At 43.0% G+C, this 1,153,433-nt stretch overlaps 4 protein-coding genes, 1 long non-coding RNA gene, 1 other non-coding gene and 1 pseudogene across 21 annotated transcripts; 5 read left to right on the forward strand and 2 right to left on the reverse strand.

Moving 5' to 3' along the window:
• The first annotated feature begins 23,106 nt into the window (after positions 1-23,106).
• LOC126285034 (basic proline-rich protein-like) lies at positions 23,107-101,526 on the forward strand. Its single transcript, XM_049984358.1, has 2 exons — positions 23,107-23,353; positions 101,279-101,526. The coding sequence occupies exons 1-2, from the start codon at positions 23,107-23,109 to the stop codon at positions 101,524-101,526; spliced, it is 495 nt and encodes a 164-aa protein (XP_049840315.1).
• A 21,445-nt stretch (positions 101,527-122,971) lies between these two features.
• LOC126284664 (uncharacterized) lies at positions 122,972-179,947 on the forward strand. The gene is made up of 2 exons (XM_049983767.1): positions 122,972-123,466; positions 179,767-179,947. Exon 1 carries the CDS (start codon positions 123,038-123,040, stop codon positions 123,449-123,451), a length of 414 nt encoding a protein of 137 aa, XP_049839724.1. The 5' UTR covers positions 122,972-123,037; the 3' UTR covers positions 123,452-123,466; positions 179,767-179,947.
• A 66,089-nt stretch (positions 179,948-246,036) lies between these two features.
• On the forward strand, positions 246,037-389,729 carry LOC126284114 (phosphorylase b kinase gamma catalytic chain, skeletal muscle/heart isoform). 13 transcript variants are annotated; one of them, XM_049982777.1, is made up of 13 exons: positions 246,088-246,195; positions 246,359-246,456; positions 246,567-246,742; positions 277,602-277,722; positions 300,943-301,104; positions 304,940-305,103; positions 307,136-307,226; positions 337,508-337,537; positions 337,623-337,729; positions 356,416-356,513; positions 357,747-357,818; positions 364,293-364,451; positions 388,143-389,729. In XM_049982777.1, the coding sequence occupies exons 2-13, from the start codon at positions 246,365-246,367 to the stop codon at positions 388,275-388,277; spliced, it is 1,407 nt and encodes a 468-aa protein (XP_049838734.1). In that variant the 5' UTR covers positions 246,088-246,195; positions 246,359-246,364; the 3' UTR covers positions 388,278-389,729. The 13 variants fall into 13 exon arrangements, with proteins under 13 accessions (XP_049838743.1, XP_049838744.1, XP_049838736.1 ...); XM_049982778.1 differs by having other exon boundaries at positions 246,363-246,456; XM_049982779.1 differs by lacking the exon at positions 307,136-307,226 and adding an exon at positions 315,783-315,873 and having other exon boundaries at positions 246,084-246,456.
• On the reverse strand, positions 389,645-396,641 carry LOC126284115 (uncharacterized). Its single transcript, XR_007551439.1, has 2 exons — positions 396,560-396,641; positions 389,645-392,268 (listed from the first exon to the last, which is right to left on the reverse strand). It is a non-coding gene; the product is annotated as an uncharacterized LOC126284115 (long non-coding RNA).
• LOC126284112 (max-binding protein MNT-like) lies at positions 392,194-936,170 on the forward strand. Of its 4 annotated transcripts, none has more exons than XM_049982776.1 (10): positions 579,206-579,299; positions 588,242-588,289; positions 849,777-850,245; positions 872,233-872,389; positions 914,852-915,071; positions 918,602-918,846; positions 921,695-921,845; positions 927,891-928,055; positions 930,634-930,905; positions 932,381-936,170. In XM_049982776.1, exons 2-10 carry the CDS (start codon positions 588,286-588,288, stop codon positions 932,531-932,533), a joined length of 1,836 nt encoding a protein of 611 aa, XP_049838733.1. In that variant the 5' UTR covers positions 579,206-579,299; positions 588,242-588,285; the 3' UTR covers positions 932,534-936,170. The 4 variants fall into 4 exon arrangements, with proteins under 4 accessions (XP_049838731.1, XP_049838733.1, XP_049838732.1 ...); XM_049982775.1 differs by lacking the exons at positions 579,206-579,299; positions 588,242-588,289 and adding exons at positions 705,321-705,590; positions 707,335-707,382; XM_049982774.1 differs by lacking the exons at positions 579,206-579,299; positions 588,242-588,289 and adding an exon at positions 392,194-392,329.
• LOC126285513 (5S ribosomal RNA) lies at positions 563,703-563,821 on the reverse strand (annotated as a pseudogene).
• A 45,606-nt stretch (positions 936,171-981,776) lies between the features above and the next one.
• On the forward strand, positions 981,777-981,851 carry Trnas-cga (transfer RNA serine (anticodon CGA)). The gene has a single exon. It is a non-coding gene; the product is annotated as a tRNA-Ser (tRNA).
• Positions 981,852-1,153,433: the final 171,582 nt, after the last annotated feature.

The raw sequence follows: 1,153,433 nt of genomic DNA on the forward strand, positions 1-1,153,433 counted from the left end.
TCGCCATACAGGCGTATCTCCCGAGGTGATGGTATGCGGTTCCACTGGTTACACGTCTCGGTCAACTCTTGTTCGCATTGAAAGCACTTTGAACAGTGCACGTTACATTCCAGGTGTGTTACGACCCGTGGCTCTACCCTTCATTCGATCCCTACGAAACCCTACATTTCAGCAGGATAATGTACGACTGCATGTTGCAGATCCTGTACGAGCCTCTCTGGATACTGAAAATGTTCGACTGCTGTCTTTTCCAGCACGTTCTTCAGATCTCCCACCAATTGAAAACGTCTGGTCAATGGTGGCCGAGCAACTGGCTCGTCACAATACGCCAGTCACTACTCTTGATGAACTGTGGCATCGTGTTGAAGCTGAATACCCGTTTATCATCTGCATTTCTTCTTGGTGTAGCAATTCTAATGGCCAGTAGTGTAATTTAAGAATTACAGTATTTTGCCTTATAGATATTTTTATAATACACGTTCCCATTCTGGTACCATTTTCTGGTCCATTATCAGTCTAATAACTTTCAAACTGTGGCAGGCTACTGTAAACATTCACAGGAACACATCATGCCTCTCGTTTTGTAGTGTGGAGTATATCTGAGGAAATAGAAAAGCCATTATTATTCCACATTACTATTTTGTTTAAAAAGTATCGCTAAAATTATATACAGAATGACAAACATAGATCATTTCTGCGATGTATTAGGAAGCATAATACAAAGATACTATCCCATTCTTCATTTGAGACAAATTTGGTGAACATGGATAAAAACATTTTGAAGTTATACGTACCTAATGTTCTGAAAATGTAGTTTCAGAAAAATGAGAAAAGAATGTTCACAGTGATTTTGACTCACCGTATGTCTCTTTCAGAACATTCCAGCAGCATAATCTGGCTGGCCATCTGCTTCTTTATCCTCTGTAGACTTCTTCTGGAGCCTTTTCCTTACTCTGGACTCCTTAGTTATGGCTTCCACAGCCCTTTTAGATTCAACTAGTCGCTGACGATCTATGGCAGTCACAGCAGCTATCATATTATTTCCTGGCTGGATGCCTAATTTTTCCATTACTTTTGTCCTGCTGATTACACCATCACACCCATTTTGAGTATTGCCCATCCAACAAACACTGTTTTTGCTTCTCTTTGCCACACGCAGCTGTTGAAACTCTCATTACGGTTTCGTGTACGTTCGTGTAGGCATTTGCTAAGTAATTCTTTTTATCTGCAAGGTCCGTGTGTATTGACTATATTGTTTCCATGACTGTGGTAGGCATGGAATGTTTATGCTGATTTTACTTGCCTGAAGCCAGTGTGCAGACATTTGTTCAACGAGCGTTTAAGACGATAATAACAATTTAAAAGTTAATAAACCATACATTTTTGGAAAAGGGAGAAATTAGTCTTTCCGATGGAGGCAATTTTTTTCGAATTTTCAGTCATTTTCACGTCCAGGTCCCCTTAAAGTACAGCTTTGCAGGACCATTGTCCAGGAATGAATAGTAGTTTCAACGAGCCACTAAAACAAAGTAATTAATTGTTGCCGAAAACGCAGTTCATATTTATTCTAAATACACTCCTGGAAATTGAAATAAGAACACCGTGAATTCATTGTCCCAGGAAGGGGAAACTTTATTGACACATTCCTGGGGTCAGATACATCACATGATCACACTGACAGAACCACAGGCACATAGACACAGGCAACAGAGCATGCACAATGTCGGCACTAGTACAGTGTATATCCACCTTTCGCAGCAATGCAGGCTGCTATTCTCCCATGGAGACGATCGTAGAGATGCTGGATGTAGTCCTGTGGAACGGCTTGCCATGCCATTTCCACCTGGCGCCTCAGTTGGACCAGCGTTCGTGCTGGACGTGCAGACCGCGTAAGACGACGCTTCATCCAGTCCCAAACGTGCTCAATGGGGGACAGATCCGGAGATCTTGCTGGCCAGGGTAGTTGACTTACACCTTCTAGAGCACGTTGGGTGGCACGGGATACATGCGGACGTGCATTGTCTTGTTGGAACAGCAAGTTCCCTTGCCGGTCTAGGAATGGTAGAACGATGGGTTCGATGATTTGGATGTACCGTGAACTATTCAGTGTCCCCTCGACGATCACCAGAGGTGTACGGCCAGTGTAGGAGATCGCTCCCCACACCATGATGCCGGGTGTTGCCCCTTTGTGCCTCGGTCGTATGCAGTCCTGATTGTGGCGCTCACCTGCACGGCGCCAAACACGCATACGACCATCATTGGCACCAAGGCAGAAGCGACTCTCATCGCAGAAGACGACACGTCTCCATTCGTCCCTCCATTCACGCCTGTCGCGACACCACTGGAGGCGGGCTGCACGATGTTGGGGCCTGAGCGGAAGACGGCCTAACGGTGTGCGGGACCGTAGCCCAGCTTCATGGAGACGGTTGCGAATGGTCCTCGCCGATACCCCAGGAGCAACAGCGTCCCTAATTTGCTGGGAAGTGGCGGTGCGGTCCCCTACGGCACTGCATAGGATCCTACGGTCTTGGCGTGACCCGTGCGTCGCTGCGGTCCGGTCCCAGGTCGACGGGCACGTGCACCTTCTGCCGACCACTGGCGACAACATCGATGTACTGTGGAGACCTCACGCCCCACGTGTTGAGCAATTCGGCGGTACGTCCACCCGGCCTCCCGCATGCCCAATATACGCCCTCGCTCAAAGTCCGTCAACTGCACATACGGTTCACGTCCACGCTGTCGCGGCATGCTACCAGTGTTAAAGACTGCGATGAAGCTCCGTATGCTACGGCAAACTGGCTGACACTGACGGCTGCGGTGCACAAATGCTGCGCAGCTAGCGCCATTCGACGGCCAACACCGCGGTTTCTGGTGTGTCCGCTGTGCCGTGCGTGTGATCATTGCTTGTACAGCCCTCTCGCAGTGTCCGGAGCAAGTATGGTGGGTCTGACACACTGGTGTCAATGTGTTCTTTTTTCCATTTCCAGGAGTGTATTACAGTTGAGATATACTGAGGTGATAAAAGTCACGGAATAGTGCTATGCACGTACGCAGGTGGAAGTAGTATCTCGCACACAAGGTATAAAATGGCGGTGCGTTGGCGGAGCTGTCGTTTGTACTCAGGTGATTCATGTGAAAAGGTTTCCAACGTGATTATGGCCGCAAAAGATGAATAACTAAACTCTGAATCAACAATGGTTGTTGGAGCTACACGTCTGGAATCGAATATTCCGAGATCCACAGTGCTAAGTTTGTGCGTCGAATACGAAATTTCTAGCATTACCTCTCACCACGGGCAACGCAATGGTCGATGACCTTCACTTAACGACCGAGAGCAGTGGCAGTTGCAGCACTGCGAGGAATAACCGCAGACACCATTGTGGGACGACGACGAACGTGTCCGTTACGACAGTGTGGCGAAATCTGGACTTAACAGACGACCGATGGGAGTGCCTCTGCTAACAGCACGACATCGCCTGCAGCGCCTCTCCTGGGCTCGTGACCGTATCGGTTGGACTCCAGACGACTCGAAAACCGAGGTGTGGTCATCTGAGTCTCAGTTCCACTTGGTAAGAGCTCATTTTAGAGTTAGAATGTGGCGAAGACCAGCAGAACTATAGACCCAAGATGTCTACAAGACACTGTGCAAGATGGTAGTGGCTCCATAATTATGTGAGCCGTGTTTACTTGGAATGGAATGGGTCCTGTGTATGTTCGGCTATTTAGAGACCATATGAAACCATTCCTGTTACCAAACAATGATGGAATTTTTAGGGATGACAATGCACCATGCCTCTGGACCATAGTTGTTTCCGATTGGTTTCAAGAACATTCTGCACAGTTAGAGCAAATGCTTTGGCCACCCACGTCGCCTAACAGGAATTCCATCGAACATTTATGGGACATAGTCGAGAGGTCAGTTCGTTCGTAAAATCCTGAAGTGTAACACCTTCGCAATTATATACGACTGTTGGGGCAGTATGGCTCAATATTCCTGCAGCAGATTTCCAACGACTTGTTGAGCCTATGACACGTAGAGTTCCTTCAATACGCCGGGAAATATGAGGTCCGACACGATACTTGGAAGTATCGTACGACTTTTGTCATCTCGGTGTCCAGTAGTGTCCTGTAGTAACTTATCGGAGAAAAATTCACAGCAATATCACACAGAGCGTAGTTTTTAACGAAGGTTATCACCCTGGATGATTAGTTGTTCAGAATGGCACTGTTGGATTGAATGCCGCACCAACCATTGCACAGTTGAATCAATATATTCATCTACTTTAGTTACAGGAATCACTTTTAGACATCGACATTAGTGAGCCTACGCGGAAGCCGATCTTCGCGAATAGGCTGTGCACAGCTGTAGTATGAGAGGACGGCGGGAGCAGACTGGACGCGAGTGTTGCGCGTTTGTGGGCTCTATCGCGACTGGACGCAGACTGCGCATTTGGACTGACGTCTGACTATTTAAAGACTGGCGAGGGAACGAACTGTTATTTTAGCAACGACACACTCATTTGTAAAACTGCTAGGTTAGTTTCCGCTTTTCAGGACTGTACGTATTGACAAAAGTTCGGTTTGTGAAGAATGTGGTCGTTTACGAATATAGAAAGCTATATGGAATCATTTAATGCATCCGCGTTAGGAATACCTGAGTCTCACGTCACCCTTTTCCTGTCGCTGCTGCGGATAGTTCTGTTTCTTCTATTAATCCTGTTGCTGTGGTCTTCCGTCCAGAGACTGGTTTGATGCAGCTCTCCACGCTACTCTATCCTGTGCAAGCCTCTTCATCTCTGAATAACTATTGCAACCTACATCGTTACGAATTTGTTGGCCCCCCTCTACGGGTTTTAGCCTCCACGCTTCCCTCCAGTACTAAACTAAATCCCTTGATGGCTCATAATGTGTCCTACCAACCGATTCTTGTCAGGTTGAGAAACAAATTTCTCTGCTCCCCAATTCTATTCAGTACCTCCTCATTAGTTACGTGATCTATCTAATCTCGAGCATTCTTCTGTAGCACCACATTTCAAAAGCTTCTATTCTCGTCTAGTCTAAACTGTTTATTGTCCATGTTTCACTTTCATGCGTGGCTACACTCCATGCATATACTTTCAGACACTTAAATCTATACGCGATGTTTTTCTCTTCTTCAGAAACGCTTTTCTTACCATTGCCTGGCCTGCAATTTATGTCCTTCCTACTTCGACCATTATTAATTATTTTGCTTCCTAAGTAGCAAAACTGGTCTAAAACTTTATGTATCTCATTTCCTAATCTAATTCCCTTAGTATCACCTGATTTAATTCGACTTCATTCCATTATCCTCGTTCTGCTTTTGTTGACGTTCACCTGATATCCTCTTTTTAAGACATTCTCCATTCCATTCAGCTGCTCTTCCTAACCCTTTCCTGCCTCTGACAGAATTACAATGTCATCGGTGAACCTCAAAGTTTTTATTTCTTCTCCCTGGTCTTTGGTTCCTACTGCTTGCTCAGTATACAAATTGAATAACATTGGGGAGAGGCTACAACTCTGTCGCACTTCGTTCTCAACTACAGCTTCCCTTTCCTGCTCCTCGACTCTAGCCATCTGGTTTCTGTGCAAATTGTAAATAGTCTTTCGCTCCCCGTGTTTTATCCATGCCACCTTTAGAATTTGAAAGAGAGTATTCCAGTCAACATTGTCAAAAACTTTCTGTAAAAATGCTATACACATGGGTCTGCCTCTCCTTAATCTATCTTCTATGAGAAGGTGTAGGGTCAGTATTGACTCGCTTGTTCCTACGTTTCTGCGTAATCCAAACTGATCTTCCCCGAGGTCGGCTTCTACCAGCTTTCTCAGTCTTCTGTAAAGGATTCGTGTTAGTATTTTGCAGCTGTGACTTATGAAACTGATAGTACGGTAATTTTCACACCTGTCAACACCTGCTTTCTTTGGAATTGCAATTATTATATTCTTCTGGAAGCCTGAGGGTTTTTCGTCTGTCTCATACCACTTGCTTACCACGTGGAAAAGTTTTGTCATGGCTGGCTCTCCAAACGCTATCAATAGCTCTAACGCAATTTTGTCTACTACTTTAGTCTTTCAGTGCTTTGTCAGATTCTTCACGCAGTGTCATGTCTCCCTTTTCATCTTCATCTACGTCCTCTTCCATTTCCATAATGCTGCCCTCACGTATACCTCCCTTGTATAGACCCTCTTTATACTCCTTCGACGTTACTGCTTTCCCTTCTTTGATTAGGACCAATTTTGCATCTGAGCTCTTGATATTGATACGGGTGGTTCCATTTTCTCCAAAGATCTCTTTAATTTTCCTGTAGGCAGCATCTATCTTATTCCTAGTGATACATGCTTCTGCATCCCTATATTTGCCCTCTAACCATTCCCGTTTAGCCATTTTGCATGTTTGTGTCAATCTCATTTTTAGGCATTTTTATTCGCTTTCGCCAGCTTCATTTATCGCATTTCTATATTTACTCCTGCGTTACATTTGTATAAGTTGTCACTTCGCGCACCAAGCGTCGATCCTCTCCAGGTCTTCCTTCAATTCGCTATAATTTTCAACCGTTTTGAGTTCTCTGGATGCAAAAGGATCATTCGCAAAAACCTCCGACATTATCCACTAGGTTATTCACATATACATTGCGAAGTAATCGACTTATCCACTAGGTTATTCACATATACATTGCGAAGTAATCGACTAATAATATTCCCTTGGGATACAGTTGAAGTCACTTTTATGTCTGAAGATTTCTTCCCCTTGAGAATAACAGGCTGTATTCCGTTCGCTAAAGGTCTTCACTCCAACAAATAAATAAAATAATAAGATTGGCTGTAGGCGTTCTATTTTCCCATAATAATAAACGGCCGTCGTCCCAGAGACCTGCTGCCAAAAGGATGGACGTACGAAAACGGGATGTGGTTAAATCCCAATACGGGGAATTTGGACATCAATCGATCGCTTAAGAGGGTCGCCTATGCTCCAAAAATGCGGGACATTGAGAAAACTTCTTACAGCTACTTGAAATTTGACAATAAATCCCATTACATAATAAAACAAAGTTGAATACATCAGTGTTCTCAGATAAGTGACACAACAATAATTTCAGTGTCATTACTGCCACAGAAGTTACTATTTCACAGGGACTAAACGTTTCCACAATAAACTTCTGCATTAACAGCTTTTGCCCACTTGATGTGCTTTCATCTAACGATATCTCAGATAACAGCGTTGCTGTGAAACCATCATCCCTAAGAGTCACTCATCTCTATCTATTTTATTTATTGACGCAAATGTTTGTCAGAGCATCGAATTATCCACAAGAACATGCCAGTTGAATGCATCATGAGTGCCTCGCATTTTGTCTGAGTTGTGCATTTATTTAATGAATATGTTACTGTTTTTTTCGCATATTTATTTAACTTTTTATTACAATTGCCAATACAAAATCATGATAATCTAAGATTGATCAGTCGCACGTGTTAGCTGACAACTATCAAAAAGACAACCAAAGGATGCTTATGTTGCCGTCGCCGAGCGGTTCTAGGCGCTGCAGTCCGGAAACGCGCTGCTGCTACGGTCGCAGGTTCGAATCCTGCCTCGGGCATGGATGTGTGTGATGTCCTTTGTTTAGTTAGGTTTAAGTAGTTCTAAGTCTAGGGGACTGATGACCTCAGAAGTTAAATCCCATAGTGCTTAGAGCCATTTGAACCATTTGACGCTTATGTTAAGCAGGCAAAAATAATTCTTTAACAATATTTAGTGACAGTCTGCCGTCATTTAAAGTGGGCACACTTGTGCAACAATACTGACTTATTTATAAATAAAACTTAGTTTATATTTATTGCGTACGGTCTGAGTGTAACCAGATGTTTATCACATTTATTTTATTTAAATATTGGTGCAGTGCATTAGTTTAGGCCGTGAAGTGGTCACGTTGAGTCCAATTATGTCTCTAGAAGTTACAAACGATGTATTTTTGGTGGTGACGGCCTTCAGCCAATGGAAAAGCAGTCATTGGCGGAACACCACTGCAGTGAAGTGGAGAGAGAGAAACTTTTTCGAGTGAAGAGCTCAAGGGATCGATTCAAGGTACTTGTCGTTTTGGTTCTTGAAGAGGACACTTTATGTCGAGTTCCTGAAAAAGGCAGACCTGGCTGAGGTAACGTAAGTTATTCGATCTTGTAGGTGACCGTGAACGCCTGCTATGATAAACTGCTTCCGATTACATTTCAGAACTGAGAATAGAGGATGAGATTCTACTCGTCGTATCGAGCGTGTTGATTTGTAATTCATGTTGAACTCTGAACTGTTTTGAGCTAATGAATATTTCGTGTATTCCGATCACTAATTGGACTCAGTTTTCGCGTGTATTTCATGATTTTTTTAGTTTCGGAGCCTGCTACCATCCTCATAACGCTCTCAATGGCAGTTGACTGCATTTGATTATGTTAATTTCTATCCTTATTTTAATTGGGTAGCGTAGGAATATTTTCACTTTATTTTAGGTGTCCTTCCTCGAGCAAACGTAATTCATCAGAGTGCTCTGTCGTCTGTATCAATCACAGACAATAGACTAGAACCCTTCTTATTAAATTGTTCATTCATCTTTTTATGTTTCTGTGTATCTTATTAATTCGCGGTTCTATCCAATGCATAGACTGTTTGACTACAGGATTACAGCTTCAGGACATTATCTGCAAAGACTCAGCTGCTGGGCGTGAAAGCAAACAAACGTAGACGGCTCAACCCTACAACTGCATCGAGTTATTGCTTTCAGAGCCGTGCATAGCCGAACTACCTAAGGCGTTAGCAACATCAGATCAATTCGCGATTGGTTAGTTCGTAAGGGAAGCTGTTTAAAGAATAATTACTCAGCAGAAAACCGTTAGGTAACGCCTCTGTATCCGATCAGATACGGTGCCCCGTCCTCTGTTGAGCGACCTCATTTGCTTTGCTATCGCATGGTCACTTACCATATTTCGATATCTATAACTCTGTAAAAGATGAACTACAGTGCAATCTACAACACTTCACCAACAAAACAGTTTTCGAAAAAGATGTTTAGTATTTCGGCCATTTTTGCGTCCTCCTTCGTTTCACTGCCGTTACAGCCACAGGGTGTCTGGACAGGTAGCTTCGATCCGTTTACTGATTTAACGCATAAACGTCTTGTGATGTTTAACCTGATCTGGAGACAGAATTCTAACTCAGAATTCGTTAAAGGCAGCATGCATGACCCTTCTTACTATACTTTTGGCTTCGTTCAGAATTTTTTTTTTCTTTTCTTTCCTGTGAGGCGGTGGCTACGTTTAAATTTGCAATGAAGCTCTCTTTGCTTTTGTAGTGGCTTTCAACTCGGACCCAAAATCAGCGCAAATCATAATTATTGGACTTAACAAATCGGGTATAAAGAGCAGGTTCACTGAGGACAGGATAGATAGAGAACAGAACAACTGTAGTGGGTAGAATTCAGGTAGTCCACTTTATTGATACTTACGCATTGTCTGAAGCACAACGTATAAAAGTGCTCTATCCTCCACCGAAAATGAGAGTGTTATTTAACAACGATTGCAAGAAAGGAAAGAAATATTTTCGAAATGCCTTTCGAATATATTGCGACAGGAACGTGTTGTGGGGGCTGAGGTTTCGTAACAGGGCTGCACATTGTAAAGCAGTGCCAACATGATTCTATGCGACAAGGAGAGCAGCATTACAAAATCACTGGCCAACACTCGGTGTTGGAATGCGGCCTCCAGTGTTACTTAGGGGAGGAATGCTTACATAATTGTAGTCCGAGGCATTCGTACCCACTGTATGCATTGGTGTACAGATGCCAAAACTGTACAGGCAGGAAACTTTGGAATTAATGTATTTTGTATAGTATTAATGGATTCATTATTGTGTTACATATTGTTCTTGTATTATTTAGGACCGCAGCAATATGCTGCCTGCATCTTATTTTTGACGCTGGTAAGTAATGGGATAGCTCTTAGTATGAACCATTTTCTATCATTAGTTTTTAAGATATCTGAACTTTTCGTTCTTAAATTTTAATATTATTATCTGAATTACATTTATTTGTTGTATATTATTCTGCACAGCCTTCTGAAGAAGGGCACTAGGTGCCTGAAACAGGTTGAGGAAATAAAATTTCTTTTATGCAACTAGTTCTACCAGGAATCACTACACATCTTCTAACAAGATAAGTAAATAATTTCCTTTGTTTTATAGACCACTGATGATGCTTAGTATGAAGGTATGAAACATGTTTAGGTAAAACCAAATGAACATTCATTTCTAAAGCAGTGATCTGTTCTTATGTACATGTAAATTTGTGGTGAGCTCCTACGGGACCAAACTGCTGAGGTCATCGGTCCCTAAGCTTACGCACTACTTAAACTAACTTACGCTAAGGACAAAACACACATACCCATGCCCGAGGGAGGACTCGAGCCTCCGACGGGGGGAGCCACGCGAACCGTGACAAGGCGCTTAAGACCGTGCGGCTACGTCGCGCGCGGCTGTCGTACATAACAGACACTATGTGATCAAAAGTATCCGGACACCTGGCTGAAAATGGCTTACAAGTTCGTGGCGCCCTCCATCGATAATGCTGGAATACAATATGGTGTTGGCCCACCCATAGTCTTGATGGCAGCTTCCACTCTCGCAGTCATACGTTCAATCAAGTACTGGAAGGTTTCTTGGGGAAAGGTAATCCATTCTTCACGGAGTGCTCCACTGAGGAGAGGAATCGATGGCAGTCGATGAGGCCTGGCACGAAGTCGGCATTCCACAACATCCGAAATGTGTTTTCTAGGATTCACGTCAGGACACCGTGCACGCCAGTCCATTACAGAGATGTGACTGTCGTGTAACGACTCAGCCACAGGCCGTGCATTGTTAACAGGTGCTCGATCGTGTTGAAAGATGCAATCACGATCCCCGAATTGCTCTTCAACAGTGGGAAGAAAGAAGGTGCCTAAAACATCAATGTAGGCCTGTGCTGTGACAGTGCCACGTGAAACAAGGGGTGCAAGCCCCCTCCATGGAAAAGACGACCGCACTATAATACCACCGCCTCAGAATTTTACTGTTGGCACTACACATGATGGCAGATGACGTTCACTGGGCATTCGCCATACCCACACCCTACCATCGGATCGCCACACTGTGTACAGTGATTCGTCACTCCAGACATCGCTTTTCCACTGTTCAATCGTCCAATGTTTACCCTCCTTACACCAAACGAGGCGTCGTTTGGCATTTACGGGCGTGATGAGTTTTCTCACCTCCCGCCTAACTGCCATAGTACTTACAGTCGATGCTGATGCAGTATGGAATTCCTATGTGACGGTCTGGATAGGTATCTGCCTATTACACATTACGACCATCTTCAACTGTCGGCGGTCTCTGTCAGTCAACATACGAGGTCGTCCTGTACGCTTTTGTTCTGTACATGTCCCTTCACGTTTCCACTTCACTATCACATCGGAAACAGTGGACTTAGGGATGTTTAGGAATATGGAAATCTCGCGTTGAGACGTATGACACAAGTGAAAATCACCCGACCACGATCGAACTCCGTGAGTTCCGCGGAGCGCCCCATTCCGCTCTCACGATGTTTAATGACTACTGAGATCGCTGAGGTCAGCGAGAAAAAGTATCACGATGTTTAATGACAACTGAGGTCGCTGATATGGAGTACGTGACAGTAGGCGGCAGCACAATGGACCTAATACGAAAAAGGTATGTTTCTGGGGGTGTCCGGATACTTTTGATCACGTAGTGTAACTGTTCTATAAAACTTCGGTCGGAAAGCCGGATAAATTAAGCTTCTTGTTCTACTATTTCAGCCAAAGATCTTTGCTCGCGAACGCAGTGGTTCTGTTCTCGAGGAAATTAAAACGTCCTGACTGATGCTCAAGTTTTACTGCGTAGGGGATACACTTGTTTTCCTTTCAGTATTTTGTAGTGGGCGTCAGCGAGAAAAAATATCGAAAGGGTTTGAAATAACGTGTAAAGTTTGTTGGAAGTCGCAACGGCTCTCATTCTCAAGTACTGGATGAAATGCTCTGGGTGGTTTTCGCGCTGTGATCTACACTACCTCAGGACATATTTTACGCACTTTCTAACTTTAATGCCTGACTTATGGCGTTAAACCTTTAACGTAAGATTGTAGTTTTTAACGAGCGGATTAGGACAGCATTTTAAATGTTTAAATTGCATAGTAACTGCTCCCTGGAAGCAACATGCCACATGCTAACCGTTTAGTAATACTGTGTGGGGTAAGTAAAAGTGGCGCGACCGAGTGCATACGATTGGAAAGGAAAATCCGCACAGTTATTTCCAACAGGATGGAGCAAGTACTCATACAGCCTGCCAAATCTTGGAGCACATTTCCACGGTCTTCACAGCTGACAGAGTTGTTGGCAGAGGTCAGTCTGGTCGCGGCCTTAGCTGGCCACCCAGGTCATCTCATCTCTCAGTAAGCGATTACTTTGGTTGGGGAGTTTGCAAGTCTAAGGTGTTTCACAACAACCTGCATAGTCTTCAAGAACTGCAGCAAGTTATTCTAATAGTCCAGTTTCGATCCAAATTCAACAGGTTGCTGACCAGGGCCCAAAAGTGCCACGACATGAATGGTGGTTACTTTCAACGACTGCTGTAGTCATCATAGAACTACATTTCCTTCTCTCTGCTGTGTGTCTTTGTACCCTGCAACTCTGCTTTGCCGGCCGGAGTGGCCGTGCGATTCTAGGCGCTACATTCTGGAGCCGAACGGCCGCTACGGTCGCAGGTGCGAATCCTGCCTCGGGCATGGATTTATGTGTGCCCTTAGGTTAGTTAGGTTTAATTAGTTCTAAGTTCTAGGGGACTGATGACCTCAGAAGTTAAGTCGCACAGTGCTCAGAGCCATTTGAACCAACTCTGTTCTCCGGAACACTGTTATTTTCCCCACCCTGTATAAATGTGACGGATAGCAATTACAGGAAACACCTTCACGGTTTCATCTCTGGACTCCTTAGTCTGTCCAAGGAAACAGTTGTAGTTGGATCTCCCCCGAAGAAACCATTTTTATAGGAGAGCTGTTAGTTTCTTCGTAAGAAGAATTAAAATCCTTCTAAGAAGAGTTGCTGCTGCACGGTATTTACAGCTCTTCACCACTTCAGCGCTGTGTTCTAAGACTGAATACAATTAGTATGACTGCTTCTACTTGCAATTCTTTCTTGAATCATAGTTGCGATCCGAATGTATTCCACTGCTAGCTGTTTCACTATTATAGAAGAATACAATTTTGTCCACACTTCCCTTTGTCTATAGTTACTTTTCGAAAGTTAATATTGGCCAATGACTGAAACGCTTCCAGCACTTACTCCATTTACAGCATTTACAGTTTCCAGCCCCATGATGCGTTTCGCACTTTGTTTTTGTTGACAGGTTGCCTTGAAACTTGGTAGTCAAGGAAGGTAGGATTCGGTTACAATTGTGGACGGGGCCGTAATCAGTTAGTATTGGTTCCCTTCTGCAATTACACGCATTTATATAAAAACGGTAATTCTAGACTCAGCCCTAAATAAAGATATCACACGTTATCAACGAAGGAATAAACAACTGTGTAATTCAGAATGAGATATTCATTCTGCAGCGGAGTGTGCACTGATATGAAACTTCCTGGCAGATTAAAACTGTGTGCCGGACCGAGACTGTAACTTGGGACCTTTGCCTTTCGTGGGCAAGTGCTCTACCATCTGAGCCACCCAAGCACAACTCACACCCCGTCCTCACAGCTTTACTTCTGCCAGTACCTCGTCTCCTACCATGCAAACTTTACAGAAGCTCTCCTGCGAACCTTGCAGAACTAGCGCTCCTGAAAGAAAGGATTTTGCGGAGACGTGGCTTAGCCATACTGTGAGGACGGGGCGTGGGTCGTGCGTGGGTAGCTCAGTTGGTAGGCAAAGGTCCCGAGTTCGAGTCTCGGTCTGGCACACAGTTTTAATCTGCCAGAAAGTTCCAGCTGTGTAATTAACAGTGCTTTCAGTGCGTTACAATCTACCAAATGAGCATAAAATACAGACATAGCAAACAATGTTTTAAAAACAAGGCAATGTGATCCCAATTAGAATTTTAAGGCAAGTAACCACAGTCACAGCTGAAGGCCTTTAACACCAAGAATGACAACTATAAAAAAAATGTAACAAACATACTGTAAAACAGCAATGCAATAGCAAAGGTTAATTTAAAAAGACAGGCAACTGATCACCAAATGAGTGAGACAAAATGACGATGAACTTGGTAGCACAACTATTTAACGTTCTGTAACTCCAAGAATGGCAATTACATAACGACAGAAAAGAATAATTTAAAAGGACAAGCAACTGATCACCAAAAAGGTGAGACAAAATGATGGTAACCTTGGTAGCACAATCATTTAACCTGCTGTAATACCAAGAATGGCAATTATATAAAAAATTTAGAAACATACAATAAAACAGCAAATACAATAATAAAATAAAAGGGCGAGTCACATATGGTGCACCAGGAATCGACCTCTGAGTAGGTGCAGCAAAGAAACACTTTCGCGAGAGATGAGATAGGTAGCCGAGAGTAGCATTCGCTTCACAAGATGGTAACTCAGACTAGTGGCTGCCTAACGAATGACTAATGATAATCTTGCTGAGCCTACCTGACGTCCAGTAAACCAAATGCAAGGATGTAAAAATACTCCAAAGTCGGAACCGGCGGTCTGGACTCTGCCCACAGAATACTGCGCTTAGAGCGCCCGGAAGGATAAAGGAATCACTACCACCAGAGTAGAAGAATCGCCAACCAACCTACAGTCAAGAAAGCTGTCAAAACTACATGTCTCACCCGACAGCAGCGGCAAGGCGAGGAAACGTACACTGCCGTTACATACACTAACCCACAGGGCAGGTAACTGGGGCTTTATCAAGGAAAAATACCTCTAGTTGAACTTAACAAATAGTAACAAACTGAACCCAATGAATAGTAATTAGAAGTCCAGGAAAACTAATCAGACCCGCCTTCCCCAAGCACTCCACTCGCTGTTCTTCACCTCGGCAACACTACTTTAATTCAAAACGCAGTCACAGCTTGTATCCGGTTTACGACGAGGTTGTGCACGCCCGTGACCACAGGCATCCGTGCGCCCGCCAGCGGCCCCGGCCTCTTCTGGCACTGCGCAGACCTCGATCCTCCTCCTGAGTCCCCAACTGGCACGACCCGGAACAACAACGACGTCGCCCCAAAGGTAGGGCCACAGTTGCTACATATCGATAACCGCCGCTGCTGCCACTAGCGGACAGGCGCCGCTTGCAAAACCGAGTGGCGCCAGTCAATACGAGAAGAGACAAACAACTGCAACAATGTCGACTAAACTATACGGTCTGGCCTCCAACAGAGGAAGGAAGCCTACCAACGTCACCAACGCGAGCCGCAGCATGGGTGATCCCACAGGGCAGGTAACTGGGGCTTTAGCAAGGAAAAATACCTCTAGTTGAACTTAACAACAAAAATATAGTCAAGTCTCTTTTACGCCACTCTCAAATGATGTTGATTTTCATGAAATGAGTTCACAATTACACTGATGAACCAAAATATTATGACCACCTGGTTATAATTGTTTGTCCGTCTTTGGAACGAAATACATAACTGTTTTTGTGTATTAGGGATCCGACACTTTTGTTGGTAGGGTTGTGGAGGTATGCCGCGCTGAGTGGCCGCGTGGTTTGAGGCGCCGCCCATTCCGCCGAGGGTTCGAGTCCTCCCTCGGGCATGGGTGTGTGGCTTGTTCTTAACATAACATACACTCCTGGAAATTGAAATAAGAACACCGTGAATTCATTGTCCCAGGAAGGGGAAACTTTATTGACACATTCCTGGGGTCAGATACATCACATGATCACACTGACAGAACCACAGGCACATAGACACAGGCAACAGAGCATGCTCAATGTCGGCACTAGTACAGTGTATATCCACCTTTCGCAGCAATGCAGGCAGCTATTCTCCCATGGAGACGATCGTAGAGATGCTGGATGTAGTCCTGTGGAACGGCTTGCCATGCCATTTCCACCTGGCGCCTCAGTTGGACCAGCGTTCGTGCTGGACGTGCAGACCGCGTGAGACGACGCTTCATCCAGTCCCAAACATGCTCAATGGGGGACAGATCCGAAGATCTTGCTGGCCAGGGTAGTTGACTTACACCTTCTAGAGCACGTTGGGTGGCACGGGATACATGCGGACGTGCATTGTCCTGTTGGAACAGCAAGTTCCCTTGCCGGTCTAGGAATGGTAGAACGATGGGTTCGATGACGGTTTGGATGTACCGTGAACTATTCAGTGTCCCCTCGACGATCACCAGAGGTGTACGGCCAGTGTAGGAGATCGCTCCCCACACCATGATGCTGGGTGTTGGCCCTGTGTGCCTCGGTCGTATGCAGTCCTGATTGTGGCGCTCACCTGCACGGCGCCAAACACGCATACGACCATCATTGGCACCAAGGGAGAAGCGACTCTCATCGCTGAAGACGACACGTCTCCATTCGTCCCTCCATTCACGCCTGTCGCGACACCATTGGAGGCGGGCTGCACGATGTTGGGGCGTGAGCGGAAGACGGCCTAACGGTGTGCGGGACCGTAGCCCAGCTTCATGGAGACGGTTGCGAATGGTCCTCGCCGATACCCCAGGAGCATCAGTGTCCCTAATTTGCTGGGAAGTGGCGGTGTGGTCCCCTACGGCACTGCGTAGGATCTTAAGGTCTTGGCGTGCATCCGTGCGTCGCTTCGGTCTGGTCCCAGGTCGACGGGCACGTGCACCTTCCGCCGACCACTGGCGACAACATCGATGTACTGTGGAGACCTCACGCCCCACGTGTTGAGCAATTCGGCGGTACGTCCATCTGGCCTCCCGCATGCCCACTATACGCCCTCGCTCAAAGTCCGTCAACTGCACATACGGTTCACGTCCACGCTGTCGCGGCATGCTACCAGTGTTAAAGACTACGATGGAGCTCCGTATGCCACGGCAAACTGGCTGACACTGACGGCGGCGGTGCACAAATGCTGCGCAGCTAGCGCCATTCGACGGCCAACACCGCGGTTCCTGGTGTGTCCGCTGTGCCGTGCGTGTGATCATTGCTTGTACAGCCCTCTCGCAGTGTCCGGAGCAAGTATGGTGGGTCTGACACACCGGTGTCAATGTGTTCTTTTTTCCATTTCCAGGAGTGTAGTTTAAGTTAGTTTAAGTAGTGTGTAAGTCAAGGGACCGATGACATAAGCAGTTCGGTCCCTTGGGAATTCACACATATTTGGATATTTGTGGAGGTACTGGCATTAGATGTCTAAGCACAGGTGATGTAATCCGCATAAATAACTGGCCATGATTTGTGTACGCGGTGATGGCGCCCGATAGAGACCCAGATGGGTTCCATAGGGAATTTGGCCGCCGACACACCAACATTAGTTCACTATAATGCTCATCAAACCACTGTGGCAAGGTTGTAGCTTCATGACACGGACAACGGTACTGCTGAAAGATGACATTGCCATCGGGGAAGATATCAAGCATGAAGAGATGCGGGTGGTTCGCAGCTGTCAGCACGTCTTCTATTACTACCACAGATCCCATGCAAGCGCAGGAGAGTCTCCCACAGCATAAAAACAACTTCTACCAGCCTGCGAACGCAGCGCCGCACGTTTCGGGCTGCGTCCAAGGCGTTTGTGGCGACTACCATCGATGCAATGTAGCAAAAATGTGATTGGCCCGAAGAGCCGATATGTTTCCGTTGATCGAATTTCGAATCGCGATGGTCCCGTGCCCACTGCAATCGTGATGTGGACGCCGTTGGGTCAACATGTGAACACGTTGGGATGGTCTGCTGCGGAGCTCCACGTTCAAGATGACCGGTGTTCTCCGAAACAGTCGTTCGTGCCCCAGCACTGTGCTCTTTCCACAGAGATACCACAGATCACCATCTATCCTACGTCACAGAGCTGACAATCCTCTGAAACCATCGTTCTGTGAAGAGGCGTCGACATCCAACCATTTAGCGCCTAGTGGTAGTTTCACAAAATGTTCAAATGTGTGTGAAATCTTGTAAGACTTATAAGACTGCTAAGGTCATCATCCCTAAGCTTACACACTACTTAAGCTAAATTATCCTAAGGACAAACACACACACCCATGCGCGAGGGAGGACTCGAACCTCCGCCGGGACCAACCGCATAGTCCACGACTGCAGCGCCCCAGACCGCTCGGCTAATCCCGCGCGACAGTGGTAGTTTCACTGTCCTCTTACCTCATTCTGAAGATACTCACGACAGCAGCACGTCAACATTCGACCAGCCTCACCGTTTTCTGGATGCTCGTTCGCAGGCTTAGAGTAATAATAATCTGTCCTTTGTCAAAGTCGCTTCTATCAGTGGATTTCCCCATCTGCAGTCCATATCTTCGCTAAGGTGATCCCCCGTCCGTGTCTGCTCCGCTTGCACACTTTTGCTACCGCGTAACGCGTCCGTAACGTCACCAGGCGGTGGGCAGTGGCCATAATGTTTCGACTGATCAGTATACTGTTACGTGCACTTACATTGTATGTCATTGGTGGCAGTAAACCAAATTATCGAGCGAGGTGGCGCAGTGGTTAGCACATAAGACTCGATTCGGGAGGAAGACGGTTCAAACCGCGTCCGGCTATCCATTTCCGCGATTGCCCAAAATCGCTTCAGGCAAACGCCGGAATGGCTCCTTTAAAGGGGCACGGCCGACTGCCTTCCTCATCCTTCCCTAATGCGATGAGACGGATGACCTCGCTGTTCGGTCCCATTCCCCAAATCAACCAACCAAACCAAATTAAACCAAGTAAAGAAAAATAACTAAGAACTGCGTAGGCTCCCGTGGCCAGTCTCATGATGATTAACATTCTTTCGGGTGTCGTACCTCGTCATTGCGTAAAATAATTTAATTATTAACTTGAAACCAACGTTTCGACCGCATTACAACAGCAGGGCAAGGCTGGTTTTGGTGGAAGAAACATGCTTTTATTTCTTGCAGACGATCGGCGTCAGTATGTCATACATGTGAAATTTTATTGGTACTACAATGTGATAGGCTAAAGTGCGCGTCATTTACGACGGCGGCCGAGTTTAGGTTAGTTTTGCGCATCTGACGTCACAAAGCACAGTCAGCCAATGAACAGAGAACGACATTGCCAGAGCTCGACTGCAGTGCAGGGCACGGACGAGTGTCTTCGGTTTTAGTATTATTCAGTCATAAAGTAATGGAACAAAAGCAATGTCTTGATAGCAGACTTTCTTGTATAGAAAGTTTGGAAAAATTTCTTTATACCAATTGATTCATATTATATTAATTAATTAAACGAAACAAGCAATAATTTAGGCGATAGCAAGGAAAGGTGTTTGTATCATTCTGACGAACTTTTTAGCAATAAAGAACAGTGGTAATTGTTTACTTCCTGTTGTACTTCGAGGAAACGTGAGTAATTCATAGTCATACCAACAGTATTTGGCGGTATTTTGCGTGATATGTTAGAGTCCTCCAGGAGCTCTCCTGAGTGAGAAGTGGGCTGCTAAGTGAGATGATCTGAGTTCAAACCTTGATCGGTGCTTTATATTTTCTTTATTTAAAAACAATATCAAAGTGTCTTACTTCACGAATTTTATTCGTCTGAATGTAATTTTTTGAAATTTCTGGTGCTTTGTCTCTTCATTATAATCATAATAAGTTTTCTGTTTTTTCTAATTTTATCGTCCAATATTCCTTTTAACAGCAATTAAAAACAATGAAAAGGCACACATATAATATTAATGTTATCTGTTTTGTTTGTATACCTTCTCTTCCGCAGTCCCCGTTTTACTATTCATATTGATATATATTCTTTTGCGACAGTATTAAAAGTGTTATTTAGAGAAGAATTTCGGCTCGTACGTTGCCGAGCTACTTGATTGTCGGGCAGAATTCTTTGCTTCGCTGCTTTGGCAACATCATCATATTCAATGTTTTCGTCGACTGATCTATGTTTTGGCAAGTATTTGCTGTCCGTTGTGACAAACACATTTTTTTCCCACTGTGCCTTACTGGCCATATATTTTAGATTTTTCTATGTTTTATTACGACCACAATTCAGTTTTGTGTACTTCGCCAACTTTGTTTTAATCAGAACTTTTTAGAAGAAATCGAAATGACACTGGCATAAATAAAATTTTATTACAGTCGCGAAAGACAGAATATTTCTCAATAATACATACGACACCTATTTGGTACTTACATTAAATGAGATATTGTTATACAGTAAATTTTATATAAAATTTAGGTATCTTGTCCAAATTTCATTCTCAACATTGTGGCAACTAAAATCAACCATACGGAAAGTATACGCTATGGACTTTTACCTCTACAAACTCTTCAAAATTTCGTGCAATGGATTACCACATTTAATGCTGCACAATAACTGCGTTGACCATCGAAACAAAATTAAGCCATTTACGGGGGGAAGGTATCAGTCAAGAAGGTGTATAAAAATCAAATTTTTGGGCCAAATAGTTTTTGTGAAATCGAATGATAAGTGTCAAAGCAGTCAGAACACCGTGTGCCAGCACAGGCGAGCAGTGCAGTGATGACAAAATTGCGCACAGCGCGGGGAGCACGTATCTGTAGCGGTGGCTTTACTTCATAAACTGCACGCTCCCCCCCTAAACGTAAGTTTGTTAACACTACTATACTATGGCGCTGCTTCTCTTGGCGCGTGCGTCGTTTGCAACTGGCAACGCAGCAATCTCCCGCGTCTCGGCGGCCATGTGCGAGCCGCCAAGATAAAAGAATTGGACTATAGTAATGATGGAGAGAGTAGGAAGCAAGCTAGCCGGCTTGTCAATGATTTTTGATAGTCTGCAAATCTTCGATTGGTTTCTGGTGGCCATGGTTTCCTTTTGGTGTGCGAGGATATGAATTATTAGTCCCCCTACAGCTGCCTGTATAGGCTGTAACGACCGTGCCCGGAGAGGCTTCTGCCACCGCAACAGCTCATGGCCCATCGGGCAGCGGCCAGCCAGAACGCGGGAAATATGCAGCTGTCCTCTCCACTGGTGTTGCCACACCGCTTCATAGTTTCAATCGCCTCTCGTACTCTGTACTGATGGGTCAACCACTTTTTCCTCGGGACACAGGCTTATACGCATTACACACTGAGGTGAGGAAAGTCGTGGGATAGCGATGTGCACATCCGCAGAGGGCGGTAGTATCGCGTACACATAGTACAAAACGGCAGTGCGTTGGGGAGCTGTCATTTGTCACGCGACGCAACATTCCGAGTTGCGATGTCGAGGCGGAAGGACGTGTTTGACGGTCGAGCGAAGGGTGTGACGGATCGCTGTCCGGCGGGGTCAGCTCAGGCGACTGAGTTGCTCCCGTCGGCCGCCCCATCCGGCCCCCCACTTATGACGAACCGGCGCCGACTACCTGGCGATGCCTTGGATGTTTCTTCTGATGACGTTTCTCGCTCCCAGGAACGCACGCTCGTTCGCATGCACAAGCTTGCGCATGGGGGTGACTACCCCGGCCGTGAGGACTACGTAGCTGCCGTGCTAGCTTACTGCCATATCCGGAAGGCTGCTGCACTGCCGGGCACGGGGCGACAGGAGGCAGGTGAGCCGGTGGGGGCCTCGCCAGGTGCGTTGTCTGCGTCCCTGGCGACGGCGCTCTCACTGGGTGCGCCACGAGCGCCGGCCATGCAGGAGGTCGGTTCTCTCGTGGCTGCTCCTACGGCCCTGCAACAGCAAGAACCCGTTGCCACGCCAGTTACTGCCCCGCCCTGCGCGAAGGGCACTACTGCGGTCTGGGCCCGTGCAAAGCCAGCTCAAGAGGCGACGACGACTTACCAGACGCTAACCTTGCGGAGGCCATTGCTGACGCAGACCGACGTGACGCTGACGATGCTCGTGCACTCCGGAAGCGCCGTGCAGACGCGGCTGACGACTCCGATGTCCGCTCCCAAGCCTCCGACACTGGTCGGCCGCGGAAGAAGGCCCCTAAGGCCTCCCGACCCGCCGCTGCCGCCGCGGCACAGGTGGTCGCGACGGCGATGTGCACGGGGGGCAGCAGCCATCCACGGGGCCTCCTGCCGTGCGCCACCCTGATGAGTACGGGTTCATCACCCCTGCCAGGCGGCACACGGCGCGGGCGGCTGTCCTACAGCCTGCGCAGCCACTGCCGACCGCCAACGCCTTCCAGGACGCGTCTGCTGACGTCGCGGATGACGCTGGGGTTCCGCCCCGGAAAGCGGCGCCGCGACCCCCGCCGATTGTGGTCCAATGGGACGGCCCTTATAAGCCGTTCGAGCAGAAGATCGCTCGGGCAGCGCCCACTGCCAGTGTCAGGACTGCTGGCAATGACCTTTACCAGCTCTCCATGACCAGTATCGAGGACTACCGTGCAGTCATGGATGTCATCTGCAAAGATGGCCTCCATTGCTACAAACATCCGTCAGAGCCGCTCAAGCTGTTGAAGGTGGTGTTCCGCCGCCTCCCACTACAGTTTGGGGCGGATTACCTACGTGAAGAACTGGAGGACATGGGCTTCGGAATCCGCCACACGGGCCTCATGAACTTTCCACGCACCCACCGCCCCATGCCGCTGTACGAGGTCGTTCTTGTCGACAACCTGGCAAATCGCAAGATCTTTCAGGTGCGGCGGGTTGGGCATGTCGATGTCGAAGTGGAGCCACTGCGAGCCAAAGGCAGGAGGGCCCAGTGCTTCTCTTGCCAACGGCTCGACCATGTGTCCCGCTACTGTTCGATGCCTCCCCGCTGCGTCAAGTGCGGAGCCCAGCATCAGAGCAAGGAATGCTCGCTCAAACGTGAGGATAAACCGACGTGCTGCAATTGCAGTGGCGCGCACGTCGCGAGCTACCGTGGATGTCCGGCCTTCCAGCGTGGCCGCCATCAGCACCGTGGCCTGGCTGCCCCTTCCCGCAAGGTGCAGCCTGTCACCAGCTTCGCTGATGCCGCTAAGGGGGGAGCGCCCAACCCTTCCCCTCCGCGGCCTGCTGCCTCCGTTGGTGATGCTCCGCAGCGGCCTGCCTCTTCCGCAGCAGCTGCTGACCCTGCACCCACGCCTGCCTCTCCCGCTGCCGCTCCCCGCCCCCGCGACGGCTCGTCCGGCCACTGATGCCCCTCTGGAGCGGCGGCGGCCTGACCCCCAGGCTGTGCCCCCGCCGACACCGCCTCCTGCGGTTCCGCCGCCGCCTGCTGTTCCTGCTTTGGAGGCCGCCCCAGAGGCCCCAACGGCTCCCGATGCCGCTGAGCTCCGTACGCTACTGCGTTCGTTGAGCCGGCTGCTTGAGCAGCTCCCGGTGCTCGTCACCGCCTCCAGGCCGGCGTTGTTCCTGCTGACCGCCATGGATAATGAGCACTTCCATGGGCTCACGGTGTGCGGTTTCAACGCACGCGGTTTGGTTCCCCAACAAAGGGAATTCCGCCAATTCCTCCGGGATGAGGCGATCGACGTCTGTCTCGTCTGCGAGACGTTTCTGAAGCCTGGTGTGGCCGTCGGGGTGGCGAACTATCGCTGCTACCGCACCGACCGGCCCACCCATGGCGGAGGCACCGCCATCTATGTGAAGGCTTCACTGAAGCACCATGAAGTCCTGATGCCACCTCTTGCTACGGTGGAGGCCACTGGGGTGGCTGTCTCCACCACGGCGGGGGTCATTACCTTCATCGCCGTCTACAGGCCGCCGAGAGACCATCTCCTGGAGGCCGACCTTGATGCCCTGCTGACGCTGCGTGGGAAGCTGTTCATTGCGGGCGACCTGAACGCCAAGAGCCCGCAATGGAACTCTCGCATCACCAACGTCAGTGGGCGGCGCCTTCTCCTCATCACTCAGCGTCATGGCGCTGTCGTCCTCGGTCCGTTTGACCACACCTTCTTCCCCAACAGAGGCCAGTCCGACGTGCTCGACGTCGCGGTCCTGAAGGGCGTTGGGCACTTTACGTCGGCTACCGTCCGCTGTGCCCTGTCGTCCGACCACCTTCCGGTTGTCTACGACATGGACATCGTCGGCGCCTCCCTTCCGCCTGACCGCCGCACCTTCCGCGGCATTGACGAGGCCCGTTCTCGAGATGAACTGCTCGGTCGCTTCGTCGATACCCCAGATCCTGCCCTGGATGGGGCCGATGCTGCGCTGGCCTTTTTTACACCGCACACTCTCAGCGCTGCTGCTGCTGCTGCGTCTCCCCGTCAGCTGAGGCGGCCTCGCGAGATGTCCCGGCAGCTTCCGCCGCACATCTTGGAGGCTATTACCGCGAAAAACCGTCTCTTCCGTGAGTGGCAGCTGACTCGCCAGCCTGCGACCAAGCGTCGCCTCAATCGGGCACGGCGTGAAATCCGGGCCGCTATCGACCAACACCGGAACCGTGACTTGGTTGGCCTTGTGGCCACCCTCACCACCACTGATGGGAGTGCCTGGCGGACCGCCAAGCGCTTCCTCCGCCGCCATCAGCCTGTTCCTCCGCTCCACGTCGGCGGCGAGGTTGTGTGTGCCCCGGACGCCAAGGCCAACGCCCTCGCCGACGTGTTCGCCGACAACTTCCGCCCGATCGCGGACGTCCTGGATGCCGACCATGTCCGTCTCGTGGAAGACAGCCTCCCGGTTTTCCTCGCCGCCAGGGCTGCTGACGATGTGATCCCACCCATCACCGCCGCTGAGGTTGGACTCCAGTGCCGCCGCCTCAACCCCAAGAAGGCGGGTGGCTCCGATGGTGTCACGAACCGCCTCCTGTAGCTATTGCCACCGGCGATCCATCACTCACTGGCGGACACTTTCAACTGTGTTCTCCGCTCCGGGATCTTCCCTTCCGCGTGGAAGCACGCGGAAGTGGTGGCTATCCCCAAGGCCGGCAAGGATCCGCGTCGGGTGGAGCACTACCGGCCGATCAGCCTGCTCCCGTCTCTCTCCAAGATCTTTGAGAGACTGTACGTGGAGCGGCTGTGGCGCCACGTCACTGCCGAAGGGCTCCTTCCAGCGGAGCAGTTCAGATTCCGGCGGGGCCACTCGACCACGCAGCAACTATTACGCCTGGTGGAACAGGCGATGCGGGCGCTGGAGTCGAGGGAGTACCTTGGGGCGGTACTCCTCGACGTCTCCAAGGCGTTCGACTGCGTGTGGCACGAGGGCCTCGTGTACAAACTCCTTGTGCATGGGGTCCCGACGTCACACGCCCTTCTGCTGCGGTCCTACCTCGCGGGCCGCACCTTCCACGTCTGGGCCGGCGGCGGCACCTCCACTGATCGGCCAATTCGTGCGGGGGTACCGCAGGGCTCGGTTCTTGGCCCCCTACTGTACACCTTGTACACCGCAGACGCTCCGCGGGTGGCGAGCGTGGAGTTGGCTCTTTATGCCGACGACACTGCGCTGTTCACCCGCAGCATGAACGTGGTCGCGATGTGCCGCCGGCTCAAACTGGCGTGCGATGTCCTGGGGGCGTGGTCCGCCAAGTGGCGACTCAAGTTCAACGCCGCCAAGAGCCAGGCGGTCGTTTTCACTCGGAGACGGCTGCCTCCAGACCTGCCGCCTGTCTCGATCTCGGGAGGCCCCATCCCGTGGTCACCGACCGGCACATACCTCGGTGTGACGCTTGACAGGCATCTCACCTGGCTGCCGCACATCCGCGACATCAGGGGGCCGGCGATTGGGCGTCTCCGGGCGCTCTACCCGCTGCTGAACCCCTCATCCACCCTCCCCCCTCGGCACGGCCTGACCGTGTACTTGGCCCTCATCCGGCCGGTACTCGAGTACGCCGCTGTTGTGTGGGGCCATGCCGCCCCATCGCACGTTGCGATGCTCCAGCGTGTTCAGAATCGGGCGCTGCGGCTCGTTCTCCACAAGCCGCCTCGTTACTCAACAAGGCTCCTTCATGAGGAAGCTGGCGTCCCGTTGCTGCGGGATCGCTTCAGGCAGTCCGCCAGGGTGTTCTATGCCTCTGCAGAACACTCTGGCAGTCGTCTTATCCGCGGACTGGGTCACCAAGTCCACCGCAGGCCAACCACGCGTTGGCCTGATCTGCTGCGGGAGTAGTTTCTCCCGCAGCCTCTATGACGCATTTGACGCAGCGTCCTCCCCCACGCGGCCGCTCCCATAGGCCAATCCTAAGCGTGAGGCCCCACTATAGTTCTAGAGGTCCACACAGGAACAGCAGCTTCGCTGCTTAGTCTGTCTCCCTCCTGGTAGATGTATCCAGAGAATTGCAGTGCAGTGCAGTGCAGTGCAGAGCTGTCATTTGTACTCATATGATTCATGTGGAGAGGTTCCGACGTGATTACGGCCACACGATGGGAATTAACAGATTCAGAACGCGGAATGGTACCTCGAGCTAGAAGCAGGGGATAAACCATTTAATAAATCGTTAGAGAATTCAATATTCCGAAAACCACAGTGCCAAAAGCGTGCCGAGAATAGCAAATCTGAGGCATTACCTCTCATCACGGACAACGCAGCGGCCGACAGCCCACATTTAACGATAGAGAGCAGCGGCGTTTGCGTAGAGTCGGCAGTGCCAACAGACAAGCAACATATACGGAAGAATAGAAATGCAGCAATCACTCGCAATCCCATTGGCCTTTTTATTATTCTTTCATATTCAGATTTCAGCTATAAAAAGCATCTTCAGTGCATCTCAGTGAGTCATAATCTAACAACCTGACAGCGGTACATGTCAACGTACGACTTTATTAGTGTACAGCAATGATGTCGTATGATGACAATATACTGTCTTGACATACTCTCACCACTGAACCGCGGACGTTAAGGTTCTAAAAATCTTAAATTAGGTTCCTAAAATAGATTCTATCACTCACAAAATAATTTATACAAATTAGAAAATACGTGACCAAAATCTGACATGTTATCGTCTAGAAAGATAAATAGATTGACAAAAATGCATATTATATTACTGTCTATGTTCATAATTACAGTCACAGCAAATAACTAACGCTCTCTCCAGATTTTCCGTTGAGAAACAGCATCTCTTGTCTGTCAAAAGCAGCTTATATGCCTAGAATGAGCGTTCCACGTCAACAGATGACACCGGAGCATATTTATATGACGGTATTAGGCGCAATGGGACCGCAAACTCGTATTCTGTTGATTTACCTGATATTATGTGAGCTACTGTGCAGAGGGTGGTCAGTCCCGGGCTTTTTGGAGCGCTTTCTTCAGTTTCTCACTAACTTTCATACCAACAGTTGATTTTTTGTCACCTGTCAGTCGCAGTTGACGTGGAGTCTGGGTTCCCTGAACACTCTAGAGCTTTATTAATAATGATCAAAAATGCATAATGATATTTTATGTATGGAAAGTCGTTGGAAATTGTTGCGTCGTTCAGAAGATGTTCAACTGAAGTAATGCTCACTGCCTCCTGCAATGTAAGAACAATGTTGTTGTTGTTGTTATGGTCTTCAGTCCTGAGACTGGTTTGATGCAACTCTCCATATTACTCGATCCTGTGCAACCTTCTTCATCTCCCAGTACCTAGAGCAACCTACATCCTCCTGCATCATATCTTCGTCTCCCTCTACGACTTTTACACTCCACAGTGCTCTCCAATACTAAATTCATCATCCCTTGATGCCTCAGAATATGTCGTACCAATTCTATTCAATACCTCCTCATTACTTACGTGATCTATCCATCTAATCTTCAGCATTCTTCCGTAGCACCACATTTCGATAGCTTCTATTCTCTTCTTGTCTAAACTCTTTATCGTCCACGTTTCACTCCCATACACGTGTGCGGCTGGTCCTGGTGGAGGTTCGAGTCACCCCTCGGGCATGGGTGTGTGTGTCTGTCCTTAGAATAATTTAGGATAAGTAGTGTGTAAGCTTAGGGATTGATGACAGCAGTTAAGTCCCATAAGATTTCACACACACTTGAACATTTTGAACTTCCATACATGGTTACATTCCATACAAATACTTTCAGAAACGACTTCCTGACACTTAAATCTCTCCTCGATGCTAACAAATTTCTCTTCAGAAACGCTTTCCTTGCCATTGCCAGTCTACATTTTATATCCTCTCTACTTCGACCATCGTTAGTTATTTTGCTCCCTAAATAGCAAAACTCATTTACTACATTAAGCGTCTCACTTCTTAATCTAATTCCCTCAGAATCATCCTACTTAATTCTCAACCACTGCTTCCCCTTCATGCCCCTTGACTCTTATAACTGTCATCTGGTTTCTGTACAAATTGTAAATAGCCATCCGCTTCTTGTATTTTACCCCTGCCATCTTCAGAATTTGAAAGAGAGTATTCCAGTCAACATTTTCAAAAACTTTCTCTAAGTCTACAAATGGTAGAAACGTAGGTTTGCCTGTCCTTAATCTATTTTCTAAGATAAGCCATAGAATCAGTATTGCCTCCCGTGTTCCAGTGTTTATACGGAATCCAAACTGATCTTCCCCGAGGTCAGCTTCTACCAGTTTTTCCATTCGTCCGTAAAGAATTTGTGTTAGTATTTTGCAGAAGTGGCTTATTAAACAGATAGTTCGATAATTCTCACATCTGTCAACACCTGCTTTCTTTGGGATTGGAATTATTATATTCTTCTTGAAGTCTGAGGGTATTTCGCCTGTCTCATACATCTTGCTCACCAGATAGAAGAGTTTGGTCATGGCTGGCTGTCCCAAGGCTATCAGTAGTTCTAATGGAATGTTGTCTACTCCCGGGGCCTTGTTTCGTCTTAGGTCTTTCAGCGCTCTGTTAAACTCTTTACGCAGTATCATATCTCCCATTTCACCTTCATCTACATTCTCTTCCATTTCCTTAATACTGTCCTCAACAACATAGCCTTTGTATATACCCTCTATATACTCCTTCCACCTTCCTGCTTTCCCTTCTTTTCTTAGAACTGGGTTTCCATCTGAGCTCTTGATATTCATTCAAGTGGTTCTCTTTTCTTCAAAGGTCTCTTTAATTTTCCTGTAGGCAGTGTCTATCTTACCCCTAGTGATTACGGCTCTACATCCTTACAATTGTCCTCTAGCCATCCCTGCTTACCCATTTTGCGCTTCCTGCCGATCTCATTTTTGAGACGTTTGTATTCCTTTTTGCCTACTTCATTTACTGCATTTTTGTATTCCCTCCTTTCATCAATTAAATTCAATATCTCTTCTGTTACGCAAGGATTTCTAGCAGCCCTCGTCTTTTTACCTACTTGATCCTGTGTTGTCTTACAAATGCTTGCTGTAGTCACGTTCCCCAGCGAGTTCCTCTCGAAGTAACTGCATTCTTGTAAGTGCTTTACTAAAAACCTTTTTGATGCTTGCCTAGCTTATTTACATGTGGAAATCCCGAGACGGTATCATATCTGCTACACGATTCATGGCATGGGAAAGGCAAGCTATATGGAATAAGGCTGCGTAAAATACTTTCAACATTTTAACAGCAGCAGTCATGTATGCGGCTGCATCTGTGTAGGCTACAAGTACTTTATTTTCATCTAGACTGTTGGGGAAAAGCGATTTGAGGGCTTTTCCTGATGAGTCATTTTTATCTCCTTGGTGCAGATCAGATGATGTGCAGAGCGAGTCTCAGGATCTAACTTTCCAACAATGAAATTAGCTACATATCGACCTTGTCTGTCAGTTGTCTCCTCGACAGAGATACACATGTATGAATCGCCTATTCTTCCCTTATCCTGCCCAATAAATTTTCATACAGAGTATCTAAACAGTTCGTCCTCAGTGTGGAATGCTCCGGTGACAGTATTCCTCTAGAAAACTTTTGAATTGGCTATTTTCAACTGCATTGAATGGTATGTTTGCTGCAACAATGGCCTCACACGGGTCAAGATGAAATTTGTGTTTGTTGCATCTGGTTTAGTTACGAACGTTTGTTTCAAACTTGATTTATTTTTTAAGTTTGCCTGGTGTTTAATCAATGCATGCAATATGCTGGCTTAAATGCGACCTCTGTCCGGAACGTATCTAAACACAAAAGGAAATGCGAAATACTTTGCTGAAGAATTTACGTACGAGATCTGCTCAGAAAAATTAACCCACATTAGGGGTTTAGAGACAATAATTTTACATTCGCATGTGTCTGGCCCAAGCTGACTCGGGAAAAAGAGTTGCATCACTGTTCTCTGAGCGGGCGTAGCAGATACAATGTCAACATTTTACTTACGTCTTTGTTGCACACATTTCAGTGAATAACTCTTCCGTCTGTACAGAAATCAGGAAATTCTACAAACCACTGTCGAATCAGAGATGACTTGGAGCTGGCTACTTTCGGCATGCTTGACTTTCCACAAATAGACTGCCGCTGTGATGTACTTAACCACATCCGAGCAGCTCGCTGACCGACTGAATGAAGGCAGTGCAGGCAGAAACAGGCTGGTCCGACAGGGCAGGAAGACGCTGGGGGCAGACCACAGGGCTCCTCCCATTTCACGGTTCACAGCGGGCTACGACGCTCTGCGGAGCGGAACGGTCTGGGACTGCGTGGCGTTAAGCTGTCGTCTCCTGACTCGCAATTGGCGTTCACGCACGCAAACAGACCAGTCAGCATTCAATTACTGTTTCCTAAGTAGCCGGGAAGACCAGAAGATTAGTTTTATTCGTACAAATTTTGTTTCACTGGATTTCTAAAAGTCAGAGACAGTCAGATTCTACATTAAATTAGGTATTTGTAGGATTTTTAAAAATGAAGCACAGTCAGGTTCTAACATGAAGTTAGGTATTTTAGATACTGTAAAATTACAATTTTCGGTTAAATGTTTCTGTAATTTTTAGCTAGGAAGAACACGAGAGAATGTGAGTCATAAAATTTTTTATTTAATTGGATTTTTAAAATTTAGGTGGAAACAGGTGCTAACCTGAAATTACGTACGTTTAGGTGCTATAAAACTAGCGTTTTCGATCATAAATTGGCGTAATACGGGTATATACGCCTTTCATTGCCTTTATTTAGTGAGGAACAAAATAGCTTTTTACCTAAAATCCGAGGTCTAATCAGAAAATATTTAGGCAAACATTAATATTTACATTTGTGGAGGTTATTATTGATGCGAATAGCTGAGTGTGACTATTTCGTCCTTCCAAAAGTGATAATAAAATTGAATTAATGTCTACAGTGAAGGAAGTCGCCGGCCGCAGTGGTCTCGCGGTTCTAGGCGCGCAGTCCTGAACCGTGCGACTGCTACGGTCGCAGGTTCGAATCCTGCCTCGGGCATGGATGTGTGTGATGTCCTTAGGTTAGTTAGGTTTAAGTAGTTCTAAGTGCTAGGGGACTAATGACCACAGCAGTTGAGTCCCATAGTGCTCAGAGCCATTTGAACCATTTTTTGAAGGAAGTCACTGTAAGGAAAAGGATTGGAGGGGGGAGGGGGGGGGCGGGGGAGAGGTTGAAGAGAGCGCTCGCCTATCAGAGAGAGGCGAGAGAGAGGAGAGAGAGAAAGTGTGTGTGTGTGTGTGTGTGTGTGTGTGTGTGTGTGTGTGTGTTAACCGAGAGCTAATGGAAAAATGTTGTCTGGTGACAAAATAATGGTATGAAACAATTTTTTTTTTCTTTTATCATCTGAATGCGGGCTTGTCCAGGTATCATCACATCAACACTTGATACAATGTACGTAATGTAAATATATAAGTTCACAGCTACGGATACACTTGAGTTATCTTTTTAATACATACGCCCACGCACTCGCACGCAAACATGAGAGTGTAAACGCAGTGTTTATGAACTGCAATTTATAAAAAAAAGGAAAATACAATTCCTTTACATTGAAAGGTGTCTCCAATTAAAAGTGAGTATAGTGGGAAATGTACTCTGAAGTGTTTTCCACGCAGCAGCAGTATTACAAATGTCGCAGAAGGGCGATCTTTGTTGATCATATACTGTAATAGTTGATCTGAAGTGTCGTGTCTCTTCGGATAGCCAAAGATGATTTAACCGGCGTGCTCTTCGCTCGTAAACATCCTGGCAGATACTCTACTCTCCCATAGACTATCAATTTAATATGGAAAAGCGAATATAATGAATATTAAACTGTTGCTGGGGGCGTTAGGGTAGCGGTCTGGCATCAGAACGACGTACTCTGCATTCACCACCAGACGTTCTCCCGAGCTACTGCTTTTACCCAAGCTGTCAGGAAAGTTTGTTCTACGAGGCGCAGTGCCACTAATATTACTGGAAGAAACTGTCGTGGTTTTAATTCACTCATCGGTGTTCTATTTTAGAGAGTGTACTGATATGAAAGTGTGCCCCTTATGTTATCATTCGCTTCGCCTAGTATACAGTTGTTACAGAAGGCGAGCAAGAATGCTGAAAGGCCAGGAAAAAAAAACCGTTACTCCGCCTAATACGGTGGAGCAAAATATTTGCCATTCATGACAACTACCACTCATCCGGAATAGATAAATAGAGCTCCTGTATGGCTTTCAAGGGAATCTTATGCCCTTCTTCGTGCAAAATAGCAGCGAGTTTAAGTAACAACGATAAACGTGGACAGCGATCACGTACCACTGTCCTCAAAGCAGACTACAAAGGTTTAATGCTATTGAGATCTGGTGACTGTCGTGGCCAGGGGGCATGTGATGATCCACCCTGGTACTGACAAAACCAGCCGGGACAGATGCGAGCTTTGTCGACAGGGCCCCCCTTTTCTTCGAAAACAGCGTCACCACTGGGGAACTTACACACTTAAGCAAAGGGAACTTCACAGCAAACATAAACATAGCCAAAGCCTTGCAGACAAACAAAAATTACGCGAAGCGAAATGTAGTTTGAGGAGGGCTATGCGAGAGGCTTTCAATGGATTCGAAAGTAAAGTTCTATGTACTGAATTGGCAGAAAATCCTAAGAAATTTTGGTCCTAAGTCAAAGCGGTAGGTGGATCAAAACAAAATGTCCAGACACTCTGTGACCAAAATGGTACTGAAACAGAGGATGACAGACTAAAGGCCGAAATACTAAATGTCTTCTTCCAAAGCTGTTTCACAGAGGAAGACTGCACTGTGCTTCCTTCTCTAGATTGTCGCACAGTTGACAAAATGGTATATATCGAAATAGACGACAGATGGATAGAGAAACAATTAAAATCGCTCAAAAGAGGAAAGGCCGCTGGTCCTGATGGGATACCAGTTCGATTTTACACAGAGTACGCGAAGGAACTTGCCCCCCTTCTTGCAGCGGTGTACCGTAGGAATCTAGAAGAGCGAAGCGTTCGAAAGCATTGGAAAAGGGCACAGGTCATCCCCGTTTTCAAGAAGGGACGTCGTATAGTATCCGTGGTCTAGGGGTAGCGTCTTTGATTCATAATCGAAACGTCTTCGGTCCCGGGTTCGATCCCCGCCACTGCCTAAATTTACCCTTCGCCACACACCGTCAGGTGGCTTGCGGAGAATGGATGTAGACGTAGATGTATTATGGGGTGGACCTGATCAGCCAAAAAAGTTCTCATATGCTTCCTGAGATTGCAAATACATCACCTTCACTGTACTGCACAAAGATTAATCAACGCACTGCGTGAGTAGTGACTAAGATCCGTGACTCCGTGCTTAGTGTTATGTGTGACAGGCTAGTCAGTCAGTTGTGCAGCACTAGGGCATTCTTATTTGAGGCGTAGCAGAGACCAGTTGCCTTTTTCAGAGAACGAGATCTCTTATTTGTGAATCAGGGAGAAACTATCCGCAATATTTTATTATGGATATGAAAACTAGTTCATAATATCTCCTCGTTCTGGATATTGTTGGAGAAGATTGTCGAGTAATTTTAAAAGTAACAAAAGCATGCTCAGAAATGAAATGTTTGGTTGTCAGAACTATTAATTGAAGGAAGTCTTTGTCCCCTCAGGTAAGTAATGATTTTTACGATTGATGTTATTTTTATTTCATTGTTTTCCTTATGTCACAAATTATGCAATTCGCTGAAATGTCTCTAATTTATTTTAATGAGAGATGTTCGCAATTGTTAGAGCCTCCTTGTATTATGCGGTCCTTTTTTTCAATAATATCACAAATTTAATTTTTCAAGGAAGATTTTCTTTAAAATGAAAGCCACCTCCTTGATTTATAACAAAGTTCTGAATATTCTGTCATGTGTGCATTGCACCTTCCGCTAAACAGTCACAGATTGCTTCTGAAAAGCAAAAGAAAAAAAATCTAGTGAGTAGTTTATCTTCCTTTAGCTGTTACGTCTGCTGATTTGTATTTGATTTCAAGAACGTCGGCACACCAGACACAAAAGCACCACGCTGAGTGAGAGTTATGTGACTTTTATTTCAGGGCACATCTCACCTTCCATTCTTGGGCAAACAGTGAGTAGTCAGGATTGTTAGGTTTCGTGCTAGCAAGGAGATTAATTTTCAATGAACATTATTGGTAATTTCAACATATTGTTTCTTCCAATTAGAGCAGTAATTTATTTTTGTGGGTATTCCAAGTGAAACATTGCCCTTGATATCACGCAACGTATATAACGTACTTCCGTTCTGAGTTTTATTTATACCGTTTTCATTGAGCAAACAATTATGTTCTTTTGCGCTTAATTAAATTCATTTTCTTTATTTCAAATTTTGCATTTCATGAAGTTTTATATCACGACACTGTTCACATGGGCAAGAGAGGGCCAGCTAACGGTCAGTTTTGCTCAGAAATTCAATACAATACCTCAAACAGACGCTACATAAGGAGAAAGTTTTTGAAATCAGTATGTTCAATTTTCTCACATAGAGACAATTTTTATAGACAGCTTGGAGCAGTAACACGATCTTGCAGGGTACTGAACAGCCCCTGGAATACCACGATACGGTTGTCACTTGTTTCACTCTTGAGACCTAACCTTGGCCAGAACTTGGAAACAGCGTGAAACACCGCTCATCCAACCAAATGACTTTCTACCATTGCTCCACAGTCTAGGTTTTATAGTTTCGCCACCTCTATTTCCTGTTAATGGCATTTACATCACTAATGTTTGATTTTGGAATTCCAGCTGTCTTGCAATTCCCTGTTTGCGGAGCTGCCTTCGGGTTGTTGTTTTGCTGACAGGGTTCGCGAATGTGGCATTCAGTTCTGCAGTGACTTTCGGTGCTGGCGTCCTCATATGTTTCGTCAGAATCCTCTTCGGTAACCTTTCGTCACTATCATTCTACACAAACTTCCCACTGCGTTCTGACTTACCATATGACGGTATTCTGTCTTGCACCTATGCAGTATAAATTTTCGATACACTGCCTCCTGAAACATCAGACACTTCGCTTCCCCTGGTTACGGGAGCACCCACCATTGGAGCACCAAGAAATTGGTCCGCAGCTCGTGGTCTTGTGGCTAGATTTGCTGCCTCTGGATCACAGGGTCCCTGATTCGTTTCCTGGCCGGGTTGAGGATTTTCGATTTTCTCTGACCGGTGACAGGGTGTGTGTGTTGTCCTCATCACTTTCATCATCACCATTCTTGACAGTTGCTAGGTTGGACTGTGTAAAAATTGGGACTTTCTACGGGTGATGACGAACGCGCAGTTGGGGCCCCACAAATCAATAATCCACCAAGAATTTGTCCACATTCGAATGCGCTATGCTCCGACATAATGCACTCACCACTACACGGAACGCCCTTCGAGATCAAACACTACGGTTCAGTCTGAACGCTTGTGTTTTCGTCTTTATTTATATTCAAGCATGAGTTTCACTCGCCGCTTCCATACTTTTGTCCACCCTCTGTAAATCACTGCGTTCGTTAGCAGCACCGGAGATATGGAACATTTTTAATTCAATCCGATGCTAATTTAGGGTGCCAGGTATGATTTTAACACTAATAAGTAAATGTTTCTCTGAATCTTCCGTCGTTTCTTCGTAGAACAACATTATAATAAATGAAGAGCACCTGTAGAACAAAAGCAAACTGGTGCTTTTCATTTATTAAAATATTTTTCTGCTGAGAGGTTCCATGGAGCCACATTAAAAAAACAATCTTACGTTTATGCTGAACTCTGATGTTCGGGATTACAAAGTAAGGTAGTAACATGCAAACAGACTCCTCCTGGTACAACATTAAAAAACAGATGAAGCGGCTATCGGCGCTCTCAACAGCGAGTTGTACACGTTCTCTATTTCGATCCTGCTTGTTTCAGTATCGTCGACCTGTTTCACGATCCGTTCAGGCTCGCAGTCGCGCAGTCTAGAGATCAACCGACAGTAGCAAAAATGGAACGTCACAAATGCTGAACGCCATATTTATGTCGTCATCACCTAGCTGTATTACTCCATCCTTGAATTCTGCAGTACACAAATTTCACTAACACATAGTGGTGTTGAACCCGAGATCTCCATTGCGAGGGACAAACATCCTAAGTGCCCCTTCAATAACGCCCTAAGATACGAGTTGCGGCTGTCGTGACGGCGATGTGGGTCAGCGACTCAGCGTCCTCGGCCCCCACAACCTGCCTGCCTCCGTCACTCTGAGGTGAAACGTTGTTAAACTGCGTGGCCACGTGCGGCCTCGAATCTGGCCGACATGTAACCGGTCACCTCAGGAAGGTTTCGTTTAAATTTCCTCTATACCGCCTTTTAATCGAACTGGGTGCCGGTAGAATATCGTATCAGCTACGACACTGGATTCGTGATTTTCTACCAGAATGATCACAGTACGTAGTGACTGACAGAAATTCGTATAGCGAAACCGAAAATATATCTGGACTTCACAAAGCAGTTCTTCATCCATAGAAAACAAGAAGCTGTTGGACGCAAGTGCTAATCTAGCAGAGCTTCATTTTGACTTATTTCATACTGGCCATTAAAATTGCTACACCAAGAAGAAATGAAGATGATAAACGGGTATTCATTAACAAATATATTATACTATACCTGACATGTGATTACATTTTCACGCAGTTTGGGTGCATAGGTTCTGAGAAATCAGTACCCAGAACAACTATCTCTGGCCGTAATAACGGCCTTAATACGTCTGGGCATTGAGCCAAACAGAGGTACAGCTGCCCATGCAGCTTCAACACGATACCACAGTTCATCAAGAGTAGTGACCAGCGTATTGTGACGAGCCAGTTGCTCGGCCACCGTTTTCAATTGGTGACGGATCTGGAGAATCTACTGGCCAGGGCAGCAGTCGAACATTTTCTGTATCCAGAAAGTTCCGTACAGGACCTGCAACATGCGGTCGTGCATTATCCTGCTGAAATGTAGGGTTTCGCAGGGATCTAATGAAGCGTAGCGCCACGGGTCGTAACACATGTGAAATGTAACGTCCACTGTTCAAAGTGCCGTCAGTGCAAACAATAGGTGACCGAGACGTGTAACCAATGGCATCCCATACCATTACGTCGGGAGATACGCCAGTGTGGCGATGACGAATACACGCTTCCAATGTGCGTTCACCACGATGTCGCCAAACACGGATGCGACCATCATGATGCTGTAAACAGAACCTGGTTCAAAAATGGTTCCAATGGCTCTGAGCACTATGGGACTTAACATCTATGGTCATCAGTCCCCTAGAACTTAGAACTACTTAAACCTAACTAACCTAAGGAAATCACACAACACCCAGTCATCACGAGGCAGAGAATCAGAACCTGGATTCATCCGAAAAAATGACGTTTCGCCATTCGTGCACCCGGGTTCGTTGTTCAGTACACCATCGCAGGCGCTCCTGTCTGTGACGCAGCGTCAGAGGTAACAGCAGCCACGGTCTCCGAGCTGATAGTCCATGCTGCTGCAAACTTTGTCGAACTGTTCGTGCACATGATTGTTGTCTTGCAAACTTCCCCATCTGTTTACTCAGTGAACGAGACGTGGCTGCACGATCCGTTACAGCCATGCGGATAAGATGCGTGTCATCTCGATTGCTAGTGATAAAGAGGCCGTTGGGATCCAGCACGGCGTTCCGTATTACCCCCCCTGCACCCACCGAATCCATATTCTACTAACTGTCATTGGATGTCGAGCAGAAATGTCGCTATACGATAAACCGCAATCGTGATAGGCTACAATCCGACCTTTATCAAAGTCGGAAACGTGATGGTATGCATTTCTCCTCCTTACAACAACGTTTCACCAGGCAACGCTGGTCAACTGCTGTTTGTATATGAGAAATCGGTTGGAAACTTTTTTCATGTCAGCACGTTGTAGGTGTCGCCACCGGCGCCAACCTTGTGTGAATGCTCTGAGAAGCTAATCATTTTCATATCACAGCATCTTTTTCCTGTCGGTTAAATTTCGCGTCTGTAGCACATCATCTTCGTGGTGTAGTAATTGTAATGGCCAGTAGTGTACAAGTTTCGTTAAATTCAAAGATAAAAAGACAAGCAGAATACGACAATGCATTTAGATAGTAGAAAACACTATCTAGCGGTACAAGTGGAACCACGTGTCACTAGAACGTGGTGCATTCGAAAATACAGCAGGCAAGGTCATCAGACTGATCTCCACAATATCACTGAATTGAAGGACCCTGCCGCGTTTTCCTGTCTCTATGGGGAGGATAATCTCGGGAAGTATGGTAGGTATCGGTTTTTACTAACAGGCATACTGAATAAGGAGGAACGTTCGTGTATACAATTTGTTATCGCTACGCCACACGAGTCGTCCGGCCGTAGATAGGTAGTCTTGCCCTTGTGAACCCTGGACGGGTCGCTAGTGCTTGCTAAAAATATCAAACTCCGTCTGAACAGGCCTCGGAACACCCAACGTTGCCGACCGACCACCATGTCACCCTGTGCCGATAGTCGCTAAGTGGGTGTAAGGCGTCCACCCCGTCACTTGAAGAGAAGCCAGGTGTGACTCCGAAGATAGCGAAATGAAAGCCGGAGTTTTTAATTTCACCTTCAAGAAATCGTTCGGGAGGAGAGTCGTAGAAACATACCGTCCTATGACCATGGAAAAGATTCCTGTATGGATAACGTAGGAACAAGCATCCCTGGCATAGGGAAACAACTAAAGAAGTTGAAAACAAATAAGTCATCAGGTCCAGATGGAATTCCAAGATGGTACGACCATTTGGAATAAGTTCACAGACGCGTGAGTGGCTCAAAGACTCCTGAAGTTACAGAATTCAGTATGTTGTCCTCGAGGCCAGTCTTCATCAGAGACAAGGGTATCGTCAGAAGTGCCCCACGCACGTACGACAGGAGCACTATTACTCCCTATATATATATATATATATATATATATCCCTCTTCCACCTCCTTTCCGGGCTTTCTGCATACACCCCCGTGGTGTGTGCCTCGACCCTGCCTTCGGCTCGAATTGGCACAGGGCCCGAAGGACTCAGTTACTTCGGAGGCCTTCCGCCGCCGGTTTCTTTCCATCCTTGCCACGTATCAGGGCTCTGGAGTTGTTTACACTGACGGTTCGATGGTTGCTGGTAGTGTCGGTTATGCTCTGGGGACCACTACGAACAACATTCATTGCCGGCTGGCTGCAGCATTTTCACTGCTGAGCTGGTCGCCATCTTTCGTGCCCTAGAGTATATCCGCTCCAGCTCAGGTGAGTCCTTCGTTGTCTGTAGAGACTCCCTGAGCAGTTTCCGAGCTATCGACCAGTGTTTCCCTTTCTCTCGTCTGGTGATGGCTGTCCAGGAGCCCCTCCATGCTCTTGCCTGTTGCGGCCGCTCTGTGGTCTTTGTGTGGACCCCAGGCGATGTTGGGATATCCGGCAATGAGCATGTAGACCACCTAGCGAAAGAGGACACCAGTAAACCATCTCTGGCCTTTGGCCTCCCGGCGACTGATTTGCAAGCAATCTTACGCCGCAAAATTTTCGAACTTTGGGACACTGAATGGCGCAACCCGCCCACGCCAAACAAATTCCGTCCTATCAAGGAGACGACGGATGTGTGGCGGTCGCCCATTCGAGCCATCCGCAGTGACTCAGTCGTCCTTTGTCGGCTCCGCAATGGCCACACCCGGTTGACCCACAGCCATTTACTGCGTCGTGAGGACCCGCCTCTATGTCATTGCTGGTCGGCTTTCACGGTGGTCCACATTTTGTTGGCCTGTCCACTTTTAAGTGTGCTCAGGCAGACGTTTGCGCTGCCTGATAGGTTCCCTGCGCTTTTAACTGATGACTCTGCTATGGCAGGGTTAGTTTTGCGTTTTATTGAAACAGGGTTTTTTTATAATTTAATAAAAGTGTTTGGTATATATTTTTTGTTTTGAGTCTGGCTTTTGGCCTACGATTTTAGACTGAGATTAGGTGTGTTTCTCGGTGGTTGGTTTTTCCTTTTTTGTCTCTATGGACGGCCTACCACTGTCATACTCTGTGTGATTTTAATTCGTTTTATCTGGTCTCTGACTGAGTCTTTCCTGTCCTGTGTCGTCTGCCGTCTGTCGTGTTGCTCGTTTCTTATTCTCTGTGGGTGTTTTCAGTTTTTGGAAAAAGGAACCGATGACTTTAGCTATCTGGTCCCTTCCATCCCACAAACCAAACAATCAACCCCAAGGAGGCAGTCCTTGCTGCGACCGTATCCGCCTTAGTCGCTTGGAGCGAAGTCAGCACTGAGCCTGTAGCACTCAACGAAGACGAAATTTCATTCTTTTATCGTCAATGTAGGGGTGTGAGTGTCACAGTAAAAGAGCGGTGGTGCATCAGTATCAACCTACTGGACATCCATAGAGGTTCCATGACGAGAACATAGCTTATAGAGTAGTCGGCATGCTGAATGTAGTATAAAATCCCGACGCAAACCCTTACGACCATCATCAATGTGAAGGATCGAGTATCACAGTAAATACTAAGTACCTCATTGGAATCAAGTTTTGTGATTCCAATGATACCGCCCGTGCTGCGTCCGTTGCCGCGTTAGTACCTTGGAGAGAAGTAAGCACTGAGCCTGTAGCACTCAACACCGACGAAATTTCTTCTTTGCATCGTCAATACCGGGGTGTTAGTGTTACTGTAAAAGGCCTGTGGTGTGCCAGCATCAAGCTACTGGACATCCAGACAGGTTCCATGAGGAGAACAGAGCCGTGTTAGGCGCTTATAGAGAATTCGGCATGTAGAATGTAGTATTCCATCCCGAAACAAATTCTTACTCGCATTATTATTGTCAGTGTGCGAGTGTCACATTAAACACGAAGTGACTCATCGGAATTAAGCTTCCAGAAACCAAGAAGGAAGTCATGCTGCAAAAGTTTCCGCCATAGTCACTTAGAGAAATGTCAGCACTGAGCCTGTAGCACTCACCACCGACGAACTTTCTGTTTCGCATCGTCAATGTCGGGGTTTGAGTGTAACAATAAAAGAGCTGTGGTGCATGAGGATCAAGTTACTGGACATCCAGGTTGGTTCCGTAAGGAGAACATAGCAACGTTAGGCGCATCTAGAGAATTCAACATGCAGAGTGTAGTATTCAATCCGAAAGCAAATTCTGTCTAGCATCATCAATAAGAGAGTGCGAGTGTCACAGTAAACATCAAGCGGCTCATTGGAAACATGTTTCAGGACTCCAATGAGACGGTCCTTTTTGCGTCCGTAGACGCGTTAGTCGCTTCGAGAGACGTCCGCATTGAGCCTGTAGCGCCCAACACCAACGAATATTTCTTTTTCTAATTGTCAATGTCCGGGTTTGAATGTTACAGTAAAAAAGTGGCGGTGCATGAGGATCAAGTTACTGGACATCCAGGAAGCTACCATGAGGAGAACATAGCCACGTTAGGCGGTTCTAAGGTATTCGGCATGCAGCCTGTACTATTCAATCCCGTCGCAAATTCTGTCTCGCAACATCAATGAGAGAGTGCGAGTGTCACAGTAAACATCAAGCGGCTCATTGGAACCATGTTTCTGGACTCCAATAAGACGGTCCATTTTGCGTCCGTAGACGCAGTGGTCACTTCGAGAGACGTCCGAACTAAGCCTGTAGCACCCAACACCAACGAATATTTCTTTTTCGCATTGTCAGTGTCAGGGTTTGAATGTTACAGTAAAAAAGTGGTGGTGCATGTGGATCCAGCTGCTGGACATCCAGACAGGTTCCATGAGGAGAAAATAGCTGCGTTAGGCGGTACTAGAGAATTCGGCATGCAGCCTGTAGTATTCAATCCCGTCGCAAATTCTGTCTCGCAACATCAATGAGAGTGAGCTCGGATCCCAGTAAACACGAAGTGGCTCATTGGAACCATGTTTCTGGACTCCAATGAGACCATCCTTTTTGCGTCCGTACGCGCATTGGTCACTTCCAGAGACGTCCGCACTGAGCCTGTAGCACGCAACATCAACGTATATTTCTTTTTCCCATTGTCAATGTCGGGGTTTGACTGTAATAGTAATAAAGTGGTGGTGTATGAGGTTCAAGTTACTGGACATCCAGACAGGTTCCATGAGGAGAACATAGCCACGTTAGGCGGTTCTAGAGAATTCGGCATGCAGCCTGTAGTATTTAATCCCCTCGCAAAATCTGTCTCACAACGTCAATGAGAGGGTGATAGTGTCACAGTAAACACGAAGTGGCTTATTGGAACCATGTTTCTAAACTCCAATGAGACGGTCCTTTTTGGGTCGGTAGACACATTAGTCACTTAGAGAGACGTCCGCACTGTGTATGTAGCACCCAACACCAACGAATATTTCCTTTTCGCATTGTCAATGTCGTGGTTTGAATGTTACAGTAAAAAAGTGGTGGTGCATGAGGGTCAAGTTACTGGAAATCCAGACATTTTCCATGAGGAGATCATAGCCACGTTAGGCTGTTTTAGAGTATTCGGTATGCAGCCTGTAGTATTCAATCCGTCGCAAATTCTGTCTCACAACATCAATGAGAGTGTGCTAGTGTCACACTAAACACAAAGTGGCTCATTGTAACCATGTTTCTGGACTCAATGAGACGGTCCTTTTTGCGTCTGTAACGCGTATCTCGCTTCAAGAGAAGTCCGCACTGAGCCTGTAGCACCCAACACCAACGAATATTTCTTTTTCGAATTGTCAATGTAGGGGTTTGAATGATGCAGTAAGAAAGTGGTGGTGTATCAGGATCAAGCTACTGGACATCCAGACAGGTACCATGACGAGAACATAGCCGCGATAGGTTGTTCTAGAAAATTGGGCATGCAGCCTGTAGTATTCAGTCCTCTCGCAAAATCTGTCTCGCAACATCAATGAGAGTGTGCTAGTGTCAGAGTAAACACGAAGGGGCTCATTGGAACCATGTTTCTGGACTCCAATGAGACCGTCCTTTTTGCATTCGTAGACGCATTGGTCACTTCGAGAGACGTCCGCACTGAGCCTGTAGCACCCAACACCAACGAATATTTCTTTTTCGCATTGTCAATGTCGGTGTTTGAATGTTACAGCAGAAAGTGGTGGTGCATGAGGATCAAGTTACTGGACATCCAAACAGGTACCATGAGGAGATCACAGCCGCATTAGGCGGTTCTAGAAAATTCGGCAAGCAGCCTGTAGTATTCAATCCCGTCGCAAGTTCTGACTCGCAACATCAGTGAGAGTGTGCTAGTGTCACAGTAAACACGAAGTGGCTCATTGGAACCATGTTTCTGTACTCCAATGAGACGGTCCTTTTTGCGGCCGTAGACGCGTTGGTCGCTTCGAGAGACAACCGCACTGAGTATGTAGCATCGAGCACCAACTAATATTTATTTTTCGCATTGTAAATGTCGAGGTTTGAATGTTACAGTAGAAAAGTGGTGGTGCATGAGGATTAAGTTACTGGACATCCAGAAAGGTACCATGAGGAGAACATAGCCGCGTTACGCGGTTCTAGAGAATACGGCATGCTGCCTGTAGTATCAATCCCGTCGCAAATTCTGTCTCGCAACATCAATGAGATTGTGCTAGTGTCTCAGTAAACACGAAGTGGCTCATTGGAACCATGTTCCTGGACTCCAATGAGACCATCCTTTTTGCGTCCGTACGCGCATTGGTCGCTTCGTGAGACGTCCGCACTGAGCCTGTAGCACGCAACACCAACGTATATTTCATTTTCCCATTGTCAATGTCGTGGTTTGACTGTTATAGTAATAAAGTGGTGGTGCATGAGGTTCAAGTTACTGGACATCCAGACAGGTACCATGAGGAGAACATAGGTGCGTTAGGTTGTTCTAGAAAATTCGGCATGCAGCCTGTAGTATTCAGTCCTCTCGCAAAATCTGTCTCGCAACATCAATGAGAGTGTGCTAGCGTCACAGTAAACACGAAGTGCCTCATTGGAACCATGTTTCTGGACTCCAATGAGACCTTTTTGCGTCCGTAGACGCATTGGTCACTTCGAGAGACGTCCGCACTGTGCCTGTAGCACCCAACACCAACGAATATTTCTTTTTCGCGTTGTCAATGTCGGTGTTTGAATGTTACAGTCAAAAAGGGTTGGTGCATGAGGATCAAGTTACCGGACATCCAGAAAGGTACCATGAGGAGAACATATCCGCGTTAGAATGTTCTAGAGAATTCAGCATGCAAACTGTAGTATTCAATCCCGTCGCAAATTTGTCTCGCAAAATCAATGAGAGTGTGCTAGTGTCAGAGTAAACACGGGCTCATTGGAACCATGTTTCTGGACTCCAATGAGACGGTCCTTTTTGCGGCCGTAGATGCGTTGGTCGCTTCGAGAGAAGTCCGCACTGAGCCTGTAGGACCCATTACCAATGAATATTAATTTTTTGCATTGTCAATGTCGGGGTGTGAATGTTACAGTAAAAAAGTGGTGGTTCATGAGGTTCAAGTTACTGGACATCCAGACAGTTACCATGAGGAGAACATAGATGCGTTAGGCGGTTTTAGAGAAATCGGCATCCAGCCTGTAATATTCAATCCCGTCGCAAATTCTGTCTCGCAACATCAATGAGAGTGTGCTAGTGTCTCAGTAAACACGAAGTGGCCAATTGGAACCATGTTTCTGGACTCCAATGAGGCGGCCTTTTTGCGTCTGTAGATGCATTGGTCACTTCGAGAGACAACCGCACTGAGCATGTAGCATCGAGCACCAACTAATATTTATTTTTCGCATTGTCAATGTCGAGGTTTGAATGTTACAGTAGAAAAGTGGTGGTGCATGTGGATCAAGTTACTGGACATCCAGAAAGGTACCATGAGGAGAACATAGCCGCGTTACGCGGTTCTAGAGAATACGGCATGCAGCCTGTAATATTCAATCCCGTCGCAAATTCTGTCTCGCAACATCAATGAGAGTGTGCTAGTGTCTCAGTAAACACGAAGTGGCCAATTGGAACCATGTACCTGGACTCCAATGAGACCATTCTTTTTGCGTCCGTACGCGCTTTGGTCGCTTCGTGAGACGTCCGCACTGAGCCTGTAGCACGCAACACCAACGAATATTCCTTTTTCGCATTGTCAATGTCGGGGTTTGAATGTTACAGTAAAAAAGGGTTGGTGCATGAGGATCAAGTTACCGGACATCCAGAAAGGTACCATGAGGAGAACATATCCGAGTTATTATGTTCTAGAGAATTCAGCATGCAAACTGTAGTATTCAATCCCGTCGCAAATTTGTCTCGCAAAATCAATGAGAGTGTGCTAGTGTCAGAGCAAACACGAAGGGGCTCATTGGATCCATGTTTCTGGACTCCAATGAGACGGTCCTTTTTGCGGCCGTAGACGCGTTGGTCGCTTCGAGAGAAGTCCGCACTGACCCTGTAGAACCCATTACCAATGAATATTAATTTTTTGCATTGTCAATGTCGTGGTGTGGATGTTACAGTAAAAAAGTGGTGGTTCATGAGGTTCAAGTTACTGGACATCCAGACAAGTACCATGAGGAAAACATAGCCCCGTTAGGCGGTTCTAGGGAATTCGGCATGCAGCTTGTAGTATTCAAACCCGACGCAAATTCTGTCTCGCAACATCAATGAGAGTGTGCTAGTGTCACCGTAAACGTGAAGGTGCTCATTGGAACCATGTTTCTCTACACCAATGAGACGGTCCTTTTTGCGTCCGTAGACGCGTTACTCGCTTCAAGGGAAGTCCGCACTGAGCCTGCAGCACCCAACACCAACGAATATTTCTTTTTAGAATTACAATGTCAAGGTTTGAATGTTACAGTAAAAAAGTGGTGGTGCATTAGGATCAAGCTACTGGACATCTAGACATGTTCCATGAGGAGAACACAGTTGCGTTAGGCGGTTCTAGAGATTTCAGCATGCAGCCTGTAGTATTCAATCCCCTAGCAAAATCTGTCTCGCAACATCAGTGAGAGTGTGCTAGTGTCACAGTAAACACGAAGTGCCTCATTGGAACCATGTTTCTGGACTCCAATGAGACTGTCCTTTTTGCGTCCGTAGTCGCATTGGTCACTTTGAGAGACGTCCGCACTGAGCCTGTAGCACCCAACACCAACAAATATTTCTTTTTCGAATTGTCAATGTCGGGGTTTGAATGTTTCAGTAGCAAAAGGAATGGTGTATGAGGTGCAAGCTACTGGACATCCAGACAGGTACCATGAGGAGAACATAGCCGCCTTATTCGGTTCTAGAAAATTCGGCATGCAGCCTATAGTATTCAGTCCTCTCGCAAAATCTGTCTCGCAACATCAGTGAGAGTGTGCTAGTGTCACAGTAAACACGAAGTGACTCATTGCAACCATGTTTCTGGACTCCAATGAGACCGTCATTTTTGTGTCCGTAGACGCATTGGCCACTTCGAGAGACGTCCGCACTGAGCCTGTAGCACCCAAAACGTCGAATATTTCTTTTTCGCATTGTCAAAGTCGGGGTTTGAATGTTACAGTAGAAAAGTGGTGGTGCATGAGGATCAAGTTACTGGACATCCAGTAAGATACCATGAGGAGAACATAGCCGCAATAGGCGGTTGTAGAGAATTCGGCACGCAGCCTGTAGTATTCAGTCCCGTCGCAAATTCTGTCTCGTAACATCAATGAGAGTGTGCTAGTGTCACAGTAAACACGAAGTGGCCCATTGGAACCATGTTTCTGGATTCCAATGAGACGGTCCTTTTTGCTTCCGTAGACGCATTGGTCACTTCGAGAGATGTCCGCACTGAGCCTGTAGCACCCAACACCAACGTATATTTCTTTTCCCCGTTGTCAACTTTAGGGTTTGAATGTTATAGTAATAAAGTGGTGGTGCATGAGGATCAAGAAACTGGACATCCAGACAGGTACCATGAGGAGAACATAGCCGCGTTAGGCGGTTCTAGAGAATTCACCACGCAGCCTGTAGTATCCAATCCGCTCGCAAAATCTGTCTCGCAACATCAATGAGAGTATGCTAGTGTCACAGTAAACATAAAATGGCTCATTGAACCATGTTTCTGGACTCCAATAAGACGGTCTTTTTTGCGTCCGTAGACGCTTTAGTCGCTTCGAGAGAAGTCCGCACCGAGCCTGTAGCACCCAACACCAACGAATATTTCTTTTTCGCATTGTCAATGTCGGGGTTAGAATGTTACATTAAAAAAGTGGTGTTTCATGAGGATCTAGTTACTGGACATCCAGACTGGTACTATGAGGAGAACATAGCAGCGTTAGGCGATCCTAGAGAATTCAGCATGAAGCCTGTAATATTCAATCCCGTCGCAAATTCTGTCTCGCAATATCAATGAGAGTATGCTAGTGTCACAGTAAACACGAAGTGGCTCATAGGAACCATGTTTCTGGACTCCAAAGAGACCGTCCTTTTTGCGTCCGTAGACGCATTGGTCACTTCGAGATATTTCCGCACTGAGCCTGTAGCACCCAACACCAACGTATATTTCTTTTTCCCATTGTCAACTTTGGGGATTGAATGTTATACTAATAAAGTGGTGGTGAATGAGGATCAAGCTACTGGACATCCAGACAGGTTCCATGACGAGAACATTAGGCGGTTATAGAGAATTCGGCATGAAGGCTGTAGTATTCAATCCTCTCGAAAAATCTGTCTCGCAACATCATTGAGAGTGTGATAGTGTCACTGTAAACACTAAGTGGCTCTGTGGAACCATGTTTCTGGACTCCAATGAGACCGTCCTTTTTGCGTCCGTAGACGCATTGGTCACTTTGAGAGACGTCAGCACTGAGCCTGTAGCACCCAACACCAACGAATATTTCTTTTTCGCATTGTCAATGTCGGGTTTGTATCTTACATTAAAATAGTGGTGGTCCATGTGGATCCAGCTGCTGGACATCCAGACAGATTGCATGAGGATAAAATAGCTGCGTTAGGTGGTTCTAGAGAATTTGGCATGCAGCCTGTAGTATTCAATCCCCTCGAAAAACCTGTCTCGCAACGTCAATGAGAGTGTACTAGTGTCACAGTAAATTCGAAGTGGATCATTGGAAAAATGTTTCTGGATTCCAATGAGACGATCTTTTTTGCTTCCGTAGACGCCTAAGTCGCTTCAAGATAAGTCCGCACTGAGCCTGTAGCACCCAACACCAACGAATATTTCTTTTTCGCATTGTCAATGTCGGGGTTTGAATGTTACAGTAAAAATTTGGTGGTGCTTGAAGATCCAGCTACTGGACATTCAGACAGGTACCATGAGGAGAACATAGCTGCGTTAGGCTGTTCTAGTGAATTCGGCATGCAGCCTGTAGTATTCAATCCAGTCGCAAATTCTGTCTCGAAACATCAATGAGAGTGTGCTAGTGTCACAGTAAACACAAAGTGGCTCATTGTAACCATGTTTCTGAACTCCAATGAGACGGTCCCTTTTGCGTCCGTAACGTGTTAGTCGCTTCAAGAGAATTTCGCACTGAGCCTGTAGCACCCAACACCAACGAATATTTCTTTTTCGCATTGTCAATGTCGGGGTTTGAATGTTACATTAAAAAAGTGGTGTTTCATGAGGATCAAGTTACTGGACATCCAGACAGGTACTATGAGGAGAACGTAGCAGCTTTAGGCGATCCTAGAGAATTCAGCATGAAGCCTGTAATATTCAATCCCGTCGCAAATTCTGTCTCGCAATATCAATGAGAGTATGCTAGTGTCACAGTAAACACGAAGTGGCTCATAGGAACCATGTTTCTGGACTCCAAAGAGACCGTCCTTTTTGCGTCCGTAGACGCATTGGTCACTTCGAGATATTTCCGCACTGAGCCTGTAGCACCCAACACCAACGTATATTTCTTTTTCCCATTGTCAACTTTGGGGATTGAATGTTATACTAATAAAGTGGTGGTGAATGAGGATCAAGCTACTGGACATCCAGACAGGTTCCATGACGAGAACATTAGGCGGTTATAGAGAATTCGGCATGAAGGCTGTAGTATTCAATCCTCTCGAAAAATCTGTCTCGCAACATCATTGAGAGTGTGATAGTGTCACTGTAAACACTAAGTGGCTCTGTGGAACCATGTTTCTGGACTCCAATGAGACCGTCCTTTTTGCGTCCGTAGACGCATTGGTCACTTTGAGAGACGTCAGCACTGAGCCTGTAGCACCCAACACCAACGAATATTTCTTTTTCGCATTGTCAATGTCGGGTTTGTATCTTACATTAAAATAGTGGTGGTCCATGTGGATCCAGCTGCTGGACATCCAGACAGATTGCATGAGGATAAAATAGCTGCGTTAGGTGGTTCTAGAGAATTTGGCATGCAGCCTGTAGTATTCAATCCCCTCGAAAAACCTGTCTCGCAACGTCAATGAGAGTGTACTAGTGTCACAGTAAATTCAAAGTGGATCATTGGAAAAATGTTTCTGGATTCCAATGAGACGATCTTTTTTGCTTCCGTAGACGCCTAAGTCGCTTCAAGATAAGTCCGCACTGAGCCTGTAGCACCCAACACCAACGAATATTTCTTTTTCGCATTGTCAATGTCGGGGTTTGAATGTTACAGTAAAAATTTGGTGGTGCTTGAAGATCCAGCTACTGGACATTCAGACAGGTACCATGAGGAGAACATAGCTGCGTTAGGCTGTTCTAGTGAATTCGGCATGCAGCCTGTAGTATTCAATCCAGTCGCAAATTCTGTCTCGAAACATCAATGAGAGTGTGCTAGTGTCACAGTAAACACAAAGTGGCTCATTGTAACCATGTTTCTGAACTCCAATGAGACGGTCCTTTTTGCGTCCGTAACGTGTTAGTCGCTTCAAGAGAATTTCGCACTGAGCCTGTAGCACCCAACACCAACGAATATTTCTTTTTCGCATTGTCAATGTCGGGGTTTGAATGTTACATTAAAAAAGTGGTGTTTCATGAGGATCAAGTTACTGGACATGCAGACAGGTACTATGAGGAGAACGTAGCAGCGTTAGGCGATCCTAGAGAATTCAGCATGAAGCCTGTAATATTCAATCCCGTCGCAAATTCTGTCTCGCAATATCAATGAGAGTATGCTAGTGTCACAGTAAACACGAAGTGGCTCATAGGAACCATGTTTCTGGACTCCAATGAGACCGTCCTTTTTGCGGTCGTAGACGCATTGGTCACTTCGAGAGACGTCCGCACTGAGCCTGTAGCACCCAACACGAACGAATATTTCTTTTTCGCATTGTCAATGTCGGGGTTTGAATGTTACAGTAAAAATGTGGTGGTTCATGAGGGTCAAGTTACTGGACATACAAACAGGTTCAATGAGGCGAACATACCTGCGTTAGGCGCGTCTAGTGAAGTCCCCATATAGCCTGTAGCATTCAATCCCGAGGCTAGTTCTTTCTAATATCATCAATGTGAGGGTGCTAATGTCACAGTAAACACGAAGTGGCTAGTTGTAATCAATCTTCTGAACTCCAAGGAGACCGTCTTTGCTGTGACCGTAGCCGAGTTAGTCGCTTGGAGACAAATCGGCTCTGATGCTGCAGTATTGAATAACATATCAATTTTCTTTTCGCATTGTCGGTGTGAGTGTTACAGTTAATGGGGTGCGGTGCATCTGCATCAAGCTACTGGACTCCCAGAGAGATCCAATGTGGATACTATGTATGTAGGCTGTTTAGGTTTTTATGTTGGTAACGCCACGTAGAGCTCTGTATGTATATCACTGTCTGTGCTGTGTGCAGCCTGTAGCTGATTTGCGTTGTTGGAATATTTGCTTATATAGTGTTGGGCAGTTGGACGTGAACAGCGCGTAGCATTGTGCATTTGGCGGTGAGCCGCCAGCAGTGGTGAATGTGGGAAGAGGGATGGCAGAGTTTTGAGAGCGGACGAAATGGCCGTGACTAACAACCTATACCTTTCATAAATAACTTACCTTACAAAAATCTTCGATGACCACCAATACCATTATCTCTACAAGGACCACGGTGGGTCTGCTCCTTTGATGTCCACTAATACGAATGTCTCTACCAGGACTACAGTGGGTCTGCTGACGACCTACCTACCAATATTCTTCAAAACTTTGACTGACTCTGCTGTGGGTTTGCTCTTTTGTGGTCCATTATCTTTCTGCAGTTAAGAGATAGCACTGTGTTTCTGTTGGAAGGACAACACTACTTCTTCAAGAGGCATGGAAATCCACTATTTCCGTGTGCCTTTTCTTTTACTGCTCAGACTTCGAGAAAAAAAAACTGTAATTTCTACTGTGATCTATGATCAGGACTGTCTTTACGGACAGTGGACAATTTTGGCTTTTGACCAACAATGTATCAATAATTGTGTGCATTTGATATTTTTGCTAGCGTTAATATAAAAAAAATTTAACAAATATGTATTGGCCAGTGCCCAAAACAATTTGTAAATTTTTTTGTGGGGAGCATGTGACTATGTAAGTACGCTGTTTAGGTTTTTGTTGGTAACACCTCGTAGCGCTCTGTATAAAAGTCACTGACTGTGCTGTGTGCAGTCTGGGGCTGATTTTCATTGTTGGAATATTTCCTACTGTAGTGTTGGGCAGTTGGATGTGAACAGCGCGTAGCGTTGCGCAGTTGGAGGTGAGCCGTCAGCAGTGTTGGATGTGGGAAGAGAGATGGCAGAGTTTTGAGAGCGGACGATCTGGACATGTGTCCGTCAGATAAACGAAATTTGTAAGACTGTATGTCATGAACTGATAAATATATTATTACTTTTGAACACTATTAAGGTACATACATTGTTTTTTCTCTTTTAAAATCTTTCATTTGCTAACATGCCTATCAGTAGTTAGTGCCTTCAGTAGTTAGAATCTTTTATTTAGCTGGCAGTAGTGGCGCTCGCTGCATTGCAGTAGTTCGAGTAACAAAGATTTTATTGAGGTGAGTGATTCATGAAAGATATAGGTTATTGTTAGTCACGGCCATTCTTTTGTAGGGATTATTGAAAGTCAATTTGCGTTGTGCTAAAAATATTGTGTGTCAGTTTACTGCTGATCAGAATACGTAAAGGGAGAATCAAATAACGTAAGAGTTGTTCCAGCACAGTAATCATAAATTTTTCGAAGGGAACGTTTCAACTATAGCCGCGTTAGGTGTTTGGACAGAAGTCGGCATGAAGTCTGTACTATTCAATCCCGACACACATCGTCAATGTGAGGATGCGAGCGTCACAGTAAACGAGAAGTGGCTCATCGGAAACAAGCTACTTGACTCCAAGGGGAGGTTACATGTGGCGATTGGAGCCGTGTTAGTTGCTTGTAGAGAAGTCATCGCTGAGAATGTAGTATTCAACACCTACGCAATTTCTTTTTCACATCGTCAACGTGTGTGTGTGTGTGTGTGTGTGTGTGTGTGTGTGTGTGTGTTACAGTAAATGGGCTGTGGTGCATCAGAATCAAGCTACTCTACTACCAAAGAGCTTCCATGTGGAGACCATAGCCCATTTAGGCGCTTTGAGAGGAGTCGACATGCATCCTATAGTAGTCACTCTTGACCCAAATTCTTTCTCTCATCGTCAATGTGAGAGTGCGAGGGTCTTAGTAAACGAGAAGTGGTTCATCGGAAACAAGCTCTTGGACTCCAAGGAGAGCTTCCTTGCGGTGACTGTATCCGAGTCAGTTGCTCGGAGTGATTTCTGCATAAAGCCTGTACTATTCAATCCCGACACAATGTTCTTTCTCGCATCGTCAATGTGAGGGTGCGAGTGTTACAGCAAACAAGCAGTGGTGCATCATAATCACAATACTGCACTCCCAGGAGAGGTTACAAGCACTTGCCGTAGCTGAGTTAGTTGCTGTGAGGGAAATTGGCACGGAGCGTGCAGTATTCAATCTGGACTCAATTTCTGTGTCGCATCATAAATGTGAGTGTTAGTGTTACATTATACAGAAGTGGTGTATGGGAGTCAAACTACTGGACTCCCAGGAAAAGGTCCATGCGTTAACAGCTGCCAAGTTAGTTGCTTGGAGATAAGTCAGCATCGAGCTTGTAGTATTCAGTTGTTGTTGTTGTTGTGGTTTACAGTCCTGAAACTGGTTTGATGCAGCTCTCCATGCTACTCTAGCCTGTGCAAGCTTCTTCATCTCCCAATACCTACTGCAACCTACGTCTTTCTGAATCTGCTTACTGTATTCATCACTTGGTCTCCCTCTACGATTTTTACCCTCCACGATGCCCTCCAATATTAACTTGATGCCTCAGAACATGTCCTACCAACCGATCCCTTCTTCTGGTCAAGTTGTGCCACAAACTTCTCTTCTCCCCAATCCTATTCAATACTTCCTCATTAGTTATGTGATCTACCCATTTAATCTTCAGCATTCTTCTGTAGCACCACATTTCGAAAGCTTCTATTCTCTTCTTGTCCAAACTATTTATCGTCCATGTTTCACTTCCATACATGGCTACACTCCATACTAATACTTTCAGAAATGACTTCCTGACACTTAAATCTGTACTCGATGTTAACAAATTTCTCTTTTTCAGAAACGCTTTCCTTGCCATTGCCAGTCTACATTTTATATCCTCTCTACTTCGACCATCATCAGTTACTTTTGTTCCCCAAATAGCAAAACTCCTTTACTACTTTAAGTGTCTCATTTACTAATCTAATTCCTTCAGCATCACCCGACTTAATTCGACTACATTCCATTATCCTCGTTTTGCTTTTGTTGATGTTCATTTTATATCCTCCTTTCAAGACACTATCCATTCCGTTCAACTGCTCTTCCAAGTCCTTTGCTGTCTCTGACAGAATTACGATGTCATCGGCGAAAGTCAAAGTTTTTTTTTTCTCCATGGATTTTAATACCTACTCCAAATTTTTCTTTTGTTTCCTTAACTGCTTGCTCAATATACAGATTGAATAACATAGGGGAGAGGCTACAACCCTGTCTCACTCCCTTCCCAACCACTGCTTCCCTTTCATGCCCCTCGACTCTTATAACTGCCATCTGGTTTCTGTACAAATTGTAATTAGCCTTTCGCTCCCTGTATTTTACGCCTTCCACCTTCAGAATTTGAAGGAGAGTATTCCAGTCAACATTGTCAAAAGCTTTCTCTAAGTCTACAAATGCTAGAAATGTAGGTTTGCCTTTCCTTAATCTTTCTTCTAAGACAAGTCGTAGGGTCAGTATTGCCTCACGTGTTCCAACATTTCTACGGAAGCCAAACTGATCTTCCCCGAGGTCGGCTTCTACTAGTTTTTCCATTCGTCTGTAAATAATTCGTGTTAGTATTTTGCAGCTGTGACTTATTAAACTGATAGTTCGGTAATTTTCACATCTGTCAACACCTGCTTTCTTTGGGATTGGAATTATTATATTCTTCTTGAAGTCTGAGGGTATTTCGCCTGTCTCATACATCTTGCTTACCAGATGGTAGAGTTTTGTAAGGACTGGTTCTCCCGAGGCCGTCAGTAGCTCCAATGGAATGTTGTCTACTCCGGGGGCCTTGTTTCGCCTCAGGTCTTTCAGTGCTCTGTCAAACTCTACACGCAGTATTGTATCTCCCATTTCATCTTCATCTACATCCTCTTCCATTTCCATAATATTGTCCTCAAGTTCATCGCCCTTGTATAGACCCTCTATATACTCGTTCCACCTTTCTGCTTTATCTTTTTTTGCTTAGAACTGGGTTTCCATCTGACCTCTTGATGTTCATACAAGTGGTTCTCTTATCTCCAAAGGTCTCTTTAATTTTCTTGTAGGCAGTATCTATCTTACCCCTAGTGAGATAAGCCTCTACATCCTTACATTTGTCCTCTATCCATCCCTGCTTAGCCATTTTGCACTTCCTGTCGATCACATTTTTGAGACGCTTGTATTCCTTTTTGCCTGCTTCATTTACTGCATTTTTGTATTTTCTCCTTTCATCAATTAAATTCAATATTTCTTCTGTCACCCAAGGATTTCTACTAGCCCTTGTCTGTTTACCTACTTGATCCTCTGCTGCCTTCACTACTTCATCCCTCTAAGCTACCCATTCTTCTTCTACTGTATTTCTTTCCCCCATTCCTGTCAATTGCTCCCTTATGCTCTCCCTGAAACTCTGTACAACCTCTGGTTCTTTCAGTTTATCCAGGTCCCATCTCCTTAAATTCTCACCTTTTTGCAGTTTCTTCAGTTTTAATCAGTATTCAGTACCGAAGCAATATGTTTCCCGCATCGTCAATGTGAGGGTGTGAAGGTTACAGTAAACGGGCAGTGGTGCATAGGAATCAAGAAACTGGATTCCCAGGAGAGATTCCAAGAAGTGACTGTATTGGAGTTAGTTGCTTGAAGAGGATTCGTCGTGGAGCCTGTAGTATTCAATCCCTACACAAGTTCTTTTACGCATCGTCAATGTCAGGTTGCGACGTTTCAGTAAACGGGAAGTTGTGCATCCGAATCTGGCTACTTAAATCCCAGGAAGGGTTCCATGCAGTGAGCGTAGCTTAGTTGCATGCAGGAAAGTCTGCATGGAGCCTGTAGTTTCAATCCCACCTCAATTTCTATGTCGCATCATGAAGGTGAGAGTTTGCATCGGAAACAAGTCACTGGATTCGCAGCAGAGGTTCCATGCAGTGACTGTAGCCGAGTTAGTTGCTCGAGGGAAGATGGCATTGAGTCTGTAGTTTGAGTCCCGACTCAAAATGTTTTTCGAATCGTCACTGTCAGGGTGTGAGTGTTACAGTAAATGCACAGTGGTGCATCGGATACAAGCTACTGGACTCCCAGGGCAGGTCCCATGCGGTGACCATAGCTCCATAAGCAACCTAGAGAAAAGTAGGCATGGAGCCTGTAGTCTTTAATCCCGACGCAATTCCTCTGTCGGATAGTCAATGTGACTGTTCCAGTAACCGGGCAGTGGTGCATCTGAAATTAATTACTGGCCTCCTAGAAGAGGTTCCATGCAGTGACCGTAACCTAGTTTGGTGCTTGCAGTGAAATCGGCATAGAACATCTAGTATTCAATCCCGACTCAATTGCTGTGTCGAAACGTAAATGTGAGGTGCGAGCGTTACAGTAAACGGGCATTGATGAATCGGAATGGAGCTACTGTACTAGTAGGAGAGGTTCCATGCGGTGACAATAGCCGTGTTAGTCCCTTTGAGATAAGTCTACGTGGAGCGTATAGTACTCAGTACCGATGCAATTTATTTTCCACATTGTCAATGTGGAGGTACGAGTGTTACAGTAAATGGGCAGTGGTGCATCTGAAGCAAGCTACTGGATTCTTAGGCGAGGTTCGATGCGGTAACTGTAGCCGAGTTATTTGCTTGGATAGACGTTGGCATGGAGCCTATAGTATTCAGTCCCGACGCAATTTGTTTTTCGCATCGTCAAAGTGAGGGTGTGAGTGCTACAATAAACGTGTAGTGGTGGATCAGAATCAAGCTACTGGACAGTCCGAAGACACTCCATGCAGTGACTGTAGCCGAGTTAGTTGCTTCGAGGGAAGTCGGCATGGTGCCTGTAGTTTTAATCCCAACGAAATTTTATTTCGCTTCGTCATTGTGAGGGTGTATGTGTTACAGTAAATGGGTAGTGGTGCATTAGAAACAAGCTACTGGATTCCCAGGAGAGGTTCCATGTAGTCACCGTTGTCTAGTTAGTTAGTTTGAGAGAAGCCGGCTTAGAGCCTATAGTGTTCAGTCCCGAATCAATTCTGTGTCGCATTGTGAGGGTGTGAATGTTACACTGCAGAGGAGGTTGTGCATCGGAATCAAGCTACTGGGCTCCAGCGAGAGGATCCACGCAGTGACCGTAGCGGAGATTTCTGAACGGCAGTGGTTCATCGGAAACAAGCTACTGGATTCGCAGGAGCGGTTGCAGGTAGCTACGTTTGTCGCTTGGAGAGAGTTGTCATAGACCTATAGTATTCAATCCCGACGCGACTTCCCTCTCGCATCGTCAATGTGACAGTCCGAGTGTTACAGTGGGCCATCAAAATTTGGCTACTGGGCTCACAGGTGAGGTTCCATGCAGTGACGACAGCCACGTTACTCACTTGGAAAGAAGTCCTCGTGGTTCTTGCATTTTTCACTCCCGACGCAATTATTTTTTTTCGCATCGTCAATGTGAGGATTCGTGTGCTACAGTAAACACGCAGTGGTGCATCGGAAGCAAGTTACTGGACTCCCAGGGGAGGTTGCATGCTGTGACTGGAGCCGCGTTAGGTACTTGGAGACAAGTCGGCGTGGAGCCTGTAGTACTCGATCCCGAAGTGTTTTTTTTTTTTTTTCCACATCATCAATGTGAGTGTGCGAGTATTACAGTAATCTGGCAGTGGCGCATCGGAAACTATTGGACTCCTAGGAGAGGTTCCCTGTGGTGACCGTAGCCGCGTTATTCGCTAGGAGAGAAGTTAACATGGTGCCTGTAGTATTCAATCCCGACGGAATCTCTTTTTAAATCGTCAAAATGAGTGTTTGTAGTCACTGTACACGGGCAGTGGTGCATCAGAAACAAGCTACTGGATTTCCAGGTGGGTTTTCATCTACTATCTGTCGCCGAGTTAGTTGCTCGGATAAACGTCGGCATTGAGCCTGTAGTATTCAATCCCGATTCAGTTTCTGTGTGGCTTCGTAAGTGTGAGTGCGAGTGTTACAGTAAAAGAACTGTGGTGCATCGGAAACAAGCCAGTCCAGGTTCCATGCATCGACTGTAGCTGAGTTACTCGCTTGCAAAGAAGCCGTCATGTAGCCTGTAGTGTTCAGTCACACAGCACTCTCTGTGTCGCTTCGACAATGTGAGAGTGCGAGTGTACAGTCACGGGCTCTGGGGCTTCGGAATAAAGCTACTGGACTACGAGGAGAGCTTCCATACAGCGACCGCAGCCGAGGTAGTTGCTTGGAGTGTGTAGCATTCAAGTCTACTCAATTACTGTGTTCCATCATGAATGTGAGGGTGTGAGTGTTACTGTAAAAAGCCTGTGGTGCACACGAAACCTGCACTCCCAAGGGAGGTTCCATGCGGTGACGATAGCCGCGTTAGTCGCTTCGAGAGAAGTCGGTAGGAGCCTCTAGTAATCAATCCCGACGCAATTTCTTTTTCGCGTTGTCAACGTGAGGGTGTGAGTATTACAGTGAATCGGAAAGAAGCTACTGGATTCCCAGGAGAGGTTACATGCGGTGACTATAGAAGCGTAAGTCGCTGGGAGAGAGGTCGTCATGGAACCTTGCAGTGTTGAGACGCACTGGCATTTCTGTGGCGCATCGTCAATGTGAGGCTATGAGTGCTACAGTGAATGGGCAGTGGTGCATCGGAAACAAGCTTCTGCACCCCCACGAGAGGTTCTATGTTGTGACAGTAGTCACGTTAGTCGCTTGGAGAGAAGTCGGCATTGAGCCAATAATATTAGAACGCAAACCAATTTCTGTGTCGCATCGCAACATCATTGTGGAGAGTTACATTAAACGGGCCATGTTGCACCAGAAACAAGCAAGTGGACTCGAAGGAAAGATTACATGAAGTGACTGTAGTTGCGTTGAGTCGCTTGGAGAGAATTTTTCATGAGCCACTGTTATTCAATAGCGACGCAATTTCTGTAGCGCTTCGTCAATGTGAGGGTGCGTGTGTTACAGTAAACAGGCAGTGGTGCATTGAAAACAAGCTACTGGACTCCGAGGAGAGGTTCCATGGAGTGACTGTAGCTGCGTTAGTCGCTTGGAGAGAAGTAGACATGGTGCCTGTAGTGTTCAATCCTGACGTAATTTTTGTGTCACATCGTCAATGTGAGGGTGCGAGGACTATAGTAAATGGGCAGTGGTGCATCGGATAGGAGCTACTTCCAGGAGATGTTCCATGCGGTGACTATAGCCTCTTTAGTCCTTTGGAGAGAAGTAGGCATGGAGCCCGTAATATTCAACTGCGACACAATTTGTGTGCCGCATCGTCAGTGTTATATAATCATGTATCATTACCGAACACTGCAGAGTTTTTGTTTTTAATTCTATTTTGTTCTGTAGAATTCGGCTTCAGAAATTTGTGAGATTTTACGTAATGTTTAGTGTATCTCTAAACAGCTTTTGTTATTGCCCTACCAGTATCAACAGTCTGATTATAAGGTTGTCTATTTTGAGGCCTAAGAATGATACTGATACGGGGTTGGACAGGAATGAAAGAAGGGAATGTACTCCAAGGTCACGATGGCAGTGCACTATTACGTTGGTACCACTGTTAGCTGCAAGCATGGCGTAGTCAAACGAACAACAATCTTGTGCTGTAGAAACATATGTTTCCGAAAACCTATCTATGGTTGCAATACAGTCTCCTGTGAGTAGTCGACATCAGATCCCCCCTGGAAACAGCATTACTGACAGTAAATCGATTCTGTTATGGGTAGAGAACTTTGGTTGAATTGACAATGTCATGAAACAGAGAGTTGGAGCCCAGAGGGCCGTCCGAAACACTGAAAGCGTTGAGCGTGTTACGAGGTCACTGTCGCAGCTCTCTAACGTCCTGCTCGCCAGCAGGCGTCGCCGCTTGCACTGACTGCCGGTACTGCGCGTCGGATTCTCTACGAGGATAATAAATTTCATACGGAAGCGTGGTGTTTGTTCTTTCGGACATTCATATAATTCATACGCTTACCTGATCCACCTTCTTGAGTGCAGGTGCACACACACATCCGACCTCCTGTGGGAAACTGGAAGTAGCGAGCGTGGAGGAAAAGGAGTGGCGCTGCGAATAGGCGCACGATAGGAATGTGGGCCGACCGCGAGGTGTACCGACACAGTCCACGCGGATGGCGCACTGGTTGCCACACATGCCTACTCTAAGCAGGAGACCCTGGGCTCGAATCCCGATCCGGGACATATTTTCGCACGTTGGTGCTGATTCTGCGTAATGTCCCATAGCAGATGACAGCAGTGATCCCCTTTAGTTTGTCTTGTTTTCAACCGCGTGGAATGGCGGTCTGTGAAGAATAGTCACAACAGGAAAGACAAAACCGACGAGAAGCCTGTAAAGACTTGACTGAAAATGTTCCTCAAGACGCGCACAACTTCTTGAATGTTGGGCCACACTTTCACATTTCTGGATGCGTTAGTAAACAGAATGTGCGTTATTGGAAAAAGTCTTGAGATATCTCTCCACAGTGATGTCACAGTTTGGCGTGCAGTTAGGAAATCACTGGACATAGTTTTGCTGAGGAGAACAACCATGTTGTTGTCTCAATAGTGGACGGTATGTGAATATGGTCCAAAACTTTTCTGAACCACAACTTAGATAAGAGCGTATGAGGCAAGTTTGGTGCCAGGGCCCACACTGGTCAATATTCTATGAAAGTTTTGAAGGAAATCCTTATCGGTCGTTTGATATCTCGCTACAGCGACATTCCATGGAAAGCTCGCTCGCTTGATTTTAGTCCGTGTGATTTCTCTCTTTGGTGTTATCTCAAAACAGAAGTTTATAAACACCACCCAAGGACCCCCAGTGCCTTGAAGGATGCTGTATGCCTTGAAATAGGCCCAATTCCATAATAGAGGCATCATAGAGAGATGCAGAATTTAGAAACCGGCTGCAGACATGTATTAATGAATAAATGTTTTCTAACATTTTTAGTTTTTATTACCTTTTACACTTAGAGATTATTCCCTGCCTTATCATGCATGTATCTTAATGATTTAATGTTCATAATATCACATACTAACACACAAGCATTACTCCTGTCGTCTTGGCAACTTTTAATATTTATTTTGCGGCATGTAGCAGTTTTTGTATGGTGCCAAACAGCTTATACGGTCGCATTTACGTTGCGACATACAAATACACCATGATTTCGCTAGTGAAGAACATTCTTATTGTCAGGGCCAGCAGCTTCATATTACTATCGGACTATCCCAGTTACGCGGGTACATCTGCTCCTCGTGACTTTTACTCATACACTATGTGATCAAAAGCATCTGGACACCTGGATGAAAATGACTTACAAGTTCGTGGCGCCCTCCAACGGTAATGCAGGAATTCAATATGGTGTTGGCCCACCCTTAGCCTTGATCACACCTCCCACTATCGCAGGCATACGTTCAGTCAGGTGCTGGACGGCTTCTTGGGGAACGGCAGCCCATTCTTCACGGAGTGCTGCGCTGAGGAGAGGTATCGATGTCGGTCGATGAGGCCTGGCACGAAATCGGCGTTCCAAAACATGCCAAAGGTGTTCTATAGGATTCAGGTCAGGACGCTGTGCAAGCCAGCCCATTACAGGGATGTTATCCCCGAATTGCTTTTCAACAATGGGAAGCAAGAAGATGTTTAAAACGTCAATGTAGGCCTTTGTTGTGATAGTACCACGCAAAACAACAAGGGGTGCAAGCCCCCTCCATGAAAAACACGACCACACCGTAACACCACTGCCTCCGAATTTTACTGTTGGCTCTACACACCCTGGAAGATGACGTAAACCGGGCATTCGCCATACCCACACCCTGTCATCGGATCGCCACACTGTGTATCGTGATTGTCACTCCACTCAACGTTCTGCCACTGTTCAATCGTCCAATTTTTACGCTCCTGACACCAAGCGAGGCGTCGTTTGTCATTTGCCGACATTATGTGTTTTCTCACCTTCGGCCTAACTGTCACAGAACTTGCAGTGGATCCTGATGCAGTCTGGAATTCCTGTGTGATAGTCTCGATACATGTGTGCCTATTACACATTACGTCCCTCTTCAACTGTCACTCAACAGACGAGGTCGACCTGTACGCTTTTGTGCTGTACGTGTCCCTTCACGTTTCCACTTCACTATTACATTGGAAACAGTGGACCTAAGGATATTTAGGCGTGAAAACGTAGCATACAGACGTATGACAGAAGTGACACCGACTCACCTGACCACGTTCGTAGTCCGTGAGTTCCGCTGCTCTCTCACAGTCTAATGACTGTTGAGGTCGCTTATGTGGAGTATTTGGCAGTACATGGCAACACAATGCACCTAATATGGACAACATATGATTTGGGGGTATCCGGATACTTTTGATCATATAGTGTATTTTCAACAGTTATTATATAGTGGGTGTTCTATACACTAGCAAATATGCATGATTGTATCCTATACGTTATGCAAAAAAACACTCCATTTCTGTCTCAGATATTGTCAACTGCGTAATCAAGACGTTGCGGCAGTAGGGTGAGCAGAAGATGAGATCACTCTCAAAGAATGAATAGAGACGTATTCCAGCTTCTCGGCGGCCATCATTTTTGGAGTGCTTCCAAGCTGTAGAGTACAGTCACCACAAAATACAGTCTCTTAATAACATATTTCTAAACACAGGCGTTTGAAGTCGTGGTAGCCATCATGTTTAAATGCTAGTAGGTTTATTAGGTGGGTTACATGTTACTGTTGCAAGCTATTTCTTACACTAATCGCAGCTAGGAAGCTTGCAGTATAACCTTAAAAGTATAACTGAGACATGTCCGATGCGCACGGCCACACTAAAGGCCTGAGGAAACCCCGTATAGTATATTCCTTACTACATTTTGTCCTTCTCATTGATGTGAAAGCAGTATACTCTTTCGTTATGGGTATGCGCCCATAGAACTACCAGCTGGTAACAGAGAGTGACACAGCCGTCTTAAAATCTCACATCCTTGTGTGACACCGTTCTGCAGATGAGTTAAACAGAAGTTCTACTACTAATAATAGCACTGCGAAAGTAGCAGCTCTGTAGATTATCGCCGAAAATGAACAGCACGTCTGTTTCGTTAGCGTGCACAACGGCAGTGAAAGTAACATGTTGAAGTTGTGATACAAGAATACTTGCCTCTGGTTAGTGCTACGTTGAGTGCCCTCCTACCTTCTAGCTGCACACTCCCAGTCGCATTCGGAAGCACAGGCAGCGCTGTTATCAATCTAAAAGTTGGGACGGCACACCACTTTTCTGGGCATCGTCGCATTGCACGTGCGTCGTTGCCTTTCTCCGGCGTCTGAGCGAGACCTGTACCTTAGCGTGGAATCCGGAGCAAGCAGAACCTCAGCGTTTCTAATATTAACGAACACTGCAAGAGAGGAAGCGAGTGAAAAGTGAGACATAATGTATTCTAGTACTGAGTGGGAATCGAACTCGAGACCTTTGGCTCCGTAATCTACTGCGTTGCAACTGAGAAATCGAGCTACAAGAAGATTAATACTCTTCAATTACCACATACAAAGAAAAACAATGCCAACCAATACAACCTGATAACGATGTACAAAGAATGAGTCTTACCACCGGAAGCAGAGTTGGTTGTTGTTCAGTGATAAAAACATGAAGGCACAGGCACTGTTAAAGTCTAACTGGCAATCAACAGCAATTAAATCACTTCGGAAGTGTAAAAATGTGTTTAAGGTGGCAGAAACGGGTGCGAAGTCTTTAATGTACGGGGGGGGGGGGATCAAAAACTTTCTTTTCGAAGGTCGTACAGTCCAGAATCGACACAGAAGTCAGACAAAATAGTTTTGAGCATTGAGACAATCACCCGAGCGACTCACCAGTCTGGGGACACGCGTTTGGTAAAACACTGTGTCCTACTGCGTCGTAACTGCCTGTTGCACGTCCTCGTCCTGCATCAACTGTCGACACTTCGAGGCCTCTTTCGGGGGTCTGAAGATATGGTAATCGTATTGGCAAAAATTGACTGCAGGACGGGTGCTAGTGTCTTCCGCGTGAGTTATTGTACGTAATGGATGGGGCTTGCTGCCCAGAACGACCCTCGACCAGCAGAGAACTTGGCGCACTATTCTGCAACGGTGATTTTTGGCAGAAACGTTACCCTACACATATTGTTCATTCTTAGATGGATATCTACCGGTGTTTGCCCACCGGCAACCAAGAAAAGAGTAATAGCACGCTGGTCCTGTTTCGAACTTCCCACAGTTCACGTTTCCGCAGTTACCGCTCTCACGTCGGAGAGATACGAACGCCACACTAATCCCTCAGCTGCATGCCGCTGCTTATATGCCCGCATGAGAGTCGCGCTACGTTGTACATGCCCTCAAACGGAAACTTTTTGATCACTGCTTATATCTAATAGGTGCACACAAATTCGATATTGCATGCAAAGTTAATTGCTACAGTATGTCTTTTGCGTAGTTTGTCGACAAAAATGTCAGGCTGAGGACTTTCCCTGAGTTTCTTACTACAAATCCAGCAGAGCGACACCTTAATATAATTTCTTTTTAAAATTCCAGCGTTGCATTTCTTTTTGAACGACGTTTCCGTTAAGCTTTATTCTATAAAAGCCACTGAAACACTCGACTTCTTTTCCTTGCCAGCATTTCTTGGATTTTTCGCCGGCTTACTCTTAAACGACTCCACTTTGAGAGAAGACGCTTTCCTTTCCGTAAGCCTTCCACCACCAACGCCGGCGGGTCCGGTTAATAACTGTCTGCCTGCGCACCTCACTCCATCCCTCGTGGGAAATCTTCCAAGAGCTCCAGCCTCGGTATCGCCTTCAGCTGAGATGTACTCTGTTTCGTAATGAAGTATTTCACAAAATGCAGTTATCCAGCAAGGCAGAAACTGAGCGTCGATTTACACCGTACTGGAAACAAATGGAAATACGATACACCAGTCCCCACTTATTCATTTCTGTACCACTGTTAGCTTTTTAAAGTCGTTTCGGTGACCCTAGTCCTCTGTTCATGATTTCCACTATTTTTTTAACAAACATAAGAACTGATAATGACGAAGAACGTAAGTGAATACACGCTGGTGAGCCAAAATATGACCAGTGCCCACCTCTAGGTTAATCCTCAAACGGTAAAGTGCGGGTCGGGCTCTTCCCCTACACCGCTCTACCCGCACAGTGCAGGAAGTGGAGCCGGCCAGGAACGCTATCAGCCAGTTGTGCCATGGCTACTGGAGTGACTGCAGTTATCGCCTAAGTGACCGTGGCTTGCTATGTGTATTCCGGGTTTGTATTCGACCCAGCAGTACCAGAAACGTTAATAATTTCACAGTTTTGATTTGAAAATGGCTTGGAAACAACTCCTACACGCACCTGAGGCAGTTCCAGCTGAGCTACGTCGCCAGGACGGTGACCCCGACCTGGAAGAAAAAAATGGCTCTGAGCACTATGGGACTTAACTTCTCAGTTCATCAGCCCCTAGAACTTAGAACTACTTAAACCTAACTAACCTAAGGACACCACACACATCCATGTTCGAGGCAGGATTCGAACCTGCGATCGTAGCGATCGCGCGATTCCAAACTGAAGCGCCTAGAATCGTTCGGCCACAACGGCCGGCTGACCTGGAAGAGTCTGTCTCAGAATCTCACAATAAACTCTTATAATCACTGATACAGAAGAAGATTTTTTCGATGTTGGTGAGTACTACAGCAGTGAAGAAGAAGGAACAGAAGACTTTCTGCAAGTTTCTCTCCTCCTGCCACGATTGTTTCACCCTGTATTCTATCTTCACCTGGACTTATTCTGCTTAAGGTGTCTGATTCTGGTTTTTATCTCATCCAAAGTAGGTGGGGGATAATCTGCATCGACTGCAATTCGGTACTGGAAATCAAACTGCACTACGGTTTGATCACAATTTAGCAGCTGTCGAAAGTACTTTTTCCATCTCTCATCCATATCGCTATCGTTCGTCAGGTTGTTATCACGGGAATCTTTGACTCATTTCTGCTTTGCCTGGTGACCTGTGCAGAGGTACTTCACCTTCAGAAACATTTCCCTAGTCTTTTGTCCTCTGAAATCTGTTTCTACTTCAATGATGATATCGCTTATATATTTCCTCTTTGCTCTTTTCAGAGTTGCTTGCGTAGTCTTCCGGACCTCCTCAAATTGTGCTTTGCCCTGTGCTAGATTTGTCCCCTTCAGCGAGTTGCTCCTGGCTTCCTTTCTCCTTTCCAGGGCACCTGCAAATTCCTTTCCAAACCAGATCTTCTTGCCCACTGTGTTCCCCATAAGTGTTTCCTTTGCTGTATCCCTAACTGAGCTCTGGATGTTTCCCCATATTACTTCAAGGTCCCGATTCGCGTCCATTTCACTGAGTGCTTCAAAGCTGATACTAAGTTGCACCTGGTATTCGGTCTTCGTTGCTTCGTCTTTTAGTTTCTCCATATCGTACCTTTAAGCTCTTTTCCCGTTCTTCCTTTACAATGTACGCTTAAAAGACCTCTGTCCACGAAATGATCACTCCCAGCTTCGGCACCCCGCGCAAACGTCCAACTTGGCTCTTAGATGAATGGCAACATGGTATATTTGCTTTATAGTTCTCCCTTCTGGTGACACCCAAATTACCTTATGTATGTTTTTCTTCTGGAAGTTTGTGCTGGAGATGAACAGCCCTGATGAGGTACCGAAGCTAATGAACCTCACCCCATTGTCATGTAGACTGTGCCTTCCTGTAGTGTCATTAAATATTTGTTCTTTCCCAACCTTGGCATTCATATAACCGAGGATGAACCTCAGGTGTCTGTTTGGTATAGCGTCCATCACTGCCTCTAGCTGTGCACAGAACTCGTCTTTCACTTCACATTCGCTCTATTCCGTGGGAGCATAACAGTTCACAAAAGCCGCCTTAATATGCTTTACGTCCACTGTTAGATATTCTTGGGTTCACTGACACGAACTCTGAAACGTTAGAGGCCGAAGTCTTACTGACGCAAAAACCAGTACCTAACAGATGACCTCGTTCACAGGCTCCATACAAAGTAGTACAGTTTTACACATCCATGCTGCCAGTATCCTGCTACCAGATTTCTTGCATTGCCACTAGGTATAGTTCGTACCTCTGAATTTCTTTGACAAAACTGATTGCAGCTCCTGTCTTGTACAGACTCCTTACATTCCGCCTTCCAAATCGAACACCGTTTCTTTGCCATTGACTCCGTCTAGTTTTATCAGTAACGTTCCGAGGCTTACTCGCGCACTTGAATGAATGTTTAATTTTTTTAGGAAGAGATGGTGCTGGCCTCTCGTCCAACCTGCGGCGTTACCCTTACAGCTTACAGGATTGCTGGCTTTTCTTAAGGGGTAGTCTCCCCTCAGGAGTTGGATTAGAGATAGGAAAAAGAAAATTGGAAAGACACCCTCGGGCCTCGAAACCTAATACCGTTGAGGTAGAAAAAGCAAGAATTGGCCAAGGGAGGCCGACAGCGAAGGAAAAAGAAGGAGCCTGACGCAAGAAAGTGGAAGCAGTGTCAGACTCAGCTCGGGGCCCCAATGTCGCCAATCCCGTACTTCTAAATGAAGTCCCCTGGGGGAATAAACTATTTTTTATTTTAGTTTGTAATCATGTGTAGGGCAAACACACCTGAACTAAGGCGATTCGTTAATTCTAGACAATTCTAGACAATTGCTGTTACGATATACACTGACCAGCCAGAACATTATGACCACCGATGTAAATCCGTCCAGGCGGTAGCAGCATCGCCTGAAGAGGAGTGACTGCTAGTCAAACGCACTCGCGCTGCATGTAGTATGAGTGGGCGTGCTGTGTGTGTGTAAAGGATAAAACACGCGATCTATCTGACCGAGGAAGGATTGTGATAACCCGCAGGTTCGGCACAAGCATTTCGGACAGTGCACGACTTGTCGCGCGTCCGAGGAGTGTCTTCAAGAAACGGCGAAAGATCGTGGGGTCGGGTAGCCAGCCCTCGTTGCAGACGTCGGAAGTCGTAGGCTGGACAGATGGGTAAAACATGACAGGCGGCGAACTGTGGCGGACCTTCCACGCCGGGCAGAGAACAAATGTGTCTGAACACACAGTGCGACGAGCACTCCTAACGATGGTCTCCACAGCTGACGACCCATGCATGTGCCAATGTTAACACCACGATATCGGCAACTACGAATGAAATGGGCACGTGACCATCGCCACTGGACGTCAGCGCAATGGCAGACCGTTGCATGGTCTTCTGAGTCCCGATACCTTCTTCATCGTGACGCTGAGGAGGCACGAATCCGTCGTCTTCCAGGGGGGCAGCTCCTCGGCACCTGTACTGCAGGACGGAGACAAGCTGGCGGCGGCTCCATGATGCCCTGGAGAACGTGAGCATCCATGGGTCCAGGGCAGCTCGTGCACGGTACCTTGACGACCAAGGAGTATCGCACACTGGTTGCAGACCACGCACAACCCTTCTTGACGGTCATGTCTCCCGAAGGCAGTGGCATTTTTCAGCAAGATAATGCGGCATGTGACACGGCCAGAAGTGTGATGGAATGGTTCGAGGAACACAGAGGCGAATTCTAATTGACTTGCTGACCCCTCTAATCGCCACATGCGAACAGTATCGAACACATCTGGAATGTAACTGAGCGTGGCGTAACAGCTTTTCTTCTCCCTCCCCAGAAATTACGGGAATCAGGTGACTTGTGTGTGCAGATGTGGTGCCAACTCCCTCCAGCGACCTACCCAGGCCTTATTGCTTCCAAATGGCGAAACGTCGCCGCTGTTATCCTCACCAAAGGTGGAGATACCGGCTATTATTTAGGTGGTCACAATGTTCTTGCTGACCAGTGTATCTGTAGTGCCACAAACAAACTTCTCATATTTCATTGTTTGATTAGATTATTTCTTTTCTTATTTTTTATTTGGCTTTGTGAGTTCAATGATAAACACTGAACTATATGCGCAGAGTCTTGTCAAAACATAATGATCACCCATTTGTCTCAAACCACCCGCAGTTTTATTTAAAGGTTTCGTTGGCTGCTGTTTCAGTGAGATCACCAGTACTACTTTTTGTTCTATTTCACTCGACACCAGTAAGCTCCACGCGAAAATTACCTCAAACAGTTTCCCTCACAGTATCTCGTTTATTTCTTAAATCACTACATCAACTCCCAGTGTGCATATTAAACGGCATTTTAAAATACTTCAGCGTGAAGTGTTCGCTACATAACCATCTCATGCGTGTATTAAACGACATTTAAATCACTTCATTGTAAAATTTTGATTCTTTTCTACCCTTTGTGTGGATGAGGGGCTGCAATCTAACTGCGGGCAGCCCGTTCCGGCCTCTTACGGTTGCGAGCCGAAGTCATATAAAAGAACAAAAGAGTCTTTACATCGAAAAAGCTAAGAGACCCTTCAAAGGAGAAACATCTGCAGTTAACACGAACGATATTCTCATTCACTGCATAAGTCAATACCTTCGCTGCGCAGTGCCGATGGTACTGTTACCGACGACTGTGCCGCTAAAGCGGAGTTATTGAATGCACTTTTCCAAAATTCCTTCGCCAGGGAAGACGAATGGAATATTCCAGAATTTGAAACACGAACATCTGCTAGCATGAGTTTCTTAGAAGTAGATACCTTATGGGTTGCGAAGCAACTCAAATCGCTTGATACGGGCAAGTCTTCAGGCCCAGATAGTATATCGGATAGCTTCCTTTCAGATTACGCTGATACAATAGCTCCCTACTTAGCACTCATATACAACCGCTCGCTCACCGATAGATCTGTACCTACAGATTGGAAAATTGCGCAGGTCGCACCAGTGTTTAAGAAGGGTAGTAGGAGTAATCCATCTAACTACAGACCTATATCATTGACGTCGGTTTGCAGTAGCGTTTTGGAGCATATACTGTATTCAAACATTATGAATCACCTTGAAGGGAACGATCTATTGACACGTAATCAGCATGACTTCAGAAAACATCGCTCTTGTGCAACGCAGCTAGCTCTTTATTCGCACGAAGTAATGGCCGCTATCGACAGGGGATCTCAAGTTGATTCCGTATTTCTAGATTTCCGGAAAGCTTTTGACACCGTTCCTCACAAGCGACTTATGATCAAGCTGCGGGCCTGTAGGGTATCGTCTCAGTTGTGCGACTGGATTCGTGATTTCCTGTCAGGAAGGTCTCAGTTCGTAGTAATAGACGGCAAATCATAGAGTAAAATAGAATTGATATCAGGTGTTTCCCAGGGAAGCGTCCTGGGACCTCTGCTGTTCCTGATCTATATAAATGACCTGGGTGACAATCTGAGCAGTTCTCTTAGGTTGTTCGCAGATGATGCTGTAATTTACCGTCTAGTAAGGTCATCCGAAGACCAGTATCAGTTGCAAAGCGATTTAGAAAAGATTGCTGTGTGGTGTGGCAGGTGGCAGTTGACGCTAAATAACGAAAAGTGTGAGGTGGTCCACATGAGTTCCGAAAGAAATCCGTTGGAATTGGATTACTCGATAAATAGTACAATTCTCAAGGCTGTCAATTCAACTAAGTACCTGGGTGTTAAAATTACGAACAACTTCAGTTGGAAAAACCACATGGATAATATTGTGGGGAAGGCGAGCCAAAGGTTGCGTTTCATTGGCAGGACACTTAGAAGATGCAACAAGTCCACTAAAGAGACAGCTTGCACTACACTCGTTCGTCCTCTGTTAGAATACTGCTGCGCGGTGTGGGATCCTTACCAGGTGAGATTGACAGAGGACATCGAAAGGGTGCAAAAAAGGGCATCTCGTTTTGTATTATCACGTAATAGGGGAGAGAGTGTGGTAGATATGATACGCGAATTGGGATGGAAGTCATTACATCAAAGACGTTTTTCGTCGCGGCGAGATCTATTTACGAAATTTCAGTCACCAACTTTCTCTTCCGAATGCATTTTGTTGAGCCCAACCTACATAGGTAGGTATGATCTTCAAAATAAAATAAGAGAAATCAGAGCTCGAACAGAAAAGTTTAGGTGTTCGTTTTTCCCGCTCGCTGTTAGGGAGTGGAATAGTAGAGAGATAGTATGATTGTGGTTCGATGAACCCTTTGCCAAGCACTTAAATGTGAGTTGCAGAGTTGTCATGTAGATGTAGATGTAGATGTAGACTTGTAAATAATACTACTTCAGTAGCTCTTGGCGGAAAATATATGAAAAATATAATTTAAAAATTGTGTGTCCTTATGACAAAATTTGCATTACAATAATAGTAAAAACACCAATATTATGATAGTAAGAATTAAAAAATGAGAGCTCTTACATCAGAATAGAAAAAAATAAAATATAAAAAGAAAACACTGTTTTTACGTCCCTTAATTTCAGAACAATGTTGAGTTACTACCGCAAAACGTGCTTACAACGAAAGAAAACAACTATTCAGCTAGCACCGAACCAGCCGCTCAATCTAAAAAATATAAATCATTGTGAAGACGTTTATCTGTCGTGTGATCCTCTATGGTTGTGAAAGCTGGACACAGATGTAAAGCACTAAGAAGGAACGGAAACGTGGTTCTGAGGAACGGTAATGAAAACCAGCTGCACAGAAAGATAATCCATTAAATTACTTAGACACAATAAGTTTTTAATAGGTATGTTTGAAATAAAATTTTCGGTTAAGAAAACGAAGATGAAGCTGAAGAAAATACCTTCGAAATTATATATCCCGAAAGAACATTTTTCTTAAGATAATTATTTCTGTTACTGATAGTCTCTATATTTAAACATAGTTGGACTTCTTATGTGTCTTACGTCTGTATACAAGATCTTGCCGACAGCTATGGGAACTAGAATGTCTCTACTACAGTTCTAAGACTACATTTGAGGCACGTCCTTCCCACGAACGATACTGTGAGCTTAAGAACCATTGTATAATCTTTGACAAATCGTGCCGTGAACATATTCTTCGTCTTTCCTTCACTCTCCTTACCTATGTTGTTATTTTTCAGAGAATAACAAAAAAAGTTGGCTGTGTGACTAGCATTTCTGATGGCATTTAACTTTTTTCAAGTATTCCATCTGCCTCTCCCGTCAGTATCATTTACAGCCACTTCCATTGAGAACTGGCTAGTATGTACACGTTTGATTATCTCCAAGGCCCCTTGTCTCCAAGATCTTATACGACCAAAATTCTTCTGGACGCATGGCGCCGCACGGCCTTGCTAATTTTCGGGTCCTTGGTTCGACACAAGGCTGCTTCCGTTTTCGATAGCAGGAGCCTAGTCAGCCTTGCGATAATAACTGGTATCGTGTTTGGATCAACAAGCTCAGAATCTGAGGAAACAGCTTTCCCAGTGGCCATGCAATGATTTAATCTAATCCCGCCACCGCCTTACACTGACTACGTAGACACGAAACTCAGTGGCCGTCTTTTAAACAAAATTATTTTGTTTAAGTAATAGTAGTAGCGGTGGCGATAGCAGTAGCAGCAGTTTTATTCATACTTGCATTACTTTTACACAGATACTGGACAAATCATGATGTTAGAATGTACAGGCATTTACATACTTCCGGGTATTGTTTGATAAGGATCGGGCAGGCAGTCGGCTTTGGCCTTATTGTAGGAACCATACCGGAATTTGCCTAAAGTAATTCAGGGAGACCACAGAAAACCTAAAGCAGGATGGTCGGATGAAGGTTGGAGCCTCCACCCTCCCAATTACAAGGCCAGCCTGTTTACCAGCAGCGCTACCTCACTCTGTTTATCCCTAGAGTGTGATACAGTGTTACAAGGAAGTTTTTTAACAACAGTCCTTTCAGTTCTGGCTATCTGTCACTGCGCACACTCTCTCTTCGTTAAGTGTTCAACCCTGAGGTTCGTTTGCAGCCGTATGCCATTCCTCTCTTCTGTCTGCCTTCACTTTAAATCCGCGTTGTGCATCCCATATCATTCATAATCTGGCGCATGTACGACATCCTCGGTCATCCCCAGCGATTCTTTCCTTCCACACCACCTTCTGCTGTAGCTCCACTATCCAACGACTCTGTCTGTTCTTATTTGGGTGTGTCACTACAGAGGTCTGGTTTCCTGTACTCTTCTCACAACTTCTTCATTGGTAGCTCTGCCTTTCCAGTTGATCTTCACCATACCTCTCCAGCACCAAGTCTCCAAGGCTTCTAGCTGTCTTATTTCTTGTTTTCCTAGTATTCAACTTTCGCAGCTTTATAGAGACACACTGCACACACCTTATAACGCAACCTTACACACACCATCAGCCCACGTCAGGTTCGTAGAGACGGTGTTTGGTTTTCATTTTATTTACCTCGTTTCTCCATTTGCTTTCCTGAAAAACTGACTCAGCACACCTCAGTAATGAGCGAGATGTTGGTCTCTGAAATACGATAACATCCATTGCATAATTTTGACCGTTGGGTTCTCCTGGAGAAAAAGGCGAAAAGAAAAAAAATGCATGAGTGTTATGCGAAATGATTTATTTTATTATATCTTATTTTTATAATTATTATTATTTATGCTACATATTTTACCAAATCCCTACTCTGTTATCTAAGTAATGCATTGCTTAACAGGGAGCCTGCCGCGGTGGCCGAGCGGTTCTAGGTGCTTCAGTCCGGAACCGCGCGACTGCTACGGTCGCAGGTTCGAGCCCTGCCTCGGGCATGGATGTGTGTGAAGCAATTAAGTTAGTTAGGTTTAAGTAGTTCTAAGTTATACGGGACTGATGACCTCATGTTCTTTTGAACAGATAGGGGAGACCGAGACGGAATGGATGACAGTGGCAGAACCGTATCGGTCGTCTAATTTCGTCTAGAGGCGCTAGGGTGCGCTCAAACTGACAGGTGTTTAACAAACCAGTGTCTGTTAGGGTTTGGTAAGATTGCAACAGTTGTCACACGGGTTGTGTAGTCTCCCTATAAAAGTGAGCGAATTTGATGTTGTAACTTTCCGCACCATTTCTATCATACTTTTTCTTCACAATCAATGTTTACTCCATCTAGATCGGTACGTTCTTAGCCGAGAGTTGGAAAGAAACAGTGTTTAGGGTGGTTACTGAATATTTTTTAATGGAAATTTTGGGGCAGAATGGTCTACTGGTATAGTCCGTTCTTACCCGGCCGCCTTTTCTCCTTCAATTGACGAATTCAACCGTATAGTTTACCTTTCTCGTTTGTAGATGGTACGTCATTATGTACAGAAAACGGAGAGACAAAATTGGTCCACGAAATATGTGGAATAAGTTGCTGAATCAGTAATTAATAAAACGATGGCCCACAAAAAATTATCGAAACAATTTTTATCGTGCCTTTTAATACTTTAAAGCGATACGTAAAATTGAAAAAGCGTAATCGCGTTTCAACAAATGACAAAACCAGTGGAAAATATCAGTGTGTTTTTAATAAGGAGCAAAAGTCAGATCTTGTCAAATATCTTACAGACCTGCAAAAGCGACGTCTTGGTGTGACTATGAAGGATCCTCGCAAATTAGCGTATGAACTCGCAGAAGGAAACGGATGTCCGCGCACATTCAACAACGAAACGAAAATGGCTGCATAAATTGGGTCTTTGGATTTCTGGCTCGCAATCCCAACTTAGTTTCAGGAAACAGTGCAAGCAGTGGGCTCATACCACGTGTGCTGACGTAGATATTGTGAACGATGAAGCCCAACTTACTTGTAAGACGCTTCATCGAAAAAAAGGTGCCCGTTGGACTTAAATATACTTATTTATTTTACTAACATAACAAGCGAAATATGTTGCTTTATGTTATCTTCATTTGCAAATTTTATTACAAAAATGTTTGAACCAAAGGTTTATAATTTTTCTAAGAATTTATTTCATCATTGACACACCTCGAATTTGCACCAAACGTTAGGTGGGCCATTCCACCGCAGTCTCCTCTACTTCTTAACTCAAGTTTTAAATAAGTTTGCTTCACTAATTTCTTTAATCTCCTGGGGCAATTTATTGTATAATTTACTCCTTCGTAGAAAATGCTGCTTTGAGTGTTGTGTTTGTTCTTTCTCGGTAAATGTAAGCTCAGTCCAGAAATGTGTTTGCGCAGTAATTATGAAAATTAGATTTGATGTCTATGCCTGATTGGTAAACACAGTGGTTAAAATGATCAATATGTTGAACTGATCTTTATCGTGAGCTCGCTTACTGTTTCCGGTTATTATTCCAATGGCAGGTTTATGTAGTTTGGAAACTGTGTTCTTTCACTGTACAGTTGACCCCCAAAAAAGAATTCCATAGACGTAGGTAATAACTGTGTCTACACACAAATAATAAATAAATAAAAGACACTGGCTGTTACAAGCTCACAGGTCTCTAAGAACATAAGACGCTGATGGAATTGCAAAAATCTCTTCAGCTTTGGATTACATAAATGGTATCGATACGAGTATTGACTTCCTAGAATGGCATCATGAGATGAACAGTTTAAAATGAAAGAAAACATGGGGTGGTGAAATGCTAAGAAACTAAATTATGAACTCAAACCAACTGTTATACATTTTCTTACCAATACGTGTTTCAGTGAAGTTTCACTGCCATGGATGAGTTCCCTTTATTTTATCGTCAAATGGCAGGTAAAACATTGAGAATGTAGATAGCTTTAGTATTGTTGTCAGTGTGCTTAAAACATTTTTAAAAAGTGTGTAGCACGCACTGTCTGTCATTTGCAGAACAACTGATATTTTGGTTCAGTTGGCCATCTCCCAGCTAATAAGGATTTCTCTATAGTTCATTGCTTATAATATTCTTTCAGTCTTACTTGTCTCACTGGCGTTTTCCTGTTTCTGTACAGTAGTGACGTTGTTATAGCAGACGAGGCAGTGCTGGTGGCATATGGTGGTCGGATGTACTTTGTGAGACCAACACTTCCCTCCTGGGAAGGAATCTGTGTGTCCCGTCCACCTACATATAGTATGGTTCTCGTGTTCAAGTGTGATAACGTTTTGTAAGTGTTAGCGTAGTCGCGTCTGAGGCCCGACGTGGGAATGAGCCCAGTATTTACAGCTGGCTGTGGAAAACCGCCTAAAAACAACATCCAGGCCTACCGGCTGACCAGGCCAGACGTTAAGTGGCGAGGCAGATTCGATCCGCAGACAGTTCGGCTCCCCGCGCTCAGGAAGCGGCGCATTAACAGGCGGGCTGCCCTGCTTAGCACAGGGGCGGCTAAGGATTCTGCTCGCGAGCCATGCCCAGCAGGCACGAGTGCCACAGCCCTCAGCTCCGCTGCACGCTTCCCCTCACGCGACGCCACGCTGTCTGGGCGCAAGGAGGGAACATTTACAAGCAACTCCGTCTGCACCGCATACAGCTTGGTTTTATATTTCACATTTCTCAGCAATGTAGATCACCAAAAAAAAAAGAATATTCAGTACTATCTGCACCCAGCCAGGCTTTGCTGTGGCCCGGTCTGGTTAAAGAAAAGAGAAAGCACACGTTTCTAATACATGTGGCAACTGGACAGGTATCCTAATCTCCTTCTCTCCCCTGTCTATCTCCCCCTCCTTCCCCCTGTCCATCACCTCCTGCCCCTCTCTCCGTTCATCATCTCCTTCACCCTCTCTACCTCTTCCTGCCCCCTCTCTCTGTCCGTCTCCTTCATCGTGTTATCTATGTCCATTTCCACTGTCCTCTCTGTCCATCTGCTCTTCTCCCCTCTCTCTGACCTTGAGCCTTGTTATTTCCTATTGCAATTACAGATTCTGTAGTAGGATTGTAATCGTAACCCAATAACCTATAAAGACAACTTTCAGTTTTCTAAAAACGTTTCACTGCTGCATGTTATATTAAAAAGTGTTTATTCTATATGTGTCTAAGCTACAACATGAAGTAGATCCGAAAGATAGATTTTGAGATTTTTGGTAACAAAGTTTTCCCCTTATATATCACATATATACAGGGCGTTTATTTTAACTGAAGACACTGAAATATCTCGAAAACTTCTAACGTTCACCAACCTCGCTAATGGTGATTGGGACTGATCACAGGCACTTACAAGTGATTTATTTAACGCAACGGATTTTATAATCCAATGGGATGGGCGCCTTGACGCCCCAGTAAGAGCTCATTAATCTCATTTACAAAAATGGTTCAAATGGCTCTGAGTGCTATGGGACTTAACATCTGACATCAGTTCCCTAGAACTTAGAACTACTCAAACGTAACTAACCTAAGGACATCACACACATCCATGCCCGAGGCAGGATTCGAACCAGTGATCGTAGCGGTCGCGCGGTTCCAGACTGAAGCGCCTAGAATCGCTTGGCCACTTCAGCCGGCAATCTGATTTATATTAACCTAGCAAATTGTTTATGGTTTGCCTGATGACCTCAGAAGTTAAGTCACATTGTGCTCAGAGCTATTTGAACCATTTTGTAACTAGTTATTCAGGATATGTAGACAAGTTGCCTGTCCCCTTCAAACTGTCTGAAACGTTATACTACATGAGATACATCAAACACAAGTGAATTAAACGATCATGATAAATCAATACCTAAGAAAGAACAACTGCAGCTATATTCTTCACATTTGTTCAAAACTGAACGCTTAGGTAATGAAATCACTGACGAAACTAATATTCTCAGAAATAATAAAGAGTACAGATTTTCCATATATTGGTACTGGGCCTTCAGTGCTTAGTTCTTCGCTCTCTAACGGACGCGATTTGTTAAAAGACACGGAATGATTGGCATCACCGTTGTACGAAATATCAGAATAAATTAGTACCCCAATAAGCAATGTGAAATCTCATCACGTGTGTGTGATCTCAGCAATTTACCATTACGCCCCTACGCTGCCACAGCGTATGCCATATCACCATGGTAGTAGAATTGCGCCAGTACAGAGGGCTGCTTCTCGAAGAGGTCGTCGCCAACAGAACTACTGCAGCGTGATTCGAAAACGTTGTACGGCTGGCTGCGGTCCGAATTCTCCTATACGAATCCTGCCTTATAACCTCCAATCCGAATACTGCTAAACGAACGCTGCCTTATAGCTTGTGTAAAACACATGAAGTGCCCTGTACCACTGTTTGCTGAATCAGACGCAAACTCCCAGCCGTGGGGTGAAGTTGAGACAGTGTCTAAGTATAGCAGCAAATACAGTGTAATAACACCTATCCACTGCAGTAAGTCCGTCCGTCATCTGCACAGAGCGCGTCCAATGTGGGCGGAAGACGGCAGGCTGCCTTTCCTACAGCAAATCCTCCCCTTTAAACGTGGGTGGTCAATCATATTTCCGTGCGCCGACCAATTACCGACTTTGATTTCGGCGTCGAAGCTCCTGGAATATCTCGCTACTTCACCGACGAAATGTGAGCGATCAATCTGCGTCAAGTGGATTACATTTTCCGCGGGAACACGTCGTGCCTACGTGTTCAGCAAGTTAACTGCCAGTGGCGGATCTCAAAGTATTGCCTGCGGTCGCAACGACCAGACGCCACCGAGTCTGAGGGCTCGCGACTCCTTTAAGCTGCCCCCCCCCCCCCCCCCCCCTGTTCACCGCCGAACTCTGCAAAGGCGGCGACCGCGGACCGCTGGTCCTTTCCACGGCTACGCGCCTCAAGAGGTCCTCAACAGCTTCCCGGAAGGGAAACGGCTGGCATAAGCGTAAGCCCCACTTCTTTCTTACACTGACCTAATACAGAATTGCTTCTACGGAGTCACCCAACACGCAGAAACAACATTAATTAAACTAAGTGTACTTGCACAATGTCTGTCATATAGATTGTCCAATAATGAAGTAGGACCTATTTTACATCTCCTCGTAGTCGCTTAATCAAATAATATTGGAGGAAAGGCTGCTAGTAAGCTGCAAAATACAATATGGCCCTTTCCTCAGTAATTTTGTACTACGATGAGGTGATTCTTTTAGTGTCGTCTCATGCAGTGCAAAATATAATCAACAATCAAATCGAGAGCAGAGGAGCAGCTAGAACCCAGTATGTCTCCACACATTCAAACGACATTCATTCTTGGGATGCTGCTTTAATTATTTATATTACAGACGTGGTTATTATTTATTTTCATTACTTGTCGGTTCATTGAAGCATTGAGCACATTGGTCTGATTTACAATACATTCAAATGCAAAATAACGTACCTCATCAAAGCAAAAGTTTAAAGAACGTTACAGTATTTCATCCCGTGAATTAAGTCAAATGGCAGTCCCAAACTTTAAGGCTTATGGTATCCTTATTTACCCACGTCTGCTCCCCTAACTATTTTTGTTTTAATATATATCTTGTGAAATCTTCATAGATGTATAAGGTTTACAGTTAATTGAGATAGCCGGCCGGAGTGGCCGAGCGGTTCTAGGCGCTACAGTCTAGAACCGCGCGACCGCTACGGTCGCAGGTTCGAATCCTGCTTCGGACGTGGATGTGTGTGATGTCCTTAGGTTAGTTACGTTTAAGTAGTTCTAAGTTCTGGGGCACTGATTACCTGAGCAGTTAAGTCCCATAGTGCTCAGAGCCATTCGAACTATTTAATTGAGATGCTTATCCAGTAAATTATAAATTCAGTAATTAATTCATCTGTCAGTTATCTTCTTTAATGCAAGTTGGATCCTCATTGTCTTTTAAAACGTGTTTATACTACAGTTATACACAGTGTACCAAATTTCTGTCTGTGTCCGGAAATTTTCCTGTTCCTGGTGAATGAGTCAATAAACATTACATAGATTTTAGAACTATCTGTACAAGTCCAGTGCCTACATATAGTATACACTCTGAAAGTTTCAATGCTGCAATAGATGCAAATGGCTTGTGTTATATAGATTATCTCCATTTAATTATTTTTGTCAGTTTTGTATCGACCATTTCTAAGTCGTTGTTCATATTTTACTGTAAATTGCATAGTTTTGTACTGAGGAGCGTTATTGGAAATAACCGCATCTACAGATCCGACCTGTGTTAGGAAGTCCCTGTAGAATACTTTGCTCGCCATGATACCCACCGCGGCGTCAGCGTCACAAATTTTGACGTCAATTCTAATTCAACTAAGGTGTATCTATACCCTCGTGCTGTTGTCGGGAATGGGCCCATTAAATCGGTTGCAGTGATCTGAAGCAATTTATTAGGTGTTATAGGATACACTGGGACTTCTAACGCCGCAGTTGTCGTCTTCGCCTTTTGACATTTTCTGAAGACAGTCAATATTTTTCTAATTCTTTCCTCCATGCTTTTGAAGTAACACATCCTCTTCAACTTCAACATACATTTACGAGCACCAAAGTGCGAATAGCCCAATTATATGTACCAAATGAGTTTATTAACGACACACAGCCCATAATTAGTCGTTGGGGTTTCTCCTGTAATTCCTTTTCTTAGGAGGTAGTGTACTTTTGCCTACTTGCGATCCTTCCACTTTTCCTTTGTTTTTAGTAAGTCTGGATCTTTGTCCTATTGTATGTTTTGCAATGTGGCTGGGATAAAGTTTTAGAACCCCACTTTTCGGAGGTTGAGCAACGTAATGTGTTCTTCCATCGTCTGTTCTGTTATGCGTATAGGCGAACGCGACAGGGCGTCAACGGTGACGTCAGTTGTTCCTGATATGTAGACAGTTGTGAAATCACATTCTTGTAGGACTGCAGTCCACGGTTACGAACTCCCGCAGGCGAGTTTGGCGCTCACAAAAAATTCAGGGGCTCTGTGGTCCGTGTAGATTTTCCTGTTCCTACCAAACAAGAAATAGCTAAAATCTTTAAATCCCCAGTTTACCGCCAAAGCCTTGAGTTCAGTTACGGAGTAGCGTCTTTCACCTTTTGTCAGAGCTCTGCACCCAAACGCAATAGTCTTTTGTACCAGCTTTCTATCCTGTTCGAATTCCTGAAATAGCATCACATCCAGACCTGTCTTTGCATTATGTGTCACCATGCACAAATTTGAGACAAGTCCAGGTTTGACTTCAGAGCACTGAACTCTCGGCCTGCGCACTCATCCCACAAACATGGCGTCTTTTTACGTATCAGCTGGCAGAGATGTGGTGTGGCCAATGACGTGATATAAATGAACTTTTCGTAAAAATTGATAACATCTAAGAATCCTCTCAGCTGTTTCCTAGTTTGTGGTGTCATAAACTTCGTAATCGCGGCCACTCTCTCTGAATTTGGAGCGATTCCTTCTCCTGTTATTATATCACCAAGAAAGTGCACACGACTGCTCCCAAAACACGACGTGTTAATATTCACACTCACAACATTGCTTCAGTTGGCCCAGCGTTACTGCCAACAGCGCAGTGTGCTTTTTTCCCCAAGGCGTCTACATAACATGTGATATTTTCCTTCAGATTACTGCTTAATATACAACTGAAACCTCGGATGAACGCAGCAGACGAGATGTTTAACCCAAAAGGTAACTTTTTGAACTTAAAGCACCGTCCAAATGCGATAAATGCAGCATACTTTCGGCGTGCTGGATCCAGTTCGATTTGCCAAAAGCTAGACCTCATATCTAACGAGATAAATACTGTGATCCCATTGAACTTCTGGAGTAATTCTCATGATCGTTCAGGGCGATCCTTTTCCAGAACAGTGATGCTATTGATTGCCGCCATTCCAAAACTAATCGGATTGCACCACCCTTTTTGTTGACACCCTGAAGGGGCTGCTGCATTCACTTTTGGAGGTTCTATGACTCTGTCGTTAATTATCCTTCGTGGTTCAAGAAATAATCTGGACCAGTATGACCAGGGAATGGTGTTAGGCGGAAAACGGAAGGACCTATGTTTTCTGTCATCAAATTTATATTGTTATCCTTTTATTGCCCTAGTCTCCGTCCGAAGAGGCCATGTAGGCCCAACGGCACCGACCGGCCGCCGTGTCATCCTCAGCCTACAGGCCTCACTGGATGCGGATGTGGAGAGGCATGTGACAGCACACCGCTCTCCAGGTTTACGATACCGGAGCCGCTACTGCTCGTTCAAGTAGCTCGTGAGTTTTCCTCTCAAGGGTTGAGTGCACCCCATATGCCAGCAGGACTCGGCAGACCGGATGGTCACCCATCGAAGTGCGAGCCCAGACCGACAGCGCTTAACTTCGGTGATCTGATGGCCTAGTCAGTCGTGTCTATCTGTTTCTTAAGTTTGTACACGGCCCGAAGTTGGTGGCCTTGTCTTATCCCCAGTCATTTATTATCTTGATGACTGTTTTGCCATCTTTGGTTGTCACGTGGGCGGTATCCACATTTATAATCATTCCACTGTGGCCCATTGTTTTCAAGATTTCCACGTCGATTCGTGTGGTTGCCTACTGTCTCTTCCGCCTTGGTTTCCTGGGCTATAATATTGCTGTTGTTGTCTACTTCCGTCATTTTGGCAGTTTTGGCTTCTGATATTTCCGTTATGCTTCTCGCGTCTCGCATTCTGTGTTTCCCCCTGGTTTCTTTTGTCTCTTGCCTGCTGTTCATTAAAAGCAAACTCTAGTTCCTTTAAAGTTTCTTTAAGTAGCTCTATATTGCCACCGCACCTACCAGGTAGTGTCTGCTGGTATACTGCTGGTAATTTCATGTAACACGTGGGTCGTCTAAATACTGGTTCTTCTTGGTCAAATTTTCGATAAAGTTTACAGGAGTGCGGAACCCTCAATTTTTGAAATCTCTACTCATCATCTATTCTTGTTTAATCCCATCTTGGGTCTCTCTAGACCGATACACGTAGAGTAAAGCCGCGCCGAACTCCTCATATGATTTACATGTTCTGGCTATATTCCTCATCCATTCAGCTTTTGCGCCCTTGTAAACTGAGATCAAACTGTTCCATAAACGTAAAATGGTTCCATCATCTTTATAGTGTTGGAACTTCCTGACCGAAATAAAACGCTTGAAATTGAAATTCCCCTCTTGCTGTCGAACTGTTCTCACTTCTGGATTTTCGTATCTTTCGCGCACCTCCTGACGCCCACTGTTCTGGCTGGAGCCTTTGCTGAGTTCTACTGCGCACGAACTAGTTGGGCATTAGTGCGTATTGATGGGCTACTATTGTTCAAGTTGTATGTTTCGTTACTGCTGGAATAATTCGCTATTTGTGAAGTTGTCGATCTTTCTGTGGATGATTGATTCGTTATATGTAGATTGAAGGTGGAGAAGGAAGAAAGGAAAGGAAAGGGTTTACTGCTGTCAGCTGCATCGGGACATCGCGCGGTATCAGCGGCGATGAGTGAAAATGTGCACCGGACCGGAATTCAAAGCTGGGATGTCCTGCTTACTAAGTAAGTTGATCAACCACAGCTCATGCGGGACACAGCGTCAGCGCAGCTGTACGGACTGGCTCGGTCCACCTCACAGCCGATCCACACTCCCATCGAACGCCACCTGTCAGCAGCCCCTGTCCACATACTCTCAGGTTCCCAAAGGAGGGCGGACGCACGGGAGAAGGTGAATACGTTGCCTGGCTAGGGGTATCAGTTGTATGAATGCGTGGTGTCTGTTCTTTGGGACATGTCCGAAAGAACAGAAAGGTGGCGCTCAATGAGAATGTGAGGGATGCCCACATAGTCCGAGCAGCGGACCTGTCTTGTAAGCAAGCGATCCTAGATTCGAATCTTGGTCCGGTACATATGTTCATTTCCCTTACCTTTCCTTTCTCCCCCCTCTCGTGCTTGAAGTTGCCTATAGTTAAGCTCCGCACTTCCTTCATGATCACTGTATAAAGCACTGTTTAAGCCTGCATCTCCTTAAATGCCGGAATGTAACGAAATTATTTTTGTCTAAATTATAATAATTACAATTCCATTAGATTTTAGGACAACTGATAGTCTTCTCACCTCTGCTATTGCTGTTAAATTGTTTTTATAGCAATTTTACGCATGAATGCTTGTTACGAGTTTTATGTTTGCCCACTACATCCTGGCGGCTCAACACCTTTGTGACCTGCCCTCAGTTACCCAGTGTGCTGCTAAACGTTCGGATCTTTTTAGAGCTTCGCACCTCAATCGGCCAAAATGGATCCCTTACTGGATCTCTTTGTTGTCCGTCTCTCCTGTCTGTCTGTCCGGCTGTTTGGACCCCTTTTCCTCAGGTACGGATGGATCTATCAAGTCGAAATTTGTGTCAAATACTGAGGTCTGCGGTTCCGCGAGAGGCAAAGCTCGTGAGTTCGAAGCACTGTTCAAATGGTTCAAACGGCTCTGAGCACTATGGGACTTAACATCTTAGGTCATCAGTCCCCTAGAACTTAGAACTACTTAAACCTAAATAACCTAAGGACATCACACAACACCCAGCCATCACGAGGCAGAGAAAATCCCTGACCCCGCCGGGAATCGAACACGGGAACCCGGGCGTGGGAAGCGAGAACGCTACCGCACGACCACGAGATGCGGGCGCGAAGCACGGTCCGGCACACAGTTTTAATCTGCCAGGAAGTTTCAGTATGTAATGTACTATCGTTTTGCCTTGATAATAAATGAGTCATTTTGAAAGCTATCTACTTTTCAAGATCTACAATGTCGTATTTTATTTAACACTTGCTCCCAGAGAAGCACTGCTGTTGTACTAATGTAAGGGTTGCTATTTTCTTACCTTTTCACGGGATCCTCTTCAAAATTTTTTGTGTTTGAATTGTCCTTGTTTTACGACGTTTTGCGAGCTAATATTGATTACTTTTTACTGCCTCGGGGGAAACCACACGATCATTTGAAGCTGCAGACACTTGTGGCAATACAAAGTATTTGAGATTGCTGCTGAAGTAGGAACTACGAAAGCCGTCGCTATCGCTGTTAACTGAAGTCTGATCTAGCCAGAAAATACATTTCTTCGACACATTGTGAGCGTGTGGGTGCTATTCTGTCATTCTGCGCAATGGATTAATCTGAGATGTACCCTTTACCCCGTGGCTCCTGCAAGATGCAATTTCCACCCACACACTACTACAGAAGTCAGACAGACGCTCCTAACGTTCTAAAGAGAAATGCCTGAAAAACTTTCAGCAATAAATATCTTCTGGAGTCGTCCGCTGTAAGGAAATGACACAAAAATTCACAAAAATTTCTTAAATAACTAGTGGGATACTTGGGTACTGGAGTAGTGCTAGTTAGTGCAAGAAAAACATGAAACTAACGAAAATTATTATTTATTGTGCAAAAATTCTGAGAAATCACAATGGCATTTTTAGTTAGGAACTGAACAAGTTATTTCCGTGTTCTTTTCGAAGTGTGAAGCTACTTCTTAAGGATAGGATTCGCTAATGAAATTTCTATGCAAAGTTTGTTATTGACATGGCAGAATGGCTGAGAGCCGCGCTTACTCAACTTGAATAATTACCCGTTACAATGTTGCTCGGTACGGTCGAGGCTGTCGTGTGTAAAATGCAGTGAAGTGTACTGTTGTGGAGGAAATATGGGGCTCGCGAGACCTGTAGCGCACAATACCGTAAGCTGCGATGACTGCTGTCTGCGCTGCTCGCTGCTGACAAATAAGATAACTCTCCCTACACCTTGATGAAGTCAGGGACTCCTATTCTTGGCGTGATGCACCGGTCAGATACCCAGTCCACCACGATGCCATTCAAAAATTCACTCGCAGGCGTTTAACTATAACTCTGTCAATTCACACCGCACAATAAGTGTGGCGGTCAACATAGTAAACAATGCTTAATCGAAAGGACTCAATGTAGAGTCGCACTCCCAATTCGTTCTCGACAGAGGTGCTCTCCCAGTGAAGTACTGAGGAGAGACTTGTTCCTCACTCTTTGACTACACTTACAAGTGTACAAGCTCTCTTTACGTGTTCTCGCTCCAAGAGCTACGACGGAACGGCCCCTCTCCATGCCAGACGTGAAGGGGTATATCTTTTGCTCTCTTCCATTACTCTTTCAGCTCAAGGCGTCAGGAATATCGTCTGCCAATCATCATTGCTCTTCTAAAACTTGAGAATGATGTTTCGTTTAAGGCGACCAATCCGGAAATCTCTAGCATCGGCGTTTGGCGTTTGCTGACTCCCTGTGCAAATCGCTGAAACTGCGTGCTATGTTTCTAAAGAATGCGTAGGCTGGGCGCTCCCACACAATGTAGCGGAATTTGCTTTTAAGCCAAACACGGGGTCGTCCTTCCTTTCACTCGGGCAAATGCTGTCTACTACACGGGCAGTCGAGGTGACTCATCCTCTGAAGGGACCGGCCTCCCGGTGGCGCTCTGCCTCTCTCATACTAAAAGCTCCTGTGACCGTCGTGTCTGGAATGTGTGTGTGTGCGCCAGCCTCGAGTATTTCAACCATGGTGCGCTTACTTGTTATTTGCATATCGTTTGCATGAATTCTTACAACATTGACTTTATCTTATCGAGTTTAGGTTCGAATGAAGCGTCTTGATGTGCGGAATATGATTGTGAGGTCGGAATATGTAAGCAGTGAAGTATGGAACCGGGCGACCGCTACGCTCGCAGGTTCAAATTCTGCCTCGGGCATGGATCTGTGTGATGTCCTTAGGTTAGTTACGTTCAAGTAGCTCTAAGTCTAAGTGACTGATGATCTCAGATGTTAAGTCCCATAGTGCTCAGAACCTTTTTTTTTTTATTCCAGACGCTCAGCCTGACGACTGTGCTCTACTTTAACAATGGGCGAGGTACATGAGCTGAGTTTTTTCACTATATGTTACTAAATCCTCATAAAATTTACTCTCGCGGTTGGTATGTCTTCGCGATTCCCGTCAATTTCGACACATCAGCGGCAGTGCTCTTGGGTACCTTCATGGGAAAGATGGTTGTCAACAATGGCTGACGCCAGTGGTTTGCTGGCACTGGTGCTCTTGTCGTAAATATTACGAATGTTTAATAATAGTACGATTGTTTCATAATAGTTGGCACACTTGTTTTATCGCTTAGAATTTATCCAGTGTGGCATTTTAGACGAAATATCAGGCAGTCACAGTTAGGAGAATGTTAGCTTAGATCACACTGGCCTTCTTCAGAGCTAATCTCGTCTTCTGCTACTGAAATTAGCACAATATCCGTGGTCCTGAGTTTGATTTTGACACTAACCTGCTGGTCGATTTGCTTCGAGAAGCTCATAAAGACACAGACAATGGAGAATTTAGTGAGGAGGAAGACTTTCTTCAAGAACGTTATGTTGTGTGTACAGATCAGAGTGATGTAGACCCAGACGTTGAAGCAGGGGATGAGGAATCGGATGAAGAATCCCTGGCTGACCGTGCAAAAGGTAGAAGAGCCTTTACCCATTTTGTGTGTAAATTACTTTTGTAGTCATGGTGACTATAATAATTTGACACTGCTACGTAGCATTAATTGTGACTTCTTTCCCCATGCCATTCTAAGGAGTAAAATTGTCATTACGGGAAGTAAAAAACTGGCGAGGGGCCCGCAGGAATCGCGCACTGAAGTTTCCGTACAAACTTAATTACGTACGCAGACAGACAGTTCATCCACTGCAGGGGTCGAAACTCCAGGCGATTTTGACCTGTTACCGATATTGATACAGGCAAGATTTCGTCCCCAAGGCTTCGAGGACTGGGTTCCCAGCTAGATGTCGTGTTTCTTGACTTCCGCAGTGCGTTTGATACCGTTCCCCACAGTCGTTTAATGAACAAAGTAAGAGCATATTGACTATGAGACCAGTTGTGTGACTGGTTTGAAGAGCTCCTAGATAACAGACGCAGCATGTCATTCTCAATGGAGAGAAGTCTTCTGAAGTAAGAGCGATTTCAGGTGCGCCGCAGGAGAGTGTCGTAGGAACGTTGCTATTCGTAATGTACACTGCTGGCCATTAAAATTGCTACACCAAGAAGAAATGCAGATGATAAACGGGTATTCATTGGACAAATATATTATACTATACCTGACATGTGATTATATTTTCACTCAATTTGGGTGGATAAATCCTGAGAAATCGGTACCCAGAACAACCACACATGGCCGTAATAACGGCCTTGATACGCCTTTGTATTGAGTCACACAGAGCTTGGATGGCGTGTGCAGGTACAGCTGCCCATGCAGCTTCAACACGATACCACAGTTCATCAAGAGTAGTGACTGGATTATTGTGACGAGCCAGTTGCTCGGCTACCATTAACCAGACGTTTTCAATTGCTGAGAGATCTGCAGAATATTCTGGCCAGGGCAGCAGTCGAACAGTTTCTGTATCCAGAAAGGCCCGTACACGACCTGTAACATGCGGTCGTGCATTATCCTGCTGAAACGTATGGTTTCGTATGGATCGAATGAAGGGTAGAGCCACGGGTCGCAACTCATCTGAAATGTAACGTCCACTGTTTAAAGTGCCGTCAATGCGAACAAGAGGTGACCGAGACGTGTACCCAGAGACACCCCATACCATCACGCCGGGTGATACGCCAGTATGGCGATGACGAATACACGCTTCCAATGTGCGTTCACCGTGATGTCGGCAAACAGCGATGCGTCCATCATGATTCTGTAAACAGAACCTGGATTCATTCGAAAAAATGACGTTTTGCCATTAGTGCACCCAGGTTCGTCGTTGAGTACACCATCGCAGGCGCTCCTGTGTGTGATGCAGCGTCAACGGTAACCGCAGCCACGGTCTCCGAGCTGATAGTCCATGCTGTTGCAAACGTTGTCGAACTGTTCGTGCAGATGGTTGTTGTCTTGCAAACGTCCCCATCGGTTAAGTCAGGGATCGAGACGTGACTGCCCGATCCGTTACAGCCATGCGGATATGATGTCTGTCATCTAGTGATACGAGGCCGTTGGTATCCAGTACGGCGTTGCGTATTACCCTCCTGAACTCACCGATTCCATATTCTGCTAACAGTCATTGGATCTCGACCAACGCGAGCAGCAACGTCGCGATACGATAAACCGCATCCGCGATAGGCTACAATCCGACCTTTATCAAAGTCGGCAACGTGATGGTACGCATTTCTCCTCCTTACACGAGACATCACAACAACGTTTCGCCAGGCAACGTCGGTGAACTGCTGTTTGTCTATGAGGAATCGGGTGGAAACTTTCCTCATGTCAGCACGTTGTAGGTGTCGCCACCGGCGCCAACCTCGTGTGAATGCTCTGAAAACCTAATCATTTGCATATCACAGCATCTTCTTCCTGTCGGTTAAATTTCGCGTCTGTAGCACGTCACCTTCGTGTGTAGCAACTTTAATGGCCAGTAGTGTATATAAATGACCAAGTGAATAACATCGGAAGTTCACTGAAGCTTTTTGCGGATGATGCTGTAGCATATCGAGAGTTTGTAACAATGGAAAATTGTACAGAAATGCAGGAGGATTGACGCATGGTGCAGGGAATGGCAATTCAATCTCTATGTAGACAAGTGAAATGTTCTACGAATACATAGAAAGAAAGATCATTTATGATTTAGCTACAATATACCAGGTCAGCAACTGGAAGCAGTTAATTCCATAAATTATCTGGGCGTAGGCATTAGGAGTGATCTAAAATGGAATGACCGTATAAAATTAATCGTCGGTAAAGTAAATGTCAGACTGAGATTAATTGGAAGAATCGTAAGGAAATGCAGTCCGAAAAGAAAGGAAGTAGGTTATAATACACTTGTTAGCCCACCGGTTGAATACTGCTCATCGTTGTGGGACATGTACCAGATTGGGTTGATAGAAGAGATGGAGAAGATCCAACGGAGATCAGCGCGCTTCGTTACAGGATCATATAGTAATCGCGAAATCGTTAGGAGATGACAGGTAGACTCCAGTGGATGACTCTACAAGAGATACGCTCAGTAGCTCGGTACGGGCATTTGTTGAAGTTTCGAGAACACACCTTCACCGAGGAGTCAAGCAGTATATTGCTCCCTCCTACGTATATCTCGCGAAGAGACCATGAGGATAAAATCATTAGAGCCCACACAGAGGCATACCTACAATCTTTTTTTTCCACGAACAATACGAGATTGAAACTTCCTGGCAGATTAAAACTGTGTGCCCGACCGAGACTCGAACTCGGGACCCGAGTTCGAGTCTCGGTCGGGCACACAGTTTTAATCTGCCAGGAAGTTTCATATCAGCGCACACTCCGCTGCAGAGTGAAAATCTCATTCTGAATACGAGATTGGAATAGAAGGAAGAACCGATAGAGGTACTCAATGTACCCTCCGCCACACACCGTCAGGTGGCTTGCGGAGTATAGATGTAGATGTAGATGAAAGGGAAATGTCCTTAAGGGCGCTAATGAACGAGTTTGCGAGTTTCAAAATTTGTGACATAAATGGCCATATGTTTTGACTGCGCTGATCCAGAAGCTAATGTTCATTATACCGTCAAGGGACCATAGACCTTAGTAAGTGACATACATTTCAGACGGACGGACAGGCATACAGTCTGACAAACAAATGCCAAAGTTTATTTTTTCAATTGATGTTATTACAAATTAACAGTTTTCGGATGTCTTCCTTTGCTTGTAACGTGAAACGTTATTTCTTGGCAAATTTCATTATTCTGAATCCCTGGGCACTACCCTGATCAGTGAGTTTGCGAGTTTCAAAATATATGACATAAACGGCCGTGTCTTCTGACTGCATTGACTTCGAAGCTTCACATTTTTTACATCTTCAGGACGCTGTACACCTCAATATGTTGCATAAATTTCAACATGATACGTTCACGCATTCCTTAAAAAAAAGGGGGGGGGGGATTCTGAACAGTTGGACAGACAGACAGACAGACGGACAACGAAGTGATCCTATAACGGTTCCATTTTTACCGATTGAGTCACGGAATTCTAAAAACAGGACATACTGTTTTTATTTTGTATGTAACATACTACTGGAGATACAATTACTGCAATTAACTAGTACACAACCTGTAAATTATGACCTCCTTAGAATAAAATTTGGAGTAGTAAAATCTCCGATGGTCTAGTAGTAATGCAACGTTTCCCCCCTTCAGTAGAACCGGCTAAATACACCGTAGCTGTCAGACTATAAGCAGCAGCGAGAAGGGCCAAATATGAGCGCCTAACACGAGTAATACGACCGCTTGGTGCCAGACCATCTACGAAACTTCCTGGCAGATTAAAATTGTGTGCCAGACCAAGACTCGAACTCGGGACCTATGCCTTTCGCGGGCAAGTGCTCTATCGTCTGAGCTACCCAGGCACGACGCACGCCCAATCCTCACAGCTTTACTTCTGCCAGTACCTCGTCTCCTACCTTCTAAACTTTACAGAAGCTCTCCTGCGAACCTTGCAGAACTAGCATTTCCGATAGAAAGGATATTGCGGAGACATAGCTTAGCCACAGTCTGGGGGATGTTTCCAGAATGAGATTTTTACTCTGCAGCGGAGAGCTTCTGTAAAGTTTGTAAGGTAGGAGACGAGGTGCTGACAGGAGTGAAGCTGTGAGGACGGGGCGTGAGTCGTGCTTGGGTAGCTCAGATGGAAGTGCACTTGCCCACCAGAGGAAAAGGTCCTGTCCGACACAGTTTTCATCTGCCAGAAAGTTTTATTTCCGCGTACATTCCGCTGCACAGTGAAAACCGCATTCTGCACACCATCTACGACTACATCGATACTCTGCAGTCCACCTGACGGCACGTGGAGGAGGGTACCGCGTACTACGGCTGGTCATTTCCTTTCTTATTCCACTCGCAAGTACAACGAGGGGAAAATCACCGTCTGTATGCCTCCGGACGAGCCCTAATTCCTCGTACCTTATCTTCGTGCTCCTTAGGCATAATGTAGGCGTCGGTAGAATCGATCTGCAGTCATCCTCAAATCCCGGTTCTCTAATTTTTAGTAATCACGTTCCTCGAAAGGAACGTCACCTTCCCTCTAGGGATTCCCATGTGAGTTCCCGAAGCATCTCCGTGATATTTGCATGTTGTTCGAACGTACCAGTAACAAATCTAGCAGTCCGCCTCTGAACTGCTGCGACGTCCTCCTTGAATCCGACCTGTAACGGATCCCAAACACTGGAGCAGTACTGAAGAACAGGTCGCACCAGCGTCGTATATGCCGTCTCCTTTTAAGATGAACCATACATTCTCCAAATAAACCGAAGCCGACCATTTGCCTTCACCACCACAGCCCTCACATACTCGTTCCGCCTCATGTGGCTTTGCATCGCTACGCCCAGATATTTAAACGACTTGACCGTCTCAAGTAGGACACTAGTAATGCCGTAACCGAATATTACAGGTTTCATCTCCCTACTCATCGAGCTTTTGTATGTCCATCCTTTTAGCAGGACGTCTCTGGGACGACGACCGTTTTCTGTCGTGATAAAAAATAAAAACACCTACAGCCGTCCTTAAGATTTTATTTTATTTTGTCGCTACCAGTTTCGACGCTCTATTGCACCACCTTCAGGCTGTTTGGATGCGGTACAGGTTGATACGATCCCCATGCATATCAGCCTGAAGGTGGTGCAATAGAGCGTCGAAACTGGTAGTGACAAAATAAAATAAAATCGTAAGGACGGCTGTAGGTGTTTTTATTTATTGTTCCTACTCATCGGCATTAGCTTAATATTTTCCCAAAATTAGAGCTACACCAAGCAGATATTTTGTCAAAGTCGTCTTGTGTCCTGTTAGTATCACTCGGCTTCGGCACCTTACTGTACGCCACAGCATCACCAGCATACAACCGCAGACTGCTGCCCAACGCGTCCGCTAAATCATTTATGTACATAGGGAGCAACAGCGGTCCTATCACACATTCCTCGGGCACTCCTGACTGCGCATGTCCGGATGTGGCTGAGGTGGAAGAGGGCTCTAAAAAAGAACAAGCGTTAATTTCTCAACTCCGGGCGGCAAACTGCACCCGGTTTATTGAGAAAACATTTACTGATGACCTAGCCGAGGTACAGTATGTGAGTTTAGCGGCCCTAAGGCGCAAACAGATTGAGCCGGGGCTAGAAAAATTCACGGAGGCAACCGGTCAATGCGTCCGATCTCGTCGGGGGCCTGTCAGTAAAAGAGGGCGATCCATACGCCTCGTTCGCGCAGCTCGGCGCGGTGAGCGCTAACACGTGATCTCCTGGACCTTTCTGACTGGCTGCTGTAGGAGCTCTGCCTAGGCAAGCGAAGGTTCGCTAAGCGTCACCCCCTCAGCGGAAAGGTTGTTTGTTCGTCGAGCACGTGAACAAGCCGTGGGATAGCGGCACATACTGGAAAAATGTGGTGTGTCGCCAACTCAGGGGCCGTGCACGGCTTTGTGAAGATCCATTGCCATCCATAGCTCACGCATTTTAAAAACAATTCTCTTTTATTGAAAATAAAGGACTCCCGTACTCAATCTGTCAGCACCTGTACCTCGTGTCTCATGACCACTCGCCGTCCGTATGCTCGTACCTTCGTTAACAGCCTGCAGTGGGGCACCGTATCAAACGCTTTCCGGAATTCTAGAAACGTGTTCGCCTGTTGCCCTTGATCCACAGTCCGCACGGAGTATACCATGTGAGAAAGCAGCGCCGCTGCCTCTCGGCACAGCAGATCCTCCGCAAACAGGAGCGAGGCCGGCGAGCAGGCTGGCCCAGCTGGCCGCCCACCGCAGCTGCCTGCCTGCGAGTCGGCCAGCCTCCAGTTCCCCGCTGACGAGTTCTGCCGCCCGTCCAGTTCTGTTGCCGTCCGTCGCACGCCCGGTGCCTCGCCTTCACCGAGAGCCATAGCACAGTAACACGCCCGGGGATACGATAGGGTGGGCTACCTCAAAGTGGTTGTCGGTTCAACCGTGCGCCGTGTCCACACCACGTACTCTTCTGCTCCACACTGCTGCTGGCTTGCCTGAAATTATCTATCGAAACATGCAAGCGGGTTTAGGGGAGCCACTCCACGTCAAAACACAACATTAATCTACGTCTGGTATGAACAACTATATTCTGAGACGCTAAAAGAAGGTCGCAGGTTCCACTGTTTACACTCTAAGTGGTAAATATTTATCCCAATTAGTAATCTTGATGGTTATCTCTCCACAATATCACTTGGACGAGTGTACGCGTACCGAACACGGCACGGATGGTTGTTGATGATGCGAAAGCCGAGTAATCGAACGAAAGTTCTTACGCTCGCCACGCATACACAGAGTTCTTTTGGTACCAGTCCTCCTTCACACTAGTAATGATATAACACCGTCCGTAAAGTTAATTTTTCAGTTCTCAGTTCTCACTTGTACGAGCGTGTGCGTAACCGTCACGGCGCGGCTGATTGTTGATAATGCGGAAACGCGATGATCGAACGCTCGCTACAAGACACTGTCACTTGACGGCACTCATTTATGGTAACTAATTTCTATTGAGTCACATCAGTTCATTCTGGGAGACCGAACACGGCGCGGATGATTGATGCTGCGTGACACGCAACGAGAGGTTACATGAATACGTTATCGGAGGCACTGCTCATTTTTAAATCACTTCTTGACGCACTTTTCCTCTGAATCGTTTGTTTATTTTATCACTTTACTGTAATAGCACATGCAGCAACGCTTCAACTTCGGCACTAACAATGTCTCTCACATGCAGAGCTACACACTACACAACATAACAGTTCCGTGTCCCGCACTCTACTCCCTTACAGACGCGGCTGCCAGCAAAGATACTCCACAATTAACCCAGCGATATGACAATACGCTTACAACACGGCGTGCACATGATGATGATTTACTACCTTACGGATATATGGGGATGCAAGGCCGCGGCTGATTTTTTTTTCCCCTCGCCCGTCCTAAGTCATCTCAAGTTGCGTCTCCAGTAACTGTTTGCAGCAAAGGCCCACAAACGACGTCTCTCCTAGATAGCTGTCGTTCCAACATCAGATAAGTGACGCAGAGATTTACAAATGACGATAATCACGCCATGTACTGCAACTAATGCTTGTTGTTGTTGTGGTCTTCAGTCCTGAGACTGGTTTGATGCAGCTCTCCAACTACTCTATCCTGTGCATGGTTCTTCATCTCTGAATAATTACTGCAACCTACATCCTTCTGAATCTGCTTACTGTATTCATTTCTTGGTCTCCCTCTACGATTTTTACCCCACAGGATTGCCTCCAGTACTAAATTAGTGCTAACTTGATGCCTCAGAATGTGTCCTCCCAACCGATCGCTTCTTTTAGTAAGGTTGTGCGACAAATTTCTCTTCTCTCCAATTCTGTTAACTATTTCCTCATTAGTTACGTCATCTACCTATCTAATTTTCAGCATTCTTTTCTAGCTTTTCTATCCTTTTCTAGTCGAAACTGTTTATCGTTCATGTTTCACTACCACACACTTTTGACATCGTCAGAAATGCTATTTTCGACTTTGTTACGGCGATTTGGAAATCTAGTCACTCTGGTAGTTAAGGGAAGGCAGGATTCGGTTACGATGGTGACGGGGCCGTAATCAGTTACTATTGGTTGCCTTTTAGAGCTAAAAACTATTTATTTTAAACCAGTAATTCCAGACTCAACAATAAATAAAAAAACACACGTTATTAATGAAGAAATAAACAACTGTGTAAATAATAGTGTTTTCAGTGAGTTTCAATTTAGCAAATCACCATTAAATACAGATACAACTGATAATATTTTAAAAGCAAGCCTTGTGATCTGGGCAGAAGGCCTTACACCCCAGGAATGGCAATAAATTAAGAATTGTACAAAATTCGCTGCAACTTACAAATTACAAGTATTGAAATATTAAAGGCAAGTCTTCACAAACACAGCAGACGGCATCAGACGCCTGGAATAGCATTAAATAAGGTTTTACAGGCTTACTGCGTAAATACAAATTTTAAGGCAAGCGACCAGAATCAGCCAAGAATGGCAATAAATTAAGAATTGTTTAAGAACTCGCTGCAGTTTACAACTTACAGGTATTGAAATATTAAGGTAAGTGACCACAAACATAGCAGAACTCATCAGACGCCAGGAATGGCAGTAAACAAGGTTTTAAGGCTTACTGCTAAAATACAAATACCAAATTCGAATTTTAAGGCAAATGACCACAATCACGGCTGAAGACCTTACATGCCAAGAATGGCAATAAATTCAAAAAAATTTAAAACCTACTGTAAAGCAGCAAATACAACAGCAAAGGTTAATTAAAAAAACAAGCAACTGATCCAGACGGTGCTCCAGAAATCGACCTCTGAGAAGGTACGCCAACAAACACTTTCGCGAGCGATGAGGTAGGCAGCCAAGAGTTGCACTCACTTTACAAGATGGCGAGTCAGGCTAGCGGCAGTCTAACGAATGACTAATGATAATCTTGCTGAACCTACCTGACCTCCGATAAACCAAATGCAACGATGGAACTGTACGCCAAAGCCGGAACAGGAGGTCTGCGCTACGTCCCCGGAATACTGGGTTTAGAGCGCCCGGAACGAAAAACGAACCGCTACCACCAGAGTAGAAGAATCACCCCTGTTCTTCGCCTCGCCGACTCTACGAGCAGCAACACGAACTCAAGTCAAATGGTTCAAATGGCTCTGAGCACTATGGGACTTAACATCTATGGTCATCAGTCCCCTAGAGCTTAGAACTACTTATACCTAACTAACCTAAGGACATCACACAACACCCAGTCATCACGAGGTAGAGGAAATCCCTGACCCCGCCGGGAACCGAACCCGGGAACCCGGGCGTGGGAAGCGAGAACGCTACCGAACGACGACAAGCTGCGGACCAAGTCACTGCAGGATCGTGAGATATCACAATGGTGGAGGGTTCTCTACTGGGGTTGAAATGCACTCAACTTAAAGCTTGCTGGATCCGGTTTACGACGAGGTCTTACACCCTCGTTACCGCAGCCCTTCCATCCGGCAGTCCATATGTGCCATCAGCGGTCTTGGCTTGTTCTCGCACTGCACGGACCTGGCTCCTCCTCAGTCCCCAACCGAACTGGCACACCCAGGCGACCCGAAAAAACAATGACGTCGCCACAAAAATAGGGCAACAGTTACTACATAGCGATAACCGCTGCAACGTTTGCGAAACCGAGTGTCGCCAGTCAACGCGAGGAGAAGACTAACAACCGCAACCATGCCAACTAAACGATACCTTCTGGCCTCCAACAGAGTGCGGAACCCTACAACAGCACCAACACGAGCTGCAGTACGGCTCAGTAAAAGTTTGCAATTAGGACAGAAGTTACTGACTCAAGCTACTCCAGCATGCTGGAGCTCAGACGTAATAAACTAACCCTTAGGAAAAGTCCCAGTTATAATAAACGGTCTGAAGGATAGGGTCAGCATCAATCTGTGACTGTTTTGCAGAAGACGCTGTAGACTAGTGTCGCTGCTGAGGTGAGTGTAGGATGAGACGGGATGGCTTAGGCAGAACTGTTATTTGCTGTGATGAATGGCAGCTTGCTCTGTATTTAGAAAAGTGTAATCTAATGCAGATGAATAGGAAAAACAAATCTCGAATGCAGTATTATTGGTAGACAGCTTGACAGAATCATGTCGATTAAATATCTACTTGTAATATCACAAAGTGACATCAAATGGATATACAGCTGTAATATTCATCTTTAAATGGTTCGGTCTACAATATGCGGTATAATGATAATCATTGCACAAATCAAACGGCTTGTCGTAAACACTGAATTTCCATTAGCACCGGATGTGATAGGAAAAATAAATGTCATCTACAGTCGCATATAACAAAGAGTAGCACAGCTACTTGCTAACGAAAGTCGCTCTAGTACAGCGCTTTTCGTAAGTGCTCCAGGGGTCTCAGAAGACGATGCACAAAAAGTAAAATACGTACAGAATACAGACACACATCAGCGAATAGGGTAACCTTGAAAGTTTCTGTCGGTAAGACGTGCCACGGCTTAGTTGCAGAGAGCACCGCCAGTGGGCAGGCCGGTCAGGTCACGGTGTATCATCGACTGATGTGGGCGATTTGTGTAATCAGATTCGTTAAATGTGAGCCACCTGTGACTATTTAGTACCAAATATCCAGTGGCAGCTCCAACAGACAAAGTGGTCTACGGGTGGTACGACATAATCCGTGAGACTGCCTATCTATGCGATGCAGAGAAAACGGACCAGCCAGGGTGGGTGAAGAGCGTGTGCAGGAATCACTCGTCAGTAGTCAGAGAAACGGACGACAAGCAAATTAGTAATGAAATATGTTTCTGTGTATGAAATTTAGCTAACATATTTAATATTTCTTTAGACTTTGGTGGAGGTCTCTATCTGTTACGAAGCTCGAGAAAATTTATCTGATGTAGCACACTCATTTGCGATCACGCCGCGCTAGCGATAAAGCAAGAGTGAAATGTTCACAATATTCATCATATTTCATAAAAGTGTGACATATATGGAAATGAGATTTTGGTAAACTTTGGCATGCAAAGAGGACAGTATTTTACCATATCGTTATTAAGTAAAACTTAATAATTTGTTAAATAACTACAGACTTTTTCGGTGAATGGATGTAATTTTTAAGGACCGTCAATAGCTGAGAAACGAGAAATGCTATGGGTTTTCCAACAATGTACATGAAGACTTACATGTTTGATTTTCTCTGGAGATGACCTATTTCATAAGGTACTGAATTTAGTTTTCCTCAGCTCCTCATTTAATAAACTTAATAAACCACTGTTTCAGAATTCTCTCGCAACATACTGCACAATACATCAGTGGGATGAGACAGAGAAAACTACACTATGTTTTGACAAAAGAAGCAAATTTTGACATGGCAGCCAGAGAAATGTGTAGGTTTTACTGAAAAATCGCCACTCGTGACGTTTCGCTAAAAGTTACAAAGGTTAACAAGTCAGGCGAAAATGAATCGCTGCCTGTTCGGCGGAATTCCTTTTAGATACTACCGAATGCAGAGGTGACAGTAGATGTTTTTGAATGGTCGCCATGTAAGCGTGGCCCCACATAACATTAGAAACAGATGTGAGTGTAGGCTTGAGTTTACAGCCGCACCCTCCCCTCCAGCGCTCGGCGTTTCCCCTCTAGCGCTCTGAGTGACACCCCCACTGCCACTCTCCCCACACTTCCCAAGCCGAGTGCGTACGTTGCGGAGCGGCCACGGCATTTTGCGAGCATTATACTAGTACATGTGATGACTACACGGGACAGTGAGCTTAGTTCTGACTTCTGCAACGCTTTTCACAGGCTACTGCAAGAGAAGTGGGATCAGTGTTTAACATACCATCGACAGCGAGGTCGTTACAGACGCTCGGCTACTGCAGAAAGGCGCCTTTCAGGGACTAAAGCCAGGTTTGATTTCTCTGGAAAGGTCACTCATCGTAATGTGTGTGTTTGGAGCACCGAAAATATGTAGGATATTGCGAAACATGTCTTTTGTGCCACCTCCTCTAAAGTTTTTGGACTGTTCTTCTTAGTGCAGGAAACGCTGGTTTCGTGTACCTGGTCATGCTGCGGCAGTGGCCTATGCCCGAGTCACAGCAAGACAATGGAGACTTCATTTCGCAACGAGACGGTGCTCCACAACACGCTCTGTCAGACGTTTGCGGTTACCTGTGTGCCGAACTGCGTCAGTGTTGGACCGGATATGTTTCCCAGCAGGATACTCGTCTTCTTCAGTGGTCGTCGAGGTCACGTAACAAATGCGTGTGATTTCTTCTTATGGATTTAAGTCGAAGGTCCTATGTTCATGTTTCTAGTACCTCTTAATATAGAAGAGTTGCAAAGAAGGATTATTAGTGTGGTTGACCGTGATGTGTTGCGCTGTGTATGGCAATAGTTTGAATGTCTGCCGAGTCAGAAACCGCGCCTATATTGAGCACCAGTAGTGTGAGTTAAAAACTTGTAGAAATTTTCTGTCCACTCAGATGTGATGTCCTGCTCAGTCGTATCCTGAAACCCCGTGCCTACTTGTGATCAACCCTGTACATTACTTCAGAATAGTAACAAGTCATACAACTACGAAACAGATCGTTCACGATGACAGCCAGAACCAGTGTAACGTGGCAGTTTCAGCAGAAGGTGTCGGAGGTACGTGTAATACGTAATAACGTAGGCTGACTCATTTGTAGGTTTGTTGTCAGGCAGCGAAATGAAGGATAACAGAGGCAACCTGAGCCGTGCTCTCTCTCAACTCTGCGTTTTCGTGAACTTCGCTGTCTATCTGTGTTTTGTTTCCCGCCGTTGTCGCGGTCACATCGTGGTTCTTCTTCCTTCTACATGTATCAGAAGTGACGTGTATCGATATTTGCGCCGTGTACCATCTTTGGTTTGGTGCATATGGTTTCTGCACCAGTAGTGCAGTCGTGACACATCAGAAGTCGCGGACGACCAGCAGGCAGTCGGTCGGTTGTCGCGGACGCGGGAAGTTGTCTCCGTGCGGTGCAGTCGGCTGGGGCCGCTGGCAGCCGCTGCGCAGTGTCGGAGCGTGTGTGGAGCTGTCCGATCGCTACGAGCTTCTTGGTTCACCGACCCAGGACGTCAAAGTTGAGTAGCGGTTTCAGCTACCCAAGCCGCGTCTATTCATGTTGTGGTGGTTGGCTTCGGTGGTTCGCTGTTGGGGAGGTTTTCTGGTCGGCAGCACCGAGTGGTTCTACTGCTGAGATTTAGCCGCCATGCGGTACAATTAACTATTTTGGGTCGACTACGATTTGAGTGCACCAGTGGAATTTTCTGCCTGGTGGCCGTTACTGTTCCGGTCACCTGTCCTGGCCAGTAGCGTAATTACAGGCAGCGTCCTTTCCTCACCTGTTGTCGCTGTCGAACATGCTGTGTAATTATGACAGCTAATACATACTCCATTGTGGATTATCACGTTTGTATCCTTTTCTGTTTGAGTCCTCACGTGCTGATTGACGGGAAGCAAGTCGTCGTGTCGGTCGGTCCGTGGCTGTCCCCTGGTTGGGTTCCGACGGATCAAGTGCAGTTGGGCTCACCATCTGTCTCACCTAAGTGAACGAGGGCAGACCGACTTCCCTGGAGGCTTTCTGAGTGCCACCGGTGTTTACTTATCTGTTAAATTTTAGGCTTATGGTTATTTGTTTTGTTTTCTTAAAATTTCGCAAAATTAATTTTTAAATTTATCTTTCAAGCTTAAACACTGCGGCCTTCTGCCTTTAAAAATTATGGTAATTTATTTTAAAATTTTGAAGTTTAAATGTGGCCCTCAGCAATTGGTACTGCACCTTACGTATGTTAGTTCTTTAAATTATTTTATTGCTATCTTAATTGGAGTTTTATCTTGTTGATTTTAAGATTTCTTGTTGTCGAACACGCTGGCCTTCTGCCTTCAAAGCTCTACGGTAATATATTCTGAAATTTTATGATTTAATTGTGGCCCTCAGACATTTGTATTGCACTTTGCGAAAGTTGTTTTTTTTAATTATGTTAATGCTATCTTGATTGCATTTTTATCTTGTTAAGATTTCTTGTTGGAGGCCTTCAGCTGTGAAAGAGTTGCATTCGGTAAAGATTCAGCTATGTGCTGCTTTGGCTGTAAAGTTTATTAAATTACAATAAATGACAATTAGAAGCAGAAACTGACCTCAACGCTTGGCCCTACCGTAATCGTATTACCTGTTCTGGCCAGCGGGTATCCAGTTAAGGGGCTGAACAGACACACGCAGCGCCGTGCAGTGAAGAAGCAGTGCGCCGGCCTACCCCGGCCTGGCTTTGCTCTGCCCCCGCACTTTCCCCCCGCTGCTGATCCTCGGCGGCTGCCTGGAGCCTCCCTGGAGCCTGCTGGAAGGCGCAGCTGGCGCCTCGCCCCTCTGCCGGCTCAGCAGACTTCCCGGCGGCTGCGGCGGCCCCTCTCCGTACTGTCGTACTGTTCCACAGCGTGCTCCTAAGCGACTTTACAACTCCGAAAATTCATACAAACTTATTCATACGACTTACACACCTGATCTCGGCGTAATTTTGTACGAAAATAGATCAAGTTTCGACTTGTGCAGTAGGCTAGCAGCGAATCATACCACCGCATGCGCTAAAGGCACTTGTAGAAAATTACCTCCACTGGACCCGAGGGTGTGTTTTGATTTGTAGAATCATTGTTCGCATCTCACATGCGACCGTTTGGCGTGCGTTAACAAGACATTTTCATCTCGTGCGCTGCAAACTGTCAAGGTGAAAGAAGTAAAACACACTGGTAACATTGCTAGTAAGGAATTTTTTGAAGAAACGCTACATCAGTTGGATAAAGACGGGCATATCATCTGAAACGTTCTCAGTGACTAGCCAATTTAAATGATAGTTGATACACACAGCTGTGGTATGTAGTGCAGTGAAAATCCTCGACAAATAACAGTTAAAAAGTTAACGCCTTTTATCATGTAACAAGATCTAAGTTTATAGCTGCTTCTTTTTCCGAGAGAAAACAATCGATGGAATAGTGTACTTAAAGTTGTTGGAAAACTTTTTGATCTCACTGATTGACGTGGCTACCAATAACAGAGCGTGCAGTTCATGCAAGATGGCGCACTGTCGGACTTCGACACCGACTTCTGGGATTTGCCCAGTAACTGCTTTCCTGGTAAACTGCTTGGTCGAATTGCACCGATTGTATGGAGCCGACGGACACCGTGGGATTCATTAAGGATGCAGTGTTTGTAATACAGTGACCCACTTTTCTAGAACACCTCAGAGGAAGAAAGTAAGCCTCGCATGCTCCAGCGAGTTTCGCAAGAAATCGGCTTTAGATGGGATGTGTGCCACACAGCCAATGGAACTTACGTTCAACTCGCTTAACTATAAGGTAGAAAACTTCATGTATTTCATTAATAAATGGAAGCAAAACCACACCGTTAAGACACACGATAAAACCGTAATTTCAAAGTTGTAAAGTCCTCTTAGAAACGTCGGTTAAGACTCCCTCCCTTAGGCCTTCATCATTTCTAAAGCCAACGTGATGATCGTTATATAGGACTTCCTAGACTTTCTTTTCCATTCTTCTGTATGTTGTTGGCGGAAATTTGGATGCACGAGCTGTTAAGTTATGGTAATTGTGCAGTTGTCCTTCTACTTATCAGCCGGCGCATTCTTCGGGGCCGCATGGAAGATATATTTCCAAAATCCTATGCGCATTCATATGTCTAGCAACCAACTCTAATAGGCTTCTAATTCATTAAGATTCGTCACATAAGCGCAAACGTAGACGCTGCGTGTCGAGGAGATAGTGGGGTTCGGCTTGAGTGTGAAGTTCTGTCAGGGGATCGATCGAGAGCAGTTCCCAGCCGGGAGCGATCGAAGACAGTTCCCTCCGGGGATCGAGCAAGAGGCCTCGCTAGTGAGAGCCGTAGTGGAGAGAATATGGAGGTGTTGCTTTCGACACAGGGAGTGCGTGAAACCGTTTTTCTGTAACACGTCATGCTGTTACTCCAGTGACTACTCTCTCTGTGGAGTCTGACACATGCTGAAGTACTTCTTTACGGGGGAGAATACTTCAATCAAATTCTTGTTCGTGGCCACGGAGCCAACAGAAACCTAGACTCTTACTGTGTTTTGTACTGAGCTATTTTGAGCCCTACAAGTTTGTGGATTGCATACTGCGTCCTCTGTGTAGGCAGGGAATTCCAGGAATGTCACGCACGTCATCCGACAGCGGAGCAGATTACCAGTCCAGTGCAACTGCTGGCCGTACTTCTAGAGGGGACATGTGCACTCCAGTTCGGCGGATGGGAAAACACTCACAGCAAATGTGTTTCGCTTGTCAGTGAGCGTTTCCCGAAAATGCCACTCACGGTGTAGGTTTCTGTTTCTCGCCGCTGATCAATATCAGCCAACCTTGTTCCCGTTTAATAACGGATGGCGTGGTCTGAATCAAGTCAATATCGAGATTACATGTAGTGTAGAATCCAATATTATGTACTTTATATTTCTCGCATTTCACGTGTTTTTTTACGGTATCCGCGATGATTCGTTCCAGCAGCAACCCCATAGGAATCATTGATTTCATATGCTGAAGTAAAACCCCAACACGATACTTCGTATTATGGAAATCGGTGTATACATCTACATCTACATCCGTACTCCGCAAGCCACCTGACGGTGTGTGGCGGACGGTACCCTGAGTACCTCTATCGGTTCTCCCTTCTATTCCAGTCTCGTATTGTACGTGGAAAGAAGGATTGTCGGTATGCTTCTGTGTGGGCTCTAATCTCTCTGATTTTATCCTCATGGTCTCTTCGCGAGATATACGTACGAGGGAGCAATATACTGCTTGACTCCTCGGTGTAGGTATGTTCTCGAAACTTTAACAAAAGCCCGTACCGAGCTACTGAGCGTCTCTCCTGCAGAGTCTTCCACTGGAGTTTATCTATCATCTCCGTAACGCTTTCGCAATTACTAAATGATCCTGTAACGAAGCGCGCTGCTCTCCGTTGGATCTTCTCTATCTCTTCTATCAACCCTACCTGCTGCGGATCCCACACTGCTGAGCAGTATTCAAGCATTGGGCGAACAAGCGTACTGTAACCTACTTCCTTTGTTGTCGGATTGCATTTCCTTAGGATTCTTCCAATGAATCTCAGTCTGGCATCTGCTTTACCGACGATCAACTTTATATGATCATTCCATTTTAAATCACTCCTAATGCGTACTCCCAGATAATTTATGGAATTAACTGCTTCCAGTTGCTGACCTGCTATTTTGTAGCTAAATGATAAGGGACCTATCTTTCTATGTATTTGCATCACATTACACTTCGCTACATTGAGATTCAATTGCCATTCCGTGCACCATGCGTCAATTCGCTGCAGATCCTCCTGCATTTCAGTACAATTTTCCATTGTCGCAACCTCTCGATACACCACAGCATCATCTGCAAAAAGCCTCAGTGAACTTCCGATGTCATCCACCAGGTCATTTATGTATATTGTGAATAGCAACGGTCCTATGACACTCCCCTGCGGCACACCTGAAATCACTCTTACTTCGGAAGACTTCTCTCCATTGAGAATGACGTACTGCGTTCTGTTATCTAGGAACTCCTCAATCCAATCACACAATTGATCTGATAGTCCGTATGCTCTTACTTTGTTCATTAAACGACTATGGGGAACTGTGTCAAACGCCTTGCGGAAGTCAAGAAACACGGCATCTACCTGTGAACCCGTGTCTAAGGCCCTCTGAGTCTCGTGGACGAATAGCGCGAGCTGGGTTTCACACGATCGTCTTTTTCGAAACCCATGCTGATTCCTACAGAGTAGATTTCTAGTCTCCAGAAAAGACATTATACTCGAACATAATACGTGTTCCAAAATTCTACAACTGATCGACGTTAGAGATATAGGTCTATAGTTCTGCACATCTGTTCGACGTCCCTTCTTGAGAACGGGGATGACCTGTGCCCTTTTCCAATCCTTTGGAACGCTTCGCTCTTCTAGAGACCTACGGTACACCGCTGCAAGAAGGGGGGCAAGTTCCTTCGCGTACTCTGTGTAAAATCGAACTGGTATCCCATCAGGACCAGCGACCTTTCCTCTTTTGAGCGATTTTAATTGTTTCTCTATCCCTCTGTCGTCTACTTCGATATCTACCATTTTGTCAACTGTGCGACAATCTAGAGAAGGAAGCACAGTGCAGTCTTCCTCTGTGAAACAGCTTTGGAAGAAGACATTTAGTATTTCGGCCTTTAGTCTGTCATCCTCTGTTTCAGTACCATTTTGGTCACAGAGTGTCTGGACATTTTGTTTTGATCCACCTACCGCTTTGACATAGGACCAAAATTTCTTAGGATTTTCTGCCAAGTCAGTACATAGAACTTTACTTTCGAATTCATTGAAAGCCTCTCGCAAAGCCCTCCTCACACTACATTTCGCTTCGCGTAATTTTTGTTTGTCTGCAAGGCTTTGGCTATGTTTATGTTTGCTGTGAAGTTCCCTTTGCTTCCGCAGCAGTTTTCTAACTCGGTTGTTGTACCACGGTGGCTCTTTCCCATCTCTTACGATCTTGCTTGGCACATACTCATCTAACGCATATTGTACCATGGTTTTGAACTTTGTCCACTGATCCTCAACACTATCTGCACTTGAGACAAAACTTTTGTGTTGAGCCGTCAGGTACTCTGTAATCTGCTTTTTGTCACTTTTGCTAAACAGAAAAATCTTCCTACCTTTTTTAATATTTCTATTTACGGCTGAAATCATCGATGCAGTAACCGCTTTATGATCGCTGATTCCCTGTTCTGCATTAACTGATTCAAATAGTTCGGGTCTGTTTGTCACCAGAAGGTCTAATATATTATCGCCACGAGTCGGTTTTCTGTTTAACTGCTCAAGGTAGTTTTCAGATAAAGCACTTAAAAATATTTCACTGGATTCTTTGTCCCTGCCACCCGTTATGAACGTTTGAGTCTCCCAGTCTATATCCGGCAAATTAAAATCTCCACCCAGAACTATAACATGGTGGGGAAATCTACTCGAAATATTTTCCAAATTATTCTTCAGGTGCTGAGCCACAACAGCTGCTGATCCCGGGGGCCTATAGAGACATCCAATTACCATGTCTGAGCCTGCTTTAACCGTGACCTTCACCCAAATCATTTCACAATTTCGAACGCCGTCAATTTCCTTCGATACTATTGCACTTCTTATCGCTATAAACACGCCTCCCCCTACACTGTCCAGCCTATCTCTGCGGTATACATTCCAATCAGAGTTTAGGATTTCATAACTGTTTACGTCTGGTTTCAGCCAACTTTCTGTTCCTAGTACTATACGGGCGTTGTTAATGGCAGGCTCATCTCAATCATTTGTAGGCGTAAGAAATCTATTGAGGCGGCAACATTAGGGAACCGTTAATATACAAGCCACATGTTATACACACCACAGTGGTTTACATAAATTGGTTGCCACTTCCCTCTCAGCTTTAGAGAATCCGAAGTAATGTTCTCTATTCTTCAGGTTTATTTCTTTCTAAGCTCTGTTACACTTTGACTATAATATTTGATCCCCCTTTCTCTTCCATATCGACTCCCATTCCTTCTACTTTTACGTCATCAGACAGAACAAACGGTACAGAGATTCAACGGCCAAATTAAAGACACTGAGCGGATCACCCAAGCACGAGAACGTCTTATAGCCTTTCTTATATTGGTGTGCAACTGTGCACACAAGAAGGTCGGCGGCGAGATAGAGGGTCTTGAGGGACTTGGGATTTGGGGGGGGGGGCGGTGGGGGGGGGGGAGGGGGGGGGGGAGACATCGGGCAGTGGCGAGGCATCGCGCAGCATACCACGTGATCCTCCACCCAGGCAACAGCGTCATTCTGCCGCATCTGTCTTTAGTGAGCATTTCCAACACATTTAACAGTGACTTTCGTATTAGTTTAGATAGAGTGAGGGTACTTTGTCCCTGTACTTTATTATGCGATAATTTCCAGGACATATAAGTTTATCTGTGGAGAGTTAGTAGCAGAAACAGTGGCGCAATGTGGCGTTCACCCCAGCGTTGCCAGTTACCAGGAGTGTGACGTCGGACAGAGACAGTGGGTACAATGGGGACACCGCAAAGTGTTCTCTGACCCTGTGTACGCAGAATGCGTCAAGCGGCCGCCTCCTTACTTGCATACCTCCAGAGTAGTGATGGGCTAAACTGCGATTTTCCGATATCAGTAATTTTTGTGAATGCTACTTTTCAGTATCTGTTATTCTTAACTGCGACTTGTCGCAGTTAAGGAACGTAGGTCGTGTATCCCTCCGCCACTGCTATTTCTGCTACTTCCGCGATTTCTGTGACTTCTGCTACTTCTGCGATTTCTGTGACTTCTGCTACTGCTGCGATTTCTGTGACTTCTGCTACTTCTGCGATTTCTGTGACTCCTGCGATTTCTGCGACTTACCACCGTATGATAAAGTTACATCTGCCCACACAGAAAATTGCATCTCAACAAACCTGTCGTTGGTAAGTTTTACGTTTGTTCTACCGTTGGCTTTAATTACGTATTATAGAAACAACTGAAAATATTAATAGTGTAATTAATATGTAAGTAGCCATACAGTAGCGTAATAGTTCGTGTTTAGAAAATGAATTCTAACATATTGTTACGTTCACAGGTACCCGAACTACATTTAAGTCACTCAGTAAATTGATAACTCAACAGATCTGGAGAAATTACCACTGCGTCTTTAGATCGTTTTCGTCAGACGAGAGGTTAGTTCCTAAGTGTTTCGATAATTGTGAAATAAGTGTGCAGATGAGTGATTAAACTGTGTTTTATTGAAGTTGTTATGCGATTTTAAAGGAATAATAAATGTTAAATACAGTGAGTGAATAATGAAAATATCATTTTCCACATGTTTAAGCCGTCCTATACCCGTAATTTTCCGCCACTTATTTACTGGTAAACGCTAGATGGAGAATGACATGCGCCCCCCCCCTTCTCCACAATCTTTGTGTGACACTGACCTGTAACATATCACGAAGTCTACAATATGCATTTTGAGGCTGTTGATATGAAAGTGGGAAGTACAGATCTTCCAGTTAAATCAGAAATAGCTTAAGTGCAGTACTTGAAAGTAACACAGGAAAAGCTTACTTATGTAGGTGGTGGTAGTGTCGGCAAAAAGTTCGTGAGTGTGAAGTTGCTACGTAGAACACCAGGTGCAAAACTTTTATCCCGAGTCTTGAACTGTGCCGGAATAAAAGTGAGGCATTCATTTCACTACACTTATACAGATGACTGAGTTCTGCTGTGTTAACATTGCAAAGTCCTTTAGGCATGTGGAGTATTAACCAAAATTGTCATATTGGAAAGCAGAATCACATTTGTTACGTTACTTGATATTTTCATGAGAAAAAGGCAATGTTGCTTCTTATTAATATAATACATTCAGAGTCACAGCTATGTTTGACCAACCATAACTGATGCTGAATGTGCATGTCGTCATATAATGTGAAGGGCTTATTTCAATAGTGGTACAAGTCCATTACCTCCACTTTTCTGTCTATAACGCTTCTGAAATTAATGATCCAAACAAACATTAATAAAGGTTCATTTCTAGCAAGAAGCCATATGCTTCAATATTTCTGGTATCTCAACTGTAGATTTTTCAGCGCTCATTTAACTTTACGACTCCGTATCTCAAAATGAACAAAAATGGACTTGTACCACTAATGAAATAAGTCCTTCATATGCACACACAGCACACCGATCTGGTGAGGCACAAGGCTCTCACAACGAAGTATGTACTTCGTTCAACAGATGGCACTAAGAAAAGAATGTTAACTGCGCTTTTTAGTTGCTACTTGTGACTCTTAGTTGCGATTTGTCACGGAAATCGCACTTATGACTCAGTAGCGAATAGCATAGTATGAGCTTTGCTCAACAGATGGCACTGCTAACTGCGCTGTTTAGTTGCTACTTGCGACTCTTAGTTGCGACTTGTCACGGAAATCGCAGTTAGACTCGATAGTGTGTTGCAGAGATGAGCGTAGTACGAACTTTGGCCCACAGATGGCACTGTTAACTGCGCTTTTTAGTTGCTACTTGCGACTCTTAGTTGCGATTTGGCACTGAAATCGCAGAAAGCAGTATGGAATTCGGCCAACAGATGGCTTACGGCGTTTAATGTGAAATGCTACTTGCGACTGCTAACTGTGACTGAAATCGCAGTTAGATTTTGTAAAGTTGTTATTGTGATATCTGTGACTTCTCAATCACTGTGATTTCTAACAGATACGCGATTTCCGCACGCTTACACACTCGCATTGCCGTAGTTTCCAGATATGGGTTCGCAGTAGAAGCTCTAAGTTAAATATACTGACAACTTCGAGAGCATATTTCTATTTTACGCCGTGTGAATTATGACAAAGTTGTAAGAGTGATTTGTTGTTACGGTTCTTAAATTTCATGAGTCGGGTACTTCTGAAATTCTCGGATGAGTGCTTCTGAATTTCGTTGAATTACAATTTCGTTTAAGATACGTTAAAGCGATTTAGTAAGCAGCGCTATAAACAAATTTTAATGTGTATGCATACAGTATATAAAAAAATGCTTCGATTGTACTTTAAAACTGGAAATTGTGAGACACCACGTTATGTTTTTGGGGCAGGCAAGAAGAAAACTACGACTCTCTGAAATCTATAATAACACTGAATAACAACTATAAAAATTAGAAGACAGGGCTATGCTTTACCCCAATCTGTCCCCCCACCCCCCACCCCGTCCCCGGTTTTCCCAAGACGACGCCAATGCGAAAACATGTTTTGGAAGTCACACTCAACCATGAGAAAACCGTGACCGTCCCTCCTTCCCCCCATATTCGAACCAGGAACCCGCGACTGGAACGGTCACGTCTTGAAATCCGTTGAGTGGTGCGAACCATGTGCCAGCTGTGTCGTAGTCGGACTCGCCTGCGATGTAGACAACCCGCCATGTCAAAACTGCGCAACTTGGCCAAGGCCGTCGCGCTAAGCCAAATACGTCCGATGCTCTGATGCGAAACCAGTTTGTAGTACGGTAGTCATGTTTTACAATCACAATAAGCCTTTACTTCGACGGAACACATTTCGCTTTATCTGATAGACTAGTCACTGGTTACCACGATAATCATGATTACAATTAAAATTAGGCTAAAAATGTAAAAAACTAATTTTGCTGTCGACAGTAGGAGACGTCTCTTATGGCCACTGTATGATACAGAGAATTAATTGTCATCAAGGTCAAATTAACATTTCAGCAAAATTGTAAACTGTTGTAGTGGTCGTGAGTACGAAGGCTGGTTTGATGCTAGTCTGTCCTGCGCAAGTGTCTGCAAAACTGCTGCAACATGCTACCACTGGAACCTCTCCCGTGAGGTCACATAGACATGACCTGCCTGGCATTGTATAATTCAGTATCCGTTGTTAGTCGTACACGATTGAGCAATATTCTGGAATGGGTGGCACAAATGTTTTATAAGCAACCTCCAATTTCCTGGTATCGCAAAAAAGAATCGAAGTCCGCCACCTGCCTTAGTTACAATTGAGCCTATGCGATTATTGCATTTCACGTCCCCGCAAAGTGTGAGACCCAGGTACTTGTGTGAATTGTCTGACTGGTATCTTACTCATGGGATTCTACGTTTCATTGTTTTGTGAAGAGCAAAATTTTACATTCCTGAAACATTAAAAGCAAGTTGCCAATCCTTGGCCTACTTTGAACCGCCTAAAGTTATTTTAACATCTGTCGATGACTCTCGAATTAAGCTAACATGTTACGTGCTCCCCACCAACAATTTTAAATTCAATTCACAAATTTCGGTTGATTCCATATTCAACCATACTTTCTGTAGTACCGAGACATATGTTTTCTCAAAGTAAGGAAATTCAGTGTCCGCAATTGCGTTGAGTCGTGGATTTCGGAATGTAATGTAAGAAAAGCTAGATTTCGATTTTCCATGACTAATTGAAGGTGACAGACCCTTTTGGCCCGTCCACTATCGTTCGAAGGCCCATCAGATCCTTTCTCATTCATTCTGTTTTCTTTTCGTACTTAAAAATGCAAATATGTTATGCGGATTTGTGTCGAGGTCCGGTGAACCGGCCAGTCTGTAGATGGTTTTTAGGCGGTTTTTCATCTGCCTCGGCGAATGTGGGCTGGTTCCCCTTATTCCGCCTCAGCTACACTATGTCGGCGATTGCCGCGCAAACAAGTTCTCCACGTACGCGTACACCACTATTACTCTACCACGCAGACATAGGGGTTACCCTCGTCTGGTGTGGGACATTCCTGGGGGGGGGGGGGGGGGGGAGGGTCGATCGGGGGCCGAACCGCACAATACGCCGGGGTTCGGTGTGGGGCGGCGGACGGGTGAAGTGGACTGCGGTAGTCGTCGTGGGGTTGTGGACCACTGCGGCTGCGGCGGGGACGGAGCCTCTCCGTCGTTTCTAGGTCCCTGGTTAACATACAATAGAATACAATCTAGGTGCGTCAGAAACAGCGTGCTGTTCAAAATGGTTTAAATGGCTTCAAGCATTTAACATCTGAGGTCATCAGTCCCCTAGAACTTAGAACTACTTAAACATAACTAACCTAAGGGCATCACACACATCCATGCCCGAGGCAGGACGATCCTGCAACCGTAGCGGTCTCGCGGTTCCAGACTGAAGCGCCTAGAACTGCTCGGCCACGAAGGCCAACAACGTTCTGTAATCGTCTTTCTAACCGCAAAGAACGTGATTCCAATTTAAATGAATAGAAGAGCGAAAGCTGTGTACGGAAATTATTGTATCGATGATAGCAATGGGCGGCGTTGAGTTGATCTCGCTCATAATGAAGGAAACGGTGGTGTTAATCTCACTGTGTGGGGAAGAGCTCGGAGTGGGCGGCCGCGTACCGGAACGGACAAGAGTCATAACATTCGAGCTGATGAGGTGAGCAGAGAAAATGGCCCGATAACACAGGCTAGCGAGGCATATGACGAGGCCGTGTACAGGCCACCACTGCAGAGCTGCGGTACACAAAACTGTGCCCACGGCAGGGGCCTCGAATGCTCTCTCCCGTCATGAAACGGAAGAGGCTGGACAGTTGCCACAAATTTCTTTTGCTTTTGAGCGTGAGAGTGACAGGCTCCTTCACAACACTGCAACACCTGATGAAAGCTGCATTCACCATTTTGACCCAGGAAATCAGAAAACATCAATGGAGAACCGCCATAAAGGATGGCAGACCACGTCATCAGCAGACAAAGCCATGCTCAGTTCTGGGACGTTCAAGGAATGGTCAGTTTGAAATTCGTGCTTTAAACATTGCAAGGTACTGCGAGAGCCTCAGAGTTCCTCCACACACGGAGCACCCTCTTGTCCAGTATGACAATGCCACAGCACGCACGAGCGCTGCGGCACTTGTAACAGTTTGATGCCTTTGGTTCAGTGTCATCGACCATCCTCCATACAGTCCCGGCTTGCCCCATCTGATTTTCATCTGTTTCCAAAACTTAAAGAAAACCTTCGAGGACTTCACTTCCATAGTAGTGAAGTGGGGCAGGCAGAGGTGAGGTTGTGGCTCCGTTCCCAGAGTCAAACATTCTACAGTGACGGTGTCAACAAAGAGGTCTCTCGTTAGATTCAGATTCTTTACTTGCCATTGATCACATGCACTAGAATAGACTTTTCCAGTGATCGCAAGGTACAGTTTCAATCACAGTATTAAAATTAATGTTCACATTACATATACAAATGAAGTTTCTTATATACATCTATAGTCATAACAATTAATATCGATACTGCCCATATCGTAGAACTCTTTTATACTGAAACAATGATTTTTTTGTTAGCCAGTCATAGAATTTGAATTTTTTAAATAGCAAAGATCGTTCAGCGAGAGGAAACTTGTTAAAAATTTTGAAGACATTCACTTCGCCGTTTTCGAAGTATTCGTTCACAGGCTCTGTGTAATAATAATCTACCCTTTCTCGAAGTCGCTTATCTCAATGGATTTCTTCATTTGCAGCCCACATCTTCGCTTAGACGCTTTTGTTACGGCGTCACGTGTCCATAACGCCACCACCAGGCGGTATCCAGCGTAGCGGTGGGTAGCGGTGATAATCTCCTAGCAGATCAGTGTGTACTGTAACGCCAGACACTCTCGGAGTTCAAGAATGACCTCCTTTAAACAGAATCTAGCAATCTAACGACCTCAACAGGGCCCGAATACAGCAAGGCATATTAATTTTTTAATTGAAGTCTTAAAACAAAATTACAGCTAAAATAGTGAATTTTCATCCCACACTTCATTTGGTGGAAGCGTAAAAGCGCTTCTACAATAGTCTCAGCGCCTCATAATCAAGTCAGCTTTGCGGAGAAACCTTAAGACACCCGCGTACACTACATGCCCAAACAGCCTGGTTGCTACTGTACGTTTCATTCGGCCACTGCAGCAAAACCGCAACCTAGAATAATTTTAATTTAAGGCTGATATTTAAGAGAAATAATACACCGTGGTGAATGACCCATTAAACATGCATTAGCGGATAAGGCCACATTAGTCGGGTTATAGCGCCGACATGGCCACCAAAGCAAACCATAAAATGAAAATTCATCCCACTAATGTACTTGCACTCAGGCTAGAATTTACGACATGAATTCATGACTCGTGACTCAGACATACACAAGAATTACAATTTGAAGTTCCTCTGAACACCAAGCTGTTATCAAAATGGCATGAGGGGAAAAGATGGCGCGTGTAAGTAAGTACAAAATTACAGCCAGGGCACTTGACACTTGACATCAATTACAGGCCAGAAAGATAACGAATATTCATACTCACGGCATGTCAGAGCAAAACTTCCAGTACACGAGCTGAAAGTCTCACAGAAACAAAATTTAACAGACCTTAATGTCAACTCACTCCCTTAACCACAGGAAAGCCACTGCAGTGTACCACCGTGGAGACGGGAATAGCCACGAATCGAACGCAACAGGAAAACACCCGTCCGTCATGGTCGATACATACGCCTCTGACAGCCCGGCACCTCCCTCGTCACCAACTCATCTCCTCCATGATGCCATACGATGAATACAAGGTTCCTTCAGGGCGCGATTAGGTTCCTTTAGGAGTATGCTGATACATTAGCCCCATACTTAACAATAATATACGACAGTTCGCTCGACAAAGATCCGTACCCAAGGACTGGAAAGTTGGACAGGTCACACCAACATTCAAGAAAGGTAGCACGAGTAATCCACTAAATTACAGGCCCATATCGTTAACGTCGATATGCACCTGCTTTTTAGAACATATATTGTGTTCGAACATTATGAATTACCTCGAAAGAAACGGTCTATTGACACACAGTCAACATGGGTTTAGAAAACAACTAGCTCGTTATTCACATGAAGTGCTCAGTGCTATTGACAAGGGATTTCAGATCGATTCCGTATTCCTGGATTTACGGAAGGCTTTTGACACTGTACCACAAAAGCGACTAGTAGTAAAATTCCGTGCTTATGGAATATCGTCTCAGTTTTGCGACTGGATTTGCGATTTCCTGTCAGAGAGGTCACAGTTCGTAGTAACTGATGGAAAGTCATCGAGTAAAACAGAAGTGATTTCAGGCGTTCACCAAGGTAGTGTTATAGGCCCTTTCCTGTTCTTTATCTATATAAACTATTGGGGAGGCAATCTGAGCAGCCGTCTTAGGTTGTTTGCAGATGACGCTGTCGTTTATCGACTAATAAAATCATCAGAAGATCAAAACAAACTGCAAAACGATTTAGAAAAATACCTGAATGGTGCGAAAAGTGGCAGTTGACCCTAAATAACGAAAAGTGTGAGGTCATCCACATGAGTGCGAAAAGAAACTCGTTAAACTTGGGTTACACGATAAATCAGTCTATTCTAAAAGCTGTAAATTCAACTAAATACCTAGGTATTAAAATTACGAACAACTTAAATTGGAAATAACACATAGAAAATGTTGTGGGGAAGGCTAACCAAAGACTGCGTTTTATTGGCAGGACACTTACAAAATGTAACAGACCTACTAAGGAGACTGCCTACACTACGCTTGTCCGTCCTCTTTTAGACTACCGCTGCGCGGTGTGGGATCCTTACCAGGTAGGACTGACGGAGTACATCGAAAAAGTTCAAAGAAAGGCAACAGGTTTTGTATTATCGCGAAATATGTGAGAGAGTGTCACAGAAATGATACAGGATTTGGGCTGGAAATCATTAAAAGAAAGGCGGTTTTCGTTGCTGCGGAATCTTCTCACGAAATTCCAAACACCAACTTTCTCCTCCGAATGCGAAAATATTTTGTTGACACGGACCTACATAGGGCGGAACGATCACTACGATAAAATAAGGGAAATCAGAGCTCGTACGGACAGATATGTGTGTTGATTCTTTCCGCGCGCTATACGACATTGGAATAATAGAGAATTGTGAAGGTGGTTCGATGAACCCTCTGCCTGCCACTTAAATGTGATTTGCAGAGTATCCATGTAGATGTAGATGTAGAGCGTTTTCCCCCTGTTTCACCGACAGACCGGACGTCGCCAGAAAACTTGTTTTTGATTCCGTTCCACAGCCCGTACTGCCGAGGCAAAGACAACCGAACCCCAGGTTCGCTACGGTCTCCCCAAACGGAGCCACACTTGTTTCGAAGCCCTGCGGTCAGAGAGGTGAAGTGCATACGAAGGTCGACATCGTCCGATAAACCGCCACGGCTGTTACCTTTCTAATACTTTTACGTCTGAGATAAGCACTGTAATCCAGATATATTAGTCGATAGGGTGTCTATTCTGGCCTCCCACCCTATAATTACTGATTTAAATTAATTATTTAAATTCTGTCTCTGCTGTTTTGAAAGACATATACTTCGTCCTTCGCAGATCTCTGACCAAACAAGGTCGGAAGTTCAGAAATGTTGATTGATCAAAATAATTGGTACTTAGCTGGTGAAATTCTTCTTCGTTTTTTTTTCTCATGGTTCATGTCTAGGTGTCTTCTTTCTCGCTTTCGTGTAGAATATTGACCAAATACTCGTATTTGGATTTGCAGGGGTTCGCAGGTTTGATCTTGCTGTATCAGTACTCATCAAAACCGTGAACACGTTTCAGTTTTCACTTTGTTGATATATTCTTGAAGTCATCCCAAAAGTTTTAAATAGCACTTTTCCTTTGTGGTTCGGAATTATAAGAAGATACTTTTGAGCACTGTTATTTAGACACAATGGGTAACACTTAGACCACATGCCGCCGTACACAACTTCTCTCGGCAAACTACTCCCACTGCCACTAACTCACTTTACCACATTTTATAGTCCATAAGTTGTTAAACACCAAGATAACAACATACTGGTCAAGGATTATTAAATTTTATGTAAAACATTCTCGGTATTCTTGCCGCCTCAGTTCTGGATAAAATCTCGAGCTTTTGACCATTACCTCCATCGTCATCGTCAGGAGCAACTGACTGCCTTCAGTTCTGCTGTGGTAGCCTTTTTATAGCCCGTGGACGGCTTCTGATTGGTCGGCTTCTGATTGGTCGGTGATTACGTCCTGCTGTCGCAGACGGTGTCACTGCGTGCCCTGGTGGCGCCACCGCTTCCGTTGGAACGTAAACCTTGGAAGGAACGTCTCTGCTGCTTCTCTGCATCAAGCGCTCCTTTCCATGCACAGCTCAGATGGTATCCGCTGTTGCAATTGAAGTTCTTTTGGCTCATTCTTATTTCAACAGCCTCCTTAACAACAGATTCCCAGTACGTGGAGGCATGGGACAGAATTTTTGTTCCATCGCACAATATTTTATGTTTGATCGTCAGGCTGTGCTCCACAATTGCCGATTTCTCCAGTTCTCTATTTCCAATGTGGCGTTGGTGTTCTGCACAGCGCTCGGAAATGGTACGAATGGTCTGACCTATATAACTGCTGCCACACTCACATGGGATCTTATAAATTTCAGGGATCCTGAGGCTGAGACCGTCCTTAACAGGGCGCATCATCTCCTTAACTTTTTTTTCCTTTCGGAACACGTACTTCAGATGGTTAATCTGGGACCTTAAGTGGTCCTCGTCAGAAACAGTTTTTGCTCTATGTACCAACGTGTTCAAAATGGCTCTCTTCTGAGCTGGATGATGGAAACTGTGCATTCAGGCGTAAATCGGTATGCGTCGGCTTACGGTATGCAGTGGCCAAGACGCCCGGCCGCCTGTCGTTGTACTAAACTCGACAGTGAACTGGATGTTCGAATGTATGCTGTTCATGTGTTCCATGAATTGATCGAGAGCTTCTGCGCCGTGTGGCCAGATCATAAATGTATCGCGAACGTGATAAAATAAGGATGGACGGAGGGGAGCCGAATTTAACGCACAATCCTCAAAATTCTCCATAAAAAAGTTAGCCAATGATGGAGACAACGTAGAGCCTATCGCCATACCGTCCGTCATTTCATAAAATTTGTTACCACACAAGAAGTAGGTGGTCGTCATCACGTGCCGGAACAACTGTATAGATTCAGGAGGAAAAAGGTCTGGCAGCATTTTCAAAGTGTCCTCCACAGGACCTTTTTTGAACAGCGAAACCACATCAAGGCTGACTAAAATGTCATTTGGACCAACTCTAATCTGTTAGATTTTCTCAATGAACATCTGGGAGTTTTTGATGTGATGTTCACACCGGCCGACTATAGGAGTCATCAACTTTGTTGGGTATTTGGCCAGCTTATAAGCAGGAGAACCAATAGCACTGACAATAGGTCTCATGGGAATATCATCCTTGTGGAGCTTCGGTAGTCCGTACAACCTGGGCGGTCTAGGAGCTCGGACTCTATTTTCTGTAACATCGTCTGGCAGCCCGGAATTCTTCAGTAACTTCATGGTTTTTCTGCTCTACGTCAAAGTCGGGTCCCGTTTAAGACATTTATACGTACTGTCCTCCAACAGTGGTGTCATTTTACTGTGATATTCGGTAGTATTAAAGGACCAAGGTGGCATTTCCTTTGTTGGCTGGTAATATGACAAGATCTTCATCGTTCCGAAGTAAACGGAGCCCCTCCCTCTCCTCTCTACTGATTTAGACCTGGGAGGCCTATCTGAGGCCAAAAAGCGACTGGTAAGAAGTCTAACTTCGCCGGCGTAGTCCAGTGCAAGATGCCGCACCGCATGTTCTCTCCACTGACAAGATCCACGATGGCTATACTACGTGGTGTAGGAGCAAAATTCAAACCTTTATTAAGGGCCGAGATGGCTCCTTTGTCCAGGCGTGCTGTTTCGTACCACGACTCTGATCTTTGCACAGCTGCAAGGTGGTCAGATTTCTTTACTTGTCCAGCTTGTGTATTGCTAAGATGAGTTCTTTGATCAGCGGCCGTCGTCATATCGACCCACTCCCAGTCAAACGTCGAGAGCACTGCAGATAACAAAAGATGGCGACTATATAAACTTCGTGCGTTAAGATCCAGTTCGTACCTTGTGTGTCGTAACCCTTCTTTGACGATCGCCCGGCTTGTCTTCTGTAATATATTCTTCATTCATTTGAGCTGTGCATGGAAAGGAGCGCTTGATGCAGAGAAGCAGCAGAGACGTTCCTTCCAAGGTTTACGTTCCAAAGGAAGCGGTGCCGCCACCGGCGCACGCAGTGACACCGTCTGCGACAGCAGGACGTAATCACCGACCAATCAGAAGCCGACCAATCAGAAGCCGACCAATCAGAAGCCGTCCGCGGGCTATAAAAAGGCTACCACAGCAGAACTGAAGGCAGTCAGTTGCTCCTGACGATGACGATGGAGGTAATCGTCGAAAGCTCGAGATTTTGTCCAGAACTGAGGCGGCAAGAATACCGAGAATGTTTTACATATAAGTACCGTCGCGAAAAACTTCGTTCCAGATTATTAGATTTCTCCGTGCTTACATACCTCTCTGACATTTACGTTCAAAATAGCCAACACAGATTTTTATGACTAGTGTTTGCAGAACTAATGGCAATTACAAAAGGGTACTGCAAAATGTGCGATAAAACATCTTGTGTCGGAAATTACACTTGGTACAGAGAACATGACGTAGCCAGACCAGTTTCATTATACTAGTGGCGATTTATATGGTAATAAACATTCGACCAGTCGCTTTTTACGATTTATTTTAAAAAAATGGTTCAAATGGCTCTGAGCACTATGGGACTTAACATCTGAGGTCATTAGTCCCCTAGAACTTAGAACTACTTAAACCTAACTAACCTAAGGACATCACACACATCCACGCCCTAGGCAGGATTCCAACCTGCGACTGTAGTAGTCCCGCAGTTCCGGACTGCAAAGCCTAGAACCGCACGTCCACCGCAGCCGGCTACGATTTGTTTAATCACGAATATATTTTCTAGCCACTGCAGGCTAATCAGCAAATGGATCTGACGATGGGACTGCAGTGGCTCGAAAACATGTTCGTAGTTGAATAAATCGTAGAAAAGCGACTGGTTGCATATTCATTACCAGATAAATCGCCAATTTAAATCACATTCGCACAAAGAATATACTGTCATTACACTATGTTGAGGAATAAATAAGCAGATGCGAAGAGTAGAGGTGTAGAATGTTAATAATGTTTGTTTCATTTAAGAATGTACAAGAGCTTTCACGTAAGAAATTAGGAGCCGTCGCTCTTCAGCACACCTCGCGCGCCGGCCCCGGATATAATCCGCCCGGCGGATTAACGTAGAGGGCCGGTGTGCTGGCCAGCCTGGATGTGGTTTTTAGGCGGTTTTCCACATCCCCATAGCTGAATACCGGGCTGGTCCCCACGTCCCGCCTGAGTTACACGGCTCGCAGACATCTGAACACTTTCGCACTATTCCATAGATTAGCCGCGAGGGATTAACCGAGCAGTATCAGGCGCTGTAGTCTTGGACTGTGCGTCTGGTCCCGGCAGAGGTTCGAGTCCTCCCTTGGGCATGGGTGTGTGTGTTTGTCCTTAGGATAATTTAGGATACTTAGTGTGTAAGCTTAGGGACTGATGACCTTAGCAGTTAAGTCTCATAAGATTTGATACATAATAATACACTAGTCATAGACAGTTGGGTTACACTAATTCCTTCCCCGAGGGGTACGGGGTGGCGGCAGGAAGGGCATCCAGCCACCCCTTCAGCTAACATCTACATCTACATACACTCTCCGCAAGCCACCTGATAGTGTGTGGCGGAGGGTACCTTGAGTACCTCTAACGGTTCTCCCTTTTTTTCCAGTCTCGTATTGTTCGTGGAAAGAAGGATTGTCGGTATGCCTCTGTGTGGGCTCTAATCTCTCTGATTTTATCCTCGTGGTCTCTTCGCGAGATATACGTAGGAGGGAGCAATATACTGATTGACTCTTCGGTGTAGGTATGTTCTCGAAATTTCAACAAAAGCCCGTACCGAGCTACTGAGCGTCTCTCCTGCAGAGTCTTCCACTGGAGTTTATCTATCATCTCCGTAACGCATTCGCGATTACTAAATGATGCTGTAAGGAAGCGCGCTGCTCTCTGTTGGATCTTCTCTATCTCTTCTATCAACCCAATCTGGTATGGATGCGACACCAGTGAGCAGTATTCAACCAGTGGGAGAACAAGTGTACTGTAAAGTACTTCCTTTGTTTTCGGATTGCATTTCCTTAGTATTCTTCCAATGAATCTCAGTCAGGCATCTGCTTTACTGACGAATAATTTTATATCGTCATTCCATTTTAAATCACTCCTAATGCGTACTCCCAGATAATTTATGGAATTAACTGCTTCCAGTTGCTGACCTGCTACATTGTAGCTAAATGATAAAGGATCTTTCTTTCTGTGTATTCGCAGCACATTACACTTGTCCACAGTGAGATTCAATTATCATTCCTTGCACCATGCGTCAATTCGCTGCAGATCCTCCTGCATTTCAGTACAATTTTCCATTGTTACAACCTCTCGATATACCACAGCATCATCCGCAAAAAGCCTCAGTGAACTTCCGATGTCATCCACAAGGTCATTTATACAGGGTGTTACAAAAAGGTACGGCCAAACTTTCTGGAAACATTCCTCACACACAAAGAAAGAAAATATGCTATGTGGACTTGTATCCGGAAACGCTAACTTTCCATGTTTGAGCTCATTTTGTTACTTCTCTTCAAATCACATTAATCATGGAATGGAAACACACAGCAGCAGAACTTACCAGCGTGACTTCAAATACTTTGTTACAGGAAATGTTCAAAATGTCCTCCGTTAGCGAGGATACATGCATCCACCCTCCGTCGAGTGGAATCCCTGAGGTGCTGATGCAGCCGTGGAGAATGGCGTATTGTACCACAACCGTCCACAATAAGAGCACGAAGAGTCTCTACATTTGGTACTGGGGTTGCGTAGACAATAGCTTTCCAATGCCCCCATAAATGAAAGTCAAGAGGGTTGAGGTCAGGAGAGCGTGGAGGCCATGGAATTGGTCCGCCTCTACCAATCCATCAGTCACCGAATCTGTTGTTGAGAAGCGTTCGAACACTTCGACTGAAATGTGCAGGAGCTCCATCGTTCATGAACCACATGTTCTGTCGTACTTGTAAAGGCACATGATCTAGCAACACAGATAGAGTATCCCGTATGAAATGATGATAACATGCTCCATTGAGCGTAGGTGGAAGAACATTGGGCCCAATCAAGACATCACGAACAATCCCTGCCCAAACGTTCACAGGATATCTGTGTTGATGACGTGAATGCACAATTGCGTGCGGATTCTCGTCAGCCCACACATGTTGATTGTAAAAATTTACAACTTGATCACGTTGGAATGGAGCCTCATCCTTAGAGAGAAAATTTGCACTGAAATGAGGATTGACACATTGTTGGATGAACCAATCGCAGAAGTGTACCCGTGGAGGCCAATCAGCTGCTGATAGTGCCTGCACACGCTGTACATGGTACGGAAACAACTGGTTCTACCGTAGCACTCGCCATACAGTGACGTGGTCAACGTTACCTTGTTCAGCAGCAACTTGTCTGACGCTGACATTAGGGTTATCGTCAACTGCACGAAGAATTGCCTCGTCCATTGCAGGTGTCCTCGTCGTTCTAGGTCTTCCCCAGTCGCGAGTCATAGGCTGGAATGTTCCGTGCTCCCTAAGACGCCAATCAATTGCCTCGAACGTCTTCCTATCAGTCACCTTAGTTCTGGAAATCTGTCTCGATACAAACGTACCGCGCCACGACAGTTGCCCCGTGCTAAACCATACATCAAATGCGCATCTGCCAACTCCGCATTTATAAACATTGCACTGACTGCAAAACCGCGGTCGTGATGAAGACTAACGTACTGATGTGCTCGATGCTAGTACTGTAGAGCAATGAGTCGCATGTCAACACAAGCACAGAAGTCAACATGATCTTCCTTCAATTTGGCCAACTGGCGGTAAATCGAGGAAGAACAGTACATACTGACGAAACTAAAATGAGCTCTAATTTGGAAATTAAGCGTTTCCGAACACATGTGCACATAACATCTTTTCTTTATTTGTGTGTGAGGAATGTTTCCTGAAAGTCTGGCCGTACCTTTTTGTAACACCCTGTATATATTGTGAATAGCAACGGTCGTACGACACTCCCTGCGGCACACCTGTAATCACTCTTACTTCCGAAGACTTCTTTCCATTGAGAATGACATGCTGCGTTGTGTTATTTAGGAACATTGCCACATCCGATTAACCGTGCCGATCGTGCGTCTCCGGGGGACAAACGGCACAAGCAAAAGAAAGGAAGAGTGTTCAGCGTGCCTCGCCGCCTGCAGTAACCCCTCGGCCGACGCGACGTCAGGCCGTAATCTCGGTTGTTTGCTTCCGGGCAGAAGGAAGCCCGCCCCACCAGCGCGGCGACTGACGCAACGCGCTGCGGCCGGGAGCTCACGCCGCGGCTCCCGGCGGCCGGGAAGTACAGGCAGCAGCCATGCCGCTCTCCCTCGCCTTCACCTTCGCCCTGCTCCTCTGGTCTCCGGTCCCCGGCGAGCTGTCCTTCCAGCACCCAGGCGAGCAGACCGACCTCTCTGACCCCGGGGAGCGCGCCGCCAGAAACGGGCGAATCGTGTACGCCGGCGTGCCTGACTCGGCCGGCGCTCCAGCCGGCAGGCGCCTGGACAGCTGGTACAGAGTGGACGAGGCGCTGCTCCGGAGGGCCCACCTGCTGTACGACGGGCGCAGCTCCCGTCCAGCGGCGCCCACCGGCGACGGCGACGGAGGTTTCCTGATGCCCGCTGACGACACAGACACACCGGGCGAGCCGCGGCGCTTCTCCGTGCCGGAGCAGTGGCTGACCGTGCCCGATATGGAGGAACCTCCGCCTGGCCAAACTGCGCTCGTCTGACGTCTCACTGCGGCGGTGAGTACCAATCCTGGTTCATACGAATAAAAAAGAGGACACTGAGCCGTAGTTGTGTCCGGCTCTTCGAAAGGCGCGCCAGGCGGAGTGATTTCGCTTCGCGTCTAGTGCCTGCGGTGGCGCTTTCGGTTTGGCGCCTTTGACCATAAATACTAGTAGACTGGCCTTGCTATGTTTTTTTTTTTTTTATTGATTTTCAATTCCCCCGAAGGGGGCGCGCTGGCAGCAGCTTAGTACGCTGCTCTACAGCCTACAGAATTTTTTTTAAAAAACGGAAGAAGAAAAGAAACAAGAAAAACAAGCGATAAAGCGGTGACTTAAAGTGTAAAATGGCGGAAAATGCGGAAAGTTAAAACAGAAAGCAAAGGGGGTTGGCAATGTTAATAAAATTCACAGAAATCAGACAAGCCGGCCGGAGTGGCTGTGCGGTTCTAGGCGCTACAGTGTGGAGCCGAGCGACCGCTACGGTCGTAGGTTCGAATCCTGCCTCGGGCGTGGATGTGTGTGATGTCCTTCGGTTAGTTAGGTTTAATTAGTTCTAAGTTCTAGGCGACTGATGACCTCAGAAGTGCTCAGAGCCATTTGAACCATTTGAATCAGACAAGTAACATAGTAGACACACAATTAAAAAACATGGCGACAGTCAGGTTTCTGTTCGCAAGACATAAAAAAACCACACCCAGCGACAGTATGATAGCCGTTGGCAGCACTGCCCAAAAGACACAACACTCACTGTAAAACACTGCACGAAAATGGCGGCACAAAGATGACACTCCCGAGCCAAAGGCAGATGGGGGGGTGGACCTGGAGGAGGGGGAAAAACAAGGAGGGAGGAGAGGAAAAAACGAAAAAGGGGGGGACCAAGGAGGGAGAGAACTCATAAGGGGGGAGAGGGGCAGGGCAGACGCGAGAGGGAATGAGAAGAGGCAGAGGACGGAAATGGCCTTGCTGTACAGAAGATTGTTGTGTACATAGTTCCGCGTGGTCAGCGCGTACACAGCTTTCCCACTAGAACGCGCGCTGCTAAGCACAACAGCGCAGGCGCAGCGCTTGTCCATCTCCGCATTACGAGTTGGCGCTGCAGTGATACGTGGACGCGCGAGGTATTATAACGAGTGTACAGACCTCCGATTAGTCAGTCTGCATTCGTCTGCACCAGTCTACATTAGTCTGTACCAGTCTGTACGAGTTCTACATTTGTCTGTACCAGTCTATAGTCAAGTTTCAGTCTGCGCCTAATAAGATTACCATATTCCTGTACATAGCCATGAAGATAAATGTATAGACACTTTTGTCAAGTATCAGAGATGTGGTTACGTAGGCTTTCCCGACATAATAAGTCATGAAAGTCTCTTCGGAGCTGTACGAAGAGGAACATATATCTGTGGCCTTTCTTCCTTATGCTGGAGGCTTATCGTTTAAGATTGGACGAATTTTAAAGAGTTTTAACATTAAGAGTGTGTTCCGTCCACCTTCTAAGATTAGAGCTCTGCTCGGCTGTGTGAAGGATGATTTGGGGCTTAGGAAACCCGGGGTGTATAAAATTCCGTGTCAATGTGGGAAATCTTACGTTGGCCGTTCTATTCGCACAGTGCATGACAGGTGTCTGGAACATCGCCGTCATACGAGGCTACAACAGCCAGAAAAATCGGCGGTAGCAGAACACTGCCAAAATGAGGGACACAAAATCAAATTTGAGGAAACTGTTGTGGTCGCCAACATTTCCGGTTTTTGGAATAGTGTCTATAAAGAGGCGATTGGAATTAGGTTGGCTGATAATTTAATCAACAGAGACAATGGGTTTCCTCTTAGCAAAACGTGGAATCCTATATTATCTCGCATCAAAACTGAACGTTCTTCGGTGCGGCCTCGATTGCGATATGTCGTTGCCAGCAGTGTTTCACTAAGGGCGGCGCCACCTCCCTGTTTTGGAAGGCAGAAACCGTGATGGGCGACGCATGCGCAGTGTACGAGGTGCATTCAAGTTCTAAGGCCTCCGATTTTTTTTTTCTAATTAAATACTCACCCGAAATCGATGAAACTGGCGTTACTTCTCGACGTAATCGCCCTGCAGACGTACACATTTTTCACAACGCGGACGCCATGATTCCATGGCAGCGGCGAAGGCTTCTTTAGGAGTCTGTTTTGACCACTTGAAAATCCCTGAGGCAATAGCAGCACGGCTGGTGAATGTGCGGCCACGGAGACTGTCTTTCATTGTTGGAAAAGGCCAAAAGTCACTAGGAGCCAGGTCAGGTGAGTAGGGAGCATGAGGAATCACTTCAAAGTTGTTATCACGAAGAAACTGTTGCGTAACGTTAGCTCGATGTGCGGGTGCGTTGTCTTGGTGAAACAGCACACACGTAGCCCTTCCCGGACATTTTTGTTGCAGTGCAGGAAGGAATATGTTCTTCAAAACATTTTCGTAGGATGCATCTGTTACCATATTGCCCCTTGGAACGCAATGGGTAAGGATTACGCCCTCGCTGTCCCAGAACATGGACACCATCATTTTTTCAGAACTGGCGGTTACCAGAAATTTTTTTGGTCGCGGTGAATCTGTGTGCTTCCATTTAGCTGACTGGCGCTTTGTTTCTGGATTGAAAAATGGCATCCACGTCTCATCCATTGTCACAACCGATGAAAAGAAAGTCCCATTCATGCTGTCGTTGCGCGTCAACATTGCTTGGCAACATGCCACACGGGCAGCCATGTGGTCGTCCGCCAGCATTCGTGGCACCCACCTGGATGACACTTTTCGCATTTTCAGGTCGTCACGCAGGATTGTGTGCACAGAACCCACAGAAATGCCAACTCTGGAGGCTATCTGTTCAACAGTCACTCGGCGATCCCCCAAAACAATTCTCTCCACTTTCTCGATCATGTCGTCAGACCGGCTTGTGCGAGCCGGAGGTTGTTTCGATTTGTTGTCACACGATCTTCTGCCTTCATTAAACTGTCGCACCCACAAACGCACTTTCGACACATCTGTAACTCCATCACCACATGTCTCCTTCAACTGTCGATGAATTTCAATTGGTTTCACACCACGCAAGTTCAGAAAACGAATGATAGCACTTTGTTCAAGTAAGGAAACCGTCGCCATTTTAAGTGTTTAAAACAGTTCTCATTCTCTCAGTTGGCGGTAAAATTCCATCTGCCGTACGGTGTTGCCATCTCTGGGACGTATTGACAATGAACGAGGCCTCATTTTAAAACAATGCGCATGTTTCTATCTCTTTCCAGTCCGGAGAAAAAAATCGGACCTGAGAAGTTAAGTCCCATAGTGCTCAGAGCTTTTTTTTTTTGTAAATAATAATTAACCTATCAAAACACTTCTTCTCGAAGTGCTTCGAGCAAAGGCGCGTATGAGCAGATGGCTTAAAGTTGTTCCGTTTCAGGGCCTGTATCCAAAGCTGCCTTCGGTTTTCATCCTTAGGGAAACTATGAATAGGAACGAGAAACAGTTATACTTACATCTGTATCGTCTCAGTTGTGCGACTGGATTCGTGATTTCCTGTCAGGAAGGTCGCAGTTCGTAGTAATAGACGACAAATCATCGAGTAAAACCTAAGTGATATCAGGTGTTCCCCAGGGAAGCGTCCTGGGAACTCTGCTGTTTCTGATCTATATAAATGACCTGGGTGACAATCTGAGCAGTTCTCTTAGGTTGTTCGCAGATGATGCTGTAATTTACCGACTGGTAAGGTCATCCGAAGACCAGTATCAGTTGCAAAGCGATTTAGAAAAGATTGCTGTATGGTGTGTCAGGTGGCAGTTGACGCTAAATAACGAAAAGTGTGAGGTGATCCACATGAGTTCCAAAATAAATCCGTTGAAATTCGATTACTCGATAAATAGTACAATTCTCAAGTTTGTCAATTCAACTAAGTACCTGGGTGTTTAAATTACAAACAACTTCAGTTGGAAAGACCACATAGATAATATTGTGGGGAAGGCGAGCCAAAGGTTGCGATTCATTGGCACGACACTTAGAAGATGCAACAAATCCAATAAAGAGACAGCTTCGACTACACTCGTTCGTCGTTAGAATATTTTGGGATCCTTACCAGGTGGGATTGACGGAGGATATCGAAAGGGTGCAAAAAAGGGCAGCTCGTTTTGTATTATCACGTAATAGGGGAGAGAGTGTAGCAGATATGATACGCGAATTGAGATGGAAGTCATTAAAGCAAAGACGTTTTTCGTCGCGGCGAGATCTATTTACGAAATTTCAGTCACCAACTTTCTTTTCCGAATGCGAAAATATTTTGTTGAGCCCAACCTACATAGGTAGAATTGATCATCAAAATAAAATAAAATAAATCAGAGCTCGAAGAGAAAGATTTACGTGTTCGTTTTTCCCGCGCGCTGTTCGGGAGTGAAATGGTAGAGAGATGGTGTGATTGTGGTTCGATGAACCCTCTACCAAGCACTTAAATGTGAATTGCAGAGTAATCATGTAGATGTAGATATAGTTGTAACCGAATTATCACAGATACTTTCCAAAATGCAATATGAGTCTGACTTTACAGGCATCACTTTCAACACTTTAATTTACGTGATACGATATCTCAAGTGTAAAAAACATATAAAAGTCACTTCAGCAGATTTCAATAAACGCATCTGCACTAGCTCAGAAACACTTACACGTAAAATGTAAGGCCATTTCCCCCGACAAAACGTTGAGTACAGCCATAAGCGCAACACGAAACAACCATGTTTCGCCAACATTCACGTGACTTCAGCCCAGAGATGTTGGAGCCACGAAAATAACGTCAGGGCCAGTCTATTATATTTATGGTCGAAGTTTGGCGCGCTGTTTGGATCGCTACCGCCCTCTGGCTCGAGGTGGAGCAAGTGTTCGGTCGCGAGACGATCGAGGAGTACGAACTGGGCTGTGACGAGAGAGGTGGTGGCGCGAGCGGGGCCCTGCTGTTGGGGGTCGTCAACTGCTCGCCACGTGCTTTGGCCGACCTCACGGCTGTCAGGGGCTAAGTCTGCCTTACCCGCATGTACGTGACTTACGAAGCTTAGGAGCCGTGGTGAAGGAGATCAGCGCGTGGGACCGTATGTCTTCTTGTCGGCCGTTGAAACCACTGGCAGCGGTTGGCTCTGACGAGCATAAGGAAGTGCAACGTGTTCCCAGCGCTGGGGTGGAGTGTGAGAAGTTGAGTACTAACAGAGTTATATATATATAAGAAGGTTATCAAGAGAAGTGTATGAGTTTCTTCACCAGTGGTTTTGTTGGGATCGTCCCACCACAGTTTTCCTTTGCCTGTCCGCGGGAATGTGGTAATTGCTTCTTGGTAGGGCAGCTTTCATTCACGCCTCGATTGGATGATTTAGGGTCGGTGTCGTGGGTCTCTATGGTTCGGAGTCTGTGCAGGCACCGCCCTCGCTACATCTTCTGGTTTTGAGTAACTTGGGGAGGTGGTGGCTTGTGTTGGAAGTTTTGGGGCTGATCTGCTGTGGCTCTGTTGACCACCAGTAACTATTGCGCCTATTGTGATTTGGGCCCCTTTACTCACGTCACTCCCTCATCGAGCTAAGGAAATTTTTTGGGGGGGAACTGCCTTTAATATGAAGTTGCGTGTGCTGGCTTATTCACATTTATCTCGTAACAAATATAAGTTATGTAACTGGCGAGAGACAACTATTTTTGCTTAGTACAAGCTAGCTACTTAGTTTTTTTGGAATTGTAATGGCAAGTTGTTAATGTCATACCTGGTAATCTCCTTTTCATAATGAAAATGGTCGAGCTATTTGAAATTCTTTTGAAATTAAGATTTTGTTTTTAAAGAAATGCCAGACTTAAAAATTTATTGTTGAGAAAGTTTTAAAATAAAAAGGTATCTTTAGCAGTGTGTGTTATTTCTCCAGCACCTCCTGGCCCCTACTTGCACGATAACGTTTGGGAATAACATATGTACTCGAGTTGTTTGTGAACCGGCCTAATTGACGGTTCATACATCCTCCCCAGTAGATTCTCAAAGCAAAAGAACATTCTCTGAGAAAGTCCCCAACTTCGTACGAACAAAAAATTCGAAGCATATTCTCGGACGAGGCAGTTCCTCTTCACTACCTCCCTTCCTTGTTGGGCACGCTCTCCGTGTGTGTCATCTGCCTTGTCCGACACACATAATGTTACATTTCATTCAGATCTCTCAGACAGACAAACTATTCAGTGTACAAACATGGAACTGGCATCAGTGTATTCTGGAAGAGTTGCATTGCTTTTCGATTTTACTTTTATATGCAGCAACAAATTACTAAGACGATTACGGACAGTTTACAAAAATGAGTTTTCTTGAGATGTTACGGAATTTTAGATTTGCCGAAAACTTTTTTGCTATTGAAGTTCGGTGAACAAATTACGCGAACGTAATCTTAAGATTACATGATATTTTCACTTCTACAGACCGGAATTCTGTCAGAGTTTTCTAATACGAGGTAATTTTGGTTAAATACGGCGCATAATCATCTGCTGGCGTGTCAAGTACATAAGCGGTCGGCCGTGAGGCTCGTTTCGAGAAATAGATAGCTACGTTTGTAGTAGATCAGTTACTAATTTTTCCGATCCGCCTGCTTATTTCTAACATAACAAATAACTGCATGGCCCAGGATTTACTGAACCACCTTAGAGCTATTTCTCTACTATTCCACTTTCGAATCGCGTGCGGGAAGACATGATGAACATCTCGAAATGTCAGTGCCACAGTTGTTTCGTGTATACCTAAGTATACTCATACATTTCTGGAAACTTGGGTCTGTCAAATAACAGCAAAAATGATTGAATTTTCACTTCGTTTGAAAAAATAGCCCCCTTTTCTTTCGTGATTTTCTGGAAGAAAGCTCGCCAGGCAAGTAATATTTTTATCGTTAAACCTGCATAAACTTCTACAGTTTCTCTCTTCATTATTTCTTCAGACAAAGTATATCTTTTTATGCCTTCAAAGCAACGTAAAAATTCTGCCATTACTACCAAAAAGTAGGTAAAATCTAAACTCAACAGAACTTATTAAGCTCGGAGTATGCTACAGGGGTCACTTCAAAAAATGTAGACTGTTCTCCGCTTTTGAGAAGCTCCTCTAGTTTTGTTCATAAGAAATCGGAGAATGTTCTTTGTTTTGTGAAACTTGCCCATCCCTTTTACTGGCGCTGAGATCTTTCTGGGAGAAGCATATTCTCAGATTCGCTTTATTCATGAGAAAGAGAATGTTCTCCGAAATTTTGAGTATAAAGTATATTCTCTGTTTTATTCATACATCCTGTCTCCCGCGACGATCAGATCTGGTACTCTGCTTTGTTTATGCAGCCAGATACAATGCGATGTGACACGGATTTTGGTAAACAGACACGTAATTTGATACAATAACAAATACACAGAGCAATACACAGTTACTGACACATGTTCCAGTACAGCGGAAGCTCGTTTATACGGATAACACGGAAATTCAGAGAACTTGATCGCCAGTTATCCACTCAAAAAAATAAGATTTTCCAGTGTCCTTTTCAAATTGTCGACAGCACAGTAATTGCTGACAGGCTTTCACCAGTCTGAATCTACATCTACGTGACTACTCTGCAATTCACAATAAGTGCATGGCCCAGGATTCACTAAACCACCTTCGAGTTATTTCTGTACTTTTCCACTCTCGAATCGCGCGCGGGATAAACGAACACTTCGATCTTTCCGTGCAAGCTCTGATTTATGTTGTTTTATTAGGATGATCACTTCTCCCTATGTAGCTGCGCGGCAACAAAATACGTTTGCATTCAGAGGAGAAAGTTGATTGAAAATCCGTGAAAATATTTCACGAAAAACTGCTTTGTCTTAATGACTAACAGCCAAAGCCGCTTATCATATCCGTGGCACTCTCACTCTTATTTCGCAATAATACAAAAGATCTGCCCTTCTTTGAACGTTTTGGATGTCCTTAGTGCAGGCAGTCTCTTAAAGTACACATCTTGCGTCTTCTACGAGTTCTGCCAATAAAATGCAGTCTTTCGCCACCTTTCCCCACAACATGATCGTTCCGATTTCAGTAACTCATAACGGTAATGGCTAAGTATTTGACTGCATGACAACCTTTAAAGTTATCTGATGTACAACCTAACCGAAATTCATCGGATTTCTTTTAGTACTCATGTGGATGACTTCACTCTTCTTATTATTTACATTCAATTGCCATGTTTCACACCATACAGGTATCTTCTCTAAATCATTTGGCAATTGGTTTTGACCATCTGATCACGGTAAATGACATCACTATCTGCACTCTCTAAGAGGGGTGCTCATATTGTTCTCTAAATTATTTGTGTAGATCAGGAACAGCAGTGAGCTTATAACACTTTCTTGCGGAAAGCCAGGACGCTTTTTTTGCTTTATGACATTCCGTCGATTACTACGAACCTTTCTGACAGATCATGAATCCAGAAGCGCAACTAAAGCGATACTCCGTAAGTATGCACCTTGATCTGGAGTCGCTTTTGAGGAATAGGATCAAAGCCCTTCTGAAAATCTAGAAATATGGAATAAGAGATCCACTGCCGGTAGCAGTCATTAGTTCGTGCGAATAAGGAGCTAGTTGTGTTTCGCAAGAACAATGTTTCCCGGATCCGTGCTGACTATTTGTCAACTGATCGTTTTGTCAGAGATAATTCATAAGTTAGATAACAGTACATGCGCCAAAACACTGCTGGAAATCGACGTTGTCAATTGTTTGTCGAAATTGGTCTGTAATGCAGCAAATTACTCCTATTTTCTTCCATGGATATTGGCGACAGCTGTGCAACTTCCCGTATTTAGATATAGATCTTTCATCGAGCGAGCGCTTGTACGTGATAGCTAAATACGGAGCTCCTATATAAACATACTCTAATTGGTATACTTACTTTTATTATGTGATTTAAGTTGGTCCACTACTCCGAGGATATCTACTTGTAAATTATTGATGTTGGCAGCAGTTCTCCATTCGAATTCAAGACAAATCACTTCGTCTTCTTTGGTAAAGGAATTTCGGAAAACTGTGTTTAGTAACTCCCCTTTAATCGCTCTGTCATACTCTGTACTAATATGAAAAATCGTTTTGCTTCATCACCTCAAAAAATGTTACATTCCGCTCTTTTAAGGCGTGTTTTACTTAATATACAGTTTCATAATGCTCATGCCTCTTCCACGTTGCTGTAACGGCAAGGAAATGCAGAAATATCCAGGAGTGTTAATCCTACATAATTCTCACACCACTGCAAAGAGAAGTGATATAAATATTAGTGTCAGCGCTGTTGTTAAATAGCCGAAACCGCTAAAATTTAACATATCTTAATACTCGATGGAAGCCTTATCACATTCAATATCAGATTTCCGACCGAGTTAGCCCCCTTTTAATCATAATCTATCATAAACCCCTCGAACAAAAAATGGCGCCAGTGGCTGGAGGCAAGCACAAATGACATCCATTTACAAGAAGTGGGCGATTTCACCAGTCACTGACAGCTGGCATATCCCATGTCGACTTTTTCCCTCTTTGTAGCCACGTTTGTAGTTCACTGCTGCTACTTGAGGTTACACATTGTCATTTCATGACGTGAAAACAGTGAGTGCAGCTCTGGACGATAGAAAATGGAGTTGTAGGCGGAGAAATCGTAACATTTCCGACATATTCTGCAGTTGAGAGTTGAAGAGACGGGCGACAGTAGCAGAGGCAGCCTGAAACATCTGTGCCGTGTGCGAATACCAGTGGACAGAACACGGAAAGAAATGTTTTTTTCGTTTTAAGGAAGATCGTTCTGACGTTCTTGATTCCGCGTTCAGAAAGACATTCGGGGTTTCACAAAGATCGTTTAAACCCATTAGTCCGCAAGGATCCACGCCATTGCAATCGAGAACTGGCAAATGTGATGAACTATGATCATTCCACCACCGTGCGACATTTACATGCAAGAAAGAAGGCTCAAAAATAGGGTGGATTGGTACCGCAAACTTTAAATCAAAAATACAAAAATCAGCTCGTCATCAATTGGCTCGTGAACAACACCGGCCATTCCTGTCCTGTATCGTTACTGGTGACGAGAGGTGGTGTCTTTATGCGAACGTGAGGAAAAGAAAGAAAATGGTGAGCCTAAACAAAGCATCAATTTCTCGTACAAAGACCTGCGTGCATACACAAAAGATACTGTCATGCATCGGGTGGAACAACGACGGTGTGGTTTACTACGAAGTGCTTCCCCGAGGTGTAACCTTCACTGCTGACATTGATTGTCAACAACTAAGACGTCTTGTAGCTGCAGTCCAAGAACAACGGCCAGGAAGACTGCGTGAAGTGATGCTACTCTGTGATAACGCTGGCCTGCATTCTGCTGGACTGACAGGAAACGCTGTACAGGAGTTGTATTGGGAAGTCATTCTGCACCCACATTATTCACCTTTTTCGCTTTCCGTCGAAAAACCTTCAAGGAACTTCCTTTCTCGGATAAAAATGCGCATCGAACAAGGCTCGATGAGGCTATTTCGCTTACTTATTCCTTTTTTATTGGCTTTTGGCGTTATCCGTTTAGCCAGAGAAGTGAGCAACTACAGATTTGGTACACAATGTCATATATACATCAAGGACATTAGGAATTACATTAGTTCCAGCTTAACTTCGTGATTCACTTTGTACAATCACACACTCAACACAGTCCATATGTTACAACTTGTTGCGCTGGAACCTATGTGTCTGATTTAGAACTGTATATCCGCTTCTTGAACGAACCGGGCAATATAGCTCATTGTTGTCAGCTGTCGGAATAGATCTGTCACAGATGCAAGTTGGGGAACTGCTGCTCTGATAGAGGCCTTAACAAACTTCCGGCGCTGTCTGTCATAGCGTGAACACGCTCCTATGACACGGTCGAGGTCTGCAATCTCAGTTGGGTGGACTTCGCAGTTTGGAGACGGCTTAACTTCCGTCCTATAAATATGTGAAGCTGTGAACCAGCCGGATGAACGCTACAGTAGTGGTATGACGTCTAGAGAGCTTGATTTGGAAGAACCTGGTTTTTTGCAGGGTACTCGGCTCTATTTCTCCATAATGTCTTCCTCTGGACTGTGAGATCCTCCATATCTGTGAGCATTCTTGATGAATCTTTCTCTTTAGGCCAGCCACAAATTCTGTATGTGGGAGGAAAGTGCAGTAGGGTTGGCCATCAGTCACGCACTTTGTTTCGCGAGGTGGTCCACCATCTTGTTACATAAGATAGGCTACCAGTGTGTCCCGAGATCCATTATAACTGGCCCCGTTTATGTTGATGTTCACACTGATAGATCGAGCACACGGCGGTTAGAATTGGAGCCCAGTTACTGCTTTTCCAGGTGTTCCAGTGTATACTTGAATCTGTGACAATAAGGATGTTGTCCAGCTGATTTGCCCCATACTCAAGGCTATCCGTAATTGCAAGAACTTCAGCAGTGAAGATTCTAGCTTCTATCGGTAGCTTAAAAGTAGCCAAAGATATTGCATTTCTGCAGATATAAGCAAAGCCAGTGCCCTCTCTTGTTTTGGAGCCTTCAGTGAATATTTTGACTGATGAGGACCAAGTTGATGCAGTCACATGGGAAACGCCAATAGAAGTAGTGGAAATTCAATCTGACCCAACTCGACATGTTCTTTGCCTAAAAAAACACGTGATTTCTGCAGTCGCGGACACGGAAAGTTACGCCAGCATTGGCAAACTGTTGTAAATAGTGAAGGAGAATATATTAATCGTGACTAAAGTATGTGTCTTGTGCAGATGTTTTTTTATTAAATTTACGGAAGAATGCTGCGAGCTTACGCAGCCGCGCGGGATTAGTCGAGCGGTCTTGGGCGCTGCAGTCACGGACTGTGCGGCTGGTCCAGACGGAGGTTCGAGTCCTCCTTCGGGCATGGGTGTGTGTTTGTCCTTAAGGTAACTTAGGTCTTAGTAGTATGTAAGCTTAGGAACTGATGACCTTAGCAGTTAAGTCCCATAAGATTTCACACACATTTGAACATTTGAACTTGTGCATGAACCCAATATAATCTCGAAAACTGTTCGGTGTAATGAGTAAAGTTCAATACACCATTGTGTGTGTGTGTGTGTGTGTGTGTGTGTGTGTGTGTGTGTGTGCAGTGCTACATTTCCAAAAAAATAAGGCCAGTTGCCAATCTTTGTACCTCTTTGAAATCGTATCAAGATCCGGCTGAATACTTATGCACCTTCTTTCAGACAGTACTTCATTGTAGGAAAATGCATCATCTGCAAAAAGTCTGATGTTGCTACTAATATCGTCCGCAAGGATATTACTGTACACCATAAACAGCATGGCTCCCAGCACACTCCCATGAGGCACTTACTTTTACATGTATCGATGACTTTCCACCCAAAATAACATACTGTGTCCTCTCTACCAAAAATCCTCAATCCAACCATAAATTCCGGTTGATACCCAACATGACAGTATTGTTTATGATAAGCGTATATGTGATACTGAGTCGGATGATTTTCGAAAATCCAGAAATACCGGTACTGCAACAAGCTGACTGCAAAGTTTTCACTACGTCATGTGAGAGAAGTGTGAACTGTCTTTGAGTGATCAATGTTTCCGAAATCGATTCTGGTTGACATGGAGGAGATCATTCTGTTCGAGATATCTCAATATGTTAGAGCTCATAATATCTTAAAAGATTGTTAAGGATAATTGACAGTAGTTTTGTGGATGACTTATGCTGCTACCCTTCTTGTAAACGGGTGTCACCTGAGCTTTCACCCAGTATTTTAGAATGAGAACAGTTGATGACTTGCAACAACCTCCAGTCATAATTTCAGACCTTTGGAGATTTTTTTTTTTCATCCCCCACAAAATTATAAATGGGAAAAAGTTTATCGATTATTATATTTTCGCTGTTCTTGCAATTAAACTTCACCATCATGCAGATGGTTAAGGAGAAGCTTGAACACAATCTCTTCAAATATTCTTGAAAAAGCTGGCAAAAGTGAAATTGGTCGATAGTTTCATGGTTTATCTTTATCCCTTCTTATAAAGAGGCTTAACTTCAGCATATTTGAGCCAGTTTCGAATTATTCCACTGACATACAAATAACTTAAGATAGAACTCAACTCATGTGAGTACTCATTGATTAACTTTGTTGACATAGTATAATAACCACTAGTGTAGCTTCAGTTGCCACAGACTGCAGTCATGTGTGTGAGTTGCATTTGCATGCATGTATGTGTGAGTGTGTGTGTTGTATAACTTTTTATGAAGGCCTTGATGGGTGGAAAGCTCATTTGTGTCAGTCATTTTATTGTACCTATCTGCAACTCAGCATCTCCTCTATATGGTGACTGGCAACTTTTCTTTTCAAAATATTGTTAAAACCACTAGAATACTCGTATTTTAAGGATTTTATGAATGATTGATTGATTTATTCATCTGTAGAACAATATACATTGCATGAATGTTGTCAAATGTTTTTACAATATTTCTTATAAAATAAACACATCTCTTTACAGTATATACAGCTACTATACTTAGTTCTACATTTGTAATCATGTGAAGTTAAATTTGTTACGCAGTACAATGTTTATGAACATCAGTCTATAGTTATTTTAAACATTCATCTGCAGTGTAATAGCTATTATCTAGTAAATATTTTTTTATCCTTTGACTAAAGGTGTGGGAATCATTTACATCTTTTATTTCTAGTGTTAATCTGTTGTACAATTTAATACCATGATATAATACACTATTTTTAGTTTTTGACGTGTTTCTTCTGTTTAGATATAAACAGTGTCTGGATTTGGTTCCATGGTCATGAATTGTGCTGTTTGTGGTATACAGATGAAAGTTTTTCCTTATATACATTATGTTTTGATAAATATATTCGCACACAATAGTTCTAATTTGCGTAATAAAATTCTGTGGTCAAGTTTGTCAAGCCTTTGATAAATCCAACAAAATGCGTGTTGCATTCTCGCCCTTGTCTAATGCTTCTAGTATGACTTTGGTAAACTGTGCTATAGCTTTCTGTGCTCTTTTGTGGGGCTGACACCAAATTGTTTATTGCAGAGAAGGTTAAATTTTTCTATGTAGTTCATTAGTCTATTTTTCATTGTGGTTTCTATTATTTTGGAGATATGACATAACAAGGAAATTGGTCTGTGGTTTTCTACATTTTTTGCATCTCAATTTTTTAGTACTGGTATTACTTTTGCTTGTTTCAGGAAAGCAGCCAAATCTGAAAGATTCATTAATTATTATTGTTAATGGGTTTTTTTGTTGTGTACCTCTCACTCTGTTGCTGGAAAGAGCACCATCAAGTGTGGTGGCTGGTCCTGTTGGTGCAGATCATATTTGTCTGGAAATTTCTCTTGCAATTTCTTAAAAAAAAAACACCAAAGTATTCATTCCCAAAGTTTGCTAGTTCCTTTGGGTTGCTTGTTTCAACATCTTTGCTTTTAATCTGTGTTTCCAGATGTTTTCGTCCATCATTTGCTGTCTCATGTTTCATTATGTTCCAGATTGCTTTACTTTTGTTATCTGGATTCAGTAATGTTTTGCCATTGGTAAGTTTCTTTTTCAGCTAGCAATACTTTCCTGTAAGTTATCCTGTAATTTTTGTTGTTGTTGTCTTCAGTCCTGAGACTGGTTTGATGAAGCTCTCCATGCTACTCTATCCTGTGCAAGCTTCTTCATCTCCCAGTACCTACTGCAACCTACATCCTTCTGAATCTGCTTAGTGTATTCATCTCTTGGTCTCCCTCTATGATTTTTACCCTCCACGCTGCATTCCAATGCTAAATTTGTGATCCCTTGATGCCTCAAAACATGTCCTACCAACCGATCCCTTCTCCTTGTCAAGTTGTGTCACAGACTTCTCTCCAATCCTATTCAATACCTCCTCATTAGTTAGGTGATCTATCCACCTTATCTTCAGCATTCTTCTGTAGGACCACATTTCCAAAGCTTCTATTCTCTTCTTGTCCAAACTAGTTATCGTCCATGTTTCACTTCCATACATGGCTACACTCCAAACAAATACTTTCAGAAACGACTTCCTGATACATAAATCTATATTCAATGTTAACAAATTTCTCTTCTTCAGAAACACTTTCCTTGCCATTGCCAGTCTACATTTTATATCCTCTCTACTTCGACCATCATCAGTTATTTTACTTCCTAAATAGCAAAACTCCTTTACTACTTTAAGTGTCTCATTTCCTAATGTAATTCCCTCAGCATCACTCGATTTAATTTGACTACATTCCATTATCCTCGTTTTGCTTTTGTTGATGTTCATCTTATATCCTCCTTTCAAGACACTGTCCATTCCGTTCAACTGCTCTTCCAAGTCCTTTGCCGTCTCTGACAGAATTACAATGTCATCGGCAAACCACTAAGTTTTTACTTCTTCTCCATGAATTTTAAAACCTACTCCAAATTTTTCTTTTGTTTCCTTTACTGCTTGCTCAATATACAGATTGAATAACATCGGGGAGAGGCTACAACCCTGTCTCACTCCTTTCCCAACCACTGCTTCCCTTTGATGCCCCTCAACTCTAATAACTGCCATCTGGTTTCTGTACAAATTGTAAATAGCCACCTTCAGAATTTGAAAGAGAGTATTCCAGTCAACATTGCCAAAAGCTTTCTCTAAGTCTACAAATGCTAGAAACGTAGGTTTGCCTTTTCTTAATCTTTCTTCTAAGATAAGTCGTAAGGTCAGTATTGCATCACGTGTTCCAACATTTCTATGGAATCCAAACTGATCCTCCCCGAGGTCCGCATCTACCAGTTTTTCCATTCGTCTGTAAAGAATTCGCGTTAGTATTTTCCAGCTGTGACTTATTAAACTGATAGTTCGGTAATTTTCACATCTGTCAGCACCTGCTTTCTTTGGGATTGGAATTATTATATTCTTCTTGAAGTCTGAGGGTATTTCGCCTATCTCATACATCTTGCTCACCAGCTGGCAGAGTTTTGTCATGACTGGCTCTCCCAAGGCCGTCAGTAGTTCTAATGGAATGTTGTCTACTCCGGGGGCCTTGTTTCGGCTCAGGTCTTTCACTGCTCTGTCAAACTCTTCACGCAGTATCTTATCTCCCATTTCATCTTCATCTACATCCTCTTCCATTTCCATAATATTGTCCTCAAGTACACCGCCCTTGTATAAACCTTCCACCTTTCTGCCTTCCCTTCTTTGCTTAGAACTGGGTTGCCATCTGAGCTCTTGATATTCATACACACGGTTCTCTTCTCTCCAAAGGTCTCTTTAATTTTCCTGTAGACAGCATCTATCTTACCGCTAGTGGGATAAGCTGCTACATCCTTACATTTGTCCCCTAGCCATCCCTGCTTAGCCATTTTGCACTTCCAGTCAATCTCATTTTTGAGACGTCTGTATTCCTTTATGCCTGCTTCATTTACTGCATTTTTATATTTTCTCCTTTCATCAATTAAATTCAATATCTCTTCTGTTACCCAAGGATTTCTAGCAGCTCTCGTCTTTTTACCTACTTTATCCTTTGCTGCCTTCACTACTTCACTCCTCAGAGCTACCCATTCTTCTACTGTGTTTCTTTGCCCAATTCCTGTCAATTGTTCCCTTAAGCTCTTCTTGAAACTCTGTACAACCTCTGGTTCTTTCAGCTTTTCCAGATCCCATGTCCTTAAATTCCCACCTTTTTGCAGTTTCTTCAATTTTAACCTACAGGTCATAACCAACAGATTGTGGTCAGAGTCCACATCTGCCCCTGGAAATGTCCTACAATTTAAAACCTGGTTCCTAAATCTGTGTCTTACCAGTATATAATCTATCTGATACCTTTTAGTATCTCCAGGATTTTTCCATGTATACAACCTTCTTTTATGATTCTTGAACCAAGTGATAGCTATGATTAAGTTATGCTCTGTGCAAAATTCTACCAGACAGCTTCCTCTTTCATTTCTTAGCCCCAATCCATAATCACCTACTATGTTTCCTTCTCTCCCTTTTCCTACTGACGAATTCCAGTCACCCATGACTATTAAATTTTCATCTCCCTTCACCACCTGAATAATTTCTTTTATCTCATCATACATGTCATCAATTTCTTCATCATCTGCAGAGCTAGTTGGCATATAAACTTGTACTACTGTAGTAGGCATGGGCTTTGTGTCTATCTTGGCCACAATAATGCATTCACTATGCTGTTTGTAGTAGCTTACCCGCACTCCTATTTTCCTATTCATTATTAAACCTACTCCTGCATTACCCCTATTTGATTATGTGTTTATAACCCTGTAGTCGCCTGACTAAATGCCTTGTTCCTCCTGCCACCGAACTTCACTAATTCCCACTATATCTAACTTTAACCTATCCATTTCCCTTTTTAAGTTTTCTAACCTACCTGCCCGATTAAAGGATCTGTCATTCCATGCTCCGATCCGTAGAACGCCAGTTTTCTTTCTCCTGATAACGACATCCTCTTGAGTAGTCCCCGCCCGGAGATCCGAATGGGGGACTATTTTACCCAAGAGGACGCCATCATCATTTAACCATACAGTAAAGCTGCATGCCCTCGGGAAAAATTACGGCTGTAGTTTCCCCTTGCTTTCAGCCGTTCGCAGTACCAGCACAGCAAGGTCGTTTTGGTTAATGTTGCAAGGCCAGATCAGTCAATCATCCAGACTGTTGCCCCTGCAACTACTGAAAAGGCTGCTGCCCCTCTTCAGGAACCACTTGTTTGTCTGGCCTCTCAACAGATACCCCTCCATTGTGGTTGCACCTACGGTATGGCCATCTGTATCGCTGAGGCACGCAAGCCTCCCCACCAATGGCAAGGTCCATGGTTCATGGGGGGGTAATTTTTGTAGAACTCTAAAAATGCTGGGTCAGTCTGGCTATTTCTGATGGATGTGAGATACCTTAAGGTTTCAGAGGATTTTTTGATGATACGCCTGGTCACCCATTTATTTTTGTTGCTCCAACTGTATACAAAGTTTTGAGGAATGCTTCCTCAAATTTTAGCTTAAATATTGTCATGAATTTATTAAACATTTTGTTTACATGTTTCTGCATACATTTCCTCCCACCCTTCATGTTGTAACTAAGATGAGAAATGACATAGGTTTTATTCTGAAAAGACCCTCTTGCATGCATTCAATTTAGCAGACTTTTCTTCACAAATATTTGCTTTTAATATCTGACAGACTTTCTTTCTATGCAACATGATCTATTATTGAGGGAGATTGTATGGCCACTCTACTTGGACAGTTAACACCACAGCTGTAGAAAATGTTAAAGTAGGTACTACTAACATCTGATTTCATTAGTGTTGATATTTAAATCCCCACATATGAGAATGTTCATTTTTGGACAAGTTACCTTTTCTAAGCATTGAAGGAGTGTTTAGGAAAAAAAAGTCCATATTACTGCTGGGGGACCTATATATACAAAATACAATTAATTTTTTTGACAAGCTGTTTTCTGTTATTTCAACTGCAGACAGTTCAAAATGTTTGTCTTCACATAATGCTATAAGATCTTTTCTAATTTTAAATGTTACGCCTTTTCTTCAGATAAATACATGAACACCCACCTTTCTTGGAAATTCTATTTTAAGAATAGGTCAGGTCATAAGATGGTAATGCAAAACATATAATTTCATTTTCCTTACACCAGTTTTCAGTAATACACACAATGGTACTGCTTAGTTTGCAATTCTAATTCTAGTTGTTGAAATTTATTCCTTATGGACTGTATATTTTGGTAAAATAGAGTTAAAAATTTGGTTCTGCTTATCTAGGTGGTTTCATCCTCTTTGTGCCTGACATTAGAAAATCTTTCAGGTGGGATGGCGGCACTATTTTTCACCTGCTTGTTGCACTACACATTTCACCTGAAGCTGTTTTTCTCTTCTTCTGCTGGTGGTGTTTCTGTGTCTTCTACTGCTGGTGCTGTCGTTATGTGTACAGGTGGGCATGCAGTTGTTTGCTCTTCTTCTGTTGTTGGTGTTCCTATTTCTACTACTATTGTTGTTGTTGTTGTTCCTGTGGGTGCAGTTGGGCATGCAGTGATCGCTTCCATGTCTTCTGGATTATCGAGTACATAAGGATTCTGCACGCCAACAATTGTCTTAGATATAGATGGTTCTTTGCATGCTTTTTCCTCTGATGGCAGTGCAGTAGTGTTACAGCTCTCATTCATATGATTAACACTTTCTAGAAACAATTTAATTCTCTGGCTGAGTAATGTTTTGCCATTTTTATTCAGATGCATGCCATGTGCTGTGAAATGCTTTTTTTCCAGATCATTTATGCTGAAGAAAGAAGCCTTTGGAGTGGACTGGCAGATCTGCCTGTAAGCCATGTTGGCCTTTTGGATCTCTTTTTTTACAATATAGGATTCCATAAGGTCATGTCTATGTGGTAGGCCTACCACAATCACCATTTGATTGTCTGTTTTAATGAATGTTTCTCTTAGAACAGTGGTACTGCATCTTTAGGATATGTGAGTGTCATTCCCATTTTACTGAAGTTATTTGTAGACTCATCTCAGATACTCCATTGCACTGTTTACTGAACCTAATAACTCCAGGCTGTCAGAAACAGAAACTAAGTACTTGTTTAAGAGGTTCACAACACTACATGCACGTGTTACCAATGTCTCGTTTGTTTTTAAACCTGCACATTCCTCTTCCTTCTTGGCCCCACCTGTCTCTGTATTCACTATGTCCCATATAGTTCTCATTTTGTTGCCTGATGTAACTGTCCTTTTCTCATAATAAAGCTGCTTAGATTTCTGGATTACTTGCTTCAATATTTTGCAGTATTCTTTGTAATGTACTACAACACTAACGTTACAGCTGTTCCTAAGTAGTAAATACAGTCTCCTTTTTGTTCCATATGATATCTTTATTCCTTGTGTAATCTATTGTTATTTTTAGACTTTGGTTAGATTTGATTTACCTGCAGAGGAAAACAGTTTTCAAAAGAGGAAATAACTTTATTAATGAATCCTTGTCTTTTCCTTTTGAGTCATAAGAACTGTAAACATCTATCCAATTCAAGTCTTTGAACAATAGCCTAAAAATTTCTGACTGATTTATTATGCTTCTGAGCTCAAATTTAATAGATTTTTTATCCCGATAATTTTCAACATTTACTCAAGATGCTACATGTCATGATCAAATAGACCATTTACTATGGGTTTTGTGAAATGAGTTTTTTCCTTAGATTTGTCTACAGAAATATTATCAATAGCACTTACAGAGCATTTAATCGCCCTAGTTACAAAGTTCACATTAGAAATTAAATTGAATGACAGTCTAACTGACTGCAATAATTGTTTGCTGACAGAGCTGTTCAGTAAATCCACCTTAAAATCACTGTTGTTGTTATGAGCTTCACTCCAGAGTCTGGTTTGATGCAGATCTCCATGCTACCCTATCCAGTGCAACCTTTTTCATCTCTGAGTAACTAGTGCAACATACGTCCTTCCAAGTCTGCTTAGTTTATTCATCTCTTGGTCTCCTTCTATGATTTTTACCCTCCATGCGAAATTGGTGATCCCTTGATGCCACAGAAGATGTTCTACCAACTGATCCCTCCTTCTAGTCAAGTTGTGCCACAAATTCCTCTTCACCCCAACTCTGTTCAGTACCTCCTCATTAGTTATGTGATGCACCCATCTAATCTTCAGCATTCTTCTGTAGCACACCATTTCGAGAGCTTCTTTTCTCTTCTTGTCCATTTTATTTACCATCCATATTTCACTTCCATATATGACTACACTCCATACAAATAATTTCAGGAAGCACTTCCTGACACATAAATCTATACTCAATGTTAAGAAATTTCAGTTCCTCAGAAATGCTTCCCTTGCCATTGCCAGACTACATTTTATATCCTCGCTACTTCGACCATCATCAATTATTTTGCTCCCAAAATAGCAAAACTCATCTACCACTTTAAGTGTCTCATTTCCTAATCTAATTTACTCAGCATCACCCGACTTAATTTGACTACATTCCATTATCCTCGTTTTGCTTTTGTTGATGTTCGTCTTAAACCCTCCTTTCAAGACACTGTCCATTCTGTTCAACTGCTCTTCCAGGTCCTTTGCTGTCTCTGACAGAATTACTAGCAAGCACTATATCATTGTTTTTTAGTGTCAAATGGGATAACAGGGCTTCCATTTTATGAAGAGATATTTACTATTATAAAGGACTTCTTATGAAACATTACATCTGTTGCACAAGCTCGTAAGTGCTGCTCTGAGGAAAATTTATTAATATCAACATTCTTCAAATCAAAACAAATATAGCAACTCATCCTTTCTCGATATTTTCTCTACAGAAGTAAGAAGCTAACTTGAGTCCTGTAACATTTAACATATCTATACCAGTGGTCACATGACGTTCAGAGAGGCAGATTATGTCAACTGGCTTGGTCATCTCAAATTCTTCACTAAAAATAAGCCACTCATTAAGCTTACCTCTTAGTCCTTGGATATTCTGATGTAATAAATATAACTGATTTTGTGCACTGAGTTATCTACAACTGGATGAACCTAATTTTTTTCAATATTTAGAGTTTCAATCAGAAGCTCTTTGAATGAATTTTGTAGATTAAAATTTGAATCCTGGGTGCTTTTTTTTATCAGTGTGAATGTCATTTTCAGCCTGCCTCTGAACATCTTTTGTTTCTGCCCTCCCTACCCTAAAAAACTGCTTCTCTGTCACCTGTAACCACTGGTACTTTACCACCCTGTCCACCCACCCCCACCCCAACACACACACACACACAGTTTTCCCTTCCCTTTCGTGTTGAGGTGAAGGCCATGTCCATTATAGTCCTACCCACAAACATACTGATATGAGACCCCATACCTGATACATGCAACCATTCAAACTCTAAATTAACTCTCCTAGCAGAAGAATTTAAATGAAGATGGTCATGGTGCCTCAGAACAGACACAACCCAACACCAGTATGTCTCATTGCTGAAGCTACCTTTACCAGGTCACCCTCAACTGAATAATTATAGGATCCCTATCTAATCTGTTGCCCACCCCATCCATTATTACCATGGTGTCTTCCTTTGTGCAGTCTTTGCAAAGTGAACCTACATCATCTATCACCTGACCCAGACTTGCGCTAGGTTTAAAAAAGCTTGTGACATGGTAACTTGACTGTAGTTCATCCTGCAACAACTGGCCAACAATTCTACCATGTTCAATACCTAACAACAAAACTTTCTTCTTGTTCTTCTTGATAACTTTTCTGACTTCTCAAATGCTTTTTGAAAGTTTGTTGTGTCCTGTCTACTTCTAAATCTACTCATAACTCATCATTTTAACTGTGACAACAGAACAAACCTGTTTTCCACACTGACAACAACACTGTCAGATAAAGTCCTATTCCAATTTCTTCTATAGCCTTTTGCCACTACCCACCTCTCTTTTCCCATCTCTCACCTTAAGCTTTCCAGATCTTGCTTTGCCTTTTCTAGTTCTGCCCGAAGGGCAGCAATCTTCTCCTCCTGTCCCGCTATCTTCCTATCTCTACAACAGTTACTACACAAACAATGAGCTTTGTTTATTTTTCCAATTCCCATGCTGCTACAGTCACCCACACGAAAGAAACTGCAACAACCCTGACACCACACCCCGGAACTAACAATTCTATGGAAAGTCATACACTTCTCAATCATGGGAAACAAATTTTAGCAAAGACATCAGGTTATGACTTCCATGATGCTAGAATGAATGGCAGAAATTAAAAACTGTAGTGAATGACAAAGACTGAAATAAATCCGACAAATAATTGAGGCTGCAAAATGCAAATATTTTTCGGAGATGAAGATCCTGCCACAGGAGTAGAATTTTTGGTGTGTCACATCAAACCAACCAAAAGACTGATGATTCAAAAACTGTTACCATTAGGCAATTACAGCAACAATGATTACTGCTAGTGAAGTACAAAGGATAGTTAAAACAAGAAGAAACACTCACATGTTCAGTAAGCTATATGAGGTAACAGTGATGTCATATCTGACACAGAAATTGAAAACATTTATGGTTGGGCATGAGCAGCTAGAATATATATGGGACAAGTCAAAAAGAGCATTTGACCAAGCACTGGATAGGTATATACTTAGATGTTTTTCTCGTTAATATTAATACCATTGGATGCAGATTTCACACTACTCGTGGACTGCACTTAAATGGCCTTGGTAAGCAACTTGTTACATTAAAGCTAATGGAAATTATTAAGAGACTGCAACACTTACCAACATCATCATCAGGTGTACCTGTATCATCACCACAGAAAATATATCCAGGAATGACTAATGCAGAATCAGATACAGTAACAGAAAATGTGGCAGAAGTACCTAAAGCAGCAACGCTAACAGCAGTAGAATCAACAGCAGCATCAGAAGAGCCACCATCAGTGACAGCAGAAGTAACTCCTCCAGCATTAGAACCAGCTCCTACAGTAGCAACACTATCTCCTTCACCAGCAGTTGCAGAACAAACTCCTTCACCAGCAATAGCAGAAGAAACACCATCAGCAACTGCAAAAGCAACTCCTCCAGTAGTAGAACCAGTTCCTATAGCAGCACCATCTCCCACACGAGCAGTAGCAGAACCAACTCCTTCACCAGTAATAGCAGAAACAACTCCTCCACCAGCAGAAACAGAACCAGCTCCTCCTCCATTATCTTCAGGGGTAGCAGAAAAGAACAGACCAGTCACAGTAAGTCATCTTTGTATCATGATGAAGTGGTACCAAATGATTTGGGAAAACATGTTCTTATACAACTTTTTGACAGTGAAGTGAAACAAATTCTAACCATGTTTCAAGCAGACCCAAAAAATTACCAAAGAGAAATGAAGATTTTTTATGGATTATTCCTAGGAAGTCCAACCGCCACCTACAATAGATTTGAGGAATGGGAAAACAATTTCTGCACTTAAATGCCAGGTCTCTGAAAAAATAAAGTTGATGAGCTTGGTATACTATTAAAAAGTAACAAAAGTATGATTTTATGTATAAACAAACTTTGGACTTTCTCTGCTATGTATGTACCATCAGGTTTCATACTAGCTACATACTATTGCAGACCCAGTGAATCTTAAGGAGGTTCATCCATACATGTTAGCAATGATCTAGACTTAAAGTTTGCTGTTCTTGAAGTTAGTGACTTAAGCATTAAAGGTGATTTTGGAGCAGCTGCTTTGGTTATACATAATGTACATCTCATAACTGTTTCTTTATATCACACTCCTGAAATTAATGTAGAACAATTTATAGAATATTTAGAAAAACTTGCGATCAGCATACAAAAGTATACTAAAAACAAAATATTAATTTTTGGGGACCTAAACATAGACATTAGGAAAATGACAGCCAGAAATGTTAATATAGTAAATATGTTAAAATCCTATAATCTCTTTTGTGCTAATGAAAAGTTCTACATGGCGTTTCTCCTGTCTTGAGAATCTAATAACAAATCATTTTGAGCTAGGTTTATTTAATGTCAATTACCTGCTGGACCGTAGATGTATATGGGTGAAACTAATTACTGAAAAACCAAAACAAGACCAGGAACAAACTCAGTGTGTGAGACTATTTAGAGATAGAAATATTATCAGAAGTCTATAGATTGGAATACTGTTATACATTCCTCCAGAAATGTGGATGGAGCCTTCAGCACATTCCTCAAAATCATTTCTGAAATCTTCCACACATGCTGTCCACTGATTAAGGAAAAGAGAGAGAGAAAGGAAGAAACCAAAGAAAAAGTCAGGAAGCCTAGCCACTCAACTTTACAAAAGTGGTTTTCACCTCAATTACAAAAACTGAGACTATTGGTAATTATTTGTCATTGTAAGTTCAAAAAGGGAGCAGTAGTAAAGAAACTTACAAAAACCTGAAAAGAAAATACGGATCTGAAATTAAAATAGCCAAGCGTAAGGCAAATGGTGATTTCATTAAAAAAACACATAATAAATGTAAGGCTACATGAAAAGTAATAAAAGCAGAGCTAGGTGTGGATATAAACTATAAAGACAACACAAATGCTGCTAACATCACTGCTGACGATTTCAGTCACTTTTTTGTCAACTCAGCCAAACTTAGCCTCTCAACTCAGGGAACCCAGAATGCCAATTCTACACATACACCTATTTCTCACCACACATCTGGCAGAAATTTTCAAGAAAACATTACAAACATAGTGTCAGTCTGTAAATGAAGAGAAGTACAAGTAACTGATATAATTGAAGCAACCTCTGAATTAGGATACTCCAGTTCTGAAGATGTTTATGGTCTGTCAAACTTTGTAATTAAAATAATTGTAGATCTCACATCATATCCTCTTTGCATACTGATAAACTGGATGCTCTCTAGTGGACTCTTTCCAGAATGTCTCAAAAAGACAGTTGTCATGCCATTTTAGAAAAAGGGTGACAAGTCCTGTATCAATAATTATAGACTAATTTTACTTGTGCCTATTCTCTCAAAAAATACAGAATATTGCATACTGCAGTAAATATGCATACACCTATCAGACAATAATATATTTAATGATTCTCAGAATGGATTTAGATCAAATTTATCAACAGTCAAAGCAGTTGAAATATATTAAATGATTCTCAGAATGGATTTAGATCAAATTTATGAACAGTCAAAGCAGTTGAAAACCTTATCTCTTTTGTATTAAGCTCATTCAAGTCAGAATTACCTGCTAAAGCCATTCTAATTTACTTGAGAAAGGCTTTTGACTCAGTTAACCACAAATTATTGTTAGATAAACTGTGTTGCTATGGAATCAAACACTTGGAACTCTCAATAATTGAATCATACCTCATCAACAGAAAACAAATTGAAAAGCATACTGACCAAAAGTCACAGACTCTAAGTATAAAATGAGGTGTTCCTCAGGGCTCAGTGTTTGGCCCTCTACTATTTATATTATTTGTAAATTACTTTCCGAGTAACGTACTCTGTAAATCTATCCTCTATGCTGACAACACAACATCAGCTAATTCTGGAAAGGATATAAACAAATTGAAGGAGGAAAGTGACAAATGTCTCAAAATATCTAATAGCTGGTTTAAAGCTAAATAGTTAACTATGAACCATGAAAAGACTGTCAAGATAATCTACAGTCTATCAAACAGTAACACTGAGTTAAATTGAGTTGAACTCCTAGCAATACACATTGACTCAAAATTAATGTGGAACACACATACAGATTATGTATGTCGAAAGTTATCTCGAGTTACCTACCTACTAGCCAAACAACACACGTGTTACACAAGATTTATTACTTCAGTCATACTATGCCTTCTTTCTCTGCCATCTACAATATAGCATTCTTTTATGGGGTTACTCCCCCAGGAGTCAAAAAAATTTTCACATTGCAGAAAAAAGCAATTAGACATATTTATGGAATCACTGACAAGACCTCATGTAGACCATATTTTAAAGACTTAAAAATTCTCACAGTCCCATCTCTTTACATATATTGTTGCCTATTAAACATAACATAAAATTTAAACCACTACACTATAAGGAAATCTTTTCATCAACACAATACTCAACAAACAAATATGACTAATATACCCACAACCAGGCTTTAAAAAATCCAATGTAGCTACGAATACATAGGCATAAAGTTATTCAACACTTTAACCATACAGGCTCAATTGATTTCAATGTATATTTTCAAAACTAAAACCAAAATGTGGATGAAGGAAAATACTTTATATAGTATAGAATAATTTCAGAATAGCTGTAAAGATGACCTAATTTATTGACAAATGTATAGATATGGGTGTAGAGGCAACTGCTATCTTTTTTAACATGTAATATTTTGTTATATAAAACAAAATGTACAAATAGCTATAATTCTTCTGCTGACATCGACTGCATGTTAATGCTGAAAGATGGATAAAATAAATAATAAATAAAAGAACAGTTCGTCATGGGAGGGTATCTGATAATAAACTTGATTCAGATCTAGAACAGTAAACAATGTGCCCCAAAGACCAAGTAAAAAAACTGTGTAGATCACCACTTGCCATGCACAGAGATATCTGGCAGAACTAAAATGCCTGTGAACCCAGGTCCTGTAAGGTACAGAGATCCCAGATGAAGTCATCTACATCTACATCTACATGACTACTCTGCAATTCACATTTAAGTGCTTGGCAGAGGGTTCATCGAACCACAATCATACTATCTCTCTACTATTCCACTCCCTAACAGTGCACGGGAAAAACGAACACATAAACCTTTCTGTTTGAGCTCTGATTTCTCTTATTTTATTTTGACGATCATTCCTACCCATGTAGGTTGGGCTCAACAAAATATTTTCACATTCGGAAGAGAAAGTTGGTGACTGAAATTTTGTAAAAAGGTCTCGCCGCGACGAAAAACGTCTATGCTGTAATGACTTCCATCCCAACTCGTGTATCATATCTGCCACACTCTCTCCCCTATAACGTGATAATACAAAACGAGCTGCCCTTTTTTGCACCCTTTCGATGTCCTCCGTCAATCCCACCTGGTAAGGATCCCACAGCAATATTCTAACAGAGGACGAACGAGTGTAGTGTAAGCTGTCTCTTTAGTGGACTTGTTGCATCTTCTAAGTGTCCTGCCAATGAAACGCAACCTTTGGCTCGCCTTCCAGACAATATTATCTATGTGGTCCTTCCAACTGAAGTTGTTTGTAATTTTAACACCCAGGTACTTAGTTGAATTGACAGCCTTGAGAATTGTACTATTTATCGAGTAATCGAATTCCAACGGATTTCTTTTGGTACTCATGTGGATCATCTCACACTTTTCGTTATTAGGCGTCAACTGCCACCTGACACACCATACAGCAATCTTTTCTAAATCGCTTTGCAACTGATACTGGTCTTTGGATGACCTTACTAGACTGTAAATTACAGCATCATCTGCGAACAATCTAAGAGAACTGCTCAGAATGTCACCCAGGTCATTTATATAGATCAGGAACAGCAGAGGTCCCAGGACGCTTCCCTGGGGAACACCTGATATCACTTCAGTTTTACTCTATGATTTGCCGTCTATTACTACGAACTGCGACCTTCCTGACAGGAAATCAGGAATTCAGTCACACAACTGAGACGATAGCCCATAGCTCCACAGCTTGATTAGAAGTCGCTTGTGAGGAACGGTGTCAAAAGCTTTCCGGAAATCTAGAAATACGGAATCAACTTGAGATCCCCTGTCGATAGCGGCCATTACTTTGTGCGAATAAAGAGCTAGCTGCGTTGCACAAGAGTGATGTTTTCTGAAGCCATGCTGATTACGTGTCAATAGATCGTTCCCTTCAAGGTGATTAATAATGTTTGAATACAGTATATGCTCCAAAACCCTACTGCAAACCGACGTCAATGATATAGGTCTGTAGTTAAATGGATTACTCCTACTACCCTTCTTGAACACTGGTGCGACCTGCGCAATTTTCCAATCCGTAGGTACAGATCTATCGGTGAGCGAGCGGTTGTATATGAGTGCTAAGTAGGGAGCTATAGTATCAGCGTAATCTGAAAGCAACCTAATCGGTATACAATCTGGACCTGAAGACTTGCCCGTATCAAGCGATTTGAGTTGCTTCGCAACCCCTAAGGTATCTACTTCTAAGAAACTCATGCTAGCAGATGTTCGTGTTTCAAATTCTGGAATATTCCATTCGTCTTCCCTGGTGAAGGAATTTCGGAAAACTGCGTTCAATAACTCCGCTTTAGCAGCACAGTCGTCGATAACAGTACCATCGGCACTGCGCAGCGAAGGTATTGACTGCGTCTTGCCGCTTGTGTACTTTACATACGACCAGAATTTCTTCGGATTTTCTACCAAATTTCGAGACAATGTTTCGTTGTGGAACCTATTAAAGGCATCTCACATCGAAGTCCGTGCCAAATTTCGCGCATCTGTAAATTTTTCCCCATCTTCGGGATTTCGCGTTCTTCTGAACTTCGCATGCTTTTTCCGTTGCCTCTGCAACAGCGTTCGGACCTTTTTTGTGTACCACGGGGGATCCGTTCCATCTCTTACCAATTTATGAGGTATGAATATCTCAATTGCTGTTGCTACTGTATCTTTGAATTTGAGCCACATCTCGTCTACATTCGCATAGTCAGTTCGGAAGGAATGGAAATTGTCTTTTAGGAAGGCTTCTAGTGACACTTTATCCGCTTTTTTAAATAAAATTATTTTGCGTTTGTTTCTGATGGATTTGGAAGAAATGGTATTGAGCCTAGCTACAACGACCTTGTGATCACTAATCCCTGTATCAGTCATGATGCTCTCTATCAGCTCTGGATTGTTTGTGGCTAAGAGGTCAAGTGTGTTTTCGCAGCCATTTACAATTCGCGTGGGTTCGTGGACTAACTGCTCGAAATAATTTTCGGAGAAAGCATTTAGGACAATCTCGGAAGACGTTTTCTGCCTACCACCAGTTTTGAACAAGTATTTTTGCCAACATACCGAGGGTAGGTTGAAGTCTCCACCAACTATAACCGTATGAGTGGGGTATTTATTTGTTACGAGACTCAAACTTTCTCTGAACTGTTCCGCAACTGTATCATCGGAGTCTGGGGGTCGGTAGAAGGAGTCAATTATTAAATTCGGCTGTATAACCTCCACCTATACCAATTCGCACGGAGTATCTACTTTGACTTCACTACAAGATAAACCACTACTGACAGACACAAACACTCCACCACCAATTCTGCCTAATCTATCTTTCCTGAACACCGTCTGAGACTTCGTAAAAATTTCTGCAGAACTTATTTCAGGCTTTAGCCAGCTTTCTGTACCTATAACGATATCAGCTTCTGTGCTTTCTATTAGCGCTTGAAGCTCAGGGACTTTTCCAGCGCAACTACAACAATTTACAACTATAATTCCGACTTTTCCTTGATCCAAGCACGTCCTGTATATGCCATGCACCCTTTGACATTGCAGCCCACCCCGTACTTTCCCGAGGCCTTCTAACCTAAAAAACCGCCCAGTCCACGCCACACAGCCTCCGCTACCCGTGTAGCCGCCAGCTGAGTGTAGTGAACTCCTGACCTATTCAGCGGAACCCAAAACCGCACCACCCTATGGCGCAAGTCAAGGATTCTGCAGCCAATGCGGTTGCAAAGCCGTCTGAGCCTCTGATTCAGACCCTCCACCCGGCTCTGCACTAAAGGTCGGCAGTCGGTTCTGTCAACGATGCTGCAGATGGTGAGCTCTGCCTTCATCTCGTAAGCAAGACCGGCAGCCTTCACCAAATCAGATAGCCGCTGGAATCCAGAGAGAATTTCCTCAGATCCAAAGCGACACAAGTCATTAGTGCCGACATGTGCCACCACCTGCAGCTGGCTGCACCCTGTGCTCTTCATGGCATCCGGAACGACCCTTTCCACATCAGGAATGACTCCTCCCGGAATGCACACGGAGTGCACACTGGATTTCTTCCCCTCCTTAGCCGCCGTATCCCTAAGGGGCCCCATTACGCGCCTAACACTGGAGCTCCCAACTTCCAGTAAGCCCACCCTCTGCGATTGCCCGGACCTTTAAGGCTGAGAATGATCCTCTGAAACAGGGCAGGCAGCTGCAAATGGCTCAGCCAGAGACAGCGCCTGAAACCGGTTTGTCAGACGCACCGCGGAGGCTTTCTGATCAGCCTCCGGGGACGCCTTTCGCTGCCTGCCACGCCTTGGAACGACCTCCCAATCAACCACAGGCGATGGCTCAGCCCCATTGCGGGCAGCAACCGGGGCAACCACAGCGGCAGACCGATCTGGGGACAGACGGGACGAGGTTGACATCCCCATGATACCCAAGTCTGGCTCCCCACAGTGGTGCCCATTGGCAACAGCCTCAAGCTGCGCGACCAAAGTCAGAGCCGATTGCAGCTGTGAGCGAAGGGATGCCAAGTCAGCCCTCATCCGAACACAGCAATCGCAGTCCCTGTCCATTCTAATCGATGTTGAACAACAGTTACTGAAACACGAGTCCGTGCCTAGATAACGCAAGCGAAACACGCAAGAATGTATCAACTAACCTGTACAAATGCCTAACAACTGCGCTACAATCTGCTGAATTTACGATTACAGTAACTAAAACTCGAAACTGCACTTCGTATACGAAACTCACACGTAATTTAAATAAGAATCTACCAAGTAAACACTAAAGCGCGATGCTACAACTGTCAAATACTATAATACGCCCGAGATATATGAATTAAACAATGCAAGTACCCAAAAACACGCAAAGAAATTAATTAAACTATCTAACAAATAAGTAAGCTAGGGTTATACGACTTGCTGCTGCAGCTGCTTATCCAACGGCGGCAGGGAGCAGATATCAGATATCAGAATAACAGCCGTCATACATGCACTAAAATATTTCAGTGAGAAAGTGGTAGCTTCTATTCTAGCACGCACAAACAACTGTTACCTGTACTAAATCTTTTTATTACAGACTCACCATACACATTGGGTTCAAATGGTGACATTGGAAAATCCTCTATAATTAGGAAGATCCTGACAATGAATTCACAAACTAAATGAAATTAATTGTGATATGTTAACACACAACAACTTTTCGAAAGTGTTTCTACATGAGAAAAGAATCCCTAGCGTAACTTATAATACAATGATCACCAAAACGTTTACCCTCCAAAATATTACACTCATCATGCAGGTAATTGCAGACGTACTTACATTTAGTGTCTCTGAGAACATTATCTAGCAAGAGAGACTATACTGTGGCCCCAGTGGAAAGCCCAAATGGAACATGATTAAATTTGTAAAGATTCCAATTGGTAAAGAAGGCAGTTACACATTTGCTGTCTTCAGTTAAGGGTAGCTGATAATAAACTTGGTTCAGATCCAAAACTTCAATATGCCCTATTCTCTATGCTATTTTAGCTGGACAATAACATACATTTACTGAAATCTTTCTCATCTTTTAAGCACTATGAACACACATGCAATATGTGGCTAGTGTGGACATGAAGGAATGAGAAAATTGAAGTGCACACAAAAGCTGGTGATTCCCTTACTGAGCACCTGAGCAAACATGATGTTTACCATGCTGCTGTAGTTGGCAGTGGCATATGATGACAGCGGCATGCTGATGATGTGCGGACATGCAAATCTCAATATTATTCTGTCATAGACTGTATCAGCAGTCAAAAACTGCCCTGAGTTTTTTTAGGTGAAAAACTGTGTTTCCCTAGCAAAACTACTGGCAATGTCCACTCACTCTGGCGTAGCTATGTGTACACCTCTGCCCTTTTTAATTGTTCCACTGAATGTAACTAACTTGGGTTGAAATCCATAATCTCCAGTCCAGAGATGTTACAAGATTTTGAAACCCTGTGAACACAAGTGTTCACTAAAAATCTCTTCTATCTAGGCCAGCAGAACAGCAAGTGTTCATTCTACACATGGCTGTGGTCTGAAGAGACCACTTTCCCTTCTACGTATGGCCCCTTTTCTCCTCAACAAGAAAACACTCCATCTTCAGGCCAGAAGTGGCCCATTGGGACCATCCGACTGCCGTGTCATCCTCAGTTGAGACTGTGAATAGGAGGGGTGTGTGGTCAGCACACTGCTCTCCCAGTCGTTGTGATGGTTTTCTTTGACCAGAGCCAATACTATTTGGTCGAGTAGCTCCTCAATTGCAACAGCACATGGCAGCTGGATGGTCACCCATCCAAGTGCCGGCCACGCCTGACAGCACTTAACTTTGGTGATCTCACAGGGACCGGTGTATCCACTGCGGCAAGGCCATTGCCTTCTCCCCAACAAGACCATACTGTATATCATTTTGGTTTCCCCACTGTATCTTTTGTTCATAACCTACTTCAAGTCGTAGTGGCCAATGCTGATTGTGGTACAACTTGCGTCATTTTTTAAACCAATGAGGCTTGAGGAGCTTATTGGGGGTGGAAACTATTTTCCTTGTGGCCTATAGCATTCATGTTTCAGTCCTATCCTCTAAGACTCCAACCCTACATGAGCTCCCCATGTGCAGCCTCGTGTTCTCTACACCTTCATCAAGTGATATGGAAGTATTTGTTAAAAATAGGAATGCTTTCCACTGTGGCCTGTTTTCTGTTTCGAAAAAGGAAACATAGCGACAATGTTTTTCATGATTTTCAAAGACGTCTCATTGTGGTTCTGAAAGCATTCCTTCCTTAGAAGCTTTTCCAGGCATCAGGAGTGGTCTTTCTATGTGTGTTCTGTTCAGTCATCTCTGACCCCCTGTTAACTTTACTTTGTGCAACTCAACATTTTTTGTGAATGCGAACTCCATGTATTGGTTCTATAAGAGTTGTCATGCGGATCCCTAGTATTCCAAGATGTTTCTTTCCATTCAACACAGGTGTGAGTCAGAGAAGCACACTTAATGGCCTATTGTTAGTTGTGCAGTGTCATACTCGTAAATGACCAGCTTCGAGCTGCACTAATGGTGCCTGTTTCCCCGCTGCAAAGGGTCGGCTTTTTACGGCCCCTGCCAAAATATGTTGCATTTCCTACTTCTCTTAATGGCTGGGAAATCCCCACATCCACTTCAGTTCAAAGTGGTTGCGATACTAAGCGACTATTAACATACAAAGAAGGGAATGTTTGCTAGTATCAAGTTCATGTTGGCCACGTGTGAATGTTTACTCTCTGCACCATGCAAATTATTATCACTTTACTTGATGTAGGGCATGCATGGTATTAAATCCTTGGCTTGATCAGTAAATTATATTTCTATATTTAAAATAGTATGTTGAGCAAAGAGCAATACATACACTTGGACAAAACTTGAAATAAAACATGTTATGCCCCTAATCAAGAACAGACCCAGTACAGCATATAAAATGCACCCCAAAAGTAAATTAACAGTGAGACCATCAACTACTAACAGATTAATGGGCCATGAAAACCCAGGACACTAATTTTCCCCCACATTTCACCCATCAGAGGCAACATTTGCCTATTGACAGGACAACATCCTTGATCTGAAGCACACAAGTAGGACAGCTTGCAAATGGTATGAAACTTGAGATACAATTGATAATCAAGCAAGGAAAAGGTACTACCAGAGGCAAGAAGAGCAGATGGTTTAGGGGTGTTACCCATGCTCATGTTCTTCTGGCACCAACTGCTTGGACATGGACCCCACTTGGCCGGGAAATCGTGATGGTTTTGTTGCAGCATTCATCAGCCAACCACATTTCTTCGATAGAGACAAGCACATGATCAAATACAGCCAGGGAGGTGGGTTCAGTGGAGAAGGTCCTCCACTTTCATCCACTCAAGAATATTATGAACAGTGTCTGACTATGTGACTGGAAGCTCTAAGGCAGACACAGTGGTGTGAAACCTCTCAATATAATCAGCTAAGTTCTCATCAATAGATTGCACATGCCAAAAATATTTATACTCCTGCTCTCTTTCAATTCAAGAAGATAATTTAAGCTGTATTATTCTTTTCCTGAGTGCACTTAATGAAGTTTCATTTGAGAATGCCCCAGAAAAATCCTAATTAACAACCCCCAAGTTGCCAAGTTGACAGATATAATAAATAAATAATATTTTTTTGTGAAACATCTAATGCATTTGCACAATATTCAAATCAGACAGTTAACCACAAAAAACTCTCAAGCTGGCAAAGTTGCTCTATCGAAAGATTAGTGACCCTTCTAAATAGCTGAACCAGAAGATTCAGTAATTTAGAACATTCCTTATCAACAGACCCACTTGTCAGTAATTCCATGACATCAGCGGTATTCTGCAAAACCTATCTAGTAATTCCACCCTGATCCTGAATAGCACTTCCTTCCTCTTCGAATCCAAGAACACAAACCTTAACTAGCAACTTTTTAATTTGGCTAAGCATTTGTTCCACCAAACTACCCTGCTTGACTGTTAGCTCTAATTGTTTTAAGTCAAACATTCAGTTACTCCAGTGGACCAACTGCACTTGCACCCAACACCAATGTCTATGGCTAAGCTGATTTTCATTACGAAAGACAATATTTTGAGCCAGTTCTAAAGGGGCTGAAGAGCAAAAATAATAGCCGAATCCACCTCACCAATGCTGTCAGGTGCAATGTTCACCACGTGTTCAGTAGCAAGACATAAAAATACTGCTAATTCATTTACATTCCCATTAGCTACCTGGCAACATACTTTTAACTCATATTTGAGTTGCTCGCAGTGAAGCAGAGTTATTTCAGGACATGTGCGAGCCTCTGTAGTACAATAATATTTACCTGAAGCACTACAATAATTAATACAAATTCTGAGAAAAGAAAAATGGAGGTACTTGAGCATAAAATTTCTGCACCAAGCACAACTATGTGCAAACCAGTTGATATGGTAATAATCATGGCCTCTTAGCTCAACCAGGTTGGAAAAACAGGAAGGGCTGGACCATTGGGGATTTTACAGACTTCATTCACTGGCAAAACACAAATTTACTTTACACAGCTTCAATCACATAGACAGTTACCCTTATTTCCTTTTTTATTCATTAAAAGGACAAGCAATGAGATTATCATTTAAAATCCAATGCCAATTTAAATAATTTACAGAAGGTTTAAAGTTAACTTTAACCCAAGATGACTTGATATTCTTTAAAGCAAGATGTGTCCTATATAAAACACAGGATGAAATAAAGGTAAAGTCATAATAAAGGCAGATGTAAATCTGAATGACAGTACCAGATCAGATTAGAAGGACCTTAATTACCAAATAGGATTGCTGAGAATAAAATATCATTTAAATTTTCCTGATTAAAAATACCTAAAAGCATAATTAAAACAATGAAAAACAATTTAATATCAATATCTAGGGGAGATAATTTTAAACCAAGAAACATGCCAATTGAAGATTTAACATTTTTTCCAGTAACACAAGAATAACAAATTTACAACAGATTAAGATATATGTTGGGATTCCAATGCACATCAAAATTTGCTTAAGGTAAATACCACAAGCTAATGGATACAAATTCAGAATTATTCCAAGTATAAACTTGAACAGAGACATTAAACAGTGTGACTGTGGTTGGAGGAAACAATGCAACAGACGGACAGCAGGGAGATCTGCCAAGTGAGTGGACTTCAGGTGCTGTAAACAGCTGACTGAGCAAGCTGATGGGGCATGAGCCAGTGGGCCCAGATCTTGGGTAACACGTACCAACAATGTAGTACAAAAGATTATTAATGACAGTTTCCTGCAGCACAGATGATTTTAATTAGAATTCCGACACAGAGCTGTATATCAAATAAATAGCTCTTAGGTTAGAATTAATTAATCTGAACTCTTACCAAAACCCTGACAACTTCACTGCTTTTCTTAATAAGTTAACCAAATGATTTAAGAATCAGCTACAAATATTTTTTAAAAATAATTTCTGCAATAAAATTTTAATATAACAATTTTTCTCTCATGAAAGCAGCCACAAGTACACTTTCATGACATTCAAACCTCTTATGTACACACATTCGTCCATAGCTGTTAGGGGAGAACACATGCATCCTGGAACAGATTAAATTTACCTGAGCCACTTAAACAGAACAGACACATTATGTAATTTCTTAGATAGCATAGGCCTTTAGCATTAGCTTTGAGGAAACCAGAACACCAAAACAAATTATAAACAGGCCAATAAACTAGCAAAACTGACACACATTCTGACATGAAAAATTACACATCCATGGTAACTGGTAATATTAAACATTTCACTGCACTTACAATTGAAAATTACATGACCAACCATTGACTTCAAGAATCAGAAGCATTAGTGGGAGGTGGACAAGAGCAGGTAATGCATACACTAATGCAAACATCCATTCTTACAAATAATCTTTCTTCTGAAACATGGTGCTCTACACTGGCTAAAGGTTCACAAGCACCATGAATACATAAGGATAACACATAAAACAATTACAATAAAACACTCTAAAATGTCTAACAGATCTTAGAACACATTGCCCTTCAAGTACGGTGGAGACACGGGCATCTGTATCCAACAAACAGAAGGAAGGCAAACCAAAATGACAGTGAACACTGCCTTGACAGCCTAATGTCCTTCTGATAAATCACAGCACAAACCACATCAGCACTTAGTAACTTATACAGGGTAACAAGACATTGATATTGGTTGCCCGCCAACAGGTAACACAATGGCAAATAGGCCCTTCAGAAATTTTGTCGCAGTTTCATTCCTCAGCTCATACTGCCCACCGAAACTGTCAACAATGTCCACACAGAACCTCCACGCCAGTGGCCACTGCACTTCAACTGCAACATGTCAGTCAAAGATCATGAGAATACTGATACAATGCAAGAACGTCATCACGACTCTATCAGTCCTCAGACACATGGTGCAGGCCATTCCTTGACAGGTCCTCACTTTTTTTACATAGAGTACAATAATTAATTTTTGATTGTGATACAAAAAGAGACAACCAGACTTGTAACGAAACAGGATATTTTTTTAGTCCATGACTGGTTTTAGGGTATGCCCATGCTCAAATTGACCTATGTACAAGAGTCAAAATTACAATATATCCAAACAGATGTTTACATTAAATATGAATACAAACCATAAATCAATAGCAAATCACAACCAGTACATACCAATGTTTGCCAAGTAAAATGTCCATCAAAAACAGCAGTATATAAAGTGTATATATATGTGTATGGTCCCAACTAATGATGGTTAACGAATAATACTGATCAATTTGGAATCTACTAGGAAACCTAGAAGAGGTGGTGCCCTCCTCAGACTGTGATTCTCTTATTTCTGGAATGGTTGTTTCCACAGCAATTCACAATCTTTAAAAAATAGCAGTGTATAAGATGATTACATAACATACATGGCACATACATATGTTTTGTAAGTGTGCTTACCTACACAAATCAAATGCAATGTAATACTAAGGTCTAACTTACACATGCAGAGAGGGTGAGACCTACTTGGTGTAAGGCATAAAAATGTCAGTACATTGTCACAGAATTACAGCTCAGCACTGCTACATTGTACCACACATAGCATTGTTACTTTGTAGCACAACTGTGGCAAAGATGCCAAACATGTTCATAACCCAAAAACAAAATTTAAACAGTTTAGTTGACATACCATTAAAAGGTATCCACTAGTCTAATCATTTTAACATTTTTTTGAAAAAAAATAGAGAGAGAGCTACTACAGTAGGATAACATGCTGAAATACTTAAATAAAATAGACTGTAATTATATAAACATTAGCATTCGAACAGTCAGTACAATTACCAGGGAAGGACAAGGGGAAGAGTGGGGAGGAGGGAGGGAGGGTAAGGTAAAAGGGAAGGGGGTAAGGCAAAGCAAGACAGAAAGAAAGTTGATGAGATAAATGGGACGAAAGGGTTCAAAAGGGGGAGGAAGAACCCAGGAGTGGGGGAGGAGTTGGGGTGGGGGCATAGGTGGCAAGAGGGGAGAGAGGGGGGGGGGAGTCTACATGGAGGACTGCAGCAAAGCAATCTGTAATGCTTAGTTGCAAATGTGCAAACCAATGACAAGCATAAAAAACAAGCTCTTCATTATAATAAATATTTTCCACAATTTTACATAAAATTATTTCTGAAAAAATTGTGTACCATAAAATAAAATTATGAAACACAGTGGCTGGGATTTAACACTACCATGCATAGCCTGCTCTCAAGGAACAAAGGACAAATGTTTCAAGCCATACTTCGAACACATACAGTGTTGTGTGAGCAAGCATATATGTCTTCTAGAGAAGGTATAATCTTATTAGAAGTACACTTAGCAAGAGGCACCCACATCTATGTAACTACCGATTAAAACAGGTTTGGTTCCTTTGGTGTGTACAAGCTATAATACAATTCTCATAGGTCCTTCTATCTTGACAAACTGGTAGTAATTTTATCACTCGTTATGAACTGCATGTCAATCCAAACAATACGACAACATTCAGTCAGCATCTCCCAAAGGAGCAGCATTCTGTTGGTAATACAGATAGTACTTTATAAATTCCTGCTTTGTGCAACAAAGGGACTTCAGGTGAACATCTAGGAAGAATTGGAGACTCTCAAGAACAAAATAAAAGAACTCGATAAAATTCTACATGAACAGGTACATTTTTGGTTTAACAGATTCTTTATTCTCTTCAGGAATGTGCTGTAATCAATATTTCTGCATTTATTTAGAATAAATGCCTCCCACCTCCCTCCTCCTCTATCCCTGTGCCCCCACTTTGCCCTTTCCCTCCATTTTGGAACATTTCCTTCTTGTTATCGCCCCCCCCCCCCTCCCTACCCCTTAACAGCAACCCATTTTACCCACCCTTCCTATTTGTCCCTTCCAGTCTGTAGGCTTCTCCCCACCCTTACTCCCCAACCCTTGCTATGCCCACCCCTTTCCATTCCTTCCCTTTTAATCCGCTCCTCCCACCTTCCTCCAAAACCCTCGTTATCTTTGATTTATTAATTTGTTTAACTACCTGATAAATATCCATGGATGTTGCTTGTTGAATCCGTCTTTGGTGAGAAGTCACCTTCTCTAAAATAAATTGGCTGTAACAGTGTCTGAGATAATCTAAAACCAGATCTTCCCACTGTCATAATATTTTTAGTCTTGAGAGTGGTTCATCTGTATTACATTGTATAGCAGTTGCTATAGTATTCAGTTTAGTGTATACATTGTGCCCAGAGAGTAATTTATGGTACTTTATATCCAGTATATTTTAAAAACTTACTGTACCCTAAGTGGTGATGATCATCATCCTAAATTTTACCTTCTCTACAAACAATTTGGCTTTAGCAATATTTGAGGTGGTCTGAAACCTTTTTTTTCCAAGTGTAACAATATTTTTAGCCTTCAAATCGGTTAAGTGTATCAGGTTGTATAGCACTTACAGTAGTGTGCTATTTTATTCAATTTAATATATTCATATTGATCATACTGTAAATTACACTGGAAAATCCAGGGTGGAATGTAACAATATTATGAAAGGGAAAGTTGCGAAGATGCTGAGTCGCAGATAGACACAACAAAAAGACTGTCACAAATAGGCTTTCAGCCAATGAGGCCTTTGTCTAAAATTGACGACACACACACACACACACACACACACACACACACACACAACACACTCACACAAACATGACTCACACACACACTCACACACACACACACACACACACACACACACACTCACTCACACACACACATGACCACAGTCTCAAGTGTGGCTTCACCTGCTTCACCTGCCAGAGACTGCAGTCTCGTGTGTGTGTGTGTGTGTGTGTGTGTGTGTGTGTGAGTGAGTGAGTGAGTGGAGAGAGAGAGAGAGAGAGAGAGAGAGAGAGAGAGAGAGAGAGAGAGAGAGAGAGAGATCTATTTTTGGCAAAGACCTCATTGGCTGAAAGCTTATTTGTGATAGTCTTTTTGTTGTGCCTATTTTGCCGACTCAGTATCTTCACTATATGGTAACTAGCAACTCTCCTTTTCATAATATTGTAGCTTACACTCATTAATATCCTATATATTTTAACATTTTCAGACCTGATTTTTTCTGGACAAAGGAAAATTTTTCTTAATGTGGTAATGCTCTTTAGTGATTTTTTAATTATTTTAGATGCAAGATTTATACAAAAATAAGTAGCCATTTTCAAAACATACTTTGTACTCTTGGCTTCATTTTATGGCCTGAAATAACTAATTATGGAATATTCTCTAGTCTAGTAAATAGTAAAATGATTACTCCATAATTACCATACAAAATAACAGTAACAGTATTCAATTATGCAGCATAATGTTAGCAAACCAACCATATCAGTGTATTCTAGTGGGTCGAACTGCTACACTCACTTACTGATATTTTCATAGTGATGCCTAACAGTTGGCAGCACTTGCATGGTATGAAGAGGCTGAACACTCACAAATGTATACCTTGGGTTTCCTCTGGGAGAAAATGCTTCTGTTTCAGCTAAGGCACAGTAAACGTTAATGTACACAATTGTAACTAGAGAATATGAAAGGGTTAAAAGCTTATTGTGCCCTAAGTGACTACGTTCTTCACTCTATATGTCTTTTGCTCTGTATCCTCTCCCTCCCCTGTGTCTCTCCTTGTTTACAGTTTTGCTATTTACTTTGATTACTAATTGCATAGCTGCAGACACCTCTTACTAAGCCTACTCTGATTTGTACTCTTATTCACACAACATTGTGGACATTCACCATATCATCTGAAATGTTTGTCCTGTGTATCGTGACAGCAGTCTATGCTCGATGGATTTAAATCGTAGCCACTATGTTTTGTCATTTTATTTTATGGTACACAGCTTTTCCAAAATAATTTAGTGTATTATGGAAAATACTTACTGTAATGCAGAGATTGTATTTGATGCCCATCATTGGTTTCGGCATTTTTAAATATGCATTTCAGCTCACTCTGTTACAATCCTCACTCTGGGACCCCTTTTACAACCTATGCCTTGCCCCCTCCTCCACCTCACTCCTCCCCCCAACCACTTCCTTTCCATATTGCCTTGTTTCTTCCTAACCCTTTTCCTTACCCTCCCTCACCTCTATCTTCAGATTATCCAAAAGTCTATCTTTCAATGGTACAGTTTTTCAACTTTTTAAAATTTTGTTTGTGGTTTATGTTCATGTTTGGTGTCTTTGCCACAGTTTGGTTAGTGCTATGTAGGCTACAATGCAGCAATGCTGTGTTGTAATTCTATGACAATGTACTAACATTTTCATGCCTTATGGCAATTATATCTTACCTCCTCTGGATTTGTAAGTTAGACCTTAGTATTACATTGTATTTTATTTGAGTAAATAAGCACACTTACAAAACATATGTATGGGCCACATATGTTATGTAGTATATCTTGTACACTGACTGTTATTAACATTGTGATCTGTTATGGAAATAACCTTTCTTGAAATAAGAAAATCACAACCCAAAGAAAGTGTCACCTCCGATAGGTTTGCCAGTAACAGCCAACTTCATTAGCATCATTTGTTAATTAGCATTAGCAGTAACACCACACAGATATGTACCCACTTCATTTACAGCTATTTTTGATGGACATTTTACTTGGTGAATATTGGTATGTACTGGTTGTGATTTGCTATCAGTTTATGCTTTGTATTCATATTTAGTGTAAACATGTGTTTGGATATATTGTAATTTTGACTTTTGTACTAAGGTTGGTTTGGGAATGGGCACTGCCTGAAACTGGTCACTTACTAATTAAATATCCATTTTAGTTGCAACTCAGGCTGTCTCTTTTTCATCACATCTTACTTTTCTCGAGCACTGTTTCAATGTTCTCAAATCAAATTCCCAAAAGCTTTGAATTTAGTGATGGAAAAAAATCACAGGATGCAACATCAGGACTATATGGCAGAAGCAGTACACAGCTAATGTTGGATTGAACCAGGAATTGCTTGACTTGATTTACGACACAAGGCCATCCACTGTCATAATAAAGTCACCATCTAGTCCAAGAAAGTTCTGGTCACTTCACTGCAGCGTGTTCCCTGAGTTTAGCCAATAGTGACATATAGTATGATGGTGTAACAATAGTGTGAGTGGGGGGAGGGGGGGGGGACTGCATGATGGTAAATCATTCCATAGCAGTCAAATAATGTGATCATCATCACTTTCCCTACAGATGGGACAACTTCTGCCTTTTTTGATGTTGGAGAACCTGACAATTACCACAATGTGCTGACTTGTTTTCCTTCAGGATCATAATGATGTAGTGATAATTGATTCCAGAAATGCACCCTGTCCATCAGCAAAGTGACACAGCAGCTTATGACTGTCTTAATTCACACAGCCTTTTGTTGGGAGTCAACAGATGTGACACCCAGTGTGCACAAACATGGGTCATATGGAGATGATCATGCATAATCATAAAGACACTGCCATATGAAATTCTCAGCAGTTCACTGAGGTTATGAAATGTTATCTGCTGATCCTCATGGACAATTACAGCCGTTGTTTTGATGTTGTGTTCAGTCACAGCACAGGCTGAAACACCAGGCACACCTTGCTTAACACAGACAAGTCAGTCTTCTTTTGTGTTCTTGAAGCACTTAAACACTGCTGCAGCTTTTCGTTTGTTCCAGTGACTGTGTGGTTTAAATAAACACAGAATTTTATTGTGTCATACTGCTCCTCTTATGTTACCTCCATTGTCTGGTATATGAAATGCAAAGAGCTTCTACAAAATAGAACATTAGTACCAATCTACTGATACTTGAGCACTGTCGATTATGGACATTGTAAATTAAAAGCCACTCTTTCAAATACTCATGTTACAGATGAGAAAATATCATGGAAACCACAGTCAGTCTCAGTCTTTGTTGATCAGAGCTTATAGATATTAGCATCAGTCATGTTGTGAAACAACAAAAATCAGTACAATAAAAGAAAGCTCCTGGGTCTGTTAGAATTCCTGTCAAATTGTGTCCAGAATTTGTGGCTGAGTTAGACCCAATTTTAAACATAATATACCCTACATCCCTTGAACAAAAAACTGTTCCCAGTGATTAGAATAAATCCAAGTCGCACTTGTCTACTAAAAGGATAGAAAACTGGTTCACAAAACATAGCTCATTGATGTCCATCTGTTTTAGAATCCTACAATGGAAAATCCAGGATGGAATGTAACAATATTGGAATGATCATATAAAGTTGATTGTCGGTAAAGCAGATGCCAGACTGAGATTCATTGGAAGAATCCCAAGGAAATGCAATCCGACCACAAAGGAAGTAGGTTACAGTACGCTTGTTCGCCCACTGCTTGAATACTGCTCAGCAGTGTGGGATCCGCACTAGATAGGGTTGATAGAAGAGATAGAGAAGATCCAACGGAGAGCAGCGCACTTCGTTACAGGATCATTTAGTAATCGCGAAAGCGTTACGGAGATGATAGATAAACTCCAGTGGAAGACTCTGCAGGAGAGACGCTCAGTAGCTCGGTACGGGCTTTTGTTAAAGTTTCGAGAACATACCTTCACCGAAGAGTCAAGCAGTATATTGCTCCCTCCTACGTATATCTCGCGAAGAGACCATGAGGATAAAATCAGAGAGATTAGAGCCCACACAGAAGCATATCGACAATCCTTCTTTCCACGTACAATACGAGACTGGAGTGGAAGGCAGAACCGATAGAGGTACTCAGGGTACCCTCCGCCACACACCATCAGGTGGCTTGCGGGGTATGGATGTAGATGTAGATGTAGATTATGAGAAGGAAAGTTACTACTCACCATATAGTGGAGATGCTCAGATGCAGATAGGCACAACAAAAAGACTCTCACAATTATAGCTTTTGGCCATTAATGCCTTCGTGAACAAGACACACAACACACACACACACACACACACACACACACACACACACACACACTCTGTGTCTCTCTCTCTCTCTCTCTCTCTCTCAAGCAAAGTCTCCGGCAATTAAAATCACATTGCGAGCAGCCGCACCAGTGCGTGGTGGGAGTGGCAACTAGGTGGGAGTAAGGAGGAGGCTGGGGCAGGCAGGGGGAGGGATAGTATAGTGGGGGTGGCGGACAGTGAAGTGCTGCAGATTAGATAAAGGTCAGGGGAGAGGTGTGGAGAGGGGGAGGGGAAAGTAGTGAAAAGGGAGAGAAATAAGAAGACTGGCTGTGGTGGTGGAATGACAGCTGTGTAGTGTTGGAATGATAACAGGGAAGGGGCTGGATGGGTGAGGACAATGACCGACGAAGGTTGAGGCCAGGGATGCAGGGATGTATTGCAGGGAAAGCTCATCCCGGCACAGTTCAGAAAAGCTGGTGTTGGTGGGAAGGACCCATATGGCACAGGCTGTGAAGCAGTAATTGAAATGAAGGATGTTGGGCAGCTTGTTCAGCAACAGGGTGGTCCACTTGTTTCTTGGCCACAGTTTGTCGGTGGCCATTCATGCGGACAGAAAGCTTGTTGGTTGTCATGCCTACATAGAATTCAGCACAATGGTTGCAGCTTAGCTTGTAGACCACACGACTAGTTTCACATGTAGCCCTGCGTTTGATGGGATAGGTGATGTTAGTGACTGGACTGGAGTAGGTGGTGGTGGGAGGATATATGGAACAGGTCTTGCATCTAGGTCTATTATAGGGGTACGAGCCATGATGTAAGGAACTGGGAGCAGGGGTTGTGTAAGGATGGGCAAGTTTATTGTGTGAGTTCGGTGGACGGTGGAATATCACTGTGGGAGGGGTGGGCAGGAGAGTAGGCAGGATATTTCTCATTTCAGGGCACTGAAGCCTTCACTGACCATAATTATCCTCCCAACCTTGTACACAACAAAATCTCCCATGCCTTATCTTTCCAGTCTCCCACCACCCCACTGTCTGGCCACAGACGAGCATTCCCCTCATAACTCAGTACCACCCAGGACTGAGGCAACTGAATTATATTCTCCGCCAGCGTTTCAGTTACTTCCCGTCATGCCCTGTGTCGAGATGTATGCAAGATTAATAGTCAAATGACAGCCTACTCACCACTCACTGACAAGCTGGGGACCCTGACATGATCACCTGCATAACATCACTGAATTAACGAGTGTTCATGAGGGAGATTTACAAAATGACTGGTACTTCGGCTCTTACTAATCCCACCGTGTTGTGACTAGCTATAAGCTGCATGGCTACCACCTTTCTAGTCACACAGTCTGGCTTCATGGTTTGCACAGGTGAAGGCCAGTTCTTTCTATTCTAGAATTTTGGGAGACACTACCAAGTTTGTGCTGATAGTAAGTTAGTTAGAACAGCTGTACACCACAGAGGATCTCAGATCAGAGTGATCTATTAGTGCCATTCCCTTGTGTTAGCTCAAAGAACACAAATAGGATAATCAGAGATTTTAGACAAGAAAATGTAGAAATGTTTGTCAATAAATTCAGCCTCATCTCATGCTCATTTACTGCTCAGTCATAAGAAAATGAAATTTGGAGGCCTTCTTGATGGTTTTCAGTTAATGCTTTCCTTTCAATAAATGCTTTCCTGACACACTTATGAAGGGATCATGGATAACAAGGAGTACTCCGATTTCAAGCATGAGAACAAGAGAACTACATATGGAGTGTGACGATACTTGTAAGACACCGCTAGCCCACGCCTCTCGCGGTGTGCGTTTAACCCCATTTAAATGACGCGCCAAGCGCGCGCCCAGCGGCTGTATGATTAATTAAATAATCGGCGTGAATCACAGTTGAAATCTCTGGTCCACAGGGACGTGAAGAGGCTGTGGTCCAGAGAGAGAGAACAGTCAGTCGAGTCTTGTTCAGTCTTAAGAGTCAGTCGAGCTAGAAAGTGTCTTGTGAAACGATCATTCTGTGGATATTATTAGTGTGAGGATTTCTTTTATATGTGTTGTGTTGTCTTCTTCGATGAGTAAAAAAAGATATAGGTAAAATAAATTTTTGTGATGTCCATCAATAAGCTCATTCCAGTAAAAATAGAACCACTTCCCTTCACCTTTATTCACCCTTCTTTCTTTCTTTCCTTTCAACACAAAACAAAAACAAAAAAATTACCACCCCCCTTTTTTTTTTAATTCCGGACATCACACTGGCGACCGTGACAGGACGCCAATCTTCGGATTTTACTGGAATGAACTTAACAAGGGCAAATTAAAGTAAAATCATACGTGTAGTAATATTTATTGTCTTGTACATTGGCTAAAAAACTGTAATTTTCTCTTTCATGCCCAATATGAAAACGAGAGCTAACGTTGTTTCAAGATTAACAAGATTTCTGCAAGCTTCAACGCAGCGCGGTGAGTAGTGCAAAAGCATTTGTTCTGCTATGCCATTGTCCAGCGTGCGCCTCCCGCCTATGCTAACTTTTATTCCCATTTCCCATGCCTTTCCCTAAACAAGAATCATACCCTTTGTCAATGGAATTTCTATTATTGTAACATTGAAATTCAACAGTAAGATATGCAGAAGTCATTGTTATGAGTCAATCCTGTTTGTTACGTCATGTCACCACTTTCAGATTAGCTACACGAATACGGTTACAACCACAATAATAATTCAGACATTTTTGGAAATTCTATCAAGTAATAGTTATTACCGTCTAACTATTTAAATTTTATTTATCTTTTGTACTTTGCAAGCCATCGCCATTCTGGGTGTACTATTTGTATATTTCACGCTTGTTAATTATTGGCAAAAATGGAACAACAGCAACAGCAAACTGATAACGGTGATGCTACTGTATCATCAGCATCCCCTTTCCTAGGCTTTTCCAGCCCAGAATCTATGGAATTTACTGCAGGTGTATCACATCAAATAATACTAAGTAACGAAAGTAATTCATCAGGTGACACACCCAATAATCCAGACCCTATGGAAAACGATAGTAGACGTGTCCAACTAGGGATTTCCCACTCCGATCCTAATTTGCACAACTCTAGTGAAAGGAACAATGATCCAAACATTGATCCGAATCAGTACGGAATTTTAATACAACTTCTTACGCGAAGTATGGATAGCATCCTTAATGAAAGGTTTGATAAACTAGACACTAGATTTGGATGCATACGTTACGCAAACAGATACACTATTCGTCGCACACATGTGTGAAAACACTACTGTATTGATGAAGATTTTGTAAATATGAATATAACCCAATCCTTCTATCTTGATCCTACTCCCACCTCCTTGCCCACTGCTGGACGATGGATAGTGGGGTAGTGAGGTTTTTGCACTATTCTTTTGTATATTTTGTCCATTCATAATTTGCAGCACTTAGGGTCTCTCGTCGAGTTTTGCAGAATTCTTGATGGCAGATGCCATAGATTTCAATATTCTGTAAAGAAGGAGATAGTACTCCGTTAGTGCACATGCACAGCAAGAAATAGATGGCACAACCTGAATTTCGTGTACATAAATATGTCATGTCTAATTGTAAAATTTTGTAAATGTAAACAACTAGCAATCTCAATATAAATCTGAATTTTGTAAAGTTTCACAGGACACGACTAGCAAAACATGTCTAATTGTAAGTTTTTGAAGATGTAAACAACTAGTATTCTCTATATAAATATGAATTTTGGGAGAGTTTCACAGGTCACGACTAGCAAAGTATTTCAATGGCTATGTAGCAACTTAGCTACGAAGAAGTTCATTTGTATTATGTATATTGAATTTCATGTCTATAGTAGGTAATCATTTTATGTATATGTACATGTCCATTTTTTCTATGTAATTTTGAACTTGCCTATTCAAAACTTAAATGTCCGCTTGTGAAGGCTACACACAAAACAGTCTTACTATGTGCACCTAATATAAAAGGAGAAAAGATGCAAAGTGTAATTTTGCTCAAAAGTGAAGTGTCTGTGAAAATGTGTTCTCAGAAGGAACAGGACGTCGAACCTCCCTTCTGAACAGTGCAAAAAAAATCAAATAGTGTTGATAAAGAGAAATCAACCAGTCAAGAGTAAAAATATGACAGAAAAGTGTTTTCCGTACAAAGTGATAAGTTTAATCTCAAATTCTATGATAAAGTGCAATGATGCGTATCACAGTGATCCCTACCGTGGAAAGTGCTTGGAAGTCTGCGTTGTACGGTCTTCGGATGCGGCTACCAGTACTGTCGCGTCCGTCGTAAGGGGTGGCGCCGCCAGACGTGTCACCGCCTATTATACCTCAACAGCGGACCCGAGCGCGAGGCTGTACGCAGTGCCGCGGTGCGTGGTGGATGGACCACTTTATCAAAATTACTGCACTCGTGCATGCACAGCCACTCTTAAACACCAACAATACTGACATGAACTTTGTTGTCATCGACAACTTAAAACCAAATTGTATGACCTTTTGTGTTCTTTTGTCGTAAGCAGATTCATTACCTATTGTCCTGATGTGCAAACTGTAAAGCAAACAAAGTTGTGGTGCTGTGACTTTTACTGTGCTTCGCACGACGCACCACACTGAACTGAGGCAAAGCATAGTGCTCACTGGTCGACACAATAAGAACTGTGAATACAGGGTAGCAGCTATTGTTTTAATAACAGGACTGCCAACAGTGCAGGCATCTCTCTAAAAAAAAAAAATGAATCATCCATTGATCAATTTCAAAGTGGCTATTTTGTAATGTGCAACAATTTATGTATATTTACTTAAACTTTGTACTTTAGGCTATAATTCTTTATATATGTATGTACTTGTCATATGTTTGAAAACGTTGTATAATGCTGGTGCGAACACTGCACAACCTTGTTCGTCAACTCAAATCTGGTACTGCCGCGAAGTTTGAAAAACTTACGCACCAGTAGAGGGGGCCGTGTGGCGATACTTGTAAGACACCGCTAGCCCACGCCTCTCGCGGTGTGCGTTTAACCCCATTTAAATGACGCGCCAAGCGCGCGCCCAGCGGCTGTACGATTAATTAAATAATCGGCGTGAATCACAGTTGAAATCTCTGGTCCACAGGGACGTGAAGAGGCTGTGGTCCAGAGAGAGAGAACAGTCAGTCGAGTCTTGTTCAGTCTTAAGAGTCAGTCGAGCTAGAAAGTGTCTTGTGAAACGATCATTCTGTGGATATTATTAGTGTGAGGATTTCTTTTATATGTGTTGTGTTGTCTTCTTCGATGAGTAAAAATAGATATAGGTAAAATAAATTTTTGTTATGTCCATCAATAAGTTCATTCCAGTAAAAATAGAACCACTTCCCTTCACCTTTATTCACCCTTCTTTCTTTCCTTTCAACACAAAACAAAAACAAAAAAATTACCACCCCCCCTTTTTTTTTAAATTCCGGACATCACAGGAGGCAAAAGTCAGTCCAGACTCAGAACTCTTCAGTTATGTTAGGCAATATAAAAAAATCTTTCATAAAGCAGTCAGACAAGCCAAAAAATTGGTGAATAATAACTACATTGCAAATGCTAAAAATAAGTTTTAGGCTATATAGTCCTTTCTAAAGAATGAAATCTGCCAGGAAGTTTCATATCAGCGCACACTCTGCTGCAGAGTGAAAATCTCATTCTTGAATTAGTAGTTGCAGGTGAGACTGTTTTGGACCCTACACAGATCTGTGAAGCTTTTGACAGCCATTTCACAAATCCATGTAAAACTGTTGAACTTTCACCTCCAAATGTGTATCCTGCTTCCACTTTATGTAACTCCACTGAACTCACATTCACTCCTGCATCCCATTCTGAAGTAGCTGGTATCATAAAGTCCTTGAAGAATTTAAATTCTGTAAGCTGGTATGAAATTCCTACAAAAATAATAAAGGCAGTCACCCATAGTATTGCATATTCTATATCCTTTATAATCAGTCAATCTTTCGAGGAAGTGTGTTTTCCCAACAGACTGAAGTTAGCTGAAATACAACAACAACAAAAAACAGATACGATGAAGTGGGTAATTATCAACCAATCTCATATCAATATTTTCCAAAATATTAAAAACAGTAGCTTGTAACCAGATAGTTAACTATAACAATCTGTATAATAATATCTGGAACAATCAGTATTGTTTCCATAGAGAACATTGCACTGTGCAATTCATCAATAAACTTATTACAAAAATTAGTAGTAGATTGTATAATAAAGTGACCTAACAAAAGTCTTTGACACAGTAGACCACAAACTATTACTTTTTAAGCTACAGGCATTAGTGAAAATTTGCTGAGTTGGATGTCATCTTACCTATCAAACAGGAAACAAAGAGTAGTAATAGAAGAAAATGGTAAGAGAGTCTTCTCAAACTGAAAAAAAAAAACGAACAAGGATCTGTTTACGGGCCAATACTGTTCTTGTATTATTTAAATGACATGCCAACTAACATAAATTCAGACACAATTCTCTATGCAGATGACCTGACAGTGATAGTCAGTTGTAGGAAAAGCAAAAATTTAATTAGCCATCTTCAGCAGATTCTTCCTGAAATCAAGACCTGGCTGAGAAATAATCAGGGTTGCCACAAGTTTCCCCAGGAGAAATTCCTTGATTTCCAGACAAGTTTTAGCATTTTTCCTTGACAAATTTTGAGATCTCGAGGGTAAGTAAACACATAGGTTGACAAAAAATGTAAGGACTTCTGTTTTTCTCCCCCGTGTAAGCAAAAATCCTTAAGTACTAACATCAACATCTGGAATGAAGTGTTTTTAAATGAGGAAAGCGAGCCCAATGGTATGTGTGTTTCATTAAGACAACTGTTGTTAATTTATTTCAATAAAATGAAACCCATTTGGTGACAAAAATTTGCATTCCCTTGGACTCGCAATATCTTCAGTGATTTCAGAAATAACCTCAGAAAAAAGGTAGGCCTCTTGACAGGAGTGTATAAGGCAGGGAAGAGTTGTGTAAACCAACATTTTAGGTGACTGCCAACAATATGTTGGTTCTACTATGTTACTGTCAATTATTACCCACTGTGTTATGTCTATTATTTTACATGCATTGTGTGATTTTTGTTTCGAGAAATTTATGAATACATAGTGTACGAACTGTCAGCAACTGCCACAATTTTCTTCTTCTCATCATCCATACTTTCTAATACATGAATTACTTTTGAAATACCTATTAAACACTGTACTGCACAATGTACTTGCAGTGAGGCAGTCACAGTCGCCAATCCCATCATGCACTGATGCTGCTGCTTAGTCATGCGTGTGTGTGTGTGTGTGTGTGTGTGTGTGTGTGTGTGTGTGTTGTTGACAAAGGTCTTAATGGCCGAAAGCTTTAATTGCAAAGGGCAGCAACAATACCAACAATGCTCACACAGCAGATCATCAGTGACCTCTTTTGAAACTATGTCTGGTCAGTAAGGTATCTGTTGGTATCACCAAAAATTTAGTGAGCAAGCACACAGATGGACAAACCTGTGCAATTACCCAAATGCCGCTGGCAGGTGGAAGTAGGTGATTCCTCCTATTGCTGGTCAGTGTCTCCAAGCATGTTTGTTAGTGATTGCCAATCTGGCTGTAAATATTTAATAAACACTGGATCCTAATTGTGTATTTATCCACTGAGAATGTTGCACAGAAGATGACTGCCTATATCATTATCTCTGACCATGGTGAATAACTCAGTGAAATCTACATACAGCACTCTGCAACTAGAATTAGATTTGGGTTTGCATCGAGTTTTCATACGGGATTTCATCGTCGTGGACATCACTGAACCCATTATTGGAGCAAGCTTCCTTGCCTATTACACCCTACTGCCAGACATGAAGAACATGCACCTGGTTGATAACACCACTGGCCTGACAGCAGCTGGGTTTCAACCAGATGAAGCTGTACATGCTGCCAAACTGATTCAAGTCATGGACAAAGAGTACACTGAGTTGCTCCATGGATTTCCAGCCTCGATGCAGCTACCTGGCATGCCTAAGAAGGTGCTGCTGAGCACCATTCACTATATCAAGGCAACTGACAGGCTCCCCACATCTTGTAGACCATGACATTTGGCTCTGAACTGGCTGGAAATTGCAAAAGCAGAGTTTGACAGTACAGTCCACGACGGAATCATATGCCCATCAAACAATTCCTGGTCATCCCTGTTATATCTAATCCTGAAGAAATGTGATAGCCATAGAGCTCTTAACATGAGAATAATACCAGACAGAAAGTCTGTGCCATTGTTGTATGATTACAATTATGTATTGAATGGTGTCACTATCTTCAATGTAGTAGCCTGTGCTAAAGCATACGTGCAGATACCCACATTGGAACAGGATATCGCAAAAACTGCAGTAATTACTCCTTTTCTGCTGTTTGAGAATATGCTTATAATGTTTGGTCTCTGGAACATCACACAAACCTGGCAAAGGCTTATTGACTCAGTGCTACAAGTTCTGTCTTTTTGCTTAGCCTGCCTTGATGATATACAGAATTTTTTGGACCCATCCAAGCAGTATCATCAGCATTTAGTAGAAGTATTCAGATGACTGGAATGACTCAGTGTGATCCTCAACCTGCGGGATTGCGACCATTACATGAGAAGGTGGAAGATGTCTCGTGGGTTGCACAGTCAAGCACCACCAACCAATTGCCCTGATTTATGGACATGCTGAATTTCTTCCAATGTGACCTGCCACCTCAACTGAGCTACAAGAGTCATTAACTGCAGTCCTCTCTGGCCCAATGAATAAAGGAAACTCAGTCGTAACAGGGGCTGATGGTATGACCTTGGCATTTGAAGCAGCCAAGAAGAGCATTGCAGATGCTGCACTCTTCATGTACACCAATCCAAATGCATCCTTGCCACTGCTAGTTGATGCTAGTCAATTGGTTACTGGCATGGTGTGACAGCCACTACTGCTCTTCTCACACAAACTGTCATACTTGTAACAGAAATAGAATATGTATGACTGGGAAATTCTAGCCATGTATGAAGCTATCTACTTCAAATTCTGTGTGGCATTCAAGCCTCAGCTGGGAGCAAGAGACATTATCATCTAAATTGATCACAAACTGTTGACATATGTCTTTCATCAGAACTATATGAACTGTTCACTGAGGCAGCAAAACCAGCTCATGTTCACTATCTGGTGTTAACAATGTGGTGACCAAATGTCTCTCATGGGTCGGGAGTATCTCCAGCATGATCAGCTACACCAAACTTGCCAAAGAACAACAAACAGACCGGGAACTACTAACAGTAACATCATCAGCATTAGACCTCCATCTAATTGACATTCCCACAACCAATGATGAACTATATTGTGACATGTCCACATCAAAACCTCATCCTTTCCTACAAACCACATTCAGAAGAAACACATTCATGACTTTACCAAATTGAGTCACCTTGGTGTACAATCAATGACCCGTCTGGTGACAAGTTATTGTGTGTGATCATGTATGCAAAAGACTGCCATGAATGTGTGAGAAGTTGTATTAAATATCAGCACAGCAAGATTGACTGACCATGCACAGACCTGTAGGGGACTTTTAAAACATAACAGTCCATTTCACCCACATCAACACCATCATCGTCAGGCCACTTCCACTATCTAATGGCCAATGTTACTTACTCACATTGATACACCGTTCCACCTGCTGGCCAGGAGTTGCACTGATAGACAATATTTCAGCGATAACGTTGGTCTTCGCTTTTGTGTCACACTGGATATCATAATTCAGTTACTGCTACTCATCACAACGGACCATGGACAGCAATTTCAGTTTGATCTGCTCACCCACCTCACAAAATTTTGTGGCACAGTCCACCACGAGATGATGAACTACCACCCAGGCAGCAGGTGGATGACTGGGAGATGGTACATTCACTTAAAGCAGCATTGATGTGCCCTGACACCAAGTGTACTAAGACCCTTACCATGATGCTACTGGACCTCACATACGTTGGACTTCATTGGTTGAGCTGGTGTATGACAAGAAGTTGCATCTGCCAGGTGAATTTGTGAACTCGAACCACTGCCACTACTGGACCGAGATCAGCCCAACCTTTTCTGTCAGTTCAGAGACAACATAACCTAGTTCTGCCACCCACCAGCCTTCTAGACAAGGAACAGCCTCTACCTCTGAGAATGAGGATCTCATGTCTTGCCACATGCAGAGGGCATCAAAATGTCTAACACCCTCCATACACAGACCCACATTACACACTTGCAATGAGGAAAAACATTTGACATTTTGATTAATGAGAAGTTGATCACAGTTTCCACTGACAGGGCCAAGCTGGCACACACATCTCAAGAAGCAGTCCCATCAGAAGTTCCATGGCTCCAGCCTCATCCAACAGTTGTTCCATCACCAACATCACTGTCAACAGTGCCAACTCCAGCACAAGTAAATCTACCAGCAGTGCACTAAACAAATTCTGGTTGACACTTTTTGGATAGTGCTCTGCTTCCACCAGGAGGACTGATGTAGTGACCTTCTGCCGGTATTTTTTTTTTTTTTTTTTTGTATTCTTTCATTTATGCTTTTAATGGTTTATTACCTTCCATGCCTAGTTATTAGTGCATAGATATGGGATAATTTGTGTGTACTGTTTGTTGAGGATTAATATGGAGTGGTGACTTGTATCCTTAGAAGCTATCATATTTCTTCACCATTTCTCCTGTGACTGCATGTGGTAAAGTTTGTCAATGATTGCATGAATGAGCTTTTCATGTAGCCCAGTTTCCAGTTTCACTGTGTTGAGATACACACAGGATTAAATCATTGAACGGCAGTCTACCCAGCTCATACTGAGTGATCTATTAAATAGAATGTACAGAGTATCGGTCACAGAATATGGATTGAGAGTAAACTGAAGAACGAAGAAACTAATGAGGAGTAACAGGAATGACATAAACGACAAACTTAAAATCCAGTCATGAACCTTACACTAAACTAAGAGAAGGAATCTTGCTACCTTGTAACAAAATAATGGATGATAGATGAAATAAAGAAGATATATGAAGCTACTCATGCACACAAAGTGGACATTCCCATTAAAAGAAGCCTCAGAGTGAAGAAGAAATTTCTGAAAATATATGTCTGAAGAACAGCATCGTACGGGAGTAAATCTTGGACTATGGGAAAACCAGAAAAGTAGAGAACTGAAACAATTGAGGGGTGGTGTTACAAAAGGATGCTGGATGCTGGATGGATATAGACAAATAATTATAAGCACCTATACATACTTTACATGCACTTTAAGCTATTACCATCACTGTAAATGCCCTAGATTTTGAATTGCATAATTTGCTCCAAGTGAGCTGGGAGCTTCCCATCAAATTGTTCATTAACTTTGTTATCAATTCCATAATTTTAGCTTCCATATTTTCTGCCTTATTGAAATGCATGTAATAATTCTAGTTTTAGGAACACTGATTATTCATTTATACACTGTGTTCATTACGTCTCATTGTGAAGGTAAATCTTCAGGGACATGCAATGAACCCAAGTTCTTAAATCACTGGTATTCTTGCAAAATCTGAAGCCACAATGAAAGTCATGTCTCTGTTAGGAGCCACTACATATGATTAATTTGGAAACAATAATATTTTTTGAAGATTGTTCAACTACTTTTAGTGACCTAGTATGTACTTCATTTTTTCCCATTTAAAAATTTTCATCCAAACTTGTACAGAATTCCCTTAATACAAAACTGCTGAGACATTAAACCTTAATCTCACCTTCTTTTACTACACACTGTGGATGCTCCATGTATCTATTTCTCAAGTGTACTCATTTTTGTGAGTTTCTGAACCTGAAAGTTAATTCTTTGGTCTTCTTTGTTGCAGCACAGTAATACATAATCAACATATGTGAAGAGGTGGCATGACACAGAGCCAATGTATCCACGGAGACAACATGACAACTGTAAAAAGAAGAACAAAAGTGTTTAGAGATATATGAAACATAAAGAACATGAAAACCTGTACTAACATTTTCCTTGATCCAATAAAAAAATTGTTAAATATTACAAAAATGTACAGTTTTTCAGCCATGCAAAAATCCCTCTCCTGCACTTTTAACATTTTCTTCTTAGATACAACTCACCAGTTAAAGATGAAATTTTCATTAAATGTACACAATAAATGCTGTACTATCAGCCACAGATTTCATTAAACTGCCCCAATGCAGTGTCACCTATCATTTAAGCTCAAATAGGCAATTTTTCAGTAACTGTCCATTTCACAGACATATAATAGATGTTTCATAGTTAATGCTATGCTATGTATATTTATTAAACTATTAATATGAAAACAACCACAGCAAATGACTTCACATTTCCACCAGCCCTTGTGTTCGCACTTCCTGTTAATTAGAGTACACAGCATTTACATCTAGATATACACCTATACTCTGCAAACCACTGTGAAGTTCATGGCAGATGATATATCCCATTGTACCAGTTATTAGGGTTTCTTCCTGTTCCATTCATGTATAGGAAGAATGAGGGTTTAAATGCCTCTGTGTACACAGTAATTATTCTGATCTTATTCTTATGACCCCTATGTGGAGCTGTTGTATATTCCTAGTGCAACTATGTAAACCTGGTTCTTGAAACTTTGTTGACAGACTTTCTCAGGATAGTTTGCATTTATCTTCAAGAGTCTTACAGTTCAGTTGCTTCACTATCTCTATGACACTCTCCTACAGATCTGTATACAGTTAATATCCTCTGTTAGTCCTATTTGATATAGATCTCACATACCTGAGCAATATTCTAGAACTGGTTGCATGAGTGATTTGTAAGCAATCACCACTGTGAAATGGTTGACATTCCCCAATAAACCAGTAAACCTGCTTAACCCTCAACTGAACCTTTGTGACCATTCCATTTCGTATCCCTCCAAATGTTACATCCAGGTATTTGTAAGAGTTTGCTGATTCCAACAGTAGATAACTGCATCATCTGCAGAAAGTCTCGGGTTAATATTAATATTGTATGCAAAGTCATTAATGTACAACATAAACTGCAAGGGTCCCAACACATTTTCCTACATCTAACAATGACTCTCCATTCTAGATAGCATGCTGCATTGTCCCTATCAAAAAGTCCTTAATCCAGACACAAATTTCACTTGATATTGCATACAATCATACTTTTTACAATAAGCATAGCTGTGGTACTGAGTCAAATACTTTTCAGAAATCAAGAAATACTGCATCTAACTGACTGCCTTGATTCAAAGCTTTCAGTATATCATGTGAGAAAATTATGAGTTGGGTTTCATATGATCAGTGTTTTTGCAATCCATGCTGGCTGGCATTAAGGAAGTCATTCCGTTCAAGATACCTCTATGTTTGAGCTCCAAAGATTCTACAACAAATCAATATCAAGGATATTGGATGGTAGTTTTGTGGATCACTTCTCCAGGTGTGACCTGTGCTTTTTTCAAAGAACTGAACATGTTTTTTGGTTAGGAATCTACAATAGATCATAGCACTAGATATAGCACTGTCATGTCAGAGAAAGTCAAATGAAGGTCAAGAAGAAATTGCTTCAGAAATGTGAGGTAACATTCTACTTTCTCACATGCAGTGCCAGTCATTTGGTACCTGCTTTTCCCAAATGGAACATGTTTTTCTCTGTCATTATTTCCTCAAACTGTTTGAGATTGTCTGTAGATTACATTTTTGCTATGAGCCCATGCTATACTGACAGGATTCCAGAAAATTCACTTTGTGGTGTCTACAATGTTATTATATTTATATACTTACAGGTACTGTCTTCACTTATTGCTCAACTACAGGCTGTCCAAGATGTCATTACACATGCAATAATTCAATGTTTCATAACCCTCTATTTCATGTTTTCACAAAACTTTGCACATTTGCTTATACTTACAACATAGGAACTTCTGCAAAATCTTCCTGGTCTCAGATTATAACTTTAACTTACATTGAATTTTAAATGTATATTCTGATAACTGGGCTCTGCAAGAATGTCAGTGCTAAATGGTACTTACCTACATAAATACCATAACTCAGGTGTTAATGAAGCTTTCAATTTGGAATTTTTAGAGAAGCACATACGTAACAGACACATAATTCTTCGATTTCAGAAAAATTGTGAGGATGTGGAAAAATACTTATATCACATATCTGCAACCTGCTGGGAACCTCATTTTGATCTTCAATAATCCCCTAGATTGTAAGCTTTCTAATAAAATAAAAATTTTCATGCATCTTCTACTAATTGACACACAAATTTGTGTGATGGATAAGGGTCATTTTAAGTAAGTTCATCCACTCACAGTCTCACTGTCTCAGATGCAAGGGTGGCAAATTAGCATATTTAAGTATGACTCATTCTAGGCAGACAGGTTAATTTTAAGTGTGAAAATTTATTTCCTTTCACTTGAGTAATTTAGTAATTTTTTAAAGACTATAATACGTTGTATTTGTGTGTTCAGACAATCACATGCTCACAGTGAAAAAGTGTTCTTAGACAGCAGTAGCTTGTTTGAAACCTTTATAGGCATGAAAAAATGCAACAATTGCTGAAATTCATTGTTTAGAATAAGGGCATGCAACTATTAGTGTATGTGGCCACAGTTTCCTTTTGTATTTCAGGTTATATCTGTTTGTTTTAAGGGAATTAGTGTTCAGTTAACTGCAATGGAAAATGTGAATTCATGCACTTATGAAAAACACCTTGTCATTTGACAACTTTTGCCCTAGTAAAAACTCTGCAAAAAATAAAAGAGGTGGGTGAAGACCAATGAGATTTGATATTGCTGTGATCCAATACGAGCTTTCCACAACATCGAGAAAGTGCAACTATTTGTAGACATCATAGACACTATTATTTCAAAGGTTTTTAAAATTGTCAAGGAAATTGTGACCTTTCAAAAAACACAAACATTTAAAAATCTTTGAGGTCAGTTTGCTGGTCTTTTTCAAAAACATTAAGTGCTAGAAGAATGTATGTAAAATAAGCCAAAAACTGTGTACAACATGTCATAAGATTTGTGAATAGAAAACTGACATCAGTGATAAAAATGAAAGTGATGTGGATGACATGGAGGTGACATTTCATGAACCAGTACTAAAAAGTCAAAGTATTGAGGATGCAAATAAAACATTACATGATTTGGGGTGCTCTCCCTCAAAACTTTGCACCGCTCCGAATCTCAGCAAGGCTTCATATGGTAAAAGGAAGATAGAAAAAGTGAAACACGTTTTGGAAAGAAAAGTTTGAGGGGCATTAGATTGCTGCATTGAGGATTCTGACCAATGAGAAGAGAAATTTGATGATGAAATTGTTAAGAAAGTCAAAGATTTTGGTGCCATAATATTTTTAATGAAAGAAAAAGTGGCTACTGTAAGGGTACCAGAAAAAATTCAAATTTTAACTTTAGCTCCACCCTCTTGGTCAAAAGAAAACATAATGTCAGAATTCAGTGTGTGTGAATATGTGGTTTAACCAGCAAGGAAACTGAAAACAAAAATGGGTATTTAATCAATTCCTAACCCAAAAAGGGGGGAAGTTATTGCTGATGAAGCAGTAAAGATTGTCACTGATTTCTAACAAAATCATGAATATACTAAAATGTTACCAGGAGCAAAAGACAAAGTTAGCATTTAGAAGAATGTTTATATGCAAAAAAACCCTAATCCTTTACAACTTCAGAGAAATTCACTCTTGTTTTAGATGGGAGAATCCAAACATTAAAATTGGGCTTTTGTTCACTAAGCCTGAAGTGGCGTATTTTAGCTGGTGCTGCCAGCACTCATTCAGTGTGTGCAGGTGCGTGTGTGTGTTTTGTGTGTGTGTGTGTGTGTGTGTGTGTGTGTGTGTGTGTGTGTGTGTGTGTGTGTGTGTGTGTGTGTGTGTGTGTGATATCAACCAAAATGTAAAACTGCTTTTGGATGCAGAACACATTGAAGGAACATACAAAGAACTTATAAAATTTCTTGATTGTGGCTCTGAAAACTGCTTAATCACTGTGATAAATGTCCCAGTGATGACAAACTGTCAGGATTATTATAGCAGAAATTAACTTACAAAGATGCTGAGATTAGATTGAGTCCAGCGAGTGTATAATCACAGATCACCTGGCAGAACTGGTAAAACAGCCTGCAACTGTTGGTGAATACATAGACTTGTTGGTAACAAAATTACAGGCTGTTAAACCACACTCGTTTGTATCTATGTGTCAGTCAAAATCTTTGAAAAAAATTGAAAGAAGATCTAACCCCAGAGAAAGCAATTCTATTAATGGACTTTGATGAAAACTACACTTTTGTAATTCAGAATGAAATTCAGAGTTACCACTGACAAGAAGGAGCTGTACAATCCATCCTGTGTCCGTTTATGTGGTAAATACTCCACAAGTAAATTGGCAATACTGAAACATTGCTTTATGAGTGATGATACAGAACATGATGTAGGATTTGTAAATGCTGCCCAGAAAGAAATGGTTAAGTGGCTGGCAGAGCATTTCTCACAAGTGAAGAAATTGCATTATTTCACTGATGGATGTGCTGCTCAATATAAGAATAGAAAAAGGTTTAAAAATTTGTGTGAGCACAAAAATGATTTTTCTATTGATGCTGAGCATTCCTTTTTTGCTACTAGTCATGGTAAATTTGTGTGTGATCATTTGGGAGGAAATATCAAATGAATATTGAGAAGAGCTACTCTTAAACTACCAAATGATTCACAAATAACAGCTGCATCTGGTGTTTATGATTTCTGCAAATCTAATACTGACATATGTTTTTTCACTCCTCAGACAAAGTCATTGAAGACTTCCTATGCAACAATCGCAATAAGAGATTTTTAACAACCTGCACAATACCTCGTACCAGGAATTTTCACCATTACAAACCACCTTCTTGTGATTCCCTAGAGATCAGGAGGGTATTTTCTTCTGAAAAGCTCTACTTGATTTTTTCATTAAATGAAAATACCCCAAAATGAACATGCAATCATCCTCAATAAAATTATTTTGTGGCAGCTGTATCTTATGCCAGGTGGTACTTTGCCTTCATCAGAAATGTCTGTGATGAAGAGGGAGACATTGAATTATTTTTTCTCCGCCCACCTGGACCAGCAGTGTCATTCTTTTAGCATGAGAAGAAAGATTGTTTTGTGCCTTTGCAAAACATTTTATGTGTTGTTGGTGTACCTAAATGAATATCATTAGGTATAAAGAATTACTTTAATGAAAGTGCTTTCGTCGTTCGTCCAAGCCTCATGCCTCAGTAGTGTGTTTCCATTTTGTGGTGTGCAGTTGCAGCTGTAGCGGTTATAAAGCTAAGTACAGACAAAGTACTGACATTATGAAACAAGTACTGACAAAGTTATTTGTGCACTGTTATACAGCAATCAAATTTAATAGTTTTCATTGATGTTTTGTGCTGTTTGTGGTGAAATAATTATTTTTATTAAGTTTTGTGCTTTACTTTTCAGCTGACATTTCGCATTGTTTCTTGTGAAATATTTCAGTAAAATTTTCATTCATTGTTTTAATTTCATTGAGTGTTCCAGTTCCTGCTTGAATTTTTGGTTTTAGCTAGTAATTTTGTGTAGTTTTGTTGGTATTGGCATTACTCATGGTCATTAATGACTGAAATCATTTTAGGAACAGAAAACTGGCTAAATCCAGAGATCAATTCTGCCAAAATTTTTACAGAGGCACAAACCATGTTCAGAAAGGATGGATCAAATAAAGTAGGTGGTGGTGTGTTTGTGTCTGTTGGTAGTAGTTTATCTTGTTGTGAAGTTGAAATAGATAGTTCCTGTGAATTACTATGGGTAGACTTCAATCTACCCTCGATTTGTTGGTCAAAATACATGTTCAAAGCCGGTGGAAACAGAAAACATCTTCTGAAATTGTACTAAATGCTTTCTCTAAGAATTACTTTGATCAATTAGCTCATGAGCCCACATAAATTGTAAATTGTTGTGAAAACATACTTGATCTCTTAGCCACAAATAATACTGATCTAATAGAGGGTGCTATGACGGATACAGGGATTAGTGAACACAAGGTCATTGTTGCAAGGCTCAAACCCATATCAACCAAAACCACTAAAAATAAATGAAAATATAGCTATTTAAAACAGCAGATAAAAATTCGCTTGATGCCTTCCTAAGAGAGAGTCTCCATTTGTTCCAAGCTAATTATGTATGTGTAGACCAAATATGGCTCAAATTCAAAGATACAGTATCAACAGCAATAAATAGATTCCTACCGCATAAGTTAATAAGAGATTGGACTGATCCACCATGGTATACAAAACATGTCAGAACACTGTTGCAGAAGCAATGAAAAAAGCATGCCAAATTCAGAAGAACATAAAATCCCAAATACTGGCTATATTTCAAGGAAGCTCAAAATTTAGTGTGGACGTCAATGCGAGATGCTTTTAATAGTTTCCACAATGAAACATTGTCTCTAAATATGGCAGGAAACCCAAAGAGGTTCTGGTCATATGTAAAGTACACCAGTGGCAAAAACAGTCAAAACCATCACTGCACGATAGCGATGGAAATGTTACCGATGATGGTGCCACTAACGCAAAGTTACTAAATACAGTTTTCCGCAATTCCTTTGTGAAAGAAAATGAAGTAAATATTCCATAATTTGAAACCAGAACAGGTGTTAGCATGAGTGACATAAAAGTAGATACGTTAGGTGTTGTGAAACAACTCAAATGACTTAAGAAAGGCAAGTCTTCCGGTCCAGATGGTATATCGATGACGTTCCTTTCAGAGTCTGCAGACACAATAGCGCCTTTATTAGCAATCATATACAACTGCTAACTTGACAAAAGGTCTGTTCCTAAAGACTGGAAAGTAGCACAGGTTACACCAACATTCAAGAAACTAAATAGGAGTAACCCATTGAATTAAAGACCCATATCACTGACATCAACTTGCAGTAGGATTTTGGAGCATATACTGTACTTGAACATTATGAAGAAAATGACTTATTGATACATAACTAACATGGATTCAGAAAATATTGTTCTTGTGCAACACAGCTAGCTCTTTATTCCCATGAAGTAATGAGTGCTGTCGACAAAGGATCTCAAATTGATTCCATATTCCCAGATTTCCAGAAACCTTTCCTCAAAAGTGGCTATTAATCAGATTGTGTGCATATGGAGTATTGTCTCAGTTGCATGACTGGATTGGTGATTTCCTCTCAGAGTTCATAGTGATAGGTGGTAAATCAGCAAGTAGAACAGAAGTGAGATCTGGTGTTCCGCAAGGTAGTGTCATAGGCCCTCTGCTGTTCCAATTCAACACATACACCTATTTCTCACCCCATATCTGGCAGAAATTTTCAACAAAACATTACAAACATAGTGTCAGCTTGTAAATGGAGAGAAGTACAAGTAACTGATATAATTAAAGCAACCTCTAAATTAGGATACTCTAGATCTGAAGATGTGTATGGCCTGTCAAACTATGTAATTAAAAAAGTTGTAGATCTCATATCATATCCTCTTTGCATACTGATAAACTGGAGGCTCTCAAGTGGACACTTTCCAGAATGTCTCAAAAAACAGTTGTCATACCATTATACAAAAAGGGTGACAAGTCCTGTATCAATAATTATATACCAATTTCACTTGTGCCTATTCTCTCAAAAATAATAGAACATTGCATACTGCAGCAAATATGCATTAACCTATCAGACAATAATATATTAAATGATTCTCAGTATGGATTTAGGTCAAACTTATCAACAGTCAAAGCAGTTGTAAACCTTATCTCTTTTGTACTAAGTGCATTTGAGTCAGAATTATCTGCTTAAGCCATTCTAATTGACTTGAGTAAGGCTTTCGACTCAGTTAACCACAAATTATTATTAGATAAACTGTGTTGCTATGGAATCAAACACTTGGAACTCTCACTAATTGAATCATACCTCAGCAATAGAAAACAAATAGTACAGCATAATGACCAACAGTCACAGACTTTAAGTTTAAAACGAGGTTTTCCGCAGGTGCTTGGCCCTCTACTATTTATATTGTTTGTAAATGACTTTCCAAATAACTTACCCTGTAAATCTATCCTCTATGCTGATGACACAACATTAGCTAATTCTGGAAAGGATATAGACAAATTGAAGGAGGAAAGTGAAGAGTGTCTCAAAATGTCTAATATCTGGTTTAAAGCTAATGACTTATCTATGAACCATGAAAAGACTGTCAAGATAATCTTCAGTTTATCAAACAGTAACATGGATTTATCACCTGTTAAACTACTAGGAATACACGTTGACTCAAAATTAACTTGGGACACACATACAGATTATGTATGTCGAAAGCTATCACGAGTTATCTACCTACTAGCCAAACTACACACATGTGTTACACAAGATTTATTGCTTCAGTCATACTACGCCTTCTTTCATTGCCATCTACAATATGGCACCCTTTTATGGGGTAACTCTCCAGGAGCCAAAAAAATTTTCACTTGGCAGAAGAAAGTAATTAGACGTCTTTACGGAATCACTGACAACAAGATCTCATGTAGACCTTATTTTAGAGACTTAAAAATTCTCACAGTCTACATCTACATCTACATCCGTACTCTGCAAGCCACCTGACGGTGTGTGGCGGAGGGTACCCTGAGTACCTCTATTGGTTCTCCCTTCTCTTACATATATTGTTGCCTATTAAACATAAAAGAAAACTTAAACCACTACACTATAAGGAAATCAGTTCATCAACACAATACTTGACAAACAAATATGATTGATATACCCACAACCAGGCTTAAGAAAACCCAATCTAGCTATGAATACATAGGCATAAAACTATTCAACACTTTACCCGTACAGGCTCAATTAGTTTCAATGGATATTTTCAAAACTAAAACCAAAGTGTGGATGAAGAAAAATACTTTCTACAGTATAGAAGAATTTCAGAATAGTTGTAAAGATGATCTAATTTATTGATAAATTAAGGGTTACTGTTATGTATAGTTATGGATGTAGAGGCACCTAGCCATAAGCTAATAGGGTACAACACTTTCATTTTTTTCTCCATGTAATATTTTTGTTATATAATGTACAAATAGCTATAATACTTCTGACAACATTGATTGCATGTTAATGCTGATAAATTATGGCTTACTGTTATGTAGGTGTAGAGGCTGTTGTAAGCTAATAGTTTACAATATTGCTATATTTTTACTATGTAATATTTTGGTATGTAAAACATAATGTACAAATAGCTGTAACTCTTCCGACGACATCGATTGCATGTTAATGCTGAAAGATGGATAAAATAAATAAATAAATAAATAAATAAATAAATAGATTTACATAAATGATCTAGATGATAATCTGAGCAGCCCCCTTAGACTGTTTGCAGATGACACTGTAATTTACTGTCTACTAAAATCATCAGACAATCAATTCCAACTACAAAATGATCTAGAGAGAATTTCCGTATGGTGAGAGAAGTGGCAATTAGCACTAAACAAAGAAAAGTGTGAGGTAATCCACATGGGTACTGAAAGAAATCCAGTAAATTTTGGGTACACGATAAATCACACAAATCTAAGGGTTGTCAATTCGACTAAATACCTAGGAACTACAATTACGAGCAACTTAAATTGTTAAGACCACATAGATAATACTGTGGGGAAGGTGAAACAAAGACTGCGCTTTGTGGGCAGAACACTTAGAGGGTGTGACAAACCCACTAAAGAGACAGCCTACATTACACTTGTCTGACCTCTGCTAGAATATTGCTGCACGCTATGGGATCCTTACCAGGTAGGATTGATGGAGGACATTGAAGAAGTGCAAAGAAGGGCAGCTCGTTTTGTGTTATTGCACAATAGGGGTGAGAGTGTCACTGATATGATATGCAAATTGGAGTAGCAGTCATTGAAACAAAGGCAGCTTTCTTTGCGGCGAGATCTGTTTACAAAATTTCAATCACCAACTTTCTCTTCTGAATGCGAAAATATTTTGTTAATTCCAACTATGTAGGGAGAAATTATCATCATAATAAAATAAGAGAAATCAGAGCTTGAACGGAAAGATTTAGGTGTTCCTTTTTGCCATGTGCCATTCAAGAGTGGAATGGTAGAGAAATAGTATGAAAATGGTTTGATGAACTCTCTGCCAGGCACTTAAGTGTGAATTGCAGAGTAACCATGTAGATGTAGATAGTAATATTAATACAAGTGGTTGCTTTCTTAAATTTTGAGACTGCTACTGTTACTTCTATAAATAGTTCTGCTGATGTAATGGAACTTAAGTAACGTAAATGTATAGTTTGTTTTCAGTAACTGTAAAATTTTACCGTGAGTGAGAAGTGTGGGCTCTGTTGTAGGTTTGTGAGTAGTAGCTTACAGTGTGGGACTTGTTCAAAGTATTTTCATTTGGGGAAATGCAGTGGGGAATCCAGTGGGCATTCTAGTGAGATCTCTCCTGGGAATGCAAAATCTGTAGTAGAAATAAGTTGATACAGGAGCAGGAGTGTAAGATCTGTGCCCTTCAGGTGCAGTTACAACACACAAAGGAGGAACTACATAGATCTAGGAGGGTGAAGGGTGCTGGAGAATAGGAACTGGCAATTGGCAAGAAGGCAGCTAGGAGGTGGAGGTATTCAGATAATAATACTTTGTGTGTAAGCAATAGATTTGACCAACTGTCAGAGTTGAGTGGAGATGAGCTTGTTGTAGCTGTAGGTGTAGGGAACTTGCAGCAGTCCTCAGCAGTTAGGAGGCCTAGGTCAGTTACAAAGTCTAACAGAAAGAAGAAAGTTCTGCTGCTAGGTAGTTCGCACAGTAGAGGTGTGGGCCACCAGTTGCAGGAAGTGTTGGGGAGTGAGTACAGGTCACCAGCATTATGAAGCCTAGTGCAAGGTTGGCTCAGATGACTGACTGCATAGGTGAGTTGTGTAGGAATTTTACAAAGGACGATCAGGTGTTGATAGTGGGTGGAGCAGGGAACAGTCTTGATAGGGACAGGAAATATGATGTTGGTGGTGATCTGGTAAAGATAGCTACTGAAACTGGTGGCACTAATATGCATTTCGTGCAACTGTTCAGCATCATGATTGCCCTCATCTTAATGTGGCTGCTAGGTGCTTTAACATGAGGCTGGAGAAGGCACTGATGGCAGAGGGCAAGGATCACATTTCAGTGGTGCCAGTTGAGTCTAACAGTAGATCGGGTTTCACTAGGCATGGCCTGCACCTCAATGGGTTTGGGAAAGGGAGTCTATCAAAGCTTGTAGGTGACTGTGTAGTAGGTGGTGGTGGGATCACTCATGGAAAAATTCCTGCAGTAGTTGGTGTTATCACTGCACCTTTTTAGATTGAAGTCATCTGTTAGGTATACCTGCTTAAAGAAAGTCCCTCTAACTGTCCATAGACATATCATGGCACTGCACTGAACAGACATTTGAATTTTGTGCAGGGGCTGTTGAATTTAGTGAAACTAAACTTCAGTTGTTATTGTTTGTATGTCCCCTAACTCTCACTTCAGAGCATTTCTGCTCAAGCTAGAGAGGGTACTTGATTCACTTTGTAGGAAGTACCAGATATTAGTTATATGTGGTGACTTAAATATATATTTTGTATATGATGGTGCAAGAAAAAGGATGTTGGTAGATCTTCTAAATTCATATGATCTGATGTATACTGTGTTTTTTTCCAACTAGGGTGCAGGGGAATAATAGCACAGCCATAGACAATATTTTCATTCATTCTTTACTACGAGACAGGCATTCTTTTAGTAAAAGGGTGAATGGCCTTTCAGGCCATGATGCGCATATTTTAACACTACAGCACTTTTGTACTCAAACAAATGTCACATATAATTATAAACTAGGTAGGAAAGTTAATCCAACAGCAATAGAAAGTTTTTTAAACCTTGTCAAGGAACAAGAGTGGCAGGATGTTTATAGTGCTGATAACATAGATGATAAATATAATGCTTTCCTTAATACATTTATCATGCTCTTTGAGAGCATTCTCTTTCCATTAAAACACACTAAACGGGGGTACTAGCAGTAATAGGCAGCCCAGATGGCTAACTAGTGGGATAAGAATATCATGTAGAACAAAGTGGGAATTACATCAAAATGTTAGAAGTAGTCACAATCAAGCTACAGTAGCCCATTACAAACAGTTGTGAAAGGTGCTTAAAAATGTTGTTAGGAAGGCAAAGAGTATGTGGTATGCAAATATAATAGCTAATTCACAGGATAAAATTAAATCATATGGTCAGTTGTGAAGGAAGTGTCTGGTCAGCAGTACAAGGTCGATGACATAAAGTCAGTTGGTAGTAAAAATATTTCTGTTACTGATAAATCAGATGTATGTACAGCGTTTAACAATCATTTTCTGAGCATTGCTGGTGAATTGAATAAAAATTTAGTTTGTACAGGGAATCATATAACTCTTTTGGCAAATGCCTTTCTGTGATACAGGCAAGGGGGAGATTGAGATAATAATTAAATCACTGAAGACTAAGGACTCTGATGGTTATGATGGAGTGTCTACCAGAATATTTAAGTACTGTGTTGCACATGTTAGCCCTGTATTTAGCCATATTTGTAATTTTTCCTTTTGGAATGGTCAGTTTCCTGAACAGTGAAAGTACTCGGCATAAAGCCACTATATAAAAAGGGAGAAAGGGATAATGTAGACAACTTTAGACCTATTTCTATGCCATCGTTGTTTGCTAAAGTTATTGAAAAGGCTGTCTATGTAAGGATAATTGACCATTTTATATCACACATTTTGCTATCATATGTACAGTTTGGCTGTAGAAGTTGTTTTACAACTGAAAATACTATATTCTCTTTTCTCTGTGAGGTACTGGATGAGTTAAACAATAGGTTTTGAACACTAGGCATACTTTTTGATTTAACTAAGTCATTTGATTGTGTTGATCCTAAAACATTGCTCCAGAAGTTGGACCATTATGGAATACAGGGAGTAGCTCACGATTGGTTCACCTATAACCTTAGCAACAGGCAGCAAAAGGTCATTATTCACAATGTTGAAAATGGCTGTGATGTTGGGTCTGAGTGGGGTACAGTCAAGTGGGGGGGGGGGGGGGGGCAAGGGGAAGGGGGTTGCCCTGTGGATCAGTGTTGGGGCCACTCCTCTTCCTCATCATCATTTAAGACTAATTATGCCTTTCAGCGTTCAGTCTGGAGCATAGCCCCCCTTATAAAATTCCTCCATGATCCCCTATTCAGTGCCAACATTGGTTCCTCTTCTGATGTTAAACCTATTACTTCAAAATCATTCTTAACCGAATCCAGGTACCTTCTCCTTGGTCTGCCCCAATTCCTCCTACACTCTACTGCTGAACCCATGAGTCTCTTCGGTAACCTTGCTTCTCCCATGCGTGTAACATGACCCCACCATCTAAGACTGTTCACCCTGACTGCTACATCTATAGAGTTCATTCCCAGTTTTTCTTTGATTTTCTCATTGTGGACACCCTCCTTCCATTGTTCCCATCTACTAGTACCTGCAATCACCCTAGCTACTTTCATATCCGTAACCTCAACCTTGTTGATAAGGTAACCTGAATCCACCCAGCTTTTGCTCCCATACAACAAAGTTGGTCGAAAGATTGAACTGTGCACAGATAACTTAGTCTTGGTACTGACTTCCTTCTTGCAGAAGAGAGTAGATCGTAGCTGAGAGCTCACTGCATTAGCTTTGCTACACCTCGCTTCCAGTTCTTTCACTATGTTGCCATCTTGTGAGAATATGCATCCTAAGTACTTGAAACCATCCACCTGTTCTAACTTTGTTCCTCCTATTTGGCACTCAATCCGTTTATATTTCTTTCCCACTGACATTACTTTCGTTTTGGAGATATTAATCTTCATACCATAGTCCTTAAATTTCTGATCTAGCTCTGAAATATTACTTTGTAAACTTTCAATTGAATCTGCCACCACAACTAAGCCATCCGCATATGCAAGTCTGCTTATTTGATGTTCACATATCTTAATCTCACCCAGACAGTCTATTGTTTTCAACATATGATCCATAAATAATATGATCAACAGTGGAGACAGGTTTCAGCCTTGTCTTACCCCTGAAACTACTCTGAACCATGAACTCAATTTACCATCAACTCTAACTGCTGCCTGACTATCCATGTAAAGACCTTTAATTGCTCACAAAAGTTTGCCTCCTATTCCATAATCTAACAGAACAGACAGTAACTTCCCCCTAGGAACCCGGTCATATGCCTTTTCTAGATCTATAAAGCATAGATACAATTTCCTGTTCCACTCATCACATTCTCCATTATTTGCCGTAAAGATCTGGTCCTGACAACCTCTAAGAGCCCTAAACCCACACTGATTTTCATCCAATTGGTCCTCAACTAATACTCGCACTTTCCTTTCAACAATACCTGAGAAGATTTTACACACAACACTGATAAAAGAGATACCTCTGTAGTTGTTACAATATTTTCTGTTTCCATGTTTAAAGATTGGTGTGATTACTGCTTTTGTCCAGTCTGATGGAACATGTCCCAACTCCCAGGCCATTTCAATTATCCTGTGTAGCCATTTAAGACCTGACATTCCACTGTATTTGATGAGTTCTGACTTAATTTCATGCACCCCAGCTGCTTTATTGCACTGCAATCTATTGACCATTTTCTCCATTCCTCAAATGTGATCCTATTTCCATCATCATTCCTATCCCATTCTACCTCGAAACCTGAAACATTACTGATCGTATTTTCACCTACATTGAGCAACTCTTCAAAATATTTCCTCCATCTGCCCAAGGCATCCACAGGATTCACCAGCAGTTTTCCTGACCTGTCCAAAATACTTGTCATTTCCTTCTTACCTCACTTTCGAAGACTGCTAATTACACTCCAGAATGGTTTTCCAGCAGCTTGACCCAATGTCTCCAATCTGTTTCCAAAGTCTTCCCAAGATTTCTTCTTGGATGCTGAAATTATCTGTTTGGCTTTGTTTCTTTCTTCAACATAACTTTCTCTGTCTACCTGAGTTCTAGTATGTAGCCATTTTTGATACGCCTTCTTCTTCCTTTTACAGGCTACCTTGACTGTGTCATTCCATCAAGCTGTTTGCTTCATCCTACCTTTACACACTACTGTTCCAAGACATTCTTTAGTCATTTCTAGTACTGTGTCCCTGTACCTTGTCCATTTCTTTTCCAATGACTGTAATTGACTACATTCAACTAACTAGTACCTTTCTGAGATTGCTGTTATGTACTTGTGCCTTATCCTGAAGTTTCTCCACTCTTATCCTCCTACATATGGACCTGACCTCCTGCACTTTCGGTCTCACAATCCCAATTTCATTGCAGATTAAATAATGATCAGTGTCATCAAAGAATCCCCTGAATACACGTGTGTCCCTCACAGCCTTCCTGAATTCCTGATCTGTTATCATATAGTCAATGACAGATCTGGTTCCCCTGCTTTCCCAAGTATACCGGTGAATGTTCTTATGTTTAAAAAAGGAGTTTGTGATTACTAAGCCCATACTGGCACAGAAATCCAAGAGTTGTTTCCCGTTCCTGTTGGCCTCCATATCCTCTCCAAATTTACCCATAACCTTTTCATTCCCTTCTGTTCGATTTCCAATCCTAGCGTTAAAATCACCCCTGAGCAGAACACTGTCCTTGTCCTTTACTCTAAGAACTTCGTCACTGAGTGCCTCATAAAAACTATCCATCTTATCTTGATCTGTCCCCTCACAATGTGAATATACTGACACAATCCGAATTTTCTTGCTAGACACTGTCAAATCTAGCCACATCAGTCATTCGTTTACATACCTTATTGCAACTACACTGGGTTCCATTTCTATCCTGATGTAAAGCCCTACACCCCATTGTGCTATTCCTGCTTTGACTCCTGTTCCTTATTTATATAAATATGCCCTCTAGTATTACAGGCAACTCTAAAATATTTCTGCTTGCTGATGACACTAGCTTGGTAGTAAAGGATGTTGGGTGCACACTGGCTCGGTTTCAAACAGTGCAGTTCATGACATAAGTTCATGGCTTGTAGAACAACTCTAAAGGAGTTAGAAATGTAGTAAATAGCTTAAAACTCGATTTATAGCCAGAGAGACAAAAAAAGCTAGTGATAGAAGAGGAAACAAAACCAAAAATCTGCATCTTCTCTGATAGCCATGGACGACATTTGGCCACTATTCTTATGATTAAGCAGTCAGAATTTTTAGTTACATGAGCTGTAAAACACAGGGCTCCCCTCCAGGAAATAGTTAAAGACTGCAACCCACACCCAAATGATGTCTGTGTAGTTATTGCTGGAGATAATGATGTATATAAAAACGAGTCAAAAAATGCAGTCAAGTGCATTGCACTAAAATGTTGGAAAGAATTGGACAACAAAAAACGATCGTTGTTAGCATTCCACACAGATATGACTTAATAAAAAGTTCATGTGTAAATACCAAAATAAGTTTCACAAACAGAAAGTTTCAGAAAATCTGTAAAGTATTCAAACATGTCAAGTTCTTAGACATTAGCTCTGAAGAACGAAGCTTCTTTACTCGCCATGGAATGCACGGAAACTGCCAAGGGAAACGTACTTGCTAACGTATTATAAACAGAAACATCCAAAATGTATGAAAACACCACGCTACCAATTGCACTAAAAGCACCCATGCCTAATGAAGGTGTACTATTGGAAGAAAAAGAAACAGCTGCCTCAAAAAATTCCCTTCAATTAATGAAGAAGCAGATAGGAAAACTTCACCTACAAAATCACAAGAAACTAGTGGCAAATTATTACACAGTCAACATTTGGATACCGCTATTCAAACAACAGCTCAACAAGGAATGTCTACAAGATCATAACATACTCCCACTGCATCATATTCATCATTGGAGAGTCACGTTTGTTCTGGGAGTACAGCTTCAAGCAGCAAGATCTCAACATCTCTGAGAAGATCGTCAAGAAAAACAAAAAAAGTGTCAGCTAATAACAAAGATTTTTTAAGGTCAAGTCACATCTTTCGCAAGAGGACACAGCAGACATAAATCTTCCTCACATAGAACAACGTGATAACCTTAACATATACTGTCACAATGTACAAGGATTGAGAAATAAAGTAAGTGAACTTGAAATTCTTACAAGTGATACTAATGTTTTGTCAGACATGCACTTACTGTGTATTAGTGAACACTGGCTAAAAGAGTCAGAATTACCTTATCAGCATATTTAAAACTTCAGATTAGCCCACCACTATTCTAAGAAAAATTACAAAGGTGGTGAAACTTGTATATACATTAGAAATAGGATTAGCTGTGAACCTTTCCATCCCTGTGAAGTGTATTCCTTAGACGAACACATTGGAAATAGCTGGGGTAGCACTTGCCGACCTAAATATGTATATAATGTGTGTATATAGATCACCTAGTGGTAACTTTTCAGTCTTACTCAGAAACTTCCCACTATTGCTAGAAAAAGCTTGTCACAACAACTCAAAAAATATAATAATATGTGGTGATCTCAACATTGCTTTCCTTGAAGAATCTGCTCGAAAGTCACAATTAGTAAATTTAATGATGTCATTCAACTTAAATATGAAAGTTATACGTCCTACAAGATTAAACAGCTGTCTTGATCAGGTTGCTACTAACACTGATTGCACTGTAAAAATTATAGGTGTTGGTTTTTCAGATCACAGTGCACTATCAATATATTTTAAACCACCACTCAATGTACTCCCAACAGGAGAAACAGTTATTAAATGTAGAAGTTATAGTGATAGCAACATAAACAACTTTGTACTTAGCTTAGAGAAAGAAGACTGCCAAAGTGTATTTACTTCTTCAACAACAAATGAAAAATTTGACAATTTTCTGCGGATATTTGAATATTACTTTAATTGCCATTTCCCAGAGAAAACAAGAGACTATCACGAACAAAAAAACAGAATACTTGGGTCACAAAAGGTATCAAAATTTCATCAGAAAAGATTAGGCTGCTGCACAGACTTAGCAAACTGGACAGTGGCAAATCCAAAGAGTTCAAGGTATACTATAAAAATTACAAAAACTCATACAGGAGAGTTATCAAATGGGCTAAAAAAGCTCATAATGATAAAACAATCAGGTGCTCTTCCAACAAATGTAAGACCATCTGGGATATAGTAAACAAAAAGACTGGTAGAAAGTTAAGGATAGAGGATAAAATCACACTAAATATAGAAGAACAAAAGACTGAAAATGCACATAAAATTGCCAATAAATTCAGCAGCTATTTTTCAGAAATTCCCACAAATCTCCTAACCAAGTCTTCAAATACTGTTCACTCTCCTCCCACAAATCTCCTGACTAACTCTCCAAACACTGCACACTCCTGTCTCAAAAATAATACTCCTCTAAACTCCTCTTTCCTATCTCTTACAACACCATATGAAATTGAAGATATTATTACAAAAAGAGTCAAAAAGATTTATTCTGCAGGGCATGATCTGATACCCTGCTTTTTACTTCATAAGTGTTCAAATTACATCAGTGGACCCCTGTAAAATATCATAAATACCTCATTTCTAGAGGGAACATCTCCAGACCAGCTAAAACTTGCTAAAATTATACCTCTCTACAAGAAGGGAGATAAAACGGACATGACATATAATAGGCCAATTGCTATACTATCTGCCTTCTCAAAAATATTTGAAAACTGCATGTTAACTAGATTAGAAATATGTTTAAATTCTGACAACATAAACAGATCTACCCAATACGGATTTCGGAAAAATAGGTCCACCACACATGCTCTGTGTGCATTTCCAGAAAAGTGCTCAATCTTCATTGACCATAAACAACCTGCTGTCGACATATTTCTTGATCAGTCCAAGGCCTTTGACATGGTCAACCACAAGCTGCTGCTTATGAAACTACATTAAGTATGGGATTAGAGGTGTAGCCCACAATTGGGTCCATAGCTGCCTTCGTCAAAGAAAGCAATATGTAGAAATTAGAAAATGAGAGACTTTTAGCCACTGCAGGTCAGATATATTACATATAACAAATGCCGTCCCTCAGGGATCTGTCCTTGGCCCTGTTCTTTTCATATTGGTAATAAATGATCTCCTAGAACACATACCAAATGCCAGCTCCTTTCTGTATGCAGACGACACAAATATCCTGATAACCAGTAGAGGTGACACATTGCAAGATGCAGTCAGTGAAACTACTCGTCATTTACAATCGTGGTTTGAAGCAAATAAACTACTCATAAATACTCAAATAATTATAAGTATGAACTTTCATACTAGACAAAATCTAACCCCCTTCAATGCAGTTATAGTTATCAGCAAAAATGACATTACGAACAAACAAGACACCAGATTTCTTGGACTTACCATCAGTAACACACTAAATTAGAAACAACATATTGAGGCATTGTCACAAAAGCTTAGTAAAACCTGCTATCTATTACAATCATTAAAAGGCACAGCCAGTGTAAATACCTTGAAGCTGGTGTACTATGCCCTGTTTGAGTCTGTCTTGAGCTATGGCCTAATCTTCTGGGGAAAGAGCTCTGATTCTCTCACAATTTTCAAGTTACAAAAACAAGTAATAAGAATAATGAAATGTAAAAAAAAAAGAACTGAACACTGTAAACCACTATTTAAACAGCTAAAAATCCTGCCACTGCCATGCTTCTACATATTGGAACTAGCTCGTTTTACAGTACAGCACTTGGATGCCCTCGACAGAAATGCAAACCGCCACACACATGACACCATAAACAAAATACAGTTACAAATTATAGCCCACAATACAAAATTATATGCAAATGGGGTTAAATGTATGGTCATTAAAATACACAACCACCTTGCAACAGACATAAAAACAAGCAAAAACCCAAAAATAATGAGAATTAAATTAAAGGAATTGCTACTAAATCACTGTTTCTATTCCATTCATGAATTTCTTGAAACAAAATTTTAATTACTTGCAATAAGCTGTTTATTCAGTTGTAGATGTTTCTACTTAGTAAGATAATTTAATTATTGTATCTTGTCTATATTCTGTCTGTGTCTCATGTATGTATTCTGCTATGTGAACTATGTACCACAATATTTTAATTACTTGTAATAAGCTGTATATTCATTTGTAGATATTTCTACTTAGTAAGATAATGTAATTATTGTTTGTTCCTCACATTCTCTCTATATCTCTTATATGTATTCTGCTATGTGCAGTATGCACCACCGTCATCTCTCATCACACACCACATTTTATATATTTTGTCTATATATCCTATATCCCCCCCCCCCCATGAACCATGGACCTTGCCGTTGGTGGGGAGGCTTGCGTGCCTCAGCGATACAGACAGCCGTACCGTAGGTGCAACCACAATGGAGGGGTATCTGTTGAGAGGCCAGACAAACGTTTGGTTCCTGAAGAGGGGCAGCAGCCTTTTCAGTAGTTGCAAGGGCAACAGTCTGGATGATCGACTGATCTGGCCTTGTAACACTAACCAAAACAGCCTTGCTGTGCTGGTACTGCGAATGGCTGAAAGCAAGGGGAAACTACGGCCGTAATTTTTCCTGAGGGCATGCAGCTTTACTGTATGCCTAAATGATGATGGCGTCCTCTTGGGTAAAATATTCCGGAGGTAAAATAGTCCCCCATTCGGATCTCCGGGTGGGGACTACTCAAGAGGATGTCGTTATCAGGAGAAAGAAAACTGGCGTTCTACGGATCGGAGCGTGGAATGTCAGATCCCTTAATCGGGCAGGTAGGTTAGAAAATTTAAAAAGGGAAATGGATAGGTTAAAGTTAGATATAGTGGTAATTAGTGAAGTTCGGTGGCAGGAGGAGCAAGACTTCTGGTCAGGTGACTGCAGGGTTATAAACACAAAATCAGATAGAGGTAATGCAGGAGTAGGTTTAAAAATGAATAGGAAAATAGGAGTGTGGGTAAGCTACCACAAACAGCATAGTGAATGCATTATTGTGGCCAAGATAGACACAAAGCCCACGCCTACTACAGTAGTACAAGTTTATATGCCAACTAGCTCTGCAGATGATGAAGAAATTGAAGATATGTATGATGAGATAAAAGAAATTATTCAGGTACTTAAGGGAGACAAAAATTTAATAGTTATGGCTGACTGGAATTCGGTAATAGGAAAAGGCAGAGAAAGGAACGTAGTAGGTGAATATAGATTGGGGCTAAGAAATGAAAGAGAAAGACGCCTGGTAGAATTTTGCACAGAGCACAACTTAATCAAAGCTAACACTTGGTTCAAGAATCATAAAAGAAGGCTGTATACATGGAAGAAGCCTGGAGATACTAAAAGGTATCAGATAGATTATATAATGTTAAGACAGAGATTTAGGAACCAGGTTTTAAATTGTAAGACATTTCCAGGGGCAGATGTGGACTCTGACCACAATCTATTGGTTATGACCTGTAGATTAAAACTGCAAAAAGGTGGGAATTTAAGGAGATGGGACCTAGATAAACTGACTAAACCAGAGGTTGTACAGAGTTTCAGGGAGAGCATAAGGGAACAATGGACAGGAATGGGGCAAAGAAACACAGTAGAAGAAGAATGGGTAGTTCTGAGGAGTGAAGTAGTGGAGGTAGCGAAGGATAAAGTAGGTAAAAAGACGAGAGCTGCTAGAAATCCTTGGATAACAGAAGAGATATTGAATTTAATTGATGAAAGGAGAAAATATAAAACTGCAGTAAATGAAGCAGGCAAAAAGGAATACAGACGTCTCGAAAATGAGATCGACAGGAAGTGCAAAATGGCTAAGCAGGGATGGCTAGAGGACAAATGTAAGGATGTAGAGGCTTATCTCACTAGCTGTAAGATAGATACTGCCTACAGGAAAATGAAAGAGACCTTTGGAGATAGGAGAATCACTGGCATGAACATCAAGAGCTCATATGGAGACCCAGTTCTAAGCAAAGAAGGGAAAGCAGAAAGGTGGAAGGAGTATACAGAGGGTCTATACAAGGGCGATGTACTTGAGGACAATATTATGGAAATGGAAGAGGAGGTAGATGAAGATGAAATGGGAGATACGATACTGCGTGAAGAGTTTGACAAGGCACTGAACGACCTGAGTCAAAACAAGGCCCCCGGAGTAGACAACATTCCACTAGGACTACTGACAGCCTTGGGAGAGCCAGTCCAGACAAAACTCTACCATCTGGTGAACAAGATGTATGAAACAGGCGAAATACCCTCAGACTTCAAGAAGAATAAAATAATTCCAATCCCAAAGAAAGCAGGTGTTGACAGATGTGAAAATTACTGAACTATCAGTTTAATAAGTCACAGCTGCAAAATACTAACGTGAATTCTTTACAGACGAATGGAAAAACTGATATAAGCCGACCTCGGGGAAGATCAGATTGGATTCCATAGAAATGTTGGCACATGTGGGGCCATGCTGACCCTGTGACTTATCTTAGAAGCTCGATTAAGGAAGGGCAAACCTATATTTCTAGCGTTTGTAGACTTACAAAAAGCTTTTGACAATGTTGACTGGAATACTCTCTTTCAAATTCTGAAGGTGGCAGGGAGCGAAAGGCTATTTACAATTTGTACCGAAACCAGATGGCAGTTATAAGAGTCGAGGGACATGAAAGGGAAGCAGTGGTTGGGAAGGGAGTGAGACAGGGTTGTAGCCTCTCCCCGATGTTATTCAATCTATACATTGAGCAAGCAGTAAAGGAAACAAAAGAAAAATTCGGAGTAGGAATTAAAATCCATGGAGAAGAAATAAAAACTTTGAGGTTCACCGATGACATTGTAATTCTGTCAGAGACAGCAAAGGACTTGGAACAGCAGTTGAACGGAATGGACAGTGTCTTGAAGGGAGGATATAAGATGAACATCAACATAAGTAAAACAAGGATAATGGAATGTAGTCTAATTAAGTCGGGTGATGCTGAGGGAATCAGATTAGGAAATAAGACACTTAAAGTAGTAAAGGAGTTTTGCTGTTTGGGGAACAAAATAACTGATGATGGCCGAAGTAGAGAGGATATAAAATGTAGACTGTGTAATATACCCTCTTTCGTCCGGGGTGAAAATCAAATATCAAGCGACAAACTTTCAATTCATTTAAATCCTATTTCAAACCCTGAGATTATGATGATCAATTGATGACACCCTGCCAGCTTGGGTGGTCTGTATCTACAACAGACGATGTAAAGCTTAATATTTAGACAAAAGAATTATACATCACAGAATACTAAAACTAATTAAAATACCTTACCTTTAGATGCTGAATTTGGTCTCGTTGTCTTGATTCTCGCCATGGTGCGTTCCATCCATCTAACATTGTTAATATTAGGTCCGGGTCTTTGTGTGCTAATGAAAACTGGTACTCGCTTTTTGTTTTACTATTGATTCTTCATTTTTATTAATTTACCTTTTTCGCAATAATTTCCATCCTCATATCAGATACTCTCTATATAAGACGACAGACTTCCTTCCGTACTCCCATCAACAGTCCACCTCACAAAACCACGATCTCCCCACAACAGTCCAACTAACTCACTCCAACAGTCACCTTAACAATGTCCGACTCTCTACCTTTTACACACGAATGTCTTTGGCTCACACTGGTGCCAACATATTCTCCAGAAATAAACAAATAAAGTTCACATTATAGAATAGTATAATAAAAAAGATTTGGGCAAAATTAAATACTACATACAATAATATTAAATAAAAAAAATCACACAAATGAAATTGGAGCACTGACCCTCCATGGGCAGATGCGACTATAAGTGTGGTATCGCACTCTTCAGTAGTCCGTTACATTACACACACCCCTCGAGATTTCATGCAAAAGTATTTTGCAAGAGATCTCAACAGATACGCAAAGCAACAGACCACTGTTTTTTTAAGTTGTCTTCTCGTCTCTTTCTGCTGGTCTTCTCCTCTTTGATTTGTCCCCTTAATCGCCTCATCTGTCAAATTATATCATGGTAATTTTCCTGAAATCACACAACACTTAATTAGTCACATATAAATACATTGGTATCTCACCCAGGAAGCCTCTTCCCTACCATACTGGGTTTGATTACCAGAGTTCACTTACATATTTACAGTTTTTACCCTCTACAGTTCCCTCTAGTACCATGGAAGTCATTCCCTCATGTCTTAGAATATGTCTTATCATCCTGTCCCTTCTCCTTATCAGTGTTTTCCACATATTCCTTTCCTCTCTGATTCTGCGTAGAACCTCCTCATTCCTTACCTTATCAGTCCACCTAATTTTCAACATTCGTCTATAGCACCACATCTCAAATGCTTTGATTCTCTTCTGTTCCGGTTTTCCCACAGTTCATGTTTCACTACCATACAATGCTGTACTCCAGATGTACATCCTCAGAAATTTCTTCCTCAAATTAAGGCCGGTATTTGATATTAGTAGACTTCTTTTGGTCAGAAATGCCTTTTTTGCCATAGCGAGTCCGCTTTTGATGTCCTACTTGCTCCATCCATCATTGGTTGTTTTACTGCCTAGGTAGCAGAATTCCTTAACTTCATTGACTTCGTGACCATCAATCCTGATGTTAAGTTTTTCGCTATTCTCATTTCTACTACTTCTCATTACCTTCGTCTTTCTCCGATTTACTCTCAAACCATACTGTGTACTCATTAGACTGTTCATTCCATTCAGCACATCATTTAATTCTTCTTCACTTTCACTCAGGATAGCAATGTCATCAGCGAATCGTATAATTGATATCCTTTCACCTTGTATTTTAATTCCACTCCTGAACCTTTCTTTTATTTCCATCATTGCTTCCTTGATGTACAGATAGAAGTGTAGGGGTGAAAGGCTACAGCCTTGTCTTACATCCTTCTTAATATGAGCATTTCGTTCCTGATCGTCCACTCTTATTATTCCCTCTTGGTTGTTGTACATATTGTATATGACCCATCTCTCCCTATAGCTTACCCCTACTTTTTTCAGAATCTCGAACAGCTTGCACCATTTTATATTGTTGAACGCTTTTTCCAGGTCGATAAATCCTATGAAAGTGTCTTGATTTTTCTTTAGGCTTGCTTCCATTATTAGCCGTAACATCAGAATTGCCTCTCTCGTGCCTTTACTTTTCCTAAAGCCAAACTTATCGTCATCTAGTGCATTCTCAATTTTCTTTTCCATTCTTCTGAATATTATTCTTGTAAGCAGTTTCGATGCATGAGCTGTTATGCTGATTGTGCGATAATTCTCGCACTTGTCAGCTCTTGCCGTCTTCGGAATTGTGTGGATGATGCTTTTCCAAAAGTCAGATGGTATGTCGCCAGACTCATATATTCTACACACCAATGTGAATAGTCATTTTGTTGCCACTTCCCCTAATGATTTGAGAGATTCTGATGGAATGTTATCTATCCCTCCTGCCTTATTTGACCGTAAGTCCTCCAAAGCTCTTTTAAATTCCGATTCTAATACTGGATCCCCTATCTCTTCTAAATCGACTCCTGTTTCTTCTTCTATCACATCAGGCAAATCTTCACGCTCATAGAGGATTTCAATGTATTCTTTCCACCTATCTGCTCTCTCCTCTGCATTTAACAGTGGAATTCCCGTTGCACTCTTAATGTTACCACCGTTGCTTTTAATGTCACCAAAGGTTGTTTTGACTTTCCTGTATGCTGAGTCTGTCCTTCTGACAATCATATCTTTTTCGATGTCTTCACATTTTCCCTGCAGCCATTTCATCTTAGCTTCCCTGCACTTCCTATTTATTTCATTTCTCAGCGACTTGTATTTCTGTATTCCTGATTTTCCCAGAACATGTTTGTACTTCCTCCTTTCATCAATCAATTGAAGTATTTTTTCTGTTATCCATCGTTTCTTCGCAGCTACCTTCTTTGTACCTATGTTTTCCTTCCCAACTTCTGTGATGGCCCTTTTTAAAGATGTCCATTCCTCTTCAACTGTGTTGCCTACTGCGCTATTCCTTATTGCTGTATCTATAGCGTTAGAAAACTTCAAACGTATCTCGTCATTCCTTAGAACTTCCGTATTGCACTTCTTTGCGTATTGATTCTTCCTGACTAATGTCTTGAACTTCAGCCTACTCTTCATCACTACTATATTGTGATCTGAGTCTAAATCTGCTCCTGGGTACGCCTTACAACCCAGTATCTGATTTCGGAATCTCTGTCTGACCATGATGTAATCTAACTGAAATCTTCCCGTATCTCCCAGCCTTTTCCAAGTATACCTCCTCCTCTTGCGATTCTTGAACAGGGTATTTGCTATTACTAGCTGAAACTTGTTACAGAACTCAATTAGTCTTTCTCCTCTTTCATTCCTTGTCCCAAGCCCATATTCTCCTGTAACCTTTTCTTCTACAACTGCATTCCAGTCACCCATGACTATTAGATTTTCGTCCCCCTTTACATACTGCATTACCCTTTCAATATCCTCATACACTTTCTCTATCTGTTCATCTTCAGCTTGCGACATTGGCATGAAAACCTGAACTATCGTTGTCGGTGTTGGTCTGCTGTCGATTCTGATTATAACAACCCGGTCACTGAACTGTTCACAGTAACACACCCTCTGCCCTACCTTCCTATTCATAACGAATCATACACCTGTTATACCATTTTCTGCTGCTGCTGATATTACCCGATAATAATCTGACCAGAAATCCTTGTCTTCCTTCCACTTCACTTCACTGACCCCTACTATATCTAGATTGAGCCTTTCCATTCTTTCTAGTTTCGCTACCACGTTCAAACTTCTGACATTCCACGCCCTGACTCGTAGAACATTATCCTTTCATTGATTATTCAATCTTTTTCTCATGGTAACCTCCCCCTTGGCAGTCCCCTCCGGGAGATCCGAATGGGGGACTATTCCGGAATCTTTTGCTAATGGAGAGATCATCATGACACTTCTTCAACTACAGGCCACATGTCCTGTGGATACACGTTATGTGTCTTTAATGCAGTGGTTTCCATTGCCTTCTGCATCCTCATGTCATTGATCATTGCTGATTCTTCCGCCTTTAGGGGCAATTTCCCACCCCTAGGACAAGAGAGTGCCCTGAACCTCTATCCGCTCCTCCGCCATCTTTGACAAGGCCGTTGGCAGAATGAGGCTGACTTCTTATTCCGGAAGTCTTCCGCCGCCAATGCTGATTATTTATCAAAATTTAGGCAGTGGCGGGGATCGAACCTGGGACCGAAGTTGTTTTTGATTATGAATCAAAGACGCTACCCCTAGACCACGGGTTCAAGCTAAAAAACAGTTAACCCATGTAATGAAAATGTTTTAATTAAATTTATAACTTTTGGTTCTGTATTTTCATGAGGCAGCCTTACTATAGGTTGTCAGTTTACATGATCTTATTTGAATGATATTCTGAATGATGATGTGCTATATGTTAAATGAACATCAAATATCTGTCAAAACTCAGGGTGCTTCTTCTTTTTTCTTTTTTTTTAATAATGTCATTGTTTTGATATAAATCTTGTATCAGCTACCAGAAAGTGTTTTACCACAAGAGCTTAAGTTGACTTTCTATATTCCCATATGTCAAGGACAGTCATTAACTTTTTTCTAATAAAGATACATCCCTTCTGTGACATCTGGGGAAACATGATAGTGATATGTCAAAAATAAGATACTTTTTGTTCTTATTATTATGGTTACTATTATTTTTGTTTAACGTAATGCACTCCAAATGACAAACTTCTGTTGTGTCATCTATGTTTGTAAAAAATTTCCATTTTTTCCCCTCAAACTACATGAAGTATGTGGAGAAATTTTGCATTGACTATTGTGTCAGGTATGGATTTTATTATATTGTATTGTATGAACTGGGAACCTAGAAATGACAGAGTGGCTTTGTCCCCACCATAGCCTCAGTGGTCAGCAACCCGACAACAGGCTACAACAGTTCACTCACCCCATTGCTGCCCCACACCGAACCCAGGCCTAACGTCCGGTTCAGCCCCCAGTGCCCCCCCCCCCCCCCCCCCCCCGGGAACGTCTCACACCAGATGGGTGTAACCCCAATGTTTGTGTGGTAGATTAATTATGGTGTACACGTATGTGGAGAAAGCATTTGTGCAGCAATTGCCTACATAGTGTAACTGAGGTGGAATAAGGGGAACCAGCCCACATTCACCGAGGCAGATGGGAAACCACCCTAAAACCATCTACAGACTGGCCGGCACACCTGACCTCGATACTAATTTTCCGGGCAGATTTGTGCCAGGGACCAGCATGCTTTCCCACCTGGAAAGCAGTGTGTTAGACTGCACAGCTAACAGGTGGGCTTTGGATGATCTTACTTAGATTTCTTGCTTTCTTTCTTTTTTTTTTTTTTCCATCACAACACAGGGTATTCTGTTTTCAAATTTATTTGTGTTTCCATTCGTAGAAAACTCACTAATAATTTTCTTTTATTAGAATGTGTATAGTCTTGGGAATTATTTAAGACCAATTATAAGTCCCACTCGGTTTGGGAACTGTGTTATAAGCAATTTTCAATGTGTCTGTACTTTTTCCGAAAACTAGAATGTGACACATGTTAAATGTTTTTGTAGGGTGCTGGATAAACTGAAAGAACCAGAGGTTGTACAGAGTTTCAGGGAGAGTGTAAGGGAACAATTGACAGCAATGGGGGAAACAAATACAGTAGAAGAAGAATGGGTAGCTTTGAGGGATGAAGTAGTGAAAGCAGCAGATAATCAAGTAGGTAAAAAGACAAGGGCTAGTAGAAATCCTTGGGTAACAGAAGAAATATTGAATTTAATTGATCAAAGGAGAAAATATAAAAATGCAGTAAATGAAGGAGGCAAAAAGGAATACAGAAATCTCAAAAATGAGATCGACGGGAAGTGCAAAATGGCTGAGCAGGCATGGCTAGAAGACAAATGTAAGGATGTAGAGGCTTATCTCACTAGGGGTAAGATAGATACAGCCTACAGGAAAATTAATGAGACCTTTGGAGATAAGAGAACCACTTGTATGAACATGAAGAGCTCAGATGGAAACCCAGTTCTAAGCAAAGAAGGGAAAGCAGAAAGGTGGAAGGAGTATATAGATGTTCTATACAAGGGCGATGTACTTGAGGACAATATTATGGTAATGGAAGAGGATGTGGATGAAGATGAAATGGGAGATATGATACTGCGTGAAGAGTTTGACAGAGCACTGAAAGACCTGAGTCGAAACAAGGCCCCCGGAGTAGACAACATTCCATTGGAACTACTGATGGCCTTGGGAGAGCCAGTCCCGACAAAACTCTACCATCTGGTGAACAAGATGTATGAAACAGGCGAAATACCCACAGACTTCAAGAAGAATATAATAATTCCAAACCCAAAGAAAGCAGGTGTTGACAGATGTGAAAATTACCGAACAATCAGTTTAATAAGCCACAGCTGTAAAATACTAACACGAATTCTTTATAGACAAATGCAAAAACTAGTAGATGCCAACCTTGGGGAAGATCAGATTGGATTCCATAGAAATGGGGGAACACATGAGGCAATACTGACCTTATGACTTATCTTAGAAGAAAGATTAAGGAAAGGCAAACCTACGTTTCTAGCATTCGTAGACTTAGAGAAAGCTTTTGACATTGTTGACTGGAATACTCTCTTTCAAATTCTCAACAAGGCAGGATAAAATACAGGGAGCAAAAGGCTATTTACAATTTGTACAGAAACCAGATGGCAGTTATAAGAGTCGAGGGACATGAAAGGGAAGCAATTGTTGGGTAGGGAGTAAGACAAGGTTGTAGCCTCTCCCCAATGTTATTTATTCTGTATATTGAGCAAGCAGTAAAGGAAACAAAAGAAAAATTCGGGGTAGGTATTAAAATCCATGGAGAAGAAATAAAAACTTTGAGGTTCGCCGATGACATTATAATTCTGATAGAGACAGCAAAGGACTTGGAAGAGCAGCTGAATGGAATGGATAGTGTGTTGAAAGGAGGATACAAGATGAATATCAACAAAAGCAAAACGAGGATAATGGAATGTAGTCGAATGAAGTTGAGTGCTGCTGAGGGAATTAGATTAGGAAATGAGACACTTAAAGCAGTAAAGGAGTTTTGCTATTTGGGGAGCAAAATAACTGATGATGGTCGAAGTAGAGAGGATATAAAATGTAGACTGGAAATGGCAAGGAAAGCATTTCTGAAGAAGAGAAATTTGTTAACATTGAGTATAGATTTAAGTGTCAGGAAGTCATTTCTGAAAGTATTTGTATGGAGTGTAGCCATGTAAGGAAGTGAAACATGGACGATAAATAGTTTGGACAAGAAGAGAATAGAAGCTTTTGAAATGAGGTGCTACAGAAGAGTGCTGAAGATTAGATGGGTAGATCACATAACTAATGAGGAAGTATTGAATAGGATTGGGGAGCAGAGAAGTTTGTGGCACAACTTGACCAGAAGAAGGGATCGGTTGGTAACATGTTCTGAGGCATCAAGGGATCACCAATTTAGTATTGGAAGGCAGTGTGGAGGGTAAAACTCGTAGAGGGAGACCAAGAGGTGAATACACTAAGCAGATTCAGGAGGATGTAGGTTGCAGTAGGTACTGGGAGATGAAGAAGCTTGCACAGGATAGAGTAGCATGGAGAGCTGCATCAAACCAGTCTCAGAACTGAAGACCACAACAACAGGGTGCTTTGTGACTTTACTGCTTAAATATTAATGTCTGTTAAGTATGAGCTTCTCTGAACTTACAAAAAAAATTCCAAATCAATGGTCTCACAAACAACTGGGTTTTGGACATTTGTGTAGGTAAGTAGCATTTTGTAGTGACATTCTTGCACAGCCCAGTTATCAAAATATCACTACATTTAAAATTCTATATAAAAACAAGTTGTAGTTTGAGAACAAAAAGATTTTCCCAAGTTGTTATGTCATAAGTATAAGCAAATGTGCAAAGATTCATGAAAATCTGAGATTATGGGCGACATGGCCTGCGTGATTTGATGTGGAATTACCCTACTTTCACCAAGTAGCATTTTTATGTACCTGAAAGCAAGCACATAATTTTTTACCTTTATTGTTTTTAACTATTCTAATGAAATTAAGAGAGGAAGTATAAAATATGTCCACAGCCCAAAGTGAATTCTTGTATTTGTCTATGGAGAATAGGACCAATAAACACAATCCAAACAGGCCTTGAAGGCCCAATAGTACCAACCAGCCACCGTGTCATTCTCAGCCCTTAAGCATCACCAGATGCAGATACAGAGGGGCATGTAGTCAGAATTAGTCAGAATTAGTGACCCTATGGAAAATAAGTAAACAAATAAATATGCTTTACATGGTTTATTGTATGTTGTTTAAGTTTCTTTTTTGCACTGAATAATATTATAATTGTTTATGAGAGAGAAATCATGCTCACAGAGTTTCAATTAAGTCCACAATATTGTGGACTTCATTGTCCCCAGAACTGACCGGGGCTCTCTCGTTCCAAGGCAAATAGAACACTTGACCAAGAGACTTCAAAAGTACTGTTACAAGCTATGTTGTGATTTCTTGGCCTTGAGAACTGTAGGGTACCCACTAAATTGTTCAGGGTGCACTACCCTTAGAGGCTGCTACCCAGGTGTCTGTGAGTTACACAAGGTTTTTTTTTTAGCTTCGATGACTCTCCACCCAGTTCAAACAATGACACCTCTGATGTATTAGTGTAAGAGTCAAAGATATGATGCATAAAAATTAAGATCCTAGTTGTTATTGTTGTGGTCTTCAGTCCTGAGACTGGTTTGATGCAGCTCTCAATGTTACTCTATCCTGTCCAAGCTCCTTCATCTCCCAGTACCTACTGCAACCTACATCCTTCTGAATCTGCTTAGTGTATCCATCTCTTGGTGTCCCTCTACGATTTTTACCCTCCACGCTGCCCTCCAATGCTAAATTTGTGGTCCCTTGCTGCCTCAGAACATGTCCTACCAACCGATCCCTTCTTCTCGTCAAGTTGTGCCAAAAATTTCTCTTCTCCCCAATCCTATTCAGTACCTCCTCATTAGTTATGTGATCTACCTATCTAATCTTCGACATTCTTCTGTAGCACCACATTTCGAAAGCTTATATTCTCTTCTTGTCCAAATTATTTATCATCCATGTTTCACTTCCATACATGGCTACACTCCATACAAATACTTTCAGAAACAACTTCCGGACACTTAAATCTATATTCAATGTTAACAAATTTCTCTTCTTCAGAAACGCTTTCCTTGCCATTGCCAGTCTACATTTTATATCCTCTCTACTTCAACCATCATCAGTTATTTTGTTCCCCAAACAGCAAAACTCCTTTACTACTTTAAGTGTCTCATTTCCTAATCTAATTCCCTCAGCACCACCCGACTTAATTTGACTGCATTTCATTACCCTCATTTTACTTTTGTTGATGTTCATCTTATGTCCTCCTTTCAAGACACTCTCCTTTCCATTCAACTGCTCTTCCAAGTCCTTTGCTGTCTCTATCAGAATTATAATGTCATCGGCAAACCTCAAAGTTTTTATTTCTTCTCCCTGGATTTTAATACCTACTCCAAATTTTTCTTTTGTTTCCTTTACTGCATGCTCAACATACAGATTGAATAACATCGGGGAGAGGCTACAACCCTGTCTCACTCCCTTCCCAACAACTGCTTCCCTTTGATGCCCCTCGACTCTTATAACTGTCATCTAGTTTCTGTACAAATTGTAAATAGCCTTTCGCTCCCTGTATTTTACCCCCACCACCTTTAAAATTTGAAACAGAGTATTCCAGTCAACATTGTCAAAAGCTTTTTGTAAGTCTACAAATGCTAGAAACATAGGTTTGCCTTTCCTTAATCTTCCCTCTAAGATAAGTCATAGGGTCAGTATTGCCTCACATGTTCCAACATTTCTACGGAATCCAAACTGATCTTCCCCAAGGTCGTCTTCTACAAGTTTTTCCATTCGTCTGTAAAGATTTCGTGTTAGTATTTTGCAGCTGTGACTTATTAAACTGATAGTTTGGTAATTTTCACATCTGTCAACACCTGCTTTCTTTGGGATTGGAATTATTATATTCTTCTTGAAGTCTGATGGTGTTTTGCCTGTTTCATACATCTTGTTCACCAGATGGTAGAGTTTTGTCAGGACTGGCTCTCCCAAGGCTGTCAGTAGTCCTAGTGGAATGTTGTCCACACCGGGGCCTTGTTTCGACTCAGGTCTTTCAGTGCTCTGTCAAACTCTTCACGCAGTATCGTATCTCCCATTTCATCTTCATCTACCTCCTCTTCCATTTCCATAATATTGTCCTCAAGTGCATCGCCCTTGTATAGACCCTCTATATACTCCTTCCACCTTTCTGCTTTCCCTTCTTTGCTTAGAACTGGGTTTCCATCTGAGTTCTTGATATTCATACAAGTGGCTCTCTTTTCTCCAAAGGTCTCTTTAATTTTCCTGTAGGCAGTATCTATCTATCTTACCCCTAGTGAGATAAGCCTCTACATCCTTACATTTGTCCTCTAGCCATGCCTGCTTAGCCATTTTGCCCTTCCTGTCGATCTCATTTTTGAGATGTCTGTATTCCTTTTTGCCTCCTTCATTTACTGCATTTTTATATTTTCTCCTTTCTTCAATTAAATTCAATATTTCTTCTGTTACCCAAGGATTTCTACTAGCCCTTGTCTTTTTACCTACTTGATCCTCTTCTGCCTTTACTACTTCATCCCTCAGAGCTACCCATTCTTCTTCTAATGTATTTCTTTGCCCCATTCCTGTCAAGTGTTCCCTTATGCTCTCCCTGAAACTCTGTACAACCTCTGGTTTAGTCAGTTTATCCAGGTCTCATCTCATTAAAATCCCACCTTTCTGCAGTTTCTTCAGTTTTAATCTACAGTTCATAACCAACAGAATGTGGTCAGAGTCCACATCTGCCCCTGGAAATGTCTTACAATTTAAAACCTGGTTCCTAAATCTCTGTCTTACCATTATATAATCTATGTGAAACCTGTCAGTATCTCCAGGCTTCTTCCATGTATACAGCCTTCTTTTATGATTCTTGAACCAAGTGAAAACTATGATTAAGTTGTGCTCTGTGCAAAATTCTACCAGGCGGCTTCCTCTTTCATTTCTTAGCCTCAATCCATATTCACCTACTACGTTCCCTTCTCTTCCTTTTCCTACTACCGAATTCCAGTCACCCATGACTATTAAATTTTTGTCTCCCTTAAGTACCTGAATAATTTCTTTTATCTCATCATACATTTCTTCAATTTCTTCGTCATCTGCAGATCTGGTTGGCATATGAACTTGTACTACTGTAGTAGGCATGGATTTCGTGTCTGTATTGACCACAATAATACGTTCACTATGCTGTTTGTAGTAGCTTACCCACACTCCTATTTTTTTATTCATTATTAAACCTGCTCCTGCATTCCTCAGGCTAATGGCAGGGTGGAGAGTGTACATTTCACAATCAGAATGATGTAGAGTCATAAGTGGGTGTACACCGTAATGATTAGGATGCGTATTTATCTTTCACTGTGAGTGGATATAATTCAAAAGTCCATTCTGTGACAGGGTTATCACCATATGAGGTAGTTGGAGATAGTTTGTGGGAGGTGCATGCTGTAACCGTTTGACAAAATAAGGCCAAGACATGGCAGGGACAGGGAGTCCATTAAGGATTTTGCTAAAAGCTGAGGGAAATTTGGAAGCATGTTCAGGGAGCAAACACCAGATCCCGGAACAAAAAGAGTTGTGGGGAGTGTCATGTAGGCAGATTACCACAGTATAAAACTGGTCAGTGGATAATGTACCAAACCCATACATTCCAAAGGGTAAGACCAAGAAACCTGTAACTCATTATCAAGTGCTGATAAACAACAAGCTTCAGTTTCCTACTCATTAAACTATTGTGCATGTGGGGCATCTGAAGCCATTTCGAGGTGCTCCTTATATGTTGATACAGTTGTCATCATCCTTTGAGGGTAGGAGTTTGGACAGTAAGAAGAAGGGGAAGTGTGGAAACCTTGCATGACCTGTACAGGAAATTCCATATTGATTCGAGTGGGCATCACATATCTTGGTGGGTAGTGGGGGAGTTCTGTGCAGTCAACAGTTAGTGGTGGGGGGAGCCAGCTGACAGCTGTGGCAGTATAGCCACACTATGCGTTACTGCTCCGTTTGACTGTCGGCTACTGACCGTCGCGCACTGAAGTACGCACGCATGCAGGAAAGGTGATGAGTGCAATAACACCTATATGCCTTTGTGAGAAAGGCATTGTCAAAGAATTGTCTGCCTTTAAAATATGGAGTTGTATAAAATGTGTAAAAATAAAAAAGCTATTAACATTGGCAAGAAAAATACAGTCTTGCATTGTTTATTGTGTCTGTTGCTCAACATAAAAATACTGTTTGAGTAACTGAGAAAACTACTGCACATTTATTTATCTTTCTTATTCTAACTCAGAAAATACAATCTTTTTGTGCTGCCTTGAAAAATAAAATTTGAAAAGCAGAAGAAACTTCGCGAAAAAATGTATACCTACTGATACTCAAATGATTTTTATAATACACATAAAATGTTTGGAATATATGTGACTACTGGCAAAAATTGCAGCTCATACTGAAGTATTTCTGTCTCCCTTTCAAACACAGAGAATATGTTCACCATGCAATGGCTTGCCGTCTGTAGTCAAAATTATTTATTTGGATTGCAGTGGAAGTATTCACACATGTGCAATTTTTACATGCCAGTTTTTAAGTGACCTAAGCAACCATCTGAGCAGTCTACATGTAGATCATCTTTTTGGCTCATAGCTTAAACAATCATATTTTAGAAAATATAAAAAGAGCCTGTCATATGTTAAAAATCATTAAAAGAACTAAAGGCACTTTCGTTTCTAGACACCTCACCTACAACAAATAATTTGTAGTTGTTGATACTGTGTCTATTGTACATTGTTATTGTCATACATAATATAAAACAAGTTTCCATGTGCTGTTTGTTGGGACTAATTTTCGGGAAAGCAAAGACAATTTCTTTTTCAAAAATGAAGACAGCAGTCAGACTAGCAGAAATACAAATGAAATGTTACATATTTTGACAGATAATTCAATAATAAAACCAATGAGTGTAATCACTCAAGACAAGCTTTAAACAAAGTCCACAATGAAACTGTGTAAGAAACTAAAATCTTTTTATAATTACTTTACCAGCCAGTCAAACCTATACTCAAGTTACATAATATAGGCTTATGATTTAAATGCTTACCAAAGCATTGCAGTACCGTCGCAGGTATCCCAAAACATCATCTTCATCCTCGCTGTCTGATAAAAATGAATCCAAAATGTGAAGATTAATTATGAAAGGCTCCATCACCAAGCCTCTGTTGATTTCCTTTTTAAAATGTTCTTCCTGGAGTGTTTCCAAATGTCTGACACAGTTCGCCCATGCAGATATGCTTATGTTGTCCACTGATTCATGTGTGAGTCTTTCCACATCAGCAATTTGGAAGGCGCTGTTTCTTTCTGAGATATGGCCTTTAACTTGCACCCATAACAGCTCAATGGTATTGTAGTGGCAGTGATATGGTGGTAACCTGATTACTCAGTGACCATGCTGTCTTGCCAGTTCATCTATCTCGTAAGTGTGGTATTTAGTCTGGTACCCATTTACGAGCATGAGTAACTCTGCCCTGGTCTGTGGCACTGTGTGAGGAATTCCATTAGTTGACAACCACGAAATAGTTTCATCCTTCCTGGTATTTGAAGTAGGAGTCTTATTCACTTGTACAGTGTGTGTGCTTGCATTGTCCATGACAGTAACAGAACTCTCTGCCATGCACAGAAGTAGCTGGTGCACAAACCACCGCTTGAAGACAGCATAGGTCATTTCAGAGAGATAGTCATCTGATTCCTTCATCTTCGATGCTTTAAATAATAATTTACTCTCTGGTATGAGGCCTGTCTCTGCAGAACCAGGGTGAAGCACAATAAGGCATCTCCCTTTTCCCATAGGAACCTTCTTTTCACCAACATTGTCACTTGTCCTCCAGCACATTGGTCTCGAATGGTTCTGGTGAACATATGTTTCACTGAGATAATAAATACCTGATTTTCCTGCTTGTTTTATCTTGTGCATTTCTCTCAAGAACACAGTTCTTGCTGCTACAATGTCACTTCTCTTTAAGAGCAGTTTTCTTCTGTCATTGCTCTTTCTGTATTTAAATCCCATCTCCCTCAATATTACGAGCATGGTAGATTTGCCGAAATCATCGAGATCACTTACGAATGTCTTTCGATTTCAGCACTTACCAGGCGACTTAAAAATAGGCAATTCGTTCTCTTCAGTAGATAGTTTGGCTTCACTGGTGATCCACTGTACAGTTCTCAAACTGATACCACATGCCTCAGCTGTTCATTCTCGGCACTCGGCAACACTGGGCAACGCTTTTTTGTCAACTGCGGCTGCCGCTTCCAGCTCCCGTCTAAAGAACTGGTATGTGCAGAATATTATTTCTCTCGCCTGCCTGTGTAATACTGGATGAGATTTGCTGTTGCCACCCATATTACCACAATGCCTTGCAATAACTTCTGAAAAAGCACCATACACAATGCTAAAACCAGACGTTCCGTCATCCATCGGAACCATGGCGAGCTTCTAACCCAGTAGCCGTGGCAGCCTACAGGAATTCAGCAGACAAACATGACATTGGCACTGTTCACTCAGGGCCACATAGTACCAGCTCAGCCTTGCATTGCTTAGTGAGGTAAAGACTGTCAGCAAAGCAGGACATAGATGTCAAATGGCCATCCCACTGCCACTACCTCCCACCATCATTGGTATCGCTGGAGGACCACGAGCTTACAGAGGGCATCACAGCACTCTGCCATCAAATCTGAGAAGAATAAAATATGTTGTATGTTGCAGTGGAGTTTTCCTAGCCACCCCTGATTGGCACCGTCACCTCTGGAACCCACCATTCCACCACTTCTATACCATAGCAGCCACACTCACTGTGGGTTGCTATACAGGGGTCAGATTTAATAGTGGTGTCATCCTATTGATCATTTAATAATTTTGTTTAACTGTAGGTTAAATGTCAAATGAACTATTTGGTTGATACGATGTATAATCACGGTACAGTTTACCGAGTTTCGTGTAAATTTCCCAGGTTTGTAATTTTCCTAATTTCTTAATTTCTTGGTTATTATCTTATGCTTTATCTGGATCAGAAACATTAAGGCAACAAAAGTGTCATATCAGAACTAGGAATTAAACAAGATGAAAAATTCAGATAACAAAAGCATCCCAGAACATAGAAAACTGTAGTTACAAATAATTTATTAGTTAATGCCTTTTAAGAAAAACTAAAGAGTTTACCGGAAAGAGTTTTTGTATGAGCTGTTTTATTTTGGAAATTAACAGTTATTAGCTAATAGCATTTTCACGATCATATGGCGTGGGAATGTTGTCAATTACCGATTGCTCTCACAAGCAAAGGTTTTATGTAAAACTAAATGAATCATTTTGATTAGCATAGTTTAAATGAACTATCAAATATTAAGCATTAATGGAATATGGCCTAAATAAGAATTAGAATATTTTAAGTAAATGTGGCATATTAACTACCAGCAAATTATAAGAAACAAAAAAAAATTGTTTACAGAGTAGAATGGTAGTAAATGAAGTGATTCTGTCTTGTTACGTTTCAGGCAGACACTCGTGGATGATGCAGAAATCATAACTGAAGCCAGCAAAGCAAATGAAGATAAAGGGAATACCATTTTTTAATGTCCCTTTACAAAGAAAGGCACCGAAAGTATTGCTCCTGATTAAGTCAAATATTCACATTCTAGTCCAAGCTGCTATAGATGGCAGTCGTGTTTGTGAGATGTACTTGCTTGTGTGAACCAAGTGGTGTGTTTCCTTTTCTGATGAAGACTTTGGCTGAAAGCTAATATGTAAATATCTTTTCGTTGCGCCTGTCCTGTCATCTTTATGGTGGGTAGCAATCTACCTTTTCCTTATATTGCCGGTATTCCAACCTGGAGTTTCCATTGCTTGATTCTGACCTGTAAAGGTAAGTGATATAGATATCAGTATCAGCAGCTTTGAGAAACAACTGAAATCATTAAAATTGAACAAGGCTAAAGTGCCCTATGGAGCCCCAGTCATATTCTGTACAGAACTCCCATTTTGACCATAATATACTGAAGATCTTTCAAACAAAGAACTGTGCCTACAATTCACATGCATGTACAAGAAGGGTAGCAGAAGTGATCCACTAAACTATTGTCCAATTTTATTGTTGCCTGTCTATTGCAGAACATATCCCGAGCTCATACATAATTAGGTATCTCAAACAGACTCATCTCTTCCATGCCAACCAGCACAGTTCCTAAAAACATCAGTCATGCAAAACCTAAATTGCATTGTCCTTACATGACATTCTGAAAGCTGTAAATCAAGGCAATCAAGAGGATTGTTTTTTCTTGACTTCCAAAATGTATCTGACATGGCAGCCCATTCTTCACAGAGTGCTGCACTGAGGAAAGGTATTAATGTAAGTCGATGAGGCCTGGCATGAAGTCAGCATTCCAATACATCCCAAAGGTGTTCTATAGGATGCAGGTCAGGACTCTGTGCAGGCCAGTCCATTACAGGGATGTCATTGTCATGTAACCACTCCACCACAGTCCGTGCATTAGGAACAGGAGTTCTATCATGTTGAAAGATGTAATCGCCATCCCCAAATTGCTCTTCAACAGTGGGAAGGAATGAAGTGCTTGAAACATCAATGTAGGCTCATGCTGTGATAATGCTTTGCAAAACAACAAGGGGCACAAGCCCCCTCCATGAAAACATGACCACACCACAACACCTCTGCCTCCGAATTTTTGTATTGGCACTGCACATGCCGGCAGATGATGTTCACTGGGCATTCGCCATACCCACACCCTGCCATCAGATTGCCACATTGTGTACTGTGATTCATCACTCCACTCAATGTTTTTCCACTGTTCAATTGTCCAATGTTTACACTCCTTACACCAAGCGAGGCATCGTTTGGCATTTACCGGGATGATGTATGGCTTATGAGCAGATACTTGACCATGAAATCCAAGTTTTCTCACCTCCCACCTAACTGTCATAGTACTTGCAGTGGATCCTGATGCAGTTTGTAATTCCTGTATGATGGTCCGGATAGATGTCTGCCTGTTGCACATTACGGCCCTCTTCAACTGGCGTGGGCCTTATTCGTAAGCAAGTGCTAGTATTTCATTCATTGCAAGACCACCTACCACCTCCCAAGATGCTTTTGCAGATGCTGCTCCTGTCTACCTGCAGTGTCTGACAGCGAGTTTGATGGATATGAGACAGACTGCTTTCAAATGCAGTGTATTCTTGAAGATTTGCCTATTGCTACTCATGCAATAGACCAGTCTATGGAGTGAGATCTACTATTTTGTAAGGTATAATCTACTTAATGCAGGTGGGTGTGGCATTTGCCAAAAGGATTAGACTAAGTTTTTTTAACTTTTTTTCACTGTGTTGTACACCCAGTGGACCTGTCATCCAGTTACTGCACTGCTCACACTGGGAACTGCACCATCACATTCATTGGCCAGATATTAGCCAGTACCACATGTGCTCAGAATCAGGCTGCTGTAATACAACAGCTGTCAAAGCCTGAGCACCCCTGAGGGTGAGTACATACTCATGAGCAATGAGTTGGTCAGAGTTGGTTGCTCTCTCAAATTTTCCATATGTAGCTCAGATGGTTCTATCACTATGAACAGTATGTTGCAGGCCCCGACCAATATTTTTACTGATGAGGAAGCACTCCACATAGTAGCTTGTATTAACTGCTACACTTTATCTTCTCAATGCAAAAAGCATGCCTAATCTAAACGGACACAAAATCTTCAAAATTGGTGATCTTTACAGAAGCTCAAAATTTAGTGACGACATCAATGCAAGATGCTTATAATAGTTTTCACAATGAAACTTTATCTCAAAAGCTGCCAGAAAATCTAAATAGATTCTGGTCATATATAAAGTATGCTAGCAGCAAGACACAGCCAATGCCCTCTCTGCATGATAGCAATGGAAATACTATTGATGACAGTGCTGTGAAAGCAGAGTTACTAAACACAGCTCTTCAAAATTCCTTCATCAAAGGACATGAAGTAAATATTCCGGAACTTGAACCAAGGACAGCTGCTGACATAAGTAATTTAGAAGTAGATATCCTTGGAGTAGTGAAGCAGTGTAAATCTCTTAATAAAAGCAAGTCCTTTGGTCCAGACTGTAGGGCAGTTAAATTCCTTTCAGAGTATGCTGATGCAATAGTTCCATACTTAACAATCATACACAACCGTTTGCTTGATGAAAGATCCGTACCTGAAGACTGGAAACTTGCACAAGTGACACCAGTATTCAAGAAAGGTAGCAGCAGAAATCCATTACATTACATTACAGGCCCATATCTTTAACGTCAATGTGCAATAGGATTTGAAACATATATTGTGTCTGACCATTATGAATTACCTTGAAGAGAGCAGTCTGCTGACATATAGTCAACACAGATTTAGAAAACATTGTTCTTATAAAACACAAGTAGCTCTTTACACACACAAAGTGTTGAGTGCTATTGACAAGGGATTTCAAATTGATTCTGTATTTCTAGATTTCCAAAAGGCTTTTGAAATTGTATCACACAAGTGGCTTATAATGAATGTTATGGAATATCGTCTCAGTTATGTGACTGGATTCATGATTTCCTGTCAGAGAGGTCATAGTTTGTTATAACTGATGGAAAGTCATTGAGTAAAACAGAAGTGATTTCTGGCATTCTCCAAGGTAGTTTTATAGGCCCTCTGCTGTTCCTTATCTATATAAACAATTTAGGAAACAATCTGAGCAGCCGTTTTAGGTTGTTTTCAGATGATGCTGCCATTTATCATCTAGTAATGTCATCAGACAATTTAGAAAAGATATCTGAATGGTGCAAAAACTGACAATTGATCCTAAATAATGAAAAGTATGAGGTCATCCACATGAGTGCAAAAAAGGAATCTGTTAAACTTCAGTTATATGATAAATCAGTCTAATCTAAAGGACATAAATTCAACTAGATATCTAGGAATTACAATTATAAACAATTCAAATTGGAAAGAACACGTAGAAAATGTTGTGGGAAGGCAAATCAAAGGCTGTGTTTTATTGGCAGAACACTTAGAAAATGTAACAGATCTACTAAAGAGATTGCCTACATTACCCTCATCTGTCCTCTTTTGGAGTACTGCTACATGGTCTAGGATCCTTAACAGATAAGATTAATGGAGCATATTGAGAAACTTCAAAGATAAGCAACAAGTTTCAATTACCAACATTCTCCTCCAAATGCAAAAATATTTTATTGACACCAACCTCCATAGGGATAAATGATCATCATATAAAAATAAGGGAAAACAGAGCTTGCACAAAAAGATACAGATTTTCATTTTCTCTGCACACTGTTTGAGAACAGAATAATAGTGAATTATTGTGAATGTGGTATGATGAACCCTCTGCCAGGCACTTAATTGTGATTTGCAGAGTATACATGTAAATGGAGATGAATCTTTGAGGACTTCTGCAAATGTAATGATATTCAGCACTACTCTGCTCCACCCAACATCTGCTTCCAAAATTAAGTTACTGGTGAGGACATTCAAAACTAAGATCATAAAGACAATACTAATGACGACAGCTGAGGAAGCTCTGACTGGCCTCCACACAATGTGCGAGTACATCCTTGCATGCCTGCCAAGCTGCTGGATGGGTGCAGGCATGGCATTCTTTCCAAACGCTGCGTCCGACCCAGAGCCCGTAGCTGTATTTGCTGGCTCACACATCTGAGCTCATATGCTTGCCGTATCTCATACTGAACACAGGATGGACTTGACCTGTGGGTGTGCCAGATGTCTGGAGATTCAGCCAAACTGAATTGGTTGATCCATTACTATAATAAGCTAGAGTCAAGACAATGACATGATTCTACACACAATCAAATGTCAACACACATCTCCAGTATCATCTTCAGCACCCGCCGTGCAAGGCCACTGTCAGTGATTCAGTGATATGTAGTAATCTCAAGTGAACACCTGATAGAGATTAGAGACAGTCATCAACTGTCCTGCATATACAGAGGCCTTTATGCAGATATTCTTCCCCTATTCAATGTGCAACTGGAACAGGAGGTAATACTAATGTGTAGTTCTATGCAAAGTGTTTTCTCTCATGAACTGCACAATGGTTTGCTGAGTACACATGTAAATACAACTTTAGATATATGAGTCAGAAGTCCTGGGCAAGTCTATGATCAAAGAATAATAAGTATCAAAACTTGGCAACTTGTTTATCCAAATGTGTCAGCAGAATTCAGATGCCAGGTTCACAGACTATAGCCTAAAGAGAATCTGCGATCTGTAAACGGAGAATGGAAGACTTTAAAAATAGGCAATGGTAGGAAAAGCAGATAAATTATGTACACATCAAATTAATAGTAGAAACCTAAACAAATGAGGTGGAACAGACATTAAAAGTTCCCCTTTCAGTAAACGGATCCTGGCTTCCCATACTGCAGCAAACGACCATCGCAAGTAGCAAGAGGAGAACCGCACTGGAAATAAACGCGGATAGGACCTCGGACGTTGGCGCGCCAGGTACATATAGTCAGCAGCCGCGAGCTTGGCTCCAGTTCACCACCGGCAATGGAGGGTGAAGCTTTGACAATGCCAGCCACTCGTGCTGGTGAAACATCAGTAAAATCATTAGATAAATTTCGGTTAAAGAAGCCGAGACAGAAGCCAATAGGCAGTTTGTCATTATTCCCAGTGTAAAACATAGGCACTGACACAACTGAAGTTTAGTGCTCAGTGTACTTCCATGCTGTTCAAACTGTCACAATCTGTGCTTTGTTTTATGAATTATACTCTAGTGTCAAATAAATCTTTCTGTTCGTCTGTGTCATATACGTGTAGTTATAAAAAACAGATCAAGTGAAGTTTGAAGTGACTGCTGCTAGTGTCACTGGTAAAATACCAATTACAGCAAACTGAAAGTACAGTGTGGGTCTAAATTCTTTGTACAATTAACAATATTTATTTTACAAAAGCTGTATAACTTAGAAATCTATGGTTTGTGACACATTAAAGAATAAAACACCAGGTTTTTGTTGTTGTTGTTACTGTGGTCTTCAGTTCAGAGACTGGTTCAATGCAGCTCTCCATGCTTCTCTTTCCTTCTTCATCTCCAAGTACCTACTGCAACCTACATCCTTCTGAAACTGCTTAATGTCACTAATTCCCACTATACCTAACTTTAATCTATCCATTTGACTTTTTTTAATTTTCTAACCTACCTGAACAATTAAGGGATCTGACGTTCCACACTCTGATCCGCAGAATGCCAGTTTTGTCTCTCCTGATAATGACATCCTCCTGAGTAGCGCCGCCTGGAGATCTGAATGGGGGACTATTTTACTCCGGAATACTTTACCCAAGAGGACGCCATCATCATTTAACCATACAGTGAAGCTGCATGCCCTTGGAAAAAATTACAGCTGTAGTTTCCTCTTGCTTTTAGCCATTCACAGTACCAGCACAGCAAGGCTGTTTTGATTAATGTTACAAGGGCAGATCAGTCAGTCACCCAGACTTTTGCCGCTGCAACTGTTGATAAGGCTGATGCCCTCTTCAGGAACCACACATCTGTCTGGCCTGAGGCCAATAAACTTCAACATGAGCACCATTTGTCACTTGAAGCATGTACTGTCAATATTCTGTTTTCAGCATAAATTTGTTTTTGTAACACCAGCAGCAGCATCTGTTATCCTCCTTCTTAATGTATCCAGTACAAGTACTTGAACCTTATTCCTTATGAAGCCCCACAAAAATAAATCTGAACACATTCTGTCTGGTGATCTTGGTGGCCAGGCAGTGGGACCATCACTTTCAATCTACCTGTCAGGAAAAGCTGCTCAGTAAGTTCCATCATCTGGTTGTAGCAAGTGTCTTCTGGATTTTATATGCATGCAGGTACCATCTGTTGTGGAGAATTCTTCAAAGTGTGGTCTTAGGAATCTCTAAATCATGAGACGTGTTTCAAATAGATTTGGAAGGGCTTCATAAGAATGACTGTTGCACTTTGTTCACTGACCGAAGATCACACTGTTTGCAGAAGATCTAACATACTGCCAGTCTGCTTAAACTCCATGCCCCATACAACAGTACTTCTTCTATCAGGTGCTGCTGTTCCTTATAGTCCTTGAAATTGGAGATTTTATCTTGTGATACCACAGAACCCCATTGTGCCTTCTCCTAATATCATACCATTTTATTAAAGCAGCAATTATAGTGCTCTATACTCAGCTTCTAACTGCAACAAAGATACGCAAACAGACCTGATGATTTATTCTTCCACTTTTCACAAACCACACAATTTGTACGTTCCCTAGTTTTTGTAATATAATTATTGATAACTGCACAAAGACTTTAGGCCCATCCTGTATATAGGATGCAAAATTAGTGCTGCAGTTTATAATAGCCCTTGGCCCACACTATCTGGTAAGAGTCATGAATAGATCAGCTGATCAGTTTAATGACCTTCCTATGGTTATTGGTTTAAAGTTAATAGATCTCATGAGATCATGTGTTTTGCCCGTGTGAGTTAAATATTCATTCCTTGACTTAGTGTTGCTTCACGACTTAGTGTTGCTTCATGGCGAGCAAAGAAAAGTAAGAAAATCTGAATGTGATGGGACTTTGTAACAAGACAGGATAACTAGAGGACATGTATGAAATGTGTACAATGATACAGTCATTGTTAGCTGCTATATTGTATAATTTCAAACAATGGAAAATCCAGGATGGAATGTAACAATATTGCGAGAAGGTGGAGATGCTGGGTCACAGATAGGCACAACAAAAAGATTTTCACACTTAAAGCTTTCGCATGCACACACGCACACAACACACACACACTCACACACACACATACACATACTCTCTCTCTCTCTCTCTCTCTCTCTCTCTCTCTCTCTCTCTCTCTCTCTCTCTCTCTCTCTCTTTCACCCACAAATGCAACTCACACACACGCAACTGCAGTCTCCAGCTTGAGTGTAGTTTCAGTTGCCTGAGACTGCAGTTTTATGTGTGAGTTGTGTATGTGTGGGGGGGGAGGGGGCGAGGGGTCCAGGGTGCGCTCACATATGTGTGTCTATTGTTGAGAAAAGCCATTGGCCGAAAGCTTTAAATATGAAAATATTTTTGTTGTGCGTATCTGCAACTCAGTATCTCTGCTATATGATGAGCGGCAACTTTCCTTCTCATAATACTGTATAATTAGTGGTTTTTGAGATTCACAAGCGATATATAACATTAATGTGGAGTTTAGTAATGGCCATAATACAGTCTGTTGCACTTCAAAAGTAGCTGCACATACTTAATTTTGGTCAAAGGATTCTGTGATGAACTGTTATTTACTGCAAGCTTGTATAGGACTTTGAACATTTGGTGGTCAATGTTTGCTGTGGAACCTGCTTCAGTAACATGGACAAAATCATAGAGAAAGTTTTCTCTGCTAAAACAAACTCTTTTCACTCACAGATAATCATTGAATAACCAAATGCGAATGGCAGTGTTTCAATTTGAGAAGATCATATAGAAGTTTTCTTTCTCTTACATTTCAAGAATTTTACAGGCAACCATTGGCATTGGCGGCTGTTTCTACACAATGAGAGTAACTTGTACACTTGTATGAAGTTACATACGCTGTGGGAGTAGTTGATGCCACTTAGGATATTGTCCTTCACAGACATACAAACAGAGACATTACACACACTAGTTCAGTAACAACAAGTTTAGTATTACCAGCTTCAAACATTAATTTCTTCTTTTGAGCAGTAATATTATAAAATTTGCAACTGTGACAGGACCTACAAGGAGTGTAACATAGACACTGTCGACTATTTTATGATCAAAAACAAATTAATGCATGATCATTCAGTTATATGAATTTATGGTAGCTATTGTGATTTGTTGTGATAAATGTGTATTTTATGTTATGTATATAAACCAATGTTGTGCTTTGTATAATTTCGTGTATGACTGATAGTATCATTCTATATGAGCTACATCCGACATCAGACAGCCACAACAACATGGATCCATCATATATGAACTTCGTGTGGTTCTACAATGCAGTAAAGGCAAGCACAAGAATCAAATGGTAACTCATTGCACATGTTAGTCTGGTCTTTGTAGATAATGGCTGGGTTAGGAATAGTTGTAGATTTAGTTATTATATGTTTTAGTATATACAGAGTGATAAGTGTTTTTTTTTTTTTTTTTATGTGTTCACAATTGTGGAGAGACATTCTGGGATATAGACTCTGATGTGTATTTTTGTGGGGTAAAGCTGAATTGTGTCCAGAGTAAAGTAATTAAAAGAATAGTGAACAATTGAATTCTTATTGTTAAAACCAGATAACAGTTTAAAATGCAGAGGGAACAGGAAGCGAATGTGCAGTCCTGTGGTGGTGAACAAAACCCAGTGCAAACAGTAGATGCTGGCCAAGAAGAAGCCATAGATCCTATGGCCAAGCCCTTAAATCAAATGAAACTTTTGATGACTACCAAAGCTAGTTTAGCTGCAGAAAAGTCTCACATGTCTGCTATTCAAGCAAATATTTCAACACCAATTGAAAATTTAGCTTCAGAACAGTCTTACATTTCTGCTATGCAAGCAAATATTTCGACAACAGTTGAGAATTTATCTTCGGTACAGTCTCACATATCTGGTACACAAGCAAATATTTCAACAACAGTTAAATATTTAGCTTCAGAACAGTCCAACATGTCTGCTATGCAGACAAAACTGTTTGCTGAGACAGTGAATATGTCAGCTGCGCAGGCAGATATTTCTGCAAATGTAGAAACCATAGCTGTGGAACAGGCAAATATGGTGACTAAAGTAACAAATCTGACCACCTCTGTGAGCAGTTTAGTTACAGAACAGGCAGAGTTAGCTGAGAAAGTAAAGGGTACAACCAATAAAGTGAACAAACTGCCCACAAGGGAGGATTTTGTTAAAGTATTAGCTGATGTCAGTACTCTGACAAATGAACAGACAGAAATCAGGAAATAAATAAATATTATGAAGCAAACCCACAAACAATTTCCAATCAAAATAAGCCGAGTAAACAGTCAAAATGTAACCATGTGGGGAAGACAACAAATGGTAGAAGTAGAGGTACAAAATCTGTCCGCAACAGAAAAGGTATTAGCATCTGGATGTCGAGGTCGAATGGAACAAAAGTTCCAAGAAAAAAACACAGCAGTTTAAGCAACAATTAGACGAGTGGGTAGTGGATAAGGAACAGCAGGTGATATTGCCTGTTAATAAAAGTATCAAGGAAGCTATAGAGAATATAGTGAGTGAAGGCCTACCATTACTTCGCCAAATAGATTTAGAGTTGAAGGAGGTTCACGAGCAGATAGGAATTGAGTTCTAAAGTTGGAAAGGAGAAGTTATACAGAATTTGCAAATGTGCACTCAAAGGACAGAAGAACTGTGGGGGGGGCAGCTACTGAAGAAAGAAAGGAAGCCAGCCCAGAGCTAAAGGTAAAAATCAGGGCTCGATGTATAACTATGGGGGCGATGAGCAGTACCCAGATACAAGCCCAAATGAACAAATGCATGGAAATATGTTAGCTATGAGTGATTATACAAGATCTGCCATGGAAGAGAAAATGTTAAAGCATACGCAATTCCAAATATTTTTTCCAGAAAAGAAGATATTAAATCCTGTTGTATTTATCAGATGATTCAGAGGAGTGTTACTACAGGCTCGGTCTGATCGACAAAAAATCGAATATGTATCATGATACATCCAAGGCAATGGTAGTCTGTGGGTGACTGACATAATAGACAAGTGTCACACCCACAAAGGATTTGAGAAGTCATTCCTCAATAGATATCAGTCAAGAGGTATTCAGAAGAGATTGAAGAAGGAAGTAAATAACCCGGAACCTTTCTCTTACTGAAACAGGAACTTAGGAGATGCTTTGAAAAATATTTGAATAAAGCAAGATATTGGGATCAACCAATAGATCACAAAAGTGTGATAATGATCATTAAAGCTCAGCTTCTGATGGAGATCAGGGAAAAACTGCTGCATATTCCAGAAAATAATCTGGTAGAATTTATGTCTGCAGTAGATTCAATTGACAGGACAAATGGATAATTTTCATCAAACCAATACAAATAATGGTTACAACAGTGGAGCAAACTGTATGGAACAGCAGAATAATGGAAGAAATTATGAGCCAAACAGAAACAGACAGAGGCGATTTGAAAGGAGGTACAATCCTGTAAATAATAACCATAGAAATCAAGGCCAAAGTAATCAAACCAAGGTGAGGCCAAGGCCAACAAATAATCAAGCCCAGCAAGAACAACCAGAGCAACTGATGATAACAACAAACTGGCTAGACCGAGGAATTTCAACTGAAGCTGACTCGATAAAAGAGTACCAGGGAGCAAGCAATCACCTGTAAACTGTTTTAGATACAATAATGGAATGAGGATCATTGAGGAGTTAATGGAAGACATAATCCTGAGGAACAAGTTTCTAATAAAGTGCCAATATCAGCAACCCATGCTGAAATATTAGATATACCTATCAGAGTAATCTTGGATATCAGAGCTTCAATAAATGTGATCTCCAACTAATTATTTAAACAAAATAGAAAGAAACTTCCACATGGGAAAAATATATTAAAAACAAAGATTCCAAGACTTACCAAGCGGGAAAGCACTGGTAGATAGGCACAATGAATAAAACACACAAACACACACACAGAATTTCGAGCTTTCGCAATCGGCGGCTGCTTCGTCAGGAAAGAGGGAAGGAAAAGGAAAGATGAAAGGATGTGGGTTTTAAGGGAGAGAGTAAGGAGTCATTCCAATCCTGGGAGCGGAAAGACTTACCTTAGGGGGAAAAAAGGATAGGTATATACTCGCGCACACACACACACACACACACACACACACACACACACACACACACACACACACACACACATATCCATCCATACATACACAGACACAAGCAGACATATTTAAAGGCAAAGAGTAAGGGCAGAGATGTAAGTCGAGGCGGAAGTGTGGAGGCAAAGATGTTGTTGAAAGACAGGTGAGGTATGAGAGGCGGCAACTTGAAATTAGCGGAGATTGAGGCCTGGCGGATATCGAGAAGAGAGGATATACTGAAGGGCAAGTTCCCATCTCTGGAGTTCGGATAGGTTGGTGTTGGTAGGAAGTATCCAGATAACTTGGACGGTGTAACACTGTGCCAAGATGTGCTGGCCGTGCACCAAGGCATGTTTAGCCACAGGGTGATCCTCATTACCAACAAACACTGTCTGCCTGTGTCCATTCATGCGAATGGACAGTTTGTTGGTCATTCCCACATAGAAAGCGTCACAGTGTAGGTAGGTCAGTTGGTAAATCACGTGGGTGCTTTCACACGTGGCTCTGCCTTTGATCGTGTACACCTTCTGGGTTACAGGACTGGAGTAGGTGGTGATGGGAGGGTGCATAGGACAGGTTTTACACCGGGGGCGGTTGCAAGGGTAGGAGCCAGAGGGTAGGGAAGGTGGTTTGGGGATTTCATAGGAATGAACCAAGAGGTTACGAAGGTTAGGTGGACGGCGGAAAGACACTCTTGGTGGAGTGGGGAGGATTTCATGAAGGATGGATCTCATTTCGGGGCAGGATTTTAGGAAGTCGTATCCCTGCTGGAGAGCCACATTCAGAGTCTGATCCAGTCCCGGGAAGTATCCTGTCACAAGTGGGCACTTTTGGGGTTCTTCTGTGAGAGGTTCTGGGTTTGAGGGGATGAGGAAGTGGCTCTGGTTATCTGCTTCTGTACCAGGTTGGGAGGGTAGTTGCGGGATGCGAAAGCTGTTTTCAGGTTGTTGGTGTAATGGTCCAGGGATTCAGTACTGGAGCAGATTCGTTTGCCACGAAGGCCTAGGCTGTAGGGAAGAGACCGTTTGATATGGAATGGGTGGCAGCTGTCATAATGGAGGTATTGTTGCTTGTTGGTGGGTTTGATGTGGACGGATGTGTGAAGCTGGCCATTGGACAGATGGAGGTCAACGTCAAGGAAAGTGGCATGGAATTTGGAGTAGGACCAGGTGAATCTGATGGAACCAAAGGAGTTGAGGTTGGAGAGGAAATTCTGGAGTTGTTCTTCACTGTGAGTCCAGATCATGAAGATGTCCTCAATAAATCTGTACCCGCAACTACCCTCTCGACCTAGTACAGAAGCAGATAACCAGAGCCACTTCCTCATCCCCTCAAACCCAGAACCTCTCACAGAAGAACCCCAAAAGTGCCCCACTTGTGACAGGATACTTCCCGGGACTGGATCAGACTCTGAATGTGGCTCTCCAGCAGGGATACGACTTCCTAAAATCCTGCCCCGAAATGAGATCCATCCTTCATGAAATCCTCCCCACTCCACCAAGAGTGTCTTTCCGCCGTCCACCTAACCTTCGTAACCTCTTGGTTCATTTCTATGAAATCCCCAAACCACCTTCCCTACCCTCTGGCTCCTACCCTTGCAACCGCCCCCGGTGTAAAACCTGTCCTATGCACCCTCCCACCACCGCCTACTCCAGTCCTGTAACCCGGAAGGTGTACACGATCAAAGGCAGAGCCACGTGTGAAAGCACCCACATGATTTACCAACTGACCTGCCTACACTGTGACTCTTTCTATGTGGGAATGACCAGCAACAAACTGTCCACTCACATGAATGGACACAGACAGACAGTGTTTGTTGGTAATGAGGATCACCCTGTGGCTAAACATGCCTTGGTGCACGGCCAGCACATCTTGGCACAGTGTTACACCGTCCAAGTTATCTGGATACTTCCTACCAACACCAACCTATCCGAACTCCGGAGATGGGAACTTGCCCTTCAGTATATCCTCTCTTCTCGATATCCGCCAGACCTCAATCTCCGCTAATTTCAAGTTGCCGCCAGTCATACCTCACCTGTCTTTCAACAACATCTTTGCCTCCACACTTCCGCCTCGACTTACATCTCTGCCCTTACTCTTTGCCTTTAAATATGTCTGCTTGTGTCTGTGTATGTATGGATGGATATATATGTATGTGTGTGTGTGTGTGTGTGTGTGTGTGTGTGTGTGTGTGTGTGTGTGTGTGTGTGTGTGTGCGCGCGAGTATATACCTATCCTTTTTTCCCCCTAAGGTAAGTCTTTCCGCTCCCGGGATTGGAATGACTCCTTACCCTCTCCCTTAAAACCCACATCCTTTCATCTTTCCTTTTCCTTCCCTCTTTCCTGACAAAGCAGCCGCCGGTTGCGAAAGCTCGAAATTCTGTGTGTGTGTTTGTGTGTTTTATTCATTGTGCCTATCTACCGGCGCTTTCCCGCTTGGTAAGTCTTGGAATCTTTGTTTTTAATATAATTATTTAAACAGCTATCCAAGAGGACAGATTTACCGATATTGCCAATATGAAACTGTAAGATCATTAGAGCCTTAGGTACCCACTCACAATCAGCCCTGATACAAACTTTGATAGATGTAAGAAAAGGAAATACACTGATTAGAAGCATCTTCCTAGTAATTCAAAAACTAATAGAAGATTTTATCATCGGATTAGAGGCTATGAGGGAGAAGGACTTAAAAATAGTCTTCTTGTCCAGTAAAGTCAGTTTTTGTGATAAAGGGGAAATGGCACAAGTTAATCTGATCATGGAAGAATGGGGCATTGGAAATTACTGTCCTGGGCTTGGTATTAAGCTCATTAGAAAAGAAAGGAGATATAAACATACAGAAGAAGTAAAGGAAAGCAAGATACTTGGGCTAGCAGAATAATTGGAAGGAAAGGCAAGGGAAGCTGATGGACTGGAAGACGAACCAAATGATTATTTGGTAGATCCTTTGGAGAAATATATCCATGTTTTTGGAGAAAGACCAGGAATTATTGAGGGATTTATATGCAATTTGGAGGTGTTTCCTCATGAGAAGTATTGTAATAAATCATATCCAATTTCTTGGAGATTGAAGTAATCAGTAAGTGAAGAAATAAATTGGATGATATACCTTTTACTGGATAGAACCATTGGCCAGTACATATTGCAGTCTGCTGTTAGTTGTACCCAAACCAGGGGGAAAAGAAAGATTAGTATTGGGTACAAGAGTCATCAATAGAAAGCAAGCTCGATTGAGTGGGTTTTTTGTGAGCTACATTGATTTATGAGGACATATTGTCTGAACAGACAAACACGGTGGATAGAATATATGGAAGAGTTTGAAGACATTGTAAATAATTTACTGCATACCTCAATGGGTTTCACACCAGACAAATTGATGTTTCAAAAGGAAGAAAGGAATGAGTGGGTGAACAGTCTACCAATGGTGACACATAGTAAGTTCACTTGGGAAGAAAAGATTAAGTTGGCTTTAGTGAACATGGCCAAAAAGGCCAGAAAGAGAAAGGTAAAATATGACAATAAGTTAAGGAAGATAGAGTGTTGTTGCACACTTATCTATAGGCATCTTTATTGAAGAAGAGGAACAAGAAATGGCAATTGTTATTTGTTGGACTGTTTGAAACAATAAGGATTCCACATCCTGGGGCATATCTATTGGCCTACCCAGTGATGGGAAAGGTGAAGGGACTCTATCCTCACCATGGTATTAAAAAGTACTATGCAAAGTGAAAATTTGAATTAGTCCAGTCTCTACTAAAGATTGTATATATTAAGGAGATTTTATTTCATAGAGTTTTTATGTGTAGGTGGGTTTAGTTAAGTAAGTGTACTGATGTTTGTTTTCAGCAGAACCACAGAAGGAGAGCTGATGCTGATTATATACTTTTATGTGTATATGAATAACTTTTGTGTTTATTTCCAGAATGAATTTTAATTTTGTATGTGTTCATGTTCTCAATTAAGTAAAGGGTAATGTAGTTCATGAGTGATAGTGTCAGTACTTACTGGAAGCAAATATTTTATGTAAATGAGTCCAAGTAGCTCTGGACATTGAACTTCACACATTTGTCTGAGAAGTATGTTAAAGCAGAATAATTTTTCTGGAGATACTAGACAACAAACACCAGAGGTGTGCATGTCATCTTGTCGTTGGCTTTACTACAGTTAGGTGGACTTTCGCTATATAACCAAATTTTCAGTGTCATTTAAAAGGTAAACAAATGGTGACTGAGCTGAGTTATGTTAAATTTGGATGCTAGCAGGAAATTACCATGTATTGGTGGTTAAATGTTTGTATTACTTGAGCAAAATGGACTTCCAATGAAGCAAGCAAAGTAATATGACATTGTAAATAAGGAAATATATGACTGATTACATTATGTGTGAAGTTATCAAAATATAAGTGCAGTGTAAGTGTGTGTGCCCACGGACAACCTGTGACTGTTGACAGGGTACAATCAGTGCACAATAATTAGGAATATTATGAGAATTCATATCATGTTGAGATTGATCCATGGTGCAATTCAATGAAAATAGGATATAAAACCAGTGACATTTAACATAAGTACTAGAAATGTGAAAGAATAGTGAAAAGTGAACAAAGAAAAACTCGATCCGAGTCTATCATGACAGTGCAGAAACATGTTAGCATGCCAGTCTACTAATAATTTCAGGGCCAAGAATAAATTCAGACTTGTCATTCTGTTTCATGCCCACCACATGCCATTCCTGATCCCGATACAAGCCCGTAACCCCCTGGTCTTCTATGAGAGACAGCCCGATCCTGATCCACCGACTATGCATCCTGGTAGCAGTCATGGGGGAAGAGGGTCATCATTCAAGACCGGCCTGCCCTGCAGCACCCAGCTCCCCTGCGAGATTGACTGACGTCTCATAACTTCTTTGCAATAACTGATTTTGTAAAACTGAACAAGAAGATTGTAATTTAAATGTAGAAATTTCAGTCAAAAGTACCAAAATGCAAAATGGAATTTGGAAAACATGCTGACTGACCTCACTCCTTGTTTTCCAAGGTTTGCCTTGGAGGCTTTGCCCAGATGGGGAGGTCCAAAACATAAAAAGGCCAAGGCCCTACCAACTGCCTGATGTCAACAGTGATTGGTAAGCACAGTCCAACCTGGAATAAAGATAGTTATGTACACCTAATACAGAGTGGATTCGCAAAAATTTGTAAAAAAATTTTGCTCACACAGGGAGCCATATAATATCCCTTGGCCCGTACTAGCTGGTAGGGGTCATGAATCAATCAGCTGATTGGTTCAACAACCTTCCTATTGTTATTGATTTAAAGTTAATATACATTGCAAGGTGGTGCGATTCGCCTACACGAGCAAAATATTTACTACTTGACTTAGTATTGCTCCATGGTGGGCAAAGAAAAGTAAGAAAATTGGAATGTGATGTGACTATGTTACAAGACAGGATAATGAGAGGACATGTACGAAGTGTGTGCAATGAAACAGTCATTGTTAGCCACCATACTGTATAATTTGTGTTTTTTGAGATTCACAAGCAATTTGTAACATTAATGTGGACTTAAGTAACAACCACAATAAAGTATGTTGCATTTCAATGGTAAACCCACATATTTAATTTCGTCCAACGATTCTGTGATGAACTGTTATGTACTACAAGTTTGTATAGGACTTTGAACATTTGGTGGTCGATGTTTGCTGTAGAACCTGGTTCAGTAACATGGTCTGCTAAAACAAACTCATTTCACTCACAGACAATCATCAAGTGACCACATGTGAATGTCAGTGTTCCAATCCGAGAAGATTTGACAAGATCCTATAGAAGTTTTCTTTCTCTTACATTTCAAGAATTTTACAGGTAACCATCGTAGTTGGCAGCTGCTTCTACACCACGAGAGTTACTTGTATACGTAAACAAAATTATGTATGCTGTGGGAGTAGTCGACACCACTCGAGATATTGTCCTTCAAAGACATACAAACTGTGACATTACACACACTAGGTCAACAACAACGAGTTTAATATTAGCAGCTTAAAACATTAATTTCTTCTTTTGATCAGTAATATTATAATTTGGCGGTTGGTATTCGATTCCCCATGTCAGTCCAAGACAAAAGTGTATCTAGCAAAACATAGTCCCACCAATAGATTTAAAAGAAATGCAATTTAAAAATCAAGACACTGGCAAAGTTGTAACTGCATGCAGTGTGACCAAGAATGGGTAGCATGAACTACGCACTGTGCCAGAGCTACACCATTAGCTAAGTGTGATGAAGCAATGCCATGGGGATGATATAAAGACTCACCAAGGTTCAAGTCACATTTGTGCTAGACCTTTCTTTTTCAGTTAAAGTATCAAATTGTATCAAATTTATACTTTTGCAATGCAGTATCTTGTGTGTTTCTTTCTGTTATTGTTACCTTTATTTAAATATTAAGACATAACATGAAATTCTTACAGATGTAAAGAATCACATTGTTTTCCACTAAACAAATAAAGTCAGTAGAAGATAATAGTGGACACAGTAATGTCATCTGTGTTCAATGAGGAATAAAAAAACACAATAGGTAGGATACATTATATTGCATATATTACTATGCACAATAATTTCATTATGTATGTCTGATGTCCAGGATTATCTCACAGAGCCAGTACACACATGTGCAAGCAATGTTTGCTTTAGAGATGTTCAAAATGACCACCTTGCATTTGCAAGCACTTCGCCACTTACTGGATCATACTTTTCTGGACCACATCCAACATACCTTCATGCACCATTGGCAAAATGGCATGCAAGCTATTAACTCGTGTTCATCCATGGGTGGAGTACTATAAACTTCTTCATTTAAGTGTTCCCATAAATAAAAATCTAGTCGTTTAAGGTCTGGGGAACATAAAACCAGAACATTGTACCTCTACAGCCAATCCATTTCCCTGGAAATGTTTCAATTAAATAGCTATTCACATACATTCCAAAATGTGGCAATGCACCATCATGCTGAAACCATAATTGTTGCCAAACGCCAAGAGGAACATTTTTTATTACATCTGTCAAAGAACTGTAAAGAATTTTTTGATACAGGGGTACATTCAACTTTTCTAGCCATAAATAGAGGCCTAAAGCACTCCTCACACAATTCCAAGCCACAAGTTTATGCCAAAATGTGCCTGAAAGCCTTGTTTATATGGATGACATGTGGGCTGTGTTCCAACCAACAATAGCTATTGTGGAGGTTGAAAGTACTGACATGAGTGAAACTAGATTTGTCACTCCATATCAAATTATTTATAAAATTTTTATTATCTTCCACTCGGTACAAAAGCCATTCACAAAACTGTATTCATCGAATCGGGTCTTCAGGTGACTGGTGTTAACATGTAATGATATGGGTGCAGTTCATCATCATGCAACAGTTCACAGTCTTTGAAATATCTGTAACTGCCTTGCAATATCAGAGGTACTTTGCTGAGGTAATCGGTGAACGATTTCAAGAATCATGTCTGCTGTCTGTGGAGTGTGTCTAGTCATTGGTTGACTTCTGTCCTTTACTTGTGGATGAAGATTATCAGTTACTCAAATGTGTTGCTCCAGATAATGAAAAACGGTCTTATAAGGCTGGCACCTGTGACGGTACCACAAAACATATGCGTAACCATAAGCAGCAGCTTGGTTATTGGATGCACCCAGCACCAAAAGCATATTGACATATGCATCATTTGTCTACTCCATCAGGAAGTTGCTCTGCATCAGCTTGAGATTACTAGTTGTGATAGTGCTCTGTATAGTTAGTAGACACATGAATGCTGTTTAATGAATACCACGGTCATGTGATAAGCTACTGTCATATGACAAAATGATGTCCTACTTATAAATGACAATAATAGGGAATGGACATGTAAAAAATAAAAAAGGAACACAATGGGGATTTGAACCATAGCACCATGGTGGATATGGGTTAGATGCCCCCATCAGTCTACTCTGTGAGCTACTCGTACAACGACTGGTATGGTAGCACACGGTGATACATACTCCTCTGTACATTCTGATGTGCTGCATGATGTGACTGTGTTGCCAGCTCCTCTTTTCCATAGATGTGTTTTCAAAATGCATCTCATCTGATTTTGATACATAAATTTTTGTCTTGAATTGGGATGAGGAATTGCATACTGACCTCCAAGTGCAGCATTTTTTCTTCACCCTATATCTACATAAAATTATAGGGAAAAAAATCAATGGGGTTTACAACAGATGCATTCCATGGTACCAGTTATAAGGGCCCTCTCCTGCCCCACTCACAGTGATTGCTTAAATGCCTCTGCATGTCCTGCAGTTAGTCTCACCTGTATAGTTAAAAACAGATACCAAACTTAGCATGTGCAAAAACTATACATCAGCTCACCTCACTTACAATAAAAGAAATCCACCAATTATGTAAAATAAAAGTCAAACTCATAAAAACAATTTAAAACACACTTGAAGGCTGTATCTATACTGTTGGATCACAAAGGTATTACAAGAAATGTGGTACATCACATGGCAGTGCCATACAACTTCATACATAATACCATACAGTGTAGGACATCATATCAAATAAATATGATTTAAATTAAGCTGGAAACAATGAGATATAAATGTAAGACGACTTGGATAAACATTTAAGAAAGTAAATAGTGGTTGTGTTGTTGTTGTGGTCTTCAGTCCTGAGACTGGTTTGATGCAGCTCTCCATGCTACTCTATCCCGTGCAAGCTTCTTCATCTCCCAGTACCTACTGCAACCTACATCCTTCCCAATCTCCTTAGTGTATATCTCTCGGTCTCCCTCTACGATTTTTACCCTCCACGCTGCCCTCCAATACTAAATTGGTGATCCCTTGATGCCTCAGAACATGTCCTACCAACCGATCCCTTCTTCTGGTCAAGTTGTGCCACAAACTTCTCTTCTCCACAATGCTATTCAATACTTCCTCATTAGTTATGTGATCTACCCATCTAATCCTCAGCACTCTTCTGTAGCACCACATTTCAAAATCTTCTATTCTCTTCTTGTCCAAGCCATTTATTGTCCATGTTTCACTTTCATACATGGCTACACACTATACGAATACTTTCAAAAATGACTTCCTGGCACTTGAATCTATACTCGATGTTAACAAATTTCTCTTCTTCAGAAACGCTTTCCTTGCCATTGCCAGTCTACATTTTATATCCTCTCTACTTCAACTATCATTAGTTATTTTGCTCCCCAAATAGCAAAACTCCTTTACTACTTTAAGTGTCTCATTTCCTAATCTAATTCCCTCAGCATCACCCGACTTAATTCGACTACATTCCATTATCCTTGTTTTACTTTTGTTGATGTTCATCTTATATCCTCCTTTCATGACACTGTCCATTCTGTTCAACTGCTGTTCCAAGTCCTTTGCTGTCTCTGACAGAACTACAATGTCATCGGTGAACCTCAAGTTTGTATTTCTTCTCCCTGGATTTTAATACCTACTCCAAATTTTTGTATTGTTTCCTTTACTGCTTCTTCAATATACAGTTTGAATAACATCCCTGTCTCACTCCCTTCCCAACCACTGCTTCCCTTTCATGTCCCTCGACTCTTATAACTGCCATCTGGTTTCTGTACAAATTGTAAATAGCCTTTCGCTCCCTGTATTTTACCCCTGCCACCTTCAGAGTTTGAAAGAGGGTATTCCAGTCAACATTGTCAAAAGCTTTCTCTAAGTCTACAAATGCTAGAAATGTAGGTTTGCCCTTCCTTAACCTAGCCTCTAAGATAAGTCGTAGAGTCAGTATTGCCTCACGTGTTCCAACATTTCTACAGAATCCAAACTGATCTTCCCCGAGGTTGGCTTCTACTAGTTTTTCCATTCATCTGTAAAGAATTTGCGTTAGTATTTTGCAGCTGTGACTTATTAAACTGATTCTTTGGTAATTTTCACATCTGTCAACACTTACTTTCTTTGGGATTGGAATTACTATATTCTTCTTGAAGTCTGAGGATATTTTGCCTGTTTCATGTATCTTTCTCACCAGATGGTAGAGTTTTGTCCAGACTGGCTCTCCCAAGGCCATCACTAGTTCTAATGGAATGTTGTCTACTCCAGGGGGCTAGTTTTGACTCAGGTCTTTCAGTGCTCTGTCAAACTCTTCACGCAGTATCGTATCTCCCATTTCATCTTCATCTACATCCTCTTCCATTTCCATAATATTGTCCACAAGTACATTGCCGTTGTATAGACCCTCTATATACTCCTTCCACTTTTCTGCTTTCCCTTGTTTGCTTAGAATTGGGTTTCCATCTGAGCACTTGATGGTCATGCAAGTGGTTCTCTTATCTCCAAAGGTCTCTCTAATTTTCCTGTAGGCAGTATCTATCTTACCCCTAGTGATACTCGCTTCTACGTCCTTACATTTGTCCTCTAGCCACCCCTGCTTAGCAGTTTTGCACTTCCTGTCGATCTCATTTTTGAGATGTTTGTATTTCTTTTTGCCTGCTTCAATACTGCATTTTTATATTTTCTCCTTTCATCAATTAAATTCAATATATCTTCTGTTACCCAAGGATTTCTACTAGCCCTCGTCTTTTTACCTACTTGATCCTCTGCTGCCTTCACTACTTCATCCCTCATAGTGGTATAAAGATTTAATGTAAGATCAACAACTCTAAACTTTTGAGCAGATGAGGCAGCACAGAAGTCTTATGAGCTCAGGCTGAGAGTAAGAGACAGAAGTGGCAGACATGGCAGAAGCATATGCAGTCTGTTGGCTTGTGTTGACACTAGTGGGACACACAGTTGCTATGGTGGTCAAGCACAGTTTTCATAACAAAGGTAGAGGCAAATTACAATTAATTATGTCTAGGTGGCACACAGAAGTGCTCTACAACATTAATCTCAAAGACATCAAAGTAGCTGCTACAGGTGAATGGGGGAGTTCATGTGGAATTTTTTAGTTGCCATACATTTAAATTTATTTCAAATTATTGAGTAGAGCACCTTTTCATTCTTGACATAGAATTTTTAAATTGGTTTGAAGTCCATTTGAACAATGAGAATGAAATAGCGCACTTCTCATCATACTGAAAGAAACTGAAATATGTGCTAACTGAAAAGGCAACCACATGAAATCCCTAAACGAACAATGCAAAGTTCTGCCACAGCACTTATTTTGACATCTTTAGAGATTTGGTGTGACGGAGCAGTTCTGGGTTACATACAAAATAAATAACAGAGTAACAAGTGCCTTTCTCATGTACATAATTCTAGGAATCAATTGAAATGGATTTTCAGATCTAATCTTAAGGTGATTTAATCCTTTTGTCAAGACCATACATATTGTATTCACTGTTGCTAGAATTTTTATAACATTTGAGTCAGTTGTCAATTTGTGTTTGTTTTCCCAATTCTGGACACACAAAAACATATCATCTCAATAATGCCATCATTCATCACCTCAAAGAACCTACTGGTCACTGCAGAACTTTTTGTATTTTAGTACCAGTCAGCCCATGATGTGATGTGTGTCTAGGTTTAAGGTCAATGGGAGTGAATCAATCTGTAAAATATTAACTTTTTATGGTTATACGGAAAATTGTCTCTGCTCAAATAATTGTATACTCTCACATATTCAGACTTCTTTATTAAATCATTGTGTGTGTGTGTTTTATCGAATGTAGGTAATCAGTAAGGTATTGTTGTGATTTGGTTTACTTTCACACATTGTCATATGAAAGCAGATTGAGGACAATTAATTTATTAAGCTTCCATTCATCAGTGAATGTATGTGTAAATGACATGGTGAAAATAGTAAAATCTTACAAAACTTCGGAGAGTCAAGATATCTACGGGATGTCCTGTAGTGACCTAAAGAAAATTATTGGAGAAACAGCACAGCCATTAGCAACAGCTATAAACAACTGCCTATCTGCAGGAGTTTTCCCAGATTTCTTGAAACTTGCAAGGGCAATACCAGTTTACAAAAAAGGAAACCCAGATAATGTGTCAAGTTTTAGGTCAATATCATTCCTATACTAGCAAAAGTGATTGAATCCATCATGAAAGATCAGATACTAACTTATTTTGAAGAAAACAATCTCTTCAAAGATGCACAACATGGATTCCAGAAGGGAAAGTCCTGTACCACTGCAGCATTAGACTTATTAAGAAAAGTAATGCAGGCATTCACAGAGAGAGAGTTTGTGGCACTCACACTGTGTGATCTAAGCAAAGCTTCCAATTGCATCCCCAACAAGATCTTGCTCAAAAAACTAAAATGCTATGGTGTGGGAGGTAGAAACCTAGCTACACTTCAGTCTTACTTGGAAAACAGAGGGCAAATGGTGTCAATCCAAGGAGCAACATCCCAGGAACACCGTGTGCCACACAGTTCGGTCATAGCCCCACTCCTCTTTCTCATTTTTGTATATGATCTAAGTGAAGTTGGTGAGACACTACAATGTGCAGACAACACCATTCTTATTGCCAAAGTGGAAAATTCTGCCCAAGCAGTCATGAAGTCTGATGTACAGTTTGAAAATGCTAAAAAATGGTTCATCATCAACAAGATGAAAGTAGATGAAGAAAAAACCCAGCATATGATATTCAGCCTTGGAAAAAACACATACTCTGATCATGGAGAATCTGTGAAACTGTTAGGCTTCATAATAGACCACAAACTCTCATGGAATGGACACACTCTCTCATGTAATATACCTCCTACGAAGATTTAAAAAAGTGATTACAGACCAGTTTCTGATAACTGTCTATTATTCTTTGTTCCATAGCCACATTTTGTATGGATTACAGCTATGGGGTCACTTGGTAGGCTGCAAGGATGTACTGCTACTGCAAAAGAAGGCAGTACGAATTATTACATCGAGTAGAAGCCAGGAACACTGCAGACTGTTATTCAGAACATTTGGAATAACGACTTTTTATAGCCACTATGTATTATCATGCCTCATCCACATAAGGGAAAACCTAGACACCTACAGGAAGAGGCATAACGCCCATAAACATAATACCCGCAGCAAAGAAGACATAAATCTACCAACCTGCTGACTGTGCAAAACAAGAGACAGTTTTCCAGGGATCACTGTGAGGATGTTCAACAAACTACCTGTTGAATTGCAGACCCTGCCACTGGACAACTTCAAGAAACAAATTTCTTAAAGCCTTAAACAATGCCCACTATACTCAGTCCAAGAATTCTTTGACTGTGGAGAAAGCAAATGGACACAGTGAACATGACAGTTTCCACTGAGGGCCGAACCACACAATAACCCTGGATTCGATGCAGGGCGGTGGTGGGGTGAGTGGACTGCTGTAGCCTGTTGTGAGGTTGTGTACCACTGTGGGCTACAGCAGGGACGAAGATTCTCCATTGTTTCTAGGTCCCCAGTTCAATACAATACAAAATGCGAAAAATTTCACTCCAGCAATAAAATGAAGTTAACGGGAGAACTGTGGGAAGTGGGGGCTTTACCCAGGGACAACTAAACATACAAAAATAAGAATAATGAAATCATTCCAGAACAAATACTAACCAAAAAACAATGCACACATAGTTCTCTACAATCAAATGAACAAAAAAATGTAAAAAAAAAATACACATAAAATAGAAAGAAACTTCCACATGGGAAAAATATATTAAAAACAAAGATTCCAAGACTTACCAAACGGGAAAGCGGCGGTAGATAGGCACATTAAATAAAACACACACACAGAATTTCTAGCTTTCGCAACCGACGGTTGCTTCTTCAGGAAAGGCATCTTTCCTGAAGAAGCAACCGTTGGTTGCGAAAGCTAGAAATTCTGTGTGTATGTTTGTGTGTTTTATTTATTGTGCCTATCCACCGACGCTTTCCCATTTGGTAAGTCTTGGAATCTTTGTTTTTAATAAAAAAATACACAACTGGAATTGAATATTTCACATACACTATACAGATCAAACAGCAACCCATTCAAAAAGCAAAAACTCAAAACCACAAAATTCACTCAACCAATACAGCTCAAACAAAGGCAGCACCACTGAACACCCCCACTCAGTCAGAAACACTGGTACCACAACTTTTGCTTAACCAGCTTAGTCCAACCAGAAACCAAGATACCACTATCCCTGACAACCTAACAACACCAGAGTCATATTTACAGCATCATTGTTTTCACTTCACTGCAGAATATTTAAATTTATGATTTGTTTTATAAAAATACTTATATATAAAGTGTATTATTGTAACCTTAACTAAGTATGCCTGGAAATGACTTTCAGCTGTATACTTATAACCTGATTTGTCCAATGACTTATGCATAAGCTTCTTTGTAAACAACAGGACTAATAAATACAATACAATACAACACCACACTGCAGTACACAACCAAACATAAATCTATAAATATCCTCAAAATGATGCCAAACTGATCAAAAGTAAATTACAAAACCCTCATTTCAAAGAAAATTACTTCTGAAAACAAAGTACACTGGAAGAATGACAAAAAACATCGCTCTCTCTCTCTCTCTCTCTCTCTCTCTCTCTCTCTCACACACACACACACACACACACACACACACAAGACAAGCATTCCAAAGACCCACACCACCCAAGCCATACCCCATAAACACTATTCAACCACAAATGCCCATAAACTACAAAACAAAACAAAAACACACCAACCTAATTAACCCCCCCCCCCCCCTCCCAGAAAAACTTCTTCCTATCATAAGAGCCCAAACCACAGGCAACACAATCCCTTCCTCCTGCCTTATTTTGATAATTAAGCCCAGCACTGCTGTGCTGCAACCGTTGACATTCCCTTGTGAAGGTTATGCTGTGTGTCCTAGAAGAGTTTATTATCTTCGCAGTACAATGTAAGGGGGAAAAAATAAGACAAAAAAAAGCCATGGATGAATTACACAAATGTAATGGAAATCAGTTGATCTGATGTACATCTACAGACAAACAAATGGTTACTGTCTAAAAAATTGGTCATTTATTCAAGAGAAAGAGGTTTACATATTGAGCAACTCAATAATGTGTTGCCTCACTTCTGCCCCTTGTGCAAGCAGTTATTCAGTTTGACATTTATTGATAAGAGATATTGGACGTCCTATTGAGGGATATCGTGCCACATTCTGGCCAAATGACGTGTTAGACTGTCAAAATCCCGAGATAGTTGGAGAGCCCTGCCCATAATGTTCCAAATGTTCTCAATTGGGGAGAGATCTGGCGACTTTGTAGCTAAAGTAGTGTTTTGCAAGCATGAAGACAAGCAATAGAAACTCTCACAGTGTGAGAGAGGGCATTTGCTGATATGTAAGCTCAGGATGACTTGCCATGAAGGGCAATAAAACAGGGTGTAACGTATTGTCGATGTGCTGCTATGCCAAGCAAACGAATCCTGCTACGAAATGATATGCCACCCCAGAGCATCATTTCCTTGTTGTAGGGTCGTATGGTTGGGGGCAACCAGGTTAAAACCAACTGCTGTCCGGGGCGTCTCCAGACATATTTTCGAAATGATATCTCACTGACTAGGGTAGAATTGTCATAAGAGATGATACTTGCTCCACATTGAGCCCCTATGACCAGCATTTGGCGAATCCGGACTGACGAAAGCTGTTTGTAATACATGAAAATTCGTGCCGGACTGGAATTCGAATCCGGATTTCCCGCTTATCACGAGCAATAACTTGGGCTGTCCGATGCCCCCTCGAGGACCAACCCAAACCTCCATATGTCACGAAGCTCCATAACCCATGCACATTACGTGATTCCTGCGCAGGGGAAGGACAAGTATTATATAGTCATTTTAGGCCGTCGAGGCATGGATACATCACTGATGGTTACAATGTCTGTGTTTATACGGAATCTGTATCTTCACATTACACTGTAGAAACCCAGACATTGCAACCGTCAATAATGTGTTTGCGCTTCGGCACATTACTCCTCAATCGACTATCGTGAATTGTGAGGTGTTGTATCTGTGGTCATGAGACTTTGGATTAATACTAGCGTTAAGTACTCCTCAATCGACTATCGAGAATTGTGAGGTGTTGTATCTGTGGTCATGAGAGCTTTGGATGAATACTAGCGTTAAGTTTGACCTGTAGTTATTTATGTCTTGTGGCGAGAGGAGGTGATAGTTAACAGAAACCAAACGTTTGTGCGGTAATGATAGTAGTATGCCATTTTCCCGATGTTTTTAGTTGATAATTATCTTTGTATTGTTTTGTTATAAAATCAGCTGATATTTATTCGACGTGTTAAGTGATGTTTTATGTTTGTCGACGTCCCGAAATTTTGTGGTTTGACGTGTGAAACTAATTCGTAGACAGAAATGGCGAAGGAAGAGATAGACGATCTTCTTCCTGACAAAGATGCTGCCAAAGGTTTTTACGCGAAATACGAACCAAAAGAAATTCTTGGAAAGTAAGCAGCTTATTAATTTATGTAGCGTTTTTTGTTGTGACAGAAGAGCAACAGATCTTGAGATTAGTATCATAAAGTGCAACCTAAGCCCTGTGATGTTTGTCTTATAGAGGCATCAGTTCTACAGTCAGAAGATGCATAGAAAAGGAAACTGGCATTGAATATGCGGCGAAAATAATCGACCTTAGCAGTGATTCGCATGATGGAGCAGATGGAAAAACTATGCTGGAAGCTACATTGGAAGAAATACACATTTTAAGAATGGTTTCTGGACATCCATATATCAGTATGACCAGACTTTGCCCTCTTTGCATGCTAGAGATAAATAGGCAGTAGCAACTTGACGTTATAGCTTTACTTTTAAAGTGTTACCAGTGCGAAACGTGTTTTGCTTTAGTCTTCATTCCATTTTGCTGCAGCTCTCCACACCATTCCATCCAATGCAAATCTTTTCATCTCTGCACAACTTCTGCAACTTAATCTATGTAAACCTGCTTACCATATTCCAGCCTTAGTCTCCCTCTGCAATTTTTACTCCTCATACTTCCCTCCATTACCAAACTGTTGATTCCTTGATGCCCCAGAATACATCCTACACACCATTCATCCAGTGCATGGGCAAAATACTTTCTGCCTTCCCTCATGCTTTTACATGCTTTTCAGAGTAGGAGTTCTATGCCATCCCCACAATGTATAAGGAATTGATATATCATTTAATATAACACAACACTGAGTGCAGCCCATTGACTTCTATTTCACTAATTTCAAGTTCCTTCATAAATATTAGTTTGCTGTGACTGGAGAAAAAGAACTCGCTGGCAAGAGTCTTGAGACTTTCCCCAGTTTTGAAAACTAGCCTGTCTCAGAGCCCAAGCAAAAATGTGTGTTTGTAAGCGATAATAAGTTTTTTGTACAATGCCATTGGACTCATAATTAAAAGTTCATTTAATAACACTCAAGGTACTAAATGTCAGGTCAACTGAACCTAGCAGTACTGTATGTTGGTTTCACCCCTTTTGACGTGATGATGATGTGGCTTATGACATCATACACATACAAACAGGAGAGAACAGAACACTAACAGTCTTTGTTTGTTTATTCTTTTTTTGGAATATAGATTCTGGCGACAGACTGATCTCTAGTGGAGCCCGATGTATAGGTCAATACAATTTGGTTGTGAGTCGACAAAGTTAACAAATGCAAATACAAAATCTTAGTTGTTGTGATGTACTTGTCTGTATTGTAGATGGGGGCTTAGATTAGGGTAAGAGGTGACATTTTAGTTGTGACTTGGGGATGTGGTATCAAAGGCTTCATTTAAGTGGTGCAATTGCTTGTGTACCTTTGTGTGATGTTGCTGCTTGCATAACAATCCTCCTGACAATCTGGAGGTGGTGGTAAGTCAAACACTGGTCATTGTGAATTACGTAGTAATGTGCAATCAAGATGGACATTTACAGATAAAATGCCAAATTTGATTGAGGAGTCATTTATAAACTTTCTCTTCCATTAATTAATCTGAATAGCCACACAGTGAAAATGATGACAAATATACTGTATGTTCTTTTAGTGTTCTCAACAAAATGTTTGTAATCAGGTAGTTTGTGCACTATGCTAATAAAGGGTGTCCTCTTTTATATCTTTGAACATAAGAATCATTTCCTTTATTAGTTCATTAGTGTGCACTCTTGCCACAGTAGACTTGCACCACTGCATTGTGACATGTAGTTTAGCCTATACCGGTTCCAGTTCCGCATCGGTTGTTTCATTAGACTACTCACAAAGTCATCAATTATAGTAACAAAAAGACAACATATTTTTAATTTCAAAGGATATTTTTCCTTAAAAACTGATTTTAAGTTTCTCAGCCTCTCTTAAAGTGAAAACTGTCACATATGCAGATGATGATGGTGATAGAACATAAACAAAAAGCATTATTTGTACTGACTTTTCATTATACGCTTATAAGCATAAACATTATGATATTGAATGTCACCTACTAGGGTCTTTATGGGCACGTGACATGGGAAGGGTAATTGTATATGAGCCAGAGCAGATATAAATGGGGAATCCTTGTAGAGCAGTACAAGCCATAGGTGAGGAAACCCACTGACTTGAGCAACATTGAAAAGAGCCAGACTACTGTAGCCCATGGCTTGGGAATGAGTGTCTTGGAAATTTTGTGTGTGTGTGTTTTCTACTTTAGAAGAAGGCCTTTTGGCCGAAAGCTCAGGTGTGTAGCAATCTTTTTGTTGCGCCTGTCTGCAACTCGTGTCCACCATATGGTGAGTAGCTATGTATCCTTTTCATAATATTGTCATTATTCGCTTCTGGATTTTCGATTGTTTGAATCTCTTGTTACCACCAGGCAGATGGTTATGTTCAGATATGCTTTCATCTAGGTAAATAGACCTTTGGTAGGAATGGAAAGCACCATGACAACTGCAATTACATGTATATCACTGCAGACTGCCTGCATTCCTTCATGCTTGATATCTTCCCCAGTGGTAATTGCATCTTCCAGCAGGATAATTGTTCATGCCGCGAGGCCACAATTGTGATTCAGTGGTTTGAGAAGCATGACGGAGAACCCATGTTGATGGCTCGGCCACCAAATTCACTGCATATGGACACAATGGAATGCTATTGGGCACCAGCTCCATACCCACAAATTTGTCATAATTTAATGGAATTACTTGACTTGAATATGGACATCACATGCCACATTCCTCTGGAAAGTTACAAAGGACTTGTCGAATCCAAGCCGTGCCAAATTGCTGCTGTATTATGTTTCAAAAGTGGGCCAACATGCTATTAAGTAGCCAGTCATAATATAAGTGTAGAAGTTTCAGGAATGAAAGTTAATGGTGAAAATCTAAATTATTGTAAAATATAAATGTGATACATTAAGCAATGAAGACTTGCCCTGTTTATAGTCTGTTCTGTTTAAGATATAATATGGGTGTTAGGGAATGAGGCGCTTCTTCATTATCTTCAATAGTTACAGAATGAATATTTCATTCTGCATGAGATGTGGATAATTCCTAAAAGATTATGTTAGAAACTATTGGGGTTTAAGAGTTTTAGCAAGAAATTAGAAAATCATACCTTAATTCAATGAGAAGGAAATTAAAGTGTGTTCATAAATTTAATATGACATTCATATTTACAAGAAGTTATTTTCAAGGCAGTCAAGCTATATCATAGACATGATAATGACTGAGCTTCAAACATAGTTTGTGAAACATTACACGAATTTTAAAAATAGATATGACTAAGAATTAGAAAATACAAACAGAATCAAATTGCATAAACTTGGGGATGAAAATTAACCTCAATCTTGATTGAACAGTGTATTTTGTGTGGATGATACCTCATAGCTTGTAATAACTTGAGAAGTCATACATCAAATCTGCCAAGAGATGCAGATAAAATATTTTTGAGGACACATGAGCTACAATAACTGTCAAACAATCAACACTATGATCACAAAAAGTAGTAGAACACATTGATACATTTTCACATAAAATTATGTATAACAGCATAATGGCAGTGTTCTTACTATGTTGTGATTTTTTTAATTTTTTTAATGGTGTTCCTACATAAATGAAACACTCAAATATAATACATTTGTACACTATGACCTACCATCAGCAGTAGAATACATCATATTGTCAATACATTTACATTGTGTTACTTCTAACACAATGTAAATACAGAAAATTGTGACACTTTTTTGAATCTGTTATTTATTCCACGAACCAGTTTTTGAACTTTTTCATGTTCATCTTCCGATGGCGTACAGGAGATTACATAGCTATTTCGGAGCATAATTCTGGGTGCTGGCTCTGTGACGAGAAGATGGAACATGCTTTAATGCATCCCATGAGTATTGTTTATATGCCGATTTGGATCTAGAATTTAATTTTGTGCTTACTGCAACAGCATGGGTGGCCTTTGTTGTTAATATCCACCTGCCTGCTTCCTTTGTGATGGTCGATTGGTACCACATCACTCACTTTTACAGTATATGTATGCATATACACTGTAATAACGAAACTTTTCCAGCATCCAGAATGTGCTGTACAGCTGATACTTGTTACAGAAAACTTCACACAAATATACTTTGCTTATAGATATTGTACGTTTTTGTTTTCATGTGTTAAAAATTGATGTATTGGCAAATACTTCAATCAGAACTGTCATTATCAGGTTCTACCTTCTTATGTAGATGTACTGTACATACTGATGATTGCACAGCTGATTTCTGTTTACAGGCTGATGCGAAGATAATAAAATATAGTATGCTGAGAGCCTATTGTTATCAGTCTTTATTCCAATACCCTAGTAACTTTTTTTCCTCCCCCCCCCCCCCCCTCCATATTAGTAAGCTATTACAGATATTTTAAAAAGTGTAGTCAATTCAACAGCACTGTGTGCTACTATTGGTTCCAAGTAGTAGCTAAGTAATGAGAACTGAATCATATGTTAACATAATACATTACACTTCTTGTAATGAAACTTATTTTCCTTCATATTGTCAGTCAACGTCAGATAGGTATATATTCCCATAAGGAATAGAGGATGAAGGTTTTATAGTAGTACATATTACAGCTTGAATGTAGCTCCTCATGAGCTCGTAAGTTCATTTGCACCCAACATGTACCTTTCAGTTGTGAAAACTGATTATAGCTCAGAGTTTATCTAGAACACAAATGTCCCATATATACTGTAGGCATACAGGTCAGCTTGCTTATATTTTCCTATTACTCGAAAAGAGGTTCATTATATCCCATTTTCATTACAGGCATTGTAAATGCTAAGTGTGTAAAACCAAGTAGGCCTATATAAGCTGTTTTCCTACACCAAAATACACACATGTAGAGCTGTAATTAAGTGCACTTCATTAATGTTAATGCAGGTGTGTATCCTAGTGTAATAATCCACACAATACTCCATTAAATATGAAATATGGCTCATACATTTTATAAATGACTGTTACAAATGTAGATGTACAGTATAGATAGATAGTAATTTGCATGTTCAGTAGATCACAATTTTGACCTCTTGCTATGATGTGGAATGAATTTTACAAATAGTATACTTTTTCAGTGAAAAATATGACAGTTCATTAGTGCACACCAAACTATTGAACAATGGAAATATTATTTCTGTGTTGGAAGTTGATTTTATTGTCTATTATCATGGGGTAGGCACTTGATTACTTCACTCTGTTCTGTGCCACACAAAGCTGTAATGCTTATCACTTAAGGTATTGAGGTATTGTATGAATTTATAAATGTGACTGTTTCCAGAATGAGATTCTCACTCTGCAATGGAGTGTGCGCTGATATGAAGCTTCCTGGCAGATTAAAACTGTGTGCCGGACCAAGACTCTATTCTCATCTTGTATAAACTATTTATCATCCATGTTTCACTTCCATACATGGCTACACTCCGTACAAATCTTCCAGAAGAGACTTCCTGACACTTAAATCTATACTAAATTTTAAGAAATTTCTCTTCTTCAGAAATGCTTTCCTTGGCGTAGCCAGACTACATTTTATACCCTCCGCACTTCAACATGCATCAGTTATTTTGCTTCCAAAATAGCAAAATTTGTTTACTACTTTAAGTGTCTCATTTCCTAATCTAATTCCATCGGCATCAACTGATTTAATTCTACTACATCCCATTATCCTCATTTTGCTTTTGTTGATGTTCATCTTATATCCTCCTTTCAAGGCACTGTCCATTCTGTTCAGCTGCTATTCCAGCTCCTTTGTTGTCTCTGACAGAATTACAATGTCGTTGCCAAACTTCAAAGTCTTTATTTCTTCTCCATGGATTTCAATTCCCACTCCAAATTTTTCTTTTGTTTCCCTTGCTGCTTGCTCAATATGCAGATTGAATAACATCGGGGAGAGGCTACGACCCTGTCTCACTCCCTTTCATGCCCCTCGACTCATAACTGCCATCTGTTTTCTGTAAAAATTGTAAATAGCCTTTCGCTCCCTGTATTTTATCCCTGCCACCTTCAGAATTTGAAAGTGAGTATTCCAGTCAACACTGTCAAATGCTTTCTCTAGGTCCACAGATGCTGGAAATGTAGGTTTGCCTGTCCTTAATTTGTCTTCTAAAATAAGTCATAGGGTCAGTATTGCCTCGCATGTTCCAATTTCTAAGGAATCCAAACTGATCTTCCCCAAAGTCAGCTTCTCCCAGTTTCTCCATTCGTCTGTAAAGAATTTGTGTTAGTATTTTGCAACTGTGACTTATTAAACTGATAGTTCACTAATTTGCACACCTGTCAGCACCTCCTTTCTTTGGAGTTGTAATTATTATATTCTTCTTGAAGTCTGAGGGTATTTTGCCTGTCTTGTACATCTTGCTCACCAGGTGGAAGAGTTTTGTCATGGCTGGCTTTCCCAAGGCTATCAATACTTCAAGTGTAATGTTATCTACTCCTGGGGACCTTGTTTCTACTTTGGTCTTTCAGTGCTCTTTCAAATTCCTCATGCAGTATCATATCTCCCATTTCATCTTTATCTACATCCTCTTCAATTTTCATCAAGTACATCACCCTTGTATAGACCCTCTATATACTCCTTCCATCTTTCTGCTTTCCCTTCTTTGCTTAGGACTGATCTTCTATCTGAGCTCTTGATATTCTTACGTGGGGGTTCTCTTTTCTTCAAAGGTCTCTTTCTTGTAGGCAGTCTCTCTCTTAACCCTAGTGATATTTGCTTCTACATCCTTACATTTGTCTTCTAGACATCCCTGCTTAGCCATTTTGCACTTACTGTCGATCTTATTTTTGAGACATTTGTATATTCATTTCCACCTGCTTCATTGACTGCATTTTTTATATTTTCTCTTTTCACCAATTACATTCATTATCTCTTCTGTTACCATTGGATTTCTACTAGCCCTCTTCTTGTTACATTCTTGATCCTCAGCCCCCACCCCACCCACTCGCCCCCTGTGGGTCTGGGTTTTATAATAGGCCTGAGGTATTCCTGCGTGTTATAAGAGGTGACTAAAAGGAGTCTCATACATTTCATAATTTCCCTTGGGGAGGGCCCCTGGCCGGAGTGGGTGACATCAGGGCGAATGATACGCTGTAAACTGTAGTACGTCATCTCTTGCTGGTGGTCAAACACCAGCAGTCTCTAAGCGGTCAATGTCTAACTTCAGTGTTAAGGAAGGCAGTGAAGCTTATTCACACAAGTACCTTGTATGTACAAGAGCTGATGGGGAATCTTTCTTGTCAATGAAACCTCAGTTTTTTGTGGAGCATTTAGAGGAAAAGCTTGGGGAGGTGGAGGGCTTGTCCAAAATGCAGCAAGGGCTCGTCTTGGTCAAAACAGCATCCTCTGCCCAGTCAGTCACTACTCACCTGTGACAAGCTGGTGGATGTTTCTGTTTCCATCACACCCTTAAGAGCTTATATATGATCCAGGGTATCATATTTCACAGGAATCTTCTTTTGCAGTCTGATGACGAGCTGTGCGCCAATTCAGAGCGGCAATGTGTCCGTTTCGTCTGGTGCGTCCACCAGGGTCAGAGGGATAATCAGGTTGCCACTGGTGCCTTCTTCTTGGCCTTCGAGGGTGACACATTACCCGAGAAGGTCAAGGTGATTGTCTACCGGTCTGACATAAATCCATATATCCATCCCGTGATGTAGTGCTTTTAAGTGCTGGAAGTTTGGCTGTATGTCTTCCTGCTGTACTTCCAGCATCACCTGTCGGGATTGTGGACGTCCTTCGCATCCCAATATTCCCAGTGCCCCATCTCCCATCTGTGTCAACTGTGGAGTGCACCATTCGCCTTGCTTGCCAGACTGCAGGATTCTCCAGAAAGAAAGAAAAATAATGGAATACAAGACCCTGGAGTGACTGAACTACACTGAAGCTAAGAGAAAATATGACGTCAACCTACGCTGCTATGACAACAGTTCTTTCATCTTTCATTCCGCCGCATTCAGTTGGCTCTCACAGCCCCTTTGATGGTGGGGGGCACTTCCCTCCCAGTTGCTCCTGCACAACCTACTTCAATAGCAACACCCCCAACCATCAGGGACACCAGCTGGAGAAGTGTAAGTCTCCTTCTGCTCCTCTTGGGTCACTCCCTTCCCTGGTTCCTACCAGTCGCAAAGCTGACACCCGCCAGTGGCTGACGCAACCACAGGCAGCTGATCGTAGGGCTTTACAGTCCTCCTCAGTCCCTGAGACTGGACTAGTGAAGCCTTCCTAGCTGGAAAAACCTAAGAAGCAGCGACAGAAACCTAAATAGAAAAAGACCCTAAGAACCAAGGCACTGTGGTGGCACATCACCACTACCTATAAGCTCTGTGTCCAAGGATGATGTGGACATTCTGGTGTCTACATCTACATTTATACTCCGCAAGCCACCCAATGGTGTGTAGCAGAGGGCACTTTACGAGCCACTGTCATTACCTCCCTTTCCTGTTCCAGTCTCATATGGTTCGCGGGAAGAACAACTGTCTGAAAGCTTCCGTGCGCGCTCTAATCTCTCTAATTTTACATTCGTGATCTCCTCGGGAGGTATAAGTAGAGGGAAGCAATATATTCGATACCTCATCCAGAAACGCACTCTCTCGAAACCTGGCGAGCAAGCTACACCACGATGCAGAGTGCCTCTCTTGCAGAGTTTGCCACTTGAGTTTGTTAAACATCTCCGTAACGCTATCACGCTTACCAAATAACCCAGTGACAAAACGTGCCGCCCTTCTTTGGATCTTCTCTATCTCCTCCGTCAACCCGATCTGGTACGGATCCCACACTGATGAGCAATACTCAATTATAGGTCGAACGAGTGTTTTGTAAGCCACCTCCTTTGTTGATGGACTACATTTTCTAAGGACTCTCCCAATGAATCTCAACCTGGTACCTGCCTTACCAGCAATTAATTTTATATGATCATTCCACTTCAAATCGTTCCGCACGCATACTCCCAGATATTTTACAGAAGTAACTGCTACCAGTGTTTGTTCCGCTATCATATAATGATACAATAAAGGATCCTTCTTTCTATGTATTCGCAATACATTACATTTGTCTATGTTAAGGGTCAGTTGCCACTCCCTGCACCAAGTGCCTATCCGCTGCAGATTTTCCTGCATTTCGCTACAATTTTCTAATGCTGAAACTTCTCTGTATACTACAGCATCATCCGCGAAAAGCCGCATGGAACTTACGACACTTTCTACTAGGTCATTTATATATATTGTGAAAAGCAATGGTCCCATAACACTCCCCTGTGGCACACCAGAGGTTACTTTGTCTGTAGAAGTCTCCCCATTGATAACAACATGCTGTGTTCTGTTTGCTAAAAACTCTTCAATCCAGCCACACAGCTGGTCTGATATTCTGTAGGCTCTTACTTTGTTTATCAGGCGACAGTGCGGAACTGTATCGAACGCCTTCCGGAAGTCAAGAAAAATAGCATCTACCTACCTGGGAGCCTGTATCTAATATTTTCTGGGTCTCACGAACAAATAAAGCGAGTTGGGTCTCACACGATCGCTGTTTCCGGAATCCATGTTGAGTCCTACAGAGTAGATTCTGGGTTTCCAAAAACGACATAGTACTCGAGCAACAGGCTGGACAGAGAAGGGGGAGGCGTGTTTATAGCGATAAGAAGTGCAATAGTATCGAAGGAAATTGACGGAGATGGAATTGTGAAATGATTAGGGTGAAAGTCACAGTTAAAGCAGGCTCAGACATGGTAATTGGATGTCTCTATAGGCCCCCGAGCTCAGCAGCTGTTGTGGCTCAGCACCTGAAGAATAATTTGGAAAATATTTCGAGTAGATTTCCCCACCATGTTTTAGTTCTGGGTGGAGATTTTAATTTGCCGGATATAGACTGGGAGACTCAAACGTTCATAACGGGTGGCAGGGACAAAGAATCCAGTGAAATATTTTTAAGTGCTTTATCTGAAAACCACCTTGAGCAGTTAAACAGAGAACAGACTTGTGGCGATAACATATTAGACCTTCTGGTGACAAACAGGCCTGAACTATTTGAATCAGTTAATGCAGAACAGGGAATCAGCGATCATAAAGCGGTTACTGCATCGATGATTTCAGCCGTAAATAGAAATATTAAAAAAGGTAGGAAGATTTTTCTGTTTAGCAAAAGTGAGAAAAAGCAGATTACAGAGTACCTGACGGCTCAAGTACAGATAGTGTTGAGGATCAGTGGACAAAGTTCAAAACCATCGTACAATATTCGTTAGATGAGTATGTGCCAAGCAAGATCGTAAGAGATGGGAAAGAGCCACTGTGGTACAACAACCGAGTTAGAAAACTGCTGCGGAAGCAAAGGGAACTTCACAGCAAACATAAACATAGCCAAAGCCTTGCAGACAAACAAAAATTACGCAAAGCGAAATGTAGTGTGAGGAGGGCTAGGGGAGAGGCTTTCAATGAATTCGAAAGTAAAGTTCTATGTACTGACTTGGCAGAAAATCCTAAGAAATTTTGGTCCTATGTCAAAGCGGTAGGTGGATCAAAACAAAATGTCCAGACACTCTGTGACCAAAATGGTACCGAAACAGAGCATGACAGGCTAAAGGCCGAAATACTAAATGTCTTCTTCCAAAGCTGTTTCACAGAGGAAGACTGCACTGTGCTTCCTTCTCTAGATTGTCAGACAGTTGACAAAATGGTAGATTTTGCAAAAACAGACATAATGTCTTATGGGACAACAGCAATCAGTGAAATTATAATGTTATTTAAAAACCGTCTTGATTGCAAATATTTTTATTCATATGACCAGTTTTGGTTTTGAAGATGGTTCTGAATGAATCGAAACCGGTCATATGAATAAAAATATTTGCAATCAAGACGGTTTTTAAGTAACATTAAAATGGTAGATGTCGAAATAGATAACAGAGGGATAGAGAAACAATTAAAATCGCTCAAAAGAGGAAAGGCCGCTGGTCCTGATGGGATACCAGTTCGATTTTACACAGAGTACGCGAAGGAACTTGTCCCCCTTCTTGCAGCGGTGTACCATAGGTCTCTAGACGAGCAAAGCGTTCCAAAGGATTGGAAAAGGGCACAGGTCATCCCCGTTTTCAAGAAGGGACGTCGAACAGATGTGCAGAACTATAGACCTATATCTCTAACGTCGATCAGTTGTAGAGTTTTGGAACACGTATTATGTTCGAGTATAATGTCTCTTCTGGAGACTAGAAATCTACTCTGTAGGAATCAGCATGGGTTTCGAAAAAGACGGTCGTGTGAAACCCAGCTCACGCTATTCGTCCACGAGACTCAGAGGGCCTTAGACATGGGTCCACAGGTAGATGCCGTGTTTCTTGACTTCCGCAAGGCGTTTGACACAGTGCCCTACAGTCGTTTAATGAACAAAGTAAGAGCATACGGACTATCAGATCAATTGTGTGATTGGATTGAGGAGTTCCTAGATAACAGAACACAGCATGTCATTCTCAATGGAGAGAAGTCTTCCAAAGTAAGAGTGATTTCAGGTGTGCCACAGGGGAGTGTCATAGGACTGTTGCTATTCACAATATACATAAATGACCTGGTGGATGACATCGGAAGTTCACTGAGGCTTTTTGCAGATGATGCTGTGGTGTATCGGGAGGTTGCAACAATGGAAAATTGTACTGAAATGCAGGAGGATCTGCAGCGAATTGACGCATGGTGCACGGAATGGCAATTGAATCTCAATGTAGACAAGTGTAATGTGATGCGAATACATAGAAAGATAGGTCCCTTATCATTTAGCTACAAAATAGCAGGTCAGCAACTGGAAGCAGTTAATTCCATAAATTATCTGGGAGTACACATTAGGAGGGATTTAAAATGGAATGATCATATAAAGTTGATCATCGGTAAAGCAGATGCCAGACTGAGATTCATTGGAAGAATCCTAAGGAAATGTAATCCGACAACAAAGGAAGTAGGTTACAGTTCGCTTGTTCGCCCACTGCTTGAATACTGCTCAGCAGTGTGGGATCGGCACCAGATGGGGTTGATAGAAGAGATAGAGAAGATCCAATGGAGAGCAGCGCGCTTCATTACAGGATCATTTAGTAATCGCGAAAGCGTTACGGAGATGATAGATAAACTCCAGTGGAAGACTCTGCAGGAGAGACGCTCAATAGCTCGGTACGGGCTTTTGTTAAAGTTTCGAGAACATACCTACACCGAGGAGTCAAGCAGTATATTGCTCCCTCCTACGTATATCTCGCGAAGAGACCATGAGAATAAAATCAGAGAGATTAGAGCCCATACAGAAGCATACCGACAATCCTTCTTTCCACATACAATACGAGACTGGAATAGAAGGGAGAACCGATAGAGGTACTCAGGGTACCCTCCGCCACACACCGTCAGGTGGCTTGAGGAGTATGGATGTAGATGTATAAAACATGTTCTAAAATTCTACAACAGATCGACGTCAGAGATATAGGTCTATAGTTTTGCGCATCTGCTCGACGACCCTTCTTGAAGACTGGGACTACCTGTGCTCTTTTCCAATCATTTGGAACCTTCCGTTCCTCTAGAGACTTGCGGTACACGGCTGTTAGAAGGGGGGCAAGTTCTTTCGCGTACTCTGTGTAGAATCGAATTGGTATCCTGTCAGATCCAGTGGACTTTCCTCTGTTGAGTGATTCCAGTTGCTTTTCTATTCCTTGGACACTTATTTCGATGTCAGCCATTTTTTCGTTTGTGCGAGGATTTAGAGAAGGAACTGCAGTGCGGTCTTCCTCTGTAAAACAGCTTTGGAAAAAGGAGTTTAGTATTTCAGCTTTACGCGTGTCATCCTCTGTTTCAATGCCATCATCATCCCGGAGTGTCTGGATATGCTGTTTCGAACCATTTACTGATTTAACGTGTGTCCGCTGAGGACCAAGATCTCACTGGGCCCTCAGACACAATGTATGTCGATCGCACAGGTACACATCTGGTGGCAGCCGGTGACCCTGAGGCATAGACTGACTCATTGAGTGTTTCATGCCTTCCCAGTCTCATGGTCACGTAATCCTCCAGTGGAATTGTGGCAGTTTTTTCCACCACATGGCTGAGCTATGGTAACCGTTAAGCTTTTCACCTGCTTTCTGCATTTCCCTCCAGGAAACCTGGTTTCCGGCAATGCGGATCCCTGCCCTCCATGGCTATAAGGGTTATTACAGGAACCATAGCGACTAAAATAAGAGTGTCAGATTGAGTTTGCGTTTATGTCCTGAACTCAGTATGTAGTGAACCTGTGCCCCTTCAAACCCCTCTTGAGGCTGTGGCTGTCAAGATACAGATGACCAGGAAATAACTGTCTGCATTGTATATCTTCCTCCAGATGGTGCAGTACCCCTGAACGTATTGGCTGTACTGATTGATCAACTCCCTAAACCTTTCCTACTTTTGGGAGATTTTAACGTGCAGAACCCATTGTGGGGTTGCACCATGCTTGCTGGCTGAGGTAGGGAGTTTGAAAATTTACTGTCACAATTCGACCTCTGCCTCTTAAATACAGGTGCCCCCACACATTTCAATGTGGCACGTATTCAGCCATTGATCTCTCAGTTTGCAGTCTTGGCCTTCTCCCATCTATCCACTGGATAGCACATGACGACCTGTGTGGTAGTGACCACTTCCTCATCTACCTGTCACTTCTGCGGCATCATGCCTACAGTTTGGCTTTAAACAAAGCAGACTGGGAAGCCTTAACCTCTGCTGTCACTGCTGAATCTCCCCCACATGGTGCTATCGATGTTGTTGTTAAGCAGGTCAGTACAACGATTGTTTCTGTGGCGGGAAACGCAATCCTTCGTTCTTTAGGGTGCCCCCGGCGAAAGACAGTCCCTTGGTGGTTGCCGGAAGTTGCGAGCCCTACAGTGACATATGCGGAACCCTCTCCTAGAGCAACTAATAGCCTTTAACCGGCCCTGTGCCCATGTTTGCCAGCTTATAAAAGGACTGAAACAAGAGTTGGAAGGGGTACGTGTCGACCTTTGGGTGCCATACGTCACCTTCCCAAGTGTGGAGAAAGATCAGACGTCTTTTTGGATACCAGACCCCAACAGGTGTTTTTGGCATTAACATCAATGGCGTGTTATCTACTGAGGCAAATGCAGTTGCTGAGCACTGTGCTCGAGTCTCTGTCAGAGAACTACCCCCCCCCCCCCCCCCCTCCGCCTTTCTCACTCTCTGCGGCAGATGGAAAGCAAAGTCCTCTCGTTCACTACCCACAACAGTGAACCCTATAACGCCCCATTTACAGATTGGGAACTCCTCGGCACCATTGCACATTGCCCCGACACAGCTCCTGGGCCGGATAGGACCCACAGTCAGATGATTAAACATCTCTCGTCTCACAACAAGTGAAATCTCATCATCATCTTCAACCTGATCTGGTATGATGGTGTCTTTCCATCGCAATGGCGGGAGAGCACATCATTCCTGTGCTCAAACCTGGTCAAAACCTGCTTGATGTGAGTAGCTACTGGCCCATCAGCCTTACCAACTTTCTTTGTAAGCTGCTGGAACGTGTGATGGTTTGGCGGCTAGGTAGGGCCCTGGAGTCACGTGGCCTACTGGCTTGTTGTCAGGGTGGCTTCTGCAAGGGTTGCTCTACCACTGATAATCTGCCATCCGAACAAACTTTACCAGACATCAACATCTGGTTGCTGTCGTTTTTGACTTAAGTAAAACTTACAATTCGACTTGGTGACATCGTATCCTTGCCATATAGTATGAGTGGGGTCTCCAGGGCCCACTTTCAATTTTTATCCAAAATTTCCTGTCGCTCCATACTTTCCATGTCCCAGTTGGTGCCTCCATAGTTCCCTCCCGTATTCAGGAGAATGGCGTGCTGCAGGGCTCTTTATTGAGTGTGTCTCCGTTTTTAGTGGCTATTAACGGGCTAGTAGCAGCTGTAAATCGGAGAAAGACGAAGGTAATGAGAAGTAGTAGAAATGAGAAGAGTGAGAAACTTAACATCAGGATTGATGGTCACTAAGTCAATGAAGCTAAGGAATTCTGCTACCTAGGCAGTAAAATAACCAATGACGGACGGAGCAAGGAAGACATCAAAAGCAGACTCGCTATGGCAAAAAAGGCATTTCTGGCCCAAGAGAAGTCTACTAATATCAAATACCGGCTTTAATTTGAGGAAGAAATTTCTGAGGATGTACATCTGGAGTACAGCATTGTATGGTAGTGAAACATGGACTGTGGGAAAACCGGAACAGAAGAGAATTGAAGCATTTGAGATGTGGTGCTATAGATGAATGTTGAAAATTAGATGAACTGATAAGGTAACGGATGAGGAGGTTCTACACAGAACCGGAGAGGAAAGGAATATGTGGAAAACACTGATAAGGAGAAGGGACAGGATGATAGGACATCTGCTAAGACATGAGGGAATGACTTCCATGGTACTAGAGGGAGCTGTAGAGGGCAAAAACTGTAGAGGAAGACAGAGATTGGAATACGTCAAGCAAATAATTGAGGACGTAGGTTGCAAGTGCTACTCTGAGATGAAGAGGTTAGCACAGGAAAGGAATTCATGGCAGGTCGCATCAGACCAGTCAGTAGACTGACGGAGGAGGGGGGGGGGGGGGGGGGGGGACAGCTGTAGGGCCGTCGATCTCACCTTCTCTGCATGCAGATGACTACTGCATTTCGTACTGCTCCTCCAGTACTGGTGTTGCTGAGCGGCACGCACAGGAAGCCATTCACAAGGCACAGTCTTGCGCTCTAGCCTATGGCTTCCAGCTTTCAGCTGCAAAGTCGTCTGTCATGCATTTCTGTCAGTCGCACCGTTCATCTAGAACTAAAACTTTACGTTAATGATGATCCACTCACTGTAGTGGAGACATATCGATTCTTAGGACTAGTTTTAGACGCCCGGTTGACTTCGCTACCTCACTTTCATCAGCCTAAGCGGAAGAGCTGGCAGCACCTCAGTGTCCTCTGCTGCCTGAGCAACACCAACTGGTGTGCAGATCGCTCTACACTGTTACAGCTGTACAGAGCCCTTGTTCAGTACTGCCTTGACTATGGGAGTATTATTTACGGTTCAGAGGCGCCCTCAGCGTTGCGTTTACTCGACCCAGTGCACCACTGAGGCGTTCATCTAGTGATGGAAGCTTTTGGAATGAGTCCAGTGGGAGTCGGAGTCCCCCCATTGAAGGTTAGACATGCACAACTGTTTACCAGTTACATTGCACATGTTCATAGTTCTACTGCACATCCGAATTACCATCTCCTTTACCCAATCATGGCGGTTCATCTCCCGCATCGGCGGGCCAGGTCAGGGCTCACAATTGCTGTTTGCGTCCGGTCCCTTCTGTCTAAACCGTAGCCCTTCCCTTTACCATCTCTCCTCACAGCCCATTCACATACACCTCCGTGGTATACACCTAGGCTGCAGAGTCTTCTGGACCTTTTGCCTGGCCCTAAGGACTCTGTTAGCCCTGCGGCTCTCTGCTATACTTCATCTAGATTCTCGACATGTACCGGGGCTATGAAGTGGTTTACACCGACGGCTCGATGGCTGATGGTCATGTAGGCTTTGCTGCATGTGTTCATGGATGACATATTGAACAGCACTCCTTGCCAGATGGCTGTAGTGTTTTCATTGCAAGGCTACCGGCCATATCTCGTGCTCTTGAGCACATCTTCTCATGCCATGGTGAGTCGTTTCTCCCCTGTACTGACTCCTTGAATAGTCTTCAAGCTATTGACCAGTGTTACCCTTGCCATCCTTAGGTAGCATCCATTCAGGAGTCGCATCTATGCCCTGGAACGGTCCCGTCGTTCAGTGGTGTTTGTGTGGACCCCAGGACACGTTGGAATCTCAGGCAATGAACTTGCCGACAGGCTGGCCAAACAGGCTATGCGAAAACTGCTTCTGGAGATGGGCATCTCCTAAACTGACCTGCATTCTGTCTTAAGCCACAGCGTTTTTCGGCTTTGGGAGACTGAATGGCATAACAGTATGCACAACAAATTGTGTGTCATTAAGGAGACTACGACTGTGTGGAAGTCTTCCAAGCAGTCCTCTCACACGGAATCAGTGGTCCTCTGCCGGCTCCGAGTTGGCCATATATGGCTAATGCATGGTTACCTCCTCCATCGCAAGGACCCACCTCGGCGTCACTGTGGTCACAAATGACGGTCGTCCACCTCTTGCTGCACTGCCCACTTTTAACCACTCTGCAGCGGACTTTTAACTATCCCAGCACCCTACCTTCGGTGTTTGGCGACAGTGCCTCAACAGTAGCTTTAATTATATGTCTTATTTGTGAGGGTGGGTTTTATCATTTGATCTAAGTTTTAGCACATGTCCTTTGTACCTCTGTGTCCTTCACCCTAGTCGTTTTAGTGTTGTGGTTTTAATGTGTTTTGCAGAGTGGCTGGCCCCAGTTTGGTCCCTCCCCCCCTCTTTTAAACCAACCAACCAATCGCTGTTGCCTTCACTATTTCATCTCTCAAAGCTACTCATTCCTCTTCTACTGTATATCTTTTCCCTTTTCTTGTCAATTGTTCCCTAATGCTCTCTCTGAAACACTCTATAGCCTCTTGTTACTTCAGTTTATCCAGGTGTAATCTCCTTAGATTCTCACCTTTTTGCAGTTTGTTCAGTTTTAATCTGCAATTCATAACCAATAAATTGTGGTCAGAGTCCACATCTGCCCCCTGGAAATGCCTTACAGTTTAAAACCTGGTTCGTAAATATCTGTCTTACCATTATATGTTGTTGTTGTTGTTGTTGTCTTCAGTCCTGAGACTGGTTTGATGCAGCTCTCCATGCTACTCTATCCTGTGCAAGCTGCTTCATCTCCCAGTACCTACTGCAACCTACATCCTTCTGAATCTGCTTAGTGTACTCATCTCTCGGTCTCCCTCTACGATTTTTACCCTCCACGCTGCCCTCCAATGCTAAATTTGTGATCCCTTGATGCCTCAAAACATGTCCTACCAACCGATCCCTTCTTCTAGTCAAGTTGTGCCACAAACTTCTCTTCTCCCCAATCCTATTCAATACCTCCTCATTAGTTACGTGATCTATCCACCTTATCTTCAGTATTCTTCTGTAGCACCACATTTCGAAAGCTTCTATTCTCTTCTTGTCCAAACTAGTTATCGTCCATGTTTCACTTCCATACATGGCTACACTCCAAACAAATACTTTCAGAAACGACTTCCTGATACATAAATCTATATTCGATGTTAACAAATTTCTCTTCTTCAGAAACGCTTTCCTTGCCATTGCCAGTCTACATTTTATATCCTCTCTACTTCGACCATCATCAGTTATTCTACTTCCTAAATAGCAAAACTCCTTTACTACTTTAAGTGTCTCATTTCCTAATCTAATTCCCTCAGCATCACCCGATTTAATTTGACTACATTCCATTATCCTCGTTTTGCTTTTGTTAATGTTCATCTTATATCCTCCTTTCAAGACACTGTCCATTCCGTTCAACTGCTCTTCCAAGTCCTTTGCCGTCTCTGACAGAATTACAATGTCATCGGCGAACCTCAAAGTTTTTACTTCGTCTCCATGAATTTTAATACCTACTCCAAATTTTTCTTTTGTTTCCTTTACTGCTTGCTCAATATACAGATTGAATAACATCGGGGAGAGGCTACAACCCTGTCTCACTCCTTTCCCAACCACTGTTTCCCTTTCATGCCCCTCGACTCTTATTACTGCCATCTGGTTTCTGTACAAATTATAAATAGCCTTTCGCTCCCTGTATTTTACCCCTGCCACCTTTAGAATTTGAAAAAGAGTATTCCAGTCAACATTGTCAAAAGCTTTCTCTAAGTCTACAAATGCTAGAAACGTAGGTTTGCCTTTTCTTAATCTTTCTTCTAAGATAAGTCGTAAGGTCAGTATTGCCTCACGTGTTCCAACATTTCGACGGAATCCAAACTGATCCTCCCCGAGGTCTGCATCTACCAGTTTTTCCATTCGTCTGTAAAGAATTCGCGTTAGTATTTTGCAGCCGTGGCTTATTAAACTGATAGTTCGGTAATTTTCACATCTGTCAGCACCTGCTTTCTTTGGGATTGGAATTATTATATTCTTCTTGAAGTCTGAGGGTATTATATAATATAATATTATATAATCTACCTGAAATCATCCAGTGTCTCCAGGCCTCTTCCACATACACGACCTCCTTTCGTGATTCTTAAATCAAGTGGGCTGTGATTAAGTTCTGCGCTGTGCAAAATTCTACCAGGCAGCTTCCTCTTTCATTCCTTACGCGCAGTCCATATTCACCTACTTCTTTTCCTTTTGCCACTATTGAATTCCAGTCCCCCATGAATATTAAAATTTCATCTCCCTTACCTATCTTAAAATTTCTTTTTATCACATCATACATTTTTTCAATTTCTTCATCTGCAGAGCTAGTTGTCATTTAAACTTGTACTACTGTTATAGGTGTGGGCTTCATGTCTATCTTGGCTTCTATAATGCATTCACTATGCTTTTCATAGTAGTTTATCCACGTTCGTGTTTTTTTTATTCATTATTAACCTACTCCTGCATTATCCTTCTTTCATTTTATATTCACCTGATCAGAAGTCTTGTACCTCCCGCCACCGAACTTTATTAATTCCCGCTACATTTAACTTTAATCTATCCATTTCTCTTTTTAATTTTTCTAACTACCTGCCCAATTAAGCGATCTGACATTCCACACTCTGATTCATAGAACTCCAGTTTTGTTTCTGCTGATAATGACATCATCCTGAGTAGTCCCCCGCAGTAGATCTGAATGTGGGGCGGTTTTACTCAAGAGGACGCCATCATCATTTAAACATACAGTAAAGCTGCATGTCGTCGGAAGGAATTACGACTGCAGTTACCCTTGCTTTAAGGTGTTCACAGCAAGGCCGTTTTGTTTATTTATTGATTTATTCATTTATTTACATGTCAAGTTCCGTAGGACCAAACTGAGAAGCAAATCTACAAGGTCATGGAACGTGTCAGTACAAGAAATTACAACATAAAAGTAATAACAGATAAAAAGAAAATGTTTATGAACCCGAAAAAAGTCAATCCATAACTTTAAGTAAATGCCATCAACAATACAACAAGAATAAGCTTAATTTTCCAGGAACTCCTTGACAAAATAGGAGCAGCTCAATTTTCAAGGAACTCTTCAACAGAATAGAAGGAGTGACCCATGACTAAACTCTTCAGTTTCGATTTGAAAGCGCGTGGATTACAGCTGTGATTTTTTAATTACAGTGGTAGCTTATTGGAAATGGATACAGCAGTATACTGTACATCTTTCTGCACAAGAGGTAAGGAAGTCCGATCCAAATGCAGGTTTGATTTCTGCCGAGTATTAACTGAGTGAAAGCTTCTTATTCTTGGAAATAAGCTAATATTGTTAACAAGAAATGACAGTAAGGAATATATATGTTGAGAGACCAATGTGAAAATACCCAGGCTCATGAGCAGGGGTCAACAAGAGGTTCGCGAACTTACACCACTTATTGCCCGAACCGTCCATTTCTGAGCCAAAAATATCATTTTAGAATGGGAAGATTTACCCCAAAATATAATACCATATGACATAAGCGAATGAAAATAAGCAGAGTAGATTAATTTTCATGTTGAACAATCACTCACTTCAGATACCATTTGAATAGTAAAGATGGCAGCATTAAGTCTTTGAACAAGATCCTGAATGTGAGCTTTCCAGGTCAGTTTACTATCTATCTGAACACCAAGAAATTAGAACTGTTCAGTTTCACTAATCATGTGCCCATTCTGTGAAATTAAAACGTCAGGTTTTGTTGAACTGTGTGTTATAAACTGTAAGAACTGAATCTTACTGTGATTTAACATTAGTTTATTTCCTCAAGCCATGAACTTAGGTCATGAACTGCACTACTTGAAACCAAGCCAGTGTTGCGCACAACATCCATTACTACCAAGCTAGTGTCATCAGCAAACAGAACAATTTTATAGTTATTCGTAATGCTAGGGGGCATATCATTTATATAAATAGGAAACATGAATGGCCCCAGCACTGATCCCTGGGGCACCCCCCACTTGACCGTACCCACTCAGACCCCACATCACAGCCATTCTCAACATTGTGAATAATGACCTTTTGCTGTCTGTTGCTAAAGTAAGAGGCAAGCCAATTGTGAGCTACTCCCCGTATTCCATAATGGTCCAACTTCTGGAGCAATATTTTGTGATCAACACAATCAAACGCCTTAGTTAAATCAAAAAATATGCCTAGTGTTCAAATCTGTTTGCTTAACCCATCCAGTACATCACAGAGAATAGAAAATATAGCGTTTTCAGTTGTTAAATGCCTTCTAAAGCCAAACTGCACATTTGATAGCAATTCGTGTGGTATAAAATGATGAATTATCCTTACATACACAGCCTTTTCAATAACTTAAGCAAACACTGATGGCATAGAAATAGGTCCAAAATTATCTACATTATCCCTTTCTCCCTTTTTATAAAGTGGCTTTACTATTGAGTACTTTAATCGTTCAGGAAACTGACCATCCCCAAAGGAAAAATTACAAATATCTCCATCATAACCATGAGAGTCCTTAGTCTTCAGTGATTTAATTATTGACTCAGTCTTCTCCTTGTCTGTATCACAGAGGAGTATTTTAGATACCAATCTCAGAAAGGTGTTTGCCAAGAGTTATATGATTCCCTGTAGAAACTAAATTTTTATTTAACTCTCTAGCAGTGCTCAGAAAAAAATTGTTAATTATTGTACATATATCTAATTTATCAGCAACAGAAATATTTTTTTCTAGGAAATGACTTTATATCATCGATCTTGTGCTGCTGACGAGACACTTCTTTCACAATTGACCAAATGGTTTTAGTGTTATCCTGTGAATTAGCTATTCTATTTGCATACCACATACTCTTTGCCTTCCTAATAACACTTTTAAGCACCTTATAATACTGTTTGCAGTGGGCTACTGTTGTTGTATTGTGACTACTTGTAATATTTTGATATACTTCCCACTTTGTTCTACGTGGTATCCTTATCCCACTAGTTAGCCATCTGGGCTGCCTATTACTGCTAGTACCCCATTTAGTGTGTTGTAATGGAAAGAGAATGCTCTCAAAGAGCATGATGAATGTATTAAGGAAAGCATTATATTTATCATCTATGTTATCAGCACTATAAACATCCTGCCACTCTTGTTCCTTGACAAGGTTTAAAAAACTTTCTATTGCTGTTGGATTAACTTTCCTACCTAGTTTATAATTATATGTGACATTTGTTTGAGTACAAAAGTGCTGTAGTGTTAAAATATGCGCATCATGGCCTGAAAGGCCATTCACCCTTTTACTAAAAGAATGCCTGTCTCGTAGTGAAGAATGAATGAAAATATTGTCTATGGCTGTGCTATTATTCCCCTGCACCCTAGTTGGAAAAAAACACAGTATGCATCAGATCATATGAATTTAGAAGATCTACCAACATCCTTTTTCTTCCACCATCATACACAAAATTTATATTGAAACCACCACATATAACTAATTTCTGGTACTTCCTACAAAGTGGATCGAGAACCCTCTCTAGCTTGACCAGAAATGCTCTGAAGTCAGAGTTATGGGACCTATAAACAACAATTATTAGAAGTTTAGTTTCACTATATTCAACTGCCCCTGCACAACATTCAAATATCTGTTCAATGCAGTGCCGTGATACGTTTATTGACTGAAATAGAATACTGTTTTTTACGTACATAGCCACTCCCACACCCCGCAAGGAACTCCTTGAAAAACAGCCAGGTGATCTATTTGAAGGACATCATCTTTACACCAGTGTCTGTTATAAGCCACTGGTGTAAAGATGATGTACTTCAAAAAGTTTTTTTATGACTGAATCCCAGCTACAACAAGAGCCAGCTAATCTGTATCCTGCTAAAGGAAGCCTCACAATTGTTAAAGTATTTAAGTGGTGCTCTGACATACCAATAATTTCAGAGTCAACATCTATAAGGAGTTCACTAACGTTATCCCTAATAAGTCTTATATTTTGATGAAATATGCTAATTGCTTCTCTACTTGGAAACATGATGTCCTCTAAAGGTGAGCCCTTTTGTTACAGGGGCTTCCTTTAAGCAGGTATGCCTATCAGCTGACTTCAGTCTAAAACAGGCACTGCTCTAACACCAACTACTACAGGAATTTTTCCACAAGTGATCCCACCACCACCTACTACACAGTCACCTACAAGCTTTGATAGACTCCCTTTCCCAAACCAATTGAGGTGCAGGCCATGCCTAGTGAAACCCGATCTACTGTTAGACTCAACTGGCACCACTGAAATGTGACCCTTGCCCTCTGCCATCAGTGCCTTCTCCAGCCTCATGTTAAAGCACCTAGCAGCCACATTAAGATGAGGGCAATCATGATGCTGAACAGTTGCGTGAAATGCATATTAGTGCCACCAGTTTCAGTAGCTATCTTTACCAGATCACCACCATCATCATATTTCCTGTCCCTATCAAGACTGTTCCCTGCTCCACCCACTATCACCACCTGATACTCCTTTGTAAAATTCCTACACAAGTCACCTATGCAGTCAGTCATCTGAGCCAACCCTGCACTAGGCTTCACAATGCTGTTGCCCCCAGGGGGTCCACAACTTTTTTGTGGATACGTGCGTAGCGAACACGGGACCCCGAGCTAATGTGGCCCTCCTTCCTTTCCGGGTTGCATACCTTCCTTTTCCGCATCCTTCCCTATCCCCCATCTTCGCCCCCTCTCCCCTCACCTCTGGCTCTTTCCTTCCCTTTCTCTCCCTCTGGGAGTATGGTTTGTGCCTACATCCGGAGATGGACGCTCGAAAATGTGACACATTCTTCGCCCTCTCTGCTTGCATGTCTTCATCCATCCTTTGTCCTTCTCTTTTCCTTACCTCTTCTCTTTATCCTTTTCTCTGCTGCGGCAGTTGAGACCTCACTTCTTTCCTTTCCCTTTCTTTGTTTTCCCCTTTTTCTTTCTTCCTCCCTGTGCGTGTCTGAAGGCCGACCCACGCATTTTCGTGCATAGCCGGTGACGAGATAACGCGTAATTCCCCGTCCCGGGTAGACAGGTAGGAGACGTACGTACCCCCTGGTAACGGCCAGGCCCAGGGAGGGGTGATTACCCGAGCTGATAGCTTCCGAAAGTGCCGATTGGTCCCTCCGTCCGTTTGTCGGGAGGTGTGACCTGAGGTGTGAACAATCACTTAAGGCGGGAGTGCCCTCAGAGAGGGCCCCCACAAGGGAGGAGCGCGCCATCGGAGACGCCGGTAATCATGGGGGATTCTTCTGCGATGGTTTCCTCATCTTCCACTTTGTCTGCTCATAAGCGTAAGTTCACTGAGTCTCAGCCACAGACAGTTCTTCCATCGTTGCCACAGTTCCTTGTTGTTTCTCGGTCTGACAAAGGTCACGACTTCTCTACGGTCAACCCTTTCATTATTCAGAAAGGTGTCAACGCAATTGCAGGTCCTGTAAAGTCTTGTTCGAGATTACGGAATGGCACCTTGTTGTTAGAAACAGTCAGTGCCCTCCAGGCACAAAAATTGCTGTGTCCTTCACTTCTCCATACCTTCCCTGTCCGGGTTGAAGCGCACTGCACTTTAAATTCCTCACATGGAATCGTCTATACACACTCCCTCGACGTATAGTCTGACGAGGAAATTCAGCACTACCTGTCTGACCAGTGCGTAACAGCTGTTCATAGAGTTATGAAAAGGGTTGACACAAACATCGTTCCAACCCGTACTATCTTCTAGACATTTGACAGAGTTCAACTCCCATCGAAAATAAAAGGGGGCTATGAGATAATTTCCGTTCGCCCCTACATCCCAAACCCTACGCGTTGCTATCGGTGCCAGCTGTTCAATCACACCAGCGAGTCCTGTTCCTACCCAGCCAAATGTGTTACGTGTGGCAAGGATGCCCATGAGGGTGCTTGTCCACCTCCATCCCCTCGTTACATCAACTGTATGGGTGACCACGCTGCTTCCTCTCGAGATTGCCCCATTTTTAAAGACGAAAAGCTCAAGTGAAGGAAAAGGTGTCGACCTTTGCTGCTCGAAAATTATTCGAAAGTCGAAAGCCCACTGTGCCTCAGACAGGAAAATACAGCACTGTCCTTGCCTCTCCTCGGCCAACAAAGGAGGCGGCCCCACAGACTTGTGATTTCACCTTTAGTGACACGGTCATCAGATCGGCCAGCGCAAAGATCACCCGTTCAACCTCCCCACTTTCACCCGCTCCTTCTATGGCTCACCCTTCATCGGGTTCTGCTAAATCTCGAACCCAAAAGTCAGACACCTGGACTTCCAAAAAGGAGCGTACTCGTGAAGAATTTTTACGTGCCCCAACTTGACAACCATCGGTTCCTCCTCCATCTAAACATCATGGTTCCAAGAAAGCTAATAAGAAACCCAGTTCCTCTCCTTCTCCGCCATGGCATGTCTCATCTACAGCACCACCTGGCAGTATCCGCCCTCGGACGTCTTCTGTGTCGCCGAGGCGCACTGCTAGTGGCCGATCAACCGGCCGATTGCTGGCGGCAGGAGCTGCTCCTGCACAACCTATGGATCACCTTTGGCTGAGTGCCGTTCCACTCTGTCGGTCGCTAGCTCTGAGCAGTCATTGAGTTGACGGCAGCCTTGACCACATTCTTCCATTTTCTGTCCACCCTATGTCCATTATCCATTGGAATATCCGCGGTATTCGAGCCAATCGGGATGAATTGAGGATCCTCCTCCGATCCTACTCGCAGGTCATCTTCTGTCTTCAGGAAACAAAGCTGCATCCCTACGACCACTTTGTCTTCCCCATTTTCAGGCAGTCCGATTTGATCTCACCTCTGTTGAAGGCACTCCAGCACATGGAGGACTCGTGATTCTTCTCCATAATACTCTCCATTATCACCCAATCCCCTTAAACACTTCCTTTCAAGCAGTCGCTGTCCGTCTTTCCCTTTCTGAATACACCTTTTCTCTTTGTACATTCCATCGTCCACATCAATGGCATGAGCTGATCTCCTTCATCTTCTCAGTCAGCTTCCACCTCCCTATTTGCTGGTTGGGGACTTCAATGCCCACTACCCTCTTTGGGGATCTCCACATCCATGTCCACGTGGCTCACTATTGCTGGATGTCTTCCACCAAGCGGATCTTGTTTGCCTCAACACTGGGAACCCTACATTTTTGTCTGCCTCCACGACAACTTTCTCTCATTTGGACCTTTCGGTCGGTACTGTTCCGCTAGCTCTGCGCTTCGAATGGTTCGCCCTTGCTGGTACACACTCGAGTGACCACTTTCCGTGTGTCCTTCAATTGCAGCCACAACTGCCATATATGCACCCGAGACGCTGGAAGTTTGCCCAAGCCGATTGTACACTTTTTTCATCTCTAGCGACATTCGATGACCGTCACTTTCCTAGCATCGACGATGAGGTCACTCATATTACAGACGTTATTCTTACAGCTGCGGAACGTTCAATACCACGCACCTCCGAATTGCCCCGGCACCCCCCAGTTTCTTGGTGGAACAAGGCGTGCCGTGGCGCAATACGTGAGCGGCGACGTGCTCTTCGCGTTTTCCGCCACCATCGTATTTTGGCCAACTATATCTGCTATAAGCAGTCCCGTGCCCGATGCCGTCGCGTCATCCACAATAGCAAGAAGGCAAGCTGGAAATTCTTTACTAGCTCATTTAACACCTTCACTCCCTCCTCGGAAGTTTGGAGTAGGATTCGATGGTTATCTGGCACGCCTAGTTTCTCTCCGGTCTCTGGGCTCACTGTCGTGCATGATACGTTAGTGGACCCCGTCGCAATTTCTAACTCATTGGGTCAACACTTTGCTGAGATTTCGAGCTCTTCAAATTACCTGCCAGTGTTTCTCCCAAAGAAATGTGCAGCGGAAGTGCGACCTCTTGCTTTCTCCTCTCAAAATCGCGAAAGCTATAATACTGTTTTCTCCATGCGGGAACTCCAGCATGCACTCTCTTCTTCTCACTCCTCCGCCCCAGGACCGGATGGTATCCACATGCAAATGTTGCTGCATTTATCAACCCATAGTCTGCGTTACCTCCTTCGCCTTTATAATGGAATTTGGACCGACAGTACTTTTCCCAGACAATGGTGGGAAGCTATTGTTGTTCCTGTTCCGAAACCTGGAACTCGCCAGTAGTGTATGTAAGGTTTTGGAGTGTATGGTTAATTGCCGTTTAGCTTGGTGGCTGGAGTCCCACAGTCTTTTAACACCTGCCCATTGTGGTTTCCGAAAGCATCATTCTGCAGTTGACCATCTTGTTGCTCTCTCCACTTATATCATGAACAATTTTCTCTGGAAACGCCAAACAGTAGCAATATTTTTTGATCTGGAGTGAACATATGATACCTGTTGGAGGACAGGCATCCTCCGCACACTGTTCTCTTGGGGCTTTCGAGGTCGGCTGCCCCTTTTTCTTCGCGAATTTATGTCAGAGCACACATTTAGAGTGCGGGTGAACACCACTCTCTCCCATGAAAACAGGGTACCTCAGGGCTCCGATCTGAGTGTTGTACTGTTTGCCATTGCCATAAATCCAAGTATGGACTGTCTCCCTCCCGATGTGTCAGGCTCTCTCTTTGTGGACGATTTTGCGATCTATTACAGCTCTCAACGGACCAGCCTTCTTGAAGGACGTCTTCAAGGCTGTCTCGATCGCCTCCACTCTTGGAGCCTTGATACAGGCTTCCGCTTTTCTCCCAGTAAGACTGTTTGTGTTAATTTTTGGCATCATATGGAGTTTCTTCCGCCCTCTTTACATCTAGGACCTTTCAACCTTCCGTTTTCGGACGTCGCTAAATTCTTGGGTCTTCTGTTTGACAGAAAACTGTGCTGGTCCTCCCACATTTCCTATCTTTCGGCTCACTGTCTGCAATCCAACACCCTCGGTGTCCTGAATGGTACCTCCTGGGGAGCGGACCGAGTGGTCCTTCTCCACCTCTATTGTGCCTTAGTGCACTCGAAATTGGACTATGAAAGCATAGTTTACTCCTCTGCTCAGCCGTCTATTCTTCGGCGGCTCGACTCTATCCACCACCGTGGATTACGTTTAGCCATCGACATCTTTTAAGTGGCGATCCTCCCCCACACTGTCCCCACTGCTCTCAGCTGTGGACGATAAGACACCTTTTAATTGAGTGCCCCTATTTTACTCCGTTACGCACCCGTCTACAGCTGTCACCTGATATATCCGTCCATTTTAGCAGATGACACGCGCTCGGCCGATCGCATTCTCGATTTTATTAGTGCCAGTAAAATGACGTCAGTCATTTGAAGCTCTTTTTGGGGACAACCAACCCCTTTCTGTAGTGGATTTTTAAGCTTTCCTTCTGCTTTTAGTTTCTCCAATTTTTTTTAGTTTCTTTCCCGTTGCTGCTGGTTTTCATTTTAATTTTTTACTGTTTCCTAAATCACAGCCCGGGTGCTAATGACCATAGCAGTTTTGCGCCCCAAAAAGAAAAGAAAAAAAAAAAGAAAGAAACACATTGCTGGTGACCTGGTACTCACTCGCCAACACTTCCTGCAACTGCTGGACCATTCTACCGTGCGAACTACCTAGCAGGAGAACCTACTGTAGCTCCTTTAATGTGGCATTTTCAACCATCAGACCACCTTCCTCTCCTTTGGCCGAAGATTAGATGTCTCTTCAGATACCAGACACCTGAAGGGTTACATGGTATTGCCTTGAATGGCACTTTCTACTGTGACCCAGATGCCTTTGCTGAACATTTTGATCTGTTTTATGCTCAAGCCTCAATGTCTGATAATTATGAACATGCCTTTCATGTCCTAACACAGTGGTTGGAGCAAAGCAGTTGTATTTTACTATATGCCACCTGGAGTCAATACAGTTCTCCATTCGGCAAGTGGAAATTTGTTACTGTCCTAGCCCACTGCCCTGATGCAGTCCCAGGGCTGTGCACCCACAAGCAAATCATCAAGAACCTACCAGTGGACTGTCAGTGTCATACCCGTACCATCCTTTACTGCATCTGGAATGAGGGCGAGTTCCCATCTCAGTGGTGAGAAAGCATCATTGCTCCACTGCTGAAACTTGTAAGCACCCTCTAGAGATTGACAGTTAATGCCCAAGTCAGTCTCACGAGTGTTCTCTGTAAGTTGCTTGAATGCATGGTGAGCCAGCAACTGCGTTTGCTCCTTGAATCTTGGGACCTTCTAGCTCCACCTCAGGGGGATTTTCATCATTACCGATAATCTTGTGTACCTGAAGTCTGCCTTCTGAAGAGCTTTTGCCCAATATCAACACCTTAAACCGATCTTCTTCAACCTGCAAATGGCTTATGACACCACATAGCGACATCGTGTCCTTGCTACCTTACACACATGGGGTCTCCGGGGTTCACTCCCGATTTTCATCCAGAACATCCTGTCACACTGTATGTTCCAGGTTCAAGTTGATGTTTCCCCCAATATCCCCATATCAAAGAGAATGGGGTCCCACAGGGTTCTATACTGAGTGTCTGTCTCTTTCTAGTAGCTATCAGTGGTCTAGCAGTAGCTGTGGGGTCCTCAATATGACCTTCCTCGCATACTGATGACTTTTGCCTCTACTGTTGCTCCTTTAATGTGGGTGTTGCTTGAAGTCGACTGCAAGGCGCCTTAAGAAAAACTGCAGGCATAGGCCCTCACCCGAGGCATTTGGTTTTAACCACCAAGACTCATGTCATGTACTCTGTCAACATCATACCACCCACAAGCTGAACTTTACCTCGCCGACCAACTATTCAATGTGCAAATGTCTTACTGCTTTTTAGGATTTGTCTTAGAGTCTCGGTTCACATGGATTAACCATCTTCGCCTTAATACACTTTGATGCCCGAGTAACTCCAGCTGCGGCTCAGATCACACTACCCTTCTGCATCTTTGCAAAGCCCTGATACAACCCTGTCTCAGTTATTGGAGTCTAGCATATGGCTCGGCATTGCCCTCAGCAGTGCGGATACTGGATCCAATAACAACACTGCCGTGTCCAACTTATAACAGGAACCTTTGGAAGTAGCTCTGTGAGCAGCTTACTCGTGGAGGCTGGGGTCCTTCCACTGTGGATCAGGCACCAATAACAGCTTGTCAGCTCCCGTAAGCAACCAAACTACCATCTTCTCTTTCCAAACATGGAAATCCATCTCCCACAATGGCAGCCCAGTTCAGCGATTTATCCATGTTCACAGCTCCCCTAAAACATGGACATTATGGAAACAGAGACATTCATCTAGTTGCTCTCCAAAGCACTAAAAGAGTGAACAACTGACTTCTAGTCATTACTGCTCAGAAATAAAGCATCTTGACGTAGCAATCAGGAAAGCCATGCTCGAAGATTCTTTGAGCACTGACGGCTAGGGAAATCACAGGTTTGCACATAATTTCTTAGGCCAGTGACCGGAATGTGTAAAAAATGTAACACAAAATTGACTCTTAACACTCCTGAACTAGTGCAGTAAGATAGATGTCCCATATGTGTTCTCTCTGTCGTTACACAGGATACCTGAATATGATCAGAAGATTGAAATCAGTAGTCCATAAATAATTATTTTATCAGCTGCTCTTGGTGGTGAAATATGGCCTCTGTCACTTGCATTTACACAAATTAATTTAGGATCTTATTAAAGAAAATCGGAGAACTTACTCTCGAGAAGGCATATTGGTGCAGGTCATTAAACAACCAATAAAGGTGGCACAGTTGTTAATACTCTGGGGCTCGATTTGGATAATGATGGGTTAAATTTCTCACCTGCTCGTTTTCCTTGGTTTCATAAAGTTGCTTAAGGCTAAAGCAGAGGAGTGGGTTTTTTTTTTTTAATATCCTGCAGAACTTCAGTAAAATGTCTGTAGTTTGTTGGTGTAAATTGGAAAAAGCTAATCTGGTCAGGTCCAGCTAAACTGATTTGGACAAAGGCAGAGAAATATTGAAATCTTCTGTATATGTTTACTTTTGTTATTCATGCTAAAGTCTCAAAAATTGTCATCAGTTATTTTATTCATTCCTGTTTGAAATCCATTGTTATGGTATGAAAGTGATTATCTGTATTCATCCACAGTTGAGCTGCACGATGTTTTTGAATCCAGCACCTTCATTTTTTTGGTGTTCGAACTGTGTAAGAATGGTGAACTATTCGATTACCTTACTTCAGTGGTGGCACTCTCAGAGAAGAAGACAAGGTATGTATAAGTATTTTTAATCTTAATTATCCTTGATAAATAATTCCCTTGTAGTGCTGGCATATTCATGTGATGTATCATATCCTATTAGAAGAGAAGTATACCTACTCCACTCATGTCATCTTTACATTAACTCTAACTGATATACATTAATCTGATACAAAAACAATAATCTGTAGAGTAAAAACTTAAAATAATCTTGTCAAAAGTGAGACACTGTGCAAGTGAAGTGTGATGGATGAAGTCTTCAAAGCAAAGAGAGAAATTCTTCTCCAAACCTATAAACATTGAGCATGATATTGTGAAAACTTATTCTGCATTTGAGACCAACTCTTCGACAGTCATGTGACACATTTCTTTGGTCTTCATTGAATGGTTAAAGAATAGATGGCTAGTTTAAGTCTGTTACTACTAGCCCTGCACGACTACTAAATGAAATTTTTAATATTGCATGTGATCTGTAGGTGCTTAATAGTCTGGTAGGTGTTGGTCTCATTAGCATTAACACCACCAGAGAAATGACAGTGGTAACAACCTGCAGTTGCACACAACAGCAATAGACCTATACCAGAAATGAATTTTTTCACATTATGCAAAGTTCAGTGAATTGCTTGTATGTAATACCCATATTTTTGCCTTTCTGCAGCAGTGCTCTACCAGTTGTGCCTTCTGGACATGTCTCACTAAACAGCTTAGAATTTCAACTTTTCAGCTAACCATTAACACCTCTCTTTCCCACAGTGAACCCACTCGTCAACCTATTGTAGCATTCAGACCCATGCCTTTTTGAACTTTCGCATCAGCCTCACTAGTCTCCAACAAAAAACAAGAAACTAAATGAACCCAAAACACTCTTTTCAACTTTTCCACCAGAAACCTCTATCTGCAGAAGTTTGAGTCACATTCAAAGACCCCACCTTCAATAGTAATTTATGATCTACACACCTTCTCCTGATGACGTCAGTGGAAAAATGTTTTTACTACCAACCCCTCCGACCAAAGCCAATTTAATCTCAACAGTGAACCTTCCCTCTCCCATCTCATCTCCTGGTTACCTTCCAGAAATTCCGTACTTCCAACTCAGCCTTGCCATCCTTCCCCAGATCTCAAGAATACTAACCTCTTATCGGAAGAAAGAACAGCCACCCACAACCTCAAGGCAGACATTGATTTAATCATCCCCTCCGCAGACAATGATTCCACCACTGTTGTAATGAAGTGCAGATATTGCCTGACAGAAGGTATCCACCAACTGTCTGACTGCTTACAAGCATTGCCACAGTAATTCTATCCCAAACGCCCAGCATAACCTCCAATACTTACTCAAATCCTTATGCTTATTTCAAAATATTTCCCTCAAATATATCTTCTTCCTCATCCAAGTGAGGCCCCACATGCTCACTTTTGACATTTTTCTCCAAAACCATAAACCCAACAATCTTGGACACCCCATTGAAGTTGGTTAGTGTGGTCCAACTGAAACAATCTCCCTTCTTGGTAACCTACTTTCCAACCAATTGCCCATAGCCTAGCCTGTCATATTAAAGATACAAATAATTTCCTTTGCCAATCCTCGACCATTCCGACCCCATTACTGCATGGATCTGTACTCATCACAGTTGATGCTACCTCTCTATACACCAATATCTCCCATGCCCATGGCCTTCTTGCTATCAAACATTACTGCTTCCATCATCCTTCAGACTCCAAACATATCACCTCATTCCTTATAATTAATACCATACTCATAATTACTACTTCTTCGAGGGGAAGATATACAAACAAATCTGTGACATAGCAGTGGGCATGGCAGCCCGCTGCATCAATCTAGCCTCCCAAATCCCTTGCCTAGTTCAGGTCTGATATCTGAACCCAGGAACAAGACAACCTATCCTCATTCCTCCACGGCCTCAACACCTTCTCTCCCATAGCTTCACCTGGTCCTCTACAGTCCAACGTACAATCTTCCTGGAAGTTGACCTCATTTTGTCAGATGGTGACATAATTAACAATCATCAGTACCTTATTTTGACAGCCATCATCATTTCCAGACAAAAAAAAATCACTCCCATAAAGTCTGGCCACCTATAGATGGTGCATCTGCATTGAGAATTCCCTTGCCCAGCATGCAGTAAGATTTCAAGAAGCCTTCACAGACAGATACTATCACCCAAATACAGTCCACAGACAGATTTTCCACACCATACTCTCACCCTCACCTAATCCTGCCACCACCACCACCACCACCACCACAAACCAGCTGCAAAAGAGCACTCCCTGCATCACACAGTATCATCCCGGACTGAAACAACTGATTTGTATCCCTCACTGGGACTTCAGCTATCAATCATTGTGGCTGGAAATGAGGAACATCCTACCCACAATCCTCCCCATTCCTCGTAATGGGGTATTCCACCACCCATCAGATCCACACAGTATCTGGGTTCATTCCTGTGTCACTCCTACCAACCCCTTGCTACATATGACACATCTCTGTGGAAGACTGAGATGCAACACCTGTCTGATTCACCCTCCTAGCACATCCTCCTCCAGTTTCGTCATGGCTTATCCTACACCATCAGAGGCAGGACCACCTGCGGAAAGCAATCATGTCATACCAGCTCTGCTGCAAATGTTGCACAGCATTTTATGTGGGCATGACCATGAACCTGCTACCCTCTCAACCAAACAGCCACAGCAGAACTGTGGCAGAGAGCAAGGTTGACCACCCGGCAGTGGAACATGCTCCTGAGCACAGTGTGCTGCAGTACAATAGGTGTTTCACAGCCCATACCATCAGGATCCTTCGCCCAGCACTATAGATGGGAGTTGTCCTTGCAGCACATTCTCCATTCCCCCATTCCTCCTGGCCTCAGTCTCTTCTAGTCAGCTGCCCACACCCATCTCCACCATGCTACAGTAACCTAAATTGGCTCATCCTACACCCACACACTCTTCCCCACTGTCTCCCCTACCTCTGGTCTGTCAGTGCCTTGTAGTCCACTCCTCCGTGTTACAGTCACCATGTGCTTGCTGCCTGCCTGCTTGTGTGTGTGTGTGTGTGTGTGTGTGTGTGTGTGTGTGTGTGTGTGTGTGTTTTGCATTCCTTTCCTGTGCGTCAGCTGCCTCTCGGTTCCTCATTCCTATGTCACACACTTGGTTCCTTCCTCTGAGCTGCCAGTCATCCTTCCCCAGCTCTTCTTCCTTTTCCCTGCCTAGCCCCCTTCACCCACTCCAACCGACACAATCCCTAATCCTAGTTTGCAGTTTTTGTCATCTCTATCTCACCCATCAACAGTTATTTTGCTGCATAAATAGCCAACCTCATCTGCTATTTTTGGTGTGTCAGTTCCTTTTTTAATTTTCTCAGCATCGTGGAATTTTATTGTATTCCATTGCCTTTGCTTTGCTTTTGTTGATTTTCAGCTTATATCCTCTTTGCAAAACACACTCCATTTTGTTCACCTGCTCTTCCAATTCTTAGACAGAATTATGATATCAGAAAACCTCAAAGTTTTTATTTCTTCTACCTAAACTTTCATTCCCTTTCCAAATTTTTCGTTGTTTTCTTTACTGCTTGCTCTAGGTACAGATTGAATAACAACGAGAATACACTACAAACCTGTCTTTTTCTCTTCTCGACTAGTGCTTCCATTTTATGTACTTAGACTCCTGTAACTGCTGCCTGGTTTCTGTACGTGTGAATAAACTTTTGGTATGTGTATTTTATCTTTGATAACTTCAGCATTTTTAAGTTTGCATTCCAGCCAACATAGTCAAAAGCTTTCTCCACATTTACAAATACACACATCAAAAAAAGTTTTGCATCACTCCAGTTCGCAGAACTCCTGAAGACAGACATTGACTGTGGATATTGTATCACAGACACAGTCCCTTTGAATGTTCAGAGATTTCTCTAATCCCACCCAAAGACGTAAACAACCATGCGTGAGTAGCACCTATTAGACGGAGAGGGTCGGACAGCTGATCAGTACCAGTCATTCCACCAGGATGGAGGTACACGGCTCGTGTTGTCTGCAGCTAAACCATGCCTAGATGGTCAATACTGTGGTTCGACCGTGTCCGCATTGATAATTTGTGCCAGGAAGGGCTCTCAACAAGTGAAGTGTCCATGCATCTTGGAGTGAACCAAAGCGACGTTTTTCAGACATGGAGGAGATACAGGGAGACATGAACTGTCGATAACATGCCTCACTCAGGCCACCCAAGGACTACTACTGCAGTGGATGACTGCTACCTACAGATTATGTCTCGGAGGAATCCAGACAGCAACGCCGTCGTGTTGAATAATGCTTTTCATGCAGCCACAGGACATCATGTTACAACTCAAACTGTGTGCAATAGGCTGCATGATGTACAGCTTCACTCCCAGTGTCCATGGCGAAGGTCCATCTTTGCAACTACGACACCATGCAGCACAGTACAGATGGGCCCAACAACATGCCAAATGGAATGCTCAGGATTGACTTCACATTCTCCTCACCAATGAGTGTCACATATGCCTTCAACCAGGCAATCATCAGAGATGTGTTTGGAGGCAACGCGGTCAGGCAGAACGCCTTAGATACACTGTCCAGCAAGTGCAGCAAGGTGGAGGTCTCTGCTGTCTTGGGGTGGCATAATGTGGGGCTGACATACGCCGCTGGTAGTCATGGAAGGCTCAGTAACGGCTGTACAATATGTGAATGCCATCCTCTGACCGATAGTGCAATCATATCAGCAGCATATTGGCAAGGCATTCATCTTTATGGACGACAACTCATGCCCTCATTGTGTACATCCTGTGAATGACTTCCTTCAGGATAACAACATTGCTCAACTAGAGTGACCAGCATGTTCTCCAGACATGAACCCTATCGAACATGCATAGGATAGACTGAAAAGGGCTGTTTATGGGTGAAGTGACCCACCAAACACTCATAGGGATCTTCGCCGAATCGCCCTTGAGGAGTGGGACAGTCTGAACCAACAGTGCCTAGATGAACTTCTGGATAGTATGCCACAACGAATACAGGCATGCATCAATGCAAGAGGATGTGCTACTGGATATTATAGGTACCGGTGTGTACAGCTACCTCTGAAGGTCTCACTGTATGGTGGTACAGCATGCATTGTGTGGTTTTTGTAAGCAATAAAAAGGGTGAAAATGATGTTTATGTTGACCTCTATTCCAATTTTCTGTACAGGTTCCAGAACTCTCAGCACCGAAGTGATGCAAATCGTTTTTGATGTGTGTAGATATAGGTTTCCCTTCCCTCAGTCTATCTTCTAATATACGTTTTAGAGTCAGTATTGCCTTATATGTACCTACATTTCTCCAGAACCTGTGGTACTTTAAGTCTGAAGGTGTTGCACCTGTATCGTATAACTTGCATACTAGGTAGAATAGTTTTTTCGTGTATCTTTTTCATGGATATAAATAAATCTGAGGTAATTTCATCTATGACAGTGGACTTGGTTCGATTTATATCTTTCAGAGCATCATCATATTCTTCTTGCAGAGTCGTATCTCCCATACTTAATCTTATCATTCTTTAATATTGTCTTAAATCTCATTTCTATTGTTTAGCTCTTCTGTATATTCCTTCCAGTCTTCCCTTCTGTACTTAATACTGCCTTGCCATCTGAGCTGTCTCTCTTTCCTCCGGAAGTTTCTTTTCCCAATAGTTGGTATCTATCTTTCCCATAGTTGTGCTTCTGCAACTTTGCATTTATAGTCTAGCGATTCCTCCTTCCCCATTTTGCACTTTGTCATTCTCATTTTGTAGCTTCTGTATACCTGTTTTACTACTTTATCTGGTGCATTTTTATATGACCTCTCATCAATATCAGTATCTCATGCATTATTCAAGGACTTCTGCTGGGCCTTGCTTTTTTTTCTCTGTTTGATCATCTGTTGCCCTTACTATTTCACATCTCATAGCCACCCATTTGCCTTCTGTTATATTCCATTTACCTGTTTGAGTCAGTTGTTGGCTAATACTCCCACTAAAGCAAACAACAACCACTGGTTGTGAGACCTTAACTTTTCCCGGTGAATTGTATGTTCAAATAACCTACAGGTTTGCTACCAGGTGACGTCATCGAACACCGCTGATATTTCGACAGGAGCACACCCTGCCATTCTCAAGGCACAAATGCAAGTAAGAAGAAATGTGCAAGCAAATTTAATACCTCGGTTCACAGATGAGAAACAAGGAAGACACCACACACAGAACAAGTGTCAACACAAACAAAGATAACCAACATCAGAAATATCTATAGTTACTATTAATCAACAGGTGAGGTAGCACTATTTCTGCCCCTCTTGGGATTGGGTGGATGGTGCCTCTTGGTCGCAGTCCGACTGGGAATTTCAATCTGAAACTGCTAATCATTCGGCAAAGTTTCAACATTTTCTTGTCTCAGTGTCCTAATTCTAATTCTCTACGTTCTGTGATCAATCTCATGGAGAAAACGTCTGACGCAGCAGCTTTGTCTGTGCTGAGGAAAGGTTTGAACTTCACACCGATGCTTAAGAGTTTGCCAGTTGTTGATTTTATTAGTTCTATCAAACAGGTTGTTTATAAACTACCTCCCGACGATCCGTAAGAGGTTAAGAGGGAAGCTTGTCATGTGTTGACTGGGATCCGTCCATTACAGCAGCTGAGGTGGCTGCTTTACGTTCACTCATAATGGATTCTGATATTGTTATTTTATGTGCGGACAAGGGAAACGCCACCGTTTTGTTGAACAAGCACAAGTACATTCAAAAGATGCGGTGTCTACTTTCTGATACGGCATATCGCAAAATCAGTGCTGACCCTACTAATAGTGTTGAGAGAAAGACAAATAACCTCCTGAGGAACAGTTCTTTGTCACAGGAGACTATCAGGAGTTAATTCTTACTGTGCTGTACCACCTAGATTATATGGCCTCCCTAAGGTCCATAAAGAGGCTGTCCCGTTGAGGCCTATTGTTTCTAATATTGGTGCTCCGACATATTATGTAGCTAAACATCTTGCTAGTTTGCTGAGCCCACTAGTAAGAAGGTGTGAACACCACATTAAGAACTCTGCAGATTTCTTACGTCAATTGCAGGGATTGTGTTTGAATGACTCTGATATTTTAGTCAGTTTTGACGTGGTTTCTCTTTTCACTCGCGTTCCTCTCTCTGATTCGTTGCAGCTAATTAAGGTTAAGTTTGGTGTCGAGTTACAAATTTGTTTCGACATGTGCTGACTTCCACTTACTTTTTATTCAATGGTCAGTACTACGAACAGACGGATGGAGTTGCAATGGGAAGCCCGTTGTCAATTGTGGCCAATTACAGTCTATCCCATGCATGTTCGATAGGGTTCATGTCTGGAGAACATGCTGGTCACTCTAGTTGAGCAATGTTGTTATCCTGAAGGGAAGTGCATTGGAGTCAGTGACCTTGAAACCTGCGTGTTTTTTCAGACGTGTAGATGATACTTCAGTTGTTTGACCTCATGGTAGTGAGAATTTAACCAGTTTTTGGAATACCTGAATTCAATCCACCCGAATATTCAGTTCACTATGGAGGTGGAAAAGAATGCATGCCTTCCCTTCCTTGATGTGTTGGTCAAAAGGAAGACTTATGGTACATTGCGACATTCTGTTTATAGGAAGCCTACTCACACTGACTTGTATGTGCGAGCTGATAGTTGTCACTATCCAGCTCAGCATCAAGGAGTACTTCGTACCTTGGTTCACAGGGTCCACGTTATCTCAGACCCTGAAAGTTTGGCAGCTGAGCTATCACATCTCGAAGTCACCTTTCGTCAGAATGGTTATAGAGGGAGGCAGATCAAACGTGCATTACGCTAACAGCCTTCTGTGCAACGGGTGAGTGACGATAGCAACGAAATGACATCTAAGTCTACGCTCTTTTTGCCTCACGCACGAAGCATTTCCAACAGGATTGGCCGTATTTTGCGGAAATATGATGTGAAATGTGTTTTTCAACCACCTTCTAAGATTAAGGCCCTGTTGGCGTCTGTAAAAGATGATCTTGGTTTGTGTAAGGCTGGGGTCTATTGTATTCCTTGCAGTTGTGGCATGTCATATATTGGTCAGACAATCAGGACTGTGGAAGACCGGTGTATTGAACATGAGTGTCACACACGCTTACAACAGCCGAGCAAATCCGCTACTGCAGAACATTGCCTTGACACCGGTCATCCTATGGAATACAACAACACGGAGATTCTGGATTGCACGTCCAGCTATTGGGATAGTGTTATTGAGGAAGCTGTTGAAATCAGACTATCAAGCAACCTTATTAACAGAGATGGTGCTAGGAGAGAGACCGAATTAGTGCTACCTCACCTGGTGATTGATAGTAACTATCGATATTTCTGATGTTGGTTATATTTGTTTGTGTTGACACTTGTTCTGTGTGTGGTGTCTTCCTTGTTTCTCATCTGCGAACAGAGGTATTAATTTTGCTTGCACATTTCTTCTTCCTTGCATTTGTGCCTTGAGAATGGCAGGGTGTGCTCCTGTCGAAATATCGGCGGTGTTCGACGACGTCACCCGGCAGCAAACCCATAAGTTATTTGAAGAACCACTGGTTGTTTCAATTTACTCAATCCCCATCTCATTATTTTCCTATGTTTCTGCAATTTCTGCAGTTTTAGTCTGAAGCTCATAGCAAATTAATTATAGTCAGTCCACATTTGCCACTGAGAGTGTTTTACAGTTTAAAATCTTGTTTCTAAATTGCTTTCTTACAATTATACAGGGTTACCCTTAAGTACCTAATGGGTTTCAGAAGACGGCTGTTCAAAAACTACAAGACATACAGGGAATGGACACACAGCAGTATTTAACTCTCATTACAGGGCTCCATATGGGCCCTGATCATGACATGGCATCCATCAATGCATATGTGCTTGAAGTCGCTGACATGAATATCTCGGAAAGGTGTGACAGGAGCCCACTATTGGAATCTGTTCATTCAGTTGTCTATCTGCAGGTCTGAATTAATTCAGTGCGATAGTACAGAGGTGATGATTTGTCTATATGTTCTGACAGGCCTGCTCCCTAGTGCAACTTCTCCTAGCACATGACTAGAATAGACCTGCATTTATTTCTTGCATGTCACAATAGGCAATTAAATGAAGTTGTATACCTAATCGAGTTGTTACTCTAATATCTCGGCTACTATTGGAACACCTATCAGTTTTAGCTCATTTCACAACCTTCCACTCAATCTTTTTGGGCTATTACTTTGGTCTCCTATTACAGTTTAACCTCCAGCTTTCAAGGAAGTACGGGTCATTTTTGGAAGAACATCTTATGTGGTGCATAATCTATCTACTGAGCACTGTGATTTTATGCACCTTCTGTTATAGTAGATTTATGTTCACACCTGAAATCCAGTGCGCTAACCAATCAATCGTGTTGGAGGGGGGGAGGTTGTCATACATCCCACGGTTCTAATCCCCTGACAATGCTTGCATCACGCTGCTGATGCTCGAGCTGTAAGCTCTCCACATATTCCAGCTGGTATGTATTCGATCTGGGGCACCTGGACTCTGGGCAACACTGACTACATCAAGTAGCTTTTGCTGGGGGGGGGGGGGGGGGCGGGTTGGTTAGTGCAGACGATTTGCTATGAATAATATAATGTGGCATTTGGCGTTTAGAATTGCATCGCAGCATTGGTCAACTTGTGCCTCATTGTCACCTGTAAAGTAGATTTGTAGAAATGTATGTTCAGCATTGGAGATGGATAGAAATGAACCAACACCATGATGTATTTGTCCTTGAATTTTGAAAGTAGGCATGTAGTGATCTCGGAAAACTTTGTCGGCTCCAAAAGACAGCATTGGAAACACTGAATTATATTTGCTAATGTTCTGCAAAAGTGTTTGGAATCAGGTGAGTTGCCCAGATGCAATAACAACAGTGGATCAAGTGGTGGATGCAGTTTCAGCAGTTTAACTTTGCCATTTGGTCAGCACATTCCTGGTGTTTCATTGTCGAACTTAAGTGAACCACAATGCCCACACATCTTACCCATTTTACCGAGATTTATGATGAGATACTACAATTATCATTGATAATTGTAGTTAACATCAAATTAAAATGAAGCAAGATTCATATAAACATGTACTGTTCATCGAGATAAAGTAGCACGTAAACGTTCTCGCTAGATTGTTGGAGCATGTCGATCTTCTGATTGTGACACATGTGAATAAGCAATCCATAAACAATGTGCTTCATTTTTTGCTGCATGTTGGTCATGTGATTATGATGCACGTGATGAGGCAACACGTAAACATTCTCTTTCGATTGCCACTTGCTGATGATGTGTTTCTGATGCAATGGTCTGCTTCATTGCTTGCTTGTCATCCTTATTTGTTTGAAAAGCTTAAATTCACTTATTTCTACATACTGCACCGGTACATCTACTAAAGCTATGAACCTTTGGGAGGCATATTTTTTCTGACAAAGCAATTAAGACGATATATGCTGGTATAACCAATGTATTGTTCGTTGATTCACAGAAAAAATAGAAAAATTACTGTTTGCACTGGAAAATTTCAGTTAGATATAAGTAATGTTTATCAGCATTGAAATGAGTTAGACACAATAAAACACCAATCTATTTGTTTTTGTCACATTCAAACATCTCACGACGTAAGTGCTCTTTCAAATACATTTGCCAGTACAACACTTGTGCCACCTCCTGTACGTTAATTGCACTTTGTCTGTAACCTTTGTGCATGTGCAAGCAATAACTTTGCAAAATTTTATCACAATCACATGAATGGCATGGCAGTGCATGAAATATGAACAAACAAACATTGATTTAATTTCGTGTGAGGTGGATTTGGTGGGAGGACAGGGACTCTATCACTGTGGCGTGCCCCCCCCCCCCCCCCCCCCCCCCCATGTGGCCTCCAGCTACTTGCTGCCTCAGCACTATCATGCATTTTTAATTTTCGTGTTTGTATTTTATTTATTTAGCCGTTTAAGCTAATTGACTCTCTAGCATGTTCAGTCTTCATCTTTTCACCCCATTTTAGTGTGGCTGACTATGGTGACATTACTTGGAGCATCATTGAGTGATTGGCTATAGTTTTTAGCTGCCTGGGTTTTATCTCACTTTTAATCATCTGATTCAAGCTACTGTTACACAAATTTTCATCCACAGTGAATGTCAAACATCCTGGAACTGTCAGTTCTCCTTTTCTCGTTCATCATTTTACATGAATGTCCTGTGCATAAGGGACTGGAAACAAAGATGTTTAGTCCCTTTAAACCCATCATCATAATGATCATCATCATTGCCATCGCCATCATAGTAAAACTACCACAAATCAAAACTTGGAAAGATGCTCTGTCCAGTGATGTGTGTAATTCTTCTGTATGCCTTGCAGATTTCTCGCATTTGTTGTCTGAAACGCCAGAGGTAGTTGTAGCCCCGTAACACAGGTGAGCAACTGGTAGCCCATGGTCCACATCCTGCCTGCAGTTAGTTTCAATCTGGCCTGCAGAGGATATTCTATTAGAAATGTGTTCACTATTCTATTCATATTAGCTTCCTATTTTATTACTCATTATTAAACCTAGACGTGAATTACCCCTTTTTATTTTTGTGTTGATAACTCTGTAAACACCTGAGAAGGAGTCCTATCCTTTCTGGTACTATGACAGATGGTTAAAATTAAACTTTTCCTATTTAATATGTTATAACACAGAAACTAATTATTGTATGAGTACCAAACTTGGTAGCATTAATGTCAGGGGAGTGGGGGAAGAAAAATAATGCAGAATCAGTTCAATTGAAACACGTTTTATGTGCTGCTATGGCACATCATACCATTACATATTGGTACCATTACTTATACAAAAGGGGCTCAGTATGGCTCCCATCAGTGACCAGAATAGTCTGAAAGTGCAGGATCGGATTCTGCACAGCAGATCAAAGCACATACATAGGTATGCTGGCTACCTTTCTTAATATGCTGTGTTTTAGATCAGCACATGTTCCCCTGGTAAACCCTGTCCTTCAGCTGATAATTCGATCATTTCCAGATGTGATTCAAAGAAGCAGGTCAACTTCATGAGTGATGCATGGTGGGGTCCCATCATATATAAAATCTGTTGTGTTCAATGCATCTCTGTCCTGTAGGGCGGGTATGACATGTTGGCAAAACATATTGCAGTACGAGGTGCATTCAAGTTCTAAGGCCTCCGATTTTTTTTCTAATTAACTACTCACCCAAAATCGACGTAATCGCCCTGCAGACGTACACATTTTTCACAACGCGGACGCCATGATTCCATGGCGGCGGCGAAGGCTTCTTTAGGAGTCTGTTTTGACCACTGGAAAATGGCTGGGGCAATAGCAGCACGGCTGGTGAATGTGCGGCCACGGAGAGTGTCTTTCATTGTTGGAAAAAGCCAAAAGTCACTAGGAGCCAGGTCCGGTGAGTAGGGAGCATGAGGAATCACTTCAAAGTTGTTATCACGAATAAACTGTTGCGTAACGTTTGCTTGATGTGCGGGTGCGTTGTCTTGGTGAAACAGCACACGCGCAGCCCTTCCCGGACGTTTTTGTTGCAATGCAGGAAGGAATTTGTTCTTCAAAACATTTTCGTAGGATGCACCTGTTACCGTAGTGCCCCTTGGAACGCAATGGGTAAGGATTACGCCCTCGCTGTCCCAGAACATAGACACTGCCAGTTCTGAAACTGGCGGTTAGCCGGATTTTTTTTGGTGGCGGTGAATCTGTGTGCTTCCATTGAGCTGACTGGCGCTTTGTTTCTGGATTGAAAAATGGCATCCACGTCTTATCCATTGTCACAACCGATGAAAAGAAAGTCCCATACATGCTGTCATTGCGCATCAACATTGCTTGGCAACATGCCACATGGGCAGCCATGTGGTAGTCCGTCAGCATTCGTGGCACTCACCTGGATGACACTTTTCGCATTTTCAGGTCGTCATGCAGGATTGTGCGCACAGAACCCACAGAAATGCCAACTCTGGAGACGATCTGTTCAACAGTCATTCGGCGATTCCCCAAAACAATTATCTCCACTTTCTCGATCGTGTCGTCAGACCGGCTTGTGCGAGCCCAAGGTTGTTTTGGTTTGTTGTCACACGTAGTTGTGCCTTCATTAAACTGTCGCACCTATGAACGCACTTTCGTCACATCCATAACTCCATCACCACATGTCTCCTTCAACTGTCGATGAATTTCAATTGGTTTCACACCACACAAATTCAGGAAACGAATGATTGCACGCTGTTTAAGTAAGGATCACGTCGCCATTTTAAGTATTTAAAACAGTTCTCATTCTCGCCGCTGGCGGTAAAATTCCATCTGCTGTACGGCGCTACCATCTCTGGGACGTATTGACAATGAAGGCGGCCTCATTTTAAAACAATGTGCATGTTTCTATCTCTTTCCAGTCCGGAGAAAAAAAATCGGAGGCCTTAGAACTTGAATGCACCTCCTAACTCTGGCTAGTTTCACTGTGTGGCTTTGGTCCTTGAGTGCCAACCTGCTCAAAAAAGAATAGGCCATTCATGAATGTAGCCGTGAAGCCACACCATACAGAGACATGTTCACCATACTGAGGAACTTCATCTGCAGTTATTGGAGGTGGAGGTCCCCACACTTAGCAATTCTGTGTGTCCACTTCACCCGTCAGAGAAAAATGAACTTCGTCTGTCTGCAGGATGGTCCAGGGCCATCCCTTGTCAACTTCAACCTTGCAAGAAAGCCAGAGCAAAGTCAACACATCATTGTGCATCCTGTGGTGTAAGCTCTGTGCGATATGGATTGTGTATGGATACCATTTGAGAATGGTTTGAAGCACCTTCCGTACAGTGGACTACAGATGTTCAGCTGTCATGACAGAGCATGCCCACTGCCTGACAATCAGGGATTGCATGCAGCATTGTCTGCCATAGCAATAGTGATTTCATGAACCACTTGTCGACCTATTCCCGGAGCGACACCCGGTTCACCATTTGAATCAAACTACTACTTCATGCTCCGTACAGCAGGTGGAGAAAGCGGACCCTCCCGTAATCCTTTCAGTCAGTGATGTTCTCAAAGTGTAGCTTCAACATTACTGTTGTTTTGATAATAGAGCTTCAACCCATAATGCCCTCTGCTCCTTTTGTCCAGGCTCATGCTGACACGTCAACAAGTGCACTGCGACTGGTTAGGTGTGTGAAACTAAGAATCACGATGACTAATTGTGGCACTTGGTGGCCATAGTTGGAACTGGACAGTGACACTGTGACACATGGAAGTCTTGCATTCCGGACTCTGACATTAGTGCTACCAGGTTTGGTGCTCATACTGTAATTGGTTTCCATGTTGTAACATGTTAAATAGGAAAAGTTCAATTATAACCACCCAGTATTTCACTAATTTCTTATCCATTTCTTTTTTACAAGTTCTGTAACCTAAGGGAGCTAACATTCCATGCTGCAATCTGTAAAAAGCCTTTTTGTTTTTTCTGATGACAACGTCCACCTGATCAGGCCATGCCAAGATATCAGATTGGGGTACTATTTTATTTTCAGAATATTTTACTCAAAAGGATGCCCTCTGCATTAAATCGTACAGTAGAGCTGCATGCTCGTGGGAAAATGTAGTAACTGCAGTTTCTCCTGTCTTTTTCATTTGCAGTATTTAAGTAGACGTGCTAGATCAGTCAGTCATCCCAGTTATTGCCCTTGGAACTACTGAAGAGGGTGCAGAAACATGTTGCTGTGTTGGCCTCTCCACAAATATCCATCTGATGTTGTGTCTACTCAACAATTATCTATGTTGTTCATACATGCTAACCACCCCTCTGTCACGAGGTTCACAGTTAGTGTAGCTTATCAGGAGATAGTAACCATTTATAGATAATACATTGTAGTTTCAGGTGGTGCCGTGTCATGTCACACTGATAACAGCAGAATGTTTCTTGAGAGATAAAGTTAAGAGTTTGGTAGACATTTACAAGAAATTTACAGTTCTCGTTTGTTGTTCATTGCTGACAACAATGGACTGCTCTGTACTGAAGCACTGACCACATAATGCAGGGTGTTTCAAAATGAATATACAGATTTTATCGCTTTGTAGCATTTATTATATATTCAACTTGCAACTATAAATTGTACATCAAATGAAAGAGCAACTCAAACAGTTTTGTTTGTATATCTTTGCGCAAAGGGAAGAGTATGGAGTAACAGAGAGTAAGTGAAGAATGCATTGAACGAGTGAGTCTTTCATGTGGAGACCCGAGAAACCCCTTTGGAAGGCTAGTTGTGAATTAGCAATTCCAGTGAGTCTGTGTGGAAATTTTTAACGAGATACTTAAACAACATCCTTATTGTTTTCAGTTATTACAAGTTCTAAAGCCTACAGACTATAGTTTGTGCCAATATTTCAAACAAAATGTTGCTGCATGACGAAGATCTTCTGGATGTGTCGTCTTCAGTGATGAATTGACACTTTGCCTAAGTGGAGTTGGGGAAACGTACTCCAATGTTTGCAACTGGGTGACCGTGAGTGTGTGTCCGCAATAATAGCCTTTTCCCTTCTTGTGAGTAACACTCTTTCCTTTATCCGATGGAGTAATCGTGCTAAACATATGCTTTTTGAACCATAAGTCTTAATTTGTCTTAACAGCTGTACCTCTGTAAAGCACTGATCAAATAACAAAACATTGTAATCTGGTAGTTACTGTCTGTAATAATATCATTATTTATTAACTGCCAGAATTGTTTATATGGACAGTATTATCTAGCATCCAAAGGGAATAGTGACATAGAGTGGCTATTTATTGCTCCACTGTCATCATTGGACAGTATTTGGCTGCATTTACAGTATTCTGTTTCTCCCAGCAGTGCGCATCTGTGTAACAAACTTCACCATTGAAACTGAGAGGTTAAAATGGTTTCATCACTCATTACCATACACTACCCCCAGGATTAAGGCAGCAGTGTTTGATTTTCTCAACAAGAGGATTATATTCACATCATGAGAAAGTAATACAAATCGGTTTCATTATCTTTTGTAGACTTTTCCTAATACTAACAATAAGTTCCATTGATACACTTCTCTTGCAACAGCACATTGCACAGGAAGAGTGGCTTTTGCAGCCATGGCAGGTTGGTGTGCCGTGATACAGTGTGGTGGAAGTGCAATGTGTTGCCTCTGAGAATTTTATCATACATGTAGACACTGCTGGTGTAAACATAAAACTGGAATACAGCTAAACGTCACCAACTAATAACTGTAAAAGTATTACATAATGACACTGTGACCCTATTTGCTTTGCATGGTGGATAATGTTTTCAGTGCAATTAATTCTTACTAATCAACACTGCTCTTGTTATGGACAACAGTACAATGGTTCATGCTTGAGTGATGCTTCATGCTATATTTTAAGGTTGCATTTTGTACCACACTTCCTCTTCATATGGAATATTATTGTAAAACAATCTTTCCTAAAGAATACTTTAGTTACACATTTTGATGTTTTTGATTGTACAATGGTCTGAAGGCGGTACTTCGTAATAAAACCGACAGCCATTTCACAAAATAAAAGTACTGTTTTGTTATGTATTATTTATTTGTTAGGCATTTACAAAGACATTCATTGTATAATGTGTTAACTAAAATATTCTGATAGCTCTGCACCAAGTTGCAATATTGTTTGTATATGTTCTTATAATACTATGCAATATTAAAAATATTCCTTGAGCCACTATTTGCCTGAGTCAGTGTGTGTGTATACCCTTCAGATGCCATGCACTTAATGTACCAGTAAATGGTCCATTAATTGGATTTCCCCACACTCACATTCAGGACTGTCCAGTAGGCCCCGTTTGTTCATTAGTTGCTTACTGCTACCAACACGTGCCTCACAGACTTCAGAGTCATCAACAATTTTCTCCGAAGGTTGAATCTGTCGATCTTCTTCTTGAGGTCATCCACAGAGTTTTGGTTCTAATGTCCACTTACAGCCCATAGTTCTTTAAAAACTGTCTTCGAGTTGCAGCTTGCAATCCTTCACAAATTTTTCATAAAAGTGACTTGGATTTAAGTCTGTAGGTGCTAGATCTCGGTATACAGAGAATTCTGGGTTTCCTAGGATTTTTCTGTATTATCTGTGATTACACAATTTTGAGCAGTTCTGTGTTTGTTAGAATGGCAAGCCAGGCGCATGGAGAGGGCCTGAATGTTCAGAGATTGCCCACATTGTCTCCTTCAGTTAGACTTCCACTTTAACTATGCATGTACATCTCATCCAGACTGGTGTACAGTATTCAGCCACTTCGTAGATCAGTGTGCTCACTTCACACCCCCATGTCATTCCAGGTAGTATATCATTTCATCATAGACCGAACAGGGTAGCGGAGCAGTTAGCACACTGGACTTGCATTTGGGAGGATAATAGTTCAGATGTGTGTCTTGATGTTGTGATTTAGGTTATCCACGATTTTCGTACATCGCTCGAGGCACGGCCAATTTCCTTCTCCATTCTTCCCTAATCTGAGCTTGTGCTCTGTCTGTAATGACCTCATTGTCAGTGAGACGTTAAACACTAATCTCCTCGTCATATCAACATAGAATACCATATGAGAATGAAAGGAGAAACCCTTGTAAAAAAAATTTATAAGAGAAAGAGTATTGCTGTTGTCGAAAGCAAATTATCTCAACTCTCAAAATATACTTGGTCCATTTACTTCAGTTTGTTGCACAATTGAAATAAATAAAAATGTAAACGTTCGTTTGTTCAAAATCTGCTTTGCAATTTTGACGCGATGTCAGATTCTAAAACAGGCATATTTTTAGGTAACTAATTCTTTAGTATAATATATAAAGGGAAAACATTGTTACCAAAAATTTGAAAATGTGCCTATTTGATTTACTTCAAATTTTTACTCTGTACTCTAATAAATGTTTAAGTGCATATAAATTGTATCATGTATAGTGAAATGTTGTTAGCAGACAGGAAAGTTGTATTTATGTCTTATTGGTTTATACAGAATCTGAATTTATAGTAACAATAAACAAGAATCAACGTCAGAGAGAGGGAGGAAGAGGATATGACAAGACGGTGAAGGGAAGGACATAGAAAATGTGGAGGAGGAGATGGACAGAGGGTGGCAGCAGGAGGAGATACACAAAGAAAGGGAGAGGGGAAGGTGACAGGCAGGGCAGAGAATAAGATTTGGATGTACATTCCATTGCCATACATGTTACAAATGTGTCTTCTTTCATTTCCATTTAAACAATCGGAGCCACTGCAATGCATGGCCAGGTATAGCTAGTACACTAATGTATTTTTTCAGACAGGCATAAGCTATTTATATTTTTGAACAACAATGTACAGGTCTCTGTTAAAACCAACTGTGAGAAAAAGAAAATGCCCTGGGGGTACTGTGCTGTGAAAATGTGGTTTAGTTTTTTCTCGCAGTCAGGTTTAACTATGATGTCAGGGCATTTAAACCATTACACAAATTGTTTCAAAAAAATTGACAGTTCTATCACTTAATGATGTGGCCTCTTTGAGTTGGCTTGAAAGCACCCCAGTAAGATGTTCTATTTCTTCTGATTCTGAGCTTCCCATTGCCAATTGAATCCCACAGTCTTCCTTATCTCTCTCTCCCGTCTGTCTGGTGGTCTTCCTCTAGGTCTTTTTTGGTAAACTGGGCTCCAGTCTAGGACTTGTTTAGACCATCTACCTTCTTTTGTTTGAGCAACATGACCAGCTTGTTGTCAGTTCAGTGTATTCCCTCTTTCCATTCTGTTGGTCACCTTCGATGTTTGTCTTATTTCATCTGCTGTCTTCTTCTTCTTCTTCTTCTTCCCCCCCCCCCCCCCCCCCCCCCATGTAACCCGACATTTATCTTTCCATTCCTCTTTGGGCTACTGTTATATTCACAACAACTCATTTAATGTCCATGTTTCACAGCCATAAGTTATTACTATCTGTACCCGTGGTCTAGGGGTAGCGTCTTTGATTCATAATCAAAACGTCTTTGGTCCCAGATTCGATCCCCGCCACTGCCTAAATTTTGATAAATAATCAGCATTGGCAGCCGAAGACTTCCAGCATAAGAAGTCATCCCAATTCTGCCAACGGCCATGTCAAAGAGGGCGGAGGAGTGGATAGAGGTTCAGGGCACTCTTTTGTCCTAGGGGTGGGAAATTGCCCCTAAAGGCGGAAGAATCAACAATGATCAACGACATGAGGATGCAGAAGGCAATGGAAACCACTGCATTAAAGACACGTAACATGTATCCACAGGGCATGTGGCCTGTAGTTGAAGAAGTGTCATAATGATCTCTCCATTGGCAAAAGATTCCGGAATAGTCCCCCATTCGGATCTCTGGGAGGGGACTGCCAAAGGGGAGGTTACCATGAGAAAAAGATTGAATAATCAATGAAAGGATAATGTTCTACGAGTCAGGGTGTGGAATGTCAGAAGCTTGAATGTGGTAGGGAAACTAGAAAACCTGAAAAGGGAAATGCAAAAAAAAATGGAAAGGCTCAATCTAGATATAGTAGGGGTCAGTGAAGTGAAGTGGAAGGAAGACAAGGATTTCTGGTCAGATGATTATCGGGTAATATCAGCAGCAGCAGAAAATGGTATAACAGGTGTATGATTCGTTATGAATAGGAAGGTAGGGCAGAGGGTGTGTTACTGTGAACAGTTCAGTGACCAGGTTGTTATAATCAGAATCGACAGCAGACCAACACTGACAACGATAGTTCAGGTATTCATGCCAATGTCGCAAGCTAAAGATGAACAGATAGAGAAAGTGTATGAGGATATTGAAAGGGTAATGCAGTATGTAAAGGGGGACAAAAATCTAATTGTCATGGGCGACTGGAATGCAGTTGTAGGGGCAGGAGTAGAAGAAAAGGTTACAGGAGAATATGGGCTTGGGACAAAGAATGAAAGATGAGAAAGACTAATTGAGTTCTGTAACAAGTTTCAGCTAGTAATAGCGAATACTCTGTTCAAGAATCACAAGAGGAGGAGGTATACTTGGAAAAGGCTGGGAGATACGGGAAGATTTCAATTAGATTACATCATGGTCAGGCAGAGATTCCGAAATCAGATACTGGATTGTAAGGCGTACCCAAGAGCAGATATAGACTCAGATCACAATATAGTAGTGATGAAGAGTAGGCTGAAGTTCAAGACATTAGTCAGGAAGAATCAATACGCAAAGAAGTGGGATATGGAAGTCTAAGGAATGACGAGATACGTTTGAAGTTCTCTAACGCTATAGATACAGCAATAAGGAATAATGCAGTAGGTAACACAGTTGAAGAGGAATGGACGTCTCTAAAAAGGGCCATCACAGAAGTTGGGAAGGAAAACATAGGTACAAAGAAGGTAGCTGCGAAGAAACAATGGATAACAGAAAAAATTGATTGATGAAAGGAGGAAGTACAAACATGTTCCGGGAACATCAGGAATACAGAAATACAAGTCGCTGAGGAATGAAATAAATAGGAAGTGCAGGGAAGCTAAGACAAAATGGCTGCAGGGAAAATGTGAAGACATTGAAAAAGATATGATTGTCGGAAGGACAGACTCAGCATACAGGAAAGTCAAAACAACCTTTGGTGACATTAAAAGCAATGGTTGTAACATTAAGAGTGCAACGGGAATTCAACTGTTAAATGCAGAGGAGAGAGCAGATAGATGTAAAGAATACATTTAAAGCCTCTGTGAGGGTGAAGATTTGTCTGATGTTGTAGAAGAAGAAACAGGAGTCGATTTAGAAGAGATAAGGGGATCCAGTATTAGAATCGGAATTTAAAAGAGCTTTGGAGGACTTACGGTCAAATAAGGCAGAAGGGATAGATAACATTCCATCAGAATTCCTAAAATCATTAGGGGAAGTGGCAACAAAACGACTATTCAAATTGGTGTGTAGAATATATGAGTCTGGCGCCATACCATCTGACTTTCGGAAAAAGCATCATCCACACAATTCCGAAGACGGCGAGAGCTGACAAGTGCGAGAATTATCGCACAGTCAGCTTAACAGCTCATGCATCGAAGCTGCTTACAAGAATAATATACAGAAGAACGGAAAAGAAAATCGAGAATGCGCTAGGTGGTGATCAGTTTGGCTTTAGGAAAAGTAAAGGCACGAGAGAGGCAATTCTGACATTAAGGCTAATAATGGAAGCAAGGCTAAAGAAAAATCAAGACACGTTCATAGGATTTGTCGACCTGGAAAAAGCGTTCGAGAATATAAAATGGTGCAAGCTCTTGAAGATTCTGAAAAAAGTAGGGGTAAGCTATAGGGAGAGATGGGTCGTATACAATATGTACAACAACAAAGAGGGAATAATAAGAGTGGACGATCAGGAACGAAATGCTCATATTAAGAAGGATGTAAGACAAGGCTGTAGCCTTTCACCCCTACACTTCAATCTGTACATCAAGGAAGCAATGATGGAAATAAAAGAAAGGTTCAGGAGTGGAATTAAAATACAAGGTGAAAGGATATCAATGATACGATTCGCTGATGACATTGCTATCCTGAGTGAAAGTGAAGAAGAATTAAATGATGTGCTGAATGGAATGAACAGTCTAATGAGTACACAGTATGGTTTGAGAGTAAATCAGAGAAAGACGAAGGTAATGAGAAGTAGTAGAAATGAGAACAACAAGAAACTTAACATCAGGATTGATGGTCTCGAAGTCAAGGAAGTTAAGGAATTCTGCTACCTAGCCAGTAAAATAACCAATGACGGACGGAGCAAGGAAGACATCAAAAGCAGACTTGCTATGGCAAAAAAGGCATTTCTGGCCAAGAGAAGTCGACTAATATCAAATACCGTCCTTAATTTGATGAAGAAATTTCTGAGTATGTATGTCTGGAGTACAGCATTGTATGGTAGTGAAACATGGACTGTAGGAAAACCGGAACAGAAGAGAATCGAAGCATTTGAGATGTGGTGCTATAGACAAATGTTGAAAATTAGGTGGACTGATAAGGTAAGGAATGAGGTGGTTCTACGCAGGATCGGAGAGGAAAGGAATATGTGGAAGTCACTGATAAGGAGAAGGGACAGGATGATAGGACATCTGCTAAGACATGAGGGAATGACTTCTATGGTACTAGAGGGAGCTGTAGAGGGTAAAAAGTGTAGAGGAAAACAGAGATTGGAATATGTCAAGCAAATAATTGAGGACGTAGGTTGCAAGTGCTACTCTGAGATGAAGAGGTTAGGACAGGAAAGGAATTCATGGCGGGCCGCATCAAACCAGTCAGTAGACTGATGACAAAAAAATAAGTTATTACTGGCAATACGCATTGGTCAAAAATAGATTTCTTCAGCTCAACCAACATCTTAGATTTCAAAATTGAAGAGTGCCTCCCATAAGCTTGGCAGCCCAATTTAATTTGCTGTAATATTTCTGGTTTTAAATCCCATTCATTTTTATCAGTTGACTCAGATAGATATATTCTGTGACTCTTTGGATTTGTGCACTTCCAACTGATATACTTCTCTCAGGTGTCCATTCATTGATCATTATCAATGTTCATTTTTAGTCCAACTTCAGAGCACACTAATGCAAGTTCATTAAATAATACTTGAAGTTCTTCTGTGTCATTTCCAAATAGGATAATATTATCTGCAAACCTCAAGTTGTTCAGTCTTTTACCCGCGAACTTGAATTCCCTTTCTTACCCAATTGAAATTAGACATGGCTTTTTCTAAGACTGCTGAAAATAGTTGCTTTACACCCTTTTCAATGGGAAATTCATCAGCATCTTTGGCAACACTCACAAAGGCTACGGAGGTTCTGTAAATGTTATTTAGGATTTTGATATAGCCCTGTGCTACTCTTTGTTCTTTTAGAGCTGCAAACATAGCTGGGTGGCTGATCAAATCAAAGGCCTTTTCAGAGTGTATAAAAGCAAGGCAAAAGGAGTAGATGGTTCTCATTTGTTCTACTAATTATTTCCCGTAGCGTAAAGATACGATCAGCTGTGCTAAATCCTGATCAGAAACTGGCTATGGAGAGTAAGCTGATAGAGTGTTAGTTCTTTATATCTTTGGTACTACCTTCCTTACGTATTAGAATTATTTTGGCTTTATTCCAGTCTCTTGGTAATGTTCCACAGAGCAAACAACCTGAAAATATCTTAGCTGAATGCTTTATGGATGCCTCATCTATCAGTTTTAGAACATCGAATGGGAGGTCATCACTTCCTGGAGCAGTCCTTTTTTTCATATTGTGTATTGCACATTTGACTTCTGATGAGAATATTTCTGGAATTTGGGCAGCAGAAACATCCAATTCATCAAGGATCAAGGTATCATCATTGATTTTACTGTATAGGTTAGTATAGAAACTTTCAATATATTAAAGTATTTTTTTCTTGTCTGTTATTCAGCCTCTATCTGTGTCTAATGCTATTAGCTGATTCCTTCCGATCATAAGCATTCACTTAGCTTTCTTTAGACTAGATTTATTCTTGAGACTGGAGCGTGTCTTCTTCATACTTCTTGATGTCGTCTTTCATGCTCTTTCTCAGAGCTTTGCACAGCTCTGCATATTCTATCTTTGTCTGTATCAACTTCCATTCTTCTTTTCTTGTCCATCAACCCTGTCGTTTTATTTGTGAGTTTCTTGGGTTGATTTTGGGATTTATATAAGCCATCCACTTCTATAGCTGTCGTGATTAGTACCTTTGACACTTCTTCTGCTTCACAGTCTTTTAATTTTCTCTGAATTCTTTCTTGAAATTCCTGTTTCCATTCTTCAAGATTTTTTACATTTAAAATTGTACTGCTTCGTTTAACTAGTTTTAATCTTTCATATTTTGTATTAAATTCAAATCCTGCTCTTACCAGTCGGTAACCAGTGCTTGTCTTGAACTTGTTTAACACAGTGAGATCTGGGATGTTTTGAGAATGAAGTCTATCTTGTTTTTCACTTCAAAGTTAGGACTCCAAGTCCATTTGCGACTTGGGTGCTTCTTGGAAAACGTATTCATAATAGATGTTTTCATGTGTTCTGTAAATTGTGCCAATCTCTCACCTCCATCATTTCTTTCGTTTATTCTATACTTGTCAACAACTGAATCACCTTCTTTGTATGTTCCAACTTTGTCATTAAAGCCTCCAATGATTAATTTATAAAAATAATCTCTGCCTTTCTCAAAGGTTTCCTTCAGACATTTGTAGAAAAATTTTCTCTCTTCGTCTGAGTAAGTAGATGTAGGTGCATGTGCTTGAACTATTTGGATCTTATACCTGTCTCATATTCTTAGGACGAAGCATGCAATTCTGCTTGAAGTTTCTTCTAATACTGTTATCTTGTCGACAACGGTTTTTGTTACTAAAAATCCAACTCCATTTAATTTTGCATTTGGTTCAACCCAGTAATTATAAGAGATCCCCTGAATTCATGTGAGGGCTTCTCTTTTTTCACAAAAAATTATATATAATTTAAATAAAATATGTATGTGCAAGGATGTGCTGTTCAATTTGCTCCTGCAGTTGGATTTAGCAGAAAACAGGAAAGATGTTTCTATGGTTTATTGGCTTAGAATACTGCTACAGAATCTGAATCATTTGAAACTTCATAATCCTACCAGTTCACAGATTAAAACCATGAATACCATCATTGAAGCTACTGTCCACACAGATCCAGCAGCTGGTGTGATCTCTCTCACACTATATATACCAATCGAATTACCCATTTGTTTGAAGTGATTTCAGTTACCAATCAAGGTTTCCTTTGCAACACCAACATACATAGTGAGAGATGGTGGGGAAGGACATGGGAATGAAAGGGGGGGGGGGGGGGTTGACGGACAGGGACAGGTGTGTGAGGAGGTGAACGACAGAGAGGGAGGAGGAGGTGATTAACAAAGAAAGGGGGAGGAGGAGATGGATAGTTCCAGGGGGAAAGGATATTAGAATTTACAACCAACCCTCATACATACTTTGCAATAGCAAAGCAATGCGGGGTTCATTAGTATCTGATATTTATGGAAGTCACAGTCTATCCTAACTGCTTTACAACTGCCGATAACATTGCATCCCCAGTTCTCTCTGGAAAGGTGATCTTTGTATTAGAGGGCCTGTGACTGAATCTGATTTTGCTAGTTTGTAATAGCCCTCGAGATCTGTTAAGCGTTTAGGCTGCTTCCCAAATCTGTGCTGTAGCTGAAAAACTCTGGGCTTGTTTCTCACTCACAGGCATTCTGATTGATTCATAACCTTTCTGCAGGTGATACCACCATACTCGTGAACAAATATGACAAACTGTTGACCAGAAAAGCAGCCACAATGTCACGGAAACACTATGGTATGTCCTTTACTTTAATTATGTCACACAAAACATTCACTGTGTATACACTGGTCAGCCAGGACCTACATAATAGCCGTTACATCCACCTTCGGCGCGGATAACGGCGTTGTGACGTGGAAGCAATCGGGCCTCGGTGGGTCGCTGGAGGGAGATGGCACTGTATCTGCACACACGACTTACGTAATTACCATAAATTTGAGAGAGGGGGTCAGTGATCTCTAATGCCACATTCAGTCAAATCCCAAGTATGTTCAATCGGGTTCAGATCTGGCAAGTAGAGGGGCCACCGTGCGAATTGAAACTCGACACTGAGTTCCTCAAACCACTAAATCGCGCTCCAGGACTTGTGACACAGTGCATTATATTGATGAAAAATGCCAGTGCTGTTGGGAAATTTGATCATCACGAAGGGGTGTATATGGTCTGCAACAAGTATACGGTAGTCCTCGGCCGTAACATAGCCTTGCGCGAGCTCCACTGGACCCATCGATGCCCACGTGAATATCCCCCAGAGCCTAATGGAGCAGCCACCAACTCATCTCTATCGTGCAGTACAGGTGTCGAGGAACTTTTCTCCCAGAAGTCGACGGATTCGTGCCCTCCCATTGGCACGATGAAGAAACTGTCAGGATTCGTCAAATCATGCAATGCTCTGCCACTGTGCAAACGTCCAATGCCAATGGTCACACGCCCATTTTAGCCATATTTGCCATTGTGATTGTGGTAACGTTGGCATGTGCACTTGTTGTCAGCTGTGAAGGCCCACTATTAGAAACGTTCAGTGCACTTTGCATTCGGACACACTTGTACTCTGCCCAGCATTAAAGTTTGATATCAGTTCTGCCGAGGTTCGCCACCTGCCGTGTTTTACCAATCTGCCCATCCTACAAAGTCCGACATCTGCAACGAACGGTGGCTTCGCAACCCCACAGTATCCGGATGCTGTTTCATTACGGTTTTGCCCCACGTCGAAGCACTCGTCGAACACGTGACAAGTTGTGCAGTTTACGAAATGTTTGTGCTGAGCTTCCGGGCCGTGACAATCTGCCATCAGTCGGGCTGAGATAGATCACGCACCTTGCTGTTCTTTTTGCACAGCACATTCACTGATACTACATGCACCGTGCGTGTGCCTGACTGGCAGCCACTCCTCACCAGGTGATGCTGCTGTTGCCTGGACGGGGTTATATCGATAGTCGGTGATCGTAATGTTCTGGCTGATCAGTGTACAATTAGATGGTTTTTATTTGCAGCACAAGAAATAAATTCACAGATCTGGTATTAATCAATAATTAACATCTATAGAAAAATGAAACACAAAGGAAGTTTCTTGACTTGAGTGAATGCTCAAATAAGTGAGTTCCAAATGTACCAGTCAAAGGCTGTGGGTGCGTCTTGGAGCTGCTGCTGACCTGGCTACTGGTGTGACCCTCTAATGAGCTGCTAGTAAGCTGTCTGGTTTGAATTATCGCCTTACACTGACTTGAGTGCTGCTGGCGTGATTTATATTTTGCGAGTAGGTGTCGGTACGTGTAGCCGTAGCACCCTCTGAATACTCAGTGCGTTGAAAACCTGGTCCATTATAGTTCATAAGACTATCTTTAATAGCTTGGGAAAGATATATTACAAGGCAATTGTTAAAATAAGAGTTCCTGCTATGTGCTACACACACACACACACACACACACACACACACACACACACACACACACACACACGCACGCACACACGCACAATATAAATTGAAGAAGAACTTTAACTGTTTACAATTAGTAATCTATTTAAGTAATAATCGCTATGTTTATTTGATATATGGCTTTCTCACATTTCTCAGTGTGAGCACTTTATCTTTCAGGTATATTATGCGGCAATTATTTGAAGCTTTGCAGTATGTACATGGTAAAAATATAGTTCACAGAGATTTGAAGCCAGAAAACATTTTACTGGATGACAACTTTAATATTAAATTGACAGACTTTGGTTTTGCAAGGGTTGTAAAACCAGGTGAAAAGTTATTTGGTAAGTAAGGAATGCAGATTTTGTGTTTTATTATTATTATTATTATTATTATTATTGCTGCTGCTGCTGCTGCTGCTGCTACTACTACTGCTGTTACTACTATGTATCAAATTGTAATAAGAGCTTAATTGACACACAAATTGTTCTTTTAGTAAAGAGGGAACTTGTATCCATGATCAGGCAGTCAGTTTATTGTTTTTCCCTACTGAAAATATAAAGATCTGATTTTGTTTTGTTTCACTTAATATGGAATGCTGCTCATGTAGAAAGAGATATGGCATTAGAAAATAGTACATGTTCTGAATAATAAATAAAGGAGGTCACATAAAAATTTCTTTTTGGAGTTAATGGCATATACATCTACATCTATACGATTATTCTGCAATTAACAATTAAGTGCCTGCAGAGGGATGGAAAAGGGAGAATGTAGTCTTAGTTATCATCTAACAAAACACTAAATGGAAGTGAGTTTTATGCTAGACATGCTACATGACAGGAACAAACATCAGAAATCCACACATCTAGATTCAGGTAGCAGTTCATAAATGAAAGAGTGAAAGAAAGAAAAAATATGAAAAAAGAACACTGCTCCCTTAATTGTTATTCCAGGAATATACTAAATAAATCTATTTAAGTTTCTGATAACTTACACATTGTGAAATGTAATATCTGCATTATGCTAATAGATTTAGCTCCCAAGTGAGCGGTAATGTGATTAGTTTTAAAAAAAAGGAAAGGTAATTTTTTTCTGTTTCTAATTTAATCATTTCAGACATATATCATTGTCATACATTAGGAAGTTAGTATGGAGCACCAATGCTGTTTATCTGAGATCTTTTTACTGCTCATATGGAAAACATAAAAGCTGAAAATCTCAAAAAAGACAGAAAATTGAAGATTTGCTGCTGCAGGAAATTAATTCTATGAGCAATGTGCAGCACGTGCCAGTTGGAAACTTCACAATGGGAGCCTTACCTGTTCAGATCAGAATCTATAATTAAAAAGTCCATTTTCTATACAGATTGCAGTCTTTAATTGAAATTTCACCCATGCTAAACTTTTAAGAAATGAACAGCAGGGTGAATGTACTCGCAGTAATTTTGTTGAAAAGATCAAAGTTCTTCTGTAGTATTCTACGTTTCATACAGTCGGTGTTTTTACTGGTTAGATTTTGATGCTATAAAAATACTGAGTGCAATGTTCCAAATTTTTATGCTCTTTGAGGATGGAATCTCTGCAGTTAATACAGGAGTTCATAAATAGATTGCAATCTAAAAAAATAGTGGCCATAATACTCAGCAACTCTCAGAATAAAATGGGAAAGCAATATGTAATCAGATATTCTGTTTTGCTCATTTACCCTCAGACAAGAATATTAAGTAATATGATAAGAATTGGTTGGTGTGTGTTAAACAAATGTTTGTAAGCCAGTTTAATAGCACAAGGTAAAACATACATCATGTTATATAATTCCTCTGCTGTCAGCAGAGTATGATTAGTTGGTAGAGTTGACACAGTGTTGTGAACAGTATTTTTTAATTGAGAAGTGATATCTTGTACAACATGATTGTTAAGGAAATTTCGATTTTTTCAAGTGTCAAAAACATGTTGAGTAGACATTTATTCACACTGAATGAATACCTATATTGAAATCTGGTATTTTATTTATGCAACCACAAATTCTGTTTCCAATACTGGTTGAAAGTAGTGTTTTTGATTCACAAAACAGCAACTAATTCATCCTTGAAATATTCACAAATGTTTGCAATTAAAAATAAAGATGTAAGTATTATTATATCAGTTCCATAGTTTCATAAAATGTAATACAGAAGAAAGGGAGTAGAAGGTGTATTTTTTGTAGTTCGCCTCAATCCATTGTAGGGTATGTGGCAGAATATTTTTTAATTCATTTATAAATGGAGATGACATCACTGCTTCAGTAGTGAAGTAGCAGAGACTTGGTAGGAGTAATTTATTTAGCCTTGCCTCCAATTGCATATACCGTTGACTGTGAGGCGCTCTTGTGGTACAGACCTGTGTGGTACGCCAGGCTACCTGGCGCCAGAGGTGCTAAAGTGCAACATGTTCGAGACTGCAGAGGGTTACTCGTACGACGTGGACATGTAAGTTGTGTCTGCATTGTTCCTGAATGTAACATTTTGTTTGCTTCACTTGCTTCCATTTCAATCTTTATAAACTGCCATTTGGTACATTGAAGTCTTCTATATCTGTCCTTCCTGTCTTTTAACATCATTTAATGTACTTATTAGTTTGCAAAGTGCAGTGCTGTGTTTTTACATTACCGTATATTTCCCACATTCTCTTTGTATAAACCTAGTTGCTCTGCTGCTATTACAAACAGTTTGATGCATTCAGATTGTAATTTTGCTTTGTTTTGCAAGTTTATCCAGTTGCTTGCATACCAATTAATTCTTAGAAGTTGAACTAATGTGTATTTTTGTTCTCTCTTCAACTTTGTATTGTGGATACATTTTTCCCTTTCTTGCTCTATTGCCCAGTTGTAACATTGGATCACAGTATCTCTAGGTGTGCACATTTACGTTTCTGAAGCTAATTAAATTTCCATTAGTTCTGACAGCATGTGTTGATGTTGGATTGCATTTAATGTTATGTCGGTTTTATTTTAATGCAAACTGTCAGATAATCTTTGCCTTACTACATTAAGTCTCTTATTTGTGTGTGTATGTGTACTGAACCAGAAGAAAACTGGATATGCAGTTTCAGAATGCTGAAGTATCATATCTATTGCTGTGTCCTGCTACTTTTACCACAAAGTACTGTAACATAGTAATTAAAACTTCCGGGCTAAGAGGCCGTGGTCCAATAGTAGAAATACTTCTCCGTGACGTTTCGTTGCCAGCTGCGGGCAACATCATCTGAGGTGAGTCTACGACTGGCTGCTAGGCCGTGGAGGTCCTGTTTAATTATTAAGACGTCCAAGAAATTAATCTGCCCATTACTCTCTGTCTCCATAGTGAATTGTATTTTTGAATTGATGCTATTCAAATGCTTCAAAAAATGGTTCAGTTCTTCTTCACCATGATTCCATATGACAAAAGTGTCGTCCACATAGCGATACCACTTCAAAGGCCTTTTTCTGGCTGACTGCAGTGCTTGCTGTTCAAAAACACCACAATAATTTAAACAGGAAAGAAGAAGGCTTGAAGTTAGATAAGATATGGCGATCAACTTTGCACCAAAGATGTGACAATTGATTACCTTCGTTCGAGAGTAATGACGCCAGCCAGAGAGAGTTTTACTGTTGACAACACGTGACGAGTGGTGGCGCCCTCTATGCGCTCTATATAAACAGGACCTCCATGACCTAGCAGCCAGTCGTAGACTCACCTCAGATGATGTTCCCCTTAGCTGGCAACGAAACATCAGGGAGAAGTATTTCTACTATTGGACCACGGCCTCTTAGCCCGGAAGTTTTAATTACTGAAGACGCCGGCCGTGAAAGCCTACATGCTATGATTACAGTAACATAGTTCCAGTATTGGAACAATAAACATAAGTGAGAGAAAGCAACCACTCCCTTATAGCCATGTGATCCACCAGTGTCCTGTCCCCCCCCCCCCCCCACCAATCAGGCTGGTTGGTGTTGAGAGAGAGGAAACAAGGCAACTGATGGGAGACAGGGGAAGGAGGGTTAAGATGTGCAATGTAGAACCAGGAGGAGGAGGAGGTAAGGAAGGTAATGGTAGGCAGAATAGATGGTTCTCTGTGGCTGTAACAGTAGTTCTGGGAAATAAAAAATAACGCGCACAAATCAGAGTGTGGGGGGGGGGGGGAGGGGGGAGGGTTGGAGTAATTGCAATGTTTGAGCATGGGATGGATGATATTGAACATGTAATATATGCTGCAGGAAAAGTTCTTACCTATACAGTTCACAGTAACAGGTTAATTGAGAAGGGGAGGGGGTGGGAGGTATTGAGAGGTATCCATATGGCACTAATACTGAAGCAGCCATTGATGTGCTGTGCCGTGATGTGCTGCAATGTCAACAACTAGATGCTAGAGCTTTCACAGGAAATGCCCCGGCTGAACCACAGTAGAAGGTGCTAGATGAATATGTAGAATAGGTTTTGCACCATGATTGTCTAGTAGGAGAGACATAATATGCAGGATTGCTCTTGGTATGGACTAAGATATTGTGTAGATTGAGTGGGTGACAATACTACTTTGGTTGAAGGGAGTAGAAATTTAATTAGAATATCTTGTAGCAGGTCACAGTGAAAGATATACAGAACTTTAGTGAAGGAAGTGGTAGAGTTGTTTGAAGATTGGGTGATACTGTGTGTCTAGTGGAATATAGTTTTCAGCAAATGTCTCGACAATGGTTACAGCTTTGTTGGTGTTGTAAAAAAGAGATGGGTAGGTATTCTGTTTCTAGACAGGAAGAAAAGTAACAAATTGACTTCTTTCAATTATTTAATTTGTAAAGCTGTGGTTGCAGCTGTGAGTGATAAAATTCTTTCAGTGCTTTGACCAAAAAATTATTTTCACTGTAGGATGTCCCTTTCTTCGATGAATTTTCAAAGATGTTTTCCACCTATAGTGAATGCTGTGTACATGTGCTTGTTCATGGGACAAGGACAGTGTTGTTGATTATGCATTGTTTTGTGACAGTATAATCAATAACACTATAGACTGCAATAATGTCTGTGTCTTGTAAATTATTATCATGTTGATGCCCACATACTAGTATTTTGGTGACAAAAGAAATTCTCTGTGTTATCAAGTTCGATATTACTTCATTGCCCCCAAAATTTTCTGTACCTTGTTTGATTACATTCCAGATTTTGTGCAGTGTTCAGCCAAAAACCTGAAAAAAGAAAGAAAAACAGAACTGTCTCAGTACTGACAGTCACTTTTAAAAAATTCCGCAGAAGTCTCTTGATGGATTTTGGTTTCTGTTCAGCATTCATCAGTCTCTAGTTCACCTAATATTTTTTACCCATATTTTACAATAATTGATATAGCAGGTCTTGTAAATTGAAACATTTCTCATTTATCAACTTGAATAATTGTTAGATGTGCACATATTTAGCATATTATGCTATCCCATATGTGTCCAAGTATATTACTTTGGAGCATTTTATGGTATGATTTGGAGTAGTAATCACATATGTACATTAAATAATACTTACTTCATCTTTGCTATTAAATACAGTTAGTCTTCTTTTCTGCAGATGCTTTATAGTTATATTCTGCTTCATATTCTGCACTATTGATTACATTTATCTTGCATGCTATAGTATTACGTGAACCCTAAAAGCCTGTGAAATAAATTTAGAAACATGTGCATGCATTTTTTAAAGCTGTATTTTTACACTGTTGTCAGATATCTCACCTTACACTTCACAACTCTGTTAAAGATAACTTCTGTCATGGTAGTAATTCGTACATTGTTTCTGCTTCCTTTTGGAATAATTGTGCAGTCTGGTATCCTCAAGTATGTTTTTGTATTTTGTGTATGAATAACCAGCAGTTGTATGGTTCTTTGTGAAAAGTGTCCACAATTCTTGTTAAAATTCTACTTCATTACTTAAATGTTTCATTTAAGTTGACACTCCTTCATTAAATGATTATGTATTGCAGGAAAGTATTTTTTTAATGAAAGGAAACTAACACATTAGAAAAGTGTACTTGGGAAGCTTTTGGAAAAGAAAGTACCATTATGGAATTGAAGTCTTACAAAATTAATTATAATAAAAACAAAGATTCCAAGACTTACCAAGCGGGAAAGCGCCGGCAGACAGGCACATGAACAAAACACACAAACACACACACAGAATTACGAGCTTTCGCAACTGGCAGTTGCTTCGTCAGGAAGGAAGGAAGGAGAGGGAAAAATGAAAGGATGTGGGTTTTAAGGGAGAGGGTAAGGAGTCATTCCAATCCCAGGAGCGGAAAGACTTCCCTTGGGGGAAAAAAACGACAGGTGTACACTCGCGCGCGCACACACACACACACACACACACACACACACACACACACACACACACACACACATATCCATCCGCACATACACAGACACAAGCAGACATATTTAAAGGCAAAGAGTAAGGGCTATTGAGTATAATTAGGCAGGATAAAATGTATGGTAGATTACGGAAAAAGTGGAAGATGAATACAAAGTGGAACTTCTCGTACAAACGAAAAGAGAAAGTAAGACGATAGAGAAGATTTCGAAATGCAACAGAGACAATTACGTTTGTTATTGTCTCTGTTGCATTTCGAAATCTTCTCTATCGTCTTACTTTCTCTTTTCGTTTGTACAAGAAGTTCCACTTTGTATTCATCTTCCATTTTTCCATAATCTACCATACATTTTATCCTGCCTAATTATACTCAATTACATCAAAATTAATTATAAGACAGATAAAATGTGGCATCTTCCATAATCTGCAGTGCATTAAATATTGTGATACCTTCCGGGCATTTGTGTCCTTGCACCAAAAGTTTGTTTTTCATTGAAGGAAAAAAAATATTGGTGCTACAGAATGAACAGAGCATCCCGCTCTCCATGTCCCTGACACACATCCAGGCATATTCAGTAAACTCAGTGGTGAAGCAACAGTGTTGCTAGAAATCAGAACAGCTGAGATTCTTCTGACCATTATTGTAATCTGATATTTTTATTGTGCTGTCAAGTAGCATTCTAAAAGGGAGTTTGTTTTTGAGTTATCTCCTATACTCTGACTTTGTTTAAAATTGTAGCCCTTTTTGTATGTGGATGGGAAAGGCAAGGTGCTGTAAATAAGTGAGTGACACTAAAATGCTGTATTTTTAACAGCATTGATCATAAATGCATGACTAACCTGTAACTCAGGAGGTGATTTGAAGTTTTCACAACAACATTAAACACCTATGATGTGAATCCCATGTACAACAGACCTTCATGCTGCAGGTCTTATTTTCATCAAACATTTTGTAGTAGGTGTGACATCGTGATCATAGCTGTAGTAATTTACCTTCTAGATTCACTGGAAACAGAAAGACTTAAACATTCTTTGCTGCAGCAGTTCAGAAAGAATTCTCTTATTTGTGTAGCTGTTTAAATTGTTCTTTCAGTTGTCATAAATGTATAAAGAAATCATCCAGTGCTGTTGCACACTTCCAGTGATAAACACTTTTGTAATCATTTTATTTTATTTCGTATAAGAGCAGGAACTTACACGACCGTCAACATACCGGTACATATACTTGAACCAGTATATGTAATGTAAATGTTCAGATTTAGAACCACTGGTTTATTTGTATTACCTCTTTACCAAAACCAACTTAAAAAGTAAAATGCAGGAGTTTCACATTAAAAAAAAGACATCCACTTAAATTGGCTGTATAATCTAAAGTCCTTCAGGATAGCGACATGGTTATGGAAGTGTGCTGAGTGCAGCCCATGTTGATCACATGTTGTTGCAGTTGACTTCTGATATCACACCTGCAAGCTTATGTCCTTGCCATCCTCTTCTTTACCTCATGAATATAATGAGGATGCCACAAGAGCAATGCAGTGTGTTCCTGTGTGAGCCATGATGGTATAAGAGATGTGTTGTAATACTCTCGAATCATCTTTGCCCGGAATGTCATCACCAGGTCTGATTAATTTCAGCATATCTCCATCTTTGTGTTTGGATAAGTGTCGCCATCCTGCTTTCAACTTTTGCCTGCTTACTAGTTTGGCGGCATTTAAAGATCTGCTTCTGGTCCTTCTGCATGTAGTCATTAGGGATGGCGGTCATTGCTGAAACAACCAGTTTTCAATTATATTGGTTTTTCTCTATGCCAGTTTAAGGTGAATGTTAAAATCACTCAAAATAACTGATTTTTTGTTTTTTATTCCTAGTATTTCCAGTAATAAACATAGAAATCAGACAAAGAGTGAAAAATTTTGACTTTCTCAGTCAAAATATTAAATCAAATAGACAAATAAAAGAAACTTAGTCTGTCCGTCAATTGCCCCTTTTCTCCAAAAGTGATAATTGGCTGGATACTACAAAAAAAATCACCGTTATTCTGCTGTTGATTATAATTTTTTGAAACTTGCTCAAAAAATCATTTAATCCCGAATCATACCACTGATTGGGCATTACAAATAGTCACTGCGAAAGGGTATAAACTGAGGTCAAACAACTTTGTTTTTTGTGTTAATTTGTTTGTTCTCGAGGGCTACAAGCAGATAAAGGCATATTACGTAGACACAGGCAGCAGACCAGCTACTTTATATTTTTGTTGTATACTATGAACAGATTTTTTGTTAAGTTTTTAATTTATAGCTGCTATCCGTATTTCCGTCCTTTTTTATTATTTCATAGAAATGGCAGATAAATCTCTAATCTTTTAATGCAAATGAAACATTGTTCTTCATTGCTGTATCACTCCATATTTCCATAAAACTGTCGGTGCCATGCAGCAATACGGTGGGTATCTGGTGATGACAGTGAGAGACTGCCGTGTAGACCGGATGGTGGCAAGTCTTGAACACTGCACATACACGTGTACCTTAAGCCACAACACACAGCAACGGGGATATTATTATCTCGACAGTGCTATACCAATTCTTGTTATTAAAATAGCACTGATCAGTTTTCCCATTTTCTGTAATAACACAGTATTTCAAACCAATGCAAATTTTATGAATATAAATTACTTTTAAAGAAAATGTTTGTTTAAAAAAAAACTAAAAATTTTAGCACTGCTGTTATGACTAATTGATATTTTGTTTTTTTAGTTGGTTATAGTAATAATAAAAACCACCTGTTAAAAAGTAGATCAAACAAATACCAAAAAATACCAGTTATTCAGAACCAAAATACCAGTTTTAGTTTTAACTGGTGGATTTTTCCCTATCTAGTGCCCTTTGTCTATCGTAAGTGTCTGCTGTGGTTAACTTCTCTCCTGTTTCATCTCCAGAACTGCTGCAGTGATCTTTTACCAAATATGTCACAGCTCCCCCTCCGCGATTCCTAGTCGTGAACAGAAATATCTGGAACAAAAGTCCTTGATAGGGGCACTATATCGATCTTATTCGGCAGTCCCATAGACTTTAAAGTCTTGAACTTCTAGTTGTTAGTTGTAGAAGCCAACCCTTTTAATGTTGAAGTACTTGAGATGCAAGTCTTTGTCCCACCTCCATCTGCTCCAGTCCCACCAATGCCAACTACTCAGGGATCAACAGGCAGTAGCTGTCTGCATGCTTATTGCTTGTAATTGAGAATGATATACATTTGGAGTCATAGCTATCCAAAACGTTAGTGGCAATGCGTGTTCCTCCAGTGTAACACCTAGGGAGATGGCAGGTGCAGTGATTAGCGTACTGGACTCACATTCAGGACGGCTATGGTTCAAGCCCTCTTCTAGCCATCCAGATTTATGTTTTGCACTATTTCCCTAAATCACTCCAGGCAAATGCCGAGACGGTTTCTTTGAAAGGGCATGGCCAATTTCCTTCGCTATCCTCGACACGATTTGAGCTTGTGCTCTGTCTCTAATGACCTCATTGTTGATGTGATGTTAAACCCAGTCTTTGTTCCTTCCGTCCTTCTCGTGTAGCACGTGGATCCGAGGATGGGCGTGTGAGAGTGTCAAAACTCATTCTCTGGAAAAGTAAAAAATATTTTTTGATAATTATAGCAATAATGATCATCTCTAGATAATAAAAATCTTACACTTTATGAGAAGTAAGCTGTTTTTCAGGTGCACATTAAATATAAAAATTTGAATCCATCCATTTTATCCATTGATTTAACTTACAGTGGATGCAGGAACAACTGAGTTTCTTCCTCCTTTCTTCAAACCAGGCAGTCTTGGCTGTAGTGTATTGTTTTTCTTAAACTTCATAAAGGTACTATCCTTAGTGTGAGATACCTTGTAATTGCAAATTTCCTTTAGATAAAATACAAATTCTTACTTGCCTTTTCTTTTTATTTCCTCAGTCTGATCCGAAACTGAGTAATTATCAGTGGTGCCCTTGTATTTTTATTGATTTTGTTTTTGGAAAATGGACATAAAATCAAAAGTATTACATATGTTTGAGACCAATGGGTGAAATGAAATTGAAGAGGAGGCAAAGAAGAGGAAAGAGAAATTGTGTTAGTCTCTAATGAGGTTTTGTATGTCAAAAGCAAGAGATGTAAAGTAGTTGCCCAAAAAATACATGACTGTGTTTGGAGCTGATACATTGATACTGTGTGAAATGTTGCATTTCGTGAGCAAGAGAACTTGAACTTGTTTCTTCTAATCCAATGAACAGTCTTAAATGATTCAGGAAAATGGAAACTGGTAATTCTTTGCTTTATTATATTCTTATTCTTGTACCAGATGCTACTGGAAAGAAACTAAAATGCTAGTAATTATGCTGCCTGTGTATTTCCACTGTCAACTAGTCATTTAATGTTTATATCAAGTTTCATAGTGTGATGGTAATTAGTTTCTCACTTATAATTCTTTATTTCTTCTTATTAGAAGCAATGAGGAAAATTTATTCTGAGGTGTTGCATTGGTATTCTTAATGATCAGATGGCACCACCAGTGTTTGTTGTTCTCTGTTAAATGAGCAGCACAATCAGTATAAAATTATTGCTTGTATCCTTCCTGTAATAATGAACTGCCTGACTCCCTTAGTCTATGTTCCTGTTGCATGTATATAGATATATGTGGAACACCTGGCTACTTGGCTCCCGAGCTGCTGAACTCGGCTATGTATCCCGACGCTGATGGCTATGGACAGGCTGTCGACATGTGAGTCGTGCACAGAATCTCACCATAAAACATAAACACAATAATGGATACAATCACCCTTGTGTTTTCTTTGATTTGGTTTCCAAGAACAGTGAAGTATTTTCAGATTAAAAGGTAAACAAAGTCACATTCCTACACTTCTAATTTATAAAAAGGACCAGTTTATAAAAATCGTCTTTATCGAAGCAATTATTTAAAATGTTTAGAGTACTTATCAGAAAATTTCCAAGTAATACGTGCTGTAAGGCATGACAATTACTTAATTTAATTAACTGTTACAACTATCTTCCTCTGCAGACCCTGAGGTTTCATTATCTACTTGTGCATTGCTGTGTTTCTGTACACAAGAGAGAAAGAGAATTTACAGATATGATCCTTTCAGAATTCCCCTCCTGAAGATTTAATGGGACAAAGTGCTCTCAGGCATTTATTGACTCGATAGATAAGGAAACCATGCAAAGTGGGATGGTGAATTAATCGTGTGATAAATTAAGAACATACATGGGCACATATGGTTGATTTGCTTTCTGTTGGAGCAGTAATTGGGAATGGGGGGGGGGGGGGGGATGTTTACACTCAAGTGGAAGACAATGAGATGTGATAATGTGCATAGTGGCAGTTATAAGTAGCTTGTGTATTTTGTATGTCTTTTCACTCATGGTATACACTGTTTTAATCCAGGACAGAAAGAAGGTCAGCTAACAGTGCATCTATCATCAGTGCTACAAACACAAAATAACACTAAAATCAGACATTGGAAAAGCACACCAACCAAGTACCCTGTCACAGTTGTACAAAATGCCAGTTGTGCAGTTACATGCCGTTATATGTTTGTATAGCACTGTTGACAGATGCACTGTTAGCTGAAATCTAGATCTGCACTCAAATACAGATGGGATAATGACCGATGCAGACCTTTTTTTCTGTCTTGGATTACATCAGCCGTGAGGCACAATAATTGCCAGGGAATAAAACCTGACACTGTTTTAAAATACCTACCAATATCATCACTGACCAGAAGTAAAGGTTTGTCAGTGCTTGTTGACTAAAAGTGACATATCTATGGTAGTATCTCATTCTTACTGTTCCAGTGTCTCCCACGAAACTGTACACATATCACTCCCGAAACAGCTCATTTGGCACATGGCTATGGCATCTTACATTGTACTGAGATAGCTGCTTTATTCTTGGTGTGTATAGTGTTACTGTATCTGATGCTTTCTGTTACAAAAGACCTACATATAAATAAGCAAATGTTAAAATGTGTTTTAATTCTATGAAAAAGATAAGACTGTTACTCACCATACAAAGGAGATTTTGAGTTGCAGATAGGCCCAACAGAAACACATACACATTTGAACTTTTGGCCAAAAGGCCTTCTGAAGTCAAAAACACACACACACACACACACACAGACAAACAAACCACTGAGGCTGGACTGTGAGCAACTGCACCTGATGGGAGAAGCAATCTGTAAGTGGTGGGGATAAAGAGGAGGCTACAGCGTGGAGGGGAGAATGGAAGGAGGAAGATAGTGGTAGGGGAGAAAGTAGTGCTGCTTGTGGGAGCAAACAGGGATGTGATGGTGGCAGGGTAGGTTTGCTAGGTGCAGGCAAAAGGTTTGGGGGAGTGGGAAGGGGGGCAGAAAAGAAGTAGTAGAGAAGAGAAAAAGATTACTGGTGGCGCTTGTAGAATAGAACATTGTGTGGTGCTGAAGTGGGAGCAAGGGTGGAGATAGGTGGATGAAGAACAGGGACTAGGGAAAGTTGATCTTTGGGGGGGGGGGGGAGGGGGGTTGCTTTGGGAATGTGGGATATACTGCAGGGAGAGTTGCTACCTGCACAATTAAGAAAAGCTGGCTTTGGTAGGAAAGATTCAAATGGCACAGGCTGTGAAGCAGTTACTAAAATGAAGCACACTGACTCTTGGTGACAGTTTGTCGGTGGCTGCTTGTGCAGCCAGCCAGCGTGTTGGTCATCATGCCTGTGTAGAATCCAGCACATTGGTTGCACCTTAGATTGTAGAGCACATGACAGCTTTCACAGGTAGCACAACCTTTGATGATATAGGTGATGCCTGTGACCAGACTGGAGTAGGAGATGGTGGGAGGATGTATGGGATAGTTCTTGCATCTAGGTCTGTTGTAGGGGTATGGGATGGCTAGATGGGTTGAGGAGGACCAGGTGAAGTGAATAGGAGAAAAGGTGTTTAGGTTCTGGGGGAATGTGGATAGGGTGTCTTCATTCTCAGTCCATATCATGAAGATGTCATCAGTGAAACTGAACAACGTGAGGGGTTTGGTATTTTGGGTGGTTAGGGAGGAATCCTCTAGATGGTCCTTGAATATTTTGGCACAGGATGGTACCATGCTGGTGCCCATTGTTGTACCACAGGTTTGTTTGTTTGTGCGTGCGTGTGGGGGGGGGGGGGGCGCTCGGTGTGTGGGGGGGGACGAGTGCGGTGCGTGGGTGTGGGTGCGTGGGTGGGTGTGGGTGCGGTGGGTGGGTGGGTGTGGGTGCGGTGCGTGGGTGGGTGGGTGTGGGTGCGGTGCGTGGGTGGGTGTGGGTGCGGTACGTGGGTGGGTGTGGGTGCGGTGCGTGGGTGGGTGTGGGTGCGGTGCGTGGGTGTGTGTGGGTGCGGTGCGTGGGTGGGTGTGGGTGCGGTGCGTGGGTGGGTGTGGGTGCGGTGCGTGGGTGGGTGTGGGTGCGGTGCGTGGGTGGGTGTGGGTGCGGTGCGGTGCGTGGGTGGGAGTGGGTGCGGTGCGTGCGTGCGTGGGTGCGGGTGCGGGTGCGGGTGTGGGTGTGCACACGTGCTCTATGTACTGAGTAGCAGTCTGTCGTTTTCATAGCACTGTTGTTATTGCATCCAGGATTTTCTGTTGTTTTAACTTACTTTCTGTTTTGTGGTTAAAGGTGATTAAATGTTTTTATACAAAAATACTAGCTCTTAAATTATAATTTTGAAATTTATACATATTTTTGTGTGCTGGCAGGTTTTTTTATATGTTATTGAGGTGACTGAAAATCCTGTTTTTGAAACTTCCAATCACCTGATCAGTTTTCTAATCAGTGGGTCATTGTAACAGCATGTATTTGCTTTTAAAAACTGTGAACAAAACCAGTTCTCCCAGAATTATCAGGAATAACATGGTTGAATGTGCAGAGATTTCTGAAATCCATTTTTGGGGGAGGTGGATATAAATTGTTGAATGAATATAAACTATTATGCACTGTTACACAGCACTCATTTTTTTATTTGTTAAATAAAAATTGTGATTAGTTACAAAGTTCAGAAAATTTTCTTTATGGTTCTTGTATAAAGTGGAAGTTTATTTTAGAATTGTCTCAAGTATTTTTTCCTTTTCATATGTTTACCTCTTTTCTGACAGTCTTCTTCTTGGTTTGTTTATCATCTATTTATTATTTGGACCACTGTCTGAGAATTCCACTTCATCTTTGCCTCCCCTGATCGACGTGAATGCTCTCTCCTTCTTTCTGACCTTCACCAATCTATCCCCCTTTCCTCCCTAAGGAAGGAGTTCAGTGTTGCAAAGCCTAAAGATATAGTTTAATATAATTAGGTAGATAAAAAAATCTACGTACCAAGCGGTGGCAGGACACAATCGGAAAGAAGGTATTATGTTTGCAAACTTCTGGAGCCAGTGGCTCCTTCTGGCTGAAGGACAGAAGGGGAAAGATGATCAGTAAGAACCCCAGGTCAGACGAGAGTTACCAGACAGGATGATGGACATTCCATTCGGTATGTGACTTTTCCAAACTCTACCCTGTCTCTGAAACCCTTCCAGTCCTTTTTCTTCATCCCTTTTCCTTCACCTTCAACGCTTCTGCCAGAAGGAGCCACAGGTTCTGGTAGCTTGCATATGTAATACCTTTTCTTTAAATCTGTGTTCTCCTGTTGCCATTTGGTGAGTAGATTTTTTATCTATCCAGTTACATTATACTGTCAAAAATTTATTATTTACACTGTTAAAGATATCAGTTTGTTATTTAATGTGTGAGCAGTACTTAGTGGTTATTGGCCAGCCATTGTTTCTTTGTTGTCCCCATATTAATGGCGAGGACAGTGATAATTATACTGAATCGTGAATTTATTTTCAAAACTTTTTCTTAAGAGTTTACTTTATTCACTAGCAATTCACCAAGAACATTAAATGTGTTAATCACACTATGTGAGCGTGGAAGTAGTTGCCAGTGGGTAGCTGATGAAAACAAATCAGATTCTTTCCTAAAACTTTTTTAAACAGATTTAAAATTATAATAAAAAAGCACCCTCTAAATATCAAGTTACAATTTATTCAGAGGCAGAAAGAACAAATTCTTTCACAGAATGAGCTTTCGGGCTGAGAACCTTGCCGCTCCCTTTTGACACAGCCGTAGTCACAACAACTTCTGAAAGACTACACTGGTGCAAATCTGCAACACATCAGATTACTTTAAACTAAAAATTTTAACAACTCACACAAGCACATAAACTATGCACCCCATTGGAGGGATAGAAATGGTACAAAACAGTAACATTAAAAGATTAACTTGCCACCGAAAGTGCAACTTGATTTTTTTTAAAAAACTTATACGGTGGAAGGGTGGACACTTTATATACTAAAATGAACATTTAAATAAACACCCACGAAATGCAGTCTTACATAAAATATACAAGGTTAGCCAAACATGCTCTACATTACACATATACCGCCTCTCAAGGCGATAGGCAAGATAAAAACATATTTCAGGAATTCGGCCGTTACACTTCAAGCAATAAATTCATTAACACCGAATCCGACAAACATGACAGAGGCAGCTGTAACGTACGGCAGACCAACAGACAGAAAGACAGTAACTGCTTAACAAATGCGGACGAGAGACAGACGAGCAAGCTGGAGACAAGAGAATGACCAAGAAAACAACTAGAATTTGACAAGTAAATGAAACAACATATCACGAATCACTTAACTTCGAATAAACTGTGATGTCTGGCAAAGACCTGGCGCAGCACCCCCAAAACGCTCTTCCGAACTGTCCGCTGCCAGCAGCTTCAATGGACGCAGGAAGGCACACCAATCTCACGGCGTCACAGCTCGCACCAGCCAGACCGATGTCGTGGGTTGGCTCTTGTTGTTCTCGTGTTGGCTGCGAAGCCACTACCCCTCGGTATACGGCGCGGCCCACTGGACTGACGTGGCGGCCTCACAAGTGCCGACGCGCAAGACGAACAAGTCATCTTGTGTCTCAGTGCACGATCAACCAACCGATCGATCCAACCGCCAGTGACCATTGCCTGAACAAACTCGAGCAGACTGGCAGCCTAACACATACTAGCACTCCGGACTGACTGCCCCACACTGAGCCAGCTGAGCTACTGACTCACTTGTGAGCTCATAGTGCCCCTTAAATGCACGTCAACAGGCAACCTTTCCCCTTTTCCACCAGAGGGAGACACTAAAGCTGTGACTGCCACAGCGGCGCCACCGCCAGAAATGGAGGACGACTGCTTCACACAACGCACTGTGGCGCTATCTTCAAAACAGCAGTTTTTTTCTATGGCGCATATACAATTTAATGTAACTGCCTGATATTGATACTCTCCTGTAGTACTGGCCTGTTGCACTATTAAAAATTGTACAGTCTTGTGAAAGACTGTTATTATGGTTTATTTTCCATTTGTCGCATCATCGAACAAAATAACATGTCTAATAAGTCTGTAGGATACTTGATGTTTTGTTTTTCATTTGCTCTATGACCTCTATGTTACAGTAATTTCAAGCCACTTTGTCATTGTCAATATTATTTTATTTCACTCATTGTTTCACTTTCACTTCCAGTGTGTGAGAAGTAACACTATCTGTTCATTAAAAAAATGTGTGTAGTAGTAGTATAAAATGATGATGTAAATAAAATAGAGAGAAACTTCCCCATGGGAAAAATATATTAAAAACAAAGATTCCAAGACTTACCAAGCGGGAAAGCGCCGGTAGATAGGCACAATGAATAAAACACACAAACACACACACACACAGAATTTGAGCTTTCGCAACCGGCGGCTGCTCCGTCAGGAAAGAGGGAAGGAAAAGGAAAGATGAAAGGATCTGTCCTTTTGCTTCCCTCTTTCCTGACGAAGCAGCCGCCGGTTGCGAAAGCTCAAATTCTGTGTGTGTGTGTGTTTGTGTGTTTTATTCATTGTGCCTATCTACCGGCACTTTCCCGCTTGGTAAGTCTTGGAATCTTTGTTTTTAATATATTAGTATAAAATGATTGATACATATATGTAGAACTGTGTGAGGCAGTTAAATATATCTGGTGTCGGTTCTTCTTTTTCTATTTGTTTATTTTTCCAATTGCGATAAGTTAGAATGTACTTTAAAAAGTAGTTCAGATTTTGGTAGTCTCTAGATTCTTATAAATTTCTAGAGCTGCTATTTAGGATAGCTTCACTCTGTTTTCCATAGACATCCTAATCTGCTTAATTTATTGGTGGCTATATTGATGCAGGAAAAATTAAAAATTTAATAATAATTATTCTTTATTCCGCATTTGGCAATCTATGGATTGCATGGAACTTAAGACTTCTTAGCTTTTCTTTTGTTTTTTTTTCCTCTCTTCCCAGAACCTTTTCATTCTTTCTCTCTTCCTTGGAAATGTATTGTATGGACCCTTTTTTTTTTTAGTAGTCTCTCTTCAAATTATGTCTTGTTTATATCTTTTGACCTCTCCTACCCACTTAGAGATGGACTTCAATTATGTGATGTAATTGAAGATCTTGTTGCTTTGTTTGTTTTTGTCTATGTGCCTTGTTTCCCTAAAATTCCAACTGTGATTTCCATTGGGTGTCCATGATCTCTCCAGTGTATTGTACAGCTCCTCATTTTTCCTATTCTTTCAGTTCCAACAGTAGTCCTCCAGGGCTCTAGAATTTTCCACAGACTCTCTTTGTGTCCTTTTCAAAGTTCTTCCAGCTGTCTTATTATTATTATTATTATTATTATTATTATTATTATTATTTGCAATGGAAGCTATTATGTTTCAGTCTTCAGAGTTTCCATTTTTTGTCTAGAGACTTTTTTTTTCGTCACCTGGTGGTGACTTCAGTCTCTGACAGTACTTCCCATGTGCTAATTTCTTAGCTATGAAAGTTTTTGTTGAAAATGTCTGATGAACATGCACAAGACTTTTCTAAACTCTAGTTGGTCTGCTGGGTGCAGGAGGTGTTCTGTGGGAATCACAATTTTGTAAGTGAGTCTTGTCGGCAATCTGTGGATGTGCCCTAAAATTTCACTCTTCTTCGTCTAATGCCTGCCATGAGATTAGATAGTTTCACAGTTGTTCTCAGGATTGTAGTCTGTATTTATCTTCAGTTCTTTTTGGGCTGAGTATCTTGCTTAGAATTCTGCATTCTTCTTTTCCTAGTATCTTCTAGATAACCTTTTATGGGTAGTGTAAGTGTTTTGCTATTGCACAAGACTTCAGGCTTCATAACTGTGTTTTAGTGCCTGATTTCCATGCATATGGTGCAAATGGACATACATTTTTTGTTGTAGATGTCACCATAAGCTCTCCTAAATTTCTGCATCCGAATTTTGTGTCTTTTTCTTTCCCCCTATACATTCCAGGATTTTGCCTAAATACTTGAATCGTGAAACACTCTCAATTTCTCCATATTATATGATCAGTTTTTAAGTAGAGTGTTTTGAGCAGGTGAATTTGGTTTTTTTGGATGGATATTATGAGCCAACTCATTTAGTCCATTCTGTGAAAGTTTGTCTATTTAATTTCTGTTGTCTCACTGTCTGCAGATTGTATCTGAAAGCTAGACAAGAAATTTGGATCTCTTTCTTTAGGTTGTTGTTATGGGTTGTTTTTGGGGGCGTAGACCAAACAGCGAGGTCATCAGTCTCATTGGATTAGGGAAGGACGGGAAGGAAGTCGGCCGTGCCCTTTCAAAGGAACCATCCCGGCGTTAGCCTGGAACAATTTAGGGAAATCACGGAAAATCTAAATCAGGATGGCCGGACGCGGGGTTGAACCATCGTCCTCCCAAATGTGAGTCCAGTGTGCTAACCATGGCGCCACCTCGCTCAGTCATTCTTTAGGTCTTCCAAGTCATATAGGTTTTCAGTAGTTTTTGTTTAAATTTTCTTTTTCCCAATCTTGTTTATCTTTGTCTGAGAGCAGGTTAAGGAAGATAGGAGACAGTCCATTGCCCTATCAATAATCAGTTCTGATCAGAAATGGTTCTGACAACTCATCCATGAATTTTACTTTGGAAGTTGTGTTGGTGAGTATTCTTTTGATCAGATTCAAGGTTTCCAGGCCGAACCCCTATTCTTCAAGGATGATAAGAGATTTCCAATCTACTGAATCATATGCCTTGTGCATTAAGGAGCATATGATAAGGCTGTTCCTTTGTGATGTGTATTTTAATGTTGTTTTTTAAACAGAATATTTGTTCGTGGAGGTATGTACCGTCTATGCAACTCATATGTTGATCACCAAATGGAAAGTGAAATTGAAATATGCACTGTGACAAATGTGGATGAAAGAATGCCAGAAATCGGCCAGCTGGAGTATGAAGACTAACAAATACATCTCTAGGGCCGCACACGTGTGAACAGCACTGGAAATTATCACTGATGATGCTTCCCAAATAAAAGAAGTGAAACGTGTTTGGCAATAAACAAACTGCCTTCATTTAGCTGCATAGATGGTACATACCTCCACGAATTCAGAGCAACTAAGGGAACGGAAAACAGATAAAAATGACGAGAATGTTTGTTCTATACAACTTTGACGAGTGCTGAATTCGGCTTGATACTCACCAGCTCTCTGGTCAAGTTGCTTCTGAACTCTTTGGAGGAGACATGCTGACAGAATTGTACATTGAAGTGCCAAAAAAAATTGGTATAGGCATGCATATTCAAATACAGAGATACGTAAACAGGCAGAATAAGCCACTGCGGTCGGCAATGCCTATATAAGATGACAAGGGTCTGGCACAGTTGTGCGATTGGTTACTGCTGCTACAAAGGCAGGTTATCAAGATTTAACAGAGTTTCAACGTGCTGTTATAGTCGATGCACGAGCTATGGGACACAGCATCTCTGAGGTAGCGATGAAGTGGGGATTTTCCCATATGACCATTTCACGGGTGTACCATGAATGTCAGAAGTCCGGTAAAACATCAAATCTCCAACATAACTGCAGCCGGAAAAAGATTGTGCAAGAATGACAGCTGAAAAGAATCATTCAACATGACAGAACTGCAGTCTTTCCACAAATTGCTGCCGATTTCATTCCTGGGCCATCAACAAGTGTCAGCATGCAAACCATTCAACAAAACACCATCGATATGGGCTTTCGGAACTGAAGGCCCACTTCTGTACACTTGATGACTGCACATCACAAAGCTTTATGCCTCATCTGAGCCTGTCCACACCAACACTGGACTGTTAATGACTGGAAACATGTTGCCTGGCTGAACGAGTTTCATTTCAAATGCTATCAAGCAGATGCACGTGCACAGGTATGGAGAGAAACTCATAAATTCATGGACCCTGCATGTCAGAAGGGGACTGTTCAAGCTGGTGGAGACTCTGTAAAGCTTTGGGGCATGTGCAGTTGGAGTGATATGAGGCACCTGATAGGTCTATTTATGACTCTTGACAGGTGACACATACTTAAGCATCTTGTCTGATAACTTGCATCCATTCATGGCCATTGTGCATTCCGATGGACTTGGGCAATTCCATCAGGGCAGTGTGACACTCCACATGTCCAGAATTGCTACAGAGTGGCTCCAAGAACATTCTTCTGAGTTTAAATGCTTCCATTCCCCAACATGAACATTATTGAGCATGTCTGGGATGCCTTGTAACACACTGTTCAGAAGAAATCTCCAACCCCCATACTCTTAAAGATTTATGGACAGTTGTGCAGGATTCATGGTGTCAATTTCCTCCAGCACTAGTTCAGACATTAGTCGAGTCTATGCAACATGCCACGTCGCAGTGTAGCACTTCTGCGTGCTTCCAGGGACCTTACATGATATTAGGCGGGTGTACCAGCTTCTTTGGCTCTTCAATGTATATGGGTCCTTCATGTCTTCCCTTAATATGTGATTACTGCAGGTATTTTAAGATTTTTTTTTATATAGTAAGATTTTCTTAATGTTTTTGCCATTGGACATACCAATGCACAATTAAAAGTTTGGTTAAATATTTTATTTAAAAAAATCTTTTTATTAGTATCTACACTCCTGGAAATTGAAATAAGAACACCGTGAAGTCATTGTCCCAGGAAGGGGAAACTTTATTGACACATTCCTGGGGTCAGATACATCACATGATCACACTGACAGAACCACAGGCACATAGACACAGGCAACAGAGCATGCACAATGTCGGCACTAGTACAGTGTATATCCATAATTCGCAGCAATGCAGGCTGCTATTCTCCCATGGAGACGATCGTAGAGATGCTGGATGTAGTCCTGTGGAACGGCTTGCCATGCCGTTTCCACCTGGCGCCTCAGTTGGACCAGCGTTCGTGCTGGACGTGCAGACCGCGTGAGACGACGCTTCATCCAGTCCCAAACATGCTCAATGGGGGACAGATCCGGAGATCTTGCTGGCCAGGGTAGTTGACTTACACCTTCTAGAGCACGTTGGGTGGCACGGGATACATGCGGACGTGCATTGTCCTGTTGGAACAGCAAGTTCCCTTGCCGGTCTAGGAATGGTAGAACGATGGGTTCGATGACGGTTTGGATGTACCGTGCACTATTCACTGTCCCCTCGACGATCACCAGAGGTGTACGGCCAGTGTAGGAGATCGCTCCCCACACCATGATGCTGGGTGTTGGCCCTGTGTGCCTCGGTCGTATGCAGTCCTGATTGTGGCGCTCACCTGCACGGCGCCAAACACGCATACGACCATCATTCGCACCAAGGCAGAAGCGACTCTCATCGCTGAAGACGACACGTCTCCATTCGTCCCTCCATTCACGCCTGTCACGACACCACTGGAGGCGGGCTGCACGATGTTGGGGCGTGAGCAGAAGACGGCCTAACGGTGTGCGGGACCGTAGCCCAGCTTCATGGAGATGGTTGCGAATGGTCCTCGCCGATAGCCCAGGAGCAACAGTGTCCCTAATTTGCTGGGAAGTGGCGGTGCGGTACCCTACGGTCTTGGCGTGCATCCGTGCGTCGCTGCGGTCCGGTCCCAGGTCAACGGGCACGTGCACATTCCGCCGACCACTGGCGACAACATCGATGTACTGTGGAGACCTCACGCCCCACGTGTTGAGCAATTCGGTGGTACGTCCACCCGGCCTCCCGCATGCCCACTATACGCCCTCGCTCAAAGTCCGTCAACTGCACATACGGGTCACGTCCACACTGTCGCGGCATGCTACCAGTGTTAAAGACTGCGATGGAGCTCCGTATGCCACGGCAAACTGGCTGACACTGACAGCGGCGGTGCACAAATGCTGCGCAGCTAGCGCCATTCGACGGCCAACACCGCGGTTCCTGGTGTGTCCGCTGTGCCGTGCGTGTGATCATTGCTTGTACAGCCCTCTCGCAGTGTCCGGAGGAAGTATGGTGGGTCTGACACACCGGTGTCAATGTGTTCTTTTTTCCATTTCCAGGAGTGTATATGTCCTCAGCCAGTGTACGTTTCCAAGGTCCTCCATAATCTTATTATGGGCAATTTTTATTTATAAGTGAGCAAGTCGCTGTATGCCACTAGTTTGTGTTCTGTATTAATTTCGATGGCTAGAGCTCTATGATCCAAGAGAGAGTTTTCACCATCTATTTAAATTTGTAACATGATCAGTGTGCAAATCTGTGAGCCAAGTGTTATTCTGATTAATGACCAATTTATAGGACATGGTAACATAGCACTGTTACACGCCAGAATACCTAAGATAATTTACATTATAGCATACAGAATCTATGTTAACATCTGCTATTAGTACATTCTGTTTTTTATATGTTGAGAGTTAATACAGAAGTTCTCTTAAATGTTGAAGTAATTAATCTACATTACTGTTCAGTGACGTGTACAAGCTAACTATTACTAAACTCCTTTTGTCTAGCTTTATAGCAAAATGACTAAGCAGTCCTGGCTAGAGTACAAATATGAGGAGATTAGAACATCTAGAGGAAAAATAGATACAACCTATAGGAATGTTAGAGTGCTCTTCATTGAAAAGAGAAGCAGCTATATGAATATCAAAAGCTCAGATGGAAAACAATATAAAGCAAAGAAGGGAAAGCTGAAAGGTGGAAAGAATATATAGAGGAGCTGTATAAGGGAAATGAGGGTAAGGTCATAGATATGGAAGAGGACATAGACTGAGATGAGATTGGAGGTATGATATTGAGAAGATCAAATAATTTACGGGGTTGCTGCCAGGTGACATCGTCGACCACCGCCAGTATTTCAACAGGAGCACACCCTGCCATTCTCAAGGCATAACTGCAAGGAGGAAGCAATGTGCAAGGGAATTTAATACCTCGGTTCACAGAGGAGAAACAAGGAAGATACCACACACACAACAAGTAACCGCAGAGTCAACACACAAACCACAGATAACCACCATCAGAAATATCGATGGTGACTATTAATCAACAGGTGAGGTATCACTAATTCTGTCCCTCTGGTTTTTTTTATGAGAGACAGAGCCTGATTCCAAGCAGCATTTAAACAAAATCCACCATCGCTGTTCATAAGGTTTGTTTTCAACAGCTTCCTTAATAGCACTATCCCAATAGCTGGACGTGCAAGCCACAATCTCTGTATTGTTGTATTCCATAGGATGACCGGTGTCAAGGTAATGTTCTGCAATAGCGGATTTACTCGGCTGTTGTAAGCATGTGTGACACTTATGTTAAATACTCCGTTCTTCCACAGTCCTGATTGACCAATATATGACGTGGCACAACTGTAAGGAATACGATAGACACCAGCCTTTCACAAACCAGGATCACTTTTTACGGACGCCAACAGGGCCTTAATCTTAGAAGGTGATTGAAAAACACATTTCGCATCATATTTCTGCAAAATGTGGCCAATCCTGTTGGATTTGTGCGTAAGGCAAAAAGATCGTAGACTTAGATGCCACTTCGTTGCTATCGTCACTCACCCGTTGCACAGAAGGCCGTTAGCGTAACGCACGTTTGATCTGCCTCTCTCTATAACCATTCTAACGAAAGGTGACTTCGAGATGTGATAGCTCAGCTGCCAAACTTTCAGGGTCTGAGATAACGTGGTCCCTGTGAACCAAGGTACGAAGTACTCCTTGATGCTGAGCTGGATAGTGACAACTATCAGCTCGCACATACAAGTCAGTGTGAGTAGGCTTCCTATAAACAGAATGTCGCAATGTACCATCAGTCTTCCTTTTGACCAACACATCAAGGAAGGGAAGGCATGCAATCTTTTCCACCTCCATAGTGAACTGAATATTCGGGTGGATTGAATTCAGGTATTCCAAAAACTGGTTTAAATTCTCACTGCCATGGGGTCAAACAACAGAAGTATCATCTACACATCTGAAAAAACACGCAGGTTTCAAGGTCACTGACTCCAATGCACGTTCCTTCAGGATAACAACATTGCTCAACTAGAGTGACCAGCATGTTCTCCAGACATGAACCCTATCGAACATGCATGGAATAGACTGAAGTTGGCCACAATTGACAATGGGCTTCCCATTGCAACTCCATCCGTCTGTTCGTAGTACTGACCATTGAATAAAAAGTAAGTGGAAGTCAGCACATGTCGAAACAAATTTGTTAACTCGACACCAAACTTAACCTTAATTAGCTGCAACGAATCAGAGAGAGGAACGTGAGTGAAAAGAGAAACCACATCAAATCCGACTAAAATATCAGAGTCATTCAAATGCAATCCCTGCAATTGAAATAAGAAATCCGCAGAGTTCTTAATGTGGTGTTCACACCTACCTACTAGTGGGCTCAACAAACTAGCAAGATGTTTAGCTACATAATATGTCGGAGCACCAATATTAGAAACAATAGGCCTCAACGGGACAGCTTCTTTATGGACCTTAGGGAGACCATATACTGTAGGTGGTACCGCACAGTAAGAATTAAGACTCTGGATAGTCTCCTGTGACAAAGAACTTTTCTTCAGGAGATTATTAGTCTTTCTCTCAACATTCTTAGTAGGGTCAGCACCGATTTTGTGATACACCAAATCAGAAAGTAGACACTGTATCTTTCGAATGTAATTGTGCTTGTCCAACAAAACAGTGGCATTCCCCTTGTCCGCAGGTAAAATAACAATATCAGAATCCATTATGAGTGAACGTAAAGCAGCCGCCTCAGCTGCTGTAATGGGCGGATACCAGTCAACACATGACAAGCTTCCCTCTTAACCTCTTACGGAGCGTCGGAAGGTAGTTTATAAACAGCCTGTTCAATAGAACTGATAAAATCAATGACTGGCAAACTCTTAGGTGTCGCTGCAAAATTCAGACCTTTCCCCAGCACAGACAAAGCTGCGTCGTCAAACGTTTTCTCCGTGAGATTGATCACAGAACATCAAGAATTAAAATTAGAATTAGACACTGAGCCATGGACACGTTCAAACTTCACCGAATGACGAGCAATTACAGCTTGAGATTCCCAGTCAGACTGCGACCAATAGGCACCATCCATCCACCCAGTCCCAAGAAGATTCAGAAACATTAGACACCATCATTAAATGAAGCTGAAATAATTCCTTTGAAACAAAATCTAAATGCCGGCGAGTATAGTGGATCCTTTCATGAACAAGAAGAGCTCAAACCAGCACTTTGCTTGATGCAATTGGTAGCGGGAGAAATAATATTATGCACAACCTTAGCAATTGTTGGAACCACACTATGATTTCGACATTTCAGTAAAAACGATAATGCCCATTCCAACCTTATTCTACTGCTGCAAAGTTTATCCAACCTCCGCAAGCAACGATACATATCCTCCCCGTAGAGGTAAACAATGTGAGACGTCACCTGGGAGCAAACCCTTAAGTTATTTGAACATTCAATTTGCCGGGAAAAGTTAAGGTCTCACATTGTGAGAAGACTTTGACAGAGCACTGAAAGACCAAAGTTGAAACAAGGCCTGTGGAGTAGATGACATTCTGCCAGAACTACTGATATCCTGGGGAGAGCCAGCTATGACAAAATTATTCCACCTGGTGAGCATGACATTTGAGATAGGGGTGATACCCTTAGACTAGGAGAAGACTGTAATAATTCAAATTCTGAAGAAAAATGTTGCTGACAGGTGTGAATATTACTGAATCAGTTTAATAAGACATAATTGGAAAAAACTAATGTGAAAATTCGTAGAAACTGATTTTGGAGAAAATGAGTTTGGATTCTGGAGAAATGTGGAAAGATGCGAGGCAATACTGGGCCTATGAATTCTAATAGAAGAGAGGTTAACCAAAGGCAGATCTATGTTTATAGCATTTGTAGACTTGAGGAGAGCTTTTGAGAAAGTGGACTGGAATACATATTAAAATTCTGAAGGTGTCAGAGAGAAAATACAGGGAGTGAAAGGCTATTTACAATTTGTACAGTAACCAGATGGCAGTTGTGCGAGTCGGGAGTATGATAGGGAAGCAGTGGTCGGAAGGGTGTGAGAAATGCTTGTAGCCTATCTCCAGTGTTATTCAATCTGTACATTGAACAGGCAGTGAAGGAAATTAAAAATATTGAGAAGAAATTAAAGTTGTGGGAGAAGAAACAAAAACCTATTTTTGCAAAAAGAATTGTAACTTTTTCAGAGACAGCAAAGGACTTGGATGACAAGTTAAAAACAATCCTGATCCCACTCCTAATGATCCAACTCCCCAAGACACTATCCAAATTGAACCCTGCCTGCAACAGCTCCGTCCTCCATCACAGCGGGACCCACCTCCTCTTCCTCAAAATCACCCTCTCCAAACCTTCCAGGAATTTCTCACTTCCAGCCTTGCCTCTCAATCTTCCTTGAAAAACCTTAATCCTACTCCCAACATCACCACAGCCGAATCCCAGGCTATCCGTGATCTGAAAGCTGACCGATCCATCATCATTCTTCCGGCTGACAAGGGTTCCACGACCGTGGTACTTGATCGTCGGGAGTATGTGGCTGAGGGACTGCGTCAGCTTTCAGACAGCTCTACATACAAAGTTTGCCGAGGTAATCCCATTCCTGATGTCCAGGCGGAGCTTCAAGGAATCCTCAGAACCTTAGGCCCTCTACAAAACCTTTCACCTGACTCCATCAAACTCCTCACCCCACCGACACCTCGCACTCCTACCTTCTACCTACTTCCTAAAATTCACAAACACAAACATCCTGGCCGCCCCATTGTAGCTGGTTACCAAGCCCCCACAGAACGTATCTCTGCCTACGTAGATCAACACCTTCAACCCATTACATGCAGTCTCCCATCCTTCATCAAAGACACCAACCACTTTCTCGAACGCCTGGAATCCGTACCCAGTCTGTTACCCCTGGAAACCATCCTTGTAACCATTGATGCCACTTCCCTATACACAAATATCCCGCACGTCCAGGGCCTCGCTGCAATGGAGCACTTCCTTTCACGCCGATCACCTGCCACCCTACCTAAAACCTCTTTCCTCATCACCTTAGCCAGCTTCATCCTGACCCACAACTTCTTCACTTTTGAAGGCCAGACATACCAACAATTAAAGGGAACAGCCATGGGTACCAGGATGGCCCCCTCGTATGCCAACCTATTTATGGGTCGCTTAGAGGAAGCCTTCTTGGTTACCCAAGCCTGCCAACCCAAAGTTTGGTACAGATTTATTGATGACATCTTCATGATCTGGACTCACAGTGAAGAACAACTCCAGAATTTCCTCTCCAACCTCAACTCCTTTGGTTCCATCAGATTCACCTGGTCCTACTCCAAATTCCATGCCACTTTCCTTGACGTTGACCTCCATCTGTCCAATGGCCAGCTGCACACATCCGTCCACATCAAACCCACCAACAAGCAACAGTACCTCCATTATGACAGCTGCCACCCATTCCATATCAAACGGTCCCTTCCCTACAGCCTAGGCCTTCGTGGCAAACGAATCTGCTCCAGTCCTGAATCCCTCGACCATTACACCAACAACCTGAAAACAGCTTTCGCATCCCGCAACTACCCTCCCAACCTGGTACAGAAGCAGATAACCAGAGCCACTTCCTCATCCCCTCAAACCCAGAACCTCTCACAGAACCACCCCAGAAGTGCCCCACTTGTAACAGAATAATTCCCGGGACTGGATCAGACCTTGAATGTGGCTCTCCAGCAGGGATACGACTTCCTAAAATCCTGCCCCGAAATGAGATCCATCCTTCATGAAATCCTCCCCACTCCACCAAGAGTGTCTTTCCGCCGTCCACCTAACCTTCGTAACCTCTTGGTTCATCCCTATGAAATCCCCAAACCACCTCCCCTACCCTCTGGCTCCTACCCTTGCAACCGCTCCCCGGTGTAAAACCTGTCCTATGCACCCTCCCACCACCACCTACTCCAGTCCTGTAACCCGGAAGGTGTACACGATCAAAGGGAGAGCCACATGTGAAAGCACCCACGTGATTTACCAACTGACCTGCCTGCACTGTGATGCTTTCTATGTGGGAATGACCAGCAACAAACTGTCCATTCGCATGAATGGACACAGGCAGACAGTGTTTGTTGGTAATGAGGATCACCCTGTGGCTAAACATGCCTTGATGCACGGCCAGCACATCTTGGCACAGTGTTACACCGTCAGAGTTATCTGGATACTTCCCACCAACACCAACCTATCCGAACTCCGGAGATGGGAACTCGCCCTTCAGTATATCCTCTCTTCTCGATATCCGCCAGGCCTCAACCTCCGCTAATTTCAAGTTGCCGCCACTCATACCTCACCTGTCTTTCAACAACTTCTTTGCCTCTGTACTTCCGCCTCGACTGACATCTCTGCCCTTACTCTTTGCCTTTAAATATGTCTGCTTGTGTCTGTGTATGTGCGGATGGATGTGTGTGTGTGTGTGTGTGTGTGTGTGTGTGTGTGTGTGTGTGTGTGTGTGTGTGTGTGTGTGTGCGAGTGTACACCTGTCCTTTTTTTCCCCTAAGGGAAGTCTTTCCGCTCCCGGGATTGGAATGACTCCTTACCCTCTCCCTTAAAACCCACATCCTTTCATTTTTCCCTCTCCTTCCCTCTTTCCTGACGAAGCAACTGCCAGTTGCGAAAGCTCGTAATTCTGTGTGTGTGTTTGTGTGTTTTGTTCATGTGCCTGTCTGCCGGCGCTTTCCCACTTGGTAAGTCTTGGAATCTTTGTTTATATTTTCTTCCTATGTGATTCTAGTGACTTAAACACATTCTAAGGATGTCTATGATTATGAATGAGCGATAAGGATTGCGGTAATAAATTCTATGTATTTTAGGTCAGTTCTTATTTCCCAACAAATTAAATTGCAAATTTTTAAAGTTCTAAATTGAAATATAAAAAACGAGAAGCAAAACAAAGAAACTCTACCTAAAGATCAAAATCAGTTTTCTTGCTCAACGTGAAGAACTAAATTATGGTTGCCAAGGAGTCTAAAGCATATCTTCTCAAAAAATAAAAATCATTCTTTTCTCAACTGGGGTAGGAAATACTTGCAAAACTTGTTCTTTTTGTATTGTGCCTTCATTAGGGACATAGGAAACACAAATACCTTTCTGCTGCTGTTGTGTGGATGCAAGAATTCCACACATACTTCCCTTGCACCAACATTTTAGGCTACTCGAACATGCATACTTATATGCTCCTTTCCATATGTGTATTTATATTCTGAAACAACAAAAGCCTCTTTGTTTTTTCAGCAGTAAACATTTCTCTCCTGCTGGAAGTACTGTTACTTGCTTTTGCACTGTTTTCATTTTCATGGAAGTGGCATCTCATAATTGATTTTCCAAGAGAAATGCCTATTTTGCAGCAGTGGAGACTGTCAGGGTTATTTGGAGGCTAACCAACTTCTTTGAGCAGTTTTTCGAAACTGGAAATCCATGCCTCTCCTTTCTCTGCTGTCCCTCATCATTATCAGACAATTTCCATAAGTATAATCTGAATCTAATGGGATTAGACCTATGGTATGAGATCCACTCTTTATGCTTTTTGAGTTGCTGGAAATTTAGTCAATGCCTGCTTCAGAAGAGGTGGAAAAGTTTCCTTCGAAATGGTCTCGTGAGTGTACTTCTTCCTTTCAGTTAATAGAGCTCACCACTATTTTTCTTCATTTGTCTGAAGTAGCTGGAAGAGGTGGATGCTATTAGGGAGAAGAAGAACGAATAAAATACTATTCTGCTCACACTCTTTGATAATGAAAAGAGACATGTGAATGGATAAATTGTTCCCAATCATTACTGTTGGTTCATTTTACTTCTTTACATAGAGCAAAGTGATTGTAAAGAACCAGTGTTCAGATATGTGTAGATAAAACTATCCACTCTTTTTCCTATTGAAATGTGTTTCATGTTGGCCATCTTGCCACATGTTCCACAAATGCTCATTTTCATAAGGAATGTATGAAGGCAGTGGTTCACTGCTGCTGCTATCATTATCAAAACACTAAAATTTGATGAATCCATCAGTTTTTCAGCATGTTTACTCCCTTGTTTTGTAATTATATGCTGGTGCCCGGATCATCTGACATAGTTTCATCTTAGTTGAATATGTTGCTAGGTAGGTGATTTTCCAGCATTGGCATATCAGAGACACACATTTTAAATGGTGGTGGCATTTTTATTTATTTTATTTATTTTTTTCACTTAGGTGAATGGAGAGATCTGAATGCCACTTAAGGAATAAATGTTCCCATTCTTCTCCTACGAAATTGTTAGAAAAGTTCTACTTTTTTATGCCACATTTATCAAACTAGCCTTTCACTAAGAATCCTGTGTCCAGTTTAGTAAAAGGAAATCCCCAATATGCAGCACCCTGGATACCTTGCCTTAAAATTTCTTCTTCCTCACTGCTTGCCCTACCAATTTTTTTGGATGTATTTCCCGCACTTTATTTTGTAGGATTGATCTAGGTGTGCCATATAAAACACATGCTTTTCTAGATGATAATTTGCCACACTGAATATCAAGAACAGCTATATGTAAGGGTCTGGGCCATAATTAGGCCATGCTTTAGCACCTTCCTTGCTTCTATACATTTTCCGCATTGTCTGAAATCACTCCACACAGTACACAGTTTTGTAACAACCATCATTATTTTATAACTTTATTCAAAAAAACATGACAGATTTATAGACCATTTGTGTAAATGCCATAAGCTATTGATATTGTTGACAACTTCATTGTATTTAAGCTTAGTGTTGCACAATCTAGCTCCAAAAGTCCCTGCCCCCCTGTCTGCATACCAGGCATCCTGCATAAGACAAGATGGCGACTTTAGTGTAACAAAATTCTTTTATTATAACAATGAAAACAATCAAATTTTGACAAAATAATGTAAGTGGATTCATAAAAAAGCTACTCACCAAGTGGCAGCAAAAACACACACAAAGGGTTATAACTAGGCAAGGTTTTGGAGCCAGTGACTTTCTCATCAGCCAGAAAGGTTGAAGGGGAAGGAAGATGAGCGCAGGAAAAGGACTGGAGAGGTCTAGGAAAAGCGGTAGATTTTGGGAAAGTCACACAGAACTAAGAGTCAGGGAGACTTACCAGACAGGATGAGAAAGAAAGACTGATCCAATTTTATTACTACATAGCCGCAGTTCATGCATACAGTACCTTGACCAGTTGTGACTAGGTAGTAAGACACCATCAGATGTTTTAATTAAAGAGAAAACTAAATAAGAAGTCAGACTAACATCTCTATAAAACTATATGCACTTGCAAATGTTACATAGTATTTTGTCAGCTGAACAAGCCAGGAGAGGGGCACTTAATGTCAACATAACTGGGTTCTGACTGATGAAACTGAAGGCTTAAATAATGCTATAAAATTGATAGCTCTTAAAAACCATGAATACAAGATTAAAAATATTCACAAAAATTTATTGTGAGAATGAGTCTTCTCGGAGTGCAAACTGGTAAAAAAATACATGTGTTAATCCTTTTCAACTGCATCACTAGTATTGTGAATCCTAATACTGCTCATTACAAACTCCCCTTGCTTGGTTGGCTGATTATGTGGTAGATAATTTTTCTTCTCTAAAACTTGCATGATGACTCTTATCAAATAAATGAATAGCTGAAATCTAGAATGAATTAGATATTTTAAGGGTAGTATGTCCATGTGAACAAAGAAGACATGCTGTAGTCAGTGGGAATCAGCTGATTTCTGTCAGTTTAAACATTCACTCACTTCACATATGGTTTGGGAAAGTGTGACTCTCGCTTCCAATTACTCTGGAGTGGTATTTTAACCAGATAAGAGAGAATTTTTAGTGATTTGACGAGGCAAGTGTGTTGCCTTCGAAAATATAGACAAAGAAATGTTCTTGTAATAACTGTTCCAAATACAGAATCTCTGTAATCAGAAATAATGATAATTTTCAACCAAAAGTATAGATCTCCTTTATTTTCTATGCTAAATAAATGCTTTTTGTTTCAGCTGGGCATGTGGTGTCATCATGTTTACACTGTAAGTCTTCAGTTATTTAATCATGTGAATGTATACTATATTTTACTCTAACATTCTCATCACATTATTTACCTATACTTTGCAGGTTAGTTGGCTGCCCGCCATTCTGGCATCGGAAACAGATGGTAATGCTCCGCAAAATTATGGAAGGGGACTTTTCTTTCACGTCTCCAGAATGGGCTGATATAACAGGTAAGCTTTGCACATTTATACTCTTGAGACATTTGATATTTCCTGCTTTGCTGTGGACTTGTAGTAACTATTGTTAACCCTCGTTGATTCAATATTTTTCTTATTCTTTGGCTGCTCCTACTGTTGTACCTTTATATGATTTAAATGTTTTTATTCTTTTTAGTCCAAAGATGGGTTTGATGCCGCACTCACCACTAGTTTGTTTTGTCCGAGTCTTTCCATATTAGAATTCCATTCCATATTAGCATTACTGTTGCAACATACAGTTTTGGTTCCACCCCCCCACCCTATCACTGATTACCATATTAACTATTTCTTGATGTTTCAGGGTCTTCTATCAACCTATCCCTTCTTTTTGAGAAGTTGTGCTGTAAAGCTCTTTTCTCTCCCATTTGATTCAGTACTTCTTCATTAATTAATCAACCCACCTTATCTTCAGCATTCTTCCATAGCAACACATTTCAAAAGCCCTTTGTCTTCTTGGCTGTAGTATATCTTTAGTTCTCGTAAACTCTGAGTAACAGGAAATAAAAACAGTAAAGAGAAGGTATAATGTTTTAGTTGAAAGGAAAATCACCTCAAATTTAATACTAGTGTACACAGAAAGTTTGTGAGTTAAAAAGGATTTTTGTTTCCGGGGGAGGGGAGGAGGCGAAATTAATTGCATGAAAGACAGTTTAGGTAAAATACTAACGAATTATTTAGGAAAAGGAGATAAAATCAATGATCTCATTATAAGAAAAGAAAATATAGCTGTGGTACAATACAGAAAACTTCTGAGTAGTAATATTAAAGTGTTGCAGCACTTCTGTGTGCTCGCAGGGGCCTACACAATATTAAGCAGGTGTACCAGTTTCTTTAGCTCTTCACTGTATATTCTCATGAAATTTCAACATTCCAGCTGCAATACCAGTGGAGAAAAAAATTATTTTGCATTTCTTTCTGAGCCTCCGTTGTTTTTTGTCCACTTGATTATCACTCTTTTGTTAGTCTCTGCTTTGTTGCTTGTTCATTGCCAGTTGCATTCTGTTTTCTGCCCTGTTCTTATCTTCCCTGTATTTGTTTCAATATTTTCTGGAAACCCAAGTATTCTTGAATGTTTTTAAAGTCAGCCACTAGGTCCTATGGTTCTATTTCTACATCATTAAACCAGACGCCATTCACATAATTGTGTTGGTTTCCTCAATGAGTTATAGAGTTACAAGAGAAAAAATATCTCCAATATGAGCATAGTATACTTTCCAATGCCGAGCTGGAAAAGTCACTTGACTTCGGAATAGAGTTATTGTTTGAACTTATCCGAAGATTCAACTTCAGCATAGTACATGTGACCCCATTTTTACACTTTTATTTGTTCTGAAACTGAGATTTACTGTTACTGTTAGGGACACTGAGAAAAATAGTAAGTTGGAACTACTACTTTTCATAGGAAAGTACCATAAAGGTGTAATTATAATAATGATATCAGTGAGACACAATCCTATCTATTGAAGACATATTCAATAGCCTTGCTCTCTCCTTTTATATGTTGAAAAATACCAAGGCACATTATAATGAAGGCTCACTACTATAGGGTTAATTGCAGCGGTTGTATGACCAAGTACTTAAGAGAGATATGAGGCACAGATGAATTCAGTAGTTGGAGTATTCTTAGTTAAAAGCAGTGTCCATCTGCACATCAGGTTTATACATAACAGTTTGTCATTTCCATAACATTTCCTTGTTTTTGTGTTTAGTTTCAAATAGTCACAATAGGAATCCATACTATTTGTACGAGGGAGGAGGATAGAGAAAGGGGGATAGGATGGTATCAATAAGAATTCTGTCTGCTGAATGTTGTTGTTGTCTTCAGTCCTGAGACTGGTTTTATGCAGCTCTCCATGCTACTCTATCCTGTGCAAGCTTCTTCATCTCCCAGTATCTACTGCAACCTACATCCTTCCGAATCTCCTTAGTGTATTCATCTCTTGGTCTCCCTCTACGATTTTTACCCTCCACGCTGCCCTCCAATACTAAATTGGTGATCCCTTGATGCCTCAGAACGTGTCCTACCAACCGATTCCTTCTTCTGGTCAAGTTGTCCCACAAACTTCTCTCCTCCCCAATCCTATTCAATACTTCCTCATTAGTTATGTGATCTTCTGTAGCACCACATTTCGAAAGCTTCTATTCTCTTCTTGTCCAAACTATTTATTGTCCATGTTTCACTTCCATACATGGCTACACTCCATACAAATACTTGCAGAAATGACTTCCTGACACTTAAATCAATACTCGATGTTAACAAATTTATCTTCTTCAGAAACCCTTTCCTTGCCATTGCCAGTGTACATTTTATGTCCTCTCTACTTCAACTATCATCAGTTATTTTGCTCCCCAAATAGGAAAACTCCTTTTTTACTTTAAGTGTCTCATTTCCTAATCTAATTCCCTCAGCATCACCAGAGTTAATTCGACTACATTCCATTATCCTCGTTTTGCTTTTGTTGATGTTCATCTTATATTCTCCTTTCAAGACACTGTCCATTCCATTCAACCGCTCTTCCAAGTACTTTGCTGTCTCTGACTGAATTACAATGTCATTGGCGAACCTCAAAGTTTCTATTTCTTCTCCATGGATTTTAATACCTACTCCGAATTTTTCTTTTGTTTCCTTTACTGCTTGCTCAATATACAAATTGAATAACATCGGGGAGAGGCTACAACCCTATCTTACTCCCTTCCCAACCACTGCTTCCCTTTCATGTCTCTCGACTCTAATAACTGCCATCTGGTTTCTGTACAAATTGTAAATAGCCTTTCGCTCCTTGTATTTTACCCCTGCCACCTTTAGAATTTAAAAGAGAGTATTCCAGTCAACATTGTCAAAAGCTTTTTGTAAGTCTACAAATGCTAGAAACGTAGGCTTGCCTTTCCTTAATCTCGCTTCTAAGATAAGTCATAGGGTCAGTATTGCCTCACGTGTTCCAGCATTTCTACGGAATCCAAACTGGCCTCCCCCAGGTCGGCGCCTACCAGTTTTTCCATTCGTCTGTAAAGAATTCGTGTTAGTATTTTGCAACCGTGGGTTATTAAACCGATAATTCGGTAATTTTCACATCTGTCAACACCTGCTTTCTTTGGGATTGGAACTATTATATTCTTCTTGAAGTCTGAGGGTATTTCGCCTGTCTCATACATCTTGCTCACCAGCTGGTAGAGTTTTGTCATGACTGGCTCTCCCAAGGCCGTCAGTAGTTCTAATGGAATGTTGTCTACTCCGGGGGCCTTGTTTCGACTCAGGTCTTTCAGTGCTCTGTCAACCTCTTCACGCAGTATCGTATCTCCCATTTCATCTTCATCTACATCCTCTTCCATTTCCATAAAATTGTCCTCAAGTACATTGCCCTTGTATAGACCCTCTGTATACTCCTTCCACCTTTCTGCTTTCCCTTCTTTGCTTAGAACTGGGTTTCCATCTGAGCTCTTGATGTTCATACAAGTGGTTCGTCTATCTCCAAAGATCTCTTTAATTTTCCTGTAGGCAGTATCTATCTTACCCCTAGTGAGATAAGCCTCTACATCCTTACATTTGTCATCTAGCCATCCCTGCTTAGCCATTTTGCACTTCCTGCCGATCTCATTTTTGAGGCGTTTGTATTCCTTTTTGCCTGCTTCATTTATTGCATTTTTATATTGTCTCCTTTCATCAATTAAATTCAATATTTCTTCTGTTACCCAAGGATTTCTACTAGCCCTCGTCTTTTTACCTACTTGATCCTCTGCTGCCTTCACTACTTCATCCCTCAAAGCTATCCATTCTTCTTCTACTGTATTTCTTTCCTCCATTCATGTCAAATGTTCCCTTGCTGTTCCCTGCTGAATATAAATTGTAGTAATGATGAACAGAAATCGGATCACACACACACACACACACACACACACACACACACACACACACACACACACAGTGTAATTATTTTAGTGGTATTCTCTTCAGTTTATTATCTTCACCATTTCACATATGTAAAATATAAGATATTATCTACCTCTTTTGAATTTGCAGCTCCTGTATTTTTTCCATGTTTGCAGTTAAAGTTGTTGGAGATAGGTTCTGCCTTTTATGCCAAAACACTGTTTCTTCGTGTTACCCAAACATGTTTCGACAAATCTGTGGCATCAATCAGAGGATTTTGTTTAATGAACAACTGTAAAAAGTGAACATATTTTGTGTTATAACTGGTGTAACTGTCTGTAGGCCTCATTTTTTTAGACCAGTTATGATCTAAAATAGGTTCTCTTTTTACAGTCCTTCAATAAACAAAACCCATTGATGACAGCACAGTGGTGCCAAAATATGTATGGGTAACAAGAAAAAACAGTTTTGCATAGAAGGTGGAGCCAATATCCAATAATTATCTACCTCCTTCATTAGTGTTATTCTGTAAACCCTAACTTGGTTGCTGGCTCATTTACCTTTTACTCAACAGATGACTCTGTAGGACTAAACTAAATGTTCGGAGGCACAGCTTAACAGTCAGAAATTGTTGCAAACTTTATTTCTGTGAGGGTGTGTCTGTACAAGGAAATGAAATGTCCTTTTGTAATTTACTTGGCTTTGCTTTACATTTTATTAACTTTTTGATTGATGATACTTTTCTGTAATACAGTAGACACTTTGACATAAAATGTGTCAGGTAAAGATGTGGAAACATCGTATCTTCTTGTTTGCTTGCCTATAAATAAAGAGAGAAATAAATTGAGAAAATATAATGACCAAGCATATAATATAAATTGTTAATATAATATGATTGTTAATTTTATACATGTCACAACTGTAAATTAGGAGTTTTCTGGGCCAATTTCTATGGAGTTGGCATGCTATGAAATAGTTTTGCTGTGCTGCAGCAGCATAATTTATTAGTATGGAACAGACTTGACAATAATGATCAGACACAGTATAAAAACTGAAAAATGCCTGTGACTCTTCCTTATTTTCCATTGCAGAAATCAAAATTTTAAAAAATGTTTCGTGTAAGCTGTAATGATTGTTGTTGACGAGGGAAATAGCCATGCTTTTCCCTCTTCAGAGGTTGGAGCCAAGTTTGTTCCAGACATCAAATGCAAATAAACAATTAACAAATGTAGTGCTTTCCATAGACTGTATTGAGGTGAAGAACTTTCACGTATGTAGAACAAGCCAAGATGTACACAAAAAATAATTTAAACTTTATACTATCAAAAATAACCAGTTTTTGAAAATTTAAGTGGAAAGATAAAAATTCAACTCGACAAGCAGTGGCAGAAGAAATCTCATATAAATGGGTAAGGAAATGTGCAAGTCTTCAGATTCACTGGCTCCTTCTTCCGGCAGAAGAGTCAAAGGAGAGGCAAGGGAGATGAAGCAAAAAGATTGGCAAAGTGTGGTAAATTGGTAGAGTTACAGAAAAGTCGGCCAGAACTCTGGGTAAGGGGAGACTTACCAGATGGGATGAGAAGTCGTTCCTTCTCATCCCATTTGGTAATTCTCTCCTGACCTGATGTTTTAGGCGACTTTCCCATAACTATCCCAATTCTTCTGCTAGAAGAAGGGTTGACTGGCTCCAAAAGCATGCATATTTCCTTAACTTTTTGTGTTTTTCTCACGCCACTGCTTGATGAGTAGATTTTTGTCCATAAATCTCACACTGTGGTGACAAAAGCCATGGGGTAGTGATATGCACATACATATATGGCAGTAGTACCACATACACAAGGTATAAAAGGGCAGTGCACCATCCACAATGTGAAGAGAGTGCCAAAAAATCACATTTTAGGCATTATTTTTCACCACAGACAATTCAGTGGCCTACAGCCATCATTTAATGACCAAGATCAGTGGCTTTTGCATACAGTTGTCAGTGCTAACAGACAAGCAGAACTGTGTGAAATAACCAGAGAAACCAGTGCGAAACATATGACAAATGTATCTGTTAGGACAGCGTAATGAAGCTTGACATTAATGGTCTATGGCAGCAGACGACCAGTGCTTTTTCTAACAGCATGACGTCGCCTTCAGCACCTTTCCTGGAGTCACGACCATCTCGGTTGGACCCTATACAACTGGAAAACCATGGCCCGGTCATACGAGACCTGATTTCAGTTGGTAAGAGCTGATGGTAGGATTCAAATGTAGCACAGACTCCATGAAGCCATGGGCCAAAGTTATCGAGCAAGGTGCTGTGGATGCTGGTGGTGGCTCCATAATGGTGTGCACTGTATTTATATGGACTGGACTGGGTGTTCTGGTGTTCGCTGCTTGGAGACCAGTGGCAGCTATTCATGGATGTCATTTCCCAAACAACAATGGAATTTTTATGGATGACAACTGAATGTTACGAGGCCACAATTGGTTTGAAGTACATTCTGGGCAGTTCAAGCAAATGATTCGGCCACCCACATTGCCCAACATGAAAGCCATTGAACATTTATGGGACATAATCGAGAGGTCAGTTCGTGTACAAAATCCTGCACCAGCAACACTTATGCAATTATGGGTGGCTATAGAGGCAGTGTGTCTCTGTATTTCTGCAGATGATTTCCAGCGACTTATTGAGGCCGTGCAACATCAAGGTGCTGGACTATATGGGCGAAAGGAGGTCCAACACGATATTAGGAGGTATCTCGTGACTTGTCTCACCTCAGTGTATATTTATCCGTATATTGGATTATTTAAAAAACACTATTATTATTCTGCTTAATGCTATCCATGCTTATGAAAAAGAAATCTATTGCTTTGAAAAAATCTGTTACCTTCTAAGATATACTAAATAGTTGCCATTTAACTTCTATTTACAGTATAATATTTACTTCATTACACTAGTCTTTTTCAAAGAAAAAAGTTGCCTGCATCTTTAAATACTGATTCCTGCCTACAGTACATTACTCAGGATGTGTACACACTGGGAAATGTGGGAAAAACACAGAACTGCAAAAAAGTGATACTTTATTAGTATTCTGGGAATTTTTGTTTTATTTTTCCATTAAATTTTTCTTATTTTGAGTGATATGAACTGATAATACTGCAGTAGTAAAACATAAACAAGAGAATAACATCAAAATAAAACTTTAGATTCGAATAAAATGTTGAATTTACAGCAACAAAACACAGGTCCACACAAAGACCTGCCAACAGCAAAATATGTCAAAGACTTTAGGACAACAAACTGCTTTGATGAGCATGACGTCACTACTGTGTATATTTCTAATGGACTGCTGGAAAATATTTCGTATAGCTGTTAGAGAAGCGTTACTTTCAAAGTAAATTCCTTTTTATACAAGATCAATTATATTATGTGTGAGAATGTGTGATGAATTTCTTAAATCTTGGAGCACTTGACTCTCATTCAAAACTTAACACTTTAAAGACCAGCCACTTAGAAAAATTTCGGACTCACAAAACCAACTATTTGTGCCATTATTTAAAATTTTATGGTGCATTTCTGTTTGATATTTCTTAAATGGCAAAACACACTAAAAAGATCAACAGAAGATATGAAAGCTTAGCTTTTGTTGTAAGTATACTGTTTGTATAATAATTTAAACCATTAACTTTTCCTATTAGTGTGTTCACATTACTTAACAGTGATGTCTACTGGCTGATTGTATCAGGTGTCCTATGCTCTGAATATCTGCTGTCATTGGCTGGTGACATCACGTGATGTGAGCTATGACTGTCTAACAAATGTGCATCACTCAGCGCAGTCTCAATTTCAGTGCTTTGGAAGCTACCTTTCTGTATTTAGTTTAACTCACATTTATACTTGTGTAATAAGAAAATACGCATTGTACATGTTGCCACACGACAAACTTCTTTTCAATATATGTAAGTTTTTGCTGGGTTTCATTTCCTAAAGTGCTAGGAAGTTCTAAAACAGTTCATAAAATCAATACCTTTCAAGTCATTGAAAGTTTTATACCTCCAAAGGAAAGTACACTGTCTCTTCATCCGGATAAAAATGTACTTTCACACAGGAAAAAGTGTATTTCTAACCGGGAAATTCAAGAATTTTTTTCTTGTTCATTCAAAAAACCCCGTTACTGTTTCTCACATAGCTTTACATCTGTACTCTGCAAAAGGTTCTTCCCCTACTTCCCTTTACCACTTACTGGGGCTTCTTACCATTCAAGTTGTGTGTGGCATGCAGGAAGAATGATAGCTTAAATGCTTCTGTGTGCACTGTAATTAATTTAATCTTCTCCTCATGGTCCATAATACAACATATGTCCAGAATTTTAAGTTCCATTTGATTATATAAAACAAACGTGTACAGTTACAGAAAAAATATTTATTGTACAAAAATCTAAAACTGTTAAACTACTTTTCAGCATAGCTTCCAAAATTTTGTAGGCGCTTGACATAGCGTGGCACAAGTTTTTGTATGCCTCCTTCATAGAAGGTTGCTGCCTGTGTATTCAAACATGGGGTAACATATTCTTTCAGCTTTTACGTGTAAGAAGAGATGAAAGTCGCAAGGAGCGAGGTCTGGTCTGTATCGAGGATGATCAAACGCATCCCAGTGAAAAGTTGTTTGGTCACATTTGCCGTGTGAGATTGGGCATTATTGTGGAAAAAAACACCACCTCGGCACTTGTTCTGTATTGCGCGGCGCAATTTCTTAATGTTCTCACAGTAACCATGTGCATTGATTGTTTGGCCTCATGGTAAGAGATCAGTCAGCAAAATGCCTTTTCTGTCCCAAAAAACAGTGCACATGACTTTTCGAAATGTGAAGATTTGCTTAGGCTTAACCTTCATTGTGGAAGAAGTGTGCCTCCATTCCATTGATTGCCGTTTTGTTTCAGAGGTGTCGTACGATATCGAAGTTTCATCCCCCGTGACTATCCGAGAAAGGAAACCATCACCTTCTTCATCAGTAACCACAGACGGGCATCCACTTTGTTCATCATCATGCACTTGATCACATCCTTCATTGAACAGTCTGACCCATCTCCTAACCATTGAATCACTCATAGCATTTTGTCCGTAAGCGTTGCAGACTTGCTGATGAGTTTCCTGTGGTTTAAATTTCTTCGCGTTTAGAAAATGAATCGCAGATCTGACTTCACATGCGGCAGCATTTTCAATCACGGCTGACATTATAAAGAAGCACTACAAAGCACACGTCAGCAGCAGAGATCTGAAAATGGCATACCTAAATCCCCATTTAATGCTAATTCTTGAAACCTTGTACTTTGGTTTTCGCAGGATAGTTTATATCTATATTCGAGCATCAGCCAGTTCAGTACCTCTTTGACTACATCTAATATCTCAAACAAACCTACTACAAATTTTTACAGCCGGGTATTTGTATGAGTTGACTCATTCCAAGTGCAACTCACTGATACGACATGTTCAGTAAGTCTCTCCGCAGTGCCGTATGATTGATAGCAGCGTGTGACGTATGATTGTTTGCCTGCCTGGGTTACTTCCCTTCAAACGGACTCCCCCAAATTCCACTGTTTCGTTTATTTCAGTAAAAATGAATATTCAATAAATTAATAACTTGTATTTCACCGAGTTTCATTTCGGTATATTCACTGCGGCATACGGCATGCGCGGCTAACAATTGTATGGCACTGCAGAGAGACTTTTTGAACACCCCCTATTTACTTCTTTTGTGAAGTGCATAATTTTACATTTCTGGACATTTAAAGTGAGTTGCACCACTTTGAAATATTGTCAAGATGTGGCATAATACTTGCGTAGATTTTTCAGATAGTATGAGGGTTGAATGAAAAGTATTGCCTCCATCCTCGTTAATTGGGTTTGGATGGGAATACTTTAATAAACGCAGAAATAATCCTTAGAATGTGATCTTTAATTACCAATATTCACTTTTCCACATAATTACCAGCCAATTGGGTACATTTCTGCCAACAATGAACAAGTTTTCTGAAGCTGTCACGGAAAAAGTCGACTCTCTATTTCCGTAACCACAGTTTCACAGTTCTCTCAACGTCTTCATCAGAAGCATAATGATGTCCCTGCAGATCATCTTTCATTATCGGGAACAGATGGAAGTCAGACGGTGCTAAATCTGGACTGTATGGAGGATGCCGTATGGTGGTGAGATTCAGTCTCTGAAGTCTCAGTGGTTGCTGTCACAGGATGTCCAACTCTTTGTTTGTCATGAAGGTCAGATGTTCCCGCCTCAACATCTATAAACTTACCCAACGACGCACAGTACTCATATCGACACAATCACCGTAAATTGCTTTCATTCTCTGATGAATCTCCTTTGGGGCAACACCTTCTGCTGTGAAGAATTCAATGACTGCATGTTGCTTAGATTGCATTGATCAACCGTCTGCGGAGCATTCCATACTTTACACAGTAACAATACAACCGTCAATGCCTGCCAACTGGAGCTGTAGAGATGAGGCTATGGAAAAAGCGAGTACCTGACGCGTACTAATGCTGCTAACTGCTGAAGAGTTACGAAGGTGGAGGCATTACTTTTCAGTCAGCCCTCGTACTTCATTACAGATAACTGCATCATCTGCAAAAAGTCTAAGGTTAATGTTGTGTGCCAGGTCATCTTATTATTAGAATGAACACTGCATCTAATTAAATGTTTTAGTTCCTGAATCTAGATATTCAGTTAATTTCTTAGCAGAGCAGCTCACTAGCATGCTTGTAATTTTGAACTGGATGGGTTTCCTGACTTCTTACTTTATTTTAGCTGGAAACTTGTTTGAATACCTTTACATAAGAATACTTATCACCTCTTTGAACCCTAAAAACTGGTGATGTCTGTATGTAAATTATTTTTGTCTCTTATATTTTGTTTGTGGAAATCACAATTCAGTTGAAATTGATTTTTATTGTCAGCATAAAATGTAATCCAGAAGTAAATATATTGGGAAGTGAGTGAAAGACTTGAGAGGTCCTTAAGGCTTCTGTGAGATATTGTACAAAGTACAGTTATCTACTTTACACAGTATTCTTACTGTTTGCTTCTGCCAAATAAACTCTTTATTTACTGTTGGTGTACTGACTCAGAAGATAATTCCATAAGATAGCAAGGAGTGAACTACACAAAATATGCCTATACTCTTGTCATTAGGTCAGCATGTGCTGAATTGATATTTTTAATTAGTTTATCTGTCAATTCCATTTTAACTTGGAGGAAATTATATGTTGTGTGTTTAGTTTAGTGTATGATCCTTAATGTCTACATCTGGTGCTATCAGATATTTCTTCCTTGTTTAAAACTGCATAGTATGAGTCTTTGTGAGATTTGAGTTGCTGTAAACCTCTTGCAGGGCTGTTCAGTTATGATCTAATCTGTGTCTGGTAAGACTGAGTAGATTTCTGATTAGTACACTCTTTTTGGAACCACCCTTTAAAGTAATTAGAAAATCATTTATGTAAGTTACAAACAGTAGTGGGACTAGTAGCAGTCCTTGTCCCTGTCTGTACGAGGTGATGCCATTAATGGTATGACACTTGTTTCCTGAGCAGAATTTTATTGTCCACACAATCAAATTTTTGGTAAGGTCACAAAATATACCAACAGTATAATTTTTTGTGTTTAGCCGTGCCAGGACTTCGTTTGTGGGTCTTCTCTAGCTTTCTGTCTATGGAATGATTTAGAAACCCCAAACTGGGATACAGTTAAGTGCTCAGTTAAATGGGCCAGAATTCCGTCATAGACTGCTTTCTGAATCACTTTTGAAAACAAGCGGAAGTCGAATAGGTCAGTAATGAAAGGTTGTTTGCAGATCTGTAGTTAATAAATGATTGTTACAACAGTACATTTAAATGTCTGATGAAGTATGCTCTGAGTCATTGATTAGTTATAATGATAGTTTGAGCATAATCCTGTCAAGTGGGCACAGGATTTTAATATTCAGCTAGAAACTTCATCATAGCATAACCAGCTGAATGACTACATTTTAGTGACCTGATGAACTTTGTGTACTCCGTAGGGGTTGTATTTCTGAAAATATTGTAAGTTGGTGGTACATGCAAAGTCATCACAAAGAAATCTTGTGCATCTGTGTTTGGTTGTTTGTTAGTGGGTCCTACCTTCTCTTCCAGTGTGCAGAAGTAATGAATAATTCAGAAGTGTTACCATGTTTTGCCTTTTTAATTTTACATTCCTGGTGGTAATGGAGTTCCAGGTGCTGGCTACAGCTTGTCCCATGAGTTAGGTAGAGCTCTATCTTCTTTGTACATGATAATTTAATCCCAGGAGTTATTCACCTCTTATTCTTGCTTCTGTTCCGTTTTTCCCTTATTTGGTGTAGTGCAAAGCAAGATTCGTATTGCTGTTGGAATATGTTTAAGAAAAAGTTTTCCATCTAGAATGTCACCTTTTTAAATTTCTCCATGGTATTGTCCCCATAATTCCCTCTAAATATTGTTATGAAGCTATAGTTTATAAATCTACGCTACAGTACTTTTCTTTTCTGGTGCGTACCAACCTGATCAGTATATTTTATTGTTAATATTTGACCATCTTGCAAAATCTGCAGAGTACTTTGCGGTCGAATATCTTCAGTCCCAAAATCACGTGACCTGGGTAGCAGTGTATCTCACAGAGAAGAATCCTATTCGTCTCATTCAAATGCCCACTCCAAAGATATTCCTACTCTAATGTTTCCACCAGAGTGCTAATTTTGAGAAATCCTTTTACATTTTCATTCGTCATCTCCTGGAAATCTGACCTCTTTATATGAGACTCAATTTGATCTTTTAATCCCAAAACTAAGAACAAATTGTCAATTTCTTTTTGTTGAAATCATTTTAGTTAATTTCATGTGTGTGGGAAAGGGGGGAGGGGGGCGAGTAGTCTGTGTCTTTGAAATTATGTTGTCATTGTTATTTTCCCAAGTATTCCTACTTGAGTCCTAAGATTTGTGTTGATGTTTTTTATTCATTGTATAGCACCTTTGTTCGTGTAGTATGTGGCATTCATGGATTTGACTTTCTGTTGAAGAACCCCTTGGTTAGCTGGAAAGCCTTTCCAGTTTCTTCACGTGTGATAAAAGGTTACCCCTTCTGCAATGTTTGGTTCTGAATATTCTGAACGTTTCAAACAATGGAAACTTCAGGCTGCATTATCTACCGTATTATGAAAATGGTAGAGTGCTGCTCACAGTAAATATCACACATTGAGTAGCAGACTGGTACAAAGAAAAGACTGTTACACAGAGAGCACTGGCCCTCAACGATCGTCCTGCTTGTGGCAAGGTTCTACTATCCCCTTCATTTTTAGCACACTATTTGTTTGACGTAAATGATAGGGAGTGTGTCTAAGGGAGTTACCTTTCTGCAATGACCTGTTAAAAAGAGTCTTTATCAATGGAGGACGCATCTTCACTTGATGTGGAACTGGTTGTAACTTAATAAAAAGTATTTAACAGCCAGTGCAAATAATTTCATCCAAAATCTTTCAGAAAGGAAACACATACACATTCACACAAGGAAGTGCTTCTCTCTCTCTCTCTCTCTCTCTCTCTCTCTCTCTCTCTCTCTCTCACACACACACACACACACACACACACACACACACAAGACCACTATCTCTGGCTGCTCCAGCCAGACTGCCACTGCATCAAATGGAAGCAGCAATCAAGTGGGACAGGAGGGAAAGGAGAAGGATAGCAGAATATGGATGTGGGGAGAGGAGTGAGTGTTGCCAGGTGGAGCTTGGAGGCACCATAAGGTGGCAGGCCAAGGCTGCCAGGTGTAACATTAGGTGGCAGTGGTGTAGGAGGGGAAGGGGGGGTAAGAGGGAACAGAAAAAGGAGAAGAGCAGAGAAGGGGAGAGAGAGAGAGAGAGAGAGAGAGCAGTGTACAGTGAGTGTGAGAAGACTTGAATTGGGCGGAGATGATAGGACAGAGGGGATGGAGAGGATGGAAACTGTTGGGTGGAGACTGTGTGGAAAGTACGTTACCCTGAGTTGTTGGATTATTGGGGGAGCTGAGACTATATTGTAAGGAACTCGGATCTGCACAGTTAAGAAAAGCTCTGGAAGTGGAGGGGTGGATCTAGAGGCCCAAGTTGTAAAGCAGGCATTGAAAACGAGCATGTTATGTTCAGCTGCATGTCTTGCCACAGGATGGTCCACTTTGCTCTTGGCCGCAGTTTTGGCAGTTATTTCATCCTAGTAGACATCTGGTTGGTAGTCATACCAATAGAAAAAGCTGTGCAATAATTTCACAGTGCTGATATGTGACATGGCTGCTTTCACAGATGGCCCAATCTCCAATGGGGTAGGTTAAGCTCATGGCAGGACTGAAATAGGAAGTGCTGTGTTGGTGGTTTGGGCTGGTCGTGCAACTGGGTTTTCCACAGGAATATGATTCGTGTGGCGAGGGATGGTATTGGGAGTGGCATAGGGATGGATGTTGTGGACATCACGTGGGCAATGGAACACCACTTCAGAAGGAGTGGGAAGGATCTTGGGTAGCTGGGTAGGATGTCCCTCATTTCAGGACATGACGATAGGTAATCAAAGCCCTGACAAAGGATGTGATTAATTTTTCTAGTCTGGGTTGGTACTAGGTGATGAAGGGGGCAGTCCTTTGTAGCTGATGTTTGAAGGGTGATCGAGGAATGGGGGGATACGGCATGGGAAATTCGTTGTCGGTCTAGGTCTGGGCAATAGTGTCTATCTGTGAAGGCCTCTGAGACCTTTAGCATTCTGGGCAAGGGAGTTCTTATTGCAGATACATCGTGGCCAGGCTGTATGGGAGGGATTTTTTGGTGTGAAAGGGATGATAGCTGTGAAAATGCAAGTACTGTAGGTGGTTGGTGAGTTGAATGTGGGAGGTGTGGATGGAGCCATAAGAGAGGAGATGGTCAGCCTTCAGGAAGGTGCTGTCCTGAGTTGAGGAGGACCAGGTGAAGCAGATGGAAGAGTTGTTGATGCTGTGAAGGAATGAGTATAAGGTGCCATGGCCATGAGTCCAGAGCTAGATGTTTCAATTTTCTAATTCTCTTCAATTTTCCTTAGTCTACTTGTAGCTCACATGTTGGCTGTTAAACTGGATTTTTTTGCCCAACTGAGACTTGTAACTTCACCCTTTCGACTTTTACCTGAAGCTGGCTGATTTGCGTAGTGGTTGAATCAGGAAAATAACTTTACTTTTGAGCTCCACTAAGCATTGGAGTCAATCAATTGAGACATAGATCTTGAGCATCAGGTGTGTTTCCTATTTAACATATGTCCTACACATGAATGTCCTTTCTTCTTAGTACTCTCCCAGGTGTGAAAAGAAAAAGGGGAAATTTGGGTTGACATTCTATTGATCATGTCATTAGAGGTGGAATGCAGAGGAAATCAGTTGTATTTTAAAAGGAATCATCCTAACATTGGCCTCAAGCATTTTAGGCAAACCACAGATGATTTGATTCTGAATGGCGAAATGGGGATTTGGATTGGCATCCTCAAATGTGAGCCCAGAGTCTCACCCACTATTCAGCCTTACTCAGCCCCAGTTGTGGACCTAGCTGCTACTCTACTCTGGAGAGAATTTGATAGAATTTCGTGGACAATAAGCTAAGAGGTAAATGGCTCAGTAGTTTCTTATCTTTCTTACAGAGTGGGAGGAATTAAGAGTACGTACTAAACCATTTGGAAGATCTTGGTTTTTCACATCTTTTAAATGAGGCCCATAAGCCTTGCTTTCTCATATTTTAAATAAGGCTCATAAGGCTATCAGCAATTTGTCTCCAGCGTACTCTCTTGTACTGTTAATTCTTTATCCTGTGCATTGTTGTTGAGGAGTAAGTTTATCCTTTTTGGCTGAAGATGACTTGGAATGGACACCTAAATTTTCTTAAAGTACTTTGTTGTCCTGTGTGCTGGTAGGCGTTGAGGAGTGGCTTAAAATAATTTTTCAGGATTTCACAGTTTTCATAATCACTGTGATCTGTTCTAGAGTCAATTGGCAGTAGATGGCAGACTGGGCAAGGCTGTATTTTCAGTAATAAAGTAGTTCAGTCCTCCCCACCACTCTCTCAGCCTTGATGTTCTGTCCAACCTCAGTCAACTGGATGGTGGCGGTTGTGTTGGCAGCATTCCCCCCACCCTCTCATACCCTCACATTTGTTTTGCAGTTTCAGCCAGAGCGTTTCACTGTTGCTTCCTCTTTTTCAAACTGATGGATTCCATTTCATGAATGTGCACTTATTTTCCTGCTGTCTTTTGGAAGATGGCTGAGTTTGATTAATGATGACACAAATCTAAGTTGTTATTTTTCTGATCCTTCATACCCTCTCTTACAATAGCACTGTTGTCAATTTGGAACTCAACATGGTTGGTTGATATTAAGGTAGGAAGAAATCTATAAATCCTGAAAAAGTGTTTTGAAATCGTTCGAAATTAAGTTTGAAAACATTATTAACTCCACAAGTTTCTCTCTGTTGTGCTTTAAAAGTTATTCAGCTCACTGTAGGATGTACTAAAACTTCCTCTCCCTTTTCAAGCAATGTTCTGAAATCCTTCAGCACAATGACTGTGTGTTTCCCTGGAGATCCTTAAAAACATATTTTCCTGGAATCTTTATGATAAGTTTAAATGTTACTTATCCAACTGACAGATTTCTTTCTTCGTATCTTTTCTTGGAATTTCTTATTTAGTGCACAATACAACCACCTTTACAACAGGTCATTATGCAAAAATATTTACTTTAGTAAACTGCAAAACTACAAGGAGGCAGATTGACTGGCCTAAATTTACCATCAGAAGGCAAACTCCCGTACCCTAATATACCCAGCTAAAAGCATATATCGAATCTCTTGGTTGCATCCTCATGGAGAAAAGAGGGGTAGATTGGAAAGATGGAGCAGATCATTCCCGACCTCAAGAGGAGCGGCTGTTTTAAGGGTAAGGCTGAGGATTGATCAGTTTGGTGTTAGGGAGGGATTAGTGGAACAGTGAGTCATAACTGGATACTGAAACTTTTAGGAATGGTATCAAGGGGTGAATAGAACAGTTAGGAAAGTACAAGGACTGTTGTTTGGTTAGAGACGGGGCAAACTTGTGGAAGGAGTATAAGTATTGTGATTTAGGTTTAGAAAACAAGATGATTTTGGTGAAGAAATGCGAGAAGGAAGACTAGTGAAGAGAAAACGGACTAGAATAAGTTGAAAAGTCTCAGTATAGGATGTATACAAATTGGCCAGTTGGCCTCTGGGAGACATGCATAAAATAATTGATAGTAAAATAAGTTTACAGCAGGAGGTAGTCATTGAATACACTGAAAGTTTGCTGAAAAGGAAACAATAGAAAACCATCAAATGAGAAAAACAATGGCCAAACAAGAAAGGGAGATTGCCAGGTGGAGATAGTGAAAGAAGATAACAAAAACTGAAAGTACATCACCAAAGAGAAGAAAAACCAACTGGACAAAGGAAAAGATCATCACACAGAGCAAAAAATACAAGGACCCAGCAAAGATATCATTGACAGTGAACCTGATATATGTTAAATTTGAGTAAAGTGAATAAAGGTTTTCTCAGCAACTCCCGGTGGTTCATAAAAATGGCTTCCTTCAGCTATCGTTCCTCCCTCCCTCCATGCACAAACCTCCACATTTTCTCACCCCTATTGCTTCTTTGACCTTTCTGTTACATCTTCTGATTTAGATTAATGTGGACAATGTATCCCTAACTTGGCTTGTAACTGAAATAGAGATTTAATTATACTACACACCCATCAATAAGTTTGATGCTGTATATGGTAAACATGATGCCAAACTGAGCAATGCTGCATTTTACAAAGCAGCTGAAAAATCATCATTTTGGAAAAAGCAAATAAAATAAATGCAGTCGTTCAATCGTACATCACAGTGCTTGCATGCTACATTAACCATGTCATAGAAACAGTAATAGAAGATATATTTACCTGTTAATGATAATGGCCCTGCCGTGGAAATGTGACATGGCTTTCAGGTTGCTTGTGAAAGAATATAAATAGGTGGTTCAGGTTCAGAGAAACACATAAATCTGTTTAAAACAAAAATTTGATTATCTATGCTGGTGCAGTTACTATTAATGAATATAAACTTCCTTAAACTTCACTGCATCAATTTTGGTAAGGATAGTTGTGGCTGAATGTAAAAAGTTCTCTAGAGTAAAGAAGACAACTTACCAAATAGTGGAATCTTTGTTTACCACACACACACACACACACACACACACACACACACACACACACACACACACACACACACTCACTCACTTATGGCTTTGTCACATTATACATATTTAAAAAGTTTAAAAATGTTACAAAGTGTTGTTATATAGATATTTTATACTTTAGGATTTAAGGAGACCATTTGGCAAAAAGCAGAAGAATTGACTTGTCAATAGACACACGCAAAAGAAGGAAAACTTGCTAGCTTTCAGAGTTATCCTTTCATGAGCTAGAGTGTGTGTGCGTGTCTGTGTGCATGTGCGTGGGTGTCGGTGTGTACATACTCTAGCTTGTCAAAACTCCAAAGCCAGCACGTTTTCCTTCTTTTGTGTGTGGCTATCGACAACTCGACACTTCTGCTTTTTGGTGCCCAATGGTCTCCTTTACATTCTGCAAGAACTTTCCCACAACATTTATAATAGATATTTCCTACTAAGGCTTTTTGTTATTCACTTTTATGTCTATGTCATATTTACAAATAATGTGGTGAAATTATTTGTTTTATCTTCCAGAGCCGCCAAAGGATTTAATACGGAAACTGCTTGTAGTTGATCCAAATGAAAGAATCAGTATTAAAGAAGCCCTCAACCATCCCTTCTTCCAAATTATGGTAAGAATACAACAGATTTTTTTCTCTAGTGAATTTTGAGTGAACATAATTTTAACAGAATTGTTACTTATGTTGATATCGGAAACACTTACTGTTTGTTCACGAGTAAGTAATGTCCCTGTTTGGTGTAAAGAACTGACACGGTACATCAAAGATACTGCCTCATAAAAATGACTTCGGAAATTAATTGAAGACATGTTGTTCCGTAAGTACAGTTGTCATAGCTTTACACAGTCAGCAAAAAACATTAGAATGTAGGAACAAGCAGGTCACTATTTTAAATTTACTGAAGTACCAATTCCAGGGCCATATGAACTGCTGAGATAGATACATTGTAAGCAATCTGTTTTTGGCATTTGGCTGAAAAAACCAACACTGGTCTCTTACTCACAGAAAAATAAGTTTAATAGTGAGGACATCCCTAACAGAGACACAGTTCTTCGTCCACTTTTTTTAAAGAGAGAATAATGTGTGTTTAGCTCACACATTTCGCCATTGTTAACAATAAGTGGTTCTGATGACTTAATTTATTAGTTCCAATCCCTTGGGGCATTTTCTACACTTTCTACAAAAAAATTTTAGTAAGTGGTGATTCCAAAAGTAACCTCAGTTTGCAGACAACTTGAAACTGGGAGGTCTGCGAGATAAGTACACTTCGTATACTACAAGAACACATCTTAATTTTCATTGAAAACTAACAAACAAAATATACGGCAAATATAGAGCAAAAGTGTTTCACAGCATTTGACTAGTATCTTCATTTCAGCTGTGAAGAATCCTGCCAGTTAAAGTATACTCAGTTGTACTGCATCATATGTGTTTCAGTGAATACTCTTATGGTTGCTACAGTTATTTATTGTAATACCTGTAATGGTACATTTTGTTTGCCACCTTTTGATGGCTGACATTAATTGCAGAATTAGGCAAACCTTACAATCACCAGTTACCTTTAGCAACTGCTGGCGTAAAAAATAAAATAAAATAAAATTCCTTTGCTTACTTGATGGATAGTATTTGTATTGTTCTGTCATCGTACTTGTTAAAGTGTCTAGTAATATGCCCTCTCGTTCATTAGTGTGTGGTGTTGGAAATAAATATTGAGACAGAGACACCTCCTGCGTTATATTTAGTATTCAGATGGGTAAAACAATCCAGTTGATAACAACATTACAAACTGAATTAAATTAAATTTAGTTCATATGTTAAAGAGTGTAAAAACTTTTTGTTTTACAGTTTTGGGACCAAGATAACTCTGTGAAAGGTGGGACTTCCAGGAGATTTAGTCGAATATGTCAGATCACACTGGTAAAAATAAAATAAAGTGATATGTGTTGTAGTGTTTGGGTAGTTCTCTAACTCTGTAAAGTTTTTGTATTTTTATTGTGGCTCATCTTTTCATATTTTGTTTTGTGAGTGATGTGAATGCCATGTAAGCAACATAGCATTATTCTTATCACCGGGAGTTGTGGCTGATGTCACTTTCTGGTCTCTAGTAAATAGGCAGTAGATTTTAACACTAGTAGAAATGTTTAGAAACACTACAAAAATTAGTAAAACATGAATAAAGATAAATTAAAAAGAGTGTACTTTTATAAATGACTGTCCTTTGTTAAGGTAAAATGGAACATCAGATACACATTGTCATTATTATGAAAATTGCAGTGTTGAACTGGGTTCATGTGACTGAAATGAGCTTTACTCTTCAGATTAGGCACATGACAGTTTAAAAGTAATTAAGTAGGGTTACAGGACTTTACACAATGTATTACTTTGTGTATTCAGTATGTCCTGGGAACCCTACACGCTGTGATCAGAGGCTCTAAATCTCATGGCAGGGGGCTTATATAGTGTCCTGGAGATATATTACTATCCTTTTGTGCTTCTTATATGTGAGAACACAATACACACAATACATCAACACAATAGTGATTGCTGGAGGATTGTTTCCAATACAGAGAGAGAGGGAGGGATGGGGGAGAGAGGGGAGAGGGCGGGAGCAGTTGCTCAGATCACCTGTATCCTGATGACATGAAGGCAAGGGAAGCAGTGGTACCTGTTTTTCTACAAAGAAGGTTCTTGCATTACTCACTACATATGGCTGAGCATTGTCCTGGTGATGAAATACAGCAGATGAAGCTGGCCGAAGGACTGATTGTACCTCAAGCTTTGATGAAGCCTTTCTGAGGTAGTGGTTGTAGTTGAGATTGCACCTAGTTTGTAGAAATTGATAAAATTTGTGGTATCTGATGAAATTGATTAAATTTGTGGTATCTGATGGTTCCCTAAACAATCAGACAAGGTAATTTTCTCCTTTACTGCTTGATATTTGTTGTTACATTGCAGTTACCATAACAGAACACAACCACTTCTGTGGGGCAAGTTGAAGGTTCACTTTTCTGAACAGACAGCATTTGGTAACTGATCATGCCATTAACTGTGTTTGTATGCCTGTTGCAATATCAAAGCATTTGTGGTTTCTGACAGTGGAAATTGAGGCAACAGCATGCATATTAACTGCCTGTTCCACAGCAGGTTGTGCCAGAGCATTAACACAGATAAGCACACGTGCAGTATAATCTTCCAGTGTCAAGCCAACACTGTAGATGAAGCTGTATGCTACATTTTGGTTGTGTAGACAAGACAGCTGTCATCCCTTGATGTGATCACACTGCACAGTCCAGTACCCCTTTCTTATGACATCCTGCCATCTTTAGTGCACTTCCACAGAAGCAATACTCTCTTAGCAACATAATAATGTAATGTTACAGTATGACAGACTCCTCAGAGATTGACCATTCTGTCCTTTTTAAACTGTCACGTGCTCAAGTGCGCTGCAATCTAGATGATGTCCAATTGCTGCATGGTGAGTGATAGGAGACAGAGCATAATGATTTACTTCCAGGTTTCCTCAGCATTCACTGGTTCTTATACTGCATGAATTTAGCATAACATGCATCTTTATGATTAGACAAAAAGAGAAAAGGAGGGAAGACTAAAGTGTATTGTATTAGTAATGACAGTCATTAGAGGTGGATTTCAAGCTCCAAATGGATAAAGGAAGTCTTCAGTGTCCTCTTCAAAGAAACTGTCCCAACATTTAACTTGAGCAATTTAGGGAAACCACAAAAAATGTGAATGGGAATGGCCAGACAAGGATATGTACCACATTCATACAGAATACAAGTCTATGTCTTGAGTGCTAGACTGCTAGACCACCTACATCCAGTAACTCAAGAGACAATCCTGCTAAGACTAAATCTCCCAGCAGTCTTATCACTTACTGTTGATAAGTTTTATACATTCTCAGGGTCTGCATTCATTCAGTACATTCCTTTTTCTGTTGCAATTTTCAGCACCCATCTCTCCTCCTAGAAAATCACTCTAAGTAATAATATAAGTTTCTGTATGCAGAGCATTACTTTATTCATGTTTGCTTTGTTCTCGTGAGGATCCTTGTATATTTACATAGAAATGTGATTAATGAATTTAGTTGGTAGCCTGTAGCTAGGCACTAACAACATTGCAATAATAATTGCTTCACTGATCATAATTTAGAGGGACTGTATTGCATTTTTACTACCATTATTATGTATAAAAATTCAGTCTGCACTTCTTTATGCTCACAAAACTCAAAAAGTTGTCAGTCGATTGCTTTGAAATTTTGACACAATGTTGCATGTGAATACTTCCGTGTTTATGTGCCTATTTTTTAAATTTAGATAGTATATAAATAATTATGTATTACGTAGAGGGAGAAATGTCGTTATCAAAAGTCTTGAAAAATTCTTGAGTAATTTTCTTCAAATTTTAAACGACACTCTATTAAACATTCAGATGAACACAACTATACATATTATATTAAAAACAAAGATTCCAAGACTTACCAAGCGGGAAAGCGCCGGCAGACAGGCACATGAACAAAACACACACACACACACACACACACAGAATTACTAGCTTTCGCAACCGATGGTTGCTTCTTCAGGAAGGAGAGGGAAAGACGAAAGGATGTGGGTTTTAAGGGAGAGGGTAAGGAGTCATTCCAATCCCGGGAGCGGAAAGACTTCCCTTAGGGGAAAAAAAGGACAGGTGTACACACACACACACACACCACACACACACACACACACACACACACACACACACACACACAAATATATCCATCCGCACATACACAGACACAAGCAGACATATTTAAAGGCAAAGAGTAAGGGCAGAGATGTCAGTCGAGGCGGAAGTACAGAGGCAAAGAAGTTGTTGAAAGACAGGTGAGGTATGAGCGGCGGCAACTTGAAATTAGCGGAGGTTGAGGCCTGGCGGATATCGAGAAGAGAGGATATACTGAAGGGCGAGTTCCCATCTCCGGAGTTAGGATAGGTTGGTGTTGGTGGGAAGTATCCAGATAACTCGGACGGTGTAACACTGTGCCAAGATGTGCTGGCCGTGCATCAAGGCATGTTTAGCCACAGGGTGATCCTCATTACCAACAAACACTGTCTGCCTGTGTCCATTCATGCGAATGGACAGTTTGTTGCTGGTCATTCCGACATAGAAAGCGTCACTGTGCAGGCAGGTCAGTTGGTAAATCACGTGGGTGCTTTCACACGTGGCTCTGCCTTTGATCGTGTACACCTTCCGGGTTACAGGACTGGAGTAGGTGGTGGTGGGAGGGTGCATAGGACAGGTTTTACACCGGGGGCGGTTGCAAGGGTAGGAGCCAGAGGGTAGGGAAGGTGGTTTGGGGATTTCATAGGGATGAACCAAGAGGTTACGAAGGTTAGGTGGACGGCGGAAAGACACTCTTGCAACCGCCCCCGGTGTAAAACCTGTCCCATGCACCCTCCCACCACCACCTACTCCAGTCCTGTAACCCGGAAGGTGTACACGATCAAAGGGAGAGCCACGTGTGAAAGCATCCACATGATTTACCAACTGACCTGCCTGCACTGTGACGCTTTCTATGTGGGAATGACCAGCAACAAACTGTCCATTCGCATGAATGGACACAGGCAGACAGTGTTTGTTGGTAATGAGGATCACCCTGTGGCTAAACATGCCTTGATGCACGGCCAGCACATCTTGGCACAGTGTTACACTGTCCGAGTTATCTGGATACTTCCCACCAACACCAACCTATCCGAACTCCAGAGATGGGAACTCGCCCTTCAATATATCCTCTCTTCTCATTATCCACCAGGCCTCAACCGCCACTCATACCTCACCTGTCTTTCAACAACTTCTTTGCCTCTGTACTTCCGCCTTGACTGACATCTCTGCCCTTACTCTTTGCCTTTAAATATGTCTGCTTGTGTCTGTGTATGTGCGGATGGATATGTGTGTGTGTGCGAGTGTACACCTGTCCTTTTTTTCCCCTAAGGGAAGTCTTTCCGCTCCCGGGATTGGAATGACTCCTTACCCTCTTCCTTAAAACCCACATCCTTTCGTCTTTCCCTCTCCTTCCTGAAGAAGCAACCATCGGTTGCGATAGCTAGTAATTCTGTGTGTGTGTTTGTGTGTTTTGTTCATGTGCCTGTCTGCCGGCACTTTCCCGCTTGGTAAGTCTTGGAATCTTTGTTTTTAATATATTTTTCCCATGTGGAAGTTTCTTTCTATTTTATTTACAACTATACATATTTTTAGTTAACAATGTACAGATTTTCTGTTTAAACTGACTGCAAGAAAGAAAATGCTCTGCTGTAAATGTGTGTGTTTCTGTTCATCATAGTCAGTTTTAACTATGATAGTGGGGTATTTAAATCATTAGGCAAATTGTTCATATAATTTGAGTTTTGTTAGCTATATAAGAAAATTATTTTATAGTACTGAAGTCAAATAAAATAGGTGATAATTATTATGATATACGTTTTGATTATAAAGTGTGTTTAAGGTCTATTTAATAACTGCTAAATATACCAGTGGACAGTGTTGTTCACTTAGAAGACAGGAAGATATTTATGACAAATGATTTTAAAAAGGTCTGTAATGCTATATCAACAGTGAAGTAGGTATCAGTATTTATATCTAAATCAGGAAGATAATTGCTTAGTTGTGTGGGAGATGTTATATGCGTATCACCGTTGGAGCTGTCCGTATTGTGAATGCACAAGTAATTGTCATAGACATCATTGGTTTGATATCCACTACTGAAAAAGAAATTCTCTCTGGATCTCTTCATGCATTGTAGTCTTCAGCTGTAAGGATTCATGATGCAGCTGTGTGCTTCACCTTCCCTCAGCTGTCTTTTATCTTTTCTTACATCTTGTAACTACCCAGGAACTTCCCTGGTCCCTTTCCCATCTATTTACCTGTCTGGATATCCCACACACCCACAATTCATTTTCTTTAAATCTTTCATGACATCTTCCACTCCAGTCTGTTCCCTGATCCATTTTCCCCATTCTTCACAGTGATTGCCAATATCATTTGATGACACTATATAATTTACAAAAATAGCTCATATGATTTTTACTATTTGTTTATTTCCTTAGCTATCCATCCAGTTGTTGGCTTCTGTTAACATGTTTTCCTCCTTCCAGTTTAAGGATCTGAAAATTTTGCGTAAGGCAGCTAAGACAATTTTGTTGATACAAAATCCACTTGCCAGATTTTTCGTATTGTTCTGAATTTCCCAACATCTTGAAGTCTAATGAATGGAGGAAAAGAAAGAACTGTGAATTTCAGGAGCTATACAAGTCAATGGATATCTTGACAGTGATCAGAGAAAGAAGACAGAAGTGGTATGGACATGAAATGCGTCGAGAAGGACAGGCCATCAGGCAGGTAGTGGAGGAAGGTATTAGAGGCAAAAAAACATGAGGAAGACCACGACTCCAGTGCATTCATCAGGTCAGAGAGGGTATGAGTATGCTGAGCCTGTCTGAAGAAGAACATATGGACCGATTAGAATATCATGCAAAATGTTTAAGTAAATCAATCAATCGAGAACTTTTTGTAATGTTTGGTAACAACATTTCCCCCTTTTATATAGGTATTAAAATACATATATAAATATATGCATTTATTCAAATGCAACATTGTATTAAAATTTCAAATAAGTCTACTGACTACTTCTCAAGTTTTGCAAGCACAGACATATGCAGACTGAATTTTCATATAAAAAGATTTGTCCCTTGAACAAGATGATGCTCATTTAAAACTTGAACCCTTTTAAAAGGTTGCTGCCATCTTTAATAAGCTATTGAGTCCTCTCAAAATGATTGCAGCCAAAATCTGTTTCATTATTTTGGTTCCTCATTATGTCAAGAATGAATATCATAAAGCTTGTTGAAGCTGCTTTTTAATTGTAACCCTAAATAAAATTCAGATATGAATTATAAATACAATGATCGGTTGTGCAGCATCAAACAGCCCTGAATCTGTGACCTGATCTATTGCTTATTGATTTCTACTCAATTCTTCCATTGTTTTCGGTCTCATGTGGCCCCACACACACACACACAGCTGGGAGGGTTTGTAATGTGGTGTTAGTGTTTTCTGGACAGTTTACAGCAAGTGTGTAGATGTGTGGCAGGCACCAGAATAGTAGTGACCAGGTGGCGAGTTCACTGGATTAAAGAAGCATTCTCCTCATCCTTTCAAATTCTTTGTAATTATTAAATGCACTTTGCTTTTCAAACATTGGTGTTTTGTTAAATAAAAGTCAACAATCATGTTTTAATCATGTTTTCTTTTAATTCATCTCATGGTGTTGTGATGGTAGTAAAACCTCAAGGTAATTATTGCTAATTTTATTACTCACGCAAATCTGTACCTTTGCAGGAACATAAAGAACAGAAATTTGATGCCCGCAAGATGTTCAAATTTGGAATCCTCTGTGTTCGAGCCATTGTACGAATTCAACGACTTCGCTTTACACCCGAGCCGTTATCAATGGAAGTAGCAAGAGTTGACCCGTACAGGATAAAAGTACTTCGCAAGGTAAGGGACCTGATGCTCTTCAATTAACACTATATTAAGTCATATTTGAAGGTGAGTCAAATGAAAAATTGTAAAAGAAAATAACAAAGTCAGTTGTTGTATCAAAAGGAAAATTATCTGAGAGAATTATTGGCCAGAAATTACCTACAGAAGAAATGTCAGTACTGGTGATAAAACATGTAAAGTGCACACATTATCCTAGCAGTCAGAACTAATAGTTCTCTCCCATGGTAGGAAGGGGGGGGGGGGGGGGGGGGCATAGGTTGGGAAAGGCTTAACTGCTCAACATAAAATCTGAGTTGTCTCATGTTTATTGTTTTGATAGACACTTAAAATCCTGCATATACTAGAACAACTTAAGAACAGCCCATTGAGAAAATAAAACTTCGCTTATGTCCTTGTCATTGCCGATACTTAAGTGTTCGGCAACTAGAGAGCATCTGTTCCTACATTTGTAACCTGCTTGTCAGGTTTTGGTTGAGGTGATTGCCACTAGACATCGTGTTTACTAAGTACAATCTTGGATACTCAAAAAATAGAATGTGCACTTTCAGGCTCTGTTCTGTAGTTTCCTTACGCCACTGGTTTTGAAAAAGGATGGCAATAGTGATCTTGAGTTTGACATTGAATATAGTGGTTCCTAATGACTTGTTGTTGATGGGATATTAACAGTTATCTCCTCCTCCTCCACAGAAAGCTGTTACGGAACACATGGTTAGACTTGATAGCTACACAGAAACTAAAAAATGACTTCAAGTTTCAGGACATTGTAGTCAAAGTCCTGCACGTTAGTGTACTCAGGATTTTATTAATGGTGACATTCAAAAATTTGCAACTCATTACTTTGAGCTTTAAAAGCTATCTCTATATGTTTATATGTGATGTCATTCACTAGAGGACATTTTTAATTAATAAAAAATTTCAATGTTTTGGGACACAATTTGAAAAGAAGTCAATGTGTTAAGGGGTTAAAAGTAAGGGCAGATCACTCCAACATTCTTCCCCACAACAGGTGCATCGCTCTCATCCTGGGATCTGAGTGATTTGTCCTTGCTTTTTAGCCTTCCCAGTCTATTACTCTCTCCTACCTGAGGAAGGAACATTAGTTCTGACAGCTATGGTAGTGTGTGTACTTTACATGTCTATCAGTGATACTGACATTTCTCTTGAGGATAAGTATGAGCAAGCAATTCTGTCTTAAATTTTAATGTCAATTATCATGCATACAAATCTGCAACACATTTAGATACAATCTCTGGTACAATCAGTGCAAGTTTAACAGTACCAAAAAAGTGTCAGAAGTCCAATTAAAAACAATTTGTTTGGGATTCTGCATAACTACTTGGGCACAGCATGGCCTCTCTCTTCATCAGTGAAACTTCTTACTGGCCGCACTCCCTCTAGTGGTTCATATATATGAAAATAGGTTGGAGGAAAGATCTGATGAATGTAAACAAACTAAAACTATTGGTGAGTGTGGTGGATCCAGAAGACACTAAAACTTCGGGTTCGTCATTGTGGCAACTGTTGCTCTGACTGTACATGGTTGTGCATTGAAATGTTGCAACAGAACAACTGCAGACAATGATCTGCATCATTGTCGTTTGATGACACAACAAAGGCATATTTTTAGTAAGTTTAAGTATGGAACACTATTGATGTCTGTAGTGACATGTAGTGCACTAAGCAGACATCATTTTGTCCCAGAAAGACAGTCAACAGAACCTTCCTTGCTGATGGCTTTGTGTGGAACTTCTTCAATTTGGGAAATGAGAAATGGCACCCTTCCTTATTTTCTATAGTCATTTGTTTTTTGTGGTAATAGAACTAGATTTCAATCCTAGTGACAATTCTCATAAAAAAGGATCCACTTTTTGTTAAATGCACTACAGGAATGCTTCACATGCCTTAACAGCTTGCTGATAGGGTATTCATCTTGCAGACAGTTGTCAAATAGGTTGCACATAATGTATAATAATATAATATATACTCAGAGTTACACATAGCCATATTGTTGGTGGAACCACTACTGAGGGGTATCTGTTGAGAGGCCAGACAAACGTGTGGTTCCTGAAGAGGGGCAGCAGCCTTTTCAGTAGTTGCAGGAGCAACTGTCTGGATGATTGGCTTGTCTGGCCTTGTAACATCAACGAAAACGGCCTTCTGTGCTGGTACTGCAAACAGCTGAAAGCGAGGGGAAACTACAGCCATAATTTTTCCCGAGGGCATGCAGCCCTAGTGGAAGGTTAAATGATGACAGCATGCTCTTGGGTAAAATATTCCGGAGGTAAAATAGTCCCCCATTCGGATCTCCAGGCGGGGACTATTCGAGAGGATGTCATTATCAGGAGAAAGAAAACTGGTGTTCTAGAGAGAGGAGCGTGGAACATCAGATCCCTTAATCGAGCAGGTAGGTTAGAAAATTTGAAAAGTGAAATGGATAGGTTAAAGTTAAATATAATGAGAATTAGTGAAGTTCAGTGGCTGGAGGAACAGGACTTCTGGTCAGGTGACTACAGGGTTATAAATACAAAATCAAATAGGGGTAATGCAGGAGTAGATTTACTAATGAATAAAAAAATAAGAACACCGATAAGCTACTGTGAACAGCATAGTGAATGCATTATTGTAGCCTAGATAAGACACAAAGCCCACTTGTACAATAATACAAGTTTATATGCCAACTAGCTCCGCAGATGAGGAGGAGATTGAGGAAATGTATGAGTAAAGAGAAATTAAACAGATAGTTAAGGGAGATAAAAATTAAGTCATGGGGGGCTGGAATTCAATAGTGGGAAAAGGTAGACAAGGAAAACTAGTAAGTGAATATGGACTGAGGTAAAGGAATTAAACAGGATGCCGCCTGGTAGAACTCTCCACAGAGCATAATTTAATCATTACTAACACTTGGTTTAAGAATCATCAGACAAGGTTGTAAATGTGGAAGAGACCTGGAGACACTGGAAGGTAATGGTGAGACAGAGATTTTGGAACCAGGTTGTAAGTTGTAAGACATTTTCAGGGACAGATGTGAACTCTGACCACTATTTATTGTTTATGAACTGAAGAAACTGCAAAAAGGTAGGATTTTAAGGAGGTGGGACCTGTATAAACTGAAAGAACCAGAGGTTGTAGAGTGTTTCAGAAGGACCATTAGGGAACAATTGACAAGCACATGGAAAAGGAATAAAGTAGAAGAAGAATGGGTAGCTTTGAGAGATGAAATAATGAAGGCAGCAGAGGATAAAGTAGGTAAAAAGACGGGGGCTGGTAGAAATCCTTGGGTAACATAAGAAGTATTGAATTTAATCAATGAAAGGAGAAAATATAAAATTGCAATAAATGGAGCAGGCAAAACGAAATACAAATGTCTAAAAAAATGAGATCGACAGGAGTGCAAAAGGACTAAGCAGGGATGGCTAGAGGACATATGTAAGGATATAGAAGCATGCATATATCACTAGGGGTAAGATAGATACTGCCTACAAGAAAATTAGAGACCTTTTTAGATAAGAGAACCACCTGTATGAATATCAGATGGAAAACCAGTCCTAAACAAAAAAGAGAAATCAGAAAAGTGGAACAAGTATACAGAGGGTCTATACAAGGGTGATGTACCTTAGGACAATATTATGGAAATGGAAGAGGATGTAGGGGAAGATGAGAAGGGGGATATGATACTGGGTGAAGAATTTGACAAAGCACTGAAAGGCTTAAGTTGAAACCAGGTCCAGGATCAGACAACATTTTGTTAGAGCTACTGATAGGCTTGGGAGAGCCAGCCATGACAAAACTCTACCGTCTGGTGAGCAAGATGTATGCAACAGGAGAAATACCCTCAGACTTCAAAAAGAACATGACAATTCAAGTTCCAAAGGAAGCAGTTGGTGACAGGTTTGAATATTAGTGAATTGTCACTTCCATAAGTCGTGGTTGCAAAATGCTAACACACATTCATTACAGACGAATGGAAAAACTGGTAGAAGCAGACCTTGGAGAAAATCAGTGTGGATTCCGGAGAAATGAAGGAACACGTGAGGCAATACTGACCCAACGGCTTCTCATAGAAGCTAGGTTACGGAAAAGCAAACTTACATTATAGTATTTATAGACTTAAAGAAAGCTTTTAACAATGTTGACTGGAATACTCTCTCTATAATTCAAAAGGTGGCAGGGGTAAAATACAATGACTGAAAGGCTATTTACAATTTGTACAGAAACCAGATGGCTGTTATAAGAGTCAAGGGGCACGAAAGGGAAGCCGTAGTTGAGAAGGGAGTGAGATAGGATTGTAGCCTATCCCCGATGGCATTCAATCTGTATGTTGAGCAAGCAGTAAAGAGAACAAAAGAAAAATTTGGAGTAGAAATTAAAGTCCAGGAAGAAGAAATAAAAACTTTAATGTTTGCTGATGACATTGTTACTCTGTCAGAGACAGCAAGAAACTTGGGAGAACAGTTCAATGGAATGGACAGTGTCTTGAAAGGAGGATATAAGATGAACTCAACAAAAGCAAAATGAGGGTGGTGGAATACAGTTGAATTAAATCAGATGATGCAGTGGGAATTAGATTAGGAAGTGACACACTTAAAGTAGTAGATGAGTTTTGCTGTTTTGGAAGCAAAATAACTGACGATGGTCGGAGTAGGGAGGATATAAAATGTGGACTGGTAATGGCAAGAAAAGCTTATCTGAGGAAGAGAAATTTGTTGACATCAAGTATAGATTTAACTGTAAGGAAGTCCTTTCTGAAAGTATATGTATGGAGTGTAGCCATGAATGGAAGTGAAACATGGACAATAAATAGTTTAGACAAGATGATAATAGAAGCCTTTGAGATGTGGTGCTACAGAAGAATGCTGAAGGTCGGATGGGTAGATCAAATGACTAATGAGGAGGTATTGCATAGAATTGGGTAGAAGGTAAATTTGTTGCACAACATGAGTAGAAGAAGGAATCGATTAGTAGGACACATACTGAGGCATCAAGGGATCACCAGTTTAGTATCGGAGGGAAGCTTGGGGGATAAAAGTCACAGGGGGAGACCAAGAGATGAATACAGTAAGCAAATTCGGAAGGATGTAGGTTGCATTAGTCATTCGGGGGTGAAGAGACTTGCACAGGTTAGAGTAGCATGGAGAGCTGCATCAAATCAGGTTTTGGACTGAAGACCACAACAGCAGTAACAATGTATAATGCAGTGGACAGAACAAAGACCAATGCTGACAGTTCCTGAAATGTTATCCAATCTCACTGGTGTGATGTGTATCACCCAGATGAATGGCATCATCCATGAATTCCATGCCGTCCGTTGGCTTTTATCTCCATTTGTAGACTTGCTGCTATAGCAAACATGCTATGCTTTACTGGACTATCATTTTAGAAGGCATTTTGAAACCTCTTAATGATTAATGGAAAATCTCATATAAAGATGTAAAGCAAATACTAACAAAGAGATAAAGGGGCTCTCCAGTACTTACTTCAGCTCAGTACAGCCAATAGATAGTTTTGTATTGGCTGTACTGAGCTGAGGTAAGTACTGGCCAGCCCCTCTATCTCTTTGTTAGTATTTTAAAATCTCTCTCTGTTATGACTTTCTATCAAATATTAAAATAGTTTTTTTTATCTTCTTCACCAAGGACAGGTGTGGAGAGCATGGGTCCCCAAGCCATTACAGTATTTCTTTTCCTTTGCTGCAATTCTAATCTTTTACTATTACTCTCCTCTGGAATGGTCAGTAGGAGATGGCTAATCTATTGGGCACTGTTTGTAGCTACATATGTTATTATTATTATTATTATTATTATTATTATTATTATTATTATTATTATTATTATTCTTTCCCACCAGCTGACTCATGTTCAGTCCCCACTTACCAATCTGATTTTGATTCTCTCAAAATTTTACAGTAGTGCAGGTAAAGCTATAAGTGGCACCCACATTCCTTCCATTGTGCAATCCTGTCTGAAGCACCTTTCTGTTATGTGTTTCAAATTAGACATCCAAAACCAAACATGGTAGCAATCCATTGTGGGCAACTGTCAGGTACCCACACCATTGTAGCTTGCTGACAACACAGGGAATGCACTGTTGGAGCTGAAACCTCCCATTGCATGCCAGATGAAGACAATCAAACTTTCTCATACTGGTGGCCACAAGATGCCAGAAATATCATGGGAGAAGATAGTTTTAATGCAGAAATGTTTGGCCCAAAGACCTCTCCTGGCCATGCCATGGGACAAAAACAAATTCAAAAAAAAATTGTGAGAAATACTCCATGTAAAATCCACTTTGTACCCAAACTAATGACCAGTCCTTTTCAAGAGCAAAACCATTGTTCATTGTCAAACATTCCAAGGAAAAATTCAAGAAAGTAACATCAGTTAATAGGATCTGAATCAGCCCCATCCTAAATCAAATATCAATCCCTACTTGGTCACAGGCATTGCTTTCATGTGTGAAGCTCAGTGACATTTCTGTCACGAACTCTCCACACAAAAGCGTTAAAAGTGGCTGAGGCATTATTTGTCAACATGAGCTCACATTACAGACAGATGATCTGCAAAAAAATTTGGAGCAGTGGGATGTCAACTCTGTCTGCCATAATCAGCAGGGGCTGAAAGATAATAGTGTGCACTGGTGCTTTAATTATGCCTTTTGAAAGGTACATATTTACTGAAAAGATAAACATAATGGATTATTCTTGCAGTGAAAAGCCCCTCCTTCCACTCTCATGGGGCATTTATATGCTTGCAGTTTGGGTATGTGTATTCATGCTGCACAAATGACCCATCTGTGGTGATTGCAGAGGGGTGCTGTGTGAAAACACCTTGTGTCTCCAACTTCTAATATGCACGAACTGCAGAGAGCAGCATTCCTCTCACTCCTATAATTGCCCCATTTAGAAGAATGAAAGAAAGGTACAAGAACTTAAAGCCTTTTGCTGATTTTCGTATTTCGAAGCAAGGAAAACTAAGGAAGCCTACATTCTGTGCAGATGACAGCCAACATGTTGACTAAGCCCCAGTCTCTAGCAAAGGTGAAGAAATCATTATCTCCACTTAAGTTGGACTCTGATAGCCACCTGAATACATTTGTTCATGAGGAGGACAGTTTCCCCTCCCCCTCTGTTTTCACTTTAGCCCACCTGCTGCCAGAAAGAGTGCTGCTCAAATGGCACCCCCCTCAGCGTAGTGTTAACTTCCTTTGGACCAACTTGGCAGCTCGATTTCAGCTACCAGATGACAGAAATGGAACCTGTTGACCACAGAACAGTTTGTAATTCACTTGTTCTCCTTTCCAGGTACACAACCCGATATCCCTATCAGAAACAGATCTACGTAAGAAGGATAAAGAATTTAAGGAAAAAACCGAAATTTTGCAAGGTTGCATTTATTTTGTCACAAAACAATATAAACAGGTGTTAGTAAAGTAGAAACAATGTAAAGAATACAGAACTTAAACAGCTGCAAAATGCGCAATGTTCTTCATTTTTTTTCCAACGTAACGGACTTGACATGCACATTTGGCAACAGGTTAATGTGTTCGGTATGGGGTGTGACCACCTCTGGCACCAAACAGGCCTGACAGTGACAGGACATGCTGTGAATGTTGTCATCAATCTCATGTTGAGGCAGTAACGCCCATTCGTCCTGCAGAGCTGCTCATAAGTCTTGGAGAGTGGTTGGTGGATGCTGACATGAAGCAACCCGACTCCCTAGTGCATCCCAGACATGCTCTGAGAGACTAAAATCGGGAGAGTGAGCAGATCACACAGTGCGTGCAATATTTTCCATTTCCAAAAAATCCCATGCTCTGTGAAATTGAGCATTATCGTCTTCAACATCAAGTCCGCATTCACAGCACCTGGCAACAACCGCGCAGAGATCCAAAGATCTCTCGCTACCTGACAGCAGTTAAATTTTGCTGATCCACCAGTACAATTTCATAATCCCTGTTCACGCCTTTAGGGATACGAGTCTCTTTCCGCAGTGTTTGGGTCCCAAAATTGTGTTTCACGTGCCCTCCAGATGTGAATCCACAGAGAATCACTCTCCAGACCAAATTTGGATTCAGCTGTGGAAAGAACATTAGCCCACTGTTCGACTGTCCAGGTGGCATGTTGACGGTTCCACTTTAGACGTTCCCTTCTGTAAAGACACGCCATAGGTAAACAGACCGGAGGTATCCAACAATCAAGGCCACTCTGCTGAAGCCTTCTGTACACTGTGTGCGTCGATACATCATCTCAAAGGGATTATGCGAGGTCAATGCTGGTTGCAGTGCAGTACTAAGCCAGTACTGTTATGCTCTTATAGCCAAATAAGTCCAATCTTTCTGATTTCACACATGGTCAGCCCTGTCCTGTACTCTGGGATACACTTTCTCTCTATAAACTGTCACCTCTTCTGAGAAACAACAGAACAATTCACATTAAGCCATTGGGCCACATCAGTTTGCAACTGTGCTGCATCCATTCTTCCTATGGCCCTCCACAGCAAAGTGTCCTACAAGGCCAGCTACAACACACTGCTGAAATTCCTCTATCTTTTTCTTTTCATTCTGCTTGGTTAGTTGCATTAATATAAATGCATTTGCAATAGATCCTTTTCTTTCATACAAACTTCTTTCAAAGTTACAGGTGAGTCAATTGTTGATAGTAATGTGACAACACGTTTATCTTTTCATTTCATGCATGCAATCCCGTCAGAAAGAACTGACTACTCACTTTCTCCTCTTTGCAACTCACTGTCCGGTTTCAGAGGAGGAAGTCCTTTTCTGTGGGCTCTAATGGTACCACAGGCTAGGATACCATCAAGTTTTAGTGTCTGCAAAAGTGGAATACTGGTAAAAAAAATTGTCAAAATATATGTGATATCCATTGCCTTCTAAGCATTTACACAATTTTTTTACAATCCTCTCTCCCAAACATTTCTCCACAGCACCATCTGATTTCCCAGTATATACCTCAAAATCACAGATATATCCCTGTGTGTTCCAGCATATTGTCCCCAAATAGATATAAAAAGAAATCAACTGGCAGCATACCTTCACCTTCAGTTTTCCTTTGACACCAACTTCCTCTAAAAAATCAACAGAATGCATCGTACTGTTATCCCTTGCCCATGTAAAATGCACAGACCTTATTAGTGGCACATTATCTTCAGAACTGAAACTGAATCACTGTCATTTTCAGAACTATTATCACTTTCACTTTCAGAAACAACATTAGATATCACTAGTCTTGGCACTTGTCAATCAAGACAACTACCTCCAGCCAAATTATGTCTCAGAGTCCATATCCGAAGGAATTTCTTCTAAAAGACACACCAGAACTTCCTCATCCTTTAATTTGCGAGAAAACATATCGCGAAACTCAAATTAAAAAAATGATAAGCTTCTAATACTACCCCTGCAGCCGCAGTGGTTTCAAACGAAACCACCTGAGTAAATACGGAAAAAGTACATGATTTTCATTATTGTTGCAATACATATAGCATGTACTTATATAAGAAAGTATTATTAATTTGTCTCATGTGTCAAACTTACATTTCAAAGACAAATTCAATCATCAATCAAGAAAAAGAGAACCAGCACACCAAAAGCAAAATGGCACTTATACTTGAATCACTAACTGCAACCACGTGAGAAATATTGACGTAGTTCAAATTTGCATCACTAGATGGCAGCACCATCTACATCTAGAAGTGTGGCTAAGAATGTAGCCACTGTGCTCTTGCCACAAAATCAAAATATCGTGTGTGGCTTCAAATGAAACCACATCGTCACAAAGGGTTAAGAGGAAGGTGGGGACGTTCTATATCCATAAAGGCCTGGGAGGACTTGCTGGAAGCCTGAAGTTTATTAAGCGGCTACAAAAAGGTTTATTAAGCGGCTACAGAAAGGTTCCTTACTGGTCAAGACTAACAAGGCAAAGCAGGTGGAACTACTTATGAAGACTGAAAAATTGGGTGAATAGAATGTAACTGTTGGACTGCATAACTCCCTTAACTCTAGCAAGGGTGTGGTCACATGCCACGACGTTGTAGATATCGACAGCCGAACTTAAACAGGAATTGGCATTACAGGGGATAGTGAACATAGCAAATGTTGCCTGACCACATCGTGACAGGTTTCCTCCAACTTAGGGTTAGGCCTTCCGTACCTAACCCTATGCGGTGCTACAAATGCCAGCATTTTGGTCATATAACGCGGAGTTACTGGGGTGAAGCGACCTGTGGGAAATGTGGAAAGGTAGCCCATTAAGTTGGAATTGACTGTCCATCTCCAGCAGTCTGTGCTAACTGCTCTGGGAGCCACCCAGTCTGGAGCTGAGATTACCTCGTTTTTCCAGAAGAATGAAAAATTCAGGAACTAAAATTCACCAAGCAGATCCTCTGTGCTGAAGCCAAAAACGAATATAAGGTGACGAAACCTCCCGTCTTTACCACTTCTTTTGCTTCCGTGGCACAGAAACCTGTTCGTAAGGTCGACACCTCGACGCAGACATCGTCCAGTGTACAACCGTCCACCACCAGCACCTGTACCTGCCAAGCCAAAACGAGTAAGGATGAATCAATCCAAGCTGCTGCCCCAGAAAAGACCAGCATCAGTTCGGTAGTGAGTGTCAAGACGGCACACGACAAGCAGGGTAACTCTCAGTGCCCCCTTTCTTCTCTCGTTCTTGAAGGGACAGGATGCAGGGAAAGGTTCACAACATTCGGGTCAAAAACTGTCCTCAGCACCTTCAGGTGTCCTTTCACATCTCACTGATGAGGAGGACATCATGGAGTTAGACATCTTGGATCCAGGCAGCCCATCCACTCTCCCTCTCTTTACAGGTACTTCACCTCTGTGGTGTAAATTAAAACCAAATCGACGAAGTGGCTCTTGTCCTACAGAGGAACTTGCAGGGTTTTAGGACGCATGTGGAGGAAATCCATCTCTTATATCAGGGTAGACCACTGTGTCTGTGTCTCCAGGAGACTCATTTCGATCAATTGTACACCCTTTTGTTATGAGGTTATGTACTCCACAAAAAGGACAACCTGAACGGAGAGGGAGCTAGAGGTGACATAGATATTTTCATCAGTACTGACTACCACTTCTCACCTCTCTCACTTGCAATGACTTTACGAGCAGTTGCTGTATTGGTGCACGCTGGAGATGGGCAAACTCGTTCGTCCGTGGCAACTAGTTCACTGGTGATGGCTCCTTTTTGGGAACTGTTCCCGTTTACTCATTCACTGTTCATTGGTGCATGGTATATGGTTCTTAAGAAAAATTGAAAATTAGTAGCCTAGTTGACTGAAGAGGAAGGCGCCAAGAGGGGGAACTTGGCTCCCCTCTGGAGTACAGAGTTTTTATTCATTGCAGAATTCTCATACATTTCTAAAAGCAGTTTTCATGATAAAAATCTCTCATTTAGGCAACTGTAGCATAATGTGGCTGATCACAGTGAAATAATATAAGATGGCGCATTAAAAACTGGACCCGATTACAGGCTGCTCGCCAATTACACACAATTTATTGACCACTATGAGCACAGTAGATAAGCATGCAATAATTAGATAGTAAAGAAATAAAAAACAAGCTAACACAAACAACTACTTCGAAACAATAGATGATGATTGATGGACGACAGTGAGCAGTCTAGTACCCCAGGGCCGATTTTTCGTGCGCTACCCTGTACCACTGAAATAATATTATAGACGTTATCGTACTCTCTTTACAAAATATGGCACCAGACACTCGACTACAGAATGTGAGCTTCACTCGGTTGTAAGTCTGTGTGCCTTCCATAACAATGAACATGTTGCTTTACCGTGGATGAAAAAACGGCAGAAAATGGCCACTCGTGTGCTATGCTGACTTCCTTTGCATGTGTAATAACAAAAAACTTGCCTTTTTATAAGTGTCTTCTGCTGTTTATCGAAATAGTGAAGTAAGCCTATATTCCCTTTTGTTATCTGAAAAGATGTACGTATTACATACCACGTAATTTTATGTAATTATAAAATACATTTTAATTACTGGTCATGTATGCTGAATAGAATAGGAAGAGAACCAGAAGTCCACAGTTGAAAAAAGGTTTGAAACAGATCTAGAATGGCCATCTGCAGTGAATGAAATGAACAACAACTCAATGCTAAAGTAACTAGAAACAGTCGGCAGTGAAACTGTGACGAGCGGCCATGCAAAGAAGCAAAGAAGGAAAAGTCCGGCTGAGGGAGATCGAGACAGAGATGGGAATGGGAGCGAGGCTGGAACGAGACCGGCTGTTGTGCTGTTGCGGGAACGAGACCGACTGTTTCCCATTCCCGGGAACTATGAGTAGAAACCCAGAACCGAAGTGAACTATGAAAGACCGTTCCTTAGAATTCGTTCCTCGCTCCTTCCCTCCTTTGGACCCATTAGTTTGCGAACTGCGCATCTCTAGTGCACGTGTGTCATTCATTGACAGTATGTTTCCTTTACATGCCCCCACATGATGCACTTGATGAACAGACCCTAACCAACCTTATTATACAGCTACCCTGCCCCTTCATCCTCTGTGGTGGTTTTAATGAACACAGTGTGCTTTGGGGCTCTGCAACAAGCTGCCCCAGTGGTGGAGCAATTAGGATTCTCGTGTCTTCATATGCATACTTGCTAAATGCAGGACAGGACACTCACTTCTGCACAGCAACTAGGTTATTTTCTGCCATTGATCTCTCGCTTTTCTCTCCATCTCTTGCTCACACTGCTCAGTGGGATGTAATCAGTGACTTGCACTGATCACTTCATCTGCTGGATGGCGTAGGACCCAAAAGGAAACCGCTGTGATGAGTGCTCACAAGAGCTGACTTTACACTTTGTAGCAAATTGCTCCAGTTGAAACATTGTGCGAATGTCGAGGCATGGGTGGATCGTATTACCAAAATGATCCACCACACCGTTGCACCATCGGTTTCACAGTCCACAGCACAACAGAAGAGGCAACCTGTTCCTTGGTGGAGTGCCGAATGCCACTCTGCAATCAGGACCAAGTGTGCGGCTCTGTGTAGCCTCAAGTGTCGGTCAGCTGCAGAGCCTTTCAGGTGACGAGGGCAGAGTGTCGCCGAATTATTCGTGAGGGCAAGAAGAGGCCGTGGCAACAGTTCCTGAACACCTTTAATCGTTTCACCAAAAGTTCCGTTGAATGGGAGACCATCAGGAGAATTTCTGGGAGAGGAGGCAGGTGCTCCATGGCTGCTGTAATGAAGAACAGCACTCTCTAAACCAATCCACGAGACATTTTCTAGACTATGGCAGTGTATTTTGCCACAGTTACTGCAACAGGCAGTCAGGATGCAGGTTTCCAGTGCCATAGAGCAGTTGCTGAGAGGTGTAGTTTGGTTTTCTGGCCCATCTCTGATGAAGATTACAACTGCTCATATTTCATGTGGGAGCTGGATTTTGCATTGTCTGCAGCTCCTGACACATCCCCTGGTTGCAACAGGATTCATTACAGTATGCTGTGGCACCTCACAAGGCGAAACAAAGATATCATCCTCGCACTTTTTATTGCTATTTAGGCATAAGGTCACTTTCCTGACTCGTGGCCTGAGGTAATTTCAATTCGTCTTTTAAAACATGCCCGAGTAGTTACCGTAGTGTTGCCCTCACTAACTGCAAGGGGAAGACCTTGGAGTGGACGGTCAGCTGCTACCTTGCTTGGATATTGGAATAAAGGCAATTCCTTAGTCTGCGAGACCCTCTTATTTAAAGATTTTGGACGTGGTGTACCATGAAGGGATTCGGTTGGCCACTGGGGCATTCAGAGCAAGCCCCATACCAAGCCTCTGTGCAGAAGCTGACGGATCACCAGTTCATGTCAGCGATGGCTACTTACGGTGTGCCAGGCATATAAAACAGTCCGCACCACACATACCTGCCTATCATATTGTTGCTCAGACTCCACTGGAAAGGCTTTTTCATAACCGGTAGCAGGCAAGAGGCCCTATGGGATTTGTGCACAGGATTGCCTTCTAGAGACGGGTGTCTACACATTTTGCATCATGATGGGAGCAGATTTCCACTTAGCTTCTCTGGAGGCCCAGACTTATTTTAGACTTGATGAATTTTAAGGAAGATTGTAAGTCAGATTTTACACTTCAATCTGTGTTTATTAACATTTTAGATATGCATCACGGTTTCACAGTAGTGTCCACTAGTGGCTACAAACAAGGGAATTCCCTTGGCTGCTCTGCCGTGTTCCCCGACCATGTCCTGATGAGTATACTGTTTTCTCAGTACTGTTTCTTAAAAGAAACTTTAAAAATTCTATAAGTAGAGCAAAAAAACTAATGATTCTTACAAGTTTACCTGAAAAGTGGAGTGTCAGGAAAATAATGAGGGAATTTAATGCTCCTAATTACCTTGTTCGGCAGTCCAAAAAATTTTTGAAAGAGAAAGGATTCATGGAAGGTCCAAACCCAAAACCAGCCCAACCAAGTCTAAGTAGAGTTCCACGTGATCCTGAAGGCACTGAAGCAAATGCGGCATATTCGGGGCAAACAGTTTCTCATTTGCTCAAATTCCCATAGTGCCTTACAATTGTTACAGAACCTGCACACAGCTGAGTTGGTCAGGCTGATATATGACCAACTGTACTTGCTCCAACAGCAAGGTAAGCAAGAGTCATTCTGATGGGTGCCAGGTCATGTAGGGATATACGTAAATGAACAGGTCAATCGGGCTGCCAAGAAGGCCTGCAAAGGACAGGATGTGGCAAAGTGTCCGATACCCTTGCAAGCTGTCGTTTCTGCCCCACACATGAAGTACATGCAGTTGTTGGAGGAGAAATGGCTAGTGGTGACTGCCAGTAAGCTGCTCATGCATCATAGAATTGGGCACTGCCCTCTCACACATAGCTTTTTACTATCACAAGAGGATCCCCCATTTTGTGATGCTTGTGGCATGCACATCTCTATACACCATATTTTAATGGAGTACCTTTTATATCGTGATGCAAATATTGGTGGGTATCTGCCCTCTATTTTATCTGATAATGAGACGAGTGTGACTAAGATTTAAAGTTTGGTGATGTCTGGACTCTGGCCTAAACTTTTAGGCTGGAGGTTTTAGTGTGTTGCAAAGTGGCTGGCTTCTCCTTTTTTTTATTCTTGTGGTCAGCCAGTCATGTCCATCTTCTATATCTTGTTCTGACTCCTTATACCACTTTCTTCATGTGGTGTTAATATTTTACTACTGACACAATACTTCATTCCATGGTTGTGTGTGGGTATGCACATAGTTTTCCAACTTTGTTACTTGTGTTTTATGTGCTGTTTTATCTTCCTGTTTTGTGTATTTTACTGACACTCATCTCAATCTCTATTCATGCAGGCACTAAAGACCTTGCTGTCATGCGCCCCTGTATCCATGTACATGTGATTGTTTACACTGCGATTGTGCATGTGGAACTACCCTAAAAACACTACCCTGCTTGATAGGTGCCCTGGTGTCACTGCTGGCTTGGTTGTCTGTTGATCAGAATACCATCTTCCATGCAAAACATAATCATAACAACATCTGTTGACAGTTTGTATGATTATATCGTGAATTAGACATGAGGCAGAGAAATAGCAGGTTTCCTTAATTTTATGCACTAGTATATATGGACATTGCTGGTGAAGGTGTGGAAAATTAATTGAATGTAATTTCTAACCACACACTAAGTTAATATGACTAAGTCAGAGAGAAGAATCTTGGTGCATTGGATCTCCACTCATTGCTTAATCTCTGTATCTGGGCAAGACATTATAAAGTGATATTTCCTGTCAGATACATACATAGATTTACAATTGACCACTCAGTGGTCAGAGACATGGGTTACCCCTGTCCTACATGGCAATATTTTCTAAAGTAAAGTGAAAAGTAATTACATTTTGCAAATTTTACAAACAAGTTAACTGAAAAGTACATAAAGTGCGCTTTTCACTTCAAAAAATCTTTATTGCATTCTCCTCTGTTCTAATCAGTGCTAATAGAAATTCATGTTCATCAAGTGAAGAATATCTTTCCAACCAACTGCAACCAACTGATTGCAGTGAGCTTCTGAAGCAACACATTAGATGAAAACAGTGAAAAATATCTCTTTGCAAGCCATATCACTACCTGGACTGTAAAACATTTCTCCACTTGCAACCTCTACTACCTAGATAAGAGCGGCAGTGAAATAATTCATTCTTTAGTTTGAAGAACTTTGCACAGTTGTTAATAAATAAATAAAGTGAGATACAATAGGTAGGGGGAGAGCCTGGAAATTGACATTCTGTGTTCATTTTTCATTACATACAATACCAATGTCCTAGAACTAGCAGTGAGAGACTGTTTTTAGGCCAAAATGCATTTACTTTTCAATATAGTCACCTTACAGAGCAGCGCACTTTGTCGAAAATTTGTCTGATGAGTAGTAAAATTCCATCTCTAAAGTGTGATTCTGGAAGGTCTGCAATATACCTATCTACAGCTGCCATAACTTCTTCACTGGACTCAAAATGTTTTCCAACCCCAAATTTCTTTCATTTTAAGTTTTTACTCTTGAATGAAGTGCACATTACACAACTTCTCTAAAAAGCCATAAAATTGGAATACTCCATTATTGACTCTCAACTTAAAATCATTGCACAAAATGTATGAACACAATAAAAACAAATTTTAATAAATACTAGTGCCATCCCCATGTCAGGCAGCAAAGTTTTTATCTTGGCTGCCTGTTGCTGAACATAATATGCTGCCATTCTTTAACTTGAGAAGCCTTGGAGATGTATTCTGAAACTTATGATTAAAAATGAGTAGGATAAACAGCTGAATAAAATGTCAACAGCAGCCTGAAGCCCCAAACATTTGTTATTTATATATCATCTTGTGATTCTGGCACTGGTTTCATTTCTCTCTTGGAACATTTTCTGTTCCTTTTTATTGATCTTTATAACCCACTGACATAGAACATGGGCTAGAAATTTGCAGCAAAATCAGAAAAGGATGGTTTTGGACTCGTACATACTGATAGAGATCTGTGAGTTATAATATAATCAACTGACCTGTCTTCAAATGCTATGAAACAAATATCCTTTGATTATAAATGAGGTACCTGCAAAAAATGAAGAGTTGATTAAAACTGCACTGCAAGAGGGGAAAGTTACCTTCAGATGCTACTAATTGTAATCTGAGAAAATATTAATAAAGTATTCCAATTAGATTCTGCCATGGCTACTATCATGTCACCTTACTTCACAAGAAGTAGAACTACCACATTACTCAGGCGGACAAATGCAAAGTATTGTACAAATCAGAGAAGACCAGCCCTCTGTTCTGTGTGTCAAAAATATTCCTGTCAATAGATAAAGATACGATTAAAAATAACATAGGCAGGAACTTTGCCAATGATCAATTTGGCTTCAGTGCAGGGGAAAGAACAAGAGAAGCAATATTGACACTATGCCACATTCTGGAAAGAAGATTTATAAGTAAACAGGAAAACATGTATAGCATTGAAACTTAGTGGCAGATTAAAACTTTGTGCCACTAAGACTCGAACTCAGTCCAGCACACAGTTTTAATCTGCCAGAAAGTTTCATATCAGCGCACACTTCACTGCAGAGTGAAAATCTCATTCTGGAGATATATAGCATTCATTCACCCATAAAAGGCATTTGATATGGTTGATTGCAAGTTGTTATTTAAAAAGCAATGCACTAAGTAGGACTTGACTGTAAGAACAGACAGTTAATTTTGAACAGACAATTTTGAGTGTACACACAAGTCAACGTACTGAACTGGATGTTAACGGTAACCAGACAGAAGGAAAAAATCAAAGGAGAATAAGACTTATTTATTTAAGATGTTCATCAGGGAGGCAATAACAACAATGAAAGGAAAGATAAAAGGGATAAAGATTGATGGTATTCACATTCACTGTATTGCATTTGCTGATGACATTCTGATAGTGTTCAACTCAAAGAAAACTGAATAAAATGCTTAAAGCCTTAAAAATCAAGAGATAGTGAAAAGAAAACTGAAAATAAGGCAAGTATCATGTTTTTGGACAGGAAAGGTGGTGGGGGTAACACTGACATAAAAATAGGCAGTGAGCACCTTGAGGAAGTAACCAAATTCCTGCCTCAGTAGCATTGTGGAGGTAATCAAGATGCCTTGAGGAAATCAAGAGATGAATAACACTGACTAAAAGTGCCTTTCAAAATAAGAACCTTCTATTGAACAAGCACATCAGCTTGCACTGGACGTAAGCAAATTAGGGGAAAGCTCATCTCGAAGCTGCAGATAAGTGGTTCTGGAGGAGAATTACAAGAACTATCTTTGCATTCTTCTTAAAGATATTTTAGAAGGCAAAATCATAGGGAATGAGAGGTGACAGAGAAAATCCTATTTAAAAAAAAGTGATGTGTGAGATGGTATATTCTTCATACATGCAAATGAAGAGGACTAGTGAAGAGAGGAATATGCAGAGACAAGTACAGTGGGGTCATTTATAAACACAAAAAAGTCAAAGGGCTTCCACTAGGGTGAACATGCTGAACAGAAAGGGCTAAACAAGGAATTACAAGAAAAATGAAATTTGTTTACAGTGGGTGCTATAAAGGCACCACTGAAGTGGTACGTAGAATCCGAAGCTTTGAAATTACAAATTGCTTTGGTTTAAGAAATGCATTGTCACCTAAGGATCATTTAAAAACTCTAGAGCAACAAAAAAACTGTTTAATGATAATGTTGTGACCTTATAAAGAAATAAGAGATCTGCAATTAGTGCACACTTACACAAGTATAGGATATGCATGCACAAGACAGACCGATTTGCTGAGATCTGGAATTTTACCGACTGGAGGCATGAGATGATACCTATCACAGTGGCTGAACTTTTAATCACAAAACACTAATCTCTCACTGTGTAAAACACATTACCTAAGGTGAACTATAAACTACCATAAGAAAGATCAGCAGTTCTTTGTACCTTAAAGGAAGTATGACTATGAACTTTAGCAGGGCAAAGGAAGTTAGAGAGGCCAAGTATGAAACTGAATGACAGTGAAAAACAGAACAAACCAACAGATTAATGTTAGTGAAATGATACAGGAAAGGCAGACCTGAGTCACAAAATGTTAATATGTTGTTTTATCATGTTATACAAAATAATAATTACAATAATATGATATTATCTATGTGATCACACATCTGCTGAAGATTATTTCTGGCCTATCCACCACAGGATATGAGGAAAAAGTGCAGAATTCTTAACTAGTGTGTTTATTTTCTGTTTAATTTTTACTATAATACCAGGACTTTAGAATTAGCATTGCTTAAAGCATTCTCAACAGAAAGAGCAAAATGTTTCATTTAAACATATGAAGGTTCAACTAACTTAACTATAACCGTGTAACAAAAAAATGATAAATGGTGTAAGAAGACTAGTAAGTTAGTATGTGTGTACCCAACAGTGTGTCAGATGTCCACTAGATGGCAAGATTTTTGCAGCTACACAGATATACCAGCACAGTGGCAGTATCCTTCCCAACTGACACTAGGAACGAAAAACTTGTTGCAGATTAGGAACTTCCTCTGAGGCCAAGTGTAATTAGGGCTTAGATAAAGGCCATTAATTCTGGTGTATAACACTGCACTCATATGGTAGGCAGTGCTGTTTGTAACTGCCAAAACATGTGAAAGCATAGCCAGTCTTTGAATTGTGAGTCCAGACTAACTTTTGAACCAGTAAATTCATCACAAACTGAGAGGAGCAAATTATGAATCATGCAGTGAGGGAAATCTACTATTTCCTTTGGTCCAAATAAAATAGAAAGAAACTTCCACATGGGAAAAAAATATTAAAAACAAAGATTCCAAGACTTACGAAGCGGGAAAGCGCTGGTAGATAGGCACATTTCTGCTTGTGTCTGTGTATGTGCGGATGGATATGTGTGGGTGTGCGAGTGTACACCTGTCCTTTTTTCCCCCTAAGGGAAGTCTTTCCGCTCCCGCGATTGGAATTACTCCTTACCCTCTCCCTTAAAACCCATATCCTTTCGTCTTTCCCTCTCCTTCCCTCTCTCCTGAAGAAGCAACCGTCGGTTGCGAAAACTAGAAATTCTGTGTGTGTGTGTTTGTGTGTTTTATTTATTGTGCCTATCTACCAGCGCTTTCCCGCTTGGTAAGTCTTGGAATCTTTGTTTTTAATATTTCCTTTGGTCCAAATGATAGTTCCAGGTGGATCTCTGAGAATGAGGTATGCACCACAGGTGGATGTGGAGAGGGTGGCTGTGAAGACACTCTGTCAAAAGAGGGTTCAATGGAGAAAGGAAGAGATGAGAATAAAGGGCCACAGGCACTAGTCGTGAGCCAAACCCCACAATGGTGCAGTGCTGGAGCCAGGGATCCAAAATCAAGTTTCCCACAATACATTAGAGAGAAAATGAGAGCTTTGTACAGACACAAGAGTGGGCAAAAGTACACATGTCAGGATATGTGATTGAGATAAATGAAGGTGGTGAGTTTCAGGTGGCACTTCTTTATAAACTGGCAAATTTGGGGTAGTCACATCAACATATAAAAGATGCATAAATGGAGATGATTCTACCGTGTTGAGTTGTTCATTGTGAATGTCATGTTCTGGAAGTGGATGAGCAGTTCTGTGTTGGCAGAAGTGTTTTAAACATGTTTTGCAAGTGGAAAACTGGAAGGCACAAGTGCAGGCTACGATTGTGCTTTCCGGTATTCATCAAAACTCATAGTTGAAGAACTGAAGTTAATTCAAAAGCTGTTAACATATGCGGACTGAGAGACCGTAGGCCCATTGCCTCTGTAAGCCCATCTATCTAAATTTCTGGGTAAATTCAGAAGGTGGGCCTTAAAATTCCTCTCTTACAGTGAGTTAAGGACATAACATCATCAGGTCTTTTTCACACAGACCAGATGACAGTGAGATGTAGGTGATGGTGGGGGAAAGTGTCCATGTAGTAGATTCCATGTGAATTAAGTGGTCAGTTGTGGACTGATCGTTCTGAAATCTACATTGGGATTTGGACAAAAGGCCCCCTTCATTCGAGAGACAGGCAGAGTTGCCGGTTCACCATTTGATTGAGCACCTTACATGGAAAATTCCTGAGATGGAGGGATTTGTAGCTGTTTGTTTCATAAGGGTTTTTACTCGGTTTCAGGACTGGGACAATTGGGATTTTCCTCCAATGGGTTGGAAACCCCCTCACGTCAGATATGATTAAATATTGCAAGAATGTGATGTCAGAAATCCACAGAGAGGTGATATAGCATTTAATTGTGGATTTTATCAGGTACCAGTGCAGTGTCTTGGCCGAGGGGTGGAGTGCTGGGGACTTTGCATTCACTGAAAGGCACAGCATATAGTTCCAGACGTGAAGTGAAGGACAGGTTGTTACCCTTACTGTTTGCTCAAGCAAAGTGTACTGAGAAGTGTTCTGCAATAACAGTAGTATCAGTATGAACATTGCCATCTAAAAGTATTGAGGAATGCTGGTTGCTAGCTAGCACCTGTAAATATAATGCAACTTAGCCGATACCTGTGAAGAAGAGGCACAAGTCCTTACAGTGGGGACATATCTTTTCCAATATTCCTTCTTCTTGTATTTTGGGAGATGACATTCCCAAACATGAAACCTTTTAAAAATAATAAAGTTTTCCACTGTTGGAGTACCAACCTGCAATCTTTTTTTGCCTTGTTTATTTCCTGTATGTACCATGAGACTGATTTCTGATGATGAGTTCTGAGATAAGGGGATAGTTAATTCTGTTACTATTAGTAGTGCAGTGTACCGTGTAGCATGCCATCAATATTTCCTTGTGGAATAGAAGCTCATGCTTCTCCTCTGACTTGAAGGAAGGAGGCCAGAGTTACTGATCAAGGGATCAACGAAAGAATATGTTCAGTGTGGCACACTAAAATGAATTGGAGTGCCATTGCTAAATAAACTTAAGTCAAAATTGATGATAACTTCTTCCATTAGACTGACGTGCTCTGGTGTACTAACACTGCCCAACAATCGGTTGTTGATACTGAAGTCACCTAGAGGGAGGAAAGGCAGTGACAGATGAGGTTAGCTACCTCTTGATACGTCATCTCACTAATTTGGAGTCCGATATTACAGAAAGTAAAACCCATAGTTGTCCATACGCTAATAGCCAGAAGCTCTAACGCCTTACTGGATGGTACCCTAACATTAAAAATGATGGCAAGTACCAGCCTACAGACACCACCTCATGCTCGTTTTAGATCGATACGAAATACGTAGGGTAAGGACATACAGTTCAGGGAACTGTGAGTTCTCCCAAGTGCAATACATGTGTTGGATAAATTGGTACGAGTTGTTTGAGTTCCATTAGTGGTCAAGTTCCCCATTATGACTCCACTGGATGATGGCTGCATGTGTTCCCAGGGGTGGTTGAAGAAGGTAAAAAGATAGGTCATGAAACATCATGGCATATTAAAGCTGTTTGCTGGACTGGCACTCGAACCTGGTACCATTTCCTTTTGTGAGCAAGTGCTCCACTGACTGAGCTATCCAAGCATGGCACTCAAAATCCACCCTCACAACTCAGCTTCCACTAATAGCTCATCTCCTACCTTCCAAACTTCACAGAAGTGCTCCTGCATGCTCTGATAGCTCAGTCAGTAGAGCACTTGCCTGTAAAAGACAATAGTTCCACATTCTAGTTGGAGACTGGCACGGTTTTAGTCTGTCAGAAAGGCTCAAATCACCAAACACAGTGCTAGAGCATGAAATTTTATTCTGGGGAGATTGGTCATGTTTCAGTTTCTGCTTGTACTTGCACTGCCTGCTGACTATGTACGGCAGCATCACCATTTTATTACTGCCTCATAAATATCAGTAAACATCCTTCCACTCAGATGTTGCTACGGTCCTGTAATCAGTCAAGTCACACAGCATTGGCGTTCAACTGTGGCCTGCAACTGCTCTTATGTGCCCTACTCAGTATTAATGATGTCAAAACAATTGATCCATGTTAAAATTCTACACAATTTTTCATTGGCATGAGGAATTCTTTAAATTTTCATGGTAAGTATTGATAATCTGACTGCAAATCAAATTTTTTTACAATAACTGGTTCTATTACATCAACAAATTAGTCTTTCGCTTTCAATATAAAAATGAAGTTTCAAGTATTCATTTATTTTTACAGTGAACATGTGTAATGCTACTGGGGTGATGGTCACTTATTACCAGATACGTAGCCCATCACTACAGTTTTTAATATACACATCAAGTTTTGAGATAATTTGGCCACCAGAGATAAGGTTTCATGACGGTTGATTTAACCTTGCTTTATTTGTATTTCATGTGTTGTACAGATGAGAAGTAGAACCTCCTTTACTTTTTCTTGATTTATATTGGACATGCCTCTTTCCATTCTAGATAGCTCATGTGTTGCAGTTAGTTAAAGCGAAATTTTCAATGTATTACTGCATTGGTAGTGTCAGAGACTTTGTCCAAACTCAAGTTTCAGTCTGCACAGCTGCTGATGTTTGTTAGCAATGTGGTATGTAGGTAGATGTAGGAATCTGGGTTCGGAGGAGATGGCTGATGGTAAATAATGTCAGTTTGTATGTATGTATTTACTATAATGGTACACTAGGCTACACGTTGTACTTTGTTACAGGTGATCGATGCATGTGCCTTCAGAGTATACGGCCATTGGGTGAAGAAAGGTGAAGGTCAGAACAGGGCTGCCTTGTTTGAGAATATGCCAAAGGTAGAACTGAAACAGATATATGTGAACAACCTTAGTCGGTAATGGAATCCTTCCTTAGAATTATTAAATTAATGACAAATTCATATTGTGAGGAGGAATTGTAGGAAGGTAGGTAGGGCACTGTTAGAATGAAAATAAAATGTTTTGTAAGTAAAACATGAGATCTTAAAACCTACAATAAGTTCTACCATGGACTGTTCTATCATTGTTACAATTTTGTACTAAGGTGTTCAGCTGTACAGATTTTAAGTAATTCTAATCTGAAGTCAGAATAATGTCTTCCTATCTTACACTGTGTGTCAATGTTTAGCATGCATAAATATTTGTACTGAAAGATGACTGCCCATGAAATATTTGACTTTCTTTTAACAAATGCAGTTGCCCACCAGTAAAACAATTGTTCTTGGTGAAACGTGCTTAGATAAAAAGAAAAGAAATTGTGCTTTCCTTTTGCTGATGAATCTGTATGTTCAGTACATTGGGTCAGTCTGTCTAATGAAGGTAGATTATTCAGCTTAAAACAAATGGAAAAAGAAAATATTTGGCATAGAAGAGGAGCTTCTACTTATAAGTTGATAAATGTAAGGAGCAAGGAAATCAGTCCAAATTATAAACCATGTTACGTACTTGTATATAATATCTACTCTCACGTTTCATATCCCTTTTCCACTTGAATGAGGTTGCATTAAAACACAGAAGGTGTAGATTTAACCATGTTTTATTTGTTTCTTTCTGCCCATTTTTTGTATTTCAACAGTTGTACAGCTGGTAAGTAGAACCACCTCTTTTGTAATTATACCTTATGCAACACAAACATATCTTAAATATGTATCAAAAGTACTCATTTGTTACACTTTATATATGATTAATTTACTGAAGGCTTCGTGGTTAATTTCATGCCCACAGTGGCCTAACAAAAGACAGGAGGCAGCTGTTATTCTCATAGCTTGTGGCATTTTCTGTGTAATTTTATTGATAAGTGTTTGTTATAGAATGTATGAAGTCCCTACACACACGAATAGTGAAGTAGGTTGAATCATCCGTTTATATTGGTATCAAGTCAGTGCAGTGCTCTGACTTTATTTACACATATTGGAGAAACAAATTTAGGATGAAAATTAAATACGTCTCACTTGTAGAGTCAGGCATTCCACAGTGTGTTCATAAATCAACAATTCCGTAGTATGAGACGATAAAGCTCAGTGCAGTTGTCATGTGTTGCTGTGAAGTAGTTTGATGCCTTGTCTGGTAATCAGTTTAGCCTAAATTTTTATTTGTTTCAGTAAATTACTTTTGTGGTGTGTTGTTGCAGTATTCATTTGGAAGAAATTATATGCTCGATAATAAAATTTTCTATTGTGACAGACGACAGTGGGGCATAATTGATGTAAATTTGGTTGTATAGCTACATAATTATCTTTGTTTTCATAAATGCGAGCAGCCAATGTATCCATGAACTTGTCACTTTGTCATTAAAAATATTTATGCACAGTATGTTGTTTATGAATTAGTTCTACTATAGAATGACACTCTCCTTATGTTCCTTAGTCTTTTTCAAATTCCTTTTGAAATCCTGTTCCATATCATTGTACTCTATTTCTACTGTATAAGTAATGTGGACACTTGGGTTATGTGGCATGAGTTGGCATCATTGAATGATGTGAATCGTTTGCTTACTCTAGACAAATGGTTGTCTCTTATACTTACACAATGATTCTAAAGTTAGGGGGGGGGGGGGGGGGAGCAGCTTATATGCAAACATTGGGTGTGTTTACATTGCAGAGAACCCATCAGCGAACTTAACAGTTATCTGCAAATTCCAGCGACTTATTTGAACAAATGCTTTATTGGAAGACGGCGACAAACTAGTACCAATCACAGGATAAGTCAAGCTATATTACCTTTGTTTGAAATGTACAACAATTTCAGAGCTTTGATAGAACTATAATACTGGCTGATTTATGAGTCTACAATACATATTGTCTCTCATAAATGACTGGATCATCCATGGAACTTCCCGAATTATTTGTTTTATGAAAAGGAATTTTCATATCACACACATAATTGCCCAATAATTACAAAAGATGACACCTGCACAATAATTTTGAGATACGAGAGAGTGGTGTGGACGTACAAAGATGTGCTCTAGAAAATACTCCTTACAAAATACACTTTTGGCTTATACTAGAAGTGCAGTTCTGCAAAATAATAATTATTTGTAGCAAGTACTTTAGAGAAGCTGCCTTCTGGCACGTTTAGTTTATTACAAATATTCTTTTCTCTAAAGTTACATTCGGTTTCTGTTAGATTTACTCAACCTGTTTTCATCGTGGAACTCAATCTCAAAGGTGAGGGGAAAAGTTATTTCAGTTACATAAACATTTCTATTATGCCTACATATACTTAAAGAGTGGGCCATTTATTTTTGTCTAGAAAGAAACAGTATGTTCACAAATGTACTTGCAAACCAGTGCCACCGCACATTAATGAAATTATGGAATTTTTTTTAAATTCTGTTGTAAACTTTCTTTGGTACATCGTAAATGACGCCGTTCTGAGGTCTCCGATGACAGTGCCGGCTATATTTGAAGTGCATCGATTGCGTGTCTTTGTTTGTGTAGCGGATGCGGCAACGCCGCGCTACCATGTGACAGCCGCGGAACGTGACAGCAGAAGCTTTTTCCCCCTCGCTTCCCGGGCTCAATGACACGGCTCTCGCGATGGGTGGGGAGAGGGGGTAGGCGTTTGCTCTGGTGGGGGGGCCAACTCTCTCTCTCTCTCTCTCTCTCTCTCTCTCTCTCTCTCTCTCTCTCTCTAAGCGTGACTTGCTCGGACTGCGATTGCCGCTCGCCTCGATGGCTTCGCTAGTGAAATCCGATTTGTCTGGGCGTCGATTCACGAAAGTTCTTCCGCCGAGAACAGCACATTACTCGAAGCTGCGAGCCGGCCGAGTGTCCGACAAAAGGCAGGAGGTAGGGGGGTTCTGCCCCGCTGCCGTTCGAGCCGGCGTGCCCGGCTGCGTAGAGTGGTGGGGGAAGGAGGGGAGACAGGAGAGGGGCGCCGGGAAATGTGCGCCAGCGAACACGCCCTGCCGCTGTTACGTCACGCCGAGCTGCGCTATTGGTCGGTTCCCGGGCCCGGACACGTGAACCGTATCAGGCAGGCGGCATGGCAGTAGTTTGATGCGCAGTGAGGAGGGACGACCGCCGAGCAGCTCTCACCGTGCCAGCGACGGCGAGGAAGGGCGAAATAGCAAAACGGACCTGCATGCGGATCGATTTCGCTGCGACCACGAACTGTGCGCTCGCGCGCGTTTGTGACTACGCTGCAGTGGTGGTTGATAACTTGCGGTTTCCACCCGCCTGCCCACTACGGAACGTGTAACGATTCTAGTCGAATGTGTTTGTAGTCGGGTGTCGGATATTGTGTACGTGTGACAGACGTAGTGGAAGTGTAAAAGTGCTTTAGGGGTGGGGGACTCGAACGATCGCGTTCCCGGAGTTTCGTGGCGGTGGCAGTTTTTGGCACACCCCGTCCGTGTAACGTAGAGAAAGGGGGCGATGGCAGTGCGGGTCGGCGGCTGCGCGCCTCGTGCGCGGCCGGCGGTGGCGCGTCGCCCTTTGTGACGTCACGGGCCGCCCTGCAGATCATTGGCAGTCGCCGTTGGCAACGCGTGGCGCGGCGCGGCAGTCGCGGTCCCGGGCCGGCACTGCCGGCTGGGCGCTGGCACAGGCGGAGCGCGCGCCCGGGCGGCGCCTGCGCGGTGCGAGCGTGCGCGCCGGCCGCGGCCGCGAGGCAGGCGCCGTGTATCGGCGTGGCAGCGGCGGCAGCACGCGGTGTCGGGGGCGTCATGGTCTCCGCCCCGGCGCCGCCGGGCCAGCAGCAGCAGCAGCGCGCCAGCCGGGCAGTCGCGTGAGCGCGAGCGGTCGGCACGCGGGTGCGCGCCGCGCCGCCAGCCATGAGCCTCGAGACGCTCATCGAGGCCGCGCGCTACGTCGAGCTGCAGGAGGCGCGGTCGAAGCAGCTGCAGCAACTACAACAACAACAACACCATGTCAGCGAGCAGACTGCCGCGACGCTTTTCCTCGACCGTGGTGAGTAGGCCTCAGTGTGGCACGCTTCCGGCAGGCGGCGCCGTGTTATCGGCCGGTCCCCCACAAGTGCGTGCGGCCTCCCCTCCCCTGTGCCCCCCACTGAACGCCTTTCCCACCACCGCGGCGGCCGGCGATGCAGCGACGGACGAGGCGCCACACCTGTTTTCTTACCTGGCGACGGCAGCAGCCCTTCTGCCGCCCGTCTCGGTGTGCGACGTGCCGCTGACCCGGTGTGCCGGGCTGTGCTGTTGTCGGGGGGGAGTGCCTGCAGCGCGAATAAAGTTTGTGACGATGTGCCTTATCGATTACCAAAACTGGGCCCGAGGGGCGCCCCTGCGGCTGTGGCCGGGCATAGATTGGGCAACGCGTGATGGTGAACAGGTGCTTACAAAAAAGAAACTGTGGGGGGGGGGGGGAGGGGAGGGGGAGGAAAGCGAAACAACTGTCCCCACTCCCCGCTATCCCCTCCAGGCACAGCTATGGCTTCCTGTGGCTGGCACGCTGCAGTAAGCTGACCACCCATGCGCATTTATGCCGACAAACGTTCAAGGTGCTGTTTACAGCCTAGAGAACTTCTTCGGATTCTGCTTCACGATTGCCTTTTAGTAGCAGCCGATTTCTTACAGTATACCGACAGATGAGTATAATCCACCATATCACTGATGCAAATTCGAGACGACGCTTTGCATTGTGCTTCCTTATCGCCCTTATTAAATGCCTGGTAGCTCTGCTGGTTACAACGGAATAAATGTGTTTCTGTAACCATGTATTCAGCTAGCATACTTCGAAACGCAGTTAATACATAATGAACGTGAGTGCAGACGGTGAAGCAAATAAGTACGCCACACTGCTCGCACTATTCGACGTATTACATTTTCATTTCCAATTTTCGTCTTGTCCTGTTTTTCTATGAGCGTCGTGGCAAGCACTCATTGTACGCGAGCTTGCTTACTGCTGAATCTTACCTCTGCGTCGTCGGACTATTTAAGTAGTGGGGGCAAGCACGTGGTCGGCTTCTCCGTGGGCCACTTGCAAAATGAAGTGCGCTCCGCATAACACAGTATCATAGTACAGATGCAACAAACGATTAATTTTTACGCAGTCACTTGCTCAGTGGTGGCGAATGTATACACACTGTAGCCATAAACGTTTCTTTTGCGTATTGGCATTCCGTACATCTGTCCTACAGGCTAAAAATCTTGGTAGATCCTCAGTTTTCGACATACGCTGTTCATTCAGCAGAGATAACCCTAAGCAAAGCGGCATTCACGTAATTTCGATATTTTAACTAAATTTCCCGGTCTCGTGAGAGTTTACCCTTACCTCGTCTCGTGCTATATTTTATTCCAATAAGAATTGCGTTACTTGAGACAGTATTATCCAAAACGTTTGTTCCATGTCACAACCGGTATCGTAGGCCAATGAACTGTATTTACGTTCACCTTCGTCATCCGATAATGGGTTCATTAAAGTGAAAAAGTACGTAACTTACCGTTACTTATAATTAACAACCAATTAAGTTTAAGGAACTATGATCACAAAATATTTGTAAACTATTCACGTTAAGCAGCCGCATCTTTTTGTTACTTATAGTAAGTCAAGAAAAATGTAACACTTCGCTCACAGCGCGTAGATATTCAATGTTTTTTCCATTCTCCCTCCACCTAAGCATCGGGTCCGATTACCAAAGCTTGGAATGATCAACAGTCTTACCCTTGATTCCGTTTTTAACCATTTACAACTGTACACTCCCACTGGTTCCTAGAGATAAAATCGGGCTGTAATATCTTTTGATTTCCTTGCCTTTTTTTGTTTCTCGTGTATAGTAGAGAACTTCGCTGCCAAAACAAACAACTCAAGCAACACAGTGATGAACGACGATAAGAGATGTCATTAGGTAATGTGTTCATGATTGTAAACTCGCTCTTAGACTTCAACCAAGAGCGAGCCGAATTCATAGTACGTTAGTACATTACGTATGCCAGTATTACACCCGGGTCACTGGTATTATAAATGAACAGTATCGCAGATTATATATCTTGCCTCATGAACAGAACTAACGCTATTTTGATTTATTTTGCTAGAGCTGCGATCTTTGTATGCAACATTGATAATTTCGCAGTTCTGTCTGTATCTTTGGCCTCATTACATTGCTCATGTGCAGAAAAATATGTACATGGAAACACAGGCATGTGCTCTGCGAAATAAGAAATTTGTCATCTGAGGCATAAACTGAGATATTGGCTTTCCGACAAGATGTATCACATGTGTACGACGGAGTTTATGGAAAGATTAACACTGGACTGTCTTTGGCACACTTGTTGGTGAGCTCAGGCGCTCTACAGAAGTACTTGTGGTCAGCATTATTCTTGCAGTCTACAGCTTCTATCGCGATGATTTTTGGAAACTTCAACATTTAACTTAACAGTAGAAAGTGGGTGTTCAAGGTATACCCTCGCCCTCTTTCACCGAGTCGACAGGCGAACCGGTTCATCGAGTAACTTATGAGAAGACATACAGGGTTGCCTGGTGTTAGACTACTAAAAGCTTACCGTTTTCCACACACAAAGAAGCAACCGGTAGACAAAGCTGTGTGCAAGGACGACATTTATAGTATAATGCATTCAAAATTACTCGGTCTTACGTCAGATGAAATCCACACTTTTCATTGCCGCGCGGCCTCCTATTCACCTAGTGCTGCTGCATTTTTCGTTACTCGTCAGCCCTGCAGAATTTAATTTGTCCCTTCTAAGTTCACATTAAAAGAAGAGAAAATGAAGACGCTGTTGTGCTGTGTTCGTGTTTTACTGCACGGCTAAATTCGTAAATTCAAAACTGGCGACAGATGTTTAACCATGAAACTGTGTGACAGTTAAACACTCCCTTAATCTAAGCTCAGGATCAGCATAGGTTGAAAACTTCGCAAAGTGTGGGAATGGAGAGAGAAAAAGACACCATTTTTGATCCTATTGTCCCGCTGAACCTTACCTTTTTACATTGCGAGAAAAGGCGACAGCTTTCCACCACCTCCGTAGCAGCAGCTGACCCAACAGAGACGACAAAGGTTAACTTGTAATTTTGACAGATACGTAAATTTAGCAGAGGCGTCAGTTTGGTTATTGTGTGACTTTGCTTATCAGTGGATCATTACATTAAGAATTTGAACGGAGTGAAGTTGATACAGCTACGACTCGGAATTTAGTGAGAGTTGCATCTAAAGTGTAAAGCAGGAGTGCTGGCCGGTTATTGACGTACTCATTCAGATACTGTTAGTTGTAAATTTAATTTTCATTGGATGCGGATTTCCGAAATCGGCATGAAAATAACTCAGGACTTGATTAAGTGTACACGTGCTTAAACTGGGAAAACTGACATCACACCAGTGCAACCATGAACTTTTCTCTGGTGCAGATATAATTCAACAACCTATATACCAAGTCTTAAAGTACGACTGTAAATTGTTTATAATGAGTCCAAAATAATATGTAATTAACCATAGAGAAAAAATGACAAACCAACAGTGAAGTCAAAGATCATGTTTTTGAGGCAGCTGACAATAACTGGATGGTCAGCAAAAAAGGGTATCGAAAATGGCTCATAGCGCTTGTGTGGTATAATAAACACGCAAACTAAATTCGCATTGTATCTGAAGGAAGTTGACAAACTATGTATTACCAATGATCAATTTCCTTGCGTAGAAAAGCCATGTTAGGTGGCTAAAGGCGATAAGGCCTCTGTCTCACTGGAATATCATCAGCCGGACGCGATCGAACCGCGGTATTTACCGTTTAGGCATTGTTGAACTACAGATAATTAGATCCTACATCTTTTCACGTCACAACAACATTGGAGCTGCCATACTGTATGGCGTTACACGTGATATTTTGTGGGTTTCTTTCTCGTGGATTACGTGGTATGAATGTAAGCTTTTTGAAGGCACCACAAAATAGTAAAATGTATTGAACTTTGGTAACGCTTGTTACAGCAATTGTAGAATGCGGGTTAATACATCTGTCCTGTGTTTACTACAGTTTCATGCAAATAAACTAAATAATGTTCTCCGAATTAAAGTCTGAAGAAAAGTAATCTTCTGTCTTGATGTACTGTTAGAGAACAGTCCCAGACCAACAGACCCCACTTAAATCTCCACGGCGGCAGTATTTTCATACAAGATAATTCTATTCACTTTTCCTCTACCGAAGACTAAACAGTATCGGTCACTGTCATTACCTCACGCGACGACTTGACACGACCAACGCTCTGCAGGGACTCCCTCGCAAGCCTCGGACTGATGACTGTCAACTGACAACTTGTCCTCGTGCACAGTTACTTAAGCGCGCTCTCTTCGTGGTGGCGCTGACACTGCAGGGGGCGTGATTCTCGCGGACAACGGCATTGGCTCTCGCTACAGACGGATGTCCACGGTGCTTTTGGTACCAACTCGCAAACTTTTCTTGTGTGGTATCTCAGTACATCACAAAAGGCTACCTGTAGCTGATGTTATAATTGGTGTGCTTCGATGCTACGGCACAATGACGTTCTATCAAAAGCGCGTCTTGTTGGTACAGTTTGCATATAAAATATCAAATAACCCTTACAGACAGAACCGTTACAGCGATACCCAGAGACAGTATCGAAGCTGTAGCGTAGCCGATACCGTCGTGATCAGCGAACAGAAAGGTGGGAAGTATTCGTCCGCGTCCTACCCAGATTTTTTTCACCTTTTGTTTTCATTTAATAGCAAAATTATCTCAGACGTTGGTATTATTTACTATAAATGTGTTTACTGCAATTCTTATTGTAAATGCCAACGACTGGTATGTTTCCCCAATGATCAAATCGTAACATGACTATAGAAGATTTGGCTAGTATCAACGTTTCTGTACAATATACAGTATATACCTATCTCTGGGTTTATGGACTGGCTCCGATTTGCATCTTTCCGGTAAATATCTGTTCGAATGATAGCAGCTTCGAAAAAAATCTCCTCTTCCATTCGAATGACATTACGAAACGAATCTCGATCCTGAAATATATGTGATGATGTTCGTTACTTCAGAGTGGTGGTAGTGGATGCAACATGGAGAATATGGGTATTATGCGTGTGCAAACTGACATTAGAAACCATACCTTAACTGTATGTAATTTAAAACCGAAAGTGGGACGAAAATTCAATTGAGCTAACGAATAACGTTTACTACTATTATATCAAATCGTTAGAGCTTTATGTACTGTTCCTCCACCAGCAGTTCGTTGTTCGAGGCATCAAGTAGTCCAGAATCTTCTTCGCGATTTTACCCACTCTTCTACGACAGTGGCTAAGAGAGTTAATGCAGTTATTTTACGCGCGTTTATTTTCGCAAAGAAAGTGTGTGGTTTGCGAGCCAGATGAAGCCTACAAGGCAGCTGGATGGGACAGAGAGCGCAAATCATGTGAACCCGTTCGTCCCGTATGCCGACGGCGTCCAGTCTCTTTCCTTCCTCATTTAATTCTTTTGCTTGCACGTTCCTTCACATTTTCCGTCATCACTCTAACTCCTCTGCTCTTTTCATTGTTAATAAATGTAATACCGCTAACAGCAAGCCGTCGTGTCTGCTCGCGAACACGTTTCCCGCAATTACTTAGCGTGCTTGCAATGCGAGGTGGTAGTGTGCAAGCGCTGCTTCCGCGTGGCGAAACCGCGTGAGTAGCGCTCGCTGCCCACACTCGCAAGGCACGCGGCCGGCGATCTCCTCGCTCGTTACTAAACAATTTCAGTGGCCACCGCTTGGAGCCAACTCACTGAAATCGGCTAACAGGCGCGTAGCCATGTCACACTGATAAGGAAGCGTCGACTATCTACAGCTTTGTCACAAGGTAACGGCAAGCGTTGGAAGGATTTTAGAATGATCATTCATTTATGGCTTTCGATTTCTATGGAGATAGTGGACGCTGTATACCTGAGATTTAAGTATTACACAGCGAATGAGTATGACTATGAACAACAAAACGTAAAGTAACTATCGAATATTGAATGTTATTGAACGTCGTCGTCGTTTTAACTGTGAAACTCTAAATTTGCGGGAGTGAAAGTTGAAGAGCTCGAATTCTGTCTGCAGTTAAAATGGCTCTGATAATGGGTCATGTTTTGTACAGGACATATGAAACATGTATATTGATAAGTGTGACAACTTCTTATAATTGTCTACTTTGTTTATAATTAACAAAATAATCCAATCCAGCTACACTGTAGGCACTCGTGAGTAAATCGAGCATATGAAATATATATGCAATGTTTCAGTTCATAATGTTAGCAGCCATGACCGCAAAGAGGAAGGAAGCGTTAGGTGTAGTGGTAAGCAGAGATGAGCACTATTCGAATAAGTCGGCCATTTAAACAAATTTATTCGTAAATGAATTATCTGTAACTAAAATGAAGAATAACATAGGCCACTCCCCCATCACCTACAAATTCTGTAATTAGTCTTCGTTCCCTTGGCTCATTGCAGTTTCAATTTAATAATTAATTTGTTAAAAGATTTGTACAGAAGTGTACCTCGGTCGCTCAAATGGGTTGAGTTCCAGACTATCGATCCCCCTTTGCTCCTGCTATTTTCTTGTTCATTTATCGCTACTTTCACCTTTTAACAATGACAAAAAAGGCGGGTCAAATTGCCCCGTGTTTCGGAGTACATGTCTAAATGCATGTTATTCCCATGCATTGGCACTTCATTCCCCCCCCCCCCCCCCCCCCGGTCCCATACCCCAATCATCAAAAACAAAATACAATGAGAGATGCAGTTTCTAACAACCCTACAACAACAAAAGTCATAATTTAATGTGATGTTGCTCACGCTGCTAAATACTGCATTTTCGGGCAACAACAGTCATATTATGTGGCAGGTGTCATTAGAGCACAGTTAAGTCATTTCATGTAATAATGAAAAAACTAGGCACTCATTTTTTTGTGTTTCCCACGCTGGTCTCGTCGTAAAATCATGGCTCAATCGTTGAAAATCTAGGTGGTTATGATTCCAAGCTCGGATGCAAAGAGGCCTAGGTTTTATTCTGCTATATTGAAAAGTTTTGTAGATCCGCTTCTCAAACCATTCTTGGAGATTAAACCTTTCAAAGTTAGCACAATAGTGATGTAAAAAAAAATAATCAGCACTCCGAATTTAAGTTACATTTCCTTTTAATTGCTTTTATTGCAATATCACGTAACACACAAAACATCACTTCGCAATACAAAACATACTTGAAAACATCTTCCTCACAGTCACTGTTAAAGTTCACATTTCATAAGCTGACTACGTTATGCGTCTTTCCAACATGACGTCCAAGACTTGACCTTTTCAAGGTCCGACTCTCTAACAACTCGACAACTAACTAATAATCGCTTACGCGCCCAAAAATCAGAGTTACAGGTACGTCAAAGATCATAGTGACAAACGAAAGAATACACATAAGAATAATATCATTGCAATGTAAACATATCGATGTATCACTAATGAAATCAAATCGGAATGTTGTCTCAGAAATATGTCAACTACTTTGCAGAAACACAGTAGAATATTACTGGTATCGAGAGGTTCAGATGAGGTGCCGTAATGGTTACGTAATTCAAGTACCATTACAAGTTCAATTGAATAACGCTTATCTATTACGCTATGATACCTTGCTACTCGCAGTTCTTCCGAAAAACTGAAATTTACAAATGAACTTTAGCCTAACGTTCAAATGGCTCTGAGCACTATGCGACTTAACAGCTGAGGTCATCAGTCCCCTAGAACATAGAACTACTTAAACCTAACTAACCTAAGGACATCAAACACCTCCATGCCCGAGGCAGGATTCGAACCTGCGATCGTAGCGGTCGCGCGGTACCAGACTGAAGGGGCTAGAACCGCTCGGCCCCTATTGCCGGCTAACCCTACGCATTTGCGATATATTTACGGAAGAGTTACATGCAATAATATATGCACTAACTACAGAATTACATTTTAATATCTGTATATGCTTTTATTCATAACTTTGCACCTCTTCCATTGTGGCAATTGCCATTATTTGCTGACCAACGAACATGCACGATTCATCATTCCCAACATTTCTGTTTTTGTACTCATCTGCCCTAATACCCCACAGCCCCGTCAACGATTTATTCATTTTGATGGACTCTTAATTGTAATTCTCTTTCGTCTTGTTTTGAACTAATTTTCCACGCAGTTTTCACTTGCGTTGCTGTCCACGACCAAGGGAGGGTTATAACAAACTCCGGACATACAGTAGAAAAAGAAACGTCAAAAAATCAGGTCACGATTTTCAAATAATTTTATGTTGTTAAAAGGAAACTTTACTTTTAACATAATTGGGGAGTTAGAGCCAAACGTGGAATCCCAATGAATTATTTGCAAAAACTACAGCGGGACTGATGACTTCTCAATTTTTGCCAAAGATTGTGATTTAATAGTCCTTTATTGTTATCCCAAAGTAAATAAGCTTTCAGGAGATACAACGCACCGATATCCTCTTTTACGTGTGTGGAATGTATTTTCTTTATTGTGTCACAAAGGCAAACACTTACAATTCAAATTGCGTGTTGAGATCTTTTTTTTAAAAAAAAAGTTGTTTTGGAAACTGAAATCAGCAAAAAGTACATTCGTTTCATAAATGGCAAAAAATTGGGATAGTAAATGTCATTGGATTTCAAATTTACCTATTATCGTAAACTTTTATTCATGGATGAATAACGAATGTTTCTATTCGAGTAAATGAATAATACTTCGAATAAAATTTTTATCTTATTTACGAAAAACTAGTAATAGTTTTTAATCTCTATTCGTCTTTCGCCCAGCTCAGGTGATCAGCGACGCATATTCGCACACTACAAATAAGCAACCCCTGTGCCAGGGGGAGCAGCACCATCCGAAATACAATTACATACTCATTCCGTGACGAGATAAGGTTAATACCTATTCTTTCAAAAACTGCTAACATGGAGTTATTCATTAAATGGGAGAAAGTAGGTAAATCGTGTGCGAATAAAATTAGACTACAAGAAATATGTATCCAAATAATTAAATCGAGCAATTCAGACAGATTTGTAAACTGCGACGAATATACGTAAGTACACAGAACACACTGCGAGAAAACCAGCTTGTTTTATATGAAATACAAGGAAATATGGAATCACTTACTCCGTCCGGTGTTACGGATTCGAGCAAGATACTTAGAGCGCAATTCGAAGAGAACACCACACTGATGTGACAAGTCATGCGATAGCGATATGCACATCTGCAGATGGCGGCGGTAGCGCGTACGCCAGGCATAAAAGAGCAGTGCATTGCGGAGCTGTCATTTGTACTCAGGTGATTCATGAGAACAGGTTTCGAACGTGATTTTGGCCGCACGAAGGGAACTAACAGACTAGGAACGCGGAATAGCAACTTGAGCTAGACGAATGGGACGTTCCATTTCGGAAATGGTTCGCGAGTTCAGTATACGAGGTCCACTCTGTTTACTAACAGTGTGCCGAAATACCAAATTTCAGGCATTACCTCTCGCAATGCATTGGCCGACGGCCTTCACTTAACGACCGAGGTCAGCGGCGTTTGCGTAGAGCTGTCAGTGCCTAACAGACTTAAAAACCCGCGTGAAATAACCGCAGAAATCATTGTGGGATGTACGACGAACGTATCCGTCAGGACAGAGACGAAATTTGGCGTTAATGGGCTACATTAGTAGACGACCGATTCAAGTGCCTTTGCTAACAGCACGACATCGCCTGCAGCGCCTTTCCTGGGCTCGTGACCGTATTGGTTGGACCCAAAGCGACTGGAGAACCGTGGCCTCGTCAGACGAGTCCCGATTTATATGGGAAAGTACATATGGTAGGGTCCGAGTGTGGCGCAAAACCTCGCGAAGCCATGGACCCAAATTGTCAACAAGGCACTTTGGAAGATGTTGATGGCTCCACAATTGTGTGGGCTTTGTTTTACATCGAATGGACGGGTCCACTTGTGCAGCAACGATGATTAACTGGAAATGTCTATGTTCGGCTACTTGGAAACCATTTGCAGCCATTCGTGGACTTCATTTTCCCAAACAACGATGTCATGTCAGTGGGTCACAGTTCTTCGCGATTGGTTTGATAAACCTTCTGGACAATGATTTGGCCACCCAAATCGCCCCTTCATGAATCCCATCGAACATTTATGGGACATAATCCAGAGGTCAGTTCGCGCACAAAATCCTGCATCAGTAACACCTTCGGAATTATTGACGGCTGTAGAGGCAGCATGGGCTAATGTTTCTGCTGTACGACTTGAGTCCATGCCGCGTCGAGACTATGTTAGGAGCTATCCCATGACTTTTGTCATCTTAGTGTACAAACAAATAGTAGTATGAGTAACACAATGAGGTGGAACCAGCTCTTGCGTCATGTAATGTCAGATGACATTTTTTTTTAGTCGTGCTAGAGGGCAATTATTTTCATTTGATAATGTCCCCATGGTAGAAATTGCAATAACTGCATTTTTCGAATTTGAAAAAAAACTTATTTTCATCCCGTTTTTCTCGTATTCAGAACTCAGTGGCAGGCCACTAGAAGTACTGCTGTGCTGTTTTCGTGTCGTAATACGGGCCTCGCCCTCCTGATATTCTGGTGGTCTCTGGCGCAGGCGACTCGGTTAGGCGACTCGTTTGCAGGGCTCTGACGCGCGCTACTCTGAACTGGGACGTGGCTGTACCTGTTCGTGTGACCAGGTTAGTTCTTTCCGCGGCGAAGTCTACGGTTGCACTGTCCAGTAGCGGTAGGAGAGACAGGAAAACAAAGTGGTGGATAAGGGAGTGCATGGGAGTGGCTGGCGTAATTGTGACCTCGATAAAAATTAAACGAATGTAGGCGGGACAAGTAGCCAGGTGAATGGATGGTTCGGGGACCGACAGTTGTTTGCTACATTCAAAGAGACGAGAAAATGCGGACGACTACCTAATGGAAGGAAGGTAGATGACATTAGAAAACATGTAGGAGGAATGTGGGTGTACGAGGGCTGTTCAAAAAGTAAGGTGACTTTTCAAATTGCACGGAAAAGTACATTCGATTATCGATCTCTTTTTTATTATCTTGGTACACATGTCCCGAACATATGCTCACAGTTTCAAGTGTAAGCATACTGCGTTTGTTTTTGACGGACAGAAAGGGTAGACATGCTTTAGTGGGCTCGGCGTTTTTCGATGTTTATAAAAAAATGGAGCAAAGAATTTGCATCAAATTTTGTGTGAAAAATGGAAATCGAGCGCTGTAAAACACTTGAAATGTTGACAGTGGCATACGCGTAAGTGCTATAAGTAAAAAAATAAAGTTTACAAGTGGTACAAGCTCTTCCAAGATGGCCAAGAAGATGCCAATGACGAACCTCGCTATGGACGCCCCAGCACATCCACAACAGACAATAACGTCGAAGTTGTGAAGAAAATTGTTTTCGAAAATCTTCTAGTTACCGTAAGAAACGTTGTTGATAATGTTGGAATATCGGTCGGCTCCAGTCATGCAATTTTTTCGGATGTTTTGGGCATGAGACGTGTGTCAGCGAAGTTTCTTCCAAAACTTCTCAATTTTGATCAGAAGAACCGTCGCGTGAGCATCGCTCAGGAGCTCCTTAATGACGTCAGTGATGATCCTGATTTGCTCAAAAGGGCATAACTGGTGATGAAACATGGATTTACGGTTACGATGTCGAAAACCAAAGCCCAATCGTCACAATGGAAGCATCTCGGAGAGCCAAGACCGAAAAAAGCACATGTTCCATCAAATGTCAAAGTTTTTCTAATTTTTTTTCTTTTTCTATTACCGTGGCGTAGTCGTTCATGAATTTTTTCCTCAAGGTCTTACTGTGAATGAGGAGTATTACCTTGACGTTATTCGCCGTTTGCGAGAAAGCAATACGCAAAAAGCGTTCGGAATTGTGGAAAAAGAATTCATGGCTTTTGCATCACGACAATGCACCTGCTCATTCACCGTTGCTTGTGAGAGATTTTTTGGCCAAAAACAACACGACAGTCATGACTCAACCACCATATTCACCGGGTTTGGCCCCGTGCGACTTTTTCCTGTTTGCAGAACTGAAGAGACATATGAAAGGACCAAGATTTTCAGCGACTGAGGAAATAAAAACTCCATCGCTGGGATTACTCGAAGCTGTACCAAAAAGTGCGTCGAGGACTGGAAGAAGCGTTAGCACAAGTGTATTGTATCTGAGGCAGGTTACTTTGAAGAGGACAACATGAATATTGATGACTAAATAAATATTTTTTCATAAAATATAGTCACCTTACTTTTTCTTTTTGAACACGCCTCATATACAGGGTGTTACAAAAAGGTACGGCCAAACTTTCAGGAAACATTTCTCACACACAAATAAAGAAAAGATGTTATGTGGACATGTGTCCGGAAACGCTTAATTTCCATGTTGGAGCTCATTTTAGTTTCGTCAGTATGTACTGTACTTCCTCGATTCACCGCCATGATTTCATACGGGATACTCTACCTGTGCTCCTAGAACATGTGCCTTTATAAGTACGACACAACATGTGGTTCATGCACGATGGAGCTCCTGCACATTTCAGTCGAAGTGTCCGTACGCTTCTCAACAACAGATTCGGTGACTGATTGGTAGAGGGGGACCGCGCTCTCCTGACCTCAATCCTCTTGACTTTCATTTATAGGGGCATTTGAAAGCTCTTGTCTAGAGACTCTTCGTGCTCGTATTGTGGACGACTGTGATACAATACGCCATTCTCCAGGGCTGCATCAGCGCATCCGGGATTCCATGCGTCGGAGGGTGGATGCATGTATCCTCGGTAACGGAGGACATTTTGAACATTTCCTGTAACACAGTGTTTGAAGTCACGCTGGTACGTTCTGTTGCTGTGTGTTTCCATTCCATGATGAATGTGATTTGAAGAGAAGTAACAAAATGAGCTCTAACATGGAAAGTAAGCGTCCACATAACATATTTTCTTTCTTTGTGTATGAGGAATGGTTCCTGAAAGTTTGGCCGTACCTTTTTGTAACATCCTGTATGGCCGCAGATGGTGGTGTAAGGAGAAGTGTGGAGGTAGCCTCTTATTAGACCTGGCTAGTGGCGATGCTTGTGGGGACGTGCGACGTGGACTCGGTGCGACTGAAGTTGTGGGTGGTGGAGGCGGCGGCTCGGCTCTTTCCGGAAGGAGCTGGCTCCTAGGCGCGGGCCCGAGCCTTGCAGAAACCGGATTCCGGCGGCGAGTGGGGGCGTCGGAGCCGCGCCGAAGGTCGCGGGGTGCTGGCGCGAGGTCACCGCGCCTCGGGCCTCGCGCCTCACCTGTGCGGCCGGAGAGAGCCGCCCTCTGCAGCCGCCGTGTCCCCTCGAGCCTAAAGCCGTGCCATGTTGAACGTGCCGCTGGGCGCTCGGCAACGACGCGACTCGAGCATACGGTACGTGGGCCCCAGCCTGGTATACAGCGGCACTTCAGGCAGGTTCGTAAGTCACACTGTTTACTCAACAGGCGCGCGTGAAATTCCCACGTTAGATCTATTAAAACGCACATTGTCCACGAAAAGGGAAGTACCGTGTCCAATCAATAAAGACAGACACGTATAAAAGTTCCATTACAAACAGTGCGGTACAAATTTGGAATACTTCTCCGAATAAGATAAACATTATTTCATCATTCCCACATTTTAGTAAAACCCCAAGGTCACTCTTACTCGATCACTATTCCTACCCAGTAGCACAATCTTTGCAACATGTGAATTACGAAGCGTAAAAGAAAAAGGAGCAAAATATCTTTATACAAGTAGCGCAAGCTATCCTGTAGATTGAGCCAATCGAACAAGGTCACCCCTCAAAAAATGTAAACTTATATTTACATAACGTCAAATATTATACTATATACTTATATTACCCTAACAATAAAGTATCAGAACCTATTAAAAACGCGAATGTTAGGAAATATAATTTAGTAACGTCAACACGCGAACGTCCGCCATAACTACCAAATCACTACAAGACACTGATGCTACTAATTATGCTAAACCAACAACAGAATGTAAGTCATCAAAGTATGTTACCCATTTCAGACACCCTTATCGTAGATATGTTATTAATTGAAACTTAATTATAACAGTACCAAGAACAAGGCGTTTTTGGTGGATCTTCAGTGTGTCGCTGCCTTCAAAACTCACGTAATACGCAGGTTACTACAATTCTTTTGCAACGAATACGATGTTTCTCATAATCTTATTGGAACGAATCACACAGTTAACTACGGGTTTTCCAATGATTCTCAATTTGCTGGTGCTCAGAAACGGCATATATACACATAGGCTTGAATTGAACGCCAATATGGCGCCTCACAACTCTGGGCGTGCGTGTGACGTAGGTGGCGTTGTGCCATCTCATTGGTCAACGCTCAGACGCACGCTCAGAATATCTAGCATGCCAGATATTGCTCTGCACGTTCGGAAAGAGTCTCGAACGTGCTATTCCACGCTATGACGCCAGAAACTCGGCACGCTCAACGTTCTGATGCGCGGTCCGTGTGCCACCGGCTTAAGGACGACCCGCGGAAGGTGGGCGGTCGCTACGACCGGAACTGTCAACTCACCCTAACGCACATAAATGTAACGCGGGTTAATCTTAATAATGCATTACGTTGGCGCATAATTTCGTATCGTTTTTGTTTATCATCTCGGTATTCCGATGTTGTGGCTTTACAAGGTGCATTCAAGTTCTAAGGCCTCCGATTTTTTTTCTAATTAACTACTCACCCGAAATCGATGAAACTGCCGTTACTTCTCGACGTAATCGCCCTCCAGACGTACACATTTTTCACAACGCTGACGCCATGATTCCATGGCAGCGGCGGAGGCTTCTTTAGGAGTTTGTTTTCACCAATGGAAAATCGCCGAGGCAATAGCAGCACAGCTGGTGAATGTGCGGCTACGGAGAGTGTCTTTCATTGTTGGAAAAGGCCAAAAGTCACTAGGAGCCAGGTCAGGTGAGTAGGGAGCATGAAGAATCACTTCAAAGTTGTTATCTCGAAGAAACTGTTGCGTAACGTTAGCTCGATGTGCGGGTGCGTTGTCTTGGTGAAACAGCACACACGTAGCCCTTCCCGGACATTTTTGTTGCAGTGCAGGAAGGAATTTGTTCTTCAAAACATTTTCGTAGGATGCATCTGTTACCATATTGCCCCTTGGAACGCAATGGGTAAGGATTACGCCCTCGCTGTCCCAGAACATGGACACCATCATTTTTTCAGAACTGGCGGTTACCCGGAATTTTTTTGGTGGCTGTGAATCTGTGTGCTTCCACTGAGCTGACTGGCGCTTTGTTTCTGGATTGAAAAATGGCATCCACGTCTCATCCATTGTCACAACCGACGAAAGGAAAGTCCCATTCATGCTGTCGTTGCGCGTCAACATTGCTTGGCAACATGCCACACGGGCAGCCACTTGGTCGTCCGTCAGCATTCGTGGCACCCACCTGGATGACACTTTTCGCATTTTCAGGTCGTCACGCAGGATTGTGTGCACAGAACCCACAGAAATGCCAACTCTGGAGGCGATCTGTTCAACAGTCATTCGGCGATCCCCCAAAACAATTCTCTCCACTTTCTCGATCATGCCGTCAGACCGGCTTGTGCGAGCCCGAGGTTGTTTCGGTTTGTTGTCACACGATGTCCTGCCTTCATTAAACTGTCGCACCCACGAACGCACTTTCGATACATCTATAACTCCATCACCACATGTCTCCTTCAACTGTCGATGAATTTCAATTGGTTTCACACCACGCAAATTCAGAAAATGAATGATTGCACGCTGTTCCAGTTAGGAACACGTCGCCATTTTAAGTATTTAAAACAGTTCTCATTCTCGCCGCTGGCGGTAAAATTCCATCTGCCGTACGGTGCTGCCATCTCTGGGATGTATTGACAATGAACGCGGCCTCATTTTAAAACAATGCGCATGTTTCTCTCTCTTTCCAGGGCGGAGAAAAAAATCGGAGGCCTTAGAACTTGAATGCACCTCGTAGTTGGCGATTGAAATTTTTATTTCTAGTTCACTGTTGCTATTCACATATTGTCATTAGGAGATAGTGACTGGAGCTGTGGACGATAGAAAATGGAGTGCAAATGGAGAAACCCGTACTTTTCCGACATACTCTGCTGTTAGAGTGAAGTAGAAGGATGACATTAGCTGAGGCAGCCAGAAACATTTGTGCCGTGTCTGGGGATAACACCACTGGACAGAACACGACAGGAAAATGGTTTTTTCGCTTTGAGGGGAATCGTTTTGACTCTAGTGTCGCTCTACGTTCAGGAAGATATTCGGTGTTTGAAGAAGATCGTTGAGACGCTCTAATCTACAGTGATCCACGTCTGTGATAAGTGGCAGAAGTGATCAACTGCGACCATTCCACTGGCGTGCGACATTTGCACGTACTGGGAAAGGTTCAAAAATCTAGTGTATGGGCACCCCGTGTTCTGACCCGACATCACAAAAAGCTGCGGGTGGCCACATGTGCATCTCTACTAGTACATCAGTTGCCTCGTGAACAACACTGACCGTTCCTATCAAATATCGTTACAGATGACGAGAAATGGTGTCTTCGTGCTAATATAAAGAAAAGAATGGAATGTCTGAGCGCAAACAAAACAGCAACTCCCGTGTAAAGACCTGCGCGCATCCACAAAAGATAACGTTATGCATCTGGTGGAACAGCAGGTGTGCTTCCCAGACACGTAACCGTCACTGCTGACATTTACTGTCAAAAACTGACTCGTCTTGGCAGACGCAGTCTAAGAACAACGACCACGGAAACTGTGAAAAAGTGATGCTGTTGCACGATAACGCCCGCCCACAGTCTGCTAGACTGACAAAAAACGCTATGCATGAGCGGGGCTGGGAAGTCATTCTGCACGCTCCTTATTCACCTGATCTTACGCCCTCAGATTTTCACCTTTTCCACTATCTAAGAACGTATCCGGATGAAAACGCGCTCCGAACATAGTTCGACGAGTTCTTCGCCTCAAAATCACATGATTGGTACAGTCGCGGCAGACAGTTGTAACTAGCGAAAGAAAATAAATTAGTGATAACTAAAGGCTATGTTATAAGTATTTGTCAGTTTATTAAACGTGTGAAAAATGCTACGAACGGACCCAGTAATCATCATCATCATCTTATTTTTTGTACTTCACGTGTGGCAAGCGTCTTATCGACCGCTGTAAGATCCTCTTCCATTTCATTCTGTCGAGTGCACTGGGTGTTAATGGTCATCCTAGCTGTGCTCAGTCGGATGTTACCTCGCTAGCTAGTGCTGGGTCTTCCTGTCGTTTCATCTGTAGTCCTGCCAAGTGCTATTTTAGATACTCCGTTTTCCTTCATTGTTGCTATATGACCTGCCTAGTTCAACCTCCCCCTCCTTAGCACTGGGACGATGTTACGGTGTTTGTACAGTTCTCTTGGTTCTTCATTCTTTTTCTTATTCTTTAATACGAGCTGTTTTCATTATATACTTGCTCAAAAATATTTCGTACTAATTTTCTTTCTAATTTTTAAGAGTTTTCTTCTTCTTTCTTTCTTTCTAAATATTAATGTTTTACGCCCGTATAATGTTACCGGTATAATACTCGATCTATACAAGCAGATTATGAAGTTAGTACTGAGTGATATTTACTTTAAGATTTTAATAAAACTAGAAATTGTTTTGTTCGCTATTGATAGACGGGCATCTCCTTCTTTCTATATCAGTTTTATTATTGTCACTAGAAAAAAAGCCTCGGAAGAAAGTCAACATGCTACCACAAAATTTAGTAAACGCGTTACTCGTCCTGAATATTCACTCCTCAATGCAACAGTTTTTTTTTTTTCTCCAGAGATGAATGACTCGGTGGAGACGTCGGTAGTGGAAGTCTGAATTTTGGCCGTTCAGGAAACGTGCAGTCTCGAAAATGACCTCGCCGTCATTCTGGAAAAGCCTCCCCGGAATTAGTTTTTTCATCCAAGGGAAGAGAAAGTAGTCACTGAGATCCATGTCGAAAAGGTAAGGAGGCGAGGCAAATTTTGCCAGCCCATGGCAGCAGGACGCGTCCAGAATGATCTGGGCCGTTGTTGTCTCAGCTTGGCGCAAGCTACGCACAGTCTGCTTGCACCTCACAAACATCCAGCTTCACCTTGCCCGATGATGCTGAGTCTTCGTCTTTTTTCGTCGATGACTCCTCGTGTTTCCGCCGCTCGCTATGCTCCTTCGCCTCTGTGTCCATAGTGACACACCCAGCACCTGCCCAAAGAAGCCACCTCGATCTGCCTGACACAGCTGCAGCGACCCGTTTCCCTATGCTGCCTCGGGTTGGCTGGCTTTTTCGGTGGCTCTGAGCAGCCGGCGACGCAGCGGGCGGCGACCTTTGTCGTGTTCAAAATGTTCTGAAAGGCGTTGGAAACTGACCCGTGACTATTTCCGCTTTTCCCTCGACTGCAGCAGGCCGGTTTTCCGTGCCAAAGGCGTTAACTTCTCCATGCAAGTCCATGAGATAGCCTGCCACTTCGTACATCGCCATTCAGACTTCGTCGATCACGCTGTGCACCTAACCACTGTGCAGTACGACGGTTCACTGTTGCAGCGTTATCCCCATTCAAATGCGGAAAACAAATTCTCACACGATCATCCACGTAATCAACAGGCTGTGCCGTTTTGTTTTAGCTGCTCTAGCTCTTTGCTAAGGCACTGTGGCGTCTACCAGGCCTTCAGACATGTATCTACACTCCTGGAAATGGAAAAAAGAACACATTGACACCGGTGTGTCAGACCCACCATACTTGCTCCGGACACTGCGAGAGGGCTGTACAGGCAATGATCACACGCACGGCACAGCGGACACACCAGGAACCGCGGTGTTGGCCGTCGAATGGCGCTAGCTGCGCAGCATTTGTGCACCGCCGCCGTCAGTGTCAGCCAGTTTGCCGTGGCATACGGAGCTCCATCGCAGTCCTTAACACTGGTAGCATGCCGCGACAGCGTGGACGTGAACCGTATGTGCAGTTGACGGACTTTGAGCGAGGGCGTATAGTGGGCATGCGGGAGGCCGGGTGGACGTACCGCCGAATTGCTCAACACGTGGGGCGTGAGGTCTCCACAGTACATCGATGTTGTCGCCAGTGGTCGGCGGAAGGTGCACGTGCCCGTCGACCTGGGACCGGACCGCCGCGACGCACGGATGCACGCCAAGACCGTAGGATCCTACGTAGTGCCGTAGGGGACCGCACCGCCACTTCCCAGCAAATTAGGGACACTGTTGCTCCTGGGGTATCGGCGAGGACCATTCGCAACCGTCTCCATGAAGCTGGGCTACGGTCCCGCACACCGTTAGGCCGTCTTCCGCTCACGCCCCAACATCGTGCAGCCCGCCTCCAGTGGTGTCGCTACAGGCGTGAATGGAGGGACGAATGGAGACGTGTCGTCTTCAGCGATGAGAGTCGCTTCTGCCTTGGTGCCAATGATGGTCGTATGCGTGTTTGGCGCCGTGCAGGTGAGCGCCACAATCAGGACTGCATACGACCGAGGCACACAGGGCCAACACCCGGCATCATGGTGTGGGGAGCGATCTCCTACACTAGCCGTACAGCTCTGGTGATCGTCGAGGGGACACTGAATAGTGCACGGTACATCCAAACCGTCATCGAACCCTTCGTTCTACCATTCCTAGACTGGCAAGGGAACTTGCTGTTCCAACAGGACAATGCACGTGTATCCCGTGCCACCCAACGTGCTCTAGAAGGTGTAAGTCAACTACCCTGGCCAGCAAGATCTCCGGATCTGTCCCCCATTGAGCATGTACCTACAGATTGGAAAATTGCGCAGGTCGCACCAGTGTTCAAGAAGGGTAGTAGGAGTAATCCATTTAACTACAGACCTATATCATTGACGTCGGTTTGCAGTAGGGTTTTGGAGCATATACTGTATTCAAACATTATGAATCACCTCGAAGGGAACGATCTATTGACACGTAATCAGCATGGCTTCAGAAAACATCGCTCTTGTGCAACGCAGCTAGCTCTTTATTCGCACGAAGTAATGGCCGCTATCGACAGGGGATCTCAAGTTGATTCTGTATTTCTAGATTTCCGGAAAGCTTTTGACACCGTTCCTCACAAGCGACTTCTAATCAAGCTGCGGAGCTATGGGGTATCGTCTCAGTTGTGCGACTGGATTCGTGATTTCCTGTCAGGAAGGTCGCAGTTCGTAGTAATAGACGGCAAATCATCGAGTAAAACTGAAGTGATATCAGGTGTTCCCCAGGGAAGCGTCCTGGGACCTCTACTGTTCCTGATCTATATAAATGACCTGGGTGACAATCTGAGCAGTTCTCTTAGGTTGTTCGCAGATGATGCTGTAATTTACCGTCTAGTAAGGTCATCCGAAGACCAGTATCAGCTGCAAAGCGATTTAGAAAAGATTGCTGTATGGTGTGTCAGGTGGCAGTTGACGCTAAATAACGAAAAGTGTGAGATGATCCACATGAGTTCCAAAAGAAATCCGTTGGAATTCGATTACTCGATAAATAGTACAATTCTCAAGGCTGTCAATTCAACTAAGTACCTGGGTGTTAAAATTACAAACAACTTCAGTTGGAAGGACCACATAGATAATATTGTCGGGAAGGCGAGCCAAAGGTTGCGTTTCATTGGCAGGACACTTAGAAGATGCAACAAGTCCACTAAAGAGACAGCTTACACTACACTCGTTCGTCCTCTGTTAGAATATTGCTGCGCGGTGTGGGATCCTTACCAGGTGGGATTGACGGAGGACATCGAGAGGGTGCAAAGAAGGGCAGCTCGTTTTGTATTATCGCGTTATAGGGGAGAGAGTGTGGCAGATATGATACACGAGTTGGGATGTAAGTCATTACAGCATAGACGTTTTTCGTCGCGGCGAGACCTTTTTACGAAATTTCAGTCACCAACTTTCTCTTCCGAATGCGAAAATATTTTGTTGAGCCCAACCTACATAGGTAGGAATGATCATCAAAATAAAATAAGAGAAATCAGAGCTCGAACAGAAAGGTTTAGGTGTTCGTTTTTCCCGCTCGCTGTTCGGGAGTGGAATAGTAGAGAGATAGTATGATTGTGGTTCGATGAACCCTCTGCCAAGCACTTAAATGTGAATTGCAGAGTAGTCATGTAGATGTAGATGTTTGGGACTGGATGAAGCGTCGTCTCACGTGGTCTGCACGTCCAGCACGAACGCTGGTCCAACTGAGGCGCCAGGTGGAAATGGCATGGTAAGCCGTTCCACAGGACTACATCCAGCATCTCTACGATCGTCTCCATGGGAGAATAGCAGCCTGCATTGCTGCGAAAGGTGGATATACACTGTACTAGTGCCGACATTGTGCATGCTCTGTTGCCTGTGTCTATGTGCCTGTGGTTCTGTCAGTGTGATCATGTGATGTATCTGACCACAGGAGTGTGTCAATAAAGTTTCCCCTTCCTGGGGCAATGAATTCATGGTGTTCTTATTTCAATTTCCAGGAGTGTACAAACAAACAAAAAATTACGCAACTTTATTTTTTCGAGTTGGTGATTTAATCTGTGACCCCTAGTACTTGACCGAATGAAATTGTTAAATGAAACAGCTTAGTAGTTTTAAAAAAAAGTGTGTGAAATCTTCTGGTATGGTCATCAGTCCCTAAGCTTACACACGGCTTAACCTAAATTATCCTAAGGACAAACATAAACACACCCATGCCCGAGGGAGGACTCGAACCTCCGCCGGGACCAACCCCACAGTCCATGACTGTAGCGCCTTAGACCGCTCGGCTTAGTACTACATTTATTTAAATAAATACTGAGCAGTGTTACTAACATATACCGAGAGCTTCAAAATAGTTACTATATTGTCAACGTACATTTCTGCTAACAGTGAATTGTAGGCTTGTACGTCTTCCTAGAACCGTTTCGTGGAATTGAACAAAGTGTTCTGTAATAATTTGATACTAGTTGAGAGCATTCAAAAAATTTGAACGCGTCTCACGCTTTTCATGTTACCTTTAATATCATCACCGAAAGTAGAAGAGGAGCCTTCCCCTAAACCACGGACGGACATCTCGTCAGCATACGGCGTGCTTTCTGATGCACTGTTACGTACTGATATACGAACTTCGGAAGTGCCTCACGCTTGTCAGAGCAAATACCTAGCTCTTTTTGAAAGTACCTTAATAATGTGTGTGTAGTTCGAAGGCGGTGTGCCAGACAGGATTGTTTACCAGTTATTGGTTCAAATGGCTCTGAGCACTATGAGACTTAACATCTATGGTCATCAGTCCCCTAGAACTTAGAACTACTTAAACCTAACTAACCTAAGGACACCACACAACACCCAGTCATCACTAGGCAGAGAAAATCTCTGACCTCGCCGGGAATCGAACCCGGGAACTCGGGCGTGGGAAGCGAGAACGCTACCGCACAAGCATGAGCTGCGGCCAGGTTACCAGTTATTGTCTCCCACTGTCGCACGGAACATATCATATAGCGATTCCATAGTCTACCGAGTAGAGGAAAAGGAATGGGGGGAGAGGGGGTGGGAGGGTTTCTGTGCTGAGTGTTTCACGTTATCTTCGCTTCGGCACCAGCCAGTTCACTTTCTTCGCTCCTCCCTTACGCGGCGAATTGTCTCAACCTCCCCACATTTCGCAGAGTAGTTCTTTCGAAGCAATTCATTTGTTGTGCCGGGTACATCTGTTGAGTGGCCTTAAAGCTACACATGAATTAATTTCAAAATTGCAGGACCTCTATTATTGTTGTTGTTGTGGTTTGGTTCTTCAGTCCTGAGACTGGTTTGATGCAGCTCTCCATGCTACTCTATCCTGTGCAAGCTTCTTCATCTCCCAGTACCTACTGCAACCTACATCCTTCCCAATCTCCTTAGTGTATATCTCTCGGTCTCCCTCTACGATTTTTACCCTCCACGCTGCCCTCCAATTCTAAATTGGTGATCTCTCGATGTCTCAAAACATGTCATACCAACCGATCCCTTCTTCTTGTCAATTTGTGCCACAAGCTCCTCTTCTCCCCAATTCTATTCAACATCTCAATGCTAAAAGGTATCAGATAGATTATATAATGGTAAGACAGAGATTTAGGAACCAGGTTTTAAATTGTAAGACATTTCCAGGGGCAGATGTGGACTCTGACCACAATCTATTGGTTATGACCTGTAGATTAAAACTGAAGAAACTGCAAAAAGGTGGGAATTTAAGGAGATGGGACCTGGATAAACTGAAAGAACCAGCGGTTGTACAGAGTTCAGGGAGAGCTTAAGGTAAAAATTGACAGGAATTGGGGGAGAGAAATACAGTAGAAGACGAATGGATAGCTTTGAGGGATGAAGTAGTGAAGGCAGCAGAGGATCAAGTAGGTAAAAAGACGAGGGATAGTAGAAATCCTTGAGTAACAGAAGAAATATTGAATTTAATTGATGAAAGGAGAAAATATAAAAATGCAGTAAATGAAGCAGGCAAAAAGGAATACAGACATCTCAAAAATGAGATCGACAGGAAGTGCAAAATGGCTGAGCAGGCATGGCTAGAGGACAAATGTAAGGATGTAGAGGCTTATCTCACTAGGGGGTAAGATAGATACAGCCTACAGGAAAATTAATGAGACCTTTGGAGATAAGAGAACCACTTGTATGAACATGAAGAGCTCAGATGGAAACCCAGTTCTAAGCAAAGAAGGGAAAGCAGAAAGGTGGAAGGAGTACATAGATGTTCTATACAAGGGCGATGTACTTGAGGACAATATTATGGTAATGGAACAGGATGTGGCTGAAGATGAAATGGGAGATACGATACTGCGTGAAGAGTTTGACAGAGCACTGAAAGACCTGAGTCGAAACAAGGCCCCCGGAGTAGACAACATTCCATTGGAACTACTGATGGCCTTGGGAGAGCCAGTCCTGACAAAACTCTACCATCTGGTGAGCAAGATGTATGAAACAGGCGAAATACCCTCAGACTTCAAGAAGAATATAATAATTCCAATCCCAAAGAAAGCAGGTGTTGACAGATGTGAAAATTACCGAACAATCAGTTTAATAAGCCACTGCTGCAAAATACTAACACGAATTCTTTACAGACGAATGGAAAAACTAGTAGAAGCCGACCTCGGGGAAGATCAGTTTGGATTCCGTAGAAATACTGGAACACGTGAGGCAATACTACGTTTCTAGCATTTGTAGACTTAGAGAAAGCTTTTGACAATGTTGACTGGAATACTCTCTTTCAAATTCTAAAGGTGGCAGGGGTAAAATACAAGGAGCGAAAGGCTATTTACAATTTGTACAGAAACCAGATGGCAGTTATAAGAGTCGAGGGGCATGAAAAGGAGGCAGTGGTTGGTAAGGGAGTAAGACAGGGTTGTAGCCGGATGTTATTCAATCTGTATATTGAGCAAGCAGTAAAGGAAAGAAAAGAAAAATTCGGAGTAGGTATTAAAATCCATGGAGAAGAAATTAAAACTTTGAGGTTCGCCGATTACATTGCACACTCCTGGAAATGGAAAAAAGAACACATTGACACCGGTGTGTCAGACCCACCATACTTGCTCCGGACACTGCGAGAGGGCTGTACAAGCAATGATAACGCGCACGGCACAGCGGACACACCAGGACTCGCGGTGTTGGCCGTCGAATGGCGCTAGCTGCGCAGCATTTGTGCACCGCCGCCGTCAGTGTCAGCCAGTTTGCCGTGGCATACGGAGCTCCATCGCAGTCTTTAACACTGGTAGCATGCCACGACAGCGTGGACGTGATCCGTATGTGCAGTTGACGGACTTTGAGCGAGGGCGTATAGTGGGCATGCGGGAGGCCAGGTGGACGTACCGCCGAATTGCTCAACACGTGGGGCGTGAGGTCTCCACAGTACATTGATGTTGTCGCCAGTGGTCGGCGGAAGGTGCACGTGCCCATCGACCTGGGACCGGACCGCAGCGACGCACGGATGCACGCCAAGACCGTAGGATCCTACGTAGTGCCGTAGGGGACCGCACCGCCACTTCCCAGCAAATTAGGGACACTGTTGCTCCTGGGGTATCGGCGAGGACCATTCGCAACCGTCTCCATGAAGCTGGGCTACGGTCCCGCACACCGTTAGGCCGTCTCCCGCTCACGCCCCAACATCGTGTAGCCCGCCTCCAGTGGTGTCGCGACAGGCGTGAATGGAGGGACGAATGGAGACGTGTCGTCTTCAGCGATGAGAGTCGCTTCTGCCTTGGTGCCAATGATGGTCGTATGCGTGTTTGGCGCCGTGCAGGTGAGCGCCACAATCAGGACTGCATACGACCAAGGCACACAGGGCCAACATCCGGCATCATGGTGTGGGGAGCGATCTCCTACACTAGCCGTACACCTCTGGTGATCGTCGAGGGGACACTGAATAGTGCACGGTACATCCAAACCGTCATCGAACCCATCGTTCTACCATTCCTAGACCGGCAAGGGAACTTGCTGTTCCAACAGGACAATGCACGTCCGCATGTATCCCGTGCCACCCAACGTGCTCTAGAAGGTGTAAGTCAACTACCCTGGCCAGCAAGATCTCCGGATCTGTCCCCCATTGAGCATGTTTGGGACTAGATGAAGCGTCGTCTCACGCGGTCTGCACGTCCAGCACGAACGCTGGTCCAACTGAAGCGCCAGGTGGGAATGGCATGGCAAGCTGTTCCGCAGGACTACATCCAGCATCTCTACGATCGTCTCCATGGGAGAATAGCAGCCTGCATTGCTGCGAAAGGTGGATATACAGTGTACTAGTGCAGACATTGTGCATACTCTGTTGCCTGTGTCTATGTGCCTGTGGTTCTGTCAGTGTGATCATGTGATGTATCTGACCCGAGGAATGTGTCAATAAAGTTTCCCCTTCCTGGGACAATGAATTCACGGTGTTCTTATTTCAATTTCCAGGAGTGTAATACTGCCAGAGACGGCAAAGGTCTTGGAAGAGCAGTTGAATGGAATGGACAGTGTCTTGAAAGGAGGATACAAGATAATCATGAACAAAAGCAAAACGAGGATAATGGAATGTAGTCGAATTAAGTCGGGTGATTATGTGGGAATTAGATTAGGAAATGAGACACTTAAAGTAGTAAAGGAATTTTGCTATTTGGGGAGCAAAATAACTGATGATGGTCGAAGTGGAGAGGATATAAAAGGTAGACTGGCAATGGCAAGGAAAGCGTTTCTGAAGATAAATTTGTTAACATCGAGTATTGATTTAAGTGTGTGGATGTCATTTCGGAAAGTATTTGTATGGAGTGTAGCCATGTATGGAAGTGAAACATGGACGATAAATAGTTTGGACAAGAAGAGAATAGAAGCTTTCGAAATGTGGTGCTACAGAAGAATGCTGAAGATTAAATCGGTAGATCACATAACTAATGAGGAAGTATTGAATAGGATTGGGGAGAAGAGAAGTTTGTGGCACAACTTGACCAGAAGAAGGGATCGGTTGGTAGGACATGTTCTGAGGCATCAAGGGATAACCAATTTAGTATTGGAGGGCGGCTTGGAGGGTAAAAATCGTAGAGGGTGACCAAGAGATGAATACACTAAGCAGATTCAGAAGGATGTAGGTTGCAGTAGGTACTGGGAGATGAAGAAGCTTGCACAGGATAGAGTAGCATGGAGAGCTGCATCAAACCAGTCTCAGGACTGAAGATAACAACAACAACACCTCCTCATTAGTTATGTTGTCTAGCCATCTAATCTTCAGCATTCTTCTGTAGCACCACATTTCGAAAGCTTCTATTCTCTTCTTGTCTAAACTATTTATCGTGCACGTTTCACTTCCATACATGGCTACACTCCGTACAAATACTTTCAGAAATGACTTCCTGACACTGAAATTTATACTCGATGTTAACAAATTTTGCTTCTTCAGAAACGCTTTCCTTGCAATTGCCAGTCTGCATTTTATATCTTCTCTACTTTGACCATCGTCAGTTATTTTGCTCCCCAAATAGCAAAACTCCTTTTTTACTTTAAGTGTCTCATTTCCTAATCTAATTCCCTCAGCATCACCAGAGTTAATTCGACTACATTCCATTATCCTCGTTTTGCTTTTGTTGATGTTCATCTTATATTCTCCTTTCAAGACACTGTCCATTCCATTCAACTGCTCTTCCAAGTCCTTTGCTGTCTCTGACAGAATTACAATGTCATCGGCGAACCTCAAAGTTTCTATTTCTTCTCCATGGATTTTAATACCTACTCCGAATTTTTCTTTTGTTTCCTTTACTGCTTGCTCAATATACAAATTGAATAACATCGGGGAGAGGCTACAACCCTATCTTACTCCCTTCCAAACCACTGCTTCCCTTTCATGTCTCTCGACTCCAATAACTGCCATCTGGTTTCTGTACAAATTGTAAATAGCCTTTCGCTCCCTGTATTTTACCCCTGCCACCTTCAGAATTTGAAAGAGAGTACTCCAATCATCATTGTCAAAAGCTTTCTGTAAGTCTACAAATGCTAGAAACGTAGGTTTGCCATCGAGGGAGCGAGTGACGAGGTGGCGCGTGTAGTAAGTTCCAGAAGCGGCAAGATCTTGACGATATAATGTGTGTTGCGTGAAAGATAAGGAGGCAGTAGTCCTGAAATGACGCAGCGTACGTAGACTACAGATAATGTCCGCGATAAGGCGCAGCAGGGCGGTCGGCCGGTCGGCGATAAACGACGAAAGCCGCAAACCGACCCAGCGTGAGATCTGCCCTGTCCGCGCCTTCGTCTCTCGGCCTGTTTCTTCACTCCTTCCCGCCGCAGTGCCTTCCGTGTGTCTCGGATAGGAACACAGTTCGTAGCAAACTGCGTTACCCTCTCCGACACTACTTTTCCCTTCAGAATTTGCCAGAGTGGCAACTCTTGTTGCGTCGATCTAAACGAAATAAACTGTTTCCCGCAAAAAACTACTTAGGTTCGTCCTAATTTCATTTATTGCGCCGCAACGTATCATTTCGCAAGATTTAATTAACACTTCTTAGCCGTTACGGAATAACTGTTGTGTTTGACTGTATTGTGTGAATATTAAAAAGATAGCTGTTTACGAACTGAAGAACTACAATAGTGTACTTTAAGCTTACTACACTGAAGAGCCAAAGAAACGGGTACATCTATCGTGTAGGCCCCCCGCGAGCACGTAGAAGTGTCGCAGCTCGGCGTGGCATGGACTCAACTAACGTCTGAAGTGCTGGAGGGAGATGACGTCATTAATCCTGCAGGGTTGTCCGTAAATCCGTAAGAGTACCAGGGGGTAGAGATCTCTTCTGAACTGCATGCGGCAAGGCATCCCTGTTGTTGTTGTTGTCCTCAGTCCTGAGACTGGTTTGATGCAGCTCTCCATGCTACTCTATCCCAGTACGTACTTCAGCCTACATCTACATGCATCTACATGACTACTCTGCAATTCACATTTAAGTGCTTGGCAGAGGGTTCATCAAACCACAATCATACTATCTCTCTACTATTCCACTCCCGAACAGCGAGCGGGAAAAACGAATACCTAAACCTTTCTGTTCGAGCTCTGATTTCTCTTATTTTATTTTGATGATCATTCCTACCTATGTAGGTTGGGCTTAACAAAATATTTTCGCATTCGGAAGAGAAAGTTGGTGACTGAAATTTCGTAAAAAGGTCTCGCCGCGACGAAAAACGTCTATGCTGTAATGACTTACATCCCAACTCGTGTATCATATCTGCCACACTCTCTCCCCTATAACGCGATAATACAAAACGAGCTGCCCTTTTTGCACCCTTTCGATGTCCTCCGTCAATCCCACCTGGTAAGGATCCCACACCGCGCAGCAATATTCTAACAGAGGACGAACGAGTGTAGTGTAAGCTGTCTCTTTAGTGGACTTGTTGCATCTTCTAAGTGTCCTGGCAATGAAACGCAACCTTTGGCTCGCCTTCCCGACAATATTATCTATGTGGTCCTTCCAACTGAAGTTGTTCGTAATTTTAACACCCAGGTACTTAGTTGAATTGACAGCCTTGAGAATTGTACTATTTATCGAGTAATCGAATTCCAACGGATTTCTTTTGGAACTCATGTGGATCATCTCACACTTTTCGTTATTTAGCGTCAACTGCCACCTGACACACCATACAGCAATCTTTTCTAAATCGCTTTGCAGCTGATACTGGTCTTCGGATGACCTTACTAGACGGTAAATTACAGCATCATCTGCGAACAGTCTAAGAGAACTGCTCAGATTGTCACCCAGGTCATTTATATAGATCAGGAACAGTAGAGGTCCCAGGACGCTTCCCTGGGGAACATCTGATATCACTTCAGTTTTACTCGATGATTTGCCGTCTATTACTACGAACTGCGACCTTCCTGACAGGAAATCACGAATCCAGTCGCACAACTGAGACGATACCCCATAGCTCCGCAGCTTGATTAGAAGTCGCTTGTGAGGAACGGTGTCAAAAGCTTTCCGGAAATCTAGAAATACGGAATCAACTTGAGATCCCCTGTCGATAGCGGCCATTACTTCGTGCGAATAAAGAGCTAGCTGCTTTGCACAAGAGCGATGTTTTCTGAAGCCATGCTGATTACGTGTCAATAGATCGTTCCCTTCGAGGTGATTCATAATGTTTGAATACAGTATATGCTCCAAAACCCTACTGCAAACCGACGTCAATGATATAGGTCTGTAGTTAAATAGATTACTCCTACTACCCTTCTTGAACACTGGTGCGACCTGCGCAATTTTCCAATCTGTAGGTATAGATCTATCGGTGAGCGAGCGGTTGTATATGAGTGCTAAGTAGGGAGCTATAGTATCAGCGTAATCTGAAAGGAACCTAATCGGTATACAATCTGGACCTGAAGACTTGCCCGTATCAAGCGATTTGAGTTGCTTCGCAACCCCTAAGGTATCTACTTCTAAGAAACTCATGCTAGCAGATGTTCGTGTTTCAAATTCTGGAATATTCCATTCGTCTTTCCTGGTGAAGGAATTTGGGAAAACTGCGTTCAATAACTCCGCTTTAGCGGCACAGTCGTCGATAACAGTACCATCGGCTCTGCGCAGCGAAGGTATTGACTGCGTCTTGCCGCTTGTGTACTTTACATACGACCAGAATTTCTTCGGATTTTCTACCAAATTTCGAGACAATGTATCGTTGTGGAACCTATTAAAGGCATCTCGCATCGAAGTACGTGCCAAATTTCGCGCGTCTGTAAATTTTAGTCCATCTTCGGGATTTCGCGTTCTTCTTCACAATCTGCTTAGTGTACTCATCTCTTGGTCTCCCTCTAAGATTTTTTCTTTCCACGCTGCCCTCCAATGCTAAATGCAAACTATTTATCGTCCATGTTTCACTTCCATACATGGCCACACTCCACACAAATACTTTCAGAGATGACTTCCTGACACTTAAATCTATACTCGATGTTAATAAATTTCTCTTCTTCAGAAACGCTTTCCTTGCCATTGCCAGTCTACATTTTATATCCTCTCTACTTCGACTATCATCAGTTATTTTACTCCCCAAATAGCAAAACTCCTTTGCTAATCTGTGCCTTATCCTAATCTAATTCCCTCACTATCACCCGACTTCATTCGACTGCATTCCATTATCCTCGATTTGCTTTTGTTGATGTTCATCTTATATCCTTCTTTCAAGACACTGTCCATTCCGTTCAACTGCTCTTCCAAGTCCTTTGCTGTCTCTGACAGAATTACGATGTCATCGGCGAACCTCAACAATTTTATTTCTTCTCCATGGATTTTAATGCCTCCTCCGAACATTTCTTTTGTTTCCTTTACTGCTTGCTCAAGATACAGATTGGACAGCATTGCGGAGAGGCTACAACCCTGTCTCACTCCTTTCCCTACCACTGCTTCCCTTTCATGTCTCTCGACTCCAATAACTGCCATCTGGTTTCTGTACAAATTGTAAATAGCCTTTCGCTCCCTGTATTTTACCCCTGCTACCTTCAGAATATGAAAGAGAGTGTTCCAATCAACATTGTCAAAAGCTTTCTCTAAGTCTGCAAATGCTAGAAACGAAGGTTTACTTTTCCTTAATCTTTCTTTTTATAAGTGGTAAGGTCAGCATTGCCTCACGTGTTCCAATGTTTCTACGGAATCCAAAGTGATCTTCCCCGAGGTCGGCTTCTACCAGTTTAGGCATCCCAGATATGCTCAATAATAATGGGGAGTTTGGTGGCCAGCGGAAACTCAAAAGAGTGTTCCTGGAGCCAATTCTGGACGTGTGGGGTCTCGCATTGTCCTGCTGGAATTCGGAATGCACAATGGACATGAATGGATGCAGGTGATCAGACAAGGATGCTTACGTGCGTGTCACCTATCCTAATCGTATTTCGACGTATCAGTGGTCCCATATCACTGCAACTGCACACGCCCCACACCATTACAGAGCCTCCACCAGCTTGAATAGTCCCCTGATGACATGCAGGGTCCATGGATTCATGAGGTTGTCTCCATACCCGTACACGTCCAACCGCTCGATACCATTTGAAACGAGACTCGTCCGACCAGGCAACATGTTTCCAGTCATCAACAGTACAATGTCGGTGTTGACGAGCCCAGACGAGACGTAAAGCTTTGTGTCGTGCAGTCATCAAGGGTACACGGGTCAGCCTTCGCCTCCGAAACCCCATATCGATGATGTCTCGTTGAATGGTTCGCACGCTGACACTTGTTGATGGCCCAGCATTGAAATTTATAGTAATTTGCGGAAGGGCTGCATTTCTGTCACGTTGAACGATTCTCTTCAGTCGTCGTTGGTCCCGCTATTGCAGGATCTTTTTTCCGGCTGCAGCGATGTCGGAGATTTGATGTTTTACCGGATTCTTGATATTCACGGTACACTCATGAAATTGTCGTTTCTTTCTTTTCCTTGTTTTAGATAGAGTGAAAACGTATATTGTGTTCCGTGATTGGGAGGTGTCTCTGAGATCAGATTTTCTAGGACTTGGTGCTGTGTGCCTCTGACGTTTTTATATATCGTATTAAGGTCCTAAAACTGTTAACCGCTTTTTTATGTCATTGCCTCAATTTTGGTTCAGTATCTTCCCGGTGTAATGTAAGAAGCACCGTCCGTCTGGAGACTGAAACATAATATTGACCGTCACCGTAAAAAAAATATTGCTGATATTTTAGTGTAACTTTGGCATAACGTGACATCAAGGCTGCAATCGAGAATTATCGAACTTGGCCAGAGTTGTGTGAAACTGCCCCCTCCTTGGACCTACAGGGAGATGTGAGGATGATGGTGTGCTGCATCTTGGAACCCCAGTTTAGCCGGCCACGAGACTGGCACACAGCTGTCCCGCCCATTACTGTCCGCTTCTGAAGTCAAGTCGCTTCCTCAAGTTGCGCCTCACATGTCCTGAAATGCCCTTAACAGCTTAGGACCACCTCGTTGAAGTCCTCGCACCAAGAACAAACCGACCCAGCGTCCTGCGTCAGGTACAGACAGACGTAAACAAGCTGTTTCAAAAGGTGAAGTTATCTTCAGTCCCACAGCTTCCCACCGCAATACGGACGGCCTCATGCGACGTGATATGTCGTTGCTTTGTGTGGCTCGGCGTATATGTCAGTCTGCAAATTTTTCTTTCTCTTATCACTCCCTTCACCACGGAGAATGTTTCATAAGTGTAAAACTGCCAAGTGAGCACGCAGCTGTCCTGCCTACTGATGTCTGAAGTCCGCTTTAAACTGTGGGCACCTTGAAGTTGTCTGGAGTTGGCGGTCGTGCATGCATGAGGTGTGCTTGCTTCTGCATATGTGTGGTGTGTATCTCTCTTTAACTGTAGTTCTCAAAGACCAGAGAAAGCAAGGCCGTACCACCCCTTTTAGGGCGGTGCCTAGTCAAGTACTATCGGTTTCAAACCGACCTTCGGGCTGAGAAAGTCTCGTCCTTCCTTCGACCTATGTACTTAGTTTATCGTGGGCTCCAAGTCACAGTGTTGGAGCTTGTAATTCCGTAATTCAAATCGTTGCTAGAGGTGAGAGAAGTGATAAGTGGCAGGAAAAAGTCGTAGGACCACCGGCGATCGAACCGGGAACCTTTGGTTTTGTAATGTGATACCATCTCAGCCACATACACAAACAAAGCTGTAATTGTGGTACTGCCGTAGTTCGATGGAATGGTTGCTTCACGTGTTTAGTTCGAGCGAGTAATTCTCATATTCAGATCGAGCGTGTTGTTCCAGACGAGAATTATTTCCAGTGCCTGTGGTGCGACGGTCGATGACAGGTTAAAGCTTAGCTCTGGATATAATAGTTTCCACAAGTTCCTAAGTCTCTCGGACCTAGGTTATTATTCCTATGATAGTAGTAATGCTCTCGTCCCTTAGTTTGAGTAGCACTTAATTAATGCATCAGAGAGGTACCCTACAGTTTCTTCGTGGCGCGACTTTACTTACGTTGCGAAGTCTGGTGAGTGATACGCGCAGGCGCCGCGCTTCGCGCCTGGCCACCTATTGTGCGCGCGCCGGCTGCTGGCTGGGGGAGCAGGAGCTGTCGGCGTTCTTCCGCCCAGCCACCTCCGCGGACTGTCCGTCCACCGCGTTGCCACGTCACCGAACACACCACAAAATCGCCCGCCTCCACAGAAGCCGATAAGAGAACACGTCCTGGGGAGTGAAGTCAGTTATAGTCCGATTAAAATTACTTGACAGTTGACGCTAGCAAATACACACGTTTCGTACACAGCACTAAACAAACGTAACGGGATCCTTCCGCTCAACACGCGATTAGCGTCGTATATATAGTTATTATTATCACAGAGATCGGCTTATATTAGATAAGCTTCACACGACATTGCGTGAAGCCGAATTTTTGAAGACTCTGAATTAATCGTTGCAATTGGGACACTATAGACATAAATACGAGGGTAATCCCATAAGTAAGGTCTCCTATTTTTTTATAAGTACATAGACCTGTTTATTTCTACAGTGGTTTACATTTGCTTACAGCTTGAACATTTAGCTATTTTTCGACATAATCATCATTTCTGTCGATGCATTTTTGTAGACGCTGTGGCAGTTTTTATATGCCAATGTCATACCAGCTCGGCGCCATGCTGTTCAGAAAGTTGTGAACCTCTTCTTTCACCTCGTCGTCGGAGCTGAATCGCTGGGACCACAAATAACGCTGACAGGTACTGTGAGACTCTGAAAAAACTCAAACGGGCAATTCAGAAGCGGAGAAGAGCAATGTTGAGCAAGAGCGTACACATACTCCATGACGACGCTCGCCTACTCATCGTTCAGCAAACCGTTGCTCTCCTCCCTGTAGTCCTGACTTGGCACCCAGTGACTATCGCCTGTTCCCTAGGTCAAAAGCACATTTGGCCGGAAAGCGGTTCAGTTCCGACGACGAGGTGAAAGAAGAGGTTCATAACTTTCTGAACAGCAAGGCGGCGAGCTGGTATGACATGGGCATACAAAAACTGCCACAGCGTCTACCAAAATGCAATGACAGAAATGATGATTATGTTGAAAAATAGCTAAATGTTCAAGCTGTAAGCTGATGTAAACCATTGTAGAAATAAACATGTCTATGTACTTAAAAAAAATAGGAGACCTTACTTTTGGGATTACCCTCGTACAATAGCTTTTATGCATTGTAATGGCATAGCGTAGCGTGTAAACTTGGCATGTGAAGGTCACGGGTTCGAATCGTATCAAATGCAGCGAAATCTTTTTGTGTATCTAATCAAAAGACTCTGATATTTTATTCAGTTAATTGGTTCCCGCGGAATTTTTTTGTTTATAATGCTTTGCGACGTCATTTTGATCATCGTATTGACTTTTTTTATTTCTTCAAATTTTTCTTCCTGTCATTCATTTTTCGTTTGGAATCTGCCTGTGTCACATACACTCTGCAACCGAGTGCCAATTCAGCTCCGACGACGAGGTGAAAAAAAGAGGTTCATAACTTTGTGGACAGCATGGCGGCGAGATGGTGTGACATGGGCATACAAAAACTGCCACAGCGTCTACAAAAATGCATCTACAGACATGGTGATTATGTCGAAAAATAGCTAGCTCATCAGTTGGTAACGCGGAATCCCGAGTAGCCAATTTGAGGACAGGTTCAGATAACCAATGTCAGCGAGAAATTACAGATTGATTTTACCGTTAAAACTGAAATTTTGCTGCGGAAGATGGCTGTGGTTGGTTGAGTCAGGGGAGGGGACCCAACAGCGTGGACACCGGTCCCATTGGATTAGGGAACGGTGGGAAAGAAGTCGGCCGTGCCCTTTGAAAGGAACCATCCCGGCATTTGCCTGAGCGATTTAGGGAAATCACGGAATACCTAAATCAAGATGGCAGGACTCGGGTTCGAACCGTTGTACTTCCGTATGCGAGTCCAGTGTGCTAACCACTGCACCACCTCGCTCGGTAAGATGGCCGTACAAACTAACGTTATATCAAATTTTTCTGTCTAATTTGCTCGTGGAGGTTGGCCTTGAAGAAAGTGATCGTGATTTACTGATTTTAGTTCTGTCGCAGATTGTTGATTGCATTCTCTCGGATTCACTGCACACGATGCTGTTGTGTTAGTTTAGGGCACGAGTTAAAATTCCGGGCTCGAGACTTGTCGTCTGCCGCAGTTCAGTCAGTCATTGGGCACATAAAATTAGCTGGCAACAGAACCATTCCGTCATACTTCGCGGCGGCCGCTTCCAACACATTAACAGAATTTGTGGAGTGACCCGCCTTGTGTGTAGCAGGCGGAAGACGTGGCAACACTGCGCAGCTTCCGCGCTACCGAGTAAACCGGTGACGAAATGCGCTGCTCTTCTTTGGATTTTTTTCCATTTACTCTGTCAAATCTAATCCGCATAGCCTGTTACGAGGTTGGAGATTTCGTCATAATTCGACCTTCATGTGCTCGCTGATGCTTATCACCAAGCGTTCGCACTCAGCTGTAGATGTTGTTCATAAACACCGCTTTCCTCGACTAAACTAATACATTCGTGCCCTAAGTCCTTCTCATAAACGACACGGCTTTGAAATAGATTGAATTTAATGGGCGCAGTAAATCCAGTACTTGGATATATGGTTTGTTACTTATATTTGCATTTCTTTATTAATTGAACGTTATGGATTCGTTGTAACAGAACAGTTAGCTATCGTCGTTGAAGACTTTGAGCGTAGAGAACTGGTAGGGAACTGCAGACAGTGTGCCGGGAACGATAGGTGTAGTTTGTGGTGAGAAATGAAACCAAAACGGTCTTTAACAGAGAAATGTATTTTTAAGGGCGTGTTAATAGTAAGTAATTGCTTGCGCTGTGAGCAAGGCGTGCTGGAATAGCTGTATAACAATTAAAAAGCCAAATGCCGTAGTGCGCGAAATAAAACTGGAAACTAGACCTTCCACCTCGAGTTGGTATTCGAACGCTTCACTCCGTCTGCTGCAGCTACAGGACACTGCTGTTATACAGTCGTCATCAACGTTCTGTCTTCCATAGACGGAAGTTGGTGAGCCAGCACGCAGTCCTCTTGCCAATCTGCCTCCATTTCTCCCGGTCTTCTGGATCTGCTCCACGTTGTGTGTGTCTCTCCATCGTCTCCGTGGTCTTCCATACTATCTTTACCCGTCAACTTTGCCTTACATCATCGCTTTTTCCAGGTTATCCTCCTGTCGTCGCATTATGTGACAAAAGAACTGCAGGATTCGCTGGAAACAAATACTGGGCAACCTGTTCTCCACCTTGAATTCTCGATGGACTGATTTTTTGGTCCGCTTCTCCATCCACGATATTCTCAGCGACTCCTATATGTCCACACGTCAAAAGCATCAATTCTTTTGCAGACCCCTTCAGTTGTTATCCATTTTTCAACTCCATAAAGGAAAACCGGAAACACTATCAATTTAGTATGTCTGGTTAGTAGTCGGTATTTCCAAATCAGTCAGCTTCGATGTAGCATCCCTACCCAAAAGACCCTACGTCGTGTTTCCTGTATACAGCCAGCCTCTTTCTGGACCCCTGAGCCCATATACACAAATCGATCAATTACTTCATATTCTGACAGTATATCAGTAGCTGGCAGTGACTCATCTCTGCCAGCTATCATGATCTTTATCTTTTTCTTGTTAACTGACACTCCAAGTTTCTCACTTTCTCCCTTAACTCTATCTAGTAGCTCCTCCATCTACACTTATGATTCATGAGCAAATTTTAAATTACTGATTCTTTGTCTCTCTTTCTCATAACATATTCTCCATAGACGTTGAAATAGAGGCGTCGATAGAACGCACCCCTGTGTAACTCCTTTACGTAAAAGTTGAAGTAGTTTTATCTAGTCTGATTATTGCCTTACTATCAGAGTAAATATTTTTGATAAGGGTAATAAGATTATCAGGAACGCCCATTTCTGCTCCACAGTTCTTTCCATCGAGCACACTCGAAAGCTCTGATATACTCCAAGATACAGAGAACTAATGAGGCACTGAATTCCCTACATTTTTTATTAGCTGTCGGACACTAAGAGTCTGTTACGAAGTATTGACTGAAATACTTGCCATGCATGCCATCAACGGTCATGAGGAATACCGATTCTTTGACGTTCGATTTTACGCGAAAATAAGTAAGAGAGGGGCAAAATTAAAGTTTTTTTATTTAAAATACTTTGCCGTTCAGTTGATACGACTACAATGCACTGAGTTTATCACTGGTGTGCATTTAATTGTCGTATTTTCGGGTAATTTCCAGAAGTGTGATTTCCGTATGGATTCATTTCTTTGATCGTGTATGAATGTAGCATAGAGAGGTGTAACCAACAAAAATTGGAAAAATAGCACCGGACGCAGATTTTCCCAAGTAGGTATTGAAGTGATAACGTGTCTCCAACTCGTTAAAGGGAAATTCGGGAACTGGTCGTGACTCATCTCTGCCAGTTATCATGATCTTTATCTTTTTCTTGTTAATTGACACTCCTTTATCTAGTAGTTCTTCCATCATCTTCAAGCCAGATTGCCAGCCGTAATCAGGAGACATCCGTCAGTAGATGCTTATCAATGTCAAGTGTTAGGGAACAGCCAGTCCATCACAGCTTCGCTATGATCACATATGTCTTAACTTCTGGGTAAAGCATATGGTGTCGTCTCAGTGTAACGATCACTCTTGTAGTTTACTGACATTTTAGTTCCTTATTTTCATTCTTGTTACTATCTCGGGCAATTACTTGAAAGACCCTATCTTCATATCATGAATACTGCTTTGTAGCTGCTCATATGCTCAGTGAACTGAAACTCAAAATTTAATTATTGTCTTGTTACTGCTGCTGGTAGAGCTCTAATCCGAGACTAGTGACTGTTTCATATGTACCATATTTTGCTTCGCATATCACTGAAACCAATTTTTTTACATTTATCAGTACTGATGTGTACTGCGGGAACGATTTATGTGTAGTCGTGTGAGTTTCGCCTTTATTGTGGGAAATGATATATTGCCGTATTTCGCGGGACATGGACACTGTCGGCTGGCAGTAGAGTGCCATAGCTGCCCCATTCCTATCCCTCCACGTGCCCATAAAAAAAACTTGGCATTCCTCCGGTTCGAAAATGGTGTCGAATGCTATGAACGCGTTAACTTGGCCGCGCCAACTCTTATAGGCAGGTTAAAAGTTACTCACTTTCGCTGTGCGGGAAGTCGAGGCACCACAGTTCGACAGAATGTTAACATGTGGTTCACTTTTTATGCTACTGATGTTCACGTACCAAGATGGAAGAGTGATTTCAAGATTTGACTGTTATTATTATTGTATTTTTGTGTTTTCAGCGTGTTCAGTAACGGCGTACGTTTCGTTTCGTCTGCAACGGTAGAGCCCACTAATTGCAAAATATTTTGCCTTCACTTTGCTAACGCACTCTTTTAATATTAGGATTAAATACAACTTTTTAAAAGGTAGAAACTAATTTGTGTCTTCTTAATATTTATATTATTGTTTTGTTTTGTAAATGTTATGCAACACTTCTGTCACATGGTTCAAATGGCTTTGGGCACTATGCGACTTAACTTCTGAGGTCATCAGTCGCCTAGAACTTAGAACTAATGAAACCTAACTAACCTAAGGACATCACACACATCCATGCCCGAGGCAGGATTCGAACCTGCGACCGTAGCGGTCGTTCGGCTCCTGACTGTAGCGCGTAGAACCGCATGGCCACTCCGGCCGGCAACACTTCTATCCTCGGCAGTGAAGAATGGGTACCAAATGACCATTATTGAGAACATCCATTATGAATTTTGCTCTGGTCATTAATAAATCCTACAACTGCTGTTAGTTCTACACTCCTGGAAATTGAAATAAGAACACCGTGAATTCATTGTCCCAGGAAGGGGAAACTTTATTGACACATTCCTGGGGTCAGATACATCACATGATCACACTGACAGAACCACAGGCACATAGACACAGGCAACAGAGCATGCACAATGTCGGCACTAGTACAGTGTATACCCACCTTTCGCAGCAATGCAGGCTGCTGTTCTCTCATGGAGACGATCGTAGAGATGCTGGATGTAGTCCTGTGGAACGGCTTGCCATGCCATTTCCACCTGGCGCCTCACTTGGACCAGCGTTCGTGCTGGACGTGCAGACCGCGTGAGACGACGCTTCATCCAGTCCCAAACATGCTCAATGGGGGACAGATCCGGAGATCTTGCTGGCCAGGGTAGTTGACTTACACCTTCTAGAGCACGTTGGGTGTCACGGGATACATGCGGCTGTGCATTGTCCTGTTGGAACAGCAAGTTCCCTTGCCGGTCTAGGAATGGTAGAACGATGGGTTCGATGACGGTTTGGATGTACCTTGCACTATTCAATGTCCCCTCGACGATCACCAGAGCTGTACGGCCAGTGTAGGAGATCGCTCCCTACACCATGGTGCCGAGTGTTGGCCCTGTGTGCCTTGGTCGTATGCAGTCCTGATTATGGCGCTCACCTGCACGGCGCCAAACACGCATACGACCATCATTGGCACCAAGGCAGAAGCGACTCTCATCGCTGAAGACGACACGTCTCCATTCGTCCCTCCATTCACGCCTGTCGCGACACCACTGGAGGCGGGCTGCACGTTGTTGGGGCGTGAGCGGAAGACGGCCTAACGGTGTGCGGGACCGTAGCCCAGCATCATGGAGACGGTTGCGAATGGTCCTCGCCGATACCCCAGGAGCAACAGTGTCCCTAATTTGCTGGGAAGTGGCTGTGCGGTCCCCTACGGCACTGCGTAGGATCCTACGGTCTTGGCGTGCATCCTTGCGTCGCTGCGGTCCGGTCCCAGGTCGACGGGCACGTGCACCTTCCGCCGACCACTGGCGACAACATCGATGTATTGTGGAGACCTCACGCCCCACGTGTTGAGCAATTCGGCGGTACGTCCACCCGGCCTCCCGCATGCCCACTATACGCCCTCGCTCAAAGTCCGTCAACTGCACATACTGTTCACGTCCACGCTGTCGCGGCATGCTACCAGTGTTAAAGACTGCGATGGAGCTCCGTATGCCACAGCAAACTGGCTGACACTGACGGCGGCGGTGCACAAATGCTGCGCATCTAGCGCCGTTCGACGGCTAACATCGCGGTTCCTGGTGTGTCCGCTGTGCCGTGCGTGTGATCATTGCTTGTACAGCCCTCTCGCAGTGTCCGGAGCAAGTATGGTGGGTCTGACACACCGGTGTCAATGTGTACTTTTTTCCATTTCCAGGAGTGTATAATGGTGTTACTATATTCATAGTTTTTATGAATAGGATGGGCCCTCATAATCACACTATATCATTCACGTGCCAAACGGCACATCATCAGCTCTCATAACAGACCCGTTTTAATCCCCAATGCGTACAGAAAATCGCCCCTTCGTGACAAGAGTCTGTCAGAACAATAACAATAAGCTCTAGGCGCCAAGAGTAGTCGAGTAAGATATAAAGCCGTGACTTACCCAGCCAATTTGAAGAGGGGGAGGGGACATGTAGTGGAAGCTTGGACCCCGAACTGCGGTGAAACTTAGCATCTTTCACGCCTACTTAAATGGAGTTGACAAAAGTAGTGGGATTCCTCCTCATACCGTGTCGGGCATCCTTTTGCGTGGTGTAGTGCAGCAACTCGACATGGCGTGTACTCAATATGTCGTAAGTTCCCTGCAGAAATAACGAGCCAAGCTGCGTCTAAAGCCGTACATAATTGCGAAAAGTGTTGCCGGTCTAGGATTTTGTGCAAGTCGAGTATGTCCAATAAATATTCGATGGTTTCTGAGTAGCCGGACATAATCATTTCTAGTCAATGATTTGTCCAGTTAGACTCGAGGATCCAATCCATTCCGTGTAAACACCGCCCGTACCAATATGGAGCCACCGCCAGTCTTGGACAGTGCTTTGTGGCTTCGTGGGGTGTGCGCCACAGTCAGACCCTACCGTCAGCTCTTACCACTGGCCACGGTTTTCCAGTCGCCTAGGATACCACCGAGCCCAGGAGAAGCACTGCAGGCGATGTCGTGCTGTTATCAAACGCACTGGCGTCGGTCGTCCGCTGCCACAGCCCAGTGACGCCAAATTTCGCCTAACTGTCCGAACAGGTGCGTTCGCCGTACGTCCCGCAATGTACTTGTCTGTTAGCACTGACTATCCAGACGCCGTTGCTCTCGGTCGTTATGTGAAGGACGCCGACTACTGCGTTGTCGGTGGCGAGGAGTAACTTTTGAAATTTGGTATTCTCGGCACTTGCTTGACACCTTGGCTCTCGGAATAGTAAATTCCCTGACGATTTTCGAAATGGGTGTAGCTCCAAATACCATTCGGCGTCCAAAGTCCGTTAATTCCCGCTGTGGGGCCAGAATCCTTTTCGCATGTATCACCTGAGACAAGTGACAGCTGAAAGATGCTGTTTACAGCGACATACCAACTACACCCGACGATATGCAGCGACGTATTACTACTCATACGCCAGCTGCACTCGCCGGGCAGAACAGGTGATAGGATTGTGGAAAGGGCCAAATAGGTTGTCAGTTTCATCTTCTAATTGTAATTTAATAACTTTTACAATTAAAGCGACACATAGCCGGACCTTTACCGAATGCAACTCTTTCACGGCTGAAGGCCTCCAAACAAGAAATCTTAACAAATCAACACGATAAAAATGCAATTAAAGAGGCAAATCAAATAAATAAATAAATAAAACATATCCCGGCTACGTGGAAAGCCTTAAGGCTAAGCAGATAGAACAAACATGTGCAAGGTGCAATACCAATGGCTGGACGCCACAATGAAGTTTCAAAATATTAAAATATATTACCATAGTCTTAAAGGCAGAAGGCCCGCAGTGTTTAAGCTTGAAAGATAAACATAATAATTAATTTTGCAAAAAAAGAAAAAAAATTGGAAAAAGTAAAAATAACCACAATCCTTAAAGTAGCTGAAAACAGATAATTAAACACCGGTGGTACTCAGAAGCCTCCAGGGATGTCGGTCTGCCGTCGATCACTTAGGCGAGACAGGTGGTGAGCCCAGCTATACTTGATCCGTTGGAACCCAACCAGGGGACAGCCACGGACCGACCGATACAACGACTTGCTTCCCATCAATCAGCACATGAGAACTCAAACAGAAAAGGTTCCAAACGTGATGACCCACAATGCAGTACGTATTAGCTGTGATAATTACACATCATATATTGGACAGCGACAACAGCTGAGGAAAGGACGACTGCACCGCACGGAGATATCTTCTCTGGTCCGCAGCAACCGACCGACTACTACAGATCCGTCCGCGACTGCTGCTCCGTCGCAACTGCACTGCTGGTGCGTCTCCCACTCACTTCCAGACACACGGCGGCGGAAATACTGGCTCGGACCCAACCATGCAGAGGAAACACGCCCACTGGTTAAACGACATCCCTGCTCCAGGAAACGGCCGACCGAAGTTCCACAAGATGGTAATTGAAAGGCCCCAGAAGCGCTCGGAGAACCAGTCACACGGCGGCCGATGAGACGACCGACCTCTCAGAGGCAGTACGCCGACAACATTTAAAAGAACTTGTCGAACTTAATAACGCCAACTACACACACAACGTGCACGATATCCAACAGTAACTAAGCACACACGAAGGCAAACCGGGAGTCGATACACAGACACACACAGCCGACTCATGCACATGCACGATTGGCGAGCCAAAAGGCGTCACCCGGAAGGACGACCGAGCGACGATCCACCAAGACCGTGGGCCGGCTCAAGTGATGCGCGGCGGCTGTGGTCGGGCGAGCCATGGCGACGCAGACCTCACTGCCCGACTGGCACAGGTCCGGACTGCACTCCAGACGCGTTTGAACCGACTGGCAGACTCGAGCTCTCGACGCGAACTCGCGACGCCGAACTCCTTACGACAGACAACCGGGAAGTAATAGCAGTCGACCGAGCGGGTGGCCCAGTGAGTAGACACTGGACTCGCATTCGGGAGGACGACGGTTCAATCCCGCGTCCGGCCATCCTGATTTAGGTTTTCCGTGATTTCCCTAAATCGCTCCAGGCAAATGCAGGGATGGTTCCTCTGAAAGGGCACGGCCGACTTCCTCCCTCATCCTTCCTTAATCCTGTCTGGTCTCCTTCCCCAAACAACCCAACCCAATAGCAGTCGAACGAAGATACTACGAGAGGGGATATATCAATACGCGCTGCTAACGCTGCACACGGTCAGGCAAACCAGCAACTCAGTGACAGTAGTAATTTAAATTAAAGTAGTGAGGTGGAAATACGTTAAAAACGATGTAAAATACATGATGGCGGGGAAACGAGCCACGCACGGCTCAACTGCAGCCTGATTATGCTGGAACATGTGCAGCTGTCGTTCCATGAGAGACTGAAATCGTGTACTGCCCCTGCCGTGGTCATTTTGAACAGAAGTGGTCTCGTTACTGGCCAGAGCCCACATCACTAGTGTAAGCACTGGTTTTGTTGTTTAGTTTGCTGCCACAGGTATTGTGCAAGTCTCACTGTGGGAACTTTTCAAAATGCGATCTCTCGTAAATGACTCGCACTAGAATCCTGTAACAAACACCACTGACATTCTAATTTACCCTACTTTTAGTTTGTTAAAGTCAATAGATACTGTGCCATTAAAAAGTGCATATTTGTACTAAAAACTTTCTAAGTATTATTACAGTAAGTTTATTGGCTAATATTACGAGCTGGTGACTACCAATCCATTCTGTGTAACCGCACATCAGTAGCGCTTTCCATTTCCGCAATATCTGCGGTGCAAGTTTTAGGTGATTCACCTCGTATAGAGTTCAGCCTGCTGAGCTTGTTCGGGCGTGTAAAAGATTTCTAAGTCATTGGTTTTAATATTCCAGTTATTGCCAGAGGTGACAGAAAGGTATCCTAAGAATGGCTGGATCGAACCAAGATCTTCATATTTCTGTTCTTCGACACAGACAAGGAACAGTGAAATGTCCGCGTTTCAAGCGAGGGATCTGGATTACCGGAACCAACCTTATCCGGCCGTAGAGACTGAGGAGAGCGCATTCGGCTCACGAGCGTTTCGGACCAGCCCGGTTCCCAGTCTGTGTGCAGAGGCTGGCCAACCACCACTCTGGAATCGGCGACGTATTTTTGGCTCGACAGGCGCTGAAAATCTCAGCGCCACCTGAGTCACTGACATTTAGTTCAGTGGTCCAGCACACCTTTGAACGCCGGCCGATGTGGCCGAGCGGCTCTAAGCGCTTCAGTCTGGAACCGCGTGACCGCTACGGTCGCAGGATCGAATCCTGCCTCTGTCATGGATGTGTGTGTGATGTCCTTAGCTTTAAGTAGTTCTAAGTTCTAGGGGACTGATGATGAGCTTAGAAGTTAAGTCCCATAGTGCTCAGAGCCATTTTCCAGTGTTAGAAGGGTGGTGAAATTTTGTGCACTATCGGGTCTCATCCCTAAATTTGTGGGGAAGGGCGGCAGAATTCAATACATTACAAACAGCCTTCGTCCCCACCCATGAGATTTCAATGCTGACTTCATCATCATTGACTCGCGAGTCGCCGAAGTAGGGTCAACTAAAAAGGACTTGCCAATACAGCGGCCTAACTCCCCCGAATGGGGTCTCCCGGCCAACAATGCCATACGATCATTTCAGTCCATTTCAATGCTGACTTCGCCAGGGCGCTGATGACCGTGATGAGGAGCGCCCCCTCAACTCAGGTCACCATCATCAGTATCATTGGCCCACGAAACCCTGATATCAGGTTAATTCGGAGGAAGTTGTAGTGACGGAGATAAGACGAAGGATGCCGGGAGCGGGGCTGAGTGGAGCCTACGCGGACGGCTGAGAGCCGCTTCGCTCACGGAAGAGCAAAGGCGCTGCGGACCGGTTCGCCGGCGCGTCCCGGCCGGTTGGCATGGCAACGCCGGCTACGTACCTGCAACCCGGCATCTCGCGATCGCCGCCTTCATACTCTCTCGTCCGCACTGCCCAGCTCGGTGGCCGGCAATCTTTTTTGCTCGAGAGCTAATACACTGCGGGGAAGCACCTCGGGCCGCATACGAGATTTGTGAGCAAAGTAATGAGATGATTGTTTTAATCTACCAAACTTTTTACTTACTTCAAAAAACAACATTGTCCACTTCAGAATAGTTCCCTTCGGCAGTTACACTCAGTCGCAAAAGTATTCGGACAGCACGTAACGGCGCATAATTTTGCAGTTTGCCGCATGAACTAATACAGAAATTGCACTTTGGAATGTATTTGGGACTCTGGGTACGATGTCGCAAAGTGAAACACGCGTCAAACACGAAGAATTGTTGTTGGACATGTGTCTGTTACGTAATATTTCCCGAAAACGGCATGGGAAGGTGCAACAAAAGTATTCGGACAAAGGCGGACAACGTGAGAGAATAGTTCATTCCGAGACGTACAGAGGGTGAAGCGACTGCAGTGTGTCCGACATTTGCGCGAGACGATAGCGATGATTAGTAAACACGTATCGCGAGCCTGTGCAGGTCGACGATGGGATGCAGAGGGAACTGTTTACGTTCGAGCAAAGGCAACTTGTCGTTATCATCGCGCGGAGGGGAAAACCTGCAGGGAAACTGCCGCAACACTGAACATGAAGAAAAGTACAGTTCACGACATTATTAAACGGTTCGAGAAAGAAGACCGATTGGAATTGCGAAAGGTACAGCAGAATCCGAAAATATCTGCCACACGAATTGCAAGTGAGGTGGAGGGAGTCCATGGTATAAAAGTTCATTCCGAAACCGTGCGGAAAGTACTACGACGTTCGCAGTACCATGGTCGAGTGGCATGGTGAAAGTCATTCATAAATGCAGTGAAATAGAAGTTTGCAGTTTGCGAGGGAATACGCCGAATACGATCAGGTTTGGTGGAATCGGGTGATATTTTGCGACGAATGTAAATTTACATTATGGCAAAGCGGCGGAAAGGCAAACGTGTGGCGAAAGACCAATGAAGAGCTGAATCCCAGGAACCTCAAACCAACAGTAAAGTTTGGAGGCGGGAGCATCATGGTGTGCGTATGCAAGTCCGGCAATGGTGTGGGTGATTTAGTGTTCATTGATGATACGATGAACAAGGAAGAGTATTTGAATATACTGCGAGGACATTTGAAGCAGAGTGCACGGCATCTAAGTATTGCGAACAACTTTCATTTTTACCAGGATAATGATCCCAAGCATACCGCGCATATTGTACAGATGTGGTTTCTCTTCGATTGCCCGAAAGTATTGCACCCCCCTCCCCAATCACCAGACCTTAACCGAATCGAACATTTGTGGGATAAATTGAGACGGACCCTCCGCGCAGACATCATCTATACGAAGGAGACCTTGAAAGAGAAACTGCGCCAAGAATGGGCAAATATAGGCCCAGATATCATGAAAAACTCGTCGAAAGTATGCCTAGTAGATTGGAGGAGGAACTGAAAATCAAAAGTGGACCCACAAGGTATTGATATTGTCGTCGTACAACTTTGAACATTTATTGGACACTTTTGTAGCAGCAGGGTGTGCAAAAATGTTTCATTTTTGTTTTTAATTTTTCTGTTATTTATGTTTTCTAAACGAAATAACAACATTAATTACAAAAGAATTATTGTATTATGTTCTCGAGTACTCATTATGAAACTTCCCACTGTCCGAATACTTTTGCGACTGAGTGTATACAACGGCGGAGTCGTCTTTCCCAGTCTCGGTAACAGCGCTGAGAAGTCTTAAAGTGCTAGCTAGGGTCTTTAAGATACCGGTCACATTCTTTTGAACGTTCTCCAGAGTCCCAAAATGATGTTCTTTCAACATATTTTTCGATTTCGGGAAAAGAAAAAAGTCACAAGGACTGAGATCCTTGTTGTGAAACAACAGGGATGCCTTTTGAGGTCGAAAATTCCGTGATGGAAGTGGCCATGCGACATGGGGCGTTGCCATGAGACCACTTGTCTTCAAAGAACATGTTGGTAAAACACTGGGTGACAGTTTGTCCTAGAGAAACTAATTCTTTATGCACGATACCTTACCGTCGAAAAAACAAATTAGCATTATTTTGATCTTTGATCTGCTCATTCGAGCTTTTTTTTTTCGGGCGAGGAGATGTCCCAGTGTGGCACTCCTTACTTTGCTGCTTTGTCTCTGGATCGTACTCAAAAATATAGGATTCATCACTTCTCACCACACGACGGAGCCATTCGTAGGCACCGATAATCCTCTCAACATGAACGCGCATGTTTCTTCGATTGTCCATCTGCTCAGTTGTGAGGTTTTTCGGCACCATTTTGTCACAAACCTCACGCCTGTACAAAATCTCGGTCAAAATTTAAAGTACGGTGAAAGTGTTTAATAGGTCAACCATCATCCTTGTTGTTAAACGTCGGTCTGGTCTCACAAGAGCACGCACACTTTCGATGTTTTCGTCGGTTTTTGAAGCCGAAGGTCTCCCTGAGCGAGGTTCATCTTCAACGCGTTCTCGGCCTTTTAAAACTGAGTGGTGCCAGCGAAAAACTCGTACTCCTGGTAATGAGTGTTCCCCATAGGTCTCTTCCGACTTTTCAAAGGTCACAGTCGCGGGTTCCCCGACTTGAACATAAAACTTGATGGCATACCATTCTCTTAATTCCGCTGTTCCATTTTCGTAACACACAGGTTCACTGATGACAGTCTCAAAAATCACGTGGTGGCTGTGCGCAACCGAAACTTGGAATGATCTTATGGAAGGGATGAACGCATCGATCTACACAGGTAGAAAACACAGCCTTGTCAGGTCGCTGGCAGTGTTGTCAGTCATATTTATTTATTACACACTTGCAGATATTATTATTCTTATAATTATTGGTAAACTTCATAAGTGTCATGGCATGAAAATTGAATGTTTTATTACATCTGTCACACTTCCTGTTCCTTTGTTTTAGTGATAAATCAACGCAGCTGACGTCATCAAACCTTCACTGTATATAACGTCACACTGAAGTCTATCTGTATCTTATTTTCGTCTTAATATTTCAGTCCAAGTTGTATGAATGTTACGTCCGTGTCCATGCAATGATTCCTGAATGAGTACGTTATGAGTCCGCCATAGACCTGTTACAAAAAAGGGCGCGATGACTTGGCAAGTATTGGTCGTATACAGTCGACGGGGAACACTTCGTACGAGTTGTTCTGTATTTCAGATTGCTGCCACCGTTAATTGTCCCAAAGCTGTGACTCTGTAATTGCCTGGCGAAGTGTTATGTTTCCTGTGTGAGCAGATGACTAATTAAATAATACCAGTATCTCTATATTTAAAAGCAGTATGCAATGAGAAATACAATCACGAAAGTTTACTAAATGTTTTGAATATCTTCCTTTTGTCTCCTGCTCATTGCAGTGTATTACAACAACTTTAATTTAATTTCATATTCCTTGCAACAGATGTGGACGACACTTGAAGATATCCATCACAGTAACGCGCATTCACGAGAATCCACGTTGTTCTCGTGTCAAAATTTGTGCCATAGCAGCTGATCGGTTCGAGTCGGGCACACCCGCGAGTTTTCAGTTCTGGAAGACAGACAATAAAACATTCCGCCTCTCACACTCTCCAGTCCCACAGTGGCCTTGTTATTTACCCTTTTGTCCTTGAGATAGGCGGTCAACGTTACTTACAAGGGGAAGCCTCGACGTTGGGATCACGGATTTACTTCAGACTTTGTACACCTTTAGTACACCATTGAAACACCATAATGTGCAAGTAGGAAGGTGCACTACTCTGGCAATTCCGAGAAAATAGCAAGAGAGGTTTTATGCGTCTGTTGTGTAACAGACGTATCTGTGCATAGGTGCCGTATGTGAGAGTTCATGGTGGTCAAGTGGTTAGCATTCGAACTTCGTGAACATGTATGAGGCGACGGTTCGACTCCCGTTCATACCGCATTTTTGTAGTACAAGTGTAAACTCTGTAATAATGAAAAAATTTTCACCTACACTATTCGTTCTTGCTACTTTGGTAACGTCTCACCGCTGCGCAGGCGAACTGTCAAATGGGGCCGGCCTCTGCGTCTGCAGATCGAAGGACCGAGGTGCAAAGTACATCTGGGTAGCTTACCGGATTGCACGTTTAAGGGATTTAGCATATCACAACAGGCATGTATTTTCAGGAAAACTGCGTTTCTTCGTTTGCTTCTCGGTAGTTATAAATATGTTTGTTCTAATAATGAAATTAAATAAAAATAGTAACAGTCAAATAACGTAAATTCGCTAAAACTTCATTCAAATAGACATGGGTCACATATATTAAATAATATGACCAGTGATGAAAAGTGTAGATTAAAAATTAAGTTTGAGCCGATCCGTCGCTTCATACACGTTCGTTTTACAATGCTCGAACGCAAACCACTTGACCAGGAACTCCTCACATCTAGTACCTGCGCACAGATACACTAGTTACACGACAGACGCGTAAAACTTCTTTTGCGATTTTCTCCGAATTGCCAGGATAGTGCACCTTGCTACTTGTACATTGTGTTCTTTTAATGGCCTACTAAAGGCGTACAAAGTTTGAAGTAAATCCGTGATCCCAACGTCGTGGCCACCTCTTGTTAGTTCACGGTCAAACTGACCAACGTGAATTAAAACAAAGCGCATCTTAAAATATTACTGCATCTGTAAGTATTTTTGTTTGATACTGAGCAGGAGAACAACACTCTTAAGAAGGGCTAACGTTAGCCGACGTTTTTGGATTCGGCTGTTAGCCGTGAGATGAATATTACTATAAAATACGGCTGAGAACCGCGGGGCGGGTCGTCCGGGCAGGTTCTGGTCGGTTTTATCTGATTCCAAAAGCCCGGTGTATTGGGGCACTTCGCGTGACTGCAAGAGAACGTGGGTGCGTTGTCCATAATTCGCTACAGTCTTGTCCGGGGAAGCGGTTAAGCTCCCCCGTCACCCTCGATGGTTTACGTATTCCGCAGTAAAGCATGAGTTAAAGCAGAGTGACCAGACGGCTCTTTCGCTTTTAATGCAAGCAGGGTCTCCGGGCGGAATGAATTTCACTCTTAGTTAAACGTCAATGAATAACTCGAATTAAATGACGGTGCTAGAGAACATATGCGATAGGCAGACAAGTATGGCAGATCTTGGCTTTATTCATTCATATGCAGAATATTCTCAGACAGTAACTGCGTTTGTGCCGTGACAAGCGGACAGGTACACTGGTGTTGGAGGTTGTGCTGTGGCGACAAGGCTTCCTATCTAGACGGATGTAAGCTGGCTAACTTTTTATGTATCTTATCAAAATACTTGTCTTGGAAGACCAAAGAATGAAAGACTGCACTGTGTGTGATTCGCGTGAAACTGCCAGAATATTTCAGAGCTCTTACACATCTTTGCCTTTTTTGGCTGCCATTTGAAGTGCAATGTTGCAATTGGCGCTGTAACATAAGTTTCGTCACGTGGGTCTGCTGCAAAATAATGTCTCTCGGCCACTGTAGAGGGTACTACCATCGACAGCGGCATGACGTGCTAGTTGTTCAGGTTTCACGTTGAATTGTCGCATGCAGTCGCGAGTAGAACGAAACATATTTGGACAGTGGTTGGAATTTTTCGGTCGACTAGCAGGACAAGAGGAAGTGATTAATCGGTTTATCCGCGGAGACTGCGCGTAATTATTCGGGAAACCAGGTGACGAGTCAGTATCGCCGTTCTTGGCCAGTACCATCCATTAACGGACGGGCGTCATTATGGAAAAATAATATTGCGTTGATTGACTGTTCCGTCGGTTTTTGGTGGAATATTCTGTGCATTATGAATGAAACATACTCATTACTGGTGTAATTCTCTGCCGACCTGGGTAGTCGAGCGGTTCTAGGCGCTACAGTTTGGAACCGGGCGACCGCTACGGTCGCAGGTTCGAATCCTGCCTCGGGCATGGATGTGTGTGACGTCCTTCGGTTAGTTAGGTTTAAGTAGTTCTAAGTTCTAGGGGACTGATGTCCTCAGCAGTTCAGTCCCATAGTGCTCAGAGCCATTTTTGTAGTTCTCTACTGTACTTGTTATTTGTTTCACGAAACGGTTTTCGGCTGTTAGACCATCATCAGGTACAAAGGTAAGTACGTGGTGCAATGAAATTTTGTTGGATCAAAGAGTTTAAACTAGTACACTTATAGGGTATTTCAATTACCAGAGATGAAAAATGATGTTGTTAGAAATAGGAATACAAGAGGGATTGTTTAGTGTAAATGCGACGTAAGGTTGTGTAACTAAGATAAAATAAGTGACACATTAACTAATAAACAATAAACTTTTGTGACATATTCCACAGGTGTGGTCCAACAAAATAATCTTGTCTTTAATAGGCCCCAAATACAAACAGACAGGACATGTTGTTGTTGTTGTTGTGGTCTTCAGTCCTGAGACTGGTTTGATGCACCTCTACATGCTACACTATCTTGTGCAAGCTTCTTCATCTCCCAGTACCTACTGCAACCTACATCCTTCTGAATCTGCTTGGTGTATTCATCACTTGGTCTCCCTCTACGGTTTTTACCCTCCACGCTGCCCTCCAATACTAAATTGGTGATCCCTTGATGCCTCAGAACATGTCCTACCAACCGATCCCTTCTTCTGGTCAAGTTGTGCCACAAACCTCTCTTCTCCCCAATCCTATTCAATACCTCCTCATTAGTTATGTGATCTATCCACCTTATCTTCAGCATTCTTCTGTAGCACCACATTTCGAAAGCTTCTATTCTCTTCTTGTCCAAACTATTTATCGTCCATGTTTTACTTCCATACATGGCTATACTCCATACAAATACTTTCAGGAAAGACTTCCTGACACTTAAATCTATACTCGATGTCAACAAATTTCTCTTCTTCAGAAACGCTTTCTTTGCCATTGCCAGTCTACACTTTATATCCTCTCTACTTCGACCACCATCATTTATTTGCTCCCCAAATAGCAAAACTCCTTTACTACATTAAGTGTCTCACTTCCTAATCTAATTCCCTCAGCATCGCCCGACTTGACTACATTCCATTATCCTCGTTTTGCTTTTGTTTATGTTCATCTTGTATCCTCCTTTCAAGACACTATCCATTCCGTTCAACTGCTCGTGCAAGTCCTTTGCTGTCTCTGACAGAATTACGATGTCATCGGCGAACCTCAATTTTATTTCTCCTCCATGGATTTTAATACCTACTCCGAATTTTTCTTTTGGTTCCTTCACTGCTTGCTCAATGTACAGATTGAATAACATCTGGCTACAACCCTGTCTCACTCCCTTCCCAACCACTGCTTCCCTTTCAAGTCCCTCGACTCTTATAACTACCATATGGTTTCTGTACAAATTGTAAATAGCCTTTAGCTCCCTGTATTTTACCCCTGCTACCTTCAGAATATGAAAGAGAGTGTTCCAATCAACATTGTCAAAAGCTTTCTCTAAGTCTACAAATGATAGAAACGTAGGTTTGCCCTTCCTTAATCTAGCTTCTAAGGTAAGTCGTAGGGACAGTATTGCCTCACGTGTTCCAACATTTCTACGGAATCCAAACTGATCTTCCCCGAGGTCTGCTTCTACCAGTTTTTCCATTCGTCTGTAGAGAATTCGTGTTAGTATTTCGCAGCTGTGACTTATTAAACTGATAGTTCGGTAATTTTTAAATCTGTGAACACCTGATTTCTTTGGGATTGGGATTATTATATTCTTCTTGAAGTCTGAGGGTATTTCGCCTGTCTCATACATCTTGCTCACCAGATGGTAGAGTTTTGTCAGGACTGGCTCTCCCAAGGCCGTCACTAGTTCTAATGGAACGCAGTCTACACCAGGGGCCTTGTTTCGCCTCAGGTCTTTCAGTGCTCTGTCAAACTCTTCACGCATTATCGTATCTCCCATTTCATCTTCATCTGCATCCTCTTCCATTTCCATAATATTGTCCTCAAGTACATCGCCCTTGTATAAACCTTCTATATACTCCTTCCACCTTTCTGCCTTCCCTTCTTTGCTTAGAACTGGATTGTCATCTGAGCTCTTGATATTCATACACGTGGTTCTCTCCTCTCCAAAGGTCTCTTTAATTTTCCTGTAGGCAGTATCTATCTTACGCCTAGTGAGATAAGCTGCTACATCCGTACATTTGTCATCTAGCCATGCCTGCTCAGCCATTTTGCACTTCCTGTCAATCTCATTTTTGAGACGTCTGTATTACTTTTTGCCTGCTTCATTGACTGCATTTTTATATTTTTATATTTTCTCCTTTCATCAATTAAATTTAATATTTCTTCTGTTACCCAAGGATTTCTATTAGCCCTCGTCTTTTTACCTACTTGATCCTCTGCTGCCTTCACTACTTCATCCCTCAAAGCTCCCCATTCTTCTTCCACCGTATTTCTTTCCCCCATTCCTGTCAATTGCTCCCTTATGCTCTCCCTGAAACTCTGTACAACCTCTGGTTTAGTCAGTTTGTCTAGGTCTCATCTCCTTAAATTCCCACCTTTTTACAGTTTCTTCAGTTTTAATCTACAGGTCATAACCAATAGATTGTGGTCAGAGTCCACATCTGCCCCTGGAAATGTCTTACAATTTAAAACGTGGTTCCTAAATCTCTGTCTTACCATTATAAAATCTATCTGAAACCTGTCAGTATCTCCAGGCTTCTTCCATGTATACAGCCTTCTTTTATGATTCTTGAACCAAGTGTTAGCTATGATTAAGTTGTGCTCTGTGCAAAATTCTACCAGGCGGCTTCCTCTTTCGTTTCTTAGCCCCAGTCCATATTCACCTACTACGTTTCCTTCTCTCCCTTTTCCTACTACTGAATTCCAGTCTCCAATGACTATTAAATTTTCGCCACCCTTCACTATCTGAATAGTTTCTTTTATTTCATCATACATTTCTTCAATTTCTTCGTCATGTGCAGAGCTAGTTGGCATATAAACTTGTACTACTGTAGTAGGTGTGGGCTTCGTATCTATCTTGGCCACAATAATGCATTCCTATTTTCCTATTCATTATTAAACGTACTAATGCGTTACCCCTATTTGATTTTGTGTTTATAACCCTGTAGTCACCTGACCAGAAGTCTTGTTCCTCCTGCCACTGAACTTCACTAATTCCCACTATATCCAACTTTAACCTATTCATTTCCCTTTTTAAATTTTCTAACCTACCTGCCCGATTAAGGGATCTGACATTCCACACTCCGATCCGTAGAACGCCAGTTTTCTTTCTCCTGATAACGTCATCCTCTTGAGTAGTCTCCGCCCGTAGATGCGAATGGGGGACTATTTTACCTCCGGAATATTTTACCCAAGAGGACGCCATCATCATTTAATCATACAGTAAAGCTGCATGCCCTCGGGGAAAATTAAGGCCGTAGTTTCCCCTTGCTTTCAGCCGTTCGCAGTACCAGCACAGCAAGGCCGTTTTGGTTATTGTTACAAGGCCAGATCAGTCAATCATCCAAACAGTTGCTCCTGCAACTACTGAAAAGGCTGCTGTCCCTCTTCAGGAACCACACGTTTGTCTGGCCTCTCAACAGATACCCCTCCGTTGTGGTGGCACCTACGGTACGGCTATCTGTATCATTGAGGCACGCAAGCCTTCCCACCAACTGCAAGGTCCATGGTTCATGGGGGGAGGAGACAGGACATAATAGTGATATTAAGCAAGTGAGTGAAGCAACTGTGATGGCACAAAGTAATTTTTTTTTAACACACCGAGAGAAATCATAGTAGCTGTTACTTTCGTGTAATCACAGCTGCTTCACTCACCTGGTTAACATCACTATTATATCTTAACTGTTTTTAATTTAAGACCAATTAAAGACAAGATTATTTTGTTCAGCCACATCTTTGACTGTGTCACCAGAGTTTATTGTTAGATTATTTTCCGCTCTGAACAACTGTTGTAATTTGTCTATAGTTTATTTGTTAATATGTGACATTTCACTTTAGTTAAATAATCTTACGTCGCATTTACGCTGCTGAAATAATCAATCTTTCTGTATACCTACTTCTTACATCAGCAGTTTTCAACTCTGGGAAATGGAGGTACTCTGTAGGTGTGCACTAGTTTAAACTCAAAATTTCACCGCATCACATACTCATCTGTGTACCTGATGATAACATAACAGCCGAAAACTGTTTCCTGAAACAAATATTGTACAGTAGCAGTGTTGTGTGTGTTTCATTCGTAATGAAAAATAATATAGTATTTGAAAACTTTAGAGTGAAAGTGAAGCTGAATATGAGTGTGATTCGGCCTAGCCGTTGTTAAGGAGTGCGTTGCTGATGAATTCTTTTCCTTTCAGAAGAACCTTTTCACATAAAGTGAAGGAATGGTGAGTAGAATATTCGTAGACTGGTTTTCGTTTAGGCAACACGGCTCTCTGTGTAATCACATATTACTCGTGTCAGATAGCCTCAAAGAAAACCGATGCCATTGGTAGCAACTGCAGAGTCACGTAAATGACACCACTCTTTTCAGTTTCAGCTACAGTTAGGGCAATGTTATCTATTACATACAGGATGAAACTAACGTAACACGCAGAGTGAAAAAACATCAAATTTGCGAAATACTGGCAGTGGTGTGACGCGGCTTCCACAGAAAGGCTTGCGATTTTTTAATAATGTATATTTTAGATCCATTCTTAGAGAAAAAAATATTCCAATTGTGAAATATATATTCTAGAGAGGGCAGATACCGAAAGATTTCCACTTCGTTTCTTTGTGCAGTAAAACGAAGCCAACATTCGATTACAAATTCTGCGCAGCCATTGCAGCACTCTGGCATGAGAACAGGCGATCGGTAATGGTGTGCGCCACTTGGCTGAAGAAGTTATCAAAGACAGTGCCGGCTTATGCATAACGGGGCTCGGATCGGTGCCAGGACGGTCTGTTGTTGGCCTAAATTCCGGCACCGTGCACTAAGCTGCCAGCTCACGGGCGCATTTTCCAGCTATTCTTGTAGGAAAAAGTCATACACCTGTTGCACGGCAAGGCTAGAATGCTTGCGCCTTCTCAGCACTGCGTCAAACAATGCAAAGCAGCGGAGTCCCGTCGGCCCGATATGAGGGAGTGGGCGCAGGAGGGCAGAAAATCCTAAAGGTCAGCCGAGCCGTGGTCTCATCAGTTCCAGGCGCCGATTCCGCACCCGTCGCTGGAGCGTACGCCCCACTGCCAGCCGTGCCATCTTCCTTAACTCGACAAGCAGTTATCCGCGCCGACGGAACTTATAAACATCCAGTCCTGTGCAGTTGGAAAGATACGTTTTTTTATGTTCAACGTTACCCTTACCCTTTTCGAAGAAGTGAAAAAAGTAGACTCGCCGGAGGTGGACGTAGGTATCCGTACACATGAGAAGCGATGCCGCGCTCCCTCTGAAGACTTATCCCCTGTAACTTGTCAGAATAACTGTATATAATGCAGGGTGTAGCACCATGACCTTCGGGTTCAGGTTAGTTTTACTTTTTATTCGACTATTTAGTTGGTTTTCGCCGACCCCACCGAGACAAGATTGCGGGCGTCAGTAGCCTATTTCGGATCATTTCCTGGAGAAATCAGTGCTTCGACAGGACACAGTCGTCAGTGTGACAAAGCACTATAGGTCAGAATGTGTTAATGACGTATCTGTTTGCAGTTATTGGCGTTGTTTTAACACTTAAGGCGCAAACACTCTTAAAATACGCTAGTCGATGCACGAAATTCAGAGACGCAGAATTAAATGTTTGCTTCTGGTGCCAACTAATATCTACGGTGTATACGTAATCTGGGAGAACACGACACAGTTGGTGTGCAGACAGATATTTTATTTGGATGTATCTCTTGATGGAATGCAATTATTTACCTGCTTCTACTGCCTCTTTTTGACTGAGATGGTGCCGCATGTCAATTGTGTAATGGACTCGGGACATAGCTAGAAATTTGCCGTGAACTGTAGAGCATAGAGATATCAGTTTCGTAATAAATGTCACAAGAATATGTGCAGCCTGACAAAACTGTGTGGCATTCTGAAGGCATGATAGCTTGCTGACAGCTCTTGAGGGTACATGTGAATTGCAAGACAGTGGGAGCAGACATGTAGCACAGTGGTTTCATGGAATCACTTGCAAGGCATATGCTTTTACAAGCAAGGAAGGGAAAACGGGAAAATGTGTGAATATATAGAAGGAAAATGAACCACAAGGCATTTTATAGAAAGGGAATAGATGAAGATAAGATGGGAGATTGCAGGAAGAAATTAACAGAGCACTGAAAGACCTTTGAGAAATCGGCATGGTCTCAGAATCATTGAGATCCTTGAGAGAGCCATCCACGACTAAACGATTCAACCTCCTGTGTTAGACAAACGAGGCAAGCGAAATAAATTTAGAGTTGAAGAAGAATGTAATAATTCTAGTTCAAAATTAGCCTGGTGATGACACTGGTGAATAGTACCGAACCATCTGTTTAGTAACTCGTGGTTGCAAAAACACGAACTATTTGGAAAAACTGGTAGAAGCCGACCGTTGGGGAGATCACGTTGGATTCCAGATAAATTTGGGAACATGTGAGGCCAAACTAATCCAGCGACCTATCTCAGAAGATAGGTCAAAGAATTTCACAAACCCATGTTTATGGCATTTTCTGATTTAGGGAACGTTATTGACACTATTGACTCGAATACACTCTTTGAAATTTTGAAAGCAGCAGAGCCAAAATACGGGAAGCGAATGGTTATTTACGACTTGGAGACAGAAACTACATTGCAGTTGTAATGGCTGAAGGACACGAAAGGGAAGCTTAGTTGAGAAGGGATTTAGACGGGGTTGTAGCCTATCTCCAGTGTCATTCAGTCTGTACTCTCTGCAATCTGTATGTTGCTCATTGTGTACATTGATCGAGTTGTGAAGGAAGCAAGGAGCGATTTGTAGAGGGAATTAAAGTTGAGGGCGAAGAAATAAAAAAAAAAAAAACAACTTTGTGGTTGCCGATGACATGGTAATTGTCAGAAACGACAAAGACTCGAAGGAGCAGTTGGACGGAATGCAGTAACTTGAAAAGAGATTATAAAATGAGCAAACCATCATCATGTTCTTGAACAGTTTCCAGCCCCAGGTAGGGTCTGCTTGGAACATACCCTCGTCATCTAGTCCTGTTTTCTCACCGTCTTTCTGTGTTCACTCCAGTCAAATTCTCGCCTCTTTTTACAACACACTCCTCCACACCTTTCAGCCACCTGTTCCTTGGTGTTCCTCTTGGTCATTTCCATCGCATCTCCATTTCGTGAACTTCTTGCGACCCTTCTTCTTTCCTATTCTCTCTCTCTTGGCCCTGATGATTCTGTCCTCATCCTCTGTCTCCTTGTTAGTTCTATCCTACTTCCGAGAAACTTCATTTCACGTGCCTTTAATCTGCTCGCATCTCTTTCCTACATTACCAATGTTTCAGATACATAGGTCAGTACTGGAGTGTAGTAACTTCTATATGTTACGTCTTTGCTTTTTTGTGAGTTTCTCATTTCTTTCATTTTTATCAATCACACCTTCGAAGCTCTTGACACTTTCCACCTTCTTCAATTGTTCACCTCCAATCCTTATTCCACTAGTTGGTCTATCTTTCTTTCTAGTTTTAACCAGGATCCCACATTTTTTGACATTAAATTTCGTTTCATGCTGTCTCATATGATGAAAATCATCGAAAGGAAAACAAGGGTAATGGACTGTTGTCGAATAAGATGCTTCTAAGGAAGTAGACCAGGAAATTAGACGCTAACTGTAGTAGACGTTTTTTGCCTGTTGAGTAGCTAAGCAGTTGATGATGGTCGAATGCAGACTGGCAGTAGCACGTCTGAAAAAAAGGAATTAATAACATGTAATATAAATTGGAGTGTTAGCAACTCTATCGTGAAAGTATTTGTCTGACGTGTAGTCTTCACGGAAATGAGGCGTGGACGATGAGCATTTAAGACGAGAAGAGAATGGACACTTTTGAAATGTGGTACTACACAATAATGCTGAAGATTCGATGAGTAGTTCAAATAACTAACGACGAGGTAGTGAACCGAATTGGGAAGAAAAGAAATTACGGTACAAACTAACCACAAGACGTGATCGGTTGATAGGAGACATACCGAGGCAGCAAGGAATCGTCAGTTTAGTAATGGACGTAAGTGTGGGGAGACCTAGGCATGAGCGCAGTGTGTAGGGTGTAGGCTCGCTCAGGATGGAATATCGTGGCGAGCAGCATCAAACCAGTCTTTGGACTGAAGACAGCTGCAAGGATAAAGTCAGGTGTTTTATTTGAAGAAATATGGCCCAGAAACCCAGTGTAATATTCAGAAAAATAATACTCCGATTTCCGTTTTGGTTATGTGAGCAGCTCCTCGAGAGTTCCGTTGTTGGTACGTCCTCCCCCTAGCTGAGCGCTCAGGCTCTCTTCCCTGTAGTGCCAGTTGAGCTGCCCCCGCAGGAAGTGGGTTATGACCCAACAGGAGAGGTGCTCGTAGGCGCATGAAAAGCATCCGGGCAGGATCTCGAAAGTACCTTCGGCGCAAACAGTTAACAGAAGAGTGTATTTAGTTCACGGAACATAGCGTTAGGAAAATAATTTTCTTTCTGCAGGTATGCTCGAGTTTCCTAACAAGGAAAAAAAGATGCTGCCTTCTTATGATTCACGGTGTTGCTTGCAGACAGATTCGTGCTTCCTTGCAAGCGCTCTAATTTTTCCGAGTCCACTCTACTTCATGGTTCTCCGCGAAAAACTGTTAGTCTATTACTAACATGGTTTTCGACATTTTGACGATACAATTTAATTTCCTTATGATTTCTGCGTTATTTTTAAAAATTTTGTTAATCTTCAAAGTAGACAAGGGGTTGCATCAAAGCGCAGGGCCTCTGAAAAGGTTCCTTCAGTGGAAGAGTTTGGAAACCCCTGCTGCAAATCAAGTACTGATGGAATGCCGGGTCAATTTCGATAAAATTTTGCATAACGTATAACCCGTTAATGATATTATTGCCATCATGGTCATTTACATTGTTACGCTTATTGAGTTTGCTTTCTTCTTTTCCCCATACTCTCTTAATCTTTTCGCTGACGTTTTTCTTCCGTTCTTTTGTCCTTGTTCTCTTTGTTCCACTGGTCAGGTTTTGTGCAAACTGATGACCTCGACACGTGCTCTGAGCGCTTCTGTACCATGGCATGTCACCCGCGATGCCTGTTTCCAGATTACTCTTTCAGTATCGCGCAGCCTGTTCTCCATTTTCAATGATGTGAAACGTCGGAGAACTCTTATTACGGTATGTATATTGCACCCTTTTTAGTTTTTTGTTACTCCTTTGCAACTTTGATCTGAAAATCATCTCTTACGCAAATGTTTATGAAAATTCGTACCTGTCCACTGCCGGCCGGAATGGCCGAGCGGTTCAAGGCGCTACAGTCCGGAACCGCGCGACCGCTACGATCGCAGGTTCGAATCCTGCCTCGGGCATGGATGTGTGTGATGTCCTTAGGTTAGTTAGGTTTAAGTAGTTCTAAGTTCTAGGGGACTGATGACCTCAGCAGTTAAGTCCCACAGTGCTCAGATCCATTTCTTGAACCAGGCCACTACGTGAACGTCTATTCTGTGAGTCGGCCACTCTTGAACATTGCTGTGAGTTCCTATCTGGAGTTTTTACGTTCTGTATGTTTGGTTCACATGTCCAATAACTGCTGCTGGACGGTGGTGGGTACTAGGTTGTTACTAGCTGCAGTGCTTTGCTGTCTACACTGTTGGGCGAGTGGGAGCTAAGCTTGAATTCTACACGCAACTAAAACCACACGAAGTTCTCAATAGTTTCGCCGCACGGTCTCGCCTATGAACTACTGCATTTCGAATAAAATAACTTTGTGATGGGCATACTGCATTTTTTGGGGGGAGGGGGGGGCGGTAGACACAAAGTTGTGGCCTGGCATGTGGCGCTCGAGCAAGAACTATGATTTGTTGGCAGCTTGCTCGTACCCATCGAATAACTCTGTGGTTCCCAATCTTTCTTAGAACATTACTCCTGAATGCAATTAGACATTAGCTAGCACCCCCACCCTTCCATGTGTTGACCGACCCTCCCCCACATTGTCACTAAATGTAGCACCTAACTTAACTGTAGTATGAAAACTTTTCTTGTAGCACTTGTGTTATTAAATTATGAAAGATGAATGATATTTTGTGTGTGTGTGTGTGTGTGTGTGTGAGTGTGTGAGTGTGTGAGTGTGTGAGTGTGTGAGTGTGTGTGAGAGAGAGAGAGAGAGAGAGAGTGAATGAATGAATGAATGACGAAGGAATTCGTGGTGCACCGCAAGTGCTACTCACTACTCCTCCTAAGAAATCTGATCATTCACAGTGAGAGTAGGCACTTCTCACAAAACATGTTTCCCCTGCGTTACTCCTCTCTGTTCCGGCACTTGCACACTTGCTTGACTTGCACACCGCAACCCCATTTACAATACATCAAGTTAATATATCTGCACTATACTTGCTGTTCACAAATCACTTGATTGCTGCATACCTTACTTCTCAATTGGCAGAAATTGGCAATAATAATACTGTGTGCAGCACTATAGTAGCCCTTATGTAGTGACTGCTGACTCTTGTAATCCCCATTGTATTAATGCTGCTAATTGAGAAAATGTAATTATTAATAACTTACATAATCAGTATTAGAGTATTAAAAATGTGATAATAGTAATGATCTTTCGAAAATAATTTAGTTTCGTGACTGAAACAGAATCTAATAGTTTAGTTTTGATCCCTCAGAAAATTTTATTTTACTCCTAAGGAGGCATTTACCACCAGTTTGGGAACCACTGCACTAGCTCGAACGCCAGTGCAAGTCGTCATGGATCCATTGCAAGTTTGCCTGCCTACTTTAGAGCGACACCTGATGCTTTGTTTCAGGTGTAATCCACACGACGCCTCTTCGCATGGAATAAAAGCACTGTGCCACACTGCGAACAATTTTCTCCCTGTGTTCTTGCAATCATATATCTACTTGGAAAACAGATATTGCGTATCTCTAGGTGTGATAAGGTTATTATGCACAATGCTATTTCTACAGAGATTATGGCTGAAATGATAATGTTTACGTGGAAACCGATTGAACATATCCAAGTCTGAACTTGTAATACAACGTCTGAAAACAAAATACATGCTGTAAATACCTAGTGGCTTTGAGGTTTAGTTGCGTTTAACTACATTTCTCGTCCGATGATATTGTTTTAGGCAGTATTTTTACATGTGCGAAAACAATAGACTCGCGTCGCTTGTTGCCTTATATTCTATTGGGAAAAGTTCTGAAATTGGGAAAATTTGGAGTTTTAGACAAATGCTACAAAATTAGTTGTCAAACTCATCCATTCCACGTCAAAAATTAATTTAGAAATTCAATTCAAGCGATCTTTTTTCGGGTAATTATACTTAGGCCTACATAGGGTGGTTACTCAAGCTTCGAAAGAAACATTCCCTAAGACTTCCATGTGTTAGAAGGAAGATGGTGCCAAGAAGCTCTTCATAAATTAATAGAAATTAACGGTGAGGGGGTCAGCATGCCACAGTAACGACTTTTCTTTCCTCTCAGGTAGGTAAGATATATACCAGCCATAAGCATTTTAAACATCGACAATACATGTGGAATAATATTCATATAATTAACGCACTTTGAAATATGAAGTACTTAAAAATTTGCAATTTATAACGCACAATTCCCTGAGATTTTATCAAATTCTTGCAATTTCCTGAGATTTTTCCGATTTTTTCGTGTAAAATGTAATTCCCTGAGAATTTTCCAGAAGAATCGCCACCCTGCTACATGTTACCGGTTTGTGAGATATCCAGTAGTCCGCTTACATATTTTTTAATCACTGTACTGAACTTCTGGACCCTATTTCCACAATGACTGAGCAGTGCTCTGTAAATTCGAGCGTGCTTTTCAGTTAACTTTATTGTCCGAAGAAGCCACGTTAAAAAAATTAAACAAAAGTTAGGTAGATACACGTGTACTTGAGACTTCTCTCGGATAAATAGTGTAGGAGATTCCCACTGATGACGGAGAACTAAGTGCTTTGACGTCCGGCTTTCATCTTTTACCAAAAGGCATCCACCCAATGCGTACTCTACTTGCGCTGTTGAAAGCATCAAGCGCAGAGGTGGCGTCGTCAGTTCCTCTTGTAATTACAACTTAACATACTGCAGTATTTTCGCCCGAGTGCAACCCGAAGATAAGTAATCCAAACGTTTCCCATGGTATGTGGGCTCGTGCAGAGCACACGGATCACCTCTATACGTACCGTGAAGGGGGAGATTTGAAAGTGATGGGGTCTTCAGGTTTACACTGAGGCGACAACTCGTAATATTTTGTGCGACAGAGTGTAGAAACTTGACATGGCACGGAGTCAGCGTGTCGTTGGAAGCCTGCTCTGCAGAAATTTATTGAGTCACGCTGCCTCTTTAGGCATCCGTAATTGAGAGAGTGTTGTAGGTGCAGAATTTTGAGCACGAACCGATCTCTCAATTATGTCCCACATTGTTCGATGGCCGGCCAAATCGTTCACTCGACTTGTCCAGAATGTTCTTCAAACCAGTCGCGAACGGTAGCGAAGGTGACCTGGCGCATCGTTGTTTGGGAACATCTGAGTACGTAGCATATGGTCTCCAAGTGGCCCGAAATGATCAGTTCAGCTGGACCAGAAGACCCAGTCCATTCCATGTAAACGCAGCCCGCACAATTTTTCAGCCGTGCACGCTACCTTGTTACTAACTTAGGTCGGTGGCGTCGTGGTATCTGCGCCACACACTAGAACCCTATCAGTTCTGACCAACAGGAATAGTTTCTCATCTGACCAGGTCAGGGTTTTATAGTCGTCTAGGATCCAATTGATTCGGTCTCGAGCCCAGGAGAGGCGCTGCAGACGATTTCGTGCTGGTAGCAAAGGCACTGGCGGCGGTGGTGTGGTGCCACAGCACATTAACGCCAGATGTCGCCGTGCTGTCCTAACGGATACATTCGTCATAATTAGAATTATATATAAATACCTTCAGCTGCTGACGGGCGTTCATATATATCAACAGGGACAGGTAAAAATGTGTGCCCCGACCGGAACTCGAACCCGAGATCTCCTGCTTACATGGCAGACGCTATATCCATGGAGCCACCGAGGGCACAGAGGATAGCGCGACTGCAGGGACTATTTCCCGCACACCTCCGGCGAGACCCACATTCTCACCTTATATGTCCACACACTACATTCGTAGTGTCCCTAACCAACACCCATTACTCGTGGAAGATATTCTTACCAAGTGTCATAAGTGTTCGGGTAATATGTTTGCATCCGCATTGGAGAGGAAGGTCATGGCCGGTATTGCCAGAACTATATATTTATATGGATATGGTGTCTGTTCTTTCGGACATGCCCGAAAGAACAGATACCATATCCATATAAGTATATACCGGGTGATCAAAAAGTCAGTATAAATTTGAAAACTTAATAAACCACGGAGTAATGTAGATAGACAGGTAAAAATTGATACACATGCTTGGAATGACATGGGGTTTTATTAGAACAAAAAGTTCACAAAATGTCCGACAGATGGCGCTGGAGAGAAAAACGTCAGTGACTGCGCATGACAATCGTGTATAAAAGGAGCTGTAATGAGAGAGAGAATCAGATGGTGATAAACACCTGCTGGGACGTACGACGTTTATGCAGGATGGCGCTCCACCCCATATTGCTAGACGCGTGAAAGATCTCTTGCGCGCGTCGTTTGGTGATGACCGTGTGCTCAGCCGCCACTTTCGTCATGCTTGGCCTCCCAGGTCCCCAGACCTCTCAGTCCGTGCGATTATTGGCTTTGGGGTTACCTGAAGTCGCAAGTGTGTCGTGATCGACCGACATCTCTAGCGATGCTGAAAGACAAAATCCGACGCCAATGCCTCACCACAATTCCGGACATGCTTTACAGTGTTGTTCATAACATTATTAATCGACTACAGCTATTGTTGAGGAATGATGGTGGACATATTGAACATTTCCTGTAAAGAGCATCATCTTTGCTTTGCCGTACTTTGTTATGCTAATTATTGCTATTCTGATCAGATGAAGCGCCATTTGTCGGACATTTTTTGAACTTTTTTTTTTTGTTCTAATAAAACCCCATGTCATTCCAAGCATGTCTGTCAATTTGTACCTGTCTATCTACATTATTCCGTGATTTATTCAGTTTTCAAATTTATACTGACATTTTGGTCACCCGGTACATTCGTCATATGCCCCACTTTGATTTTTGAAGGTGTTTGGCGCAGTGTTGCTCTTCCGGTAACACTGACAACTCCGCACAAACGCTGCTGCTTTCGGACGAGTCAGGACCGTCGGTCATTGTACTGTCTCTGGTGATACGTAATGCCTAAAATTTGGTATTCTCGGCACACGCTTGACGCTGTGGATCTAAGAACATCTACTTTCCGAACGAATTCCGAAACGGAATGCCTCGTGCGTACCATTCGGCGTTCAAAGCCTGTTAATTCCCGTCGAACGGCCATAATCACGCCGGCAGCCTTCTTACGTGAGTCACCTGATTACAAATGACAGCTCCTCCAATGCAGCGCCATCTTGTATCTCCTGTACATGATTATACCGCTATCGCACGACTTTTTCCATCTCTGTGTATTTTGCATCCAAACGTAACACTTCTGCCCATGGGTTCCGTACGAAAAGTTTAGAAATTGTGAATCACCCTGTATATCGAGGAAAGCAACGGAACCAGAATAAATGCAATTTGTGAGATTGCAGAGTGGTCGCTCTGACACAGCTGGCTGTCGCGCACGGGTGTCAGGTATAGCGGCAGGGAGGGGCGGCGGCTGCTGGCTGCCCTCTGCGTTAGCCGGTGGTGAGTCACGGCGTGGGCTATCGCGAGGCGACTGCAACTCAGCTCGGGAGTGTGAGGTATGAGTAACAGGCATACCAGCAGTCAGTCTGTAAACTGAGGCGAGTCGGCACGTACTCTCTACCCAGCTCCGTCACGAGGAGGCGGTTAGTAACGAAAATAACCGACACAGTGAAAGCACGCTAACAGAATTACAGTTCACTGTTAGGCGGGAAACCGACACTTAGTAATACTGCTGAGCCCGCGATGGGCCACTTCACCTATCACGAGCTCTCCTCGCACACCGATTCACAAACACACTATGCAGGCAAGTGTTTGGTGGCTCGAAAGTGGTTTGTGACAGTTTTGTTGTCTGACTTGATCAATACCTCAAGCGGCAGTGTAGAACTACTGTACAGGGTGTCCGAAAAGTCTATCCCTGATTACATAAATTGATAACTCAGGTTAGAAGTAAGATACGAATATGCAACTTGTGTCTAATTGTTTACAAACTATCAAAGTTTTTTTTTCACACACCAGTAAACTTCCACATAAACACCCTTGGTAGCACGTAGCACATCTAGGCGATATTCAATTTCCGTCCACACATTCGCAAACATCACTGGAGGGATCGATTTTACGACTGTGGTTATCCGTTGCCGAAGGTTTCAAGATCTCGTACACGTATTCTGTTGACCTCGTCCTTGACATAACCCCATAGAAAGAACTCCAATAGGGTTACGTCAGGAGAGCGTGGAGGCCAAACCGTTGGTCCAATACGACCAATCCATCGCCCAGGAAAGTTCATATCGAGATAGGCATCGCCGTCCAAACCCCAATGAGGCGGTGCACCGTCTTGCTGTAACAAGACATCGAGGTGATACTGAATCAGCTGAGGAACAGCATACAGTTGCAACATGTCCAGATACACTGCAGATGTGATGGTAGCCTCAGTGAAGAAGAATGGCCCGATAATTCGATCGTGCAATAGCGCGCACCAAACATTCACCTTTGGACTGCCTCTGGTGCACTCCATGACCTCACCAGGGGGTTGTGAACCCCAAATGCACACATTATGGCGATTCACTATTCCACTGACAAAAAAGGTCGCTTCGTCGGAAAAGCAATTCGTCTGAGGTAACCATCATCGTCCTCAATACAAGGCCTGAACGATTTGCGCTTTGTACGCACGAAACAATAAACGTTTGTGTAAAATGTCATGGCGAAAGCTTTTTGGCATCTGTAATTCCTGTGAGACCGTGTGCACCGATTTCTTCGGACTTCGCAGAAAAGACTACCTTACAGCTTCCACCCTGTCTGCTGAGGTTCTTGGTCGACCAGACCTCGTAACATCAGCAACCGATCCTGTGTTCTCGAACCTCTCATACCAGGCTTTAATGCTGTTGACATCAGTTGGATTCCTTCCAAATGTTGTCTGGAAGTGTCTCTGCACTGTCATTGGTGATCATGTCTCATGGTACCACAGGACACACTGTGCCTTCTCCTGATTGGTTAACATGGCTTCTTGGGCACCTCATCTACTACTTACGTACTGCGAACCTAAAACAGAAAAAAACTTTGATAGTTGTAAACAATTCGACACACGTTTCATATTTGTATCTTACTTCTAGCCTGAGATTTATGTAATCAGGGAAAGACTTTTCGGACACCCTGTACATACGTTTCACCAGTTATAACAACAAATGCAGAAACTTAGTGAGACGTACTACTCTGCCAAGGGTCCCATTTACGTAGCCCAAAAAATACGTTACCGGTGAAGAAAATTATACAGATAGTTATACGAATTAAGAGATACGGCAAAGATTTAATAAAGGTTGAGAGTGTAACGGTTAAAGCGTAGAGAAAGTTTCATGACCAGATCCAATCCTGATTTGCGTAACGTTAATATGGAGTTCAGTATAGGGTTGGTGTATAAGTTTGACGCGTTTTTCCATAAGTTTAATAAAAACACAACCGATACACACAACACACACTTGAGTCATCTATAATATATTCTCCTTCACTGTTTACAATATTCTGACATTGCTGGGATTCCACGACAGTAGAAATCATTTGCTTTTAGGGCGAGGAACTCCTCGAGCCATGTTCGGAGCGGATTTTCATCCGGAAAGGAAGTTCCTTGAAGTTTCTTTGGTGGAGAGGGGAAAAGATGAAAATCTGAGGGCGCAATATCAGGTGATTAAGGTGGGTGCGAAATGACTTCCCAATGCAACTCCTGTGTAGTGTTTTTTGACGGTATGGCAGAATGCGGGCGGGCGTCACCGTGGACTGCATCACTTAACGCAGTCTCCCTGGTCGTTGTTGACAATAAATGTCACCAGTGATGGTTACACCTCGGAGAAGCGATGCATACTACGCCACAGCGTCGCTGTTCCACCAGATTCATAACACTATATTTTGTTCATAGATCTTTGAAAGGCGGATTGCTGCTTTATTTGGGATTAAGCATTCCTTTCTTTTGCTTATGTTACCATGGACACCAATCCTGGTCAGCAGTAACTGTACAGGGTAGGAATGGGTGCTGCTCACGAGCCTACTGATGACGAGCAAGCAGAGACGGCCACCCGCGGATTTTTGTGATTGTGGATTACAGCGTGAGTACCCATACGCCCGCCCGGTTAGCCGTGCGGTCTAGCGCACTGCTTTCCGGGCGGGAAGGCGTGCCGGCCCCAGCACGACTCCGGCCTGCGAATTAGTGTCGAGGTGCGGTGTGCCGGCCAGTCTGTGGGTGGTTTTTAAGGCGGTTTTCCATCTGCCTCGGCCAATGCGGGCTTGTTCCCCTTATTCCGCCTCGACTACGCTGTGTCGGCGATTGCTGCGCAAACACTGTCTCGACGTACACCTTCACAATAATTACTCTACCACGCGAACATTGGGTTCCCGGGAAGGTCCACTGGAGGCTGAACCCCACAATAACCCTGGGTTCGTTGTGGGGCGGCGGTGGGGTGGGTGGACTGCTGTAGCTTGTTGTGGGGTTGTGAACCACTGAGGGCTACGGCGGGGCCGAACGAAGCTTCTCCGTCGTTTCTAGGTCCCCCGTTCCGTACAGTACAGTACAATACAATGCAATACCCATACGCCCGATTTTTGAACCTTCCCTATTTCATGGAAATGTCGCACTATGGTGGAAAGATCACGGTTCATCACATTTGCCTGGTCTCGAGTACACTGATGTAGATCACTGTGGATTAGTGACTACGATCTTTATCATACCGCAAAGATCTTCCTGAACGTGAAGATTCACTAATGTCAAACCGATCGTACTTAAAAGGGGAAAATCATTTTCTTGCCGTGGTCTGCCCAGTGGCATTATCCCCATATACGGCGCATTTGCTTCTGTCTGCTTCGCTGCTGTCACCCTTCTATTGAACTCAAACAGAAGAATGTGTCGCTAACGATCCGATTTCAAGACTTGACCATTTTCTGTCGTGAGCAGCTGCACTCACTACCTCCAAATTACGAAGCCAATATGTAAACTCAAATAGCAACAGTGAACTACAAACAATAAATGACAATCGATAAATAAACCCATAGCAACCGGAATACCATCATACAAAACGAAAACGCTACGAAAATATGCATTAAGCTAATATACAGCGTCGACCATTTTAATCCATAATGGGGATAGCGATGAGATAGAGAAAATGGTTTACATAAAAGTTGTTGGTGCCAAAAGAGGTCACGCATAGCTACTAACGACCGTGACCTTGAACGTCATTTTCAAAGTCATTTGTAGGTTAAAATTATTTCTTTTTAAAACGGAATCCTAATATTTCAGGTTTGTAAAAAGCGGCAAATATTACGTATAAAATGATAAGTTATTCAAGGTCGTGGCAAGGTTCTGTGAAGATGAAAAAAGCAAATATAGTTTTAGTTCTAGTAAGAATTAACTCGGAGTAGAGGAGGGATAAAGGTAAATATAATGTTGGATACAAGTTGGAAGGGGCATAAGACATCAAGTGGGTGAAGTGACCCACCCCGGGAGGACGCTACGACTGCTCTGCAGGATTACTAATCGTAAGAGTCAGTTTCCCGCCTAGCAGTGCACTGAGATTCTGTTAGTGTCCTTTCATTGTGTCGCTTATTTTCGCTGCTAACCGCCTGTAGCTGTTCCTCGTGACGTAGCTGGGCAGAGAGCATGTTAGCCCTTCAGTTTACAGACTGGCTGATGGAATGCCTGTCACGTATCATTACCAATAACCATTATTTTAAAGCTAATTACCGAAGGTCATTCGAAGGCTGAGTTTTGTTTCATTAGTAACGTCGGATTTGGAAAGAACGAACAGATATTTCAATTTTAAGTTTTAAGTAACGTCTTTATTGGCAGAAATAAACACATCGCAACTTATAAATGTCAGTGTGGCATTTGCAAGACAGAAGAAACAAATAAAACGCAGATCACTGATTTACAAGTCGTTTGAGTCAGTCCCCTCACGTCTCATTCCTCGGCCTGCTCTTCCAATTTGTATCTAACGTTGCATTTTGCTGTGTCCCTCCTCTGTGCTAAGTTAATCCCTACTTGAACTTAAAAACATATTTGCTTATTTGACCGTCACCGAATGTAGCCAAGACCTTGAAAAATATATCATTTTACACGCATAATGTGCCGCTTTTTCAAATCTTAAATAATTGGGTTACAATTTTTTAAAAAAATCGCGTTAACCTCCAAATGCCCTTGAAAATGATGTGCAAGGTCACGGCCATGAATAGCAATGTGTGGCTCTTTCCCACCTACATGTTTTTTGTCCAAAACACTTCGCTGTATCTCATCTCTGCTCCGAGTTATTACCCACTATGAGGAGGTATTGAATAGGATTGGGGAGAAGAGAAGTTTGTGGCACAACTTGACTAGAAGAAGGGATCGGTTGGTAGGACATGTTTTGAGGCATCAAGGGATCACAAATTTAGCATTGGAGGGCAGCGTGGAGGGTAAAAATCAGAGGGAGACCAAGAGATGAATACACTAAGCAGATTCAGAAGGATGTAGGTTGCAGTAGGTACTGGGAGATGAAGCAGCTTGCACAGGATAGAGTAGCATGGAGAGCTGCATCAAACCAGTCTCAGGACTGAAGACAACAACAACAACATGGAGTAAAGTGGTCCATGCTGTATATAGGCTCTGTCGGGAACCGGCCACTCATGCCGTCAGTAATTCTTTGCGTAGGGCTCTTACAGGAGTTTAGAGTAGCACTCTTTTTTTTTTTATAAGTATACGTTGTATATGCACGGGGTCCGCCTCCTTAGCAGAGTGGTTACCGCGACGGACCCGGGTTCGGTTCCTGGTACTGCCAGGGTTTTTGCTTGGTGTGACGACTGGGCCTCGTGATGACAGCTGAGAGCTGTTTTGGAGAGCGGTGTGCTGGCCCCCACGCTCTTCCGTACCGCATCCGTTGACGAAAGCTTACGATGACACGGCAGTCGCTCGACTATCGCATGGTCTTCAGGGCCGAATCGCAGGCTTTCCTGTCCTAGATGCACGTGTATATCAGCTAAGAGTAACAACGTTTCTCAATCATGTGATGCGGTTCTTTTTAGTGTGTTCCTGTTTTCGTTCCGTAATAACTGGTCCTTGGAAATTTCCATGTAGGCTTTAGCGGAATTTCAGTATCTCCGTGGCGCTGTGCAGTTGATCGATCTAACATGTCAGCATTCGTGTAAGTTTAATATTGCTATTAGTCGTGGTTGGTAGAGGCTTCAAACACTTGACAACGTTCTAGGATGACTCGTAGGACTTTTTTCTAAGCAGTCTCTTTCGTAGACTAACTGCATTTTCCCAGTTTTTTTTTACTCAGTCTTCTGACTGGTTTGATGCGGCCTTCATCTCGGAATAGCTCTTGCAACCTACGTCCTCTACTATTTGCTGGATGTGTTCCAATGTCTGTCTTCCTCTACAGTTTTTGCCTTAACCTCTTCATTCCTTATCAGTGCACTAATTTACAACATTCGTCTGTAGCACCACATCTCAAATGCTTCGATTCTCTTCTGGTCCGGTTTTCCCACTGTCCATGTTTCACAACGTTACAATGGTGTGCTCCAAACGTACATTCTTAGACATTTTTTCTCACATTAAGGCCTACGTTTCATGCTAGTAGACTTCTCTTGGTCAGGAATGCCCTTTTTTTGCCACGGGTAGTCTGCTTTTGATGTCCGACTTGTTCTGTCCGTCATTGGTTATTTTACTGCCTAGGTAGCAGAATTCCTTAACTTCATCTACTTCGTGACCATGAATCTTGATGTTAAGTTTCTCGCTGCTCTCATTACTTTCGTCTTTCTTCGATTTACTTTCAATCCATATTCTGTACTCATTAGACTCTCCATTCCATTCAGTAGATCATGTACTACTTCTTCACTGTCACTCACGAATCGTATCATTGATGTCCTTTCACCTTGAACTGCAATCGCAATCCCGAGTCTTTATTTAATTTCCATCATTGCTTCTTCGATGTACAGATCGAACAGTACGGCCGAAAGATTACATCCCTGTCTTACACTCTTTTTAATCCGAGCACTTCGTTCTTGCTCGTCCACTCAATCAATATTGTATATTACCCGTCTCTCCCTATAGCTTACCCCTATTTTTCGCAGAATTTCGAACATATTGTACCATTCGAAACTGTCGAACACTTTTTCCTGGTCGAAAAATCCTATGAACGTTTCTTTTTTTTTCAGTTGTGCTTCCATTATCAACCGCAACGTCAGAATTGCCTCACTGGCGCCTTTACTGTTTCTAAAGCCGAATTATCGTCATCTGAGACATCCTCAATTTCCTTTTCCATTCGTCTATAAATAATTCTTCTCAGCAACTGTTACGCTGATTCTCGCACTTATCAAGTTGTGCAGTCTTGGGAATTGTGTGGAAGTCAGATGGCACGTCGCCAGACTCGTACATTCTACAAATAGTCGTGAATAGTCGTTTTGTTGATACTTCCCCCAATAATTTTAGAAATTCTGATGGAATGTTACATATACCTTCTGCCTTATTTGATCTCAAGTCGTCCAAAGTTCTCTTCAGTTCTGATTCTAATACTGGATCCCGTATTTATTCTGAATCGTCTCCTGTTTCTTCTACTATCACGTCAGACAAATCTTCCGCCTCACAGAGGCCGCCAGTATACTCTTTCCACCTCTCCGCTCTCTCCTCTGCATTTAACAGTGGAATTCATGTTGCACTTGTAACGTTATCTTCAGCAAACATTGTTTTGACTTTCCCATATGCTGAGTCAGTCCTTCTGACTATTATTTGTTTTTTGATTTCTTCACATATTTCATGCAGCCATTGCGACTTAGCTTCCCTGCACTTCCTATTTATTTCATCCCTTCATCTTCCAGAATCCTACCAATAAATCGAAGTTTGCCATCTGCTTATTTCATACCCACACAAATTTTTACACCCACGTATGAGTTGCCTGATTCCAGTAGTGACTCGCTAACACAGCAACTCTGAGAAACTACCCATCTCAGCAAATACTTAAATTTAGCAGTGGGACGGGGACGAGGCAAATATGTACAAGAGCAAATTATGTTTTCGTAACATTTGTGCCTCCTCCCGACCCAGTGGTTGCTGGCCGCGCTATATAAGCCCGGATAACTTCACTAAAAGTGTAAAAAGCCTGTGCGCGCACGAAACGGAGCCAGGTAAATGGAGCACACTTCCGATAGCAAGTTAAAAGTTTGTTTTTGTTCGCCACCACTCAAATGGCTACGAGCACTATGCGACTTAACTTCTGAGGTCATCAGTCGCCTAGAACTTAGAACTAATTAAACCTAACTAACCTAAAGACATCACTCACACCCATGCCCGAGGCAGGATTCGAACCTGCGACCGTAGCGGTCGCTCGGCTCCAGACTGTAGCGCCCAGAACCGCACGGCCACTCCGGCCGGCTCGCCGCCACTGGCGAGTACAAGTGTTCAACCTAGCGAGCATCATGAAGCATCCGTAGTATAAAAAAGAAGTCCTACTGTATCCACAATAGCATACAGAAGACGTGCATGAATTTCGCCGGCTAAGTTCAGTGTAAGTTCCTTTATCTACCGCCTACACACGTCTGTTTCCACTTGTTTTCTGAACCTGAAAAAATATACTATTAATCATTTCATTTGTATAGCATTTAATGTATTAACAGCATACTGTTATAAACTTCATTTGGCGTGTTCCTATCGAAAGGTAAGCCGAATGCAGTTACGTTTGTCCAACATGGGAGCTCGCTACGTGTAGTGATCCTTTCGAATAACACGATTCACCCGTTGTGGTTTATTGATTGTCTTCCTATACAGGAAATTTCACCCTTTAGAACTGACTGAGAAGTTTTAGTTGATATGAGTAGAATTCATGAAGTGAACGCTAACTTGAGTTTCTCGTCTCCGGTTAATATCTTACGTCATTTAGAACCTTAACTATGGTAGGCAGGGAAGAAACCCGCCAGGTTAGCCGAGAGCACTAATACGCTGCTTCCTGGACTAGGGTAGGCGCGCCGGCCCCGGATCGAATCCGCTCGCCGGATCAACGACGAGGGCCGGTGTGCCGGCCAGCCTGGATGTGGTTTTTAGGCGGTTTTCCACATCCCTCTAGGTGAATACCGGGTTGGTCCCCACGCCGCGCCTCAGTTACACGCCTCACAGACATTTGAAACACATCCGCACTTTTCCACGATTTATACTAGGCGCAGACAGATGGGGTACACTGATTCCGTCTGGGGGGCGTGGGGGGGGGGGTGTACGGGGTGGCGGCAGGAAGGGCATAGATAGACAGGGAAGGTACAGCGAATTTAAGAATGATGTTATGCAGTTTCTGCTTCGACTTGTTTCGTCACCGTATCACTTGATTTAAGATTTGTTAGTTGAATTACGGCCGGCCGCTATGGCCGAGCGGTTCTAGGCGCTCCAGTCCGGAACAGCGAGAATGCTACGGTCGCAGGTTCGAATCCTGCCTCGGGCACGGATGTTTGTGATGTCCATAGGTTAGTTAGGTTTAAGTAGTTCTAAGTTCTAGGGGACTGATGTCCTCAGATGTTAAGTCCCATAGTGCTGAGAGCCATTTGAACCATTTTGTTGAATTACGTCATATTTTGGTTGCTAAAATTGTTCGCCCACAGAACACTCTTTACGTAGTTTGTATGTGTAAGCGAATAAACTTATTCGATGAGTTGTTCCTCTGTCTTTACTACTTCGCGCAGCTCATCTGTTAAGACAATTTTGCGGAGTGCGGATCACTCCGATATACGACGTTTCCAAGTTGCCTTCTACAACATTCGTCAATATTCATGACAGTTAGGGACTGATCGCTGAGAGGATGCGGAAAAAAGTTCTTATGAACGTATGTGCAGAAATGGCAAAAAACCTAAAACTTTGAACATAGCTGCTAAGGTTCAGTGACCGTGTCAGAATTATATTAGAACAAATAAGCCCTCAATCACAAATATTAAGTCACAACTGACCAGGTTTCGACGCTACTATGAGCGTCGGCTTCAGAATTAGACTATCTGTTCTAAAACATTAAGTATATAATACATTAATAAAATTAAAGTTTGTGCTGACTGAAAAAAGATGCAGTACTTACAAGTCACATATTAAAATAGATCTAAGCCGGAAAGGCGACGTCATGAATAGTTATGAGATAGCGAAGTGGGCTGGGCGCCATCATGTAGCAGCCACATTACACTTCTTCCAGCAGGGAAGGCAGTCACCTGCAAGAAATGCTGATATTTCCGGCCTGTTAGGCGACGTGGAAGGAAGACTGGTCCCAAAATGCGGTTGCTAATTACCCCGGCCGACACATTCCGGCTGCACCGATGCTGATGATTCGCTGTACCCTACCAGGGAGGGGGTCCTCATCTGTGATTAGGATGGATGACACAAATCCCGGAATCGTGTATGCCTGGTGAAGAAACCAGTGACAAAACTGCTCCCGTTGTGCTTAGCGGGGTGCGCTCTATTGGGAAAGTTGTGTACGCGCTGACTACGCGGAACTATGTACACAGCAACTTGTATACACTGATCAGCCAGAACATTATGACCACCTACCTAATAGCCGGTATGTCCACATTCGGCACGGATAACAGCGGCGCGCATCTTGGCATGGAAGCAATGACGCGTCGGTTGGTCACTGGAGGGAGTTGACACGCATCTGCACACTGAAACGTCACGTAACTCGCGTAAATTCCGGGGAGAAGGCGATGAGTTCTGACGCCACGTTGAATCACATCCCATGTGTGTGCGATCGGATTCAGATCTAGCGAGTTGGGGGGGGGGGGGGGGCATTACAGTGTGCCTCTGCTCACTGATACTACATGCACCGTCGCCGGATGACGCTGCCATCGCCTGGTGGGGTTTATATCGACACTAGGTCGGTGGTCGTAATATACTGGCTGATGATCGGTGTACCAATCAACATTAACTGTTTTTCGATCCTCTAAAGCAACTGTCATGACACGTACAGTGCGAACAAAGAAACAGTCGATCATTATCGTGGAAGTGCTTCGCGAATGAAACACTATGGTTGGTTTTGGTTCAACTTGGGAGACCCCAGCAGTACGAATGCTGTATAGTTTCCGGTTCGCACACATGTATCCAAATTTCGCCTCTTGCGTACGGATTTAACGTTTCCTTCCACCAATTGACGTAGGCCATTTTTCGAGATTTCGCGGCATCCATCGGGTACCCATCTTTGTCATGGGGAAGTGTTTATACAGTGTCGAATGCGATGCAGTCTTTGAGATGCCTGTCTCACCGTAAGTCACATGCCGATGCACTTCAATCACGTTGCACACACCCTTTTTTTTTTTTTTTTTTTTTTTTTTTTTGGAACAATATCTACGGTCGACATCCGCGAATTTCACAGCTTACGAAAGCTGACTACGATCTGGAAAAGCGGTTGTAAACAATTGTATCGGAATGTGGCTGATTTCCAGCAGATAAATGACGCTATCTGAAGCAATGTGGTTGAGCTAAGCCTCTACGCAAATTGTAGCCAACGTAAACCTTTACGTAAAGTTGGCATTTTTTGAGGATCTGTTTGTAAACTAATGGGTGACTAACTGAAATACCACTGTTTAATACTAAAAGTCAAATTTTAAAACTGCGCTGAGGAGAAAATAAGTTACTAAAGAGGGGGTCGATTGATAGGACATATCGTGGGCATCACGGCGTTTGGTAATGGAAAGAAGTTCGTAGGGGAGGGGGAAGGGCGGTAAAAATTATAGAAATACACAGAGGCTTGCATATCGTAAGCACGTTCAAATGGAAACGGGTTACGGTAAGATGAAGAGGCTTGCATAGTATAGACTAGGGCGGAGAGCTGCAATAAGCCTGTCTTCGGATCCAACGCAGCGGCAACAACAATGTCACATGTCAGTTGTAAACTGTGCATACTCTTCAAGCAGTTTTCAATAGTGCCGTGTTAACGCTTGCGAGAATAGGCTTCGAGACGGCTGCAGAGGCCAGGTACAGGCATGACCCCAACAGTCCGGAAGCTCCGCTGTGCAGACACAACACGCGCTCCAGGCGGGAGGCATTGCGCAACCCCAGCCCGTACTCTCTCTCTCTCTCTCTCTCTCTCTCTCTCTCTCTCTCTCTCTCTCTCTCTCTCACACACACACACACACACACACACACGAGCGCGCACGCGGTTGAACCGTGAATTTACTTTCAAACCTTTTTTTTAAAAAAAGAAATTGCTTTATTTACTAGCGATTCATCAAGTACATTTAATCACACTATGTGAGCGTGGAAGTAGTTGCCAGTGGGTAACTGATGAAAACAAATTTCTTTCAAGAAATTGAAATTTTATTCCTAAAAGCCCCTTTTTTTCCTTCTTTGAAACTGGTTTAAAATTATAATCAGAAAGCACCCTCTAAATATCAAGTTACAATTTATTCAGAGGCAAAAAGAGCAGTTTTAGACTGTATGAGCTTTCGGGCTGAGAACCTTGCCGCTCCCTTTTGACTCGGCCCTAGTCATGACCGCTCACAACAACCTCTGACAGACTACACTGGTGCAAATCTGCAACACACCAGATTACTATCAACTAAAAATTTTAACGACTCACACAAGCACATAAACTATGCACCCCGTAGGAGGGATTGAAATCGTACAAAACACTAACATTAAAAGACTAACTTGCCACCGAAGGTGCAACTTGATTTTAAAAAACTTACGGTGGAAGGGTGGCAACTTTATATACTAAAATGACCATTCAATTAAAAACCCATGAAATGCAGTCTTACATAAAACATACAAGGTTGGCCAAACATGCTCTACATTACACATATACTGACTCTCAACATGATCTCCAGGACAAAAACATATTTCTGGAATTCGGCCGTTACACTTCAAGCAATAAATTCGTTAACACCGAATCCGACAAACATGACAGAGGCAGCTATTAACGTATGGCACACCGACAGACACACAGACACTAACTGCCTAACAAATGCGGACGGGAAACATACGAGCAAGCTGGGGACGAGAGACTGACCAAGAAATCAAGTAAATGAAACAACATATCACGAATCACTTAACTTCTAATAAACTGCGATATCTGGCGAAGACCTGGCGCAGCACCCCCAAATCGCTCTCACGAACCGTCCGCTGCCAGCCGCTTCAACGGACACAGGAAGGCGCGCCGATCTCCCGTCTCACGGCGTCGCAGCTTGCACCGGCCAGACCGATGTCGTGGGTTGACTCCTGTTGCTCTCGTGTCGGTCGCGAAGCCACTACACCTCGCTATACGGCGCGGCCCACTGGACTCACGTGACGACCTCACATGCGCCGACGCTTAAGACGGACAAGTCATCTTGTGACTCAGTGCACACCGACCAACCGATCGATCCAACCGCCAATGACCATTGCTGAACAAACTCGAGCAGACTGGCGGCCTAACACATACTAGCACTCCGGATGACAGACACTGACTGCCCCACACTGTCCCGGCTGTCCAACCACCGACTGGCGAGCTGATGTCGGCCCTTAAATGCACGTCAACAGGCAACCTTTTCTCTTTCCCATCAGAGGGAGACATCAAAGCTGCGATTGCCACAGCGGCGCCACCGTCGCAAACTGACGGCGACTGCTTCACACTACGCGCTGCGGCGCTCTCTTCAAAGCAGCAATTTTTACCACGATTCAACGGTGAACATATTTCTGGCAGTCGAAGCTGGGACCAACTTCGTAACTGCTCACTGCTCACAACACAACAATGCTCTATAGTAATTGTTATACATTATTGAAACCTGCAACCGAACGAATAGAAGCGCACCAAATTATAACAAACATAATCTAAAAACGTAGGAACATTCAGAGATACTGATTAATTATAATACACTTAAAACATAAAACTTAGTAAACGGGAGGCAACACTTGCTTAGATATCTACACACAGATTTAACACTTCTCAGGACCCCTTGATGTGAGGTAGCAAGTTCAGTGTTTACTAAGGCTCATTTCGAAGTGATGTATTACCAATTATGACCGGACGAATATTATAATGATCCACCATGTGCACGGGGAGGGAGCCAGTTAAGTTTCCGGCGGGGTGGGAGGTGGGGTGGGGGGCAGAGATCAACGAAAAGTTATGGATGGTTGCATAACTTCAAACAGTGCTACAAAACTGGAAGGCGTAAGATAACGAAATTTCAAACAAAGCGTCAACTTGACTATGCATAGCAATCTGCGGAATCAGCCGGAAAATTTGTACAAGAAAAACAAATTCATCCCATCGTACAGTAAGCAGTTTGTTTTCAACTCCGACCAGTGATGACTTGAAGAGGAAATGCGTATGAAAGGAACCCTGGAAATCAGAGGCACCAAGAGAGTCTATCAAGGTCAGTTAACGTCACGCCTCATCACATTCGTATACAGTTATGTGACTGTTAATCTGAATGGTAAATTGGCTGGAAAGCAATTATGGTGTTGCGAGAAGTTGGAGGTGGTCTGTCTCCTACAATTCTTTGTCATGTGCTTCATCTCGCAAGGGCAGTGGGGAATATTTACGCCACACCAAGAAAAAGCAGGAAAATGGGCGTAAGAGAGCTACAACTATGGTATGAGCACTGCTTTTGGCCGGTAGCTGGTCAAAGTAGCTTGCTTTTGTTTGATTCCTGGGCTGCGTATAAAAATCACACTCCCTTAGAGCAAATTATCCCTCCTGAAAAAGTGTGTGACATTGCAGTTCATACCGCACGGAATCACTGGACAAATTCAGCCTCCGGTTGGTTCAAATGGCTCTGAGCACTATGGGACTGAACATCTGAGGTCATCAGTCCCCAGAACTTAGAACTACTTAAACCTAACTAACCTAAGGACATCACACACGTCCATGCCCGAGGCAGGATTCGAACCTGCGACCGTAGCGGTCGCGCCTTTCCAGACTGAAGCGCCTACAACAGCTCGGCCACACCGGCCTTCTCAGCCTCTGGATGTCTGTTTTCTCTGTGCCTATAAAATATATTATCGCACTATCTGCAGCTACGCCTTAAATGTTAGCCACTTGCACGACGAGCTCCACGACGGACTTTTCGCATTCGGTTGCATGCCATCAGATTATATCAGTTCTTATCACTCTATGAGACCAATATGATTCAGTTCCGACGACGAGGTGAAAGAAGAGGTTCATAACTTTGTGAACAGCATGGCGGCGAGATGGTGTGACATGGGCATACAAAACTGCCACAGCGTCTACAAAAATGCATCGACAGAAATGGTGATTACGTCGAAAAATAGCTAAATGTTCAAGCTGTAAATTGATGTAAACCAATGTAGAAATAAACAAGTCTATGTACTTATAAAGAAATAGGAGACCTTACTTTTGTGATTACCCTCGTAATTACGTACATGGAAGATCATCCGGACGTAGTAAAAAAATAAGTTACAAATAGATTGCGCTTCCCTTGAAATCACTGTAATCTGTGTCGCGCGCAATTTGATGTTCTTAACGTAGGTCACTACCTTGCATATGCTTTAAATTGCGTCGAGCGTCCTTTAGACGCACAAACCCCAGTTTTTGTAACAAATGCGCCTTGCTCCCCTTTAATATCCGTAGTTCGTAGCAAAAGACGGTCTGCAGCGGACGAGGCGAAAGAAGAGGTTCATAACTTTCTGAACAGCATGGTGGCGAGCTGGTATGACATTGGCATACAAAAACTGCCACAGCGTCTACAAAAATGAATCGACAGAAATGGTGATTATGTCGAAAAGTAGCTAACTGTTCAAGCTGTAAACCGTTGTAGAAATAAACAGGTCTATGTACTTTTGGGATTACCCTCGTATGTTTAGTACCCGCTCCTTGGACATCGACGTTTTCACCGGAAGGGATAGGTCTCGGCACCTGCTTCAGTACACTTGTTAAGCACGTATCGTCGTCATTGTCCTCCTCATATGCATCGTACACACAGTCTAGCGAAAATGACAGCACACATTCCATGACCCATCTTGCAGAAACGCTAATATTTCATCTGCCGCTTCTTTCGCACTCTGCGAAGTTCCTTAGGTTCCCTTCCGACGGAATGTCGACATCTGGAACTGTTGTTTTAGATGTAATGCAACGTCTACTTTGTTGATCGCTGCCAATGCTCTGCTTTGTATCCACACCAGTAGCACTTCAACAACGCTCCGAAGCGTCATGCTGTGCTCACCATTGGATACCTGTAACCCGGTCCCTGTTGCCATTAGCAGCCAATATTTTGGTTGCATGGTACACAATAGGTGTGGCATCGAATGCCGTAAACATAATTGGCCTTTTGCGACCTCGCTGTCAAGAGGTTCCTTGTCAGTTGTTCATAACCCCCATACGTCTGAGGTGAGATGAATGGATCTGAAGCCGGCTGCGGTGGTCTCGCGGTTCTAGGCGCGCAGTCCGGAACCGTGCGACTGCTACGGTCGCAGGTTCGAATCCTGCCTCGGGCATGGATGTGTGTGATGTCCTTGGGTTAGTTAGGTTTAAGTAGTTCTAAGTTCTAGGGGACTAATGACCACAGCAGTTGAGTCCCATAGTGCTCAGAGCCATTTGAACCATTTTGAATGGATCTGATTCAACAGATCTTTACTTCCCTTCAAGTTTAAAAAGACATAGAATTCCGAAAAAGTGCGTTTCACATTAACTTTCAGCATCAGTATTGTTTTCGAAGTCCCCACTTTCGTTTGAGTTACCTCATGAAAGAAAAGAGACGCTCAACAGCTGCACTTGTTCCGGGAATGCATACTACACTAGATATATTTTCGTAAGATGTATGTTTGGATGTGAAGTACTGGAAAGTCTGTACCCAATTCATATAAATGACAGTTTTTCCTACGCTCTATTTAGTAAAATGTCACAAATTGCTGCATATTAACACACTCTTGGAACAAGTCATTATAATTAATTTTCCGGCTTGGGTAACACATTTGTAAGGGATTCGTGACATTTTTCTTCCTCATCCTATGTAGGTACCTAGCTCAGAAGTACGACTTTGTAGTCCAAACATACATTACAGCGGATTAGCTGTGGCATCTGCTAACAAACCAGTGTTGTCTGTGAAGTAGATGTCGAGCTAACCTCGGTGTACGTACAGCAAACGTATCTCAAAGCGAATGTTCGAGAAAAAACTATTGGTCGGCAGATAATTTGTCCTTTTTCCGATAGTTTAGAATTGGTACTAAAATGGTATCGCAGAAGAATCGAACCCGCCTCCGCCTAAGATTTCAGCGCGCCTCCTCACTAGTGCATTTGTGTAACGCGCCTTAAACACGGCATGCAGGGTCACCGGCAAGTAACGAGCGGAGCTTCTCCGTGACCTCTTAACTTAGATGCGGTTCCCGTGTTTGAGGTGGTAGAAACCGAAGTGCTCGGTGTAGTTTCTCTTACCCCCTCCTACCTCCGAAACACCTTACGAGCCAAACCCGAACTATACGACAAAATTTCGAAGATTGTCCGGCGACATTTTCTGAGTATTTCGACATAACGGACTCTATGTCTCCGGTGACACGAGACACAGTCATTACATTTCTAGGATTCCCTACCTGAATTGGTAGAAACAGAACTGTTACACGATCACTTTGTTGACCTGTTTGTCGCGAACGAGTAGACGTGTACAGTTGACATTTACGTCACATACTGAGGTCAATGGTCCCCCGTTGGTGTAATGAATTGAAGCTTTTAAGTCAGTGCTGCCAAAAGATACGGCCATTTGTGTAACAAATTTTGAAACTCGCAAACTCACTCATCTGAACCTATAGGGTACTTCCCTTTGGACAAGATTCATGAAATTTTGTCATTTGTTATCCGACGTCAAACTAGAAATGAAAACAAATAGTACTTCTGCATTCAGGTCGACTGGGGCGCAATGGTAAAAGTCAAACCTCATGCAAGGAGTGACGTTGTTACGCATATGAAGCGTTTCGGAATTTATCCTTCACCTCAGGCCCAGCAGTGATGCTGCACACAAAAAATGGTTTAAATGGCTCTGAGCACTATGAGACTTAACTTCTGAGGTCATCACTCCCCTAGAACTTAGAACTACTTAAACTAACTAACCTAAGGACATCACAGACGTCCATGCCCGGGGCGGGATTCGAACCTGCGACCGCGTTTCAAGTTGTATGTGAAACAGACATTCGCGGACAATTGATTATTACAATAATGGTCGCTTGCCTCCTGCATGACTACGTGCTTCACGGCCGAACCAAGTTCTCAAATTATCCCACACCTCATATGCTCACAGCAAGAGGTTTCTACCCTATTGTTCATGCGCACTGAGGGTGTCAAACAGTCAAACTAACAGACACACTACACACTCGTACGTGTCCGACAGGACAGACACGTAACATATGCCTCATTACATTTTGCCCCTATTTATTATTTATTTATTGCACTGCAGACAACAGTGCAAATGCCGAACATATGCGATGTGTGGGTCTTGTTTCGAAACAGCCTTGTTCCAGCCACTCACGGTAGTTGCTGTTGACTTTATTCTCCACCCTCGAGCATGCAGTTCGTACTGGCTCAGTTGTGTCTCGCGTGTGTTTCTCCGGCAGTGCTTCGTACATGACCAGTGATGAACAGCAGTGTGGATACGTTTACTGGCGAGGAGTTGGCCGATACGCACCACGTGTGTGGCTTCGCTGAAAGCAATGGAAGAACAACACAAAGCGATGCGATCCTGAGCTGTGTGTAATTCACAGCAATTATGTCTGTGCCTGAGGGTAGTTGCATTGCTTTGGGTTTTCTGTTGTTCGGTTAGGTGATTGCATATTACAGGCTTTTTCACTGTTGTGAAGCTGTTTCCATAGAAACAAAGACAGTAAGGATAACAAACCCAGTCATCATAGCTACGTCGTCGTCGTCTTCTTCTTCTTAGCTCCAACCACCGGTTTGACGCAGCTGTCCACACTGCTCTCCACTGAGGTGACGAAGGCTTGGGATACCTCCTGATATCGTGTCGGCCGTCCTTTTGCCCGGTGTAATGCACCAAGTCCATATCTGTGATAGTCTTGCCGGTGTAGAATATTGGGCACGAACTGACCCCTCGATTATGTTCCCAAAATGTTCGATGAGATCCGTGTCACGCGTCAGGCGATCCTAATGGCCAGATCATTCTCTCGAATTGTCCAGACTTTTCTCACGAGCAATCCTGACCAACTGTGGTCCACTGACATGACATGCTTATTTGGATACATAAAATCCACAAATGGCTTCAAATGGTCTCGAGGTAGCCGAACATAACCATTTCCAGTCAGTTGTGGGATTAATTAGACCAGAGGAGCCAGTCCGTTCGATGTAAACACAGCCGGCGCCACCACCAGCTTGCACAGCGCCTTGTTGACAACTTCGCTCCGTGGCCTCCTGACGTCTGCGCCAGATCCGAACCGTAGCATCAGCTCTTGCCAACTGGAATCGGGATTCATCTTACCAGACTAGGTTTTACAGTTGTCCAGGGTCCAGCCGATATGGTCACGAGTGCAGGAGAGGAGCAGCAGCCGATGTGCTGGTAACAAAGGCACTCGCGTCGATCGTCTGCTGCCATATCCCATTAATTAAATTTCGCCGCGCTATCCTAACGGATACGTTCATTATACGTCCCACACTCATTTCTGCAGTTACTTCACGCAGTGTCGATTGTCTGTTAGCACTGCGTTGTCCATGGTGAGAGGTAATGCTTGGAATTAAGTACTCTCGATGCACCATTGACACTGTGAAACTGAATATTGAATTTCCTAACGGTTTCCGAAATGGACTTTCACAAACTAGCTCCAGCTAGCGTACCGCGTTCAATATCTGGTTTTTTTCCCCGTCGTGCGGCCATAATCATGTCGGAATCCTTTTTTCATGAATCTCGGAATCCTTTTTTCATGAATCATCTGGGTACAAGTGACAGCTCCTCCAATGTATTTTTCTTTTATAACTTGTGTACGCTACGCTACCGCCATTTGTATTCGTGCATATGGCTGTCCCACGCCTTTTGTTATCTCAGTATATGTTTTTCAACCCTGAGTAACTGCTGTAATCCATAGCCGTTTGAACTGCCTTGTATTATCATCTCGTAAGGAACCACCGTAGAGCACCCGTCCATTATATCAAAATAATCTGAAAATATTCCTGGCAGATTCATCCTGTACAGCTCTCAAAGTTTGAAGTACAAACTCCCTGCACTTACAACTTTTGTGTTAGGGTTATGAAAATACGGCTCACTCGGTGTCACTGGAGTTACAGTCACTGCAAACACTGGCCAGGAAGTGTGTGCAGCCCTCGCCGACCATTCCTATTACGCTTGTGGAGCGTGGCAAGCCACACTGCTGTGAGAATCAGTCGGCCGCGTGTTAAGTCTCACGTAGTACGATTACCCCGAGTACAAACTGTTTGTCTACAACGAATGTTCAGTTTATCCGTCGCTGTGTTAACACAGCAAAGTTTCAGCATTGTCAAAGCATTAGTGGGTGATACCGACAATTGAAGAATCGCACGATTCACCCGTGTGTTATGGTACCCAGTTATTACCAAACAGCTGCAATACGAGGTAAGTCCGGTAAGAAGGTGGTGTGTCTCCTCTGCACTTCTGGGAAATCTATCAACATTGTTACAGACTTACGCTGCTGTTTCCACCATTTCTTAGCACCCAGCAAATGTATTTCCGGAACTGAATCAGTGTCTTAAAGACGTATTTTTGTGATAATAAACTTTATCCCAGCCATTACAACTTACAGACCGAACTGACATATGACGAAAATCTGCATGATATCGAGCAAAGCCTCCTGCCACATATGCGAAACAGCTTATCCTGTGAAATCCTGTACCTCGACTAGATCTCGGCGGACAGCCACACGAAACACACTGTAATATTGCTTTCACACCAGTGTTATAGCGCAGGTTACAAGAGCGCGTGCCTTTCAATTACACGTACAACAAACTTACATATATTAATTTACTACAAATTCTTTAGAAGTAGGAACGTCGTGTATCACTAACTTCCTCTTTCACCACAAGCGTGCCACCTGCGTGGGTGTACCGCGTGTGCCTTGCTGTGCGATAAATGTACCGTCACGAGCAGCTAAGTAGTTCAGTATCTGTAAAGCCGTGATTATGAGCTAAGACACAAACGAACACATAGTTGGCGTATTTACATATACTGATACGCCTTCTGTTGATTGTAAACATGTCTGCAGTGCCCTTGCATTACAGTAATGAAGATGAAACCATAAATCTTCCTGGGTTACGTTTACAGAGGTGTGAACGCAATACTAGACATCTGATACGTGACACGGCTTGTAAAGGCAAATCAGCATTAATAGCACATGGAATGTGAAGGCGAGTTTTTTATAATGAAGTAATTGCAGTCGGTGTTCCAGCGTGTTATAAACTGTGTATGGTAAGTAGTCTCAGTTGTGTAATCGTGAACGCTGCATTAACAACTAAGAGAATTACAGATAAGTACAACTCAAAACTACAGTGGCCTCATTCTCCGGGCGCGTGGTGTGTACTACACACAACACAGGACTCTGAAGTAAACTGTCGCTGTCACAATGACTCAGGAATTATTTCCCGGGAAAATTATTCAAGGAATGGAGTATGGTGTAGGGGATCTTCATGCCAGGGCAATTATCTCGTATATGGTACAGTTCACACTAGAAGATATTCTGCTGCCCATGACTGAAAATCTACTCTGACGCAATGAAGACAGTGAATGACAGTGTGGGATCCGTACCAGATAGGGTTGATAGAAGAGAGAGATAAGATCCAACGGAGAGCAGCGCGCTTCGTTACAGGATCATTTAGTAATCGTGAAAGCGTTACCGAGATGATAGTTAAACTCCAGTTGGAAGACTCTGCAGGAGAGACGCTCAGTATCTCGGTATGGGCTTTTGTTGAAGTTTCGAGAACATACCTTCACCCAAGAGTCAAGCAGTATATTGCTCCCTCCTGCGTATATCTGGCGAAGAGACCATGAGGATAAAATCAGAGAGATTAGAGCCCACACAGAAGCATACCGACAATCCTTCTTTCCACGAACAATACGAGACTGGAATAGAAGGGAGAACCGATAGAGGTAATCAGGGTACCGTCCGCCACACACCGTCAGGTGGTTTGCGGAGTATGGATGTAGATGTAGATGTAGAAGATGACGGAAGTATTGGTTCCGATCATTACTAGAAGAATGTATTAACTACACTTAATGCCGACCAGATTCTAACGAGTTTAATGCCTTGCCGGATGGTAAGACCTGTGTGGGTGGATGGTGGGTGGTCTTGTCAGAGCTAGATCAGACGTGGCAACTATAAAAACAGTTGCCAGATGATCAGAAATCCAGTTGCCCTTCTTTGTTTGGGGCACAAAATGGTTCAAATGGCTCTGAGCAGTATGGGACTTAACATCTGACGTCATCAGTCCCCTAGAACTTAGAACTACTTAAGGCTAACTAACCTAAGGACACAACACACATCCATGCCCGAGGCAGTATTTGAACCTGCGACCGTAGCGGTCGCGCGGTTCCAGACTGAAGCGCCTAGATCCGGTCGGTCAAAGCGGCCGGCCTTCCGGACACACTCGATATTATTTCCATCCCCGTTGAAGATTATGCGTCCAGCATATCGCACTGCCTTCTGTCAGTCAAATAATGTTCATACACAAAATCACATATCTGCTGAGATACTGGATATGATTGGAACTTTATAAATAGTCGAATAGCTTTCGGAAATGTGGGAAGACTTGATTTACCTGTTCGCCCTCATCTACAGGGTCTTCGGGAATTCCTGTTACAAACTTCTAGGACTTTTAGATGGAAGTGAGTGCATAGTACTTTTGATAAGACCCCTTGTCCAGAAACGTACAGTTTCCGTTCTGCGACAGTTTCATTGCAGGCGTGCCATACCTCCTGCCACTCAAGCTAACTGGTCCTACAAAACGTGTTTGACCTGTTCTTGGAAGTTGTGTCACTGAATGTCGGTCAGGAAATGTGGTTTCATCATAATGATGCACCTCCTCACTCTTCACGTGCGGTTCGGAGACATCTCAACAGACGATGCGGTGAAAGATGGATAGGCCGAGGTGGACTACTTCGTGTGCGGTCGTATACGAAGTTTAATATACAAGACTCCTGTAGAGACAGAGGAAGGTCTGCTGGCACGGGTTATGGCCGCAGCACAAGAAACTGAAGAGACACCTAATGGGACGGAGAGTGTGTACCAGTGTACGCTAACAACGTTGCTGGTCGCCACAAGGGGCCTCTGTTGTAATGCGTCAGTACTGTTCAGTACGTACGACATGCTTCGTTTTGGAATAATGTAAACACATAATGTTGTAAGTGTTAAATCAAACAAATGTGTTTAAGTAATAAATGAATGTTTCCTTTTTTCTTTCGAATTGCTATCGAATGACTGTACTGCGTCACGCCTAATTCAGTTCATCAAGCAGAAGTCGATGAGTTAAACGTCTGAAATGAAACTATCGTAGAACAGAAACGGTTCGTTTCCGTGCACGCGTTCCCATGCAGTATACTACGTACACACTGCCCTCTTCAAGTCCTACAAGTTCGTAACGGGAATTTCCGGAAACCCGGTATTTTTTTACAAGGCGTCATGTACGACTGACTAAAGCCTGCTGCGTTTCACACGAGTGGAATATTTACTGTTATTATATTTATTTTTAATCCGTGCCGACTCCCTGCGAGAAGTTTGGTGACAATATGCTCCAGGACCCTACAGCAAACGGAGGTCAGCGACACGGGTGTGTAATTGTCTGCATCTTATGTATGAGCATTACAGATTTTGTAAACAGGATTGATGTGTACTCTATTCCAGTCACGACCGGAGATTTTAGGTAAATGTGAACTAGTAGAGGGTCTAATTCTGCGGCGTACTTGATGTAACATGTTACTGCAATTCGCTCTGATCAGTCTTCATTGTTACTCAGTATCAATGCCTCATTTGTGCATTGATTTGCCAGCGTCACGAGTGTCTGTGTAGCCCCAGACAACAGCCGAAGAGTTTCGGAAGGGGTGGGGGGGGGGGGGTGGGGGGAGGTGGACAGCAGGTACCGCTTCGTGGAGAGGAAGTTGCTGCTTTCCGAGAAACCCGGGCCGGCGCGTCTGGCTGGTCGCTCAGGCGTGCCGGGCACCACAGCGTGCGCTTTCCCTCCTCTGCCATCCCGTGTTCGACATTTCTTCGGAAGCTTCGAGATAAGAGTTGGTCTGGACTGACGCTAAGCCCGTGTCCTGCGACCAGTTCATTTTGTATAGGAAGCAAACCCACCAGCTATCTACCGGTACTTTAGACCCGTTAATGATTTAACTCAATCCGTCACATACCTCAGTACAATTAAGATGCAAGTCACAAAAAAATTAAAAATTAGTTGACGGAAAACGTCAAAAGGACCACGGTGAATGAAGGAAGCCTCATGAGTGAAAAACGGTAGGAAATACTGCGCTGGATAATCGACTGACGGTATGTCACGTTCCAGGAGCAGCCTGCAAAAGTAGCGGGAAACAGTGGCCCTCCTCTCCCCTTTACCCCATGAGACCCTATCCTGATGGACGCAGCAATGTGTTGGTAATACATCCGGGAGCCAGCAGTATGTGTCACGGAGGACCAGAGCATATTTTTATGCTTTGGTAAAACGAACAAGCTGAGAACTGATACGCAGATTCAGGTGACAGTTTTCATTTAGAATTACATTAATTTGATATCCGATACAATGTGTTTAGTTACGTAATAATTAATATAATCTTCTCTTTCCTTCTACAATTATATTATTTCAGTAGCAGATCTCTCGTTTGTTTTTGCCTCTACATAGGACACAGTAGATATGACTGCAAATAAATAAAAGATACTAAAAATAGACTGGTAGAACTGAACTCTGAATTCTAAAAAATTCGCGCCATTGCCTGCAGACGTTGTCCATCATGTGACCGTAATTGTTGCACCAGTACGCTGCACACTGTTCTCCGATGTGTGGTTTTCAAGAGAATATTGTTGGACGGTGATTCATGAATTTTCTCCCATACTGGCGAACAAATGTCTGTAACACACGGAACTACGTCCAGTATCATCAATATGCAAACACATATTTTAATCGGTCGGCTATTTGCCATACAGGATAGAGTAGCATGGAGAGCTGCATCAAACCAGTCTCAGGACTGAAGACCACAACAACAACATATTTGCTATAAAGTACATTGGGATGAGTCAACGTTCGCGTGAATTTGAGCTGTCCAGTGAGAAGGTCGTGGAACGGGGGTTGTTTGTAAGACCTATAGACACTTGGGCTGAACCTGTGGTGTTCGCCCGGCCAGAATAAATTTCGGAATTAAAGGCCTGTGGTTCAGCACTTAGGTTTATTACTTAATTGTGTAAAAGTTTTCTGTATACCTGTATGATTTCATGGATTGACGATATTTTTAAAAAATGGAAGGAACTGAAATCATTAAGGCATTCAACACGATTTATTAACATTACCATGAATAAGTATATTTTAAAAAATGGAACAAAAGATTTAGATTCGTTTTCTTGCAACAATCAGTATTTCAGGTTTTAAAACGACATTGTACCTACAAGCAATTGGCGTAGCTCAAGTTTCCCGAAAAAAGCATTTTTTTATAAAAATTTCTCTCATTTTTACAAATAGAGATATAAAGACACAAGGGAACTAGATATTAACTGGCAGTGGGCGTTGATTTGAATCAATAGCGGAAGTCTAAAACTTGTGCCGGACTGGGACTCGAACCCGGGTTTCCTGCTTACTAGGGCGATGCGCTCAGCACTGCGCCAACTGGACACAATGGTCTTTGCAACTGCGCGGACTACCCTAGCACGCCTCCCGTCAGACGCACATTCTCAGCTTATACCACACACACCACTGACGTAGCGCCCCATGCCGATTATCCTGGTTAGTCGCGGCGTTTCGCCGATTCCTGTAATAGTTCGAGCTTGGTATGTATCTCCATTGAAGGGATCGTTGGTCAGCCTCGCCTTAATTATATCTGTTGTCTCTGTTCTTCGGGTCATGGCGGGAGGCGTAGTACGGTAGTCCATGCTCTTGTGATGACCACTGTGTCCAGATGTCGCAATGGTCAGACCGTCTGCCTAGTAAGCAGGAGACACCGATTAGAATCCCAGTCCGGCACAAATTCTCAACTTTGATTTAAATCAACGCCCGCTGGCAGCTTGTGTCTTGATTCATAATGGCTGCAGATATTAAAAAATTTGACTTCTGAATTTCCTGCTAAAACGATCACGGAGGTTACAGCTATGATGTTACGACTCTGTAGGCTATCCTTTAGACGCTAAGGATCTTACGACAGCTTGTACAGTTCCCGCAACATCTTGTTAACGACAAAAAATATCTGAAAATTGTTTTCGCCAGGCTCGAGACTTCATGAATCGGCGTATGGTGGCGCAATGAAAAATTTATAGGTCCCGATTTCGATTAATTGTGGCATGAGACAAACGTGCTTTCCAAGAAAACATATTTAGCTCGGACGTTAACTGTGCTTTTAAACGTCTACGCGGTTTAGCCACGTGTTGACCGGCCGCCACTGGGAGACAGAGGTGGGGGAGGGCGGACGCTGGCTTAATTCATATTGACTACCCACTGGACGAATGAGCCGAGTAAGGCCGTACGAAGGAATCACCTCTGCGGCTCGCACCGCGCTACTGAAATATACTCACTAGGTTGGCCACACAAACCGCAGTCCATCTTTGGCCTCTCCAGTCACCCTCCTCCACCTTCGCCGGTCCACGAATTTCTCCCCAGCTAATCCCGTCGTACTCGTGTCCTCTGGGATCCCGTAAATCCATATCAGCCGTGGTATTCCCCTCAGTCCTGTTGCCTTCTTCCACCGCCTTCTGATACGGCCCTCTCGACGCATTACCTGCCTATGCCACTTGTCTCCTCTCTCTAATCACAACCGCGATGATGGTGCTTAGCTTGTGGGCCGCTCAAGTACGCGGTCAAAAGCGCCCGTACAAAGTCCCAATTTTTACTCAGTTCATTTTCTTTTCGCAATCCAGTCCAGTCACTCTCACAAATGATGATGATGAAGACAACACAAACATCCAGGCCCCGGACAGAGAAAATCCCTAACCCGGAACCCCGTGATCCAGAGGCAGCAGCGCTAGCGGCAACGAGCTGCGGACATCACAGCCGTGATTTAACACCTGCAATTCGCGATTCTTCTTTTTTCTACAGTCATACCCATCCTTCATGGGTATTGAAATACAGACTTCTTTCATTTTAAATTTTTGGTTAGTACAAGAAGAGGTTGCAGCTCCAAATTACAGAGTTTACGTTTCACTCTCCCAACAGCGTGGTTTTTTTCTTCTTTGTTACTGTAAGAGTGATTTTCACTCGATTAAACGGGCAGAATGTGTATAAAAAGTGTTATTTCTTTGAACCCAGTAAGCTGACTCTTGTTATTGCCACGTGGGGTAACCATCTCTTCGTCACTACGCTTCCCAACAAGTTTTTTTGTTACGTCACCCGTAAAGAGAAAGTGACGAAAATAAATTGTATACTGTGTTTTGGAAAGAAACATCGGAATATTAAGGACAATTTCTCTTTGGGCTAATACACCACGTACCCATAAAAAGGAAGCCGTTCCGTGGTGACGGCACCGATTGTCATCCTTCAAAAAGACAGGAGCCAGTACACTACATTTTACCGACGCCTTGCGACCATGTTACAGTAAGCGGTCAGTCGTTTGAAATTATTTTTGGCCACTCTGGCAGTCGCCTGAACACCTTAACAAACGAAAGAGGGGAAGGAGCGTTAAATGGTTCAAATGGCTCTGAGCACTATGGGACTTAACAGCTGAGGTCATCAGTCCCCTAGAACTTAGAACTACTTAAACCTAACTAACCTAACGACATCACACACCTGCCCAAGGCTGGATTCTAACCTGCGACCGTAGCGGTCGCGCGACTCCAGACTGTAGCGCCTAGAACCGCACGGCCACCCCGGCCGGCCCCTGGTGACATGCTAGTGGTCTAATCGCGACCAAGGAGAAGATGAAACATAGGTTTAAAACAAAAAAAGGAAAAAAAACTAAACCTATTAAATCCTTGAATATGTGAACAGTAAAAGCACATTGCATGGACATGTAGCAATGAAATTCACGCGAACGTTGACTCATCCCAATGTACTTTATAGCAAATATGTTGTTGTTGTTGTTGTGGTCTTCAGTCCTGAGACTGGTTTGATGCAGCTCTCCATGCTACTCTATCCTGTATGGCAAATAGCCGACCGATTAAAATATGTTTGCATATTGATGATACTGGACGTAGTTCCGTGTGTTACAGACATTTGTTCGCCAGTATGGGAGAAAATTCATGAATCACCGTCCAACAATATTCTCTTGAAAACCACACATCGGAGAACAGTGTGCAGCGTACTGGTGCAACAATTACGGTCACATGATGGACAACGTCTGCAGGCAATGGCGCGAATTTTTTACAATTCAGAGTTCAGTTCTATCAGTCTATTTTTAGTATCTTTTATTTATTTGCAGTCATATTTAATGTGTCCTATGTAGAGGCAAAAACAAACGAGAGATCTGCTACTGAAATAATATAATTGTAGAAGGAAAGAGAAGATTATATTAATTATTACGTAACTAAACACATTGTATCGGATATCAAATTAATGTAATTCTAAATGAAAACTGTCACCTGAATCTGCGTATCAGTTCTCAGCTTGTTCTTTTTACCAAAGCATAAAAATATGCTCTGGTCCTCCGTGACACATGCTGCTGGCTCCCGGATGTATTACCAACACATTGCTGCGTCCATCAGGATAGGGTCTCATGGGGTAAAGGGGAGAGGAGGGCCACCGTTTCCCGCAACTTTTGCAGGCTGCTCCTGGAACGTGACATACCGTCAGTCGATTATCCAGCGCAGTATTTCCTACCGTTTTTCACTCATGAGGCTTCCTTCATTCATGAACACGTTTGCAACCGCAGCAATAACCGTGGCTGGAGTGACGGAAAACCCATATGACCTAAACCGCTCTCATCTCTCATCACCAGCAACGTTACTCTGCCCACAAGTTGAACCAATTTTATCTTTTTGCTGCCAGGTCGTTCGAAAGACGCGCTTTAGTTGCTTTTCTTTTGACATCTGCTACCATAGTCATTACAAACGTTTGTTGTTCACGGGAGAATGTGGTTTCAATACAGCGGTGCACAATCCGTCTTCCCCTAAAGGTTCGTAGGCATCTGAACAGCAGATACCATTATTGTTGGATTGGAAGCAGTGGTCTGTCTCGTGGATAACGAGATCACCGTATCTCTGCCCTCTAAAATTTCTGTGTTGGACGGCATGAAGTGAGAGGTGTATGAAGAAATGTAGGAGGAACTAAGAGGCAGAGTTCTAGAAACCCTTCTGCACAGACCCGGCAGTTGGGAGAGTTGCTTTGGAATCTGCAATCAGAGATGTAAAATTCTGATCTAGGCAAGGAAGTCAGCTGAGAGATGCCGTGCTCCTTGGTATTCGCTACAGCTCGGCACTGATGCTCAGTGAACAGAGTACGAGCTTACGAGTGTCGAACCAAATTTGTGACTAAATTCGGTACTTTCTAGCAAACAAAAAGGGAAGAAATCGGCAGATATAAAAGTAATTTCGTGAGTGTCCACAGGTAGTATTACAGCGCCGTTAATCTACATGTACATGGATAGTCTGCAAATTACATTTAAGTGCCTGGCAGAGGGTTCATTGAACCACCTTCATAATTATCTATTACTCCAATCTCGTATAGCTCGCGGAAAGAATGAATCTTTCCGTACGAGCTCTGATTTCCCTTATTTCATCGTGGCGGTCGTTCCGCCCTATGTAAGTCGGCGTCAACAAAATATTTGTCGCATTCGGAGGAGAATGTTGGTGATTGGAATTTCGTGAGAAGATTCCGTCGCAAGGAAATCGCCTTTCTTTTAATGATGTCCAGCCCAAATCCTGTATCATTTCCGTGACACTCTCTCCCATATTTCGCGATAATACAAAGCGTGCTGCCTTTCTTTGAACTTTTTCGATGTACTCCGTCACTCCTACTTGATAAGGATCGCGCACCGTGTAGCAGTATTCGAAAAGAGAACGGACAAGCGTAGTGTAGGCAGTCTCCTTAGTAGGTCTGTTACATTTTCTGTGTGTCCTGCCAATAAAACGCAGCCTTTGGTTAGCCTACCCCACAACATTTTCTATGTGTTCTTTCCAATTTAAGTTGTTCGTAATTGTAATACCTAGGTATTTATTTGAATTTACGGATTTTAGATTAGGCTGATTTATCGTGCAATCGAAGTTTATCGAGTTCCTTTTAGCATCATGTGGATGCCCTCACACGTTTCGTTATTTAGGGTCAACTGCCACTTTTCGCACCATTCAGATATTTTTCTAAATCGTTTTGCACTCCGTGAGAGTGTTAGCGGACGCTGCTTCGATCTGCAGAATGGCAGAAATGCTAGAAGACTGTAACGAATTGCAGGAAGACCTGCAGGGGATGCGTGGGGACTGGCCTTTTCTCTCGAACGTAAACAATATAGCTTCTTGCGCATAAACAGAATAAGAGATTCACTACAATTGGATTACGCTATTGGCGGTAAGTCATTGAAAACGTAACTACTTAAAAAAAACCTATAGGTAACTGTGAGGAGTCAATAGAAAAGATCCAGAAGATCGAAAGACGGGTGGTGCATTTTCGTCGTGGATTCGTGAGCAGGCTACAGGTGTTCCCGACCATTCTGAGACCATTACCGCTAACTGAACTTCAGAAGGAAAAAAATTTCTTTTAAACAATTTTATTTTTAAAATAATTAAAACTAAATTATATTTCGTTGCAGTATGTGCGTCACTGAATCACAAACTGCGTCAGTACTGTTTATTTCTAGAAACATTTTTCCTATAAAATGATGAAGCAACTTTCAGTGCATAGCAAGTGTCACCTACAACTCCTGCTCAGAAGAAAGACAGCTGACCATCCAGAGTGAGGGCAGACGATTATTGCAGACATATGTTTCCTCCGCAGCACTTCTCTTCTCAGCGACACTTGCTTCCACCCCCCGCCCCTCCCCTCCCACCATCCTTAAATTCAGCCTAGCTGAAATGGCTGCACCGTACTTACATTGTTCGTAAAGCACTTCGTTGGAGGACGCCTTATTTCTGAATTGGAAGATACTGGAAGAGTTCAGGGTGGCAATGCTTTGTGTCTGGGCATTGCGACCTGATGGGGGTGGGGGGGGGGGGTGATGATACGCCATACAGCAGTGTAGTAGCCATTACAAAAATAATGTTCCGTTGTGCTGTCAATTAGTTCATTTATCTGATGCGAAGTGAATAATGAAGTAATTTCTGTTCAGTTGGGGAAAGTATCTACAAGTCGGGGAAGGTAGTTTAGTGAGATATGTAAGCTTCTCTGGCGTACACGCAGGTGGTAAGTCATGGGATAGCGACGTACACATATGCAGATAGCGGTAGTATCGTGCACAGAAAGTATAAAAGGTCAGTGCATTGGCGGAGCTGACATTTGTGCTCAGATTATTCATGTGAAAAGGTTTTCGGCGTTTATTATGGCCACACGATGGGAATTCACAGACAGAGGCGCATCGGACATTTCACTTTGTATATCGTTAGGCAACTCACTATTCCGAAATCCACAGTGTCAAGTGCGTGTCGAGAATATCAAATTTCAGGCATTACGTCTCAACACGGATAACGCAGTGGCCGACGGCCTTCAATTAACGACCGCGAGCAGTGGCGTTTGGGTGGTTGTCGGTGCTAACAGACAAGCAACACTGCGTGCAATAAGAGCAGGAATCTACGTGGGACGTACGACGAACGTATCCGTTAGGCATGTGCGGTGAAATCTGCCGTGAATGTGCTGTGGCAGCAGACGGCCCACTCGGGTGCTTTTGCTGACGGTACGACATCGCCTGCAGCGCCTCTCCCGAGCTAGTCGCCATACGGGCCGGACTCCAGACGACAGGAGACCGTGGCCTGACCGTGGGACATAATCTGGAGGTCGGTTCGTGCACAAAATCCTGCACGGGCAACACTTTCGGAATTACGGAAGGCTGTAGAGGCAGCATGACTCAATATTGCTGCAGGGGATTACGAATGACTTGTTAGTCCGTTCCACGTCGAGATCCTGCTGCGCGCTACGCCAGCAAAGGAAAGTGTGACACGATATTCGGATGTATTCCATGACTCTTGTCGCGTCAGTGTAGGTGTCAATTTTACTGTCACAGGTTCGTGGTACAAAGTGGACTATGTGAGGAAGTGTTGTTAATACGTTAGCGCCACCACATTCTCACATACGGAAATGTATGTCATCAAATGTAATTGTTAGTAATTAATGCGACCACTATTACAGTCTTATGAAACAGTAATGACAAAAAATCTTTTTAAAATAAATTAGTTTCGCTACCGATTCTCAATCGAACCCTCTTGTTTTTACGCCTAAAAACGTTTGGTTTTATCCCTTACTGGATAACACCCCCATGCTATGAACTATTGGTTTAGTAAGTGCGAAAAGTCTAGTGGCGGACACTCCAAGAGAGGCTCATGCGTAAAGAAGAGGTCTACGACAGCATGCGTTCTAAGATAAGTCGGGCAGCTAACTACTTTCTTCCATATACGTCTCTTGAAATGACTACGACGATAAAATGAAGAAATTAGGTCTGATACGGAGCTCCTTTCCACGCACAATATGGGAATGGATCAGCTAAGGGGTGGTGGTGGTGGTGGGGGGGAGGGGACGTTATAGTTTTACCTTCCGTCACACACAACAAGGTGGCTTGGAAAGTATAGACGTGACTGTAATTGTGATCGTGTTTCGGGACTGCTGCCGGATGACGTCAGTCTCATCCGTTTGCAATCGCGTAACCTCGTGATATGTCATTACGTCGCGAAAGCCTCGAGTATTACGTAGCTGTACCGATAGTCGTTTTTGTCAGTAGTTTCCAACCTTCAGTGCCTTATGTCAAAGTACTGGGTTTGCGATCCTCTATCTGGTGTGTAATTTTGGCGCGGGAGACACTGGTTACATTTTGGCAGACTTTTTGGCAGCTCACTGAACGATGTCGACAGGCACAGTAGTCGGACGTCGCGCAAGCAACAGAGCAGGGGGCGTTGATTAAAGAACGCTAATTGCCTTCGCCAGTAGCCGGCAGCGTTGATAGCTGCGCCGTGTTCTGCGCGAGTTCATTAAGCGCGTGTGCACGTTTGACAGGTTCTCCGTCTGCCTGCCGAAAGAAATGTAATTACTGCTGTGTGCATCGCTAAGTCTCCCTTTTATAACGTCACGTGAGAAGCTAGTTACGGTAGATCGCGTGACAGCATACTAAGCGTGAAGCATTCTTAGGGCTCTATACAACCGTGCTGGCATTCCAGGCGCACTGCTTCCAGCAGTGATTTTCGCTGCCGGTAGAGTCTAGATAGCCGTTCCTCACCGAGTAGGACTACTTCCTTCAGAAATGTCGTGAGCGTAAATTGTAATTGCAGTGGGCTACATAAGTAAAGAAAAAAGTGCAAGAGTTAAATGTGGGGCCTACGCTTCAATAGAGCGAAAGCCTCGAACTTAGTTGAGTTCATTCACAGGTTACGTTAGCTGTAACGGAATACGAAGGAAGTAAGATTTTCTTGGAGCCTGTCGTCTCGCATATAGATCTACCAGAAAAATGTAAAAAAATAAGTAAAGCTGGTCTCAAACCGAAGGTTTTTTTTTATTAGGCACGTTTCTTATTAGAGGTGGGACAAAAGAGCTTTGAACAGACTTATCCAAACAGTTACGAGGGCACCAGCAATTGAATATGGTTGCCGAACCACAGTGCAGGTTGACTTTTCGTATACACAAACCATTTCAAATCATTTTTATAGGTGAAAGAAGCGACACGTGATAAAAGAAAAACGTAGTATAGACCGGCGATCGAACCCCAGAAGTTTCGATTTGTAGCCACAGCAGAAGAGTACAGTGACCGACACAGTGAACACTAGATAGCAAGATGCTGGATAAGCTGCAGTTCTGACAGTTATAATCCCTCATTTCCTTCAATGAAAAAAAAAGGAAGAAGTCTTGCGCATTATAGCTTAACAAAGCTTTAGAATCAAAGCAGTTTCTGTGGTTTGCTTCTCAATGTCGCAACTCGTTTATACAAGGGCCTTCTCATCTGGCTTAACGAATTTGAGTAGTCCCCTGACTTTAACATCTAGAAAAGGGCTGAGAAGCCAGGATTGGCATGTCAACAGCCTATGACTAGCATACCACTAGACGTGGACGCTGTTCATAGGTCTGATTTCTGCCCTGCACCGTTCCCTAACTAGCTTCGTATTTAAAGACTTGATTGATCCTTGAGCATCACAGCGTAACGAAACTGAATAAAAATTACCTTCGTTTGAAGTATTTTCGTTAGGAAGGAAACATCTCTCGTTATCGCACCTGGCAGCCACTAACCTGCTGCAGATGCCAACTTGTGAGCGAGGTACTACTCCAACGCTTCGATCATTAATTTCAGAATGTATCCTTTCTTTGTTGCATAAAAGGTGTTGAGTTCGAAAAAATGTCCTCAGAAAAACGCAGTTAAAATTCCGAAAGAACAGGGTAAATAAATGTATTAACATTAAATAATAAAATCAATACTTTTATTGTTTTTTTTCAATCATGTCCACTATCTTCCTTCTTTATCTTCGTATTGCTCAACTAGGATCACGTAACAACTTCAATTCCGATTTTTTTTTTTTTTTTTTTGAACGCCTCCTTCTTCTCTACATGCTGTCTTTATTTTTCTTCTGTCCATGTTATTCCTAATTTCGTATTTTTCTCTCATGGAAGCACTCTAACTACAGTATTTTACTCTTAAAAAACTTTTATTCGTGTTATTTCCGATTCGCACATGTTGTTTCGTCCGATCTGTTTTCGTATTTCTGAAAAGCAACAGAGGAGTATTCGTTTCGCTAAACTCTTCTCATTCATTCGGTAGAGGTGTCCAAAGAGAATTAATCTATTCTTTGTCTTAATGCTGATATTTTCTGTCTATTTTGGCACAACTCTTCATTATTTTTCATTTTCATTATATTGGTAATAATTCTATCTTTTAAAACTTTTTTTTAATTTTATTAGTCATAACAGGGACAGGCTCTTTGGCCTTAACACAGTTTACGCAGCAAACGAACACCAGTGACAGGAGTGGAAGGCAATGTTCCCGGGTGCATTGTGTGTTGCAACCTCTCGCCATAAGAGGATGTGTTCAACACTATGGAAGACGGGTGTCAGGGTGTGGGGAGGCTTAATGTTACATGGGCGTACTGACCTCCAGATCTCAGTGACCAACGTTATTGTTACTCTGTACCCATTCCCGAGATGCCTCGGCGTGACTTCTTTCTGTGGACGAGGACGTGTTGGAACGAGGGATGTTCGGCGAACTGGCGGACCTGCCCGATCCGAGCCGAGGCGGATGCATCGACGACCATCCGGCTGGTCAGGAACGGATCGCTCCACCGCAGGAACTCCTGCCCAAGCCGTGGACAGCACTCGAGACTATGCACTGCCGCCCGGGCTCTCAGCATTATGGGACTTAACTGCTAAGGTCATCAGTCCCCTACAACTTAGAACTACTTAAACCTAACTAACCTAACGACATCACACACATCCATGCCCGAGGCAGCATTCGAAACTGCGACCGTAGCGGTCGCGCTGTTCCAGATTGTAGTGCCAAGAACCGCTCGACCATCCCGGCCGGCCGGCCTGCCGCCCGGGAGACGTCATCAATTTCGATGACTTCATTCTGGTTATGCATTCGAATTATAATGCCGTTTCTGTTCGTCTCATTGCGTGTTTCTTTCAGTTAGCTTCCGTGCTACATTATACTATACTCTTTTAATTGTACTGTACCAATTCATTGGATATATGGTCAGAGTTTGATGGGGCTATGCTACTTGGCTGTAACAGATCGTACCAAATTTACTTTCGTTCTTAAATACTGAAAACAGCCTGTAAGGTAAAGATCTAACGGCAGAACACTGCACTGTTTACGTTCCTTCTGGTGCATAGCACGACGTGCTTCAGGAATTTATTCCCATTATGGAGTGAAGAGGTCTAAGAGTAGGTGGGTAGATCACGTAACTAATGAGGAGGTACTGAATAGAATTGGGGATACAAGAAATTTGTAGCGATCGGTAGATAGGACACGTTCTGAGACATCACCAGTTTAGTATTGGAAGGGGGGCGGGGATCGTAGAGGAAGTTCAAGAGATGAATACAGTAAGCAGATTCATAAGGATGTATGTTGCACTGGATATTCAGAGGTGAAGAGGCTTGCCTAGGGTAGAGTAGCGTGGAGAGCTGCATCAAATCAGTCTTTGCAATGGAGACAACTTCAACAACAATAACAACTAGTGCAACTATTTATATTGGTATATAATTAGTTGCATTTTATAATGAGAATAAATTCCTGAAACTTAAATGGACACAGTTACAGGCCTGTTGGGTAAATTTGGGTGCCGTTTCCGGAAGTCGAGTGGCGGGTGCCAGTTGCCGGTCCTTCTCGAGCGTAACGCGCCCCACGTGTTTCATAGATACGTGCAGAGCAGAATTATAAAACTACCGTGGACTACCGCAACTAAACTATGGTTCAAAATGGCTCTGGGCACTATGGGACTTAACGTCTGAGGTCATCAGTGCCCTACAACTTAGAACTACTTAAACCTAACTAACCTAAGGACATGACACACATCCGTGCCCGAGGCAGGATTCGAACCTGCGACCGTAGCGGTCGCATGGTTCCAGACTGAAGCGCCTAGAACCGCTCCGCCACTCCGGCCAGCACTAAAACTATGGTAGTTTTCCTGATATCTTCCGTCAGTTACCTGTACGTTAGGCGTGTTGCATACCTATCAGGCGTTACCTCCGTTCGATCGCTTTGTTGTGATAACGGTCTTACTACAGGGTGTTTCAAAAATGACCGGTATATTTGAAACTGCAATACAAACTAAACGAGCAGCGATAGAAATACATCGTTTGTTGCAATATACTTGGGACAACAGTACATTTTCAGGCAGACAAACTTTCGAAATTACAGTAGTTACAATTGTCAACAACAGATGGCGCTGCGGTCTGGGAAACTCTATAGTACGATATTTTCCACATATCCACCATGCGTAGCAATAATATGGCGTAGTCTCTGAATGAAATTACCCGAAACCTTTGACAACGTGTCTGGCGGAATGGCTTCACATGCAGATGAGATGTACTGCTTCAGCTGTTCAATTGTTTCTGGATTCTGGCGGTACACCTGGTCTTTCAAGTGTCCCCACAGAAAGAAGTCACAGGGGTTCATGTCTGGCGAATAGGGAGGCCAATCCACGCCGCCTCCTGTATGTTTCCGATAGCCCAAAGCAATCACACGATCATCGAAATAATCATTCAGGAAATTAAAGACGTCGGCCGTGCGATGTGGCCGGGCACCATCTTGCATAAACGACGAGGTGTTCTCGGTGTCGTCTAAGGCAGTTTGTATCGCCACAAATTCACGAAGAATGTCCAGATAGCGTGATGCAGTAATCGTTTCGGATCTGAAAAATGGGCCAATGATTCCTTTGGAAGAAATGGCGGCCCAGACCAGTACTTTTTGAGGATGCAGGGAGGATGGGACTGCAACTTGGGGCTTTTCGGTTCCCCATATGCGCCAGTTCTGTTTATTGACGAAGCCGTCCAGGTAAAAATAAGATTCGTCAGTAAACAAAATGCTGCCCACATGCATATCGCCATCATCAATCCTGTGCACTATATCGTTAGCGAATGTCTCTCGTGCAGCAATGGTAGCGGCGCTGAAGGGTTGCCGCGTTTGAATTTTGTATGGATAGAGGTGTAAACTCTGGCGCATGAGACGATACGTGGACGTTGGCGTCATTTGGACCACAGCTGCAACACGGCGAACGGAAACCCGAGGCCGCTGTTGGATCACCTGCTGCACTAGTTGCGCGTTGCCCTCTGTGGTTGCCGTACGCGGTCGCCCTACCTTTCCAGCACGTTCATCCGTCACGTTCCCAGTCCGTTGAAATTTTTCAAACAGATCCTTTATTGTATCGCTTTCCGGTCCTTTGGTTACATTAAACCTCCGTTGAAAACTTTGTCTTGTTGCAACAACACTGTGTTCTAGGCGGTGGAATTCCAACACCAGAAAAATCCTCTGTTCTAAGGAATAAACCATGTTGTCCACAGCACACTTCCACGTTGTGAACAGCACCCGCTTACAGCAGAAAGACGACGTACAGAATGGCGCACTCACAGACTGCGTTGTCTTCTATATCTTTCACATCACTTGCAGCGCTATCTGTTGTTGAAAATTGTAACTACTGTAATTTCGAAAGTTTGTCCGCCTGAAAATGTACTGTTGTCCCAAGCATATTGCAACAAACGGTGTGTTTTTATCGCTGCTCGTTTAGTTTTTATTGCCGTTTCAAATATACCGGTCATTTTTGAAACACCCTGTAGATTCCACTACAGATGGGAAGCCGTGAAACGTCTAGAAACTGAGCGTGGCTGTGTGACTCAAAAATAAATAGTAGTTGTAGCAAAATTGATATTGTCATTGTTTAATTCAGTTTTTAGTCTAAAATTGTTGATTTGTAACGTGAAAAGAGGGATGTTGTAAAAATTCAAAACTACATATTTATCATGTAGCACTAGAAAATGCAATTTCCTCAAAAGAAGGTGAAAGTAAATAAATACACAACAAAAACATATCAAGCATCGCTTCAGTACTTCACCGAGCTCGATAAAACAAGTTTCTGTTATTTCTAAACAACTTTTGCACTTACGTGTTATAACAGGAAACTTGCTTTTGATAGAGAACGTTCTCTTGGGTACAAAACAAGACGTTCTGTTGGGTACAAAACAACAACAATACAGCGTATATAAACGGTGCTTGCATCAAAAGTAATTGTTTTGATTACATAAAAGCGCACAATTTACTTTTAAATATAATTTATATTTTGTAAATACGCCGTGGACTTAGCACTGGAACATATGCTGTTTTAATTATGTGCGAAACAAATCAAAAATAGTTCCTATCTCACACATTCATTTATGTTTTTTCACTACCAATGCTACCAATAATTCTACCATTTACTACGTCATTTATGTACTGTACCAAAACTACCGAACCGTGGTTTTGGTAGAGCGCAACTCTAGTGCAAAGTCTCGTGTTAGCCAGTGTGGCTGGCTGCAGGCCGGCAACACTGCAGTGTGTTGTTCTATTAGAGCTCCAGCGTGGGACCTGGAGCATGGTGTTCATCAGGAATGGAATCCAGGATCGCCACGTAAGTAGCACACACGCCAACCTCTAGAGCGCGCGTGTGGCTCGGGATCAACAGACAACGATTATCACACCTATGTTATCCTATCTCGCCTGCCGTTAATTTAGACCGCAGGAGCTAGTAAATATTTATACCGAGCACGCGGGTCCTTATATATGCGCGCGACTCGCATGAATAACGGATGGAATCAGTGTACTTTCCTTATAGAGAACTGAGCGGTAATTAATGCCGTATTAATGCACACTATTGAAATAGTGGTTTGATATACATCGCCGATACAAAAACCGGACGTACTCAAAACGAGTAGTGAAAACGGTCTTTACTTATGAGCAAACACATCTCACTCGCCGTCTCTCTCCAAGTGCTGGAAAACTTTTGTCAGTGTGTGGGCGTCGAAGGCTCCAATATTGTGGAATTCCCTATCATGCGAGTTTCATTACTGAACATTTCGCTCTTCGTACGTCATAAAGTAAGTAGTTAGCAGATTGAAAGATTCGAACGACCGAGGGTTTACGAGATAGTTTGGTCCCCAAAAATTTTCGTCTCGCGACTCTGAAATGCAAGTTAAACGGAGTGTTGCCAATAAACACATCCGCTCGTCCGCACGATATAAACTACGGTAGTCGACGGCGAAGGGTTTCGCGATACTTACTCCAGTCGTAAGAAAATGTCTATAATTACTCAGTGCGTGGAACAGTTCTTTACGCAGTCATCACGTAAGCCTCACACGTAACGCCGACATACGGATCGCGGCCAAGCTATACCAACCAGCAGCTACGGTGGTCTGTGTTCTTCTTGTATACATCATATTTAACGTCGAATGCGTGGATTTTAGCCAGCTCCTCGCAACATAGTTCCACTAAACAGTTCTGTATGCGTTTGCTGCTGCAATTAGTACCCACATACAGCTAACGGCATGTTTTTGCAGTAGCCATAGGAAGTGCCCCGAATGTCCGAACAGTGTGTTGGCAAATAATGCATGGATATGTTTGGTCTGAATTAGGTTTAATTTTGTGTACGTGTTAAAATTCGTAAAACAATAATTTAGTTTCGTCTGCCTTAACACTACTGGCGCGTGTCTCACATGACATTGATTCGAAAAGCATCGACTCAGTGCCACATCTACGCTTATTAACAAAAGTATGATCACATGAGTCATCATATAACATATGTGATTGGATTCATCATTTATTCGTAGGAACGACGCAGCATGAGATTGGAATAATGGAGAACTGTGAAGGTGGTTCGATGAACCTTCTGCCAGGCACTTAAATGTGATCTGCAGAGTATCCATGTAGATGTAGATGTATCTTGGGTGGCCAGTAATCGACAGAGGTACAAGCAATTCCAAAAAATTTAAAAAAAGCACCATAAATGAATTATCCGAATGGGGCGGAACTCAGTAGAAAAAAATGTTCAAATGTGTGTGAAATCTTATGGGGGTTAACTGCTAAGGTCATCAGTCCCTAAGCTTACACACTACGTACCCTAAATTATCGTAAGGACAAAGACACATACCCATGCCCGAGGGAGGACTCGAACCTCCGCCGGGACCGGCCACACAGTCCATGACCGCAGCGCCCCAGACCGCTCGGCTAATCCCGCGCGGCCAAATCAGTAGATGTGACGTACATGTACAGACAAACAAGTGATAACAATTTCAGAATAATTGTACAATTTATTGAAGAGAATCTCATTGACTGGAGCAGCGGTGGTTCGGGGCGTAATTTTTTTTTCATAGGAGCACCCATTCGGTTTTCTCCCGCGGCACCCTTACAGCGCAGCGGTACGTCGAGGATATTCTGCACCCAGTTTTGTTGTTCTTCATGGCAAGCCATCCTGGGCCTACACTTCAGCAAGACAATGCCCGACCGCACACGGTAGAGTTTCTACTACTTGTCTCCATGCTTTCCAGAACCTAAGTAGACCACCAAGGTTGCCAGATCTTTGGATATTTAGAGCATTATTGGCAAGGCTCACCAGTCAGTTCGAGATTCTGGACAGAATTTGGCACAGTATCTCTCAGGAGGACACCGAACAACTCTACAATCAATGCCAAGCCGAATAATTGCTTGCATAAGGGCTAGAGGTGGACAAACTCGTAACTGACTTGCCTAATTTGCGAAGTTCTATTTCTTGAATAAATCGTCCAATATTCCTGTAATTGTAATCATTTATTTGTCTACACATGTACATACATCTAGCGATCTCTGTCCCATTCGGATAATTCATTCGTGCTGCGTCGTGGTTTTTTTTTCTGATTGAAAACACAATAGCATTCTTAGAGAAGATATTGGACTATGTTGCACGTACAGCTTGAAAATTCGTTCGCCATTTTCTTTCAAATGAACGCAAGCATTTTTATTTGTTTGCCCATACCACAGAACTGCTGCAGGTGGTATAAAAATAAGAGAGGTGGCATACTGTACTTACTTTCAGTCCATAATGTCATGTGGGATTATTTTATGGGGTAACCCACAAGCCAAATTCAAGTTTATCGCGCCGAAAAATGTGTAACACAAAATATTTTTGGGGTGATCTGAAGAACGTCTGGAGAGGTCTGTTTCAGGATTGAGGTAGTAACTACTGCTTTCTTATACATTTATTTATTGCTTAATGAAATTTGACATTAAAATATCATCTTCAAACGACTCATTTCATGGAATCAGTACTATGCATAATAATAATCTTAAGGAAGAGTTAGTCACTTTTATACGGAAAGGTGCCCATTATTTTGTACCACACATTTTCAAACACTTGCCAACAGCGATAAAAATTTAGCAGCTAATAAACTTTAGTTTGAGAGAAGCCAACGCCTCCTACTGAGCTGGCGACTGCTACGTAGACATTAGTAACCAGCCTAGCGCCCGCTGCTTCGCCTGCCTAGACGAATGGTCTTGCACAGGCGTTTTTCCTGTAATGGAATTTTATGTCGTTCACAAACTGCGTCACTTTCTAAACTTTTCGCTCTAATTATGGCGATGGCAGCATGGTCTTTTCCGAATGTACTTCTGGTCAAAAAACAAATCTGTTAGATGGAGTCCAAAGTTTTTGTTAATCATACTTTTTCCGTTCTTGTGGTGGTATTTCCACAGAAATTTTCATCCCCTAACACATGTTTCTTTATATCTAACCGAGAAGTGAAATGCCAATTTTTATAGATTTAGCATTAAAAAATATTTAATATAACGAAATATTTTCTTAGGAATTTTCGTCCCTTATTTTACCTCCAAAGGGTTTGAATTTCCAAAACAATGAGACACCTATTTTTTTTATTTTTAACCGGGAAGTCAAATACCAATTTTCATATACGTACTTCTAAAAATACTTCAGTAGCTCTTCAGTAACGATTTATTTTTAAAAAACTTTCACCCACTATTTTGCCCCATAGGGGTTAAATTTACAAAAATGCTGAAACATGTATTTCTATATTTTTGACTGATAAACCAAATACCAGTTTTCGTAGGTCTAGTTTCAAAATTGCCTTAATAGCAACATTTTTCAGAAAACCTTTCATCCTCTGTTTCACCCACTTAGGGATGGAATTTCGGAGGGAAAAAAATAGCCTCTTATACGAAGTCTACAGTTTAAGATCAACACCCTCTCTAAACTTCAACATTCTATCCTTAGCGGTTTGGTATGATGAGTTAGTCAGGACAGTGCCTTAGACAGTACCAGCTAATGTATTGCGTCAAATCTGACTTCCGAACAGCTTCAGTGCAGTAACGTGATTAGTGTAAGTGTAGTAAACTGCTTTTATCTTTGATGGTATGTGGCTAAAGTAGCCTAAGAATTATCGTACGAACATCATGTACATACATTTAAATCATTGTAAGAAGCACGTTATTACGTTTTAAATGATTTTTTTCCCTCATTCCTCATCCATGTGAACCTTTCGAGCTCTACGGAAGGAACATTGGCATTTCTCTTTTTCTCTGTTGGAAATATGCATTCCGTATTCTTGTTTTATGACAAGTTCTACATCCTTGAGAACCCCTCACTGTCAATCATTGCAACAAGAAGTACGTGACCCGTCGCAAGTGCACTAGTCGGCAGCTCGGTAGCCGGCCACGGTGTCAGGTAACCGCATTGTCTGCTACGCTTTCTCCGGCGTGCTCGTCTCCTACGGTAGTACCAAAGGGAGCGACCACTCGGAAACTGCCACTTGCTCGTCGGTTAACCGTACCCGCGGACCAGTTCTAATCGGTGTTGTAAGCGAGCGTGATGAGTGCCGCTAAAAATGTGTGCCCTTGTAAACACGAGATCTAAATAGGATAGTGAGCGTGCGAGCCACTCGGCAGCTGGACTGGCCCTGCAACCGTAACCTCGGAGTGGGTGTCGGCTGTTGTCTTGTAGCTGACGTCACGGCTGAGTCAACCTGCTCGCCCGGCTAGCGGATCGGAAAGCAGGCAGAGGGAGACCACGTACTGTTTCAGTAATGTAGGGGCAGCAATGGTGCGTCGGCAGATCGTGTACGCTGATGGAGAATCAACCTGACATTCGCCAGAACTATGTGCAAAACAGCGTAAAAGTCGTAAACCTGATGCGTGGGTTGAATTCACACTTCACTCTTTCTTCTGGCTCCATAACTTGGGTGACACTGTTGACATTACTAAGCAACTACTGTAAACTAAGGAACTCATACACAGGGGGATCAATCAAGATATCGAAACAAGGTTTTCGGCAAATTACAACTGAGCAAATAATGTTGGATGGGTAATACTTCTAACTCTTGCATCAACACGAATCTGGGATAAAGTATGTTTTTTCAATGGAGGGGGTGTGCTTTTACCAACTAAAATGTTCAAAAGTGTGTCAAATCTTATGGGACCCAACTGCTAAGGTCGTCAGTCCCTAAGCTTACACACTACTTACCATAAATTATCCTAAGGACAAACGCACACACCCATGCCCGAGGGAGGACTCGAACCTCCGCCGGGACCAGCCGCACAGTCCATGACTGCAGCGCCCTGACCGCTCGGCTAATCCCGCGCGGCGTACTTTTACCAACTGTATTCGAAATTCTTGAAAACACTAGCACACTGATATAACACTTGTTAACCCTAGAACAAACACTAAAGGGAGTGAAATGTTACTAACCCATCGTAAATTTTACTAATCCATATTTTATTCACAAGAAGTCATAATTTATAGCTTATGCACTAGCTAATTACAATTACAATGTCTCCAGTGGTATGTCACATACAAAATAAGTACAAAAGATCTATTGTACAACCTATACTGACAATAACACATTGGCGTGAACCGCGAATTTGTACCAGTTACAATCGCAAATTTTACGATGTTTTAGCAACCTAGGATTAATACTGGCGTTGCAACTTTCCGCAAAAATATCTGAGAAATATGGTACAGTTGAAAGATAACGCGGCTGGAATCGTAAACTTCACTAAATAGCGCTCTTATGTCAGTTTCCGCCGTTGTATCTACCGTAGCTACTGTTTACTTGTTTCCCTTAAACATGGGTGTGTACACGCATCTGAAATAGTTTTCCTAGCCTTTCCTGATACGTTAGAAGTTAGTATACAGTTGTATTTACGACAATCGTACCTGACCTGTATAAAACAGGGCAAGAGGAAATACGTTTTTTATCAGTAGCGTAGGCCTGACTTCTTACTGCGCACAAGGAGAGAAACCTACCTTGCGGAGTTTACATCGCAGTAGCCAATTCTGGCTGCTTTGCTTTTCAACTTTAACGCGTTTTCTCGGATACGTTATCTAAAAGTTTCAACGCCAACATTATCGACCATCATATCACTGTACTCGTCTTTTCAAGAGTTTTCACGTCAGAAAAATAAAAAACTCACTTGTTCAGCATCTCAACTGATAAGGCTCATACACACACCACAAAATTATGTGTCCCCTCTACCTGGTGTCCACTATACCTGCTGTCACTCGTCGAAAGCCTAGTTTCGATAACTTGATCCGAAAAAAATGGTGCAAATGGCTCTGAGCACTATGGGACTTAACATTTGAGGTCATCAGTCCCCTAGATGTTAGAACTACTTAAACCTAACTGACCTAAGGACATCATACACATCCATGCCCGAAGCAGGATTCGAACCTGCGACCGTAACGGTCACGCGGTTCCGGACTGAAGCGCCTAGAACCGCTCGGCCAGCGCGGCCGACACCTTGATCCGTTCACGAAATGAAAATACCTCACCCGTATATTACAAGAGAAACTGAATGAATAAAGTAACAACGTACAGGCACAATAATAATGTAATAATTGTGGCAGGACAGTTATAGTATTTCCGGCTTCTAGGGACCGTCCCCCTCTCCCTCTGTACGATGTGTGTGCAGGGCGAGAACGGGGAGGAAAGAATAGAGATGTACCTTGTGCGTTTTGCCACGCACTGCACGATGGCTCGCAGAACTCAGACGTAGGCGAACAGCTCCCAACGACGCGATGGACTGGCGAGTGAAGAACCTAAAGCGCCTTACAGAAAAACAAATGTGTTCATTCGTATTCCTTTCACCGACGAGAACTTCGGACTAGCGATAGGTCACGTCCGTCGCAAGTTCGTCACACGGCTTCGCCTCAGCTGCCGAGCTAAAACTGTTGTTGCAGGAATACGCTGTCATTCGATCTCTGGCATCCACACACTACATGTGCAGACTAACTGACCGTACACACTGAAAACTGCAGTTCTTAAGAGCGAAGAACATGAAAGAGAGGCTCTCCAGCTCGGAAGGGATTCAGACACGTTTCAAGCCTCTCCACGAGGTTATCTTTTGTTAACCTGCAAAGTCTCCTTTCTCCGGTACAATTACCGGCGTAACTTAGGGACTTGGAAGTTGCCGAAGTGGTGTCCATTTAAAAGAATCGTTGTGCTAGCTCATTGAGCCACACGATATTATTATTATCATCAGACGTTCAGTACTAGCCAGCAATTCTGTCACATTCTATTGTTTCTTCCGTGACTTGTAGTATTTGGATTTTGGATCTGTTGACATCTGAACTTCGGCGTGCGCAGGTACGGAGTTTTCTAGATGAACGATCTCCGTAAGTAGCGGAACGGAACACAACTGAATTAAGGTCATTTTGTTCAGTTCGCTCGTCCGAGACAGACTACTTACCATGCTCCAAGCACAGCTTAAATTGCTGCAAGTGAAACAAAACATCAGCTAATTTCATTTAAGAAGCATAGGAAATTACGAACCATTTTGTGACTGGCTTGCCGGCCTTTGTGGCCGAGCGGTTCTAGGCGCTTCAGGTTCGAATCCCGCCTCCGGCATGGATAATTGTGATGTCGTTAGGTTGGTTAGGTTTAAGTAGTTCTAAGGTCTAGGGGACTGATGACCTAAGAAGTTAAGTCCTATAGTGCTCAGAGCCATTTGAACCATTTTGTGACTGGCTACCCACATCTGACTGATGATTCACTTCCAATGATTCCGCTAGTGAACGGTTAGCAGCACTGGGAGCGAACATGTACCTTTACCGTCGTTTCCTATCTAGTAAAGTTGTCTGAGCACCAAAATGAATTATAAAATTATTGCCATATACACAAATTTAAAGGCTGTCCATTCAGCCAGATACCTAAGATTAGAATAACGACGACTTCTAACATTGAGGGGTAGGCGAACCAAAGGATGCGTTTTACTACACCTCTTCGGAGGTACAACAAATCTATAAGAGAAATGCTTCCTGCTCTGCCCTTGTCCGTCCTCTTCAGAAGCGTTGCTACGCGATATGTGACTAGTGTCAGTAAGGCTGACGAAAGAGATAGAAAAAAGTCTAAGAAGGAAAGTTCTTTTTTTTTTATCACACCATCACGAAAGAAAGTGTTTCTCGTTGCAGCGAGATCTTTTCGCAAAATTGATATCAGAAACCGTCTGCTTCGAATAGCAAAACATTTTGTTGGCTTCCACCTACTTGAGCAGAATTTTATCACTGCCATTCGATAACAGAAATCACATCTGACATGGAAAGATATGTATTCATTTTTTCCACGTGCTATTCGCTATTTGAGCGGCGAAGAAAAACCCTGAATGTAATTCTACGCATTCTCTGCGAAAAGCACTTAAGCCTGAATTAGAGAGTAGTCATGTAGAGGTAGATACAGTTAATCTGTGCACTTATGAGGCAATAAAGGAAACCAAGGAGAAATTTGGAAGAGGAATTAATGTTGACGAACAAGGAATTACAACTTCTGGGTTTCCTGATGACTTTATAATTCAGTCACAGACAAGGACTTGGAAGAGCAGCTGAATGGAATGCATAGTGTCATTGAATAAACAATAACAAAATAGAAACAGGGATAACGGAATGTAATTCAAGCAAATCTGGGGATGCTGAGGAAATTAGATTAGAAAATGAGGCAGTGAAAATAGTAGGGAGTTTTACTATTTGGCAGCAGAAGAGAGGGTACAAAATGCAGAGTGCCAATAGCAAGAAACTCATTACTGAAAAACAGATTTGTTAACAGCAAATATACATTTAGATGTTAGGAAGTGTCTTTTCTCAGATGTGGACGAGGAACACTACAGGGAAGAAAAAAGATGTGGTGCTGCAGAAGAATGCTGAAAGTTACATGGGTAAATCGAATACCTAATGAAGAGGTACTGAATCGATTTAGGGAAAAATTATGGTGCAGCCAGACTAAAATAAAAAGCCTGTTGTAGGACACTGCCTGAGGCATCGCAGACTTGTTGGTTTGGTTGTGGAGGTAAGTACGGGATGCAAAGGTTGAGTACAGTTGTTGTTGCTAATCGTATGAAGTCTTAACTTTATCTAATGAACACAAGCTGAAGCAATGAATTAAAATTTCTGCCATGGCCGGGATTCCCTAGGCAGATGCGCTAACCATTGCGCCATCCTGGCACTGCAGCTAAAGAGAGAACCGGCCTTTGTACAAATTTTAATTCATTGCTTCAGCCTGTATTTATTATTGTACATGTTGTTGTTGTGTTCAGTCAGAAGGTCTCCACACTAGTCTATCCCGTGCAAGGCTCTTCATGTCGGCATAACTCCAGCCATCTACATCCATTTAATCCTGCTTACTGTATTCAAGCTTTCGTTTCCCTCTACAGTTTTTACCCGCCTCCTCGCCCCATACTTCCATCAAACACCAGAATGATGATAAGCAGGTTCAAATGGACGTAGGTTACAGGAGTTATGCTTAGAACTGACTACCATGGTGAGTTCCACAAAGCAGTCTTCAGACTAAACACCACAACAACAGTAGGCGAAAAAGTAGCCAGACAGCTACATATATAGACTTTGGGGCTTGTTTTGAAGGTGAAGTGCTGGTCTAAAGAAATGAAAACTACAACGGAAAGATGCTGTAGTAATTATTTTGCACGTGTGAATCACCAAAAAATTAATAGTGGTAAAAACAAAAAATCTTTTATATCTTCATGTATTGCACAGGTTTTTTATTTTATTTGATTTATCTTTTTATTTTTATTTATTTGATCGAAAACATGTTTTCCTCAGTACCCTGTTTACCACAGTAAATAGCTACGTTTGAAATGGTGGAGTGCGAGTAAATAAAATAATACGGCTTGTGTGCACTGCTCACTTTGAACATGCTCGAAATGTCATTTGAAGCTCAGACAGTGTACGCATTGTCATTTTACGACAAAAAATGACTGCCAGCGACACTGCTAGAACCTTCAGTCGCTACAGTGAGATACAAAAGACTGCAGTGCCCGCTCGCAGCAGATGACGGCTTGGTACGGCGCTCCGAGGAGAGTGCAACAACACGAGGCAGGTGGGAGGGGTGCGTCGGCGCATGCAGTGCACAACCGTCAACCTGATTGCTGTACGTTGTCAGTACACGGAACCTCTGCGCCACGGCATGGTAAAAGGACGGTTACAAATAGTCGAAAAAAGTAACCATTTCGGAAATAGCAGTCCCAGAAGAATTTATTAATGGGCAAAAGCGAAGTGTGTAATGATGTTCTTGATAATGCTCTTTGGTAAACTACACACAACAGGGAACATTTCAAAACATCAAATTTCATTTATTCGAGAAATATGACTATAAATTTAACAAACAATATTTAGACCTAAGTATTGTCCATATCCTACGAGTCTTGTTTCCTTTTCATTTGCTAAATAACGGCGAAATATTTTTTTCCTCCAGTGGTGCAAAAATGATTCACTCTCGATGGATTTTTTATTTTTAAAGAACTGTATCAATTTATGTCCTTATTTATGCATATTCCAGGTTCGTTGGTTGGTTAACCTGGGGGAGGGGATCAAACAGCGAGGTCATCGGTCCCATCGGATTAGGGAAGGATGGGAAAGGAAATCTGCCGTGCCCTGTCACAGGAACCCTCCCGACATTTGCCTGAAGCGCTTTAGAAAAATCAAATTGTAGTTTTTTTCTTTATGCAGGAGTAGTAAAACGTAGCGGCAAATAATTTTCCGCTTTTAGATGCCGGATCTTTTTGACGGAGATCACTCGAAAGAAAAGACCTCGTGTAACCGTGGCAGTAAGCCAGGAAAAGAAAGCAGTGAATACATTACAGCTCGAAGAAACACTACAGTGACGCCGTTGCTGGGTCATGCAAACTTGCTTCCCGAGAATTCCCTTCCGTTCACAGATTGTGCGAATACCGTTTTTTGACCGTTGCTGGGTCAAGAAGACTTGCTTCCCGCGAATTCTGTTCCGTACACAGGTTGTGTGAATGCCGTCTTTCGAAACGCGTTGTGGAATTATTTGGCGCTGCGTTCCGTGAACTCCGGTGGGAACTGGCCTTTTCCCCTTTTGGCTTTAGCTTCGCCACATAAATAGTGGAACTTACGGGTCGCCAGCGGAGCGATCTGTTTGCCGGAAGATAACCGGAAGGGAGCTGCCTCGACGCTGGGCTGTGAGCTGCTCTTCGCTTTGGATCTGCGCTGTTATTTCTGTTCAGATAGTCGGGCACGCAATCTGGTCTGGCAGTCCCGCCGTTTCCAGGAAATGCCGTCTTCCCAGCGTCGAGCCTTCCGCCGTGCTCGTTATCTCTGCTGGCACATTATGCCTCCTGTTAGTCTGCGATACATGTGCTGACGTATGCGTGGTCTCACACCGATCTGTAGTTATTCACTTCGCAGGTCATGGCAGAGGATACTTCGTAACAAAATTAGTTATTCTGTCTTGTTTGCATATTCAACGAGAACTCTTGTAGTCTTTACAGCCGCCTCTTCTATGTCGCCTAAGAGAAACCCTGCTCTGTACTTCAGCTTTACGCTGCACTTTTTATTGGGTTGGCGCATAAGATCGTAGTGTTTTCCTCTCAGTTTAATAAACACGGCAGATACTTTAGTCATCAACAATACACTGAAGAGCCGAAGAAACTGGTACAACTGCCAAGTATCGTGTAGGCCCCGCGAACACGTAGAAGTGCCGCAACACGACGTAGCTGGAGGGAACTGACACGACGAATCATGCAGTGCTGCCCATAAATCCACGAGAGTCCGACGGGGTGGAGATCTCTTCTGAACAGCACTTGCAAGGCATCCCAGATATGATCAATAAAGTGCATGTCTCGGGAGTTTGGCGGCGAGCAGATTTGTTTAAACTCAGAAGAGTATACTTGGAGCCGCTCTGTAGCAATTCTGGACGTGTGGGGTGTCACATTGTCCTGTTGGAATTTCTCAATACACAATGGACATGGTTGGATGCAGGTGATCAGACAGGATGCTTATGTACGTCTCACCTATCAGAGCCATGTCTAGACGTATCATGGTTCCCATATCACTGCAACTGCACACGCCCCACACTATTACAGAGACTCCACCAGCTCGAACAGTTCCCTACTGACATGCAGGGTCCATGGATTCAAGAGGTTGTCCCCATACCCATACACGTCCATCCGCTCGATACAATTTGAAACGACACTCATCCGACCAGACAACATGTTTCCAGTCATCAACAGTTCAATGTCGGTGTTGAAGGGCCCAAGCGAGGCGTAAAGCTTTGTGTCATCAGTCATCAAGGGTACACGAGTGGGCCTTTGGCTCCGAAAGCCCATGTCGATGATGTTTCGTTGAATGGTTCGCACGCTGACACTTTTTGTTGGCCCAGCAATTTTTGATCTGCAGCAGTCTGCGGAAGGGTTGCACTTTTGTCAGCAGCGATGTCGGAGATTTGATGTTTTACGGGATTCCTGAAATTCACGGCACACTTGTGAAGTAGATGTACGGGAAAATCCCCACTTCATCGCTACCTCTTAGATGGTGTGTTCCATCGCTCGTGCACCTACAATAACACCACGTTCAAACTCACTTGATAACTTGGCATTGTAGCAGCAATAATCGATATAACAACTGCCCCAGATCATTTTTGTCTTACATAGGCGCCGGCCGCGGTGGTCTAGCGGTTCTAGGCGCTCAGTCCGGAACCGCGCGACTGCTACGGTCGCAGGTTGGAATCCTGCCTCGGACATGGATGTGTGTGATGTCCTTAGGTTAGTTAGGTTTCAGTATTTCTAAGTTCTAGGGGACTGATGACCAGAGATGTTAAGTCCCATAGTGCTCAGAGCCATTTGAACCATTTTTTCTTACATAGGCGTCGACGACCGCAGCGCAGTATTCTGCATGTTTACATACCTCTGTATTTAAATACGCATGCCTATACCAGTTCCTTTGACGCTTCGGTGTGTAATCTCCTTCACTATTTACAACAGTCTGCCATCGAATCTGCGACTCTAGGAATCACGTGGTTTTGAGACGAAGAACTCTTCGAGCCATTTCCGGAGCGTTTCACCCGGAAAGGAAATTCCTTGGAAGCTGTTCGATGGAGACCGGAAAAGGTGAAAATGAGAGGGCGCGAGATCAGGTGAATGACTTGTCAACCCACCTCCCGTACAGTGGTGTCAGTCTAGCAGCACGCGCCGTGCATGTAGCAGTCCTCCTGGACGTCGATAGAGTTCATACTTTGTTTAGTTCAGCCATTCCTTTCTTTTCCTTGTGTTAGCATAAAGACGCCATTTCTAGTCACCAGTAACGATGCAGCTATTACATTATTCAATAACTTTGTAAAACTGTATTGTACGCTTGGCATAACCCGAATGAGGAAGCACTGTTTTAAACAGATTAGCCTTGTATTCGGGAGGGTGGAGGGTCCAAATTTCATCCGGCAATCCTGTGTTAGGTTTTCCGTGGTTTCCCTAAATTACTTAAAGTAAATGCCGGGATGGTTCCTAATGCAAGGCCACGGCCGACTAGTTGTCCCATTCCTTTTCAGGCTAGACCTGTATGTAAATGCCCATGTGTATGGGTTACGTTGTTTTCGTTGTTCTTAAATTGTAATACCAAGACATGTCCAGTACTCTTGTAAAAGTGTCCCGTGGATGAATAAAGCTGCTGCTGCTCTAGTATTAGTTCTGCCACGTTTGCACTTGGAATCATTGCAAATCAGTATTTCATTGAATAACGTCATAGGAAAAATGTTCTGGATTCAATCATCCTTAAGAAAGAAAATATTGGCTGCTCAAGAACGTGCTGTAAGAGTAAGAAGTGGTACACACCCGCAATCATCTTGTTGACATTCATTTAAGGAGCTGGCCATTCTGACTGTTGCCTCACAGTACATTTACTCGCTCATAAAGTTTGTTATAAATAATCCAGTACAGTTCAAATGATCAACGATGTACATAATTACAATACCAAAAGGAAAAATGATATTCAACACTCCACAGTAAGATTGCCTTTACCACAAAAATGGACGCACAGTGCTGCAATAAAAATTGTTTGTGACTTACCCAGGGGTGTAAAATTTCTAACAGATAGGAAAGTAAAATTTGAAAACCAACTAAAAGAACTTTCTCCTTAACCACTCCTTCTATTCTGCAGAAGAATTTTCTTCTACTGTAATGTGTAAAGGTGGTCGGTAGGAATTACTGACTTCTGTAGGCATTAAAAAAAATAGCTTTGTTCAGAATGTAGTCATATTTAAAAATAAGTTGTCATGTATGTGTAAAATGACTGGTTCCACAGCATCGATTTATTGTGCATATGACGCATGAGCTACTGCCACTGTTAAGAGTTCCTACTTGGCCTGATGAAGTGTGTTGAATGCCTTAGCAGTGACATATGCATTCTTCAGTACACTAACTTGGATTGAATCAATGCCTGAGACCCAGAGAAAGTGCTAATCCATGCTCATTGTTCCGCTCGATAATTTCGTTCACGACCCGTAAATGATCCTTTGTGCTGTATCCACTTCTAAAGCCACATTGCTCCTTTGCCCGATAACATACACTGTATGTTACCTGTAACAGCATTCAGCATCCATTGAAGCCAAGGGCGCACTGAAAATAGTAAATATCAGTGTTCTCGATCAGGTTTTCTCCAAAAATAACTGACAACACACTGCAGTAGTCAGCTACGTTAACAAGGGCGGACATCTGAAAGTGGGCTGCGGCCGCCGCTTTAGCGCACTTCTCGGATATTTTTGGGCAATTTAACAGTTCTTACTGAGTTGTCCTGCCTTTCCTTCTCACAACCCATCAAATGCTGTTAAAAAAAGTCGTTTCATTAGAGAAAATAGTGCAGCTGCTTCGATATCTCTGCAGATAAAGTTGCTTACTATAAATGGCTAAATACCTTGTTTCTACACGTTAAGCCTGCATGCAAAGTTGTATGTGGCACCGTCATTCGATCGATAACTTACTGAAGACCCTTCGTAATTTGAGCTCACCTGGAAGCATACTGCAGGGATTCTTCCCGCTCATCATTCACGAGAGCTGGCTTTTGCAGTAGAGCTGTTCAGGGTTGGACGAAAATATGGAAACACCGTGAGAAGTTCGTGCTTGAAAAGTAGCAAGCCTGCAGGATGCGCTCTTACCGAACGGCATTTGTGCAATTTACCCAGTACGTTGAATGTCACAATAGTTGGTTCAAATGGCTCTGAGCACCATGGGACATAACTTCGGCGGTCATCAGTCCCCTACAACTTAGAACTACTTAAATCGTAGCGGTCGCGCGGTTCCAGACTGTAGCGCCTAGAACCGCTCGGCCACTACGGCCGGCTCACAATAGTGTTCTGTTAGCATTACATATAAGGTATGTCGATTCGAACGTGGGCAAATTGTTGGTGCCCGTATGGCGGGTTCTTCCGTAACCGAGGGTTTTTAGAGTTTCAAGAGGTACTTAAGATTTATACCACATATAGGGAAAGCGAAAAGACACCATTCGCAAAGTCGCAACTTGGGCGAGTGTGTGCAGAGTGGTCGTGGCAATCGGTCATTAAAGAGAATTGTGACGAAAAATAAGAGCACTAATTGCGGAACTGAATGTCGCTTTCACTTTCCCTGTCAACATCAACCAACACGAAGTTGGTAATTGCAGGGTGACCTGTAATTGCAAAACCGCACATAAATGATGCAAATGCCCGTCAGACAACTTGGGTCCGAAGCCATAAAACCTGCACTGTGAAGCACTGTATTTTGTGCATGTTCTTACGATATTCGAAATTGGAGATTGCCCTGTACACACTAGCATCGTCAGCCAACAATCTCATAGTTTTGCTAATGCTACCTGATGAATCGTTTTTATTTTCTGTGCCCGTAACAGTAGAGGTTATATCACGCCTCCTTGTTTTCTGTCGGACATTCGTGGTCCTGGGTTCCGTCGAACCAGTCGCACATCATTGAAGACATTCGGTATGATTGTTTTAGAAAATAGTTGATGATGTGGTGCAGTGCGAACGCCTTCCCATAGTGTGATCGGTAAACAACAGATACTCTCAACAATACGTCTCGTCCTATTTTTTTCCCCTGTCGGGACCACGATTTTTTGTAGTTCTGCCCCGAATTTTTAATGGTAATTGGGGACACCTGTTTGTGCCAGATTTAACAGTATTATGACACGATTCATCCGGAATTAGATATTATTTCACATATATTGGTACGTTTTATTCTTACCTTTCTTTAAGTTGGCGAAACTGTTTGACGAAGAGATTCTACCGTTGTCAAAGAGTGCCAACTTACACTGTTGCTTACTAAGCACAAGGTGTTTTCTGCCATCGTATGTCATCTGGACGTGCAAAATTATACCAGATTTATTGTGTTCTGCATAATGGTACGCTATCTCCATTATTTTGTGAATTATAGTGGACTTCTGTTGAAATTTTTTATATGCTATTGAATCATACAGACATCCTGAGGAAAAATCACAGCACTGATAAGTACAATATGTTTCCTTGTAGTCCTTCATATATATTAATGTGCTTGTTGTAACAAAGTGCTATTTTGCATTTATTACATTTGTTTAGTATGTCTACTTGCAATAATACAATTTTTTACTGTTGTCACGAATTTGGGCCTAGAAAATATAGCCACTTCATAATATCTTGAACTAGGTTTATCAATGCAACAACGAATTAAGCCTGATTCGGTTTGCAGAACCAGACAGGCTTAGTAGGCCGGTCGTGACGTCGTTAGGATAGCGTTTCCTCGGAGCGTAGACAGGCCGTTAGCTGGCGGAGGCGAGCTAAGTGAGTGCTTGGGTCACAAGCTCCCCATTAGCAGGCTAGCGCGGCCGACCCACTGGCGCGTGGACCCAGCGTTTTGCGGCGTTAAGAATGAACAATGTCGCCTCGGTAGCAACGCGGATTCCTAACAAAAGGGGTCCGGGTTCGATTCCCGCTCGGGTCGGAGATTTTCTCCGCTCGGGTGCTGCGTATCGTGTTATCCTCACGTTCGTGTCGTTACAACTGACATTCAGCTATTGAATGTCAGTCCCGGAAGCCAGTAAATTAAAGAGAATGAAAAGCTGGTTGAGAAGTGCAACGCGCGTGAAAGGCTTACAACATGATCTATTGTGGATTTCTCCTTAGAGTTGTCACGCATTGATATACGAAGTTGAAGCTATTGTATTCTTGACTCAGTAATTATACAGATCTCGTTTTTTACACTATTATTGATAAGCTTAATAAACTTCCGATGCTCTTAGCTGTGATTTAACAATGATTTGCCACGCTGTTCTTTCCTGTAGTTCATTTACCGAGTTTCTTATGCGTAGTATTTTAATGTTTGCCTTGATATTACCTGTGAAAGGTAGTCTTGGTCTTCCGAAGACTCGAATACGTGCTGTACCTGGAATTATCTGCCTATAGGAACTGATGTGCGTCTTCAATGTATCGAAGTCTCCTAGCTTTGGTTTTAGATAATACGTCTTGCTCCGGTCATAAATTGTGGACTTCTGCGTTCATTAGTTTACTCCATTTTGTTATGGTATCGTACATTCCTTAAAATTTTCTTTTCGAAGAGGTTTAGTTGTGCCTCTTCTTACTTTCTTAAGGTCAAAGCCTCACGAGCGTATGTTGTACCATTAAAATTCTATATTCGTGTCTCTTTCAATTTATTTTAATCAGTTTACTTATTATTTTAGTGGATGGGAAATGGATGGAGGGAACATATCACGACTTGTCATAAAATAATATTAAACTATTGAAAACCTGTCTTCATTAATCACTAAACATGCTAATGCTACATTTTACAATACCTATATACCCAGTATCTACACGTACTTCACTCAGAGTAAAGTTTGTAGGTGATTGGTACATAAAATTTTGCCTCGGGCATATAACTTTTTAAGTGCAGATACTTCCTATATTCACGTTTTAGTAGTTTTTGTCATGACTACAATACTGCTCTTCTGCTGCTTGCTTAACCTGCGATGAAGTGGCGCAGACGACGAACGATTCTTCGCAGTTCGGTCCTTCTGCTGCAACCGCCAGAAGTGTTGATCAAACAATACGAGCTTTCGCGTTCTTGGTGAAATGGGTTTTATGAAAATTAGGCTGTGGGACAAGGAATGTTTCTGTGTCTAAAGTTCGTCTCATAATGCTGGAGACATCATCCGAGTTTGAAACAGCTATCTGAGTATAGCAGCGCTCGCGACCGTGCTTGTCTAAGTTCTTGTCTTTTTCTGACTCATTTACATGTATGCTCCACAGGGCACTTCTGAGACCACAGTATTCCATTCGCGAATGCCGAATGGGAAAAATGGTTCTCCGATTTTCTCTTGTAAACATTTCGCGAGACGATGTGGGGTGAAGTAGTTAACTGAACGTACTCTCTCGCAATTTCAACAGTAAGTCTCTCAGTGCCACACAACGCGGCTATTGTACCGTCTGCCACTGGAGGTTGTCGAACATCTCCGTAACGCTGTCGCGCCGACTAAATCATCCCGGGATGAAACGCGCCGCTCTCCGTTTGCTCTTCTCTGTCTCTTCTATTAATTCAAGCTAGTAAGGCTCCGAGACTGATGAAAGATACATAAGAAGCGGTTGAACAAGTGTTTTCTAAGCCACTTTTTTAAGATTTCTCTGATGATAATGAGCCAGACATTTGCTGTTCCACTATAGATAGTTACTGATGGTCACTCCTAGTATTTTAAGGTAGTTACTACTTCTAGTGATTCGTCGCCAGTAGTGTAATCCATCACTTACGCGCAGTACGGTACAGTTATTTACTTTCACGTCAGTGTCAGCCCGTGCACCAATCACCGGCCCTCGGCATGTCTTCCTGTGATTCGCTACACCCACCTGGCGTTGCAGACTTCCTACAGTCGTGTGGAAGAGCGTCACGGACCTTCCGGCGTTGTGTACTACATCATTTGCGAGGATCTGTCAAAAAGTAATGCCACCTATTTTTTCCTTAAATGAAATTTATTAAGTGAAAAATTTGAATTTGGTGCTATTCCGCAAAGCGTCGTCTGCAGTCCACTGCAGTCGTGCGTCAACAGACACCACTACTGCAGTCTCTTGCAAAATGATAGACATCGATGTTCGTATTAGAGAGTGTTCTGTGGCAGAATTGAATGCAGATTTTTCTGGCGCAGCTCAGTGTAATGCTGGTCGATAGATTTGTCATGTGTAAAAAGAAACAACAGATTTTTTCTTTCAGTAATCGGGATGACCAAGGATTGGAGAAATTAGTAAATTCTTTAAATTGAAAAGAATGGTTGTCAAAAGTTACTTTTTATGAGAAAGATTATTATTAAGAGATTTTTTAAAACATTTACATGGGACTTGATATAACAAAAGTACATATGCGCGAGGCTGCTTTTACCTTATACTACAACGCTCAGGCTCCGCCATCGTTTCACCGCGACCGGCCCAGCCAACACGATACACCAGACTGCTCGCTAGCCACTGCTTACTGCTACTGCTACACAGTTCCTAGTGCAGTCAACACTGCTCTCTGGTCTGAGACAATCTTATAGCTTACATATCGCAGGCAGCGCGTAAGCAATCCATCGAAATTACATCTGCTCGAGTGCGCAAGCAATAAATTCCTTGCCGGCCGCGGTGGTCTCGCGGTTCTAGGCGCGCAGTCCGGAACCGTGTGACTGCTACGGTCGCAGGTTCGAATCCTGCCTCGGGCATGGATGTGTGTGATGTCCTTGGGTTAGTTAGGTTTAAGTAGTTCTAAGTTCTAGGGGACTGATGACCACAGCAGTTGAGTCCCGTAGTGCTCAGAGCCATTTGAGCCAATAAATTCCTTAATCATGGACCTCTTACAATCTTGGGATACGCTATGAAGATGAGGAGACCGTGAAACGCACGTGCGTCAATGACTTCGGAATCAGGACAGTGCGTTTTACTACACTGGAACACATTCTCTTGTTAAAAGATGGACCAAAGCTGTGGAAATGGACTTATAGAAAAGTTATAAATTATACGTCAATGTTGTGGTTTTCAACCCGTGTAGTTGCATTTGAAATTCTTGACAGATAAAGACGAGGGTACATTACCTTTTGACCGATACTCGGATATACGTAAACAGTAACGGTACTGTCACACTCCCTTGGAGTAATCCTGAAATTACCATACATCTGTCGACTTTGTTATGTTCAGAGTGGCGTATTGAGTCTTATACTCAACCACTGGCCCGATACCCAGTAAACTCGTATTCTGTTCACTAAATAACAGTGCAGAACTGTGTTAAATTCAAACCTGAAGTCAACCAACCTGTTCGGAAACGTGTAGAAACAGTATATTAACCAGTACTTAAAGTTACACTGAAGATCCAAAGAAGCTGGTACACCTGCCCAATATCGTGTAGGGCCCCCGCGAGCCACTCTGTAGCAATTCTGTCCTGGTGGAATTGCCCAAGTCCGTCGGAATGCACAATGGACATAAATGGATGCAGGTGATTAGACAGGATGCTTACGTACGTCTCGCCTGTCAGAGTCGTGTTTCGACGTATCAGTGGTCCCATATCACTCCAACTGCACACACCGCACACTATTACTAACCCTCCACCAGCTTGAACTGTTCCCTGCTGACATGCAAGGTCCATGAAGTCATGAGATTGGACTACTGCTGAGTGGAAACATGTTGCCTGGTCGGACGAGTCTCGTTCAAATTTAATCGAGCGGATTGTCGTGTGCAGGTATGGAGACAATCTCGGTGAAGTCATCAAGGGTGTCTGTCGTGCTCTCATCAAGGATACACGAGTGGGTCTCGGCTACCATAGCCCATAGCCATCATGTTTTGTTGAATGGTTCGCACGCTGACACTTGTTGATGGCCCAACATTGAAAGCTGCAGCAACTTGCGGAAGGGCTGCACTTCTATCACGTTGACCGATTCTCTTCAGTCGTCATTGGTCGCATTCTTTCATGATCTTTCTCACGCGATTTGTTTCTCCGGAGATTTGTTTTTTTACCGGATTCCTGGTATTCACGGTACACTCGTGAAATGGTCGCACTGGAGAATCCCCACTTCATCGCTACCTCGGAGATGTTGTGTCCCATCGCTCGTGCGCCGACTATAATAACTTACCATTGTTGCAGCAGTAACCGATCTAATAAATGCGCCAGGCTCTTGTTGTCTTATATAGGCGTATTCTGCCTGTTTACATATCTCTGTATGTGAATACGCATGGCGATGCCAGTTTCTTTGGCGCTTCAGTGCATATGGATCGGTAGAAAACCTGTAAACGAATAAAACGTAATTAGTTTGCTGGGAACAGACGAGTCAGTTACACGCTTGCAGTACAGCGCAACGCGAGTCCCCCTTGAGTCTCGGCGAAGGACAACGCCGCTAAGAAGGTTAGCTGGTGGCGAGCTGTGTCTAGCTCACTGGCTGTCAAACACGGGCCTCAACCACAAATTTGAGTTGATGCTAGTGAATTGGGCCGTTAGCTGAGCCTACCTGTGGGGCAGACGAATACGTAGCGCGGGACCGTGGCGTCGGTGGATGTGAGGGCCGGCGTCGCTCATACCGATCAACTGTTTGGTCTCAATTTTGACACGGAAGTAACGTGCACTCGTGAATGCTCATATTGTAATACATTGCAATAAGCAATAGAAAACGGTGGTGTCTCACATTCAGTACTGTATTTAATTGTAGCTGCAGTTGCCGTTATTAATCAGTTAACCATCCGCTCACACAGACAGCACAAAAACATTTCCTCAGGTAACTACAGTGTCACATCTTTGGCGTCACTAGGGATAAATAAATGTCGTGTGACGAGGGCCTGCCGCCGGGTAGACCGTTCGCCGGGTGCAAGTCTTTCGATTTGACGCCACTTCGGCGACTTGCGCGTCGATGAGGATGAAATGATAATAAATAGGACAACACAACACCCAGCTCCTGGAAGGAGAAAATCTCCGACCCAGCCGGGTATCGAACCCGGGCCGATCACTCAGCTGCCGGGGGCGGACGCCGCTAAGAATGCCACCTGTGTGAAACAGAGCACACTCGACACGGACGGGGCCCACTTTACACGATTAGTACTTGGGGGCCGGCGGCCTACTTACCGCACCCTTATCATAGCAACTTCAAAAATGGTTCAAATGCCTCTGAGCACTATGGGACTTAACATCTATGGTCATCAGTCCCCTAGAACTTAGAACTACTTAAACCTAACTAACCTAAGAAATCACACAACACCCAGCCATCACGAGGCAGAGAAAATCCCTGACCCCGCCGGGAATCGAAACCGGGAACCCGGCCGTGGGAAGCGAGAACGCTACCGCACGACCACGAGATGCGGGCTTATAGCAACTACATTGGGGACTCGGTAACATGCTAATTAATGTAGCTTATCAATTAATAACAAGATGCGCCCGAGTTACCTTCGCACAATATATCGGCTCTTGTATTGAAAAGTTTGAAGACTACTTGTCTAGCCAGTGTCGCGGTCTCAAACAGCAACGTCTCGTCCACGGCGACATCGCCGCGGACTGAAGAAGGAGTGTATGTGTGTGTGAAATCTTATGGGACTCAACTGCTAAGGTCATCAGTTCCTAAGCTTACCCACTACTTAACCTAAATTATCCTAAGGACAAATACACACACTCATGCCCGAGGGAGGACTCGGACCTCCGCCGAACCATCCGTACGGTCCATGACTGCAGCGCCCCAGACCGCTCGGCTAATCCCGCGCGGCGCTGAAGGAGTTGCCAGTAACCTGCGCGGAAGGAACCATCCTGGTATTCCCTAGGAGCCACTGAATGCGAGCTTTAACCGCAGTGTCGCGTCGATCGGCGATCCTCTTGCAGGGTGATAACAAGAAAACGCTAGTTCTCTATATACTCAATTCTACATGACGAACGAAGCAAGGAGGACATAAAAATTTCAAAACTATCAAAAATTGATGTTTATCTGAGGCAGAAATTTCTGAGAACGTACGGCTGAAGCACAGCATCTTGTGTGGTAGCGATTGACCGACTGAAGGGAAAACGGAAAAGTAGGTAATCTAGAATTGCGTTGAGAATCGGCGATGTGAAGAATATGTGAGAAACATTGGCAAGAATGAGGGATATGATGGCATGGGACGTGTTAACAAATCAAGGACTATCTTCCAGTACTTGCGAGAGCTGTAGAAGGTAAAAACTTTGGTGGACAAAAGGTCCTGGAACAGATCCGACAAATTATTCAGCATGTTGGGAGTAACTGCTACTCTGAGTAGAAGAGGTTGGCACAGAATAATTCGTTGCTGGCAGCATCAAATCATTCAGTACACTGATGACACAAAAAGACTAGATCAAATATAAAAAAATAATTTTATTGGGAAATACTTTAATATTACACCCTGCCTTGTACGCAGAAATAATTCAGCTTAGCTGTTTTTGAAAATTAAGATATCCTCTTCATGTGTTTCTATATTTATTCAGTATTTACTCCAGGTAACTTGTGCTGTCTGCAACATCTCACCTTGGATACCACAATTTGTTCTCTTAAATTCACTGTTTCAGTTCAGTCCTGTTATTGTAGCGCTATAATGGAAGAGACAATAAATATTTTGTGGCAGGCATGTGTCTGACTCGTTTCTGTACTAATGTCAGACATAAAGCATATGTCAGACATACTGTATGAATAGATACACATCATACAACTGTAGGTATTATCAACCGTACTGAAAATACTGCAGCATTTCATTAACCCTAGAGAGGGGCTTCTCCAGTTCAGGTTGTGATCTGTAGCCCCTAAAACTGCACCCTGTCGACTTCTTGCATTCCATCCACTGACGGGATTATAGTTGTCGAGTGTGGAGTTCTATGAGAAATAGTGAATTTTATGTATAAGTCTTGTTGTTGTGGTCTTCAGTCCGAAGACTGGTTTGATTCAGCTCTTCACGCTACACCGTAGTACTGCATGTGCTTACGAAAAATAACGGCTGTCGTTTGCTCCAGCTTTCAGCTGTCCCACGGTACCCACATGGCAAGATCGTACTGACTGGTGTTACAAGGCCATATCAGGCAATCATCCAGTCTGCTGCCCCTCACGTTAGTCTGAGCTCTTCACAGATCCATCTGCATTGTGGTTTTACCTGTGATACGGCTATCTGAAGCTACTCCCCCTCGACACAAAGTCCATGGATCATTTGGGAGGCCGCTGATAATAGTAAATGTTTAACTAGCTACGTTGTCAGTAAGTTCAAATGGCTCTGAGCACTATGGGACTCAACTGCTGTGGTAATTAGTCCCCTAGAACTTAGAACTACTTAGACCTAACTAACCTAAGGACATCACACACATCCATGCCCGAGGCAGGATTCGAACCTGCGACGTAGCAGTCGCACGGTTCCCGACTGCGCGCCTAGAACCGCGAGACCACCGAGGCCGGCTGTCAGTAAGTGCTCTGGTACATGTAAAAAATATTCCTGTAGTTTTCTTATTTGCAAAAAGGTCGAAATATATTTCTTGTTAAAATATAAAAGTAAAAAGTGCGATGACACTGTTAGATGGCAGACCCCGCGGGAAAGGTGGGTTGAAAACAAAACGGTATATTCTGTCACTAAACACAAATAAGTGTAAAAAATGTGTCTTGTTTGTATGATGAAATAAGGAGAGTGGTGAAACCCGGTGCTGGCACTAGAGCTAGGAAAAACCGACCTAGAAAAACCGATACCGGTATTTTAATTATGAATAGCCGGTATTTTTCGGTATTTGTTTAGTCTCAGTTATAACTATAATTCGGTTAGAACCATGAACCGGGTTAAAAAACCGAAACATCAGTTAGCCATAGCAGCAGTGCTAAATCTTTTGGTTTTAAAATAGACCTATTTTTATTAGTAAAATTTCCATAGTTTTAAAATATTGCATTATTATAGAAAACTCGGAAAGCGGTCTGTGCTATTTTAATAACAATGCGGACAGAAACGAGCAACAAACACATGGCATAAGAATTGTACAGCATTGCTGAAATAATAACGACCTGTTACGGTGAAGGACCATCCCTATTCTGGAAGTATTTTACGAAGTCCGGTATCAATGAAGTACAGGGTGACCCAAAATTTCGATAACATTAAAGACTGGACTAATTCACGCAACAATGTAGGTATAAAGGCGAAACTTGACTCAGTTGCTTGAAACGACGTGGGTTTTGCTGAAACCAAAAGTGAGTGCAAGAACTGGCCAACAGATGGCGCTGGGCAGCAAGAGTTCAGTGACGCCGCATGAGAATCTTGTTTGGAACGGGCTCTAGTGAGAGACGGAACTGTCATGATGATAGCGTTCCATGACCACAAAGTCACGGTGCGGTGTGAGTTTACATCACCAATCACAATGGGACCCTTTCTCTTCGAGGGAATGCCGGATGACGATTTTGAAACTGTGTGTGTGGGACGAGTGCGATGAACGCCGATATGTCACAGAATCGCATCATCCCTGTCCTGGCTGCTACGCACCTGCTGGAAGATACGACTTTTTTGCAGGATGGTGCGCCACCACATACTGCTACACGTGTGAAAGACCTTTGGGGCACAGATTGATGAGGATCGCATGCTCAGCCGCCGCTTCCGCCGTGCTTCTCAGACCTCAATCCGTGTTGTTATTGGTCGTGCGGTTACATGAAGTCGCAAGTCTACCGCGATCGTCCGAACTCATTAGGAATGCCACAGGACTACATCCGACCGCAATTTCTCACCATACCAAGCGATCTGACGTTGTCCCTTGGCTAGGTGGTGTTGATGAATGGCGCTTAGCATTTGTTATAAAGAATGCCGTTTTTGATAAAGATCAGTTGATATGCTAACGAATGCTTTTGTATCATATGAAGCGTCAACGGTTGGTCGTACTGTGCACATTTTTGCTTTCCGTAAAATCCCATGTCATTTCAAGCATATATGTCAATTTTTACTTCTCTGTCTACGTTATTCCTACAAGTGCTGAATTTTCAAATGTTATCGGACTTTTGGGTCACTCTGTACAAGGTCCCATTTGTTTTAAAAGATTAAGAACGAGATTTATGGAGAAAACCTAAAACTTAACAATTAATTCATAACGGATAGGCCTTTATGTGCTGGTACCCGTTGTAACATGAAAAACAGAGTTCTTCAACCTCAGTTTCCATCCTTTAGCCGCGCGGGATTAGCCGAGCGGTCTCGGGCGCTGCAGTCATGGACTGTGAAGCTGGTCCCGGCGGAGGTTCGAGTCCTCTCTCGGGCACGGATGTGTGTGTTTGTCCTTAGGATAATTTAGGTTAAGTAGTGTGTAAGCTTACGGACTGAGGACCTTAGCAGTTAAGTCCCATAAGATTTCACACACATTTTGAACATTTTTGAACAGTCCTTCAGCTCTGACTACTCATAATGTGCATATAGTGGTATGATCCCCGATTAGGTCAGACATCTGTTTACAGTCTCATTTTGTTCGTGCATACGCAAGATGAATTCCTTTCCACCCACCTGGACTGTGGCCATTCGTGGTTGAAATTGCTTGTGTGCTGTACGAAACACACACGAATGAGTACTTGCGTTCACTGTGTTGACTGCTGTATCACAAAGCACGTTTCAATACTTGTCTCGTAAGGCAACGTAGCGTTGTTAGGGAAACCAGTCGAATAATACACGAGCATTCTTATCATCGTGTGCTTGAAACACAAGACAACGCATCGATGGAATCACGAAATTATAAATAATCCCGTCTTCCATCTCGATTAATTCAATATTTAAAGCTGCATAGCCACAGATCTGAATACTTCTGGCCACCGCCGTAATATAATCTCAATAGTTCGATTGTGGCTCCAAACATACCTGTCTCCACCTTCAGCAGTCTTCGATTTCAAGGCTAACCATATGTGCTGTACCACTGAGTAGAGATCTGTGTTTAGCAACTCACTGCTCGGCGTGGTAAAAGTATGTATATTTTACCTGTTGAACGCCGTATTTGTCGACCTCAACATTGCACCTTAGAGTGAAAGCACTGCGGCTGGCTTATCGTGGTTCAGCGTGTAGTAGGGCTGATATTATACGCACAGCTGACCTGAAAGCATTGGCAGCGCGACGCATTTTCCTGAGTCATCACTGTGCTTGTTTACTGTGACGTCACCGCGCGTTTAATATCGTGAGTGAGTACCAACGACCAGTCTCAGCCCGCGAGTTGTACGATAAAACATATACTCACAATTAAAGGTAACGAGTCCCCGCCATAACTGTTCTGGAGAAATTTAACGGATGAAGTGGCGCAGAGTGGGCCTATCCGCTTTAGGAGAGATACGCTGCTACCCGGGAGCAGACATTAGTGGCCCGTCGTGGTGCAGGCCAGGTTTCGACTTGAGGCGTGCACTCGCTTGTTTCGAAACTTAGGTACCGACCAGCAGCTAGCACTACGAGCGCAGTATCTCATTACTGCAGAGTTTATAAATAAGCGCATCAGCTGCGTCCAGTTAACCGCCCCACCACTGCCACAGAAATCAGCTGACACGGGCTGCGACGTAGTGCCGCGTTCCCACCACAGATGGCGCGCGCGTCGCAACTGTGCGTGTCGTTGCGTGCTCGCTTGTTTCGCATAAAAGCAAACACAGTTCGTCTACACGAACGCAGTATTTAGGGACCGATAACCGAACAAATGAGAATTCAGTGCTTTATCCTACATTAAAATTTCTTTGTGGGTAAACTGAGAGTTATTCTAAAAGTAAAGCACGTTTTGATATGACAAGCCGTGCAATTCTGCATCTCCCCTCTCCCCCCACCCTTTCGCTAGTGTCATAGCCCTTCCGAAATCGTTGGCGCCAGTATGACTAAAACTGATTAGGTGTGATAGTTAACTGTTTCTTTGTGCGATTTTAAAATGTGCTACAAAATCAATGATCCCGCCATATTCGTAGCGTAATATGGTTTCTGAATGCAAAGGAAGCCTGTCCTACAGAAATTTACAGCCAGATAGCCTAAATTATTAGAATGTGATGAATGAAGCTTCTGTTCAAAATGGTCCATCATGTTTAATAGCGAACGGATGATATTCATGATGAAAAACGACCAGACTGACGGATTTAAATCGAGTATACAGCAAAAAATTCGACGGTGGTAGTTTAGTGATTCATGAATGAAGTTTGTGCTTTCCAGAAATTTTACAATTAGTCGTTCATCAGATTGTTTGTGTTGATTTTGGCATAGAAAAGCGTGTGCCTGGTGCGCACCAAAAATAACATGGCTACCGTGTTGCAGGATGAAAGGACGTACGATATTGCTCATGGTCTTTATGCCTAGAGGAGAGACGACAAATGCACCGGCCTACTGCGAGAGCATTCATTGACTACGCCGCGCCGTTCAAAACAAACGGTTGTTATCTAGCAGCATTGTGTTTCTTCACGATAACGCTCGTCCGCATTCTGCTGTGTTGAAGAAAGATCTGCTTCGGCAGTTTCAAAGTGCGAAGATTTCGGACATTCGCCTCATAGCCCGAGCTAGGCCCCAAATGATTACCATATTTTTCTCAAATTGGAAGACATTTAGCACTACGAAAATAACAATCAACTGAAATGGAACGTTAGACACTCGTTCAACTACTTCGTACCAATTGAGTGTTAAATGATTTACTTTTAGAATGACCCTTGCAACATTCCAAACAATAGATTGTGTAACATTCTGAAATTTACCGCTTCTGTCATTGGTACCCAACAACTCTGCATCAATATACACCATTCTACCATTTACGTTAGTCTGAAATTTAAAAAAGTTGGAACTAAAAAAATTATACAGTTCGGCATTTCTTTATTCATTCTTCTTTATTTTCTTCCTTGTAGACCGAGGTGACAAGTCATGCACATACAACGTGGCGTTAGTATGGCGTACACAAGATATAGAAGGGTGGTGAATTGGCGGAGTTTCATTTGTACTCAGGTGATTCATGTGAAAAGGTTTCCGATGTGATTATGGCAGCACGACGGGAATTAACAGCCTTTGCACGTGGAATGTTTGTTGAAGCCAGATGCACGGAACAATCCAATTCCGATATCGTTAGGGAAGTTAATATTCCGAGATCAACAGTATCAAGAATGTGCCGAGAATACCATATTTCAAGCATTACCTTTCACCCCTCCCCCCATGAACCATGGACCTTGCCGTTGGTGGGGAGGCTTGCGTGCCTCAGCGATGCAGATAGCCGTACCGTAGGTGCCACCACAACGGAGGGGTATCTGTTGAGAGGCCAGACAAACGTGTGGTTCCTGAAGAGGGGCAGCAGCCTTTTCAGTAATTGCAGGGGCAACAGTCTGGATGATTGACTGATCTGGCCTTGTAACACTAACCAAAACGGCCTTGCTGTTGCGGTACTGCGAACGGCTGAAAGAAAGGGGAAACTACAGCCGCAATTTTTCCCGAGGGCATGCAGCTTTACTGTATGGTTAAATGATGACGGCGTCCTCTTGGATAAAATATTCCGGAGGTAAAATAGTCCCCCATTCGGATCTCCGCGCGGGGACTACCCATAAGACGTGGTTATCAGGAGAAAGAAAACGGATCCGAGCGTAGAATGTCAGATCCCTTAATCGGGCAGGTAGGTTAGAAAATTTAAAAAGGGAAATGGATAGGTTAAAGTTAGATATAGTGGGAATTAGTGAAGTTCGGTGGCAGGAGGAACAAGACTTCTGGTCAGGTGAATACAGGGTTATAAATACAAAATCAAATAGGGGTAATGCAGGAGTAGATTTAATTATGAATAAAAAATAGGAGTGCGGGTAAGCTACTACAAACAGCATAGTGAACGTATTATAGTGGCCAAGATAGACACGAAGCCCATTCCTACCATAGTAGTACAAGTTTATATGCCAACCAGCTCCGCAGATGACGAAGAGATTGATAAAATGTATGAGGATATAAAAGAAATTATTCAGATCGTGGAGACGAAAATTTAATAGTTATGGGTGACTGGAATTCGATAGGAGGAAAAGGGAGAGAAGGAAACATAGTAGGTGAATATGGATTGGGGCTAAGAAATGAAAGAGGAAGCCGCCTGTTAGAATTTTGCACAGAGCATAACTTAATCATAGCTAACAGAGACAGCAAAGGACTTGGTAGAGCAGTTGAATGGAATGGACAGTGTCTTGAAAGGAGGATATAAGATGAACATCAACAAAAGCAAAACAAGGATAATGGAATATAGTCGAATTAAGTCGGGAGATGCTGAGGGAATTAGATTAGGAAATGAGACACTTAAAATAGTAAAGGAGTTTTGCTATTTGGGGAGCAAAATAACTGAGGATGGTCGAAGTAGAGAGGATATAAAATGTAGACTGGCAATGGCAAGGAAAGCGTTTCTGAAGAAGAGAAATTTGTTAACATCGAGTATAGATTTAAGTGTCAGGAAGTCGTTTCTGAAAGTATTTGTATGGAGTGTAGCCATGTATGGAAGTGAAACATGGACAATAAATAGTTTAGACAAGAAGAGAATTGAAGCTTTCGAAATGTGGTGCTACAGAACAATGCTGAAGATTAGATGGGTAGATCACATAACTAATGAGGAGGTGTTGAATTGGATTGGTGAGAAGAGAAGTTTGTGGCACAACTTGACCAGAAGAAGGGATCGGTTGGTAGGACATGTTCTGAGGCATCAAGGGATCACCAATTTAGTATTGGAGTGCAGCGTGGAGGGTAAAAATCGTAGAGGGAGACCAAGGGATGACTACACTAAGCAGATTCAGAAGGATGTAGGTTGCAGTAGGTACTGGGAGATGAAGAGGCTTGCACAGGATAGAGTAGCATGGAGAGCTGCATCAAACCAGTCTCAGGACTGAAGACAACAACAACAATAACACAAGTAGCTTAAACGATGCCACTATTTTATTAGCATCAGTAATTTGTTTAATTCGTTTTAACGCTACACGCAGATTGTTGCCGTGTGCGGGAGTGGGGAGCAGTTGCTGCACACCCGACGCTTGGGGGGAGGGGGGGGGGGGGGGGGCTTTGCCAGCCAGCCTCGCCCCACACATGGAGACGTATCAGTGGGGTAGGGAACTATAGACTAGCATCAAGCGTACCCAGAATAATCTGATAAATACGTCGCCATACACTGCGATACTACATTTAACACATAAACCGACTCCAGCTGTATATGAGCCCTTATTTATTGGAACACGACCGGTTTCGTGATACTAAATCACATCCTCAGGAGTAGATACGTCGCCAAAACATTCAGCACACAAGTTGGAAAGAAGCGGGACTCATCCTTTTCAAAACAAAATGCTGTTACCCGTAACAAACGAATCCAAACCACCAGTAGAAAAAAACTATCATGTTCAAAACCGCGTTGACACCTTATCCGGAAGTGGCAGACACCATCCCTCCAACCGCCTCGTCGTACGGGGCTACACACTCGGGTAACAGCATTTTTATTTTGCGGAGAATGAGTCAACTTGTTCAAATGGCTGCGAGCACTATGCGACTTAACATCTACGGTCTTCAGTCCCCTAGAACTTAGAACTACTTAAACCTAACTAACCTAAGGACATCACACAACACCCAGTCATCACGAGGCAGAGAAAATCCCTGACCCCGCCGGGAATCGAACCCGGGCGTGGGAAGCGAGAAGGCTACCGCACGACCACGAGCCTCGGACGGAGAATGAGTCCACGTCCTTAAGGCCTTAATGTTTTAGTGAGGTGTGTAAACCTGAGGATGTGGTTTGATTTCACGAAACCTGTCGTGCTCCTGTAAATAAAGTTTCATATGCAGCTGGAAGCTGTTTTTGTGTCATATACGGATTACGTCAGCCACTGTTGCCCACAATATAGTGTATTTGCACCGCGCAACTGATATGAGTTCCCCCTATCTCGAATTCCGGTTACGATCCTGTTTGTTGTCACATTGTGTCCTTAGTACTTTCTTGCGCGAGAAAGCTACTCGTAAACGTTTTTGAAACCATGAAGGTGCAGTATGGTAATAATTCTGCAGCAGCACGCTAAGTTTTCACGGTATACCTAAACGGAATGATGTTTCACGGGGACTAGTTACAAGCATCTGAGGAGATGGTATTGTGGACTAGTTTGAATAAAACATTCCCTATAACACGTGTCCAATTTTTATCTGTGATAGAGGTGTAGCTGTTAAAATGTAACACAACAAAAACTATTCACAGAAGGTGTTAGGTAAAAGGCAAACGATTAAGTTCAAGCTTGATTTTCATAATATCCACCTCCGACTTCAATTTTCGAATTCTCCTAACATCACCACGTTTAGCGCTTCTGTGGTCGTCTATGCGTTCTTTCATGGGAGCTGTATTGTATGTAATCTGAACTATAATTCATCTGCTGTGTTTACTTTTTCTGTATAGACTTCACTTTCGACCACCCCACAGGCTAAAAACTACCGACTTGGTGGCCAAGAAACGTGACCATTTCAGCGGATCCATCTTCCGGGAACCTACAGGTTCAGATGACCAGGCCTTGTAGGACGATGGGGTTACATAGCTGACCAACAAACCGGAATCACGATTGACAAATTGAATTATGAATCTTCATAACATGATCTTTGAACGAAAACTGACGATCTGTAAACAAACCCGTAGCAACTGGAATATCAACACGTTAAATGGAAACTGATTTTTGTAATCAATATAAACTGGACATACATGATATGGAATTTTTCATTCCAATTAGTCTGTAACACCACCTCTTAAATTTTTACAATTCCCCTGAAACATTATGTACACAGCTGCGTGCTTTTCTGGTGATAAAGAAAACGAATTTCACATTTACATACGTGAGTGTTTTTGTGCTTCATTTTATTCAGTATTAAGATACACAAAACGCTATCGTCAAAAATTTTTAGTGACAAATGTTGACGAACCGACTTTCTGCTATTGGCGTGCACGTCTACAAGAATGTTACACAGTGAGTTGGCTTGTACAGGCAAGATAAGAAAGAAGCAGATTTGAAAATATTAAATTTACGAAGAATAAAAAGTATCACTCGTTCCCAGAAAGCTTTTGGCAAGTATCGCGGGCAACCAAACTCATAATAGAAATGTTTCCGCTTATTACGTTCAGCAAGTAAACTGTCCTACAGGACGCTCAACGCCGAGCGAGAGCGTACTACCGCACACCATGTGAGCTAGAAAACCGTTGGTCATCTCATTTACGGCATAATTAAAGTAACTGTAGACAAGCATAGAAACAATGGGAGGTTTCAGTTTGAGATAGATCCTGTCATGACGTGTAAGACTTTCCTTGTCCTTTGGAAACTAGAGGGTAAATCTGTCGTCACTGCTGCCGCACTTCTCTCGTGGACTCCGAACCGCGGTGCAGCTTTGAATTTTTCACATCAACAAATGTTGCCAGAGGTGAGGTGATACAAAAATTCTAGCCATGACGGAAGCTCGAATCCGAGACCTTCGGACTCATGCTCTGGCACTTTGCCATTGAGCTATCGAGCTATATCCATATCAGTGGTTTCTTTTTTTAAAAAAAAAATGGCGCTTCAAATTGCGTTCCTGTTCTTCATCGAATATATATGGAACTGGCCGTAGGAGCGTTAATAAAACATGATTCTGCCTACTGACGAACAATGAACAATAGTAACAGGTGTTTAGCAGGCCGTTATGACCGAGCGGTTCTAGGCACTTCAGTCCGGGACCACGCTGCTGCTGCTTTCGCAGGTTCCAATCCTGCCTCGGGCATGGATGTGTGTGATGTCCTTAGGTTAGTTAGGCTTAAGTAGTTTTAAATCTAGGGGACTGATGTCCTCTGATGTTAAGTCCCATAGTGCTTAGAGCCATTTGAACCATTTTAACAGGTGTTTGGCTGTACAGACTAAATAGACTAGGGGCATGTGACATGTTTAGAGCCCATGTTTCCCATCCTAAAAAAAAAATATATTACATGTAATATTCCGTATCCCCTACAGACACTATTAATAGCAACTTCTATTTTCGCAGATGATGCAGTTATCTCTAAATGAAGTACTAACTGAAAAATCCTGCTGCAAATATTGGCAATTTTTGACGTTGCCTGCAGATATGTAGTATTATAAATTTCACAAAATGGAAAAACGTAGTACCCTACGACTAAGACGCACAATTAGAATGACTCAAGTCTTAGGAATACCTGAGTGTAACAGTTTGTTGGGATGTTAAATGGAATGATCACTTACGCTCTGGCGGCAGACCTCCATTCACTGACAGAGGGTACTGGGGAAAAGAGACTGCTTACAAATCTCTTGTGTGAGCCTTCTTGAAGGAAGGACGGAAGGAACATTGGATTTAACGTCCCGTCAACATCGAAGACGGACCACAAGCTCGGATGGTGGCAAGGATGGGGAAGGAAATCGGCCGTGCCCTTTCAAAGGAACCATCTCGGCATTTGCCTGGAGCGATTTAGGGAAATCACGGAAAACCTAAATCTGGGTGGCCGGGGAGGGAGGGGGGGGGGGGGAGTTTGAACCGTGGTCCTCGCAAATGGGAGTCCAGTGGTCCTTCTTAGACTGTTGCTCACACGTGTGGGTCCATGCCGAATAGAACTAACAAGGGAGACTGACTGTATACAACGAAGAGAGGCACGGATTGGTTTGACTCACGCCACAGCGTCACGGAATTGTTGAAAAATATTCATTGTCATACTCTTGAAGATACATATATGCAAATTACCCCGCGAAAGCATAATTCCAATTTAAATAGACAGTGGGCCATAAAATGAATAATCTAGACGTACTCTTGAGCCAGCTGCGTATTGCTGTCCTAGGATCGGTGAAGACAGAAGGTCGAGCACACACAGTCATTTTTCCTGCCCTCCATATGCGACTGCGCCGGGACGAAACCGTAATATATTGTACCACCCTGGCAGTGGTATGTATATAGATGCAGATTACGCCAAACGGTGTATAAACCGTTCAGTAAATTGAACCAAATTAGGTAGTATAGCTGAACATATGTAGCTGATTTGACGTGCGGGTTTATGCAACTTCAAACATGACATGTATAATTTACCTCCGTACCGCTGTCATTGTGGATTCGGGACTGGAGACTATTGTGCATTCTGCTATATGAAATTAGTTAAGCTCAGATCACTTTCGCTTTCAATGGTCGTTTCTGCTGGATCAGAGGACCCAGTCCATTCATGTAAACACAGTCCACACCGTTATGGAACTACCACAAGCTTGCCCAGTGCCTTGTTGACAACTGTCGATACATGGCATCGTGGGATCTGCGCCACACTCGATAGCTACCATCAGCTCTTACCAACTGAAATCGGGACTGATCCGACCAGGCTACGGTTTACCAGTAGTCAGAGGTCCAATCGATATGGTCACGAGCCCTAGCGGATACTTTCGTCGTACATTCCACATTGACTTCTGCCGTTATTTCACGCAGTGTTGCTGTCTTCTTAGCACAGACAACTCTTCTCAAACGCCGCTGCTCCCGGTCGCTAAGTGTAGGCCGTCGGCCACTGCGTTGTACGTGGTGAGGAATAATGCCTGAAATTTGGTACTCTAGGCACTTTCCTGACACTGTGGTTCTCGGAATACTGATTTCCCTAATTATTTCCGAAACGGAATGTCCCACAGGCCTAGCTCCAGTTACCATTCCGCGTTCAAAGTGTATTACTGCCCGTGGTGCGGCAGTGCTCACGTCGCTAATCTTTCCACATGAAATCACCCGAGTACAAATGGCAAGTTTGGCAATGCGCTGCCCTTTATGCTTTGTGTACGCGATACTAACGTTATCTACATATGTGCACATCGCTATCGCATGACTTCATGTCACGTCAGGAACGCTTGTAAGTTTTTTCAAACTAATTTCAAAACTCAGATTTATCGCTTCTATTTTCCATTTCAGTTCGAGCTCATGGAAAACTGAAAGCCCTCGATACACGGCGCATACGAAGTTCGCGCGATTCTTTCCAATAACTCTTTATGGTCTATGAATATTCTTTGGGGGCTGAGTCGCTTCGCAACATGATATCTTAGGGGATAAAAGTGTGATTCTTTCCGATAACTCTTTATGGTCTATGAATATTCTTTGGGGGCTGAGTCGCTTCGCAACATGATATCTTAGGGGATAAAAGTGTGATAGTAGGCATATTAAATTAGTTAATTTTTTCTGTGCTTGTATAGGAATCAGCCCAAAATTTCTTTCGTCAGATTTTTTTTTCTAACACTTAAAATCGAAGAAATCAGTATCGAAATTCCGCCTTAGACAAATCTCTATGATTTATGTTTCAGCAAATTATATGCTACCTTTAATGTATTTGGAATTTATCGAACTTCTTGGAAAAATTTGTCAAAGTATATCATATTTGGGTTATATCTTATATAAATGAGACTAAAAATATTTCTAAGAAAGAGGAATAATAATTAAAACTCATATTGCCCTTGAATAAAGCATTTTATGAAAGAAAGGGATCGGCCATAGAATTGATTTTGGTGACGTGTTGCTGCTATAAGTACATTTTTACGCTTCTTATACAATATGCACATGTTAAATTTGGATTTGTTACTGTTTTTCAACATTTTTTAAACTCATTCAAAACAAATCAAACGTTCTCTAAACACCAAAATGTAACAAAAATGAACAAAATAGGATATAATATTTAGCGATATGATCCCGGAAGTACACACAGATTTGTTAAAAAAAGTTATGGCATGCTTAACTATTAATAATTTCCACAATGCGCACGTATAACTAACTACTGCCGTTCAGTGGAGCTTGTTACAAGTGACTTCGTCGCTAATTACTAAAGGACGCTCATTGTATTTCGCTTGTTCAAAAATAGTTATCCCCTCGATACAGGTGTTGTCTCTCAAAGATAGTACACCGCTATATTACAAGAGACAGACAGACAGAACGAGATATGATGATTTTTTAAGTACCGGTTCTAGAAGGGTACGTGTGGCTGCACCACCATCAATATCAAGCCTACAAGTCAAGACATCCAGCAATGAATAGAGAGAAATGTATATTTGTGCAGAGAGGATAAGTTTCTTCTTTTTTCGGATGGCTGTTTCGTTCGTAGTTCCGCCAATACAGGGTCTTTCGAGTGCAGCGAACGACCGCGTCGTGGCGCTGTCAAGCTGTTTTGCAGTTTTGCCGAGAGGTGGCAGAGCAGGCTACTATGCCTAGCTTTATAAGGAACACAGTGCTATGTAACCGTAGTCCGATATACGTGAAAGAGATCAGCGATTTAACCGAAAACCGTTAATTTTTTGGTTTCAAGTGCATGAATAACACGTGTATTACAGCTCAAGCATATTACAAAATTGGATCAGAGTAGCGAGACGAATGTGCTACAGTTTTGATGAGAACGTAATATTATGGTGGTGTACATACTTATATAGATAGAAACATACATATAGACCACGCATGCTGTGCTGAAGTTCTAAATCAACGTCTGAAGTCAGAAAAGCTGAGTTTTTCTTATTCTGCAATGTGTGGAGCTGCCATTCTCATTTATAGCTGAAATCAAGCTCTGATTCTAACAACTGAACTTGTTCTTTAGTATTCACATGTAGAGGTACAGGTAACCTAATTTGTCCAAAATAACCAGTATTAATGGAATGGTAATCGTTTTTACATTTGGCCAGATGAAAGGGGAACGAACTGTTGAAACATAGTACTGCCATTTTTTTCTTTTTACAAGCGACAGAAATACAACTCTTCAGTGAATTTCTAAATTTGTTGCAGTGCAAGTGATTTTGTTTTCTGATGTTCCTCAGTAGCGTGTGTTAAATGTTTTATTGTACTTTTATAAGAAATGATTTCTGTTTCTGCCCATAACTTTTGCATTATCCAGTACAGATATCGAAATAATATAAAGATAAGAAGCACAATACATTACAGAGAAAACTCTCGAGAGTTTTTGACACCTGAAAATCTTAACCATTCACAGAGTCTTAGAGCTACGTGCAATTAGCAAATAAACTTTGAAAATTTCGCATTTTTAAATTTGAATTTAGTATTTTTTAGCATTTACGTTTTTCGATGTGTATCTTTTTTTTCTTTTTCGGTATTCGGTTGTGTTTAAAAACAGAGAAAATTGATTATTTCTGTAACACAATATCATAGTGTTAGTTAACTTTCAAATACTCTCACATGCAAGGTCTATATACAAATGTTTATCTATTGAGTGCAAGCACTGAAATTGTTTCAATAGTGTCTGGCTGCACTGATCTCCAACTGTCACCGAAAAACTAAAATGTACGTTGAGAAGTACCACTCCGTAACCATACTACTGGCAGATGGCCAAATTATGGATTTAGCGGCTCTTCCAAATTCGTCATATTTAAGCTTTTCATGGAGTAGAAATATCAGAATATCAGGCTTCTCATCAAGTCTCAAGCAGTTAACAAGATGTTGATGGAATGCTTAAAAATGTCAGATGAAATGATTTCAAATTCTGATTTTTTCAGCTATATTGACAAGAGCAAAATCATTAAAATATAGTTTTGCGCCTCAAACTGGAGGATTGAAGAGCTTGCCAATACTTTTGTAGAAAAATGTTAGTTGGGTCTTGTGTGTTTACATAGCTTATGTAAAATTTCATAGTAGCAGATTCGAGACAATATTTTGCAAACGCTTTCTGTGTCTTCTTTTGGAGTGCGTCAAAACAACTAGTAGGCCCTGTTGGAAAACAGTCGTCAAACTATCTTTTCAATAGTAATCTGTTATTCTCAAGTTCTTTCCAAAACAAATGTGTAAATGGGGTAAGTCGTGCCTTCTAGTTTTGTAATTAAATTGTCAACGTAACATATGTGTCACTTAAAAATTTGCATTGTAAGACGAATAAATCTGTTGCAGCTTTATTTTTTTGAAACGATGAAGAATGAGCTCAGTGGCAGCATTTTTGTTTTCCAATGATCTGAAAAACTTAGTGATTGCTGTTAGGTGTGTGTCCAATTACTGCACTGCATGGACAATAGAATTTCAGCTCGTGATTATTGGATCGGAAAAAAAAATTTTTGGCAGATGAGGAAATTCCTCTTCAACGAAATAAAGGCATGCGCTTTTCATTTTGCGTGAGTAGTGAAACGCCATTTTCGCCTTCCCGACAGTAAAATTTATCTCTTTTTAGTTCTTTCATGAGGATATCACCACTAAGTTCATTTTGTGGGCCCAGAATTTGAAATGTATCAAATGGACTCCAGCCAATATTTTAAGTGTAACAAAACAGTATCCCAAGTATACAGCAGAGTCTGATACTAAACGCACAACATTTTCATATTTAATGCTGTAGTCTTTTAAGGGTGCCTTCCATGGCCTGGGCGCAAATACTTTAGTTAGTAACACATAAAAAGGCAGAAGAAGCCAGGCACAGTTTCTGTTCTGATGAGGTAATCATTGTCCGAAGTAAAACTGCAAATATGCACCTTCCATTTTTGTCATACGTTTCGTCAGCAATAATCACTATAGGAACAGCCTTCAGAGCATCTCTGCCATTTCATTTCGTCACTGCACTGACTGACATGAACTGTGTAGGGTGAAGTGGGGTAAGTGTAACCACGTTTTGGCACAGTTCAACTTTGACACCGAATTGCCAACTTGTTATTGAAGATGTGAGTTTGAAATTTCTCATGCTTAAAGTTTGGCTTGTTGACTTTTAAACAATCTACATTTTGTTTTTGAAAAAAAGAAATTATATGGTCAATTAACTGTTTTCAAAATTTTGTGTTGTGGGGTTACACTTGCCCCATGTTTCGGGGCAAGTGTAACCCCGCATCGTTGTACCCATACAGAGCATTGTAGAAGAGACTTGGGGTAAGTGACCTGCTTACCCACTTTTTACTGAATTTGAGCATTTTTAAATTATTAAAATATCTTAAATTTTACTCAAGATATGAACTTTTTTGCACACGTCTCTTTGTGTATTTTGAAATACACAGAAAATGTTAGCTAAACTAAAAAATAAGTGTTAGCCTAAACCATAAAACACTGAAACAGAATGCTTCATAGATGATTTATTTTTGTTTTAGGCCAGTAATTGATTAGTTTAAATTCTACAAAAGTAATATTTTTTTCTTTAGTAGGCAATTTAACAAAAATAATAAAATATCTAGTATCAAGAGAAAAGAAAAATTCACTTTATAAGTTCACTTTCTATTATTTTTCATGGTAATTGAACTAAAATTGTTTGCAATTTGTGTTTAACGCTAAACTGCCGTAATTCAACTTATTATATTCACACTTAGGCCCTAACTATTATTTATTCACTGAATGTTGTATGAATCAAATGTAACACCAAATGTCAGGTCTCCCCTGTGACTCAAAGTAGGCTCAGGCAGCACTGAAATGACATCAGAGGATGGAACATCCGTCTCATCTCTTCTATCAGGCCAGTAGAATGTTGTGCCATGCTTTGTCTTATTTCTGCATCTGAGGAAAATCACTTCTGGATCTCCTAAATCACTAATTTTGGTAACTTGGCCAATAAAGTGAACTTTCTTACATTTTGTTGCAAAAGCTACCAGAACATAGTTTCCAACTGTAATTTTATCTTTGGCTTCAAAAAAAGTTTGCCTCTTTTTCTTCTTCACAGTTTATCATTTTTTTCCTGATATTGTCCAGTGTTATTATGGTCCCATTTTCTTCATCACTACTTATTAAAGATAGGCCTCCTTCAGTTTCACTTTCTTCACTTGTTGATTCAACTTCCAGCCTTTTTCTCTTGTACCCACATTAGCAATCAGGGATTTTTTTCCACAACATTCCGAGATTCCATTTCGAATAAAGTAACAGCACTTCCGTTTCGAAGATTTACTTTTCATTACCAAGCCCTTTTTATGTCGATAATGCTTTTTCGTTTTGCTTTCTCCGTATTATTCTTGTTGCCTTTAAAATCTTTTTCTTTATAGATGGCATTTTGAATAGTGATAACTTCAGCCCCTGGTGCAATCCTTTTCTTCTTTGTTTTACCAGTGGGGCTACACTGTCGGACTGTGTCATATTTTATAAAAGGAAACTTGATTTAAAAATATAGTAGACTTAAAAAATAAAATGTATCTCACACAAACTCAGTAGGCCTACAAATTCAGCACGTCAAGTATTCTGGTATACATATGTACAGGAAGGCCAGTTTAGTTGATCTAGTGTGATAGCAAAAGCAAGGTTACGGCTTAAATAAATAAATCTGTTCCGGTAAGTTTGTTTGGGGCTAGTGTAACCCCCCCCCCCCCCCCTGGTTATTTTTGTAACCAAAAAATTGTGCAGTTATCTTTAAAACTGCAAAAATGACTGACCACCAAATCCTGAGCATGTCACTCACTCGCAGAGTGAAAATATAGACGTCAATTCAAGTCCAAAATTTAGTTACCAATTTATGTCAGATTTGGCAACTTATGGTGAAATATAACAAAGAAAGGAGTAAATTAATAAGTGTGATAGGTCAGAGGTAAAAATACAGCTTCTTTAAGGCTCCATAAGCCGTGGTTACACTAACCCCATGGTTACACTTACCCCACTTCACCCTACACATTTATTCAGAAATGACCTAACTTCAACGTTACTTAGCTTTGTCAATTATATTATTGCCTTTAAACATATTTTAACTGTATCATGGCACATATTTATTCTCAGTTTTCATCTTTTTGGCATTGTGTAGCATCTCGCTGACGGCTGCTTAACTAATAAAATGAAGTTTCTGCAGCCACTATAGAGACTTTTTCGCCTTTTGGTTAGAATTTTTAATGTGTTTTTCTAAATTGTCCTCCTCTTACTTGAGTTTCACATTTCAAAAGAGACACACAAAAGAATCTTTGTCGTGAACATAGATGCCTTCTTCTTTTGGTTAGGCACTGCATCACTCCTGCAAACTGAATTTTTGCCTACCCTTTTTTAATACACTACAATCACTTCACAACATTCATGAATTAACGGAACATTACACCGTAAAGGTTAATTAAGATCGTGCAGTTCTAGTGATACCATGTCTAACTGGCGTAAACGGTTGCAAAAAAATTATAGCTTTACTCGTATTGTAGAAAATCTTGTTCGAAAATTACGAAAAATAAAGAGTAAAGAATACAGCAGACGACAGAAACAAACAGCCATTCCAAAATTCAAGCGACCGATTTATATTTGCCACTTTTCTTAAAAAAATTTCGATTCTTACTTCAATGATGCTGTATTTATCTATGGATAGGCAATGAAACCAATAAAAGTGAAGCAACAAGTTGACAAGCATAAAAGTGAAAAAGCCTACACGACTCTACTTCACACGTAACAAAACAAGAAAACGTACTGTTCGAAGTCATCTAGTAAAGCTCTGTAAGCTGCAAAATGCGATTTGCTACTATGTATCTCGACTTTGATTGTTGTTACTTGCTTCACAGTTATTTGTTCAGTATTCTATCCAGGTATAAATAAAACACCATTTGTTTAGTGTTCTCTTTTCGATGACGTAAAATGTGACGGAGACGAATGGTGTTTTATTTACTCCGTAGTAACTCGGTAGTGCGTAAGTATCTGCGTTGGACAGCAGAAATGTATTTGAGCAACGAGTAAAACATAGGAACAAAATTTAATTTTTACTGAAGTTTGGGTGGATGGTGGAGACGTGCTTGGCTGGTCTTACTCGTTAATGCGACTGCTCGCAATAAGCAAGAGATCCACATTAGAATGCAAGTTTGGTAAATTTTTATTTGTGACGGAAAATTCATTGACTGCAGAGTCAGAATTGATTTCAATGATGGGTCATATCACAGCAAGTGTGCCAGTAGTCCGTATGGGACCTTTCCCAATCTGAATGAAATTTTTCGCGGATGGTACAACAGGATAAAACTAAAGTGTGAAAAATTTGAGCTGAAGACAGAAGAAAACTGATGCTTTTACGTGACCATTGGTATGATCTGTACGTCAAGTTTCGGCAATTTAAGACAGCTTAAAACTGAAACCACTTGTAATGCGAAGAAGATATTTAGATTAGATGCACAATTTTTTTGTGCTCTCCTTAGTCTTAAAGTTTCAAATGGGCCGAGTCTTTCTCTACTTTATGTTACATCAACTGAAATACAAATTTGTGCGTGCTTTGTGTCGTATTTCTGAATGTTGTGACATGTGTCCACGCTGGGTCCTCAGCACGCTCTGTGTGGGTCGTCGAACGGCAGTGGAGCGATTCTCAGATTCAGTATCTGTGGAATAACAAGTATTATTTGATGTCACGTTGCACATCGATCTAATCTCGCTGATTCTCTGTTAGACAGCGAGAAAAGTAAATGTGCTAGATTAAAATGTTTGCTCACTGACATAGTGAAAATGAAGGCTCTTCTGCATTTTCGGCGCTATTACTTGTGAACAAGCACAGCAGAACAGTTACTTATTGATGGTTAGTATGCTTGCGCACCGGGAGGAACGGCTCGTTTCGTTCCACGAACTCGCCTTGTGCAGCATAGTAGGTTGACGGAATACACAGCACATGCTATGATCTCTTAAAACATTATACTATAGTAATGCTTTGTAGCAGATTCGAAACTTGTCTATTAGCTCATGAAAACCACATTGCTAGACCTGTAAGAAAAGTTTATTTATAATTTTTTGCCCGTTGCCGTGCAGCAGGCGCGGGTCCAGGATTCCATACGGGGCGGGGGAGTGCGTACAACTTGTTACTTCTTCTTTCTCCAAAAACACCCCTCCCCCTCTCCCCAAATACAACCTGTCGTCGCCCCCACGTTTAACATGTTACAGATGTGTACGATTTCAATAGAGATAACATTAAAATACATACAAATCCTTTATAATAATAATATTAGCCGGCCGGTGTGGCCGTGAGGTCCTAGGCGCTTCAGTCTGGAACCGCGTGACCGCTACGGTCGCAGGTTCGAATCCTGCCTCGGGCATGGATGTGTGTGATGTCCTTAGGTTAGTTAGGTTTAAGAAGTTCTAAGTTTTAGGGGACTGATGACCTCAGATGTTAAGTCCCATAGTGCTCAGAGCCATTTGAACCATTTTTCGAATAATATTACGAAAAATTTTAGGCAACACATAGATTAAGGGCACGTGCGTTTGAGATCAAATGGAGAAACTGTACAGAAAAAACAGAACTGGTAACATCGATTAAAAAGAGTTTACTGTTCTATGGGAACATCTTGAGAATGTCCCAACGATTGTCTAACAACAAAAAAAAACGCCAGACCATGACGCCTGGAAGCTTTTATTCTGACAACAGTTGCCGTAGTTATGACGGCGACTGGTTTCGAGCCTGGCTCACTGTGGCTGCGTTGACCTCATCTTAATAATAAACATCAAAGTGGCAACGTATGCTTTACAAACATTTGCAGAATAAATGCTACCGTCCACACGAGCCTGTTACCAAGTAATGCCAGTGCCACAATCCACGGTATTTCTTACTAAGTAAGAGCCGCGTGTGGATTGTGGCATTCATTCTGCAGACATTTGCAAAGCGTTATCAGTATCAGGCACCGTCAGTGCAGCCTCAGTATGCTAGGCGTGAAAATGAACCTGCAAAGTTCGAATCTAGTCCCTTAATATAAATTCTGCAACTGTTGACAGAGTCGTTAATAAACGCTTTAAGAAATTTAAGAAAGTTGCTGGTTCCCTGTGAATAAAATGTTGAAACTGAAAAAAGATTGTGTTGGTTCCAAGATTGGAACAAAGATTTTAAACAATCGGTATCCCAGAGCACAAAATCACGGACAGGTATTGATGTACACAATGCTGAAAGACTGCTACGGTCTTAGTCTGGGAGAAGGACTCAAAAAATGTGGGTGGCCCCTGTCTGAAGACCGAAAGGAGGCATTCAGTGATGGATTCAAACAGATACTGTCAGCACATAAAAACTGGCACACGAACAAGAGAAAAAAATAGAAGACTATGTTGGTTGTTAACTCGTGGTCCGTAGTAGCTCATTTCGAATGTAAAAGAAGAATAACTCATTGCTGATTAGCATACAACATTTAAAAATTTTAATAATACAATAACAACTTGTTTACATCTGTGAACAGTACATTGCTTTAGCATAACGTCCAAGAAATCGCAAGTACGAGAATATAGCCTTTAAAAAGCATTTGAGAAATAAATGTCTCATGCAATTTATTTAAGAACTATAAATGCAACCAAATATCGCAGCTTCTACAACGTCATAATTTACACAATACACTTTCTATGTGTGCATTACCATAATCAGTATTTCACTTAACACTGCGATTTTTGTTAGTTTCGTGTTCCGTGGACCATTTGTACGATGCACCTTAATGATGTGGAACGAGTAATTTTATATTCACGTCATAAATTGGTCATTTGCAGCTGGCTTTTTTTCTTTCCTTCCTTTCATAAAGATGTTGATTAATGATTCTACCTACCAGCTTTTACATTTTACGATGATAGAAATTCTTCTACAGACTAGATGGCAAGAAGAAACTTCTTCAATTCTTTTTCTAATTTTACTTTGGCGTCTGTCAGACATGTTATATTAGTGGGTAAGTGATTAAAAATTTTGGTTCAGCATTATGCATCCCCTTTTGTATTAAAGACAGCACATAATATGGAACAATGAATGTCATTTTTTTCTTATGGTATTGTAATTGAGGAGAGAATATTTCCTTTTGAACTGTAGTGGATTATTTACAGCAAACTTCGTGTGTGGATAAATATACTGTGAAGGAGCAGTGAAAATCCTCAACTTATTGAACTCTCATCTACAAGATCATCGTGAGTGAACACCACATATTATTCTTACAACAAGCTTTTGAGCAATTTAGACTTCCTTTCTTAAAGATGAGTTGTCCTAGTACATTATTCAGTATGATATTGTTGAATGAAAATATGCAAGATATGTCGTCTTACTTATTTGTCTCTTCCAAAGATTTGCAATGATTTTAAGTGCAAATGTGGCTGAACTAAGTTGTTTTGGGGGTTCCAAAATGTACTTTTTCCTGCTTAAATTCTCATCAAAATGGACACCCAAGAATTTGACACTATTTATTGTTTCCAGTTTGGGGACAAAAGTGTGATTCGTGACTAAAAAGTTTCACTATGCCAGAACACCTTGTAAAACAAAAATTCATCTTTGCCAAATAAGAAACACTGCTGCAGCAGAAGTATTTAGTGATAAAGATACGAAAAGAGATGGATCCCTGGGACCCAACTGCTCCTATTTCTGAAGACTGGCAGCAGACATAATCGCTTGTTACCGTTACGGCTGGAAATGTGTTCGATAATGTGGAAGCAAAACCCAGGATTGGTTGATCGAGTTCGTAGATGTCCTGAAACCTCTCCTTGAGACTAAGCGTCAGGCCACTGTTATCTGGCATGAAAACCATCTAATTCTACATGCAGGGAGCTAAACAAAGCAAAGACTGCTGTTCAATGCACTGCCCGCAACTGAATCAACTCCAATTGGGAGTGTTTCAGTGCAAGCGACATTGTTGGTGTGTACTCATTGGACCCCTTACAAAGAATAGCACTCAAGGAAATATATGGAAGAGTCATCACAGATCGCAATCGTCAATTGCACCGTTGGGTAGAACATTACTCCAGCCTCTGCTCAAATCCCATCAACATTAGTCCAAACGCAATGGATGTTCTTCAGATGACACTTTACCGTGACTTGGATGTCACGCCTACTATGGAGGAGCTTCAAAGAGAAATTGAACAGCTCAAATTTGGGAAGTGCCCTGGCAAAGACAACATCTCCACAGAAATTGTAAAACTTAAGCCAGTTTTTCCGCTGCTTTTCAATGTTGGCAGAGGATACTGTGCCGCAAGACATGTGCAATGTCAGTATTGTTACTTTATACAAAGGTAAAGATGATCGCGGCGATTGCAGCTGTCACCGTGGAATCTCACTTTGAGTATACCTGGAAAAATATTTGCCTGTCTGGTGTTGAGCAGACCAGAATCTAGAGCATATACCCTGAGGAACAATGTGGGTTTCGTCCCCAACGATCTACAGTTGATATGATCTTGACACTCCGGCAAATTCAGGAAAAGTGCTGCGAGCGGAAAACCCTTCTGCTCATTGCCTTTATCGACATTAACAAGGCTTTCGACACAGTCAGCAGAGGAGGACTGCATGCAGTACTTTTGAAGACAAGGTGTCCTCAAAAGCTCGTAAGGATTATAATAGCTTTTCACAAAGATATGGAAGGTGCTGATCCGTTTGCTGTGAAAAGAGTGGCTCGTCAAGGCTGCATATTGGCTTCCACTCTGTTCAATATTTTTTTCTCGGCACTCCCCAAACTTGCTTTTGGTGAAACTAACCTGGGCATTCATCTGTATACCAGAGCTTATGATAAGCTCTACAAGATTTCTCTACTCAGATCCAAGCGCTTCCGAAAAGACTTGCTTCTAAATAGCCTTTTATTTGCTGACGGTGCTGCATTTGTAGCGGATACTCAAAACGATCTGGAAGAGCTTGTGGGTAAATTCTCTACTGCATGCAAGCTCTTCTCCGTGTCTATATTGTACCCGTGCCATGGCACAAGGATACACAGATCCACCTGTCATCAAACTAGATGGCTCCTTGTTGAAGGTGGTAGATATATTCTGCTATCTTGGTTCAATAATGACAGAAGATCTGTCCCTGGATGACGAGATAAATGCACGAATAGGAAAGGCTGCCAGCACTTTCGGGAAGTTCCGCACACGAGCATGGGACAACAAGCATCTTATGTAGTCGACAAAAATACTTGTCTATCAATCATGTTTGCTGAGTACTCTCCTGTATGTAGCTGAGACTTGGACGTCGTATGTCAAACAGGAACGAAAGCTCAACGCCTTTCACCTGCGGTGCTTACGGAGCAACTTGGGAATATCATGGAAGGATCATGTGGTTCTGAAACTGCGAAACAACAGAGTATCACTGCCACGCACAAGCAACGGCGCCTTCGGTGATTACGACATCTGCATCGTTTTGGCCACTCCCGCCTGCCCCCGCGCACATTATTCAGTGTAATAGCAGGAGCAAAGGGACCTCGTTCGAAGACTTTTACTACGCTTTAGGGATTGCATCAAGCGTGATATGTGTGCATTTAATATTGATAGTGACAAGTGGGAGCATCTCGCTGACGATCGCAGCAAATGGAGGAAAGTGACTGCAGATGGAAGCAAGATTCACGACCAAGTATGGCTTAACAACTTCGCTGCAAAACGATCGCGCAGACATGATCTTACGACTAACCCTCCTGCTGGAGCGAATAGTATTTGCCTCGCTTGTGGGCGCCAAGTCGGCTCTCGCATCGGACTTCTGAGCCACTAGCGAAAATTTCTCTAGGATGCCACTTGAATCTTCCGACACGAAGCACCAGGCCATTATATATTGTTCCCATTATCATGTGTTACACTTATCATTGGTGTAGTATCTATAGATGTGCAGAACCGAATATGGTGAGTCTTTTTTGAAACTGAGGACGAAACAATTCGCAGAAAACCAGTCACTGATACTTTTAAGTACCTTGTATACCACTTCTTCTGTTTCTGTATGAATACTTGGATTTATTACAACACTGTTTGTTGTGTGTTAGATGAAAGACCGTTTACGTTTATGAGGAACAATAGCGGACCTAAGACTGAGCCTTGAGGAACCCCATACGTGATTTCTTCTCACTTAGAAGAATGTCTTTGTACTACATTGACTGAATGACCAAGTACAGCCTGCTGCATTCTTTTGGTTAGATACGACATCCGTTGATTGGCTACACTATCAATGCTTGTAAAATTTTATGAGTAAACATGTAAATGACATTTCCAGTAGAGAAACTCTTCTGAAATAAACATTCTGCATTAATAAAGGTATTATTATTTTTCAAGCGAGTGTACTTTTCTAGATTACAATACATCACACACTAAAATTTTTTTCAGAATGACATCATTAGTGAAACACGTCGGTAGTTACTGACATCTCTGTCATCTTTCTTATAGCGGAGTTTAACAATGTCGTACTTCAATCCCATGAGTTAGTGACGCATTACATATTTCAGTTAAGACAGAACTTGGAACAAATCTTTAGTACTTAATTGGAAACGCCGTCAAATGGAGGTGAGCTTTTAGTTTTGAGAGAATATAAACGTAATTTTCATAATTTCAGAATTCAACTGTTTGTCCCTATACTTTTACTATGTTTAAAAACTTACTGTTAAATATATTTGCTACCTGTGACTCATCATATGTAGTTGTTCCATTCCGTTCAATTCGATAATGATCTCTTTTACTGTGGCAGGTTGGCGTGTCTCTCGTTTCACTACATTCCATTTAACCTTCTCGTAATCAACAACCTGTGGGTTGACAAAGCATGTCGGAATAGCTGTTGATAGCGGGTAAGGTCAGCCATTTAATGTGCATCTCTACCTGGCTGGAATGTTAGGGATCATCCCGCAAGGCCGTCCACGTGAGCAGGCCCTTACACAATCAGCTGAAAAACGTAGCTTCTCTTATAGTATTCGTTGCAACTTTGAAGACACTCAGTTTCGCGAAAGTTCATTCACAGAAAGTTTGTTTTGAAATTTGAAAATTGAGGTATGTGAAAATATAAACGCCTTTCCTTGTTTATGGTGGTGTGGGAGGCGGTGGAGGGAGTGATGAGCCCTTCCCCCTCGTCTTTACGTCTGCCGTGCACATTTTAACTAACTTCTGCTTAAAAGGGAGGCTCCTCTGCCGATTTTTTCTTCCAGAGATTTTGTGAGCTTGCTGAAAATTGAGGAGACATTGTGAAATCATCGTGTTGTCTCCGCAGTTGAACCAATACAAACGTTGTTTCAAAACACTGGAAGTTAGTCCAGTTTTCCATTTATTCTTGTCACGCTTGCGAATGTTTATGCCATTTACCTAGATGCGCAGATCACACACAAGGGCATTGTGCGGCCCACGCGCCGTATTGCCTGTGTCCTAGCTAGGACTGATCCACTTTCTGAAGTGCCACTGCCCACATTACAAGCACCGGCCACAAACCAGAAGGAGAGAAGCAAACGACAGAGCCCGCGGGAAAGAAGACACTGCGTAGCACGCTTTCTAGGCACGCCACCAGTATGTGGGCGAGGCTAGTGCGGGGCGGCAGCGTGGAATACCAGCTGCTGAGCAGACAGCGTTCCTGACACGGTGTCTAACAAGGCACAGTACACCAACGATTGGAAATTTACGAAATTGTCAACATCTGATGTCATTTTTCCGCATTTAGTCTGCATACGACATCCTATCAAACGGAAAGACGTACGAACCACAAAATATTGATAACCTTATAAACCGAGGTGTCAAAAGTCCTGGGATACCTCCTAAGTCGTGTTGGACCTACTGTCGCTCGGCGTAGTAGCAGCAACCCGACGTCGTATGGACTGAAGTCGCCAGAGGGAATACCGACCCATGTTGCCTCTAGAGCAGTCCATTACTATGAAAGTGTTACCAGTAAAAGGTTATGGCACATACTGATCTCTCAGTTATGTCCCGTAAATGTTCGATGAGATTCATGTCTGGCGGTCTGGGAGGCAAATCAAAAACATGTATGTGAATTCCTAAGGGACCAAACTGCTGAGGTCATCGGTCCCTAGATTTACACACTACCTAAACAAACTTATGCTAAGGATATAGGGTGTTACAAAATGGTACGGCCAAACTCTGAGGAAACATTCGTCACACACAAAGGAAGAAAATATGTTGTGTGTCCGGAAACGCTTACTTTTCATGTTAGAGCTCATTTTATTACTTCTCTTCAAATCACATTAATCATGGAATGGAAACACACAGCAACAGAACGTACCAGCGTGACTTCAAACACTTTGTTACGGGAAATGTTCAAAATGTCCTCCGTTAGCGAGGATACATGCATCCACGCTCCGTCGCATGGAATCCCTGATGCGCTGATGCAGCCCTGGAGAACGGCGTATTGTATCACAGCCGTCAACAATACGAGCACGAAGAGTCTCTACATTTGGTACCGGGGTTGCGTAGACAAGAGCTTTCAAATGCCCCCATAAATGAAAGTCAAGAGGGTTGAAGTCAGGAGAGCGTGGAGGCCATGGAACTGGTCCGCCTCTACCAATCCATCGGTCACCGAATCTGTAGTTGAGAAGCGTACGAACACTTCGACTGAAATGTGCAGGAGCTCCATCGTGCATGAACCACATGTTGTGTCGTACTTATAAAGGCACATGTTCTAGCAGCAAAGGTAGAGTATCCAGTATGAAATCATAATAACGTGGAAGAACAAACTAAAATGAGCTCTAACATGGAAATTAAGCGTTTCCGGACACATGTCCACATAACATGTTTTCTTTATTTGTGTGTGAGGAATGTTTTCTGAAAGTTTGGCCGTTCCTTTTTTTAACAACATATATATATATATATATATATATATATATATATATATATATATATATATGCCCGAGGGAGGACTCGAACCTCCGGCGGGAGGGGTCGCACAATCTGTGACATGGCGCCTCAGACTGCGCGGCGGAGGCAAATCATTCAGCTAAGTTCTCCAGAATGTTCTTCAAACCAGTCGTGAACAACACTGGCCCAGAGGCATAGCGCACTGTCATCCGTAAAAACAGGGAACATGAAATCCATGAATGGTTGCAAAAAGGTCTCCAAATAGCCGAACATAACCATCTGCAATCAGTGATCAGATCAGTTGGATCAGAGAATCCAGTACGTACCATGAAAACACAGCCCACGCCATTATGGAGCCACCACCAGCTCGCACAGTGCATCGTTGACAACAAAGTCCATGGCATCGTGGGGTCTGCGCCACACTCGAACTTACCGACTGAAATCGGGTCTTATGTGACCAGGGCACGCTTTTCCAGTCCTCTGGAGTCCAACACATGTGGTCACGAGCCCCGGACAGCCGTGCAGGCGATGTCGTGCAGCTAGCAAAAGCACTCGCGTCGGCCGCCTGCTGTTGTAGTCCATTAGCGCCAAGTTTTGACTCACTATCCTCACGGATAGGTTTGCCGTACGTTGTTAACCGTGAATTTACTTTCAAAACCTTTTCTTAAGAATTTACTTTATTTACTAACGATTCATAAAGAACAGTAACATATTTAATCACACTATGTGAGCGTGGAAGTAGTTGCCAGTGTGTAACTGATGAAAACAAATCAAATGGAAATTTTGTTCCTAAAAGCCCTTTTTTTAAAAAAAAAAATACAGGTTTAAAATTACAATCAGAAAGCACCCTCTAAATATCAAGTTACAATTTATTCAGAGGCAGAAAGAACAAATTTTGACAGTATGAGCTTTCGGGCTGAGAACCCTGCCGTTCACAACAACCTCTGAAAGACTACACTGGTGCAAATTTGCTACACACCAAATTATTTTAAACTAAAAATTGTAACAACTCACTCAAACACATAAACTATGCACCCGTAGGAGGGATGGAAATGGTACAAAACACTAACATTAAAAAAAATTAACTTGCCACCGAAGGTGCAACTTGATTTAAAAAAAAAAAAAAAAAAGAACGCTCTTACGGTGGAATGGTGGCAACTTTATATACTAAAATGACCATTTAAATAAAAACCCATGAAATGCAGTCTTACATAAAACATACAAGGTTGGCCAAACATGCTTTACATTACACATATACTGACTCTCAGGATGATATCCAGAATAAAAACATATTTCAGGAATTCGGCCGTTACATTTCAAGCAATAAATTCGTTAACACCGAATTCGACAAACATGACAGGGGCAACTATTAACGTATGGCAAACAGACAGACAGACACTAACTGCCTAACAAATGCGGAAGAGAGACAGACGAGCAAGCTGGGGACGAGAGACTGACCAAGTAAATGAAACAACATATCACGAATCACTTAACTTCTAATAAACTGCGATGTCTGGCGAAGACCTGGCGCAGCACCCCCAAAACGCTCTCACGAACCGTCCGCTGCCAGCCGCTTCAACGGACGCAGGAAGGCGCGCCGATCTCCCGTCTCACGACGTCGCAGCTTGCGCCGGCCAGACCGATGTCGTGGGTTGACTCCTGTTGCTCTCCTGTCGGTCGCGAAGCCACTACGCCTCGCTATACGGTGCGGCCCACTGGACTCACGTGGCGACCTCTCATACGCCGACGCTGAAGACGGACAAGTCATATTGTGTCTCAGTGCACACCGACCAGCCGATCGATCCAACCGCCAATGACCATTGCTGAACAAACTCGGGCAGACACATACTAGCACTCCGGACGACGGACAGACTCTGACTGCCCCACACCGACCCGGCTGACTAAATGACCAGACTCGCCTTCTAGCAAACTCATCGCGCCCCTTGAAATGCACAACAGGCAACCTTTCCCCTTTTCCACCAGAGGGAGACACCAAAGCTGCGATTGCCACAGCGGCGCCACCGCCACAAACGGAGGGCGACTGCTTCACAGTACGCGTTGCGGTGCGCTCTTCAAAACAGCAATTTTTTACCAAAGCTCACGTTGCAAATTGATTTCTGCAGTTATTTCGCTAGTGTTGCTTGTCTGTTAGCACTGACAACTCTACTCAAACGCTGCTGTTCTCGCTCGTTGAGTGAAGGCCGTCGCCCACTGCGTTCTCCGTAGTGAGACGTAATGCCTGAAATTTGGTATTCTCGTCACATTCTTGACACTTTGTATCTCGTAATACTGGATTCCCTAACGATTTCCGATACGGAATGTCCCAACTAACATTCCGCGTTCGAAGTCTATCAGTTCGAAGTCACTTGCGTACAAATGTCAGCTCCGCTTATGCACTATCCTTTTATACATTGTGTACGCAGTACTGCCGCCATCTGTTTATGTGGATATCCCTATCGTATGACTTTTGTTACCATGCTCACATCCCTTAATACGCGCACTTAGCCTGGCTTTAGTAACTTCTCCCACGCGCCTCCTATTCGAACCCGCCTCCTCAAACGGCTAGACGCTCCTTGTTCTACGTTTCACGTAAACACTAGTCCCAACATTTTGTGTTCCGATTGTCTTGATTCTGCGTGTCTGTCAATATGTTTCCTCTTTCCTCTGTCTCGAAATACTTCACACGCACTCCTGTCGTGACTGTGAGGCGAAGAGATCCATATCCACGTGAGACAACACAGTGTGGTACTCACCTAACCACTTCACATGAGTGCGTGTACTGTCGTGGCGTCGTGGTAATGATGTTGACGATCATGATGATGATGATGATAATGGGAAGAGCGAAACCCAGTGTCAGGAGATAATCTTCTCCTCTTGAACGACACCGGCGCTGGAAGGGGGGGGGGGGGGGGTTCCGGGGCAGCAGCCGTGCTTAACCTCCCCGTGTCGTGGATCACCATCAACAGTGTCTTCACACCTCAGATCATGCAGATTCGTTTGGAATTTAACAGATATTGTTGGCACACCACTCGTTTGAAACACAGCTTGCTTTATTCGTACACTGCATCTTGCAGACAGCAGATGCAACAATTTCCGAAAGACGTTTGACACTCCGCCGTACCGTCGATTACTAACCATGATACCATCATAGAGACTGTCTTCCCTCGTGCCTGACTGACTGACTCGGGTAATATTTCATTACTAGCACCCAGCACGTTACACTGGGACGACGAGTGTAGAAGTTACGTGAGTCAGGACTATTACGTACAATCAGTACTGACATAGGAAATGGAAGACTTAGATTTGTTAGAACGGTTCTGGGATAATGCAGTGCGCCTGTAGAGCAAACCGCGTACAAGATGCTTGTACCACCGACTGTGGGGTGTTGATCCAGTGTTTAGGGTCCTTACAGAGTGGGCGTGACAGGTCGGTATGGCCCATATGAAAGTTTAACAGAAACGCTCAAAGAATTCCACGAAATCTCATTTGAAGAAAGCCGTCGTGGGTCTCTCGAAACCCTATTGGATAAATTTGGAGAACATGTATTCGCAGACTATCTGGCCATTATGAAGCCACCGTCAAAAATGTCGCGTACGAATCGTGAGTACAAGATAAGAGGGACTGAGGTTCATACTCCTGTGTCCTAACAGACTTCGGAAGACCCGACTGTACCGACTGGAAGTCGCGTCATCCTCAGCTGAGAGGCATCACTGGATGCGGACATGGAGGTGCACAACGCTCTCCCGGCAATTGTCAGTTCCCAGTCGAGGAGCTCCTCAGATGACCTCACGTGGGCTGAGTGCACTCCGCTTCCCAATAGCGCTTGGCAGATCCGGATGGTCCACCAGCCGAGCCCGATTCCCGGCAGCGTTTAACTTCGGTGATCTGACGGGAACCGACGTTACCTCTGCGGCGAGGCCGTTGGCCGAGGCTCGTACAGTGGCATGCAAAAAGTCATTTTTTCCTCGTACAGTAAACGAATGGAGTAGAACAGAAAGGGGATAATACTGGCACAATATACCATCCGTCATGCACAGTATAGTGGCTTGGGGAGTATGCGTGCAAATTCCAAAAACCACCAACTGTGTTCCCCTTTCTTGACAAATATTGGCGATGTAATATAGCTACACCTCCAAGATTTAAAGTTACATCTCCAGGATTTAAATGGCCTACGCCTGGGCCGTTACCGAACACTGCTACTGAATCAAGTACGGTAGAGTCGGAGAACATTAAAAGTGAGATACTGTGGACAGCCCTGTCTGGTGACCCTTTGGCAGTTGAGAAATGGCGCCGTTTTGTTATCAGGCTGCACATCTCCGCCGTGTCAGGGCCGCTACTCAGGTGCGGCACCGTCAGAGCCAGGATAACAGATGGGTGAACCTCGCGCCGGCATTGCTATTCAGCAGGGCGCTACGTCGAGGGGTGGACGACCGACTGAAGAGGCGGCCCGCGCATCACGTAAGGCCACACGCTGGCGCCGCTTCCGGCACTGGCTTTCCCACCCGGGTCACCACAAGGGCGACATCCTCTCTGCTTGATAGCTCCAGTACTCGTGTCCTCGCTCTGGTCTGAACTTTAGCCAGTCAGTCCTGAACGGGCGTACAGTTTCTGAATTGTGGTTCCGCGTTCTGGCCCTAGGGGGTCAATCGGCCTCGACCGACCGCCGTGTCACCCTCAGCAATGGCGTAATCGGAATGGCATTTCGTCAGCATACCGCGCTCCCGGTTGTTATCTGGTTGCTCGACGATGGAACCGCTTCTAATCGGTCGAGAAACTCCTCAACTGGCCTCACGAGGGGGAGTGCAAATTTTGGAAATTTGTGGTAAGTTCCTGTGGGACCAAACTACTAAGGTCATCGGTCCCTAGGCTTACACACTACTTAATCTAAGTACACTAAGGACAGCACTCACACCCATGCCCGAGGGAGGACTCGAACCTGCCTTAGACCGCATCCCGCGCGGTAGGCGGAATGCACCCTACATCATTCCTCCTACAAGGAATAAGCCCTGTCAGAACCGTGAATCGAAGTCGGGTCCCCCGCATTGCAGTAAGCCGCGCTGACCACGCAGTTACGGAGGCGGACTCTGAATTGCGGTGCACCGTAACATTTTTCATCGTTATCTCATTCCGAGGTACAGAATGTCCCACATAAAACCACTACTCCTCACGTATCGGTTAATTAGCTCTAGTCCAATTTCTTGTGAAATAGCAACACTGTCTGCAAATTTGGCTACACTATATTTTATCGGAAACTTGAGTACAGCTGTGTGTTCGTAAGGCAGTTGGTGAGAGAAACTAGTTTGTTGAGTAGTTACAGAAACGGGGCAGTTTTCGTTGGAAGAGCGAATTGATATTGTGGAGTGTTACATAAAGACAAGGCTCCATCAAGGAATGTAACTAAATGTTTCCAGCGAAGTATCCTGGTAGGAAACTGCCCGTGACCAGCACTATTGAAGATGTGTACAAGAATGGATGACTGTGGGATTCGCCGGCAGCGGTGGCCGAGCGGTTCTAGGAGCTTCAGTCCGGCACCGCGAGACCGCTACGGTCGCAGGTTCGAATGCTGCCTCGGGCATGGATGTGTGTGCTGTCCTTAGGTTAGTTAGGTTTAAGTAGTTCTAAGTTCTAGGGGCTGATGACGTCAGATGTTAAGTCCCATACTGCTCAGAGCCATTTGAACTGTGGGATCCGTTCAGAATATGCGGAGGAATACGCGACCGACACTGAGGACCCCTGACACTATAGACGGAATTCGCATGGTCATTAGGAGAAGTACCCAAAATCGGTACGGAAGGTATCGCAGCAAGTTGTTGTATCTCCTGCATCGTGTCATGGGGTACTAGACGATATGAAATTAAAAGCCTATCGTGTGAGTCTCGTGCAAAATTTGAAATTTGACGATCAGAAAAGAAAGAGTTCATTATTGTAACTAGCTGTTAACATCGGTTGCTAACAGTTACTTGGGCCCTCTGCTTTACTGAGGCCTGGTTTCATTCATCAGGCTATGTAAACTCCCAAACTTGCTGATACGGGTCACAGCACAACCCACATATTCTGCATGAAGAACTTCTCTGCTCAGAAAAGATAGGTGTTTTTCAATTACATCTTAAACAGTGCCAGATATTTAGAGATATTCTACTCTTTCTATGCACAATTAACAGATGCATGGAAGCTGTATGCAATATTCCAGGAAGATGGAGCAACCAGTCACACGTCTAACCATAGTATGGCCCACATCACCAACGTGTTCTATGAAGACAGACTTGGCAGTAGAAGCCTCTGGCCCCTAGGTCGCTCTATTTAACATCGTGTGGCTTTTATTTGTGAGCACACTAAAAATCAAAATGAATGCTGACAATCCTCGCACAGTGGACGATCTTAAAATGGAACATTACTTGAAAAATTATAACATCACGCGTGCAGAATTACATCGTGTTGCTGGTAACGTCACCACACAGGTCAGCGATGTGTGGATAGCCAGGGTCATCACTTCCAGCATCTCTTATAAACAGGAAACTACATGGTTTTTAACGTTGCTATTATCTGTTCTTTTTTAGGTAGTTCATTGTTACTTGAATCTCGACCCGCCAGGATAGCGACACGGTAGCTCATCGTGTTCGGTCAGAGGGTAATGTGCCCTCTGTAATAAAAAAAAACTGAGTTAACAGATCAACAACGAACTTCAATGGATGCCTTACGACGTCCATCCCGAGCAGATTAAACGAACTAAAGCGGGAAAAAAAGAGCCCTAACGCGCTGCTTCCTGGACTCGGGTAGGCGCGCCGGCCCCGGATCGAATCCGCCCGGCGGATTGACGACGAGGGCCAGTGTGAATGTGGTTTTTAGGCGGTTTACCACATCCCGCTATGTGAATACCGGGCTGGTCCCCACGTTCCGCCTCAGTCGCAGTCTTCCATGAATTGCACTAGGCGCAGACACTAATTCCGTCCCGGGGGGTACGGGGTGGCGGCAGGAAGGGCACCCTGCCACCCCTTCATCCTTATCTTGCCAAATCCGTTCCTAACAATGCCGACCCTGCGTCAGTGCGGGACATGGCACCAGTGATAGAATTGTTACTTGAATCTCGGGCGTGAAGCGTGTCGGTTTTATGTGGGTCACGCTGTACTTTCATACTGTACAGACGCAGGAGGTATCCCACGTATAATTCCGTGTCTTTTCTGCTCTTCGCTTGTTATTTCCAGACGCTAGCAGGTATTGTGTTCAAATGTGTGTGAATTCCTAAGGGAGCACACTGCTGAGGTCATCGGTCCCTAGACTTACTAAGGGCAAGACACACAGCCACGCCCGAGGGAGGACCCGAACCTCCGGCGGGACCAGCCGCACGATTCGTGTCGTGGCGCCTCTGACCACGTGGCCACTCCGCACGGCCAGGTATCGCGCTGAGTGGTTATTTCCAATTTGTGGCTTACATTTTTCTATACATTTATTAGTGCGCCTGTGAACTACTTTCAGCTCTTTACAAGTTAGTATCTAAAAATGCAGAAAGGAAAGAAGATATTACCGCACCGTTGACGAGATCATTAGAGACGGATTGAGGAAGGATAGGAAAGGAAACTGGCCGAGCCCTTTCAAAGGCACAATCCCAGAGATTGCCATAAGCAATTTGTGGAAAATCGCAGAAAATTTAAATCTGCACGGTTAGATGCGTATATATGAATCGCCGTCCTTCCGAATAAGAGCCTAGTTTCTTTCACTACAGTGCCATAGCAGTCGGTTGTATCACATATCTGTACGAACCGTCACATGCATTAGGACAGGGCTGAATCGTCATCACTGTTTTCCACCAAATTAGTAGACATGCGGCCGGCACTTGGCCAGAAGTGAAAATGATGGAAGTGGGAGCTCAAGATGACCAGGCGTTTAGGGAAAAAGAAGCATTTTTGGTTTGGGCGACGCATAAGGCATTTATGTTGGCTCAGCTTCCAGGCAGCAGTTGGCGCAGCGGAAAGAGTACACAACAGCAATCAGTGAGTCGTGGGGTCGGATCCGTACGCGGCAACTTCTTTCATTTTCAATCTTTACGTTAGTTCCACACCAAATAAACCGAAAATGAACAAAATAACCCACTCGAATATAGCGCAGTATTCTACAACCGTTCTGGAAAATTATTGCCAGCGTTCTACTTGTGGGTCATACAAGAGCTCTTGTGCATCGAGGTTTCAGAAGTAATAATAATAATAATAATGACGGTGAATGATCATGCGTCAAAATGTACGAAACACTGTTACTGTAGGTTATCCGTCTTGAGCTGACACAAATAATTACACCATACGCGTTTCGCTTTTGTTTATTCGAGTTTCTTTACATAATCTGCTCCTTTCCTCCTTGCTAGCAGTGGTCGGTGTCGGCAGGCTTCATTTCACATCTGCACTTGGCAGTTTTTGGCATTCTGCAGTATTTACTGTGCTGCACTAATTACAACTGACTTTCTTAAACTGTTTTTCATTCTGCACTGCCCTAATATGAAAGTCAGTATTTCGTCAAAATCTGGTAAAGTTACAGCTATATACAGAAATGTTTACACCCATATGATGAAGCCCTAGGTGCAGGAGAACAAATTTCTTCTATTAAGTGACTCTTGGGGCAGACAAATCCACGACTGTACGACGAGATTTTTCAAGATGGAGGATTTCCGGTGTCCAGTAATAAGATGATTTTCCCCAAATGCACTCTAGCAGTGCTAACCCTGCGCTGTCTATTTTAATCGTCGATAGCTTATTTGAAAAAAAAAGCTTCATAACTACTCTTATCCCGTCGAGAGAGACAAGCAAATCAGATCCTCAGAGGACTGTATCAAAGCACCCTACAGCCGCTAGTCTCGCCAATATTTGGCGGAATGGTCCGATGTGCGTAATTTGAAGCGACCGTTCATGAATGTAAACAAAGTTTGTTTTATTACAGGAACGTTATCACAAACAAAAATGGGTCAAATGGCTTTGAGCACTATGGGACATAACATCTGAGGTCATCAGTCCCCTAGAACTTAGAACTACTTAAACCTAACTAACCTAAGGATATCACACACATCCATACCCGAGGCAGGATTCGAACCTGCGACCGTAGCAGCAGCGCGGTTCCGGACTGAAGCGCGTAGAACCGCTCGGCAACAGCGGCCGGCTATAACCGGCATTAACAAACATGTAACTGTAAAAATACGTTGTGCATAATGTATCCAAAACACCGAGAAAATTGCTGCTTCCCCTGTTACTACGATGAACACCGCCCCAGCACGTACAAATGAACAACTATAAAAAAGAAAAGTACCTGATTTTATATACAAAGTTCTCCTATATACCTTATAACCGTTCTCAGATTTTCCTTTGCATTTCCTTTTGATGCCATAAAAGGCACGGTTTATTTGCACTCTAAGTAACCTAAATAATTAAAATAAAAAAAAATTTCCACGAAGGTACTGGACCCCGACCCCTTGGACTATAGTTCCATGCTCGTTTCGCTGCTTGGGAACTACGCTAACGTAAATGATTCGTGGCGCCAAAAATGTTACAGAATTTTATGTGCACACTTGGCATTCTGGAGCTCTCATTTCTGTCACTTCTGTTTTCGGCCACCCCGTGCATATGCCATTAACTAAGGTGACAAAAGCCACGGGATGGCGATATGCACATCTACGGGTAGTGTCGCATACGCATGGTATAAAAGGGCAGTGCATTGGCGAGTTACCTACGTGATTATGGCCGCAAGACGGGAATTATAGACTTTCAACGCGGAATAGTAGCTGGAGCTAGAAGCACGCGACATTCCGTTTCGGAAATCGTTAGGGAATTCTGTATTTCGAGATCCACAGTGTCAAGAGTGTCTCGAGAATACCGAATTTCAGGCATTACCTCCCACCCTGGACAGCGCTATGGCCGAAGGCCTTTACTTAACAACTGAGGGCAGCGGCGTTTGCGTAGAGTTGTCAGTGCTAACAGACAAGCAACGTTGCGTCAAATAACAACATAAATGAATATGGGACGTACGATGAACGTATCCGTTAGAACAGTGCGGCGAGATTTGGAGTTAGTGGGTTATGGGAGCAGACGACCGACTCGAGTATCTTTGCTAACAGCAACACCATCTGCAGCGCCTCTCCCTGGCTGGTGACCGTGGCGGTTGGACACTAGACGGCTGGTCAGGTGAGTCCCGGTTTCAGTTGGTAAGAGCTGGTGTCGGGGCTGCAGTGTGGCGCATCCTCCACGAAGTCGTCAGCAAGGCACTGTGCAAGCTGGTGGGTGCTCCGTAACGTTGTCGGCTGTATTTGTATGGACTGGACTCGGTCCTCCGGTCCAACTGAACAGATCTTTGACTGGAAACGTTTATGTTCGGCTGCTTGGCGACCAATTTCTTCTTGGAATTCATGTTGTCAAACGAAAGTGCTCCATTTCATTGGTCCAAAATCGTTCGCGATTGGTTTGAGAAACATTCTGGAGAATTGGAGCGAATGACTTAGCCACCCAGATCGCCCTCATGAATCCCATCGAACATTTATGGAACATAATGGGGAGGTCAGTTCGTGCACAAAATCCTGCGCCGGCAATACTTTGGCAATTGTGGACGGCTGTAGAGACGGCAATAGTCAGTATCTCTGCAGGGAACGTCCATGCCACGTAGAGCTGCTACACTAGTACGGGTAAAAGGAGGTCCGAGACGGTATTAGGAGGTATCCAGTGACTTTCGTCACTTCAGTGCAAATTTCGGACATCGGTGATGACGGGTAGGTGCTTGTCCTCTTTTTAGTATATTAGTGTACTCGGCTCCCTCCGTCACTGTCTAAACGCAGGAGGCTAGCGTGGCGTACGGCATACATTAGGTATGGGAGAGAGTGTAGGGGTTAAAAACGTAGAGGAAGACCAAGGGACAAATACAATAAGCAATTTAAAATGTATATAGGTTGTAGCAGTTGTTATGATATCAAGAGACTAGCGTAGAGAGTTGAATGAAACCAATCTTCGATCCGAAGGACAGAAGAACAACAATAGAAATCGATAGTGACTGTCAGGTACTGCTATTAATTGTTACGTAGAAGTGTGCATGTCTACTAATTTGGAGGAAAACAGTGATGACGATTCAGCCGTGTCCTAATGCATGTGATGGTTCGTACAGAATATGTGATACAACCGAGTGCTATGGCACTGTAGTGAAAGAAACTAGGCTCTTATTCGGAAGGCAGTGACCGTCTAGTCCCACAGTAGGATAAATATATTAACAGTTATGGCGATCACTTTTGAAATAATAAACAGTTTACTTACATTCCCCCGCCCCGGCTCGTTTCCATTTGATTGCCCCTTATAGTTGTTTATTAAACTATTATTAAATATCAGTCACCGTCCCTACCACCCATCACGGAGTACTTGGCTGAAAAGACGGCCGGAGTGGCCGAGCGGTTCTAAGCTCTTCAGTCTGGAATCGCGCGACCGATACGGTCGGAGGTTCGAATCCTGCCTTGGGCATGGATGTGTGTGATGTCCTTAGGTTAGTTAGGTTTAAGTGGTTCTAAGTTCTAGGGGACTGATGACCTCAGATGTTAAGTCCCATAATGCTCAGAGCCATTTTAACCGTTTTTGAACTGGGCTGGAATTGAAGCCGAGCCGCAAAGGAAAGAAAAGCGTGGTCCGGAGGTGGCCGATACGACAGTGTAGTGTCGTGCGGCAGATAGAAAGCGAGACTGAACAATATGCGAGCGAGATCCGAACGACTAGCCTCGGCCATGTTGGAACACTTGTGGAAAGAATCTCGTCAACGGCGGGTGGTCGGCCACCAGGCATTGACCCGCATCGCTTAAACATACATCGCAGCCCGCATGCGTAAACGCCGCAGAAAGGATGATGAAGCGGGTCAAATGCATGTGTTTGCCAGCGGGCTGTTGTCCTCCCGGCGAGCTATCGCAGCTTTAATTTCTTCTCCTGGGATCGCGTATTAATTTTCCAGCTGTACCGAAAAAAAGGAGCCATTTGTAGTACTTTTAAGCAGAAACGTAGCCATATATTTTCCTGACAGCAAACACGTGTCAAATTTCCTTTCTTTTCAATCAGTGCTAACGTCTTTGTGAAATTCCCAGTTTCGTGAAAAAGAATAGTCACATTGGACGTACCATATCAGACGGGTAGAACACCTGAAACTGAGATGCGCTATTTAAATTCGATTAGAACGTACAGCAATTTCAGGAATCGTTCTCACTGGTGAATCTGCTCCATAACCAACACTCCAGGGAACAGAAAAGTTGATTATTATTGGAAAAATTTTGTCGAGCGCCTAAGCGGTGAAAATTATGCGAAATCTTCGAAGAAAAATTTTTAATTGTGGCATAAATATTTGGATCGAAACAGCGAACAGGAGGAAAAGCGAAATGTGGATCTGTGCATCCGGAACCTTTAGAAGTAATACTATTGTAATTTTTGATTCATTACATTCGATCGGGCGTTATCTTCGAAATACTGTTCTTAGCATAGTAATTTTTGTCACATACGTTCCAGCAAATCTGGAAATCAGAGTCCAACTATGTAGTTGGTTCCTTTTGTGTTAATTTCCCTGCGTTGGGACGCAGAGCTATTCCTCCTTGTATCTCGTGCCATATCCATATTTTGATTACCTGTGTTTTACGGAAGCTGCCGCCTCTCGATAGCTCGATATTTTCGAAGTAAAGTACTGTTTCTCTTCGATGATGTAATGTAGAAATACAATAATATAACGCGCAGATTTGTGAATAACTTTCTGCAGCGTCACAAAATCAAAGAGAACAGTACCCGTCGTTACTGCCACAGGGACATAAAACCATGCTTAGTAAAACTGTAACATCCGAAATGAAAACTGAAGTAACAAATTTACCACTGTTTACACAGAAGAAAATGATCGATTTAGAAAAACATCTGTGGGTATGGCGATAATGAGCGGCTATTCCTGCATTTATTTTCTTCGATCCCGTCAGAATAAGATGGTTCAAATGGCTCTGAGCACTGTGCGACTTAACATCTTAGGTCATCAGTCCCCTAGAACTTAGAACTACTTAAACCTAACTAACCTAAGGACATCACACAACACCCAGCCATCACGAGGCAGACAAAATCCCTGACCCCGCCGGGAATCGAACGCGGGAACCCGGGCGTGGGAAGCGAGAACGCTACCGCACGACCACGAGATGCGGGCTCAGAATAAGAAAGCATATTCAATGTTGATCACGTTTCTATATGAGTATTTGGCCTTCGCCTAGATTAAATTTGATTTCATCAGATCTCGGTCATACGGTATAGGCGCTATTCGTGAAATAACAACAGAATTTTCACGTGACAGCAGGCAGCGCCCACACGAGAATTTCGATGCAGAGAACCTGCGGCGGGAAATGTTCTGCGTCAGCAACAGACAGTGAGAAATGCGAAATGAGGTCGCTTTGACCTTGAGAGGAGACTAATGACCTTGGTACCAACACCAGTCCTAGAATTCATTGATTAGTCACATTTTATTTTATTTTAACAGACAATCAGTTTCGGCTGTATAGTCAAGCAAACGTCCTTCAGAATTTCTGTAGCATGAAACGATATGTGTGATGCTTTAAATGATGGGTGGTAGGGACGGTGACTGATATTTAATAAACAATTATAAGGGGCAATCAAATGGAAACGAGCCGGGGTGGGGGAATGTAAGTAAACTGTTTATTATTTCAAAAGTGATCGCCATAACTGTTAATATGTTTATCCTACTGTGGGACTAGACGGTCACTGCCTTCATGAAAATATGTTTGCTGTTGCCTAGGGAACCGCTATTGTACCCATGTGTCGACCTCTTCGTCCGAATCAAATCGACTGTAACCAGCGTCCTTCTTCAGGGCCCCAAAAATATGGAAACCGTGTGGGGAGAGTTGAGGACTGTACGGAGGATGTGCAGTGAAACTTCTGCAGTTAACCTATCTACCCTCACATTATATTGCCAAGGTTCTTTCAAGTACATATCCAGCTGAGCGGACTGTACGTAGCTGTGTTATTTTTTAGTTGGATGACGTCAGTACCATGTTATAATAACAAATGACTCATAACAACAAATTTGTAATAAGGGCTCGAAGAGAAGAAATTGCCATGTAATCCGCTGTACCTGCGCGAGGATAAGCATGTAATTGTGATAATGAATTAAGGATGGATCCGCCTTTTTGCAAGTACACAAATTGTTGTTTTGTTTTATAACTCAAACATGTTTCTCTACAGCTGTATCATTCTCAGCGTTTTTTTATTATTTTCCTGAAATACATACATACGGAATATTTTTGGGTAAAGATATAATACATCAGATTTTGTTGTTATTTAAATTGTATGTGCACTTCACCATTTATTTTACATTGTTTGAGTCCTGTGGCTGCCAACCAAAATCACCTGTTGTTCTAAATTAGTACACCGTGTCATCTGCAAACATGAGAGATGTGAGAAAATCGTCTGCATTGAATTTTTTATTTATTATCCAGTCTATAAAATCTATGTTCTGTGAAAATTCGTGGCATGTTCCCGTTTTTGTTCTTGCTATTTTAGTAATTTGTTACTCCTTAAATGTGAAAAGATTTTATTAATTTTTATGTAGTTGAGCTGACCTGTGGACATCGATAAGTTTTGTGAAGCTTAGGTTTGGTCAACTATTTCGTGTAATTTGTTATACATGGATTATGTTTCGTATTGTGATAGTGCTCGGTTTATAAATACTGGCTCTTGTGACTTGGACACAAGTTTCACTGGACAAATTTACGTCTCTGATGCGCTTCCGATTGTACTTTGTTTACTTTTTCGTTTTCGTTAGACTTCCGAGAACTTTGAATCTGTTCCGTTTGTTTCTTAAATAGTGTTTTGTTACGTAGTACTGTTTAGTTACTGATAACGTTTTGCTTGTGTAATATCTTCAACATAACATTTACAAACGAGCAGGAGATAACTTGAGTAAACGCTGTCAAAATACGCAACATAATCCATGAATAACGAAATAGTTCGCCATACCTAAGCTTCACACAACTTTTATCGATGTCAACAGGTTCAGCTCAATTACACAAAACCAGTGCATAAAAAAAAAAACTTGTCACATGTAACGAGTAACAAACTGCTAAAATAAACTCCGGCCGCACAGGCCTTGGAAGGCCTAACGGTACCGACCGGCCGCCGCGTCATCCTCAAACCACAGGCGTCGCTGGATGCGGATACGGAGGGGCATGTAGTCAGCACCCCGCTCTCCTGGCCGAATGTCAGTTTACGGCACAGGGGCCGCCACTTCTCAATTAAGTAGCTCCTCAGTTTGCCTCACAAGGGCTGAGTGCACCCCACTTGCCAACAGCGCTCGGCAGACCGGATGGTCACCCATCCAAGTGCTAGCCCAGCCCGACAGCGCTTAACTCCGGTGATCTGACGGGAACCGGTGTTACCAACTGCGGCAAGGCCGTTGGCGCCAAGTTACTAAAATAGTAAGGCCACGAATTTTAACAGAACTTAGATGTTAAAGACTAGATAGTAAATAATTCAGTGCAGACGATTTTCTAACATCCGTCATGTTTTCAGATGAAATGGTGTACTAATGTAGACCTGTGGCTGATTTTGGTGATTGGCAGCCACAGGACATACACAGTGTGAAATAAATACAATGCACATAGAATTTAAATGACAACAAAATCCGGTGTACCATATTCATTAACCTAAAAATAACCTGTGTATGTGTTTCAGGAAAACAATAAAAAGTTGCCAGAACTGTTTTGAAACATGTTCGGGTGATAAAACAAAACAGTGATTTGTCTAGCTGCATAAAGACAGACTCATCATAATGCACAATTATTTTTCTATAAGTGTGGGAATTGAGATCTAAACTCCATATGATAAATAAAAAGTGATTGGCCCAGATAATTGTTTCAGTTCGCGTTTCGCATAAGAGAGATTTCCGGCATACGGTGTATTGGTTGGCCGTCATTGCCGTAGTAAAGCACAGCCTCTCTGACCGCGGAGTGTGAGGCCTCTGCGCGTCGAGGCTGGGCTTTTCTCGCGAAAAAGGCGACGCATCTCATCCAGCGTGGCCGGTCCCTGACCCCGCGAGTGTGCAGCTACGGCTGGGACCACCGCTCCGCCCCTACCCGCTTCGAGACTCACGGCAGCGGCGAACACAAACCAGACCACCGTCACAAGAGCGGAAGGACATGAAAGGGATGTGGCAGCTGCGAAGGGACTGAGACAGGGATGTAAACCACACTACTGGCATTTAAAATTGCTACACTAAGAAGAAAGGCAGATGATAAACGGGTATTCATTGGCTAAATATATTATACTAGAACTGACATGTCATTACATTTTCACGCAATTTGGGTGCATAGATCCTGAGAAATCAGTACCCAGGACAACCACCTCTGGCCGTAATGACTGCCTTGACACGTCTGGGCATTTGCGTCAAACAGAGCTTGGATGGCGTGTACAGGTACAGCCGGCCATGCAGCTTCAACACGTTACCACAGTTCATCAAGAGTAGTGACTGGCGTATCGTGACGAGCCAGATGCCACCATTGACCAGACGTTTTCAACTGGTGAGAGATCTGGAGAATGTGCCGGCCAGGGCAGCAGTCGAACATTTTCTGTATCCAAAAATGCCCGTACAGGAGCTGCAACATGCGGTCGTGCATTATCCTGCTGAAATGTAGGGTTTCGCAGGGATCGAATGAAAGGTAGAGCCACGGGTCGTAACACATCTGAAATGTAACGTCCACAGTTCAAAGTGCGATCTGTTACAGCCATGCGGATAAGATGCCTGTCATCTCGATCGCTAGTGATACCAGGCCGTTGGGATCCAGCACGGCGTCCCGTATTACCCTCCTGAACCCACCGATTCAATATTCTGCTGACAGTCATTGGATCTCGACCAACGCGAGCAGCAATGTCGCTATACGATAAACCGCAATCGCGATAGGCTACAATCCGACGTTTATCAAAGTCGGAAACGTGATGGTACGCATTTCTCCTCCTTACACGAGGCATCACAACAACGTTTCGACAGGCAACGCTAGTCAACTGATGTTTGTTTATGAGAAATGGGTTGGAAACTGTCCTCATGTCAGCACGTTGTAGGTGTCGCCCCCGGTACCAACCTTGTGTGACTGCTCTGAAAAGCTAATCATTTGCGTGTCACAGCATCTTCTTCCTGTCGGTTAAATTTCGCGTCTGTAGCACGTCATCTTCGTGGTGTAGCTATTTTAATGGGCAGTAGTGTATTCGCCATGTTATTCTATTGGTGCGTAAGTTTGTTACGTTTTTGTTTTGCATATTGGTATTCCGGCTGCTATGAGTTTATTTATCGACTGTCGTTATTATTTGTAGTTCACTGTCACTTTTTGAGTTTGCATATTATCATTTTGTCATTGACGATAGTGAATGAAGTTGTGGACGCTAGAAGACGGAGCGCCAAGTGGAGAAATCGGAACAGTTCCGACGTATTCTTCTGTTTGGGTTCAATGATGGGGTGACAGCAGCGGAGGCTGCCAGAATCATTTGCGCCGCGTATGGGGATAATGTGACTGGACAGAGCTCGGCAAGGAAAGCTGTTTTCTCGTTTCAAGGAGGATCGTTTTGGTATTAGTGACTCTCCACTTTTAACAAAACCTTCGGGGTTAAAGATCGTTTAAACGCATTAATCCTCAATAATCCACGTCGGTGTACTCGAGAACTGGCAAATGTGATGCACTGTGATCTTTTCACCCTCGTGCGACTCTTGCATGCAACGGGGAACGTTCAGAAAATGGATGAGTTGGTACCGCACGCTCTAAGTCAAAATCACAAAAACCAGCGGGTGGTGCATCTCAGTTTGCTCGTCGTCAGTTGCCTCGTGATCAACACCGACCATTACTATCGTGTATCATACTGGTGACGAAAAATGGTGTCCTTATGGTAAGTCACGCAAAACAAAGGAATGGTTGAGCCCAAACCAAGCAGCAACTCCCCGTACATGTACAAAGACCTGCGCGCACTCACGAAAAATAATGTTATGCAACTAATACAACAGCGACGGTGTTGCGTACCGCGAACAGCTTCCCCGAGGTGTAACCACCACTGCTGATGTTTGCTGTCAACACTGGAACATCGTGCAGGCGCAATCCAAGAACAACGACTGCGTGAGGTGTGCTACTGCACGATAACGCTCACCCGCGATCTGCTAGACCGACAAAAAGCGCTGTAAGGGAGGTGGTTGCCAACTCATTCCTTATCCACCTGATCTTGCGCCCTCAGATTTTCATCTTTTCCGCTCTCTATCGAACACTTTTGAAGGAAATTCCTTTCCAGACGAAATCCGCACACATGGATCGACGAATTCCCGCCTCAAAACCACGTGACTTTAGTCGCGCAACCGGAAAGTTGCCCCAGCGCTGGAAGACTTGTAAATAGCGAAAGATAATACATGATTTATGAATAAAGTCTCTGTCACGTGTATCTGTTGTGTTTATTATACTTACAGAAAAACGCTACAGATTTATGCACCAACCCAGTATCTGTGGAATGAGCAAAGAGGAAACCAAGAAGAATTTTTAAGGGAATTAAAGCTATGGGGTAATTAAGGGAAATTTAACTTCATTGAAAAGATATTAAAATTTTGAGTTTTGCCGATGATATCCCAGTTCTGTCACAACGATAAACGACTTGGAATAATAATCGAACAAAAGTAAAACAGAGTTAATGGAACGAAGTGGAATTAGATTAGATGATGCTGAGGGAACTACTTTATGAAATGAGACACAAAAACTGTAGATTAGATTAGATTAATACTTGTTCCAAAATCATGAATACGACAGTTCGTAATGATGTGGAGCGCGTAAATTTAACAACAGGTTTTTTACATGAAATAACTGTTTTAATAATTTTAAAATTCTATCTATATCCGAATCCCGCTCGAGCTACTGCCGGGTCTGGCTGCTGACGAGTCCTCTCCATTTGGCTCGGTCCTCCCACCACTTTTCTTCCTCCACTTGCTGCCAGGTCACACCTCTACTTTCTACAGATATTCTTACTCCCATTTTCCACCGTGTTCTTGGGCGCCCTCTAGGTCTTTTCCCATCCATCTTTAGTTCTTCCATAATTTTGGGGAGTCTCTGCCCATGCATCCTCTTAACATGCCCATACCATCTTAATCTCTTTTTGGGGAGTCTCTGCCCATGCATACTCTTAACATGCCTATACCATCTTAATCTCTTTCTTTCAATTTCTTCTCTCATACTTTCTTCTTTGAGGTCCTTTCTAATCTCTACATTGCTTAATCTGTCCATTCTTGTTTTGCCCTTAACTGCTCTGAGAAATTTCATTTCCCCTGCTTGCAGTCTGCTCCAGTCCCTTTCTGTCATTGTCCATGTTTCTCCACCATAGGTGACAATAGGGATGTAATAATTCTTATACATAAGGAGTTTTACTCTTTCTGAAACCTCATTATTCCAAATCAGATGTTTTATTGTTTGGTAGAAATTGCCTCCCTTCTGTAACCTCCTATTAATTTCGTTAGTTATTCTTCCATCCCTAGATATTTCACTCCCTAAATAAGTGAAACTTTCTACCACTTTGAGGGGTTCTCCATTCAAGGTAATATTTCCATTGATTCCTTTCTCTCTTCCAAATACCACTACTTCACTCTTATCTTTATTAATTTTTAATCCATACCTTTTCATTATTTCCTTCCACGCATCAAGCTGTAACTGTACATGTACCTTTTTATCACCCCATATTACCATATCATCTGCAAAAATTATCTTTTTGTCTTTTTCTTTTACTATATCTTTAACTGCCCTATTAATTCCCTCCATCACAACATTAAAAAGCGCAGGAGATAGAATACTTCCTTGCTTAAGTCCTTGTCTTATTTCGAAGTATTCAGAGCTCCCCAATGGTGTTCTAATTTTACAATTGTGGCCTCTGTACATTGTCTTTATAACATTAATGTATCCATATTCTATATCTATCTTCTTCAGTTCTTCCCAGAGTCTTTCCCTGTCAACTGAGTCATATGCCTTTTCTATGTCTATAAAAACCTTTATCACCCTTTTGTTATACTCCCAACTTTTTTCCATCAGTTGACGGATAGAAAATACCAGGTCGATCGTGCTCCTTCCTTCCCTAAACCCATGCTGTTATTCACTCAGCTCCTTTTCTATCTTTTCACTTATTCGATTTAGTAAAATTCTTTCAAAAATCTTGGCTGTATGACTCATGTGGGTTATTCCTCTGTAGTTTTTACAAAGTCTTTTATTGCCTTTCTTGAAGATGGGAACAATGTCTCCTATTCTCCAGTCGTCAGGTATTTTACTATTTCTCCACACGCTTGATAGTACTCTATACAGCCACTGCATTCCCACTGGACCTGCTGCTCTTATGTCCACTGATACTTCATCAGGTCCTGGGGCTTTCCCCCCCATTCATCTTCTTCACAGCTTTTTCCATTTCTTCCTGTGTAATTTGTCCTAATTCTGCTTCCCAGCTTCTCTCAATTTCTCCATTATTTGTTGTTTCCTCATGTACCTGCTCCTCAGCGTTTAACAGCTTCTTAAAATGTTCTTTCCAGAGATATTTTATATTCCCAGGATCTTCAATAATGGTACCGTCCTCTGTTTCCATCTTTACTGGTACTTCAGAAGCCTTCCTTTTATTTTTCATCATTTTGTAGAACATTTTCTTATTGCTCTTCACATCTTCTTCAAGTTTTTTTGTAAACTCTTCCCATGCCTTTTTCTTCGCTGTTTCCCCTATTTCTTTGCACTTCTTCTTTTCCTCTATATATCTTTTATGTTCTTCGTTATTTTTAGTTTTCCACTATTTTCTCCATGCTCCTTTTTTTTCTTCTAACTGCTTGGATTGTGGTTTCATCCCACCAACTTGTCTGTCTTATTTTTTCCTTTCCAGATGTTCTGCCACATACTTTTTGTGCTGCTTCGACTAGAGTGTATTTGAATAAACTCCGTTCTTTTCCTACATCACAGAAAACTTCTTTTGGAAATTTTTGTGTTATTAATTCTCTGTACTTCTCAGCACATTCACTCTCCTTCAATTTCCAATCCCGTATCGTCATCACTTTCTTCTGTCTTCTATTTTTCACACACTGATTCATTTTCCAATGTCCCACCAGTAATCTATGGTCTCCATCTGCACTCGCACTTGGAATTACCTTCACATTTGTTACTTTCTCTCCCCATTCCCTATCTACTAGAATATAATGAATTAAACTCTTCGTTCTTCCATCCCAACTGTATCTGGTGATAACATGACTTTCTCTCTTCATAAACCAGCTGTTTGCTATTTTCATTCCATTCCTCTCGCACAAATCCAGGAGTCTTTCCCCTTCTTCATTTCTGCGTCCATATCCAAAACATCCCAATACTTGCTCAAATTCCTTTCTGTCTTTGCCTACCTGTGCATTAAAATCTCCCATCACTATATTAGCACTCTCTATATGGTTTTCTAACACATTTTCAAAGTCCATCTTCTCTTCTTCGCTACATCCCACTTGAGGTGCATAAATCTGGATTACTTTTAGTGTTTCTTTTTTGAATCTCAGGTTTAAGATTACGATCCTGTCTGATATATATCTCACATTTTCAATACAGCTTTGTACATTCTTAAATTCACCATCACTGCCACACCATTTCTTCCAGACCTGTTATTCCCACTCCAGTACAGTTTTCCTCCTCCTCTCAAATTCTTCTCACCTTTTCCCTTCCACTTTGTTTCGCTTAATCGCAATATATCTAACTTCCTCTCTGTTAGTATCTGTCATTTCTTCCATTTTCCCATTGAGGGTTACTATATTAAGGGTGCCAATATTTAGTTTTTTTTTTAGTCCAGTTGGTTTCATCTTCTTGTACTGATGAATATCATCAGGTCTCCCATCATTTGCACCAGTACTTGAAGAAACAGTGGGGTCAAATCCTGAGTGGTTCGTTCCGAGGCTCGTCTGTGTTTTGAAAGCAATATATGAAGACTTTCCTACTGGCTTGCTAGGCCTAACGCAAGGAAGGATTTTCTGTTGGATTTGTCTCCCTTAGCCTTTGGAGTTTATCCTCCACCACAAGGCAGTAGTTCCCTTCTCATTTAATCCCCAGAAAGGAGGGTTGCCTCATCTGCCAGCTACGCCGTTCCGAAACCTTCCTTCTCCGCCGTCGCTGCCATTAAGGTCTTCACCCGTAGCCCTGGGCATGGGTTCCGTGTTATACCCCACAGGATTGGGTCCCTGCCTGAACTCAGCCATCCTAGCACTCCGGCCTACTGAAGTGTAGGATGCCCACCCCCGCGACGTGGACGCGCCAGACAGGAATTACTCCAGCGGAGGAATAGGGAAGGGCACTCTACCTCCCTGGAGCCAGGTTAATGATTGTGTATGGTGCCACAATCAAAGGTCAATTTTAAAATTACTCATTTATATCCAAAAAGTCATTAGTTGAATAGCAGGAATTGTCATTCAGAAATTCTTTTAATTTGTTTTTAATGCTTTTTGCTACCTGCCAGACGTTTGATGCTATATGGTAAGTGAACATCCATATATGTGCTAAATTTAGATTTAACCCGGTATACTGAAAATCAGCCGTTTTCCTTGTGTTGCAGCTTGATATTGTTGTTGCTTTTGTGCTTTTCAACTGAGATGGGTTATTGATAACACTAGTCAACAGCCATTCTGCATCTGGGATGTGATACATCAACTAGTATGTATTTTGGTGTGTAGAATCCGAATATACCTTTCAAAATGTTCTAGCATATACAATTTTTGAGTTTTTAAAGATTTTTTATTTTCGTATTCAGTATCTCGCTTTTTACTGTTCTTCTGTTTTGATGTTTCATTGTTCGTTTTTGATTTGCAGAGTAGAGCTAGAAGATCCACAAATAGTCAGTAAATGGTTGGTGTGGTAAACCAGTGGTGCGAAATAGATCCTCAGTGTTTCCTGTGAAAGATAGTGAAAACATTTTGTGTTTAAAACTTACTCTAGTAAATCTCGTTGCTGTGTAAACCATCTCGGCAACTTTTATTATGTGTGTGGGAAATTCACTCCAAAAGGCCAAAGAAAACCAGTGACTGATTTGGTTAAGGGGGCATATAAATTGTATTTTGATTATCCTGTTGGTGATTAAGATAAAAATTTTGCACCTCATATTGCCTGCATAACCTGTACTACAACCTTTACCGAGTGGTTGAAAGGAAAACGCCGAGCCATTCCATTCGCTGTTCCGATGGTGTGGTGTGAGCCTAACCACGATTATTCAGACTGTTACTTCTGTCTTACAAATATTTCGGGACATCAAGTAGAAGTAGACATAAAGCATCCAAATGTATCTTCAGTGCATTTGCCTGTGCCCCATGATGAGGGATTGCCTGTTCCTGTCTGTAACTTGAAAACCACGGAACTAGACTCCATGTCAAGTGAATCACAAAGTATTGAACATACAGAAGAGTACTGCCCTCAATATTATGACACTTCGCCTCAGCTCTGTAATCAAAAGGAACTGAAAGGTTTGGGTCGCGATCTACAACTTCCGAAACAGCAAGCTGAACTCTTGGGGGTCGAGATTGCAAAAACGGAACCTTCTAGCTTCAGGGACAAAAATTTCCTGTTTCAGATCAAGAGGCGCTTCCTTCGCTCAGCATTTCGTTATAAAGAATTCAGTGTGTGTATGATGATGTAGCTAGGTGTACAACATAATCCACAGGAGTGGCGACTATTTATTGACTCCAGTAAAACCAGCTTGAAAGCAGTACTACTGCATAAAGGCAATGCATTTCCATCGTTACCTTTGGCTTACGCAGTAGACGCGAAAGAAACTTGTGAGACCATGGCTTTACTGCTAAAGGCAATCAAATATAAGGATCGTGAATGGTAGCTCTCCTGTGATTTAACAGTTGTTGCTTATAAGGAAGTCATATGTTCCTGGAAACGTAAATGTGACCAATACCCTATTTGTTGAGCCCGATAAAATCATTTTGCCTCCCCTTCATATCACGTTGGGCCTTATCAAGAGCTTTGTAAAAGCTCTGGATAAAGAAGGTGAGGCCTTCAACCACATAAAAGAAAAGTTTCCCAAATTAAGCGAGGCGAAGCTGAAAGATGGTATATTTGTGGGACCACAAATAAGAAAATTTCTGAAAGATCCAACCTTTGACACTAAACTCACAGCTGTTCAATTAGCTGCTTGCTCTTCTTTTAAAGCAATGGTGAAGGGCTTTTTGGGTAACAGAAAAGACAAAAACTATGTTATCATTGTGAATGATTTGTTGGACAACTATAAAAAAATGGGGTGTAGAATGTCGCTTAAAATTCACTTTATACATTCTTTCTTTCCGGAAAATTGGGGAGCCGTAAGCGATGAGCATGGTGAACGCTTTCACCAAGACATTCTTACCATGGAACACCGTTACCAAGGCCATTGGAACCCTTCGATGATGGGTAACTACTTTTGAGGTCTTATTAGGGAGAGTGATGAATCGGCAAACAAAAGAAGAGCTCCGGCGTCGCATTTTTCAAAAACCAAAGACGATTAAACGTAAAAATATCTTCTGAACAAATTTGGACCTTTTATTGGCATCAGGCTCATATATACATACAAAATAGTATTGATTTCAAACATTCTGAATGTGTATTTTTGTTTGACTTAGTTGTGTCAATTTTCGCTATTACCATTTTTTATTCTGCTGTGTATCTAGGAAATATGACGTCATGGAGAAAAACTGATTTTACCATTGTATTCAGCACCCCAAAATTAGGTAAATCCACCGACTTACAAACCAGATGCAGAAAAAAGTTTAATTTGTTAATTAGTGGAATGAATTCCAGACTTGAAACTTCCTGGCGGATTAAAACTGTGGCCTAAAGGCAAAGATCCCGAGTTCGAGTCTCGGTCCGGCACACAGTTTTAATCTGCCAGGAAGTTTCATGTCAGCGCACACTCCGCTGCAGAGTGAAAATCTCATTCTGGAATTCCAGACTTAAATATAATAAGGGTATGTGTTTTAACCTGAGACAACTAAATATCTTGAAAGCGACACATCATACGGAAAAAATTTCTAGGTGAAAAGTTAATATTAGTAATGGGGACATCTGTCTGCGCCTGGACCACCACCTAACACCACTTCCACCACCACCACGACCACACAACTCCCACCCCTCCCCTCCCACCCCTCCTCGCAACCCTTTCGTGGGTGGAGTCAACTTGTAATTCTTTTGAAATGGAAACCTCGATTTTCATTGCATATTCCGATTCCACGGCAAAAAATACGTTCAGTTTACTCAAACCATGTTTCCCATTCGTGACAGATGGGGCTGTAATCAGCAAATACCAACAGTATTCCTGAGCTTGTAGTTAAGAAGTGAAGCGTTTGATTCTGCATTCCAGTTGCCATATAAATGTAAACCTTTGTGTTCTCATAGGTGATATTTATGTTCGAATTTTATTTTAGCGTTGCAAGTGTGATTGTACAGGACAAATAATACGACTAAACAGTGGCATTTCTGGGAAATAGGCTACATGTGTGCTAATGTAGCTTCCTGATCCCTACGGGGCTGTTAGTGATAGTCCTCAAACCGTCGGAATGGTTGGTTTTGGTGGCCGCCCTCGAACCTCTCCATCAGTGTGACTGACTGCGGCGTGTGTTTCTATCCAACCGCCGTAACACACACGCTGCCGGCTACGCGGCTATCGGCAGAATACGAACGACAACCAATGTAATAAGGTAAACTGATAATGCCAGGCGCACCTGCCACGAATACTCACCGAAATCGAGAATCCCAATAGTGCGAGGCAAGGAGCTCACCGAAATTAAGTGCCCCAGTGGAACGAGGCAGCAGGTGACGCACCAATATCAAGCGTCCCAGTGGAAACCGAAAACTATTCCATCTAGGTCGTTGTTTCTGGATCACACTAAACGTAGTTTCTAACCAGACAATGACGTGGCTAACCATACTGTACTGTACAATCAAATCTGCAAAGCTAAATTTCGAATATAAATATCAACTGTTAGCACAAAAAAGTTTACATTTAAATCGTAAACGAAATGTAGAATCAAATGCGCCGGTTCTTAATTGCAAGCCGGCCGCGGTGGTCGAGCGGTTCTAGGCGCTTCAGCCCGGCACCGCGCGACTGCTACGGTCGCAGGTTCGAATCCTGCCTCGAGCATGGATGTGTGTGATGTCCTTAGGTTAGTTAGGTTTAAGTAGTTCTAAGTTCTAGGGGACTGATCACCTCAGATGTTAATAGTGCTCAGAGCCATTTGAACCAAACTTTACGAATGTTTTGCGTAGAATCTGAATATGCAATAAGATGGAGATGGGACCTGGATAAATTGAAAGAACCAGAGGTTGTAGAGAGTTACAAGAAGAGAATTAGGAAACAATTGACAGGAATGGGGGAAAGAAATACAGAAGAAGAAGAATGGGTGGCTTTCAGAGATGAAATAGTGAAAGCAGCAGGGGATCAAGTAGGTAAAAAAACGAGGGCTAATAGAAATCCTTGGGTAACAGAAGAGATATTGAATTTAATCGATGAAAGGAGAAAATATAAAAATGCAGTAAATGAGGCAGGCAAAAAGGAATACAAACGTCTCAAAAATGATATCGTCAGGAAGTGCAAAATGGCTAAGCAGGGATGGCTAGAGGACAAATGTAAGGCTGTAGAGGCTTATCTCACTAGGGGTAAGATAGATACTGCCTACAGGAAAATTAAAGGGACCTTTGGAGAAAAGAGAACCACTTGAATGAATATCGAGAGCTCAGATGGAAACCCAGTTCTAAGCAAAAAAGGGAAAGCAGAAAGGTGGAAGGAGTATATAGAGGGCCTATACAGGGGCGATGTACTTGAGGGCAATGTTATGGAAATGGAAGAGAATGTAGATGAAGATGAAATGGGAGATACGATACTGCGTGAAGAGTTTGACAGAGCAGTGAAAGACCTGAGTCGCAACAAGGCCCCCGGAGTAGACAACATTCCATTAGAACTACTGACGGCCTTGGGAGAGCCAGTCATGACAAAACTCTACCAGCTGGTGAGCAAGATGTATGAGACAGGCGAAATACCCTCAGACTTCAAGAAGAATATAATAATTCCAATCCCAAAGAAAGCAGGTGTTGACAGATGTGAAAATTACCGAATTATCGGTTTAATAACCCACGGTTGCAAAATACTAACACGAATTCTTTACAGACGAATGGAAAAACTGGTAGGCGCCGATCTGGGGGAGGCCAGTTTGGATTCCGTAGAAATGCTGGAACACGCAAGACAATACTCACCCCACGACTTATCTTAGAAGATAGGTTAAGGAAAGGCAAACCCACGTTTCTAGCATTTGTAGACCTAGAGAAGCTTTTGATAATATTGACTATAAAATAGCCTTTCGAATTCTAAAGGTGGCAGGGGTAAAATACAGGGAGCGAAAGGCTATTTACAATTTTACGACGAAGGAATTTCCAAGCTCGTCCATAGCTACGATAAGTGCCTTAAATTAAATGACAACTATGTAGTAAAGTAGTATTTATGCGTGGCTTTCATCTGTATATAATTAAAAAAATTCCAATACTTTATCTATTTTTAATTCCAAAACATAATGTACTTTGTGGATAGCCCTCGTATATATAAAATCCGCAAGGCGCTGATCAGTACTTGACGCAGAGTTCTTCATTTAGTGATTTTCTGGCCTCTTCCACATACATGTTGAACGTGGGAAAAATATCCGTGTATACACCGCTGTAAGCATCCTAATCTGTTTCATCGTATTCTCATGCTCCCTACGCGAGATGTGGGCCAGGAATTTCCATTATAAATTACTGGCACTTTTCTGTTACGATTCTAGAGGCACGTCTCTCGATTCGTTAGATGTGTCTTGTCATGCCAGCTTGATAAGGACTACAAACGCTGGAACAATACTCGGTAATTGGTCGCATTAGCGTGTTGGTATACTGTTTCTTCTACGGATGAACTACACTTTCCTAGAATCCTATGAAGAAATCTGATTCTTCCACTCGCATTCCCGAATACTGTTCTTGTATGATCGGCCCATTTCATATCGCATCTTCGTATAACCCCTAAATACATATACGATGCAACGTGCTCAAGACATCGACTACTATTGTTAACTGGAAACTATCGGGGTATAGAGGAGAGTGGTTTTCTGACGATGTAGCCTTAATATAATAGTGAAATCACGAACAGTTCCTAAAATTTTAACAAGAGTGAAAAATACAATCTTAGCCAAATATGTGATGAAAGGATGCCTGCATTAGTAGAAGAGAAGCGTTCGTATAAGACATTAGGCGTTATTACATCTACATCTACATCTACATCCATACACCGCAAGCCACCTGACGGTGTGTGGCGGAGGGTACCCTGAGTACCTCTATCGGTTCTCCCTTCTATTCCAGTCTCGTATTGTTCGTGGAAAGAAGGATTGTCGGTATGCTTCTGTGTGGGCTCTAATCTCTCTGATTTTTTCCTCATGGTCTCTTCGCGAGATATACGTAGGAGGGAGCAATATACTGCTTGACTCTTCGGTGAAGGTATGTTCTCGAAACCTTAACAAAAGCCCGAACCGAGCTACTGAGCGTCTCTCCTGCAGAGTCTTCCACTGGAGTTTATCTATCATCTCCGTAATGCCAGTTTTCTGCATTCCGTAGCTTTGGTCGTCGTAAATGTATCTATCGTATTTATCTCGTGCGCCCACTTACAAGTTTCTCTATACAACGGGTGCCTCTGCGCGCGCCGTCTTTCTGGGTCAGAACGGTCATTTCAATACACAACCCATCTGCAGAGTGGAAAATAAGTTGTAGAGACATAAGTTATTTGCGTAAACATAATCAAGCTGCAGTTTAATTACAATATCAAGTTAAACTAACCATTCTTCACTGAGTATACAATAACGGTTATCTGAATACTGTCTGTACTGGAGTCAACATGGTTAAATAGACGCTCTCGCTAAATTCGATGTAGAATAGAATTATTTTCTGTAAGTTTATTAATGTTATTACGAAACACTAGATTTGTAATAAGCAACATTCTTCGAGAACTTGTAGTACGATTTTAAGGATGTTATTATTAAGTTTCGGTTTTTACTTAATTACAAATTAATCTCGTAGAAATCTGATATTTATGAGGAAAGGCATGTTGAACGATAGGTCTAATTAATTATTGATGCATCCGACAGTGTTCGCAAATAGTGCCAGAGGTTATTTTCATTCTGCTTAAAAATTGTCGTGGTATGCGACGGTGTACGTCATCCCCGTGTTCATAAGTGTTTAAGAACTCATAAATGATGCAATTAACAGTAGCTTCATCATAATCCTAACCGTCTCACCGATATATTCTACTGATTCCATACTTCAGTTCGTATAAATAAACGTCATCAAAAAATAAATGAAACTAATAAAATTTGTAATATTCTAGTTATTCCGATTATTTATTTACAAGTTTCGTTAAGTTTCAGTTTTGACAAGCAATCTATGCGACACATACGGCCTGAGTTTCACTCCCGTGACTAATTACTAATAGCCTGTCCAAATTTACCTACACAAGCTACGAAAGTAAATCGCAACTTTACATAGCAAATAAATAAGCTGTACATGTAGAAAATTAGGAATGTATGAAATAGATACAGTATTACATCACATCCTATGAAAAGATCATCGAACAATACTCGAGTGACTAGAACATTCTTCCGAATGCGTTTGCTTTGAAGCCGCCAAACTGATGCTCTAGAGTAAAATATGAGTTAACTAACGTACACAATAATTTATCGCTCTACGGCTGCGATCAAAATAAAGAAAATAGATGTTCTGATAATAGAATCAGTATGCGCACGTACCAATAGCATCAAGACCTTGTCGAACGGTCTGGCGTTTCCCTATGAGAGTAGTTTCGTGGACACAGCGCGAAAGAAACTTGTATGAAATTTAATAAAAACGACATACAGCTGCCATTGTTACAATGTGCGAAACGTATGAACTCCGAATAATCATTTGTAATATCTGTGGATAATACAAATGTACGATACATTCCACAGAAAACCCGGCATTGTAGCCTAAAGAAAAAACATAAAGCATTTGGCAACGAACTGTTGTGCATTTAATTTTGGCTATATGTTAATAGAAGGAAAAACGGGGTCCATCTGAAATGAAATTCTGTTCGCACCACAAATGAACAATGCGCTTTAATACCGGAATCTATCGTGTCGTGCACATGGCATTGTTCTATACCCATAGGCTATAAATAAGATCTACATACTCTTTCACTACGTTTATATGCGTCACATCTTCCGGAAGACGGAAACCGAATTTCTGAAACCGCTTTTCGTTGTCGCCTTTACATGTTAAGGTCTAAAGCGGAATTGCTAGCTCCGTCAAGTATAGCTTCTGGAAATCGACTTTTCCAGTTTCTGAATTAGTCGCCACAATAGCCATTTATCTTCAGTCGCATATTAGAAGCAGGCAGCTTCAAGCTCATTGTAATATTTCTTCTACTCCTTCGCCGTGCAATAAGTCACTCCGTCTACATTAGATGAAATTTTATAAACAAGTCGTAACCTGACAGCCCAAGCATATTTCAAAACAGTTGGTTTGTTTACATGGCAGCGAAAATCGATTGTGGAAGTGGAAAGCCGGCAGCAAGAAGTGTATTTCCAGAATCGATTTTGGAGTCTTTACATGACCAACCAAAAGCGCTAGTGGGAAATCTATTTACGAAATGCCGTTTTGGGAGTCCTTGTAAACACCGTTATATCTACATCCAGAGAGTACTAACTAACCAATAACCGGCTGTAACTATCGATAGCCTGTACGTTTCTCTGATTGGCTGCAAGTGTGGCGGCCATTTTGTAAGTCGCGAAGTTCGTGTTAGTTTTTCGTGTTGCCCTCGTTTTTGGAAAAATTCGTCTGTAACTTCTCACTGGCTGCATGTAAGTATACAGAGTAAATTAATACGAATTATTTTCACCTCACCCGTACATGAGACAAAATTAGTTCGTTCTGGAAAGAATAGATTGCAGACAATACTTTGTTGGTTGCATCGGCATCTGATGTTAAGCTATCGTTCTGCAGATATCACTAAACAGTAATCAAGCCGTGCACAAAACGATCATCTATTTTCTTACGGTGATACTTGATGGGTGTAAATTTTCGCAGTCGAATTGAATATACATTTCTGTGCGATGTTTCCCCAGTCTTACACGTGGAAGAGACTGACAAAGTTTTACTTTGCCCAGTCAACTAACAGACGGTTATTGTGAATGTTTCCAAGTGCTCGTCACTTTCTCAAATTGAATTTGTGCGTATCATCTTGCTGGCAAACAAGCACATGACTGATAATAATATCTATAATTTTCATTAAGATATTTGTTTCAATAATTAAAGTGAGAGGCGAAATTGTTGGCTTCATCATTATATCACTACAGTTTTACGTTACGTCGCAAGAATGATGTTTCATTCTTGTCAAAATATTTTGTCTCGGCATAGATGTGTTCATTTTGTTTTCCAAACGAAAAGGGCGAAAATTGGCAGTTGGCCCTAAATAACGAAAAGTGTGAGGTCATCCACATGTGTGCTAAAAGGAAATGGTTAAACTTCGGTTACACCACAAATCAGTGAAATCTATAACTGCTGTAACGTAATATTTGCGGCAGTTCCCAAAAGATGTTGCTTGACGATATTTAGTCTAATTTTAAATCACCAAGAACACACGCCACTTCGCCTGCTCAAGACTTCTTTATTGACTTTTCTTTGCAGCTATCCCAGAATCACCACATCTTTGCTATCAAAGAATAAACAAAAGAAAATAAAATTTTAAAGATATTACATCATGTTATCAGTAATGAACTATAACTATTAACAGTCTCGGCAACTTCATAAAATATCAAAAATCCATTTAGATTTCATCACTGTTGCCTTTACAAATCTAAAGGCTGTAAAGTCAACTAAATACTAGCAATTACAATTATGAACAATTTAAGTGGGAAAGAACACGTAGAAAATGCTGTGAGGAAGGCGAACCAAAGACTGCGTTTTATTGGCAGGACACTACTAAAATGTAACTGGTTTACTAAAGAGATTGCCTACATTACGCTTGCCCGTCCTCTTTTACAGTACTACTGCGCGGTGTAGCATCCTTACCAGATAGGATTGACGGAGCATATCGAAAAAGTTCGAAGAAGGGCAGCATGTTGTGTACTATAGCGAAATATGGGAGATAGTGTCGCTGAAGCGATACAGTATTTGAGGTGGACATAATTAAAACAGAGGCGTTTTTATTTGCGGCCGAATCTTCTCACGAAATTTCATTCACCAACTTTTCCTCCGAATATTTTGTTGACGCCGACCTACATAGGGAGAAACGATCTCCATTATAAAATAAGGGCAATCAAAGTTCGCACGGAAAGATCAGGTGTTCGTTTTTTCAGCACGCTATACGAGATTGGAATAAAAGATAATTATTGTGAAGGTGGTTCGATGAACCATCTGCAAGACACTTAAATGTGATTTGCAGAGTATCCATGTAGATTTAGAAGGGCAAGCAACAGGTCTATTATGAATATGCTTTCCTAATCCGTCTTCGTTGGTGAAAATAGCTAAGCTCACCAACGAAATATTATATACGACGATTATACGGAAATCGATGGCAAGATTAATTTAACAAAATCTAAGAAGAGTATTATTTAAAACGGTTATAGTTTAAGGTTCTATCCTGCATTCGTCATAACGTCATTGAGTGGAACTATACATCCACATCATAACACTTGGTGATCCAAGTTCCAGAATTCGTTTTCAGTCCATGATAATGTGTTTAGTGGAACAGGGACCGCATAAACTGTTACACATGTAAAAAGTAATAAAGAGTTATCCATTATTGATCGATTGTTATGCAGAGTTTTTTCCCCATAGTTATTTGAATTACTTTCTGGGTAACGCCTTGAATTTACGATGACACATTGGCAATGAACAGAAGCAGTCTTTGACGTCCGAAGAGATTTGAATGCCACTCCATGCCACAAGGAAACTTTTGCTTCGATTGAGCTGAAGTGTGCGAGTCAGTCTGTTTTCCGTAGGCCGCAATTCAGATTACAAATTTATACATGTAAACCACGTTCTTGTTCATTTCGTCTTCTTACTTCATCCTTTCTGCATCTGACGCTTGCAGAGAGAATTATACGTGGTCAACACGGTACAGTTTCAAGTTCCAAACAGGAATATATCTTCTGTATGTTAAATGCAATCGACTGGCGAAAGGTAGGGCCTACTAACGCAATCGACAGTGAATAAGATAATTATTTTCCTGTTCTTCTGCAACGACCATTAGCTAGGGAGATGCTTCGCATTGCGAGCTATATTATTTTTCGCAAAATGTTTCTCTTCCTACGGTCCACCCACATTCAGATTAAATGCTCATTTTTCACTATTGCAACTGCTCGCGGAAGTTAAAAGTGTAAAAGAATGTAAATTGACGTATAAATCTGATAAAAATTTAATTTTGCGGTTTGATATAAGGTGATATTCTCAAAAATATGCGTTCGTAAATTAACGTAAATAATTATTTCCCACTGATATTTGGAATTACACACCATTTGAAATTGTAGAATTAAAAGTTAAAAATTTCTTTACTCAAAGGTCTCCCTTAAAGCAAATATATCAGACAAGTATTTAAAAGTGCCCAGCAGTTACGTAACTCTTTCATTAAAAAAAGAGAAATATTTAATCGTAATTCATAGTTGTTTCTTAAAATGGTCTCCTTTGCTGCATGTCGCTCAAATTTTAAAATACACGCAGTTTTTTCCCCCTTATAAAGGCCGAAGGCGTACAGAAGCTTGCTTAATGAATTTGTGCATGTTTCACAAAGCATAACTGGGTAAATCTCACATTGTTCTTTCATCGATTAAAATTAAGATGTAATGAGACACGCGCATGCACACATACACACCTGATCCGAAAAAAATACTTCCAGTCAAATGTGGGTACCACAGGTGAATAAGCAGAGCCATTTGACTGTGTAGCCTCAGTGAGTGAAAAAAAAAACCTGCAGTCTGAGGGTATAATAGCTGAGTGACGTGAGACACATCGTTGTATGTTCGTCGTTAGCAAGCAATGCGAGGCAGTGCCAAGTTATTTTCGTGTAGTAATTCATTTATTTTTAATACATCGCATCATTACATATAACAAGAAAGTTGAAAATAGAAGTGAATAAAATTGTAAAAATGGCTATCATGATTGTATGTATAAACGTTTACGTCATTTCTCAGCATCTAAAAGTTAGTCTCCTTATACTGGAGCGCGGGTTTGAAACAGTAATACAAAAGAATGAGTAGGAACAAAGAGACGTAAGAGGTGCTGTTTTTCAGAATCAGTGCTATAGCTAGGCTTGCCAAATTTAAAAATAGGAAAGCCGGACTACCTATTGGAAATGGAAATAGCCAGTTGGGTACTATCGGTTGTTTCAGTATAATCGGTTACAGGCAGTTTCTTGCTAAGTGAATGTTAAACGCACCCAAATTACAAAAACAATCAGCTGACAGCCTTATAATTTTGTAGTTATAACAGGAACTGCTCGGTTTTCTTAATTGCTATCTTGTTCCTAAAAACATCTCATGTCAAAGTCAAGCAAACGTTCTTCATAAAATAAACAGTCAGCTATTCTTCTAGGTCGGAAAACGAAGAAATATAATAATTTTGGTTATTTGAATTAATCTTACGAAGAAATTACAATAATCTGTAAGTCAGTATTAATATTTCTCATTTGAGCCCACTTTAGCTTTTTTTAAGTCACAGACAACTGCAGCATAATCTGTGTCAGTTTGCAACGTATAGTATTGCCTTCTTTTTCCATTGAGTTTTTATGAAAAGGAACACACTTTCGACGATGCCATTATGGCCGTGAACTGCAAAGTAGTTTTTTGTCGTTTTCAATAATTCCAAAAAAATTCTTTATTATGCACTTGCGTGTCTCGACATTTTTTACCTTGCCTCTCGTTCTGCAGCTAGGGGATATTAGTGTGGTCGTGACATTGTATGGTTAACTTGTTCCGCATACGAAGAAAAATTCCGAACGACGCAAGAATAGCAATGGTTGATATATCAGGGATGTCACCAGCACTAAATTACTGGGGGTGGGGGGCGATCACAAAGTTAAAAAAATTAAGATCTAAAACCACATACTGGAGCATCTGGATGCCTCGAGCCGTAGGATGTAGATCACAAAGTTGGAAAAATTAGGAACTAAAAACCACGTATTGGAGCATTTTGGATGCCTCGGGCCATATATTTCAGTATCACTTGAAAACTTCTAAAGCATGCCAGTTTAGACCAGGATTAAAACGTATTTTACAATTACCTTGTTTAAAAAATTGTATAACATTAACATTGAAATTTAATGATAGTGTGTGTATGTAGGTTTGTGTATTATGCCCTAAACAGCCACGGAAGCTATTACAGATTAAATATTTCTTCAAATCAAATTCTGCTCGATTGGTCATTCGTAGTCGTACCAACACAATTCATTAAATCTTAGAATATTGTCTTTTTTGTGAATATTTACAAGCACGTTAGTGAATTCTGCAAACCATTAATTCTTATTGCACAAGAGCTTCTAATATGTGTAATTAGTTAGCTTGGATATAGTCTTTCAACGGCGTCATTTACTGGCCATCTAAGACTCAAAAAATTGAAATTGATTTTCAAAAAGTTTTGGAGGGTTGGGGGCACACGCTGACGGTTGCTATATATATATAAATCCTTATGATACATCTCGGTATTCCTCCTTACACGTATACCTCGCGCTGAAAAGTCACACTCATTAGCTTGGACAGGCTATGTTTTGCATTCTCTGCTTCGTCGACCGAAAAAGGCCGGACATCTCGCAGTCCTAGTTGTAGCACTATACCTTGCGTCAAAGTTTCTGTACGTTTGAGCCATTGTTTTAATTATGTTTCCCTATACACAATCGTAATATGTACTCGTCTATTACACTTTCCCTCTTAGCCCTCCTCTTTCTCTCTCTCTCTCCCAATGACATAAACAATAAAAAAATTAGTAACGATAAAAATTAACATTGTTTATAGTAGTAAGTAAAGCATGCGAACTGTTCATGATCGTAGCTAACAAAATTGTAAGAGAGAAAACCATATTGTTACAGTGACCACTGAAGAATAAAGTGAAACGCGTTTGGTCTTAGTAAGAATTTTATTACAGTTACAGAAGACGATATTTAACCTATGCAATTTATATATGCGAACAACGATGACATTGTCTCATACCTGCGGTGTTTCCTTAGCATCACGTCATTTGTGTGACAAGAGCTGGGGGAGGGGAGGGGGTCAATCTCGTCAGAATTATACATGATCCAATGTATCTTTCATTCTTCTGTTAACCGAGGATGCATTTTTAATAAGTCATTTACATGTACAATGTGTGGTCTGAAGGAGAGTGGCCCAGGGGGGAGAGAGGGAACTCTTATAGGTTTGCCTTCCGTGGTTCGCGCACAGAAGAATTAATCGCCGATGTTTTAAAATGTTCTCAGAGAGCATGTCACGTGCACACGTGAGCAGACCGCGTGATGCGTGCGCAGCTAACTGCTAGGTCAGCTGTTCCCCGTTGTTGCACGCGCCGCTGGTACTGTGCAAGACGAGTACCTGTAGGCGTTTTAATTACGTGTAATTACCGCAGAGGGAGAGGGCGGAAGAAACATGTACTTGAGGAAGTCATGATCGCCCGGGTAAGGTTTCTCACATCCACTAATTTCCTCATAGCGTAGTCAGCAAGGCCGAGTTCAAAGCTTCAACATCACGTTTATTATAGACAGACCATTAACTAGTTGGAGAAAAATGAGAGAAGAAAGAGACGATGGTCTTGTCGGTGGCACTGTACTGGCATTCGTCTCGGTGATTTATGGAAACAGCAGAATAAGTAAATTAGTACGCCGTACGGAATTTCGAACCATGCTCCTCCCAAATACTTAGTTTTCGCTTCGCATACCTTCGCGTGGCATTAGACGATTTTCTGAAGCCACATTAGACGTTTTTCTGAAGGCAGTTGTCGCCTTTTTATTTACTTTTGTCTCATGTTGACGAAAAAAATTACTCACGAGCACTGTGGGATCACTCGACAGTACGACGGAGAAGTATCCTCTCACCGAACTGCTGCGTATTTAGTTTCTGTTATTAACATATTCTGTCATATAACACCCCATTCGTTGCTGGAATAAATAATTAAAGCACAATTAACAAAATATATGACGCGATCACAAATGCATTAATACTGTTTACACAATGAAGTAAAATGCGGTTCATTTACGTGAAAAAAAGTCAGTTTTCTTTCGCGAACTCCATTCAATGGACGCGCGAAAGCTCTTAAGGTTATTCAAGGAAAAAGTTGAATAAAAATTGTCTCCGCAGTGAGCTGCAAATTATCGGAACAAGCGCGATCGTCCAAGAGAGCCAAGTCTAGTTACTGAGAAGCATAGAGCTGAACATTCCAACCAAAGACAATCTTCTCTCCAAAGTGTTTGTGATGCATGCGATTATATTGTGGTCAAAGGTGCTAACTGCCGATTTTACCGTTTTTGCTTTTGTTCGTATAACGTAGCACATTTTCGTTAGCATAGAACATGACGTCCGTGAATCAACATTTCTGAAGGCGTCCTTAAGTAATAGACGTGTCTTTTATAATGTTATCTACTGATACCTCTTATGTGTAACTACGAGCGAGGCTACGACTTAATTTCCCATACCTCAGAACCATCAGCTGAAAAGTGGCTAACTTTTATTACATTCATACAGGTAATCATAAGTAGAAAGTTCTGCTGTTCTCGGCTAAACTATGCTACACAAATGTATAGCTGAAACACATAACTAAAAAAAGTGTATTATTTCTACTCACGTGGTGAGATACCGCAAGTGTCCTGGAATATCGTCTTTCGAACTATATGGAAGTATTTGATTAAATATCATTTGACGACGAGAGGGGACACAATACTGTCGTCGGTATCCACAGAAAGGAATTAGGCGCGCTACTTAGTATACGTTCACTATTAAGCAAGCGTCACCGACTGGCCGACAGAACTTCCATTGAGGTCTGTGAAGGAATCACACGGGAATACCGCCAAGCAACCTGTATCAGCGACAGAAATAAAGTATCTTGTACCAAGGCGACAGAACTAACACTTCCAGTAATTGATCGTCTACTTGGCAACACTGTATGGTTCCAAGTGCTTTTTCTGCCCTGTTCATTTTCCTCGAACAATTAAAAAAAATAAAAATCTTATATCTTACAGTCTCATGTTACAGATTTATTCTTCGTGATATTTCTAAAGTAAGTGAGCAGTCGCACATCAGTCTAAGCTTTTGCTTCGTTCAACGTGTTTTGTGGACACTTTGAATCTGGCACAAACACTTCGAAATACCCTTTTTATCTTGGAAGGGAAGCCATATCTCCCTTCGTTCACGACTAAATTATACGCCATCTTGAATTTACCTTATTGTATACTGTGAACATATCAGTGGGAGAAACCCTTACAATGGATTATTCGTGTTATGTGCTGTTTTAATAAGAATTTTGAATACGTTCCTCATGGGACTTAATTCTAATAGACTCATGCTTCTGTACAAGACAGTACTGAATGTAAAAATAGTAAGCATCGCCAGCATATTGTTATCAAAGTAATTAGACACTTGTCATGCATTTCACAAGTGAATTGGACAGAAAAGTAATCGACAGTGGATTTGCAGCAGCGTCTACTCAATAATTAAAACCGCAGTGCTGGAGCGGAAAGCATCCGAAAAGCGTGAATAACAGCCCTTTGCAGCACTGGCCGTTGCGATACCTACAGGAAGAGTGTCAGTGAGGTTCTAGCGGATGTGAAGCCATGCCGTAGCCAGCTGTGCTCAGCGCTGATAGCCCGATCGAGATTGTAGATCTGGGGAGTCTGGTGGCCACGGTTGTACCGGTAAACTACTCACGTACAATGCGAGCTGTGACACGTTGCATTGTCCTGCTGGTAGGGGCTATCGTGCTGAGGAGAGGAGGAGTGAACACAGCTCCCAAGGAGCTACTTCTGTTAATCGATTGTGCCTTGCAGAATCACCCATGGGATGCCACGAAATCATTCCCCAGGCCATAACGCTCCCTCCTCCGGGTGTTTGCTTTCAGACGTTTCTCGCCGTAGACGTCAGCAGCCATCTCTCCGATGAAGCATAAAACGCGAGTCATCTGATAAGGCAGTTGCGTGCAAATTCAACCCCTCGCCCGATTAAGAGAAGTCAGCATGGGTGCACGAGCCAGGCGTCTGCTGCGGAGGCCCATACACAGCAACGTTCGCTGAACGGTCGTTGAGAAGACACTGTTGGCAGTCCCTGACGTTCACCCGTCATTTACGGACCTTGGTGCTCCACAATTGCCTCGGCGGCGGTCTTGGATAGCGCCGTGCACGGTATACTCTAATCACGGCGTAACACGAACAATTTACAATCTTAGCCTCTTCGGTAATGCTTTCACTCTTGGTCCGAAAGCTAATGATTATGCCCTTTTGGACGCTAGATAGATCGCTTCCTTTCCGCATTACGACAAGGAGTGCAATGTTTTTCGCGTCGTCCCCGACACGCTTTATATATCTTCCACCGCTAGTGCTCTGTCAATGGTTATTTCACGTTGACGTCAAACGCAGGCGGTGGTCACATTAATGTGACTGGACCATGTATAATACCCACTGGAAACGTTTCCGTTTTCCGTTGATATATTTACTTGCATTATATGAACGTTACAGATCCATTTCCCTTAATCATTATTCTCGTATTCGCATGTTCGTATCAAACTGACCTTATACACCGAACTGACCTTATACACCGTTTCTTTTTCTTTGCAGGTAAGTTCGCAGACGAGACGTAGCTGTTCGTTCTAAAGAGCGTAATGGGTAAGTTTTAATTTTTGCATTAAATGTAAATATCTTAACAACTTTATTTCAGGAGTCCTTTCTTATGTTGACATGGACAAAAAAAAAGAATGTTAAATTTTCTTCAGGCTTGTGTTGAGATAGCTGTAAAGGTTCCTGTATATCAGGGAAAGATTGTAGCTCGGGAAAATGTAATTTCACTAACAATAAAATTAAGCACGCTATTTTCAGACTCAGTGCATTAGAAAGCTACGATAGGTAGATGAATTGACGTCCCATCATCAAAAGTACGCTTTTTGTATATTAATTCTAGTAGAAATTTTAACACTTTCTCGCCTCTAAGTATACCCGTTTCGTAAGGTTTTAGTGAGAGCACTGAAGACCTGACTTTCGTCCACTTAACCACTCATATTACCACCTTCTTCTCTTTGAAAGTCTCTCAGTCCTTTCATCTGAATCTTTTTTCGCCAAGGGAGGGCTGCAGAAGTTTCTCAAAAACTTTGAAGCAAGATAATAAAGAGAAATTCGTATCCGTTGCTGCGCACTGTCTTCAGACATACTCCGCAAGCCACGCTTTTGGGTAAACACACGAATCCTCGAATCGGTATCGTCGGGCGAGAAGTGACACCTGTTACCAGCGAACCTCATGTATTAAATTGTCTCCAACAGTGCTACGCGTCGTCCAGTGGACTGGAATCGGATTCTAATGCCGGTTCGTTCAAGGGTTCAAACAAAGAATATTCCCTAGCACATATGTTAGCGAGCTGTTTTATAGAACAGCTATCACAGTCATTTAATCGTGGGTAGTACTTTTTGTTAGGTGATGGACTCTTATGCTTCTTAGGTACTGAATTCATTACTGACATCAGATTTTTAAACGCATACAGTTTAGTCATAATATGACATAAACCAGAAAAGTAGCAGAAGACACGGAATTGAAATAAAAAGTATTTTTTAATGTGAATGAAAGTTTTATTGAGGTGTAAGTATGAACCATTCATTATTCCATAAGGATTATGTCGCCATTGGCTTACATTTTCTTTCTCTGTTCTCCATACAGAATGATATATAATTTCTGCTTCTATGAATGATGTGTAGTGCATCTTGGTGAAGCAACCAACAGTTGTTATACCTCATCTCGATATTCCAGCAATCGTGATAACACCTTTCTGTCACACCGATGCGTTGTTGAAAGCGGACATTAGCCATATTTTCAGGGGTAAAAAAGAGGTTACTGTTAAAAAACTGAATCACACAGTCTCACTTCTTCAACTTTCCTAACATGTTGGATACAACTTAGGCCCATTGTAAGAGCCTAAGAATATACTGACATCCTCAGTAAATTATGCTCAAGCCTCCGGCTCGTAGCCATTTCTCATTCAAAGTTGGAATCGAACCTCATTTTTCCAGGTACAATAAACACGCCTCCTTTCCGTTTTCTTTCTGACGAACTGGAAACGTCTCGCAGAAATACTTGAAACCTTCATCTTTCGGCTAGGCTTTCACAATCTGTTCCATTAGGCTAAGTTCAACTTATAGAGGCGGAAATAAATATTTTTCTACACTCCTGGAAATGGAAAAAAGAACACATTGACACCGGTGTGTCAGACCCACCATACTTGCTCCGGACACTGCGAGAGGGCTGTACAAGCAATGATCACACGCACGGCACAGCGGGCACACCAGGAACCGCGGTGTTGGCCGTCGAATGGCGCTAGCTGCGCAGCATTTGTGCACCGCCGCCGTCAGTGTCAGCCAGTTTGCCGTGGCATACGGAGCTCCATCGCAGTCTTTAACACTGGTAGCATGCCGCGACAGCGTGGACGTGAACCGTATGTGCAGTTGACGGACTTTGAGCGAGGGCGTATAGCGGGCATGCGGGAGGCCGGGTGGACGTACCGCCGAATTGCTCAACACGTGGGGCGTGAGGTCTCCACAGTACATCGATGTTGTCGCCAGTGGTCAGCGGAAGGTGCACGTACCCGTCGACCTGGGACCGGACCGCAGCGACGCACGGATGCACGCCAAGACCGTAGGATCCTACGCAGTGCCGTAGGGGACCGCACCGCCACTTCCCAGCAAATTAGGGACACTGTTGCTCCTGGGGTATCGGCGAGGACCATTTGCAACCGTCTCCATGAAGCTGGGCTACGGTCCCGCACACCGTTAGGCCGTCTTAGGCTCACGCCCCAACATCGTGCAGCCCACCTCCAGTGGTGTCGCGACAGGCGTGAATGGAGGGACGAATGGAGACGTGTCGTCTTCAGCGATGAGAGTCGCTTCTGCCTTGGTGCCAATGATGGTCGTATGCGTGTTTGGCGCCGTGCAGGTGAGCGCCACAATCAGGACTGCATACGACCGAGGCACACAGGGCCAACACCCGGCATCATGGTGTGGGGAGCGATCTCCTACACTGGCCGTACACCTCTGGTGATCGTCGAGGGGACACTGAATAGTTCACGGTACATCCAAAGCGTCATCGAACCCATCGTTCTACCATTCCTAGACCGGCAAGGGAACTTGCTGTTCCAACAGGACAATGCACGTCCGCATGTATCCCGTGCCACCCAACGTGCTCTAGAAGGTGTAAGTCAACTACCCTGGCCAGCAAGATCTCCGGATCTGTCCCCCATTGAGCATGTTTGGGACTGGATGAAGCGTGGTCTCACGCGGTCTGCACGTCCAGCACGAACGCTGGTCCAACTGAAGCGCCAGGTGGAAATGGCATGGCAAGCCGTTCCACAGGACTACATCCAGCATCTCTACGATCGTCTCCATGGGAGAATAGCAGCCTGCATTGCTGCGAAAGGTGGATATACACTGTACTAGTGCCGACATTGTGCATGCTCTGTTGCCTGTGTCTATGTCCCTGTGGTTCTGTCAGTGTGATCATGTGATGTATCTGACCCCAGGAATGTGTCAATAAAGTTTCCCCTTCCTGGGACAATGAATTCACGGTGTTCTTATTTCAATTTCCAGAAGTGTAATATACAAAGTTAAAAAAATGGTTCAAATGGCTCTGAGCACTATGGGACATAACATCTGAGGCCATCAGTCCCCTAGAACTTAGAACTACTTAAACCTCACTAACCTAAGGACATCACACATCCATGCCCGAGGCAGGATTCGAACCTGCGACCGTAGCAGTCGCGCGGTTCCGGACTGAAGCGCCTAGAACCGCTTGGCCACCGCGGCCGGCATACAAGGTTCCTCTGCGTAATGTTTTTCTCTTCAGACTAGTTTAATTTGGGCCAATGTTGATTCCTTCCATACTATCTCTGTCCCACTCCTCTCTCAAGGCGATTTTCAGTTCTTCCACGGTTTGCGAACGAGGTGTTCGCTGAGAAGCACGTCTGTCAAGAGAATCTCAGGCATGTTTCACAGGGTTTAGTTATGGAGAGTACGCAGGCCATTCCATACTTCCCGTATCTTCACTTTGTAGTGTTCCGACATCTCAGTGGTCCTGTGTGGGCGGGCATTGTCGTCCGTAAACAGCTGAAAATGACCCAGAGCCATCTCCCTGCAATACCGCAGTGCAGTAACGGTCCTCGCGCGAAGATATGCAATGGTGTTCGTCGATTGTACATAATTCCTGCTCACACCTTAATGCCTAAGCATTGCCGATGATGATCATGTGTGTGTAAGGTGTTCCCCTATCTCAACACCAACTGGGGGCCAGAATCACTTGCCACAGTGAAGCGGGGTTTGTCGGTGAACATCACTCTGACCACCGTTGCAGATTACAACCAACATGCCTCCTACAGCGACGAATTCTTTCTCGACGATGGTGCGATTGAAGTGGGATCATTTAACAGGCTTACGAGCTTACAAATCAGCCTGATTTAATCGCCGCGAAATGGCACTGGCAGAGACACGTATTCTGGTAGCAGTAGCAAGGACAGCAGCGATCTGCCTAGGAGTGAGATGTGTTCCTTTTCGCTTTAGGGCTACGCATCGATCCTCTTGCAGTGTGGTGGTCCGCTTATGATCACAGGCATGCTTTCGCATAGCGTTTTCACCTTCAGCAACCTTTTTTTAATCGCAAGACGACGCTTTTAAACACACAGATTACCGCGGCCAGAGTAGTGACACTTAACTGGCTTCGAGCCGTCCAAATCTTCGTCCACGATCGTAAGCACTCAAATGATGTCTTGCAGATACGTCGCCATAGCACACGGAATGTCGCACAAATTGGTTCCACAAGAACCTTCGTCAAATACCGTAATGCGTGAATTGTCGAGTGCATACAGAGTGTTCGTCCACGGGCTGCGCTGCACTTAACACGTCCTGCCCTCTACATTTCCTTTTACTAACATTCATCGGGTCTTCTGTAGCAGTTGTTGGTTGTTACGTATCAGTTGGCAGTTGATCCTTAGGAAGCGTCAATTGTTCCTTAGCAGTTGTCAAGTGGTTTACTTAGCAAAGAGGAGGAGATTAGTGTTCAACGTCCCGTCGACAACGAGGTCATTAGAGACGGAGTACAAGCTCGGTTTAGGGAAGAATGGAGAAGGAAATCGGCCATGCCCTTTCAAAGGAACCATCCCGTCATTTACCTTAAACGATTTAGGGAAATCACGGAAAACGTAAACCAGGATTGCCAGACGCGGGTTTGAACCGTCCTTCTCCCGAATGCGACTGCAGTGTGCTAACCACTGCGCCACCTCGCTCGGTAGCCACATATATTCCAGCCTTGAGAGTAGTTTTGTTTAAAACTAAACAAGGTTTTCGTAACTTTCATTAATATGTTCAGGATAGGCAAGAAGTATTGATCCATAGAGTCTACCGTCGAGTAGCAAAACAGCCTTTAAACTACTTTCAGACGCCCCTCCTCCTCATATTCAATTGCAATGAGGCAATATCTGAGAAATCGACAAAATCACGTTCTTTGAAACACGGAGAAAATGGCTGCTCTCTTCTGATAAATACATGAATGTTTGTTGCTGCTGCTAACAAGTCCCTTTCCTTGAGACTAGAAACTACCACCAGTCCAGCTTTTACATTAGGGCCAAACCCCTAACGAAACCATGTGTATGTGTAAACAATTTTGGCTCTAAGTTGTCCAAAGTACAGCGACATTCGTAAAGTGCTTGTTGTTTTGAATGAGAATGTGTAGCTGTATAACTAAACGACCATCCCAGCTGATGGGTCATGAACCCAGTTGCTGGCTCCTTCCAGGGGAACAAAACTTATATTTTCAATATTTCATATGATTATTCATCAATTCTAAAATGCTTTCATAATCTTCTCATTAAGAGGTGCTATCTTATGTTGAAAAGTTTAATACAGTAAGACAAGTATTACACTCAGAAGCTGTATATATGTCTTGAGGCAGTGTAACTCAGGGAGCGTGAACATCCAGACTATATCCCTAAGTATTTCAGAAGGGGAACACTTAGCGACTTCCAACAAACTTTAAACATAATTCCAAACCTTTTCTAAACTTTTCTCTCTTACTTGTGTCACGTCAAATATTTAACACATTAATTCATTTGTAAACAGCAGTGTGAAGCTTATTTATGCACGGGAGATGGATTCTTTAAACAATCGAGGCTTTACTGGTCTATAACGTCCACAAAAAACTTCTAGTGGTTTAGGAACAGGAGTTCCGGATTGATGCTAACTGTCTGAATGGAAGACGGAACGTTAGGGAACCTTATTACCTTTTATTTATTTATTTTTAAATTTTAACCAGTAACATGAACGCTACGATAGTAACAATCACTGGAACGGTTTCTCGGCTCCCTCCATCGGAGTGAAGGAGGAAATCTAAAAGTCTTTTTTAAAATCCTATTCTATGATCTTCAACCTAGACATAGTAACATACGTTGTGCGGCGCCCACGAATTACCTTGATCATAAAAGTGTTCTTTCTGTGCAAAAATCACTAAAATCGGCAAAAATGCGTATTTAGATATTGAGAGTTAATTACAAAAACAAAGTGATACGACGTTTTGGTAGCGCATTTGGACTCAGCACAGTCCGACAATCTCCTGAATTTACGCAAATGAACGTTCTGTTCCGTTTGTATCTTAATTGCACATAGATCTAATCTCGTTGACTTTATAATGAGCAATGAGAAAAGTAAATGTGCTAAAGTAAATTTGCTGGATATGCTAATCAGACTGAACTTCAGTTGTTCAGGATCTGATGATCTAACAGCTACAGTCAAACAGAGGTTTTCGACGTTTTCTGACAGTACATTCGCCTGCCGGTTTCTTCTTTTGAGGAAATTTGTGGAGTAATAATGAACATTGTCATTCTGTTAATTATAGAGATCAGTTACCATTCTTTGCGACCAATGGAGAGTATGTTTATCACAATCTCAGTAGTTCACTTAATTGGCCTTCATTTTGTATCAAGTTGTGTTTCAGTTAATTATACTGCACATTCCTACATCTTGCTGTTCGCCCTAAGTTTGTGCTAATGTTGGTTTTTCTTCTGTGACTGTAGACAGTGGAGAAAAGAAGAGGGGCATGTTTTACCATGTGCTCAAATTTACCCTTTATACAAGAGGAGTTCAAAAAGAAACGAGCCGGAGGCACAATTACAGAAACCAGTACCTGTAAGAAGTATTGACCCTGGCTGTTGAGAGACTTGTCCCAGTGTGACACAAGGCGGTGAATGGCTGTCTCATAAAATTCCCAGTTCCGCACTACAGCTGCACGTCGTCTGAGGTGAATCGTTTGCCCCTCAGAGCCGTCATGCTGACTTTCTCTTTGGCCAAGATAGATGCACTTCCTGCAGCACGGAACAACAGTGAATGCCCAGCGTTACTCGCAAACCTTGGCCACCTTTCGCTGAGCAATCAAATCAAAAGGACCAGGCAATTTCACTCCTGGGGTCATTCTGCTCCACGATAATGCAAAGCCTCATACGGCCAACACTGTCGCGGCACTCCTGCAGAAATTCAAATGGGAAGTTCTCGGCCACCCTCCATACAGTCCGAACCTTTCTCCCTGTGATTACGCCATTTTTAGCCTCCTTAAAAAGGCTCTCAGGAGCAAACGATTCACCTCGGACGACGACGTCCTGCTGTACGTGCGGAACTGGTTAACATCGCAGCCCTGGGAATTTTATGAGACCGCCATTCACCGTCTTGTGTCGCAGTGGGAAAAGTGTCTCAACAGCCAGGGTCAATACTTCTACCATACAGGTACTGGTTTCTGTAATTATGCCTCCGGATCGTTCCTTTTCTAACGTCCCTTGTAGATTAGCTGAGAAAGTTAATCTGGGAAAGAGGAAATACTCTGTACTTATTTGCGTATCTACTATTTGAGAAAGACGCTGACCTAAAGGTTCTTAAGAAGTTCTAAAAAATGGTTCAAATGGCTCTGAGCAATATGGGACTTAACATCTTTGGTCATCAGTCCCCTAGAACTTAGAACTACTTAAACCTAACTAATCTAAGGACATCACTCACATCCATGCCCGAGGCAGGATTCGAACCTGCGACCGTAGCAGTCGCGCGGTTCCGGACTGCGCGCCTAGAACCACGAGACCACCGCGGCCGGGTAAGAAGTTCTGTTTCGCGTTGTGTCGCACGTGGATCTAATCTCGCTGACTCTTCTTTGGACAGTGAGAAAACTGAATGTGCCAGAATAAATCTGTTTTCTCATCGACACGTGGTGAAAGTGAATTCTACTTCTCTTCTGTTGTTTGCAGACATTCGGCCATTGTTGAATACCTTAATTGGGAACGACGGTCCGTTTCGTTCCACAAATTCCTCTTGTGAAACGGGGTGTGTGATGGTAATATAACACAGTGCTTTTTGCAGTAACCGATTTTTTTTGCTTTTTTTCCTACTTTTTTGCTTGCAGTATATAATGTTGAAGAATCTCTAGCTTATTTATTAACGCTCTGAAATCCCGATTTCTGTCTTCCTATATGAGTTTGGCACTTAATGCCGTGCATCTCTTCCAGTGGAGCTGACCACCTCGTAGTTATCGAATCACCCACCACTGAATCATTGTCTGTTCCGAACATAGTCAAATCTGAGATGTACGACTTTACACCCTAAAGTAAAATTAAGATTCCTCTACGGTAAAGTTTTTGGAAAAAGAAAAATCGAGAACAAAGTTCCAATGTGCAGGGTGTCCCAGGAAGAATAGTCAGTTTTCAAGGATATGTGACAGGACTGATTATTACTAGCAAAAAGGTCTATTAAACATGGTTTCTCAAATCCGTACCTTAAACCTAGCAATACCAACGCGTTTATCCATAACGCCATTACCGGAGACTTGATAAGGAGAGAAAGGGGTAATTTATGTCCAACCTAAAAGAAAAAAAAAGCGAAATTTCTTCATTGCTCGCCAGCCGAAGTGGCCGAGCGGTTCTGTTGTATAGTTATTGGTATATATGAAAACTTCTAAAATACGGAGATAATTCAGAGGCTTCCTTTACCAGGATACAGGTTGGCTGGTAGCTTTTCTAGGAGCTCTTTGCGGTGTGGGGGAGTAGCCATGTATGTGAAAAACGGTATCCCATTTGAGTCAATTGATGTTTCAAAGTACTGCACTGAAAAGGTGTTTGAATGTTGTGCAGGTGTGGTTAAATTTAGTGGAGCTAAACTTCTTACTGTTGTTATTTATAGATCCCCAGACTCTGAGTTCACAACATTTTTGCTAAAGCTAGAGGAGGTTCTTGGCTCACTTTATAGGAAATACAAAAAGTTAGTTATATGTGGTGACTTCAATATTAATTGTATAAGTGATTGTGCAAGGAAAAGGATGCTGGTAGAACTCCTTAATTCATATAATCTTATGCAAACCGTATTCTTTCCAACGAGAGTGCAAGGGAACAGTTGAACAACCATAGACAATATTTTTGTTCATTCCCCATTACTAGAAGGGCATTCTGTTAGCAAAAAGGTGAATGGCCTTAAAGATCATGATGCACAAATTTTAACTCTAAAAGATTTTTGTGCTGCATCACTTGTTAAATATAATCATCAGCTGTTTTGGAAAGCAGATTCAGTTGCTGTAGAGACATTTGTAAACCTCATCAAGGAACAAGAGTGGCAAGATGTTTATAGCGATGATACAGTAGACGACAAATATAATGCTTTTCTCAAGACTTTTCTCATGCTCTTTGAAAGTTGCTTTCCGTTAGAACGTTCAAAACAGGGTACTAGCACAAACAGGCAGCCTGGGTGGCTGACCAGAGGGATAAGAATATCTTGTAGAACAAAGTGGCAATTATATCAAAACGTTGGAAACAGTCACAATCTAAATGCAGCAGCCCATTACAAACAGTATTGTAAGGTGCTTAAAAAGTTATTAGGAAGGCAAAAAGTATGTGGTATGCAGATAGAATAGCTAAGTCTCAGGATAAAATTAAAACCATATGGTCAGTCGTAAAGGAAGTGGCTGGTCTGCAGAGACAGGTACAGGACATAGAATCAGTGCGTAGTGGGAATGTCCGTGTTACTGATAAGTCACATATGTGTACAGTAGTTAATAATCACTTTCTGAATATAGCAGGTGAACTAAATAGAAACCTAGTCCCAACAGGGAATCATATAGCGCTCGTAGAAAAAAGTATTCCGAGACTGTTACCTGAAATGCTCCTCCATGATACTGACAAGAGGGAGATTGAGTTAATAATTAAATCACTAAAGACCAAGAGCTCTCATGGATATGACGAGGTATGTAGCAGAATACTGAAGCATTGTTCCACGTATGTTAGCCCAGTACTTAGCCATATCTGTAACTTTTCCTTTAGGAGTGGTCGGTTTCCTGGCCGATTAAAGTACTCTGTAGTGAAGCCACTTTATAAAAAGGGAGACAGGAGTAATATTGACAATTATAGACCTATTTCTATGCCATCGGTGTTTGCTAAAGTTATCGAGAAGGTTATATATACAAGGTTACTGGAGCATTTAACTTCACATAATTTGCTGTCAAATGTACAGTTTGGTTTTAGAAATGGCTTAACAACTGAAAATGCTATATTCTCTTTTCTCTGTGACGTTTTGGTTGCGAACGTTAGGTGTTTTCTTTGATCTAACGAAGGCTTTTGACTGTGTTGACCACAAAATATTACTGCAGAAGTTGGACCATTATGGAGTAAGGGGAGTAGCTTACAATTGGTTCGCCTCTTACTTTAAGAACAGAAAGCAGAAGGTAATTCTCAGCAATATTGAGAGTGATAGTGATGTTCAGTCCCAATGGGGCACTGTTAAGTGGGGCGTTCCCTAAGGGTTGGTGCTGGGGCCACTGCTGTTTCTTATTTATTTAAATGATATGCCTTCCACTATTACAGGTGATTCAAAAATATTTCTGTTTGCTGATGACATCAGCTTGGTAGTGAAGGATCTTGTGTCTAATATTGAAACATTATCAAATAATGTAGTTTATGAAATAAGTTCTTGGCTTGTGGAAAATAATTTGATGCTAAATCACAGAAAGACTCAGTTTTTACAGTTTCTAACTCACAATTCAACAAGAACTGATATTTTAATCAGACAGAATGGAATTTGAATTTTGAGCGGAAATTTTTACAAGCACACTGAAATGCCGCTTAATGTCTCGTCATTCTTGAATCAATGTGGTAAGGGCTAGTGGATATTCTGCTGAGTTGTTGCTGTCAAACCAGCATCCCATATGAGCACACCAACTGAGACTTTGCCTGCGGTTACTTGTACCTGTGGTAATTGGGTAATGCACGGCTGATTTTATAAGAATTGCTCGATAATGCCAAAGGGTCGCGCAGCACACGTCTGCTTTCATGTCGGGCAGATAATTCGCTACAAATAATAAGCAGCAGCTGTGGTCTGCAATTATATAGTCTATGCATTGGTTGTTGTTGTTGTTGTGGTTTTCAGTGCTGAGACTGGTTGGATGCAGCTCTCCATGCTACTCTATCTAATGCAAGCTTCTTCATCTCCCAGTACCTACTGCAACCTACGTCCTTCTGAATCTGCTTACTGTATTCATCTCTTGGTCTCCCTCTACGATTTTTACCCTCCACGGTGCCCTCCAATACTAAATTGGTGATCCCTTGAGGCCTCAGAACATGTCCTGCCAACCGATCCCTTCTTCTGGTCAAGTTGTGCCACAAACTTCTCCCCAATCCTATTCAATTCTTCCTCATTAGTTATGTGATCTACCGATTTAATCTTCAGCATTCTTCTGTAGCACCACATTTCGAAAGCTTCTATTCTCTTCTTGTCCAGACTAGTTATCGTCCATGTTTCACTTCCATACATGGCTACACTCCATACAAATACTTTCAGAAATGATTTCCTGACACTTAAATCTATACTCGATGTTAACAAATTTCTCTTTTTCAGAAACGCTTTCCTTGCCATTGCCAGTCTACATTTTATATCCTCTACTTCGACCATCATCAGTTATTTTGCTCCCCAAATAGAAAACTCCTTTACTACTTTAAGTGTCTCATTTCCTAATCTAATTCCTTCAACATCACCCGACTTAATTCGACTACATTCCATTATCCTCGTTTTGCTTTTGTTGATGTTCATTTTATATCCTCCTTTCAAGACACTATCCATTCCGTTCAACTGCTCTTCCAAGTCCTTTGCTGTCTCTGACAGAATTACGATGTCATCGGCGAACCTCAAAGTTTTTATTTCTTCTCCATAGATTTTAATACCTATTCCAAATTTTTCTTTTGTTTCCTTTACTGCTTGCTCAGTATACAGATTGAATAACATAGGGGAGAGGCTACAACCCTGTCTCACTCCCTTCCCAACCACTGCTTCCCTTTCATGCCCCTCGACTCTTATAACTGCCATCTGGTTTCTGTACAAATTGTAAATAGCCTTTCGCTCCCTGTATTTTACCCCTGCCACCTTCAGAATTTGAAGGAGAGTATTCCAGTCATTATTGTCAAAACCTTTCTCTAAGTCTACAAATGCTAGAAATGTAGGTTTGCCTTTCCTTAATCTTTCTTCTAAGATAAGTCGTATGGTCAGTATTGCCTCACCTGTTCCAACATTTCTACGGAAGCCAAACTGATCTTCCCCGAGGTCGGCTTCTACTAGTTTTTCCATTCGTCCGTAAAGAATTCGTGTTAGTATTTTGCAGCTGTGACTTATTAAAATGATAGTTCGGTAATTTTCACATCTGTCAACACCTGCTTTCTTTGGGATTGGAATTATTATATTCTTCTTGAAGTCTGAGGGTATTTCGCCTGTCTCATACATCTTGCTCACCAGATGGTAGAGTTTTGTCAGGACTGGCTCTCCCGAGGCCGTCAGTGGTTCCAATGGAATGTTGTCTACTCTGGGGGCCTTGTTTCGACTCAGGTATTTCAGTGCTCTGTCAAACTCAACACGCAGTATCGTATCTCCCATTTCATCTTCATCTACATCCTCTTCCAATTCCATAATATTGTCCTCAAGTACATCGCCCTTGTATAGACCCTCTATATATTCCTTCCACCTTTCTGCTTTATCTTCTTTGCTTAGAACTGATTTCCCATCTGCGCTCTTGATATTCATACAAGTGGTTCTCCTTTCTCCAAAGGTCTCTTTTATTTTCCTGTAGGCAGTATCTATCTTACCCCTAGTGAGATAAGCCTCTACATCCTTACATTTGTCCTCTAGCCATCCCTGCTTAGCCATTTTGCACTTCCTGTCGATCTCATTTTTGAGACGTTTGTATTCCTTTTTGCCTGCTTCATTTACTGCATTTTTATATTTTCTCCTTTCATCAATTAAATTCAATATTTCTTCTGTCACCCAAGGATTTCTACTAGCCCTCGTCTTTTTACCTACTTGATCCTCTGCTGCCTTCACTACTTCATCCCTCAAAGCTACCCATTCTTCTTCTACTGTATTTCTTTCCCCCATTCCTGTCAATTGCTCCCTTATGCTCTCCCTGAAACTCTGTACAACCACTGGTTTAGTCAGTTTATCCAGGTCCCATCTCCTTAAATTAGCACCTTTTTGTAGTTTCTTCAGTTTTAATCTACAGGTCATACCCAATAGATTGTGGTCAGAGTCCACATCTGCCCCTGGAAATGTCTTACAATTTAAAACCTGGTTCCTAAATCTCTGTCTTGCCATTATATAATCTATCTGATACCTTTTAGTATCTCCAGGCTTCTTCCATGTATACAGCCTTCTTTTATGATTCTTGAACCAAGTGTTACCTATGATTAAGTTGTGCTCTGTGCAAAATTCTACCAGGCGGCTTCCTCTTTCATTTCTTTGCCCCAGTCCATATTCATCTACTACGTTACCTTCTCTCCCTTTCCCTACTACCGAATTCCAGTCACCCGTGACGATTAAATTTTCATCTCCCTTCACTATCTGAATAATTTCTTTTATTTGATCATACATTTCTTCAATTTCTTCGTCATCTGAGGAGCTAGTTGGCATATAAACTTGTACTACTGTAGTAGGTGTGGGCTTCGTATCTATCTTGGCCACAATAATGCGTTCACTATGCTGTTTGTAGTAGCTTACCCGCATTCCTATTTTCCTATTCATTATTAAAGCTACTCCTGCATTACCCCTATTTGATTTTGTGTTTATAACCCTGTAGTCACCTGACCAGAAGTCTTGTTCCACTTGCAACCGTACTTCACTAATTCCCACTATATCTAACTTTAACCTATCCATTTCCCTTTTTAAATTTTCTAACCTACCTGCCAGATTAAGGGATCTGACATTCCACGCTCCGATCCGTAGAACGCCAGTTTTCTTTCTCCTGATAACGACATCCTCTTGAGTAGTCCCCGCCCGGAGATCCGAATGGTGGACTATTTTACCTCCGGAATATTTTACCCAAGAGGACGCCAATCATCATTTAATCATACAGTAAAGCTGCATGCCCTCGGGAAAGATTACGGCCGTAGTTTCCCCTTGCTTTCAGCCGTTCGCAGTACCAGCACAGCAAGGCCGTTTTGGTTAGTGTTACAAGGCCAGATCAGTCAATCATCCGGACTGTTGCCCCTGCAACTACTGAAAAGGCTGCTGCCCCTCTTCAGGAACAACACGTTTGTCTGGCCTCTCAACAGATACCCCTCCGTTGTGGTTGCACCTACGGTACGGCTATCTGTATCGCTGAGGCACGCAAGCCTCCCCATCAACGGCAAGGTCCATGGTTCATGGCGGGAAGATGCATTGGTTAGACTTGTGAATTAATAAATAAACAGAAATATTAAATATAATATAAATAATTAATTAATAAAAGAGATTCCATTTTAATATCAGTAATTGATGCAGACATCAGAGAACTCTGCTGAATAATGTTTATTCAAGAAAGTAAATCTCAAATGTACGAAAATGGTGTGAGACATGGCCGTGAGACATGGAGTATCCAGAAACAGGACTTCCATAAGCTCCTCGTTTTTGAGAGAAAAATGCTTCGGAAGATCTTCGGTCCGGTTCTGGATGCAGATACAGGGGAATGGAGGATCAGATACAACCAAGAGCTTGAGGAACTATACCAGCTACCCATCACAGCAGAAAATGTCAAGACGAAGTGTCAATAGATGTGGACGGATGGCAGATAGCAGCAGTGGACAGAATACAGTGGAGGAGGAAACTTGTAGAAGCGTGCGGTCCACGGGGCCTGATCACGTAGTAGTAGTGGTAGTAGCAGTAAACAAACTTATTAATTGAAGTTGCACTGAGAACATTGCGAGAAAAGTATCAAAAACCGCAAACTAAATAGTCATCAGAGACACGCGAAGAACTATGTCCATTTCGTGACCACAATAAGTGAATTATTCGCCAGCTCAAAATAATTGACAGTTCCGTGTGACAGTTCTCACAATAACATGCAAGAGATAACGAATAGAAACTCATACTCTGTCTATTCTCGGTTCCGTAATGTAAGCGGGTAAGTTCGAGTTCTGCAGTAGAGCACATTCAGGCAACAGAAATGTTAGTGTCCCTTCAAAAGTTAAAGTATTGTAGCGCACGTACACTGCCCAGAATCTATCTGTTGACACGACCAAGTAACACTCGTTACTACAGGCAATTCTATCTTCTTGCTGACCAAACGTAAAAGTGCCTTCTTCAGGATCTCAACGTAAAATGTCCCATTCGCTGCCTTGAGCGCACCACTCGAGAAGTGTCGGTCTCTTCTTGATCCCGGCAGTGTTCCGTCACTGTCCGCTCCTACACTGGCTGAACGCTATTCCTACCAGAAAGACATCGTTGTTATGTTCTACAGACATGATTTGGACTGAACTACGCCACTTTTCGCACGAACAAAAATATTTATTAAAAAATGATGTAAAATTCTGTCACACTCAGACCATTTACAGTGAATATCAACATCAGTTTGTTCATAAATAAATTTTCTGGCTTTCTTGCACATGTGCCCTCACACTAAATGACAACAGAATCTTGTTAAATATTGTTTAAACAATTACTTTGTGTATGCTCGATAGACCTCTTTTTGCACTCTTTCTAATGTGGTGTCAGATAACACATATGATTGACCGCTTTTAAGTTACCATTTTTTAAAATATTGAATGCAATCACATTTAAATAACGTTACTGACAAATATAAAAATATTTATAAAATAATTACATATGTATGAAAAGATAATCATGAGGTATTCATACTTCATTCAGTTGCTGTTTTATTGTGGAGGATACGACGTTCTGACAAACATTCACGTAATGAAAAACATATAAAAACGCAACATATTAATAAATTATATACAGATGACTGGCTATCAGCGATGACAATGCACGAATGCATACGGCTTACATTATTTTGCGGTTATTGACTGAAAACAAAGTGACAGTTGGTCCCCGCTCGCCATTCTTACTTGGCGAAGCTCCGTGTGAAGTTGAAGGTCGAAAGATTTGATGTAGTCGAGAAGATTTAAACGGAATCGCAGAGGGTACTAAACACCACAACAATGGATTCGGCCTATTCGCCCCGTCTTCAGTGGAGGTTGTGTTGCAGAATAGGTTTTAGCTAAGACGTAATATTATTGATATACGCTGACAGAAAAAAAAAATCGCGACACCAGAAAGATAATTAATGCAGAGTAATGAAATTTCGAGAATACATTTGCCCAGGTAACATATTTAAGTAATGAACATTGCAGGATCACAGGTTAATGTAAGCGTGTGGTAAGCCATTGCAGATGTGAGTCCTGGTACATTAATAGCTGTTGTAGCAGCCAGAATGTTGAATGCGAGCATACAAAGATGCATTGTGTAGTACAGATGCTGAGTGTCAGTTTGTTGGATGGAGTTCCGTTAATGCTGGTTCTGGATGACGCTTGAGTTGTCGTCCAATGATGCCCTTATGCGCTCGATTGGAGACAGATCCGGTGATGGAGCAGGCCAAGACAACATGTCGACACTCGTAGAGCGTGCTGGGTTACAACAGCGGTATGTGGGCTAACATTATCCTGCTGGAAAACATACCTTCATGAACAGCAGCAGGTCGAATCACTAGACTGACGTTCAGATTGGGTATCAGGATGCATCGGATAACCCCGAGATTGCTCCTGCTGTCATGCGAAATCGCACCCTAGACTATAACTCCAGGTGTTTAGCAGACGGGTTGATTACTTGTCCTCAGCTGGCGGCCTTACAACGAACACGTGGCCATCACTGGCACTGTGGCAGAACCAGCTTTCATCAGGAAACAGCAGACCTCCACCCTGTCTTCTAATGAGCTCTCGCTTGACACCACTAAAGTCGCAAACGGCGTCTTGGGTCAATGGAATGCACGCTGCAGGGTGTTTGGGACGGAGCTGCCCTTGAAGTAACCGATTTGTAACAGCTCGTTGTATGCCAGCTGCTGCTGGAGATGCTGTGCGATGCGCCAGAGCCATATACCAAACACGTCGGTCTTCCCCCTCGGTAGCGCCACGTGGCTGCTCGGACATGGGTTCTCTTGCGACCGCCCAATCTCGTGAGTACCGCTGCCAGGAACCGTGTTCAGTGGCTGCATTCTTGTCAAGTCTTTCTGCACTATCGCAGAAGGAACATCGAGTTTCTCGTAGCCCTATTACACTACTACGTTCAGACTCAGTGAGGTACTGATAATGGCAACTTTGTCGCCTTAATAGCATTCTTGATTAACATAAAAAACTATGTCCATTCTCAAAGGTAACTGACTCCCGTGACCATAACAGCGTGTAAGTAAAGCAAACGTGATTTGCAGTCTGTTAGTGGCGTTACTAGCGTCACTCTTATGCGACTGACGTGAAGTTCCAGTTGACATCTTTCGATTGTAAAAACAAACCTACCAGATTGCGTTTATAACGCACAACCCCTCCTTGGCGTTGCGGTTTTTCCCGTCACTGTATGTCGGGGGACTTTTGTATGCCACCATCTAGATGCGTCGAGACCAGACGGGTCAGCCACCGTCCTAGGATTGAGAGAAGAATGGGGGAGGCAGCTCGTCTGGCGGATTGGTGCGCTGTATGGAGATTGCGCCGTAATGTATGGGCATTAGCAGGCGCGGGGGCGTTGACTCCCGGCGGCCTTCGCTTCCCTCTTCCTCGCCTTTGCTTAGCGCACGCCTCGCTGCGGTGCTCGTCCTACATAGCACTGTCCGCCCTCGCCTCGTCTCACCTGCGTGCGCAGGCACCGAACAGCAGAGTGCGCGCACGGGATGGGGTCGTCTCATGACGCAGTGGAGCAGTAGTCCAGTCCACGGTAGGATTACATTTTTTACTGTCTGACTGGCTACTCCCATTCAGCGAAAGTGTGTAGCTAACCCCTACAACAACTGAAAACGTAAATATACAATACTGATGTTTCGGAACCAGCCGCCAAAGACGATGATTGTGGATAGCCACAACAACGTGACAAAATTAAAATTTCAGGCTGCTGTAATTGGTCACAGTTGAAAAAATTGAGGCTGCCCCTAAAGTAAGCACTCACGTAATTAGCGAACATCAAATACTGGTGAACCGATTGTCACAAAGTATTTTGAGCTATAATGGCTATAAAGCTACGACTCTTGTCGTTCGTCTACAGTAGCCGTTTGAAATGAGCAGTCGAAAACCTTGCCACATGCGTAATCCGCTCAGTAATCCGGTTTTCAGTGACGCAAAATCTAAAAGCCTTCGATATAGATCCCGAAATTTGTGCAGTATGCGTACAGAGGCTTTTAATGGCATTGTCTGTTTAACAGTGAGTAGATCCGTGACGATGACAGAAGTTGTCGTTCGTTTGTGATCAGCGACGAACTGTTATATAAACTGCAGAAAGAAATCGTGAAAATCTGCGTTTTATGATATCTCAACTGTTGAAAAATTTTCCGCTAATTTGTCGGAGGATTCTGCGTCCTGGAGTTTAGTGATCCCTTCAAAATTCTACGGATGACTGCTTCCATGGGTTTTCTTTTTCGTTAATATGCGAAATCAGTACGCGTACTAAGAAAAAAAGATACCGATAGTGAGACACAGGTTTCCTGTGCCTTGTCGGAGAGCTCTGCCAGCGAAAGAAGAGCTTCCAGGTTAGAGTAGCCGTCCAGCACACAGTTTTAAAAATCAGCTAGCCAGGGAGTTCCACTCCGTTGATGACTGGAAGATGATTGTATAAATGTAGTTAGCAAGCAATTTTTGGTTGTTCTGATAACGTAATTTTGCCAACTGATAGTTGTCAACTGCACACGGCACTCTGCATTACTCCAGTGGCGTGCAAGATGCAGCATCGGTTAGCTGAATCTGTGCTGTTAGACGTGTTGAACGGAACTTGAGAAAGAGCCGTTTATTTAGATTTAATGTACTAGTGAGGTCGACAATGCTTCGCCGATTGTTAAATATGCATGGGAATTGCTTATACATCCTAAATTCGTTGCACGTCCCCCACTCTCTGCCCATCTTTTCATCCCCCGTCTCTCGCCGTACATCTCCTTCTCCCCCACCCCCATGTTTCTGTGCATAACCTCCTTCCCCCACTCTCTGTCCACTCCTCGCCCGTCCCCCTGTGATTTTGTCTAAATGCTCAGTAAGGTATCGTGTAAAAATTTGAACATGTTTGTTAACAACGTTTCCCTTAATATATTACATATATATGCAATATATTACAAAAATATGTAGCCTACCTGCTTTTGTCCGTCGAAGGTTCGTCAGAGTGTCGTGTAAAAATTCGTAGTAAATTGGTCAAGAATCTTTCGAAATTTTCTTCACAACTGATTTTAATTTCCGACTTTTCCTGTGGTATTTCCAAAAAATTTATTTTATACAACGTTTGTTACGAGCACAATAAAAACAAAAATGAACCAAATCTGGCGAGCTGTTCTTAATTGATTATATTTCATACATGCGACAATTGATGTTAATTTCCGCCTTTTCCGTTGGATTTTCCAAAATCTTTCTTTCATACAAACCTTCTGTTCGCAATATTGAACACGACTAAAAAGATTAACTAAAGCGGCCAAGCCGTTCTCACGTGATGAGCTTTCATATATGCGGTAATTGATTTTTAGTTACAGAGAATTGTTGACATTTCTCTGTCGTGGCAAGTTTGGGACCATTGGGCTCTCTGTGACATCTAATCAGGCGCTGTCGTAGCCGACAGAGCACCTATTGTATTGTAGACAGGCGAGTATAAAATGACAGGGCAGTAATCACAGAGTAGTGGCCAGTGGAGTAGGGCCGATACGTGAGGCCGCTCTCCACGTGTAGGCCTGAGAAGCAACTGGGGGCTGCGTCAGCGGCCTGCTACCCCAGATAGCACCGCAGCTGTTTGCTCCGCGGATCGTGGCACGCAGCGCTGCCGCGTGTCACTTCTGCAGTTGCGCGGGCGCTGCAGTCAGTCTCGGTTTAACGCAAATAAAAGACCTTGTTAGTTAAGCAGAAATTGTCTCAGCGACGTCAGGAAGGATTGCATGTGGACCTACGAACAGTGGATCGTTTTACCACTTTTCAGGCAACTGGACTAGTAAGCAGTCTTTTGTGTCTCGGGGAGCTTCGCCTATTCTTATAATTTTTAAATTTTTATTTTTATTCAGTCCCATTTCTGATGCGCTGTGCGTCGTACTTGTAATACTCGTATACTTTACGTTTTACGGAATGGAATGTGCTGCCCGCTTCCTCTCTCCCCTTGTCGCCGCGTGGGATTAGCCGAGCGGTCTAAGGCTCTGCAGTCATGGACTGTGCGGCTGATCCCGGCGGAGGTTCGAGTCCTCCCTCGGGCATGGGTGTGTGTGTTCGTCCTTAGGATAATTTAGGTTAAGTAGTGTGTAAGCTTAGGGACTGATGACCTTAGCAGTTTAAGTCCCATAAGATTCCACAGACATTTGAATATTTTTCTCCCCTTGTCTCTCCTATCCTACTCCCGAGGAACTTCACATGCCATACAACGTTGTGACAATAGTTCTTTTACTGTTCACTCCTCAGTAAATGACTCAAGAACGAATACACGGGATGTGTCGTTGGGAGGAGAAGCAGACATTATTGCACTTGCTGTAATATCTCGTAAAACTGGCAAATAATGCGCAGAACAAAGCTGAGCAAGGTCCTATGACCTTAAAGTACAGTCAAAGCTCCAGTATTCTTCTTGTATGCAACGGCGTTTCGTGTATCACAAGGTAGTATTAAGAAAACAAGTCAGAAGAGCATTTCATTATTTTTCCACGTCGCAGTGAGTCTTCGAGGCATGTTGCTTATAGGTAGTCGTGTTGCACAAGCTGTAATGGTGTTTGATGAATGCCCCGCCACGACAGTGATAAAAAGTGTACAACTTGTTCCTAGCTTCTGATGTCTCTATTTGGAATCCAGATTTTGGAATGTGGCGGATCGTTGATGCGGTTTTTCAGGAAAGAAGCGCGTTGCCCATGGCCGTGGTCGTAGCACAGGCCGGCGTGGCGTCTCCGCAGCGGACCGAGGCAAACCCTTGCCCTGGAAAAGTACCTGTCAGAACGTCCCAAATCAGTTCTTCCGTGCTCCTCTTATCTTATCCACTGTTTTCAACAATGGGTACGAATCTAGTCTGCGATAGCCACCTCTGCCGACGTCATACGTTCACAGAGATGATGGCGTTGTTATCATGTGTGTTCTATTGTGTGGTATTGTTGGGAGGAGAGAACTAACACGCTGGGCAGCAAAGGGTGAATCGGGATGATCTTGTTCCGTATACTTGTTTTGCAAATAAAACAACCTTATCCTGCTGCCACTTAATTTATTTTCCAAGGCGCATTTTACCTTTTTCTTGTTCTAAGGCATCGTCAGTGGGATCTATAACGATACAGTTTTGTCATTTTTAGATTATCAAACAGTTCACGTCGCGATTTTTTATCTAAAAAAGTAACTACTTACGTTTTGCTGTGATCTACGTTTCCTGTCATCTGGTCCGGAGGAAGCACTACCACTTTGTTACCGACAGATAAGCATTTTTGAGTTCTGACCTTTTTCGCACTGTTCACTATGTTTCTCCTCCTTTTTTGTGGTGTACCATTGTTCTTTTGCCACTCGATGTAACTATTTCTTCGGACACTGTGCTTTTTAACAACGTAAATATTGCAACTCTATTACGTGTTTCCTCCGGTTTGGCGTGTTTATCTACTTGTTGCCAACGTAACGAAGTATATGTTAGGTTTCAACTGTATCGTATTGAATATGAATGTACTAGCTGTTAGCGAGTGGTTGAAAGCTTTGGTGACAGCTGATTTGACTTTTCGTTTCACTGTTCTGTGGAGGGGTTCATGGACAAGTGAGCGTAAAGATGTTGGGTGGTACTATTGTTATATTGGACGGTATCCTCTTTGGGAGCGTTATTCTATTATTTTATCTATTAGTGTAATCAAGGAATTGCTTGGCATGTGTACTTGGTCGTTCAACTGGGTTTTCCTTTCTGCTTTGGTTTTCTGTATGTGGTAATTTTCTTGCAGCGTTAGGATGTGTTTTTATTGTTGATTCTAATCATTTTCATGTCTTCTTCTCTAGTGGTAGTGTTCTCTTAGGTGTTCTGCAAATGTGGAGTGGTTTGTCCCATATTTCCAGGCTCTCGTGTGTTCTTTGTATCTGACGTCAAATATTCTGTTTGCTCTATGTATCTGCGTTTACTGTAGTTGATATACACCTGCTTTCTGGTATATGTCTGTTTTTTTGTCAGTTTTGGGGTGTATTTTTGTATGTAATTGTCGGTTGTGTATGCTATGTTTATTTCCTGTCTTTTGAAAATGTTGATGATTTTATGGGTGAGTTTGTCATTATGTACCATCTTCTGTTTTCTTTCATCTTTTTCTCATTATCCTGTGTGTTATGGGACTGCGTGTTTGTGTTTGGTTCTTTTGTGTTGTTATCTATGGTTTGGTGTTTTCTGCTTTAATTTTACTTTTAATTTTCTTGTCTAGCTTTGTAATTATGTTACTCTTGTAACCATTGTTTTGTGCTATCTGCATTATAATGTCCAGTTCTTTTTGGTAGTTTTCTTTGGTGAGTGGCATTGTGTTGAGTCTATAGAGCATGTGCCGAAGTGCTGCTTGCTTTTGTGAGTGTGGGTGGTTCTAGGATTGTCAAATGATAATGTCCGGTGCTGTGGGTTTATGGTAAATTTCAAACATATGCTTATTGTTTTTTTTTTATTTTGATATCCAGAAAGTTAATGTAGTTGTTCTGTTCTCTTTCAGTTGTGAATTTTATATTTTTATGCGTCTTGTTGACCTATTAAGCAAAGTATGTCATCCATATACCTGAACCAATATAATATGTTGTATTCCTTTGCTACTATTTTTGTGAAATTGATCTGTTACATGTGGTTTACAAAAATATTTGCTAAGGCTCCTGAAGCTGGGGACCCCAATAGTAATCCATCTTCTTGTAAATAAAATTCATTATTAAATTGGAAGTAATTTTGCTGTGTTATGAACTTTATTAATATGCGTATTTTTTAAATCTGTTCATCAGGAAATTGACTATAAATTTTGAGGTTCTCATCTATGATTTCTATTGTTTCTGGTAATGGTACGAGTATGTTAGAATACATGCTTTCTGCATCAGATGAGAGGAGTGTTGCTAGCACAACACAGAAAAGAAGGAGAAACATGGTGGACAGTGCGAGAAAGGTCACAACTCAGAATTGTGCTTATATGTCGGCAATAAAGCTTTTCACATATATTTCTACGTATTGGGTATGTAGTCCGTTTCAAGTTCTCGGGCTTTACGATGGATATTTTTTTTTCTGAAGTATTTCTGCCACGAGAGGCCGGCATTGTCGGAAGATTTGCTCTTCATAATTTTATGTTATTGAAAATTTCCCATCCAGTACAGATCCAGTCTTTGATAATGTTAGCGGCACGTGATAAAGTCGGGGAAACAATCTTACCGCGGTCGGTCGAAGAAAGGGAAATTGACGCTGACAGATAACGTAAACTTAAACAGTTTTTTCTTTCTTATCGCACTTAGTCTTTATTTATTTGCATATAGTTTTGTTCTTTCTTTACCAGGATGTTGTGTTAATGTGTACTACATGGTAGAACAATCATTTACTTAAGGAAAGACGTATCTGTTGAAAGCAGTTTCATAATGAGCATCCATTACCCTACGCATAAGTTTCGTTTTATTTTTGTCGGCACCCGAGACATCAACCGACAGATAGCATAGAAGGATCGTCTGTCATTAATGTCAATGTAATTGTAAGTTCCGAAGTATCTCATTTATTTTACAAGTCGTAACCATTGGACATTGTACATCAAAGACCTTTATGGTTTAACGCCCAACTGCCTTGCCACGTTGGTAACACCGGTTCACGCCCGATCACCGGAGTTAAGCAACGTTGGTCCCGGCTACTAGTTGGATGGATTTACCATTTGGGGAAAACCGGGTGCCGTTGGCTTTTACGGACACCCAAGTCGCCGAAGTGACGGTTTTATTTATTCCAAGTGTGATTCCGTAACACGTTGTTTACCAGAAGTAATGTTTACGTTGTAAATACTAACGTGACCGTCCGGTATGTTGGACAATGTAAGCGATTGCCAAGACGCGTGTAAACAGTTTTCGGAACCATTGCTGCCAGCTGCTAATGGGCCGAACGCTTTCTACCCTGTCACTCGTCACAGCGTCAGGCTCTAGCCAACACAAATAGATGATACGCGGTGTTGGCATCCGACGGTCAAGTTCACTGACGGAACACATTCTTTCCACGTCGTCAACTAAAGGCGCGTCAAAGGTCTAGGTCAAAATCTCTAACTTGTCTTCGCAATCGTCCTTCCTCTTTGACGCCATTCTCTCTCTCTCTCTCTCTCTCTCTCTCTCTCTCTATATATATATATATATATATATATATATATATATATATATATATATATATATATATATATATAACACCCGAAGTAGGAGGTGAATGAGAGAGTTCATACTTTCCCGTATGCCATCTTCTGGCGTATCCAAAGTACAAAACGGTCGCCTATGGGGAAAATAAAAATGTTGTGTACTGTAGGTAGAGAAATACTGTACTATAGTAGACGATGTAACTACATATTGCAGCTTTACTTAAGTATAGTACTACATTAACATATCCCCATACACTAGTATAATACAGTACGTATTAAAATTTCTCTTATGTGCTCTGTAAGGTTTGTTTGAAATAATCATGTATTTTATTCTGAACCAGAGCGTCATTCATGATTGTTTTCTCAATATGTGTTTCAGTTGTTAACGTTAAACTGACTCCTTCACTTCCCTAAAAAGTAGTGTTTCAATTTTCTTATCTCTTCAAGTGCGAGCTTACTTAGAGGTGCAGTAAAGTTTGGCTCAGTTACGTCATCTTCATCCCGTTGTTCATTCTCCACATTGGCATCGTGCCCTTCTCGTTGAAGCTCTTGTGTGATCCACATACACCAGTTGACGTACTTTGTGTGAACAGTTCATCATCGATATTGGCAGATTCCTCAGATCCACCACGTGCTTTTACTGATGTCTGAAGTTCATGGTCACGTTCCTTCAAGCTGTTTTCTTAGACACTGTCGTCAATCGACGAAGCACGGTCGTTAAAAATGAACCCTGCTTTCTTGAAACATTTGTTGACTGTAGTAAGACTGAAGAATCCACAGAATAGAATCAATGTGTTGATAATTTTCCGAGTTCACTTTCGGCTTTAACTTTGTGCATTCAAGACAAAATATGTCCAACACTTTTTTACTGTAAAACACTTTGAAATTTTGAATAATCCCCTGATCTAGTAGTTGGCAACGTGAAGTTCAATTTGTCGGCAAAAAGATTATTTTCACATTTTTTAGTGCAGCATCACAGTGGCAAGTGCTATTATTCACAAACAAGGTCTCTTTCATCCTTTGTCTTTTCATTCTTCTATCAAATGTCAGTACTCTTTCGGGCATTAATGTCGTCACCCAAGATCGTTTATTAGCATACCACTCCACGTTCAGCTTACTCGAGTCAATACCCTTGAAACACATAGGCTTCGCAGCCTTACCAATAATTAAAGGCTTGTCAAACTTGCCTAACATATTAACACATAACAGAACGGTGAATCGCTTTTTTTGCAAATTTATGTCCTGGACAGTTTGTGCCTTTCAAAGCCATTGTTTCGCTAGGAAGAGTTCTGAAGAAAAGACCAGTAACAGTCAAAAATGTTTTTTCCTCATTACTTTCACAAATTCCTGTTACCCTTTTTTACCTACCTGACACGTTGTTTTCGTCCACGTTGTTTTCTCCCGCTTGAAGACAGAAGCAGTGTGTAATTTAACCTACAAAACGTCCAATTGGAAGATAATGATCGTTGCAGTTTGAGTCACAAACGTATTTTTCTCTCACGCTGTCCGTTATTTGGAAGTTTTGGTTGTTGTTGGGGAATACGTTTCGGCGTCAGCTCAGGATGTCCTCTGTTCGGGAGATTTTACTGTGAAAGTTTTTGGATTCAGCTTTCTGGTCATAATTGGAAAGGAGTGATCGGTTGTTAACAGGCTTGCAAGATTTTTTACCGTACTGTTCAGTGTTCGGTACCAAAATATGAGTTGTTCGGTAATTTTAGAATTGCGTTCACCAAAATATAAGCTCTTCGGTATTTTTAGAACTGCATTGGTATCTCTAATTTTTACAGTTAATGTGAAGAGATGCATATATTAAATAAAACTTACGAACAATTACAAGTCAAGCTTCTACGTTCACGGATTAGTTTTCGTGGGAAACTTTTTTAAACTGAGAAGCAACGCCTAACAAAAAAATATTATCACAAGGATAATGGTGGTTCCATGTGGCAATGCGTGTGTGGAAAGTGTCTTCAGCCACACGAATCATTTATGGACTGACGCAAGAAACAAACTGAATGTGGAAAAGGTAAAAGCAGAGTGATGCATTCGTCAGAGTTTGAAGTTTGCAACATGCAACGATTTTTGCCAAAAAATAAAAAATAACAGAAATGTGTTGAAAGTTGTAACTAGCAATAATAAATAAAATTTTTAATGTTTTCTAAGCATTTTATAGTGTTCACTCGCACTTCAGCAAATCTTTTAACCAGACAGTTTTCTGTGAATTTGTCAAAATTGCTCTGAGTACTATGGGACTTAACTTCTGAGGTCATCAGTCCCCTAGAACTTAAACCTAACTAACCTAATGACATCGCACACACCCATGCCCGAGGCAGGATTCGAACCTGCGACCGTAGCGGGCTCGCGGTTCCAGACTGTAGCGCCTAGAACCGCACGGCCACTCCGGCCGGCTGTAAATTTGTCATTTAGTCTAGCAACCCTACTGCTCGTCCCGTTTAATCGCAGGTTGCGTCGTTAATTACTGAGTGATGGAAGAGTATTTGGTGTACTGTAATAGGTATTCTCGTTATTATATCTTAGATTCGACAGGTAAATGGTAGGACACCAGCAAATCTCAGATGATCGAAATCGCGGATTCATCAAAGGCACAGGAATAGCGTCACTGGACACAAACATTTTTTCGGCCATTTGCACCGAGAGAAACCATTCAGAGGCTCAAACAGGAACTTTGACTCTGCTTTTAAAAGAAAACTCAGTAAACTACATAGACGTAAGAGATGATTAAATGGGACTGGGAGGAATTAGTCATTACTTTTGTACTAGTGTCACCTCGTGTGATATGTAAGCTCTAGTATCTGTGATGAATGGATCAGTGTGATCAGTGCTGTTCCGCGATAAGGCTTGGCGCACGCGTGGTTTACCTTGTCAGTTCTCGTTTAGCAATACTGGCCTGATGAGCTTTCATAGCTTATCGTTCCCCGTATGCTCAGACAGATGAATTAATGTTTGAAGGCAAGAACAGTTCACTGCGCCCTCATTCATAATCTTAGTGCTTTCCATTCACACATGTCGCATCGCACTATTAGGGAAGCGAATTGCTAATGTTAAGCAAGAAGAAAAGAAGGCAGAGAGAGCAGAAAAAGAAGCAGGAGGCACAAGAAAAACAATCTGCTGTGCTATTGATATTGCATGTTTTAGAGTGGATGTTTAAATATAATGAGAGTATATTTGTTTTTAAGTGCCTTGTTTCGCAACTGCCATTTCTGTAAGGTGCATTGCTCGAAAACTTCATTAGAACCGAAAAAAAAGTTTTTGAAATTAGCGTCTTGTTACTCATGGCTATTATCCAGGGAACTCATTTTTCGTAATATTTTACAGCTATAAAGAGAAAATAATTTAAAATTGAAAAATACACTGACGTAAAGTAATCCCAACATCAAAAAATAATTAATGTAGAGTAATGAAATTCAGGGAATAAATTTTTGAGTTGCAAGATCACAGGTTAATGTAAGCTCTAGATAAGCCATTGCAAACGTGAAATGGTGGTACATTAATAATCATTGTAACCAGCAGAAGGTTGACCGCAGGCATGCAAATGTGCATGCATTTGTGTTGGGCAGGTGCTGTATGTCAGTTTGTGGGATACAGGTGCCGGATGTCAGTTCGTAGGGTGGAGTTGCATCCCTGTTGCACTCGATCAGCCAATACGGGGATGGTTAATGCTGGCTGTGGATGACGCTGGAGTTGTCGTCCGATGATGTCCCACATGTGCCCGATTGGAGACAGATCTGATCAAGTAAGTCAAGGCAACATGTTGACACTGTAGAGCGTGTTGGGTTACAATAGCGATGTGTGTGGGTGAGCGTTACGCTGTTGGAGAACATCCCCTGGAATGCTGTTCACGAATAGCAGTACAACAGGTCGAATCACCAGATTGACGAACAAATTTGGTCAGGATGCGCGGAATAACCACGAGAGTGCTCCTGCTGTTATACAGAATCGCATCTCAGATCATAAATCCAGGTGTAGGTCCAGCGTTTATAACACTCAGACGGGTTGGTTGCAGTCCCTTAACTGGCGTCCGTCTAACCAACACACGACCGTGACTGGCAACGAGGCATAACCAACTTTCATCAGAATACAGAACAGACCTCCACCCTGTCTTCCAGTGAACTCTCACTTAAGTGACAAATGGCGTGGTTTGAGGTCGGTGGAATGCATGCTACAGTATAGGGCGTCCGGCCCGGAGCCCTCCTTAAAGTAATCTATTTGTAACAGTTCGTTTCGTCCTGTGGTGTCAACTGCTAGTACGATGCGCCAGAGCCTCGGTAGTGCCACGATGCTGTCCTGAGCCTGGTCTTTTTGCGACCGCACATTCCCGTCACCACCGCTGACAGCAGTCATGTACGGTGGCTACATTCCTGCCAAGTCTTTCTGCAATATCGCAGAAGGAACATCGAGCTATTTTTAGCGGTGTTCACAGTCCAGGAGGTGTAGATAATGGCGTCTTTGTCGGCTTGAAGGTATTCTTGACTAACAATAGCTCAGCACGTCCTAAAGTAACTAACGTTCACGACCAGTGGAGCGAGTATTTAAAGCGAACCTGGTTTGCATCCTCATAGTGACGGTACTAGCGCAACTCTTACGCGACCGGCTCGAAATTTGAATACACATCATCTTTCAGATGCAGAAACACTACTACCAACTTTTGTTTATGTCGCACAATTCCTTCTTGGTGTTGCGATTTTTTCCGTCGGTGTATAATTTTTTAGAAAATGTTTCTAATGCCATAAAATTGATAAAAGCTTGAAATTAAACAATTTCATTTAAATAGATTGTGTCCTAGTTATTGTCCTGGTTAAATCTTGAGTTCATCCTTCTCTCGGCAGTACTTTTTTTTCATAAAAGGCTGATACAGTAGTTCAATTGTAGCAGTGACATTGTAAATTGATAACAGTGCAATATTTTGGTAAGAAAGGTTGTAAGAAAATGAATATTAAATGTTTTGGTGCTGTTTCGTTCAAAACTAGGTTAACTGCCCTTGTTGTTCCTAACTGAGGTCCTATTGTATGTAATGCGCGAGATGTTACGCAGTGGTCGCAATGAAGCGGAGGAGACTGTGCTCGTAGAGGACGGGAGACAGTGTGGTGTGCGTTCAGCGAGCGCGCTGCGGTGCTGACTGCGGCGCCTTTGTGCGACACGCGTGGCACGTTATTAGTCGGGAGCAGGCCCGCCTCTGCTCACCGCGGGGTGAAGGACCCGTGACTGCGAAAGTGAAATGCGAGCCGAGCTGCGCTGGCGTCCCGTCGCGTCGCGTCGCAGCCTCCCCGACCGACCCAGCCGCGCGCCTGCCCGAGCCACAGACCCGCCGGCTCCTATTCTGTTTTCTGCAGCGACTAAAGTCATGCGATGGTGATATGCACATATACAGGGCAGTAGCATCGTGTACGCAACGTACTAAAAGGGCAGTGCACTGCCGGAGCTGTCATTTGTACTCAGGCGATTCATGTGAGAAGTTTCTGATGTGATTATGACGTTGAACGCATAAGGGTAGTTCAACCTAGACGTACACAACATTCCATTTCGGAAATCAATAGGGAATTCAATATTACGAGATCCGCAGTGCCAGGAGATTGCCGCGAATACCAAATTTCAGGCACTGCCTCTCACTACAGAACACGCAGTGCAGACGACTGAGAGCAGCGACGTTTGCGTAGAGTTTTCATCGCTAACGCACAAGCAACACTGCGTGCGACGAACGTATCCGTTAGGACAGTGCTGCGAAATTTGTCGTTAATGGGCTATGGCAACAGACGACCGATGCGAGTGCCTTTGCTAACAGCACAACATCGCCTGCAGCGCCTCTCCTGGGCTCGTGACCAAACTTGTTGCATCCTCGACTATTGGAAAACCGCGGCCTGGTCAGATGAGTCCTCATTTCAGTTGGTTAGTGGTAACGGTAAGGTTCGACTGTGGCGCAGACCCGACAAAATGGACACAAGTGGTCAACGAGGCACTGTGCAATCTCGTCGTGGATCCATATATGGTGTGGGGGGTGTATTGACGTGCAGTGGACCAGAGGACCGAGCCCAAATGAACCGATCATTGACTGGAAATGGTAATGTTAAGTTCAGGGACTTCATGTTCCCAGACTTCTATGGATTTGTCAGCAGGGCTCAGTTGTTCGTAAATGCAAGAGGTTCTGACAGAAGTAAAGTTTTGAAGTCCTTATCAACAAGATTTCTACAATAATTTCTCGATTACTAAATCCGTGAAGAGTTGTCGAACTTTGCCATGTAATTTTTTCCTTGAACCTAACTCGATAAAGTCTCGCACTAACGAACAATACTCGAGAGTTGATCGAACGAGAATCTAGTAAGCGAGATGTTTAGTTCCTGAATTATACTTCATGATGACTCCTTCAATAAACATGCACTGATGACCGCGCAGTTGAGCGTCCCACAAACCAATCACCATCATCATCATCATCCTTCAATAAATACTTCCGGATCGAGTTAGGTAATACGCAAACCTTTGCTTCCAATTATGCCTCTCCACAGTTACTAGCTTTGTGTTGTAGTTTCACATTGAACAAGTCAGGACAGAAATCCGAGACGCTTGAGGGTTGTGAGCTGATTCCAACAGTGATGGCTGATCGCATAGTGAAATCATATCGGATCTTCTCTCTTGTTTATGCGCCTTCCATTACAATTATTTATGTAGAGGACAAATGCCAAGTGTTGCACGAGACACTGCTCATCTCCAAGTACCTTCGTAGTTCGCGACAAGTTCCAAACAATGTTACCTCTTTGTACACAACTAATGGGTTGGTGCGTAAGTTCACGGTGTTTAACAAACATAACAAATATACATAACACAGATTTCAGTCATCAATAATATCTTCTCCTTCACTATTTACAACGACGTGCCAACGATGGGGGTAACTTACGGATTCCGCAACTTGAGAAATCTTCTGAGGTTTGGAGCGGATTTTCACCGCAAGAGGAAGTTCCTTGAAGTTTCTTCGACGGAAAGCGGAAAAGGTGAAAATCTTGAGGGCACAAGATCAAGTGGCTAAGGAGAGAGTGGGATGACTTCCCAACTAACTCCTGTATAGTGCGTTTGTCACTCTAGCAGGATCCGGGCGGGTGTTATCGTAGAGTAGCACACTTCACGCAGACTTCCTGGTCGTTGTTCTTGGATTGCGCCAATAATACGGCTCAGTTGATGACAATAAATGCCAGCAGTGATGGTTACGCCTGGGGGAAGCAATTCTTAGTACACCATACCGTCGTTATTGTATTGATGTATAACATTATTTTTCGTGAATGCGCGCAGGTCTTTGTACGGGGAGTTGTTCGTGATTTGGACTCGACCATTCCTTTCTTTTGCGTATATTAGCATAAGGACACCATTTCCCGTCGCCAGCAGCGATGCAGTACGGGAATGGTCGGCGTTGTTCACGAGGTAATTGACGACGGGCAATCAGAAATTCGCATACGACCACCTGCTGATTTTTGTTATTTTGGCTTAGAGTATGCGGTGCCCATACACCCGATTTTTCAACCTTTCCCATTGCATGCCGAAGTCACACGACTGTGAAAACATCACAGCTCATCACATTTGCCAATCATCGAGTACACTGACGTGGATCATTGTGGATTAATACGTTTAAACGGTCCTTGTCAAATCCTGAAGATCTTCCTGAACGTAGAAGTCACTAATGTATAACGAGAAAACCATTTTTTTGCCGTGCTCTGTCCAGTGGCGTTATCCCCTTAGATTATCCTAAAGCGATATGATAGACTTCTCAAATTGCCCGAAAAAATTGACTTTGAAGATTTGCGATCGCTCATAGGTATAAAACATTTCGAGCAATTTTAACAAAGCAGCTTGCAGCTGAATGTGTAGGGCCCTAGTTTTGCAGTATCGAAGATATTAGATTGATCCACGTTAGTTCAAAAATGGCTCTGAGCACTTTGGGACTTAACATCTATGGTCATCAGTCCCCTAGAACTTAGAACTACTTAAACCTAACTAAACTAAGGATATCACACACATCCATGCCCGAGGCAGGATTCGAACCTGCGACCGTAGCAGTCACGCGGTTCCGGACTGAGCGCCTTAACCGCGGCCGGCAATCCACGTTAGTAGTAACTTTTATTACTTTATTTTGAATTCTATATTTATTATCAAATAGAAGTGTTTGTTAAGAAGACCAAACTCTAAATGTTTGATAAAACACCTATTTGCATTTATTTAGTAATCCCATGAAAATGTGTGTATTTACATTAAATTAAAATTTGGTACACGATATGTATTCGAGACGCAGATACGAATAACCATCAGCTGTATAAGGAAATGAGGACATCGATCATTTTATGCTGGACCGGGATTCGAATTCGAATTTCCCGCTTTACGCTGTCGCCTCACACACATTACGTAATTCCTTACATTTTAAATGAAAAACACTGTCTGAAATGTGTGCATGTCCTTAACAACGCAGGTAACGCTATATCGTAGTCATCCACCGAAAGCGGGCAGCGACTTTCAAAGTACGGGAATTACATGAGCTGTGTGCGTGTGCAGGTTGTGACGCAGGAACGACATAAGAAAGTTTGCTTCTGGCCGTGAGTGGTGCACGGATAGCCAAATCTGTTAAAGCGACCGGTCGCTTAAAGCGGGAAATCTGGGTTCGATTCCCGATCCGGCACAAAAGTTTCATTGGCGACATTCTCTTACGCAACTGATGACTGCGCGTATTTGCATCTGCGAATTCATTTCGCATGTTTCATAACGGCTGTAGCCGCCGCGATGCCTGTTGTTTCGGAATGCATGTATGTCCACAGGAGCATTACATCGTTCTGCTTAACAACACAGGCACTGCACTATCGCAAAATTTGGTACAAAAATGGGAATATTAAACAGAAATAAAATACTTTCTTACATCTGGAGCTTGAGCCGTACTGATGACGTATACAGGGTGATTTTAGTAAGTAGGGACACACTTTAAGAAATGATAGCAGAGAAGATAAGAAGCAAAACAGGTCATATACAGGGTTGTCCATTGATCGTGACCGGGCCAAATATCTCACGAAATAAGCATCAAACAAAAAAACTACATAGAAAGGAACTTTTCTAGCTTGAAGCGAGAAACCAGATGGCGCTATGGTTGGCCCGCTAGATGGCGCTGCCATAGGTCAAACGGATATCAACTGCGTTTTTTTAAAATGGGAACCCCCATTTTTATTACATATTCGTGTAGTACGTAAGGAAATATGAATGTTTTAGTTGGACCACTTTTTTCGCTTTGTGATAGATGGCGCTGTAATAGTCACAAACATATGGCTCACAATTTTTGACGAACAGTCGCTAACAGGTGGGTTTTTTAAATTAAAATACAAAACGTAGGTACGTTTGAACATTTTATTTCGGTTGTTCCCATGTGATACATGTACCTTTGTGAACTTGGCATTTCTGAGAACGCATGCTGTTACAGCGTTATTACCTGTAAATACCACATTAATGCAATAAATGCTCAAAATGATGTCCGTCAACAATGCATTTGGCAATACGTGTTCCTCTCAAGAGTGAGTAGTTCGCCTTCCGTAATGTTCGCACATGCATTGAGAATGCGCTGACGCATGTTGTCAGGCGTTGTCGGTGGATCACGATAGTAAATATCCTTCCAACTTTCCCCACAGAAAGTAATCCAGGGACGTCAGATCCGGTGAACGTGAGGGACATGGTTTGGTGCTTCGACGACCAATCCACCTGTCATGAAATATGCTGTTCAGTACCACTTCAGCCGCAGGCGAGCTATGTGCCGTACATCCATCATGTTGGAAGTACATAGCCATTCTGCCATGCAGTGAAACATCTTGTAGTAACATGGGTAGAACATTACGTAGGAAATCAGCATACATTGCACCATCTAGATTGCCATCGATGAAATGGGGGCCAATTATCCTTCCTCTCATAATGTCGCACCATACATTAACCCACCAAGGTCGCTGATGTTCCACTTGTCGCAGCCATCGTGGACTGTCCGTTGCCCAGTAGTGCGTATTAAGCCGTTACCGCTGTTGGTGAATGACGCTTCGTCGCTAAATAGAACGAGTGCACAAAATCTATCATCGTCCCGTAATTTCTCTTGTGCTCAGTGGCAGAACTGTACACGACGTTCAAAGTCGTTGCCGCCATGGAATTGCTGGTGTATAGAAATACGGTACGGGTGCAATCGACGTTGATGTAGCATTCTCAACACCGACGTTTTTGAGATTCCCAAGTCTCGCGCACTTTGTCTGCTACTGATGTGCGGATTAGCCGCGACAGCAGCTAAAACACCTACTTGGGCATCATCATTTGTTACAGGTCGCGGTTGACGTTTCACATGACTCTGAACACTTCCTGTTTCCTTAAATAACGTAACTATCCGGCGAACAGCCTAGTCACTTGGATGATGTCGTCCAGGATACCGAGCAGCATACATAGCACACGCCCGTTGGGCATTTTGAAGAGCCGTACATCAACACGATATCGACCTTTTCTGCAATTGGTAAACGGTCCATTTTAACACGGGTAATGTATCACGAAGCAAATACCGTCGGCACTGACGGAATGTTTGATACCACGTACTTATACGTTGGTGACTATTACAGCGCCATCTATCACAAAGCGAAAAAAGTGGTCCAACTAAAACATTCGTATTTTCTTACGTACTACACGAATATGTAATAAAAAATGAGGGTTCCTATTTAAAAAAAGGCAGTTGATATCCGTTTGACCTATGGTAGCGCCATCTAGCGGGCCAACCATAGCGCCATCTGGTTTCCCCCTTCAAGCTAGACGAGTTTCGTTCTTTGTAGTTTTATCGTTTGATGCTTATTTCATGAGATATTTGGCCCGGTTGCTATGAACGGACCACCCTGTAGACATGTATCCGGAAATGGGAGGTACATTCACCTGACGGTGGAGATAAAACGTCAGCACCAAGCAGTGGCCCACCAGCATGTGGGTAAGCGAGACGACCGTGTGGAACACACTTCACGATAAGAGCCGCCATCCATACAATTACAACGTGTGCATGCCTGCCTTGTTACCTACGGACTTGCCTGTGCGGCGTCACTGATTCGTCACGCAGGCCACCACGGAGCTGTGATGTCCGTTGAGGCTACCTTTACGAGGGGCGGTCAATATCCACAACAGACGGCTGTGGCCACCACTCGGTGGTAGCGAACCATCAGCATCGTCTCAGCCTTAATGTGTGGGCGTGGATTATTGGCCACAGCCTCGTGGGATCAACCACCCTTCCACGACACCTCACGGGTTATCCTGCCTCCCTTGCTTTAAGACGTGCCTTTGGTGGTGGTTCAAAGGGTAATGTGGCTACTGCATAGTAGTGCGCACCTCGCTGCCCTCTTCTGTGTGGAAGTAAAACAGTACGATGTGTTCTCATGTGCGCTTTCAGTCGTTGATGCCTACACTGTCGAAGATCTTTTATCTCCGCCCTCAAGTGGGTGTACGTCACTCGGAACGTATTTCCGGCCGTATGGCCACACGACCGTTTTTGCTCTTTATCCTCTCAGCGATCGTTTTCTGCAGTTTGTCACCATTCAGCAAAATCACCCTTACAGTTTTTTCACATAAAAATAAGACACATGGTTCATATGGCTCTGAGCGCTATGGGACTTAACAGCTATGGACATCAGTCCCCTAGAACTTAGAACTACTTAAACCTACCTAAGGACATCACACAACACCCAGCCATCACGAGGCAGAGAAAATCCCTGACCCCGCCGGGAATCGAACCCGGGAACCCGGCCGTGGGAAGCGAGAACGCTACTGCACGACCACGAGATGCGGGCAAAAATAAGACATTTCGCATCTTTGTACAAAATTTTAATTCAGTTTGAATACGCGCACTTTCATGCAATTAGTAATTAAAAATAAAAACACGCTATTTTTCTATTTTTATTTTAAGAAGTATGATCGAATATTCGGTAGTTAACATTTCAGTTCTTTAGAAAATGTCAACTTTAATCCTTTGCCTGCCAATTTCGTTTCAAAAATATTGGTGTATGGCCATTTAATTAATGTCGTAGACAGGAATAATAATATGAAAAACATATTTTCGGCCGTTTCGTATTCCAAGGCGAGGGGGGGGGGGGGGGGGGGGGAGGATATGCAGGATGCAGCATTATTCATAAGTACCTCTACGGTTTCAGACGATGACTGCTCGAAACCTACAAGACATACTGAAAACAGACACATCAGTAGAAAGAGCGTCTCTCCAAGTTTGCAACTCATGTGGTCTTTGTGATGAGGCAAGCGTCAATTCGTGGGTGCAAGTTCTTAACGCGACGTCTCCGGGAAGGCTGGAAGGTAGCCCGCTTTGCAAATCTGGGGAAATTGGTATGCCCGTCTGCTGGTGCAAACTGATACGATGTGACAATGCGGTGTCGAGGGTTGACAATGAAGCTTGAGGACAACACCGTCTACAGGTGCAATCTGTAATTATAAGAAGTGTCCCAACCAGGGTCCCTTTACCAGTAGGACACTGATATACAGCAATAACTTGCAACAAATACCAGTTGGTTACCTGATAACCTACTGTGGAACACATATGTCCCGGTGGTAGTCAAAGGATTAAATAAATGTTAACAAAATTGCTACTAGAGAGAACAGAATTGGCGGCCTTATGACTGCAAGATTAGAATGGTACATTCTGAGCTACAAACAACTTCAATGATACGATCGAAATGTTTTAGTTTTATGCGTAACAAATCTTCAAAGGCGGGTTTTTAGAGAGTTTTTGTGAAGCGCACCGAACTAATTGCTTTAGAAAATTGCTGTTTGGGGACTGACCTCGTAATCTGCAAATCTGAAGGAAAACGAGAAGCGCAGAGCAATCGGTAAGGCCCCTGCGCGATTGGCTCAACTCGCCGGTCAGCCAGAGAGTTGTTTTAAGTGACGGTGCGGAACTGTTGGAGAGTTTATGGGCGACACTAAATTGAGTGGCTCCCTGCTGCCTTCTGCGCCCCGCAAACGGACAGGAAGGCGAGCACAGCGGCCGGAGTTGCATAAGCGCGCTCGGCGCGACACGTGCTCGCCCCACGTGCGCGCTTTCGCAAGGCCGGCGGAGCGGCGGTGGCGGTCGGTTATTTGCGGTCCTGGCCTTACCTGGCCACGGCGCGCCTCCGCCTGTCTTCATGGCCGGTACAGCTCTCTGGGTCGACGCGCGACTTCCCAGGTGCCCCATATTACGAGGCCTCGTTTTGCGATGGCTCGTTCGTAGTTAACGTCGCCGTTGGCATCACGCTTGACAAGATCGGAATGATAAGTAAAAGACACAATGTGTAAAATTTCCTTGGAATTCTGTCTTTAGTTACGTACCTTAGTTTCAGCATAGACAAAAGTAGTCGACACGGGTCATAACATAAAGGGAGCATGGTAGTTTGAGCAACAGATTTCACGCTACCCTTGGTTTCTTAACCCTACGCTCACGAGAAAATAAAAGTTTACTATTAGCACTCTAAGATTATACCAAGTGTGTTATAATAAACCGAAATATTTATTAAAATTAATTCCAGCTCTGAGCTGCGGTTCCTGCCTTATACACTAACAGAATAAGATGAATACGATCATCCAAGAAATTTAGAGTAGCTCTTACAATTAGTTCCATGAATAGGTTCGTTGCCAAATGTATCTCCCATTTCATCCGTTTTTGTAAAAGATAAATTCATTGCAGTTTACTTTGTAGACTAAACTTTGTAAACTAATTCTCTAGTTCAGTAATATTTTGTATTTTGCAACGATGTCAGACTAATTTACACTTCGTACCATTGTGTGTGTGCTTGAAAATGGAAATGAGCTTAGACTGAAACCAATTTAAAAAAGAACTCCTACCCAGTTGGTTTCCATAGTTACTGTAGTAGTCTTCAGTCCGAAAACATGTCTGATGCAGATCTCCAAGGTAGTCCGTCTTGTGCAAGTATGTTCGTATCTGCATGACTACTATGCCTTTGAATCCTCATGAACTTGCTTACTATACAGGGTGTTACAAAAAGGTACGGCCAAACTTTCAGGAAACATTCTTCACACACAAATAAAGAAAAGATGTTATGAGGACATGTGTCCGGAAACGCTTAATTTCCATGTTAGAGCTCTTTTTAGTTTCGTCAGTATGTACTGTACTTCCTCGATTCACCGCCAGTTGGCCCAATTGAGGGAAGGTAATGTTGACTTCGGTGCTTGTGTTGCCATGCGACTCATTGCTCTACAGTACTAGCATCAAGCACATCATTACGTACCATCAACAGGTTAGTGTTCATCACGAACGTGGTTTTGCAGTAAGTGCAATGTTTACAAATACGGAGTTGGCAGATGCCCATTTGATGTATGGATTAGCACGGGGCAACTGTCGTGGCGCGGTACGTTTGTATCGAGACAGATTTCCAGAACTAAGGTGACTGATAGGAAGACGTTCGAGGCAATTGATTGGCGTCTTAGGGAGCACGGAACATTCCAGCCTATGACTCGCGACTGGGGAAGACCTAGAACGACGAGGACACCTGCAATGGACGAGGCAATTCTTCGTGCAGTTGACGATAACCCTGATGTCAGCGTCAGAGAAATTGCTGCTGTACAAGGTATCGTTGACCACGTCACTGTATGGAGAGTGCTACGGGAGAACCAGTTGTTTCCGTACCATGTACAGCGTGTGCAGGCACTATCAGCAGCTGATTGGGCTCCACGGGTACACTTCTGCGAATGGTTCATCCAACAATGTGTCAATCCTCATTTCAGTGCAAATGTTCTCTTTACGGATGAGGCTTCATTCCAACGTGTTCAAATGTAAAATTTCACATTCAACATGTGTGGGCTGACGAGAATCCGCACGCAATTGTGCGATCACGTCATCAACACAGATTTTCTGTGAACCTTTTGGCAGGCATTGTTGGTGATGTCTTGATTGGGCCCCATGTTCTTCCACCTACGCTCAGTGGAGCACGTTATCATGATACTCTACCTGTGCTGCTAGAACATGTGCCTTTACAAGTACGACACAACATGTGGTTCATGCACGATGGAGCTCGTGCACATTTCAGTCGAAGTGTTCGTGTGCTTCTCAACAACAGATTCGGTGACCGATGGATTGGAAGAGGCGGACCAATTCCGTGGCCTCCACGCTTTTCTGACCTCAACCCTCTAGACTTTCATTTATGGGGGCATTTGAAAGCTCTTGTCTCCGCAACCCCGGTACCAAATGTAGAGACTCTTTGTGCTCGTATTGTGGACGGCTGTGATACAATACGCCATTCTCCAGGGCTGCATCAGCGCATCAGGGATTATTGCACGCGACAGAGGTTGGATACATGTAACCTCGCTAACGGAGGACATTTTGAACATTTCCTGTAACAAAGTGTTGAAGTCACGCTGGCACGTTCTGTTGCTGTGTGTTTCCATTCCATGATTAATGTGATTTGAAGAGAAGTAATAAAATGAGCTCTAACATGGAAAGTAAGCGTTTCCGGACACATGTCCACATAACATATTTTCTTTATTTGTTTGTGAGGAATGTTTCCTGAAAGTTTGGCCGTACCTTTTTGTAACACCCTGTATTGAAGCTTTGCCTTCTCTCGCTATAACCCCCCCCCCCCTCCCCTCCTCTCGCCTCACCAGCTCACCCGCGGGCCCTTAGGGAAATCACGCAAAACCCAAATCAGGATGATCGGATGCGGGTTTGAACCGTCATCCCCGCGAATGCTAGTCCTGTGAGCTAACCGCTGCGCCACCTCGCCCGGTCACACGACTTTTATTTCGTGTCTTTCAACAACGTAGATCGCAAACAACACATTTTCAGGACTACTGGCATTTAATTATTTTTGGCACACTGGAGACGTGATATAGTTTTAATATGGTATACACTGTCAGGATACGGACAGACGCAGACAACTGCGCAGAGATTTACACTCAGGTTGCCACGTAATCGTACTCTATGTAGTTTCATTATGAAAAAATGCCTTTGACATACATATGTTGATTGAAATAATTTACCACGTTTACAGCCTCGCTACTCTTCGCTCACTAGTCTTCCTAAGGAAAATAATATAGACGTCCTGGACAATTTTGGTGTTACAGAATGTGTCTTCAAAACTGGAATTGCATTGTAGATCCGTCCGTTCCATCTGCACATGCAAGGGTTGCTTTCAATTGAAACAGCAAACGGTCTCAGAAACAGCTCGGAAACAGACGTAATCGGCAGTGTTCTCAAAACATTTGGAAAACTCTCCTTGCAGTTTATTCAGGGCCACACCAAAGCCTTCAAACCGTTCGTTTTCTTTAACGTCACTGAGGTTACGGGAAGTGGACGATTTTTTTATCTGACTATTGTATTTTTAATGTGTCATCAAAACAGAAATAATGAAATAATCTGTTCTTCACCTTACAATGTTTACTGTGCGCTCTTTGCAGTCAAGTTCACTTAAACCCATTCCAGATGCCGGCCGGTATGACCGAGCTGTTCTAGGTGCTACAGTCTGGAACCGCGCGACCGCTACGGTCGCAGGTTCGAATCCTGCCTCGGGCATGGATGTGTGTGATGTCCTTAGGTCAGTTAGGTTTACATAGTTCTAAGTTCTAGGGGAGTGATGACCTCAGAAGACAGTATAATTACGTGTGTGACTTCAGAAAATTTACAGTTCGTACCATTTATTTCATCACGTGCTCCCCGCCTGATAAATTAGAACAAAGTGCTTTTTGATCTGCCGAATAGTGAATCAAATGGTTCAAATGACTGTAAGCAATAGGAGACTTAACATCTAAGGTCATCAGTCCCCTAGAACTTAGAACTACTTGAACCTAACTAACCTAAGTAACCTAAGGACATTACACACATCCATGCCCGAGGCAGGATTCGAACCTGCGACCGTAGCGGTTGCTCGGCTCCAGACTGAAGCGCCTAGAACCGCACGGCCACTCCCGCCGACTGTTATTTACAATTCTCTGTAGACATCGTGATAATGTGTCTCGGTAATGAGCTGAGTGTTTATTGCTATTGCTATTATTCTAAGAAAATAATTTCAGATACAACAGTTCACGAAATCCAAAATATTAATCTCATAACTTTTCCAGCTGGGAGTAGTGTTTCAGATTTTCTTCCTGTCAGAGGTATTTCTATCAACATTCTGTAGATTTTCATCGTTCTTCGGATTGGTAAAGTTGTTCCAAAATTTCACCAACATTTGAAACGCTGAATTAGAAACAAGTCGCTGCTGACAAATTTCGCCTCTGTGATCCCTGTTTCTAGGCGTAGGCATTCAAGGACCCAAGAGTGCGCAAACTTTTCGGTAATCAAGCTACTAGATAACGTGTTCCACACGCTCTTGTGAAACTCCCAATCTGTAAGTAATTATTCTTTGAGCGTTCTCCAATATGCTGAATCACCGTAACTCGTTTCTTGTAGCATGTCCGCGGATGATGAAAAAGGTTGGGCCACTTGACTTTCGCCAGTATCTCCTCCAAACTTTGATCCAAGTGAAGCACAGTTATCCGACAGATCAGTTATAAGCTGCATCTTGTAAACAGCCTGTTGTACTCCCGAAGTTACTTTTACCTTTTACGGTTTTGCTTTGTTAAGCACGACGAACTGAGTTATATCTCATAGGAGGTCATGAGTGAAGTCACAAGACTCGTACGGTAGTCCTTAACTTTATAGTTTTTAAATGTGTTAATACGTACCCATTTACATTTGTGTGGAGACATTAGTGACGGATCTACTTGTTGTGTTCTAATAGAAAGAATCGATCATGGAGAGCGAGGTTGTTTTGCTTATCAAACCCCCCTCCCCCCCTCCCCCCTTCCCAACCCTTACCCTGAACGGAAAAAATGACACTAATTTTGAAAAATAGGCGTTTTCTGATTGTTCCTTCAGGAGCTTCGTAGGCAGTATGTCTTTGAACTGGTATATGTTACACAGTCGATAGTGACTTTTGCCAAATACGCTGTTCCGCGTGTACGGGGAGTGCTGTGTTATTAACTAACTGCCTGTCTTGTATAAACCGCTGGCGGCCTCGTGTACATCCTTGTAAGTGTGGCGTTGTTAGCATGCAGCACAAAAATATAGATTACAGTAATTAAAAGTATTCTGTTGCTAGGAACTTCAGTATGCTAAAGACATCCAAAACGAACTTTCAATCGAGATTTCGCAACAAAGATACTGCGAGTAATGAAAGCAACGAAATTTCCAATAGTACGATTGCCAATTTGGCGAGAGGCACATCAGAGTACTTACAATCAATATAAAGTTTACGGAACGAAGTCCGATTTCAAATGGATTAATGAGATTGGCGAGGAATCTCAGGGTTTGAAGGGAATTGTGGACTGGTGAGAGACTGACTACACGATCAGAGAAGTAGAACATTGCTAGAATAATCCGCTGCGTTATTTTTCTGTCATAGTAAGATTCAGTTTACTGTGAAGTTATGTTCATTAAGAAAGTCACGAGTGGTTAAGGCCTAACAGAAATAATTTTGTTTTTGTTATACACTCCTGGAAATGGAAAAAAGAACACATTGACACCGGTGTGTCAGACCCACCATACTTGCTCCGGACACTACGAGAGGGCTGTACAAGCAATGATCACACGCACGGCACAGCGGACACACCAGGAACCGCGGTGTTGGCCGTCGAATGGCGCTAGCTGCGCAGCATTTGTGCACCGCCGCCGTCAGTGTCAGCCAGTTTGCCGTGGCATACGGAGCTCCATCGCAGTCTTTAACACTGGTAGCATGCCGCGACAGCGTGGACGTGAACCGTATGTGCAGTTGACGGACTTTGAGCGAGGGCGTATAGTGGGCATGCGGGAGGCCGGGTGGACATACCGCCGAATTGCTCAACACGTGGGGCGTGAGGTCTCCACAGTACATCGATGTTGTCGCCAGTGGTCGGCGGAAGGTCCACGTGCCCGTCGACATGGGACCGGACCGCAGCGACGCACGGATGCACGCCAAGACCGTAGGATCCTACGCAGTGCCGTAGGGGACCGCACCGCAACTTCCCAGCAAATTAGGGACACTGTTGCTCCTGGGGTATCGGCGAGGACCATTCGCAACCGTCTCCATGAAGCTGGGCTACTGTCCCGCACACCGTTAGGCCGTCTTCCGCTCGCGCCCAAACATCGTGCAGCCCGCCTCCAGTGGTGTCGCGACAGGCGTGAATGGAGGGACGAATGGAGACGTGTCGTCTTCAGCGATGAGAGTCGCTTCTGCCTTGGTGCCAATGATGGTCGTATGTGTGTTTGGCGCCGTGCAGGTGAGCGCCACAATCAGGACTGCATACGACCGAGGAACACAGGGCCAACACCCGGCATCATGGTGTGGGGAGCGATCTCCTACACTGGCCGTACACCTCTGGTGATCGTCGAGAGGACACTGAATAGTGCACGGTACATCCAAACCGTCATCGAACCCATCGTTCTACCATTCCTAGACCGGCAAGGGAACTTGCTGTTCCAACAGGACAATGCACGTCCGCATGTAACCCGTGCCACCCAACGTGCTCTAGAAGGTGTAAGTCAACTACCCTGGCCAGCAAGATCTCCGGATCTGTCCCCCATTGAGCATGTTTGGGACTGGATGAAGCGTCGTCTCACGCGGTCTGTACGTCCAGCACGAACGCTGGTCCAACTGAGGCGGCAGGTGGAAATGGCATGGCAAGCCGTTCCACAGGACTACATCCAGCATGTCAGCATGGGAGAATAGCAGCCTGCATTGCTGCGAAAGGTGGATATACACTGTACTAGTGCCGACATTGTGCATGCTCTGTTGCCTGTGTCTATGTGCCTGTGGTTCTGCCAGTGTGATCATGTGATGTATCTGACCCCAGGAATGTGTCAATAAAGTTTCCCCTTCCTGGAACAATGAATTCATGGTGTTCTTATTTCAATTTCCAGGAGTGTATAACCTGAGAGGGACGGTATCTTCGGCCATTCACTTAAGAAAGATGCAAGTAGAACAAACTGGTCGTTATGTAACAAGCGCTTGGCTGCTTCTTTATCTCCACAGCATGTCACGCCATTCTCATTAGTTAATCTTATCTTGTTGGTAGTGTTACATTCATGAGGTGGGGTGTCCCTCGGGTGTATTTTGTTGTGCTTTTGAATGAACTTCTGTATCAAGCGGTGTTACTCTTCATGTGCCTTCTGTTTACGTTTCGTCAAAACGATGACATCTTACCTTTAATAAACACGAGGAGGTATAATAATGAACATGAAAAATACACTACACAGTGCTTACCAGATCGTGGCAGCCAGTTTACCCGAGCTGGCGGGTCCTGTATTTGCATTTCTCAGCTCTGCTGTCGAAATTAGACACCAGCAAGGTCGGCAAATACATTCAAACTGTCAAAGGTAATAGAAGGAAGGAGGACCGCAGTGAAACGTCCCTTCGACGATGTCAGTAGAGACGGATAAGCTAAAGCAGGCAGTTTTCATCTGGTAGTTGGGGAGCCAAATAAGTTTGCCGTGTTCCTTTGGAGTATGCTACGGAATCAAGTGGTGAAACAAGCTGTGGACAAAATGAACAATTATATTTATGAAAAACCGGCTAAAACTCTCGTTCTGCCTAATGTGCTCATTTGTAACATCGCTTTATGTCACTAATCTACAGCACAGGCAGAAACGTTCACCGTTGAGATTTAACTTTATCTTTGAAGCAGCAATTTAAAACTACTTAATGGGATAGTTTTTTGAGGTCTTTTTTTTTTGACTCGACAGAAATCAACTGCTACTGTTGGTTATCTCGTCTGTTAGTTCGCGAATCACTGAAGATACTAAATAAGTCGGTCAGTTAATTCTAAGAGAGAGTTAACTGTCGGGGGCTTTTAACCTGGTCAGGATAAAGCGAGTTATTCAATTTCATTTCCAAAAAGAATGTAGTGGTTTTGAAAGCTGCGGTCATTAGTTAATCTTATCTTGTAGGTAGTGTTACATTCATGAGGTGGGGTGTCCCCTGGGTGTATTTTGTTGTGATTCTAAGAGAGAGTTAACTGTCGGGGGCTTTTAACCTGGTCAGGATAAAGCGAGTTACTCGATTTCATTTCCAAAAAGAATGTAGTGGTTTTGAAAGCTGCGGAATCATAAGAACAATGTGATAAAAAGAATTGTAACGAGATGACCACATTTACATATGTCTGCTGCCCATACATAGTCAACAGTGCGTTTATTACTGAAAAGTTGTATGGTTGTATGATCTCGTCTCTTTCTCTCGCTCCTTTGATTTGAGCTAGAATATTAAAGGAATTATGCATTTAGTCTAAAATTTGCGTGATAACGTTGTATTCTCGACATACAGAAAACGAGCAAAGAAAGGTCTGCAGAAACCAGTTTTCTGTACAGTACACATCACTGGAACACTACTTGACCACTCCATTATGACAGAAATCGTTGCCGTTCTAGAATTAAATATCCATTTTAATTTACATTCGCATATCTTTTCGCCGTGGTTCGCTGGATGAGTGTATAAGGATCACTCTACAAATCCCATGATCCGTCCCAGGAATTTTGTTCCCCCTTATCGATTCTTTCATCTCTTATTTGTTCGTGTGTAAAATGTAGAATTTCGCCATGGTTGGGAACTGTACACGTCCTTTTAACTTGTTGAGCAAGCCAGTTCAAAGCTGAGAAGAAGCAAGGACAGGCTACCTTCAAAAGGACCTTGTCTGGTTAAGTATTGTGGTATTGTACTGACCTTTGGGTTAGGGAAAGCTATACCTGTAATTTGACCCTCAGTAGAAATGGCTGTACCTGCAGTAAGAACTGTCTTACTTGAAACGGAATCGGGCGTATACGTACTTGATGTACAGCTGTACGAGAAGTATGCAAAATATTCGTATTGTTGCCATAAAAAGATCTCTGTACATGTTCAGGAGAAGTGAATTGCAGAGACGCGACGCACTTTCGTGACATTGGTAGCTGTGCATCTGTCCTATTTCGCGCGTTACTGTTTTCTCAAATACGAGCACGTTGCAGCTGTGGAGTGCGCCAGTCACGTGGGATCTCTCCGGTGTTGAGTGTGGCCGGTTCTGCAGTGCCAAACACACCAAGCCTGGCAGCCCACCCAACTTACTGCTGTGAGCGTTGCTGCTAAGTCACAGAGCTTCTTGCCACTACTTTCAAAACTGACACACGTTACAGCTTGATGTTAAGTAACGCAACTAGCTGCCTATAATACTTGCCAGTGCTGCTGAAATTTGCATTTCGAAGGGAGAACCCGACTTGAATTCTTTTTCTTCGCCCTCTTCTATAAACCGTAAGACGGTTTGGGACTGCTTCGCTTGTAAAAAGGCAGAACAACTGATTGTCAGACGAGCCATGTGTTGTGTAAAGTAACAATGCATCTTCTTAATATACAGTTATCTACTAACTTCGTGACATACTGTGTGCATGGTTTCTACATTAGGGCCGCTAGGTGAGAATTACAGAATTACGTTTAGATGGTTTGTGTGCTGTTACTTCCGTTGTAGGAGTATGGACAACGTTTGGCGCGTCGCTGTCAGATCTAAAGGTACCAGTACGTATTATCTTATCACTATTTTAGATTGTCGAGTGAAACGCTTACTCGTATTTCATGCTAGTAGTGGCGATGATTATTATTATTATCATCATCATCATCATCATCATCATAATTAAGTTTTGTGTGTAGGAAAACATTAGGAGACATAGCGCAGTTTAAGCAGAGTCAGTTTTGTTCTCCTTAAAGAACGCGAATCAGGACACATGGCCAGGAGGCACGGTGGCTCGTGTCTGCACTATGCCCACAGCAATCGCATTGGTCATCACTTAACGTTGTTTCCGGGTGAAACTCTCGTTGAAATACTGTTGAAACTTTCCCGTGTCAGCTTTCGTCGGTCTTATTTTCCTGGATACCAATGAAGAGGAGTAGGAGACTAGTGTTTAACGTCCTGTCGACAACGAGGTCATTTAGAGATGGAGCACAAGACGGATTAGGGAAGGATGGAGGCGGAAAGCGGACGTATCATTTCGAAGGAACCATCCCGGCATTTGCCTGAAGCGATTTATGGAAATGGCGGGAAACCTAAATTAGGATGCGAGTCAAGTGCGCTAACCACTGCGCTACCCCACTCGCTGATACCAGCGAGGAAGAGGGAGGGGATTGGACTACAAACTCATTGTTGATAAAATCTTGCGTGTATTGTCTGTCGGAAGTAGGATTGCGAGACTCCAAAGGTACACAAGTCATTGCTTAAACATTGTTTTTAAAAAATCTCTGTGTTATGAGGAACTTTACTGAGCTTTGGTAGAAATATTCTCGTATTTTTATGAGGCTCTTAAAGTATAAACGCCTTTGTGCGAGAAGTACCAATATTACTTGCTTCAACCAGTATAATGTCACCTGTCTGTAACTGGGCTGACTTGGTCGAGACAAGTAAATTTTATTCTCCAGCTGACAAGCAGAGAGCTCTTTGTAGATGTGTGAAATTGGACCTGCTCCCCATTTGCTGATACGCAGATTGTGTTATAATGCTGCTTTTAACCTTTTTGTGAATGTGCTGCCTGTATGATGGCTCTGTCACTGTGGCTCAAACATTCCCTTTGCAAGAAGCGTCCCTGCTTGGCTTGAGTAGAAATGGAATGCTCATACGTGTGTTCGTCAAGATTATGTTATTCGAAGGTACACTCCCAGTATTTTGACACGTCTGATAATGTTTCGTGGTGAGTTCTGCAATTCAAAAATGTTCAAATGTGTGTGAAATCTTGTGGGACTTGACTGCTGAGGTCATCAGTCCCTAAGCTTACACACTACTTAACCTAAATTATACCAAGGACAAACACACACACCCATGCTCGAGGGAGGACTCGAACCTCCGCCGGGAGTTCTGCAATTATAATTTATTGGCCGAAATACACTGACAAAATGGACTGACACAATTATTCAAACACGTGTGAGTTATGAGTTAAACAAATAGAAGGTATCCGGCCGAAGTAGATTCAGGGCGTGGATCGGAGTCAAAGGCAATGTAGTCAGCTGATAGTGGAAGTTCCATGTCAGCGAGCACGCGAGGGAATGAATGCTGCGATTTTTTATTTTTAAACGGCCACGCACGCACCGGTATGGTGACCATCACAAAAGTTCTACTGCCATCTAGGCGTTTGTTAGTAGTTATCTAGGAGATCACAGACTGTGCGTCTGGATAGGGTTTCCCACTAACAGAGCCCATCGAGGTGATAGAAGGTGGACGAAAAGCGATTAAAGAGTGCCATGTTTAAGAAAACAGAGGAAAAAGGTGTCAAAGAAAAAAAGTCCTCTGCGTCAGCCAGGCCGGGTAGTAAAGATTAGCAGCGGGTTGCTGCGACGGATCATAGGAGGGCAAGTACGGTTAGTTTTTAGGTATTGTGCAGTGCTCGATACCAGTGTCATAGCTTAGGCCGGTATTACACTATCAAATTTCTTTGTCAAAGATTTGATCAAAGATGTGATCAAATATTCGGTCAAATATATTTGACAAAGATCTTTGACGTAGCGCTAGAAGGGGTATTACACTGCCATCATATTTTTCGTCAAAGTTCAATATGGCTGACAACAACTTATTATTAACCGCAGCAATTGCATGTACCACAATTGCACTTTGTGCACATGCGGAAATGAAGCGGGGGGGGGGGGGGGGGGGAGGAATCTTACCTGGGTGAAGCCGTGGGTTTTACGACGACGCGATAAAAGCATTCAACAAAACTTGTTACGTCATCTTATAGTGGAGGACGTCAAGTCGTACATCAATTACTTAAGAGTGGATGAGCATACATTTCTGTATGTCCTCAATGAAGTGTATCCTCATATCACAAAGCACAATATTCACTTAAGAACTGTTACATCTGCAGAAGACATGCTCACTGTAACACTCCGATTGCGTGCTACAGGAGAGCGTTGGGTTAGGTTAGGTTACGTCTCCAATGTTCTTAATCTATTTTTGTATTCAGCGTGCCTCACGTTGTAAAGCGCCTCATCAGCTTCATATATCTCTATTAATTTTTTAGTTGTCGGCAAACACCAATTGTATTTACCGGCAATATTTACTAAAAGTTTAAAACACTACAGACGACAGAATGCTGCAGCGATGCTAGCGCTCCATGTAGTAACCTGTCATATTGCGGTGAACAGCCAGCCTGTGTGGCCGTGCGGTTCTAGGCGCTTCAGTCTGGGACCGCGTGACCGCTGCGGTCGCAGGTTCGAATCCTGCCTCGGGCATGGATGTGTGTGATGTCCTTAGGTTAGTTAGGTTTAAGTAGTTCTAAGTTCTAGGGGACTGATGACCACAGATGTTAAGTCCCATAGTGCTCATAGCCATTTGAAACTCTCTCTCTCTCTCTCTCTTCCCCTTCCCTTCTCTCTCTCCTTTTTTTGAACAGAAGACAAGCGTTTTCTTTGGCCCTAGATTTGATCTAATATTGGAGTTCATTTGATAAAGTTCTCTATTACACCATCAAATAGGTTTGACAAAGATATTGGACAAACAAATCTGATAGCGTAATACCGGCCTTAGGTTCGTCATGAAGAGAATCAATCTGAATCGACGTGAGGTACCGCTCATACTGGGAACCGACTATGTCCCCTGGACCAGCTGCGGCGTCTACCTGCCTGTAACGTGCCACAGTTGTCATATGAGTGGTCCATTGGTCATTAAATAGATCACATAGTATGGGCTTTACTTGTGTTTAGTGTGAAAATTGGCCTCCCTCGTGTAGCAGACTGGGCGGCTGTGTGTTCAGCTGACAGTGCAGGGTCTCGCCGATATTAGGATTGTTTGTGTACTTCAGTTTGCCATCTGTGATTAAGTGTCCGATTAAAATTACTATGTTGACGTCTGTCACTTGTAACTACAGTGTTGCCACATCGGGAACCGCTCGGTTATTTAGCGCAAAAACCCGGCGGGTCGCTACACAATTGCTCTTAATGTGTAAGGCGGAGCAAAGTTGGGAGTGGCCGCCGCGAGGTATGTCGGAAGTGGGAGATGCTCTGTCCACAGCTGGTTTTATGTGATCCGTGGTTGGATTGCGGCAGACAATGCGTTTTGTCTCCCTGAATTTAAACTCGTATCCTAAGATAACCACAACCTCGTTCAGCGTCTACGAGAAAAAGGCGGTGGACAATCGACGACAGAAGTAAAACCATGATCGTTTTGTTCACGACAATTAAAGGTAATCTCTAGAAGTAAACTCAAGATAGAAAAAACTCAGTTTCAGCCTTTGAAGCAAACTGTAATTTCTCGCTACCATTGCTTACCTGTAACTATTTTCACATTGGCTACACGGGCTGCCATGTTACCAGGCAATGAGCAGTTCTCGATGGTACTTGGTTGCAGATCATAAGCGACACAAGCAGATTCCAAACGCAAAAATAACGATAGGAAGAAAAATAAGAGCAAATAAAAATGTCTCAGCAAAAATAAACAAAATTGGATTTAAGCCACTTAATTGAATAACTAGGTAACGTGTTTCTCACAAACTCGACTACATAAAACAGTTCCGTTATATGTAAATGTTCCTGGATGGTCTGCTATCCACGAAAAGACTTTTCTTTCTTCGTGTGGAATAGCGCACAACACATTACACACTACACGTCATAAACACGTTTAATTTTTGTACAACTAAATCAAAAGCTAAACTGAAGCAAAGGTCGTGCGACTAAAAGCTTGCGTAGTTTAATGTAATTGTTGCCGACGCGTACGGTATCCGTGAGACATCAAAACTAGATCGAGCTAGAGACCGCCCGTCTAAATTTTTAAAATATTGTAAACGTAGAGCGAAAATATGCATTGTCACTAGTTTTTAGTTAAAATATGCAATAACAAAGTGAAAAGGAGCCAGATATGCAAATGCATATGCAACATGCAAATGCATATAATCCGGTCTCTGTTTATGACAATCGAATCGGACCGATGAATTGCAGCCTTCAAAGATTCGGCTGTACGCAATGTCGAGCGAAGCTTATCTAATGTAAGCCGATCTCTGTGATTATGATAACTACATATGTGACGCTGAATTGTGCGTTGTGAGGAAGAATCCAGCAGTGTTTGGCTGGTAAGTGCTGTGTATGAAACGTGTGTATTTTATTAGGATCGTTTTGTGTGTGTTTTCGGTGTAGTTATCAAGCGTGATGAAATACGAAATAAAAGTGACAGGTCCACGATTCGAGATTGCGGGCAAGGAATTGGAAGTGAACTGACCAATTGTTGTGGCAATTTGGCAACAGCGGACGGTTCTAGCGTGTGTTAAGCGCGCGGTTGGAGGAAACCAGTTCCAACGCGTGAAGCATCAGCTCTACAGCAAAGAGCGTCTTTGCAGAGCAGCGGTGGTCACGGTATCCTGCCAGGTGACGCGGCGTGCGCTCAGTGGCGTGGCTTCTTCCCAGAGCGCTGCTTGCAGATCGCAGTGCCACCGGTTGTGAGGGCTGTAAGGAAGGGTCGATTTCCGACAGCTGTTTACTGCGTGTCGCTGTCGGAGCCTGTTACATCATTCCGGAAGGAGGTCCACTAGTTATCTCAGTTGTATCCGTTGAGGAGCAAAATGCACCTCATGATGGATGCAGCCTTTGTGATGTCAACCCTCCAACTAATTTCCTTCATGTTTCAGCCATTTTTCATACACAATAGGTGATGTATTCCACATGTAGTGCTATGATTTAGCAACATTGCGTTGGCCTGGCTACACATGTCAAAAAAAAGTTTTGCATCACCTCGGTTCCGAGAATTCCGGAACCTGTATCGAAAGTTGGAATACAGATCAACATAAACATCATTTCCGCCATTTTTATTGCTCATGAAAACCACACATTGCACGTTGTACCACTATACAGCGAGACCTTCAGAGTTGGTGGTCCAGATTGTTGGACACAACGGTGCCTCTAATACCCAATAGCACGTCCTCTTGCATTGATACACGCCTGTATTTGTCGTGACATACTATCCACAAGTTCATCAAGGCACTGGTGGTCCAGATTGTCCCACTCCTGAACGGCGATTCGGCATAGACCCCTCACAGCAGTTAATGGGTCAAGTCGTCCATAAACAGCCCTTTTCAATCTATCCCAGGCATGTCCAATAGGAGAACATGTTGGCCACTCTAGTCGATCGATATCGTTATCCTGAAGGAAGCCATTCACTAGATATGCACGATGGGAGCGCGTATTGTCATCCATGAAGAATGCCTCGCCAGTATGCTGTCGATATGATTGCACTGTCGGTGGGAAGATGGCATTCGCAATGCCACCCCAAAACAGTAGGGACAGTGTGTCTAAGGCGTTCAGCCTGACTGTGTTGCCTCCAAACACGTCTCCAACGACTGTCTGGTTGAAGGCATATGCGACATTCATGCCAATCCTGAGCGGCCCATTCGGCTTGTTGGGCCCATCTGTACCGCGCTTCATGGTGTTGTGGTGGCAAAGATGGAGGTCATTATGAACGTCGGGAGTGAAATTGCGCAACGTGCAGCCTATTGCGCACAGTTTGAGTCGTAACTCGACGTCCTGTGGCCGCACGGAAACCATTATTCAACATGGTGGCGTTGCTGTCAGGGTTCCTCCGAACCATAATCCTTAGGTAGCGGTCATCAACTGCAGTAATAGCCCTTGGGCGGCCCGAGCGAGGCATGTCATCGACAGTTCCTGTATCTCTGTATCTCCTCCACATCCGAACAACATCGCTTTGGTTCACTCTGAGACGCCTGCACACTTGCCTTGTTGAGAGCCCTTCCTGGCTCAGAGTAACTATGCGCACGCGATCGAACCGCGCTATTGACCGTCTAGACGTGGTTGAACTACAGGCAACACGAGCCGTGAACCTCCTTCCTGGTGGAATGACTGGAACTGATGGACTGTCGGGCCCCCTCCGTCTCATAGGCGCTGCTCATGCATTGTTGTTTACATGTTTGGGCGGATTTAGTGACATCTCTGAACAAAGGGACTGTCTGTGATACAGCTTCCACAGTCAACGTCTATCTTTAGAACTTCTGGGAACCGGGGTGATGAAAAAATTTTTTTGATACATGTATAATCATCATCCTCTTTTTTTTCTTCTGTCGAGCATTGTTCTGTGGTCATAGGGCCTGCTATGTGCTGAAACACTTACCACAAGTTTCAGTGAAATGCGGCTGCATCGTATTTCGGTTTTTGGCGATAAAACACTGGAAACAGTAACAACTGTAAAATAGCGAGTAGGAACCGCACGGAGCGTCCTAAAGTGGAATGACCACATGAAACTCATTGTACGGATTGTCTGAGATTGATACGAAGAACCGTACGGAAGTCTAATTCAGTCGCGAAAGAAGTGGCGTACAAAACGTTAGTTACACCGTTTCGTAGATCTTGTTAGTCACTTTGGAACCCTCACCAGGTGGGATTAACAGAAAAGATACAGAGGATTCTACAAACTATGGTGCGTTTCGTCACAGTTTCGTTTATTAAGTGCAAGAGCAACGGAGATATTCTAATGAAAGTGGCCGACGCAGCAAGAGGGACGTGCATCACTGGGGCGTTTGCTGTTCCAAGACTCGAGTGCTTATATTCCAAGAAAGGGCCGGCATCACGTTAGGTCGGTGCGTAAGTTCGTAGCGTTTCTGTTTCGTATATTGGTATTCTGGTGGTTATGGATTTATTTGTAGTTAGCTGTTGCTATTTGAGTCTACATGTTGTCATTTTGTCATTTGGGGTCAGTGAGTGGAGCTATAGATGCTACAAAATAGAGTGCCAAGTGGAGAAATAGGAACATTTCCGACATATTCTGTTTGATGTCAATAGAAGGCAGCCAGAAACATTTGCGCCGTGTATGAGGATAATGCCACTGTACAAAGCACGACAAGAGGATCGTTTTGACATTAGTGACTCCACGTTCGGGAAGACCTTCGGGGTTTGAAAAAGATCGTTTAAACTCACTAATCCACAACGATCCACACGTCAGTGTGCTCGAGAACTGGAAAATGTGATGAACTGCTATCATTCAATCATCGTGCGACATTTGCATGCAGTGGGGAAGGTTTAAAAATCGTGTATACAGATAACGCATGCTCTTAAGCCGAAATCACAAAAATCAGCGGATGGCCGTATGCCCATTTCTGCTTGCTCGTCGTCAATTGCCTCGTGAACAGCGCCGACCATTCCTGATTTGTATAGTTACTGGTGACGAAAAATGGTGTCTTTATGCTAACATAAGGAAATGAAAGGAAGGCTGAGGCCAAACAAAGCAGCAACTTTCCGTACAAAGACCAGCGCGCATCCACAAAAGGTAATGTTACGCATCTGGTAGAATAGCGACGGTGTGGTGTACTACAAATTGCTTCGTCCAAGTTGTAACCATCACTGCTGATATTTATTCTCAACACTGGATCGCCTTGCAGGCGCAGTCGAAGAACAGCGACCACGAAGACTGCTGCATTATAGCGCCCAGCAGCATTCTGCTAGACCGACAGGAGTTGGGTTGGCAACTCGTTCCTCATCCATCTTATTCACTTCATCTTGCGCTCTCAGATCTTCGCCTTTTCCACTCTATCGAACAACTACCAAGGAACTTCCTTTTCGAAAGCAAATGTGTTCTGAACGTGGCTCGATGAGTTCTTCTGAAAACCGTGACTTCCACTGTCGCGGAATGTAGAAGTTCCCCAGCGTTACCAGACTGTTGTAAATAATGAGGGAGAATATATTATTGATGAATAAAGTCTCTGTTGTGTTTATTATACTTATAAAAAACGCTACGAACTCGTGCGCCAACCTAATATTACTTACTCCCACATCTACATCTACATCTACATCTACATGAATACTCTGCAATTCACATTTAAGTGCTTGGCAGAGGGTTCATCGAACCACAATCATACTATCTCTCTACTATTCCACTCCCGAATAGCGAGCGGGAAAAACGAACACCTAAACCTTTCTGTTCGAGCTCTGATTTCTCTTATTTTATTTTGATGATCATTCCTACATATGTAGGTTGGGCTCAACAAAATATTTTCGCATTCGGAAGAGAAAGTTGGTGACTGAAATTTCGTAAAAAGGTCTCGCCGCGACGAAAAACGTCTATGCTCTAATGACTTCCATCCCAACTCGTGTATCATATCTGCCACACTCTCTCCCCTATAACGCGATAATACAAAACGAGCTGCCCTTTTTTGCACCCTTTCGATATCCTCCGTCAATCCCACCTGGTAAGGATCCCACACCGCGCAGCAATATTCTAACAGAGGACGAACGAGTGTAGTGTAAGCTGTCTCTTTAGTGGACTTGTTGCATCTTCTAAGTGTCCTGCCAATGAAACGCAACCTTTGGCTCGCCTTCCCGACAGTATTATCTATGTGGTCCTTCCAACTGAAGTTGTTCGTAATTTTAACACCCAGGTACTTAGTTGAATTGACAGCCTTGAGAATTGTACTATTTATCGAGTAATCGAATTCCAACCGATTTCTTTTGGAACTCATGTGGATCGCGAAATGATCACGACCACAACAGCGCTAATACTGCCTCTTAAAAAAGATGTTCGTTGTTGTGGCACATTGTAAGATGGTTGCGTAGTGCGGGTGTAAGAGTAGATAAAACGGTGGAGTAGTTGTAACACGCTCTGCGTCGTAGTGAGTAATGCAATCGCTGAAGCTGTCAGTCTGTGTGGTGTGGTTACAAACGGAGATGAGACCGATGGTGTTCCAGTGTCGGCTGGGTAATGAATGGACGGCATAGGTCCATTGGTCGTCAAACAGCGGTGCGATTCAAGCATTCGTGCGGCCCGCAGGTCGCAGCCGTATCTTAGCCTCTTACATCTGGGGCAGAGTGGTGTGTAGCGCGGACACTTGACGGGTAATAGTAGGGAGGGGGAGAATATTTTATTGTTTGTCGGCTGCTATGGTGCAAACGTCAAACGGAAGAAACAGGGATTCGTGGATGCGCACTATAGAGTCGGTAATCTTCAGGTATAGTACATGTCTATACCAGTTAACATGCTGTCAAATTAAGACTTGTAATACAATGAAATTAGTAAAAGAAAAACGTTATTAAAACATTTTGACCGTGTCTCGTATTGCAATTACTGTTATTATGCTAATTTATGGAGCTTACTAATTAAGGGTACGATCGGTAGGGGAAGATGTGGTAAAGTGGTCACAACGGGATAAGTGGCCATTGCATATTTTGTGCCATGAACAGCTCTGCTGCTTTCCGAGAAGTGGTCAGACTAGTTCTGTATACCGTACATACGTTGTCATTGTTGTCAGTGAGGATGACAGAAAAGTTAGTTCCGTAATTTTTTAGTAGCAACGTTTTTGCTTTTGATTTGTATGGTGTAGGATAACAACATGTGATTGTTACCTGTGTTGTACTCGAAGAGCAAAGTCTAAGAAACAAATCCACACGAAATACAAGAAATGAAAGACAACGTCAGTCGTGAAATTGCCGCCATCGCCATCCGAACTTTAATCCGGGTGCATCTGAACATGGTAACATGTGCACAGCTGTGTACAGATGTTGCCGGGGGTCGCAGTCAGCATCTACTATAAATGTATTTTTCACTGTAAACAAATGGTACGTCCATTTCAGTTCTTCGTTTCTCTAATTTCACTGCATTTCCTTCGTACTTACAAGGGTTACTTTTATTAGTAACCATAATTTCTGTTTGAGTGACCACTTTACAACCCCCGCCAGCATCCCCCTCCCCCTTTCCTGTGCGGCTTGAGGTGCCGCCCTACAGTGCTAGTATTGGCTCTTCAGCCTACGGGCGTATGCAGTCGTCGTTTAGGAGCCAGCACCAGCACGGTGGCAGTCGCGGGCTGGGGAGGCACGGCGAGGCTCGCTCGGCCCTGGGCGGCTGCCACTGTGGCCGCTATACATAGCCAGCCAGCCGCCCATTGAGCTCGGCGCTGGCCGCTTTCGCAAAGTGGGCCTGCCTGGGCTGTTGCGACACGGGCTGGCGCGCCGCTGCGCCCGCCCGCCTGCTCCGCCTCTCACGTGTTTATCTGCTGCTGCGGCATCACCAGCCAAATACACCGGCTCCACCTTACATTCGTGACGTCATTGTTATTGTAAAGGCTCCGCATTGTTTTCCCCCAAAGTACTGTACTGTATTGCAGAATTCGTCGTGAATATGGGTGGCTGCTCAGCGGCACTAACCACTGCAAAATTGGTTTTCACCTGTTTAGATTTCCAAGTGACCCCGTAGGAAGATAAAGATAGCCCATAAATTGACGCAGAGACAACCTGGCGCTCAATTGTGTATTGTAAATATACGAGGGACATTCCATAAATAATTTACAGATGGGTATTTCTGTGGATAGTTTGATGCAGTACTTACGAGTGAAAATTATGTCGGAAGTAGTTGGGAGCTTGAGGAAGAAGCACGTGTTTTTGTTTTTTCGCTGTGTACTCCAACATAAAATTGGCGAGAGGTAGAAATGGACCGCGCAGGGGTCTGTGGTACTGTGAATGTTGAAGACCAGAGGTCGTACATCAAGATCGAAACTTTAGGCGGCAAAAACCAGACAGAAATCCACTGTGCGTTAAACGAAGTTTTTTGTGAGTTTACAGTTAACTGTACTACAGATTCACGTTTTGTTGATCGTACGAGCACAGTAGATAATCCGAGACTCGGAAGATCTTAAAAACGTCAACGGGAGAACGAAGTGTGAAGCCTGTGGCAGATGCTCTTGTAGAAGATCGCAGTGCGACTTGTGAGGAACTTTCTCAGACCACGGGAATATCCGCAACATCAGTATTACGTATTGTGACAAATGATTTGAAGAAGAGAAAAAATTCTGCGAACTGGATCCCACACTGTTTGACTACTGAAGCGAAGCAGAAACTCCTGGACATTGCAGCCTTGCTCAAACAACGATTCGACCGTGAAGGCCGAGGATTCTTGTATCGAATTGGCGCCGGTGATGAAACGTGAATTAGAGACTTTGAACCAGAATTGAAATCACAGTCCAAATATTGGTGAGATTCAGATTCTCGACGTCCAAAACAATTTCGACGTCCTCAATGAAAGCTCAGGTAAATGATGATTTTTGCTTATGATCACAAAGGAATCATCATGATGGATAGTCCCATGTCCAACAAGTGTCATAACAATGTACTATCGTAATTTCATGCAAATGCACACAACCCGGCCACAGTTGCTCGAGGCTGGGCCACTCATTTTTCACGACAGTGCTCACTGGCATATAGACAGTGTTGTAGCCCAAACCCTGCGCGAATACGTATGGCAAGTATTGCTGCATTCTCCGTACAGCCCCGACATCAGTCCACAGACATAGACTTGTTCCCGAAGTTGAAAAAACCTGTGTGTGGACATCGTCATCTTCCTGTGGAAAAGTTTTCCCTCACCATTCCCCGAGCCACTTAACAGATGAACAGAAGTGATAAAAGATGGAATAATAGAGCTTCCGAGACGTTGGGAATCAGTGATGGAGAAGCAGTGATATTAGGTTGGAGTACTGTAAAGAGATATGGAAAGAATGTGTAAATAAAAAAGATAGTGTGCATTATATATGAAATATGCCTCGTATATTAACAAAAGTAGTTATAAACATGGAATCAGTTGCATGCAATTGCGTTTCTTCCTCCAGGGGAAAACTATACTGAAGCAGCTCGTCCCACTATTTTTCGATTCCTGAGATACTTTAGCAGTTGGCGAAGCAGAGAGGAATCTTTATTGTGATGCATTTATACGTCGTTGTTATAAACATACAGACACAAACTGAATAATACTTAGCCCCATTCCATAAATAGGCACGGCAGGACAAGTTATAATTGAGATTTTAGTAGCGGATTTGTCATTGTGAGGGAACGTGCAGAAGTACAACAACCTTCAAAGAATAAAGTTTTGACCACAACTTAACAAAAAAAAATGACTCTGAGCACTATGGGATTTAACATCTATGGTCATCAGTCCCCTAGAACTTAGAACTACTTAAACCTAACTAACCTAAGGACAACACACAACACCCAGACATCACGAGGCAGAGAAAATCCCTGACCACGGCGGGAATCGATCCCGGGACAACTTAACAGCAGCATATCTATCATGAAGTAAATAAAATGAATACTGGTTAAATGATAGATGGAAGTTAATTAAAATTCGTTTAATTGTAACATGAAACTATACTTTTTACCCTCTGTACAATAAAAATGCGACATTTCTTAAAGTACCTACTTATTATTAAAAAATAAATATTACTTTTGCAAGTGCCTGTATACGGGCAAAAATTAATAAATAGGCACAGATTGTTACTGCATAACACCCACATTTGAAGACATTGGTACAGAGTTCTTAACTCGTTACATTTAATACCTACAAACTACCACGCAAGTTGCGAGCGTACATTTCTATAGTCGTGTAATATTACATTCCAGTTTTTCTGTTATATGAGAAAGGCGTTCTAAATATCTTCATACAGATTAACTAATGTTCTTTTCACTTCATACACGCAATATGAAATACTTTATAACACATATTGTGAGAAGTTACGTGAATAAGTTAATCAGACACTAAGTAAACACTGCCGAATCCTCTGAGTTGGGGAAAACGTGGAGAACGATCCCGTCTATTATTTAGGAGCTTCAGTTATGCGGGCTTAAGTCCGAAGCCTGATTTGATGCAGCTGGCCGCACTACTCTGTCATGCCCACTTCTCTGCGTAACTAATGTAGTCGGCACCAACTTAAACATCTACGTTCATACTGTGCAAAGTGCTGTGCAGCGCATCACAGAGGGGACATCTCATTCCACCCCTATCAAACGTCTAACCTTCCATCGTTCTTATCATCTGTGTAAATCAAGATAGATTGCACGGAATGGGAGGCGGGCATTACGGCTTGACAGTGTTTCCTCATGTGCCGATAACTGTAGAAAACGGCTAAATATTATTGAAGGGGTAATTAGAAAACCCAGACTGAGAACATGAGTACTGCTCCTCAGTCGAGGACCCTTGTCAGATAGAAATAATAAAGGAAAGGTAGAAGACCAGACTGTTCCAATCATTGCACATATTGGCTCTTTCTACGTGGATCTCGTTGAGGGACAATGGAGGAATTAGAGATTCGAGCCACAAAGGCTTAACAGAAGACCTATAAACGATACGATATTGCAGGACCAGTGTACTGCAAAATCGTATTTATCCGCCAATACCGGCCAAGCGACTTTCAATTAAAATGTCTCCCCTGTACAGGAATATACGTAATCAATTTACGAGTGCAAGCTATAGACACATATAGAAGTTGGGGTCTAACCGTGTCGTGCTCCGTTAGCCTAATGGTAAGGCGACCGCTCCCGACAACCGGCAACTTCGGATTCGAGTCCCGGTTCGGCACAAATTGTCATTGTCGTCATTCCATTACACATCTGATGGTTTTTCCATACTCGCAGATACATTCCACGTGTTACCAGCAGGCGTTGTGCCCACGCACCATTCGCGACTAGGAACAGGGAAGGGAATGAGTGGGAATGGTGCACCAAGCACATGTACGTGTATACTCTACAAACTAGTGTGAAGTGCCTGGCTGACGGCACGTCCCATTGTACCAACTATAGCGCCTTTCTTCATTCCATTCACGTATGGAGTGTGGGAAGAATGATGGCTTTAACGGCCCCGTGTGCTCTGTGGCAGCGATACCTAGGAAGTTGTAAAATGCTCGAGCCATTAGCGTTGGTTCCAGATGCTTTGTAAGTAGGCTTTCACGGAATAGTTTGCGTCAGCCTTTAAGCGACTGCCAGTTCAGGTCTTTCAGCATCTTCTTGACAGCCTTCCAAGGGTCAGACAAAGCTGTGACCATTCGTAGTTCCTTTCTTTGTATCCGTTCAATGTCCCCTTGCTAATACTTTTTGGTACGGGTCCCACACATTCGAGCGAGATTCTAAGATGCGTCACTGGAGTAAACAGTCTCCTTTGTAGACTATTTCAGCACTATTCCACCAATAAACCGAAGTCTGCCACGTGCTTTAACTGCAACTCACAGTTTTTTGATCGTTAGATTTCGTATCCTTGAAAAGTGTTGCATCTAGGTACGCTACTGTCCATTAAAATTACTACACCAAGAAGAAATGCAGATGATAAACGGGTATTCATTGGACAAATATATTACACTACAACTGACATGTGATTACATTTTCACGCAATTTGGGTGCATAGATCCTGAGAAATCAGCACCCAGAACAACCACCTCTGGCCGTAATAACCGCCTTGATACGCCTGGGCATTGAGTCAAGCAGAGCTTGGATGGCGTGTACAGGTACAGCTGCCCATGCAGCTTCAACACGATACCAAAGTTCATCAAGAGTAGTGACTGGCGTACTGTGACGAACCAGTTGCTCGGCCACCATTGACCAGACGTTTTCAATTGGTGAGAGATCTGGAGAATGTGCTGGGCAGGGCAGCACTCGAACATTTTATGTATCCAGTAAGGTCCGTACAGGACCTGCAACATGCGGTCGTGCATTCTCCTACTGAAATGTAGGGTTTCGCAGGGATCGAATGAAGAGTAGAAGCACGGGCCGTAACACATCTGAAGTGTAACGTCCACTGTTCAAAGTGCCGTCAATGCGAACAAGAGGTGACCGAGACGTGTAACCAGTGGCACCCCATACCATCATGCCGCGTGGTACGCCAGTATGGCGATGACGAATACACGCTTCCAATGTGCGTTCGCCGCGATGTCGCCAAACGCGGATGCGACCATCGTGAGGCTGTAAACAGAACTTGGATTCATCCGAAAAAATGACGTTTCGCCATTCGTGCACCCAGGTTCGTCGTTGAGTACACCACAACAGGCGCTCCTGTCTGTGGTGCAGCGTCAAGGGTAACCGCAGCCATGATCTCCTAGCTGACAGTCCGTGCTGCTGCAAACGTCGTCGAACTGTTCGTGCAGATGGTTGTTGTCTTGCAAACGTCCCCATCTGTTGACTCAGGGATCGAGACGTGGCTGCACGATCCGTTACAGCCATGCGGATAAGACGCCTGTCATCTCGACAGGCCGTTGGGATCCAGCACGGCGTTCCCTATTACCTTCCTGAACCCACCGATTCCATATTCTGCTAACAGTCATTGGATCTCGACCAACGAGAGCAGCAATGTCGCGATACAATAAACTGCAATCGCGATAGGCTACAATCCGACCTTTATCGAAGTCGGAAACGTGATGGTTCGCATTTCTCCTCCTTACACGAAGCATCACAACAACGTTTCACCAGGCAACGCCGGTCAACTGCTATTTGTGTATGAGAAATCGGTTGGAAACTTTCCTCATGTCAGCACGTTGCAGGAGTCGCTACCGGCGCCAACCTTGTGTGAATGCTCTGAAAAGCTAATCATTTGCATAACACAGCATCTCCTTCCTGTCGGTTAAATTTCGCGTCTATAGCACGTCATCTTCGTGGTATAGCAATTTTAATGGCCAGTTGTGTATTTGTATGAGTTGACAGATTGCATTTGCGACTGGTGCTATAATCATAGGATATTACGTTTTTTCGTTGTGAAATGCACAGTTTTACTTCTGAAGATTTACACCTAATTGACAGTTTTGCTCCACTTTGAAATGGTATCAAGATCAGACTGAGGTTACTATTGTCTGCAAGGTCATTAATATATAACATGAACAGCAACACCCATTCCAAGGGCAAATTTAGAAGTGAGATCTCATAAAATCCGAGATAAAAGGTAGACTGAGACAAGGGGATGGACTCTCCCCACATGTCTTCGACCTTGTCCTCGAAAAGGTTGTCAGAGAATGGCGCAAGGAACTGACCAATTTGGGTGTTCCGAGTGGTGTCTACCTAGACCTTAAGAACGAAGGACTGATTGTAGATTGCCTGGCTTTTTCAGATAACATGGTACTGATTGCTGATTCTCTTGAAGTGGCAGCAATGCAGGTAAACTGCCTCAGAAAACAGGCAGCCAAAGTGAGTCTTCAGATGTCGCAGGAGAAAACAAGTTCTTCACCAACATCAAAGAAGCTAACAGAGAGATGTTACTAAACCAGGGAAACATCAAAAGGACTGAGAAGTTTAAGTATATCGGCGAATAGATTGATCCCAATTTATCAGAGTAAACGTCATTATCCATGATAGTCAACAAGTTTGAACCAGCCTATCGACTGAACACCTACAACAAAAAATGCCTGGACGCAACACATCAGTCATACGACCGGAAGTTCTGTATGCCATGGAATGTCTTTCCATGAAACGGAGAGGTCTGATGGGAAAATTGGAAGTCAGAGAGAGGGGAATCTTCAACAAGATCCTAGGCCCGGTAGAAGAAGATGGGGAATTCAGAAGGCGACGGAACTCGGAGCTCTACGAACACATCGAGAGGCTCTGATTGTGCAAGAAAAAAGACAAAAAGAGGGTAGCTTTCTGTAGCCATGTTGCAAGATTGCCTCCAAACAGATTGACCAACCGTCTCTTCACCTTCTGGCAAAGCAAGAAGTTTCGCACCACTTGGCTGGCAGAAACTGTAAAGGACATTAAAGAACTGGGAGTAACTGACATCCAGAACAGACAGTCTGTGAGACGTACCTTGTAGGAAGTCCGAGGATTTGAGGAAAAGCCCGGAAGGAAAGGTATCCCCTTGACAGAAGAAAGGAAGAAGTTACATCGACAGAGCATGCGACAGCACTGGGTAAAGATGAAAGCCCAACAGTTGAACAAGCATGGTCCAAAGTAGACCCATTAAAAACAAGAAGAAGAACAGCGAGAGTCCTAACGCATGCCCTGGGGTACATCCAGAGCCACCTAGATTAATGTAGGTGGCGTTGGTAGATATCAAGTTATCTCTACCCTTCGCCACATAGCATAAGGTGTCTCAGGAAAAAAATGTTCAATATTCAGAGATATGACAGGGTCGATTATTCGAAGCAAAAAGTCTAGTAAACATCGGCCCTAGAGACGTTCATCTTCGTCTGTTCTAGCGAACAAACGGTAGCTCTTAAGATATGCACAGACATTTTTGCTTCGACCTGTCATATCCCAAGATAATTGACCATTTCCCCCAAGGACACCCTGTACATGTTGAAGATTAAACTGTCAGCACACCACTGGGACACAGTGACTGTCGACTGACACACGTAAATAATAGCTTCTGAAAGCATCCAAACACTAGTCGCTAAGCAGAGAACAAACGGAATGGTAAGAAGAGACCGATCGATGACCAGCCTGTAGCGCCACACAAGTGTACTTAACGACTTTACCCGACGGCCGACATGTGGTCGGCTTGATATAACTACATCCTCTCACCGAAGACCTACAAGAGTAATCAGGTGTGGGAGCTCTTACACCTGACTACTAAGTACACAGAGTGAATTCCGGTGGGTTTGTTTCTACTGTAGCAAGTGTCAGCGCAGCTTGTGTCACGAACTGGCGATAAGGCGCGCGGGTGTTGGCGGCGGTGCACGTACGCGGCAGTGCGTTATCGCCGCCGGCGGACATGGCGTCCTCGCCGCCGCCCCCGCTGACTCATGGCTGCCGACCTGGACCGCCGCCCCCCCCGCCCCCCACTCTCCCTCCTCCCGAGCTGTGGGGCAAGCACGTGGCAGCACAGCTCACTGGCGCTCTCTCCACGCCATGCATGGGGACAAAAACCAAAGAAACCCTGCACTGTCTGTCATACAGTAGTGGAAATCAGGTAGGAAGAGTGCACAATGTACATACAGTAGGATGAGATCCAGTATACCGACAAATGTGGTAAAATGGTGCCGCTTTTGATGTCAGTAGTACGGTATGTAACAGTACACTAACGATTCAGGTAGTAGAGGGTGGAACTCGGGTGCAAAGGCAGTCGGCTTCAAGCGGTGTTAGTACGTGCCTTTACCGCAGATAGGGAACAGACACCATTAGTGAATTCGCGTATTCTGAACATATACCATGATGGTGACACGCGATGAAAACAGCATGAGATGAAAAAGCAAAATTAGGTGCGTACAAGGATACTGGACTCCATAGTCGTCATATCGCCAGGAAGTTGAATCGTTGGAGTACAGTGATTGGTCAACGTACGTATGGACAGAGCGGAAAATATGAGCAAAGTAGAAAAATATCTGAGGCGTCGAAACGGTTACTTTGGCACCAAGCAAGAGCCACAAACCGTTATTTTGGGTAAATCTCAGAAGTGTACAACAAATTTTGTCACATTACAGGCGTCTTGCATTCAAGAAACGATTGCAGAAACGTGCTCTAACACCCAAACATAGTTCTGGTTTGTTGAGAAATATGTGTCGCGAACTTAAGAATGGGATAAAGTAATCTTCAGTGATGAGAAGAAGTTTTCTCTAGATGGGCTAGATGGATTTCAATATTATTTGAATGATATAAGAAGAGAGCAGCAGGTAAGCATGAGCAGAAATTTTGGTGGATGAAATGTTGTGATTTTGGCAGCCTTGGGTACTAAAGGCAGGTCACGCATTGCTTGTCTGAACACTAGGATGAACTCTGACGTGTACACTGAAATGTCAGAGACAGTTGATTAGAATGTATGAGGATCTAAGGCACGATAGTCTAATGTTTCATGTTTCTGCTACAACCAAAAAGTATTTTGTAACAAAGATATTGACGTCTTCCCCTGTCCTGCATGTAGCCCGGATTTAAACCCCGTGGAAAACCTATGAGGAATGCCTGCACGGTGTGTTTATCGCAATGGAAGACAATTTGGGGCTTTTTGTGACCTGAAAAAAGCGATACAAAAAGATCGGGCAACAGGAAGAACGGAGGTTGTACAAAGTAACAACAGTGCAATAACACAACAGGACAGTCAGTGCCTGTATACGAATTTTATCCAGGAAATTCAAACGCTTACCTACTACTTCCATAATAAATTCGATAGACGTTGTACTATTGTTCCGTAGGAACCCTGCCTTTAAACTGATTACGAGTACCGTATAACACGATTCCAATACCGCACAACACAGCTGTCCAAATTACATCCAACGTTACACGGATGGCTGTTAGACATAGTAGGAACGGGATGCGATTTCTACCACCAATTAACAAAATCTGGGAGAAAGGCTTCAGTCAGAAGACTGGCTTCATGTTCTCTCTCTCTCTCTCTCTCTCTCTCTCTCTCTCTCTCTCTCTCTCTCTCTCACACACACACACACACACACACACACACACTTCCTTCCATTACCAAATGGATGTTTCCTTGATGTCTCAGGATATGTCCTGCCACCAGATCACGTGTTTAGTCTAGTTGTGCCAATTTTTTTTTCCAAGTATGTTCAGTATCTCCTTGTTACCAGAATGAGAGTTTCGCTCTGCAGCGGAGTGTGCGCTGATATGAAACTTCCTGGCAGATTAAAAATGTGTGCCCGACCGAGACTCGAACTCGGGACCTTTGCCTTTCGTGGGTAAGTGCTCTACCATCTGAGCTACCGAAGCACGACTCACGCCCGGTCTCACAGATTTACTTCTTCGAGTATCTCGTCTCCTACCTTCTCCTTGTTAGTAGTCAATTTATCGTTCTAATCTTCACCATTCTTTTATACCACCACATTTGAAAAGCTTCTTGTCTGAACCGTTTATCGTCCACGTTTGACGTCCGTACAAGACTACACTCCATACAAATACGTTCAAAAAAGGCTTCCTAACACTTAAATTTATATTACATGTTCGGGTATTCTTTTCTTGACATAGCCAGTCTGCACTTACGTCCAGTCTACTTCGTCAATTTGCTGCCAAATAGCAAACTACATTTTGTGTTTCATTGTTACATCTTATTCCCTCAGCTCATCTGATTCAATAGATTTCTACTCTACTACTTTTACTCAACTTTACTTAGTTTTAATCGTATAACTCCTTAGACCAGGGGTGTCCAATCTACGGCCCACGGACTGCATGGGGCCCGAACCAAGTATCAGTGCATCCCAAATCCATCACACGATCGGAAAAAAATCCCTGAAATTCCGTCTGTAAAATTATGTAAATAATGGACCCTCATAAATAAAATTTCAAATTAATTCCGTGTTGCTTTCTTAGAAATTGCTAAGTTGCTTAATTGTCTTAATTATGTACCTCCTACCGCCCCCCTCTCCCCATGTTTTCTTAAGGGATAATGACTATTCACGTCCGCGACAATCCATAAGTCATACGTGTCCTCTGGGTGGTGCTGAAGAACAGTCACTTCAAGGCAAATATGTAGAGCCAAGAAGCGGAGGCAGCCAGATAATCTGAAAGATCTCCTGGCTAAAATGAATTTGTCACAAGACATGGACTCACGCGATTCTTCTCAGGACCCTCCAGCCAAATTCTTTGGACCGGTCATCAAGACATGTGTAATCAACATTGAAGGCGTAATGACATCAAAATGCCGAGTCTTACAGAATATTTTGTCAAAATATAACATCTATGTTGTTGTTGTTCAGGAAATTCGTACTGAAAACGAAGAGGAAATGAATCAGAGTGGAAAAATTCTTGGCTTTTAATTACTAGGAGCAACGTACCACCATGCTTACGGAGTGGCAACATACGTACGATCGTCAGTCAAGTCAGTCATCTGTGCTTCGAATCTGGTCTAAATGACACCCTCGAAGTTACAACAAAAATGGAGAACTAACAATAATTAATGTATCCAAACCCTCAATTATCTCCCCGGTATCAGAACGACCCGCCATATACCTCGGAGATTTTAACAGCCATCAAACTCAATGGAAGTGTAAGGAAAGTGATGGAAATGGTGAAGCCATTGTAAATTGGGCAGAAGACAATAGTTTATATTTGGTGTTTGATGCAAAGGATAAAGGAACGTTCGTAACAGCGGCATGGAGACAGGAGTATAATCCCGATCTATGCTTTGTAAAACTAATGAAAATAAATTATTTCTCCAAAGTTCGCGGTTTATATTGCAAGACTTCCCACACAGCCAACATCATTCAATCTTAACTGAAATAGGGAAAAAGTTCCCACTCGTTTCGTCCTTTCCACGACCTTGATGAAACTTCATAAAAGCAAAGTGGGATGTATTTGCTAAAAATCTGGACAAATGTTTTGGTTGGATTCCCCCAAAAGCAAAAAAACTATGAAAGGCTTGTTGGGACTATGATAAGTGCAGCGGAGAAGGCCATCCTTAGGGGCTACAGAAAACAATATATTCCAGCTTGCAATGAAACGACTGAGAAACTGTACGAAGAATTTCTAAAGCGGGGATCCGGAAACAGCGAAGAACCTACTTCTTAACCTCAATTTAGCCGGACGAATTCGTTGGACGGAGACTGTTGAGTCACTGAATTTTCAAACGTCAGGTAGAAAAGCGTGATCATTACGAAGGAAGTTGGATGGAAACAAAGCTAAAGTAAGGAGCAACACTCATATATCAGCTAATAGGATTGCATCACATCTTCTGTCCACACCAAGAGAACCAGGGGATAAAACTCGTACATCAGATGCTAACTTACGTTGCTGAAAAAGAACACGAATGAACGATCTGTATACCTGCAGTGTCTGCTGCTCTTAAAACTCTAAACCCCGGAAAATCACCGGGAAGTGATAGAATCTAACCAGAATTTCTTCTGCATAGTGGGAACTACGCAAATGATGGTTGGCGGATTTCTTCTCTGATATGATATCTCGTTCAGCCCCTCAAAAAATGAAGCAATCAAAAAATATAGCAGTGCTCACCGCCCAGTCACACTATTGAGCAATATTTATAAGTTCCTTGAAAGAATTCTATACAATCGGATTAGTCCTGTAATCTTTCAGAACCATCCTCTTGAGCAAGCTGGATCCAGGACGGAGGTGCACTGATCGTCTTATCTTTAACATGTACTGAAACAGGATACCAAATGAAGTCGATATAAGTGCAGCATATGATACAGTTTGTAAGCAAGGACTGATTTATAAATTATTGCAACTTGTCCCATGCAAACGGACGACAATACTAACTGACAACATGTTAACTGGAAGGACATTTACTGTAACTACAGAAAAACACACTAGTTACCCAAAAGTATTGAATAATGGCTTACCAAATGTGTGTGTGTGTGTGTGTGTGTGTGAGAGAGAGAGAGAGAGAGAGAGAGAGAGAGAGAGAGAGAGAGAGATCCCCAAATACAGTCCCAAAAGTTTGGCTATGCAGACGACTGGGCAATAGATATCCAACACAAAACGTTTGAAAGAACTGAAGAAATCCTAACTTCTGATCTATATGTCTGAAGCCACTATTTCCGCAAATGGAGGTTACAACCAATCTCAAGTAAAACAGACGTTTCATGAGGAAAACTACAGAAGATATTTGTGACAGACCATCAGAATTTCATATGTAATCAACTGAAAGGAGATCATATGTAAGAAATAACCGTTAAAGAGGTTTATCGCTTTCGTAAATCAGTTTACGAAAATTTAGACGGAAAATTCTGCCGATATTACCTAAATGTATTCAGGTGGTTCATGTTGTTCTGAACACACGAAGTGTGAAAACTACAGCCGGCCGCGGTGGTCTCGCGGTTCTAGGCGCGCAGTCTGGAACCGTGCGACTGCTACGGTCGCAGGTTCGAATCCTGCCTCGGGCATGGATGTGTGTGATGTCCTTAGGTTAGTTAGGTTTAAGTAGTTCTACGTTCTAGGGGACTAATGACCACAGCAGTTGAGTCCCATAGTGCTCAGAGCCATTTGAACCATTTTTTGAAAACTACAGATGAGGCGTATTTGTTTTTACCTAATGATGCTTGTACCGTTGTAATATTCCATGAAGCTGAAAACCTCAAAATACTTAGTGAGTGTGACACGATATATGTCACTGAAACTTTCAGATATTGCACAAATTTTTTTGTCTCTTACTTACGATCTATGGGCTTGCTAATGCACATTACAGTTCAATGATTTTTTTTCTTTGCTGAACGATAAAAATCTTCATCTTATCAAAATGTCTTTTCAACAGTTGTTTATTTATTTATGCATTTATTTTACCTGGCAAGATTAGGGACTTCACGCCCTCTCTTACACCTAACCAGGCATACTCAAATTGAACGAATTACAATTTCTACAGAACATTAAGAACATATGACGTGTTATACAGTATTAATGTTAAAGAAAAAAAAGAGATTATAACAGTAGTACAATGATGATTATAAAAATCAAGAATGATAATAATAGTAATGACTATGTATATGAGAGTAAACATATTTTTTCTTTTATGAATGTCAGTCCTATTGCTAGTTGGGAATTTTCTCGTTATGTTCTTGCAGATTGTGAATTATTGCCATCGAGCAGAGACATAAGACGATAGAATGGGGTGAAAGAGATATAGAAGAGGTACATAGGTTAGAGGAAGAGAAATAGAATGGTAAAATTCGAATCTGTGATGGAGAGGAGAAAGAAAGAGATGAGAGGGGCACAACAATGGTGGCTATACCGCCCATAATATGTAAGTTTTGAGTTCCCTCTTGAATGTTGAGTGGTTCTGGATAAGACGCAGATCACAGGGGAGCGCGTTCCATAGTCGCATGACTGAGATGGAGAATGACACGGAGAAAGATTTTGTGTTATGTAAAGGTACAGCCAAGATGCTAGACGTATCCGATCTGGTATTGCGGTTGTGGAATGATGGTAGGTGTTTAATGTGAGACGATAAGTATTGGGGGCACCAGTGGCTAAGAAATCGATGAAGTAAGCACATCGTGTGGAGATCGCGTGCCTTATGTGGGCGTATCCAACCTAGCTGGGACTATGAAGGACTGATATGATCATACAACCGAATATTGCACACGTATCTAACGCAAGCATTCATCACTAGCTCGAGGCATCTCGAATTTTCACTATTTGTGCCGTGTTGAACTACATCACAGTAGTAAAGGTTAGGCAAGACTAGTGTTTGGACTAATTTTTGTTTAACATGGGTTGGAAATATTTGTCAAAATTTTTGAATTGCATGTAGGGAGGAGAGCGATTTCCGGCAAGCTGTTTGTTCTTCCCATTTTAGCTGTTCATCCACGATTATTCCAAGGTCTTTAACTATTTTTTGGTATGGTAGTTGGGTACCATTGAGGAGTATTTGAGGGACTGTTTCGCGAAAGTACCTGCTGATTAACTTTGGGTGAGATATAAGTATGATCTGGGATTTCTTGGGGTTTAGTTTCAGACCTAGGTTCTGTACCCATCGAGAAACAGAGCAAAGATCTGTGTTCATACTCGCTACTGCGTCAGCAATGTTCTTGGGGCTTGCACTTGTGTAAAGTTGGATGTCGTCGGGATATTGATAATTGTGATAATCTAGGTCTGAAATTATCTCCAACATTGTTGTAAGACTTTGAAGAAAGCGTTACGAAAGTTGGAAGTCAAGTGAAACCTGATGTAAGAATCCAAGGCCGTAAATTTCATCTAACACAGAACTGGTGCCAGAATATACAAACGTTCGGATCTCCGCATGACTACGATTCCGTTAATGAAATCGGGACGTTTCTGCCTTATACGTTGAATTTGCCAAAGCTGGATCTTCATATGGCTTGTGACTGCTTTGTTGAGGACTTAATGGCAGCGATGCCTTGATTTGAAACGTCCTGCGACAACTTAGTGGATACGAAAATGATCTAAGTTTCAATAGACAGAGAACCACCACTGCTTGCGAAACTTTCCACAGCAAGTAAGGTCGTTAGTTCTACTCCTACAGCCCAGATATGCCTACAAATTTGTTGAAATACTGAAGGAAATTCAAATCGACACCAAAATTGGAATCAGTTGTACTCGTCTGCGTGGTGCATGTTATTCATGTCTACATATTTGCAGCTCTCTGCCGCTAGAGAGCTCGGAATTGCAACGTGTAATGTGACGGTATGTAACATAATTATGTCGGTGCGGGGAAACAGCGTGCTGTAGTCTAGTTTCTAAACGCAGATGAGTTCCTCTTCATATGGATCAGCACCCTGTCCTTCAGCATGACAATGCAAGACCAAATATGAGCGCGGCGACATCTGCTACAGTACGATGGCTTTGGTTCACTGTCATCCTCCATACAGTCCCGGCTTGGTCCCAAACAATTTTCATTTATTTCAGAACTTAAAGAACACCTTCGAGGTTTTCAATTTGATAGTGATTAAGAGGTGCAAGCAGAGGCGAGGTTGTAGCTCCGTCAAAAAGTCAAAAATTTTATGGTGACGGTATCAACAAACTGGACTACTGGACTCCCGTTGGCAGAAATGTGTTCTTCCCCAGGATGACTATGTTTAGAAATAAATATATAGAATTAAAGAATAAAGATGTAGAATGTTAATAACGTTTGTTTAATTTAAAAAGCTTAAGATTTTTTATATACAAAATTCGGAGGCATTACTTTTCAGCACGCCCTCGTAGATTTTTGAAGTAAATTAGAGTTGCCATTTATCCACTCACACCATTACGGAAACTGCATCACAAGCAAGACACAAGAATGGAAAGCGAATGCTATTAATACCTACCTATTTTTCTCTAAACTCTTGAGGAAATTAATAATCGATTTGTAATGTCGAATATCGTTGGTAAACAAAAGAGAGAAGCTGATTAACGGGGAGGTGGTATCCCATAATCATCAATGTCTACAAAATGTCTGATCTTTCGAAGTCAAATGTCTGACACGAAGACGAGATGACGCAAATCACATCTTCCGAAGAATCACAGTCACATGCAGGACAACTGTTGATGTAGTGGAGAGGAAACGAGGCGTGGTTCAAGCGGAGTCGAATGATGGCGGATATCGTTGGTCGATCCTCGTGTGTCCTCTAAACCACAGATTTACAAGAATTCGAGCTTGTAACATCGTATAATAACCACCTTTCCACGTATCTTATCACTGATGTCTTCCAGGCCTCTTGACCTCGCATCAGTAGTCTTGTACAGCTATTTCAGATCAAGGACAACGCCTACAGAATCAGCTTGCTTCGCTAATACGTCGACTTCTCATTATAGCGATGTCGGTGGAGGAATGCATCCACGGCAAATGGGTGGTCTACCCCTCCGTATACTGTGGTCATATTCCAAGACCACATCCAATATCACATTTAATCTATTGCATGTTTATTTTGTAAATATTATTAACAGTCCTTTATCTTGCTTACAAGCAAACACGGTTTATAAATTGCTAAGCTAAAATTAAAAAAGAAAAAAAGTCTAGCACAAACAGGTCTAGTTCACATATCTCAGTACGAACTTATACTGTGGTCATATTCCAAGACCACATCCAATATCACATTTAATTTATTGCATGTTTATTTTGTAAATATTATTAACAGTCCTTTATCTTGCTTACAAGCAAACACGGTTTATAAATTGCTAAGCTAAAATTAAAAAAGAAAAAAAGTCTAGCACAAACAGGTCTAGTTCACATATCTCAGTACGAACTTATACTGTGGTCATATTCCAAGACCACATCCAATATCACATTGAATTTATTGCATGTTTATTTTGTAAATATTATTAACAGTCCTTTATCTTGGTTACAAGCAAACACGGTTTATAAATTGCTAAGCTAAAATTAAAAAAGAAAAAAGTCTAGCACAAACAGGTCTAGTTCACATATCTCAGTACGAACTTATCCCCTGTCGAAGGGCTTCCACTTCGTAACAGTACCAGCTAGATCTTAAGGCACTTTTCGCAACACTATTGTTAGCTGTAGACGAGTCAAACATGAATAAATAGTCCGCAGAGTGTCTCCTTTTTCGATGTGGAATCACTATTTATGACTGTTTGTTCGAACTGGGGTTTTTAAGCATAAATAGAGATAAAGTTTTAAATTGTCATTCAGTAGTGTTCTTTGTATAAAGAGTGTATTTTGTATTAAGTCTTCTGTGATGAATGACCGAGAAGAATTTGTGTTTCGAACCGTCTATATTAACAGAGAATATTATATTACCTCCATTCGTTGCCTGTAGCGATGTAGTCACACCCTTCTCAAGTGCAATACCTCTGCACAACCTGAGTATCCAAAATGGAGGAAGTGTAAGTGTGGAGCCGGCCGGTGTGGGCGAGCGGTTCTAGGCGCTTCAGTCTGGAACCCTCGAATTGGAAGAGCACTGTCCGCTATAATTGGGACCAGCGTTCGCGTCCTAGGCCAGAAACTTGCAAGACTCGCCAAGCCGAATCTTCTGACACACTGTAAGTTGTGTTGTGAACTACGTTCAAATTTGTGAACGGAGTAAATCACACTACATAATGGCGATAGGTCAGCACTGAAGAAGCACGTTAGCACCTCGGCATCCCGCAGCCGCTCCATGGCGCAGGCTGCGAGTGCGGCGGAGGGAGTCTCAGATAGAAAAGAGTGCGAGGCGACTTCCCAGTTTCGACATCTGCCTGGTGACCAGGGGTTGCCTCCCAAAAACGATGGTCGGTAATACAATTGTTTGATCACGTTACATGTTTTCAGTGACAGGCTGCTGTATTTACAGGTACAATGGTAGGCATCGAGAATGCCACCGAGTTCTTGGAATATACCGGTGACAATAAGCGTCGTTGTACTATTAGTACAGGCACTCAATGCTACTACCTCGAGCAGTGTCAACAGCCCGTAGTCTTTCGCAGGGCGCTCACATAACTGGCGGGCTGCTGGCGGGAATCTGTAGGCTAGCTTCTGTTCTTTACTAGCTGTGTGCTAGGTCATTTTAATTGTGATAACTGATTATTTGTTCTTTAAAGGTGACATTGCATTTTACATAACAATAGAACGCCTTTAACAAATGCGCAAATATTTCTGAAGTTATTACCTTCATTCGCGTAGTTCAATTCTGAAACATTTCGTGTACCTCGCGCCCAACGTGCCTCGTTAAGGCGAAGCAGCTCCACGGAATCTTTATAATGTAATCATTTAACCCACGAAGTAGATATCTTTATGTTCTTGCGCTATATTGTTTGTGATCTGCTGAAGAGTAAGCGATAGCTCCGTAAATACTGGCTTCCGCGAAAAATTGTACTTAACTTTTGGATGCTTTTCAGCGTTATCTAACATTTTTGCGCGCAACTGAAAGTCACACTGCATTTTTAAGGTCCAACATATATGTGTTAGAATGTATTATATAGCCTGATAGGTGGAAAACGAGCATAGGTCTGAATACGTGCCACACAACGTTCCTAAGATTTGTGAACCGTGCGTAATTGTGAGCACATTCTGCCAGATCGTGAGATTATCTTCTATTGGTATTTTCTTGTTGAAATGGCAGATATTCATCTTCCTCAGGCAAATGATAAGAATATTATCTTTTGTATCAATCTAATGGGTTCTCTCTCTCTTCCTCGGCTGTCGCCCGTACCTCTACATGATTGGTGGCAAGTTGTGCTGCTGAATTACGTCAAGACGGCTGAGCAGGGACACAAACAAGATGTTATCCACTCGTGGCGGCGCGGCTGCCGCTTGTACACCTGCGTCTGCGATAGCAGCCCACAGAGCGACACCTGACGCCACCACATTGTTTTCGCCGCCTGAATATTCTCTGTTATCCGGAACTGGCTTATATATAGCAGCGACACGGCCAGCCAGATAAGACGTATCGCGTGGCGGCAAGTCTCTGAATGACGCGAGAAACCCCCCGGTACTCGTCATTTCGATTGTGCCGCTCAAGAACTTGCTTCGTCCTTGAAAATTGTTGGAATATTGGTTATTCGTGCTTTAATGCACTGTTTTTTCTGTTGTAGCCTTCAGGCCGAAGACTGGCCAATGCAGCTGTTCTCGTTATTCTATTCTGTTGAGTCCTCTCCTTTTCTGTTGAGTTCTCTCCATGACTACTCGACGCTATATTTCAGTGAAGCTGTCCACTTCAGTTGAGCTTTGACCTGCCTCTGTAATTTTTGTCCTTCACACATATCTTGTCAGTATATCCCTTCTTTTACTCAAGTTTGTTTCTTTGATTTAGTATTTCATTAGATATTGGATCTATAGCGAACTTCTGCAACGCTACATTTCAGAATCTTTTGTTATCTTCTTCTCTGTTCTAATTATCGTCCATGTAAGTGTTCCATGCGTAGCTACATTACTTCCTTTGAGAAGACTTACTACGACTTAAATTTATGATAATGTTAACATATGTCTCTTTTTCAGGAAGACATTCTTGCTATTGTCAGTCTGCATTTTAGGTCCTTTCTGTTTCTGCTACTGTCAGTTATTTTGCTGCCCAAATAGCAAAACTCCTCTGCTGACTTTTAATGTCTCATTACCTAATCAAATACTCAAGTTTCACGTGATTTAATTGGAGTACATTCTGTTAAACTTGTTTTACTTTTGTTGATATTGATGTTATAACCTCATATCACGACTCTGTCCGTTCTGTTCAAAAATGGTTCAAATGGCTTTGAGCACTATGGGACTCAACTGCTGTGGTTATCAGTCCCCTAGAACTTAGAACTACTTAAACCTAACTAACCTAAGGACATCACACACATCCATGCCCGAAGCAGGATTCGAACCTGCGACCGTAGCAGTCGCACGGTTCCGGACTGCGCGCCTAGAACCGCGAGACCACCGCGGCCGGCGTGTCCGTTCTGTTCAAATGATCTTCCAAGACCTCTGCCGTGTCTGACAGAATTACAGTGCCTCACAAAGCGTAAGGTTTCAATTTCTTCTAACTTCAATCTTCTTCACGCAATTCTCCTGGGCTTCTTTCTTGCTCTATGCGCATATTGAATAAGATGGAGAGTGATCTTGCTCTTAGTTTTCAGTTTCTTCGGTATATCTTCTAAGATTTCTTCGGAACCCAAGTTAATCTTCTGCTAGATCTTGTTCATATTTTCCAGGAAACTTGATTCTATGCAAATACATTGCACGTCATGAACGTACCTATACGAGTGATTATCCAGAAACGAACGAACGTTCCGAGATGACGCTGCAGTCTCCTCACACTTTATACGAGAAACTGTCTCTCCCTCCTGCATTGTTTTTCGCCGTCGCGTTCCGACTGATTCTTTACACCAGTTCCCTCCCTCATGCACTGAAAAGCTTTGCGGAACATGTATTAGAGAGAGAGAGAGAGAGAGAGAGAGAGAGAGAGAGACTCCTTCCTTCTATCTTTCATTATAGCTTTTGTCAGTCACTGTTCAATTTCAGCGGCCGATTGTGGATGACTGGGTTTCGAACACACTGCTTCTGCCTTAGTTTAATCGTTTCGTGAGCCGCCTGTAGGAGGAAAGAGAACTATTTGCTGCTCATTTTTCGAATATGTTTATCACAAATTCCCATTTTTCACGCGAGGGAACCATCATTTGTCCTCTAATGATACCCCATAAGCCCGCTTTGAATTTGACTATTGCAAAGTAGTTGAGCACCATCATGTGCGTCTGCATTTGGGTCACTGAAGAAAACATATTGTTCATTATCGTATAGAACTGTAGTTGCCAGATTTTCTATGGCCATTGCCCCTACACTAGACCAGATATTAACCAACACCACCAACAAAGTTTGGCAAATAATAGTAGTCAGTGACATTGTTGGCACTGCTTATTTCGAACAGTCCTTTCTATATGCAGTTTTGTGCCCTTGAGTGTATACTGTAAGTCAAGCTGGAAGTTCATTCGGTCCTCCCTTTAGTTTTCATTTGTACCATACCGTAGCTGTGGTTATCGCAAACTTCTCCTCTGTCGCTGCGGTCCACCTCTGGAACAAGCTGCTCTGCTCTCTGCTCACTTTCCAGTGCCCTGTTGCTATTAAGAAGTGGCTTAAGTGCTTCCTTCCGTCACAACGCTTGCCTGAAAATTATCGACTCCCTGCTCATGGCGCTTTTCGTTAGTTGGTCAGCCTCGTTGCTTTTCTGTTTGTTTTCAGTAATCGTGTCCATCTTTCTCTTTCTCTGCCATTGTCTCATCTCGTTTATCGTGGCTTGTCGTTGTTGTACTCCCATGAAGGAAAATAAACTTTGTTTATATTTTTATTTTTGCATTGTAGTAATTTTTATATTTTTATTTTTGCACTGTAGTAATTGCTAAATGTTTTATAGTGTTGTATAATAGATGAGGAGAGTGGACAGCTAGAGAAAGTAACTACGAAAGAGGTACAGAAGGCTGCTGCACAAATAGAAATTTGGAAATCACCAAGGCCTGGAAACGTATCCGTAGAACTAGTGAGATATGGCCCAAGCATTCTGTATGAATGCCTATGCGATTTATTTAATAAAAGTATGTGGGATGTTGAGGAAATTCCTGCAGAGCAGAACTTAGCGTATCTAAGCCCCATACTCGTACATAAAAAAGGAAGCAAGAAAGTATATAGTAATTATCGTGGCGTAAGTGTAACAACTACTATTAGCAGGCTGTACGAGGGGATTTTAAAATCAGGTATGAAGTGGAAGAATAAAGTATCTTTAGAAGAGGCAGGTGATGTGTAGATAACATATTTCCCCTTAGAGAGATCATGAAGTAAAGTTGGAGAGGAATCTAATCAATAGCGTGGTTTCCATAGATATTGAGAAAGCGTATGACGTAGTGCCACACAAGCCACTGTTCGAGGTACTGTGGCCAGGGGAACTGTCAAAACGTTATGTAAGAAGTATCATAAACCTGTACAAGTAGGCACAATGTGGCATTACAGTGGGGGAAGGAATTTCTGTCTGCCTCCCACACTTTTAAAAGATGTATGTGGTGTAGAAAGTGCATTGGCGTGGGGATTGAAGTAGGGAACCACTAGATGTACACGCTTTTCTATGCTGATGATCAGGTCGTTGCAACAAACGATGAAGAGGATATAACTTACATGCTCAGGAAGTTGTTGGAGGAGTGTAAAAAGTGGGACTTGAAAATTTATTTTAAGAAGACGGAATATCTATGTTGTGGAGAAGAGGGAAGTAATGTGGACATTGACGGACATCTTATTAAAGTGTGTAAATGGTTAAGTAACGGGATAGTATTGCTTCACGTGAAGGAAAATGTTACAGAGATATCAAACAATGGATCAGGCAGGGAAGGGCGTCTATCCAAAAATTAAACCCTGACTTTAATCCTCAAAAATGAGTTTAAAGTGTAAAATTAATTTATACAAATCCGTCGTTGAACCAATAACAAGCTATGGGAATGAATGCTGCGAATTCAGAGAAAGAAATAAGAGACTTAGAGCTTTAAAAATGAGACGCTTGAGAAGAGCCTGTAGAATTTCCCGACTTGACCAAGTAAGAAATGAGGAAATAAGGGATACAGACTTATTATAGTATTATGGATAAAGTGTAAGAAAGGCAGCTAGTATGATTAGGGCATGTCAAAAGAATGGATGAAGACAGATGGCGCAAGAGAGTACTTTCATTGTAACCTCCAGGAAGAAGAAGAAGAGGGTGACCACGCGAAGTGCGGTTAAGTGGTATCCAAGAAACGATGGAGAGAAGAGGAATGGAAGAGGTTGAGGAAGAGCGGCGAGATCGAGGCATTTGGCGATAGAGATGCGGGATGCAGTGACTGTCGTAGGACCCCCGCACCACGAAACAAGGAAGGATATTAGATGTCACTTGTTACATGCTTGTTGTAATGAATGTAATGCAAAATATGTGCAGTGGCTGGTAAGATATAAAAAAGGATCTATTGGCCTTAATTTTGCTAAGTCAAATAATCAATAAAAATAAATAATTAAAAGTCTAGTTCCACACCTGTAAATTTGTAGGAAATGACGCCGGTAGCCTTAAGAGGCCTTATCATCGACATGTCGCCAGAACAATGCCGGTTCTGTCAGAATTTATTTATGTGTGTTAATGAGAAAAATGTTAAAAAGCACAGGGTTAGTGAGGAAGAATGGAGATATCTACGTGTGAAGTGCTCTATTTAATTTTCATTACACGAAGAATTACCCATAGTCTTGATTACTGATGTGACAGACCTTGATAAAAGGGCCAAGATTTCTAACGTTAGCATCCTGAAAAGAATTGCGTGAGCGAAGGCTGAGAGAAAATTAATTGAAGTCTGGGGATCTGAAAGATTATCTGGCTGCCTCTGGTTCTCGGCTATATATAGTTGGCTGCAAGTGACTATAACACCACCCAACGGATAACCTACTTTGTAAACCTGCTACACGTATTAGAATGACAGAGACCGTTGAGTCATACAGTTTACATTCATCAGGTAGAGGAATATGGTAATTACTAAGGAAGTTAAGTTGAAACAAAATAACACTAAAGGACTACACCTATATTTCAGCTAACAGGATTGTGTCACATATACTGTCCACATGGAGAATCCGAAGGGATAAAACTCGTACCAGAAGAATGAGGTGTAAACTTATGTTCTCACTAACTTCATCATTAAGTAATCCGAAGAAATTTCTCTGAACCAGACATTTCTGCTGCTAGAATTATGCTAAAAGATGATTGGCGGAATTCTTATGGCATTATGATGTTTGATTCAGCTGTACAAAATATGAACCAGTCAGAACATAGCAAGTCATCAGACCAGCCAAAGAACTATCGCCCAGTTGCGGTATAGGAACTCATTTGTAAATTCCTTGAAAGATTTGTATGCAATCGCATTAGACCACTGATCTTTCAGAACCTTCCTGTCGAGCAAGCTAGATTCCGACCAGCACGGACCAGCACTGATCAAGTCTTACCACTAACAACATTCATTGAAGCGGGATATCAAACGAAGCAGAAACATCAGTCGCTTTCATTGCTCTAAGTGTTAACATTTATGATGCGCTTCGGAGACATGGGCTGGTTTATAAGTTATTACAAGTTATTCCATGCAGGCGGACAACAAATCTAATTGACAACATGTTACCTGGAAGGACATTTATTGTAACTACAGGAAAAAGACACTAACTGTCGAGAAGTGTGAAACAGTGCCTCACCGAAGAAATCCGTCGTCGCCCCCCTCTTGCTTGATTTATATATAGTCGATATTCCTCCCAAGACCAGAAAGTTTGGCTGTGCGGACGATTGAGCAATACCCGCCCAATGCAAAATCTTCGAACAACCGAAAAAATCCTAACTTGTGGTAGGGAAATCTTACTCCAGTACTTCCATAAATAGAGGCTACAAACCAACCCAAATAAAACAGAATTCGTGTGTTTTCGCCTGTGCAATACTGATATCTATTTTGAGGGAGACAAACTCCGCCATAACGTGCATCAAGAATGCCCTGGGATTACCGTAGGAAGGAGTATTTGATTCGAACATCTTCCTAGTTCAAAAGCAGGAATAACATTATTCATAGGCCTACAGGTTGCGGATACCCAACACATACTCAGAGTATCGCACTCGCATGGATGTTTTCAACAGCAAAGTACTGTGCGTCTGTCTGGCTTAATACACTCCTGGAAATTGAAATAAGAACACCGTGAATTCATTGTCCCAGGAAGGGGAAACTTTATTGACACATTCCTGGGGTCAGATACATCACATGATCACACTGACAGAACCACAGGCACATAGACACAGGCAACAGAGCATGCACAATGTCGGCACTAGTACAGTGTATATCCACCTTTCGCAGCAATGCAGGCTGCTATTCTCCCATGGAGACGATCGTAGAGATGCTGGATGTAGTCCTGTGGAACGGCTTGCCATGCCATTTCCACCTGGCGCCTCAGTTGGACCAGCGTTCGTGCTGTACGTGCAGACCGCGTGAGACGACGCTTCATCCAGTCCCAAACAAGCTCAATGGGGCACAGATCCGGAGATCTTGCTGGCCAGGGTAGTTGACTTACACCTTCTAGAGCACGTTGGGTGGCACGGGATACATGCGGACGTGCATTGTCCTGTTGGAACAGCAAGTTCCTTTGCCGGTCTAGGAATGGTAGAAGGTTCGATGACGGTTTGGATGTACCGTGCACTATTCAGTGTCCCCTCGACGATCACCAGAGGTGTATGGCCAGTGTAGGAGATCGCTCCCCACACCATGATGCCGGGTGTTGGCCCTGTGTGCCTCGGTCGTATGCAGTCCTGATTGTGGCGCTCACCTGCACGGCGCCAAACACGCATACGACCATCATTGGCACCAAGGCAGAAGCGACTCTCATCGCTGAAGACGACACGTCTCCATTCGTCCCTCCATTCACGCCTGTCGCGACACCACTGGAGGCGGGCTGCACGATGTTGGGGCGTGAGCGGAAGACGGCCTAACGGTGTGCGGGACAGTAGCCCATCTTCATGGAGACGGTTGCGAATGGTCCTCGCCGATACCCCAGGAGCAACAGTGTCCCTAATTTGCTGGGAAGTGGCGGTGCGGTCCCCTACGGCACTGCGTAGGATCCTACGGTCTTGGCGTGCATCCGTGCGTCGCTGCGGTCCGGTCCCAGGTCGACGGGCACGTGCACCTTCCGCCGACCACTGGCGACAACATCGATGTATTGTGGAGACCTCACGCCCCACGTGTTGAGCAATTCGGCGGTACGTCCACCCGGCCTCCCGCATACCCACTATACGCCCTCGCTCAAAGTCCGTCAACTGCACATACGGTTCACGTCCACGCTGTCGCGGCATGCTACCAGTGTTAAAGACTGCGATGGAGCTCCGTATGCCACGGCAAACTGGCTGACACTGACGGCGGCGGTGCACAAATGCTGCACAGCTAGCGCCATTCGACGGCCAACACCGCGGTTCCTGGTGTGTCCGCTGTACCGTGTTCTTTTTTCCATTTCCAGGAGTGTAGCTCTCTGTGTCTGTCTGGCGTAATCTCTCTGCGTCTGTCTGGCTTAATAGCCCATATGTGAAAAGGGACATACGTATTACTTAACAAATCCATTCGCATCGTCAGTGGATCAATTCGATCTACTTCCAGATACTGTGAGTCACATTTCGCATCCTGATACAATGCGGAAGAGCTTACTACGTGAACATAGGAATGATGTATTCTCTGTGGAGCGAAAAAGATTGACAGCAAATCATGCCAACCTTCTTGGCGAAGATGGGTTCAATGTCATAGATGAATGGAAACGCGTCTGGAAACAAAACTGTCCTCCACAATACCTGAAACTCCACTGCGTCCAAAAAAAAGACCTTGGATTTGACCCACCTCGTGCAGTTTGGACTACTCTAAATCGCATCCGAACAGACAGTCGAAGTTGTGCAGGTGCTCTCCACGCTTGGGAGAAATCTTCATCGCCATTTTGTGACTTAGGTGCCGAACACTGTTGTTGTAACATGACCGGCACGTGCTACAAGAGTCCTTTCGAATCATTACTGACTGTGGCATGTGAAGTGATACACTTTATAAAATACCTTGATGTTCCCCAATGTCTGTTGTCGTTTGTATTACATGACGATGAGCTGTGTTTCCGTTTAGCAATCTTTGTATATTATACCTATTCTTGCGATTTAAAAATTCTTGATGACTGGCAAACGATAAATAAATACGAGTAGCCAAACGGATGGATGACAAGTGGACCAATGAGTTTCTTTGGTGGTTTCCAGTGACGTAACGGACGGTGGCTAGAAAACGTGCAACAGCAACTAGGCAGCAAACAGTTGGGGGTCGATAATTATGGTTCAAATAGCTCTGAGCACTATGGGACTTAACATCTATGGTCATCAGCCCCCTAGAACTTAGAACTACTTAAACCTAACTAACCTAAGGACGGCACACAACACCCAGCCATCACGAGGCAGAGAAAACCCCTGACCCCGCCGGGAATCGAACCCGGGAACCCGGGCGTGGGAGTCGATAATTAATGGAGAAATCTAGAGGAGAGTTTGTACCCACCAGATGATGCCAGCTGGATGATGATGGTGATCTAATAAAGGGACGTCACTAAGATATAGTGAAATCATTGTTGTTTTCACCCTTCAGAAAATTCCATTGCAGACGCCTCCACAGGATTGGGAACCACTGTTACAGAAGCAACGCGAGACTTACAAGTTCATATCCATATAGCCGCGTCCACTGTAATCATATACGCACTCCGCCCAGCGACGTTTCTGGGAGCCACGTGGCCAAGTTCGTTCAACCCTGACCCGTATTCAGGATTCAAAGAATCAGTGAAGTCGCTCCCCGCTGCGTTGAGTTGGCAAATTTAAAACCCAATCAGAAGTTGCATAAGAGATCATGCGTCGCTGTAGGCAACATAATGCGATCACTTCGGCGCTTCGCCATTTTTGCAGACTCCGGCAGCTTAGGTAAACGTACAGCTGTTTGCGATTTTTAGCAAGTAAGGAAGTGCTAGTTCTGACCCGGGCGTGTGAACACTGCAGATAACTTTAAGAGGTAACATCATCAGCAGATTAGCTGACTTATTCGAGGGGGAAAATCGCTCAATAATCACAGTAAAGTAAAATAAAAATCTCTTTCCACCGGTTACAGTTATTGAGTTGCCTTTTATGCAGCTCCCGTCCCCCTAAAAACTTTTTCAGAACGTATCTAGATGCATTGCGCGTTTATGAGGGTATGTCCAACATTATCGTTTTGGTGGTGCATGTGTCGTGGTGTGTGGAGGCATGATGTTGCATGTGCGTACTGATCTCCAAATCTTTGAACACGGTACGTTCACCAACCGACATTATTGTGACCCTGTACTCATTCTCCATGCGCGTATTCGATACTGGTTTTGTTTTATCGAACAGTCCAGACGGAGTTCTTGGAACGAGAAATTTCAGCGTGGGTTCAGCTTGTATTTGTTCTTGTAACATTTATACCTGTAAGAAAGAGCTATAGGCGATAAATTTTCTGCTTCAGGTGACTGGTTTTCAATATCTTAGCTCAGTACATGCTGCGCATCGTGTGCTGATTTTCGTGTTCGTTCCGTTGGAAATTTGCGTGTTTCGCTGCCATTAGCATCTGTAACATTTTCAATGATACGTCTGTCAGCAGTTTGATTTCCACAGAAGCGTACGCTTCCTCGATTCTGGCTACATGACACAGCTACTCTTAACTTTGCTATGGTAAGTCGATGCCAGTTCTGTAACTGTAACTGTTCAACATATATCTACTCCAGTATTTTTAGTCAAATTTTTGTGAAAGCATTGCCGACGTCTGTTTTTTGTACAAACTACTACGAAGTGCTAAGAAAGAATTATTGGAATCGATAGAGTTGGATGTGTGGCAGAATTACCGGCAAGAGTTCGGGGAAGAAAAATATTTTCGTGAATCATGAGAATATTCGTTAATGGGATTGTAATGTGGCGTAATAAGACTAAATATTTAATCACAAAATTAGATAACTAATGAAATTTGTATGTCTAAACAACTCTTTACACTCCCTAAGTAAAGTACCGAGAATTGTGTGCCCGTTCCCCACGTTTTTGCAAACATATTTTTGAGGCACTACCATTCGTGTGGTGAAATTGTGAATTTGTATTAATTGCAACAAGCCCACCACCAAACTCCGAAAAATATTGTGGCAGGAAGTTTAGAAGAAAATGAGACGGAAGGAGAAACTCTCGTATGAGTATTATGTCAAAATTTTGACGATTCGTTACTGCGAAGATATCTGGCTTTGTTTGAAAATTCTGCAGGCGCGTATCTGAGTGACAAGACTCCCAACGTTGCTGGGCGAGCAGCCGAGAGAGTGAGAAAAAGCTAGCCACGTGTCGCTCTATTTCGCAAGTGATGTGATGGAGCCTCGGGGCTAGCCGAATGGTGGAGGGGGCCTGGCACACGCTGGAGGGTGGGTGGGGCGCAGTTGTAGGCGGTGTGGCAGTCCGTGTCAAGGGGCGGGGCCAGTTGCCATGTTGCTGCTTCCATTCAGCATGCAAACTAACACAAGCGAAACAAACCAAAAAGAAACGCGCAGCGTCCGATCTGCAGTTGCTCTGTCTCCTGACCACGGTTCATCATGCACCTCCATCTATGGTGTCCTGCACATAAGCGAGTACGGCACTGCCTGATAGAAAACTAGAAGACATGGTCGGATGTCAGTGTAACTTCGTGCACGTTTGCGCCATCGGTGCGTATAGAAATGATAAGGAGTTCCAGTTCTTTGTGACAAGTGCAATGAGCACCAGAGAGCTTCAATGTTATTCGTGTTTAGTACTGTCACTAATCCTGGTATGGTACATAACGGTGTCAACAGGGTCAGATGTTTCCAGAATGAGATTTTCGCTCTGCAGTGGAGTGTGCGATGATATGAAACTTCCTGGCAGATTAAAACTTTGTGCTGGACCGAGACTCGAACTCGGGACCTTTGCTTTTCGCGGGCAAGTGCTCTTCCATCTGAGCTACCCAAGCACGACTCACGACCCATCCTCACAGCTTCAGTTCTACCTTCCAAACTTCAGAGAAGCTCTCCTGCGAACCAGAGCACTTGCCCGCGAAAGGCAAAGGTCTCGAGTTCGAGTCTGTCCAGCACACAGTTTTAATCAGCTATGAAGCATCACATCAGCGCACACTCCGCTGCAGAGTGTAAATCTCATTCTGGAAACATCTGACGCTGTTGACACTCGTTATGTACCATACCAGGCGTAGTGACAGTACTTAACACGAACAACATTGAAGATTCAGCGTCAGATGTTGATTAATCACAGTGAAGAACACGGAGATGACACGTACCCAAGTGAGACAGGGTTTGAAAGCGCCCCATTGTGGGTCTCCATTTGGCCGGCTGATCCAGTTGTGCAATATCCAGATTTTCGGGGCATTCGGACGAGACAGTGGCGCGTGGTTGGACTGCATGGGAACGGGAGTGCAGGTATTCACGACGTCAAGGTTCTGGTTAATCCAAAGGGCGGATTTCAATATTATTCGGCAAGCGCATCTAATTTCCCAAGCAACTGAGGTTCCAATCCGAGACCAAGTAATGAGCTCCCCACAATATACTCTATCATCCCCCACGGTTGGTCAGAGACTAGAAGCAAGTGGATTAGCGAATTACCATCCCGTGCGTAGGCCGCCGTTAACGTCACAACAGAAACGGCTACGTATGGAATGATGCCGCGACTGAGAAGCGTGGACTGCTGACTAATTACGTCGCATTGTGTTCAGCGATGAACCGCGGATCTGCACTACCACTGGGAGAATAGCGGCGACCTGGAGAGAGGTCCGATTCTTCCCATGTTTTACAAATGTATGGCGGTGTCAGTCCTGGCGTCGTGATGTGGGGAGGCCGTTGGCTACTAATTAGAGCTCTTGAGAAATATCGATTGTAGACGTATCGATATACAACGAGAGATAATGGTATACACAGGCGATATTTTTCAGCTCTGTATTGATATCGAAGTGACACTATCGAGTGCCGATATTTTTATTTTATATTACATTTTTTCGTGATTTTCGATAAATATTTGAATTTGTTCTTTTGAAATTGTAGAGAACACAATTTTACTTTCACTGTGCGAAGCAGTCCTACCACTTTTTGAGCTTTTATCACGTCCAGTCTTTCTCTTTGACTGTGTGAAGCAAGTATAGAGGACACAAAGAAGTAGTGGGGGGTGGCGGTGTAAATGGAATAACAAGATATCCGATGTGAAGAAATAACGTACCAGTTTTATTAAAAAACAATTTTAACGCTACTAGTGCGCTATTTCTTCACATCGGCATTATTCAAAAACAGTAGTTATAACTGATGAACAAAAATCTGAATGACAAGATAGATCTTTGCAGTGGGCGGAGACGTGTGATGGGGAACGCTGACGTAATCGGCGCTACCAACAGAAACTGTAACGTTTAACTTCACCACGCAATTTTGACACTGCAACTGCCAGGTCGCTGGCGTTTACACAAAGGTTTAAATGGGTCTGAGCACTATGGGACTTAACTTCTAAGGCCATCAGTCCGCTAGAACTTAGAACTACTTAAACCTAACTAACCTGAGGACATCACACATATCCATGCCCGAGGCACGATTCGAAACTGCGCCCGTAGCGGTCGCGCGGTTCCAGACTGTAGCGCCTAGAACCGCTCGGCCACTCCGGCCGACGTGCAGAAAGGAAAAAAAGGGGAAGACGACATGAAGTGGTGCAGACAAATCCGATATGTGACGAAACTGAACGACGGACCCATGGGATATCTTTTGTTGTGCCACTTACATGCAGTTACCATTGTTAGTAAAGTAGTTACCGGTAAGCGAGAACGTGCATCGTTTTCCTTTAAATTCTTTCTCTGAGGGAGATAGGCACACTGGTTATGTACAGCGTCTCTCTCTCTCTCTCTCTCTCCTCTCTCTCTCTCTCTCTCTCTCTCTCTCTCTCTCTCTCGCTTATACCTTTGTCCCGCAGTTTTCGCAAGTCGGCAATGTTACAATCAGATTTGGCACGGTTAATTTAAAGGGGGGTGTTGTGGTTGGCAGGAGAGCCAACACCGTGTTGCTAGGGGAGGCCGAAAGGCACGCGATTTAGCTCACGCAGGCTGGCGTGAGGTCTGGAACAGGACAAGGAAATTAGACTTCAGAAAAACTGACGTAGCTACTGGAATAAACTTTAATCCATTAATGAGTAACGTCGCTCTTGACGGTACATGATTGACAATATCAATAGTAACTGATAATGGCGCCTTGCTAGGTCGTAGCAAGTAACATAGCTGAAGGCTATGCTAACTATCGTCTCGGCAAATGAGAGCGTATTTTGTCAGTGAACCATCGCTAGCAAAGTCGGTTCTACAACTGGGGCGAGTGCTAGGAAGTCTCTCTAGACCTGCCGTGTGGCGGCGCTCGGTCTGCAATCACTGATTGTGGCGACACGCGGGTCCTACGTATACTAACGGACCGCGGCCGATTTAAAGGCTACCACCTAGCAAGTGTGGTGTCTGGCGGTGACACCACAGGGGGACCGGATGCCCTTCCTGCCGCCACCCCATACCCCCCCAGGACGGAATCAGTGTACCTGCATCTAATGTAAAACATGAAATAAAAATGGTTCAAATGGCTCTGAGCACTATCGGACTTTACATCTCAGGTCATCAGTCCCCTAGAACTTCGAAGTACTTAAACCTAACTAACCCAAGGACAGCACACACATCCATGCCCGAGGCAGGATTCGAACCTGCGACTGTAGCGGTCGCGCGGTTCCAGACTGAAGCGCCTAGAACCGCTCGGCCACCAACGGCCGGCAAACATGAAATAGTGCGAACGTGTTGCAAATGTCTTCGAGTCGTGTAACTGAGGCAGGATGTGGGGACCAGCCCGGTATTCGCCTAGTGGGATGTGAAAAACCGCCGAAAAACCACATCCAGGCTGGCCAGCACACTGGTCCTCGTCGTTACGCCGCCGGGCGGACTCGATCCGGGGCCGGCGCCCCGATGCTTGTCCAGGGAGCAGCGCATTAACGCTCTCGGCTAACCTGGCGGGTGCGTTGCTGTATAGAATATCTGATACTAAATCAATACTTAAATATACAGCTTTAAAACTGGCAGTATAGTTACAATGTACTGCTGATAGTTTTTTTGGCAAATACGTCGATATTTTTTCCGTCGATATATCTATAATTTTTTTTGATAAATCGTGGGCTAATGACGAAGTTCCTATAAATATCCATATATTGGATTTCCGATATTTTTAAGTGTATCAACAGTCCTAGTACGAATTCAGACTGATAGTGATTGAGGGAACTCCGTTAGCAGAACGGTACTTCACGGCATTCTACGTCCTTATGTGTTACCTCTTATGCGACAGTGTCGTTATGTCATTTTTCGTCCTGACAATGCGGATCCATACGTGTCACGCGTATGAACTGTCCGCGTGATGTTGAGGTACTCCTGTGGCCAGGAATATTCCCAGATCTGTCTCCGATAGAACATACGTGGGACGAGCTCAGGCGTCAACTCGGCCCCAGTGTCAGTATCAACGATATCAAGGGGCAGGTGCACCAGTTGTGGACAGCTTGCCTCAGGAGAGGGTACAACAGCTTTATGGCACCTTTCTCAACCGAATCAATATATGCAACCTTGTACTGATAAGGGGGCTTATACTGCCAAGTTCTTTGTATATTTGATTCCGTTTTGCAACAACTAAAATGCGCAGAGATATGCAAGTCATGGGATAGCAATATGTACATATACAAATGGCGGTAGTATCGCGCACTCAAGGTATAAAGGGGCAGCTGTCATTTGTACTCATGTGAAAAGGTTTCCGACGTGATCATGGCCGCATGATGGGAATTAACAGACTATGGAGATAAACACATGGGACATCTCATTTCGGATATCGTTAGGGAAGTCAACATTCCGAGGCCCAAGATGTCAAGAATTTGTCAAGAATACCACGTTTCAAGCATTACGTCTCACCATGGACAACGCACTGGCCGATAGCCTTCGGTTAAGGACCCAGAGCAGAGTTGCTAGTGCTAACAGATAAGCATCACTACGTGAAATAACCGCTGAAATGAATGTGGAACGTACGACGAACGTAACCGTCAGGACAGTGCGGTGATATTTGGCGTTAGTGAGCTATGGCAGCAGACGAACGACGCGAGTGCCTTTGCTAGCTCGACATCGCTTGCAGCTCTATGGGACTTAACATCTGAAGTCATCAGACCCCTGGAACCTAGAACCTAACTAACCTAGGGACATCACACACATCCATGCATGAGGCAGGATTCGAACCTGCGACCGTAGCAGTCGCGAGGTTCCGGACTTGAAGCGCCTAGAACCGCTCTGCCACAGCGGCCCGCGAATCCCACAGTCATCCATTCTTGTATACATCTTGAACAGTTCTGGTCATGGGCAGTTTCCTACCAGGATACTTCGCAGCCCCAAGTGTCAAAAAGCACTATACAAGCTGGTGGTGGCTCCATAAAGGTGTGAGCTGTTTTTACATGGAATGGACATGATTCTCTGGTTCAGTTGACTGGAAGTGGTGATGTTCGGCTAGTTGGGCACCATTTGCAGCCATTTATGTACTTCATGTTCACAAGCAACGATGTCATGCCACTGCGCCACAAATGTTCGCGATTAGTTTGATGAACATTCTGGACAATTCGAGAATGATCGACCGACATGAATGTCATCGAACATTTGTTGTGCGTAATCGAGAGGTCAGTTCGTGCACAAAATCCTGCGCCGGTAACACATTCGCAATTCCGGACGGCTATGGAGAACAGCTTAGCTCAATATTTTAGCAGGGGACTTCCAACAACTTACCGAGTGCACGCCACTTCGAATTGCTGCATTACACCGCGTAAAAGGAGGTCTTGTACGATATTAGGAGGCATTTCATAACTTGTGTCACCTCAGTTTACCATTATAACCCTCTAAACCCGCTAAGTTTCATTTCGTTTCCTCCTCTCCTTCTGGGTACTTCACTTTTTTTTACAGGCATTGAATCTGTGAGCCCTTGAGTTTAGACGCTGGGAACAAAGTGTGAATCCCGTACTGTACTGGGTAAGTTGTTAACAATTGAACCTTGTTCATGCAGTAGCGAGATTGTATTTGACTATACTAACTCGTCCGCTTAGATGCAGAATACAGCAGCAGAGAGTCACCTGGCACCTGAGGGTCTGTGAAAGAGTGCGAAGGATGCAGACAATGGGGACGACTCAAGCAAATAACAGTCAAATCATATCGGAGAAGTTCTCTTTCTGGTCGAGTGTTCGAGTGCTATCCTCAGACTTGTTAAGGAACTATCCAGTGTCACCCCTGCTGTTGTATGGATGGCCGTGTGAGTGTTCCCACGTGCCAACTAACGAGGCAGATCAAGGGCATGGTCTTGGGACAGATCAAGGGCATGGTCTTGGGACGTCCTTACGGAGAATAATGTTGGCTTCAAAATAGTGTCTTGGTAACGGCTAGAAATTCTATTTTATAATTGCTTGCATTCCATTTTATAATTGCTTGCTTTACTGGCTGCGGAAAACATTCAAGCAGCGAAAGGCGGTGGACTGTACCTGCTGCCAGCAACAAATCAGACATGTTTGTGAGTCCAAGGACATTTAATAAGACCAAGACACAGAGAGAAACATATTTCACCAAGAAAATAATAACATATAGAATGACCTTTCTCAAACGTAGTCGAATACGATCATAACAAGCAGTACTCTTCTTATTTACAAACACTCATAGCCCCCGTCTGAAGGCCTGTATGGAAAACCTTTGTGCTAAGTGAAGTACTGATAATTTTGAGTGGACACTTCCATATTATATCGTGTGAATTGTGGTATTGCCAAAAATCTAAAAGTGTTTTCTGTCGGAGTTCTTAAGTTGATTGCACGGCATATGCTTTTCAAATTTAGTGGAGGTCACTTTTCAGATTATGTTTTTCCCGCAGTTTCAGTTTTTTTTTAGGTGAAGCTATAGCGATGTACGAAGCAGTACCGGAAGTAAATTAGTATAGTAACACATTTCGTACGAAAACGTAAATATCCCTAGTTGCCGGCCGTTGTGGCCGAGCGGTTATAGGCGCTTCAGTCTGGACCTCTACGGTCGCAGATTCGAATCATGCCTCGGTCATAGATGTGTGTGATGTCCCTAGGTTAAATAGGTTTAAGTCGTTCTAAGTCTAGGGGACTGATGACCTTAGAAGTTAAGTCCCATAGTGCTCAGAGCCATTTGAACCATTTTTTGTATGTGACTTTTAAAGCTGTATAATGCCACAAAAATTATGAATTTACAAAAAAGCTTTGAACAAATAAATCTTAAGCTATATTATACGGAGAGACTGAACGTATGTGAATGTACAGGTCAAAAAGTGTAGAAGTGGATATTGACAGAGTAGACTATGTTGTAAGGACAAAATAACTGGTGAATGTGATGAACGGGCTGACAAAGGGGATAAGGAGACAGAGGGGAGAAAGGAACATTTGGAATATGAGTGGGGAACAGTTATAATAAGGATATTACCTTATGCTGATAAAAACGTTAACTGATTGCTGCTACTTTAGTAACGGTGAATAGTGAACTGTGTTTCGTTATTAAGAATCGGGTCACGGTTCTTTGATTGGTATACATTGATGGCCACATCATCGAGTAATATTAGAGCGAGATGGCGCAGTGGTTAGCACGCTGGACTCGCATTCGAGAGGCCGTTCTGATTTCAGTTATTCGTGATTTCCCTAGATCACTTCAGACAAATTCCGAGATGGTTCCTTTGAAATAGAATGTTCTACCTCGTCTGTTGCAAGCAATGAGTACCTCTTGTCTCGTTTTCGTTCTATATCCCGCAGTGTAGTTCAGGCGCCACTCCAGGGCGATTTAAGGCAATTTCCATAACATTTCATATTTGGTGGTAGTGAGAGTAACGCTCAACCGCCCTCCAGAGCTTTTATCCTGCTACTTGCTACTTATGCGTGCTACTCACCGTAGATTATCAATGTTCACGGTTTGTCTCTCCCCCCCCCCCCCCCCCCCCCGTCTCTCTCTCTCTCTCTCTCTCTCTCTCTCTCTCTCTCTCTCTCTCTCTCTCTCTCTCTCTCTCTCTCTCTCCCCCCTCCCATCTTACAAATATGACTTGCAGTTTCTACAAGTTTTAAAATATGACTAGCCTCTCATTGATTATAACAGCAATGAAAGTAAAGTATATGAAATAATGAAATCACGCGGATAACAAACGTACACTCATGCTATATGTACGTAGGAGTTCACAGGTACTCGCGAGCAAACCAAAATGCAGGAGACATACTCCGGATTTTCATACTAGGGTCACTTTTGCACACATTCTGTTCAATAGAAAGACAAGATTCCACCTTTACAAAAGAGTGGAATTTATAGGATCTCCTACGATTTGTGTGGCAAATACTATGTAGGTCAATCAGGTGGGGCTATAACTACTAGCCTGAATGTGAACGGAGTTGGAAACAGGAGAAGAAGGAGCACGCCTTTACTGAACTTGCTCTGAATGAATGATATGCTTATGATATGAGGTCTTTTGGGAGAATGCGTCAGGTCCCGATCCAGCATCCGATCTTCTGCATTCTTGGCGGCACCTTCACCAACTTCCTAGTTCTGGAACATAACTTCGCTCTCATCCTCATTGTTGTCGAGCTCAAATTCTGGGGCGTTCTCGCAAGATAAGCCACAATAGTGTTTTCACGTCGAGAAGCAGTTCTTTCCAGATTTACGACACTGTTGTGCATCCTGTGTTGCACGTGCAGGAAACCATCCTCAGTAGCGTGTGTGGTGCCACGTCTATCGTCATCGTCACAAGAAATAAACCTCATTAAGTTTTTCTTCCAGCCCCATTTTCATGGATAAATTTTCTTCCCCAGACAAGATTGCAGTTGATGGTAGGATCGCAGTGAGCGCCGCCATGCTGCGCCTGATGTTGGCTGTAGCTTTTCAAGCTTGAAAGATTTTCTCGAGGCAGAGGCTTGAGCTCGTCCAAACTACGCTGTTGGAATTCCCATACAGTACTAACATCAGCTGTTGTCCTGCCTGTGCTATTACGTCTGGAGACGAACTCAGTAGCTTTCACGTTGAGATGTGGCTGTTGCTCCGTAAGGTGTAGTAATTTCCAGTTTCGTTGGCCTAAAAAAAGAGATGTGTTCTTACATCCTGTGAAGGTATACTTGAAAAGATCAAACGTAGGATCGAAACTGAAAGAATTACAAGAGTACCATACTTCTTCTTATTTCCCTCTTCGCCGTTAATGGAAGTACAAGTTGTAGTTGTTTTCTCGACCCATTAGAAGAACAAGTACGTCAATTCCCTCGCTTACGACTGCCACACTGTCGACTCAGAAACTTGGGAAAGAGCTGTTTTCACAATAAATAAATCCTTATCTGTAACAAGTAAATACCTCCATCCTCAAATTTCCGCGTGAGTATCAAAATAAATCAAGTGGTTCTTGGTTGCTCTCATTTGCGAGAAACTTCTCCCGTGCGACTAAAGCATTTGTATCTTAATTGAAAATTATATGTGATGAAGAAATGACAAGATCTTTTAGAAGACTTTGTTCCCCGTTGCGAAGCATCACTTGCGTAGCAGTCGAATATAACAGTGATTTCACATCCGTAGTGCTTTATCTGATAGGGTTCGTATTTCATACAGATGTCTCCAAACGTTTGTTTGATGTGTCAAACAACCTTATGGAGCAGGTGATGACCATCCACCACAAAGCCTTTTATTCTGGGTCTTCATTCTGTTGGAGAAGTGTGAATGCATCATACGAGATGGGACTGTCTTCCGTGAACGATGACATGGAGTATGGGGAAAAGTTCAAATGAGAAACAGAACTTCAAGACTGCTGGTTGACACACAGTCATTGAAACAATGTTAATGGATTTGTGGTAGGAGTCCTCTTCTTTCCTGAGAGCTGTAATACATGATCCAAGTGTTAGAACCTTGAGGTTGAGTTGAAATAAGGCGTTTTTTTTAAGTTATTTAATTCCTTCTCCCACTACCTCAAGACAATTTACCAATTCATTTCCAATTACTCCACTTCTTATTGACATAATCACATTACATTTGGAAAATGTAGATCTTTTAACATCGAACCATTCAGTTTGCCAGTGTTTGCTGGATATCGATTTCTGCGTGAAGCTCTTAAAGTCACATGTTGCTAGCTTGTTCCTGATAATATAGCACATTCTGTAAGGATGCCATCACTGAAGTCCACTTTATGAGCACAGAATCTGAAAACCCACGTTCATAACTTAAATCGCCTTTTACTTTCATTGTCGAAAAGTTTGCTGTAGTGTCATATCAGACCATACGCCACAACAAAATTTATCGTTTCGCCTGACGATGAAGAAGCCTTCAGTTGCAGCTGAAGCAGTATCCATTCGGTCTTCCAGTGTGAGCATCTCTTGTAAGTAAAGGTGAATACATTTAGTTTACAGGAAATGACCAACGGCAAGCAACAATGGTAGCATTTTCTTAATGGTGTTTAAATGCAGATTCCAGTATGCTCAGCCACAATGAACTATTTTGTGAGCATAACCATGTGATAATATTGCACCCATAATTTAGATGTTTTTCCTCTTGCTTCAGTGCTGCAAATAGCATTTTGAAACTCAGTTATCACATTTATATAATCTTCGTTTTCATGGCATTTGAATACTGTTGGTCTGTTATGGAGAAGCAACAATTCCTCAATCATTTTTATTTCATCTTCATTGAACTCAGTCGCCTGAAATATGTAATATGACAATACCATGTGACCCCATGTATGAATTCTTACTGCTTGAGCCTATACATGCCCACTGAAAACTTTATCCAAACTGTTTTCGGCAAGTACTGTAGACAGTAAGTCTCTTAAGCCACTTTCTGCCATTATTATATAGATGCACTCCAAAGACATTAGAAATTGAAACCCACCTAATTTTACAGTGGCATGCTCTAAATCACTGCCCTCGCTTCTTACAATATCCATCGCCTTTCGATAAAGTGGCTGATCGAAAGTGAGAAAATACCATCCTTGACCTTGTTTTATGCATGTTTTATATGCTGTTATAAGGGATATATATATTTTGTGTCGTACAATAGTTTCAGAATAGGAGAAATGAACGAACCAACTGTGAGTGATTTGTGCCTCCTTTCATGAATCCATTCAACTATGCCACGTCAGTGAATTTCTTCCACGTTCCACGAAGCCACACAATCTCATTTCCAGAGAGCGATACCTTCAAGCATTCAAGATCGTCGAAAATAACGTTTTTTGTAATAATACTGCTTAAGCCAACATCATTTGTTTTTTAATAGGTCATCACCTAAGAAACACCAACTGTTGCTTTCCCGATCAGTGTTCCTTTCAGACTATAGCTGTGTATGGAGTGACTGCCATTATTCCTCGCATGGAATCAATGTATTCAACCCGTTAATCGAGCAGATGTTAAAATCGGCGTCATCAAAGATGATCTGGATTAATCCTTCACTGGTCATGTTACGATGCTCAAATTCTGCAATCGAGGACGTCTGAAATAGTGAACCTTATATATATGGAACTGAGAATCCACTTGCACTAAGGACATCGACAGTAAGTCGTGATCCGAATAATTTGTGCATGATTATACTGAGCCCAATCAGTAGTTAATATACACTCCTGGAAATGGAAAAAAGAACACATTGACACCGGTGTGTCAGACCGACCATACTTGCTCCGGACACTGCGAGAGGGCTGTACAAGCAATGATCACACGCACGGCACAGCGGACACACCAGAAACCGCGGTGTTGGCCGTCGAATGGCGCTAGCTGCGCAGCATTTGTGCACCGCCGCCGTCAGTGTCAGCCAGTTTGCCGTGGCATACGGAGCTCCATCGCAGTCTTTAACACTGATAGCATGCCGCGACAGCGTGGACGTGAACCGTATGTGCAGTTGACGGACTTTGAGCGAGGGCGTATAGTGGGCATGCGGGAGGCCGGGTGGACGTACCGCCGAATTGCTCAACACGTGGGGCGTGAGGTCTCCACAGTACATCGATGTTGTCGCCAGTGGTCGGCGGAAGGTGCACGTGCCCGTCGACCTGGGACCGGACCGCAGCGACGCACGGATGCACGCCAAGACCGTACGATCCTGCGCAGTGCCGTAGGGGACCGCACCGCCACTTCCCAGCAAATTAGGAACACTGTTGCCCCTGGGGTATCAGCGAGGACCATTCGCAACCGTCTCCATGAAGCTGGGCTACGGTCCCGCACACCGTTAGGCCGTCTTCCGCTCACGCCCCAACATCGTGCAGCCCGCCTCCAGTGGTGTCGCGACAGGCGTGAATGGAGGGACGAATGGAGACGTGTCGTCTTCAGCGATGAGAGTCGCTTCTGCCTTGGTGCCAATGATGGTGGTATGCGTGTTTGGCGCCGTGCAGGTAAGCGCCATAATCAGGACTGCATACGACCGAGGCACACAGGGTCAACACCCGGCATCATGGTGTGGGGAGCGATCTCCTACACTGGCCGTACACCTCTGGTGATCGTCGAGGGGACACTGAATAGTGCACGGTACATCCAAACCGTCATCGAACCCATCGTTCTACCATTCCTAGACCGGCAAGGGAACTTGCTGTTCCAACAGGACAATGCACGTCCGCATGTATCCCGTGCCACCCAACGTGCTCTAGAAGGTGTAAGTCAACTACCCTGGCCAGCAAGATCTCCGGATCTGTCCCCCATTGAGCATGTTTGGGACTGGATGAAGCGTCGTCTCACGCGGTCTGCACGTCCAGCACGAACGCTGGTCCAACTGAGGCGCCAGGTGGAAATGGCATGGCAAGCCGTTCCACAGGACTACATCCAGCATCTCTACGATCGTCTCCATGGGAGAATAGCAGCCTGCATTGCTGCGAAAGGTGGATATACACTGTACTAGTGCCGACATTGTGCATGCTCTGTTGCCTGTGTCTATGTGCCTGTGGTTCTGTCAGTGTGATCATGTGATGTATCTGACCCCAGGAATGTGTCAATAAAGTTTCCCCTTCCTGGGACAATGAATTCACGGTGTTCTTATTTCAATTTCCAGGAGTGTAGAAACGATCGTGGCTTACTGCAGAAATAACAGCATGTGACAAAACAACACATTTTTCCCCATTTATCTCAGTTTTCTCGTTTGTTTTTCAGAATCAATGACTCAAAGAAATGGAGCAATTATGTGGGGATCACTCATTGGACGTGTGGCAAGAAGTGATCAAGCAAGGAGGTATTGCGATTGATCCTAGATCTGTGTGCGGATGTCCTCACGAGGTACATATGCAGCAGCAGCATGTACAATTCTCGGACGCTTCTCTTGTGGATCTGATAGCTTGCTGTGCTATCAGACAGTATCTTATAGCGTGTACTTTTAGAACACATTACTGTTCTCTTTTTATGTCTGTCAATTATCACTATTTCTTCTTCATACTTCCGAGAACCGGGTTTTTACGGTCCTTACATCTGCCACCCAGCCATTCGTGATTTGGTCCTCGTAATTCATGCTAAGTAAACTGTCATTCTACAGATTGTTTGATGTAGAAAGAAATCATTTCCATCGCTTCATCTTTCTGTCTGGATTTAGGACTTGTTTGTTTTCTTCCACCCATTATTGGCCGGTTAAAGTCCCTCTGACTGCTGTATCCGCGAGTGAGCGTATACCGGTGCACACGTCAGCGAACAGACGAGAAACGATGAGGGCTGCGTCGGAGAGACCGACTGCGGTGAGGACTGAAACCCACGTCAGAGTCGAGCAGCAGGGCGAGCGCGACGCGGCGAGAGCGAAGCGATCCGGACTCCAGCAGCACTGTCAGCACGTGAGGTACGACCACAGTCCAGAGACCACACAGAAAAACCAATATCAAAGCCAAGTTGTCGGGGTGTGGTCCGTAGTACGAGGATACAGAGAGCGGGCGGTATCAGACTAAGTACAAGACAGACTTAGTGATTTTTTTCTTTAATTAATTTCAATTCACCTCCAGAGGGGGGAGGGTCTGGCAGGCTGGTATCAGCGTAATATGCCGCTCTGCAGCCTACAGAAGAGTTAAAAACATAATGAGGAGCTAACAAAACAATAAAAACAGGCGATGAAACGGTGCCGAAAAGTTGCAAAGTGATAATATAAAAACAAAAGATTTGTGATGCTGATTAAAACACACAGTAATTTCACAGGCACAATTAAAAAATACGGCGACAGTATCATTTCTGTTCGCAAGAGTTAAAAAACACATAGCGACAGTATGGTGTCTGTTCGCAACACTTAAAAAGGGGGCGCACAACACTGAACACTCAAGTAAACACTGCGCTATAGAGTAGACACTAAGGCAGAGGGGGGGGGGGGGGCTGAGCGATTGAGATGCGGCGGTATTTATGCCGGCCGCGGCCAGAATATCATTTGGCGTGGCGCACTCATTAGGAGAACACAACGCTGCGGCGACACAGGCCACTGTCGGCCATCGAGATTCATTTGGCGGGCGTTAAACTTCTTCGTGGCCCGACACCAGACGGACAAAACCTCTGACATTGACCATCTTCTGTACAAAGGTCCTCATCACGGAACTTTGCGAGCCCTGTCATTACCTTTCTGCTGCCCCAATAACAGTACATCTTAAATCAAGTTTCATGACTTTAAGAACAATATTTGGCTTTGCATAGGAAATTCTGCTTAAGTTTCTCTCAGTTAGCATCAATTTCTTCGCCACATCAAAAGTAGTTTTTGTTAATCAAATGCCTTATATGATCGAAGACTCCACGTTGACGGTGCATTTCCTTTTGTCACAGACGATCTAATCCGTTTTGGGTTATTGTACGTCTTCTGACAAGCAGTGTACACTTCGGCTTCAGCTAATAACTTACGATCTGCTGCGATTTTCCTAATGGCTCTGAGCACTATGCGACTTAACTTCTGAGGTCATCAATCGCCTAGAACTTAGAACTAATTAAACCTAACTAACCTAAGGACATCACACACATTCATGCCCGAGGCAGGATTCGAACCTGCGACCGTAGCGGTCGTTCGACTCCAGACTGTAGCGCCTAGAACCGCACGGCCACTCTGGCCGGCGCGATTTTCCTATCCTTATTGTGTTGTTGTAGTGTTTCCAGTCCCTTCTGTTCACTTTAATCGCATCACCATGCTTTTAACAACATGGCCATCTGCCAAATTGCCGTCACGTATAAAACACACCTCCATACAATCTGGAAAACGCAATTTAATTGCACAGACCGTACAGTAAAAGACTAGGAAACGAGAATTTTGCTAGGCAGAAGGAGTTTTCAACGGGTCCCTCGCACAAGAGAGAAAGATCGGGCGCTGCTAACAATGGAGCAATAACATACGAACGGAGAGGATGGCAGCTTCGGCTGTTTACGACGTGTCAGTCGAGCGAGATGTATACACCCGAATGTGGGACAGAATTATGTCTTCCTATTGAAAATTTCGTTCATTGAATAACTTTGACTTAGAAAAAACAACAAAATGGAATTACTTTAGCTTTCAATTGTATGAATGCTTAACAATGCCTGAAACTGAAAAACTTGATGCTTTTGTACCATGAAATGTCATGCACTACAACTATGTTAACTTAACATTTTTCAGGCGTTAGAGTCAACTTTGTAGCCAAGTTAGATAAAAATGCCCGAGCTTTCTGACAGCTGATTGTGACCAAATGGCTGCACCCATTTTGACATTTAAGTAGGTTGTCTGACGCAGAATTTAGCACTCTTTCATTTTGGTAATCGTAAAATTTTCGGTAAGATTCATAGTTCCCGAGTAAGAGGCGAAAACCTGAAAAAAGAGCCACAATTTCTTTTTTTTTTTTTTTTTTTGTCCACAAAAAGTTTTCCCGAGTATTTTGAAGGTCGAAAACTTGGGTTCTGCATCCTCTCAAGTATATACACAACATAAAAAACTGAAATCTTATACTTCATTTTGTTGGAAACAAAGAGCTTCTTTCGTGACGCCTTTACTGGACTGAACCGTAAGTCACTGCAAGCTGTATCCCTCAGACTCTGCGGAGAGTTTTGGCATTTAGCCCGGTACGTAAGCTCCCCCTGCGGGCCCGAGGGTTAGAATAGACCCGTTGGTATTGCTGCCTGTCGTAAGAGGCGACTAAAAGGATCCTCACACCATTTGGCCTTTATGTAATGGTCCCCTGTAGTGTTTGACCTCCATTCTTGAAAATTTTCCCGAAGATCCAGCCAACTGGGGAAGGGCGGCTTACATGGCGCATCGTGTCCATCGTGCATTGAGATCTTTAACCCACTTTCTCGTCGAGGTATGGCAGTCCCGCTCATACTCCATCTCTTGGGCGACGACACCTTCCTTGGTGCGTTTTCCTCCACCCACCATGTGGTGTCGTTTTCTGCGCCGACGATGATCATGGAGTTCTTTGCACCTGATATCCAGCACGGTAGCTAGTCCATTGTGGTGGGACCGCCTGTTGGTTGTAGCCCGCTGACTACACAGGGATTGCTTTGCTGATGGCTGCACCGTTAACTCCCCACGTATGCCAAGGAGTAGATGCCCGTCACCCTGGGGCATCGGGGCTCCCGGCAATGGCCAGCCTGCCAGGTGGGCTTTGCTTGCGCCTGGGTGACGCCCGTGGGGAGGGCCCTTGGTCAGAATGGGTGGCATTACGGCGGATGACGTGCGATGAAGCGTACCACGTCATCACTTGCTGGTGATCAAACTCCAGCAGTCTCTAAGCGTTCCAAGTCTCAGTACAGTGCAAGGAAATATGATCCTAAATCGTTTCCCTCCCTGGCCACACCGTGGGAGGCACACCAGGCTAAGGAAGGTAGTGAAGCTTGTTCGCCCCAGTACCTCGTATGTACGAGAGCTGATGGGGACTCCTTTTTCTTGATGAAGCCTTAGTTGTTTTGTAGAGCATTTAGAGGACTAGTTTGGAGAGGTAGAGGGCTTGTCCAAAATGAGATCAGGGTCATCCTTGATCAAAACAGCATCCTCTGTCCAGTCACAGGCATTACTCGCCTGTGACAAGCTGGGGGATGTTTCTGTTTCCATCACGCCTCATAAGAGCTTAAATATGGTCCAGGGAATTATATTCCATAAGGACCTTCCTTTGCTGTCCGACGACGAGCTGCGCGCCAACTTAGAGCGACGAGGAGTTCAATCATTCTGGCGCGTCCATCGGGGTCCGAGGGATAATCAGGTTGCCACTGGTGACTTCGTCTTGGCCTTCGAGGGTGACACACCGGCCGAGAAGGTCAAGGTGATAGTCTACCACTGAGACATCAGGCCATATATCCTTCCCCCAGTGCGGTGCTTTAAGTGATGGAAGTTTGGCCATATGTCTTCCCGCTGTACTTCCAGCGTCACATGCAGAGATTGTGGACGTCCATCACATTCTAATACTCCATGTGCCCCGCCTCCCGTCTGTGTCAACTCTGGAGAGAATCAATCACCTTCCTCGTCGGACTGCAAGGATTTTACAGAAAGAGGGGAAACAATGGAATATAAAACCCTGGACCAACTGACCTACACTGAGACTAAGAGGAAATTTGAGCGCCTACATGCTGTTGCTGTGACTTCCTCTTTCGCCGCCGCTACGAGAATCGTTGCCGCCCCATTAGCTCCTCCTCGCATTCATGTCGCCTCTCATGCACCTAATGCGGGAGCAACACCCCTCCAACCATCGGGGATATCAGTCCCCACTTCTGAGCTGGAGAACTGTAAGCCTTATTCGGCTTCTCGCTAGGAAGAGGTCCCTTGGGTCACTCCCTTCCATGTTTCTGCTAGTGGGAAAGCCCAAAAGCAGCTAGCTGGTCGTCCTGCATCACGCTCATCCTCAGTCCCAGAGACTGAATCAGGGAAGTCGTCCCAGCCAGGGAAACCCAAGGAGCCTTATTCCAAGATACTCAGAAAATATCCCAGAACAACTTTCGAAATGTTGTTGGTTGTATTCAGGTTCAGCCTGTGGATCCTATCGAAGTAGACAGGGGATAGGCAAAAATATGGAAACCCCAAAAACACATTACTATGCAGGCATTCAAAACATTTACAAGCCCTCTCGGAATTGGTAAATATAGGTTCTGCATGGTTTTCAAGGAATTGTTACATTGTTATTCCTGAAAAATAGTGGCAAATTAAGGGAACGATGCTGGAGATGGATAGTGATGACGTAAGTTTCTATCCAAAGTAGACCACAGAGGCTCAGTACTATTGAGATCTGGTGAATGTGGTGTCCAGGGGAGATGCACCAATTCATCCTTGTGCTCACAAAACCACTGCTGGACAATGCGAGCTGTGTGAAAGGGGGTGGAACACAGCATCACCGTAGGGAAAAAAAAACATTGTTCGGTGAGATGGACCTGTTCAGCCAAAATAGCCACATAGTCCTCGAAGGTAATGCGACCGTGCTGAGTACCCGAGGGGCTGACGGTAGACCCCGATATGGGTGCACAAATTTTGAAAAAAAAAATGGTCAAATGTGTGTGAAATCTAAGCTTACACACTACTTAATCTAAATTATCCTAAGGACGAACACATACACACACACACACACACACACACACACACACACACACATGCCTGAGGTAGGACTCGAACCAAATTATCGCCCTTCCATGTTTCACTCTTGGGACGTAAACTCGGCCTGAAATTGGAAACAGTGTACAAAAACAGTCATCATATCAAATGGCTTTCTTCTGTAATCCAGGTTTTATGGCTTCGCCACCACGTGTTCTTGTTTCGGGCGTTTGCATCGTTCGGTTGTTTCGGAATCACAGCTCACCAGGACTTCCCTGCAAGTGGAGCTCTTTCGTGTTGTTTTGATGCTGACAGGCTTTACGAGTGTGTGACATTCAGTTCTGCAGTGACTCTCCGCATTTGTCCTCTGATTTTTCGTCAGAAACGTCTTCAGTGACAGTGTGTGACGATCACTCAACCAACACACACTTTCGTGCGCGTTGTAATTTAGCGGACGGTGTTTTTCCAATTTCTCTGTATGCGGTAAAAACTTCGTTACGGTGCCTCTTGAAACACCAAACACTTCGGCTACGTTGGTAACGAAAGCACCCGCCACACGAGCATCTACAATTTACTTAGGTTCGAATAGAGATGTTGTTGTTGTGGTCTTCAGTGCGAAGACTGGTGTGATATAGCTCTCCATGTTACTCTGTCCTGGCGAGCCTTATCATCTCCGAATAACTACTGTACCCAACATCCTTCTGAATCTGTTTGCTGTATACATCTCTTGGTGTGCCTGTAGGACTCTTACGCTGAAGCTTCCTTCCAATACTAAACTGGTGATAAAAGTCTCGGTAGGCGTCCTATCAGTCGATACCTCTTTCCAGTGAGGTTGTGCCAAAAATTTCTTTTCTACCGAATTATATTCAGTACTTCCTCATTAGTTACCTGTTCTACCGATTTCATCTTTGACATTTTCTTGTGGCACCACATTTCAGAGGCTTTTATTCTCTTCTTGTCTAAACTGTTTATCGTTCGTGGTTCACTACCGTGCATGGCTACTCTGCATACAAATACTTTCAGAAAAGACTTCGTAGCACTTAAGTCTATATTCAGTGTTAAAAAATTCCTGTTCTTCAGGAGCGATTTTTTTGCCATTGCCAGCCTACATTTTATATCACCTGTACTTCGGCCATCATGAGTTAATTTGTTGCTCAAATAACAAAACGATTGATTACTTTCAGAGTCTCGTTTCCTATTCTAATTCCCTCAGCATCACCTGATTTAATTTGACTACATTCTATTATCGTCGTTTTGGTTTCGTTGATGTTCATCGTATATCCTGCTTTCAGCACAAAGTCAATTCCGTTCAACTACTCTTCCAAGACCTTTGCTGTATCTGACAGAATTCCAGTGTCATCGGCAAAGCTGAAGCTTAATTCCTACTCCAAAGTTTTCTTCGGCTTCCTTTACTTCCTGCTCACTGCACAGATTGAATAATGTTGGTGATAAGGCTACAACCCTTTCTAAGTCCTTCTCAACCCAGTGATACCCTATCGTGTCCCTCGACTCTTTTAACTGCTGTCTGGTTTCTGCACAAGTTGTAAATAGCTTTTCTCTCCCTGTACTTTACCCCTGCTACGTTTAGAATTTCAAAGAGAATATTCCAGTCAACACTGACAAAAGTGTTATCTAATTCTACAAATGCTATACACGTAGGTTTGCCTTTCCTTAACTTGTCTTCTAAGGTAAGTCGTAGGTCAGTGTTACTGCGCGTGTTCGTATATTTCTCCGGATTCGAAACTGATCTTCCCCGAGGTCGGTTTCTAACAGTTTTTCCGTTCTTGTGTAAAGAATTCAAATTGATTTTTAGCCTTTTTTTGACGGAACCCCGATGTAATGCACTCGTAAGTACACGGAAGAGTGTTGTGATCACGACTGTCACTTGAGGGCATTGAACAGGTGCCGTTCGTAGTCAAATACAAGAGCGCAACCTGCATCTGCATTTTGTTCAAGCATTCATTTCTCACGGTGTTTCCATAGTTTTGGCCAACAGCTGTATATAATCGAAAATTTTCGAAGCTCCACGAACTCATCGATTATCTGCACTTGGTACAAAATAGAAATTGCCTCTAAATATTTACCGTCCGACGATCAGACGATACGGTATCAAAAAGTGGTTGCGATTGATGGCAGTTTTGGCAGAGGTAATACTCAATTTTAAAGAGATCCAAACAGCGTAGAGGCTGCAGATAAATCGGTTATCTGTTGGGGGAGACGGCGCGGCTGTTGCGGCACGCGCGTTCCACTGGCCGGCCGACACAATGGCCGCCGCCGGCTGTGCTGCGCAAGCCGGCCCGACACGTGGAGCCCCGGGCCGACCCGGCGCGACCCCGGCTTCCCCTGCTCGCTGCCGCGGTCCACTCGTGCTGATTCTTCCTAGTCGTGTGTCTCCGTAAACCACCTTGTCGTCAAGCGAGAGGAGGAAACGTAAAACCTCGACAAATCCAGCAAATCCTACTGAATTTAATTGATGAAAGGAGAAATTACAAAAATGCAGTAAGTGAAACAGGAATACAAACGTCTCAAAAATGAGATCGACAGGAAGTCCAAAATGGCTAAGCAGGGATGGCTAGAGGACAAATGTAAGGATATAGAGGCTTATCTCACTAGGAGTAAGATAGATACTGTCTACAGGAAATTTAAAGAGACCTTTGGAGATAAGAGAACCACTTGCCTGAATATCAGGAGCTCAGATGGAAACCCAGTTCTAAGCAAAGAAAAGAAAGCAGAAACGTGCAAGGAGTATACAGAGAGTCTATACAAGGGCGGTGTACTTGAGGACAATATTATGGAAATGGAAGAGAGGTAGATGAAGATGAAATGGGAGATACGATACTGGGTGAAGAGTTTGACAGAGCACTGAAAGACCTGAGTCGAAACAAGGCCCCCGGTGTAGGCAACATTCCATTGGAACTACTGACGGCCTTGGGTGAGCCAGTCCTGACAAAACTCTACCATCTGGTGAGCAAGATGTATGAGACATGCGAAATTCCCTCAGACTTTAAGAAGAATATAATAATTCCAATCCCAAAGAAAGCAGGTGTTGACAGACGTGAAAATTACCGAACTATCAGTTTAATAAGTCACAGCTGCAAAATACTAACACGACTTATTTACAGACGAATGGAAAAACTGATAGAAGCCGATTTTGGGGAAGATCAGTTTGAATTGCGTAGAAATGTTGGGACACGTGAGGCAATACTGACCCTACGACTTATCTTAGAAGAACGATTAAGAAAAGGCAAACCTACGTTTCTAGCATTTGTAGACTTACAGAAAGCTTTTGACAATGTTGACTGGAATACTCTCTTCCAAATTCTAAAGGTGGCAGGGGTAAAATACAGGGAGCGAAAGGCTATTTACAATTTGGACAGAAACCAGATGGCAGTTAGAAGAGTCGAGGGGCATGAAAGGGAACCAGTAGTCCGGAAGGGAGTGAGACAGGGTTGTAGCCTCTCCCCGATGTAATTCAATCTGTATATTGAGCAGGCAGTGGAGGAAACAAAAGAAACATTCGGAGTAGGTATTAAAATCCATGGAGAAAATATAAAAACTTTTGAGGTTCGCCGATGACATTGTAATTCTGTCAGAGACAGCAAACGACTTGGAAGAGCAGTTGAACGGAATGAACAATGTCTTGAAAGGAGGGTATAAGATGAACATCAACAAAAGCGAGACGAGGATGATGGAATGTAGTCGAATTAAGTCGGGTGATGCTGAGGGAATGAGATTAGGAAATGAGACACTTAAAGTAGTAAAGGAGTTTTGCTATTTCGGGGGCAAAATAACTGAAGTATTTGTATGGAGTGTAGCCATGTATGGAAGTGAAACATGGACGATAAATAGTTTAGACAAGAAGAGAATAGAAGCTTTCGAAATGTCGTGCTACAGAAGAATGCTGAAGATTGGATGAGTAGATCACATACCTAATGAGGAGGTATTGATTAGGATTGGGGAGGAGTTTGTGGTACAACTTGACTAGGAGAACGGATCGGTTGGTGGGACATGTTCTGAGGCATCAAGGGATCACCAATTTAGTATTGGAGGGCAGCGGGAAGGGTAAAAATCGTAGAGGGAGACCAAGAGATGAATAGACTAAGCAGATTCAGAAGGATGTAGGTTGCAGTAGGTATTGGGAGATAAAGAAGATTGCACATAATAGAGTAGTTTGGAGAGCTGCATCAAACCAGTCTCTCGACTGAAGACCACAACAACAATTGCTACATTCGGCAAATCGAAGCTATTACCGTGACAGACTGCACGAGAAACACATTACAATTCCGAGTCATCGTCAGAAATGAAGCAGGTTATTGAGGTCGTGGTATCTGGGGCGAAAAAAAAGGCTGCAGCGTTATGTTTCGGGTTCCGTCATCCACGCTGTCAGCAGTCCTGAAATAGAAAGATAAGATTACTGGAAAGAATCGTAAGGAGGCTGCAAGGGGAACCAGCGAAGTGACTTTCTACCTCTTGAAGAATGCTCATTGAAATTTCTTAGTCAGTATAGAGGGGCGGTCATATGCTTAAATAACCTTAAGTCATTCGTGTTAGTTTGGTTTGCCGCAAGTAGAGGATTTATGGGGAAAAATGAGAACTTTGCTGGTAGTTTTTCCATCAAGAAAAAATGAATGAAGTTAATGTTTTTCGGAAACTTATGTGCGCATTATGTTTGAAATATTGAAGTAAATAAAACGTAATAAAACTGTGCAGAGTAAACTTTACTTTGAGTTGTACTTGTTACTTTCTGCTTCGCTTTATAAAGGAATGCGTATGCTGCTTAAATTACAGTACCAATTTTTTTTACCCTTCTTCGATGTTTTCGTAATTCCACGTCGATCCGCCAAACCCCCACAGGTGACCGTTACCAGCAGCTACGCACTCTTGAATGATGCGACGCGCACGAGAGAAGTTACACGGCGTGCTACTCCGCTGGTTTCGTCGGAAACGCTTATTGGCGGACCTCATCTGTGCTCTAATATTCATTTCAACTCGCGTCCGGCCATCCTGATTTAGGTTTTCCACAATTTACCTAAATTAATTAAGGCAACTGCTGCGATGGTTCCTTCGAAAGGAATCGACCGCTTCCCTTCTCCATCCTTCCCTAGTTCGAACTTGTCCTCCCTCGATAATGACCTCGATGTCGACGGGACGTTAAACACAAGTCTCCTTCTCGTTAAACAAAGGTCTCCCCCTCCAACTCTAGTATTAAAAGCAGTTTAAATATGGGTCGCCGGCCTCGCTTTGATGTATGAGACAGGATAAAACTTGTCACTACTCGAAAGTCAGGATGATTCACATACTCAACTATTGGACTGGAATATGTTCACCGGTAGTTGTTCGTACACCTCTTCCCAGAGACTTACGCAGATAGTCTCCATAACAGGGAAGTAAGAATAGAGTTCAAGGTAAATAGAGAAAACTCCCACGAAAACACCACACTCAAATTGCCGTGGAAACCAGTAGAATTTTTGTTACCTTTAGTTAAACCTTACGAAGCCCGCCTCGTTCACTAAACACAACCGTCCAGAACGTCCAGCTCCGTACTTGGCTCCACCATCTTAGACTTAGGTGACGAATGTCATGGGATACCTACTCCTGCCCAGCGTAGTGCACCAACTGGAGGTGGCATGGACTCAACAAGTCGCTGAAAGTTGCCTGCACGAACATTCCACCATGTTACGAAATTGTTGTCGGTGCAGGATTTGTGCGCGAACCGACCTCTCGATTATGTCTCGTAAATATTCGACGGAATTCATGATGGCCAAATCAATCTGTCAAATTGTCCAGAATGTCCTTTAAACCAATCGGGATTAATTCTGGCGTGGTGTTAATTCCATCGCTATTTGGCAACACAAAGTCCACGAATGGTTGCAATGGAAAACTGGCACCGAGCGTTGTAGGGATAAAGGAGGGGCGTATATTGAGAGTGAAGATAATTAAACACACTGCCGAAAGAAAGAATTAGTACACCTGGAGAGACGACGTCGGGTTTGATCGGATGACGGCGTATGCCACGTGGGGGATAGTGGATGTACTGATAATGCTTTCAACATCGTCCGCCAACAGATAGAGTATTGACATAGCTACCAGTGCGCCATCCGTGTCTCTCCTTTAATAAAGAATGCTCACAGCCAGGAGGCTGAGTGTGGTGCAAACGTGTGAAGCAAGTAGGCCATCATGCCCCGGAGACGCACTCGTCCATCCTACAGCCAACTGAGCGATTTTGAAAGGGGCAAATTTGTGCCCTTCGAGTGGCGAAATCGTCTTTTTGTAGAATTTCCGCACAAGTTGGACGTTCTGCGTCCATGGTGTAACGATGCTGGTGAACATTCTCACACTCGTAGACGTGGTTCTGGTTATCCACGCAGCATAGACGTCCGCCAGGACCGTAGTGTTATGAGCAGCAGTGGCAGAACGTGCAGCTGCCACAGCACAGATAAGAAGTTTGTGAGACCAGACGTGTCAACGCGAACTGTTGTTATTAGCAGTGGGATTATGGGTACGCACGCCACCGGGTTGATGTGCACGGCTCGACTGGTGCCGCCACAGTGTCTCTCGGAAAATGGAATGGCACGCCGTGGTCTTCAGCAATGAAAGCAGATTCTAGCTGCAAGCATATGATGGTCGTTTGCGCTTACAACATAGACCTGCTGAGTGCATTCGTTCAATACAAGATGGCCCCACCCCTGGCCTTACGTACAGGGATGCGATAAGCTACAACTCTCGATTACTTTGGTGTTTCTGGAGGGGACGCTGCCCGGCGGTCGGTATGTGCATTATGTTGAAGACCCATTCTTTTAACAGGAAGGAAGTGTGTTGTTCCAACAGTAGTCGCCCACACGCTGCCCGTGAAACTCAACGTGCGCTGCAAAACTTGGAGCAACTTCACTGTGCAGCAAGATCTTCGGACTCGTCTCCAATAGAGCACGTGTCAGATGTTATGGGACGAGAAGTGACCCATGCGACTCGTCAGAACTACGTGAACTGGTCGAACAGGCGTGGCATACGGGCAGTATTCGCCATCTATACGATCGACTGGATGCCAGAGTCAGCGCGTAGCGTGGAGGCTTCACCACGTGGTTCAGCATGGGTCGAAACCTGCTACCTCAGAACCACTTGTGCTACTGATCTGCAAATGTAATCAGTTCATGTACTCCGTATGCACTGTTGCAACAATAAAGCATGATTGAATTGGAAACCTATACACTATGTGATCAAATGTATCCGCACACTTGGCTGAAAATGGCTTACAAGTTCGTGGCGCCCTCCCCTCCATCGGTAACGCTGGAATTCAGTATGGTGTTGGCCCACCACATTGTGCCTTAATGACAGCTTCCACTCTCGCAGGCATACGTTCAATCAAATGCTGGAAGGTTTCTTGGGGAATGGCAGCCCATTCTTCACGCAGCGCTGCGCTGACGGTGAGGCCTGGCACGAAGTCGGCGTTCCAAAATATCCCAAAAGTGTTCTATACGATTCAGGTCAGTACTCTATGCGGGCCAGTCCATTACAGGGAAATTATTGTCTTGTAACCACTCCGCCACAGGCCGTGCATTATGAACAGGTGTTCGATCGAATTGAAAGATGTAATCGCCAAACCCGGATTGCTCTTCAACAGTGGGAAGCAAGAAGGTGCTTAAAACATCGATGTAGGCCTATGCTGCGATAGTGCCACCCAAAACAACAAGGTATGCAAGCCCCCTCCATGAAACACACGACCACACCGCCTCCGAGTTTTACTGTTGGCACTTCACACGCTGGCAGTTGACGTTCACCGGGCTTTCGCCATACCCGAACCCTGCCATCGGATCGCCACATTGTGTACCGTGATTCGTCACTCCACACAACGTTTTTCCACTGTCCAATGTTTACGCTCCCTACACCAAACGAGGCGTCGTGGCATTTACCGGCGTGATGTGTGGCTTGTGAGCAGCCGCTCGACCATGAAATCCAAGTTTTCTCACCTCCCGTCTTACTGACATAGTACTTGCAGTGGATCCTGATGCAGCTTGGAATTCCTGTGTGATGGTCTGGATAGTTGTCTGCCTCTTCAATTGTCGGCGGTCTCTGTCAGTCAACAGACCAGGTTGGCCTGTACGCTTTTGTGCTGTACGTGTCCCTTCACGCTTCCACTTCACTATCACATCGGAAACAGTGGGCCTAGGCATGTTTAGGAGTGTGGGAATCTCGCGTACAGACATTTGACACAAGTGACACCCAATCACCTGACCACGTTCGAAGTCCGTGAGTTCCGCGGAGCACCCCATTTTGCTCTCTCGCGATGTCTCATGAGTACTGAGGTCGCTGATATGGAGTACCTGGCAGTAGGTGGCAGCACAATGCACATAATATGAAAAACGTATCTTTTTGGGGGTGTCCGGATACTTTTGATCACATGCACTGATTTTTTTTCCGGCAGCGTATGTAGAAAATATAGTCAATGAAAGAGTAAAGGAGGCTGTGAATGATGCGTGTGAAAGTGCTGAGGTAAGCGCTGTGGATTTTATCGAAGCCTCGCCATCAACATGAACGACGAGCGGAAGCAGTGGCAGTTGTGGCAGAACCTGCAGAACGCACACTAGATTGTAGGAGATTTCGTATGGGTCCCTCGGAGAGAGAAGACTGTGGGTGTTGGTGCAGTGGATCCTTTAGGTTGCTATACAGACCATACGGGGACTGGGGCCATCAGTATTTTAAATCGGGACATAGTGAGAGTCTGCCTCGTTCACTAAACAGCAGTGTTCTGTGTCACTTAACAGTGCGTTGCTGGTAAGGTAATAAAGCTTTAGGTTAAAAATAAAGTAGTAAAATCACAACCACACTGCCTTCTGAAGCATTGGTTACGATGTCGAATCAAAAGCATGTTAAAGATATTCTGTAAAACTACTTGAAATACTGTTTCGATCGAAGTTAATAGTATATTCGCTCCTATTGAGATAGAACTACCCAGTAGTCATACAACCATAAGCTGCTCTGCCTCCAGGGGAAAAAATTACGTACCTATGACTTCCACCATATCTCTCAAGTCCAATAGCTAGGCACGGGCCTGCATTCCAAGATACTTTGCGGTAGAAGAACATCTATTCTGAAATTGCTGATGGATACACCAGTGATCATGAAAGTTTGTCAGCTCCAGCAGCGCAATCCAGATTGTTTCTATGTTAACTGCTCGAGAAAAGCAGGAGGTCCGAGTTCCTGTCTGGCACAAATTTTCCATTGTTATCATGCATTCCTGCTGCAACTGATGTAAGAACAAGAAAGTGATTATTACAATGCAACACCATATATTTTGCATAATGACAGGAAGCGTATCTGGGAACCAGCAGCATTTAGGCTATCAAAGACAACCAGAGCACGAGACTCTCCTTTGGTAAAACGAGTATACTGCGAAGTGATATCCGGATCAGATGACAGTCTTCATTTAGAGCTAGATTAGTTTGGACCTTTTGTGACATAATAAATTTTTACTACTAGAATTTGTTGCATAATTAATGTCGTTTTTCTTCTTCTCCTCACTCCTCGTATGTGGTTGTAGTAGCAGTTGTACAGTTTGCATTTGTTTCTAAGTTACAAATCAGTGATACGATAGTAATAAAAATAAAAATATACGTAATAAAAAGAGTCACCAGGTGTTCATAACTATGCAGATTCAATAAACTGGACGCCATAATTTTAGGTTCAGTTGTAAAATACTGTAGAAAGAGAAACACTGCTCAGAATGACGTCAAATTTGAGCAGCATATTATCGATGCAGGGGGAAATGTCATAAAAAACGGACATTTTACTAATAGATGGCGCTGTAAACGTCTTAACGTTAATGGGGTCGGCAACAAATAACTGATGATTCGCAATGCGCCGGCTGTGGTTTAAGCTGCACGTCACACCATACGCACTGTAGAATGTGCATGACTGCAGTCAACAGTTGTGGTACTGTTAGCGTCCCCTCATTTCACCTACGTTCGTAATTAGATTACTGAACATAACATCTTTCAGAGAACCGCACAGCCAGAAGTCACAAGGTTAAAAATCAAGTGATGTGGACGGCCTGGTTGTTGGGAAATGACGCCTGATAATTCGTGCATTTCGGAAATACCTCTGCAACAGCCGCTTCATTGGCTGTACAATTGGCAGACCAGAATCAAAAAAATTAAGAAAATATTAAACGTAAATCCGGCATCGAACTCTCCAATTGAGTAGTCTAACGCAAAACTATACCCTCCGCACAAATGGGCGGCATAGTTCCACAGCACTGAAACAAAATACTTGTCGTACATGTGATTGCTATGTCGCCAATTTGCCCTCCTTTGACATTTCCTACCGAAAACGTGCGTGGGGCTAAATTTTGTTGGAGACATTTTTGTATTGTTAGTGTGCAAGGAATCTCAATCTTCGACTCGTACTATGATGGGATCGACGACGAGTGGCCCAAAATGAGACAGTCGTGTGCAGGATACAGAACTGCGGTTTGATCGTGGAGCTGGCCCCTTTCGGGAAATCCATTTGCACAGCGGAGAGAGCCTACTCATTCCCGCGCCGGTTCGTGCGTAAGTTAGGTCACGTGGTCTCGGCGGATGCTCAGACTGCTCACTGCGTCCAAAACGAGCGGAGGGGAGCATCACAGAATGTGACCATTTCGCCATGTAAGTTATTCATGTGTGCGTATACCGAGCGAGGTGGGCAGTGGTTGAAGTACCGGTGGGCATTTGCGGGAGGAACAAACCCGTCCAACCGACCACAATTTGTCTCCTGTGGTTTGCCTGGATCGATAAAGGCGAATGCCGGTAAGACGGAAGGTTTCCTTTTCCATCATTGGGACAAACTCGTACAAACTGCATTCACAAAGGCGAGCGGTGAATTTGGTGGAACTGTTCTAGGAAAGTGCTTACAAGAACTCAGTGCCACCAACTCCTGGAGTATTATTCTAGTTGATGATTAAAATTCTTGTGGGTGTGGTACCGCGTGGTACGACACTGAAGAAGAAATTTAATTATCGTGACACCGGCCGTGTAAACCTATGTAGTTATACACTGGTCGAAAGAACAAGAGGAACGTGACTTTGGGCATCTTCTATACTCTTTTGAGCAATAATTGAAGATAGTGTAAGTTGTCAAATTATACCTTCATCATTCACTAATTAAGTACACAACAAGACATCTTTACATTCCCGATCGTTTACATTAAAAAAACTGAATGTCCGGCAGGTGTCGAAAACAAAGTGAAAACATTCATTCATTTCGTCATCGGATTCTGTTTATTGGACTCCGAGAGCTTCAATAACGTTTATGGCCTCCTTGAGCGTTTATTATTGGCTAACAACTAACGTGTGTTAAGCATATCCCACATGGCACGATGAGGCTGAGGACAAGACGTCTCGATCATACAGTCCTTTCGTGTAACCTGTTCATTATAGTCCGACCGGGCTCCTCAGATTGTTTTACAGTGCTCTGGCGATATCTGTACGACGCCGCAACGCAGATATGGCCAGATGTCGGTCTGCACGTTGGGTTGTAATGCGTCGGCGACCATGTCCAACTGGCCTAGTGTACTGAACTGTCTCCCTAACCTGTGGATGACACATGGAGAAACATTGGCATCTGCAGCAACAACACCGAAAGCCCATCCTTTTTTTTCATCCAACAGACGGCCCGTGCAACTTGCACTACATTAAGATATCGCCTTGCATGTGGTGTGTTGAGTACAACGCCCACAAATGATAACTGCCATCTGTGTATCTCACTAGAAAACACTGGGACACCGGTATTCACTTCCTTCTGAGGGCCACCTGACTCTGTAATGCATAATACAGTCAGTAGCTGGCGAACTATTGTAATTGTTGTCTACACTGAAAGCGAAGATCTCAAACCGTGCATAAGACCACAGGTGCCGCCTATATCAAAATAGATTTAACATACGGGGCGTTGATTCACGTATTCCCATAATTCTTTTCAACAGTTATTATTCTAACGTTTGGAGTCATTATCAAGTGGGAATGAGGACGACGTTTTCCAGAGTGCAATAGAGATGCTATGGAAACTTATGGTCGGACAAACTTGTGACCATTCGTGCTACTCTTCTTCGTATGCGTCCAATATCCCCTGTTAGTCCTACTTGGTACGAGTCCCTCAGATTTGAACTGTATTCTAGGAGATAGGTCGCAGGAATGTTTTGTTAGCAGTCTCATTTTCATTCCCCTAGGATTCTATCAATAAACCGAAGTCTACCACCTACGACGACGCCTATGTGATGCTTCCATTTCATATCCCTGCAGACGGTTACACCCAGGTATTTGTATGAGTCGACCGAATCCAGCTGAGACTCATTAATACTTAAGTCGTAGACCAGTAAATTTTCTTTCTTTTTGTTGTACAATTTTACATTTCTGAACATTTAAAGCATGTTTCTAATCTGTGCACCACTCTGAAATCCTAACAAGATGTAACTGAAGATAGTTGCAGATTCAACTTTTGTAGTCCTGTCTTCCTCAGTTGCGTGTAATATTACGGTTTATCGATAATTTTTACTTTTGGACCGTCTAACTACATCTGAATGAAACACAATTTTCTTACCATACGCGTTTCATCTTTATTCTCTACAAGGCATTATGGCTTCAAATGGCTCTGAGCACTATGGAACTTAACTTCTCAGGTCATCAGTCCCCTAGAACTTAGAACTACTTAAACCTAACGACATCACACACACCCATGCCAGAGGCAGGATTCGAACCTGCGACCGTAGCGGTCGCGCGGTTCCAGTCTAGAACCGCTCGGCCACCCTGGCCGGCTAGAAGGCCTTATCAATGGGCTGGAATATGTACATATTTTTACTGTTTAATTTATATTTTGGTGCAATGTACCTATAGATTATAAACAGTTCTGGTGGTTGGTTTTTTCTATGACGTAGTAATATTTTAAATTCTACCTAAGGTTGCGTGGACGTTCTACTACATGTTGTGTTACTGTTATATTTCTGGTGCTGTTCCTCTTCTTAAAATAGCCACTTGGGGTGTCATGCAGTATACATAGGCATGACATGCAGGAATTTTAAAACACGGTGCAAAGAAGATATCGGATGCTGGAAATACGAAACAAACCACTCCACATTTAAAACGCCATGACCACCATCCTACAAACATGGAACAAGAAATGAAAATAATGAGAACAAACAACCATGACAAATACTTGATACAAATGCAGAAAAACTGCCACATTCAGAGAGCCGTCGGTGAAACCAAACACGTGATAAATGAGCAAACACACATCAGGACAGATTCCCTACTACACTTACTTAAAGAAATGATAAGATACAAATAATCCCTCTCGCATATGCAGCCATATCCTCCCCTCCACCCTCCTTCGCCCTCTAGTTTGGTCACACACACACACACACACACACACACAGATCACAAATAACTCAAAAATTATACTGGAAACTTGGCAATAACATTCTATCTTTGGCAATAACATTCGACAGTCGGCAACACTAACCAAAACAGTGCATCAAAACAAGTTTTAAGTTCTTAGTGCTGTGAAATGTGGAAAGCAAAAACGTCATGTGGCAATTATAACAAGGGGAACAGCACCAAAAATAGAACAGAAGCATAACATGTAGAAAAACGTCCACGCAACCTGTAAGTAGAAAAGTAGTATTTAAAATATTACTACATCATAGAAAAAGCCAACCACCAGAACTGTTTATAACCTATAGGTACATTGCCCCAAAATGTAAGCTAAATAGTAAAAATATGTACATATTACAGCCCATTCAAGATGCCTTGCAGAGAATAGAGGCGGAACGCGCAAGGAAAGAAAATTGTGTTTCATTTAGTTGAAGTTAGACGGTCGAAAAGTAAAAATTATCAATATGCTGTAATATTGTCTCAGGTTGTTTCAGATAGTAATAACTTCATAGTCGATGGTACGTCAAATCTTAATCCTTTCTGTGCGCGTATACACATCCTCTGCCTGTTATCTAAAAAAAAAAAAAAAAAAAAAAAAAAAAAAAAAAAAAAAAAATCTGTGAATGGCTGGATGTATGAACATAATGTGACTTACTTTTCCTTTCTGTAGGATACTGGTTTCCTCTCATCGTTACACATGCAGTAGCCCAGTTCTCATTGTCATATCATAGTAATCTTCCAGATCGATGGTGTCTAGCGATATAGGTTCGAAAACAGGATTGTCATACTTTGATGGCTTGAACTCGGCTCCTCCTAATTTTGTGGAATGAGTTTTAGTGTTCATTTCTTATTTTCGTAAACGATGGGCAAGGCGAATGCTTTTCACTCGGAAGAGAGAGTTCTGGGACGCAGGGTATTGATTCACACGTTATGTCGTGTCACCGTTATTTCTTAGCAGCAGTTTCTTATCTACAATGTGCAGCGCTTGATACAGATACAAGAAGGTAATGCGTTTGCGCAACATATGGAAGTTCAGCGTTCCGAGATCCGCAGCCTCAAGAGTGTGCCGAAATTACCAAATTTGAGGCATTACTTCTCACCACGGACAAAGCGCTGACCGACGGCCTTCACTTAACGACTGAGAGCCCCGGCGTTTCTGAAGAGTTTTCAGTGCTGTCAGATAAGCAAGATATTGTCTCTGCCAGGACGAAATTGGGTGCGGCTACAGGAATGACAGGATAAAATACATAATCATAGTTTCTCCTGTCACTGAACTATTTGGTCGTAATAATTCTTCGATTTTTCTTTTCATCTGATACGCAACTAAAAGTTAGGATGTACATTTACGGTTTACACGCTCCGTTTTCTGTTTCCAAAAATGTCATCAGCTACCTGAAATATATTGTGATTGCAAATAGTCTTAAATATTTATTTTGCGTCGCCAGTGGAATATATTGGTAACCGTTGTAGAACTGAAACTTTCCTTTTGGCACAATAATTTGTGTGATGTTTCCTTCCAGTCATATCCATATTTCATTTTTATCTGTGGCAGCAGGCCTTTCTTATCATAGAAATCGCTTTCCGTATTTTCGGAGAGCGTGGCAGTACTATAAGTAGTTCCTCAGATGCATATATTACACATTTTGTCACAAAAATGATATGTGTTTTTCTCCTGTGATTACCACCTGTAGTACTGTTTAGTTTTAGTACAGTTTATTATTTTCGTGTGCTAAGTTATGTGATATGAAGTGTCGATGCCAGCGAGAATGGACGAGATGGAGGTGCGGGAATGAGATCGAAGACTGTGTGTGTGTGTGTGTGTGTGTGTGTGTGTGTGTGTGTGTATGTGTATGTGTTTAACAATGAACCCTTTAACCCTTTCTAAAACTGGTTGCAGATGTGGTGAAATATCTTGTCATGTTGCCTTATACAGGTATTCCGATCTGTTCTTTATGTAGTTTCGTTTTCTTTGCAGGTAAGTTCGCAGACGAGATGTACCTGAAAGTTGTGAGCACGATAGTGGGTAAGTTTTAATATTTGCGTGAAATCTGAATTGTAACGAACTTTAAGATAATTATGAAATCACGGTTGAAGCAGAAAAATAGAAAAGAAAAAAAGAAAGTTCTATCTAATCTTTCAGCGGGTAAGGAATGATTACTTTCGTTGCTAATCATAGTCTAACTTTCTGTGTCTCCATATTTCTATAAACTAGGAAAAATCACGATAATCAGCAATAACTTGGGTAAACAGTCACAGTGGTTGGTAAACACAGTAAGTAAAGACCACTCACGGCTTAGGCGTTAGGCCCTTTCCAGCCAGTCGACTGCCGGCTACAAGACACTGATTGGTATTACGTTATTTACAGCTTTGACCACATACATCTAAGAGAGCTCTGTAATATACCCATGTGAACAGATCTTCTACTATACAGCTTTTCTTCTGTTAATTTCTATTCTCTTTATATGTTGCTGACCCGTGTCGATTCCAGCCATAGATTCCTGTAATATTACTCATTGAAGAACATCTGAACATATTTAAGCGATTTAAGCGATGTGTACGTATACAGATGACGGTGGTATCGCGTACACAAGATATAAAAGGGTAGTGCATTTGGCGGAGCTGTCATTTGTACTCAGGTGATTCAAGTGGGAAGTTCCGACTGTATCATGGCCGCACGACGGGAATTAACAGATTGTGAGCGTGGAATGGTGGTTCAAATGGCTCTGAGCACTATGGGACTTAACAGCTGTGGTCATCAGTCCCCTACAACTTAGGACTACTTAAACCTAACTAACCTAAGGGCATCACACACATCCACGCCCGAGGCAGGATTCCAACCTGCGACCGTAGAAGTCGAGCGGTTCCAAACTGAGCGCCTAGAACCGCTAGACCACCGCGGCCGGCGTGGAGTGGTAGTTGGAACTACTCTTTCAGAAATCGTTAGGGAATTCAATGTTCCGAGATCCGCAGCCTCAAGAGTGTGCCGAGATTACCAAATTCGAGGGATTACTTCTCATCACGGACAAAGCAGTGACTGACGGCCTTCACTTAACGACTGAGAGCACAGGCGTTTCTGAAGAGTTTTCAGTGCTGTCAGATGAGCAACACGGCATGAGATACCCACAGAATTCAATGTGAAACATACGACGAACGTATCCATTAGGATAGTTCGGCGAAATCTGGCGTTAATGGGCTATGCGAGCAGACGACCGACAAAAGTGACTTTGCTAACAGCACGACGTCGCGTGCAGCACCTCTCCTGGGCTCGTGCCCGTATCGGTCGAATCCTAGCCGATTGGGAAACAGTGGCCGGGTCAGACGAGTCCCGATTTCAGTTGGTAAGAGCTGATGATAGGTTTCGAGTGTAGCGCATACCCCACGAAGCCATGGACCCCAGTTGTCAACAAGGCACAGTGCAAGCTGATCGTGGCTCCATTATGGACTGGGTCCTCCGCAACTGAACCGATCATCAACTAGAAACGGTTATGTTCGGCTACTTGGAGACCATTTAGACCCACTCATTGACTTCATGTTCTGTAATGACGATGGAATGTTCGTGGATGTCAATGAGTTATGTCACTGGGCCACATTTGTTCGCAGTTGCTTGGGAAAACATTCTGGACAATTCGAGCGATTGATTTGGCTACTCATCGAACATTTATGGGACATAATCGACAGGTCAGTTCGTGCACCAAATCCTGCACGGGAAACACTTTCAAATTATGGACGACCACAGAGGCAGCATGGCTCAATATTTATGCAGGGGACTTCTAGAGACGTGTTGAGTCCATGCCCATGCCACGTAGAGTCGCTGCACTACGCCGGGGAAAAGGGGGACCGATACGACATTACGAGCTATCCCATGGCTTACGTCACTTCAGTGTAGCACGATAACTGCAGTACCGTACTGTCCCACTACCGTTGCGGCAAATCATTATACAACGTCGCAGCGCAAGGCAGAAAACACAGCGCTAGCTTCGTGGACGAATATCTTCAGCAGCAAATAATTGAGTGAGGAGCTCTTTCTCTGGAGCTGGCACCACATACTGCGCCTCGCGGCGTAGACTGCGGCACGCTCCCTGTCAACTTACGCGTCTCCTGTCTCGGCTTAAAGAATCATTCCACTAGGCGACGGCGCATGTGCTGCATCCCTACTCGGGATGTCCCTGTTGACGTCAGTTGTGCTGTACCAGCCTGGCACATCTGCGATGTTGTGTGGGCTTGGGTCCTGAGACGGATTTGATGTAATTCTTAGCGCGAGTCTTTCCTATGTGAATCTCATCATCTCTGCCCAACTATTGCACCCTACATCCACTACTACTTGTTTAATGGAATCAAGCTTTGGTCTTCCTCTTTTATTAGTTAGTCAGTTACATGTACCATAGGTAATTTGAACCATTTAATTTATCGCTGATGCCGAACTAGTCAGTTTACAGGATATGTATACTGTGCGATTTCATCTCAGATCATACACGTCGAGAGTGAATGTATCACATAACTATTTAAAAGTATGCTGGAAAAAAAATGCTGAAGTCCCACATTATACCTCCCCAAAACTACGATGTTTTTATTTTCTGATGATTTGTTATAACGCTACAGACCTCTCTGAGTGAGAGTATTGGTGAAAATGTCGTAACGAAAGGGAAAATTGAAAAATTGCAATAAAAAACCAGAAGTGATAGAGATCTATTTATTTTCAATAAGTACAGTGATAAAGATCTGTATCTATTTTCAATAAATACTTTGTTCCCAATACTATGAGACATGATTAATATATACACACTTATCAGCTTTTTTTAAATATAGAAATAAACTAAGAAAATTTGTAACGCTTTTCGAATTTCAATATTATGCTTGTAAAATACGAATGGTCACCGGATGTTAACTGTCTTGAGAAATGATAAAGTGAAAGGACTGCTGTCAGCTATGACAGTAATACATGAAATTCGTAAGCTGTCAAAATATTTGTGCAGAAAGGTGAAGGAATCTGAAATTTTTTTGTTATTTAGAAATTACTTTCTCCAAAACCGCCTCGGGCATGGATGTGTGTGATGTCCTTAGGTTAGTTAGGTTTAAGTAGTTCTAAGTTCTAGGGGACTGATGACAACAAATGTTAAGTCCCCTAGTGCTCAGAGCCATTTGAACCATTTTTTTCCCCCAAAAGCCCCATTTTAATTGTTCTATAAATTCCATGGTACATTAGTTGGTCATTGTACTTACGGGAATTTACAATCAAAGTGGGCAATACTCGTCCGTACAAAATGTGAGAAATTCCTTAGGTAGACCAAGCTCTAGTCTCAAGGTCAAAAAATCATGGACTCTCAAAGAGTTAAATTGATCGCTGATTTTAAGTAAATGTCATGCAAAACAGGTATTTCTGAATCAAAATAATTACTTTACAACGTTATAAGCGAGTGGGAACACAGTTCATAAGTTTGTTAAAAAATGGTTTAAATGGCTCTGAGCACTATGGTACTTAACATTTGAGATCATCAGTCCCCTAGAACTTAGAGCTACTTAAACCAAACTAACCTAAGGACGTCACACACATCCATGCCCGAGGCAGGATTCGAACCTGCGACAGAAACGGTCGCGCGGTTCCAGACTGAAGCGCCTAGAACCGCTCGGCCACAATGGCCGGCTTAATTTTGTTAGAAAGAATTTTATAACAAAAATGAGATATAGAATATTTATACCCATTTTTCTTTTTATGGTGTTATTCACAAATTGTTATTGTCGTCTGTCACGATTTTACTTCTTCATGACTGTCCATGAATTAAAATTGCCTACAATATAGCAATCAACATTGCACTATTGAAAAGAGTTCACATGGTTTTTTTCCCTCTGCCTCCCATTGAACTTGTATAGCCGAGCTGTATTTGTGCACGGACAAGGATGATCCAGCAAGAGCAGTATTTGGAAAATGGGAACTGCGCTCTGATCTTTTGATGATAACCATTTCAAAGCATTAGCGGGACCAAAAAATGGTTGTGAGCACTATGGGTCACTGAGGTCATCAGTCACCTAGAACTTAGAACTACTTAAACCTAACTAACCTAAGGACACCACACACATACATGCCCGAGGCAGGATTCGAACCAGCGACTGTAGCGGTCGCGCGGTTCCAGATTGTAGCGCCTAGAACCGCTCGGCCACCTCGGCCGGCTTAGCGGGACCATGAGGCTTTATAAATGGATGGTTATATAATGGGGCACATGAGAGACACGTATTATTTGTACCACTCATCAGTGGTTGTCATACACACAAGAAATCAAGTTGCTCACTAAAAAGTCTTGTAATGTATGCTGTGGTCTTTGCATTTCAAACACAGTGCAAGCTGCATTTCGTGGAGCCTCGTTCTTACAATGTATGTGACACTCCGGGATTCAACACAGTAGTGAATTGATTGAATTTCTACCACAGGCTTCATAGCAGATGACTCTCTTCTCTTTTCTAACGGAATTTCTTTAACCTACTTTCATTTACAATTAAAGAGTTTCTTGTTTGTTGCTAATGTTGATATGATGAGTACAAATCCAGTAGCATCCGTTATACCATCAACAGCATCATGCTGGAGATCAAATCTTGTTGCAAGATGTTTACAGAGATCTTCTACCCCATCACATGTACTGTTGTTGAAAATATCCTCTTTTTATTGTAATTCCTGTACAGCATCGCTGACCAAGCTCATAAAGCTGAAAGCGGTTTTTAAAACGAGGTGCTGCACCATCAATCACATACACATGTTCCGGAAACGAGTGACCTCTAGATGCTGTCATCAGTTATCATGCAGGCAGCGTAGCATTGTTGTGCACTGTCGCGAATGACAATAGCAAAACAGTGTGATGTTCCAAGGCAGTGAGTAACACATGTGATTATTGATACCTGTTATACGTGCTAGTGGTAACTTTGAACTTTGTCCTGCAAAGCAACAGACCAGTTCTCAGCAGTCAGAATGAAGAACTAATGCGTCAGTATTCTGATATGTGGCTGACTTTACTATTGCTATGGTCTGTCTCTGAATCTTCTAGATATGATGTTAAGCTATTCCTTTCTTGATCCAATGCCCAAGCTTTGTAACAAACTTCTCTGGATCTACTGTCTTCTTCTCCAACTCTCCTCTCTCCCACAGTGCATAGGTAACGTCATTGTCAGTATCTTGAAGGTGTAATCTTCAGCCGTCATCACTTCAGCACCAGGACATATTGCACACATTTATCTAGCGGCACTTGACATCAGATCCATCTCTGTGTACTTCGTTCCTGTGACAATGCTTATGGCGGAACAAACAAGTTTCAAATTAGTGCAGTAAATACGTGTTCATACTTTCCTCACTGGCTGCAATTTTATTCATTTTGATCGTAAGTAGTAGAATTTTGTGAGGTCGATTTTTGAATTTGGGTTCTCCTTTTTCATTAGGAGATACGCTTCTCTTATTGATCTTGTCACATATCTTTTTAACTTTTTCGCCATTTTCACTTATAGAAATATCAGTCCGGTTAGGAATTTGCCTGCTGGAATCTTTGTTATCACATTTCGTGCACATCTACATATACACTTCTCAAAATTTTGAAGATGTTGCGCCGGCTGCTATGTCCGAGCGGTTCTAGGCGCTTCAGTCCGGAACCGCGCTGCTGCAACGGTCGCAGGTTCGAATCCTGTCTCGGGCATAGGTGTGCATGATGTCTACATCTACATCTACCTTTATACTCCGCAAGCCACCCAACGGTGTGTGGCGGAGGGCACTTTACGAGCCACTGTCATTACCTCCCTTTCCTGTTCCAGTCTCGTATGGTTCGCGGGAAGAACGACTGTCTGAAGCCTCCGTGCGCGCTCTAATCTCTCTAATTTTACATTCGTGATCTCCTCGGGAGGTATAAGTAGGGGGAAGCCATATATTCGATACCTCATCCAGAAACGCACCCTCTCGAAACCTGGCGAGCAAGCTACACCGCGATGCAGAGCGCCTCTCTTGCAGAGTCTGCCACTTGAGTTTGTTTTACTGGATACTAGCTTTTAAGTAGAAATGGACTAGGAGGAGCCGTCTAGGAGAAATGATTTTAAATTAGATTTAAAACTTCCTTATCCACGTGTCAGACATTAAATATGTTATTGGGCAAATGATCAAACATTTTTGTCACTGCATATTGGACTACTCCCAGAGTCACGGACAACTGTAACAGTGGTTAATAAAGGGCGTTTTTACCTTCTAGTGTTGTAGGTATGTACATCACAGTTCATCTCAAATTATGATGGATTATTTATGACGAATGTCATTAACGAATGTGCATATTGTGACTGCGCACTTACAAGAAGTACCTACATGATGACCACCACGTATTATTGTTACTGCTGGCTTTTGTGCAATCAATACTTTCTATGTGATGAGTTACCCAGAAAATTATTCCGTACAACATTAGTAAATGGATGACGCTGATGTTTGGTTTGTAGGGCGATCTACTGCACCGTCATCAGCGCCCGTGCAAAGTCCCAACATTTTCAGAGTCCAATTTTTTTCACAGCCCAACCTAGCCATTGCCACGAATGATGATGAAGAAATGATGAGAACAACACAAACACCCAGTCCCCGGGCAGAGAAAATCCCCAACTCGGCCGGGAATCGAACCCTGGACCCCGTGATCCAGAGCAGGAACGCTAGCCACTAGACCACGAGCTGCGGACATTAGTGAATGGAAAGATGCAAAATATGTCAGAAGGTTTTATCCTCCACATATCCCTCCAATACAAAATTAACTATGCATTAATCTGATTGTGCCATAAATTTATTTTTTCCCTATTCGACTAAGTTTGTATTTATTAATTAGTTGTTGCTCATATAATCCTCAAATTCTGTCGTTCCACATTTCAAAAGCTTAACACTCTCAGGTAATATTTTCAAACAAATTTATGTTCTATAATAATACATTATGTTTTTCAGAAACGGTTTTCTTGCTCTTGCAAGTTTCATTTCATATCTTCCTTACTTCTTTCATCGCCGTTATTTTGCTGCCGAAATAATAAAACTCGTTTAATACTTTCTGTGCCTCATTTTTCTCGGCATCGCTTGATTTAATTCGGCTACACTGTATGGCTCTTGTTTTACTTTTGTTGATGCTCATCTAGTCACCACTTTTCAAAACGTTATGCATTCCGGTCAACTGTTCATTCAAGCTTTTTCGATATCTGTAATAAAATCGACAAACGACAAAGTTTTTATTTCTCCTCCCTGAACTATAAGCAGCATAATTACTTTTCCAAGTTTCTCCGTAGCTCCTGCTTGCTCAATGTTCATATTGAATAACATGGATTGTGTACACCCCCCCCCCCCCCCCCCCCGCCCTTGCCTATCTCTCACTCCCATCTTCCCTCTCGACTACTGCTTCCATTTCACATATTTCGATTCTTATAATTGCTGGTTGTAAATTTGGAACATGTTTCAAGTTCTAACGTAAGATGCTCGTAACGGCGCTGTTTTGTCTGTGGCTTGCAGTGTATTGTACACTTGGCCGTTTGTGATATAAAAACCAATGCACACTAGTTTACTTTGTTATAATATTAACAGCGCAGGAAAAAGAGAGAGACAGGTGAGGAATATGGCCGTACTGTTACTCGACAGTTACCTGGACAGACAGACATTTCGGTGAAGTCACTAGCAAAACAAGAGACGCCCTCGAAAAGGATATCTCTTTCTGCTTGGGATAGAAACAATCCTTTTGCATTCAGGTTGGTAAACGGGCCAATAATAATTAAACCCAGATAGATAATTCATTCTGGGATAGGTCTAGATACAATTAGTTTTTAAAAAGTGGATGGTAACGTTGTGGTTTTTCATTGTTTTGCGATGCCCCATGCGGGTAAGGCAAAGGGGAGAAAGGGGGATATTGGAGTTAAACATCCCGTCGATGACGAGGTCATTAGAGAGACGGAACACAAGTTCCGGTTGGAGAAGGATGGGGAGGAAATCGGCCGCGCTTTTTAATAGGATCAATCGTGGCATTCATCTCGAACAACTGACGGAAACCACTATAAATCCAAATCTGGGTGGCCGGACGGTATTGAAACCGTCGTCCTCCTGTATACAAGTCCCGCGTCTCACTGCGACACCTCGCTTGCCTGTGGCAGCAGCAGTGCGTGATCGACACAGCGCACTCATTGTCGGAGAAAGATTTCGCAGTTTAACAGCTTTAACGGAATTGAGGAATTTCTTTTAGTCCATAAAATCACAGTTACGCAGAGAGGGCGTAAAAGCACTTTCATGTCGTTGGGCAAAGCGTATCGCGTACTTACTGATTTAAAATTTCCGCGTTTGTTGTAGTGCAGCGGCGGTGGACATTTTCTTCAACAAATTCCTGGAACTGTTATTCCAGTAAGAAAAACTCGTCCATATACGACTTTTTTACATGTATCTCACATGTCGCTTGTTTAATATGTATCCGGTAATTTCGTCAACAGACGGCTCCCCGTGTCGCTCATGTAGAGGTGGCTTCGAAAGCCTGTAAAGCTGTTGTTCCCAACGATGCACTCAAAGAATATTTTACTCAGTAGCACTACATGTACGCCTATACACTCATGTGCGATTGCTTCAGCAAACGGCGATGATCAAGTAAAATTCTTTTATTTTAATTTTATCCGTCATAAATGATATTGAAGTCTTGAAACAGTCGCTGTTCTACCTAAGAAAAGAAGAAGAGTTTCGTAATGTTTGTAGTAGCGTTTACTCCTCGTGCACGACTTTTCCTGGGCTGTAAACTGTGTCTTTACACAGCGCAAGAAGGAGTCAAATGGCGTTTTTACCTAGAAGACTCCGAGCGGTAGGTTCAGTCGTCTAATCGGAAACGATATACATATTCCGCACACAATGGCTTCAGTCCTTTGTGTGTGAGAGTTGTGTCTTCGGTTTATCTGTTGAGCGTATGTGATTGCAATGGATGCACGTACTATGTAATATGACATTTAGGCTGTACGATGGTGCGAAAAGGTATAACGTGAATCACGGCGCCAGGACAGAGCTAACACGTCTCGTGCAGCACTAAGGGACCGCCCTCAGACGTACAGATCATCATCGACAGTGTCACATTCCCTCACTCCGCGATAAGCTGTGGAGATGTCTGGAATTCAATACAGAACGTGGGCACAAAGTCTCGCGGCCAGGAACCGCACGCCATCACGCCTGCTAACCTTGTCGTTCAAATATGGGCGGTGCGCATTTACGAGTTTTATCCAATCGACAAACTCAGTGGCAGGTGACGAGCAGTTTACCACATACATTTGTTTGCGCTCCGCTAAAAAATGGTGTGCACTGCGCCTGTCTCAAAGAAAGTAGACTGATGCTGATCGTGGGTACGTGGTAAATATATTAAATGCCCTGTGGTCGCCTCCAAAGTAAAACCCATTTGAGTCCACGCACGTCTACGTTCACTCCTTCCGCTTTTAGAAACATTTCTACGAGATTGCCCAAGAGGTCTGGAGTAGAAAAACGCCTCTGTAAATTGTTTGCCCATGAGCGGCAGGTTTTCGATTTTTATAGAACCTGTCGCAGCATAAGTAGACAGTTCAAGGCCAAGGAACAGCTGCAGACTAATAGACCAAGATAAATTATATTCTTAGTAATACGTGAATTTAGTGTATTCAGAAAATTAGAACAACCGCGTGAAGTATCCTGGTAGGCTGGTTTCCGTATTAGGACAGTCGCTCTTCACATTCAGAGTGCAGCTAGCAAACGGCAGCCATCTCAGTAACAGACGCACTGCAGAAGAAAACAGGATTGACAAACCTACAGAGGGAAGGAAGCCTGAAATCAAATGTATGACGAGCGCTCCGTTTGTAGAGACCATACAAATAAGCTAAGAAACAGTAGACCGACCTGTACAGGTGAAAAGTATTTTCCACAAACAACTAACTGCAACAAAAATTAATGTAGACCTTATGCATTAAATCAAACAAATCGTTAAATCCAGGGATACATAAATATCTCGTTGGTAGGGCACGTTTTCGTGCACAAATTTATACGGAGATACCGCGAAAATCCGTAATGTACATCTACATCTACATGGCTACTCTGCTAATCACACTTAAGTGCCTGGCAGAGGGTTCATTGAACCACCTTCGAAATAATTCTCTGTTATTCCACTCTAGAACGCGGAAAAAACGAACACCTATATCTTTCTGCGCGAGCTCTGATTTTCCTTATCATGATGCTCGTTTTTAACTGTGTAGGTCGACGTATTGGTATTCGGAGGAGAAAGTTTGTGACTGAAATCTCATGAGCAGATTCTCCCGCAACGGGCAACTCCTTTTTTTAACGGTCTCCACCCCAAATCCTGTTTTATGTCCGTGACACTGTCTGCTCTGTTTCTCGGTAATACAAAACGTGTTGCTCTTCTTTGAACTTTCTCGATGTACTCCGTTAATCCTGTCCGGTAAGGATCCCAGACCGTGCAGCAGCACTCCAAAAGAGGGCGGACAAGCCTAGTGTTGGCAGTCTCTTTAGTAGATCTGTTACCCTTTTTAAGTGTCCTGCCACTAAAACGCACGCTTTGGTTTGCCTTCCCCACAAAATATTCTATGTGATCTTCCCAATTTAAGTTGTTCGCAATTGTAATTCCCAGGTATGTAGTTGAATTTACGGCCTTTAGATTTGATTAATTTATCGTGTAACCGAAGTTTAACAGATTCCTTTTAGCACTCATGTGGATAATGCCACACTTTTCATTATTTAGGGTGGATTGCCAGTTTTCGCACCATTCAGATATCTTTTCTAAATCGTTTTTATCTTCTGATGACTTTATTAGACGGTAGACGACAGCATCATCTGCAAACAACCTAATACGGCTGCTCATGTTGCCTCCTAAATCGTTTATATAGATAAGGAATAACAGGAACAACAGAGTGGTCATAACCCTACCCTTGGGAAAGCCAGAAATCACTTCTGATTTACATGATGACTTCCGTCAATTATAGACGCATGTTTTTTGTCTAGATGTTTCTACCGCTTAAATCTGTGATTCAGTGGTGCCGGTCTACGAATCAATGCGTCGTAGGTTCGGTCTGTGGTAAGTCTTAGTATTTTTGTGTCACCTTTCGCTTATTTCACCTCTGGCTGTCTTTGTTCAAAATGGTTCAAATGGCTCTGAGCGCTATAGACCTTAACATCTGATGTCATCAGTCCCCTAGAACTTAGAACTACTTAAATCTAACTCATACACATCCATGCCCGAGGCAGGATTCGAACCTGCGACCGTATCGGTCACGCGGTTCCAGACTGAAGCGCCTAGAACCGCTCTGCCACAACGGCCGGCTTTGTCTTTGTTAGTGTGAAAAATGCTAAGTTACATTGAGGTCCAGAGTCCACGTTACACTATAGTTCACCACTATAACTGTTTGGGAAAGTCAGTCCACAGGTCGGAGGAAGGCAACGACATACCACCTCTAGTAGGTCAATGCCAAGTAAACTACTGCGGTGTTCAAGCCAACCTTCATGTTGATGACGTCTTTATTTCTACCTTTTAATTAATGTGCTAAAATCTTAGTGTAGTGTGTTATATATAACATGTGATTACTCCTCATGCCTTCCATTTTATACCGCAAAGACCTGCAAACCACACCTCAGGGATGCGAGTGAGTAAATTCGTAAGCTACAGCCAGCGTTCGGCATTTATCACGTTACATCCCTCGCTCGCTGTGTGATGCAATTTTTGTCTTGAATGCTGAAACGATTCGATATGAGCTAAATACTTGTAACAAGCAAAAATATACAGTGATCAGCCTGAACATAAGCGAAAACACGTCCAGGAGTTAGCATCGTCACCTGGCAAGGAATGACTGCTAGTCATAGACACACGCTGGATGCTGCATGTAATATCGGCGAGCGTGCTATTTGTGTGTAGAATGAGGAAGGCGCGCTATCTATCTGAGATTGACCGTGGGCAGATTCTGATGGCCCTGAGGTTCGGCACGGCAGAGGAGTGCTTTGGTGATTGTCTTCAACGAGTTTCGAAAAAGCAAGGTGACGCCACGCCCAGACCTCGTGAGGTTGGGCAGCCATTCCTCATTACAGATGTCGGACGTTGTAGGCTGGGCAAACTGCTAAAAGGGGACAGGCGGCGAATTGTGCGGAACTAACATCACACTTTAACGCCGGCAAGAGTACGAATGTATCTGAACACACAGTGCACCGAACACTCCTAACGATGGGCCTCCGCAGCCGACGTACCGCGCATGTTCCAATATTAACACCACGTCATCGGCAACTACGATTGAAATGGCCACCTGACCATCAGCACTGGACGTTGGCGCAGTGGCAGAGCGTTGCACGGTCTGATTAATCCCGATACCTTCTTTATCGTGCCGATGAGAGGGCGCAAATTCGTCGTCTTCCTGGGAAACAGCTGCTTGAAACCTGTACTGGCTCTCAGCACTATGGGACTTAACATCTATGCTCTTTAGTCCCTTAGAACTACTTAAACCTAACTAACCTAAGGACATCACACAACACTCAGCCATCACGAGGCAGAGAAAATACCTGACCCCGCCGGGAATCGAACCCGGGAACCCAGGCGTGGGAAGCGAGATGCGGGCTGAAACCTGTACTGCGGGAAGGAGAAAATCAGGCGAACATGGAACGAGGGACATGTCACAAGACTAGAACTGTCATGCAGTGGTTTCGAGGGACAAAGTGGCAAATTCCAATTGATGTGCTGCCCCCCACCCCCAACTTGCCAGATCTGAACCCGATCGAACACATGTGGGATGTGACTGAATGTAGCGTTAGAGATCATTGTCTCCCTCCCCGTAATTCACAGGAATTAAGTGACTTGTGTGTGCAGATGCGATGTCAACACGCTCCAGCAACCTCCAAGACATTGCTTCCTTAAGGGGGACATACCGGCTTTAGGACGGTGGTCACAACATTCTGGCTGATCAGTGTAAAATGTCATTGGTGTTCGTTTCAACCGCAGGAATTTTATGTTTCGTCTTTAAACGCAGTGGCAGTTCACAGCTTTCGCAAATGAAAGTAATGAGTTTCAAAGCATATGTGATAATTTTTTTGAATAGATTTATTCGCGTTTTCTCGGTTTCAATAAGTAATCGACCGTAAGTCTTGACTTGATGCGTATCAAAGGAGCGCCCACACTTTTCTTTTCTGTACATACACTACTATGTGGTAGCGAGTGGGGGAGTCATGTGACCCAACGCTGTGCCGGTTGTAGCTTCCGAATTTTAATCATTGGTTCAGGGAGTGGCGCAAGCTACTGCTCGTATACGACAGAGGTTTCCCACGTGTGACTCAAGAGGTCGCGCGGGAATCCCAGGGCGTGACTCAGGCTCGTGCAGTCCTCTGCCCCCGCCTCTCCCCCTAACTTCTGACACACGTTGTCACCGAGCTCATTTAAAAATAAGGCCATTCGCTGATGGAGCGTTGGCCCTTTACCTCAGCCGAGACTGCTATTTTTCATTTCAAATCGCAGCTTCTGGGAATCTCGAGCTCTGTTTCGGAACGATACGTCTGGGGAGAGATATGTGACACAGCCAATGCGGCGTGAGCGTTGTGCCACACAGAAAACATTGCACCACCTGCCTGTTAACGAGACCGTCCCAGATATTTTGTAAACAGCCGAAGACGTCACAGTGAGTTCATTTAAATGTTTTACCCGTCAAGGTTTTACTGAAATCCTGGTGGGAATGGCGTCGCTGTTGTTGTGTCCATCCCAATTGTTTATGGTATAGGCACGTAAAGCACCAAACGATTTCGTTCGACTGACCTCGTGTGGCAATCCGATGGCCAGAAGAGCGACGTCCAACTCTTTCTCTGAATAACGTTTGATGAACTGCTTCCGACATTGTACACTATGACAAACACACAACAAAAAATAGTAATAACGGATAAAGTATTGACCCCGCAACAATAAAAAAAGACAAAAAAATCTTTGCGCACATCGATCAGTTGCACAGGACATGCCTGTAGTGTAAGGCAAGAGTTGTGGTGATGGGGGTGAGGGTCTGTCGACTGCAGGTGGCCGCTGGGGCTTCACGGTTGGTCTCGTGTCGTGCATTCCTCGTCACTCTCACGCCACTATTTCTTTCGTAGGTGTCCATCCCAAAAGCAATTTTGAACAGAGTGTAGTGTGCACAGAACTGATATCACTAAATGAACGTAAAAATGGCCCCGCTCATTTTACGAAAAAGAACCAATGGACTTGCACACTTGTATTGTGGTTCACATTACATTTCACATAGAACTGAACAATACTGGTCGCTTGTAATCACGAAATATACTGATGAATGAAAGCAATACGAACGCCTGCTTAGCAGAGTGTTGGCCCACTTCTGAAATGCAATATACGAGCGATTCTCGGTGCACTGGTTCGACAACTCTTTGGTAGGTTTCAGAAGATAAGTGGTACTAGATATCCACTCATAGGTCACGCAATTCCCTTAAATTACTGGTGATAGCATGCGGGCCCGCAGCAGGTACCCAATAGCGTTCCATATGTGTTCCAGTTGGTTCAGATCCACCAAAGTTTGTGAACAAGATACCAGCACGTTTCTTTAACGACAGTACGTCGATTGTGGCTTATGATATAGACATTTAATGTTATTGCAAGATGTCATCGCCATTGGGAAGATATCACGCATGAAGGCACGCAGTTAGTCCACAATAATTTTCGCTTAGTACACAGATGCAATGATGCCTAATGCAGGTCCCACGGAAGCCCACCGTGGCGTGGACATCCAACGCCTTGTCGCCTATTTGGTATTTCACCGTTCTTCAGCAACTTTTCATAGATGCTTACGACAGTAGCACGCGTTAGTGCCGTTCCGGAAGCCTCCCAGCTGTCTGGCCATAACAGTCTACAGTCGCATATAGCAGTGGATGTTGGCATTTGCAGCCCATATCGTCGCGTAAATGATTCCCCATTTGTCTCTGCTCCGCTTCCTTGCCGCAACGCCACGAAGCGGTATTCAGTCTCGCCGTGGGCTGTGATTACAATATTTTGGCTCATGCGTATCGTCAAAGGTTCGGTCACTTTCCTGTAGAGTTGTTGGAAGAGATTGTGAGCCGTACTGTCTCTGTACATTACGAAACTGTTGCCAGTGCAGGATTTTGTGCACGTACCGACCTCTCGGTTGTGGCACGTAAATGTTCAATGGGAGACTTGTTGGACGATCTGGGAGGCCAAATTATTTGCTCGAATTGGTCAAAATGTTCTTCAAACCAATGATAAACAGTTGTGACTTGTGACATTTGGCGTTGTCATCCATAAAAATTTCATCATTGTTCGGGAACATGAAGTCCTCGAATGGCTGCAAATGTTTTCCAAGTAGCCGAACATTCCCATTTCTAGTCAGTGGTCGGTTTAGTTGGACCCGTCCATTCCATGTAAGCACAGCCTATACCGTTAGGGAGCCACTGCCAACTTATGTAGTACGTTGAACACCATCTCTTAGCAACCGAAATGCGGACTAATCTGACCAGACCACGGTTTTGCAGTCGCCTAGGGTCCAAGCGATATGGTCATGAGCGCAGGAGAGGAGCTGCAGGTTGTAAGCAAAGTCATTCGTGTCGGTCGTCTGCTGTCGTAGCCCATTAACGCCAATTTCGCCGCATTGCCCCGAAGGATACATTCGTCGTACGTCCCACATTGATTTATGCTCTTATTTAGGCCGTGTTGCTTGTCTGCTAGCACTGACAACTCTACGCAACTGCCGCTGCTCTCGGGTGTTACGTAAAGGCCGCCGGCCACTGCATTGTCTGTAGTGAGAGGTAATGCCTGAAATTTCGTATTCTCGAAACACTCTTGACGCTGTGACACTTGACGAGTCTCGGAACATTGAATTCCCTAAAGGTTTCCGAAATGGAATGTCCCTTGCGTCTAGCTCCAACTACCATTCCGCGATCAAAGTCTGCAATTCCCATCATGCGGCCGTAATCACGTCAGAAGACTTTTCATATGAACCACCTGAGTAGAAATGACAGTTGCGCCAATGCACTGCCCTTTTTTATCTCGAGTACGCGATAGTACTGCCATCAGTGGATGTGCGTATCGACATCCCATGACTTTTGTTAGCGCAGTGTATTTGCGCGTTCTTCTTTCTGACATTGCATCTCGCTTGTCGACACGCTACGGTGTATGCTGCTGTTCGACAGGACACGTGTAAGGAGCCGCTCAGATCCACCGAGTTCAGATAGGCGCAAGGATATGTATGCTGTCAGGGCAGAGATAAGTCCGGTCTCCTGTTTACGCGAAGCCTGATACCGGGCCGTACGACGACGGAAGGCGACGGCGTTTGCAATGCAGATCCTGGCGCTAGGCGGCCGGCGAAACGCGATGACCCACTTGCGGTTGCTGGCGGTGCCGGCACGTGTAACGCGTTTGCCGTGCGCGCTGTCCAGAATCCTGGGCCTTACCTCATCCCAGCTGGAAGTAGTCGTTGTCGTCAAGGGATAGCACCCATCTACGACTAAATCATTTGAAACGGAACGCAAACTCGTCTAGGGAATGGGTTGTTCATATCAAAGGAAACATTCCTGCATTTCGATGAGCAGTTTAGGGAAATTACGGGGAAACATAAATCGAGATGCCCAGACAGAACGGCTACCGTCCGGTGTTTTGCCGCTGCCCCACCTGGATCGGTAGCCATCGTCTTCTTACTTTCAGTACACAGAATGTTGTTGTTGTGGTCTTTAGTCCTGAGACTGGTTTGATGCAGCTCTCCATGCTATTCTATCCTGTGCAAGCTTCTTCATCTGACAGTACTTACTGAAACCTACATCCTTCTGAACCTGCTTAGTGTATTTATCTCTTGGTCTCCCTCTACGATTTCTACCCTCCACGCTGCCCTCCAATGCCTAATTTGTGATCCCTTGATGCCTCAGAACATGTCCTACCAACCGGTCCCTTCTTCTTGTCAAGTTGTGCCACAAACTCCTCTTCTCCCCAATTCTGTTCAATACCTCCTCATTAGGTATGTGATCTACCCGTCTAATGTTCAGCATTCTTCTGAAGCACCACATTTCTAAAGCTTCTATTCTCTTCCTGTCCAATCTATTTATCGTCCATGTTTCACTTCCATACATGGCTACGCTCCTTACAAATACTTTCAGAAACGGCTTCCTTACACATAAATATATACTCGATGTTAACAAATTTCTCTTCTTCAGAAACGCTTTCCTTGCCATTGCCAGTCTACATTTTATATCCTTTCCTTTCAAGACACTGTAAATTCCATTCAGCTGCTCTTCCAAGTCCTTTACTGTCTCTGACAGAATTACAATGTCATCGGCGAACCTCCAAGTTTTTTTTTCTTCTCCATGGATTTTAATACCTAATCCGAATTTTTCTTTTGTTTCCTTTACTGCTTGCTCAATATACAGATTGAATAACATCGGGGAGAGGCTACAACACTGTCTCACTCCCTTCCCAATCGCTGCTTCCCTTTCATGTCCCTCGACTCTTATAACTGCCATGTGGCCTGTGTACAAATTGTAAATAGCCTTACGCTCCCTGTATTTTATCCGTGCCACCTTTAGAATTGAAAGAGAGTATTCTAGTCAGCATAGTCAAAAGCTTTTTCTAAGTCTACAAATTCTAGAAACGTAGGTTTGCCTTTGCTTAATTTATTTTCTAAGAAAAGTCGTAGGGTCAGTATTGCCTCACGTGTTCCAACATTTCTACGGAATCCAAACTGATCTTCCCCGAGGTCGGCTTCAACCAGTTTTTCCATTCGTCTGTAAAGAATTCGTGTTAGTATTTTGCAGCTGTGACTTATTAAACTGATAGTTCGGTAATTTTCACGTCTATCAACACCTGCTTTCTTTGGGATTGGAATTATTATATTCTTCTTCAAGTCTGAGGGTATTTCGCCTGTCTCATACATCTTGCTGACCGGATGGTAGAGTTTTGTCAGGACTGGCTCTCCCAAATCCGTCAGTAGTTCCAATGGAATGTTATCTACTCCGGGGGCCTTGTTTCGACTCAGGTCTTTCAGCGCTCTGTCAAACTCTTAACTCAGTATGATATCTCCCATTTCATCTTCATCTACATCCTCTTCCATTTCCATAATATTGTCCTCAAGTACATTACCCTTGTATACACCCTCTATATATTCCTTCCACCTTTCTGCTTTCCCTCCTTTGCTTAGATCTGGGTTTCCATCTGAGCCTTTGATATTCATACAAGTGGTTCTCATTTCTCCAAAGGTCTCTTTAATTTCCCTGTAGGCAGTATCTGTCTTACCCCTAGTGATACATGCTTCTACATTCTTACATTTGTCCTCTAGCCAACCCTGCTTAGCCATTTTGCACTTCATGTCGATCTCATTTTTGAGACTTTTGTATTCCTTTTTTCCTGCTTCATTTACTGCGTTTTTATATTTTCTCCTTTCATCAGCTAAATTCAATGATTTTTCTGTTAAGCAAGGATTTCTATTAAACAAGGATTTCTATTAGCCCTCGTCTTTTTATCTACTTGATCCTCTGCTGCCTTCACTACTTCATCCCTCAGACTTACTCATTCTTCCTCTAATGTATTTCTTTCCCCCATTCCTGTCAAATGTTCCCTTATGCTCTCCCTGAAACTCTGTACAACCTCTGGTTTAGTCAGTTTATCCAGGTCCCATCTCCTTAAATTCCCATCTTTTTGAAGTTTCTTCAGTTTTAATCTACAGTTCATAACCAATAGATTGTGGTCAGAGTCCACATCTGCCCCTGGAAATGTCTTACAAATAGTCCGCAACTCGTGGTCGTGCGGTAGCGTTTTCGCTTCCCACGCCCGTGTTTCCGGGTTCGATTCCCGGCGGTGTCAGGGATGTAGTGTGCGTCGTGATAACTGGGTGTTGTGTGCTGTCCTTAGGTTTAAATAGTTTTAAGTTCTAGGGGACTGATGACCATAGATGTTAAGTCTCATAGTGCTCAGAGCCATTTGAATCATTGTTTTTGTCTTACAATTTAAAACCTGGTTCCTAAATCTCTGCTTACCATGATATAATCTATCTGATACCTTCTAGTATCTCCAGCATCCTTCCGGGTATACAACCTTCTTTTATGATTCTTGAACGAAATGTTATTTATGATTAAGTTATGCTCTGTGCAAAATTCTACCAGACATCTTCCGCTTTCATTTCTCACTCCCAATCCATATTCACCCACTACGTTTCCTTCTCTCCCTTTTCCCACTCTCGAATTCCAGTCACCCATGACTATTAAATTTTCGTCTCCCTTCACTACCTGAATAATTTCTTTTATCTCATCATACATTTCATCAATTTCTTTATCATCTGCAGAGCTAGTTGGCATATAAACTTGTACTACTGTAGTAGGCTTGGGCTTCGTGTCTATCCTGGCCACTATAATACGTTCACTATGCTGTTTGTTGTAGCTTACCCGCACTTCAATTTTTTATTAATTATTAAACCTAATCCTGCAATACCCCTATTTGATTTTGTATTTATAACCCTGTATTCACCTGACCAGAACTCTTGTTCCTCCTGCCACCGAACTTCCCTAATTCCCACTGTATCTAACTTTAACCTATCCATTTCTCTTTTTAAATTTTCCAACCTACCTGCCCGATTAAGGGATCTGACATTCCACGCTCCGATCCGTAGAACGCCAGTTTTCGTTCTCCTGATAAAAAAAACAATGCTGATAACAAAACAACAGGAAAACGACAGGATTTCGATGTGATTACCAACAATCAGTACGACACAACGGGAGGCTCTAAACTACTGAATGCAACTTTTGACGGAATTATATTTGTGCAACAAACCCTGCGTCATTGTGGACTTAAAGACAAATCGACAGTCATTTTCGGTATTTCCATTTCGCACTGCCACTGTTCGTTAAACGTTGGTTTCTGCCCTCGTCTCTCAGAATCACGGAGGTTTCTTGTCCGCCCCCCCCCCCCCCCCCGCCCCTCCTCCTCGACGACTTTGTTTTCTCATGGCGGTGCAACGCTCTTCTGTATACTCTCAGTAAGCTGGAATTAACATCACGCAAGCCTTCGTACGAGGGGCGTTCAGTAAGCAATGAAACACATCCTTTTATGAAAGCAGGTTTGTTATACTCAGAGTTCCAATACACTATATTATTCCTCACTCTTTTGGCTACAAAACCCTATTTTTTAACATAATCTCCGCCAACCTATTGGGGCGACAACATCTTACTGCCTCATCGTCATGTCATCGACGTACCGCTTCCCGCAGAGCGCATCCTTTGTTAGGTCAAACAGATGGATGTCGTTAGGTACGAGATCCTCGTTGTAGGGTGGAGGAATGAAGTTTTTTGAGTTCCTCAGCGGTGCGCAGGCTTGTTTCAGGTCTTCTGTTGTCATTTTTGAGGCCAGGTCACTCCCTCCATAAAACCACCTGACAGTTGTGGTGCAGCCAAATGATTACCCCACCCCACCCGAATACAATATGGACACTTGTGTGGAGGATCATAGTTTTATTTCTTTTTTTAAAAAATAATATTGCACAATTGTGCTACATCACTGCTGCCACCTGCACCTCGACTACCATAAACAATTCAGAGTGCGATTGGGTGGCATCGGTCCTCGCCACAGCCGCCACCATGGGTTGGGTCTTGACAGTTCTCCCATCTTGCTAGTTCATTTCAGAATGCTGCTGTTCGCCACTACTCATCAGTTGATCACCAGTGGATTGAAACTGGCATTGCAGGTGACATACGCTTCATAGTTATAGTAGATGTGGATGATACTCAACGAGGAATGAAAGTGCAGTTCGCCGAGATGGACTGGAATCAACTGTGCAGGGATGTGAAATACATCGAGGATCAGATGATAACAGAGTGTGACCTATACTCACGAGAAATCGATATCTTCAGCTTCAACACAGCATCTATTGTCATCGTTTATGGTGATGCTACCCTGAAGTTAAAACTTCAAAGACTCTCTACTGTGGTTGTATATAAAATATCTAAGTGTACTGAAACTGTGCAGTCTCCGGAGAACAATATGGATTGTAGCGAAAAGACTCACTCCTTAGTGAGAACATGCTAAAGTACTCCTCAGTGATGTCAAGCATTTGCTGGAACATGAAGTACGTTAGGAAGAGCAATTAGAGAAGTGAAATTTTTTAGGATTACTCCAATAAATAGAGATTAAATACAAGCGATATTTACTGACGGCATACCTGAGTCTGTCGCTGCTTCTGTAGGCTTGTAGGCATGAATGCCATACATGATCAGTTTAAAAATTTTTAGAAAAGAAGTGTTTGAAAAATATTGCAGGGTGATGAATAGGGTTGACGCAGAAAAATTTTGGTGTTATTTTGGTTCACAAGATACATAAATGTATATTAACTTTGTACAAAACATTGTATTTAAATATATAATAATAAAATAATATTTTTTACAAGTTGAAATAAGTTATTTTTCCATCATATACATTTCGCATGTGATTTAACAGTTCAGGTGTTGCGATGTCAGACAGTTCAGTCGTTGTGACTGTGGCAAAGAGAAAGAGAAGAGAGAGAGAGGGAGAGAGAGAGAGAGACTTTGTGTGAGATCAAACTTAGCAGTTCAGTTGCAGTATCGAAGAGACATAGCAGTTCATACAGGTAAGAAACGGAGCATTCCGTGCTTTCAACTACCCACTTTCAACTAAAATTAATCGAAAACACACATGTAAATCAGCGTAAATAGCAGGCATTTTTTAGGATCTCTGATGCGATAATGCATAAAGAAACAAATTTTGTTGCAAAAATGGTTTATTCATTTATGGATATGTATTTACGCACAGAAAACAACTCTTTCTTTATGTTGGGCTGGTGAACTTTTATCGACATCCAGATAGATTTGTAACTAATAATTTAAATGTCCGTCCGTATCATCGAATTCTTTGTCCAGTCAGAAATCTGACAAAAATTAAAAGAGATATGTTCACCAGTTCTAGTACACGTTAGGTTTTTTCATTGTAAACTATGTCTCATATGGCCTTAATAAGTAGGTTTGTACCATTTTGCATTCATTTTCTGTGTGGTTTTGTTAACTAATTTACAAATTCTCTTGGTTGTACATTGCTGTTGGTTTTACATTCCGCCTCAAGCGGTAACTGCATACAGAACTTCAAATATATAACTTCAGGAAACGAATGAACGTTAAATTTAGTCGCTCCCTGAGTTTAAATCTCTGCAAATGGCTTTTACTGTGCCAGATGCAGAACTTGACACCACATTTTGATACAATATAACAACCCTTTCCCCCCAGGGGCTCAGCATTCACTTGCTGAGTACGGGCTTGGCGACCCCGGGGTCCTGAGCTGGGGACTGGTCTGCGCCGCCAGTGTCCTGTCACCGTAACCCCCGGACATGCTTCAGCGACCACCGTACGGCGCGGCGGTGAAATGTTGTGTGCTGCGGGGAATGGTAATCTTGGCTTGACCGCCTGGATTGCGAGGAAGGCCAACCTCTATAAAAACCCCTCAATCTTTCGGTGTGCTCCGCGCCTAGAAGATGCATGGCTGTTGGGGTGGAACAGTCGCAAGCGGGCAACCTCTGGGGCACCTGCCGCACCCCAGTTGTATAAGGCTTACTCAGGCACGCGGGGCTCTGTCTGAGCGGACTTTTAGTTCCCTAGCTGCTCGTGGGACCACAATGGACCCTTCGACCTCTACATTTCCCCCTACCAGTGGCTTGGGTGGGCCGCTGGTAGGAAAACACACCCAATCGAAAAAGCGGCTACGCGCTGCGAGTCCTCCAGCGCCTGGTGTTGCTAGAGATTTAACAGAATGTAGTAACGGAGCACATGCTGATAATCAGAATGTGTTTTTGATTATTAAAAGGAAGGAGGGTAGCTTTGAGAGGGTTTCTCCCTTTTACATCCACAAGGGCCTTGAGGGAATTGCAGGAACACTGAAATCTGTAAAGCGACTGCGCAATGGGACTCTGTTAGTTGAAACTTCTAGTTCCCGTCAAGTCGCTGCCCTTCGGAAAGCAAATTGTCTAGGAGAGTACGCTGTCGAGACCGAGCTCCACTCCGCTTTGAACTATAGTAAGGGTGTTGTGACGTGTAGGGACTTGGTGGATATCCCCATAGACGTGCTAAAATCTGAGTGGGCTGACGAAGGAATTGTTGACGTGCAGCACATTATGAAACGAGTCAATGGGGACCTCGTCAAATCTGACTCGTTTATTCTCACATTCAGTTGCCCGAGACTGCCGGAGCATGTTAAAGCGGGGTTCTTACGTTTGTCCGTACGGCCATATTTCCCCAACCCAATGCGCTGTTTTAAATGTCAGCGCTTTGGGCATACTACGTTGGGGTGCAATGGAATAGCCACGTGTGGTAAATGTGGTCAGCCTGCCCATGACGGAGCCGATTGTTCATCGCCTGTGAAGTGCGTGAATTGCTCTGGGAGTCACCCTGTCTGGAGCCGGATCTGCCCCATCTATCTCGAAGAGCGGACGGTACAGGAGATTAAAACATCTAAGCGCATCCCCTATGGTGAGGCCAAGAAGATCTTTAAGGCCATGCAACCTCCTGTGTTTTCCACATCTTTCGCTTCCGCTCTCAAAAAACCGGTACAACTGGCCACTGTTGCTACACAAACGGAGGTTGCTAGTGTTAGCACTAAAACCTGCGCTTGCCAGTGCACTTGTGCTGCTGCGGTTGTTTTGCAATCTGCGGCTCTCCCCGCTACATCGGACAAGGCCGTGGTTGCTGACATTGAGGTACTTCCAGCCTCCCCCCATATGGCGCCTTCTGCCCAAGCGAGTCAACCTCCAACTGTTGACAAGGCTCTGCATTCCAAGCCCCCCAAGACAAAGCCTCAGAAGATGAAGGTTCTGCCACCTGAGGAGACTAGTCAGCGTCGGTCCGATGATGATGCCATCGTGCTGTCTGACATCTCCCGTGGGTCGTCATCGGATCTTATGGACATTGATGTCGACCGGGGGCGATCTTCTCGCCCCAGGAATAAATCTCCGGCCAGTACGGTCTCTCCTCCAAAGCACAGAGGCAGGGTGAAAGTTCAACCACCCTGATCACTGGCTCCCATATTACAGTGGAACCTGAATGGTTTCAGGACGCATGTGGCCGAATTACAACTCCTCATACGAGAGTGCCCCTTGTGCTTATGTCTCCAAGAGACACATTTTCGGGCCACTGATTCTCCTTCTTTACGCGGCTATACCGCATATCGAAAAGATGATCTGACGGGGCAAAGGGCAAAGGGTGGTGTTGCAGTTTTTGTCCGTGATGTGCACCCCTCATCTGAGCTCCCTCTCGTCACCGACTTGCAAGCAGTTGCAGTTGACATTCTTGTGGGTCGGAGGCTCACAGTCTGTTCTGTTTATTTACCACCTCCGGATGCGATAGACACTGAGGCTCTCATGGACCTTATTAGCCAACTCCCTCGCCCGTTTCTTCTTCTGGGGGACTTCAACGCTCATAATGTCTTATGGGGCTCTCCGACTACTTGCCCCAGGGGTCGCATTCTGGAAAGCGTCATGATGTCTGAAGAACTGTGCCTCCTCAACTCTGGTGCTCCCACTCATTTCTGTACTGCTTCCGGATCGTCATCGGCTATTGACCTTTCCTTTTGCTCTCCAGCACTCGCGGATTCTGCTCTGTGGGAGGCTGCAGCTGACCTCCATTCTAGTGACCACTTCCCCCTCTGGATTCGCCTCCTGGATGAGGCTGTGGCATTACCAGTGCCGCCCCGGTGGCACCTTTGCAGAGCTGACTGGACACTTTTCAGCCAACTGGCTGTTTTGGAACACCGTGCCAGCGTCCACGAATGGGTAGACCATGTTGCAGCCGTGATCTCTCATGCTGCTGAATTGTCCATCCCACGGTCATCCGGTCATCCCAAGAGGCGTCCTGTCCCTTGGTGGACCACTGAGTGCCACTCAGCCATCCGCGCCCGCCGTGCAGCACTGCGCCGCTTCAAGTGCCGTCCCTCAGCTGACAATCTTGCGGCCTTTCGAGTGGCAAGGGCCAGAGCGCGGCGGGTGATTAAAGAGAGCAAACGACGGTCATGGCAATCGTTCTTGAATTCCATCTCTCGCTCCACTAGTTCTACGAAAGTATGGGAAGCCATCAGGAGGATTTCCGGGAAACTCAGCCAGCTACCTGTCACGGCATTGCTGCATCAGGGATGTCTCCTCACGGCGCCGAGAGACATTGCCCAGACACTGGCCATGCATTTTGCGGAATCTACCGCCACTATTAACTGTGATCCAGATTTCTGCCGCTACCGCACTGCCGTCGAAAGGGGTCATTTGGACTTCCGGTCTCTAAATTCTGAACCCTATAACTGCCCCTTCACAATGTGGGAACTGGATTCTGCGCTGTCTGTGGCTCATGATACTGCGCCTGGTCATGATCAAATCCGGTACAGCATGCTGCGGCACCTGTCGCTGCCATCCAAGGAAGTTCTCCTGAACTGTTTCAATATGATATGGTTATCTGGCACGTACCCTGACTCGTGGAGGGAGGCAATTTTGATTCCCCTCCTCAAACCAGGGAAGGACCGAACGCATCCCAGTAGTTATCGGAGTATTGCCTTGACGAGCTGTGTTGGGAAGACGTTGGAACGCATGGTCAACCGCCGCCTGGTTTGGCTGCTCGAGACCAGGCAGCTCCTTAGCCCCTCTCAGTGTGGCTTTCGGAGATGTCGTTCCACTATAGACAACTTGACCCTGCTTGAGGCCGCCATCCAGCAGGCCTTCCTACGTAACCAGCATTGTCTAGGGGTCTTCTTTGACATTAATAAGGCGTATGACACTACTTGGCGCCGCCTTATCCTCAATCAACTCCATGAGTGGGGCTTTCGTGGCCGTCTCCCCATCTTCATTCGGTCCTTTCTTTCTCACCGCCTCTTTCGGTATCGGGTTGGTAATGTGCTATCGGATTTGTACGTGCAGGAGAATGGTGTTCCTCAGGGCAGCGTTTTAAGTGTCACCCTCTTTGCCGTTGCTATTAACAGTATCACGTCCACTATCCGGAGTCCTGCCCAATGCTCCTTGTTTGTGGACGATTTTGCTGTTTTCTGTTCTTCCTCCAGTCTTGTCAGTGCTAGTCGGCAGTTACAGCTTACGATAAAGCGCTTAGAGGCATGGACTGCAAAGACGGGTTTTACCTTTTCTGCAGACAAATCTGTGTGTGTTCATTTTAATCGTTCTCGGCGTCCTTTTACCTCCCCTGAATTGCGTCTGAGGGACACCGTTCTTCCTTTTAGAGACACTGTGAGGTTCCTGGGCCTCACTTTTGATTCCAAGTTGTCGTGGTTGCCTCACCTTAAAGACCTCAAGGTGCGGGCCCTGAAGGCACTGAATATTTTGAAGTGTCTGAGCCATCGGTCCTGGGGAGCAGATCGGGCGCGTCTGCTGCAGTTTTATAGGGCTTTCGTCCGATCGCGTCTTGACTATGCTTGCACCGTGTATGGGTCAGCAAGGCCTTCGTATCTGAAGATCCTTGACGCAGTACACCATGAGGGTATCAGGCTGGCCACTGGTGCCTTCCGTACCAGTCCCATCCCCAGCCTGTGTGCTGAGGCAGGGGAACCGCCGCTCGCCATCCGGCGGAAACTCCTCATGGTGCGACGGGTGTGTCATTTCCTTGCCTGTCCTACCTCCCCTGCGTACCCTACCGTTGCCCGACCGCCTATGGAACGTCTCTTTTCCAGTCGTCCCAGGGCAACAAAACCATTTGGGATTCGTGCCAAGCATTTGCTTGAGTCCCTTGGTGTGGAGCGTGTGGCCCCCCAACGACAAGGTTTTACTCGCCTGCCTCCCTGGTTGCTCCAGAGGCCCAGCGTCCTCTTAGACTTGTCGGAGAACCGGAGGAACTGCACTCCGGCGTTTGTTTTTACCTCCTTATTTTACGATATTTTAAACCAGCATCCGGACCATGTACCTGTATTCACAGATGGCTCTAAACAGGGGGACACTGTTGGTTGTGCTGTTGTTTTCCCTGATCGAGTCGTCAAGTTACGGCTTCCTGCGGTGTTTACCATCCTCGATGCCGAATTGTTTGCAATACTGCGGGCATTGGAGCAGATGAGATGTGTTCCCAGTATTAAGTTCCTCATCTGTTCTGACTCCCTGAGTGCCCTTCAGACCATTCAACACTTGTACCCAGCGGATACGGTCGTCCAGAACATCCATGATGCCCTACTCCACCTGCAACGGCAGGGGAAGGAGGTTTCTTTCTGCTGGGTGCCGGGGCACGTGGGTATTAGGGGCAACGAACTGGCGGATGTGGCTGCCAAAGATGCATGTTCCCTCCCTCACGTTGTTGAATGTGCCGTCCCCCTCCATGCTGTAACCTCCCTTTTGCGTTTTCGTGTTATGCATCAGTGGGAAGAGGAGTGGTTGGCAGTTTCTGACAATAAGCTGCGTCTGGTAAAGGCCACTACGCGACCATGGCGTACGTCCTACCAGTCATATAGGCGGGATGAGGTTCTCCTCACTCGCCTCCGCATTGGACACAGTCCCTTCACGCATGGTTTTTTACTCCGGCGGGAGGACCCCCCAATCTGCAGTGCTTGTGGCGTCCAGATTACTGTCCGCCACATTTTACTTGACTGTCTTTTATTCTCTGACCAGAGGGCGGTGGTTTCCTTGCCACCGGATTTGCCCTCTATTTTGCAAGACGACGCAGCGACTGTGGTTAAGGTTTTACGGTTTTGTGTCCTGTCCAATCTGTTGCCTCGGATTTTAGGGAGAAGGTTTTAATGTGCTGCTGGGTGACTGGCTCACCCAGTTTTTAGGTAAGAGGTCCGCCAGTCACGATTACCTCCTTGTTTCACTTCGGTATCTGTTCGCTTTTCCTTGTGTTTCCTTTCCTTTTTTAGTGTGTTTCTTCTCCTCTTGTTTTGCCTCTGTATGTGCGCATTTGGAACTGCATCAGGCCTGTGTCTTTTAGCCGTTCTCCTTGTTCGGCGTCCGTCTTCGTCCCTTCACCGCCTGTGTTCCTGTTTCTATGCGCTTGGGCGCTGATGACCACGCTGTTTAGCGCCCGTAAACCTCAAACACACACACCAACAACCCTTTTTAAGTAGTTCCAGTAGGAATTGAGGTTTGTTAACCGTTTTTTTATATTCGTTAACCCGCTACACGTCCGTAGTCCATGATTTTCTGCGAGTACTCCTTTGGTATTTGCGGGAAATGCTGATATAAAGTATTTCCCACTTGTAACCTGATATAAGTAATTTGTCAGCTTTGCGTTCACATCAGCAACCACTTATTCTTTCTGTAACAACTGTTTGTATTCTTTTTTAAATACTTTTAAATTCGTCATGTGTGTCATTCATATCTACGTGAGAAGAGACAGACTCAGGTATGCTCTCAGTAAGTATAGCTAAATACTCGAGTTCGAGATTTTTTACTTCGATCTCTTCCATTTCCGGTTCTCTTTTGCATATGCATAATACAGTAATTGCATTTAAACGAATAATTTCTTTAACAGGGAATGATATAAGTCTGTTATGTATATTGTTGCTTTTTCTTAAAACCCATAGAATAATATTATTCGTTGCAACCAATCACATTTCGGTTATGTCTACGTTTTACAGCATTGTGGAGAACAGTCTCCTGGAATGAGAAAAATACGTTCCTCTTTAATATAACACTCAAGGATAATAATAACTTCACCTCTGTTGGAGTCTGGGTTTACAATTTCTACGTAGTTTACAGGTAAATAATTAGAATTAGAGGCAGTCAGGACATAGTTAATCTTTGTCGGTCTTGGTTGGTTGGAGAATTTAATTGTATGCCAGTCAACAGCCAGGCAAACTGTAAAACATTGTTAAACACAACAGAGCAACTGTTTTATAAATCGTCCAACAGTAGAAGCAATTGTCATAGAGCACAACGGAACACATTGTAAATACTGTTTGCTGGCTTTTAATATATTTCGAGTCTTCCACAGTGTCAGACATAACATCTATTTTACAGTTGATGTTGTATGTTGCCTCCAGTCTGGTGATTCAATGTTCTGTAGCCAAGGAAGATGTAACAGTTACTCATATTTGTGTTTACAAAATCGATAAAATGATTATTGGTATATTTTTCACTTGGGGGCTAGTGATTTGGTATACAAACTTGTTACATATCTTTATTCTACACTTTGATCTCATGCACGTTAAAAGGTCCATTCTAACAGTCTTATCGTTTTAACAACAACACTGCTGTTTCCTGTGTAGTCCTCTTGCACACATAAGTCGTTTGGTGTTAGATGATCACTCATCTCGATTTCGTAAAAATACCAACAAGATATTGCATTATGTCCAGGTCCTTAAGGTACTAGTCATCTACAAGAAGCTTCTGCAATATTTCAGGCAGTTGGCTTCCATGATTTGCTGAATTTTCCCAAATCCCTCTCGCTGTCATATTGTCATTCCTGTTCAGAACAAATGGAAATTTTGCCTTGACATCGTGTTTCGTAGAGATGAACTTGGGGAGAAGTTGCCCCATACGTACACATTCCCTTCTTTAAAGTTACAGGCTCTCCTCTCTCTGTTTGTTCTTGGCACACCACTAGGTCATAAAATTTTAACTACCATGACATTGTCACAGCTCAGCTCTGCACATTTGGTGGGCAAGTATTTTTTATAATGTTAATTTCAATGTAATACTTCCAGGTTTACAATATTTAATTTTCACGAAGATCGTGATGAGCGTCAGATAGGTTTCTCTGTGTGAAAGACGGCACCTTTGGTACAGGGATACATCCGTTGGGAGGTTGTTGCTAGTAGGAGACACGAAGAAGAATTTAAATATCCTTAGGCCCATTACACAACTGTTTTGTGACAGTATTATGGCCGTTAAAATTTGAAACCTAGTTGACTGCCAAAACAAAGAAGGATGTGTGTGTTTGATTCAACATTTACCAACGTGTTCTATTCTCGGGGTCTATCTCCGCAAGATATTGCCGTTGTTATATCTTTAAAGACTATTGCTTGTCGATGCAACCATTCTCTTCTGTCATTGACTGTTCGTTTCGGTTCCATGTAGTTACCACACACTATCTTCTTCTCGATGTTTTCCTAATACTTCATCCTACATCGTTCTTTTTTCCAGCACTATCCCTTCAGCAATGTTAACGATGAGAGTGTTGTCTGATGGTCGTTAAATAAAATTTTTCCCTTTTCCATTTCCTTCATAAAACTTGTCTTTTCGTTGACTTTCCTTAACACTTTCAGGTGGGTTTTTCTTTCTTAAATCTCGTTAAGTCGATTCCTTTCCAGTTTATCCCAAGTCCAAATTTCACTTCAGTAGAGCAGTGTACTCCACACAGACGATTTTGTAAGCATTTTCATATCTTTGCTGGGAAAATGTTGTTTTAGTCATAAGGCCTGTTTACCAGTGCTGTCCTTCACTTCCATTAAATAACTATTGTCCTCTGTCGTTGTACTACCGAGATAACAAAAATTTTTCATGTGATCAGTTGTGACACTAGCGGTGTTTACATGGATTTTAATGTCTCCTATATTTTTCCGTACTACCATGAATTTCGTTTTTGTTTATTTTTAATTCCCATAGCGTGTCGGATAGGACTTGCAGCGTTCTATTAATTTCTTTTTCAAAGTCTGCAACTGTTATGATGTCATCAGCAAATGTGATACAATGCTTCTTTTCACCAGTGATTTTTATTCCCTTCGTCTTCTCCTTCATAGTCTGAATGTCTTCCTCAATGAACAAGTAAATAAATACGGAGACAGGGCTGGGGACATCCTTGGCTAACTCATGGTCCCTACCACTATATTACTGATATTTATGTTGGTGCTCTGATTCTGATGCAGTTGATTAATCATTCTTCTGTCCTTCAAGTCGAGTCCTATTCACTTCGTACTCCTAAAGAGTTGCTCTCAGTTCACATAGTCAAAAGTTTTTACAAATGAATTTATGGTAAGTTCTCCTATTCATATCCATCCTTCTGTACAATAGCAAGTGCAGTGCTTTAACTGTCTCAGTTCGTTCTCTGCCTTCCATAAATCAAAATTGGTCTTCTTAAGAATACTTATTACTTTTCGATTTATCCTGTTCTTAACTATATTAATGAGTATTTTGGAGGCAAATGATATGTCGGAGCAAAAATACCATTTCTCCTACACGATAATGACAATGACAGGTAGAGGAGTACTGGAAAAATTTACCAAGGGATCAGTGGGAACCATTTCCAGAAAATATAAAATCCTGTGGCTGTTGACGGTCCAACTGTCAGGAATATTTGCAGCAGCGTATTGTGGACGACTGTTACCTATTGGAACTGGACATAATTCTAGATTTTGCTGGAATTTTAACAAAATGGAGTTGTGTGGTTACCTAACACCAGACCACGACTTCTATATTCAAGAAGACGACCCAGGAAACAGCAATGTATTTGTGAACAACGATAGGACTATTGGAACAGACCCGCTGATGGGGATGAACTCAAACTGTAGAATAAAGATAGTTCGGACTCATCTGGTAATAGGGAGGACACAGCTTGCAGACGCTCATGTAACTGTTTAACCATCAAATCGTTCAAATAAAAGCATCGAACCGGTAGTGTGGTCCCGGCGCAGAAGTTGGGGGCCCGAACACATCGTCTGAGTAGGGCGGAAGGATAGGGAGGGGAGGGGTGTTTCTTCGTGAGCGCACAGCCCTTTGACGACCGACCAGCTGCAGAGAGCACATGATCAGTAGTCCGCTCCCGCGTCGGCCTCTGGCACACTCTCTCTCTCTCGTGTACATGATGTTGTTTTTATATGTCGGTGTAATTGTTTAAACGGTGAGTTGTTTAACTGATGTCATTATGTTTAAATAAATAAAAATGTTCTTGCGCCTTGTCTGACATCGCCCAAGGTCCATCCTACTAGTCTTTCAGTCCACACACATAGCAGCAGCAGGGGCGTAACTGTATAAATGCCTATAAAGCACCCTTCTACTCACACCCTATGGCCGTATTGTTTTTGAATTACTTATCTCACACCAGCGATGGTTCGGAACCCTGACGTGGCGGAAAAGGCGGCATTGTTTACATGTTAAATATGTTGAAATTTGAGGGAAAATTAAAAGTGATACTAGAACTTTCATAGGACATTTTAACTTGGAACAAGTAGCTTAGATACACCGCTATGAATTGTGAAGTTTGGGTGAGGAGCTGGGGAAATCCTGTCTGTCTTCAGAGCCACCGTTTCTGATGGTGGAATATCACTGCTTTCATTGAACTTCTGGTATGTAATTCCATCAGTAAAATGTAAAATATTTCATAGCTGATATTTTAGCAAAAATATTGTTTTTGAAAATACAAATCCATGCTCGAAGTGAACCCCTTCGGGATGTGTTAACAGTGATTCAATACGGTTAGTCTTCCCACAGCCTGAAGGTCCCACAATTAAAGTACGGATGTCGTTGGGAAGTAACAATCCATTCTACTTCTTATTACCTCTAAGATTTCCAGCATCCCTGCTGGTCCAGTCTGTTACTACAAGCTGGTTAAGACTGCTGTGCTTCGCCCACTCAGCCATGGCGATGTCTGTGTATTTATCTGATGTGCTGGGGTTTTTATAGACATATAATAATACGCATGTGACTTACTTGCTTTTTGTAAACTTTTATGAAGTCTTACATATTGCTCGATATATACACGTACTTAAATATGAATGTAACTCAATTCCAATATATGGCACGGTTCCATCCATTGATAAGCAGCAGGTGTCATACAGTTGAGCAAGCGTTTCCTCCATTGTGGGTAGGGTGTTGCTTCCACCGAACATTAATGTAGTCTACATTGATTTATCACACAGGCTAAATCCGAAAGAGTACGAGAGGGTGGAGATCTCTTCTGAACAGATACGCTCAATAATGTTCATGTCTGGGGTGTTGGGTGGCAGGATCCATGGATTCATAAAGATGTCTCCATATCGGTACATGTCCATCCGCTCGATACTATTTGAAACGAGACTCATCCGATCAGGCAACATGTTTCCAGTCATCAACAGTCGAATGTCGGTGTTGACGGTCCCAGGTGTGGCGTAGAGGTTTGTGTCGTGCAAAATGTTCAGTGTGTGAATTCCTAAGGGACCAAACTGCTCAGGTCATCGGTCCCTAGACTTACACACTACGTAAACTAACTTACGCTAAGAACAACTCACACACCCATGCCCGTTGGAAGACTCGAACCTCCGGCGGGAAGGTGTGTCGTGCAGTCATCAAGGGTACACGAGGGGGCCTTCGGCTCCGAAAGCCCATACCGATGGTGTTTCGTTGAATGATTCGCACCCTGACACTTGTTGATGGCCCAGCACTGAAATCTGCAGCAATTTGCGGGTGGGTTGCACTTTTGTCACGTTGGACGATTCTTTTCAGCCGTTGTTGGTTCCATTCTTGCAAGATCTTTTTCCGGCCGTAGCGATGTCGGAGATTTTATGTCTCGCCAGATTCCTGATATTCACGGCGCAATCATGAAATGGTCTTACGGGAAAATTCCCACTTCATCACTACCTCGGTGATGTTGTGTCCCATCGCTCGTGCGCCGACTATAACACTACGTTCAAACTCACTTAAATCTTGGTAAGCTGCCATTGTCAGAGCAGTAACCGATCTAACAACTGCGCCAGACACCTGTTGTCTTATATAGGCGTTGTCGAACGCAGAGCCGTATTCTGCCTATTTACATATCTGTATTTGAATACGCATGCCTATACCAGTTTCTTTGGCGCTTCTGTGTATTCGCCGGTAGTGTCGCAACATTTGAAGCACGTTTTTTCCTTTTTCTTATAAATATAGGTACAGATGGTCAGTTTCTCGTCACGGCGACAATGAGTAACGTTGTCGTGTTTCTTGACACTACCAAGGCAGGGTAGGGTATTCGATCTCCCAACTACCTGAAGACAGTGAATGGATTATTTGTGTTGTGAGTGCTGATACATCTGCTAGTGGATTGAAATCGCTTCTGCTGCCGCCGGAATACATGTGTAAGGTTCTCATTGATTTTTATGAAAAACATGCAAAAACACAGCTGTGTCTGATTGATGTTGATCATAACCAATTTGCAACACACTTATACCTAATGTGTTTAAAAATGAAGCCTTCTATAAGCACTACGATGCGAATGGGCCGTGGCAAAGCGATGGAGCGCCACCCATTAGAATGAATTGTATAGGATGTAACAAAGACGAACAGTAAAAACCTTCGTGTCACAACGCCTCTTTTTGTTCATAAAAATGTGTGTGGTCAGCATAGGTCAAATTAGTCCTAGCGCCACTGCTGCACCTGCATATGAATCTATTATTATAACGATTTAGCTGAAATGACACACAAAATATTCAGCCCTAATTTTATTGCATATATAGTCGCGACAGCAATACAGAGAGTTGGAGGCAAGCCAGTTGCCTATCACTAGACGACAGCGAGCACCCGCATGACGGCTCGTAACACAGGAGATGCTTGGAGGGGGGGGGGGGGGGGGGGGAAGACTAGGACTTAAGTGCCTGTCGGTTATTACTAAGGGACACGTGAGGTGCTCCCAGAGTGATATCCTCCACCGGACACTGTCGACTTTGAACAGTATTGCGGTAGTTGTCACACCATGGTCCGCAGTGAGCATTAAATTAAGGCTAATTGAACAAATTATGCAATAAACTGCAGAGAACCTTCAGGGTTGAAGTATTATATTCCTTTGTTATTTGATGACTACTTTCAAGCCTAGGCCAGTAAACTATGCAGTAACATACATCATGACATCCACATGAATGTTCATTGTACTTACATATCTTCAGAATAAAGCAGTTCAGGGCTAAAATTCATTCAGACCTGTTCTGCTTCATACTAAACTGACCTCCATTCAGTCCTGTACTGCCTTATACTAAATACACTGATCAACAAGAACGTTATGACTGCCTACCTAATAGTCGGTGTGTCCACCTTTGAACGGTTAACGGCAGCGACACGTTGCGGCAGTGAAGTAATGAGGCTTCGGTAGGACGCTGGAACGAGTTGGTATCACATCTGCACGCCCAAGTCCCGTAATTCTGGAGAGGGAGGAGATGAGCTCTGATGCCACGTTCAGTCACATCCCAGATGTGTTTGATCGGGTTCAGATCTGGCGAATTGGGGGCAAACGCATCAGAACCGGCATGCTGGCCACTCCTCACATTCCTGGCCGTGTGACGTGACACATCATCTTGTTGAAAAATGCCACCGTTGTCAGGAAACACGGTCGTCATGAAGGGCTGAGCAGTAGGGCAACCTGCATTCTAGTGCATTTTGTTAGTGCGGGTTGCATGTGTTCAGTGGCAAGCACACATTCAGGGACAAACCTGTTTTTCTCTTTTGATTGACTGGCCCGAAAACTTTTGTTTTGCTATGTGGATTATAATACCCTGGGGATGTACTATCCTTCTGAGAAACCCCTCCTCCACCACCCTGTGGGATGTCCCCTCGCAGATACAAGTACACTTCCTGAGTTATTTGCATAGCCCCCTCGCACTCTGTCAGTTTAACGACTAATTAATTAAATCTGTCAGCTAATCAACCCCGCCCCCTCTGAAATATCCCTCACACCTTCCCTTCCCTGCTTGAAAATTGGTGGGAAGAATACTCAGTTGATATCCTATTTGATGGGAAATCGGTGGCAGTATATGGAATATTGTTTAAACAATTTCTGGCAGATACAGCAATGTTTTGAATATTGTTTATTTGAACAATTTATGCGATACAAGGCCGTGTATAGAGTACAGTTTACTTATTTATTTAATGAATTTGGCAGGAAATAGATAGCAATGTGTGGAGTATTTGTTAATCAATGTCTGGGAGACAACGCAGTGTGTGGAATATTCTATATTTAAACAATTTATGAGATACAAAGCAGTGTTTAAAATATAGTTTATTTATTTAAAGAATTTGTTGGGAAATTGACCGCAGTGTATGGAATACTGTTATTTAAACATTTTGAGAGGACAAGGCAGTATTAAATATTTAAACAATTACAGCACCTTTTTATTCTGATTACGCAAGGAATACCATCAACATAACCCAATGCACGCACATAATTACACTGTTAAAAAATCTTTCAATCGCAAAGGGGTGCGGTTTGCCAGGCCAGCCGCTTTTCGTATTCTCGCACGTGGAGGCCGCACTACGTTCGCTCAGGCCCTGCAGCGGGCAGACCGGATATAGTGGTGATCTCCGAACAAAAGGTGGTGGCAACCTTAGATATTTGACACCTGAGAAATTCCTGTCGAAACATATGCTGTATCTCTCCCTCTCAGTTGACGACGTTTTGTTGCATGCCACTGCCGGCCGCTGTGGCCGAGCAGTTCTAGGAGCTTCAGTCTGGACCCGCGTGACCGCTACGGTCGCAGGTTCGAATCCTGCCTCGGGCATGGATGTGTGTGATGTCCTTAGGTTAGTTAGGTTTAAGTAGTTTTAAGTTCTAGGGGACTGATGACCTCAGATGTTAAGTCCCTTAGTGCTCTGAGCCATTTGAACCATTTTTGTATGCCACTGCTGGGGTGCACACACTGTAGGTTGCAGTCCGATCGAACCGCAAAGAAAGCAGTGTTTACATGGTAAACCTGCAGCTGTGGATGTCTTGGAAATATTCCCTCTCTCTATCAGATTGACTGACTAGTTAATTAAATTGATACCCTTTGTCTGGGACTGTTTTTCCTTGCTTCCTATTGGTGCATACTAGGACTGGAATATTTGGCGGGATTCGTGCTATTCTTTTTGCCTCGCCACTTATCGGTGGATACTGGCGCAGTTAGGTAATTTTGTCGGAAGTCCATTACATTGGAGGTAGCTGAAAATTTCACATTTCAGCTCAGTTGTATGCTATGTCCTTAATTTGTGGGAGGGGCTGGACAGATGCATGCTTGCAATATCACTATCTCAAACAATAAAATGGTCAATCGGGAATTTGATGTCATGATTGGTTTTTAAAGCAATATATAACCCCAAAGTTGGTTCTCTCAGCTACACCAGAACGAAGAATCAGTAGGAGTAGAATGAGTAACAGTAGAATGAGTCGGAATAGGAGGAGGAGGAAGGGTTTACCGCATGATAGAATAGTAACAACAAATGTCACTATAAGACAGAACACACTGCAATGTATTGATAAGCACTAAACCACATTCCTGAGATAGCTGAAAACACTCATACATACGGCCCACTCAGCTCCCAGATGTCCACGCACAGCACATCTGCCTCTTCGTACACTGTCCACGCCAATACTCAGAGGCGAAGAAAACTTCCGCAGTCCTAGAAGCGCGTGTATGCCAGAGTGCGCTACTCTGGTCATGGAAGGCACTCAGGGATGATTGGAATGGTAGGAATTTGGATGTCATCAACAGAGTGCGCTACTCTGGTCATGGAAGGCACTCAGGGATGATTGGAATGGTAGGAATTTGGATGTCATCAATATGCTCAGCGCCAACACTTGGCAGAGATTGATATTGAATTGCTGAAGTTTCCATGTAGAATACATGCAACACACGCTATTGCAGAGACAGTTCAATGCGTATTGAGTATTAGATCGCAATTCAGCTACCCCGAAGACGCCATCACTCGGGCTTCGCCCTGCAGCTGCGAGCAAGAACTGACTATCTGGTCCGCTGGAACTTTTCTTTGTATCTGCTGCTTGCGAGAGCGTTAAGCCGGAAATGCCCATTCATTCCGGCCACAGGCTACCTCTACCACGCGCCTCACACGCCAAACTGTGTTGTCCTATGAAACCAGCCACATATTTATACAGCCCCTCCGATGACATTCGACAATGTGCGAAGTATCGGAAGTACCTCCTCATGACAGCTGTGTGTCTGGTAATATCAATATCTATCTCTTATGATTGGACGTCATTTTACATGTAAAATCATTCGTCCCCCTTTGGCTATCAGTGCGTTGAAATCGCAACCCCTACGCCAAATCCATATCTCCCTTACAATCGGATATAGCCATTTTCTTTGCACATGTTAGAGCACAGTAACTTTACACCACAACACAAACTGTATAAGCCTGCCAATCGCAGCTAATCTATCACACATGCCCTACTAAGTATAATATTTTGCCAATAACTGAATGCAGGTGTCAGCAAACAATTGCAGCGAAAATATGTAATGGATAAACATGTTTCAATTCTTTTTCTTTCGAGTGGTAGCAGTGTGTCTTAGGAAGAGAGATGTATTCGTAATATAATCAACCAGCCGTTAAGAACACGATCACAATGAACATGTTACTGTCACACAGCATGAAAAGCGGTCTTGGTTCTACAGGCACACACAAATATCACTAACAATACCCATGTTCAAAACTACACATGCTTTGTAGATCGGAATGTGGTACTACTCCCTAATAAAGTGGCCTTCCACACGAATGCTGCAACACTGGATATAGATGGTGATCGCCGGATGCATATTAACAGACCAAAAGTGCGGGTGCACATCGCCAATGGTGTAAGCTTATAATAAAATCACCCCCATCACCGAATTTAGAAAGTCATTCTGCTGACAAACGTATTGAGCCGATATCTGCGACTCACTCTTGCTGCTGCTGGATATTTCCGACGCTAACAAACAGTATTTGTAGCGCATTACTGCCCGATACCATGTAGGCATGTAACAGAGGCTCTGTGAAACATCTGCAGGGTAATAGGAGAGGGAGGGTGATGGTTGATTGAGAATGATCACATACAGTAGATGGTGTGCTATGTGAGGAGTCACTTAAAAATGCAATGCTAGATGGAAGTTGTAAGAAGTGTACAAAATCCAATGACCAATAAACTGGCTTTTCAGATCTGTAGTGTTACGCTTCTGGTAAAAATGTTGTCTATAATTTGGAACCATGTCTATTCATTCAACCACATATTTGCGTTGGATCCTTTTTGGACACGCCTTTTATGATTACAGCCACTGGTGAATCATTTCCGTGGCACCCTCATATCTCGAAATTAGTTACCATTTTCGAACCTATCTGCTAAGGACCCCATACAGCCAAACTCCAGCATGGTTTTAGACAGTCCCTCTACATCATGTAACTCTTCCTGAATCTCTGCCACGCGTCCCTGCAGCTTTGTCCATGTGATCGGTCCAATTTAAGTCAGAGCTGAGCAGAAGTTGGAGTGCACTATATCTAAGACTTTCTGCCTCCTGTGGAGTAAAACGGTGAGGTGATTTAATGCGACAGGATCGTGTTTTGACCACTCTGTGTAATAGCTCTGACAACGATGTACAATGTGTAAGGCTAGCGCCAAATGAAGCTTTCCCCTGCAACTTGAGGTAGTAGAAAAGACAGTACAAGCAGTTAAACAAGCATCTTAATCAAGAGAATTAGAAAGACTGCACTTCATGTGGAAACTGGAAAGAGGATGAGGATTTTGCTACTGCATTGCGATGCGTATCCAAACTACATGCAGGTACTGCAGTCTGGAGGAGATTTGCATCCTTCAGGTTGAATTTATGTCTGTCACCAAAACAATCTCTCTGTCCTCATTATTTGTACCATTCAACAGAGAAAAGCTATCAACTATAAACATTCCACTAACATCATTCGGTAGAGAGAACTTGATGTTACTTTGTCCCCCTCTTCCAATATATGGAAAACAAATACCGTATGTGTGGTGACAACGAGCATATGTGGCGACCGTATTAAATATATTGGTATTGATCCATTGCATCAGGTGGCCAGTGATTGAAGTTTCTTGCACAGACAAGTGTAGAGTTTCGCCACCTGTATTGTAGGAGGACCATATCCCACAGACTTTTTTTTTTGGGGGGGGGGGGGGGGGGCATCAGTCTTTTGACTGGTTTGATGCGGCCTTCACCTCAGAATAGCTCTTGCAACCTATGTACTCTGTTATTTGCTGGATGTATTCCAATCTCTGTCTTCCTCTACAGTTTTTGCCTTAACCTCCTCATAATTTACCTTAAAATCAGTCCACCTAATTTTCAACATTCGTCTGTAGCACCACATGTCAAATGCTTCGATTCTCTTCTGTTCCGGTTTTCCCACAGTCCCAGACATATATTCTCAGAAATTTCTTCCTCAAATTAAGGCCGATATTTGATGTTAGTAGACTCTTCCTGGCCAGGAATGCCCTTTTTGCTATTTGCCCACAGACTATCAAATGCAGGAGAAGGTCCCTGTCTTGTTCTTTCATAAGCAGTCTGGTATATTGTTTTTTCTGCCGTAATACATCCAAGCAGTGTATGACTAGAGCTTTGTACACCGCCATATATTTTGTTTTTTGCACCATGACTTCGAGGTCTGTGTCAGGTGCTAAACCGAAATTAATGCGTTTCAATCCATTGGCTCTCACAGAAAGCTGGACATCGCGTGGTGTAAACTATGCTGCTCCCACAACACACAGGGTGATTGAAATAGGAGACAGAGGTAGTGTTTCTTATTGACGAAAATTTGGAAGCCATTGCAACGTACAAAAACTGGAAGAGTTTGTGGCATTGTGGAGCGTTTCCAAGCAGCTGCATGAAGGTGATGACATCTACATTTAATCTCATCTTTTGTGGGGTCTCTCCCACTTGTCGCTAATAGGGTGCCTAAGGGATGTGGCGTTCTCGGAATGCTATACAAATATTCAAACAAAATTTCTAGAAAGCAAATTCACAATACTTAACTTTGATTACAGCAAATGTCGCCAGCGAGAGGCGATATGAGAACTGTAAAGTTCTTGTTATACACAAAGTCCAAGTAAGCACTTGATACGGATCACGACAATGTTATAGCGTATCACAAAAGTCCGTTGCAGACTGGGGCGATCTGAGTTGCTGAGGCCAGCGGGAGCGACTCTTATATTTACTTCTTCCAGGTGTCGCTCTTGGCGCAGCACGGATCAATTACGCACACCGTCTTGCGTTCTGCATCTTCTTTCTGGCACTTGAGGTTACGCCAGAACTCCTTTCATAATGACAGTGTAGCAGATGTCTAGATGATCCATTTCGAAGAGACAAAGAGCATCCATGTATACAACCATTGCTTTGGTGCTGGCTATCCCAGGAAGATGTTACGCCCACTAAGACTCTCTCCATCTGAGGTGGTGTCAGTAATCAACAACATAACCATGGATAGATGCAATGGAAAAGTCCCAATGATGTACTGTAATAAGCACCACAGTTGATAGTGCTATCGAAAACAGTTTTTTCGTAATTTCGACGCCGACAAATGACATGGGTGCATGCTTCTGAGTTTCTGTGTAATCACTGAACCCCTAAACCAGTATTTTGCATGTACTTTATACTGTACTTTGAATGCAGATAGATGACTGTGCAGTACGCCCATTCATGATTAATTCTCAAACACATACACCAAAGTATACCAGACAACGTCCTATACTGATGTAATTAGGTTATCTACATATCTCTAGCACTTCGATCATAGCGCATAAATTACAATTACTGTTTTCCATCTTTCTCTACGTGGATGGGAGTCATAGAGGATTGTCTTATTCTTAGGATAAAGTTTGAAATATCTCCCCTCATTGTCTTTGACCAACCCTCCCTACAACACTGTCGCTGATTTAATCTGTAGCTGATCTGAAGTAGGAGGGTACTAAACCCACTACGTTCCAAGTGTCATGGAGGAGCAGAGCGAGCTCAGCTTGTAACTGCTGTAGAGCAAAGACTGTTCCGCACCAGTCTTACTCACGGCACAAATCGAAGTGCTCAAGATCTCTTCAGATGCACACTTGTCGAGGAGGTTAGTACCCCTTACCGGTGTGTAGTAGATACGAGAGTCCTGTGATGATACAACAGGCGGTTAAGAAGAAATATGTGGTTTATGCATGATGGTGCTCTAGATGGATGAAGTTTGAAACATTTCACGTAAATCAACTGTGCTATCAATTATGAAGTATTGTACTGGTGCTTGGTGTCAACATCAAAAAGCTATCAGAAAGAGAGAAATGATCGTGGGACAATAACACATCCCAAGGGCTAGACGTTTCTGCACCTAAACACGCTAAAGGCGGAGCTGTGCGATTTCTGATCTATTAGTCTTGTGGAGTGCAACGCTGTTAACATTCCAATTCCAGAACAAGAAATACATTTCCAGCACATGACAACTATTCTTTCTGCAAGTTTCTCTACAACAAACCATGGTGACAATTTGTAAGATGATAAAACAACTACCTTGCATACCAAAGGAAACATCGATTCTTTGTAACACAAACATTATATAGGTTTCCAGAAATGTATGACGCCTGCTGTTTACAAGGTTGAAGCCTGATAAGGTTCAGAAATTATGACATGTTCGCAAGAGTCCTATAAGATGATCTTTATCAGCCGAAAAAGCATACAAAGAAACAGTGACTTCTTACGAGATAATAAACACCACGATCTGTAGCCAGGGGAGATGTAACAGTCTTATCGCAGTTTACCACCGTCGCTGGTAACCTTCCTCTTGTACTCAGTCATGCTCCGATAATGGGTTGTATTACTCATGTGTGGGATAATACTGCCGTTTTGCCTTGACGCCACATCTCTACAATGCCTCCTCCTACCACTATTGAGATTTGTAAATGTAGCATCAGCCTTCTCTCCTCCTCCAGAACAAGCAATTCTTTGATTTAGTTCAGTACTCATTTCATGGTACTTTGCACTGTTTTATGTATTCTCAGTCAGTTTCTGGAATTTTACTAAGTTTTCGGGATTTTATATACTTCATCGTATTTCTCTAAATTTTTACGTATTTCACATCAATTTTTCGTGATCTTAATTCTTCATATTTTTTCCATATGCATGTAGTCATATCGCTGACATACCCAATGCAGTGTTGCTAACTTAGACATTTTCACCCCAAATTTAGGGGAAGATAGACGGAAAGGGTTTTTTGTAGGGGCTTCATTTTTACAGGGACTTTTTTTTTGGGAGGGGGGAGGGGACTCTGAGAGAAAGACAGCAGTTGGGATCATGGAGACTAGAGCAATGGAGTGTGCACGGCGTGCTTCAGCAGTGGACACGAAATCCGTACCTCTTGTGGCGGCGCTGCGGTCGGCAACATCCAACTAGGTGTGCACACTTGCTCAGCTTTGCGGTACCACCATATTTCATGAATATACTGCATGATCAAATTAATAATGTGGATTTTTCACACTATGCTGTGATGAAGCATTAAATAAATCCATACAGGTCGAACAAAGGGATTTACACACTGTTACTGGTATGATGTAAACAATAAAGTGGAAACACGATATCTGTCTTCTGCTTTGCTAGGCCACAGCTCCGCCGAGGATGCTATGAAGCATTTTATGATGTAACGAATAAACTGGACTAACGAAAGTTAATTCAGATTTCAGCTGTTAATTGGAAAATATTTGATATGATTCAAGGAAATTTAAGTCAAGAGGTCAATAAGCAGGTTCTTGAATTAAGTAGCTGTGGTCTGCATGTGATGAACAATGCAGGAAGAATGGAATTTAGATTGTTTTTGCAGCACTTTACTGGCTGTTCAACCAATCTCCTTCACGTAGGGAGGATTTCTTAAAAAATTTAACTAGTAAGAAAATGCCATGTAAATTTGTAGTCTTAGAGGCTATTCCGGCAGCAGAGAGGACACAAGAGATAAGGCAGGACGTGAAAAAAAGCAGTTTAACAAACTAGGTTCAAAATCTTATGAGGCAGTAGAAAAAGCTACCTAAGATAATATAACTGTGAAACTTAATTCTTTCTTATCTTTTGCCAGAATGTTAACCTCATTCTTAGGAAAGTATCAAGCCAGTAATCCAATATTACCTTTTTTGCTGAGGATCTAAGAAGTTTTGTTCTTGACCTTTTTAGCAATTTTAATATAATAAAAAGAAAGAATTTACAGATGAACTGACCTCTGCAAACAAGCTACTTAAGTTTGGTTTGGAAGATAAATCTAGAAATTCTAAAAATTAGTTTAGGCTTTTGAGGAAACTTAATAGCAAAAAATTTACTTTCTGAGAAAAAAGTCTCGGTGAAAGATTCTTTAATTTAAGATGAGATGCTCATAATTTTTTGATTTCATTAGTTAAAAGCTTGCTAGAAAAATCTTCACTTAACTCACTAATGGTCCGAAGCTTATCTTCTTCAGATCCAAGGCAAATGGCATTAAATAGCTTTGATTGTTACGCTAAAATGAAATTCGTGTTAAGAAACAATGTGAAGTTGCTAGAGAAGATGAGTGTGAAGTGCTACTGATAGAGTATAATAGGTTTCCAAGTGAACAAGTATCATCTAACTAAAAGTTTTCAACCCTTCAGAGAAAAGACTTGATCTTTTAAAAGTAAGTTCTTGACTCCAAATTTTTCAGAGCTGTATAGTGTCATCAAAAAGTTACTGATTTTATCTCATGGTCAAGCAGATGAAGAAAGAGGTTTCTCATCAAACAAGTTAATAGAAGTGAAGGATACGAAAAGTGAAACATTTACTGTCCAAAGAGTAATAAATGATCACCTAAAACATACTGGGAAATTAGCTAATATTGAAGTGAGCAAGGAACTTCGTTTATCTGCTGCTAATGCCAGGCAAAAATATATGTTTCTTGAAGAACAAAAAAAATTGAGGCAAAATGAAATGCAGTATTCTGAACGAAAAGCATCGGTACAGGAAATAGAAGCACCGAAAACCAAAAAGAGAAATGTGCTGTTGATTTGGCAGAAAATATGGGAGGAATGAAATATATTTTCCAATCAAACAGTTTCAGAAGATCAGCCTAGGAAAAAGAAGAAGAACTGACAGGAATAAACACTAACATTGAATACATGCTGAAAGATACGACTCGTTTAGCCCTTGCAACGTCGAGTTGCGGCAGAACGGTGGGTAAAAGGAAGTCGGACACGATATCACGAGGTCTCCCACCTCAATGTATAGCTATTCGACGTCTTCGACAAGCGCCCCGTATATCAGTGTCATTCTTCGATGTCAGCCAGTGAACCAAGTGAATGTGTTGTGCTCTTTGCAGTGGCAAAACTAAGCGTTGTTTATGCAGCCCATGATGATTCACCTCCGCGAGAGTACGCTGCTGCAGTGTTTTAGAGGACGCCCAGATCGTGCAGGTGTGGTGTGGGAGGGGTAACTTAATTACGGTGTAGTGGGGCGCGGGGAAGTTGCGAGCAGCTAACTCTGCACTCTGCAGCATCCCCTCCGCGCGTTTTAAAGCCGAGTTAAAACATCCGAGTGTCAGCTAAGCCGGTTTTAACTTTCCACTCTGACGGGCGGGAGTGGGGAGGTCGAGCGCGTGTCCTTGTCAGGGAAAGCCGCTCGCTACCGCGTGCTGCGGAACTTGCCAGAAAATGAATCAGACGCAGGCTGCGCGGGCCCCGGGAGGGGCGGGCCGGCCTCGGCGCGGGGGCGGGGCGTGGGCGGCGGGGGCGTGGCGCGCCCGCACCCGCGCACGTGCTCGCGCGCCCATCGACCGCCGGCCGCGCTCTTTCTGCGCGCCCTCGCGCCGCGCTCTGCGCAATGCCCGGGCGATCTGTCGAGAGGACACCCGGCGCAACGTCTCGTTGTGATGCCGTTGTTTGGCCCCACGCAGCGCGCCAGTCGTATGTGGAACCTAGGCTGTCGACAGCGAGAGACGCGCAGAAGTGTACTCGGCCCCATCCTCTACTCTGTTTTCCTCTGCAACGTTTGTCCTCTACATCTATTATTTCGTGATGTCTTAACATACGTCCTACCGTCTTTTCCGCTCTTCTCGTCAGTGTTTTCCATATATTCCTTTCCTCGCCAATTGCCCGGAGAACCTCTTCATTTCTTACATTATCACTCCAACACATTTTCAACATCTGTAACACTACATCTCATTTACTTCGATGTTGTTGTTTTCTGGTTTTCCCACAGTCCATGTTCACTAGCGTACAGTGGTGTGCATTGTCAGAAATTTCTTCCTCGAGTTAAGGCCTATGTTTTACTAGTAGACTTTTCAGAGCCAGAAATGCCCTTATCTGCTTTTGATGTCGTCATTGCTCCGAACATTATGGGTTATTTTGCTGCCTAGGTACCGGAATTCGTTAACTGCATCTACTTTGTGTTCACCAATCCTGATGTTAAGTTTCTCGCTGTGCTCATTTCTGCTGCTTCTCATTGGTTTCACCCTTTTTCGATTTACTCTCAATCCACATTCTGTTCCCATTAGAGTGTTCATTGCATTCTGCACATCCCCTTAAATTCTTCACATCCACTGAAGATAGCTATGTCATCAGTGAATCTTAACATATCCTATCACCCTGAATTTTAATTCCACTCGTGAACCTTACACTTATTTCCGTAATCGCTTCTTCGATGTATAGCTTGAACAATAGCGGCGGAAAACTACATTCCTGAATGAGGTTTTCACTCTGCAGCGGAGTGTGCGCTGATATGAAACTTCCTGGCAGATTAAAACTGTGTTGCCGCGCCGAGATTCGAACTCGGGTCATTTTAGATCAGTATTTAATACTCAAGTCAGTGCTCACCCGTAACGACACATACGCAGTTATCTCGCCAAAAGATCTTCCGCGGAACTACGCTCCTGGAAATTGAAATAAGAACACCGTGAATTCATTGTCCCAGGAAGGGGAAACTTTATTGACACATTCCTGGGGTCAGATACATCACATGATCACACTGACAGAACCACAGGCACATAGACACAGGCAACAGAGCATGCACAATGTCGGCACTAGTACAGTGTATATCCACCTTTCGCAGCAATGCAGGCTGCTATTCTCCCATGGAGACGATCGTAGAGATGCTGGGTGTAGTCCTGTGGAACGGCTTGCCATGCCATTTCCACCTGGCGCCTCAGCTGGACCAGCGTTCGTGCTGGACGTGCAGACCGCGTGAGACGACGCTTCATCCAGTCCCAAACATGCTCAATGGGGGACAGATCCGGAGATCTTGCTGGCCAGGGTAGTTGACTTACACCTTCTAGACCACGTTGGGTGGCACGGGATATATGCGGACGTGCATTGTCCTGTTGGAACAGCAAGTTCCCTTGCCGGTCTAGGAATGGTAGAACGATGGGTCCGATGACGCTTTGGATGTACCGTGCACTATTCAGTGTCCCATCGACGATCACCAGAGGTGTACGGCGAGTGTAGGAGATCTCTCCCCACACCATGATGCCGGGTGTTGCCCCTGTGTGCCTCGGTCGTATGCCGTCCTGATTGTGGCGCTCACCTGCACGGCGCCAAACACGCATACGACCATCATTGGCACCAAGGCAGAAGCGACTCTCATCGCTGAAGACGACACGTCTCCATTCGTCCCTCCATTCACGCCTGTCGCGACACCACTGGAGGCGGGCTGCACGATGTTGGGGCGTGAGCGGAAGACGGCCTAACGGTGTGCGGGACCGTAGCCCAGCTTCATGGAGACGGTTGCGAATGGTCCTCGCCGATACCCCAGGAGCAACAGTGTCGCTAATTTGCTGGGAAGTGGCGGTGCGGTCCCCTACGGCACTGCGTAGGATCCTACGGTCTTGGCGTGCATCTGTGTTTCGCTGCGGTCCGGTCCCAGGTCGACGGGCACGTGCACCTTCCGCCGACCACTGGCGACAACATCGATGTACTGTGGAGACCTCACGCCCCACGTGTTGAGCAATTCGGCGGTACGTCCACCCGGCCTCCCGCATGCCCACTATACGCCCTCGCTCAAAGTCCGTCAACTGCACATACGGTTCACGTCCACGCTGTCGCGGCATGCTACCAGTGTTAAAGACTGCGATGGAGCTCCGTATGCCACGGCCAACTGGCTTACACTGACGGCGGCGGTGCACAAATGCTGCGCAGCTAGCGCCATTCGACGGCCAACACCGCGGTTCCTGGTGTGTCCGCTGTGCCGTGCGTGTGCTCATTGCTTGTACAGCCCTCTCGCAGTGTCCGGAGCAAGTATGGTGGGTCTGACACACCGGTGTCCATGTGTTCTTTTTTCCATTTCCAGGAGTGTATGTTGGCGTCTATTTCGCATAATTTCCCCCTTATCAGTTTTCGCTCCTGTTTCTGTTACACTCTACAAAAATTTTGCACTTAGACCCTTCTGAGGCCTCTTCAGCTTGACGCCTCAAGCGGCCTCTCGTGTCGCCTGTTGCACTACACAGATGGATATAACAGGCATGCCGTGACCTAGATCAAACCAGTGAGACTTCGTCATTGATGATAGAGTGCTGTCTCCATCTCTACCGCCCTGTTATGGAATACACCAGTGAGGCTTGGGGCAGTGCTGCTCATTCGCGCATCGAACAGATTCGGAGCATACAAAATTAAATCCTACTGGGGGTGTTTCGCGTACCGACATTTTAATAAAGCTGCTGACGGATAACGACTCATCCATGTAACATTGCATTCTGATGATACATAACAAAGGCTAAAACAAAGCACACCATCATACATCGCAGCAGAAAAGCGGCAGGACAAAGCCCTTGTATTAGTACTGCGTGAGAGTAAGCTCAGGGAATAATATCTTTACCCCAAACCAGAAGGAAGAGAAGTGCGCAACAGTGTTGGTTTTTATGAGATAGATTGAGGCCCTAGTGGTGGAATTAGTTAAAGACCATTACATTCAGTAATGCTTGCCTGTGTAGTCGTGCGATCAGTTGGTCTGACTGGCATGCGGAGAAGCCAGGTTCAGTTCCCGGTACTGACAGCGATATTTTCATGGTCGGAGGACTGGAACGACGTGAACTCAGTCTCGTGGTGCCATCGGGAAGCTACTCGAATGAAGCGTCGTCGCTGCAATTTCTGGGACGCAAAGGCAGGGTGTGCAGTCCCCGTGGCTCGTATCTGAATGACGCCATCGGCAGAGACGAAGTGACATCCAGTCGGCATCATCGGGTTTCTAACTGGAAGAACTGAAAGGCATTATTAGTTTTTTTTTCAGAAAATGTTCTATTCTGGATTACGGCAAATTATTGTATTGGTGCACAAGTTCTTAGCATTTTTTCATAAATTTAATAAACACAACAGATACACTTATAGACTTTGTCGCTGGGGTAACGTTTCGAGTCTGTGGCTGTAGAAATGACGAGGTTTTTAGACGAAGACCTCTTCGAGCCACTTCCGCAGCACGTTTTCATCTGGAAAGGAAGTTCCTTGTGAGTTGTTTGATAGAGAGTGAAAAAGATGAAAACCTAAGGGCACCAGATTAGATGAATAAGGAGGATGAGAAATGTCTTTTCATTGAACTCCTGTGTAGTGTTTGTCGTCAACCTAGCAGATTCGGGCGGGTGTTACAGTGGAGCAGCATCATTTCCTGAGAAGCGTCACTTCCTAGTAGTTGTTCTTGGATTGCGTCTGCAGAACGTCTCAGCTGTTGACAATAAATGTCATAAGTGATCACCGCGGGGAAGCAATTCGTATCACCCTCACCCGCCCCTCTATTGGCTGAGCATTCGCGTTTGCTGGTCACGGGCTTGGTGACCCCGGCTTTCTGAGCTGGGGACTGGTAAGCGCAGCCAGTCCTCTGTTACCGAAAGCTCCGGGCGGCGTGGTTGTGTGTTAGAACGGTGGCCTTGCCTTCAACACCGCCTGGATCGCGAAGACGGTACACACACACACACACACACACACACACACACACACACACACACACACACACACACACAAAACTCAAAGTGTGCTACGCGCTGATGAGGTGAATAACTGTTAAGATAAAAGAGACTAGCGGGCAACCTCTGGGGCACCTGTCGCCCTCATTGCTGAGGCATGCAGGGCTCTGCGTGACGGGACGGGTGTACCGTCACTCATCAAAGAGATCTCGGTTGGTCAGTCCTTTCAGGAAGTCTCAGAATCCTAGCAACAGGGCACTAGAGTGCCGTAACATTTTCATTGTAATCAAGAGAACAGGGGGAATATTTGAGAAAGTCTCCCCCTTTCTATATTCACAAGGAGTTGGAGGGTACTGCTGGGTCCCTAAAAAGGGTCAAGCGACTTCTAGTTGAAACTGCTAATTCAAACCAAGTATCTAAGCGTCTGGGATGTAAGGCCTACCCAATCGAGGCTGAGTTGCGTAACACCTTCCGCTTCTGTAAAGGCGTGGTTACTTGCTCCGATGTAATGGAGATGGACCGTGCATAGTTCTATGAAGAATGGAAAAAATATGGGTGCCACAGGAGTGCAGAACTGTATGAAGAGAGTTAGTGGCACATTGGAAAAATCTGCAACATTTATGCTAACGTTTATCACTTCAGAATTACCTGCAGTCTATATATGTCTTAAGGTTCGAACATTTGTTCCTAACCCAGTGCGATGCTTCAGATGTTAAAGATTTTGCCATACCACTGTAGGATGTAATGGTAGGGCTACTTGTGGAAACCGTGGAAGGTCAGTTCCAGTCAATTCTTGTATACTTCGTCCGAAATGTGTAAACTGCTCCGGGAATCACCTAGTGCTGACCGGAAAGTATGAAATTCACAACGACGAAAGAAAAATTTAGGAGCTGAAAATCAAGAGACGCATACCCGACAGTGAAACTAAAAAAGCTTTCAAATCTGTGCAAAATCCGGTTTTTGCTACTTCTTTTTCATCGGCCCTTAAGAAGCAAATCGCCAAGTGCGTTACCTCCACACAAACTCAGACCACAGGTACAAGTACGAGCACAAGAACCTGTTGGTGTACCTATGGGGGAAAAGCTACACTCGAACTAGAAATCGTTTGGAAGCCGTCGCGATGAGCTAGCAACCTAAGCTATATATCATTGCCAACCATCAGAAGTCTAATAAGCCGTCCCCTCAACCCCAGCAACCAACTCCTCCCGTAAGAAAGGAAATCACCCCTCGAAAAACAGTTCAAAGTCGTGCAAAGAGACAGTTAAATCTTCTGTTCGGCGAGCTCTCTCTGTCTGATGGGGACTTTACTCTTGAGGATAAGGATTTGCACTTGTAGGAACCGGAGAGCCGGGCACTGGCTAACATTCCTCCTGACCTTCCGGGTAAATCATCGCCTCCGAGGACGAAAGACAAAACCGACCATCGTCGAAGTTTTAACCAACCACTGCCTACAATGGGAGACAATATTTTACATTCGCAGGAAACTGTGCGCTTTTTGGGTTTATTATTTGATTCGAAATTAACTTGCCTCCCACACCTGAAAGACATACGAACAAAAGGCTTTCAGACATTGAATATTTCGAAATGCCTTAGCAGAAAAGCGTTGGGAGATGACAGGTCCCGCCTCCTGCCGTTTCATAGGGCATTTGTTTGATCACGATTAGATTATGGCAGCGTGGTTTATTAATCAGCCCGTATTTCGTACCTCAAGATGTTAGACAGTGTCGACCACGAGGGCATTCGTATAGCGACTGGAGCCATTCGGACCAGCTCAGTGCAGAGGCTGGTGAAGCACCAGTCTGAGTGACGCGTCCTCTCGGTTCTGCTGGCATTCAAATCACAGCGTCATCTTAGTCATTGACATTTGATGCAGTGGTCCAGTCCAACTTTGAATGGCTCTTCAGCAATTGGGCCTATGCAACATCCGAATACACAGGCGGGGACGGAACACGTTGCCGCTTTGGTGTCTTCAGAGGCCCAAAGTGATTTTAAGGTTGCTGTGCTATAACAAAAATTGTACTCCCGATTACGTTTTTACAACTTTGTTTTCATCCATTTGAAGTATGTACCACAGCTTTATCGTTGTTTATACAGTTGGATCCTCTGTTGTTCCGCTGTTTTTCGTGATTGGGTTTTCAAAGTGTGTCTTCCGGAACTATTTACAGATTATGATGCGGAGTTATATGGCATTGTGATGGCACGGGAGAGGATTCACAGACACCAATGTACGAGGTTTCTTGTCTGTTCCGACTCGCTTACTGCACTACAAGCACTTCATCAAATGTATCCAGTACACGAGTTGATTCAGCTCATCCATGGCTCCTTACAGTGGCTCCAACACTGATGCAAGGAGGTGATTTGTTGGTGGATACTGGACACATCGGGATACAGGGAAATGACATGGTCGACAAAGCAGCCAAGGATATATGTCGGGATGGTGTTGTCCGTCAGTGTCACATCCCGCTGCATGCCGTCATCTCATTTTCTGACAGACGCATCATGCATTACTGGGAGGCTGACAAAACAAAAAAGCTAATCGATCAAATCGACCCCCCCCCCAGCATGGACTTCATGTCACTCTCACTGCTGGAAGGAGGTGCTGCGCATTGGACAAAGCTCTTTAACACATAGCTTCCTCCTCCGGTAGGATGATCCACCACTCTGTGACGTTTGTGGGGTGCCACATTCAGTTCAGTTATACTGATATCAGGGCAGCCCTCTGTCTCGATGGAGATTTGCTCACCATCCTCGCCGATACTGATTCCAGTGTTACAAGATTGGTGATATTTTGTGATCTGTCAGGCCCCACCTCTAAATTGATGGGGAAGGGGGCAGACTTTAATGGATTATAAACAGTTCCGCATGTGGGGATAGCCTTCGTCCTCACACATGAGATTGGCATTCCGACTTTTCGTCAGGGCGCTGATGACCATGATGTTGAGTGTCCTTATTAAAATCATCATCATCATCATCTTAGTACACCACCCGTTTCGCGCATGTCTTTGTACGGGGAGTTGATGCTTTGTTTGGGCTCAACCATTCCTTTCTTTTCCTTATGTTAGCATAAAGACACCATTTCTCGTCAACAGTAACGATGCAGGATAGAAACGGTCGGTGTTGTTCACGAGCCAAGCAAGCAGAGACGAACATATGGCCACGCAATGATTTTTCTGATTGGGCTTACAGCTTGCGGTACCCATACAGTCGATTTTTGAACCTTCCCCGTTGCATGGTAATGTCGCACGATGATGGAATGATCACAGTTCGTCACATTTACCAGTTCTCGAGTACACTGACATGGATCGTTGTGGATTAATGCGTTTAAAAGATCTTCACGAATCCCTGAAGGTCCTGCTGTATGTCAAGACTCACTAATGTCAAAGCGATCCTCCTTAAAACGAGAAAATCATTTGCTTGTCGTGCTCTGCTCAGTGGCATTATGCCCACGGCGCAAATGTTTCTGGCTGCCTTCGCTCTTGTCACCACTCTATTGACGTCAAACAGAATATGTGGAAATTTTCTGATTTCTCCACATGGTACTCAGTTTTCTAGCGCCCACAGCTCCACTTATCTCCAAATGACAAAATGACAATGTGTAAACTCAAGTAGGAACAGTGAAGTAGAAATAAAAAAATGACAGTAGATAAATAAACCCATAACAGTCGGAATATACCAACATGCAAAACAAAAACTCTACAAACTTATGAACCAAACTAATAATTGCAGTTACCCTTTATGAATCACAATTGCAAAATAAATTATACCTTTCCATCAATTACGCAAATAATAAAACAAATATTTGGCAGTTACGTTAATGAAAAGTGTCGGGGTCGCTTTCCAGGTTGAGTCATTGTTAATCTGAGACCAACATGCTGGCGGACTGCGACGAGAGTGCGTAGGAGGATGCCCTTACGAGGCGACCGGGCAACAGTGTGTATCTGCGGCTGCTAGAGGAAGTGTTCACGTATCTGGCGTAGACTTTCGATGCTATTCCCAATGATCTCTATAAAATTTCGAGGTGCTTACTGAGAATAAATCGTGGCTGTCAATTTCGGATTCCAGTACAGTGCCAATTCTAATTGAAGCTGACGAAAAAGTTACAGTGAGTTTTGCATCTCTGTCTCAGCTTTCTGGAATGTCAACACTGAAACTAAAATAAGACCTTTTTAAGTACTAGACCCAGAAGTTAACTTAACGCAAAACATTGCTGCGCTCCCTCGGGCAGGCTAGTTCATTCAGCGTGAAATGTTTCGATACATTTACCAATTACTTTCGTGAACCTACAGACAATTTCCAACTGTAAAAGAACTGTTAGTCAAACCTTAAAAATAAAGTTGTGCAAAGGATTATTACCACTAGAAACAGCTGCTGATGTAAGTAGTATGTTGTAAAACTGCTTATAACAGTAGTAAAAATAATGTGTATACATAAATAATCATCCTTGTTCATTGTATCCAATCTTCCTCCGCGCGTTATCTTTTGCAAGCACGTTCCTGTAACCTATATGCTTATAGTCCGAGGGAACACGGTAACGTAGTCGCTCATCAGTATGAGCCACACTCGGCAGCCGCAACGAGACCGCCAGACAGCTCCGTAGGCGTTTTGAGCCCCGGCAGTTGAGAGAGAGAATCGAGGACGTCACGACCGTCGAGTGCCGAGCAGTTCCAGCGCAATCTATCCGTTGCTGTCATTGCCAGCCGCTACAGCACCTCTCAGTTATTAGGTGATGTAATTTCTCAGAATCTCTTGAAAGAAACTATTTCGATGTGGCTTCAGTTCAACACACAAGCGGTAGTGAAGTTAACTCCGCGATCATGCTCACAGTATCATGCTATGCCGAAGAGCCCCACACGTGATCCTCTGCCAGTACCTTTCTTATATTTGCCTCTATTCGTATAAGAGCACGCATCCAATCATCATCTTTTCTGCGTATTGTTTCCAACAGTTAAAAGTATGCCGCTCGATTTGAGGCGCTATGACACGGATTGCGTGTCCTCTCCCGCCGGAGGTTTGAGTCCTCCCTTTGGCGTGGGTGTGTGTGTTGTTCTTAGCATAAGTTAGTTTCAGTTAGTTTAATTAGTATGTAAGTCTAGGAACCGATGACCTCAGCAGTTTGGTCCCATAGGAATTCATACACATTTGAACATTTTGTTAACATACGAATCCGCTGTACTTTGTAAGGACTATTCATTTTTACAGAAATTAAATAATCCATCACACTTGCCCGGTGAAACGTGCTTTTTAATACGAGATAGCACTCCAGTCTAGTGGCCGAATTCAACTGAATAGGGAAGCATACAGCCAACGGGCCGCCTGCTTCACTCATCTTTCGCACGATTGGGGTGTATACTCAGATGTAACAACTGCTGCTCCAGTACGACGTGCTTCTGAAAGGTTTTCGAGAAATCGAGGTAACAGATTCTACGGATACCATACGAGGAAGCTGTAGCAGTGGCGGCACACTACAGGTCTACACGTAAGGCCTTCGAGTCACAATTCTTTATTTCACTGATCTGACACCAAACACTTGTACCACCACACCGCATCATGAGTTCGAAAATGAACAGTAATAATGATGATAATCGAAGCGGTACACTCGTGATGAAATTAACGTTTATTTATGGATACAGTCATGCTCGTATCGCAGTGAAGTCACACCGGCTTTGTAAGATGTACGCTGCGTTGTAAGATAAGCTAATGAATTAATGTTCATTCATCGCGATTCTTCATTGTACCGCATGGTTACAATTAAAGTACAGCTACTCGCAGAAGTCTTATATGGGCTGCAATTATCGTATAGCAGCGAAACTTGGTAGCTATTCTAATGTGTTAATGGGGAATTGCTTTGCGCTGCTGCAAAAAAACCAGTTCAAATTTCCGCCAGCAGGTGCAAATCTGGCGCTGTGCATGCTAGAAAGACGTATAAAAATGTTTCCGTATGTAATGGATTAGGAACCGTAGACTTCGACAACATGTCGCATCTGTAGAACGATGTTATCAACAGTTGCTCACAGCTGTTCCAGTGAAATATGAGCAACGTGTTTGTGTATAGTGGCAACGAATTCTTTTAGATACCCCCGGAATGAAAAGTCAAATGGATTCAGATCAGGTGATGTTACAGGCCTTGCATCAGGTAAACCTCTAGAGATAGCACGTTCGAGGAAGGTTGTGTTAAGCAGATCTTTCACTGGGCGAGCGACAGGAGGTGTTTCCCCATTTTGCATGAAAACAGTGGTTTCCACACAGTTTTAAAGCAAAAATCACATGCTGTGCTAGAAGATCTGGATAACGTGCAAATGTCACGATGCACCCTGACAATCCCTTTGGGGTGTATGCTCTTCAACGAAGAACGGACCGAGAATAAGGGTGTTTGTGAATCGACGCTACACAGGCACATGCGGCAAGAGCAGTGGCTGTTCGTAGACAACACACGGTTTTAACAGTATCTCAAATTCGGCAATGCTTTGTATTCACTGCCCCCCTGTAGTGTAAAATGTACCTCGTCATTGCACAGAATATTGCCTAGCCGCATGTCATCGACTTTGATCCGTGCCAAAAGCCGAAGAGGAAAAAGAGCGTTGCTGCCGATCACGAGAGTTCAGTTGGTGCACCGTCTCGATCTTATACGGGTACCAGTGTTAAAGAGACCACAAAACTTTCTGTACTGTTGATCATAGGATGGATAATTCTCGTGGCTCTGCACGAGCGCTGGCATTACCTGGGGCGTATGCTGCATAATCAGTTCCAGCGACAGTAACCTCGTCAACAACTCCCACTGGGATAGGGTGCTTCCCTCTTTCAGGTGGTACACCAAGCTGGTCAGTTTTCGAATTTCATTATCGCCTCCTTTAAACCATTTAACGACATGGGCCTGTCCTCAGACCTTCCAGTCAATGCAGCATTGTAATGCTGCCGTCCACATAAAACAGATTCACTGGCAGCACACGTCTCTGTTTTCAGTAACCATACTGTTCACTCACCATGTCGTTTGTACAATGGCAGCGTGAATGTCGTGCCCCCATACAATGGACAGCGCCAGATTTGCACCTGGTGGTCACAACTGGAACTAATTTGTTATTCAGTATAAATTGGTTTCGCATTAACACTTTAGCATATCTACCAGGTTTCGCTGCCATACGATAATTACAACCCACAATGGACCTCCTTGAGTACCAGTACTTTAGTTGTAACCAGCCTGTATTTAACCACGAATGAACCACTACGACCACCGTTATTGTTATTATTATTATTATTATTATTATTATTATTATTATGGTTCGTTTCTGAAGAAACACGATTCGTTGTAGCGATACAAGTGTTACGAAGTTTAGAGGGAAAAATGACGTGACTCGAACACCCGTCTGCCGCCGTTGCCGGTTGCGCAAGCGCTGCTGTAGAAGCCTTGCTCTCTCGCATGGTATCCAACAGGATGGCAAAACTTTGAACCTCTATTTTTACAAAATCCCGTGGAAAATGCGTCATATGTATTAATGATGAGCTTTTATTTGTATGCTTCTAGCTCTATTTCTTACTTTCCTTAAAAGGTTTGTTGCTGTTTTATGTTTTCACACTCGTTTCTAATACTCATTTCGATTATTATCTGTCGACTTTTAGTGCATCTCCAGCGCCACTACAAGCGTGCCAGTTGGTGACGTATCTAGTTGTGTAACGAAAGTACGCGGTCAACTAAGTACCAGTGTTACGAAGGACGTCACATGACACAATATTCTAAGTTCCTTTGTTTGCTATGTAAACTTGTTTCTCTATGAATTTAAGTATGCGTACTCATAATACACTCAGGGAAAAAAATCTCAGCACCAAAAAGTAATTGAGTGGCATAATGAAATTTCGGGAATACATTTGTCTAGGTATCATGTTTAAATGATTAACGCTGAAAGATTGCAGGTTAATGTAAGCGCGAGATAAGTCATTGTAAGAGTGAAATGCTGGTGTATTAATAACCGGTGTAACCGCCAAAATGTTGCATGCAAGCAAGCATGGTGTTGTACTGGTGCCGGATGTCGGTTTGTGGGATGGAGTTCCATGCCGGTTGCAATGTCAGTCGATACAGGGTCGGTTAATGCTACTTGTTGGTGACGCTGCAATCATCGTCAGACGATGTCACATATTTGCTCGATTGGAGACACGTCTGCTGATCGAGCAGGCGAAGGCAACATGTCGACAATTCGTAGAGCATGTTGGATTACAACAGCGGAATGTGGGTGAGCATTATCCTGTTGGGAAACGCCCTCCAGAATGCTGTTCGTGAATGGAAGTACAACGGGACGTACAAATTAGTAGCGAGGGGCGTGGGATAACCACGGGAGTGCTCCTCCTGCCTGAACCATAACTCCAGATATTGGTCCAGTGTGTCTAGCATGCAGACAGGTTTGTTGCTGGTCCTCAACTGGCCTCGTCCTAACCAACACAGGCCATTACTGTCACCAAGGCGGAAGCACCTTTCATCTGAAAAGACAACAGATCACCACCGTGCCCTCCAGTGAGTTCTCACTTGAGACACCAGCCAAGCCAAGTCACAGATGGGGTCAGTGGAATGCACGCAACTGGGCGTATAGCTCGGAGCTGTCCTTGAAGTAACTGATTTGTAACATTTCTTTGTGTCACTGTGCCGCCAACTGCTGTTCAAATTGCTGCTACAGATGCAGAACGATGCGTCACAGCCATACACCGAACACGATGGTCTTCCCCCTTGGTAGTGCCATGTGGCCATCTGGAGCCCGATCTTGTTACGACCGTACATTCTCGTGAACGCCGCTGCCAGCAGCCACGTACAATGGCTACGATCCTAACAAGTCATTCTGCAATATCGCAGAAGGAATATGCAGCTTCAGGTAGTCCTATTACACGACCTTGTTAAAACGCTGTGGGGTGTCGTTAATGGCGTCTTTTGTCACCTTGAAGGCATTCTTGACTAACATCGACTCACCACGTCCAATCTCAAAGACAACAAAAGCTGACGACCGTTGCCTTTTTAAAGCAAACCTGATTTTCTTCCTTATAGTGGCGTTGTTAGTGCCACTCTTAAGCGACAAGCGCGAAATTTCAGTGGACATCATCTTTCAGATGTACAAACACGCCTACCAAATTTCGTTTACGCCCCACAGATTCTTCTTAGTGCTGCTATTTTATTTCCCTTCAGTGTACTTCTTCTTTAACTTTACTTTCATGCCAGTTGTGATGTTTTTGGCACAAACTCTGGCGATGGCTGATACCCGAAACTGGTAAATAAAAGAACATTGTAGCAAATAAATGGTTGTTATTAGCGACCATGTTCTTCCTATAACCTCATTTGAAGACGAGCTCAGTATTGATGTAAAGGTCGTAAATCTCTCGCGCGGCTTTGTCACTAATTAAAATAACAGAAGAGCGTTGGTTACATCTAAGTATGTTGTACAATCGTGTAGAAGATGAGCACAACCGGTGACACGTCGGGCGTGTGCTGCACTCGTGTGATGCAGTCGTGTAGTGATTTCGGCTGTTAGTGAAACGCATGCTACGTGACGGCACAAGATGCACGCCCGACTTCGCTCGGTCTATTACGGTGGTTGTCAGACCACGGCTCGTGAGCCACAAGCGGCTCTTTGGCCCAATGACTGCGGCTCCTCCACAAAAAGTGGGCGGGTACGTACAGTGAGTCTGAAACTTAGTGGACCATGCTTAGAAGTCGATTTTCGGCTTAAATGAGTCTGTTTTAAAGAAATGGCTTTAGATGGGGTTATTTGTGAAATTTTTTTCTTTCGCGTCTCGGACTACGTATACTGGCTGCCACCCGCACCGATTTTGTTGCCTGTGACTGTGACTTCAAAATTGGGAGTGGATAATGCACGGAAGTCAGAGTCGTACTGAAGTTCATGCAAAATGAAGAAGTGGAAGAAACATATGTTTCGTTGAAGATTGTGGAACTGTTTCTCGTGAAGTGTGCAAAAGCGTGCCATAGGGCGAAAGAATAGGATGTTTACTTTTCTTCCCGTATTCGGATCTGCGTATATATGTGAGCAATCATTTTCAAGCATGAACCTTATCAACAGTAGTAAGAACCTGGAATCGTGCCTTAAATTAAAAACAACATAAAAACGTGACTTTCTGAAACTTTCCAAGAATGACATTAATGTTTTGTCAGTCAAAAATGGCTCTGAGCACTATGGGACTTAACATCTGTGGTCATCAGTCCCCTAGAACTTAGAACTACTGAAACCCAACTAACCTAAGGACATCACACAACACCCAGTCGTCACGAGGCACAGAAAATCCCTGACCCCGCCGGGAATCGAACCCGGGCGCGGGAAGCGAGAACGCTACCGTACGACCTTTTGTCAGTCTTTGTCATGATTTTATTTTATGGATACCTTTTAGTTTTATCAACAAACGGTTTCGTTACGATGTATGATATGAAGTTTTATTCAATTATCTGCTTTAGGTTTGTTAAGTTAATTTTAGGGAGTGCCGTAGAATGAAAGAACACGTAGTGTCGTGTATTGAGAAATACAAATTGAGATGGTCTGGACATATAGAGACGTTGAACTAAAGGAGATAGACGAAACAAGTATGAAAGATGAGGGTGTGTGGGAGTGACATGGAAGGTGTCGACATCAGCGAACGTACCTCAGTCAAATTAAGAACGTTTTTAGCAAAGATTATCTTAGTAGTACCCTAATGAAGTTAATAATGTACCTACCTACATAGATCAGATTTAGAAAATTTGGCACAAAAAAAATTCAGCCGTCTTAATGTTGATACTGGGCTCCGTTTGCTAATGAGTTTGCTGCCCACTGGTCTAACTGAACGCGGTCCGCAAGAAACGCAACTTGGCGGTCGGACTGGCCGTTAATAGTAGGACCGTCTGTGGCGGGCCACGTGCCGGTGGCGCGTGCACGCGCTCCCCCGTCACGTGGCCCGCTAGCGCGCCGTGACGTCACCGCCGTGACGAACAGCAACAAAAGCGTCCGCCGCAGATCCCGCGAATGGCACGTCAGTTAGCAGCAACAGTACTGACGCCACATCGTGTGTCGATGCTCGGCCAAAAGCCACGGCACCGATACACTCCTCCTGCAAAGGTCCCGTCCGTACCAGTTCGGAAATCTTTCTCACAGGACAAGTAACATTATTTTTAAGCGTCCGTTACTCCGTGGAACAATATTATTCATATTGCAGTGTGTCATGTTGTTATGATCTTCACCTCGAAGTCTGTTGATGCAGCTCTCAACGCTATTCTTTCCTGTGCAAGGCTGTTCATTAATTACTGCAACCTACAGCAATTTGTGTACTGTAGCCAAGCCTTGGTTCCTCTACAGTACTTACCCCTACAGTTACCTGCATTACCTGTATCTACAAGGCGGCTCTTTTGTGATGTCAAAAAAGGAAACGCTGCACTGAGGAGACGAAAATCATGAAATACCTCGTAATATCGTTTCGGATTTCCGTTTGCCCCGCGTAGTTCAGTAACTCCCGTGGCACGTACTCAACAAGTCGTTTTAAGTCCCCTGCAGAAATACTGAACCATGCCGCCGCCATAGCCGTACATAACTGCGAAAGTGTTGGTGGTGCAAGATTTTGTGCACGACCGTTTATCTTCCATAAGTGTTCGATGGGATTCATCTCGGGCGAACTGGGTGGCCAAATCATACGCTCGAATTGTCCAGAATATTCTTCAGACCAGTCGCGAACAGTTGTGGCCCGGTGACATGGCGCATTGTCATCCATAAAAATTCCAGCGTTGTTTGGGAATATGGCGCCCACCATTGGCTGTAAATGGTCTCCAAGTAGCCGAACAAAATCAGGATGTAGTCGATTTCATGTAAACACAGCCCACACCATTGTGGAGCCACCACCAGCTTACACAATGCCTTGTTGACAGCTTGAGCCCATGGCTTCGTAGCTCGAACCGTATCAGCTCTTACCAGCTTAAATTGGGATTCATCTAGCCAGGCCACTGTTTTCCCGTCGTCTAGGGTCCAACCGATATTTCATGAAAGTGAGAGAGTCAAGAAATTTTATATTTCTGTTAAATTGAGGAACAAATAAAGCAAAATCGGTTATTTCAGAAACTGGTTATATTGTGCGGTTTTAAGTCAGGCTAAACAAGCACGAAAAAAAAGATGTAACTGAAAAGCGCCTTCGTGACCACGCGGCCTTCCTTTCACGCCACACGCTCCCCAGGGACTGACTCGCAAATATCTGTCCATTTATCTACCGCTCTCAGACACACGGGTAGAGTTCGAGCTCCCAGCAATTCATATTTATACGGCCATGGGCCAAATAGGGGCCGCGTTTGCAAACTGGGAGAGCGATTTAAATTGTAGGCCGCCAGACGCATTGGCCGCAGCCCGGGTCTGCCGCTTGGCGCTGTGCAAATAAACCAGCGGACCCACAAATACCGAATAAAATCTGAGCCCCGCAGACGGCAGCTACCTTTCCACTCGCTACAGAAATCATAGCTATCGCTCGTCCTCCAAATACTGTGCCGCGGGAGTCGAGTGACAACGCTTAGGCGCCTCTCAGACGGTCAATAATATTGCACAATTTTTCGGAGACGCAATAATATCGAATGTATATGGGTGAGATGGAGAGGTTGCGCATTAATATTGAGAACCAAAAACGTTTGAAATATTTTGAGCTGCCTGGAAGTATTGTGCCGCCTGTGGGCAATATTGACGATATCCTTGCAATTCTCTCGCGTGCTAGAGAGTGTGGACGTCATTGTGTTCACTGTGTGCATTTTGTTGTGGCGTTGAAAATGAAAATGAGTGCAAAACAAGACGAAAGAGCGTGTCGATATATAAATAATTGCGGGCATTGTGGGCCGTTCCATCAGATGAAAACTAAAACATAAATGTTAAGAATGAATCGTTTGATTTTTTTGCTCAGAAAAAAACGATGAAATCCGACGAGGGATGAGGTTTAAAAAAATTAGTTAATGCAGAATTATGAAAAAGTACCCGAATGTAATCGTATACTGCACGTATTATTACATGACACGACACGTTTGCATTACTATGTCTCAGATACCCTGGTGTTCAAAATTAAAGAAACAAAAGGAAATTTCGCAAGATTGCGTTTATTTTGTCATGAAATAGTATAAATAGGTGACAGTAAAGTAGAAACAATGTAAAGAATACAGAACGCAAACAACTGCAACATGCATAGCGGTAGAGAAAAATGTTCTTCGTTTAACGATTGACACACACATCCCGACGACTGGTTAATTTGCTCAGTGTGGGGTGTGACCACAGGTGTTAGCAATACAGGCCCGACAACGACGGGACATACTGTGAATGACGTCATCAGTCTCATTTTGAGGCACTAACACCCCTTCTTCCTGCACAGCTACTCGCAATCTTGGAGAGTAGTTGGTTGATGCTGACGTGATGCAACCAGACTCTTTAGTGCATGCCGTATATGCTCTGTGGGATTCGAATCGGCAGAGCAAGCAGGCCACGTCATGCGTACAATATCTTCTGTTTCCAAGAAAACATCAACCAACCAAACTGTATGAGGTCGAACATTATCATCCATCAATACGAAATCAGGGCTCACAGTACCTCGCAACGACCGGGGATGAGGTCCCGAGATCTCTTCACGATTTCATAAAGTGGTGTTCGAGTGGTCAGGATAATCCCTGCCCACATGATTAAGGATCCTCCTCGATATCGGTCTCTTTCCAGAATGTTTGGGTCCCGAAATCGTGTTCCACATTCGCTCGAGATGCGAATTCATCGAGAATCACTTTCCAGATTAAATCGAGACTCATCTGTGAAAACAACATTGGCCCGCCCAGGCGGTATGTTGATGACTCCACTGTAGATGTTCCCTTCTGCGAAGATCCATCAGAGGTAAACAGACAGCAGGTCTCCGACAATCAAGGCTACTCTGCGGAAGCCTTCTGTACACCGTTTGCCTCGATACAACACGTCCGCGCTCCGAACTCAGTTGCCGTGCGGTACTAAGGTGGTACTGTCGTGCCTTTACATCCAAATAACGATTCTCTCTTCTGAAGTCACACGTGGTCGGCACTGCTCTGATCTTCGGGATACAGTTTCGGTCTCTATACAATACCGCCACATCTGAGAAACAACAGAACGATTCACAGTAAGACATCGGGCCACATCAGCTTGCGACTGCCCTACTGCGTCCCTTTCTCTGGCCCTCCACCGCAGAAAGTCTGCTAGGCATGTCTTCTGTGTGCCATACTGCACCGTCTGTGAATGTGTACACAGAGATTGTGGATGTGAGACTACGCAGCAAACAGTAACGCGTTGCATGTATGCCCTGACGTCATCGTCGGCTTATTTATCCGTTGACCGGAATGCCATGTTCAGTGCAGAACACGATCATACGGAAATCTAGTGATAGTTTGTATGATTATATCGCAAATTAGATACAGGACGGGGAAATAACGTTTTGTTGCTTTAATTTTGGACGTCAGTGTACTTTAATGTAATACCGCCCTTCTAAATGTAAAGTCATCGTAACAATTGCCATTGTTACGGTACTGCAGATGACTTGATGTAGTTAAGTCTCTCACTGTTCATTCTACTATTTTGTTTTTTGCTCTTGCGGCTATCGGAATCCGCGGAATTTGTCCTAGAGGGGGATAGAGGGGCAACCTTGTGTCTTCGCATTGCCAGTTTCGATGTAAATGACTGATCAGTATTGTGACACATCACACCACAGAAACTAAATTTTATGATGACACAATAGGCATTATATGTCAATGAGCAAATGGTTACCCACTAAATATTTGTTACATGTGCATTACTTCGGTGCTTAAAGCAACAAACCACTATGCACCACTTGCTAAAGGCATATTATTGGCTCACTGCGGTTAGTCACGAAGTGCTACATTTCGATAAACGAGATGTTATGGGAAATCATTTCTAGAAGCGTATGAGAGTTCTGTAACGAATAAAAACACCGTACTTCCGATTCCAAGGGGGGTGGAGGGGGTGCTGTGCCTATGTATAGGCATGCCTATGTATGTGACAACAATTTCCAGTAACGTATCTGATGTTGGACCATCAACATATAAGTGATTTTAGTTCTTTTAGTTCAATCTGAGTTATGTCACCAAGTTTTCGTGAGTGATCTTTGAGGCTCTTTGTCCCAGTTTTTCATCCATATTTTTTCTGTTGTAAAAAAAGTTCAGTAATTATCACAACAACAGTGTCTTTACGATCAAAAGTGTTATTGGGCAATCTAGGGAGAATGTCAATAATATTGCACGATATTATTGTGCAGTATTACAGTCTGTCTAGGGGCAGCTTTAGATTGAGGCAATGACCTCACACACTAGCGAACAAGGAAGGAAAGAAGGATCTGACGTATCATCGACATCGACGTCAGTAGAGACGGAGCACATCTCGGAATCTTTAAAGGTTGTCTATTTGTGAAGGTAATTGGCGAACGAAGAAAGATTAGAGATTAATGTTCCGTCGACGTGAAGATCAGTTGAGAGGGAGCACTGGCGTTGATCGTACGAAGATGGACAAAAAACGGGCAGCGCTGTTCTAAAGGTGCCATTCCAGCATTTACTTGGAGTGTTTCAGGTGGATCACAGGTGAAACTTCTTTTCTTTCCTTTCTCTTCGTTTCATCTGTCTAGAGCCACGTAGAATTCAGTTACAGAAAGACCTGCTAGAGAAGTGAATGCAAGAGGTGATTGTTATCCGTTGTGTTCTATCTAATTACACGACACACCGATGGGTCAAAATGTTTTGACAACCGCTTTAATAGCGTACGGGTCCATCTTTTCCGGAACGCAATACAGCAGCTGTTCTGTATGGCAGGGATTCGACGAGTGCTCGGTAGCAGATGTCTACGCTAAGATTACCAAATTCAGCGGGGCGGTTATTTGTGCGCGTTGAGCTGGCGCCCGACAGCGTCCCACGTTTGTAGCGTCGCTTGCAGATCAGACGAAATTGGTGCACAGCACATCAACCTTAGATCATTATCACGCCCGTCAAACCATTGTAGCGTGATTCTAGACTTGTGGCATGACCATTTATCATGCTGGAAGATTCGGCCGGGGAAGGCGTAAAGCATCAAGAGTTGCAGATGGATCGCAATAATGTTCACGTAGTCCAGCGCTGTCACAGGTCACATGAAAGCCCATGGAATCGTTCCATCGTACAGGCTGGCGCAAATAAAAGTATCTCATGTAAGAATAAAGGAAATGCAGTTGAAATTACAGAAACGAAGAGCTGAAATGGACCTAGCACTAAATTTAAAATGAAAAATACAGTTATTCGCAGGAAATGTCGAAAGTGGCCCTCAAACATCAGTACCCAGCTGTGCACAGATTCAGATACACCCGGCGTCCGGGGTAATGTTCGGATATCGATGGCGGTAACTTCATGGCTGATGTTTCTCGGTTGCTGTACTGTGCGTGTTTTTTTTTCATCAGTCTACTGACTGGTTTCATGCGGCCCGCCACGAATTCCTTTCCTGTGCTAACTTCTTCATCTCAGAGTAGCACTTGCAACCTACGTCCTCTATTATTTGCTTGACGTATTCCAATCTCTGTCTTCCTCTACAGTTTTTGCCCTCTACAGCTCCCTCTAGTACCATGGAAGTCATTCCCTCACGTCTTAGCAGATGTCCTATCATCCTGTCCCTTCTCCTTATCAGTGTTTTCCACATATTCCTTTCCTCTCCGATTCTGCGTGGAACCTCCTCATTCCGTACCTTATCAGTCCACCTAATTTTCAACATTCGTCTATAGCACCACATCTCAAATGCTTCGATTCTCTCCTGTTCCGGTTTTCCCACAGTCCATGTTTCACTATCATACAATGCTGTACTCCAGACGTACATCCTCAGAAATTTCTTCCTCAAATTAAGGCCGGTATTTGATATTAGTAGACTTCTCTTGGGCCAGAAATGCCTTTTTTGCCATAGCGAGTCTGCTTTTGATGTCTTCCTTGCTCCGTCCGTCATTGGTTATTTTACTGCCTAGGTAGCAGAATTCCTTAACTTCATTGACTTAGTGACCATCAATCCTGATGTTAAGTTTCTCGCTGTTCTCATATCTGCTACTTCTCATTACCTTCGTCTTTCTCCGATTTGCTCTCAAACCATACTGTGTACTCATTAGACTGTTCATTCCGTTCAGCAGATCAAATGATCTTCTTCACTTTCACTCAGGATAGCAATGTCATCAGCGAATCGTATCATTGATATCCTTTCACCTTGTATTTTAATTCCACTCCTGAACCTTTCTTTTATTTCCATCATTGCTTTCTCGATGTACAGATTGAAGAGTAGGGGCGAAAGGCTACAGCCTTGTCTTACACCCTTCTTAATACGAGCACTCCGTTCTTGACCGACCACTCTTATTATTCCCTCTTTGTTGTTGTACATATTGTATATGACCCGTCTCTCCCTATAGCTTACCCCTACTTTTTTCAGAATCTCGAACAGCTTGCATCATTTTATATTGTCGAACGCTTTTTCCAGGTCGACAAATCCTATGAACGTGTCTTGATTTTTCTTTAGCCTCGCTTCCATTATTAGCCGTAACGTCAGAATTGCCTCTCTCGTTTCTTTACTTTTCCTAAAGCCAAACTGATCCGTCACATAGCGCATTCTCAATTTTCTTTTCCATTCTTCTGTATATTATTCTTGTAAGCAGCTTCGATGCATGAGCTGTTAAGTTGTTTGTGCGATAATTTTCGCACTTGACAGCTCTTCCAGTCTTCGGAATTGTGTGGATGATGCTTTTCCGAAAGTCAGATGGTATGTCCCCTAATGATTTTAGAAATTCTGATGGAATGTTATCTATCCCTTCTGCCTTATTTGACCGTAAGTCCTCCAAAGCTCTTTTAAATTCCGATTCTAATACTGGATCCTCTATCTCTTCTAAATCGACTCCTGTTTCTTCTTCTATCACATCAGACAAATCTTCACCCTCATAGAGGCTTTCAGTGTATTCTTTCCACCTATCTGCTCTTTCCTCTGCATTTAACAGTGGAATTCCCGTTGCACTCTTAATGTTACCAACGTTGCTTTTAATGTCACCAATGGTTGTTTTGACTTTCCTGTATGCTGAGTCTGTCCTTCCGACAATCATATCTTTTTCGATGTCTTCACATTTTTCCTGCAGCCATTTCGTCTTAGCTTCCCTGCACTTCCTATTTATTTCATTCCTCAGCGACTTGTATTTTTGTATTCCTGATTTTCCCGCAACATGTTTGCACTTCCTCCTTTCGTCAATCAACTGAAGTATTTCTTCTGTTACCCATGGTTTCTTCGCAGCTACCTTCTTTGTACCTATGTTTTCCTTCCCAACTTCTGTGATGGCCCTTTTTAGAGATGTCCATTCCTCTTCAACTGTACTGCCTACTGCGCTATTCCTTATTGCTGTATCTATAGAGTTAGAGAACTTCAAACGTATCTCGTCATTTCTTAGAACTTCCGTATCGCACTTCTTTGCGTATTGATTCTTCCTGACTAATGTCTTGAACTTCAGCCTACTCTTCATCACTACTATATTGTGATCTGAGTCTATATCTGCTCCTGGGTACGCCTTACAACCCAGTATCTGATTTCGGAATCTCTGTCTGACTATGATGTAATCTAATTGAAATCTTCCCGTATCTCCCGGCCTTTTCCAAGTATACCTCCTCCTCTTGTGATTCTTGAACAGGGTATTCGCTATTACTAGCTGAAACTTGTTACAGAACTCAATTAGTCTTTCTCTTCTTTCATTCCTTGTCCCAAGCCCGTATTCTCCTGTAACCTTTTCCTCTACTCCTTCCCCTACAAATGCATTCCAGTCGCCCATGACTATTGGATTTTCGTCCCCCTTTACATACTGCATTACTCTTTCAATATCCTCATACACTTTCTCTATCTGTTCATCTTCAGCTTGCGACGTCGGCATGTATACCTGAACTATCGTTGTCGGTGTTGGTCTGCTGTCGATTCTGAATAGAACAACCCGGTCACTGAACTGTTCACAGTAACACACCCTCTGCCCTACCTTCCTATTCATAACGAATCCTACACCTGTTATACCATTTTCTGCTGCTGTTGATATTACCCGATACTCACCTGACCAGAAATCCTTGTCTTCCTTCCACTTCACTTCACTGACCCCTACTATATCTAGATTGAGCCTTTGCATTTCCCTTTTCAGATTTTCTAGCTTCCCTACCACGTTCAAGCTTTTGACATTCCACGCCCCGACTCGTAGAACGTTATCCTTTCGTTGATTCTTCAATCTTTTTCTCATGGTAACCTTCCCCTTGGCAGTCCCCTCCCGGAGATCCGAATGGGGCACTATTCCGGAATCTTTTGCCAATGGAGAGATCATCATGACACTTCTTCAACTACAGGCCACATGTCCTGTGGATACACGTTACGTGTGTTTAATGCAGTGGTTTCCATTGCCTTCTGCATCCTCATGCCGTTGATCATTGCTGATTCTTCCGCCTTTAGGGGAAATTTCCCACCCCTAGGACTAGAGAGTGCCCTGAACCTCTATTCGTTCCTCCGCCCTCTTTGACAAGGCCGTAGGCAGAATGAGGCTGACTTCTTATGCCGGAAGTCTTCGACCGCCAATGCTGATTATTTATGAAAATTTAGGCAGTGGCGGGGATCGAATCCGGGACCGAAGACGTTTTGATTATGAATCAAAGACGTTACCCCTAGACCACGGGTACGTGCTGTCTTATATACTTTTTCAAAAAACGTCACGTGTTGTAAGGTCCGGCGAACGCGGTGGCCCTCATGTTTGCTGGAATGAACACATCATGGACTCGTTCCAGAGGTTCCTCAGACGTGTAGGATGTTGCTGGAAGAAGCAATATTGTCTTTCATATTAAGCGAGTTGAGCACAAAATGTGTCAAAAATTTGCATGGAAACCGTGTTAAGGGTCTTGCCAAAAAATATCCGTCCAATGATGCGTGTTCCTGTTACACCGCACCAAACGCCGAGTTTTCGTTATGGACAACTGACACATAGCAGAAAAATGAAACCATGCTTCATCACTCATGATGTAATGGAAAGGATCAAACAAACCATCGGTGTTATTCAGAAGCCATGTGCAGTAATCTACACGTGTCTGTGCTGTAATTGCTCCACAACCGTCACACGATACTGCTTCAAATTAAGACCTTTCAATATCCACTGGCAACTCTTCCTACTTGCCCTCTGAATAATTCTTCGGCGAATGTGTGCAATAACCTCTGGTGTGTAAACTGAAGGAATTATTTGTCGTTTTACGTTCTGCACACATTCGTAGGCGCGCCAGTTTTCATACAGACTGTTTATTGCTCTCTTTGCGGGTAGTCCTCCATCTGGATACCTGACCCCGAAAATTTCGCGAGTTCCCTTAATCGAACTCTTTTTCGCCTATGATTCCACAATTTCGGTTCTTTCTTCTGTCGAGAAAGGCATTTTGCAGACCGCAAAGAGAAGCTGATGAAATGAATTGAAATGCTGACAGAAGAATACTAACTATCAATAATTGCATAAAACTGTCCATTGCTGTAGCTGTTATTGTTATTTATTTATTTATTTTGAGTAGTCGAAATATATTACATGTGCATTCAGAGAGGATGCGGGCTACTTTTAATTACGCCACCCCGTACAACACCCAACAGCGTCAGTCCGTGACACAGAGTGCATGTTTCGAGCAGCCATCTGCCTGGATGACGGAGTATCTGAATTCGACCATCGACCTGCTAAAAGACGAACCACCGCGCGGAATTAGCCGAGCGGTCTAGGGCGCTGCAGTCCTGGACTGTGCGGCTGGTCCTGGCGGAGGTTCGAGTCCTCCCTCGGGCATGGGTGTGTGTGTTTGTCCTTAGGATAATTTAGGTTAAGTAGTGTGTAAGCTTAGGGACTGATGGCCTTAGCAGTTAAGTCTCATAAGATTTCACACACATTTGAACATTTTGAAGAAGAACGTGGATTTAGCAGACCAAGTGATACATTTTCGTTGATCCACGGTCCAACCTTTATGACCACGTGCCTATTGCAATTGTAATTCACGATGTTGTCCTGTGTCGTCAGATGCGCCACAGATCGATACCTACCCTCCTTTGCATTACAGACAAGCCACCGGTCTGCACATTATGTGATGAAGCGTGGACATCCAATACCTTGTCGCCTGCTCTTATGTTTTACTGGTCTTCAACTGGTTTCCACAGACGCTCACGAACAGGGTGAACATAAATGAAACGGATAAAATGCAGGGACAGAGTCCTGACTGGAAGTGAAGGGAAAACAGTCCTGCCAACATCGTGTCCAGAAATGGACGGTGTTCGTACAGCGACAACAAATCGTCTCGGAACACAGTACAGAACTGCATTGCATCCACGTCACAACAGAAGTTCAAAGTAGGTCCATGGGATGCAATGCACGCGTTTACACGTCGCTCATGGATTGCTGCACTCTTTCACACGTTCTGACCTTTCACCGAACTGCGTCACAGATTGAAGGGTCTGAAAATCAGGAACTGGATCAGCACCCACAACGCTTTTCACATGCCCGCAGAGGTAAAAAATCCAGGGGGTTTAAGTCCGGTTTTCTAGCGGGCCATTGTTACAGGGCCTCTGCGTGCTATCCAACACCGGGAAAGATGATGTTGAGGTGTCGGCCAACTGTAATGTGTAATGCGGAAGTGGGGTGGTGCTCCGTCAAGCATAAACCATATAACATGTCCTGTAGCCAAAGCCACATTTCAAGCAGCCCAGACAGGAAATCCAAGTACGTGTTCCTCCATCAAGGCGTTGTGAAATAATAACCGGTCCAAGTATGTGGTGGCCAAGATTCCCTGCCCACACTCTGATGCTGAACCAGTGCTGATGAGGTGCCTTAACCACTCCCCGATGATTTTCTGTACCCCACAGACGACAATTATGCAATCTGATGATGCCATTTCTGGTAAAGGTTGCTTCGTCGATAAGCAGGATTGATGACAGAAATCCCGTAATTGTGATGGTCTGGTGCAAAAACATCGACAAAATCCTTTCCGTAGAGTGAAATCCGCTGCCAATGCTGAAGTATTTTTGCAGTGCCTGGAGTGAGTTCCAGGAAGGTACAGACATGAGAGAAAGGGTCGTAGAGCATAAACACGCACTCCTGTGTCTACACATTGCTGCACCTAAAACTGCTATATCGTTAAAGCCATACTTTTCCGAAGTATTAGTCGTGTTGAATACTTTAATGCAGGATACATTTGTCCAACATCAGACACAGAACCATCTTGCAAGTTTCCTACGGCAATCGCTACGGTGACAAACTTTAAAATGATAAAACTAGTGCCGTATACACTATTCTGGTGTCCTAGGAAGGCATTTTCAGTGTGCACCCGCCGTTGGAGCTGCTTATAAACCAACTAGAATGAAGTCTGCTCTTCTGTTGGAAACATGCCTACCGTCATTCACATTTCCCGCGCCAGTTGTATTTTTTATTAATAATAGTAGCGCTTTTGACAGATGCGGCTATGTCTCACTTGGAAATAGAGTGAGGAAAAAAACGACACGAATATTTTCGATAGTTGATAAGAATGAGTTCCCATCCACAACGTACTGCACCAAAATGCACGCAAAGAAGCATTAACTTCTTATGAGAAAGTAAGCACCAAGATCAGTAGCCAAATCAGTTGTTGTTGTTGTGGTCTTCAGTCTTGAGACTGGTTTGATGCAGCTCTCCATGCTAATCTATCCTGTGCAAGCTCCTTCATCTCCCAGCACCTACTGCAACCTACATCCTTCTGAATCTGCTTAGTGTATTCATTTCTTGGTCTCCCTCTACGCTTTTTACCCTCCACGCTGCCCTCCAATGCTAAATTTGTGATCCCTTGATGCCTTAGGACATGTCCTACCAACCGATCCCTTCTTCTAGTCACGTTGTACCACAAACTTTTCTTCTCCCCAATCCTATTCAATACCTCCTCATTAGTTACGTGATCTACCCACCTAATCTTCAACATTCTTCTGTAGCACCACATTTCGAAAGCTTCTATTCTCTTCTTGTCCAAACTATTTATTGTCCATGTTTCACTTCCATACATGGTTACACTCCATACGAATAGTTTTAGAAACGACTTCCTGACACTTAAATCTATACTCGATGTTAACAAATTTCTCTTCTTCAGAAACGTTTTCCTTGCCATTGACAGTCTACATTTTATATCCTCTCTACTAGCATCATCAGTTATTTTGCTCCCCAAATAGCAAAATCCCTTTACTATTTTAAGTGTCTCAATCCCTAATCTAATTCTCTCAGCATCACCCGACTTAATTCGACTACATTCCATTGTCGTCGTTTTGCTTTTGTTGATGTTCATCTTATACCCTCCTTTCAAGACACTGTCCATTCCGTTCAACTGCTCTTCCAAGTCCTTTGCTGTCTCTGACAGAATTACAATGTCATCGGCGAACCTCAAAGATTATATTTCTTCTCCCTGGATTTTAATACCTACTCGAAACTGCTGTTTACAATAGCATCACCGCGGCACCGGCAGAATACCTTTTGCACAAAGAAGTCCTGATCTGATGTTAGGCAGTTGTTCTCATGTGCAGAATAATGTAGCAATTTCGTTCTAACACAATGTCCCTCTAGCATAAAAGAAGGTGTGATGGCGGAGCATGATGCCTTGATCTGTTGTTATTACTGGAGAATCTATGCAATATTGTTACGAAATGTTGGTAATATAGCTTGTATCGAAGATGTTATGCTCTTTCTCAGGATGAATTTAAATGTGCTTAGATCCCCTCCAGAATCGTTTTACGAAGCGTTTTTCACTATTTGCGGAGCAGTAGCACAGTCGAAAATAATGTACAAGTAGTTGAAATCGAGATTTCGCGATTAGTAATATGGGTTTATAGTCTCTATATGTATGTCTGTAGAGCTGTCAGCAGTCGACGGTTGCGGTTTGAATGCATAACTTTCCTTCCTGGTACTCCAGGCAGTAGATAATACTTCAGAACTGATAGAACAGTTGATTATGGAAACGTTTCAAATCCTGTGATACACTCTCATCTACTATACACTGATAAGGGATACTACCCTCCTCAAAGTGCATGCATCTGGAGTGATCGTGTGCACTTGGATGCATACCGTGGGTAAATTAGAGCAGAACAGTGTTCGCTAAACAGCTGTTACAGACACAGCTCATCCTGTTCCTTCACGAAACGTGGCATGTAGTACGCATAGGACTCTCATACTTCTGGTCAGTTGCATATTAAATTGGCGTCCGTGTTTTATTTCTACTTCCCTGTGTGTTGTGGGAGTAGCATATTTTACACCATATGATGATCATCTTTCTGTGAGAAAGTATTCAAAGCTGCTGTCATATACTGCTTAGAATATTTACAATGGGAAAACAATGTATTAAATTGCTTATGAAAGAACAACACGGGATCCTTCTCCTGTGACTGATAGTGTGTTGGACTTGAGCTTCCTCCAGTACACAGGTTTGCGCAAGCGACTTCGACCACTAGCCACCTACTCCAGTGTAGCGATACGTGTATATGTAATATAATTGATGTCAACACACAGACTATTTGTTTTTCAATATATAGGAAGAGGGAGATACGGTAAAATCTTATAGGAGGTTCTATTACGAGGTGTGATACGATTTGTTATGGTTTGTATGCAGATAGTTCTCTCAAAACTACACCGATTTTGCTCATAAAACTACTGTTTTGATTATTATCGTCACGATTGCATGTTTAAAAATAGGCATCACTGCAAGTCCTGTGTTATTTCAAACTTCATAATTTCTGATTATAAGGTAGCAGCATTTGAATTATAGCTCGTTGTGGAACCTAGAAATGCTAGTGTTTTTCCCGAAATTTGTGTAGATTTGTGAAACAGGCTGTGATTGCTTACAGAACTAGAACATCAGGATCTGCTTCTGTTGCAAATGATTGCTGGTCAACAGAAACCTTACATACAGGTCGCTAGAAGCGAGTTATAGAGCAAAAGTGTCAAATGTAAGCATGCAGACAGTATTTATTTTCGATATATTGGAAGAGAGAGAGACGATAAAATCTTATCCGTTGGAATGCGCAATGGACACGAATGGATTCAAGTGATTAGACAGGATGCTTACATACGTCTCACTTGGCAGAGTCGTATCCAGACGTATCAGGGGTCCCGTATCACCTCAACTGCACACGCCTTTCACCATTACAGATGTTCCATGTATTGATGAGGTTGTCTCAATACGCGAACACGTCCACCTGCTCGATACAATTTGAAACGAGACTCGTCCGACCAGGCAACATGTTTTCACTCAACAGTCCAATGTTGGTGTTGATGGACCCAGGCGAGGCGTAAAGTGTCCTATGACTATAATATTAATGACTCATTGTTGGAGTCAGCCAACTCATACTGTGGAGTAAAACTTTGTAGGGATATGAAATGGAATGATCACATAGGTACAGTTGTGACTACAACTACAGCAGGTGGTAAATTTCGGTTTATTGTTGGAATAATGGGGAAATGCCACCACTCTACAAAGGAAAGAATGTGATACCTGTACCATACAGGACTAACAGGGGATATTTTATGTGTACAGGGAAGGGCGCACGAATAGTAGAGGGTTTCATTGAACTTTGAGTTTTTGTCGCAAAGATACTGAAGGAACTAAACCGGAAGACTCTTGAAGACTGACGTAAGCTATCCGGAGAAGGTCTATTAACAAAGTTTCAAGAACCGCCTTTAAATAAATAAACTACACCCCCTACGTATCGCTGACATAGGGACCGTGAGGATAAGATTAGAATAATTGCAGCACGCGCAGAGGCATTCAAACAATCATTCTTCCATACGTGAATGGGTCAGGAAGAAACACCAGTTAACTGGTACAGTGGGACATTACTTCACGATGGTTTGGAGGTGTAGTGAAGTATAGGGATGTGAAGCGTAATCATTGTTGATGAGGAAGGAAATGATGACTCAGTCAATGGAAATGATGATAATCGAGGTCTACGGAGCGGGCATTGCAGACAGGGACGGCGAGATAGGCGGAACGACGGAAAATGCCCCTCGGACCGGCGGAACGGGAACGCGGCCTGCTGTTGCCAGGCTAGCGCGGTGGCCTGGTTCCGGCGGTCGCCGCCCGCGGCGCGCCTATCGACCGCGAGCACTGCACCACGCAGTAGGCCACTCGTTGACTGACGCCGTGCTGTGATGTCTTCTTGGTGACCACCCTTTTCTCCACACCTTCTTTATGACGCGTGTCTGCTAGCGCCAGTCATTACAGGAAAGTTGAAAAACTGGTAGGAGGCCGACCTCGGGGAATATAACTTTGAATTCAGCAGAAATTTAAGAACACGCGAGTCCATACCGACTCTATGACTGTTCCTAGAATATGGACAGAAGAAAGCGAAACCTCCAGTATATAGCATTTGCAGATTGAGAGTGAGCTTTTAACAGCGTTGCTGGAATATATTCAATGAAATTTTTACAGTAGCAGGGATAAAATACTTTGGGGAAAGATTATGCAGGGTGTTCGGAAATTCCCTTTACAAACTTCTAGGGAATGTAGAGGGGAATGGGTACACTATTACTGCCCTTATTATTTACATACATAAATGATTTCGGGAAAGGTTGGGCAGCAATCTGCGGTTGTTTACTGACGATGCTGTGGTGCCGGCCGCGGTGGTCTAGCGGATCTAGGCGCTCAGTCCGGAACCGCGCATCTGCTACGGTCGCAGGTTCGAATCCTCCCTCGGGCATGGATGTGTGATGTCCTTTGTTAGTTAGGTTTAAGTAGTTCTAAGTTATAGGGGACTGATGACCACAGACGTTAAGTCCCATAGTGCTCAGAGCCATTTGAACCATTTCATGCTGTGGTGTATGGCGAGGTGTCGAAGTTGAGTGACTGTAAGCAGGTACGAGATGACTTATACAAAATTTCTTGCGGTGTGATGATTGGCAGCTAGCTCTAACGTAGAAAAATGTAAGTTATTGCGGATGAGCAGGAGAAGAAAACGTGTAACGTTCGGATATCTGGGTGTAACGGCGCAGAGCGAAAGGGGATGGAATCTGTGTGTCAGTATTGTAGCAGGGTAGGCGAAAGGTCGACGACGATTTATTGGGAGAGTTTAAGGAAATTGTTCATTTGTAAAGGCGCTAGTGCGATCTGCTGTTGAGTACTGCCTGAGTGTTTGGTATCCGTACCAGATCGGATTAAAGGAAGACATTGAAGTATTAAGGAGATGAATCAATGTTTGTTTAACAAAAATGGTTCAAATGGCTCTGAGCACTATGGGACTTAAAATCTGAGGTCATCAGTCCCCTAAGAACTACTTAAACCTTACTAACCTAAGGAGATCACACTCATCCATGCCCGAGGCAGGATTCGAACCTGCATCCGTAGCGGTCGCGCAGTTCCGGACTGTAGCGCCTAGAACCGCTCGGCCACCTCGGCCGACTGTCTTTCCGAGAAATACGTTTAATGGAGTGCAGGAAGCATCCTGTTCTTGACTCTTTTCTGTGACTGATATTCATGACCGGAGATGGTATATCACTTCCCTCGATGAATCTCTTTGTTGACCATCAACAACAGTACTGTATCCAGACCTACATTGAGGAGAGGGAGGGATGAGGAGTAGTACAGGGTGAAGTAAGACTGGTTCTAACTTTGTTAGTTCGTGGCTGTACATTGAGGAGAAGACAGGTGCAGCTGCCACTCATCTCTCCTGGTGCGATCTTTTGGGATCACTTTTCGCGGTAATTGTATTATTAAAGTGATTTTTCTAAATACCCAGTGCAGGTGTTGCATTATGACGCGTTATTGACGAGTGCCGGTTTTTAACAACTATTTTGATCTGTAATTAGAATAGTGAAGCGTTTTCCATCAGTTGTGGTAGGATGTATTGGCCTTCCTACACTTCAGTGATGGTTTGCTGTCCTCCCCCTTCTTACTATGTACAAGTTACACAGCAGCTGTAGCAAGTTGACCTCTTCGTGGCAGTGGAATAACATGAAGTTATTGTGATATAAACAGAGCTCCATTTACTTCGAGCACCAGGGAAAGCAGAAAGGTGGAAAGAGTATATAGAGGGTCTATACAAGGGCGATGTACTTGAGGACAATATTATGGAAATGGAAGGGGATGTAGATGAAGATGAAATGGGAGATACGATACTGCGTGAAGAGTTTGACAGAGTACTGAAAGACCTGAGTCGAAACAAGGCCCCCGGAGTAGACAACATTCCATTCGAACTACTGACGGCCTTGGGAGAGCCAGTCATGACAAAACTCTACCATCTGGTGAGCAAGATGTATGAAACAGGCGAAATACCCTGAGACTTCAAGAAGAATATAATAATTCCAATCCCAAAGAAAGCAGGTGTTGACAGATGTGAAAATTACCGAACAATCAGTTTAATAAGCCACAGCTGCAAAATACTAACACGAATTATTTACAGGCGAATGGAAAAACTAGTAGAAGCCGACCTCGGGGAAGATCAGTTTGGATTCCGTAGAAATACTGGAACACGAGAGGCAATACTGACCTTACGACTTATCTTAGAAGAAAGATTAAGGAAAGGGAAACCTACGTTTGTAGCATTTGTAGACTTAGAGAAAGCTTTTGACAATGTTGAAAGGGATACTCTCTTACAAATTCTAAAGGTGGCAGGGGTAAAATACAGGGAGCGAAAGGCTATTTACAATTTGTACAGAAACCAGATGGCAGTTATAAGAGTCGAGGGACATGAAAGGGAAGCAGTTGTTGGGAAGGGAGTAAGACAGGGTGGTAGCCTTTCCCCAATGTTATTCAATCTGTATATTGAGCAAGCAGTAAAGGAAACAAAAGAAAAATATGGAGTAGGTATTAAAATCTATGGAGAAGAAATAAAAACTTTGAGGTTCGCCGATGACATTGTAATTCTGTCAGAGACAGCAAAGGACTTGGAAGAGCAGTTGAATGGAATGAATAGCGTCTTGAAAGGAGGATATAAGATGAGCATCAACAAAAGCAAAACGAGGATAATGGAGCGTAGTCGAATTAAGTCGCGTGATGCTGAGGGAATTAGATTAGGAAATGAGACACTTAAAGTAGTAAAGGAGTTCTGCTATTTGGGGAGCAAAATAACTGATGATGGCCGAAGTGGAGAGGACATAAAATGTAGATTGGCAATGACAACGAAAGCGTTTCTGAAGAAGAGAAATTTGTTAACATCGAGTATAGATTTAAGTGTCAGGAAGTCATTTCTGAAAGTATTCGTATGGAGTGTACCCATGTATGGAAGTGAAACATGGACGATAAATAGTTTGGACAAGAAGAGAATAGAAGCTTTCGAAATGTGGTGCTACAGAAGAATGCTGAAGATTAGATGGGTAGATCACATAACTAATGAGGAGGTGTTGAATAGGATTGGGGAGAAGAGAAGTTTTTGACACAACTTGACTAAAAGAAGGGATCGGTTGGTAGGACATGTTCTGAGGCATCAAGGGATTACCAATTTAGTATTGGAGGGCAGCGTGGAGGGTAAAAATCGTAGAGAGTGACCAAGAGATGAATACACTAAGCAGATTCATAAGGATGTAGGTTGCAGTAGGTACTGGGAGATGAAGAAGCTTGCACAGGATAGAGTGGCATGGAGAGCTGCATCAAACCAGTCTCAGGACTGAAGACCGCAACAACAACAACATGGAGTTTGTCGAGCAATGTAGCGGGAGGCATACGTAGCGAACTCCAATGTCAAACAGCGATAGACACAGCGCTCAGCTGTATGCTTACAGGTGTTTATTAAACTCCTATCCAGCCTACACTAACATCTCGTCAGTTGAACACATTTCCGGCCAAAAATAAAGATACCATGTTTCACCCCAGCCTTTTTCCCGCCAGCTTGTGAGTGAAGGGATTATCCTATTAGGTAATGTAACTCCATCCTGTGTCTGGAGTGCGGGACTTCGGCTGGTAGGTTTCCCTATAATACAATACCAACAGCCGTTATTTTGGTTTTATTTATTAGGCAACCAGTTTCGACATTACATAATGTCATCTTCAGGGCTGCGTATACCGAGTAACTCTCGTACTACAAACCAATGCAGCACTGACCACGACACCAGTTGACAGTGCTGAATTGGTTTGTAACACGAGGGTTACTCGATATACGCAGCCCTGAAGATGACATAATGTAATGTCGAGACTGGTTGCCTAATAAATAAAACCAAAATAATGGCTGTTGGTTTGTATTATTAGGCATCAAATTTAGAGTTTATTGTAAGTCTGCTGCTGGTGGCGAGTAGTTTTTTGAATTTTTTTGTCATCTGGGTAACACCAGTTGTATAACATCGTCAGTTTTTTAGAGCTCTGTTGAGTTTTTAAACACTCCTTGTGTAGCGCTATGCACATAGGTGTGTAATTATACACTATAATTTATGGTTAATTAGATACTTAGGACTGATCTCTATTTCAGTTTCCCACCCGAAATGAATAAAGTACACTAACCTAGCCTTCTTGTCCTGCAGCTGGACGGTTTCCCCGTGTAGGGGGGGTGTCCTCGGCTTCCTGCCCAGAAGGACCAAGTTTCGAGTTCTGGAATGGGCATCGCCATTTAGAATCTCTCACCTGTTTCTGCGGGAGGGGATGAAGTGGGACGTCAGCAAAGTCTTGGTACAAACAGATTCTTGCCATTTTTGAAAATTGCGCAGATTTTTAATTTGCCGCGAAAATTTGAAATTCCTGCCAAATAGCGCAGCAGGAGGGTGAGGGGGCGGGGAAAAACCTATGATGTCATCCGGGGGTGGGGATAATTAATCGATCAATTAATTAATTTGCGTATCAATTTGATGTGAGAACTGCACCCAGAGCCCCGTCGGCCCACTACTGGCGTATACACAGTTTTCCCCTCGCTCTATTTGCAGGGTAACAGGAAAGGAAATTACTAGTAGTAGTATGTGGTACCCTCCGGCACACGCGCTTCAGTGGATTGAGGAGTATCTATGTAAATGTAGGTTTCGAATATTTTGAATAGGAAACTATGTACACAAATGTACCGTTTCCGTTCTTCTATGGTTTTGATTCAGATGTGTAACGCGTCCGTGCTTACACTCGTGCTAACTGCATGGCCGGCCGCTGTGGTCTCGCGGTTCGAGGCGCGCAGTCCGGAACCGTGCGACTGCTACGGTCGCAGGTTCGAATCCTGCCGCGGGCATGGATGTGGGTGTTGTCCTTAGGTTAGTTAGGTTTAAGTAGTTCTAAGTTCTAGGGGACTGATGACCACAGCAGTTGAGTCCGATAGTGCTCAGAGCCATTTGAACCATTTTGTCCTGCATGCCTAATCTTTCTACAAAAGGTATCGGGCTTTTCCTTGGAAGCTGTGTCACTGAATGTTAGTGAGGAAATGTGGTTTCAGCGTCATGGTGCCCCACATCACTTCTCACCTGCAGCTTAGAGACGTCGGCAGAGGATATGTTGGATAAACTGAGGTGGTCCAACCCTGTAGCAATCGTCGGATTTAACTCCTATGGGCTATTTCAAGAGAGGTCGTATGCAAAGTTTTCGTGTAGAAACAGGGGAAAATCTACTGGCACGAGTTCTGGCCGCTGTATTACGTACACCAGGGGAGATGGGCTGTGTGTATTAGTACATGCTCCGAAGGTACAGTGCTTGTAACAACTGGTGGTGCCCACCCCGAGCTGTTATTGTAATGCATCACTACTGTTCTGTACATACAGTATGATGGGTTCTTTTTTGTTTTGGAATAATGTAAACACGTAAAGTTTCAGTACTAATATAAACAGATGTGCTTGGTGATAAATGAATGTCTCGTTATGTTTCGAATTGTTACCTTACATTTGTACTCTGTCATTCCTAATTGAATTCCTCAAGCAGAAGTAAATGAGTTAATTATCTGAATTGTAACCGTCGTAGAACGAAAATGGTACATGTCCGGACGCGGGATCCTATTCAAAATATTATTTAATCACTCCCCTCTACAAGTCCTATAAGTTTGTAACGGGAATTTCCGAACGTCCTGTATACAGCTTGCATAGAAAGCAAACTGCAGTTATAAGAGGCGAACGATATGAGGGGATAAGCAGCTGAGAAGGGAGTCAGACAGGGTTGTGGCCTATGCCTCATGTCATTCCATCTGTAAAATTCAGGGAGAAGAAATGAAAAGTAATGGTTTCGTGATGACATTATAATTCTGTCAGAGACGTTAGAAGACTTCGAATAACAGTTGAACGGGATTGACAGCGTTTTGAAAGTATATTATAAAATGAAAGCATGAATATAACAAATGGAATGTGGTCAAATTAAATCAGGATACACAGAGGGAATTAGGAAATGAGAAACTAAAAGAAATAGGTCGGTTTCCTATTCGGTCAGTAAAAACAGCAGACGAAGACGTGAATGGGAAATACAATACCATCTGACTACAGAAATGAAGGCATTTCTGCAAAAGTGAAGTTTTTTATGTGAAATACAAATTTAAGTTCTATCCGCTGTGGAGTACGTTGTATGGATTGCGACTGCATTACTTCATATTTCTTTACGACACAATCGCATGCGCATTTCACAATATCGTAACCGGTTTCAACGAGCCAACCGTTATCTTCAGACTAAAAAGCACATGCGACAAGCAGTTTCCATCGCGTTGTCAGCAATACTCACTTCACATCATGTGCATGCACAGTTGGTCATTTTGTTTTTGCTCTTTTTCGAAAGGACTTCGAATTTAGTTCAAAGAAAAAATACATAATTCTGCGTCAGTCGCGAGATGTTTACTTTATTCGCCAAGCGTTTATAGCGGTTAACCACCATTACCATCATCATGAGGAGGAAGGCATGTTTTACATAGCTGCCCTTAGTCCCAAACATTTGCAATTTCTTGCAGCAGCAACCGTCAAATGTCAAGTGTAAGAAAATCGTATATGCTTCTCACTGTCCATCTGTCACGCATTTTTGTGGTTGTGTTGCAAAGACGTTTGTAACTTCAAGTGGCTTGCAGGCATGTCGCTTGAATTCGCTGTCGCATATTCCCCGCGTGCCTAATGCTTACCGAGGCCTAAACTGCATGGTTCAAATGGCTCTGAGCACTATGGGACTTAACATCTGTGGTCATCAGTCCCCTAGAACGTATAACTACTTAAACCTAACTAACCTAAGGACATCACACAACACCCAGTCATCACGAGGCAGAGAAAATCCCTGACCCCGCCGGGAATCGAACCCGGGCGCGGGAAGCGAGAACGCTACCGCACGACCACGAGCTGCGGACTAAACTGCATGCATTACACTATCATTCTGTCGAAGAGATTGTCCTAAGCGAATCATTATGCTATTAAGAGACACTGCCTGGATATTTGTCTTCCAGTTCTTGTCAACGTTCAAACTGCTTATGCAACTGAGGCGGAAGGCAGAAATTTTTAAATCCGCCATTCAATTTCCATAGCCATTCAGCGAACACGTTCATTATAGTTAACATTTCTCCATATATGAGGGCACTGAAACGAAGGAAGTTTGGTTCTTAATTTGTAATTGACAACATCACAATAGCTGTGGCTCAGTGCGAAGAAAGATAAGTCATAACCACCGGACACAGAACCCGGAAACGAGTCTATTAACTTAATGTTGATGAAAATGTGGCCTAGAATCACTGTGAACGGGGTTATTGTCCACGGAAAATGGTGCCTCCTCTTAGTGACCCTGCAAGCAGGTCAAAAATGCAGATCTAATCAATAAGGGGACTCTCCTGAAGCGACAATATCTACTTAGTAAATGTTGGTATTAAATGGTTCGAATGGCTCTCAGTACTATGGGACTTAGAACTACTTAAACCCAACTAACCTAAGGACATCACACACATCCACGCCCGGGGCAGGATTCGAACCTGCGACCGTAGCGGTCGCGCGGTTCCAATCTGTAGCGCCTAGAACCGCACGGCCACTCCGGCCGGCTGTTGGTATTACAAATGCCTACCTGCCTGAGGGAGTATTTCACGTTCACAAATATAAGACGCGTTGAAATGAAAAGGTACAAAACGCCGTAACAATCAAACCGATTGAAATTTGCGAGTTCCGCTTTGGGATAACGTAGTGAGGCATCGTCATCTCCCCCTAAAAAATTCAAAGCTGTGCCCTTAGTAAGCAAGTTGATGCTCATCGTCTTTTTCGACGTCCGAGGTCCGCTAGTCATCGAATTTCTCGAACAAAAATAAAACATTAGCAGTGAAGTGTCCTGTGAAGCTCTCCATAGGCTACGCAGATTCATCAAGGCCAAATAGCCTGGGCCGATTTGCTCTGCCCGATCTGCTCTGCTCCACGATAAGGCTTGTCCGCAGATCCCCAAGAAAGTGTGTTGGCCAAGTTCAGTTGGGAGCAGCTTAAACACCCGTCGTACAGCCCAGGCACTGCGCCCTGCAACTTCCATGTGTTCGGCTCGCTCAAAAAACATCTCAGAAGGAAGCGCTTCAACTCGATCTACGAACTGAAGGACACAACGGAGGACTCCCTCTTGCCACCAAGGAACCCTTCAGCTCGTGAAACACTGCTGTTACCGAGGTCCGGTAGGTCTCTGGTGATTATTTGTGAATAAGAACTTGAGTGGTGTTTCGTACCTCCTCTTATGAACATTCCTCATATGTGATGTATGTCACGTGTTGGTGTATGTATTACGGTATGCAACACATTGTCAGAAATTACCTAACATTGTTTGCTGTTGATGCCATCGACTGCAGTTCTCACTCATTATCTTGGGAGAAGTAAACGTATCATTTAGGCAACCTGTTGGGGAAACGTTTCTGTTCTCGTAGGGGACAGCTGAATAAGTGGCGGCTGGTTGGGAGGCTGCACACGCAAACCTCTCCGAATCACTCTCTAGGCGCGGGAGCACATTGTTCAAACGCGTCGATAATAATACGACGAACGTTGGTTTATGCACAACACTACTGAGAAAGAAAAGACTGCGTTACAAGGGCTTGCCACTGCGTTATGTTTGCTGAGTACGCCGTTAGGCCGTGCACTCAACCATTTATAACCGACAGCTCTAGTCAAAATGAAGAAATGCAGCGCTGCAGTGCTAACAAGTAAGGCCTCCCCTTCGCCCCACTTATCGCTGTGACAATGCACGGAATGCCGCTCACCTCGGTGACACCTTTTGCACTGTTGTATAGTGTAAGGTGACCAAATTATTTCCGGTGAAAACCGGGACACATTCACCCGGCTGCTAATGGACACCTCATTCCACATGTACCCAGGTTTCTTAATTTTAAATATTAATGTTTTGTTGATACATTTTGTTAGCCCGATTATTATAACTAATAAGAGGATACAAAAGATTGATATAATCTAGATTATCTGTATAATTAATGACATTTAATAAACGTATACAGTAATAAAGAAATGTATTACGATTTTACAAAATTTTACAGCCATTCAACTTTTAATCAATTAATATTAACATGAGCTTTAATATTACTGAGTACTTGTAGATGGAATTGACTGTCCTTGGAGAAAAAGGTATTTTTCACTGCCTCCAGCCTTTTTGATCAAGTCTTTGTTCTTTGAGACACAGTGATAAAATTCGGCACAATCCATTTTGTAGTTGTACAGGATCTGCAGGTTTGCATCAAGAGAGTCCACCTCCATTCTGTTTCTTTCATCAGTCCACTGGATATTCATGAACGAAAATATTGTTTCCTCATTGCCATTATGGGCTCGGATTGCAAACAAATACCTTGCAATCATTACCAACTCAGAGTAATGCTCAAGACAGTCTCAGCTTTTAAAAAAACGCACCCACTTCTCATGACATTCCAATGGTTTTTTTTTTTTTTTCATCGTTCCACTTGTGAAGACTTTCTTTAACAAAATTTGTCAGTATGCCGAACTGATCAAAGAGAATGGAATCATCGATTTCAATCTTTTTACTCTTCAAATAAGAAACTGTCTCTTCAACACTTTCCCATTTTGGCACTCTCTTCAGTAACATCCAATCAAACACCGGCGATGAGGGTAAATATGAGGCGCTCCACTTGCTAAGATATTCTACACAAGTGTCATAAAACTTGTTAACTTCTTCTCTAAAACTCCCTTCCGCTGCTTCTGATACTTCTGCTCTTTTAAGGACATATTTGACATTAAAAGAAATGAACTGCTGTTCTCTCCTCTTAGTAACAGTTTCCAGAGTATTTTTCAAAACATCATTTACCTCTATTAAACTTTTCGTGCTTCCCTCAACTTCCTTTATCCCATGCTGCAAAGTGCTAAGCTGACTGTGAATGAACCATAAGTAGGCTTCAGTTAAAGGGTTACTGAAAAACTGAACCAATATTTTGGGGGCTTTGTCTTCATTTAGGAAAAAATCTTTTAACGGCTCAAACAGGCGGATTACTCTTTCAACTGCTGGAAACAGTGATAATCAGCGAGTTTTCGAGTGACACATTACATTCATATAGGCTATTCAGTTCCCACATAATCACAGAACTCCTTAAGCCTCTCTGTTCTAACAGTATATGTGTAAAAGTGTGAGTATACCCTTATGACGATAGTTTCAACATCATAGCTTAAACTGTCAGCGGATGTCTGCATGCTATTGTGTAAAACATGTCTTCATTGTTTTCATACAGTGTTGACTTTAATTTGGTAAATACGTTGCGTTTGCCTTGTCTTTTTAAACCACCAAAGTTTGTGTTGGTGTTGTCTCCACAAAATGCCACACATTTATTTTTCTCAAGATCATACATTTCGATAGTATTCATACAAAATCTTGAAATTTCGTCAGATGTTTCATTAGGTAGGGAATTCGCCTTCAAAAGTTTGGTCTGAATATCGTGATTAATATCGAAAAACTGAACAACAAACGGAAATATTTTAGTAGCCTTATCATTGCTGGCATCAGTGGATATCCCACAGAAAGAAGACTTTTTGGTGTATTCAGGGCTTTCCTTTACACTCTGCGGAGCAATAACTCATTTCAATAAGGCTGACACTTTTGTTCTTTCTGAACTAAATTTTTTTGCTATGGAAGAATCATCAAACATAATACTGTTAAGCTTATTAGTACAATCACTAGATCTATAAGTTTGGTGATGTTTTACCGTGTGGTAGGCTAGTGTACGCTCGGCTGCTCGAACTTTCGTCTCTTCACTTGACTGATGTTTCACAAAATAATTTTGTAGAGTTTTACTGCAGCTCGGTGCACTGTATCTGTTAATATGTTTCTTTCACCTGATGTGATCAACTATGTCGGAACGTCCACCATGACTTATACTAATAAAACAGTTACATACGGAACACTCTGCTTCATAATCAAAACGACCTTTCTTAATGAAATTCCATTCCTTGGAATAACAGTCACTGAACCTGCAGGCACGTTTCGGCAATGCGTTTCACAGTACTGCAGCAATAATACGACTAATATGAGAAAAAACTATTGCAGTTTGTCTGACAAAAGATCAACTACTACACAGTTCTGACAATGAGTCTGTGAGTAAGTGGCGCGACAATCGGACGGTTTCATAGCTCTGTTACAATAATACAACTTACTACTTGTTGGCCAAAGTACCGCTCTAAGTATATTATTGCCTGAGTGTACCAATACTGATACTGTGATTACTAGTATGGGACAATGGAGGTTTTAGACAAATAAACTAAAATATATTAATTTCTTGTGTTGTATTTCCTTTAATATAGCGAAATCCCAAAAATTTGAGAAAGTTTCACGAAATGTATTTAAAAACTGAATTCCGGGGCTATTGAGCGTCCCGAAACAAATTTTCTGGACACCAGAACACAGGGATGAAAACCGGGACAATCCCGGTTTTCCGGGACGTTTGGTCACCCTAGTATAGTTTAAACTTCATTGTCTCGAGCAGCACTCCGTAACCCACAACGAGCATTCATTTTGTCAAAAATGGTTCAAATGCCTCTGAGCACTATGGGACTTAACTTCTGAGGTCATCAGTCCCCTAGAACTTAGAACTACTTAAACTTAACTAACCTAAGGACATCACACACACCCATGCCCGAGGCAGGATTCGAACCTGCGTCCGTAGCGGTCGCGCGGTACCAGGCTGTAGTGCCTAGAACCGCTCGTTTTGTAGTCAGTGTCATCCTGGAATGGGATGTAAGTACTGGCACCCACGGATAGCTCAGTTCTGGTATGGTGTGTTCTTAGAAGTATTCGAGACCTATACATATTGCTCCAGCACCAAGTCTTAGAAGCACGTCCCGTGTGAGGATGGCTTTACGGTGGGCGCGTTCGCGACCACGGACGCTGTCAGGCTCAGTGCACGGAGTTCCACGCAGTCCTGTGGCGTAAAGTCTCACGCGTGCTGGACAAGGCAGACGCTGACCCGTACAGTTTGGACGATCTTTAGTGTCGTCGGATACGTTTCGGCATCAGGATACCTATCCTCGAAACACCCGCTACAACTCCTCCAAGTGCCCACTCTCCCGATTTGAGCGGGAGACTCCCGATTTTTCCTTCATCCTCCCGAACTTCCGACAGTGAAGACCGATCTCCCGATTTTCAGAGCAGTTTCAATACATTCCTTACTACTTGAAAATCCTGCGTCTTCGATATATTGGCGGATGACAAGGTATGGCTGCTACTTGTCTATGTTAACTTGGTAGATTGGTGCGGTGGCTGTCAGGAGCGGCAGTAGGCGTAGCTCGCGCTTCGTATCTACAAGGAATTAAGGAACTTATCGATGGCAGCGTTCGGAGACAAATGAATATCTTTCAACTAGTGCCAATTTCCTCCGCTTCTGGTAGCACCAACGCAATCGTAAAGTTATCATGGACAAGGAGTAGTCGATAGTTGTTTCAAGCGAAGTGATTAGCCTTGATGCGTCTAAAAGGCAGTGTTGCCAAGTTAGGCAATGACTAGCGAAAGTGAACACTTACAAATAGAAGGTGATATTCTTCATTCTCAGTTCTGTAACTTTCAGCTGGAAGAAACCAACTTGGCAGCAGAGAGAATTGATGTTCAGTGGGCGTTGGTAGGTCAGAAGAAATTGGCTGATGGGGTTCTTCAATATGATAAACTTGCAAAGGTGATGCTGGCTATTTTGTCAATTCCACATAGTAATGCGGAAAGTCCATGCTTTCAGAAACGTCTATGGAGAAATTTTTGATTTTAAAATCAGTTCAAAAAGGCAATTGCTTTGAGCAGAAATTTAGTTCAGAGTTTTTGAAAAAGGCTAAGTCTGCTGAATAAGTAACTACCGTAATCAGACAAATTCAGACTGATAAACTATTTAGATTATTTGCTAAGCCTAGCATGTACATCCTGTATAAAACTGATTTAAATTTGGGAAAGATAGATGTCTTACGGATATATGGGGTGCATTATGAAATGAAAACGTCTGATCATTTGTGATTTATTCGTGCAAAAACTGTGCTAATGTCAGAAATCTAATATATGTTGTTTCCTCGGATTGTAATTTCGAACTGTAGTTCTCTCGAGAGTGCTTAATTTGAATGTGTGTGAATCCAAAGAAACCTGCATAGCTCGTCATTCATATTCTTCAGCATGATGAATGATGAATTATACAGTCCGAAGGTCCAGGTATGTCCACTATTTAGTATTTACATGTACATAATAAAGCAAATGTAATTGAATTGTTACAGTTATTGAATTATTGCAACTTTAATCGTCAGGGATGTGTTGTAATTCACAACAGTACACCACTAAAATACTCCTGATTTTTCACTTTTGAAAGTTGGCATGTCTGGTAATAGACTACAGTGACACCTTCAGTCCAGTAGCTAAGATGAACACAGTTCGTTTAATGTTAAGTGTTGCTGCAGCTGAGAAGATGCCTCTCTGTAACGGCCTCGTTTCTTAGGTTAGTTAGGTTTAAGTAGTTCTAAGTTCTAGGGGACTGATGACCTCAGATGTTAAGTCCCATAGTGCTCAGAGCCATTTGAACCACTTTTTGGACAAAGTCACCTTCAGTAGCTAATAAAAAATGTCTCTGAGCACTATGGGACTTAAGACCTGAGGTTATCAGTTCCGTAGACTTAGAACTACTTAAACCTAACAAACCTAAGGACATCACACACATCCAAGCCCGAGGCAGGATTCGAACGTGCGACCAGACTGAAGCGCCTAGAACCGCTCGGCCACAACAAATGGCCTGCAACATAATACTGAAACAGTCATTTGAATAAGCAATTGTCGTCTAGAGAGGCCAATAGCTAACAGAAAACATTGTTTCGGTTTGCAGTAACGTAACAGAAGAAATTTCAAGTTTATTTTCATACTAACTCTTTAAAAACTACATTACTGGATTGAAAAAATAAAATAAAAACTATAGCTTCTGGTACATCGCCGTAGATAAGGAAGTGGCGTATGTTAACCTTTAGCAAAATACTCCCATCTTTGGGTGCTATCACTTACCAGAATCTCGTGTCAATATCGCAAATGAATTAGTATATGAGGGGTGTTACGAATCCTGTCGCGCGTGCGCTGGGAAGTGACCGTGCTATATAAATTCTATTTTCTCAAGGTTGAAGACAGAGAGAGATCTTCTCTCAGGACTGAAACGTATGGTGTAATGTGCAACAGATGCAAAATCGTAGCTACCCTTTTTCCTTTTCTTTTTTTCCAAACTTTCTCACAAATGGTGCAGCGTCTTGCTTTAAATGGATATATATCACACTAACTATGACTGTTAGCGAGATGCTGGGCACTTCGCCATGAAGCTGACACATAATGCTGTGGGTAACCTCTTAGTTTCCGGAAAATCGTTTGGGGGAAGGTGGCAGGGCCTGCGCCTCGATTAGCACAGCGCGTCGCCAACGGGCGCGCCGAAAGCGGGCAAAGAATGCCTCGTGCGTTCCTGCTCGCCGGCAGTATGTACCGCCACCCGGCTGCCAGTGTGTGCAGCCTCATTAGATAACAAGGGGATATTTTCCGCGCTGGGTCAAGCCGCCCCGCTCTGAGCCGCCGTGTGCAGGTAACTCCCTTTCTTTCTGTGTGCACCCAATGCCGAACTCACCTCTCGGTGGTGCCGAGTGACAGTCAGGAGGTAGGTCGTCTTGCGACCGTGCATTCTCGTCATGACGTACAGTGGCTGCAGTGCTGGCAAGTCTTTCTCCAGTATCGCAGAAGGCACATGCACAGTCTCGTAGCCCAATCACACAGCTTCTTTGAAACTCATTGAGGCGTGTTGATAACGACATCTCTGTCGCCTTAAAGGCATTCTTCACCATCAACTCACCACGTCTAAGTTCCAAGGTAACTAACGGTCACGATCTTTCCAGCGTATATTTAAAGCAACCGCTACTAGCGCCACTCTTATGCGACTGCCACGGAATTGGAATATGTAGAAACATCCCTAGCAACTGTGTCGCACAACTCCTTCTTTGTGTCGCGATTTTTTTTCTGCTACTGTATATACAAAGGGTATTAGGCTGCTTGTCTAGATGTTGTGTTCATTCTTCGTGGACATTTTATGTTGCAAAGTATTATAATCTAGTGTGACAGTATAGCATAGGCAAAACAGTTTGATTTCGTGTTGCAACTTACTCCTTTTTATTTTGTGAATGCCGGCCGCAGTGGTCTAGCGGTTCTAGGCGCTCAGTCCGGAACCGCGCGACTGCTACGGTCGCAGGTTCGAATCCTGACTCGGGCATGGATGTGTGTGATGTCCTTAGGTTAGTTAGGTTTAAGTAGTTCTAAGTTCTAGGGGACTGATGACCTCAGCTGTTAAGTCCCATAGTGCTCAGAGCCATTTGAACCATTTTATTTTGTGAATGAGCAAACGATATTGAGGTAGCATAGGGCAAGTGGTACCTCTGATTTAAAATTACGGAGGGCCCTTTCATTCCATGTAGTATTTCTTCCTTCAGTCTAACGTCTTTGGCGAAGTTTTTATTACTGATGATGACATGGTGGATCAGTACAGCACTGTCAAGTGTTTCGCCACAGAATTAGTGGGCGCTATATGTGCTTCTGATTTATAGTTATATGGAGATGTTCGCTTCTGCCGTGGTTGCTGGTAGCGGTCGCTTTGATTTCAGCGTGTAAGTTCGCAATAGGTTATAAATAGTGAACATTGTATGTAGAGTTGTTTTTTTTTAATGACTCTGTGTGCCTTATTTTGGTTTCACGTATGTAGACGCCTGGCGATGGTCCGTTAATGACTGATACTGGTTGCGAAATAAATTGATTAATACATCTGTGTGCAGCCACGATTTTCAACATTTCATGTTTTATCGTCAGTCTGAATTGCTCTAACGAAGTCTGCTGGTTCCATTCAGTCTCGAGCTTTTCGGAATGGCAGCGTGTAACGGGATAAAGCGCCGCCGCGCGCGTGTTTTCGTCACCGCTGTGCTCCTGGCGTGGCGCGAGGCTATTCCAGTGGTGCCCTGTGGGGAGTGGGGGAGGTGTTTAGCAGCCGCGTACGCAGCGCGACTACCGTGTCGTCACGGCCGCGTGTCTGCCGGCGCGGCCTCGTCAGCGGAGTGTGTGCGTGTGTGTGTGCGCGGGGGGGGGGGGGGGGGGATAGGCCACGGGAGGGGGGCTCTGCGGACGTGGCAGCGCCACAGCCGGGTTGCGAAACGCGCTCTGCCTGAGTGGGCGGCCGGCGTGACGCCAGCCAGCCGGCCAGGCGTTTCGCGGACCACCTCTGCCCCGCCTGTCGCCTTCATTCTACGCGTACAGTCCGAGCCCCAGACAGGGAAGCAAGAGGCTGTCGAACAAGAAACGGAATCACACGAATCTGCCAGAACATTATGACTACCTACCTTATAACCGGTATGTCCATTTTCGCAGGGATAACAGCGGCGAAGCGTCGTGGCATGGAAGCAACGAGGCCTTGGTGGGTCGCTGGATGGTGTTGGCACTGCATCTGCATACACAAATCACGTAACTCCCGTAAATTACGGGGGGATGAGCGCTGGCGCCATGGTCAGACACATCCCAGATGTGTTCGATCGGTTCAGATATGGAAAGTTTGGGAACCAGCACATCAAATAGAACTTGCCACGGTGTTGCTCGAACCACATCATCACACTCCTGCCTTGTGACGTGGCGCATTATCGTGTTGAAAAATGCCACTGCGGTCGGGAAACGTGATCTCATGTAGAAATGTACGTGATTTGCAACCAGTGTACGGTACTCCTTGACCGTCATTGTGCATTGCACGAGCTCCAATGGACCCATAGAGGCCCACGTGACTGTTCTCCTGGAAGAAGACGGATTCGCTTCCCATCGGCATGGTGAAAGAAGGATTCGTCAGACCGTGCAGAGTCCTGCCACTGCGCCAAAGTCCAGTGCAGACGATCACGTGCTCGTTTCAGTCGTGGTTGCCGACGTCGTGTGTTAACATTGACACATGCACTGGTCGGCTGCGGAGGCCAATCCTTAGGAATGTTCGGCGCGCTTTGTGTTCATACACACTTGCACTCTGCTCAGCATTGAAGCGTGAAGCCAGAGTTCGCCACCTGTCCTGTTTCACCAATCTGCCCGTAATATGACGTCCGACATCTGGTGGCCACCTAACTCTACGACATCTGGACGTGGTTTCACACAGGTTTCGCGATGTGATGAAGACTGTTGTGTCACCGCCAGACACCACACTTGCTAGGTGGTAGCCTTTAAATCGGCCGCGGTCCGTTAGTATACGTCGGACCCGCGTGTCGCCACCATCAGTGATTGCAGACCGAGCGCCGCCACACGGCTGATCTAGAGAGACTTCCTAGCACTCGCCCCAGTTGTACAGCCGACTTTGCTAGCGATGGTTCACTGACAAAATACGCTCTCATTTGCCGAGACGATAGTTAGCATAGCCTTCAGCTACGTTATTTGCTACGACCTAGCAAGGCGCCATATTCAGTTACCATTGATATTGTGAATCATGTACTGTCACGAGCGACGTTCGTCATTAATGGATTAAAGTTAAGTATTCCACCAGCTACGTCCGTTTTTCTAACTTATAATTTCCTTGTCCTGTTCCAGACCTCACGCCAGCCTGCGTGAGGTAAATCGCGTGCCTTTCGGCCTCCTCTAGTCACACGGTGTTGGCTCTCGTGCCAACCACAACAAAGACACTTACAACAGCTCTCCTGGAACACCCGTCGTTCAGTTTCCGAAGTTCTCGTGCCGAACCTCTGGGCCATCACTGTCTGCCCTCAGTCAGACTCAGATCGCGCGCCCCTTCCCCATTCAATACACAAACAGCTCTTTCACTGATGCTTCAGGTACCGTGCGTGTGTCTGACTAGCAGCCGTTCCTCGCCAGGTAACGCTACTATTGCCTGGACGGGTTTGTGTATATGGTGGTTCGGTGGTCATAATGTTCTGGCTGATCAGTGTGAGTGCTGTAGTCGTGCATTTACAGTGTGACAGTGAAAGCTGTAAGAAAACGAAGAAATTCTGCAAGGAGAGTGGTCCCAGAATATGAAATGATGAACAAACCTCGCACATATACGACTGAATCGTAATACAGAAGACGTAGAGCAGAGACTTCTCTGGTATACGGCAAAGTGTGCAGTAGCGACGAATGCCGTCCTGACCAGCCCTCCTGACAGTGTGTCATAATAAAATACATTTTACTCTTCTGACGGTAGATTCAGACTGTAGGCAAGTTTACGAATCATTTGATACATCACAAAGGTCGACTCGATTAATATCCGGAAAGTCAGTGACATTAATCGCCAGTTAAGCGGAGTAATTGAAAAAGAAGCACTGTCGTCGGGTGCTGGCGGAGTAATTTACCGAGGCTTGATTTAAATATTCTCATATTTGCAGTGCAGCCAACAGCCACAAAGGCTGTCAGAACTGTTATTTTGAATTCGTGGCGCAGGGTCACCAGTCTGCCCCTCCTCTTTCGACGATTTGTAACAACTCAAGTAAACCCACCTTCGGAACCGTGAAACCAGGTCTTGCATGCCGGAACAAAATTTAACATTCACTCTGGTTAGGTTTACTATGGACCGGCGGACACGTACTGGTTTGCGATACTCTCGGTAACAAAACTGGCGGGAGACGCCCCTCGTCCTCAGTTGCTTGCAGTGGTTAGTTGGATAAGACCCGTGGAGTTCAGGAGCACAGAAGTTGTCGCCATTTGTTATGTCTTTGTGCTTGTCTATTGTTCTCAGTCATAGTCAAGGACCTTATAACTAAGGCTCCGACTGTTTCGCATTAACGGTGACGCAACCGTGATTATTTCGGCCTTGAACCATCACAAATGCACCGGCGTGCATATCGATCGGTAAGAACCCGTGGTCTAGGGGTAGCGTCTTTGATTCATAATCAAAAACAATTTCGGTCGGGTTCGATCCCCGCCACTGCCTAAATTTTGATAAATAATCTGCATTGGCGGCCGATGACTTCCGGTATAAGGAGTCAGCCTCATTCTGCCTACGGCCTTGTCAAAGAGGGCGGAGGAGCGAATAGAGGTTCAGGGCACTCTCTTGTCCTAGGGGTGGGAATTTGCCCCTAAAGGCGGAAGAATCAGCAATGATCAACGACATGAGGATGCAGAAGGCAACGGAAACCACTGCATTAAAGACACGTAACGTGTATCCACAGGACATGTGGCCTGTAGTTGAAGAAGTGTCATGATGATCTCTCCATTGACAAAAGATTCCGGAATAGTGCCCCATTCGGATCTCCGGGAGGGGACTGCCAAGGGGAAGGTTACCATGAGAAAAAGATTGAAGAATCAACGAAAGGATAACGTTCTACGAGTCGGGGCGTGGAATGTCAGAAGCTTGAACGTGACAGGGAAACTAGAAAATCTGAAAGGGGAAATGCGAAGGCTCAATCTAAATATAGTAGGGGTCAGTGAAGTGAAATGGAAGGAAGACAAGGATTTCTGATCAGATGAGTATCGGGTAATATCAACAGCAGCAGAAAATGGTATAACAGGTGTAGGATTCGTTATGAATAGGAAGGTAGGGCAGAGGGTCCGTTACTGTGAACAGTTCAGTGACTGGGTTGTTCTAATCAGAATCGACAGCAGACCAACACCGACAACGATAGTTCAGGTATACATGCCGACGTCGCAAGCTGAAGATGAACAGATAGAGAAAGTGCATGAGGATATTGAAAGAGTAATGCAGTATGTAGGGGGGGACGAAACTCCAATAGTCATGGGTGACTGGAATGCAGTTGTAGGGGAAGGAGTAGAAGAAAAGGTTACAGAAGAATATGGGCTTGGGACAAAGAATGAAAGATGAGAAAGACTAATTGAGTTCTGTAACAAGTTTCAGCTAGTAATAGCGAATACCCTGTTCAAGAATCACAAGAGGAGGAGGTATACTTGGAAAAGGCCGGGAGATATGGGAAGATTTCAATTAGATTACATCGTGGTCAGACAGAGATTCTAAAATCAGATACTGGATTGTAAGGCGTACTCAGGAGCAGATACCGACTCAGATCACAATATAGTAGTGATGAAGAGTAGGCTGAAGTTCAAGACATTAGTCAGGAAGAATCAATACGCAAAGAAGTGCGATACGGAAGTTCTAAGGAATGACGAGATACGTTTGAAGTTCTCTAACTCTATAGATACAGCAATAAGAAATAGCGCAGTAGGCAGTACAGTTGAAGAGGAATGGACATCTCTAAAAAGGGCCGTCACCCAAGTTGGGAAGGAAAACATAGGTACAAAGAAGGTAGCTGCGAAGAAACCATGGGTAACAGAAGAAATACTTCAGTTGATTGACGAAAGGAGGAAGTGCAAACATGTTCCGGGAAAATCAGGAATACAAAAATACAAGTCGCTGAGGAATGAAATAAATAGAAAGTGCAGGGAAGCTAAGACGAAACGGGTGCAGGAAAAATGTGAAGACATCGAAAAAGATATGATTGTCGGAAGGACAGACTCAGCATACAGGAAAGTCAAAACAACCTTTGGTGACATTAAAAGCAACGGTGGTAACATTAACAGTGCAACGGGAATTCCACTGTTAAATGCAGAGGAAAGAGCAGATAGGTGGAAAGAATACATTGAAAGCCTCTATGAGGGTGAAGATTTGTCTGATGTGATAGAAGAAGAAACAGGAGTCGATTTAGAAGAGATAGAGGATCCAGTATTAGAATTGGAATTTAAAAGTGCTTTGGAGGACTTACGGTCAAATAAGGCAGAAGGGATAGATAACATTCCATCAGAATTTCTAAAATCATTAGGGGACATACCATCTGACTTTCGGAAAAGCATCATCCACACAATTCCGAAGACGGCAAGAGCTGACAAGTGCGAGAATTATCGCACAATCAGCTTAACAGCTCATGCATCGAAGCTGCTTACAAGAATAATATACAGAAGAATGGAAAAGAAAATTGAGAATGCGCTAGGTGATGATCTATTTGGCTTTAGGAAAAGTAAAGGCACGAGAGAGGCAATTCTGACGTTACGGCTAATAATGGAAGCGAGGCTAAAGAAAAATCAAGACACGTTCATAGGATTTGTCGACCTGGAAAAAGCGTTCTACAATATAAAATGGTGCAAGCTGTTCGAGATACTGAAAAAAGTAGGGGTAAGCTATAGGGAGAGACGGGTCATATACAATATGTACAACAACCAAGTGGGAATAAAGGTGAAAGGATATCAATGATACGATTCGCTGATGACATTGGTATCCTGAGTGAAAGTGAAGAAGAATTAAATGATCTGCTGAACGGAATGAACAGTCTAATGAGTACACAGTATGGTTTGAGAGTAAATCGGAGAAAGACGAAGGTAATGAGAAGTAGCAGATATGAGAACAGCGAGAAACTTAACATTAGGATTGATGGTCACGAAGTCAATGAAGTTAAGGAATTCTGCTACCTAGGCAGTAAAATAACCAATGACGGACGGGTACTACGGGTATTACAATAGAGGTTGAAGCGATCACTGCGAGAACGATAGAGAAATAAGCCTAGTACTTGCTTCTTACACGATCTACGCAAGAAATTTTAGGAATAGAATGAGAAAGATAATTGCCGAACTTTTAATGGAGGAACAAATAGCTTTAGAAAGTGACAGTGTTGCCATTACGCGCTATAAAACTGACAAACTGCAAGTGCACAACGTGGAGACTCACATCGCATTCTTGGATTATGAGAACTTCGACAGAATGAAGTAGCCTGTGGAGCATCACGGGAAACAGATGATGTCCGAGACATCCGATGCAGGTAATAAAACATACAGAAATTATAATAAGTATAAAGAAACAGAAAACAGGATTAATAAATGTAACACAGGATTGCGAAAAGGGTGTATAAGTTGGACAATTGAAACGGAAAGATAAGCAAAGTTCAAATTAATGCCAGGGAACACACCCATAAATATTCAGATTATTGCCGATGACAAAGTAATTGTTAAAAGGACAGAAAATGTTCTCCATTCCCAATACATCGACTAAACCAAATATGTAAGAAGTAACATCTAAAAATTTTAGTAAAAAAAGTTATCTAACTATATTCAGGGGGATATTTCAGTTCTCTCCAAAATAGTACTAGATGAACAATCAATAGGGCCTGTGTGCGACATCGACATTATCTATGATTATGTAAACAGTGTCATTAATAAATAAGATGCAAGTAATGTGTGATAAAATACACAAAACACTGGCTGAAACGACATGGGAGGAAACAAAGTTAAAGTTTTAAAAGAGATACTGGTTACATACTGAGCACTGCTTGATAGACAGAGGCAGTACACGAATGTTTCAGTCGGTGGAAACAAAGCCAGTGATGACTCTGGTCTCCGCGGTGACCATCATATCGTTTGCATCAGTGTGATTCCGTTCCTTCGTCTTTTCTTTCATGGCGAAGACAGTGGTTGATACTGTTGTAAACATTCTTACAGGGAATTTACGCGGCGAGTGCCCTGAAACCATTTAATACACTAAATCTGCTGCGAAAGACTTGGCGATACAGATTCTGTGATTGTTCTGACAGAATGCTGTAGAGTGCATATTTACCTATAGCAGGAGGAACTATCATAAAATGAATTTACATGCGTTGTAAGAATGAGAAGATCATTTCTGTTTCCAAGAAGGATCATTGAACGGCTGTACACAACAGCAGGTCCATGCTGCTGATGTCAAACTGTTGTAGAATTTTGGAACTCTTCTTATGCTCGCATATTATGACCACTCCGGAGACTGCAAATCTCTTCTTTAGGGCTCGACATGGATTCTACAGACAATAAGCGTGTGAAATGCAGCTCGCTCTGTTCTTTCGCGGGACCTAGAAGGCAGTAAATGACAGCGACCAAGTTTATATCGTGATCCAATTACTTCCAGGTTACGTGCAGTACACTTATGCACTGTCAGACCGTGTAGCATCAGCCCGGTAATTATTTAACTTTTTGGAGACGTTCATCACCTAACGGGTATTAAATGATTGAACTTTCATTGCATTCGGAATTGATGTCTGTCAACAACATCAGTATGAGTCGTGTCCCCCACAGATCGGAATACTCTCTGTTATTGACTGTGGCATGTAAATAAATAGTATCTGAACATCATTTTAAGAAATTTCTTGCCATGTCTGATACACAGCAGAGTAAACGACTTCCCATAGCGTCCCCACACATTCTTTATCTGCGACAAATCGGGTGGCCGAGCGGGCCACTTACGGATCTATAGCATTGTCCTGTTGGATTATGCCATTTGGCATCCTGGTCATGAAGATTTATGGCAATAAGGATTACCACTGGTGCCCCATAGTGGCGAGCAGTCAGCCTCCCTTTAATAGTTACAAAATCAGCCCTGTTGTGGTATCCAATAGCTCATGACACTGTGGACCTCGAGAAACACGGTTTCCTATGACCTCTCACAAGGTCGTCTACGGACAGGCGTGGAAACTGGTTCAAAAATTCAAGTAAATCAGGGGCTGTAGCCTGTCATCTACGCCTTTATACGTTGGCCACCTCTGATGTTCACAATCTGTTCTTGGCACAATAAGATCAGCTCTTCTGATAAGACAACTCTAATTGCATTTATAGGAGTCACACATGTAAGGTTAAAAATTGTCATCTATAACAAGATAGTAAACAAGTAAGAACTGTGAAGTGTGTTGGAAATCAAATAAGTTATCTTGAAGATCAAGATGCAGACAGAAAGATGTGTGACATTGTAAACAGAACTTTTAAGTTTCTACCGTCACCATATTGTTCGAAGTTTAAAGAACTGTGGCAGTGCCTGTCTTTCCTTCTATGACAATGACAACTGGACGTCTACTAAACAATATAGAGATAAGATTCAAGCATCTGTCATGAGATATTAATAGCTGTGGAAAGATGTACAAAATTAGATGAAATAAAAAATGTAGATATGAGAATAGAGTAAAAAATTGTATATATAAAAATGATGGAACAGAAAAGTAAAGTTCTCATCGACTGTTGTCTTCCTCGACTTACGAATCGATTTGACCAGCCAATTGGACACTGAAACACAGACTAACTCGCCATTTTTCACATTAATAAACGGAAGTAATATTGAATGTAGAGTTAAATGGCAGTCTCGTGTAGAAAGCCTGGAAAAACGACAACATGGAAAAAGAAGTCCAAGAAGAGATGCCATCAATAAAGCCAGGTTTCTTACATGTGCATCCCCCAGCACCACTCGGTTAAGTCAGCTTACATTTGGAAACACCCTACTTTGCACTGTCATGCCAACTTACGCTTAAGTTCCGAAAGTTGAAAGGCGTTCTACTTTCTTGCACGATGTCGCTTACCCCACTATCGCCTACGAGCTTCAGCAACTGCTGGTACGTGGATCTGATCTCATTCTGTTCTTGTTCGTTCGACAGCACAAATCTGGTATTGTTTTTTTAGGTACGTGGAAAGTTAGTGTGATGCTAAAGTAAAGGACTTCGTCTTCAGCTAAGCAGATAAATGCTTTCTAAAGTGCAAGGTGTTCTTAAACAGTGGAGTAGGAATATTAGTCTAGCATTCAGTACCTCTTGATAATCACTTATTTGTAACAGAATAACACGCCATCGTTTGAAGTGACAAAACGAATTTAAAAGTGTAGAAAATAAAAGAGTGGAATTGCTGACGTTCATACTAATGCAGGAAAGTCAACACTGTAAAGGTACTTTTTATTTCAGTACAATTATAACAGTTTTTTACGTTAGTTTTTGAGTTTAAATCCAGAACTACTCTTGACCCTCATTAAAGTCCTATGCAAATATAACTGGGTTTGTATTGGCGCTATGTTGAGCAATGACTGGTCTGCACAGTAGTACAATGTTTGGTTTCAAGATTAAATACCAACCCGGAAATAAATAAATAAATAACACGTGAATTTACAGCACCTGTGACCTATCAGAACCTTGTCTAACTCTGAAAAGAAAAACAAAATTTATCTGTTGAGAAAAAAGCCTTACTTTTCGCTGTACCTTCAGTGTATTGTAGACAACATAAAAATTTAGGAGTAGTGCTCTTAGAAATGCAATACAAATATTGCAGTGACTCCAGTTGCCAGTTATTACAGTGTTACATGTAATTTAATGCGAGCCGGCGGGGAATCTCGCATGCTTGTATTAGACTTTTGTACAGAATCAGAAATATCAAATGGTTCAAATGGCTCTGAGCACTATGGGACTTAACATCTGAGGTCATCAGTCCCCTAGAACTTAGAACTACTTGAACCTAACTAATCTAAGGACATCACACACATCCATGCCCGAGGCAGGATTCGAGCCTGCGATCGTATCGGTCGCGCGGTTCCAGACTGAAGCGCCTAGAACCGCTCGTCACACCGGCCGGCGCAGAAATATCGCTCAAAAAGATTCTAAAACTGTTTTTATGGAACGTCGTCCTCGTCAGGTGACTCCCTTATTAGCATATCTGACGTACTCAAACGATTCCTACCAGATACCCATTTCCGCATTCAACATCTGTGGATCCGTGTTCTTCGTCAGTGCCACTGTGAGGTCTTCGGCTAAAAGTTGCGTACTCCCGTACGAAAATATTACTTGTCGTCATCTTGAAAGTCATGTAAGTAGCATTTCCAGTTCGGTAGTGTGGAAACGGTGAAGTGCATGTAAGGCCGCGCCGACATACCGAGAGCAGCTTTTGCTTCAGCAGTGTTCGGCCAATGTGTGGATCGACAAAATAGTATTGCAACCAACGTTAGCTCCAATGTTGGTACGACTTCGTTGTTCGTCGGTATTTCGACCAAACATCAAAGGACGTTGGGCCAATAGCGATACGTCGACCACACATTGGCACCACCGATGTTTGTTTTCTATCTTCGTTGTCTTGGGTTATTTGCTCGCTTTTCAAATTTAAAGGCGCTGTTGTTTACTGAATGTAATTTTAAAAGTGGGCTACCTTTACATATTCATTCAAGGTCTCGCATATTGCTTTGCAAACCTCGGACACTATAAGTGATATCAATTTAGTGGATATTGTAGAAGAGGAAATATAGGGTTTTGAAACTGTCTCCTGTAGCAAGGAATCGAAGCGTCGTCAGTGCTAAAAGGACTTTAGATATAGCATCCCTCCAAAAAGTACCTTGACTTTATCAGTCACAGCATCCCTCCAATACGTACCTTTCTTACGTTGGGTTCAATCGTTTGAAGAAGGGGTTCAAGATCAGTTGACATACGATAAAAGTTATAAAATTGTCCTGAGATTTCATGAATCAAATGGCCTAATAATTGAAGAGGGTCCGTGCATCAAATGGCCTAATAATTAACACCCGTCATACCTGCAACAACAATTATAAATAAAATAAAGTTAGTGAAATGAAATGAATATCATTTTTAAAACTGTGTTTTCCCCTTCTTTTTTTTTGGTTTGAATGATAAAATATGATTATTCACGCTCAAAACAGAAAATGCACCGGCCGCTATTTGTGCGTCAGAAATATTCACGTTGGCGCTAAATGAAATCGGCTGAATGTTGGCTCCAATGTTTGGGTCCTGTCGCACAGATATTCGCCAATGTTTGCGCCAGCGTTGGCACCAATGTGTAAGCCTAAGGTAAGGGTAGTGGTAAGGGGATGCACGTGTTAGAAATTAATGCCTGTGGAAACCCGGCTTAAAACTAGCCCACGTAGACGAAATAGGTGTCACTTTTAGAGTGGTGATGGTGATGAAGAAGAAGATGATGATGATGAAGATGACGAAGACGACGTTCCGTAACGGCCCGCATCGCGTAGTGATTGTGGATGCTGATCGGATGTCTGCCGATTTGTGCCGTTTCTGGAGTCGGGAACCGAGAGTCAAAGTGGAAGTGTACGAATAGTGTGCAGGGATAGGAGCTAATAGTTGACTACTAGACGTCCGGGACCAGTGTATGTGTGTCTAACGGACTGAGTTTAGAGGGTGGGGGGGGAGGGAGGGGGTGGCTCACGGCCCGTGACACGTCACGGTCGCGTGGCCGGGCGGCCAGCTGGCAACGCCGCGCAACCACTGTGCAGTGCAAGTGCGGCAGGCGAGACTGGGTGGGGCGGCGGCGGGGCGACAGGTGGGGGCTGGCCTGCGGGCGCCCGGGCCTCCGCGGAGGCGCTCAGTCGCTCGTCGGCCAGCGGCGCGCGCGTTGTCACTCGCCGACCGCCTCGCCCTGACCTCGCTGTCGCCCGCCGGACGGCCGCGTTCTCGAGGCACCCGCGCCGCTTGCGATGGGAGTTCTGATGCTGGCTGTGGACGCTGCTGCTGTGCACGACTGCGGCCGCCGCCGCGCCTCGTCGGCCGCTGCCGCGTCGCCCCCGCTCGAGGTCAAGAAGGAGCCGGACGACGAGCCCTACTGGATGGCGCCCCCGCCCAAGAAGAAGTGGATCCGTCACTACCTGCGCACTGGTGCGTACCGCTAGCGCCAACGACAGCCGACGTCTCTCCCACACCCGGATCTTCTCGTGTAAACCAGTTACAGAAATAGTGACGAGTTTTAATTATTAAAGAAATAGGAGTTTCCCGCCTACTCATGTCACAACCCGATGGTCGCTTTCAACGCCGCAGTGCTGTACTGGGAACGGCCCTATGATGTTGCCTCGCGGTCCTCCTATCTCAGAACTGACTACTAAGCCAGTTACAGGGGGATTCGAACCACGCCCCAACTCTGAATTTTCACTGTAACCGTCGTTGACAGATGTGAAATAACTGAAACGTGGCCGATAATAGTCCTACAAAACTTTAAAGGGTGTCATTATTGGGAGGCGAATTATCGCACGAGTGTGTCAGGTTGGGATAACGAGGGACGAAACGTAACCACCGAGAACGGCGGCACATGTGGCAACAAGTTTTCTCAGGCATTCGAATACTGAACTGTCTGACAGCAGAAGGAGATACCGTGCGTGTTTACTCCAGGGAGTGGCTTATAGCCACGGTGTCTGCAGGATGGATGCGAGTCTTGAACGTCGGCACTCTCTTTGGTCGCTGAACGGCGGAAATATGGGAATGCACTCGGACGTATTGCCGACCTGTTACCTTAGGCTGTCCTTTACATAGTAATGGTTCTCTGAGCGGCATGGGTTATTTTTAGTTCAAGGTTGACTTAGCCGTCGTCCACATAGCAGTGATAGTTAAAAACCAGTGCCGAAGAAGTAATGCAAAGGAATATATTACTACAGATATTTATGCTGATTCTCTTTGTAGTGGCTCCACAATAGGAGTAACAGCCTTCTGCAGGCCGAGTCCCGTCACTCTATCGGCGAGCCTTTCGGTACAAGTGTAGCTCCGTGAGGCACTGAAATTGATGGCAGCCTGTAATATGACATCAGGTGCAGAGAGTTGATTTGTAGCGACGAAGGTCTGTGTGCTAATGTTGACAACGGATAATGATACGTGGATTGCTTGTTGCACTACCTGTAAATGCTTTCTAGTTTCCTTTGGGACAAAAGTTTTCCGTGTGAAGAGTTCTAGTTTTCTTTCTTTTTTTTTAATTTGCGTGCATTAGGTCAATCCTTATAAAATTTCTAAATATGTCACGTTCTTACTTGCTACTTTTGGAAAAGACAGCAAAGGTATTAATATTAAATACTCTGTTGTGATTTTTGTTCCCCTTTGCACAATGACTATAAAACTAACAAAATCATTGCAGCCTATATCGCACCCATATCACGTGGCTGATGACTTTATTAGTGAGGTTGTTCCAGTTTACCGAGTAATGTTTGAATTTTATGTATCAAGTTTTGATGTTCAGTTTGCATTTTTGACACTACGTTGAGTGTTATTGAACGTCATACGTGTGTCCGCGCAGATCATAGAAAACCTTCCCTTGTTTCATGATAATTGTGACAGTCGAAACTGGAGGCGATAGTAAATATTTACTAGCTTTAGGGTTGTTTTCTTTAGACGTTTTAAATGACTTCCTCCACTTTTCTCCATCTCAATGCCCTATCACTAATGACCTTGGTGTTGTAACGCTACCTAGTACTCGCGAGCTACAAAATGTCAGTGCAAAAAATTCGCATTTTCAGTGCCATTTGGTGCTGCCAGTTATTGCGTTGGTTCGTGCCTGTTCAAGTTTATACAGCTAAAATCTTATTTGGCTAAAATTAATATCACTGTTGAAAACCATAACCAGTCCTGCGCACTGGTCCTGACAGCCTATTCAATACCGACCGGTCGCTTTATTTCCTCTGCCAATGGTGTCATTCGTATGCAGACCGCTTTCAGGCGGACTGCTAATAACCATACTTCACTTTAGTTCTGTCGTTCTGTCTGGAGTTTACAACTGTTCACATCGGCAGAAAGCGGCCAAGCAGCAAGTCGTGGTCCCCTCAAAACCCATGATTCTTACGTCGCCACAATATCAACATAGAAAGTAGTTTCTCCTCCAAAGTGCTGTAAATTTTCGCGCAGTTTAGAACTACAATTATTCACAATATTCTTAAATGCGAAATTGAGTATCTTAATTCAATAAGGTTAATCAGTTTTAGTCATAGGAGCAAGTTCCCCACAATATGTGGTGCAAGGAAACAACCATGCGGACAATGCCTGAGGACTGGGAGACAACTGACATCTCTGTTAATTAGCTTCAGGATTTATGAGTGCCGTCTACTCGAAGTAGGGGGAAAAAAGGGCTCTAAATGCTATGGGACTTAACATCTGAGGTCATCAGTCCCCTAGAGTTAGACCTACTTAAACCTAACTAACCTAAGGACATCACACACATCCATGCCCGAGGCAGGATTCCAACCTGCGACCGTAGCAGCAGCGCGGTTCCGGACTCATGCGCCTAGAACCGCTCGGCACTCGAAGTATACGAAGAATTATTGTGACGTTAAAAAGCGGACGAGACGCTAAACTCTGTAACTGCCTCCTTGCCTACACACACATTGCAGCCTCGATAGGGCGGTGACAGGTGTGCGTCTAACAAAGGGCTTTGGATACCGAAGTTCCTGACTCGTGGGATGAAATCCTGGCATTCAGGTAGCAGCACGGATGATAGATGCCGTCGTCGATTTTCGCCAACGTTCGTACCGTAATCTCTTTCATTCTTGCCCACCTCGGGAAGCTGATTAGGTCACATGTGAATGTAGCGAGTACCGTAGCGTAGGAGGTTGTTTACAGTTGGCCACAGGCGTGCGGTGCAACTGGCAGCCCGAGCGCGCGCCGCCGGAGTACCGAGACTGTTTGTTTGCACTGAGTCCGCCCGCGGTACTTTGTATCACTCCCAGTCTCCCAGAATCCTCGTCCGACAGCGCTGGCGAAGCGGACGTCCGTCCTTGACTAGTAGTGGGAGGAGACGAGCCTTTGCAGGGTATCAGGGCACTGAGCGATCCGGACAACGTAGCGTGCCACGAAAGCATGTCGTTACAAGATGTACCTTTCGTTTTCGTTGGGGCAGCGAGGATATGAAAGAGCGGAAAAACAAGTTACGATTCGTTAAACGAATTGCCTATGTCAGGCGAGCTCCTGCTCAGCTCCTCTGGTGTTAAGAAATGCCTCTGCTCTGTGTCGTGTCATTATCACTGCCACTGGGAGCACCTTACAGTTTTCGTGCTCTGATGGTCCAGTTATACAGCCGTACACTTTAACTACTGTTTACTGGCTGACAACGGGGGATCCGTTGGGCTCATTCGGAACTTGGCTTTAACACTTAGATGAGAAACTTCTGTACTCACCAAGTGATTGGCTGTTGCAAGTTATATGGCTCTGAGCACTATGGGACTTAACATCTATGGTCATCAGTCCCCTACAACTTAGAACTACTTAAACCTCACTAACCTAAGGACATCACACAACACCCAGCCCTCATGAGGCAGAGAAAATCCCTGACCCCGCACGACAACGAGATGCGGGCTCGTTTTTTTCACTTGGTTTGAAATCTTTTGATATTGCTTTTAGAATTGATTTCAACATAATGTCCAAAACTTTCTGCAAATCCTTAACGCTCCACCACCGATGATACTTTTCCTTTACAGAAGTGCATCGTCAGCGAACAATCTTATAGCGCTGCTGATCGTATTTGCTGTGTTGTTGTTGAGGTCTTCAGTCGGAAAGCTGCTTCGATGCTACTCTGTCTCGTGCAACCCATCTCCGAATACCTAGTGCAACCTACATCCTTCTAAATCTCTTAGTCTCCCTCTACGAATTTTTACCCCCCCCCCCCTCCCTCCCCCATACACACACACTTCCGTCCAATACTGAATTGATGATCCCTTGACGTCTCAGAATCTGTCTCATCAACCGATCCCTTTAGTCAGGTTATGCTTCAGATTTATTTTCTCCCCAATTCTATTCAGTATGCCCTCACTACGTATGTGATCCAGCCATCTTATTTGCAGTATTCTTCTGTGGCACCACATTTCAAAAGCTTCTGTTCTCTTCTTTTCTAAACTGTTTATCGCACATGTGTCGCTTCCATACGTGGATACGCTCCATAAAAATACTTTCAAAAAGACTCTCACACTTTAATCTATATTCGATGTTAACATATTTCTCTTCTGTAGAAATGCTTTTCTTGCCATTGCTAGTCTACATTTTGTGTGCTGTCTACTTCGGCGATCATTAGTTATTTTGACACGTAAGTAGCAAAAGTCATATACTGACCTTAGGTGTCTCGCTTCTTGTATACTACTTAAGGTGTCTGATTCTCCCAGCATCACCTACCTTAATTCGACTACATTCCATTATCTTTGCTTTGCTTTTGTTGATGATCATCTTATATCCTCAAGACCCTATACATTCTGTTCAACTGCTCTTCCAAGTCCTTTGCTATCTCTGACAGAATTACAACCTCAACAGCAACAGTTACATTTATTGAAACGTTACAGGTCTTGCTTCGGTTTAGTTACTGGAGCAATTGAGTGTGAAGAATTGGCTGCCTGCGCTCGCTTCAGTAAGTAAGGATAATCTATGCGATGTTTCGTCATTCTTCTTAACTGCGTGGAGAAGTTTAGTAGAGAGAGCGTATCTCTGTGCGCAATGTGACAACGTGCTCTGTAGCGGCGATAATGTGTGTTTGTAGTTCAGTGGGATAGTAAATTTTGCAGAATTTTGGGATACTATTAAAGATGCCCGGGGTTCCCCTTTCGGTACCATTATACTCGTAGTGCTGTCTTTAAGAAGTTCAGCCATGATAATTATTACAGGTACAGATGAACTTTCTCACAGTTAATGTTTCGTTTCAGTCTATAGCGTCTGGGCGCGATTTGGATAATAAGTGTTAAATTACTTGGATAATGAATGTAAAAGCTCCAAGCGCTTGGCTTATCTCAGCTTAAATGTCTCAAGAGCACTGAGTAGCTTCTGTACACAGTAACAACATTGACCTGCCGTTTCCTACACGTGGAAGATCTTGTTGTAACGTTAAAATCCATTACTGATTTTGTTCTGAGCGTCGGGACTACCATGGAAATTAAACACTCAGCACGTTGTTAACGGAAGAAATTGACATGCGTAAGGGTAATTTTGTGGTTACTCCAAGTGTATGCTACAGTGTGATTACTATTACAATACGTGTATATCATGTAGCGGCAGTGTTGGAATTTGTGCGACGTTGCTTGTGGGCGATGCTGCTGTCTACAGTGTGTAATGAAAAGGAGTGGCCAGAACTTCACAAAACATTCCTCACACGTAGAGAAAAATTGGATTATATTGGTCATCGGTCTGGAAACGCTTTATTTCCATTTTAGAGTTCGGTCAGTTATTACAACTCTGCGGCATGTTAATTGTGGGAAACACACAGGAAAGTCACTTATCAGCCCTCTATGAAACACATTCCTAATTCAAATGCTCAAAATTCTCTCCCTTAGCAAGCATACATGCATCAACTTGCCATTGCATTGACTCCATGATGCGCGAATGTATTGCTGGGGGTCAGCGTAAAAAAAGGAATCTGTTGTTTAAAGGTCTACGAACATTAACGGTGAAATGAGGAGGAGTTCCATCGTGCATGAAGTACACGTTTTGAAGCTCTCGTAAAGGCACATATTCTAACAGAACAGGTGGAGTATTCTGTAAGAAAGCTTGGTAAGTTTCTCCGTTGAGCCTGGATGGCAGAACACGAGGCACTAACAGCCACAAACATCGCCGACCTAAACACTGACAGACAATCTCAGTTGAGGAACGCGCGACTGCACAATTTAGTGCGGATTCTCGACAGCAGATTATAAGAAATATCATTGTATCCAAAATTGAACCTCGTAAGGCTCCCTTCTTGGTTTCTTCCTGGTCACTAACATTTTTTCGCCTTCTAACGTTGTTAGTGCGATATTGAAGAAAAGTAGGAAATGAGCGATAATACGGAAATGAAGCGTTTACGGGCCCATGCCCATATGACACATTTTATCCTCTGCGTATGATGATTGTTTCCTGAAAGTTTTGCCATAGCTTGCTGTTACACTCTGAGTAGGAAGGCTGCGCTAATTTAGAAGACGGTATCGAAATTCAGGAAGATCTTCAGAGGATTTACCATTGGTGCTTTGACTTCTAGTTGACCTTGAACGTTAAAGAAAAGTAACATACGTATTGGGTGTAAATAAGCGAAAAGTTCCACGTGCAAACCAAATGGCAACAGTAGCAGCCATAAAATATCTAGGAATAGCCGCCCGGAAGGACCTAAATTGGGATGACGTCGAAAAGTTAATTGTAGGAATTGCAGATGGGACTCTGATTCTTTGGAAGAATATTAAGGAAGTGTAACCCATTCAGGAAAGAATTGGGTTAGAAAACCCTCGTTCGACCGATATTTTAGTACTGCTCGTCAGTCTAGGCGCCTTATCGAGTAGTATTAGCAGAAAATACAGAAAATGTAACGAAGCAGCCGCGCGTAGGCAGGGGATCGTTTACTCGGTGTGAGAGCGCTACGGTAGAGCCCTGTAAACTCCAGTGGCTCCTGGGAGAGTTTCACTGTTAAAATTGTGTGCAGCAAGAAGAGTCGGGCGACATATTACTTCCTCCCGCGCACGCCTCGTGAAACGTCCACGACGAGAAAATAGGTTTGTCGTCAGTCGTTCTTCCCGCGCATCGTTCGCGAATGACAAAGTGAGAGGTGGCGGAAGTACCAGAAGGCCCATCTCACACGACGTTCTGCCAGTGAGGAGGCTAGCAAACTGCGATAATTGGATTGGTCGCCGGCGCCGCCCGCGGATCAACTAGCGCTGATGGGATGGGATGGGATGCAGAAGCTTGCGTAACGCCGGCCGGCGCTCTGCCACCTACACCGCTCAGCCGAAACGTTGCGACCACCTGTTTTACAGAGCGCTGGTCAACTTTCGGAGCACAATACAGTAGGATTTCTGCACGGCAGGGTTTCGATAAGTCGTTCGTAGGTACCCGTAGCTATGTGGCACCAAAATCTACACACAACCACATGCCATTCTTGTAACTTACGAGCCGGTGGTTTGTGAGCGCGGAGTTGGCACCCTATAGCGCCCCACATGTGATTTTGAGATCAGGCAAATTTGGTGGCATAGATATCAACTAAAGTTGACTATTAAGCTCCCTAACCCGCTGTAGCGCGGCACTAGCTTTGTGACAAAAGAAACGGGGTTCAATCTCGATGATTCAGTGCTCTTTGCTATTGTAATTGTCGGTATTGTTGGTCAGCGTGGCAAACACGTGGGGATCGTCTGCTGATTACTCGAAATGATGCGTCTCTGCTCAGTTTGTATACTTTCGTTAACGTTTCGCGTACTCACAGTGGACGGTGGTCACGATGTTCTAACACTTGAGTTGGTATGGCGACGTGACAGTCGGCTCACTCCGTTTGTCATCGAGATCCAGAGACAACGCCGTCCAGGTTGACATCGTGTTCCTTTACTTCCGGAAAGCATTCGATACTATTCAGCGAAATAGGAGCGTACCGAGTATCGAAATAGGTCTCTCCGCAGATTAGAACGCCAACAACTCGTTCTTAAGAGGACTAAATCGGCAGATGTAATGATAATTCTGGAATTACGTCAAGGGTGCGTTACTGGGTGACAGAAATGATCTAATGGATAAAATCAGAAGCTGTGTGAGACTGTTTGAAGATGTCTTGTTAAACTGATACGCCAGAAAACTATAGGGAAATGCAAGACAACGTTTGGTGCAGCGACTGCCAGTTGACGCTGAAAGTGGATATTTTTTTATAAACAAGCGAAGAGCCCGGTTACTGTTTGAGTAGACCGTTGGCGATACATAATTGGAAACGGTAACAACCGGTCAACAGCTAGGAAGAACTACCCAGACTGACCAAATGTGATATGTCCGCATATAAGTGTACTAGTAGGAAAACAGATGTCGGGCTGGAAGAATCGTATGGAAGTGGAAAAACCCACGAAAGAAGTGGCCTTCAAGACATTCCTTTGAACGGTTCTTGAGTAGCGACCGTATAATTTCCTCCCACATACGTCTCACGAAATGACCACTACGGATGAATTATACGGAGATCGTTATTCTTGTCACGCACCATTCGCCATTCGCGAATGGAACGTGAGGAGTGGAAAATGACCTTCCTCCACATACTGTAACATTACAGAGTATAGATGTAAATGACTGTGCCACAGCCTGAAAAATACATTATCCGTATGTCCAGTTATATCGTGCAGAGTAACCTCTGTATCTGGATGTGGTGATCGCCATGTAACACCCAGTACTTTATCTCAGTGAATCTCAGCTGCATAACATTACATACAGACACTGACCAACAAGATTATACAGAGGCCTCACCCCTACTGAATGTTGCCCAACATTAGAGATGAAGTAACTGTACACAATGCTTAAAACACTTTTACTAAGTAAACGTACGAGGATCAGGGCAACGCGGGATAGATAATTTATTCAGTAAAGATATTTTAAAAGAAACTACAGAAGCTGAAGCTACTCAGTCAGCAGATTTTAGTGTGTTTTTCTTGAGAGAGAAATTAATTAGTCCAAATATGAATGAAAAGCGGATTATTACGTGCTATTTTTGTCCATAATTCAAGGACGCGTCGGTGCTGGTTTGAATAAATAATTAGTACAACTGAAACGGATCTAAATTTATTCTTGTGAAGGATGGTGTCAAAAGTCAGAGGAAATCAAGAAATATGAAATCTGCTTGTGATCCCCTATCGATAGCAGTCATTACTTCGTGCGAATAAAAAGGCAGTTGTGTTTGAGGTGGCAGGGGCTAATTATCCCCAGGTTGTGGTATCGATGCACAGAGTGAGGTGTCCGCCGACTGCGGCGTACAGGGCGTAGCAGCACGTAGGTGGTCGCCGCGCGCCATTTGTTTGCCGCCGCCTCGGCTCGCAGGCGTCCGGGCGCTGGTGGGGGATTTCGCGACCTCGCTGCTGACGCGGACGCCAGCGGAGCCGCTATTTTTGGGTCACGGCTGTGGCGCAGTGCGCATGCGCGCACGCCCGGCGTGACCGCTAGTCACGTGCTGCCTGCCCTGAATGTCAGGGCCCGGGCCCGGCCGCTCCCCGCCCACGCAGCCCTTCCTGCACTACCATGGTGCATAAGCCGCAGAATGCGTAAAATTATCCCGCGTAACTTATCCGGTAGTTGGTAATCTCGCAAGATGGCGAGCTGTCAAACAGAGCCTGCAGAACGCGCAGGGCTCGGCGAGCGAGTCAGCTGCTGCCCAGGAAACTGTAGTATCTACGATGACGACCACCTGCTTTTATTTGCATTTTCTTCGACGAGGAAAAGGAAGTGGTTAAATAACATTAATACTAGACGAGAAGACTCGTGAATTCCTCTCTCCGTCCGAGCAGGCGTAGGAGATGCCGACGATACCGACCAGCTGTAGTGTCGTACTCAGCCGATAGGCGTCACTGGATGCGGGTGCAGAGGGGCGTGTGGTCAGCCACCACTCTCCCACCAGTTGTCAGTTTTTGTTACCGGAGCCAGTCTCGATTGGCCTTGCGAGGACTGAGTGCACTCCATTTGCAGACCCGGGCGGTCACCCATCCAAGTGTTAGCCGAGCTCGACAGCTCTTAACTTTGGTGCTCTGACGGAACAGGTCTTACCACTGCGGCAAGGCCGTTTGCACAGACCCACTGTCTGCGGAGGAGTAGTTATGAAGTAGAACTGTTGGCTCTGAGTTCCTGCAAGCTTGTTGTGTATCAGTAGAGATGTGTTTTATACAGCAGCATTTATTCGGTAGTATCTATTAGCATACATTTACATAAAAAAATGTGTGTGAAATCTTATGGGACTTAACTGCTAAAGTCGTCAGTCCCTAAGCTTGCACACTACTTAACCTAAATTATCCTAAGGACAAACACACACAACCATGCCCGAGAGAGAACTCGAACCTCCGCCGGGACCGTTTACAACAGAACCTCCGCCGGGACCGTTTACATACAAATGTACGGAATAAACAAACGTTGCTTCCTTTTTTCGATACATGTTTTTTACTCGGTATTGACGTACCGTACAAAAATACGTTTATATGCACTGAGTCAATTAATCTTAGTTTCTTCCGACGTTATTACTCTTGTCCGGCGCAGTGCCCTTAGAAAATGACAAACCGACAGCTGCCTACAGCGGGCAAGAGCTGTCCAGCGCTTTGTAAGAAGTGTACGTGAATGTTCCCAGGGATAAATGCCAATACATTTAAAATACGGTGTACTTTGGTGTCGTGTGTCCCGCTAGGAACGGAACACTTTTTTATCCATTCCCAGCTGTGGTTAGCATACTGGACTCGCATTCGGAAGGACGACGATTCAGAACCGCGTCCGGCCTTCCTAATTTATATTGTCCGTGATTTCCCTAAATCGCTTCAGGCGAATGCCTGGATGGTTCTTTTGAAAGGACACGGCCTATATCGTTCCCTAATCCGAGTTTGTGCTCCGTCTCTAATGACCTCCTTGTCGACGGGACATTAAACGCTGATTTCTCCTTCCTCCTACATTCCCAGCCGTTTGAGGCAGCACCCAATCACAGGTCAGCATACTATGCTCCGATACCCTAGGTTAAATTTTACACGTTCTCCGTCGTTTTTGGAGATTCGACACATGATGATTGATGTTGTCGACGTCACTGTCATCAGAGACGGAGGGCAGCGAAAGGGCCAGAGGTCAAGGAAGCTAAGGACGTTACGCAGTTTAAGAAATGAGCTTATGAGAAGCCAGGAAACCCTTATCTGTGTCGCTTAGGAATGCCACTGCACTGCGCTATGGTCAACGACATATCCTTTTGCATGGTTAGGGAAAGGTAATCGTGAACCTCATCCACGAAGGACTCTGGTTTGGGATTTGCAATGACTTGGTGATATAGCGGTGGCTGCTTCTACATCTACATCTACATCCATACTCCGCAAGCCACCTGACGGTGTGTGGCGGAAGGTACCCTGAGTACCTCTATCGGTTCTCCCTTCTATTCCAGTCTCGTATAGTACGTGGAAAGAAGGATTGTCGGTATGCTTCTGCGTGGGCTCTAATCTCTCTGATTTTATCCTCATGGTCTCTTCGCGAGATATACGTAGGAGGGAGCAATATACTGCTTGATTCTTCGGTGAAGGTATGTTCTCGAAACTTTAACAAAAGCCCGTACCGAGCTACTGAGCGTCTCTCCTGTAGAGTCTTCCACTGGAGTTTATCTATCATCTCCGTAACGCTTTCGCGGTTACTAAATGATCCTGTAACGAAGCGCGCTGCTCTGCGTTGGATCTTCTCTATCTCTTCTATCAACCCTATCTGGTACGGATCCCAGACTGCTGAGCAGTATTCAAGCAGTGGGCGAACAAGCGTACTGTAACCTACTTCCTTTGTTGTCGGATTACATTTCCTTAGGATTGTTCCAATGAATCTCAGTCTGGCATCTGCTTTACCGACGATCAACTTTATGTGATCAGTCCATTTTAAATCACTCCTAATGCGTACTCCCAGATAATTTATGGGATTAACTGCTTCCAGTTGCTGACCTGCTATTTTGTAGCTAAATGATAAGGGACCTATCTTTCTGTGTATTCGCATCGCATTACACTTGTCTACATTGAGATTCGATTGCCATTCCGTGCACCATGCGTCAATTCGCTGCAGATCCTCCTGCATTTCAGTACAATTATCCATTGTTGCAACCTCTCGATACACCACAGCATCATCTGCAAAAAGCCTCAGTGAACTTCCGATGCTTTACGGGTGGAGAGGGCGGATTTGGTTATAGAGCGCTCAAATTTTGATTGGTCAGCTCATTGTGATACCAAAGAGGAAACGGGCACATCGACTGGCGCCTCCATTTCAAGATCATAATCTTCGTAAATAAAAACAAGAAGAAAAATCTTGCAACTGCCACGCTTAAACATCTCGTGTGGTCAAAGGATAGACCTTATTGCTCTGTCAATCACCGGTGAATTTATTTGTATACAGCAAGCTCTCGTTTATTTGGGTGCATAGTTTAGCGAATTTCTGAAAAAATCTGTGACCAATACCAGATTGGGTTAATAGACTAGATACAGGAGATCCAACGAAGAGCGGCGCATTCCGTCACGGGACCGTTTAGTCGGCGCCAAAGATGTACAACAAGCTGCATTTGCATATGCTAAAACGGAGGCGTTTCCACCTCAGAGACAAGTTGTGGGATAGCTATACGGACATATAAATAGGCCGTACATGAGGTACAAGAGAGCAGTAAACTAGCGGCGCTGTCAGATGAGTCATTTGAAAATGTTTAAGATTACCAAATGGTACTTGGAGCTAGAAGCATGGGACACTGCATTTCGGAAATCGTTAAGGAATTCGGTATTCCGAGATCCACAGTGTCAAGAGTGCGACGAGAATAGCAAATTTCAGGCATTACCTATCATCACGGACGTTACAAAGACCTGTAGCTTTCAAGTAACTACCGAGAGCAGCGGCGTAGAGTTGTCAGTGCTACAGGCAAGCAACAGTGTGTGATATAACCGCGCAGAAATCAGTGTGGGACGTACGACGAACGTATCAGTTAGGCAGTGCGGCAAAATTTGGCGTAAATGGGCTATGGCAGCAGACGACCGACGCGAGTGTCTTTGCTAACAGCACATCGCTTGCAGCGCCTCTCCTGGGGCGAGCACATCGGTACGACACTAGACGATTGGAAACCGTGACCTGGTCAGACGAGTCCCAATTTCAGTTGGTAAGAGCTGAAGGGTTGGCAGACCCCACGAGGACATGGATCCAAGTCGTCAACAAGACACTGGTGCAAGCTGGCGATGGCCCCATAATGGTGTGGGCGGCGTCAACATGGGAATGGACTCGGTCCTCTGGACCAGTTAAACGGGTCATAGAATGGAAATTGTTGTATTCGGCTACGTGGAGACCATTTGCAGTCAGTCATTTTGTGGGTGAAAATGCCCCATGTCACCGGGCCAGAGTTGTTTGCAATTTGTTTGAAGAACATAACAATTGGAGCGAACGATTTGGCCATCCAGACCACCCAATGCGAATCCCATCTAGTATTTAAGGGACTTAATCGAGAAGTCAGTTCTTGCAGAAAGTGCTGCACCGTCAACAGTTTCGTCTCGGATCTCTTTTTGCCCGACGTGGTGCAGCAACTCGACGTGGTATGGACTCAACAAGTCCGCTGCAGAAATACTGAGCCATGCAGCCTTTATAGGTATCTATACCTATAGAGGCTGCATGGCTCGGTATTTGTGCAGCGGACTTGTTGAGTCCGTACCATGTCGAGTTGCTGCACCACGTCGGGCAAAAAGAGATCCGAGACGATATTAGGAGGTATCCTGTGATTTTTGTCATCTCGGTGTATTTTTTTTTTCGCACATACAACGAAATGTTAAAATCGAGAAAATCAGGAAAATTAGAGCTGACACGAAGCGTTCGTAACGTACTTCTTTCCCGGACCGCGAGTGGAATAGGGCAGTGTCAACGATATTAGACTACACGGTAGGGGTCACACGCAGACTGTCCGTTAACTGTGACTTCCACGCCGCACTGCACTGAGACCTATAGGCACACGACGCACACGTTTAACTCATGCGCAAGTATGAATGTAATCGAGATTTTCCAGGCTTTAGTGTATTATTATCCGTATTATTATTGTTATTACTATTACGCTTTATATTAGTCTGTTTCTTCCTGTGACGGGTAAAATGCTAGTGCAAAGCCTCCGAACTGTGGCTTTTCCCATGTGTTCGAGTTTTCATAGCGCTGAGACTTAAGTAAATTGTCTGAGCTTTCTTCTTAATAGTGATTTCATTAGGAAGAGGACAACGGCGTTGCGGTAGTGGACACAGGTTCCCGTCAGATCACCTAGGTTCAGCGCTGTTGGATGGATGACCGTCGGGAGTCGCCATTTTTCGGGGTGCGCTCAGCCTTGTGTTGCCAATTGAGGAGCTACTCGACCGAATAGCGGGAGAGCGGTGTGCTGACCACACGCCTATCCTCATCCTCGGTTGAGGATGGTACGGCGGTCGGGTGGTCCCTATGGGCCAATTGTGGCCTCAAGACGGAGTGCTCAGTAGCAAGAAAATATTTGGATACATCTCAGTCAAAAGGTACGACTTATAAGACAGGCAGCATAAAGCTGCAGCATTTGCAGTATCTTCAGATGACCAGTTAGTATACTGTCCTTTCATAACTACTTGTTACTGACAGAAAAAAAAACCGGGATAATTTTTGAAGAGAGGTAATCATGTAAATCTGCAACTTTTTTGCATTTTTGTTTCGGTTTCCATAATTTCTAATTATTGTTTTAAACACACCTTGCCGCATTTGCGGCAGTGTTTATTTTCACGGTTAATGTTTTTTTTCTAGTGGTAATTTATTCATTAGTTAGTAATATATTTACCTGTAAAATATGTTCTACTTCTTTGCGATAGCTTCGCTTTTGTGTCCCAATATTTTTCATTCGCTCGTTACTGCGCCCTAAATCGGCACCGGAGGATGGCAGATTTAGAGTTGGAACAGGGTCAGTCTTGAACTTGCACTTCGGAGTTATAATCGTTAGTTCACTTTTGCAATCCCTTCTGTAATCCGAATCAGCGAAATGTATCTCATAGGCACGAGCATTTTCAATTGAAATCGAGTCTGCACTTTTACAGGCATTTATCCATTTTCGTTTCGTCCCGTTGTCTTTAGGAAATACGTGAAACTAGTTTCCTAACTTATTTTATTGTGTGCAATTGGTGATCGTGCAGCAAACCATTCTGTTTCACTTAAAAACTTACTCCAAAAATCCCTCAACTCACTGATAATTACGGGATAACTTTGAACTCACGCTACCGTAAAGAATCCTTTTTCGCTCGCAAAAACAATTCCAACACAATAATTTATGGCAAATGCGAGCTACTGTTCGCCAGTTGGGTTCACTCTGACGTCAGCGGCGCAGCTTGTTACAGCACATACACCTTGGAATCAAAAATGGTTCAAATGGCTCTGAGCACTCAGTCCCCTAGAACTTAGAACTACTTAAACCTAACTAACCTAAGGACATTACACACATCCATGCCCGAGGCAGGATTCTAACCTGCGACCATAGCGGTTCCAAACTGTAGCGCCTAGAACCACTCGGCCTCACCGGGCGGCACACCTTGGAATCCCTACCGCGTATTCTATTTTCCGTGGCCAAAGTGGTACCGTGCCGCCCGTCACGCGGAGTACCGACGTACCGCTGTAGTCGGACAGCCAGCGTGCCAACAGGGTGAGGGCAGAGCGCGCAGGAAGAAGACGGCACGTGAAAGTGCAGGTTAGAAAGGCAGGCCGGGTTCCGCCCCGCCTTGCGTCACAGTCGCGGAGTCCCGAGCCGCTCCCCTCCCGCGCTCCCTGCCCCCACCACCGGCGCGTATCGAGCGGCAGAGGCTGCGGCCGCAGCTGGTGGCGGCGGTGGCGGCTTGCGCTAGGTCAGAGGCGCCGCCGGGGGGCGCTGGCGCCGTGCGCGCCTCTATCTGCCCGCGGCGCGCGCCGCCGCAGATCCCGCGATAAGCCCACATCACGCGACCACTGTCGCAGCGATAACGTTTGTATACTTCTCCCTCCTCTCTTTCAGTCGGAATAACTGACGCACGCATATCCTCTACTGTAGGCAGTGATGGGCCAACTCGTGCTTACACCAAACCGAGTTAATCGTTTATATCATCGTCATTATCCGCCAACAGCCTCCGGGAATTTCCAAATTCATCCATTAGGTCATGTGTGTATATTATGAATTGCCATGGTCCTGTTTCTCTCCCTCGGAGTACGGCAAAATTAACATCTACGTCTTAAGATTTCCGTCTGTTAAGAATGACTCGCCCCGTAATTTGCTATCCAGTGACAGAGATGATGTGATATTTCATACAAACGCATTTTGTTCATTAGACGACAATACGGGACAATATCGAACGCCTTCTGACAGTTAAAAAACATGGCCTCAACAGTCAACACGTAGTGAATTCCTATCATGATATCACACGCTCCTGTAATGTATGTTGACTCTCGTGATATCACAAGGCGGTGACGTAATCGGCTGGCAACGAGCCCCGTGGATCGACTGCCAACTCGCGCTTCGTCACTTCTGCTTATGTCAATTAAGTTTATTGTCGGACCATTGTTGACCGTCGTGGTTCTAATCGCAACTAAAGTGTGGGGATGACGTGTCGTGTACACCCCTACTTTGTATTGCAGACGTACAAGCCATATCTACGCTTGCGGCGAGAACTATGCTAGACTTTTTTTCCCATTAAAGATGTCCCCTGGAAAATCGGCAGTTGTCAGAGAGGGAAGGTGAGGGCAATCTCATCGGATCTAGAACGACGCGGGGAACACTTGGGAGACTGAAGATAGCCGAAATGTTCGTTGACGGGAAGAAATGTACGGAATCTTTTTGTTACAAATCACTCTCGAGCTCAGCTTCGGGAATTGCCGATAGTATAGTCGCGTAAGGGCAAGACGTGCACTGCATTTTTTGTAACGTTTATTGTCGGCACCCTCGCCGACCTTGACAGTCTTCCTTATTGTCCGTGAGTTCTCAGGCTTCGGTCCGATCCAACGGCGCGAGTGTGAGTGTGGCGTGCGCCTCATAGTTGAAGAGGTGGCTGGAAGAAAGGATTAGTCTTACCACCTTACCTGTCGTGTTGTCGAATGCACCGCGTGCTGGTACCAACAAAATACTGTCTGCGATGTGTTTATGTTCTTGTCTTTGAGTTTAACCGAACATGTAATACGCAGAACCGCAAAATAACGCCGTAGAGCGGGACTGCCGTGACTGACTGAGATATAATGGCGTCGCCAAACCCAGTTGGGAGTTATTTCGATATCAAAACGAATTCAGCTCCTGCAAGTTTAGCTGTTACAGTTAATGCCAATACAACCGTGGCGATTATTTATCAGTATGTAGAAAATTGACATTCAAGAGGACCGTTATACCCACAGCTTGATAGATTCACAAAAAAGTATTAGATAGTATTGCCTACATCAGTAATGCCGTTCAGCAAGGAATATTTTGTAACAGGTGTGTTCCTTGACAATACCCAACACTTTCACAGCCCAGCAGGCGAAGCCTTTTCCGAGTTGGCTGTTGTAGCTGTGGACTAGCATTGACGCCCGCTGAAAGTTCCCCGCTATCGATAAAGCGACCGTAGGCTGCGCTACGCCACTCGAGGAGGCGTTATGTAAAGCGCACATCGCGCGTGGAGGTTATCGTGCCAAATGATGCCCTTAATTAATGTGCAGCGTTGGCAGCCGGCGCAAATGTTCCACTACCAAAAACTCTGCCGATACCGACTGTTTTTGCATTTTAACACGAAAGGACATGTTTTGAATACAATTTTAAACATAGTAGTTTGCTGTTCATCGATTAGCTCGAGTAGAAAAATAAGTACAAAACTAAGGAGTATAGGGCAAGCAAAATATAGGCCTTAAAATAAACTTTATGCGGCCCATATATGCCAATATTACAGTGCATCATTATGTAAGACAGAAGTACTCATTCTGAATACAAGGCGAAGTGTAGCACTCCTCCTAAGTTCACATCGATCATCGTCGTATCAGTACAGGAACTTTGTGAACGGTATGCTCCCATTGATTTCTATCCTGGTGTAGCTTATCGTTCTCTACTGCATCGCACGTTACTCCTTTCCTCTTGACATCGTCGTTAACCTGGTGTGTCCATCTCTTACGAGTCCGCCAAAACGATACCTCGTGGAGTTCGAGTCAGATGCATTCGCTTCACGTGACCTAACCAGTTCAATCTTGCTGCACTCATTATTTCCTCCACTCTCAAGGTCGTCTGCAGGTCTCCCCTTGCACATTCGTTCCAGACTCTTGCTTTTCGTAGAGCTGACGTAAGGGACTTAATTTGACATGCACAGATCTGACACTCGTCTCTCTTATTTATGACAGAGGTCGCCAGACTACACGCCGTGATTGGCAGGAGATATGTTTTATACATGGTCTGTTAACCACGTAAAGGGACTCCTTTGTCCCAGGCTAGGTTTCGTAGTTCGTCGCAGAACCTGGAGAATTGTGTTACTCTGCTTAAAACTTCTAGTTTGACACTACCTTGCGACATGACACTACTGACACAACTGAAACTTTTCACGCATCCCGCCTGCACTCCCTCCAGCACAATGTTACAAGGTGTGGGTGTCCTGCTCATCTTCATTGTCTTGCTCTTAGCTGCTCCTCAATTTTTTTAAATTCAGCAATCCAGTCTCTGAACCTCCATTTCTGCGTCTCCCCAAATGGCGATTTCAACAGCAAAAGCATTGAGAACGTAATTTTCTACTTTCTTCATTTGTTTGATCATTATGCCCATAAGTGCAATGAATGGTAACGGAAAAAACGAGCTGGCTTGCTGAACACTTCTCTTTGTTTTAAAGCACTTTGATCATCCACCTCCTACTTGTACACTGCTTTCACAACTTTCATAGAGTATTTGAACATTTGTAATTAATGACTCAGGGAAGTTATGTTTTCTCGAGCATTCCCGTATTTTATCCCTTAATACACCGTCGTGTGCTTTTTGGGACTCCAGGAACACTCTTATTAGATCCTATTCTTTTTTTCCTTTCCACAAGGACCAAATCTAGTATAAATTCAGTTCCCTAATTTCGTTTCCAGAGTTGACATTATTGGTATATGTTGCCGAAAACTAGTACTTTTGTTAGAGAGTGCACACGGTTTGAATTTTTTTACTGCGGCATTCGTGTTTCTTTTATACTACATAGATACAGCATATATTTTAATCCTCGTTAAACTAATAGTGAAAGGTTATTATTTTCATCAACATAGTCGCTACTTTCGATACTGATGCAATAGACTACTCGCAGGTTAAGCAGATTATTATTATTATTATTTTTAAATATGATGTGTTTAGAAGAGGAAACAGCCTGATAGGAATATTTCGGAGGATATAAATTTTCTCAGAATTTTATTGCCAAATTACGGTTTATGTGACGAGCATTGAACTTTAGATAATGTGTTGCCGCAATCGTCATTGTGGTTTTGAGCACTGTAATTATATATCTCTATCGTGATGTAGAAACTCGAGAGTTCAATTGAAACAGGAGGCGGAAGTGAAGTATAATCGTTGGAGTGGCCACCGTAGCTTGTTACAGTCGTAAAGTAAATATTCGACAGCCGCACTCGTGGCGTCGTGATCAGTCCTGCGTGTGTAAAAATGGTTCAAAGGGCTCTCTCTGAGCACTATGGGACTTAACATCTGAGGTCATCGGTCCCCTAGAACTTAGAACTACTTAAACCTAACTAACCTAAGGACATCACACACATCGATGCCCAAGGCAGGATTCGAACCTGCAACCGCAGCGGTCGCGCGGTTCCAGACTGAAGCGCCTAGAACCGCTCGGCCACAGAGGCCGCCTCTGCGTGTATAGGTCATCGGCGCTGCAGATAACTCGCTCAACGCCGCCGAAGGTAAAATACTGTTTGCTCCTCTCGCAAAACTGGAGTGGAATATTCCGCTCAGTCTGGCCAGCCGCGGCGATCAGCGGACCGGAAAGCTGGCGGCGGCAGCGGCACGGCCGGCCAGCCTCAAAACGACCTGACACTCGCCCCCTGTCGGACTCCGCATCTTGTCAAAAATTGTCCTGCCCGCAACTAGCACTACGCTCCACAACATTTCAGTAAGACGTATTGTGGGAGTGTAACACAATAATAATTGCGTATGGCATTGTTGCCGTGAGCCCCTTGCCGGGACGTGTGGCCGCCTAGTGCAAGTCCTTTTTTTGTGGCGCCTCTTCGTCTGTGGTGAAGTGAAGAAAGTGTTGAAATATAAAACGAAGTACACTATACAATTAAGAGCATCAGTTGCAACTACTTTTATCGGGAAGATATTTCGAAAGTAACGTTTAAACTTTGTACGTGACACACTTCAAGACGTGTAATCTATCCATTCACTTTCCCACGGCATAGTTTTGTTCCGGATTAATATTTGCCTAGCTAAAATAAACAATGAGATTTATTTAAATACATATCTATTTATATCAATACTCCATTTCTATGATAAATATTAAGGTAAATCAAATTTTAAAAAATTGCAAGCTTACCGAACCAAGGCAAATGGGGCAGACACATCGCATCCCAGATAAGTGGTGGCGTCAGGAAAGGCATCCGGCCATCAGCTTCCATTAACGTTGTATCAGAAGAAAAGCAAAAAGGCAGAAAAAGAAGAAAAAGAAAAAGTAGTCAGGACTTTTAAAACTTAGTAATCGCAACATGTATGGGAAGGGCTTCAAACGTTACACTTGCTCTCAGTACGTCACTATAGCCTGCCTGTGTGGTATACTATTGCCTTAGCAATGAGCTTGAGAGCTGGCCGGGGTGGCCGAGGGTTCTACGCGCTACAGTCTGGAACCAGACGACTGCTACGGTCGCAGGTTCGAATCCTGCCTCGGGCATGGATGTGTGTGATGTCCTTAGGTTCGTTAGGTTTAAGTAGTTCTAAGTTCTAGGGGACTGATGACCACAGAAGTTAAGTCCCATAGTGCTCAGAGCCATTTGAGCCAATGAGCTTGAGAGTTCGTGGTTTCTGTACGGTGAGTTGAGTAGTCACGTTTCACTTTGAACACGGTAAGCGTTACCTCGTAGCGGAAACTACATTCTGGGTGACAGTTACCGGCGGGACGGAGAGGAGCGAGGTGTAGGGGGGGCCGACACGAGCGTAGGCGGCTGCGTGTGTTTCCCGCTGTGTCGGCGTTACGCAAGGCAGCGCGCGCGCACGTGTTGCGCAGTTACTGTTTAAATGGCGCGAGTCGAGCTGCAGCGCCTGCCCGAGTTGCCACAGCGCTGCACGCCGGCTTACAGCGCAAATAAAACAACTTTGTGCCAGTGCTCGCGGCAAACTAGGCAACCCGGCGAGCGCGTCGCACCCGACAGAGATCTGCGATTGCTTGGTTGCTGGCCTGTCGCTCAGACGTCAGTCACGGCGTTATTTGAATACAATTATAAGTGCTCAGAGCCAGCAGCAACGGCGCGGCTATGGAGACTCGTGTTTTTGTTGGCGGACTCCCTTATCGCCGCTTCGTGATAACCTCGAGAGACTCCGGGCGCGCGTCCGCTCTCCAAGGTCACTCGCCACTGCAGCGGGTTTGTATTCTGGCATTCACAACGCCAAGGAGGCAGCCACGTCAAGTTCACGCGTCGTCGTTATCTCAAATATTATAAATGGAATACTGGAATAGTTCGGAAAAAGCTGGAATTCCTGTGACAACCTTTAAACCTGAATAATTCCAAGTGGGTTTGTACCACCCCGTCCCAAATACTAGGCCGTTCTCCCAAATACTGCACAACTTCCTGTGTTTAGGACAAATGAGAAATATAATGCCAAGCTGAAATGTCTACAATATTAATTTTGTTCATCGGCGCAGACAAAATGACAGAATAACAAAGTTTCCTGCTGCGCGGAGTGACCGCGCGGTTTGAGGCGTCATGTCACGGACTGCGCGGCCCCTCCCGCCGGAGGTTCGAGTCCTCCCTCGGGCATGGGTGTGTGTGTGTTGTTCTTAGCATAAGCTAGTCTAAGTTAGTTTAAGTAGTGTGTAAGTCTAGGGACTAATGACTTGAGCAGTTTGATCCCTTAGGAATTCACTTACATTTGAACAAAAGTTGCCTGGGTACACCACACGTCGATTACATCTCGAGTGTGCCATTTTTTTAGGCCTGTACACCGCTGTTACACGCATTACATACAAGTTTTGTTTGGATCAAGAACTTAAATCACATACACACACCTGTCTTGCGGATGTTTCCTGCCAATTAAAAATGAGTCCGCGAACAATTACCTCCGAAATACTGAAAATAATTTCGTATATGCTGTTCACATGTGTATTTTAAGAGCTCAGGGTCCCTGGTCCATTCCAGTGTCTCCTAGTTCCTTTCTGTTACAGCGTCAGCAATCACCGACTGGGTATTACGACGGTGAAGCCGCTGTTGTTGAGGAATATATTTTGGTTACTTACGTGTCTCAAAAGCGTGTAGGCATTTCCCACGATAACGGAGGGCAGATAAGCGGTGTATGGATGTAGATGTCACTCGCACTTCAAAGCTGTGTCTGCAGTTTTAGTTATCCGGACGACGAATTACGAACCGCGATAACGCACAAATAGCTGATGTTAATGGTGTTGCTAGTCCACAGATGGGAACAGCTGATAATGTGTAGTGCTTATCATGAAGCAGGAGGCGTCTGCGGCGTGTGTGATGGCGCGTGCCTTCTCTCTCTCTCTCTCTCTCTCTCTCTCTCTCTCTCACACACACACACACACACACACACACACACAGCGAGAGAGGGGGGCGGGGACCTAAATCGACGCTCTGCGATAATATCAACGTGGACGGACAATCGATCTTTGTCGCGTTCTATCACTGTTACGTGCGTGGCAACGTTTATATTTCATGTACACATACGAGCACTTCTTACTATTTCATCCACGGGTGAAATATGTCAGTAATGAATGCCTTTGAGCAAGATACATAATTTCCGTCAGTGTAATCTATAACGGCATTGCATGAATGTTCTAGATGCGACTTTGAGGGCAAGTTCCTAAAATTATTTCAATTTTTGGAGATCTAATAATTCAGTTTTTTCATTGTACCTGTCATACTTTCCAACAAGAACGAGTGGGTGGTGACAAGTCAGTCTGACTTTCGTTGCTTTTACTCGATATCTATGTATGACCATCCCTATAATAGAACCCACGCACTCGAGCAGCGGGTGACCGTCCCGACGCTGCACCAGATGTACGATGTCAAAGCAACATATAAAAAAAGAACCAAAGTCGATATGTAAAGAATCGAAGTGAAAATTATAATCGATGTTCCGTCGCAACGCTTTAGATGCTTTTGAGAAGTAACCTCGACGTGGACAACATTGACAGGGAACAGTCCGTCTCTTTCGAGCCACTGCCGATCATGAGCAGCTGTTCTCCAGCACTGTGACCTCCCGTGGAGAATTTGTTACAGTTGCCAACTAGGTATAAATACTCGAGTTGGAAGTTACGAGCCTCTTTCCATCATATCAGTTTTACGCGACAGCCATCGGAGCAATCAGTGGAATGGACAGCGAATCGTTCAAATCGCAGTCATCATTTGAGGCCAGTGTCTGCAGAAGACTGTACATACTCGACAATATGCAGTCAAGCACTCTTCCCACATTTGCATAGAACGCCTGTTGACGGGTGGCCTCACGTAAGCAGTGTATCTTATCGGCCGACTTACGTGTCTGACCATTAAGCTTGTGATGTTGTCGCCAGACTCGCCTGAGCATGTGGTCACCGTTGTGTGGTAAGCTATTCCGCTGAGCAAAGATCTTGTTGTTCAATTTTCCATTTTAACACCGTCGTAGTCGTACTCAGTCGAATAAACGTGAGTTTGTGTTTGGCAATTAAGAGTTTATGTGAGATAATGAACATATCTAAGGCCTATTTTTTACTTGTATTATCTCTGTTTTCCTCTGAAAGGGATGTTACTAGTTTTTACACACATTAATTAATGGTAAAAAGACAAAGATATAAAAGGAATCTTACCAAAGTGAGAAATTTCAATGAATCCTTGCGGTTTGCTTCGTACATGCTAAAACTTACGGGTTTTATATGTGCAAGTGTGAAACAGGAAGTAGTATGTGAAACGAGGTACTGTTGCCGTATCGTATATAGTTACAAATAAATGAGTGACTTGTGGCTACAGTAGAGTACGCCTCACCGTTGTTTCAACAGCGACTGTCTACATAAATTGTGGTCCGCCGCCATAGTTAAATTGTCCCGATCTGTGGGTAGGGCTTACATACGTCTTCAACCTTGACGATTGAAGTGTAGACGCGTTCACCTGCACGGATTGCGCCGCCTCAGTCTTCCTTTGCGTCCCATCACGATCGTTCATCGTACACAGTAATTGTAATAAGTACCCAGTGTGCATAGTAAACACATACAGTAAACTGCTTCACTATAATAAGGCATCTCCTACGTAAAAAGGGGGATAAAAACAGATCGTAACTATATAGAGGAACCTGCCTCTTCGCAGTGACCTAGAAGGTACTGCCGAAGGTTCTTCTTAGCAAAGGTGAAAGAATACGTGAACCACAGTTAAGGGAGTATGAAGGTGGTTTTCGGAGGAGCATATCATAAACGTAAAGCATATCTCAGAAATTAGGAAAATTAGAAGTGTTGAAATATTTGTACATTGTAAAAAGGCGTACGATTCTATAGATAGAAATACATTACTCAACATTTTCAGTGAGTTTGAACTAGATAACAAACCAACAGAAATAATTAAAGCAACATTAGCAAACACAACACCGAAGGTAAAATTTATTGCAAACTATCTGAAAAGTTTGAAATAAAATTCGGAGCGTACAAAGCGATGTCGCTCCCAATTTTTAAGTATACATTACAGGCCGATAAGTGAAGGCTGTCGGCCACTGCGCTGTCTGTGGTGAGAGGTAATCCCTGAAATTTGGTATTCTCGGTACAGTCTTGACACTGTGGGTTCCTCCGCAATATAATGTCCCAGGTGTCTAGCTGCAACTACCATTCCGCATTGAAAGTCTGTGCGGCCATAATCACGCCGGAAACGTTTTCACACGAATCACCTGGGTGCAAATGGCAGCTCCGTCGATGCACCGCCCTCGTACAGCTCAAATACGCGATGCTTCCGCCCTCTGTGAATGTGCATATTGCTGTCACCTCAGCGTGGAGCAGGTGTTTCGGGGAAGGGCGGTAGCGTGTGTGCTGGCGGTGTGCCCTCGCAGCTGCCGGCTATTGTGAGTCCGCGGTGGTCGTGACGTGGCCAGCGCGTTTGGCGCAAGCAGCGCGGCCCGGGTGTCCGCCCAAGGCCCCAGCTTTCCCTGCTGCCTGTTGCGTTTATTCCTTCGGCCAATGCAGGAGAAGGGAGACGGGGTGCGATGCTGGTTTACACAGAAATTTAGAGGGCCAATACCAGTGACAGCCCGACCATCCGGATTTAACATTCATTTGCTTTCTTCAGTCATTCTCATTCTTTGTTCGCTCCTTCCAACCGTACCTATTTTGGAGGAGACACGAAAATTATCAATTTACAGTGGAACCTGAATTAAACGCATTTGCCTGCAGAAAGAAACTTGAGCTAAAAGTTAGAAATTGAGTTGCACGATATTCGCGTATTTATCCTTCAAAATCACCATTGCCATTATGAAGGAAAGAAGGGTACAGTTCTCGGTGAAGTGCTGCAGATACACTGAAGTGGCAGAAGTGATGGGATAGCGATACGCACATTTACAGTACCGCGAACACAAGGTATAATTGACGGAGCTGCCGTTTGTACTCCAATGATTCGTGTGAAATTATTATCTGGATCCAGATCTTTGGATCATCTCAGACGAAGCACGGTTTTACGTAGCAGGCACGTGAACTCTCAAAACACACGCCATTGGGCAACAGACAATGGCAGAGAACGCTCTGAGGCGCCTGCGCGTGATTTCAAAGTAGTGGTGCGCTGTGTAGTTTCAGGCCAACTGATTATAGGCCCATGTTCTTGAACAAAACCCTGAACTGTCAAGTGTATGTAATGGAATTTTTCGAACCATTCATAGCGCAGCTAACTTAGGAAGAACGAGAATATGCGTTTTTGCAGCAATATGGCGATACTGCGCTTATATCACGGTTTTCAATGACATACGTCAATGAAGCTTGGGAGAGGAACGTACAGTTTTCGCAGGTTTATGACCTCTCAGATCGCTCGATCTGTCTACCTGTGATTTTTATTTGTGAAGTAATTTAAAGAATAAAGGCTACAGTAACAGTCAACTGATAATCCAAGAGCTGAAAAGAACGTTCGCAGTGTGATAGCGGAAATCACACCAAATGAATGGCAAAAAGTTTCCGGAAACCTATTGACACGTGCTGATTTTGTATCGAAGTTTATGGTAAACATTAAAGGCACTATCTATGAACTATTGGCCTACTGAATGCTCGGTGTGTTGTTTTTCGTAATAGTGATTTACTAGATGTCCTGTTTAATATTTCCCCGACGTAATTACTGCTTAGTTAATAAAACGTGTTTACCGACCTCCAGCGCGATTGCAAACTTTGTTGGGTTCAAATGGTCTGAGCACTATGGGACTTACCATATGTGGTCATCAGCCCCCTAGAACTTAGAACTACTTAAACCTAACTAACCTAAGAACATCATACACATCCATGCCGGAGACAGGATTCGAAACTGCGACCGTAGTGGTCACGTGGTTCCAGACTGAAGCGCCTAGAACCGCACGGGCACACCGGCCGGCTTGTTAAGTTCCGTTAAAGACAATATTAAGTCTAAGCAGACCAGGAATAGACCTATATAAAATCCTGTGCCACTGTGGGAAATCATACATTGGCAAGACGCGTCGCACTGTTAAACATAGTCGTCACACCAGACTGGTCGGTGAGAGAAGTCTCCTGTGGATGAACACTGTCTTGACAAGGTACACAGCAAGAAATACGGAAAAACAAATAGGCCTCACGTACTGGGACTCCATTACTAAAGAAACAGTCGCAATCTGTATAAGTAAAAAGACAAGGGATTTCAACTCAGCAAGGCATGGGAACTAGCATCGGCCGCAGACGGCAGAACCCGAGTCGACACAGGCGGAGAATCGCTCACTTAAACTGCGCCCAGCATTCTGCCAGGGCGCACTGGGCTGCCATTTGCGGCCGCGCATGCAAAGACCATGACCCGTTTGTACGGCAGGGGACACTGGATGCCGCCGTGCTCTCTACCATGACGTTACGGCCCAACCCCTTGGCGCCTGCGCTTTCGTAGCGAGTCAGCGTATATATTGACGAGCCACTACAGCAACACGTCAGTAAACCCCTGAAGTCATCAGCAGCTGTATCGTTGAAATATTGTGCAACTTTCACATCATCATCCGACGCGACGCTCGTGAACCAGTCAAGCAGCGATTTACTACTCTCTATTCTGTATACACAATAAACGAATAAATAGTATTCATGTTGTTTATAAGGCGCAGGGCTTTTGTATTTTGGCCAACACAATTCATGTGAAACAGATATTTGATTGGCATGTCATAATCGATTAAGATCTAAAATGTAAACACGACTACGGAAACCGGTTTCCGAAAAACAATTTTCGTCTTCGGCACATAATGTAAACGTGGTGAATGCAATGTGTCGGTGGCAGCTGTCCAGTATCATCTGTTGTTGCGAGTTTGAGAAACAGCTACAGATCCAACGCATACTGTCCTACGTCAAAACCAGTGTAAAAGGAGTTGTGTCGCGTTGTAACATGCAGTATTGTAGCTGTCAGTGTGGAGGTGACAGTGGGCACCCGACGTGCCGCGACGGTAAACACGTGGGCGGCAAGAAGCAGCAGCGAGTATTTCCGTCGCGTTGGGCAACAGCGCCAAGGCCCAGGCGGCCAGCACGTGCTGCTCCGCGCCAGACTAGTCGCAGCTCGAGGCGCCACAGACGCAGTGCACCGGCTGCAGCAGGCTCTTAACATATGGGCACACGGGGAAACACATTATTTCATTACACTGTTCTCGAGCCATTAAAGACACTCATCAGCCAGAACATTGTTGTTGTTGTTGTTGTGGTCTTCAGTCCTGAGACTTTGATGCAGCTCTCCATGCTAATCTATCCTGTGCAAGCTTCTTCATCTCCCAGTACCTACTGCAACCTACATCCTTCTGAATCTGCTTAGTGTATTCATCTCTTGGTCTCCCTCTACAATTTTTACCCTCGTCGCTGCCCTCCAATACTAAATTGGTGATCCCTTGATGCCTCAAAACATGTCCTACCAACCGATCTCTTCTTCTAGTCAAGTTGTGCCACAAACTTCTCTTCTATCCAATCCTATTCCACACCTCCTTATTAGTTACGTGATCTATCCACCTAAGCTTCAGCATTCTTCTGTAGCACCACATTTTGAAAGCTTCTATTCGCTTCTTGTCCAAACTAGTTATCGTCCATGTTTCACTTCCATACATGGCTACGCTCCATACAAATATTTTCAGAAACGAATTCCTGACACTTAAATCTAAACTCGATGTTAACAAATTTCTCTTCTTCAGAAACGCTTTCTTTGTCATTGCCAGTCTACATATTATATCCTCTCTACTTCGAACATCATCAGTTATTTTGCTCCCCAAATAGCAAAACTCCTTTACTGCTTTAAGTGTCTCATTTCATAATTTAATTCCCTCAGCATCACCCGATTTAATTTGACTGCATTCCATTATCTTCGTTTTGCTTTTGTTGATGTTCATCTTATATCCTCCTTTCAAGACACTGTCCATTCCGTTCAACTGCTCTTCCAGGTCCTTTGCTGTCTCTGACAGAATTACAATGTCATCGGCGAACCTCAAAGTGTTTATTTCTTCTCCATGGATTTTAATTCCTACGCCAAATTTTTCTTTTGTTTCCTTCACTGCTTGCTCAATATACAGATTGAATAAAATCGGGGAGAGGCTACAACTCTGTCTCACTCCCTTCCCAACCACAGCTTCCCCTTCATGTCCGTCGACTCTTACAACTACCATCTGGCTTCTATACAAATTGCAAATAGCTTTTTTTCGCTCCCGGCATTTCACCCCTGCCACCTTTAGAATTAGAAAGAGAGTATTCCAGTCAACATTGTCAAAAGCTTTCTCTAAGTCTACAAATGCTAGAAACGTAGGTTTCCCTTTCCTTAATCTTTCTTCTAAGATAAGTCGTAAGGTCAGTATTGCCTCACGTGTTCCAACATTTCTACGGAATCCAAACTGATGTTTCCCGAGGTCGGCTACTACCAGTTTTTCCATTCGTCTGTAAAGAATTCGCGATAGTATTTTGCAACTGTGACTTATTAAACTGATAGTTCGGTGATTTTCACATTTGTCAACACCTGCTTTGTTTGGGATTGGGATTATTATATTCTTCTTGAAGTCTGAGGGTATTTCGCCTGTCTCATACATCTTGCTCACCAGATGGTAGAGTTTTGTCAGGACTGGCTCTCCCAAGGCCGTCACTAGTTCCAATGGAATGTTGTCTACTCCTGGGGCCTTGTTTCGACTCAGGTCTTTCAGTGCGCTGTCAAACTCTTCACGCAGTATCATACCTCCCATTTCATCTTCATCTACATCCTCTTCCAATTCCATAATATTGTCCTCAAGTACATCGCCCTTGTATAGGCCCTCTGTATACTCCTTTCCACCTTCCTGCTTTCCCCTCTTTGCTTAGAACTGGGTTTCCGTCTGAGTTCTTGATATTCATAGAAGTGGTTCTCTTTTCTCCAAAGGTCTCTTTAATATTCCTGTAGGCTGTATCTATCTTACCCCTAGTGATACATGCTTCTACATCCTTACATTTGTCCTCTAGCCAACCCTGCTTAGACATTTTGCACTTCATGTCGATCTCATTTTTGAAAATTTTGTATTCCTTTTTTCCTGCTTCATTTACTGCGTTTTTACATTTTCTCCTTTCATCAATTAAATTCAACGATTCTTCTGTTACCCTAGGATTTCTACTAGCCCTCCTCTTTTTACCTACTTTATCCTCTGCTGCCTTCACTACTTTATCCCTCAGACCTACTCAGTCTTCCTCTAATGTATTTCTTTCCTCCATTCCTGTCAAATGTTCCCTTATGCTCTCCCTGAAACTCTGTACAACCACTGGTTTAGTCAGTTTATCTAGATCCCATCTCCTTAAATTCCCATCTTTTTGCAGTTTCTTCAGTTTTAATCTACAGTGCATAACCAATAGATTGTGGTCAGAGTCCACATCTGCCCTTGGAAATGTCTTATATTTTAAAACCTGGTTCCTAAACCTCTGTTTTACCATTATATAATCTATATGATACCTTCTAGTATCTTCAGGATTCTTCCATGTATACAACCTTCTTTTTTGATTCTTGAACCAAGTGTTAGCCATGATTAATTTATGCTCTGTGCAAAATTCTACCAGACGGCTTCCTCTTTCATTTCTTACCCCCAATCCATATTCAACTACTATGTTTTCTTCTCCCCCATTTCTTACACTCGAATTCCAGTCACCCATGACTATTAAATTTTCGTCTCCCTTCACTACCTGTATAATTTCTTTTATCTCATCATACATTTCTTCGTCATCTGCAGAGCTAGTTGGCATATAAACTTGCACTACTGTAGTAGGCATGGGCTTCGTGTCTATCTTGGCCACTATAATACGTTCACTATGCTGTTTGTAGTAGCTTACCCGCACTCCTATTTTTTTTATTCATTATTAAACCTACTCCTGCATTACCCCTATTTGATTTCGTATTTATAACCCAGTATTCACCTGACCAGAAGTCTTGTTTCTCCTGCCACCGAACTTCACTAATTCCCACTATATCTAACTTTAACCTATCCATTTCCCTTTTTAAATTTTCTAACCTACCTGCCCGATTAAGGGATCTGACATTCCACGCTCCAATCCGTAGAATGCCAGTTTTCTTTCTGCTGATAACGACGTCCTCTTGAGTTGTCCCCGCCCGGAGATCTGAATGGGGGACTATTTTACCTCCGGAATATTTTACCCAAGAGGACGCCGTCATCATTTAACCATACAGTAAAGGTGCATGCCCTCGAGAAAAATTACGGCCGTAGTTTCCCCTTGCTTTCAGCCGTTCGCAGTACCAGCACAGCAAGGCCGGTTTGATTAATGTTGCAAGGCCAGATCAGTCAATCATCCAGACTGTTGCCCCTGCAACTACTGAAAAGGCTGCTGCCCCTCTTCAGGAACCACACGTTTGTCTTGCCTCTCAACAGATACCCCTCCGTTGTGGTTGCACCTACGGTACGGCCATCTCTATCGTTGAGACAAGCCAGAACATTTTGACCACCGAACTAAAAAATGATTGAAATGGCTCTGAGCACTATGCGACTTAACTTCTGAGGTCATCAGTCGCCTAGAACTTAGAACTAATTAAACCTAACTAACCTAAGGACATCACGCACATCCATGCCCGAGGCAGGATTCGAACCTGCGACCGTAGCGGTCGCTCGGCTCCAGACTGTTGCGCCTAGAACCGCACGGCCACTCCGGCCGGTACCACCGAACTACGATCGATGTAAACCTGTACAGGCGATAGTAGCGTCACCTGGCGAGGAATGACTGCTAGTCGGACACACGTTCGGTGCATGTAATATCAGTGAGCGTGCAGTCCGTGTGTAGAATGGGGAAGTCTAACCGAGGGCATATTGCGAAGGCCCAGAGGCTCGGCACAGTTATTTCGGAGACTGCACGACTTGTCGGGTGTTCGAGGATTGCTTTAGTGAGTGTTTTCAGCACGTGGCGAAACCGAGGTGCAGCCACTTCGAGAAGTCGTGGGGTTCCGCAGACTGGTAAAACAAGACAGGCGGCGAACTTCATCCTAACTTACATCAGACTTTGATGCTGGGGAGAGTTCGGAGTTCAGTGTCTGAACACACAGTGTACTGCGGGACGGAGGCAAGCTGGCGGTGGCTCTATTAAGGTTGGGTTGTTTAGGGAAGGAGACCAGACAGCGAGGGCATCGGTCTCATTGGATTAGGCAAAGAAGGGGAAGGAAGTCGGCCGTGCCCTTTCAAAGGAACCATCCTGGCATTTGCCTGGAGTGATTTAGGGAAATAACGGAAAACCTAAATCAGGATGGCCGGACGCGGGATTGAACCTCGTCCTCCCGAATGCGAGTCCACTGTCTAACCACTGCGCCACCTCGCTCGGTACTCTATTAAGGTCTGGAGAAGATTCACGTGGGCATCCATGCGTCCAGTGGAACTCGTGTAACCTACCATGACGGACAAGGTGTAACGTACACTGATTGCAGACCAAGTACTTCCCTTCATGACGATTGCGATAGTAGGGGTTGTTTTTCAACAAAATAGTGCGCCAAGGGGACAGGAGTGTGATGGAGTGGTTAGAAGAACACAGTGGCGAGTTGAAGTTGATTTGCTGCCCTCCACTCCCCCCCCCCCCCCCCCCCAAACGTGTCAGACCTGAACCCGATCGAACTGTACCTGCCGTCAGAGTTCATCGGCCCCTTTTCCGGAATTTACGGGAATTAGGTGACCTGTGTGTACAGATGTGGTCCCAAACTCCCTCCAGCGACCTACCAAGGTCTCAGTGCGCTCATGGAACGATGCGTCCTCGATGTTATTCGTACCAAAGGCGGACATATCGGCTACTATGTAGGTGGTCGTAATATTCTGGCTGATCATTGCATCAGGAACTAAGCCTGCAGAGCAATTTGATATGGAATGGCCACATAATACTACTTGTAGGTAGACAAATGACTGACAGGTTGATTGTTGGATCCACAGGAAGCGTAGTCCACTCCGGAAGGAAGTAGCTTACAAAACTTTCCTTCTATAACCGGTAGTTGAGCAGTACTCAGCCTGGAACCTTAGCAGTTAGGACTGGCAAAGAAAATTGAGGAGGAAGAGTAGGGTGTGTGAAAACTCAAAAAACGGGTTCGTTCAGTAGGCGATAAAGCCTCACGTAGATACTCTACAACTTCAGTGGGCAGAGAGGACAGTAGAGGCGTTGCGCATCACGGTTGTTTTACTGGTAAAATCCCGAGGGCCTTCGCCACAGGAAGAGCCAACCAACATATTGCTGCTCCTCACGAAAAGACCATGAATGTAAAATTAGATAGATTCGGACTGACTCGGAGGCTGGACGACGATCGATCTTCGCACACACCATTTGTGTTTTGAAAAGGAAGATTGGGAGGAAAAAAGGGTCGTGGGGTGGAGGGAGGGAGGGAAGGGGACGGTGTGAGAGAGTGACCGTGATACACCAGACTCTCTACCCCAGATACGGTTAGGTGCCTTGAGGAATATACAGGCTGTAAAAAAAATAAAGAAAACACAGACAAGCCTTAGGGGCAGGTTCCTTACACCAAAAGAAGTCTAGTGAAAAACGGCTCTAAAATGCTTGTCTTAGAGAGCTATGAGCACTTGGTAATTTTTGAAACTATGAAATGCTTTTGAAATGTGGTGCTACAGAAGAATGCTGAAGGTTAGGTGGGTTGATCACATAACTAATGAGGAGGTATTGAATAGAATTGGGGAGAAGAGGAGTTTGTGGCACAACTTGACAAGAAGAAGGACGCGATTGGTAGGACATGTTCTGAGGCATCAAGGGATCACAAATTTAGCATTGGAGGGCAGCGTGGAGGGTAAAAACCATAGAGGGAGACCAAGAGGTGAATACACTAAGCAGATTGAGAAGGATGTAGGTTACAGTAAGTACTGGAAGATAATGCTTGCACAGGATAGAGTAGCATGGAGAGGTGCATCAAACCAGTCTCAGGACTGAAGACCAGAACAACAACAATGAAATACATTTCTACTTCAAGCTCATATATTGGCAGGAGGCAGTATAGGCCAAAAGAAGAAAAATAGTCCGGTAAAAATGGGTTCTATGCATACCTTAAGAGCTATGGGCACTTCTTCAAGAGAAGAGATTTATTTCCCACTAGCGAAGATTAACAAGTGTTCATAGCTCTTAAAGTATGCTCTTTAGACGCCATGTTTACTGCGCATTTGTTTCTTGGTTTGGTCCATACTACCTCCTCCCAAAAATATGGAAAGCAAAATACTTGCAGTCGAAGATATGTTTTTCATAGCAGCAAAGAGAACAACTCCTTATTGCTCTTTAGAGCCCGTATGTACTAGACTTTTTTCCCCTGTCCCTAAAGCTTGTCCGTGTTTTGCTTTTGCATCCTGTAGATGGCGAGATGTTTGTGGACATCATTCACACACACACACACACCAAGTTTACAGGAAACAACTTTTAGAATCCGGAAATAACAGTGAATACCGGTTTAATAAACTTCACTGTTGTTTATCTGCTAATACTGTATCGATTCGATTATACTAGCCCGAGCAGTGGTTGTGTCGCCGTCTGTTCGATTTCTTCAATACGGCGAAGTGAAGGTGCCAGTACCTCCGTATATAAATCTTACCACACGAATTTATACTTGCGAAGTATATTTATTACGCCGATTTACATCAAGCTCATTCTGCAAAAGTCCAAATTGATCGCTGATGGAAAAATGTTGTACTCCAACGCTTTTGGAGACATGATATTGCAATAACTGTCACGAATAAGTAAATATATATTGCTACTCATGTGAACAGAATTAGAATTAACTGATGTTTTGTCACTAGCCACTGATTGTATACGAAAGGCTTTGCCACTAAAAGCGAAAAGGTGAATGTAAAATTTCACAAATTGCACAGCTGTACAGCATTTAGTGCTGTTACTAAAGAGCTCGATTTTTCGGCAAATATTTCAGCATTTATGTTCCCCTTCCCATTTAATAAAAGTAAAATGCGCTTCCCTTTAATAAAATGAGGAAAATAAAGAACTTCCTGATAAGTTCAGTTGACGTCCTGTTAAGTTTTCTTGCGGTACAGCCGATGTTGCTTTGGTTTCTGTTATATACTCATTGTCCGTTAACCCTAGAACACTAAATTGGGGAAATAATTACATTGTTACTAAACAATCGTAAATTTTACTACTCCATATTTTATTCGGAGTAAGTCATAATTTATAGTTTATGTAAAAGTTAATTACAGTTATAAGATCTCCCACATACAAAATAAGTACAAAATGTCCAGTTTTGCACTCTATATTGACAGTACGAGATTGGCGGGACCCACGAATTGGTGTCAACTGCAATCGTAAATTTTACGAGGGTGTAGTAATGTGCCGGTTAAACCTGTTGAGTCCTATTAATAGAACTTCAATTTTCTGTATTTACGAAACATTCTCCATGTCACATTTGAAAGTCCACTGCATTACTTAAGCATTGTTCGTCGGAAACTGACAACATATTTACAAAATTACACTCACCACGCACTGTTTTTCGTACCGTTTGCTTTCAGTTCACGTCCGGGACTTACCGGTCAACCAATTTGAAAAGCGACAGAAATGGGGAACTGGGTCGTAGAAACATTACGATTGATGATCGAGAGAATAACAAATTTCCTTCCCGTCGTTAAATTCCCTAAAATACATTGGTATTAACCGATAGGCAGCGAAACAGGATAGGCCATTGAGCTGTCTGTCGCCAAACACTTGCATTGTGGGACGTGGGGCGGCCCGTGTCCTGACCAGCGCAACGTGCGCCGCGCTGCCTGCGGTCACTGCTGACGCCGCTTCCTGTCAGCCGCCTCTACTCGTAACGTACTTCACTGCGAGCGGCGCAACATGACATACTGCCAACAGTAGACCCTCGCTCATCCGTTCCCCACGCAGGGCCGGAACGCAAAACATCTCACATTATCAGAGGAACACCTTTATTGATCCGTAACATCACAATACAGTACGGTACAACTTTCATTTTCAACTGCAGATAGTGTCTGAAATAATTTTGCATGTTAAAACAGTAACAGAACCAAAAGAAAACTTCGACGCCCTAAAAAAACTTACTCGAAAGTATAGCGTACAATAGTGCGTCTGTATTGTACGGTACGAAATTGCTACTGAGAATGAAAGTTTAACGCCTGTACATGCCTTATTACAGTACTGACTCATTTTGTGCACCATAAGTTCTTGTAGCGAGCATTTCATAGTGTAAGACAAACTCGTGAATGTTATACAGTTGATCAGGGAACAGCTTAAGCTCTGTAACTAAGTTTCAAATTCATAAAGAAATTCATCGGCAGCTTATCACTGGAATTAATTACATTTCGAATGTCATGCTGTTTTTTCCCGCCCGTATGGCTAGCTTTCACTCGCTGTAAATTTCTTATTTTCATTGACTCCATCCAATTCTTCATACAAAATTAGTGCCTTTTTTTTATAATTGGTCCATATGATGTAGTGCTTTCTCTCCTCTCCTGCACAAACCACACCCACAAAGCACTGTGTATAATTTATCTTTTTTTTTTCTTCGTGTATATTGTATATTTTCAGTTCTTTCTTACGATCAGTCGTCATTGTGTGACTTTCAACAATTTTCTTAATTTGCTGTAGTCTGTAACAGTTGTTACACCAGCCCCTACCTCGCAATATTTTGAGAAGATCGGCTTTTGTCTAACCTCACAAGTACATTCACTTTCTCCGCTAATGACAGCGTCACATATTTATGTTAAGTTGATGCCATAATGTAGTTTTACGCACTTTAATATACAAGAGGAACAATGTCACTATAAAACATGAGTGTGCACAATAACACTTACTAATCGACTTAGAAACAAATTACGTCGCACTAAAACTGATCGAACTGTTGTACCTGCCATCGGTCAACTGCCTGCGTATCCACATCGCAGACGGTGAGCTACTGACAAGTCCAAACAAGCACCAGAAATCGGATGGTCGAACTAAATGGTAAATCCGACCATACGAGGTCGATTAGAAGGGTTATTGTACATACAAAATTTAGAGTGTTTAGAGCAGAAGAAAAGAAACACTTTTCCGCTAGAGGTCAGCGGAGAATTTGATGCAAGTGGTGATAGGAACAGTGTTCAAACTGCCGCGTGACGAGTATTGTTTTAGACATGTTGCTGAAAATGTCGTTCGGTTACATTAATGCAGAACTGGCGTCAGCGTGCTAATGATTGCCCAACACGCTCAAAACAACCAGGTGCTTCGTGAATAATGGCTGCATGTTGAGCCGAGTGGGCAACCAGTTTTCTGGAGCGTCTGTCTCGTACACGGAACGCTTCATCTCCTCCCCACAAGAAGAAATCTGTAGGACGTCAGCAGCGGAGTCGGAACACCGTCTCTCAACATAGCCAGCGTCAAAACCTTCGTGGGCCCCTAGCGGAGAAATGCCGCAACTGCGACATAAAAGACGTGTTTCTTTTTATTACCTCTAAAAACTGTATACGTAGGTTTTGTACAGCTCATACGGCGAGATATGTCATTGCTGTCCTTTGTGAAAGTGAGGAACAGCATTTGTTCAGTGGAATGAACGGTGTACTGAGCACAGATAGAATTTAAGAATAGACCAAAGAAATACGACAATATCAAGGATATATTTGCAGCGCAAACTTAGGATCAAAATTAAACACCACATAGCTGGTGAAGTGAGGGAATCCTTCTGAACTGGAAGGGAATTAAAGCATGGCGGATGAAATCGAGATGTCTTTAGACGCAGATTGGCACATTTCCTCGGGACAACAAGTCACACTTATCAGACTTTAATTTTCGAAAGGAATTTCTGACAGTGTACGTCTACCGTACAGCACAGTGTTCTATGAAAGTCGATCGTGGACTTTGTGAAAATCGGAATGAAGAAGAATAGAAGTGTTTGCGATGTGGCTCTGCAGGACGATGCTGAAAATAAGAGTGATGGGAAAGGGAATGGAGAATAGATTTCCTTACCTCTACGTCTCGTTTAAATGTGACGCCGAATTCTTCGATGGTTTCATTTCTTCTGGTCTAATCTCTGTTCCTATTCCATGCTCATGAGGGAGTAACTTCCAGGTACTAAAGGCATTTTTCTGTAGTATCTCAAACTACCAACTGTCAGATAAGGGCTGTGGCACGACAGTGTCAAGTGCCATGTTGTGTTTATGTAGGCATAATTGAAATTGGTTGTGAAAATTAAGGGACCGACTTTGTTTACATAGACGTACAACGGTCGAATCACCGTGGAAGGTGCCGGCCGCGATGGCCGAGCGGTTCTAGGCGCATCAGGCCGGAACCGCGAGACTGCTACAGTCGCAGGTTCGAATCCTGCCTCGGGCATGAATGTGTGTGATGTCCTTAGGTTAGCTAGGTTTAAGTAGTCCTAAGTCCTAGGTGACTGATGACCTCAGATGTTAAGTCCCATAGTGCTCAGGGCCATTTGAACCAATCCTTTTTCCATCGCTCCATTTGCGAATAGATCGGGAAAGGGAATACTAGCAGTCCTCCACCACGCACAGTATGGTGGCGTGATGAGCACTTCTGCAGATGTGGATTTACGTCCCCCAGAACGTGCACTCCTTGAATTAGTGTAGAATATTTGCAGTTAATTGTCTACTCATTCTGATGGTGACATACACAGAAGTCATGCGATAACGATATACACGTACAGAGGTGACGGTAGTATCGCGTACACAACTTATAAAAGGGTAGTGCATTTTCGGCGCTGTCATTTGTCCTCAGGTGAGTCACGCGAAAAGCTTTCCGACGAGGTTATGGCCACGCGACAGTAATTAACGGACTTCGAACGCGAAATAGTAGTTGGAGCTAGACGCACGCAACATTCCATTTGAGAAATTGTTAGGGAATCCACAGTGCCAAGAGCGTGCCGAGAATACGAAATTTGAGGACAACATAGTAACCAACAGCCTTGACGGCCAAGAGTAGCAGCGTTTACGTAGACTTGTCAGTGATAACAGACAAAGCATCATTGCGAGAAATAACCGTAGCAATCAATGGGGAACGTAGAACGAACGTATCCATTTGGACAGTGAAATTTGTCGTTAATGGGATATGACAGCAGACGACCGTCGCACGTGCCTTTGCTAACAATACATCAGCTGCAGTGCCCCTCCTGGGCTCGTGAACATGACGGTTGGAACCTACACAACTGGAGAACCGTGGCCTGGTCAGATTAGTTGGTGAGAGCTGCTGGTGGGGTTCCAGTGTGGCTCAGAGCTCACGGTCATCGGCCAAGTTGTCAACAAGGCACTGTGCGAGGTGCTGGTGACTCCTAATGGTGTGGGCTGTGTTTACATGGAGTGGACTGGTTCCTTGTGATGTTCGGATACTTGGAGTGCATTTGCAACCATTCACGTTCCCAAACAACGATGGAATTTTTGTGGAAGACAAAGTTCCATGCCACCAGGCCACAATTGTTCGCGATTGGTTTGAAAAATATTCTGAACAGTTCCAGCGAATGATTTGGCCACCCTGATCAGCCGACACGAATCCCATCGAACATTTATGAGGCGTAATCGTGAGGTCAGTTCGTGAAGGAAATCCTTCGCCGGTAACACGCATTTATGGACAGCTATAGAGGCCTCGAGTCCGTGCCATGTCGAGATGCTGCACTACGCCGGGCTTTTAAAAGAGAGGTCCAGCACGATATTAGTACGTAATCCGCGATTTTAGTCACCACAGCGTAGAAACCTTGCCTCTTCATGTAACTGAAGAAGCGATGGCACGGAGGACACGTGGCAAATTTTAGTGTATGTAGCATTCTTTCCACCACGACACATACACGGATGACGAGAAATTAGTGTGTGAGGAATGTTAAAAATAAAGAGACACTTATATCACAAGCACGTAAATTTTTTTTGGAAATCCAGCTCGAATTATACATCTTGTGAATGGAGCAGAGGGGAGTGAGTTTTTGACGGAAATCGTTCTGTTGCAGAGGAGGAGCCGAGCAGCACAGCCGCCGCGGACGTGCCGGCCGCGTCCACGAGCCCTGCGCCGCCCACGCCGCCCCCTCCGCCCCCACCGCCGCCGCCGCCCCCGCCGCCAGCTGTGGCGGCCGTGCGCACGATCGTGCCGCTGCCCCCGCCGCCCCCGCTGCCCGCGGCGGCCGCGCCCCTCGTGCACCAGCTGCCGCCCACGCACGTGCACCACTTGCAGCTGGCGCCGCCACCCCACGCCGCCGCCCCCGTGCCTGCCGCCGCCGCCGCCTCGGTATCGGTGGTGGTGCCCGCGCCCGCCCCCGCGCCCGTCCCCGCCCCCGCGGCGCCGGCGCCGGCCACCCTCACACCGCCCCCGGCGCACACCTCCGCCGCCGCCACCGTGCCCGGAGTCGTCGTCAATGGCGGCCTCTCACCGATGGAGGCGGCGGCCAACGCCGAGGATGCCAAGGACTTCCACAAGCGGACGTGAGTACTCGCGGCTTGCCCTATTCCTTCCGAAATCATTTCACTGATTATCTGTACGTCCTTTACTATCATTGCCGGTTCCGGGTAATAGCCTTTATCACAACACAAAATGTTGTGCACTATTTATCGATGGTGTCTCGTCATATTAATGGGCCAGTGTTTTAAGTACAGCCCCATCAGAACTGCGGAACATCGAAAGAACTAACCGGTATCAGTATTCATTTCAGGACTGCGCTTTCACATCAGCACGCCACTTCTCGACTTGGGATACCTGTTTGTTCCTTTGATGTTCACTACGTTCGATTGTGGTGTGGTAATAACATTGGCATATCATATGACTTGGCCTGACAGGTAAATACTTTACCAACTGTAATGCTGTGATAACGGTTATTAACTGAAACCTGTAGTGGTAGTAAAGGACGGACGACAGCTGCACCATACACATTGACGGAAGAAACACCCCAACACCAAAAAATAATTAACATAGAGTAATGAAACGTCGGTTATGCATTTTCATAGGTAACATATTTATCTGATTAACATTGCAAGATCACAGGTTAATGTATCGTGAGATAAGCCATTGCAAATGTGAAATGCTGGTACATTATAACAAGGTGCTGTAACACCAGCCGTCTCATATAGCTGGTCCGCAGGGCGGTCGAATGTTGCTCTCCTGGCGCCCTTAAAACACAGTAAACTATGTGAACATCGTGTTAGTCGAAACCTTGCAAGCTGCCCGGTAGCTCGACGGTAAATTCAGGGGGTCCCGGCAACAAAGTGCCAAGCCACATTTATATGCTTTCGTGATAAAGCCATATTAATGTTTAAGCAACAAATCATGTGAATTATTAAATTTTGGTTGAACACACGTAATATATTTCTGTGGTATATTTTACATTGTTTTATGAGACATAATACAAATATTTTAAACTACATTATATACAAATTAATATTTTAAAATAAGATGGTATGTTGCTATTTGCTTAATTCTGAACAGTCAATGTCGCATTTCAGAAAAAAAAAATTAACAATGACCTAAAATACTTCTTCTACACCTTTTCTCCATTATCTTCATCACTAACAGCAGCAGGCAGCAAGTGCTATAAAAGTCGTGGTAGATTGGTCGAACATAATCCAGTAGCTACATGACATCATTCATTTTGATTTTCTTAATTTCAACAAAATGTTGAAATGGCTCTGAGCACTATGGGACTTAACAGCTATGGTCATCAGTCCCCTAGAACTTAAAAATACTTAAACCTAACTAACCTAAGGACATCACACAACACCCAGTCATCACGTTAATTTCAACAGGTCCATTGTATTTCGGTCTTAGAGCCATGGTACTTATGTTCCCCTTATTCCTTGTAGATATTTCCATGTTCATTCTGGTTTTCAGTTTCATAACCCATAGGTTGGTTTGTTCAAATCTGAAGCATACAGCCTCTGAGAATTTAAGCTGAACACTACTAACACATTATTTTTATTAGTATTAAGCAGATGATCATCATCATCATTAAGCAGTCCTATTATGTCAGAGAAATCAACGCTTTCCATTCTTATGACTCTGAACTTGTGTTTACGACCACAAGAAGCAATTAGTTCTCTCCAGTGTGATGGAGAGTATACGTTCGGTTGTTCCCTCTGATATTTTTCAGTTTTAGCAAAGTCTCTATCAGAGGGCAAGTAAGTGTGTCCAGGAATGAGGAAATAATGCTCAATTTCTTCAAACCACCTTGTTTGGATCGGATAACTCCAAACTGCCATTATATTCCAGTTCTTATTCTGATCCACGCAGTTGTCAGAAAAAACTAAGTTTTCTTTTTCTTTTTTGCAGAAATGGGTGTTGTTTTCAAATCTCATCACTACTCGGCCTGCAATACTTCATCCCATATGTCCAATATTCTGGCCTCAGTCATGTATTCCAACTTTATATGTCCACAGTTTTCGGGAGTAGAAGGGGTCCCGGGTTCGATTCCCGGCCGGGATTGGGATTTTCTACACCTGAGGACTGGGTGTTTGTGTTGCTCTCATCACAATGATCCTTCATGAAAGTGGCGAGATTGAACTGAGTAAAGATTGGGAGTGAATTGCACCGTCTTTGTTGATCTTTGTTTTGGAAGACTACCGAATGGCATTCTCTCATGTGATGCTTTTTTTCTTCCTGAAATAGTGTTAATGTCATCCCAACAAAAGGGAATATATATGTATAGATTAAAGGCATATTGTTGTAAACACCTCATAATTACAGTCTGTTACTTCAGATGTTTATACTATTCAGAATACCTGTTAAACTTTTCGGGAGTATAGATTTCGAATCTTAGGTCAAGAAAGTGCCAATCGATAATTTTACTTTTGGCATATTTTGATGTATATAACGTAACTAATGAGGAGGTATTGAATAGGATTGGGGAGAAGAGAAGTTTGTGGCACAACTTGACTAGAAGAAGGGATCGGTTGGTAGGACATGTTTTGAGGCATCAAGGGATCACAAATTCAGCATTGGAGGGCAGCGTGGAGGGTAAAAATCGTAGAGGGAGACCAAGAGATGAATACACTAAGCAGATTCAGAAGGATGTAGGTTGCAGTAGGTACTGGGAGATGAAGCAGCTTGCACAGGATAGAGTAGCATGGAGACCTGCATCAAACCAGTCTCAGGACTGAAGACAACAACAACAACAACATAAAATTAAAGGATTTGTCGTGATGCTCGACATTGACTTGCCGATATGGAAGATACGTAAAGCATTCGGGCTAGAAAAGAATCTCGTGAGATTCTTGCAGAACCACTTGACGCCTTGGTCGTCAGTATAACTCATTGTACAAAATGACACAGCTTGTCGAAAAACATGGCACGGCACTTTGATGCCGGAAGCCCCTCAATCGTTCGTCGTCTGAAGAAGATTTTTTACCTGTTGTTAGCTGTCGTACTGATTCAGTATCGGACTGTCTGTAGACAGCATTACCGACGTGCATTTTAGTTACGACTTCCTTAACAGCATGTCCATTTGACACTTTCCGGTGCTAGTGCTACTCTTCGATATAACTGACTCAGTAAGCATACTGTGATGGAAAGAGGTCTTCAAAATAAACTTTTTATCTGGAAAAGGTCCACCCAGAGCACATGAACACGCACACTATTCACATTTTCATCTGTACTAGCCATTACCCATTTTGATTTCACCCATTCACCGCAAAGAAAAGTACACTGTTCCATATTGCATAGTACTGATCACAGAGTAAGTACTTTGTGCCAGTGTTTGCACAGCCCGATCCGATCCGTACTTGTTCACTTTACGAGTCAGCCCATACTGACTGCCTACGTGGCTATTCGTAGGCGGCAAAGACTCGCTAGCCTGTGGCGTGGTTGCATCGGGGGTGGGCAAGGGAATGTTCCATGCATCGCAGTGGTATCGAAGTCTGTACCCATACAACGTGTATTTGAAAGCTCAGCTATAGCGGTCTAAACTTTGTACGGATGGACAGAATGGCCGAGCTTTGACTTCACGAACTGCTCGGTTCTGGAATAACGTACTGCACGCTCTCTCTCCCCTGCCGAGTGGTAAACTGTGGCTGTTTGAGTGCCGCATGTGCCCGCTGGCCTTGAATGTTCCTCCTGGCCTGCGAAGCACCACAGCGCAGGCGCTTGCGTCAGGAGTTGTAGCGCTTCCACCTTCCGTCGAGCCCTTCCAGAAGCCGCTGGAAGCTGTGACATAACTCTCGCCGACCCTGCCACCTCGTCTTTTTCTCGTGTATTACCGGCTACTTCTGCGCAGGCAGCATCGCTTCCCTGCGTACGTCGTGTGTGTTTTTTATGGCTATATGCGCACTGGTACAGATGGCGTCTGTTGTTTCTTTCCTAATGGGGCTTAGTCGAAAAATGTAGGTTCCTACTAGGCGTAACGGTGCAATTTTTTGAAACATTCGTATTTCATTCAGGAAGAGCGGGGCTGAAACCATCTTCCGGCCGTGCTGATTAAGGTCTTCTTCTCCAAAACACATAATCTGAAAATAGCAAGAAATGAAAATATTTAAAACTCAAAAATTAAAATTGGAAAGGAGTGAATTTCTTGGTAATAAGATGAACTTATTTTAAATAAACTCCCTGAGCACTAGTCAGAAAAATATTTGCAGCTCGATAATACTTCCTTAACTGTGCCAGACGTGTAATACGATTTTGCACGTTCCGTTTTCAGTACGTTTCAGTCGGCACTTTAAAATTTGAGTGATAAACGATAGAGTTTTAAGTACAAGCTGGTGCTGTTAAACCATTCTTCGATGCCTCAGGAAGTGTCCCATCAACCCATCTCTTCTTTTAGTGAGGTTGTGCCACGAACTTATTTTTACACCTGTTTATTTAGCACATGCTCATTAGTTATTCGATCCATTCATCAGATCTTCAGAATTCTTCCACAGCACCGCATTTCGAGAGTTTCTGTTATCTTATTGTGTGTGCTGTTTGTCGACTTAGTTTCACGTCCTACATGAATACTACATTCATGACAAATACTTTCAGAAAGACTTCCAGCCACTTAAATTTGTATTCGATGCTTCCGTATTTTATGCGGCTCATCTTGTTTGTTTTCGCGATTTTTTTATTTTATTTATTTATTTCAAATATATGAATAACTTCCTGAAAATTATGGTTGTAGTGACACATTTCCTCAGCAAGTACAGTAGGTCAGAGTCTCACGATATTTGGAAATAAGTAAATGATCAAATATACCGATGTTGCTCGAGTTCATTTGAGACATAGCTGCAGAAGCCACAAATAAAATTTATTTCTAAACTCGTGGGATCCGACTGAAGAGGAAATGAAACTCCTCGAGTTCAACGCGACACGTTTTCGAAAAATAAGGGTGCGCCCGAAGAGTCTGTGCACTGTCGGGGAAAAAATGTAGTGGCTCTAAATACGTATCGATTACAGTGTACCAAAATTGGTTGCGTACGAGGAACTGGTAGGTAAGTGGAAAGTAGGAGTGCCAAGTGTCGGGCGACGTGGGCAGCAGGAATGCGACGCGTCGGCCGTAGCTGCGGCGTTATCGGGCCGAGGGGCGCTTCCGGTGGTCCGCGGGAAGTGCGCAAGCGGTGACGCAGTGTCACCGACCGCTGTAGCAGTCCTGTGCTGCACAAGAATCCTTAAGACTACGTGGACGGACCGAGTAATCGAATTCGGGAAAACTAAGTACCCTCCGCCACACAGAAGTGGGCTTGCGGAGTAGAGTTACAGATGTAAAAAAAAAGGTTGGATAACGTAACTACTGCAGGGATCAGTTGATACGATGTATCCTGCGGCATCAGTCGAGGGAAGTGTGCGTGCGTTTGTTCGGTGGGGGGTGTCCAACCCGTGGGTCTCATGCACCTCGAAGTAAGTATCACTGAGGCCCAAGAAGTGAGCATGTATTACACGATCGGTAAAAAAAATGTATCTAATGTTGTGATAAATTAAATATTTTCAGTTTGAAATTTCTGCCATGATGCTCCGTCCCGTTCTTAACAATGCCGCACATGCTATACTTGAATCCCCAGAATCTAGGTCTTATAACTGGCCAATCCGTCAGACGCTCTGGTGTGCTTTCTTATGGCAACTTCAGTTGCAACTGCCAGACTAAAGATTTAGAGGAGAATAATAAAGTTCATTTATGGAAATATAAGGATATTATGTGTTATTTCTGTACAAGTGTGGTAAAGAACCTTTTTCACCCTAGTTCTACAAGTCGGTAGAAGTTAGAATTAGGCATGTGGAATTATTCCATTATAACAGGTTTAATTTTATGTCATTTACATTCCTACGAATACGGTCGAACGCTCTTTTACGAAATGTTTTTACTTTCGTGTTTACTTTCTGCCTTATCAGATGATTGGTAGAAAGAGACGACCTTTAATTCATTTCAATCCAGTTTCTTCACTCGACAACCCACCGACTAGCTTACTATCGGTTTAATCATCGTCAATTCCAGGAGTTATTCAGAAGTTTAGATGCCGACTATGGTGATATATTTTACAGAAGTAAGGTCGCTCGGTCGAGACCAGATGTCAAAAAGATCTTCCATGATATTAAAAGCAAGATCTGTGACAGAATTTGACGGTACCAACTGGGTGACAGATTTAGCATTTGTGGCAGGTTTGACTGTTGATTGTGGTGGCTAAACAGGCGTCTTCAAAGTAGCAATCTACTAGAGGTACAATGATTCAAACAAGAAGCGCGTACCAAATGAAACTGAAATTAATGCAAACTGTAGTCATTGGAAACAATTTTTTCAATACATCACGTTGGCCAAACACAATCCTAAAGACAGAATGAATACACAGCCGTACTTTTCAATTTGATAGAAGAATTTAAAATATATTTCAGGATTTTCGTTATAGATGTCGTCTTTGTCTGCAAGCATGTTTGTGAACAGTTGTTTTCAAAAGTAAAGGTCACATCGAGTAAAAATAGAACCAAAATCTCGGATAAACACCTTGAGACAATTGCAACTCGTTCGATCGAACCTACATTAGTTTCCTAAATTCAAAGTCAAATGTCACATTAGTTCTATGATTGGTAATTAATTATATATAAAGTTATTAAGAAACAAATACATAAAATGTCAAATTAACTAAATCTTATACCGAGGACGGCGGTTGAAACCCGCGTCCAGCCATCCTTATTTAGGTTTTCCGCGGTTTCCCTAAATCGCTACAGCAAATGCTGGAATGGTTCCTTTGAAAGAGCACAGACAATTTCCTTCTCCATCCTTGACACAATACGAACTTGTGCTCCGTCTCTGATTATCTCGTTGTCGACGGGACGTTAACACATTCTTCTTTCCTTCCTTCCTTCCTTTTAATTCCATCTTGCTGTTTTAAATTAATGACTCATAAACAAGTATACCCTTAATAACTTAAATGTGTTAACTACATACTTCTGACCTTGCCCGGCGGAGATTGTTAGTGTTGAGTATATTATGTGTGACCCAAGAATACTCATCTTTTTACATTGTGGCCTAGATAAGCTAAAAGATTTGACATCCCTGCCGTAGAGGGCAGCAGTAAGCTGTTTCAAATACGTGTAGGTTGCAGTAGTTATGCAGAGAAGAAAGAGACGTTCATTGTATATTTTAGCGGGGAGAGGTATAATAAGCCAGCCTTCGCAGAGAAGGCAACCACCTTACGATGGAACTGCGTGACATGTACCGACGTTTTTACACAACATACGCGTTTTTGGCATATTCAAGGCTATGCGGTAATTAAACAGGACATATTCGTAGAACGCTACTTTGAATACGAAAATCACTAAATACGGTAGTTTAGCTCCACGTGTTGCCTGCTCGGTTTGATTCCACCAGCCAATCACAGCGCAGGACATAGGACGTCATGCAATGTTTTTCTGTCAACAAATACACGAATGCGACAAGAAGGTTCCGTTTAAAAGTGATGATTTGGTTCTCTGAGGGCAAAAACCACGAATGTGATTTGAAGAGAAGGTATTTATTGGAATGAAGGTTATCGTGTTTTGATCTGTAGTGTAGTCCCAGTGCTAGCGTAGTCTGGAAGACGGTAATTTTGTTGTGGGTGGGCGAAGCCAACGAATCTGATTCCATAATAAGATTTCATTCTCCTGCACTTGTGTCGGATGACTTAAATTCTTCCATATAGCATAGTAACATCAGTGATGTTTGTCTTACCAGAGTAGTATTGTGGTTGGCAGTAAGATCAGATGCCGTCGTGTTCAGTTACGTGTTTGTGAAACTAAATTGTATTTGGTGGGTTTTCGTTTTTAACGCGTACTGCAAAAAATAGCGGAGCATTGACGATTTCTCAAAAAAGCAGTGCCGCCTTTTTACGACCAACTGTGCATAACATTATAGATATTAATGACTGATGATTGCAAATGTGATGAAGTAACAAAAGGAGATATAAATCACTTTCTTCGCATGTAAGTTGCATGAAAATCGGGAAACCCATATTCTTGCAATAGTTAATGAGATATCATTATACATTACCTACTAATAAGGTAATTCTTTTTTATTAAAGTGATGTATTATAATGGCTGCCAACCTTTCTGAGACCATTACCCCTGATTGTACTCAGATATTAGCTAGTACCTCCCCCTCCTTTCCGTTTGTTACCCCTCCCCCCCCCCCCACCACCACCACCACATTATCGACAACTTTAGCTCATAACTAAACAGTAGAATGAGAGACTTTCATGGAACACATTTTAGGCGCGGTGCTAACATGGTAACTGGCTGACAAGACAGCAACATGCCCTCTGCGCGAATGGAGCTTCGCGAGCCGCATATGCGACGGCGCTCACGGAGCTGTTTCCCAGGTGCAGAGCTGAGCAGGACGCAAGAATTACCTGTACCTGTAACAACTACTTCCGTCGCCTTCTTGGCAGTCGTCTTCACTGCAACAAGTTTGCTTCCGATTGCATGACCTTGTAACGTAACCGTTCGGTAGGGTTTTTCCTTCCATTCACATTGCCATGTTCGTTAAATTAAAAACCGTTTACGTCACTGTCGTGCTTATTAAAGCCACAGTGCAGCGCACAAGCATGCTTTGGAAAAGGTCCACTTACGGAAGATATCCTACAACGCTCGGAACCAGTGCCATACCACAAAAACGCTTGTTACACGACGTAACTGTGCGTGTTGGAGCTGTAGAAATAGAAAATACGCAATAGCGAAAGGAACTAAGCTAGTCAATTTTACGTCTGAAACACCAGTAAATTTAATTACTGAGAGTTGTGGAACTGGGTTTAAAAAGGTTAGGGGTCAAATGATGAGTCTTGAGTCCAGAAAATTTGCGGAATTCAGGCATATCAGAACTTTGTCTGTTGCTAATATTTCGGTTGCGAACAGTTCAGGTATCTCCAGAACGCTCTGGAAAGACTGAAGGTACAACGCTACCGCGGCAGCCTCTGTGAATGATGTATCACAAATTCTGGTCGACATGAAAATAGTACCGTTGTCTGTGGAAGTTAACTATTACCACTGCCGTATTTAACATTTTGTTGAGGTTAAAGTCGTAATTACAGTTAATTAAATAATTCGTCAAACGTATTTCAGCGACCGCCGAAAACCGAATCCCCTAAGGATGAGACATGTTACGATCTGGACGTTCTCTTAATCGACATAGCACGGCCACCTGAATACGGCGATCGGTCGCGACTGATTTATCTGGCTATGGCAGACAGGCATAGCGTCGATGTTCCAAGCAAAGTTCTCGAGTTATTGATAAGGAAGTCCTATATGCAACGAATCTTATAGATGCCTACTTCCGTAGAATGAAGTTATTCTTCACAGAACCGAAGGCAGTGGTTATCTGTGATACAGTCGAAAAAATAACCTTTACTTATTGCCAGATAGAATAGGATCTATTTTAGAAGATACATTCCCTAGAAACGGTAGGAAGACCGTGGACTTGGAACATTCACTCTTCAGGTTCTCAAGTGGGACACTCATCTTCTGTTTGAATTGCGAAGCTGAGTGGATCTTCCATGCTGCGTAGCCATTATCTTCAAAAACTTTTTTGAAGTGTTCCAGATGTTCTTCAGGTATACCAGTGGTCGTCAAAATTTTTTGGTCGCGAGGCAATACTGATGTTGTCGGCCGGCACCTTGGGCCGCCTATTTAACGCTCTTGTTATTAGTTAATAATGAGCCCCCGATAGACCAACTACAGTAGGGGCGCGTTAAGTTGGCCACCAACCCGCAGAATCGTTAAAAGTCGGCTCCGAGATGATCGTCTCTGTAATGTTAATCAGGACTTCATGTTACTTGATGCCGAAAGTTATATCATAGCAGCTGCTTGGTACTACGTTCACGCACGCTGGAAGTGCAGACACAACATTCCATCTCTCTCACCCTCTACCTCCGTAGCAGCTGTACTGCTTACCCCTGTACTCTGTGGTGAGCGGCCAACTTTACTCAGCTCACAGCCTAATGAACCAGCAGTACGAAATCTACACTCGGCAGTTAATTGTTAGATGCATATTCTTATAAAGTGCAGCGGAGAACCGCGGGCCGCAAGAATACTTGATTCGAGCCGCAGTTTGGCGACCACTGACGTAGGTGGTCCTTGTCAGCAATCGTATGTGCGTGGGTACAAGCGTTTTCGGGACACCGTGGGTCTTCGCACCTTCATGACAGGTGTGCGCTCGCAGATACGGATCTGTATGTGTAGGCTAGCGAAACACACCGTGTCCCAGGGTGCCGTCGGGATATCTGGCAAAGCTAGAAAGCTGGCCATCCGCCCTTTTCCAGTTCTGCGGTAAATTGGATGTTCGCGCGAATAGAACTCAGGTATTTCAAGAATTTAGGGAGTTTCTCATCGTCACGAAGATTTGCAGTGAGAATAAGGAGTTCTATATGAAAATCGCCTGTATCTTTCTTCAATTCAGCTACAATACTGACGACTGTTGGTGTGATTTGACCCTGACGGCAGCGGCAGGTAATATCGCCGGCCTGCTACCGCGATAGCTGGGTACTGTGATTGCGAACAGTTGGACGCTCGTTCTAGCGGCCAAAGGCGTCGGGTACTGTTAAGCCTCTGTTTTAATCGGCAGCAAAAAATGACTGCAGCGGCCGGCAGCAGCCTCTCTCGGCGCCTTCTCTGTCTGCTTCTGTCGCTAAAATCCTTCGCTTCCATCCGTGGCCGCTACGTGGTTTAGGTGCGACTCGAACGGAAAGGAACGACAGTGTTACAACCTGTAGCACACAGGTCGCCGCCTCCGTTGGTAGAAACGGTGCGAGTCGCGTCGGACGGGGCGTAGCGGCCAGTGTGGGCGTGGGCGGCGGGGGCGACAGCTGAGAGCCGCGCCGCGTCTCGGGCCGGTGCCGGTCGATATGACAGGCGGCAAAGGTCGCGCCGCGCGGCAGGGCGGGCCTCCCGAAATAGCCGCCGACCTGCCCCACGGCCGCGCACCCACTTGCAGCCGCGCGCACTCACCCTGCGTCGCCACGTCGCTACCTGACGAGAGCACTTATTTGACACAATATTCGGCAGCCTACCACGAGAAATGAGAGACCGCCTTTCTCTCATAACGTCTACTTCAAAACACCATCTCTTTTCCTTCTACTAATGGAAACATTACATTCACTCACTCACTCAGATAGCTTCATAGTTCCATGTGCATTCACATATCTGTTGGAAAACCTCGGTATTCGCTATTACACACACTACTGGCCATTAAAATTGCTACACCAAGAAGAAATACAGACTATCAACGGGTATTCATTGGACAAATGTATTATACTAGAACTGACGTGTGACTACATTTTTACGCAGTTTGGGTGCATAGATCCTGAGAAATCAGTACCCAGAACAACCACCTCTGGCCGTAATAACGGCCTCGATACGCCTAGGCATTGAGTCAAACAGCAATTGAATGGCGTGTACAGGTACAGCTGCCCTTGCAGCTTCAACACGATACCACAGTTTATCAAGAGTAGTGACTGGCGTATTGTGACAGGCCAGTTGCTCGGCCACCATTGACCAGACGTTCTCAATTGGTGAGATATGGAGAATGTCCTGGCCAGGGCAGCAGTCGAACATTTTCTGTATCTGGAATGGCCCATACAGGACCTGCAACATGCGGTCGTGCATTATCCTGCTCAAATTTAGGGTTTTGCAGGGATCGAACGAAGGGTAGAGCTACGGGTTGTAACTCATCTGAAATGTAACGTCCACTACGCGGGGTGATACGCCATTATGGCGATGACGAATACTCCCTTCCAATGCGCGTTCATCGCGATGTCGCCAAACACGGATGCGACCATCATGATGCTGTAAACAGAACCTAGATTCATCCGAAAAAAAAGACGTTTCGCCATTCGTGCGCCCAGGTTCGTCCTTGAGTACACCAACGCAGGCGCTCCTGTCTGTAATGCAGCGTCAAGGGCAACCACAGCCATGGTCTCCGAGCTGATAGTTCATGCTGCTGCAAACGTCGTCGAACTGTTCGTGCAAATCGTTATTGTCATGCAAACGTCCCCATTTGTTGACTCAGGGATCGAGACGTGGCTACACGATCCGTTGCAGCCATGCGGATAAGATGTCTGTCATCTCGACTGCTAGTGATACGAGGCCGTCGGGATCCAGCACGGCGTTCCTTATTACACTCCTGAATTTACCGATTCCACATTATGCTAACTGTCATTGGATCTCGACCAACGCGAGCAGCAATGTCGCGATACGATGAACCGCAATCGCGATAGGCTGCAATCCGACCTTTATCAAAGTCCGAAACGTGGTGGTACGCATTTCACCTCCTTACACAAGGCATCACAACAACGTTTCACCAGGCAACGCCGGTCACCTGCTGTTTGTGAATGAGAAACTTTCCTCATGTCAGCACGTTGTAGGTGTCGCCACAGGCGCCAACCTTCTGTGACTGCTCTGAAAAGCTAATCATTTGCGTATCACAGTATCTTCTCCCTGTCGGTTAAATTTCGCGTCTGTTGCACGTCGTCTTCGTGGTGTAGCAATTTTAATGGCCAGAAATGTATTTCTACCGTCCGCTCAATCATTCAAGTTTTGTATGCTTCTGTCGACCTTTACTGCCCGCACTTTGTTCGTCTGTTCACTGAGGTGACAGAAGTCGTGGGATAGCGATATGCACATATACAGATGGCGGTAATATCGCGTACACGTGTAAAAGGGTAGTGCATTGACAGAGCTGTCATTTGTACTCGGGTGATTCATGTGAAAACGTTTCCGGCGTGATTATGATTGCACGATGGCAGTTAAGACTTTGAATATTCTATTATGGAAATCGTCACGGAATTCAATATCTGGAGATCGACAGTGTGAAGAATGTGCCGAGAATACCACGTTTCAGAGGTTACATATCGCCACAGCCAAAGCAGTGGCCGACGGCCTTCACTTAATGGCGGCATTTCCTTAGAGGTGTCAGGGATAGTAACCGGCCAACACTGCATGAAATAACCGTCGAAATCAATGTGGGAAGTACGATGAACGTATCCCTTAAGACAACGGTAATGGGCTGTGGTAGCAAACGACCTTTGCTCATAGCACTACTTCGCCTAGAGCGCCTCTCCCGGGATCGTGACCATATCGATTATATTCTAGACGTCTGGAAATCTGTGGCCTGGTCAGATGAGTCCCGATTTCAGTTGACGAGAGCTGATGGTAGGTTCGAGTGTGGCGCAGACCGTAGGAAGCCGTGACCCGAGTTGTCAACAAGGCACTGTGCAAGCTGGTGGTGGCTCCATAATTACATGCAATGCACACGGCACCCTTGTCGAACTGAACCTATCATTGACTGAAAATGGTTATCTTCGGCTACTTGAAGAGCATTTGCAACCGTTGGTGAACATCATGTTCCCAAACAAGGATCGAAATTTTATGGATGGCAATTCACTGTGTGACCGTGCCATAATTGTTCGCGATTGGTCTTAAGAACATTCTGGATAATTCGAGCGAATGATTTGCCCAGCCAGATCGCCCGACACGAATCGCATCGGACATTTATGGGGCATAATCGAGAGGTCAGTGCGTCCAAAAAATCCTGTACAGGCAACACTTTCGCAGTTACGGACGGCTATAGAGACAGCATGGCTCAATATTTCTGGAGAGATGTTTCAGTGACATGATGAATATATGCCACGCCGATTTGGTGCACAACATATTGCAAAACAATGTCCCGTGACTTTTGTCGCCTCATTGTATACGCGTGGCTTTCTCGGTGAAATATCTACAGTTATTTATTGACAACAACAATACGTAGTTACGTACAACGTCGGTGAGCTGAGCACCGGAATTACACAAGCACCAGAGAAGTTTAACTGAAGAATACAAGTCCAGGTAGAATCGGATCATATGCTACGTTGTCCAAGCCTGTGAGTGGAACCTTGACGAAGCGCGGCCGGTGGACAAGAAAGCGAGGCCGCGCTTGCGACATTCCGCTGCCATCGAGACGGCGCCCAAGACGTACGTTGCGGTCGTGGTGGCGCGCTCCAACACTCGATCTCGAGCGGTGCTTCTCCTCGAGCACAAATAAGTAATGCAACACATTTTTTCCGGTGCGACGGCCTTACCCCACCTTACTTGGAGAGTCTCTATGCACGCGTGGTACCACTCTACTGGTCGAAGTCGGTGCAAACGTCTTGCAGCAGCAGTAACTTCCCTTTCATTCACGTACTGCTTCCGGCGGAGTGCATGTGTTATTTGGCCAAGCAGATGGGTATCGGAAGGTGGGAGATCCGGGTTGTCAGGTGGATCAGAAAGAACAGTCAAATTAAGTTTTGTGAGCTATTCTGACAGTGCGCAGAGTTGTGTTAAGGCCTTGCTTTTGCATTTCTGTGACGAAGTAACACGCTGAAGTCGTTTCTTGAAATTTCTGAGGATAATATTGCAGGAGTCACAGCTGTGTGCGGCCGCCCGGCACAGATTTTCGCGACCTTGTTGCGATGATGACACGCCTCACCCAACGACTCATCGTGCTTTTGATCACTGCCAGGTCTCCGTAGACATTGTGCAAGCGCCTGTGAATATCTGCGATGCTCCAGTTTTTCAGCAACTGCTCGGAACGCACCTTCTTTACGGACGCCATTTTGAAGGGTACGTATAGCGCTGCTACGTATCGGTACTTTATGAAACTATAGCGGCTGAAGCGTAAATACTTCACGATGTCCCGCAACAAATTGCACATTTTCTCTAGCGAAATTGAAATAAATCTGTGGAATTTCTTATTGAATGCACCTGGTATTCCAATCAATTTCGTCTCACCCCTATATTGTTCATTTTTTAGCGCAGAAGAGACAGCGATTCGAGTGACTCAAATCTTGCAGCATTGCAGAAGCTGCTTAGATAATATTAGCGTATTGCAGTCTACTGAAACCTCATCCGAAAATCATTTCAGAATAAACGAGAGGTATGAGGATCTTCTCTGTGCGGGGCCGGTTTATGTAGGACTGGTTTTCAATGACGAGGTCGACCTGTTGGTCAATTTGAGGCGAGCAGAAGGACGATAACTGCCTCAGTGAGTGTGTGTACCAACCGTGGTTCGACTGGAGACCAGGACGACAACACTTAACGTGCAGCCACATCAGTAGTTCCCTCCAGCGGATAATTATCCCTGGGCTGTTGAATGACACTCTCGAAAGGGTGTAGGCAAAGTGTTTTCCATTCTGGGTTACCGACGACTCTTAACTGTTTTGCAATAGGAATCATTATTATCACAATTTCAGGAATGTGTCACATTTAATAAACTTGACTTCTTTTCGCGGATAAAAGTCTTTTCCGTACGCTGCTATCTTCAGCGGTATAGTACCTAGCTGTTAAGCATAGTTTCTAGTGTCATCTACCCACGTTCTGCTAGCCGTGTGTATGTCTCTTACTTCTTTGACCCCACCAAAGAGCCTCCTTTCACCCTGTACTGACCATCCACTTGGCTACATGTTACTCCCACCTCTTCTTCATTTTCGTCGCAGTCATAATTATGCCTCTCACTCCAGCATGTTCCCTGTTTCATTTCTTAGTGTTTCTGTCACCCATCGTAATTTGCAACTTGGTGCCGAGGAACCATCAGTTTTAGTTTTTGAATTCTAGTCACTTTAAAAGTCCATGTCTCGCTTTCTTCAGAGCAGCTTGAAAAACGCAGACACGTTTAGTCAGTTGCACCCGAGAACCCTTCGATTGAGGATTCGAAAAACAATAACAATGCACACCCTTCTCAGACCGACGACCACTTAAGAAGCACGAATATAAAACAGCAAAAATTATCGAATGGTATGTGTATACTGCCATTAAAAGTCAGTCCTTGGTTTGTTTCCTTTACTAATGTTTCCTACTTGTGACAGTGTCTTTCTTTTGCTGTTCTGATAAAAGGCTGTCTCAAAGTACCTGCTGTTTGCGAAAGAAGAGAACAGCGTGTATGTACGTCCGTGAACGACAGACACACAGTTTGTGAAAGCGCTAGTACCACTAGCGGTTTTCTTAGAGCGCGAGGCGACAGTAACACTCCTGCGGAACACAGAAAGAGATGCGCCTGAGTGCACCAGGGCGTCAAAGCGCGCGAGATCGTAATCATCGCCTTCTTCCTTGACTGTTCTCAACTCAAAGGACGCGGACGTAACATGTCGTAGAGTGTAGGTGGCCGTGTCGCGAAACTGACAACGATGCGACCTGACGACGATGGTCTTTCCTACAGTGAACAAAATTAACGCAACGCTATACTGTGTTTGCTGCAGCGTATCCTAACTGAAGTCACAGCTGATTTTCTGTAGTATACAAACTAGTAGATCACATCGCTTCGTTGTAATGTTTCCATCACACGGTGCTTCTACAACTTCAGTCTTATATATCGACCAGTTGGATTTGATCGTTTTCCATTTTATCCGCAAACACAGTCTTGCCTTGCAGAGTGGACTCGTTTTCTGAGGACTTCTCACTGGTACAGCTTTGGTTGTTAACTTATTCAAGTAACGTTACAATATCGCGGCCCACATTATTAGCTACTTCTCACAATGTTTGTAATCATATGTTGTCTCATTACAGCCTGTATTTTTTGTTTTCCCACTAACTTCACTCTCCTTGTGCTCATCAGCCCCAGAATTCGCTTCATCAGTCAAATTTCGCAGATATCATTTCTCTGTTAGTGGAGTGAATCTTGGTCTCCTCTATACGAGCAATTAAGTTGTCTTAAAGATCTTGTTGTTGTTGTTTTCTTCAGTCCTGGGACTGGTTTGATGCAGCTCTCCATGCTACTCTGTCCTGTGCAAGCTTTTTCATCTCCCAGTATCTACTGCAACCTACATCCTTCTGAATCTGCTTAGTGTATTCATCTCTTGGTCTCCCTCTACGATTTTTACCCTCCACGCTGCCCTCCAATGCTAAATTTGTGATCCCTTGATGCCTCAGGACATGTCCTACCAACCGATCCCTTCTTCTAGTCAAGTTGTGCCACAAACTTCTCTTCTCCCCAATCCTATTCAATATCTCCTCATTAGTTACGTGATCTATCCACCTAATCTTCAACATTCTTCTTTAACACCACATTTCGAAAGCTTCTATTCTCTTCTTGTCTAAACTATTTATTGTCCACATTTCACTTCCATACATGGCTACGCTCCATACAAATACTTTCACAAACGACTTCCTAATACATAAATCTATATTCGATGTTAACAAATTTCTCTTCTTCAGAAACGCTTTCCTTGCCATTGCCAGTCTACATTTTATATCCTCTCTACTTCGACCATCATCAGTCATTTTACTTCCTAAATAACAAAACTCCTTTACTACTTTAAGTGTCTCATTCCCTAATCTAATTCCCTCAGCATCACCCGATTTAATTTGACTGCATTCCATTATCTTCGTTTTGCTTTTGTTGATGTTCATCTTATATCCTCCTTTCAAGACACTGTCCATTCCGTTCAACTGCTCTTCCAGGTCCCTTGCTGTCTCTGACAGAATTACAATGTCATCGGCGAACCTCAAAGTTTTTATTTCTTCTCCATGAATTTTAATACCTACTACGCATTTTTCTTCTGTTTCCTTTACTGCTTGCTCAATATACAGATGGAATAACATCGGGGAGAGGCTACAACCCTGTCCCACTCATTTCCCAACCACTGCTTCCCTTTCATGCCCCTCGACTCTTATAACTGCCATCTGGTTTCTGTACAAATTGTAAATAGCCTTTCGCTCCCTGTATTTTACCACTGCCACCTTTAGAATTTGAAAGAGAGTATTCCAGTCAACATGGTCAAAAGCTTTCTCCAGGTCTACAAATGCTAGAAACGTAGGTTTGCCTTTTCTTAATCTTTCTTCTAAGATAAGTCGTAAGGTCAGTATTGCCTCACGTGTTCCAACATTTCTACGGAATCCAAACTGATCCTCCCCGAGGTCCGCGTCTACCAGTTTTTCCATTCGTCTGTAAAGAATTCGAAATCCCATGTCCTTAAATTTCCACCTTTTTGCAGTTTCTTCAGTTTTAATCTACAGGTCATACCCAATAGATTGTGGTCAGAGTCCACATCTGCCCCTGGAAATGTCCTACAATTTAAAACCTGATTCCTAAATCTCTGTCTTACCATTATATAATCTATCTGATACCTTTTAGTATCTCCAGGATTCTTCCATGTATACAACCCTCCGGAATATTTTACCCAAGAGGACGCCATCATCATTTTATCATACAGTAAAGCTGCATGTCCTCGGGAAAAATTACGGCTGTAGTTTCCCCTTGCTTTCAGCCGTTCGCAGTACCAGCACAGCAAGGCCGTTTTGGTTAATGTTGCAAGGCCAGATCAGTCAATCATCCAGACTGTTGCCCCTGCAACTACTGGAAAGGCTACTGCCCCTCTTCAGGAACCACATGTTTGTCTGGCCTCTCAACAGATACCCCTCCGTTGTGGTTGCACCTACGGTACGGCCATCTGTATCCTGAGGCACGCAAGCCTCCCCACCAACGGGAAGGTCCATGGTTCATGGGAGGGTTAAAGATCTTAGTAGAATATTATCTGAAACTATAAGAAATTATTGATTTGACTTTATCGTGCATATCACAAGTTGCAGCAGCAAGTTTGGAGAGACCGTAGCATCCGTTTCGTAACTGAGGTCGCTTACGGGACCTGTGTGGTGGTGCTCTACTCTGAGGCACCCGGTTCGAATCATACTGGAGGAAGAAATTTTCGCCGTTACTATTTGGCGACCGAGGGGAGGAGAAGGTGGTAGTCTAGAATTTGGACCACCAGATTTTGCGCCAGTGTCTTGGATTAAATTGCAAACGTCTCTGCTGCGTCACATGGAATGAGTCATGTAACACTGTTGGTAGTGGTCCGTCCGTCGGAAGTGGCTGGAACACTACTTAGTGGTATTCGAGAGGATCAGGCTATGTAGCTGCACCGGCTTTCACACTCTCCCATCTCTCATCATTTATAAAACACGAACATCACTATGCAATACCTTCCTCAATTACTCAACTACGCTGAACTGACAAAGAGAAGACACAACATCGGGCACTTCTCGAGGAAAGGGACCGTGGTGCTCCGGTGAAGAGTACATTTTTGGTTTGGCTGCTGAACCTATCCCAATATCTCCCAGCAAATAGTGCCGTACGTCAGAAGTATAGCATAGGCAGACTAAATATCACATATTTGTCTTTGGGGCTCTTGCAGGCTTCCACTGGCACAAGATCCCAATTACGCAGATACCTTACACTTTATAAGCAGTACTCCATCATCAGGAGGGACCGTAGTACGTGACCTACGCTCGTTAATGGTGCCAGCATTCGCTAGGGAGAATTTTCAGTTGGTCATCCCGTGAAGGGGACGCATTGTTTGACGATCATGTCGTTGTTACACAGTATGATCACGAACCAGAATGAGGAGTAGTAGTTTGTTTTGTTCAGCAACCTGACAAGTCTTGCGAGGGGCTTGTAGATTTCAGCAGTTCTCTGTTTTAGCAGGAAAAGTGGAATCGCGTTGTGCCGAAGACGCCCGGCGGTCGGGCAGTGCAGTCTCTCGGCCTGTCTGGCAGGTGTCAGGCGCACTATTTGCGAACGGAACGATTGTGCGCAGGCCGCGTGCGGCGCAGCCACGTCGTGCGCGTTGCATAACGGCGCACTCCCGGGCCTCCGCTGCCCACACCACTGCGTTTTGGCGGCGGCACGCCCTAGCACAGAAACCTAGGCGCATCGTATGCGCTTTTGCTGGAAGTTGCGCACAAGGGAAAAGACTGACACACGTAGTAGTACGGGCGTAGCCCACGTATATACATTGAAGTGACAAAACTCATCGGCTAGTGACATGAGTACACAAGGTATAGAAGGGCAGTGCATTAGCGAAGCTGTCATTCTACTCGAGTGATTCATGTGGAAAAGTTTTCGACGGAATTATGGCCGCACGACGGGAACTTTGAATGCGGATTGATTGCTGGAGCTAGACGCATGGAACATTCCATTTCGGAGATCGCTAGGGAATTCAATGTTCCGAGATCCACGGTGTCGAGAATGTGCCGAGAGTACCAAATTTCAGGCATTAGCGCACACCACGGAAAATGCATTGACCGACGCTCTTCACTCGACGGCCGAGGGCCGCGGCGTTTGCGTAGAGCTATCAGTGTTAACAGACAAGTAACTGCGTGAAATTATCGCAGGAATCAATGTGGGACGTATGACAAACGTATCCGCTAGGGCAAGTCGGCGAAATCTGCCGTCAATGGGCCATGGCAGCAAACGACCGGCGCGAGTGCCTTTGCTAACAGCACGACATCGCCTGCAGCGCTTATCCTGGACTTGTGACCGTATCGTTTCGACCCCAGACGACTGTAAAATCGTGGACTGGTCAGATGAGTCCTGATTTCAGTTGGTAAGAGCTGATGGTAGGGTTCGAGTGTGACACAGATCCCACGAAGCCACGGGCCCAAGTTGTCAAGAAATCAGTGTGATGCTAGTGGCTCTATAAGGGTGTGGGCTGTGTTTACATGGAATGGAGTCAGTCCTCTGTTTCAACTGAAGCGATCATTGATCAGAAATGATTATGTTCTGCTACTTGGAGGCCGTTTGCAGCCGTTCATGGACTTTACAGGTTCGCAGGAGAGCTTCTGTAAAATTTGGAATATAGGAGACGAGGTACTGGCAGAAGTAGAGCTGTGAGGACGGGGCGTCAGTCGTGCTTGGGTGGTTCAGTTGATGGAGCACGTGCCCGCGAAAGGCAAACGTCCCGAGTTCGAGTCTCTGTCCGACACACAGTTTTAATCTGCCAGGAAGTTTTATGATCAGTTTTGTCCACCTTACTAGCCGCGGTCTAACGCGCTGCTTCCCGAGCAGGAAGGGGTGCCGGTCCCCAGCACAAATCCGGCCTGCGGATTAATGTCGAGGTCCTGTGTGCCGGTCAGTCTGTGGATGGTTTTTAAGGCGGTTTTCTATCTGCTCGGCGAAAGCGGGCTGGTTCCTCTTATTCCGTCTCAGTTACACTATGTCGGCGATTGCTGCACAAACACTGTCTCCACGTACGCGTACACCATAATTACTCTACCATGCGAACATTTGGGGTGACACTCGTCTGGTATGAGATGTTCCCGGGAGGGGGTTGGGGTCCACTGGGGGCCGAATCGCACAATACACCTGGGTTCGGTGTAGGGCGGCGGTGGGGCAGATGCGCTTCTGTCGTCTGTTGTGCGGTTGTGAACCACTGAGGGCTACGGCGGGACGAAGCCTCTCTGTCGTTTCTAGGTCCCCGTTTTAAATACACAATACACACAATAATCAGTTTTCACAAACACTGTTGATTACAGTACGACCTCTTCCGATTCGGGTTTGCGGCGTCTCCTTTGAGCACCACAGTCACGTCTGCTGACGGTGAAGTTACCCCTTTCTCTAAGCCGTTGCGTAGCTATGGCGAAAAGAGTGTGCAGTGGAGTCGGACGTTGCGGTTAACGATCTTGGTAAAGGTGTCGAGATGCTCTTCCATTACCGTGAGTGTCATGTCGGTGTAATTCTACGAACGTGTACTCAACTATGTTGCTCTTACAACCACAGACACGCGAATGAAGCTGTAACCGGGTCGGGGAGGTAGGACAGACGTCAAATGACACGAAACGACCCAACTTAGGCATTCCCCACCGTAACTACTCAATTGCATACCTACCTAGCAAACATGCAGTACAGAAACGGTACGTTTTCGGATGTGGGTTCAAAATATTGTATACTTACTCCCCTCCACAGGTCCAAGAAGTTTGCATCGGGAATTTCCGAACATCCTATGTATGTTTATGTTGATTTAAAAGTGATTTAAGGACAACACGGAAAGCCTAAATGTGAATGCTCAGAAACGATCTGGACCGCCCGCCCTCACGAATCCGAGTTTCCTGTCTAAACCTCTGCATCCCAACAGAGGGACCGATACTCATTCTCCACTCGAGCATAAAGCAACAGCGCCAAAGCGCTGCTTAAAACTGGTGTTTAGGTTTAGTTTGAGCCAGGGCGGCAGCAATTTGTCGGCGACTGACAGGAGCGTATTTTGAATGCGCAGGATGGGAACGCGGGAAGTGCACAACAAGCTGGAGAAGAACCGGCGCGCCCACCTCAAGGAGTGCTTCGAGCTGCTCAAGAAGCAGCTGCCGCCCTCGCCGGACGAGAAGAAGACGTCCAACCTGAGCATCCTGCACAGCGCGCTGCGCTACATCCAGGTGAGTGCGGCTGCGCGCCAGCGCCGAAGCTGCAGGGGTGCGCCTTACTAAAGTATACCGGCACAACTGCTGTAAAACATTTTATTACATTTGCAGATCAATACCATAATCGGTCCTGACGTATCAGGTATCGACCCATGCTGCAACCCCCATATTAGTAGGTGGTGTAGCTTCCACGAGGGGCAATGGACGCGCTGACTGGTATCCAGTCGATCGTACAGATAGCGAATACTGTCCTGGGATACGTTATGCCTCGCCTGCTCGACCTGTTCACGTAGTTCTGTAAGAGTTGTTGGTTAACGAATGACACGACTCACTTCTCGTCCCGTCATATCCCACACGTACTCAACTGGACGGCCAGGAAAGTTGCTACACGTCTTACAGAGTGCGTTGAGTTCCACGGGCAGTTTGTGGGCGAGCATTATGCTGTAGGAGCAACACACCACATTGTAAGAGAACGGGGCCAACATTATGGACGTTCCGAGCGCTGGTTTGCGTCCTCTCCAGAAACACCAACGGTAATCGAGGGTAGTAGCGCGTCGTAACCCAGGCCTAGGGCCAGTGTGTCTCGGACGAACGCACCCCACGAGATAGCCCTCACTAGGTCTGCGTTGTACGCGCAAACGACCACCACTTGCGTGCAGGCCTAATGTGCTTTCATCGCTGTAGACAACGGCGTGACATTCCATGTGATCCTCCGACAGCAGCAGTCGCGTGCACGTCGATGCTGTGGCGTGAGTAGAAGACGGACTGGAGGTGTGCGTGCACGTAGGCCCATTGCTACAGAAGCCCTCTTACCTGTGCTGTGTCAGCTGTACCATCTGTCACTGATGCCCGCCCTTACAAGACGACTGTGCTGCGTGGACGTCTACGGGTATAGAATGTTCACGTGGCCGCCGATACCGCCATCGTTGCACAACTGACGCAGCACGCCCACCTTGTGTGGCACTTCCCCGAAAGGACCATCCCGCCACTCGGAAGGCCACAAATTAACCCTGTACAGACTCGCTCTGTTGGTTGTATAAAGCACCAATGCATCTCCGTGGCGTGATTGCCTGCTTGCTTCACACCTTAGCACCTCGCTGAGCCTTCTGGCTGTGAGCATTCCCTATTAGAAAGTAGACACAGATGGCGCACTGGTATTTATGACACTACGCTATCTGTTGGCGGACGATGTTGAAACCGTTACCAGTATATCTACTAACCCCTAGACGGCATACGCTGTTACCGGATCAGACTCGACGTCGTCATTTCAGTTGTACCGATCTTTTTGCAGCAGTGTATTTAGTTATCCCCCCTCCCCCTTCCAGTATCCCTACAACCCTCCATGCGTTTTCCATTGGTGGAAATAACACTGGAAACTCTGTGAGCTCCTTGATGACGGGTGCCACTTGTTCCAACTGACTGAAATCTTGAAGCCATGACTTGTTCTTCCATAATTCGAGCCGTTTTTCTCTCTTCTTCTTACGGAGTTGAGCAAAAACCTCATGGTAGTAATGTTGATTAATAATTTGACCTTCAGAAACCATGTGAAGATACAACTATTCCATGAATATATATATTCTTTCCGCAGCGATCGCAGGGTCGGCGTGGTTAAAAAGGATTTGGCTGTGTTAGTGTTAGGGATGGCCGGATGCCCTTCCTGCCCCCACCCCAGGACGGAATTAGTGTACCCCAAATGTCTGGGTCTAGTGTAAATTGTGAAATGGTGCGGACGTGTTTCAAATGTCTGCGACGCGTGTAACTGAGGCAGAACGTGGGGACCAGCCCGGTGTTCATCTAGCGGGATGTGGAAAACCGCCTAAAAACCACATCCAGGCTGGCCAGCACACCGGCCCTCGACGTTAATTCGCCGGGCGTACTCGATCCCGGGCCGGCACGCCTACTCGAGTCCAGGAAAAGCGCGCTCGGCTACCCTGGCGGATATATATATACAAAATCGCTTTGAAGCTTGATTTGCTCATTCGAACATTTTTTGTCTCGGTGAAATTAGACCCTTCCATTGCACGGACTGGCGCCAAGTTTCTCGACCGTAAGTGAAAGACCGAGATTCGTCACATGTTATCACTCTTTCCAAGAAACTGGGATCATTTTCAGTGGTTTTCGACGCGCCATTACAAACATTTCCACGGGCTTCTTTTTCTTCGTTCGTGACAATTTTCAGTATCACATACTTTTCTCATGTTAAATTCGTTATGTAACATTCGCCATTCGCATTTTTGTCAATTCCTACAGTTTCAGCAATCGATCGAATACTCAGCCGACGGTCAGATCGAATCAGAATACGTACATTTTCGAAATTTTCATCCGTTTTCGATGTTGAAGGGCGTCCTGGAAGTGAGTCATCTTCAACGGCTTCAAGACCATCTAGGAAACGCTTGAACTACTTAAAATCTCCACTACGTGATAAATAGTCTCCGATATACAGTTATTTTACTAAAAGAAGGGTTTCAGTAGCAGTTATCCAGGTTTCATATGAAACGTAACGACAATTCGTTGCTTTGTTTGTACACTTACCCTTTTTCCGACAAAAAGAATTACACAAACAAATTCCTCGGGCACACTTATTTTGTCTAAAGGAGTCAGAGATGCCGCATTCGTCTGAAAAGGCTTCTCGCTTCACAGCTATTAGTCGTTCATCTTTGGCGCATGTGTATTTTATGACAGCTTCAGCCCATTATTTTATAATCGCACATGGTACAACGAAAGAGATTCCAACAGGAAATTAAAAGCAAACAGATACATGTTAGGCACAGCCGTAATTTTAGATAGTTTTATGACCTCGTCATATTAAGGATGATTTTCAAACGGGAAGCGTTGAGGGAGTTACAAAGAAAAGGAAGGTGATAGACACACTTCCAATACCCAGTTTTAGATACATTGCACGAAATACCTCAGGTCGATCACAGTATCCCTTCTGAGTAGTATACATATCTGTGACGGAGATTTGTCAACTGCAAGAAATACTATGTTACCAACGAGACACCATCCACCTGGTCATTCGATACAGGAACATCTGGAGTAGGGAAGTTCGGATACGAGACGCGATATTCGCTATCGGATCTAGCATCTGAAATAACATCGATAGCTCGATAATATTTGAACAAAAGTATCCGCTTCGACAGTATCGGAAGGTAGTTATTTGTCGAATACAAAACAATTTATTACTAGAATACAAGGCGAAAATTAGAAGAGGGTATGCTATATTTTACTGAACCGAGAGTATTAAATTAAATGAAAAAATCAAATGTGTGTGAAATCTTATGGGACTAACTGCTGAGGTCATCAGTCCCTAAGCTTACACACTACTTAACCTAAATTGGCTCTCTCTTGCCCTAGGGGTGGGAAATTGCCCCTAAAGGCGGAAGAATCAGCAATGATCAACGACATGAGGATGCAGAAGGCAATGGAAACCACTGCATTAAAGACACGTAACGTGTATCCACAGAACATGTGGCCTGTAGTTGAAGAAGTGTCATGATGATCTCTCCATTGGCAAAAGATTCCGGAATAGTCCCCCATTCGGATCTCCGGGAGGGGACTGCCAAGGGGGAGGTTACCATGAGAAAAAGATTGAATAATCAGCGAAAGGATAACGTTCTACGAGTCGAGGCGTGGAACGTCAGAAGCTTGAACGCGGTAGGGAAACTAGAAAATCTGAAAGGGGAAATGCAAAGGCTCAGTCTAGATATAGTAGGGGTCAGTGAAGTGAAGTGGAAGGAAGACAAGGATTTCTGGTCAGATGAGTATCGGGTAATATCAACAGCAGCAGAAAATGGTATAACAGGTGTAGGATTCGTTATGAATAGGAAGGTAGGGCAGAGGGTCTGTTACTGTGAACAGTTCAGTGACCGGGTTGTTCTATTCAGAATCGACAGCAGACCAACACCGACAACGATAGTTCAGGTATACATGTCGACGTCGCAAGCTGAAGATGAACAGATAGAGAAAGTGTATGAGGATATTGAAAGGGTAATGCAGTATGTAAAGAGGGGCGAAAATCTAATAGTCATGGGCGACTGGAATGCAGTTGTAGGGGAAGGAGTAGAAGAAAAGGTTACAGGAGAATACGGGCTTGGGACAAGGAATGAAAGAGGACAAAGACTAATTGAGTTCTGTAACAAGTTTCAGCTAGTAATAGCGAATACCCTGTTCAAGAATCACAAGAGGAGGAGGTATACTTGGAAAAGGGCGGGAGATACGGGAAGATTTCAATTAGATTACACCATGGTCAGACAGAGATTCTGAAATCAGATACTGGATTGTAAGGCATACCCAGGAGCAGATATAGACTCAGATCACAATATAGTAGTGATGAAGAGTAGGCTGAAGTTCAAGACATTAGTCAGGAAGAATCAATACGCAAAGAAGTGCGATACAGAAGTTCTAAGGAATGACGAGATACGTTTGAAGTTCTCTAACGCTATAGATACAGCAGTAAGGAATAGCGCAGTAGGGAACACAGTTGAAGAGGAATGGACCTCTCTAAAAAGGGCCATCACAGAAGTTGGGAAGGAAAACATAGATACAAAGAAGGTAGCTGCGTAGAAACCATGGGTAACAGAAGAAATATTTCAGTTGATTGATGAAAGGAGGAAGTACAAACATGTTCCGGGAAAATCAGGAATAGAGAAATACAAGTCGCTGAGGAATGAAATGAATAGGAAGTGCAGGGAAGCTAAGAAGAAATGGCTGCAGGAAAAATGTGAAGACATCGAAAAAGATATGATTGTCGGAAGGACAGACTCAGCATACAGGAAAGTCAAAACAACCTTTGGTGACATTAAAAGTAACGGTGGTAAGATTAAGAGTGCAACGGGAATTCCACTGTTAAATGCAGAGGAGAGAGCAGATAGGTGGAAAGAATACATTGAAAGCCTCTATGAGGGTGAAGATTTGTCTGATGTGATAGAATAAGAAAAAGGAGTCGATTTAGAAGAGATAGGGGATCCAGTATTAGAATCGGAATTTAAAAGAGCTTTGGAGGACTTACGGTCAAATAAGGCAGAAGGGATAGATAACATTCCATCAGAAATTCTAAAATCATGAGGGGAAGTGGCAACAAAACGACTATTCACGATGCGACATACCATCTGACTTTCGGAAAAGCATCATCCACACAATTCCGAAGACGGCAAGAGCTGACAAGTGCGAGAATTATCGCACAATCAGCTTAACAGCTCATGCATCGAAGCTGCTTACAAGAATAATATACAGAAGAATGGAAAAGAAAATTGAGAATGCGCTAGGTGACGATCAGTTTATTTATTTATTTATTTATTTATTTATTTAACCTGGCAAGATTAGGGCCATCAGGCCCTCTCTTACATCTAACCAGGCATTCTACTTATTTTACAGTCATATGTTTCAGTAGGCATGTTAAACTACATCTAATACAAAAAGTGAGATAAACAATTAGAAAGGTACACCTCGAAAAATGCATTATTGAAGAGAAAGATTTAAGATAGGAGTGCTGGCAGCAGGGAGTATGAGGGAGACTCATGGTGAAGGGAGGAGAAGAATAGAGAGACATGATGAAACATAATTAAGGAAAATATAAAGGAAAAGGAGACTGCGTGGCTAATAGAGATAGATGAAGAGGAAGGCATCTCAGCAGCAAGATACGAGACGCTAGCTTTGCTATTTGACAGATGAGAGGATTGGCCTTGCACATTAATTTTGTGGAGAATTTTATGCGGATGATAGTAGGAAATGCTTCAACTTCTTCTTAAAAGCCACAGGAGATTGAATTTTCCTCAAGGTAAGGGGCAGTTTGTTCCAGAGGCGGACAGCGGCAACTGAGAAGGAGTTTGCAAAAGTTTTTGTTTTGTGAGTGGGCACAGTTAGGATACCAGATAAGAGTGACCTCGTGTTTCGATTATGATGGCATGACAGGTTTTTAATCTCTGAAGCTAGGTACTGGGGTGCTTGCGTGATGACGAGTCGGTGAAGTAGACATAGAGTGTGGTAGTCACGCAGTTTGTCTGGCCGCAGCCACCCTAGCTCGGAGTATGAAGCACTAACATGATCATATCGGCGAATGTTGCAGGTGTAACGCACAGGCATTCATGGTTAGCTCTAGCCGTCTTTTGTTTTCACTACTCATGCCTTGTTGAATCACATCACAATAGTGGAGGTTCGGTAGAACGAGTGCTTGCACGAGCTGGCTTTTCAAGTCCTGTGGGAATATGTTCCGAAACTTTTTGAGAGCATAGAGACAAGCAGACGTCTTTCGGCACACTGCGACTGTATTCTCCGCCCAGTTGAGATGCTCGTCCAAAGTTACACCCAAGTTCTTCACTGTTTTCTGATATGGTATTGGAGTACCTTCGAGCAGAATAGGAGGTAGCCGTTGGCGGAAATCTGAACTTATTAATTTCTGATGGGCTATTAAGATTACTTGCGTCTTTTTTGCATTTAATTTAAGCCCCAGATTTTTCGCCCATGTCACTACTGAAGACAGATCATCATTCATCAGAGCGATTGCAGTGTTTACGTCTTCAGGTCTGACGCTTACGTAGAGCTGGAGGTCGTCGGCATAGAAATGATGTTTACAGGAGGACAAAACCGACGAAATATCGTTGACATATAAAGAAAACAAAAGTGGTCCTAAGACTGATCCTTGTGGCACTCCCGAAGAAACATGTTTCCAGGAAGATTTTTCATTTAACACATTGCTGTCTGTCTTTTAAGTAGCTTTCAAACCATCTCATTGCACTATCAGAGAAATTAAGCTGTTGCATTTTTCTGAGTAATATGTCAAAGTTAACAGTGTCAAATGCTTTGCTGAAGTCCAGTAGCGTCAATATTGTTGCCTTTCGATTGTCGATGGCATATTTCAGGTCATCAGTTACTTTAATTAGAGCAGTGTTTGTGCTGTGATGTTTACGGAAACCGGATTGAAATTTGTCATATAGACTGAATTCATGCAAGTGTTCAGTGATTTGGTCATGAACAATATATTCCAGTGCTTTGGAAACAGCAGGCAGTATGCTAATTGGTCGGTAATCACTAGTTTGGGTTTAGGAAAAGTAAAGGCACGAGAGAGGCAATTCTGTCGTTACGGCTAATAATGGAAGCAAGGCTAAAGAAAAATCAAGACACGTTCATAGGATTTGTCGACCTGGAAAAAGCGTTCGACAATATAAAATGGTGCAAGCTGTTCAAGATTCCGAAAAAAGTAGGGGTAAGCTATAGGGAGAGACGGGTCATATACAATATGTACAACAACCAAGAGGGAATAATAAGAGTGGACGATCAAGAACGAAGTGCTCGTATTAAGGAGGGAGTAAGACAAGGCTGTAGCCTTTCGCCCCTACTCTTCAATCTGTACATCGAGGAAGCAATGATGGAAATAAAAGAAAGGTTCAGGAGTGGAATTAAAATACAAGGTGAAAGGATATCAATGGTACGATTCGCTGATGACATTGGTATCCTGAGTGAAAGTGAAGAAGAATTAAATGATCTGCTGAACGGAATGAACAGACTAATGAGTACACAGTATGGTTTGAGAGTAAATCGGAGAAAGACGAAGGTAATGAGAAGTAGCAGATATGAGAACAGCGAGAAACTTAACATCAGGATTGATGGTCACTAAGTCAATGAAGTTAAGGAATTCTGCTACCTAGGCAGTAAAATAACCATGGTACTAGAGGGAGCTGTAGAGGGCAAAAACTGTAGAGGAAGACAGAGATTGGAATACGTCAAGCAAATAATTGAGGACGTAGGTTGCAAGTGCCACTCTGAGATGAAGAGGTTAGCACAGGAAAGGAATTCGTGGCGGGCCGCATGAAACCAGTCAGTAGACTGATGACAAAAAAAAAACCTAAATTACCCTATGGACAAACATACCCATGCCCGAGGGAGGACTAGAAATTCCGTCGGGACCAGCCGCACAGTCCATGACTGCAGCGCCCTACACCGTATCAGATCTAACGCAGCACAGCAGGCTGAGGGAGAGGTGTGTCACACTTCCCCACACACAGATCACAAAGTGGCTGAGAAGCACTCACCAACGTTTCCCCTTTCCTGTCATTTGCAGACTGCCTGTCTATCCAGGACTGCTGTATAGTAGCGGATGGTTCTGTGCGCCGTGTGCTCGGTGAAGCTGCCGCCAGCGTGGCTCCCGGAGGTGCCTCCTTGCAATCGTCTCATTTTGCTGCACGTCACCTCATTTCGTCCCCCCGCGTCAGAGATGTAGCTTTCATAAAGGTAGGACAGCAGAGACCTCTTGTGTGGGAGGACGGTGTGAGATGCTTCTGTTTACCTGATTCACGGCTGTTCTTCATATCGTAAGTGGCCAGTAGTAGGTGGTGTGTGTGTGTGTGTGTGTGTGTGTGTGTGTGTGTGTGTAGTGTCGATATTGTACCGGACCGCGACTCGGGCAAAGATCCACCATTTGGTATAACGCTGTGTGGCGCTGTCTTTAAAATTAGGGTTGGCTGTTTCGTAAACTAACGTTTGACAACAATCTTAATGTTCGCGGCAGTTGTTGGGTTTGTCGCTGCATTTGACGATCTTCTCGTAATGAAAGATGCAGATAAACTAATAGAGAGCGTGGATCTGAGGGTCTTATCTCCTACTGGCAGGCAGAGAATGGATAGCAACAATCGCTTTTGGTTTCATAAGGATAGAATTTTCTTTACATTAAATGCCGCTCGTACCCTTTGTATAGATTTGAGTGGAACATTCGTGACCAGGCGTCAGAGCTCGCCCCCTGACTGCGCGCGGCTGGCCTTGTCTCGTCCCCCTGACTGCAGCTGCCAGCCGGTGGGCCGATCCCGGCGCTACGCAGCGATGCGATACGGCAGTGCGCGAGTGCGCATGCGCGCCGCCCAGCTGGCAGCCAAGGTCGCGCAAGGTCGCGCGCCGTGCCACGCAGCTCGCAGCCGTCTCCGCCTGCGCACACCTGACACTCCCTTACCAAACGATTCGTCAATACCGGCGCCCTATTGTCTATTGTACGTCGCGAGCGCCGAGGTTTTGCTAGTTACGCATTAGATACACTGATATTCCGCATTTTGGATCCTCTTCGTGGAGTGTGCAACGAGAGTATGTCGTCTTCATTTGCCGTATACTCCTCATTTATTCTCCCCCCAGGCCTAATTTGCCGTGCAGACCCCGTTTGCAAAATTTTGAAAAGAAATATGTAGAAAATTTCCGCCTTTTATAACAAACAATTAATTTATTTTTCTGTAAGGGCAGTGCAGTGGCGGAGGTGCCATTTGTACCCAGGTGATTCATATGAAACGGTTTGCGACGGGAATTAACACTGTAAACGTGGAATGGTAGTTGCATCTAGTAGCATGGGACATTCCATTTCGCAAATCGTCAGCGAATTCAATATTCCGAGATCCACAGTGTCAAGAGTGTGTCGAGAATACCAGATTTTAGGAATTATCTCTCACTATGGATAAAGCAGTGGCCGATGGCCTGAACTTAACGACCGAGAGCAGCGGCGTTTGCGTTGAGCTGTCAGTGCTAACAGACACGCAACGCTGCCTGGAATAACCGCAGAAAACAATGTGGAACGTAGGACGCACGTATTTGTTAGGACATTGCGGCCAAATCTGGCGTCAATGAGCTGTGCCTTTGCTAGCAACACGACATGGCCTGCAGCGCCTCTCCTGGGCTCGTGACCCTAGATTACTGGAAAACTGTCCTCGTCAGATAACTTCAGTGCAGATGCGTACCACGCTCGAACTCTTACAGTAATCGGCGAAATGTCTCGCGTAATAAGGGCAAATGGCAAGAGGCACCACACTAGGAGTGTGTTGATAAGTTGAGAATTTGGGTCTGACGGGAGGCGTGCTGGGGTAGTCCGTGCAGTGAGACTACGTATGTGTCCGGATGGTGTAGTGGTCAGCACGTCCGCCTAGCAGGCAGAACACCCAAGCTCGAGCCCTGGCCTGGCACAAATTTTCGACTTTCCCGTCGTTTCAAATCAGTACACAATTGCACCTAATGTGATAATTTCTTTTGTGTCGTCGATGTTAATTTGGTAATATTAGGTTTCTTGAATAAGGGGTGACTGATTTTAAATTAGATTGTCGTTGTCTATTCTTAACACTATTGCTCCTGGAGTATCAAATACGTTATATGATTTTGGGTATATAGACTGAAGCCGTGACTTAAAATTTGTACCTAGGCTGTGAATCGATCCCGGGTCTCGTGTTTACTAGGAAGGTGCGTTAGCCACTAAACCAGTGAAAATGAACTGAATTCGGAGGAGTCGGCTTCGTTGATGGCGAGAATCCAGAGCCGCGGGCTTGACTCGGTGGCTTGCGTCCTGCCTATTGAGCAGCAGGCACGCGTTCCATTCCCGCCCCTGGTACAAATTTTCACTTGCCGCTTCGGTCTACATACATAAAATCATATGTGGGTGGGACCAGTAAGGTCTCTGAAGTTGTGTCATTACAAATGCTTTGTAGTTTCTGAATAGAAGAAAAACTAAGATCCGGTTTAATGAAGATCCGCAAGGTTCACTGTTTTTTCTTCTTCATGGTTCAAATGGCTCTGAGCACTGTAGGACTTAACTTCTGAGGTCATCGGTCCCCTAGAACTTAGAACTACTTAAACCAAACTAACCTAAGGACATCACATACATCCGTGCCCGAGGCAGGATTTGAACCTGCGACCGTAGCGGTCTCGCGGTTCCGGACTGTAGTCTAGAGCCGCTGGGCCACTACGGCCGGCTTTCTTCTTAATGACAGCAATTACAACAAACTGATTTTCATCTCTGTGGGAACCATATGGAATTGACTAGTTCTACCAACAGAATGCTGACAGCTGATAGTTGATCCACTACGCGTGCCACCTTATTCAGGTGTGCGGGCCTTTCTCTGTGAAAGAGGCGTAAATCACATCGCGGTTCACCAGCTAAAATTATTGAAAACTGCAGATCACCGCTTGCACGTTTCCGCCACGCGTCACTTGGGAACGTCAGTAGTGGCTACATAAGGTTGTGGTGGAGACGGCCTACTTACGCAAGGCTTCCTCCGTCAAAGAGGCGGTATGAAATGATACGATCGTATGGCATTCTTTGCTGGGAGGTCTCATCCGGATTCGGCCGCCTTGTGGCTAGTCCTTATTTCATGCGACGCCACATTGGGCGACTTGCGCGTCGATGATGACAAGAGGATGATGAGGACAACACAACACCAAGTCCAAGGGCGGAGAAAAATCTCCATCCCAGCCGGGAATCGAACCCGGGCCCAGCAGGTTACCACTCAGCTAAGCAGGCGGACAAAGAGGCGGTGAGGTAATTTGAGAAAAACGCTACGTTTCGTTTTTAGCCTCGTAGTCTGAATTTGCAACACTGCCACAGCAATGTTTGCCGCCTGCTACTGGGAGCCCTATGTTGGAAACACAGAAAGAGCTACCCGCGCCAGAGGAAACACTCCTCCTAGCCAGTCACTGCGGCTCGTTCTTTTTATTTCCAGTTCTGCTGCCGTTGAATCACTCGTAGTACGATTGGATAGAGAACGAAAACGGAGTGAGTCAGAGAATTGCGCGTGGAACGTTAGGCTTAAAGACATTGCAGATGACTGTCACCAAACATAAATTAAGCGAGCTCCATTATGAAGCGGAGGAGAACTTCCCAAAAATGTGGAATCGTTCGTGTGTATGTGGCTGGGCCACCGACGATCACACCTCCCTCACTCATCATATTTCCGAGTGATTAAACACGGAGGCAGTGATTCTGTGCAGTGCTCTCTCTTGCATATAGACAAATTTCAGATAAAAGTGCCACGATGAATATATTTCGATGGTAAATATTTCTTTGAGGTACTTAAATGTTGGCCGGCCGCGGTGGCCGGGTGGTTCTAAGCGCTACAGTCTGGAGCCGCGCGGCCACTACGGTCGCAGGTTCGAATCCTGCCTCGGGCATGGATGTGTGTGATGTCCTGAGGTTAGTTAGGTTTAAGTAGTTCTAAGTTTTAGGGGACTGATGACCTCAGAAGTCCCATAGTGCTCAGAGCCATTTGAACAATTTGAACTTAAATATTTCACGTTCTGAACCAGTGATAGACTTCAAGGACTGTTTTCAGATAGTGTTCGTTTCGAAATTTGAAATAAATAGGGAAGTTTCCGAATGAATTACTCGATCCCAGACAACGAAGAGTAACAGGAAGTCTGAGGTTCACTGGAATTGCTTTCCTAAAATTTGGCTTTGTATGAAACAATTGGTGTTGCCATACTTGTTAGAATTACAAAATCTTATATTCGTTAGAATTTCAGAATCGGAAAATGACATCCTAGAGATGTTACAGAAACCGTTCCATATTCACCTCCCTCTTGGTTTGCTTGAACCTTGCATTATTAATGGCGCATCACCACGTGCCAAGATATCGTTCTCGTCACTAGACATAAGGCTGCAGGCGGTGCCGAGACTGTGCGAGTAATGTTTGCCACCAGTGTCGACAGAGAACGTCCTCAGAGAAAGTCGATTGCAGACACGTCGCGGTCAGCGCGGGACACACAAACATGTTTCCAGTATGAAGCGTTAGATGGCGTCTGCGGTAACGGGTTATTCATACGTGGTTTCGGCGTTTCAGAAAACGATTACGCGAAAACTACGAGGCAGAGATCCACTCCAATTTTTGATTTGTAATACACACCGTCGTGTTATTAAAGGGCGGTTAGGGGGCAGGCGTGTCATAAGGTGGCGTATAATGGAATGATGCGGTAATTTAGTGTTCTTGAGGCATTTTTGACTATTTATCAACGACTTCGTACCAAATGGCAGGGAAAACAGTCGTTGGGTGGCACATTCCAGGAGACTGTCACCTTTACGTGAAACAGGCTGGCCGGGACAGTCTGTACAAACCGTGGAGCTCGTGCGGGAATCATTCGTCAGCAGGACGACACGTGCGAACAGAGTCTGGACGCACCGCAGTCCGTTGTCTGCATGGAAGATCTTGCCGGCTGCAGCTGTTGCTTGCGCTGACTACTCTGGCTTTTGCATTGTCCTGCAGCGGCTGCCGGACGAAGCCACGTTTCGTGTCAGAAGAGTAGTGACAATGTGCGTATTTAGAGCAGAGAACATCCACACAGGATTGTGGAACATTTTCGTGACCATCTAATCGTGAAACTGCTAAAAACTTGGAACATCAAGTACATGGTTGATAATGTAGTACGATACAGCGCACGATATGCAGGCAACGAAAAATATGAGTAAAGTAGAAAATTATCTGAGGTATCGAAACGGCAAAGCGAGGACCACAACCCGTTATTTTTCTCAACATGTTGCTGATTTACATTTGCGAGTAACTGCCAGACGTATATGACAAATTCTTTCACATTACAAATATCATGCATTCAAGAAACGACTGCAGGAACCTGCTCTAACATAAGCAGACAGGAACGAAATTTTCACTCTACAGCGGAGTGTGTGCTGATATGAAAGTTCCTGGCAGATTAAAACTGTTTGCCGGATCGAGAGGCGAACTCGGGACGTTAGCATTTCGCGGGCAAGTGCTCTACCGAGTCTCGGTCCGGCACACAGCTTTAATCTGCAAGGAAGTTTCATAAGCAGACTACATTGGAGTTTGTTGAGAGACATGTCATGAACTTCAGAATGGGATAATGTGATTTTCAGTGATGAAAAGAACTTTAATTCGGACGGATTTCAGTATTATTAGCATGATGTGAGAAGAAAGCAACAGGTAAGAATGAGCAGAAGTTTTGGTGGATGAAGTGCTGTGATTTGGGCAGCCTTGTGCATTAAAGGTAGGTCACGCATTGCTTGGCTGAACACTAGACGTGTACACTGAGAGCCTAGAGACAGAATTCATTATAATGTATGAAATCCTTAGGCGCGAAAGTTTAATGTTTCATCAAGCGAAGGCATTTGGGCATGTTTCTGCTACAACTCCGACCTGCGCGTAGCCCGATTCTGAACCCAGTGGAAAATCTTGATAGGATATCTGCAAGGTGTGTTTACGCAATGGAAGGACATTTGAGATGCTATGTGAGCTGAAAAGAGCGGTACGAGAAGAATGGGAGACAGTTTCACTGCAAGAACTACAAACACTAACAAGATCGATGTCGAAGAGAAGTAAAACGGGGGCTGGACAAATTCTAAAAATGTAGCAATTTCCGTCCAGGTAATGCAAACGCCTTATATTGTTATTCGTGTTTTGAGAGATTGTGTGTTATACGGGTCTAATATTTGCATACTAATTCGATACACCAATGCTTCAGGCACCGAACACTTGCTTTCACAGGAATCGTGCCTTATTACCGAGTTCCACTTGTGTACTTGGCGCAACAGCAGTGATAACTAAGCGTGTGTCGTATGCGCTGTGCGGCATTTTAGCGGAGCTGCCGCACTTGTACTGTTGTGAAATGAGCTGCATTTGCCGGAGGCGTGGGCCGGCGTCGTCCCCGCCACGGTACCGTTACGTTACACCCGGACGCGGGCGCTCGCCTCTGCGCATGCGCCGCCGCCTCTGCCTTCACGCCTCGCCGTCAAACTGTTCTAAAGCAAGCAGCAGGGGCCAAAACAGTCACGATCGTGCCATTTTATATTTACTCAGAAAAGACTACTCTAGTTTATTCAGAGTTCGTGGGAGACTGTAACGTTATTCCGAAACACGTATCATGATGCTTCAATAACATTAAAAGTCAGTGATTTGGAAAACAGTGGAAGGAGCCCAAGGTAAATCGTAGGACCGACGGGGAATCCAATACCGAATCCTTCAATTTACAGGCGGAAACTTGTCTCAGAACTATGAACCGACAATTGAAGATTTGAAATAAAAAAGGCTCAAAGTGCCGAAATAAGGAATTTTGAAATTTTGTGTGACATGAGCTCTACGTGCCAAGCCCAATATCGTATGAAAGGCTCAAATTGTTACAGATGAAGACGTGGTACCATATCCAATCCGCATATGGTATGTGGTTTACTAGCCACTGCTGTTAACCTATGTAATTTGTGTGTTCCGCGCGATTACTCCTCAGTGGTGGATAAAATGGCGGAGGCGGCAAATGTTTGTAACAGTTTGAGCGGAAAGAAACGGCGAATTGAAGGAGAAGGTACTGTGGCATAATACGGAAAAAGCTGATATTGAGCGAAAGAATACGTAAGGACGGGTTATAAATGCAATGCTGCAAAAGGTCACAGGTTACTGATCGCTAACGTACACTCTTGAGTTACCAAATATATTGTTGCAGAAGATGTAAAGGGTGTGATAGCAGTGATCGAGACAAATAGTCATTTCGCGTCAGTAACATGAATGCACGTAACTTGTCGGAAAAAAATGGCTCTGAGCACTATAGGACTTAACATCTATGGTCATCAGTCCCCCAGAACTTAGAACTACTTAAACCTAACTAACCTAAGGACATCACACAACACCCAGTCATCTCGAGGCAGAGAAAACCCTGACCCCGCCGGGAATCGAACCGGGGCGCGGGAAGCGAGAACGCTACCGCACGACCACGACTTGTCGCATTTCGAGAAAGTAGCAGATAATGCTATAAACACAGCAAATCTATATATATATGCAAAGTTCAGTGGCTACGGTTAGACAAAAAAACGCATCATGTAGTTAAAACCAGGGGAAGCTTAAATGAAACTGACGTCTCGGAAGATATCCGTGTACGTGTACGGAACACCTAGAAACTGCAACTACAGTTTTACAAAAACTGAACGAACTTTTACTCTCTTTTTGATGTGGCACTTACAGCTTTCCATGCATTTCTGCTTTCATTAAGTTTTTCGTACTATTACAACACAATGTTTATAATTTCCTTTTGAAACTAGATCCATTCCGTGCTTGGCTTTCAAATAAAACACATTAATAGCGCAATTATGATCATTAACTATTTATTATACGCTTATCTCATTTTCCTCGAGTCCATGATCTTGTCACTTAGAGCCTTTTTTTTATTTCAAGACTATTAACAACTGCACGTTAAGCACTTCCACACACTCACAGCCATGCATAATCCTAATGCGATTCGGTTCCTCTGCCAAGTGTTCAAAACATAACACTCGTTCATCCCTTGAGTTTGCTCGCTCACGTAGCAAGCAGTATTCTTCCGATTTTCATTTCAGAGAGCGTTCCTGTTCGTTTGCTCTATCAGGATAGCCCTCACGTCGAAAACCGAGCGAGGTGGCGCAACTGTAAGACACTGAATACCAGAGAATGAACGATTGTTCAAATCGCGGTCCGGCCATCCAGGTTTCGGTTTTTTCGAGGTCCCCAAAATGGCTAAAAGCGACTGGTTTCAAAATACTTCCGAAAAAGGATGATCCAAACATTTGCATTGTCTCTATGCACTCGCCGTAAAAGGGACATTAACCGTCGGTTTTGTATGTATGGGTGTGTGTATCTGTGTGCGTAAATGGCACAAGACAGAAAATTCTTCCAGAAATCCAAAGAGGCCACGTGTTATGGATCAAGGTAGACCGAAAAGTCGAAGGCAGAAGGCAAAATGAGAAAGACAATTTGTATACGATTAGTGATGATCGAACATTTATCTCTGTACCACTTTAAATTTACTTAAATGCTCTTGGCGTAGTGAGGACGCGGATATTGCCACTGTAGGTGTTTGCACATCTGCGCAGTACAATAGGCCGCTGGGGAATCTTGCGCTCCGTGCTCATTACTTTGCGTGGTTTTTTCTATGTATGCGAGTCGGCCTTGGGCTGCATACGTGCGTTAACTACTGCTGCTTCGTCCTACCACTTTCTGCGTGCCGAGTCCTCTGGGAAACAAACTGAACACAACACATATTACACTAGCTAGAAGCGAACGAACATCCGTGTGTAGGTCCCGCCACGAAACGTAACACTTTGGACCAACTCTGTTACTACCTTCTTAAAAAGAATCATGTTTCATCCTTGCCTCCTTGAGGATATGGTCAGATATTTCTCAAGGAGTAACAACCTCCACAAAGTTGTTTTGGCCCCTTTTTAACAGATTTTTGAATACGAGAGAGTGTAATCGGCAGTGACACTAGCAAAACTATGAAAGCTGGGTATATTGCCCACTTCATTCGTAATCCCATCGTACACGCTCATCGTCGTTCCCGAATATGTCTGTGTCCGTTTTAAGCACTACGCCACCTCGTTCAGTCTGCTGGAGTTAAATGTGCACGAGAGATACTTGCTGCCCCCCTTTTCACGGAGCGAACTGAGATTTAATTACTTTTCGTGAACTGTTTCACTTCCGCCAATAGCGCTTTTTCTTGCCTCGCCTTTGCACCTCACTTTTGATTGTTTGCAAAGTTTTTCTGAATTTCGGAAAATATTTGATGGACTAGTCCTTTCTGTTCTGAGTTCTTATTATTTGGGCTGCACTTCTAGAAGCTTAGAAGCTTCCTTCAGGACACACACGTTTAGACCCTAAACACAGAAACAAATAAAAATAACTGAAGTTTTGCGCCTGTATGTTATGCGCACTCCGATAGTTGCAATGATAAGTCTATTCAGTTGCTGACGAAACTTCCAGATTGGTGCAGAGCTTTAATTTCTGCCTGTGGCCAACGCAAGTAGAGTTCAAGGAATTTTCCTTCGGATTCCATTTCTCCTTGTTGACTGGCGTATCCCCAGCGTGCGATCTGGTGCAGAGCGTGTCTGATTAATTTAGCCGTATGCTGGGAGGGGAAGTGAGAAGAGAAGCCGCTTTTTTGCGAGGCGCTGTGCCCCGTATGACCGCCACGTTCGCGATGACGTCACAGGCCGGCCAAGGCCGCGGCGTGAAACAGTTGTCGGACCGGCAGACTGCGGCAGCTGAAGCTACGACTTTCTGCCAACATGGCTGCCTACAACTGCCGCCGACCTGTGTGTAAATAGTGTGGGCCTCCGATTACGTAGCGACGTCCTGCTCTCTGACAGTAAACTAATACCGAGTACAGAAAGGCAGCTGCTGTGACAAGTATTTATTGATCGACAACCAACTGGGACAAGCTTGATAAGTAGATACATATCACAGCAGCTTCTGGTCGTTTCGTTATGTTTTTTAAACCCAGTGAAGAGCTGGGGTGTGCTTTTGACGGAAACATGAATAATGCGTAGAAAAAAAAAATAATAAAAATTGAGACGACTTGGATAACGTAATTTTCAAATCCAAAGACTGTTTTATCTCTGTGACACTTGGCTAACGTGTGTACGCCGATACGATACATGTTTTAGCGTTGTACAATAAGCGAGGTTTTATTGATTTAAAACGGTGAGAGCACGCGGTGCAGCGAGAGGCGGCTGGAACCGCGCAGCCACGTGAGCGGCCCTTCCCCTCCGCGGTAACAGAAGTAGGGCGCCGGGGCCGGCACGTGGCACAGTGCGCATGCGCGCAGCCCTCGCCGCGTCTCCTCCAGCTGCTATTTCCTTTCAGCCGCGGCGGCGGTGTTGTGCAGAGCTAATGTTGCAGCGGCCTCCGGGTTTCACCATCGGTACCGCCGTTACGCCGAGGCTAGTCGTCGAGTAGCCTTCCGGGGGCCCCGCGGGGCGAGAAGGCTGGACGCCGCCGTGTCGCAGACCTCTCACCAGATCTGCTGTATGCGTTGCAGTTAGGGGTTTTGAAGCGGCACGTCCCGTTCTTTTCCCTCCAGTGGGTGCGCCGCGACAGTAGATAGCTGCAGACTAATGAGGTAGCGCGGAGAAAATGCCAACTGTGCGTCTAGAAACGAGCGTGCGTTGACACGGAGCCGCTGCTGCGCTAGGCGCATTCCGTTAAGCGTCCCGTTGTCGTGTGGGCACCGTTAGCTGCGTAGCATTTCTGACACCCCTTCACGTGGCTTACAGTACGCAGATAAAATTACCATTGTCTTTGTCGTCTTGCAACGAATCTTAAGCAATTCGAAGCCTAGTCGGAATTGTAAGTAATCCCCAATGCTAGTCTTATACGTATAGTTCTTCAGTAAACGCTTCTGATTTGGCTCTGTAAGTCCAATGGCAGACGGGCCATTGAACATTAGTGTGGCTTACAATTAAAGTTCCGAGAGCGTACTGTCCTAGCCGAGTCACCCTACGTATTTAGGTATCGGAATAATTTCATGAAGATAAAATTGCCGGCCGCTGTGACCGAGCGGTTCTAGGCGGTTCAGTCCGGAACCGCGCTGCTGCTACGGTCGCAGGTTCAAAGCCTGCCTCGGACATGGATGTGTGTGATGTCCATAGGTTAGTTACTTTTAAGTAGTTCTAAGTTCTAGGGGACTGATGACCTCAGATGTTAAGTCCTATAGTGCTTAGAGCCATTTGAACCATTTTTAAGATAAAATTAGAGAGATTCCAGCAGGGGCGGAGGTTACTAACAGTGCTCTTCCCGCCGACCATTCGTCACTAGGGCTGAAATGAGAGTGGCTCACACTCCATAAAGCGACTTGCAGAGTTTACAGGGTGTTCTGAAATTTTTGTTACAAGCTTTTAGGACTTTTATAGAGGGGAGTGGGTACGCAATATTTTGAACAGGAACCCATGTAGAGAAACGTACCGTTTCCGTGCCACAGCCGTTTGAAAACATGTTTGCCAGATAGGTATGCAGCAGTGTAGTTATGATAAGGGGGGGGGGGGGGGGTTACGTCGGAGCGGCTGATGTCAGTTGATATCTGTCCTACGTCTGTGACCTGTCTCGAGCCTCGTTAATATGTGTGCACGTCTTAGAGCAACACGGTTGAGTACACGTTTGCAGAATACACCGACATGATCCTTATGAATGGGGAAGCTCTCAGCAGTGGAAGAGCATGTCGACGCCTTTATCAAGATAGTTTTCCACAATCTCCATCGAATACCCTTCCCTCCACAGTTACGCAACGGCTTTGGCAAAGGGTACCTTCACGGTGACTAGTGCCACGAGACGCCGCACACCCTAATTGGAAGAGGCCGCCCACTGCATCATGTAGGAGAGAACCCGTCAACGAGTAGACGAGAAATTTCTTGGGCCATTAATGATTGGAATTATAAAACGAATGATGTACTGGATCACGCCTAACCAATTTCTTGTAAAAATGGTCGCGTTACCAATATGTTTTTACGTTTCCGGGCATGAGTTTAAATTTAAAATATCATGTACTCACTAGCCTCTAATGTCCTAAAAGTCTGTAACGGTAATTTCTGAACACCCTGTAGATGTAAATGTAGACTAGCTACTTATTATGAAGCACATAGGTAATGCATAAAATTTTTGCGAGGACGTCCGGTTCTGCTACAGCATCCTGGATCTACCATGCAATGTACTTGTTTCGTCATTACACCCCTTATCCTAGTTGACATTTACAGTTTAGTGTGCTTCACTATTACACCCTCTTCATTCGACACAAAGAAGTTATCAGAATCTTTTGTTTCTGACAGCTGCAAAAACTTTGCTCAACCTTCACTTTTAAACACAGAGCTATTTATGGTGAAACGGAGCTATTTATGGTGAACCGGTATTAAAACTGACTACCGGTCCAGAAGTGCAACAGTGTGTGAGTTTCTTTCTGAGTACTAAACCCTGGTTCATCAGACAGTTTTCATCTACCAGGAAGTACCAGGCCGGAGTTTTCTCCATTTGTTACCTACATCCTCATTACTAAGCCTACCTGCTCCGGAAATAAGTCTCGTAAAAGCTGCCGCAGATTTAGTCGTGCAGATGTTAATTTTTACGACACACAACTAGCTCTCTCTCTCTCAGCACTTTTCAGTGAGTTCGTCCACTGGCTACGTCCCCCTGACGCCTAGCCCCCAATACTGCTGTTTAGAAGCAGAAGCTTCGCCCTTGAGCAGAGGCCTCGGAGGCGTACTGGCACACCGAGCAAATCCTGTTCGTTGAGGAAGGTAAGCTGACGCGAGGTGCGCGCGTGAGCAAGCATTCAACCTAACACTATCGTGCTACAGTGTGGCTTCTTATAGGATAGCGGGTAGCCACAGTTAATGGAGAATCGGGATTCCGTCGCAGTGCACTTATTGTGAATACATTTCTGATACGATATCAATAATCGCAACTAAACCGTAAATGGAAAAGTATTACGCCTCTAGCTGACACGAAGACCTTGGCGGGATCGTGTACAAAAACCTACTGACGCATTTCGCTCTCTCAAAATTTGCTGTTTAATACCTTTCTATTTCGTACCTCTCGTATATTCCCGGAAGACTCATTCGTTCAGCGAAACAAGAAGGTAACTCCTTTTTAATAATGCCACAATTACGGACACTGTGTGAGACATTTCCCCTAACATGATCCAAATAAAACATTATTTATACTTAGAAACAATTATAATTGAAGTTCTGACTATTTGGCGCCCATTGTCTGGTCGTGGCGTGCAAGATATCTTCTCAGGCAGCGAACCGACGAAACTCCGCAACGATCTAACTGAAATATGCATAAAGATCCTAATCAGATACATTACGTATTACATTAGCTTCGAAACTGCGCCTTTTTAAATGTGTTATTTCTTTCAGCGTCTGCACAGCTACATGTATACTCCGCAAGGCGTTGAACATTGCCTGGCCGAGAGCCCTGGGCGCAGGCATCGGGGCGTGCCCTCACCTCTCCTTCGACATCAGCGTGAGATAAGCGGTGGAGAGAGCAGAATACACAGTCTTCACGAATTCCGGCTCTTCAAAAACGACTCAACAGAGTCTCAACAGAACAACGTCCTCTTTCTCTACTGTATCTCAGTTCCCCGAGCGACTCTTGCACTTTCGTAAGGGTTGTACTGTCGTGTTGCGATTCTAGCCGCGCGTCTCTGAATATTGGCTTGAAGTCTGATGTTGTAACGTTCCATCAGAATGTCTAAGATCATTGGGAGAAGTGGCAACAAAACGACTATTCACGTTGGCGTGTAGAATGTATGAGGCTGGCGACATACCATCTGACTTTCGGAAAAATATCATCTACACAATTCCGAGGACTGCAAGAGCTGACAAGAAGGAATTACCACACCATCAGCCTAACAGCTCATGCCTCCAAGTTGCTGACAAGCATAATATACATAAGAATGGAAAAGAAGATTGAGGATGTTTTAGATGACGATCAGTCTGACTTTAGGAAAATAAAGGCACCAGATATGCAATTCTGATATTGTGGATGATATTGGAAGCAAGACTAAAGAAATATCAAGATACGTTCATAGGATTTATCGACCTGGAAAAAGAGTTCAACATAAAATGGCGCAAGAAGTACGAAATTTGGAGAAAAATAGGGGTAGGCTGTAGGGAGAGAAGGGGGTAATATGTTCGAGAGCCAAGAGGGAATAAGAAGAGTGGACGACCAAGAAAGAAGTGCTCGGGTTAAAAAGGGTGTACGACAGTCTAACAAACGATGGTGGAAACAAAAGAAAGGTTCAGAAGTGTGATTAAAATTCAAGGTGAAAGAATATTAATAGTACGATTCGCTGATGACATTGTTAACTTCAGTGAAAGTGAAGAAAAATTACATGATCTGCTGAATGGAATAGACAGTTATGAGTACCGGATTGAGAGTAAACAAAAGAAAGACGAAAGTAATGAGAAGTAGCAGAAATGAGAACAGCGAAAAACTTAACATCAGGATTGATGGTCGCGAAGCAGATGAAGTTAAAGAATTCTACTGTCTAGGGAGCAAAATAGCCAATGACGAATGGAGCAAGGAGGACATCAAAATCAGACTAGCACTGACAAAAAGGGTATTCCTGGCCAAGAATAGCCTACTAGTCTTAAACATAGGCGTTAATTTGAGGGAAAAGGGGATATCTTCTGATTATTCGCCTTAAAATGTTAGTGTGTTAGAATTAGCCGGAGTGCATTAGCAGGAAAGAACAGCGCTCAGATATAAATATCACTGCGAATCTTATCACCAAAGTACCCCATCGCCTTCCAATCTCGCCGCACTTGTCTCATTGAATGAAGTAGAGCGGCTGTTTACCTTGTTGGATGCTGCACGTCTTCATGAAAGGTTCTTGAATTTTTTGCAGGTATACTAGATTCGATACGATATTTGGCATCAAAACCAATATCTAAAATTCTGTAGATACCGTTTGTATCCCAGCTATTACTCCTGTATGCACTACTAAGATTTTATCTACCAGAAAAGTATTTTACGTATTCAAACCATGTTTATAGCTCATTTTCTTCGGTGTGGGCATACGTTTATGACATTTGTACTTCAAGAGAAAACTTTGGACAATGTTGACATTCTTCGAAATTCTAAAGATAGCAGGGATAAAGTACAGGTCGCGAAAGGTTATTTACAGCGTGTGCATAAACCAGACCGCTGTTGCGAGAGTAGGACAGGAGAGGTAAGGGCAGCCAGAGTTGAGAAGCAGTAAAGGAAACCTAGGAGAAATTTGGAAAGAGCATCAAAATTTAGAGGAGAAGAAATAAAAACTTCTATGTTTGCCGAAAACATCAATTATGAAAAAGAGGGCAAATGACCTGGAAGATCAGTTGAACGAAATGGATAGAGATTATAGATATAGATTATAGGATGAACATCAACAAAAGTAAAGCAAGAGCAATGGTATGTAACCGAATTAAATCAGGCGATTCAGAAGGAATGTGATTAGGAAATAGAAAACTAAAAGTGGTAGCAAGCGACTCAGACAAGAAGAGAATAGAAGGTTTTATATCGGATAACAGATAAGGAGGTACTGAATGGAATTGGGGAAAAAAGAAAGAGTAACAGAAGCGACGGTTGAAAGGACCCGTCATGACACAACAAGGGATAGTCATTTTGGTAACTGAAGGAAGAGTGTGTGGGTTGGCGTGGTGGGAGGTAAAGTATACAGGTTGAAATGTAGAATGAAAAAGTTATTCGGAGACGAAAAGACTTGCACAGGATAGATTAGCATGGAGAGCTACATCAGACCAGCCTTTGGACTGAAGACTGCTACTATATCCGTACTTTCCTAACTACTGTACAGTGCGTGGCGCAGGGGCTTCCCATTGCTCGCGTGCTGTGGCTACTTCCCGTTCTACTCGCGTGTGGAGCGCGGTAACTATGACTATTTGAAGGCCTGTGTGCAGCAATACGTAGCAGACTCTTGTGCTTTCCTAGTCTCCACTCGTTTTTGAAGCTTCGTACGTAGAGTTTCGTGGAGTGGTTGGCGTCTATCTTCAAGCGTATGCCCGTTCAGGTGTTTCAGCAAAGATTCCCCTTTTGTCAGACATATCTGTGCCCTTCTTTGATACACTGTCACAAGGTCGCACGAGTCTTTTCTAAGCAATCTCTTTCATAGAGTCTCTTAGGTACTACTTATGAACCTAGGTCTGTCACCTGCTTTACCTATAATTCAACTCTGACCTATGAAAACAAACAATATAATTACCCTACCGGCTGTTACAAGCAGGTATTTGTGTTATCAGTCTGGTCATATGATACCATGTTTTTACGTTTTGTGAACTCTACTGTTTCACCTGTCTGGACTTTTGAAGCGTATTGCCAATCTTTACATGACATATTATCGGCATCTGACAGTTTGCATTTACAAAAAGCCTGAGTTTACTAATAATACTGTTCGTCAATCCATCAATACATAACAATGGACGGCAATGGTCAATGTCTCTTCCCCCAGTAACTTATAATCCATAGTGAAAGGCAAAATGTGGAAATTAAGTTGTGTTTGCTAGAAACAATTCGACTATAAAATTAGATACAAACTTAAGCAGCAAAGGACAAATATCTAAATCAAAACGAAAGTATAGGGATTGACTTAAATTTTATGCACACTTACGTGCCATTTTTAAAAAGCGTTAGTACAAGGTTTCCTATAAGGCAAAAACGCTAGTTTAAAACAACAAAACGAACTGTATTCACTTTTGCTCCGTCCTATCTGTGTTTCATGTTCTCGGCTTGGCGAGAATTTATATGAACTGCCGTGTAACCGCTACAATAACTATAAATAAAAATTTGATCGTCGGATTCTCAGTGATTTATTAATTCAAAAGAGGGAAAGGTTCTTGAAAATGTATTAAGTTATTAACACATTCCTTTATGTACATGTAACTTAATTACATTTGAAAGGTAGATGCTTATGTAATCTGATATGTTTGTTGTATTTCTGAATGGTGTATTTTAATTCTCATAGCAGTGAATGGTTATTATTTTCCCCTGCGGCATTGACTACTTCCGATGTCAGTACTTCTTGTCAGACTGAGGAATAATGGAATACTTGGTATCGATATTATAGGCGTCGAACCGAGGGTGCCGATACTTAGTCGTATTGGTATTGTCGGACCGTTCCTAGGCCTTTAACGAAATTCACGTCGTTGAAGTATTCAGACTCATAGAATTGTCAGATTGTTACCGCGGCAACGACTGCTATGTGTACATCATCGCCTTGAGTCCGTTTCACGCGAACGAATTTGTGCTCATAATTGACTACTCGTGGTGAGTGCTCGTCGCGTGCTATTGTGTAAATCATCTACCTTCCACGTCTTGAGTGAGTCGCTGGCGTCAGAGATTAATCAATGGTGTCCAGCGTGGCGTCATGAAATCCTGAGTATGCTCCAGTCAAACAGGTGACTGCGGCGTCGTCTGCCCACGCCGTGCTGACTCCAATTACAATAACAGATTTTGTGCTTTGGACTGTCCTTAATAATCATTTTGTTATTCGTTTTGTGTTTATGAGACAGAGCAAAGGGTGCACCAGAGCCTAATATTTTCCTACTAGTATTTACCCATACAGAGACGAGACATCTACAAGCGAAAAGATATTTAGGTTTTACAATACCTTGATTAACAGAGAGCCCGCACCGTGTATAAATAAGAACGTAAATAGATAAACGTTTTTAGTGAAATTGTTTCCAACAGTAAAAAAGTAGGATCTAGTGACGAGAACAATGATTTTTGATGTTATTTGGCACTTAGAAAACATCATCGTCATCGTCTACATCAGGAATTGGGACTTATGCTCCGTTCCGTCTTCTTCAAACTTGTTAAAGTCATCTCTTCATTGTCTTCGTAAAGATCTGTTGTCTGTATGTTTGTATTGTTTTATGATTTTAGTGATTCTTACATCTGGCATACAGTTTTTATGTTCTTTCCATCTTAACTGATACTGTTTTATTGTGTCAGTTGTATTTCGCATATTTCGTTTTGCTCCGATGTAATTATTTCTCTTTTTATCCATCAAAGTATATCCAGCCACATATCTAAGAAATTTCATTACACATGCTTCTTTCTCTTTTCATCTCTGTTCTTCATGCAGTTTTCGCGTCAATAGAGCAGTTCTGCTGTAGGCATGACGTTATATGACTTTAGTAAAGTATCTCTGTGGACTTTTTTCCCAATGTTTCATGCAAAGTTTCAAAGAGACAGTTGAACAGGAGTACCTTTTTTGTATTTCATTGTTTGCCTTGTATGTAATACTGCACCGTAAGTATTTAAATGTATTAAGTGGCTGTATTACATTCGTAGCTCGCATGGGGTGATGTAAAATGCCATTGATTTTGTCTTTGTGATGGAGACATTCCGAGTATATTTTCTGGTTATTTTACATAAATTTTAAGATAGCTTCGTTTAAGTCACTTCGGGCGTAAAGAAGTGTACTAACATCCTAAAATGTTTTATTGTCCGTAATCAATTTTGGTTACATTGTTGATAGTTGTGTTAAAAGGATTGAAGGGAGAGGACAGATACCCTTGTCTAACGCCTTGCTTTACTTCAGCCGTAATATGTGTTTTGCTCGCTATTTTATACGTATTTTGTTATTTATATATAAACCCTGTACAGGTCTTTTAAGATGTGATGGGATTCGTATATTTCTCAAAATTTCCCACAGTTTGTTTCTAATTACTTTATGAAACACCTTTCCGTCGTCAATGAAGGCATGAGATGCTTATAAATTGAATTCACAGTGGTTTTCTACTAGTTGTGTCATGGTGAAGATACAGTCCGAACATGATCTGTCTTTTCGAAAACCGTGTTGGGCATCAGATAATACAGTCTATACAAGTGAAGTGTGATGCCCTAAAAAACATACAAAATTTAAAGTAAAAATTCACTACTTAACTCCTTCTGTATATTGTTCAATGTGTTTGTGAGTATAAATTTTCTCCAGCAAATAAATGTTAATGTTCCTTTTAGTCCTGAGCAGTTTGGAGAATTCACCCTACGATCTTTGTCCATTATGAATTTTGCTCTTGTGATACGAGTTCCTTAATTCGATTTATTTGTAAAAGTGGTGGTCCCGGACAACCTGACCTCTTACGTGTATCAAACTGCACAGCTCACAGATTCACGAAACATAGTTTTGGCGACCACGTGTAAAGGAAAACGACCGCTTGTCGCAGGCGAGACTCGGTACAGGAATAAAACGTGACGGGCGCTCGTGTAGAAGGTGCTGTAGCCTGCGTGGAGCGACGTGTGCAGGCGACGCTGCGTGCTCGCCTCTGCAGCGACGGCCGCGCAGTTCCTTGAACCAGTTGCGGCGCGCCACCTTGGCACGCGGCGCTGCTCTTGGCCGCCTTCGGCTTTCTGGCCTGTCGTTGTCCCTCGCGCATTTAGCCTCCACGCAAACGCCAAGGCAGGGCACCTGGCCGCATCTGGCCTATATGCCGGCAGCGAGGGGACAGGCTCGAATATTTATTTACTGTCTGTCCTGAGCTCACTGCTCGGTTCCTATTATACCTTGTGCGTGGGCAGATCCACCGAGCACTGCGGTGGAAGTGTCTTCGTGTTCGATGCCTTATTGCCGGGCTTATTTCAACCTGTCCGCTGTTACCACTCATCTGCGCCCAGGTTTTTGGTAATCTAGAAGTTACACGGGTTTTCCACCGTGCCAGCCCTAGGTGGCCGAGCGGTTCTAGGCGCTTCTTTTCGGAACCGCGGAACTGCTACGGTCGCAGGTTCGAATCCTGCCTCGGGCATGGATGTGTGTGATGTCCTTAGATTAGTTAGGTTTAAGTAGTTCTAAGTTATAGGGGACTGATGATCTCAGATGTTAAGTCCCATAGTGCTCAGAGCCATTTGAACCTTTTTTTCCCCACCGTCTGAGTCTGCTGACTACTAGAAATGTCGGAGATCCGTCATATTTCTGCTACTTGAGAATATTTGTTTTTCTGGATTGGTCGTTCGACGTGTTGCCGCGAGAGTGACAAGAGATAGGATATACAGTGTTGACGTTTCAGCCGGATAGTAGTAATAGTAGTAGCAGCAGCAACAGTTTTATTCATCTCTGCATCACTTCTACAAGGACATTAGACAAGTCACGGTATTAGAATTTAACAAACAACAAAGTAACATCAGTACATCGTATACACAGGCATTGATGCTCTTACAGGTCTAGTTTGGCGACGACGGGACAGGTAATCGGACGTGGCCATATAGAAGTAATTTAGGGAAACCGTCGACTAGGTAAATCAGGATCGCCCGACGAAGAATGGAACGTCCAACCATCTGAATACGAGGCCAGTCGGTTGAAAAAAATGTTCATATGTGTGTGAGATCTTATGGGACTTAACCACTAAGGTCATCAGACCCTATGCTTACACACTACTGAACCTAAATATCCTAAGGACGAACACACACACCCATGCCCGACGGAGAACTCGAACCTCCGCCGGGACCAGCCGCACAGTCCATGATTGCAGCGCCCTAGGCCGCTCGGCTAATACCGCTCGGCCCAGTCGGTTGAAAACAGCGCTGCCTCTTTCCGTTTATCCCTTGTACAATCCTGTTTTCTTTACAAAGAATTTGTAATGAAAAAGGCTAGTGATACACTGGTCATTCATTCCTCGCTAGCTGGCCCTGCACACTCCGATTCTTAACACTGCACGCAATATCGACTGACATCAGGACCGTAGCGGCACCCTTCGTTTTCCATTTCATTTACCGCACGCGAAGCATTGTGTCTCGCATACGAGACTTGTAACATGACTCCACGAGAAGAAGTCAAGTAGGATCAGATCAGGTGACCGATGCGGCAAAGTCTTACATGAAAAGTGTTCGCAGTTGCTAATATGGGCAACCGTCACCTGTGTAATGGAATGACGAAATGACCGGGAGGCTGGAACACGAATTCCCCGATTATCACGAGCGGTCGCATTACCATCAGGCAATCCGAGCACCTACATTAAATTTTCTGCAAGAACAGCCCTATTCGTTTTTTCCCCTAGAACCAATGGTTTCAGCGTCGCAGGGGATGGAAAACACGCAAATTATTAAAAACAATATTTTAATGGTGTAAAATTGTTTTATTTAAAATCAAGTCTGTTAAGAACAATCCATTGCAGTCGAGCCGTATCAAAGGAATAAATTGTGTTGCGGTGGTGTAATAGGTTGATGAGAGTGGATTAGAGTGGTCATTTGATGGAAGGCAGGGCGCCCGGTGATGGTCCTGCGCTTCCCACCTACGCAGTTCTGCGAACAGAAGAGCACGCAGGCGACTCCTCACTCTCTCTGCCCGCAAGAAGCAACCACTGGTTGTTTCACAAACTTACACCGACTCTTCCGCCGCGCACGTTGTGGACCAGTCCACAGACACGCCCGGGATGTTTATTTTCCACCGTGTGCGGTAATTGTGATACGAGTATGAGTTACTGATAATAGTAACCCACGTGGTTAAATCTCTGCATACTGTTCTACACTACCAGTCGTCCTGCATGGCAGTTGCTGCGTTCTTTTGGGAGAGTAATTTCCCGTACCACAGCTGCACCGCGTACAGCCACTTGCTACCCATCCACAGTACGGCTTGTAAGGTTGTTTTGGTTACGTCTGATGGAATCGGAATGGGACCCGTTGCAGAGGGAGGCCTCTTCATATGGTGGGAGAGCTGCATTTGGTACCTTTCGTGCTGTGAAAAGTATTCCAGCCGTTAGTAGTTGGGACAGTGAAATTGATCTTGTCGAATACATATTTACAGCATATTACACATAAGGCAGGATCTTCGAGGGGGTTGACCGTTGACAGCTGCAGCTGTTGAGTTGTCGTATATAGTTTTATATAATATCTCACTTAACGACTGCAAATAACTACTGTCTTGTTGTTGTTGTTGTTGTCTTCAGTTCTCAGACTGGTTTGATGCAGCTCTCCATGCTACTCTATCCTGTGCAAGCTGCTTCATCTCCCAGTACCTACTGCAACCTACATCCTTCTGAATCTGCTTAGTGTATTCATCTCTTGGTCTCCCTCTACGATTTTTACCCTCCACGCTGCCCTCCAATGCTGAATTTGTGATCCCTTGATGCCTCAAAACATGTCCTACCAACCGATCCCTTCTTCTAGTCAAGTCTTAATAAACTGAAAATAACTGCACTATATGAACATGAGCTCAGTGAAGTTATTTTGTCTACTCACACAAGAGAACTGGACAGGAAATGCTGCTGAGGTAAGGGGGAAAGCGACCAGCGTTCGTGATGGGTGAAGTTTTCTTCCGCAGGAGAGCGCTATAGCTGTCATATAGGATGACTAAAAAATAATTTCCTCCCTAACAATATAGAACAGTGTGTAGAGCTATATATGCATTATGCCCACGTACGTTTCTCGCGTTAGTATTATTAGTAGCTCGTATTTGCATTCCATGTAGTGTTAACGTATTTTGGAAATAAACACCCTCGGGCGCGTCTGTAAACTGCATCTCCGTAGATTCGTAGGTGCACTACAGAAGGGTCGATACAACTTTGTGAAAGACCCTGTAGTTAATGCTTCAGATGTAGTGGGGTACAGTGACTTTGCAAGCCTACTAAGTTGGGAAGCGGGCCTTCCCTCGCGCGAGCAACCTCCAATCCCCACCGTCGTCCTATTACACCCCCGTAACACAATTTTTACATTAGACACGGATCTACTGCGCTAAAAAAAAAAAAAAAAATGGCTCTGAGCACTATGGGACTTAACATCTGAGGTCATCACCCCCCTAGAACTTAGAACTACTTAAACCTAACTAACCTAAGGACATCACACATATCCATGCCCGAGGCAGGATTCGAACCTGCGACCGTAGCGGTCGCGCGGTTCCACACTGAAGAGCCTAGAACCGCTCGGTCACACATGCCGGATACTGCGCTCAGATGTGGCACACACGCATATATAATATTTGCGCTTAACCGAAATTAAACCGTCCGTATTTTCTCCATGAACAGGTGACACGACTGGCACAGCGGAGACAAGTCACATTTGAAAGGCCATTTTACCTGGATCAGAGTAGCAAAGTGATTATAACAAATTATAGCCACCAGTTTGCTGTGGTTCTATTGTAAAACAAAAGCAAACTGGTGCTTTTCATTTATTATAATGTTGTTCTACCAAGAACCGACGGAAGATTCTGTTAAAGTGATTATTAGTTGAGTATAGAAGGGGAGGGTGTTATCGCTTCGACGGTACGCGCAAGCGCAGCGTGTTACCTGTAGCAGCAGCTTTGTATAGTGACTACGATCATATGTTCCCAGTAAGTGCGCAGAACAGAGTTCGTTTGGAGGATAGTAGTAGTCGTTTCACTTCCCTAAGGAATTTAACTGTTAGATTCACGCATTTCGTAAAATAAACATAGTGCAGCCGGTCGCGGTGGTCTCGTGGTTCTAGGCGCGCAGTCCGGAACCGTGCGACTGCTACGGTCGCTGGTTCGAATCCTGCCTCGGGCATGGATGTGTGTGATGTCCTTAGGTTAGTTAGGTTTAAGTAGTTCTAAGTTCTAGGGGACTAATGACCAGAGCAGTTGAGTCCCATAGTGCTCAGAGCCATTTGAACCATTTTGAAACATAGTGCACAGGGATACAAAGCATATAACAACAAGTTACAACAAGTATGTGGCAGATCGCAATTGTCGTCCGCTTCGTAACACAGTATAAATCTGGGATTACATTAACCGTCGACACTGGTATCATGCTTCTGTGAGACGGCTGTTGAACTTCCCTCCCAGTGTACCTTTCAGTTGGAATGCTGGATTGTTGCTGTGGATATGAGGTGTCGTTCGCAGTGTTTGACTTTCCGTATATCCATAGTAGAGTCGGAGGGTCGTCTGGCAGACATACGATACCAGTTGTGTGATTATTTTTCGTCAGAAGTGTTTATCAACATTTCGCGCTTGTTGCTTTAAATATGATGTAATATATTATGTGTACTACTGACAGTATATCATAACTTATTTGCATAATACGCAGCCTCTGCCAGGTCCATCTCATCATTGAAAAGAGACTGAACAGGCTGGTAAATGAACCTAACTTTGAAATGTATTTAGAAGAAATGATTAATAAAGTTCTGGACAGCGGTAATATTTATTCAGGTTACGGAATGGAAAGTGATGGTGATACGAATTCAAAACAGAAGTAGATGATGATGTGATATCTAGAACATTCAAACAGGTGAAGATGATCTAAGTATAGAACAGTCGTATACCAGTGATACGATAACTGCTTCCAATGGAGGAAGGCACTCCCCTCATCTACTGATGACCATAGATGTTAAGTCCCATAGCGCTCAGAGCCATTTGAACCAATCCTCTCATCTAATGTCAGAACAAGGCAATATAACGTTGTGTTGCAGATTCCCAGGCTGCGGCTTAGCGCTAATGTCTTCGGTAAGAATCCAAATGTTGAGCACGTATGGGGTACGCAGACGAGATTCTACAATGATCAAACAATGAAATAGGTAAAAAAAAGTACCGTCACATCCTTCGTACGTGACATTTGATGTTCTTAAGCTGAATGGTTTTATAGGCTTCGCAGCAATCTCCTAATCTAACAACGAATCCGTCGATAAACTTTTCTGTGTAGGTGGAAGCGAACTAACATTTCCCGCAGTACAACAAGAAAAGAGTTTTGTTCATATTGACAGCTCTTCGATTCGAGAAGTCACGTGAAAGGGAAGAAAGAAAAAAATGAGACTCGACTGTCGCAGTGTCGAATATTTTTAACAGAACGGTCAGCACGGTTCCTCGCAGGCTGTACTATTTGTGTTGATGAAATGCTTTCGCGGTCGACTTAGATTTCGAACGTTCCTGCAAAGCGAACGGCCGAAGTTTGCATTAAAGTTTCTGCGTATGATAAAGACACCAAGAAAAATTACTCGCATAACGCATGCAGTGTGCTCTCTAGGAAACTGAGAGTTAAAATCAAAATGTTAATTTATTCTTAAAATTATCCATCAATTTTGTTTCTATTTCTGATTACTGGTTGTTTATGGTATAGCATTCCATTAATTATTAAAAGCTTATTTCTAGATTTTTGAGGAACATAGGATAGTCCGCTTTTTGGACATCACTTCACTGTCTTCTTCTCGATTATCAATAGTTTGCTCCGGTTGCGCTTTTATGTGTTTGAAAATAGATGTTGCAACTAGTTGAAAGCAATAAACGACGTAATTCGATGGTGAATTTCTCGAGTCTGGCAGACACCACGATCACAATCGTGTTACAAAATCGTACGATACAGCTTAGGCGAGCGCGGAGTCGAGCGGCGGCGAGGTCAGCCGAGCGCGCAACTTCCGTGTCTGCTCGCCGCTGCGGTCACGTGCGCACGCCGCTGGCAACGCCGCGCCGCCCTGCATGTAGGCGCACGTGCTGGCCGAGCACGTGGCGCGCCGTTGCCACATCACGCGGGCCCTCCCCGCACGGGGCGACCTGTTGAGCGCGCGCCGTGTCCCCCCACCCAGCCGCACGCCCCACTCTTCCGTGACTCACGCTCTCGGCCGTGCCGCCTTCGGCCAGTCGTACGTGCCAGCACGGACGAAAACGCCGACTTGGCGCTTTAACGAGCTGCTCCTGTGGTTAAGCGAAGGCTATGGGAGGACAATGCGAAAAACATGAATAGCGACTTAACTGATTATTACTTACGTGCAGTTTAAATCAAAATAGCACTTTAGTTCATTATCTGACGTTAGATCTTCGTTGTAGGTGGCCTTTTATTTTCTTTTCATACACCCTATTACTGCCGGAGTTACAGCAGCTATAGTCTGATTCACGGACGGTGGCGGTACGCGCAGGTCGAGGCGTGGACGGGGTTTGCGTTGTTGCCGATTCCGAACGACAGATGCGATAGACTCATACACGTGCTTTACGCTTGAAGAAAGCGCAAATTATGTATCTTATGTAGAATCTGTCGGTGACGACCACCGTAAGTGATAACAACTCGCAACAAATGGAATAAAAATTCGCTAAATAACTCGCTACGATCAAGTTTAATACTCGCATTATCTAAGAGATTCACTCAAAACGCTGCTGGCCTGTGCGTTACGTAGGTGTGCGCAGAACAAGCCATCGCTCGTAGACTCCACATCGATTAGACGTGTCAACAGAACCGGCACTACAGTCTAAACTGCCAACATTCCCCATTTAGCACACTTGTTTATCTCAAGTTATGGATTTGAAATAATTGGTAATGGCCTATACAACCTGAGCGACTGTTGACAGTCAGTAACCGAAGCCGCAAGGAGCCATATGTCTGGTCACGTTTTCAATATGGCACTTACTGCAGTCGTATGGACGGACATGACTGCCATGGTGCAGGTTATGGATGTAAACTGTGACAAGAAGAAAGTCAGACGAATAGAGAAACACGTAAGAGTTGGATCCGTAAGGGAAAGAATACACGGATGTACTCGAACTTAAAGAAAATAAGTACCGACATCCGTGATTTTATTAGTTATTTTATTTGACTATTAGTTTCGATGCCTCATTGGCACCATCTTCAGGTTCAAAAAAATGGTTCAAATGGCTCTGAGCACTATGGGACTTAACATCTGTGGTCATCAGTCCCCTAGAACTTAGAACTACTTAAACCTAACTAACCTAAGGACAACACACAACACCCAGCCATCATGAGGCAGAGAAAATCCCTGACCCTCCGGGAACATCTTCAGGTCCCTATGCACGCAGCTAGATAAGACATCTAAAAGCATGTGCTGTTGTTACAGGGATCATTATTTTCAACTGGCAACCTTATGTTTCTAAAACTTCTCTGTACACGTGGACGGTCCACGTATCTAACGTCAGCACAGGCGTTTGGATGACTTATCTAGCTGCATGTGTAACGGCCGAAAATGGTGCCAGTAAGGCACCGAAAGTGGTAGTCAGATAAAATTAGGGCACTGGATATTTATTTTCTTCAAGTCCTCGACCAGCCGCAGTCCCATTCCATCTGCACAAGATGGAACTACAGAAACTATGCACACCAAATGAAGATATATCGTGTTTTATGACAGCTAATACAAGCGGAATTCGACTCATTCATTATGTATCCACTAATACATGACTTTGGCCTGAAGACTTTAATGTCACTGTAATAGGAGCTTAACTCAAATAAAATTCCTTGAACCTGCAGCCAATAGTGTCCCATTGTAAGTCCTAGTGTAACTCCAGTTTTCAGACATTTAAGAGCAGTAATAACCAGATTATACCATCATTACCGGAATCTGAATAAACTGACTGTAGTGAACGATAGTTCCCACCTATCATGCCCTCATTAATGTGTACAGTTGCTGCTGTGACGCGAGTTCGTATTTCCTGGAAGTCCCGCATCGCGGGCATTCTTCATAAAGTCACAAAGAAAAAAAAAAGTCTAGTGGGGTTGTGTCAGGAGATCTTGCAAGCCAGGAATCTCTAAAGCCACAAACAAATTTCCTTTTCACCATGATATTTCCGCGCAGTGAGTAAAGCAAAAAATTATCATAACTGTATTGGAATAAAAGTACCCTTATAGTTCTATAGTGAACCTTCAGTTACAATACTATTTGATCCATTTCATCACTTCGGATGATATTATTCTATTACAAAAACGTGATTATGAAGAGTTGCATTGTTTGAAAAGAATTTGCCACTTTAGAAAGTACTTATTTACTTTGTTGAGAGCTAAGCTTATTATTGTGACATGACGCTAACTTTTACGTAAATAAAAACGAGCAGATCCACTTGTTGGCAGTTGCTAAAGGTCGTAGGCGACGGAGGGGGCGAAGCGACATTGTGCAAGAAAGCAGAACGGCTTTCAACTTTCGTAACTTAAACGCAAGTTGGCACGACCGTGTGCAAGTTGGGTGTTTCCGCATTTAAGTTGACTTATGCTACTAGTATTGGGGGGTATGCATGTGCAAGAAATCCGTGCCTGTGGAAAGTCGGCGCCGGCCGCGGTGGTCTCGCGGTTCTAGGCGCGCAGTCCGGAACCGTGCGACTTCTACGGTCGCAGGTTCGAATCCTGCCTCGGGCATGGATGTGTGTGATGTCCTTAGGTTAGTTAGGTTTAAGTAGTTCTAAGTTCTAGGGGACTAATGACCACAGCAGTTGAGTCCCATAGTGCTCAGAGCCATTTGAACCATTTGGAAAGTCGGCTTTAGGCAGAGGTGGCGGACCTTGTCCTGGCACGAGTGTCATAGCGCTCGTTTCCCCCCACTGTATATTGCACATTTCTCAACGACACAGAAAAAAACAATTTTCAGAATTATTTAATTATTTTTGAGAATTTTTATCTGGTACAAACTGTCGCCATGTAGAGAGACACGGACAGGTTCACAAATTTTTGCCGTCAAGTTGCCACATAATCGTAACTTAGTTTCATAATCGGAAAAAAAGTCTTTCGCACAAATATTTCGGTGGAAATATAATAGTACTTTTGCAACCTCGTTATGGAGACGTGGAAACACTTCCTGTGAAAAGTAATGTAGGCATCCTGGACAGTTTTAACGCTAAAAGGATTTTTCCTTAAAAAGAGAATTTCCTTAAACATGAATCAGTTACATCTGTACATGCACAGGGCCGTGTTCAACTGAAACGGCAAACGGTCTCGGAAACAGCTCGAAAACGTATGTAAGACTGGCATTTAGAAAGCTATCCTTGTTATTCTTTCAAGGCCGCAATGAATTCTTCAGACCTCGCGTTTTCTTTAACGGCAGTTAGCGCGGGGAACTGAACTGTGTGTGAGGATATGTCCCTTTTGCAACGCGATTTTCTTTTAAAATGCGTCACCATCAAATTAGAAATCAGTTATTTCTGTCCTTGCAGTTGCTCGCTGTATACAGCGTGCAGTCGAGTCCACTTAAAAAGCGAGGACTTCAATCCACTCCAGGTGTTCTGATTTTCGTCCCTTCATTCCTTTCTTCTTCGTAAATTCAGCAGTAGCGAATTTTAAATAGAAAAGTCGTTCCAGGAATGCCGATTGACTTAACCGACGTACTTTGCGGTAAATGTAAAGTCTCCATACGCTTCATTCAGTTCCATCGAAAACTGTCACAACTGACAGCGGAGTTAAGCGTGCGACGTCAGAAGTTTTACTATTCGTATCGCCAATTTTATTCGCGTGCTCCGTGCCTGCAAATTTCGCTCGAAGTGCTCCTTATTGTACGGAACAACGAATCCCGTTTGTTATTTTTTGCTTTTTCACTGCCAGCTAAATGCTTAAATGGTTTCGGCAAGGTAATAATAATGTCGTTTCACAGCACATCTGCGGTACCTGTCGTTTATCTTAGTGCATAATATATACTCAGAATTCTCATCCTCTCTTCTGCCATTCCCATTCATTTTTAGTCTTGTGTCGCTCAATCGCTAGACTGCCTCTTTTTGTGCAGATAGCGACCTGCGACGTCCTCCGTACCACGAACGAATGGCGAATGGTAAACAGCGCTGACACTACAACTGTGCCGAAGGAAAAATGTCACACCGCCGTACTCAGTAATTGTCGCGTCGTACCGGGTCATTTTGAGGACGCACGCTCTGTACACGGAAAGTGTGGTACGCTGTGGACTCGGGTTGCAGTCTGGCGAGCCGTGTCCAGCCGGCGGCGGCGGGGCAGCGACCGCCCTTGGCTGCGCTGCATTGATTTTGGCGGCGCCAGCCGCGCCGGCCTGGACTGCCAGTAGCGCACCCGGGCACCGCAGCGGCCTGTGGCCGGCCGCCTCCAGCTGTCACCTCGGAAAATTAAAACCATGCGCTAGTTGAGCCGGCTTCCTCCAGTCGGGGCGCTCAGCGTCTCGCCCAAATCGTTCGCCGTTGCCACAAGGCCTCAGCAGTTTTGGACGTGTTTCACACTTAATGCGGTTCCATTCGGTTTCGGTTTGTTTTCGGTTGCAAGTGAAAACTAATGCCTTTCACACATACGCGGTTCTTATACGCTTCATCTTCGGTTTTGCGTTTTCTTCCGTACACAGGTCAGTAGTGATCATGGAGAGAGGTCAAGTTGTTTCTCTATAGAAGAATAAATAAATAAGTAAACGAAGGAGGGATACTAGAATTCATAGGGAGCACCCTCTCATCACTTTACGGCAGGAATTTGGAGCATTCTGCACGATTTCCCTGAAGCTACAAGAGCACGAGCAAAATTTTTTGGATTACTTCAGGATTTCAACGACAAAAATGGTTCAAATGGCTCTGAGCACTATGGGACTCAACTTCTGAGGTCATTAGTCCCCTAGAACTTAGAACTAGTTAAACCTAACTAACCTAAGGACATCACACACATCCATGCCCGAGGCAGGATTCGAACCTGCGACCGTAGCGGTCTCGCGGTTCCAGACTGCAGCGCCTAGAACCGCACGGCCATTTCGGCCGGCCATTTCAACGACATCATTCGACGAATTACACGTGAAGCTAAAAGGGCTGTCTTCAACGAGAAGATACATTCGTGAAGGAATATAATCAACCGTGTATTGTGTTGTAATTTGTTATGTATTTAAATAAATGTTATTGATTATTTTCAGATCATTTCTCTTAAAATTTTCTCAAAATTGCGTAATTTACCAGTTCTCCTAATGTACTGTCTCTCTTAATCGACAAATATCACTTTTTCAATTCTTACACAATTCAATTTTTCTTCGTGCGGCCAAATGCATCAAATTGATTGGTAAAACGTCTTTCCAAGCTTCCCGTGTCTTAAATTAATCCTTAAATTTTTCACAACTTTTGTCCCACCCACTGGTTTGGATTGCACTGCAGAAATCAGCCGATCCAAATCAACATTTGTTAACTGCTCATATTATCAGAAAAACTGCGACAGCGACTTTAAAAAAATAATAATAAGAGAGAATTTTTAAAGGGATCCACTCGAAATCAGGTTGAAACAGAAACTGAATCGTCCATGTGTGAACGTCTTGACTGTATTCTGTTTCCTGCACACGGCTTCGCATCTTATAGAAACCTGATGAAATCTGTTCGTGTCGAGGGAGTATTCGGTGCTGTAATGTTTCTATTACGTATCTAGTAGAACCTAAAGCATCGTTTCACCTTTGCCAGTGACCGAAAAGGAATCGAGCCAAATGGAACCGGGTATGTGTGAAAAAGGCCTTAGTCATTTCACTTCCAATTTATTGTCCGGCTTCCTTTCTTGATCCCGGGTCTCGCCCATTTTTTCGTATTTCATCACACGTGGTAACCACCCCTCCCCTCCCCCCCCCCCCCCCCCCCACACACACACACAAAACGACGCCAATGAAATACACACGTTTCGTACTCAGCACTGAGCAAACACTACTGAGAGTGGCCTATATTCAAGCCCAATGTTTGAAGCCTCTGAATGAATCGTTGCGATTAGAACATAAGCGTAGCGGTTAGCACATTAATTTGCTGTGTAGGTGTACCTCAACATTCTCTGTGAGACGGCAAAGGAATTGTAAGATCAGTTGCATGGAATTTGTAGGTGTTGAGAAGAGGGCTTCATGACACCACCTTCTCCCTCACTTTGACTCCGCACCCGCGAAGACATTACTGAAACATTATGCTGGACCTCATTTGACACCTCCCAGGCAATTTTTTAACTTACTCGAAAAAGTCGCCACCGTAGATTTAAAATAGTACACGTGTATCAAGTGATAACCTAAATATAATTTGCCGCCGAGACGTACTACAGGAACTTTCGTGTTCAAATGTTTTACTTACTTCTTGTAACGAATATGAAAAATGTCCAAATGTGTGTGCTTAAGTCATCAGTCCCTAAGCTTACACACTACTTAGCCTAAGTTATCCTAAGGACAAACATACACACCCATGCCCGAGGGAGGACTCGAACCTCCGCCGGGACCAGCCGCACTGTCCATGAGTGCAGCGACCTAGACCGCTCGGCTAATCCCGCGCGGCTGTTACGAATATGAAATTAAATCCATTCATATGTAGTACAACTTTCGCGTAGAAGGCAAATGACGTTTAAAGCCTTTAGTAAACGTCTAACTCAGTGTCTGTCGTCACGCCGCGTTGTTTTTTTTTTTTCTCCATACTCTTCGGGAAGTCAGAATTGTACGACACCCCAATAGGCCAGAAATATCTCCACTGTCATTCATGCCAAATGCTAACTTATCCACGAATTAATACTGGGTGCAAATTAATCGAGCAGCTACAAAGCTACAGAAAGTTACGGCTGGCAGCGGTTGAACGATGTCCACTGCAATTGAAAACATGACGTCATAATCACGAAGACAACTGACTTTGCATCGAGCAGAATTCGGAGCAAAGTGACATTGCTACGGAAACCAACGGTAGTAGGCCTACCTGCTGATTATATTAACTCTTGTGGTTGTATTGTTTTGATTGCTTGTTGTAAGTTTTATCACAAGTTTTCAAAAATCGAGACATGTGGTTTATGGCTGGGGAGGGGGTCGGTTGTATCGCTGAAGAGATATATGCTAGAAATTGAGCACTGAGATATTGTGATTTGGAGTAGACTTCATTCCACACTCGTCCAAAGCTGTACAAAACCTTGCACATTCATCAGATACAGATACTGATTAGAGGAGACGGCAATGCAGAATCCCGCATTGCTCAAAGTTCGGTGGGAAAAAAAGCGTGTTCCAGCAGACAATGTCTGTTAAAGCACTGTGATGTCGAAGAGCACTATTGTTCAAGACCGTAATTGTTGTAACATTTCCAGATCAGGCAACTGCAGGCTGTGTGATGTTACAGGGTGCAAAGATTTTAAAATTTGGTAGTACATCCTTCGAGGCAAAGGCGGACAGGCTGCTTGTTGCGCCAGCGCACCATAGCCATAGAAATTGTGGGTTCACATCTCTATAAGAATAACTAAGTATTAGATATACGTGTTGCAAAATGCTGTTGTTTTTCGTTTTCTTTAGTCGTTCCAGAGAGTACCGTCGGAAGTAGAGAAACTAGCTCTCTTCCCGCTTACAAACATCCTGTAAGAGGTATGAGTATTACGTTGCCTACATTTTATGACGATTTGTGTTGCAGTACTCGGAAGAAGTGGCGAAATATGTACGAATGGCAAGTAATTCTCATGGAACTATCAGTATTGCTTGCAAAGAATAAAAAACGTTTCATGTCTACGAACTGTACCGGTATGTTTCTTTAACTGTAAAGACTCGTCTCATGACATTTACATGAAATTATATGCTACAATATGTGGAAGCAACATGCTGTATAAAGAAGTAGTCTACACCAGTTCATTCCTGTACGAACTCACTGTGGATGTGAATCCATCAGTGCAAACTTCCATGCACAGCTCTACTTCTTCTGACTTGCACTACAGTATCCTGATGATCTACAACCCAATATAATGAAGAAGTCAGATGAACAATGAAGAAAAGTATCCAACACATTGTTACTGAAACAGTCGTCTTAGGAAGACACTATGCTGCAATAATATGTACTACCAGTGTTGTAATTTTGATCGAACCTAATGAGCTTTTAGGATGATAAGACAAAATAGTAATGATTTTTTTAAAGTTTAATGTTAACATTTGAATCTTATTTAAAACTTAATGAATTCGCATTGTTCTTCCACCATACGTCTGTTTTTATGAGGTGTATAAACGAGAAGTGCACTTCAAAAGATGTACGCCAAATTCCCGTTTCAGTCATGTGTAATAAGAAACAAGTCTGCTTGTAATCGGTTTCAGTGTCCCTCGATTTCTTCCATAGCAATTCTTGGACCATTATCATTTATGGGATACTGGAGTAATTTTACGACATCTGGGAAAGTTCCTGGAAACTTGGGCACCTAGAATATTTTCGCAAGCAGTTAAAATACAATGCTTCCCAAAGCCCAGTTTCTGTTTTTCTCGTTTTTTGCTTTTATCATTTGGATTTAATTAGAATGGGAGCTGCACCAACGTGCATTAGTTCTCTTTCGTCCATTTTTATGGCACTGCTATGCCGCACTCCTGGTCTGGTTCTCAGCTAAGAAGTTGATGTCTAAGAAAAAAGTAAAAAGATATTGATTCCACTTGGATCGTCCATTTTTGTGGCACTGCTATGCCGCACTCCTCGTCTGGTTCGCAGCTAAGAAGCTGATGGCTAAGAAAAAAGTGAAAAGATATTGATTCCACTTGGATCTGATTTATGTCCCCTTTCTCTTTTCTTCCCCTCCACACAACCACTTTGTAAACGTTGTGTATTCAAATGTGTCTTAAAAAGAAACACATGTATTGCTTATGACATTTTTTGGAGAATTTGTCCCAGCATTTTAGTTTGAAATGGAATACTATAGAAATCTGTCAAAATTGGTTCAGTAGCTTTGATTTAAAGGCTGCACAGGCAGGCATACTGTTCATTTGCTCCATTACCCATTAGACCCTTTCATGAATTTGTTGCAGGTGTCTTTGTACTATACAGACTGTTCCTACAGTCCTGTCATTACTTTTAAAAAAAATATCCGCTTTCACTGTTTCAAGGTGGTACTTTATTTCCCTCGGTCAGGTAATGCGACGGAAGGAACGCGAGTTCGAGCACGAGATGGAGCGACTTGCCAGAGAGAAGATAGCCGCTCAGCAGAGGCTCGCCAACCTGAAGAAAGAGCTGTCGGCACAATGGGACCATATAGACTTCAACGCCTTGCTGCCCGAGACCGTTCCTGTCGACAACGATCCAGTGAGACCACCACGTGATACTGTGTCGCACACTGCTTCCACAGCCTCAGGTCGGTCGAATGTAAAACTTACGTATTGCCGATAAAATTAAACTTTCCAAAATTGAAACTGGTCTAGTAATCTTTAAGTAGTTAAAAACAAATATCTCTCTATTAATTCAAGCTGGGAAAAGTATTTAATCTTATTATCAGGAAACTTTTATTGAGATTTGCAATTTTGTTTGTTTTTTAAGTTCATTATTTTAGAAATGTTACTATTATTACACAAAGATTCAATATTTTGACCAGTTTTCTAAAAAATAATTAATATCAACATCATTAATATTGTGTATCAATGAAAATAATTTTTGAAAATATAATAGTATAGGCCTACATAAAAAAATGTACGTACCAAGTGGCTGCGAGAGAAAACACACACAAAGGTTAAAGAAAGTACAAGCTTTTGGAGCCAGTGGCTCCTTCTTTTGGCAGAAGGGTTGAAGAGGAAGGAAGAGAGGTGAGGAAAAGAAATGCCGAGGTCTAGGAAATGGGGGAGTTCAATAAAGTTAAAGCGAACCTACAGGTCACGGGAGATTTACCAGACAAAATCTTGCCGTGTTGCTGTAGCATGCATATTATCTGACACTGATGTCGTGCACCTAGGAGTGTAGGCTTCTGTGGCTGATGTCAGTTTTTCTGTGTACATCATCACTGTATAATATGGACCACTGTTTTGGCTTTCGTCATACAACATACTGACAAAGGTGCCTTTCGAGAGAGCACTGTCTATGAAAAGCATCTGGGCCCCTATCGGTGGACATTAATACGGGGTGTGTCCACCCTTGGCCTTTATCGTGGCCTCAGATCTACTGGGGACACTTGCAGTGAAGTGTCAGAATGTCTGTGGAGCAATGGCAGCCCATTTTTCTTCAAGAGCAGGTGGAGGTGAACAAATTTGACACTCTAACTCATTCCAAATGTGCATTGCCATTCTGATAGAAGCAATCGTCGTCTCTGAATTGTTCCTCTACTGTACACAGTACACAAAAATGTGTTCATATCCTGCATTTAGTGTTTTCTTAACACCCTAACAGTGAACAACACCCCTGTGCCCTAACACCACGTCTTCCGTACTTCACTGTCGGTGGCAGGGTAATGTCCTCCAGGGATTCGTCAAATCGGAACCCTTTGATCATATTGTCACAAGAGTATAGTGTGATTCGTCACTCCTAATCACTGGTTTTCAGTTTTTTGTGTCCAGTGGCCTCTCTCTTTACAACACTTCAAATGTTGCTTTGCACTGACTACAGAAATTTGTGGCCCACTAGGAGCTTCTCAGCCATTATACCCTATTGTTTTTAACTCTGTACACACAGTCATTGCACTAGCTGGATAACTCGAGACTGATTACTGGTCTCGGTTTAGCTAAGTTGCTTCTTTGCGTTTCCAGTTCACTGTCACGTCAGCAACGGCTGACTCAGACAGCTTTGGAAAGGTCGAAATGTCCGTGACAAATCTGTGACTCTAGTGACATCTGATGTCTGGTCCACATTCGAAGTCACCGAGCTCTATCAACTGACCCATTCTACTGTTACTGCTTCTCTACAGACAGTGCAATACTCTCCACCTCTCCTACTGACGAGTTTGCGCCTCGAGACAGCTGGTGGTTACATCCGCACTAAATACTGCTGCCCGGAGACATGTGGTCAGATAATGTATTATAGGTGGAAAATGTTTATTAAAAGTGACATTGTGAATTAACAGTTACAAAGACAGCACAGTTGATGACAGTTATAAAAATTTGAAGTTTGTACCAATATGCCATTCATCGTCACAACCACTGCATGAGAAATTTATCTGATAACATCAGGAACTTTTAAAATATACTGCTGAAGTTGCGATTCAAATAGCAGAGACAAAACATATGGCACGAAACATTCAGCTGCAATTAGATTGACCTAAAGTTAAAAGCATCAACTTACCTAATGTAATTCATAAATCACATTGCTGCAGTGGGCAGAAGGGATTTAAAGGAAATTGAATGAACAGTTTGTGTAAAAAATTCAGCAAATAGGCCTACAGTATTCCATGTACATTTGAAAGACACAGCACTTAAGAAACTCTAAAATATTTATTACAAGTCTCAGTTTCAAGTAGCCACACTTGATAAATATTTTCGGTCACATTTAAGATCGTACTCAGATATAAAAGTTATTGAATCAAAACCTTAATAAATAACTATTTATGTAGATAACATACATTGACATTATTTAAACTGCAAAAATACTTAGAATTTAGAACTCTTAAAATTATCCTGATTAACCATGAGTTCTCGGAACAACAACAACATACTCATAAGTTGTAACACAAAAGGAACAGCACTACGCCACATTTGTAGCAACATTCTGTTGCATCAAGGATTTCGCTAAACCCACATTGCATCTATGCAGACATGCATGCATTGTACAGACCCATGCATAATGGATGATAGGCAAGGGAGGAAGGGGAGGGGAAGGGCAAAGAAGAGAACTAGTGCCGTGCAACTTTGGGATGTAATACAGATATTATCTAAAAGATACAACACAATTAATTTAGAACCAAAGAGCAAATTAGATAATGCAGCTGACATTGATATGTAAAACATGTTGCTAAATTCATAATTGAATTGAAACATTTAGTGTATGCAATTTTCACCAGAGGGATTCCCTTAGGCACCATGTGTTAAAGTTTAAGATGTGTGTCTATTGGTCCAACCAGACGTTTAGTGTCATTTAGATGCTTTTCAAATAACGTATTAGGATTTTGCAGCAATAAGTGTTCTTTAAATTGGGTCTCTAAAGTTCTACCAGTTTGAAACATATATACCACTCTTGAAAATCATTGTATTTAATCTTATACACACCTGACACACTAAATTTACAACTTGCTGTCTTTGTATCATTTCTTTAGTCGAAATCTGATAGTTTTGCTGCTGTCGAAACATCTTCTTAACCCAATTTTCTGAAGTTGTTGCCCTTTTGTATCGGGTGCTCTTCACTGTATTCAGTTACCATTAAATATCAATGTTTTTGAACTTTTGGAGGAACTTGAAATAAATAGACATTATGTGAAAGAAACATAAACTACTCAGTCGTCAGTGTAGCTTAGAGAATTTTGACGATGTACTGAGATCTCCAGCTTTGCTTCAGCTTCACTTAACAGGAGACAACTTCAGCAGCACGCCACATTTATTGGCAGTGTGCCTGAGTCACAGCATGGTTTCAGGCAGAGAATATGTGGGAAATGTTCCACGTTCTCCACTTGGTACTCCATTTTTTGGGTTCCAGAGCTCCACTCACAAACTCCATATGACAAAATCATAATATATAAACTCAAATAGCAACAGTGAATTACAAATAAAAAATGAGAATCAATAAATAAACCCGCATCAAACGTAATACCAACATACAGAACAAAAATACAGTTAATTTATGTGTGTACGTAATATGTTGAGGCTGCCATAATTTGTGAACATTGTTTGACACTGACCCTAGAAACCAGCTACTGCTGGTTAGATCTGACACAAGCAAATTCATATAGCAGGTTTTTTCAATCTGTTGCAGCCGGTGCAGATCTGAGTGACGGGGAGGAGACCCTGCAGAGAACTGGCCCCATGTACAGCAGCACCTCCTCACTCTCGAGCACGGCCACTCCGGGCTCTCCGCAGCAGCACGCTACCGAGGACGTGAGTACCTCGACGCGGCAGCAGAGCCCGCGGCCCACCGCTGCAGTGGCGACTCCTCCGCACCAGCACGCACTGCCACCCCCACCGCCCACGCACCATCTGCAGCTGCCTGTGTCTGCACATGTGAGTACCAGTTTACAGGTGCTGAAATTGTGCTCGAGGTGTAAAAGCTCACTGTGCAACGGAGTTACTCCTGTGCTGTATAATAATAATATTTATTTATTCTTTGTTCATTTTGTATGGTAACTTGTGAACTCAGCAATGCATCGCAGTCGCTAAATATGTATGGGACTTACATATTCATCCTAAACTACCCCCCCCCCCCCCCCCCGCCCCACCCCCCACCCCCCCCCCCCTCTCTCTCTCTCTCTCTCTCTCACACACACACACACACACACACACACACACACACACACACACACACACACATTCATTTCCTTTCCCCTATTGCCCTCCTGTCCCTTATTCTTTCCGACCTTGTTTTATTATTGTAATTGAAAATGACATCTCGATTAAGAATTGAAGTTGCTTAAAATGAATGCGTAAATTGTTTGGGATCATTGGTGTGTGGCGTTTGTGAGAGATCCCTTCAGCTGCTGAATCTGTGAGGATAGTAGCCTTGATGATAGTATTTAGAATAGTTTTAATCTGCAAAGTGGTAGGATTTCAGAGTTCTGAATGATTAAGATTCCGTTGTAGTACTCTAATCATAAGCTGTTAAGCATAAATACAACTTTCCTATTTTCTGTAAAACCAATGACAAGGGAGAATACAAAACAGAAAATTATTGTGTATAATATTTTTGTCTGAAATTGTATGTAGAGTGTGTATATGTGTGTGTGCTAAACAATTTGTGTTAACGGTTCACTTGCCCTGTTATTGTAGTTGCAACTGACTATGAGAAAGAAAATGAAACAACACATTTTCACAGCACAGTCTTTTCTTTCTTGCAGTCGGATTTAATAGAGAATCTATATACTGACATTGAAAAAGATATATATATATATCCTAGGTCCGTCTGAATGTTTATTAGTGTATTGTGCAAATATTTGAAGTAAATCGCCCAAGAATTTTCCACAATTTTTGGTTTCAGCATTTCCCCTTCAATATATTACATATGAATTATTGTATTATATAACTAAAATATGTATAGTTATAATTGTCTGAATCCTCATTAGAGTATCATGTAAAATTTTGAAGTAAATGAATACAGAACTGTTCAAAAGTTGTGGTAACAACAGTAAACAGTGACTTGTCTTTCTCTAGGGGTGTAGATGTAGACAAGTCACTTCTAAAGAGATATAAAATAGACAGAATTTAGATATAATCATTGGTAAAGAAATTTGTTTTATTTATGAACAAAAAATTTAAATAATAAACAATGGAAACTCCAGGATGCAATATCAACATTATTAGGAAAAGGATAAATTGCTACGCACCATTAAGAGTAAAGAAAAAACAGGCATATTTGGACAACCAGGCAAACGTCAAGAATATATAATCATTATATTTGCAGGCAATGCATTGTGTATTACTTTACATTTACATAACATACTTTTCTGATGTAAGGCTTTGCCATTTAGTTTTTTACAAAAATTATTCCTACTGTTAGTGAAACTTTCTTTTCAGTATGTCAACATGTTTTGCTCCATCTCAAATAATCACCTGAAATAATAAGACGTATGATTCACATTGCTGTGTTTAGATACACTTTTTGAATTGAAGCATCATAATTTTTGGCAGTCTCCTCGTTTACCAAATTGTGCATTTCTCCATTTCACCCTATTTTCTTTTTAAACTATTTTGTAACAACACATTGTGCTGTAAGTCTGAGAAGCACTCAGGTGGCAACAGTTAGACATGTCACCCAAGTGTGGATAGTGCAGTATATAAAATTCTGTAGTTGCTGATTCACTAGGTATCCTCATTTGGGAACAGTTTTAATTGCACATAGGAGGATACTTGGTTTGGCTGCCTCTTTGATTCTGTACTGCTTGTAGTTGACAACAGCTCTCTTTATGTAGGTTTTGCTGCAGCATTTAAAAGCATTCCTCAGCTTTGAGATATAGTCTTCAATGCTAGTGAAATAGAATTAAATGAAATGACTACTTATTACCTTTTCAAGAGATAGAAATTCATGGGATAGATGAAATATCTTCTTTCACATTTTTGGTATGGAAATCACTAATGTATTTGTAATTTATCAGGAGACAAGGAGTATGGATGGTACAAATAGGTTATTCCCTACATCAGAAGAAGAACTGTCTTTAGAAAACTATAAAATTACAAGAGTACAGAATGGTCAGATCATACTTACCTTCCAATACTGTCAGTAGACAAATAGAAAGATAGAGAGAACTGTTGGTAGCCTTTGGAAATGTTAGAAAAGAGGGATAGGTTTTGGAAGGTTGGGAAGGACGAATGGATCTTTCAGACCCCAGGCCGAAGGAAACCACCGCCCTCCCCTGTTGTGTGGATGAGGGAAGACGAAGATGTCAGCTCTCACCCCTCAGAGGGAAAAAATGTAAAACATCCAACACATGACTGCTGAGTATATGCAACAAAAATACGTCCTGGTGGTTTTGTAGGTATGATGTTGCTCTCCATATGCCTGAGAATCTCAAACCATAAAACAATAAGACGAATTATGAGCAAGAATAAATTATACAAATAGTTATTTATAATATGTTACAAAATAAATGATATGAATTGATTGACAAAGTTGGAACTTAAGACAGATCAGCCAGTTGCAGCATCCACTGTTAAAAAGCTGTAATTTTCAAAGTATTTGCTCAAGTCGGCCTTCCAAACTGCAGTCCAGATTATTTAAGTCAAATTCAAATGTGGCTGATTTAATTTGTTTGTTATATGTGTAAAAAGAGATTCAAATGAAGCACATTTATCATGAGATTTTTCTGATATACTGTAAGACACGTGGATCTGCAGCAACCTGAACGTTTGGGCTGTACAGATGGTGAGTGCAGCACCAGGCCTCGCGGCAGCCCTGGTGAGCCCTGCCATCCAGCTGCTGGCGTCGTCAGGCCTGCGTGTGCTGCCAGCCGAGCCACAGCCGCTGTCGCTCACCGTGCACCATCCGCAATCTTCGTCACACCATCATGCAGGCACGTTATACACATTATATTTCTGGCAGAGCTCGATAAAGTCACATTTGCAGGGATTAATTTCCAAGTATTTGAAGGACATAAATCTAGGTGTCCTTCAGAACACTTATTACAGATAACATACTGTTTTCAAATGAAAGTTGTTGTCATCAGACATTTGATATATTTACTAGTATACGAGGTCTTTTCAGAAAATTTTGGACCATTGTCCACAGAATTTTTCTGTGCTTACCTTATACTTATTGTGCATGGTCTCCTTCGCAATAGTCTCTTCCACAATTGATACACTGCTCCCAATGCCGTTTCCACTTTCAGGCGCAGTCTCAGTATGCCTCTTGCTGCATTGTGCAAAGCACTGTCCGTGAATTTTCTTTTATCTCGTCTATCTTTGCAGATAATTGTCCTACCAATGGGGCTTTGAACTTTGAAAATAAAATAAAAAAGTCTGCAGGGGTCAGGTCTGGAGAGTGGATGAGGCAGCACAGTGATTTCGCTTTTTGTGCAACGGTCATGCACCGAAAGGGATGAATGCGCTTGTGCATTATCGAGACGCAAGAGCTGTGAGCTGTCTCACTACATTTCAGGTCGATCCCTTCTCACATTTTCTCTCAGGCATTGCAACACATCCCGGTAGTATCATTAGTTAATGGTTTCTCCTTTTGGCATGAATTTGTGATGAACTAATTCTTCAAAGTCAAAGAAAAGCGATAGCATGGCTTTGATATTTGACCTGAGCTGATGCACTTTTCTTGGTCTTGGAGAAAGTCTCCTGCTCCATTGTGAAGATTGAAGCTTGGTCTCAATATCATAACCTTAGACCCACGTCTCATCACCAGTTATGGTTCTCTTAAGGCGCATCTTGTTCTCATTTGCGTGATCCAAAAGCACTTCATAGATTGCGAGGCGAAAGTCTTTCTGGTGCCGACTCGTGAGCTGCGGGATGAATTTTGCGGCAACACGATGCATTCCAAGATGCTGTGTCAGGAATTCTTAATGTGCTCTAATTGAAATGTTACATTCTTCTGAAATGTCTCTGTCTATCAGTCTCCAATTGGCCTGCACTATTTCATGGACTTTCCTGACGTGGGCGTTATTGGTAGATTTCAAAGGGCCTTTCGAAAGAGGGTCATCTGTAACTTCTGTCTGGGCAAGTTTAAACTGTGTGAACCATTTGTAACACTGAGTATGGCTTACGCGCTCATCACTATAAACTTTCTTCATCATTTAGTGAGTCTCTGTGAAGGTTTCCTTGAATTTCACGCAAAATTTAATGCAAATGCGTTGCTTCCCTAACTTTGAAATTCACAAACTCTGCAACACAACGTTCTACTCAATACAGCACTGAACAATAACTAACAGACATACAACAATGAAACGTTTGGCAGTTACACATTAAACAAAGGTGCGTGCAAGGATGCCAACTGCATCTCACTCCAACATGCCATTGGTGCAAAATTACAAATGTTCTAAAATTTTTCGAACAGATCTCATATAAAATCCTCCTGTAGACTTGTCCATGCATCAACTTTTTGCTACTTGGTACTCGTGCATAATTTCTGATGTTGTCAACCCACTTTCTGTTAAATATTTACCTCTGTCCTTCCTCATCTCCTCTTGGAATCCCGCAAAGAAGTTTTCTGGCCTGTCCACCACCCCTTCACCCAGCTATATGCCTTGTCTATCGCTATTTTGTTTTCCTTACAGTCGTAATTACTTTTATCATTCCAGCACCAAACCTTCACCCATTTGTTTGTTATCAAGTCTTTCCCGATACTTCCCATTGTATATCTCAAAAATGAAACAATGGAAACTCCATGCAGGAATATCAGCAATGTAGGAAAAGACAGATTGTGTTAAGTTGCAGACAAGCACTATTAAAAGACACTTACATAAAACTCGGCCACAGCTTTCCTCAGTAAAACACACACACACACACACACACACACACACACACACACACACTGTTAATACCCACAGGCAAGCATACCTCATGGACACATTACCACCAACTGCAGCATCTGAGGCTGGAATGCAACTATCACATTGGATGCAAGCAGCAGGTGAAGGGGGCAGGGATGGGGAAAGGATAGTAGTGTGTGTGTGTGTGTGTGTGTGTGTGTGTGTGTGTGTGTGTGTGTGTGTGTGTGTGTGTGTGTGTGTGTGTGTGTGGTCGGGAGAAAGATGAACGCTGTCTGGTAGAGAGTGCAGAGACTAGAATGCCAGTAGGGCCAGTGTCAGAAAGTTGTGGGGAAGGGAGGTGGAGAAAAAAGGAGTAAAAAGGGGAGGAGTGGGGAAAGATGGCTGGATGCATTGCACTGGCAGAGGGTGGCAAATAAAATAAGGTGGGAGCTGAGAATGGGGAGGAGATGACAAGAAGATGGAGGGGGTGGAAACTGTTTGGTGGAGGGTGTAGGGACAGTAGTTACAGTAGGTTGAGGCTGGGATGATTATGAGAGTGGAGCATGTGTTGTAAGGATAACTCCCACCTGTGCAGTTCAGAGCAGCTGGTGATGAAGGGAAGGGATCCAGCTGGTTTAGGTAGCGAAGCACCCACTGAAATCAAGTGTGTTACATTCAGCTGCTTGTGTGCCTCAAGGTGGTCTGCTTTGCTCTTGGACACAGTTTGGTGATCTCTGTTCATCCTGATGGACAGCTGGTTGGTAGGCGTAGCAATATAAAGAGCTGTGCAGTGACTGCAGCAGAGCTGGTAAATGGCATGGCTGTTTTCACAGATAACCTGGCCTAGGATCAACCAGTAACAGGACTGGAATAGGAAATGCTGGGTGGGTGGATTGTGTAGGTTTGTACCTGACTCTTCCACAGGGATGTGATCCTTGTGGCAAGGATTTGAGATTGGGAGTGGCATAGGGATGGATTAGGATGTTGTGGAGGTTGGGTGGGCGATGGAACATCACTTCAGGAGGGGTGGGAAGTATCTCGGTTAGAATTTCCCTCATTTTGTGGCATGATGAGAGGTAATCAAAGCCCTGGCGAAAGATGTGGTTCAGTTATTCCAGTCCCGTGTGGTACTGGGCCACTCCTTTGTGCCAGTTCTTGGAGAGGGAGAGGATTGGGAGTGTGAGGGGAAATGGCATGAGAGATCTGTTTTTGTCTGTCTCTGAAGGGCTTGGTGAGAAATTCAGCACACTGAGCAAGAGTTTCTGTCATTGCAGATACCCCATCCCTGGTTTGCCAGGCTGTATGGGAGGGATGTTTTGGTGTGAAAGGGATGACAGCTGTCAAAATTCAGGTGGTGGTTGTTGGTGGTGGTGGCTGTTAGTGGTTGTTGGGTTTAATATGGACAGAGAGGCAGATGGAGCCATCAAAGAGGAGGAGGTCAACAGCTAGGAAGGTGGCATGTTGGGTTGAGGAGGACCACGGGAAACAAATGGGAGAGAAGGCAATGAGGCTGTGAAGGAACGAAGATAGGATGTTTTGGCCCTGAGTCCAGATCATGATGATATCATCAATGAATGTGAACCCCTCAAGGGGTTTAGTGGTTTGAGAGGCTATGTGATCTCCTCTAGATGGCCCATAAACAGGTTGGTATAGGAGGGTGCCATGCGGCTGCCAATGACTGTTCTGCAGATTTGTTTATATACCTTCCCTTCAAAGGAGTAGTTTGTTTTGGGTTAGAATAAAATTATTAAGATGTATGAAGAATAAGATAGTGGGTAGGGATGTTTGTGAATAGGAAGGTGGTGTCAACTGTGATGAGTAGGGATCCAGGAGGTAAAGGGGTGGGGATGGTGGAGAGACGGTGAAGGAAGTGGTAGGTTTCTTTGATGTGGGAGACTAGATTAGGGCAATTGGTTGGAGGTGTTGGTCAATGAGGGCTGAAATCTTTCAGTGATTGAACAATAACCAGCCACAATGGGGTGTCCAAGATTGTTGGGTTTGTGGATGTTGGGGAGCATGTAGAAGGTTGGTGTGTGGGGGGTGCTATAAGGGTGATGAGAGAAATGGATTCAGAGGAGATGTTGTGGGAAAGGCCTAGGGCTTTAAGCAGGAATTGGAGGTCCTGTTGAACTTTTGGGATGGAATCTGGCAGAGTTTATATATGGAGGAGTCAGATAATTGGCAGAATCCTTTTGCCATGTAGTTACTGTGATTCATAACAACAGTGGTGGAACCTTTGTCTGCAGGTAGGATGATTAGGTCAGGATTTGTTTTGACATTAAATGTTGGTGTTCCGAGGAAGGGATTTGGGGAAGGATGGTGAAGCCAAGTTGGAGGTGTGGGTCTGTGGGGGGGGGGTCATAGTTGGATGATGGTATGAACTGGAAGAGGTTGGATGCAGTCTCGGAAATGGGTGGTTTTTGTTGGAGGGATTAGCGACAAAGAAGTGCTGTGATTACAGGGATTGGCAGAATGAGAGTTGGTCTTTGTCAAGTTTGCATGCTTAAATTGGATGTGGGGATAAAGGTAATGCCTTTGGATAGAACTGAAATTTCTGTGGCGCTGAGGGTTTTGGTGGAAAGGTGAACAACAGTGTACGGGAATGGTTTCGCTGATGGAGAGTCGGTAGGGAGTGCAAAGACAGATCTCTCATGCTATTTCCCCCTCACACCTCCAAACCACCCCTCCCCAAGAACCGGCCACAAAGGACTGTCCCCTTCAATGCTCAGTACCACACGGCACTGAAACAACTGAACCACTTCTTTCGCCAGGGCTTTGATTACCTAACATCATGCCGTGAAATGAAGGACATCCTACCTGAGATACTTCCCACCCCTCCTAAAGTGACATTCAGTCAAATCTCCACAACATCCTGGTCCATCCCTACACCACTCCCAAATCCAAGCCTGTGCCACAACAATCATATCCCTGTGGAAGAGCCAGGTGCAAAACCTGGTAAATCCACCCATCCAGCACTTTCTGTTCCAGTCCTGTCACAGGTTTATCATGTCCCATCAGAAGCTGGGCCACCAGCGAAAGAAGCCGTGTCATTTACCATGTCTGCTGCAATCATTGCACAGCTCTTTATATTGGTACGATTATGAACCAGCTGTTCACCAGGATGAACGGCCACACACGAACTGTGGCCAAGAGCAAAGTAGACCTTGTGGCACAACATGCAGCTGAACATAACACACTTGACTTCACTACCCGAGCCATCTGGATCCTTCTCTCCACCAGCAGCTTCTCTGAACTGCACAGGTGGGAGTTATCCTTACAACACATTCTCTGCTCCCATAATTACCCCAGACTCAGCCTACTGTAACTACTGTCCCCACACCCTCCACTTAGCAGTTTCCATACCCTCCATCTCGTCATCTCCTCCCCGTTCTCACCTTACACCCTGGTTATTTTCTGCCCTCTGCTAATGCATCCACCTGTGTTTCCCCACTCCTTTCCCTTTTTTGCTCCTTTTTTCTCCACCTCCCCTTCCCCACAACTTTCTGACGCTGACCTATTGGCATTCTAGTACCTGCACACTCCATCAGGTGTTCGTCTCTTTTCCCACTCACACACTAATATCCTTTTCCCTTCCCCATCCCCTCCAAACTGTTGCTTGCATCCAGCAAGACAGTTGCATTCTGGCCAGAGTTATTTGTCTTTTAGTTGCGTCTGTCTGCAAGTTAACTGGTTTTCTTTACAATAATTAATAATCTGTCTTTTCATATGTTGTATATCTCCCCATTACATCATCTGGTTTTGAATGGTTTTTGCATTAAAAATTCTTGTCTTACTGCTACGAGCCAAGATTGGTAATATATATTTATTGTAAACTTCCTATTCCAGGTACACCATTAGCTCAATTTTGAAAACTCTATTCAGGTTATTAAAAGTGCTCGTGCCTTTTTTACTTACTTTTTTATTCCTTGAGCTGACCACCCAGTTGTCATCAGCTGCCCAAATTACAAGCTCCTCAACTAGTTTTGTGACACCATTGTTAACTTTACTAGTTTTTAAATAGACATTCTGTAAATAATTATGTAAGCTTCATTTCTATTGTTTTCCAGCTTTAAACACTTTTGTTGGAACACCATCTTCTCTGGGCATCTTAATGGTTTGTACACTGAGAGACTTTTCTCAATTTAGGTGTCGGCACGGAGCGGCTGCGTGAGTCCCCCACTAGTGCGGCGATCTCACTGCCGACGTTACACCTCACTAACAAGATGGTGGCCTTGCCTGGAGGTGCAGAACTGAACCTACTGCCAGCCAACGGCACTCGCAAGCACCCACCCCTGGCCACAATTACTGGAGGTAAGACACAGGATTCTAACTTCAGGAATTACTGGAATGAGTTGTTACTTTCAAATGAAGATGATATTGCTTTTATTGATGTTGAATGTGATTTTGCGTGGAGTAGCTGATAGTTAATGACTTGTGTGGTAGTTACAAAGTTTTCCTTTTATCAGACATGTAGCCCCAAGTAATTTTCCTCTGATGAAATTTTACAAACACCATGTTTTTTTTAATTTTTTTTTTTTTAAAGATAGTCCAACATGAACATAATACTGCATAAAAAGTTCTCAGTTTACTTGCCCTGTCAAATTTGGATAAAATCCCAAGCTTTTGATGACTACCTCCGTCATCTACGTCAGGCGTAAAACTGACTGTCACAGACCAGTGAGGCTTCGCTTTTATAAGCAGTGGATGGCTTCTCATTGGCTGGATGACGTCACGGTGAAACTGGCGGCCTCACCAGCCCGTGACAGTCAGTTTTACCCCTGACGAAGATGATGGAGGTAGTCATCGAAAGCTTGGGATTTTATCCAAATTTGACGCGGCAAGTAAACCGAGAACTTTTTATGCAAGGACTCCGTCGCGAAAGACTTAGTAGTCATGAACATAATACTGCTTGTAACATAATTTTGTCATATTAATTAGCAATAATAAAATACAAAAATTACCACAAAATGGAAGATCAAGTCACTTTAAAGTCGGTGAGATGGTTGTGGTTACCAGAACAAACAAATGGATGTATAGAAAATAATTACTACACCAAGAATTTGGAAGAATTTAAACTTCAGCAAAGATATGTTTCTTTTTGTGAAGGCTGATAATATACAGTAAGAAAGGATATGATGTTGAGAGCTAGACGATGTGAGTCCGAGAGTATGTTTTCGTAATTAGCTTTTTGAAGAGAACAGACAGGAAATCAGAGAACATGTGTTGGTAACAAAGGTGTAGGGCATGAATAGTCAGGGAATGCCAGAAGTGCAAAAATATATTGCTGTTATTGTAAGGAGAAGTAACACTGAAAAAAGAGGAGGCTGCCCAAAACTAACAGGTATTACGTCACAGTTTTTTTTATCCATTTCCTGCTGTGTGGTATGGAACTGAACTGGAAAAATCTTCTTTCCCACTGAGAAAACAAAACTGAAATTATTACTTGCTGTTACTAAATAATATGCATTATGTGGAACAGATTTTACATCTGACAATTACTGAAGTGAAAACAATGACATATGGGCTGACAAATACATTGTAAATAAGTGATGTTCAAATTCTAACTGTTGTTTAGAACTTTAGAATAAAGTTCTAACTTTTAGAACATTTAAAATGTATCTCATTCAGGACAAAGAGTGTAATCAGGCGTAGTTTCAGATGGAGGGATGGTGAAAAACTGCTCTGAATCCAGTATTAAGAGAGATACCAGATACAACCTGTTGTATCTGTAATTGGAGAAACAACAAATAACGATTGGCGTGAGTTCCAAAATTCTGTTTATTGCCAACAGTTCCACAATAGCAACACAACTCAGTGCTTGATCACGAGCAGCATCTGGACTGCAGAGAGTCCAAGTCCGGTATAGTAAACAGTCGTAGTGTAGAGTCGTTCCGGGGTGCGACATCGAAGTAGCACGTAGGTAGCCCAACACGAGGCTGACAGGCGTGGCAGCGTTGGCAGCTATATAGGGTGAGTGATGGAGAAATATGCCTGCCATAGTCGAGTCCACTTGTTGAGTCTTGTTATGATTGACAGCGCGGCCTCACGTAACTATCTCTCGGGAGGACGCCGGCCGAGGTTGCCCTGACAGTGCGGAGGCAGTCAGTGTGTGAGGCCCGCGCCTGCGCTGTACAGCTGTGCAGAGCTGCGCATAAGCAGGGCGTGCCGGCCGTTGGCTGTATGACGTAAAGACCGTGGCCACGCAGCTGCAAGTGCCACGGTGTGTGCATTGACTACACCACACAACCAGTGATCCAAGTGTAATAATGAACCACAACATTTCCAACATTTGAAATTTAGTTGGCGTATTATATATTGGAAGGAAACAATGGAAACAGTTAATAGAAAAGAGGAGAGGAGAGGAGGGGGGGGGTTACTTAAAGCAGTACGAAATTATAAACAGAGGCTGGACACTGAGTGGAAGATGTGTATAGAATGTAAGTGGAACACACAGTGGAGTAGAAACAGGTGAGAGGTGGCAGAGTGAAACAGGTTTATATTAACACCAGTTTAAAAGTAACTTTGAGCCATAGGTTTTATCTCTTAAATTTTAAGAGTCCTGATTCTCGAGACCCCAATGAATTAAATAAATACTGGAGTATATGCCATATTTTCTAATATCTGTGATTCCTTCACCTTAGGATTGATTTGTGTGTGTGTGTGTGTGTGTGTGTGTGTGTGTGAGAGAGAGAGAGAGAGAGAGAGAGAGAGAGAGAGAGAGGGGGGGGGGGAATCTGAACGTTTTTGTGATAGTACATGCGTCACGGCAATTGTTCTCATTTCTTTGTTCAAAATTGTTTTGCCTTTTTATTGTATTACATTTAATTAAATAAGAAGTATGTATGAGCCTTGTAAATTTGCCTTATGCTTTATTTACTTTATTGCATAGGTATCAGCTTACCGAATGGTGTACTGGGTCCCCATCACCCAGTGCAACACGCTGCCGCAGCCACGCAGCATGCTACGCACCATCACACCGGTGTCACGCTGGCGACCAAGTCGGTGCCTGCAGGCATCACCCACGTGGTGGCCCCTCTGGGCAGCCACCCTGCGCACACGGGGCTGACGCCACTTGTCACGCCTGTCACTGTAGTGTCTCAGGGATCGCAGCAAGTAGCTCACATACTTGCAACTCCACAGCCGATTGGTGCGGCTGGGAAGGTATGTGAAATGTACATTTCACAAAACGTTTCGTTGTTGCCCATTAATCTTTTTCCATCGTGTGGATGATCTGATTTGACTTTGGTGTACACGGTGTGATAATAAATCTCTGGACACCCTTCTGAACACCCTCTATCAGAACTTGATCTGCAGATTTGGGGTACATAAATGTGAGTAGAGTGTGTGTGTTGTGGACATATTTCTGTCAGAATGGATCAGTGAGGATAACGGATTTGCGTTTAAACAGGTCACATCTGTATCAGTCTAAAACAAGTTACAGTGGTACATTCAAAGCATTCTTTAATTTGTGGGACAGTGAAATTTTTTTTGGAGTGATGTCGTGGTACATGGTGGGCCACTCTGTTGATCATATTTGGAGTTCAGCAAAGAAGTGTTGAGCATGCAACATAATTTGCTGAAGTGATGATCTGATGGTGGTTGGCTTTTTATGATTGAGCTTTGAGCACAAAGCTTTTTAACCAATACCAAAAGGAATGCAGTTGCAATAGGACGTGTGTGGTAGTGTGGAAGGAAAATGTTCAGGGGATATGAGGTTCAGTGTCTCGTAATTTTTGAGGTGATTAGAAATGAAGCACTTTCTCTTGTAGGGCAAAGATGCATAAAATTGGACTATTACTTTTTTAATGACTGCACGCACAATTAGTATATTTTCTACACATCGACAATAGTTTCTTTTTTTTTTATGTATCTGACTGAATGCTCTTTCCCACCAAGGATATTTGATTTTTTTTGTGCTTAAAGGGAAAGTGGAGGAGATTTCCTTCACACCCCGATCTGACATCCGTGTTGTATATCTTTGGAATGATGAAGAGAGTAGATTGTGTACGAGATAAATTGTTCCAAAAGTTCAACAGCATCTCTTCATTAAGAATGAAGACAAATTTTACCTTCTTTGTGTCATAACATAATGGAAACCCTTACTTCAACATTAAAAACTGTAACACCTGCAAAAGGATGTCCCAGTTTAGTTAACATGGTGGTGTTTTTGAAATGAACAGCAATATGCGCTCAGAGACTTTTTCCCACATAGCATTGTTGCACACAAAAATGACTGAATTTCTCTTATTTTTTCCAATTATTGTGTTTTGGAAATTAGATTTTAAATTACAATCTAAATGAGTTACTTACAGAGAGTTTGCAGGATCTATTTGAAACTGAATTGGGGAAAAAAGTCACTCCCCTTGCAGACAAAAGTATTACGTTTTACAGACATAGATATCAAGCTGTTTAAGACTTAATTCTTTGTACCTCAGATGTACTATACCCCTAAAATGTATCAATACACAACAAAGACATTTTTCTTTGGAATTTATTAAAATTCTTTGTCCACATTTATGTTCATTAGTTGCTTTGCAACACGTTTCCCTTTCCTGTTTTCACAATTGAGTTATTGCTCTTCCTGTTATTGTAGATTCTATTAGTTTCTTAACGTCATTTTGCCTTTTCATTTGTAGGTTATGACGACTGCTCCCTTGTTGAAGTCAGTGGGTCCTATGCCTCTCGTTAATGCGCAGTACCTGTCGGCTGCTGCACTCGTGAAGCCAGTGGTCGTGGTGAGCTCACCGTCCCAGGCGAGTGCTCTGCCGCCCCCTCATACAACTTCGTGAGCTCCACTGGCCGCGATGCAACACACTGGTGGCTACTTCACATTACATCCAATCTAAGGAGGAAGTCTACCAGAGGCATGGGGATTGCAGTGCAGATATACTATACAAAACTTTGGTTCCCTGCAAAGACTCGTATTTTGTGTGTTGGAAGAGGGTGGTGGACTTCGTGCAGGGAGCTTTGTGCTGTAGTGGAATCTTCCCAAGTCTTGTTGCATGTGGCCATAAGAAGCAGATGTTGATTTGAGTGGGGTAACATTGGAGGTTACAGAGAAGTGAGACTGAGTGTGCCCTTGTTAATGATGTGACTCTTCACAGAAATGATGGTTACTGCTTTGAGAAACTATAAGGAGGTGGGCCATTCTGGCTACAGGTGCAGGACATAATGAATGTACGTGTGTGTGTGTGTGTGTGTGTGTGTGTGTGTGTGTGTGTGTGTGTGTGTGTGTGTGTCCGCGTGTTTGCGCGTGGGGTGGGGGGCACGGCATGCATGTGCGTCCAAATATAGTGTGTGTGCTGGAACAGGGCTTCTACAATCTTCAGTATGCAATCATATCATGAGAAAAGTCATTAGCACTGAGGAAGAAAATTAAACAGTGCTGAATGTTTGCAAGGAGTTAAGTATACACAATGAACAGTGGCACAACTTTTGCACAGTTTTTGTGTTCATTCTATTAAGACAATTTTGGCTCAGAAAGAGCTGAAAGAACTGGAGCACGGTTGACTGAGGAGTGTCAGATTGCTTGTGAGCGTTATAAATGGTTATGCAAGGTGTCGGTGCATTAAAGATTGTTGTAGTAAGCATTCATGTTCGTGATTGTTGATCACTTAGAACCACTGTGTCTCTTGACGTAATAAGCTGACTTCTGCACACTTGTGTAGGGTAACATTTTCATTGTCATTTGTTTTGAAATACTTGTTCTATAGTTAACTTCAAAGTATTCCCCTTTGTTGGAGAGATTTGTATTTGCTACCATTTTGATTGGATGGTTTTCTTTTATGCAGCAGTTGTCATGTTAGGAGTAATGTCTGGTTTTTTGTTTTTTCTTTATTTGAGAAAAAATATTTGTAGTTCTTGCATTTGAGAATATAGAAATACTTTCACTTAGGACATTGTTATATGTCATAATTATGTAGGACTTCACAGAATGTTGGTCCCAAGTTGAAGTAAGCAAGACTTTGGTATGTTCCTGATTTATTTTAAGCTGTCAGACAATTCAGTTTCAATATCTGTAGAGGATCTATTTAAAGGAAAAATGGTCTGGGATATTAAATTAGTCATGCAGCAACTCTGGATCAACTGTTGCCTTTTATTTTTCATTGGATTACTGTCAGTTCATAACAACAGAAAATCATGACCACAGCTGCTACTAGTTATTGATCATTCATGCAAGCAAGAGAAAAACTAAAATGTGTTTCTCTGTTGTTTATGTATGGGTGATTGTAGTTTACAAATTTGTCATGTGACATTTCCATGTGGCACACGGCAGATCTATGAACAGTTATATGTAGCTACGCATGTGTCTACACTGAAAGCTAAATTTGGTTGAATCTTATACTTTGAATGTATCTTATCCGTAAAACAGTCACAGAACATATGGAGGAAAAGAACTTCTAGAAATGATAAGTGACAACCACACTACTCCCTCACCTTTATCAGATTTGCAATCATGTGAGGAAGTTAACAAGTATGTGCCCATTCAAATGCTAATAAGATAGCAGATATGTGTATATATTTAGCATGAATATTGTAAACCGATTATCACACTGGTAAGTACAAAGTTTTTTCGGCGTGACATTAATTTAATTTGAATGTGTGTTTATCATAGGACAGTCTCATTAAAAAAAGTATTAGTAGCCATTTGACAAGTATATGATTTATTTTGTAAAAAAGTACTTGCCGTATTAGAAAATGTAAGCTATCTTTCCATGTCACTATGAATTATTTCATCAGATTGAGCTGTAAAATCATTGCAGTTATGTATCATTTTTATTAATTAATGTTTACTGCCAAAATATTAATTATGAAGGTTTGCTATTAAAGATGTGGTTTAAAATTTTGTCATGTATTTATTAAATTTCCTTTTGTACCGCAGAAGACAGAATTTGAGAAGGTATTGTTTGCAATGTCTCATTTGTGTGGTGCTTGTGTTGTTGTTATTTATTGTTTCATTTGGGTGTGTTAGACTTAACACTGAAACTTAAATATGTGGAAAGTGACTATGAAATATAAAATTCCCGAATTACGCCCTGAGCATTTTTGAGAATAAATGTGTTACTGATGTAATAAAGCAATATTAATGTACTGAAAAATGTTTGTTGTTGAGGTACAAAACTAGTGACCTTCGTAAAAGTTCTAAGTGAAGATCAACATATTCTTGATGTTGCAATCATCTGTCTAGTGTCTTATTGATTGATGATCCAAAAATTGATGTTTAGTATGTATCTAATATTTTTAAATAGTTTTGTAGGCTGCATGCTATTTCTAAGATGAGAAGCACGTGTTCCATGAGTGCGATATGCTCTTTAAATACATTCCGGTGGCTGAAATTTATTGTTTGTATAGTATATATTGTTACAGTTAGCAGCATATTGTTTACATGGAAGAGAGAGAAGTACCCATTTGTCTGGTCCAAATTAGCTTGGTGGCTGTCTCATCTTAACTGTTGTGTGGTAATTTAGGAAGCATCAAAATTAGATCACTGGAAAACAAATGTACATTCCATGAAATGTTTAAATTTTTTATTGTAACTGTTTGGATAGACTTTGTGGGAAAGAGTTTGGTGCTTCTCTACCCTACTAAGCATCCACTGCTTCACCTCATAATATTATCTGCAGTCTTGGTTCATTTTAGTTGAGGTGTTGATTTCTGTGGTTCGCAAATGTCTCCAAAAGATAAAATATCAGATACTTGTTTTAAAGTAAGATATACTGCCACTTTTTATCACTGCCATTATTTTCTGGCTGTATGGTTCCAATGAATGATGTTTAATTTTGTGAAACATTAGTAAAGAGTTAATTGGTGTTATGCTGAGAGGAGTAAAACAAATAAAACTGTAGCCTCATTTGGAAAAATGGAAAGATGGTACAGTGTTTACACTGGCTACTTATGATTGAATTGTTGATTTTTGGCAGTGGGTAGAAGTTATAGTGCCTGAAGAAAAATTGCACAATTACTGAACAGGGTGAATGTTTAATGTTTTGACTTTTATGTACAGAGTAAGCATATTCTGTTAGATTTCACTATTCGGCTTGTTAACATAAATGAGCTGATGAAGTTTCAGTATTTGTGAACTGATAGTATGACAGATTAACATTATAGTATGTAAGCAGGAACATGATCACAGATTATAAACTATTTCCTTCTTCCATGGTTATTAAACTTGACTGGTGGTGCTTTGTGTTAATTACAATACTGCATGTGACTGAAATGAGTAATAAATATTGTGTGAGAGGCAGTATCTCATAGAACATATTTAAAGTATGTAGAAAGGCATATTGCCTATGTATGTTTTCTGTAAATAGAGAGAATATCAGTTTTTGTTGATCAGCTGTTATGTGTATTTACGTGTAAATAGAAGAACTGAAGAAAGATGGTGTTGTTTTAATGCTGCAATAAAGTGAATAACAAAAAAAAGTATTATTTTTGCCCTTTAATGCATTTGTTACCAGTATTACATAAATCATTCCAATTACCTAACCAGTATTTCCAGTCATGTTTCCAAGATCTTTTATTATAAAAATTATAAAATTATATGTGTGAAAATAAGACATCATATTACCAATACCCCATGTACCTGTTCTGTCTTATTTGCATAGAAAATGTAGTCACTTTGATAGGCTTGCAGCACAGGATGCAAATGAAACTCTCAGTGGGGCTAAATGAAACAACAAAAGCAATCTTGTTGGTATAACTGTGATTTTTTCAACATCTTTGTTTGTGTATATGTTAATACATTTCATGTAGCAACAAAAATAATCAGTTTCTGATAGATAAATAGTCTACTCATCAAGTGACGGCATGAGAAAAATATATAACACAATTAAGCTTTTAGAGCCAGTGGCTCCTTCTTGTGCAGAAGGGTTGAAGGGGAAGGAAGAAGGATGAAGGAAAAGGACTAACAAGGTTTAGGAAAAGGGGCAAACTATTCACTCAGAACTCTGGGTCAGGGCAGACTTATGGGACGTGATGAGGAGGAAAGACTGTTGGGAATTGCACCAGACAGGATTTGAGAACCTTAGGGCTCAAAGGAGTATGGTAGGGTAAGAAGCAACACAGAGATTGAAGCTTCGTGACAGATTAAAACTGTGTGTCAGACTGAGACTCGAACTCGGGACCTGTCCTCACAGATTTACTTGCCAGTACCTCCTCTTCTACCTCTCAAACTTTACGGAAGCTCTCCTTCGAAACTTGCAGAACTAGCACTCCTGGAAGAAGATATTGTGGAGACATGGCTTTGCCACAGCCTGGGGGATGTTTCCAGAATGAATTTTTCACTCTGCGGCGGAGTGTGCACTGATATGAAACTTCTTGGCAGATTAAAACTGTGTGCCCGGACCGAGACTCGAACTTGGGACCTTTGCAAAGGTTTGAGTCTTGGTCAGCACACAGTTTTAATCTGCCAAGATGTTTCATATCAGTGCACACTCGGCTGCAGAATGAAAATCTCATTCTGAAGACAGAGAGTACTTACAAAATATTGTGCAAGATTAAATAAGAGCAGAAAGCTAAATGCATTATATGTGCTAGAGGCAGGGATTGGGGAAAAATAGACAAGTTAGAAAAAAAATAGAAAGTCAAAAAGGAGTGAAGCAAGGAAGTTACTGAGAAGAAATGCTGAGACCGAACGAACTAACGTAAATTAAGACTACGAGGGTGCAAGAACCGAGGACATGTTGTAATCCGAGTTCCCACCTGTGGAGCCCCAAGAAACTGCTGTCAGGGGAAAGGGTCTATTTACATTTTTAATTTTATTTTTCATAGGTAAATAGTGGAAATGTGTAACTATACAGAGTGTTTCACAATTTGTATCACAGGCGTATAGGTGTTGTAGAGGAGAGTTAGCAGATGAAGTTTTGATAAGAAGAACTGGTACATTCATAACTCAGAAGGGTGACTGGTGTTTCATGGATGCACATCAAGGTTTGTGGACCATGTGTACAAAAGCATGCATTGCAGATACAGCTTGTGCAATTTGTAGCTGGGTTGCAGTGTGTAGCAGCTCCTGTAGAGCTGACACAGGTCAGGACTCATTGTCTTTGCTGTGTGTATATCAAAATGGGAAATTTGAAAGTGATCTTATCTTCAAACTTATTTTACATCGAAATGATACATTTTCACTCGCGGATTCGTGATCGAAACTTTATTCACTAAGTTTTCTATACAGCCACTATACTAAGTTCTCTCTTCATTCCCTAGAAGTGTGTAGCAAGAATTGTGAAACACCCAGTGGTTGTATTCTAGTAAGAGGTATGTGTTGAAAAAGAGACAGTGTAATAGAGAATTCAATACAATAGGGCTAATTTATGTGACTGTGTGGTCATGAATTTATGGGACAGATTCAAGGTAAATTCTGTTGTGGTGCAAGTCAATCTGTAGAATATACATAATTTGAGCAGTTTTTGTCTGAAACAAATAAGATGCAAGATGGCAATCTAATTCACTACTTCTTGGTTATAGAGATCTCCAAACTATTGTGCTTGTTTTAAAGTAGTCACATTAAAAAATTTAAAATATTAATAGTACATACTCATTTTCCATCTCATCGGCACTAGTTCTAGTTTCCGTAAAGATGAATGAAGCTTAAACCTGTGACACCACAAAATAAAAATTGAAGAATTTCTTCCCTAAAAATATTTAATGTGTGATAAACTGTTAATTTTCTGCATGCTATAGCTCCAAAAATTATGTTTTTCAGGACCTATACAAAATATGTGGCACTCTCAAATGGGATTTTTACGTACTGGCAATGTAATGACATACAAAATCTGCAGAGTTCTTATGGGTGAGCCTTATGCCATCCAAAATTGTGTGTCATTAGAGGCAATGTAAACTGCCAACAAAAATTCTGTTCTGCACATCTGAATGCTGGCTCCATAGGTAGTCCTATTTGGCATGACTAGTGCATAGATGGAGACTTACTTGTGTAAACATATTCCATAGAATGACACTTACCGACTATGTCATAGGAATAAAATAAAACTTAGAGCATCAAAGCATAAACATGGAGATTTACTAGGTATATTACTGTATCCACTCCTATTCTTCATGTACGTAAATTTACTTAGAAAATGTTTGCTGTAAACCTGATCTAGGCCAGTTCAGCTATTGTCTGAGTTGTGTCCAATATAGTTGTGTTTCATCTGGTCTTTGATTAGTATGCTTGTGTCATCATCAAACATTACAGTTTTTGGACACTTCATAATTGTTAATCTGACAAGGCTCATAACTTTTCAAGTGTATGTAACAATGAAAACAATCAATATTTGACAAAATAATTTAATCGGATGGATACAAAATCTACTAACCAAGCGGCAGCAGGAAACACACACACACACACACACACACACACATACCACACACACACACAAATGAAAGTTAATAATCAGGCAAGCTTTCGGAGCCAGTGGCTCCTTCTCCAGGCAGAAGGGTTGAGGAGGAAGAGTGGTGAATGAAAAGGGCTGGAGAGGTCTAGGAAAGGGGTAGATTTTGGGAAAGTCACCCAGAACTGATATCTTGTCTGATGCAGTCCCCAATAATCAGTCTCTCCTTCTCATCCATGATTCTGGGTGACTTTCCTAACCTCTCAGTGCTTTTCTTTCGCCGCTCTTCCTCCCCTTTCAACCCTTCTGCCTGAAGAAGGAGCCACTGACTCTGAAAGCTTGCCAATTATTTCTTTTGTGTGTATGTGTGTTCTGCCACCACTTGTTGAGTAGATTTCAAACAAATATATGATGAGTGTGGATTGACTGCCAGTGAGTCATTATCCTAGGCTCATGCCCACCATCTAAAATCAGTCATGAACTTAGCACAGTGGAAACACAAGTAACAGAGCAAATACTTCAGGCCCACATTTGTAAAATCAAAGGCACATCTTAATTATTTAGATTCTGGAGAACCAGGACAAGGAAGAACTGGAACTTTTCAAACCACAGAAAACAAAATTTGGTGGCAGCCTCAACATACAGGTGTTAAACAAGAAAGGAAAACTCAAGATACTGCAGATACTTGTGGCAGTTTTGGAATTCTCATACAGCACAGAAACATGTTTTCATGATTCTGATCACTTTGATTCAAGTGCATATCATACAAAAAGCAAAATTCGCTATTAAAGTCATAAATTGTAATTTATGTATGTTGGGTGGTGCATTTCTGAGATCCTGATACGTTACAAGTGTCCAATGCTCTGTGATAGATTTAACATTGCCTTCAAAATGCCTCTCTCTTCTCACAGTTAACTGCAAAGACAAGGCCTTTAGGCTGGCGAATGCACATCCCTAGTGAACTCTAGACCTAACAAACCAAGGAAGTTCTGTCCACAACTTGAACAAAAACTCTTGAAGTTCCTCTAGCACCACATTAAGACCCAATTTAAAGATTTCAGTGCAGAAACCAGCAGACAACGGGAATAGAAACACATCACCAAGAATTTATGAGCACACAACAAGGCAAATACCGATGGACAATGTCTAGCAAATACATGTAGACTGGTGAGCTTCATCTGATGTCCACACAGTTTAAGAACCCTGAACAGATGATGACCACATGGAAAACACTAATAAACTGCATAGTTGGAGCACCCATGTAGCAGTCACTAGAAAATTCTCTCTGGAAATCACAAATGCACTTTTATACAAGGACCACAAAGAGCCTGACTATCATCTCTCACAAATGAAAATCTGCTTCACATCTAACTGGAAAAAAATCTGACACTTAAAATAAGTTGCACTGATCCTGAGTACTTGAAAATAATATACATTGGTACTGAGTACTTGCAAGAATGAGCATAGAAATTTATAGTGATTGCAGACAAACATACAAACATGGGATGCATTTCTTAAGTCTGTTCCAAGAATCAACTATGAAACTCTCGTATGAGGAACTGGTCAATACTTTGCTTTCTCCACCTTTCCATTTGCAAGTTGGTTCTTGCACTGTTGGTATTAGGAACTGGATTATGTTCAGGCAGCTTGGGAGTTCACTTCCTGCATTTATTCCTTCTGGTCTGATGATGTTGCCAACTTCAACAGGAAAACCAGTTTCAGTGAGAACATCATCATTAAAAGAGGAATCCACTGATGGACTTAAGACATCATTGCTGCCCTCACGAAAGCTTTTGGTGTCATTTCGGCAAGTTCTCACTGGGTCACTATCCTACCATTATTTGCAGAGAGCTACCTGCCAATCTCTTGGTTGTAGAAAGTTTTGGAAGCTTTTATAAACATACTGGGATTGCAGTTTGTGAGTGTCATGTTATAAGAAGTACACCAATATACAATTTTTCCTTTTCCATATCACAGATTGTCACTTTGAGATTTCTAGTATGTGCATAGCCACCACCTAAAATCAAAATGACAACGTTTTCGATTGTAGGTTTTACAAATGAAGCAAAATGTTTCATCCATCGACAAAATACATCACACAGGATGCATCCTGATTGATGGAAGCCGGTAATGGATTTCATAAACTCCTTTCATTAGGTGCATCCCTTTTCTCTATCTGAGGAAAACGATTATGGTGGAACATATTGACCAGCAGCTGAGAGGCAAGTAGCAGGTCACATTGAATTTTCCCATCTCTTACTATGAAAGCCTTTAAACCACAGATTTGCCCTTCAAAGAATTCACCTGCACATTTTTGGAATGTATGGTTGGAATACCTGTTTCATCCATATTAAAGAGCAAGGTCAGACTGTACTTTATTATTTGAAGTTTAGGTTTTAGGATTGAGAAAAAATTTCACATTTTGTTTGTTGAAGCATAAGACACTAGCTCTTGAAAGACTGAGAAATTCTGATTGACAATGATGGATTCCTCTTCAAAAACAGTCAGCCACTTTTGACCACCACTGCCATTTGCATTAGAAAATTGATGGAGAAGATAGTAAGTATCTTAGAGGCAGTAGGAAAGCCACCCCCCTTTATCTTATTGCAAGTAAGGCCAGAAGTATTCTTTTCCACATGAACACAGTCAGTGATTTAACTAGCTCAGTTTTCTGTCAGCACATATTTTCTCCCAAGCCTCTTTCTTTCTACTGCTTTTTGTAATGTAGTCAGGAATAGATGACTTTGGTACAACAAATGGTTTCTGAACTTTCACTATTTGCATTTCTACATTCTGAACATGGAGGTATGTAGCCTGAGGACTTGCGTGGACTAGGACTGCCTTTGACTGATATCAGTTGACATCTTCAAAGCCTTACTTATTAAAATAGTATTAATGACAATGTATTAAACTGCAAAACTGAAGTAAGGAATTGAAAATTGCAAAATGAGTTAAGCAATTAAAAATTGAACGATATGTCGGCATGCGATAGCCAATACAAATGTTCCCAATATTGCCTGTAAGTGATATAGAGCATACACTCCTGGAAATTGAAATAAGAACACCGTGAATTCATTGTCCCAGGAAGGGGAAACTTTATTGACACATTCCTGGGGTCAGATACATCACATGATCACACTGACAGAACCACAGGCACATAGACACAGGCAACAGAGCATGCACAATGTCGGCACTAGTACAGTATATATCCACCTTTTGCAGCAATGCAGGCTGCTATTCTCCCATGGAGACGATCGTAGAGATGCTGGATTTAGTCCTGTGGAACCGCTTGCCATGCCATTTCCACCTGGCGCCTCAGTTGGACCAGCGTTCGTGCTGGACGTGCAGACCGCGTGAGACCACGCTTCATCCAGTCCCAAACATGCTCAATGGGGGTCAGATCCGGAGATCTTGCTGGCCAGGGTAGTTGACTTACACCTTCTAGAGCACGTTGGGTGGCACGGGATACATGCGGCTGTGCATTGTCCTGTTGGAACAGCAAGTTCCCTTGCCGGTCTAGGAATGGTAGAACGATGGGTTCGATGACAGTTTGGATGTACCGTGCACTATTCAGTGTCCCCTCGACGATCACCAGAGGTGATCACCAGAGGAGACCGCTCCGCACCATGATGCCGGGTGTTGGCCCTGTGTGCCTCGGTCGTATGCAGTCCTGATTGTGGCACTCACCTGCACGGCGCCAAACACGCATACGACCATCATTGGCACCAAGGCAGAAGCAACTCTCATCGCTGTTGACGACACGTCTCCATTCGTCCCTCCATTCACGCCTGTCGCGACACCACTGGAGGCGGGCTGCACGATGTTGGGGCGTGAGCGGAAGACGGCCTAACGGTGTGCGGGACCGTGGTCCAGCTTCATGGAGACGGTTGCGACTGGTCCTCGCCGATACCCCAGGAGCAACAGTGTCCCTAATTTGCTGGGAAGTGGCGGTGCGGTCCCCTACGGCACTGCGTAGGATCCTACGGTCTTGGCGTGCATCCGTGCGTCGCTGCGGTCCGGTCCCAGGTCGACGGACACGTGCACCTTCCGCCGACCACTGGCGACAACATCGATGTACTGTGGAGACCTCACGCCCCACGTGTTGAGCAATTCGGCGGTACGTCCACCCGGCCTCCCGCATGCCCACTATACGCCCTCACTCAAAGTCCGTCAACTGCACATACGGTTCACGTCCACGCTGTCACGGCATGCTACCAGTGTTAAAGACTGCGATGGAGCTCCGTATGCCACGGCAAACTGGCTGACACTGACGGCGGCGGTGCACAAATGCTGCGCAGCTAGCGTCATTCGACGGCCAACACCGCGGTTCCTGGTGTGTCCGCTGTGCCGTGCGTGTGATCATTGCTTGTACAGCCGTCTCGCAGTGTCCGGAGCAAGTATGGTGGGTCTGACACACCGGTGTCAATGTGTTCTTTTTTCCATTTCCAGGAGTGTATGTTGGTCTGTGATATTATGTGTATAGTGCAAGTGGAATAGTCTTCCCCACCCCAAAAAGTCATTTTTGTAAAATACTACCAGTATACTTTTGGATTCTCCATGTAATGCCCTTTGTAATGGTACAAACAGTAACTGAATTTCACCATATGAAGTTAGATATGTTATGCATATTGTTTGGAGCATGTAACCTCACACTGCTCCCCAGTGACAGCATCACAGTCATAGTAAAGCAATACAAGTGCATATTTGGATCACTTGTTTAATAAAATTGTCAGCATCGATGTATCCTCACTCTACATAAATATTTGACATGCACACACCCTCTTAGCCCCAGAACACTACCTCATCCAATGGCCACCTGAAAGTCTTCCTAAAACTGTACTATTTATCACCCTATCCAACTTCATCCTCATCCATAACTATTTTAGTTTTGAGGGCCAGACTTACAAACAAATCAGGGGGATTGCTATGGGAACCAGGATGGCCTCACCCTATGCTTGGTTTGCATGAAGAGGCATTTCTCAGATACCAGAAGCCCTGTCCCAAAGCTCGGTACAGATTTACGGGTGACATCTTTACAGTATGAATTTCGTGAAAAACAACTTTTCTGCTTCCTGCAACCAAGTAACTCATTTTCTCAACATGAAATTACCTGGCCCTTTTCCAAATCCCCTACGCTGCACATCCAAACCTCAATCCATATACAACCAACCAATAAACATCAATACCTACACTCTGACAGAAGCCACGCTTTCCCCCATCAAATGCTCCCTTCTCTACAGCCTAACAGCTGCAGCGAACATATGTGCTCCACCACTGAATCACTGAACGCCTACACCGACAATCTCTCCAAGGCTTTCTTCAGCCACAACTACTTGCAGGTTTTATTCATAAACAAATCTGAGAAATATCCTCCTCTCATCCTCTGACTAATACAGTCCCAGCCTTCAAAAAAATCAGAATCACCCTCCTTGTCACCTAGCACCACACAAACCTGAAATGATTAAAAACTTTACCCCATCAAGGCTATGATTTTCATAAGACAAGCACTGAAACTAGGTCCTCTCTCTTTGGTAGCCTCCACACACTGACCACTGTTACTTTTCTAGCCTCTCTAACATTCGAGTCAAACTAGATAACATTTCCAAATCATTACCCCTATCTAAGGTTTATGTTCATGCAATAATCCCCACTGTTAACCCTGCTCATGTGCCCAATCATTACCACCTGCTCCAGCCCCACTACTTGCAAAACATACTATATCAAAGGCAGAACAACTATAAAAACTGCGAATTATGTGTATTGACTAACTTGTGTCCACTGAACAGTGTTTTACAAAGGTATGATTGCCACTAAACTGTCTGAGCATGTTAATGGGAGTAGAATAACTGCCTATCTTGGTGACACCCAGTACCCAGTTGCTGAGCCTACTCAAGGGACATGAATGCTTGCTTCACCACCTGATACTACTTTTCCTGACCTCCAGAGACAGCCACTTGCCCTTGAAAACATCCTTGCATTGCGACACACTCCTGGACTTAATATTTGTTATCAGATTCCTTCCTCTTTGTTTTATTATACTTTTCATTAAATGTATATTATGATTATATTTTTCTGTACTTTATTGTAGCATTCATTTTTCTTACCCATAATCTATCTTTATTTCTCAACTGTTCTTATCATTTCTGGTTAAAACCTGGCACAATGCTTACCAATATACCATCTCTGACATGCTCTTTCTGATGCAGCCCCCTCCATCTGTGTCTTATCTTGCCTTCACTGCAGGTTGGCACCCCCATCTTAGTCTGTGACTGTCTTGTTCTTCCTTTTCAGTGTTTCCCAAACTATCCCTCTCTACTCCCCGAGGAAGAAACTGTTAGTTCTGAGAGATAGGAAGTGTATAAATTTTACTTCTACACTGGTGTCCAAAATTAAAGCAACAAACTGCTGTTTCCCCATCCTGCATCTCATCCACAATATAAATGAACAACCTGTTAACAGATGTCTTTACAATTATGTTCTGCACAGAAGATGCCATTCCGATCAACAGGCAATAACACCAGCAATGATGTCAGGGCACCATCAAGTGGGGTAGTGTTTGCAGGGTAGTCCCACATCCACAATCGCTGTGTACACGGTCACAGGTGGTGCAGTGTGGCACAGAGAAGATGCCTACAGACTCTTTGCTGTGGAGGGCCATAGGAAGAATAGAAGCAGGAGGGCTACAAACTGATCTGTCCGGATGGCTTAATGTGAATTATTCTGTTGTTTATGAGATGAGGCTACAGTTTATGGAGACCAAAACAGTATCCTGCAGACCGGGACAGGGCTGACCACGTGTGACATCAGACAGAGTGGAACATTATTTGGCTGTAAGGGCTCGACGGTACCACCTTGGTAGTGCACTGCAGCTGGCATCCCCTGGATGTGTTGTATCGAGGCAGATGGCATACAGGAGTCAGCAGAGTGGCCTTTATTGTTGGAGATCTGCTGTCAGTTTACCTCTGGCGTGTCTTCAGAGAAGCGAACGTTTAGAGTGAAACTCTCAATGTGTCACCTCGACTGTCAAATGGTGGGCCAATGTTCTTTTCACAGATGAGTCTCGATTTGGTTTGGAGAGTGATTCTCAACAGATTCGCATCAGGAGGACACATGAAATATGATTCTGAGACCAAAACATTGTGGAAAGAGACCGATATCAAGGAGGATCCCTAATGGTGTTGGCAGGGATTATGTTGACCACTCGAACACCTCTTCATGAAATTGTACAGGTGAATCAGCGAGATTTAAGTGCTGTTGGGTGCTGTGAGGAGTCCTCGGGATCTCACACACAGTTGTTGCGTGGTGCCATGAGCCCAGGCTTCATACTGACGCACAATAATGCTCGACCTCATTTAGCACGGGTGGTTGTTGATGATTTTTTTTTTTTTTTAATGGGAGGTATTGCATACACGGTGTGGCCTGCTTTCTGTACAAATTTGAACCCATAGAGCACATATGGGACACACTAGGGAGATCAGTTGCATCACATCAGCATCCAAAAACAACTCTCTGAGACTTGTGAGCAGCTCTGCAGAAAGAATGGGACTTATTGCCTCAACACGAGATCGATGACACCATTCACAGCACAGTCCATCATTGTCAGGCCTGTATTGGTGTCAGTGGTGGTCACACCCTGTACTGAGCACATTAACCAGTTGTCAAAATGTGTGTGCAAATCCGTTAAGTTGGAAAAAAATCAAAGAATATTTTTGTTTACCATTACACATGTTGCAGTTGATTATGTTCTGTATTCTTTACATTGTTTTTATTTTACTATCACCTGTTTATACTGTTTCATGGTAAAATAAATGCAACGTATAAAAATTTCCATTTGTTACTTTAATTTTGGACACCAGTGTATGTGTATCTATCAGCAGTACTACACATTTGACTCTCACACTGGTGAAAAGATCTGACTCATTATTTAGTATTTTTCGTGATTGAATTTTCTTTTGATACAGTTCACAAAATGTTCTACATTTACCTCATCGTCTGTTAAAACAGGGAACAGATAAGCCTGTAAACCAGACTCTGTCCTCTTATATCAATATAAAATGTATTCATTTAAAATATGGCATACTGAAATTTGTATGGCCCAAGCCCCATACACTGGAGAGTCCTCTTGTCACAACAGGAACCTGTGTGTCATTGAACTGACCTGTAGCAGCAGCAGCAGTAGTGACCTGTGATAATTACGATGTCCTGGTGTTAGTAACACTGATAGACAAATTTTACGTAACATTGGACAGTACACGTAAAGCAAATGTGACAACGGTCTAGGGACCAATGACCTTTGCTGTTTGGTCCCGTAGGAATTCACACACGTTTGAAGATTTGACAAAGGTCACAGCACAGCAAAAGTACACTGCAATATGGGAGGACCATTTGTGGATATTACTGAACAACCACACGTGCTCACAGAGCAATCTAATGCACTACAGAGGCTAGTTTCAATGCTGTTGCAAAACAGAGGAACAAGTAACAACAAAAGAGCTTCTGGAAACAGCCAACAGGAACAGATTCATTGGTATCACCAACAGTTAGGCAACAGAGCAACAAGATGCACAAAACCATGCACGCACCCAAACAGTGACAGTGGTCGGCAATAGGCACGGCAGGCCACAGAAACCGACAGGAATGCCTTAAGCAGGGAGGGGAGCACAGTGAGAAAACCGGCACGGTGAGTCACTTGTCAAGCTTGCTTATTCTGTCACACATGGTATATGTTAAAGAGCAGAGATGAGGACACTACTACCTCACTGATTCAGGATCAGACTTGGGTGCACTGCCTGTCAGAGATTGTAGAATTGCAGCCACAACCTCGTGGCACTGAATATGTTGCCAATAGCGACGTACAGAAAGTGTGAAATGGTGGCAATGAATATGTCATGAATAGCGACGTACAGAAAGTGTGAAATGGAAGTAGTTTTATGATTCTACAGAGTTATTGATGAAGCTTTGTGCTAGTGGAGGTGGCAGAAGCCGTACTGGGGCCAGTTTCCTGTATTGGATAGGAATAAAGGTACATATCGATGCTGCACAAATTAGAAAAAATGGAAAAGTAATCACTGGTATGCTTAGATAAAAAAAATCAGACTATGAGCTACACATACAGTTTGGTGATAACTGGTGAAAGCGGCAGCAACAAGATGCGTGTGCACAACACAGTGTACCACATTAGGATGACTTTGGGTAAATCAGTCTCACAGCAGTGACAGACATTGTCTTGTAGCAGCGAAAGCAGAATTTTAGAGTTTGTTGAAGACCTGTTCTCAATACAAGAAGACACAAAACCACATCAGGTAAAGTTTGTGAACTTCATTCGAGGAGAGACTATGTGGGGAACATCTGCATTGACCCAGCTGCAAAGGCTGCTGACACGTGAGACATTCCTTGTGCATCAATGCCTACAACGAAAGGCTTCTGGACACAATGTCTACGTGGAAGTCATGCCAAAGGGTACGATAAAGATGTTGACGATAACAATAGCATCGACACCACATCTCCAGTAGCAGCAGATGTCTATGCAGCTTCAATGTCATCTGCGTAGCCTCTCTTATTTCCGCGTGAAGTGGAGTGTGGTGACTGTGATAATACTGAGTGCAAAACCACAAAAAGTGAAGTGCAGTGAAAAGCAGGTTCTTCTATCAAACACAAAAAATGTTTCTAGCATTTTGAACCCTACCAAAAATAATTTTCAATTGCACACATGCAAAATCTGTAATAATTTAGAAATTAATGTCCAGTTAAGTCATTTGAAGGTCCCCGTGTACTGCAGGTTGCTCTCAGATACATTATCAGAGTTGGGTTCATAAAAGAAAATCTGTTATGTATTCTACACCTGGGGCATTAGACAGGATTCTTTTTAGAGTAAATAATATGGCAACAGAGTATCAACCATTGTGTGATCTCCTTTGGCAGTTTTTCACGAGACACTGAGCATTTATACGTGGATTTTGTAAAAGTGCACAGATGCCGTTTCTTTGACCTGGCACCCCCTCTCCAAAGTGATTTGATCACACTTGAAACATGTAAAAGGATAAAGACACCACAGATAAATGCTGTTCGAAGTAAATTAATTGGCAGTGACTGAAATATGAAAACTAATTTAAGAGCTGAGTGTAGGTATAGTCTGTTGGCAAGCGCCATATTGTAGAAACTATAAGTTTCCACATTTTTTTGTGAATGTGGTAATAGTTACTGGCCACGATGAGAGAATGTCTTCCACTTACAAGTACAAAATTCACCATGGCAAAGGTGGCACAGCTGTATGAGAAGCACACGGTCACAGCAGAAGTGAAAGATGTGCAGACAAAGTGGGTTGTAGTAAGCATACACATGCAGTATTCTCATACCATCATACCTTACATAGATGAACTCATGGTGGTTGCTCTATGTGGACGAGATGTGTTTCTCCTGGTGTAGCAGATGCAAATGAAAAATACTCTGTGGCACAGTAGGCAAACTGACAAATGAGGATGCAGTACAGGAATTGGACCTCATTGTTTTAAATCTAGAAGGCCAGCTGAGTATGTTTGAGGGATGAGTAGCTGTAGGCACTAACATAGATATGACTTTAGCAAACCACATAGCAGCAGCTAAGATTAATAGTTGATAAAGGTTCCAGTACCTAACATCCAGTGACCAAAACGCAATTTTCATTTGAAAGTGAAAAGACAATAACACATGGAGACAAGCAGAGAAAAGCAGAATTAGATTAGACACCAGGAAAATGGATTGGGATGACTTAGCTGCCTACCTTGCAGCATTTCCGATGGAATAGCTTCTGGTACATGTAGGCTTGGGTGCACGGCTACTAACTGAGCTCTTGCAAAGAGCACAGGACATTTATATATCTAAAAAGAAAGGTAAGCAACCAGGCCACAATCCCTTGGAGCCAGAACTTTTCACACTGAGGCGAATGGTAAGATCGAGAACAGCTTATTGACATGCTCTAGGGCAGTCAGAGCACACTGCTAGGATCCGTGAATAGAGGACAATTAAGCTGTACTACAAAACATTACTTCAGGGGGAACTAAAAGAAAACACTGGGAGAGTTTTCAATGAAGGGAACGACAATTGGACATAATGGTGGAGACCATATAAATTATTGACTGTAAAGGTGAAGGGACCTACTGTCATGTCCACAGTTCATCAAGAGGATGGCTCAGTAACCACTGGATGGAGGAAGCAAGCAGAATATTTGCTAACCACCTTACTTCCTGATGACAACACAGCCACATGTACTGAAATACATGCATGACTTAGTAGTGAACTAGATAACGAATATGACAATCAGATATCGGTGACTCTGTTTGCTCAAGAAGAAGTTGCTGTCGCAGTTTCCAAGGTCAAAACTGGAAAGGCACCTGGTTCGGTTGGCGTCCACCCTGAGGTCGTGTGAATGGTAGGTCCACCGAAAGTGCCATATTTGATAGCATTATTACATGAGGTGAGGCATTGTAAATAGACAGGATCCCTGTGATGTGGAAAACAACTAGAGCAGTAGTAGATTGAAAAGGGAAAGGATAAAGGCCAGCATTACTGAAAAGCTATAGACCTATTTGTTTATTAAGAGTCTTGGCCAAAGTTTAGGAACATCTGCTCTCCAGGTGCACAGGGGGCTCTTAGGTCTACACCAGTGTCAATACAAATTCAAAAAAGGGAAGTCTATAGATGATGCGGTTAATAGAGCTCTTCAGATTGTAGAAAATTCAACAAATGTGCAGTCGCACTCACGATTGACATCACAGGCGCATTCGACAATCTTTGGTGACCGGCAGTGTTCGCACGCCTTGGAGATCTCAGGCTCCTCAAATCTCTGTATAATAATTTTGTAGATTATTGTAATGGACATAGCATCCGGTGGCTTGTGGGAGGAGCAAGGTAATCAAAAATGTTACCAAGTGCTGTCCTCAGAGCTCCATAAGCGGTCCACTGTTCTGGAATCTTAGTACTGAGCCTCTATTACATCTGTTATATGGGACAGATGATACTGAAGGAGTTGTTGCATATACAGATGACATCATAGTAGTTGTGTCTGCAGACTCCAGTGCAAGAGTTGAGGAAAAGGCAAATGATATGCATGCTCATATGCAGCACTGGTGCAAGGGCAACAAATTGACTATAGGTGTTCATAAAACCACATATATACTTCTGAAGGGAAGACTTTCTCTTGCCATAAATATGTACACAAGGCTTGCCAAAATACCTATAACACGCAGCACTGTTTGTAGATATGTAGGCATTCTTCTAGAAAAGAAAAGAAACTTTCTAGAACATGTAAAATCTGTTACTCAGAAAGTGGCCAAAATTATGCATAATATTGCCCGAGCTGACACTGCTGACTATAAATTACTGGTGTAGTTTATAGTCATACCACGAAGTGCTGTCCTCACAGCTCCATAAGTGGTCCACTGTTCTGGAATCTTAGTACTGAGCCTCTATTACATCTGTTATATGTGACAGATGATACTGAAGGAGTTGCATATGCAGATGACATCGTAGTACTTGTGTCTGCAGACTCCAGTGCAAGAGTTGAGGAAAAGGCATGAAAGGGAAGCAGTGGTTGGGAAGGGAGTGAGACAGGGTTGTAGCCTCTCCCCAATGCTATTCAATCTGTATATTGAGCAAGCAGTAAAGGAAACGAAAGAAAAGTTCAGAGTAGGTATTAAAATCCATGAAGAAGAAATAAAAACTTTTAGGTTCGCCGATGACATTGTAATTCAGTCAGAGACAGCAAAGGACTTGGAAGAGGATTTGAACAGAATGGACAGTGTCTTGAAAGGAGAGTATAAGATGAACATAAACAAAAGCAAAACAAGGATACTGGAATGTAGTCGAATTAAGTCGGGTGATGCGGAGGGAATTAGATTAGGAAATGAGACACTTAAAGTAGTAAAGGAGTTTTGCTATTTGGAGAGCAAAATAACTGATGATGGTCAAAGTAGAGAGGATATAAAATGTAGACTGGCAATGGCAAGGAAAGCGTTTCTGAAGAAGAGAAATTTGTTAATATCAATTATAGGTTTAAGTGTCAGGAAGTCATTGCTGAAAGTATTTGTATGGAGTGTAGCCATGCACATAAGGGAAACATGGATGACATATTGTTTAGACAAGAAGAGGATAGAAGCTTTCAAAATGTGGTGCTACAGAAGAATGCTGAAGATTAGATGAGTAGATCACATAACTAATGAGGAGGTATTGAACAGAATTGGGGAGAAGAGGAGTTTGTGGCACAACTTGACTAGAAGACGGGATCGGTTGGTAAGACACATTCTGAGGCATCAAGGGATCACCAATTTGTTACTGGATGGCAGCGTGGAGGGTAAAAATCATAGAGGGAGACCAAGAGATGAATTCACTAAGCAGATTCAGAAGGATGTAGGCTGCAATAGGTACTGGGAGATGAAGAGGCTTGCACAGGATAGAATAGCATGGAGAGCTGCATCGAACCAGTCTCAGGACTGAAGACCACAACAATAACACCATGAAGCTATCGTCAATGCTGCCAGCATCTGGATGTATCGCCTTTGTCTAGGCCACTAGAAGACAGTACTGTGACGAATTCAGTGGAGCATACTTCTGAGGCTAACTGGTGCCTTTCACACTAAACCTGTAGATGGTTTGCTGGTGATCCTCTGGATATATCCAACGGATATTGTGATATGTCATAGGGCAGCACTGTATTGGTTAGGGTGTGAGCAATATTATCATATGCATGATATCACAGGAATGCATATTTACTGATAAAAGACATTTATGAGCCTGGAAGTTAGATGAGTGGCAGTCTGACTGGGGCACTATGTGCACTGCAAGGTGTATTTACGGCATATTCCTAAGCATCAGGAACAGGTTCAAACTTTGGAATATTGCCCCTACTTGAGGTATGGTGCACATATTAACATAGTCCATATCCCAAACATCTGCATCGAGAGGTCTTACACACCAGTCTGTGAGTGTGGAGAGGAAGGTTCTGCTGACTACGTCATTCTCAGATGCCCATGCCCCCTTTTTTTCAAACAGAGAGATACTCCAGAGATTTACACTGTTATCTGCAAACAGTTGAAAGTGACCAAAACTTGTGGACTGAGGTCAATATCATAGCTTATCAGGTATCTAAAAGGCAACTGCTTATCTTTCAGTCTATGAGATCAAGTGGGCGCTCTGAATATTAAAGTAATGTCAACAGGTCACAAGAAACATTTCCTCAGTTATAGATTATGATAGGCACATATAAATTTAATTAAGAGAAACTTCAAATCTGTGTATGTATATATATAAAAAAAATAATAAAATAAAAATAAAAGAAAGAATGCTATGGCCACACACATGGGTATGCAGTCTCAAGAATTGCCGAGGCACACAAATACCGCTGTGTGTGATGGAGAATAAAATAGCAATGATAGGTTCAGAAACAGGTATAGTTGAGTCAACTGGCAACCCTCAAGATCTTCTGAGACTGCCAGTAGCATATCTAGTAATGTAGGATGGAAATTACTCACTTGGAGCTTGAGTAAATCCTTTTATTTATTTTTTGAATTGATTCTTATTTTTCAAATGTTTTATTTATTCATGCAATAATATTAGCAATGGTTGCTGTTAACATGATTTACTACTACATACATAATATAAAACATCGTAAGTCACCATGATTAAAGAATATGTATGACCTGTCTAGTGTTTTCAGATAACAGTCTAAAATTCATAGCAACAAAATTAAGTGAATTGGGAAAAAGAAATAAAACACTCATTTGTATAATGAGCTCTAAAATCGTTTCATCATCAGCTTTTCACATACACTGGCCAGGATAATGACCTTTGCTGTATAAGTGTGTGTGGGTGGGCAGGTGTTTCAGAGAGAGAGAGAGAGAGAGAGAGAGAGAGAGAGAGAGGGAGGGGGGAGAGAAAGCTATCTGTTTTTATTACAGAAAATTAATTTTTTTGTTGCTGTTGCATAGATGTCTTATTTCGTATATTCTTGTTTATCCTATAAGCTTGTTAGAAGCACTTTAATGCTGCATGTTTTATCACAAACTATGAACACAGCAGCAGGTGTGGCTCTGTGTAAGTTGAGAGAGCTGTTTTGTGGTTACAAGTAAAAAATTGATAAACCATTTCCTCTCTTTAGCACTCTTGGGGTGTTTGATAGTGTGTCTGAAATGCTTGATGATTTTCTACAATGGGTTAATCATAAGATTCTATGGTCAGGAGAAATTGTGTCATCAAGAACTTGAATGGATGGAAGTTCACAATTTGCAATTTACTGCTTAGTTCCGAAGGAGTTTACAAAATTTATGAGAACAGTGCCATAAAACCAAAGCCACTGGAAAAAGGTACAATTAGTTACAATTAGCATGGATCAACTGATACATCTCTCTGGGTGTAACAAATGTGTAAGGATATGAAATGGAATGATTTCATAGGCTCGGTTGTAGGTAAAGCAGGTGTTGACTTCAGTCCACTGCTAGGATACTAGGAAAATGCAACCACTCTAAGTTATTGCTTACAAAACACTCATGCAATATATCCTATAATATTGCTCAACTGTACTGTCAAACATGTGCTGGCAGATGCTTGAAAATAGATTTCAGGTATCCTGTGAAAGCCTACTTACACTGTTTCAGGAACCAGTATTATGAGTAGAATCTGTGAACATACTGCAGCCCTGACATACGAGGTCAGTTCAAAAAAATTCCAGAACATTCGTACATTTACACCAATGTTGTGTTGGAGTGAAATATGGTTGGCATCGCTGCACACGTTTGTGTTTAATGTGTAACTACCATAAGTTTCATTGTTGTATGTCTATTAGTTACTAGTGATTGCAGTATTGAGTAGAACATTGTGTCAAACAGTTTGTGATTTTTGAGATGGCAGAGTTTAAGGAGCAATGCGTCTGCATTAAATTTTGTGTGAAATTCAAGAAAACCTTCACAGAGACACACCAAATGATACAGGAAGCCTATGGTGATGAATGCTGAAGCTGTACTTGGTGTTCATATGGTTTAAAAATGATCAGACGGAAGTTAAGGATGACCTTCATTCAGGACACTCTATGACATCAACTAACCTTATGACAATGAAATTGTGTGTGCCAATTGAAGACTGACTATATAAGAGATTGCAGAAGAATGTAACATTTCAGTTGGATCATATCGTGAAATCCTGACACAGCATCTTGAGATGTATCATGTTGTTGCTAAGTTTGTCCCACGGCTTGTGCGTCAAGACCAGAAAGACCTTTGCCTCACAATCTGTGAAGAGCTTTTTGATCAAATAAATGAGAATGAGACATTCCTTAAGATGATGGTGATGATGTTTGGTTTGTGGGGCGCTCATTGTGTGGTTATCAGCGCCTGTACAAATTCCCAACCTTTGCTCAGTCCAATCTCACCATTTTCATGGATGGTGATGAAATGATGAGGACAACATAAACACCCAGTCATCTCAAGGCAGGTGAAAATCCCTGATCCCACCAGGAATCGAACCCTGGACCTCCATGCTCAGGAAGCGAGAACGTGACTGCGAGACCACAGGCTGCAGATGTTCCTTAAGAGAATCGTGATGAGTCATGGGTCTGTGGTTATGGTGTTGAGGCCAAAGGTCAGTCTTCAGAATGGATCAGGAAAGGTTCTCCAAGACCATAAAAAGCTTGTCAGGTCAGGTCAAATGTCAAAGCTGTAATAATAGTTTTCTTTGACTTTGCAGGATTAATTCATCATGAATTCATAACACAGGGACGAACTGTTAATTGATGCATTGCGATGCCTGTGAGAAAATGTGCAAAGAAAATGGCCTGAAATGTGTTGAGACAGTTCACGAGTCTTGCATCACACTAACACACCTGCTCATTCTTCCCTGTTGGTGCGTGACTATTGCACTAAAAATGAAATCTCTGTACTACCTCATCACCTGTAACTTCCAGACCTGGCCCCTGTGGACTTTTTTTTATTTACAAAGTTGAAAACCCTGCTGAAAGGACAAAGATTTGTACTGATAGATGAGATAAAAGAAAATTCACAGACAGTTATTTGCATGATGCAGCAAGGGACATACCAAGACTGCTTGCAGAAGTGTAAATGGCATTGGGAGTGGAATGTTAATTATCGAGGAGATATTTCAAAGGAAACCATGCTCAATAAGTAAAAGATAAGCATAGAGTGGACAAAGTTCCAGAATTTTCTGAAAAGGCCTTGTATTGTACCTACAGGGATCACCAACACTAAATTAGACTAACTGAAGTGTGCCCAGAGGCATTTAATGAATCACTCCTCATGTACTCTGTAAGTAAATGTAATGTGAAAAAGCACTGTGAGGATAAGAAAGTTAACATCAAATAAGAAAGCTTCTATGGCAGATACCTTTATCAGAGACGAGTTGGGAAATGGAAGTGAACCAACAATTTCTTTAGTGGAAGTTACACCTGAACTGGGGTTGGGTTGCTTTGTCTGGGGAAGGAGACCAGACAGCGAGGTCATCGGTCACATTGGATTAGGGAAGGATGGAGAAGGAAGCAGGCCATGCCCTTTGAAAGGAACCATCCCGGCACTTGCCTGGAGTGATTTAGGGAAATCACGGAAAATGTAAACCAGGATGGCTGGACGCAGGATTGAACCGTCGTCCTCCCGAATGCAAGTCCGGTGTCTAACCACTGCACCACCTCGCTCGGTCACCTAAACTGAAAGGATGTGGATGAGCACAGGATGGGCTTCAAAACAGGGAAGGAATTTGAAAACATTAGTGTGTGACTGAATGTATGTTAGCAGCAGTAAATGACTCAAGCAACTATTCTAAAGTAATCAAGTCACCAGAATGCATTGTTGGAGAAAAATTTTCCATGTACTTTGACAGAATTACCAACATGGCATGAGGCAACTGCTAAACATTGCTTTTTTTGTGTCAAACAAGATGTAAATGGTGAAATTTACCATTGCCCAGCCCGACTTGTCATTTTGCATTGTAGTCAATGCGACGACACTGACCAGCATGAAACATTTGGTTCAGTTCCTCAATATGACACAGTTAGGGAAGTGTTCAGTACTGCTGATAAAGAATGTTTGATGTGAAATTGGCATTTCTAAATGGTATGATGGAAAAGGAAATCTACATGTAACAACCTGAATGTTGTTATGATTTTATCAACGGCATATGTGAACTTTCTAAAGCATTTATGGTTTAAAACAATCTTCAAGGTGTTGAAATGGTTGATTCAAAATAGTGCTGCTCAATTTTGGATTCTCTGAAAGTATTCCATGCTGATATTACCATATTTCTAACGATAATAAAGTTATAACTATTTTGTATGTTTATGATGAACTCATTACTAGAATCAAGAAGAGTTTCATCACTGATTTTCTGAGCATGCTGCAGATGGAATTTAAGATTACAGTGGAAGCTTTTGTACATTTCTTGAGCACAGGGTAATTTTAATAAATGGCGACAAACAGCAGGGAATGATCCTTGTGATGATACAGAGCAAAAAAGGTCATATGGACAATGGATGAGATGTGTTCCAAGGGATGTACATCAACTTGAAGTTGTAAATAAAAGATCTTTGATAGGGTAGGTTTCAATGATGCACATGAGGCAAGGGAAGTGGGAATGTTCTGTCTGTATTAGTATATTAATGGTATGGGGGCAGAAGACCATCACCACTGGTTCATATTAGAGAGAGTTTAACTTTCAGTAAATAAAAAGCTGTTGGTGACATGGTACCTCTGACTGATAGGGCTTTGATTTTGTGCTAATGAGCAGTCATGTTTGATAAGTGTTAAAAGAAATAATTAGAGATTTTTTGTGTTTTATACATACATTATTGGCTTGTTCAGCTGTGTAATTGAAAATTTCTTTTTGTAACTTGTAACTGTCAAAATATCATTTAAATTTTGTGTTACACTTACACAGCTCCAACCTAAATTTTTAGGCCTACATTTTTACTGGGCGGAGATTGATACACTTCCATATAACTGTGTTTTATTTCTCCTGTGACTTGATTAATATACAAATAATGTGTATTGTATAACTTACCTGAATAAGTGTAATGTTAACACTTTACTTCAATTAGTTGGCCAAGGTTCAGTTTTGTCTGTAAACAACAGGAACACAAGGTGTTTGAGTTGCCATAGGAAAATTAGTTCAGGGGTGCAGTGCAGCTGCAGTGGTATATGATTTCATTGGGCGAAATGTTATTTTATTGAGTAGTAGAAGAAGTAGGAAAGTCCTGCTGTTAGGTAGTAGTTGTGGAAATTCTGAGGCTGGTTGTTCCAGGAAGAACTGGCGAAGAAGTCTAGGTCACAATTTTTTTCAATCCATTAGAATGTGCTATCTCAGTTGTACAGGGTATCTGTTCCTCATGCAAGGATTTTGGAAAGGAAGATCATGTTCTAATAGTGGATACAGTATAATACGCCCACTAAACCCACTGGGCAGAACAGGTAATAGGAATGTGGAAAAGCCAAGGGTTGAGGTCAGTTTCTGCTTCTAATTGTCATTTATTGTAATTTAATAACCATTACAACCAAAGCGGCACATAGCTGAATCTTTACCGAATGCAACTCTTTCACGGCTGAAGGCCTCCAACAAGAAATCTTAACAACATAAAAATCCAATTAAGATAGCAATAAAATAATTTAAAGAAGCACTATATGCAAGGTGCAGTACCAGTGGCTGAGGGCCACAATTAAACTTCAAAATTTTAAAATATATTACCATATTCTTTAAAGGCAGATGGCCACGGTGTTTAAGCTTGAAAAATAAACTTAAAAATTAATTTTGCAAAATTTTAAGAAACAAATAACGATAAGCCTAAAATTTAAAATAGCTGACAGCAGATAATAAAACACTGGTGGCACTCAGAAGGCCTCCAGGGAGGTCAGTCTGCCCTCGTTCACTTAGGCGAGACAGGTGGTGAGCCCATCTATACTCGATCCATCGGAACCCAACCAGGGGACAGCCACGGATCGACCGACACGACGACTTGCTTTCTGTCAATCAGTACATGAGAACTCAAACAGAAAAGGTTACAAACATGATAATCTACAATGGAATATTTATTAGCTGTCAAAATTAGACACCATGGTGGACGGTGACAACAGGTGAGGAAAGGACACTGCCTGAAATTATGTTAGTGGCCAGGGCAGGTAAATGGAACACTAACAGCCACTAGGCAGAAAATTCCACTGGTACACTTGAATTTGAGACACGGTAATAGTTAACTTCGCTCAAAGAACACTGCCTGAATTTTCGTCAGTGCCCAGGGTAGGTAGCCAGAACACTAACGGCCACAAGAGAGAAAATTCCACTGGTGCACTCAAATCGCAGTCGACCAAAATAGTTAACTGCACCACATGCTGGCTAAATCTCAGCAGTAGAGCCACTCAGTGTTGCTCACTGGAAAATCTTCCAAACAACAAACCACTGAAGCGAACCACGACAATATGAATAATTGCGTCTTGGGTAGCTGAAACCACTACCCAACTTTGACGCCCTGGGTCGGTGAACCACAAAGCTTGCTGCGGTCAGACAGGTCCACACATGCTCTGACACTGTGCAGGGGTTGCCAGCAGCCCCAGCTGACTGCACTGCGCACAGATAACTTCCCTTGTCTGCGACAGCTGACCGACTCACTCCAGACCCCCTTGCCGGAAACTATATGTACCAAACCGAAGGTGCTACACTGTGGAAATATTGATACACATCACTGCTGCCACACGTAGAAGGAAGAAGAACCACAATGTAACCGCGACAAGGGCGGGAAACCGAACACAGATGGAAAGCGAAATTCACGAAAACACATAGCTGGGAGAGAGCACAGCTCACAGCAGGTAACAGTATTGACTGGGACCATAGCTACACTGTTTAGAGTAACCTGGTAAGGGGAGCTTCAGCAAAGGGCCACACAAATTTGGAGTTTGTTCCTGTTTTGAGACATATGATTGGCCCCACTCGAACAGCTCTGTGAATCAGGTCAACATGGAGTTAGATCAGGCACTTAGTCAAACTTAGGTTTGTTTTCTGTTTATGTGTTTGACAGATGGGATTTTACAAAGCATTATCCACACTAAAATGGGAAGCATATGGAAATTTGATGGCTTGCTAGCTGTATACTGGAGAAAGGTACTAACACTTGGAGACAGATCCCTGTAGTCACTGGTGTGAGGGCATTGTCTCTCCAGTCACCTACCATCCCCCATTTACCCTGAAATGAAGAATATCCTTTCCATCCGTCCGCAATGGTAGTCTGCCATCCACAGAACCTTTGCAATATCTGTCCATCCTGCTCTATCGCTGCTCCTTATCCCTTGCCTCATGGCCCTTATCATTGTAATAAGATGTAAATGCAAGACCTGTCCCATATGTCCTCGTACCACCACCTGCTCTTTGTCATATTCACCCCCTACCACATTAAATCTAGCCACATTAAATTCTTTCCACATTGTTATTAAAACTAAGGGAAGTCTCGTACTAGCAATTGACAGACACGAATGATGATAGCATTAAATTATGTTACAAATTGTACAATAAAATTCTAAGCAATGTCATGAGGACCTCAAATTGTATACACTTTCAAGAAGAAATCATCTTAGCCAGCAAAAAAATAAATAGTTTTTGTAAGATAGAGAAAATGAGGCAGGAAAAAAGAAGAGCTATTTTATAGCTATAGTGCCTATGAAAAGGCATCCAAAACAAGTCTAACAAAATTTGACTTCTTCCATCATATCCAAAGGAGGTTTTCAATGTTATTGATACTCTTAAAAATAAATGTTCAAGTGGTTATGACAAAAGAAATGTTAACTTAGTAATATATTGAGCTAATTGTGTAACAAATCTTTTTGCACTGTTATTTCCCAAGAGAGACTTAAACATACTGCTGTCAAGCCATTTCAGAGAAAAGGAGACAAAACATTAGCAGAAAATTTCAAACCCATCTCATTGCTGCCAATATTTTCAAAAATTTCCATGAAGGTAATGTACACTAGAGTCTATACACATTTAGTACAGGAAAACATATTCGGTAGCAAACAGTTTATATTTCAAAAAGTGGTAACAACTGAACAGGCTATAGCTACCTTGAGGGATGATACACTAGAATCAATAAAGCAGAAATTGCTACCTTGGTGAATATTTTGCGACTTGCTACATTTTTGATTGTGTGAACCAAGATGGTCGGTCCAGTGTGAAATTTAGAATGTTACAGAATGGTAGGCATGGAGATTCACAGTTTTTATCAAACCGGTACCTGTATGAGAGAAAACAATTTGTATCAGCTCCATGCCAAATATACAATGATGGGCACTCATAATTTGAAGCAAACAAATCCATGACTAATTTTGATTTTGGATTCTCAGCTATTTCTGTTATACATAAATGGACCGCTTGCAGTTTCAGAAGATGACAATTTTGTACATTTTTCAATTTAGATGAATACAGAGATAAGAAATAGTATCAGTCCTATTACTAATAAAGCAGCTAATGAAAAATTCTCAAACATTGTCAGATGTGCCAAATGGATTAGTGTTTAATTAATGAAGCAATGGAGTGCCTTGATTCAGCTATGTTTGCAAAATAGATTATTGATATACTGCTACAAGTGACCTAAAAATGGAGAAAAAATATTTTATTCTGCATATTTCCAGTAACTAATAACTTGTGTAATTATTTTCTTGGGAAATTCAAGTTACATGAATAGTATTTTTAGAGTACTAAAGTGTAGGCCTGTTATAAAGATTATATCCACTGTTAATTCAACAACATCCTATAGAGACCTCTTTAAAAAAATGGACATTTTGAAAATTACCTCAAAATACACAAATTCATTAATGTCCTTTTGTTGTGCTGATCTCTTTTTGCAAAAACTTTTGGTACTTACAAGACTTATTATAACAGTAACAGTTTAGGAAAATCATCTTAGCTGTATTATTACATATTTATTGTATTACAACTGGTTGTGTTTGTCAAACACATTCAGGTTGCCAAGATGGTCCTGTTGTTGTACAGTATGTAACATTAAAGATCAAATCCAAAAACACTGATTATAAACATTGTGCCAACCACCTGGCAAAAGTACGGCAAGCAGATACAGCGTGCTGTGTACGGTACACTTTTAATGTATGCAGTGCATGCTTACCATACTTCTGCCAGGCAGCCAGCAGAATGTTTGTAATCAGTGTCTTTGGATTTGGTCTTTCACATTACATTTGACAACCAAACAATTTGTGACATAACTTTAGCACTAGTTAGTAACCAGAAGATGTTCAACAAACAATGACAGTCATAACCTAATAAGTGTGTAATAGACAGCTGAGGTGGTTTTCATTAATTATTGACATTAGTGTTGGCTGTGGAGCTCAACATGTTCAAGATTATTTACTGGTTATAACACTGGCACCACAAACTACCAGAGTATGTACATTAAATTCCATATAGATAACTTGGCCATAGACAACTCTTTCTACTCCGTTGAAGACTGTTGTAACAGAAACACTTAAATATACTGTTGTACATTAATGTAGTCAGAATTAGCATTGTAAAACAGTAATGTAGTGTTACTTCCCATTTCTGAAATAAAATAAAATAAATGTACATCTTTGAGTTCTTCACTCACCCCAGAGACTACTTTCCTTGGAATATAACTAATGTGATGTCCAAGAGACTACATTTTATGGCATATGACCAATAATTAACACTGTAAGTAGCTTAGCTCCATTCATAATAGAGATCAGCATACCCTAAAAAGTATTGAGGGAGTTTCTGGCAAATAATGTGGAACCAGACTCATTCCAAATGTTCCACCTTCTGAACTAAGACCAAAAAAAGGTTGAATAGATAAAAAAAATGTGTAGTCACAAAGTTATACCAATCATCACCAGTGCACCTTATGAATTGCTGTTCATGTAAATCTCTGCATACTGTTTCACACGGCAAGAGGGGACACTGATTCCTGATCATCTTTTACGACAGGTATAGTATTCTACTGGCAAAAGAAACTTCCTCCACCATGAATACTACTTGTTTTCCTATTTGCACAAAGGCTATTCCTACCCAGTATCTCCTGTCTAGTTACCTTATCTAAGCAGACACATAACTTCATTCAGCTCATGTTTATATAGTGGAGCTATTTTCAGTTTTTTAAATGAATAGTTACTTGCAGTTGTTAAGTGGGCTATTATGTAAAAAAGTTCAACAGCTGGAACTGTCAGCTGTCTTCCACACTGAAGAGCCTGCCCCAAGTTTAACATACCATCAGAATGTATTCAATAATGTCAGTGTCATTGTCTCCATAATCACTGACTGGGATACTTTTCACCGAATGAGGGGTGTTAAATGCATCACCACCCCAATCTCATCTGTCGTATAACATGCTGTCAGAACGTATTAAATCATTTCAGTTTCATTGTCTCCATTATCACTGGCTGGAATACTTTTCACAGAATGAGGGATATCAAACGCAGTACTCCAGTCTCAGCTCTCCCAACATCTGAAGAGATCCAAAGGCTTAATTGTCTCCCTCTGCAGCAGAGTCATTCTAGAATTGAATGTGATCAGTTCTACTCAATCTGGCATATAGACGCCTACCTTGGAAGATACACTGTTGATCACTCGGTGCAGCCACTTCTCAAGTGTCAGCAGTTCCTGAACAGAAGAGTTTTACGCTGTCTACTAGTAACACAATTAATGGTGAGAGAAGTGTAGTAACAATTTGGTCATTAGCTAATTCACCAGCAAGTGACTACAAAACAATTCATAGCTTCGCAATATGCCATCAAACATAGACAGTTTCAAGTTGCCATATTTAACAGTCCACTTGATTTCTCCCAACACAGCAAAAGTCACTGAGAAAGTCACATTTACAAATTATACACTTCTCAACCATTGTTTATAGTATTTGATTTACATGAAAGCTACTCTTAACAACTGCAAATAACTTGTCATTTAATAAACAGAAAATAACTCAACTATGTATACATGAACCCAATTTCCCATTTGTCTGGACAGCTAGCCCCTAGTTGAGCTATTTTTCTTGTTGTGGGTTGATTTTAAGTGGTCAGTATATTGTGAGATGCCAATCATTCCTTGTAATAACAATTACCTCCTTTCCAAATTTCCCACTTGCCCTCATGTTTTCTCTTGATATTGTGGTTCTGCTATGCAATGCTATGTATTTGACCACTGGATTCTTTTCTGATAGCAGAGAGCCGAGGGCTGTAAGAGAGCTTCTACGTTCAAACAATTCACCAAGTTCTCAACTCACAACAACTGATAATTAATAAAGCTCTTCAGACAATGTGGTCATACATGATGCTTCAGTTATTGACAAAAACCATAGGTTTGTACTTAACCTGAGATAGTGTACCTTAGAGTCTAAGTAATATCATTCATTTTTCTTTGATGCTTGGCCATTGTCATCAGGCTCCTTTCTTCTTCGGAGTCTACAGCACCCCCCTGAAGTGTGAATGCAAAGTGCAAGTGACCTCTCACTGGCTGGTTCAAATTACACACCTGTTATCACTTTCCGTGCCGTGTCCACATTTTTCTTTCTCATATCTGCATGTCAATTTCATCAAATCTGGGCAAAGTAGATGCTCTTTACATTTCTACTAATCAAAGACATCTTTTTCACACTCATGTCTTTCATTGGTCTAGTAAAAGGAAAGTGAGATGTGCTGGCATACTTTATAGCAACATTTACCACTACAGATTCTCCCACTAATATGAAAAATGTCCTGTGGAATAGCTTACACAACTAAAGACAGTTTGGCTTATTTTATAAGCAATTCATAAATAAATTTCATTTTTAAATTGAGGTCTCATGTGACCTACATTCAGTGTACTCCTTTCAACATCAAACTGATACATACAATCATCAACAATTTCCTTACATTAGTCACCATGGCTTAAAACCCATTTGCTTCCTCATCATGTCAAGATTTCAGTCTTTGTATTTCAGAAAGATAGTTAGTATTGTAAAATTAAAGTTAATAAAACAAGAGGCAGTTTCTCTTTCTCCAAATTTCACATTGTACTTGTTTATGATCATTATTTTATTGACATGCTTTTAAAAAATGGTTCAAGTCATTCCTTGTATCCACCTGATCTTAAGTATAGGTTTCCTTTTTCCAAGGTAAACCTACCCTCTCATCCTCCTACCTCTCTACAAATCTGGATACACCCCATCTTCATATTTACAATCATATGCCTAGTCTATGGCCTAATCTATGACCATTTCTAATATTGAAGATTTCTCTTCAGCATGGTGATCTTACCCAAAATCCATATAAAATATCAGTTTCTTACTTCCTTCTTTTCTCTTATCACTCTTAGTTCTCAACTTGTTATTACACTCCTGGAAATTGAAATAAGAACACCGTGAATTCATTGTCCCAGGAAGAGGAAACTTTATTGACACATTCCTGGGGACAGATACATCACATGATCACACTGACAGAACCACAGGCACATACACACAGGCAACAGAGCATGCACAATGTCGGCACTAGTACAGTGTATATCCACGTTTCGCAGCAATGCAGGCTGCTATTCTCCCATGGAGACGATCGTAGAGATGCTGGATGTAGTCCTGTGGAACGGCTTGCCATGCCATTTCCACCTGGCGCCTCACTTGGACCAGCGTTCGTGCTGGACGTGCAGACCGCGTGAGATGACGCTTCATCCAGTCCCAAACATGCTCAATGGGGGACAGATCCGGAGATCTTGCTGGCCAGGGTAGTTGACTTACACCTTCTAGAGCACGTTGGGTGGCACGGGATACATGCGGACGTGCATTGTCCTGTTGGAACAGCAAGTTCCCTTGCCGGTCTAGGAATGGTAGAACGATGGGTTCGATGACGGTTTGGATGTACCGTGCACTATTCAGTGTCCCCTCGACGATCACCAGAGGTGTACGGCCAGTGTAGGAGATCGCTCCCCACACCATGATGCCGGGTGTTGGCCCTGTCTGCCTCGGTCGTATGCAGTCCTGATTGTGGCGCTCACCTGCACGGCGCCAAACATGCATACGACCATCATTGGCACCAAGGCAGAAGCGACTCTCATCGCTGAAGACGACACGTCTCCATTCGTCCCTCCATTCACCCCTGTCGCGACACCACTGGAGGCGAGCTGCACGATGTTGGGGCGTAAGCGGAAGATGGCCTAACGGTGTGCGGGACCGTAGCCCAGCTTCATGGAGACGGTTGCGAATGGTCCTCGCCGATACCCCAGGAGCAACAGTGTCCCTAATTTGCTGGGAAGTGGCGGTGCAGTCCCCTACGGCACTGCGTAGGATCCTACGGTCTTGGCGTGCATCCGTGCGTCGCTGAGGTCCGGTCCCAGGTCGACAGGCACGTGCACCTTCCGCCGACCACTGGTGACAACATCGACGTACTGTGGAGACCTCATGCCCCACGTGTTGAGCAATTCGGCGGTACGTCCACACGGCCTCCCGCATGCCCACTATTACGCCCTCGCTCAAAGTCAGTCAACTGCATATCTGGTTCACGTCCACGCTGTCGCGGCATGCTACCAGTGTTAAAGACTGCGATGGAGCTCCGTATGCCACGGCAAACTGGCTGACACTGACGGCGGCGGTGCACAAATGCTGCGCAGCTAGCGCCATTCGACAGCCAACACCGCGGTTCCTGGTGTGTCCGCTGTGCCGTGCGTGTAATCATTGCTTGTACAGCCGTCTTGCAGTGTCCGGAGCAAGTATGGTGGGTCTGACACACCGGTGTCAATGTGTTCTTTTTTCAATTTCCAGGAGTGTATTTACGTGTTATGTAAGTGCTCTGAATAACTTAGGTGATATTAGTATGTGACTTTGTAATTTATTAACTTGTACTTCATTCTGCCCTATCCTCCCTCCTGATTCCCACCCCCCTCCTCCCCTGTTCAAATGACATTACTAATATAAGCTACAACCATTTAACCTGCTGGAGAAAACTGAATGTCCTATGTTTCTTAGAGTGTCCATGGTTGCGTTTCTTTATAGGATATAATTTTACATATTTTGGCCAACATTCCATTAAGGCAAAAATATATGTTACTTCTCCTCTTCCTGTCAATAATTGTCCAAAAAAATCTTCTGCCATATGATCATATAGATCTTTCAGTATTATATCGTTGCTATGATCTTTAACTTTTACGCATCTCTCTCAAGTTCTAATTATTTTTCTTATTTTTTGACTTAAGTCCTTAAAATAATAAAATTTACTCAGTAGATATGAGTCTTGCTGCCCAAATCTTTGTATGCGAAAATTTTTTGTAGTCACAAATCTGGTGACAACATATAACGCTGTATGAGAGCTTCCTTTAGCACAAAGTAATTTTGTTGCAACAAGGTTTCTTCTACTTGCTCTATCACTTCTAAATTTAGATGTGAAACCACTATATTAAATTTGTCGTTGTTGTTAGACACCCCACGCTGCCGAAATATGCATTCAGCCTGCGTAAACCAAAAATGGGGGCGCGTCGGCCAGAATGCGGAAAGCTTAACATTTCCGTGTTGCGTGTAGGTACTCCCATCTTTTGCGTTAACATCTGTTGTTCCGTTTTGTAGCGAATCAAATGGCATGGACCGCAATCCTTGGTTGAACAGACTGTAGTCTTCAATCTTGATTCCACTGCCCCATGCTTTTGTCTCTGAATTCATTATTCTCGTCTGTATATATATTTTCTTTATGCTTCTACTACAATTTTTTGGGGTCACCACTATGGGAGCCTTTATATTTTATGAAGTAACAGCTTTTTCATGAGATGAGAAAACATTTTATTTTCCAAGCACAGATCAAAAACTAACAAGAATAAACAACTCGTAACCAAGCCGACTACGGCAAAGATAAATATCTATCAGCTGCAGCTTTCACCCGCTGTTTTTGGCACAGTGGATAAATGACGTCACCACAAATCCATAAATAACCTGCATACATAAAGACCTAGAAGATTCATTTACAGTTGATGAAAAAAATACATGCTGATTTAAAGTTACATAATGTATTGGGAAACCAATCCCCCTTCTTGAAAAATCATATATTTACATGAAATAACTGTCTTTGGCAGTCTTGGCTAACAATTTACAAATCTCAGTCATAACACTGATGTAGTTTACAGATGCTTGACTAGATTACCGAGCATCTATGATCTCTTGTAAGTTGACTGATCCAGCAGACTACAGCCATACAGTGTGGGAAGTGGATCCACCCACATCTCTCAGTTTCATCACACAGTCCAACGTGCAAGTAACTTCCTGTCAAGTATTCACGTCAAATCCTGAAACATTGTTTTGTGCACTAAATATACTGACGAATACCTCCTTCACATCACATGGTATATGCTCTTCCTATCTATATTGTAAAAACAATTATGTAGGATTTACGTCAGATAAGATTAATAAGTGTGCAATGAAAAAAATGAACTAACAAGATGGTACACACAGATATCCTAAGATACTATTTGTAATTTTTATAGTACAAGTAATGAACATTGTCCAATTTCAAAATTTGCAAAAGGATCTACTCATTTAGTCTCATGGCTTACATGTAGCCAATTCTAAAGCACAAATCTATTACAAAACATAATTATATAGTGTATCATAGATTTTAACTAAGTCAATAGATAAGATAGAACTTTGGGAATCATATCATCTTACATACTACATTCATGACAATGGGAAAGGAACAAGCAAAATAATAATAATAATAATAATAATAATAATTTTAGATACTTATGGATCATGTCTATACTCTTCCAGTTCAGTCATTTTGCATAATCCAAACAACTTCTTAGGTTTAGGATACGCAAGCCTGTATGAATTTGGGTGTGGATTTTCGAGAATTTTGAATGGTCCAATATAAATATTGCAAAATTTCTTTATTCAGATGTCAACACTTTAGATTTCTCTTTGGATTTAACCAACACAAGCTCTACTACTGAAAACTTAGAAAATCTGCCTTTACCATCATGTCTCTGCTTTCTCCTATCCCTGTGTTTTTACATCATCTCCCTAACACATTCTTCCCTCTCTTGTGGTGATAGAAGTTTACGTGGTGGAAACTCAACATTCTCAGAAATAGGGTTAGCTGGTCTGCAATTAAACATAATTTCAAATGGTGAAAAACCTGTTGAAGAATGTTGTAAGCTGCTGATAATATCCTCAAAGTCACTGACATAATTTATCCAACTGGTATGATTCTTACTACAATATGTTCTAAAGAGTCTTCCAGTCTCTCTCATACATCTCCCTGCAGGGTTACTCGAAGAATGGTACAATGAGGTTAGAATGTGCCTTATTTTTGCATGATCAACAAAATCTTTCCAAGTTTGTGATGTCAATTGAGAACCATTATCATGTAAAATTGTTTTAGGTATACCCACCTGATGAAAACATGTGTTTTTGAACTTAGAGATGATTTGCTTACTGAAAGCTTTCTTAAGAGGAAACTGCTTTATGAAATTCAAAAATACATCAACAACCACAAAAACGAAACAAAATCAATTCTTAGACTTAGGCAAAAGTCCATAAACATCCACAGACATGAGATCTAGGTTACTATTAGGCAGTATGTTTTGTTTGTGGCCTCTACTTGTTTGGTTACTTACCTTCACTCTTTGATATGTGTCACAGCTGACAATCTTCTTCTTGACTCTCCTTCCTATGTTATAAAAATATATGTCTTCCTGAATCTTTTGTGTGCATTTGGTTGATCCACAATGACCAAAACTCTCATGTGTGTAAGTAATTAAAGTATCAACACATTGCTCTGACCAAAATAGTTTACAATCCCCTGAGTCAGTCTTATCTTTGCTGAATAAAATACCCTTATGTACCTTATAATACTGTTCTGTCTCTTCTCCTCCTTTCTTATCCAGCATGCTTTCAACCAATATCCAATTCTTATCATGATTTTGATACCTGTGGAGGTCTTTGCAAATTTTCAAGATCTCTTTTCCTCTTTCACACACCTCATGTACATTAGTTTAAACTCTTTCTCTCCTTCTCCAAAGCTGTTAGATGATTGGCTCCCTAAAGGTAGCCTAGACAAAGCATCAGCAACAACATTGTCTGTGCCCTTGATATATCTGATTTCATAATTGAACTGCTGTAAAAATAAGGCCCAAAGAGTAATTCTGTTATGGTACAGCTTACACACCTGAAGATAACATAATGATTTTTGGTCAGTGTAGATGATGACTTTGTGATATAGTAGATAATTTTTAAACTTGAACGCCCAATGTAGACCCAAAAGTTCTTTCTCAGTTACCGTGTATGTCTTTTCACATTTCTGCAATACTTTTCTAGCAAATGCAAGAGATCTGTGTTCAATAACACCATCAACTTCAACCTCCTGAAATAAATGAGCATCCAAACCAACATCACTGCTGTCTGTCATAATTCAAAAAGGAAGAGACAAATCTGATCTGAACAACATCTGACTTTGACACAACTGTCCTTTGATCTCATTGAAAGCATCCCAACACTCCTGATTCAAATTCCAAATGCTATTCTTCTTCAAAAGTTCACACAATCATGAAGCATTCAAAGCTTGGCTGCTACAAAATTTTCTATAAAATCCAATTAGCCCAAAAAATTGTTTAAGTTATTTTTTGTTGTGAGAAGTAGGAAAATTAGAAATAGCATCAAGTTTCTCTATATCAGGTGCAATTCCTTTCTTTGATATAATGTGTCCTAAAACTTTAACTTCTTCCACACCAAATTTATACTTACCTATTTTCAAAGTCATACCTCCTGATCCTAACTTTGAAAACACATCTCTTAACAGATCCAAATGTTGTTCCCAAGTCTTTTCAGTGACCAGAATGCCATCAACATACACTATTTATTTTAGACTTGCTTCACTTCCCAAGACAGAACCAGAAGTCTTATGAATTCAGCTACAGATACATTTAGCCCAAATGGCACCACACTTACCTCCATACAGAAATGCTGTATACTTTCTAGAATTAATTTCAAGTTGGATCTAGTGAAATCCAGAGGTCAAGTGCAAACTAGTCATGTATTTTACATAATTGAATTTGTGTAACAGCTCATCCATATTCTCAGAATGGTCATTTTCTCTGGTAAGATATTTATTAAGATGTCTAGAGTCCAGAACAATTCTCATTCCACCATTTCTCTTACTTACCACAACTAAAGAATTATTGTAAGCACTCCTACTTCTCTCAATTACACCCTATGTTTCCATTTTCTGAATTTTTTTCTCTAGATCTTTCCTTTTTGAAAATAGTATATTATATGGCTTGAGAAAAAAGGTTGATGATCTCTAAAATAAAGCAAGCACTGATAGCCTTTCACTTTCCCTGGTTTTTCTCTACACACATTTCCAAAAACCAATAACAAATTCCTAAGTTGTTCCTTTTGTAGGTCATTAAGAGTTGTAGCTTCACTTACTTTAGAATCTACTACATTTTCAGTATCTTGATTCTCAGTCTCATCCAAATCTACATCATTATCAAACACCTGGTACCCACTTTGGTTCACTATGTTTTGCAAATACTTACAACTTTTCCCACAGTTTAAAATACGGAAATTAGTTTTCACATAAGTATTACTTTTAGGTTCCAAAATAAACAACTCTTTAGCAGTCCATCCAAAACAAGCCTTAACTTTCACTGTACAATCCATACCAAGAATTATATTTTTTCCAGACGGGGGCTCACTAAGCATCCATGTTCAAAGGTTTTGTCTTATATGCAAAACATTAAAACTACCTGAGATTTTACCAATTTGCTTTTCTTACCTGTAGCTCCTCTTATCTTTACACCTGCAATTGGCATTTCTACAAAATTCTTACTATTCTTAATCTTGTCTCTAAATTGTTCAGATATACCATAAACTGGGCTGCCTGTATCAATCAAACAGTTCCCTTCCCACTGATCAGTCTTTACCTTAATGTATGAACATTCAGAATCTAAAACATCATCTCTGTTATTAGACACTTCATGTAAAAGATCACATTCCATTTCATCAAATGCTACATCCACAGTTTCTTTACGGGGTTTTATCGACTTTACTGCTGTTATACCACTACTTTGGTTACTCTTGTTGTAAGGTAAAGATTGAACAAAATGAATTGAATCCATAGCACAACTGACATCACTTATTACAGAAGGAACCCAAAATATATTACCTTCAAAATTACACTTCCTACTTAGATCTTCTTCCACTTCATTCCACCAATTTGGATACAAATTTTGACTAACCACAACTAACTTATTAGAGAATGCACATTTATCTGTGTCATCATCAATATGGTCCCAAATAAGTTTTGAAAAGTTTTAACATTTTCCTCTAGACTTACAGATAACTCACTTCTACTGTTGGATCATTACTCTGCATGACATTAATGAAAAACTGCTTTGGATGGACTGCTATTCCATGACTCTCACTTACATCATCTCATACATCACATACGTTATATGTATTGTCAATATCATTCACAAATAACTCTGAAACTTCTTTATTATTAAATTCCACAAATACCTGATACTCATACTTACCAACCTCAGTTATTTCACAGCTCTTATTCACATCTACATCAAAAATATCAGCTAATTCAGATCCATTACGGTCATCGCCTGAAGAGTCTTTACGTCTAATATGGCTACGTAAACTTCCTGCCAACATCCGTGCCGTCATTGCAGCAAAAACAGACTTACCATTGCAAGTCTTAGCAAAAAAGTTAGACACTATCACAAACACCTTAACCAAAGTTTCTGAGTGTTCCAAATCCAACTACAGCCAGGATAGAGGCCCAAGAATGTGTAGTGATGATAACGTCAGTGAGCCAGGAACATGCAATAATACTTCCCAACAGCATTGCTCATTGACCGAACCCACCATACAGCAGCTGGCAGCACAAGTGGCAAAACTCGATGTGCAAGTAACTTCACACTACCAGCAGCTACGAAGTCGCAGTTGGAAAAGACGAAAAAATGCTATCCAACAGGATTTGACAGATCAAGGGTGCTGGTACCAAAGACGCTTCGGTAACACTGCCCATCAATGTATTCAGCCCTGCAGCTACCCAAACTTAAAAGGCGGGCGTTAAAGGGCGCTAACGTTCGTCAACAACAACATAGGCGCCTGAGTCATAGCGTGATTCAAAGAGGTGAAAACGCCACGGTATCTGCAGTCAACCAATCACACCGATTGTTCGTGTTGGACCTCTCTTCAGGTGAGAAGTTTCTGATTGACACAGGTTCAGAAGTCAGTGTTTATCCAAGAAAGAGAGCTGATATACTTACGACAACAACGCAACATGTGCTGACTGCGGCAAACAATTCCAGAGTGTCTACCTATGGTGAGAAACAGTTGGCATTACATCTGAATTCCAACTTCCATCCAAAATGGACTTTTGTGGTTGCTGATGTGCCGAGTCCTATAATTGGAGTGGACTTTTTACGGAACTACAGACTTATGCCCGACCTGGTTAACCATCATTTGGTGACAGTTCTCACAGAAGGGATATTGCCTACTGCATCTTCCGCGTCTGTTAAAATGCAGTGCGATGTGCTCGTGTCTTTCCGCACGAATATTTCCGGCTCCTCTACCATGTCATCTGCGTCGGGATATTGTGATACGATTTCGTACTCGCAACTAAGTGGGGCGCACACTTGTACATCACACAAGAAGACACCCGACAGTTGTAACGATTCGTATACTGTAAGCAATGTCAGAACACTGTTGGAGGAATCACTTTTCCGTAAACTGCTTCAAGACTATACAGCACTTACCGAACCCGTCAATGCAACCAGGAAATGCAGACACCATAATCAACACATCAGCACGACACAGGGTTAACCCATTGCCCTGAATTCGACAGACTTCTAAAAATAGGTATTGTAAGTAGGTCTGATAGTTCATGGGCATCTCCAATTCACATGGTCCGTAAAAAAGACAATTCATGGAGAGTATGTGGAGACTACAGGGCGCTCAATGCCTGCAGAATTCCCGACCGCTACCCAGTTCCCAATGTGACTGATTTTAACAGTATGATTAGCAATGCCAAAATATTTAGTGTGATTGATTGCGCCAAAGCATTTTCCCAGATTCCCATGGATCCATCTGACATTAAAAAAACAGCAGTTATCACACCATTCGGTTTGTTTGAGCACAATTTTATGCCATTTGGCCTCAGAAACGCTGCCCAAACATGGCAAAGATTCATGCATGAGGTGCTTCGAGAATTACCATTCGTATTTTGTTATATGGACGACATTTTAGTATTCTCTGGTTCTGTATATCAGCATGTCGAACATCTGCGGCAGCTTTTCCGCTGTCCGACAGAGTATGGCATAATTATTAAAGAAACAAAGTGCACGTTTGGTTGGAAAACGCGAGGTTAAGTTCCTAGGATATTTGGTTTCAGCAGCAGGCCTGTCACCTTTGCCTGAGCGGGTTGAAGCAGTACAACAGATGCACCTTCCCACAACTTACAAAGGACTTTACAGATTTTTGGGCATGCTCAACTATTACAGACGTCACTTACCTAAATTAACTGCCGCCCAAGAGCCACTCACAACGTTACTTGCAGGTAAAAATACAACAGGAAATCGTAAAATTCCATGGAGTCCAGATGCTGAAGCAGCTTTCCATGACTTAAAGAAATCTCTTTCTCGGGCAACACTACTGGGACATCCAAGATTGAGTGCTCCTTTAGCGCTCATGGTTGATGTGAGCCAAACAGCAGTGGGTGCAGCGCTACAGCAAGAAGTTGATGGCAGATGGCAGCCTCTCGCATTTTTCTCTAAAAACCTGACTCGACAGCAGCAAAAATGGAGTGCTATTGACCATGAGTTGCTTGCTATTTACTTAGCCATAAAGTATTTTTGCACGTCTGTCGAAGGGAGGCACTTTGCAATTTTTACTGATCACAAGCCGTTAGTAGGTATATTTCAACAAGACACAGAGCTCAATTCACCACGTCAGTGCAGGCAAGTCGAGTACATTGCACAGTTCACAAGTGACGTGCGTCACATTTCAGGAAAAGACAACCTAGTCGCAGATTGCCTGTCTAGGAATTGTGCCAGTTTAAATTTAATTTGTTGGACCGTGTTAGCATCTAAACAACGAGAAGATCCTTTCTTGCGCCGTCTAATAGAGGAACAGAGAACTGCGCTGCAGCTCAGACGTGTGTCTGTCCCAAATGTTCCAGATGGAATTTGGTGTGATGTAGCAAAAGGAAAGGAGCGACCTTACATACCAGAACACTATCGTCGCAAGATTTATAGTGCACTACATAACCTATCACAGCCAAGTTAGTTTCCTCCAAAGTAGTGTGGCCTGGAATACAAAAAGATTGTCATGCCTAGGTGCGTGCATGCCTAACATGCCAGCGTAATAAAATCAGCAGACATGTCTTTGCACCTATTGCTGACTTCCCGATGCCCTGTGCAAGATTTTCACATATACATGTGGACATTGTGGGCACGCTATCATGCTCTTCAGAACAACGCTATTTGCTCACAATCATTGATCATTTTACCAGGTGGCCAGAAGTAGTTGTAATACAAGACATTTCTGCGGAGTCGGTTGCAAAAGCAATGTTGCATTCATGGTTCTCCAGGTTTGGCATTCTGCAAAACATAACAACAGATCGCGGAAGGCAGTTTGAAAGCCAACTTTTCAATGAACTTTTACTACTGTGTGGGTGCAACAACCTACGCACCACAAGCTATCATCCATCCAGTAATCGAATGGTGGAACGACTACACCGCACGCTCAAAGCTGCATTAATGTGTAGTTTCACTTCATGGCCTGAAGCACTACCGCTGGTCCTACTCGCATTGAGAACGGCCGTGAAGGAGGACTTACAATGCTCTTCCGCAGAATTGGTTTATGGCGAGCAATTGAGGGTTCCTGGAGAATTTATCGTTCCAGAATCTACACAGCTGTTCGCCCCTGAGCTATGCACGCAATTTGCGAGACAACTCAGCATTAGAATGAGAATCATCAAACCCACTAACCCTGTCAGACATGGAGACCGGAGAGTGTTTGTACATAAAGACCTGCAAGCAACGTCCCACGTGTGGCTTAGGGATGATTCGGTGCGCCCGCCACTTGTTTCGCCTTAATCTGGACCATACAGGGTAATCACAAGAGGAAGCCACAGCTTCAAAATCGATAAGGATGGTAAAGAAGAGACAGTCTCAATTGAGCGGCTTAAACCTGCTTACACTGAAGAGGGTACACTCCTTCCTGGGTCTGCAAAATCACCCTCAAACGTGGAGGTTAAAGAAACAGCAGATAGCCTCGCCGAGCCCTCGGTTTCAGAAGAGGACAATGTAGCAGCAAGTGCAGAACAGGAGCATCCATTTCCTGCACCAGATGTTTTCAGGAGAGCTGGAAGAAAAATCAAGTGCAAGTTTCCCCACATACCTGGTGCACCCTGTTTCAAAAGGAGAGGGGCTGATGTGGCGATGACATTTATCCACTGCGCCAAAAACAGCAGGTGAAAGCTGCAGCTGATAGATATTTATCTTTGCCATAGTCGGCTTGGTTACGAGTTGTTTATTCTTGTTAGGTTTTGATCTGTGCTTGGAAAATAAAATGTTTTCTCATCTCATGAAAAAGCTGTCACTTCATAAAATATAAAGGCTCCCATAGATTCTTCCATCCCTTCTTGATAGACCAGTTCCATATTAAAATGTAAATGTTATATGACCAGGGCCTACCGAAGGGTAGACCGTTCGCCGGGTGCAAGTCTTTCAATTTGATGCCACTTCGGCGACTTGCTCGTCAATGGGGATAAAATGATGATGATTAGGACAACTGAGGGTTGAGTAACACTTAGGCAGCTTTTTGTTCTGCTGATTTTTATTTGTATGAACTAGTTTTTGGGTTATTAGGCCACCTTAAAACCTATTGTTTACAAGGAGCTTCTGTTATTACGAACCAAACATTCTGGACTAAGATACATCACACTTACATACAATCATTAGCTGTGGTATTGTATTTGGAATTGTCAAATGGGTCTTTTTACTTTTTGTACTGTAAAACTGTTCTTTAACATAATAAATAAAATTTTATGGTTTGTCAGTACCATGTATGACAACAATTAGAGTAATTTAGAATACACATTATTACAAAGTTACAATTTTTGGTATTTGTTGTGAACAGTTGCACTGGACACTAATTGTTGGTTGTACAACAGCAATGTTCCTCTGGGGGCTACATTTTGTTATTAGAAAAATTGTGCATTAATAAATACCAAATATTACATTGTTACATTTAGGAATTTCAACACATAAGGGATATTACACTATATTGAGGTGTGAATTTGTTTACTATTGGGACACTTTGTGGTTAGTAGCAGGTTTGCTGTATTGTGTAAAGTTTAAGAGTGGTGATGTGCTCAGTTGCAATTGGTCATTTAGAACCAGCTAGGGTTTTAGGGCTAAGTGTTTGTTAATTTCAAGTGATTCTAGAAGGCTGAGTTTTCTGCCTTTGTTGGCTGTATGCAGCACTTCTGTGTGTGTTAGATATTTGTGGCCTTCTTTGATCACATGTTCAGCAAAGATGGAGTCTGATTTATTTAATCTCCAGCTGTGTTCATGTTCAGTCAGCCTTGTTGATATGACACGGCACGTTTGACCACTGTACAGTTTATTGCAGTGCAGGTTATTTTGTAGACCCCACTGTTGCTTAGTTGATCTGTTTTGTCCTTGTATAGGAGACTAGCTGTAGTGCTTCTTACACAAAATGATGTTTTATAGATTTGGGATTTCAGTGTTTTGGCCAGTTTGTATGATAGTTTACCTAAATATGGAGTAGTACACCAGTTCGTTCTTGGTGTGGTTGTTATTGCAGAGGGGGCATAAATGTAGGGCAATATTTTCCTTCTTGGTTTCTTGTGCAAGATTTTGTTAACTAATTCAGGGTTATAGCCATTGTTATATGCAATACATTTAATGGTGTCTACTTCTGTTAGGAAATTTTGTTTTGACATTGGTATGGATGTGAGACGATGCACCATGGAATGGAGGGCTTCATGTTTGTGTGTTACTGTGTGTTGTGAACATGAGGGTATTACTGTGTCAGTTGTTGCGGGGTTTTCTGTAAATTTTGAAGGTATGTGTATTTTTGGTGATATCTATGTTAAGGTATAAAAAGTTAATGGATTTTTCACTGGAATTGTATGTTTTTGTGTTGTGAATTTAGATTTTCTGGGAATGTGTTCAGTTGTTTATTGGTAGCTGTCCACATACACAGTACATCATCTACATATCTGTACTAGTATTTAATATTATTACTGAGGGGTTCATTTTTAAGGAACTGTTTTCTGATATTGTCCATGAATATTTCAGCTAAGAGGGGACTGAGAGGGGACCCCAGTGTCAATCCTTCTAGCTGTTTGTAAAAGGTGCCTTCAAAATGGAAATAATTTTGTTTCAGACATGTCTGGGTGACAAAACTTATGTCTTCTACTTGTACTGGGTTGACACCTACTCTGTATAATCGTTCTGTCAGAATATCAAGGCATTATTGTGTAGGAATGTTTCTAAATAAGCTGCTTACATCAAAGGATGCTAGTTTTGCACTACTCGGTATTGGAAGGTCTTTAATTTTGTTGACAAGATCCACTGAGTTTACAATTCCAAATTTGAATTTTGTTTTGGTTTTGATACAGGAATGTAATTCTTTGGCAATTTTGTAGTTTGGTGGAGTGTAGGTTGGGACAAGTGGTCTTAGAGGATGGTCTTTTTGTGTAGTTAGGGAGTCCATACAGTTTAGGAGCTGTTGGATACATGTTGATCAAATATTTAGCTTCATAATTGTGTATTATACTTTTGCAGGGCTTGGTTAAGTTTTTAATTTCATCATTAAAGGTTTTTGTGGGGTCTTTGTTAAGGACAATTGCAACTGAGCACATCATCACTCTTAAACTTTTCACAGTAGAGTAAACCTGCTACTAACCACAAAGTGTCCCAGTGGTAAACAAATTCACACCCCAAAATAATGTAATATATTATATGTGTTTACATTCCTAACTGTAGCTCAACTGTAACAATGTAATATTTGGTATTTATTAATGCACAATTTTTCTAATAATAAAATGTAACCCCCAGAGAAAACATCACTGTTGTACGAGGCGCATTCAAGTTATAAGGCCTTCGATTCTTTTTCTAATTAACTACTCACCCAAAATCGATGAAACTGGCGTTTCTTCTCGACTTCATTACCCTGCAGACGTACACATTTTACACAACGCTGACGCCATGATTCCATGGCAGTGGTGAAGGCTTCTTTAGGAGTCTGTTTTGACCACTGGAAAATCGCTGATGCAATAGCAGCATGGCTGGTGAACGTGCAGCCACGGAGAGTGTCTTTCATTGTTGGAAAAAGCCAAAAGTCACTAGAGTCACTAGGAGCCAGGTCAGGTGAGCAGGGAGCATGAGGAATCACTTCAAAATTGTTATCACGAAGAAACTGTTGCGTAATGTTAGCTCGATGTGCGGGTGCGTTGTCTTGGTGAAACAGCACACGCGCAGCCCTTCCCGGACGTTTTTGGTGCAATGCAGGAATTTGTTCTTCAAAACATTTTCGTAGGATGCACCTGGTACTGTAGTGCCCTTTGGAATGCAATGGGTAAGGATTATGCCCTCGCTGTCCCAGAACATGGACACCATCATTTTTTTTTAGCACTGGCGGTTACCTGAAATTTTTTTGGTGGCAGTGAATCTGTGTGCTTCCATTGAGCTGACTGGCGCTTTGTTTCTGGATTGAAAAATGGCATCCACATCTCATCCATTGTCACAACCGACGAAAAGAAAGTCCCATTCATGCTGTCGTTGTGCGTCAACATTGCTTGGCAACATGCCACACGGGCAGCCATGTGGTCATCCGTCGGCATTCGTCGCACACACCTGGATGACACTTTTCGCATTTTCATGTTGTCATGCAGGATTATGTGCACAGAACCCACAGAAATGCCAACTATGGAGGCGATCTGTTCAACAGTCATTCGGCGATCCCCCAAAACAATTCTCTCCACTTTCTCGATCATGTCATCAGACCAGCTTGTGCGAGCCCGAGGTTGTTTCGGTTTGTTGTCACACGATGTTCTGCTTTTATTAAACTGTCGCACCCATGAACGCACTTTCGACACATCCATAACTCCATCACCACATGTCTCCTTCAACTGTCGATGAATTTCAATTGGTTTCACACCACGAGCATATTCAGAAAACGAATGATTGCACGCTGTCAAGTAAGGAAAACATCACCATTTTAAGTATTTAAAACAGTTCTCATTCTCGCCGCTGGTGGTAAAATTCCATCTGCCGTACGGTGCTGTCATCCCTGGGACGTATTGACAGTGAAAACAGTCTCATTTTAAAACAATGCACATGTTTCTATCTCTTTCCAGTCCGGAGAAAAAAAATCAGAGGCCTTAGAACTTGGATGCACCTCGTATGACCCACAATTAGTGCCTAGTGCAACTGTTCACAAAAAATACAAAAAAATTGTAATTTTGGAATAATGTGTGTTCTAAATAATTCTGTTGTCATACATGGTACTGACAAACCATAAAATTTTATTTATTATGTTAAAGAACAGTTTTACAGTACAAAAAGTAAACAGACCCAATTGACAATTTCAAAGACAATACCAGAACTAAAGATCGTATGTACGAGCATTGTATCTTAGTCCAGGATGTTTGGTTCGTAATAATGCAAGATCCTTGTAAACAATAGCCAGTAGTTATCTGAAGATGGCCTAATAAGCCAAAAACTAGTTCATACAAATAAAAATCAGTAGAACAAAAAACCACTTAAGTGTTATTCAACCCTCAGTATGCAGGTTAGTTTGTATGGACAGTTAGCAAATAGTGTGGAAGACATTCACTAGTATAGAAAATATGACTCGATGTATACATGTCCGGAATGAGATTTTCACTCTGCAGCGGAGTGTGCGCTGATATGAAACTTCCTGGCAGGTTAAAACTGAGTGCCCGACCGAGACTCGAACTCGGGACCTTTGCCTTTCGCGGGCAAGTGCTCTACCAACTGAGCTACCGAAGCACGACTCACGTCCGGTACTCACAGCTTTACTTCTGCCAGTATCCGTCTCCTACCTTCCAAACTTTACAGAAGCTCTTCTGCGAAACTTGCAGAACTAGCACTCCTGAAAGAAAGGATATTGCGGAGACATGGCTTAGCCACAGCCTGGGGGATGTTTCCAGAATGAGATTTTCACTCTGCAGCGGAGTGTGCGCTGATATGAAACTTCCTGGCAGATTAAAACTGTGTGCCCGACCGAGACTCGAACTCGGGACCTTTGCCTTTCGCGGGCAAGTGCTCTACCAACTGAGCTACCGAAGCACGACTCACGTCCGGTACTCACAGCTTTACTTCTGCCAGTATCCGTCTCCTACCTTCCAAACTTTACAGAAGCTCTTCTGCGAAACTTGCAGAACTAGCACTCCTGAAAGAAAGGATATTGCGGAGACATGGCTTAGCCACAGCCTGGGGGATGTTTCCAGAATGAGATTTTCACTCTGCAGCGGAGTGCGCGCTGATATGAAACTTCCTGGCAGCCCAGGCTGTGGCTAAGCCATGTCTCCACAATATCCTTTCTTTCAGGAGTGCTAGTTCTGCAAGTTTCGCAGAAGAGCTTCTGTAAAGTTTGGAAGGTAGGAGACGGATATTGGCAGAAGTAAAGCTGTGAGTACCGGACGTGAGTTGTGCTTCGGTAGCTCAGTTGGTAGAGCACTTGCCCGCGAAAGGCAAAGGTCCCGAGTTCGAGTCTCGGTCGGGAACACAGTTTTAATCTGCCAGGAAGTTTCATATCAGCGCACACTCCGCTGCAGAGTGAAAATTCTCATTCTGGAAACATCCCTCAGGCTGTGGCTAAGCCATGTCTCCGCAATATCCTTTCTTTCAGGAGTGCTAGTTCTGCAAGTTTCGCAGAAGAGCTTCTGTAAAGTTTGGAAGGTAGGAGACGGATACTGGCAGAAGTAAAGCTGTGAGTACCGGACGTGAGTCGTGCTTTGGTAGCTCAGTTGGTAGAGCACTTGCCCGCGAAAGACAAAGGTCCCGAGTTCGAGTCTCAGTCGGGCACACAGTTTTAATCTGCCAGGAAGTTTTTATACGTGTCTGCTTTCATACACTGATTTAGATCCTCAAGCTACTTGATTACACCATCATTCAAAGCTATTTATGACTCTTTACCTGTATTTATCCTGAATACTGCAATATTGTATCTGACTGGGACTTGAGTTGTGGGCAAACTCAAGTTCAACTCTGTTTTGGGTACTCCTGTTCATCACGACTGTGTATGTGTACTCAGGGAGAGCGTATGGCTATTGATTGAGGCTAGATGTTGCTTACAATTACTCTTTGCATATAATTGAACTTATTGATATGATTATGAACTTTATTCAATCTGTTGTGTCAAAACATTTTTTGCTGGTTTGTACCAGGTGTGGTTTGGATTCATGTGTCGATCCCCACATCCTAAGTTTAGGCCCTGATATTTTTTCATTATTTTTTCATGAGCCAACATATCCTTAAATACTCTTATTTATGTGGATGATTGATTTTGTGTTATATTCCTGCTCATGGGTGAACATATTCTTCTGGTCTGTACCCATTGTGAGTTTTTCGAGTCGGTTCATTCATTGTACACTTAGGCTCTGAACTTTTTCTCTTCTCTTTCAAAGATTTTGAGGGTATGATTGTATGGATGTAAACTTACAATTCGTAATTCTAGTAATTTATGTTGTCTATCTATTTCTATAGTTTAGTATTGCAAATATTGTAATTTTGACTTTGTATTATTGGTCTTGTAGCAGTATGTTCCACAGATCTGAAAATCTGAATACCATACCTTGATATATGTATAGCATATATCTCATAGAGTATTTTTCTTTTGTTTTCTGTAATACATATCAGATACTTCTGTACATCTGTATTCTATCTTTTGGCATCTTTTGTACACCATTTGGTAAACCTTATTGTCTGTCACAAAATATTGTAAACACATTGTTTCTAAATTTTGTGAGGGGAATATCATAAAGGGACACTCCTCTAACATTACCTTTCTTCAACAGAAGTTATTGATACCATAAATACTTTCTACCTTTTAAACAGGTTAATATTATCTCAGCTGTTTAACTAAATGATTTTCGCATGTTTTTATATACAATGTATTATATTTCAGTCGAAAAGAAATTACTTTATTTTCTTTGTTACAATCGATATGTACTAACTCTGTGTGTACAGTTAAAATTACAAAATTATTTTTTTTAGAAACATTTGAAATTACGAAATATACGGCACACTTAGAATTCCCATTATTAATTGCACAACCTGACACTAGTTATTAAATTTATTTCTGGATTCATTTATAAAATAATCATACAAATTAATAGAAAGTCACCTGTCAACAAAATTTTTAGACTCTTTGGAATATTGTTGGTGCCACGGAGTGAAGTAGTTTATTTATTAACTATTTATTTTGCAGCTTATGATGTACACCTATGGAGTAAGTCCAAATACATATTTGCTTTGTCAGTTTTCCAATAAAATATATTACTTTTACTGATTCTAACTATAGTTTTGCTAAAATACCTAATAAATTTTAGCCACAACATTTCTGGAAATTTACATCATAGTTACAAAATTTTAGATACTGTGAACTGAATGGATTTTGTGAGGCATACACGATCTATGTACCTAAATTACAGAACATTTAATTGCAATAATTCTATACTATGGGTCAAATAATTCTATACTATGGGTCCATCATTTTATATGTACATCGTATAATACAGTCATATAGCACATACATATTTTAGATCCTGTTTTGTTTACATTTATAAAAAAATTAACAGCAATTATACTGTAGCAAACAAAATATTTAGATAAAACAATACTGTTAAGAAGTTAACACATTTTACTTTTTATTTTTCTCTATACCTTTGTACATTTTTTTAGTGTACTATGCCTGTTTGCTTCAGTTATTTTCATTTGAAAGAAATTCTGTGACTGAATATAAAGGGGTTTCTAATAGCAGTTGTTTGATTGACTGTTTAAACTTATCCTCTGATTTGGCATTAGTGATGTGTGTTTGTACAACTCTACTGCCATGTAACCACTGCTTCTCTCATACTGAGTTGTGTTATGCTGCGAAATTCTTAATTTTTTGGTGTTTCTGGTATGGTGGTGGTGTACATCCTCATTTTTGTTGAATTTATCTTTATGATCCCAAGCAAGAAGCAGAATTTTGTATATGTACAAGCTGTGGAAGGTTAGAATCTCATATTTTTTGAAAAGAGGCTTACAACTATCTCTTAATCTTTTGTTTCCTATTATTCTAATGACTCTCTTTTGTAATTTGAATATTTTAATTGCCTAGTAGAGTAGCCCAGATTTCTATATCGTAGCTCATTATAGCACTGAAGTATGAAAAATACACTATGCACACATCATCTACTGTTATTAGTGGGTTAGCATATTGGAAATGTGATCTCTTCATCCTAAATAACTGTTCTCAGCGATCCCTAAAAATTTGCACTTTCAACTACTCTTGCATCTAGCTCTTGCAAATTTGTCAGTTCACTTGTTTTTCTTTTGTTGTTCATAAATATTGCATTAGTTTTCTCATAATTGAGAATCAACCTATTCACTTTAAGCCAATGGGTGATCATTTCAACTGTTTGATTACTTTTACTTATGACCCCCTTGTAACCTCGGTTTCACAGTTATGCTTGTTGTGTCATCTGCGAAGAGTATCAATTCTCGTATATAAGGAAAAGGAGGGGGTCCTAGAATACTACCCTGTGGCACCTCATGTTTTATATCTTGTAGTTCTGATAGCTGTTTCCCTTGATTGTGTGACACTTCCACTGCTTGTTTTCTGTTCTGCAGAAATGTCTTTATGCTATCAAGAGCAGTTCCTCTAATTCCATAGTGGTGTAGCTTCATTATTAATATGTGGTGATTGACAAGATCAAAAGCTTTAGATAAGTCACAAAAAATACCAATTGGGATTTGGCCTTGATCTAGGCCTCCAGTGGTTATATTGATAAGTTCAAATGTAGCTGACACTGTAGATTTTTCCTTCTGGAACCCAAACTGTCTACCATTTATGATACAGTTTTTATCAAAAAATGCAACTATCTTCACAAATATTAATCTATCTAGGATCTTTGACAAAATGGGAAGGAGGCTAACTGGTCTGTAATTATCTGGGCACATGTGAACACCTTTTTTGAATAGTGGCAGTACTCTGGCAATCTTCATTCTATCTGGGAAGATTCCTTTTTCAAGACATGAGTTGACTAAGTGACAGAGGGGCTTAGCAATTTCCCTAGTAGTTAGCTTCAAAAGTTTATTTGACAGGCCATTTATGTCTGTGGATGCTTTATTTTTTAGTTTCTCTTTTATTTTTCTTATCTCTTGTTTATTTGCCAGATACAGGTAACATGAGTTACTGGGTGACTTTTGTTCATTTTCAATGAGTTTTTGGGCTTGCAGAGCATCACTTTTGTTATCCTGTGTAAGTTGTTAGCAGATGCTGGTAAAATATTGGTTGAAAGTGTTGCTAATGATTATTGGATCTTCTGTTACAACATTATTGATTTTTAGGCTTAAGCTTATATTGTCATGGGAGCTTGTGTAATAACATTTCCATTATAGAGTTTTTTTGCAGCTATTAAAGTTTTATTGTAACTCTTTATATGGGCTCTATAATATTCAACAAAATGAATAGGCCTATCTGGAGCTTTCCAAATTGCATGAAGAAGTTTCAACGTTTTACAGGAAACTGTTGTTGTTGTCTTCAGTCATGAGACTGGTTCGATGCAGCTCTCCATGCTACTCTATCCTGTGCAAGCCTCTTCATCTCCCAGCACGTGCTGCAACCTACATCCTTCTGAATCTGCTTAGTGTATTCATCTCTTGGTCTCCCTGTACGATTTTTACCCTCCACGCTGCCCTCCAATGCTAAATTTGTGATCCCTTAAAACATGTCCTAATTATCGATCCCTTCTTCTAGTCAAGTTGTGCCACAAACTTCTCTTCTCCCCAATCCTATTCAATACCTCCTCATTAGTTACGTGATCTATCCACCTTATCTTCAACATTCTTCTGTAGCACCACATTTCGAAAGCTTCTATTCTCTTCTTGTCCAAACTAGTTATCATCCATGTTTCACTTCCATACATAGCTACACTCCAAACAAATACTTTCAGATACGACTTCCTGATACATAAATCTATATTCGATGTTAACAAATTTCTCTTCTTCAGAAACGCTTTCCTTGCGATTCCCAGTCTACATTTTATATCCTCTCTACTTCGACCATCATCAGTTATTTTACTTCCTAAATAGCAAAACTCCTTTACTACTTTAAGTGTCTCATTGTCTAATCTAATTCCCTCAGCATCACCCGATTTAATTTGACTACATTCCATTATCCTCGTTTTGCTTTTGTTGATGTTCATCTTATATACTCCTTTCAAGACACTGTCCATTCCGTTCAACTGCTCTTCCAAGTCCTTTGCCGTCTCTGACAGAATTACAATGTCATTGATGAACCTCAAAGTTTTTACTTCTTCTCCATGAATTTTAATACCTACTCCAAATTTTTCTTTTGTTTCCTTTACTGCTAAACTAATAAACCTTTTGTTAGCCACGTTAGATTTCCTCGCTTGTTCTTTATTGGTTTAGTTTTGGTTGGCAAATCCTCTTCAAGATTTTTAAATAGATACCTAGGAAACTGTTATATTCACCATTAACATTATTAGATAAGTACAATTCTGGCCACTTTTCATTTTGTAATTTTATCTTTAGGTCTGTTATGTTAGAACTTCTTGTATCTCTGTAAGGGATAAAGCTGAGTGAATCTAATGTCCCTACTTCTTTTATTATTACTGTCTGTGAGCTGTGATTTGATAAATTCATGTCTTCTTTAAGGCAATGATTTTTGCCAGACTGAATATTTATAATTATGTAATCAATGGCAGTTTGAGTGTTCATACTTATTCTTGTACAGTTTTGAATTGTGTTATGTAAACCATACATTATAAGTAAGCTCTTTAGTTCTGTTTTATATTTTGATTCAGGTAGGGAGTCTATATTCAAGTCTCTGCATAAAATTAACTTGTTCTTCCAAAATTGTGATAGCGGTCTATCAAATTTTTTTATATTTTTTTATTTATGAACACACTGAAATCACCACTGGAAGCTCTGTATAAAGCCATTATTATATAGGTTACATTTTGCAGTTAAAATTCTTATATCACTACTAGTGGACATGCTTCTGTTGTGATTAGACATGTTTTGATTTTTGGCAAAAAGAATGTAAATTTTGATAATGAAGTGGAAATTTTAAAGACAGTGTGATATAGAAAAATTTGTTGAAATAAAAAAAATTACATAAACAGAAATTACGGAGCAGGCTTACACCAGCATTATTGTCCATTTTGAGCCTACAATGTAAAAAATTTCAGCCTCAAGAATCAACCCCTAGATGTGAAGAACTGGAGCCAATTATGAGAAAAGAAGATAAGTAAAAACATTACTTGTAAATCTTACTCCTGTCAAAGTTTATTGAAAGAGTTAATTTTGAAGTGAGTGAAAATCAGCAAATGATGTGAGAGAGGGGAAGATTACAACCCTTGGTGTATTTAATTTCTGTTTAGGACCACCTGACAGAAAAAATCTAGAAACACCAAAAAACGTAAAATCGACCTATCTAAAAAGAGCACTAGGTCTCTCAAAGAAAACAAGATCTAGACTAGTGTACCTGCTAGTGAGAGAGACATTCCTAATTGAAGAGATCAGACTTCGATATATGGTGCCACACACCAGGGCTTCCAGAAAGCAACTGAAGATCATGGAGGACAAACGAGAAAAAATATCGCTGGAGATTTATGGCACCGACGCAATGATGAACCGCTCACGGACAGCACCGAACTTCAAACAGCGGTGTCATAACTAGACTTTGTATTCACAACTTTCATCATCTAATCTGCAAAAACAAAAAATATCATGACCCAACCGCAACATGTGTGTGTGAACTGTATAACGAAGCATGTGGACAATATCACATAGAACTGTGCAGTAAAAGAGTGAAATCGATAAATGAATATGAAAAATGTAAAATGTATATGTAAAATGTTAAGTAAAGTAACTGTATATGGCTATTTGGCTGCAATTTTATTAAATAAAAATTTGTTTGGTATCCCTGTAGGAATAATCCCCATGTCATAAATCTGTTGTACAATAACCTGCTTTCCGTAAGAAAAGATAACACCTGATGGTCCAAATATGAATGTATACTCCATACAATAGCTGATCTTTCCTTTTCTCTTCTTGTATAATTTAGTTCAATGTTTATCTAGACTTCTGCTAGCAAACACTACTCCTAATTCAGGACATCATTCACCGTGGAATAGTTCACATGTTATACCAAATTCAGAAACATCAGTTGCTTCCTTTAAGGCTTCAGGCATTACCAGGTGCTGCAAACTTGATGCATTTACCAATGCCTGCTTAATATTACAGAATGCTTTGGATGCTCCTTCCTCACATACCCATTTTGTTCTTTGTTTCAGTAATGACAATAATATGTGATAGTTCATGGGTTGGCCTTGTATGTAGTGATGGTAGAATCTGGCTAATCCCAGAAATGAGTACAATTGTTTTACATTTATGGTTCTGTACAGTCTTTGATGGCCTCTATTCTTTCAGTAGGTCATCTTATTCCCTACATCTATATCAAATGTCCTAGAAATTTCAATTCTTCTCTTCTGAAATGTGATTTTGCTGACTTAATTATGATACCCTTTTTTGAAACTTCTCTAGCATTTTAGACAGTAAAACACAGTGTTCTTCCCATGTTATAAACACTGTTAATATGATACCCTTTTTTGAAACTTCTCTAGCATTTTAGACAGTAAAACACAGTGTTCTTCCCATGTTATAAACACTGTTAATATATTGTCTATGTAAATAATTAATTCTTGTAGCAATTCTTTACCCAGTGCCTCATCCTGTGCTCTTATGAACACTGATACTGAAATATGTAACCCAAAGGGTAACACTTTAAACTGAAAAAACTTTTCATTGAAAAGGAATGCAGTATATTTTCATGAATTTTCATGTAATTTCATTTGCCAATACCCAGCAGTCAAATCAACTAAGCTAAAATACTTTCCTTGCTTGAATCTCATTAACATATCACCAAGAGATACAGGTCTGTCACTTTCTGTTTAAACACACACACCTCCCACTGTTTTTTATCTTTTGACTAGAGGTAAAGGGTTGTTATATGCACTTACTCCCGGCGTATTTGTTGCTCGAACAGTCCACAGGTGTACTGCCAGTTCATAGTGTCCAATGGGCACAATATTTCGGCAATCAGACATTTCGTCAGGTGAACTGACGATGGCGACATGTCTGATCGCCAGAATATTGTGCCCGTTGGACACTATGAACTGGCAGTATACCTGTGGACTGCTCGAGCAAAAGATTCCTTATTTTTGATCTCAAATAGTCGCTCCAGGTTTGTCATAAATTAGATTGCTTACAAATTGTGTTGTTGCTCTTTGGTTAGTAGAACAATGAAAACAATCAATGATTGATGAAATTATTTGGTGAAATTATTTATGAAATAATATAGAATTTATGAAAGCTTAATTTCCTTCTCATCCCATGTGGTAAGTGTCCCCTGACCTGCAGTTCTGGGTGACTTTCCCAAAAATCTACCCCTTTTCTAGACCTCTCCAGTCCTTTACCTTCACCCTTTATCCTTCCTCCTCAATGTTTCTGTCTGAAAAAGGAGCCACTGGCTCTGACAGCTTGCCAATCACAACAGCTTTTTATGTGCATGTTCTGCAGCTGCTTGGTGAGTAGATTTTTATCTATCCAATCAAATAATTTCTTCAGTTAATAAGTTTGATTTATGAGATTCAATGTTTATTTTTGCTGACACCCTTACAAATTTCCTCTTTCTTCTTCATCATTCATTAATTTAGCAGTGGCAAATAGTTATAAATCCCTATTAGTTAATAACTATATGGTGTAATGTGATTAAGAGCTTTCCTCAGTCCTGTTAAACACTTTATCATCAAAGTCAAGTTTTATTTTTAATAGCCAATCTAGGCTTAACGATGTCTGTAGGTTCAAATTGCATACTTCTAATAGAATCTGCATAAATTCAACATCACATATCTCTAATGGGAGCCTAGTTTCCTCTTTAATTTGCTCTCCTTTACTGTTGCTATGATATGTACTGACACCAGTAATATGAGACATTTATTATTATTTCTAAGAGTGTGCAGGTATTCTAGTGAAATTAATTAAATTTCCCTTCCTGAGTCTATATAAATATATGTAATGTCTTTCCCTGGTGTGACAGAAGTGTCCGATTCCACCCATCTGCTTCGATCCATGACGTCATCAATATGACAGAAACTGCTACTTTCAGCATATTACATAGCCATGCCAACAAACAAGAACAAGAATAAAAATATACAACTATAAAAGAACAATACACCATTCCAAAACAAATAATTTAAAAAATTATTTACTGTATTCAGCTATACTAACCAAACCACAGGAATCGGTCACCTCCCTTGACCTGTATTGCTCAACTGCAACTAGCAATAACAAAGAAACCAACATCTAGAACCCTGAAAAGTGGAACTGAAGATTTCCCTTGACCTCAAAAGCACAACTGCAGCTATCGATACCAAAAAACCAAGACCTAGAACTCCGAAAAGTGGAACCAGAACCTCAACAGTTCAGAAACCCAAACACCCCATATTCATTTAACCAATTAAAACACATCTAATATACCATAAATATACAAAACACATAAAACATCACAATTACTATAGAATAAAACCTAAACAAAGATTACCTACCAAAAAAAAGGTCTCTTGCAACAAGACAAAATCTACAACCACAACCAACTAAAAAACTCCGCGCCATAGTGACATCACATGCAGCAGCACTGTTACGTCATGGGTCAAAGCAGATGGGTAGAACTGGACACTTCCATTGAACCCTTTACTCTGATTATTGGCTTTAACTGCTCTTCCTCTTTTATATTATCTTCTTATAATAATCATTCTGTTGTAAGTACCATATGAGTGAATGCAATTAATTTTTCAGAGTGTGGGCCTACGACAGTTTTGTTACATCCTGTATCTTTGCCCATGTGCCAGGATTTTGCCCATATTCTGATACTATTTTTGGGTAATTATTTGTATCTATACTTTGTTTGACATAGGTGCATTGTTTTACTGCAATGTCAATGGTGCTTGAGTCACTGGTTACAAAAATCTGTGAGTTATTCCTTTTACTATATTTTGTCTCTCTCTTTTGCATTCATTATTTGGTGTCCTATCTATACAATACAAATCACACACTTTTTTTCCTGGAAAATTTAGATGTATAGTGTTCCCCCTCATTTCCTGTATTTTGATTTTCTGCCTAGTTAAAATCAACTCTTTTTTTATTCAAGGTATCCAAACTTACAAATGTCAAAAATTGTTCCACGATAGTCCACTCACTATATAATATTTCATTATGTGCCAAATAAGGCAATCTGGTTACCAGCACTTAAGCCAAATATTTTTCATGTAGTGGGTGATTTAAAAATTTAGACCTAGTCAGATGCCACTCGATATACTCCTTATATGTACCCAATGAATTATTATAGCACTTAGGATCTAATAACTCTGAAGCCAATTTTTCTGGTGAACTTATAGACCAATATGTTGTCTTCAGTTTCCCTGAAAATCTTCTCATGATTTAAATTCCTCTGAATGAGGTGTTTCCCATTCCACTGCATCAGTTAGTAAATGTTCTTGCACAAAATTTATTTTTTAGTATCATCCCATTTCTTAGGCATAATTTGAGAAAATACTCTTAGGAAATATGTTGGATGTACTTCCTCTGGCTTAAACCTTGAAAACCATTTAGTACCACTAACTCCATTTTGTAATTTTTCTAATAACTCTGGTACTAATTGTATGTTAGATGTAGCTATTTTGCTTCTAAGTTCCTATTTAGTCTTTTCATAATTTCTGTAACTTACTCTTTTTATTAATATTATCATCCACAGAATCAGAGATACTGGTGTTGGTATCTACTTTTTGTGTCATTTTTGCTCTGCAGTTTCTTCTAGGTGCTTCTACAAATCAGTTAAGCATTTTTACTTAGTTACTTGCTTAGTTCCTGTTGTTCCCTCTTAAACATAGGGCCATGATTAAATTCCTCCATATGGTAAGATTTCTAGCAAGTCTCTTCACTCACTCCAGGTTTTCCTAACCTTCCCAGCTTCTCTCTCGGTCGTCCTTTTACAGGTCTGTCTGGGGCGACCACGTTTTCTAACTCCTTGAGGGTTCCAATCCAGTGCCGCCCTTTCAACAGATCTGTCTGGTTTCCTCAATGTATGGCCAATTCAGTTCCATTTTCTTGCCTTGATTTGTATATTGATTGATTGCTGATTTGTCTCCCTCCAAAGACCTCCATTTGTCATTAAATATGGCCATCTCACATTTAAAATAAGTTGGAGACAGCAGTTAATAAAAACTTGGAGCCGGTTTTTGATGTGGTTAGTCACCTTCCAAGTTTCACAACCATACAACAGAACAGCTTTCACATTGCTACAGAAAAGCTGGAGTTTGGTCTTCTTTGAGATGTTCCTATTTCTCCAAACAGGGTACCGTTGTACAACTGCACCATTTGCTTTGTGGATGCGACCATGGACATCCACCTCAGCACCTCATATAGTCATGACTACCGTATTTACTCGAATCTAAGCCGCACTCGATTCTAAGCTGCACCTGAAAAATGAGACTCGAAATCAAGGAAAAATTTTTTCCCGAATCTAAGCCGCACCAGAAATTTAAGACTCGAAATTCAAGGGGAGAGAAAAGTTTTAGGCCGCATCTCCAAATCGAAACAAAGTTGGTCCTGTGTAATATGAGACACAATTTAGGTCGAATGAATGACGATACAGCTACAGTAGTTTGGTTCGAGTCGTAAGCTTAGCAGTTAAGCTTTACCAGGTAGCCATTGCTATGCGTAAGGCGCTCCGTCCGTATTTATACGGGTACCCTTTCTTTTTCACGTGCTTATTTTTCTTTGATCTGAAAAGTGCCGTTTTCTTTGTTGTAGGTGTTTACGTCACTCTAAGCTGAAAATTCATTACTGTACTGTGTCATGCATTGTTTGTCGCATTCTGATAGTGCGTGTTTACGGCCTGTCGCCACTTGTGGCATGGCTTGCTTTTGTGCGCGCTACCGCCGCTCACAATTTTTTTTTTTTTTAAAGGAGAGGAGTCGTCTCATTAGCGAAGCAATGGCAAGAGACTGCTATTTGTTGTTACTTACACTGCTGCTTTCTTTGATAATGATCAACAAGAACCAAATAATATACTGCGTATGATAGAAGATGTTCTGAACGAGAGTTTAGGGAAAATTTTTCTCCGTTTGAAAATCTTTGCAGGCGCCTCTTCTGCACAGAAATTAGTCATCTTAGATTTAAAAATCTAGTCAATTGCTGTGCTTCATTTCTGACTATATCACTATTAGGCATAAGAATAATACGAATATAAACATGACATTATATGTCTATTCTTCCGCGTTTGCTGTTGTCTGACTCTAGTTTCGTAGTTTATTAGGTAGACTGGATTTAAATGAGATAGCAGCAAAATGTTTATATTCTTATTATTCTCATGGTGAAGAGAATACTGCATGTGATTCACAATTCATAATAGTTCCTATTAGCAACCATCTCTCCTCGCAGGTAGGAAAAACTCAGAACGTGGAGTTGGCCATATTGACAAACATCCCAAACAGTCTTGCCAGTCGGATTTTCGTAGTACATTGAAATGCTGCTACATTCGAAGACGATCAATACGGAATTTATATTTACTTCGTTGGATAATGTATGAAAATGCAGTGGTCTAAAATCGGGGCGGAGAAAAAAAGCTCATCTTCCACCTTTTTTTTAAAAATTTATTTACTGACGCAGAGGATTTAGTGCCAGTATTTATCTTTGTGCCTACAAAGCATGCCTGGGTACCGCTACATATATTCGACGGCATAAGTTAGTTGTGGCGGCACCCACCAACATTTTTCAGAACTTCCGCTTGCTTTGCACTCGATTGTAAGCCGCAGGCGGTTTTTTGGATTACAAAAACTGGAAAAAAAGTGCGGCTTAGATTCGAGTAAATACGGTATACTTCCGAGATAGAGGAAAGATTGGAGCTGTTCTTCATCCTCTCCATTAATGGCCAGCCTATTTGTGATGGTCAAATTTATCTGCATTTCTTTGGTTTTGCGAACTTTTGTCTTGAGGCCTGCAACTTCCGCCTCTCTCCGTCACCTGGCCAGTTTCTCTTCGATGTCTCGATATCATTGTGCCATTAAGCAGATGTCATCTGTGAGATCTAGATCTTTGAGTCTATCCCACATCCTTCGTAGTACAACTCTCTTCCGTCCCCCCATCACTCTCTCCGTCACTTGGTTCAACACCGAAAGAAATAGTGTTGGCAAAAGAATACACACTTGTTGTACTCACAAATTAAAATTGGAAGGGCTCTGTTAGTTCTCCATTATGTAGTACTTGGCATTCATAGTCTTCATACATTTCCTTGATGATGTTAATAATCTTTGTTGGAATGCCATATGTTGCAAGTGTATCCTACATGACTCTTCTATTGACAGAGTCAAAAGCCTCTTCAAAGTCAATGAAGATAAGTAGAGGGTGTGTTTCCACTCCACTCTTTGTTCCAGAATAATTCTGAGAATACTGATAAGGTCCACACAGCTTCAATGTTTTTTAAAACCCACCTGCTCTCTCCTCAGTTGTTCTTCCACAGAATTCCTAATGCAGTTTAAAATGATCCTCGAAAGGATGTTACTTGGTACTCACAATAGGGTAATGCCCCGCCAGTTGTTGCAGTTAGTAACATCTCCTTTTTTAGGTATTTTCATGATAATACCTTGTTTCCAATCTGTTGGCAGCTTCTCCTCTCTCCATATCTTCTGTAAGAGGATGTACAATAACTTGACAGTAGTGTCCAAGTCTGTTTCTAGCATCTCAGATGTTATATTATCTGGTACTGGTGCCTTCCCATTCTTGATCTGCTTCAGTGCTATCTGAATTTCTGCTTTCGTTGGCGCATTTACACCAATGCTGCGACTAGGATCATTGTATTCCATTTGTTCTTGTTCTTCTATCTCACCGGCGAGGTCTCTATATAGAACTTCATTAAAGTGTGCCTTCTACCTATGTGATTGTTCTTCATGTGTAGTTAGAATCACCCCTTTCTTATTCCTTACTGGTAAGTTCCTCTGGAAGCTTTTGTTTGAGAACATTTTAGTTCTTTCACAACCCACCTCCACACTGCCTGTTCTGCTCTATCAGCCTGTTCATCTGTCCATCTTCTGTGGTCTCTTCTCACACTCCTTTTCACCTCCTTATCTGCTGCTCTATAAGCAGCTTGTTCCTGTGCTTTTTGTTGCCGAGTACTGTTCTGATTTACTCTTCCCTTGTCCTCCTTTCTATGAGATCTTCCTCCAGGTATGTTCAGACATCTAACCTCTCTGCAGGCGATTTTTAAAGCCAAGTTGTCTCTCACTCACTTGCACAAAAGTATTCTTAACTTATGTCCACATTTCCTACATGTCCTTATCCTCAGCCATCTCCAGTTCCAGCGCTTGGAATCTATTCCGGAGTTCCAGCTGGAGTCCCTCAGCTATCTGTGGATCTTTCAGTTTACTTACATCAAATCTTCTATTCCTTGGCTCAAATTTCTTTCTGGAAGCCACAATCTTCATTCAGAAACTGGCAGTAACAAGATGGTGGTCGCTACTTGCATCTGCTCCTCGTGTATTCCGCACATCTTCCAGGCTCCTCCTGAACTTCCTGGACACTGCGATGTGGTCAATTTGATTTTCTACAATGGGGAAACAAGGTCCCTCCTATTACAAGGTCATGGCTTGTGCAGACGTCACTACATTTGTCTCCATTATCATTCATTTCACCCAAGCCATGTACCCCCATTATCTGTTCCAAACCCTCATTGTTATCTCCCACCTTGGCATTTATGTCTCCCATAACAATGAGGGCCCACAGCTCGTGGTCCTGCGGTAGCAATCTCGTTTCCTGCGCACGGGGTCCTGGGTTTGATTCCCAGTGGGTTCAGGGATTTTTCCTGTCTCATGATGACTCGGTGTTATTGTGTCATCTTCACCATCATCATTCATCCCCATTATGGTCGGAGGAAGGCAATGGAAAACCACCTCTGCTTGGATCTTACCTAGTACAGCAGTGCAGGTCTCCCGCATCATCCTCTACGCTCCTTGGAGTACTGGACCGCATCATCATCATCATCAGAATGAGGATATCTTACTTGCTCACTTTCCTTACAGTCTCTCATAGCAGGTAATAAAACTCCTCCTTCTTCTCAATCTCTGATGTCTCTGTGCGGGCATAGCATTGGATGAGCGTAACGTTTCAGACCTTTGTCTTAAATCTGGCAGTCATGATCCTGCTAGAAATTTCAAGTTTTTTATTTATTTCTAATATATCTACCCTATCTTGACTCTATGATTTGATTGTGCATAGTTTTGTAATTGCTCAAAGATGATTTATCTAGCTGTGTCATCTTACCATTTATATTTTTAAATTGTATTTTCACTTTTTCTCTAATTATATTACAATACTTGACTATTTTTGTTTTGAACTACTTAAGTAAATTAGCTAAGGTTTCCTCTAATTTGGAAATTTTATTTATATTGTGGCTGAATCATCTAATTCTTTGTTATTATGAGATAGTTCATCTATCTGCTCCATTTTATTAGACATTTCGTCTAGTTTATTTGCTTGTTGATCTAGTTTTTCTAATCCTTTACGTTTATCTAGAATTTCCATTAAGACTTCACTGTCCATACTGCTGATTGTGATAGACATGTAATCTAAATTGCATACAACTTAAAGCTTGTATCATATTAAAAACTGTCATTGTTTATCAACGCATTCACATGATCACCCAATACTATTCAACGCCTTTCACAGTCAGTTATTTCAGATTAATTAATGAGACACAAAATCTGGAAGCAGTACACTGTACAGCTTGCCTAATTTGCCACACCAGCTTGTTATAGCACCCTGCTGATGCCGTCATGTGCGTAGAGCGTTCTTGGACAGTCATTGTGTAGCTGCACTGCTACTGACTACAAAGTTATGGAGTGTCGCTGTCAAAGCCCGTCACAGTACACATCATCATCAAAAAAATTCACCAAATATCTTTTCTGTAGTCAGATTATCTTTTCATGATTCACATGCTGACAATGTACATCAAAATGTGAATAATATTCATTTTTGACCTGTCTGCTTTGGCCAACTGGCATTTCTTTTATTAAAGCTCGTGACCGTCTAAAATGTTTGGATGCAATAAAAGACACAATCCCTTTAGTTTGAATAATGTAGCTATTGTTTGTATTGTTACAGCATATATGCTTATGATACAGGTTCTTGATGGCTTTTTTACTTCCCATAGGCAATGACGTACACTTCCCATTTTTCATAAAACTTTAGTTTTAACTTTTCGTAACAGCTCTCTTATTTTATTTTTTATCATCCGCTTCCTTCACTTAGGACAGCACATGAGCTGTTTTTGTTGTTGTGGGTTGATCTTATGTGATTGATATATATAGCGAGATGCCAAGTGTCTACTCATTCCCTGTAATCACAGCTACCTTCTTTTCCGAATTTCCCAGTCACCGTCTTGTTTTGACTTGATGTTGTAATACTGCTATACAGTGCCACAAATTTGACTGCTGACTTCTTTTCTGATTGCAGAGGGATGAGGGCTAAAAGAGAGCTTTTACATTTAAACAACTTGCTATGAAATCACAAAACACAGTTTCCATAATTCTTCTATATCCAGCCAAAGTCTGAGTTGCAAATTCAAGTGACCCTTCACTGGACAGTCCAAATTACACAACCATCATCATTTTCTGCACTGTGCCTGCATTTTTCTTCATCATATCTCTTTGTGCTACAACTAATTAAAGTTATGTTTTTCACAAGAACATTTTTCATTGGTCTAATAGAAGGAAAGTGAGGTGTGTTGCCCTGCTTTATAGCAACATGTATCACTGAAAGGTACAACTCAGGATTCACAGGGGCTGTATCATCCAAGGTGCAGAGATGGCCATGAGGGTCTCAGGAAATCCTTCCTGGTTCACTCTGAGGCTCGTCTCCCCACTGCTGCTGGGAGGTTGTTGCAGGTGGATGTTCTGCCATGATGAGCCTCATTGTCATCACATATAGTCTCTTCTTGCTTGTCTCTCAGCCATATTGGCTTGCAGAACGTAATATGATATTTTAGCTGTCACTGATTTCAGCTTATGCCACTGTTCCTCATTTCTTATTATGTTATATTTTGTGTATTACCAAAGAGACTTCTGTCTTGATCTGCAACATCTCATCTAATGACACATTCTCAACAATCTAGTTTGGGGTGCCAATTGCTCTACATTCACAAATGTCTGTGCTGTGTTGTATAATCAGTAAATAGCTGGGATATGAACCATGCCCCAGCAGGTAGTTAACAGATCCCTTGGTCATAAAAAATGTGTGACATTCTTGATCTTTCGTTTGTGTTATGAAGAAATTGCCAAGTTCTCTTCCCTGTTTCTGCCCTGTTCTCTGTCAATGCAAGTCTCTATTTATATTAAAAAACAAAGAGGCCGTGAATTACCGAACGAGAAGGTGCTGGTAGATAGACACAATAAAAAACACACAAACACACATGAATTTCAAGCTTTCGCAACCCACAGTTGCTTCATCAGGAAAAAGAGAAGGAAAGGGAAAGACGAAAGGATGTGGGTTTTAAGGGAGAGGGTAAGGAGTCATACCAATCCTGGGTGTGGAAAGACTTACCTTAGGGGGAAAAAGGGACAGGTATACACTCGCACACACACACATATCCATCTGCACATATACAGACACTCTCTGCCCTTGAGCACTACCTCTCCCAACGCCCACCCGAAGATCTTCCAAAAACCTCGTTCCTTATCACACTTACCAACTTCATCCTCACCCATAATTACTTCACTTTTGAAGGCCAGACCTACAAACAAATCAGGGGAATGGCCATGGGAACCAGGATGGCTCCGTCCTATGCCAACCTCTTCATGGGCCGCATGGAGGAGGCTTTCCTGAAGACCCAACAGCTGCTTCCCCTGGCCTGGTATAGGTTTATACATGACATCTTTGTGGTCTGGACTCATGGTGAAGAAACACTCCTTAATTTTTTCCATAACCTCGACTCCTTTTCGAATCTGAATTTCACCTGGCCCTTCTCCAAAACCCAAGCCACCTTCCTGGATGTTGACCTTCATCTTGTTGAAGCTCACATCCACACCTCTGTCCATATCAAACCCACCAACAAACAACAGTACCTTCACTTGGTAGCTGCCATCAATTCCACATCAAACGCTCCCTTCCCTACAGCCTAGGTATTCGTGGCAAACGTATCTGCTCCAGTGACAAATCCCTCAACAATTACACCAATAACCTGACCAGTGCTTTCCTCTCCCGCAACTATCCTGCAGACCTTTTCCACAAACAGATCTCTCGAGCAATACATTTCTCCCTGTCCAACAACAATGTTCCTACCCACACAGAAGCATCCCCCTTGTCACCAAATATTATCCTGGCCTCGAATACATCAATAAATTACTCTGCCACGGATATGACTTTCTCACGTCAACCCCTGAAATGAGATTATCCCTTGACAAAATTCTCCCCACACCACCCAGAGTTGCCTTTCATCGCCCCCCTAACCTCCGTAACATCCTTGTTAAACCCTACAATATTCCCAGACTACCTTCTCTACCCAGCAGTTCCTACCCCTGTAATCGACCCCGCTGCAAAATCTGCCCCATGCATCCCCCCACAACCACCTACTCCAGCCCCGCTACTGGTAAAACATACACAATTCAAGGCAGGGCCACATGTGAAACTACACATGTCATTTTTCAGCTGACATGCCTGCACTGCACAGCCTTTTACATTGGTATGACAACAACTAAACTGGCTGAGCACATGAATGGACACAGACAAACTGTCCGCCTAGGAGATGTCCAATACCCAGTAGCGGAGCATGCCCTCCAACATAATTCTAGGGACCTAGGAACCTGCTACAACATATGTGCCATTTGGCTTCTCCCATCCAACACCAGTCCCTCTGAACTGCGGAGATGGGAACTTGCACTCCAACACATCCTTTCATCCCGCCATCCCCCTGGACTGAACCTACGTTAAACAACTTCACTCCCATTTACTCTTCAGTCTTCTCCTCTTTCCCTTTCGTTTTTAGCCATTTATGCATCTTTTCATCCTACATCTTTATGCTATATACCTCTTTACTTCTGTATGCATCCTCTTTGGTTTGAAGCTGGCACAGTACTTACAGTAGAATATCTTTGGCTTTCCTCTGACAACCATGCCTCCATCCTTGCTACCCTCCCTGTTTCCCTTTCCCTGTTGCTTCATAACCTGGATTGTGAGTAACTAAATCAACTTTCCCTTCTTCCCTTTCTTTCCCCTCTCTCCTTACTGATGAAGGAACATTTATTCCGAAAGCTAGGAACGTTATTTTCGGTTGTTTTTTATGTATTTATCGGCTGTACTGAGCTGAGATAAGTACTGGCCAGCCCCTCTATCTCTTTGTTAGTATTTGTTTCACATCTTTATATGAGATTTTCCATTAATTATTCACATACAGACACAAGCAGACATATGTAAACGCAAAGAGTTTGGGCAGAGATGTCAGTCAAGGCAAGTACAGAGGCAAAGATGTTGTTGAGTGACAAGTGATGTATGAGGGGCGACAACTTGAAATTAGTGGAGGTTGAGGCCTGGTGAGTAACGGGAAGAGACGATATATTGAAGGGCAAGTTCCCAACTCGGGAGTTCTGATAGGTTGGTGTCAGTGGGAAGTATCCAGATAACCCGGACGGTGTAACACTGTGCCACGATGTGCTGGCCGTGCACCGAGGCACAGGGTGATCCTCATTACCAACAAACACTGTTTGCCTGTGTCTGTTAATGTGAATGGACAGTTTGTTGCTGGTCATTCCCACATAGAAAGCTTCACATTGTAGGCAGGTGCTTTCACATGTGGCTATGCCTTTGATCATGTACACCTTCCGAGTTACAGGACTGGAGTAGGTAGTGGTGGGAGGGTGCATGGGGCAGGTTTTACACCGGGGGTGGTTACAAGGGTAGGAGCCAGAGGGTAGGGAAGGTGGTTTGGGGATTTCATAGGGATGAACTAAGAGGTTACGCAAGTTAGTTAGACAGTGGAAAGACACTCTTGGTGGAGTGGGGAGGATTTCATGAAGGATGGATCTCATTTCAGGGCAGGATTTGAGGAAGGCGTGTCCTTGCTGGAGAGCCACATTCAGAGTCTGATCCAGTCCCAGAAAGTATCCTGTCACAAGTGGGGCACTTTTGGGGTTCTTCTGTGGGAGGTTTTGGGTTTGAGGGGATGAGGAAGTGACTCTGGTTATTTGCTTCTGTACCAGATCAGGAGGGTAGCTGCCAGATGCGAAAGCTGTTTTTAGGTTGTTGGTGTAATGATTCAGGGATTCAGGTCTGGAGCAGATTTGTTTGCCATTAATTTGAATTCAAGTCTCTATTTACTTATTCAATGTGCATCTTATGCTCATTATCTCCTTTACCTTACCGTATTTACCCTTTTTTGAGCCAATACTGTGCACCTCTCTTTCTTACTGCTACATCTAGAATTAGCAATCATAGTATCACCAGGAGCATCTCAGTTGGAGTTCTTCTGTGTGCTCCTGTTAGGTGCAGGAGTACACTTCCCTGTGCTCATCATAGGGCCTGTGCTCTCCTTAATCTTCTACCTCTGTGAGCCCAGACAACAAATCTGCAGTCCACAGTAGTGGGTTGTAGTCTGTATTTAATGGCAGCTGAAAACTTGTTTAGCCAACTGTTACTTTAGTCTTCAGGATTTTAATGCCTTTCTGGCAGACAATTTCTACATGTGCATCCAAGTTTGCTTTTTGAAGATTTTTCTTTCCACTGGCTGGTCATTTATTCTGGTTGTGGAGTTATTTGTTATTGATAATGTATCTTTTAGCAACGTATAAACTGTACTTGTGCAATGCTATCATCATTTATTTCCTTTGCATCAGTGACTTCGGCTTTCAAAAACTGCCCTACTATTTTCCTCTAATTTAGTCCTCAAGTTGCCAGACACTGTAATTAGCACATCACCTGCATAGGTGATTCAGCCTCAAATGTTTGTCATTCTCGGATACTGGTTTAGTAATAGCTCTGTGCCAACATCCCAGAAATCTGGACCACAAACAGAACCCTGTCGCAGCCTTTGGTGACGTTTTTCACAGTTTTCTTTCCAGGACATTTGAACTGCAGCCTCCTGTCTGTGGGATAACCTTGTAGTCTGTTGTTGAGACCGCCACAAATTATCAAATGCCCCAGCTATACCAATCACTATGCCAATAATACACTTCTCATCTGAAGTGTTCAGCGTCCATTGCACGATTTCACATTCTCTGTCGATTTTCCTTTCCTGAAACCATACTACAGGGGGCTCCTACCTGTCTGTCATCCCTTAGGTGGTGGCACAGAAGCTTGCTTCTCTTCTAATTTGGCTAGGGTATTTACCAAACAAACTGACCTGTCAGATTTTGGTTCTTTTGTATGTTCGTCTTTCACTCCCCTTTTTTTTAGTATAGTGGTATTAGACATTCTCTGTTCCTTTGCCTCTGTCCTCAAAAGACATTCATTTCATAACGCTGTTATGTATGATACAATTTGGTCCACTAGCTGATGCAACACTTCTGCCATAATTCGATCAAGTCCTGGAGCTTTCTTCTTCTCTTGGTATCCCAGACATGGGGGAGGCAGGGCTGATGCCTATCCAGGGCAGACAGCAGATGAAATGCTGGCCAACCTTGGCCGGTACCTGGCATTGGTCAATACATTGGTTTTATCCCCAAATAATACTGTCTCATAATCCCAAATGATAATGGAAAATCATTTATGTATTAAAACAACTGACATAAAACTGAGCCCTATGGAATACAACAAGTTTGTGCACTTGATTCTGGAAGGTGAGCTGGAGGGCATTTTTTTGCTTGTAATCGGTGTCATTTGACAACGATATTCCACATACGATATAATTGAGTCATTTGACAGATCTCTCAGCACCGTATTGTTCGATCTGTCTCGAGAGAACAAAATGATCAGTTACATCAAATGCTTTTGTTAGGTGTAAAAATTACCAGAGATTTTTGTGTGATTGTCCATTGCATTTCAGGTGTTGTTTATTAGATTGAAACTATCTGTTTCAGTTGAGTGATCGCCCTGAAGCCATGTCAACATTCAGTAGTGAAATATAAAAATGTAAACAACTCCCACAGATTAGGCCGTGGGCCTGTTTTGACTGGGTGACTGCTGTCTACAAAGCAGTACGTTGTTGCCAGTAGATCAGTCTGATGATGCTGCTGCTTCTCTATTTGAGCAATGCCTCATTTGGCCTCATGTTGGCTTACTTGACCCCAACCCAGACCACCCTGCCTCAGAAAAAGTCTGAGTATGCACTGGCAATTGAACCTGAGTCTCTTCGGAAACATAGGTCTGTGTATGTGCGGATGGATATGTGTGCGTGTGTGTGTGTGCGCGAGTGTACACCTGTCCTTTTTTTCCCCCTAAGGGAAGTCTTTCCGCTCCCGGGATTGGAATGACTCCTTACCCTCTCCCTTAAAACCCACATCCTTTCGTCTTTCCCTCTCCGTCCTGAAGAAGCAACCATCGGTTGCGAAAGCTAGTAATTCTGTGTGTGTGTTTGTGTTTTTTGTTCTTGTGCCTGTCTGCCGGCGTTTTCCCGCTTGGTAAGTCTTGGAATCTTTGTTTTTAATATATTTTGATTTGAATATATAGAACTGAAATAAAAGTAAAACAAAAATATTGCTATTACCAAGACTTGAACCATCAAGTTCATACAGTGCTTCTGTGCTACACACTAAGTGAATGATGTCTCTCTTAAAATGTTTGAAGTGTTTTGTACTTAATTGTGCTAAAAAATCTGCAAAGCCAACCTTTTAATTTTTTATAATAACTATTATAGGGCAATATGAAACTGATGCCTGTGCACTGGTATTCAAAATCTACAAGTATAAATAAATGTAACATACTGCATCCTTTGGTTTTCCTTTCCATCCCTCTCAGCAATACTCAACTCAAAATGAAAAAATGTGCAGTTACTTCCCTTCTGTTAATTCCTACTTAATTTATTAACGAAAGATACTTAAATTTTATTAACACTTCTCACATATGAGAAGAGACAAAAGACAGAATTTCTGCAGTAAACAAAGTCCTTGTGGTACAGAAAAATCCCAAACAAAGTGATTCCTCACAAGTGCTGCAGTGATAGGTTAAATTTAACACTTCCAAACATTCTGCAACTCATGTTAAGCACTGTTACTGTAGACAGTAGTCTTTTACTTACTACCTGACTGTCACTGCTTACCTCACGTCTTTGCCTCAAATCAACATAACCTCAAAAATTACTCTCATTCCATATCAAACCTACTTCATAGCTACCTCATGAAACACAAGTGTTGCAAGGATAGGATCTGAATTATTCTGTACCTCACTTGACTATACCTTAAATATCTCTTCAGCAACGTCAAGACTGACATCCACTGAGCCTGCCCACTGAGGATGGAGCAGTTTTACAAACTTCTTCAAATTATTATATGTTAGTCAAAACAAAAATTAAGTGCAAGGATGAACTGTCTTACTTCTCTGGGATATTCAGTATTGGAATATTTTTCCTTCACTGAACAAGTTGTCTCAAAATAATGCAATGTTTCTCACAACTCAATACTCAGAATGGAATCTGCTGTATAAAGCTGCAACCAATGTTTCATGATTACCGTTTTATTCTTCTTTGTTGAGACACATGATTTGGCATGCTTCACTTTTTTTCTTAAGTTTCTCAAATCTTTCTTGCATTGGTTTATAATAGCTTTATTTTCTGTGGTGTAGGCGAACACCGAGAGTGGTTCATATGGCCATCATCTCTCTCTCTCTTTCTCTCTCCCTCCATTTCTCTTTCTCTCTCACCTATAAAAGAAATTATTATTATTGGGCTACAATTAGCTTTAAAAATATGTCCATTAACATTAAAATTGGCATAAAACTTCATATTACCAATACAATAACCATACACTACTTTACCTATTTGATTTAGTGACAAACTAAGCTGATCTTTTGATGACTCAATGCTTTCTTGGAGCTCCCCTTTCTGTAATTTTTGCACTGTGTACATGGTCCATAGGAATTTCCCATGATCTAAATATTTTGTACAATCTGACTCCTGTACAAATTTTGTGCAGTAATGCGATCATTGTAAATAAGTGTTGTAAAATGTTTTTTATTTTATTTTATTTTTTTAATACTGATTACACATGGCTACAATAGCCTACTAATTATCATATGCACCTAAATGTATTGAACAGTTAATAAAAATGTAAACTTAACATCATGTATCAAACAATGAAATAATGGCATTTGTGTTATGTTCAACTGCAGGTGTGCCACAGGGTGATCTACTTTGCTCTTGGCCACAGTTTGGTGGTGGCCATTCATCCCGGAGGACAGCTGGCTGGTAGTCATACCAATGTAAAAAGCAGCACAATGATTGCAGCAGAGCTGGTAAATGAGATCTGTGCTTTCACAGGTGGCCTGACCTCTGATGGGATAAAACCTGTGAGGAGGGGACTGGAATAGAAAGTGTGCGACGCATGGGATTTTGTCACTGCTGATATGCTGTCCCCCGATGGGCAGGCTATGTGGGAGAGATTCTTTGGTGTGGAAGGGGTGAGAGCTGTGAAAATGCAGGTACTGTTGGTGGGTTTAAATGGGAACAAAGGTGCAGATGGAGCAATCAGAAAGGAGGAGGTCAACATTGTGGCACGCTGGGTTGAGGAGGACCACATGTAGAGGCCCTGAGCCAATATCGAGAAGATTATCATCAATGAACCTGAACCAGATGAGAGGTTTGGTGTTTTTGGAGGCTAGGAAAGTCTGCTCTAGATGGCCCATAAAAAGGCTGACACAGGAGGGTGCCATGCAAGTGCTTATGGCTGTGCCGTGTTTTTTTTTTTTTATGTACCTTTCCTTGAAATAAGAAGTGGTTCTGCGTTAGGATAAAGTTGTTAAGAGTATTGGGTTTGGAGTGTGACGGATGTTGATAAAAAGTAGTGTTCAATAGTCATAAGACGGTGGGCATAGGGGATGTTGATGTATAGGAAGGTGGCATTAACAGTGATGAGTAGGCATGCAGGAGGTAATGGAGTCGGAATGGTGGAGAGTCAGTGAATGAATGGTTGGTGTCTTTGATGTGGGGGGCCAGATTATGGGTAATTGGTTGGAGGTGATAGTCAATGAGGGCTGAAATTCTTTTGATGGAGGTACAATAACCAGCTATTGTGAATTGTGATTCATTCTTCTCATAACATACATAAGCTAATCATTTGATTAGAATTTTGATGAAAAAAAAAGATATGAAATATTTATTATGTAACAACGAGAATGTATGAAAATGGGGAAGAAATGGCTTTAAATATTTATGTTATTTACTCTTTCAGTACGAACTTAGTTGTAGAACCCCTTATTTACGTGTGGTAATAAAAAATCATTTAGACAGAATTAAGCACATTTAAAATTGCGTGAACCTTAGCAACCCTCTCATGCTGATAAATTTAAACTAAAATAGAATTTATTTGTAACTTATTTAAATCACATTTTTTACGTTTTTTAGCCTTGGCACACATTTTCTAGATGCAGTGGATTTTTTAAATATTTACTGAATTCTTTCCCAGCGTTAGCTAAGGAACACAAGACTGTCTCTGTTAGCATAAAATGGTTAAATATTGCCAAGCCGACCTGAACGTTTAATTATGATTGACAAAACACACTTCTATACGTTTAAGTTATTTGCTTTAGAAATGGAAAGAACCAACAGATTAACAACTTCAACGTTAATTATCCGCCTATGAATGAACAAATGTAAAACCAGTAATAAATTCAGTCAGCCTCGGGATCGCTGTAGAAGAAAAATATTTCGTAATTCACTGCTAATTTTACCTTCTCCCAATTTACGGGTTTGGTTAATTTTATAGCGGAACAATTTTTTAAATGTGCCGCCGCTGCAAATCATTCGGTTGCGGCACAGCCCAGTAACAGCAGAGATAATCACTAAAAGAAATATTATAGATGACATGGGCAAGCTAATTTACATTACTAATGCACAATTTTGACAAATCATAATGTATTTAGACCATAACAATAATCATAATTACACACCTTTGTAATTTTATAAATAATACAACAGATTTTTTAAAAATTCAGTATATTTAATTAACTAAACCAATTTTTTAATGTTAACTAAATATGTAATTTTTTACAATAACACAACAAATTACAATAAGCAACTGAATTTTTATTTCATTATTTCATTTACAATGTGATTGTAACACAATAACATGTATTAGTTAACAAATATATTATTTTAAGAAAATCACATTGTGAACACAATTAAATCAATTAAAATATTTTAGTTAATGAAGTACTTAATATTTAAAAATCACATTGTGAAGGTAAGTAAATAAATAAAATAAATTAGTTAATAAACGTGAACTATATTAAAATTTTCAGTTGTTTTCTATTTTTCTTAAAATCTTTCGCAAATGTATATAAGCATGAAGTTAACAGTTTTATAAATTTTTTAAGTTTTTTATTCATTTGCATAGAAGCCAATATTAATAATTAAAAATTTTCATTAAGTATTTTATCTTGTGCATAATATGAAAGATTTTTTTCTATACATAATTATGTAAGGAAATGCATCATTTGGAATTGTATCATTAAAATTTGCACAAAGTTTCATATTTGTTTTTTTTGTGTAGTTATAACATTCTTCATTGATAACATAAATTAGATAATTAGTTATAAAACTAAATGGATTAATATCAATATCTGATTTTATTAAATTAGTTCTTCTACACTCAAGAAATGTATTGTATGGATTTAGAAAATTACTTTGTGGATAAATATTTCACATTTCTTTAGATAAAACTTCATTTTTACTGTTTTTTAAATATATATTTTGTAGTTTAATATGATCTAATAATGAGGAATCAATTAATTTATTATTTTTACAATTTGTTTGACATACAACAAAAACAAAATGTGGCATATCATATTCTGTAGAGGTATAGTAATTTGTTGTATCTAGTTCAAAATTGTTTTTAAGAGATAATACAGCAACGTCTTCTATTTGAAGTTCATAAAACAAAATAGGAATTTTAGTATTTTTAAAAATATTTTCACATTGTTCAAGTTCGTAATTTGGTTCATATTTAACAATAGGTAGTACATCTTTTATTTCAACACCAGCTTCATTTTTAACAAATCAACATTGAATTGAATCTCCAGAATATGAACTAGTGTAAAAACTACAGTTACGTTTCCTTCAAATATAATTTCTTTATAATCTTTAAAAAATCCACCAAGCATTGACAATGGATAAAGTACTTCATTATTTTTTCTTACTATTTATTTTTCCTCTATTAAGGATATGTCCTTCTAAACTTATTTTGCCAGTAACAGATGAAGTTAGATGTAGTAAAACTGTTGACAAAATAAAAAAGGATGTTCAATTTTAGATAATATAATATTCCCCTTTTTTATTGTTATAAAGTCAAACAATCTATTTATATTATTATCAAAACAGTTTTTGTTTAATTTTCCATCATAAGTTGAATAATCTGTGCCATAATTTCCAAAAATACTAAAATTCATGTATAATTGTGCATGATTTGGATGTAGCCAACCATCAACAATATTTATTTCATTCTCTGTATCTTTGGTAGGAACGTTTAATTATTTTTAGTTTTTTCATTAGCAGGAAATGAACAAAACTGGTAACTTTCAATTTTATTCATGGCTGTTTTTGTAATAACTTATTTATTAAGGCAAAAATTGATTAACATATTTCCAAAATAACTGTTACAGTAGCACCATTAAAGTCAATTAAATTATCATTTTCATCAGTTATGGTAACTTCTAAATCTTGGAGTGTATTAAAAATAGGAAATGTACATGATAATTTGGTTCATAAATTTTTGGTCCACCAAACTCTGCATTATGGTTAAATGAAGCAATATCATTAGTTTCTTTATGAAAATCACAATTTTGTTTTACATACATTACTTCAGCAATTTAAAATTTATATCGATTAATTCAAAACGAATTATTTTAGGAACATCTTTAGTTACAACTTATTCATCAGCTTGATCTACTTGATTATTATAACCAAATAAACTTCCAATGCTATCAGCTATATCCATATGCAATTTTACATAATTTTCAATAGCAATTCTGTCTAAAATTACATCTGCTTTAATTTGTATATAGGGTTTTTTCAAATGTACAATTTTTTTAAAAAAAATTTCAAACTATATTGACTTACAGGAATTAATATTGTTTCTCCATCACAATAAAGTTTATTATTTTGTGTTGTACTATTTGACGTTAAAAAGTTGAATAAGAAACAACTAATGAAACATTAGTATAATTATTGTGTATTGGAACAGTTAATCGTTTTCTAAGTACAGATGATTTATCACCAAGTTGTAACAATCTACTCATTTACTACTGAAAAATTATTAATAAATGAAAAGTTATTAATAAATGAAAAACATTAATAAATGAAAATTTATTAATAAATGAAAAAATTTTTAATAAATAAAAAAATTAATAAGTGAACAAAACAGAATAGGAACCAAAAGTAAGAGTTCTAGAAATTGAGTTAAAAACTAAATGATATAAAATGTGCAATAATTCGACCAAGTGGTAGTGGTGAAAAAACATTAATGATTGATAATTATATTTTAACTACAGGATCGTTGATTTGGAATGAAATTAAACATTTTTATGTTTATTAAAAATTTAGAAAAGAACAAAATATCAAGAATTTATAGAACAATGAAAAAATGAAGATAAAATTAATAAACAGAATCTTAGTTTTATTGAAAATAACGAAGAAATTAAACATTAACTATAACATAAACATAAATATGAACATAAACATAATAAATGTCTTTTCTTTATTAATAAATGTTTGCAAAGTATGATGGGAAATTTGTTAAACTAGCTAAACAAAATAGAAAGAAACCGGAATAATTAAAAGGAAAATTTAAACATTGGAAACAACAACCAAGAACAGAAAATGAGAAATATAAAGAGGATGACCAACTTGTTGTTGATGATATTAAAAAAGTAAAACAAGATATTGAAAGTTTAGGTGATAATGTTTTAAAAGACATTGTAGAAAATAGGGCAATTGAAAAACCGAAACTTCCATGTAGTCATCATGTAGATGATTTTGGATTTAACAATAATTAAAAGAGTAACAGATTGGTCTGATGATATTCCTGAAAAATATGATTATACATTAAGTGAAACATAAGTTAAAGAAGTAATGAATAAATATGAAGAAGAAAATAAAATAAAAAATTTAAATGAAACTAAAAAGATAAATGTTAGTGAAAGAATGTTAACGGATATTAATCATAGTTAATATAAGTTATTTGGTTTAAAACCTGCTGGTATGTTTAAGTATAATGGTGATTTACCTGTATAATTCAATAGTGATAAATTAACAATTGATAAAAAAACTAATGAAGGTACACATGGACTAATGAAAGTTTTAAGTGAAAAAAATTACTATTGAGATTTAAAAGTTTATTGGTGAAGATTTATCAAATTATACAGATATGTTATTAAATTCAGGAGCATTATATTCTAATAGTAATCCAAATAAAATAAAATCAAGTAAATGTAATAAATATAAATATTTAATAAAACCAATTGATGATGATTATTATCGAAACTTAAGAAGAAAAAATATAGATGATACGGATATTAGTTCTCCTCAAAAACAAAAAATGGCTGAATGTTTAGTTAAATAATATAGAGAAAAATCAATTGAATACATTTGGATGAATGATGTTAGAAAATGAATTGATAGATTAGCAATAATTGATGGTGAAGAACTAGCTAGATATAAAAATTAACATAATGAAAAAGTTAGTATTATACAAATTTTAACAAATGAATATGTTATTTTGTAATCGATACAATTTGGAAAACTGATATACATGAGGAAGGATTGGTAAAAACCTTAATTAGCAAAATAACCATTTGAAATGTATCTCTCAGGTTATAAATTTTGTTGTCCAGGTACGTAATTAGAAGAAAGATTAGCTAAAGGTGATAAAGGTATAAATCCTTTAGATGAAACTTGTAACAAAATGATGTTGCTTAGAGGTATAACAAAGATTTAGAAAAAGACGTAAGTGATAAAGAACTCGAAAAGAAACAATGTATGCAAATGATGCTTCATTTGGTGAAAAAGTTTTTAACGAGAAAAAAAATTAGGAAGATTTATTATGTAAAAATGTGAATGGATGGAAATGAAAATGGGGAAGATATGGCTTTAAATATTTATGTTATTTACTCTTTCAGTACGAACTTTGTTGTAGAATCCCTTATTTACGTGTGGTAATAAAAATTCATTTAGACAGAATTAAGCATATTTAAAATTATGTGAACCTTAGCAACCCTCTCATGCTGATAAATTTAAACTAACTGATTAATAACATTTATTTGAAACTTATTTATATTAATTTTTTTTACGTATTTCGGCCTTGGCTCATATTTTCTAGATGCAGTGGATTTTTTAAATATTTACTGAATTCTTTCCCGGCGTTAGGTATGGAACACAAGACTATCTCTGTTAGCATAAAATGGTCAAATATTGCCAAGCCGACCTGAACGTTTAATTATGATTGACAAAACACACTTCTATACGTTTAAGTTATTTGCTTTAGAAATGGAAAGAACCAACAGATTAACAACTTCAACGTTAATTATCCACCTATGAATGCACAAATGCAAAACCAGTAATAAATTCAGTCAGCCTCAGAATCGCTGTAAAAGAAAAATATTTCGTAATTCACTGCTAATTTTACCTGCTTCCGATTTACGGTTTTGGTTAATTTTATAGCGGAACAATTTTTTAAATGTGCCGCCGCTGCAAATCGTTCGGTCGCGGCACAGCCCAGCAACACCAAGATAATCGCTAAAAGTGCTGAAAATTCTTTAAAGAAATATTGTAGATGACATGGGCAAGCTATTCACATTAGTAATACACAATTTTGATAAATCATAATGTATTTAGACCATAACAATAATGGAAATAACACACCTTTGTAATTTCACCTCTAATGGCCGCTAAAGATAGATACAGACAAACTAAGTCTACTCATTCATATAATGCTACATCATAGGTTCCTCTCTCTCTCAGCTCTCTAGGAAGTCGACAAAGAGTACACATTTTAATTTCTTCTCTAATGGCGGCTACAGATAGATACAGACAAACGAAGTCTACTCATTCATATAATGCTACATCACAGGTTCCTCTCTCTCTCAGCTCTCGAGGAAGTCGACAAAGAATACACATTATGTTGCGCTATTTATATTATTGTTGATTGTGAATGTCTCTTTGTAATCTTACAACATTATTTTCCTCTGTGGCTATATTTTACATTTTTTCATCGCAGATATTAACATATTTCGTAATTACATTATGAGTATAGAAATATTACAATCATAAATACATCGAGAATATTATTACAGAAAATATTACAATAATAACCAACGTCCTTTACTCAAAATTAAATAATATTTTTTGTTAAACAATTACAGTACATATGAATTGCTTAATAGCGGCGTACATAGTACAATTAAATGTCTTTTCAGATTCTTAGTAGTGTGTGTGCTGCCAGGGAACGTTACAAGTTGCAGCAACAGCTGTTAGAGGAATAATTTATTTATTTATTTATTTATTCAACCTGGCAAGATTAGGGCCATCAGGCCCTCTCTTACATGTAACCACGCATTCTACTTATTTTACATTCATATGTTTTAGTAGGCATGTTAAACTACATCTAGTACCATAAGTGAAATAAACAATTAGAAAGGTACACCTGGAAAAATACCTACATATAGAGTTTATATTCATAGATCGCACAGTCTGTCCTTTAAGCCTTTCTTGGGAGGCCAGTTTTAGATTGCGATGCACCATGGCATTTTTACTGTAACTCTTGAATCTTTAAGATGACGATGAAAAACAGAAATTGCATCGAATTAATTATAAAAGGCACAATGCCGGTTTCTGTCCAGGGGGAGTAATGCTTCAAAGAGTCTGTGCTTTGAACCGTTCCTGGTAGTCTACAATTGGATTAAGATGCACCATGGCAGATTTACTGTAACTCTTGTACCTTCACAGTGAAAATGAATCACAGATATTGTGTCGGGGTAGAATACAAAATGCATGAAGTGGACTTCTGACCAGGTGGAGTAACGCTAGAAACAGTCTGTGCTTTGATCTTTTCCTGAGAGACCAGTATTAGAATCTGATGCACCACTGCACGTTTACTGTAAACCTTGCACCTTCATGTTGACGATGAAACAAAGAAATTTGCATTGGGATTGAATATAAAAGGAACAGTGCTGACTTCTGTCCAGGGGGAGTAACGCCTCAAAGAGTCTGTGCTTTGAACCTTTTCTTTGAGTCCAGTAGTACATAATGATGCATCATTGTAGGTTTACTGTAACCCGTGTACCATCACATTGACGTGACGATGAAACACAGAAATTGCATCAGGAATGAATACGAACGGCACAACGCGGACCTCTGACCAGGGGCAGTAACGTTTCCAACAGTCTATGTTGAAACGATCCTGGGAGACCAGTTTTAATTTCCGTTGCACATCGGTAGGATTACATTAACCCTGGACCATCAGAATGACGATGCAAAAAGTAAAATGCCCTCCTGGGTGCAGGGGATTTAACAGTCGGTGCTTTGAACCTTTCCTGGGATTCCGGTAGTAGATTCCGAAGCACCACTGCAGGTTTACTGTAGCCGAGGACCTTCACATTGGCCATCAATCACAGAAATTGCCACCGTGATTGAATTCAAAAGGCACAATGCGGACTTCTCTCCAGGGGGAGTAACGTTTCAAAGACTTTGTGCATTGATCCTTTCCTGGGAGAAAGTTTTAGATTCCGATGCACCACAGGAAGTTTATTGTAACCCTTTGATTTTCTGATTGACTAAGGAACACAGAAATTGCATCGGCATTTAATACAGTAGGCACAATACCGACTTATGTCCAAGGGAAGCAAAGCTTCAAACAGTCTGTACTCCTACAGATCCTGGAAGGCCAGTATTACATTCCGATGCAATACTGGAGGTTTGCTGTAACCCTTAGACATTCAAATTAGACAATCGAACACAGAAATTGCATGGGGAGTGAATACAGTAAGAGACAATGCAGACTTAAGTCCACGGGGAGCAATGCTTCAAACAGGCTGTAATCGTACCGTTCCTGGAAGGCCAGTATTAGATTTCGATGCACCACTGGAGGTTTACTGTAACCGTTGGACACTCAGATTGACAATCAAACACAGAAATCGCATGGGAAGTGAATACATAGGGACAATGCAGACATATTTGTAGGGGAAGCAATGCTTCAAAAAGGCTGTATTCGTACCGTTCCTGGAAGGCCAGTATTACATTTCGAGGCACCACTGGAGGTTTACTGTAACCCTTGGACACTCAAATTGACAATGGAACACAGAAATTGCATGGGGAGTGAATACAGTAGGGACGATACAGACTTAAAACCAGGGGGAGCAATGCTTCCAACAGGCTGTATTCGTACCGTTCCTGGAAGGCCAGTATCAGATTTCGATGCACCACTGGAGGTTTACTGTAACCGTTTGACACTCAGATTGACAATCAAACACAGAAATAGCATGGGAGATGAATACATAGAGACAATGCAGACTTATTTGTAGGGGCAGCAATGCTTCAAACAGGCTGTATTCTTACCGTTCCTGGAAGGCCATTATTACATTCCGAAGCACCACTGGAGGTTTACTGTAACCCTTGGACACTCAGATTCAGAATCGAACACAGAAATTTTATGGGCAGTGAATACAGTAGCCACAATACCAACTAAATCCACAGGTATTAATGCTTCAAACAGGCTGTACTCGTACCGTTCCTGGAAGCCCAGTATTAGATTCCGATGCACCACTGGAGGTTTACTGTAACCCTTGGACACTCAGACTGACAATCGAACACAGAAATTTCATGGGGAGTGAATACAGTAATGACAATGTAAACTTAAGTCCAGGGGGATAATTACTTCCAACAGGCTGTATTTGTACCGTTATTGGAAGCCCAGTATTACATTCCAATGCACCATTGCAGGTCTGCTGTAACCCTTAGACATTCAAATTAGACAATCGAACACAGAAATTGCATAGGGAGTGAATACAGTAAGGGACAATGCAGACTTAAGTCCACGGGGAGCAATGCTTCAAACAGGCTGTATTCGTACCGTTCATGGAAGGCCAGTATTAGATTCCTATGCACCACTGGAGGTTTACTGTAACCCTTGGACACTCAGATTGACAATGGAACACAGAAATTGCATGGTGAGTGAATACAGTAATGACAATGTAGACTTAAGTCCAGGGGGATTATTGCTTCAAACAGACTGTATTCGAATCGTTCCTGGAAGACCAGTATTACATTCCAATGCACCACTGGAGGTTTACTGTAACCCTTAGACATTCAAATTAGACAATCGAACACAGAAATTACATGGGGAGTGAAAGAGTAAGAGACAATGCAGACTTAAGTCCACGGTGAGCAATGCTGCAAACAGGCTGTAATCGTACCGTTCCTGGAAGGTCAGTATTACATTTCGATGCACCACTGGAGGTTTACTGTGACCCTTGGACACTTAGATTGACAATGGAACACAGAAATTGCATGGGGAGTGAATACAGTAGGGACAATACAGACTTAAAACCAGGGTTAGCAGTGCTTCAAACAGGCTGTATTCGTACCGTTCCTGGAAGGCCAGTATTAGATTTCGATGCACCACTGGAGGTTTACTGTAACCGTTTGACACTCAGATTGACAATCAAACACAGAAATACCATGGGAGTTGAATACATAGGGACAATGCAGACTTATTTGTAGGGGAAGCAATGCTTCAAACAGGCTGTATTCGTACCGTTCAAGGAAGGCCAGTATTACATTCCGAAGCACCACTGGAGGTTTACTGTAACCCTTGGACACTCAGATTGACAATCGAACACAGAAATTTCATGGGGAGTGAATACAGTAATGACAATGTAGACTTAAGTCCAGGGGGAGCAATGCTTCAAACTGGCTGCATTAGTACCGTTCCAGGAAGGCCAGTCTTAGATTCCGATGTACCACTGGAGGTTTACTGTAACCCTTAGACATTCAAATTAGACAATCGAACACAGAAATTGCATGGGGAGTGAATACAGTAGGGACAATGCAGATTTATTTACGGGGGAGGGGGGGGGGGAATGCTGCAAACAGGCTGTATTCGTACCGTTCCTGGGAGGCCGGTATCAGATTCCAACGCACCACTGGATGTTTAGTGTATCAACTGGACATTCAGATTGACAATGGAACAAAGAATTTGCATGGAGAGGGAATACAGTAGAGACAATGCAGACTTATGTACAGGGGGAGCGATGTTTCAAACTGCCTGTATTCGTACCGTTCCTGGAAGGCTAGTATTAAATTCCGATGCACCACTGGAGGTTAATTGTAACCCTCTGACATTCAGATTGACTCTCGAACACAGAAATTGCATGGGGAGTGAATACAGTAGGGAAAATGCAGACTTTTATCCTGGAGGAGTAGTGCTTGAAACTGGCTGTATTCGTACCGTTCCTGGAAGGCCAGTATCAGATTCCGATGCACCACTGGAGGTTTACTGTAACCCTCGGACATTCAGATTGACAGTCGAACACAGAAATTGCATGGGGAGTGAATACAGTAGGGGCAATGCAGGCTTAAGTCCAGAGGGAGCAATGCTTCAAACAGGCTGTATTCGTACCGTTCCTGGAAGGCCAGTATTACATTCCAATGCAACACTGGAGGTTTACTGTAACCCTTGGACACTCAGATTGGCAATCGAACACAGAAATTTCATGGGGAGTGAATGCAGTAATGACAATGTAGACTGAAGTCCAGGGGGAGCATGCTTCAAACTGGCTGCATTCGTACCGTTCCAGGAAGGCTAGTCTTAGATTCCGATGTACCACTGGAGGTTTACTGTAACCCTTGGACACTCAGATTGACAATCGAATACAGAAATTGCATGGGAAGTGAATACAGTAATGACAATGTAGACTTAAGTCCAGGGGTATAATTGCTTCAAACAGGCTGTATTCGTACCGTTCCTGGAAGCCCAGTATTACATTCCGATGCACCACTGGAGGTTTACTGTAACCCTTAGACATTCAAATTAGACAATCGAACACAGAAATTGCATGGGGAGTGAATACAGTAGGGACAAAACAGGCTTAAAACCAGGGGGAGCAATGCTTCAAACAGGCTGTATTCGTACCGTTCATGGAAGGCTAGTATAAGATTTCGATGCACCACTGGATGTTTACTGTAACCGTTTGACATTCAGATTGACAATCAGACATAGAAATAGCATGGGAGATGAATACATAGGGACAATGCAGACTTATTTTTAGGGATCAGCAATGCTTCAAACAGGCTGTATTCGTACCGTTCCTGGAAGGCCAGTATTAGATTCCAATGCAACACTAGAGGTTACTGTAACCCTTGGACACTCAGATTGGCAATCGAACACAGAAATTTCATGGGGAGTGAATACAGTAGGGACAATACAGACTTAAAACCAGGGGGAGCAATGCTTCAAACAGGCTGTATTGGTACCGTTCATGGAAGGCTAGTATAAGATTTCGATGCACAACTGGAGGTTTACTGTAACCGTTGGACACTCAGATTGACAATCGAACACAGAAATTGCATAGGTAGAGAATACAGTAATGACAATGTAGACTTAAGTCCAGGGGGATAATTTCTTCAAACAGGCTGTATTCGTACCTTTCCTGGAAGGCCAGTATTAGATTCCGATGCACCACTGGAGGTTTACTGTAACCCTCGGACATTCAGATTGACAATCGAACACAGAAATTGCATGGGGAGTGAATACAGTAGGAACAATGCAGTCTTAAATGAAGAGGGAGCAATGCTTCAAACAGGCTGTATTCGTACCGTTCCTGGAAAGCAAGTATTAGATTACGATGCGCCACTGATGGTTTACTGTAATCCTTGGACGTTCAGATTGACAATGGAACACAGATATTGCATGGGTAGTGAATACAGTAGGGACAATGCAGACTTAAGTCCAGGATGAGCAATGCTTCAAACAGACTGTATTCGTACCGTTCCTTGAAGGCCAGTATTAGATTCCGATGCACCACTGGAGGTTTACTGTAACCCTTAGACATTCAAATTAGACAATCGAACACAGAAATTGCATTTGGAGTGAATACAGTAAGAGACAATGCACACTTAAGTCAACTGGGAGCAATGCTTCAATCAGGCTGTAATCGTACCGTTCCTGGAAGGCCAGTATTAGATTTCGATGCACCACTGGAGGTTTACTGTAACCCTTGGACACTCAGATTGGCAAGAAAACACAGAAATTTCATGGGGAGTGAATACAGTAATGACAATGTAGACTAAAGTCCAGGGGGAGCAATGCTTCAAACAGGTTGTATTCTACCTTTCCTGGAAGGCCAGTATTAGATTCCAACGCACCACTAGAGGATTACTGTAACCCTCGGACATTCAGATTGACAATCGAACACAGAAATTGCATGGGGAGTGAATACAGTAGGAACAATGCAGTTTTAAGTCAAGAGGGAGCAATGCTTCAAACAGGCTGTATTCGGTCCGTTCCTGGAAAACAAGTATTAGATTACGATGCGCCACTGAAGGTTTACTGTAATCCTTGGACATTCAGATTGAAAATGGAACACAGAAATTGCATGGGTAGTGAATACAGTAGGGACAATGCAGCCTTAAGTCCAGGATGAGCAGTGCTACAAACAGACTGTATTCGTACCGTTCCTTGAAGGCCAGTATTAGATTCCGATGCACTACTGGAGGTTTACTGTAACCCTCGGATATTCAGATTGACAATCGAACATAGAAATTGCATGGGGAGTGAATACAGTAGGGTAAATGCAGAATTTTGTCCTTAGGCAGCAATGCTTCAAACAGGCTATATTCGTACCGTTCCTGGAAGGCCAGTATTATATTACGATCTACCACTGGATGTTTACTGTAACCAATGGACATTCAGAATGACAATGGAACACTTAAATTGCGTGGGGAGTGAATACAGTGGGGACAATGCGGACTTAAGTCCAGAGATAGCAATGCTTCAAACAGGCTGCATTCGTACCGTTCCTGGAAGGCTAATATTAGATTCCAATGCACCACTGGAGGTTTACTGTGACACTCGGACATTCAGATTGACAATCGAACACAGAAATTGCATGGGGTGTGAATACAGTAGGGCAAATGCAGAATTTTGTCCTGGGTAGCAATGCTTCAAACTGGCTGTATTCGTACCGTTCCTTTAAGGCCAGTTTTAGATTACGATGCACCACTGGAGGTTTACTGTAACCCTCGGACATTCAGATTGACAATCGAACACAGAAATTGCATGGGGAGTGAATACAGTAGAGACAATGCAGACTTATTTACAGGGAGAGCGATGTTTCAAACTGCCTGTATTCGTACCGTTCCTGGAAGGCTAGTATTAAATTCCGATACACCACTGGAGGTTTACTGTGACACTCGGACAATCAGATTGACAATCGAACACAGGAATTGCATGGGGAGTGAATACAGTAGGGACAAAGCAGACTTACGTCCGGAGGCAGCAATGCTTCAAACAGTATTAGATTAAGATGGACCACTGGAGGTTTACTGTAATCCTTGGACATTCAGATTGACAATCGAACACTGAAATTGTATGGGGGAGTGAATGCAGTAGGGACAATGATGACTTAAGTCCAGGGGGAGCAATGCTTCAATCTGGCTGTATTCGTACCGTTCCTGGAAGGCCAGTATTAGATTCCGATGCGCCACTGGAGGTTTACTGTAAACCTCGGACATTTAGATTGGCAATGGAACACAGGAATTGCATGGGGAGTGAGTGCAGTAGAGACAATGCAGTTTTATTTACGGATGGGGGTGGGGGGGGGGGGGGGGGGGAAATGCTGCAAACAGGCTGTATTCGTACCGTTCCTTTGAGGCAGGTATCAGATTCCAACGCACCACTGGAAGTTCAGTGTATCAACTGGACATTCAGATTGACAATCGAACACAGAAATTGCATGGGGTGTGAATACAGTAGGGACAATGCAGAATTTTGTCCTGGGTAGCAATGCTTCAAACTGGCTGTATTCGTACCGTTCCTGGAAGGCCAGTATTAGATTGCGATGCGCCACTGGAGGTTTACTGTAACCCTTAGACATTCAAATTTGGCAATGGAACACAGAAATTGCATGGGGAGTCAACTGAATGGGGAGTGAGTAAGGGACAATGCACACTTAAGTCCAAGGGGAACAATGCTTCAAACAGGCTGTATTCGTAACATTCCACGAAGGCCAGTATTAGATTCCGATGTACCACTGGAGGCTTACTGTAACTCTTGGACACTCAGATTGACAATGGAACACAGCAATTGCATGGGGAGTGAATACAGTAGGGACAATACAGACTTAAAACCAGGGGGAGCAATGCTTCAATCTGGCTGTATTCGTACCGTTCCTAGAAGGCCAATATTAGATTCAGATGTACCACTGGAGGTTTTTTCTGTAATCCTCGGACATTCAGATTGACAATCGAACACAGAATTTGCTTGGGGAGTGAAAACAGTAGGGACAATGCAGACTTAAGTCCAGGATGACCAATGCTTCAAACAGACTGTATTCGTACCGTTCCTTGAAGGCTAGTATTAGATTTCGATGTACCACTGGAGGTTTACTGTAACGCTCGGTCATTCACATTGACAATTGAACACAGATATAGCATGGGGAGTGAATACAGTAAGGAAAACCCAGACTTTTGTCCTGGATGAGCAATCTTTCAAACTGGCTGTATTCGTACCGTTCCTGGAAGGCCAGTGTTAGATTCCAGTGCGCTACTGGAGGTTTACTGTCACCCTCGGACATTCAGATTGACATTCGAACACAGAAATAGCATAGGGAGTGAAAACAGTAGGGTAAATGCAGAATTTTGTCCTTAGGAAGCAATGCTTCAAACAGGCTATATTCGTATCGTTCGTGGAAGGCCAGTATTTGATTACGATCTACCACTGGATGTTTACTGTAACCAATAGACTTTCAGAATGACAATCGAACACAGAAATTGCTGGGGAGTGAATACAGTAGGGAAAATGTAGACTTTTGTCCTGGAGGAGTAATGCTTGAAATTGGCTGTATTCGTACCGTTCCTGCAAGGTCAGAATTAGATTCCGGTGCACCCCTGGAGGTTTACTGTAACCCTCGGACATTCAGATTGACAATCGAACACAGAAATTGCATGGGGAGTGAATACAGTCGTGACAATGCAGACTTACGTCCAGAGGCAGCAATGCTTCAAACAGGCTGTATTCGTATCGTTCCTGGTAGGACAGTATTAGATTACGATGGACCGCTGGAGGTTTACTGTAATCCTTGGACATTCAGATTGACAATCGAACACAGAAATTGTATGGGGGGGAGTGAATACAGTAGGGACAATGGTGACTTAAGTCCAGGGGGAGCAATGCTTTAATCTGGCTGTATTCGTATCGTTTCGAAGGCCAGTATTAGATTACGATGCACCACTGGAGGTTTACTGTAATCCTTGGACGATCAGATTGACAATCGAACACAGAAGTATTATGGCGGGTGAATACAGTAGGTTCAATGATGACTTACGTCCAGTGGGAGCAATGCTTCAATCTGGCTGTATTCGTACCGTTCCTGGAAGGTCAGTATTAGATTCGGATGCCCCACTGGAGGTTAATGTAACCCTCGGACTTTCAGATTGACAAACGAACACAGAAATTGCATGGGGAGTGAATACAGTAGGGGCAACGCAGGCTTAAGTCCAGAGGGAGCAATGCTTCAAACAGGCTGTATTCGTACCGTTCCTGGTAGGGCAGTATTAGGTTACGATCCACCACTGGAGGTTTACTGTAAACCCTGGACATTCAGATTGACAATCGAACACAGAAATTGCATGTGGAGTGAGTACCTTAGGGAAAATGCAGACTTTTGCCCTGGCGGGCAATGCTTCAAAGTGGCAGTATTCGTACCGTCCCTGGAGGGCCAGTATTAGATTCCGATGCACCACCTGAGGTTTACTGTAACCCTTGGACACTCAGATTGACAATCGAAAGCAGAAATTGGATGGGGAGTGAAAACAGTAGGGACAATGCAGACTTTTGTCCTGGGGGAGCAATACTTCAAACTGGCTGTATCCGTACCGTTCCTGCAAGGCCAGAATTAAATTCCGGTGCACCCCTGGAGGTTTACTTAAACCCTCGGACATTCAGATTCACAATCGAACACAGAAATTGCATGAGAAGTGTATACAGTAGGGACAATTCAGACTTAAGTCCAGAGGGAGAAATGCTTCAAACAGGCTGTATTCGTACCGTTCCTGGAAGGCCAGTTTTAGATTCCGATGCACCACTGGAGGCTTACTGTAACCCTTGGACACTCAGATTGACAATCGAACACAGAAATTGCATGGGGAGTGAATACAGTAGGGACAATTCAGACTTAAGTCCCGAGAGCAATGCTTCAAACAGGTTGTATTCGTACCGTTCGTGGAAGGCCATTATTTTATTCCGATGCACCACTGGAGGTTTACTGTAACCTTCGGACATTCAGATTGACAATCGAACACAGAAATTGCATGGGGAGTGAATACAGTAGGGAAAAAGCAGACTTTTGTCCTGGGGGAGGAATACTTCAAAATGGCTGTATTCGTGCCGTTCCTGGAAGGCCAGTATTAGGTCACGAAGCCCTACTGGAGGTTAATGTAACCCGTTGACATTCAGATTGACAATCGAACACAGATATTGCATGCGTAGTGAATAGAGTAGGGACAACGCAGATTTATTTACAGGTGGAGAAATGCTTCAAACAGGCTGTATTCATATCGTTCCTGGAAAGGCGGTATCAGATTCCAACGCAGCACTGGATGTTTAGTGTATCAACTAGACACTCAGATTGACAATGGAACAAAGAATTTGCATGGGGAGTGAATACAGTAGAGACAATGCAGTCTTATTTACAGGGGGAGCGATGTTTCAAATTGCCTGTATTCGTACCGTTCCTGGAAGGCTAGTATTTCATTCCAATGCACCACTGGAGGTTTATTGTAACCCTCTGACATTCAGATTGACAATCGAAAACCGAAATTGCATGGGGAGTGAATACAATAGGGAAAATGCAGACTTTTGTCCTGGAGGAGTAATGCTTGAAACTGGCTGTATTCGTACCGTTCCTGGAAGGCCTTCAGATTGATAATCGAACACAGAAATTGCATGGGGAGTGAATACAGTAGTGACAATGCAGACATAAGTCCAGAGGCAGCAATGCTTCGAACTGGCTGTATATGTACCGTTCCTGGAAGGCCAGTATGAGATTCCGATACACCACTGGAGGCTTACTGTAACCCTCGGACATTCAGATTGACAATCGAACACAGAAATTGCATGGGGAGTGAGTACCTTAGGGAAAATGCAGACTTTTGTCCTGGGGGGCAATGCTTCAAAGTGGCAGTATTCGTACCGTTCCTGGAAGGCCAGTATTAGATTCAGATGCACCACCAGATGTTTACTGTAACCCTTGGACACTCAGATTGACAATCGAAAGCAGAAATTGGATGGGGAGTGAAAACAGTAGGGACAATGCAGACTTTTGTCCTGGGGGAGCAATACTTCAAACTGGCTGTATCCGTACCGTTCCTGCAAGGCCAGAATTAAATTCCGGTGCACCCCTGGAGGTTTACTGAAACCCTCGGACATTCAGATTCACAATCGAACACAGAAATTGCATGAGAAGTGTATACAGTAGGGACAATGAAGACTTAAGTCCAGAGGCAGCAATGCTTGGAACAGGCTGTATTCGTACCGTTCCTGGTAGGACAGTATTCGAATACGGTGGACAACTGGAGGTTTACTGTAATCCTCGGACATTCAGATCGACAATCGAACACAGAAATTGTATGAGGGAGTGAATACAGTAAGACCAATGGTGACTTAAGTCCAGGGGTAGCAATGCTTCAATCTGGCTGTATTCGTACCGTTTCTGGAAGGCCAGTATTAGATTACGATGCACCACTGGAGGTTTACTGTATTCCTTGGACGGTCAGATTGACAATCGAACACAGAGGTATCATGACGGGTGAATACAGTAGGGACAAAGGTGACTTAAGTCCAGAGGGAGCAATGCTTCAATCTGGCTGTATTCGTACCGTTCCTGGAGGGTCAGTATTAGATTCCGATGCCCCACTGGAGGTTAATGTAACCCGCGGACATTCAGATTGACAATCGAACACAGAAATTGCATGGGTAGTGAATACAGTAGGGACAAAGCAGATTTATTTACAGGTTTAGAAATGGTTCAAACAGACTGTATTCATATCGTTCCTAGAAAGGCGGTTTCAGATTCCAACGCAGCACTGGATGTTTAGTGTATCAACTAGACACTCAGATTGACAATGGAACAAAGAATTTGCATGGGGAGTGAATACAGTAGAGACAATGCAGTCTTATTTACAGGGGGAGCGATGTTTCAAATTGCCTGTATTCGTACCGTTCCTGGAAGGCTAGTATTTCATTCCAATGCACCACTGGAGGTTTATTGTAACCCTCTGACATTCAGATTGACAATCGAAAACCGAAATTGCATGGGGAGTGAATACAATAGGGAAAATGCAGACTTTTGTCCTGGAGGAGTAATGCTTGAAAATGGCTGTATTCGTACCGTTCCTGGAAGGCCTTCAGATTGATAATCGAACACAGAAATTGCATGGGGAGTGAATACAGTAGTGACAATGCAGACATAAGTCCAGAGGCAGCAATACTTCGAACTGGCTGTATATGTACCGTTCCTGGAAGGCCAGTATGAGATTCCGATACACCACTGGAGGCTTACTGTAACCCTCGGACATTCAGATTGACAATCGAACACAGAAATTGCATGGGAAGTGAATACAGTAGGGACAATGCAGACTTACGTCCAGAGGCAGCAATGCTTCAAACAGGCTGTATTCGTACCGTTCCTTGTAGGACAGTATTAGATTACGATGGACCGCTGGAGGTTTACTGTAATCCTTGGACATTCAGATTGACAATCGAACACAGAAATTGTATGGGGGGGAGGGAATACAGTAGGGACAATGGTGACTTAAGTCCAGGGGGAGCAATGCTTTAATCTGGCTGTATTCGTATCGTTTCGAAGGCCAGTATTAGATTACGATGCACCACTGGAGGTTTACTGTAATCCTTGGACGGTCAGATTGACAATCGAACACAGAAATTGCATGGGGAGTGAATACAGCAGGGGCAAAGCAGGCTTAAGTCCAGAGGGAGCAACGCTTCAAACAGGCTGCATTCGTACCCTTCCTTGAAGGCTAATATTAGATTCCAATGCACCACTGGAGGTTTACTGTAACCCTCGGACATTCAGATTGACAATCCAACACAGAAATATCATGGGGGGGGGGGGGGGGGGGAATACAATAGGGACAATGCAGACTTAAGTCCTGGGGGGAGCAATGCTTCAAACAGGCTGTATTCGTACCGTTCCTGGAAGGCCAGTATGAGATTCCGTATTCGTACCGTTTCTGGAAGGCCAGTATGAGATTCCGATACACCACTGGAGGCTTACTGTAATCATTGGATATTCAGATTGACAATCCAACACAGAAATATCATGGGGGGTGAATACACCAGCGACAATGCAGACTTTTGTCCTGGGGGAGCAATGCTTCAAACTGGCTGTATTCGTACCGTTCCTGGAAGGCCTGTATTAGTTCCGATGCACCACTGGATGCTTACTGTAACCCTCGGACATTCAGATTGACAATTGAACACAGAAATTGCATGGGGAGTGAATACAGTAGGGAAAATGCAGACTTTTGTCCCAGGGGAGCAATGATTCAAACTGGCTGTGTTCGTACCGATCCTGGAAGGGCAGTATTAGATTCCGATGCACCACTGGAGGTTTACTGTAGTCCTTGGACATTCAGATTGACAATCGAAGACAGAAATATCGTGGGGAGTGAATACAGTAGGGACAATGACGACTTAAATCTAGAGGAAGCAATGCTTCAAACAGGCTGTATTCGTACCGTTCCTGGAAGGCCAGTATGAGATTCCGATACACCACTGGATGCTTACTGTAACCCTCGGACATTCAGGTTGACTATCGAACACAGAAATTGCATGGGGAGTGAATACAGTAGGGAAAATGCAGACTTTTGTCCCAGGGGAGCAATGATTCAAACTGGCTGTGTTCGTACCGATCCTGGAAGGGCAGTATTAGATTCCGATTCACCACTGGAGGTTTACTGTAGTCCTTGGACATTCAGATTGACAATCGAACACAGAAATATCGTGGGGAGTGAATACAGTTAGGACAATGACGACTTAAGTCCAGAGGTAACAATGTTTCAAACAGGCTGTATTCGTACCGTTCCTGGAAGGCCAGTATTAGATTCCGATGCACCACTGGAGGCTTACTGTAAACCTTGGACACTCAGATTGACAATCGAACACAGCAATTGCATGGGGAGTGAATACAGTAGGGACAATTCAGACTTAAGTCCAGAGGGAGAAATGCTTCAAACAGGCTGTATTCGTACCGTTCCTGGAAGGCCAGTTTTAGATTCCGATGCACCACTGGAGGCTTACTGTAACCCTTGGACACTCAGATTGACAATCGAACACAGAAATTGCATGGGGAGTGAATACAGTAGGGACAATTCAGACTTAAGTCCCGAGAGCAATGCTTCAAACAGGTTGTATTCGTACCGTTCGTGGAAGGCCATTATTTGATTCCGATGCACCACTGGAGGTTTACTGTAACCTTCGGACATTCAGATTGACAATCGAACACAGAAATTGCATGGGGAGTGAATACAGTAGGGAAAAAGCAGACTTTTGTCCTGGGGGAGGAATACTTCAAAATGGCTGTATTCGTGCCGTTCCTGGAAGGCCAGTATTAGGTCACGAAGCCCTACTGGAGGTTAATGTAACCCGTTGACATTCAGATTGACAATCGAACACAGATATTGCATGCGTAGTGAATAGAGTAGGGACAACGCAGATTTATTTACAGGTGGAGAAATGCTTCAAACAGGCTGTATTCATATCGTTCCTGGAAAGGCGGTATCAGATTCCAACGCAGCACTGGATGTTTAGTGTATCAACTGGACATTCAGATTGACAATGGAACAAAGAATTTGCTTTGGGAGCGAATACAGTAGAGACAATGCAGACTTATTTACAGGGGGAGCAATGTTTCAAACTGCCAGTATTCGTACCGTTCCTGGAAGGCTAGTATTAAATTCCGATGCACCACTGGAGGTTTATTGTAACCCTCTGACATTCAGATTGACAATCGAACACAGAAGGTGCATGGGGAGTGAATACAGTAGGGAAAATGCAGACTTTTGTCCTGGAGGAGTAATGCTTGAAACTGACTGTATTCGTACCGTTCCCGGAAGGCCGGTATTACATTACGATGCACCACTGTAGGTTTACTGTAACCCTTGGACATTCAGATTGACAAACGGACACATAAATATCATGGGAAATGAATACAGTAGGGACAATTCAGACTTAAGTTCAGAGGGAGCAATGCTTCAAACAGGCTGTATTCGTACCGTTCCTGGAAGGCCAGTTATAGATTCCGATGCACCACTGGAGGCTTACTGTAAACCTTGGACACTCAGATTGACAATCGATCACAGCAATTGCATGGGGAGTGAATACAGTAGGGACAATGCAGACATAAGTCCAGAGGGAACAATGCTTCAAACAGGCTGTATTCGTACCGTTCCTGGAAGGCCAGTATTAGATTCCGATGCACTACTAGCTGTTTACTGTAACCCTTGGACATTCAGATTGACAATCGAACACAGAAATTGCATGGGGAGTGAATACAGTAGGGATAATGCAGACTTTTGTCCTGGGGGAGGTGTGCTTCAAACTGGCTGTATTCGTACCGTTCCTGGAAGGCCAGTTATAGATTCCGATGCACCACTGGAGGCTTACTGTAAACCTTGGACACTCAGATTGACAATCGAACACAGCAATTGCATGGGGAGTGAATACAGTAGGGACAATGCAGACTTAAGTCCAGAGGGAGCAACGCTTCAAACAGGCTGCATTCATACCGTTCCTGGAAGGCTAATATTAGATTCCAATGCGCCACTGGAGGTTTACTGTGACACTCGGACATTCAGTTTGACAATCGAACACAGAAATTGCATGGAGAGTGCATACAGTAGGCCAAATGCAGAATTTTGTCCTGGGTAGCAACGATTCAAACTGGCTGTTTTCGTACCGTTCCTGGAAGGCCACTATTAGATTACGATGCACCACTGAACGTTTACTGTAATCCTTGGACATTCAGATTGACAATCCAACACAGAAATATCATGGGGGGTGAATACAGTAGTGACAATGCAGACTTAAGTCCAGTGGGAGCAATCCTTCAAACAGGCTGTATTCGTACCGTTCCTGGAAGGCCAGTATTAGATTCCGATGCACCACTGGAGGCTTACTGTAACCCTCGGACATTCAGATTGACAATCGAACACAGAAATTGCATGGGGGGTGAATACAATGCGGAAAATGCAGACTTTTGTCCCAGGGGAGGATTGCTTCAAACTGGCTGTGTTCGTTCCGTTCCTGGAAAGCCAGTATCAGATTCCGATGCACCACCTGAGGTTTACTGTAGCCCTTGGACATTCAGATTGACAATCGAACACAGAAATTTCATGGGGACTGAATACAGTCGAGACAATGCAGACTTATTTACAGGGGGAGCGATGTTTCAAACTGCCTGTATTCGTACCGTTCCTGGAAGGCTAGTATTAAATTCCGATGCACCGCTGGAGGTTTATTGTAACTTTCTGACATTCACATTGACAATCGAACACAGAAGGTGCATGGGGAGTGAATACAGTAGGGAAAATGCAGACTTTTGTCCTGGAGGAGTAATGCTTGAAACTGACTGTATTCGTACCGTTCCTGGATGGCCAGTATTACATTCCGATGCACCACTGTAGGTTTACTGTAACCCTTGGACATTCAGATTGACAAACGGACACATAAATTTCATGGGAAATGAATACAGTAGGGACAATTCAGACTTAAGTTCAGAGGGAGCAATGCTTCAAACAGGCTGTATTCGTACCGTTCCTGGAAGGCCAGTTATAGATTCCGATGCACCACTGGAGGCTTACTGTAAACCTTGGTCACTCAGATTGACAATCGAACACAGCAATTGCATGGGGAGTGAATACAGTAGGGACAATGCAGACTTAAGTCCAGAGGGAGCAATGCTTCAAACAGGCTGTATTCGTACCGTTCCTGGAAGGCCAGTATTAGATTCCGATGCACTACTAGCTGTTTACTGTAACCCTTGGACATTGAGATTGACAATCGAACACAGAAATTGCGTGGGGAGTGAATACAGTAGGGAAAATGCAGACTTTTGTCCTGGGGGAGGTGTGCTTCAAACTGGCTGTATTTGTACCGTTCCTGGAAGGCCAGTTATAGATTCCGATGCACCACTGGAGGCTTACTGTAACCCTTGGTCACTCAGATTGACAAACGAACACAGAAATTGCATGGGGAGTGAATACAGTAGGGAAAATGCAGACTTTTGTCCTGGGGGAGCTATTTTTCAAACAGGTAGTATTCGTACCGTTCCTGGAAGGCCATTATTAGATTCCGATGCACCACCTTAGGTTTACTGTAACCCTTGGATACTCATATTGACAATCGAACACAGAAATTGAATGGGGAGTGAATACAGTAGGGACAATGCTGACTTTTGTCCTGGGGAGCAATGCTTCAAAATGGCTGTATTCGTACCGTTCCTGGAAGGCCAGTATTAGATTTCGATGCACCACTGGAGGTTTACCGTAACCGTTGGACACTCAGCTTTACTATCAAACACAGAAATTGCATGGGAAGAGAATACAGTAATGACAATGTAGACTTAAGTCCAGGGGGATACTTTCTTCAAACAGCCCGTATTCGTACCTTTCCTGGAAGGCCAGTATTAGATTCCGATGCACCACTGGAGGTTAACTGTAACCCTCGAACATTGAGATTGACAATCGAACACAGAAATTGCATGGGGACTGAGTACAGTAGGAACAATGCAGTCTTAAAGCAAGAGGGAGCAATGCTTCAAACAGGCTGTATTCGTACCGTTCCTGGAAAACAAGTATTAGATTACGATGCGCCACTGAAGGTTTACTGTAATCCTTGGACATTCAGATTGACAATGGAACACCGAAATTGCATGGGTAGTGAATACAGTAGGGACAATACAGACTGAAGTCCAGGATCAGCAATGCTTCAAGCAGACTGTATTCGTACCGTTCCTTGAAGGCCAGTATTATATTTCGATGTACCACTGGAGGTTTACTGTAACCCTCGGTCATTCACATTGACAATTGAACACAGATATAGCATGGGGAGTGATTACAGTAAGGAAAATCCAGACTTTTGTCCTGGATGAGCAATCTTTCAAACTGGCTGTATTCGTACCGTTCCTGGAAGGACAGTATTAGATTCCGATGCACTACTGAAGGTTTGCTGTAACCCTTGGACAATCCGATTGACAATCGAACACAGAAATTGCATGGGGAGTGAATACAGTGGGGACAATGCAGACTTACGTCCAAAGGGAGCAATGCTTCAAACAGGCTGTGGTGCATTGGAATCTAATATTAGCCTTCCAGGGACGGTACGAATGCAGCCTGTTTGAAGCGTTGCTCCCTCTGGACTTAAGTCTCCATTGTCCCTACTGTATTCACTCCCCATGCAATTTCTGTGTTCGATTGTCAATCTGAATGTCCAGGGGTTACAGTAAACCTCCAGTGGTGCATCGGAATCTGATACTGGCCTTCGAGGAACGGTACGAATACAGCCAGTTTCAAGCATTACTCCTCCAGGACAAAAGTCTGCATTTTCACCACTTTATTCATTCCCCATGCAATTTCTGTGTTCGTTTGTCAATCTGAATGTCAGAGGGTTACAATAAACCTCCAGTGGTGCTTCGGAATCTAATACTGACCTTCCAGGAACGGTACAAATACAGCCAGATTGAAGCATTGCTCCCCCTGGACTTAAGTCATGATTTTCACTACTGTATTCACTCCCCCATACAATTTCTGTGTTCGATTGTCAATCTGAATGTCCGCGGGTTACATTAACCTCCAGTGGGGCATCGGAATCTAATACTGACCTTACAGGAACGGTACGAATGCGGCCAGTTTGAAACATCGCTCCCCCTGTAAATAAATCTGCATTGTCCCTACTGTATTCACTTCCCATGCAATTTCTCTGTTCCATTGTCAATCTGAATGTCCGAAGGGATACACTAAACCTCCAGTGGTGCATCGTAATCTAATACTGGCCTTCCAGGAACGGTACGAATACACCTGTTTGAAGCATTGCTCCCTCTGGACTTAAGTCTGCATTGTCCCTACTGTATTCTCTCCCCATGATATTTCAGTGTTAGATTGTCAATCTGAGTGTCCAAGGGATACAGTAAACCTCCAGTGGTGCATCGGAATCTAATACTGGCCTTCCAGGAACGGTACGAATACAGCCAATTCCAAGTATTACTCCTCCAGGACAAAAGTCTGCATTTTCCCTACTGTATTCACTCCCCATGCAATTTCTGTGTTCGATTGTCAATCTGAATGTCAGAGGGTTACAATATAGCTCCAGTGGTGCATCTGAATTTAATACTAGCCTTCCAGGAACGGTACGAATACAGGCAGTTTGAAACATCGCTCCCCCTGTAAATAAGATTGACAATTGAACACAGAAATTGCATGGGGAGTGAATACAGTAGGGGCAACGCAGGCTTAAGTCCAGAGGCAGCAATGCTTCAAACAGGCTGTATTCGTACCGTTCCTGGAAGGCCAGTATGAGATTCCGATACACCACTGGAGGCTTACTGTAACCCTCGGACATTCAGATTGACAATCGAACACAGAAATTGCATGGGAAGGGTATACAGTATGGACAATGCAGACTTAAGTCCAGAGGCAGCAATGCTTGAAACGGGCTGTATTCGTACCGTTCTTGGTAGAACAGTATTAGAGTACGTTGGACAACTGGAGGTTTACTGTAATCCTTGGACATTCAGATAGACAATCGAACACAGAAATTGTATGGGAAAGTGAATACAGTAAGGACAATGGTGACTTAAGTCCAGGGGGAGCAATGCTTCAATCTGGCTGTATTCGTACCGTTCCTGGAAGGTCAGTATTAGATTCCGATGCCCCACTGGAGGTTAATGTAACCCGCGGACTTTCAGATTGACAATCGAACACAGAAATTGCATGGGTAGTGAATACAGTATGGACAAAGCAGATTTATTTACAGGTGAAGAAATGGTTCAAACAGACGGTATTCATATCGTTCCTAGAAAGCCGATTTCAGATTCCATCGCAGCACTGGATGTTTAGTGTATCAACTGGACATTCAGATTGACAATGGAACAAAGAATTTGAATGGAGAGTGAATACAGTAGAGACAATGCAGGCTTATTTACAGGGGGAGCGATGATACAAACTGCCTGTGTTCGTACCGTTCCTGGAAGGCTAGTATTAAATTCCGATGCACCACTGGAGGTTTATTGTAACCCTCTGACATTCAGATTGACAATCGAACACAGAAGTTGCATGGGGAGTGAATACAGTAGGGACAATGCAGACTTTTGTCCTGGAGGAGTAATACTTGAATCGGGCTGTATTCGTACCGTTCCTGGAAGGCCTTCAGATTGACAATCGAACACAGAAATTGCATGGGAACTGAATACAGTAGGGACAATGCAGACTTAAGTCCAGAGGCAGCAATGCTTCAAACAGGCTGTATTCGTACCGTTCCTGAAAGGCCAGTATGAGATTCCGATACACCACTTTAGGCTTTCTGTAACCCTCGGACATTCAGATTGACAATCGAACACAGAAATTGCATGGGGAGTGAGTACCATAGGGAAAATGCAGACTTTCGTCCTGGGGGGCAATGCTTCAAAGTGGCAGTATTCGTACCGTTCCTGGAAGGCGAGTATTAGATTCCGATGCACCACTGGAGGTTTACTGTATCCCTCGGACATTCAGATTGACAATTGAACACAGAAATTGCATGGGGAGTGAATACAGTACGGATAATGCAGATTTATTTACGGGGGGAGAAATGCTGCAAACAGGCTGTATTCGTAACGTTCCTGGAAGGGCGGTATCAGATACCAACGCACCACTGGATGTTTAGTGTATCAACTGGACATTCAGATTGACAATGGAACAAAGAAATTGCATGGGGAGTGAATACAGTAGAGGCAATGCAGACTTATTTACAGGGGAAGCGATGTTTCAAACTGCCTGTATTCGTACCGTTCCTGGAAGGCTAATATTAAATTCCGAAGCACCACTGGAGGTTTATTGTAACCCTCTGAGATTCCGATTGACACTCGAACACAGAAATTGCATGGGGAGTGAATACAGTATGGAAAATGCAGACTTTTTTCCCAGGGGCGCAATGCTTCAAACTGGCTGTGTTCGTACCGATCCTGGAAGGCCAGTATTAGATTCCGATGCACCACTGGTGGTTTACTGTAGTCCTTGGACATTCTGATTGACAATCGAACACAGAAATATCGTGGGGAGTGAATACAGTATTGACAATTCAGACTTAAGTCCAGAGGTAGCAATGCTTCAAACAGGCTGTATTCGTACCGCTCCTGGAAGGCCAGTATTAGATTCCGATGCACCACTGGAAGCTTACTGTACCCCTCGGACATTCAGATTGACAATCGAACACAGAAAATGCATGTGGAGTGAATACAGTAGGGAAAATGCAGACTTTTGTCCCAGAGAAGCAATGCTTCATACTGGCTGTGTTTGTACCGATCCTGGAAGGCCTGTATTAGATTCCGATGCACCACTGGAGGTTTACTGTAGTCCTTGGACATTCAGATTGACAAGTACCGATCCTGGAAGGCCAGTATTAGATTCCGATGCACCACTGGAGGTTTACTGTAGTCCTTGGACATTCAGATTGACAATCGAACACAGAAATATCGTGGGGAGTGAATACAGTAGGGACAATGCAGACTTAAGTCCAGAGGTAGCAATGCTTCAAACAGGCTGTATTCGTACCGTTCCTGGAAGGCCAGTATTAGATTACGATGCACCACTGGAGGTTTAGTGTATCCCTCGTACATTCAGATTGACAATCGAACACAGAAATTGCATGGGGAGTGAATACAGTAGGGAAAAAGCAGACTTAAGTCCAGAGGGAGAAATGCTTCAAACAGGCTGTATTCGTACCGTTCCTGGAAGGCCAGTTTTAGATTCCGATGCACCACTGGAGGCTTACTGTAACCCTTGGACACTCAGATTGACAATCGCACGCAGCAATTGCATGGGGAGGGAATACAGTAGGGACAATTCAGACTTAAGTCCAGAGAGAGCAATGCTTCAAACAGGCTATATTCGTACCGTTCGTGGAAGGCCAGTATTTGATTCCGATGCACCACTGGAGGTTTTACTGTAACCCTCGGACATTCAGATTGACAATCGAACACAGAAATTGCATGGGGAGTGAATACAGTAGGGAAAAAGCAGACTTTTGTCCTGGGGGAGCAATACTTCAAACTGGCTGTATTCGTGCCGTTCCTGGAAGGCCAGTATTAGATCACGAAGCCCCACTGGAGGTTAATGTATCCCGCGGACTTTCAGATTGACAATCGAACACAGAAATTGCATGGGTAGTGAATACAGTAGGGACAACGCAGATTTATTTACAGGTGGAGAAATGCTTCAAACAGGCTGTATTCATATCGTTCCTGGAAAGGCGGTATCAGATTCAAACGCAGCACTGGATGTTTAGTGTATCAACTGGACATTCAGATTGACAATGGAACAAAGAATTTGCCTGGGGAGCGAATACAGTAGAGACAATGCAGACTTATTTACAGGGGGAGCGATGTTTCAAACTGCCTGTGTTCGTACCGTTCCTGGAAGGCTAGTATTAAATTCCGAAGCACCACTGTAGGTTTTTTGTAACCCTCTGACATTCAGATTGACAATCGAACACAGAAATTGCTTGGGGAGTGAATACATTAGGGACAATTCAGAATTATGTCCAGAGGTAGCAATGCCTCAAACAGGCTGTATTCGTACCGTTCCTGGAAGGCCAGTATTAGATTCCGATGCACCACTGAAGGCATCCTGTAACCCTTGGACACTCAGATTGACAATGGAACACAGAAATTGCATGATGAGTGAATACAGTAGGACAATGCAGACTGAAGTCGAGAGGGAGCAACGCTTCAAACAGGCTGTATTCCTACCGTTCCTGGAAGGCCAGTTATAGATTCCGATGCACCACTGGAGGCTTACTGTAACCCTTGGACACCCAGATTGAATCGAACACTGAAATTGCATGGGGAGTGAATACAGTAGGGACAATGCTGACTTTTGTGCTGGGGGAGCAATGTTTCAAACTGGCTGCATTCGTACCGTTCCTGGAGGGCCAGTATAGATTCCCATGCTCCACTGGGTGTTTACTGTAACCCTCGGACATTCAGATTGACTATAGAACACAGAAATCATGGGGAGAGAGAGCAGTAGAGACAATTCAGGTTTAAGTCCAGAGGGAGCAATGCTTCAAACAGGCTGTATTCGTACCGTTCCTGGAAAGCCAGTATCAGATTCCGATGCACCACTGGAGGTTTACTGTAACCCTTGGACACCCAGATTGACAATCGAACACAGAAATTGCGTGGGGAGTGAATACAGTAGGGACAACGCAGACTTGAGCCCAGAGGGAGAAATGCTTCAAGCAGGATGTATTCGTACCGATCTCGGAAGGCCAGTATTAGATTACGATGCACCACTGGAGGTTTACTGTAACCCTCGGACATTCATATTGACAATCGAACACAGAAAGTGCAATGGGAGAGAATACAATAGGGAAAAAGCAGACTTTTGTCCTGGGCGAGCAATACTTCAAACTGGCTGTAATCGTGCAATTCCTGGAAGGCCAGTTTTAGATTCCGATGCAACACTGGAGGTTTACTGTAACCCTTGGACACTCAGATTGACAATGGAACACAGAAATTCCATGATGAGTGAATACAGTAGGACAATGCAGACTGAAGTCCAGAGGGAGCTATGCTTCAAACAGGCTGTATTCGTACCATTCCTGGAAGGCCAGAAATAGATTCCGATGCACCACTGGAGGTTTACTGTAACACTCGGACATTCATATTAACAATCGAACACAGAAATTGCAATGGGAGAGAATACAGTATGGACAATTCAGAATTAAGTCCAGAGGTAGCAATGCTTTAAACAGACTGTATTCGTACCGTTCGTGGAAGGCCAGTATTAAATTCCGATGCACCACTGGAGGTTTACTGTAACCCTTGGACACCCAGATTGAATCGAACAGTGAAATTGCGTGGGGAGTGAATACAGTAGGGATAATACAGACTTATTTACAGGGGGAGCGATGCTTCAAACAGGCTGTATTCGTACCGTTCCTGGAAGGTCAGTATTAGATTCCGATGCACCACTGGAGGTTTACTGTAACCCTCGAACCTTCAGATTGACAATCGAACACAGAAATTGTATGGGGAGTGAATACAGTAGGAAAAAAGCAGACTTTTGTCCTGCGGGAGCAACACTTCAAACTGGCTGTATTCCTACCGATCCTGGTAGGCCAGTATTAGATTCGGATGCACCACTGGAGCTTTACTGTAACCCTCAGACATTCAGATTGACAATCGAACACAGAAATTGCATGGGGAGTGATTACATTAGGGACAATTCAGAATTAAGTCCAGAGGTAGCAATGCTTCAAACAGACTGTATTCGTACCGTTCCTGGAAGGCCAGTATTAGATTCCGATGCACCACTGGAGGTTTACTGTAACCCTTGGACACCCAGATTGAATCGAACACTGAAATTGCATGGGGAGAGAATACAGTAGGGAAAATGCAGACTTTTGTCCTGGGGAAAATGTACTTCAAACGGAATGCATTCGTACCGTTCCTGGAAGGCCAGTATTAGATTCCGATGCACCACTGGAGGTTTACTGTAACCCTTGGACACTCAGATTGAAAATCGAACACAGAAATTGCACGGGGAGTGAATACAGTAGAGACAATTCAGACTTAAGTCCAGAGGGAGCAATGCTTCAAACTGGCTGTATTTGTACCGTCCCTCGAAGGCCAGTATTAGATTCCGATGCACCACTGGAGGTTTACTGTTACCCCCGGACATTCTGATTGACAATCGAACACAGAAATTGCATGGAGAGTGAATACAGTAGGGAAAAAGCAGACTTTTGTCGCGGGGGAGGAATACATCAAACTGGCTGTATCCGTACCGCTACTGGAAGTTCAGTATTAGATTCCGATGCACCACTGGAGGTTTACTGTAACCCTCGGACATTCAGATTGACAATCGAACACAGAAATTGCATGAGGAGTGAATACAGTAGGGACAATGCTGACTTTTGTGCTGGGGGAGCAATGTTCCAAACTGGCTGCATTCGTACCGTTCCTGGAGGGCCAATATAGATTCCGATGCACCACTGGGTGTTTACTGTAACCCTCGGACTTTCAGATTGACTATCGAACACAGAAATCATGGGGAGTGAGAACAGTAGAGACAATGGAGGTTTAAGTCCAGAGGGAACAATGCTTCAAACACGCTGTATTGGTACCGTTCCTGGAAGGCCAGTATTGGATTCCGATGCATCACTGGACGCTTACTGTAACCCTTGGACACCCAGATTGACAATCGAACACAGAAAGTGCATGGGGAGTGAATGCAGGAGACACAATTCAGACTTACTTACAGGGGGAGCGATGCTTCATACTGGCTGTATCCGTACCGCTCCTGGAAGTCCAGTATTAGATTCCGATGCACCACTGGAGGTTTACTGTAACCGTCGGACATTCAGATTGACAAACGAACACAGAAATTGCATGGGGAGGGAATAAAGTAGGGAAAATGCAGACTTTTGTCCTGGTGAAGATGTGCTTCAAACTGGCTGTATTCGTACCGTTCCTGGAAGGCCAGTTACAGATTCCGATGCACCACTGGAGGCTTACTGTAACCCTTGGATACTCAGATTGACAATCGAACACAGCAATTGCATGGGGAGTGAATACAGTAAGGACAATGCAGACTTAAGTCCAGAGGGAGAAATGCTTCAAACAGGCTGTATTCGTACCGTTCGTGGAAGGCCAGTATTTGATTCCGATGCACCACTGGAGGTTTACTGTAACCGTCGGACATTCAGATTGACAATCGAACACAGAAATTCATGGGGAGTGAATACAGTAGGGAAAAAGCAGAGTTTTGTCCTGGGGGAGCAATACTTCAAACTGGCTGTATTCGTTCCGTTCCTGGAAGACCAGTATTAGATTCCGATGCACCACTGGAGGTTTACTGTAACCCTCGGACATTCAGATTGACAATCGGACACAGAAATTGCTTGGGGAGTGAATACATTAGGGACAATTCAGAATTAAGTCCAGAGGTAGCAATGCCTCAAACAGGCTGTATTCGTACCGAACCTGGAAGGCCGGTATTAGATTCCAACGCTCCACTGGATGTTCAATGTATCAACTGGACATTCAGATTGACAATGGAACAGAGAATTTGCATGGGAAGTGAATACAGTAGGGAAAAACAGACTTTTGGTCTTGGGGGAGCAATACTTCAAACTGGCTGTATTCGTACCGTTCCTGGAAGGCCAGTATTAGATTCCGATGATCCACTTGAGCTTTAGTGTAACCCTCAGACATTAAGATTGACAATCGAACACAGAAATTGCATGGGGAGTGAATACATTAGGGACAATTCAGAATTAAGCCCAGAGGTAGCAATGCTTCAAACAGGCTGTATTCGTACCGTTCCTGGAAGGCCAGTATTAGATTCCGATGCACCACTGGAGGTTTACTGTAACCCTTGGACACTCAGATTTACAATCGAACACAGAAATTGCATGGGGAGTGAATACAGTAGGGAAAATGCGGACTTTTGTCCTGGGGAGATGTGCTTCAACCTGAATGCATTCGTACCGTTCCTGGAATGCCAGTATTAGATTCAGATGCACCACTGGAGGTTTACTGTAACCCTTGGACACTCAGATTTACAATCGAACACAGAAATTGCATGGGGAATGAATACAGTAGGGGCAATTCAGACTTAAGTCCAGAGGGAGCAATGCTTCAAACAGGCTGTATTCGTACCGAACCTGGAAGGCCGGTATTAGATTCCAACGCTCCACTGGATGTTCAATGTAACAACTGGACATTCAGATTGACAATGGAACAGAGAATTTGCAAGGGAAGTGAATACAGTAGGGAAAAACAGACTTTTGGCCTTGGGGGATCAATACTTCAAACTGGCTGTATTCGTACCGTTCCTGGAAGGCCAGTATTAGATTCCGATGATCCACATGAGCTTTAGTGTAACCCTCAGACATTAAGATTGACAATCGAACACAGAAATTGCATGGGGAGTGAATACATTAGGGACAATTCAGAATTAAGTCCAGAGGTAGCAATGCTTCAAACAGGCTGTATTCGTACCGTTCCTGGAAGGCCAGTATTAGATTCCGATGATCCACTTGAGCTTTAGTGTAACCCTCAGACATTAAGATTGACAATCGAACACAGAAATTGCATGGGCAGTGAAAACAGTAAGGAAAATGAAGACTTTTGTCCTGTTGAAGATGTGCTTCAAACTGGTTGTTTTCGTACCGTTCCAGGAAGGCCAGTTATAGATTCCGATGCACCACTGGAGGCTTACTGTAACCCTTGGACACACAGATTGACAACAGGACGCAGAAATTGCATGGGGAGTGAATGCAGTAGGGACAATGCCGTGTTATTTATAGGCGGAGCAGTGCTTCAGACAGGCTGTATTCGTACCGTTCCTGGAAGGATAGAATTACATTCCGATGCACCATTGGAGGTTTTTCTGTAACCCTCGAACATTCAGATTGACAATCGAACACAGAATTTGCATGGGAAGTGAATACAGCAGGGACAATTCAGACTTAAGTCAAGAGGAAGCAATGCTTCAAACAGGCTGTATCCGTACCGTTCCCGGAAGGCCGGTACTAAATTGCGATGCACCACTGGAGGTTTACTGAAACCCCCGGACATTCAGATTGACAATCGATCACAGAAATTGCATGGGGAGTGAATACAGTAGGGAGAAAGCAGACTTTTGTCCCGGGGGAGGAATACTTCAAACAGGCTGTATCCGTACCGCTCCTGGAAGGCCAGTATTAGATTCCGATGCACCACTGGAGGTTTACTGTTACCCTCGGACATTCAGATTGACAATCGAACACATAAATTAAATGGGGAGTGAATACAGTAGGGACAATGCTGACTTTTGTGCTGGGGGAGCAATGTTTCAAACTGGCTGCATCGAACCGTTCCTTGAGGGCCAGTATAGATTCCGATGCTCCACTGGGTGTTTACTGTAACCCTCGGACATTCAGATTGACTATAGAACACAGAAATCATGGGGAGAGAGAGCAGTAGAGACAATTCAGGTTTAAGTCCAGAGGGAGCAATGCTTCAAACAGGCTGTATTCGTACCGTTCCTGGAAAGCCAGTATCAGATTCCGATGCACCACTGGTTTACTGTAACCCTTGGACACCCAGATTGACAATCGAACACAGAAATTGCGTGGGGAGTGAATACAGTAGGGACAATGCAGACTTCAGCCCAGAGGGAGAAATGCTTCAAGCAGGATGTATTCGTACCGATCTCGGAAGGCCAGTATTAGATTACGATGCACCACTGGAGGTTTACTGTAACCCTCGGACATTCATATTGACAATCGAACACAGAAAGTGCAATGGGAGAGAATACAATAGGGAAAAAGCAGACTTTTGTCCTGGGCGAGCAATACTTCAAACTGGCTGTAATCGTGCAATTCCTGGAAGGCCAGTTTTAGATTCCGATGCAACACTGGAGGTTTACTGTAACCCTTGGACACTCAGATTGACAATGGAACACAGAAATTCCATGATGAGTGAATACAGTAGGACAATGCAGACTGAAGTCCAGAGGGAGCTATGCTTCAAACAGGCTGTATTCGTACCGTTCCTGGAAGGCCAGAAATAGATTCCGATGCACCACTGGAGGTTTACTGTAACACTCGGACATTCATATTGACAATCGAACACAGAAATTGCAATGGGAGAGAATACAGTATGGACAATTCAGACTTAAGTGCAGAGGGAGCAATGCTTGAGACAGGCTGTATTCATACCGTTCCTGGAAAGCCAGTATCAGATTCCGATGCCCCACTGGATGTTTACTGTAACCCTCGGACATTCAGATTGACACTCGAACACAGAAATTGCATGAGGAGTGGATACAGTAGGGACAAATCAGACTTAAGTCCAGAGGGAGCAATGCTTCAAACAGGCTGTATTTGTACCGTTCCTGGAAGGCCAGTATTCGATTCCGATGCATCACTGGAGGCTTACTGTAACCCTTGGACACTCTGATTGACAATCGAACACGGAAATTGTATGATGAGTGTATACAGTACGGGCAATGCAGACATAAGTCCAGAGGGAGCAATGCTTCAAGCTGGCTGTATTCGTGCCATTCCTGGAAGGCCAGTATTAGATTCCGATGCACCACTGGAGGTTTACTATAACCCTCGGACATTCAGATTGACAGTCGAACACAGAAATTGCATAGGGAGTGAATACAGTATGGACAATGCAGACACAAGTCCAGAGGGAGCAATGCTTCAAACAGGCTGTATTTGTACCGTTCCTGGAAGGCAGTATTGGATTCCGATGCATCACTGGAGGCTTACTGTAACCCTTGGACACTCTGATTGAAAATAGAACACGGAAATTGTATGATGAGTGTATACAGTACGGACAATGCAGACTTAAGTCCAGAGGGAGCAATGCTTCAAGCTGGCTCTATTCGTACCGTTCCTGGAAGGCCAGTATTAGATTCCGATGCACCACTGGAGGTGTACTGTAACCCTCGGAGATTTAGATTGACAATCGGACACTGAAATTGCATGGGGAGTGAATAGAGTAATGACAATGCAGCTATTTGTGCTGGGGGAGCAATGCTTCAAACTGTCTGCTTTCGTACCGTTCCTGGAAGGCCAGTATTATATTCCGATGCACCACTGGAGGTTTGCTGTAACCCTCGTCCATTCAGATTGACAATTGAACAGAGAAATCGCATTGGGAGTGAATACAGTAGGTACAATTCAGACTTAAGTCCAGGGGGAGCAATGCTTCAAACAGGCTGCATTCGTACCGTTCCAGGAAGGCCAGTATTAGATTACGATTCACCACTGGATGTTTACTGTAACCCTCGGACATACAGATTGACAATCGAACCCAGATATTGCATGGGGAGTGAATACATTAGGAACAAATCAGACCTAAGTCCAGAGGGAGCAATGCTAAAACAGGCTGTATTGGTACCGTTCCTGGAAGGCCAATATTGGATTCTGATGCACCACTTGAGGCTTACTGTAACCCTTGGACACTCAGATTGAAAATCGAACACAGAAATTGCATGATGAGTGAATACAGTAGGGACAATGCAGACTTAAGTCCAGAGGGAGCAACGCTTCAAAATGGCTGTATTCGTACCGTTCCTGGAAGGCCAGTATTACATTCCGATGCACCACTAGAGGGTTACTGTAACCCTCGGACATTCAGATTGACAATCGAACACAGAAATTGCATGGGGAGTGAATACAGTAGGGACAATGCAGACATAAGTCCAGAGGGAGCAATGCTTCAAACAGGCTGTATTCGTACCGTTCGTGGAAGGCCAGTATTTGATAACGATGCACCACTGGAGGTTTGCTATAGGTCTTGGCCACTCAGATTGACAATCGAACACCGAAATAGCATGGGGACTTTATACAGTATAGACAATGCAGAATTAAGTCCAGGGGGAGCAATGCTTGAAACAGGCTGTATTCATATCGTTCCTGGAATTCCAGTACTAGATTCCGATCCACCACTATAGGTTTACTGAAACTCTTGGACACTCAGATTGACAATGGAACACAGAAATTGCATGGGGAGTGAATACAGTAAGGAAAATGCAGACTTTTGTTCTGGGGGAGCAATGCTTTATACTGGCTGTATTTGTACCGTTCCTGGAAGGCCAGTATTAGATTCCGATGCACCACTGGAGGTTTACTGTAACCCTCGGACATTCAGATTGACAATCGAACACCGAAATTGCAATGGGAGAGAATACAATAGGGAAAAAGCAGACTTTTGTCCTGGGCGAGCAATACTTCAAACTGGCTGTAATCGTGCAATTCCTGGAAGGCCAGTTTTAGATTCCGATGCAACACTGGAGGTTTACTGTAACCCTTGGACACTCAGATTGACAATGGAACACAGAAATTCCATGATGAGTGAATACAGTAGGACAATGCAGACTGAAGTCCAGAGGGAGCTATGCTTCAAACAGGCTGTATTCGTACCGTTCCTGGAAGGCCAGAAATAGATTCCGATGCACCACTGGAGGTTTACTGTAACACTCGGACATTCATATTGACAATCGAACACAGAAATTGCAATGGGAGAGAATACAGTATGGACAATTCAGACTTAAGTGCAGAGGGAGCAATGCTTGAGACAGGCTGTATTCATACCGTTCCTGGAAAGCCAGTATCAGATTCCGATGCCCCACTGGATGTTTACTGTAACCCTCGGACATTCAGATTGACACTCGAACACAGAAATTGCATGAGGAGTGGATACAGTAGGGACAAATCAGACTTAAGTCCAGAGGGAGCAATGCTTCAAACAGGCTGTATTTGTACCGTTCCTGGAAGGCCAGTATTCGATTCCGATGCATCACTGGAGGCTTACTGTAACCCTTGGACACTCTGATTGACAATCGAACACGGAAATTGTATGATGAGTGTATACAGTACGGGCAATGCAGACATAAGTCCAGAGGGAGCAATGCTTCAAGCTGGCTGTATTCGTGCCATTCCTGGAAGGCCAGTATTAGATTCCGATGCACCACTGGAGGTTTACTATAACCCTCGGACATTCAGATTGACAGTCGAACACAGAAATTGCATAGGGAGTGAATACAGTATGGACAATGCAGACACAAGTCCAGAGGGAGCAATGCTTCAAACAGGCTGTATTTGTACCGTTCCTGGAAGGCAGTATTGGATTCCGATGCATCACTGGAGGCTTACTGTAACCCTTGGACACTCTGATTGAAAATAGAACACGGAAATTGTATGATGAGTGTATACAGTACGGACAATGCAGACTTAAGTCCAGAGGGAGCAATGCTTCAAGCTGGCTCTATTCGTACCGTTCCTGGAAGGCCAGTATTAGATTCCGATGCACCACTGGAGGTGTACTGTAACCCTCGGAGATTTAGATTGACAATCGGACACTGAAATTGCATGGGGAGTGAATAGAGTAATGACAATGCAGCTATTTGTGCTGGGGGAGCAATGCTTCAAACTGTCTGCTTTCGTACCGTTCCTGGAAGGCCAGTATTATATTCCGATGCACCACTGGAGGTTTGCTGTAACCCTCGTCCATTCAGATTGACAATTGAACAGAGAAATCGCATTGGGAGTGAATACAGTAGGTACAATTCAGACTTAAGTCCAGGGGGAGCAATGCTTCAAACAGGCTGCATTCGTACCGTTCCAGGAAGGCCAGTATTAGATTACGATTCACCACTGGATGTTTACTGTAACCCTCGGACATACAGATTGACAATCGAACCCAGATATTGCATGGGGAGTGAATACATTAGGAACAAATCAGACCTAAGTCCAGAGGGAGCAATGCTAAAACAGGCTGTATTGGTACCGTTCCTGGAAGGCCAATATTGGATTCTGATGCACCACTTGAGGCTTACTGTAACCCTTGGACACTCAGATTGAAAATCGAACACAGAAATTGCATGATGAGTGAATACAGTAGGGACAATGCAGACTTAAGTCCAGAGGGAGCAACGCTTCAAAATGGCTGTATTCGTACCGTTCCTGGAAGGCCAGTATTACATTCCGATGCACCACTAGAGGGTTACTGTAACCCTCGGACATTCAGATTGACAATCGAACACAGAAATTGCATGGGGAGTGAATACAGTAGGGACAATGCAGACATAAGTCCAGAGGGAGCAATGCTTCAAACAGGCTGTATTCGTACCGTTCGTGGAAGGCCAGTATTTGATAACGATGCACCACTGGAGGTTTGCTATAGGTCTTGGCCACTCAGATTGACAATCGAACACCGAAATAGCATGGGGACTTTATACAGTATAGACAATGCAGAATTAAGTCCAGGGGGAGCAATGCTTGAAACAGGCTGTATTCATATCGTTCCTGGAATTCCAGTACTAGATTCCGATCCACCACTATAGGTTTACTGAAACTCTTGGACACTCAGATTGACAATGGAACACAGAAATTGCATGGGGAGTGAATACAGTAAGGAAAATGCAGACTTTTGTTCTGGGGGAGCAATGCTTTATACTGGCTGTATTTGTACCGTTCCTGGAAGGCCAGTATTAGATTCCGATGCACCACTGGAGGTTTACTGTAACCCTCGGACATTCAGATTGACAATCGAACACCGAAATTGCATGGGGAGTGAATACAGTAGGGAAAATGCAGACTTTTGTTCTGGGGGAACAATGCTTCAAACAGGCTGTATTCGCACCGTTCCTGGAAGGCCAGAATGAGACACCGATGCACCACTGGAAGTTTACCGTAACGCTTAAACACTCTGATTGAGAATCGAACATAGAAATTGCATGAACAGTGAATACAGTAGGGACATTGCAGACATTTGTGCTGCGGGAGCAATCCTTCAAACTGTCTGCTTTCGTACCGTTCATGGAAGGCCAGTATTATATTCCGATGCACCACTGGAGCTTTACTGTAACCCTCGGACATTCAGATTTACAATCGAACACAGAAACTGCATGGGTAGTGAATACAGAAGGGAAAATGTAGAATTTTGTCCTGGGGGAGATGTGCTAAAAAGTGTCTGTATTCGTACAGTTCCTGGAAGGCCAGTTATAGATTCCGATGCACCACTGGAGGCTTACTCTAATCCCTTGGACTCTCAGATTGACAATCGAACACAGAAATTGCATTGGGAGTGAATACAGTTGGGAAATTGCAGACTTTTGTTCTGGGGGAGCAATGCTTCATACTGGCTGTATTTGTACCGTTCCTGGAAGGCCAGTATTAGATTCCGATGCACCACTGGAGGTTTACTGTAACCCTCGGACATTCAGATTGACAATCGAACACCGAAATTGCATGGGGAGTGAATACAGTAGGGAAAATGCAGACTTTTGTTCTGGGGGAACAATGCTTCAAACAGGCTGTATTCGCACCGTTCCTGGAAGGCCAGTATAAGACACCGATGCACCACTGTAAGTTTACAGTAACCCTTGGACACTCTGATTGAGAATCGAACATAGAAATTGCATGGACTGTGAATGCAGTAGGGACAACGCCGAGTTATTTATAGGGAGAGCAGTGCTTCAAACAGGCTGTATTCGTACCGTTCCTGGAAGGCCAGTATTAAATTCCGATGCACCTCTTGAGGTTTACTGTAAACCGCGGACATTCAGATTGACAATCGAACACAGAAATTGCATGGGGAGTGAATACAGTAGGGACAATACAGGTTTAAGTCCAGAGGGAGCAATGCTTCAAACAAGCAGTGTTCTTACCGTTCCTGGAAGGCCAGTATTAAATTCCGATGCACCTCTTGAGGTTAACTGTAACCCTCGGACATTCAGATTGACAATCGAACAGAGAAATGGGATGGGGACTGAATACAGTTTGGAAAATGCAGACTTTTCTCCTGGGGGATCAATGCTTAAAACTGGCTGTATTCGTACCGTTCCTGGAAGGGCAGTATTAGATTCCGATGCATCACTGGAGGTTTACTGTACACCTCGGACATTCAGATTGACAGACGAACACAGAAATTGCATGGGGAGATAATACAGTAAGGAGAATGCAGACTTAAGTCCAGGGGGAGCAATGTTTCTAACAGGCTGTATTCGTACCGTTCGTGGAAGGCCAGTACTAGATTACGATGCACCACTGTAGGTTTACTGGATCCCTTGGCCACTCAGATTGCCATCGAACACCAGAATAGAATGGGAGTTAATACAGTAGGGATAATACAGACTTAAGTCCAGGGGCAGCAAAGCTTCAAACTGGCTGTATTCGTACCGTTCCTGGAAGGCCAGTATTAGATTCCGATGCACCACTGGAGCTTTACTGTAACCCTTGGACACTCACATTGACAATCGAACACAGAAATTGCATAGGGAGTGAATACAGTAGGGACACTGCTGAGTTATTTATAGGGGGAGCAGTGCTTCAAACAGGCTGTATTCGTACCGTTCCTGGAAAACAAGTATTAGATTACGATGCGCCACTGAAGGTTTACTGTAATCCTTGGACATTCAGATTGACAATGGAACACCGAAATTGCATGGGTAGTGAATACAGTAGGGACAATGCAGACTGAAGTCCAGGATCAGCAATGCTTCAATCAGACTGTATTCGTACCGTTCCTTGAAGGCCAGTATTATATTTCGATGTACCACTGGAGGTTTACTGTAACCCTCGGTCATTCACATTGACAATTGAACACAGATATAGCATGGGGAGTGATTACAGTAAGGAAAATCCAGACTTTTGTCCTGGATGAGCAATCTTTCAAACTGGCTGTATTCGTACCGTTCCTGGAAGGACAGTATTAGATTCCGATGCACTACTGGAGGTTTGCTGTAACCCTTGGACAATCCGATTGACAATCGAACACAGAAATTGCATGGGGAGTGAATACAGTGGGGACAATGCAGACTTACGTCCAAAGGGAGCAATGCTTCAAACAGGCTGTGGTGCATTGGAATCTAATATTAGCCTTCCAGGGACGGTACGAATGCAGCCTGTTTGAAGCGTTGCTCCCTCTGGACTTAAGTCTCCATTGTCCCTACTGTATTCACTCCCCATGCAATTTCTGTGTTCGATTGTCAATCTGAATGTCCAGGGGTTACAGTAAACCTCCAGTGGTGCATCGGAATCTGATACTGGCCTTCGAGGAACGGTACGAATACAGCCAGTTTCAAGCATTACTCCTCCAGGACAAAAGTCTGCATTTTCACCACTTTATTCATTCCCCATGCAATTTCTGTGTTCGTTTGTCAATCTGAATGTCAGAGGGTTACAATAAACCTCCAGTGGTGCTTCGGAATCTAATACTGACCTTCCAGGAACGGTACAAATACAGCCAGATTGAAGCATTGCTCCCCCTGGACTTAAGTCATGATTTTCACTACTGTATTCACTCCCCCATACAATTTCTGTGTTCGATTGTCAATCTGAATGTCCGCGGGTTACATTAACCTCCAGTGGGGCATCGGAATCTAATACTGACCTTACAGGAACGGTACGAATGCGGCCAGTTTGAAACATCGCCCCCCCTGTAAATAAATCTGCATTGTCCCTACTGTATTCACTCCCCATGCAATTTCTCTGTTCCATTGTCAATCTGAATGTCCGAAGGGATACACTAAACCTCCAGTGGTGCATCGTAATCTAATACTGGCCTTCCAGGAACGGTACGAATACACCTGTTTGAAGCATTGCTCCCTCTGGACTTAAGTCTGCATTGTCCCTACTGTATTCTCTCCCCATGATATTTCAGTGTTAGATTGTCAATCTGAGTGTCCAAGGGATACAGTAAACCTCCAGTGGTGCATCGGAATCTAATACTGGCCTTCCAGGAACGGTACGAATACAGCCAATTCCAAGTATTACTCCTCCAGGACAAAAGTCTGCATTTTCCCTACTGTATTCACTCCCCATGCAATTTCTGTGTTCGATTGTCAATCTGAATGTCAGAGGGTTACAATAAAGCTCCAGTGGTGCATCTGAATTTAATACTAGCCTTCCAGGAACGGTACGAATACAGGCAGTTTGAAACATCGCTCCCCCTGTAAATAAGATTGACAATTGAACACAGAAATTGCATGGGGAGTGAATACAGTAGGGGCAACGCAGGCTTAAGTCCAGAGGCAGCAATGCTTCAAACAGGCTGTATTCGTACCGTTCCTGGAAGGCCAGTATGAGATTCCGATACACCACTGGAGGCTTACTGTAACCCTCGGACATTCAGATTGACAATCGAACACAGAAATTGCATGGGAAGGGTATACAGTATGGACAATGCAGACTTAAGTCCAGAGGCAGCAATGCTTGAAACGGGCTGTATTCGTACCGTTCTTGGTAGAACAGTATTAGAGTACGTTGGACAACTGGAGGTTTACTGTAATCCTTGGACATTCAGATAGACAATCGAACACAGAAATTGTATGGGAAAGTGAATACAGTAAGGACAATGGTGACTTAAGTCCAGGGGGAGCAATGCTTCAATCTGGCTGTATTCGTACCGTTCCTGGAAGGTCAGTATTAGATTCCGATGCCCCACTGGAGGTTAATGTAACCCGCGGACTTTCAGATTGACAATCGAACACAGAAATTGCATGGGTAGTGAATACAGTATGGACAAAGCAGATTTATTTACAGGTGAAGAAATGGTTCAAACAGACGGTATTCATATCGTTCCTAGAAAGCCGATTTCAGATTCCATCGCAGCACTGGATGTTTAGTGTATCAACTGGACATTCAGATTGACAATGGAACAAAGAATTTGAATGGAGAGTGAATACAGTAGAGACAATGCAGGCTTATTTACAGGGGGAGCGATGATACAAACTGCCTGTGTTCGTACCGTTCCTGGAAGGCTAGTATTAAATTCCGATGCACCACTGGAGGTTTATTGTAACCCTCTGACATTCAGATTGACAATCGAACACAGAAGTTGCATGGGGAGTGAATACAGTAGGGACAATGCAGACTTTTGTCCTGGAGGAGTAATACTTGAATCGGGCTGTATTCGTACCGTTCCTGGAAGGCCTTCAGATTGACAATCGAACACAGAAATTGCATGGGAACTGAATACAGTAGGGACAATGCAGACTTAAGTCCAGAGGCAGCAATGCTTCAAACAGGCTGTATTCGTACCGTTGCTGAAAGGCCAGTATGAGATTCCGATACACCACTTTAGGCTTTCTGTAACCCTCGGACATTCAGATTGACAATCGAACACAGAAATTGCATGGGGAGTGAGTACCATAGGGAAAATGCAGACTTTCGTCCTGGGGGGCAATGCTTCAAAGTGGCAGTATTCGTACCGTTCCTGGAAGGCGAGTATTAGATTCCGATGCACCACTGGAGGTTTACTGTATCCCTCGGACATTCAGATTGACAATTGAACACAGAAATTGCATGGGGAGTGAATACAGTACGGATAATGCAGATTTATTTACGGGGGGAGAAATGCTGCAAACAGGCTGTATTCGTAACGTTCCTGGAAGGGCGGTATCAGATACCAACGCACCACTGGATGTTTAGTGTATCAACTGGACATTCAGATTGACAATGGAACAAAGAAATTGCATGGGGAGTGAATACAGTAGAGGCAATGCAGACTTATTTACAGGGGAAGCGATGTTTCAAACTGCCTGTATTCGTACCGTTCCTGGAAGGCTAATATTAAATTCCGAAGCACCACTGGAGGTTTATTGTAACCCTCTGAGATTCCGATTGACACTCGAACACAGAAATTGCATGGGGAGTGAATACAGTATGGAAAATGCAGACTTTTTTCCCAGGGGAGCAATGCTTCAAACTGGCTGTGTTCGTACCGATCCTGGAAGGCCAGTATTAGATTCCGATGCACCACTGGTGGTTTACTGTAGTCCTTGGACATTCTGATTGACAATCGAACACAGAAATATCGTGGGGAGTGAATACAGTATTGACAATTCAGACTTAAGTCCAGAGGTAGCAATGCTTCAAACAGGCTGTATTCGTACCGTTCCTGGAAGGCCAGTATTAGATTCCGATGCACCACTGGAAGCTTACTGTAACCCTCGGACATTCAGATTGACAATCGAACACAGAAAATGCATGTGGAGTGAATACAGTAGGGAAAATGCAGACTTTTGTCCCAGAGAAGCAATGCTTCATACTGGCTGTGTTTGTACCGATCCTGGAAGGCCTGTATTAGATTCCGATGCACCACTGGAGGTTTACTGTAGTCCTTGGACATTCAGATTGACAAGTACCGATCCTGGAAGGCCAGTATTAGATTCCGATGCACCACTGGAGGTTTACTGTAGTCCTTGGACATTCAGATTGACAATCGAACACAGAAATATCGTGGGGAGTGAATACAGTAGGGACAATGCAGACTTAAGTCCAGAGGTAGCAATGCTTCAAACAGGCTGTATTCGTACCGTTCCTGGAAGGCCAGTATTAGATTACGATGCACCACTGGAGGTTTAGTGTATCCCTCGTACATTCAGATTGACAATCGAACACAGAAATTGCATGGGGAGTGAATACAGTAGGGAAAAAGTAGACTTAAGTCCAGAGGGAGAAATGCTTCAAACAGGCTGTATTCGTACCGTTCCTGGAAGGCCAGTTTTAGATTCCGATGCACCACTGGAGGCTTACTGTAACCCTTGGACACTCAGATTGACAATCGCACGCAGCAATTGCATGGGGAGGGAATACAGTAGGGACAATTCAGACTTAAGTCCAGAGAGAGCAATGCTTCAAACAGGCTATATTCGTACCGTTCGTGGAAGGCCAGTATTTGATTCCGATGCACCACTGGAGGTTTTACTGTAACCCTCGGACATTCAGATTGACAATCGAACACAGAAATTGCATGGGGAGTGAATACAGTAGGGACAACGCAGATTTATTTACAGGTGGAGAAATGCTTCAAACAGGCTGTATTCATATCGTTCCTGGAAAGGCGGTATCAGATTCAAACGCAGCACTGGATGTTTAGTGTATCAACTGGACATTCAGATTGACAATGGAACAAAGAATTTGCCTGGGGAGCGAATACAGTAGAGACAATGCAGACTTATTTACAGGGGGAGCGATGTTTCAAACTGCCTGTGTTCGTACCGTTCCTGGAAGGCTAGTATTAAATTCCGAAGCACCACTGTAGGTTTTTTGTAACCCTCTGACATTCAGATTGACAATCGAACACAGAAATTGCTTGGGGAGTGAATACATTAGGGACAATTCAGAATTATGTCCAGAGGTAGCAATGCCTCAAACAGGCTGTATTCGTACCGTTCCTGGAAGGCCAGTATTAGATTCCGATGCACCACTGAAGGCATCCTGTAACCCTTGGACACTCAGATTGACAATGGAACACAGAAATTGCATGATGAGTGAATACAGTAGGACAATGCAGACTGAAGTCGAGAGGGAGCAACGCTTCAAACAGGCTGTATTCCTACCGTTCCTGGAAGGCCAGTTATAGATTCCGATGCACCACTGGAGGCTTACTGTAACCCTTGGACACCCAGATTGAATCGAACACTGAAATTGCATGGGGAGTGAATACAGTAGGGACAATGCTGACTTTTGTGCTGGGGGAGCAATGTTTCAAACTGGCTGCATTCGTACCGTTCCTGGAGGGCCAGTATAGATTCCCATGCTCCACTGGGTGTTTACTGTAACCCTCGGACATTCAGATTGACTATAGAACACAGAAATCATGGGGAGAGAGAGCAGTAGAGACAATTCAGGTTTAAGTCCAGAGGGAGCAATGCTTCAAACAGGCTGTATTCGTACCGTTCCTGGAAAGCCAGTATCAGATTCCGATGCACCACTGGAGGTTTACTGTAACCCTTGGACACCCAGATTGACAATCGAACACAGAAATTGCGTGGGGAGTGAATACAGTAGGGACAACGCAGACTTGAGCCCAGAGGGAGAAATGCTTCAAGCAGGATGTATTCGTACCGATCTCGGAAGGCCAGTATTAGATTACGATGCACCACTGGAGGTTTACTGTAACCCTCGGACATTCATATTGACAATCGAACACAGAAAGTGCAATGGGAGAGAATACAATAGGGAAAAAGCAGACTTTTGTCCTGGGCGAGCAATACTTCAAACTGGCTGTAATCGTGCAATTCCTGGAAGGCCAGTTTTAGATTCCGATGCAACACTGGAGGTTTACTGTAACCCTTGGACACTCAGATTGACAATGGAACACAGAAATTCCATGATGAGTGAATACAGTAGGACAATGCAGACTGAAGTCCAGAGGGAGCTATGCTTCAAACAGGCTGTATTCGTACCATTCCTGGAAGGCCAGAAATAGATTCCGATGCACCACTGGAGGTTTACTGTAACACTCGGACATTCATATTAACAATCGAACACAGAAATTGCAATGGGAGAGAATACAGTATGGACAATTCAGAATTAAGTCCAGAGGTAGCAATGCTTTAAACAGACTGTATTCGTACCGTTCGTGGAAGGCCAGTATTAAATTCCGATGCACCACTGGAGGTTTACTGTAACCCTTGGACACCCAGATTGAATCGAACAGTGAAATTGCGTGGGGAGTGAATACAGTAGGGATAATACAGACTTATTTACAGGGGGAGCGATGCTTCAAACAGGCTGTATTCGTACCGTTCCTGGAAGGTCAGTATTAGATTCCGATGCACCACTGGAGGTTTACTGTAACCCTCGAACCTTCAGATTGACAATCGAACACAGAAATTGTATGGGGAGTGAATACAGTAGGAAAAAAGCAGACTTTTGTCCTGCGGGAGCAACACTTCAAACTGGCTGTATTCCTACCGATCCTGGTAGGCCAGTATTAGATTCGGATGCACCACTGGAGCTTTACTGTAACCCTCAGACATTCAGATTGACAATCGAACACAGAAATTGCATGGGGAGTGATTACATTAGGGACAATTCAGAATTAAGTCCAGAGGTAGCAATGCTTCAAACAGACTGTATTCGTACCGTTCCTGGAAGGCCAGTATTAGATTCCGATGCACCACTGGAGGTTTACTGTAACCCTTGGACACCCAGATTGAATCGAACACTGAAATTGCATGGGGAGAGAATACAGTAGGGAAAATGCAGACTTTTGTCCTGGGGAAAATGTACTTCAAACGGAATGCATTCGTACCGTTCCTGGAAGGCCAGTATTAGATTCCGATGCACCACTGGAGGTTTACTGTAACCCTTGGACACTCAGATTGAAAATCGAACACAGAAATTGCACGGGGAGTGAATACAGTAGAGACAATTCAGACTTAAGTCCAGAGGGAGCAATGCTTCAAACTGGCTGTATTTGTACCGTCCCTCGAAGGCCAGTATTAGATTCCGATGCACCACTGGAGGTTTACTGTTACCCCCGGACATTCTGATTGACAATCGAACACAGAAATTGCATGGAGAGTGAATACAGTAGGGAAAAAGCAGACTTTTGTCGCGGGGGAGGAATACATCAAACTGGCTGTATCCGTACCGCTACTGGAAGTTCAGTATTAGATTCCGATGCACCACTGGAGGTTTACTGTAACCCTCGGACATTCAGATTGACAATCGAACACAGAAATTGCATGAGGAGTGAATACAGTAGGGACAATGCTGACTTTTGTGCTGGGGGAGCAATGTTCCAAACTGGCTGCATTCGTACCGTTCCTGGAGGGCCAATATAGATTCCGATGCACCACTGGGTGTTTACTGTAACCCTCGGACTTTCAGATTGACTATCGAACACAGAAATCATGGGGAGTGAGAACAGTAGAGACAATGGAGGTTTAAGTCCAGAGGGAACAATGCTTCAAACACGCTGTATTGGTACCGTTCCTGGAAGGCCAGTATTGGATTCCGATGCATCACTGGACGCTTACTGTAACCCTTGGACACCCAGATTGACAATCGAACACAGAAAGTGCATGGGGAGTGAATGCAGGAGACACAATTCAGACTTACTTACAGGGGGAGCGATGCTTCATACTGGCTGTATCCGTACCGCTCCTGGAAGTCCAGTATTAGATTCCGATGCACCACTGGAGGTTTACTGTAACCGTCGGACATTCAGATTGACAAACGAACACAGAAATTGCATGGGGAGGGAATAAAGTAGGGAAAATGCAGACTTTTGTCCTGGTGAAGATGTGCTTCAAACTGGCTGTATTCGTACCGTTCCTGGAAGGCCAGTTATAGATTCCGATGCACCACTGGAGGCTTACTGTAACCCTTGGATACTCAGATTGACAATCGAACACAGCAATTGCATGGGGAGTGAATACAGTAAGGACAATGCAGACTTAAGTCCAGAGGGAGAAATGCTTCAAACAGGCTGTATTCGTACCGTTCGTGGAAGGCCAGTATTTGATTCCGATGCACCACTGGAGGTTTACTGTAACCGTCGGACATTCAGATTGACAATCGAACACAGAAATTCATGGGGAGTGAATACAGTAGGGAAAAAGCAGAGTTTTGTCCTGGGGGAGCAATACTTCAAACTGGCTGTATTCGTTCCGTTCCTGGAAGACCAGTATTAGATTCCGATGCACCACTGGAGGTTTACTGTAACCCTCGGACATTCAGATTGACAATCGAACACAGAAATTGCTTGGGGAGTGAATACATTAGGGACAATTCAGAATTAAGTCCAGAGGTAGCAATGCCTCAAACAGGCTGTATTCGTACCGAACCTGGAAGGCCGGTATTAGATTCCAACGCTCCACTGGATGTTCAATGTATCAACTGGACATTCAGATTGACAATGGAACAGAGAATTTGCATGGGAAGTGAATACAGTAGGGAAAAACAGACTTTTGGTCTTGGGGGAGCAATACTTCAAACTGGCTGTATTCGTACCGTTCCTGGAAGGCCAGTATTAGATTCCGATGATCCACTTGAGCTTTAGTGTAACCCTCAGACATTAAGATTGACAATCGAACACAGAAATTGCATGGGGAGTGAATACATTAAGGACAATTCAGAATTAAGCCCAGAGGTAGCAATGCTTCAAACAGGCTGTATTCGTACAGTTCCTGGAAGGCCAGTATTAGATTCCGATGCACCACTGGAGGTTTACTGTAACCCTTGGACACTCAGATTTACAATCGAACACAGAAATTGCATGGGGAGTGAATACAGTAGGGAAAATGCGGACTTTTGTCCTGGGGAGATGTGCTTCAACCTGAATGCATTCGTACCGTTCCTGGAATGCCAGTATTAGATTCAGATGCACCACTGGAGGTTTACTGTAACCCTTGGACACTCAGATTTACAATCGAACACAGAAATTGCATGGGGAATGAATACAGTAGGGGCAATTCAGACTTAAGTCCAGAGGGAGCAATGCTTCAAACAGGCTGTATTCGTACCGAACCTGGAAGGCCGGTATTAGATTCCAACGCTCCACTGGATGTTCAATGTAACAACTGGACATTCAGATTGACAATGGAACAGAGAATTTGCAAGGGAAGTGAATACAGTAGGGAAAAACAGACTTTTGGCCTTGGGGGAGCAATACTTCAAACTGGCTGTATTCGTACCGTTCCTGGAAGGCCAGTATTAGATTCCGATGATCCACATGAGCTTTAGTGTAACCCTCAGACATTAAGATTGACAATCGAACACAGAAATTGCATGGGGAGTGAATACATTAGGGACAATTCAGAATTAAGTCCAGAGGTAGCAATGCTTCAAACAGGCTGTATTCGTACCGTTCCTGGAAGGCCAGTATTAGATTCCGATGATCCACTTGAGCTTTAGTGTAACCCTCAGACATTAAGATTGACAATCGAACACAGAAATTGCATGGGCAGTGAAAACAGTAAGGAAAATGAAGAGTTTTGTCCTGTTGAAGATGTGCTTCAAACTGGTTGTTTTCGTACCGTTCCAGGAAGGCCAGTTATAAATTCCGTTGCACCACTGGAGGCTTACTGTAACCCTTGGACACACAGATTGACAACAGGACGCAGAAATTGCATGGGGAGTGAATGCAGTAGGGACAATGCCGTGTTATTTATAGGCGGAGCAGTGCTTCAGACAGGCTGTATTCGTACCGTTCCTGGAAGGATAGAATTACATTCCGATGCACCATTGGAGGTTTTTCTGTAACCCTCGAACATTCAGATTGAATATCGAACACAGAATTTGCATGGGAAGTGAATACAGCAGGGACAATTCAGACTTAAGTCAAGAGGAAGCAATGCTTCAAACAGGCTGTATCCGTACCGTTCCCGGAAGGCCGGTACTAAATTGCGATGCACCACTGGAGGTTTACTGTAACCCCCGGACATTCAGATTGACAATCGATCACAGAAATTGCATGGGGAGTGAATACAGTAGGGAGAAAGCAGACTTTTGTCCCGGGGGAGGAATACTTCAAACAGGCTGTATCCGTACCGCTCCTGGAAGGCCAGTATTAGATTCCGATGCACCACTGGAGGTTTACTGTTACCCTCGGACATTCAGATTGACAATCGAACACATAAATTAAATGGGGAGTGAATACAGTAGGGACAATGCTGACTTTTGTGCTGGGGGAGCAATGTTTCAAACTGGCTGCATCGAACCGTTCCTTGAGGGCCAGTATAGATTCCGATGCTCCACTGGGTGTTTACTGTAACCCTCGGACATTCAGATTGACTATAGAACACAGAAATCATGGGGAGAGAGAGCAGTAGAGACAATTCAGGTTTAAGTCCAGAGGGAGCAATGCTTCAAACAGGCTGTATTCGTACCGTTCCTGGAAAGCCAGTATCAGATTCCGATGCACCACTGGTTTACTGTAACCCTTGGACACCCAGATTGACAATCGAACACAGAAATTGCGTGGGGAGTGAATACAGTAGGGACAATGCAGACTTCAGCCCAGAGGGAGAAATGCTTCAAGCAGGATGTATTCGTACCGATCTCGGAAGGCCAGTATTAGATTACGATGCACCACTGGAGGTTTACTGTAACCCTCGGACATTCATATTGACAATCGAACACAGAAAGTGCAATGGGAGAGAATACAATAGGGAAAAAGCAGACTTTTGTCCTGGGCGAGCAATACTTCAAACTGGCTGTAATCGTGCAATTCCTGGAAGGCCAGTTTTAGATTCCGATGCAACACTGGAGGTTTACTGTAACCCTTGGACACTCAGATTGACAATGGAACACAGAAATTCCATGATGAGTGAATACAGTAGGACAATGCAGACTGAAGTCCAGAGGGAGCTATGCTTCAAACAGGCTGTATTCGTACCGTTCCTGGAAGGCCAGAAATAGATTCCGATGCACCACTGGAGGTTTACTGTAACACTCGGACATTCATATTGACAATCGAACACAGAAATTGCAATGGGAGAGAATACAGTATGGACAATTCAGACTTAAGTGCAGAGGGAGCAATGCTTGAGACAGGCTGTATTCATACCGTTCCTGGAAAGCCAGTGTCAGATTCCGATGCCCCACTGGATGTTTACTGTAACCCTCGGACATTCAGATTGACACTCGAACACAGAAATTGCATGAGGAGTGGATACAGTAGGGACAAATCAGACTTAAGTCCAGAGGGAGCAATGCTTCAAACAGGCTGTATTTGTACCGTTCCTGGAAGGCCAGTATTCGATTCCGATGCATCACTGGAGGCTTACTGTAACCCTTGGACACTCTGATTGACAATCGAACACGGAAATTGTATGATGAGTGTATACAGTACGGGCAATGCAGACATAAGTCCAGAGGGAGCAATGCTTCAAGCTGGCTGTATTCGTGCCATTCCTGGAAGGCCAGTATTAGATTCCGATGCACCACTGGAGGTTTACTATAACCCTCGGACATTCAGATTGACAGTCGAACACAGAAATTGCATAGGGAGTGAATACAGTACGGACAATGCAGACACAAGTCCAGAGGGAGCAATGCTTCAAACAGGCTGTATTTGTACCGTTCCTGGAAGGCAGTATTGGATTCCGATGCATCACTGGAGGCTTACTGTAACCCTTGGACACTCTGATTGAAAATAGAACACGGAAATTGTATGATGAGTGTATACAGTACGGACAATGCAGACTTAAGTCCAGAGGGAGCAATGCTTCAAGCTGGCTCTATTCGTACCGTTCCTGGAAGGCCAGTATTAGATTCCGATGCACCACTGGAGGTGTACTGTAACCCTCGGAGATTTAGATTGACAATCGGACACTGAAATTGCATGGGGAGTGAATAGAGTAATGACAATGCAGCTATTTGTGCTGGGGGAGCAATGCCTCAAACTGTCTGCTTTCGTACCGTTCCTGGAAGGCCAGTATTATATTCCGATGCACCACTGGAGGTTTGCTGTAACCCTCGTCCATTCAGATTGACAATTGAACAGAGAAATCGCATTGGGAGTGAATACAGTAGGTACAATTCAGACTTAAGTCCAGGGGGAGCAATGCTTCAAACAGGCTGCATTCGTACCGTTCCAGGAAGGCCAGTATTAGATTACGATTCACCACTGGATGTTTACTGTAACCCTCGGACATACAGATTGACAATCGAACCCAGATATTGCATGGGGAGTGAATACATTAGGAACAAATCAGACCTAAGTCCAGAGGGAGCAATGCTAAAACAGGCTGTATTGGTACCGTTCCTGGAAGGCCAATATTGGATTCTGATGCACCACTTGAGGCTTACTGTAACCCTTGGACACTCAGATTGAAAATCGAACACAGAAATTGCATGATGAGTGAATACAGTAGGGACAATGCAGACTTAAGTCCAGAGGGAGCAACGCTTCAAAATGGCTGTATTCGTACCGTTCCTGGAAGGCCAGTATTACATTCCGATGCACCACTAGAGGGTTACTGTAACCCTCGGACATTCAGATTGACAATCGAACACAGAAATTGCATGGGGAGTGAATACAGTAGGGACAATGCAGACATAAGTCCAGAGGGAGCAATGCTTCAAACAGGCTGTATTCGTACCGTTCGTGGAAGGCCAGTATTTGATAACGATGCACCACTGGAGGTTTGCTATAGGTCTTGGCCACTCAGATTGACAATCGAACACCGAAATAGCATGGGGACTTTATACAGTATAGACAATGCAGAATTAAGTCCAGGGGGAGCAATGCTTGAAACAGGCTGTATTCATATCGTTCCTGGAATTCCAGTACTAGATTCCGATCCACCACTATAGGTTTACTGAAACTCTTGGACACTCAGATTGACAGTGGAACACAGAAATTGCATGGGGAGTGAATACAGTAAGGAAAATGCAGACTTTTGTTCTGGGGGAGCAATGCTTTATACTGGCTGTATTTGTACCGTTCCTGGAAGGCCAGTATTAGATTCCGATGCACCACTGGAGGTTTACTGTAACCCTCGGACATTCAGATTGACAATCGAACACCGAAATTGCATGGGGATTGAATACAGTAGGGAAAATGCAGACTTTTGTTCTGGGGGAACAATGCTTCAAACAGGCTGTATTCGCACCGTTCCTGGAAGGCCAGAATGAGACACCGATGCACCACTGGAAGTTTACCGTAACGCTTAAACACTCTGATTGAGAATCGAACATAGAAATTGCATGAACAGTGAATACAGTAGGGACATTGCAGACATTTGTGCTGCGGGAGCAATCCTTCAAACTGTCTGCTTTCGTACCGTTCATGGAAGGCCAGTATTAGATTCCGATGCACCACTGGAGCTTTACTGTAACCCTCGGACATTCAGATTTACAATCGAACACAGAAACTGCATGGGTAGTGAATACAGAAGGGAAAATGTAGAATTTTGTCCTGGGGGAGATGTGCTAAAAAGTGTCTGTATTCGTACAGTTCCTGGAAGGCCAGTTATAGATTCCGATGCACCACTGGAGGCTTACTCTAATCCCTTGGACTCTCAGATTGACAATCGAACACAGAAATTGCATTGGGAGTGAATACAGTTGGGAAATTGCAGACTTTTGTTCTGGGGGAGCAATGCTTCATACTGGCTGTATTTGTACCGTTCCTGGAAGGCCAGTATTAGATTCCGATGCACCACTGGAGGTTTACTGTAACCCTCGGACATTCAGATTGACAATCGAACACCGAAATTGCATGGGGAGTGAATACAGTAGGGAAAATGCAGACTTTTGTTCTGGGGGAACAATGCTTCAAACAGGCTGTATTCGCACCGTTCCTGGAAGGCCAGTATAAGACACCGATGCACCACTGTAAGTTTACAGTAACCCTTGGACACTCTGATTGAGAATCGAACATAAAAATTGCATGGACTGTGAATGCAGTAGGGACAACGCCGAGTTATTTATAGGGAGAGCAGTGCTTCAAACAGGCTGTATTCGTACCGTTCCTGGAAGGCCAGTATTAAATTCCGATGCACCTCTTGAGGTTTACTGTAAACCGCGGACATTCAGATTGACAATCGAACACAGAAATTGCATGGGGAGTGAATACAGTAGGGACAATACAGGTTTAAGTCCAGAGGGAGCAATGCTTCAAACAAGCAGTGTTCTTACCGTTCCTGGAAGGCCAGTATTAAATTCCGATGCACCTCTTGAGGTTAACTGTAACCCTCGGACATTCAGATTGACAATCGAACAGAGAAATGGGATGGGGACTGAATACAGTTTGGAAAATGCAGACTTTTCTCCTGGGGGACCAATGCTTAAAACTGGCTGTATTCGTACCGTTCCTGGAAGGGCAGTATTAGATTCCGATGCATCACTGGAGGTTTACTGTACACCTCGGACATTCAGATTGACAGACGAACACAGAAATTGCATGGGGAGATAATACAGTAAGGAGAATGCAGACTTAAGTCCAGGGGGAGCAATGTTTCTAACAGGCTGTATTCGTACCGTTCGTGGAAGGCCAGTACTAGATTACGATGCACCACTGTAGGTTTACTGGATCCCTTGGCCACTCAGATTGCCATCGAACACCAGAATAGAATGGGAGTTAATACAGTAGGGATAATACAGACTTAAGTCCAGGGGCAGCAAAGCTTCAAACTGGCTGTATTCGTACCGTTCCTGGAAGGCCAGTATTAGATTCCGATGCACCACTGGAGCTTTACTGTAACCCTTGGACACTCACATTGACAATCGAACACAGAAATTGCATAGGGAGTGAATACAGTAGGGACACTGCTGAGTTATTTATAGGGGGAGCAGTGCTTCAAACAGGCTGTATTCGTACCGTTCCTGGAAGGCCAGTATTAGATTCTGATGCCCCACTGTAGGTTTACTGTAACTCTTTGACACACCGATTGACAATCGAACATTCAAATTGCATGGGCAGTGAATGCAGTAGGGACAATGCCGAGTTATTTATAGGGGGAGCAGTGCTCCAAACAGGCTGTATTCGTACGGTTCCTGGAAGGCCAGTATTAGATTCCGATGCACCACTGAAGGTTTACTCTAACCCCTGTACATTCAGATTGACAATCGAACACAGAAATTGCATGGGGAGTGAATACAGTAGGGACAAAGCAGACTTAAGTCCAGAGGGAACAATGTTTCAAACAGGCTGTATTCGTACCGTTCCTGGAAGGCCAGTATTAGATTCCGTTACACCACTGGAGGCTTACTGTAACCCTTGGACACTCATATTTGCAATCGAACACTGAAATTGCATGATGAGTGAATACAGTAGGGACAATGCAGACTTAAGTCCATTGGGGGCAATGCTTCAAACTGGCTGTATTCGTACCGTTCCTGGAAGGCCAGTATTAGATTCCGATGCACCACTGCAGGTTTACTGTAACCCTTGGACATTCAGATCGACAATCGAACACAGAAATTGCATCGGGATTGAATACTGTAGGGGGAATTCAGACTTAAGTCCAGAGGAAGCAATGCTTCAAACATGCTGTATTCGTAACATTCCTGGGAAGCCAGTATTAGATTGCGATGCACCACTGGAGGTTTACTGTAACCTTAGGACATTCAGAATGACAATCGAACACAGAAATTGCATGGGTGGTGAATACAGTAGGGACACTGCAGACTTTTGTGCTGGGGGAGCAATGCTTCAAACTGGCTGCATTCGTGCCGTTCCTGGAAGGCCAGTACAGATTCCGATGCACCACTGGAGGTTTACTGTAACCCTCGGACATTCAGATTGACAACCGAACACAGAAATTCCATGGGGAGTGAATACAGTAGGGACAATGCAGACTTAAGTCCATTGGGAGCAGTGATTCAAACTGGCTGTATTCGTTCCGTTCCTGGAAGGCCAGTATTAGATTCCGATGCACCACTGAAGGTTTACTGTAACCCTCGGACATTCAGATCGACAATGGAACACAGAAATTGCATGGGGAGTCAATACAGTAATGATAATGTAGACTTATGTCGAGGGGGAGCAATGCTTCAAACAAGTTGTATTCGTACAGGTCCTGAAAGGCTAGTATTAGATTCAGATGCACCACTGAAGGTTTACTGTAACCCTCGGACATTCAGATCGACAATGGAACACAGAAATTGCATGGGGAGTCAATACAGTAATGATAATGTAGACTTATGTCGAGGGGGAGCAATGCTTCAAACAAGTTGTATTCGTACAGGTCCTGAAAGGCTAGTATTAGATTCAGATGCACCACTGAAGGTTTACTGTAACCCTCGGACTTTCAGATTGACAATCGAACACAGAACTTGCATGGGCTGTGAATGCAGTAATGACAATGCAGACTTGTCCACTGGGAGCAATGCTTCAAACTGGCTGTATTGGTACCGTTCCTTTAAGGCCAGTATTAGAATCCGATGCACCACTGGAGGTTTACTGTAACGCTTTACACTCATTTTGAGATTCGAACATAGAAATTGCATGGACAGTAAATGCAGTAGCTACAATGCCGAGTTATTTTTAGGGGGAGCAGTGCTTCAAACAGGCTGTATTCATACCGTTCCTTGAAGGCCAGTACTAGATTACGATGCACCTCTGGAGGTTTACTGTATGCCTTGGCCACTCAGATTGCCATCGAACACTAGAATAGAATATGAGTTAATACAGTAGGTACAATACAGACTTAAGTCCAGGGGCAACAATGCTTCCAACGTTCTGTATTCGTACCGTTCCTGGAAGGCCAGTATTAGATTCCGACGCACCACTGGAGGTTTACTGTAACCCTTGGACACTCAGATTGACAATCGAACACAGAAATTGCATAGGGAGTGAATACAGTAGGGACACTGCTGAGTTATTTATAGGGGAAGCAGTGCTTCAAACAGGCTGTATTTGTACCGTTCCTGGAAGGCCAGTATTAGATTCCGATGCACCACTGGAGGTTTACTGTAACCCTCGGACATTCAGATTGACAGACGAACACAGAAATTGCATGGGGAGATAATACAGTAGGGACAATGTAGACTTAAATCCAGGGGGAGCAATGTTTCTAACAGGCTGTATTCGTACCGTTCCTGGAAGGCCAGTATTAGATTTCGATGCACCACTGAAGGTTTACTGTAACCCTTGGACATTCAGATCGACAATCGACCACAGAAATTGCATCGGGATTGAATACTGTAGGGGGAATTCAGACTTAAGTCCAGAGGAAGCAATGCTTCAAACATGCTGTATTCGTACCGTTCCTGGAAGGCCAGTATTAGATTTTGATGCACCACTGTAGGTTTACTGTAACTCTTGGACACTCTGATTGACAATCGAACATTCAAATTGCATGGGCAGTGGATGCAGTATGGACAATTCTGAGTTATTAATAGGGGGAGCAGTGCTTCAAACAGGCTGTATTCGTACGGTTCCTGGAAGGCCAGTATTAGATTCCGATTCACCACTGAAGATTTACTCTAACCCCTGTACATTCAGATTGACAATCGAACACAGAAATTGCGTGGGGAGTGAATACAGTAGGAAAAATGCAAACTTAAGTCCAGTGGGAGCAATGCTTCAGACAGGCTGTATTCGTACAGTTTCTGGAAAGTCAGTATTAGATTCCGATGCACCACTGGAGGTTCACTGCAAACCTTGGACACTCTGATTGACAATCGAACACAGAAGTGAATGGGAAGTGAATACAGTAGGGACAATGCAGAAGTAAGTCCAGGGAGAGCAATGCCTCAAACTGGCTGTATTCGTACCGTTTCTGGAAAGCCCTTATTAGATTCCGATGCACCACTGGAGGTTTACTGTAACCTTCGGACATTCAGATTGACAATCGAACACAGAAATTGCATAGGGAGTGTATATATTAGGAACAATGTAGACTTAAGTTCAGGGGGAGCAATGCCTCAAACAGGCTGTGTTCGTAAAGTTCCTGGAAGGCCAGAATTAGTTTCCGATGCACCTCTGGTGGTTTACTGGTACCCTCGGACACTCAGATTGACAATCGAACACAGAAATTGCATGGGGAGTGAATACAGCAGGGACAATGCAGACTTAAGTCCAGGGGAAGCAAAGTTTAAAACAGGCTGTATTCGTACCATTCCTGGAAGTTCAGTATTAGATTTCGATGCACCACAGGAGGTTTACTCTAACCCTTGGACACTCAGATTGACAATCGAACACAGAAATTGCATGGGGAGTGAATACAGTAGGGACAATGCAGACTTAAGTCCAGGGGGAGCTTTGCTTCAAACAGGCTGTATTCGTACTGTTCCTGGAAGGGCAGTATTAGATTCAGAAGGGCCACTGGAGGTTTACTGTAACCCTCGAACATTCAGATTGACAATCGAACACAGAAATTGCATAGGGAGTGAATACAGTAGGGACAATGCATACTTAAGTCCAAAGGGTGCAATGCTTTAAACAGGCTGTATTCGTACCGTTCCCAAGGCCAGTCCTAGATTCCCATGCACCTCTGGAGGCTTACTGTAACCCTTGGACAGTCAGATTAGATAATCGAACACAGTAATTGCATAGGGAGTGAATAGAGTAGGGACAATGCAGACTTAAGTCCAGGGGGAGCAATTGTTCAAGCAGGCTGTATTCGTACCGCTCCTGGGGGGCCAGTATTAGATTTCGATGCACCACTTGAGGTTGACTGTAAACCTTGGACACTCAGATTAGACAATCGAACACAGAAATTGCATGGGGAGTGAATACAGTAGGGACAATGCAGACTTAAGTCCAGGGGGAGCAATGCTTCAAACAGGCTGTATTCGTACCATTTCTGGTACTTCAGTATTAGATTCCGATGCACCACTGGAGGTTTACTGTAACCCTTGGACACTCAGATTGACAATCGAACACAGAGATTGCTTGGGGAGTGAAGTCCAGAGGGAGCAATCCTTCAATCAGGCTATATTCGTAACGTTCCTGGAACGCCAGTATTACATTCCGATGCACCACTGGAGGTTTACTGGAACCCTTGGACACTCAGATTGACAATCGTACACAGAAATTGCTTGGGGAGTGTATAGAGTAGGGACAATGCAGACTTAAGTCCAGGGGGAGCATTGCTCCAAACTGTCTGTATTCGTACCGTTCCTGGAAGGCAAGTATTAGTTTTCGATGCACCACTGGAGATTTACTGTAACCCATGGACACTCAGATTGACAATCGAACAGAGAAATTGCATGGGGAGTGAATACAGTAGGGACTATGCAGACGAAAGTCCAGGGGGAGCAATGCTTCAAACTGGTTTTATTCGTAGCGTTCCTGGAAGGCCATTATTAGATTCCATGCACCACTGGAGGTTAACTGTAAATCTCGGTCATTCAGATTGACAATCGAACACAGAAATTGCATGGGGAGTGAATACAGTTGTCACAATGCAGACTCAAGTCCAGGGGGAACAATGCTTCAAACAAGCTGTATTCGTACCGTTCCTGGAAAGCCAGTGTTAGATTCCGATGCTCCACTGGAGGTTTACTGTAACCCATGCACATTCAGATTGACAATCGAACACAAAAATTTCATGGGGAGTGAATACAGTAGGGACAATGTCGACCTATGTCCAGGGGAAGCAGTGCTACAAACTGGCTGTATTCGTACCGTTCCTGGATTGCCACTATTTGATTGCGATGCACCATTGAAGGTTTACTGTAACCCTTCTACACTCAGATTGACAATCCAACACAGAAATTGCATGGGGAGTGAATACAGTAGGGACAATGCAGACTTAAGTATAGGGGGAGTATTGCTTCAAACTGGCTGTATTCGTACCGTTCCTGGAAGGCAAGTATTAGTTTCCGATGCACCACTGGAGATTTACTGTAACCCATGGACACTCAGATTGACAATCGAACACAGAATATTGCTTGGGGAGTGAATACAGTAGGGACAATACAGACTTAAGTCCAGGGGAAGCATTGCTTGAAGCAGGCTGTATTCGTACCGCTCCTGAGAGGACAGTATTAGATTCCGATGCACCACTGGAGGTTTACTGGAACCCTTGGACACTCAGATTGACAATCGAACACAGAGAAATTCTTGGGGAGTGTATACAGTAGGGACAATGCAGACTTAAGTATAGGGGGATTATTGCTTCAAACTGGCTGTATTCGTACCGTTCCTGAAAGACCAGTATTAGATTGCGATGCACCACTGGAGGTTTACTGTAACCCCTGGACATTCAGATTGACAATCGAACACAGAAATATCGTGGGGAGTGAATACAGTAGGGACAATGCAGACTTAAGTCCATTGGGAGCAATGCTTCAAACAGGCTGTATTCGTACCGTTCCTGCAAGGCCAGAATTAGATTCTGGTGCACCCCTGGAGGTTTACTGAAACCTTCGGACATTCAAATTGACAACCGAACACAGAAATTGCATGGGGAGTGAATACAGTAGGGACAATGAGGACTTAAGTCAAGAGGCAGCAATGCTTCAAACAGGCTGTATTCGTACCGTTCCTGGAAGGCCAGTATAAGATTCCGATACACCACTGGAGGCTTACTGTAACCCTCGGACATTCAGATTGACAATCGAACACAGAAATTGCATGATGAGTGAATATAGTAGGGGCAACGCAGGCATAAGTCCAGAGGGAGCAATGATTCAAACAGGCTGTATTCGTACCGTTCCTGGAAGGCCAGTATTAGATTCGGATGCCTCACTGGAGGTTAATGTAACCGCGGACATTCAGATTGACAATCGAACACCAAAATTGAATGGGTAGTGAATACAGTAGGGACAAAGCAGATTTATTTACAGGTGGAGAAATGCTTCAAACCGGCTGTATTCGTACCGTTCCTGGAAGGCCGGTATCAGATACCAACGCACCACTGGACTTTTAGTGTATCAACTGGACATTCAGGTTGACAATGGAACAAAGAATTTGCATGGGGAGTGAATACAGTAGGGGCAACGCAGGCTTAAGTCCAGAGGGAGCAATGCTTGAAACAGGCTGCATTCGTATCGCTCCTGAAAGGCTAATATTAGATTCCAATGCACCACTGGAGGTTTACTGTGACACTCGGACATTCATATTGATAATCGAACACAGAAATTTGCATGAGTAGTGAATACAGTAGGGCAAATGCAGAATTTTGTACTGGGTAGCAATGCTTCAAACTGGCTGTATTCGTACCGTTCCTGGAAGGCCAGAATTAGATTCCGATGCACCACTGGAGGCTTACTGTTACCTTCGGATGTTCAGATTGACAATCGAACACAGAAATTGCATGGGGAGTGAATACAGTAGGGAAAATGCAGACTTTTGTCCCAGGGGAGCAATGCTTCAAACTGGCTGTGTTCGTACCGATCCTGGAAGGCCAGTATTAGATTCCGATGCACCACTGGAGGTTTACTGTAGTCCTTGGACATTCAGATTGACAATCGAACTCAGAAATATCGTGGGGAGTGAATACAGTAAGGACAATGCAGACTTAAGTCCATAGGTAGCAATGCTTCAAACTGGCTGTATTCGTGCCGTTCCTGGAAGGCCAGTATTAGATCACGAAGCCCCACTTGAGGTTAATGTAACCCGCGGACATTCAGATTGACATTCGAACACAGAAATTGCATGGGTAGTGAATACAGTAGGGAGTACGCAGATTTATTTACAGGTGGAGAAATGCTTCAAACAGGCTGTATTCATATCGTCCCTGGAAAGGCGGTATCAGATTCCAACGCAGCCGTGGATGTTTAGTGTATCAACTGGACATTCAGATTGACAATGGAACAAAGAATTTGCTTGGGGAGCGAATACAGTAGACACAATGCAGACTTATTTACAGGGGGAGCGATGTTCCAAAATGCCTGTATTCGTACCGTTCCTGGAAGGCTAGTATTAAATTCCGATGCACCACTGGAGCTTTATTGTAACCCTCTGACATTCAGATTGACAGTCGAACACAGAAATTGCATGATGAGTGAATATAGTAGGGACAATGCAGACTTAAGTCCAGTGGGAGCAATGCTTCAAACAGGCTGTATTCCTACCGTTCCAGCAAGGCCAGAATTAGACTCCGGTGCACCCCTGGAGGTTTTCTGAAACCCTCGGACATTCAGATTGACAAACGAACACAGAAATTGCATGGGAAGTGAATACAGTAGGGACAATGCAGACTTAAGTCCAGAGGCAGAAATGCTTCAAACAGGCTGTATTCGTACCGTTCCTTGTAGGACAGTATTAGATTACGATGGACCACTGAGGGTTTACTGTAATCCTTGGACATTCAGATTGACATTCGTACGCAGAAATTGTGTGGGGGACAGAATACAGTAGGGACAATGATGACTTAAGCCCAGGGGGAGCAAACTTCAATCTGGCTGTATTCGTATCGTTCCTGGAAGGCCAGTATTAGATTGCGATGCACCACTGGAGGTTTACTGTAACCGTTGGGCACTCAGATTGACAATGGAACACAGAAATTGCATGGGGAGTGAATACAGTAGGGACAACGCAAACTTAGGTCCAGGGGGAGCAACGCTTCAAACAGTCTGTATTCGTAGCATCCCTAAAAAGCCAGTATTAGATTCCGATGCACCACTCTAGGTTAACTGTAAATCTCGGAAATTCAGATTGACAATCGAACACAGATATTGCATGGAAAGTGAATACAGTAATGACGATGTTGACATAAGTCAAGGGGGAACAATGCTGTAAGCAGGCTGTATTCGTACCGCTCCTTGGAGGCCAGTATTAGATTCCGATGCACCACTGGAGATTTACGATTACCCTTGGACACTCAGATTAGACAATCGTACACAGAAATTGCATAGGGAGTGAACAGAATAGGGACAATACAGACTTAAGTCCAGGGGGAGCAATGCTTCAAGCAGGCTGTTTTCGTAACCGCTCCTGGGAGGCCAGTATTAGATTTCGATGCACCACTTGAGGTTACTTTAACCATTGGACACTCAGATTAGACAATCGAACACCGAAATTTCATGGGATGTGAATACAGTAGGGACAATGGAAACTTAAGTCCAGGAGGAGCAATGCTTCAGACAGGCTTTATTCGTACCGTTCCTGGAAGGCCAGTATTAGATTCGGCTGCACCACTGAAGGTTAACTGTAAATCTCGGACATTCAGATTGAAAATCGAACACAGAAATTGCATGGGGAGTGAATACAGTAGGGACAATGCAGACTTACGTCCAGGGGGAGCAATGCTTCGAACAGGCTGTATTCGTACCGTTCCTGGAAGGCCAGTATTAGATTCCGATACACCCCTGGAGGTTAACTGTAAATCTCAGACATTCAGATTGACAATCGAACACAGAAATTGCATGGGGAGTGAATAGAGTAGGGACAATGTAGACTTAAATCCAGGGGGAGCTTTGATTGAAACAGGCTGTATTCGTACTGTTCCTGGAAGGCCAGTATTAGATTCCGATGCACCACTAGAGGTTTACTGTAACCCTCGGACATTCAGATTGACAATCGAACACAGAAATTGCATGGGGAGTGAATACAGTAGGGACAATGCAGACATAAGTCCAGGGGGAGCAATGCTTCTTGCAGGCTGTATTCGTACCGCTCCTGGCAGGCCAGTATCAGATTCCGATTCACCACTGGAGGTTTACTGTAACCCTAGGACACTCAGATTGACAATCGAACACAGGAATTGCATGGGGAATGAATACAGTAGGGACAATGCAGAATTAAGTCCAGGAGGAGCAATGCTTGAAACTGAATGTATTCGTACCGTTCTTTGGAGGCCAGTATTAGATTCCGATGCACCTCTGGAAGTTTAATGGAACCCTTGGACACTCAGATCGACAATCGAACACAGAATTTGCATCGGGAGTGAATACAGTAGGGACAATGCAGACTTAAGTCCAGGTGGGCAATGCTTCAAACTGGCTGTATTCGTACCGTTCCTGGAAGGGCAGTATTAGATTCCGATGCACCTCTGGAGGTTTACTGGAACCCTTGGACACTCAGATTGACAATCAAACACAGAAATACCATGGGAAGTGAATACAGTAGGGACAATGCAAACTTAAGTCCACACGGAGATTTACACAAAAAAGGCTGTATTCATACTGATCCTGGAAGGCCAGTATTAGATTCCGATGCACGACTGGATGTTTACTGCAACCCTCGGACACTCAGGTTGACAATCGAACACAGAAATTGCATAGGGAATGAATACAGTAGATATAATGCAGACTTAAGTGCAGGGGTAGTAATGCTTCACAAAGGCTTTATTCGTACCATTCCTGGAAGGCCAGTATTAGATGCCGATGCACCACTGGAGGTTATCTGAAAATCTAGGACATTCAGATTAAATCGGACACAGAAATTGCATGGAGAGTGAGTACAGTAGGGACAATGCAGACTTAAGTCCAGGGGGAGCAATACTTTAAACAGGCTGTATTCGTAACGTTCCTTGAAGTTCAGTATTAGATTCCGATGCACCACTGGAGGTTTACTGTAACCCTTGGACAATCAGATTGACAATCGAACACGGAAAGTGCATGGGGAGTGAATACAGTAGGGACAATGCAGACCTATATCCATGCGGTGCAGTGCTACAAAAAGGCTGTATTCGTACCATTCCTGGAAGGCCAGTATTAGATTCCGATGATCCACTGGACGTTTACTGTAATCTTTGGACACTCATGTTGACAATCGAACACAGAAATTGCATGGGGAGTGAATACAGTAGGGACAATGCAGACTTAAAACCAGAGGGAGCAATGCTTCAAACAGGCTGTATTCGTACCGTTCCTAGAAGGCCAGTATTAGATTCCGATGCACCACTGGAGGTTTACTGAACCAATTTTACACTCAGATTGACAATCGAACACAGAAATTGCATGGGGAGTGAATACAGTACTGACAATTCAGACTTAAGTCCAGAAAGAGCAATGCTTCAAACAGCCTGTATTCGTACCGTTCATGGAATGCCAGTATTACATTCCCTATGGACCACTGGAGGTTTACTGTATTCCTCGGACATTCAGATTGACAATCGAACACAGAAATTACGTGGGGAGTGAATACAGTAGGGACAATGCAGGCTTAAGTCCACGGGGAGCAATGCTTGAAACACGTTGTATTCGTACCGTTCGTGGAAGGCAAGTATTAGATTCCGATGCACAGCTGGAGATTTCCTGTAAATCTTGGACACTCAGATTGACAATCGAACACAGAAATTGCATGGGGAGTTAATACAGTAGGTACAATGCAGGCTTATGTCCTGGGGGAGCAATGCTTCAAACAGGTTGTATTCGTACCGTTCCGGGAAGGCCAGTATTAGATTCCGATGCACCACTGGAGGTTTGATGTAACTCTTGCACACCCAGATTGACACTCGAACACAGAAATGCATAGGGAGTGAATACAGTAGGGATATTGCAGACTTAAGTCCAGAGAAACCATTGCTTCAAACAGGCTGTATTCGTACCGTTTAAGGAAGGCCAGTATTAGATTCAGATGGACCACTGGAGGTTTACTGTAACTCTTGGCCGCTCAGATTGACAATCGAACACAGAAATTGCATGGGGAGTGAATACAGTAGGGAGAATGCGGACTTAAGTCCAGAGGGAGCAATGTTTCTAACAGGCTGTATTCGTACCGTTCCTGGAAGGCAAGTATTAGATTCCGATGCACCGCTGGAGATTTACTGTAAATCTTGGACACTCAGATTGACAATCGAACACAGAAATTGCACGGGAAATGAATACAGTTGGCGCAATGCAGACTTAAGTCCAGATGGAGCAATGCGTCAAACAGGCTGTATTCGTACCGTTCCTGGAAGGCAAGTATTAGATTCCGATGCATCACTGGAGGTTTCCTGTAACTCTTGGACACTCAGATTGACAATCGAACACCGAAAATGCATGGGGAGTGAATACAGTAAGGACAATGCAGCCTTAAGTCCAGAGGGAGCAATGCTTCAAACAGGCTGTATTCGTACCGTTCCTGGAATGCCAGTATTAGATTGCGATGCACCTCTAGGGGTTAACTGTAACTCTTGGACACTCAGATTGGCACTCGAACACAGAAATTGCATGGGGCGTGAATACAGTAGGGACAATGTAGGCTTAAGTCTTGGGCGATCAATTCTTCAAAAGGCTGTATTCGTACAGATCCTGGAATGCCGGTATTAGATTCCGATGCACCACTGGAGGTTTACTATAACTCTTGGAAACTCAGATTGACAATCGAACACAGAAATTGCATGGGGAGTGAATACAGTAGGGAGAATGCAGATTTAAGTCCAGAGGGAGAAATGCATCAAACAGGCTATATTCGTACCGTTCCTGGAATGAAAGCATTAGATTCCAATGCACCACTGTAGGTTTACTGTAACTCTTGGAAACTCAGAATGACAATCGAACACAGAAATTGCATGGGGAGTGAAAACAGTAGGGACAATGCAGACGTAAGTCCAGAAGGAGCAACGCTTCAAACAGGCTGTATTCGTACCGTTCCTGGAAGGCCAGTATTAGATTCCGATGCACCGGTGGAGGTTTACTGTAACTCTCGGACATTCAGGTTGACAATCGAACACAGAAATTGCATGGGGAGTGAATACAGTAGGGGCAATGTAGGTTTATGTCCTGGGGGAGCAATGCTTCAAACAGGCTGTATTCGTACCGTTCCTGGATGGCCAGTATTATATTCTGATGCACCACTGGATGTTTACTGTAATCCTCTGACATTCAGATTGACAATCGAACACAGAAATTGCCTGTGCGAGTGAATACAGTAGGCAAAATGCATACACTTGTCCTGGGGGAGATGTGCTTCAAATTGGTTATATTCGTACCGTTCCTGGAAGGCCAGTTATAGATTCCGATGGATCTCTGGAAGTTTACTGTAACCCTTGGACACTCAGATTGACAATCGAACACAGAAATTGCATGGGGAGTGAATACAGTAGGGGCAATGCAGGATTATGTCCTGGGGGAGCAATGCTTCAAACAGGCTGTATTCGTACCGTACCTGGGAGGCCAGTACTATATTCCGATGCACCACTGGAGGTTTACTGTATCTCTTGGACACTCAGATTGACAATCGAACACAGAAATTGCATAGGGAGTGAATACAGTACTGACAATTCAGACTTAAGTCCAGAAAGAGAAATGCTTCAAACAGGCTGTACTCGTACCGTTCCTGGAATGCCAGTATTAGATTCCCTATGGACCACTGGACGTTTACTGTAATCCTCGGACATTCAGATAGACAATCGAACACAGAAATTACGTGGGGAGTGAATACAGTAGGGACAATGCAGGCTTAAGTCCAGGGGGTGCAATGCTTCAAACAGATTGTATTCGTACCGTTCGTGGAAGGCAAGTATTAGATTCCGATGCACCGCTGGAGATTTACTGTAAATCTTGGACTCTCAGATTGACAATCGAACACAGAAATTGCATGGGGAGTTAATACAGTAGGTACAATGCAGTCTTATGTCCTGGGGGAGCAATGCTTCAAACAGGCTGTATTCGTACCGTTCCGGGAAGGCCAGTATTGGATTCCGATGCACCACTGGAGGTTTACTATAACTCTTGGACACTCAGATTGACAATCGAACACAGAAGTTAGGTGGGGAGTGAATACAGTGGGGACAATGCAGGCTTATTACCTGGGGGAGCAATGCTTCAAACAGGCTGTATTCGTACCGTTCCTGTAAGGCCAGTATTACATTCCGATGAACCACTGGAGGTCTACTATAACTCTTGGACACTCAAATAGACAATCGAACCCAGAAATTAAGTGGGGAGTGAATAGAGTAGGGACAGTGCAGGCTTAAATGTTGGGGGAGCAATGCTTCAAACAGGTTGTATTCGTACCGTTCATGGAAGGCCAGTATTAGATTCCGATGCACTACTGGAGGGTTACTGTAACTCTTGGACACGCAGATTGACAATCGAATACAAAAATTGCATGGGGAGTTAATACAGTAAGGACAATGCAGGCTTAAGTCTTCGGGAAGCAATGCTTCGAAGAGGCTGTATTCGTAACGTTCCTGGAAAAACAGTATTAGATTCTGATGCACCACTGGAGGTTTACTGTAACTCTTATACATTCAGATTGACAATCGAATACAGAAATTGCATTGGGAGTTAATACAGTAGGGACAATGCAGGCTTAAGTCCTGGGGGAGCAAGGTTCAAACACGCTATATTCGTACCGTTCCTGGAAGGCCAGTATTACATTCCAATGCACCACTGGAGGTTTACTGTAACTCTTGGACACTGAAATAGACAATCGAACACAGAAATTGCGTTTGGAGTGATTAGAGTAGGGACAATGCAGGCTTAATTCTTGGGGGAGCAATGCTTCAAACAGGCTGTATTCGTATCGTTCCTGGAAGGCGAGAATTAGATTCCGAGGACCACTGGAGGTTTACTGTAACTCTTGGACACTCAGATTGACAATCGAACACAGAAATTGCGTGGGGAGTGAATACAGTAGGGGCAATGCAGACTTAAGTCCAGATGGAGCAATGCTTCAAACAGGCTGTATTCGTACCGTTCCTGGAAGGCAAGTATTGGATTCCGATGCACCACTCGAGGTTTACTGTAACTCTTGGACATTCAGATTGACAATAGAACACAGAAATTGCACGGGGAGTGAATACAGTAAGGGAAATGCAGACTTAAGTCCAGATGGAGCAATGCTTCAAACAGGCTGTATTCGTACCGTTCCTGGAAGGCAAGTATTAGATTCCGATGCACCACTGTAGGTTTACTGTAACTCTTGGACACTCAGATTGACAATCGAACACCGAAAATGCATGGGGAGTGAATACAGTAAGGACAATGCAGCCTTAAGTCCAGAGGAAGCAATGCTTCAAACAGGCTGTATTCGTACCGTTCCTGGAAGGCCAGTATTAGATTCCGATGCACCTCTAGGGGTTAACTGTAACTCTCGGACACTCAGATTGACAGTCGAACACAGAAATTGCATGGGGCGTGAATACAGTAGGGACAATGCAGGCTTAAGTCTTGGGCGATCAATTCTTCAAACATGCTGTATTCGTACAGATCCTGGAAGGCCGGTATTAGATTCCGATATACCACTCGAGGTTTACTATAACTCTTGGAAACTCAGATTGACAATAGAACACAGAAATCGCATGGGGAGTGAATACAGTAGGAACAATGCAGATTTAAGTCCAGAGGGAGCAATGCATCAAACAGGCTATATTCGTACCGTTCCTGGAATGAAAGCATTAGCTTCCAATGCACCACTTCAGGTTTACTGTAACTCTTCGACAATCAGATTGACAATCGAACACAGAAATTGCATGGTGAGTGAATACAGTAGGCAAAATGCATACACTTGTCCTGGGGGAGATGTGCTTCAAACTGGTTATATTCGTACCGTTCCTGGAAGGCCAGTTATAGATTCCGATGCATCTCTGGAGGTTTACTGTAACCCTTGGACACTCAGATTGACAATCGAACACAGAAATTGCATGGGGAGTGAATACAGTAGGGGCAATGCAGGATTATGTCCTGGGGGAGCAATGCTTCAAACAGGCTGTATTCGTACCGTACCTGGGAGGCCAGTATTAGAATCCGATGCACCACTGGAGGTTTACTGTAACTCTTGGACACTCAGATTGACAATCGAACACAAAAATTTTATGGGGAGTGAATGCAGTAGGGACAATGCAGGCTTATATCCTGGCGGAGCAATGCTTCAAACAGTCTGTAATCGTACCGTTCCTGGAAGGCCAGTACTATATTACGATGCACCACTGGAGGTTTACTGTAACTCTTGGACACTCAGATTGACAATCGAACACAGAAATTGCATGGGGAGTGAATACAGTACTGACAATTCAGACTTAAGTCCAGAAAGAGCAATGCTTCAAACAGGCTGTATTCGTACCGTTCCTGGAATGGCAGTATTAGATTCCCTATGGACCACTGGAGGTTTACTGCAATCCTCGGACATGCAGATTGACAACCGAACACAGAAATTACGTGGGGAGTGAATAATGTAAGGACAATGCAGGCTTAAGTCCAGGGGGAGCAATGCTACAGACAGGTTGTATTCGTACCATTCGTGGAAGGCCAGTATTAGATTCCGATGTACCACTGCAGGTTTACTGTAACTCTTGGACCCTCAGATTGACAATCGAACGCAGAAATTGCATGGGGAGTGAATACAGTAGGGACAATGCAGGTTTATGTCCTGGGGGAGCAATGCTTCTAACAGGCTGTATTCGTACCGTTCCTGGAAGTCCAGTATTAGATTCCGATGAACGTCTGGAGGTTTACTGTAACTCTTGGACACTCAGATTGACAATCGAACACAGAAATTGCATGCAGAGTGAATACAGTAGGGACAATGCAATCTTATGTCTTGGGGTAGCAATGCTTCAAATAGACTGTACTCATACCGTTTATGCAAAGCCAGTATTAGATTCCGATGCACCACTGGAGGTTTACAGTAACTCTTGGACACTCAGATTGACAATCGAACACAGAACTTGCATGAAGAGTGAATACAGTAGGGACAGTGCAGACTTAAGTCCAGAGGGAGCAATGCTTCAAACAGGCCACATTTGTAACGTTCCTGGAAGGCCAGTATTAGATTCCGATGCACCGCTGGAGGTTTACTGTCACTCTTGGACACTCAGATTGACAATCGAACACAGAAATTAAATGGGGAGTGAATACAGTGGGGACAATGCAGATATAAGTCAAAGGGAGCAATGCTTCCAACAGGCTGTATTAGTACCGTTCCTGGAAAGCCAGTATTAGATTCCGATGCAATACTGTAGGTTTACTGTCACTCTTGGACATTCAGATTGATAATCGAACACAGAAATTGGATGGGGAGTGAATACAGTAGGGACAATGAAGGCTGATGTCCTTGGGGAGCAATGCTTCAAACAAGCTGTATTCGTACCGTTCCTGGAAAGCCAGTAGTAGATTCAGATGCACCACTGGAGGTTTACTGTAACTCTTGGAGCCTCAGATTGACAATCGAACACAGAAATTGCATGGGGAGTGAATACAGTAGGGACAATGCAGGTTTATGTCCTGGGGGGGGCAATGCTTCTAGCAGGCTGTATTCGTACCGTTCCTGGAAGTCCATTATTAGATTCCAATGAACGACTGGAGGTTTACTGTAACTTTTGGACACTCAGATTGACAGTCGAACACAGAAATTGCATGGGGAGTGAACACAGTAGGGACAATGCAGGTTTATGTCCTGGGGGAGCAATGCTTCTAACAGGCTGTATTCGTACCGTTCCTGGAAGTCCAGTATTAGATTCCGATGAACGACTGGAGGTTTACTGTACCTCTTGGACACTCAGATTGACTAGCGACCACAGAAATTGCATGGGGAGTGAATAAAGTAGGGACAATGCAAACTTATCTCCTGGGGAGCAATGCTACAAACAGACTGTATTCGTACCGTTCCTGGAAGGCCAGTATTAGATTCCGACGTACCACTGGATGTTTACTGTAATTCTTGGACCCTCAGATTGACAATCGAACACAGAAATTGCATGGGGAGTGAATACAGTATGGACAATGCAGGTTTATGTCCTGGGTGCAAACAGGCTGTATTTGTAGCGTTCCTGGAAGTCCAGAATTAGATTCCGATGAACGACTGTAGGTTTACTGTAACTCTTGGACACTCAGATTGACCATCGAACACAGAAATTTCATGGGGAGTGAATACAGTAGTTACAATGCAGGCTTATGTCTTGGGGTGGCAATGCTTCAAATAGCCTGTACTCATACCGTTCCTGCAAAGCCAGTATTAGATTCCGATGCACCACTGGAGGTTTACAGTAACTCTTGGACACTCAGATTGACAATCGAACACAGAACTTGCATGAAGAGTGAATACAGTAGGGACAATGCAGACTTAAGTTCAGAGGGAGCAATGCTTCAAAGAGGCCACATTTGTAACGTTCCTGGAAGGCCAGTATTAGATTCCGATGCACCACTGGAGGTTTACTGTAACTCTTGGACACTCAGATTGACAATCGAACACAGAAATTGCATGGGGAGTGAATACAGTGGGGACAATGGAGATATAAGTCCAGAGGGAGCAATGCTTCCAACAGGCTGTATTGGTACCGTTCCTGGGAGGCCAGTATTAGATTCCGATTCACTACTGGAGGTTTACTGTAACTCTTGGACACTCAGATTGACAATGGAACACAGAACTTGCATGGAGAGTGAATACAGTAAGGACAATGCAGACTTAAGTCCAGAGGGAGCAATGCTTCAAACAGGAAACATTTGTAACGTTCCTGGAAGGCCAGTATTAGATTCCGATGCACCACTGAAGGTTTACTGTAACTCTTGGACACTCAGATTGACAATCGAACACAGAAATTGCATGGGGACTGAATACAGTGGGGACAATGCAGATATAAGTCCAGAGGGAGCAATGCTTCCAACAGGCTGTATTGGTACCGTTCCTGGAAGGCCAGTATTAGATTCCGATGCACTACTGTAGGTTTACTGTCACTCTTGGACATTCAGATTGATAATCGAACACAGAAATTGGATGGGGAGTGAATTCAGTTGGGACAATGAAGGCTGATGTCCTTGGGGAGCAATGCTTCAAACAAGCTGTATTCGTACCGTTCCTGGAAAGCCAGTATTAGGTTCAGATGCACCACAGGAGGTTTACTGTAACTCTTTTACACTCAGATTGACAATCGAACACAGAAATTGCATGGGGAGTGAATAAAGTAGGGACAATGCAGGCTTATGTCCTATTGGAGCAATGCTTCAAACAGACTGTATTCGTACCGTTCCTGGAAGGCCAGTATTAGATTCCGATGTACCACTGCAGGTTTACTGTAACTCTTGGACCCTCAGATTGACAATCGAACACAGAAATTGCATGGGGAGTGAATACAGTAGGGACAATGCAGGTTTATGTCCTGGGGGAGCAATGCTTCTAACAGGCTGTATTAGTACCGTTCCTGGAATTCCAGTATTAGATTCCGATGAACGACTGAAGGTTTACTGTAACCCTTGGACACTCAGATTGAAAATCGAACATAGAAATCGCATGGGGAGTGATTGCAGTAGGGACAAACAGACTTATTTACATGGGGTAGAAGTGCTTCAAGCAGGCAGCATTAGTACCGTTCCTGGAAGGCCAGTATTAGATTCCGATGCACCACTGGAGGTTTACTGTAACCCTCGGACATTCCGATTGACAATGGAATACGGAAATTGTATGAGGTGTTAATACAGTAGGGACAATGCAGGCTTACGTCTTGGGGTAGCAATGCTTCAAATAGACTGTACTCATACCGTTCCTGCAAAGCCAGTATTAGATTCTGATTCACCACTGGAGTTTTACAGTAACTCTTTGAGACTCAGATTTCCAATCCAACACAGAACTAGCATGAAGGGTGAATACAGTAGGGACAATGCAGACATAAGGCCAGAGGGAGCAATGCTTCAAACAGACCATATTCGTAACGTTCCTGGAAGGCCAGTATTAGATTCCGATGCTCCACTGGAGGTTTACTGTAACTCTTGGACACTCAGATTGACAATCGAACACAGAACCTGCATGAAGATTGAATACAGTAGGGACAATGCAGACTTAAGTCCAGAGGGAGCAATGCTTCCAACAGGCTGTATTGGTACCGTTCCTGGAAGGCCAGTATTAGATTCCGGTGCACCACTGGAGGTTTACTGTAACCCTTGGACACTCAAATTGGCAATCGAACACAGAAATTGTATGGGGAGTGAATACAGTAGGGACAATGCAGGTTAATGTCCTGGGGAGCAATGCTTCAAACAGGCTGTATTCGAACCATTCCTGAAAGGCCAGTATTAGATTCCGATGCACCACAGGAGTTTTACTGTAACCTCGGACATTCAGATTGACAATCGAACACAGAAATTGCATGGGGAGTGAATACAGTAGGGACAATGCAGGCTTATGTCCTGGAGGATCAATGCTTCAAACAGGCTGTATTCGTAACGTTCCTGGAAGGCCAGTATTAGATTCCGGTGAACCACTGGAGGATTACTGCAACCCTTGGACACTCAGATTGACAATCGAACACAGAAACTGCATGATGAGTGAATACAGTTAGGACAATGCAGACTTAAGTCCATTGGGAGAAATGCCTCAAACTAGCTGTATTCGCACTGTTCCTGGAAGGCCAGTGTTAGATTCCGATGCACCACTGCAGTTTTACTGTAACCCTAGGACATTCAGATTGACAATCGAACGCAGAAATTGCATGGGGAGTGAATACAGTGGGGAGAATGCAGACTTAAGTCAAGAGGGAGCAATGCTTCAAACAGGCTGTATTGGTACCGTTCCTGGATGGCTAGTATTAGATTCCGATGCACCACTGGAGGTTTACTGTAACACTTGGACCCTCAGGTTGACAATCGAACACACAAATTGCATGGGGAGTGAATACAGTAGGGACAATGCAGGTTTATGTCCTGGGAGAGCAATGCTTCAAACAGGCTGTATTCGTACCGTTCCTGGAAGTCCAGTATTAGATTCCGTTGATCGACTGGAGGTTTACTGTAACTCTTGGACACTCAGATTGACCATCGAACACAGAAATTTCATGGGGAGTGAATACAGTAGAGACAATGCAGGCTTATGTCTTGGGGTAGCAATGCTTCAAATAGACTGTACTCATACGGTTCCTGCAAAGCCAGTATTACATTCCGATGCACCACTGGAGGTTTACAGTAACTCTTGGACCCTCAGATTGACATCGAATACAGAACTTGCATGAAGAGTGAATACAGTAGGGACAATGCAGACTTAAGTCCAGAGGGAGCAATGATTCAAACAGGCCACATTCGTAACGTTCCTGGAAGGCCAGTATTAGATTCCGATGCACCACTGGAGGTTTACTGTAACTCTTGGAATCTCAGATTGACAATCGAACACAGAAATTGCATGGGGAGTTATTACAGTAGCGACAATGCAGGTTCATGTCCTGGGGGAGCAATGCTTTAAACAGGCTCTTTCGTACCGTTCCTGTAAGGCCAGTATTAGATTCCGATGCACCACTGGAGGTTTACTGTAACTCTTGGACACTCAGATTGACAATCGAACACAGAAATTGCATGGGGAGTGAATACAGTAGGGACAATGCAAGTTTATGTCCTGGGGAAGCAATGCTTCAAATAGGCTGTATTCGTACCGTTCCTGGAAGGCCAGTATTAGATTCCGATGAACGGCTCGAGGATTACTGTAACCCTTGGACACTCACATTGACAATCGAACACGGAAATTTAATGGGGAGTGAATACAGTAGGGATAATGCAGGTTTATGTCCTGGGGGAGCAATGCTTCAAACAGGCTGTATTCGTACCGTTCCTGGAAGGCCAGTATTAGATTCCGATGCACCACTGGAGGTTTACTGTAACCGTTGGACACTCAGATGGACGTTCGAACACCCAAATTTCATCGAGAGTGAATACAGTAAGGACAATGCAGACTTAAGTCCAGAGGGAGCAATGCTTCAAACAGGCTGTATTTGTAACGTTCCTGGACGGCCAGTATTAGATTCCGATGCACCACTGGAGGTTTACCGTGACCCTCGGACAATCCGATTGACAATGGAATACAGGAATTGCATGGGGAGTGAATACAGTAGGGACAATGCAGGCTAATGTCCAGAAGGAGCAATACTTCAAATAGGCTGCGTTCGTACGGTTCCTGGAAGGCCAGTATTAGATTCCGATGCACCACTGGAGGTTTACTGTAACTCTTGGACACCCAGTTTGACAATCGAACACAGAAATTGCATAGGGAGTGAATACTGTAGCGACAATGCAGGTTAATGTCCTGGGGAGCAATGCTTCATACAGGCTGTATTCTAACCGTTCCTAGAAGGACAGTATTAGGTTTGGATGGACCAATGGAGGTTTACTGTAACCCTTGGACACTCGGATTGACAATCGAACACAGAAATTGCATGGGGAGTGAATACAGTAGGGACAATGCAGACCTACTTACATGGGGGAGAAATGCTTCAAGCAGGCTGTATTCGTACCGATCCTGGAAGGCCAGTATTAGATTCCGATGCACCACTGGAGGTTTACTGCAACTCTTGGACACTCTGACTGACAAACGAACACAGAAATTGCATGGGGAATGAATACAGTAGGGACAATGCAGGCTTACGTCTAGGGGGATCAATGCTTCAAACAGGCTGTATTGGTACCGTTGCTGAAAGGCCAGATTTAGATTCCGATGCACCACTTGAGATTTACTGTAACCTCGGACATTCAGATTGACAATCGAACAAAGAAATTGCATGGGTAGTGAATACAGTAGAGACAATGCAGGCTTATGTCCTGGAGGATCATGCTTCAAGCAGGCAGTATTCGTACCGTTCCTGGAAGGCCAGTATTAGATTCCGATGAACCACTGGAGGTCTACTGTAAGTCTTGGACACTCAGATTGACAATCGAACACAGAAATTGCATGGGGAGTGCATACAGTAGGGACAATGTAGGCTTATGTCCTGGAGGAACAATGCTTCAAACTGGCTGTATTCGTACCGTTCCTGGAAGGCCAGTATTAGATTCGGATGCACCACTGGAGGTTTACTGTAACCTTTGGACACTCAGATGGACCTTCGAACACCGAAATTTCATGGGGAGTGAATACAGTAAAGCCAATGCAGACTTAAGTCCAGAGGGAGCAATGCTTCAAACAGGCTGTATTCATAGCGGTCCTGGAAGGCCAGTATTAGATTCCGATGCACCACTGGAGGTTTACCGTGACCCTCGGACAATCCAATTGACAATGGAATACAGAAATTGTTTGAGAAGTGAATACTGTAGGGACAATGCAGGTTTATGTCCTGGGGGAGCAATGCTTCAAACAGGCTGTATTCGTACCGTTCCTGGAAGTTTAGTATTAGACTCCGATGAACGACTGGAGGTTTACTGTAACTCTTGGACACTCAGATTGACCATCGAACACAGAAATTTCATGGGGAGTGAATGCAGTAGGGACAATGCAGGCTTCTGGTTTAGAGGAGCAGTGGTTCAAACAGGCCGTATTCGTACCGTTCCTAGAAGGACAGTATTAGGTTTGGATGGACCAATGGAGGTTTACTGTAACCCTTGGACACTCGGATTGACAATCGAACACAGAAATGGCATGGGGAGTGAATACAGTAGGGACAATATAGGCTTATGTCCTGGAGGAACAATGCTTCAAACAGGCTGTATTCGTACCGTTCCTGGAAGGCCAATATTAGATTCGGATGCACCACTGAAGGTTTACTGTAACAATTGGACACTCAGATTGACAATCGAACACAGAAATTGCATGGGGAGCGGATACAGTAGGGACAATGCAGACTTAAGTCCAGAGGGAGCAATGCTTCCAACAGGCTGTATTCTTACCGTTCATGGAAGGCCAGTATTTGATTCCGATGCACCACTGGAGGTTTACTGTAACTCTTGGACACTCAGATTGACAATCGAACACAGAAATTGCATGGGGAGTGAATAAAATAGGACAATGCAGGCTTATGTCCTGGGGGAGAAATGCTTCAAACAGACTGTATTCGTACCATTCCTGGAAGGCCAGTATTAGATTCCGATGTACCACTGGAGGTTTACTGTAACTCTTGGACCCTCAGATTGACAATCGAACACAAAAATTGCATGGGTTAGTGAATACTGTAGGGACAATGCAAGTTAATGTCCTGGGGAGCAATGCTTCAAACAGGCTGTATTCTTACAGTTCCTAGAAGGACAGTATTAGATTCAGATGCACCAATGGAGGTTTACTGTAACCCTTGGACACTCAGATTGACAATCGAACACAGAAATTTCATGGGGAGTGAATACAGTCGGGACAGTGCAGTCCTATTTACATGGGGGAGAAATGGTTCAAATATGGTGAATTCGTACCGTTAATGGAAGGCCAGTATTAGATTCCGATGCACCAATGGAGATTTACTGTAACCTCGGACATTCAGATTGACAATCGAACACAGAAATTGCATGGGGAGTGATTGCAGTAGGGACAATGCAGACTTATTTACATGGGAGAAAAGTGCTTGAAGCAGGCAGTATTCGTACCGTTCCTGGAAGGCCAGTATTAGATTCGGATGCATCACTGTAGGTTTACTGTAACCCTTGGACACTCAGATTGAAAATCGAACACAGAAATTGCATGGGGAGTGATTGCAGTAGGGACAATGCAGACTTTTTTACATGGGAGAAAAGTGCTTGAAGCAGGCAGTATTCGTACCGTTCCTGGAAGGCCAGTATTAGATTCGGATGCATCACTGGAGGTTTACTGTAACCCTACGACACTCGGTTTGACAATCGAACACAGAAATTGCATGGGGAGTGAATACAGTAAGGACAATGCAGACATATTTACATGGGGGAGAAATGCTTCAAGCAGGCTGTATTCGTACCGATCCTGGAAGGCCAGTATTAGATTCCAATGCACCACTGGAGATTTACTGCAACTCTTGGACACTCAGATTGACAATCGAACACAGAAATTGCATGGTGAGTGAATACAGTAGGGACAATGTAGACTTACGTCCAGGGGGATGAATGCTTCAAACAGTCTGTATTCGTACCGTTCCTGGAAGGCCAGTATTAGATTCCGATGCACCACTGGAGATTTACTGTAACCTCGGGCATTCAGATTGACAACCTAACACAGAAATTGCATGGGGAGTGTATACAGTAGAGACAATTCAGGCTTATGTCCTAGAGGATCATTGCTTCAAATAGGCTGTATTCGTACGGATCCTGGAAGGCCAGTATTAGATTCCGATGCACCTCTGGAGATTTACTGTAACCCTTGGACACTCAGATTGAAAATCGAACACAGAAATTGCATGGGGAGTGATTGCAGTAGGGACAATGCAGACATATTTACATGGGAGAGAAGTGCTTCAAGCAGGCAGTATTCGTAGCGTTCCTGGAAGGCCAGTATTAGATTCCGATGCACCAGTGGAGGTTTACTGTAACCCTCGGACATTCCGATTGACAATGGAATACAGAAATTACATGAGGTGTGAATACAGTAGGGGCAATGCAGGCTTATGTCTTGGGGTAGCAATGCTTCAAATAGACTGTACTCATACCGTTCCTGGAAATCCAGGATTAGATTCCGATGGACCACTGGAGGTTTACAGTAACTCTTGGACACTCAGATTGACAATCGAACACAGAAATTGCATAGGGAGCGAATACAGTAGGGACAATGCAGACTTAAGTCCAGAGGGAGCAATGCTTTAAACAGGCTGTATTCGTACCGTTCCTGGAAGGCCAGTATTAGGTTTAGATGCACCAATGGAGGTTTGCTGTAACCCTTGGACACTCGGATTGACAATCGAACACAGAAATTGCATTGGGAGTGAATACAGTAGGGACAATGCAGACCTATTTACATGGGGGAGAAGTGCTTCAAGCAGGCTGTATTCGTATCGATCCTGGTAGGCCAGGATGCACCACTGGAGGTTTACTGCAACTCTTGGACACTCTGATTGACAATCGAACACAGAAATTGCATTTGGAGTGTATACAGTAGAGACAATTCAGGCTTATGTCTTGGAAGATCATTGCTTCAAATAGGCTGTATTCGTACGGATCCTGGAAGGCCAGTATTAGATTCCGATGCACCTCTGGAGATTTACTGTAACCCTTGGACACTCAGATTGAAAATCGAACACAGAAATTGCATGGGGAGTGATTGCAGTAGGGACAATGCAGACTTATTTACATGGGAGAGAAGTGCTTCAAGCAGGCAGTATTCGTACCGTTCCAGGAAGGCCAGTATTAGATTCCGATGCACCAGTGGAGGTTTACTGTAACCCTCGGACATTCCGATTGACAATGGCATACAGAAATTACATGAGGTGTGAATACAGTAGGGACAATGCAGGCTTATGTCTTGGGGTAGCAATGCTTCAAATAGACTGTACTCATACCGTTCCTGGAAATCCAGTATTAGATTCCGATGCACCACTGGAGGTTTACAGTAACTCTTGGACACTCAGATATACAATCGAACACAGAAATTGCATGAAGAGTGAATACATTACGGACAATGCATTCTTAAATCCAGAGGGAGCAATGCTTCAAACAGCCTGTATTCGTACCGTTCCTGGAAGACCAGTATTAGATACCGATGCACCACTGGAGGTTTACTGTAACTCTTGGACACTCAGATTGACAGGCGAACACAGAAATTGCATGGGGAGTGAATACAGTAGGGACAATGCAGGCTTATGTCCTGGGGGAGCAATGCTTCAAACAGACTGTATTCGTACCGTTCCTGGAAGGCCAGTATTAGATTCCGATGTACCACTGAAGGTCTACTGTAACTCTTGGACCCTCTGATTGACAATCGAACACAGAAATTGCATGGGGAGTTGAATACAGTAGGAACAATGCAGGTTTATGTCCTGGGGGAGCAATTCTTCAAAAAGGCTGTATTCGTACCGTCCTGGAACTCCAGTATTAGATTCCGATGACCGACTGGAGGTTTACTGTAACTCTTGGACACTCAGATTGACAATCGAACACAGAAATTGCATGGGGAGTGATTACAGTAGCGACAATGCAGGTTTATGTCCTGGGGGAGCAATGCTTCAAACAGGCTGTATTCGTACCGTTCCTGGAAGACCAGTATTAGATACCGATGCACCACTGGAGGTTTACTGTAACTCTTGGACACTCAGATTGACAATCGAACACAGAAATTGCATGGGGAGTGAATACTGTAGGGACAATGCAGGTTACTGTCCTGGGGAGCAATGCTTCATACAGGCTGTATTCTAACCGTTCCTAGAAGGACAGTATTAGGTTTGGATGCACCAATTGAGGTTTGCTGTAACCCTTGGACACTCGGATTGACAATCGAACACAGAAATTGCATGGGTAGTGAATAGAGTAATCACAATGCAGACTTAAGTCCAGAGGGAGCAATGCTTCAAACAGGCTGTATTCGTAACGTTCCTGGAAGGACAGTATTAGATTCGGATGCACCAATGGAGGTTTACTGTAACCCTTGGACACTCAGATTGCCAATCGAACACAGAAATTGCATGGTGAGTGAATACAGTCGGGAGAATGCAGTCCTATTTACATGGGGGAGAAATGGTTCAAATATGGTGTATTCGTACCGTTCCTGGAAGGCCAGTATTTGTTTCCGATGCACCACCGGAGGTTTGCTGTATCTCTTGGACACTCAGATTAACAATCGAACACAGAAATTGCATGGTGAGTGAATACAGTAGGGACAATGTAGACTTACGTCCAGGGGTTCAATGCTTCAAACAGACTGTATTCGTACCGTTCCTGGAAGGCCAGTACTAGATTCCGATGCACCTTTGGAGATTTACTGTAACCTCAGACATTCAGATTGACAATCGAACACAGAAATTGCATGGGGAGTGTATACAGTAGAGACAATTCAGGCTTATGTCCTGGAGGATCATTGCTTCAAATAGGCTGTATTCGTACGGATCCTTAAAGGCCAGTTTTAGATTCCGATGCACCTCTGAAGGTTTACTGTAACCCTTGGACACTCAGATTGAAAATCGAACACAGAAATTGCATGGGGAGTGATTGAAGTAGGGACAATGCAGACTTATTTACATGGGAGAGAAGTGCTTCAAGCAGGCAGTATTCGTACCGTTCCTGGAAGGCCAGTATTAGATTCCGATGCACCAGTGGAGGTTTACTGTAACCCTCGGACATTCCGATTGACAATGGAATACAGATATTACATGAGGTGTGAATACAGTAGGGACAATGCAGGCTTATGTCTTGGGGTAGCAATGCTTCAAATAGACTGTACTCATACCGTTCCTGGAAATCCAGTGTTAGATTCCGATGCACCACTGGAGGTTTACAGTAACTGTTGGACACTCAGATTGACATCGAACACAGAAATTGCATGAAGAGTGAATACAGTACGGACAATGAAGACTTTAATCCAGAGGGAGCAATGCTGCAAACAGGCTATATTCGTAACGTTCCTTGAAAGCCAGTATTAGATTCCGATGTACCACTGGAGGTTTACTGTAACTCTTGGACCCTCAGATTGACAATCGATCACAGAAATTGCATGGGGAGTGAATACATTAGGGACATTGCAGTATTATGTCATGGAGGAACAATGCTTCAAACAGGCTGAATTCGTACTGTTCCTGGAAGGCCAGTATTAGATTCTGATGCACCATTGGAGGTTTACTGTAACTCTTGGACACACAGACTGACAATCGAACACAGAAATTGCATGGGGAGTGAATACATTAGGGACAATGCAGGCTAATGTCCAGAAGGAGCAATACTTCAAATAGGCTGCGTTCGTACGGTTCCTGGAAGGCCAGTATTAGATTCCGATGCACCGCTGGAGGTTTACTGTATCTCTTGGAAACTCAGATTGACAATCGAACACAGAAATTGCATAGGGAGCGAATACAGTAAGGACAATGCAGACTTAAGTCTACAGGGAGCAATGCTTCAAACAGGCTGTATTCGTAACGTTTCTGGAAGGCCAGTATTAGATTCGGATGCACCACTGGAGGTTTACTGTAACTCTTGGACACTCAGATTGACAATCGAACACAGAAATTGCATGGGGAGTGAATAAAATAGGGACAATGCAGGCTTATGTCCTGGGGGAGCAATGCTTCAAACAGACTGTATTCGTATCATTGCTGGAAGGCCAGTATTAGATTCCGATATACCACTGGAGGTTTATTGTAACTCTTGGACCCTCAGATTGACAATCGAACACAAAAATTTCATAGGGAGTGAATACAGTAGGGACAATGCAGGTTAATGTCCTGGGGAGAAATGCTTCAAACAGGCTGTATTCTAACCGTTCCTAGAAGGACAGTATTAGGTTTGGATGCACCAATTGAGGTTTGCTGTAACCCTTGGACACTCAGATTGAAAATCGAACACAGAAATTGCATGGGGAGTGATTGCAGTAGGGACAATGCAGACTTATTTACATGGGAGAGAAGTGCTTCAAGCAGGCAGTATTCGTACCGTTCCAGGAAGGCCAGTATTAGATTCCGATGCACCAGTGGAGGTTTACTGTAACCCTCGGACATTCCGATTGACAATGGCATACAGAAATTACATGAGGTGTGAATACAGTAGGGACAATGCAGGCTTATGTCTTGGGGTAGCAATGCTTCAAATAGACTGTACTCATACCGTTCCTGGAAATCCAGTATTAGATTCCGATGCACCACTGGAGGTTTACAGTAACTCTTGGACACTCAGATATACAATCGAACACAGAAATTGCATGAAGAGTGAATACATTACGGACAATGCATTCTTAAATCCAGAGGGAGCAATGCTTCAAACAGCCTGTATTCGTACCGTTCCTGGAAGACCAGTATTAGATACCGATGCACCACTGGAGGTTTACTGTAACTCTTGGACACTCAGATTGACAGGCGAACACAGAAATTGCATGGGGAGTGAATACAGTAGGGACAATGCAGGCTTATGTCCTGGGGGAGCAATGCTTCAAACAGACTGTATTCGTACCGTTCCTGGAAGGCCAGTATTAGATTCCGATGTACCACTGAAGGTCTACTGTAACTCTTGGACCCTCTGATTGACAATCGAACACAGAAATTGCATGGGGAGTTGAATACAGTAGGAACAATGCAGGTTTATGTCCTGGGGGAGCAATTCTTCAAAAAGGCTGTATTCGTACCGTCCTGGAACTCCAGTATTAGATTCCGATGACCGACTGGAGGTTTACTGTAACTCTTGGACACTCAGATTGACAATCGAACACAGAAATTGCATGGGGAGTGATTACAGTAGCGACAATGCAGGTTTATGTCCTGGGGGGCAATGCTTCAAACAGGCTGTATTCGTACCGTTCCTGGAAGACCAGTATTAGATACCGATGCACCACTGGAGGTTTACTGTAACTCTTGGACACTCAGATTGACAATCGAACACAGAAATTGCATGGGGAGTGAATACTGTAGGGACAATGCAGGTTACTGTCCTGGGGAGCAATGCTTCATACAGGCTGTATTCTAACCGTTCCTAGAAGGACAGTATTAGGTTTGGATGCACCAATTGAGGTTTGCTGTAACCCTTGGACACTCGGATTGGCAATCGAACACAGAAATTGCATGGGTAGTGAATAGAGTAATCACAATGCAGACTTAAGTCCAGAGGGAGCAATGCTTCAAACAGGCTGTATTCGTAACGTTCCTGGAAGGACAGTATTAGATTCGGATGCACCAATGGAGGTTTACTGTAACCCTTGGACACTCAGATTGCCAATCGAACACAGAAATTGCATGGTGAGTGAATACAGTCGGGAGAATGCAGTCCAATTTACATGGGGGAGAAATGGTTCAAATATGGTGTATTCGTACCGTTCCTGGAAGGCCAGTATTTGTTTCCGATGCACCACCGGAGGTTTGCTGTATCTCTTGGACACTCAGATTAACAATCGAACACAGAAATTGCATGGTGAGTGAATACAGTAGGGACAATGTAGACTTACGTCCAGGGGTTCAATGCTTCAAACAGACTGTATTCGTACCGTTCCTGGAAGGCCAGTACTAGATTCCGATGCACCTTTGGAGATTTACTGTAACCTCAGACATTCAGATTGACAATCGAACACAGAAATTGCATGGGGAGTGTATACAGTAGAGACAATTCAGGCTTATGTCCTGGAGGATCATTGCTTCAAATAGGCTGTATTCGTACGGATCCTTAAAGGCCAGTTTTAGATTCCGATGCACCTCTGAAGGTTTACTGTAACCCTTGGACACCCAGATTGAAAATCGAACACAGAAATTGCATGGGGAGTGATTGAAGTAGGGACAATGCAGACTTATTTACATGGGAGAGAAGTGCTTCAAGCAGGCAGTATTCGTACCGTTCCTGGAAGGCCAGTATTAGATTCCGATGCACCAGTGGAGGTTTACTGTAACCCTCGGACATTCCGATTGACAATGGAATACAGATATTACATGAGGTGTGAATACAGTAGGGACAATGCAGGCTTATGTCTTGGGGTAGCAATGCTTCAAATAGACTGTACTCATACCGTTCCTGGAAATCCAGTGTTAGATTCCGATGCACCACTGGAGGTTTACAGTAACTGTTGGACACTCAGATTGACATCGAACACAGAAATTGCATGAAGAGTGAATACAGTACGGACAATGAAGACTTTAATCCAGAGGGAGCAATGCTGCAAACAGGCTATATTCGTAACGTTCCTTGAAAGCCAGTATTAGATTCCGATGTACCACTGGAGGTTTACTGTAACTCTTGGACCCTCAGATTGACAATCGATCACAGAAATTGCATGGGGAGTGAATACAGTAGGAACAATGCAGGTTTATGTCCTGGGGGAGCAATTCTTCAAAAAGGCTGTATTCGTACCGTCCTGGAACTCCAGTATTAGATTCCGATGACCGACTGGAGGTTTACTGTAACTCTTGGACACTCAGATTGACAATCGAACACAGAAATTGCATGGGGAGTGATTACAGTAGCGACAATGCAGGTTTATGTCCTGGGGGAGCAATGCTTCAAACAGGCTGTATTCGTACCGTTCCTGGAAGACCAGTATTAGATACCGATGCACCACTGGAGGTTTACTGTAACTCTTGGACACTCAGATTGACAATCGAACACAGAAATTGCATGGGGAGTGAATACTGTAGGGACAATGCAGGTTACTGTCCTGGGGAGCAATGCTTCATACAGGCTGTATTCTAACCGTTCCTAGAAGGACAGTATTAGGTTTGGATGCACCAATTGAGGTTTGCTGTAACCCTTGGACACTCGGATTGACAATCGAACACAGAAATTGCATGGGTAGTGAATAGAGTAATCACAATGCAGACTTAAGTCCAGAGGGAGCAATGCTTCAAACAGGCTGTATTCGTAACGTTCCTGGAAGGACAGTATTAGATTCGGATGCACCAATGGAGGTTTACTGTAACCCTTGGACACTCAGATTGCCAATCGAACACAGAAATTGCATGGTGAGTGAATACAGTCGGGAGAATGCAGTCCTATTTACATGGGGGAGAAATGGTTCAAATATGGTGTATTCGTACCGTTCCTGGAAGGCCAGTATTTGTTTCCGATGCACCACCGGAGGTTTGCTGTATCTCTTGGACACTCAGATTAACAATCGAACACAGAAATTGCATGGTGAGTGAATACAGTAGGGACAATGTAGACTTACGTCCAGGGGTTCAATGCTTCAAACAGACTGTATTCGTACCGTTCCTGGAAGGCCAGTACTAGATTCCGATGCACCTTTGGAGATTTACTGTAACCTCAGACATTCAGATTGACAATCGAACACAGAAATTGCATGGGGAGTGTATACAGTAGAGACAATTCAGGCTTATGTCCTGGAGGATCATTGCTTCAAATAGGCTGTATTCGTACGGATCCTTAAAGGCCAGTTTTAGATTCCGATGCACCTCTGAAGGTTTACTGTAACCCTTGGACACTCAGATTGAAAATCGAACACAGAAATTGCATGGGGAGTGATTGAAGTAGGGACAATGCAGACTTATTTACATGGGAGAGAAGTGCTTCAAGCAGGCAGTATTCGTACCGTTCCTGGAAGGCCAGTATTAGATTCCGATGCACCAGTGGAGGTTTACTGTAACCCTCGGACATTCCGATTGACAATGGAATACAGATATTACATGAGGTGTGAATACAGTAGGGACAATGCAGGCTTATGTCTTGGGGTAGCAATGCTTCAAATAGACTGTACTCATACCGTTCCTGGAAATCCAGTGTTAGATTCCGATGCACCACTGGAGGTTTACAGTAACTGTTGGACACTCAGATTGACATCGAACACAGAAATTGCATGAAGAGTGAATACAGTACGGACAATGAAGACTTTAATCCAGAGGGAGCAATGCTGCAAACAGGCTATATTCGTAACGTTCCTTGAAAGCCAGTATTAGATTCCGATGTACCACTGGAGGTTTACTGTAACTCTTGGACCCTCAGATTGACAATCGATCACAGAAATTGCATGGGGAGTGAATACAGTAGGAACAATGCAGGTTTATGTCCTGGGGGAGCAATTCTTCAAAAAGGCTGTATTCGTACCGTCCTGGAACTCCAGTATTAGATTCCGATGACCGACTGGAGGTTTACTGTAACTCTTGGACACTCAGATTGACAATCGAACACAGAAATTGCATGGGGAGTGATTACAGTAGCGACAATGCAGGTTTATGTCCTGGGGGAGCAATGCTTCAAACAGGCTGTATTCGTACCGTTCCTGGAAGACCAGTATTAGATACCGATGCACCACTGGAGGTTTACTGTAACTCTTGGACACTCAGATTGACAATCGAACACAGAAATTGCATGGGGAGTGAATACTGTAGGGACAATGCAGGTTACTGTCCTGGGGAGCAATGCTTCATACAGGCTGTATTCTAACCGTTCCTAGAAGGACAGTATTAGGTTTGGATGCACCAATTGAGGTTTGCTGTAACCCTTGGACACTCGGATTGACAATCGAACACAGAAATTGCATGGGTAGTGAATAGAGTAATCACAATGCAGACTTAAGTCCAGAGGGAGCAATGCTTCAAACAGGCTGTATTCGTAACGTTCCTGGAAGGACAGTATTAGATTCGGATGCACCAATGGAGGTTTACTGTAACCCTTGGACACTCAGATTGCCAATCGAACACAGAAATTGCATGGTGAGTGAATACAGTCGGGAGAATGCAGTCCTATTTACATGGGGGAGAAATGGTTCAAATATGGTGTATTCGTACCGTTCCTGGAAGGCCAGTATTTGTTTCCGATGCACCACCGGAGGTTTGCTGTATCTCTTGGACACTCAGATTAACAATCGAACACAGAAATTGCATGGTGAGTGAATACAGTAGGGACAATGTAGACTTACGTCCAGGGGTTCAATGCTTCAAACAGACTGTATTCGTACCGTTCCTGGAAGGCCAGTACTAGATTCCGATGCACCTTTGGAGATTTACTGTAACCTCAGACATTCAGATTGACAATCGAACACAGAAATTGCATGGGGAGTGTATACAGTAGAGACAATTCAGGCTTATGTCCTGGAGGATCATTGCTTCAAATAGGCTGTATTCGTACGGATCCTTAAAGGCCAGTTTTAGATTCCGATGCACCTCTGAAGGTTTACTGTAACCCTTGGACACTCAGATTGAAAATCGAACACAGAAATTGCATGGGGAGTGATTGAAGTAGGGACAATGCAGACTTATTTACATGGGAGAGAAGTGCTTCAAGCAGGCAGTATTCGTACCGTTCCTGGAAGGCCAGTATTAGATTCCGATGCACCAGTGGAGGTTTACTGTAACCCTCGGACATTCCGATTGACAATGGAATACAGATATTACATGAGGTGTGAATACAGTAGGGACAATGCAGGCTTATGTCTTGGGGTAGCAATGCTTCAAATAGACTGTACTCATACCGTTCCTGGAAATCCAGTGTTAGATTCCGATGCACCACTGGAGGTTTACAGTAACTGTTGGACACTCAGATTGACATCGAACACAGAAATTGCATGAAGAGTGAATACAGTACGGACAATGAAGACTTTAATCCAGAGGGAGCAATGCTGCAAACAGGCTATATTCGTAACGTTCCTTGAAAGCCAGTATTAGATTCCGATGTACCACTGGAGGTTTACTGTAACTCTTGGACCCTCAGATTGACAATCGATCACAGAAATTGCATGGGGAGTGAATACATTAGGGACATTGCAGTATTATGTCATGGAGGAACAATGCTTCAAACAGGCTGAATTCGTACTGTTCCTGGAAGGCCAGTATTAGATTCTGATGCACCATTGGAGGTTTACTGTAACTCTTGGACACACAGACTGACAATCGAACACAGAAATAGCATGGGGAGTGAATACATTAGGGACAATGCAGGCTAATGTCCAGAAGGAGCAATACTTCAAATAGGCTGCGTTCGTACGGTTCCTGGAAGGCCAGTATTAGATTCCGATGCACCGCTGGAGGTTTACTGTATCTCTTGGAAACTCAGATTGACAATCGAACACAGAAATTGCATAGGGAGCGAATACAGTAAGGACAATGCAGACTTAAGTCTACAGGGAGCAATGCTTCAAACAGGCTGTATTCGTAACGTTCCTGGAAGGCCAGTATTAGATTCGGATGCACCACTGGAGGTTTACTGTAACTCTTGGACACTCAGATTGACAATCGAACACAGAAATTGCATGGGGAGTGAATAAAATAGGGACAATGCAGGCTTATGTCCTGGGGGAGCAATGCTTCAAACAGACTGTATTCGTATCATTGCTGGAAGGCCAGTATTAGATTCCGATATACCACTGGAGGTTTATTGTAACTCTTGGACCCTCAGATTGACAATCGAACACAAAAATTTCATAGGGAGTGAATACAGTAGGGACAATGCAGGTTAATGTCCTGGGGAGAAATGCTTCAAACAGGCTGTATTCTAACCGTTCCTAGAAGGACAGTATTAGGTTTGGATGCACCAATTGAGGTTTGCTGTAACCCTTGGACACTCGGATTGACAATCGAACACAGAAATTGCATGGGGAGTGAATACAGTAGGGACAATGCAGACATATTTACATGGGGGAGAAATGCTTCAAGCAGGCTGTATTCGTACCGTTACTGGAAGGCCAGTATTAGATTCCGATGCACCACTGGAGGTTTACTGCAACTCTTGGACACTCTGATTGACAATCGAACACAGAAATTGCATGGGGAGTTAATACTGAAGGGACAATGCAGGTTAATGTCCTGGGGAGCAATGCTTCAAACAGGCTGTATTCTTACAGTTCCTAGAAGGACAGTATTAGATTCGGATGCACCACTGGAGATTTACTGTAACCTCAGACATTCAGATTGACAATCGAACACAGAATTTGCATGGGGAGTGAATACAGTAGGGACATTGCTGGTTTATGTCCTGGGGGAGCAATGCTTCAAACAGGCTGAATTCGTATCGTTCCTGGAAGGCCAGTATTAGAATCCGATGAACGACTGGAGGTTTACTGTGACTCTTGGACACTCAGATTGACAATCGAACACAGAAATTTCATGGGGAGTGAACACAGTAGGGACAATGCAGGCTTCTGGTCGAGAGGGGCAATGCTTCAAACAGGCTGTATTCGTACCGTTCCTGGAAGGCCAGTATTAGATTCGGATGCACCACTGGAGGTTTACTGTAACTCTTGGACACTCAGATTGACAATCGAACACAGAACTTGCATGAAGAGTGAATACAGTAGGGACAAAGCAGACTTAAGTCCAGAGGGAGCAATGCTTCAAACAGGCCACATTCGTAACGTTCCTGGAAGGCCAGTATTAGATTCCGATGCACCATTGGAGGCTTACTGTAACTCTTGCAATCTCAGATTGACAATCTAACACAGAAATTGCATGGGGAGTGATTACAGTAGCGACAATGCAGGTTTATGTCCTGGGGGAGCAATGCTTCAAACAGGCTGTGATCGTACCGTTCCTGGAAGGCCAGTATTAGATTCCGATGAATGACTGGAGGTTTACTGTAACTCTTGGAGACTCAGATTGACAATCGAACACAGAAATTTCATGGGGAGTGAATACAGTAGGGACAATGCAGGTTTATGTCCTGGGGGAGCAATGCTTCAAACAGGCTATATTCGTACCGTTCCTGGAAGGCCAGTATTAGATTCCGATGAACCACTGGAGGTTTACTGTAAGTCATGGACACTCAGATTGACAATCGAACACAGAAATTGCATGGGGAGTGAATAGAGTAATCACAATGCAGACTTAAGTCCAGAGGGAGCAATGCTTCAAACAGGCTGTATTCGTAACGTTCCTGGAAGGACAGTATTAGATTCGGATGCACCAATGGAGGTTTACTGTAACCCTTGGACACTCAGATTGCCAATCGAACACAGAAATTGCATGGGGAGTGAATACAGTCGGGACAATGCAGTCCTATTTACATGGGGGAGAAATGGTTCAAATATGGTGTATTCGTACCGTTCCTGGAAGGCCAGTATTTGTTTCCGATGCACCACCGGAGGTTTGCTGTATCTCTTGGACACTCAGATTAACAATCGAACACAGAAATTGCATAGTGAGTGAATACAGTAGGGACAATGTAGACTTACGTCCAGGGGGTGTCAATGCTTCAAACAGACTGTATTCGTACCGTTCCTGGAAGGCCAGTATTAGATTCCGATGCACCACTGGAGATTTACAGTAACCTCAGACATTCAGATTGACAATCGAACACAGAAATTGCATGGGGAGTGAATACAGTAGGGACAATGCTGGTTTATGTCCTGGGGGAGCAATGCTTCAAACAGGCTGAATTCGTATCGTTCCTGGAAGGCCAGTATTAGATTCCGATTAACGACTGGAGGTTTACTGTGACTCTTGGACACTCAGATTGACAATCGAACACAGAAATTTCATGGGGAGTGAACACAGTAGGGACAATGCAGGCTTCTGGTCGAGAGGGGCAATGCTTCAAACAGGCTGTATTCGTAATGTTCCTGGAAGGCCAGTATTAGATTCGGATGCACCACTGGAGGTTTACTGTAACTCTTGGACACTCAGATTGACAATCGAACACAGAAATTGCATGGGGAGTGAATAAAATAGGGACAATGCAGGCTTATGTCCTGGGGGAGCAATGCTTCAAACAGACTGTATTCGTATCATTGCTGGAAGGCCAGTATTAGATTCCGATGTACCACTGGAGGTTTATTGTAACTCTTGGACCCTCAGATTGACAATCGAACACAAAAATTGCATTGGGAGTGAATACAGTAGGGACAATGCAGGCTTATGTCATGGAGGAACAATGCTTTACACAGGCTGTATTCGTACGGTTCCTGGAAGGCCAGTATTAGATTCCGATGCACCACTGGAGGTTTACTGTAACTCTTGGACACTCAGATTGACAGGCGAACACAGAAATTGCATGGGGAGTGAATACAGCAGGGACAATGCAGGCTTATGTCCTGGGGGAGCAATGCTTCAAACAGACTGTATTCGTACCGTTCCTGGAAGGCCAGTATTAGATTCCGATGTACCACTGAAGGTTTACTGTAACTCTTGGACCCTCTGATTGACAATCGAACACAGAAATTGCATGGGGAGTGAATACAGTAGGAACAAAGCAGGTTTATGTCCTGAGGGAGGAATGCTTCATAAAGGCTGTATTCGTACCGTTCCTGGAAGTCCAGTATTAGATTCCGATGACCGAATGGCGGTTTACTGTAACTCTTGGACACTCAGATTGACAATCGAACACAGAACTTGCATGAAGAGTGAATACAGTAGGGACAAAGCAGACTAAAGTCCAGAGGGAGCAATGCTTCAAACAGGCCACATTCGTAACGTTCCTGGAAGGCCAGTATTAGATTCCGATGCACCATTGGAGGCTTACTGTAACTCTTGCAATCTCAGATTGACAATCTAACACAGAAATTGCATGGGGAGTGATTACAGTAGCGACAATGCAGGTTTATGTCCTGGGGGAGCAATGCTTCAAACAGGCTGTGATCGTACCGTTCCTGGAAGGCCAGTATTAGATTCCGATGAATGACTGGAGGTTTACTGTAACTCTTGGAGACTCAGATTGACAATCGAACACAGAAATATCATGGGGAGTGAATACAGTTGGGACAATGCAGGTTTATGTCCTGGGGGAGCAATGCTTCAAACAGGCTATATTCGTACCGTTCCTGGAAGGCCAGTATTAGATTCCGATGAACCACTGGAGGTTTACTGTAAGTCATGGACACTCAGATTGACAATCGAACACAGAAATTGCATGGGGAGTGAACATAGTAGGGACATTGTAGGCTTATGTCCTGGAGGTACAATGCTTAAAACAGGCTGTATTCTTACCGTTCCTGGAAGGCCAGATTTAGATTCGGATGCACCACTAAAGGTTTACTGTAACCGTTGGACACTCAGATGGACGTTCGAACACATAAATTTCATGGGTAGTGAATAGAGTAATCACAATGCAGACTTAAGTCCACAGTGAGCAATGCTTCAAACAGGCTGTATTCGTAACGTTCCTGGAAGGACAGTATTAGATTCGGATGCACCAATGGAGGTTTACTGTAACCCTTGGACACTCAGATTGCCAATCGAACACAGAAATTGCATGGTGAGTGAATACAGTAGGGACAATGTAGACTTACGTCCAGGGGGATCAATGCTTCAAACAGACTGTATTCGTACCGTTCCTGGAAGGCCAGTATTAGATTCCGATGCACCACTGGAGATTTACTATAACCTCAGACATTCAGATTGACAATCGAACACAGAAATTGCATGGGGAGTGTATACAGTAGAGACAATTCAGGCTTATGTCCTGGAGGATCATTGCATCAAATAGGCTGTATTCGTAGGGATCCTGGAAGGCCAGTTTTAGATTCCGATGCACCTCTGGAGGTTTACTGTAACCTTTGGAAACTCAGATTGAAAATCGAACACAGAAATTGCATGGGGAGTGATTGCAGTAGGGACAATGCAGACTTATTTACATGGGAGAGAAGTGCTTCAAGCAGGCAGTATTCGTACCGTTCCTGGAAGGCCAGTATTAGATTCCGATGCACCAGTGGAGTTTTACTGTAACCCTCGGACATTCCGATTGACAATGGAATACAGATATTACATGAGGTGTGAATACAGTAGGGACAATGCAGGCTTATGTCTTGGGGTAGCAATGCTTCAAATAGACTGTACTCATACCGTTCCTGGAAATCCAGTATTAGATTCCGATGCACCACTGGAGGTTTACAGTAACTCTTGGACACTCAGATTGACAATCGAACACAGAAATTGCATGAAGAGTGAATACAGTACGGTCAATGAAGACTTTAATCCAGAGGGAGCAATGCTGCAAACAGGCTATATTCGTAACGTTCCTGGAAAGCCAGTATTAGATTCCGATGTACCACTGGAGGTTTACCGTAACTCTTGGATCCTCAGATTGACAATCGATCACAGAAATTGCATGGGGAGTGAATACATTAGGGACATTGCAGGCTTATGTCATGGAGGAACAATGCTTCAAACAGGCTGATTTCGTACTGTTCCTGGAAGGCCAGTATTAGATTCCGATGCACCATTGGAGGTTTACTGTAACTCTTGGACACACAGACTGACAATCGAACACAGAAATTGCATGGAGAGTGAATACAGTAGGGACAATGCAGGCTAATGTCCAGAAGGAGCAATACTTCAAATAGGCTGCGTTCGAACGGTTCCTGGAAGGCCAGTATTAGATTCCGATGCACCGCTGGAGGTTTACTGTATCTCTTGGACACTCAGATTGACAATCGAACACAGAAATTGCATAGGGAGCGAATACAGTAGGGACAATGCAGACTTAAGTCCACAGGGAGCAATGCTTCAAACAGGCTGTATTCGTAACGTTCCTGGAAGGCCAGTATTTGATTCCGATGCACCACTGGAGGTTTACTGTAACTCTTGGATCCTCAGATTGACAATCGATCACAGAAATTGCATGGGGAGTGAATACAGTAGGGACAATGCAGACATATTTACATGGGGGAGAAATGCTTCAAGCAGGCTGTATTCGTACCGATACTGGAAGGCCAGTATTAGATTCCGAAGCACCACAGGAGGTTTACTGCAACTCTTGGACACTCTGATTGACAATCGAACACAGAAATTGCATGGGGAGTGAATAAAATAGGGACAATGCAGGCTTATGTCCTGGGAAAGCAATGCTTCAAACAGACTGTATTCGTACCATACCTGGAAGGCCAGTATTAGATTCCGATGTACCACTGGAGGTTTACTGTAACTCTTGGACACTCAGATTGACAGGCGAACAAAGAAATTCCATGGGGAGTGAATAAAGTAGGGACAATGCGGGCTTATGTCCTGGCGGAGTAATGCTTCAAACAGACTGTATTCGTACCGTTCCTGGAAAGCCAGTATTAGATTCCGATGTACCACTGGAGGTTTACTGTAACTCTTGGACCCTCAGATTGACAATCGAACACAGAATTTGCATGGGGAGTGAATACAGTAGGGACAATGCTGGTTTATGTCCTGGGGGAGCAATGCTTCTAACAGGCTGTATTCGTATCGTTCCTGGAAGGCCAGTATTAGATTCCGATGAACGACTGGAGGTTTACTGTGACTCTTGGACACTCAGATTGACCATCGAACACAGAAATTTCATGGGGAGTGAACACAGTAGGGACAATGCAGGCTTCTGGTCGAGAGGGGCAATGCTTCGAACAGGCTGTATTCGTACCGTTCCTGGAAGGCCAGTATTAGATTCGGATGCACCACTGGAGGTTTACTGTAACTCTTGGACACTCAGATTGACAATCGAACACAGAAATTGCATGGGGAGTGAATAAAATAGGGACAATGCAGGCTTATGTCCTGGGGGAGCAATGCTTCAAACAGACTGTATTCGTACCATACCTGGAAGGCCAGTATTAGATTCCGATGTACCACTGGAGGTTTACTGTAACTCTTGGACCCTCAGATTGACAATCGAACACAAAAATTGCATGGGGAGTGAATACAGTAGGGACAATGCAGGCTTATGTCATGGAGGAACAATGCTTTAAATAGGCTGTATTCGTACCGTTTCTGGAAGGCCAGTAATAGATTCCGATGCACCACCGGAGGATTACCGTGACCCTCGGACAATCCGATTGACAATGGAATACAGAAATTGCATGGGGAGTGAATACAGTAGGGACAATGCAGGTTCATGTCCTGGGGGAGCAATGCTTCAAACAGGCTGTATTCGTACCGTTCCTGGAAGTCCAGTATTAGATTCCGATGAACGACTGGAGGTTTACTGTAACTCCTGGACACTCAGATTGACCATCGAACACAGAAATTTCATGGGGAGTGAATACAGTAGGGACAATGCAGGCTTATGTGTTGGGGTAGCAATGCTTCAGATAGACTGTACTCATACCGTTCCTGCAAAGCCAGTATTAGATTCCGATGCACCACTGGAGGTTTACAGTAACTCTTGGACACTCAAATTGACAATCGAACACAGAACTTGCATGAAGAGTGAATACAGTGGGGACAATGCAGACTTAAGTCCAGAGGGAGCAATGCTTCAAACAGGCCACATTCGTAACGTTCCTGGAAGGCAGGTCTTAGATTCCGATGCACCACTGGAGGTTTACTGTATCTCTTGGAATCTAAGATTGACAATCGAACACAGAAATTGCATGGGGAGTGAATACAGTAGGGACAATGCAGGTTTATGTCCTGGGGGAGCAATGCTTCAAACAGGCTGTATTCGTACCGTTCCTGGTAGGCCAGTATTAGTTTCCGATGCACCACTGGAGGTTTACTGTAACTCTTGGACACTCAAATTGACCATCGAACACAGAACTTCTTTGAAGAGTGAATACAGTAGGGACAATGCAGGTTTATGTCCTGGGGGAGCAATGCTTCAAACAGGCTGTATTCGTACCGTTCCTGGAAGGCCAGTATTAGATTCCGAGCACCACTGGGGGTTTACTGTAACCGTTGGACACTCAGATGGACGTTCGAACACCGAAATTTCATGGGGCGTGAATACAGTAAGGATAATGCAGACATAAGTCCAGAGGGAGCAATGCTTCAAACAGGCTGTATTCGTACCGTTCCTGGAAGGCCAGTATTAGATTCCGATGAACGACCGGAGGTTTACTGTAACTCTTGGACACTCAGATTGACAATCGAACACAGAAATTTCATGCGGAGTGAATACAGTAGGGACAATGCAGGCTTCTGGTCTAGAGGAGCAATGCTTCAAACAGGCTGTATTCGTACCGTTCCTGGAAGGCCAGTATTAGATTCGGATGCACCACTCGAGGTTTACTGTAACTCTTGGACACTCAGATGCACATTCGAACACAGAAATTTCATAGGGAGTGAGTAGAGTAATCACAATGCAGACTTAGGTCGAGAGGGAGCAATGCTTCAAACAGGCTTTATTCGTAACGTTCTTGGAAGGACAGTATTAGATTCCGGTGCACCACTGGAGGTTTACTGTAACCCTCGGACATTCCGATTGACAATGGAATACAGAAATTACATGAGGTGTGAATACAGTAGAGACAATGCAGGCTTATGTCTTGGGGTAGCAATGCTTCAAATAAACTGTACTCATACCGTTCCTGGAAATCCAGGATTAGATTCCGATGCACCACTGGCGGTTTACAGTAACTCTTGGACACTCATATTGACAATCGAATACAGAAATTGCATGGGGAGCGAATACAGTAGGGACAATGCAGACTTAAGTCCAGAAGGAGCAATGCTTTAAAAAGGCTGTATTCGTACCATTCCTGGAAGGCCAGTATTAGATTCGGATGCACCACTGGAGGTTTACTGTAACCCTACGACCCTCACATTGACAATCGAACACAGGAATTCCATGGGGTGTGAATACAGTAGGGACAATGCAGGCTTATGTCCTGGGGGAGCAATGCTTCAAAGAGACTGTATTCGTACCGTTCCTGGAAGGCCAGTATTAGATTCCGATGCACCACTCTTGGACACTCAATTTGACAGGCGAACACAGAAATTGCATGGGGAGTGAATAAAGTAGGGACAATGCAGGCTTATGTCCTGGGGGAGCAATGCTTCAAACAGGCCACATTCTTAACGTTCCTGGAAGGCCAGTATTAGATTCCGATGCACCACTGGAGGTTTACTGTAACTCTTGGAATCTCAGATTGATAATCGAACACAGAAATTGCATAGGGAGTGAATACTGTAGGGACAATGCAGGTTAATGTCCTGGGGAGCAAAGCTTCAAACACGCTGTATTCGTACCGTTCCTGGAAGGCCAGTATTAGTTTCGGATGCACCACTGAAGGTGTACTGTAACCCTTAGACACTCAGACTGACAATCGAACACAGAAATTGCATGGTGAGTGAATACAGTCGGGACAATGCAGTCCTATTTACATGGGGGAGAAATGGTTCAAATATGGTGTATTCGTACCGTTCCTGGAAGGCCAGTATTTAATTCCGATGTACCACTGGAGGTTTGCTGTATCTCTCGGACACTCAGATTGACAATCGCACACAGAAATTGCATGGTGAGTGAATACAGTAGGGTCAATGCAAACTTACGTCCAGGGGGATCAATGCTTCAAACAGGCTGTGTTCATACCGTTCCTGGAATGCCAGTATTAGATTCCGATGCACCACTGGAGATTTACTGTAACCTCGGACATTCAGATTGACAATCGAGCACAGAAATTGCATAGGGAGCGAATACGGTAGGGACAATGAAGACTTGAGAAAAGAGGGAGCAATGCTTTAAACAGGCTGTATTCGTACCGTTCCTGGAAGGCCAGTATTAGATTCGGATGCACCATTGGAGGTTTACTGTAACCCTACGACACTCAGATTGACAATCGAACACAGAAATTGCATGGGGAGTGAATACAGTAGGGACAATGCAGGCTTATGTCCAGAGGGAGCAATACTTCAAACAGGCTGTATTCGTACCGTCCCTGGAAGGCCAGTATTAGATTCCGATGCACCACTGGAGGTTTACTGTAACTCTTGGACACTCAGATTGACAGGCGAACACAGAAATTGCATGGGGAGTGAATAAAGTAGGGAAAATGCAGGCTTATGTCCTGGGGGAGCAATGCTTCAAACAGTCTGTATTCGTTCCGTTCCTGGAAGGCCAGTATTAGATTCCGATGTACCACTGGAGGTTTACTGCAACTCTTGGACACTCAGATTGACAATCGAACACAGAAATTGCGTGGCGAGTGAATAAAGTAGAGACAATGCAAGTTTTTTGTCCTGGGGGAGCAATGCTTCAAACAGACTGTATTCGTACCGTTTTGGAGGGCCAGTATTAGATTCCGATGTACCACTGGAGATTTACTGTAACTCATGGACCCTCAGATTGACCATCGAACACAGAAATTGCATGGGGAGTGAATACAGTAGGGACAATGCCAGTTTATGTCCTGGGGAAGCAATGCTTCAAACAGGCTGTATTCGTACCGTTCCTGGAAGGAAAGTATTAGATTCCGATGAACCACTCGAGGATTACTGTAACCCTTGGACACTCAGATTGACAATCGAACACAGAAATTTAATGGGGAGTGAATACAGTAGGGACAATGCAGGTTTATGTCCTGGGGGAGCAATGCTTCAAACAGGCTATATTCGTACCGTTCCTGGAAGGCCAGTATTAGATTCTGATGAACCACTGGAGGTTTACTGTAAGTCTTGGACACTCAGATTGACAATCGAACACAGAAATTGCATGGGGAGTGAATACAGTAGGGACAATGTAGGCTTATGTCCTGGAGGTACAATGCTTAAAACAGGCTGTATTCGTACCGTTCCTGGAAGGCCAGTATTAGATTCGGATGCACCACTGGATGTTTACTGTAACCGTTGGACACTCAGATGGACGTTCGAACACCGAAATTTCATGGGGCGTGAATACAGTAAGGATAATGCAGACATAAGTCCAGAGGGAGCAATGCTTCAAACAGGCTGTATTCGTACCGTTCCTGGAAGGCCAGTATTAGATTCCGATGAACGACTGGAGGTTTACTGTAACTCTTGGACACTCAGATTGACAATCGAACACAGAAATTTCATGCGGAGTGAATACAGTAGGGACAATGCAGGCTTCTGGTCTAGAGGAGCAATGCTTCAAACAGGCTGTATTCGTACCGTTCCTGGAAGGCCAGTATTAGATTCGGATGCACCACTCGAGGTTTACTGTAACTCTTGGACACTCAGATGCACATTCGAACACAGAAATTTCATAGGGAGTGAGTAGAGTAATCACAATGCAGACTTAGGTCGAGAGGGAGCAATGCTTCAAACAGGCTTTATTCGTAACGTTCTTGGAAGGACAGTATTAGATTCCGGTGCACCACTGGAGGTTTACTGTAACCCTCGGACAATCCGATTGACAATAGAATACAGAAATTGCATGGGGAGTGATTACAGTAGGGACAAAGCAGGCTAATGTCCAGAAGGAGCAATACTTCAAATAGGCTGCGTTCGTACGGTTCCTGGAAGGCCAGTATTAGATTCCGATGCACCACTGGAGGTTTACTGTAACTCTTGGACACTCAGTTTGACAATCGAACACAGAAATTGCATGGGGAGTGAATACAGTAGGGACAATGCAGACCTATTTACTTGGGGGAGAAATGCTTCAACAGGCTGTATTCGTACCGATCCTGGAAGACCAGTATTAGATTCCGATGCACCACTGGAGGTTTACTGCGACTCTTGGACACTCTGATTGACAATCGAACACAGAAATTGCATGGTGAGTGAATACAGTAGGGACAATGCAGAATTACGTCCAGGGGGATCAATGCTTCAAACAGGCTGTATTCGTACCGTTCCTGGAAGGCCAGTATTAGATTCCGATGCACCACTGGAGATTTACTGTAACCTCGGACATTCAGATTCACAATGGAACACAGTAATTGCATGGGGAGTGTATACAGTAGAGGCAATTCAGGCATATGTCCTGGAGGATCATTGCTTCGAATAGGGTGTATTCGTGCGGATCCTGGAAGGCCAGTATTAGATTCCGTTGCACCAGTGGAGGTTTACTGTAACCCTCGGACATTCCGATTGACAATGGAATACAGAAATTACATGAGGTGTGAATACAGTAGAGACAATGCAGGCTTATGTCTTGGGGTAGCAATGCTTCAAATAAACTGTACTCATACCGTTCCTGGAAATCCAGGATTAGATTCCGATGCACCACTGGCGGTTTACAGTAACTCTTGGACACTCATATTGACAATCGAATACAGAAATTGCATGGGGAGCGAATACAGTAGGGACAATGCAGACTTAAGTCCAGAAGGAGCAATGCTTTAAAAAGGCTGTATTCGTACCATTCCTGGAAGGCCAGTATTAGATTCGGATGCACCACTGGAGGTTTACTGTAACCCTACGACACTCACATTGACAATCGAACACAGGAATTCCATGGGGTGTGAATACAGTAGGGACAATGCAGGCTTATGTCCTGGGGGAGCAATGCTTCAAAGAGACTGTATTCGTACCGTTCCTGGAAGGCCAGTATTAGATTCCGATGCACCACTCTTGGACACTCAATTTGACAGGCGAACACAGAAATTGCATGGGGAGTGAATAAAGTAGGGACAATGCAGGCTTATGTCCTGGGGGAGCAATGCTTCAAACAGGCCACATTCTTAACGTTCCTGGAAGGCCAGTATTAGATTCCGATGCACCACTGGAGGTTTACTGTAACTCTTGGAATCTCAGATTGATAATCGAACACAGAAATTGCATAGGGAGTGAATACTGTAGGGACAATGCAGGTTAATGTCCTGGGGAGCAAAGCTTCAAACACGCTGTATTCGTACCGTTCCTGGAAGGCCAGTATTAGTTTCGGATGCACCACTGAAGGTGTACTGTAACCCTTAGACACTCAGACTGACAATCGAACACAGAAATTGCATGGGGAGCGAATACAGTAGGGACAATGCAGACTTAAGTCCAAAGGGAGCAATGATGCCAACAGGCTGTATTCTTACCGTTCATGGAAGGCCAGTAATTGTTTCCGATGCACCACTGGAGGTTTACTGTAACTCTTGGACACTCAGATTGACAATCGAACACAGAAATTGCATGGGGAGTGAATAAAATATGGACAATACAGGCTTATGTCCTGGGGGAGAAATGTTTCAAACAGACTGTATTCGTACCATTCCTGGAAGGCCAGTATTAGATTCCGATGTACCACTGGAGGTTTACTGTAACTCTTGGATCCTCCAATTGACAATCGAACACAAAAATGGCATGGGTTAGTGAATACTGTAGGGACAATGCAAGTTAATGTCCTAAGGAGGAATGCTTCAAACAGGCTGTATTCTTACAGTTCCTAGAAGGACAGTATTAGATTCGGATGCACCATTGGAGGTTTACTGTAACCCTTGGACACTCAGATTGACAATCGAACACAGAAATTGCATGGTGAGTGAATACAGTCGGGACAATGCAGTCCTATTTACATGGGGGAGAAATGGTTCAAATATGGTGTATTCGTACCGTTCCTGGAAGGCCAGTATTTAATTCCGATGTACCACTGGAGGTTTGCTGTATCTCTCGGACACTCAGATTGACAATCGCACACAGAAATTGCATGGTGAGTGAATACAGTAGGGTCAATGCAAACTTACGTCCAGGGGGATCAATGCTTCAAACAGGCTGTGTTCGTACCGTTCCTGGAATGCCAGTATTAGATTCCGATGCACCACTGGAGATTTACTGTAACCTCGGACATTCAGATTGACAATCGAACACAGAAATTGCATAGGGAGCGAATACGGTAGGGACAATGAAGACTTGAGAAAAGAGGGAGCAATGCTTAAAACAGGCTGTATTCGTACCGTTCCTGGAAGGCCAGTATTAGATTCCGATGCACCACTGGATGTTTACTGTAACCGTTGGACACTCAGATGGACGTTCGAACACAGAAATTTCATGGGGAGTGAATACAGTAAGGACAATGCAGACTTAAGTCCAGAGGGAGCAATGCTTCAAACAGGCTGTATTCGTAACGTTCCTGGAAGGCGAGTATTAGATTCCGAGGTCTACTGTAACTCTTGGACACTCTGATTGACAATCGAACACAGAAATTGCATGGGAAGTGAATACAGTAGGGACAATGCAGACCTACTTACATGGGGGAGAAATGCTTCAAGCAGGCTGTATTCGTACCGATCCTGGAAGGCCAGTATTAGATTCCGATGCACCACTGGAGGTTTACTGCAACTCTTGGACACTCTGATTGACAATCGAACACAGAAATTGCATGAGGAGTGAATACTGTAGTGACAATGCAGGTTAATGTCCTGGGGAGCAATGCTTCAAACAGGCTGTATTCTTACAGTTCCTAGAAGGACAGTATTAGATTCGGATGCACCAATGGAGGTTTACTGTAACCCTTGGACACTCAGATTGACAATCGAACACAGAAATTGCATGGGGAGCGAATAAAGTCGGGACAATGCAGTCCTATTTTCATGGGGGAGAAATGGTTCAAATATGGTGTATTCGTACCGTTCCTGGAAGGCCAGTATTTGTTTCCGATGCATCACTGGAGATTTACTGTAACCTCGGACATTCAGATTGATAATCGAACACAGAAATTGCATGGGGAGTGTATACAGTAGAGACAATGCAGGCTTATGTCCTGGAGGATCATTGCTTCAAATAGGCTGTATTCGTACGGATCCTGGAAGGCCAGTATTAGATTCCGATGCATCTCTGGAGATTTACTGTAACCCTTGGACACTCAGATTGAAAATCGAACACAGAAATTGCATGGGGAGTGATTGCAGTAGGGACAATGCAGACTTAATTACATGGGAGAGACGTGCTTCAAGCAGGCAATATTCGTACCGTTCCTGGAAGGCCAGTATTAGATTCCGATGCACCAGTGGAGGTTTACTGTGACCCTCGGACATTCCGATTGACAATGGAATACAGATATTACATGATGTGCGAATACAGTAGGGACAATGCAGGCTTATGTCTTGTTGTAGCAATGCTTCAAATAGACTGTACTCATACCGTTCCTGGAAATCCAGTATTAGATTCCGATGCACCACTGGAGGTTTACAGTAACTCTTGGACACTCAGATTGACAATCGAACACAGAAATTGCATGAAGAGTTAATACAGACGGACAATGAAGACTTAAATCCAGAGGGAGCAATGTTGCAAACAGGCTATATTCGTAACGTTCCTGGAAAGCCAGTATTAGATTCCGATGTACCACTGGAGGTTTACTGTAACTCTTGGACCCTCAGATTGACATTCGAACACAGAAATTGCATGGGGAGTGAATACAGTAGGGACATTGCAGGCTTATGTCATAGAGGAACAATGCTTCAAACAGGCTGAATTCGTACCGTTCCTGGAAGGCCAGTATTAGATTCCGATGCACCACTGGAGGTTTACTGTAACTCTTGGACACTCAGATTGACAATCGAACACAGAAATTGCATGGGGAGTGATTGCAGTAGGGATAATGCAGACTTATTTACATGGGAGAAAAGTGATTCAAGCAGGCAACATTCGTACCGTTCCTGGAAGGCCAGTATTTGATTCCGATGCACCACTGGAGGTTTACTGTAACTCTTGGACACTAGGGTTGACAATCGAACACAGATATTGCATGGGGAGTGAATAAAATAGGGACAAAGCAGGCTTATGTCCTGGGGGAGCAATGCTTCAAAAAGGCTGCATTCGTACCGCTCCTGGAAGTCCAGTATTAGATTCCGATGAATGACTGGAGGTTTACTGTAACTCTTGGACACACAGATTGACCATCGAACACAGAAATTTCATGGGGAGTGAATACAGTGGGGACAATGCATGCTTATGTCTTGGGGTAGCAATGCTTCAAATAGACTGTACTCATACGGTTCCTGTAAAGCCAGTATCAGATTCCGATGCACCACTGGAGGTTTACAGTAACTCTTGGACACTCAGATTGACAATCGAACACAGAACTTGCATGAAGAGTGAATACAGTAGGGACAATGCAGACTTAAGTCCAGAGGGAGCAATGCTTGAAACAGGCCACATTCGTAACGTTCCTGGAAGGCCAGTATTAGATTCCGATGCACCATTGGAGGTTTACTGTAACTCTTGGAATCTCAGATTGACAATGTAACACAGAAATTGCATGGGGAGTGAGTACAGTAGCGACAATGCAGGTTTATGTCCTGGGGGAGCAATGCTTCAAACAGGCTGTATTCGTACCGTTCCTGGAAGACCAGTATTAGATTCCGATGAATGACTGGAGGTTTACTGTAACTCTTGGACACTCAGATTGACAATCGAACACAGAAATTTCGTGGGGAGTGAATAAAGTAGGGACAATGCAGGATTCTTGTCTAGAGGGGCAATGCTTCAAACAGGCTGTATTCGTACCGTTTCTGGAAGGCCAGTATTAGATTCGGATGCACCACTGGAGGTTTACTGTAACTCTTGGACACTCAGAATGACATTCGAACACAGAAATTTCATGGGGAGTGAATAGAGTAATCACAATGCGGACTTAAGTCCAGAGGGAGCAATGCTTCGAACAGGCTGTATTCGTATCGTTCCTGGAAGGCCAGTATTAAATTCCGATGCACCACTGGTGGTTTACTGTAACCCTCGGACATTCCGATTGACAATGGAATACAGAAATTGCATGGGGAGTGAATACAGTAGGGACAATGCAGACTTATGTCCTGGGGAAGCAATGCTTCAAAAAGGTGTATTCGTACCGTTAATGGAAGGCCAGTATTAGATTCCGATAAACCATTGGAGGTTTACTGTAACTCATGGACCCTCAGATTGACAATCGAACACAGGAATTGCATGGGGAGTGAATACAGTAGGGACAATGCAAGTTTATGTCCTGGGGAAGCAATGCTTCAAAAAGGTGTATTCGTACCGTTCCTGGAAGGCCAGTGTTAGATTCCGATAAACCATTGGGGGTTTACTGTAACTCTTGGACACTCAGATGGACGTTCGAACACAGAAATTTCATGGGGAGTGAATACAGTAGGAACAATGCAGGTTAATGTCCTGGGGAGCAATGCTTCAAACAGGCTGTATTCTTACCCTTCCTAGAAGGACAGTATTCGGTTCGGATGCACCAATGGAGGTTTACTGTAACCCTTGGACACTCAGATTGATAATCGAACACAGAAATTTAATGGGGAGTGAATACAGTAGGGACAATTCAGGTTTATGTCCTGTGGAGCAATGCTTCAACAGGCTGTATTCTTACCCTTCCTAGAAGGACAGTATTCGGTTCGGATGCACCAATGGAGGTTTACTGTAACCCTTGGACACTCAGATTGACAATCGAACACAGAAATTTAATGGTGAGTGAATACAGTAGGGACAATTCAGGTTTATGTCCTGGGGGAGCAATGCTTCAAACAGGCTGTATCCGTACCGTTCCTGGAAGACAAGTATTAGATTCCGATGCACCACTGGAGGTTTACTGTAACTCTTGCACACTCAGATTGACAATCGAACACAGAAAATGCGTGGCGAGTGAATATAGTAGGGACAATGCAGGCTTATGTCCTGGGGGAGCAATGCTTCAAACAGACTGTATTCGTACCGTTCCTGGAGGGACAGTATTAGATTCCGATGTACCACTGTAGGTTTACTGTAACTCATGGACCCTCAGATTGACAATCGAACACAGGAATTGCATGGGGAGTGAATACAGTAGGGACAATGCAAGTTTATGTCCTGGGGAAGCAATGCTTCAAAAAGGTGTATTCGTACCGTTCCTGGAAGGCCAGTATTAGATTCCGATAAACCACACGAGGATTACTGTAACCCTTGGACACTCAGATTGACAATCGAACACAGAAATTTAATGGTGAGTGAATACAGTAGGGACAATGCAGGTTTATGTCCTGGGGGAGCAATGCTTCAAACAGGCTGTATTCGTACCGTTCCTGGAAGGCCAGTATTTCATTCGGATGCACCACTGGAGGTTTACTGTAACCGTTGGACACTCAGATGGACGTTCGAACACAGAAATTTCATGGGGAGTGAATACAGTAAGGCCAATGCAGACTTAAGTCCAGAGGGAGCAATGCTTCAAACAGGCTGTATTCGTAACGTCCCTGGAAGGCCAGTATTAGATTCCGATGCACCACTGGAGGTTTACCGTGACCCCGGACAATACGATTGACAATGGAATACAGAAATTGCATGGGGAGTGAATACAGTAGTGACAATGCAGGTTTATGTCCTGGGGGAGATTTGCTTCAAACAGGCTGTATTCGCACCGTTCCTGGAAGTCCAGTATTAGATTCCGATGAACGACTGGAGGTTTACTGTAACTCTTGGACACTCAGATTGACCATCGAACACAGAAATTTCATGGGGAGTGAATACAGTGAGGACAATGCAGGCTTATGTCTTGGATTAGCAATGCTTCAAATAGACTGTACTCATACCGTTCCTGCAAAGCCAGTATTAGATTCCGATGCACCACAGGAGGTTTACTGTATCTCTTGGAATCTCAGATTGACAATCGAACACAGAAATTGCATGAAGAGTGAATACGGTAGCGACAATGCAGGTTTATGTCCTGGGGGAGCAATGCTTCAAACAGGCTGTATTCATACCGTTCCTGGAAGGCCAGTATTAGATTCCGATGAACGACTGGAGGTTTACTGTAACTCTTGGACACTCAGATGGACATTCGAACACAGAAATTTCATAGGGAGTGAATACAGTAAGGACAATGCAGACTTAAGTCCAGAGGGAGCAATGCTTCAAACAGGCTGTATTCGTAACGTTCCTGGAAGGCGAGTATTAGATTCCGAGGTCTACTGTAACTCTTGGACACTCTGATTGACAATCGAACACAGAAATTGCATGGGAAGTGAATACAGTAGGGACAATGCAGACCTACTTACATGGGGGAGAAATGCTTCAAGCAGGCTGTATTCGTACCGATCCTGGAAGGCCAGTATTAGATTCCGATGCACCACTGGAGGTTTACTGCAACTCTTGGACACTCTGATTGACAATCGAACACAGAAATTGCATGAGGAGTGAATACTGTAGTGACAATGCAGGTTAATGTCCTGGGGAGCAATGCTTCAAACAGGCTGTATTCTTACAGTTCCTAGAAGGACAGTATTAGATTCGGATGCACCAATGGAGGTTTACTGTAACCCTTGGACACTCAGATTGACAATCGAACACAGAAATTGCATGGGGAGCGAATAAAGTCGGGACAATGCAGTCCTATTTTCATGGGGGAGAAATGGTTCAAATATGGTGTATTCGTACCGTTCCTGGAAGGCCAGTATTTGTTTCCGATGCATCACTGGAGATTTACTGTAACCTCGGACATTCAGATTGATAATCGAACACAGAAATTGCATGGGGAGTGTATACAGTAGAGACAATGCAGGCTTATGTCCTGGAGGATCATTGCTTCAAATAGGCTGTATTCGTACGGATCCTGGAAGGCCAGTATTAGATTCCGATGCATCTCTGGAGATTTACTGTAACCCTTGGACACTCAGATTGAAAATCGAACACAGAAATTGCATGGGGAGTGATTGCAGTAGGGACAATGCAGACTTAATTACATGGGAGAGACGTGCTTCAAGCAGGCAATATTCGTACCGTTCCTGGAAGGCCAGTATTAGATTCCGATGCACCAGTGGAGGTTTACTGTGACCCTCGGACATTCCGATTGACAATGGAATACAGATATTACATGATGTGCGAATACAGTAGGGACAATGCAGGCTTATGTCTTGTTGTAGCAATGCTTCAAATAGACTGTACTCATACCGTTCCTGGAAATCCAGTATTAGATTCCGATGCACCACTGGAGGTTTACAGTAACTCTTGGACACTCAGATTGACAATCGAACACAGAAATTGCATGAAGAGTTAATACAGACGGACAATGAAGACTTAAATCCAGAGGGAGCAATGTTGCAAACAGGCTATATTCGTAACGTTCCTGGAAAGCCAGTATTAGATTCCGATGTACCACTGGAGGTTTACTGTAACTCTTGGACCCTCAGATTGACATTCGAACACAGAAATTGCATGGGGAGTGAATACAGTAGGGACATTGCAGGCTTATGTCATAGAGGAACAATGCTTCAAACAGGCTGAATTCGTACCGTTCCTGGAAGGCCAGTATTAGATTCCGATGCACCACTGGAGGTTTACTGTAACTCTTGGACACTCAGATTGACAATCGAACACAGAAATTGCATGGGGAGTGATTGCAGTAGGGATAATGCAGACTTATTTACATGGGAGAAAAGTGATTCAAGCAGGCAACATTCGTACCGTTCCTGGAAGGCCAGTATTTGATTCCGATGCACCACTGGAGGTTTACTGTAACTCTTGGACACTAGGGTTGACAATCGAACACAGATATTGCATGGGGAGTGAATAAAATAGGGACAAAGCAGGCTTATGTCCTGGGGGAGCAATGCTTCAAAAAGGCTGCATTCGTACCGCTCCTGGAAGTCCAGTATTAGATTCCGATGAATGACTGGAGGTTTACTGTAACTCTTGGACACACAGATTGACCATCGAACACAGAAATTTCATGGGGAGTGAATACAGTGGGGACAATGCATGCTTATGTCTTGGGGTAGCAATGCTTCAAATAGACTGTACTCATACGGTTCCTGTAAAGCCAGTATCAGATTCCGATGCACCACTGGAGGTTTACAGTAACTCTTGGACACTCAGATTGACAATCGAACACAGAACTTGCATGAAGAGTGAATACAGTAGGGACAATGCAGACTTAAGTCCAGAGGGAGCAATGCTTGAAACAGGCCACATTCGTAACGTTCCTGGAAGGCCAGTATTAGATTCCGATGCACCATTGGAGGTTTACTGTAACTCTTGGAATCTCAGATTGACAATGTAACACAGAAATTGCATGGGGAGTGAGTACAGTAGCGACAATGCAGGTTTATGTCCTGGGGGAGCAATGCTTCAAACAGGCTGTATTCGTACCGTTCCTGGAAGACCAGTATTAGATTCCGATGAATGACTGGAGGTTTACTGTAACTCTTGGACACTCAGATTGACAATCGAACACAGAAATTTCGTGGGGAGTGAATAAAGTAGGGACAATGCAGGATTCTTGTCTAGAGGGGCAATGCTTCAAACAGGCTGTATTCGTACCGTTTCTGGAAGGCCAGTATTAGATTCGGATGCACCACTGGAGGTTTACTGTAACTCTTGGACACTCAGAATGACATTCGAACACAGAAATTTCATGGGGAGTGAATAGAGTAATCACAATGCGGACTTAAGTCCAGAGGGAGCAATGCTTCGAACAGGCTGTATTCGTATCGTTCCTGGAAGGCCAGTATTAAATTCCGATGCACCACTGGTGGTTTACTGTAACCCTCGGACATTCCGATTGACAATGGAATACAGAAATTGCATGGGGAGTGAATACAGTAGGGACAATGCAGACTTATGTCCTGGGGAAGCAATGCTTCAAAAAGGTGTATTCGTACCGTTAATGGAAGGCCAGTATTAGATTCCGATAAACCATTGGAGGTTTACTGTAACTCATGGACCCTCAGATTGACAATCGAACACAGGAATTGCATGGGGAGTGAATACAGTAGGGACAATGCAAGTTTATGTCCTGGGGAAGCAATGCTTCAAAAAGGTGTATTCGTACCGTTCCTGGAAGGCCAGTGTTAGATTCCGATAAACCATTGGGGGTTTACTGTAACTCTTGGACACTCAGATGGACGTTCGAACACAGAAATTTCATGGGGAGTGAATACAGTAGGAACAATGCAGGTTAATGTCCTGGGGAGCAATGCTTCAAACAGGCTGTATTCTTACCCTTCCTAGAAGGACAGTATTCGGTTCGGATGCACCAATGGAGGTTTACTGTAACCCTTGGACACTCAGATTGATAATCGAACACAGAAATTTAATGGGGAGTGAATACAGTAGGGACAATTCAGGTTTATGTCCTGTGGAGCAATGCTTCAACAGGCTGTATTCTTACCCTTCCTAGAAGGACAGTATTCGGTTCGGATGCACCAATGGAGGTTTACTGTAACCCTTGGACACTCAGATTGACAATCGAACACAGAAATTTAATGGTGAGTGAATACAGTAGGGACAATTCAGGTTTATGTCCTGGGGGAGCAATGCTTCAAACAGGCTGTATCCGTACCGTTCCTGGAAGACAAGTATTAGATTCCGATGCACCACTGGAGGTTTACTGTAACTCTTGCACACTCAGATTGACAATCGAACACAGAAAATGCGTGGCGAGTGAATATAGTAGGGACAATGCAGGCTTATGTCCTGGGGGAGCAATGCTTCAAACAGACTGTATTCGTACCGTTCCTGGAGGGACAGTATTAGATTCCGATGTACCACTGTAGGTTTACTGTAACTCATGGACCCTCAGATTGACAATCGAACACAGGAATTGCATGGGGAGTGAATACAGTAGGGAAAATGCAAGTTTATGTCCTGGGGAAGCAATGCTTCAAAAAGGTGTATTCGTACCGTTCCTGGAAGGCCAGTATTAGATTCCGATAAACCACTCGAGGATTACTGTAACCCTTGGACACTCAGATTGACAATCGAACACAGAAATTTAATGGTGAGTGAATACAGTAGGGACAATGCAGGTTTATGTCCTGGGGGAGCAATGCTTCAAACAGGCTGTATTCGTACCGTTCCTGGAAGGCCAGTATTTCATTCGGATGCACCACTGGAGGTTTACTGTAACCGTTGGACACTCAGATGGACGTTCGAACACAGAAATTTCATGGGGAGTGAATACAGTAAGGCCAATGCAGACTTAAGTCCAGAGGGAGCAATGCTTCAAACAGGCTGTATTCGTAACGTCCCTGGAAGGCCAGTATTAGATTCCGATGCACCACTGGAGGTTTACCGTGACCCCGGACAATACGATTGACAATGGAATACAGAAATTGCATGGGGAGTGAATACAGTAGTGACAATGCAGGTTTATGTCCTGGGGGAGATTTGCTTCAAACAGGCTGTATTCGCACCGTTCCTGGAAGTCCAGTATTAGATTCCGATGAACGACTGGAGGTTTACTGTAACTCTTGGACACTCAGATTGACCATCGAACACAGAAATTTCATGGGGAGTGAATACAGTGAGGACAATGCAGGCTTATGTCTTGGATTAGCAATGCTTCAAATAGACTGTACTCATACCGTTCCTGCAAAGCCAGTATTAGATTCCGATGCACCACAGGAGGTTTACTGTATCTCTTGGAATCTCAGATTGACAATCGAACACAGAAATTGCATGAGGAGTGAATACGGTAGCGACAATGCAGGTTAATGTCCTGGGGAGCAATGCTTCAAACAGGCTGTATTCTTACAGTTCCTAGAAGGACAGTATTAGATTCGGATGCACCAATGGAGGTTTACTGTAACCCTTGGACACTCAGATTGACAATCGAACACAGAAATTGCATGGGGAGCGAATAAAGTCGGGACAATGCAGTCCTATTTTCATGGGGGAGAAATGGTTCAAATATGGTGTATTCGTACCGTTCCTGGAAGGCCAGTATTTGTTTCCGATGCATCACTGGAGATTTACTGTAACCTCGGACATTCAGATTGATAATCGAACACAGAAATTGCATGGGGAGTGTATACAGTAGAGACAATGCAGGCTTATGTCCTGGAGGATCATTGCTTCAAATAGGCTGTATTCGTACGGATCCTGGAAGGCCAGTATTAGATTCCGATGCATCTCTGGAGATTTACTGTAACCCTTGGACACTCAGATTGAAAATCGAACACAGAAATTGCATGGGGAGTGATTGCAGTAGGGACAATGCAGACTTAATTACATGGGAGAGACGTGCTTCAAGCAGGCAATATTCGTACCGTTCCTGGAAGGCCAGTATTAGATTCCGATGCACCAGTGGAGGTTTACTGTGACCCTCGGACATTCCGATTGACAATGGAATACAGATATTACATGATGTGCGAATACAGTAGGGACAATGCAGGCTTATGTCTTGTTGTAGCAATGCTTCAAATAGACTGTACTCATACCGTTCCTGGAAATCCAGTATTAGATTCCGATGCACCACTGGAGGTTTACAGTAACTCTTGGACACTCAGATTGACAATCGAACACAGAAATTGCATGAAGAGTTAATACAGACGGACAATGAAGACTTAAATCCAGAGGGAGCAATGTTGCAAACAGGCTATATTCGTAACGTTCCTGGAAAGCCAGTATTAGATTCCGATGTACCACTGGAGGTTTACTGTAACTCTTGGACCCTCAGATTGACATTCGAACACAGAAATTGCATGGGGAGTGAATACAGTAGGGACATTGCAGGCTTATGTCATAGAGGAACAATGCTTCAAACAGGCTGAATTCGTACCGTTCCTGGAAGGCCAGTATTAGATTCCGATGCACCACTGGAGGTTTACTGTAACTCTTGGACACTCAGATTGACAATCGAACACAGAAATTGCATGGGGAGTGATTGCAGTAGGGATAATGCAGACTTATTTACATGGGAGAAAAGTGATTCAAGCAGGCAACATTCGTACCGTTCCTGGAAGGCCAGTATTTGATTCCGATGCACCACTGGAGGTTTACTGTAACTCTTGGACACTAGGGTTGACAATCGAACACAGATATTGCATGGGGAGTGAATAAAATAGGGACAAAGCAGGCTTATGTCCTGGGGGAGCAATGCTTCAAAAAGGCTGCATTCGTACCGCTCCTGGAAGTCCAGTATTAGATTCCGATGAATGACTGGAGGTTTACTGTAACTCTTGGACACACAGATTGACCATCGAACACAGAAATTTCATGGGGAGTGAATACAGTGGGGACAATGCATGCTTATGTCTTGGGGTAGCAATGCTTCAAATAGACTGTACTCATACGGTTCCTGTAAAGCCAGTATCAGATTCCGATGCACCACTGGAGGTTTACAGTAACTCTTGGACACTCAGATTGACAATCGAACACAGAACTTGCATGAAGAGTGAATACAGTAGGGACAATGCAGACTTAAGTCCAGAGGGAGCAATGCTTGAAACAGGCCACATTCGTAACGTTCCTGGAAGGCCAGTATTAGATTCCGATGCACCATTGGAGGTTTACTGTAACTCTTGGAATCTCAGATTGACAATGTAACACAGAAATTGCATGGGGAGTGAGTACAGTAGCGACAATGCAGGTTTATGTCCTGGGGGAGCAATGCTTCAAACAGGCTGTATTCGTACCGTTCCTGGAAGACCAGTATTAGATTCCGATGAATGACTGGAGGTTTACTGTAACTCTTGGACACTCAGATTGACAATCGAACACAGAAATTTCGTGGGGAGTGAATAAAGTAGGGACAATGCAGGATTCTTGTCTAGAGGGGCAATGCTTCAAACAGGCTGTATTCGTACCGTTTCTGGAAGGCCAGTATTAGATTCGGATGCACCACTGGAGGTTTACTGTAACTCTTGGACACTCAGAATGACATTCGAACACAGAAATTTCATGGGGAGTGAATAGAGTAATCACAATGCGGACTTAAGTCCAGAGGGAGCAATGCTTCGAACAGGCTGTATTCGTATCGTTCCTGGAAGGCCAGTATTAAATTCCGATGCACCACTGGTGGTTTACTGTAACCCTCGGACATTCCGATTGACAATGGAATACAGAAATTGCATGGGGAGTGAATACAGTAGGGACAATGCAGACTTATGTCCTGGGGAAGCAATGCTTCAAAAAGGTGTATTCGTACCGTTAATGGAAGGCCAGTATTAGATTCCGATAAACCATTGGAGGTTTACTGTAACTCATGGACCCTCAGATTGACAATCGAACACAGGAATTGCATGGGGAGTGAATACAGTAGGGACAATGCAAGTTTATGTCCTGGGGAAGCAATGCTTCAAAAAGGTGTATTCGTACCGTTCCTGGAAGGCCAGTGTTAGATTCCGATAAACCATTGGGGGTTTACTGTAACTCTTGGACACTCAGATGGACGTTCGAACACAGAAATTTCATGGGGAGTGAATACAGTAGGAACAATGCAGGTTAATGTCCTGGGGAGCAATGCTTCAAACAGGCTGTATTCTTACCTTTCCTAGAAGGACAGTATTCGGTTCGGATGCACCAATGGAGGTTTACTGTAACCCTTGGACACTCAGATTGATAATCGAACACAGAAATTTAATGGGGAGTGAATACAGTAGGGACAATTCAGGTTTATGTCCTGTGGAGCAATGCTTCAACAGGCTGTATTCTTACCCTTCCTAGAAGGACAGTATTCGGTTCGGATGCACCAATGGAGGTTTACTGTAACCCTTGGACACTCAGATTGACAATCGAACACAGAAATTTAATGGTGAGTGAATACAGTAGGGACAATTCAGGTTTATGTCCTGGGGGAGCAATGCTTCAAACAGGCTGTATCCGTACCGTTCCTGGAAGACAAGTATTAGATTCCGATGCACCACTGGAGGTTTACTGTAACTCTTGCACACTCAGATTGACAATCGAACACAGAAAATGCGTGGCGAGTGAATATAGTAGGGACAATGCAGGCTTATGTCCTGGGGGAGCAATGCTTCAAACAGACTGTATTCGTACCGTTCCTGGAGGGACAGTATTAGATTCCGATGTACCACTGTAGGTTTACTGTAACTCATGGACCCTCAGATTGACAATCGAACACAGGAATTGCATGGGGAGTGAATACAGTAGGGAAAATGCAAGTTTATGTCCTGGGGAAGCAATGCTTCAAAAAGGTGTATTCGTACCGTTCCTGGAAGGCCAGTATTAGATTCCGATAAACCACTCGAGGATTACTGTAACCCTTGGACACTCAGATTGACAATCGAACACAGAAATTTAATGGTGAGTGAATACAGTAGGGACAATGCAGGTTTATGTCCTGGGGGAGCAATGCTTCAAACAGGCTGTATTCGTACCGTTCCTGGAAGGCCAGTATTTCATTCGGATGCACCACTGGAGGTTTACTGTAACCGTTGGACACTCAGATGGACGTTCGAACACAGAAATTTCATGGGGAGTGAATACAGTAAGGCCAATGCAGACTTAAGTCCAGAGGGAGCAATGCTTCAAACAGGCTGTATTCGTAACGTCCCTGGAAGGCCAGTATTAGATTCCGATGCACCACTGGAGGTTTACCGTGACCCCGGACAATACGATTGACAATGGAATACAGAAATTGCATGGGGAGTGAATACAGTAGTGACAATGCAGGTTTATGTCCTGGGGGAGATTTGCTTCAAACAGGCTGTATTCGCACCGTTCCTGGAAGTCCAGTATTAGATTCCGATGAACGACTGGAGGTTTACTGTAACTCTTGGACACTCAGATTGACCATCGAACACAGAAATTTCATGGGGAGTGAATACAGTGAGGACAATGCAGGCTTATGTCTTGGATTAGCAATGCTTCAAATAGACTGTACTCATACCGTTCCTGCAAAGCCAGTATTAGATTCCGATGCACCACAGGAGGTTTACTGTATCTCTTGGAATCTCAGATTGACAATCGAACACAGAAATTGCATGAAGAGTGAATACGGTAGCGACAATGCAGGTTTATGTCCTGGGGGAGCAATGCTTCAAACAGGCTGTATTCATACCGTTCCTGGAAGGCCAGTATTAGATTCCGATGAACGACTGGAGGTTTACTGTAACTCTTGGACACTCAGATGGACATTCGAACACAGAAATTTCATAGGGAGTGAATACAGTAAGGACAATGCAGACTTAAGTCCAGAGGGAGCAATGCTTCAAACAGGCCATATTCGTAATGTTCCTGGAAGGCCAGTATTAGATTCCGATGCAATACTGGAGGTTTACTGTAACTCTTGGACACTCAGATTGACAATCGAACACAGAAATTGCATGGGTTAGTGAATACTGTAGGGACAATGCAGGTTAATGTCCTGGGGAGCAATGCTTCAAACAGGCTGTATTCTTACAGTTCCTAGAAGGACAGTATTGGATTCGGATGCACCAATGAAGGTTTACTGTAAACCTTGGACACTCAGATTGACAATCGAACACAGAAATTGCATGGGGAGTGAGTACAGTAGGAACAATGCAGACTTTCGTCCAGGGGGATCAATGCTTCAAACAGGCTGTATTCGTACCGTTCCTGGAGGGCCAGTATTAGATTCCGATGCACCACTGGAGATTTACTGTAACCTCGAACATTCAGATTGACAATAGAACACAGAAATTGCATGGGGAGTGTATACAGTAGAGACAATTCAGCCTTATGTCCTGGAGAATCATTGCTTCATATAGCCTGTATTCGTACGGATCCTGGAAGGCCAGTATTAGATTCCGATGCACCTCTGTAGATTTACTGTAACCCTTGGACACTCAGATTGAAAATAGAACACAGAAATTTCATGGGGAGTGATTGCAGTAGGGACAATGCAGACTTATTTTCATGGGAGAGAAGTGCTTCAAGCAGGCAGTATTCGTACCGTTCCTGGAAGGCCAGTATTAGATTCCGATGCAGCAGTGGAGGTTTACTGTAACCCTCGGACATTCCGATTGACAATGGAATACAGAAATTACATGAGGTGTGAATACAGTAGGGACAATGCAGGCTTATGTCTTGGGGTAGCAATGCTTCAAATAGACTGTACTCATACCGTTCCCGGAAATCCAGTATTAGATTCCGATGCACCACTGGAGGTTTACAGTAACTCTTGGACACTCAGATTGACAATCGAACACAGAAATTGCAAGAAGAGTGAATACAGTACGGACAATGCAGACTTAAATCCAGAGGGAGCAAGGCTTCAAACAGGCTATATTCGTAACGTTCCTGGAAGGCCAGTATTAGATTCCGATGTACCACTCGAGAATTACTGTAACTCTTGGACCCTCAGATTGACAATCGAACACAGAAATTGCATGGGGAGTGAATACAGTAGGGAAAATGCAGGCTTATGTCATGGAGGAACAATGCTTCAAACAGGCTGTATTCGTACCGTTCCTGGAAGGCCAGTATTAGATTCTTATGCACCACTGGAGGTTTACTGTAACCCTTGGACACTCAGATTGACTATCAAACACAGAAATTCCATGGGGAGCGAATACAGTAGGGACAATGCAGACTTAAGTCCAGAGGGAGCAATGCTTCCAACAGGTTGTATTCTTACCGTTCCTGGAAGGCCAGTATACAGTGAATACAGTAGGAACATTGCAGGTTTATGTCCTGGGCTAGCAATGCTTCAAAAAGGCTGCATTCGTACCGTTCCTGGAAGTCCAGTATTAGATTCCGATGAACGACTGGAGGTTTACTGTAACTCTTGGACACTCAGATTGACCATCGAACACAGAAATTTCGTGGGGAGTGAATACAGTAGGGACAATGCATGCTTATGTCTTGGGGTAGCAATGCTTCAAATAGACTGTACTCATACGGTTCCTGCAAACCCAGTATTAGATTCCGATGCACCACTGGAGGTTTACAGTAACTCTGGGACCCTCAGATTGACAATCGAACACAGAACTTGCATGAAGAGTTAATACAGTAGGGACAATGCAGACTTAAGTCCAGAGGGAGCAATGCTTCAAACAGGCCACATTCATAACTTTCCTTGAAGGCCAGTATTAGATTCCGATGCACCATTGGAGGTTTACTGTAACTCTTGGAATCTCAGATTGACAATGTAACACAGAAATTGCATGGGGAGTGATTACAGTAGCGACAATGCAGATTTATGTCCTGGGGGAGCAATGCTTCAAACAGGCTGTATTCGTACCGTTCCTGGAAGGCCAGTATTAGATTCCGATGAATGACTGGAGGTTTACTGTAACTCTTGGACACTCAGATTGACAATCGAACACAGAAATTTCATGGGGTGTGAATACAGTAGGGACAATGCAGGCTTCTTGTCTAGAGGTGCAATGCTTCAAACAGGCTGTATTCGTACCGTTCCTGGAAGGCCAGTATTAGATTCCTGTGCACCACTGGAGGTTTACTGTAACCCTCGGACAATCCGATTGACAATGGAATACAGAAATTGCATAGGAAGTGATTACAGTAGGGACAATGCTGTCTTATTACCAGGGGGAGCAATGCTTCAAACAGGCTGTGTTTGTACGTTCCTGGAAAGCCAGTATTAGATTCCGATGCACCACTGGAGGTTTACTGTAACTCATGGACCCTCAGATTGACAATCGAACACAGGAATTGCATGGGGAGTGAATACAGTAGGGACAATGCAAGTTTATGTCCTGGGGAAGCAATGCTTCAAAAAGGTGTATTCGTACCGTTCCTGGAAGGCCAGTATTAGATTCCGATAAACCACTCGAGGATTACTGTAACCCTTGGACACTCAGATTGACAATCGAACACAGAAATTTAATGGGGAGTGAATACAGTAGGGACAATGCAGGTTTATGTCCTGGGGGAGCAATGCTTCAAACAGGCTGTATTCGTACCGTTCCTGGAAGGCCAGTATTTCATTCGGATGCACAACTGGAGGTTTACTGTGACCGTTGGACACTCAGATGGACGTTCGAACACAGAAATTTCATGGGGAGTGAATACAGTAATACCAATGCAGACTTAAGTCCAGAGGGAGCAATGCTTCAAACAGGCTGTATTCGTAACGTCCCTGGAAGGCCAGTATTAGATTCCGATGCACCACTGGAGGTTTACCGTGACCCTCGGACAATCCGATTGACAATGGAATACAGAAATTGCATGGGGAGTGAATACAGTAGGGACAATGCAGGTTTATGTCCTGGGGGAGATTTGCTTCAAACAGGCTGTATTCGTACCGTTCCTGGAAGTCCAGTATTAGATTCCGATGAACGACTGGAGGTTTACTGTAACTCTTGGACACTCAGATTGACCATCGAACACAGAAATTTCATGGGGAGTGAATACAGTGAGGACAATGCAGGCTTATGTCTTGGATTAGCAATGCTTCAAATAGACTGTACTCATACCGTTCCTGCAAAGCCAGTATTAGATTCCGATGCACCACAGGAGGTTTACTGTATCTCTTGGAATCTCAGATTGACAATCGAACACAGAAATTGCATGAAGAGTGAATACAGTAGGGACAATGCAGACTTAAGTCCAGAGGGTGTAATGCTTCAAGCAAGCCACATTCGTAACGTTCCTGGAAGGATAGTATTAGATTCCGATGCACCACAGGAGGTTTACTGTATCTCTTGGAATCTCAGATTGACAATCGAACACAGAAATTGCATGGGGAGAGAATACAGTAGCGACAATGCATGTTTATGTCCTGGGGGAGCAATGCTTCAAACAGGCTGTATTCGTACCGTTCCTGGAAGGCCAGTATTAGATTCCGATTAACGACTGGAGGTTTACTGTAACTCTTGGACACTCAGATGGACATTCGAACACAGAAATTGCATGGGGAGTGAATACAGTAGGAACAATGCAGACTTTCGTCCAGGGGGATCAATGCTTCAAACAGGCTGTATTCGTACCGTTCCTGGAGGGCCAGTATTAGATTCCGATGCACCACTGGAGATTTACTGTAACCTCGAACATTCAGATTGACAATCGAACATAGAAATTGCATGGGGAGTGTATACAGTAGAGACAATTCAGCCTTATGTCCTGGAGAATCATTGCTTCAAATAGCCTGTATTCGTACGGATCCTGGAAGGCCAGTATTAGATTCCGATGCACCTCTGTAGATTTACTGTAACCCTTGGACACTCAGATTGAAAATAGAACACAGAAATTTCATGGGGAGTGATTGCAGTAGGGACAATGCAGACTTATTTTCATGGGAGAGAAGTGCTTCAAGTAGGCAGTATTCGTACCGTTCCTGGAAATCGAGTATTAGATTCCGATGCAGCAGTGGAGGTTTACTGTAACCCTCGGACATTCCGATTGACAATGGAATACAGAAATTACATGAGGTGTGAATACAGTAGGAACAATGTAGGCTTATGTCTTGGGGTAGCAATGCTTCAAATAGACTGTACTCATACCGTTCCCGGAAATCCAGTATTAGATTCCGATGCACCACTGGAGGTTTACAGTAACTCTTGGACACTCAGATTGACAATCGAACACAGAAATTGCAAGAAGAGTGAATACAGTACGGGCAGTGCAGACTTAAATCCAGAGGGAGCAATGCTTCAAACAGGCTATATTCGTAACGTTCCTGGAAGGCCAGTATTAGATTCCGATGAACCACTGGAGAATTACTGTAACTCTTGGACCCTCAGATTGACAATCGAACACAGAAATTGCATGGGGAGTGAATACAGTAGGGAAAATGCAGGCTTATGTCATGGAGGAACAATGCTTCAAACAGGCTGTATTCGTACCGTTCCTGGAAGGCCAGTATTAGATTCTGATGCACCACTGGAGGTTTACTGTAACCCTTGGACACTCAGATTGACTATCAAACACAGAAATTCCATGGGGAGCGAATACAGTAGGGACAATGCAGACTTAAGTCCAGAGGGAGCAATGCTTCCAACAGGTTGTATTCTTACCGTTCCTGGAAGGCCAGTATTAGATTCCTATGCACCACTGAATGTTTACTGTAACTCTTGGACACTCAGATTGACAATCGAACACAGAAATTGCATGGGGATTTAATAAAATAGGGACAAAGCAGGCTTATGTCCTGGGGGAGAAATGCTTCAAACAGACTGTATTCGTACCATTCCTGGAAGGCGAGTATTAGATTCCGATGTACCACTGGAGGTTTACTGTTACTCTTGGACCCTCAGATTGACAATCGAACACAAAAATTGCATGGGGAGTGAATAGAGTAGGGACAATGCAGGCTTATGTTATGGAGGGACAATGCTTTAAACAGGCTGTATTCGTACCGTTCCTGGAAGGCCAGTATTAGATTCGGATGCACCACTCGAGGTTTACTGTAAACCTACGACACTCAGATTCACAATCGAACACAGAAATTTCATGGGGTGTGAATACAGTAGAGACAATGCAATCTTAAGTCCAGAGGGAGCAATACTTCAAACAGGCTGTATTCGTACCGTTCCTGGAATGCCAGTATTAGATTCCGATGCACCACTGAAGGTTTACTGTAACTCTTGGACACTCAGATTGACAGGCGAACACAGAAATTGCATGGGGAGTGAATAAAGTAGGGACAATGCAGGCTTATGTCCTGGGGGAGCAATGCTTCAAACAGACCGTACCGTTCCTGGAAGGCCAGTATTAGATTCCGATGTACCACTGGAGGTTTACTGTTACTCTTGGACCCTCAGATTGAAAATCGAACACAGAAATTGCATGGGGAGTGAATACTGTAGGGCCAATGCAGGTTAATGTCCTGGGGAGCAATGCTTCAAACAGGCTGTATTCTTACAGTTCCTAGAAGGACAGTATTGGATTCGAATGCACCAATGGAGGTTTACTGTAACCCTTGGACACTCAGATTGACAATCGAACACAGAAATAGCATGGGGAGTGAATACAGTCGGGACAATGCAGTCCTATTTACATGGGGGAGAAATGGTTCAAATATGGTGTATTCGTACCGTTCCTGGAAGGCCAGTATTTGATTCCGATGCACCACTGGAGGTTTGCTGTATCTCTTGGACACTCAGATTGACAATCGAACACAGAAATTGCATGGTGAGTGAATACAGTAGGAACAATGCAGACTTACGTCCAGGGGGATCAATGCTTCAAACAGGCTGTATTCGTACCGTTCCTGGAGGGCCAGTATTAGATTCCGATGCACCACTGGAGATTAACTGTAACCTCGGACATTCAGATTGACAATCGAACACAGAAATTGCATGTGGAGTGTATACAGTAGAGACAATTCAGGCTTATGTCCTGGAGGATCATTGCTTCAAATAGGCTGTATTCGTACGGATCCTGGAAGGCCAGTATTAGATTCCGATGCACCTCTGTAGATTTACTGTAACCCTTGGACACTCAGATTGAAAATCGATCACAAAAATTTCATGGGGAGTGATTGCAGTAGGGACAATGCAGACTTATTTTCATGGGAGAGAAGTGCTTCAAGCAGGCAGTATTCGTACCGTTCCTGGAAGGCCAGTATTAGATTCCGATGCAGCAGTGGAGGTTTACTGTAACCCTCGGACATTCCGATTGACAATGGAATACAGAAATTACATGAGGTGTGAATACAGTAGGGACAATGCAGGCTTATGTCTTGGGGTAGCAATGCTTCAAATAGACTGTACTCATACCGTTCCTGGAAATCCAGTATTAGATTCCGATGCACCACTGGAGGTTTACAGTAACTCTTGGACACTCAGATTGACAATCGAACACAGAAATTGCAAGAAGAGTGAATACAATACGGACAATGCAGACTTAAATCCAGAGGGAGCAATGCTTCAAACAGGCTATATTCGTAACGTTCCTGGAAGGCCAGTATTAGATTCCGATGTACCACTGGAGAATTACTGTAACTCGTGGACCCTCAGATTGACAATCGAACACAGAAATTGCATGGGGAGTGAATACAGTAGGGACAATGCAGGCTTACGTCTAGGGGGATCAATGCTTCAAACAGGCTGTATTGGTACCGTTCCTGGAAAGCCAGTATTAGATTCCGATGTACCACTGGAGGTTTACTCTAACTCTTGGACCCTCAGATTGACAATCGAACACAAAAATTGCATGGGGAGTGAATACAGGAGGGACAATGCAGGCTTATGTCATGGAGGAACAATGATTTAAACAGGCTGCATTCGTACCGTTCCTGGAAGGCCAGTATTAGATTCGTATGCACCACTGGAGGTTTCCTGTAAGCGTACTACACTCAGATTGACAATCGAACACAGAAATTGCATGGGGTGTGAATACAGTAGGGACAATGCATTCTTATGTCCTGGGGGAGCAATGCTTCAAACAGGCTGTATTCGTACCGTTCCTGGAAGGCCAGTATTAGATTCCGATGAATGACTGGAGGTTTACTGTAACTCTTGGACACTCAGATTGACAATCGAACACAGAAATTTCATGGGGAGTGAATACAGTAGGGACAATGCAGGCTTCTTGTCTAGAGGTGCAATGCTTCAAACAGGCTGTATTCGTACCGTTCCTGGAAGGCCAGTATTAGATTCCTGTGCTCCACTGGAGGTTTACTGTAACCCTCGGACAATCCGATTGACAATAGACTACAGCAATTTCATGGGGATTGAATACAGTAGGGACAAATCAGGCTAATGTCCAGAAGGAGCAATACTTCAAATAGGCAGCGTTCGTACGGTTCCTGGAAGGCCAGTATTAGATTCCGATGCCCCAGAGGGGGTTACTATAACTCTTGGACACTCAGATTGACCATCGAACACAGAAATTGCATGGGGTGTGAATACTGTAGGGACAATGCAGGTTAATGTCCTGGGGAGCAATGCTTCATACAAACTGTATTCTAACCGTTCCTAGAAGGACAGTATTAGGTTTGGATGCACCAATGGAGGTTTACTGTAACCCTTGGACACTCGGATTGACAATCGAACACAGAAATTGCATGGGGAGTGAATACAGTAGGGATTATGCAGACCTATTTACATGGGGGAGAAATGCTTCAAGCTGGCTGTATTCGTACCGATCCTGGAAGGCCAGTATTAGATTCCGATGCACCACTGGAGGTTTACTGCAACTCTAGGACACCCTGATAGACAATCGAACTCAGAAATTGCATGGGAAGTGAATACAGAAGGGACAATGTAGGCTTATGTCCTGGAGGAACAATGCTTCAAACAGGCTGTATTCGTACCGTTCCTGGAAGGCCAGTATTAGATTCGGATGCACCACTGGAGGTTTACTGTAACCGTTGGACACTCAGATGGACGTTCGAACACAGAAATTTCATGGGGAGTGAATACAGTAAGGACAATGCAGACTTAAGTCCAGAGGGAGCAATGCTTCAAACAGGCTGTATTCGTAACGTTCCTCGAAGGCCAGTATTAGATTCCGAAGCACCACTGGAGGTTTACCATGACCCTCGGACAATCCGATTGACAATGGAATACAGAAATTGCAAGGGGAGTGAATACAGTAGGGACAATTCAGGCTTATGTCCAGAAGGAGCAATGCTTCAAGTAGGCTGCGTTCGTACGGTTCCTGTAAGACCAGTATTAGATTCCGATGCACCACTGGAGGTTTACTGTAACTCTTGGACACTCAGATTGACAATCGAACACAGAAATTGCATGGGTTAGTGAATACTGTAGGGACAATGCAGGTTAATGTCCTGGGGAGCAATGCTTCAAACAGGCTGTATTCTTACAGTTCCTAGAAGGACAGTATTGGATTCGGATGCACCAATGGAGGTTTACTGTAACCCTTGGACACTCAGATTGACAATCGAACACAGAAATTGCATAGGGAGTGAATACAGTCGGGACAATGCAGTCCTATTTACATGGGGGAGAAATGGTTCAAATATGGTGTATTCGTACCGTTCCTGGAAGGCCAGTATTAGATTCCGATGCAGCAGTGGAGGTTTACTGTAACCCTCGGACATTCCGATTGACAATGGAATACAGAAATTACATGAGGTGTGAATACAGTAGGGACAATGCAGGCTTATGTCATGGAGGAACAATGCTTCAAACAGGCGGTATTCGTACCGTTCCTGGAAGGCCAGTATTAGATTCGGATGCACCACTGGAGATTTACTGTAACCCTTGGACACTCAGATTGACTATCAAACACAGAAATTGCATGGGGAGCGAATACAGTGGGGACAATGCAGACTTAAGTCCAGAGGGAGCAATGCTTCCAACAGGCTGTATTCTTACCGTTCCTGGAAGGCCAGTATTAGATTCCGATGCACCTCTGTAGATTTACTGCAACCCATGGACACTCAGATTGAAAATCGAACACAGATATTGCATGGGGAGTGAATAAGATAGGGACATTGCAGGCTTATGTCCTGGAGGAGCAATGCTTCAAACAGACTGTATTCGTACCATACCTGGAAGGCCAGTATTAGTTTCCGATGTACCACTGGAGGTTTACTGTAACTGTTGGACCCTCAGATTGACATACGAACACAAAAATTGCATGGGGTGTGAATACAGTAGGGACAATGCAGATTTATGTCCTGCGGGAGCAAGGCTAGAAACAGGCTGTACTCGTACCGTTCCTGGAAGTCCAGTATTAGATTCCGATGAACGACTGGAGGTTTACTGTAACTCTTGGACACTCAGATTGACCATAGAACACAGAAATTTCATGTTGAGTGAATACAGTAGGGACAATGCAGGCTTATGTCTTGGGGTAGCAATGCTTCAAATAGACTGTACTCATACCGTTCCTGCAAAGCCAGTATTAGATTCCGATGCACCACTGGAGGTTTACAGTAACTCTTGGACACTAAGATTAACAATCGAACACAGAACTTGCATAAAGAGTGAATACAGTAGGGACAATGCAGACTTAAGTCCAGGGGGAGCAATGCTTAAAACAGGCCACATTCGTAACGTTCCTGGAAGGCCTGTCTTAGATTCCGATGCACCACTGGAGGTTTACTGTAACCCTCGGACATTCCGATTGACAATGGAATACAGAAATTGCATGGGGAGTGAATACAGTAGGGACAATGCTGTCTTATGTCCAGGGAGAGCAATGCTTCAAACAGGCTGTGTTCGTACCGTTCCTGGAAAAACCAGTATTAGATTCCGATGCACCACTGGAGGTTTACAGTAACTTTTGGACACTAAGATTGACAATCGAACACACAACTTGCATGAAGTGTGAATACAGTAGGGACAATGCAGACTTAAATCCAGAGGGAGCAATGCTTCAAACAGGCTATATTCGTAACGTTCCTGGAAGGTCAGTATTAGATTCCGATGCACCACTGGATGTTTACTGTAACTCTTGGGCACTCAGATTGACAATCGAACACAGAAATTGCATGGGCAGTGAATACAGTAGGGACAATGCAGGCTTATGTCCTGGGGGAGCAATGCTTCAAACAGACTGTATTCTTACCGTTCCTAGAAGGACAGTATTCGGTTCGGATGAACCAATGGAGGTTTACTGTAACCCTTGGACACTCAGATTGTTAATCGAACACAGAAATTTAATAGGGAGTGAATACAGTATTGACAAATCAGGTTTATGTCCTGGTGGAGCAATGCTTCAAACAGGCTGTATTCGTACCGTTCCTGGAAGGGCAGTATTAGATTACGATGCACCACTGGAGGTTTACTGTTACCCTCGGACATTCCGATTGACAATGGAATACAGAAATTGCATGGGGAGTGAATACAGTAGGGACAATGCTGTCTTATGTCCATTGGGAGCAATGCTTCAAACAGGCTGTTTTCGTACCGTTCCTGGAAAGCCAGTATTAGATTCCGATGCACCACTGGAGGTTTACTGTAACTCTTCGACACTCAGATTGACAATCGAACACAGAAATTGCGTGGCGAGTGAATAAATAAGGGACAATGCAAGCTTATGTCCTGGGGGAGCAATGCTTCTAACAGACTGTATTCGTACCATTCCTGGAGGGCCAGTATTAGATTCCGATGTACCACTGGAGGTTTACTGTAACTCATGGACCCTCAGATTGACAATCGAACACAGAAATTGCGTGGCGAGTGAATAAATAAGGGACAATGCAAGCTTATGTCCTGGGGGAGCAATACTTCAAACAGACTGTATTCGTACCATTCCTGGAGGGAAAGTATTAGATTCCGATGTACCACTGGAGGTTTACTGTAACTCATGGACCCTCAGATTGACAATCGAACACAGAAATTGCATGGGGAGTGAATACAGTAGGGACAATGCAATCTTATGTCCTAGGGCAGCAATGCTTCAAACAGGCTGTATTCGTACCGTTCCTGGAAGGTCAGTATTAGATTCCGATGAACCACTGGAGGATTACTATAACCCTTGGACACTCAGATTGACAATCGAACACAGAAATTTAATGGGGAGTGAATACAGTAGGGACAATGCAGGTTTATGTCCTGGGGGAGCAATGCTTCAAACAGGCTGTATTCGTACCGTTCCTGGAATTCCAGCATTAGATTCCGATGAACGACTGGAGGTTTACTGTAACTCTTGGACACTCAGATTGACCATCGAACACAGACATTTCATGGGGAGTTAAAACAGTAGGGAGAATGCAATCTTATGTCTTGGGGTAGCAATGTTTCAAATAGACTGTACTCATAGCGTTCCTGGAAGGTCAGTATTAGATTCCGATGCACCACTGGATGTTTACTGTAACTCTTGGGCACTCAGATTGACAATCGAACACAGAAATTGCATGGGCAGTGAATACAGTAGGGACAATGCAGGCTTATGTCCTGGGGGAGCAATGCTTCAAACAGGCCACATTCGTAACGTTCTTGGAAGGCCAGTATTAGATTCCGGTGCACCACTGGAGGTTTACTATAACCCTCGGACAATCCGATTGACAATAGATAACAGAAATTGCATGGGGAGTGAATACAGTAGAGACAAAGCAGGCTAATGTCCAGAAGGAGCAATACTTCATATAGGCTGCGTTCGTACGGTTCCTGGAAGGCCAGTATCAGATTCCGATGCACCACTGGAGGTTTAATGTAACTCTTGGACACTCAGATTGACAATCGAACACAGAAATTGCATGGGGAGTGAATACAGTAGGGACAATGCTGGCTTATGTCCAGGGGGAGCAATGCTTCAAACAGCCTGTGTTCGTACCGTCCCTGGAAAGCCACTTTTAGTTTCCGATGCACCACTGGAGGTTTACAGTAACTCTTGGACACACAGATTGACAATCGAACACAGAAATTGCATGAAGAGTGAATATAGTACGGACAACGCAGACTTATGTCCTGGGGGAGCAATGCTTCTAACAGGCTGTATTCGTATCGTTCCTGAAAGGCCAGTAATAGATTCCGATGAACCACTGGAGGTTTACTGTAACTCTTGGACACTCAGATATACAATCGAACACAGAAATTTCATAGGGAGTGAATACAGTAGGGACAATGCAGGTTAATGTCCTGGGGAGCAATGTTTCAAACAGGCTGTATTCTTACCGTTCCTAGAAGGACGGTGTTCGGTTCGGATGCACCAATGGAGGTTTACTGTAACCCTTGGACACTCTGATTGACAATCGAACACAGAAATTTAGTGGGGAGTGAATACAGTAGGGACAATTCAGGTTTATGTCCTGGGGGAGCAATGCTTCAAGCAGGCTGTATTCGTACCCATCCTGGAAGGCCAGTATTAGATTCCGATGCACCACTGGAGGTTTACTGTAACTCTTGGACACTCAAATTGACAATCGAACACAGAAATTGCATGGGGAGTGAATAAAATAGGGACAATGCAGGCTTATGTCCTGGGAAAGCAATGCTTCAAACAGACTGTATTCGTAACATTCCTGGAAGGCCAGTATTAGATTCCGATGTACCACTGGAGGTTTATTGTAACTCATGGACCCTCAGATTGACAATCGAACACAGAAATTGCATGGGGAGTGAATACAGTAGGGACAATGCAAGTTTATGTCCTGGGGAAGCAATGCTTCAAGCAGGCTGTATTCGTACCGTTCCTGGAAGGCCAGTATTAGATTCCGATGAACCACTGGAGGATTACTGTAACCCTTGGACACTCAGATTGACAATCGAACATAGAAATTTAATGGCGAGTGAATACAGTAGGGACAATGCAGGCTTCTGGTCTAGAGGAGCAATGCTTCAAACAGGCTGTATTCGTACCGTTCCTGGAAGGCCAGTATTAGATTCCGATGAACCACTGGTGGTTTACTGTATGTCTTGGACACTCAGATTGACAATCGAACACAGAAATTGCATGGGGAGTGAATACAGTAGGGACAATGTAGGCTTATGTCCTGGAGGAACAATGCTTCAAACAGGCTGTTTCGTACCGTTCCTGGAAGGCCAGTATTAGATTCGGATGCTCCACTGGAGGTTTACTGTAACCGTTGGACACTCAGATGGACGTTCGAACACAGAAATTTCATGGGGAGTGAATACAGTAAGGACAATGCTGACTTAAGTCCAGAGGGAGCAATGCTTCAAACAGGCTGTATTCGTAACGTTCCTGGAAGGCCAGTATTAGATTCCGATGCACCACTGGAGGTTTACCGTGACCCTCGGACAATCCGATTGACAATGGAATACAGAAATTGCATGGGGAGTGTATACAGTAGGGACAATGCAGGCTTATGTCCAGAAGGAGCAATGCTTCAAACAGGCTGCGTTCGTACGGTTCCTGTAGGGCCAGTATTAGATTCCGATGCACCACTGGAGGTTTACTGTAACTCTTGGACACTCAGATTGACAATCGAACACAGATATTGCATGGGGAGAGAATACAGTAAAGACAGTGCAGGCTTACGTCCTGGGGGAGCAATCCTTAAAACAGGCTGTATTCGTACCGTTCCTGGAAGGCCAGTATTAGATTCCGATGAACCACTGGAGGTTTACTGTAACACTTGAACACTCAGATTGACAATCGAACACAGAAATTACATGGGGACTGAATACAGTAAGGACAAGGCAGACTTAAGTCCAGAGAGAGCAAAGCTTCAAACATGCTGTATTCGTACCGTTCCTGGAAGGCCAGTATTAGATTCCGATGCACCACTGGAGGTTTACTGAAACCCTCGGACATTCCGATTTACAATGGAATACAGAAATTGCATGGGGAGTGAGTAAAGTAGGGACAATGCAGGCTTATGTCCTGGGGGAGCAATCCTTCAAACAGGCTGTGTTCGTACCGTTCCTGGAAGGCCAGTATTTGATTCCGATGCACCACTGGAGGTTTACTGTAACTCTTGGACACTCAGATTGACAATCGAACACAGAAGTTGCATGGGGAGAGAATACAGTAGGGACAATTCAGACTTAAATCCAGAGGGAGCAGTGTTTCAAACAGGCTGGATTCGTACCGTTCCTGAAAGGTCAGTATTAGTTTTCCGATGCACCCCTTGTTGTTTACTGTAACTCTTGGACACTCAGAGTGACAATCGAACACAGAAATTGCATGGGGAGTGAATACATTAGGGACAATGCAGACTTAAGTCCAGATGGAGCAATGCTTTAAACAGGCTGTATTCGTACCCTTCCTGGAAGGCAAGTATTAGATTTCGATGCACCACTGGGGGTTTAGGGTAACTCTTGGACACTCAGATTGACAACCGAACACAGAAATTGCATGGTGATTGAGTACAGTAGGAACAATGATGGTTTATGTCCTGGGGGAGCAATGCTTCAAACAGGCTGTATTCGTACCGTTCCTGGAAGGCCATTATTAGATTCCGATGCAACCACTGGAAGCTTACAGTAACTCTTGGACACTCAGATTGACAATCGAACAAAGAAATTGCATGGGGAGTGAATACAGTAGGGACATTGCATACTTAAGTCCAAATGGAGCAATGCTTCAAACACGCTGTATTCGTAGCGTTCCTGGAAGGCCAGTATTAGATTCCGATACACCACTGGAGGTTTACTGTAACCCATGGACACTCAGGTTGACAATCGAACACAGAAATTGCATGGGGAGAGAATATAGTAAAGACAATGCAGGCTTATGTCCTGGGGGAGCAATGCTTAAAAGAGGCTGTATTCGTACCGTTCCTGGAAGGCCAGTATCAGATTCCGATTCACCACTGGAGGTTTACTGTAACCCTTGAACACTCAGATTGACAATCGAACACAGAAATTGCATGTGGAGCGAATACAGTAATGATAATGCAGACTTAAGTCTAGGGGGAGCAATGCTTCAATCAGGCTGTATTCGTACCATTCCTGGAACTCCAGTATTAGATTCCGATGCACCACTGAAGGCTTACAGTAACTCTTGGACACTCAGATTGACAATTGAACAAAGAAATTGCATGGGGAGTGAATACAGTTGGGACATTGCAGACTTAAGTCCAGGGGGAGCAATGCTTCAAATAGTCTGCATTCGTACCGTTCCTGGAAGGCCAGTATTAGATTCCGATGCACCACTGGAGGTTTGCTGTAACCCTTTGGCACTCAGATTGACAATCGAACACTGAAGTTGCATGGGGAGTGAATACAGTAGGGACAATGGAGGCTTAAGTCCAGAGGGAGCAATACTTCAAACAGGCTATATTCGTACCGTTCCTGGAAGGCCAGTATTAGATTCCGATGCACCACTGGAAATTTACTGTAACTCTTGGACACTCAGATTGACAATCGAACACAGAAATTGCTTGGGGAGTGAATACAGTAGGGACAATGCAGACTTAAATCCAGAGGGAGCAATGTTTCAAACAGACTGGATTCGTACCGTTCCTGGAAGGTCAGTATTAGATTCCGAAGCACCACTGGTGGTTTACTGTAACTCTTGGACACTCGGATTGACAATCGAACACAGAAATTGCATGGGGAGTGAATACATTAGGGACAATGAAGACTCAAGTCCAGAGGGAGCAGTGCTTCAAACAGGCTGTATTCGTACCGTTCCTGGAAGACCAGTATTAGATTCCGTTGCACCACTGGAGGTTTACGGTAACTCTTGGACACTCAGATTGACAACCGAACACAGAAATTGCATGTTGATTGAATACAGTAGGAACAATGAACGTTTATGTCCTGGGGGAGCAATGCTTCAAACAGGCTGTATTCGTACCGGTCCTGGAAGGCCAGTATTAGATTCCGATGAACCACTGGAGGTTTACTGTAACTCTTGGACACTCAGATTGACAATGGAACACAGAAATTGCATGGGGAGAGAATGCAGTACAGACAATGCAGGCTTATGTCCTGGTGAAGCAATGCTTCAAACAGGCTGTATTCGTACCGGTCCTGGAAGGCCAGTATTAGATTCCGATGAACCACTGGAGGTTTACTGTAACTCTTGGACACTCAGATTGACAATTGAACACAGAAGTTGCATGGGGAGTGAATACAGTAGGTACAATGCAGACTTAAGTCCAGGGGGAGGAATGCTACAAACTGGCTGTATTCGTACCGTTCCAAAAAGGCCAGTATTAGATTCCGATGCACCACTGTAGGTTTACTGTAACCCTTGGACACTCAGATTGACAATCGAACACAGATATTGCATGGGGAGTGAATACAGTAGGGACAATGCAGACTTAAGTCTAGGGGGAGCAATGCTTCATTCAGGCTGTATTCGTACCATTCCTGGAAGACCAGTATTAGATTCCGATGCACCACTGGAGGCTTACAGTAACTCTTGGACACTCAGATTGACAATCGAACACAGATATTGCATGGGGAGTGAACACATCAGGGACAATGCCGACTTAAGTCCAGGGGGAGCAATGCTTCATTCAGGCTGTATTCGTACCATTCCTGGAAGGCCAGTATTAGATTCCGATGCACCACTGGAGCCTTACAGTAACTCTTGGACATTCAGATTGACAATCGGACACAGATATTGCATCGGGAGTGGATACTGTAGGCAAAATGCAGGCTTATGTCCTGGGGGAGAATGCTCAAAACAGGTTGTATTCGTACCGTTCCCTGAAGGCCAGTATTTGATTCCGATGCACCACTGGAGGTTTACTGTACCCCTCGTGCATTTAGATTGACAATCGAACACTTAAATTGCATGAGGAGTGAATACAGTAAAGACAATGCAGGCTTATGTCCTGGAGGAGCAATGCTTAAAAGAGGCTGTATTCGTACAGTTCCTGGGAGGCCAGTATCAGATTCCGATTCACCACTGGAGGTTTACTGTAACACTTGGACACTCAGATTGACAATCGAACACAGAAATTGCATGGGGAGTGAATACAGTAGGGACAATGCAGACTTAAGTCTAGGGGGAGCAATGCTTCATTCAGGCTGTATTCGTACCATTCCTGGAAGGCCAGTATTAGATTCCGATGCACCACTGGAGGCTTACAGTAACTCTTGGACATTCAGATTGACAATCGGACACAGATATTGCATCGGGAGTGGATACTGTAGGCAAAATGCAGGCTTATGTCCTGGGGGAGAATGCTCAAAACAGGTTGTATTCGTACCGTTCCAGGAAGGCCAGTATTTGATTCCGATGCACCACTGGAGGTTTACTGTACCCCTCGTGCATTTAGATTGACAATCGAACACTTAAATTGCATGAGGAGTGAATACAGTAAAGACAATGCAGGCTTATGTCCTGGAGGAGCAATGCTTAAAAGAGGCTGTATTCGTACAGTTCCTGGGAGGCCAGTATCAGATTCCGATTCACCACTGGAGGTTTACTGTAACACTTGGACACTCAGATTGACAATCGAACACAGAAATTGCATGGGGAGTGAATACAGTAGGGACAATGCAGACTTAAGTCTAGGGGGAGCAATGCTTCATTCAGGCTGTATTCGTACCATTCCTGGAAGGCCAGTATTAGATTCCGATGCACCACTGGAGGCTTACAGTAACTCTTGGACATTCAGATTGACAATCGGACACAGATATTGCATCGGGAGTGGATACTGTAGGCAAAATGCAGGCTTATGTCCTGGGGGAGAATGCTCAAAACAGGTTGTATTCGTACCGTTCCAGGAAGGCCAGTATTTGATTCCGATGCACCACTGGAGGTTTACTGTACCCCTCGTGCATTTAGATTGACAATCGAACACTTAAATTGCATGAGGAGTGAATACAGTAAAGACAATGCAGGCTTATGTCCTGGAGGAGCAATGCTTAAAAGAGGCTGTATTCGTACAGTTCCTGGGAGGCCAGTATCAGATTCCGATTCACCACTGGAGGTTTACTGTAACACTTGGACACTCAGATTGACAATCGAACACAGAAATTGCATGGGGAGTGAATACAGTAGGGACAATGCAGACTTAAGTCTAGGGGGAGCAATGCTTCAAGCAGGCTGTATTTGTACCTTTTCTGGAAATCCAGTAGTAGATTCCGATGAACATCTGGAAGTTTACTGTAACTCTTGGACACTCAGATTGACAATCGAACACAGAAATCGCATGGGGAGTGAATATAGTAAGAACAAGCAGACTTAAGTCCAGAGAGAGCAATGCTTCAAACAAGCTGAATTCTTACCGTTCCTGAAAGCCAGTATTAGATTCCGATGCACCACTGGAGGTTTACTGTAACTCTTGGACACTCAGATTGACAATCGAACATAGAATTTTAATGGGGAGTGAATACAGTAGGGAAATGAAGATTTATTTACATGTGGGAGAAATGCTGCAAACAGGCTGTATTCATACCGTTCCTGGAAGGCCAGTATTAGATTCCAATTCACCACTGGAGGTTTACTGTAACACTTGGACACTCAGATTGTCAATCGAACACAGAAATTGCATGGGGAGTGAATACAGTAGGGACAATGCAGCCTTAAGTCTAGGGGGAGCAATACTTCAAACAGGCTGTATTTATACCTTTTCTGGAAGTCCAGTAGTAGATTCAGATGCACCACTGGAGGTTTATTGTAAGCCTTGGACACTCAGATTGACAATCTAACACAGAAATTGCATGGGCAGTGAATACAGTAGATACAATGCCGACTTATTTATAGGGTGAGCGGTACTTCAAACAGGCTGGAAGGGCAGTATTAGATTTAGACGCACCACTTTAGGTTTACTGTATCCCTTGGGAATTCATATTGACGATGAAACACAGAAATTGCAGCGGGATTGTATACAGTAGACACAATACCGACGTTTTTCCTGGGGGAGCAATGCTTCAAACAGGCTTTATTCGTACCGTTCCTGGGAGGGCAGTGTTAGATTTAGACGCACCACTTTAGGTTTACTGTATCCCTTGGAATTTCATATTGACGATGAAACACAGAATTTGCAGCGGGATTGTATACAGTAGACTCAATGCCGACTTTTGTCCTGGGGGGCAAGGCTTCAAACAGGCTGTAATCGTACCGTTTCTTAAGAGGCAGTATTTGATTCAGACGCATCGCTTCAGGTTTACTGTAACCCTTGGAAATTCATTTTGACGAAGAGACACAGAAATTGCTGCGGGATTGTATACAGGAGACACAATGCCGCCTTTTCTCCTGGGGAAGCAATGCTTTAAACAGGCTGTGTTCGTACCGTTCCTGGAAGGGCAGTATTAGATTTAGACGCGCCACATCAGGTTTACTGTAACCCTTGGAAATTCATATTGACGAAGAAACACAGAAATAGCGCGTTATTGTATACAGTAGAGACAATACCGACGTTTTTACTGGGGGAGCAATGCTTCAAACAGTCTGTAGTCGTACCGTTTCTGGAGGGCAGTATTAGATTCAGACGCACCACTTTATGTTTACTGTATCCCTTGGAAATTCCTATTGATGAAGAAACACAGAAATTGCAGCGGGATTGTATACAGGAGACACAACGCCGGATTTTGTCCTGGGGGAGCAGTGCTTCAGGCTGTATTCGTACCATTCCTGGAAGGGCAGTATTAGATTTAGACGCGCCACTTTAGGTTTACTGTATCCCTTGGAAATTCATATTGACGATGAAACACAGAAATTGCAGCGGGATTGTATACAGTAGACACTATGCCGACTTTTGACCTAGGGAAGCAATGCTTCAAACAGGCTGTATTGGTACCGTTCCTGGAAGGCCATTATTAGATTCCGATGCACCACTGGAGGATTACTGTAACCCTCGGACACTCAGATTGACAATCGAACACAGAAATTCCATGGGACGTGAATACAGTAAGGACAATGGAGACTTAAGTCCAGGGGGTGCAATGCATCAAACAGGCTGTGTTCGTACCGTTCCTGGAAGGCCAGTATTAGAATCCGATGCACCACAGGTGGTTTACTGTAATCCTTGGACACTCAGATTGACAATCGAACACAGAAATTGCATGGGGAGTGAGTACAGTAGGGACAATGCAGACTAAAGTTCAGGGGTAGCAATGCTTCAAACAGGCTTTATTCTTACCGTTCCTGGAAAGCAAGTATTAGATTCCGATGCAGCACTGAAGGTTTACTGTAACCTTCGGACATTCAGATTGACAATGTAATACAGAAATTGCATGGGCAGTGTATCCAGTAGACACAATGCCGACTTATTTATGGGGTGAGCGGTACTTCAAATAGGCTGCATTCATACTGTTCATGGAAGGCCAATATTAGATTCAGATGCACCACAGGAGGTTTACTGTAATCCTTAGACACTCAGATTGACTATCGAACACAGAAATTGCATGGGGAGTGAGTACAGTAGGGACAATGCAGACTTAAGTCCAGGGGGAGCAATGCTTCAAACAGGCTGTATTCGTATCGTGCCTGGAAGGGCAGTATTAGATTCCGATGCACCACTGGAGGTTTACTGTAGCCGTTGGACATTCAGATTGGCAATGGAACACAGAAGTTGCAATGGCAGTGAATACCGTAGGGGCGATGACGACTTATTTATAGTGCAGCAATGCTTCAAACAGGTTGTATTCGTACCGTTCCTGGGAGGGCAGTATTACATTTAGACGCACCACTTTAGGTTTACTGTATCCCTTGGAAATTCATATTGACGATGAAACTCAGAAATTGCAGCGGGATTGTATACAGTAGACACAATACCGACGTTTTTCCTGGGGGTGCAATGCTTCAGACAGGCTTTATTCGTACCGTTCCTAGGAGGGCAATATTAGATTTAGACGCACCACTTTAGGTTTACTGCATCCCTTGGGATTTGATATTGACGATGAAACACAGAAATTACAGCGGGATTGTATACAGGAGACACAATGCCGACTTTTGTCCTGGGGAGCAAGGCTTCAAACAGGCTCTAATCGTACCGTTTCTTAAAGGGCAGTATTGGATTCAGACGCACCGCTTCAGGTTTAGTGTAACCCTTGGAAATTCATATTGACGAAGAAACACAGAAACAGCGCCGGATTGTATACAGTAGACACAATACCGATGTTTTTCCTGGGGGAGCATTGCTTCAAACAGTCTGTATTCGTACCGTTTCTGGGAGGGCAGTATTAGATGCAGACGCACCACTTCAGGTTTACTGTATCCCTTGGAAATTCATATTGATGAAGAAACACAGAAATTGCAGCGGGATTGTATACAGGAGACACAATGCCGCCTTTTCTCCTGGGGAAGCAATGCTTCAAACAGGCTGTGTTCGTACCGTTCCTGAGATTGTAGTATTAGATTTAGACGCACCACTTTAGGTTTACTGCATCCCTTGGAAATACATATTGACGATGAAACACAGAAATTGCAGGGGGATTGTTTACAGTAGACACAATGGCGACTTTTGTCCTGGGAGAGCTAAGCTTCAAACAAGCTGTAATCGTACCGTTTGTGAAAGGGCAGTATCATATTCAGACGCACCACTTCAGGTTTACTGTAACCCTTGGAAATTCATATTGACGAAGAAACACAGAAATAGCGCGGGATTGTATACAGTAGAGACAATACCGACGATTTTCCTTGGGGAGCAATGCTTCAAACAGGCTGTATTCGTACCGTTTCTGGGGGGGCAGTATTAGATTCAGACGCACCACTTTAGGTTTACTGTATCCCTTGGAAATTCATACTGACGATGAAACACAGAAATTGCAGAGTGATTGTTTACAGTAGACACAATGGCGACTTTTGTCCTGGGGGAGCAAGGCTTCAAACAGGCTGCATTCATACTGTTACTCAAACGCCAGTATTAGATTCAAACACAATGCTTCTGTTTTACTGTAACCCTTGGAAATTCATATTGACGAAGAGACACAGAAATTGCAGTGGGATTGTATACAGGAGACACAATGCCGCCTTTTCTCCTGGGGAAGCAATGCTTCAAACAGGCTGTGTTCGTACCGTTCCTGAGAGGGTAGTATTAGATTTAGACGCACCACTTTAGGTTTACTACATCCCTTGGAAATACATATTGACGATGAAACACAGAAATTGCAGAGGGATTGTTTCAGTAGCCACAATGACGACTTTTGTCCTAGGAGAGCAAAGCTTCAAACAGGCTGTAATCGTACCGTTTGTGAAAGGGCAGTATCATATTCAGACGCACCACTTCAGGTTTACTGTAACCCTTGGAAATTCATATTGACGAAGAAACACAGAAATTGCAGCGGGATTGTATACAGGAGACACAACGCCGGATTTTGTCCTGGGGGAGCAATGCTTCAGACTGTATTCGTAAAATTCCTGGAAGGGCAGTATTAGATTTAGGCGCGCCACTTTAGGTTTACTGTATCCCTTGGAAATAAATATTGACGATGAAACACAGAAATTGCAGCGGGACTGTATACAGTAGACACAATACCGACGTTTTTCCTGGGGGAGCAATGCTTCAAACAGGCTTTATTCGTACCGTTTCTGGGGGGGCAGTATTAGATTCAGACGCACCACTTTAGGTTTACTGTATGCCTTGGAAATTCATATTGATGAAGAAACACAGAAATTGCAGCGGGATTGTATACAGGAGACACAACGCCGGATTTTGTCCTGGGGGAGCAATGCTTCAGACTGTATTCGTAACATTCCTGGAAGGGCAGTATTAGATTTAGGCGCGCCACTTTAGGTTTACTGTATCCCTTGGAAATAAATATTGACGATGAAACACAGAAATTGCAGCGGGACTGTATACAGTAGACACAATACCGACGTTTTTCCTGGGGGAGCAATGCTTCAAACAGGCTTTATTCGTACCGTTCCTGGGAGGGCAGTGTTAGATTTAGACGCACCACTTTAGGTTTACTGTATCCCTTGGAATTTCAATTTGACGATGAAACACAGAAATTGCAGCGGGATTGTATGCAGGAGACACAATGCCGACTTTTGTCCTGGGGGGCAAGGCTTCAAACAGGCTGTAATCGTACCGTTTCTTAAGAGGCAGTATTAGATTCAGACGCACCGCTTCAGGTTTACTGTAACCCTTGGAAATTCATATTGACGAAGAGACACAGAAATTGCTGCGGGATTGTATACAGGAGACACAATGCTGCCTTTTCTCCTGGGGAAGCAATGCTTCAAACAGGCTGTGTTCGTACCGTTCCTGAGATTGTAGTATTAGATTTAGACGCACCACTTTAGGTTTACTGCATCCCTTGGAAATACATATTGACGATGAAACACAGAAATTGCAGAGGGATTGTTTACAGTAGCCACAATGTCGACTTTTGTCCTAGGAGAGCAAAGCTTCAAACAGGCTGTAATCGTACCGTTTGTGAAAGGGCAGTATCATATTCAGACGCACCACTTCAGGTTTACTGTAACCCTTGGAAATTCAGATTGACGAAGAGACACAGAAATTGCTGCGGGATTGTATACAGGAGACACAACGCCGCCTTTCGTCCTGGGGAAGCAATGCTTTAAACAGGCTGTGTTCGTACCATTCCTGAGAGGGTAGTATTAGATTTAGACGGACCACTTTAGGTTTGTTGCATCCCTTGGAAATACATATTGACGATGAAACACAGAAATTGCAGAGGGATTGTTTTCAGGAGACACAATGGTGACTTTTGTCCTGGGAGAGCAAAGCTTCAAACAATCTATAATCGTACAGATTGTGAAAGGGCAGAATCATCTTCAGACGCACCACTTCAGGTTTACTGTAACCCTTGGAAATTCATATTGACGAAGAAACACTGATATAGCGCGTTATTGTATACAGTAGAGACAATACCGACGTTTTTACTGGGGGAGCAATGCTTCAAACAGTCTGTATTCGTACCGTTTCTGGGAGGGCAGTATTAGATTCAGACGCACCGCTTTACGTTCACTGTATCCCTTGGAAATTCATATTGATGAAGAAACACAGAAATTGCAGCGGGATTGTATACAGGAGACAAAACGCCGGATTTTGTCCTGGGGGAGCAATGCTTCAGTCTGTATTCGTACCATTCCTGGAAGAACAGTATTAGATTTAGATCCGCCACTTAAGGTTTAGTGTATCCCTTGGAAATTCATACTGACGATGAAACACAGAAATTGCAGAGTGATTGTTTACAGTAGACACAATGGCGACTTTTGTCCTGGGGGAGCAAGGCTGCAAACAGGCTGCATTCATACTGTTACTCAAACGCCAGTATTAGATTCAAACACAATGCTTCTGTTTTACTGTAACCCTTGGAAATTCATATTGACGAAGAGACACAGAAATTGCAGCGGGATTGTATACAGGAGACACAATGCCGCCTTTTCTCCTGGGGAAGCAATGCTTCAAACAGGCTGTGTTCGTACCGTTCCTGAGAGGGTAGTATTAGATTTAGACGCACCACTTTAGGTTTACTACATCCCTTGGAAATACATATTGACGATGAAACACAGAAATTGCAGAGGGATTGTTTACAGTAGCCACAATGACGACTTTTGTCCTAGGAGAGCAAAGCTTCAAACAGGCTGTAATCGTACCGTTTGTGAAAGGGCAGTATCATATTCAGACGCACCACTTCAGGTTTACTGTAACCCTTGGAAATTCATATTGACGAAGAAACACAGAAATAGCGCGGGATTGTATACAGTAGAGACAATACCGACGATTTTCCTTGGGGAGCAATGCTTCAAACAGGCTGTATTCGTACCGTTTCTGGGGGGGCAGTATTAGATTCAGACGCACCACTTTAGGTTTACTGTATCCCTTGGAAATTCATATTGATGAAGAAACACAGAAATTGCAGCGGGATTGTATACAGGAGACACAACGCCGGATTTTGTCCTGGGGGAGCAATGCTTCAGACTGTATTCGTAACATTCCTGGAAGGGCAGTATTAGATTTAGACGCGCCACTTTAGGTTTACTGTATCCCTTGGAAATAAATATTGACGATGAAACACAGAAATTGCAGTGGGACTGTATACAGTAGACACAATACCGACGTTTTTCCTGGGGGAGCAATGCTTCAAACAGGCTTTATTCGTACCGTTCCTGGGAGGGCAGTGTTAGATTTAGACGCACCACTTTAGGTTTACTGTATCCCTTGGAATTTCATATTGACGATGAAACACAGAAATTGCAGCGGGATTGTATGCAGGAGACACAATGCCGACTTTTGTCCGGGGGGGCAACGCTTCAAACAGGCTGTAATCGTACCGTTTCTTAACAGGCAGTATTAGATTCAGACGCACCGCTTCAGGTTTACTGTAACCCTTGGAAATTCATATTGACGAAGAGACACAGAAATTGCTGCGGGATTGTATACAGGAGACACAATGCCGCCTTTTCTCCTGGGGAAGCAATGCTTCAAACAGGCTGTGTTCGTACCGTTCCTGAGATTGTAGTATTAGATTTAGACGCACCACTTTAGGTTTACTGCATCCCTTGGAAATACATATTGACGATGAAACACAGAAATTGCAGAGGGATTGTTTACAGTAGCCACAATGTCGACTTTTGTCCTAGGAGAGCAAAGCTTCAAACAGGCTGTAATCGTACCGTTTGTGAAAGGGCAGTATCATATTCAGACGCACCACTTCAGGTTTACTGTAACCCTTGGAAATTCAGATTGACGAAGAGACACAGAAATTGCTGCGGGATTGTATACAGGAGACACAACGCCGCCTTTCGTCCTGGGGAAGCAATGCTTTAAACAGGCTGTGTTCGTACCATTCCTGAGAGGGTAGTATTAGATTTAGACGGACCACTTTAGGTTTATTGCATCCCTCGGAAATACATATTGACGATGAAACACAGAAATTGCAGAGGGATTGTTTACAGAAGACACAATGGCGACTTTTGTCCTGGGAGAGCAAAGCTTCAAACAATCCATAATCGTACAGATTGTGAAAGGGCAGAATCATCTTCAGACGCACCACTTCAGGTTTACTGTAACCCTTGGAAATTCATATTGACGAAGAAACACTGATATAGCGCGTTATTGTATACAGTAGAGACAATACCGACGTTTTTACTGGGGGAGCAATGCTTCAAACAGTCTGTATTCGTACCGTTTCTGGGAGGGCAGTATTAGATTCAGACGCACCGCTTTACGTTCACTGTATCCCTTGGAAATTCATATTGATGAAGAAACACAGAAATTGCAGCGGGATTGTATACAGGAGACAAAACGCCGGATTTTGTCCTGGGGGAGCAATGCTTCAGTCTGTATTCGTACCATTCCTGGAAGAACAGTATTAGATTTAGATCCGCCACTTTAGGTTTACTGTATCCCTTGGAAATTCATACTGACGATGAAACACAGAAATTGCAGAGTGATTGTTTACAGTAGACACAATGGCGACTTTTGTCCTGGGGGAACAAGGCTGCAAACAGGCTGCATTCATACTGTTACTCAAACGCCAGTATTAGATTCAAACACAATGCTTCTGTTTTACTGTAACCCTTGGAAATTCATATTGACGAAGAGACACAGAAATTGCAAGGGGATTGTTTACAGTAGCCACAAAGACGACTTTTGTCCTAGGAGAGCAAAGCTTCAAACAGGCTGTATTGGTACCGTTCCTGGAAGGCCAATATTAGATTCCGATGCACCACAGGTGGTTTACTGTAATCCTTAGACACTCAGATTGACTATCGAACACAGAAATTGCATGGGGAGTGAATACAGTAGGGACAATGCAGACTTAAGTCCAGGGGGAGCAATGCTTCTAACAGGCTGTATTCGTATCGTGCCTGGAAGGGCAGTATTAGATTCCGATGCACCACTGGAGGTTTACTGTAACCGTTGGACATTCAGATTGGCAATGGAACAGAGAAGTTGCAATGGCAGTGAATACCGTAGGGGCGATGACGACTTATTTATAGTGCAGCAATGCTTCAAACAGGTTGTATTCGTACCGTTCCTGGGAGGGCAGTATTACATTTAGGCGCACCACTTTAGGTTTACTGTATCCCTTGGAAATTCATATTGACGATGAAACTCAGAAATTGCAGCGGGATTGTATACAGTAGACACAATACCGACGTTTTTCCTGGGGGTGCAATGCTTCAGACAGGCTTTATTCGTACCGTTCCTGGGAGGGCAATATTAGATTTAGACGCACCACATTAGGTTTACTGCATCCCTTGGGATTTGATATTGACGATGAAACACAGAAATTACAGCGGGATTGTATACAAGAGACACAATGCCGACTTTTGTCCTGGGGAGCAAGGTTTCAAACAGGCTCTAATAGTACCGTTTCTTAAAGGGCAGTATTGGATTCAGACGCACCGCTTCAGGTTTAGTGTAACGCTTGGATATTCATATTGACGAAGAAACACAGAAACAGCGCCGGATTGTATACAGTAGACACAATACCGATGTTTTTCCTGGGGGAGCAATGCTTCAAACAGGCTGTATTCGTACCGTTCCTGAGAGGGTAGTATTAGATTTAGACGCACCACTTTAGGTTTACTGCATCCCTTGGAAATACATATTGACGATGAAACACAGAAATTGCAGAGGGATTGTTTACAGTAGACACAATGGCGACTTTTGTCCTGGGAGAGCAAAGCTTCAAACAGGCTGTAATCGTACCGTTTGTGAAAGGGCAGTATCATATTCAGACGCACCACTTCAGGTTTACTGTAACACTTGGAAATTCATATTGACGAAGAAACACAGAAATAGCGCGGGATTGTATACAGTCGAGACAATACCGACGATTTTCCTTGGGGAGCAATGCTTCAAACAGGCTTTATTCGTACCGTTTCTGGGGGGGCAGTATTAGATTCAGACGCACCACTTTAGGTTTACTGTATCCCTTGGAAATTCATATTGATGAAGAAACACAGAAATTGCAGCGGGATTGTATACAGGAGACACACCGCCGGATTTTGTCCTGGGGGAGCAATGCTTCAGACTGTATTCGTAACACTCCTGGAAGGGCAGTATTAGATTTTGACGCGCCACTTTAGGTTTACTGTATCCCTTGGAAATAAATATTGACGATGAAACACAGAAATTGCAGCGGGACTGTATACAGTAGACGCAATACCGACGTTTTTCCTGGGGGAGCAATGCTTCAAACAGGCTTTATTCGTACCGTTCCTGGGAGGGCAGTGTTAGATTTAGACGCACCACTTTAGGTTTACTGTATCCCTTGGAATTTCATATTGACGATGAAACACAGAAATTGCAGCGGGATTGTATGCAGGAGACACAATGCCGACTTTTGTCCTGGGGGGCAAGGCTTCAAACAGGCTGTAATCGTACCGTTTCTTAAGAGGCAGTATTAGATTCAGACGCACCGCTTCAGGTTTACTGTAACCCTTGGAAATTCATATTGACGAAGAGACACAGAAATTGCTGCGGGATTGTATACAGGAGACACAATGCCGCCTTTTCTCCTGGGGAAGCAATGCTTCAAACAGGCTGTGTTCGTACCGTTCCTGAGATTGTAGTATTAGATTTAGACGCACCACTTTAGGTTTACTGCATCCCTTGGAAATACATATTGACGATGAAACACAGAAATTGCAGAGGGATTGTTTACAGTAGCCACAATGTCGACTTCTGTCCTAGGAGAGCAAAGCTTCAAACAGGCTGTAATCGTACCGTTTGTGAAAGGGCAGTATCATATTCAGACGCACCACTTCAGGTTTACTGTAACCCTTGGAAATTCAGATTGACGAAGAGACACAGAAATTGCTGCGGGATTGTATACAGGAGACACAACGCCGCCTTTCGTCCTGGGGAAGCAATGCTTTAAACAGGCTGTGTTCGTACCATTCCGGAGAGGGTAGTATTAGATTTAGACGGACCACTTTAGGTTTATTGCATCCCTTGGAAATACATATTGACGATGAAACACAGAAATTGCAGAGGGATTGTTTACAGAAGACACAATGGCGACTTTTGTCCTGGGAGAGCAAAGCTCAAACAATCTATAATCGTACCGATTGTGAAAGGGCAGAATCATCTTCAGACGCACTACTTCAGGTTTACTGTAACCCTTGGAAATTCATATTGACGAAGAAACACAGATATAGCGCGTTATTGTATACAGTAGAGACAATACCGACGTTTTTACTGGGGGAGCAATGCTTCAAACAGTCTGTATTCGTACCGTTTCTGGGAGGGCAGTATTAGATTCAGACGCACCGCTTTACGTTCACTGTATCCCTTGGAAATTCATATTGATGAAGAAACACAGAAATTGCAGAGGGATT

Source organism: Schistocerca gregaria, chromosome 8 (assembly GCF_023897955.1).
Source record: "Schistocerca gregaria isolate iqSchGreg1 chromosome 8, iqSchGreg1.2, whole genome shotgun sequence".
Classification (NCBI taxonomy): domain Eukaryota; kingdom Metazoa; phylum Arthropoda; class Insecta; order Orthoptera; family Acrididae; genus Schistocerca; species Schistocerca gregaria.

Bases quoted from the DNA above. Each gene is read 5' to 3' on its own strand.
- LOC126285034 (XM_049984358.1), top strand. From the start codon at position 23,107: ATGCTCCGCAGCGGCCTGCCTCTTCCGCAGCAGCTGCTGACCCTGCAC. The intron at 23,354-101,278 runs GTACGCTACTGC...GCGGGTATCCAG, and splicing joins TCCCGATGCCGCTGAGCTCC to TTAAGGGGCTGAACAGACAC.
- LOC126284664 (XM_049983767.1), top strand. From the start codon at position 123,038: ATGCCGCTCTCCCTCGCCTTCACCTTCGCCCTGCTCCTCTGGTCTCCG.
- LOC126284114 (XM_049982779.1), top strand. From the start codon at position 246,365: ATGGCGAAGGAAGAGATAGACGATCTTCTTCCTGACAAAGATGCTGCC. The intron at 305,104-315,782 runs GTAAGTAAGGAA...GCATGTATATAG, and splicing joins ACCAGGTGAAAAGTTATTTG to ATATATGTGGAACACCTGGC. The intron at 356,514-357,746 runs GTAAGAATACAA...TTTGTTTTACAG, and splicing joins ATCCCTTCTTCCAAATTATG to TTTTGGGACCAAGATAACTC.
- LOC126284112 (XM_049982773.1), top strand. From the start codon at position 810,329: ATGGGAGTTCTGATGCTGGCTGTGGACGCTGCTGCTGTGCACGACTGC. The intron at 872,390-914,851 runs GTGAGTGCGGCT...TCCCTCGGTCAG, and splicing joins GCGCGCTGCGCTACATCCAG to GTAATGCGACGGAAGGAACG. The intron at 928,056-930,633 runs GTAAGACACAGG...TTTATTGCATAG, and splicing joins CCTGGCCACAATTACTGGAG to GTATCAGCTTACCGAATGGT.